Source organism: Alligator mississippiensis, chromosome 2, assembly GCF_030867095.1.
Source record: "Alligator mississippiensis isolate rAllMis1 chromosome 2, rAllMis1, whole genome shotgun sequence".
Taxonomy (NCBI): Eukaryota; Metazoa; Chordata; order Crocodylia; family Alligatoridae; genus Alligator; species Alligator mississippiensis.
Genome location: NC_081825.1, coordinates 63,640,613 through 64,794,045, shown reverse-complemented (window position 1 = coordinate 64,794,045; position 1,153,433 = coordinate 63,640,613). Strand labels below are relative to the sequence as shown.

At 42.6% G+C, this 1,153,433-nt stretch overlaps 1 protein-coding gene and 2 long non-coding RNA genes across 10 annotated transcripts; 1 reads left to right on the top strand and 2 right to left on the bottom strand.

Moving 5' to 3' along the window:
• Positions 1-406,842: 406,842 nt before the first annotated feature.
• Positions 406,843-409,547, bottom strand: LOC109280792 (uncharacterized). The gene is made up of 2 exons (XR_002087212.2): positions 409,359-409,547; positions 406,843-408,318 (listed from the first exon to the last, which is right to left on the bottom strand). It is a non-coding gene; the product is annotated as an uncharacterized LOC109280792 (long non-coding RNA).
• An 86,014-nt stretch (positions 409,548-495,561) lies between these two features.
• On the bottom strand, positions 495,562-820,117 carry TUSC3 (tumor suppressor candidate 3). Of its 8 annotated transcripts, none has more exons than XM_014594993.3 (10): positions 819,951-820,115; positions 727,390-727,559; positions 706,700-706,817; positions 703,772-703,912; positions 702,936-703,076; positions 673,940-674,029; positions 581,624-581,687; positions 523,624-523,698; positions 519,615-519,705; positions 495,562-496,163 (listed from the first exon to the last, which is right to left on the bottom strand). In XM_014594993.3, the coding sequence occupies exons 1-10, from the start codon at positions 820,083-820,085 to the stop codon at positions 496,148-496,150; spliced, it is 1,041 nt and encodes a 346-aa protein (XP_014450479.2). In that variant the 5' UTR covers positions 820,086-820,115; the 3' UTR covers positions 495,562-496,147. The 8 variants fall into 8 exon arrangements, 7 of the variants coding, with proteins under 7 accessions (XP_014450479.2, XP_059577765.1, XP_059577760.1 ...); XM_059721777.1 differs by lacking the exon at positions 495,562-496,163 and adding an exon at positions 510,351-510,714; XR_009459776.1 differs by lacking the exon at positions 495,562-496,163 and adding an exon at positions 673,310-673,401 and having other exon boundaries at positions 519,690-519,705; positions 819,951-820,116.
• On the top strand, positions 819,960-1,118,121 carry LOC132248555 (uncharacterized). Its single transcript, XR_009459777.1, has 5 exons — positions 819,960-820,049; positions 1,030,898-1,031,061; positions 1,031,790-1,031,866; positions 1,064,868-1,064,931; positions 1,108,609-1,118,121. It is a non-coding gene; the product is annotated as an uncharacterized LOC132248555 (long non-coding RNA).
• Positions 1,118,122-1,153,433: the final 35,312 nt, after the last annotated feature.

Below are 1,153,433 nucleotides of genomic sequence, written 5' to 3'. Positions count from 1 at the left end.
TGTCTGTCTTTCTATGTTGTCTTTAACTGTATTTCAATGCACTGTCCTTTCTGCTGCTTTGCTCAGGTCATCATATCGCCTCTCCCACAAAGTCCTCCTTGAAATGTTCCTGAGTCCTAAGGTGATCTCTCATTCCACCTTAGGGTAGACATTAAGGGTGTTTATAGATATGCTCTGGGGGGTGGGGGCAGGGGAAGGTGTTCTAATTAGCTCAGCTCCCAGAGCCATACTAATTAAAGCACCCAGAGCATCATGTGTATTAGTGTCCCCACACTAAAAAATGGTGGTGGGGAACTTTGAACTAAAGCTCGTCTAATGCTGGAGTCTGCTGGAACGTGGTAATTGCCACACTTCATCAGACTCAACTAATTACAGCACATCAGACCAGACTCCCTTCATGTGTATAGGAGCCCTAATATTCTGCACCACCCATCTTTCTCTCTCCCCTTCAGTCATAACCCATTACTTATACTTCTTCACACCAGATCTGTGCTTAAGAACAGTGGGAAACAACCTTTAACAATCTGTAGGCCAGAACAAATTGGGTCACAATTTGGCTGGAGGGCCACACCCAGAGTGTGGTGGTGGATTGGTCTTTTTCGACCTGGAGGGATGTGGGCAGTGGGGTCCCCCAGGGCTCAATCCTCGGGCCCACACTGTTCAACATCTTCATCAGCAACTTGGACGAGGGGGTGAAAAGCACCTTGTTCAAATTTGTGGATGACAGTAAGATGTGGTGAGAAGTGGGCACGCTGGAGGAAAGGGACAGACTGCAACTATATCTAGACAGGTTACAGTGGTAGGCAGGTGAGAACAGGATGGGATTCAATACTGACAAGTGCAAGGTACTGCACCTAGGGAGGAAGAACCAGCAGCATACCTACAGGCTGGGGAACTCCCTTCTAGTCAGCACAGAGGCAGAATAGGATCTTGGTGTCATTATTGATTCCAAAATGAACATGGGCCGCCAATGTGGGGACATGGTCAGGAAGGCTAACCGCACCTTGTCATGCATCCACAGATGCATCATGAGCAGGTCCAAGGAGATAATCCTCCCCCTCTAAGCAACACTGGTCAGGCTGCAGTTAGAGTACTGTGTCCAGTTCTGAGTGCCGCACTTCAGGAGGGATGTGGACAACATGCAGAGGGTCCAAAGAAGGGCCACTCACATGATCAGGGGGCAGCGAGGAAGGCCCTATGAGCAGAGGCTATGGGACCTGAACCTGTTCAGCCTTCACAAGAGAAGGCTGAGAGGGGATCTGCTGGCCATCTGCAAACTGGCCAAGGGGGACCAGCAGGCTACGGGGGAGTCCCTGTTCCCCCCAGCAGTACCGGGAGTAACGAGGAACAATGGCCATAAGTTGACTGAGAGTAGATTCAGGCTAGATATCAAGAAGCACTACTTCACAGTCAGGGCGGCTAGGATCTGGAACCAACTTCCAAGGGAAGTAGTGCTCACTCCTACCTTGAGGGTCTTCAAAAAAAGGCTAGACAATCACCTAGCCAGGGTCGTTTGACCTCAGTATTCTTTCCTGCCCGTGGCAGGGAGTCAGACTTGATGATCTGCTCAGGTCCCTTCCGACACTACCTACTATGAAACTATGAAACAACCCAGTTCTGGTTTGGTGCAGGTTGGGTGGCTTCAGGAGCATGTCAGTATTTGGGGACTTTGGCTATACCTGCATCACAGCCAGGCAGCTGGGACCTGTGCCTGTGTCGTTACCACCTCACTCAGACCCATGCTTCCTGGCTGCATTGCAGACAGAGCTCCTAGTGGGTAGGGAGCTGTGGTGGGGCTGGGGAGCTGGAAATAATATCCTTGCTGCCACTGCCACTGCTTCTCTTCTGGTCCTGCCCCTCCACCTCCCAGCTGCAGCACAGATCCCCACTGCCTAGAAGTTGTGTAAAATGGCAGCCCAGGAGCAGGGGACCGGGGGAAGCAGCAGTGATGAGGATGCAGCTTCCAGTTGCTTGGCCTTAGCACAGATCCTTTCTACTTTGGCTCTGACATGGGCAGAATCAGAGGTGCAAGCACAACCAAAGCTCTCCAGCTCCCCGGACAAGAACCAGTGGCTCTGTGGATCTGGCCCTTGAGCCATATGTTGTTGACCCCTGCTTCAGAGAAGCTGGATCCTTTTTCTTTTTCTTTTTTCCCCCTTTTTTGGAAACTAAGATATGCATGAAGCCAATTACAAGCAGTAGGCAGGGGCCTAGATACTCATGAGCTGGGCAGCTAATGACAAGGATGAGGGAGTGCATTGCAATGGGTAAAAATCCTTTCTCTGTGTGATGGTGGGGAGTGTCAAGAATGGGAGACAGAATGACAACCCTGAAAAGGCAAGAAAGAAAGGAGCAAGCCTGGAGCCAGTGTAGAGGAAAGCCTGTTTTTCTCTCATTCTTCACTTCTCTCACCTTCCCACAGCTTCTCTTCACTTCTTCAACACTTCGGTTGTATCTAACTCAGCGTGTCCCTTCTCTAGGCTTCTGAGCTACCATTCTGGGCTCACCAGATTTATAACACTCTATGATAAGGCAAGCACAGATAACTATTTCATACACAGCTCTTCTCCTAGGCTCTGTGCTGCTTCTCAGATTCTCTCTCATCACTGCTATTTTCCAGTGTAGTTTAGAAATTCATGTTAATGCCTGACCCTATGTTTGTCAATTTTTCTATTGACAACAAGGCTACAGTTTCATTCTGTGTCTAATGCATTGAAGCACATGGAGATACTGTTGGCAGAAGAGCTACTATGTAAAAGAATGATTTTTTTAAAAACTATTATTATTCCTCGACTTGTGAGTGTCTGAATATCTCCAAACTCTGATATTACTATTCTTGAAGTGTTTTTAAAACAGCATGGTCATCTCTCTTGTCTATACTGAAATGGCAATAGGGTAAATAACTGGTTAAACCACACTAGTTTTGACAGAAACCTGGCTATTTTATCTATTGATCTGTCAAAAATCTTAAAGCTATATTTTCCTTTTCTTAACAGAAAGTTACCTAAAATACAGCAATCTAATTTGTCGGACACTATTAAGTTTGGAGTCTTAACTGAATGAGTTAGTAAGATTGAGAATCATGCCTGCAGTTGTTTGGGTACTGGGATAAGAAAAAAAAGGATGCTATGGAGGATCCTAATCCTGATTTATTTTTGAACACAGAATAAAATTCTACTATTTAAGCATAAAGAGTACAGGATGTACAAATGTTTACCTTGGAGTCTTGTATATTTTTAATGAAGACACAGAGTTGTGCCTTTGAACCTCTATTGAGTTCTACCTCAGAGTCACATAAAATGAAATCTCAAAAATAGAAATTATTTGCATAGTAGTTTGTTTTGCTCTGCTGCTAATCTCAATAAACACACTGCAGGTTAGTCCCATTTACAGTTGTGGTCTGATCTTCTTAAAAAGTATTCTATGATCAGTTTTGGTCATGTTTCAGCACCTAGCAAATTCTGAATGGCATTACAATCCAATACAATAAAAGCAGTTTAATCAGAAATTGCAAATGAACCTCAACCAAATCTACTATAATCAGCTATTTTGCTGACATTGCTTTAACAGCAGGATTGTCAAGCACAGAATGAATTAGCTGTATGTATGAATGGCTTTAGGACATGTTTGATACTGATTTAGAGGAGAATTTCCATAAACAGCAGTTAAAACTTAATTAAAAGTAAAAACCCTGTAGTATGCATTTAAGGGTGAGCAAGCTTTACTAAATGTCATGATGAGAAAGTCTGTCTTCTTCAACTAATCTTTTTTATTTTTTCAGTATACATCATAGCAAACAGTCCCTTGCATTTCTTTTCTAGAGACATTTCTTACAAATTATAATTATGACAATACATTTACAGTAAGTAAAATCTTTGAATGCCCCTTGTTCAGCATTTTATTGAATCTTTTTGTTAAAGGCTGACATATATTTACTTTGGTATGAAGCATCTTCTACTAATTAAAAATTACTTAGCATTGATAACCGATTAAAACAATCATGCATTTTATGATGCACGGAAAGTACTGGGATAAAATAAAAGAATGGCTGAGGAACAACAGGGGAGAATTTCAGTTTGCTTAACATGGCAGATTTAAAAATATATTCTAAGCATTAAAAACCCTTAGCAATCTTACATCCAAACAGTAATAAAAAAACCCAATACTCAGAGGTGACTGTTTAAATAAAATATAATGCACATTTACATTAAAAACCTGGTTTAATGAACAGGAACAAAAATTTGTCTCAGTTAAGAGACTGAACTGTTTTGAAATATGTCAGCCTGTTTTTCTGTTGCTCTGTATTACATTTTTGATAGAAAGAAACAAACTGAATATATTTTTGGAATATTACCATTTGATATAAAATTATAAAAAATATACCTATCTGGTATTTGACTGGGGACTTGTGCAATTAAACATTTAAGTGTTTAATGTTAGCTATCAATGACAAAACTTCCACTGGCTTTAATGGGGTCAAGACTTCCTAGGAATCCCCTATATCTTGAACAACATACCCAGGCTGGGCAAGCAGGGGGACCTTCTCTTTGGATCTGTCACAAGGAGGAAAAAACTACATACATTGAACAGCTGGTTACATGCATGTACAAAACAATAATAGAAATTGATCCAGGTTGGATCAGTATCCAGGAACACAATCCGTGTTGTAACTCTACATATTCACATACTGAAATTCTGTCAGATTTCTATTATTATTGAGAAACTGTCTTCAGTAAAAGTCCTAGAAAAATATTAATATTGACAACACTCAAAGGAGGCGAGGGATATATTTTGCTCAAGGGTTGTAAAATTGAAGAATATATTTTGCTTATAGGTTGTAAAATTAGTAAATGATGTTAATGGGAATTTCAAAACATGGTAATATTAAAAAAATAACTATTTAACTAAGGGATGGTTAACACTGTTTATATAGTGTGATCTGTGTGTCATGTACTTTACATAATTTTTATAGGAAAAGATCCCTGTCGAGAAGATGGCTTGCTAAAAACATTACCATTTTTACCAAAAGACAAATCTAGGATGCACTAGCTGTGTTACATTGGAATAAAAGCAGTGGAAATATTGTATATCTTGATGACACTAGCTGAATCAATGCACAACTCCTTTATCCTAACATAAAACTGGGTAATGTCCTATATTAGTCTAAGTATTGACTAGTTCATTCTAATCTTAAATATAAGCAAATATTGGAGCATAATGACTATCAGCAAGTCAATGCTGACTTAGAATGGTTGTGGAATAGTTAATATTTTATTACTAGTTGTCCATTACTGCTGAAGCTGTCCTCCTTCTGGCCATCTGTGATATCTGGTGTAGATCCACAAAGTTCAGCTCCACCAATTCTTCACTTGTTTTGGACTTGCCAGTAAGAAGTAGCACAATGGGTGACATTTCCTCAGATTCAGACAGGAATCTATTGCAGTCAAAGACAAATTTAGTGCACATTTACCTCATTTTTCTTTTATTTGAGAAACAGCCTCTCTCATTAGTTCAGCTGGCTTCAAGGTTTATAATATGCAACCTTGAATGGTTATTCTGGACATCTGAAAAAATAGGTGGCAGTAGCTCCAGTCTAGACATAGATATGTTTTATTCATTCTTCCTATTATAATGTTTCTCCTAGGCAGAACTGCTGGAAAGACAGAGGTCCTACAAAGAAAATACCCCCCCTCCCCCGCAAAAAAAGAGAAAAACTCTCCAAACAATCATCTAGAAACTGTCATGCTCAGAAAGAATGCTATATGTTTTGTTGAGAGGAAATGATTTTTGAGGGTGATATTTTTCATTGGACCAACTGCATAGGCAGTCTAGACCTATAGAAGCTTTTGAATGAAACACATTTTTCTTCAGGTCTGATGGAAAAGCAGGCACAACAGGGATTAAAAACAGTTTGCAGGCCTGTGAACTTGGAGAAGAGAGAAATTTGTAAGGGCAGCAGACAAGCAAGTCACAAAAGAAAGGACAGTTTGATTAGTTGAAGACCAAGGCCTAAAAAAAGGAAGAAGGTCATTATCATATGTAGTGTGAAGAAAGATTATCTGTAGTCAAGTATACCATAATACATCATGAATTTAATATCAGTGTTCAGTCCTCGGTTCTTAGTGTCCATCCAACTTATGAATTTTTGTTTCCAGGCTCATCTTTTCAAGGTAGTTTGTAAATATCCATGAGTATAGTGAGGTCAGAAAGTGAGTGGTTTCTGTGAAAAGTGCCCTACCTGTGTTTGTGTCACTGTCTTTAATCTTCTTCCTGTGTTCATTCTGGTGCAAAGTTTTAGTTTATTTTCACCCACATAGTTACCATGAGAATATTTTGTGCGCTGAATGAGACATCACGTTTTGGGGTAGGTTTATGTAGAATCCATGGATTCTGATGGATTTCTTGTGTCAGGGCGGGGTGGAGGAGGGGACGGCACATTGATCCTTGGAGTAATGGAGGTGTGCTGACAGTTTGGCTTCTATTGTAAAGGCAAGGCTGGACATGTCTACACATGCATTTATTCTAGGCCAGATTTACTGTCCAGTAAACTACTGAAGAGTAAGGGTTTTTGGGTAGGTGTCTACAAATACGAAGATTAGGGAGAAGATTTGCTCTCAGTGTCCTGCAGCACTGGAATGGCCCGCTGCCGCCACTGGGGGGAGCTCCACGCTCCTTCTGGGTGCTATCCCAGGGGTTGGCATGGAGCACTGGGCCAGGAGACAGCTGTCTCATGGCCTTGGTGGGCTGCCTGCTGCTGGGGTGGGGACAATGTCCCCCTGCCCTGGCAGCAGGGAGCTCCTGGCCCTGTCTCCCTCTTCAGAGGTATGGGGGTTGGCTTCAGGGGAGGGGCAGGTCCCAGTCCCCTGCCCCGATCTGCCAGTGGGGCAACTAGCAGCTAGCTCAATGTTAGCTTCCCCACTGGTGGATTGGGGCAGAGGGCTAGGATGTACCCCACCCCTGCAGCTGTTTCCAAGCCCCATGCTTTGATCAGCCAATGGGGAAATGAGGCTGGGACTTACCTCAACCAAGGCAGTTTGTGGCCAGCCCAGGGATGCATGGGGAAGGCTGCAGGTGCAGCCTGGACCTGGTTGGGGACTGCCTGAAACAGGACAGTCCCCGGTCACCTCCAGGCTGCAGGTGCTTCCCTGCACAGTCTGGGGCTGGCTTGGAACTGTCCTGGTCAGGGGCAGGTCTCAGCCAGCTCCAGGATGGGTGGGGAACTGTCCCTGTGCAAGGAGCTCCCAGCTCCTGTTGCACAATTGCAACTGTGATCATGGAGTGGGAGTTGGGGAGTCTCTTCCCAGCCCTGGCTCAACAATTGCAGAGCAGGGTCTGGGAACAAGCTCTCAGCCCCTGTACCATGATCACGATCATGGAGTGGAGGCTGGAAGCTCCCTGCTGCTGGGGCAGAGGGACATTGTCCCCACTCAGGCATGCAGGGCCAGGGCTGGGGAGCTTGTTTCCTGCCCAGTTCCATACTAATAGAACTGGGCAGGGAACAAGCTCCCCAGTTCCTACCAGCAGGGAGCTCCCAGCACTAGCTCCGCAACTGCGGGGCCACTACTGGGAGATGCTTTTTTCCCCACCTAAGCTCTGTGGTCTCAGGGCTGCTACTGGGTCTCCCAGATAAGGAATATAAGGGTCTTCCAGCACTGACCCCACAGTCACAGAGCTAGTGCTGGGAGATAAAGGTCTCTCGGCACTGGCCCTGCAGTTGCAGAACTGGCACTGGGAGATGAGGGTCTACCACCCCCCGACTACCCAATTGTGATGGCAGAGCAGGGGCTGGGAGATAAGGAACTCCCAGGCCCCACTCCCCAGTCATGATCTGAGAGCAGGGGCCTTGGAGCTCCCTGCTGCTGGAGGAGAGAGACATAGTCCCTGCCTGGGCTTCTGTGTCAGAGCCCCCGCTGGTAGCAGGCAGCTCCCAGGGGCAGAGAGCTATCTCCCATCCCCTGGTGGATGGCTGATTGGGAGCAGATTTTCCTCCTGGTCTGGTGTCTACACAAGTGCTATTACTAATGCCAAGTAAATTTGCTACTTGCATTTTGCAGTTAGCAAATTTTCTCAGTATTAGGGAAGTTTACTGCAAGTAAGCATATGGATGTGTAGACACACATGCTTACTTCACAGTAAATTATTCTAATGCAAAGTTAAGCATCTCATGTAGACCCGCCTGCTGTGTCTCATGTGATGTCTGCTGACCAGCGGGGAGTTTGCTTCTGATGAGAAGTTGAGTAACGTTAGGGGGTTATTTAAAAAGCAGGATTTGGATGGTGGTATTTCTCTCAAGATTTGATCTTTATTAAGTATAAGCTTTAATTATTTGTTATCAACTCAATGGTAGGTGGCCACAAGGGGTGTGTGGTGACAGGTGCTTCTTTTTGTATTGTAGCAAATTACTACAGGGTATTTGGGTAGCTCTTTCAAAGATACAGCCTATTTCTCTGTTGGAATATCTTTGTTGTTTAAAGGCAGATTTTAGTCTGGCAAGGTGGGTATTGAGACTATTCTTCTCAGAGCAGATGTGGTGCTACCTGAAGGCCTGACAAGATTACAACTTTTTTGGTGTGTTTGGGATGATTGCTGGTATGGTGGTCTGTGAGTGTTTGGTATATAGTTGTTTGTAGGGTGCTATCCTGGATATGGATCATGGTATTTAGAAAGTTGATGTTAGTATAGGAATATTTCAGGGAGAAATTGATTGAAGGATGACAGTTGTTAAACATGTAGTGGAAGTGAATATGTTAGTTCAGGTATTCAGTCCAGATGATGAAAAAATAAATCATCTATATTTCGGATTGCTATTACAAGCAAGACCCAGAAACAGATTTGAACCACTTCCAGAATCTGTGCTGCTTAGGGGAAAGGTGGGAACTACAAGTGCTTACACCAAGTTTTTCACATTTTTGCCTAATTTGCAAAACTTTTTGTACAGCTTTCTCAGTAAGTACTGCCCTTTATCTTATTTCTCTGAGAGTTTAGTCATGCTGCTTATATACACCACGTTTTCATGTTCTAACATAAAGTGCCTTCTGACTGAGTTAAATTCAGTGCTCTCTGGTTTAAAAATATAGCTAATGTAGGAGTTCAGTATGCATAGCATGGCAAGAGAAATAAAGAAGCATTCATTTTACAAACAAAAATTAACTGAACCTGCATATACAGACTTTCCAGATACCCTGTGATAGCTCTTCCATTTTTTTTTTCACTATGGCATCTTCATAACATTAACAAAATTTTTTTTGTATTCCCTAGGTATAATCAGGTATATAATCTTTTAACTAGTACATATATTCCATCACTAAATATCCATCTTGGAAAATAAAATATACATTGCTTGTATCAGATTTCAATACTTCCTTCAGGAACAATATACTGTGATTACCTATTTTTTAACCTGTTTTGATGATGTTAGCCAAAATTTGGGATCTAGCAGGTTATTGTGGAGAAACTGATGTTTTGGAGAAATTGATTCTTTGCTGTACTCAGTTTGCTGGTAAAGAATGTCCAAAGTCTTGTTTCCTTGAACACTGCAGGAACCAAACAGCAGAAGGCTGTTTCTTAATACATACCACAATGTCGTTTACAGCCAGAAGCTGATGAACCTCTCCCCCACCCACTCCGGTGTCTTAGTTATTTTTCAGGGCTCTACAACTAGTGCTTTTGTGTCTGTGCCTTTGTCACTGGCACATAGGCACAATATAACCCTTTTACCTAAATATCTTGCATTGGTGCTTGGGGGATGAAATATGTTTGTATTTTGGATAGAGGCTATTCTTGTGTCAGTTATCAGGTTCCAAAAAGGAGCTTAATTTCTTTTATTTATACTGAATGAAGGTAGAGTGGCTTTTATGGCCCTGGTTTCAATGAGGTTTGACACATTCCACAGCAATATTAAAATATATATTATTAACAAAATGGCTGAGTACAATCAGTGGTGAGATGTAGCACATAAAGAAACGTCTTCACTGGGATAATAATTGACTCATCCACTTAAGCTATTTAAATTGATGAGATTTTTTTTTATCTTTTAATTTAATTCTACTAGATAATGGGCTTTGGACTTTGTTTCTTTTCCCTGAGATACTGCTTGGCAATCTCTCTAGGGTTTGAAACACTTTCTATTAGTACCAACGAAGAGATAAATTTCCTTTCCATGTCTGCTATATCTGTAACTGAACATTTTATTTTATTTTAACTAGATTCTAGTCCTCTTAGGAAACTAAGTAGACTTAGGCCCCTGGCAGATGTACAAGTAAAGGTGCAAGGGATCTGATGCAGGATCCTTACAATCATGCTTCCTGCCATGCTGGTGAGAGGTGTGTTTGTGGGATTGAGCACCAGATCCCATCACACCTTATCGCTGTGGTAGGGGGACCATGGGATCATGATCCTGGGCTTGCCCTGCATTGTCTAGTAGCAAGCTCCTGCAGCTGGAAGCCCTGGAAGCTGATCTAGCCATAACACCAGCATGACAAATCAGGCCACACTGCAGGGTTCCAGTGCCAATATCCTGGGTCAGGCCTCCCTGTGCCAACATGCTCTATCGCTCATTCCCAGCACCAGCATGGCAGACTGGGCCCCACTGCTTGGCCCCAGTGCACACTCCAGAGTCAATGTGCTAGATTGGGCATTGGCATGTGGTACCAAGGCCCAGAGCTCCAAAGACCCTAGACTTTTGGTATTTACCTATATTCCATTGTAAGTTCTTTTCCTTATTGGGGCCTTCTAGAAGTAGGGCCTGTGTTATATCTGGGGGTGTGCTATATGTGAAAAAATGCAGTAGGCTTTTCAGGGACTTGAGCAGAGTGGAACAGGTGTCTAAATACACCTAAGAGACTTAAATGTCTTTGTCTACTTAGGTACTAATAGGTGGAATAGGATCTGTACATGACATTCCCAGTTTGCCTATTCCCAAACAGAAGAGCTGCCACTTTGTCAGATAACACAGAACATTTCCTTTAACTTACTACTGCATAATTCCCAAAAGAAACTGTGAAAGCTGGAATTATGTTACTAACTTAAAACATAAACAATTTGATTTAAAAATTGACATCTCAAGTATTGTTATTCATTACCTATCATCTCAGAAAAGAGAAATGACTATATATTCCCCTTTGGTCATAGTACTATGATGTTACATTAATCATCAGTATGAAAATCTTTATTTCAATAAAGTATTCATGAAACATGCATCTGACCTTGAAATACTCTGAGACACTTGCAGAGTCTCAGCAGCTGTTAGTTTCCTTAAAAACCAATAAGATTTGTTGTGAAGTGGCTTTCTATGAGTTTCACAGGACATTAGGAATAGGATCTCTCTCAGAGTGACTGAGGGCACAAAGACAAATATTCTGTAATGAGGATTATGTTGGTAAGTTAGGTAATATCATTGGAGGTCAACGGTTAGTGATGTTACAACGATTTTTTCAAATTTTCTTAAGCTGAATGTATGGGCCATTAGATCACAGAAGAAAATCTATAATATTAAAAGACGTAAGATTCTTTTTAGAAGTTGAAACATTTTCAAAAGTTTCTTCAAATATCTGAGTCTCTGGAATGCTTCTTAAGTAGCTCAGAAATGCAGCACACAACAAAAACAAGATGATGTGTTATTAAAAAAATGCAACTCACTAACCACAATTAGTACCAGTGGACAATGATCCATATATTCATGTATCTGTTTACCTTATCTTCTTCCATCTACTTTTTTATTGTGCTGCTCAATGTAGTGTGAAAGTCAGAGATGTCAGTGTAATTTGTAAATAAGTGAAACAAAGAAAACAACAGATTTGGTTGATTTCTGTGAACTTGATTTGGATTTACATTGGTGTTATAGATCAGCATCTGGATCTACGTATGCAACAAACTCAGTGTAGTTATACCAATGAGGAATTTGCTATGGATGTAGCAGCTGATCTGATCTAAAACTTTTTCCACGTGTTGTAACTTGAGTTTCAACATAGAAAGCTGCATCACTAGTGTATACCGTAACATTTCTTACATTATTGCCTCTTTAAGTAGATAACATTACCATTTTTTCTTACTGTAGTCTGCTGCTAATTCTGTAGTAATATCAATTATTTGTAATGATACCAGTAAGTGAGGTAATGAAGACTATTATAGGCAGCCGATTCCTCAGTGACCTTTTCAGGGGTGCAAGGTTGGATCTGTGTGGAGTTCTTTGCTTAGGGCCTGTTTATTACCACTTCTTACTGTCCCCTTGTTTCCCATTTTATCTTAAAGCCATTATCATTTGCTTGTTCACTGCCCATTCCTTGCTTGTAGATGCAATAATAAGGAGACTCTAGGTTGAAAGGACAAGGTTTTGCTAGCCTGATTTTGAGGCAAGGGAATATGATTCATGTGGATGTTACTAATAGCTTCCAAGCATGTCTTCTACTTGTCAAGTTTTGCCTTTATACTTTCAGATATTTCTAGCTTTTCAGCCTCTTCTGGTGGACAGTACTACCAGCTGAACAAGCACAATGTAAAAGACAACCTGTCAGACCTGCATGAGTGTGCAGCCATGGTCCTCTCTTTTAGGCATTGCATTCTCCAACTGATATTTTTCTCTTAATTAAGTGCAAGTAAAACAAAATGATAATTACATATTGAAGTTGGCTAAGGGCCCTCATTGTTAAGTGAGATGTGGGCAATTAGTGAAGAAATATTTATTGCGTAGTTTATTCAGAGAAGATCACAAAGTTTGTTCAATGAATTATTCAGTGAATCTTATTTGAGCAAGTCTTTTAGCTAACTGTGTCTGACTATTGACAGTCATGGCAGATGCACAGAGTGTATCATGGTGACTTCTTAAAAGACCTGTATATGAAATACAGAAGAGAAGAACTAGACTCCTGTAATTTACCCATCTGCTGTCTGGACCCCCTAGCCTCCCTGAGGCCCACATCTGGGATGTTGCAGAGAGGATCCCTAGGCTCTTCAGGCCCTCTGACCTCTACCACATGCTCCTCATTCATGTGGGAACACATGACACAGCCAGGAGTAATCTGGGCTAGGTCATGAGTGAGTACAGGGCTCTGGGGGCTGGGCTCAAGGAGTCAGGGGCACAGGTAGTCTTTTTCTCTGTGTTTCCAATTGCAGGCCACAGACCTAGAGAGGGGACTCCTGGAAAGAGACAGCATCCGTCTCATGCAAAGGGGTAAGTCCCTGTTCTCAGCAAGGATGGCCGATCTTCTAGATAGGGCTTTAAATCAGATCACTGAGGGATGGGGAAACACTGACTAGAGCATGCCCAGGGACCGGCACTCAAGTTAGCTCCAAAGTTGGAGACACTAGGAGAGCCACTCTTGCAAGAAATGAGAGAATGGTTCTCCCTCAGTGTAACAGAAATTGAGGGTCTCAATTGGAGGCCTCAGGTGCTTGTACGCTAATGCCAGGAGCATGGGGAACAAGCAGGAGGAGCTAGCCTTCCTACTTTCCAGTAGGCATTATGATCTAGTAGGGATTACGGAGACCTGGTGGGACTCCTCACATGATTGGAATATAGCCATAGAGGGCTACACCCTGCACAGAAGGGACTGAGTAGAGAAGAAAGGTGGAGGTGTAGCTGTGTATGTGAGAGAGCAGTACACCTCCTTGGAGGCCAACATCGGCTCCAAAGAAGAGTGGCTCAAAACTCTCTGGGTCAAACTATTCGGTGGGAGGGCAGGGGCGTGGTGAGGGAGACCTAACTGTTGGTGTATACTACAGACCACCAAACCGGGGTGAGGAGCTGGATCTGGAGTTCTCTCAAGAACTGGCAGAGGCCACATGTGTACAGGACATGGTCATCATGGGTGACTTCAATTACCCAGACTTCTCTTGGGAAGAACACTCGGCTAAGTCAGATTGGTTGCATTGCTTTCTGATCTGTATCAAAGAGCTCTACCTGACTCAGGAAGTGCACGGGCCAACCAGAGGTAATGCTCTCCTAGACTTGGTCTTGGCCAAAGGGGATGATTTGGTGAGTGACTTGAATATAGAGGGTAGCTTTGGTGACAGCAACCATGAAACCATCATGTTTGCTGCTGTCGCAAGGCAGGAAAATCAGTTAGCAGAGTTGAAGTTTTTGACTTAAAAAAACCTAATTTCAACAATCTCAGGACAAGAGTAGAGGGAGTACTGTGGGACCAGGGACTGAAGGTGGCAGGAGTGCATGAAAAGTGGTCGTTCCTCAAGGACACGATCCTTGAAGCACAAATGAAGTCCATTCCTATGCAGAGGAAAGATAGCAGAAGGGCTGGTAAGCCCTCTTGGCTTAATAGGGATATCATGGTCCTCTTGAAAAAGACGAAAGAGGCATACAAACAACGGAAGCTTGGGACAGTCCCCAAGGAGGGCTATACAACAATGGTCCACACTTATGGGGAGCAGATTAGAAAGGCTAAGGCGGCGACTGAATTATAACTAGCAACAGAAATCAAGAACAATAAGAAGTCGTTCTTTAGGTATGTAGAGAACAGGAGGAAAATAAATGGAAGCATGGGGTCATTGCTTAACAACTCAGGACAGCTGGTTACTGACACTCAGGAGAAAACTGAACTCCTGAGTGACTACTTTGCTGATATTCCACCAGACTAAGGGGAAACTCATGCTAGATAAGGTTCAGAATAGGCATGGTGGGAATGACCCCCTTCCTACTGTTGACATTGAGCTGATGCATGATCAGTTAGAAAAGTTAGACATTTATAAGTCAGCAGAACTGGATGAACTTCATCTGATAGTATTGAAGGAGCTGGCCAAAATCATCATGGGACCTCTGGTGAAACTCTTCCAATACACGTGGCACTCGGGGGAGGTCCTTGAAGACTGGAAGAGGGCCAATGTTGTGCCTATCTTCAAGAAGAGCAGGAGAGAGGACCTGGGCAGCTATAGGCCAATTAGTCTAACTTCTATCCCAGGGAAAATCCTGGAGAAATTAATCAAGGAGTCTGTGTATGATATGCTTGCAGAAGGTAGGATTCTGAATGACAGCCAGCATGGCTTTGTCATAGGCAGGTCTTGTCTTACCAATCTCATCTGCTTCTACGGCCAGGTAGCTCATCACCTGGATACGAAAGAGGAGGTCAACATTGTACCTAGACTTCCAAAAGGCCTTTGATCTGATATCCCATGATGTTCTTACGGGAAAATTGGAGGATCATGCGCTTAACTGCTTGATAGTTAGGTGGGTAAGAAGCTGGCTGCATGGTAGGACCCAGAGTGTTCTAATAAGCAGATCTGTGTCATCCTGGTGAGAAGTAGCCAGGTGTCCCTCAGGGGTCCGCTCTTGGTCCAGTGCTTTTCAACATCTTTATCAATGATTTGAATGGGGGCAGTGAAGAGCTCACTGGCCAAATTCATGGATGACACCAAGTTATGGGAGACCATGGCCATGCTTGAAAATAGCCTGCAGACACAGGCAGACCTAGACAGGCTGGCAAGTTGGGCAGATCGGAACCAGATGAAGTTCAACATTGAGAAGAAATGTAAAGTGCTCCATCTGGGTATGAACAATCCCCAACTTACTTACAGGCTCAGTGGCACCAAACTGACTAGCACCATGAATTAAAGGGACGTAGGGGTGATAATAGACCATAGTATGAACGTGATCTGTCAGTGCGACGCTGTAGTCAACAGAGCAAACAATACTCTGGCATGCACAATTCATCTCAAGCAAAACCAAGGAAGTGACTCTTCTGCTTTACTCAGCATTGGCGAGTAAAGGTGGAGTCGTGCATCCAGTTTAACAAAGATGTGGAAAAGCTTGAGAGAGTCCAGAATAGAGCCACCTGTATGATCAGAAACTTGCAAGGCAAGCTATACGAGAATAGGCTGAGGGACTTGGGCCTCTTCAGCCTAAAAAAGAGAAGGCTGAGATGGGACTTGGTAGCAGCTTAGAGATGCATCAGGAGAATACATCAAGAGCTCAGTGAACAACTGTTCACCAGGGCACCCTTGGGGAAAACCAGGAGTAATGGCCACAAACTCCTGGAAGACCATTTAAGGCCTAACACTAGGAAAAACTTCACAGTTAGGGTGTTCAGACTGTGGAATAAACTCTCTCCAGAGATGGTGCAATCATCTACCCAGGAAATCTTTAAGAGGAAATTGGACAGTCACCTTGCTGGGGTTACCTGACCCCAGTTGTCTTTCCTGCCTAGTGCAGGGGGGCTGGACCCAATGATCTTGTAAGATCCTTTCCAGCCCCTTACAATCAATGAATCTATGAATTTATTAATGTGTCAGAGAACTGCAACTTTTTAGAGCAGAATCTGTAAACCTGCCTCACTTTTTGGCCTACATGGTTCTATTCTTTAGTATCTTTTGTTATTACAACCATAAAACTCAAGCATATTTGAGTATCTCCTGTGATATTTTAATTATTAATTAAATGAAGTCAGAATTTTTGCTTTTAGTTTTTCCCATTAGGAAAATTAAACATTAGGAATATGTCTTCCAGTTGGTAATTAATTTGATGTAATTTTTTAAGTAGCCATGCTTGCTGAAATCCATTTGAGTATGAGTGAAGTCATGCCATTTTTTATGCCTTGTGAGACAAGTCATTATGATTTGGTTGATAGAAATTAATATTTTGTCATTTTCTTTGCTCATTTCATTGCTATGAGAGTAACTTTTATAGCCAAATAGTAGAAAGGCTAACATGTAAGAAGCCAGGTTTTGAAACTTATGCAGAGTTACTTATGTGCCAATTTGAAGTGATTGTAGTGTCCAATGACTGTCTGAAGCAGGACATTTTTTCTTTGTTAGCAATAAATCAACAAACCCAATTAAGAAAATTTGAGACTACACAAATTTGATAAGACAATACAGTCAGCTTTCAGTTTTATAGAATCAGCAAATTTGAACAGGTAGACATAAAACAAGTGCAGATAAATTATTCTAGAAGTAGGCCATAAAATGCCATTGTTTAATCAAGGGAAAAGATTAGTCTAAGAAGCTAAATTATTATACAGGCTTTTATCCAAAGCACAGTTCTAAGTACCTGCACGTGCTTAGTAAAAGGTTTGTAGAGGTCAGGACGAGCAAACCTCCAGTCTAGAATTTTGTTTGTCATACAATACCCTAATAGTATAATTACACATTACAATTAGCTCATCCTAACTCTGAGGATTGCTAGACAGTGTTGAAGTTAGCACCTATAGGCACCTATACACAAACATGGAGGCTACTCTGATGTGCTGGAATTCCAGCAATTAATCAAGTCTAGTGAAGTGTGGTATTTACTGCACTCCAGCAGCCTCCTGTGTCTTGTGTATCAGCATCCCTGCACTTAAAAATAGTGGTGGGGGAGGTTGAACTAATGCTCACTGAATCAACTTTAGTTCAAGTGTCCCTATTGCCATTTTTAAGCGTGGGGACTATGGCAGCACAGTAGCGGGTCTTACTACACAGAGCCAGCCACCTACCCGTGCTAGGCCCAAAACCATGCTTTGGAAGTCTCCTCTGGGGAGCCTACAGCCAGCTGTCCTGCTTCCTGGAGAACCCCTGCAACCCTGGGGTAACTCTGCCACCACCCGGGCACTGGTCTCTGTTAGGGCTCTGTGTAACCTGGGATACAGAGACCCTGTGAACCTTGGGGTTGCTTTGCCCACAGATAGTATTTCCAGGTGCCACAATAACCTCAGATAGGCTGAGGGAATATAAACTGACAAGCTCCAGTGGCTGGGCTGAGAGCTAAAAGGCTTGCCTTTCCCTCCTCCACAGACACACAGCCAGGCACACTGTGACCCGATACCTTTATTAACGGGGGGAGGGGGGTTAGAACAAGGAAGTCAGAATATACTTTCAGCAAACATAATGAATCCTTTTAAAACGCATCTGGCCTAGACATAAATCCTAACTAGCTGGCTAGCCTATCCTGGCTAGTTTCCAGGTTTTTACTTACAGAAAAAAAAAAATCTTCAGGCAGCAGCCTGAGGTCTTTGCTTATTGGTTTCAAAGTGCCTGTCACCAGGAAGAGAGAGAATTCCCCCCTCTCTTCAGGAATTTATCCAGCTAGGTCACCTGATTGACCAGCCTGAACTAAAAAGAAAGCAGGCGAGAGAGAGAGGGGGATTTCTTCACAGGGATGCTGATACACAAGATGCAGTGGTGTATGCTCTTGATGCTCTTGGAGCCACTGTAATTAAAGTGCCACCCCCTTCCCTGCACTGCTGGAACATGTGTAAAAGTGCTTTACATGTCATGGAAAAATGTGCTCTCTAACATACATAATTCTGATGTGTTACTAAATGGCTGGCAAGCAAGGGTGTGTCCAGGAGCTATCATGTCAGCTCTGTGCCTGTTCCGCTTGCTGGTTTTCTAGCCATAGTATAGGTGGGGGGGAAGGACAGCAGGCCTCCCCCTCCCATGCTGCACAGATGACCTCCCCCTGCCACCACCCAGATCTCCCCCTATTACACAGATCAGCCTGATAGCTCCCCGTCCCTGCCTGCTCCCAGTCTCTCTGGAGTCTGCACTGCCCCTGTGCACCTGTATCCAGCCTGGATGTTCTCTCAGTGACTGATTGACAGTTTCACATGGTAGAAGTGGGAGCAAGGGTTAGGGGGTTGAGGGGTTGCAGGGCCTGGCAGGGGCAGCATCAGCCTGATCTGGGTGCAGGGGGAGTTGCTGGGCCCACACTTGCCTTCTGTCTCCCTTGCTCTCTTTCATCCCTTCTCTCCCATTTCTTCCTTCCCCATGTACCTGCTGCTTGGCTGTTCCCAGCTATCTGTTCATGGCTGTGGAGTCCTGAATGATAGCCAGTGCATACTGGGAGCAGTGTCATCTGGGATGATGGAGGACTTCAAATTGTTCATTTTATCTCAGTGGAGCAGCCAGACTTTAATGTAACTCAAGCTAGGTATCATGGTTCAAAGATAATTCTTACTCAAAGTGGCATAACTTTAAGATACTTAGAGGACACTTGTTAATGAACTTTAATGTTCAGGTTTAAGAGTCTTTAATGTGGTCTAATTGTAACATTTAACCCTAAGTTTGTTGCAGCAGGCCACTTATTTCAACTTGTTTGATTGGAAGAGTTTGCTGTTGCAGTGTGAGTAAAGATTTTTCTTGAGTAGAGAATTTGTTTGTTGGATTTTTCCAGTGCACTGGTTTTTGTGCCTTTACTGTCCCAATCCTTGCAAGCTGTTCTACATGGATGGACTCACGTATCTTTTCTGAACCACTGGCAATGGGGCCATGTATAGATATAGGAGTATACCCATGCAGAGCAGCTTGCACCGGTGGGCTTTATTTGACTGCTTTTTAAAATTATGTTGAAGGTTAACAGAGTAATATATAGACAAGCATCACTTTTATATATCATTTATTAGAAATCTAAATAAATAAAATGACAGCGGACAGATAATGCAATCTGCGTAGAATCATAGGTGAGGGATAATATTTCTTCTCTTTTATAGAACACTAGTTTAGTAAAAAGTAATTAGCATGTTTTAAAAATTCTGACAGTATTCTACTATTTGATTATAAATGGAGGGCACATTAATTTTTCCTACATTTGCTACAGATTTATGATGTCAAAATAAACTGAAAATACATTTGTTACAGATTTATGATGTCAAAATAAACTAAAAATGAAATCATGGGGGACCTGAAAAATCTGTGTCTAGTTACAAATACACTTACCATTGTTTATAGGGGGCAAATGCATACTGGTTAAGCTGGTTTTTAATTAAGTTTGACTGTTTCTGTTTTAATTTAGAGATTCATAAGTGGTTTGAAATGGTTAAATTTACTGAGGAGGGAGACAATTTTAAGGATTGTAAGAGTTATAAAAGTATAATTTATGATACTGTCATCCCTATATACCAACTACATACATTGTGTGAAAAATGCAGGAGGTAAATCATTCCTATCTGTTTAATGAAATAGGGGCTCTTGACATTGGTTTTGTTTTAAAATAATTACATATTTATGCAGTGAACTGAGCCACAAAAATGTTGTTAAGAAGTAACTGTTCATTGGGATTAACATTGTAAAATGATACAATTTTATTAGAAATTCTATTGTATTCTCCTTAGAATTGCCCCTCATGACAGTTAGGATTGTGCATGATTAGCTAACATCTGATATTTTAATTTAATTTTATAATTAAAAACATACCATTACAATTTGTAACTCAGAATAAATAATTCTGGAGGAGATTTGCTGTTAGCTAATCTGGTCAGAGTGTTTATCATATAGAATTCTGAAATCTCCCGGAAAATATGGTTATAGCAGATTGAATTATTTATTGTAAATAGACCATCTGATGAATGTATCTTTTTTTCTTATTCTACTTGCAAAATGATCCCTTCTTCTGAAAATATATATATCATTTACCAGAATTAATTGAATACATCTAAATGCCAATTCAGCAGATTCTAAGGTATGTGTCCAACTTTAAATCTGTGCATGAGTTTAACTACTTTGCTGAAAAGTAATGGGACTGCTGATAACTTTAAATTAAGCATGTGCTTTAATGCTTGGATGAATAAAGACTAGGAACAATATTTTCAAAAGTATGTAAGATACTTATGAGCTTGAATCACATTTTCAAAAGTTACTTATGCACTTTTCCAAGTTTTATAAAAAGTCTGTACATTCAACAACAAGTCAGTAGATTATGGCTTCTACATTTCTTTGGAAAATGGGATATAGCAGGGTAGAATAGACCTACAGTTAGCATGCCACTTACGTGTCTAATGGGTGGAATAGAATTTGGCCTTAAGTCACTTCTGCACATTTGAAAATGTTACCTGAAGTTCTTCCGATCTTGACTTGAGGTCCATTGAAATAATTAGAAAGACTCCAACTGAAGCCAATGAAGAAGAAATGCATTTAGAAGTAATGCATGGAAGTAGTATATATATTAACAGCTTTAATACATAAGGCAATGAAGTCTGGATGTCCCACTTCAGAATTTGCTGGGAAATCAGAAGACCAATCAACACACATTTATACAGACAGGTTTACAAGGTAAGACATCTACAAAAGAAAACAGCAGTGTGCTTTATTCCACTACTGTCTTCCTCTGGAAAAGACAAAAACGAGAGAATTTTTGTGATGTTTTCCTGACCGATATTTTCCTCATTGTTCATTTATGGGAGCAGTCTATGTCCATTGCCCCTTGAAAAAAGATGCACAAACCGTGCATACCTTCTTCTCTTTATCCCAATGACCAGAGAACACATTTTTTGTGGAGCTATGTTCTGACTTCCCCTTGAAGTCAATGTGAGTAATGTTATGCAAAACAAAATTTTTCTTGAGATGGAAACCATAATATTAGGCTGCTAAATTTAGACTTTTATAAAAGAGAGAGAATACACTTGAGGTCATTTATGTTATAAGTAATCTCATTTCTTTCTTGCTATACCAAATAAATGTATGTACTTTTATACATAGTCATTCATGTACAGAGAGAGATGGTAAACTTGGGGTTAATAAATATTTTAAGTTTTTATATGTGAGAAATTATTTCATAAAGCCTACAATGTTAAAAGTTTAATGTGCTTTTAAAACTAGCTGGCATAAGCAAAAATTAATTTTAAAATGCAACAAACTTGTTGTTTTCAAGGACACTGAAAATGTAATTAAAGTAAGTCAAAGTCTTGTATTAGTGAGGAAAAATTATGGTAGCAAAACAGACAAATCATCTATGTAAAGAATTATTTTTGCCTTTACACTTGAACCTATATGAATTTTCATTGTTAGCTTTACCTTTCTAAGTTAATGGAAATGATTTAGTGAATTTAATTTAAATACAGTTTCCAACTAATATTTTCCATTGTCTTTACTAACATTAGACCAAAATTAGTATTTTAATGCTGACATCAATGTACATAGCATATATCTTCTCTCTGATAATTCCTTTAGCTCTGGCCTAGGAACTAAAAATATTTCAGGAGGAAAAGGGCAAGGGATGCCTATCTTTTTATGCTTTATTTCAATACAGTAGATCCTTTTTTTATACAAATCCAAATTAAATGAAAACCCAGAGTATAGAAAGTGCCAATCTTGCTCCTGGGGTGTTGATTGTAGTTGGTCTAAGGACATAGGCAGACTAGGTTCTTTGGGTAAATGTGATATCTTTTATTAGACCAACTAAATAGTTGGAAAAATTGTTCTCTGCAAGCTTTTGGACACAAACACCCTTTTTCAGGCATAGGGAGAATGACCCTCCCTGTAGAGAGACTCTGCCTGTGCCTGAAGAAGGGTGTTTGTGCTTGAAAGTTTGCAAAGAATAATTTTTCCAACTATCTAGTTGGTTTAATAAAAGATATCACAATTACCCAAAGAACCTTGTTAATCTGTCTACTGGAAAGAGACAAATGCGAATAGCTGTGCATGCATAATTGCAGACATTTTGTTTGATCTTTTTAGGTACTAGGTTCTGTAATAATATTATTATGGCAATGGACTGTTGCATATGGTTTTTGCTCTGCTTATATGAACATTTCACTAATATAAAGAGGGGACTTTTCCACAGCATTCGGAAGAGGGTCTACTGCACATTAATTCCTTCTTGCATTCAGTAATTCCATATAGGACAGTTTTGCCACAATGTCATTTTTTAGATTATTATTATTATTATTATTATTATATTTTAGTGTCCCATGCCAGGATGAACAACTAGTTTTGTCAATGCTTTTTATAATTTAGTCAACTGTAGTGGGTCACTGTGGTTTCTTTTCCATTAAGTATAAATACAGCAGGGGAGGGCAAAATATGGCCCATGGCCTGGATCCGGCCCGCAAGGCCATTCTATCCAGCCTGCAGGGCCCCTAAAAAATTTATATTTCTCTGTCTTTGGTTCCTGTCAAAAATGACAGGAAGCAGGGGCAGTAGGACCCAGGGGAAGCCCAGTGGGCTCCCACAACTGCAGGGCCTGCCCTGTCTCACCCCACCCCCACAGCTGGAAGCCCCAGCAGGGGCTTCTGGCCTAGGACCATGTGGCTGCTCTGTGTTGGAAGCTCAGGTAAGGGTGGGGGAAGGGCAGGGAAGGAGCCCAGAGAAAAGCAGCCTGGGGAAAAGCAGCAGCCCCTCGCCTGCCCTGTGGCTGCCTGTGCAGGGCTGTCCTGAGCAGGCACAGGTGGAGGCAGGGCTGCTTTTCCCATGCTTAGCACCAGCTTGTAACCCACTCCCACTGCCAGCCTGGGCTCTGTGTTGGCTCTGGGCTTGCCATCGGGGCTGCAGCAGCTGCACCCCCCCCACCCCGCTTGCTTTTCCAGGCAGTGTTTGCTGCTGCTGCTCCCCGCCTGGAGCTCATGCACTGGGCAGCACAAAGGCAGTGGTGGCAAACACTGCCTGGCTTGGCAAGAGGAGGGGCTGCAGCTGGTGCTGCCATGCGCAGCTCCAATGGGTGAGCCTGGAGCAGGGCCTAGGCTGACAGTAGGGGCGGGTTACAAGTGGGTTACAAGCTGGTGCTGCATGGGAAAAGGGGCCCCTGCCCCGCCCTGTGCCCGGCGCCCCACGCTGCAGCCACTCACAGCCCACATGGAGCTGCTTGTGCCTGCTCAAAACAAAATGAGGGCAGGGGGTACATGGCCGGATGCCCTGCTTGTGCCCCTTGCCCCCCAGCCCTGCTGCCCCTGCCCCCCAGCCCAGGCTCTATAGCTGTCAGCAGCTACCCAGAACCTGGACCAGCTGCAAACATCTGCTGCCTCTCCACCCTGGCCCCCACCTGTGCCTGCTCAGGACAGCCCCACGCAGCACAAGTGGCTGCAGCAGGAAGTGCCAGCCATGGGGCAGGGTAGGGGCCACTTTTTCCCATGCTCAGCACCAGCTTATTCCCTGCCATAGAGCAGGGTGTCAGGGCTGCGTGCTGCCCCCCACCCTGTATTGCGGGGTTGGGGGGGCACCGGGAGTGAGCAGGTACACAGGGCCCACACCGGTGTTTCAGGGCCAGTGCCGGCGGGGCCCAGAGCAGGGCAGCAGGAGTACAGGGTCCCGGCTGGCAGGGGCTCTATGGAGCCGGGCCAGCTACCCACTCTCCCTGCTGGTGCAGCCCAACCCAGCTCCACAGACCCCTGCCAACCTGCACCCCACTCTGGGCCCCACTGGCACTGGCTCTGAGGCATTGGTCCCAAGATGGTGACCAGGGGGTGGGGCACCTGTCAAGGGGTGGGGCTACCCATGTGGCCCTCAACAGCTTGCCAAAACTGGGTAAATGGTCCTCTGCCCAAAATAATTGCCTGCACCTGAAATACAGCCTCCCTTAGGGTCAATTCTCATACTCTTCTCTTGACTAATTTTTTGCCTTTCATAGACCAACATGTAGATTAAGGGCCTTCCATCAGGGTTTAGGACTTCCTGGGTTTTACCTAGTCCCAGCTATAAAAGACACTATCATATAGTTCTTTTCATAAAACTTATTGCTGAATCTATGTTCTTCAGGTGCTGTCGAGACTTAATATCATGTTTCATGTCTTCACCAGAGATGATTTCCTTCTTGTGATTGTGGGCTTGGCATGACATGCAAAATTTTAGTTTTAGTTTAATATAAAATGGCAAAAATATTGCATTTCCTATATTATAGTCTATCCAACATTCAAACTAATATTTTGTTTACCTGTTTTATTGCTTTTGTGTTCTGTGCTGCTGGTTAAAATGATATTGCATAGTAATCTTCAAATTGTTTTCTTGATCAGTATGCTGAATTATTGTTCCATTTACCACATATTCTATAGCTTGTTTGCAGAATAATGATTTTACATTTTTCTATACAGTGGACTACCTTTGCCATCTACTAACCCATTAATCTAAATAGTCACAATCAGGATTTGTCTGTGCCATTCATCATTATTTGTTCTCTCTTCAGATGTTTATATCATATGCAGCACTGAACATCATTTTCCCCCCTATCATTTAAATGATATATGAATTGAGCAACACAGGTCCTAAAACTAAGCTCCCAACTGCTGCTTTCATAAGCCATTTTCACTATTAGAAATGATCCATCTATATTGGCTAACCTTTCTTTACTGTTCTAGAAATAGTTTTCCAATTAGCATCTTAAATTCCCTTTTATTCCATAACCCTGAATCTTAGCCCAATTTGGAACTTTATCAAATGCAATTTTTACATCTGAATATACAACAGTCATTGCATTTTATTTATTTATCATGGTAAATAAAATTTCCAAGGAACTCTAGCCAGTTATTTGCAAATAATCTCCTCTTTTGCTAGTTATAGTGAGTTTATTTTATTAAACTATACTCTTCTAGGCATTTGATGATCTATGAAATGGTTAACATTTAAGAAATTTCCCCTGCCTGCCCCCTTTCATTTTCACATCTGTGCAGGAGTTGGGTGTAGGCATAATTCTAATTTAGTTCAAACAGCAGTGGTCTGTGTTTTCCTGGAACTTACAACAATAACCTACATAACTCACTCATGGCTTCACAACTTGTGAATGTAAGTCTATGCCAGACTAATAGCATCACAACTTTTCATACTGCACCTTGCTGTTATATATTCTATGTACTGCATCTAATCTGCCTTCCTTAATGTTTTCTTTTATTCTTATTCTACTTTACATATGCATTATATACTTATTTGACGTAATGTTTTAAAAATATTTATTCTCCAAACCAGCAAAAAATAAGTAAAAAAAAATCTTTATAGTAGCCTGAATAAGCTGATATATTCAACTTATTCAGCTGAACATGCTGAATAAGCATAGCATCTGATGAAATAAACTGTTATTTACAAACGCTTGTGCCTCTCTGAATTAAGTAGTCTATAAGGTCCCACTCTGCACTGCCTGCTGCCTGACTTCAGACTAACATAACTATGACTGCTAGTTCATGAGTCTGAATAGTTCTCATTAGCCTGAATAGTTAGATATGTTTCAGATACTGAAATAAAATAAGGTATGTTTAGTGCAACATTACAACAGACTATTATAGAATGTTTTTACCCAAATGCATATGGGGAGTGGGGAGTGAAGTGTATTTATTTTGTGTCTGAAAGCCATATCACACACTTTCATCTTGACATACCATCTATTTTGTCCACATCAAAAACAGAAAGTATCTGCCTGATACAGTGCTTTTAATTTAATTGACCTATATACACATCCACCCTACCTCTTGGTTTGATTGATAGAGCATCTGCTGAACATGCGCTGGCAATGGAAGCTGTTTGGTTAGTCCCTGGCCTTGCTATAATAATTCACTTCATTCTTCTTTCCTTATATTAAGGAATTCTCCAATTTACAATCCAGAGTGAGAATAGTCTTTAATTTAACATCCTGTATTTGAGATTAGTTAGTATGAACAAGTCTTCCACCCTGATGTGCTATATATACAACTGTAAAATGTGCACTTAAATATGCCATTACTTCTGGCATTGTTTATCTTTTGTTTGCTTTTCTGAAAACAGAAGCATCTGTAACCTGTTTATTAATGGATAATAGCATTTATATTTTTAATGCACTGCCATTGACCTCTTTGATTCCACCTCCGATTCATATCTGTCTACTTGCATCTGAATTATATGTTGTCTTTTTGTGGCGATTGATGTTCTTGTTTGGGATTCTTATATTCAATGTTAAAGAAATGAGAAAGTAATGATACTTAAATCTGCCACTGGGAGACCTAAAAGTCAATACACCATGAAGGATGTCAAGTTCAAGAAAAGAAGATGAGTAGTTACCATGTCAAAATTAATGAATCTAATAGAAAAAGAAGTCTGTTACTACCTGAGAAGCGCTGCTGAGGAGAAGAAAAAACAGATTACTGTTACCCAATATAATGAAGAACTCAGTGTGCTCAAACAGAGATAAGATAACAAAGATGAAAATCCATAGATAAAAGGAATTATGCTTTGTTGGATGATAAACCATCTACTTTAAGTGATGGATGTGTGGTGGGAAATAGAATGAGGTGTGCAATGTAAGAGAATTTATTAGTTACAGAAGAAGAAAGATTGGATCTGAAAATCACTGCAGCGAACTGCTATTACCATCACATGGAAAGAAGATTGCTGTCCTGGCTGAAGAGCATAGAGAACAACTCGGTGAAGGTACTAATTATGGGGTCATTGTGGCAAGATATAGCGTATTTTGATTTCAGTTCAGCAAACCACTTAAACATATGCTTAATTTTAGGCAGACAAGGTTCTTTAGGTAAATCCAATACCTTTGACTAGACCAACTAAAATAGCTGGAAAAATTATTCTTTGCAAACCTTTGGGTACAAGCACCCTTCTTCAAGTATTCTTGTCTTTGATAGATTTTTGGTGTACATTCATTTTGGTATGCAGTTGTTGTTTGGTTTCTCTTACATATTTTCCATCAGGGTATTTAGTGCACTGGATGAGTTATATAAAATTTCTGGAGGTGCAGGTGTAAGATCCAGGAATGGTGATGGTTTTCTGTAGTGGGCTGTGGTTATTGTGGGAGTGGTGGATATGTGTTGGCAGGTTTTGCATTTCTTGTCCTGGCATGGTCTGGATCCATTCAGTGTGTTTTGGGCCATAGGGAGTTTACTTCTGGTGATGAGGTTAGTGAGGTGTGGTGTTCTCTTTAAGAATTGGGTTTTCTTCTAGTATGGATTGCAATTGTTTGAGGATTTTCCATATACAGTGAAAGCTCTGCTTTCCAGCATCCCTGGAGAATTTGGTGGGGGGGGGGGGGTGCTGGTTAATCAAATATGCCAGTTATCTGAGAGTTATACTTATCTCCAGCCTGGCAGGTTGGAGGTGTCTTTGCCTGTTTGGGCCACCACCCCTCCTGCTGCATCTGGTGCACCAGGGCTTTCACTCCCTGGTGTCAGTGTGCCAGGGGACAGGGAGGGGGCCCTGCACAGGCTTCTTTGCCCTGGACCATGGTCCATGAGGAAGAAGTGGACTTGGGTTGTGGCGGTGAAACTGGAAGTGCCACAGTGGGACAGATGCTGGTTAATAGAGCATTCCAGAAGGAAAAGTGCTGGATAACACAGCTTTTAATATAGGTTCCAGGGAAGAATAGTATGTCATAACTAATGGTGTGCAATTCATGGGGATTTTCTTCCTGTACTGCAGGAATTCTTCACGTGGTATCCGGGTGGCTCTTTCAAAAGTGTGATCTATCTCTCTGGAAGAATGTCCTTGTTGGCTGAAATCCCTTTTGAGATTTGTGGGGTAATGATCATGGGTGTTCTCAGTGCAATTTCAGTGATATTGGAGGTCTTGGCTGTCTATGACAGCTTTCTTGGTGTGTTTAGGGTGATTGCTGGCTCTGTGCAGATATGTATGTTGGTAGCATGATTGCTTAATTTTAAGCATTTAATGTCTCATGGAAATCACTTGGGTACCTGTGTGCTTGAAGTGAAATATGCTTAAGTAATTTTTTGCATTATGACCCAAGTCCCAGCTACCATTTTGGAATGCATGCTATGTGCCTAAAAGGAAACTGACCTACATACAATTTATGAAAAGTATCTTGCAACTTAAAGGGTGTATCTACACTAGATGTTTACTGAGCAGTTGACTATTATTAGCTATGCAGTAAACGTCTTGGCATCTACACATGCCTGCTGGAGTAAACTAATTTACTTCACAACAGGATAGTACCTGTATTGTGATGGTACAATTATTAAAAGTACTTGTAGATGCAAGTACTATCCTGCTGAGGGTAAAAAATTCTGCACCGGCTCACATGTACACATTGCCCAGCTAGCTGAGGCATGAGGGTGCTTCACTGAGGGGGCTGCCTACTGGCTAGCCCTGCACTGAAGCTCCTTTGTGCTACAGCCAACCCCTCCACTAGAGGTGGATTAAGATTTATTGGGGCCCTGGGCAAACACAAAATTGGAGATGCCCTCTAGAGGTGCATCAATATGTCAGTTGCATATCAGATCAGCACCAATAAAAGGAAAATTAACATTACTATTTGCTTTTTTTTTTCTGGTGTAGCCAATTAATGTCACTGATAAATGCCATGTGCACATGGCCAGGAGTGCAACTGGGCATCTTGGAGAGCAGTGTCCTGTCAGTAAGTTTGTGGGGGGAAGAGACATGGGGGAAGGAAGGGTCAGGGTGGGGCAGAGAGGCCTCCATGGTGAGGGAGGGAGTGAGGCAAATTCAGGAACTAGGGCAGGGGCAGGGGAAGGTGCTGCCCAGCCAGGGAAGTGAATCCAACCCTAGCCCTGGGAGCTGGACAGAGCTGCAGGCAGCTCATCCAAGGAGTGCAGGGGTCAGAGGGGGACAGCTCCCTGCTATAGCATGCACCGCTAAGGGAGGCATGGGGGGCATGTGCCCCCCCCCCAGATTTGTGCATGGGGTGAAGGTGAGCTTCCCACTGTGGGCTCAGGGTCAGGGGCTGCACCGGCATCTTCCCAGCAGGGACCCTGGGCTGGGGCTGAGCTGGGCTCAGGGAGGGCTCAGCTGTGCAGGGTGGGTGACAGTGGTGGCAGTGCTGGGAGGGGTGACTACAGTGGCAGGAAGGGATACTACCAAGCTCCTCTGGTGTGCTTCCCCTGCTCAGAGCACCACTTTGCTGCTTTTCCCTCAGGAGCCCCGCACAGACTACCCCGAGCAGGGGCAGTACTTGGGGGAGTTTGAGGGGCTATTGCCAAAATTCCCAATAGCCACCCCTCCCAGCACTGCTGCTGCTGCCACCACTCTCCCCACACAGCTGAGCCCATCCTAAGCCCAGACCCAGCCCAGCCCCCCTGCCAGAAAGAGGCTGGTGCTGCCCCTGGCCCTAAGCCTGCATCAGACAACCTGCCCTCACCCCACACACAAATCCAGGGGGGCACATGTCCCCCATGCCTCCCCTGGGGGTGCATGTAGTGGCAGGAAGTGGATTTAGGTTAGATATTAGGAAGAAATTTTTCACAGTAAGCGTGGCCAGGATCTGGAATGGGCTTCCAAGAGAGGTGGTGCTATCACCTAGCTTGGAGGTTTTGAAGAGGAGGCTAGGTAGTCACCTGGCTGGGGTCATCTGACCTTGGTCCTCTTTCCTGCCAGGGGCAGGACGTTGAACACGATGATCCATTGTGGTCCCTTCCGACTCTACAATCTATGAATCTATGAAGTCACCCCCCATTCCCACCCCCCCTTCACCCCCTGGATGAACCTCTGCAGCTCTGTCCCACTCCCAGCCCTAGGATCACATTCACCACCCTGGCTGGGCAGCACCCCCAGCCCCTGCCCCATCCCCACTCCCTCCCTCACTGTGGGGGCCTCAATCTGCCCCACCCCATGCCCCTTCTCTCCCCTACACCTCTTCCCGCCCATTAGACTTACCTGCAGGGAGCTGGCTACCTGGCTGTGCTCCTGGCCATGTGTGCAGCAGCACCTTTAATTTTGCAAGTTCTCCTGCACACTCCTGCTGTTGATTGGTGGAGGGGCCATGCTTGCAGCTTGCTCCTTAGCCCCACTGGCCCATGCATTAATTTGCCTATATGCTCCACAGTACATTGATCTGTGGGGAGCATCGCCAGGATGGCAGGATGGCCCTCAGAGCTCTCCTAGCTGGGCTGCTCTGCCTGGGCTATACATGCTGCACTTGAGTAAACTATGGAACTTATTGCTCCAGAATTAATTGCTCCTGGGCACACATTTAAATGGCGTGTCCAGGAGCAATGAACTGAAGAGGAATAAGCTCTAGAGTTTATTCAGTGCTGTAACTGCACATATAGATGTGCCCAAAAATGCGTCTTATAAAATTGTGCCTTAAGAAAATTGTTTTATAAAATTGAAAACCATAAGGGAAGAAAATAGAAACATGAGATAAACTACATAACATTTAGGGGAAAATGACCAACTTTCTTGAAATAAGAGAATGATTTTTTGCATGGTGTCTTCTGCTCTGCCTATGACAAAATTCTTGAAAGAATGTTACTTCCTATATAGACTTTCATAGATTTCATAGACATTAGGGCTGGAAGGGACCTCGGAAGATCATCGAGTCCAGCCCCCCGCCCAAAGGGCAGGAAGTCAGCTGGGGTCATAGGATCCCAGCAAGATAAGCATCCAGTTTCATCTTGAAGGTGTTCAATGAAGGCGCTTGAACAACCTCTGGTGGCAGGCAGGATATGTCTGTCAGCACCTAACACAGGGGCGGGCAAAATATGGCCCATGGGGCAGATCCAGCTTGTGTGCACCTAAGCTTTCAGAAGAATGATTTGATAACATGTTGAACTAATTCTAACTAAAATTGTCCTGTAGCATCAAAATATACTACAACACTGAACAGCTGCACTAACTGGGACTCATTCTTGTGTGCCTTTGAAAACATGAGGTTGATCAGTAACTGTATGATATAATTGTTACATCTGCATGCTCCCATAGAGATACAAGTGCAGAAATGATGCTGTAATTTTAGCCCTGTTTCACTCAGAGTTAAGTGATGGTGACGTACAGGGGGGACAACGCTGAACTCCTCAACGAGTTCTTTGCCTCAGTGTTCCTAAGAGGGGGGCAAGACAATCTCTCACTGGGGTTGTAGAGAGGCAGCAGCAGGGTGCCAGACTACCATGCGTAGACCCTGAGATGGTGCAGAGTCACTTGGAAGAACTGGATGCCTTTAAGTCGGCAGGCCCGGATGAGCTCCATCTGAGGGTGCTGAAGGCACTGGCCGACATCATTGCACAGCCACTGGCAGGAATATTTGAAAGCTTGTGGCACATGGGCCAAGTCCTGGAGGACTGGAAAAGGGCCAATGGGATCCCCATTTTCAAGAAGGGGAGGAAGGAGGACCCAGGCAACTATAGGCCAGTCAGTCTCACCTCCATCCTTGGCAAAGTCTTTGAAAAAATTATCAAGGCTCACATTTGCGAGAGCCCGGCAGGACAAATTATGCTGAGGGGAAACGCATGGGTTCGTAGCAGGCAGATCATGCTGACTAATCTAGTCTCTTTTTACGACCAGGTTACGAAATGCCTGGACACAGGAGTAGGGGTTGATGTCGTATACTTAGACTTCAGGAAGGCCTTCGATACGGTATCCCACCCCATACTGGTGAACAAGTTCAGAGGCTGTGACTTGGATGACTACACAGTCTGGTGGGTGGCGAATTGGCTAGAGGGTCACACCCAGAGAGTCGTGGTGGATGGGTCGGTTTCGACCTGGAAGGGTGTGGACAGTGGGGTCCCACAGGGCTCGGTCCTTGGACCGATACTCTTTAATGTCTTCATCAGTGACTTGGACGAGGGAGTGAAGTGTACTCTGTCCAAGTTTGCAGATGACACAAAGCTGTGGGGAGAAGTGGACATGCCGGAGGGCAGGGAACAGCTGCAAGCAGACCTGGACAGGTTGGACAACTGGGCAGAAAACAACAGAATGCAATTCAACAAGGAGAAATGCAAAGTGTTGCACCTAGGGAGGAAAAATGTCCAGCACACCTACTGCCTAGGAAATGACCTGCTGGGTGGCACAGAAGTGGAAAGGGATCTTGGAGTCCTAGTTGACTCCAAGATGAACATGAGTTGGCAGTGTGACGAAGCCATCAGAAAAGCTAATGGCACTTTATTGTGCATCAGCAGATGCATGATGAATAGATCCAAAGAGGTGATACTTCCCCTCTATCGGGCACTGGTCAGACTGCAGTTGGAGTACTGCGTGCAATTCTGGACACCGCACTTCAAGAGGGATGCGGATAACCTGGAGAGGGTCCAGAGAAGGGCCACTCATATGGTTAAGGGCTTGCAGACCAAGCCCTACGAGGAGAGACTAGAGAACCTGGACCTTTTCAGCCTCCACAAGAGAAGGTTGAGGCGCGACCTTGTGGCTGCCTATAAGTTCATCACGGGGGTACAGAAGGGAATTGGTGAGTATTTATTCACCAAGGCAACCCCGGGGGTTACAAGAAATAATGGCCACAAGCTAGCAGAGAGCAGATTTAGATTGGACATTAGGAAGAACTTCTTCACAGTTCGAGTGGCCAAGGTCTGGAACGGGCTCCCAAGGGAGGTGGTGCTCTCCCCTACCCTGGGGGTCTTCAAGAGGAGGTTAGATAAGCATCTAGCTGGGGTCATCTAGACCCAGCACTCCTTCCTGCCTATGCAGGGGGTCGGACTCGATGATCTATTGAGGTCCCTTCTGACCCTAGCATCTATGAATCTATGAATCTATGAATAAGTATACAGTGATTTAGCTCATTTGTAAAAGCTACTACACATTACTGGGCACATCTACATGTGTGCTTTAATGCTTATTAACCTATTGTAATGCGCATTAAAGTATCAGTCACAAAAATGTGTTTTTTAGTTAATGTGCATTGCAATAGGCTAATGCATATTAAGCATTACTTAAAAACCATGCTGTTTAGTAAATGCACATTAAGACAGGGTAATACACATTTTCCTTGTACCTCACGATGGAGGGCATTTGTATACATGCATGCACTACCATGGTGGGCACTTTGAAATTTGCCTGGCACTGCAGCATGTGCAGTTGTATAAGTACTGAAATGTGGGTCAGTGCTGAGAAAATGGTGGTGGAGCACTTTTGAACTAAAACACATTGGAGGTGCTTTAGTTCAAAAGTGCACTGCCACCATTTTGTGCATGCTGACATGCATTTCACTGCTTATACAACTTCATGCTCTGCAGTACAGTGTATGCAGACTGTTCCAATGTACCAGATCTCTGGTGCGTCCCTGTACAAAAATGTATACGTGTAAATGCCAAGAGGTACTAGATTTGTTGCACATTAACTAAAGTGTGTTAATGCACGTGTAGATGCTCCCACTGAGGGTCACTTTCTCCTTCTCTTGTTAAAGCAGTTAAAAGCTAACTCTCTCCATGGCCCTTGATTACATTTTAATGTTCTTTGTTTATGTATAATGGAACTGAGAAAGCTATTCTTTTCAAGTTCTCATAAGAGATTTCCTGATCAAAATGGAGCAAGAATTCTTTGCAGAACTTTGAGATGGAAAGAAAATTGCACAGCAGAAACAATGGAAGGCAACACACAGTTGATTGGCCATATGGCTGATTGGACATTTGATTGTTTGGCATTCTTCTGCATTGCTGATGGCTACATCTCATTATGTGATATCAGAGGCTCCCATACCTTCTCTTCCTTCTTCTTGATTCCAACTTGTACAGATGCAAAGTGTATTAGGCTTTTGCTGGCTATTCTTGGAAATATTTTCCCACAGAAAAACTTTTGGAAAATGTGGCTGCCTTTAGATTATTTGTTCTTTGTCCCAGGGACACTGGGGCTAGAGGGAAACCCTGGTCCAAAACCAACGAAAAAGGAAACATGTACTTACCCCTTGCAGGAGCCGAGGACAGCAGAGGAGCACATGCCGGGAAATCACACGTGCGTTTTGTTAGCCGCGCTCACATCCAGCTGAGAGCGGGTGACGTCAGCAAGAGACGCCATCCAGCGGGAATAAAATGCGGCCCCGGGAGCAGCGCCAGGAGGCTGTAGGAGATGACGGAGCCTGCGGGGAAGCCTGAGGTCACAAGTGGGCATGCATGGGGTTTCTCTGCCTCGGGCAGAGAAAGTTGCAGCAGTGCCGGGAGCGGTGAAAGTGGCGAGAGCCGCAGCTACGAGAACGCCAGCTGCGGAGCCGACGAGAGAGCCGGTAGGAGAGTGGGGGAGGGAACCGGTCATGGAGCCGGTGGAAAAGCCGGCAGGGATGCCGGTGAAGGAACCGGTCATGGAGCCGGTGGAAAAGCCGGCAGGGACGCCAGCGAAGGAACCGGCTGTGGAGCTGGTGGAAGAGCCGGTGGAAGAGCCAGCTGGGACGCCGGGGCAGGAGCCGGTGGAAAAGCCAGCAGGGACATCGGTGAAGGAACCGGCTGTGGAGCCGGTGGAAGAGCCGGTGGAAGAGCCAGCTGGGACGCCAGTGAAGGGATCGGCTGTGGAGCTGGTGGAAGAGCCGGCTGGGATGCCGGTGAAGGAACTGGCTGTGGAGCTGGTGCAAGAGCCGGCTGGGACGCCGGTGAAGGAACCGTTGGGAGAGCCGGCTGGGACGCCGGTGCAAGAGCCGGCAGGGAAGCCGGTGAAGGAATCGGTGAGAGAGCCGGCAGGGAGGCCGGGGAGGAAGCCCACAGGGGCAACAGGACTTCGGGTCTCGCACTCCTCGGACCGGAGTCCAGCTTAAGACATTGAGTCAAGCTGGTCGGGGACAAAGGAAGGGACCAGGTGGGGTTGGCTAGAAGAGACTGAGAGACCCATGATCAAAGGTAGCGTTGGCTGGGGTGTAGGGAAGGTTGGAGCCCCGTGAGTGCCTGCCGAAGGCATGACGGCACTGGAGGCCGCGGCGAGGGGGAACCCCACCACTGAGGGTCCAGATAAGGCCGTGGCTGGCGAGTTTTGGGGGTCTGCCACCATCTTCCGGGGCACCCTCTGGGGGCCGCCCGCAGGACCGGGGCAGACCCGGTCAGCCACCCGAGCCAAAGCAGCCTGAGAACGCCTTTTGGAACAGCGGCCGGCACAACGTGGTGACAGAGGTGGGATCATGGAGGACCCCGACCTTGCAACCTACGCTAGCATGCAGGCCGCGGCTATAGGCCCTGCTTATGTCCTCGGACAGAACCTACAGGCTTTGACCCAGATCCTGAACTCTCAGCAACAAATGCTAGACCGGCAACAGGATTGGCTCCAACACAGTTTGGCATCCTTCAAAATGCCTAAAATGACTAAGGACGATGACCCGGAGGCGTATATCGAGGCGTTCGAATGGCACGCCCTCATGACCAGGCTCGACAAGAGATATTGGGCCAGCCAGCTGGGAGCCTTAGTAGTTGGCAAGGCTCAAGCTGCCTATCGGGCCCTCTCAAGGGATGACGCCCAGGATTATGAGCTGGTGAAGGAAGCCATCCTATACAGATCGGAAATTAACCCCGAGCACTATCGCTGCCAGTTCCGGGCCAAGAAGGGACCTGAGGAGAAACGACCGAGACTGCTGCTGCAGCTTCTGTGGGATCTGCTGGATAAGTGGGTAAGCCCAGCGGGGCAGGATAGAGAGTCATTGGCAGACCAGATCATCCTCGAACAGTTTCAGAACGATTAAGAAGAGCGGACACAACGCTGGGTCCGACAACATACCCCGCAGACCTGCGAAGAAGCTCTAAAATTGGCAGAGGCTTTTACTGCCTCAGAGGCCAACTACCCCAGGGAGAGAAGGAGCCTGGGACCCTCGATGGCAGCCCCAAGAGAGCCGGAGCGCCGGTGTCCGCCTGGCCAGGGGGCTACCAAAGATACTGTGTATTTCCGGTGTGGGCAGAATGGCCATTTTTCTAGGGAATGCCCAAGCCAGGCCATGGAACGCTGGATCCCGGACAACAGATCAAGGGCCCCAACTGAGAGGCAGAGAGGCCCAGAGCTCAGCGAGCTGATGGACTGCAGCTATGTGGTCGGCGGGGAGAACGTGGCCTGGAGTCATCCCATTGTCAAGGCTTGGGTAGAAGGTCGCCCCGTGCAAGCTACTCTGGACTCAGGGTGTGCTCAATCCCTTGTCAGGGCAGATTTGGTGCAGTCGCAAGGCCGGCGGAAGGCTCGGCCCGTGAGGGTAGCCTGCCTCCATGGGGACGCCAAGCAAATTGAGCGCCAATGGGTCCACCTATGGGTAATGGAGCACCAGGGAGAACTCCTGGTGGGGGTCGTGCCTCAGTTAGCATGTGAGATGCTTCTGGGATGAGACTGGACACCGGTATACAATGTCCTGGATAGGGTGAGGGACACGGAAGTGGCCTGTAGGAAGATTCAGAACCGGGAAGGCTGGTTGGGTGAGATGGAAGAAAACGAGGGGTCGGCAGACGAGACGGACGGATTAGACATTAACAACTTTACCAGTAGCCTCCAGTTCTGAGAGGCACAAGAGGAGGATCAGGAAATCAGGGCGCTTCGAGAACAGGCCCAAAGTACCAGAGGGAGCTCCATGTTATCGCCTGAAGGGCATCCCCGCTTCAAGGTAAGGAATCACCTCCTTTATCGCCTACAAGGGGACAGGGGGGAGGAGGCCGAGGGCTCGCAGCTGGTAGTGCCTGCCCAATTCCGCCAGACCATTTGGCAGTTGGCTCACGCGAGTCCTACAGGGAGACATCTGGGCCAGGACAAGACCCTCGTGAGGGTGAGCAGGTGGTTTTTTTGGCCCGGGATGGGGGAGGAAGTGGCCCGCCAGTGTGCAGCCTGCCCCAACTGCCAAAAGACGAGAACCGAGCGTCCTCCACGGGCACCCCTCCAGCCCATGCCCATTATAGACACCCCATTTTCAAGGATAGCCTTAGATATCGTGGGCCCGCTTCCCAGCAGCAGCTCGGGCCACAAATACATCTTGGTCATAGTGGATTACGCCACCCGGTACCCGGAGGCAATCCCCCTGCGCACCGTAACCGCCCTGCGTATTGCAGAAGAGCTAATAAGATGGATAGCCCAAATGGGGATACTGCAAGAGATACTAACGGATCAAGGAAAGAATTTCATGTCCAGGGTTTTGAGGGTGGTATGCCGGACCCTCCAAATAAAACAGCTCTGCACCTCGGTTTACCATCCCCAAACCAATGGGTTGGTGAAACGCCTCAACGGGACGATAAAACGGGTATTGCGCCGATGCATACAAGGAGACCCCCGGAAGTGGGATCTCCTCCTTCCTCTAGTACTGTTTACTCTCAGGGACACCCCTCAAGATTCCACAAAGTTCTCTCCGTCTGAGCTAGTGTTGGGACTTCGCCCGCAGGGTCTCTTACAGGTCTTGAGAGAAGAGTGGGAGCAGGAGGGAGGACCCTCCCAAGAGCCAAAGACGTATCAACAGGCGTTCCGACAGAGAATCAGGTTGGCCCGGGACCTAGCTCAGGAAAACATAAGAGAAGCCCAAACCCATCAAAAGGAAAAGTATGACCGCCGGGTCAAAGAGTGAGAATTCGAGCTGGGCAGAGAGTCCTGGTGCTGCTCCCCACATCCACGAGCAAGCTCCTAACTCAATGGCAGGGGCCATTTGAAATTCTCCGACGGGTGGGACCAGTGGATTATGAGGTGCACAGGCCCGGACACCTTCGAGAAAAGCAAATCTACCATGTGAACCTCCAATGGGAGTGGCGGGAGTCTGAAGGATGGGCGGCCTTTTCCGAGGCTGATAACGAGGACCTAGGACCCCAAGGGTTAGGAAGAGGGACTGAGCCCTCTTTGGAGGGAACCCCAGTTAGGATAGGAGAGGAATTATCCTCTGTTCAGTGGAGAGAGGCCCAAAGCTTGATAAATGAGTTCCGGGAGGTATTCCGCGAGGAACCCGGCTGGGTTCGGGGCTCATTCCACGCTATAAAAACTCCGCCCAGGGCAATAGTGAGGGAGAGGTGGCAACCCATTCCACACCACCTTCTGGAAGCCGTCCGAAGAGAGAGTGACTCAATGTTAAAGCTAGGAGTCATTCGGCCTTCAAGAAGTCCCTGGAGGAGCCCGCTGGTGCCGGTGCCTAAGCCTGACGGGTCTCTAAGACTTTGTGTGGATTACAGACGATTGAACGCCATGGCAGTTTTTGACGCATTCCCCATGCCCCACATGGCGGAGTTGGTAGAAAGGATAGGGGATGCCAGGTATATATCGACCCTTGACCTGGCAAAGGGATATTGGCAGATTCCGGTGGCCAAGGAAGACCAGCAGAAGACAGCGTTCGGCACCCCGTGGGGACTGTACGAGTTCATCAGAATGCCCTCTGGATTACATGGCGCCGCCGCAACATTTCAACGCCTGATGGACCAGATCTTGGCACCCCACGCCGAGTACGCAGCGGCATACATAGATGACATAGTCATATACTCCCGGACCTGGGAGCAGCACAAGAAGGCACTTCGAGCCATCCTTACAGAACTAAGGCGCACCGGCCTAACTGCAAACCCCTGAAAATGTGCCCTGGCCCAGAAAGGAACAAAATATTTAGGGTTCTTGGTTGGCAGAGGCACAATTAACCCCCTAGCCAACAAGGTAGAAACCATCCACAACTTTACAGCCCCTCAAAACTGCTGCCAGCTACGATCATTTTTAGGGTTAACCAATTATTACAGGCGGTTCGTACCACACTTCGCAGAGCTGGCAACACCCTTATTGGAGACGCTTAAAGGGCAGAAAACAGGGGCCGTAAAGTGGACCAGAGAGATGGCACAAAGTTTTGAAAGATTGAAAAGGGCATTGTGCGAAGATGTTATAATTCACACCCCTGACTTCTGAAAACCCTTTATTTTACAGACGGACGCCTCAGAGATGGCGGTGGGTGCTGTCCTCACCCAGGAGGAAGGGGAAAATGAGAAAACCGTGGCATACGCCAGTCGCAAACTGCAACCAGCGGAGAAGAGGTACGCAACTATAGAACGCGAGTGCCTGGCAATTGGATGGGCGGTAGACCACTTTAGGTACTACCTGATGGGCAGAGAGTTTAAACTGGTAACAGACCATGCCCCGCTGAGGTGGCTGAGCACAGCCAAGACCGATAACGCCTGGATTACCCGGTGGGCCTTGGCACTCCAACCATATAAATTCCACATAATACACCGACCCGGAAAAACTAATACAGTGGCAGACTTCTTGTCCAGGTGCGGAGGCGAAGACCAGACCGGGGACCAAGCAGATCAAGTGAAGGGATGGACCGACCCCACAGGTACGGCCCGAAACAGGAATGAAGAAGCGCCCCAAGGCATCTTAAGGGGGGCAGGGGTTATGTCCCAGGGACACGGGGGCTAGAGGGAAACCCTGGCCCAAAACCAACAAAAAAGGAAACACGTACTTACCCCTTGCAGGAGCCGAGGACAGCAGAGGAGCACACGCCAGGAAATCACACGTGCATTTTGTTAGCCGCGCTCACATCCAGATGAGAGAGAGTGACATCAGCGAGAGACGCCACCTGGCGGGAATAAAGTGCAGCGCCGGGAGGCTGCAGGAGACGACGGAGCCCGCAGGGAAGCCCGAGGTCACAAGCGGGCATGCAAAGGGTTTCTCTGCCTCGGGCAGAGAAAGCTGCAGCAGCGCCGGGAGCAGCAAAAGTGACGAGAGCTGCAACTATGAGAAAGCCAGCTGCGGAGCTGATGTGAGAGCCAGTAGGAGAACGGGGGAGGGAACTGGTCGCGGAGCCGGTGGAAAAGCCGGTGGGGACGCCAGTGAAGGAACTGGCTGCAGAGCCGGTAGAAGAGCCGGCTGGGACGCCGGGGCAGGAGCCGGTGGAAAAGCCAGCAGGGACGTCGGTGAAGGAACTGGCTGCAGAGCCGGTGGAAGAGCCAGTGGAAGAGCCGGCTGGGACACCGGTGAAGGAACCAGTGAGACAGCCGGCAGGGAGGCCAGGGAGGAAGCCCGCAGGGGCAACAGGACCTCGGGTCTTGCAGTCCTCGGACCAGAGTCCAGCTTAAGACATTGAGTCAAGCTGGTCGGGGATGAGGGAAGAGACCAGGCGGGGTTGGCTAGAAAAGACTGAGAGACCCACGATCAAAGGTGGAGTTTGCCGGGGCATAGGGGAGGTTGGAGCCCCGTGAGTGCCCGCCGAAGGCGTGACGGCACTGGAGGCCGCGGCGAGGGGGAACCCCACCACTGAGGGTCCAGATAAGGCTGTGGCTGGCGAGTTTTGGGGGTCTGCCACCATCTCCCAGGGCATCCTCTGGGGGCCGCCCGCAGGACCGGGGCAGACCCGGTCAGCCACCCGAGCCAAAGCAGCCCGAGAACGCCTTTTGGAACAGCGGCGGGCGCATTCTTCATATAACTTTGACATATATCCTTCTTCCTTATGCATATAGAGGTTTGACCTCAGTTCACTGAGTCCATTAACCCTCTGCTTGGGCAAAAGTCATAGCATTTTCCAAGTTTCTCTTTTAATTGTTTATCACTTCCTAGCTATGACTAGGCTAGAATTACCCTGAGGACAGACTCATATTTTTCAACTGCTTTTGCTTTTGATCACTGGCCAAAGTAATAAATTATAACAATGTTAAAAAAAAGAAAAGAAAACGAAAATTAACTAAGGTTGCAGCAACCTCCATCTTAGAAGCCTGAGGAGGAGATAAACTTCCTGGGAATGGAGTTCCTTCAAACAAACAAAGACAAATAAAAGAGATTGAAGGAGAAGCACGAAGGCACATAGGGCAATAAGATATATAACTCCAAGGCAAAGGCAGCTAGATGTCTAACTATCATTAGCAGATTTGAAAATATCTCCCTACATTTGTGTGAGGGGTTTCAGGGCATGACAATAAGGCTACTATTTCTGTACTATTGTCATTAGCTCTTTGATACTTTTTTCTCCTCTGCCCCATGCTGTGACTCCATTTGGAACTATTAACTGGAAGGCCTGGCTGAGGGCGATACAAAGTTCCTTTAACTCTCTCAAGGGCTCTGTTGAAATCAGCTGAAGAAAAGCTATTTTTTTGTTGAACTCTGGAGGCTCTGTGTTCCTGTTGAGTCATCCTGGCATCACCCCATCCCTTAGCACTTTGGGTGGGTGTTATGAACCCACAACATCTTGAGGTATTTGTGGAACACCTCTCTTGAATTTTACTGATCTGGTGTATGTGTAGTCTCTATGTGTAGGTAGCACTAAGCTGTGCTTAGATTTTAAGTTGATATGAATGGTGATATAAATGGATTTCTTATATGTTAGATAGGGCCAGAATTGCATAGTGTGATAATGATTTTGCAGGTGTCACCCCCTAAACAATGAGTTTCACACCTGAGAAAGACTCAGAATCTAAATGTCTAAAAGAAGTAATAATTGAGATTTAGCATCCACCAATGATGAACTTAGATTTTAAAAGAGGAGACCCGCAAGAATGACACCTGGCTAGTCAGGCTATCCAGGGAAGAACATTTCTCTTAGTGGGAAAATTGAGAGACAGTATCTTTAGGATATGGGATTAGTAATCATTATACATGAAAGGATATAAATATTCTCCTGGTCATAACTGGAGCAGGAAAGACTTCTGGTCTGAAAATATAGCTTTGCAAGACAGGAAGTTATATGTATAGTATGGGTTCCCAAGAATCCAATGGATAATGTATGTAAATGGTAAATTAAAAAATCTTGCCATGGGGAAAAGTTTGTCTTTAGTTTTCCTGGGCATTGGAAATGACTTTAGGCTCTCAGCCAGTTGGCTGATATGCTGACAGGAGAAGTTTCAGGAAGTCCTGACAGGAAGGTCAGAGGCAGCAGTGGCTTTTTACCTGGTTGAAGTAAGAGGTGGGCTGCATTGAACTTGGGGCTAAGTTGCAAGGATAAGGTAAAATGATCACTCTGAAACTTTTTTTCTTTATTTGTATACTATTTGAAGGACCTGTTCTTTGCCTGGGTCATTATTTTTGTAATTGTAGTGTTTATTTTCAAATAACTGAGTACAATATATTTAGGTAAAAAAAACTGTTTATTTTGAAAGAACATAGTACAACACATTTAACATTTAATATTGAACATGGAGCAACATTTCAAATGACATCCAAGTGAATGATCTTTATTGTAGAACTTCTTTGTAAACAATGTTTGCGGTATTTCCAGTTGGCACCAGTATATATAACCCTTTTTGACTACCAGCTCTGGAGCAAGCCACATATAACTGTGTGAAAAGCATTGTTTCCTTAAACAGTCACTGGAAGCCCAAAAAAGGGTTAGTGAAAAATAACCTGCCTATAATATTCTTTGGGTAGTATTCTCTGCTTTTGGAAGGTTTAGAGTAGATAGGACCAGCCATTCTTGAGTTATAAGTGAACATACATACATACCTACAGACATATACTTCATTTTATAATAATGACAGTTGAACTGAATTCTGAATTTATTGCATCCAAAATGGACTGGTACCAGTTTACTATCTGAGAAGTGAAGTAATCCCAGTCACTGGAAGCCCCCAAAAGGGTCAAGTAAAAAACAACCCACCTATAATTTTCCTTGGGTGGTATTCAGTGATTCTGGAAAGTTTAGAGTAGATAGGAACAACCATTCTCAAGTTTATAAGCAAACATACATACATACAGACATACACTTCATTATATATATAATATATATAATATATATATATATATCTGTAACTCAGCTTATGGTTATTGATTCCTTGCAATTGCTCTTTTTCTTATAATAAAATATTTTATCTTTTATAACTCAGTTATTGTCAAGGATAAGTTTGATTTAATAGCATTTGAACATACATGCAGGCCTCTTCTATGGAAGGGGCATTTAAACATTTCTGAGCACATGACTTGACAAGGGTGTGGTTCTTTTAGCTCGCAAAGTCCCCTCTTATAAATCCAGCTGCGGCAGTACAATATCAGCCTCCTGGAGAAGTGAATTTTAAGTTGCTGAGTATTTGCTAGACTACTGTCTGTCCATCAGGAATTATTTAAGCCTCAGCAGAGAACATTAATTGTTATTACTATTTGTAATTATTATTTAGATTTATATCCTATTCAATCCAGAAAGACTCGAAGTGTCTTACAATAACATACAAACAACCCACAAGATAAGAAACAATAACAAATTCTCCAATCATTACCTTGAAATGTGTGAAGGCCCAGATTCAGAAACATAAGTGCTTCAATTCCTTAATGAGTAGGGATTGACTAACATGATTAAATGTAAGCACATATTGACATTTCTTGCTGAATCAGGGTCTAAATGTGCAACTACAACATGTTAAAGAGTTGAAACATGCCAAACAAAGAAAGTATACCACTTTCTTCATCTAGATTAATTTGAGGTCAGCCTTGTATGTCAATAAGGAATCAATGCCATTATTTCTTTATGGTATTTCTAAAAGGCATCCATTTAGTTTAAAAATCTAGTTAAATACTAAACAATGTAAGATATAAAGCCTTTACAGAGTGAACATAAAAATTGTCTAAATCACATACGATAAATGTAAGATATGGGAATTGGTTGTGCACAAAACAAAAACCAAAGCAATATATAACACTGTACAACAAACAAGGTCACAGCATTGCAAGAAAAGACAAAATAAAATTCATGCACAGAAATATTTCAGGCAAAGATAACTCTGCATTTGTCTTTTGAAGCCAGACAAGGACAAAAAAAAAAAAAAAGAGATTGTCTCCTCATAGTTAGTAGTAGCATATCCAAGTTATAATGTGGAAGCAGAAAAAGATTGATATACCAATAATGGTTAGATACCCAGAGTAATAAACTGCTTAAGTTACTGCTATTTCTAGCTTTTTGAAAGTAAACAAATTTGTAAAAAGTGAGCCCATTACAGAAAATGTTTAGAAATTTCAAAGAGTATTAAAAAGACAAAATAGAAACATTTCATGCTTTCTGGCCCAGAGCAGTTACTTTAACAAATTATACAGCATGCAAGTGATATGTCCTGAAATTGCATTTTCATATTACTATATAACCAAAATAAAAGACATCAGCAGCAATGAGGCAAAGTAGAAGTATCACCTACATACAGTCGAAAACTATATAACCACAATTTTCAGGATGTATGACTTGTCCATTTCCATCAGAACTTCAAGCTGAATGTTCAGTTCCAAAAATTACTTGAGTAATTGCAATATATTTTGTCTTCCCTCTCTTTCCTCACCAAACATGTAGAATGGTCCCTTATCACAAGGGTAGGCAACCCCCAGCACAGGTGCCAGAGTGTGGCGTGAGAAGGCATTTTGCTTGGCATGTGTGCCTTGGGGCAGACAGCAGGGGAGGGACTGGGTCCATGTTGCCCTAACAAGGATTGGACCCCTTGCAGCTCCCCTGCTGTCTGCCCCTGGCATGCCAAGATCTTACAAGTCAAGGTTGCAGGTCAACATTGGCATTGTGTCCAAAAACATTGCCAACCTCTGCTTTATTGCTCTAAATGCTTTCTGCTTCTTGCCTGATCAGCTTATGTACAATTAATTCTTTCTCCAACATAATTATCAGTCAGTCCATGGTTTCATTTCTTCTGATGGCTACAGGGCTCCTCTTCTCTTCATTTTCCTATTTATCTCATTTGTTCTGAATTTCTTCTCGTCTAGGCCCAAATGAACATATCTCCAATCCATCCTGGACCTTTCTGATAGCCTCTGACTGCCAAGCACAGATACACTTTTTGGGATCTAGTTTTAGACAACGATCAATATTTGGCTACTCCTGCCTCACTGATTTTTCTGTAGCTAGTGCAGCGCTTTGTTATCCCTCTTACTGCAATTCATTTATCATTACTCTTAGTGCTTCTCTTTAAACTGTTCCTTGTTTAGGGTGAAGAAAAACTCAAATCTTCAGGGTTAGAAACTTTAACTGCCAAACCTTTGGCTTTAACTGAAACAAGCTAGATAGATCAGTCCATTTGAAAAGACACAGAAAAGTTGAGTCCTGTAACATACCAACATAAGATGGACAATGGACAGATCAAGTGGTGATACAATAAATGGAACTATTTTTGGGAACCAGTATTGGGAGCCAACTATTTCCCCAAAACAGTGTTATTTGATTATTGTATCAACATTTGATCTGTCCATTATTCACCTTAAGTTGCTATGTATGTTACAGGAGACACCTTTTTTCATGTTGTGTATGTGTGTGAGTGTGCACATATGGGTGGATCTAGGACTTTGAAAAGGCCGATGTGATACATCATCACATAATGCTCCACGTTTTTCATCAGTTGAAAAAAAACTATAGGCTTCACTAATATCCTAGGGCCAGAGGGCTATATTATTCAGTATAAGATCAACTCACGAACAAATATAACTTTATTGTAATGTGCAATAATTTACTATATCATATATTTTGTATAAAAAACATAACAGACTATGAAAAAATAATCAAAACATGCTGTTTCATTCATCCTGTTGCTATGAAAATAAGATGCATATCCCTTTTTTCAGTTTCATAAAATAAAATCTAGCCTTCTTGAGCATCTTAAGAGTGCGTTCAATGCTTTACTGAAAATTATTTCCACACCTTAGTCAATGTTCACCTGAGTTAACATTTCCACACTTGAGTTAATGAGTTAAAGACAGTGTGCAGAGCAGTGAAATAGGAGCTAGATTACCAGCAGAAATGCAGAAGAAAGGATACTTTGGTTAGTGGAATATCAAGACCTTGAAAAGGATAGAATGTGTTTAACACCTATGTCATGAAGAAATTAGGAGGAGTCAGACAGATTATAATGATCCATTAAATCAATTGACTCTCTCACTGCTGCCTGAATAGAAATGCAGCTGCCAGTGTCAGGCAGTTGGTTTTAAACTCTTGGTGGAGCAGGAATCAAAGGAGGGTGCAACTGTATGGCAGGACACCCCCACATCTACCCCTGAGTATGTGCATGTGTGCATGTATGTGTCTGTGTGTATGAATGAAAAGATGTCATATAGGTGTGTGTGTGTGTGTGTGTGTGTGTGTGTGTGTGTGTGTGTGAGAGAGAGAGAGAGAGAGAGAGAGAAGATACCATGTCATTTACTTTGAGTAGGAGAGAATGGTGACTTTTGGATGTTCAGCAAAAGGAAAAATGTGTGCTTGCCAAAAAGGTTGTGATTAGGTTTGATCAAATATGAAGTGAGTTGCCAGTGTTCAACTTCTAATAATATTTATAATGGGCAGTTTTTAAAACCATACAACCATAAAAGAGTTGTTCATGGAAAGTAAACAAAAAAGTTTGTGGAATGACATTTTTCTCCTATATAAAGTATTCTTAACATATTTGTTCTACTTTGGGGTAATAGATTTATCCTCCTCTGGAGTTTAAAACTAAAGGTTAAACTATAATTTGTTGATAACTTTGGTCATAACAAGCTCTGATTTTTATTACTTCCCCTGGTTCCCTGTCCTGCTCATGTATGCTAATCAAATCAAGACCATAGTTCCTGATTTTGTAGTGTTTACAGATCTCTGGGGCATCGTGGTCCTTATTCCGGAAAAAGACTGCCACCTCTGGAACAACTAGTTGGCAACTTGAAAATCAAAAAGGTTTTGGATTGAGTTGCAGTCTGGGTTTAAATTTCTTGTTTTTTGTTTTGGGGGGAGGGAGGAGAAATATTATCTGAAATGAAATATGATTTAACTTGTGTGTTTAATTCAGTAACTGCAATATAAAGCATAAAAACAAATTTGAAATGTAATATTCCAAGGTATGTATCTGAATGTTTAAATGCATATGAAGCCAAGGGACCCATTTCTGGCTGCATGAAATAAAGTATCAACATTTGATTTATTTTATTTCAGTGAATTTGGTTCTACTATACTAAAATACAAGTACCTATATGTGGCTATACTTAATGGCTATACTTAGTTTAATACAAGTGCCTATAGTTAAGCTAATAAAATAATGGTGGTAAAAAAAGTGTTAATATGTGTAACAACCTTGAAACCAAAGCACATGGTATGAAGATACAACTGTTAAGTTTTTGTAAGATATTTTTTGTCCTCTGACAGTAATTTTATGAAAAAAAATCACTCCTAAGCAGAACCACTCATAAAAGAGAGGTATTATGTTGTTATAATTGGGATCTAGCAGTCTTACCTAAATTCTGGGAAACTGAATCAAGGATTATGGAATATTGCAGTCACTTATAACAATACTGTTACTAGAAATCTGCAAAGGGGAGACAAAAAGACTGAATTACTGTAGGTAATACAGCATTATGATATACTCTAAAGAATAGACATTTGAAACCAAAAATGAAAGAGCAATAATTAATGTTCTGGACATTATGTGTAATTAGTGACTGAAATAATAAGATGGGCTATTTTCTCACATTCCTTTTTGGGGTCCTTAAAAATAGATTCATTGCTGAAATGAGTTGATTAATCTCCAGAAGAGGGTGAACTGCTGTCATCTTTTGTTTACTAAGGAGACTTTCAGCCAGATCTGAATCCATCTATTAGGTGCCAACATGAACCTTAGATATTAAGCATGATCCTATTTCATCCTTCTCAAGTTTCTGAAAGATGTTAAAATGCCTTGTTTTGTAACACATTTAAGATTAAGTCATACAAAGCAGTCAGCATTTTTCTTCTTTTTTTTCTTTTTCTTTTTTCTTTTTCTGCATTGATGTTTCTCAAGCACACAAACAGGGTGGAATAGGATCTCGTTTAGAAACTTAAATCCATTTAGCTTCCTTATGGATGTAATCAGATTAGGGCCCCTTGTCCTTCACTGGTATACCTGACCATCACTGCTACACAAATGAGGACATTAATATTATTATGGTTGTGAAACTCTGCTCTATATCCCCTTCCCTCTGCTCAGACTCTCCTTTCTCATAACTTTTTGGCTTGTCCTGACACCAGCAGCACTTCATGGAAGCAGGATGAGCTGACATGATCTGGACTGGTAAAGAAGAGGGACTTGGCTAGACCAGCCCAGGATGTCTCAGAACAGAGTCCAGTACAACAGCTGTCATGGCTGGCTTGCCAGCCCAGAACATTTGTTTGCAGCTGACCAGCTGGTCTGTATCCTGAGAACATCAACAAAAATCCATGTTCCTTCTACCTTTGCCATCCTCTTTCCCTTTTGTGTTGACTGAGTCTGCCTGTTTTATTAAATGCAGGGAGAACATCTGCCATTCACAACTCAGAATTAACAAAACTAACTTTCCCTTCCCTATCCATGAGGATTGCTTGCCAGAATTAGAGACTGAACCAACATCCTCTCTCTGAAAGAGAAATTTTAATAGTTGTGAATGAAACTTAATTTGATTTGTTCAAATTCAAACTGCTCAACCTTGTTTGGCTTGATTTCTTTTGTGTATCCTACTTAACATATTTCCAAACTCAGCCATGAATGGTAACGAAGCAGGTGGAGGTCTCTGGACTAAAACCCCCAAACCTTGTTTAAATGTCTAGTGTTTACACAGGCTCAGGGTCATGCCAACATCTGGCCCAATTTATTCTAGATAAATTAACATAACAGATCCAATGAATTCTTGAGACAACAAGGGGGCCAAGAAGTGAGAGCAGGAGTACAGAGCTCATTTCAATTAGATGTCCCTTTCCTACCCTTTGCAGAAATCTTTTTGATTGGGTTTTTCAATTTTTGATTGGGTTTTTTAGCTTGTAAATTACCAGAAAGGGTAGCTCCTTAAACCTGTGTACTACTCTACTGTGTTTTTTTTTTAATTAGAACAGGTATGTCTGGTCCTCTATGTATTGGCATTTGCTTCTAAATACCAGTTATCTCACTTCTTTATGTTAATGTCAGTAATCACCATCTCTGTTAGGTAGAGGGTCCCATCATGGTCTGACATTGTCCTTGTTCTTTTTAATATGAGCATCCAACAGCAGAGGTACTGTTTTCCCTGTTTATGTACTCTGTTGTTTTGCTGTTTATTTTGTGATGTTTCCCTTCTCTGACTGTATTTGAAAGGTTTATACCAAATAGCAGTAAGCTTTGGTGCTGGGAGAAGAATATGAATCTTCAGGAAAATAGCACATTTAAAAAGAAATGTGTGACAAATATGAAAAGATAACATTGTTTGAATGCTTAAGCTTTTGCTGCAGTGAAAAAACCCTGCCTTAGAGCATAAAATGGTGTTGTTCTATACTACAGCTGAGCACAGTATACAGAGAGCCAGTTCTGGATTCTCTCTCTCATGAATTGAGAAATATTTCACATGAAAGAGACCTACCAGGGCATTCAGCAGGGTTCAGGGGAAGGGAGGAGTCGATGGGGGGAGGAGGGGGAGGGGAGTTTTTCAAAGGCATAAATATGAGTTGGTTGCCTAACTACCTTTTGTGATCATGAAAATCTCCTTCTTATTCTATTGCAGTCAGCCAAAAAAATCTCCTTTCCAGTAAAACTCAAAACCTCTTGATCCCACCGCTTGCTTTCTGACATATTCTATGTATTCCACCTTTCCCTGCCCAATGAACTAAAAATGAAAAAGGAGATTGAAACAATTCAGACCTCCATATATTGCAAGAAATAAAATAACTCAGAGGCAGAAATAGACATATATTTTTTCATACATGGAGGAAAAAATAAGAACATAACCTCTGCAGAGGTTAAGGTTCAGGAAATCAATATTTGTATCAGTATTCTAGCTAAAGAAGACCAGGTTGCTTTCTATTTGGTTATTGCCATTCATTGACAGACCTGGACTTTTTATTTCAAATGTATTCTATTTTATATTTGCAAAATTATAAAATTTGCGTCTCACTCCTAGGGAAGGAATTCCTTCCAGTTCAATCTTAGTACTGCAGAACAGGCAATTCTAGCAGAATTCTGTTAGTTCAATGATTATAGTTTGAAAGTGGCCTATTGCTCTGATCCAGGTTGTTTCTGGACCGTGCTGTATTTCTTTAGAAACTCTGTTTTTGAAACTAAATAACATGGTCATCTTAATCTTAATCTCAATCTCAACCTTAATAATATGGCCATCCCACCCCACATGGAAACATACGTCTGAGTTGCAGTAAAACCTGTTGATCCTGGATTGGCCTTGTCACCCATCTTTGGACCCACAGATAAGGCAATCATGAAAGATAATCATCCTTTACTGCGAGGGATTGCCAATGATGTTGAATAATATGGTGATTTTACTCCTGACGATAAAAACCTTAGCATCCAATAAATTTGTACTAATTAATCTATTCTATACACAAAGTACCCTAGAATCATTCAAATACTATCTGAGTTCCAAATGTGAGTTTTGTTCCAGTTGCATGAGTCAGCAACGTATATCTTGTCGGCAAAGATGTAGAACCTGCTGATTTCCAGAATTGCTTTCTTCTCAGTCATATCTTATGTTTACGTGCCCTCAGTGGTAAAATAAACATGGAAACACATCTGTGCAAATAAATTCAATACTACTAAATTACTTAATCTTTAATGACACCAGAAAAAAGACTCATGGGAAAATGTTAGCAAACAGTCATGTCAGATCACAGCTTTTATAACTGTCTCACCATGGGATGCCACAGAGCAAGCTGTTTTCTGGTTTCATTAAATTATTTGGAAATTGCTTTGTGTTATGCAGCAGGGTACAGTCCCAGAATATATTATGCTGTTGCCAAAGTAAAACAACCCCCCCCCATAATAATAAAAATTAAAACAAAATCATCTGTGTTTGATTTGATAAATCTTCAAGTTACTTCTAGTGAGTGAGTGCTTGCTAATAACCTGGCTGTCCATACTTCCAAAAAGGTGATCATGCATAGATTATTTGTATTTAAGGTCTCTATAAAGACTTTCCTTGGAATAAAAAGGAAAATACAGACTAGAAGGAATGAAGGCCACATTTAAGAGAAAAAAACAGTAGTCAGGAAATCTAGTTACTTCTAAAATCAGGGAGCTAATTCTGTTTTATACTAAGTTCCTTTACTTCACCCTGGCAGCGTGAATTGGCTTCAAAGGGTGCATCTAGACAAGCGCTCACGTGATATTTGCAGTGCCTCAAACCTGTTTGCGGCTCCCCAAATCACACATGGCACATGTACAAATGTGCACTGGGTTGCAACTTTGCAGCAAGGTGCCAACATTTATTAGTGATATTTCCTGGTATTAAAAAAAAAAAAAAAAAGACTGAAAAAAGGGGGGCAAAACACCCTCCGGGAGCATGCACTGGAGCATATGGAGGTTCAGTCCTCCAGGGAGATGCTCAAAGCATCTCTCTGGTTGCTGAGTGCCCCTGCAGCTACAGCACACTGCCTGGCGTGCTGAAGCAAATAAAAGTGCAGCAGGGCACCCAGGAGCCTGTCTGGCACCCAGGGCCTGTCCTGGGCCCAGACAGGCATCCAGGGCCAGCCAGACTACCTTGCAGCTAGGCACGTGGGCCAGCTGTGCCTGTGCCCCAGGGGCTGAACCACCTGCAGCCCAGAAAGAGCGGCAGGAAGCCCTGGAGGATGCGGCAGGGACCATGGCTGAGTGCAGTAAGGCAGGTGTGGAGACCCAGCCAGAGGAGGCTGCCCAGGCTTGGCACTGGGGACCAAGCTGGAGGGCCAATGAGGTAGCTGACCTCCTGCCATTTTGGGGACAGAAGGACACATGGCAGCTGTTCACTGCAGCCCACCACAATGAACACATATAGCAGGCAATTGCTGCCCAAATAGAAAAGCCAGGGCACCACAAAACCTGACAGCAGTGCTGGATGAAGGCAAAGGCCTTGTGGCAGCAGTTTCATGCTGTCCATGATGCCAACCAGTGCCTGCAGGCGAGGAAAATCACCATGCCCCACTATGAGGAGCTGGCCCACATCTTGGGGCCCACAGCTCCTAAGCCCCCTCCTTCATCATTAAGGGTGGCATGAAGCCAGTGGCAGCCAGTCTAATGACCCAGATGGACTCCCCAGAGGCAAGCCCCTCCTCCAGGACTGCTGCACCACTGCTGCCTAGCCATACCAGAAGCAACAGCAGTGAGCGACAGATGCTGCAGGCCAAACCAGAGGAAGGCCAGAAACAAGTCCGGAGTGACAGGTCTCCCACCTCCTGCAAGACAGCAGCGGGGCCAAAGAGCCCAAGGAGCGACCCAGGGTGTTAGCCAGGTTGGTGAAGGCAACAACCTGGTGGCCTCAGCACCAGGCCTTACCACCATCAGAGGCCTAGTACAGCTCCAGCTTCCCTCACCCCCAACCCAGGGCTCAGAACCTGCAGCCTCCCAGCTGAGCTGGCTGCCTGTCCCTGAGACCTGGTATGTCCTGCTCAGGGCGTAGGGAATCGGGAGCCTCTCCCCGCCACCCTGCCCCTCCCTTCTTCCCTGGACCACTTGACCTTGGGCCCTGCTTGCACCTCAAGCCCATCTCTGCCACCTCCCTCCTTCCTCTCCTCCCCCGATGGATGCTGTTCTCAGCCTCCACTTCCCCCTGGATGAAGTTCTGGGAGGAATTAGGCAGGGGCAGTTTGCCCAAAGCAGCATATTTAGCCCCATACCAAAGTGTATATTCAGGCACGTGCACTGAGGCACAAATCTCCAGACAAATTTGTGCTGCTGCAAGTACACGCCCCTGCATGTGCGGACATACCCAAACTGGGCATAAATGTAATTTTGACCATATTCAAATCCCCTTTTACATTGCCAGAATATGGCAGACAGTCCTAAGCATAACTGAAAATCAGATCCAAGATCTGTAGCCAGAAATTGGTGGGTACTGACTAGAAAAATTGGGATGCAAAGAATTTCAGAGAGACATGGAATGGCACTTGGAGACCCATCTAGACATTAGCCCCATATTTGTTATGTGTGATTATTGCTTTTGATTAGTTATACTGTAGTAGTACCTAAAGACATAATAAGTATTAGTACTTCAGAATGCAAACCATGGTGTAAACACTCAGAACTAAATCGTCCATGCCTTAAAACACAATACAATCTAATTTACATACCTAATGTGAAATCTATTTTTTATACTTCCTATATTTTTCACAATTTCTGCTAATAGTGAAGTCTCATAGCCTCCCTTGCTGTGCTACCTCATAGCGTTATGATAGCTATATCTTTTCTGTTTTCTTAACTAATACTATCATGGACATATTTAAAAAATAGGAATAAAGATGTCTTATAATAAAAGCAATATAGTGTAAAATACACATAATCAGAGACTAGCACGTCACTCCAAAGCAGCTTGAAGATGCTGTATGGTAGATCCTACATGATTTTTCTATTTCTGTGACCACAGACCTGGTGTAATGCTTGCAGAAATCAAAATAGTGACTGCCATTTTTTTCCATGGCTTTGCATCACAAGTGAGATGACTTAGTCTGCCTTTTTAGGCATAACTTTTCAAGCTGTGGCTTCATTTTTAAGATAGCCAGCCATTCTCCAATTACTTTCAATGCTAAGGTGAAAGTGATATTCTTATTTTTTATGAGCCTTACCACTGAAAGAAATATTTCACACAAATATGATGTTGCAAACAAAAGAATCATATTTTAGAGCTTGGTTGCTGGAGCTTGTATGATCAGGTTTATACTAAACTTATATTCCCCCTTGAGGGAACCATTGCCCACAACATCAATCAAGTGTCCTTTGCCACCTATTTACAGTATGGACATGTCCACATGAGCACACACATGCAGGGGCCCGTGTTTCTTATGGAAAAAATAGCAGCGGCATATATTTTTGTCACAGCTATTTGTCCCAGAGCATGCTTCTGCACGTGCAATTGGCAAATAGACCTGGGTGGGGTAAGGGAGGCTGGGGCCAGCACCTGTGTGGGCTCTAGAAGCCTTACCTGGGATCTTGGGGGCCTCCTGGGGCAGCACCAGTGCCAAGCTGGCCACTCAGAGCCTGGCCGGCAGCCAGAACATGGTTTTGGCCAGCCAGGCTCCCTTTCTGCTGGTGCATGCTGTTGCTGCATGCACCATGCTGCTTTTTCCAAGGTTTGAGGTGCTTCAAACTGCACATGTAGGCTCATGGGGATGTGCCCTATGAGGCATATGAGACAAGAATGGATTACGTAACTACGCACATTGTTCCAAGAAAAGTTTTAAAAATACTTACCTTGGCCAAAGCCAAGGCTGCAATGGAACTTCAACTGGCTACTGTTATCAAGGATAACAAAAAATCTTTTTTTTAGATATGTGGGGAGCTGGAGGAAAAGCAAGGGCAACATTGGACCCCTGCTAAACTGGACGGGACAGCTGATGACTGATGCCCAAGAAAAAGCCCACCTACTAAATGGGTACTTTGCATTGGACTTTCACCAGTCCCATGGGATGCCCCTGCCCATTATGGGACAGGAAGGCCCAGGTGAGGGAAATTCCTTGCCCTCCATCAATGCTGACCTTGTGAAGGAACACCTAGAGAGGCTGGACACCTTCAAGTCAGCTGGCTCTGACAATCTACATTCCAGGGTACTCAAGGAGCTGGCTAGCATCATAGCTCATCCCCTGGCATGGATCTTCAAGAACTCTTGGCACTCTGGTGAAATGCCTGAAGATTGGAAGAAGGCCAATGTGGTGCCTATCTTCAAGGAAGTGAGGAAAGTGGACCCGGCAAACTACAGGCCCATCAGTCTGACCTCTAATCTGGGGAAGGTCTTAGAAAAGATCATCAAAGAGGCTATTCTTAATGAACTGGCAACATCCTGACGGATGTTGAACTGGCAACATCCTGAGGTATAGGCAGCATGGGTTTGTTGCGGGTAGGTCTTGCTTGACCAATCTTATTTCCTTTTATGAGTAGGTGACCTATCACCTGGACAAGGGAGATGAGATTGACATTGTATATCTTGACTTTAAAAAAGCCTATGATCTGGTATCCCATGATCACCTCTTGGCAAAACTGGCCAACTGCAGCCTCCGATCCACCATGATCTGCTGGCTGGAGAATTGGCTCCATGGTCGGACCTAGAGGGTGGTGGTTGATGGAAATCAATTGTCATGGTACCTTGTGACCAGTGGGGTCCCTCAAGGCTCTGTCCTTGGACCTATATTGTTCAACATCTTCATTAATGACGTGAACATTGGAGTCAGAAGCAGACTGGCGAAGTTCGCTGATGATACCAACTTTAGGGTAAAGCATCCACACCTGAGGACAGGAGGGCGATCCAGGCTGACCTTGACAGGCTCAGGAAATGGGCGGATGAGAACCTGATGGTGTTTAACACTGAAAAATGCAAGGTTTTCCACCTTGGGAAGAAAAACCTGCAGCATGCTTATAGGCTTGGCAGTGCTACTCTGGCTAGCACTACGGAAGAAAGGGACTTGGGGGTCATGATTGACCACAAGATGAACATGAGCCTTCAGTGTGATGCTGCAGTTAGTAAAGTGACCAAAACGCTGGCTTGCATCCATAGATGCTTCTTGAGCAAATCCCAGGACGTCATTCTTCCATTGTACTTGGCCTTGATGAGGCCGCAGCTGGAGTACTGTGTCCAGTTTTGAGCTCCACAATTCAAAAAGGATGTGGAGAAGTTTGAGAGAATCCAGAGAAGAGGCATGTGCATGATCAGAAGTCAGGAAAACAGACTTTACAATGATAAGCTGAGAGCTATGGGATTCTTCAGCCTGGAAAAGCACAGGCTCAGGGGCGATCTGATGTCCACCTATAAGTTTATAAGGGGTGTTCACCAGTATCTGGGGGAACGTTTGTTCACCAGAGCGCCCCAAGGGATGACAAGGTCGGATAGTTATAAACTCCTGCAAGACCGTTTCAGGCTGGACATAAGGAAGAACTTTTTTACTGTCCGACCCCCCAAGGTCTGGAATAGCCTGCCATTGGAGGTGGTTCAAGCACCTACTTTGAATGCCTTCAAGAGAAATTTAGATGTTTATCTTGCACAGATCCTATGACCCCAGCTGACTTCCTGCCCCTGGAGCAGGGGGCTGGACTTGATGATCATCCAAGGTTCCCTCCAGCCCTAATGTCTATGAAATTATTAAAATGTTTCTCCGGTTCTTCAGTATTGTTAACATTATAGTCAAACAACTATCAGTTACCATACATTGACACTACTGAACAGTGGTGCCCTCATAAAGGTCTGAGGGACAAATGACTTGAGGGATCATTTACATTGTTCTTGCAGCAGAAAGAGCTTCAAAGTAGATTGAAATGTAATTCACACATACTTTAGAGCAACTTTTTGAGTGTGACATAACTGCACTGGGTTATGCCTATGAAGGTATTTAGATGACTAAAGATACAGAAAGTTGTCTAATGGATTTACAAATCTGCCTAAGCAAGCTAGGTATCTAAATCCCAGGGCTTTTAATAAGAGTTAGGTACCTAGTCATAGACAGAAGACAAGGAGTTGGTGCCACTCCCTACTTTTTATAAAATTCCTTCATGATTAGGGCACTCACCTTGGAAGAGAGGTTCTGGTTCTTTTTTCTTCTCAGGTTGGGAGGGTCCAGATCTATAGGTATTTTGCCTTGAGATACTCTCCAACTCTTCTGGTGAAGTTGTGCAATAAATTCCTTGGGCCATTCCTTAGGCCAGCAAGAAACTGAAAGAGAAGACATTGTTCTGCAGTCCACTGGGTAATTCTTTTTCTGTGTGAGGGCTCATCTCTACCGTAAGGATTCAAGTGTGATCCTTCTCCCAAGAATAGCTATTAATATGCTGTTTAGGGAATTTTTATGACTTTGAACCCCTCCTGCTGAGAAGGGACTTACATCCAGATCTCCCCTGTCCTGAATAAGTGCATCTCTACCCACGAAAGATTTTATAAAAGCAGCATTACTTGGTGTTTGCATCTTGTAAGCTCATCTTACAAGATAAAGGGGACCTTGGGAGAGAAGTGTTTAATGTCTGGATCCTGATTGGGTTTAGGAGATATGTCCTGAGCTGTTCAAGCTGTGGCAGTTTTAGTCATGCACAGAAGCAGAATTCCAAGTGCTTGGGAAACTTTAAAATCAATCTGAGAGATGCCTAAGGGCCTTGTTACACATTGTACTTTTAGCTGCTCAAATGTTGATCAGTGTTAGTGCTAGCTTGAGTTGGGAGCACTCCTGCCTTAAGGCTAAAAACCTTATTTGACTGCCCCCTACCTGGACACCTGTGAATTGCCACTAGAGGGCTTGTGAGCAGAGGCCTGACTAGGAGCTACAGCTGTGAGCTGCTACTACATTGTTTGGTGAGCCAGGACAGGCTTCTTTCCCTGCTCTAGGTGGGGGTATGAGGGATGGGTGGTAGGGAGTGGGAACATGAAGGTGGGAGGCAGATAGTTAATGGAATGGGAGTGAGTAATGAAATGGGAGGTGAAAGGAAATGGGGGGTGGGGAAGGGTGGGGAAATGAGGGAAGTCAGTCACTGAAGGATAAAATAAAAAGAAGGGGAAAATGAATTTAAAAAGAAATAAAGAGGAATTAAATGAATTTAAAAAGAAATAAAGAGGAATTAAATTAAAGAAGATCTCATCTTTTAATAAATTGAGATTTGGGATTGGGGTGCGGGTGGTGCTTCCCAGGGTGGCTGAGAGGTCTGAGTGATGAGGGAAGGTGCTTTTGGGGGTGCTAATGCCTCTGCCCAGGAAGGAAACCCCAGCTTATGGGGACCTGATCTGGCTCCTTATTTCATTCCCCCCCAGCCACCCTATAGCCCACTCCTAGGCATGTCTGTGCCCTGTGATCTGGCTAGTTGGCATGTTCTCTGTAGGATGTTTGCGTGGGGTTGCACCTCTCAGGGTAGGAAGGTCACATTTCCAGGGGCCGGAGAAGCAGTTGGCTTGGTTCCAGAACCATGCCCTGGGCAGGAAGGCTCATGGGGTGGAAAATTTGTCCACACAGAACAGGGGAGTGAGGGAGGGATCACTGCATCATAAGATGCTGGAGGACTGAAACTTGGGCTACTTATGTATGGAAACTGGCCACACATTAATGGAACATGAGCTGGGTAACATGGGTCAGAGATAAACCTGCTTTGGAGTGACATAACTTTAAGCTGCCTAAAATGTGCTTAAAACTAACTTCAGGTGTTAACAGCTCCAAGAGCCACCTAAAATAATGTGTAGCAAGGCCCTAATACATTTAGCAGTTTCCAGTTTGGGCAGCAACTGAATGGAGGATTTTGCATTGCAAACCTTATAGTTAGTTTTCTTTGGTGTTTATACATGAGCTCCAGGAGTGGAGGGGGGCAGGGGAGAGCACCTTAATTAGAGTGGCTCCCAGAGCATCCTTGTGCTGGAAAATGGTGGTGGTGGTGCTTTAATTTAAGCTTGTCAAACAAGCTTTAGTTAAAATGCCCCTGCCAACATTATTCAGTGTGGAGATGCTGATACATGAAACACTGGAGTCTGCTCCAATGTGCTGTAATTACAGCATGTCAGATCAGCTTTTCTGCATGTGTATAGGGGCCCCTTAATATAATCAAAGTCCTGTTTTAAGTTCCAAAATCCTTTTTGTGGATGTGGCACAATTTTACTCAAGCTCAGAAATGTTGAATGTTTTCCTTTAGGAAAAAAACAACTTTTACATCCTGGAGAATGTATTTGGATTAGAAATTAGCACAAACTAAAATTGATGGGCTCCATATCTTAATCCATCTCTTTGTGTAGTGTATTTGTTAAATAAATTATTTCTTGCAAGTCAGCAACCCTCTTTGTAATTTCTTATAGTTTGGCTGTATAAAGTGAGTGTTCATATCCAGGCCATGATGCTTCAACATTACTTCACTGCAGATATTCAAATACCACTCTGATGATGAGCATGATATGAATACTTCCGTAGGTCCATTAAAACTAAACGGGTGCGTCTACATGACAGACACTTTGAGCACAGTAGACTAATTCTATTGTGCATTAGCACGACAGGCGAAACCTGCGCTAATGCTCTAATGTGGAGTAGAATTAATTGACTGTGTATTAGCATCAACAAAAAAGCATACACTGGTGCTAATGTGCAGTAGCACTGATTATGGCACATTAAGATAGTACCTGTAATTACAGGTGCTAAACTTAATGTGCTGTAATTACAGCGCATTAATGAAAAAGTAGATGCACCCAAGGAGTTCTGAAAAATCACATTGTTGTCTCATACATTTAATTTCATTTCCAATATTTATACTTTTCTAGCACAAAAAGTTGACTACTCTCACAGGTGGATATAGCACATGATAGACAAATCAGATGTGAAGAGGGATTGGTTTGTAAAATTGCATCTTCCCTTTTGATGCAACATGAGGCAAGATTCTATAAGACGCTCATCAAGGTTGCTGATTTTAAGTAGAATGAAATTAGACAACATTGGGTGATTTTAGAAATCCTACCCATATCACCTTCTGAGAGCTGCAGCCAGAAGTTCAAATAGCTACATCTGGTATCTTGATGGTAGGACATGTAGTTTTTCCAAGATAGACTTTTTTCAAGATTGCCAAATCTGCTTCCATCATCTAGTTTTTCATTTATTACGTTTTGGAATTTATTGAGCATGGGACATTGTCTTCTGACATCCATAAAATCTGCACTATATCTCAAGTTAAATACAATGAACAAATGTGCAGATTTTATATACTGTTATCCAAGGAGATAAGTGGGAGTTGTAAAGAAGTGGAAGCAATATTTTATCTTTTGCAGGACAGAGTCGAAAGTTTGCCTTGGTATATAAGACTGATGTTTCATGATTTATCTGAATATTCAATGTTATACTGAGGCAGTTTCACAAACTTTACCATTAGTATTATCAACTTTTCTATTTTAGCAGCAAAATCAGTGCAAGTCAGACACATACTATGGCTGCATTTTCAGATAACTTCTTGCATAGTAGTTTTAGGGGTATAGATTATAGCCATGTTGGTTTAAGGATATAAGCAGAAAAGGTTCTTTGGATAAATCTGTTATCTGTTATTAGACCAAGTTTTTATTTGAGTTGGTTTAATAAAAGATAACAGATTTACCCCAAAAAAGCCATGTTTGAACAATAGTAGCACTTATAGCTATGCTGTATAAACCATAACAAAACTTTCATTTCAGGTCATAAACTGATTGTTTCAGTGCTCAGAAAGTGCTATGCTTAAACAGCTATAGCATTGTTGAGAGGGTTGTATGTACTGTGAGGGTTTCTTGTCTTCTTCAGAACCGTTTAGTATTAACCAGTCGGCCTGTGTGAAGCAGCAAGTATTTGCTTTGGATTTAGATTTGGCTGATTCGGTGGGGTAGTGATTCAATTCAGTGATTTGAATAACTGTCCCGATTCGAATCTGGAGATTTGGCGCCAATTTGGAGATTTGGCCATAGACTATGCTTGGAGTATTAGTTTAGCATTGTGTAAAACTTTCTTTCCTATCCAGCTGTGAGGAGCTAAATGAGAGTTTGTGGTGACAATCAGACTAAGAAACATTTGCATTTTCATTGTTGGTGTGTGTTCCTATTTTCCTTTATATCATGCTGTCAGCCATCAGGGATTAAAGATAATTTACCATGACCTATTTTACATAATATTATTATACCTTTTTTTCTGTCTTTTGTTACTACAAGTAACCTTTTGGTAAAATGGCAAAGGCACTTCAGGAAAAAGGGTCAGGTAGAGCTGTGTTTGGGCAAGGTGATTTTTTTCATGAACTGTAGCAGTATTCAAGGGACTTGCTTTCATCTGATGGCAGGTAAAACAGATTTGACAAGGAATGTGTGAAAATTTCTTTCTGCAACAGAGCAAGATTCAGTGAATGTCATCAGTGCATTTTTGTCATCATGAATCATAGATTCCCCATCTTGCGAGCAAAGAAAAGCCTTGGATTTTCTATGGGCTACCAGCTGAGGAACTGCATTTTTCATGACCCCTTCTAGCTTGAATCAGTCAAACAAGAGACCATTATGTTGCATAACAGCTGAGTTTGTTTAAAATTCTTTTCTGTCAAGGTCTTTTGTAGAAACCTGGAAAAGCAAAGGTGCAGCATTTTGAAATTTCCATTTAGAAATAATATTTTTCTCTTATAAATATGCTTCTTGCTTTGTGATTGTGCAATATATTTTACCTTGAACCAAAATACAATTCTTTGTTTCATTTCATTTAGTCTGTAATGTAAAAGCACTTATAATGCTTTTTATTTTCAAAATTCTGTGCTACCAAGGGTCCCACTTGTAACATCTGTTCTTGCAGTGAGTGATACTTAGTTGATTTCCATTTCAATAAGTAACCTTAGAAATATGTGACATATCAAAAATAATAAACTGTAGAATCATAGCGTCATTGAATTATAGAAAAGAAGGATAGAAAGGGACCTCAGGAGGCCAATTAGTCCAACCTCTGAACCAAGGCAATACTAAATCACTCCAGTCAGATATTTCTATAACCTCTTCTTAAAAGCTTCCAGGAATAGAGATTCCACATCTTCTGTAGGTAGTCTGTTCCAGTCCTAACCGCCCTCATAGTAGGAATGTTCTTTGTAATATCCAAGCTAACTTCCCTTTGCTGCAATTTACATACTGAATTCAGAAAATGGAAGAGCCTGTTACCCCACATCAGCTGTTCTGTGCTAACTGTTCTGCACATTCACTCCCATCCCATACTAAGTGGAAGGCAACCCATGGTAATTTAACCCCATTTCATTCAGGCCAAGATTTTCCAGTTTAGATTCTACTTACTACAGTTTAGGAGTGAGAACATGAACTAGTTATGGTGGAACAATTCACAGATCCATAGATGTTAGGGGCTGGAAGGGACCTTACAAGATCATGATGTACAATAACTTCCCCTCACCTTCTTTCAATTGACGTAGTTTGTTTGTCCATGATTATCAATAGTTCTAGATGCCAGACAAGTTAAATAATTACCCCTGATTGAATAGGAAAGTGGTACCAGACTTGAGACGAAAGCTCAAGAGTTTCCAGCTTTCAGTCCTGTATTCTGATAATTAGCTCACATTTCTCTCATAAAAGTGTGAATAAATTGCTTATAGGAACAAATCATTTAGAATTGTAATTTCTTTTTTCCTTAGAACATTGTTGAGAATTTTCCCACATTTCCTTTTATGGCATCTATTAACAATCATAATCTTCAGGATCAAGAATGAGCTGCTCATAGGTCAACATGGTAGCCAATGTCAGTGGGCTGCCACACCACTAGGTGTAGGGGGTACAGCTCTGATGATGTCAGCCTCTTTTGATTTTTCACTTAGTGGTTGTGATATAATGATATAATTGTGGGAACGGTCTGGCCTGAGAAGACAGCTGTGAGGCAGAGAAAAACAAAGCAACAGGAAGATACTCAAAATGTGTGACTTTTTTTTAAGCAAAGAAAATGGAAGTAATGAATGATTTAGACAGGGTTTACTGAAGATGAAGAAAATGAAGAGTGTATATTAGTTAATTTACCTGCATCAATGAAAAATTATTGTCATTATTTCTTTGATGAGCTTGCAGTTATTATTGTTGATACTGAGGAATGAATGGAAACTGTACTGGAAATGCTTCGCCTGCTGACTGACGTCTAGAGGAAGTTAATTCTTTATTGACATATAAAAGTACATTCTCTGTAACTCTAAGCCAAGGCAAAAGGACAATGAATTAAAATGTCTGTTGTTTGGAATAAAATGGTATGGATCCTTTAAATACAACAGTAGCTTTTTTGTATAGAAGCTCCCTCTTAAGTAGGCTACATAAGGCTTTCTGTTTCATATCTGCAACACACTGATAATATGGAAGTTTTAATTAGGTATTATGCAGGAGGGGATTAGGTCACACATTTAAATGCTTAAGTTGGAAGAAATCTTTTTAAAGTGGGAGGTCATTTTCAGATGGTAATAAACTCTTTTTTTTCAGGGCAGATGTCAGGCTGTTAATGGGACATTATTGTTTTTAAGTAGTTAATGATGAGTTTCATGAATATTTATTTTCTACTGCTTATATTAATATTGTGAGGGTCCATTCACTCTCTCATAATGTGGAATATGACTAAATGCAATGGATGCCTGAGGACACTGAACCAGAGTTAGAGAGAGGCTGGAGGTTGGAGGGCTACACAGTGATAAAGCTCTTCAAATAAAAACTCTGAAGTTATAGAGGGCCTGTTCAGGTAGATCTTAGGGATCTGAAATGATTGTTCATTTGTGCTTCTTTCTAGTATTTATAAAGTGAGAATGTACCTGTATGTGCACAAGAGATATGGTTCAGAGTTTCATTTATTTTTCTGTCTCCTACTCTTATGCTTTTGAGAAAGTGCTTCTTAATTCTACTCTCAAGAGAGAGGTTGCCTCCCTTCATTAAAGTTGATGGTAGGTGAGATTATCATGAACTACCTAGCACAGGTAAATTATCCCATAATGATTGTAGAGGAGATAAACTTAAGAGGCTGTTCTTTGCTGTTGGTAATATGGTGTAATAATCCTAGACCAGTGGTTCTCAACATTTTTTTAGTCTTGAGGCAACTCTTGTATGAGAGGGGAACAGACAGCAAATGGGGGTTTTCCACTCTGTCCCCTCACAGAGGCAGATGGAGAGGCACCAGCATGACAGGCTCCAGTGCAGCAGTCCTGCAGCAGCCTGAGCCTGCAGTTTGGGGAAAGAAGAGGGCGGAGCCCGAGAGGAGAGCAAGCCAGGAGCAGAGTGAGGCAGTGTGCGTGGGGAACGTTAAATTCATTTTCCTTAGTTAATGTTTAAAGGGCTAAATGCTACACCATGATGAGCTTAGTCATGAGGACGTTAGGCTGAGATAGTGAACGGTTAAGGAAGAGCAGACAGCCAGAGAGCAACTCTCTCTCTCACAGTGGGAGGCTTGGGTGAGAAGTGATCATCTGTAAAGAGAGAGCCCCAGAACAAAAACACCCATTCAGGCCCAGGATGTGGTAAGGGTGGGGTAAAGGGGAGGTTGGAGCCCCACAAAGAAACCAATGGAGTGAGATCTCATGAGATACTGTCTCCCAACAAGAACATCAAGACATGGCAGAAGAACGAGAACAATTAACAGGACACATAGGTAATTCCATTCTTAAGATCTCACCCTGATGTTGCAAAGGGGTTGGGTGTCAGGGAAGAAAGGACTCAAGCCCTATAACACCTACCAGTGACACCTTGATAGACTAAAAGCCCTTTTTGGAGAATTTCGGATCTTAACTTGCACTCACTTCTTGACTACAGAAAAAGTAATATAGCAATTATTTTGTTGCAGAGAACTAAGAAAGACCACAATAGGTTAGATTGTTTTCAACGTTATCAATTACTATTTGAAATCTATGGGCACAACCCCATATGCAGGGGCATGTACTTCCAGCAGCAAAAATAGTAGCAGCACAAATTTGTGCTGTTACTTTTTGCCACTGCGCATGCTGCTACAAGTGCACTTTGGTGTGGGGCAAAATAGTCCTCTTCAGGCAAACTGCCCTTTCCACAATTCTCCCAGCTCCTGGTATACTGAAGGAGCTGTGTCAGAACTAAAGGAGGGGAAATACACTTTCTGCCAGCCAGAGCATCTCCTTGGAGAACTGAGCCTCCGTGTCTGCTGGCACATGTATCTGTAATATGTGCCATGCTTTTTTTCGCAGTGTTTTTTTTTTGCTACTGGATTTCTTTGTTAGCAAATTTTCTCCTGTGCTGCAAATATTTGGGCATATTTTATCATGCTGGGCATGTGGTTTGAGTACCACAAACCAAAAAGGTTTGTAGTGCCACAAACTGCACGTGCCTGCACATCTGGATCTGGCCTATGGGTTTATCTTCTGAATCATGCAGATGTTTGTAAACCTAATAGTAAGTGGTACCCTTAAAGGATCTTGTGGTACCGTAGTATGCCATGGTTGAGAATCACCGGTGTAAGCCCAGCTGGGACTGATACAGCTGATCCATGGCACTAGTTGAATCATCCCTAGGGCCCTCAAAAAAGATCTTACCCACAGAGGACTTTATAGGCTCAGAGAAGACAACAGAGAGCTGTCTGAGCAAAAGACCACCTGTCTGTGTCTCCTGACCTGTCCAGACCTCTGCCAATCTGCTTGCTCCTACCTAGATATCACCTGAACCTCACACAGACTAACCCTTACCTTGATCCTTGCTTAAATTCCTGCTGCACCCTGCCTAGACTAAAACTGTGCCTTGCCCCTGCCTAGTTTCTGCCTACACCTTCCCCAGTCTGAAGCAATACCTTACTCTTTCCTGCCTATCTGCTCCTGCTACCATGCCTGCCTATTCCTTTCCTGTATTTCCCTGCTCCTGCCCTGCCTTTCCCTGCATGCTCCTGTCCCTGGATTGGATCCTCTGATATAACCAATGACCTGTCTTGACCCTGATTTTGTTGTGACCCCAGCTTGATATCTCAGACTTGGACTGATACCTGACCTTGGTGCTTTCTGTGGTAACCCCTGTTCTAACATGCTTTCTTTGGACTGATCATCCACACTATGGGTCACCCTAACCTAGGGAAGGCAACTGTGACCCAGGCTGCCCCCAAAATTATTATATTAGAGAGCAGATAATTTTTTCTCTAGTTAAAATTATGTTGTATTTTCACTCATTAGCTCTCATTAGTTTAGAACAAAATACCTGGTCAGAGCTGCACATGAGTATGATTTGTCCTTGAGTTGTGCAATTCAGAATAGGGAAGGTACTAAGTAGGTGCCCACTTTTGTTCCTAGTGAGTATCCTACAACAAAGGACTGGGCTGGAAACATTTCATAGACTCTATTGCTGACAACATACCTGCAGTTATAAGTGCTTTAGAGACCCACAATTATTATTTCATAGTCCAAAAGTACTCTCACTAACAGAATGAAAGTACTATTAAGGTATCATACAAGGTACATGATTTCAGATATTGCAATTCGGCCTTTAACCATTCTATATTTTGAGGTGTATATTTTCATGGGTAACTGATTTCTAAATATAAGGACCATGAATGACAAAGCAAATTTTGACACATTCAAAAGGTCAGTTCAGTAACAGAATATATTTCTATCATACTGTGTACGACAAATGAGTAATTTCACTTTCGTTGCAGACTGGTGGCTCTGGACAGTGAAAACTTTTAGTTATCCATTCAGCAGCTAAAGCAAGGGCAGAGGAAATGAAAATGCAAACTTTCCTATACTATCAGCTAAAGGACCTCAAACCTGACCTGAAGATGCTGTAGCATCTCAAGGAAGCAGGGAATTATTCAGTCTAGTTCTGTTCAATCCTTAGTCATTTTGCTAGGATTATCTAGTTGTAGTTCTAATATAATAGTACAAGTTTGTTCCAAATATAATTGCATTTCTGATTGGATTCATCAACTTGTCTGCTTTCCTGTCCTCTCCAGAGACAGTTACCCGTGTCATAGACATTTTTTTCTTTATATATTTTCCAATATTTACTTTTGTTTTCTAACTGAAGCTCTTTTCTCTAATACTTCAGTCAACTGATGCAACTTGAAGGCACTACGATTTGACAAATTATTTGTGTTCTGTTACTGTATCATCCTTAGTCTTCTGACTAAGGTCTATGTTGGGAATTAAATTGTAAATTGTTTTAAGATATTTTAAGCTGGTTTAAAGTGAGTTGTGCAATACAAGGTTTTTTGTTTTGTTTTTTAACGTTGCTTCAATTTAGATGTATTTTCTGATACGTGCAATTATCCAGAAGTGCCATATATTTAGTTATTGCAGCCAAAGGCTAATACAGTCAAAAGTAACAATGGTTTCATTTAGTCTTTATAAAAATACACCATGCTTTGTTTTTATTAATGTCTCATCTAGGTGGTTCTTTAGTATCTGTAGTGATGGTGCTATACCTCTTTTTATACTGCAGAGCAGTGGTTTGCAACCTGTGGTCTGTGGACCCCTGGGGGCCCACAAACTATGTCTAAGAAGTCTTTGAAAGATTACTATGATCAATCAAAAGTATGACTGAATACACATATTTACAATTCAAAGAGGTCTGCACCTCCATTTGAAATTTCCAAAGGTGTCTACTAGCAAAAAAGGTTGAAAATCACTGCTGTAGACTATACCATCTTTCAGTTGCTCTTACACTTTTTCCTAACAATGTCAATCTAAACTTTTATTTTCTTAGCTTCAGGCCATTGCTCTTTTGTCTCATCATCTCCCGAGACTATGAATTATTCCCTTTTATCATGTAACTATCACTTTGAAGGCATTTGTAGACTGTCAAAAATGGATGATATCCCTTGAGCCTTCACCAGCCTAAACTATGTGAATTTAGCTTCCCCTGTCTCCCTTCATAGAATTTAGTCTCCAATCTCTGCGTCAGTTATGTTCCCTTTATATTCCCTTTATATTATTTATATTCTTATTACTCTGTGGGGATCAACACTGACAGGTATATGAGCTGGGCATAAAAGTCTATAAGGCAGAATTACAGTGATAGCTATATAGCCAAACATTTAAACTAATCTTTTTGAACAATCTTCTCTTATGAAAAAATACATGATGGTTAGTTCTACTAATGACCTAAAGAGCTAGGGAAGATTGAATCTCTCATCTGTGGGGGTGTCTGCATGAGCATTAATGCATCGTTGCTACTGTGCATTAAGTTTAGTACCTCTAATATTAGGCGCTACATAAATGCACAGTAGGCAGTGCTAATGCAATGGCACACAGTCTTTTTGTGACACTTAATGTGCAGTAGACTAATTATACTACACATTAGCATATTAGCACTGTTTTTGCCATGATACACTAATGTGTAGTAGAATTAATCTACTGTGCATCAAGCATCTTGTGTAGACACTGCCTGTAAATAGAAAATGAAAACCAAAATATTAATGTCTCTGACACTTAGAGGATGTGTCTTTGCCTAGGCCTCTAGCTTTTCTGGTTCAGACTGGATCGAAGCTTAAGGGAAAATGAAGGTTATGCTTACAATTTATTCCTCAGTTTATTTTTAGTTTTCACCATTTATCGTAACTACATTAGTCTAATGGTGTTGAGTTCCATTAATAGATAATTATTTACAGGCTGATTTGTATCTCAAAATAAACGTTGTTGTCCTGAGGTATATTTCAGTTTTGTATAAAACACATGGAAGTTTGAACATTTGTCAAAATAGCATAATAAATGAAATATTGACTAAACTGGCATTTGAAGCCTCATTTAAATGATGCACTCGTAGAAAATACAATCATTCTCATCTTTGTGAATTGATGTTACAATTTTCATAAGGTACCCAGGTTCAAGGATTTTGAAATGTATGTAAGAAAATACAAAACCAATATAGAAACAATAACATCTGTAGGTTTTATTAAATGTCTTGCACTTACTAAACTTCAACGTACAAGGTTGAGTATTAGCAAGTTTCATGTGTTACCAGATTTGCCCATCACTTTGCGGTGTGCTCATTTATTAGGGATACATTTCTAGGGTCTTTGTAATTCTATCAATGTGCTGCTTGTGTGTATGGAGCTGTATATATCCCTTCTGCAAGTCCTCACCCCCAATGGAGCGATTTTGCAGGACTCAGTTTCAATGGGGCTGGGTTTCAGTCACTGAATTAGTCATACACGCAAACATACAGATTAACGTGACACGCCTGACCCAGCTGGGTTGATCAGCATGGACAGGCTGACACCCTCATATGCAAGGAATCAGTTCATTAAGGTAACAATAAAATGCAGTCAGACACAAGCACACAGGTAAACAGAATACCTCTGAATCTGTCTGGGTGTCCAGGTGACACCCTCATGGGCCAGCATTCAGTTCATATGGGCACGTCTAAGCCAAACTGAGTCAATCAGCCTGTACAAGCTGATCCTCTTATGTGAGTCAAACTCAGCACGTCCCAATCTTTTGTCCTAGTATTTGGGGAGACTTAGCTCAAGCTTAACTAATACAGTTCAGGTTCAGAAATCTATGCCTAGAGAAAAAAGAGAAAAGAGAGAGAGAGAGAGAGAGCGAGAGAGCGAGAGAGCTGGAATCTCACCAGTACAAGGCACTCAGGTTCCAATGCTGACAGGTAAAGTTCTTAGCACAATCCTTGAAGGGAGACAATCTGTTTCTTCCAGCTTCTTGGGAACAACAGCGGATGGTGACAGAGAGATTTCTCCTCTTGAAGCACAACTTTGCTGCTTTTTTTACAGATTTTTATACCCTCAGTTCAGCTTCTTCAAAGCATTCTTTTAATAGTGTAAATAATTGTCTTTTCTGTTGACAACGGGTTATCTGGTTTGGAACATCTCAAGAAACTGATTAATAACCAGGAAAAACATAAGGTGAAGGAGTAACCAGACACTTAGGAGCCAGCTTGAAATTCTTATGGATAGCAAATATACTGGATGGGATACCTCGTTATTTCTTCAGAAACAATAGATAGCTTGCAGCATCAGGGTTTTGGATTTTTACCTGTTGTGAACAAACCTCAGCTTAGCATGACTTTTCCAGATTTTACTGTAGTCTTTTAACAGACTTAAAGGGATTATTTGGAGCGTTCATAAACTTTGTGGGGAGGACTTCCACCAGTCATCCTGGAAAAAGCATGACAGCATTTGTGGTCAGGACCCCAATGGGCTGGACGCTGTGATGAACCCTTAACAGTTATTCAAATGTTGCTCATACCCCCTCTGACTTGGTCTCTTGCCTCAGCATTCCCTAATCTGGCAACCGAGTTTTAGTCAATCAAGTTTAAATAGGCTTCCCATAGTGGGGCTGGGGAATGTACGGCCTGAGATGCCTATTAAACTTTACTTCTGGTTAATTCTGGTTAGATGAGGTGTGTGTGTGTGGGGGGGGGGGGAATGAAAAAGTCCTTTGTAAATCCAGATTAGAATTGGTCTGATAAATGCTGAGTTGGGTGTGTGTAAATGTGGGTTGATTAGCATTTGGAGCACAGATTCCCCATCATGCGGTGCTCCCCTGCTTTTCTGATCCCAGAATTCAGTGCGGTCCTTGCCTTGGAATCTCTGCTCTCCATCCTGAATACTAATGAAGGTGCATTCCTGTCTTATCTCCCATTTAAATGAGTTATTATCTGGTTCCATCTCAGATGCAAATGAGACCAGGGGAGTTGCTCCCTTATCCAGATGGCTTTAGGTGTGTCTCCCACTGCATCTTGATTGTCTTTTGTAATCAGTTCTTGTTCAGGTAGGGGGGGGGGAGGGAGGGAAATTCTTTGCGAGTCAAACAGGCTATGTCCTGTGTCAGGGTTCCCCAAGAAGATGGAGCTGAGAGGTAACACATTTCACCAAGTTTTTTCTATTCACTGTTTATACCTGTAGGACTAAATTCTCTTGCACCTGTTAAGCATGAAAATGGACTTAGATTGTTTGCAAGTGTTTAAATAAACTGGCAGAATTTAAGCAGTTTGGTTTAAGCTGTTGGAAACTCTCCTGATAGAACTCTGTACACATGACCAGCTGCCTGTCTTCAGACAGACTGTGTTGCTGATGGTGCCCAGCCAGGGGACCCCAAATTATACATCCCAGGAAGCTTTGCAAACTCTACCTGGAGACAGTTGATAGCACTGAAGGGCACAGGTCACAGCTAATTGGCTGGCCCATGCACCCCTTCCCCACAACACCCTCTCCCTTTCTGTCTTCCACAGTGTGTTTACTGTCCTCAAAACTGTTAATTTCCCCTACAGCACTCCAATGTATCCTTATTCCTTTGGTACCAATTCCAGTGCAGGTTGAGTGAGTCTGCTCAGGGTTGGGTGCTGGCAGACTGGGTGCTGTTTAGATGCTGATTGGTGGGGTGCTCACAAGTTGGGTGCTGGTGGGTATGGGTAGGTGGGGGCTAGATAGAGCCAGTCCAGTTATTTGTAGGAGGCAGGTAAGGTCTCTTGTGGGGTCTGTGCTGTTTGAGTAAAGGGGGTGGGGTCTGGTGGCCCCACTATTTTCCATATCAAACAGCATGGCTGTCACCAGAAACAAAGCCCACCAACTTCCCCCCACCCCACCTTCTGCAACACTACCAACAAGGACCAGCCCTTTTGGTAGGGGTCATGGTGGGGAGAGGGTCAGGGAGCTCCAGCAATGCTAGGGGTAGGACAGGGTTAGGCTGGGTCTATAGGGACAGGGGTTGGAGGGCTCCAGAATGCTGGGGTTGGGGTAGCTGACCCATGTCAGTTGGGTGGAGTCAGTAGACTTGTATCCTCCATTCGTCACAGGCCACAACTGTAGCCCCATGTTTGGGGTTGTAGATCTATGACTCTGAAGTGCTATGAGTGTGGGAAGGGGTCGTGAGGGGCTGCCCCCCCCCACTTGTAGCCAGAACCTGTGGCCTTGCACATGGAGCTCTAGGTACTGGCTTTATGCCCTATGGGGTGTTTATTGGTCTGGAGAGTCTGGCAGGTGGCTTTCCTCCATGACTGCCTAGGATCAGGGGTGTAAAAATGCAGACCCTAGGGCTATCAAGAGGGACTGGGTTTCCACAGCCCAGGGCTGATAGGGGGAAAAGTTTGGTCTGTGATTCAGTTATAACAATGGAGTCTGGCCTAGTCAGACTGCTCGTTTCTGGAGGGGAGTCAGGGGTGGGATGCTAGAGGACAGCACGGGAACTTCTACCAGTAGGAAAACTGTGCAAGTGTACATTAAACCCATCTAACTCAGATCAATATTTATACTTTGTCACAGGAGCTCTAACTTTCCACCATACAGGCCATTTTTTACCTTGACTAGGCGTTGTGAACTCATATCCATGCAATGTGTCTATCGGGAGAAATGAGATTCAGTCAACTGAAATGTAACACTTGGTTACCTAGTGCAAATCTATTCACCTTGCTTGAGCCTCTGAAAAACTGTTAATACAAAAGGTGGATGAATCCTCCACTATCTCATTGCTTTTTTGTGATGCAGTTTTAAGGGTGGGTCTTACAGAAGTAGATGTATTAACACATTTTTAAGAGATTCAATTAGTGTGGAACAGATTTGCACTTAGGCACATAAGTCCACTTACATGTCTAATAAGTAGAATAGAACTTTACCCCTATTATTACTTTAACTTTTGTATATAATACCCATGATGCCATATGATAAGGAAATTGGTAAAAACATTTGCAGAGATTGAAAAAATAATAATAAAAAATCAACATTTTAGAGCATAATTCTACCATATTACATGCATCCAGACTACAAATTGAAGCCAGTTAGTGTTGGGGGTCTATCTATATCCTAAATCTGGTCAGGTCCTTGGAGATTGAGCACTCATTCAGAAGTCATTGAAGTGACTCCCTTTCCCTTTTCCATCCCAATTTCATTCTTGTTTTAACCATTTCTAGTACAGAAGAAATCATGACAACTCACAACCACTAAGTGGTTCTGATGGGTAATTTCTCTCATAGTTAACTATTTTGTATCTGTAGTCTGAATATTTTAACTTCAACTCTCAGGCATTGGCTCTGGCTTTTGCTAATGGTCTTTGTTGTCAAATGGTTGTTCCCAATATAGATACTTCTGGTCTTTGATCAGGTTACCATATAAGCTTCTCAGTGAGAAGCTAAACATGTGAATCCCTTTTGTCTCTTGATATGAGACATGTTTTCTACTACTGTAATCGTTTTTGTGATTTGTCTCTAACCTTTCTCCAATTTATCAATGTACTTCTTGAAAAACCTACTTGAAAGAATATGCTAAGGAATTCCAGTAGCAATTATATTAGAGTCTTGTTACACCTTATGCTGTGAGCTGCAGAAATATTGATGGGTGTTAGTGATAGCTTGAGTCTGAAGCAATCATACTGTAGGCCAACAGGGGCCTGGAGGACTGAAAGGTAAGAATTCTCCTGCTCCTATTCTGAGCTTCCCCCCTCCCAAGCCTCCCCCAGATCACCCTTGCCTGCCTGCCCCTCCCTCTGCCTCTGGGGCATTACTTACTTGAGGTTGCCCATGCTATCTGTCCCAGGGCAGCGGGCAGGGAAAGGTTAACTAACCTGCCTGCCACAACTGTTGCCAGGCTGCTGATCTTCTGGCCCAGTTGCAGCAGTTACAGCAGCAGCGGCAGCCCCCTTCCCTGCTCCGCTGGCACAGACAGTGCAGGCAGGCACAAGTAAGCAGGGGTTGGGGAAAAGAGTATGTGGGGATCTGGGGTGCTGGGGAGGGTGGGGAAGAGGGGGTGGGGAATGGACCTGATCTGAGACAGAAGAGCAGGGGGATGAGTGGAGTGTTTTCACTAAGGTGTAGCCTAGAGTGGCTCCAGAGTGCCCACACCTTAGTGCAGGGGTGGGCAAAATAAGGCGTGTGGGCCACATGCACTCCCCACTCCCGCTAGGCCATTCTATCTGGCCCACAGGGTCCCTAAAAAAATAGAAAATTAATATTTATCTGCTCCTGGCTGCCTGTCATGTGGCCCTCTATGGCTTGCCAAAACTCAGTATGCGGTCCTCTGCCTGAAATAATTGCCTACCCCTGCGCTTAGTGCAACGTAAGTGGGATAGCAGGGATCAGAGCTCTGGAGTGGTATAATTTGAGCTGCATAACAAGTGCTTAAAATCAGTTTCAGGTGTTAACGTGTGGACAAACTAGGAGTAAAGTGACATCCGTAAGAACTACTTCACAGTTAGGGCGGCTAGGATCTGGAACCAACTTCCAACGGAAGTGGTTCTGGCTCCTACCCTGGGGGTGTTTAAGAAGCGGCTTGATGCCTACCTGGCTGGGGTCATTTGAGCCCAGTTTTCTTCCTGCCCAGGCAGGGGGTCGGACCTGAAGATCTGCAAGGTCCCTTCTGACCCTACTTCTATGATTTTATGAAGTGTTCCAGGAACTGCCCAAAATTACTGTGTAAAAAGGCCCTTAGTGTTAAAATGTATGAATGTTGCTACTGGCTTCAGCATGTGAAGAATTGGACTTCAGTTATTTTCACTAATGCTATTTGCCAAAGAATACAAAGACTAAGCATTTTTAGTTTCATCATTCCATAACTTTTTATCATTATCCTTCCCTGATAGTGTGTCATGAACATAAGTGATCAGTTTATAAGTATTTATCATCCCAAAGGAAGTGTAGGAGCTGTAAGTCTGTCCACAACATATTGAGGTACATGGACAGAATGTAAGTAGGATGCATTCTCACTACAAACCAGGATTCACACTTCATTCTTTTGTGCTCATCCCTAGAGCAACAGGATCCATATTCCATATATATCACATTTATCAAGTTGCAGTTATATGCAGGACAAGATTAATGGTTTTTACTGCCTCATCACTTTAGCATTTGACTTCATAAAATAGGCTCTCAGTCGCTAAAGGCCAGTGGGATTCATGGGGTCTTTGGATCTTGTTTCCTTTTGAGTTATATAAAGATACTTTGAAGTCGATTCTAAAGCATTTTCACACTAACTGAATATACTTGTGTATTTCTTTTATTTACTTTTTTAAGTATAGGGTAAAAATTATGTACAAAAAGAAGCAAACTACTAAACCACGGAAATGATAAATTATTACAATTACTTCCTATTAGAATTCAGCAGGCAATGAAATGAATTTTCCATGAATAAGACCATATACCTATTAAGATTAGACTAGATTTGGCTTTATATGCTGATACTCCAACCAGGTTAATGGAAATGATTACTGAGAATCTGCCAGCATCTTTAACTTTGTACAAGAATTACTCTGATGGTCATGACATTTCTTATGGTATTATATTTCTATAGTTATAACAGTTCTTATTTTAACCTGTCTCTAGTTACTGAATACTACCTGAAATATGTATGAAACACCCAAAAAAGTATCTCAGAAGAATGCTAGAGTTGCAAAGACAAGCAAAATTACCTTTTCACCTACAAAATTATGTTAAGAGAACATAACAGTTGCAGAGTTATGTCCTCAAAAGAAAGGAAGTGACAAAATCAATCTTGTATAGGTAGCTTTAGCTCTGTCTTTGCTGTTATGGGCATTGGCTCAGAAACCGTAGAGTAAACAAAAGTGAAAATTTTCAGTGTCAGCTGCTCTGAGGTAGTTGTCTGTGTACATACTTGTGAAAGCTACCCAAACAAAATCTTTTATTTACAGATGAACTACTGCAAGTTAGCTTTTATTTGCCATGGGCTAAGAACCATGGAAAAAATGAATGCTGCAAATCCTTGTCTCATTTATGTCAAGGTAACATGGTTCTGCGAGCAGGTTCAGCATATTACAAAGAAGTCTTTAATTCCATGATCAAGTATCAGTGATCAGATAATATAATAACTATCTCACTCAAACAGCCTCCATGTTTAATGACAAGATACCATTCTGTAACTCACAAAATGCAGGATATATGTCCATCTTTCAGCTGAATTTCTTATGCCTTATTAGTTTTGTTGTTCTAAATTTTCAGTTTTCTTACATATAGAGCCTATGGTGGATTTTTCATTTGCTTTCACGTAACACAGATGCAAAAATAGGGAATCTCCCTCCTGATGGATACTTTTTGGTTCACTAAAAGTTTATGTATAGTATCACAGGGGTTCTCAATCTTTTTCTTCCTGTGTTCCCCCCTACCATGCTATAAAAACTCCATGAGCCACGTGTGCCACAACAACTATTAAGTTGTTGTAACTATTCGATACAGTATCCCACCCCATACTGGTGAACAAGTTAAGAGGCTGTGACGTGGATGACTACACAGTCCGGTGGGTGGCGAATTGGCTAGAGGGTCGCACCCAGAGAGTCATGGTGGATGGGTCGGTCTCGACCTGGAAGGGTGTGGGCAGTGGGGTCCCGCAGGGCTCGGTCCTTGGACCGATACTCTTTAATGTCTTCATCAGTGACTTGGACGAGGGAGTCAAATGTACTCTGTCCAAGTTTGCAGATGACACAAAGCTATGGGGAGATGTGGACACGCCGGAGGGCAGGGAACAGCTGCAGGCAGACCTGGATAGGTTGGACAAGTGGGCAGAAAACAACAGGATGCAGTTCAACAAGGAGAAATGCAAAGTGCTGCACCTAGGGAGGAAAAATGTCCAGCACACCTACAGCCTAGGGAATGACCTGCTGGGTGGCACAGAGGTGGAAAGGGATCTTGGAGTCCTAGTGGACTCCAAGATGAACATGAGTCAGCAGTGTGATGAAGCCATAAAAAAGCCAATGGCCTTTATCGTGCATCAGCAGATGCATGATGAATAGGTCCAAAGAGGTGATACTTCCCCTCTATCGGGCACTGGTCAGACCGCAGTTGGAGTACTGCGTGCAGTTCTGGGCGCCACACTTCAAGAAGGATGCAGATAACCTGGAGAGGGTCCAGAGAAGGGCAACTTGTATGGTCAAGGGCCTGCAGACCAAGCCCTACGAGGAGAGACTAGAGAACCTGGACCTTTTCAGCCTCCGCAAGAGAAGGTTGAGAGGCAACCTTGTGGCTGCCTTTAAGTTCATCACGGGGGCACAGAAGGGAATTGATGAGTATTTATTCACCAAGGCGCCCCTGGGGGTTACAAGAAACAATGGCCACAAGCTAGCAGAGAGCAGATTTAGATTGGACATTAGGAAGAACTTCTTCACAGTTCGAGTGGCCAAGGTCTGGAACGGGCTCCCAAGGGAGGTGGTGCTCTCCCCTACCCTGGGGGTCTTCAAGAGGAGGTTAGATGAGTATCTAGCTGGGGTCATCTAGACCCAGCACTCTTTCCTGCTTATGCAGGGGGTCGGACTCGATGATCTATTGAGGTCCCTTCCGACCCTAACATCTATGAATCTATGAACTATTTTTATCCAGTATGCAGGGGGCACAGACAATCTGTGGGGGGGGGGGGAGTGGTGAGAGGGCATAAGCAATGTGTCAAGGGAAATGGGGGGCACATGCCCCCCCTCAGATTTGTGCACCCACAGAAGGCACAGGGCTTCCCCCTGGCTGGACCTTTGTGGCCCAGTAGGAAGGAGAATGGTGGGAGGGCAGAGCAGGGAAGTGAGACTTGTTGCCACCACTGGGACCCACACATCACTGCACCACTAAAAGTGCAAAGAGTAATGGACCAGGGGAGTGAGGGTAGGAGGTGGGCTGCATTGCCCTCGCCTCTTCCTGCCTCCACCCCACCAGCATGGCCCAGCCACAGCTGCTGCTTTCCTCAGGCCATGGCTCTACCCCAGAGGGCAGGTGGGGTGGTAATCAGTGTGCATCCCAGGTTGAGAACCACTATAGTATAGTATAATAATTGTAACAATTAACAATTGTAAGTGAAATGTATATAGCTATATAACAAAGAACACACGTACACAAACAAATATATATATGAAAATTATGTGTGTGCCTTTATGTGTGTAATTGCACAGTAGGGAGCCTAAAGCTTGTTACAGGACAGGCTTTTAAAATAATTTTCGCTGCATCAAAATTCTGACTCCTCCCCTGAATTGTAAGTCAAAGTAGCAGACTAATATTCTGGGAAGGGCTCCCAGTGCATGTATGTATGTACAGACACACACAGACACACACACACACGCATGCACACATGTACATGCATACACATGCGTGCACACACACACATGGAATGTTTAGTGTGTGAGCTAAATTATATATACTTTTATTTATTTAAAGCTTGAGGACTTTCTTTTTGATTTGTTATAATATCATCGCCAAAACTAAGCAAGTTTTAGGAGCGATTAAAAGTGAATTGAGTGATTTAGAATAAGTGTTTCAAAACTCAGAATCATATTCTTTTAAATGTCTATATATATTTAAATTACACACATGCATGCACACACACACAATTATTCATATATTTGTTAATTGGTAATGATCCCCCCCAAACATCAGTAATTCATTAATAGATACTAACAGGGACAAGATTTCTTCAGGTCTCTTCTTCACTGCGTGAGATACAGGAAATGATATGTGATGTGTGTGAACATTGTAATAGGTCTCCTGATTACTCACCATTTCTGTAATAAGCTTTCAAGCATTAAATTAGAGTGGTCCTTTAGAATGTAGTATATGCGGATCCCAAAGGAAAAAGGGCAAAGAAGTACAAATAAGGGAGGAAATTTGACAATCAAAAGTGTAAACATGGGCTATATAGGGGGAAAAAATTACTTCCAGAAAAGGCCTTTCCATTTTTGCATATCTATGAGCAATTCATAGATTTCACAGATTTCATAGACATTAGGGCTTGAAGGGACCTCGGAAGATTATCGAGTCCAGCTCCCTGCCCGAAGGGCAGGAAGTCAGCTGGGGTCATAGGATCTGAGCAATATAAACATCCAATATACTCTTGAAGGTGTTCAATGTAGGTGCTTGAACCACCTCTGATGGCAGGTTATTCCAGACCTTGGGGACTCGGACAGTAAAGAAATTCTTCATTATGTCCAGCCTGAAATGGTCTTGCAGTAGTTTATAACCATTCAACCTCATCATCCCTTGGGGGTGCTCTGGTGAACAAACGTTCCCCCACATACTGGTGGTCACCCCTGATAAACTTATAAGTGGCCATCAGATCACCCCTGAGCCTGTGCTTTTCCAGGGTAAAGAGCCTCTTAGATCTCAGCCTGTCGTCATAAGGTCTGTTTTCCTGACCACTGATCATGCATGTGGCTCTTCTCTGGACTCTCTCAAGCTTCTCCACATCATTTTTTGAATTGTGGGGCCCAAAACTGGACACAGTACTCCAGCTGTGGCCTTACCAAGGTCGAATACAATGGGAGAATGACGTCCCGGGATTTGCTCGAGAAGCATCTATGGATGCAAGCTAGCGTTTTGGTCGCTTTACTAGCTGCAGCATTACATTGCAGGCTCATGTTCATCTTGTGGTCAATCATGACCCCCAAGTCTCTTTCTTCTGTAGTACTAGGCAGTGTAGCATTGCCGAGCCTATAAGGATGCTGCAGGTTTTTCCTCCCAAGGTGGAGAACCTTGCATTTTTCAGTGTTATACACCATTAGGTTCTCATCCACCCATTTGCTGAGCCTGTCCAGGTCGGCCTGGATCGCCTTCCTGTCTTCCAGTGTGGATGCTTTGCCCCAAAGTTTGGTGTCATCAGTGAACTTGGCCAGTCCACTTCTGACTCCAATATCCACATCATTAATGAAGATGTTGAACAATATGGGTCCAAGGACAGAGCCTTGGGGGACCCCACTGGTCACAGGGCACCATGACAATTGACTTCTGTCAATTACCACCCTCTGGGTCCGACCACGGAGCCAATTTTCCAGCTAGCGGATCGTGGTGGACCCAAGACCACAATTGGCCAGTTTTGCCAAGAGGTGATCATGGGATACCAGATCGAAGGCTTTTTTGAAGTCAAGATATATGACATCAATCTCTTCTCCTTTCTCCAGGTGATAGGTCCTGGTCATAAAATGAAATGAGATTGGTCAAGCTAGACCTACCCGTAGCAAACTCATGCTGGCTATCCCTCAGGATGTTGGCGTCAGCCAGTCCTTTAAGGATGGCCTCTTTAATAAACTTTTCTAAGACTTTCCCCAGGATAGAAGTCAGGCTGATGGGCCTATAGTTTTCCGGATCCACTTTCCTAAATTTCTTGAAGATAGGCACCACATTGGCCTTCTTCCAGTCTTCAGGCACTACACCAGAGCACCAAGAGTTCTAAAAGATCCGTGCCAGGGGCTGGGCTATGATGCTTGCCAGCTCCTTGAGTACCCAGGGGTGTAGATTGTCAGGGCTAGCTGACTTGAAGGTATCCAGCCTGTCAAGGTGTTCCTTTACAAGGTCAGCATTGATGGAGGGCAAGGGATCTCCCTCACCCGGACCTCCCTGTCCCATAGCAGGCATGGGCATCCCATGGGACTGATGAAAGACCAATGCAAAGTACCCATTTAATAGGTTGGCTTTTTTTCTGGGTGTCAGTTGTCAGTTGTGCCATCTGGTTCAGCAGGGGTCCAGTGTTGCCCTTGCTTTTCCTCCAGCTCCCCGCATATCTGAAAAAGGACTTTTTATTGTTCCTGATGCTCGAAGCTATTTGAAGTTCAGTTGCAGCCTTGGATTTTCTGGTTTGCTCCCTGCAGGACTGGACCAGTGCAGAATATTCCTCCTTGGAGGTGAATCCCATCTTCCATCCTTTGTAGGCCTTTCTTTTTAGCCTCAGGAGGTCTGCTAGATCCCTGGAGAGCCAGGGGGGCTGCTGTGCCCTCTTGCTGCCTTTTCTCCAAGATGGAATCGAATTAGCTTGTGCATTGAGGATCGCTTCCTTGAGGAGCAACCACTCTTCCTGGACTCCCCTCCCCCTGGGGTCTTGGTCCTTTAGGGCCTCACTGACAAGCCTCCTGAGCTTGTCAAAGTTGGCTTTCCTGAAGTCAAGGACTTCAAAGTCAAAGACTTGCTAACTTTATGGAAGATGGTGAAGATGATCAGCTCGTGGTCGCTGTCACCCAGCTTCCCATCAATCACTAGGTCGCCGATTAGGTCATCCCCAGTAGCCAATACCAGGTTGAGCAGCGCTTTACCTCTCATTGGCCCGTAGACTTTTTGAGTCAGGTTGAGGTTATCCATGCATGATAGGAAGCTTTGCGACCATTTGGATTTTGTGTGATCCTCCCACAAGATGTCTGGGTAACTGAAGTCACCCATGACAACTATGGTCCTGAAGCATGCAGCCAGAGACAAGTATTATGTGTTATGTGTTATGCCAGAGACAAGTATTATAAGGTAAGTACAACAGGCTTCTCATGCATTCTCTGATGTGAAACAGTAATGCTTAGACTATGGGAAGAGCATCTTTGCAGTCAAGCTTGCTAACCTAGTGAGGAGGGCTTTAAACTAGGTATTCTGGGAGATGGAGACCAAAGCCCTGAGATAAGGGTGATGCCTCTTCATCCTTCCTGAGAAAGTAGGGCAAACAGCTAGTTACCTCAGGTGTCTGTACACAAATGTACCTAACCTGGGAAACAAGCAGGAAGAATTGGAAGTCCTCACACAGTCAAGGAACTATGTTGTGATTGGAATAACAGAGACTTGGGGGGATAATTTGCATGACTGGAGCACTGTTGAGGATGGGTATAAACTGTTGAGAGGAGGAGGCAGGAGGAGTTGCAGTGTATGTAAAAGGGCTATACATTTGCTCAGAGCTCCAGTATGAAACTGGAGATAGATCTGTTGAAAGTCTCTAGGTTAAGGTTAGATGGAAGAGCAACAAGAGTGATGTTGCTATAGACCACCAGACCAGGAGGATGAGATAGATGAGACTTTTTTCAGACAACTAGCAGAAGTTTCCTGATTACAGGCCCTGGTTCTTATGGGGCACTTCAATCACCCTGAGATCTGCTGGGAGGGCAATAATGCAGTGCACAGGAAATCCAGGAAGATTTGGTGAGTGTTGCAGGCAACTAGTGTTGGAGAGACCAACTAGGGGCCATGCTGTTCTTGACCTGCTGTTCACAAACAGGGAGGAAATGGTGGGGGATATAGAAGTGGGTGGCATCTTGGGCAGCAGTGACCATGACATGGTCAAGTTCAGGATCCTGACAAAAGGAAGAAAGGAGAGCAACAGATTATGGACCCTGGACTTCACTAAACAGACTTTAACTCCCTCAGGGAACTGATAGACAGGATCCCCTGGGAGGCCAGCCTGAGGGGAAAAGGAGTCCAGGAGAGCTGGTTGTATTTTAAGGAAACCTTACTAAGGGTGCAGGAACAAACTATCTGGAAGTGTGGGAAGAATAGAAAATATGGCCAACAACTAGCTTGGCTTAGCAGAGAACTCTTCAATGAGTTTAAACACAGAAAGGAAGCTTACAAGTGGAAGCTTGGACAGATGACTGTGGAGGACTATGGATGAATATTGGTCATGGATGCAGCTAGCAACAGACATGAAAGGTAACAAGAAGTGTTTCTACAAGTATGTTAGCAACAAGAGGAAGGTCAGGGAAACTGTGGGTCTATTACTGAATAGGGGAGGCAACCTAGTGGCAGATGATGAGGAAAATACTGAAGTACTCAATGCCTTTTTTATCTCAGTCTTCACAGGCAGTGCCAGCTCCCAGACCACTGCTCTGGGCAGCACAGTTTTGGGAGAATATGAGCAGCCCTCAGTGATGAAAGAACAGATTAGGAGCTATTTAGAATAGCTGGATATTTACAATTCTATGGGTCCAGATGCACCAAGGGTGCTGAGGGAGTTGGTTGATGTGATTGAAGATCCACTAGCCATTATCTTCAAAAAGTCATGGCAATCGGGAGATCCCAGATGATTGTAAAAATGCAAATCTAGTGTTCATCTTTAAGAAAGGAAAGAAGTAGGATCCAGGGAACTACAGACCAGTCAACCTCCCCTCAGTCCCTGGAAAAATCATGGAGCAGGGCCTCAAAGAATCCATTTAATAGATTTCATAGATTTCATAGACATTAGGGCCTGGATGGGACCTCATGAGATCATTGGGCCCAGCTCCACCCCTCACCCCGCCACCATAGGTGTTAAGTCAGCTGGGATCAAGTGATCTCAGCAAGAAATATTTCTAAGCACTTAAAGGAGCAGAAAGTGATCAGGTACAGTCAGCATGGATTCACCAAGGGCAAGTCATGCCTGACCAACCTGATGGTCTTCTATGATGAGATAACTGGCTCTGCAGATATGGGGAAAGCAGTGGACATTGTTGGCACTGGATCACACAGTGATAGCAAATAAGAATAATGTGAACAAGTCTATATCTACCAGTCATAGCTGCAGAGAGTCAAGGTATGTCTGGCCAGTGCACGAGCTTCACTCTGAGGTTCTCTCTTAAATGTCAGTAGTCAGCAGCCTAGAGATTGGAGGCTGAGGGCCCTCCCCCCTACCCTGCTTCCCCCATTGGGTGGGTGAGATAGGCTGGTGGTATGCCCTCTATCCATGGTGGCCTCAGGTTCCCCTCTTGGGGACACTTTGCTGCTCTGAAATCCCTCCTTTTGTATCTTTTCCCCTCTATGATGACACTACATCTTTGGGGCCTCACTGATTGGTCTTTCTGTGGTCATCATACTGTCCAAATTCTGCCCTGTCCACACATTCCTTTGTTTCACAAACCCATCACATGCACATATCCTACTTTGATCTTTTTTCTGGTCTTTTCCTAATTTGGTCTGTTCCCCAAAACTGGAAGTCCCAAGGGCTCTGCAATTGGGCACTGTGACCTGGTGTTACCTTATCTCAGGTTACGGAGCAGTGTGGAACATGTCTTCCATTTCTCAGCTTGTGTGGCTGTTTCCTGCTTGCCTGTGTCAGACACAGTGAGCCTTGAGGAAACTTTGTCACAAAACAGGCTTTTTAGAAATCAGTTAACCCTTGAGATTGCCCTGGACCATTGTTCTAATGCATATATACTTTACAAGCTAGTTCCCCAAAACAAACGTCTAAATAGCATTTTCTAGCCATCAGATGTGATACACCTTAACTTTAGCTAGACTTCTGATACCACCTCCCACAGCATTCTTGCAAGCAAGCTGAGGAAGTATGGGTTGGATGAAGAGAATTTAAGCTGGATAGAAAGCTGGCTGGATCAATGGCTTAAGGTCTAGTTGGCAGCTGGTATGACTGGAGTGCTCCAGGGGTCAACCCTGGGGCCAGTTTTGTTCAATATCTTCATTAACAATCTGTAAAATGGGATGGATTGCACCCTAAGCAACTTCACACATGACACCAAACTGCAGGGTGTAGTAGATATGCTGGAGTGTAAGGCTAAGATTCAGAGTGACCTAGACAAATTAGAGTATTGGAGGAAAAGAAATCCCATGAGGTTCAACAAGGACAAGTGCAAAGTCCTATACTTAGGATGGAAGAGTCCCATGTGCCACTACAGGTTTGGGACCAACTGGCTAAGCAACAATTCTGAAGAAAAGTACCTGGGGGTTATAGTGGACACTAAGCTGGCAATAAGTGGCAACTTGGCAGGTTGTGTAAATACAAGATTCAACAGTGCACCCCTGTTGCCAAGAAGGCTAACAGTATACTGGCTGCATTAGTAGAAACATTGCCAGCAGATCAAGGGAGGTAATTATTCTCCTCTCTTCTGCATTGGTGAGGCTGTTGCCCTGTGGGGTTAGGCCAACTCTCAGGATCTCAATATTGTACTGTTAGACAGGAGGGTGTGACACAATTGCACATATACAAACACACAAATCAATTAGGTGCATACACACACACACTACCAGCTCAGGAACAAACACATCCAAACCAGACTAGGCACATGCATACCTATCACCAATTCAAGCACATACACTTTACACCGCAAAAGTTAGACACAGATCACTAATTCGTATATCATGCACACAATGACATATATATATATATATATATATACACACACACACACACACACACACACACACACACACACACATGCAGTCACCAGTTCACACACATACAACTCACCTACACATACACACAGGTAAGTTCCTAACTTGGATGGTACAGTGTATATGTGTGTGCTTGAGGTACCTGGGATACTTGGGGGAAGGTTCAGGTGAGAGAGAGAGTTAAAGTGTAGGGAGTGAAAGTTGCCAGAACTGGGATTAAAACCGGTGGACTACAAAGAAGCTGTCTGAGGAACTAAGGCTTGGGTTTACTTAAGGTAGACTGAGGCTGGAAACTGAGGCAGACAGCTGAGATATTGGGGGGTGGCAGATAAGTGGTGGCAAGGAGGAGACAGCCAGGAAAGAAACTGAGGCAGAAACCTGGTTGCTTAGGGGAAAAGGAAAAGGCAGTGGGGATAAGACAGTGGCAAAGAAACAGGGGGTTTGGAGGCAGAGAAGAGCTCAGGACAGGTGTTGGAGGTGGCAGTGAGCCAGAAGCAGGAGAGGGAGAAATGAGACAGAAGTTAGAGGGGCGAGGAGCAGAGATCGGAGCAGGGCCAAACCATAGTAAAACAAAACCCAACTTAGGGGTCCAAATAACAATTTTATTACACAGAACACACACTACACAGCCCCATGAAGTTACTGGTTCTCTCTCTCTCTCTCTCTCTCACACACACACACACACACACACACACACACACACACTGGCAGCAGGAGAAAGAGACTCAGTGGAAGGGCTGGAGTGCAGGTAGGGAAGAGAAGCAGAGTTCAAGTCCTTGGTTGAAGAGGGGGTGGGGGGGGGTGATAGGTACCTATCCAGGCTGGAAAGGGGTCCTTGCCCAGTAGGTGTTGTCCAGAGGGGGGTCACCGGCAGGGCCTTTGGGTGGATAGGTGGTGTGGCATGGTGCTGGTCCAGATGAAGAGGGCGTCCCATGGGGTCAGTCTTCACTACCCCTTTTATGGGGCAGACTACCTCTGATCTCCTATGAAGAGGGCCTGTCTAGGCAAGGTCAGTCCTGTTCCAGAGGGCTCCAGGTGTTCTTACTGAGCATGTGCAGCTTGGCACAATGGTGGGTTGCCTCATCTTTTGTTTCTTGAATGCTGAGGGTGGTTCCAAGGTCTGGGTTGTTGGTCCAGGTATTGGTATTGATGGTTGGTCATTCAGAGGGAGCTATTTGTAGACCTACTGTCTCTCAAGCACCCTCATTCATCTCCATTCATTCAGGAACCAAGTTACATAGGAGAGGTAGGTGTGAATCATGGGTTACACAGCCAGGCCTGGGGACAGGATGGAGACTTGACAAACAAAATGGAAACTTAACATGACTTATGCTAATTTACATATATAGGCCTAAAACAGTAATCACACAATATAAAAGCAGTAAAAAAAAAAAAAAAAAATCAATACAAAACATAATAAGTATCACTTATAAAACAGTGGATATCTACATTAAAATGGCAGGGCACTTATTTGCAAGGAGGGGAGAGAAAAATAAAACTTCCTACCTAAAATAAAATGTTAAAGCTTATCCTACATTTTAGCTTCCTTATACTTATCTAGGGAATAGAGAGGGAGAGAAAGTCAGAAATGGTTGGGGAAGGGGAGAGAATGCATTTTAAAATAAATAAAAAAAAGAAAAACTGGGGGTTTTTCTACAAGGCTACATCTAGAATACTGTGTCTGGTTTCAGGCCCCCCCACTACAGAAAGGATGTGGACAAGCTGGAGAGAGTCCAGAGGTGAGCAACAAAAATGATTAAGGGAATGGGGCACTTGACTTCTCAGGAGAGGCTGAGGGAACTGAGCTTATGTAGTCTAGAAAAGAGAAGACTGAGGGAGGGTTTGATAGCAGCCTTTAACTACCTGAAGGGTGGTTCCAAAGAGGACAGAGTTAGACTTTTCTCAGTGGTGAAAGATGATAGAACAAAGAGCAATGGTCTCAAGTTGTATAAGGAGAGGTTTAGGTTAGATATTAGAAAACGTTTTCTCACTGGGATGGTGGTGAAGCACTAGAATAGAGTAGTAGTGGAATCTCCATTCTTGGAGGTTTTTAAGACCTGGCTCAACAGAGCCCTGGCTGGAATTATTTAGTTAGGAATGGTCCTGCTTTGCACAGGGGGTTGGACTAGATGACTGTCACAGGCCAGCTAGGCGCTGTGAGTGTATCAGCCGTGAGGTTGCTGGGTTCAGGATTGAGGAGGTGAGTCAGGGGTGAAGTAAAGGTAAATTTACTTATAGCTTAGCATACAACAGTTAACAGAAAGGTTAATGCAACAAACAGATAGTACAGTAATAAATAGATAATAGTGAATGATAACAACAGAGAGACAGAATGACAAAGAGTTCCCACGTGGGGTTGGCAACTTATCGGCAGTCCCTCTATGCCAGGTGCATGCCAAGGTGTTCCAGCAGAGTCAGGCATCCCCAATCCATGCTGTCCGAGGGGTCACTGGGAAAGTCCCTTGGTCAGGATTTGGTCCTCACTCACACTGGGAGTCCGGGGTCCAGCCTTGGTACAATGATGGTCCTTCTGTCCTGTCCTTCATGCTGGTCACCTGACATACGTGCTTCTTTATACCTTATCTTATGCTAATCTGTTGGCTTTAGAGCCACTCACAATCTTGCCCTATAGCTGTTACCCTATGGGATCAAAAGGCATTAGAAATTATCATGAAAGTTTACCGCCTGAACTCGGGTTTACCCAATAAGCAAATTATATCTCATTACTCTGAGGTTTGAAATTAACATTACCTGCCTAAGCTCAACTCCTTAGTTTTTTATTCCTGGATTCCTTTGAATGTGCTGATTATATTAGGTGGTCAGATCTTGTTATGGCTTGACCTTTAAAAACCCTGTTAGAGCAGCTAATCTTGTAGCTCTGCTTATTTTTGGGGTTCAGTGGTCCCACGATCAGTGCAAACAGTTAGATTCAACACATTGATTAAATTGTGACAGACAAATTCCACTTGCAGGTTGCAAACTTGCAAGCTTTGCATTAGCTAATCTTAACTGCTTATACAATTGCCGAATGCCTCCAAGAGCATATATTTATTGCTCATGATAGTAACCCCTCTGATTTTGGCTACCACAGATGACTTCCTGGGGCCCCTTCCAATCCTAATTGTCTATGATTCTATGATACTATATGTCAGTATATTGCTGACCAGGTAGATCCTAGTGAGCCAGAGCTAACTCAGTTGCCAGTCAGCAATTCACTATACACCTTGCACCTTTGGGGGGATATTTTGTCTATCCTTTTGGGTAGTTTTCATTGAAAATTTCATACCAACAGATTTTCTTGAAGACCAAATTCTTGAACACATTGGATGCTTATTCACATACAGTGATGCTGCCTCAATGCACTGTAATCCAGTGGACTTCAGTGTTACATGTATCAGCATCCCCATGCTGAAAAATGGTAGTGGGGGTGCTTTAACTAAAGCTCATTTGACATAGGCATGTGTATAAATGCCTATTTAATTTGCAGCTTTAAATTTACTTTTTTCCCATGGCTGAAATATACTAAGACTAAAGGATATCCTGTAATATTTGAGTGATAGTCCATTGCCATTGACAGTGTATATCCAAAGCAAGTCTTATATTTACACAACCCTACCAAGTTGCCATTATTTAAATACTATCTCTTTCCTAAATCGTGTTTTCCGGGAATGGCTGGATAAACAGTCATTCAAAGGACCAGCTTGAATATCACTTCAAATTTTTGCTTTCCTAATTTGTTTCCTGTAAAACACAGGTCAGATTTAGATCTTAATTATATTAGTTTAGAAATATCTAGGGGCCAAAAAGACCACTCTGCAGAACAGCGGGGCAAAGCGCAGTCCCAGACACTGCCTGGAGATAGCAGGGAGCCAGTCCTCCAGGAGAGATGCTCTGGTTTCAGGCTAGAGCATCTCTGTGGTGCTCCTGCTGCCCCGGAGCTTTCAAAAGTAAGTTAGGGACATGGGGTTGGGGGGTTATGTGTGTGGGTGGGAATGCGTGGGTGTGAGGAGTGGCTGAAGGATGTTGGGAGTGGAGGGAGTTGGCAGGGGCTATGGGGAGTGGCGGGGGATTTCAGACGGTGTCAGGGGCTGTTGGGGGCTATGGGGAGTGAAGGGGGATGTCAAGGGGGTGTGGAGAGCGACAGGGGGGATATCCCTGGGTGTGCAGGGCTGGGGGCATAGTAGCCTATGTGGGGCTGCGGGGGGGAAAGGAGGGCATAGCAGCTGTGGTGAAGCTGGTAGTGTGTGGTGGGACCTGGCCCTGCCTGGTGCAGCTCGCTAGTCTGGCTTTGCACCTGAGCGGGTTGCACGACTCTGGGAGGTGCACACAAGAGCTGCGCCTCCCGGAGTCATGTGACCTGCTTCAGTGCAAAGCCAGACTAGCAAGCTGCACTGGGCTGGGCAGGGTCCTGCCATGCACCACCTCCCTGCAGGCACAGTGGGGCAGGCAGAACTGCTGCTGGAGGCAGGACCTGGCACAGTGTGCAGGGAAAGCATACCGAGCCCAGACAGATTCTGCTTGCTCTGGGGACCACATGCCACGCTGGGTCCCGCTGCCATGAGACAAGCCCAGCCGGGCCACAGAGCAGCCCCAGGGCTGGCAGGACCCAGCTGGGCTTGGCACATGGCCTCTGAGAGCTGGGAGCTGGCAGCAGCGGGCTCAGAGCACCCCACTCCCACTGCTGCTGCAGAAAGTAAGTTATGGGTCCTGTGTGGGGGTTGGGGGCTGTGGCCCTCCAGAGTGCCTGGGGCCCTGTGCAGGGGGGCTATGGCCCTCCAGGGGGGAGCTGGGGCCCTGTGGGGGATAGGGGCTGTGGTACCTCCAGAGAGGAACTGTGGCCCTGTGGGGGATGGGGGCTGTGGCACCTCCAGATGGGAGCTGCGGCCCTGCAGGGGGGCCAGTCCATGTGCTGTGTGTGGGGGCTGCACTCTGTGGGGGCCAAGGGAACCACACCTCCTGAGAAGCCTCCTGACAAGGTCCCCTACACCCACAATCCCCTCATCAATTGCCCCACACCTACCCACACACCAATCCACATCCCTCCACACATACCCACCCACCTTCCTCCACACCGTTTCCCACCCCTTTTTGCAAACACTACATCTCCCAGCACACACCCATCATGTGTGACAAAAACCAAAAGCACACATATAGATATTTAGAATTTATTTTATCATGATGATAAAGGCACTGGTAAACTTCCAAATTGCTTTAACATTGTAAATATACCAATAAAGCATTGCCCAACTGATCCCTCTCATATATATATATATATTTACATATGCATATGTGTGTGTGTGTAGAGTGGTCTTTTGTTTTAATTGTGGAAGAACATGGATTTGGGGGTATTTTTAGATATGGATTTGGGATGCTGCTGCAGCAGTCCAGCTGGCACAAGGGGTAGTGTCCCCAGGTACCAATTGGCCAAGCCCCAGGAGCTCCTGAGAGTGAATAGCCCTGAGCTGCTTGCCAGGGCAGCTTTTTATACTGCTGGGGACAGCACAGGCGCTGGCCCCGGGCTGTAGCTCCCCCTGGCTGCAGATCCAGGAGGAGCCAGGCAGGGTTATTTTGCCCCAAGTGGCACAATTTGCTCCACAGCAAAGTGTATGTCCAAGCACGTGTACGGAGGCAAAAAGCCCCGGCTCAAATTTGCACCACTTCTATTTGAGCTGCTGCAAATGCACATGCTTGCATGTGTGGATGTACCCTATATGTGCTCTTCTGTGGAGTGTTTTACTCAGCAGCAGGATAGTACTTGTGTTTACTGCAGCACATATTTACAAGTACTATCGTGCTGTAGACTAAATTAGTTTACTCCAGCTTACTAGGGGCACATGTGTAGACATTTATTGCAGAGCTAATTAGTCAACAGCTCAGTAAACTTCTAATGTAGATGTGCCTTTTGTGTAGCAAGCTGTGTGCTAATAATTCAGTCTTATGGTGTCAAAGGAAAGCATATTTATTGATGCTTTAAATTTGGTGCCCTAAATTTGGCCTTAAAACATTTTATGGTCTCCACATTATCTCAAAAAATATTTTAATATTTTTCAGCAACTGGTAAATGTGTATATATCCATTACCTGAAGGACACAGTTGACCTGGTATCAAGGCCCTGCCACTTCAGTCTTATATTCTGCTGTTAGCCACCACCAAAGCAAAAGTAGGTCTTTTATCTTTAACAGTAAAAAGTGCTAGCTTCTAAGAACAAGTTCTGATTCCTTTAGCTTCTAAGAAGATACTCTGCACATTTGGTGTTTCCCTCATGTAAGTTAAGACTCTTGATGTATCCTCTACCTTGACATTTTAAAATAAATCTCTGTAAATGCATATTGGCAAACAGATGCATCTCATGCTGTATCTATCTCCAGTTTGAGGGCTGAGCCTTTAGTTACAGATACAGGATTATCACTCCTTCACAGCAAACCCTTACTGCTTTCCTTTACTGTTTGTGTCCTAATTTTCCTTTTCTATGGGAAAAAGAAAATCTTAACTGGGGTTTAGCTGAGCCTCAGGCACTCGCTTTGAAAAGCTGCCAACCAGGGGAGCTGAATGGGTGCCCTGATGTGTATTTGAAGATTCACTGCCAGGAGATACTGAGTGTTTCACTCTGCAGTTTCAGTAGAGAAGGACTTCTATACAGTTCTTGATGGAAGATATGTGAGGAACAAGCTCTCTTTCATTTTTTCTTATTTAATAAGAAAGTATCAAGCTGGATGGGTAAAAGGAAAAGGGACAGGCATGTAGAAATAGGACTAGTTGAAGAAAATACTGAATTTTGTAGCTGACCTGTTTTATTCTGACAGCTGCCGGTTTCTGAGCATCTTCAGTAATGTAGGATGAAATTTCCATCTCCTGGTAAAATAAATATTCAAAAGAAGTGTGGTGGTGTCATGGCCCATGAAAATGGTTGCTATCTCTCTAGCAGAGCAGGCTCCATACCATACTAAGAAATATTTCTCAAAGACTTGCAGCATGGATCAATTAGCCAGCTGGTAGCCACCTAGGAGGTTTCAGCTGGCTCAGGCAATAATGAAGAGAAGCTGACTGGCTGGCCAGAAATATAGAGGCAGGAAGAGGGAGTGAGGAGGATGTTTTGGGGGAAGTGATGGTTGTGTGGTTTTCTTCAAGGAAGAAAGAAGTTTTTTGGGGGTTAGAGTTAATCTTAGCCTGCAGGTGTTCATTCTGGATTGTTTTCTACTTTTTGCTGAGCTCTATGATACAGATCCACCTAGGGCTTTGAAATTTGTGTTGCTGGGACCAGGGTAAAGGTGTGTTTATTTTGAATTACTTATGGTTTTTGGCTGAGCCTTGTGTAGCAGTACAGGCTGTAAGGCTCAGGGTTCTTCTGCTGAGGTTGGAGGCAGACTGCATTGCTGAGGCAAGATTAAGGGAGTGGGTTAAGGGGTTCAAGGACTAACCTGTGGCTGGGAAGTCAAGTTAATACAGACCATGCTATATACCCTGATACACAAAACTATACAAGACATGACTGGTTTGTAGGGATATGTAGCTATTCAATAAAGTGTTGTTTGTTTGGGGGTTGTTTTGGTTTTTTTGTGGGGGGTTCCTCCTAAAAAAAGGAAGGGAAGTGTCTTACACCAAACTGCTTGATATTCTCATAAATGTGCATCTTAATCTAAGTTCTTTAGTAAGGGGAATTCATGGTCTTTATAACATGATCTCATCCACATCCTGCTAGTTCCCAAAAAAGTCAGATTAGACATCCTGGATGAAAAGCATAAAGCTAGCAGGCATATGACTCCTGGCTAATTCTATGGCATTGAAAGAGGAATTGTCAATTAAGGCTAACTGCTTTAGTAAAACACTTGTCAAGTCAACAGGATTCTCTTTGGTATGCAAGTTTTTATAGGGATGCAGCCCTGGCTTGCATTTCTTGGTTCTGATTACTTCAGACTCAAGGTAAAGCATGCTGCTTAATACTTGCAGGGGGCTTACTGTGGGGTGTATGTGTGGTGGCTTTTTGTATAATCAATAAGTAATGTTCTTATTCATGAAAGTAAATGCTTTCTTTTTTGTTTCTTGACTCTACTTAGGACCATGAAACTTGTTGTATGAGTTAATAAGTTTTAGCCAGAAAGTGGAGGACTATACAACAGCTTGGTGCTGGAAAAGTTGCATGGAAAGACTTCCTAAGTATGGCTATATAATTGGGAACCTACTCAAATCACTATTCACAATTTTCATAGAAACCTTGGAAAACCAGTGGCTTCCATGAACACTGCAAAACAGCAGTTTCTGCCATCTGCGTGGAATTGCCAGAAACAAAAAAACCCTACTAAACATAAGATGCTGGTTCCCCAGTAGGGACTGCTGGTATGAAGAGGAGCAGCCAATATGGTGGCCATCCCTTCCTTCTGCTGATTGACAGAGAAGACTGCCCTTCATGTTGCCCCACCCCTCATCACTGATTGACAGAAGGGTGGGGCCACACAAGGCAGCAAGGGGTGGGGCCATGCAAAAGACATCCCTTTTATCCAATCACCAGCAAGGGGAGGGGCTACCAGGGCCCAATGGCTGATTACCAGTAGGGGGGAGGGGCAGGCTGGCCCTGTTAAGCCTGCAAAAATAACAGCTGGTGCTATCATCAGCCTGCAAAATTGCCTGTCTGCCACCTTACTTTCAGTAGGTTTCTATATATAAATAAGCTGATCAAAATAGTCAGTATAAAGTATTTCATTGTAAATTAAGTCAGTAGATGAATTTAATTAAATGATGGCCTTGTATGACTGGCAGTCATTCATCATTTTTTCATTGCCATCTATAATGATGATATATGAATTATGAGAAAATGATAAATGGGAACAAAAATGTGGGCCCATTCAGAGGAATGAAAAGATTTCTTTCTCTTCTCATTTGCATGAGAAAATTGCATACATTTTTAAATGTATTTTTCTTATTTAGGAAAAAAAATACTAGATATAAGTATGTGTTTCCCTAGTCAATCATACCCTGATCTGAGAAACTCATGCTGCTATCATCCCCTCCCCCTAGAGAGAGGTATTTAGCCAGGGTAAGTTAGTCTGAAGTTAGGCAGAACATGGCAGGGTGCCACCCTAACTGATTCAGGTAAGCATAAGCTTTTGTAGGAGACAAGATGCTGACAAAGTAGGCTATTGCCTATGGAAGTTTATGCCTCCATTAGTCTCTAAGGCCAGGTACAGATATTCAAAAAGCCCAAGGTAGAAGTGGTCTAAGCTTTTGTGCTTTAAGTACCCTAGGTTAGGTCAGGGTTAACAGAACAGATGGTCACCCTTCAGTAGGGGGAGGACATGGAGGCTGCCTACATTGACCAAGGCCATCAGATTGGGGTCACTCGCATACTTCCTGGCATGCCCCGCAGGCTCCCTGGGCTAATGGAGACTCCCAAGCACAGCCAAATGGCTGAACCACCCCTTATTGGCTAGTGAACATGGGCAAGCATGCCCCCCTGTCATGTCACCACAGACCCTACCAGCCCTAGGCTTCCAGGAGAGCCCAAGAGTGACTTGCACATGTTTCCTGCCCACACCCTGCTATGGCATCCTGCTGCTCATGCCAAAGCAGGGAGATTCAGCACCTGGAGGATGTGTAAATTCATGCATACCCACCTGGACCTGATGAGGCAGTGGATCACCACACCATGCAGCTTCAGGCCCAGGAGCCAGCAATCCCACTTGCCAGGCACAAGCTGTGGTGGGTGGCCTCAAGTGTCCTGGACTAGGCCACTGACTTCCATGTAGCTGACAAGGATGAGGGCACCCAGGATGCCATGGTCACCAGGATGCTGTGGAACCACCTCCAGAACATTGAGCAGAACTAGTATTGGGCCCATGCCATCAGCAGCAACTGGTAGGAGCAGATAGTCTTGGGCACCTGGGACAGGGAACAGTGGGCTCAGACTTTCTGCCTATACTGGGCCACCTTCATGGACATTGCCACCCAGGTAGCTCCCCTTCTTGTTTGCCAGGATGTCAGCAAGCAGTCTCCCCTCAGTCCAGAGAAGCAGATGGCCATTTCCATCATGAAGCTGAACCCTCCCCCCCCCCCCCCCCAGCAGTTACTGCTGTGTTGTGAACCAGTTCAGCGTGGGCAAGGCCATAACCATACAGGCAATGTAGAAGGTGAACGTGGTCATCCAGGATATGCTGGCCAACTGTTTCATGGACCTTGTCAGCCTGCAGGAGGTGGTCTCTGGCTTCTGCCACACCAATTTTCCAAACTGCATGCCCACATTTTCTGCAACTATCTGCTCCACAGACTGATGGAGAATTAGTGCTATGCTCCCAGGGTCCCAGCTTTTATCATTAGCAATGTCACTGCCTCATCATTTACCCCACTCCTGTGCTGGCTTATGAAGCCATATAGGGGACAGCTGAATCTCTGGAAGGAGCACTTCAGCTACTGTCTAAGCAGGTGCCACATGACAGTGGTGTGTGCCTTCTGCCACTTCCAGGCATGCTGGCAGGCTCTTGGCATGCACCTCAAGGTGGATTACTGCTACATGTATTCTCCATAACATCTGTTAGACAAGGGAGGAAGTCTTCCTTGAAGCCTGGGTTGAACAGGCATGGTGCATGGGCAAGGCATGGCAGTACAAGCATGTGGTGCAAGAATAGAGGAAAGGGAAAGCCCCCTACTTGATGGTTGGCATGCTGGCCCCAAAGAGCAGCAGGCAGTCTGGATCCATGAAGCCCTGGCTGACTATCTCTTCACCCTTGGGCACTGGGAGCCCTTCTCCGCCCTACTCAGCTGAGAGCTTTGAGTTCTTGGGCTCTGGCTCTCTTGCCTGGGTTCCTCTGCCCCTGTGTTCTGAAGATTGCCTGGGCTACTTTGGTTGTGGGCAGCACCGTTCCCCTTCCCACACCTCTCTCTCTCTTCTCCCCACCACCCAGGCACACATCAGGATACAGCAGAATATGGTGCAAGGAAGAGATGTGCCTCAGTTTAATAAAATGTTGCAGTTGCCAAAATTTCCACGTGCAAAAGAAAAACTCTTGAATGTTGCCCATATCTCCATTTGGTCCCTCTTCCCAGTTAACAAAACCTGTAAAAATTTGGAGGGAGGGAGTTAAGAAAGGGGTGAAAGATCCTGGAAGGGACAGTTAGGATGGGGAGGGGGCATGCTACAGGGGCTGAACTCAACAAACACAAAAAAGGGGGGAGGCACAAGGTATGTGGAGTTTTTTTTTATTTGGCAAATTACTCCCCAAACTTGGGAATGACGACCAGGGATTTCTCTGCTTAGGATCTGGTCAGTGGTTGATCTGGACCCATTGTCTGTTTGAGAGGGCTTCAGGGTCAGGTGGGGGTACAAAGTGACTGATGGGCTGGTGGGGATCACTGGGGCAGCAGGCATACCTCAGAAGGCACTGTGAACTCCTGGTTCTCTATCCCGGCACTCCCAGCCCCTCAGTTCCAGCTCCTGCGGCCCATTCTTTCCTCTGCAAGGACTCCAGATCTGGGGCCCCTGGCCATGCCTTCAGCAGGACCTGGGCCAGGAGTGGGGCTTTGGGGAGCAGAAGAACTCATTCTTAGGCCCTCTGGTTGGGGGGTGGATAAGCTGGGAGGAGCAGGCTGTGGTGCCAGATGCTATCCCAGTGACAGCATGGCCTGGTGGGCTGTGCTCTTCTCCTGATTCTTAGTACACCTGTTTCCCTTCAGGACTAGCTTGGAACTGCTTTGGGGACCGGCATGGGTGGTAATGGATGGCTCTGGGAGGGGAGCAGTGTCCCTGATGGGCCTAGCATGAAGTCCCAGGCAGCCCAGTTCTGCTCCCCTGGTGTCTTTCTGCCTTCCCAAACCACTCCTTATGTTCTAGCTCCCCCTCCAGCCTTGGCAGCTCCCCGTCAGGGTATGGTGGGGAGTGTTACTCCTTGGCCAGTATCCAGGGGTTCCTCCAGTAGGACCTCTGTTTTGTTGCTCCTGGTAAGAGTTCCTGGAGCAGGCATGACATGCTGTGGTGGATAGGGTGGCAACCTCTCCCACCACTCCTGGCCAGGAGGACTACCAGTTCTCCATGAAAGGCAATGTTAATGCCAGTCAGGGGTATGATAAGTGGCCAAGTGGTCAAGGAACCTTTCCATAAACTCTCTCTTCTGGCATGTGACTCTCAGCTTCACACCAGTGTGAATTGCCTCTTCCAAACAGTGGGAGGCCATCTTGACCCCCTGTTCCTGCACCCTGGAAGGTTGTTCCTGCACCTCAGTAGCCTGTGTGTAGGCATCCTGCAGCCTGACCATGTCTCCCTCCATGTTTCAAACCTCTTCTCATGCTGGTCCCACAGCTCCTGGTATCAGGAGTTGGCATTGTGTGCCTAGAGAAAAGAGGTGGTGATCGAGGCTGGCAGCATCTCGTTGTTTCTTTGATACCTCCTCCAAACATTTCTCATGTGCTTTGCAGCTGTTCCGGCCCTTGGCCTTGGACTGCTATTGCTTCTCCCATGCACTGTCCTACCTTACAAGGGGGGGGGGGGAGGGGACAGACTCTGGAGTAAGAGAAGAGAGAGGCAGAGCTTTTGTAAAACTATAATTTTTAATGATTAAAAATGAAGTATAAAGGGAACCATCTTGGACCTTCCCATCACTCAGATAGGCAGTCCCACAGAGACACTGAGGGAGCAATGGTGAATCCCCTGTCTGGACCCTTCCCCTGCTCAGGGCCAGGAGCCATGCCGCGGGTCTCCACCCAACACAGTGGAGACCGTGGGTCCCAGCTGTCCAGGTGGGTGGGCAGCCATCCCTGCAACCAGGCAAGAATATGTTGATGAGAGGGGATGGGTGGTCACCTGCTCTACTCCCTCAGAGGGTCTAGGGATCATTGTTCCTGTGGGGTCTCAGGCCATCCCTGTAGCAGTCAGGGACTGACTGCTGTAGAGAATAGTGGTGGAGGTCTTAAACTTCCCCCTTCCCATGCCCTTCTCTTTCAGGAGAGGCATATCAGTGCAGAGGCCCTGAAGGAGTGGCACCTAGGTCATGACATTGCCTTGGTGAGACCCAGCTGGAACAGAGAAATGCTCGTACCACCTTGCAGGAGAGAGAGTTAGGCCCTGAGTCCCTGCTGCACCAGATCTTTGCTCCCAGTATTACCCTGGTGAGTGTCAGTTGGGGCAGGAAAGATGAGATTTTGCAGTACTTCCCAAGGGACCATGTACAGCAACAGGAGGTGCTTGACAGCTGGAGAGGTGCCATCTGCTTTGACAGCATGCCAGGGAAGCCCAGGTTTCCACTCAATGTGAGAATTTGTCTTTGGGCCTACCTGTGGCTCCGCTATGATGAGCTGACACTCCTGGAAAAGGTTTCAATCACCACTACTATTGATGCATTGCTGATCCCATGACCTGACCCCAGGAGCAGGTCCTAAGACCCTGACCACCTAAGAAGAGTCCAACCATGTATTTTCCTTGACTTTCAAGCACCATTCTTCTATTATAAATACTCCAGGTGGGAGGGGATGGAGGAAGGGTTTGTTTTGCTTTCAGAGGCTGGGGTAGGGGGTGCCAGTCCAGGACCAGGATGGAACCATGACTGCAGGGGAGGGGTGTGCGGGTTTTTTTGATGGGTCAGTACAGTGACTTTTTGTGCCATGAGAGTTGGACTTGGCACCCATGGACTTTCCCCAGGATCAGAGAGGAGGAGGGAAGGTGCTGGAATGCCACTTGAGAGCCTCTCCAGATGCACAACTTGGGAATCACCCTGGCAGCAGGACTGGTGCAGCTAAGATAATGGTCCCCATGTGGGATTCCTGCCATCGCACAAGTGACTTGGACTGGAGGGAGGGGATTGGATTGTTAGGCAAGGAAGAGTTTTTCATGTTTCTGTTGTACTGCGATTCTAGCTTGTCACAGTTAACTGTGTGGTATATCCAGCCCCTCACCATGCTGGCCTCTCTGCCACCTGGCCCTGTAGCACTGCCAGCTGCAGTGGGGTGCTGAGTCCCTGCCTTGTTACCTGTTCTTTACATTGTGCCTGCAGAGCTCAATAAATTCTTTTAGTGCCTTGCTGTGTGCACCCAGGGGGAAGGGAACTGGTTCAGCACCACTACTAGGACCAGTGCTGATGCTCCACTTCTAGGAGATGCATGTGGCCCTGTGAGATAGGGCAGGGAGGTGTGAATGAGGCAGATGTATGTTGCCATAGAATGGCAGATGGGCTGGTAATGTGAGGGCTAGGGCCACTCATTGTGGCTGGGAGTGGGGCAGCAAGGTGTCAGAGGACTAGGAATAGAACACCCATGGCAGCAGGGATGGAAACAGTGTCTCAGGGCCCATGTTGTCAGATGTGGTCTGTGGGGTTGCAGAGCAAGCTTGGGGGGCCTCCCATGAGGCAGAGGACATGGGCCTGGACTTTAGGTCCTAGGTCTCAATTTCTGTGGTGTTGGAGCTTCCCCTGCACTCTTGCTTGATGTGCTCCTTGCTCTCAGCCATGCCTGAGGAGAAATTAGGGGTGCTCAGGTCCAGCTGCAGGTGCACTTCAGCTTTGATGATTTGGGAATCGGCACCAATGGGACGGACTCCTTGTGGACTGGCTCCATCAGCTGTGCTCTTGTCCAGTGGCTTTGGGATTCTGCTCCCAGGCACCCAGTTATCCCATCATCCCCGGGCCTCCCTGCGCCTCCTCCAGCAGGGTCCCTGGTGGTGCCATAGCTGTGTAGGTCTTAATGGCCTTGTCTTTGGTGAGGAAGCAGGGCAGCTTCTTGTAGAAGGCTATGGTCTGCCTCTGGGCCCCAGACCTTTCATTGGCATCACACATGCAATTATATTGCATCTTCATCGACTTGGTCTTGGTATATCACTGCCCCCAGTCTCTGTTGTGGTTCTTGTCCTGCATCTGATGGTGAAATGTATTTGAAGATATCCCTGTTGTGGTTCCCTTTGTGGAGCTGGTGCTGGGTTTCCTCCTCCTCCCATATGTTGACAAGATCCCTCATCTCCATGTAGTCCCAGTTGTGTGACCAGGGTTGGGTAGCAGAGGAAGATTGGATGGAGTTGTCCATGGTCTGTGGTGGTGGCCATGGGGTCCTGGTGTCTGTGGGTGGATCAAGGTTTATGCTGCCTTGGCTCTGTGACAGCCTGGGGGTAGGGCTGGCTAGGCACCTGGCCTGAGCAGCTGAGTGGGAGCCAATTTCCAGCATGCCTCCATGTGAGGGTGGAGAGCAGGGGGCCACAAAGGCACCAGGGATGCTGGGAGACTGCAACCTAACTTGAGTCGCTAGGGGATCTGGTACAGAAATTCAATAACCAGTCAAACACAACTTAATTTTGATACTGCATCCATCCAGGTCTATCTTAAACTGGAATCTGCTATTTTTAAAACAGTCTTTTTGCACTGAACTTCTATACGGTTATGGGTTTGTGAGCACTTATACTGGTCTATGTATAATGTCTGTACCTGGCTCAAGGTGCCTCCTCTGCCTTCTGCCTTTTACTTCCTAGAGAGGGCATCTCGATTCATTGTCCCAGAAACTTCCAAACTGTATTTTCTACTATGACATAATTTCCAAATGTTATGACAACAGTTATCTTGTTGGTTGTGGATGGTACAGTGGATCAGGGAAACACTATCATGCTGTTGTGTAGCAATTTCTGCAAATAGCCTCCCTGGATGATATGCAATTGGCCTAAGGTTCTCCACCTCTCAAGAAAGCTTTTGCGTGTTCCTTGTAAGCTGTACCTCTGATTAATCCTGGAATCTTTTGCTGAACAAGGGGTACAGACAGCTTTGTCTACTGGATGTTTGCACTGGAAAAATCTCAACTGTAGGTCTGGTCCAATGGCTTGAAACAACACATCAATATTCACACATATTAGGTAATTTTGTTTGAATACAGGCCTCAGCTTTTTTCCCTGCCTTTCCCAATAATACAAAGAGAGACCTAGACAGGCAGTCCTGTGAGAGAGATGCACCTCATTTTTAAGAGTACAGTTGCACAGTTTTGTTTGATATAAAAATTGACTCCTCTTCACCGAACATAATGATATATCAAGTTTTCATATTCTGCCTCGGAAATGGCTGCATTATAATGACAGTTGAAATGACTCCTATATATTTAAATAACTCTCTAGTTCCCAAGCCAAACCTTTTTGGACCCTAACTTCTGGGAAATGCTATAATTTATACCAACTTACTATGACATCAACAGACCATGCTGTAGCTGTATATCTCAAAACATTTGCAACTGTGGACATGGGGTAAGTAGATTATACTTACTTATAGTAGGGAAATTCTCAGTTGCTAGTTAGGGCCATATTATAGCCTAAGTTTGTACAAGACTGGTGACTTCACGGTGGGGTCTGTAGTTTTTAAATCTTCCAGGTGGGGCTACCATGAAAATGCTAGTTTTTATAATTATTTCATTGATTTGCTTCAAGAAAGTCAAAAGGTACATAGAAAACTAACAAAATAACCACCTATCTTATCACACAAGCATTTTTTCCTCTGATTTCCATTTGCTTTCAGTGTAGCGACACTTGAACGAGAATTTTAAAACAAGTGTTGCAAAGACTTACAATGCATTGGCATTTGCATAATTAAATCACATAACGGTGCACATCTCAGAAACATAAAGGTAGTGGCAAATTGTTTGCAATGCTCCTTTCTAAAGGAAGAAATATTACATCATCACCAAAACAAAAGAAAGTGTGTGTGTGTGTGTGTGTGTGTGGTTAGAGCGGTAGGTTGGAAGCATAATATTTTTGCTTGCAAGTGCAAAAGGACTCCATATTATTTAGCTTACAGTACTCTACAATGATTATATGTATGTACAAAAATTGACAGGCAAAGAAAATATATGGGGTCTGAAAATGTATGGTTTCTTTATATATGTTTGCAATTGTTCTGAATCTTCCTAACCCTTAAATAAATCTTTTTCTAATCTTTCGTGGCTGATAGGTTTCATTCACTCTGTAAATTCTCTCACCTCTTGTCTGCTTGTCAGAAGATGGACTTAAACAATGTAGTTCTTGAAGTATAAATTTGTCTCATGCTCTTTAAGGATATATTAATTTGCAGCTTAACTTGATTCTTTAGCTACAAAGGCCAAAGTTTCTGCTGGTTTATATTGGCTTTGCACCATTGACTTCAGTGGCCAACAATAATGTACAATAGTTTGTCAGTTTATCCATCAGTTCAGTCAGATCAGACTTACTTATTATTACTAGAGCCCCTAGTAAGATAGGAGGAGCAGCATTAAGGCTAAAATTAATAAAACTGTAGATTTGTGTGGAAAGAAAGACCTGGGGAAGAGGAGTAAGACCAAGGGTGACCCTTCTCTACACTTACCCCAGGTAGATCAAGGAACATGGTCGAGAAGTGGAGCACCAGGCCATGCTTCTGGAGTCAGTGCTTGCTCTGTATTGGCAGTAACTAAGTCTGATGAAGTACTTCTAGCCGTGGAAAGGGGGAGTTGAGTTGGGGAGAGACTGCAGCAATACCAGAGAAAAGATGCTGGAGGATTCTCCCACTCATGCCAGTCTGCAGTGACTGGCTGGCAAGCATAAGCAGCTGGCATAGGTGACTGTGGCAGCTGGCATAGGCCATTTGAGGAAGGTGTTCAACCTGATAATGGGTGGTTGGACCCAGATTATGCGAGCAGGCCGGGGAGAAAAGGGTTTTGGGGCCTTATTTCTCCCTCTTCTGTCTCTCCTTCCGTCGATAGAAAAACACCAAGGAGGCGGTGAGATAAGTAAATGCTTTACTCACAGTTTAGGCAGAAAAAAAACTTAACAGCTGTTTCACCATGTGACGGGGGCCTCCTGGGGCCGGGCTCCGTGGCCCGCCCGCCTGTCACCGTGACAGGGGGCCTACTCAGGGCCGAGCTCTTCGTGGCCCGCCCACCTGTCTCTGGGCAACCGCCTGCCTATCTCGCCTGCCACGCCTTTGATGATAATTGATTCAATCCGATATCAATTAAGCAGGAGGCTACCCATTGTAATGCCCCAATGCCAGGGGGCGCTCTGCGGCTCTGACCTCCCCTAATACCACAGCCCAAGCCTCGCAGATGGCATCAAGGTGTTCACATAGTCACCGGCCCCACACTGGGCCCCAGAATCATCCATACAGGACCCCTCTATGATCCTCTCCTATCAGGTGGCCACTTCGCCGTCATCCGGGCTACCTAGCCCCCCCGAAGCCATGTTCCCCTCTCGGGTGTGGTCCCCCTGGGACCTTCGGCCACTTGCCCTGGCCCACCTCCAGGCCAGTTGGGACCCCAGGCCCCCGGCTCTTAGGCGTCCCTCGTGGTGGGCCCCTGGCCCTTTTGACTCCCATAGTCCTGGCCCCAGCTTGGGCCAGTCGAGGGTACTCTCTCCTTCGGGCTGGGTCTCTAGCCGCTCACTCGCATCCTCGGGCCTCACCGTGCCACTACTCCCTTTCTCCTAGGGGCAACCGCAGCACCACGCCCTGTACTCAATCACATTCTCGGGGTCCGCCCTCTCTGGGCCCCTCACAACACTGACCCATCTGGGCCCCCCAACAAACACAATGGTAACCCACCTGGTGGTGGTGGGAGCTAGGCGTTAAGGCACCCCGACCCTCCTTTCACCAGGGTGATAACTGGCCTGGCATTTCCTGGGGGCTCCCGCACCACTGAGAGCCTCACCAGGCCACCCACTCCCGGCAGGGTGCAGTTTCAGGTCATGCCCAGGACCAGGAGCCTCCTAACCATCCCCTTGCAGCTCCCCCTTACCTCCGGGTTGTTCTCAGCAGCCCTCCGGCCAGGCAATGTTGCTGCCTGGCCTCCTGCAGCCAAACTGCCTTGTTTATATAGGCAGCCCTTGCCTCAAAATGGCTGTCCTCATCAGGCACCTGGAGGCTGCCAACTCCAGGCCCTTAAAGTGGCAGGCACACCCAGTGCACTGCCACACGCCATTAAACTCGCTAGCGACTCAAGAGCTCTAAACACATTCGGATGGTATACCCAGTTGTGATGGGGGCGTCTGGGGGGGAAGGGATTTTGTGGACACAGGATCTTGGAAAGGGTGATCAGGCCTCTCCAAACTGATGTGTGGATCCATCCCTTCTTTTGGTGTGCTCGCCTTTTTAAACGGGCTGCATTCCCCCGCCCCCTGCCAATCAGTGCGGGCTGGGGCCACCGCTGTCAGGCCACGCCCACTACTTCCCCCACGCCATGAGCATGACTTGCTCCTACATTTGGCGTTTGGTCATTTTTCTTTCTTTTCTTTATCACATGCCCCCTTGACCAAATGCCAATCTCAAACATGTTTAGGCTTGAAAGCTTCCTTCCCTATATATATATATGCAAAGTCAAAATACAACATCTAATACAAATACATAATAAAACATTAAACAATGATATCAAGGGTAAGTCCAACTGTGTCTGTCCGGATGCAGCATGACGTTTTTGCTGGGGCCGTCGCCAATAGATTCATTTGCGGCGACGAGTTTCACACTACATCATCATCGGCGACTTCATGCCGTTTCGGGCTGAAAAACAAAACTTGGGATTCATTAGTAATATGTACTAAACTGTGCTGCGTCGACTTAGCCAATTATGATGGGCCAAGACGGTGCGTACGGGTGAGACTGTTTCAAGGGAGACAAAATAGGTGTTCGGGTACTCGCCAGGTTTAAGTACAACACCGGGAGCTGGAGTTGGGCATTTACTAGTAGCTGTGGGAATGGTTAGCCACACTGTTTCTTGGGGTGAGTAACATGGCTTCCAAGGTGGATGTGGCACTGGAGTGCGTTCATCCCATAAAGCTTTAGTGGCGTTCATGGCAATTAGCACATCATTGTTGTACTTGGTCCAGTTCTTGAACGATCCGTTTTCCCTCAGCTTTAACTGTTCCTTGTATAATCCTATCTGGCGCTCCATGACGCCATTGGACTGCAGGTGATAGGGTAGATGGTGATGCCACTGAACGTTATGCTCTACCGCGAACCGTTCTAAGCCTTTGGAGTTGAAGGGTGGTCCTCCATCGGAGTGTATGACGTGGGGCACTTGCCAATGGGCGAAAGCAAGCTGTAGACATCCTTGAATCACGGGAGCAGTGGTCTTCCTTGTGGGGAGGACGAGGATTTGGCGGGTTCCCAGGTCTACAATTACTAGCCCCTTGTTTGGTGCCTTGGCTCCTGGGAGTGTACCGAGCAGGTCCACTTGCCACACCTTCCCTGGAGCAAAGTGCACTGGATCATAGACACCCTTTTGGTGCTTGTGGTGCACCGGTTTTTCTTGTGCACAGGCAAAGCAGGCTTGGATTATTTTCTTCCACTGTTCTACGCTTGGTCCTTTGTTGCCTTGTTCCCTCCAACAAGCTTGAGCTCTTTTTGCTCCGAGGTGTCCCCAACGTTTGTGGAGCCAAGCGAGAAAGGGGTCGGTGTCTACAACGTCAGTGACATGTAACTGTGGTATGTCCTTCTCATCTATGGATCCTCGATGTGCCAGTAGCTGATCTATGATGGCATGTACGGGGTCCATATCAGGTTGGTGACAGCGCGTGTGCTTAATTAAGGGGCGAACAGAGAAATGGGATAAAATGGTCTTGACATCGTATGTGTTCTGTAACTTGTGCCTTTCCGGTAACAATCCTGTATATATATTCTGAGTCTACGGCTATGACAGGTACCGGAAGTGTCCCGTCATGGTGACGGTAAGCGTGTTCAAGAGCTAGATGAAAACCTTGTAGTTCAGATGCTTGAACTGACTCTCCTGGATGGGATGTTTTGAGCTCATAGTCGTGACAAGGGTCACAGTAATATCCATATCCTCCGCCATCACGGGATGTACCATCTGAGGCTATCCATGCCGGGGATGTGGTCCCATACAATTGCAATACAATGGGATCATCCTCTTCAGCGGCCGGAATCAGTTCTCCGTCAGCGACTTGCCACGCCGACCAGTGATACTGGTGACGAAGGGCCAGGGCGCTCCAAGTTTTCTCCGTGCCCTGATATTCTGGGTGGATTCTGCTAGGATTGAGCAATCCTAGTGTGGTGCCACCGGTTGCAACAAGTATACCTGGGCTCGCTGCAAGGTGTTCCCCTAGTTGAGCCGCAAGCATAACCTTCCCTAAACAACCATACCGATGTTGGTGGCTTTTGAGTGTGCGGTGACCAGTGTACGCGAGTTCCCCTGTTTCGGTGTCATTGGCTGTAAGCCAGATATGCTCCATGGTATAGCCTACATGAATTGTCAGGAGACTGCCGGCGGGGGGGTGCGATCAGATGCATCTTTTTAACCTCTGTCATAACCTTTTCCAATGCGGCTTGGTCATGCTCACTCCATGGGACTCTGCATCATGTTTTCTTGCGAATTTGGTGTTGCAGATGCTGGATAACTTTTAAATGTGATGGCATCATAAAATTGCGGAACCAATTTAGCTGGCCTAGCAGGCCTTGAAAGTCCATCTGCGTGGTCAGCCAAAGTGAGGACAACTCAGGGGTAGCATTGTGTGCCGTCCCCGATCGCCATTGTCCTGTGAATCGTGTCGCCAAAAACTTAATGTCCGAGGATGGCTCGCTCATGGACTTAGCCAGGTTTACTGTCCATCCTTGATTGCTCAAGTGGTCCTTTAGGTCCGCAGTGGTGGCGTGGACTGTGGCATGGCCGTGCCCCATGATGACAACATCGTCGACATAGGTCCAGATGTGAACGTCTGCGGTGTTTGGGCGGGGACGAACAAAGCTGTTGATCGTCCCATTCATCGCTGTGACTGCTAGGGCTGGTGCGTCGCGATAACCTTGTGGACAAACCTTCCAGGAAAACATCTGTCCGCCTACACACATATTAAGGATTCCTTGCGGGTCATGTATAGGGATTGAATAAAACATGTCCTTTAAGTCTAATGTGGTAGCAAACCATTCTCCGCCCCTCTGTATTTCGGTCATGCCATCGAGGATGTCTGAGACGGTTTGTGCGGTGGGCATTTGGAGCAGTTTACAGCGACGATTCACTTGTCGGTAGTCCACCACTAGACGATCTTCTGTCGGCTTTCCTGGTTTAGGGATTCCCCATCCGGCCGAAAGGTAGGTGGAGAATTTTACGGGCTGAATGCACTTTCGCTTGCACAAGTCAGCTAAGAGGTTTCGGATTTGGGACTGCAGGTCAGTGCGCGTCAGGATTGGCTGGTACCACCAGGGTGTAGGGTTTGCTAGCGCTGGCTGGTGTTTTTCGCCTGATGTCACAGTCAATGGGAGTGCCAGGTATATGGCGTTCTTTAAAGCTAACGCCTTTATTGCAGGGATACCCAAGATATTTATGCCCCCTAAGACTCCATGCAGTACCCTTTTGTTGATCCAGAACTTGACCATGGGCGCAGAAGTCATGGCATTTAGCCCTTGTACAAAGATGACTTTTGATGTCTTAACATGGGGTGTTTCACACCTCAACACATTTACTTGAGCTCCTGTGTCTAGCAAGAAGCGTGTAGGGATAGGGGTAGAGTCTGCAGTTGCGCTCACATTATAAGTTGCGTATGAACGTTCGTCATTAGTGGGTCGGCCGTCGTCGCCCGTATCGACGGCTGCTACTCATTTTTTTCTTTGTCTGGCTCCTGCTCTTTAAGCTTAAAGCCTAGGTTCAGCGCCAGTATTTTTTGCCCTTCATCCCCTAACCCACAAAGCTGATTCTTTGTCAGACCACTTTTGCTTAGCAGAAAGCCAAACATAGCACACTCTTTAAGTTTGCGGTCCAGCGGTCGTTCACGCGGTGAACGATTAGTTTGGGGTTTTCTAGGCTTTGCTTTCCACACTCCTACCGCCTGTACTGCCGCTGGCGGGGTGGGCTTGGATTCTACTTTGCACACTGTGGTGAGCTTTCCCAGACTACTTAGAATGTTCCCTATCAGCCCCCCTACCAGTGGGTGTAATAACAAGCGGAACATGGGTGTATTCATACCTCCATAAACCTCAATGCAGGCCTCCACTGCTGACACGGATACAGGGACCTTGCCAGGATCGTTACACCAATGATGCAGCCAAACACTGTTTGCCTGGTGTGGAGTCAGGGTCAGTGGATACCGTCTGGCGTCCCAGGTTAAGTAACTGGCTCCCGCTATTGCATACAGGAGCTGTGTGGGCGATGGATCATCAGGCGGATCAGCATGCCAAGCATAAGCTCGGTTCAACAGCACTGGGACCGCGGCAGCACACAAAGGGATTGGCCAAGCCTGATTGCGCAGTACTTGAGTCGTGTCGCTACACGCTCCTCCACTCCATGCGGGTTGGCGCATTAGGATAGCACACTCCTCCGGGTCTACCAAATCTGACCCGTGCTCTAATATCAGTCGTCCTAGCCATATTGCCAGTGTTTCACCCGGATTTAGTTAGGTATCTCTTGTCAGCTCTTGGAGTTCCCCTCTGGTGTGCGTGCGGAAGGTAGTGAGGGTGCGGGTTCCCGCGCCATCGATGACAGTTTTCACTAAGACTACAGGGTTTGCATGCAGAACTGGTGTGCCTGCGTCGGCGGGGAGGGCGGAACATAGCTCCGGCAGAATGTTGTACGGAGGTGGTTCCTCGGGGGGGGGGCCGACGGGGTTTCTCTGACGTCGGGGTTTCCTGCCCAGGACTCTTTGGCCATGCCCTCTTCTTTACCCGCGGCGCTATCTTTAAGCGGTGGCTCGGGCTGTGCGGCACTCTGCTGCGTGGCCGTTCTAGTCAGCATATCTATTATGCTGGCTTGGTTCGCCGCGTGTCATAGCAAGGTGGTCACCGAGCGAAACAGGATATTAATCATTTTTCCCTTATTCCACTTTTGCCCTGTCCACCCTGTGGCATCCCGTCCATCAGTCTCAAGACTTTCATGGAGTGCCATTAGAATTTCATCTTCGGCGCCTCCGGGATTGAGATCGGGGCATTTGAATTTATCGGGAGGGATTTCGCAGCCGCTCCCCTCTTTTAGGTACTGGATGCACCTAGCGTACTCTTTTGCAGGAGTACGGTCATCTGTGCCTGTGGGCTTGACGCGGCTAAGTAACACCTCTGGTTTATTGTTGGGCGGGTGGTAAAGAACCGCTGGACTGGAAAGGAGGCATCCTAAGGCTGCGGGGCTGAGGCCGGACATGACCCATTCTTTAAGTGGCTCCTCGCTGCCCTCGGTCGGGCGGATGGAAACATAGGCTCCCATCTTTCCATCCTGCCCAGCTTGATGATACACCACATGGGCCCGTAAATCATTGGCATTCGTGGTCGGGGGCCAGTGATGGTTTCCCCACGGGCAATGCCTGATTAACTCGTCAACATCTCCTTCATTCCCCCTTTGCCCAGGGGATCCTGTTCGTGACGCCATGTTCAACCTGATAATGGGTGGTTGGACCCAGATTATGCGAGCAGGCCGGGGACAAAAGGGTTTTGGGGCCTTATTCCTCCCTCTTCTGCCTCTCCTTCCTTCGACAGAAAAACACCAAGGAGGCGGTGAGATAAGTAAATGCTTTACTCACAGTTTAGGCAGAAAAAAAACTTCTTAACAGCTGTTTCACCATTAAACTCGCTGGTGACTCGAGAGCTCTAAACCCATTCGGATGGTATACCCGGTTGTGATGGGGGCATCCGGGGGGGAAGGGATTTCGTGGACGCAGGATCCTGGAAAGGGTGATGAGGCCTTTCCAAACTGATGTGTGGATCCATCCCTTCTTTTGGTGCGCTCGCCTTTTTAAACGGGCTGCATTCCCCCGCCCCCTGCCAATCAGCGTGGGCCGGGGCCGCCACTGTCAGGCCACGCCCACTACTCCCCCCAAGCCTTGCTCCTACGTTTGGCATTTGGTCATTTTTCTTTCTTTTCTTTATCACAGAAGGTACCGGTTGTTAGGATGATGGAGTTATAGGCTTAACCATGGTGGAATGCTTGGGCTAAAGAGGAGCCAGATTGGGAGTGGCACAGGGTGAACTGAGAACTGGGAGAGGGGCTACTCCATGTGGAAGTCACCAAGAGGTGCCTGGTTTTTTGTTGTTAAAAGACTGAAAGTAAAACTGAGGAAAAGTGGCTCAGAGAACATTGAGAGGCTTTACAGCTTGCCTCACTGTGGATGGGGGTTTAATGGATGCAAGTACTTGTGTTCTTTTGGGGTTTACCACTGATGGAAGCCTAAATTGATGTTTACATTTGGCCCTCTGTGGGTCTGTTACAAACGCAGTTGATAGGGGCATTGACCTTGAAGTCTAGGCATCCCCTTCTTGAATTGATTCTAGTTTGCTTTTGGATTATTAAAAGAAGTTGACTTTTCAGTTTACATGGGAACCTTGTCAGTGAACCCAGAACAGGGGAGAGACGATTTTTTGTTAAATTTTTGATCCAGGATCTGAGGCTCCACTGAGAGGTTTTGTTGTCCTGCTCCCTCCTCCCCCCCAGAAAAGGACCTATCAAAGATCCCCATCCACTCAGATAGGGTTGTCATAGATAGTTCAAAGGTGATGTCCCCTCATGATAAAGTAATCTTGTAACATTGAGGAAGTGGTAAGGGTGGGGTTTAGGGGAGAAACCCCATGAAGAAACTCTTCCTACAGACCCCAAAGTATCGCCTAGTGGAACTAACTCCCTAAAAGAAGTAAGATGAAGTTGTGGCAGGAGAAAAAAATAATTATAACAGTATGGCTGGTGGGTAGCATGACTCCTTTCATTCCCTGTTGTTATTTCAATGGAAAGACACTAGGCTGGACGGGACCTAGGCCTTACAGCACCTACCTGCAAAAATTTGAATAGTCTATTAAAATTAGTATGTATACATATACATTATCTATGTGTTACAAGTTTGTCTTAGGGTTAAATTCTGGGTTATTTTCTCTCGGCTTTGCATGACAGCAGTATAGACCTATGTACAGACAAAATTTGGCCTTAGTGTCTTGCTAGTTTGTATTGACTGTACCATTCCTAACGTCTAATGAATTAAAACAAACCCATGCATTTAGGGGCACGTTCTTCAAGTAAATCAATAGAAGCATCTTGTTGGACAACAGTTGAGGGTTTGACCCTCAGTTTTTTTGGGATACCCATATCTTTCAAACACATACAGTATTAGGTCATCTATATGTGTAGGGATTTCCTTCCGTTGCATATCAGTAGCTTAGAGATGTTTTAACATGTATAAGGCATTCTACAACAATTATCAAATATAAGTCAATATATATGACAAGCCAGATTTTTTCTACAATTTGTATTCAAACAACTACAAAACAACACTGTTCATTTTCCTCTCTTTCAGGAACAATTGTCATTTACTGAAGTAAATATAGTTAATACATATACCTCTTTCACTTATAGCGAACAGATGCTTTCTTTCATTCTGGATTTCCGCAGGAGTACAGAGCTAATGAAAATTAATGCCTATAAAGCCCCAAACTGAAATAAGTTTTTAGAAAACTTGCTGTTATAGCTTTTAGAAATAAATAGCCCACTTCTTATTTCTGTCCACTGTTAAAAGTAGTCATCTTTCAAAAGAGCAATTTCCTTTTCCATTCATGTTGCTAGTCATGTGCTATTTGTCTTGCGATACTCCAACAATGGTATCCATTTACACATCAAAGTCATTGGAGAGAGATGCCAGATTTTGATAATATGTAGCAATATGCATGCATTTTTTTTAAAGGCACATTTTACTAAATTAATTTTAGCTACATTCAGGAAATTTCAAATGACAACCCTCAAAATATTCTTCTCTAAAAATCTTTGAACAAGCCTTAATAGCAAAAACTAGCAATTCATTGATAAAAACAAGACAACATTGTATTTCAATACAGAAAGTAATACACATACTTGTAGTCAGCCTGTGTTGTTCAGTAATCACTCAGATCTAATGCATATGACTGAGGTCTGCTTTATTTAGTGTCTAAGTTCCAAGTTCATTGGATACATCTGAGTAGCACTGAAGAACATGAACCTCTGCATAGCATAATTATGTCTGTTTGATTCATACAATCAATACCAAATATTCATGCTTCTTTAATAGTGCATATAATTAAATATTACATTAATTGTTAATTGCATTACATTAAGTACATTATTACATGTTAATTAATTGTTAATCTTTACATTATATTAGTAATCATTAACAATTAACATTAGTATAATGCATTCTTTAAAATACTTGCATGTAATCTATTAACTGTATTAGTTATCAATATGTTTCAGGTTTCCATCCTGGTTTATGGACCGGTGGGTCTCTTCTGAGACGTTGGCACCATTATTTTTAGTTAAGTTCATTTTTTCTGGTTATGATGTGTCAGTCTGCTGCACTGCCTGGTTGTCAGATGAGAAAGCTAATCAGTGTTTATTACATCCCTTCTTTATGTGAGACTGTGTTGCCTATTTTGTTGCGGGATGGGTAGTGTCCTTTTTTGAAGTAATGACACCTCTTAGGATCCACATTATACCCAAGATTTTGTTTTATTTGCTCCCTGTTTCTCTCCTTGCAGTTTGGGATTTTTACCAAACTTACGGTGTCAGAGCACTATCCATACACCATAAACTACATTCTGGACTAGTTGACTTCCTTCACTTGGCACATTCTAATTGCTTTCTTAATGATGATGATATCAGACTACTGAGCATTCCAGTAGTCTCTCTCAGTTTTGTTGATCACAATTTAGTCTCTTGTTAGAGGCTCAGTTATCTCCAAATTGTAGGGTTCTCTCTATAACTTTAAAAACTTATTTTTAGCTTTTTTTTCTGTATACTTTGAAAACACATAATTGACATGTTTTATTTTTAGTTAGTCGCTACTGCCCAAATAAACTGAAAACTGTTAAGCACCTCATGTACTTCAGAACTGGCTATTGCCTGAAATTAGGTTGCCTGCAATAGGGTGGCCTGTCCCCTTAAAAGGAGGCAGCCAGCCCTGCTGAGTAGCCTGGAGAAGCCAACAGCCAAGCCAACCTGTTTACATTACCTTGTTTTCCATTTTGCTAGCAATCATTACTTGGAGACTCATATTAAAATGCTGTTTAATCTTCTCTAGGTATGCCCAGCATTTCCAAAGAGTTTCAGCTATGTTGGAGCTTCTAGTGATTCGTATCTTCCATTAGGATATTTTTATATTTAGTTTTACTCTTGGTGCCCTGTGTTGCTCAGTAATCACTCGGAGCTGAATTAACTGTCTAAGTTCTAATGGATTGCATGATTCATAGATTCATAGATTATAGAGTCCGAAGGGACCCAATGGATCCCAATGGATGTCCGACCCCCTGCCTCTGGCAGGAAAGAGGACCAAGGTCAGATGACCCCAGCCAGGTGGTTATCAAGCCTCCTCTTGAAGACCTCCAAGTTAGGTGATAGCACCACCTCTCTTGGAAGCCCATTCCAGACTCTGGCCACCCTTACTGTAAAAAATTTCTTCCTAATGTCTAACCTAAATCTACTCTCTACTAGTTTGCACCCATTATTCCTAGTTACTCCCTGGGGTGCTCTGGTAAATAGCACATCCCCAATTCCCTTCTGTCCTCCCCTGATAAACGTACAGGTGGCTACAAGGTCACCCCTCAGCCTTCTTTTGTATAGGCTGAAGAGATCCAGATCTCTCAACATCCCCTTGTAGGGTCTTTCATGGAGACCACTAATCACGCGAGTGGCCCTCCTCTGAACCCTCTCCAGATTCTTCGTGTCTCTCTTGAAGTGCTGCACCCAAAACTGGACACAGTACTCCAACTGCAGCCTGACCAATGCCACGTAGAGGGGGAGCATCACCTCTTTTGATCTTTTGGTCATGCATCTGCTAATACATGACAAGGTGCGATTGGCTTTGTTGATGGCCTCATTACACTGCTGGCTCATGTTCATCTTGGAGTCAACTCTGACTCCAGAATCTCTCTCAGCCTCTAAGCTGCTGAGGAGGTCATCCCCCATGATGTGAACCTTGCTTAATGCAACAACTAGTTTACTGTGGACCATACCTCTTAAAGGCATAGTTCTCAACATAGGCCTGCATCATGTTGAGGAACAGTCATAATTACATTAAAAAAAAACATTTAAAATAGTGGTTCTCAGACTTTTGGAACATCATACACCCGCTCCATACTTTTGTGAATTGAATTGCACTTGAACCTGTGTTTACCTGCTTATCCCCTCACACTTCATAGGATCTTTCAAAGGATCTGGCAGCATCACAAAGTGGTATAGGAGTATAGTAGAGAATCACTGATCTAAAATATGCTTGTCAGGACAAACATCATAAGCTTCATTTTGAATGTGTTACTCTGTAACAAATAGTGAATAGTGCCATAAAAATTATTCTTTGCTTTTACAAAAAAAACATGGAAACCTTAATGTTAATAATAACATTTGAAGCATGGTGACCAGTTATTCTTGTATGGTTTTGACAAGTTCTGATGATATTAAGAAATACAAATATTGCCTTATCTTAAAGTTGCACATTCTCTTTCATGCCATTCCAGAGTGGTGATGCACTTCCAATATCATGATGGTGCCAGAATCATGAAACCCATTGTAGGCAGAAAAACATGAAGTTGACTGTGGCCCTATTAGACAAGTTTTAAGAGGTATATGAACTACATTTAGAGATTGTGATGAGGATTCAGAGTTGGGATTAGACCAATAAAGAGGAAATTATTTCAAAGAAACCTCCTTTGGAAGCTTACATTATGTAATATTCTTATAGTGATAGATTTCATAATGTTTTCTATATGTTTAATTTTCTAGTATACAACAGTGTTCTCTTTTATTAATACCCCTACTAGAAATCCAGCATTTTGAACCTAAGCTTCCTTAGTCTTTTTCTCCTAGCTCTCGCTACTTTTCAAGTTAATGTTTTCCCAGGTTCACAGGTTTCAGGGCAAAAAGAAGCTATTATGATTATCTACTCAGATTTGCTGCATAAGAACAGGTCAGAGCATTTCACCACATCCATAACTTCTGGTTGAAATAGTTTTAAGTTGTATTCCTGATTCTACCACAAACTGCTGGATGACCTTTTGCAATTTATTTAATTTCTCTGTACTTCAATTTCCTTATCTGTTTCTTAACTGCAGAGAAAAGTTGTGTAGATAAAATGCATTTATGGCTGGGCAATGCTCATATACTATGGTGATGGGAGGTCTATAAGTAGATAAATAGGGGAAGTACTCTGATCATCAGGGGTCCGTTCACTGTGGAAAAATGTGGAAAAGTGTGGATTTCCCCCTTTTAGGGAGAAAAGCACAGGAAACAGTGGGATTACTTTTACAGCCTGGCAGAATTCCAGCTTTCAAGAGGCTGCTTGCAGGTGGAGGGAGTGGAAGGAGGGCAATCAGTCAAGGGGCATCATATGCATTTGCGGAAGGAAGATTGAGGCCCCCATGATGAGGGAGGGAGGGAGGAGGTAGGGCAGGGCTGGAGCTGGGGCACTGCCCAGTCGGGACGGTAAATAGGACCTGAGGCTGGGGTTGGAATGAGTGGCTATGGGGCCTGGCCAGGGAGAAGGACAGAGCCATGGGCTTGTCCAGGAGGCCAGTGGGGGTCCTGGCTCTCCACCGCTGCATGTACTCCTCAGGAGGGAAGAATGAGAGGCAGGCATGTGATTCCCAGATTTGTGTATGAGCTGCTCGCTGAAGGTTTGGGGCTTCCCACCCAGTTGCCTTTCCCTTGGGGGCCTCCACAGCCCAGTGCATGGGACCCAGCATGAGAGAGAAGAGCAGGGTGGGCAGGCTTGGTGCTGCTGGTCGGAGCCCCACACCAATCATGTCATCGTGGTAAACTCCCACCATGATAAGGTGCCTCTTGCCTCACTGGCAACAGCTGGGGCCACAACTCTGCAATGTCACCCCCACTGATGCTGGGCAGTCAGGGGGCACCTTGCTATGACAGCACAGTGGTCATGGAGCCCCCACCAGCAGCATCAAGCCTGCCCATCCCACTCAGCTCTCCCGCACCAAATTCCACCCCCTGGGCTGCAGAGGTCCCTGGGGGGAAAGTTGGGAATTAGGGAGGCTGGCAGGGCTAGGGGGCTGCAGGTGGGAATGAGGGGCACTGGCAGTGCTGGTGGTGGGGGCTGTGACTTGGGAGTGACGGGCAACAGATGGCCAGGGGCCAGGGCACTGGCATATCAGGGCTGCTCAGAACCACAAAGCAATGGGGGTGGGGGCAACCACAGCTGGTTCCACATGCTGGTAAGTGAAGGAGGCAGGGGGAGCTCTGATTCTCCATGATAAAAAATAAAAATAAAATAAAACACCAAAATATATGGGTATTTAGATTTTATTTTATTATGATTGACAAGTTGCTTTGGGTAAATGTACTATCTTTTATTAGATCAACTAAATAATTGTAAAATTGTCTTTGCAAGCTTTTGGGCACAAACAGCCTTTTTCAGGCATAGGAAGAGTCTGTTGGTGTTTATGTGATCTCCTGGGTGGAATAGAAGCATAAGCCAATAGGCAAAATGAAGGTCTGTGAAAATGCAAATGCATTACAGGGAATATCAGAGAGGAGATAATATCAGAGGTGAGACAGGTAGGGGCGGGGCAGGGCGGGGCGGGGTGGGGTAGGATGGGGAGAGGAATGTTGACCTGGTGATAGAATCCAGCTAGTAAAGTGTAGAGATATTACCTGGGGTAATCGGATGGCTGGCAGGTTATAAAGTTCTAGAAATCCAATTAGTCCGTGATTTTTGGTATCCAGTAGATTTATGAAGTGAAATTCATAAGCTTGTCTATGAAAGATGTTTTGTAAATTCCCTTTGAGGATTAGAACTGAGAAACTGACAGGAAAGTGACTGTCTTCTGAGAAGTGTGCACCCACAGGCAACTGGATTTTTTGTCTTTGATAGGTTTTTTGGCGTGTTCATTCTGGTATGCAGTTGTTTGGTTTTTCCCACGTATTTTCCATCAGAGCATTTAGTGCACTGGATGAGATATATTACATTTCTGGAGGTGTAGGTGTAAGATCCAGGAATGCTGATGGTTTTGTTGTGGGGTGTAGTAATTGTGGGAGTGCTGAAGATGTGTTGGCAAGTTTTACATTTCTTGTCATGGCATGGTCTGGATCCATTTGGTGTTTTGGGCTATAGGAAGTTTGCTTCTGGTGATGAGATTGGTGAGGCTTGGTACTTGTTTAAAGGCTAGGATGGGTGGTTCTGGGAAGATCTCTTTAAGAATTGGGTCTTCTACTGTGGGTTACAATTGTTTGAGGATTTTCTGTATAGGTTCCAGGGAAGAATGGTACACCATAACTAGAGGTGTGCGATTCGTGGGGATTTTCTTTTTGTACTGCAGCAATTCTTCATGTGGTATTCAGGTGGTTCTTTCAAAAATGTGGTCTCTCTCTCTGGAGGAGCAGTGGCAACGTGTAGGGAATGCACAGGAGTCCACACGCATCCCCTGAGAGCACAAGCAACCCCCCTGTCAGGCTGTGCTTGCCATTTAGATGACTGGCAGGGGGGCAGGCGGGAGCGCCAGTGGCCAGTGCCCCCCCCCCCCCCGCATGAGCATCGTTAGCAAAAGCGGTCATGCCACTTCTGGAAGTGGCTGCAGGACTTTTTGATGAGTGAAATCAGCTGCCAGGGGCTCCCCTACCTCCTTGGTTACCTGGTAGCTGACTTGAGAGGCACCATAGATTCATAGATTCATAGATGTTAGGGTCGGAAGGGACCTCAATGGATCATAAAGTCCAACCCCCTGCATAAGCAGGAAAGAGTGCTGGGTCTAGATGACCCCAGCTAAATACTCATCTAACCTCCTCTTGAAGACCCCCAGGGTAGGGGAGAGCACCACCTCCCTTGGGAGCCCGTTCCAGACCCTGGCCACTCGAACTGTGAAGAAGTTCTTCCTAATGTCCAGTCTAAATCTGCTCTCTGCTAGCTTGTGGCCATTATTTCTTGTAACCCCCGGGGGTGCCTTGGTGAATATGGCTGAAGAAGGGTGTTTCTGCCTGAAAATTGCTTTAAAATTGTAAGTCTATCCATAAAGCACTGTTTTCAACTGATACCTATATTTATAGTGGTGTTTCATTTTAATTGCAGAAAAATGTGTATTTGGGTTTTTTTATAAGAGAATTTGCAATTTTTAAACAGAAAACCAGGAACCCTGCCTCAGAAGTCATATTGACTAATGGAAAGGAGGAAGGGGAAAGAGAAAGGTAGTTAGACAAGAGCAATGTGTGATTTTTCTCCTCCTAGCACTAATCTCCTTTGGGTGCCATTGTGAAGTCAGTTGATAGTTCATTTTCTATAGCCTTTCTCTCGCTGATATTTTCCTTCATTTTAGAAAATATTATTAATGAGAAGAGGGAAGGAGTCTCCTTAAAGGCTATGGACCCATAAGATATTAAAGTCCACCATGTACCAAAAACAAAGAGAAGGGAATATTATGGATACACAGGAAGCGATTTATCATAACTGAACCCAGATGGGGGATGACTGGGCTTGTGCAGAATTGCAATTGACTTTGAGGTGTTGTTCTGTTGGCTTAGGTTTGGATGAGAGCCTGGGTTGAAAATGGATGAGCTGTTTCTTTGCAGAAGGCAGCAAGGGATAGTTGATGAAGGGCAGTAACCAGTCCACGTGGCACATTTCAGTAGCAGTAAGAGCAACAACCCTATGACTTATATCCTAGACCTGCGCTAAAAGAAGAAATCCACCAAAGTTTAGCAAACCCCATTAATCCAGAACATACTCTAAATACCAGGACAGTCCTAGAGGAGTAGTGAGTATTGCCATCCTTTTCCAGCCAACATAATGAAACATTTTTTACTTTACTGACTTCTGAAAATTATGGTTAATAATAATGACTTGCAGTTATCATAGTATATGCAACTGCCATGAGACTCAAGTAAAAGAAGAATTCCTGTTTCCTATTGGAAGATCACAAAATGTTTCCCTCCAGCACTCACTAGCAAATTTAGAGAGTCTTATCCAGTGTTTTATTTATAAGGATCATAACAGAGAAATAGGAAACATTTACTTCCTTCCTAGCCAGAGAATGTATCATTCTCCTCTGTATATTTTTTATGTGCCAATTTGCTGTATATAGTATAACAACTTTTTCCAGTCTTCAGTCTGAAGGCCTTCTGTGGTGTGCCCCTCTCTAGGAATTTCCCAATAAATCATTGATTTTATTCCATCTTTTTAGGCTACTCCAAGAAAAAAAAAAGCTACTCTGAAGCTTCTATTTAACCTGTGTACTTCTACCACAGATGCCAACATTTTAAACATGGGAGAAAACCATCAGAATTTGCTGCTGTTATCATTACAGGAATGAGAACTAGTGATGCTAGCAAATTGCAAGAGGTTAGTGACCTCCATCAGATTTTATTTTCAAGACCAGGGGCTCTCATTATTTTTCCCAACAGCAACAAAAGAAAAGCAGGAACCAGCTAGCAATCTTTTACATGCTTTAAGAACCTATTCAGTAACAACAAATTCAATGATGCACACTTAAGTTTGCCAGTTGTTTCTGTTGCCCTTTCAGATTGTCAGCTTGTGCAAAATTAAAATGTATGAAAGCCAGGAAATGAAGAATTTAGGTATTTCAAATTCAAATAGAGACAAATAAATATTTAAATTGCATGCCTATACAAGTTTACTCTTCCTTCTTTGAATGATGTGCACTATTGCTATAATGTGCCTGTTCAAGCTCTGCCTTTGCACTGCGCTGAACAGAACCATCTCCCTCAGTATGTTCTCAGTGGTCAAACTATAACCTATTCTAATCCTCCCCAGGGGATATTCTGAAACTGCTGTCAGGAATCAAGTCCCATCCAATGGCTCTTACTCTACATGTTCCTCAGAGGATCCCTTAGGATCCCTATCTCTGGTATTCTCCTGAGAGTAACAAATGATTTGCCTGCAACTTCTTTAATAACAGCCATATGCCATCTCCTCAGTGTGCAGCAAGGAGAACTGATCTCTCAGTGATGGATAAGGTCTTCAGAGGGAGCACTGCAACTGCTAAATTTCCATCTCAAGAATGGGGTGGTTTTGAGTCTCTTCCTCTGCTCCTCCCCTCCTGCAAGTGACCTGGCAACTGAGGCAGCACTATTTTTCTGGGTATTGGCCAAAAATGGTGTGCTTCAAACATTTACTAACAGATTGTGTGGGGCAAGGGCATGAGTGCAGCACAAGCCCTGGTGCCAATTATGAGGGCACATCAGACTCTTCTCCTCCCCCCAAGTCTCTACCAAAGCAGAGATAGCACTGTGCAACCCAGGCATTGGATCCAGGCAGTGCAGACCTGTACCCAACAGTTCATTGGTGATAGGGAGGGGGAAGGAAAGAGTGGAATGGTGTGTCCCTCCTGGGATTTTTTCTCACTGCTGGTGCAGCTCTGCACCCAGTAGCATATATGGGGTAGGGAGGAGGAGGAAGAAAATGGAGCACTGGGGAGCCCGCGCTATAGGTTTGCTGCCACTGAACTCTCTCTGTCACTGCTACCTGTGCTCTCTTCAAAGGGAAAGCAGCGGGTAGTGCCTTTCCCATGTAGAGAGCCCAGACATGTAAGACTTCATTTCCCCTTACCCAACCACCCTTCCTCTACAGTGTTCTTGCCCTGGGCACTGATAAGCATACTGCGCTGAAACAAGGAGGAACTGTTGACATATTGCAGGCTTTCAAGCACAGGAAATGGGGAAGAGAACACCCAATGACCATAAAGGAGTAGTTCACGCCTCCCAGACTTATCTTTAATTAAGTACACCAGTACTATTTTGTCTCTAAATCTAAAGACAATACCCAAATGTGAGTAAGCATCATTATTTAAAGTTTGAAAGTTGATCTAATCACAAACAGAAATTTGAAGCAAACTGTAGGAAATGCACTATAATGAACAAACTTGGAATCAACAGTTTCAGACATATGGTTCCCTTCTCTAGGCTCTTCCATGAGCTTTCCAGGTAATTTTGGCAAAACATGTAACCCTCCTGGCTCTAATTATAGCTGCAGCCAAACTAGGAACAGTTCAGGAGTGAGGGTTAGCCTAGCAACATATCTAGGGCAGCTTTGTAGCCCCCACTAGATTCTGAGAGATGTTTCCTTATAGCAGTCCATGATATACACAATACTCATATTGCTTATGTTTAGAATCATTTTGGGGGGCTCTTACATGACAGGTGTTTGTAATTTTGTTTAGTGCACTACAAGAAGGTGCTCAGATAATATCCTGATACCGCTTGTCTTTGTAAGAACTGATATGGAATAGAATTAGGTGTCTTGCAACTGCGTTACTGGCAGTAAGGATTAGAGGTAATCTATTCATCAAATTCATTGTGACTGACTCTCCTGAAGCCATAACAAAATGCTAAAAAGAAGATGGGCTATTACATCTTTTTGAAACCAGGGACTTAGATACGCATCCCATTTTCAAATAGACAAAGAAACTTCAAGCTCTAAATCAAGCAAATTTAGGAATCATGTTAAATAAAGGATCCTCTTTTATTCATTTATGGTGAATCCTTGAGGACTTTAAACTCCTAGAGGTGATGATGACTTTGTACAGGAAATCTAATCTGCATAAATTAAAACTTTTCCCTGAACTGTGAAACATACAATAGGACTTGGTGAAATGGCAACCTTTTCCCTGCCAATTTTGGGGAGAGCAAGTGTAATTAAAATGAATATGCTTCCTGGGTTACTAGTAATGTAGTAATGTTTCAAACCAAATCTTTTTCTTGATGGTTTACCTGTCCTGAATTAACACTGAATTTCTTATTCACTTTAATAGAATAAAAAGCCCTGCAATTGGAAAAAAAAGATGTATCTGCAGGGGAAAGAGAGATTCACATATTAATACTGTAAAAAGGCTATATTGTCAATTGTCAGGTCCCTAGTAATTTGTGGCTGATGGAGAATAGGTAACAGGGTGAAAGAATCCATTTACTTGTGGAGAGTTGCCATATTACGTGGTGCTGGTTCTCTGCTCTGAACTCAGCTAAAGCGCATTAAGAGATAACTAAAGCATAATGGATAGTTTCTTAATTTTTTTTTCTTTATTTAAAAAATACTGTTGTTACGAAGGCAGTGCAATGAGATGATGAGTCTGGGTTTTTCTTCTTTTTAATAGAGTTTAAGAAACCCTGTTCAAAATCATATTCAGATATCTGGGCGATGCATGTCTCACCACCATAACCAAACAACTGATGCCAGGGTGGATCCTGGGAATGTGGAGGGGGGCAATGGGTGCACCTGTACCCTGCTTTGATTCCAGGTCCACCCAAAGTTTAAAGTCAACTGTCTGGTAGTGGCAGCAGCATTTCTAGTCAGGCAGTTCTGAGGGAGTCAATTGACTTCACGGCTGGTTATAATCTACCTGATCCCTTCTAAATTTGTAATTCCACAGGTATTAATGACCCTCTCTTCTTTTTAATAGTCTTGATGGGCCACCAATCAAGCTATCCTTTGCTCTTCAGTTCTCCCCTCTGTTAGCTGCTCCTGATAATGAAGGTCTTATTTCACATCCCCGCAGATTGTTTTTAAACTTATTTGAATGAAGTTTTATTTGTCTTAGCTTCAATCTTAAAATGAATAATATAGCCCTAGGCCCCTAGCATATTAGTAAAGCTTCTAGTTTATTTTTAACTGGAGAAAAATATGTGCTGTTTCATATGTAATGATGCACCTCACCATCTGCACCCCCACCTTCTCAAAATTTTGGATCTGCTCATGAGCTGATGGAAAGTGAAATAGTTGTTTCTGTTGAGGGATAGGAACCAAATTTCTCCCTTTCTGCATAAATCCAACCTAATTTTTCAGGGTGGGCCATCAGTGATCACATGCAGCTGAAAACACTGCATGCTCCTGGCACACTACCTTGCACTTTGCTTTGGATTGATCATCAGGGGGCCAGGGTGGGGTGGGGAACAGCCTACACTCCTGTGGCTGTGAGCTCTGTCAGCTGACTGGGGGTCTCTAGCCAGGGGAACTCATTGTGCCTTTCCAGCTGGGACCTCATCAGCTGGCCAGTACTTCCAGCCCCTGGAGCACAGGGAACTGTGCTCCAGAGGCTGGGAGTCCTGGCCACACATGTTCATTTAAAGGTTCGGTCGGAACCAGTGACAAAGTAATTACACAGTTTTTTGTGTAATGTGTGACATTTTGCGTGGCAGAGGCTAGGAACAGGTGTTGCATTTGTTCCTCAAGAAGTTGTGCCTGTGTTTGTCCTGGGGGAAAAAAAAAAAAAATTCTTGGATTGGTGTGTTCACATCACCCTTCCAATAAGGATTTAGTACGGAAGCTGTGCCAATTCTCTGCCATTGATTCAATGATGCAATCCCAAGATAACTGTACAGACATCCTTTGCAATCTCCTGAGATGAACTGTTACTATCTCTTATCTAGAAAACATTTTTAGGATTTAACTTAGGACAGTGGGTGTGGACATCTGTGAACTTGCATTTTGTCCCAGGATAAATGCAATGTCTGTTTGCCATCACAGTGCCTAAAATCTAGCTGTGGTGATACTCCACATTTCTACATCTAAGCCTAGTGCCTGGTAAATTCCTGATGAAATAGGTGTGCAATTTATTTTTTATTTTTAAAGAAATAGTGTTTCCTACTTTAAAGACAAATCATTGAGAAATTACAAGGTGGCACTTTGCCACATGAAGCACCCTCTTTATGCTTTATATAAAACTGTAAACACATTATAGAAAATCTAGTTGTATAGATGTACATATGGATGTACAGATAGTCAAACTGTGTGGTTGACTGACCAAGTCTGAATGCTCTATAATGAGAGATTCTTTCTTTCATGGAAAGATTAGAAAAACAATAAAATCCTTAGACTAGGTTATGGAGATGTAAATCTAAGGTGTACTTCATGAAATTCTCCCATATATACTCAGAAATAAAGTGCCAATAGCTTTCCCAAAGAGTTCCACTTTTAATGCTCTGATTTCACAAGTTGACATCAGAGGCCAGATTATTTCTGAGGCCAGGTTATTGCTGGTTCTGTACAGCTTAGAAGAGAGCAGACAACTTTTTATAGTTGTATTACTTCATAAATAGAAGTCTACTTTTGGTTTCCCATCTAAGAGTGAATTGCTTGATTAGTAGGAGCACAACTTAACACAGAGAATTTATTCATCCTTCCACAACATCATATCTGAGTAGAATAATTAGGAACAACCAATTAGATATGACCACAGTGTGCCATGGAGTACAAAAGTATTAATAGATGCACGATCATACTATAAATATTGCTCTGGTAGTAGGCCATACTCCAATGTAGTAAAGCATATATTTAAAGGGAGATAAATATCAGTATTATTTTTGTTACTGAAATATGAATGATGTGAAGCAGACAGACTCTCTTTCACTTTTGAAAAGCTGTATAAATAGCCTGTAAAGTTTTCTTTGCTACATTAGGAAGAAGCATAATTAAGAGTCTGCCAGAACAAAAGCATCGTGCATTGAACACTGAGTCTTGGTCAAGCCACCAGAGGGAGTGAGTTCCATAAGCAGGACCCCATCATTGAAAGTGCTGTTTATTAACAAAAAGCAACCCAAACATTCACTACAAAGACAGATTTTCATTGTGGTCCCAGGTTCTATTTTTGTCCAGCTTCTTTATATAAAAATCATCCATGTACTTACATTTGTCACTTTGCCTTCAGCTCCAACCAGGTTGAAACAGGAAAAGCAATTTATACAAAGAAATACTTTGAATGTTCTGGGACCTGATTACATAAGGAGCTGCTTCAGTCTGTGTGCTCTCTCACGATGCTTATGATTTGCTGGGGTGCTTCTCCTGTCAGTTCCTGAGATAAAATCCTTTAGGACCTAGTAGATAAAGGAGGATATTGAACTGCATTCTAAAACTTCCTTTCCAATCCACCTCTCTCTCTCTCTCTCTCTCTCTCTGTCTTTGGTTTATCTTGGTTTGCAAAAATTGATGATAGACTGAGTAGCTTTTTTTAGTAGACTTCAAGATTTTTGTGTGCCCATCAAGGGCTATAAAATATACAACTTTAAAGAAGTATAAATACATGACCGTACTAGTGAGGATATTTTGCAGGTCCATGTCATTAGATAACATACAGCTAAACCGTACTGTCCTCCATGACTTGTAATCTGGCTAGCCTTCTCTGCTCATCTGAAAATTAAAATTTTAAAATTCTACAGAAGAATTTACATAGTCTTTATCCTTGTGCCTTTCTTTATGCTGGCATTCATGATAGCTAGGCAAACTACTACATATTTGTGGGTATATAGGAATTCATTTGATGCGCTACAAAAGACCTGTTTTTTTCCTTCTGAAGTCAATGAGAGTTCAGGATAATGAAAATTGTCCAAAAATTACTCAGTGTCTTTCGGAGTCTGGCTCCATGTTGAACAATTATAGGCACTGTCTCTCTAATCACACAAAATAGTTGTTTTCATTTGCTGAACAGCATGATGTGTATCAGTATTGGCCATTTTAGTTCCTGGAGACAAGGTAAGTTTAGTGATTGTTAAATTAACATCGACTTGAAAAAGGGCTAAATTGTGTTTTCTGATGGCAAAGCACAAAATGTGTCTGAAGCATATGCCTTTGAATAAATACCACCTGCTGGTGAGAATTATTCCCTGGTTCCCACTTTTAATTAAATATTTTTGTTCTAAAGACTTGCCTTTTAACAGAGAGTGCTTGTGGTGGTAGTAATAATAATAAAAGCTACAGAGAGGAAAGGGTTTAGCTTTAAAACCTTAAAAAGCTTGTTGTTTGCAAAGAGATGAAAGCGCATCCTGCTAACCCCATTATGTGGCATGATGTATGATAGCAATAAATGGGCAAAATTCTTGGCACTACTTTTGAAGGATGTAAGTAATATGCTAATTTATTATCACATGCCAAATTAAAATACTCTTTTAAATAAAGAAAAACAACAACAGAGTGTATCAAATATACTTGAAACAGTGGTAAACATTAAAGTACTCTTGCCAGTTTTCAGCAATCAATATTCACATTCATTTCCTAGTTCCAAAATACACAAGGCAGGCTGGAGAGATGAAACAAGTTCTCATAGATAACAGCATTATTAAACCTCAGAATATGCCCGACAAATGCCTATGGGCCATTAGTTTATGAGGAACGTTGAAGAAAAAATACCTCTAACAATACATATGGTCTACTTTATGTCACAGAAATTCATAACTGAGTTGGTTATCATATTCTACTCCTGTCCCCCCATTTCACCCTCCAGACAACTGGAAACTCATTTGAAAGATATATATTGCACTTTTTTCTTTATTAACTCTCGTTACCCTTTATAAAACATTCATCCACCTTGTAACATATAAATCCTCATGTACAAGTGATGAGGCATTATAATATGTTAACTGGTAATAAGACTGAGATGTCTTCTGGGTTGACTAGATTTTTTTTCTGCACTTTGTAGCTAAGCAATATTTCAGGAGGAATGACAGTGTGGCTAAAAGAGTTTATATTGTGAAGCAGTCTTTGGATCCAGGTATGATCTGAAGATAGAGTAAGAAGAAACAAATCTCTTTGATAAACATTACAATTGTAATCAAAGCAACAGAACTATAGAGTGTGTTCGTGTGCACACTCACATGTATATATGTAGTACAGGACATTACAGGAACATTGTTAGGACATGAAAGCTGTGACTCAGAATGGAGAATGTAATCATTCTTATCAGTTAATAACATTAATAACATTGGTGTTTATTTAAATCTAAGCTAAATGTTAGTTACTAGTCATGGATGAAAACTATTTTATATATAGCAGATCATCTTTGACTGTTAAGATTTTGGAAAAGTACCTTGAGAAAGCATCCACATCACCTAAACAATAAAAAGCAGATGCTGGAGCCATAAATAAGCAGCAATGAACAAAATATATTTTTTCTGTTGTGCTTTTCTACAGAGTATTCTTTCTCCATGAGAGTACTTCCGCAGCCAGTAAATCATTTTATATGGACGTCTCGTAAATGTCTGTATCTTATATTGGGAGCCTGGTGATCTTACTGTAAATATCATGGTAATAAAATGATGACTTGAATTGCTTGATTATCACTTAGAAAATGCATTACCCAAAAAGCCAAGTTATCAGAAACATTAATATTGACAAAAAAGTAAGTAAAAATGAATATATATCAACTCTCCTTCATTTCAAAGGTTATACAGCAAAGAGTAAATTTGGGAGAATTGCTTAGGTATTGTATAAATCCAAATGTAAATATATATATATATATATGGTTAATCTAATAATAATCATTAGGGCTATGTGAAATTTCACCGGGTGTTTCATTTTGAAGCTGTTTCAACGTGTTTCAAGCTTGAAACAACAAAATCGAAACAAAAAGTTTTGAAACAGCTTTGAAATGAAATGACGACACTTGAAACATTTTGAGTTTCGAAGTAGCCCAATGGTAGGAGGCAGGGGAGAGCCAGGGCTGTGCTCCACCTCCTGCTGCTGGGCTGAGCTCCATGGGGCTGGTGGAGCTAATTGGAGCGCAGCTTGGTGGCGGGAACTGGGGAGAGTCATGGATGCAGTCCACCATCCCCACAAAGCTCCACCCACCCTCCCAGTACTGCTGGACTCCTCCTGGGGGTATAGGACCCCAGATCTGTGTGCCAGGTGACAGGTGGCTGCCACTGCTGCCTGGGACCAGCGGCAGCAGCAATCTTCCCCGGCGTTGGGCATGGGCTGCACCCAGCAGCGGTCCTAGGTGGCAGCAGCAGTCTCTTCTCATCCAGCACGCAGATCTGGAGGCCGGCACCCCCAAGAGGAGTCTGGCGCAGCCCCACAACCCTCCTTGGGGTGCAGGCCCCTGGATCTGTGCACCGGATGACAGGAGGCTGCCACTGCTGGCAAGTGTCATGAGTTTTGCTTTGAACATTTTGAGGTGCAGTTTCGCAGAAACATCTACATCTACCTCCTTGCAACTTGGCAGGCTTCATGCCCTCACAAGGGGCTACCATCTCTGCAGTTTTTATCTGAATCAGGCAAGAAATGATAAAGTTTCAGGAATTTTCATGATTCCCCATTAGCCCATGGGCAAAACATTGAAACAGTAAAACAGTTTCTAGTAAACTAAATGGAACAGTGCTTCAAAATTAAACGAAACACTGTCCCTTCAAAAAGGCGAAACAGATGTTGAAAGAAATGGTACTGTTTCACACAACCCTAATAACCATACATGCATATTCGCTAGCTTTCATCCCTAAGGCTCCCAAATTTCTTTACAAATACAGATGAATTATTTTTCCTACCAATGAAATATAATAATTGGAAATCCCTCAAAATTAGGATGACAGTCTTTCAGTAGTTGGGAAAGTCATCAGTGAGTCCATAGATGGCTGAGGTGGCTGACCTGAGGTCTACACATTCAACTACAGAACGTGACAAATAGTTCCAGTAGGAAGGACTAGCTCCCGGGAACCCATATATAAGACATTATGGAAAAGTTGCCAAGGTTCATCCAAACCATGAAATGATGAGTTCAAGATCTTAAGGAAAGGAAGGAAGGAGAGAAACAGAATAAAATCTCTGGATTTCAGAAAAAAACAGGTTTTAGCAAACTCGGGGAACTAGTGGGCAGGATCCCCTAGGAGGCAGGTTGAGGGGAAAAGGAGTCAAAGAGACCTGGCTGTATTTTAAAGAGGTCTTGTTAAGGACATGGGAGCAAACTATTCCCATACGAAACAAGAGCAGGAAGTGCAGCAGGAATGACCTGGATAAATTGATAAAATTATTTGGATGAAATTCAGCCAGGATAACTAGAAAGTCCTGCACTTGGGATGAAACAAGCCCCTTCCCTGCCGTCCACCTTGAGGTGTGCGTGCAGGAGTCACCAGGAATGAGCTGGAGCAGGGCTCCATGGATCCTGGTGCAGCTGCTTGCAGCCTCCCTATGGCCCACTGTAAGCAGCCCCAGTTCTGTGGCAGGCAGCAGGGGCCTGCCCAGAGCCTGGACTGGTTCTGGCAGGCAGCCAGGAGGCTGCAAGCAGCTGCACCAGGATCTGTAGAGCCCCAGCCCAGCTTGTTGCTGGCAGTGAGTAAATGCATGCTTAAGGGCAGACAGTGGGGAAGAGGTTTGGACTGTGCTGCTACAACAAGGATTGTGACCCTTGCAGCTCCCCTGCTGTCTGCCCCTGGCATGCCAAATCTTACAGTCAAGGTTGGGGGTCTTTTAAGCACTTTGCCCAAAAATGTTGCCAACCCCTGCTCTATAAGTTGTGGTACTCTGTATGGTTCTAATTATGAAGATGCTGGGGCATGGAGCAACCCCACTGGGTGCCATTTTGCCCCTGATAATTAATGTAGCTGTCCACCAAAAACTGTTTCCTGCCCCTAGAAGTAGACTGGGTATTTACAGTGAATAATATTCCTAATTTTTGCCTTATTTTTTGCTCATAAATCATCCCTCAAATGGATTTTGACTTTTACCAATATATTTGTTATTTGAACTAATTCTTTGAATCAATTGAACTATTCAATAAATTATGAACTATTACTTGGGTTTTGTTCTTAAGTATGTTTGTTTGTTTGATTGTGTAGTATGTCATGTAAACTCTGGTATTACTTTTGCACCAGGATTGGTTTTTCCTGTGTTAATAAATGGTTAAAGGTATTTCAAAATAGTGATGTGAACACTTAATAAGAATAAACACAACTACTTGCACAAACTTTTTCATTCTGCAAAAAATGGTCTAATTTGTTCAAACATACAGAGGAAAGAAAACTGTGACGGTTCTGTGCACCGTCAAACTGAAATCACAGTTTTTATTCAAATTAATGCATATGAATACATTTTTGCAGTATTTGTTCACATTTAATCTCCATACCATCAAAGATCCTTTAAGAAGAAAATGCTATTTCAGCTTAACCACAGCTGCAAAGGCCATATCTGGAGTAGAACTAGTTTACTCAGTTCCAATGTGGCCGTTTCATTTGGAGGTCTGCTTCCTTTTGCCTAAGGTGTTGGTGTGTTCCAGGCATACTACAGTGTTGTACAGGTTTGGAATTGGCTGAGGAAAGGTGGGATCATGTTCGCTCTGCGAAGCCACAAGCCAAGTAGGAGGTTGGAGACCATGAAGATGCTTCTTTGGTCCTGAGGTTAGAGTAGCATCTGTGGAGCAGGTCTGTAGCTACAGCCAAGCCAGAGGACTATGTCCTCTCACTTAGGGCTGTGTGAAGATTTGGTTGCTGATTCGATTCAGCAGAGATTCTGCCTGATTCAGTGGCCAAATCTCCGAATCTGAATCGAATCAGAAGACCCATTATTAATCTCTCCGAATTTAATTGGAACCCTCCAAATTAATTTGGAAAGATTCAATGATTTGGACATAGACACAGCTTTAAATGTTTTTTCTAATACCTGAAAGTACCAGGTGGTGTCTGAACGCTGAGATGCTGGGGCAGATGGAGAGTCGCACACTCATACATAAAGGCTACGCAGAGTTCATTCATTTACGTCAAGCAGAAGGATACAAAATAGAGTTTTCAAGTTGCTTACAGGACAAGACTAATGTGGTTATATTTTACTATTATTACATTCTATGTTAACATCAGCTACATTAGTTCAGTTCATGCTACATGTCCCCCCTTTGACCCTTCAAACATCAGTGATGAATGGGTCATAAACTACATTTGTTTGATAAGAAGATATTTTGTTTTCAATTGCAGTTTTGGATACATTGATTTTATTTAACAACACATATAACACATGTCAAGAAATAAACTTTTTATTACAATAAACAATATTATTATAGGGTGCAGCATGATATTAAGAATAGCTATCCCTGAAGGAGCCCATCTTGTGATGATGTCATACTAATGATATGCTAACATTCATTTGGCTTGTTTTGAAATGTTTAGGATTTTTTTATCTAGATGCAATATAGAAATACTGTGCACTTGTGCATTATTATGCGTGGCAATGGTTATTTGCAAATTTTGCATTAGAAGGTTGAGCAGTGTTGTTTAACTGACTTTTATGGAAACATTAAAATGTAGCAAATTGTTATTTTTATACCTATATCCTGAATTATTTGTTTTGTGAAATAATACGTAAAAAGTGGAGTTTGAATAACAGTGATATTATACATACATTGCTGCATGGTATAAAATGAAATGTTTTTCCCTTGTTAAATAATTTGTTTGAGTCCTACCACACATACAATTTATTTTATTAAAATACAGTTTGGTTGTGCTATTATTCAATTCATCCCAATAACATGTGGATAATCCATTGCTTTGGAATAAGCAGGGTTTTTCCAAGAGTGGCAATGTGGGACATATCCATTGATTATTGGTCTATTTACTACACATACGATGATTGACAGTTTTGTTTTGGTTATTTAAATATTTGCCAATTAAATGAGGGGTTTAAATGTGCTTTTTTTTAACAAATGGGAGGGTTATGAATTACTATAATATTTCTGGGTGTGTGTTTGGTAATGCTCAAATTATCTGCATACTTGAGACCAGTTAGGGAGGTTACACACACTTTTGAAATTAAGCGTTTACTTAACAAAGCAAAAAACAAACAACTCAATAAGTAAAGCTAAGTCAAAATATTATGATACACAAATATATTAAAAATAGAAAAACACAACAACAAATACAAATTAACACTTGTTTTCCTTTATCGGTGTTTAACAGCCACTGGTCTTTTAGTTCATTGGTGTCATTGGCATTTTGTGACTTTTAAATAAATTTAATACATTATATTTCATACACCACTGAAAAACTTTAACTGAAATACATGTATTTATTTTGGGTTTTTTAATGTATTTTATATACCACTGTACTAAGATGGTTAATGATACATACCAGTCTGTAACAGGGAACCCTAACCCTGTTACTAAGAGACAGGGTAGCCCCGTTAAGTCCAGAACCTTCCAGTCACAGCCAGCTGACCAAGTAGGGGTTAAGGCTCAAGCCCTGCCAGGTGGTCAGGTGACAGGAAGAGGAAGGCCAGGACCCTACAAATGGTGAGTGGAGAAGGCCAGAGGGGCTGCAGGGAGGCAGACTCCCAATGACTATGATGCTGCAGCTGCAGTCTCTGTTGGAAGACTACACCATGCCTGGAGCCATCCTCATGATCATCTAAAGTAAGCAGGTATGTTGCCTCCCTTGTTTAATGTTAACACCAGTGGTTTGGGTGAGGCTATCTGGGGAAGGAGGGGGCCTCACTGGGGGCCCACTGCAGTGTGGGGACCCCAGCGCCAGAGACAGCACAGCATTTGGGGGTGAGCTGATCCCAGCACCAGAGAGGGCACAAAATTTGGGGGTTAGCTGACCCCAGCACCAGAGAGGTTGCAGTATTCAGGGGTGAGTAGACCCCAGTGCCACACAGGGGCAGGAGTCCGAGTGAGGGTTTTTTTTGAGAGCTAGAGCCTGGGAATCAAACCCTGATTAGTGTGTTGGGGAGGGGGGGGTTGACTGACAGGCCTAGCTAGAGAGAAAAAGGGGTAGATCCACAGCAGCCTAGACCCCAACATAAAGAAGAACTTACAAATGCCATCTGCGAGGTTTGGGCTGTGTTGTAGGGGAGGAATGGAGCTGCAGATAATGTCCCCTGGCATCAGGGCAAGAAATGGGCAGCCTCCTGCTTAATTACATCATTAACTAATTACCAACAAGGCATGGCAGGCGATAAAATGGGCAGTTGGCCCATAAGAGGTGGGCGGGGTCACCAGTAGACAGACCCCAAAGAGCCCCCCCCATTAAACAGTCCAATTTACTTGGAATTTGAAGTATGTTTTTTTTTTATCCCAGTTAAAAATACGTAAGTGATTAATAACTGCAACATAAAACCTTCTTCACCCCCACATGCATTCTCCACCAAAAATATTACACAAATTGCCAATTGCTCAAATTACGAGCAAGACTTTATAAAGCGGGATAAGGCAAGGTGCTGGGTTTATTGATTACATGAGTTAGACATAGAGGTTTAGACACAACATTTATACAAACACACACAAATAATCATACACATCATTACACATACACAAAACAACCATTTCATCCACACATACACCAGATATAGTTACCAGCAATAGTTGCTCCTTATCAGCCCAGGGAGGCAAAGTCTGGCTTATTGAGTAGATTATGATGATTTGAAGATAACAGATTTGAAGATAACAGCTGGAGCAGGGTGAACAGATGTATCTGTGCTCCAATGAAACAGCAGTAGAGAAAGAGACTCACCCAACTTGGCAATTTTCAAAGTGTTCTTTTATAGGGATTGGCATCTTTTGTTTCAGTGCTTTGGGATTTTTCGATACCCAGCTTCTATTTTTGCAGTTGTTCTTTTGTCTTCAGCTTATCTTAGCCTTGGAGTGTTCTTGTTGCCCATCTGGCAGAATTTCTTCTTCTGTTATCTCCTTTGTGCCCTCAAGCTTTAAAAGGATTCTTCACCCGTTCATTAATTATTTTACTGACTGGTAACTTATATTTGGTGCCTTGTTGCTTACATAAACAGTTAAATCTTCTTCTCCCATCTCTATGCCATTCTCTCACCATTCACAAATTTACACACACTCATATATAAAGGCTATGCAGAATTCATTTACTTATGTCAAGCAGAAGGATACAAAATGGAGTTTTCAAGTTGCTTACAGGACAAGACTAACATGGTTATAATAGTGGGAGGGACAGGCAGGACTCTGCCCTGCCCAAAGAAGAAAAAAAATAAAGGTAACCTTGGAGAGGAGGAAGATAGGGATGGGGGAAACACTCCTTTCTTATAGAAAATATCAGGACTGGGGCATGGGTGTTGGGGACAACATGTTCAGGAATTGGTTAGACACATTCTTAAAAAGGGAAACAAACAAAATTCATAAAGAGAGAAATCACTGCAATTCTCAGGGAATAGAGATCACGCTGCAGAGAAAGAAAAGAAAAATGAGAAATAGAGTTCAGTGCAAAGAAGACAGGATTGTCTTAAAAGTCATTGATAAGTAGGAAATTAACTAGGTTGAATTTATATCTGAGCAGGATTCTGTTTAAGTTGATGTTAATGTTTAATTGATGTAAAGAAGTAAAGATAGTCTTGCAAACAGCAGGATGATAATAGATGTGAGTCTGAATATTGATAAATAAAGGACACTGTAAACCATATTTGAATGACGTAAGGCTGTAATTGCTAATTGATGGTTGGCACTTAGAGACCTCACAAAACAAAAAGAAGAAAGTAAAAGGGGAAGCAAAGGGTGTTCTTAAATGATCCTCTCCCACAAGGTAGATTGCTAGCATTACGACGGTGGATAATAATTGACGCCTCTTGACTTATAAGGTCGTTTATTGATCAAGACGTGGCAGGAGAGAGTCAGTAAATACCGTTATAATATCAGACAGTGCAATCCAATCTATGAAAGTCTAGGAGAGTGCACTGGGTTAGACACAACCCCCCATCTCACCCCCCCTAAACACACAAAATGGCCAAATCACTGATTCTTCAAATCAGCATGTAACCTTCAGATTCGGATTTGGCCAAATCAAATTGGGACAGTGATCCGAATCAACGAATTGAATCACTGTCCCTGATTCAGGCCGAATCTGAATCCAAATCAAATATGGCCCATTTCACACACCCCTACTCTCACCTTACTTCCTGAGGATCTGCCAGTGCTGGACACAGGACTTAGATCTTAAGTAGAGTGCAGAAGTGTATCATCATTAGTTATGTGTCTACAGTAAAATGAGTATTTTCTCATAAAATAGTCGGAGACATTTTTCAGAACAGAGTAGTCTAATGCTATATTGTAATGCAGCAAATCAAATGGTTAGTACAGAATAATTCCAGAAATGCCTTTTAACTTAAGTCTAAATAAGGGAAAATCTCTTTAACAGAATAAATCCAGTGAAGTATACCTAGCAGTAATTGCTAAATTGTTTAGATGAAGTAGGAAATGTGTTTTTCATATTTCTCCATGCCATGACAAAATAAGATTTGGATCTAATCTAGCAGAGGATGTCATAAAACGCACTAATGACTGGAAGTTAAAGTCAGAAAAAATCTGCTTAGAAATAGGCGAAAGTATTGAACAGGAAAGGTGATCAGCTACCAGAAACTATAGAGTCAAGAAAAATGTTGAATTGTCCATCTTTGGATTTCTTTAAGTCAACGCTGTGGATGCCTTCTAGGTAATTATACTCTAGTCTTGAACAATATATTGGTAAATGAATGAAAAATCTAAAGCCTGTAATATACAGGAAGTCAGAATCGTCATTAAATGGCCCTTTCTATACTTTAAATTGATGCGTCTCTTGAATTTAATTTGAGTGTGAGCAAAGAAATTCCGTGTATATCTGCATAGATGAAAGTCACAATCTTTTTCCAAGCATCTGTGCCAGGCAAGAGATTAGAGTGTCACTTATGGTGGTGGGATGTCATGATAAAAGGGAAGAGCTATGACCCTGCTTCTTTTCTCTACTGGCCATAATACAGTTCTGCTGTTTAAAAGTGTGCAAAAATTCCCACCCCCAGCTGACAAGACAACTCTAGCAAGAGTCCTAGTACAGATGCACTTATATTCAGAGATTGTGTTACAAATTCCAGGGTCTTGGAAAAAAGTAAAATGTAAGATCATTTAAACAGAACACTAGTATACTGGTTTGTTAGCTGAGGAATAACTTAAACCATTAAATGATCCTGGGCTCATATTTGATCTTAGGTAGTTCTTTATTAATTATTTTTTAAAAATATTTTGAAATGTATTGTTGTTTCATAGTTTTAGAATTCTTCAGTTGGGTTTCAATGGGCTGGGCCACACACTTCACAAGGTCTGAGGTGAATAGCCTGGTAGGCTACCATAAGGCTAGCCCTGGTTATGTTAGTAAAAAAGGCCTTTACTGATATAGTTGATTTTATTTAGGGAACTAGTATAGGGCATTTCAGAAAACTAGCCCCAATATAGGCATGGCCTAAATCTAAGAATGCAGGTGGCATACAAAGAAGCCACATTAAATACATTGCCTATTGTTGAACTGCTGTTAAAAGTAGCATGTACTCAGTAATGGAAACCAATTGTAAAGTTGATTAAATGCTGCCAACACTGAGCATGACTATAAAACATGTGGCGTACACTGGGACAAACATGCTGATGGGAACCTACGACAAAAAAAAAATATATATATATGGTATGTGTGTGTGTGTGTGTGTGTATATATATATATATATATATATATATATTGGTAGGCAGGCTATGTGTTTTATAGTCATCCACTGTAAATATCTCATGTAGATGCGCCCAGTTTGTATTCACTCTAAGTAGGTGCTAAAGTGCTACTTAAAAGTGTGTTATACAGTACCAGTGCTAAAACTTGCAGCAGTTTCAAAAATGGTAAAGTGCATCATTTCTGGGTGAATTAAGTCTATGGGTACTAAATTGCTACAGCCATGTTTATTTCAAGGTCAGTTTTTTCAGATTTGTTTCACACTTGCATATGCTCAGGGGGAGCAGGGTCTGACAGTAATGGGTTGGGGCATAGGGGCTGGAGGGGAAAATAGTTGAGGGTGGGGGTTAAGGGGCTAACTGAACTTCTGATCTAGTTTCCTGGCTCTAGCAATAGGAGGTTGACAAATTCAAAACAAGCTTCCAGTAATGAGATTCTATACTTGAAAAATTATACCAAATTTATATTTTTCCATATACAAAATCTAATTATTGGGGCATTGTCTTATAATCATGGTTGTCGTATATTTAAGTTAATATAGTAATAATTATTCTGTATTTAGAATATTTGTAGATTGTCCACAATGTAGGTTTATTTCACTTGATTAAACCCATTTGCTTTCTGAAATGTGATAATGCCAATTGGATGCATGTGACTGAAATGGTAGATAGGCTTTTAGAAAGAAGTTAAACAATTATTTCAATAAATATGAATGAAGTCTAGCAGGATTGTAGTACAGCAAAAGCTTTGTTATCCAGCACCCATGGAGAATGGGGGGTGCTGGATAACAAAATATGCTGGTTACCTGAGAGGCCCCAACAAGCATCTTTGCCTGTTCAGGCCACCACCTCTCCCGCCACATCCAGAGCTTCGCTGCCTGTCCTGCTGCATCACCACCTCTCCTGCAGGCCCCGAGGAACAGGGAGGCAGGCCCTGCACAGGCTGCTTTATCCCAGGCCATGGGGGTCAGCAGCGCAGGCTGCTTTCCCCCGGGCTGTGGGGGCTTATCAAAACCAGAAGTGCCACAGTGGGCACTTCTGGTTTTGCTTTTACCTTACAAGCTAGTGTGCCGGTTAATAGAGAATTCCAGCTTGTAAGGTGCCAGATAAAGCAGCTTTTACTATAAATGTGTTACATTCAACAAACTATTTACAGACATGGGTTTTACATGCTATCTTAGTGTACAACCATAACGTAGAGTAAATGTATATAACTTGTTAATGGGTTACACAGAAATAATTAACAACAGTTACATAAAATGAAATGGAAATCAAATGGAACAGACTGTACACAGTCTTTGAATACAAGTCTCCAGACAAAAATAGAAAAGTATTGAATATGCATCTCTTTAATAGCTTTACTAATCAACTACTTGTTTTAGTCCCAGGGCATGATAATGACCATACGTTAGGGCAGATGTGAGTGCAAAAGTTTTACTTCTAGGTGAAAGAAAAAAACCTAAAAGGCTGACATGATAAAATAGTGCATTCTGGTCAGCTATTTCTGGATTTCTTTTAAATCAGATATACAACAAATAATGCACAACAAAACATTCAATTCCTACTGGAGTCAATGGAAGCTGTTTATGAAAAGTATTGGAAATCCAGATCCATATATAGATGGACATGGCAAAGTCTGGCTCATCAGTAGGTCCTATTTTGAGAATTTACATTAGACATAAAACAGCATAAGCCCATTGCCGGCTTTTTCACATGGGTGAACTTCACAGCTTATAAAAAAAACTTCCTGGCCTTGCATTGGAACAGACTACAAATCTGGTTTTGGAGGGATGCCACTAATCAAGCATCAGTTGCAGCTAGTTCCCAAGTTTACCACTGGTCAGCAATATTCCTCTTGGGAGCTCCCTGCTTGGATGTTTTCTTGCTTCAGTTTCTTATGGCTATGCAGTCAAACCAAAAGTCCTTGCTTTCTGGGATAAGTAAAAGTGTAAACAAAAGTACAGTAGTACAAGTTTCAAGTTCATCTGCAAAGATTCCACAAACAATCCTGCATTTTCTTTTTAGGCCATACTCCTCCAAAGTGAAAAACTTTTGAATTTCTCCCTTTGGTGGCCATGGGTTGGTTCAGCCTCTTTTAATGGTGAAGACCCATTAGATAAAATACAGAAATAGTTCAGGGAGCAGGGATCAGAATCCATACTTCTCCCTCCCAGGTGAGTGTCCTAACAACAAGAATAGAGTCACACTTTCTCTTCTGCTCTCTGTTTCTTGCTCAATGAATATTTAATTCTTTTTTGATAGATGGAGAATGTCTCAAAACTATCCTGTAAATTTGACAGTTAAGCAGGGGGAGATGTGGGTTTGTACCCACTTAAGTATCCCATTTTATGGGCATATGTTCTAACCACTATGATATTAGATGAAAGCGGGGCACCAGCAGGGGTACTTTAAAAGAAATGAATAAACCTTTCTCAGTTGTTTGAAGAAAAGGTCATTGGTAACTACCTTGAAGGAATGATTCTAGGCTGTGGATTCCAGGCAGATAAATATGTTTCCCTGCAGATGTGAGTGTGTTACCAAAATTTTATTCCACTCTGAGGCTTCAGGTGTTCTGGTGTCCTCAGTATTTCCTATCAGTTAGCTGGAGGTAACTTCTTACTGAGCCTGCTGACCATTTTGGATTACACTTCTAAAGAAGCTAGCTCTCCCATATAGAAACCCTAATCATGGGGGACTGGTGCCTCCTGAGTCAGGAAGCATTTGTCCCTCCATTGGCCAGTCAGCAGACAGGGGGTGGGGGGGTGTCCCCCTGCAGCTGACCGCGCTGATTGGGGGGGAGGGTCTCCCCCTGCTGGTTGTGCCTGCCAACCCAGAAGTGCCAGCAGTGCTTTTCCTAGCACCCCCACTCCCCAGCCGGTGCTCTCAGGGGGGCACCAGTGTTCCTGTTTGCCCCCTGCCCATCGCCTAAGTAGGGAATGCTGCCTGCCAAGGGGTGCACCAGCACTCTCAAGGGGTGCATGTGCACCCCCTGTGCATTGCCACTAACGCTAACTGATTATCTTCTGAAATTTAGTTGAGGAGTTGGCTACACACAAATTGAGTATTGTAGCACCTGCCTTCTAAGTTCCTTGGTTCCATAATTGATTTATGCCAAACTTGACCACATCTTTTAAGAGAGACTTACATTCCCTCTTAAATGTATGATTTTGCATTTGCCTATATTAAAATACCATTTAAGAGGCTTATTGTTCTGCTGTCTCCCATATAGCATCTCAGTTACTAGAAATCTTATGATTGGAAAATAAGTGAGATTCTGCAGGTTATGAAAGTGTACTTTGTGAACATTCTAGCTTTAAGGAAATCAGATAAAGATTACATGTAAGATTAAAGTCCATTCTGATAGCAATTCAGATTCAATAAATTAGAGAGAACTATATATTATAACAAATCTTATTACAATTTTTAGGCCATATGACTAATAAAAAAAAAAAAATGAAGAAGAGCAGATTCAGAAGAAATAAAAGGTTCACTTGAAATTGTCCCAACCGAAAAATGTAGTGGAACTAATGTTACTTTCATGTGAAACAGTTTTGAAGCAAAATGTTACCTAACCTGTCCTTAAAAGATCAAGCTCTTTATGAACTGTTTCTAAAGCATAATGAGATGACATAAAACAAACTGGCAGACCAAAGACTGAACTCTTTTATAAAGTGTCTTGGTAATCTGTTTTATAACAGTATAAATCAATTTTGGAACACCAATAAGGCAATCAAAGGTATACACTGTGACTACAATCATACTTATGGGGTAGCTGAAGGCATTTATCTCACAAAATTCTCAACTTTAGAAACTTGCTTATAACCCATTGTGCTTCACTGTGATGATTGAGGCTTGAGCTTATGAATCTGAAGCCTCAGTGAATTAACCCACTGTGTCACTTAATACCCCTTTATTTAATTTTGAAATGCAGTCAAAACAGAGGTCCTTACAAAGGTTTAGTTTAATATTTATTTTTTCCTTAGAGGATGCAGAATAGGATTGCATATTCCCTCCAAGGCAACAAAGAAAACTAAAATAGTTTCATTGTGATATTCATAGATGTCCTTGGCATTATGGGCACCTTAGTATTATACTTGAGGAAATGAAAATTGTTCTTGTAGTAATAAGCAGTATGGCATCAATAAAACTAAGGTCATCAAATAAATGTGACTACAGACAATAGGATGGATATTTCAGTATATGAAACTTCCTGTGTTTATCTCAGAATATTGAAACACGAAGAGCTGGTGGTCCATTTTGAGACGGTGTTACCATATTTTCTCACATATAACATGCTTCTGAATATAACAGCTTGTTTTTGAAAAGCAGAATGAAGAAGAAAAGATTTTTCCAGCAATATTGCTATATAGAGCAGGGAGAGAGCCTAATAGTCAGCTCAGTCACCCTCTCTGAAACCCTTGCTGCTTAAGAAAGGTTTCCATGAGTGGATCTGTGATTTTTAGAAAGAGTTAAAGAGTTTCCAGGGCTATTAAACAGGAGGAGATAGGCCAGGAGCTGCTAGCAGACAGTAAAATTGCTCTAAGAAAGGCTAGTTTTATTAGTGGAACATCAAGACCATTAAAAAAGAGAGACAATCTTTAAGAACTCTACAATAAAGAGCAAGGAGTCATGAAATCAATTGACTCTGCCAGTTACCTGAATACTAATGCAATGTCTACTGCACAATGAAGCAGTACTCAAAGAAGGCATAAAATCAATTTCCTCCTTTAATACATGCCCCCCATATATAGGGGGCTAATTTATAAGTGAAAAGGTGTATTTTATATGTGAGAAAATGGTATTTACAGATTTTATTTTTTTTTAATCTATGCAACAACAATTTAAAACATTAAAAACAAATACTTTGTTTGGCACATACAGAAAAAAGAAAGCCAACTTTTAAAATAAGAGTTCCTATTGAAGAAATATGGTGTCCAATCTTGCACTGGTAAAGTGATCTTTTAAAGACTCTCTCATCTGTACAATGCCTAGGACCAGAACCAGACATGCAGGCTCATGTGGTTTGTGGTGCCACAAACCGCTTTGTGGCACCACAAGCCACACATGTTGCATGTTAAATCATGCGTGGTCCTGTGAATTTGCAGTGCCAGGGCAAAATTTACTACTGGGATTTTCCAATAGCAAAAAAAAAACAAACCCCTGAATAAAAAAGCAGTATAAAGTATGCCAAAGTGTCATGCTCTGGGACAAAAGCAGAGATGGGGGAGCGGGCAGCTGTGGGCTGCCTGTTCCCCCTCTTGAGGAATACTGAGCCCCAGACAGGCATGGAGCAGCTGGCTGGGGTGTTGGGTGCCTCAACGTGGGGGCTCCACAGCCCTGGGAGACAGGGGAGCTGGCAGTCCAGAGCTGTCTACTTCCCTATCTCCGCATTTGTCCTGGCACATGTATTGTGGTGTGCTTTGCACCATTTTTTAAATTCAGGTGTTGGGGGTTTTTTGCTATTTGGAAATCCTAGTAGCAAATTTTGCTCTGTTACTGCAAATTAGTAGCTCTGAGCATGGTTTAATGTGCAACACATGCAGTTTATGGTGCTACAAAGAGGTTTGCAGCACCATGAATCATCAGATAGTCTCTCCGTTACAGTTCACAAATATTAAGGATAACACTTGCCTTGCAACTAATGGGAATATTTGACTTACTGATATTCAGCCTCCTTCCTTTTTGTCCAGGTGTCCATTTTTCTCCATAAACCAGATGGAAAGACAGTATAGGTCATGTCCGCCAGTATCACCATTGGATTTCTAGTCCAAAAAATGTGATTGTGCCAGTCTGGGGAAAAATTCTTTACTTTCATCATTTTAAAATGGTTGGCATCTTTAAAAATGCAGATTTAATGCAGTTTCTCTGATCCAGCAATAATAACACTTATGAAATGTCCTTGGTTATTCACCAGCATTTGTCTACCTATGAAAATGTTTTTCTGTTTAAGCATAGAGATTTAAGGTGAGAGGAAGAGCCAAAATAAGAAGATGCATCCCCTAGTACCCTTATATAATTTGAGAAACCTATTATTTCAAACCCCTTTAAACTTCATGGATATTACCTAGCACCATGTAGTCCCTGGGCAGTCTTAATGGCAGTGAACACCTAAATAATAATTGCCCCCATTATTGATATTCTAGCACCAAACTGACTGAGAGCAATCCATTATTACAAACTTTCACTGAGGAAGCAACTCTTATTTTGGTGTCCCCTTGCTGCAGGGTTGGGGGAGGTCAGTGCACAACTTCAGTACTCTGCTCTTTTTCATCTGAATGTTTTACAGCTGCTGTTGATCATCCCAGTTTTGCATCACAATCTGAATGTATTGCTCTGTACTCATTGAAAGAGTCTATGCTTCTCGTGGCCAGATGTCAGCAGTTGAAATGTCATGAGGTATTTGGACAACAATTATATATATGAGAACATTATAGGAGATGGGAGAAGAGGGATGATGAATTCCCATCAATTCCTGAAGCATACTATTGTCATCCCATAATGTGCTGAGATTCAGCCTTATCATGAGGCATCTTTATCATATTTCAGACTACTAAATGCATATTCAACAGTCTTCCTATATATCCCACAAGCTGGTTGGCCAGCCAACAGAATAGAGGGCACTGTAATACATACCCATTCTTTTTTAACAATGTAGTCTTTCAAAATGAAGACATCAAGCACTTACAAAGACAGCCAAGCCGGGCTCAACCAAGGTAGCAATGTCAGAAGCTGGATGCTAGCAAAAGTGCTCCTGATAAAACTTTACAGTGTAGACAGGACCTTATAAATGTTACTGACTTAAGTCCAAAATGTTCTCTTCTATGAGAAAGATATATGTATGTATTTGTGGTACCAGACCCATAGTTAAGGAACAAGTGCAAAAAGACTCTTTCCCTGCCCCCTAAGTTTCTCCCTGCAAACAAAGCAGCTCAGTATACCTGCTTTCACAATGAAGAGGTCTTATAGTATTTAAGAAGGATGAAGCTGTACAGTTTTACATACATTTTTAAAAGGTAGTACAGAAATTACCCTGCAGAAACCTGGAGAAATTAATAATGAATAATGTTCTTCCTCTGTTTTTTGGAATACTTGTACAGAATTCTGTAGTATAAATGAGATCATAAAAAGTCAGTCTGGTCCCTTAAAAAGGAAAATCGGCTCTTTTGAGGAAACCCAGCTTTGGGGTATTTGGTAATGAAGGGAGTGTCTCGCTGGGATCTCAAAACCCCAAAGGAAAGAGCAGAAAGGTAGCAAACTATGAGGGAATAATTTGGCAGCAGGAGGCAAGCTGTGAGCAAAGCAACTCTGCTACAGGGAAGGGCCAGGCTGCTGTGCTGGGAGCAGTGCCAATGGGCTTGTCTAGATACCTAGGTGCAAGCAGCATGGTTTGGTTTTGTTTGTTGATTTGTTAAAGCTTGGTTGCTACTTAAAGGCTGTGTTTTAGTTGAAGAACTGACTGAAGAACTCTTCAGGGAGCAAAACCTGCCTGCAGAAACCAGCAAATTAGTCAACTCAGTTACAGTGGAAAAAACCTATAGAAAAATTATAAGTTTCTAATAAAATCTATGGTTCTTGTCCATCTGACATGGTTTTTGCTGCAATGATGAATGTTCCTCAAGAAATAGTTAAAAACAGTGTTGAAGCATATGTTTAAGCATTTTTTCTTCATTGGAGGCTTAAAGTTTGTTCTACTGTATTGGTTTATTTAGAAGGGAGGAGTATGTCTATATTGATATTAAGGCAGAATGTAGGGTGCAGCTACCTACTTCTCTCTATTGATATTAAGATTGATTATGAGGTTGCCCTCAATCAATCCAAGCTATAAAAGCTACCCTTGCTATTTGTATCTCATCTTGCCATATATATCATACCATATGGTCATACACTTTGTGTGGCTTAATGGCGGCACACATTAATGTTACGTGAGTTTTGGGGTTTAAAATGAGTTTTCATTGTTGCAAACTAAGCTATATCCCAATGTAGTTTAGTTTGCAGTTTTGCAACTTGGAATGCTGCAGCCATTAGCCAGCTCATCCACCAGCTGCAGGAGAAGTGGGCAGGCTCCACAGAAAAAAAGGATCGGGCCCCTTGCCACTTCTGCCTTCAGCTGGCTCCTGCAGCTGGCAGAATACCTGGGGCCATGCAGGAAGGTGGCAGGAGGGTGGCTGGGTGTGCTGGTGGCTGGAGAAGGTAGCAGCGACAGTGCACAGGGTGCTGGAAACCCGGGCAAGCTCAGGGAAACTAGCAGCCCACCTGGGCTGTCCTGCACCCTGTGCACCATCCCTGCTGCTTTCTCCAGCTGCCAGCACACCCAGCTGCCCTCCTGCTGCCTCCCTGTGCTGCCCCAGAGGCAAGGCAGCCCATTCCTAGGAGGCCCCAGGTGTCCTGCCAGCTGCAGGAGACTGCTGAAGACAGAAGTGGCAAGGGGCCCAATCCTTTTTTTTCTGTGGAGCCTGCCCACCTCTCCTGTAGCTGGGGGGATGAGCTGACTAATGGCTGCAATGTTCCAAGTTGCAACATTGCAAACTGAACTACATTGGGATGTAGTTCAGTTTGCAATGATGTAAACTCATTTTAATCCCCCAAAACTCACATATGTGTAATGTGTGACACTTAAGATTCGGAGCATTCTGGGTCAGTCCCATTAAGAATGTGAGGACTGGATTTAGTACTTTGGTGAATCCAGACCTGATGCCTACAAAAGCTGTACACTGCTTTGGCATCATATCCTAATGGAATATCTTATTGTTTTCCATATGAATAACAAGGAACATTCTTCTTGAATTCATAATTTTTTCCCAGAGTGCTTTTAGAGCAATTCACAATAAAACAGATGTGAATTAAGTTGCAGTTAGGGTTTAAAATATACAGCATATGTTGATTTTGAAACCTATGCCATACAAAAACAGATTCAAATTATGAAATCGATCACATCATTTTCGTCTTAATCAGAATAACACTTGAGTCTGTAATGAAATTGATATCCTGAAAGAAATGTTAGCTTTGTTTTTATGTGTTATCATTCCCAGGAAACTGCATGCACACTTACTTGCTGATAATTCAAATTAATTATGAGTAGACTTTTTAAGAAGTTATGTTTTCCTCATTTTGTTATAGTTTGATCGAAAGTTTGGGAGAGTTTTCTTTTTAATAGAGTAGGAATAGATTCTCTGGTTACCACAGAATTAGATTTTTATGTCTGAAATTATGCAGGAACTGATTTAAGATGTGATGAAACCTCTTCAGCTTGCAGTCATCTCGTGTACACTGTGGTAAATTTTGACCTTGTCATGTGAAGACAGTTGAATTATGATTCCGCTTCTGTGAAAAATGATATGTCTACAATATTAGATTAATTTCCTGTAAACTTCACCATTTCACATTACCAAACCTTGTAAATGTCATCTTTATCAATCATCATGCAATATTTTGATGTTGCTTATTCAGTAATTCTCATTTCATTTTCAGCTTTTCTGAAGTGTGGATTATTTCCCTATAAGATCACCCCCCACTTTTAAGTTCTGCATTTTATTAGTTTTCTTGTAAGAATACACAATAATTCTTGAAAAGTTAATAACCATAGCTTAGTTTCATTGAAAATTAGTTGACAGCGCCTTTTCCTTCAAGAAACCTGGATTTCTTTATGTTCATGTTTATAAGTAAAAAACACAAGGTATTTGTTTTTGTTAATGTTAAAGCAGTAACAGAAGGATATAAAAGAAGTTCAAAGCTAAATCTAAAGTTCTATCCTTTAACTACCTGGCATCCCATCTTTAACTCATCCTATCACTTGATATCCTAAAGCATAGAACTTCGATCTAGGTAACATGGAGGAAAAACAGAGTGAGTTATGGATTAAGAGACAAGATTGTGAAGGTAAATATCAGGTTTTTTAAAATGAGGGCCTACTGTTATGGTCTTAAATTCATATGTACGTATTCCTCTCTGTATGAAAAATGAAGTGACAATGTGTACTGGTAAATCAAGGTACTGGTGAATCAGATAATCAGACACACAAGAAAAATATCATACTACTCAGAATTTGTATAAATTATGAAAGACAAATCTTTTAATCCATTTTAATCCATTCTTCTAAAATTAAAAAGTATTGTTATATATTATATTTGATATAATATTGTGATATTATATTTTATATCTAGGAACCCATTATTATAATTAAAACTAGATTCTGATTCCTTAGTTTTATTCATATGCTGGTATCTCAGCCCACAATTTTGCTCTACTAGCTAATGATCATCCTTCATTTGTCTTTTTTGCAAAATATTCAATCAGTTTTTCTTTTTACCTTAACTTGTTGAATGTTACTCTAATTTTTATCTTTTTAGGCTGTGTCCACATGAGCATGGCAGTGCGATATGTAGCACCGCAGACACATCTGTGCTGCCACATACCGCACATTCAGGTATTTCCCGCACTGCTACGTTGCAGTGCAGGGTTTGGGGTTTTTTTGGGGGGGGTTGACCCCTGGATATCCAGGGGTCAAAAAATTCTGCACAGAAAAAAAGTGGGGCAGTGCACATGGGGACAGTGTGCACCACCTAAAACTGGCTGGCTGGAGCCATACTTTGGCTGCTGGTCAGGCTCCAGGATGCAGAAGGGACAGAGCTTCAGCTTCCCTGGCACCGAGAACCCCAGGTAAGGCTGCTGGGACCAGCAACTGTGCTGGCTCCAGCCTCCAATACCACACCCAGGGTAACCTGCTGTGCGCCAGAGGGTGCATGGCACAGGCGTTCCCTAGGGATCACTAGAAGTGGCACAAGGTGTCCCACTGTTAGTTGTCCCCAGGGAACCAAACGTCTATGCTCATCTGGATGCAGTCTTATAGTACAAAGTTTTGAGAGTAAAATTGAATAAGTTAATTATTCTCTTTAAATACAATTATTGGAATATGCCGAATCCCAAGAAATACTGAGTAAAACTGGCTAATTTTTCTTTTGTAAATAGTGCTTCAATTTTTGTTTTTTTAATGAAACAAACAAACAAGACAATCAAACCCTTTTCAAAAGTGTGGTGCTTCTATAAAATTATTTTGTTTACTTTCTCAAATTTATCTTTTTCCAGAAAACAATTTTTACTGGTAATTATATTTAAGTAAAGTCATAAAATTGACATTTTGTTGCCTTTTATTTCAGGTTTTTTAAAGAAAAAAACTGATTTTATAATAATATATGCAAAATAAAAATGCTCTTAAAAATTACAAGAGCAAATACTTTATATTTTTGATTGACTTGAATCAAAAATACTCAGGAGTGAATATTCAAATATCTTCCTTCCTTCCTTCCTTACAGTTTTCTTCAAAATAATAGGTTCTTATGTTCTATATGGGTCAGAAGATGGAAATATGACCTTCCCTGATAAATCAAAATGTAACAATAAACATTAATATTTACACAAAAATGATAAGGCATTTCTCTCCCAAGCTGAAATTTTGTTACTGAATGAATACATACAGACAATGTATTGTAACTAAATCCAACAAGATAAATTCTAGGAAAATCATAATGATTTGATTATGAATGTATAACTTCCATTGATTTTAGTGGGAGATTCTGTAAGTGTGTAGTGAACTTGGCAGAGACCTAAGCATTACTAATGCACTATTAAAATGATCAGTTTAGCATTTTTTTCTCCTGTCACAGTTCTAAGACTTTTGTATTTTTTCAGTAGATGGATTGATTCAGAAATTTGAATTTGATGAAGAATGCATTGCATTTAAAAGCTTATCTAACTTTTATCACAACCACATAGCTGGTCCAATAAAAGATATCACTCCCCAAAAATGCTTGCCTTTTGCATAAATCCTGGAGCATCACAACTAAAATATTACTCTAACCCTTTTTAAATCACATGCATTTTAATTTAATCTTATTAATGTTTCTATGATAAGAAATGCTTTTGAAATGAGAATCTTATAGTTCGAGTATTGAAACGCAGCCATAGTTCTTTATGCATTTTTAATAATAAATTGATATTTCCAGGAAAATACTAGGTTTTTATTGAATCAGTACATTTATGGTGTTATAGTTCACATTTTAAGCTGAAAGGTAAGGAAGAATGGTTGAAAGGAAGATTTTCAGCATAAAGAATAGGAATCACAAAGGCTCTTTTGAACCTCCAGTTCAAACTTACTGGTCGAAAACTGACTCTTTAGAACCAGCTCCTTCAAATCCCTGGAGACTGCACACAACAGTAAAACTTTCTGTATGGGGAAAAATATCTAGCCCGGTATAATAGGAATGACACCCATAGGTCATGAAGAATGACTCTTATGGCATGACTGTTCATGTTAAAGTTAGGCAGAAGGCAGGATAGAGGTCCACCTTATAGACTAACTGAATCAGAGATTCATCAGCTTTCATGAGCTTTGCAGGGTCAAGTCTTGCATTTTCACATCTAAAATGTATTTCTGTTCCAGCTTGAAACCAAAGGTTCAATTAAGTGAACTAGTAAAGCATATAAAGTGGAGGTTTTTTTCAGTTCTCCGCTCTTTCACAGTATTGCTATTTGGAGACTACTGCATCAAAATGGAGCCTGAATTACAGTGCAGAACCAGAGAACTGTGCTATTATGATACTCTTATTGCAATCAGGTACCTAACAAAGGTCTATTCTACATGTCATTTTAAGAAGAATTTGGCATAACTGCAGGGTGTCTTTATTTCTGGAAAGCATTTTTGGGGGTGATATCTTTTATTGGACCAACTGCATGGTTGGGATAAAATTAGATAAGCTTACAAAAGCAATGCATTCTTCTTTACAACCTGAAGCTGGTCCTGAAGAAGAATGCTTTTCTTTTGAGTTTGTTCAGCTTTATCCCAACTTTGTATTTGGTCCAATAAAGGGTATCATCCCTCCTTTCTCCTTGCATAATTCATGGACCATCGAGGCTCCAACATCATTCTAACACTACTTCACTCTCATTCCTGTCATTTTACCAGTATGTGTGTAGAAGTGAATTGCTGTAAAAAGTATAACTGCTCTAGCAATTTGCAATGGTAAACCAATCTTAAGGGTGAAGTGTGTCTTATGAAGTGCTCAGCACCTCCATCCTACATTAACTTTATAGGAAGTTGTAAGTAGGCAGCTCTGTCATGCTAAATCAGCTGTCTTGGGCTAAAACCAGAAGCAAAGTTTATCCTGGGTCTGATTTTCCTGGGCTTGGATTCCTATCAAAACACCTATGGGATAGCCATACACATGCAACTTGAATGGGCATTAACTCAAATTAACCCTGATTATCCCAGGGGAAAAAAACTATTTTAGTTTTTCACAGGTACTTAAAAAGGGACAGTGGACTTGTACATATGTAGGATCCTTGAATAAAAGGCTTTGTCCCGGGAGATATCCCGTGTCTGCTTTTAGCCTCAGTGAATTACCCAGGTTTCTGCTCTGTAAAGGGATTTGAGATAATGTGAGTCATAATTCAGTAACACATTTAAGCACATGTTTAAATCCATCTCTATTTGGAAAAAGAAATTAAGGATGGTTTAACTCCTATTTCTTTCCAAGGGACTTAAACTCAAGTTAAAAGTTAAGTGTATGATTAAGTAATCTCCTGATCAAGGATATTTTCTCAATCAAAGCTTTAATTTGAAAACTGCTACATGATGTTTTCCTTTGTAGCTTTATAATATATCCTATTATGATTTAAAGCCTAGAACATGCACAGAACACAATTCTATAAGCTTTAATTAGCATTCCTGTCTTTGCAATAATTTGTACATAGTGCTGAAGTAATGATGCATCAAGAGTTCTATAAATGATATCTGATCATATCCAATATAATCAGAGATTCAAAATTGTATAAAAATCAATAATACATTAAGTCTTTAGCTATAATAAGCAAAGCTGGCCTCTGAATGGCTGGCTGTGCCCTTTACCTAGCTGTGAACGAATAAAAAAAAATCTATTATTATGACATATGAAGTAGCAAAGGGGAAATCCATTTCCATCTTCTTCTAGTTATGTTCAATCCTGTAGAAAATCTATATAACAGTCTGTGTCTGAAATGATTAAAAAATCAATAGCACACTTCTTTGAGAATTGTGTTTTGATAACCTTTCTACAAGTACTGTTCTGGACATCCTTCACCACTTGCCCGGTTGCATTATCTGTAATTGTCTTTTAATAGACTGAGACTAAATTATTAGAAAAGAATTGCATCACCAGGGAGTAAGGGTTGTCAGATACTACTGAGATGTAATACATCAAATGCTGTTGTGTATGGCCTTATCTCATAGGCTGTTTGTTTTTAGAAGACATATTAAGAAAAGAGTTTTTGACCCTTATAACCTAGTCTAGTTCGGAATAGGTAAAATAATGAGCCCAAAACAACATGCAGTTCCATAGACCTAATGAATCAATGGCAACATCAACATATTGGATAAAGAGTTTATGACCTGAAACGGAGATAATGGAAACTTTCTTTTAAGTCAAGCATGTATTCTGTTGCCCCAAAATTAATTAAAAAGTTTGCTGCTAGAAAAGTGTGTTCACATTTACTGTGGTGACGCTAGACACTTACTGACTTCTTCCAAAGTACTTTTGGTCTTTTGCAACTGCATAGAGGTAGTAGTTATATTGTCATCTAATAGTCTTGACTCAAGGTTCTACTTCTGACTATGCAATTTGCTCTCTGTCCCTGCTGAGTAAAGAATTTAATATTTCCATGCTTCAGGTTCCTTTCTGTATCATACAGGTGGTTGTTAGAACTATCTGTAAATTTGACAAGATATACTGTGTGTATAGAGCTTCAAGTTCCCGCACTGAAAGTAAAGAAAGAAGTACACATTTTTATACATTATTATTTTATGTAATTTATTTACATTATGGCATGTAATTATTACAGACATGCCTATGATGTTAAAATTAAAATTAAAAGGGGAAATAAAGAGTGACTGCAAACTTCATCTAGAGATTCAGCCTAAACATCCCTGGAGATTTAAAAACAAATTTAGTCAGGACCTTTTGTCCTATACAAAAACTTATGTACCTAGCTAGATGGAGTATAGCAGTGCTTCTCAAACTATCTGATGTGGCAGACTGGCAATTTTTTTTCCAGTGGGCCAGGGACCAGTGCCTGGTTCAGCCAGTGGCAGCAACTGCGTGTAACAGCACTACACAAATGAGCGACCGGCTGTTTCTTTCTCTTTCCTCACCTCGCAAGACGTGACGTCACCTGGAGTGTTGGAACGTACGAACTGTGGCGCTATGACATATCAATGTTATGCTTCTGAAAATATATTTCTTTCTTTCCTGGCAACTCGCTGCGGACTGGCGAATATATTTCTTTCTTTCCTAGCAACTTGCGGCGGACTAGCGACCGATGGCTCGTGGACCAGCACCGGTCCGCAGACCACTACTTTGAGAAGCACTGGAGTACAGCATTACATAATTCCAGAAGAAGAACCACAGGTTCTGCTTCTCAAAGTGATTTGCCTGATAGTGAAAAAGTGGAGGAAACACCCCGCCCCAATCACATTTCTGTCTTTTTAGGGGTTGCTTAAACTGCTGAGGATATAGCAGAAGCAATCCCTGAGCTCAAGGGAAAGCAGAAATAACATGGCTAGAGGAGGGGGAGTGGGGTGCATATTATTTGCTTTGCAGATTGGAGTAGTAGTGCAATGGGACTGGCCACTCCTGTGATCCAGGAACTTTCCTTCTGATGCTGGCAGAATGGTTCACAGTAAGGATGTGAGTATGTTGGTGTAGGGAAGAGAGCAGTGGAGTCACAATACTGGATATATGGTTCAACTCCTTTAAAGAGGAGCCATGGCAATCATTTGCTGAGAGTGAAGTTGCCCTTTTTTTCTAGGCAACAGCAAACTCATTTCCTTTATACACACAGAGACTAAGCTCTCTTCCCCCTATTCTCCTGTATGTGCAGAATATATAGGAAATTTGCTTTGTTGTTACTTTATGTGGGTGCACTGGAGGGGAAAGTTTTCATACAATTTCACTACTCCCCAGTGCACCTTTGCAATATAAGGTAGGATTTAGCCTTATGAAATGATTTCTAGGCCTCTAGCTAATTTTTATGTTACTGTTCTCACTACACTGTTCTTTACTGATGGCACACTGTAAATGTTTCCCTTTAGCATGTATGACACTCGTAATTTGAAAAAGAAATAGCATGAGAGAGAATATGTCTTGTATGGACAATCACTATGAGATAAATGCAATAGGAAATACAATGGCTGATCCTCCAGGATTTCACCCAAGGAGCAGGTAGCCTAAAATGCCAGTAGCTTAGAGGTCTCAAATGTTCAAAGTATGAATCAAAAGAAAGAAAAATACATTTTGAGGGTTTTCAGGCTGAAGATTCAGGCAGTCATGCTTTCTGTTTTCTCAAAAAATTGTTTCCTAATTTAACATTCATTAATTCAAGTAAATTCATTACTTTGAGTTCTTGAAACCCAGGTTGTTGGTAACATCAGACTAAAAGGTAATTATATGGAGAGCTGAAAGAAACAATGGACATATTTCTTGAACAACCTCTGGATTCTTTTTTTTTTTTTTAAATCACCCATTTATACAATCCTGATAAGAACAGCTTTATTCTTTGACTTCATGAAATATTTCTATCTCAGAGCCTGGAGAAGTAAATGACAATTCTGCCACTGACTTGATCTTTCAGGATACAGTGCAAAAATCTGTGTGCGTTTCTAGACCTTTGGGGAAATAAATTTGGTTTCCTGTAGTTATTTGGATATTTTGATAGTTTTTACTAATTTATGATGGATTGAAAGTATAGTGGTTCATAAAAAATTAATGAGTGAAATCCTGGATCTGCTAAACTGAATGAGAATTTCCTATTGACTTAATCCTACCCAAGTTTTCATTAGTTATACCACTTTCCAGATGCAAGCATAATGACTTTGGAAAGCAAGGAAGCAAGAGAATTGCAGTCATAATATTAGGTCTGGAGAAGGCCCTTTTGCAAAGGTCACAAAGTGATTGTGTTTCTGTTGTCATTAGAAATTTAAACTTGTCTTAAACATGTACACCATCTTTTAATTTGCATTAGGTAATTCACGTCGGCAATACCTGGTATTGGAAATATAGATCGCAAAGTACATTGTATAATATTTGTTTTATTATTTTATGCATCAATCACACATAAGAAAAAAAAGGAAAAGGGCTATCTTTGATATTCTAAAAAAGATACAGTATAGAGTATACATACTTTATCAGGGCAATAGAAAATATCTTGAAAATTGATAATCAATCCAGAGCTTACAAAGAAGTTTTGACTAACCTTGTGGGATCTTTTGCTTGCCTTTTCTTTAGATACTAGAGTCAAGAATAATGAGAGAAGCATTTAGCACAAGTTTGATTTATGTTTCCATTTATTTTCCTATTGGAAAGGATGGATGGGGACTGCAAATAGAATAAAATTTGCAGAATTAAGTCTGAGGTTAGCAGCGCAGCCAAATGTTTTAAAAACACTCTCCCTTGAACATGATTCGCTTTTTTATTCAGCATTATGCTGTAGCCTATGTTGACTTTTCATTTTTAGCAGCTGTTATAGATGTTGCCTTTCTAGGAGAGGGGATGAAGTTTTCTTACGTGTTGTATGCTACCCAAGTTCAACTGGAACAACAAAATAATCAGTGATATTAAAATATAAGGTAAGGTAGATAAGGTAAAATAATAGAACATGTAGACTTTCCTATAGTAGCCATGTTGAATGGAAACCACCCTCCCCGCCCTCCCCCCACTAAGACTATCTAACTGCAGAGCCTCTGGTATAAACACTTACTCATCCAAAGTCTATGATATCAATGAGAACTTCTCTGTTGACTTTGTTAGAACTTGAATTATCCTTCTAACTCCTACTCAGGCTGAACTACACATATGTCCCAATGGATGTGTCTACATGAGATGCATTAATGTGCATTAGCATAATTTAATGTGCATTATGGGCACGTGTAAACACATGCGTGCCCTTAATGTACATGAAAAATGGTGAAATTAGGCTAATCATGCCTAAATTTGATAGCTGCGGTGGAAGTACCTTGTGGAAGTACTAGAGCACTGCACAGTAAATACCCATACTCTGCTGTGTGTGCAAGGTTAGATTTTGCTGCTGTAGAACCATGTGATCACTGCATCACTGTAGCATGCCATACGGCAATGTAAAATGTTGCTACATTGCTGTAGGGCAAGATATAGATGTGCCCATTAACACACGTGTAGATATGACCCAACGCTATCTTTAGTCCTGGGTTTGCCCAGCCACTACGGGCACGTGGCAGGTCTGCAGGGACTTGGTACTAACTTCAGTGCCAAGTTCCTACATGTGTAGACACCTGCCAAAAATTGTTTAATGGGCATTAAATTTAGTTACGGTTAAATGCACATGTAGACATGCCCATTAACTACTATTAGTCAAGACTTAGGTCATTGGCTTAATTGAGACTATTCATGTGGATAAGTGCTACTCAAGAAGACAAGTGGTTGAAGATTCAAGGACTCTTCCTGGAACTGTATTAGGTTTTAAGTGGGATAAACCCAGAAATCCAGATTTATACATGATTTTAGATTTTTATAGAATTAGTTTGTAATTAAAATTAATGTCTTATTTCTTTGAATGTTTATGTCTTTAATAATTGTATAGTAGTCACCAGACAAAAGACAAATACCACATAGGTGCCAAAGTTATTCCCTATGGTAAGAATAAGAAGAAATATAGATCTTCAAATACCACTGTACAGAGAGAACTGGTAAGGTACAATTCCATAATGATGACTACCATATTTTAGATTCTTGTAGCAATAGGAATAATCTCAGGATTATTTCTGGGGTACTTTTTCCAATGACTAATATAAAAAGTTCAAAAAGTTCAGAGATCAGAGCCCAGGATGTTTCCCTTCCACGTGAATGCTGTAAATGTTGGGCAACAAAGTCATGTTCCTTCTTGCTTGATTGCCTGTGTTTTAACTAGAAGAATAATCCCTGTTTAGTTCCTTCAAAGAATGCCTATAGATATGTACTCCCTAGATTGGACTTGAAGCTCTGGACCTGACTATATCCTTTGCTGCTCTAACTCAGATGCCTAAGCTCCAGAGAATGATGGGATTCCAGATGCACCTCTCTGTCTAGAGAGGTGGTTAGCTGTCTTAGTGTGTAGTCTGACAGAAGGTTGGGTGGAGTTTCATCTAAGGGCGCATCCACGCATGCAGGCATGTGGACTTGCAGCAGCATAAATAGGAGTGGCACAAATTTGTGCTGGGGATTTTTGCCTCAGTGCACATGCCTGGACATGCACTCTGGTGTGGGGCAAGTTGTACCACTTGGGGAAAAATGACTCTGACCAGCTCATCCCAGATCTGCAGCCAGAGCCTGGTGCTGGCCACATCAGTATAAAACCTGCCCTATGCTGGCCCCAGCAGCACAAAAAGCTGCCCTGGCAAGCAGCTCATGGCTGCTTGCTCTCAGGAGCTTCTGGGGGCATAGTTGGGCACCCCAGTGACTGAGTCTATACTCCACCCTCATCCCATGCATCACTGGGGACCTCAGCTAGTGGTTCCTCCATGGAGCCATTGCCACGGGCATGTATGTAGCAAGCTTCATGGTCACCCCTGTCTCCTGCCCCTTCTGCGGGCAGAGGGAGACCCTGGTATACATGACCCTCAAGTGTGCCAGGCTGCAGCCTGTGAGTGGGTGTGGAGTTTGCTGAACCTCAGGAAGAATGCACCCGGCTGGCCTGATGTGACCCTGCCCAGCCCGCCCAGCTAGCGCTCTCCTTTGGACAGGAGCTGCAGGTGCCAGAGCTGCGCATTCCAGTCCTGTGCAAAGGTGCACTAGCAGGCCATGCTGGGCTGGGTCAGATTGGGTTGGGCTGGGCCCATTCTCCCTGCACGCGTCTGACAGCACTGTTGCTGGCATGGCCTGGCTTATGCCACAAGGGATAGTGGGGGCGGGCATGTGGCAGCCCCCCCAGAAACCTGACATACCCCACACACATCCCACCATTCCCCACACTCCCTGCCACTCCCTGCACACCCTACACCCACAGATCCTCCCAGAAACTACACATGATAACAGAGCGTCCCTGGAAGACCCACCTCCAGTTTGCCTTAGGGCACGGTCCTGGACCATGTCCTGCGCTGCCCTGCTTTTTTTCTGCAGGTTATTTTTTGAAACTTGGATTTCCAGGTATCTAATTTAGAGTCAATGCTGCAAATATGCAGTGCGGGGAACTTTTTTTGTTTCCAGTGTGCCTCTTGTGGAATCTCAAACTGCTTTGAGATGCCACAAAAGGCATGTGTGGGCTTATATGGGTCAGTGAAGTATGAACCAGTATGAAGTGAAGTATCCAGGGGTCAAAAAAACCTGTGGAGAAAACGTGGAACAATGCATGCATAGGCAGTGTGCACCACTCCAAAGTGGAGCCAGGCCACCCAGATATGTGCTATGGCTGCCAGCCAGGCTCTGCACAGCAGAATTACCACTTCTACAGCTCTGGGAGGCCCCCCAGGACCCCAGGTAAGGCTTCTGGGACCAGCTCAGTGGTGGCCCCAGCCTCCCCTACCCCACCTGGTGTAACTTGCTGTGCACCGAAGTGCATGTGTCACAGGCATTCCCTGGGGACAAGTAGCAGTGGCGCAAGGTGTACCATTGCTACTTGTCCCTGGGGAACCAAACATCCATGCCACATGTGGATGCAGCCATAGATGTCTTTTGGTGAAGTGGAGGCAAAGAAAAAGGAGTAAGCAGAAGAAGATAAAAGGTTAGAGCTGTAGGCAAGAAATAAATACAAACACATTGAAGAATATAAATTTTAACTAATCAGAGAACAATGGGTGGTCAGTGGAGGAATTAAAAAGTGGGAGGGATGGGGGCCTCATAATGCCAGGTCAAAAATAATATTTTAACAGCTATTCAGACAGTAAATGAGGGCAAGGTGGATTCCAACAAGATCAGTAATGGAGTGGCTGCAGTAGTTAGGATAGGACTAAGGTGGATAGGATTTGGGTAAGTGATTTCACTGCATGGTTAAAGAGACATGTGCCAAGAATAGAAATTATATAATATTGCTACAGCTTCATTGTGAAAGGAATCAATAATATTCAGGTTGGAGCTCTGAATGACTGGTAAGACATAGGTGTTATCAGTTGTGAAGGATAAAAGTATAGGCATAGGAAGAAAAGTTAGGCTTAGACTGATTGCAATCTAGTTATACTGAAGTAGAAGTGAAATGGCATGATGGGTCTGGGAACTACTACTGTCCATAGGCAGATGCCAGAACAAGGAGCAATGGTTTCAAGTTGCAGCAAGGGAAGCTTAGGTTAGCTCTTAGGAAAAACTCTCGTTATGAGGATAGTGAAAGACTGGAACAGGTTACCCAGAGAAGTTGTGCAGTCTCTATCCTTGGAGGTTTTTAAGACTCAACTAGACAAAGCCTTAGCTGGGATGATCTAGTTGGGGATGGTCCTACTTTGAGCAGGGGTTTGGACTAGAAGACCTCCTGAGGTCCCTTCCAATTCTAATTTTCTGTGATTCTATGATCATCAAATTATATATGTTCCCTTCTACTTAAGAGATAAGTGCAGTGTATAGCTATAAGTTTTGCATGATTACTACTATCCTGAAAGCAGAATAGATCCTGGTTTTCCCTGATAAAAATGTGCAAATTCTCTGATAAAAAATCATAAATTATCTGATAAACCTCCCCAAATCTATAATTAAAAGTAACACCCCCCCCAGCCCTACTGTTGCCCCTCACTCCCCCCTTCAGTCCCCACCTACTGATGCCCACAACTCACCCCACAACTCCTCCAACCCTCCTGGTCCCCTTTACTCCCCACAACAGCCCCCCCAACCCTTCTGGTGCCCCTCACTCACCGCACAGCCCCCCCTAGCCCTGCTGGAGTGGGACCCCCAGCTGCCAGGGCTCAGGGGCCAGGGACCCAGGTCCGCAGCCCCCTGACCCCGACAGAAGGCAGCAGGAGGAGTATGGAGCCAGCTCCCCCACTGCTCTCTGTCTGCTGAGGGCTTTGGCAGGGTTGGGGCTGGCTACCAGCTGCAGCACTCACTCCTGGGGGGCAAGATGGACCCATGCCCCCCAAACCTGTGCAGGGACCCCAAGCCCCACACACTGACCAGCAGGACAGCAGCCCCAGCCCCAACCCTGCCCAACTCCCTCCCTATGGGGGCCCCAATCCCCGCCTTACTTACCTGCAGGAGCTGCTGTCCAGACTGCCTGGGGCCATGTGCGTGCACACACCCCCTTTCTGACTGCCCTGCTCCTGCTCCCTCCCAGCCCCGTGCAAGGTGGAAATGTGCCAGCCTACAGAGGGTTCACTGCTAAACTACACAATCCACAGGTTTCTCTGCTAAAATAAGAATTCCGTGTTTTACTCTTGTAAAGGGAGAAATCCATAGTTTACTCCATTTTTCTGTAGGAAATGGAAAACACGGATCCCTGGTTATCACTGTATTGTACACATCACCTCACTATTGTACATGGCACAGTACTTGTCAGTCACTCAAATATACTCATTTCACCTCACATGTTTTCCTGCCAGAATGTGGGCACCACTCAGCATGCTCAATAATGATAATTAGGTCATTACTTGATTAAGGTTCAAGGGTTCAGCCCTTCCAGAAACCTCTGGGCCTGAACTCCACTGAAGCAACTCAAAACAGGGAACAATTCTGGGAACTTGTCCCTTACACATTTCCTTATTAAATGAGCTTCATAAGTAACTTATGATAGATGAAAGGAAGTCATATGTCTTTGGGCTCTGCCACATGTTCAAATTAAAGTTTGATAGAAATCATTTATAGAGTTGTTACACATTTTCAAGCAATAACCTTATAGCTGGTTGGCTCTTTTTATAGTCATTTTTTAATTGTGTGTTAATTACTTTGCACATGTGGCCAGTCTAAATTCATTGTGTGATTAACCACTTAATTGCCTGATATATGTAATGTATAGCAGGGGCCTTTAACTGCTATGTTTCTGTCCATCTCACTGCAAATTCAGAGGATGCCTATTTGAGGCCAGAAAAATACCTAATCTGTTCAATAAAACTTCTAGAAATGAAATATGAAGAATTTTATTGTGTCTTTTCTAGATATGCATTTTGTAAAAAGTGCATTTTTAACAAGCGTGAAGTCCCAAAGTGCTATAGTTATTTGGACAATTTGTAAATCTGTTGAATTTTAAATACAGTCAGAAGGGCATCAGTTTTTGCCAGGTCTACATTCATTATCAGGAGGACTAAAGAAGGTTTTTTTTTTCTTTTTTTCAAAAGATGTGAGAATTGAAAGAATGCCGTATATTCCATGGGAAAGCCCTAATATTATGATTTGCATGTACCTGGAGAATTATCATGCCCTTTAATAACTGACTCATTACTCCAGAATCATGATATTTATTTTTATGTACTCACAACTTCCTCAGAATCTCTAATTTGTAGACTCCCTCTTTTGTCTGACTGATCACATAAGTTTGCCACAAGAGACACTTTTACACAAGTCAGGAGTCTGATAGTAGCTAAACAGCTAGTCCCATTCCTCCAGTCTCCAAATCACACCTTATTAAATTATTTCTCTCTCGCTCTTGTCATTTTAGGGTTTGTCACATTTATCAAGGAAGAGGAAACTGGAAACACAACTGGAAACAGGCTTGCATGCAAAGGCTAATACTTTCACCTTTAGTAGATGAAGTTAAATACGATACCTAAATCCATTATTTGACTTGAACTTTAGTCACCTAAGATTAAAAAAATTGCTGAGATTAGTAAACTGCTTTTAAAAAGATTGAACTCTGGAGAATTCAAAGCCCAGGACTAGCATTTAAGAATTAAATCACATCATAATATAAAGATGGAGTAGTGTGGAATTCCAGAGGCAGCTATGAACCAAGTGTTCAACGGTTAACTCTTAAGTGCTCCACACCGCCTCTTCATTGTTAACTCTTTCAAAAATTCCTTTTATAAAGCTTATTGATGTCAATAATCATTGCATCCATTGAAGCAGGGGCAGAACACCATGTAACAGTACACACCATATAATTAGGAGATGGCCCAATTTGATTATTAAGCTATGTATATAATAGGGTCAATTAAGTAGTGAGGTCAAGATTCAGGGCACTAGTATATTGTCTATTATTTATTAAGTGTCTGTACTCTACTCAGAAGAAGGTAAAACCATGCCCTAAGGTACTTTGCTGTCATGCTTATGATTAATGAATGTGGCAATCACATGGACTTGGAAAGCTCTCAGTTGCAGAATCTACATTGCTTCTTAAAATAAATTCTCATTGATTATAAGCTTTTGCAAGATTTGCAGCATAGCTGTTCCTTTTGCAAACCTATCTTGTCTAAAATAATTGTTAATAGAAGTCTTTAGGAACAGGAAGAAATTCTACTAAATTCTGGAAATGACTTGGTTGATAAATCATTTTGTTTCTTTATAACTTATTACTGTATATTTATGATTCCTTGATCTCCTTGGACACTGAGAGAGCTTGGCATTTAGGGTGCCTGTAGATGTGCAGGACATCTGCTTCAGTGCACTGTTATTAAGGTGTGGAACACACTGAACTAATTAGCATGCTCCAGCAGCCTTAGTGTTTTTTTGTGTATTCAGTCTGTCGAACAAGCATTAGTTAAAGTGCCCCCACTGCTATTTTGAAGTGTGGGACTCTGGCTACAAGTTATCTGTGAGCGCTTTAATTAGAGCAGCTCCTGAGAGCCGCTCTAATTATAGCACCCCCGCCACCCCTGGAGCACATATAAAGATGCCCTGAAATTCTATTTTAGTGACCTTTACATGTTAGTAGAGAATCCCTTGCCAATGTGTAGTATCTAATAGTCAGCAGTCTAGGTTCACTTACTTTTTGTTTATATTTACTAATTCTACAGATTCAGCTTGACTGTTAGGTTAAAATTAGACTCCATGACAACTGTAATTGTAACTCTGGTCCCTTTCTTCCTATGGCTAACTTGATTCCATTTTCTGTCTGATGAATTCTGGAGACAGACCATTTACTATATTTGCTGCAGTTTTTCTAATGTACAAACAAAAGATGTATAAACATCTGATATAATAAAAGATTCAGTAATGAAATAAAATCTCTCATTTCATTGGTTGGCAGGGCTAAGAGCGATCATAGAGTATTTGATCTCCATTTTTTTTTTACTGACTCTGACAAGGAATTCTTAAGAGCATTATAAATGGATATCTAGTATTTATATGTGAATCATAACTGTATTTGTTCTGAGGGAACTAGAGCTGATTTGTATAGTTTTTTTGCATTATGGACAAATTAGTTAACCTGTTAATTAAGAGGTATCCACCTCTTGCCCTACTAACACAATTGCAACTTTACATGACCTTTAGTTTAAAAATACGTAGACTAATGCTGGAGGAAAAGGAAAAAAATCAAAAGACCTACAAGAAAATCTTGGCCTTGTGAAAGATAGTTCTATCTTTGTCTTCAGTGGAACCAAGATTCCCAAGTGTGGAACTGCATAAGCATAAGGTTCACTTCCACATCTCCTATTCTTTCTTAGCTTGGAAAAAAGAGACTAGGGACAAACCATTTAGTATATTTGCTGCAGTTTTTCTATCATTTTTCTAAATGGGAGGTAAAGGAAGGGAAGGGAGCACTAGGCTAATGGATTATTTTCTTTAACAAGACACTGGGCATATATATCTATGCGAGATGTTTATTGAGGAGTAGACTAATCATTAGTTCCAAAATAAATGTCTTGCATCTACACATGCAGGGCTATTAGGCTGCAGTCAACTAATTAACTCCACAGCAGGACACTACCTGTAAATACAAGTACTACTCTGCTGTGGATTATTTTACTCCACAGCACTACACTTGTAGATGCTGGAAGGGTTGGCTGAGTCACAAGGGTGCTTCAATGCAGGGGTTGCCTGCTGGCTCGCCCTGCACTGGAGCATACTTGTGCCACAGTCAGCCCCTCCACAGCACAATGAGTTCAGCAGGAGCAGTCCCAGGCTGGCAGGCTGACCCCTGGTGCCCCCTGCCAGCTGGGTCTGTTTTAACCTGACTCAACATGCAGCAACCCTGGGCACACATTCGAACACTGTGCCTGGGAGCAATAAATTATGGTGCGATAAGCAAAAAATTAGGTTTTGAAGACTATTCTGAAGATGGTCTAGCTTTTGTTCAACTCTATACAGAAACAGTACTGTGTTGTAACCATTTTAGTGACAGATGTATTTTGAAAGTTGCTTTGTTCAGTTATCTTTCACAATAAACTAAGTATTCTACATGTATTAATCCCACCTGCATACATAATCCAGAGTAAAAACAAATTAATGTAATTTAGTTCAGAATTGGAGCTAAGCAGGCATCACAGATATGGTGTTCAAACTGATCAAAATTTAAATGAAGAAAGATATCAAAGCTCCTATTCATGAAACAGTGATATGACAAAAACTTGACGTTTGTTGTGTTAAAAGACTGGAAACCTATCTGATTGAATTTAATGAGAGAAATTTCTTTAAAAGAGAACAACCTTTAAAAAATTCAGCCAAGCATGCTTTCTTCAGAATAATGTGATGGATGTTTATGCAGTTATCCAAAGTCTGTTTAATCATCAAGGAAACCTTGCTTTCATCTTTCCCTGCTTAATGAATTGTCTGGCAGATATTTATATCATTCTTAAGGTTAGACTTGGGATTCTGCTTCTCTTTTGTGTTACTGTAGATTGTGGTCCAAAATATGAAGCTCTCTTTGTTTGGTTGCTTTGGTGCTTTATCACCAATGCTAGAGGGTGGAGAATCTAAAAGCTGGAATAGGAAACAAATTAGTTTGGTTGCTGGAAGGAGAAGATAACTTCCTGAGTAGAACTGATGAGCTGCCAGGGACTGTCGTAAGGAAATATACCAATGCCTCCTAAGGGATCATGCTGCATGCTGCTTTTTCAACAGGCCTTTCAAAGAATTTTGAATAGATTGATACCAGACACATTGCTTTGGTTCCATTGTTCTCTTTTTGTCTAATACTGAAGTTATTTCTAAGAAATAGTCTAAAACTGTGATACTTTTAAAATGTAATATTTTATCCTACTCAAATAAACAGTGTATTATGGACTGGACAGATCTAAGATGAGGCACTCTACAAAACTGTATACAAACCTACCAGTCAGTCAGACTTTAAAACACTTAAAGCAGAAGGCATTAGCGGAGTACCATGAACATAAAAGAAGACTTTTAGGCATTGTTTAAATCAGAGATCAAGTTATTTTCTTTTTAAAGAAAACTTGAAGAATATAAATGGCCCAGAATGCCACATTAGGTGAGCAATTTCTCTTTGTTTGTTTTCCTCCTCCTTTATAAGTTTCTGTAACAAAACAAATATATAGACTTCAGACTCTTTTGTGCTAGTGCTGATAACTTATCTATTGAAATGCTTTAGGTATTTTGCTGTTGCAAAATGTTTTGTATATTGGGAATTTTATCTGGTTATTTTTCCCTTTTTGCTTTTAAAATTCATATAGATTGTATCACTTTTATTCAAGCGTTTAGGTATTTCTGCTCCCCAGATTTGCTTCCAATCTGTAGCAAATGATTTTCCAGTTCACTGTGAAATAGGTTATTTATGCAGAACACCATTTTATATTATTAAAGAGGAGTCTACAATGTTGATTCAGAAAGAAAACTAGCTTTAAGGAGTTTTCACTATATAGGCTAACACTTCAGAATATTCTGGTAATGTGCTGTAAAACTTTTTGAAAAATTGTGACATATTAGCAACAATATCACTATCATCTCTGCTATTAAATACTGTCTCAAAGGTGGGAGAAATTACCAGTTTGTGGCATATAGTTTGGCAGATTAGAGATTTCTATGTACTCTGAAAATATGTCACACTGTCTGTATACTCACAAGGGGGCGTGTCCACACATGCAAGCACATGCGTTTGCAGCAGCTCAAATAGAAGCAGTGCAAATTAGAGCTGGGGCTTTTTGCCTCAGTGCATGTGCTCAGAGATGCAATTTGGTGTGGGGCAAATTGTGCCACTTGGGGCAAAATAACCCTGCCTGGCTCTTCCTGGATCTGTAGCCAGGGGGAGCTAGAACCTGGGGCCACCGCCTGTGCTGTCCCCATCAGTACTAAAAGCTGCCCTGGCAAGTAGCTCAGGGCTACTTGCTCTCAGGAGCTTCTGGGGCCCAACCAATTGGTACCTGGGGACACTACCCCTTGTACCAGCTGGACTGCTGAAACAGCCCTGAGAGTTCCCTGAATCCTTTACTGGTGTTCCCTATTGGAAAACTGAAAAATCCCTGATTAAAAAAATCCCCATTCACTCTGTAAAATACCCTGAAATTGATATTCCTCCACAATTAAAACAAAAGACCACAATATATATATATATAGAGAGAGAGAGAGAGAGGAAGTTAGAGAGATCAGTTGAGCAATGTTTTATTGATATACCTAGAGTGTTAACGCAATTTGGAAGCCTACCAGTGTCTCTGTCACCATAATAAAGTGAATTCTAAATACCTATATGTTTTGCTGCCTCCCACAAGGCCACATTGCCCCTGCAGAGGCTACCCACCCCCTGCAGGGCCCACGTGCCTTATCTCCACTTGCTCCCCCAGCTCCCGATGGCTGCTCCCCCCTCCGCAGCCTCGGGCACTTAAAAAAAAAATAAAGGCTCTACTCACCATAGTAGCAGGGGCTGTGGGAGCTCTGGGGCCTCCTGGCAGAGACCCCCTCTCTACAGCAGGGGGTAGTGGGGCCTGGGCTGGGGCTGCTGGGACTGTCACCCCCCCCCCCATGCTGTGTAGGGGGGCTCCAGTGACACCGAAAGCAGCTGCTAGTGCCAGTGAGTGCAGATTTTTTTGTTTTGTTTTTTTACTTGCTGGGATGCTGGGCCCAGAGGGGCAGGGATGGGGGGGATGGGACCAGCCAGGGCAGTGATGGGGATGCTCAGGGGGCAGGTGAGGGTTGGGGCCAGGCAAGGCAGGAATCAGGGGGAGCGGGGCTGGGAGAGTGAGGTCCCTGCCATGGTCTCCTTCCCCCCCTCCTCCAGCCCTCCCAAGCTCTTACCTGCACTGCAGCCTGGGTCCAGCTCCCTGCAGCTGGGATGCTGCCTGCTCTGCATGAGCAGGCAGTGTGCTTCAGCACCAAGGCAAGGGCCAGCTATACAGACACTCTGGCTGCTACCAGAGCATCTCTGTGGAGGACCCAGCCTCCAGTTGCCTCAGGGCATGGCCTGGGACATGTCCTGCCCCAATTTTTTTCTCTGTGGGTTTGGGTTTTTTTTGTTTTGTTTTGTTTTTTTTTGACCCCTGGATATCCAGGGGTTTAAATTTGAAGCACAGGGAATGTTTTCTCAAGAACCACAAAACAGCTGGGCATAATGCTTCTTTTTATTGTGTATTTATAAAATAACTGAAGAAAATTAATATGCACTTTTAGTTTGTCAAACATAACATAGAATTCTATCAAAAGAAAAAGAAAATCACTGAATTGAGTCTCCAAGAGACAGACAAATGAAATTGAAAAAGGACATTAGTAAATAAGCACATTTTCCTTTGATAGGTTATTAAATGACTAGTTTATCTGAGAAGCCACTAATGCATATATAGAAGTTTATAACAATCTTCAGCACTCCTTGATATAACTTCTTATGTCCAAATTTATGCAAAATAAGGTAGGGATAGATTTTCTTTGTAATAATCTGAAGATGTTATATAAGAAGTTCTAGGATAAGAAAGATGATAAAATATCTCATTTAATTATATATATATATACTAACAATCCTTGTATGTATTGATGTCAGACTTTTCAAATGTAGCAGCTTTTCTGTACAAACATTTTACTTCCATGAGTGTACATATCCAAGCTTTTCTTCCAGAGTCAAAATGACTGCTTCCGTAGAAAAATAACTTGGGAACACCCAGTGTTAAATCACTGCCAGGAGAGTTTCTCCTGGGAGAACCAATCTCTCTACATGCTGTGGCTTTTCTGAGAAGAGCCCTCCAACACCCCCAGGGAGACTGAGAGAGACTCGCTGGACTCTGCTGCAAAATATTTAAACACACTTAATATTAAACACATACATTGATTTCCTGGGAGCATCCAGACGAATGCACACGTACATCTTGCAGCATCTCAAAGCCGTTTGAAATGCTGCAAGAGGCACATGCAGGAATGACAAAACTGGAGAGACTGAAGGAATGTTTTCTTCTCCCTTGTCCATGCACATTTCCAAGCAGAACACCAGTGGGCAGTGTCCCCTGGCTCCTTAGAACCCTTTGAGGACCAGTGGGTACGGCCTGGGGGGCTCTGCTCGGTGTCCCCCTCCAGAGAACTTCTTTTCACATTTTAAACCTTTGGCCCTCATGTCACTCCTACCATTTTCTTCCTTAGTTGGCCCACAAATAGCAAAAACAAAAAACCCCCCAAACAGTTGTTTCTTTCAAACTTTGGCCCCACACAATGGGGGCTGTTAATTAACTAGGTGGGCCTTAAGGCCCATGATCTCTGAAAGATACAAATAGATAGGAGCTTTTGAGGCCCAGCAAGTGCTGCCAGTGCTGCTCTGCCCTGCATAACATGGCATGACAAAATCTCCAACTTTGCTGTTTCAGAATGAGCCAGGATACCCAATATGTTTGTATTCCTGAGACAGAGGTCTCCATTGGTTAGGATGTGTGAATCGTACAATAAAAGCCACATTATCTGGCACTTCATTAACCAGCATGCTCTATTAATTGACATGCTGATCAACACTGGTCAATGTGGCAAAAGTGAAACCGGAAGTGGGACTTCTGGCCTGGAGCAAAGCAGCCAGCATAGGGCAAAGCAGCCTGCACGGGTCCCCTCTCTCTGTCCCCTGGCACACTGATACCAGGAGAGGGGTGGGAAGGGCCTCTTGGTGCCTGCTCCCCAGCACACTGACACACCGAACGCAGTGGGAGAGGCATCGTTGCCCGGCCAGGCAAAGATGCCTCTCAGGTAACCAGCATATTTGGTTATCTGGCACCCCCCATTCCCCATGGGTGCTGGATAACAGATGTTTTGCTGTATAAGCAATGGCTGAACCCCCAAGGGCCTACTCTATGGCAGGGGTGGGCAATTATTTCAGCTGCATGGCCACTTAGTAAGTTTTGGTGGGCTGTCAAGGACTGCAAAGGGCAGCTTAACAGCTGTTCCACCCCTTGGTCAGCATCTTGGGACTGGAAATCCTGCCCCTAATCCCTGACATTTGCTGCCAGATGTCCTTCCTCTTGCCCCTGGGAGTATTCCTTGGAGCGGTGGGGTGGGAGGGTTGCTATCTTGGAACCAGAAAAAAACCAAATCATCAAACCTCTACTATAACTAATTTTAATTCTATTTCAAAAAATATTTTTGCCCCATTTTTGTGTGTTTGCATAGTGTATATAGAGGTCTTACTCTTGTATATTGTGTGTGAGGGGTGAGTGGATTGTGTTGGGGGTTTGTATACAGTGAGTTGTGGGATGTATGTGTGGATGGATGTTTATGTGGGGTTTGTGAGGAGGTATGGCTGTGTTAGGGGGTGTATGCAATGGAGCCAGCTACCTTTCCTGCTCCCTGCTGCCATGTGCAGCTCCTGGGACTCTGCCAGGAAGCAGGGAACAGGCCATGAGCACTCTGAGGGCCCACTGCCTGTTGCTGCTGCCACCAGCAGTGGGAACTGTGTGCCTTGGAAGAGGCCTGGGGGGGGAGATCACCACACACCCCCACCCTCCCTCACACCCACACCCTGCCCACCCAAGCTCCATGCTCCCACCACCCCTCTGGGTGCACATCCCAGGCTCCATGCTCCTGCCAGTCCCAGACCCACACTCCACATTCCTGCTCAGCTGAAGCTTCCCCCCACCTACTTCCACTTCCCTATCTGCTACCTGGAGTGAGTTCTGCAGCAGGAGGATCCTCTGAAGGCTAGGGGAGTGATGGGGGTGATCCTCCATAAGGAGAATCCTCTGAAGGCTAGGAAAGCTGAGCAGGTCCCTTGGCAGTTGCAGCAGTGGCCCCACCTCAAAGCTGTGCATGTTGGCTGAGGCCAGGGCCAGGGCCTTCCCATGCACAATGGTGAGAGGGAAACACATGGGCTGGGCAGGCTACAATTAATTGGTGGATGCCTGAGGGACAGATGGAAAAAAAAAATCACTTGGCAGGCCAGATTCAGCCCTTGGACTGTATTTTGCCCACCCTTGCCCACCCTGCTCTTGCCGCTGTCAAGCATCAATCATGAGCAGGTCCAAGGAGGTGATCCTTCCCTTCTATGCAACATTGGTCAGGCTGCAGTTGGAGTACTGTGGCCAATTCTGGGCGCTGTACTTCAGGAGGGATGTGGACAGCATTGAGAGGGTCCAGAGGAGGGCCACTCGCATGATCAGGGGGCTGCAAGGCAGGTCCTATGAGCGAAGGCTATGGGACCTGAACCTGTTCAGCCTCCACAAGAGAAGGCTGAGGGGGGATCTGGTGGCCATCTACAAACTGGCCAAGGGGGACCAGCAGGCAATGGGAGAGTCCCTGTTCCCCTGAGCACTACCGGGAGTAACAAGGAATAATGGCCATAAGTTGACTGAGAGTAGATTCAGGATAGATATGAGGAGGCATTACTTCAAAGTCAGGGTGGCTAGGATTTGGAACCAACTTCCAAAGGAAGTGATGCTCGCTCCTACCCTGGGGGTCTTCGAAAGGGGGCTAGATAATCACCTGGCTGGGGTTGTTTGACCCCAGCTTTCTCTCTTTCTTTCCTGCCCATGGCAGGGGGTCGGACTTGATGATCTGCTCAGGTCCCTTCCAACCCTACCAACTATGAAACTAAGAAACTTGGATAGCCCAAACTCCATTTTGTCAATGTCTGCAAAAAGAAACTTTGTGAGCTCTGCATTGATGGCCAACACTGTGAATCAATCACTTCAGACCACTGTAAGTAGAAAGCTACCATGAAGAAGGGTCTACATCATTTCGAAATGAAGAGGCTTAATAATGAGATCGAGAAGAGGTGTCAGAGGCAGGTTAGACAAGATGGTACTCAGCATGCTGGTGCAAACTCAACCGAGTTTATATGTGCAACTTGCTAGAGGATCTGCTTGCCGTGTATCAGACTTTTCAGCCACTCAAGTAGCTGTGGTGGTACTTGATAACCCACCAAAAGGCACAATCTCCATGGTCTCCTGAGACCAATGGCTGCAAATGATGAACCATATACATCACCACATCTAAACATTTAAATAGTGTATTTTAGTTGCTTTCAGAAGATGATTTTGTCATTATGTCTCTGAAATTCAGTGCTATATATAGATATATGGGACACCTTATGACTGAGTTCATAGCAATGAATAATTCTTGTTTCATCAGCAATATACTAAACATATCCATACAAAGTTTTACTACATTTTCATTAAAAACTTAAGAATATTCAATACTGTAAGACAATCTAGTTCAGAAACTTAACATAGAATGAAACTTCTTACAATTGATAAAAGTGCTTCTGTTTTTCTTCAACTTTTTAATATTAAATTTCCACTGAATGTATTATGAGGTTGCGAGATTTTATCTAAATTTGGAATATCTGTTACATAAAGACTACTGTAATAAATTGAGAAGTATCCCCCAGTATCCTTGGAGGCTTGACCACTCCTCTGCGAGTATTCCTAATTTCTGGGATTGGGTGATTCTGAATTTCATTAAGTTTTGTGGCTAGCAACGTGTATTTCCTTTTATAGTGTCTTGATAGCAAAATTTCTTTGTGTAGCTCACGACTTGCTGTTTTCTCTGATGAAACTTAAATTGAATTTGCCTATCAAATTTGTCCCAGAATTCTAGTCTAACCTCTCTTTCACTCTCTCTGGGTAAAATATTAAGATTATTTGATTTGCTGTTCATCTGTGATGCAAGCTTCCTTTTCTTTTTAATTTAACTTTTTTTTTTTTACAGTTAAGATGTCTATCCCATGATATTGTGCTCTGAATACTCAGTTTAGCATTATCCTCAAAGTTCTATGTTATTTATTTTAAATTATTCTGCTGTTATTGGAGACTCTAATTTTCAATTGTACTTGAAGTCACTTTTCAAATATTAAATATCAATTTAACTACACTATGACTAATCTGAGTGAAACCATCTACAGTAGTTCTGATTGCTTTTAGGAGAGAATTAATAGTAATAGGTATATCTATCTATCTATCCTATGCATACAGTATGAGACAATAAACAACAAACAAACAAAAATAAAATAAAATAATAGTATTTTTATGAGAGTCTAGTTCTTTCTAGCTGTCCTTTAGTCCTAACTTCATAATTTGTTCAAGGATATATTAATCCATCTATTTTTGCTACCTCTTGTGCCCTTGTTTATAAAATAAACATTTTCATTCCATACGATGCTGAGAATAGCTAAACTTGTGAATACTTAGATTTCTCCTTTTTAAGTTGAAAGCATTTTAACCAGCATCAGGGTGAAGCAGTCCTGCAAGTTGCAGAGCTGCTAAGAATTTCACTAATATTAATGAAAAGGAATGCAAGTGCTCCTTGCAAGTTCTATTAATAATTAGTGCCAAGACACATAATTCCTTCCACCTTTATTTTCAAGCAAGTTAATCTAAATAAAAATGGATGTATTCTTTTATATATATTGACAGAAATCATACAACTATTTGCTGTGAATTGTTTGCAACCAAAGCCAGAGTTTAGTTTGGATAAGGTTATATATCTCATGGACAGTGTGACCAAAAAATCAGAATATTGAGGTACATCAGACCAAGGGAAGATGGATTCCAGTCATTGAATCTTCTACTGACAGTGGCTTGCTCTAGATCTCTAGAAAGAAACTTCTAAGATCTGTCATTTAGTCTTCAGCTGATCGCAGGTGACAATGTCAGGTAAAAAGAAGTTCTTCTTCAGTTACACAGGTGTCCAGTCTTAGTAGATCTGATAATTAGAACCATGACTTTCAGTTGTATTCTGGAAGACAGTGTGTTATTTGAAACTGAAGTGCAATATGATCTACGTGAGAAATAGGTCCTGATGATATACAGACTCCCCTGAATGTGATGATATCAGAGTTCTCCAGACATGTAAATACTTACCTGATAATGTTTCTTTTATCCTGTTTTTATCAGGTAAAAAGAAAGGTATTTCTCTTGTCTGTTAGCTCCCTGATAATTTTTTATATCCTGTTTTTTATTTACACACATTTTACCCAAGACTTTGTTTCGCCTGCTATTTACCTCTGCTGTGCTTCTTTCATTATCAGAAACCTGAGAAAGGGTATAGTAAAGCATACAAGCTTGTCTAAATTTATCCCGCCCATGAAGTTGGTCAAATAAGAGATATCAAACATAAAAACTTTTGTCTCTCACGTATTTCCTTGGACTATCATGGCTAAAACATCACTTCAACATTACCATCATCAGTGAACACATCTAGAGCGTTGGAACCCTTTTTCAGGTTTTATCTAGGTGGGGTGCATTGAAATAATCTGCTTTGAAGGTGGCAAAGATATGAACTATTCAGCTGAGGTCTACATGAGGGGGGTGAGGGTGGGGGAGGAAGGATGTGTCCTTCTTACCGAGTGAAGGATAGATCTTTGGCCACAGTTGTCATAATCAAGAAACTCAAGTATCAAGAAGCTCAAGGCTGGTATCTATTCCCCCCCCAAAACTGTGATCTTGAACAACTAAGTGTATGTCTATATTCCTTCCACAATCCTCCCATTCTGCACCCACTCCACATAAACCAAACCCAGAGATAAGGCCATGAAGCAAATTTGGAGCATCCCTTTGCTATCACTGTCAAGCTCTCTGCCTCTGGTGTGTTCAAGAGCAGTTACAGAGTAGCTTTACCAATTCATTTTTGGATATAGAAGGTACACAGGGGAATGGGGGGCGAGGGAAATGTGCTTCTTAGAAGAGTACTACAAAAACGGTATAGACAATCTAAAAGGCAGGATATGTCCTTGGTTAGGTATGATTCCAGGCATTTCCTTCTGTCATTTTCCCTTTTTCTACCAGTATTACTATAACTTCTGTTAACTGACTTATATGTAATTAACAACACATGAAAGCCAGAAAATGTAAAAGCCAAGCAATATTATCATCCAGGTCTACTAAAAAAGTGAGAGTTAAGGTTATGTATCATTACAATACAGATGAGACTGCAACTCAAGTCAGGTCTCACAGAAGCAAATTTTCAAACCCAATATACAGATTTTTTACACTGCTAAGAAAGAGCTATTGTTTTGATTTTGGCCATTTAGCATTTTGGAATTATGATGTCATAATTATCACTGACTTTTGTTGAGGGAAAATATAATAGTATATATTATAAAAATATAATATCCCTAATCTCACAGATTCACTCCTGCTGGCAACGCTCTACTAATGCAGATAATAACCACTAATAGTGGTTAGTTTTCTTTACAACACGGACACACTGTATGTTCATATTTATCTTTCTGGCCACTGAAAGCTCCAGGTACCTTTCTGCAGAGCTGCTGCTTAGCTAGTTGATTCCCAGCCTGTATCAATGCAAGGAACTGTTACATCCAGAACTTTGCACTATTCCTTATTGAACCTCATGAGAATTTTTGGTCCAATCTTCCAATTTATTATGATCTCTGAATCTTAGTCCTATCCTTCAGCATATCTATTACTCCTCCCAGCTTGGTATCATCTGCAGACTTGTTGAGGGTGCTCTCCATCCCATCTTCCAGGTCGTTGATGAAGATATTGAACAAAACTGGCCCCAGGACTGACACCTGGAGTATTCTACTTCATACTGGCTGCCAACTAAACATCAAGTCATTGAATACTACCCTCTGAACTTGATGATCCAGCCAGTTTTCTATCCACCTTACTTCCTCAGCTTGCTTGTGAGAATGCTGTAGGAGACTCTATCAAAAGCCTAGTAAAGTCAAGGTATATTATGTTTACTGCTCTTCCTGCATCCACAAATCCAGTCATCCATCATAGAAGAAATCAGGTTGCTTAGGCATGACTTGCCTTTGGTGAATCCATTCATTGTTCCTAATCTCCTTCTCCTCAAAGTGCTTAAAATAGATTCCTTGAGGCACTGCTTCATGATTTTTCCTGGGACTGAGGTGAGCTGTAGTTTTCCAGATACTCCTTCTTTCCTTTCTTAAAGATGGTCATTAGATTTGCCTTTTTCCAGTCATCTGGGACCTCTCCCAGTTGCCATGAGCTTTCAAAGATCATGGCCAGTGGCTCTGTAGTCACATTAGCCAACTCCCTCAACACCCTTGGGTGCATCACATATGGCCCTATGGACTTGTACACAACCAACTTTCCTAAATAGTTCTTAACCTGTTCTTTCACCACTATTACTTTCTCACCTCTTCTCCAAACTGTGCTGCCAGGTGCAATAGTCCTGGAGGTGACTTTGCCTGTGAAGACAGGTGAAAAAAGGCATTGAGTACTCTTCCTTATTTGGTTGTGCAAGTTTCTTCTTCTTGTAAGCTTCCTTTTTGTGTTTTAGCTCTCACTGAAGAGATCCCTGAAATGCTAATCTGGTCTTCTGCCATACTTGCTAGTCATTGTGAGCATTGGCGTGGTTCATTCCTGTGCCATCAGAAAAGCTTCTTTAAAGTACAGCCAGCTCTCCTGGACTCTGTTCTCTTTCAGACTGGTCTCCCAAAGGATCCTGCCCAGTTTCTTGAGTGAATCAAAGTCTGCTTTTCTGAAGTCTAGGGTCCTTACTCTCCTAGTCTCCTTCCTTACTTTTCTCAGGATCTTGAACTCAATCATTGTGTGATCCCTGCTGCCCAAGTTGCCATCCTCTTCTGTGTTCCCCACCAATTCTTCCCTGTTTGTGAACACCAGGTCAGGAAGAACATGGCCCCTAGTTGGCCACTCCAGCAATTACAATAAGAGGTTGTCCCCAACACTATCCAAAACCTTCCTGGATTGCCTGTGTACTGCTGTATTGACCTCCCAGCAGATGTCAGAGTGACTGAAGTCCCTCATGAGAACAAAGGCCTATGATCAGGAAACTGCTAGCTGTTTGAAGAACACCTTATTCACCTGGTTTGGTGGTCTATAGCAGACATCCACCACCATATCATTCTTGTTGCTCTCCCCTCTGATCTTAACCCAGAAACTTTCAACAGGCCTATCTCCAGTTTCATACTGGAGCTCTGAGCGTTCATACAGCTCTTTTACATAAAGTGCAACACCTCTTCCCCTTCTCCCCTGCCTGTCTTTCCTGAACATTTTATACCCATTCATGACAGTGCTCCACTCATGCAGGCTATCCCACCAAGTCTGTTAGTCCAACCACATCACAGTTGTGTGACTGTGCAAGGACTTCCAGTTCTTCCTGCTTGTTTCCCAGGCTCTGTGTATTCATGTACAGATACCTGGGGTAACAAGCCAATTGTCCTATTGTAACAGGCGCTCATCCTGAAGTGACTGCAATGTCCCTGATAGCCACTCAACCCTTGCTCTCACTCCTCAGGCTTTCTCCCCTTCATGTCACGTGCCATGCATTGTTGTTCTTAGTTCTTTAGAAAGAGAGGCTGCCCGTGGGATTCCTGATCCCATATTGGTATTCAGGTGTCTCTACTTCACTTTAAGGGCTTTTGATGTGGCTCCAGCCATTGCTTACACCATGCTCATGCCTCACAAATGTCACCCTTCACTATCAAGCTCGCTCTCTCTGCCCACACCTAGGCACTTCACCCACCTTGGGTGCTCCCTGGTGAGGCCCGGGTCTCTGACTCTGATTCCACTTCAAAGGCACTGGACTGCTAGCCCTGACTCTACCTTTCTCTGGGCTGTGGGGCCCTGACCCTATAGGTCTCTGGCCCTTCCTGACCTTTAGCCCCTCCTGGGACCTGGCCCTTCTCCTAGACTACTTTAGATCTCCAGGATTCCTAGCCCCAGAAGTCCCAGCTGTGGTCTGTCCTTGAACCTTGGCCCCTCCTTGGCCCTGGCCCCACTCATTGGCCAGTTGAGACCTTTGGGCTCCCTGGCCCTGCTCACCTCTCTTGGTCTATGTGTCACTGACTTTGCCTCTTGCCCCTTGCAGACTACGGATTTCTGAATCTCCTTGCTCTCATGATTCTTCCCCTATGGCCCTCCTCTTTGGCCTTGGCCCCTATCTGTTGGGCCCTGGCCCTGCTCCTAGACCAGTTAAGACCACCACCATTCCTTGTCTCAGTCCCTAAACCACTAGTCTGTTTACCCCAGATTAAGCCCTGCTGCTCAGGAGGTCCTCACATTTTGGTTGCCAGGATCATAGTCCTGCCCCAGTTCAGACTCTGGGCTTATAACCTGCAAGCCCAGTCTCCTTTTGGATCATGTGACCCCTGATTTCCTTCTGCTGCATCTGCAGACTGCTCCACCTGCAGTCCACCTTCTCTTAAAGTAGCAGGAGCATCAAGCCTCCTGCTACACCTATTTTCTCAGGAAGAATGAGAAGGCCTTTCCTATTGTCCCTTCTGTCTGTGTTTCCTCCAGGTCACCTGCTTCCCCTCTTACCTCAGGGCTTTGGTCTCCATCCCCCAGAAAAAGCCATCCTCAGTGGGTTAGTGAGTCTGTCTGTTCATATATTTCATATCTGTATATCTTATTTGATAAACATGTATCTTTATAATTTCATGATATAACCAGAAGATAATCAAGTGAGGTATTAGCATACAACCAATACATTGTCTGCCTGTGGAGGGGAAATCAGAAATGGCCCTCCAGCCAGAAGAATTCCAGGTACCTCAAGGTGACCAGAAGTTTCTACAGGATTCTGGTACTGCATGGGAAATTAGAATAATGCATGAGTGAGGATGCTTTGGATGCTTTTTATAGTCTACCCAGGATAGACTCAGGGTCTTTTAGATCCTGGGCTTTGGAGGTTCAATGGCCCCAATAGCCATGGCTAGCTGAATCAGCAGGAAGTCTAAGTTGTGGAAACACTGATGGGACTCTCAGGAGGGCTAAGGTGTAGCCTGATGAGAGGGTAAGTTACTTTAAAAAATATTTCTGTCTTCAAACCTATGGTCATTTCTGTTTGCATAATTCTTTCCCCCTATATAATAAATCATTCTGCTGTTTTGTCTTCTCATTGATTACCTGTGATTTCTGGGTGAGTGATATTCCAGGTCCAGTGATATTTGAGGTCCCCCTTTCTATGGAAAGGGGGACCTTAAATTTCTTTCATAACCCAATGGGGAGGCCATCTAGGGCTGGCAGACATTCCTTTGCTGCAGAGGAGAGGTCCAGTATAAGGATAGTGGAGCTGAGGTTTACTGGGGTAAAGGGTGACCTCAAGGCAACCTCTGCCTGTTCCCTGGAACAAGTGGCAGTACAGAGGGAAGAAACTCAGTGCTCTGGGGTCCTCCTGTGATTGGGTTTGTCATGAAATTTAATTATTTCAGTTTGTGAATACAGATTTGTATGTAAAGGTGCTAAAGGGTTTCCTTAGAGCTTGCAAGCTCAATCAGGGTGCTTGCACTCTTCGGAAAAGGATCTGCATTAGGCTTTGCACACAGAATGCATGCACGTGACTGGACAGCTTAGCTCCAGGGCGGGAAGGCCAGGAAGAAACAGGAGACTAGCTGGGAAGAGGGTAGCTGAAGCTGTGCAGAGAAGGGCTGCTTCTGAGAGGTCTGCCACCAGGACAGTTGCTTCTGAGAGGACGACTGGCAGAAGAACTGTGACCGAGTGAGCTGCTACTAAGGGCAGAGGAGCCACCAACTACTCAGTACCCAGGATCGCCTGGTATCCTTTACTAAAGGAGCAGGGGTTGTGCAAACAGGTTCCTCTCCCCACTCTTAAGATCCCTGGGTGCAGGGAGTCACTGGAGGGAATCAGGGACAGGGGTTGCTAGAGGAGATTTCCTGGGAGAGCTGGAGAAGCATCAGGGAATCGTGGCTGTGTGGGAGCTCCAGCAGAGAGCTCAATAAAGTGCAGTTGTGAAGGGGCACTCCAGATGCCAACCACAGGGGAGCTGCCTTGGGAAGTGTCTGGGGAATGGTGTGATTGATTGATCCAGGAAAGACTGGACAAGGGGAGAAACCCTGGTCTCTGGAGCAGCCACACCTGAGGTCCTGACAGGCACCCCCATCTTTCTGTCCAGATGATGGCATCGCTGCCCCTCTGAGGCAGAGCAAGCACCACTCCCTGGGGCTCCACTGCAGCCACTCCACAGTGAGCTACTTTGCTGCAGGCAGAGTGATTTTTGTGGAGACCTGGCTAACTAAGTGTATTTTTGAGGAGACCTGTTATAAGTTGCCTTAGTATTAAAGTTGATAACATAATTGCTTTTGTTATATGATACGTATTTGCTTTATCTGCTGGTATAGATTATTATTGAGCTCATTGAAAATATTTTGTTTGATATTTATGAAATGTCATATTTGTCAATCTCTCAGTTATTATTATAAAAAAATATTGTAAATAGTTATTTAGTGTGTGGTCTGGTGTAGGGAGGACCACAGGACAGTGCTCCCATGAGTGGTGCTTCCAGCCTGTAGACAGAGTGGGAGTAGACTGAGACCTATTGGCACCTCAGGATCCAAAAATTTGGACATGGCTGTGGGTAGCACTACCGCCAGGGTTACATTTGTATGTAGAGATTATGAAGGGAAACAAGAGGTTTTGGTACTTGACTAAAAAACCTGGGGTGACATGGGGGGCAGATTTGGCAATTAAGATAAGAATGTTTCTGTTAAAATGATCAGCCATGATATTAACGTTGTTGAGATATCAGCTTCAGGTTTCAGAGATAACAATACAGATAACAATACTGTAATGACATGAAACATTAGAAAATTTGCACTCATATAGTAAAACTGATGTAGACACCTAAAGTAAATTGAAACAGAATACAAGTGCAGTAACCCATCACAACAGTATAAGACCTGTTATACCACCAGTATATAGTGCCTACGTTAGGGGTTTGCACCAGGCCGCTTCTCAGCCTCTTGAAGGCTCAGATCAAATGTAGGTAGACAGTATATACATGGTTCATGTTGATAATTTATACTTCAAAATCATGACCACTAGAAATATATACTGTGATAGAAGCTCAGCTTCTGCACAAAAGTTCTGTGGTCAAGAATGAGCAATGAATGTATTCTGAAGCAAATACCTATAGCTGTGATGTATCAAACCAGGAGATCTGCCTATAGTTAAAGATGATATACAGCATGCTGCATGCTGCTTCTAAATGTCCTGTGGGAGAGATCTGAGGCTGATAGGATGATTGCTATACTAAAAGTGCTGTTCTCTAAAATGCTATTGAAAAGATGTAGTATGTCTCAAGAGATTCCCAAGTTGTTGTTTTTTTAGAAATACGCAGAAAAAAAATGAAAATGTATACAAGCAGACAGAGTTTTCTGTTTGTTCCTAAAACTGGACCACTACTGCACCAAAATAATTGTGAACTAAAAGAATACGATGTTTTCATTCTGAATCCCACCCAAAATTCATTCATTCTCTTAGCCCTCAATTGTATTTTAAAGGCAGTGGCATATTCCAGGGTCCACGCTGCATGAACTGGAACTCCGAGTAGGATTGAGACCTCATCTTACCTTCTTTCTGTAGTTTTCTGTAGCGTGGAGAGGCTGACAACAGATCTGGGGCTTTCTGCCTTGTATCTGGGCTTTGGCATGGGCTGAGAGAGTGTGAGGGGCTGGGCATGTTTCCCAGTGGTGGTCTGGGACCTCTGAGGAAAGAAGCTATTGGAAACTAAGAAGAAAGAACAAACTGGAACCTCAGTGGAACAGCACAGTGCATAAGCTTTCTTTGCTACAGGTTGGAGTACTTCTGGGAACAAAATGGTGTTACACCCTACACACACATAGGGCTCTAAGGCTGAACTACAATTAGAGTATCAAAGTTGCAGAGCTATATGCAGCACAAATTCAAGAGAGTGAAAATATATATTGACCTAGAAACAGCTCTGTTTCTTTCCTTCTTTCCAGAACATAAGTATTATGCATGGTTCAGTGGCAAAATGCAGTTTACATTTTGCAAACATAGGAAATTCACAGCAACTTGTCATTCTCAAATGATGTCCACAGGAAAGATACACTTTAAAAATTTAAGCAAGAAAATAAAGTTTAAAAAACTGAGTAATATTTTTGACAGCATTTTTCCTGTTTTTAGAAGGAATAGACTTCACTACTGTAGAAAAGCACAATGAGATAAGCATGTTTTTTAAAAATATAACATGAAAGTATAGTACACAGAAATGAAATCACAACTTCTTGGCTAGGGGCATACATTCAAAAAGCCTGAGCCTGAATTGATTCAGCCTTTGTAGGCTAGTCTAACCTGGCTAGGCTAAACCAGTTTGTAACTTTACAGACACTGTCTCTGGACTGAGGAAATTCAGGCACATGCCTGCAGTGACTCAGGCTAGAAGCTGGCAGGGGGGCTAGAGCAGCCCTTCCTTCCCTTCCTCAGTGCTGATCTTAGGAGGGGTATGGCCAGGCCAGGCAGGACCTCTGATTTGGGAGGTCTTCCTGCACCTTCCCAGGCTTTTCCCCACTAACTGCTCAAGGGGTGGGAGTGTTGCCAGCCCCCAGCCCCAGGCTAGCACTTTGAGGCAAGGGGGTGGGGGTGCCATGCAGTTATCAGTTGATGATATTTAGCTTTTCAATCTCCCTCCCTGCTTCTTTATACTGTCTGCAGAAAACTGACAGGCAAGCAAGCCAGCAGGGGGCTGATAACAGTGTTTATCACCCCATCAGGAAAACAATATCCTCTCTCCATTAGTCCAAGATCTTCTTAAACAGCTTTTTCCAATGAAGGAATTACCAGCTGACCTGTTGATTAGCTCCAAAAAGCCCTAAGTGGACACTGTTCTGTCTGGTTGTCCCAGTGAAATTGGAAATGCAGACATAGAAGCCTCTCAGCATTAACTAGTATACCACATGCCTAGGGTCCATGGGGCTGGGGGGTCCATGCTGTGGGAGATGGGAGGGAGGGAGGGGGAGATCCCTGCTTGAGCAGCGAGGGGTTGTGGGGCAGGGGGGAACCAGGAAGACCCTGCTGTACCTGCAGTCTCTGCCAGAGCTCTGGCTGGGGAGCAGGGACAGCTCTGCTGTCTGGAGCAGAGAGCCCAGCCCATAGAGTATGCCAGGATGCTGGGGGAGTCTGGTTTAACTTAAACCAGGAAGGGATCTGGGAGAGACATGGCATAAACTGGTTTGACCCAAAACAGTTAAGTCTGATACTACATTCAACCAAGTTTATCTTAAACCAGTTTCAGCCATTTTGAAACTGGTTTATGTGCACTGAACTTATGTTCTATTACAGGTTTAAACCAGTTTCTGATCACTTAAACTAGTTTATGTGTAATCTCTGTCCCTAGTCCTTAACACCTTTCTTCTCCTAATGGATAGCACAAATGCTAAAAGATCCTGAAGTGCTATAGCTTGAAACTGTTAGAAATTATTCAGGACAAAAGTGCTTCTTTAAGTTTCATCTGATTTAAAGTAAACCTGATTGGAAAAGAGAAGCTACTCTTTCACTGATTTTGTGGAATCATTCTATAGATGCTATTCCATATGACCTCTTTGACCTTTGAGAATTGGTTGTTATATAACTTTTCTCATTTCTGGGCACTACAATTGTCACCTTATTGCTAACAAATGACAAATCCAGAATAAATATAAAATGGCAGAAAATTTTCACCAATGTCATTAGAGCTACTTATAGTATTTTCTTTATAAGTTCCAGACCTCATTGCTTGTTAATAACTTGGCACATCTACACGTGGCCGTACAGTGCCATTCTTACTGTGCCGTCTTTTAGTACCTCCTTTTGGAAGTAACAGCCTATAACTTCCTTTTAGTTTTTTAGTACTCCTTCTGGCAGTAACAACCTGTACTGTGCTGTGTCAGCCCACCACAGTTATTTTTGGCCGTTACATCACTGTAGCAATGTGTTATAATGAAGGAGTGCATTCCTATGGTGATGTAGCTGTGGCATCATGATTTTTGCAGATGGACACTATGGTGCGATGGTACATTGCTACAGCATCATAGTGCCCTGTGTAGATGCTGTCACTGTCTTTTAATCACCTAGAGACACCGAGTTTCTTACAGAATTTAATTGTGTCTTAATACAAAGTCAGTGATCTTGGGTCAAATTTTTAAGAACCTTTAAGCCTCTGAAATTGTAGGGGCTAAAAGACATCTAGTGGGATTTTCCAAGAGCACCTATGTGTCTAAGGGTAGACAAAGATTGAGGAGGGATGTGGCTAAGTGGGATACAGGTACAATTTAGCTATGTACTGATGAGTAGATGCCTATATTCATTTAGTACCTACATTCTGAACTGCAGTGTCCCATAGATGTTTAAACTTAAGCTTTCACATGTGCTATGTTCAAGGATTCAGCAAGGTACAGTCATAGGCCGTGGCTAGTTTTAACCTACTCCCATGCCATTTCTAGGCTCTCTGAATCACCTGGCATTGGGAGGGCCAAACCCCATCTATTTGGATTGCTCACCTGATGACTGCAATGTCTAAAGTTGATGCATATAGCATACCATTTAGATTTGGTCCATCACCCATAATTCACAATAAAATGTCAATAGGCAATATCTACTTAAGCCCTTTTGAAAATCATACTAGATGCCCATCTTTATTTTTATAGCCCTCAGTAGGTTTAAAAATATGGTCTTATGTACATGAATATGTTGACTGCTAGTAATTTTAATATTTGTGTTACTGCAAGAGAATGTAAAATTACATTTATGAAATATTTTTTCATCTGATTCCTTGGCTTGTGAAGATAGTTCAAAATTTACTGTGATGGATTATCTAAGTAGACACTGAATCATTCTTTTATTATATGTTTGATACCTGATGAATAGTTGAATAAGAAAGAAGGTATTCCATTTCTTATGCTGTCCTGGACAGAAGTGGAAATCCAATAAAATGATGAGAAAAATGGAACAGAGGGACAGTAAAATGGTAATAAAGATGTTTTCAATGTGGTTATTTATACTTTGTTGTTGCCAGACAGCTAAAAACAAGCAAAGGGGTTTTACAGTATGGACAGCATATTATTCAAATGTATACAGCAGAATAATTGCAATGTAGCCAAAATCAAAATCCTTTCATTTTTTTTATTGTGTTACTTTATCTTCCAATATCTCAATAACATGAGTGAGAACAGAGTTGTGTGTGAACCCTCACTGTCTCTGATAAAGCACAGTATTTACCAGGGCAGGAAAATTAGGAATTAGAGAATTATAATCCATGGCAGTTGCTTTAATCATGATGTTAGCAAGGTTTCAAATGCTCCCCAAAATAAACATGTATGTCCCTAATACCAAGTTGACAGCAGGCACACTGAATTTTTTAGAGCTTGTGTGACCATTATGAAGCAACTAAGCAGGCTCACCCTTTTGCCAGTGATTTTAACAGCCTTGTTTTCAGCCCAGAAACTGCTTGTTTGGTTGGAAGGGGATATGCTGGAGACCTTGTCCTGTCTTAGACCTGGCTGGCGTAGAGTTCTATGGGATCCCACTGTAATTATATGCAGCCTCAAATTATGACTTGGTCCACTCATTTCTTATGCCAGTTTATAGTTGTAATTGTACTGAGTTAATCTTTGTAGATAAATATGGTGTTTGTTGAGATGCAAGCAATATTAATTTAAGTGACTTCAATATCCTTAAAGCAGCAGCCACAAGAGCAAATGGAAGGCAACAGAAACTAGAGTTAAAAAGGTGAGGGAAAAGGGAGGTCTGGTGCATGCCCTGAAATAATCCAGTGACTTTGGTTGAGCTTTTATGAAGTTTTCTTTTCCAGTTTTTTAACTTCTTTGTTATTCTGAAACATTAATAGAAACATAATATATATTAAAAAGTCAGTTATACTAAAATTATTGGGTTGTAGTTTAAATCTCTAAATTAAAGATTCTGCCTCCCTACAAAACAGTTCAAACTGAATGTAAAAAAATGTCTTTAAGAGAATTGACTTACTTTTCTGGAAGAGTTTTCTTTCATGCTGATAGGCCTGGTATAAAATACCCCCCCTTCCCCCCCTCCCCGTAGATCTGAATAGGACCTTGAAGGTGAAACCAAATGAATGAACTTCATGAGTTGTATTCCCTTCCTTCCAAAAGATTTTAGGTCCTGGCCAGTCAAGACATTTTCCATCTCAGTCAGGAGTTCACTTCTCTATGACTGTTGTCTTTTTAATACCATTTGCATTTTATTCTACTCAAATACTTCTATTTTGATTTCTGCAAAACTCTATACTCCGTAAAATAGAGTAGAGGTATGAGGCAAAAAGGAAATAGATATTTACACTTTTAAAAAGATTCTAAATCAAACAATAAACATTGTTGATCTTATTGAAAAAGTAAGAGCGGTGTGTTATTAGTATGAAGTAAAGAAATAAAATATTGTGTTACAATATTTTTAAATCTCTTGTTCATTTTCAGGCCACAGCTAACAAGTGTTTTATTTTAATTATAACATTTTGATTCAACCCTTTGGACTATTGAAACTTATTAAATTATAAAGAAACAAGTATAAATAATTCAATCAACATAAAAATTAAAGAGAGAAATGCGGGATGGATGACAAAGGAAAACATTCTAACAGATTGAAAAGGAATTAACATAACATACTCTTTGTGATCCTCTCTGATTATCTCAAGGCACAGGTATGCTCTGTGAATGCTAATAACTATTACTTTTGAGCATAATGACCACAAAATATTTTTTTCTCAGAATGTTCCTTTTTCAGCATTTGTGTTTCATCTTGGAGGAAACACTGCACCCAAATTCCCCAGACATTCAAACTATGTTTTCATATGACATATCAGTGTTATTAGCTTTAAGCACTTGAGACCCCCCACATCTGAACTTTCTTTTACAAAATAAAATCTAGTAATACACTTAAAAAACTTACCTAGGGGGAGGTGTGGCTCTCTACATGAAGGAGCAATATACATCTTCCATAATCAAGATGGGATCAGAGGAGAGGCAACTTGAGGTATTGTGGGTCAGAATGCAAAGGAACTGGGGGGGAAGGGACTTGGTAGTGGGGGTCTACTACAGACCACCACATCAGGAGGAGGAGTTGGACATGGAATTCTCCAGACAGCTCTTAAAGGCCATATGGTCAAGGGACATGGTTGTCATGGGTGACCTAAACTACCGGGAGGAGCAGTCAGCTAGATCCAACCTTTCATGTAGGTTCCTAAGGTGCATACAGGACCTTCACCTAACACAGGAGGTATACAGTCCCACTAGGGGAAATGCCTTATTGAACTTGGTCCTGGCTACAGGGGAAGATTTTGTGGGGGATCTACTGACACAAGGCAACCTAGAGGACAGTGACCATCACTTGATTGAATTCACTATCTGGCATAGGGTGGGAAAGAAAATCAGTAGGGCAAAAGTACTGAAGAACAGGAGAATTGGTGAGATGGAAGACCAGGAAGAGTGGTCATTCCTAAAGGGAGTAGTCCTAAAAGAGCAGAAGGAGACCATCCCCTTGTGCAGGAAAGGGGGCAAAGGGGCTAGGAAACCCTCTTGGCTGAAGAGGGAAATCCAGGAAAGCCTTGGGGCAAAAAAAAGAGGCATATAGGCTCTGGAAGCAGGGCATAGCTACCAAGGCAGAATATACCTACTTGGGCCACTCTTACAGGGAGGCAGTCAGAAAGGCCAAAGCAGAAATGGAACTTATGCTGGCAACAGAAATTAAAAACAACAAAAAGTCTTTCTTCAGACATATAGGGAGCAAAAAGAAGGCACAGGGTAGCATAGGCCCCTACAAGACAAACAGGGCAATTAGTGATGGATAGGGGGGGACAAAGCTGAGCTCTTCAGTGAGTTTTTTGCCTCTGTATTCCTGACCTTGGATCAGGACAAATTTCCCAATTGGATCATATACAGGCATAAAGGGGGAACCAGTCCATCAACTGTTAGTACCGATTTAGTGAAGAGACACTTGGAGGGGCTGGATGTGTTTAAGTCAGCAGGACCAGATGCTCTTTATTCAAGGGTGCTGAAGGAATTGGCTGGTGTCATAGCAGAGTCACTGGCACAGCTGTTTGAGCACTCTTGGAGCTCAGGTCAAGTCCCAGAGGACTGGAAAAAGGCCAATATGGTCTCTATTTTCAAGAAGGGGAGGAAGGAAGATACAGGTAACTATGGACCACTTGGTCTCACCTCTGTCCTTGAGAAAACCTTTGAAAAAAATATTAAGGATCACATTTATGGGAGTCCAGTGGGCAAAGCAATGCTAAAGGGCAACCAGCATGGATTCATAGCAAGTAGATCCTGTCTGACTAATCTTGTCTCTTTTTACAACTAGGTCACAAAATGCTTACACATAGGAATTGAGGTGGATGTCATCTACTTGGATTTTAAGAAGGCCTTTGATATGGTATCTCATTATATTCTTTAAGATAAACACTGACTGTGACGTAGATAATTACAGTCAGGTGGGTGGCAAATTGGCTTAGGGGTTGCACCTAGATAGTGATGATGGATGGGTTGGTATCACCTGGGCAGTGGAGTTCCACAAGGCTTGGTCCTTGGACCAGTGCTGTTCAATGCCTTCATTAGTGACTTGAATGAAGGCATGGAAAACACTGTCCAAATTTGTAGATGATACCAAATTACTGGGTAAAGCTAACATACCAGAGGGCAGGGAATGAATCCAGGCAGAACTGGACAAGTTGGAAAAGTGGGCAGAATGGAATAGGATGCAGTTCAATAAGGACAAATGTAAGGTGCTGCACCTAGGGAGAAGGAATCATCGGCATACTTACAGGCTGGGGGGAGGACTTTCTCAGCAGCACAGCAGCAGAAAGGGATCTTGGAGTCACTGTTAACTCTAAGATGAACATGAGTCATCAATGTGATGAAGTGATCAGTAAAGCTGACTGCACTTTATCATGCATTAGCAGGTGCATGACAAACAGGTCGAAGGAGGTTATACTTCCCTTTTATGTGGCATTGGTCAGGCCACAGTTGGAGTACTGTTTTGGGTGCCACACTTCAAGAAAGATGTGGACAACCTTGAGATGGTTAGGGGCCTTCAAGCAAAGTCCTATGAGAAGAGATTGAGGGCCCTGGATCTCTTCAGCCTCCGCAAAAGAAGGCTGAGAGGTGATCTTGTGGCTGCCTGCAAATTCATCAGGATGGGACAGCAAGGAATAGGAGATGCTCTGCTTACCAGGGCACTCCTTGCGGTAACTAGGAACAATGACCACAAACTGATGGAGGGCAGATTTAGGTTAGACAATAGGAAGAATATCTTTACAGTAAGGGTTGCCAAAATCTGGAATGGGCTTGCAAGGGAGGTGTTGCTCTCCCCTACCTTGAGTGTCTTTAAAAGGAGGCTTGACATACATCTGACTGGGGTATTCTGACCCCAGCACTCTTTCCTGCACAGGGCAGGGGGTCAGACTCAATGATCTGCTAAGGTCCCTTCCAACCCATGCTTACAGGCTTGGGGAGGACCTTCTCAGCAGCCCAGCAGCAGAAAGGGATCTTGGAGTCACTGGATCTTGGAGTCCAAGATGAGCATGAGTCACCAATGTGATGAAGCAATCAGTAAAGCTAACCGTACTTTATTATGCATTAGCAGATGCATGACGAACAGGTCCAAGGAGGTGTTGCTTCCCCTCTATGTGGCACTGGTCAGGCCTCAGTTGGAGTACTGTGACCAGTTTTGTGTGTTGCACTTTAAGAGGGATGCACAGACTCTTGAGAGGGTTCAGAGGAGGGCCACTCATATGGTCAGAGGCCTGCAGGCAAGGCCCTACGAGGAGAGACTGAGGGACGTAGATCTCTTCAGCCTTCGCAAGAGAAGGTTGAGAGATAATTTGTGGCTGCCTATAAATTCATCAGAGGAGGGCAGCAGGGAATAGGAGATGCTCTATTTACTAGGGCACCCCCTGGAGTAACCAGGAACAATGGCCAGAAATTGACAGAGAGCAAATTTGGGTTGGACATTACAAATAACTTCTTCATGGTAAGGGTTGCCAAAATCTGGAATGGGCTTTCAAGGGAGGTGGTGCTCTGCCCTACCTTGGGTGTCTTTAAAAGGAGGCTAGACATACACCTGACTGGGGTCATCTGACCCCAGTGCTCTTTCCTGCCCAGGCAGGGGGTTGGACTCAATGATCTGCTAAGGTCAGTTCCAACTCAAACATCTATGAATCTATGAATCTAGCAATAAATATATTAATTTTCCCATTGAAGTCTACTAACTGGAGTATTAAATACACAACAAAAAGATGCATGCTACCTGAAAGAAGTTTCAAGGAAATCATGGAGACTATGGACCCACATTGTTTGGTGGGTTAGAACTGTATTGTCCACTCCTGTATGGTTTTGCATGGTTTTCTGCTGGCGACAACTCATTCCTTGTATAACTTGGAACTCAATGTTCTTTTTAAAATGTTCTTTCCTTTCTTCAGAGTTATTTGTAAATTTCAACTGTTTATATTTGTTTTGGATGTTCCCTCAGTTGCCTTCCCATAAAATAAAAAGTAATGCATATGAAAAGAAGAATGTATCCTTTCTGGGCACATTTTAAAATTTAAGCTTAAAGATAGAATCAGTCATATTGTCCTCCCAAGTTGATTCTAGCAATATATAATTTTTGATTTCTTGGAGGATATTTGCAGGCTGTAAAGAAAATGGATTCAAAATATGATCTGTTTATATTATGGATAATTTAATATTTTGATCAAGAAAGCATTGCATTTCTGGAAGATATTTAACACATGCTTGCAAAAATGGTAAGATAGCTGGAGAAGAGATTTTTGACAATAACTTGTAATATTTATTTTATATATATTCAGATGGAGAAACTGGAAAATTAATTTGTGATACAGTATGTGACTGAATTGTGTTATTTATATTTTGTGGCTAAGATTTCCATTTAGCATTCAATGCAATGTGAATCATTTAATCAAGACTACAATATAGAGAGAATCTTGTTAAAAATAACAACAACAAAACCCCCTAGAGAAATCTGACAGAGGCTGCTCACTTGGTGAGAAGTTAAGCTGTCCTTCCTGTTTTTCTTTTTGTTTCAGTTCATTGGCCTTATCTGCTCATAGTGTTATCTTAGCTTTTTAATGCAATTTCTTTCCTATCTTTTTGAATTATGAAAATTCATTTGCCATAAAATCTCCTACTGAAACCTCATATCAAAAGTGACATTAGAGAAATTTAAAGTATTGACATGAGATCACTTTAAAATAAATTATTTGTTGATTAAGGGTTAGAGATATACCTCTGCTGAGATCAAAGTAACATTCTAGCATGTCTGAACATAGGTGTTTTCTTTCCTTTCTGTATGGATAGTTCCAAAAGCAGCATTTCTGGAAACCACACAGTAACAGTGCTATTCAACTGATTGGCTAATGCTGCATGAAAACCATATTTAGAAAACATCACAGCATGGCAAATATGCCTGCACTATAGGAAACAATGAACCAAATTCATCCCTGGCCTAACTTCATTTAGGTTAATTTGGACCAACACATGCATCTGTACTTTATTTAATTCATCAGCATGAATAGAAACAGCCAAGAAAGGCTTCTCTACTCCTGTATTACACTGTACTGCTGTTATAGTGCTTCTCATAATGACACCATTTTATGAAGACCATGGCAGTGTTATAAGTCATCTGTGTGTTTACAAGTAGCTAAAAGTCAAAATAATCAATTATCTTTACTTTAAAATTACTTTAAATCAAAACAAAATTGCTTTGCCTTGCAAATCTTATATCCACCAATATTTTCTCATTTATTGAAATCAGTATTAGCAATTATATGTATCAAACCAAACACAGTTTTTATATATGTTTTTATATCTATTACATTTATATATGTTACATTGGTGCTGTATAACCAATCTCTTTCCATTATGCAAGGAGAGAAAGGAGTTTTCCTTTGAAGAAAGTTATTTAAAGAAACAATAATCTAAATGAAAAAAAGACCTCACGTTTTACTTTTACTAACAGAAATTACTCCATTACTAGTAGACAAGGTTCCTTGGGTGAATTTGATATCTTTTATTAGACCAACCCAAATAGTTGGAGAATAGTTATTAAGCAAGCTTTCGGGTTCAAAAACCCTTCGTCAGGCTGAGGAAGTTTCAGCAGTTGGTGTGTGCTCTTCCTGGATGGAATGAAAAGTAAAGAAGCCAGGGGCTGGGCTGGGGAGTCAGTTGCCAGGCAGATTATAATGTATCAAAAATCCAATGTCTATGTTTAGTCCGTGATCTCTAGTATCCAGGAGATCGATGAAATGGAGCTCATAGGCTCGTCTCTGGGAAGTGTTGTGTAAGTTTCCCTTGAGGATCAGGACTGAGAGATTGGAGGGAGAGTGGCCCTCCTGTGAGAAATGTGCCCCCACCGGTATTTGGGTATTTCTGTCTTTGATGGATTTCCGGTGTGCATGCATTCTGGTGCGCAGTTGTTGTTTGGTCTCTCCTACATATTTTCCATCAGGGCATTTGGTGCATTGGATGAGGTATATTACATTTCTGGAGGTGCAGCTGTAAGATCCTGGGATGCTGATGGCTCTGTTGTGGGGTGTAGTAATTGTAGAATCCAGGAAGAGCACACACCAACTGCTGAAACTTCGTTAGCCTGACGAAGGGTTTTTGAACCTGAAAGCTTGCTTAATAAATATTCTCCAACTATTTGGGTTGATCTAATAAAAGATATCAAATTCACCCAAGGAACCTTGTCGGCCTATGTCCTTAGACCAACACGGCTACAACCTAAACCCCTGCACCATTACTAGTAGTAATTCTAATAGAAATGACTTTTAGAAATTGATATTCTTTACTTTTCTGAAGTAACGTCCTAGTATGCATGTAGATGTGTAACGAGGCTGCTCTGATGCGTTGCGCATTGGAGCAGACTTGATTAATCAAATTTGCTGAAATGTGGTGATTACTACACTCCAGCAGACTCCAGAGCCATGTGTATCAGCATCCCCCTGCTGAAAAATGGCAGCAGGGAAGCTCATTCAAGCTTTAATTAAAGTGCCCAAGCCACCATTTTTCTGGGCAGGGCACATGACACTCTGGGTGCTTTATTAGAGCAGCTCTCAGAGCTGCTCAAAATCAAGTGCCCTCCCCTCCACTCTGTATAAATACCCCTAATTTTCAGATATTTTCATGTGGTTTAAAAAGGCTGAAGTATCAAAATTGAGACCTTGTGGTAGAATGCCATTTCCCATAAACATTAAATGTAATTAAATTACAATTTATTTTTATATCCTGGAGTTTCCTTCAGTCAGATCATCAAAGGATACTTACTAGAGAGAGTCAGTCATAACCTAGGGACAGAGGGAATGTTTATAATGCTCACTTCAGACACAGGGAGAGAGACTTTTGACTTTTAAAAACTTTATTACACAAATATGAAAAGCAAATGGTGAAAGTGCAAAGATATGTGGCCCTCCCAGGGGTGAAGTGTGACACGTCTGTAAGTGACAAAAAACACCAGGTCACTGGTGTTTGAAACTCCTTCCCCTCTGTGGGGTTACACTTATAGGAACAGCTGTCCATCGTCCACCTTACAGAATGTGCCCTTTGCTCAGCACAACACAAACTGGTCCATGTTTTACTGCAAGATGGAGTGACCAAATTCAAATATGACATGTGCCTAGATCAAAAGCAAAGGAGTTGGAGAGCATTACTACGGTTGGCACCTGTGAGCTGATTTTGCAGCTTTCTAGAGTTGCCATCTTTGTCTGGTCCAGCAGGAAATCAGCCAGGCACATCATGCTCCACTTGACTGCTCAGTACGGGATAGAGAAACAGTCTCAGAGAAGTCTAAGTTTAGTGCACCAACGAGTGTGCTGTGGGCAGGAAAACATGGCTGCACCCTGTGGAAGTCCAGAAAGGCATGGAAGAGTCTTCTCCACCTCCTTAGAGAAAGGGCAGGCTATTTATAATGCCAGCTCTAACACCCCGATAATGGTAGGTCTAAGAGGTGGACAAAAGTGCCCGTGACCAGGGCCCCATGCATCAGTCACCTCTGGAAGTTGACACTTATTTTGTTTATGGGTAGATTACAGAGGGAGGGCCATGGTAGGTAGGCTTGCTTTGGTGCTGCTGCTGCTAGGCACTGGCTCCAAGCCATGTCACGGTGGGCAGTGAAGACAAAGGCATGACACACTTTGATTGGCCAGGTGCACAGTACTTTTCCAGGCAGGATCTTACTACAAAGCAGGTCCCACTAATGTTCTTGTTGGGCATGGGAAGAAAAAGCAGGGGACTGGGCCCACGACTCATCACTGTCCACAGCCAAAGAAGCAGGCAGTGATAGAAAGCATCTGTCTAAAAAGCTGCCATCAGAAAGGGTTTGTGCACAGATGTGGTCTTCCAGGCACCTGCAATTTTCACTTCAGCCTAGTGGCATGACGCAAAATGGACAGACTGCAGAACCAGTCAGTTCACCAGGGCTCTGGCTGAAAGCCAGGTAGACAGGTTAGTTGAAGAGTGGGTCAGCTTGATGGTATGTGACCGGATTAAGGAAGCAATGAGGCTTCTGAAGGCAAGGTTTAGTGCTCTCTTCTGCAAAGCCAAGTTATGGAGCAGGGGCTCCTGCAGCAGCTCTGAAAATTGAAGGTGCCTACCCTGGGTTCTCAGCTGGAGGTAAGTCTGCTAGTCCCAGGTTAAGTTATGGTAGAAGAGCAGTAAGGTATCCCAGCCAAGGTAATCAGGATACAACAGAAAGAATTCCTGATCAAAGTTGAGGTCCCCTACCTACCACAGGAAACAAAGGCCACTTTTTGCCAGAGGAATGCTTCATCAGTAAAGAGCAGGCATGGAAGGGCTTGAGGATAGAAGGCAACCATCCTGTTTGCCAGGTCAGTTAGTCCCTGACCCTCCTCACTGGGGTGGGGCAGGGGCAGGTAGAGGACAGCCCAGTGAGGTCAGTGGTGCCCATTCCAGAAGAAGTCCACAAAACCTTCTGGAGCCTTTAAGTAGGGTAATTGGTGGATTCAGCATGGCACAGGACATGAATCCAGGTAGATCTGGGCACTGAGCATCAGCAGAAATGCATCACTTTTGGATGAGTTGGCTAAGGTGGCATGCTCATAGGCCCACTGACACTTGATTAGAGATTGGATGTTACCATCACTGCTCACAAAATTGGTCACATCATTGGCACATGCTGTCACCTAACTGGAGTTTCAGCCAATGGGAGGGCTAGGTCCACCAGGCACTGCCTCAGTGCATGGAGCAGCAGTTCAATGTTTAGTATATAGAGCATTCAAGAGTGAAGGCAGCCCTGCTGGATGCCCTTGAATGCTTGGAATGGCTCACGCAGCTCTCAGTTCCCCTTCACAATGGTAGATTTGTTCCAGTGCAGGAACTATATGGTTGAAGTGAAGGGAGGCCCAAAACCACTGGCTTCCCAAGTCTGGAATAAGAAATCACGGTTGAACCACAAAAAAGCTTTTTCTTGATCCAGGGAGAGAAGAATGATGTTCAGGCCTTCAGCAGCTACCAGCAGCTGCCAGCAGGTCACATAACAGAAACAGATTGTCCTGGATAGTTCTGCCAGGTATACGATAATTGTATTCAGGAACCAGTTCGCCAGTGCCTCCATCAGGATGTTGTAATCTGTATATAGGAGTGACACCAGTCACCAGTTCTTAATGTTACTGAGTCCCCCTTCTTGACAGCACTGTTAGGCCTGCTCACCACTAGCTGTCTAGTAGGATCCCATCTTCAAGTTTCTCTTAGAAGATGCACAGGAGGCCTGGGCCAAGCAGGGGCCAAAAGGCCTTGTAGAATTTGATGGGTAATCTCTCAAGGCCTGGTGTGTTCCCTACAGTAAGGCCGCAATGGCAATAATCAGTTCTCCCAAGGATAGCTCTTGTTCACACTTATCAGCCTCAACCATGGAGAGGTTAGGGAGACCCTCATGCAGATGCTGAATGGCCTCTGGCTCAGCTACAACTAGTTCTGTGTAGATGCTAACTATATGCTCTTGAATCTTAGCAGAGTCCATGAACACTTGGCCTAATGGGGTTGTAAGGTGGCTAATGATCTTTTGTTCTGCATGCTTCATCTCTAGGTCGGAAAAAAAACAAACAGGCAAGGGCATTAGCCTCTCTGATTGCCTGGAAGTGGGCTTGAGTTCTTGCACCCCAGGCTGCACCCTGTACCAGCTTTCTCAAGCACTTTTTCTGGAGCTTAATGTATTCATGCAGCCCATGGTCATTACTGGCATCCCTCAGGAAAACCTCAAGCTCCATAATGTCTTTCTCAAGTTCTTACACACTGTGGCAGTGATCTTGGTTGTTATGGCAAAACATCTTGATTTATGCTTTTCCCATTTCCTACATTTGTTTCCAGGTGGGAAGTCACTTCTCAAGGCTGCCCAGGTCTGCCAGAGGTACGTGAAGCAGTCTTGAAAGTCAGCATCCTGTAGGATGCTCATATTGAGACACCATTTGGGTTCTTGGCTGCCAATTAAGTCAAGAGAAACAGGGTCAGACCAGACCCAGTCTGTTGTCTAAGAGTCCTGGTGGCATAATACAGTCTCAGTGAAGCAGAGGCAGGTGGTATTCAGTGATTTAGAACTTATCCATGGAGAACCCATTGGTGTTTGCCTTCACCCAAGCATATTGCCCACATGCTAGTGTGGCAGGCTTGTGAGCAGCAGCCTGGCTTAGTAGCTTGAGCCGGATGGCTCAGGCTGATTGGTGGGGACATTTCCCTTCCTCACCAATCAGAATAAGGCAAGAGGAAGGCTTGCCCCACCCTGACCCAGGGATGAGGTGAAGAAGAGGACCTGAGGGGGAACTAACCCCTCAGGCTTTCCCATTGGTCTTCTTTTAATCTGGGGGCAGAGCCTCCAGAAGGGATAACAGCCTGCATGCCCAGCACATGGGGGCTTTGATGAGGATGATGAAGATAGAGGACTGGAGAAGAGCTGGTAGAACTGACCAGCGGAGTGGAGCAGTTGCCCCAGAAGGGCCCTGAAGATGCCTCTGGTGAGGGGGAATCAGCTGGTGATGTCTCAGCTCCTGCCATGGGAAGAGCTGCAGCGTCGGTACATGGGTCAGTGCATGGAGGGTCCAGGGAGTAGACGGGACCTTGGTGTTTGCATGAGGCAGTGTGGGTTCCCAACCCTGCATGTGGCAGGAGCTCTCAGTGCATGGGGCAGTGCACAGGGCTGGAGAGCAGAAGGGACCACCACATCTGCACAAGGAAGCATGTATCCCCATCCCTGCCCTAGGCAGGTGACCCTTTGGTGTCTGGGGGGTGCACAGGGTGTATAGCCAAGTGGTAGCTGACAGGACCACCACAGCTGCATGAGGGAGCATGTGTCTCCATCCCTGCACAAGGCATGCACCCCTTCAGTGCACAGGGTGGTGCACGAGGCTGAGAGCTGAGTGGAGCTGACTGAACACCACAGCTGCACAAGGCAGCGCAGGTCTGCATTCCTGTGTGGAGCAGGTGCCCCTTTAGTGCATAGGGCAGTGCACAGGGCTGAGAGAGGGCTGACAGGTCTGGTGGCTGCATGAGGCAGGCTGAGCCTTCCTGCTGCCAGCAGCTACCCAACTGGTTGACCACCCCAGTGAGGGAGGACACCCTACTTCCAACTCACAGATAGAGATAAGCCTAACCCTCCAAAAGCTGTTGGGAGTCTAGAGTTACCCAGGAAGGGGGTTTCCACAGGGGAGGATGGGCCCTCTTCAGGCAAACAATGGGAAGACCCTGATGGGGAGGGGACAATTTGCCCTTGGGCATAGAAAGGCATCTAGGGCCCCTGTTTGTTAAGGGTGGTTTCATGGTTACAGGTCCCTCCTAGTCAGATGATCTATGAGAGGGTGATAGCGTTCCTTTAAGTAACAGGATCCTTCCTCAGGTACCATTTCTCTTTTGGGCACCGCTGCTGTGCCATTAATGTGGTCTGTTTTTTTTTGTCCTTGTGATTCTTGTTGTAACCTTGTGTCCTTATGGTTGTATTATGAGGGGACGGTAAGCTGTTCTTTATCTGAAATCATTGTATTGGTTATCTTTCCTCCCTGGACCTGTTCTCATAAATAAACTGACAGGTTGTGTTGTAGATGATTACACAGTCAGGTGGGTGGTAAATTGTCTTAGGGTTTGCACCCAGAGAGTGGTGGTGGATGGGTTGATATTGCCCTGGAAAGCTGTGGGCAGTGGAGTCTCGCAAAGCTCGGTCCTTGGACCGGTGCTATTCAATGTCTTCATCAGTGACTTGGATGAGGGCGTGGAGAGCACCCTGTCCAAGTTCGTAGATGATACCAAATTATGGGGCAAAGTTAACACACCAGAGGGTAGGGAACAGATCCAGGCAGATCTGGACAGCTTGAAAAAATGGGCAGAACAAAATAGGATGCAGTTCAACAAAGACAAGTGCGAAGTGCTGCACCTGGGCAAAAAGAACCACCAACACACTACAGGCTGGGGGATGACCGTCTCAGCAGCACAGCAGCGGAAAGGGATCCTGGAGTCATAGCTGACTCCAAGATGAACATGAATCATCAGTGTGACAAAGTGATCAACAGGGCTAACAGCACTTCATCATGCATTAGCAGATGCATGATGAACAGGTCCAGGGAGGTAATACTTCCCCTCTACGCGGCGCTGGTCAGGCTGCAGTTGGAGTATTGCATCCAGTTTTGGGCACCGTACTTCAAGAGGGATGCACAGAATCTTGAGAGGGTTCAGAGGAGGGCCACTCATATGGTCAGAAGCCTGCAGGCAAGGCCCTACGAGGAGAGGCTGAGGGACGTAGATCTCTTCAGCCTTCACAAGAGAAGGCTGAGATATGATTTTGTGGCTGCCTATAAATTCATTAGGGGAGGGCAGCAGGAAATAGAAGATGCTCTGTTTACTAGGGCACCCCCTGGAGTAACTAGGAACAATGGCCACAAATTGACGGAGGGCAGATTTAGGTTGGGCATTAGAAAGAACTTCTTCATGATAAGGGTTGCCAGAATCTGGAATGGGCTTTCAAGGGTGGGGGTGCTCTCCTCTACCCTGGGGGTCTTCAAGAGGAGACTGGACAAGCACCTGGCAGGGGTCATCTGATCCCAGCACTCTTTCCTGCCCAGGCAGGGGGTCAGACTTGGTGACCTACTGAGGGCCCTTCTGACCCTAACATCTATGAATCTATATGCATGTGTATCTCATTTGATGTAACCTTACTGTGTAGGTTCAATTATTGTTCCATCACTGCCAGATGTTCCTTTTGTAGATTTGTTGTCTAACCTGTGTTTTATCATTGAGTGCTCTTTCAGATGCTGCCTGGAAGGCCCTGTCAAAGGGCAGGGGCTGCATACTAACTGGAAGGCCACAGAAGTTATTCACTGTGTAAACATACATTTGTAAATAACATATATATATGTGACAGCATCTCTATCTTAGTGTAACCCAGGTGGTACGCAAATGGTACCCCCTCTCCAATTGAAGGTATGTCAGAAGGTGTGTGTATGATGTCGGAGCGTGGCTGCCTAGCTCCAGACTAAACCACCTTCTTTCCCTACAGAGCAGAGCAGAGACCAAGGGTATATAGTGATACTTAACTATTTACTGATGTAATGGTTATACCTTGTTCTCTGCTCTGCTCTGCTCTTCTCTGTAGGGAAAGGTGAGCTGATCTGCAGCTAGGCAGCCAAGCTCCCACAGCATACATGCACCTTCCTTCAATTAGAGAGGGGATACCATTTGCATACCACCTGGGTTACACTAGGATAGAAATTCTGCCACATGGTGGATAGGCTTACTGCCTGTAGGATAGTCATGAGCTGTTGAATATAGGGTGGGTGAGGCTCTGTTAAGCCATTCCTGTTACGCCTTTCCTGAAGGGTGCAGTTAAGGCCACCCCCTAGTATAAGGAGGTCATTGTGATTGGCTACAGTCTGTAAGAGGTCGGATAGCATCCTGAAAAAGAACACCCTCTCCTGACCTTTGTTGGATGCATATGTATTAAGCAGGACATGATGGTGCTGTTTCAAAGTGGCTTGGACCATTAGCAGGTGACCAGAGATGATTTCCCAGAGAACCACAGAAACCAGTCTCATTTTGGTGAGAAGAGGATGGCAACACCTGCAATGGAGGTTGTGCTATGGCATAGGAAGGCTCTTCCCCTCTAAGCAGCGTGCCAGTCTATTTCAGTAGTCCTATCTGTATGCATATCTAGTAACAAGTTGAACTCTAACCATTTCTGCTTCAGGAACTCAAAGAGAGCTATTCGCTTTCCTGCATCTATTTGTGTTGAGTGAGCCAAAAGTAAAGGTCAGCATTTTGAGAGGTTTGAGAATGTGAAAGCAAAGGCAGATGGAAGATGGAGAAGGAAGGAAGAGCTGTGAGTCAGAAAGTAGCTCAGAAAGGTGACCAAGCATCCAAGGAGTTTGTTCTCTACTAACAAGTTGGTCTTTTGAGCTGCTCTCTTGGTTTTATTTTTGGTTTCCTCTTCAATTTGTTGTGTTATCGTTTTTAGTCTGAAAGCATACTGTTTTGTTGCTTCCACAGCTTGCACTTTCTTTGTCAGACTATGAGACGAACCTAAGAAAAGTTTACAGTAAGGGAGCCATTCAGGCCCTTGTCTCTCAAGCTCCCAGTGTCCCTTGGCTTCATCAAGGAACCTAATAGTTTTTTCAAGGTAGTAACCTTCCCTGAATGCACCTCCCCTAGGAAGTGTCAGAGGACTCTGCAAAGGAGCATCATCCCTACTAAGGTATAATCATTTCTCTCTTTGAAGCAGTGGGCTCTCAGACATGTTAGACCAGAGTCCTTGGTTCCCCTTCTTTCATCTTGTCCTCAGACCCTGAATAAGCATCCAGTTTAGAGTGGGAGATTGGGATGGCATCAAGATTGGGGTGGGTGGGATCTGAAGCTTGGGGAAGTCACCTTCCCACCAGGACTGTCAGCATCCTCCTCTGAGGGTGCTTTTTTTTTCTCAGGGGTATCTTTGAGGTTTCTGTCAAACCCAGTCTTGCTTCTGTCTCTTGGCCTTGCTTCACCTTTAGGGGCTGGGTTGGGGAAGTTTAGCTCCCTAGTGCTAATTACCTCAGCTACCAAAGGGGTGAGAGAAAAGCCCTGGGATAATTTTGGGTCAGCGGGGGCAGGTTTTTCCTGCTTCTGGGTTTGATTCTAGCAGTAGGAATTGGGGTTTCTCCTTAATGGATTGGGTTCAATAAGAGTCCAGCTTCCCAGTGCCATTAGCCCCAAAAGAAGCAGGGTTTCACTGCATGGGAGGCCTGGTTCCTCTGTTTTGTCCTTTACCCCATTTTGGGGTAGTGTTGTTCTCCCCCTGGTTCAGATGGTCTTTGCTGCAGTTTGCTTCTTCACTGGGCCCTGAATAGCCTGGGGAGTGGGGTTGCCACAACAAAAACATGTCTCTTCTGTGGAGAGGTATACCACCTGCTGCTGTCCATCCAAAGTGTATCACAAGGTGGTTTTCAGAGCTTCCCCCACTATCTTTTAGGATCATAAAGACCTGCTTCCTGATGGACAGGACATGCTTGATCTTTGGCGCTTTACAGCCAAGCAAAATTTTACAAATGGGGTTCATTATCCTACCGTAGCAAGCCAAATTGTCAACTAGCTTGTCATCACTGAGATAAGGGGTGACAGTATGGTATTAGTGTCTTGGTTGTCCAAAGGCAAAGTGGTGATGAAGGCATCCCTGATTATGGCTCCTTGCTCAAAAGGTTTGGGATAGTTAAGAAAACCATGGGTACTCTGTTAACCTGGGAGGCATACCTGATGTGGTAGGCTACTAGCATCCTATGTAGCAGGTTGCATTCCTCTGACAGTCAGGGATGAGGAGCTACAGACCACGAGCTCTTGAAGATCTCTGACTTTTTGAGGTGTCCATTTTAACATGGAAGGGGTTAAGCAAAAGAGCTCTCCAGCTGCTACTCTGGAGAAAAGGCAGGCTACGTCAACGTTGTGGAGGGTGGGAATGGGATGGTGGCTGAAATGAAAGTAGAGAAGAAAAACATTAAAAAGGGTAAAAAACAAAAAGGAGGGAAAAAGGGTAAACACTACAAAAAGCCAGGAATGATTAGTGTAGGGAAGGAAGCTTTAGTTTTGGCCAGCAGAGGAGGCTGGGGTGGGGCTGGATGGGAAGAGGAGGGGTGCTAATACAAGAAGCATAAGACCTGCAAAAAGGAGGAGAAAGCTGATAAAAAGAACAGAATCTAGTTCTGGAGAGGGAGCCATACAGCCCAAAATTGCAAAAGGCAGCAAGAGGAGAGGCAATTTTAAAAGTTATCTGGGCAAATACCTCAGCAGAGCTGGGAGCACAGATGCTCAGTATCCATCTTGAGATAGAGAAACATCATGACGCACAGGGAGCAGGAAGGAGTTTTAGCTCATCTGGGAAACACAAGGGAAAGCATCATAGATAATTGCTGTGAATTATTATAGAAAGAAGGAGACAAAAAGTTGCGATTGGAAGAGGTGAAAAGAAGGGAGAAGGGGAGTAGGTAATTTTGAATTACATTTGGAGATGGATAAGGATGCAATGGCAGTGATAAAGGAGAAAGTTCAGGTCTTTGTACAAGAGCTTGGAGTGAGCATAGTAATCCTGTCTGCATTCTGAACGCCTTCTGACAGTGAAGGGTGTTTTTGGAGGTGCTTAAGACAAAACAACTTTAAATGGGAGGAGAAAAAGTCAGATGGTTTAGCCCTCACTTTCAAGTTTCCAGAGGTGCTTGGTAATGAAAGCACATAATAGCTGAAATATAGCATCTGTACTGTATATGAGCCTTCATGCTCACAAAACATAGGAATAGTCTGTAAAGCAGGTGGACCCAGATGATTTGTACTTCATGGACCCTCTGAATCCTATTCTCAGCACTAAAGTGACCAAGCAGACTTCACAGAGGTTGCATTATCCATTGTCTGGATGGATTTGTGAGGAGCCTATTTCCTCCTATAATGGCAGTCATAACTGGGAATTTTGGCTTCTTAGTAGTGGGCTGGGCTGGGCTGGGCTGGGTGTGGTGTGGCTGCCAAGGTGCATGCTTGTATAGCACAGAGGTTGTAAATTCAAGTCCATAGCAAAAGGTCTCACAGCATAGCCCTATCAAATTCTAATAAATCTGCAAATTCTACAAAATACTTTGTTACAAGGAAGGAAAGGACTGAGCCTTTGGAGATGCTTGAGTGTGTTCTGGATACAAATTACAATGTTGTAACAGCTTTAATTCTTTTCTTTGGCCAATTGAATAGAAAAGAAAAATTCTGTGCCTAACCTTCACTAAATTAATTGCTATCTTCATCAAATTGCCACTAAAGTTAAAAGAAGTGTTTTCATTGCCTTTAAAGAGCATTGGCTCATAACCCTGGGGGCAAATGCCCCTTTGTGCAAAGCATTTATTGAAGATACAAACACAAGAATAAAATAAGAGCAGTAGGAGAACCAGCTGTCATTCTAATTTGTTCATCCTCCACTCCTCTTCTTCAGGTCTCAGAAATCCATCTGGCAATAGTTCTCACAGGTGTAGTTGACAGTACTAGCAAGTCACATCAAATCTTCAGGTTTGCTGATATCAAGCCTAGGGCTCCAGTTTATTATTTTTCAATAATTTGCATATTTGCACATAAGTAAATGATGCTTTAAAATATGGGTTTTTCCTCTTCCTCTCAGCTGCCCCCCCTCCGGCTGGAATGCAGCGCTGCCATTAAGTCTTATGATACATGAATGATTTTCAAAAAGCATCTCTCGCAAATGCCACACGTGAAGTCAGTGGCTCCATCATACAGTAGTGTAACTAGTGGCAGCAGCAGTCACTGCAGATCTGTGGGGAAACCCATGTGGCAGCAGCTGCTGCTGGTGTGTAGGGAGCCAGCCCCCAATATGAGGGAGACACTCTTTTGCTTTGGTCTCCCCTCCCACTCTGCCAAAGGGCCAAAATTCCCAGTTATAACTCTGCCCTCATAGGAAGAAATTGTTTCTTCAGAAATCCATGCTGGCTGTTACTTATTACCTTGATTATCTTGTTATCTTCTAAGACTGGTCTGTACTACTCTGAAATTTCCTTCTCTCCTTTTTCTAAAATATAGATGTTGTATTTCCAGTCTTTTAAAACCTCAGCTATTCCAGGCTAAGTTCTTTCTCCCTTATCACTGATGCTAATTGTTACCCATCAAATAAAAGTTAAACCTTTTAAATATAAACTAAAGCAAAAGAAAAGAAAGAAATTGAAAATTTGTTCTTCTCAGCATTGTCATTATATTTTTAATGTTCCTTCCCTAATGAATAGTAGACTAACACTTTCCTTGGACATTATTACTAATGTACTGATAGAATCTTTTGTTGTTAGCGTTCCTGTCCCTTGGTAGTTTAATCTAGCAATTTGTGCTTTGATCTTTCTGATTCTGTGAATACACGCTCTTGCTGTACCTTTATATCCCTTCTGTATTTTGACTTGTTTTCCAATTTTTGTAAAATTCCTCCTTGTGTTTCAGGTCAATGATTTAGTGAAGCTGATCTTTTACTACATGTCCTGTCTGTTCTGTTCTCATTATGTTAGTTTGAGTGCATACTGGGAATATCGTTTCTTTAAGAAGCTGCCAACTGTCCCTTACAGTTGCTTCCAGTGGGATTTTTCCTTATAATCTAGGGGTGCTGTTACAGGATAACTTTAACATATTTTAAATCTGTGGAATATTATGCCATCAGACAGTTTCAGAGAGGTCACAGGTGAAGGTGTAATGCTGTCTCAGACCTTCACAACTGTGACTGACTTGCCATTAGGGGCATTTGGGTGCATTAGGGGGAGGTTAAATTGGATCAGAATGGCTGCCCAATATCAGTAAGTCAGGATGGGGAGCTAGCATGTAGGTTGGGGGACCAGCAAGCAGGAGGGGATCAAGGGACTGCCTGGAGATGGGTGGAGGCATGACCCATAAGGAGTGGGGGGCAGGCATGCCCCGTGTGGGGGGGGACAGGCACAACCTGTGGGTGGGATGGGCGGGGCTGGCATGACCTGTGGTTGGGGTGGGTGGGACAGGCACAACTCACAAGGGGTGGGGAGTAGGCATGAACCACAAGTTTTGGAGGTCCTGACGTGACCCAGGGGTGGGGTGGGATCTCCCCACCAGGAAACCTACAACCCTATCCTTTCCACCCTTCCCCCCACTGGGACTTCTTTTGCTTAGATCCAACAGTGTCAAGTGCTGGTAAAAGTGGCTGCATTTGGAGTGGCTTGTGGGATAGGGGTTGAGACGGCTGCTTGGTCAGGGGAGGTGGGGAGCAAGGGGTGGGAGGTGGCAAATAATAGCCCAGTGCAGGGTAGAGGGGTGAAAAGAGCAGCACTGGGGCTAGGGCTAGTGGCTGGGTTTTCCCAGCCCTGGTTCTGCACAGGGAATGTGTTCAGAAGTTCCATGCACCACTTTGACCTAAATCTGATAAATTTGCTACTACATAGATCCAATTTTATCTTAAACTGGGTTCTGCCATTTTTAGACAGGCTTCTGTGCATGGAACTTCTGTACAGTTACAGGTTTAGACTGATTGCCAGTCACTGAGACAGGATCTGTAAGTGTAAGCACTGGGACAAGCTAAGTTTAAACTGAGCAGAAATTTTGAACCCAATTTAGCCTCCCCAAATGTCTGTACTTAGCCAAAAGGGCCTGGCAAGCAGTGGCATGGACAGGAGCTAGGACTCTCTCCTTGCTCTGCAGTGGGAAAGGAGGGAAGATGGCATGTAGCTTGGAGGCCTTGTGGCTTCCTTCACTCCACAGCCAACAGGAGCCAGCTGGACTCGTGGGCAGGAGGAGAAAAGTCTTTAAAAAAAGAAAACTGTTTGAAGTGAACTGGCAGGGGGAAGAGCTACAGAGAAAGGAGTGAATATATATATATATATATATATATATTAAAAGGCCAAAATATTGCACATGTTTCAATGAATTGGGATTGGGCCAGGGTCAAGGGTTAAGATATTGGCCCAGGGAGTAGAGCTGAGACCCAAGAATGCTCATGTCATGCCATATCAGGGTAGGAGTTGGGGTTAGCACTCACACCAGGGCAGAGCTGAGACTCAGTGGGCTCACTGCATTGGTTGAGTAAAAGGGGTGCTGACAGAACAGTGATTCTGTTCAAATGAATACTTCATTTCTGTTCAAATGTCCTCCTGTTTGAAACATCATTCTGGGAAGCCACAGCCCTCGCAGCAACACCATCTGCACAGTCCTGCATTTTTACTAACATGCATCTGTTCCTGTCTGGGCCAATATCTTGACTAGAAGGATAAAAGAGAATGCTGCTAGATCCAGCATTTTCATTGCGACTCCCAGAGCCTTTAGTCCCCACTGACAGTCAGGATCACACCTGGTAGCATCATTAGTGCCCACATGGCTGAGTAGCAGTTAGAGCACTGGTTGAGCCTTGACATCCTGTTTGTAATGTCACAGATTTGAGCTTTGGGATGCTCCCAGCCCTGTTTCCTGAGAGATTCTTCCTGCAGGCATCTCTCACACCAAACTGTTTTGCAGCCTGGTCTGCTTGGACAGGAACATGCAGATTAAGTTCCTTGCAAATCACAATCAGGAGCTGGGTGGAGACATTCACTGTTTCTATTAATGTGCCTCATTGTCAACTCCAGGGTCCATAACACCAAGCAACTTCTCTGTCATATCACCTTTAATGAAATCATGGTAGAAAAACTGTTCTTATCTGAGTATAATTGGGGATCCTATTTTAGATAAAAAAAACAACAACAACAACAATAATGACCACCCATTGGTGGTAGACCAGTCATACATATTATCTGTTCTCATATTAAGATAGGACACTTGTGGAATTAGGATGTGGAATCTAAAGAATGAATCAATCTTAGTATTTAAAATTAATCTAGTTTGGTACAATTTCTAAGACTAACAGAAAAATGCTGAGGTAGATTAGACACAGACACTGAAATTTCCTTATATTAATTCTTTGAAAGGTATGCTTCATTTTCTGTTTGTATAATGGAGAAAGGTTTGTGGCACAGCATTTGATTGTTTGACAGTGATCTCTAAAAAGTCATGTGTTTTTGATGCGGATGATTGCTAATATCAATGTCGCTATATGGATATTACTGATGGATGTAAAATCTTTAAGTAAATGGAAGCCATTTCATATGTGAGGCAATTTTCAAATACATGTAGTTAAATATTGTTTTTTTTATGAGGAATCTCCATGGGGCTAATTAAGGAAGAGCCTTTATTTTCTCTACTTTACCATCATCTCTCAAAACTTCCACACTTGCCCAGTCCAGTCTCTATCTTTTCCTTGCAGTGCTGGTAAGACATGAGGTAAGCCGTCTTTATGCAGTGGCTACCATACTTTGGGCATGGACGAGTTGTAACTTGAACCTATTCTTCATTGGATGTACTGGCCTGCATCTTCTGTTATATAAATTCTTGTGTTGGTGTTATTCCAATTCTATTTTAAAAAATAGTTCAGGAGATTTGACTCAATTTCCCTATTCATCTTAATTACTATGTTAATCTCCCTGATTCAGTTATTTTCCAGTCAGCATCACCAACTTAACCCCATTTATTTCAATGGGCAAATGCATGAATAATTTTCACAATATCTCTGGGCATTTACCTTATTCTAGATTCATGTGCAGATTTTATTCCAGCTATTCTGGTATAACAGAAATTGGAATCTAGTTCTGCATCTTAAGCCTTAGTACTCTGTATACATAGAACTCTAGGTGCATCTACATGTGCATTAATGCACTTTTCCTAATGTGTATTAAATTTAGTACCTCCAATGTGAGGTACTAAATTAATGTGCATTAGGCTGCCCTAATGTGTAACGCAAGTGCATGCTTTTTAGGTGACAATGCACAGTAGGCTATTTTATGGTGCATTAGTGTAATAGCATTTTTTTTACGCTGCACTTTAATGTGCAATAAAATAGGCTATTGCACATTAAAACTCATGATTAGATTCTTCCACTATGGCCATGCCTATATAGTAAAAGGCTTTTTACTGAATATGAATTAACTTGCCCTTCCTGGTTTGCTAAGTAGGGGTGGTACCTGGGCTAGCTGGAGCTGAGTTCCAAGAGTACGGTGAGGACACTTAGATAGAAGAAGTCCACTAATTGTTTGTTCCCATGCTGACCTGTGAATTGATAGGAATTGCTTTAAACCATTCTTCTATAGATATATTGTACTTCTGTGGCTGTTTTGAACTTGGCTATATTTTGTATGGATATCCAGATTTATATGCCAGGAATCATGAAAATTGCATTGCTTCCCAGTCTGAACAGACATTTCCTCATTTTCATTCTCCCTGCTACTAGCTGCTTCACTCTCATTTATTTATTTGCTACCATATACTTTCACAAAATGGTCCCTATGGTAACACTTTTTTCTTATCGCTTTATATGCCTTATATTGCCCATTATCACATTAATCTTTGTAATACCTACTTTTAAATTCAGCTTCTACGTATCGCATAGTACATATCTCAGTACTGGATTTTGTCCCAAGTCCATTCACTTTCTCAATGAATTTACCCTTCATGAATTTCCTTGGGGACTAAACTCTTCTATTTTTCCAAAGGAAAAAAATGTATTGCTGGCAGCAGAAATGCACGCCTCTTCCTAACTGCCTGGCTAATATGCCTAAACTGTAAACTGGAGAAATTCCATTTCGGGCTCCTAACTCATCTATCTAATCATGTTTTTGTACCCTCTTCAGTGCAGTAACTGCCAGCTCCCAAGTAATTAACAGTAACTCCCACATCTAGTTCTGGGAGTGGTGATTTCTGTGTTTGTTCTTATCTCTTGAGGGAGTAAGTTCCATTGTCTACACATGAACCTCCCTCAGTTGTTTGACAGTTATATTGTTCTAGTGGAAGGCAGATGTGGGAACTCCTGATCCTGAAAGGAAAAGCAATAACTAGTGTCAATCCTATTAAATGGACTGGAATATTAAATTTAACTGCTCAATATGGAACTACTGCAGAGCATCAGACTATTATGATCATAGCAACTTGTGATGCTAAACAAACAAATGGCTACATTTTGTACAATTAGGAGCTTTTTCAGGGCTTAATTCCTAAATATGAGTTGTAATAATCAAACTGAGAGACCATGAATATACCAATCAATATAACTTGTACTGTGTCTGATAAGATGGTATACAATGCTTTGGACATGCATAAATACAAAATTATTTGGTATATAACTGCAGTGACTATTTAGAAATTTAGTACCACTAAGGATTCTGTGGCAGTGCACCTTTGGGTGCCTGCCACTTTAAGGGATGGGTCAGGGATCTAGCAGGTGCCTGATGGTAGCAGCCATTTTGGAGAACAAGGTATATAAAGGCTGCAGTTTTCTGCTGCCAGCCCAAGCAGAAGCTGCTTAGCTGGCTGAGCTGCAACAGGAACACAAGGAGGTAGGGGAAAGAGCTTATAGGGATGGCTAGGAGGCTCTTGGTCCTGGGCACAACCTAAAACTGCACCTTGCTGTGGATGGGTGGCCTGGTGGGGCTCCTGGTGGTGTAGGAGTCCCCAGGAAATGCCAAGCCAGTTACCACCTTGGTGAAAAGTGGGTTGGGGTACCTTAATCTGTAGCCCCACAATTTGGTGGGTATGAGGGCCAGGCATGGCTATGGCTACCTGAACCCTAGGCGGTGGAAGATCCCGGTAGAGGAATGGGGCCAGCCACAGCTGCAGCCACCTGAGCCTGCAGGGGAGGAAGTAGTTGTATGGCCTTGGAGAGTGGGGGCTGTTGTGTAGCCTGAGAGAGAGAGAGAAGGTGTGAAGGCCCTGAGAGGACAGGGATGTAGGTGGCCCCGTGCAGAGTAGGGCTGAACTAGGAGTAAGCCTAAAAGGCAGCACAAGGGCCAGCCCCATGATTAGTTGAGTCTGAGGACAATAAGAAGACCCTAGGGTGGGGCATGGTGTAGGGACCTTAGAGTGGGCATAGTAGAAACCCCATGTCTGGGGAAGAGGCCAAGGTATTTCATGGATGCCTGAGGCTTACTTGGGCCTGAGTCTGAATAGAGGGGCTCATCCAGGAAGCTAGAGGTGAGTCCTGACCCCAGTAAGTCCTCCACCACAAGGAGGCCAAGTGGGGGTCAAAAGAAAGACCTAAAAGTTGAGCATGACCCGCTACTTTAGGGAGGGAGGAAGAGTCCCTGTGAGACCCTGGAACATGAGTCATGGTGTGGGCTAAGAACATCATGCGGATGCCATCTGTGAGGCATGGGCTGCAGTGTAGGAGAGGTTTCAGAGCCATAGATAATTCCCCCTGCCATCAGGGCAGGAAATGGGTAGTGTCCCACCTGGGTAATATCTTAATCACTTTCCATCAAGGTGTGGCAGGAAAGAGGCAGGTGGTTAGCTCAGAAACAGGTGGGCGGGTCCACTTCTAACCAGCCCTGGGATGGCCCCTTGTTACAGATTCCAACTGACCTCATGTAGCAAACCAGTGGATCATTTGGAGGGTATGCTATCATTATGGGCAAATGCTAGGGAAGGGGGCAAGTTCTTTAGCGCACCTATTTCTACTAGCTTTGCCTTAACTATGCCTGTATTTAGTAGGGCTGTGCAAATAGGGAAGTGTCAATTCCAGGTATGGTGATTCAATTAGAAGGTTTGGATCACTGCCCTTAATCGATTGAGCTTCAGAAGATTTGGTACTGATTCGGAGAAATTCGGTGATTCAGATCGGCTGGGGAGAGGCAGGCATAGCCGGGTGGCTGCAAGTTCCCCTGAAGCTCCTCCAGGTGTGCCTGCCTTTCTCCAGGCAGAGGGAGCCATGGGAGAAGCCCCCATGGCTGCCCTGCCTGGCCTCATCCCCCAACCAGCCCAGCCCAGCCTTCCAGCACTTTAAAAAAAAAAAGCCCCACACTCACTAGCTGTAGCAGGGGCTCTGGGGCCATGTGGCAGAGCGCCTCCCCCCCACCTCTCCCACTCCTCTATCTCTCCCACTCCCCTGCCCAGCCCCCCCCCTAAAAAAAAGCCCCACACTCACGGGCTCTGGCAGTGGAGATTGAGGGCTCATGGCAAAGTGCCCCCCATGCAATGCGGGGCAGTGGGGGGGCAATCCCACCTGGCAACCTGGCAGCTGCCCCATGGCAAGGGTGCAGTGTGGCTTGGCAGGGTGCCGCATGCTGTCTGAGAGCTGGGGCTGAGTGGTGCCTGGCTCTGGCTGACATGCAGAGCTGCCCCAACAAGCTTACCAGCTACAGGCAGCTATGTCAGCTGCCTGTTTCATCTATGGCTGAATCTCCGAAGCAGCCAAATCTTTTCCGAATCAATTTGGAGCTTTTAATTGGCCTCCCAATTTGATTCAGATTCAGTCCCCTAATCGGGCCAAATCTTCTCTGAATTGAATCAGCTACCAAAGCTTTGCATAGCCCTAGTATTTAGCTTTAGACGACTATTCTTCATTGCCTAGAGACTGAGAGCTGGACATTTTTTTATGTGATATGGATCTGAGTCTATGCTGACACTTCAAGGTATGTGATCCTACCTGCTGTTGTGTGTGTGTGTGTGGGTATATATATATATATATGTATGTGTGTGTATATATATGTATGTATGTATGTATATATGTAGCATTATGAGTGGTGTTGTGAGAGCTAATTTTTACACAATAGTTTGAACACATGAAGTCCAGTATAAAAAATACAAAATATATTTTTTATTCCTATAGTAAGGACTATTACTTACTTTTCTTTTCTTTCTGTTCTTTTCTACATTGTCAAATCGCTTTCCTCCCCATAGCACCTTAATGCTTTCTAGTAGCATTTTAAGCACATCTGTCTTATTTGGTATATTTTCTCACCCTCTTTTCAGGGGAGATATATGGACTCATTCATATTATCTTGGTTTATTGGGTTCATAAAAATGATTTTATTTAAACAGAACTTGTTAAATCAAACCTGATTAAGGATAGCTTCTTCTGTAGTCCAGTTTAAGCTTCAGTGACAAATTTTTACTCAGAGGCAAAAACAGTAACTGTCTTATTACATAGGAACATGGGACTAAAAGAGACCTCTTGTACCTTGAGTACAATCCCCTGCAACTGATGCCAGGATATAACATGAACTGACCTTCTTAACAAGAATACATTTTATTGCCTTAATCTCCTTATTGGAAGGTTGATACAGAACTCCACTGCTTTGATACATAGAAACAATTTCATTATTTTCAGTCTTAATTTCCTAGTTCTGCTCAGTTTTCTACCAATTTGTTCTAATGACACATTCTTTTTTAGCTTAAATACTTATTTTATCTCTGGTGTTGCCCAACTAATAAATTTATAGAAAACTTAAGTACGCTAAACAAGCCAAGCTCTTACTGCCCCTTTTATATAATAGCCTCCCATTTCCCTGAGAATTTCTGCATCTATTCCAGTTTGAGTTCATCTTTCTTGAACATAGGTGACCAGAATTGTGCACACTATCCCAAATGAGGGCTTGCCAATGCCTTCTCTGCAGATATTAATACTTCCTTAGCTTTACTGAAAATACTACTCCTAATACAACCAAGGATTGAATTTGCCATTTTTACTGCTTCAGCACACTTTTATAATGATTTATAGTCATCCTATGATAAACTAGTACATCCCAGGCTTTTCCAATTGCTTAGTTCCCAGCTTATTTTTATCCAGATTCAAAAAGGGATTGGGCAAAGGGTTTTGGTCTCCTCACTACAGAAAGGGTATAGACAAATTGGAGAGAGTCCAGCAGAGGACAATAAAAATGGTTAGGGGGCTAGGGGACATGATTTATGAAGAGAGGCTGAGGAAACTGGGCTTAATTAGTCTGGAGAAGAGAAGAATGAGTGTGGGGGGGGGCGGGAATTTAATAGCAACCTGCAACTACTTGAAGGGTAGTTCTAAAGAGGATGGAGCGATATTGTTCTCAGTGGGAGCATCTACACATGCAGTAACTTAGTTTACTGCACAGTAACTGAAAATTACTGCACACTTCAGGTGTGCATCTACATGTGTATGCCCATACTACACTGTAACTGGGATTTATGCCAACTTGGGTGTAAATTTGCTACTGCACAGTAACCCTGTGTGGACTGACTTGAGACTAGTTTTAGTCCCAAGGCAGTCCACACACAGGGTTACTGTGCTGTAACACCCTGCATGTATAGACATCAGTGTAAAGGCTGCTTACTGCACAGTAAGTTATTGTACAGTAAACGCACATGTAGACATGCCCAGTGATGGCAGATTACAGAACAAGGAGCAATGGTCTCAAGTTGAAGCAAGGGAAGTTGAGGTTAGATATTAGGAAAAACTTTCTCACATGTGGCGTAGTAGAACACTGGAACAAATTACCCAGAAAGGTTGTGGAATCTGCATCACTCCATCCTTGGAGGTTTGTAAGATCCGGCTAGACGAAGCCTTGGCTGGGATGATATAGTTGGGGATGTCACTACTTTGACCTGTAAGTTGGACTAGATGACCCCTGAGGCCCCTTCCAACCCTAATTTACTATGATACAGCCTCTGAATCAGAACTTCCTAGACCTTAAATGCTGGGGTCTGCAAGTGAGGGTGGAACAGCTCACTCCCCATTTCAGCATTCAGTCTGCCACTGTGTGAAACAGGGTACTAGGCAAGATGGACCAGTAAATGACAGTCCTTATATTCTTATCACAGAAATTCTTATTTGTCTTTGAAAATATTTTACACTTTGTACTATTGAATTATTGAATTTAATTCCATTTCTACTACTTCAATACTCAAGGTCATCAAGTATCTTCCAGATGTTCCAATACTTCTTTATATTGATGATGCCTCCTAATTTTTGTACCATCAACAAATTTCATTAGCATTCTCCTAACTTTTGTGCCACGATCACTATTAAAATATTAAGTAAGATTACTAGAGAGGGGAACTCTAGTAACAGCTTCCCTCCAGACTGATATGTCTCCTGTCAGCACAATCCATTGCCAATTTCCCCTTTTGCTTTCCTCCTTACCCACCATACAACTCAACCCCATCTTCACAGCTTAATTAATAACTTCCCATATGACATCATATCAAGTGCTTTACTGAAGAATATATTGATTAGATCTACTGCATTTCCTCTGCTTAAAGTCAGTTTTCTTGTCAAAGAGGAAGATCAGGTTAGCCTACTATCATTTATCTTTGGCATGCATATGCTGTATTTTATCCTATTTTCCATTTACTTTAATTATTCTTGTCTTCAAAATCTGCCATTAAACCTTGCAAATTATTCAAGTCAGATTTAAAGTCCTGAGCTGTCTATAACAATGCCTTTTTAAATACATATACTACTTTTGCTGTTCAGCCATATGGTATCACTTGTGATTTGAGAAATTTGTTAAAAATATTTCGCATGAACCTGTGGTTTCCTTTACTGGTTCTTTCAGAATTTTGTATGGAAATTATCTCATCCTAAAACCTGAGTGCATTAAGCTCTTTGATTTTTGTTTTGGCTATTTATATTTCCATAACTTCTTTACTATTATCTAACCTGATTTTTCTTCCAGGCTCAGCAGCACATTCCTTATTGAAAATGAGACAAAACCATTGAATTCCTTGATTCATACCCAAATCATCCTTAATCTCATCCCTATCTTTACTGTTTGACTTAAAGTCTCCTTTCCCTACTCTCTTTTTATTTATATCATTAAAGAAGCTTTTGCTATTTTTTTTCAATATCCTTTGCAAGGTCTAACTCAGCTTGAGTTTTGGCAAATCTCACGTTATGCCTTCACTTCTTGACCTCTAAGACCTAGCTATCTTTGCTGATCATTCCTTTTTGCCATTTGCTATAGGCTCTCTGCTTATTTCTGATGTTCTTTTTCAGGTACTTATTCATCCACTTCGGTCTTTTTTTTTCTTTTTTTTTTACCTTCCTTGCTTGAGATATTTATAAACCCTTCCAAAATTCTTTCATGAATTATAACATCTACAATATGTTTGTATTCACAGATTTTGGAGGGTAGTTGGAGGTCTGTTACAAATTGATAAAATGTTTCCTCTGCCTTTTGTTGAACAGACGGAGTGCAAGCATGTTATTTTTTTTTATGAAGTCAATCTTCAAACATTTTGATCAAAACATTGATTTGGTTTACTTGCTCATTTTCAAATGTGAATGTGTTGTAAATCTCCTGGGCCTGTTTCCCCTGCACAGTGCAGTAATACTGAGCATTACATTTTTTCCCTCATTTGAAGCCTTTCACTGTTGTGTTCATATATTGCTTGAATTGTTGTATCCACCCTTTCCAATGTTTTGATATATTCCCTTCAAAGCTTAACTGCTTAGGTGTATAAAATTCATCTGTCTTCTAGCAAAATCCTGACTTTCATTTCTGACACTTTATTCTGTATGTTTATTATCCTCAGTGTGAAATACTTCTACTCCAGTTACCTTTATTTACTGTATTTACTTTCCTAGCTTTTAAACTCTTAAAAAAAAATCAATTTCTGTTGCTCAAACTAAAATAGATTTGCCAAATTTTCAAAGATGCTGATGTCAAAGTGCATATTTATTTTTTGTGTCTCTGAAATGTATGTGCAATGTCTGATGCAGTTTGATTATCTATCCGTCCTCTACATGTACTTTTCTTTTTTTGTATTCCTGCAAGTCAGGGGAAAAAGAATGAGAGAGAGAGATGGTTATTTCCTCCCCACCATTTCTAAATGGTTTCCATTTATATTGTATTTTCTCTCAGCAAATGCACTGAACACCATGGAAGAATTATTCATCAAATCCTTGATCCAGCGTAATACTTAAGCATGTCTGTAAGCATGCTCCTCTTATTCACTGTATGGAGCAGGGCAATTATTCTCATATTATAGCCTTCCAACTGAAAACATGCTTATGTAGCCAGCTGAACATTTTCACAACTGGGTTACTACAAGTTCCAGAGCTGCAGTGGACCTCATCTCAGGGTTTTATATATACATTTTCTGGATGCTATTTTTTAATTAATCATTACTTATGCAGTATTTGAGGTCAAATTAAACACCCTTACCAACTAAAATGAGGTTGTATGTGGAACTGAACTTAATTGTATTTTAGTTCATTGCAGACTTGTGGTTCACACCAGGCGATTTTTTTCAGGTCTGTATGCACCATGTTTATACTTGATATTTTGGGGCCTGAATTACATGATTACCTCATATGTTTAGCATTACAAAAGCTTTATCTTCTGATGAAAAAAATGAAGTTGAACACTATCAGTTGAAAATGGGGGATAAGAAACATGTCCCAGCCCTTTAAAAATAACTTAAGATTGATTACACATTCTGGACCTGTGCAGGATAATTTGTTGAATGATTAAATTCAGTATTATGTAAGAGCAAGCTCAGACATATAGCAGTTGTAGACTATAAGCAGAGGGATTAATGAACTTATTTTGGGATTTCCATTGTTTGCAAGGGATTAATGTTCTTTGAGCCCAACCATGCAGGGAATGTAGATGGGTCAAGTGATGAATAAATGTATCCCGTAGTAACATGTTCATTCAGTGGCATGTAAAAACTAAGACAACAACAAAATTGTTATTAAGGGAGAATATAAGATTTTTCTATAGGCATTGAATAATTGTTATAGTTGTATTATATGGTTATTGGGATTTTCAAAGCACACAGGGCAGGCAGGGACCAACCCTCATTGAATTTCAGAGTTCCCAATTACCTCCAGCACTTAAAATACTTAATTACTTACCTAATCTTTCTGAATATATTTTCAATGTATTGCCATAAGTTGTCCTCGGCAGAGAATAAGGAAGACACTTTGACCTCTAATGAAAAATTGCTGTTTTCTCCCCTGCTTATTACCCTATTCATTTTCTATCATAGTGGGGTGCATTTTGGATGACATACTTGCCCTACAGAGAGCTGCTGGACTCTGCAAAATCTGTACAGAGACTTCTTCCTCCATTATTTGTTGAGTCCTAACTCTTCTTTACATCACACAGAAAATTGGCATGAATTTCTTCAAATCCCTATAGGTGGATAAGGTAATCCAAAGGCTAGTTATACCTGAGGGTACATGCACACATTCACGGAACCTGATCTGCAGTCATGTGGCTTAGTCGTGTGATTTTTTTTTTTTTTTAAATAAGCTCGTGCTTGTACAAATGTTCACTGGTGCTGTAAGCCATGATGAAAACCTGATCTAAGTAAACTGGCATGCAGAGAGGGGTGGATGAGGTCACAGGGAGGTTAGCAATTCCAGTGGGGGTTGGCAGGATCTGGGGGCTGGGGGCTGGTGACATAGCCAGATTAATGCATGGGCCACCAGGGCCCGGGCCAAGGGGCCCCTGCCAACCAGAGTCCCTGCTTTCTCCTTGTTCCTCATCAGCAGAGAAGCGAAAGCCGCAGTTTTAAACCTGACACTGTTTTTGTCTCCCCACCAGTAGGCAGCAAGCAGTAGGGCCACCAGGGCCCCACAGCCAATCAGCAGTGGGAGACAAAAACATTGCCAGGTTTAAAACTGCGGCTTTTGCTTCTGTGCTGAAGAGCAAGCTGTAAGCAGGGCCCCTCCACCAATCAACAGTGGGGGGGCACATGGGGGCACTTGCAAAATTAAAGGTGTTGCTGTGCATGTGGCCAGGAGCACAGCCGGGCAGCCAGTGCCCTACAGGTAAGCCTATGGGGGAGAGAAGGGGCATGAGGGGGCAGATCAAGGCTCCCATCTTGAGGCAGGGAGTGCGGCAGGGGCAGGCACTGCCCTGCCAGGGTAGTGAATAGGACTGCGAAGCCAGGAGTGGGATAGGGTGGCTGATAGCTCATCCAGGGGGTGTGAGTGGGTGTGGAGGGCAGGTACCTCCCTGCCACTGCAAGCATCCCTGGGAGAGACATGGGGTGCATGTGCCCTTCTTGATTTCTGCATGGAGTGAGGGCAGGCTGCTCATTGCAGGCTTAGGGCCAGGGGCTCAACTAGCCTCTTCCCAGTGTGGGGGCTGGGCTTAGGGTGGGCTCAGCTGTGTGGAGTAGGCAGTAGTGGCAGCACTGGGTGGGGGACTACAGGGAATTTTTGGGTGGATCTAGGCCTCCCTAGCTCTGGCCCTGTTTGAGTTGTTCTGTGTGGGGCTCCCAAGGGAAACACAGTACGATAGAGTGCCCCAAGCAGATGCAGCACTGGAGGGAGTTGGGGGGGGGAGCTATAGCCACCCCCAAACTCCCCATAGTCCCTCCACCCCTCCCAGCAGTGCTGCCACCTGCCTCATGCTGCTGAACCCACCCCAAACCCCACCCCTCTTCTGGGAAAAGGCTGGTGCCACCCCTGGCCTTGAGCCCAAGGTGGGCAACCCACCCTTACCCCACACAAATCAAGGGGGCACATGCCCCCCATGCCTCCTCCAGGAATGCAAACAGCAGTGGAGAGACACCCCCCCGCCCCAACACACACACACACACACACACACACACACACACCCTGGATCTGCCTGCTGCTCTATCCCACTCCTGGCTCTGGAGTCCTATTTGCTGCCCTGGCTAGACACTGCCTGCCCCTGTTCCACTTCCTCCCTCCTTGTGGGGGCCTCCATGTGCCCCTCCCTTTACCTCCCCCACACCCCTTCCCCCCCCTACCCCAGAGATTTACTGGCAGGACACTGCTCTCCATGATGCCCAGCTGCATTCCTGGCTGTGTCCACATGACATTTATCAGTGACATTAACTGGCTACACTGGCCAAAAAAAGCTGATAGCCAATAATGTTAATTTTCCTTTTATCAGTGCTGATCTGATATGTGACCAATATATTGGTGCTCCTCTAAAGGAGGCCCCCAATTTTGTCTTTGCTCAAGGCCTCAATAAATCTTATTCTGCTCTGGCTGGTGGGTTTGCTGGGGCAAGGTTGGCGGATCTGTGGGGGTTAAATCCAAGGGTGGGAGGGTTGATAGCTAAAAATAGCTCAGTCATGGCTGGGGGGCAGGATAGGAAGAGCACAGCCCTGGGGCTGTGGTGAACAACTGGGCTTTCCCAGCCCTGGGGTTGTGCTCTGAATATGTACAGCCATTCATTAGATCAGGCTAACCCATTTCCAGGCTAAATGAGTTCACCTTCCCAGGTAAACTAAGTTACATCAGACCTCCCTGAATGTCTATATGGATAAGCATTTAGATGGACCTTAACCTAGTTTCATCCATCCTTTAGATGGACCTACAGTTTGGTAGCCATCTGGGGGACAGTGGTCACCTAATAATAGAATTCACCACAAGACGGCGAGTGGGTAAGGTAACTAGTAGGGTGAAAGTACTACACTTTAGGAAAGCTGATTTAAATGAACTCAGGCGATTAGTCAAGGATGCACTGCAGAGTAGGAGTTTTGAAGGGATGGGAGCCGAAGAAGGGTGGCTGTGCCTTAAGGAAACGATTCTTCGGGCACAAAGCGAGACAATCCCCATGCGGGGTAAAAGAGGGAAAGGGGCCAGGAGGCTTCCCTGGCTGACCACAGAAATCCCGGGCAGCCTAAGGGCCAAAAGGGGAGCACACAAAAAGTGGAAACAAGGAGAGATCACCAAAGATGAATATACCTCCTCTGCTCGTGCTTGTAGGGAGGCAGTTAGAAGGGCCAAAGCTACCATGGAGCTGAGGATGGCATCCCAAGTAAAGGACAACAAGAAATTGTTTTTTAGATATATAGGGAGTAAAAGGAAGGCCCAGGGACGAATAGGACTCCTGCTAAATGGGCAGAAACAATTGGTGATGGACAGGGGGGACAAGGCTGAACTCCTCAACGAGTTCTTTGCCTCAGTGTTCCTAAGTGAGGGGCACGACAAGTCTCTCACTGGGGTTGTAGAGAGGCAGCAGCAAGGCGCCAGACTTCCATGCGTAGACCCTGAGATGGTGCAGAGTCACTTGGAAGAACTGGATGCCTTTAAGTCTGCAGGCCCGGATGAGCTCCATCTGAGGGTGCTGAAGGCACTGGCCAACATCATTGCAAAGCCACTGGTGGGAATATTTGAACGCTTGTGACGCACGAGCCAAGTCCTGGAGGACTGGAAAAGGGCCAATGTGGTCCCCATTTTCAAGAAGGGGAGGAAGGAGGATCCGGGCAACTATAGGCCAGTCAGTCTTACCTCCATCCTTGGCAAAGTCTTTGAAAAAATTATCACGACTCACATATGCGAGAGCCCGGCAGGACAAATTATGCTGAGGGGAAACCAGCACAGGTTCGTGGCAGGCAGATCGTGCCTGACCAATCTAGTCTTTTTTTATGACCAGGTTACGAAACGCCTGGACACAGAAGGAGGGGTGGATGTCGTATACTTAGACTTCAGGAAGGCCTTCGATACGGTATCCCACCCCATACTGGTGAACAAGTTAAGAGGCTGTGACTTGGATGACTACACAGTCCGGTGGGTGGCGAATTGGGAGGGTCGCACCCAGAGAGTTGTGGTGGATGGGTCGGCTTCGACCTGGAAGGGTGTGGTCAGTGGGATCCCGCAGGGCTCGGTCCTTGGACCGATACTCTTTAATGTCTTCATCAGTGACTTGGACGAGGGAGTCAAATGTACTCTGTCCAAGTTTGCAGATGACACAAAGCTATGGGGAGAAGTGGACACGCCGGAGGGCAGGGAACAGCTGCAAGCGGACCTGGACAGGTTAGACAAGTGGGCAGAAAACAACAGAATGCAGTTCAACAAGGAGAAATGCAAATTGCTGCACCTAGGGAGGAAAAATGTCCAGCACACCTACAGCCTAGGGAATGACCTGCTGGGTGGCACGGAAGTGGAAAGGGATCTTGGAGTCCTAGTGGACTCTAAGATGAACATGAGTCGGCAGTGTGATGAAGCCATCAGAAAAGCCAATGGCACTTTATCGTGCATCAGCAGATGCATGACGAATAGGTCCAAGGAGGTGATACTTCCCCTCTATCGGGCGCTGGTCAGACCGCAGTTGGAGTACTGCGTGCAATTCTGGGCGCCACAATTCAAAAGGAATGCAGATAACCTGGAGAGGGTCCAGAGAAGGGCCACTCGTATGGTTAAGGGCCTGCAGACCAAGCCCTATGAGGAGAGACTAGAGAAACTGGACCTTTTCAGCCTCCGCAAGAGACGGTTGAGAGGCGACCTTGTGGCTGCCTATAAGTTCATCACGGGGGCACAGAAGGGAATTGGTGAGTATTTATTTACCAAGGCGCCCCCGGGTGTTACAAGAAATAATGGCCACAAGCTAGCAGAGAGCAGATTTAGACTAGACATTAGGAAGAACTTCTTCACAGTTAGAGTGGCCAAGGTCTGGAACGGGCTCCCAAGGGAGGTGGTGCTCTCCCCTACCCTGGGGGTCTTCAAGAGGAGGTTAGATAACCATCTAGCTGAGGTCATCTAGACCCTACACTCTTTCCTGCCTATGCAGGGGGTCGGACTCGATGATCTATTGAGGTCCCTTCCTACCCTAACATCTATGAATCTAGTTAGGCTGATTTAAGTGTAACATCTGCATGTATCCTGAGGGTCACAAGAGTCTGTGCGCCTATTGTTTGAAACTTTAAAGTGATACTTTATGTCAATTACTGTAATAATAAATGACCTATCAAGTGTGAGCATGCAACATAAGAAATACTCTTGTTCTCATACTACAAATTCTTTACAAAGCTGACATCATTTATCCTTCTGATTAAGGCTTCAGATCCATTGCCCAGAAAGTTTCATAGAAATGTCTGAATACAGATATAGGCATGTCCATTGCATGAGGCTAGTGGAAAGTACCTTGATACAGTGTTTAGCATGGAGAACATCACTTGTCTTCCAAATAAGGATTTTAATTAGATTACATTTAAGGTTGCTAACTACAGTGGAGAAAAAAAATCACTATGAAACACATTTGTAGAAATAGCCACAAATACACAACATTGTTTCTAAGAACAAGCTAAAGTAAAAAAAAAAAAAAAAAAAATACTGAAAACCCTCAATGTTCAATTCACAATGGATACTATTAAACAGAAACATTCTCAGGAAAAATCTCTCTTTTCTCCTCTTTCTTTCTTCCCACTGGCAAAGGAAATACCAGCTGTTACTTTATTGGGGGGTTTTGGTTTTGTATATGTTTGTTTCTTTGGGCATGATTCTTTTGCCCTTGAGATGAGTGTGTCTGTGTATATATAAAGAACAGATGATGTTAATATTGTTGTAAGTAAAAAAAAAAAAAAAAAAAAAAAAAAAAAAAAAGTTTACACTGAAAATAGTGAGGCTTATAATAATTAGCTTCTTTTGTGGATTTCAATACATAGGTCCAGTTCCAATGAACACATTTGTGTAAAAATAGTCAAAACTCCATTGACTTCAGTAGAACTATGACAACTTAAATTTTATAGCTGATAATGTGGCTGCCTTCTCTCTCTCTCTCTCTCTCTCTCTCTCTCATAACCATGAATCTCCCCTACTAATCAGCAGTTTCACTGTTCTGGAATGTGGCTGTTGTCACAAGTGCTGAGGCAACTGCTTTAGTAGCTTGAGTTAATTCAATGAAGACATTTGAATGTAATAACAGCTTGAAATGATCTCTGCATTAAATAAGAAATCAATACATAGAATAGATAACAGAGTACTGTGCTCACGGTAGCCTGTGCTATTATGTTTTGTCTCAGTTGGTGTCTTTTGGGGGAGTGAAATTCCTTGTATATCTAGGAATGAGGTACAATTTCAGACACACTGGGCATATCTACATGTGATCTTAATGCAATGCAATAAACTCTGGCACAATTTGTGCTGAAGTTTGTTGTTCCCAGGTGCAGCATTTTACATGTGTACCTGGGACAGCAACATGTTGAGCTGGGGCAGTGCAGTCCCAGCTGGCAGGGTGTAGGGGGGTATCAGCCTGCCAGCCCAGAGATGCTTCCCCCCAACTCAACATGCTGCAGAGGGGCTGGCTGGGACACAACAGTTCTCCAGTGCAGGGCTATCCAGCAGGCAGCCCCATGCTATAGCACCCTCGTGCCCCAGCCAGCCCTGGTCACTATCTACACAAGAATTGCGGAGGAGTAAATAACAAGTACTTGTGTCAGGCAGTACTATTGTATGGCAGAGTTGATTCATTTCCTCCAGCCTAATAAGGTCGCACATGTAGATGGCGATGCTTTACTGCAGAGCTAACTGGTCAACTCCACAGTAAAGCACCTCATGTAGATGCACCCACTGACTTTTGGTATATGGATAAAGAAGCTAGATACGTGAAGTATGCTGAATTGCTTTACCAAGCCAGATGCAGAACTGCAATGGTCTGGTAGCTAGAAGGTCACATACAACCGTGATTCCTGCGTCTCCCTCCGCTCTTATGCAGCACATGCAACTTTGTGTCATTTGCTTAACTATCAAGAATTTCAATTTCTAATGGCTAAATACTGTCTCAAACTGCACCAGGTCCTGTTACCCTCTGTTAGCAGCAATAGTAGTTGTGAGCACAATACTTATAAACATCAACTGGCACTCAAGTCACAGAAGTGAAAATCCAAAAATGGTCGTCAAACTAATAGAGGAGTGCTGACTGAAATGTTGGCTTGTTAACAGAAATACAATTTCCACTATAAACAACCAGAATAAGTAAAAACCCATGTGTCTTTAATATATTATTCTTCTCTGTTTGAAGGCCTTTTTGTGGCAACCCCCCCGCAAGAAAATACTATTTATTCTATTGTGGGAGCATAGCCAAACTCCCTTCAATAAAATCACATGATTTAGGGTTCACCTATGCACAGGAAAACAAAACAGGGAAGCATTAATATTTTATCTCTCTCTATTATTTTCCTGTGCATAGTAATACAGTTTTGGTTTTAGAGTGCTTTAACAAAAAGCAAAATGACCTGGTAAGAGTTAAGTGCTCACTGCATTTAAATATTGGTGAAAGCAACTTCCTGTGACTCATGAGTTCCACTACTGGGTCGGTGTGCTGACACATTGAGTCAGTATCAATGAGGAGGTTGATTTCCACATCCTGAAAGTTAAATGCAGCCTGTGGTGAATTGACCAAGCAAGTCTGAAGGAAATGAGGAATCAAGGTCTCTATGAAGGTTAAAGTTTATAAAGCTGTAGTTATTATTTAGCGTTGTGGATATGAAACCCTGGAAATTGCCCAGGTGATTTTTTTTTTTTTTTTTGGAAGCTGAAGAACATCAAACAATATTTTTGTTGCCTCTAAAGGATGAGATGGTTGGACTGAGTAGCCCACACTGAGGTACTGCAATGAGTCAACCGTCTCAGCATTGAAGCATTGATGGCCATGTTGCATACATAAGCAGCTGCTGTGTTAAAAACTGGAAGGTGATCAGTGAAAATGAGAATAACCACAGAAGTGTTTTGCACCAGTAAAAGTCTCCTTTAATTGATGTCTTCTGCAGTTGAACACAGTTAGATTGAGTGGCCTCAGATGCCTGAATTATGCCCCAAGCCTGGGGAACTGATGACCTCAATAACCATCTTTATCCACAAGGAAACACTGCTTTATACAAGGGGAAGGAGAAAAGAAGACTGATCCTCTTCTTATCCTTTACTGTTTCTCATATGTAGTTTGTCAGTGTTATGACAATGGTAAATAACACAATTCGGTGGTACTAACATCTGTACTAAATGCTGGTTTCCAAGAATAGCATGCAAGGCTTAAGGAATGAGAACTTCTGTGGTCACAAATCATACATCTGACAAAGAATTGTGACTGGGTATTGAAAAATTATAGCAAGCAGGTGGCTAGTCCAATCTGTAGAAACTGGTAAGCTGCTGACTAGTTAAGTCCTTGGAGGTCTCTCTGCCTGAATATTACATGGTAGGAATTGAAGGGAAGTCCTCTATCCCGAAATTGGGATAAAGGAAGCTTATTTTGTTGGATGAGGCCCTGGGATAAAGAGACAGTATGCCTGTCTCCTAAGAGAACTACTTTCTAAACATAGGATAACTACTATTCAAATCGGACAAAGGAAATGCAAAAAAACATACTCGCACCTGGGAGGATAGGTGTAAGCCAAACATCAGGGACTCTGATCTCTTGTTGAGGTCTTCCAACAGCTCAGGTTCATTATTCTCTGCTTCCCCCGGGTATACAATCATATATACAATTATTAATAGCATGCATTTATCTACTACCTGATTGGGTATATGTTAATGAAAGGGCTTGATCATGAAGACCCTCTCCTGAGTTAAGTGAAGAATTTATGACAAATACTTAACTGTATAACTCGGATGGCCTCAGATGTTATCAGTTAGGTTACAACTCTAAACAATTAGTGACATTCCTTATGGTAATGGGTTTCAATTGCCTTTGCATGACTATAGTCAGATGTACAGGGTGTCTTGTTTACAAAAGTAAAAACAAGGAATCTGCCCTTGCAAGCCTGTCTTTCTACAAGGTTACCCAAAGCTTGTTCCAACATTTATATAATAGGGAATGTCTACAAGATGGAGGCACTTGTGCTAAGATCCCTAATGCATTCATTACAGGAGTTCTGCTGATTAGGGTCATAATTGGCTTGCAGTAGTGGTAGACTAAGAGCAGCAATTCTCCTGGTAGATGAGAAGGATTAGGACTAGAAAATCAACTATACAAAATAACAGGAGCGGTATTCACCGCAGCTCTGTGCCTTTTGGCTGTTTCAAACAGGATAGTGATGTATCGGAGTTTAGCTACTGAATGAGGTACAGTAATAACAATAAGTAGTAACATAGGTAACAGTTGGTAGAGACAGTTCAGCTGGATGCTCTGGGATCCGTGGCTCTGAAGTGTGACAATGTGGACTTTCCTTTAGTTTTAGGACACTTTCTTCTTTGCCAATCCCCTCACCATTCTCTTCCCCCAGCTTTTTTCAAAAGGGAAGATAGTTTCACTTAAAAGTGAATAATGATGCTAATTATAGTATGGAGTCCATGTCAACATCCATCATATACTCTATATAAATATTTGCCACTTACCCAACAACTTATGAAGGGGGTATCAATTATTGTACATGTAGCTATATTGGATAGTCCCAGAGATGAACCTAGAATTGCTTTTATATTAGTAATGACTGTTTCACAGTTTGCTGTGTTTGTAATCTCAAAATAAGTAATGCAATTGCATTTTTGTCCCTGATAGTAATTAACTGCCTCTCTATATTACTTCCATTGCACATATCTGCTAGTGATTTAGGTTGTTTGTACAGTCATGCTACAACATGCAAAGGCGAAGGGACAAGCCATCTATCATTTAATTTATTTCTGACTGCATTATGTACATAAAGTGAGTGTTTGTGCATTAACATCAACCAAATAAAAGATTTCTTTGCAAATATATATATATATATATATATATATATATATATATATATTTGCAAAGAAATGTATATATGCTTCTAAACTGTATAAAGAAATGTATATATATTCTTCTAAAATGTATAAAGTATATAAGCTTCTAAACTGTCATCATTTTTATAGCCTTATGTTTAGAAGATAGATACATGCTTTCTGTTGGCTGCCTGTAGTATAATATGCAGAGATAGGTGTTAGGAAAAGAAATGAAACAAGCTAATAGAGCCATGTACAATATGCCCTCTGAAGGACAAAATTGTCTAATTTATAGTGACACCTGAAAAAGACTTTATTGATTCACTTGTCATGAGTGAGTAGTCCCATATGTGATCCTCACTACCAGTCTGTACAAGTTCATCTCATAGCCTATATTACTGACATCAGTTAAGAATTAAATTCTGATTCAGACACTACTTTCTGTGAAATGATGTTTCACTTTAGATGCTTCAAACCCTTTTAGTTGTGTTCTTTTTTTGGGTTTAACAAGTTCTAGTTCAGGTCTGATAACTATGCTTGTTGTGAATTTCCCTCAAACTAAACACAATTTACTGAAGACTCCAGTTCTTTTTTCTTTGTCCTTTCCAAAATTACTCTTTTTAACTGTTCTCTGAAAAAAAAAAAAAATCCCAGGCCACATCCATACAAGTGAGCATGTCTCTGTTACAGCATCTCAAAGCAGTTTGAGATGCTGCAGGAGGCATGCCATGAACTAAAAAATATTCCCCACACTGCATATTTGCAGCATGGACTCTAAGTTTGATACCTGGGTATCAAAAGAAAACAAACCAGGAAAGAGTGGTGCAGGGCATGCTCCAGGAGCAACTGGAGGCTCGGTCCTCCAAGGAGATGCTTTAACACCTGGCATGCACCAGCGGGCTGGGCTGGCTCTGTGTGCCACATGTAGCCCCCAGGTCTCAGGAGTCATCATGTGCTGTCAGGGGCTCTGCCTAAAGTGGGCCATAAGTGCCCTGAGGGCCTGCTTCTGGCTGCTGCCATGAGTGATGGGGGCTGTATGCCATGGGGGAAGTGGGCAGTCAGGCATGTGGAGGCCTCCTTCACAAACCCCACAGCCACAACCCCCAGCCATGAACCCTCCACAATCTACCTGCAATCCCCATACCACACCCACCAACCTCCCACCCCCACCAACCTACCCATCAACAAACCCCTCCATAATCCCATGCACAAGCCCCACATCCCTCCCACAAATCTCATACCCTGTCTGCCCAGCCACCAAATGGGACGGGACCTGCTGGCAGGAGCTGCAGCTGCAGAGGCAATTGTCACAGTGCACCCCTGTTCTGTGCCCACACCAGTTCTGGGACATGTGGCCCCAATGCAGGGTGGGGGAGGGTGCTCCTGGTCCCAGAAACCACTTGGGGAGTGTGATGGAATGGGGAGAGGGTGAAGGTGTCAGTGAACTGGGAGGGGTGGGGGAGAGGGATTGAGGTGGCAGAGGGAGTCTAAGGGTGTATGTAATGGGCCAGGGGTGGCAGAAGGGGGTGCGTGTGTGAGAGAAAGATGGGGTGGGGTATGGGGACTCTGGATAGGAGCAGCCACCAGAGTCAGACTTGAAGCCCCCCCCACCCCGCTAGAGAAGCCCGTGCAGGGGGAGGCCAGTCTGGAAGGAAAGAGGCTTGCCCAACCCAGATGCTGAGCCCTAGTCAAGGGCTTCACATGAAGGGCATGGGGATCACTAAGGTGTGGGCACATGCACAGGGAGGGCTGGAGCTGCTCGGAGCCACAAAACAGCAGGTGGGACAGCTGTAGCTGAACCCATGTTCTGGTGCAAAGAAGGAGCTGCTGCCAGGAGGGAGCGAATAGAGGGGGTGGGCAGGGGCTGTGGGTCAAAAATGAGGGACACTGGCAGGGCTGCAGTTTGTGAGGGATGGGCAAGAGCATGGGTAGGGGCAAGGCACCAGCATATCAGTGCTGCTCAGCACCATAAAGCAGCTGAGGGTACAGTTGCAGCTGTCCCCACATCCTAGTGAGTGAAAGGGGCAGGGGCAGCTCTGATTTGTTTAAAAATTAAAGATTAAAGAAACCCAAAAGGTAAAGCTAAAGTGTATAGATATTTAGAATTTGTTTTATTATTGTGATAGAGGCTTTGGTAGGTTTCCAAATTCTTTAAAATTGTAAATATAAAAATAAAACACTGACCAACTGATCTTTTTATATATATAGTGGCGTTTCTTTTTAATTACAGAAAAATACATATTTTTGGGTATTTTAATGAGAAGATTTGAGCTTTTTATCAGAGAATTTGCAATCTTTAAACAGGGAGCACAAGGATCCTTGCTGGTAAGGCAAGTGGAGGGGCCTGAGCTACACAGCATGCACCAGCACTAGGGACCCAGCTGGAGGGCAGATGAGGTGGCTGACCTCTGGAACAGGAGGACATGTTTCAACAGTTCAAAGTGGGCCACTGTAATGAGCACATCTTCCAGGTTATAGTTGCCCAGATGGCTGAACGGGAACACAATGTCACATGAAGGACAATTGCAACCACAGCCAAAACTGGCACAAATTTGTGCTGCTACTACTTGAGCTGCTGCAAGCACATGTGCCTGCATGTGTGGGCATGCCCCAAATGATCTTTTCTTGCCACAAGATAATAACCACATCTAATGCTATTTACAATAACTTTGTTTGAACACATTTATTATCATTATTTTTTATATTGCAGTAGATATGGGATAAAGGTAGGGTTACTATACATCTGGGTTTTCCTGGACTTGTCCTATTTGGAGTCCTCCAATCTCCATCCAAGTGGGTTTTTCAAATCTGACCAAATGTCTGGGTTTTTGCTTTGCCCTTCTGGTGGGAGTGTAACATAACCGCCAGTTTTTCTTTTTTTTTCATATCTATATCTATATCTATATAGATATGCATTCCCTTCCCTTCCTGAACAATTTTTTATTTTTTGTCTCCCTCTCTATTCCCTATAGATAAGTATAAGTGAACTAAGACATAGGATAAGCTTCAACGTTTTATTTTGGTAGCAAGTAGTATTTGTTTTGTTTTTTCTTCTTCTTTATATTGTATAATTATTATTATATAAAATGATTATGTTTATATTGATTTTTACTGTTCTATGTTACTGTTTTACTGATACTATATGATTTAGGCCTACATATGAAAGTTAGCATAAATCATGTCAAGTTTCCATTTTGTCAGGTCTCCATCCTGTCCCCATGCCTGGTTGTGTAACCCATGACTCACACCTACCCCTCCTATGTAACTGGGTTCCTGAATGAATGGGGATGAATGAGGGTGCTTGAGAGACAATGGCAGTAGGTCTAAAAATCACTCCCTCTGAATGACTGAACCATCAAAACCAATACCTGGACCAATGACCCAGTCCTTGGAACCACCCTCAACATTCAAGAAACAAAAGATGAGGCAACTCACGATTTTGCCAAGGCTGCATATGCTTAGTAAGAACACCTGGAACCCTCTGGAATAGGACTGACCTTGTCTGGACAGGCCCTCCCGAGAGGCCCTGCTGGTGACCCCCTCTGGACAACACTGAGGTGAAGATGACCCTGACTGACCATCAAGGATCAACCTTCAGCCTGGCATAGGTAGATATTACCCACACACTTTCTCCTACACTTTAACTCTCTATCCTCCTGGACTTCAGCCCCTGCACCAAGCCTCTTTAACCCCTACTGCCATTGTGTGTATGTGTGTGCATGTGCGTGTTTGTGTGTGTGTGTGTGTGTGTGTGTGTGTGCGCGCGCAAAGGAACCAACAAGATATTGTGTCACCATCTCCCCTGTTCAATAAAACCACTGTCATTTGCAACCCCGAGTTTGATCGTGTTTTATTGAACTCCGGTCCCTTCCCTATTTTAAGTTCTGGTCTCTCTCTCTCTCGCCTCCAGTCCCACCCCACCTTCATTTCCCAATCTCCTCTCACTTCCATCTCCCCTTTTCTGCCACCTTTAGCCTCCTGGCCCTGTTTCTGCTGTCCACCACCTCCTTCCTGCCATTTCTGCTGCTTTTAGCCTCCTGGACCCACTCCTGCCATCCACCGCCATCTTCCTGTCATTTCTGCCACTTTTTAGCCTCCAAGCCCTGCTCCCACCTTCCACCACCACCTTCCTGTCTTTTCTGCCACTTTCAGCCTCCCAGCCCCTCTCCTTCCTGCCTCCTGCCACCTCTCCCTATCTCTCTCTGACTTCTCTTCCCAGTCTTTCTTGCCCCCTCTCTCTCTTTCCTTGCCTCCAAGCCCTGCTCCCACCTTCCACCACCACCTTCCTGTCTTTTCTGCCACTTTCAGCCTCCCAGCCCCTCTCCTTCCTGCCTCCTGCCACCTCTCCCTATCTCTCTCTGACTTCTCTTCCCAGGCTTTCCTTGCACCCTCTCTAGTTGCCCCCTCTCCTCCGGGTGGCCCCACAGTTTTCCCAGCAGCTGGAGCCCTTCTCCAGCTCCCGGCACTAGCAGCCCCTCCTCCCCATAACTTCCTGAGTTCCCTGGCAGTCCCTCTCCAGCACTCCTGGTTCCCCGAGCCAGCTCCCACTTCCCTCCACACCCTCTCTAGCTCCCCTGCATTCCCAGTCCCAGTTTCCCTCTCCCTGCTTACCTTTTGGCTCCCCTGTAGCTCTGGCTTCAGTCCCAAACTCTGTCCTGTCTTCTCTCCAGCATCACTCCCCTGTTTTGCAGGCTTTGGGCACTGTCCTTTAATCAATTAAGGTCAATTAACCTAAAGTAACTCCAAGACTCAGTTTCTCAGCTGGTTTCTCTCCAGTCTACCCGTTCTGATCCCAGTTCTGGCAGCTTTCACACCCTACACTTTAACTCTCTCACCCACCTTAAACTTCCCCCCCACCTGCAGGTATCCCAAGTACACATGTACCTACACTGTATCATCCAAGTTAGGAACTCACCTGTGTGTATGTGTAGGTGGGTGGTTTGTGTGTGAACTGGTGAATATACATATATATGTCATCAGGTGTATGATATACGAATTAGTGATCCATGTATGTGTATTGGGTGTGTGGGTATTGATTTATGTCTAACTTTTGGTGTGTATAGTGTATGTACCTGAGTTGGTAGTGTGTGTGTGTGTGTGTGTGCCTGGTGGAGGTGTATACACCCAGAGTGTGTGTATGTGCCTGGTGTGAGCATATGTGCCTAGTGTGTGCATGCACCTAATTGATTTTGAGTGTGTGCATGTGCAATTTTACACTGTGCCCACCTGTCTAACAGTGTGATATTGGGATCCTGAGCATTTGCCTGACCCCACAGGGCAACAGGAACAGGTGGAGGGATGATAGTAGGCAGGGAGCACCATGTGTATCTGCATGCACCCCGGGAGCTGCAGGGAGGTAAGTCTGGGTTGAGGGGATGGGGCTGTAGCAGGGCAAGGGTAGTAGGGGGGTTGCTTGCCTCTCCAGTGGGGGAAGGAGGTAGGGAGGCCTTTTGAGGGCAGCAGGGAATTCTGTGGCTGGGCCAGCAGCACAGGGGCTGGTACCCATTCTCACAGGGGTGAAGCAGCCAGAAGACACTGCCTGGGGGAGGGAGCCATGGCCAGGTCAGCATGACAGCCCCAGCCATGGGTGGTGGGTGCCAGAAGCCTCTCCTCCTCTTCCCTCCAGCCTGCGCCAGGGCCAGACTCGCTCCGAGTCACCATGCTCTGGCCCAGTTGGTATAGGGGCAGCTGGTAACCCTCTGACAGGGCTAGGGGGAGCAGGGGACTGGAGGTCAGGAGTGAGGGGCACCAGCGTGGCCCAGGGGGGCAGGGTACTGTGGTTTGGGAGTGAAGGGCACTGGCAGGGCCGGGGTCTGTGGATTGGGAATGAGGAACAGCAGCAGAGCTGCCGGGGGGCAGGGGGCAGTGGCTTGGGAGTGAGGGGCAACAGAATGGGCAGGGGCAGGACACCGGCATATCACTTCCACTCACCACGCTTAGTCATATCCCCTCTCAACCTACGAACCTATATGACAGGTTTTTTTTTCTTTTTTCGAACTGAAAATATGGTAAACTTAATAAAGCTCCTCCAGACCGCTATCCCATTCTCCTTATTCATGTGGGCACCAATGACACAGCTCGGAGCACTCCAGCTGGGTCACAAGGTGCTACAGGGATTCGGGAGCAGGGCTAAACGGTCTGGGGGCACAGGTGGTGTTCTCTTCGATCTTCCCAGTCTCAGCGTATGGGCTGAGGAGGGAGAAGAGGATCCAGGTAGTAAACCCAAAACTGCAGCACTGGTGTCATTGGGAAGGCTTTGGCTTCCATGTCCACAGTCTGCTCTTTGGCAAGAGAGGCAGCGAGCTTCTGGGAAGAGATGGCCTTCACCTCTCCCCAATGGGGAGGAGGCTCTTCTCAGCCAGATTGGCTGACCTGCTCCACCGGGCTTAAAACTAAGCCCGCTGGGCATCGGGGAGACTGCCACCACTGCTGGCCCACTGAGCGACCCTTGCAAAGTGAGTACACCAAGGCACTTAAGGGAGCCCACCCCTGCTCCAGCCCTGGTACAATCTGTGGGCAAGGCAAAAGCCCCCAAGGGGACACTTGCCTGCCTGTACACAAATGCCAGGAGTTTGGGGAATAACACAAATAATTATGACATCATAGGGATAACGGAGACCTGGTGGGACTCCACCCATGACTGGACCATGGGTATAGATGGCTATACCTTGTACAGGAAAGATCAAGTAGATAAAAAAGTGGGGTTGTAGCTCTCTATGTTAAGGAAAGCTATGCGTCCCTACAAGCTGATGTTGGCGACCAAGGTGGATGACTGGAGACCCTCTGGGTTAAAATCCATGGGGAACATGGCACAGAGAACACAATAGTGGGAGTCTACTACAGACCTCCCACCCAAAGTCAAGTGCTTGACCAGGAGTTCACCTGGGAACTGGCTGAGGCTGAATGTTCCAGGACCATGGTTATCATGGGTGACTTCAATTACCCAGACATCTTGTGGGAGGATCACTCAGCAAAATCCAAGCGGTCACAAAGCTTCCTATCGCGTGTGGATGATCTCTACCTGACTCAAGAAGTCTACAGGCCAAAGAGAGGTAAAGTGCTGCTCGACCTGGTACTGGCTACTGGGGATGACCTAATCGGTGACCTAGTAATTGATGGGAATCTGGGTGACAGCGACCACGAGCTGATCACCTTCACCATCCACCGTAAAGTTGGCAAGTCAGTCAGCAACACTGAAGTCCTTGACGTCAGGAAAGCTGACTTTGACAAGCTCAGGAGGTTTGTCAGTGAGGCCCTAAGGGACCACAACCCCAGGGGGAGGGGAGTCCAGGAAGAGTGGTTGCTCCTCAAGGGAGAGATCCTCAATGCAAAAGCTAATTCGATTCCATCTGGGAGAAAAGGCAGCAATGGGGCACAGCAGACCCCCTGGCTCTCCAGGGATCTAGCAGACCTCCTGAGGCTAAAAAGAAAGGCCTACAAAGGATGGAGGATGGGATTCACCTCCAAGGAGGAATATTCTGCACTGGTTCACTCCTGCAGGAAGCAAACCAGGAAAGCCTAGGCTGCAACTGAACTCCAACTACTTTTGAGCATTAAGGAAAATAAAAAGTCCTTTTTTAGATATGTTGGGAGCCGGAGGAAAAGCAAAGGCAACATTGGACCCCTGCTGAGCCAGATGGGACAACTGACAACTGACACCCAGGAAAAAGCCAACCTATTAAATGGGTACTTTGCATTGGTCTTTCATCAGTCCCATGGGATGCCCATGCCTGCTACAGGACAGGGAGGTCTGGGTGAGGGAAATCGCTTGCCCTTCATCAATGCTGACCTCGTGAAGGAACATCTTGAGAAGCTGGATACCTTCAAGTCAGCTGGCCCTGAGAATCTCCACCCCAGGGTACTCAAGGAGCTGGCAAGTATCATAGCCCAGCCTCTGGCACAGATCTTTGAGAACTCCTGGAGCTCTGGTGTAGTGCTCAAAGACTGGAAGAAGGCCAATGTGGTGACTATCTTCAAGAAAGGGAGGAAAGTGGATCTGGAAAACTATAGGGCCATCAGCCTGACTTCTATCCCGGGGAAGGTCTTAGAAAAAATTATTAAAGAGGCCATCCTTAATGGGCTGGCCAATGCTAACATCCTGAGGGATAGTCATCACAGGTTTGTAGTGGGTAGGTCTAGCTTGACCAATCTCATTTCCTTTTATGACCAGGTGACCTATCACCTAGAGAAGGGAGAAGAGATTGATGTCATATATCTTGACTTCAAAAAAGCCTTCGATCTGGTATCCCATGATCACCTCTTGGCAAAACTGGCCAATAGTGGCCTTGGGTCCACCACAATCTGCTGGCTGGGAAATTGGCTCCGTGGTCAGACCCAGAGGGTGGTAATTGATGGAAGTCAATCGTCATGGTGCCCTGTGACCAGTGGGGGGCCCCAAGGCTCTGTTCTTGGACCCATACTGTTCAACATCTTCATTAATGATGTGGACACTGGAGTCAGAAGTGGACTGGCTAAGTTCGCCAATGACACCAAACGTTGGGGCAAAGCATCCACACCAGAAGACAGGAGGGCAATCCAGGCTGACCTGGACAGGCTCAGCAAATGGGTGGACGAGAACCTGATGGTGTTTAACATCGAAAAATGCAAGGTTCTCCACCTTGGGAGGAAAAGCCTGCAGCATCCTTATAGGCTTGGCAGAGCTACACTGACTAGCACTACGGAAGAAAGGGACTTGGGGGTCATCATTGACCACAGGATGAACATGAGCCTGCAATGCGATACTGCGGCTAGTAAAACGACCAAAACGCTGGCTTGTATCCATAGATGCTTCTCAAGCAAATCCTGGGACGTCATTCTCTCCTTGTACTCGGTCTTGGTGAGGCCGCAGCTGGAGTACTGCATCCAGTTTTGGGCCCCACAACTCAAAAAGGATGTGGAGAAGCTTGAGAGAGTCCAGAGAAGAGCCACACACATGATCAGAGGTCAGGAAAACAGACCTCACGACGACAGGCTGAGATCTATGAGGCTCTTTAGCCTGGAAAAGCGCAGGCTCAGGGGTGATCTGATGGCCACCTATAATTTTATCAAGGGTGACCATGAGTATTTGGGGAAACATTTGTTCACCAGAGCGCCCCAAGGGATGATGAGGTTGAACGGTTATAAACTCCTGCAAGACCGTTTCCGGCTGGACATAAGGAAGAATTTCTTTACTTTCTGAGCCCCCAAGGTTTGGAATATCCTGCCATCAGAGGTGGTTCAAGCACCTACATTGAACACATTCAAGAGTGAATTGGATGCTTATCTTGCTGGGATCCTATGACCCCAGCTGACTTCCTGCCCTTTGGGTGGGGGGCTGGACTCGACGATCTTCTGAGGTCCCTTCCAGCCCTAATGTCTATGAAATCTATGAAAGGGGCATCATGATACTAGGGCTGCATTAACTTGTAAAGAATGCAGTCCACATCTTGAAAAGCTAATCTATTTCATACCTTACACTCTAGTTTAAGACATGATACTGAAATTAGTTTAATAACAAGGGGAAAATAGATGTAACAAAGAAAATGCAGTGTCAGGAGTCTTGTGATAGATAATACTTTTCATCAAGTGTTTAGCTCCTGAAGTCAAATGACTCAATTGAGAATCTTGACTTAAATTTTTAAGATAGTTTATAGAATTTAAGTTTACAAAATAAATCTTGAAAGTATGAAATATAAAGATATGAGAAGCTAAGAAAAAGAACATAGTTTATGAGTTGTAGTAGTAATTTCTGATTGTTAAGCCTATGTTATGATTTTGAGGCCTTACAATTTTTTAATACTTGTGTTTGCCAGTATTGGTTAAAATAAAATTCATGGTTGAGATTTAAAGCCAACTGCAAAATTTGGCTATATGATAACTAATAAAATGAATGAGAGTTATAGATCCAAATTTCCTGGTCACTTTAAATAACTTTCTTGAGTCATTTTATAGACTCATATTTTATGTGCATCCCCATATCCAGTGGGGGTGACCATGCTGCCTTTCTTTATAGCTAATTCTACAGGGATCCCTAGAATATTTCTACTTCTGTGACCTGGGGTCCTGGGATGGTAATGCTTTGTAATGACAAACCTTTGGATTTAGAGACCTTATTGAATCTACATCATTTTACATGTAAAGATTAGGAAAATAGTTACCTTGATCAAATATTAAATCTTTTTTTTTAGCTTTTCTGTCTGAGTATTATGTATTGCTCATATATTATTAATATTGTCATTAAAGACTCTGTCATAGACAAATACCCCATTTTGCTAGACACAGTACAGTTTAAAAAATAAGAGTCCCAGTTCTAAAAAGTGTAAGACAGCAGCTGGAAACAGACTAATGGGGGGCACATCTATAAGAGACACTACGTCGTCCTAGTGTCAGTGTGCACTAACTGTGACACCTCTGCTACTGTGCAGTAGGGTCAGAAACCACCCTTGCACTGCTGGGACTATAGTACCAACTTCACAGAGGGTTGCATGTGTAGATGCGCCCAGGGAATACAAGGAAGTAATATTAATTTACATGTGCAGCAGTGGCCTCGACACATATTTGCTTTACATAAACTCTTATTGCAGTTCAATGAGCCTTATCAGCATTTAACATTTTATGTGACATTTTTTTCTTCCTTAATAATAAAAGGTAATTGAAAATTACTGAAAAATGTGGAATACTAAGCACTTTCTTAATCAGAAGAATTCGCTGGAGGTTTTCAAAACAAAGCTGCATTGGTATGTACCAGAGTTGGTTCAGAAATATTGAATTCTGCATCTGTGCAATAGGGCTGGACTAGATGACTCTGGAGATCACTTACAAACATGAGGGATTTTGAGACTATTACTATGCACTGTACTGCAAACTGTCGCTGGCATAAGATGAACATAACTGTCTTCAGGAGTATAAGTGCATTGCAAAGGGATATCCTGTAGTCTCAAAAACCCCAAATAGAGGCTGTTCTGCAACATATTACCTCTACTATAGCAGTAATGCACTGCTTCACTTTCAGGTCAGGATTTAAACCATTTAAGACCATTACCAACCCTGTCTAATGGCCTTTATCATTAGAGTAGCTATTTTTGCTTTGTAATTTATATACGAGGAATAGCCCTAAGTAAAGCAGTATACATTTGCAGTACTATACTTAGTGCCCTTTTTACACATGCGCAACTTAAGGGGGCCTATCCTTACTTTGAATCTTGTATTGTAAAACTACTCTCAATACACAACAGTTCAGATAATGTAATCAGATAATGACACAAAATAATTTGGTACAACTTCATCTATATAGTAGATAGCATTAAAAGCAAACAGCAACATCAGTGGAAGTTAAAATATATTAATAGACTCATATTTCAAATGTGGGGTAGTTCTTGATTAACACTTTGTAATTACTATTGGGATATATTAGCTGTGTCTACACGAGACACTTTACTGTGCAGCAGACTAATCTACTGAATGGTAAAGCATCACTATGTAACCATGTGCAGGAGCTACTACTCGGCAGATTAGTCTAGTGTATGGTTTTCTACTACCTGTAAAAATGAGTAGTAGGTTTACCACTCATTGGGCACATCTACATGAGACACTTTACTGAGCAGTAGCATAGTTTACTACACAGATATAAATATGTGTATGCATGCTTACTTCACAGTAAATGACACTGCTTGTGAGTAAATTAGCTACTTGCAAATACAAGCAGTAAACTTACGTGTGAGTAATTACTGCACAGTGACACATGGGTAAACTGGGAGCAGATTTGCTCCCGGTCAGCCCTGCCACTAGGGGGACAGTCTGAGGCTAGCCCCAGGGCTCTAGGGCTAGGAGCCTCTCTTGCCTCAGGGCTCGGCTGTCCCAATGGCAGCTCCAGCCTCAGACCCTGAAAAGCCTGGCGGCATTTTGAGCCGTGGGCCACACAGGCAGCCTGAGGCCACTCCAGGCCCCTGTGTCCTCCTGGACAGCCCACAGGACAGTTGCCCAGACTCAGCTGCACAGGGCCAACCATGCGGAGGCACGAAGAGGCAGCAGGGAAGCCCCAATAGTCTTGCTGTTGCCCATGTCTGTGCCCTCTACCCACATCCCCAACTGGTCCATGGAGAAGATTGGCAAGTGGCAACAAGTCCATGCCCTTTGTGGTAACTGACAGAAATCCTCACGCCTCTAGACCCAGGCTGCAGCCATTCTGCGTAAAGCAGCATGGGCAGCCTGCCCAAGCCCCCACCCTAGCCTGGCACCCATGGCGATGTGTCACCAAGAAAGGGCCCCTTAGGGTGGCAGCAACCCATTCCACTGAGCTCCCCACCTTCAGCCTCCACCAGAAGCTCAGAAAGCCTGCACTAGACCTGCCCTAATAGCTCTGCAGCCTTATCCCAGCCATGAGGCATGGCTGCCATATCACCACCATCTGCCAGCATGCCACTTCCTGCCATCTGAGAACATCACCTGGAGCTGCACACATTGCTGGCAGCCAGGACAGAGCAGAGCTGCCAGTCACGCCAGCCCCAGCTATGTGGTAAGCCCTCCCCCAGCCCATGCTCCCCCTGCATGCCTCAAGCCCAAGCACCATGGGCTTGGTGGCATCACAGGAGACAGGATGGCCTGTAGGAGGAAGAGCAGGGGAAGTGAGGTCTGGAGTCATGGCAGCAGGTGGTGCCAGGAACCTGTCCTGTCCCACTCTGGGAACAGGGTAGGGGAGGCAGGCTTCCTGCAGCCAGCACCCAGTAGCCCACCTGCACAAGCAGATGTGGGACTTGGCCAGCAGCTGCCTGGACCTGGGCCCAGGCATTCCTGGACAAAATACCATGGTCCATGGGCACCCAGACATGCCAAACCCCTGATTTGAGCCTGGACAGTGCATAGCCCCTTGTACAGAGCATCTTATTTCAGAAATCTTGCAGACTCTCACAAACAGCTTCTTTCTCATGGCTCTGCAGGGCCTACAGCTGCACATGGGGGAGACACTGCAGTTGGCAGCTATGATGCAGGTGCAGAGTCACTGCCAACTACATCCAGGGCCTTGTGGATGCTCAGGCTCCACATAAAAACCCAGGACCACACCATACTCCTGGACCAGCTGGTGATGGCATCAGAGAACCATCTGGTGAATGCGTGGGCCTAGCGGGTGGAGGATGTGGCCCATGAGGAAGCGTTGGACTGGGTAGACTGGGAGTTCCAGGAACAGCTCTTGGCCCTGGAGTGTGAGTGGCTTCAGGAGCAGACCGTGGTCCAGGGCAAGGCAGTGAAGGCTATAGATGATGACTGCCAGGTGCTAGACACTATCCTGGCCCTGGCCATTACCTTCATGCTGCCCAGTGCCCAGTCTCTGACCCTAGCCCTGCCTGACCCCTGGAAGCCACCCACCACCTAGCAGCAGCTCTCCACCCTCATCCTCCCACACTGGGTGCCCTGGCCCCTGGGGGTGGGTGTGTGGCTCACTATGGGTTACAGCAGGGGAGTGGGGCACTGAGCAGAGGTCCAGCACCACCTCCACCAGCCAGGAGTCCCTAGCCCAGACCCTGCCTTAGGTCCTCCACCACACAGCTCCCATGCCTGGCCCAGGCATCAGCCCAGGCCCAGGCCCAATGCTCACCCCAGCTCCCTGTGGGAGTGGAGCTGCAGCTTCCTGCAGCAGAGCCAGGACTGCAAGCCAGCCCTGCTGGCCCTGGACACCAGCTGTCAGAGGGGAACTTCCCACAGCAGGGGACAACTGGCCACCGTCAGACCTGGGTGAGTCCCTCACCTGCTGGACTCACAATGTGTGCATCCATGGTGGGGAACAGCCAGAGGCTGGGGTGTTCATTGCATGTCCCTGGGCTCTGCTCCCTAGGTGCCCCCACCCCATGGCCCCCCACCCCAGGATGGCACACAAACCACATTGTAAATAGTTTGCAGAGTGGAGAGGGCATTTTATAGTCGGTGGATGGGATGGCTGGTGGAGGGTCTCTGTTGTTGGAGGGGAGTGGTGGGGGGGCTCTGTTTGATGTAAGGGAAATAAAGAACCTTGTTCTTTTGAGACATGTCTGCATATGGCACGGTTCTTGGGGTGGATGGAGGGGGTAGGGGTCTGTTGGCAGTGGTCCATGAGGGCTATAGTAGGAAGTGCAGGAGGAGGTGGTCATCCAGCACCTCCCACACTTGGTGCCCTGGCCCCTGGGGGTGGGTGTGCAGCTTGCTAGGGGTAACAGCAGGCGAGGGAGGCACTGCTGTCCCTGCCACCACAGGTGTGGTCCCACTGCCAGGCATCCTTTTCCTGCTGAACCTCTTTCAGCCAGGCCTGGCAGAAGAGCTCCCCCCAGGCCTCACAGGTGTTATGCAGCACACAGGCTGTGACAGGGACCCAGGGGAGGTTGTCCTCAGCAAACTTGAGGCAGGTGGTGAGGGTGTGTCAGTGTCCCTTGAGACAGTCAAAGGTGCACTCCTCCACGGTGTAGGTCTGGTCCAGACACTGGTTGAAGTGGGCCTGGTGGGAGTTCAGCTGGCCAGTGTAGGGATGCATGAACCAGGGTGGCAGTGGGTAGGCAGGGTCCCCAGTGAGGAGAGGCAGGGCCACCACAGTGCCCAATTGCAGGTCCAGCACCCCTGGAATGAAGTGGCTGCTCTGCACCAGGGCTGACAGAGTGGCCTTGCAGAACATGCGGCGATTGTGGGCACTGCCCACCTAGATGGCATTTACATCTGTGAAGGTGCTATGGTGGCCAACAATGGCTTGGAGCACAACTGTATGAAAGTCACTCTGGTTATAGTAGGGGTGGTCGCCATGGGGCGGGGAGGTTAAAGGAGATGTGAGTCCCTTCCAGGGCCGTGATGCACTTGGGGAAGCCTAGGGCACAGAACCCCACTGTGACCACCAGGGGTTCCTGCAAATGGAGCACCATGTGTGCCAGCACATCCTGGAGGGCATCATACACTTTCAAGATGGTGTCCCCAGAAGTGGCTTTGCCCACCCCAAAGAGATGGCCCACATAGCAGAGGCTGGTGGGCATGGCCAGCTTGAGCAGGGTGAGAGCCAGACAGGTTTCTGTGGGGAGGGGAGGCTATAAATTGGTATCCTGCAACTCCAGATGTGGATGGAGCTGCTCCAGGAGGTCCCAGAAGGTGAACCAGGTCATCCAGAATGCCTCCAGCTACTGCTCATCTTCCCAAATCTGATGGATGACATGCAGCCACCATTCCTGAATGGCCTGGTGGGCTCAGAGGCAGCAGGGATGGAGGCCCAGGAGGGTAAGGGCAGCCCTGGCATCCAGCAACCCACTGGTGGCATCCTTACTGGAGTCTGACCAGCTGGACAGGGTCCAGACAGCAGCTGTGTGGTGGCAACAGTCCTGGGATGGCATACTGCAGCTGGGCAGGCAGTTGTTGCATATGGGGGAGCTGGGAGGGCCCAGATGGCCATAAGCCAGCCAGTGGTCAGTGCAGTGGTCCAGCAGGGCAAGCATGGTGACCAGCAGGAGCCTGGGGTTCTGGTTGTTGCTGTCAGGGGCAGGGGCTGGAGCAGCCATGGTGCTGGGAGGTAGAGGTGGTGTAGAGAGAGCTGTTGCATGCTGCCCCTGTGCTGTGAATGCTGCTCCTGGCCAGGGAAGTGGCTGGCCACGGAGCAGAGGGCAGGGATGGCTTTTTAAGATGGCTGCTGGCTACTGGCATCTGCAGACGGAGCCTGGAGCTCCTGCCAGTGGTTGCAGGGGCTCATTGCAGGGCTGTAGGAAGTGGCAGCAGTTTTCTGCTAAGAGCAGCAAATCTGCTGCCATGTCCCTGCATGTGTAGATGCCTGCCCCAGAGTGTTACTCACAAGTAAACTGATCTCAGATGTGCCCAGTAGCTACTTCTCAGTAGTGCTTGGTTATATATCTAACTGGTGCAAATTGCTCCTAGTCAGCCCCAGAAGCAGTAGCTGAGAGAACAGTCTCCTCCCCTGGCAGCCCCAGGAGCTGACCCAACTCCACAATTGGAACAGGGGTTAGGGCCCTGCCCCTGGAAGCTGTCTACTGCCAGTGTAGACTTTGATCATGGATCCCAGGCCGAAACAATGTCCCCATGCCCTGGCAGCAGGCAACTCCTTGTCCTGGCTCCATGATGGCAGCTGGGGCTGGGAAATTCTCTGCCCCCAGCAGCTGCCTGGTCATTAAGCCTGGCCAGGACAATGCCCACCTGCCCCAGGAAGCAAGCAGCTCCTGGACTCAGCTCTGTGATCATAGCAGAGGCTTGGAGATTGCACCCTGCCCCCAGCAGCTGCCTGCTGCTAGGGTGGGTTCTGATTGTGGAGCCTGGGCCTGGAGCTGCCTGCTGCCAGGGCAGGGAAACATTATCCCAGTTGGGCTTTGTGATTGGAGCCCACCCTGGTAGCAGGCAGCTGCTCTGGGCAGGGAGAAATGTCCCAGCCCTGACTCCAATCATGGAAGGGAATTCCTCACACAGCCAAGAACTAGCTGGGACCTGCTCCAGATGGGGAGTACTTGGCTAGCCCTGGGCTGCATGAGGAAGCCCTGCTGGGCGCAGGGCTTGCCCCCATGTGCACAGGGTGAGAAAACTGCTCTGTAACAGCAGTTGTCTCCTGGCCCCATGCATGTAAGAACCCCTCCCAATGTGTACAAGGCCAGGAGAATGCTGCTGCTGCAGCCAGCAGAGCTCTCCTGGCCCCATGCACATAGGGACTGGCTCAATGCTCCCTGGTAGTCCCTGGACTAGCACCCAGGGGGAGCCTGGAGCTCTCCTGGCTCCATGCACATGGGGAATGGCCCCATTCTCCCTGGCAGTCCCTGGGCTAGCACCCAGCACCCTGGCTGCTGCAGGGGGGCAGAGCAGGGCAGAAGCAGCCCTGTATTGGGCTGAAAGCAAACTTGTAGACATGCCTATTGACACCTAAAGCACATATAGACACGATCCCCAGTAGGCTTACTGCACAGTAAGCCTACTTCAAATTAAAAGCATTAAAAGTTGTGCCCACTGTTCCTTTAATGGTGACTTGACCTCTGAAGTTAACCATTTGCCATTACTTTTTTTTTTCAATCTTTGTCTGCATGTGGTCTCAGTTTTAACTTGGAAGATAACATTTATCTTAAGATTATGTGTGTCTGTATATACTTCAATAATGAAATCAATTACCAACAAAACCTCCTAAACACTAATGATGACTGATTTAAACATAGGAAAACATAAACCCATTGTTTTAAATATGTTGATAAGAAGCTACATTTGTTATATATATATATAGTAAATAACCAGAGTGGTCCCATCTGGACTTAAGATATATGAGTCTAGGAAGCCATAATTAACACACTCATTATGGCCTGTTGTTTTGTTATTAGTCAGCTGAATCTTATGTTTGGTGGATTTCATTCAGACTAATGGAAACAAATATTGAAGAACCATGGTATAGAATGTCGTAATCTATTTTTATACTTGGAGGATTACTGAAGAGTTACCATAGAGTAAATACAAAGAGCCCTAAAGAGAATCTCTCTATTCCCAAATTAGGCCAAAGAGAGTGTACTTTGTCACAAGGGAGCCCTGAAATAGAGAAAGAGCATGTCTATCTCTTCCACTTTACTGGAAAGCAAAACATGAAGTTTAACTAGCATTCAGATCAGGCAAAAGAAATGCAAAAGCATACTCAGGCCTGGGAAGATGGGTATAAGCCAGACATGTAGATCACTGAATTCTGGTTAGTTGTTCAGGTCCTCCAACAACTCAGGTCCATCATTCCCCAAATATTCCAGGCTTACAGTCAGGATTGCCAATTCAATTATTTTTTTATTGATACTTTGCAAACTTTTTATTGATAACCAAACTGCTTTACTGACGCATGTTTTTACTGATAAATATTTTACATAATGTGACTCTGCCAGGTGCTGCCCTGCTGCCAGGTCCCAGTTAGAAGGGCTGTTTTCAGATTTAGGGGTTTAACAAGCATAGTAAAAAAGTGAAAAAAAAAAGTTTGGCTGTTAGTAAAGTTTGCAGTAAAAATAAACTTCTTGGGTTGGCAAACCTGTTTAACTGCAGGAATTGGTTTATACCATGTTGTTCTCACCCAAGGGGTCCTCTAGTCACCCTCAAACCCTGATTCCCCCAACCACATCCTGCACCATGCTGCCCACCCAACCCAGCCTGCTAGGCTTACTTCCATTGCCCCCTCCATTGCCCCTTCCACCCCCCATCTTGGCATAGACCCCTGGAGAAGCTTAGTTGTGAGCCAGAAGTAATTTAGGATGGGAAGGAGTGTCAGTACTGGTTAGTGGGGGAGGGGGTAGGAAAGAGGAGGGGAAATCTAGAAAAACCTGAGAAAAGGTGCTGCTCTCCCACTAAGACAAAAGGTGGTGTTACTGTGCTCTGTCTTTCAACCAGTCACCAAGAAGGAGCTTCAAAAAGCAGCTGGAGATTGGTTGTTTTTATGGGCATCTCAGATCTATTACAGACTTTATGGACAGGAATTTTTATCCCGATTCTTTACCAACAGTCCATAAAGTTATGGACAGTTGGCAAGCCTGCTTAGGTCAAGAGATACACAATCATTGGGCATTTATACACATACCTTTTTGTCCTGCAATGCTCCAGAGATCCAGTGGGTCTGAGCAGACTCAATAAATCAAGTCTGCTCTACATACAAGCTAATGTGCATTGCGCTGCACCAAGTGCAGTTGTATCAGAGGTAAAATGCACGTCAACAAGCAGAAAACAGCAGCAGTGAGCTTTTGAACTAAAACACCTTTGATGTGTTTTAGTTCAAAAACACACCACCACCATTTCCTCAGTGCTGACACACATTTTGCCACTTATACAACTACATGCATTGCCGCACAAGCATGTGTACAACTGCTCATTAATGATGTGCAACTAGGTACACTTTGATTTGGGTATATTTAAATTTATTTGTTTCACTAAAACTTTTAGACATGGACTAAATAAGTTCCCTTGTGAATGTGGAAGGTGTCAATGGGCACATCTACACGAGACGCTAGAAGTGCAGCAGACTAATTCTACTGCGCATTAGTGTATCATGGTGAAAGCTATGCTAATGTGCAGTAGAATTAGTCTACTGTGCAGCTGTGCTGATTACAGCGCATTAAGTTAGTATCTGTTATTATGGCTCATTAGTGCACATGTAGACGTGCCCAATTAGTTGGGATTTATGTTTTTGTGTAAGTTATGCTTCTGGAAAGAAGGATTCCTTATCTCCTTCCTTCACCAGGATGGAATGTTAATTGCCACCAGTTTATTTTCTTGTTACCTTGTTTGTAGTCTTCGTTGACATGACTGCTCTATTTTATTTTTTTTTTACAACCTATCAAAGAAATTTAAAACACATGTATCTCTTAAAACTAAACTACATTTGGTTACATCAATTATTCTTATTAATGTATATAAATTAGGATATAGTATGTGTGGATTATTTTATTTAAGGCCTTGTGCTCTATTTAATCTGATCTTGTTCAGCTAGCATGTTAGTTGCTTGCTTTGTTTTTCTGACTGAGATAGTTGTTTGCCAAAGTTCACTTTGTGGTCATTCAAAAGCAGGCTTGTGAGGCATTTTGCTTTAGCTACATGCCTGCAGTTTAACCCAGAATTTCTATTATTTAGTTACACATTTAGTTACACAGGACCAACATATGGTTCTGATCTTTATATAAATAGACAATATATACACAAGTTGAAGACACTTAGGCTAAGGCCTCTAATGTGTTCCTCACAAGTCCTATGAGCACAGAATGGACACTGTTCTTCTGATCCTGCAAAGACATATGTACAGACCTCAGTGAAACTAGTTCCACTGATATCAAATTCTATGCAAGTTAAATATGTACCTACATCTGTTCCGAAAAAGCCTATCATCCCCATATTTGATGATAAATAACATTATAGGAAAGAATGATATATGAACAGTTTGTAAGGTTACTTTATTGAATACACTCTATTAAAATTATATGTTACAGTCCAAGATTCCAAAGGGTATTCTCATTTTGATACACAAGGAATTATTTAAATGATAATTATCTGTTCATGTTTTGCTGCTGTATCAGATTTTAAAACTCTGGTCATCAGAGAAAAAATTATTTGAATACGAAGATGAAGCCTATTATGTAGCACAACTTGCCTGTGTTCTGGGTTTGGGTAACCAATCAATTCCTGGATTAATATTATGTATCATGTATAAATATTATGTAGTTTTCAAATTTGGCTGAAAAAAGACTAAATAAATCATTCGTCTTTCCACTGACTAAAGGTAAAAAAATTCACTTAATTTTTGAAAAAAAATGTGCAACAAAGGAAAAGAAAGAGGGCATAAAACAGTTATGTGTTATGAAAACAGACCTTAAAACAAGACTCATCTATATTTCAGTCCAGTACTCATTATAACCATATTCTTGTTTTAGCACTCACTTATTGCATTGCTCCTAAAGTGTTTATTATTATGCTTATCTGGGTTTCAAGCACTCTAAAAGTATGCATTTAATCTGTTAGCTTTCAGTGTGTGTGCTTTACAAAATTGTATTGCTTGACTTGCTTGGCCCTTTCATGATGAATCATACTTATTTTTCATTGCAATCCATTGTTTTTCTTTTCCTCTTGTTGCATAATAAGTGATTAAGAGTCATGTAAACTAAAATTTGTTTGAAAATATTTTATATGAATGCTTATTAGTTATGCTTATGTGGACAAAATATCTATTCTAATAGGCGTTTTTTTTTTTTTAAGACAGTTATGCTAAACTGAGCGAGACTCCCTGAATGCTTGGATACTTATAGTAAAAGGTAAAGCTAAACTTCAGGCTTTTGATATATGGGAGTCACTTCTGTTGGGCTCATTTAACTCTCATTCTAGTGTGCAGGTTTTTCAAAACAAATATAAGAAAGAGAAGGTTGCTTAAACTATATGGAAATGAATAATGCCTAGAATAAGGAACTGTTTAATCATTTGTAGGAATAGGATAAGTAAAAAACATAGGACCCCTCTACATGTTACAAGTATCACACAAGTAACTGGTTAACTGCACAATTACTTTGAGACCAGCTACAAATCCAAAGCAGCTACAAAGTTAGACCTCAAAAATGTGTACTAACTTTATAGTTATTTGTTACTGAGCTTTAATTTGCACATGTCAGCTGGTGTGGTTCCCAGCCACAGGGGTGCAGCATGCCCAACTGGAAGTCCTGCAACTCAGTGGAGTTTTAGCCCTGGAAGCTGCTGGGACTCAGCTTGGGCGGGGGGGAGAGTGGCACTGGGCAGGCTACTCCAGGGGTGCATGAAATCCCCTAGGGCTGGAGGATCATAGTTTCCGAAATCTTTCAGACTTGGAGGTATGTGAAACCCCCAGATGTATGAGATTGTAGCTGCCATGATCCTGTGGCCTTGGAGGTTTCACATACCCCTGAGGCTTAGAGATCACAGCTGCCATGATCCCCCAGCCCCAGGGGCTTAACACAACCCCGAAGCTCAGAAATTATGGTTGCTATAATCCCTCAGCCCTGGGGTTCTGTGGGTTTCCCCCACAGCTGGAAGCCCCTCAACTGAGAGGGCTCCTAGCTGCAGGAGTTTGCTTCTTGTCTGTTTGCTTCTTACCTGAGACTGTGGGTGCTGCCAGGCCTTGCACATGTTTGCAGCACAGGGATGCAGTGTGTAGGGCTGGTAGCCAGGTGGTAGGCTTGGCCCCAAGGGACACTGCTGAATTCTGTGAGTCTGCTGAAGCCAGAACAGGGCCGTTGCTGCAGGATCCGAAGGCCAGGGACAGGCATCCAGTGGCATAGGCCCCAGGGTCACACTAGGAGTTTAAAGGCTTGGCTGGGTCAGGCAAAGAGCCATCCTAGCCTCAGGGCTGAACCTTGTGCCTTTGAGGCAAGCCTGAGGGTGGCCTCCTGGTGATGGTATTGACCAGGAACAATTTTGCAACTAGTCAGCATCTACACATGTGCTACTCCAGTTAGTTTACTGCCTGTATTTGCAGATAGTAAACTAACCGCGCAGTAAACTAAAGTACTGAGCAGTAACTGCTTGCGCTTGTAAACAGTGATGCTTTGCTATGCAGTAAATTAGTCTATGGTGCAGTAAAGTGTTTTGTGTAGATGCTCCTAGTAGGTATATATTTACAACGACTAGAGACAAGTAATTGCAGCAGCCTCATACAAAGAGGCACAACTGTGTAACCATACAGGATCCAAGAAAGAGCACAACCATGGACCTGATGATAAAAAAAAAAAAACAGTTTACCTGTGCTCTGGTTTTGGATAACTGATCAATTTCCAGTTATGTCACCAAAATCTGAGTCAGTATCCATGCATGCCAGCATTCTCCACTTGCTGGGAGGAGGCATGGGCAGCTACAAGCAAGTCAATCAGGGGCCTGTAGGGGCTGATAGGTCCAACAGGGGCTGGCAGTTCTGTAGCAAGGGTTGGCAGGTCTGTTAGAATTGGGGGAGATGGTAAAAAAAGCCTGGTCAGGGTCAGTGGAGGTAAAAACAACATAGTCCTGGGATGGTGAGTAGCTAGGCTTTCCCAGCCCTGCTGCAAGTGTTCACTAGCTGGGTTAACCTTTGCTGATCTAGAACTTGATTTGAACTAACTTTAAATTGGGTATGTCATTTTTAGAGTGACCTCTAAGCCCTGTGAATGATTACATACAGGGGCATTTATATCATCCTAACATTGGTTAGGACAATCTACATGTAATGCTTGTACATACCCAAAGAGTCTCTCTCTCTTCAACCTGCTCTAAGAAACATCTTCTAATCTGTGGATCAAATTTTGCTCATTAAATTATGTGTCACTTTGTCTATTGGTAAAATATGCAAAAGGTGGGGTGACTATATGTGCATGATTGTGTCATATGTATCCTTTCCCCATTTGGGGCATCTTTTAATGTGAAACATTAAGCAGAGACTAGTCATTAAGCACTTTTCTTTTACACTGTGAATATGTTCATTCAAATTATTTTGCTAGTTTGAACATATATTTCTTACCTGAATGCTAAAAACGCATCTCTGTTACAGCTCAGGTTCTCCTACAGTTAACAGAAAGATGTTATGCATGATGTAGGTCTCAAGGAAGTTTAATATCCACTGTGATCAGCATAGAAAGGTACAGTTTTTTTCCCCATCAAATAAATCTTGCAAGTGTTCATTAGTTATACGGAAGCATATTTACCCTGAACAGAATCTGTTATTTTGTACTACTGGTAATATGTTAAGAGGAATAAATTATGGCATGCTGGCTGGATTGCCAAGTATTTTTATTGAAATGTATCAGAATGTTGTCCTGCAGATCTTATAATTATAGACAGGAGACCAACAAGATTCTAACTGCATGCATTATTCAATATATGAAGCTAATACTTTAAATGTTTATACACATTCTTATGTGTTAAGTGCCTATGGTACACAGCTTCTGTAAGTTAGATGCCACAGTTATATATGGTGGGAAAACACTGGTTACTAACCCACATCAAAAAGTGACTTGGAATGTGTCTTTTGTTTGGCTATTCCCAAGAATCATGATATAAAAGGCAGAGTGAATGTGGGAGATGCACATATGTCGTTATAGAATATGAAAATAAATGTTCGTGTAATTTAGAAAAGTAAACCGAAAATTGTGTTTTTCTTTCTCCCCCTTGTATAGGTAGATATATATTTTTATTCTGTTTATAAAATACAACTTTTATGAAGTAAAGTAGGCCAGGTTTGTGAACATGGATTCAGCATAGTAAACCTTAAAAGAATCTTAGAGTTTTTTCAACTAAACATCAACTGACTGTTAACAAATCAACAATTTGTGCATGATTGAAATTCACAAATGGTGTAGGCTGGAACTTCAGTAAACCAAACTCAGAACTAACAATATTCAAAATGTTCATAATCTTCACATCTGTCTAGGTCCCTACCAATGCTTTCATTGGGCACATGCAGGACTGTAGCTCCTGGCTCAAACTCATGGTCATATATAGAAAGCATCATGAGTTAGACTGATCCTCCCAACCCAACAGACATTAGCTGTTGGAGCCGGAAGATGGAGGATCAGCTCTAACTTGGAGCTGATCCAGGGAGAGAGACTGTCTCTATGCAGCTTCTCCCCCTAGCTCTACCCCTTACACCCTCCCCTACCCCCCCAGCTCATGGGAGAGGGGAGAAGGCAGGGGAGGGAGGTACATTTTGGCATTTTCTCAGCCCCACTGGAGTGTGGGGGAGGGGGTAGATTTGAGCCTCCCTGAGGTGAGGGGCTCCAATTGACACCCTGCCCCCCCAAGTCCAGCAGGGCACAGAAGACCCTGAATGGATCTTCCTTCCCTGCCTTCATCCCTTCTCATCCAGAGACAGCAGCTGGGGCTGGGTTATGCTGCAGCTGGAGCACACATAAATTAATGAAGGTGTGCCAATTTGGAGCATCTTTATTTGAATCCTTCTACAATGAGGGTGTTACCAAATTTGCCCATTATTTTGGGGTGTGCTCATTTATTAGGGATAGTTTCTAGGGTCTTGGTGATTCTGTCAATGTGCTGCTTGTGTTACTATACGGAGCTGTATCTCTCCCTTCTGCAAGCCCTCACCCCCAGTGGAGCTATCTTGCAGAACTCAATCTCAATGGGACTGGGTTCCTCCAGTCACCAAATCAGTCATACACACAAACACACACAAATTAACGTGACACACCTGACCTGGCCGGGCTGATCAGCATGGACAGGCTGACACCCTCATATGCCAAGAATCAGTTCATAAGAGCAACAATAAAATGCAGTCAGACACAAGCACACAGGTGAACAGAATCCCTCTGAATCCAGCTGGGTGTCCAGCTGACACCCTCATGGGCCAGCACTCAGTTCATAAGGGCACGTCTGAGTCAAACTGGGTCAATCAGCCTGTACAAGCTGATCCCCTTATATGTTTTAAACTCAGCACATCCCAATCTTTGGCCTCTTGATGAGCAGACCCCACAATATTTCTGGGCTTCACAGGGATCTTTAGCTTAGGTAAAAGAAGCATTGCTGCAGAGCACAGAAGGAAAGAGAAGCAGAGAAGGAAAAATATACCCAGTTACTACCAGTTTGCCTATAAAAGTTATTTATTGCTAAGCATATGAAATATATAATGGTACTAGTAGTAATAGACATGCAAAAGAAAAACAAACACAAACAATTATAGTACTATCCTGGTTTCACTAAGTATTTGGGGAAACTTAGCTCGAGCTTAACTGATACAGTTCAGGTTCAGAAGGTTATGCCTAGAGAGAAAAGAGAGAGAGAGAGCACTGGGATCTCACCTAGTCCAAGGTACTCAGGCTGCAAAGCTGACAGGCACAGTCCATAGCACAATCCTTGAAGAGAGAGATGATCTGTTCTTCCAGCGTCCCAAGAACGACAGGGGATGGTGTCAGCACAGGAGTTTTCTTCTTCTTCTTCTTCTTCTTCTTTCTTTCTTTCTTTCTTCCTTCCTTTCTTCTTCTCTTCTTCTTCTTCTTCTTCTTCTTCTTGAAGCACACACACTTTTTACAGCTTTTTATACCCTCAGTTCAGATGCTTCGAAGCATCCTTAATTGTGTAAATCATTGTCTTTTCTATTGACAAGGGGTTATCTGGTTTGGAACATCTCAAGAAACTGATTGATAATCAGGAAACACTTAAGATTAGGGAGTAACCAAATACTTGGGAGCCAGCCTGAGATTCCTATGGATGGCAGATATACTGATGGGATATCTCATGGTTTCTTTAGGAACAATAGATAGCTTGCAGCATCAGGATTTGGGATTTTTACTTGTTGTGCCCAAGCCTCAGCTTAGCATGACTTTTCCAGATTTTACTATAGTCTTTTAACAAACTTAAAGCAATTATTGGGGTGTTCATAACCTTTTGTGGAGAGAACTCCCAACAGTCGTCTTGGGAAAGGTATGACAACACCTGTGATTAGGGTTTCAACGGGCTGGATGTTGTGATGAACCCTTAACCATTGTTCAAATGTTGCCCATACCCCCTCTGACTCGGTCTCTTGCCTCAGCATTCCCTAATCCGGCAACCGAGTTTTAGTCAATCAAGTTTAAATAGGCCTCTGTGGTAGTGCACTGGGTGTGCCTGCCACTTTAAGGGCCTGGAGCTGGCAGCCTCCAGGTGCCTGATTAGGGCAGCCATTTTAGAGGCAAGGACTGCCTATATAAGCAGGGCGGTTTGGCTGCTGGAGGCCAGGCAGCAACATTGCCTGGCTGGAGTGCTGCCGAGATCACCCGGAGGTAAGGGGGAGCTGCAAGGGGATGGTAAGGAGGCTCCTGGTCCTGGACATGACCTGAAACTGCACCCTGCCGGGAGTGGGTGGCCTGGTGGGGCTCTCAGTGGCACGGGAGCCCCCAGGAAATGCCAGGCCAGTTATCACCCTGGTGAAAGGCAGGTAGGGGCACCTTAACCCCTAGCTCCCACCACCACTGGGTGGTTTACCCTTGTGTTTGTTGGGGGGGCCCAGAGGGCCAGTGTTGTGAGGGCCCCAGAGAGGGTGGACCCTGAGAGCGTGATGGAGTACAGGGCGTGGTGCTGCGGTTGCCCCTAGGAGAAAGGGAGTAGTGGCACGGTGAGGCCCGAGGATGCGAGTGAGGGGCTAGAGAGACCCAGCCCAAAGAGAGAGTACCCTCGACTGGCCCAAGCTGGGGCCAGGACTAGGAGAGTCAAAAGGGCCAGGGGCCCACCGTGAGGAACACCCAAGAGCCGGGGGCCTGGGGTCCCGACTGGCCTTGAGGTGGGCCAGGGCAAGAGGCCGAAGGTTCCGGGGGAACCACACCCGAGAGGGGAAACTGGCTGGGGGGGGGGCGAGGTAGCCTGGATGAAGGCGGAGAGGCCGCCTGAGCGGAGAGAATCATAGAGAGGGGTCCTGTATGGATGATTCTGGGGCCCAGTGTGGGGCCGGTGATTATGGGAACATCAAAATGCCATCTGCGAGGCTTGGGCTGCAGTATTGGGGAGGATAGGAGCCGCAGAGAGCGCCCCCTGGCATTGGGGCACTAGATGGGCAGCCTCCCGCTGAAATGACATCTGATTGAATCAATTATCATCAAAGGCATGGCAGGCGAGATAGGTGGGCGGTTGCCCACAAGACAGGGGGCGGGCCATGGAGATTGGCCCCGAGGAGGCCCCCTGTCACAGTCTCCCATAGTGGGACCGGGGAATGTATGGCCCGAGATGCCTATTAAACTTAGAGGTGTGTGTGTGTCGGGGGGGGGGGGGGAGAGTCCTTAGTAAATCCAAATTAGAACTGGTCTGATAAATACTGAGCTGGTTGTGTGTGAACATGGGTTGATTAACATTTGGAGCACAGATTCCCCATCATGCAGTGCTCCCCTGCTTCTCTGGTCCCAGAATTCACTGCAGTTTCTGCTTCAGGCTTTCTGTTCTCCATCTCTCATGTAAATGCATGATCATCTGGTTCCATCTCGGATGTAAATGAGACCTAGGGCAGTTGGTTCACTCTTGTCACCCTTATCTGGAGAGTCTTAGGTGTGTCTCTCACTGCATCTTAATCAGTTTCATTTAGGTAGAGAAGGGGAGGGAGGGGGGGGTGAGTCCTTTGTGAGTCAGATAGACTGCATCCTGTGCCAGGGTTGCCCAAGAACACACAGCTGAGACGTAACAAGGGTTAATTTGTTCCACGATCAGAGCACTCTGCACCTGTACTCTTCTGTTTGGGTACAGCCTTAGAGCACTTTCAAGGGGCTTTCAAGAACAGAGGGAAAAACCCCAGAACATTTAGGAATCAGAAGCTTTTCAACTGAACTTTTAAACTAAAATCAGATGCCAAAGAATTTTATGCCTTAAAGAAATGGCAAGCCTTTCAAAACAATAGTCTATTCCTAAGCAAGTTAAGCTCTGATTCTTGCAACCTTTTTCTGAATTGTTTAATACTTTTCATCTCATTTACTTTTGGACTTCTATTCATAAACTGATTGTACTTTTGATATGGTTCACTTCTGCTCGGAGTGGGCTTTTTTTAAAGACTAGACACACTCTGCAGACATTGAAATGCCTTACCTGTAATCAGAAAATTCCCATGAAGTCAGCTGTGGTAACAGAGATGATAGTAATCTCAAGTGAAATGTTTTTATTTGATCTATCTTGTAGCCAGTGATACTTTTTAATTATCATTTTAGGATTACATTTTGAAAGGAAATACTTAAAAGTAACTGAATTACTTCAGTCTCTAAGAAAGTAAACTCATGTCTGTTTTATTTTAGTGTTACTAAATCAATTATCACATGAGCATTGGTTTCTGAATAATGCTGTACAATTTTAAGGTATCAGGAATATTTCCCTAGAAATAAAGAAATTCAGTATGTATCAAAATACCAACTACCTGTGTCTATTACATGCAGAGCTTTACCTGAATATCCAGCTCTTATATCCCAAGAAGCCAAGTAATAATGACATTTACTTGTCCTCATAACAGCCTTCTGTGCATTGCCAAGTCTAGGTGCTAGGTGACTTTATGCTAATACAACAATGTTCTCCAAAGACCTTGGTTAACATTCTATTTACTATAGATCAAAAATGAAAATGACTTTTCTGGTGTTATCTGAATTCCTAACTAATGCTGGTCCAAATTACAGAATAAACATTATACAACCAAGCACTGCTATTAATTTCTTTTAAATGTAAACTCCAAAGTGACAAGCAGGCAGGAAGCAGTTGGTGCTGTGGGAGTAGGAGTAGCTGCATCTCCATGCCCCATGGTGACCCCAGTCTCTGGAAGGCACAGAAGCCTTTTTTGCTGGTTTGGCTCCTTCTGGTCTCTAGGAGTAGTTAAACTGGGGGAAATGGTGCAGACATTTAGTCTTCTGGGACAAACTCCCCTGGGAGAAATTTCTACCTTATTGTAGTTGAGTTATTTTTTCTCAGTTGAGTCATTTTTGCTCTGGAAAAAGCTTCGACACCTGCATACTTTTGGTTTCTACTGAGAGAATGGCAATTCTCTCAGTACAAACTGAGTATCTGTACATGGCCTCTGTCATCAAAAGCTTCTGTAAAACTCAAATTGACCTTGCAAAGTAAAATACCCCATAGGATTCCTTAGCTCTCCAGTAATACCTTCCCCTACCTTGAACACTAAAAAAAGCTTGTGATACATCTGATCATAATGTATTTCTGTGGTCACTGTTTGCTGTCTTGCCCAGGTTAGTATGGATAAAAAAGTACTACTATCCAAATTTAGGGTTGACTTCACTTCATAAATTTACTGGATACAAAAATCATGAACTAAAAATACATTGGCTATATGATACATTATAACCTTCCTGCCATTCAATAACCCCATGTAACCTGTCTGCATTTTACTAGCTACATTTTTCTATCACCAGTTCAACATTCTCTCTTTCCTCCCAGCCCCACCTACTTTTCTCACACCTATTGTTTCCCATTTCCTCTGATCCTCATTGCAATGCATTTGTATTTTCACAGACCTGCATTTTTCATATTGGCTTCTACATATGTGTTGTGACAGAGGACAACTCCTGGGGCCCAGTCACAGTATTGGCCCACCCACCAGTCTAGGGCAGTCTGTCTAGTCTCTCCTGCCATGCCTTGTTGTTAGGATATTAGTTGTAAAAATGCAAGAGGCTGCTCGTTTTCAACCCCAATGCCTAGGGCTGTACACAGGACTCCAACCTCCCCTTATCATGTCTCATGCCTTTTAGATGGCATCCTAGAGTTGGTCTTTGCTCTGGCTGTTGGCTGGGCCAAACTCAGTCCCTTGCTAGGCCTCATGCCTTCGTCCTTAAAATATTTGCATTATATTAAAAGGCAAATGCTCTTTTTTCCTGGTAGTCTTTAAACTATGGCCCTAATTGAAGAAAGGTTTTAAATATATGATTAACTTTAAGTATATACTTAAGTCCAATTAAATTGAATGGAACATAAGTACTCTTTCAAATGGAGTCTTAAAGTTTAAATTATTTTTTTTTTGTGGAGAACTATGTAAATATAAGTTAATGAAGGTATAGATAAATGTTATGCAGCATTTGAAATTCAAAATATGGCAGGTCATGAGGAAGGTCGTTTAAATGGAATTTCCTATACTGACAGAAATTCTGAATCTGTCAGGCTTGATGCCAGGTCTGAAAAAGCATTACTTCTCCTGTCGAAGTGCCTTCAATTTGCATAGTGATACTTTGCTAATTCCTACATTAGCAGAAAATGAAACTTATTATTTAAAAGTTTCCATTAGAAAATGATTGGCTTCCTTCTAGATTATTTTCCTTTAGAAAGGATATATTATTCTGACTATTTCTTACTGAGGGTAAAATTAATCTGCATTACTTAAATTATACATGCTTTCTGTTTTCTTTGGCTGTGGAAAGCTGGCTATAATATCCATTTGCTAAGATCCCAGCCAAATGGAGAGGTCCCAGGGTCATTATTCTAGCTCAAATTCTTGCAGGAATTGAACTGGTCTAGGTTCATCTTAGGTGTTCTTTTCCTAAGAGTGATCTAAATTATGTGCCTCTGAAATAGCCTGATTAGGTCTGTTTCATAATAGAGAAATATTGGGCCTGTAGAATATTCTAGCCAAATTGCCTTCTCTGACATGTGAGGGACAAGAAGAGATAGCCCAATAACCAGGCATCCATGTGTTTTTTCCAAGCTAAGGGAATGCTCGCTTAAGGCTACTTTGCAGTCAAAATGGCCAAAATCTGGAATGCTGTCTTCTATATTAAAACATGTGCCTTGTAGTTAGGCAATAAACATTTGAGGATCTGAATTCTTAAAGAATAATTTAATCAGTTTTTAGTATATCAATTCTGGTTCTGCATGGGATCATAAAGTGCATCCAATTGGAAGGTCCAGTGGCAACATAGTGGGGCTATAAAATACCACAATATTGCACTATTGGTGTGATGGTTGCAGGACTCCATAAGGGAATAAGGAACCTGAGACACCTACCAGGGAAATAAGCAGCTCTATTTAAGAGTGGCCTTCTTTCCTCTCTTGAGAAAGACCCTAGAAAAGGTAGGTCAAAAAAGCCATGCACCAACACAGTCTATCCTAGCCAAAAGAAATAAAGCATGTTGGAATGTTTGGACTCTGACCCCCAGATTTGATTTGGACTCTGATCTATGGAAAATGGAAGTAGTAAACTATGAATTGTTTAGGCCCAGAATCAACATTGCTGCATTATCAGAAACTCAGCTCTCAGATATAGGTACAAGAGAATGATTCTGGTGTGGAAAGCCAGCAGGAGAAAGGAAAGAGCAGGGAGTAGGCTTTGCTATTAGAAACAGCTTATTATCTGCCTGTGAAAGCCCCATTGCTGAATCTATTTGACTCATGATGTTCAGAGTGCACACACAGAACACCTTCATCATGTTGTTTAGTATCTATGTACCTACCCTTCAAGTTAGCAGTGAAGACAAGCATGTTTTCTACCAACAACATGAAGAAAAGCTTGAGAAAGCTCACAGAAATTAGGCTATTATAATGCTCAGTGACTTCAGTGCAAGCATTGGATGTCATTTTGAGAATTAGCCTGGTATTCTGGGCAAACATGGAGTTGGTAATATGAATAAAAATGGACAGCGAGTGTTAGAACTCTGTCCAAGTCAAAATCTATATGTGTTACCAACACCTATTTTGCTGAGAAAATTACAAGAACATCCATGGAAACATGCAGGATCAAGGCACTCTCTCCACCATTGATATCAATATTTTCAACCAAGTAAATGCAAAAGTAGTGGAGAGAAAAATGAATACCACTGTAGATAGTCTTCATTGATCTGATGAAAGCTTTTGCTATGGTCAACAGATGGGGCCTTCCACTGTTCTGAAGAAACTGGATTGTTCCCCCAAATTGTTAATCATCATTCATTCAATACATCAAGATATGAAGGCAACTTTAGTTCATGAAACAAAGAATCAAAAGCTTTTAACATAACAGTAGGGTGAAACAGGTGTATATTAGCCACCATACTCTTTAACACCTACTTTTCATTTTTGCTTCTTTATACAATCAAGGACAACAATGATGGCATTTCTCTTTGAACCAGACTAGATGGAGGCTTGGTCAACATTGCAAGGTTTAGCGCAAAAACCAAAGTGAAAGAACTCATTCTGATAGATCTCCTGTTTGCAAGTGATGTGGCTTTGGTTGCCCACAGTGAATCTTCTCTGCAAAATCTCTTGGACAGATTTTATGAGTCATGTAAGAGCTTCGGGTTGGCAAGTAGGCTCAAGATGACTATGGTCATTTACCAAGGAATGGAAGAACCAATATCTGACATCACTCTGGAATATAAATCTGTTGGGGTATGTCTACACAAGATGCTACATCTCTGTAGCAATAAGCTACGACAATGTAGTTAATTGCTATGGCTATGTAGCATTGGCAGGCATGACCACTGATGCCGACATTACTACACAGTAGCAACAAGCTACAGGTCAGTCGCATCATACGTGCATTTAACTTGCATGAATTCAACTATACGCAGGGTGGGAGGGGGGGTGGGGCTTGAGTCTGCATGCGGCGCTGCCGCTTATCTGGAGGCCCAGCCACCACCACGCTGCCTCCAAAACCTTCCGCCGCCGCCATGGAACCGTCCCCGGAGCTGTGTGGCCAGCCGCTGGCCAGCAGCGGCAGCATGGTGGTGGCTGGGTGGCACGTAGCCATCCTCACCACCACCCTGTGCTGCGCTGCTGCCACTGCCACCGGCCACACAGCTCTAAGCATGGCTCCATGCATGGCTCTGCAGCGGCAGCGGGAGGTTTTGGAGGCAGAGGCAGTCAATGCTAGTCAAATTGCTGGCACAGTAATTGTGATTTGACTATATGCAATTTTTGCCTTACGTGCTGACCCCTGCATATGATGCAACTGACCTGTACTGCCCAGTAGCTCGTTGCTACTGTGCAGTAGAGTCAGAAACAACTTGTGTGCCACGAAGGACTGCACAGTAATTGCTAAAACAAGTACTAAATGACAAGACTATGCAGTCATTTGCTAATGTAAGTCCTAAATGACTGTGCAGTAACAACTACGCAATCAGGTGCACATGTACATGCACCCTTGGTGTCATTGACAGCTTTTGCTACTTGGGTTCTATGATCAGTAGGAATCTTGACCTTCAGACTGAACTAACAGAATCAGAAAAGCAGCTAAGAATTTCAGGCTATTATGAAAACATGCTTGGAATAACAGTAAACTGTTAATTAAGGTGAAGATGCAAATCTGCAAGACATGTGCTGTCATCCCTGCTTTATGGTTCAGAAATGTGGACTACATATGCTACGGACATTAGGAGATTGAACAGCTTCTACATGACATGACTGCATAAGATCCTGAAAGTCAAGTGGGAAGACAAAATACCAAACACAGAGGTACTGAAGCATGCAGGATTAACACACTTAGAAACCACTATCAAAAAAAGGAGGTTGCAATGACTCCATATCAGGCCATATCAGGAGAATGGGAGGAGACTGTGTCCACAAGAATATTTTGTACAGTGAGATTCAAGACAGCTCTAGAAAGCAGGACTACCCTTCATGGCAGTACTAAAATGTGTGCAAATATTATATGAAGTCATTCAACATCAGTGTAGAAAGCTGGAAGAAGTGTGCAGAATCCTGTCCAATCTGGAGGGAACATTTGGCACTGGGCAAGTTTAACATGAAGCTGCTTTGATACAGAGGGTGGAAGCAAAGCGAGAAAGAAGAAAACAACATCCTGTAAAGTGGGACTCCAACATAATCAACACATCTGTGAAACTTGTACAAGTTGTGTTGCTCTCAAAATGGGCTGGCCAACCACAAGTGCATTCATCAGGCACCCAACTAGAATCCTTAAGCATACTCTCTGATCCAGAGGATCAACGGTTGCCTACAGAACACCAGTTACTACCCCTACAATGTGGATGTGTGAGGTGTACCTTGACCAATCAACTATTGGAGCTAAAACTTGGAAGGCTTCCCTCCTATAGTAGTCTTTAGTTAGGCAAAATACCCATTATTTACAAAGGAAATTTTGACTGAGTAGACACTGCGGTAGTGAAACTTTATGTCTAATTCAAGTCCAAGAATGGCACTGATATGCAAGGAAAACTATAACGTTTTATGGTTGCCCTCATTATCTTCTATAGCTTGCATTTTTTATTGTTCTTAAATTATTAGACTAGCAGGTAAAATATCCAGTTAATTTTAATAAAGGAAGCTGTAATGGATAATTTTCAATACTAGATTTTGTATGATTTTTTTATACCTAGAGAAATTCTTACATAAATAAATAAGAGCTAAAGTGCTACCTAATTTATGAATGTGTACTCTACATTAAGATCATATTTAACATGGTGATGGTTCCCTGGGCAACAGTATCATTTCAAACCCACCTGTTGTACCCCTCAACCAATCTCTCTCTCTGCTTCAGAGAAATATTATAGCTGTCAGGTTCATCTGTCCCTGGTTCTCTAGAAAACCAAACTTCATTTCCTTTGAGACATCACTGAGTAATCCCATTAAATGAACAAGCAAAGGATAATTCAAATTGGAAATGGGGCATAGCTTTTCAAAAGCAAGGGTAATAAACAATCAGAACAGCTTACCAAAGGAAGCTGTAAATTCATCATCTCATGGAATTTTGAAACAGAGACCACATATCTTTCTAAAAGAATGCTGTAGTTCATCACAAAAAAATGGTTTAGTTTTGTTCACTTACATAGCAAAAATTGCTGGGTGAGATTCTATAACCTGCCTTGTACAGGAACTCAGGGTATGAATCAATGCTTTTTAAGCACTTTAAAAGGGGAGTGGGAGCTGCTGAGCATGCATCAGATTCAGTTATTATGATCCAGTTATGTCCATGGGATCCTGAAGTGACACAAGTTAGCTAAATAACCTTGAATGAAGCAGTGTTAAAGATGGAGTGGTTTGGTCACACTTGTATCACTACATAATCAAAGACTGTAACAGTTGCATTGTAACAATTTACAACATAAACCTGATATTGCTACTATTGTTATGTCTCTCTGTACATTCAGAGTAAAGGATCATTTTAGTCCCTTCTGGCTTTACAGTTTTCTGTATGTCTGATAACTGGCAAGCAAACAAGAGCATATGAACTTTTTAGAGAGGAGAGAAAAAGCAGAAAAGTGACATAGCTAGAACTTACCTATTTGACTATGAGGTAGTATCTACAAGTTGGCATTGTGTATAATGTAATTAATATATTACACATATTATATTAAGTTTAAACACCATTGAAAAGAAATTCAAAAGGGAAAGAAATTACCTGATAACTTCTAGTTTGGCTAATCTTCTCCACTTTGTTAGAATTATTGTCTACTGACATATCTTCAAAAAGAATTATGCCTGTGCACCTGAAAAATTTGCCTGTTTCCTTCTGTTGTTTTATGAAGTTGGTTTCAAAGTACATTTTTAATGCTTTAATTCTTCATGAAGTTCCCCATCAATGAGCAGACATATATGCTGGCATGGGGGCCTTCACAGCAGTGTCCTAGTCAATGGAGGATCCATCCACAAGGAGCTCCTTATAAGATAATATAAATATTTTTGTGAGAAAAAATAAACACACGTGAGTTTTTTTGTGTGTGTTTCCAGGAGCTGGCGTATGCTAGAATGTTTGTTTCTTAGTAACAGAGACGTCAGTGATAAGATGATATTTCAGCTTTATTTCACATAATTCGCAGATAGATTCCTACTGCTGTAGGGGCAAATGTCTTCTATCTGTTTCATTTATCTGGATTTTGTAATGCTAATAAGACTAAAGAGCATCTTTCTGAAAAATTATCATTAGTCTGTAATAACTGAACTCCATGCAATGATTGTGCAAAGGGGAAGCCTTGATCCAAAGCCCATGACATGAATGGAAAGAACCCAATGGAGCTTGGAGCAGTCCCCAGAAAAAAAGTATTGATAAATACAGTTTAAAATTCACAGACAGGAATACATTAAAAAGTGAACATATACCAGTTGAAAAGAACTGGGAAACTATGCATAGAAGGCAAAATTTAGATTGTATGAGTGGAGAAGTGCATAAAAGGGGGGGGACATATCATTTAATCAACAGTGCCATGCTATAAAACCTGAAGGCAGGATTTTTTTTGGTCATTTTGACCTAATTTCTTTTCTTCTTCTAAGAACTGACCTTATTTTTTAAACAGTAACTGAGGACAGCTAAATTTATTTTTCCTATGTATAGCAAGTTCTAATCATAAAACAGTGGGAAAGCTCATCATTTTTTTCCCCCTACAAATGGTCCCAAGAATCACAAAGGCAGCTCACCCATAAGTTGAGATCTTCTGTCATGAATAGTGGGGTTCCAACATGAAGCTTGTCCCATACAGGAGACAGCAATACAGGGAAGATGCAAAAATTAAAAATGCTGACCTAGCTCAAAACAAGACATTTAATTTCAATTTCACTAATGGGTTATTTGTTTAAATTAGGTATTTTTCCATATAAACTTTGATTTCAATGAAATGATGGCTAAATTTAGATTTTTTAACTTCTGCTGACTTCCCACATCCATAGTCTAGGGGTAATAAGTCAGTCTTCTCTCATAAGAACTTCTCTGACAATTGGGAAAAAAGTCAAACAATATTAAACATTGTACATTAATGCAATATTACAATTAAACTTCAACAATTAAGTGAGGATGCTGCATTATAGTTACTTTGTGGCTCTCTAGAGATACACTGGATACAACATCTCCTCCCTGACCTTTTCTGTCCTTCCCGTCATCTTCTATTACTTGGAAGAGATGCAGAAGTGTTTCACTTTCTTCAGTCCATTTACTTAGAAGCCCTCGTCAACCTTGTATCTATCAACAAGTTTCATAGGGGGGATCTTTTTTCTCAGAACTTCAGTCTTTCAGCCTGGAACTTTGAAGAAGTGTAGGAGCTCTGATCAGGGTCTTGCACTCTGCAAGTATTACATTTGAAAGTAAAAAAGTTGCTCTAGGACCATAGCAGCCCAAACCTACTAGCATGATTTGTCTATTTATAGTTCAAATTTCAAATACAAACCTGGGAAGAATCACTTTAACAGCTAATATAATAGACAAGAACATGTGTCATGAATATGTCTATGGTGAAGTTTCTCAGCTGGGCAAATGCACCTGAGGATAGAGTCAATAGAGTGGAACTGATAACATATTTCATAATCATTTAGAGCCTCGTAATCATTTAGACAGTTGGTATAAGCTTTATTTGCTCTATATCCAACTACGCTGTTATTTCTCAGTTCATGTACTCTCATATGGACTCATCAGGCTAATTAACCTCTGGTGTAATGAAGTTACATCAAACATAAATTTTGTTCAACCTTTCTACAGTGCTCAAATGAAATGCCTAAAACCAGTCACTGACAATTGTGAATTTCTGATTGTTCAGTGAAATTAAAGCAACATTTTCAGTAAAACAAAAGTGGAAAACAAGCTTCTTTTAATATTGACATTGATTGATCAGAAAATGTTTAATTTCATATAAACTACAATAGCTGACAAACTTCTAAAAATGGGTGATTTCTTTGTTCACATTAGCACCCATTTCGCTGACAATACCAAACCCACTGTGTCTTCTTGGCATGAATAATAAGTATGTGTCAGTCTATCTGCATCTACAATTAAGATGTGAAATTGGTATACAAAGAAACAGAAGCTGAAAATACACCTTTATCCTTCTGCAATTATTCTGAGAATCAGAGAGATGACATATTATACATGGAGGATGTAACTGTGCCACTTTATGCATCATGTGGAACACTTAAAAGAGGCAATGATATGTGAGGGCGATATCTTTTGTTGGACCAACTGCATGGTCCATATTTCTTGGACCGTCATGGCTACAGCATCACTCCCACACTATATAGTATACTTAAGCCATATGGCCATTTATTTATTCACTGCAACTGTTGTCAGGAGGAGTGAACATCTTGCTATCCATTTCATGATAGCCATCTTCAGAGTAGTCATTAATTAATTCCTTTATTGGAAGTCTAAGTAAATACTAAATTCACTTAGAGATTGAATAGCCTTCCATTAAAAGAAGTGGTCTCTCTAGAGCATAACTGAGGCAGTCTGGTTTGTAGTATGGGAAAGTTTGCATGCTACTGCCCATGCTATATAGGTTCTTTGAATATATAGAAAAGATTATCTCCATGGCTGGCAGACTACTACCTCTCAAGAGAATTAAATTCAGCAACTAAAGTCTCACTGTTAGCATCTGCTTCAAATATATTTAAGATTGGAAACTGAATATATAGTCAGCAAACAAGAACTCCTCAAACACAAGGTATGTGTATTAGCTACTATTGCTATTCTTTTTTTTAAATAACTAAGCTGTATTAAAATAAGTAGCATAATGCTAGATCTGTTTAAATAAATGGGAAGAAGATAAATTCTTAACATGAATTATATTGGGAATGGGGGGCTCAATTAAGTCAATTTCATAAAATTGTACAAGGTTATAAAGCAAAGGGATCATTGGTCAAGTATGATCTCTGTTGTCTGAACAGGATTTGCTTTATATTTAGAACATACGAACCATTCATTATGCACCTGGTTCAAATTAGATTTTTAAATGATCTCTGCAGCTCCCTAACAATATTTATGACCAGGCTATTATCAACTTCTAATATCAAAGGCATAGCACACTCTGGACATTGGTTCAGGTCATTTTAATTGAATAAAAACAAATAAAAATCACCAATACTCTACATCCAATATTGTTTGTAGGTCTGTATATATATATACATGTATGTATCTATACATGCGTGTGTATATAACATGGGTGGGCAAAATACAGCCTGTGGGCTAGATCCAGCCCACCCCTCCTCCCACCCCCAAGTCAGGACCTGGCAACTGCCAGCTATGTCCACAGTTCCCCAGACATGACTGGCAGCTTCTGGGTCATGCCAAAGTTGCTGGTGGGTGGACTCCGGCTGTGGGCAGGATAGGACGTGCTAAAGCTCTGGGTGAGTTTAGAGCACTGGTCGTAGGCCCAGGACAGAGGGGCAGGGGGAGAGAGAGAGGTGTGGCCCTCAGCAGGTCAGCAAAACTCATTAAGTGGTCCACCGACCCACAGAACTGCTCATGCCTAATATATATTCAAAGAAATATACTAAATGAATATGAGACAAACTTTAGCTAGTTCGTCCTTTTCTTTTTCTTACAGCTTCATGCACTGCAATAGATCTGTTTCAGCGCACTGAAAGTTAATTTTAACACTGAGTAAAATACAAAACAAATATAGAATACTGACTATTTTACTTAAGAACCCAGAGTATATGATTTTTAAATTAGACTATAAGTTTTAAATTAAAAATCCAATATATGAGGATTCCTTACCCTTGAATGGTCTACCAGCTAGGAAGCTTTACCTGTCTACTCAAAGTCTGTTCTGCAGCATACTCTGTAGCTTGACAATAGCATGTTAATGTCATAATCAGAAGAAGTAACTATTATGATACCAAGGTATGCTACCACTACCGTTATCAAAGGGCTATTAGCATTTCCATTATAAACTACTACTGTCAAGTTTATAATTCAACCATAAAAGTTGAATCTGGGCTACAGCTTGTAAAAGGTTTCAATATGAGAGCATTTTATCCAGTGTTCCCAAGCTACAGGTTTGCAACATGAGAAACATGAATAATATCCCAACTCTAAAGTTTTCAAGGTTTCATATGGAGCTTCAAGTACCTGAAGAGTAAGTACCTGAAGAATGAAAAGGAAATTTGTAAACTTGATAGATGCATGAAGCAGGCAAATTTTCCTTAATTTATTAATTTATTTGTAAACTTACAAATACCTCTGAAAATGGTACAAGTCAGATCTCTTTATTAACAAGTTTTCTCACAGCATTTTAGCTATGCACACCTGCATACTCTAAGTAATGACACCACCATTTTATATGATAAGGATAATAATAATAAATTAAGAGGTCTACAGACTGTCACTGATTTACATAAAAACCTTACAAAGATTCAAGAGGAGAGCTCTGCATGGATCAAGGGTATTTTTTAGTATTTATGTGGCACAGTCGAAATGCCAGTAATATTAAGAATAGTAAGCATTCAGTTCACCATGTAGCTTTCCATAGATGTTCACTGATGTTACTCTCTAACTGTGAGAAATGAAAAACATCTTCTTAGGAAAACAGAGATAGAGGATATTTTGAAATATGGAAAAGAGCAGGGCCAGACACATCAGTCACAAGGTAAGAACAACTCAAGTAAATATGCAGATTTTCCCTGGTCTTGGATCTCTTAATTGTAGCATTTATTGTCAGTGCATATTGATTGACATAGATACACTGACTTTAATGCCACATATATACATCATATTTAAGATGTGATTAACCTGTTAATCATGCCTTAAACAGTAATCTGGTCATGGTCACACATTTGAGTCAACATAAAGCATGACAATACAGTAAATGAGCCACAATGTTATTCCTCATGTACTGTAATGTGAAATAATTCTGTGGCTCATTTGTATAACACCTTAAATTAAATGTGTGGCTGGTTGGAGCTGGTCCATGATGAATTTCAATGCTCAGCAGTGTCAGAATCCATCATGGGTAGCCCCAGGGTTCAGACACAGCTGTCCCCTACCCAATCAGGCTGGAGGCAGAACAAGTCATTGAAGCCAGGGCCTCACCTGAGTCCAACATCAGGGAATGTCTCCCCAATGCCAGGCTCACTGAACTTCAAATATTTAAAAAATGAGTGTACTGCTAGGATACACATGTGGATCTCTGACATCCAGAATACCTAGGGACCACAAGATCAAGAAGTCCCTCTGTAATCCTGAGGTCCCCAGCATGATGGGGAAGAGGCTCTCTGATCCTTGGGTCCCCATGCCCTGGGACTTGTAAAAGCCATGACTTCCACCCAGCTGGGCTTTTGACAACCAGCTGATTATCAGCTGGCTCCAGGGACCACATTAGGTTTAGACAATCAGCTGATTTGGGGCACTCATTTTCAACTTGCTGGTGCAGGGGAAGCCCAGGATCATGATCCCAGGCTCATCCTGCACTGGCAAGTAAGGCATGATTGGGATCTAATCCTCTATCCCAAAATAGTACATCCTGTCATGCATGTGTGGAATAGCAGGAGGCATGTTTTTTTTGGGATCACAGAACAGATCCCAACATGCCTTTAAGTGAACATTTGTCAGCATCCTAAGAGATGTAGACTGCTGTCTACTGATTTTGAATTTAGCCTTTTGTATTTATTCTGTATAATGTTTTGTAATATTAAGAACTAGATCCTTAGTAACCATTAATTGATTTAGCTCCATTGACTTCAGTGGACCAATCCCATTTTACATGTGCTGAGCACCAGATCCTAAAGATTAATATGCAATGATTTCATAATTGAAGAAGAGTGCTACCCTACATGTCTGAAATATGTATCAAGCAAAAGTATTCTTTCCTTCATAAAAGAATAAAGAACATGCAAAGTCTGTTGGACTTGCATTGATCAGCCACCTGGAAGAAGAGCTTATCTTTTCTAAAAGAAAATAAATTACTTTTAATTTGAAACTCATACACCAGTTGATTAACTAAGAATTTCCAGTCCAACTTAGCTTCTAGCAAGGGAAAGTGATGATTCTCTGTAATCCATTCTAAAATCAGGTAAAAAAAGAAACATGCCAGTGCTAAAAAATGTGACAGAGGAGAACTGAAGAGCCAAATGGAAAGAATCTTAGAAATGTTCTAAATCTGACTGTGGGACACCAGTTTATATAGTAGTTTACACAGACAAAAGGGAATATAGAAAAAGGAAGTTATAGAAAAAGACATTGCCAGAAGATGGGCACAGAAAGCTTCTCTAGCTGTTTTAGGTCACCTTCTTGGATGGCAGGCAAGCCTGTTGTCATTTCTCTCCTGACTAGAATATACAGTGCAGTGAAGGCCTTACACCAGAAATGATAAATAAAAGTCAGTATCTGATCTGATAAATGAATGTGCCAGTAAAATATTTTACTGTAAACAAATTGTTTCAAAATGTGATTTACAACAAATTGGGGAGAGAGGGAGAAAGAATCCAAAAATTTTTCTTAATATTTGGATCAGAATATTAAAGGCAGCTATTCAGACTCTGAAGAACTTATATCTTCTCTGTAGGCATAGCACATACATATGCTATAAGCAGTTAAGGTGAGATTCTGATTCCTTTCTGTGCTAGCTGCATAAGATGTGATCTTTCTTTCTAGCTGCATAAGTTGTGATCTTGGTACTCATGCACAGATAGCAATTCTATTTCTCTTGCAGTGTAGAAATGGAAATGTATGCACATAGACTGAGAATACACAGATGGCTACAACCAGACTAGGCAGATATGCTGCTATGTACACATGCCCATTGTGAATATGTATATGCATCTGCATAATGAAAATGTAGGAGAACAGAAATACATGAACAAGGGTGTTGGATACAGGTTGTACCTGCCAAATCTGGCTTTCTGGCAAATAGGGCGTATCTACACATGATGCTACATCACTGTAGTGATGTGCTTCCCCATTATAGTGCATCGCTACAGCAAAATAGCTGCTAAAAATAACTGGGTGGCATGCGTGTGGTGCAGTATGGGTGGTTACCTCACCATGCTTCAGTAATTCCAAAGGGAAGTACTAAAGCACATTGCAGTAACAACATCACTGTAGGGGAATATGCAGGCATGCCCACAGTACTTTAGCCACTATGCCCCAGGTTAGGTATGTCCCTTTTATAGGCCTCCTTTTGAAACTGGCCCCCTGGGCACTCAAGAAATGGAGATATGAAGGCCAGGAGGTTTGTGGCTCAGTGAGACAGATTCTGAATGGGATGGGGTCCTGCATTCTAGCCTGGGCCCTTGTCCCCAGTGGGGCAGAAACTTCTCCATTATGCTGTTTTCCATCCAGTAACTCTTCAAGGCAAGGAGCAATGCTTATTTGCAAAAGAGGTATAGGTAATGGCTTAACTATGGCACACTGGGTAGCACATTGGGCTGAGAAGTCAAAGAGCAGCACGTTTAAATCTCCTGGGAGGCCTAGAACCTGGTTATTCCATTTTCTAGGCAGGTGCCCTAGTCACTTAGATATTGGACTAAATAAAAACAACACCTTTTTTTGTATTCCTGGATTTATGCTTAGGCATGTATATTCCTGGATTTACATCCAGCCAGGGCATGGCCTACTGAGCTTACTCAGGCCAGATGTGCATGCTTTGTACCCACAGTGCAGAAGGAAGGCCAAAAGTAAGCAGGTATTTGAATAGGAAACTGTCATTTAGGCAGACACGGGGAAAAGGAATTCCACTATTAGTGCTGCAGTTTACAGTCTGGTTTCTGACAATAAATCCTTCCATGAAGCTATTTCGATGTGCATAAATGAGGCATAGAGGCAGGCTTTGTGTCATCCAGTTGCTTCAGCACTCTGCCTTGTGCTGTTCAAGCTGAATAATTAATTTCTTTGAATCATACAAAGGGATACCCTAGAATCAAAGGGAATTCTGGACTAGGTTGGACTTCCAGAAATCCCATAAAATATCTAGAATATATCTATATTTTATCTTTCTCCATTTGGAGAAGTTACATAGACCCTCCCAAGATCTGGCTTGCTTCTATCTCTTTTAAGTGGTTGTGAGATTCTGAAGTCTCATTTCTTCCTTTGTCCTCATTCAGTATCTCTCACCTAAATCTGATTCTGCCAAATCAAAGATTTCTCCTGAACTATAATTTGATTACTTTGACTCCTACCAGATGCACTCAGCTGCTGCTTAGGAAGAAAATGTATGTTACAAGAGCCCATATTCTTCTTTAATTTATATCTTCTTCTGGCTTCTTGGCATTCAGAGAACACCTACTCAGATTGTCTGGCACATCAGGAGATAAGGGGTAGGTAAGGTAAGAGGAGTCTAACAAAGAAAGGAAATCATAGTGTCAAAAAGTATGTTACACCACAGTATTAATTACTGCTGAAATTGGCCCCATACATTTTAAGAAATCCGTTGAGGAGGGGTTGCTGAATTTTTTAGCTCATTTCCTAGCCAAAAGGCAGTATTTGAAAATGTGACACTTGGCAACAAATCTGGACTGGTGCCTTTAGCATGAGAAAAAAAGGCTTTCAGAGATTTGAGAAACACAGCTTTAAAAAGTGATTGCAGGAGTCACTCTATGAAAAGACTCAAAACATGTGGTACGAAAAGCAGACAGATTTCCTTCCCTAATAGTCAATGAGACAACAAAGCAAAGTCAGCATAGCTCATCAATCCTGACAATACTATCTGTTATAATATTTTAGGTATAATTTTCTCATGGAAAGATTTCTACAACATAGCTAAAATCACTTATGTCTGGGAAAGGTTCTCTTCTAATAAGACATATAGCATCTTATAATTAACATTCACTTAATTAATGCCATTAACTTTGTAACCTTGCATTAAGAACAATTGATGGTGCATGAAAAAGCCTTGAAAAGAAATCATTTTGAGAACTTTTTACATAAGATAGTTTTCCACAAACCATTAATTGTTACTTAGTGAAAGACTATACATGTCATGGCATAACTTTTAATTATATTAATTATATGTAATACTGCTAATAAAAGACCTATTGTTTCTGTTACTTCCCAAGCCATTTTATATGAGAATCGACAAACTGCAAGGTAAGGGAAGGGACAACAGAATAAAACACGAAAAAAGGGATGAGAGCTGGAAAAAAGCAAAGAGGAAGAGAGAAAAAAAGGAACATGACAAAGGAGAAATAAATAAATTTCATATTTCTTGTTTTGAAGCTTTTGTCTCAGTTTATGAACATTATATCTGTACAAAACCAAAACTGTATGTACCATTGCAAGCCTGTACACAAGGGCATGATAGCTTCCACAGATATAACTGAAAATCCAGGTTCATAAATACATCCCAGGGCATAGTGAACTGGAAAGGCTGCTGAATTGTCAGCTTTTTTGAAAGTTGAGTTACTTAAGAAATTTTAGGAGAATAACTGCAAGCTGGGGTTTTTTGGTTTGTTTTTTTTAATATTGGTTAGGCATTTTTATCACAGTTTCATTGGAATAAATGTTGTCTTTTTATAGATTTATTTTGGGAGAGTTTTTTTTGTAATAATATTATTTCAATGCTTTTTTAGCACCAATATTTATCACCAAGTCACATGCCAGATATTTGTATGATGGAAATGAATTTGTCATAGAATTTTAAGGAAAATATGAGTCCAAAAGAAACCAAACCACTATTACTAACTAACGATGTCCACAGAAAATTTGGAATTGATCTGACAGTCATAAGGGTTGGATGCTCAGCCTGAGAGCTCTCAATGGGCGCATCTACACATGCCTCTTTTAAGTGAGCTTAGCCTAGATCACCATTTTTAAGACACATTAAAGGCATGTGTCTAGATGTGCACACCCTTAATGTGCCTTAAAAATGGTGATTAAAGGCTATGAGCCTCAATTTGATACCTGCATCAGCAGGTATCAAATTTAGGTGCGAATAGTTAAGTTGCATTAGCGCATGTGTGAACACTCTGATGCACATTAACATGGTGTGCATCAATGGATAGATACTGTGTTAATGATCATTAACATGTCTGCACATGCACTAATGCAACTTAACTATTCACACCTAAATTTAATGTGCCTTAATGAGCGTTAGCACATCCACATGTAGATGTGTGCCTAAATTGCTATGATGTGCCTTAAGTTTAGGCATGTGCAAATACACATATAAATACGCCCGATGTGTATTTGTATTTCATTGCTCTTGCTCCCTAGACCACTATGTTTTGTGAGATAGCCAACATCAGAATCACTTGTTGCCTTTCTAGATAGAAGTAGATGTATATATTTTACCTCATTTTTATTTATGGGTTTGTCATTCCAAAATTTGATGTAGTTTAATGATACAACTATTGGACAACAGCTTTGTATGAGTACATTTATGGTAATATACTCTTTGTTTGTCCTAAATACATTTTTGATGGATGAAAATTATATGCAAAAAGGAACGGACTCCCTGGAAATATGTCACCCTCCTCCTTTTGGGTTCATATAAAGATTTTTCGTAACATAGGATCTTCTGTAACTTGTGTCTGCCTGCCTCTCAGCCTCCAAGCTATATTCAGAATAGAAGGAGGGAAAAGGAGTGGAGGGAGTTCAGTTTGGGGATTTTTCACCCCCTACTGGAGGGTGATATGGGTGGATTGGAGCCCCCCCTGAGCACCGGCTGGGGAACCAATAGAATGAGCTCCCTCTGCTCCCCTTTCCATTCTAAAAACAGCACAGGCTGGGAGGGAGGACAGCCCACTCCTAAGGGAAACTGGCTGCAGGCTCCCAGCCAGCAACTAGATTCCCCTCCCCACTGGAACCAACAGTGAACTTCTGTTTGGTCTGGGGGATTGTTGTAACTCAGATCACTTCCTGCAAAGTGTTCTCAGTTACTTGTGTCTGAGCCCAGTGTATTCCAAGAAATAAACTAAGGCAGTTCCTTAGAAAATATGCATCATCCCCATCACAACAGCTTACCTGCACTGCATGGTACAGAATATGGTCTTGGACCATAGCCCTGATCTACTCTTCCCCCTTATGTATAGAATGCAAGGGGAGACATTTTTTTTTTTTACTATCTATACCAGCCTCTTATGATCCTTCACAGAACTAGCCACAGTCCAGATTCAGTTGGCAAAAGCAGATTTCGGAACAAAATTTTAACGAGAACATTTTGCCTTCAAGTACAGGAAGCTAGACAACAAGTCTAATGCAGTATGTTCAATGGAATTTCGTTGTCTTATCTCTGTGACAAAAATTTTTGTTTTTCATTCATTTTAGTCTAGGAACCAGGGCAGCTAGTTAGCAGTGACTGGGTGGACAAATATCCCAACTTCTCTGCTAAATCTAAGAGAAGGATTAAACAAAATATTACTGGACATTACTGCCAGTTGTTTCCTCAGACCAGAACTTAAAGAAAGTGCACATACACTGTCTTGCACACATGTAGTATATATATAATTCCCAATGGTTCATCAAACTCCTACAATCTTCATTTTTAACTTCTCTCAAATGATTAAAAAAGCAAATTTAATAGAAAAACATTCTTAAATACTCTATCTTTTGCTAAATCCTTCCTTTCCTTTTTACTACCATCTGAACATCCCAAATTTTATTTTAAAAATATGATGTTTCTGTCTTACAGATTTCAGAGAGAACCTTGACAATATGACACAGCTGTACACGATGCACTGGTATTTTCCAGACATCCTGCTTATTCTGGGTGGTTTTATAGAATGATAGCTACCCCAATTTAGTCCAAAACTCTTGTATAAACATGCTTCATCACTGTAAAAAGTGACTGTTCTCAAAGTAATCCAATATGTCATGTTCATCACTATAGCAAGGCTGAATCCATGGGCACATCTACACATTCATTAACATGCTTTTGCTAATGCATATTAAATTTAGTACCTCCATTGTGAGGGTGTTTATACACAAGCATAGAGGCTGCTCCAAGATGCTATGATTACAGTGCTTTGGAGCAGACTCAGTAATTAAGCAGACTCAATTAATTGAGCAGCCTTAAATAACTGACTCAATTAATTGAGTCTGCTGGAACATGGCAATTACTGCTCTCCAGCAGCCTCCAGTATCTCATGTATCAGTGTCCTGACACTTTAAAATGGTGGTGGGAGTTCTTAAACTAAAGGTCATCAAACAAGTTTTAGTTTGAGTGCCCCCACCACAAGTTTGAAGCACGTGATGACATGTATCTTCCATGTGCTGACTGTGCTGCATCCCCTGCATGCCTAGTGGCAGCAGGCACATGGTGTTGCATGTGGCTTCCATGCAATAGCGGCGGAGCACAGAGCCCAGCCCGCAGTGGTAGCCTGTCTCCATAACATTCTGTGTACAAATCTGGGGGGCACTTGCCCCCTGTGTCTCCCCCAGGATGCACAAAGCAGCAGGAGTCCCCCAAGCCCCTGAATGAGCTGCTCCCAGCTGCAACTGTTCCACAACCTACCCCGGCCTCAGGACCCCATTCATCCCAGCCCCTGCCCCACTCTCTCTCTCATCACACGGGTGTCGATCGCTGTCCCTCGTTCCCTTCCTCTCCACAGACTTACCTGCTGGGCACTGCATTCCTGGCTGCCTCTGTCTTTGCAGGCCATGGCTGTGTGTCTGTTTGTGCTGCCCCGCACCTCCCCCCCTCCCCATTCAGTCACCCAGAACCCGCAGCCCGGCTGCCCTGCAGTACTCTGAGTTGCCACCGCTGCCTCATATTTGGGGGGGGCTAAGCCCTGTTAGCTCCATCTTTCTGGGACTTACACGTGCAGATGTGCCCAATATTTCTGAGAGATATGAACCATTAATTCAACCTAATGAATTGTTAGTGCAGAAACTTGTTTTCCTCTGCTTCACCTCACCCATCACCACACAAGCAAAAAATTCTATGGGAAAAGGAATGGGAGAACTTTCACTGCCATTTTCCTTCATGTCTGGGTTGCTTCCTGCATCCTTCCCCTCACAGTCTTTTACATGAGTGGATAAATGTTGAGTTCTCTTTTCCTGGGTTACATCCTAACCTGAATGAAGAGAGGTGAAGTTGGCTTGGGAAGCAAAAGGTCCCCTCCTGTTCTCTACGGCGTGTATAATTACAACAGCTCAGAAGACAGGGGCCTCTGCTCCTGTAAACAAAGGTGGGACAAGGGGGGCAAAGCAAGAGCATGTGCTCTGTGGTATATACCTAGGACACAGAATTGTTTCATTTGTTTCTGGCAGCTGATAAAAATGAGCATTACAGAAGCCTTCCTTCTTGGTGCACATGAATAACTATTGCATCTAAGTTTAAGGACTCAGACACACATTTTTGTCTCCTTTACACTTACAACATTTCTTAGGATCAAAAGAGAAGAACAAAATAACAGGGAAAAAGCAAAGAGTGGAAAGAATCCTGAAGTTTGTAAGTAAAAATTAATTAATAATTTGATCATAGATATATTTTTTCTCCCTGATTGTTTCCTGAATTTTATCTTGATAAATGTTCTGAAGGAAAAATTACAGGTAGGTGTGAGCATGTATTGTGTGGACTTCTGCTTGCACGGCTCCAACAGCGTAACTCAGTCTTGGTCTTTGCTGATGCCATTAATTGAATCTGCAGGCTCTTTGGAGCAATAAAATGTCAACCTGTGTTGTGGCTCTAGTGATATAGGTGTCCGCCCAGGCTTCTGCTCAGTGCACTGAGTTTCATTCAGATGAAGCTTAGGGTGGTAGATCTGAATGCAGCTGAATAGCACTGTACTCCGAGATTTGTGTATAAATGCCAGCATTGAGCTTTGATAGAAAGGTCTAATAGAAATAATGAAAAACTTTAAAATTAATGAGATTAAAACAATAAAGGCACTGATTTTTACTTATTGTTAGGGTTCAGTAGCTGTTGCAAAAGGACAGATTAGTGACACTTGAAGATATGTTACATAGTAAAATAATTGATCTATTTCTGTAAGGTGTTGTCATGTTATGAAAACATAAGATTGTTGGTTTTTTTCATCTATATTTGCACAAAGGCTCAGACCAGTCTTCTGTTTCTTGACTTCTAAACAAAGCTGGTCAGATATTAAAGACAAATAATGAATCAGATCCCCAGTTCCTCTTCAGCCATCTTTCAATTACTGTTACAATTTCTGTATTCCTGGTCTGTCACTCTGCCATGGTGGCTCCATTGTACAATTTAAGGAAATCTCTGGGTTAGTGCTACATCATTGACCAGCTATAGGGGCTTATTGAAGTTACACAATCATGAAAAACAATAAAGTGAAATTATTCAAATAAAATTATAGTTAAATGTAGAATTGTTTCTTGTACTTCACTTTTTTGCTGCCCATTTTTAAACAAAAATACTAAGTAGGATATTTATTAAAAAAGAGGTCTAAAATAATTCAGACACACAAGAGAAGAGAAGAAGCACACACCATAACTTGTGGGTAGTCATACACAATCACACAGCACACTCAAATGAACAAACTTAAAGTGACTAAGAGAAATCTGTGCATCCATTCCTATTTCAAGAACTGAGTTAAGAGTTGGAATGCATTGTGAAATATGGCTACACTCACACAAGCTTGTAACATTACAGAATCTCTCTTGCCCCCAGCTGTTTCCACAAGGATTGCTTTTCAAGCAGAAAGGCAATTTTAAACATTGCTTTGTTTACCTAGATTGATTACCTTTGTAAAGAAAATACTTTCTCAGTTAATAACAAACCTCCACAACTAACTCCCATTGACTGATTTACAGTACAGGGGATAATTCCCTTATCCTGTCTAGCAGGAACCTTTAACCCACAGTCTTAATAAGGGACCTTGCTCAATTTGATTTCAGGGTCAGTATATCCTTGATGCAGATTCAGTAACTGTATCTCTTTAGTCTATGAGACAGGATGGTCTATAAGACTGTACCCTCTTACCCAAGTGGATATGAAAGCTGTTACTAAGACAGCTAACCCTTGTATCTGAAGGGACTACAGCAGTCTCAACTTTGCTTTAAAAACAACTGTTTTAATTGACAACTACCTGTAATGTCACAGAGGGCTCTCGTGACAGACAGGGATTCTCAAAGTCCAGCACAGTTTGGCCACATTCTTGCTCTCCTTTTCATTCTCACATATGCTCCTGATGTGTTCTCTGTGCGGACAGCAGCCAGGCAGGGAGGCCATAGGCATAGCTCCATCAGCTCCATCACATGCAGGGACTTCATTACTGGGGTGCTTTCATGTGCTACTCCAGTGTCATGGTTAAAAGACTGACTGTATCTTTCTTGCACTTCCCTATCTCATTAGATATGTCTGTAGTGCTCAGTTCTGGTCAGGCAACATCATACTAAGACACCGGATTCAATTTAAATGCATTGGCTTCCAAACTGGAAGTAGCATAGCTGCCTGCGTGTGCTGTTCCATGAACATGGTACATGGGGGTAGAACTTACTGGTATATGCTCACATGCGGTGCAGTATCTCAGTGGGTGCTGCCTCGTGCCAAAGTTGAGCAACTGAGGCATATCCTTTGAGTGTAGCCCAACAGGTATCATACCTCATGCTTTTTCTGTTCTGGGGCAGAATCCACAACTCTCCCCTGCTTCCCATAGTTCACCAAGGCAATCAGAAGTGTGACTGCAGTAGGGCCAGGCTTTAGTACACATACCAAAAAGCAACAAAGATATAGGGCCATGCAATTCAGCGTGGGCTTCAGGGTACACCCAGAGGCTCATGCAAACCTCATTAAAGACTGTACCATCTCTTCACTGCTGTTGATAACCAGGGATCTGGGTTTTCTGTTTCCAGATAAATGCAGAAAAATGCAGATTTCCCCCTTTCCCCAAGAAAAAATGGATTTTTTATTTTAATGCAACGAACGAGGTCCATGCTGCCCTGGTGAGGCACCCTCTGCCCACGTGGCAGCAGCAGGGGCACTGGCACGGGGTTGTACAAGCCCCTTGCTGCTGCTGTGCAGACAGGGGACACCTCACCAGGACAGTGCAGAGCTCACAGCAGTAAGGAGCTTCCCCACCTTGCCCTGTTGTTTCCTGCAGTGCTGGGTCACACCCACTGGGCTGTGGAAGCCTTGGGGGAGGGCAACAGGGCAGGGAGCCCAAGTTCACAGTGGGCAGCCTATGCCTGCCCCTACCCTGCGCACAAATCTGGGGGGCAAGTGTCCCTCTGGGCACGTGCACAGCATCAGGGAGCCAGCTGCACCCCCTGTCCAAGGCCACAGCAGGCAGGCAGCAGGCAGCAGGGGGAAGCTGAGCTCTGTGCTCTGCTCTGCTGCAGCAGCCACTGCCTCTCGTGGGTGGTAGCCAGAGCTCAGGCACTTCTGCAAGGGGTAGGAAGCTGCAAACCTGGGTCCCTGGCCCTGTAGCCCTGGACGCTGGGGGCCCCTCCAGCAGGGGTGGAGGCAGCAGGGGGATGTAGAAGGGAGTGAGAGGCACTAGCAGGGCCAGGGGGTTGTGGTGGGGAATGAGGGGCACCAGCAGGGCCAGGGGGCTTTGGGAAGAGAGTGAGGGGACTGGACCTGCATTCTGTGAGCTAAGGGGGGAGAGGGAGCTCTGGTTTTCCATGATAATGCCCCCCCCCCCAATCAAATTATAAAATGTGTAGGTATTTAGAATTTATATTATTATAGCGATTGACTCACTGGTAGGCTTTCAACTTGCTTTAAAAAAGTAAATGTATCAAGGAAACATTGTGTTCAACTGATATCTATATAAATAGTGGCCTTTCATATAATCACTGATTTTGGGTTTTTAATCAGAGAATTTGCAATTTTGTTTATTAGAGAATTTGCAATTTTTGATCAGGTAAAACCAGGTTCCCTGCTGATAACCAAGCCAGCTAGGTAAAAGATAGTGAGAGTTTGCCTACCTGTACTGGAATTACATCTTCAACAACAAACCCTTCCCTTAAATTTGAGTTCCTTAGGAGGAGAAAAATTACCCATGGAAGACTCAAACTGCTGTTATTCTTTTGTTCTTGGATGTTATCCTGTCCTGTCATTGTCTCAAATGTTTGGGCGGAAGTTGTTTATCTTGACCCATTCTTTTCCCTTTTTGGCTCTTTTTCCCAGAGGGTCCTAATAAACGAAACCAAAATATTCAGGAAACAAACATGCCAGTAATGAACATACCAGTGTTATTACATTATGCAGGACAAATCCAAATCCATGGTCCCAAAATAAGGATGAAGATCTGGTCCTCAGTTATCTTGCACTCCCTACAGCCACTCTCTTGGAACAAACAGAAACAATCCATCAGGACTGAACAGCTTACAAAAAAGGCTTGCAAAGCCAGCAAAGTCTCATTACTGTGTAAGAATAGCCTTTGCCCGTATGCTTTTCTTACTGCCAGGATGCAGAGCCTAACAGCAACTAAAAAAATGAAGAATTAATTAACATATTTAAAACACCAGACAAAATTTAAATACAAGTTTTGAGGAAATGCTCTTAAGAAAGTTACAGGAAGATCTTTTACCTGAATTTGTTTGTCCAGCCCTTACTTAGGACAGTCTGTCATCAGGCTAAAAATTGAATAGTCAATGTGACATGGCCATTTAGAAAGTAAACTAGAAGTTGGAATCAAAAGAATAGATCAGAAAAAAAAACAAACAAAAGAAGAGAAAAAAGCTGGATTCCAACCAATTGTTGTTTGAAATAAAAGGCAAGGCAGGGAGCTGAAGTCTGACATTAGCTAATGCAATGCAATTGTTAGCAGACCACAAATCAAGGTGTCACAATCTGTGCTGAGCAGTAAAGTAGACATTATAAATAAGGGAAAGAGAGAGAGAGACTAAACAGGGTTCACAGCAGAGGGCAGAAGCCATCAACAAAGGACAGAACAAAAATTTCAAACTAATACCACAAATCACTGTTGTAAGTGAAGGACAAAACGTGATCCCTGAAAGCTGCCAACAAGCAAGCTTATAGGTGAATAGATCAGAAGACAAAATATTGGTGCCACACCTAGGTACCTACAAATATGTAAAAATTAAATATCTCATGAGAAGGAAAGATGCATCTTTTTAAAAGGGAGAGGTTCAGCAGTTACTAATTAGTTTTAATACTTTACATAAATATATCCTAAGGTAAGAGAGGGGTTATAATGCTGCCCTTCCTGTTTATATGATTTGCATATCAGTTGAGCAGAACCATAGTATATGGATTCTGGGTTGTATAGGAACTGCTACCTAATTTTTCTCCTCCACTGGTAATCATCACATGACATAGAAAGCTCTATATTATAACCAGATCTGCTCTGATCTCACCAACTGGGGTGATTTTACAGACTGGAGCAGGGACTCCTACAAATTACAATCCAATCCAAAACATTAGCCACTCAAATCAACAAAACCAGACTCAGACTGAGATCTGACCTGCTACAATACCAATCCCAGGACAAGGGCAACAGAACCCCTCTGGTTGTCACCTCCAGCCTTCAGCTTGATCATCTATGAAAAAGATGACCATCTTAAGGAAGCCATTGAAAACAAATCTGTCTGGTTTAGAGCCTGCCCCCAACCTCAAACAGCATCTCTCAATCAACAGATTAAGTAACACTCATACTCACCAAACCATGAGGCCTTCAGTAGATTCAGATGCCTGCTGTGCTCCCATATCAGTACAGACAACATCATAATTGGACCAAATAACAGAGAGCACCTATACACATGCAGAGTAATTGCAATGCATTGGAGCAGATTCAATGGAGTGTGGTAATTATTGGGCTCCAGCAGATTCCAGCATCACACGTATTAGTGTCCCTGTGCTGAAAAATGGCAGCGGGGGTAGTTTAACTAAATCTCATTCGATAAATTTTAGTTAAAACACCCCAACACCATTTTGAAGCGTGGCGATGCTGATACATATCATGCTTCAGGTACTTTAATTAGAGCAACTCTCAGAGCCCCCCTCCCCAGAGCACATGTATAATTGCCCCTCATGACAAGTCAGAGCTATGTAAGCAAGAAATAGTATTAACCCTTAATGTGCAACTGCTCTCAGCGCACTCTAGCTTTAACACTGTGTAACATTCCAGTTTTACTATGGTCTAAGTGTAATGCGTAACTCCACCATTATGAAAATAACAAGCTTTCAGTGGAGTAGGGAATGGAAGCCAGATGTTCCACCAGATGTGAGTCCTAGCCATTAAGCTAGAGAATAATTTTCTCTGGCTTACTGAATATGTTACTTTTTTAATGCAAAGTTCAACAATTTCTATAAGCAAGTTTAAGGAGATCTATCTCAGAGTACTCAACACTAAGTTATTTGGAGAATTTTTGGAAAGTGGGCATGGACCACTGCTGCCTCCTGAGTATGGGGGGGCACCAGATTGCCAACTGGGGCAGGGTCCCCCAACAGCTGATCGCTGAGCCAGCAGTGAAACCAGAAGCGCATTTCCAGTTTCGTGGCTGGCACTTCCAGGGGGTGCACAGCCAATCTCAGGGGGTGCACATGGACCTACATGCACCCCCTAACCATCGCCAATGAAAGTGGGGGTGGGGGCTTTTCATCTTCTCAGTTTGGGGTAGAGAGTGAGTGCATGAGTGAGTGGCGTCAAGAAAAAGATAGGGTGGCATTTTAGGACATGTTTATATATGCTCTGGGGGTGAGGGAGAGTGTTTTAATTAGAACGGCTCTCAGAGAGCCGCTCTAATTAAAGCATCCAGAGTGTCTTGCATATCAGCAACCCCACATGTCAAAATGGCAGTGGGAGCAGTTCATTTAAAGCTCATTGAATGAGTTTTAGTTAAAACACCCCCACCATCATTTTAAAGTGCAGAGACGATGATACACAAGACATGGAGGCTGGCTGGAGTGCTGTAATTACCACACTCCAGCAGATTCAATTAATCTGCTCTGATTCTGTTCCAATGGCTCATGTACCGTGTTACCTCTCAGCTCCGTGTTCTTGGGGAACCCTGACACAGGACGCAGCCTGTCTGACTCACAAAGGATTCCCTCCCCCCACCTCTACCTGAACAAGAACTGATTACGAAAGACAATGAAGATGCAGTGGGAGAAACACCTAAAGCCCTCCAGATAAGGGAGCAACTGCCCTAGGTCTCATTTGCATCCAAGATGGAACCAAATGACAATTTATTTACATGGGAGATGGAGAACAGAAAGCCCGAAGCAAAGACTGCAGTGAATTTTGGGATCAGAAAAGCAGGGGAGTACTGCATGATGGGGAATCTGTGCTCCAAATGCTAGTCAACCCACATTTACGCTCACCCAGCACAGCATATCTCAGACCAATTCTAATCTGGATTTACAAAGGACTTCCTGCCCCCCCCCCCCACCTTATCTAACCAGAACTAAGCAAGAGTAAAGTTTAATAGGCATCTTGAGCCGTACATTCCCTGGTCCCATTGTGGGAGGCCTATTTAAACTTGATTGACTAAAACTCAGTTGCCAGGTTAGAGAATGCTGAGGCAAGAGACTAAGTTAGAGGACGTATGGGCAACATTTAAACAATGGTTAAGGGCTCATCACAGCGTCCAGTCCATTGGAGCCCTGACCACAAATGCTGCCTTACTTTTCCGGGCAGGCACCCACAAACTCATACATGGGATGAACATTATCAAAGTTCATCCTTTTTTAACCATTTATTTTAATATCTGATCCTTTAATTGATCTAATTTCTGACTTCTTACACCATCCTCTAAAAGTTCAGGGCCAGGTCCAATTTTTAGATTTGGGTATGCTTATTTCCTTTGTAATTTTTTATATATAGTTCATTAACAAAATATCGATTACTAAATAAATGAAATTGTTAATTAAATATGGGCTATAAATATTTTAATTAATGTGCTTGCAATGTAAAATATGTTATCACAAAAATGCAAATTATAACACTGTTTATAAGTCAATGTTAACCTTTTTATTATAATCTTAAACATATGGTAATTGGATGTTTTTCTTTCAGAATATATTGTTTGGAAAAGTGACTAATTAATACTGTGTAGTTTAATTTTGACTTTTGTCACCTCTCTGGAACATTAAATTAGAAAGTCTCAAAATGTCTAATTATAGTAGCTGCCTTGATCAGTGTCTTGTGATCCATAGACAAATGTCTTGACTTGCAGTAAAAGAAAACTGTAGAAGAACAAAGACATTTTTAAAAGCTTGGATCAACATCTTTTGGTTTCTTCCATCCTGTGACATTAATCTATGGCATTATGTCATCATTGCAAAGAAACAGATTAGTGAGTACAGTGAGCTAATGCCATATTTAATTATATTTAATGATGGAATGAAATAGAGATTCACAAACTTAGATGATGTTGTTGACTGAATGAATGTTAAAAGCTTAACTTTTTGTAAAACATAACAGAATGGTCTGAGACATGGCACCAAAGAGAAGGAAATTATATCAACTACCTCTTTTAAAAATTGGGAGGCAACAGAAATAGATTTTGCTAGTGAAGGTGAAGCTAATTTTGGAAATCACACTACTTTTCTCCTTTATTACTAAAATCTAATTTCATGCCATACTCAAACTTATTTTACCCTATCTAGTTCTGATGGTTTATAAGTACAAGAGAATCCAAGGTGGACTGCTAAAATTAGCCAAAAGGAAGACCAAATAGATCCCTGCAATCTCAGAAGCTTCAATATAGCAGCAAAAAATCATACACATTTTTAATTCAAGGTCCAATCAAAACTAGTATTTTGTGGTTTACAGAACCACTGACATTAAGAACTTGCTTATTTTTTGGAAGAACTAATGGGTCATTTCATCCTCATGACATTAACATTTTTCTGGTGCATTTTTCCTGGTGATATAAATGTTCATGTAGTGTCAAAATTACATTTTATACAATGATTCTAATAACATGGAGATAATGGGTTTCTTAGGGGCTGTTTCTAACCTTCATTCATAACAGGATGCATATTTGAAGAACTGCAGTATTCTGAATGAGTCGTAATACTATTTCTCCTGTACTGCAGCTATGTAAGCATGTACAAGTAGACCGAACATGCTCACTACAGTATGCACTGGCCAGGTATTTACACAGCTGTCACAGAGATGTAGACAGCCAGAAACCCATGAGTCAAAGACATTAGATGCTGGAAAAGGATGCTCCCATACTTTAGTCCCAAGAGCTGGGGATTTAGAGCACTTGTCCAGGGAGCCAGAAAACCAAGTCCTAGGCCTCTCCCACTCAGAGAGGCTAGATCCAGATGAGCAGGGATGTGCAGTTTGTGGCACCACAAACTTCTTTGCGGTGCCACTAACTGCATGAATTGCACATTAATCCATGCACAGTGGTGCAGTCTTGGTGGCAAATATTCCTACCTGGATTTCTCAACTTAAAAAAAAAAACCCAAAAAAAAACCCTGAAAAAAAAGCAAACCACACCAAAGTAGCATGAGCCAGGAAAAATGTGGAGGTGTGGGAGCAGGCAGCCAAGTGCTGCCTGCTCCCCTGTCTCTGCGCCCTGCAGATCCCCCATTCTGGGGTACCCTGCACCCAGCCAGATGCTCCCTGACTGCTTGAGGTGCAGGGTGCCTTGAGATGGGGAAGCAGGCAGCCCTGTGCTGCTGCTCCCCTGCCTCTGCATGCCTTAGCACAGGGGCTCTGCTGAGGAGTCCCCACACTGATGCATGTGTAGATGGAGGCTGGAACTGGCTGCTCCCCTGTCTTGAGACACACTGTGCCCCAGTCAGCTGCTGACACTGTGCGTCTCACAGCTGCCCACACTGGGCACAGTGTGCCTCAACACAGAGGAGCAGCCAGTCCAGGACTGCCTGCTCCCCCAACTCGAGGCACCCTGCACCCCAACCAGTCAGTGAGCAGCTGGCTGGGGTGCAGGGTGCCTCAGGATGGGGGTGAGCCTCTGCAGCTCATGGTGATGGGGGAGCAGGAAAGTCCTGGGCCCTGGGTTACCTGTTGTCCCATAACCAGGTGCTGCTCCCCAGCTGACAGTGATATAGGGTACCTCAGTGACAGGGCTGCCTGCTGGCTAACCCTGCACTGAGGCAGCATGTGCCCCAACCAGCTCCCACCTCCCACAGCACATGGAGCAGCAGGACAATGTGTCCTACTGCAAAGTGCATGGGCAGGGGCATGCACTGCAGCACAAAGTATTGGCACACATTTGTGCCACTACTATTTGTGCTCCTGTAAACACAAGCCCCACCTTTTGTGGATCAGTCAGAGAATCTGACCCTATTTCTCTGACTTCCCAGCATAGCGCACATACCAGGTTAGACATTACTTCCTCATTTCTTTTTAAACAGCTCCTAGACAACTGAGAGAGCAACATATATGGGTCCAGGAGGAAGAGCAGAAACTAGAGGGTGTGTGGCTCAGTGTGATGACTGCTGTACTGAAAACAGACAGGCCCAGATGTTCTAGCTGGTCCCTTGTCCCCAGCTGGGCAGAAACCTCCTTGTTCCATTGCTCTTTATCCATCTTATCCATTGACTGTTAAATGCAAGGATGAATGGCTCAGCTTCAAAAGAAGCACTACGGCAGGATGTAGATAATACCTAACCCACACCAAGAATACTGTGCTGGAAAGTGAAAGAGAGAGGTGAGGTAGACTACAACCTAGATCTATCACTTCCTGTTCAAGTGCACTACCTCAGCACATAGTTGCCTGGCTAGTGTATAATTTACTCTATGAGCACTTATATGACCACACTGCAGGGCTAACAGAATAACAACCTGTGTGTAAATGGAAAAAATGCCACTTATGTGGCTATAAAATGGTTTTTAGGATGCTCAATGGGAAATAAAATTCCATCCACCAACAGTTTTGTTACAGTTTTACTATGCTTGGTAATTAATACCCATACTTTAAAAAAGAAATAGGAAAAATGTGAGTGAATTAAATCTTGCAATGGATCACTTAGTGTTTCTGTAAGAAAGGGAATATGCAGTATGGCTTGTGATAGGTTAACAAATTCAGTGGACACGGAAATAGGAAGAACCCATGTCACTTTGAGACAAATGCAGGAACTCAAGAAAAAAATTAGAGGGCCAACAAAAAGTTCTCTAAAAAGCAAGTACAGGTTTCCTTTAATTTATGAGGGTTCTTTATATGTGAATTCGCTCTTATGCAATGAGCATATTTAGAGTCATAATTCATTATAATTGAGGTAAATTCGCTCTTATGCAATCAGCATAGATGCACCCCCTGCCCAAGCAGGTAAGTCTGTGGGGTGAAGGGAAAGGGCCGTGGCCCCACTCACCACAGCCCTGGCTGCAGTGGCCCCAGGAGCATCTGGCGCCAACTGTCTGCATTGGGCATGTCTACATGAAACTACACAGTGGGCTCTGCACGAGACACTATGTTCCTGTATCAACAAGCTATGGTTCCTTTGCTACAACAATGTAACACTGGAGGGCATGAACTGCGATGCTGATGTGTGTTGGTACTGCATAGTAGGGTCAGAAACAACACATGCACTGTCAGGACTGAACAGTAACAGAGGTTACTGTACAGTCATTTAGTACTTGCTGAAGCGATTTAGTAAGTAACAACTGTGCAGTTGGGAGCACGTGTAGACCCACCCAGGAGTTACTTACAAAATGTTTACCTTTAAGCAGTATTATCAGTCTCTAGCTTTTATGAGCTGAACCAATTTACAGAGTTCAAGCTTTCATCATTTATGAGTAGAAAGGAGTATAAGATGCACCATGCTTAGCAGAATGATAAAGATGAATGAATAGGAGGACAAGGCTTCTCAGTAAAACAACAATTCTTTCGAGTGGAATTAATAACCTAGTTTCTTGAAACAGCTATATTGTTCTTAAGAGGCCTTCCTGGGATTCCAAAAACCTTCTCTTGGGCAAGTAGTTCTTCCACAGCATTTTTTTAAAATACAGATACAAAACACAGTATAAACAGAAGATCAGGCAGGCGAACTTGGGCTAAGCACCTAAGCAGCCACACCTGCAGTAATTCCCCAATTTAGAAACAGTGAGTGTCTTGATAGGCTGCTGGAGGTGCCACCTATCTATTTAGTACCAATTGGATTCAAAGATTTCTACATCAGTCAGCAATTTTGATTTAGTCTGCTGTGGCTAACCTCTTGATTCCTGCTCTCTTGGGTTTCCCTGGTTCCTGACCCTGGCTTTGGCTTTTCCTTGAACTCTGACTTCAAATTTATCTTGGTTTCCTGGTTCCTGAACCCTGGATTGACTCAGTGTTCACCCTGTCGATTTCTCCTCAGCCATGGGAACCTGGTTACTAGTTTCTGCATTCTGACCCAAGACTGTGTTTTAGACTCTGCTCCAGCTTCTCCCTCTGGATCTGATAATTAGCCCTTGGACCCTCATACCTCCTTCAGAGACCCAGTTCCTGCACCAGACCACCTATGACCCAATTCCCTAACACTTCTAACTAACAAAAAAATTGTATTTACATTTGTAGTGTTTAATTGTACACTACAAATTAGAAAGTAAAAAATCTTAGCATTAGGCAGTGTCACATGGTAGAAAATGGCATGTCACTGGAGACAGCCATTTTGTGCCTATAAGTCAAAAACAAAACCTTGAATTATATTTAGCAGTGGGTGCATCTATACATGCATTTTAATGCACACTAGACTATTTTACTGTGCATTAAAGCATCACATAAAAAACTGATATTATGCTAATGTACAGTAAAATAGTCTACTGCACATCACTAAAAAAGTGTGCAAATATGCTGCTGCACATTAACACAGCCTAATGCACATTAATTTAGTACCTCACATTGGAGGTACTAAATTTAATGTGCATTATAAAAAGCACATTAAAGCACATATAGATGCACTCAGTCATATGGAAACTAATACAGACGTTAGAATAAGTAATGTGCTTATTACATAATTTAGCACGTCTGCTTGTTATACCAGCTACAGAGTTGGGGTGGATTTAATATATGGTTCAATATAAAGTACAGTCCAGTGATTAACCTTTCAGAGCAAAAAGTCTGGATAATGGTAGTGAGGTCTACAAGAAAAAGTGAGTTACAGGATGAAAATGGAAAAAGTGCCATTCTGATCATTTCTGCTGTTGGAGAGCTAGCAATAACTGGGAATCTGATCAGACCTACAAAATTTGTTTACAAACAGAAAATACATTCCCTGAATCACGGACAGAATATATAATCCATTCCAAATCTTCCAGTTGTTTCTTCTGACCTACCAGATGTTGGAAGTGGATTAAACATCAGCTAGCTCTCTCATCCAGCATCACTGTGATGCTGATTGGCACCTATGAGCATTTTTACATGTGCTCCCAGATGTGGCACTGGGAGCTTTGATTAGTGAGCTGCAATAATTAAAATGCCTGCACATCACATGTATCAGCATCACCATATATCCCTGCACTGAAAAACGGTGGTGGGGTGCATTGAACTAAAGCTCATAGGATGCATTTTATTTCAAAGTGCCCCACCACCATTTTGTTAGTGCAGACACACATAGCAACACTGATGCATAGTGTGCAAGGCTGCCAGAGTGCATCAATTTCCGCACTCCAGCAGACTTGATTAATTGAGTCTGCTCTGACACACTGGATTTCCAGCGCGTCAGAGCAGGGTCCCTGCATGTGTACAGGAGACCTATAGCTACAGTGAAGAACAAGAAATGGACATTGAGAGAGTAATAAACATACCTGTTTTTCCTCCCTGCATCATGCTCACATATGGGAGCTATTGTGATCTTTGTTAAATGCAGTTAAAACAACCAATGTCCAGTGAAGTCTTTCCTATGGCATTACTGTTGTTTACTTTTATTTTCAAAGCTCCAGCTTCCAGAATTCAAGTTATAAAAGATCATGCTTCTAAACAGGGTAGAGTTATTTCATACTGGAGAAAGGGGAACTGTCTGTAATGATCATTGGGATATTTATGGTGGTTTAGTAGTCTGCAAGAGCCTGAGGCATCTAACAGCATCTAGTGTTCCAAGTGGTTCCTCCTTTGGACAAGGTGTGTATACATAATTGAACGTTAATTATTTAAATCGGGTATCTTTATCTTTTATTTTCCACTTCAAATACAAATGATGCCTAAAGGACAGATGATCAAATAGGAGCCAGATATGCTGAGAATAATTTAGTGACTTCACAAAAAGATACTACTTTTTAGGAAAATAAGTTAAAGGATATATTAAAAACCACTACTTCTGAAATAATTGTTTTACTAAAAGAAAAGGACTGGCAAATGGAAATTGGTATATACATGTGTTATCTGCATTTGATTGAGTGTTCCAGCCCACAAGGGTATTCATTACAGTATTTTACTGAACATTCAAATTATATTATGCTTCTATAAATTATATTGATTTGATAATATTATATTGATACAAACTCACATTGTGTTTCATCAGCATAATATTTGACAGACTTCCAAATAAATCACTACCAACATAGATCAGAGATATAACTACTTTCCTTCCTATTTCTCCCCCAAAAAACTTCTAATATTTTACTTTGCCAACATACACCCCTACACCCACCACACATACACATATGCCCACCATAACATATTCCTGGGTACCTAGAAATATAAGAATATTTCTACATATGGTTCATAATCCTTGTTCATGACAGACACAGAGGGAGAAAAACATGAATATATACTTCATAGTAGGGATCAGGTTATCTACCAAACTTAGCATGCTGTATACAGGAAATCAGAAATTAAATTGGCTTACTGCAATAGGGCACAAACTGTATAGGAATAAGATTGCCTCCTAAATTTAAAAATAGTCCCTTGTCAAAGAACGTTGCAGTCTTCCACATTTTCTGTGAGCTCAGCTTAGCTCTTGGGGACATAGATTCTTTTAGAGCCTGATTGTAGCACAAATAATCAGTGAAATGATTTCTTGGACATTTATGTAATCTATCACATTTTCATGATGGAGCCACATAGTCACATGTAAATATGTGATAATGTAATACCCTGCCATAAGTGTGACTAGTTATTGCAAATACATAGTTCAGGAGAATTGTTGCTTTGAAATACATACACACAGGTATATGTACGTGTGTGTGGGTGTGCGTATGCATGTGTGTCTATATATTTATATATATAAAATAACTTCTTCCCATTGCAGGTACTGGCCCAGTATGGATGATGGATGAACTTCCTTGTTTTGGTTTTGAAAGCTCTGTTGAAGAATGAACATTTAAAGACTGGGGTGTGATGGATTGTAAACATAATGAAAATGCTGGTGTCACTTGTAAAGTTTAATGAAGTCTAGATTTAAACTGAAGGAATTTTTCATAAAGCTTTGATTTTTATTTTTGGCTGTACATTTTCAGCTAGAAATATGCTGACTGCTATAAAGAGAGCTGTGTTTTCTTGTTTAAAAATTAGCTCAACAAAAGGACCTAGCTGTCTAAATTCAGGTTTGAGAACACCTACTTTTAGATGTTGAGTCCCCAAAATGTGTGCCTTGTATTGTTCTCTTAAATAAGACTAGTAGGCACCTAACCTCAGTAGAGGATTCCAGGCCTTCCTTCTTGATTGGATTGAAGTGCCTCCTTACAGCCCTGACTTAGATGTTTAAGCCATAAAGAAGGGTAGAGTTTCATTCATACCCCCATCTTTAGTTTAGTTACTAACTAGAGAAAGGAATGTGAGAATCTAAATTCTAGATTTAGTCTGCTGTGGCTAACCTCAGACCCTCTCAGAAAATTACAATAATCTCTAGCCCATATTGTCAGGCTCCCTCATTTTCCTTCTCCTTCTGGCCCAATGACTCTTGTATTCTTGGCTGACCAATTGCCCTTCTTCAATAGTAAGAATAGAGAGAGCTCTTGCCATGCCTATTCCCTAGCTTGGTTGTTAAACCACTCTCCTGGGAAGTGAGAGATCTTAGCCTACAAGGGTAATCCATTAGGATGTTGGGCAAAAGGTGGCTATCCCCATTACCTTTGAGCTAAATTCATTTTTTTTACTGGTAGTTAATCTAGAATTTCTTTTTTTCCCTCTTCTTATTGGTAGAGGCTCCACTCTCTCCTTAGAAGTTAGGTTTTTTTCCAGCATCAAACTGGAATCTCTACAGAGCTTAGGCAGGATTTAAGTATTTTGATGCTTCACCTGAATCACTGCTTAGGATGCTCAGAAGCTCTACTGCAGATGTACAAGGGAGATTATATGCTCTAATAATGTCAGAAACATCTAATAATGTAAGGCACCCAATGTTCTGTCTAGCTATGGTATAGGACCATTTTCAATCATTGTTTAGAGTTTAACTCTAAGTCCCATTTAGGTGGCTAAAAAGCACATGGAATCCTGCACCAAATTCAGAAAAAATAAGTAAAGTTGTATACGTCAAACTTGTATTTCACTGACTTAGAATGTTTTACATTTTCCTAGACTAGCAGTTGTTAACCTTTCTAGACTCAAGAAACCCCCTAGACTCAAGGCACCCTTTACAGAAGACCAACTCTTCACTTTCACTTGATTTTTGAAGATGGAAAAACAATAGAGCAATTCTTCTGTCACAAAGAACTCAGAGGGCACATCCACATGAGCACACATGTGCCTCTTGCCCCACCTCAAACCCCTTTGAGGTGGGGCAACAGGCATGTGCGGGAACAAAAAAATGTTCCCCATGCTGCAAGTTTGCAGGGCGGGGAGAAAATTAGACCCCTGGATATCCAGAGGTCTAGAAAAATTGACGTTTAAAAAAGCAGCACAGGGCACAGTCCCTCACCATGCCCTTAGGCAACTGGAGGCTGGGTCCTCCACAGAGATGCTCTGGCTGCCAGATTGTCTCTATGGTTGCCCCTCACCCTGGTGCTGAAACATGCAGCTGGTGAGGCCACGTGTTTCAGCACCAGGGCTCCGGTGCTGGTGAGTAAGGGGTTGGGGGGATGGAGGAGGGAGGAGGGGACCATAGGGGGGACCCCTGACAGCCCTGCCCACTCCCCCAGCCCCCCCAGCCCCCACCAGCCCCCGAGGCCCACGACCGCTGCCAGGGCTAGCCCTTCCCCCTGCCAGCCCCTTCAACGCCTGTGACCCCTGCTGGGGCTAGCCCCTCCCCCTGTCAGCTCCCCTGAGGCCCCCGACCCCTGCTGGGGCCAGCCCCTCCCCCCACCAGCCCCCCCCCAGATCTTCCAGGAGGCCCTGGCTCCCCCAACCCCTGCTTCTAAGGTAAGCAGTGGCTTTTTTCCCATTTTTTTCTGTTTTTTTCTGGTATTTTTTTAAGTGATGGTGCCTGGGGTTGTGGGGGTGCAAGGGGTGCCTGGGGTTATGGAGGTCTGGGGGTACAAGTTGGGGGGGTGGGGCTGGGTAGGGCAGCCACTGGGGGGGGGGCTGCAGAAACTGGTGAGTGATGGAGGCAGGTGGGGCAGCAATTAGGGGGCTGGAGTGGGGCATGTGGGCCTTGCAAGGGGGGTGGTAGCCCCCGTGGGGACCATTTGGCCCCCACAGGGGCCCGTACCCCTTGTGTGGGGGTTGAACCCCCTGCTGGGGGGCCCTACCCCTTGTGAGAGGGCCATACCCCTTGTGAGAGGGCCATACCCCTTGTGTGGGGGCCATCACCCTGTTGGAGTGCAGCAAAACATGTATTCATGAAACAAGTATTTAGAGTTCACTTTATTATTATGATAAGAGACTTGCTTTAATGCTGTAAGATATATCAATAAAACATTGTCCAACTGATCACTGTCTCTTTCTTGCTCTCTGTCTTTATAGTGGTCTTTTATTTTACTTGTGAGGAACATGGATTGGGGGTATTTTACAGAGTGACTTTGGGATTATTTTTATCAGGGATTTTTTAGTTTTCCAATAGGGAACATCAGAATTCCTGCTAGGGAGGCCAGTGGCAGGACCCTGCTTGCTCAGAGCTGGCACCTTGGACTTATTTGGCTGTGGCTGACCTCCTGGACAAATGGGGCCAGGAGGACATGCTTCAACGGTTCAAAGCAGGCCACCACACCTGGAACATCTTCCGGGTGATAGCTGCCCAGATGGCCAGGCAGGGGCACACATGGTAGTAGTGCTGCACAAAGGCCAGCCCTGCAACCGCAGTCCACTGACAGCTGGCCCAGAGGGGCAGATGCCTCTTCTGGCTCTGCAGTCCCCATCTGAGTCTGGCAAGTGCACAGCAGGTCACAACCACGCAGCAGACCCCACTGCCAGACTGCTGCAGTAGGTAGAGAGTGCAGGGAACTCTCAGGGCTGCTTTAGCAGTCCAGCTGGCACAAGGGGTAGTGTCCCCAGGTACCAGTTGGCTGGGCCCCAGAAAGTCCTGAGAGCTAATAGCCCTGAGCTACTTGCCAGGGCATCTTTTTATACTGCTGGGGCCAGGACAGGTGCTGGCCCCAGGCTCTAGCTCCCTCTGGCTGAAGATCTGGGAGGAGCCAGGCAGGGTTATTGTGCCCCAAATGGCACAATTTGCTCTACAACAAAGTGCATGTCTGAGTACGTGCACTGAAGCAAAAAGCCCTGGCTCAAATTTGCATTGCTTCTATTTGAGCTGCTGCAAGTGCACAAGCTTGCATGTGTAGACACACCCAGAAAGGCCATAAACAGGTCAGAATGTTTTTGACACTATGAGTTCCTATTTGAAATCTTGTGAATCACATACAGCTGTCTGCACACCTAACAGTACTAATATTATGTGGCATATTGTGGCACCCTGACAGAGGATCTTAGGGTCCCTTAGAATACCATGGCATTCTTGTTGAAAATCACTGTCTTAGATCATCATTACATAAGTGTGCAAGGAAGATGCAGAAAAAATCAGATACAGTAGCTCTCACTGTTCTTTACTTATACCTTTTCTGAGTTTCTTTTATACTTAGCTAAACCTCCTCACCCATTAGTCTAATGAGTTTAAGGGTCTTCAGGACACCTTACTTGCTGCTGACATTCTCCCATTTTTGTTGATTGGAATTCTCCATTTTTTCAGTGAGGCACTGGTGGAAGAGGTCTTGCTTGCTTGGGTCCTTGAGTCCTTCAACACTGATCTTCTGTCAGCATTGCTTCTGCCACAGCTGTCATATGGGAGCCAGCTTGAGTGACAGAACTGAGCAGATGAGTTGGTAATCAGTCCAGCAAACATCAGCTCCTAGCGTAGATCAGATGATGCAGACATCTTTGCTATCCTGGCCATGGATGATGACAGTCAATCAGGAGCCAATGCTTAAATCATGGGTGTTACCATGATGACTTGATCCGATTTTTCTAGTGGAACAGGGTATTGGTGATAATAAGTCCATGTTCTGTGCATTTGGTCAAGAGGAGGATGCCATTGGAGTTGAACTTTCATAGATTCATAGATGTTAGATTCATAGATGTTAGGGTCGGAAGGGACCTCAATAGATCATCGAGTCCGACCCCCTGCATAGGTAGGAAAGAGTGCTGGGTCTAGATGACCCCAGCTAGATGCTTATCTAACCTCCTCTTGAAGACCCCCAGGGTAGGGGAGAGCACCACCTCCCTTGGGAGCCCGTTCCAGACCTTGGCCACTCGAACTGTGAAGAAGTTCTTCCTAATGTCCAACCTAAATCTGCTCTCTGCTGGCTTGCGGCCATTATTTCTTGTAACCCCTGGGGGCACCTTGGTGAATAAATCCTCACCAATTCCCTTCTGTGCCCCCGTGATGAACTTATAGGCAGCCACAAGGTCGCCTCCCAACCTTCTCTTGCGGAGGCTGAAAAGGTCCAGGTTCTCTAGTCTCTCCTTGTAGGGCTTGGTCTGCAAGCCCTTAACCATACGAGTGGCCCTTCTCTGGACTCTCTAGCCAGTTCACCACCCACAGGACTGTGTAGTCATCCAAGTCACAGCCTCTTAACACCCCCCCTCCTGTGGTCATCTAGACCCAGCACTCTTTCCTGCCTATGCAGGGGGTCGGACTCAATGATCTATTGAGGTCCCTTCCAACCCTAACATCTATGAATCTATGAATCTATGAACCGCCTTGAGACCTAATCAAGAAAAGGGAGAACCCATTAGAAGGATCATTTTGAAGACATTCTCAATCAAGATACTATTGTTGATGAGAGTGTTTTCAACTCCATCCCACAACATCTAGTCAGAGAAGATCTCAGAATCCCTCCAACCCTTGACAAGGTGAGGAAAGCTATCAAGCAGATAGACATGGCATTTGGTATAGATGGGATTCCCATGGAAACCTTCAAGCAGGGAAAAGGCAGCTCCTATCACAGAGCTTCATGTTCTTATTTTAAGGGTCTGGAATGTAGAAACTATAGCGGGATCACTTTGCTGAACCTCTGTGACATGATCTTCACAGCTTGCCAGCTCCAGAAGAATGCTGGAAACAACTTAAGCCTCTCTACATGACCTTTGACCTCATGAAATCTTTTGAGACTGTTAGTCAAGAAGTGCTATGGAGGATCCTTTTGAACTATGCATGCCCACCGAAACTTGTCATCATATTCTGCCTGCTCCATGATGGTATATGAGTGGTTGTTCTTAGTAATGGATCTATCACAGATCCCTTTGAGGTTAAAATGGGAGTTAAACAAGGCTATGTCATCACTCCAACATGTTTCTCAATATTCCTGGCTGTGATGCTACATCTGACCAACAACAAGCCTGAAGCTGGACTAGAGCTAAGCTACTGAATGGATGGTAAGTTGTGTAACCTCAGCTGACTCCAAGACCACCCCAACCTCAAACAGTGAGCTTCAGAACACTGGTGATGCTGAACTATGTACTTACTCAAAAGCAGACCTTCAGGTAATCATCAATGTCTTTACCAAGGCATGCAAGAAAATGGGACTGATGCTTAACATTCAGAAGACTAAGATCCTCCACCAATAAGTTACTAATGAACAGTCCTCAGATCCAGCAATCCAGATCCATGGTGAGACTCTGGAGAACTTTGAGTATTTTCCCTACTTTGGTAGACATCTCTTACAAAAGGCTGACATCGATGAAGATATGCAGCATCGCCTCAAATATTCAAATGCAGCCTTTGGATGCCTGAGGAAATGGTTATTCAAAGATCATGACATCTGGTCTGAAACTGAGCTCATGGTTTATCAAGCAGTCATGATCCCCACCTTGCTGTACAGAACAGACACAGGGACAACGTACAGGAGACATCGAAAGTTGTTGGAAAAGTACCATCAACACTGCCTGCAGAAGACTCTCCAAGTCCAATGGGAAAGCAGAAACACCAATATTAGTGTTTTAAAAGCAAACACCATAAGTATTGAGGCAATGATCATCCAGCATCATTGGATGGGCCAGCCATGTCATCTGAATGCCTGACTCTAGACTCCTGAAGCAAATTTTATTCTCCCAGCTAAGCCAAGGTGTACACTCAAGTAGAGGGCAGAGAAAGTGCTTCAGGGGTGTCTTAAAAAATCTTTTAAAAAATGCAACATTAATGTCAACTTGTGGGAGAATATTATTCAGAACCACTCCCAAAGGAGGAAGAATCTGCTGTAGGGATTTCACTACTTTGAAACCTCACAACAACAGAAATAGCAGGAGCAGCCAAAACAGTGTGTCATGGAACAAATCAAGAATCCCGTGCCACCCACCTGACATGGAAATATATGTCTGATCTTCAAAATAATCTATCAATCCCAGATAGGCCTCATCAGTTGTATTCAGACACACAGATAAAAAGAATCATGGAAGACAATCATCCTCAACTGCAAGGGATTGCCAAAGAAGAAGAATCTAAAGATATTTCTATGTTATAATCACTGCAGTGACTGCATCTTACATGGACATAACCTAGTTTTTTAAACATACTCACTCAGCTACTGCTAGCTTTGTAGCTGCATCAGACAGGACTCAGTGTGAGTTAACTGCCTGAGTATTTACTTAGCTTCTGTGTGGGTGGAGGTTGTAATCTGCGATGACTTCTGTACTAAAAGGGCTACACTGTTAGCACTGTCCAAGTCTACATAAACTGCAGTCAGTGAAGTGCAGATATACCTTAAATAATGTTTAATTCAATGAAGTTAGACTCCCCTTTACACTAAAGAAGATTCTAATGATCAGGGTCTTTAATTAACCCATCACCATTTCCATTCTCTTTGAAACCTGCTGAAAGAGGAAATCTCAATTTTGAAATCAGAAAATTCCATTTTGATCTTATATTGGTTTTACATTGCCATAATTCTATTAATTTAAGTGGAATTATATCTGATTTATATCTGAGAGTAGAATCAGGCTCATAGCAACTTGGTGCAATCTGTTTTGTAATGGACCATTTCCAGTTAAAAACATTTTAACTATTTTAACTTACCAAAAGAAAATCTGTTCTGGGATGCTTTGTTGTGTCAATGTACTTGGTGAAATTTTAGACTCCAGCCTAAAGTTAGAACAAAGAAGTCAGTACTTGTTGAAGTCAGAAAGACATCCTTTAAAAGTTACAGACAATCTCCACATAAAATACAATTTGTTCTTAAGACTCTTATGTGATAGTTTTCTAGCTTAAGAATTGATGATGGGAGAAGCAAGATCTCATTTTGCTCCCAAACTAAGTACAAATAGTTTCTGTCCACTGGGCTGTCAATCCAGCAGTTACATAAAAGTTAAATTGACTTCTCATTTTTCCTCCATATAATACGAAACATGAGCCCGAAGCCTGGCAATATATTATCATATTATTTTATTATGTATAGTATTATTGACTAAGCACTGAATGTGTCCTTAGTGCTGTACAAACAAATAAAGGAACACAAAGTTTACCCCCAAGGAACTTGCAACATAGATCAGATACAAGTGAAACAGCAAAAACACATTAAAAAGTGACTGACAGCACAAACTCAAGGTGATGAGGAAATCTTAGAGTCCTTATAGAGGTTAAACTTGAAAGGCTTTACTGAAAAGATATGCATTTTAAGAAGGGATTTGAAAGCAAAGGAGATTTGTGAACTAGAAAACGACTTAGTAGAAAAGAAAGATGGAGGAAATCAGCACCTATTTACTGCAGTGGGTACTGGGATGTATTTTTAAAGAGGTAGGTTCTTCAAGAACAGGAAAATACAGTCCTTTGCCATGGAAAACAGAATGAAAAGTTTTCCATCAACTGCAATAATCATTCACTTGCAGAAGTGAACAGGTGATGACGATTAAATTGTGAAGGAGAAGGATAATGGACAAGGGCATTGCAGAGGTCCTATAAGCAAATGAATAGCTTTGCTATACAAAGTATAACCGTTTGGCTCTTGGGTTTCCTTTCTATGATTAGGAAAAACCATCAACTGAGAAAAAAATGACAAACTGGGTTACATTTCAATGAAAGAAGAGATTCCCTTTAGCAACCATTTTCTGCCTCTTCCCCTTATGCTTCTCAGGCTAGCAAACTTAAATGGAATACTAAGGTTCCACCATGCAATGCATGTTTTCATCTCTTTTCTATGCTGTGTTAGTATAAAACTGTCCCAAATCCATTTGTTAATCATCCATTAATAACCTCTGTGACATCAGTTAAGCCAAACCTTTTAAGAAACACTTTTTTCCTCAAAAGGATAATGTTGATGTCTTGCATTTAAATAGATGTTCTTTCAAAAAACTGTTTAAATTTAATCAGCTAAATTACCCATTTCCCATGTTATTGTGATGCTGTGCAGATTCAGGATTAGTAAAAGATTTGATAAGAAAGGCTAAAACATAGCTACCACTATATATTATTCATAATAATAGTAGATAATTTAAAGAAGGAAGACCAGCTGGATCCCAGAAGATGAACATATCCCACAAAGAAACCAATTATTAGGGTCAAATTCACAACTGAACTGAGATGAATCTAAAGGAGAATGAGCTAGTGAAACTGATACCTTCTCCAGGCTTTTTCCGCTTATCTTTAGCTTCAGAGGAGTCAGATTCACACGCTGTAATTGACACATAATTTATATCCCCTTATCCATCCCCTCAAACTTTCATGTAATGACCTGATACAAGCAATTGACATGGAGTATCTTGAGAATGATATATATTCTTTTAGGGAGTCCCAGATCAAATTTACAGTTATTAGGGGCTGTCTGGTCTGTTGCTGGTGTCCAGAATCCCTACAGTGTCAAGCTAAATCATTGCTTAGAAATCACAGCATTTATTAACCTTTCCTTAAGGCCTTTTAGATGGATTTCGCTGTCTTTATTTACATATTTCTATAAACAATAAAAAATGGAATAAAATATTATAGTATACTCATTTATTAAGATGGAAAAGGTGGCATTAATGAGGTTGCTAGCAATCAGTCAATAACAGGTACTATTGAGCTTCTCTATCTTGAGTTTGCTGGAATAAACACCTAATCTTATAATTCGGTACAGGTGTGTACTTTGATAACTTATATTTGCTAAGACATTTTGACACTGTTGTTATGTCCTGTGTCAAATTCACAATCTATGTTACCTGCTTCACTGTTGAGAGGCTAAAGCAGGGGTGGGCAAAATAAGGACCACAGTCTAGATCCAGCCCACCAGATGACTGGATCTAGCCCACAGCATCCCCTGCAGTGCTCCAGGTCAGCCTGCAACACGCTCCAACCCACACCCATGCTGGCTCGCCCAGGACCTGACTGGTGCAGCTGCAGCTGGCCAGATAGATGCTGTTCTGCTCCCCTCACCTCCAGCTGTGGCTCCTCCTCCTGCCTCTGCTGCACCTCTCTGAGAAGGGTGGGAGCTTCAGGTTGGGGGGCTCCTGCCTCAGTGCCTGGGGCTCTGGCTCCAGCTCCAGATCCAACTCCAGCTCATGGATGTCTGCCACCCACTCTGCCCATCCAGCGTGATGAGCAGCCACCTGTGGGCAGGCAGAGTGGGGCAGGTATTGCCTGGCTGAAGCCTTTCCTCCTGTCTGCTTGCCTGCCCAGAGTAGTGCAGCAGGGGCAGGAGCAGAAGGAGAAGCTGCCACTGGAGACAAGGGGAGCATAGCACACTGGGCAGGTGAAGTGGGTGGAAGGCAGTTGGGAGCTGGAGCTGGAGCCCTCTGCGCTGAGGCAGGAGCCATCCAGCTGAAGCTCCCTGCCACTTGGAACAGTGCAGGGACAGGAGCAGGGGCAGAGGCAGGAGGAAGCACCACTGCTGGAAGCAAGGGAAGCAAAGTATCACCCAGCCTGCTGCAGCTTCACTGGGTACAGCCCCACCAGGGGCTGGGGTGAGGCTGAGCCAGCAGAAGCATGGCACAGACTGGCCTGTGCAGGAGTGGGTGCGGCTCAATCACATGGAGAGTGCTACGGGGGCACCTGTTTCTCCTCTTTTATGCTCAATGTGAACCAAAACTGTTACAGTGATATGAAGAGACTAATAGCTGCTTCAAATAGGGCACTTAGGAGTTTCTGAATATGGAGAAAGCTTTTGATTAAAATATACTCTTGATTAAAATATACTCTTCCCCAGAATGGAAGTAGCATGGATGCCATATTACCAAAGCATTCACAGTCCCTGTAGTTATAATGGACTCTATGGGGAGTATTGGAAGCTGGTACAACTAATGCTGAAGGAAAACAAAATTGGTAGAAAAGTACCGTGTAGCTATGCAAGAACACACACCAAAAGAATCAGTTCTAATACTTGGAAGATGGCAACAGTATATCTTTTCTTTCTTTCATTTAAGTAGATGCATTTTGTTCCTTTTTTCCCAAACATTTTTTAATAGACTGGGAGGAGAAAATCTCTGCATTCTGGCTAAATATAGATGAGTATGCACCTCCAACCACATTCCAGAGCATAAGTCTTGAAACTGTAGCTGGGCAATAGCTAGGAGGAAGAGGAGTGTCCCCACCCAGGCTTCAGTGCAATTAACTAGCAGTTGGGGTATTCACCCAGGAAACCCAGGTTCTCCTCTCACCCAGAGAGGGTCTGAGCCTACTTCTCTCCAACTTTCCAGAAAAGTGCTGTAACCACCCATCACAGGTTAGCTATTATTCAGACTTTGTGCCAGATAGTTCCTTGAAGTTAAACCACTGTGCTTTTTGTTTGCTATCTATTGGATATGACGTACCAGGAAAGTTTTTGTCTCTTTGTAAGCAAGATTTCAGGCAAAAAGTTTCTAAAGCAGCAACCAACTCACTAATCCACACACCATTGGTGTAATCTTTTCCTTTTATTCCTACATATCTCCTTCTCTTCTCTGCCAAGGAAGGGAAGATTTAAAAAAGAGCTGAAGAAGGGCCTTCATAATGCTGAAATTGCACCATGGTTATTAGAAGACTAATGCTGGCAAGATGGAGGTTTTGAACATAGGTCTCTTACATACTGGGTGTGTGCCCCTAACCACTAAAGCAAAGGATGAATCTCAGGCGCTGATTCTGGTGTATACTAGTCATAGGTTTTTTATTTAGCTACGGTTTGTGATTTATGCTAACTCGGATTGCTGGTATTGAATAGGATTTCTAACTGGGTATAAGTGTCTAAATACCATTTGTGTGCATTTGTGTGTCTAAATACCATTTGCGTGCATATAATGAAATAGGATTCTGCCCTGAAGGCCAAGAAGACTGGGGGATTTTGAGAGGGTAGGTGAGCATGAAGCCCAGAGAAATAAGGGGTTCATGAGAATGATTCTTAAAGATCCTTGGAGGGTCAAATACATTGGATATTAGTGCTAAAGAAGCTTGGACCAGCAGAAGAGAAGGATCTGTCCAAATCAGGCTCTTCTCCAGACTGTCATTTTAGGAAAAATTAACTATTAAAATCCAATAAAAAACAAACTATAGGTAGGCTTACTCTCCTGGGATTCCACCAGTTCATTTATAAATATATATGGAAAAATTTTAAATTCAGCACAGGCACCAATATTTTTATGCCTTATCTAACCTGACGATTTAAATGACTGTGCCTAACATACAAATCCTGAGGTTTAAACCCCTGAAAGTCTCTTTCCTTCTTTCCTAGAGATTGCTCCTGCGTTTCCTTTCCTTTTTCCTTACAGTAATTAAAACTGCAGAAAACTAACATCTCATCCAACACACATTCAAGTCAACATGTCAAACCAAAGTTCTGTGATACATTAGGCATATAAGAACTTTGCCTAAGAAAAATGTGGTACGATCCCTAGCTGAGGGCTGAAGTAATCATAGGGAATGCACTGTAATTTTGCCACCATTTATAAGCATTATTGAATCACTATACAATTTACTCTAATGTAATCTCAGTTTCAAAGCAGTCCAGAATAAAAATAGCACGGGCTGCTGTAAATCAAGATTAATATTATATTGACAGAGAGGTCTCACAGAACATAACAATCAAAATCTGCACCATTAACGTCTCACTTTCACAGTAAAATATTCTTTGATATATTATTTTTAAGATGTATGATCTCATTTGCAGGCATTGTTTTATGAAATATGATATTCCTTTTCCTCTTAGACAACAGAAAACACTGAAAAATTAAATTCCATGCATTTTAAAATAAATGTTGATTTTTTGTTGTTGTGATAATTCAATGGTATAATGGAGGCAAAATATGAAATAGGATAAGTATAGTTTAGGGCTGTATACAACAAATGAGAGACTTTTCAAAAAGTAAGTACAAGGACACAAAGAAAGGGATCCAAATGTACTGTATTAGATCCTTTTTTCTGTTATACACATAATACGTATATAATTTAACTTTCCCTATAAAAACCTCTATTGATTTGTATTTTTCCTTTCAAACAATCTTTGCGTCATCTATTCACTTTCCATGTTCAATGCATCTCAAAGATTAATGCCTACAACATATAATAAAGGGACCTAGGGGTAATAATAAACCATATTTTGAACATGAGCCATCAGTGTGATGCTGTAGCCAACAGGGCAAACAATACTCTGGCATGCATCAACTGATGCGTCTCCAGCAAAACCAAGGAAGTGATTCTTCTGCTTTACTCAGCATTGGTGAGACCTCAACTGGAGTACTGTGTCCAGTTCTGGGTGCTGCACTTCAACGAGAATGTGGAAAGGCTTGAGAGTCCAGAGAAGGGCCGCTTGTATGATCAGAGCAAGCTATGCGAGGCAAGCTATATGAGGAAAGCTATATGAGGAAAGACTGAGGGACCTGTGACTCTTCAGCCTGAAAAAGAGAAGGCTGAGAGGGGACTTTGTAGCAGCTTACCACTAAACCAGGGGAATAAATCAAGGGCTTGGCAAACAACTGTTCACCTTTGGGGAAACCCAGGAGTAATGGCCATAAACTCCTGGAAGACTACTTCAAGCTTAACACTAGGAAAAACTTTTTCACAGTCAGGGTGGCCAGACTGTGGAATAAACTCCCTCCAGAGGTGGTGCAATCACCTACCCTGGAAATCTTCAAAAGGAGAGTGGACAGTCACCTTGCTCGGGTCACCTGGCCCCAGTTGTCTTTCCTGTCTAGTGCAGGGGGACCACATGATCTTGCTAGTTCCTTTCAACCTCTTACAATCTATGAATCTATGAATACTACATACCCAAATGTATTTCAGACATACCAGAAAATACCAGAACCTGCCCTTTAATGACTTTACATTTTGTATATTCAATAATCTTAAGGTGGAGATTGATTGTGCAGATAAGCCCTTAATCTTTTTACTAAAGAAGCACAAAATACCCTCTTTGAACTGACAGAGGGAAATCATTCAAGGAATATGAAAGCAGTTATGAAAGCCATTAGGAAACAGAAATGTCAGAATATGTTAAAAGGTGTATCTTAAAAACATATCTGACTTTTGTGAGCCCATATGCCAATTTTATCCACTATTCTTAGAGATTCTGGGCACACTGGAATAGATTCAAGACATTCATTTAAGAAAATCATTCCTCCGAATCTATTATTAGTTTCATTGTCTAATACCAGTTGAGAACATCAGGAACTGTAAATGGAAGACTAGTATTAATTTTTTCTGCTATGCATCTTTCCCAGTAAATAAAAAATAAGGTTTGCCTTTTTATTAAAAGAAACTGGTTGCTATCTCCCTACTGAACTTTGTATTCTTTAAGCTGTAATGATATGACTATATTAAACTATCATCTTTCTAGTTAATAATTCAGCAGCATTATCATATTCAATATACTGAACACTCCTATTACTTCATTATAATAGTGTACAAAACAAGAACTATTTAGGTTAAATATATAACAAATATCTGCTAATTTGTAATCACATTCATGAAGTCTGGCAATAGGTAATGGGTGAGATAATGCCCTCCTGTAATAGAACCTATAGGGCAGAGCAAGGGGGTGGATAAGAAATTTCCCCCTAAAACATTCTATTTGTGGAAAGATTCCCCTTGTCCTCACCTATAAATAAACAGCAAGGTCCACTCACAAATTATTTTGGTGATGGGATACCAGAAAGAAGTTCTGGCTGTCTGTGCCCTTGCCCTTTTGTCTCCAGCAGCTGGGACAATTGCATATCGTTAAGCCTTTGATAACCAAGGCTGTATATCGATGAACCGAGAGGCATGTGTTCACGACACTTTAAAGCAGGATAAATGCTTTTGCACTGCTTTAATGGTGTCAGTGTTTGCATGCCTCGGCAGTGTATTGAGGAAATTTGGTGGCATAACGAGCCTTAAAGGACTTAGGGCGCAGCAAACTAAAATTCTTTCAAGAAGTTTTAGTTTGCTGCCCCTACAGCCGTGGAGCGAAGTACTGGGCTCTGTGCAGCTCTGGGGCTCTGCAGGAAGCCATGCAGGCAGCCTGGCAGCAGCCTGGGAAAGCAGGCTACACCCAAGAAAAGCAGGGAGCCTGATCTTTTTTTCTTCTCCACCTGGAGCCTGCCTGCCTGCCTGCCTGCCTGAGTTGCATGGGGGCCCAGTGCTTCCCTTCATGGCTGCAGTGCCCCTCAGGACTGGCCAAGCTGGGTGCCTGTGGGTGGGTGCCATCAGGGGAGGGGGGTAGATGCCACTGCCGAGGAGGGAAGCACCAGCCTCCCCCCCGCCCCCAGCCCACGGACTGCTCTGCCTGCTGGCAGCTTGCCCTCCCCTCCCCGCCAGAGAGGCAGGTAAGTCAAAGGGGTGTGTACATAACACAGGGGTTTAATCAGCCCTAAATTGAAGCAATATTTTTTAAAACCTACCACTTCAATTTAGGACCCTCGTTTTGCCTACACACATGTAAAGTTTGTGGTGCCTCAAAACTGTTTGAGGCACTGGAAACAGCATGTGGTGTACATGCAACTGTTCGCTGCACTGCAAATTTGTAGCACAGCACCAAAACCAGGAGATCCCAGTTCATCATGAACTCCCCTCTCCTTCGGATTGTGGCCCTTTAGGGCCTCTCTGACAAGCATCCTTGCCTTGTCAAAGTCAGCTTTCCTTAAGTCGAGGATTTCTCTATTACTGACAGACTTACCAGCTTTACGGCAGATGGTGAAGGTGATCAGCTCATAGTCACTGTCACCTAGCTTCCCTTCAATCATTAGGTCACTGATTAGGTCATCCCCAGTTGCCAGTACAAGGTCAAGCATAGCTTTACCTCTTGTCGGCCCATAGACTTCCTGCATCAGCTAGAATTCATCCATGCACGAGAGAAAGCTTTGCGACCACTCGGATTTGTCTAAGCACTCCTCCCACAAGATGTCTGAGTAGTTAAATCTTCCATGACAACCATGCACCGGGAGCGTGTGGCCTCAGCCAATTCCCTGGTGAACTCCTGGTCAAGGTCTTGACCCTGGGTAGGGGGTCTGTAGTAGACTCCCACCAGAGTATCCACTGTGCTGTGTTCCCCATGGATTTTAACTCAGAGGGTCTTAAGTCATCCACCATCGGTGCCAATGTTGGCTTGCAGGGATGCGTAGCTTTCTTTGACATAGAGAGCTATGCCCCTGCCCTTTTTGTCCATTTGATTCCTCCTGTACAGGGTATAGCTGTCTATACCTGTGGCCCAGTCAGGGGTGGAGTCCCACCAGGTCTCTATTATCCCTATGACATCATAGTTATTTGCATTTAGCAGGAGAACAAGTTCCTCCTGTTTTTTCCCCAAGTTCCTGGCATTTGTGTACAGGCACACAAGTATCCTCTTGGGGGCCCTTGCCTTGCCTATATTTTCTTTCTGGGCTGGGGCAGAGTGGGATCCCTTATGTGCCTTGGCCTGCTGGCTTTGCAAGGGTTGCTCAGCAGGCCAGCAGTGGCAGGAGTCCCCCCATCCCCCGGAGGGCTTAGTTTAAAGCCCGGTGGAGCAGGTCAGCCAGTCTGGCTGAGAACAGCCTCCTCCCAAGAGGACAGAGGTGGAAGCCATCCCTTCTCAGCAGTTCACTGCCTCTCTCTCCAAAGAGTGGACTGTGGTCATGGAAGCCAAAGCCTTCCTGATGACACCAGCACCACAGTCTTCTGTTGACTACCTGGATCCTCCTCTCCCTCCTCAGCCCATAGCCTGAGACTGGGTAGATCAAAGAAAACACCACCTGTACCTCAGACCCTTAAGCCCTGCACCCAAATCCCTGTAGTGCCTCATGACCCAGCTGGGAGTGCTCCGAGCCATGTCATTGGTGCCCACATGGATGAGGAGCATAGGCTAGTGGTCAGTGGGCTGGAGGAGTTTAGGGATCTTCTTTGCAATGTCTTAGATTCTGGCTCCCAGGAAACAGCAAACTTCCCAGGCTAAGGGGCCGGGGTGGCAGATTACCCCCTCATTCCCCCTCAGGATGGAGTTTCCCACGACAAACACTTTGCGTTTGGTCTTGGGGAGAGCGGGGGTGGTAGCTACAGTATCGTCTGTGTTGCCTGCGGGAGCTGGCAACTCAGCAGGCTCTGCTGGGGCTGCAAGGGGTTTGTACCTGTTGCAAAGCCCCAGTGGTGTGGCCCTCCAGTTAGTTTGTGACCTATCTTACTATGTAGGTTTTGACACCACAGTCGCCTAATTTTTTAATGAGGATGAGGTGAGAGACAATGTCAAAGGCCTTCCTAAAGTCCAGAAAGACTACATCTACTGCGACATCTACATCCAAGGATTTTGTGACCTGGTCGTAGAAGGCCACCAGGTTGGTCTGACAGGACCTGCCTCTAATGAACCCATGTTGATTGCCCCTAAGCATAATCTCCCCTGCTGGTCCCTTGCAGATGTGCTCCTGGATAATTTTCTCAAAGAGCTTTCCCAGGACTGAGGTAATACTAATGGGCCTATAGTTTCCTGGGTCCTCTTTCCTCCCTTTTTTGAAAATGGGGACCACATTGGCCCTTTCCCAGTCCTCTGGAACCTTGTCAGAGCACCATGAGTGCACCATGAGTACAAAGCTGTGCCGGGGTCCTGCAATGACCTCCGCCAATTCCCTCAGCACTCTGGAGTGGAAATCATCAAGACCTGCTGATTTGAACACATCTAGTCTCAGCAGAAGTTCCCTGACTAGGTCCTCACTGACCCTGGGCCTGGCTGCACCTCCCCTGTGTCTGTCCAGGATCCCAGTGTGGGGGATGTCCCTGTCCCTGCTCAGAAAAATGGAAGCAAAGAACCTGTTAAAGAAGTTAGCTTTGTCATCTCGTGCGACCACCAGATTTCCAAGCATGTCCTGCAGAGGCCCCACATTACTTTGTACCTTCTTTTTAAAGATAATCAGAGCATTTTCAAGGTATTTCATTTGTGAAAAAAAATACAGAATGTCACCATCATGAGATGCCTTTTGGTTGTTGGGTAATTTTAAAAGATCATTTAAAACTAAAGAACAGAAATAGCTGAGATCTGTGTTCTCTGCCTGGCAAAGCAAGTAAATTTCAGAAGAGTCCTTAGAGGGAATACATTCTCTTATTGTTAGGAATCATCACTGCAGGTCTTGGGTAAGAATGTGTCTTTCCATGTTTGTAGCTCTGAGATGGGTTAAACTTTTTTTTTGAGATGGGTTGAATCCCCTGCTATATATACTAGACTAGACTTTGTTTCTTCTGTGTTGGAGAAAATACTCAGTTTTGGGTGCTGAGGGACACATCCTCGGCTAAACACAGCAGGCCTTATTTCCCGCAATTTAAATAGACACAAGTTACTTAAAAGTATTACATTTGTGAAGTCAGTCACTTAGGCAATGACACATGTAAGGCTTCCTGTACAAACACAGTTCAAACCTTTTGTATATTTGTGTTCTGATGTAGTCTGATCACATATTTTTCCATGGGATCTTTGTTTCATTTGGTACCCAGAATATACCATGCTCAGTTAATAAGCATCTATTCAATATTATATCTTATCATTGTTCAGTGTGTGGCCCTATGCTTTATTTACGTCACACAATTACATTCTGATTACAAAATTGTTACTATCCCATTGGAATATTTTCTATGATCACTATGGGTTAATAGATTAGATTAGTAGATTATAAAATTAGAAGAAGCCACCATGATAATCAGTCTGACTTTCACCATATCTCAATCTATGCAACTTCTCCAAGTTAACTCTTATGTGAACTACAGCATGTTTTCTAGAAATAAAAATGTCCAGTCTAGATTGGAATATTTTCAGAGATGAGGAAAAAACCCACAATTCTTAATAAATTATCCCAATGGTGAATTTGGGTTCATGAAAACTTGTGTTCTCTCTATATACATTTTATTTAATTAATCTATAAGGCTGCATCCAGATGAGCAGGGGTGTGTGCCTACAGAAGCACATATGGTAGTGGCACAAATTTAATGCCACATTGTGCTGAAGCACAGCCCCATACACATGTCCTTTGTTGTGGGTCATTCCCAGCTCCTCCTGGATCCTGACCAGGCTCCATGTGCTGGGGGGGAGAAAGGGGGGGGGGGGCTGGCTGGATCACAGTGTACTTCAATGTGGGAAGCTCCCATGTTGCCAGCAGGCACACCCACAAGTAGTTCCCATGCTGAGGCACCCCACAACCCAGTCACCTGGGGACCAGCATGTGGAAACGGCAAACTAGTTTCCCCCATATGGAGGCACAAAGTGTCCCTGTCAGCCACAGAGCTGGGGAGTGGCTGGTTGGGGTGCAGTGTGCCTCGAGATGGGGGAGCAGGCAGCCCTAGGCTGGTGCTCCCTTGTCTCTGCATGCTTTAGTATGGGAGCTCTGCACCAGAGTCCCCATGCCGAGGCACATGGAGACAGGGGAACACCAGCCTGCTTCCCTATCTGGAGGTACACTGAGCCCCAGCCACAAAGCAGCTAGTTGGGGTGCAGTATGCCTCAGAATTGGGGCTCTGCAGCATGTGGAGATGGGGGAGCAGGCAGCCCGTCTCCATATTTGTGCCAGTGCATGCTATTTTCACGTTTTGTGCAGCTTTTTTCAGGCTTCCTTTTTGTGTTTTAGCTTATTGAAGAGTTCCCTGATAAGCCAAACTGGTCTTTTTCCATACTTTCAGTGGAAGGTGGAGCCAATAAGAGACTTAAAATTCCTATTCAAAAGAAAGGAACTTTGAATAATTTGTCAATCTTTGATCAAGTTTTACAAGCCTTATTATGAAATTGTTCAAAGTTTTAGTGTGGGGCACCCTGATCTGTCCACTCCTACTTATAGGAGGGGAAAATCTTTTACAACAAGAATTTGACCCTCAGGAAAATGTCTGGATTTATCTGGCCCGGGAAATATTAAATAGAACGGACTTCTGCTTAGCGGGAGGGATCAATGCTCATCTGGTTTTTACCTCATGCTTAATTGCAGTACCTACCCCTTTGAAAATTTTACAAAATTATACTATGCTGAAAGATGTAGAGAAGGAAAATACATATCAGGATATATATAAGTGGGGGACTATTGTAAAAGAGAAAAGCAGAGACATGTTTTCTGTACGGGTTCAGGCAACAGCTAATGCTTCCGAATGTTTCTTAATAGTTAATTTTACCAATAATTGCTTTGAATTGAACCAAGGTAGAAAAATCTTCTGTAATAAGACCAGTCAAATATCCTATGTATACACACATACCATCCTTCCTCGAGGATGGTTTCTGGCCTGTGGGAGAATGATATATTCATACCTTCCAGCGAATGCTACTGGGGGACCATGCACCATTGCCCGGGTAACTGCAGCTCTTCCAAGGAAATCTGACCTAATGCACATTGAACAAACCCCTCTTGGTGGGAGGTTTAAACGAGCATATACTACTCTCACTGCTGATTGTGACGAGAATGATTCCCCTGGACTATTATCTAAGGCAGAATACATAGCATTAGCTGCATCTATGGTGGGGGTTCCGGGTCTTGCTGTAAGTAATAGCAGAAATCTTAATGCAGTGGCCTGTGTTTTAGCAAAAGGACTAAATGCTACATCTCGAGCGCTCTCAGCCTTGAATGCTGAACAAAAACAACTAAGGGACGCTGTCTTAGAGAATAGAGCCGCTATTGATTATCTCTTGTTACGACACAATCTGGGGTGTGAAACCTTAAAAGGAATGTGCTGCTTCAACCTCACTGATAATTCTGTGCTAATTGAAGACAAAATTGGTGCCTTACAACGATTGACACAGACGTTGAAAGAATCATCTGGTTTAGACTTTTCCTGGTTAACTTCCTGGCTTCCCAATTTTGGATGGTTGAAACAGTTATTTTGTATGGTTGTTCTGTTTTGTTTTATAGGGATTATGGTTTGTTTCTGTATCCAATGTATACCTGTTTGTATCGCATCTATCTTCAGGCCTAAGGTAAATCAAATGATTTTGCAAACAAAGACAGCTGAGAATACTAGATTTGTGTTAAGTCAAATTGAATGGAGCAATCATAATTAATAATAATTAAAAATGCTCCAGAGGAGGGAATGTGAGGTTTGACCTAGAAACTACTATGCAAAGCCTAAGCAAAAGTGAATGTTATGTGACGAATGTCCATCTGCAATGATAAGGAGCAGACAGTCTTAGATAGAGGAGGCTTGAAAACAAAAGCAGAATCAGAAGTACTGGGACAAAGAGCTCATTAAAATACTAAAAATTACACCCCTAGGTGGGGAAGAAATATGCTAATGAAACATATATGTATGTTAATGAGATACATAGCTAAAACACAGGTATAGAGACATGCTCAGTAAAGAACTCCTTGCGTCACTCCTTTATAGCCAATTAGCAAACAAGGATGCTTATGAAGGTTCAAACCCCTGTATATAAGGGGCTTAGTATTGCATATCTGGTGTGCTTGTTCTGTGAGATTATTCCGCTTGCACCTTTTATTGCTAGCAATAAATCTTCTTTATACTTTCACCCCTGGTATCTTTATTGGCCTTTGCATACCGGGCATGAACCCAGACTTGAGCTGGGGCCTAACAGGTAGACAAAGCCTTGGTTGGGATGATCTAGTTGGTGATGCTCCTGCTTTGAGCCAGGGGTTGGGCTAGATGATCTTCTGAGGTACCTTCCAAACCTAATTTTCTATGATTCTATGATTACTTAGAAGGTCCACTGAAGTTTTTTGTTTACAGTTTTGGAGGGTCTGATTCTACCAAATGAGCAGTATTTCCTTCCTTCCATAGTCCCACTCCTTAATATGAGTTGGAGTGAAAATATCCAACCTAGAGAAAATGAAAAATACTAGTCTTCCCTCCCTGGTTGTAAAAACACAGAACTAGCATCATGACTTGAGACCTGAGTTTTTAAACTGGCCACCTAAAATCCTGGAGAAAGGCATACATACAAAATTGAACACACACTTGTTTGAGTAGACATGGTAAGCTGGAGATGTATAGACTGTGAACAAGCAACTAAGCTAATCAATTGAATGTGCCTGTATGTAATTTGTGTATGCAACAGGAAACTATGGATTCAGTCCTAGAGACATTTTAAAACATTAAATTCAGTTGACTTGACCTTTAAAAGGAAGAATTCCCTTATCAGCCCTATACTTTATGTTAAATTGTCTCAGATGACAGTTGCCTTTTACAACATAGCACTATTCATAATTCTGAGTCGGTATAAATGACTAGCCAACTGCACAAGTCATAAGTGTTTAAAGGAATGTATTTCTGATCTCTCTGTAAGTTACATTTGAAGAAGCCATAAATATTGGAACTTTGGTGTTTATCTTTAGGCTTGTCAGAATAAGTGTTGGATAAATTGCTTTAAAATGGATGAAAATGCCTTAAGTGTTTTTTTCACCTCTGTAACTAGATAAGTGATGTCCCTAGTGATCTCTATACTTATGAATACCTAGGAGTTGTCTGTCAGAGAATTTAGTATGGCATACTAGGAAAGCATTAATAGATGAAAATGCTGGAGAAAACAATCCTTATTCAAGTATACAGAAGCTCTCTTGCAGAAAAATATACAACATGAAAGTTTCACACTGACTCCATATTTGGGTACAATGTTTTTCATAGTCTCATAGAAATTTAGGCCAGAGGTGAACATCTTATCATGCAACCTAGCCTTCTGTAAATCATAGGCCACCAAGTCAGGAACCTTACTTCAAGTCCCAAATCTTAGTTGCACTAACATAGTTCACTCCTCAGGTTATTCAGCAATGTGCTACTGTCAGAGAAAAGACAAGAACAAAGAACAATGGCAAGGCCCCAGCAATAAGTTAAAATGAGTTTTGCATCCCATTCTTATAGGGAAGCTAATGGGCTGTGGAGTTGATGCCTATGCAGTCAGGTAGGTGGCTAACTGGCATAGGGACTGCACCCAGAGAATGGTGGTGGACAGGTCATTCTTGGCTTGGAAGGAGATTGGCAGTGGGATCCTGCAGGGTTCGGTCCTTGGACTGGTGTTATTTAATATCTTTATCAGAGATTTGGATGAGGGTGTGGAGAGCACCCTCTCCAAGTTCACAGATGATACCAAGTTATGGGGCAAAGTTAATATACTGGAGGGCAGGGACCAGATACAGGCTGACCTGGATAGGTTAGATTAATCAACGAAATAAGATGCAATTCAAAAAAGGTACTCCACCTAGGAAGGAGGAATCCCCAGCACACCTACAGGTTGGGCAATGACCTCGTCAGCAGCTCAGAGGCTGAGAGAGATCTTGGAGTCATAGTTGACTCCAAGATGAGCATGAGCCAGCAGTGTAACGAGGCCATCAACAAGGCCAATTGCACCTTGTCGTGTATTAGCAGATGCATGACCAACAGATAGAGGGAGGTGATGCTCCCCCTGTTTCACCATGAATCTAAATTATTGGAGCTGGGGACTGCTTATGAAAAACTTGTTGATGGAGCACCTTAGTCTTCTGAATGTTAAACTTCAGTCCCATTTTCTTGTATGCCTCAGTAAAGACTTTGATGATTACCTGAAAGTCTGCTTCTGAGTGAGCACACACTACAGCATCATTAGTGTACTGGAGCTTGATGATTGATGTTGGCGTGGTCTTGGTTTTGGCTCAAAGTCAGCTGAAATAAAACAGCTTACCATCTATTTGGTAGTTTAGCTTCACTCTGACTGGAAGCTTGTTGGTGGTCAGATGCAGCATCGTAATAAGGAATATTGAGAAGAGTGTTGGAGTGATGATGCAGCTTTGCTTAACTCCCACCTTAACCTCTGTGCTAGATCCATTACTGAGAACCACTGCTTATATACCATCATGGAACAGGCAAAAAATGATGATGAATTTCAGTGGGCATCCATACTTCAGAAGGATTCTCCACAGTGCTTCTCAGCTGACAGAGTCAAAGGCTTTATAAAATCAAAGAAGGTCATGAAGGCAGTGGATCATGGCTCCTTGCAGTGGTGACAGTGTGGTCTGGAGCTGGGGCAGAGTCACAATCCATTGCCTCCACACCCTGCCCAGGACATGCAGGCTGCAGATTGCAGCTCTGCCCAGACTCTAGACCATGCCGTCACCGCCACAAGATCCCAGCCTGGCTCTGGAGCAGCTCTGTATCCTGCCATGTGCCCTACCAGCACTGCTGGGGCTGGTCTGCCCTGGCTCTGGACCATGCTGTCACTGCCACAAGATCCCAGCCCGGCTCCAAAGCAGCTCCCTGCCTGGCCACACACCCTGCCAGCAAGTGCAGTGTTGGGGAGGGCTTAGAAGGGGTATTGCCACCCCAAAATTACCTGTAGCCCCCCATAGCCACCCCTCCCAGTAGAGCTGCTGCTGCTCACCACATAGGGGTGATGGCAGCTGAGTCCGCCCTGCTCCTGCCTGCAGCACAGCCCCGCCCCCCCCCACAGGCCCCTCTCAGCCCCCCCACACCAGGAAAAGGCTGGTGTTGCTGCTGCCTGCCAGTGCTGCTGGGGCTGGTCTTCACGGAAACCCCAAGCCCATGAGATCATAGAGTGGCTGCTATTGGAGTCTCCATGGAAACTGGCCCCAGCCACATGGGCAGGGGCTGCTGGGAAATGGAATCCACTGCCAGCTGGGTCTGGCCCATGGGCTGGACTTTGCCTGCCTCTGCCCTAAACCCACACAGAGATTCCAGGAGGAGCTCTTCAGCAAGTGGAAGGAGGCAGTTTAGGAGAGTTCTTGAAATGATTTTTCCTGTAGTGGATAGCAGGGTGACCGCTCTGTAATTTTGGACCCATCTCCTTTCTTGAAGATTGCCATGTTCATGGCACCCCTAAGGTCATCTGGGATTTCCTTATCATTGCAGATCCTTAAGACGAGGGCATGGAGCTGTGATGGGAGCTCCTCTCCCCCCTGCACTTGAAGATTGTAGTGGGGATTCCATCTGCTCCAGATGCCTTGTCATTCATCTGCTTGATGGCTTTCCTCGCCTTATGAAGGGTTGCAGGGATTACAAGATCATCTCTGACCGACTATTGCAGGATGGAGTTGAGAGCACTCTCATTAACAACAGAGTCTTGACAGTGAAAGTCTTTCTTCAAAATGCTCCTTCCAACGGGCATTGATGGCTCCTTTTTCCTTGATGAGATTTCCTCCATATTTAGGTCTCAGGGTGATTGGTCTCTGAGTGCTCTGACCATAGATGGTATTAGTGGCACTGAAAAAAACCATGCATATCATGGATGTCAGTGAGATGCTGAATCTCCTTTGCCTCATCTTCCTTCCATCTGTTCTTCATATTGTGGTCCTCCTTTGGACCTCTGACTTGGCTTCCTGGTGATTCAATTTCTTCTGCTTGGAGTTGATGTTGTTCTTCCAAACACAAAAGGCTTGTGCTTGTGGTAAATCAACTCTTGGATATTCCAGTCACTCTCATCAAACTGGTGTTGATGTTTCCTGGTAGAGAATCCAAGTGTGTCTTCACAAGAACTGATGACAGTGGACTTGAAGGCATCCTAAGCACTGGTGACATTCTCCCCCTGTTGTTGATTGGAATTCACAAGGGTAACTCTGATGAATAAGCAGTCATGGACCAAGCAGCACCACCACCACCAGGATGTGGTGGGGACAGCACATGGCAATGCTTTCTGTCCTGAAAAACCATACACATCCTTTGACAGTGCTAAGATATGGTAATACAAGTCACCATTATAATAAGCCTGTCCAGTGCCCAGCCATGGGTCTACAAGTCAAATTTGGACATTTTTACACTTAATTGCATATTTTCACCTTCTTTGAAGGTAACATTTTTCTTTTCTACCCTAGTGGCTGCTCAGTACCACTCAAACCTTTGCCTGAATGCCATCTAGTCCTCTGCTATATTGCCTGAAAACAGAAGGGCAGGAAGAGATTACAAAATTTCCATGACTAATTGTCCTTTAAGTCTAACTACCCAGGAAGATCACTTACAGCAGCCCTTGCCTTTCCATGCAGCTGCATTGCTTCAATTGCTGTTTCCAACTTCTGCTTCAGTTAGAACTTGACATAAGTTGAATTCTATTCACATTCACCACTTCAGACATCATGTAGTGATCACAACGTTCAATAAGCCTAGGTATACATGAATAAGAACTAATAATAACCTTTATTTCTGGAGCTCTTCACACAAGGTGACTAACTAGCTACTTAACCAAGGGACTCTCTCTCAATTCCAAACTTCCTCAATGACCTTAGTAAGGGAGCATCTTTAAATTACAATAACTATCACCATAACAACTAGCTATTCTATCAAAAGTTTGTTGTGCAAACGAGGCGAAAGATGAAGACCTGAAAATCAGTCAGAAAGTTAAAACAGGGAAGAGATGCACAGGAAGCTTTAGGTCAGAGGGGAAGTGGCTGAGCATGTTTATGCAGGGTGAGGCTGACATAACTGCAGAACTGATCGTGGTCAGAAAAGCCATACTGAGCCTGCCCACCTTCCATGACATGGAAAAACAGTCCTGGATTCCCCAGTTTTTCTCTAATGATTTTTTTTTCCTAATTCAGCCTCTTGTCCTTTACCATCAAGGTTAAAGGATTGTGGTAAGAAACTCTGGGCAAAGCCATTTTTTCCCCAGATGTGCCTAAATGTTACAAGCTTACCACAAAAGTCCTGAAGAGTTAAGGTCCAAATCCAAAGGTTCACACCATTGGTGACATTCTGGGGAAGTATGTTGAAATGTAAATCAGGAGTGACTTCATAGACAAATATTTGGACTGTGGGATCCTGCTTACAACTAGACTTGAAGCCTGTAGCTCAAGAATAAGCTTAGAGACTTCAAGCCAGATGTAGTTCATGGCTTCTGCTCATGCTGCTGTGGTCCAATTGACAGCTGCAGACCAAATGCAGCCCACAAAAGGTTAAGTTGAACCCCTTTCCACCCCAGGGTTCCTGCATGGCTATGGGTCCCTCTATCACTCATATTGCAACAAAAGCTGCAGTATCTTGGCTCCATCTCCTTCCTCTGGTTTCTGCATTCTGAGCTGACCCAAGGGAATGGTGTGGCATGATATTACATGGTGCAGGGTACTCAGGATGAGACCTGGGCCACATGGCACATCATACAGTGATGGTGGGGAGGGCTGACCTGGGCTTATTGCAGTGGAAGAGAGATGTAACAGGGAGGAGTCCATGCAGTGTGCATCTCAAGAGCCCGTGACCCCCAAATTGTGCATCCTGCAGGTATGTGGACCTTGGTAGTGCAGCCCCTGGATGTTTAGAAATGTATACATCCTTGCTTTAGATGGGAAAAAAAGGAATCCCAAATCACAGAAATCCTTCCTGATTCCTGAAGGTAACAAGATGAATCCTTGGAATAGGAGATTTGATTATAAACACTGTTTAAAGGTTGAGATTCAAGTGTTATGAAAAATGTACTGTATTTCCTGCAGCCCATGAAGGAGGGGGGGGAGAAAAATATTGATCTAGAGTCACAGGACAGATCAGTACAACCTTGTTCAATGCCTTTGCCCTGGCTTACACAGTCTGAAATTTGTTTCCCAGAAGCTGGACTGAAGCAAAGCTTGCTGTATGATTTTGAAGTTTATAGTTTAACTCCTTCAAATACAATTTCAGTGTTAAAAACAGCCATTAAGGCTCCACTGGCATCTCTGATTGATATCTAGGTCATTTTCTAAACTACATGTTTTACCCTCTCATTTTTATGCTGTCTCCTGACTGTTTCTTGTTGTTGAAGTTGGTTTTAAAAGTACAGGTCTTTGAGCAGCATTTTAATCTGAAGAGATTCTCATTCGGCTTGATTGCACAGTCCTGAGCAAGGGGTGATAAGCTGCAGAAACCTCCCCTGGAGGCATCCTAGCCTGGATTTTTCAAGGTATTTAGCTACCTGTGCTCTGTTCCATCTTGTAAGGCAAGATCTGTGAAGGTATTTAGGTGCTGATGGACACAAGTTACACTTAGTGGAATTCTCAAAAGTGCCTGGTGTTAATGGTTGTAAAGCACCAGGTAAGTGCTTCTGAAAATCCCACTACACACCTAGCTACATATTTAAATACCTATGGACATATCTAGATCACAAACTTACCCAAAGGGACTCTCAAGCCTGCTCTGTATGTATTAGCTCACAGACTGGAAGAACTGTAGTCAAGTCCATCAGAACCAGGAACAGGCCGATTAGCATTGCCCAGACCAGCTGCACAGGAAGTCTGTTTGCTGGGGAATAAAGTTTGTGCTGCAGCTCTGATACTGGCCACAGTCCATTTAAGGACTAGACGCGGCCTAAATACATTTACCAATATGACTTCAAGTGACTTAGGTGGATGACTCCATTTTCTAAAGTTTTTTCAGCATCTACAAGCTAAAAGTGTCACTAAAGTTTAATGGGACTGCAATTCCTGTACATGTAAGTCATGTCTGGAAATGAGACTGGAAAGTTTAAATCATGCCAAACTCGCAACACTGAGTTACATTTCTGGACCTGGGTCTCAAAGACTATATTCCAAGAACTAATCCTTTGCCTGCTTCTCCTTGGGTTCGTCTACACATGCATTTTCTGTGGCACCAGTTTACTCGTGAGTAAATTACCCATGATTAAACTGTGCCAGGCAGGCATCTGCATGTGCAAGGAGCCAGGAGCAGATTTGCTACCAATTTGCTCCTGCTTCCTAGGGCCCTGATATGGGCCCCTGTTCCTACCTGGTGGGGGAGCTCCAGACTCTAGCTGCAGCTGCCAGCAGCTGGCAGCCCTCGTGAAAAGGCAGTTTCACTTGTTTCTCTCTGGTCAGAGTGCCAGACACTTCCCTGGCCAAGAGCAGTGTGTACAGGGACAGCACATGGCAGTGCTGTCCTCACCACCTCTGCCTCCCCACACCATGGCTAATCCAAGTGTGTAGGTACCCCAAGCGCACACATACATACCGTACCATCCAAGTTAGGAACTTACCTATGTGTAGGTGGGTTGTATGTGTGTGAACTGGTGTGTGTGTGTGTATATATATATAGCTATATCATTGTGAGCATGATATACAAATTAGTGATCTGTGTATGTGTACTGAGTGTGCAGGTATTGATTTTTGTCTAATTTTTAGTGTGTAGTGTGTATGTGCTTGAATTGGTGATAGGTATGCATGTGCCTAGGCTGGTTTGGATGTGTATGTGCGTGTGCGTATGTGTGTGTACGGACCTAATTGATCTATGTGTTCGTATATGTGCAATTGTGTTACACCCTCCTGTCTAACAGCGCAATGTTGAGATCCTAAGAGTTGATCTGACCCCACAGGGCAGCACCACCACCGACCCCCAAACCAACAATAAAAAAAAACTTTCTTCCCCATGAAAGCTATGTACGATGTCCTTTGCCTGCTGTCCCAGGGTGGAGGGCTATGGGGTAGGAGTACCTAGGGGGTGGAGCCCAGGTACAGGCAGCCAGCACCCTGGCATCTGACCATTCCCCTGCAGGTGCACATGCTGTGGTGAGTGCAGCAGGTAGGGAGCTCACTCAGGGGCAACAGTGGATGGTGATCGCCCAGTGCAGCCACTGTACAGGGCCAGCAGGGCCATCATGCAGTCCTGGTCCCACTGCAGGCAGCTCTGGATCCATGCCCACATGGAGCCAGGGTAAGCACTGGGGCTGGGCCCAGGCAGGGGGGCTGGGAAGTACCAGCCCTGGGGCAGAGCCAGGGGCTCCTGGCTGGAGGAGGCAGCCCAGGGCCTCCTCCCAGGCCCAGGTGGGGGCCTGCTGCTGGGCAGTGGGTGGTTGCCAGGGGGCAGGCAGGACTAGGGTCAAGGGCCAGGCAGTGGGCAGCATGAAGGCAATTGTAAGGGCCAGAACAGTAGCCAGCATCTGATATTTGTCATCCATGGCTTGCATTGCCCTGCCCAGGACCACAGTCTGCTCCTATAATGCCTCCACCCATTTGCATTCCAGGGCCAGGAGCTGTGCCTGGAACTCCAAGTCCACCTGGCCCCAGGGGATAGATGCTCTATGCCAGGGGCCATGCACTGGTGACCAGGTCGGTGATCAGGCATGCATGTGTGCCTATGGTAAGTCAGCTGGGCAGGTGTGGGCCCATGCAGCTGCTGGCCAAGCCTCCTATACCCACTCACTCCCCAGGGGCCAGTGGGCCACTGGGTGCTGACCACAGGCAGCCTGCCTTTCCTACCCCATTCCCAGGGTGGGACAAGCCAGGATCCTGGCAGTACCTGCTATTGTGGCTCTAGGCACTGCTATCCTTCCCCCAGGTGCTCTCCTGCACTGCCATGCAGCCCATGGTGCCTGGGCTTGGGGGGCATGGGGCTCCCAGATGACTGGGAAAAGGAGATGCTCAAGCCCCCACCCTCTCCACTGGGGTCCTTGTGCCCTGGGGCCAGCTCTCCCCCACCCATAGCACCACTGTGCCCCAAGCATAACCCTGCTGCATAAGGAGGTACACGAGGAGCTGTTTGTGTGGACTGAGGTGTGTCTGACCCACTACACCCTGCTGCTGCTGATCACAATGGTGCCCCAGCTGCACTGTACACATGATACAGGAGACAATCCCAGACTGTCCCGCAAACTCTGCTGCCACGTGGATGCTACATGTGGCTGTGTACATATCCCCACCCCACCCACTGCTGACATTAACACATTCCTTGGCATGTGAGAGGCCCATGCCAGCCTAGCTGTGGGGGTGTGGGCTGCTCAATAAAGTTTTGCATTCCCCGTGTACTGTGAGGGGGGAATCCAGGGCCAGGGGAGTGCAGGCAGGCTGGGTGGGAAGGAAGGGCAGGGGTCGGGGCAGAGGGCAGGGCAGGGAAAGCCCTCCCCCTAGTGTGGGCCTTACCATATGGCTGGGGCTGGTGTGGCTGACAACTCTGCTCAATCTTGGTTGTTGGCAATGGCATGCAGCTCTGTGTGGTGTCCTTGGACAGTGGGGCATGGCAGATGGGCTACTGGCTCGGACCCCCTCCCCCCCCCCCCCGGGAGGACCTGTCACTGCTGGTGGCTGGCAATGTCATGACTGGTCACACCACGTGACGGGGGCTGAGGCTGAGGAGCTGGTGCAGCTGGCACTGGCCCAACCTCCCCAAGGTGCTGGTGGAGACTGCAGCTAGGAAGCTCGGTGGGAAGGTCTGCTGGACTTCCAAGGGGCCCTCCCCTGTTCATGTGTCACTGTGGGTGCCAGGCCAGGGTGGGGGCTCAGGCAGGCTGCCCATGCTGCTGTAGACAGCATGGCAGCAGCCTGGGTCCTGGGGCATGAGAATGTCTGTCAGTTGCTGCACAAAGGCCATGGACTTGCAGGCACACCCCAACCAATGATTGTGATCAGCGACGGCAACCCACTGTGCCCACAACGCTTTGAACTTTATACAATACTACCGTGCTGACAAGTTGTGCCCTCACTCTTACATCTGGCCTCACAGCCCCTCATAGATGTGGGCATTGGAACACCTGCCCCACTTGAACTGCCCCAGCACTACAACGTTCATCTCCTCCTGCAAGCAGCTGGGGCCCCAGGTGGTGGGCACAGATGTGGGCATGGGCAGCAGTGATGACAATGCCATTGGGGGTCCTGTGATGGCTCTCTGGGCTTCTGCATGGCTGTCCCTGTGCTGCCAGGCCTGGGAAGCTGCCTGTAGTGCTCAGTACAGGGGCCCAGCATGGGACTGACAGCTGTGCAGCTGAGGCAATGCCCCGCAGCACCTGCAGGCTCTGGGCAGGCTGCTGGGAGTGGGCTGTAAGCTGGTGGAGCTGCCTGTAGCTGGGTCTGGGGGTTGGCAGGCCTGGCTAGAGCTTGTAGCAGCTTGTACACCTGGATGGCATGGGCCTGGTAGCCGTGCAGCACTGCGGTGCCAGGCAGCAGTGTTGGGGTGCAGGTAGGCTAGGACAGCTGTCCTGCAGCCTGACCAGGGGGACAAAAGGGTCTGGAGTGACTTCAGGTTGCCTGCATGGGTTCCAGGGCTCAAAATACCTGCAAACTTTTAAAAGCTGGGGGCAGAAGAGAATCTCAGCCTGGAGCCTTGGCACTAGCAGGTATCACATTTACTCATGAGTAGGGGTTTTTACTGTAAGCATGCATATGTGTAGACCCATGCACTTACTGTGAAGTAAACTATGCTACTGGACAGTTAAGTGTCTCATGTAGATGCACCCCTTAGCTCAGAATATTTGTCATTGCCTTTACCAGAAGCAATTTAAACCCTACCTTATCTGTATGGCATAGGTTATCATGTGGAGACATAGTTCAGACTCTGCCACATTCCTCCTCTCCTGGTGCTCCTGAGCTAAGGGCCACGTCCTATTTCATTTTCATGCACTTAAGTTCAGTGTATATGCAGTATGCAGATTTTAGGGTTTGGTTACACATTCATTTTAGGCATATCATGGATCTCGTAACCCCTTGACTGTCCACACATTAACACTTGAAGCTAGTTTTAAGCACACTTTAGGTGGCTTAAAGTTACAACAAATCAGGGCAAGTTTATATCTGATCTGTGTTACCCAGCTTGTTCCCACAAATAATCAGTCCAACTTGCAGTCCTTCAGCATCCCAGAATGCAGTGTCCCTCCCCCCCACACCGGTTCTGTGTTGACAAACTTTGCAGCCCCTGAACTCTACTGCCCAGGGGGTGATTCTGCCACCAAGCCAATTCTCCCTCCCACCCCCAGGGATACAACCTCATGCAAACAGCTTGCACAGCACATGCCAGCTATCCAGGCCGCAGGGCATAGGCAGGCTCCAGGAATGGTGTCTAAAAGGGGTGAGGGGGAAACAAGGTAGGGGGCCAGATTGGGTCACCATAAACTAGGGCTTCCTTCCTGAGGCATGGGCAGTAGCTCTCGCAAAAGCAACTTTTCTCACCACTCCCACATCCCAGACTCCTCAGAAAACACAACCAGCACCCCCCACACACACCCCACCCCAATCCCAAATCCCAGTGTATTAAAACATAAAACCTTCTTTACTTTACTTCCCCTTTATTTCTTTTTAAATTTTGTTTTTTATTTTGTCCTTCAGTGACTGACTTCCTTCATTTCACCACCTTTCCCCATCCCCGTTTCCTTTCCACTCCCATTTCATTACTTACCCCATCCCATTAACTCCTTGCCTCCCAGCTTCAAGTTTTCATCCCTCCCCCAGCCTTTTCTCTCACACCCCCACCTAGAGCAGGGGTAGACACCTGTCGTGGCTCACCAGCCCTGTAGTGGCAACTCAGAGCTGCAGCTCCTAGCTAGACCCATACTCACAGCTATGCAGGTGGAAGGCAGTCAGAGAAGGTTTATAGCCTTAAGGTGTGACTGCTCCACGCTTGAGTTAACAATAAGATGGATCAACATTTGAGCATCTCAAAGTGCAATGTGTAACAAGGACCTTAGAGTCTATTTCTACCTGTGATTGAATAGACATACCAATACATAAATACCTAAAGAAAGATGGAGGTAGACCCTTCCTACCTTTCAACATATAGGTCAACGTATTTGCTCATAGAGTGAAAGATCTAGAAGCCCAGAAGAGGTTTACACCTGGCTCTCTCCTTCCTGTCTAAGTGCTCTAATCACCAGATCATGGATTAGACTGGTCCCCAAACACTTTCCCCTCTTCTGTATATGGCTGCAGGGGCATATAGTGCAAATCACAGTCTATATTGTAATATTTTCAAGTGCTTTAATCATAAATGCCCAGCTATTATTTTATAGCAACTGAACCTGGAGAGTGCCAGGGGATCCATTAAGCATATGCAGTCACTTGATATCCCAATCTAATGCTTTCTATTGAAGAAAGTTAGCAAGTTGCTTCATGTGACCTGAAGTTATGCCCCCTTCCCCCACCCTACCTCTTTTAATATAGGAACAAGGTCTAGTGACAAAGAAAACTAAATAAATTGCTGAACTGGATGGATACTTGACTTGCTTTCTTCCTTTGAGCCTATTTTTTCTCTTTCCTCTCCCCTTTCCTGACCATTCAAAATGCAGATGCTATCCCTATCTGCCCGTCCTGCCATGCCGTGCATGCTCATCTTCTTCCTGAATTCCTGATCTGGCTTGTACAAAGTTTATGTTCACTGCCTTGAAGTAAGTTTTCTGCATGTTTAGTCTGCCCTTATTTTCTTCAGTATTACATTCTTCTTTCTCTTCTGCAGTTGTTTCCCTTTTGTCTTTTTTACCCATTCCTAAGATTGACAATTCTAGTAATTATTTATAATCATATTGGAACAGTTTCCCAACTGAAGTATATCAAGCAACCTTTTCTTTCTTTTTTTCCCCCTTCCTTCCAGAAAGTTTCTCAATTTGGAATTGTTTCATGTGGCTTTCTCTTTACAAAGACAATATGCTATGCTCTGTTCTGAAGAGCATTGCAAGAACCTGTAGATATAGGGGTGTTTAAGCTGCAATTTCCTTCTGTCAGGGACTTTATTTGTTATATTTTACCCAAGGTGTAATGCAGAGTACATCTATCATGTTAGTAGATATGTTAATAACATGCATATTAATGCACCTGTACAGTAGACAAAAAGGAAATTAGTTGCAGACTAGGAGGAATGCTAGAAATGGATAACAACTAGAAGGGTAAAAGAATAAGAAAGAAGAAAGGAACAGAAGAGCAAGGAAAGGAAAGATCAATGTTAAAATAAGGATAAAAAAGAGAGGTAGAAGAAGCCTTGTTTCAAATTACCTCTGCTGATTTGAAGGTTAAGCACACCAAAGCATACAATCTCATAGAATTACTTCTGCACATACCGGGGCTTTTACATGGAATAATACACTGCTCTGATGACCACAGACATGGGCATGAACCAATTAATGGTTTTATATATGCTCATCTCTATTAAATAGAAGAAGCAGTTTAGTAATTTCCAGGGGAGAATTAGACTTGAAAGGAATATTTATCAAATCAAAATAGATTGAGCCAATTTGAGGTCCCAGTTTTTTTTCCATTATATTCCTTTTGATTTCAAATGTCATGTACCATATTTTGATTGCTTTATCTGTGGCAGATCCCTAGAATAATCAATTTCTTTATAGCAATATATACAAGTACTACTGGTTTTAGCATGGTTAATACAGCTCTGTTTAATATGAGTTCTATTAATCTCTTGGGTCTATAACCCTTTCTCAGGCATTTGCCTAATATATCAAGATGATGCACACTTTAAACCTTGCTTTCCCAATATGCTTACATCTTTATTTAACCTTCTGTCTGTGATTAATGGAATGGTCTGTTTCTGCCGTACTGTAATGGATGGTTATGTTGGAGCAATATACAACTCAGTAATGACATCTCATTCCATAGAGAGATTATAACAAAAACACATAGATGGACCAGTGCTGACAAATATTTTTTCTCAAATATTTTTTTCTATTTCTGAAGTCTATCTATACCCTAAATGGGTTTTTTTGTTAACTCTCAGTAGTGATACTTCTGCTTGAGAGTTCACTGCTGATCACCTTGAGCCTTATATTTTCTCAAAGAGGTGAATTTACAAATTATACAGCTAGTGTTCCAAGGTTTGGATTTGAATCCCCTGTTATGGTGAAGGCAATTGGGCAGGTCACAATTAAGAAAAGAATGTAATATCTCAAACTTATTAAAAGTGCAAATGCTTTCCATTTTCTTCAGTGCAAGAATGATAAAGGCCCTTTGTCTACATGAATCATTGTCACAGAAAGTGAATTTGACTTTGTACTCTTAGTTACTTTTTGCTGTTCATTTTCCAGTTAAAACTAATTAACATAGTCAAATGCACATTGAGAGTATTGCAGACTATTGAGGGATCCTAAATTTATCAAATGTCAGAAATGCACATGTGCTTAAAACAGCTAACACTTGTATTGTCCTGATGTACCCTTTAGGAAAAAAGGGTCAAATTATGTGGTAATTTAGTCATTGTTCAAGGCCCAGTCCACTTATTAACATAGGGTGATGCTACAGGTTTCCTTTAAACCATCATAACATCATAAAGGCACTTAAAACAGGAGTATGCATCTATTAATGGGGATAACCTATGCTAAGTATGCTCTAAACATATTAAAATGATGCCACTTCAGGTGAGAGTTATCTTTGATCTGTTTTACCTAAATGCCGAGGTATTGTTAGTCTGCTCCAAGGACATAGACACTCTATTTTCATTCCTCAAACTTTCAATCCTCCTGAACTCAACCATGCATGGAGGTGGTGCTATTCTTAATCCAACATGCCCTCCCACCCCCAGGGGGTACAACCCCAGCACACCCTGACCACTGAGCACCCAGGTGCAGCTCACCCATTTGTTGCTTGCTCTAGCACCCCCATGCAAACAGCAACAACCTACTACCTACCTCCATGAAGAGAAGCAGCCAGAGAATGGAAACCAGGCAGGCTGAAAACTAGGTCTCAGCTGTGCCTGGTGTGGCATGCATGCAGTGGATTCACTGGGTCTCAGCTCTGCCCTGGTTTAAGTACTAACCCAGCTCTGCAGCACCCCCCTGCAAACTAATCCAGATTCAGTGAAACACATGCAAGATTTTGGTCTTTTACATTTTTTACTCCTTTCTCTTTACTAATCTTTATTTCTCCTCCCTGTCCACTCACTTCAAACAGGTGTCCCCCACCCCCAAGGCTTTTCTCCTCCCACCCATGGCTCCTCCTGGCTCCTGGGAAGCCACAGCCCACATGGTAGCTTCTCCACCTCTGAGCTACCTTCTCTATTCCTCTCCTACCACACAGCAGGGTTTTGTTCATGCCCCTGCTCACTAGGCCCTCTAGTGACAAGTCACAGATGTGCAGGTCTGAGACAATGTTATACCTCAACCTGTAACTGCTCTGAAGCTGTTCTAACTTTATGATAGCATAATATTTCACAGATTTAAAATGTTTTAATGGTAACCTGTGACAGCACCTTACTTTGCCTGTTCACCTTAAAAAGTAATAGCTTGTAAACAATACACATAGCTGTGTAACGTATGCTAGTCATCTCTTCAATCATTCTTGTTATTATCTGCTTTTACTTTAGGACTGGCCACGTGCAAAGACTTCAGTGTAAACAGCAGTGTAAATACCCATGAAAGATTAGAAACAAATTTATCCACAATTCTTTAATTTTCTGCTGACCTTCACTGGCAGCAAATTACACTACCATTTTCTATGCCCACCAATGAACAAGAGTACAGACAAAGCTATGCACTACAGGGAGAAGGCAAGCAGACATTTATTGCGTTCCTACTGCTATGTAATCCAGACCAAAAATGTAGGTCGTTTACCTAGGAGATTTATAGAAAAGATGTATGTTTATCCATGAAAAGCTCTCCCCTAAGGTATGTGGTCTAAGGGTAACATTTTCAGTAGCCTAAGTAAATTAGACACTCGTTAATTTTCATTGAGACCTAGTTTTTTAATTATGTAATTCAGATTTTTAAATTGTACCAAGACTTCAAATTCACATAAGGTGCATCTGTACCACTTCTGAGGTGTTCCTCAGGTCATGGGCAAGAAACATACCCTGCCTACTCAGCCCTGTTTTGTAAATACCAAATTTAGAAATGAGGCATTGAAGCCACCCTGAGGACACTCCCTGCTGCCACACTCTAGAACTCTTTATCTGACGTCTTTGGGACTGATGGTAGCAGGCACCCTGTCGCATTACCAGTTTTTATATATATGAAGTAAAAGAGCAGGGATGATCCTGGTCTGAGGAAGGCATGAGGAGCAGTGGCTGCAGTTCTCAGGAGTGGAGTAGGCCGGGTTCCCATTCTTTCTCCAGACAACAGTGACCCTGGTCTCAGGAAGCAGAGGGAACATTCCCTCATACTGGACTCTTTCCAGTGCAGGTCTTTTTTCCTGAATGAGAAACTTTTGTTCCTTATTGAAGGAGGAAGAACTTTCTCCCAAATCATACCCGTTTTGTGTGGGAGAAATATAATGAACATTTGTACAGTCTTAGTTTCTACCAGAAGTGTGCCCAGTGCAGACCTGAGGCTTGGAGCACTGATCAGCTGAACAGTACTCCCAGCTGTGGGAGCACCCCAGGGCCCTTCACAACTCCTGTGCTCTTCCAGGGCTGGCAATAATGACCAGCTGATTGGCATTTCCGGCCCTAGGAGCACACCAGTCACACATTTAATTTAAGACATGTTGAGAACCAGCCGCAAAGTTATTACGCATATTTTGTGTAATAATGTTGAGGTTTATTCCCTGTTTTAACATACCATTAATTGCATGAACACATGACTGGGTTACTACTTAAGACATGATTAACTGGTTAATCACGTCTTAAGTGCATCTAGAAGGGGTTTAAGTCAGTAAATGGCCTGTACATGGCCCTACTGTCTTAAAACATCCAGCTTTTCTAAACAATTTCAACCCCAGGCTGATTATCTCTTCCCATACATTTGCTGACAATTGCACTTGTTATCTAATACCTGACTTCATTCATGAAGACTGAAAGGCATGCTCCATATCACCCATGATTAAATTGCCCTCCACATTCAGGAAGGGATCTGCTCTTTCCTTGGTCTTCCCTCTATTTATAACATCCTTATAGAATTTTTTAATTGCCTTTTATGTCCTCTACTGGCTGTATATTAATTTGTGCCTTGACATTCCTGATTTTCTCCCTACCCACCTGTGCTATACTCTTACAATCATCCTTAGTTATGTGGTCAGGTTAGCACTTTTTGTGAGATTCATTTTTAAGTTTTGACACATTGAAGAGTTCACTTTTTAGCCAAGATAGACACTTGCTACACTTCCTATCCTTTTTCACATGGGTAGCATTGAGGTAGTCTGCTCTTGTGCTCTTCATATGGCTTATTAAAGTTACAGCCAGCTCTTCTGGGCTCCTTTTTCCCTTAGACCTGCTGCCCATGGGTTCCTGCCCACCAATTTCCTGACTTGCTCTCCTTCCTTCCTTTCCTGGGTACCCTGAACACTATGATTTCATGATCACTGTCACCCAAGTTGCCTTTCATTTTCAGATTCTCAACCAATTCCTCTGTATTTCTGAGCAAGAAATCAAGAAGAGATTCCTACTATTGCTACCAAAATGTTGTCCCTGACACACTAAAAATTTTCTGGGTTGTTTGTGCACTGCTCTGTTACCCTTTGAATAGACATCATGGTAACTAAAGTCCCCAATAAGTACCCAGTTTTATAGTATGGATACCTTGGTTAGTTGGTTAAAAAAAGTTTCTCCAAGGCCGTTTCAGGCTGGACATAAGGAAGAACTTCTTTATAGTCCGTGCCCCCAAGACCTGAAACAGGCTGCTGTCAGAGGTGGTACAAGCACCTACTCTGTATTCCTTTAAAAGTAAATTGGACATTTATCTTGCCGGGATCCTGTGACCCCAGCTGACTTCCTGCCCCCAGGGCAGGCAGCTGGACTCAATGATCTTCCGAGGTCCCTTCCAGTCCTAATGTCTATGCAATCTATGAAATTCATCCATCTTCTTCCCCTGATTTTGTGATATATAGTGAACAGCCTCCATGGCATCAGCCCGCTGGTGTTCCCTTGACCCAAAGACTTTGAATTGGTCTACCTGCCACATCATATAGCACCTCAGGATGAGTGTATGTTTCTTTTATGTATAAAGCAACATAGCCTCTTTATTCCCTCTTGTTAGTCCTTCATGAACGAGAAATGAGTACAGTGGGATTTATTGGTGACTCAGTTTTTTGTTATACATAAAAATTTAAATCCTGTTCTAGGTTGCTTGTTTAGACTTTGCCGTGGTCTAAGTCACGTCCGTTGGGTATTTGATAGATCATATGAAATTGACTGGTGACCTCAGCTGTCTTCCTAGTTAGCAGATGTCAGCTTCAAGCACTTCATCATCCACAGCTAGCAGCATTTTAAACAGGCCGAGCCAAAAACTGAATGTAGCCTAACAAAATACTTGTCTGACTTTTAGGATTGGTTTCTCCAGGTCAGGTCTTATTAGCTGAAAACCAAGCATGACTAGTATTGCCACTACTCTTCTGCAGGTAAAGTTTTCATCTTCTCTATTTGACATTCATTGAAAACTTTAAATTCACTTAATCACTTGTTTTAAAACACTCACTACTATAGAATACACTTCTCATATTTTGTTTGCCAGACAAATAGTTTACTGCCTGTAACTCACAAAAATTAGGTTAATCTCAGTTGCTTATTCCCATTTGTTCGGTCTACAAAAATATTTTCCTTTCTCTTTCCTTCCACTTCCCTCTCTTTTTTCTTGGCCATTTTAAAGAATTAACTTAACATTTAGGCAAATGTTAATAAACTGCTCTATTAGATGTATTTGTTATTAAATGAGAAACGGAATTTTACAGGAAAGCTTTTCTGTTTCACTTCATAAATAAACTACTTTTCCTACCCTCCCGGATAATCCCAGACTCTCTAACACTTTGGTATAATGATTTTAGTGAATATACTGTCATTGTTGATGGCATAAATGATTACAAAGTTTTTTTCTTCAAGATACATAAAAGGCAGCTTTGGTTCATGATCTGTCAGGAGCTTGTATTTAAGGTCCACTCTTGTATGTTTCTTTCATGCATGGTTGATTTTGAAGTATTTCTTCTGTATGTTATTAAAAAGCAAATGTTGCTGCCATTTATTCTTTTTCAGAGTACATAAATCAGCTAATACGTAAGTGAGAGAGGCTGTGTTTGCAAGTTAAAAGATTTCATGAGGCATAAAAGAATGACAATGTCACTCCTCCTCACTGGAAAGACTAGTAAAGGGCAATAGTTTTCAAAAACACTGCAGCTGTTTTCAAAGAAAGAAACACATCAAAACAGATTTATAAGGTGGGGGAAGAACGATTATATCATTCAACTAGAAAAAATAATCACTGTGTGAACTGTAAATGATCTCTTAACTTCTCATGCTGTGTATTTTACCAGAACATAAAACTGCAAAGAACTCTGTTATCTAAAAAAAGGAAACATCTAAATATGTAGATACATTTTAATTAAAGAAAGGAAATAATAATTCATACATCCAGAATACAACTGAAACACTGTTAACATATTTGATCTGCTTGTGTATTTCCAAAATAAAACATGACAACGTAATAAATTCACTCAAATACAAATATCCCCTTGCCCATTAATTTTTATTGAGTGAAATCTTGAAAACCTACAAATTTTAAAAACACTTAGATTGCTTACACTGAGGGTAAATATATTTTTGACCTCAGCTAGAACCATGCTGAAAGAGAAGAAAATTATCAAAATACAAAGAAAAATGGCTAGGTGCAAATAGTGGAGGGAGGAAAAACAAACTCTCATTGGACAGAGAAAGAAGATGATAATGACATATCAAATTTTACGGATATGGGAACATACTATCTGGGTCTGATATCTCCTTAGATAAGGGGTTCTCAATATTTGGGAAGCTTAAATCAGCCTCAAAGTGTGCCTGTATATGATGCAGGAGAGCACTGTACAGAGAAACCTTGAGCTAGCTATTCATGTTAGCTTTGGAACCAGAAGAAGTACAGATCTTTTTTATCACACCACTGCACCTCAGATAGTAAGTCCTGAAACTCAGCAGAACTAATTAAGCCACCATTGAGTTATCCTAATGTATCTGTACTGTTTCCAGTTCCACAGATACTGAATGTAGGTCTAGCTTGGGATATCACAGAATCATGGAATAAGTTTGGAAGGGACATCAAGAATCATCTAGCCTATTCCACTGGATAAACATAGGAATGAATTTTCTGCAGTCCTGACTGATACTTATCCAGCCTCTTCCAGAAATGAGGAAGAGTCTACAACTTCCATTGTTTCACATCCTTCCCTCTGCACCTTCTACTTTATGGCAGATTTTCAAATATTTGAAAACTGCTATCATGTATCCCCTTAATTACCTTCCCTCCAAGCTTTCTTTACTTGCATAGCATAAACAAAAGCAAAATTGTAGTCTATCATTCTCAGGTATTCTCAAGAGCTGCATCACACATTCCCACCACGTCTCCCATTCGTCTTTGTCTTTCATCCTAAACCAGGACATTTTCTTCCTGGTAACTGGACCTGTAAATCTGACCCAGAGGCTCCAACCATTGAGCTAAGTGCTAGATCACCATATCATGTGATAAGGAGAGAGAGAGAGAGCGGGAGATAGAGAAGGAGAGAGAAACTACATGTCCCAAAGAGTTTGTCATTTAAATAGACAAGAAAGATAAAGGATGTGAGGACAAATAAAGTTCAGTGACTACTTGAAGTAAAACCAAGTTACCTGCAGTGCTGGTGAAAGGATATTGTCTCTCGTTCTCATTATCCAGGTGCATATACTTTAGGCAACAAAGACAAACCTACTCCTTCTCCTTGCTTCCCTGCCCAATTTATTCACATTCCTTGGTTGTACAAAAGAGAAAATTCACCTCGTACCCAAAGATAACCTGTTTCTTTTTCTTCTACTTTTCTTTGGCCTTCCCTCAGCTCTAAGTATGGTTTTCTATTCATTCTGATAATCTTGAGATAAGATCATTGAATCTGCAGATGATATGTCACCCACAGCATGGGCCTCCCGTCAGTGGAGCAGGCAATATGCTGCACAAGAACTGCAACTAAAGAACTTCATCCCTAACACCAGCTTTCATCCCTCAGGCTAGCAGTTGCCCCACAGGGCCTGGACTGTTCTTAACTGACTCATAATGGGCATTGGATGGTTTAAGGTGAGCATGCACTCGTGGGGCCTCAGCAATGACAGCAGTGGTTGCAGCTGTTGTGCTCAAGCTCAGAGGGCCAACCACATCATCTATGAATGCCCTTATGGCTCTCCTTCATGTGACCAAGGTCTTATTGACATTGACCTGTCACTGGCTTTCTGACTCTTACAGCCCTAACATACGAGTGTGGTGACACTCGCTTCACCATCATCATCATCATCTAGAGATCGCAGAGTGGCCAGACACTTCTGTTGAGCATGGAATTGGCAACTGTCATGTAACCTCACTCTTTAGGAAACCCCTTTTTGCTGGCAGCATGCAAGAATAGCATGTGTGTAAAGCAATTAAGCTATAAAAATGTCCATCAATGAATGGATTATGAGTAAAGATTTATGAGGATACACTCTTGAATATTTTGTACACAGAATAAACCTCTGCTTTTAAAAATAAGTATGCATGTTTATATATACAGATTGCTCAAGCATGTGAAATTGTACTGTAAATCTGTCATGACCTGTTTGTCTAGAATAACTGAAAAGTTCTTGATTTTGGCTGCACTGGAAATGATAAAAATAAACCTTTTCTTATAGTATTTTAAGACAATTCTTTCAATCCACAGCAAAAAAAAGTGCAGGGTTGCATGAAAAAAGTACAGAGTCATGGTCACATAGAGCACATCTCCATGAGTGGGAACACAATTTCCCTGGGGACATCTAGCAGTGGCACATATATGTGCCGCTGCTAATAGTCCGTGGGGAATGCCCCTGCATGCATGCTGTGGTGCTTGGCAAGTTGCCCTGGGTGGGGTAGGGGAGGCTGGGGTCAGCACCTGGGCTGGCCCCAGGAGCCTAACCTGGGATTGTGGAGGCCTCCTGAGGCTCCAGCAGCAGCAACCTGGGTGTGCAGAGCCTGGCCAGCAGCCAAAGCATGGCTCTGTCCAGCCAGGCTCTGGTTTCAGGTGGTGCATACTGCTGCCATGTGCACAACCCCACGTTTTCCTGGTGTGGGGTTTTTTTGACACTGGGATCTCCCGGTGTCAATAAAACGTCCCGTGTTGCAAGATAGCAAAACAGTGAATGCCTGCATGTGCAGCACGTGCAGTATGAGGAGCTGCAGACAGATCTACAGTGCCAGAAACCATACATGTGTGCTCGTGGGGATGCACCCATGCTGTTTGAATAGAAAAATAGTTTAGTTCTTGTATTGGTAAAACCAGTCTAGCTCCTACTACTGGATCAGATAGGGGATGGTTACCTGAACCTTATAAATATTGATTTTTGAGATTTGCTACAAATAATGAGCCAGTCTAAAAAATAATCCAGTCTTCTTTTTCAACCATCTGTTCTATTCCTAAACTCTATAAGGTTAAACTTTTTCGTTACTAAATATTTTCAATATTTCTGGGCTTCTGTAATGAGAAGACTGTATTATGAAGCAGTCTCCAAGCTTAGCATAGTGAAAAAGTTTATAGACTTTAGACTAATCCTCCAAATAAAGACAACAAGCAAACTGACAAAAACATTTGACCCCAGGAGGAATAATCTATTAATTTAGGGATTGCAGAGACAAATTCTAAACTGTGTTCCCAGGAAGAGAAATAATGCAGCTAAATACTTGGGACTCCAGAGAAGAGAGTTGGAACATTTGTTGGCTTATGTGAAAGTAGGGACCAGTATAGTCATGGTGACTGGAAGTTTCATAATTGATTTGGTGACTTCACATTGTGGGTGGTCATATACTGTATTTTCTCACATCCATATGCAACTTTCCAAAAATCAGTTCCCAAAAATTGGGGTACATGTTTTAAGCAGAGAAGCTGTTTTCTTCATTGAAAAAAGGACCACTCCTGGAGACACTGTGAAACCCTTACAACTGCTAAGATGGCTGCTGCTTGTCTCTGCTCAGGAAACTAAAGAGGCTTAGTCTTGTGTTAGCCAACTCACAACTGCAGCCTGTGAGCCGTGAGCATTGTCTGAGCTTTGTAGCTTGTACCCAAAGCAGCAAGTGAGGTTTTGGTAATATCTTGATAAGACTTTTCATGTGAAAACAACACTTGCTTTACAGGAACCTATATTAAAAAAACTATTTATGGGAAAGAAGTAACAGTCTTGCTACTGCCCTTTCCATGGGCCTGGGGCCTTACCTTTTTTCTTTTGTACATCAGAAAATGATGACCACCTGCTATTGCCGCCATCCTTCTGCACTCCCTCCCACCCAACCCATAACCATTCCCTGCACCTGGAACCCATGGGCTGGTGGGGGAAATTCAGAGGAGGAGACAGGGAGCAGAGAATCATCTGCAGCTGGTGCTGGTGAACCTGTCATCACATGCAGCTGCTCCTGGCAGCCTGCCAGATGGAGTGTAGCATGAGCGACATGGGGCTTTCCCTGGCCCTGGTTAGCTTGGGTCATCAGCAGCAGTGGGTCCCCCACTTCTTTACCAGCTCCCTGTTTGGTGGCCCTAGGTATCCCCTGCCAGCCCAGGCATCTGACTATGGGGAACTGGAAAACTGGCAGGTGAGCTACACTGTTGAAGTTGGTGACATTCATGCCAATGCACCCTCATCTCCCCACAGGATCTACCTCTATGGTATAATAAGACAAGGTGAGGTGCAGCACTTGGCCCACCTGGTATAAACCAGCCAGCCTTGGTAGTCTTAGGACAACAGTGACATTTCACTCTGAAAGTCAAAGGTTGCCACCGCTGCTTGAGATAGAGGCAAAACTATGATGATTTTCTAGAGGCAGAAACTGACAATATTCCTGTGTTTGGGGCCATGCAGCTGCCAACTAAGAGTGACACCTGTGGCTGATCAAGTCATGCAATGAGAAGAACTAAAGGATGAGACAAATGTTGTGGAAAGTGAGAAAGACAACGATAGCATCAAAAAGAAGCAGCAGCTCATGCAGAAGTAAATAAGAAAGCCCTCAGTGAAACTGCTATGCAGAGGGGAGACATGATGTGGAGCAAATTTTCTTACGATACTGTCCTTCTGTCACAACAACCAGTGTTTCAAAAACAACTATACTATGTGCAAGAAACAGACAGCTTCAAACTACCTTATTTTCTTGCATACAACATCTGCCCCCCCCCCCTCCAAACAACCCCCCCCAAAAACCACACACTATTTTTTGGAAGGCAGAATGTAGAGAAAAAAAAATCAAGAGTCTTGACTGACTTTGTGTTAAGTGCTCTTGGAAACATTGAGTAGAAGTATGGCTTCAGCAACTTTCTGGTAAGGCAGACTATCTCTTGTGCTGTCACACTTTCTGGCACCTGCTACTTGCCGGGGGGGCATGAAGGAGAAGGGGAAGGGAACAGGCTAGTCCTGGCTGGGCCTGGAATCCAAACAGCCACTCACTGAAGCTCCTAGCTGGAGTGGGGCAGGAGCAGCTCTGGGGCTTCCCCTGCCCCTGGGTCAGTGGGAGACAGCAGCAATCATGAGTATGCCCCCACTTCTGTGCCCAATGATAATCCCTGCTGTAGAGGGGAAAGGAGGAATGAAAGGGGAAGGTAGGTATCACTGAGTGCTGGAGGAGACAGGGTGCCCAAAGTAGGTTGGTGGGACAGGGGACTTATATCTGCTTTGAGGACTTTAAAGAGTCCCTGGCAGCTGCTGCCATTGCCAGGGTGGGGAGGGCAAATGTGGCTGCACTCACGCTATGGTGCCAGTCACATCACCTGTCTCCCCCTTTTTTTTAATTCATAAATCCAACTGCACATAGTCATGCATGTACATTTCCTGCTGGCCCAGGACAGGCTGCAGAAGGCATGTAGAGGAGGGGACTTGACACATATGTGGGTCTGTCCAACTTCTACTCCATTCCAGTTGCAGATGAAGATTTGGATGTGAGGTTTTGGATTTGGTTTTGTTTTTTTGAGGTGGGTGGGGAGGGGGGTAGCCAGATGGGCAAATGGCTGCAGGAGACAATTGACAAAACAAGTCCTGCTTTCTGTGTATACCAAACTTTTTTCATCTGTATGGAAAGTTAAGCCATTATTTGCCCCATGTACGTAATTGCACCTTTTTGGACACCTAAACTGAAAAGAAATAATTATAAGGTAAAAGACATGCTATCTGGTTTTCCTTTCCTTTTATGCAGTGACTAAGAATGTGCTTGCATTTTAATGGTACCGTACTTGGATTATTCATCTGATTTGAATAAGGTTGCATAAAAACTTCTCATCAATTATTTAGGGAGCACATTGCTGAATTCAGCCTTTATTTAAAATAAACAACAATTCAAGTTTCTATTTTGTACAAACAATGAAAACCATAAACTGTTTTTGATAGGCATTCTTTTTTAATAATGAAAATGTTATAGAAAGGAGAACACTTTAGTGATAAATCCAAATGCTCTTGCGCTTGTTAATCTAAAGTTTGTTAGTGATTTACCCAGCGCTAAACCAAATACCTTCACTGGTATCTAGAACCAAAACCAAGCTTTTCCGTCCATTTCAATGGACTTTAGAACAGAAAAGATCTGGCAATGTCAAGTTTCAGAAGATAAGTCCTGAGATAGCTAGAAATAAACACATGGCAGCTGATTTCCAAACTTCTTTTTAAAATTAGAAGTTGGAGATGGGCTTTTCTCTGTTGTTGTAGGGACAGGACTAGGAACAACGGTCTCAAGCTTCAGCAGGGGAAATTTAGGTTGGAGATTAGGAGGAACTTTTTGACCATGAGAGTGATCATCAAGCATGGGAACAGGCTACCTATAAGAACTGTGGACGCTCCAAGCTTGTAAGTTTTCAACAGCAGGTTGGATAAAAACTTGGCTGGTGTGGTTTAGTCACAGATCATCCAGCTTTGAGTAGAGGGCTGGACTGGATGACATTGTGAGGTCCCTTCCAGTCCTATTTTCCTATAATCATATGATCCAATAATTTATGGGGACAGTTACCCAGTCTGTTACAAAATGCATATTTTATACCTAAGGCTTCTAGTGCCTCACACATTTATGAATTTTTTAGCATGTTTCATTTTACAACCCAAGTTTGAGATTTCTGGTGCCTCATATTTATACATGGTTATAACTCCCTGTCCTAATTTTAATTCCTTCCCCGCTCCTCTAAAACCATTATTTTCTAGTAGCTGTTAATTGATATTTTTATAAAATAACCAGTTTTAACGTCCTAAATTTATATTTGAATACACACACACAAACATTTTGACACTATTGTTTGAGGCGCTTGTTCAGTGATGTACAGAATACTTATTGACAAAAAATAATGGCTAATCTGCCACCTTTCATTTAAGATTTTATCTCTTCAAAGAAAACTGACACTGTTTATTGACCCAGTAGAGTCAGTCTATTATTGTAACTGCTTTAGATGTTCATAGAATAGTATTTTACGTACACCACATGATAAAGCCAGTTCATATGCAAATATACCATAAAAGAAAGTGGGGCTAAAATAACTTTACCGTATTTCATATCTAATGTGTGGTAATAAAAATGTCAATAATCTAGTTAAACAATATTTACATAGTTTTGTGCAGACTGACAAATGTGATACAACTAATATATAAAATCATATCAATGGAATCATTGTACTAGGGAGCAAATGAAATGTTTAAGAGATGCTGAAATAGCTACTGGAAGTGTTGCTTATTTTATTCTTACAAATCATAATGATATATTGTTGGCACAGAGGAATTTAGCTGATTTCAAATAGCAGCAAGTTGAAGCAGGAACTCTTAAATCATGGAGAGAATTCTGATAAAGAAACTGGGTCCCAGATCTCTGTTAGACCAAAGAACAAAGGCTTTTTAATGAGGCACTGGGCTCCAGAGATACTGCTCAGTACAGAAGAATAAATCCTAAAAAAAAAAAAGTATAAAAATGCTGACCATAATTTGTCTTATCCTGAGTGAAAAAGTACTGTTTATTGAGAGCTGTCTAAAAATGGGGCACATGAGAGTGAAGAAGAAGTGAAGAAAGCAAAATTCTGAGTAGAAACCAGAGCAGAATAAGTACTGTTGAATTCCTGAAGGTCCCAAAAACAAAGTGATAAACTCTATATAACTTTCAGGACAATGACTTTTGGAAAAAGATAAAAGGGGAGCTTGACCTTTCTCCTAGAGTCTAGAATCATGACATACACACACTGAATATTTTTTAAACTGCTTTGTATTTGAGGTTTATAATACTACCTGTAGAGGAAGGTACCAATAAAACTTGTAAATCCCAAAACCATTTCAATTTTATTCCACGTCTAAGCAATATGAATTTCAAGCAAATTTGTAACAAAAGTTTGAAATGTCTAATTAAAATATTTGACCTGACAAATTCTTTGACCTGACAAATGGCCTGAATGGCCTTTCAGAATAGAAGTCATATTTTAAGTATGAATATTATACAGTTCACATGTGATGCTCTCTGTGAGGCACTTTTTTATTTTGAGAGATAGCCATGGCATATTTGTGTATTATGTACGTAAAATTCAGATGTGCCTACACATGCTCCAATGCCCTTAGGGTAATAAAATCAAGGACCTCCAAACAAGACCAGCCTCATGCTTCAGTATCACTACTCATCAATTATTAACCAGGAATATGACACAGGTATCTGAGCTCCACACATGCTGGAATCATGAAGGACAGATGCTGGCTGTGCAATGCAATTTAAATTGCAATGTAAAATCCAGTCAGAATAACCCCAGAACCAAAAAAGATCGTACAAGAATTTATGCAGGCAACCCAGTAAAGTAGAGGGGAAAAGCTGTGGGAGGACTTGACAGATATTCAACTGTTCTGCAATGGGGATGCATCCACACCTATTTTTCAATGGGTAAACTCATCCCACATTCAAATAAATCTATTATAATAAGTAGGCTCATTAACTAGGTACATGTGAACAGCAAGAATATGCACCCAAACATCTGACCCAGGGGGATGGGTGTTTTCTGTATAATGTATGTCCTGTCTCCCCCAGGTTTCTTATTGTATATTTGTTTATTATTGCAATGTTCATCTGCCTGGGAGTAATTCAAACATTTTTGGGGGCCAGAGGGGAGAGAGCCCAACTGGGACTAGCTGAGAGAGTGCTATACAAAATTCTTTTCTTTCCTCCCATCCTTTCCCTTGGCCTTCAATACATTGTCCTGGCTCTCTCCTCTCTCTGGAGTGTGTCACATGCAGCTTTAAGGAGCCCAAACAAGACCTGTCTCATTGCTACTATCCTTGGCTGGTGGGGCTGGTTCTGTGCCCAGAAGTTCACAGGGGCTGAGTCTCCATGAAATGTTGACTGTGTCATGACAGTAGTTTGACAGTAGCATCACAAAAAAGCCATTCTTTGGTGCTCTTGTGCACTAATGACTGCACTGTCAACATCTTGTGTAGATGTGGCCAGGAAGGAGTAAGCCTTGGTCTCCTGCAGTTTGTGGCTCCTGGTTTGTTTGTTTTTTACCATTCCAAGCTGAAGACTAGTGACTCTGCTTTTCAGTAAGAGACTTTTGGCTGGCCTGAGTGGGGTGGAGGAGGGATTTGATCTTCAAAGTCTCCACTGGACCAGCCCTGATTATTATTTAAGGGTGAATAGCCCCTTGAGATGATAGCTGTAAATAAGTGTGGCCTCTGCATTTAACCATATCATGGTGATGGTGTGTCTGTACTGATATTTGGCTGGGGTGATATGATCCTGGCAACCTGTTTGTGCCCAGGGAGTTGGACCTGATGATCTGTTTAGGTCCCTTCTGACCCTCAGTACTATGATACTATGATACCTCATGGCTAGGGACAGAAATTATCCATATAGGTATCAGAAACTGGTTCAAATCTGTAACACAACAGAAGTTCAGTGCACAAAAACTGCTTTCAAAATAGCCAAAGCAGGTTTTAAGATAAATCTGGATGGATGTAGTTTCAAACTTAACCGATTTAGGTTAAACCACTTGCTTGAACTTCTATCCCAGATCCCCTTCAGATACAAGTTAATACACAGTCCCCCAGCATCCCAAGATGCTTTGTACCTGCCCTGGAAACCCCTCTTCACATGGTGGGCAAGTGAACCTTGGCCCAAACTGTCTGTCTCAAACAGATGAGCAGAGAGGCATGCTCGAGCACCCATTAGCTTCTGGCCTGGGACACTGAAGGCATGTGACTGCATTTCTGGATTCAAAAGTGAATGCTCATTTGCTTATCAGTTCAACCTATGCATCTTGAACTAACCTGCAATGATTGAATTGATTCAGCCTTAGGCTTTTTGACTGTCTGTACTTAGCCCATATGTTTTCATGTCCTCATCCCTGTTTGGTTTTATACCTGCCATCATTCTTAAGTTGCGCTCCCTGGTTAGGTTTTTTAAGCCCTGTTTCTTGTCAGTCATTATCTCTGTTTTGAGGGACTATGGCAATTACAATTTACTTTGGCAAAGGACACAAAGTGCAGGTCACCATGAGCTCATTGATAATATTGCCTTGTTCACATTAACTTTCCCCTCCTCTTGTAAATTCATCTCCATCATTAATAGCAGGTTGAAGTGAAAATGTAGAGAGGGTGTTGACAGCTAACACAGCTGGGTCCAGACTTCAGGGGATCTCTCAGATCCCTCCTTTGTTAGAAAGCTAAAACAACCATATGCAATAAATGTCAAGTAACAGCATTGGGTCCTACAAGATTTATGATAAAATCTAGCAAATCCTGGAGAGGCTGTCCCAGGTGTTATTATGATTAAATGTATTTTGTTTGCTTGTTGGTTTTGTATCAGGCAAGCAGATATGTATAAAATAACTTTTGTGAAAAGAAATCCGTCTCCTGAGAACAGTAAGCCAACAAAGAGAGGGGAGGAAACAAGATGAGAAGAAAAAGTGAAGAAAAATCCCACAGGACATGGTCTGAGAGAGAAAAGTTTGGTAATTGGATCTGCAATTGGACAATGGGAGAGAGTTTATCCCCTGCTGTAACTTGCCTCTGACACTGGAAATAGGGGGCACAGTGTTGACCTTTACATTTATACTGTCCTTTTCAAGCCCTTACATGCCCTAGAGCAGTGATTCTCAGTCTTTTTAGATTTGAGGAACCCCTAGGTAGACTTGAGGCACCCCTAGGAAAATGCCAGGTCTTAGCTTGTAGTCTTTTTTGCCTACAGAAAAATAAGAGACCAGTTTTTGTATTGCAAAGAATTCAGAAAGACCACACCTATGGAATTAATCTTATGAGTCATGTTTGTAAACCTAATGGGGCTAACACTGTGGGGCACACTGAAACACCCCTGAAAAGATTTCAAGCCACCCTTGAAAGGTTCTGGAGCCAGAAAAGGCTGTGCTGGTATGTTACTAAGGTTATTCTGATATTTGTCCCAGGTGATTCACAGCATTGGGAAAGCTCCAGTAGCTTTGTGGCTACTTCATATAAGGCAAAATGCTGGCTGTCAGAAGCCTTCAGCAGCACAATATCTCAACAGTGCAAAGATGGCTCAGGGCTATTTTTACTTCCCTTTTGGTCAGCAGCTTCTTTGCTGTGCTTCATGGAGGCAGAGCACAGGGTTGGGCTATAAGATTAGTGGGATGTAAGGGCACTAAAAATTAGGATTTTACTATACAGTGGGCACATCTAAATGTGCCGCTATGGCACCATTGTTACTGTGTTGTCTTTTAATGCTTCCAAAAGGAAGTACTAAAAGATGATGTAGTAACAGTCCATACTGCACACAGTTATTTTTAGGCACTACATCACCATAGCAACCAACTCTAATGGGGGAGTGCGTCACTACAGTGACGTAGCTGCAGTGTCGCAGGTTTTGCCTGTGGACGCTATAGCACTTTGCTACGGCAACATAGCATCACGTGTATACACGCCCACTCCTACACATATTGGATAGGCGTTTGTGCACATAGGATTTACCTAGGTATTTTCAGGCACAATTACATGACTAGTGTATATATTCACAGAAATTATGTTTGCCATACGCATGCCATTGCTAATGATTTTTTTTGCATGGAACAATTTAAAAAAATAGGCCCAGAAAGAAACTTGTAAGATGTGATTTTTACTGATCTTGAGACTTGTATTTGGGCACTGATCTGAAAAAGAGCAAGTAAGCAAGCACAAATAATTTTCAATGGTTAAAGTGGAAAAAAAGACTTTTGTCAGCTCTGCTCTAGACAGTGCTTACACAGCACAAATCCCAGATTTAAGGCTTTTTGTCAAACACCACCTAGGGTATGTTTATGTTTTCTCACTCTTTTACATTTTTTTTTCTCACTGATTGTTTGCTACTCTGTTTTTTTCAACCATGCGACAAGTACAAACTAAGGCAGCTGTGACCAAAGCATATCTGGTTCTACTCTCTCTATAAATGCTTAATTGTAGGCATTACAACAATTATCTTATCTTATCTTTCTTATCTGATGGAAGTGGAAGCAAGTGTCTCTTCCCTTAAAGAACATTTTTGCTTTAAATTTAGTTTTGAAAGATAGAATTTGCAGAAAAAAATCCTTGGTCTTATTCCCTAGAATACACCAGAAAAGTTTAAATCTGATACCAACCAATGCAAAGGATAATATGTAATAAAATAAAAATGTATTACCTAGTAAGCATTATTATTCTCTACATTCCACAGTAATACATCACCTAGTAGTATTTTGCCTTCTCTGGCAACAAACTATACAGAAGTTTTGGGGTTTTATTTTTTTCAGGAAGATATTTTTGTGGTTTTAAATGCAGATCCACTGGAAAATATAGCCTATAAAATGAATCAGGTTACACTTTTTAAACAGTCAATTTTATTTTCCATAGAGTAATTACTCCTGTTGTCAGCAGGGTCAAAATTTATTACCAAAGGAAGTCATGAAGACTCTTGCATTCTTGTAAAAAACACTGTGACCTGCATGTCAATGAAGCCACACCTTTCAAGGAACCCCCTTCTTCTCATCATGGTGCTGAAAGTAATCCTTTCATCCTTTGAACATTATTTGTACTTGTCGCACAATAGGAAACAGAATGGAGATGCACACGAGCACAATTCATATGAAATATAAGTAAGAAAACACAGGTTGGGCATATCTGCACATGCTATTAATATGCTGCAAGCTTATCATGCAGTAAAATACTACACAGTAAGCTTTCCCTGGGAGCGCATCTACATGTACACCCATCAGAAGAAAATTTGTTCCTGATGGGAGCAATTCAGTACAGGGCTACTCCTGGCCTGCTCTGTCCCCTTACAGCAGCTAGCGGGAGCTCTAAGTTCCCCCAGGTGCCAACCCTGGTTTGGCAGGGGGGCAATGAGGTCAGATCTGGGCTCCAGGGGTTGGAAGCAGGATGGCACTTTTCCGCCTCCTGGGCAGCTGTTTTCCAGCCCTATGCCTTGATTGGCAAATCAGAGCAGGGGGCTGGGAAAGCATCCCCTCCCCTGCAGCTGTTTCCCAGCCCTGTGCACTGATAAGCCAATTGGGGCAGGGGGCTGAGAAACAACTGCAGAAGAGGGGACCTTTTCTGACTCCCTGTCCTGACTGGCCAATCAGAACACGGGGCTGGGAAACAGGGTGGGGACAGTTCCCTCCGCCCCCTGCTGCCTGGGATTTGCTCCTAGTCAACTGTCTGCACAAAGGGTACTATGCAGTAGCTAATGAGCAGTTAATCTACTACCTGTATTTACAGGTACAAGAAAACTGTGCATTAGCCTAATTTACTATGCAGTAGCTACTGCACATTGTTTCATGGTGACACTTTACTGTGCAGTAGATTAAGCTCATGTAGACATACCATTTATCTACTTATGGCAAATATCTATCTGGTAAGTGTTTTTATGCCAGTTTTAGGGTGCATGTGCATGTGTGTTTTCTAAAAGACTCATATTAATAGATTAGTATTGCCAAAGTGCTTGACTGAAATATTGTGGGTTGTTAAGGCTGTTGCTCTGAAAGGAGGTAAAGCATAATTTTTTGGTCATGATTTTGCTTGTTATCAATTGAGTTGAATATAGTCATATTGATTTTAATGGTGCAAGAACAAGCCTTTTATGAGTAGCTAAAAGGTATAAAACTACAATTAGTTGAAGGTCGAAATCTTCTGTTTATTAAAAATGTATCTTTTACACTGATTTAAATTAGCTATAAATTAGTTCCCACCTTTTTTCATTTAGCTGTACTTAGGGCCAAATCCTATTCTACCTAGTAGTCATGGACCTGGGTACCTAAATACAATTCTATTCCATCCTGCTTGTAACAGAACCAGCCCCAGTCCCAGTTTCAAGTGATGAATGCTGGCAGGATGGGGCTGGGGAACAGACTTACCCTGCAAGGACCTGTAGGGTTACACAGCTGCCAGAGCAGCCAGAGAAGGGGTCCATGAATGGTCCATAGAGAGGGAGCAAAATCCCAGCCGCGTACAGTCACATGCAGAGGGAGCAAACCCTCATTGGTCCCCAGGAATTCCCATGGGCTAGAAGAAAGGAGTCACCTCACAGACATCCCACAGAGAAGGGGATGCATAGCAGGCTTGAAGCGCTGTGCATGCTGTTTGGAGACATGGGGTCATGACTTCCTAGCAACAGCTTGGGGACACAATGGTGTTACCCAGTAAACTGGGGAGATGGGATTGGACCAGTGAATGAGACTAAGTGAATGCAGAGGAACTGGACTGGTGGAAGAAAAGGGGGATCCCAGGGAGGTACTACATTAAGTGTGAGTGGTTCCAGACAGCTGATGAACTGATGGGACGATCTTGCAAATCTGGAGCCTCATTTATTGAGTAGAAGAAAAGAGAATATTAACTGAGTTGTATAACTTCCTGGGACTGAGGAGTTCAGGGATAGCCAACTGACCTTCTATGAATAGAGGGAAACTGTTGAACTCATTGATAATTAATGGATCCTCTATGAATTAAGGGAAAGCATTGAATTCATTGATAAGTAACTGATTTTCTATGCATTAAGTGAAGCTGTTGAATTTATTTATAAGTAACTGAACTCCTAGGGCACATCCAGATGAGTGCACCGGTGCCTCTTGCAGCATCCTAAACCAGTTTGAGACACTACAAGAGGCATGCTGTGAACACAAAATAGCAACCTCCTGTGACCTCTTGTGCCTCAGCTCTACCTGCCTCACCTAGATCTTGCCAGCTCTTACCAGAGGGTATTTGCCAGTTAGAAGAACCATGCCTTTGTCCAGTCATGCACTTAACAAAGATGGATCCCCTCTTCTGTGGAAGAGGCCTGCCTGTATGGTCAACTGCTCTGGATAGCAGCAGTTAGCTGTGTTAGCCTGAAGTCAGTCGGAAGGCAGGATTCCAGGGGTCAGAAGGCACCTGCAATTACAGTTATCACTGACAAGAAGTGGGTAAGAAAGATAGCAAAAGAAGTTAACAAAAAGAAACAAGAGTAAATATAAGGAATCAGTAACCATATGTTAAGATACAGACAGAGAAAGAAAAATAAACAAAAGAAAATATCAGAACCATAATCAGATCTTACCTCATATCATAAACTCAAGAATTCTGTTTTTACTCATCCCACTAGCTGAGGGACCAAAGCACCTGATGCCCAGGGAGCTTTAGACCAAACCTTGCTCTCAGGGCAAAATGTAAGTATAGTTCTTATCTGACCATTTTGTATACATCCTCCACTGGATTCTTAGGGGAGGCCACCCCATGCACATAATTTCCTGCTGCCCCAGAAGTGCATGTTTACCAGACTAAATGTCATTTCTGATCTAATTACAACAAGCTGAATATTTGCATCCTTTCAAATGTATCCCAAGAATACTCTCTCTCACTTAATTTCCCCATTCTGAAAAATACCTTTCCTTGGATAGTCTGTCTGCAAATGACATTTTTGCTAGGGTCTCTCTTTTTACAATGTAAATCTGTCATTGTCTTTGGGCCAGACTGATGCGGTTGACAGTAGATCTGCAAGGGTGATGAATAAACAAACTGAAATGCTAGTTCTCAGCAATTACTTCTCCTAATTGTGAATAGGTGAGGAAAACTTGAGTTAATGACTACCTTACTAAACATCCCTGGCTAAAATATAACAATATATTAACATTATATCTATATCAAATACTACAATTCATATAAACATAAGAACAAAGGAGCTGAACACAGCATAGTACTACCTATACATAGCGCATGTCTACATGTGATGCTACATTGCCATAGCAACATGCTACACAAACGTAACATCCACAGGCATCTATATGTGACCAGCAGCTACTTTGCCATAGTGATGGACTCCCCCAGTTTAGCACACCACCATGGTGAAACAACTGCTAAAAATAACCCTGTGCCATGATTTAGTATTTCCAAAAGCTGCAGTAACAATGTTACCAAAGCAGCATGTGTAGGCGTACCCATAGAGACTGTACATACCATATAAATAAAATAAACTCAAGAAAATATGTATAACACCTCACAAACCCCTCCAAAACACTGTAGGTTCATGATACATACCTAGTAGCATAACTAAGGGGGTGGGATGACCAAGGCAGAAGCCTTGAACACTGTCTATGGTGGGGAGAAGGCAGGACACAAAAATAGAAATTATCACAGCTGGTAGCCAGCCATGATGCCACTGGCAACAGGCTTTCACAGCTGGTAGCTGACTCATGCAACCCTGCTGCCCAGAGCTTCCCACTTACACCTCTATACAGTCAGGTTTCAATTTATACAGTGGTTACATTCTTGAAAAATCATCGTGCAAGTAGAAATCACAACAAAAGATACCAAGAATCTATGAGAAACAAGGGTTTAAGTTCCAGATGTGGCCAACAATTCGGGTGATAAATGCCCGTGAGTGCGCACGGCCACAGCACAGTATGCAGGCAGCGAGGAGCAGAGCCTGGCAGCTTGGGGAGCTGCATGAAGCTGGTAAGTCTGGTGTGATGGAAGGGGGAGGGAAGTGGCATGGGGGGGTAGATCAACATCCCATGCGGTGAGGGAGGAGTGGGGCAGGGGCAGATGCTGTCCATCCAGAACAGGGCAGGCATGACACAGAGCCACGGTGCATGCCCAGATCTGCACAGGGCAGGGCACGGCACGGCACTGCAGGTGGGCTGCAGCTGTGGGCTGGAGCTGGGGCTGCACAGGGCTTTTCTTGGTGGGGACTTGGCTCAGGGTTGGTGGCAGCGGCACTGGGAGAGGGCTACATGGGGGGCTGCAGCCACCCCAAATTTCACTGTAGCTCCCCCATAGCCCCCTTCCATCACCCACCCCAAGCCCAGTCCAGCTCAGCCCCTGCTGAGACGAGTCCTCCAGCCTGCAGCTGCAGCCTGCCCTGCCACACGCAGATCCCGGGGGCACACGCCCCCTGCCATGTCCTTCTAGGATTCACGCAGTAGCCGGAGCCACTCCCTCCCCACAACACCTCCCCAGATAAGCCACAGCTTATTCCCATGCCCACCCTGCCCTGGTAGAGCCGTGCCTGCTTCAGCCCCTGCCACACTCCCTCCCTCACCACAAGGGGCATTGATCTGCACCCCCCATGCCCCTTCTCTCCTTCTTTCCCTTCCAACACAACACAATACACTTATCAGCTACACTGAGAACAGCATGATGGAGGGGAGGTGGGAAGTGACCAGCTTATTCTAGACATCTGAGCATCTTGGCAACTGCACTGCCCCATTTAAAAGTGAATCCATACTGTGTTCAAAAATAAAGGGTCACAATTAATTGACTGTGCATAACTGAAACCATGCAAAAAAATACCATGTAAATGGAGGCCCGACTGTATGCTCCTAAATGGTGGAAGAGAATGTGGGCCTTACTGACTATTAGAGAGAAAGCATCTGTAAAGAATAGTTGGGAACTTCTATTCCCACTTCTTCTCCCTGCTCGATGTTACCCATAATAATGATTTGTGGGATCACATTCTTTTCCTTGCAAACAGATTTCAGTATGACAAAATGTATAGTATTGCTGTGATCCTTAGAGCCAAGCCAAACTAGGAACCACATGGCACTAAAGGAAATATACAGATACAGTTGGGATTTACATCGTCAAAGAACATGTAATCTCAGTAAGCAAGAAGGATCAAATGAAAAATAGATTCTTAACTTTACAGGAAGCAAACTTTGGCATGTGGGAGATTAAATGATTTGTTTAAGGTCACACAGGAAGATTCTGGCAGAGCTTCAAGTTGAATGAATCTTTTTGATACAGTAGGATGGATTTTTGGACTGGGATTATTTTACTGTAAAATGAAGCACACCGAAAAGCTAAATCATTAGGAAGAAAGCCTTATCTGAAAACAAACAGGAGTCACAGAGGACATGCAGAAAATGATTGGTCAATTATATTGTTTTGTGCATATGCTTACTACATTTTAAAAATATTCTGTAGTACCATCTGTTTGTTTTCTTTGACATTCATAATTTTATTATAAGCTTTCCATTTTTAAGATCTTTCCTCTACTGACAAACCAACCAACAGAGTTTATTTGAAGATCTCTTTGAATTAGGTATAGAGAGGAATTTCCTTAAGGGCTTCAGTTCATATGATCAAGTCCATGTATTCTTGTATGACACTTCATCAAAGAGAATTATAGATTAAACAAATAATAGCTCTACCATTTTGTTCTGTCCCTATTCAGTGCAGAAACACATGTTTATTCAGTGGATTTTTATTTTCTGCCCATTTATAGCTCAACATTCCTTGTCTAACTGCTGCAATGCTTGCTAATTTTATAGAAAAAAATAATAGTACAATTCAAATGCAAGCCCCCTACATGTAACAAATATAGACAGAGAAGATTTTTTTTTTGCAAATACCTTATTTTAGATCAGCAGTAACACAAAGAATACTCTGAAGTAAACCCATACTTATTATTATCATTACAATCCATTTCTTCTCTTTCTTACTTCAAGTTCTACAACTATATATAACCTTGCATGTTGTAGGTATTCCCATAGCCTGCCATCCATAAGGTTTCCAGATGTGTCTGACTAGCTGTCTCTTCAATTCAGTCATCAAAGAGACATGTCTAATAGTTGAATCTCATTATCAAATAGATCTACCTTAATCATAACCAAAACAAACTGGCTTATGATTTGAATGTGTTATGAAGAATATAGTCTTAGGATTCTGTGGATTCCCTTCAGAAAAATGCAGTAAGCATTTACACGAGGGATCTTGCTAAGACGATTCCAAACACTCTTCTACAGTTTCAGGTGTTCTGGAGACCTCGCATTGGTTTGTCCTCTTTTCTTTTAGTGAATCTGTATCCTAGTCCGTGCTCTTTTTGACTGTACAAGAATGAAGTTATTTGGTTTATTTTTTACATTATTTATCTTTACAGTTGTTAGTCGTGGTTTGATCATATCTGCAACCCATAGTTTTTTTTATGAAACTTCCTCATTAAAAGGAGGAATAGTGTGACAGTGGAATGGACTGCCTAGGGAAGTTGTGAACTCTGTCACTGGAGGTGTTCAAGATGTTGGACAGCCACTGGTCGGGGATGATTTAGGTATAGCTATGCCTATGTTCTACCATGGGTATTTCCCATGCTTCTGGGCTTTGCTGGTTGTCCCTGCCCCCCTCCCTTTTCTGCTATATGTACCAGGGCCTTTTTACACCTTCCCAGAGGCATTGGGTGTTAGCTACAGCCAAGGATGGGGACTTTGACAGGAGGGTGCCAATACTCTTGCTGGGGAGCAAAGCCAGAGGCTCCTAGCTACAGGGTCTTTCCCTGCCACTTAGGGTCAGGATCACCATATTTGGGGTCAGGAAGGATTTTTACACCAGGGTCAAATTGGTACAGACTGTGAGTGGTTTTCTGGAGGTCCCTTCCAGCCCTACTTTTCTATGACTCTTCATTGTGCGGTTGTGTTTCCAATGACCTTCACATCTTGAAATGTCATCTGACCTGGGGTCCTCTCCCTTCCATGGCCAACTCCATTTGTCGAAGAGGAAACCTGATAATAGGTCCATATTCATTTCTTTCAGTTTGGGAGCCATTACTTTTGTAGTAAGTCTTTGATATGCATTGTAAATAATCAGATACATAAAATGTGATCGTCTTTTTTTTTTTTTTTTTTTTGCCCGCAGATCATGACATTTTCCATTAAGCCATTGATAAACAGACATTTCCTAAGATTCCTTCACTGACCATGGTCAAGTTTCTGCTATGCAAATTTGAATTTCATGTGGTAGATTCTGCCTTAGAGTTAACTAATATGTCAGGTACATCAAGACAAGCTCCATCCAAAAGTATCACTAAAGGCTCAAAATGATCACATGAAGGTTCATCTCCTTTTCTCCTGGTAAAATTCCTTATTGTATTTTAGTGATATAACCAGGAAATAAAAATTTTAAAAGAGGTCATGAAGCAATCAAAGAAAACACAAAACTTTTATTTAAACTAATATTTTCAGGAATATTTTTATAAATTTCCTCCAGCTCTACTCATATACTTTGTTTCCTGTGCTGCCAATTGTTATTTTATAATCTGAAATCGTTTTCTGTGTTATCAGATTGATTCTGAAATGCCTTTAATATTCTTAGCTAAGATAACATCATGACCATCACTTGTTATCATCATGTATTCAGGTTTTATCTCAGACTCCTGAAATGTTAAATCAAGGTTTTAAAATTTTGTTTCCAGTGAAGCCAATGTAACTGGAATCATATGCAACCTAATAACAATGACTCAGTTCTTACTTAAATATGACAATAGATGACATTTTAAATGTGCAACTCTTAAAGCATGAAAGCACAGCAATAAACTCCTCATCTGGATAACAAAGGATGAGCATAAAATGGTAAATTTTTTTAAACGGCACCTAAGTACATATTTGGCATTAGAAGATCTGAGACCTTCTAACAGTTGGCATAAAAAAAAAAGAAATAGAATATTCCATTTTGTCCCAGGTTCAGAAAACAGACTCTCCCTAGGAAATACCATAATGCAAATCACAGTGTTGTATGGGGCAGAGGAGTAATGGAAATAGGGGAAGTTATATGACACTATCAACCTGTCTCTCATTATTAGGAGGCTTCTGTTGCTGCCAGTAAAAGCAAGAAGTGGCATCTTGAAAAACACCTGCTCTCCTTTTCTTCCATCTGTGCTGGTCCCTAAAATTATATGGTTGAAGAAGCATCTTCTGTAAACATGGCATCGGTCTTCAACAGCAACAGCATAGTGGTTCAAATTTCTCCTCTCACCTGAAGCACTCTGACTCCACAGAACACCCTAAAAACCATGTACATTCAAGTAAGGGGTGGAATAAGGAAGAAGAGCTCCTGTGCTATAAGTAGATATGCAAAGACTTTAGGGAGAGTTACAAGAGAAAGGAGAGTAAAATAAACAGCAGCTTAGCATAAAATAAAACAAATGCTAAAAAGAAAAATACAGTGACAGTTAAAAGCCAAACAAAAAAGAAGTAAAAGTCACTGCTGAGAGGAGGGAGCAGAAAACCGTGGAGAACTACTGCTGAGGGAAAACCGTGGAGAACTACTGAGAGGAGGGAGTGAAAACTGATGGAGAACTACTGCTCTAAGGTTTACAGGGAGGGAGAACATCTAATTAATCCAATCTAAATTCTAACAGGAAAGTCAGGGATTTGGAGCAACTGCTTCTAGGTTATTCCTTCAGTCCTTTCAAAGTTGCTAAGTTTTTCACTGGTTTATGCAAATACAGTTGGTGGGCTCAGGTTTTTCTATAATGTTATACCTGTTCAATAAAACCAAGGCTAAGGATGATATTCTTATCAGCCAATAAGATACTCATACAAGATCAGGACAGAATTTAGGTGCACAAGCAATATTAATGGACCCTACTCAGCATCTGCAAAACCACCAGATACCTCCACTAGCACCTGAAATTATCCTTTGACCCCTAGACTTCAGCTGCTGTACAAGCTGAGAAGATATTCAGATGAACCCCCATGACACCTCATTACCATATAAGTTCACTTGTGTTCCAAATCAATGCTAGGAAGCACATACAGAGCACATATACACATGCACTTAAATGTGCAGTAGCCTATTTTATTGTGAATTAGAGCATCATGGCAAAACCATGTTAATACGCTAATGCACAGTAAAATTAGGCTACTGAACATTAAGTGTCACTAAAAAAGCATGTGCTTTCGCTACTGTGCATTAGGGCAGCCTAATATACATTTAGTTAGTACTTCACATTAGAGTTAAAGACAACAGTTATAGAATGAAAGAGTTAAAGAATTGGATTAAAGACAACAAAAAGTCTTTTTTAGGTATGTAGGGAGTAAAAGGAAAGCACAGGTCAGCATTGGACCCCTACTGAACAAGAAGGAGCAATTAGTAACAGACAGGGGGGACAAGGCTGAGCTATTCAATGAGATTTTTTGTCTCAGTGTTCTGGAACAGGGGTCAAGATTAGTCTTCTAATGGGTTCTTAGATGGGCATCAGAGGGACACCAGCCTACCAACTGTCAATGCTGACTTGGATGGACTGGATGTGTTTAAATCAGCAGGCCTGGATGAGCTGCATCCGCGAGTACTGAAGGAATCGGCTGGTGTTATAGCAGAACCACTGGCACAGCTGTTTGAGTGCTCGTGGCACTCAGGTCAGGTCCTGGAGGACTGGAAAAGGGCCAACTTGGTCCCTATTTTCAAGAAGGGGAGGAAAGAGAAGCCACGTAATTATAGGCCAGTCAGTCTCACCTCCATCCTTGGAAAGGTCTTTGAAAAGATTAAGAAGGATCACATTTGTAGGAGTCCAGTAGGAAAAATAATGCAGCAGGGCAACCAGCATAGATTCGTAGCAGGTAGATCGTGCCTGACCAATCTGGTTTCGTTTGATGACAGGGTCACAAAAAGCTCAGACACAGGAGTAGAGGTAGATGTCGTTTTCTTGGATTTTAGCAAGGCCTTCGATATGGCATCTCATCCCATTCTCATAAATATATTAAGAGGCTGTGACATAGATGTTTACACAGTCTGGTGGGTGGCAAATTGGCTGAGCGATCACACCCAGAGAGTGGTAGTAGATGGGTTGGTATCAACCTAGAAGGATGTGAGTAGTGGGGTCCCACAGGGTTCAGTCCATGGACCTGTACTCTTCAATATCTTCACCAGTGACTTGGATGTGGGTGCGAGGTGTACTCTGTCCAAGTTTGCAGATGATACTAAATTGTGGGGTGAAGTGCACACTCTGGAGGGTATGAAATGATTGTGGGTAGTACACAATAGGATGCAGTACAACAAGGATATCGGACTCGATGATCTGTTGAGGTCCCTTCCAACCCTCGTATCTATGAATCTATGAGTTACTAAATTTAATGTGCAGTAGCAAAAGTGCATTAATGAGTGTGTAGATGCACCCACATTCTGCTTAAACCTACAATTAAGACTAAGTCTTTGAAGAGTGCTGGGTTATAGCACTGTATCCAGGACTTTTTATGATTTTGTCCTGAGCATGGTGCCTACAGTGTAGGCATTATAACACCAAAGTGCAAATGCTTTAGAGGTCATTTAGGTCTACCCATAACTCAGCAGACTTATTCATCTGGACAGACTGAAATATATACTTGCTTCTAGAGGTAGACACTCCAAGGTGAGGTTGAGGCACATTATAGAGCAGGATTGGAAAGCTGACACTTCTTCCCCTCAGACTCAATTTTCTATGAAATAAAAAGAAAGCTTATAGTTTTAACATCTGTGGAGTCTGGCCCTATAGGTGTCCTATACATATATGTACCTTTGTGAGATTCTCTTCATAGCATGCCATTCCCCCAAGTTATGATGCAATAAAATCTCCAGTTACTCTATAGGTTATACCTAATATATTCTTTATATATTGATATATCAATATCAAAGCTCTTCAAATGCAGGGAAACAAATTAAAAGCAATACACACTATAAATGTCATGCTTGCATAACACCTTCTCATTTGCCCAACATTTCAAGGAAGGAAAAATTGTGCTCAGTTATATTAAGCATTTTTTGTTGAGATACCAGGAACGTCAATTTTATAATAAATCAACTTGCAAAATTTAACAACCTGTTTTCATTTAAATAAATGGTATTTTCCACCTAACATTTTCTTGTCTCATGATCATTACCTAAAACACAGTAGGATAAGCAGTTATTGCTCTTGTCTAAAATGTGCATGGTGCAGACAACCAGCAAAAGAGTATGCAAATTGCAACATTATCCAAAATTACAGTACTCCCAGGAAATCTCATATGGGCAGCGAGAGATCATTCCTAAACAAATGCAAGGAAAACTACAACAAAAAATTGTAAAAGATGTATTAATGTACTGTACTGCTTATAGAGCTTTACAGCTCTACAAATCATATCACTGTGGAATAAAGAATAATTCCACAAACTAGAGAATGCTATTACAGAGTCTTCATTACTGGATTATTAGCCCATTAAAGCCATCAACAGATCATTCTTGAATAATCAACATAATGATGAGACTCTGCCCTGAAACATAATGATGTGTATCTGCCCTGCAGCAATAATGAAGTCACAAAGAAATGTATACTAATACAACAAAATAGTGCTGAAAACAACCTATAAAAAGACTGAATTTTCTGTTTTGCATGTTTAAAGCAATGAGAACACTATGTGAGAACTTGTAAATATACTGTGGTCACATCTACAGGAGACGTTGACTGTAAAGTAGCTCATTATTACTGCACAGTAGCATCACGTGGCACGAAGCATGATGTGATACTACTGCGCAGTAGAAACAAGCTACTGTGCAGTCATTTACTACTTGTGTACGTAAGTACCAAATGACTGCACAGTAAGAACTCACAGAGTCTCATGTTTATGTGACCTGTGTTATACAATTTATGATACAGGAAGGGAAACCTGTTTTGTGATCTCAAGGGTGCACTTGAAGCCATGTAGGTAAAGCAAGGCTGTCTCATTAGTCTGTAAGTGCTGCATTACGAAACAGCTGATTCACTGGTTGGGTACATGCTTTTCAGATTTTTTTCATCCTTGTTTATTAATACAAGCAGCTTAACTAGGGGTGGGTGAATGGGCACTCATTCCAGGTGCTGATTTATAGGGTATATCAGAGTGGCAGCCCCCAGGGAGCCCACGAAGCATCTGCTAGCTGGGTGTTTGACTTTCCATTAACACTCTTGATCCCTCAGTATAAATACCTGCTCTCAAGTCCTTGGCACAACCCTTCTCACACATAACCCCACTGGCTCCCTGACATCCCTGCCCAGAGCACCAAATTTTGCTAGTTATACCCCCAATTAATACAAGGAATTTCTAATCAAAGGTGTAAGATTGAAAATCCTGAAGACCCAGTTCTACACAGTTCCAAAGGAAAGTTACTACATAGCCATTAGTACTGCCAGGGGCATTCCCCCCCCCCCCCCTTTTTTTACGTTAGTTTGCTAACGTGCCTTTAAACTGGAAAGACCACCACCTACCTAAGGAAAGAACAGATCATTCTCAGTGCTCACTGAATCCTTGACTTCTCTTCTGAGAGTGCCAACAAGTTTATCAAATAGTTATGATAGGTTTTGTGATGTGGACTGCAGTGAACTGTATTGACACTATAATTATATCATTCAGGTCACTGCCTAACCATCATAAAGTAATGCATTATTAATGAACAAACTTCTAAACGTTACAGTTTGCCCACAGTTGTTTTTTCTATTTTAATCTAATGGAATCTCAAGTTCTTCAGCTCATGAATGGCTACCTTTAGCTCAGGGCTGTCCATCTTCTGAATGACCAAAGGGCACATGTCACATGGGTCCCCCCACTGCATGCACTCCCTGCCCTCCCCTACCACAAGGGCTGCATGGATTTCTGAGGCCCCCCACAGCTTCCCTGCCATTAGGGCTATGCGAGGCTTTGGACTGTGCTTTGGATCTGGAGAAGCTTCGGACACTTTGGCATCTGAAGTAGCATGTCTGAATTGAAGTGCTGGCTTTGTTAGGCTTTCTGAAGCAGTTTGGAGCTTCCGAACCGCTTCGAAAAATCTTCGGCACCACGTTAGAGATCCGGCCATAGGGTATAATGGGGAACCAATGAAATATCTATAACTTTGTTGTTTTTTGTCTCATTTGGATGAAACTTAGAGGGGTGGTAGCTTCTGCTGAGAACACAAAGTCTGCCAAGTGTCAAGAAGATCAGTGCAGGGGTTCAGGGGGAACTGCACCCCAAATTCTTGAAAGCAAAACTCATGTAATGTGTGTGTGTGTTACACCACAGGGGGATGAAAACTGCAGGGATGGTAGCCCCTGGTGAGGCCACAAAGCCTGCCAAGTTTCAAGAAGATTGGTACAAGGGTTTGGGGGGAACTGCACCTCAAGCTGCTGACAGGCAAAACTCGTGACATAGATGACCCTGTGTCAGTTTTACCCCACTGAGGTATAACACATACACGTGACATGACCTTTTCTTTCAAGAATTTGGGGTGCAGTTCCCCCCAAGCCCCTTCACCAAACTTCTTGAAACTTAGCAAGCTTTGTGGCCTCAGCAGAAGCTACCACCTCTGCAAGTTTCGTCCAAATTGGACAAAAAACAACAAAGTTATAGATATTTTGGTCAGATTGAAGCAGGAACCTGGTCCAGAGCTCCAGATCGGATCCCTGGCATCTGAAGTGGCTGGATCCGAAGTCAGATCGCATAGCTGCCTACTTGCACAGGCTTAACTGCCATACTCCAGGCATGGGAACAGGAAGCAGAAGACAGAGGATGGAGGGGAAGCCTGGAGACTCCACCAGTAGCAGAAGCAGTGGGTGGGAGCCATGAGGTGAACAGCCCTGCCTGAGCCTAACATAAGTTGTGCTATGGTCAAAAACAATTTACTGGACTCAACATATGGGCAACTAGGTGAAATTTCATGGCCTGCATTATAGAGTAACTTAGATTAAATAATTTAGTAGTCTCTTCTGGCTTTAAATTCAATAAATCTATAAACCTTAGATAAATTATCCATGCTTACTGAATCTACAAAACTGTACTTAAATTCTTCAACATACACTATCTTCATTGACAAATACTTATTAAATTTCTCCCCAAATAGGGTTTCTCCTGAGAAATCTGAGGAATAGTTGATATCCTTCAATAATTGTTCATTTCTCAGATATTAAGCCGCAGTTGAACCCTGGCTGTCATTCTTGTTGCCGTGACTCTTGCTACCATTTTGTAGACTCTATGGGCATGGGCATGACCAGACAAGCATGCACTTGCATTTCCCTAGGGACAAACAGCAGTGGCACATAGCTGTGCTGCTGCAACTTGGCCATGGGAAATGTCCCTGCATGGGCTGGCCCCAGCAGCCTTATCTGCGATCCTGGAGGCCTCATGGGAAAGCAGCAGCACCAAGCTAGGTATGCAGTGCCTGGCCAGCAGCTGGAGCATGGCTCTGGCTGGCTAGCCTCCAGTTTTGGGTGGTACACATACACCACCCACTTTTATTTGCTGTGTTTTGTTTAGATATTGGGAGTTCCCAGTATCTAATTTTGTTGCAGTGTGGAGAATGCTGTCAAGTGCACCATGTGCATTTTGCAGTGCCTCAAAAGCCTCTGAGGTACCACAAAGTGTACACATTCACTCATCTGGATGTGCCCCATGGATCCATGTACTTCAACATTTTCTTTCCCCGAGGTACATTATTATCACTGTAAAATTAGTAGGGAGTGGAGGGGGAAGGAGCAGCTATACTTTCTCCATTTTCCCTCAGCAATCATTGTGGCCCAGCAATTTGTTTGGAGTACATAAGTAGTAATTGGGTTTCTGTGTGCTTAAATAAAAGCTGTAGTAATCTGTTTTTTTTTTCTGGGTTGGGCAACTTGCAGAAACAAGCCCTAGATATCCAGCTTCTTCTCCCTGTATACCCTTTGCCAGTGAACTTTTTGATTCTGCAGTTTATCTCCCATGGCCAGAAGACATGTGGCTGCTGACAACAGCATACCAGCTAGAGATGTAACAGATGGAGAGGGTACACTAAAACCTTAGATATCTGCATATATTAGGCTGTAATACTCCACCTGGGACTCACTTTTCCTTTGTGCTTCATCAAATCTCTCTTCAGAGTGTAACAGGCAACCTCGCTTTTCTGCTTTATAAGAAGTCTCTCACAAATTACTAAATATGTGGGCAAAACATTTTAGTCCACCTTTTGCTTGCACATATTTAATCTCTGCAGGAGCACCTTAACATTTTCAACTTCAAATTTTAACCTACACAGAGAAGAGAATGCAATAGAAACAACAGATAATGTTTCAATTCAAGCAGATTAATAATAGAGTCATGTTAAGACAATCATATGTTTAAGGAACAAAACAATTTAAAAAGTTAACTGTTTTGGATTGCTATGATTCTTAACCTGAAACCTCATAAATCTTGGAAAGTTAGTATTGTAATGGCTACTTTTTAATTGAACTGCCTGGTTCACTGTAGGTTGATAATATATAAAGTAACAAATGATAGAATTCAAACACTACTAAAAAATCCTTTAATCTTTTTTGCAGCTGTCATCTTATATCACAATCTTTTCAACAATTTGGGCTACCCATCATAATATTCATGCCACTTGGTATGTGCTACATTATAGGTCCAATAAATTATATTTTTTCCAAAAAAACCCCTCAAAGTACTTGCAGTTACAAACTCCAAGCGGTATATGTCCAGTACCAGAAGGAGACTGTTATCTTGTGACAAATACTATTTTAATTGCATTAGCTCTTAAATATAGCAGCACTGTGAGACCAAACTTCTATACAGTGAGGATATTACATTAAGAATTTCTTCCCCATTAATTTGATTCATGGAATTGTTTACTTTTTGCCAAACAGGAAGTGATATATTTATAGTATAGGATGCAAATGAAAAATAGAATTTGTTCATAGACACTGTAGTGCAAGATTTGCCTGGCACAGCTGAAAAGAAAGCATCAGCCTAAATCTGACTTTAATTTTATTAAAATGGTTATTCAAATATTGCAACATGGAAAATTAAATTGTAGATATTGAATTCTGGAAGAGCTTTGGGTCATTTAAAAAATATATTTTGATACAGAGTTATGCTGCATATACACATTGCTTTCTAGCTCATGAATCACAGCAAAGGAGGAGTATTCCAGAGTAAACACCATTATTGCAATGTTTAGTTCACTAGATGATTGCATCTAACAACTGCTAATATTATATTCTAGTATTAGCAGTGGCAGGAAAAATAATAAGTGGGAAGAACCAAGTAAAAAAGCAAAATGAGGAGATTTGTTCTTTTCTGAACACTTGCCTATTAGTCCTACTAACTCATTAAGAAATTTGTGCTTATCAAGGGTCAAATTATTATTGCCAGCTGTGTGGACAACCTAGCAAGGGAAGAAAGTGATGGAGAAGTTGATGGAGAAAAGTATCCTCCACACTGGGCATATCTACATGTGCATTTATGCCAGCTTAAATTTACTGTGCAGTAAATTACTCTGCAGTAAGTGAAAATAGGCCAACATCAATATGTGGAGGAGTTAAAACACATTAACACTATGCGAGGACTGACTCGGGACTCAAGTTCATAGATTTGCAGATGCAAGTTAGTCCCAAGTCAATCCACACACAGTGTTACTATGCAGTAAGGCATCTACTACTTTGCAGTAATTAATCAAGTGTAAATTTGACACCTGCATGATGTCAAATGTGCACTCAAGTTGGCATAATTCACCATATTTACTGTGAAGTATGGGCATGCACAAGGAGATGTGTGCCTGTACTGTGCAGTAATTTTGGTCACTGAACAGTAAATGAGCACTTATAGATACACCCAGTGTCTCAGACAGAGAATGACTTAAAGAACCTGACCAGGACCCACTGAAATGGAATGGAAACATTTGTGTTACCTTCAATGAACTCTGGGTCAGCCTTTTACTCTGATTTCCAGTGCCCAGAATATTAAAGTGCATATGGAACCACAGAAATCGAAATAGCACTATTTGGTCCTGTGGTAAAATCTTGCCTACCCCTTGTCCTTCCACCAATGTGATACTTGCACCTGAGGGATATATTAGTACTAAGACTGCCATATTGCAGTCCCAGTGTACTAATCTGGGCATGATGACCCTGGCATCCCCACTCTGATGATGTTGCCCCTCCCCTACCTGAGCAGGAGTCCCATCTGAGAAATGTACTTTCACAAACAAAGGCATGAGTTTTGACACATGAATATACTCAAAGAAGAGTTATGGAATACTTTTAAACTAAAAATTATTGATGTTAGTAATAGAATAAAAAATAAATAAAGGTGTAAATGGAATAAATAATGATGATTGATATTAGCTTGAACTGATGGGAGCAATGCAAGATCGTCTGTATTTAGTTTATCCAGCGCTAAGCATAAATGTAGAAAGAAGAAAGCCTTACCAGGCAACCAATCATATGGGTAAGTATATTTAAAAAGTAGGCCAAGTTAGAAAAAAAAAAAATCAGAAAAAACCCCCATGAGAAGTAAAAAAATTAATTTGCAATTCTGATTATCAGGCTTGTAATCAGTGGACAGGTTAATGGAAATCTTTAGCATTTCTTAGCGTATTTTAGTCAATATTTAATTTCCCATGGCTGATTAATCTCCATGTCTGTCCATAGACAATGGATCTTTGTAATCTTATGCATCATATTTAGTGCTGAATTGGACCACCATTGACTAAATAATATCACATTTTAGTGCTTAGTGCTGTGAACGAGCTGAGCTATTTATCATTATGCTTTGTATTACACACATGCTATTAATATAGAATATCTGCTGCTTTAAACACTGTTTTCCAGGCTCCATTTGATCCACAGATCATAGAAATGTCATGTGCTTTGAGAACTGTGTAAAATTGTCCAGTGACTTCTATTAACATTCATTGTAAACGTGGAAAAAGCAGTTATGAAGAGGGGCAAGGAGCTCTTTCGAAACCTTGCAAACAAATTCTTTCTTGTGATTCCTTCCTCCAGTGAGCTTTTATTCAATCCATATGATTCCTTCATGCTGTGCTTGTATGGTTGCTCCAGCTGGGTACAAGAAAGAAAAAAACTGATATCATAACTGAATGCACTGACTAGATACAGGAATGTGCAAAATGTGTGCTTGCACAGGCAAGAGCTGTGAGTTTTTGGAACACCTCATACCTATCCCAGAGTGACCAGAGCTGAGTAGTTTGGCAAGAGATTTCGGCCATTCTCTGTCTGAGACAGACTGTTGAGGATGCCTTTCTCCATCACACTCAAGATTTGTAGCCATAAAACATAAATCTACCATGACTTCTGTTTGAAGTTGCCAACTTCTGGGCTATAAAAGTAGTCTTACAGTCAAAAACTGACAAATAAGCAAAGTTTTTTCCCATTTTTTACACAACTGGTATCTTGGAAGGTAAGAAACTTTAGTGTTGTCTCACTTGGATTGCTTGATCTAGAAAATGTTTGATTTTGTTTTCTTATAGCTAAAGTGAGGCTACACCATGAACAGCCCAGATTGTCATACTATAATTTGTCAGTATTGTAAATATGAAGAGAGCAAGTGTCACCAGATGGTGCTATTATATATCATCCTCTAACTTCTTGTTGTGAGTCTGATGGAACAGTTTTAGACTTAGTAAACATACTGTATTGGGTAAATTTTGGTTTATGTAAGTTCTGTGTACAGCTGTCTTGTGGAGCGAAGGCTGAGTGAGCTGCAGGATTAGAGTCAATTACTGGGGCAGGATTAATCTCTGGGAACCAGGCATTGACACTGAGCCAAGATTCCTGTAAAAAGAGAGAGAGACAGACAGACAGACAAAGTCACTGACTTCCCTGAAGCAACAAAGTGACCTGCAAGGCCTCAGAATTCTGTTCCTTAAGCAACACCGATGACAGGAGAGAGCACTACATCATTTATGCATTGAACAGTCATTGGGCACAATGCATAAACAGTGATGCAATCTGGAATAGAAGCACAACATTCCGGCTTCCCAGCTGGATACCTGATCTCTAGGCTACATGACTCTCCTTCCTTCTGCTCTCTTTGACCCCATGAATCTTGCATTCCTTTCTACACGTGGGCAGAGCTTCAACAGGTGCACTTGAGAGTGCTTTCTTTCATCCAACCTAATCTGGCCTATAGGCTGGTGGCTAGAGTACACTCCTGGGAAGTAGGAAATAAGGTTTGAACCACCTCAAGCTGAATGCCTTTCCATGAGCAGAGAGGTGTTTAGCTGTATTAGTCTGAAGTCAGAGGCTAACTGGTTCAGAAAGGCATAGGCCACTTCATTAATTGATATAAAACTGACAGACTGTGAAAATAAACTGACAGGTTGTGATGTAGATGATTACATGGTCAGGTGGGTAGCAAATTGGTTTAGGGGTTGCACTCAGACAATGGTGGTGGACGGGTCCATATCTACCTAAAAAGCTGTGGACAGTGGAGTCCCACAAGGCTTGACCCTTGGATAGGTGCTATTCAGTGTCTTCATCAGTGACTTAGATGAGGCTGTAGAGAGCACCCTGTCCAAGTTCACAAATTATACTAAATTATGGGGCAAAGTTAACACAGCAGAGGGTAGGGAATGGATCCAGGTGGATCTGGACAGGTTAGAAAAATGGGCAGAATAAAATAGGATGCAGTTCAAAAAAGCAAATGCAAAGTGCTGCACCTGGGCAAAAAGAACCACCAGCACTTACAGGCTGGGGGATGACCGTCTCAGCAGCACAGCAGTGGAAAGGGATCTTGGAGTCAAAGTTGACTCCAAGATGAACATGAGTCGTCAATGTGATGAAGTGATCAACAAGGCTAACCGCACTTTATCATGCATTAGCAGAGATATCACTGCTATCCCCGGCGGCCTGGAGGGAAGCAGGGAATAGAAAATGCTCTATTTACTAGGGCACCCCCTGGAGTAACTAGGAACAATGGCCACAAATTGACATAGAGCTGATTTAGTTTGGACATTAGAAAGAATGTCTTCATGGTAAGGGTTTCTCTCCCCTACCTTAGAAGTTTTTTAGAGGAGACTGGACAAGCACCTAGTTGGGGTTTTCTGACCCCAGCACTCTTTCCTGCCCAGGGCAGAGGGTTGAACTCAATGACCTACTGAGGGCCCTTCCGACCCTAAAATCTATTAATTAAACCTATCTGCACAGGGACAGAGCTCCCACTAGAGCAGTGTTGTTGCCTGCAAAAACACATGCTTTTTCTGAACTAGTTAGTCCCTAAGGTGCTACATGCTTCTGGCTAAGGGGAGTGTTGAACTCCAAGTGCACTGATATGCTTCTAAGGCTTCTTGCTCGTAAATTCGTAACTATTTCACCTTGTGCATGTTTTCCTCGAAAGCATATACTGCTATGTATGAGTAATGCAAACATCTTCTCTTCTTCCTTCGTTTTCCTCTCTTCTCCTCGTATAAGGCCAAGATAGCTTGATTGTTTAGTTTTTATATTGGAGAACCACTTCTGCTTAAATGGAAACCATCTAATACCAACAGATTCATTTCTGATTCATGGATGTATTCAAATAACCTCATTTTTATACCACTGGCATATACACCAGTTAATAGCATTTTTATCCTTGTTACATTTCTGCTTAGCACTGGACAGACTAGATGCAGGCAATCTTGCAATGCTTCCACCCCCCTGCTTCTACTGACTTTTTAAACTAAAGCCTCCAAAAAATAAAATAATGTCTTGTTTTCTTTATCTGTGATACGGGCATTCACCTAAATTCTTACTTCCATGTTTCATTTCTTTCTCTCCTTCACACCTTTAATTTTATCACTGTTTGACTATTTTGAGCATTTAGCTTATTTCAAGTCACCTGCTGTTCATAATCTTCCTGCCTTTTGGGGCCAAAATATCACCTATTGATGATACAAAGCTCAAAGATATTGCACACATGGAGGAGAATCATAATATTACACAGAAAGGATTAGATAAATTTATGTAGTAGAGCAATAAAAATGGTAAGAAATTTAACAGCAGAATGTACAAAGTCCACAAAATGTAAATGCATTTTAGGACTGATACCAAGAACGTTTGCCATAAGGTGAGGTCTCATAGACAGAAAGAAATGCACAGAGAACAAGACTTGAATAAACTGATGCAACATAGGATGACCAGCTGTAAATAAGGGAATCCAATATTACTGTGTATTAACTTGTTTTGGGGCATATTCATATTAGCTTGGCTGGTTTCACTTTGGCAAAAATGAAGGTTGAGAAAAGTATTATTATTCTTTACAAGTGCATTCAAGGGATAAATATTAGAGAGGGAGAAGAAGTTTTTGAGTCAAAGTACAATAATAACACAAGATCAAACAGATACAAACTGATCACAAATTTAAACTGCAATTTAGAATAAAGGCTCTAACAAGCAGAGGAGTGAAGCTTTAGCATAGCCTAAAAAAGGGGGCTGGGAGCAGAAAGCAAAGCAGATCTGGCAAGAGAAAGGTGGCACTTGAGAAGAGTGGTATAGAAGATATTGTGCGGTAGGATGGTGTTATAAGTAACATGAACATGTTGTATATGGATTTATATGGAGTATTTGATTTCTTTATTAAGGGACTGAAATAAAACTTAGTGCAAGATCCCATGTTTCAGGTTTCTGCTGATCACCTGTAGTATCCATGAAGAATTTTATTTTTCCTATGAATGCATTAATAGCTCTGAGAAGAATTTTTTTCCTACTTCCATCTAAACCATTGGATTTGGCTACAGCTGGACGAGGGAATTTGACTGGAATGTGCTGGTGCTTCTTATGGTATATAGAAATCACTCAGGTGCATATCTTGGTGGGTTTAGCTCAACTGCATAGGGTCAAACTGATTGTGAGATAAGTGGTCAGATTAGCAAAGTCCATAGAGTGAGGGTGGAGGAAGTTCCTTCCCAGGAAAGCTGGGAATGGTCCTCTGTTAGGATATTTTAACCTAAATTATTTCCTTCCAATGCAGTGGTAAGGCATTTACAGTGCTATTGTTTCCTTTTCTAGTCACCTGTAGCAAAATCAATTTTTTGTATTAATAGGGTGCTTTATGGCTGAGATATGATAGAAGAACCATAGTAGATGCTCTTGTCATTCCTTTTTGAGAAATTATTGTCTACGAATTGAGGGGACTGGACTCAATAGCCCAGAAGGCCCATTCTAACCCTGTTAGTTTAAATGTCCTGCTAAGACAGTGGTTCTCAACCTTTTTAGACTCTAGGCACCCCTTGGAAAATACCAGCTCTTCATTTTCACTCTTTTTTGACTGCAGAAAAATAAGATTGAAGTTTTTCTGTTGCAGAACTCAGAAAGACCACAACGTATTTCTATTTGAAATTTCTGGGTTTACCTCATGACTCATGATTGTAAACCTAACAGTGCTAACATTGCGTGGCACACTGTGGCATCCATGAAAGGATCTCCAGGTACCCTAGGGTGCCATGGCACACTAGCTGAGAATCACTGTGCTAGGATATTTTCTCCTCTATGCTTTATCATTCTCATGATAGTTTCCACATTCTTCAAATCACTTCAAATCTTATTAGCTATTTCCCATTAAGATGTCTTCAACAATCTCTTCCTCTGTGATTTGCAGACTTTATTGATGTCTAATGGTTTATTACAGTTACAGTTTATGAATAACCTTTTCCTCCCTGCAAAAAGGAAATCTGTTTTAACATGTTTCAGGTATCAGTCACCAACTGGACCACTGAAATCAATTTGCTCTTTCCATAAAAATGGTCTGCTTAATCTTCATTTAGGGAAATAAATGCCATACTTCTTTTAGGGGTTAGGTTTCCAACTATTTGGGTTGGTCTAATAAAAGATATCAAGTTCACCCAAGGAACCTTGTCTGCCATACTTCTTTTATCAATTCCATTAATTTTTCACTTGGTGGGATTTTGGCAGCATCCACATTTTTAATTCATTTCTTATTTGCTTGTCACAGATTGCTGAGTCGTAAGTCCATGTGCCTAAACTGAGTTCCATTTTTTTTAAATTTCACTACTTCACAGATCCTCAACCAGAATTTTCAAAGAATCCTGAGAACAACAAAAAATCTTTATGCTTACCACTCTAAATTCAGAACTTGTTTTTACTCTCTTTAATACTATTTAGTTGTCTCCCTCTGTAATGAGGGAGACAACTAAGTTGTTACCTTCTCTCTTCACTGTTAATTCCTTGCTCTACATCTGGCTGACAGGTTTGACAAACTCAGAAAAAGCTGCAGCTAGCTGGGGAATGTGTACAGAAGTGATAGTTGAATTGAGAGAGACAGGCTGCTATAAGCAGATATGTGATTATTAGGATTATAGTTAATGGGCAAGGAAGAAACATAGGCAACATAATGAAAGTAGAAAAGTTATGAAAACTGGCTTGTTAGAACTTAATGAGGGAAATAGTTATATCCCTCCAACGTCCTATCGGGCTCTTTCCAGCAATCTGATTGATAGGTTAGTTTGAGTGACAAAGCCCTGTGCGCCTCATATTTTAAGGAAACACCTTTAGTATATATCCTATAATGACATCAAAAATGTCTTCCCAACATACTTTGTTAAAACAAAACCAACCCCCTACCCAAAGTAAACAAAACCATTGTTAAAACTATTTAATCCATAACTATCTAGTTGGATCATTATGTCTGTGGTACATGCAAATATGGGTGATCAGTTGTTTTGCTTCTCTGCATTTCCTTAGTGTTTCAAAGAGTAGAAGAAACAAAAGGAATAAAGCCCACGTGAGCAATGAACAGCTAAATCTATTGTTTGAAATTAAATAGGATCTTGAAGTAAATCTGAAAACAATTTTTAAACAAAATAATCTGTAAGACCTACTGTTGGCTGTGACTTTTATATAGTTTGGGTATCCTGTAAGCTTGTGGTACCCCTTTTGCATGTAACAGACAGTGGCCCAGCCAGTTGTCCTCGTCCTTTTCAAATTTGACTGATTCCAGTGTTCTTCCTTGATACTGAATTATTTCCTCAGATCCACATCTTGAAGAAATCTCTGAAGAGCTCTCAAGTTCTAAATAATACTTGTAAAGATTTGTATGCAAACATCATGATAAAGAAAATGAAAAGGCCCCCAGGCTCTTCTTGCTCAATTCACACCAGTCCATACTGGAAGGCGTTAAACTCACAAGGGTTTTCTCACTCCAAAATGGTGGTTTTAGTGGGAGGAGGCTGAGGTTTTTTTCTGTTTGTTTCCCCCCCTAATGTCAACTGAATCAAATTAGCATTTAATTTCCAGTAATAGGAGTAAAAAAAAAGCTCCCCCCCTCTCTCAGATTCATAACAAAGTGATCAGTGAACTCTACAGGCTGAACTAAACATTGCCAAACCTTTCATATATTTTCAAACTTTCTTTAAAAAGTAAAAGCCCTTTCTTAAATGAGGGTACCAAACATATGTTATAGCCCTGTGGTGGTCACATATAGCCTGAGTAAATTTCATCACACCCCTTTTCATAGGCAACTGGTAGAGGGGCATGTGCCCTACGCCTGAAATTGGCTGCCACCGGCTTCTGTGGGCAGTTGCTGCTTGCCACCCTGCTGCCACCATCAGCTTTTGTGGGTGGTCACTGCTCGCCACCCCCCCACACCACCACTGCTGCCTCTGGCTTATACAGGCAGTCGCCGCTCGCCATCCCACTGCCAATGCTGCTACCCACAAACTGTGCCCCCCAGTCTCAGGAGGCACCAGTCACCCATGCTTTTCTTGTTCACTGTGGCTGAACAATTAAGATCTCTAAAAAAATATTCTGAGCTCTCAGAAAGAAAGTAGTAACTTCTATAGAAATTCTCCCCTGTCCCCCTTAACTTCTGAGACTGTGCGCTAGGACTGCCCAGCTTCTCAGTGGCTGGGGGCCACATGCTGTACAGGCCACAGATCTGGGGGCCACATGCTATGCAGCCATGTGCCATATTGGTGGCCCCCTGTCCCAACACATGAGCAGCCCAGCTCGCCCCACCATTTGCAGTCTCACAGACAACTTACGGAGACTCAGTAAAGGATTTAATATTTGTATGCTTATCAAAAGTGCCTGAGCTATACAAATTAATGGCAATTAATATTTCAAAAGGGATAGTAAACCTTGAGTTGCTGGGCTTAAAACAGTCTCTAACAAAAAGAAATCAAGATGGAGCCCATGTAAGGGGACAGATTAATTTTATGACTATGAAGGATGGTCAGGCATTGGAACAAGCTATCCAGAGAAGTTATGGAATCTCTATCCCTGGAAACTTTCAAAAGCAGGTTAGACAGGCACTTGGCAGGGATGCATTAGTCAGGGATGGTCCTGCCTTAAGATGGGAGCTGGACAAGATGACCTTATGAGGTTCCTTCCAGCCCTACTTTCCTTGGATTCTACGATTATGACCTGGAATGCCAATTACAGATAGCTCATGTTATCCTCTGAAACATCTGGCACCAGCTACTGTCAGAGACAAGTTATAGAACTAAAAGCACTATTAGTCGAATCCAGGAAAACATAATTTGGTATAAACTTCTAATGTATAATCATAATACAATTTTATACCATAACTCAAGACAAACCACAATTCAAAGTGAATTCTGAAACAATAAATGGAAAGGCTTAATATGCAATCTGAAATAAATAAACAACTGCTATATTTAGTAGGCAATAATCTAGTGGATGTCTGAGCAAGCTTCCCAAAGAAGCAAACAAGCAATTAAAAACTCAGGTAGGTATTTTGGATTATATCCCATATACCTTTAAAGATCAGGGTCTTGTCCTAAGTAATGTGTGCATGTTGTTGGTTTTAATTCTTAAATCATTAAGTAACAGGGCGCATCTACATGATACATTTACTGCAGATGCCTAATTAGCTCTGCAGTTAAATGTCAGTGTCTACACATGTGGTGTAATTAGGACAGAGTAAACTAATTAACTCCACCATAGGATAGTACTGCCAGGCACAAGTACTATCTTTTTGTGAAGTTATTTACTTCACCACAATGCATGTGTAGACACTGACAGGGCCTGGCTGGGGCACAAGGGTGCTTCAGTGCAGGGGCTACCTGCTGCCTAGAACCTCACTGCAGCACCCTTGTGCCCCAGCCAGCCCCTCTGCAGCATGTTGAGCTGGGTCAGAGCAGCTCCAGGCTACCAGGTTGACCACTGAGGCCCCTGCCAGTTGGGGCTATTCCACCCCAGCTCAACATCCTGTTGTCTTGGGCACATGTGCAAATAGTGTGTGCAGTGCAAACTGTGCCAAAGTTTATTTAGGTGTGCTAATTGCACATGTAGATGTGCCCAGGGACTACACCAAGTTCAAGGCTCTTATGGAAGGGATCACAGTTCAGCTGTTAAGACACTTTATTGCAAAAAGGATGTTTGGGGGTGGGGGGATTGTTGGTTTGTTTAATGAGAAAGCTGGTTAAAAATGCTTAGATCAAAGCAGAATAAGGAAAATTGAAATCTCTAGATTCATCAGAGAAGTTATTTCAACATACCACTGTGTTTATACTCTAAGAAAAGGCCATATACTAAGACTTCATTTTAATGAGCTTATAAAGAGTTTCCAAATAATCAATTAATATGATGAATCAAAATAGATAAATTGTTCTAAATTCAGTGTTTAGATATATTGCTTCATATTATGGTTTACTTCCATTTACTTCCATTTATTCCAGTGATTTTTAACCAGGGTAATGGGGTACTCTTTGAAGAATGCCACAGGAAATGTGAGGAGATAAGGAAAGAAGGACTGGCTCACCCTCTCTCTTCTTGATTACTTTCTTGCCACTACTGCCTGGCCTCTCTGCAAGGAGGTAAGCACTGTAATAAATAAAATAGTTTTCAAATGGGGTACTGCTCAAATCACAAAAGATATGGTGAGGTGTCTTGAGCCCAATAAGGGTGAGGGGTGCCATGAGACTGAAATAGGTCTATTGTATAGCATATTTCCTGAAAGGCTTACAATCACCCATAGCATGTACTATAATAGCATGCTTATAACATATAATAATAATTTATTTACCCTCTTTAATTATGTATAAATAGGAGTTTAATATAAATCATGAATTTAAACAAAGAAACAGGAATATCCATATTCACATTTTATAAAAAATAAAATAAAAAAATAAACCTTGCTACATGGCATAAGACAGTTAATACAGGTTAGAAAAAACACTGTATAAGGTTATACCATAATTATCCACTATGTCATTTTTGAACCTCCTTCTGGAGTATCAGTTATAAGCCGCTGTCACACACAGAATATTGTCCTGCCTAGACACTAGATTAGATTTCCTGTAGGAATCATTAGATTCCTGTGACTGTCTCAAAACATTTGCTATTTGGTTAATAATCTGAACTTCTACATGCCTGTTTAAACTGAATTTTTCAAACTCAAGATTTGTTTTGGTCATTAATTTAAACAAACAACACTTTTTTGAACCAATTACCAAAAGTCAGTTTCATCCGTAAGACAGGACAGTTCCATGAATCTATGTTTAAAATGTTAGCTCCACTGTGCTCTGAGAAAGGTTCAAGCAGTCTGAAAATGCCCACTTTTCTCTCTTTTTCTATTTCTGCTTCAATTTAAAAAGAAACTCCTGTGAGCTAGCCAAACTTTTTCATAACCAAAAATTAGAAAACACTGTAATGAGGTTCATTATCTGTGAAAATTATAATTACGTTATGAACAGAGAACAAGATGTTGATGCAGCAATTTCTGATAGGTGGCATTTCAAGCATAAAATTATACATCACTAACCAAAATATATGGTGGTAGTTTGAAACAAAGCAGAGTCTGAGTAATAGCATTCCTGTAAAGGAATATGTAGACGAAGCTTTATAGGTAAAAGGTATACATAAAATATATACAATTTGTTGAAAAGACACTTAGTTTCTGTTTGTGGATCAGTCAAAACAAGAAGTATGAACCATTGTCATATATTACTATCCATTAAATAAATATTAAAACTCGCAATGAGATAAGCTGCAATGACTTCAGTGACCATTATGATCCCTGAAAACTATATTGATGTCATTCTCAGTGACCAAATATCGAGAAAGACTTTTTAAAAAGTTGATTGCTGGCACCTAGGAATCATATTCATGTTGTATGGCACCTAGGAATAGTATTAATATTGTACTAAAGCTCTAAACAAGTGGTCAAAGATTTTTTTAAAGATAGCTAACTCATATGAAAACTTCTCAGACACAAAAAGATAATTAAATCAACCTAGTCAATGTTGTCAATGTTGGTTTGCCATAATTATACAAAATTATTAATATCTGTTATTTCTGTACTGTAGCTACCTTCACTCCAAACAACCTTATCAGTTCTGGGACTCATCCCAAGCTGACTGTCATACTCCTGTTAGACATTAGTGGACCAAAAATACAGCTCTAAGAGTGTGTCTACACAAGAGAAATTAATGTGCATTAGTTAAACTAACGTGCATTACTGGCATGTGTCTACACATGCACATCCTTAATGTGCATTAACTTAGGCTAATCATGTCTAAATTTGATACCTGCAAATGTGATTAGTTTAGGAGTGATTAGTTAACGTGCATTAATGCATGTGTAGACGCACCCTGGAACTAACTTTAGTGCGGGGTCTGCCCTGCCACTAGGGGGCCAGCCTGAGCCCAGCTCCAGGGAACATCCAGGGGTTGGGGTGCTGGCATTTGCCCCAGGGCCCTGTCCTCTAGGCTCCCCTTCCCCCCCCCAACCCAACTCTGGGCTTGAAGACCCAAAACATTGTAAATAGTTTTCCCTTTGTATATAGTTTTCCTCTTGTATATAGTTTCCCACTTTTAACTGGATTATTTTTTGTTGTTGGAGGGTGGTGGAGGGGCTCTGTTGGTTGAGTGGGGAAGGGGTATTGTTTGTTGAGGGAGGAGGGTAGAGGGATGGGAGCCTATGTTGTGAGGATAATAACATTTTTTTGTTTCATCCATGTACATGTCCTGAGAGAAGTGCTAGGGGTGGGCAGGAGGTAGAGGGTATGTGAGCAGTGGGTCAGACAAGCTGGAGCGAGGAGTGCACGAGGAGGGTGTCAGACCACAGCACTCCTACAGCCAATGCTCTGGCCCCTGCTGGTGGATGGGGTTGGGGCTGCTGGGGCCAGCAGAGCCAGGACCATGGCCAGTAGGAGCATGGGGTGCTGGTCATCACTGGCAGGGGTTGGGCCAGAGCAGCAGGTCACTGGGCATCACTGGCAGGGACAGGGGCAGCCCTGGTGTGGGGAGCCAGGGTGGACAAGGAGGGATCAGCTGCTCCTGCACTGGAAATGAAGTGCCTGGACAGGGAAAGGGCTGGCCAGGGATCAGAGCTTCCCAGAAGGCTGCCAGGTGCTGGCAGCTGGCTCTGGCTTCAATATGGCTGCCAAGTGCTGGCAGCCATATGGTTAGAGGCTGGAGCTCCCCCTGGTGGCCGCAGGGGCGCATGGCAGGGCTACAGGGACTTGTGCTTAACTTTAGACAACCTTAGTAGACACCTGCCAAAAATTGCTTAATGCGCATTAGCTTAATGCATGTTAAATTTAGTCATGCTTGAATGTATGTGAGTTACAATGAGCTATAAAACTATTGGTGTCTGTTAAGTCCATAGTTCTTGGTGTCCAATGAAATTAGGATTTTTTGTTCCCAGGCCTGCCTTCTGAAGGTATTGCATAGATTTCCTTTGAGGACAAGGACTATGGAGTCAGACATATAGCAACTGTTTTGTGAAAAGTATACTCTTACAGCTGATGGTGTTTCTGTCCTTTGAAATTTTTCTGAGAGTTCATTTTGGAGGATAATGGGTTTTGGTTCCTCCAACGAAGGAGGAAGTTCAATGCAACGAAGTTTCTATTGCATTGAAGTATTTATATTTAGTGATTGTCATGTATAGGATCCATGACTATGATGGCTTGGTTGTGAGCTATGCTGTTGTGGTGATGGTGGAGTTTGTAATCTGATTTAGGATGATAAATGTGAACAGCGCATACAGAAAAATATGCACAGTAACTGAGAATTAATTAATTAGTATTTAGCCAATAGACCCTACCTGGAATGTCCTTTGAAAGGACTTTAAGATATTCATAGATTTTCATTTACTTATTACTGCCAAAGAGATTAGTTTTTTTCTGGATTCTAGTTTCTGAATGCTGCAGGAGAGTCTAGCATCTAGGTAAATCAGAATGTAGTTTGAGTTTTTGACAACAGAAAATATGAATGTAAAAATGCCATTGCCTTGTTCCTTCCTGTAGTTTATTCTGTTGTTTACTCTGGAGTAGGATGGCAAAAAGGGAAAAAAAAACAACTTTTTATTTCACTTTCATTTGTGCTGTCAAAGTGGCTTTGCCTTTTTGTATTTCCTTGGAAATATGATAAGCTGGATCCAAAATCCATGTAAACACTACTTGACTTCTGTAAGAATGTGAACTAATCCAATTCTTTTGTAATCTCAAAAAATTCTCTCTTGTGGACTATTTAAAGAAGATGTGGAGTAAAAAAGTTAAGCATGTAAGTGAGATAGGAGCCTAAGGTTATGTCTACACTACCTCCATGCCACCCCTGGGAGAGCCTTTATGAAGCACAGCCTCCCTCCTCACTCCTACTCCTATCTATGGATGCCAAATACTCCTATGTAGTTGGGGATTACTTTTGTATTTTGGTTCCTTTCACAGATGATTATCCTCCTTAAAGGAATGTGGAGGGCTTTTTTTTCCACAGTTTCCCATACATGCCTCCAGCAACAAGAGTAAGAAAATGCTCAAAGACCCATGATATGCTCAGATCATTAAAAGATTACTCAACTGTCTACATGATATTTAATTAAGTTTTAATGGCTTATTGAGACTTTCCTTTCTTATTTTCTTTGACAATTAGTTACACAGTCATAGTATAAAATACCTGTCACTATGAGGATCAACACTCTTAAAATTAACTATCTGGGTGTGAAAGTTTGTGTGTTGTTTGTTTAAAGTCCTCAATTGCACCATAATGCCACTTGAATATGACTGTCTTAAGCGTATAAATATTACCCATGTATAAAAACAGTAGCATAATTAAAAAAACATTTTTGTTAATAAAATGAAAATGAGCTGAATACAGCTTCATTAGTATAAAGTAATTTATACTTGGTTTGCCTGGTATTCAGTTTAATTAGGAATTAAGTTTCTAAGGAAGATATATAAAAATGAAAATCTAGTACCTAATAATAATACACTTGGCATTACATAGATACTATTATTTTTAGGAATTAAACTTGTAATCTCATGGAGTAAAAGATATCTTGTTAGTTATATTTTCCATAAATCCATCCCAACTGCCATTAATTGTATTACCTTTCTCTGTCTTTTTATTAACTGAGTCCTATATCAGTTTTTTCCCTTTTTGCCTAGGAGAGATTTTAAGGCTAACATACCTATAATTATCCAGGTAATTCTGTTTACCCTTTTAAAATATTGGCACAGCATTGGCTTTAATCATTATTCAAGCACCTTAATTTAAAGGGTACTCAAATGGTATGTTTTTACTTTAAATAGAAGTTTTCACTCCCAACATTTTCCACAATCAATTATTTTACATTCATTTTCTAAACAAAATGAAAGTGTCACTAATTTTCACCAAATAATTCAATGTTCATTTTGCTTAAGAAGACTGTTCTGTTTCTATCCTTGTATTGGTAGAAAATAGTTTCTGTTGACTAAACAACAGCGTAAATGTAAATTGTTTTTATATCGAATGGTAATCACAACTTATCTAAAGTCCCAAAGAGATGAATATAGCTGAAGGCAAGCAAAATATCACAAAATGTTTTGACAATCATAAGGAATATTTGGGCTATATTTACCTGTTTTCATGTGAAAAGAACACTTGGGGTTATTATTTTATTATCAAATGTTCTGCTATGACAGAACAACATGCTGAACTATTCAATAAGCACATAAAATAGCTAAAAATCTTTTCTGAAATGGTTTAATATTTTAATCATTTTAATCATGATTCATCAAACACTATTTTGTTCCACTATTACTTCAATATTTTAATAACAGAAGTTAGGTCAACTTATTGTTACTAAACTGACCTAAAGAGGTTCAGAGCTGAAGTGAAGGATTAAGACAGGCACACTCAATACCATTGAGAGACTATTTCTAGTAGGTTTCAACAAGGTTCTTTGCCCTCTAAAAATGAACAGTTTTTTCAATGACCTGAACTAAAACATAAAATCATTACTGATGAAGGCTGCAGATAACACCGATATGAGGGGAATAGCCAGTAATAAAGAGGACAGGTCACTTACACAGAGATCTGAATTACTTGGTAAACTGGGTGGTGTTCCTAACTCCAGTACCCAAATTACCCATAAATGAACTATTTTGAAGAACTGCCACCTTGTGAGAGTGCTGAACCCCCTTTTGGGGGGGCAAAACCCCTTGTGTGGGGGATGAATCTCCCTGTCAGGGCCTTGTGAGAATGCCAAACCTCCTGTTGGGGGGGTTGAACCCCCTGTTGGGGGGCTGTACCCCTTGTGAGAGGGCCAAACCCCTTGTATGGGGGCCATCACCCTGTGGGAGTGCAGTAAAACATGTATTCATGAAACATGTATTTAGAGTTCACTTTATTATTATGGTAAGAGGCTTGCTTTAACACTGTAGATATATCAATAAAACATTGTCCAACTAATCGCTGTCTCTGTCTCACTCTCTCTCTTTCTTTATAGTGGTCTTTTATTTTACTTGTGGAGGAACATGGATTTGGGGGTATTTTACAGAGTGACTTAGGGATTTTTTTTTATCGGGGATTTTCAGTTTTCCAGTTGGGAACACCAGAATTCCTGCTAGGGAGGCCAGTGGCAGGACCCTGCCTGCTCAGAGGTGGCACCTTGGACCCATCTGGCTGTGGGTGACATCCTGAACAAATGGGGCCAGGAGAACATACTTTGACAGTTCAAAGCAGGCCACCACACCTGGAACATCTTCCACGTGATAGCTGCCCAGATGGCCAGGCAGGGGCACACATGGCAGCAGTGCTGCACAAAAGCCAGCCCTGCAACCACAGTCCACTGGCAGCTGGCCTAGAGGGGCAGATGCCTCTACTGGCTCTGCAGTCCTCCTCCAGATCTGGCAAGTATGCAGCAGGCCACAGCCAGGCAGTAGCCCCCACTGCCAGACTGCTGCAACGGATAGAGGGTGCAGGGAACTCCGAGGGCTGCCGCAGCAGTCCAGCTGGCACAAGGGGTAGTGTCCCCAGGTACCAAGTGGTTGGGACCCAGAAGCTCCTGAGAGTTAGTAGCCCTGAGCTACTTGCCAGGGTGGATTTTTATACTGCTGGGGCCAGGACAGGGCAGCTTTTTATACTGCTGGGGACAGCACAGGTGCTTGCCCCAGGCTCTAGCTCCCCTTGGCTGCAGACCCAGGAGGAGCCAGGCAGGGTTATTTTGCCCCAAGTGGCACCACTCACTCCACACTGAAGTGCATGTCTGAGCACGTGTACTGAAGCAAAAAGCCCTGGCTCAAATTTGCACCGCTTGTATTTGAGCTGCTGCAAGCGCATGTGCTTGCATGTGTGGATGCGCCCCATGTGCTTTAAATTTATTTCTGGCATGCATCAACTGATATATCTCAAGCAAAACCAAGGAAGTGATTCTACTGCATTACTCAGCATTGGTGATATGGCAGCTGTACTGCATCCAGTTCTGGGCACTGCACTTCAACAAGGGTGTGGAAAAGCTTGAGAGAGTCCAGAGAAGAGCCACTAGTGTGATCAAAGACTTGAAAGGCCATACAAGGAAAATCCATATGATGAAAGGCTGAGGGACTTGGGTATCTTCAACCTAAAAAAGAGAAGGCTGAGAGAGGACATGATAGCAGCAGTGTTTAGAATGTGGAATAAATTTCCTCCAGAGGTGGTCACCTTGCTGGGGTCACCTGACCCCAGTTGTCTTTCCTGCCTAGTGCAAGGGGGATGGACCTGATGATTTTGTGAGGTCCCTTCCAGCCCCTTACCATCTATGAATCTAGGCATCTATTTCTCATGTCTAGCTGTACCATCCAGTCCCCCCTGGAAGGAAAACTGATTGTATTGCTTAGGGGATGGTCCAAAACTCTTTAATGCCTCCATATGTTACTTTGACAATGAAATTTAATTGGATCTGGCCACAAGGCAGCCAACTGCAAAGTGCAAAATGTGTAGCTTGAGGCTACTACTCAGGAGGTGAAATTTTAAATGCCAAGCTTTACTTCATGCAAAGTCATCATCTAGGATGACCCAGCCCTCCTTCCCAACTCCCACGGTTTAGCCATTTTTTAAACTCTGAGTAGAGATATTTGCTTGTCTCCAAAAATATGTGCAACTATTCAGTGATCCCAGTCTATGATCATGCAGCTTACTGCAGGGTGGCAGGGGGATGGGTGGATCTGTCGGGAGAATTGTCTTCAGGGATTGGGAGGTCTAAAAATAGCTGAGTCAGGGTGCTAAACCATTCCCAATCTAAGTTAGTTTGCCTCCTCAGGCCCCGTCATTTTTCCCTGATTTAACCTTCCCCAAATTTTTGCACAGATCAACACTTCCATTTACAAATCTGACCTTAATCAAGTCATAACACTTTAGCTTCAGACTCTGAGGAGTCTGGAGAGAAGAAAGGACACACAGCACAGGGGTAGGACTTATATACCTTCCACACTATGTGAAAGAGTCCCTAACTTAACCTCCTTCCCACCCATAGGTCCATTTACTTGTCCATTCAGTTGATGCTTTCCCACTTCTCCTTGTCCTGCACGATAGGGGTCCTTTATTGTCCTCCCATTTCAAAAAAGAGATTCTCCACACCCTGCAACCTTGTCCCATCCCTTAATATTGATGGGGTTACATTATGATTCTTCATCTTTTCTGTTTCTTCTGTGTATTTGATTTAAAGAGGTATCAAAGAAATTAGAAGTCTGCAATGAGAGATAATGTGCAAAAGAAACAAATAGACTGAGGGCATATGATGGAGACCTGTGGAAAATAGTAGCATCTATATTTAGGGCTAAGTAGAGAACAAATCATCCAAATAAGGAAATTAATTAAAATACAATTTAAAAAACAATTTCAGTAAGTATCAGTTAGGATACCACCTTGCATTTTATATATTTTCAGCTAAGTAAAGTTAGGGAAAACATGCAAATTCCTACACTGAAGCTGTGATGAAAGAAGAAAAAAATGGGAATGGACACAGAAGGAGAATTGAGTGTTTCAAAATAGCTCAGTCTACTTGCAAAGGTTTAGCAGATCGTTTAGCAAGAAAAACTGCTGGAATAAATACAAGAGTCCAAAATACACAAAAAGCAAATGATAAGAAGTGACCAAGGGCCAGTATCACATGTACGATACTAAAAATCAGAAGTCTGATTCTACGCTGTCATACATCTTGGACAAGTCTGGTGGAGGTCAAGCTGGCTGGTATAGGGCTGCATGAGCTGGGGTTGAACTGGTAGGTGGGATTCCTGATGAGGAGGGGCAGGACCACCATCTCACCCAGCTGGAAGTCTGGCACACCTGGCATGAAGTGCCTGTGCTCTACCGGGCTTGCAAGGTGGAGTTGTGGCAGAAACAGGCACTGTGGGCACTATCCGCCCAGATGGCACTCATGTTGGTTATAGCACTGTGGTGGTTGACAATGGCCTGCAGCACAATAAAGTGAAAGCCCCACTGGCTGTATTAGGGGTGGTCACCATGGGGTGGGCAGGTGACAGGAATGTGGGTCCCATCCAGGGCCCTGATGCACTATGGGAAGCCCTGGATGCAGAACCCTGCCACCACCGCCAGGAGGTCATGGACCCAGAGCACAGTGAGCCCAAGAACATCCTGGAGGGCACCGCATATATCCAGGACAACCTCCCTGGTGGTTGCCTTGCCTGCACTGAAGAGGTGGCCAATGTAACACAGGCTGGTAAGCGTGGCCAGCTTCAGCAAGGCAATGGCCAGCTGGGTCTCCCTGAGGAGCAGCAGCCACATGGTGGTAGTCTACCACTCCAGGTGCAGGCAGAGCTGATCAAGGAGCTCCTGGAATGCCCCAGCTCATGCAAAATGACTCCAGCCACTGCTCATCATCTGATATGTGCTAGATAATGTGCAGCCACCAGTCCTGGCTGGCCAGGTGAGCCTACAGGTGGTGAAGCTGAAGCCCAAGGAGCTCATGGCTGGCGCTGGTGGTCATGTGGGCATCACCAGTATCCCTGTGGCAGTCCAAGCAGCAGCATGGGATCCAGACAGCAGCAGTGCAGTGGCAGTGGGCCTGGCCACGTGGCCATGCAACACAGGGGCACAGGCAGGGCTCAGACTGACCTGGGCTAGATGGCAGTCGGCACAACAGTGAATCACGGTGAACAGGTTGGCAAGCAGGAGCCCAGGGTATGGGTCATCGCTCCCAGGGCCTGGAAGCAGAGCAGCCATTGCACGGTAGGCACAGTCTCTGGCAACAGAGTTGCAGAGGCTGTGCCAGCATGCTGCAGTCTGCTCTGGGCCAGAAAGGCAGATGTCCAGGGAGCAGGTCATGGGGCTGGCTTCTAAAGAGATCCCCTGTCTCCAGGAGTAGGGTGATGTGTAAACACATCCAAGGTGTTGTAAACTGGTATTCTGATTTAACAGCATTTTACATCCACTCTTTTTGAACCTTCCTGTGAAATTACATGACTAAGAGTGAAGAATAATTGAGAATCAAAACCCAAAACTAGACAGGAACTGTAAAGTGGAGATAGATTCATTCTGGAAAACCAAATTCATTTGTCTACTTAACAGCAGTCCACTAATACTGAGCAAAAGAGATAGTGTCTGAAGCTTTCATTTTCCTTTTTCTCAGCATGTACATGGAAAACAGTCAGTATTGAAAGCTCTTCTTTTTCTGTGAATTTGATACTGTCACAGAAGATAGTGCACTGAAGTCAGTGTTTAGGTGAGGCTGTTAGCAGTTATATCACTTATGCAGATTTTTAACATCCGTTTCATTCTTTGAAGAGCAATCCTACCATTTCTTCCAAGGGAGCTGATGGTTAATGAATAGTTAATGAAATAATGTGGACAGCAAAGTGAGAGCATAATAAAAATGAGGCCTCCTCTACATGTTATAGGTACCACAAAATTAATTGGTTAACTACATAATTACATTTAGACCAGCTACATATGCAAAGTACTTATCACATGATAAAAAGTTCCACCCAACTATAAAGTTAGACCTTGAAAATGTATACTAATTACATAGCTGGTTGCTACTGAGCTTTAATTTGTGGCTGGGAGCCCCACCAGCTGACAGGATTCCCAGACAGGGGTGTACCATGCCCAGCCTGAAACGCCTGGCTCCAGGGGATCATGGCTTCTGTGATCCCTCAGGCTTGGGGCTTTCACACACCCCTGAGCCTTGGGGATCACAGCAACCACAATCCCCTAGCCCCAGGGTTATATGGGCCTACAGCTGGGAGGCCCTCAGCTGAGGGCCCAAGATTGGGCTCCTCCTGCACAAGCAACAAGACATGATGGGACCTAATACATGATCCCACAATCACGCTTCCTGCCATATATGTGTGGCATGGCAGGAGGTGCAATTGTGTGGATCACACATTAGATCCCATCACAGCTTTATCTGCACATGTAGAAGGGCCTGAGAGAAGGAAAACAAACCAAAACTTTTAAAGGGGTTTCGTTTTTTATCTATACTACTTTTTCCTGCTACCTTCTGCTTTTTTTGGTATTTCCTCAACAACTGTAAAAGGAGCCATCAAAAAAAAAAATCCTAGAAAACAAAAGAAATCTTATATTAACACTGAAAGGCATAATATTAAACTCCAATACTAAAGAGAAGTTTCTGAAGTAAGTATACCTCTATCATACTTTCAATAAATTGTACATTGTATTCATGTGCTGTTTATATTCCTAGATTAGATATTCATTGTTTAGATTGCTACATTGTTGCCATCAGTCACTTTACTATCAGTTAGTCTAAGCTTCTCTTTTCCACAAGTTTACTTATAATTTTTCAAAAGAAAAGCATGTCTTATGTTATTCATTGTTCCTTTGTAATAGAATTGTTTTTATCAGATTGTTCCCTTTACATATCAACATTAGTCACACACATCTTGGTGTTGTTCTTATCAATTTCAACTGATCAAATGATAACAATTTTACACCTCTTACATGAGTGATACTACTCTAAAAAAGTTTTTTCTGATCTGGCAGACAAGGTTCCTTGGGTGAATTTGATATCTTTTATATGAATAATATATGAATGACAACTGATATATGAAATATGAATTTTCATTTCCACCTGGGAGAAATTTTACAATCTTTGCATTCTCCAATGCCTGAGGAAGGGTGAGCTTGCAAATAAAGATTTTTTTTCTTTTTTTTGCAAATATCTAGTTGGTCTTATAAAAGATATCATATCTGCCACAAGTTCTGATTCCTTTTGGCAAATGATAGGCGCTTTAAGTGCAGCTGTTTTTTAAACATGCTTGATTTGCTATATGAAAGTAAACAACTCAGCCTTTACTATAAAGCCGATAATGGTTACATCTGAAAATGCATGGATTCCTGCAGATGTGTAGCAGAATGGCTGTGTAATTTGAAATAACTGTACATCATATATAACTAAAAGTATAATGAAGTAAGGGATGGTGTGATTTACCAACCAGAAACAATCTGAGTTTTAAAAATGCAATACCAAAAAAAATAAAATAGAATTCATTAGCGATATGGAATATGAGGGTTTCCAAGTAGGAACTAAAGAATGTCTCAAAGTAATTGCTTCATTAAACTTCATTAGGAAATCACACATCAATTCATGAATAATTAGATTTCAGTAATCAGGAGTAAGAAGAAATATCACCTATAGTACCATCATATGTGATAGTTTTTGTCAAATATGTGCTTAAGGACAGCTTAGTCCACTGGGCTAAATCCCATCTACACTTTACAGTAGCATGTTAAAAGGTTAATGTGGTATTCAATATGGTTAATTAAAGATGAGTTCCCAACAGCAACTACTTAATTAGAAAAATGGCCTAAATAGGATACAATTCAACTTTTTATCTTCATGGCTACAATGCTATAGTAAAGGATCCAATTGTACCGAGACCCTGCACTGCAGACAGTTAATCTAATATAACCATTCCCAAAAACTGTTTTTAAAACTGTAAGTTTATTTTCAAGGACATCATGATGCCTTTGAGTTTATGGGTTATATGGAGTATAAAAAATAGACATGACTGTGTGAAGAGAATGTTTTGACAATTGGTTGCTTGGGTGATGAACTCAGCAGCTCCTTAGTTCTTCAGGCAGCTGCTCCAAGCTCAGTTGCTTGCTTGAATATTTTATTCTTTAATATGACTTTCTGGCAAACTTCTTAGTTTACTTACGTTGTGGTGTCTAGCTTTGTTAGGGGATTTAGTTAATATACTCCCTTCATATTTATTACTCTAGTGTGCATGACTGAATGCCACGTTAAAAAAGAATCACAGAAATGAAGCTCAAAAGAATTCAGCATCAGGTCCCAATCTACTCCCATGTATGGTGAATAGTATGGCCTTCCCAAGCTCATATAAACAACACCTTTATGCTATGCCAAGGCAGTATGTATACTTTTTCTCTCTCTTTTGCTTGGTTTCTGATTTGAAGTAAACGTGTTTCACTTCTACTAGAGTTTCTTGATAATGTAATAAAACAAGAAATTTAATTTAAAATACATACATAGATACATTTTAGAATGTCTATGGTTATATATAGATAGATATTAAACTTGACATTTATAATTAAGTTTATAGTAAGAGAGGAACGTTATGTGGCATTAACACATTAGGGCTTGATTTTACAAACATTTTGATGTGAGCAAGTTTAACCACCTAAATAAACCCTTGTGACCAAGGTCATAAGGAGCAGGCTTTAAGTTGAAGTGTCAGTTCTCTATAACTTGTCTGAACAATTCTTGTATATAGTACACTTTTTATGGCTCCTGGAAATGAAGAATAAAGCAACTCAAGTTTGTATTCTTGTTAGCAGTCTCAGCAACAACACAGAACCCAGGAAGAAGCAAGTGAGAGAGAGATATTTTTTTTGTATTCACTTTAATAAATTTGGGAGAAGTCAGACTACTCTGATCGGCCTGATAAGAACATAGATCTTCCTGACAAGAATTGCTTGTGTATGACTATAAGCAGTGAACAATCTTCTATTCTTAAGATGTTTCCTTCCAATCAGAACTAAGTTTAGGTATTGGACAATGGTGTTGCCTTTGCTATACCAGTTTTCAACATTTTTTTCAAGTGTAACTTACTTTAAAATAAAGTATACTTCAGTAAAAACCTATGAAATGCCTGGCTCCTAGGTTTATAAGTTATTTATCCTATTGTATTTTATGTTGTTTTTCAATTCACTGCATGCTCAGTGACCTAATTATCACATAAATTTTGAGAATGATTTTTTTAGGAAAGAAACTGCTGTTAAGAGCAGTTTCAGGACTGTGGAAAGATTTTTGTTTTTTCATTGGAAAATTACAAAAATAATTCACTCAAAGGCTTGTCTTGAAACTAGGATATTACTTTATACAGTGCATTTCTTGAATTTTGATTATATTCTCTTGTTTGGAAAAAAACCTTATTTTCTAGTCTAGTCAGTAGGCTTGCTCCCTACCCCAGCAAGCTTAGACACCACATTTTCCAGATCTGGGTGCTTAGTCTTTAGGATGATATGCTGCCCTAGAAAAATCACTGAAATTTTTGCCAATGGCTAAAGTGTGTACTATTGTTTTGCCTTGTGTTACTAAACCTGGGAATTCAACTTGAATGGATCCCAGCCAAATTAAATGGAAAAAAAATCATGGTCAAACACTTTCTAATAAGGGTATTACAGGCTTATTAGTATGTTAATAAATGGTTAATCAATTTTCACTGCTTGTTAAGGTTTCCAACAGGTAAACAGCTTGCTTCCCACTACAGCCATTTCTTGATGGGTTTAAAATGATCTGTAACAAGCTGCACACAACAATTTTAAAACATCGATTGAACATTTGTTAACCCTTCATGCATTAGATTTGTAATGTTCAAGTGAAAGACAGCTCATTTGTTATGCTTACTAAAAATGATCAAATGCTTTCTTGAGTCTTAATGATTTTTGAAGTTATAATTTTGTTACTAGAACAATGAGTTTAAGTTTTCTATTGAATATTCATATCACAAAATTGGCAGTTTTCCAACTCCTTCCTGCTCAGGCTGATGTTTTCACTGCTACTTCAGAGTGATTTCTCTTTTATTTGACATTTTTCTTTTTTATTAAAACAATCCTAAACCTGCAGGATTACATAAATAGTTTTGTACAAAGTTAGACTTTTGTAATACAAAAGCAAAGAAATCTGCTTTCAGAAAAGGTTCTATATTATGCTTCAGTGTTCATATGCATCAGAACTTTAAAAAAGTCTCTCTCTCACATATATAGTAATTGTGATCTGGAGTCATGCTAGTGGTTATGATGTTGATGTAAAGGTAAAATATAGTTTTACAAGTACTGAAAGCTAACAAACTGCACATATTTTATAGTGCAGGAAAATGTATAGGATATTGGTCTATTGTTTGAAGAAATATTTAAGTTTAACTAATCAATACAATTCTTTAAATAAATTTAACATTTTTTCTAAGTATACTAATAGTGCATAATTTCCAAAATGAGGTTATTTTCATCTCTGAAATTGTTTTTCCTTGGAAAACATTATACAAAGTAAGGTATGCCATAAATTTTAGATGTTCTGCTAAACTAGATAATAGAGTGTGATTTTTTTAATGCTAGTAAAAACCCCCCAATTAAATATCAAGGTATTACTTGTTTATCTGTTCTTGGAAAATCCTGACACAATGATTTTTTATAATTGTGTGAAAAGAAAATTTGGTGCTCAAGGCTTCCTGCTGCAGAAAGGTCGTCATCATCATCATTCCAAATCAATGCTTTCAAAGGTTATTAACATAACAGTTCTTCATTAGTTGTTGTACCACTGAGCCTCTTTATTCAGTTTGTTTCTCCATTAAACTCCAGCAATTTCTCATATTACTGATGGAGGGATTCAATAACAGACTAAGCCAAAATGAACAGGGACACTGAGGTCCTGTGCATCTGCTTGTGTGACACCTATTTTGACATAAGCCTGAAAGAAGGGGAGTTTCATGGATCCCACCTACTCTTCCATAGGATAAGGTTCAAAGAAGAAAAATCAAAGTGCTCCCACCTTCCAAGAGCAGTCAATTCTGCAGGATATGGACAAAAAGTCCAGCAGAGAGCAACAAAAATGATTTGGGACCTGGGAAGCAGGACTTATGAGGAACAGCTAAAAGAACTAGGGTCATTTTGTCTAGACAAGAGAAGACTGAGGGGAGAATTGATAACAGTCTTCAAATACCTGAAAGACATTTACTGGGCATGCATACATGTGCAATTAATGCCATAAAGGCTTACTGCATAGTAAAACACAGCACAGTAAGCCTTCCTGGGGAGCACATCTACACATGCACACTGTTGGGAGCAAATCTGCTCCCAGCAGGTGCAGTCTAGTACAGGGTTGCTCTGACCTCGCTCTGGTCCCCTGCAGCAGGCAGAGGGAGCTGCAGGCTCTCCCTGGGTGCCAGCCCAGGGGCTCACAGGGAACACAGGGCTTGTCCTGAAGTGCATGGGGAGAGGGACATTCTGCCAACTGCAGTGGCAGCTGTCTCCTGGCCCCATTCACATCAGGAAGGGTCCTGATATGCAGGGAGCAGAGAAACAGTTGCTGCTGCAGAGCTCTCTAGCCCCCTTCCACATAGGGACAAACCCCATGCCCCTTGAGGCATCCTCCTGCAGCCAGGGGCTGGGCAGGAACTGTCATTTCTGGGGTGGCTCCAGGCTGTGTGAGGACTTCCCTGTCCAGGCCAGAGCTGGCAAGGAAGAGTCCCACTTCTGGGGTAGCTCACAGCAAGCTCCAGATTGCACAAGGATTTCCCTTAGCATCCCAGGGCTGTCTGGGAACTGTCCCTGCTGGGACATGGTTGGTGTCTGTGCATGCACTACAGTTCAGTATCTACTGCACAGTTAGTTTATTACCTGTATTTACAGTAGTAGCTAACTGCACAGTAAACTAATTTACTGCACAGTAAATGTGTGCACACATTTACACACAAAGGTGATGCATTACTGTGCAGTAAATTAGTCTACTGCTCAATAAAGTATCTTGTGTAGACACACCCACAAAAAGGATGGAGATGAAACTTTCCTCTCTGGCTGTAGGGGACAGGACTAGGTGCAAGGGCCTCAAGCTGCAGCAGGAGGAACTTTCTGACTTAGAGGGGTCATGCATTGGAAAAGACTACCTAGAGACATTGTGGAATCTCCATGATTGGAAATTTTGAAAAGCAGATTAGACAGACACTTGGTTGGGGCAGTTTAGTGAGGGATGATCCTGCCTTGAACAGGGGGCTGGATTAGATGACCTGGTGAGCTCGCTTACACTCAGCCCTATTTCCTCTAATCCTATGATCTATGATCCTACCACAGGTGTCCATCCAGCAACCTGTGGAACTGTGCCAACCAAAAATGTAAGGAGAGCAAGGTTGCACGTAGCAGCTCGTAGCTTCTTTCTAGCTAGATACAGAGAGAAAATTGAACAGGGAAAAATTGTCCCAACAGGAAGAGAAGCAGAGAGAATGTTGCTGTCTTTAGGCAGGATCTGATACTTATATCACTTTAAATTACAGTGGAGGCTACTTCAGGCATTACTCATTAAGGAAAACATTACAAAACCTGAAATACAGTCAGTCCATGACTTTATATTTTATGGTCACAGAGGCAGCACTGGAAGGGAAGCTAATGTCATTGCCAAGAGATCACAGAGACTATGAAAATCACATTTAGATATTAGCTATTTAATGTAAATATTGGATTTGTCTTAATAAGGGAAAGAACAGAAACAAAACTCAGCCAGATGAAGATATGTAAATTCCATAAAGTTTGTGGTATAAACCCAACAGACCTAGGTTTGAATTTGTGTGGGTGGTAGTTTCTGAAGAACCTGAAGACAATTGGAGAAGTCCAGTTCAAAGCTCAAAGAGTTAGGACTCAAAGTGAAGCATAATAATTTCCCTTTCTACTCAGACCATTATTACTTATTATTATTTAATCTATTTTATTGGACTCCAGAGGCCCCAACACATACTTAGGCCATAGCAAATAGCCTCTAACTCAGTACAGATCACTGCTCCAGCTCAGGGTTGAGTTGCACTGATGGCCCAGTTTGAGGAAGGCTGCCTCGCTACTTCCTATGCTGTCTCTTTTCTGTGATTAAAAAAAATATCTCTGCTTCTCAGGCTGCTAGTTTGGCATCTTTCATGAGCACTAAATGAATTTACAAGATAACTAAACACAGAAGCAAATTGGTCTGATTGGTTCTTTGGAATAAGTCTCTATACTGTCAATACTGCGAGTAAAAGTTTTTTTGCATATTATAGCAGTTGTAATATGCAGTTGTCTGCTCACAGGGTTTTTGCAGAATCATAATATCCTGCCAATTGAAGCAAAAGATGATATGATTTAACTTTCTTTTCCAAAATTATATGTACAATACCACCAAAGTAATTTACAATCTAATCCATAATATAACTATTTTAAAACTTATTAAATAAATACCGCATCTCTCTACCTATACCTATTTAAAACACTATTAAATAATCTACGTCATCTCTCTACCTTTCTACCTAATTATAGCATCCTATGTACATATCACTTTCTTCTTAAATGTCTGTGCTCTTTTCTTTCTATGTGCTTAAAAAAAAAAGGGAACCAGATATTATTAAATCTTCTCTTTTGCCCTCTATTTTGTAAAATAGATTTTCATGTGATGCTACAACTGCAAGATCCATTAGAAATCATTTTATGGAAAGTCATTCCTATCATTGCAATACCTTCATAGGTTTCTTTGAGGAATCATTAAGCTGTTAGGTGTCACTTTTAGCATTGATTTAGGAAGGGAAGGGACTGTAATATGGGCAGGGACTGAACTACGGGAAGGGAAGAAAAGATTCAGAGCTTATTACCTGCTCTCCCTGGCTCTTTTTGCTATTATTAGTTTTTTGCACTTACATCTACAATTCCCTAAACCCTCTAAACAGGTCCAATTTTTTTGCTATTGTGTCTTAATCTAAGCTTTCTTATTTGGGGCATAGTCCTCATAAAAGATTTTTAAGTTTACCTGCTTCTAGGCATTTCTCATAGCTTTATGTTTTCCCCAGGCACTGAACTAGTTTTCATCCATAGGAAAAGTCTTGATTCTTATAAGTTAAGAGAACTTCCAATGCCTACCTTAGATTTGTACCCAATCAGTGACATGACTAATTCATTAAAAATGTCTAAATAAGCACTAAAAATATATAACCAAATTGAAATAGACACAAATTATATTAGTGAACTTTGACTACACTTATTAACAAAAGTAGGACTGTAATTTTTAGATTGAAAATATTTTTCCCCAGCTTATTCATGGTGCCATTAAATATAAAAAATATCCAGGGATTCCTGTGCACCTGGTGCTTCTTTGTTTACTCAGTAATGCCCCCACTCCACTCCCTTTAGTCATGAGCAAGAGCATCAGAATGTGTCAGCAAGCTTTGCAATAATTTAGTCACATAAAAACTGTAGCAACCAAAGGTAATATATTAGAGTTTTGTGTCTGGTATAAGAGGACAGGGGGTTGTATCTAAAGACAATATCTATATTGGGCCAATAAGTGGAGTGGTAGGAAAAAGTAGGAAAAAAATAGGCTTAGAAATTCCAAAAATCAATATAAAATGGCCTTGCTTCTGTGGCCACAAAACTTATCAGGGACCTTCATTTAAGACTACAAAGTTCCCTAGCTTATACTTGGACTTCTGTACATATTCAGAAGTTATCATTTTTAAGCATCAGAGGGCCAATTCATCCTTGATTACAGGACTGCTTGTCTAGACTACGGGTGTCAGTAAAGACAGGCCAAACATGGCCCACTCACCCTGCCAACCCAAGTATGCAGGCACACTCCAAACCTAGAAGTTTGCCTCTGAATTTTGACACAAAATACGCAACATAAAATGAGACATTGTATTGCCTTAGAGTGGGCATAAATACATACCTGGTGCTGTGCCTAGAATCTGTTTTGTTTGTATGTATTGGCACATGGTCAGAGCTACTCTAAAGTTATTACATTGCCTCATTTCTGGGATTTCACATGTTGTCACAAGCCCCACCATGGTTTGTGGAGTGTTATGCGATTTTCTTATTTTGTTGCATGTGTGGTCTCATTGGAAAGCCCAAATGCTGTGTCCATTTATGTTGCTTTTATCATTTATATAGATTGTGCTATGTTGTCTGTGTTTATCCCTATGAGTTTGGATTTGCTCTAGCCAAAGGAAAAAGAGGGCAGGTGAAACTGCTCAGCATCTCTTGCTGTTGTGATACTAGGACAAGGACAACTGCCACTCCCAAGGGCAGACAGAAGGAGTCACTGTTGGGGTGGGTACCCAAGGTATTGTCTAACTGCAATGGGAAAAAACAACTGCACAATAGCACAAGCATCTGAGTCAAAACACCCACCAGGCCAGAGCAATGCTGGAAAGAAAATGTCAGGTGTCTCAGGGAGAAAAATTTCTGAAGGTTTCTGGTTACTTGTGAATAATTAGAATAAATGTCGATGGAGGCGGGGGTGGTTTGGAGGTATTTTAGAGTCTATGTCTTTGGATCCCAGAGCTTGTCTTTGGATCTCAGACTTTGGAAGTTCAGGGTCCCCAGCAGAATAAGGCTGGCAGAATAAGCAGGAAGGCTGAACTCTGGAAACACTGGCAGGCCTCTCAGGGGATGCTGTGTAGCCAGACATAAGGGCAAGACATCGTAGTTGTTTTTCAGTCTTCAAACCTATGGACAATTTTTCTTTTGTAATTCTTTTCTCTATATAATAAATCAGTTTGGGGTTTTTTGTCTCCTTACTGATCAGAGAGTGATCTCTGGGTGACTGATACTCCAGACTTACCCATTCTATGGAAAGAGGGACATAACATTTTTTTCCACAACCCAAAAGGAGAGGCCACCTTGGGCTGACAGATTTTTCTGCTACAACTGTGAGGTCCAGTACAACAGCAACGGAGCTGAAGCTTGTAGGGATAAGGAGTCATCTCAGGACACACCATGGCCTGTTCCTTGGGCAAGTGGCAGGACAGTGGGGAGAAACTCGGGGCTCTGGGGGCACCCTGCAGATGGATTTGTGACACGCGCAGAGAGGGAGCAAGTTGGAAGAGTATGCTTCTTAGTGACATTCCTGGGCTCAGCATGGGCCCTGAGGCATGCAGACAAGCCCTGAGACATGATTATGCTTCCCTATTCATAGAGCAGGTAGGATCTCAGAAATCATTGTGCAATAACTGTTCTACTTTACAGCAACTGATACCTATCATTGATGTCTGATCTAAAATTTAGCAGTATATTCCCATTTTTTATAATGAACTATCTTTCTTGGAATCGTTTTAATGCAAACTTGTATTCTACCATCAAACTGTTTCTAGTTTGCAGCTGGGTAAATTATTTTATGACTGATTGCTGAGAAAATGACATTGACTTTAACCTTCTAAATGTAATCTTTTTAAGTTTAGTAGCTGTTAATAAAGCCATATTGGTTTTAATGGCAGCTGTTTCTGCCGACTTACAGAACAAATTGCACAGACACACAGAAATCTTATAGCAGAAAAAAGTGGTCTCAAATGGCACATGTTCAGGAACATTACAGTAATGAATAAAGGCAGTTTTGTAGTGTCACTAAACATATAATCAAGCCCTCAAGAATCCACAGTTTTGTTCTAAAGTGCTATATTATGTTTTCTCCTTCTGGCATTAACTCTACTAGATGGTCTGTACAAACTGATTATTTGTCCTTTGTGGAACATTCAGTTTTACAGACTGTCGAGGAAAACCTGCTAACAGACATATCTTATAAATAATGTTTATGCAGCCAGCTATCCTCTACCATATTAACCACACATAAGGAAAGGAGATAGAGTTCAAAGACAACTTAATTTAGCATAAGGATAAGATTCAAAGTTTCAGACTAAATCATTGCAAATATTCACATTTGAATTAAATAATGCCCATATCCTGTAAGACACTGCCTTGCAACTTCAGGTATCATAAGGGGCATAAATCTTAAGGGATCATCATCTCTTCTTATATGGCATACACTAGTTTGTCCTAAACCTTACAACAGCAGGAGTTCTCCTTGATTGGAATGGGAATCTCAAATCTTCTGATTTTGGTATGTCTAGAAGTAAAAATCAAGGCAGATCTAGGTCTAGAATTATTATTTAGTCTTCCACTTTGCTCCTTGTTTGCTGTGCTGGCTCAAAAAGGTTCCAAAGAGAGGCTCCTAATTTGTTTCTTATCTCTTTAGAAAATTTATGAACTGAAGTTGACTGCTGGTGCTTGCATTGTCTAATATATATTATAAATACAAATATAGAATATATTAATAAATGCATGTTTTAGGATTATACAGTTTCCTCAGAAGTCTAATTGTTTTTTCAAACATTTAAATAAATACTTATCCTGAAGTCCAGAGTTTGTGACTTGTACATGATAGGGTCATGCTACATAGAATAAACTAAACTAAATCTCAAAAGAAAGTTATGATCACCGTAAATCTGTTTCTTTTCAGGTAGTACATTCATTCTACTGCTTATTCTGTGAAAAACCATGCCAATTCTTTTCTCTTTTACAATATGTTTAAGAGGTATAATAGGAATGATGGATAATGCTTTAAATTGCCATATTAAAAATGCAATATATTTTCTTTATGATTATACCTCTTACATTGACAACAGTCCAATGACTTATATACCAATCACAATTGCAGATAGATATGAAGCCAGGTATACATAAAGGGTGAATCCTCTGATAGTATAGTCTGATTACAATAGTCACCACTGGCTATATTACCACCTCAGAATGTTGACATATCACAGTATTCCCTTAATTGTAGAGTAGGAAGGGGTGACTGAAGTATCTCAGCTGGTTGTGTGACTACTTTATAAATGGTACCCATTAATGGTAACTATGGGTACCAGGAATAACGTCCTTAAACATTGGTTCCAGTGTTGTGTGTGCAGTACTGTCAATGTTGCTCATCAGTTGTCTCCCCAATGGAAGCTCTTGAGCAATATAAAGTATTTGCTGCTTCATGAAAAAGAAACTGAATGCAGTTGTGGGAGGGGAGAAGAGAGGTATTACCTTGTTAATTGCACAATACATTTGAACTGGCTACATGTGCAAAGTATTGCACCTTAAAAAGCTCCAACCAGCTATAAAGTTATTGCTAAAAAATGTGTAATAACATTGTAGCTGGTTTCTATCCAGCTTTAAATTTGCATGTGTAGGCAGTTGTAAGGCTGGGAGACCACACCTGCTGCAATCTCCCAGCCACTGGGGAGCACAACATACCCCCAGGGTTGGGAGATCACAGCCAATGTAGTCTTCCAGCCAGAGAGGTGTGGGGGTGATCCAGGCAGTCGCTGGGAGACCATAGCTGCTGTGATCTCCCAGCCATCAGGTGTTCCACAAGCTGCCACAGCTGTGAGACTGCAGCATTGCCCCACAGCTGTGGGGGCTGAGAATCTCACACCTGATGGGACTGTCAGTCCTGGAGTCCCCACACCTAAGAGTCCCCAGACCTAAGGGGGCTCTTTGTCCCAAATGCACCACATGGGTGGAGGTATTATCGGTTCCAGCTGTGCATGATCTCTGCAACTGGGAGCCCCATCAACAAAGGGGGCTTCCAGCTGTGGGAACCTAATTCTTGCTGATGAAGGGGGAACCCAAGATCAAGCTCCCCCTACACTGATAATAATGTGCATCTGAATCTAATGTACAATCTCAGAAATCACACCTCTTGCCATGCACATGTGTGATGTGCTTAGTACTGGAAACCAACTACTAAGTTGATTAAAATGCAGCTAACACTGAGTATGACTATAAAACACATGGCCCATAATAAGCAAACATACTGATGGGAACCTACCAGATGGTTAGGTTAGCACAGTCCATCTAAGTAAGATACATTGTAGTACCCATTGCACTCAGTCTCCCTCAGCACTGACTCTTTTTCAGGTCATGGTGAGCCCCTACACTGCATACATTTCAGCTTCCTCTTCATTCCCACAGCTGAGATGTGCTTTTCTTTCCTATTTCCAATCATGTCTTTCTTCACCAGCCTTAAATGTCAAGCAAACATAACCAAACAGGATCCCAAACAATTCACCCAGAACCCTTCTCTCAGCCTGTTGCATCTGATTAGTGTGGTTCCATCCTCCATGAGGTGAACCCAGACCAGCTTCCTCTATTCCTCATCTACATATGCATTTTTGAAGGATCCCAGGCTTCATGATAAGAACAATCGGGTCCAGTCATGTCATAAGTAGATGCTAATTAGCACATGACTCCTTTGTGTGGGGGAGGAAGGTGGTATCTGAAGTACATGCACATACTGAGCACTGTTGAGCTATGTGCCAATTCATCTATCAGTATTTCAAATTTGCTCCTCACTTCCATGTGCTCAGGGAGAGCAGAGTCTGATAGTAGGGGGGGTGGGAAGATGCTGCAAGAAGAAGTTGTTGCAAGGGGGCAAGGGGGCCACCTGGTGTCCTGGATACATTTTTCCTGTTGTAGTTGTGGAAGGGGGACAAAAAAAAAAAAATCCAGGCACACCTCCAGTAATTATATTCTATACCTTGAAAATTATAACAAATATATACATTTTCCATATTTACAATCAAAGTATTGTGTTATCTTCTATTTGAGTAAATATGGTAGCAACATCAACAAAGGATCACTTTTTTACTAAGTACAATAAAATCCTGTCTTTTCTCTATCACATGAGAAGGCTAGGATCCAGTCATAAAGAACAAAGTAGCCTTGGATAGCTACATTTCACAGACAACAGTATTACTAACTAGAAATGCCAAACATAATATCTCTATATAGGAAGTAGCAAATATTTCTGTGTTGCTACTAGATTCAGCTTCTGGTAAGACTAAGTATAGTCTAGTCACAGAAAGATTTTTTTTCAGAATCAGAAATAGCTCAAAGCCATACATTAAGGTGACAAGTTAGGCCATACAGAAATTATACATTAGTAATAGTGCAAAATGAAATTTAACCTTAATAGAAGAAGACGTAATCTACGGTCAGTTTATAGTATAACAAAATCAATCATTTTCTTCCACTTGAAAGAAATATCATGTTCTATGCTCAGTCATACTAATCCTGACAGTTGCTTCTGGCCATGTTTCTCAAATAATTCTGAAAGGTACAAAGGCATGAAAAACTTATACAAAACAGTACTTATGGATATTAAGATGACAGAAGGTGAAGTAAAAAGTGTGGGTTTTAAAGGATACTAGACAGTTTTCAAAGCTCCCAACTTTTTCTTCTTTTCCTAGAGTTATTCTGTCAACGATTCTTAGTTTGGCTGTCATTTCTCCCTTACTAATGCCATATGTTTTACAACCTGAATCTGCAGATCCATCTGTGATATTGGTGATGAATTTAGGATGTGGCTAAGTGCATATTTTATATACTGATTATTCTTTTTTACAGTACTGCAGAAAAATACATTTTAAAATGTTTTAGCCATAAGCCATGGATATTTGTATATGAACTAAATGGCAGGGTCTCTCTTTACCAGAGCAAGGGGAACCATTTCAGTCAAATTTGTGAGGTCATAGGGTATATTTTTCAAGTCTTCATGAAACTGAGTTTGTTGTAACAGGCCCAATAATTTCATAAGCAAATACAATGTATATATTAAATATTAGTCCCACTGACTCATTGATACAATGTCTTATACTGGCCCATATTACTTTTAATGGCTTTGGTTAATACACTTTTAAAAACTTCTGCTGGTTTGTGTCATTGCCTGAGTGAAAAATGTGTGTTTGATAAGATAGTTCAGATAAGTGTTGTGTGGGCTGCATATTGTACAAGTTGAGAGTCTTTACATTACAAAACACAGAAACTGAAAACTGGAATATATCAACACAAGTGTGTCCTCTTATCCAAAATTACAAGTACTACCTTCAAGTATTGTACTTCAGCTCAGGTTGAAATAACCTCTTCATAGCATAACTTTAAGAACAATTCTGTCACAAAGTGATTTCAAGGTAGCACCTTCCTATAGAAATCATGTTTGCGTAAGCTTTCAAATGTGGTATGAGTCTTACCAGACCTAACAATGAATGATTGATATAATGAGCAGCACATTTCTACTCCAGGTTTTTATCAAAACATTGAACTAAACGGAGATTCAGGACATCTGGATACCAGTGTATACACAACCAATTTTTTTATATCAAAACATCTATATATCTGTCTCACTCTCTACTTTTTTCCCTTGCTTACTATCTGAGGTTTTTTGTTTTTTTGAAGTAATACAAATCTGGGTAGTTTTCATAAGGAATGCTTACCAAGTCCCTTGCCTACAACTGCTGTAACTGACATGAGAAACCTATTATTCTGCCTAATGCTGGAGTATATTTAAATTAGAAATTTTAATATAGGAAAATTCTCTCTGTAAGCTCAGTGCATAGCTTATGTTAACAGTTTTGCCAAGCGAAAACTGATGGTTCCAGTGCAAGCTGCTTCAGTGTTGCTTTGTGAACCTTCCAGAACTCAAAGCAAAATTCATCTGAAAATCACCATATTTTTCTTGATTTCAGGCCAGAATTATGCAAATTCACTAGGTTTTGCAGGGTTTCCATGATGAATGCCCAAAAAGAGTATTCCCCAAGATTCCTGGAGGGGGAGGGCAGTGATCACTCAGTAGTGATGGGGGAAAAGCAGCAGCTGCCAGGTGGAATCAGCAACAATCAACAGTAGAGATAGAGGGGTGAAGTAGGGCATAAACACAAAGGGTGCTGATACACATGCTTGGGGGGGGGCATCAGGGGGTGGCATTTTAATTAGAGCAGCTCTCAGGAGTCACTCCAATTAAAATGCCGCAGTGTCTCACGTATTCAGCATCCCGTGTTTCAAAATGGTGGTGGGGCGCTTTAACTAAAGTTCGTGCTAGAAGCTTTGAAACACCATTTAGTTTTGTGTCTTTTCCCTGTTCCGTGTAAATCACTGGAGTCCTTTTCAGTGCCATCTAGGTAACATGAAGATGTACTTTCAGTCCATCATCCACTTTATTTGAAAAACCTAGAACTTAAGATTCATAAAATTCAAAGGTAAAAATTTAAAATAAAAGTCCCTAAAAAAAGGCTTAGACACTTTCTTCCCTTATATTGCCTCTAAGTAAAACAGTAGTTAACTGAACTTTCAGACTGAACCCCCGAGAAGATCATATGGTCAGGATGAAATGAGAGACAGGGAGAGAGAATTACTGAGGAAAATGATGATTTTGTATTGTGCATCTTGCTGTATGATAAAATTACTTTATAGAAAAAAATGGTAGACAAGGAGACTGGAAAACACAGAAGAATCAATTGTGTTTCCCTGAGTAACCCCAATACAGCAACTCAAGGATGGTATATACGTAATTTTCATAAAATCTTTAGCTACAGATCATTCTTCTCACAATGTTGTTTAATAAGTATGTGCAGCACTGGATTCTGCTATCAATGAGCTCTTAAAACTCTCCACTGATTTCAACAGCACATAGAATGAAGTAGAATCTGTCCCTCAACCCACTGCTTGAACCCAGCAGAAATATGATCTTATTAAATATTCAGTATCTCCAGACAGCAAGAATATAACATTCTATACATGTAGTATCTTAAACCTCCTTTGTATTAGTAATATGCTCAAGTTACAACATTCAGATCCAGAATCAAATCCTTACCTCATTTTTTTCAGTGATCAGTAAAATGGGAGCTTTGGAGCCCACATTCTGAGCTAACAAATTATTTATTTTAAAGCTTTATATATTTTAATCAGATTCATCCAGATCATCCAGTCTTTTAATATGCTAATAATTAATTTAGTGCCAATGGTACAATAGTTCATCCTGATATTAAGCTCATGGAAGAGTCATGGGATCAGCATTTGGGAATTCCAATTTTCCATGCAGAAATTCCCATTACCATGAGCTACTACTGGTCTGTGATGGTAGCAAATGCCTCAATTGAGTGGCTTCCTCCATTTCCCTTTCAGGAGATTTAGGTCTCCTTCCTTTCCTCTTTGTCAGAACTATTAAGTAGAGACTTAACCTGAATTGATGTTTTGAGTCCAAGTTAAACCGCAGTTTGCTTCTGGCCTTCCCTTTTGTGACAAAACCCTGGGGTTTTGAGGTTCTCCCAGAGATACATCCTGGGCTTCTGTAGGTTTACTGATCCTTGACTCCACCAAATGGGTACACTCAGCTTATTAATTTGCCCCCAGAAATCACAATTTACCACAGGCACTTCAGTTAAATAACAGAAAAACAGGGCTTATTAAATGCAGGACTGGTGCAAAGATTTTTGCTTCCCTGGGCAAATAAAATTTTGCTACCCTCCCTTTTTGTTCTTGGAGGAGCTGATGTCAGGAAGACCCTTTAATAGCAGCCACAGTTGAGTCTTCCTCGGGATTTCCTGGGGAGGGGGATACTGAAAGCTGGAGCCAGGCAAGTGGTGCTCTCGCACCTACAGGTGCCCATAGATAATCAGGGTGGGCACTGGAGAGCTGAAGCTGCAGGTGGCTGCCATGGGCAGGGGCAGTGCCCAGATATCCCATGGCCCTTCCAGCTGCCCCCATGCCTAGAAGCAGGATATGTGCACTCAGTCACTACATCCTTGGAGCCCCAGGAAGATGGGCATGGCCTTTGCACAGCTGCACCCTAGCCATCACAGACTTCAGGTCAGCAGCACCAGCAGCAGAGTCCCCCAGGAGCCAGTCCAGAATCCTCCATATGCCAGTGGCAGTACAGCACCCTGCCCCCTGCTCCAGTCCCAGGGAACCATGGCATATAAGGTGCTGAGTGGCCTGGGCCATGGCACCATCTCCCAGATTGATGCAGAGATTCCTGTTCTTCTTTTTCACGGGGCCTCTGTCCAGCACCTTCTTGTGCTACAGCCCACTCAGCTACTGTGGCTGCATTACACCAAGCCCAGGCCCAGCTGAATGCACATACTGCCTTCCTGTCCATAGCACCATTTTTTTATCCCCCTACAATTTCCCTCTGTTAGGTGGATGCCTGTGCTGCCTATATGGCTACATCACCCTGATTACAAGGTGATCAAATGTTTTGATGACCGAATATAATAAAACAAAACTGACAAAATCCTTACACTCCTTTTGGACTACTATCTAGCCCTCATGACATTTCAGTGAAAAAATCCTGGGGTCAACCTCCCCGCAGTCACAGCTAGCTCTTTCCACCAGGGACTTCCAATCCACCCTCCTCCCAGGGAGCCATCTCCTATCACTCCCTCCAGAACATTTCACCCAGCCCTTACCTACTTTTCAGGGAGACAAGAAACACCCTCAAGTGTCTTTGTCCATGACACCTATTCTCTATGACAGTAAATTTTGAGGAAGGGGATGTGGAGGATAAACTGTTTTCCCAATTGCTGTGGAACATGTATTTTTATGGGGAAGACTTCATGACATTTTACATCCCTTTATTCTACCAGAATACAATATTCTTACCTGGGCATGTTCTTACCTTGGATAACTTAGTTGTATATTGAATTCAAGTCACCCACCCTGAAAAAAAGCTCTAACTGGTAGAAAATGTGGCAGCTTTCCTTCTGAGCAACACCAGTTTCTAGGAGCAGATCATTATAGCTCCGCACTCTCCCTCTCCTCATCCCAGTATGGACTGTAAGCTCACTGTTTTTATATTCAAATTCCTCTATGATTTTGGCACAGCCCTTGCCTCTCCTGCTGAAACCATGACGTTCCACAACAGCTACAATCCACTGGCACAATAAAACTGTCAAATGCCATAGGGAGATAAGTGAATGCAGAAGGGAGAACATTCACAGGGGCAACAACTACTCTCCAAAGGAGAAAAGAGCAGGTGTGATCATTTCTACAACACAGTCCTACCCACTACTAACCTGGCTTTTCCACAAGCTCTTTGATAAGTGATCCAGCCCCTGAGCCCAATGAAAAAGAATAATGGTTTTCATTTAAAGAGTCTCTCTCTCCCACATGCAAAAAATAACCTTGAAGATGCAAATTTAATGTACTACGATTAAATGGAAAATGAAACTGAAATTATTTCTGCAGCAGGAGGCTGGAGGAAAGGTAACCATTCTACACATGCATATTTTATGCAAATAAAACCACTTCCATTTCATGGGTATCCCAACAATCTCACTAAACCTTGCTACAATCTGCAGGCTAGTTTTGTGCATACTGGGCTTTGACCCTATATGGAAATATCTTCTGCTTCTTTCCTGTCTCCTATTTGCTAGTTAACTACTTGCTTGCAGCCCCAGAGTCTGCAGAGCTGACACCAGGAGAAGGAAAGCCCCCTTATTCCATCTTTAAGACTCATCTATTCCTTCCCAATTGCCAAAGGGCCTTACTGCACATTACACTGGGGATTATTAACTGCAGTCAAATTATGAGGGTCTGTGCACTCAAGCAGTAAAGAATGTGCTAAATGCAATTGTATCATAGCCAGACAAGGTTCTTTGGGTGTCTGCCTATGTCCTTAGACCAACACGGCTACAGCCTACACTCTTGTATCATAGCAAAAGCTATGGCTTTTTGCAGGGGGATATCCAGGTTGTATTAAGTAACACATGTTCAGCTATGACTAGATTGCTTCACGGAGATAATATAAATTCAGCTGATTGACAGTTCCACCCCAGCACTGCACTAGAGCTAGTTCAAGACTGCCAGTGCCAGAGACTCCGCTTGCCCTGTGGATCCAGCAGCAGGTGCAGATCCAGCGGCGTAAACAGCATCTTTTCCTGGGCTCAGCTTCCCATGTCTCACAGTGCTCACTGCCAGTGGCAAAGACCTGGCTTCCTTGCAATGCCAGGGGCAGATGCTCCTGGGTTGGGCAGTGCTGGGCATGTGCTGAGGGGGATGTGGGCTCTGGGCATGAGAGTTGCACATCCTCACAGGTAGATATGAGAGTTGGGGCGTCTGGTGCATGGGGTCAGTGGCAAAAGGCACAGCTAGCTCCAGCCCTGTTCAAAGCAGGCCAAGTTTATAAGAAATATTCCTGTGCAACTGCTCAGAACATGTTCTAACTCCTAACATGGCACAATAACGCTTCCTGTGTTGTAAGTGAAAAAGTGCCCCGTGGGACAAGACCCTAAGAAGAGAACCCTCCTTCTACAGCCACATCCCTCACACACAAAACTGGGAGAGGCTGCTGGCTATCCTACTTGTCAGAATGATTTATCAGCGTCACCAAAACAAGTAAGCTGGAAGATCAGAAAGAAATAAGGAACTGTGGAACTTATAGATAGTGTAGGGGAGGAGTAGGAATGTTGTATAAATTGTTTAATGAGATAGAAATCTGTGAAGAAAAGTTATGAAATTACGGCAGTATATCAGGGAAAAGGAAAGCAGCTGTATAGGGTGATAGAGCCAGCATGAAAAGCCTTGGAAATCATGGACAGCACTGACTGTGGAAGTGAGTGTTTTGATGTGTGCTCTGGTAGCACTGTACTAGAAAGTGGTGTTAAAAAGCTGTCTGCCAAGGGACTGGTAGAAGACTGATTAACCTCTGTCAGGTAAAGTAACGGTATCTTAGGAATTTAACAGTTATTGGAATATATATATCATAGATAGCATTGCACTATGTGTACATTTAAATATAATAACTTATTTCTCCTACTCAGGTTTTTGGACCATCTTTGGAGCTGAGATTATGACAGTTTTTCTTCTCAGATTATAATATAAAAAGATAAGACAATCATGATTCACTTTCTCCATAGGTTTCTCCACGTATTTGTAAGTATCTCTCCATAGACAGACAGAATGTACATGGATGTATGTGTGTTCTTCAGAGTGTTGGAACAGGATGTCTAACAGAAAGAGAGGTGGTCTTAGATACTCAGTATATATTTTTTCTAAATCTCTTCTTAAACATGCCTCAGATAAAATCCATAATGTAGTACAGGCAGAAGTAATCAACACTCAGAGTTTACTTCAGAATTCCCTCATGATGGGTGAGTTAATGAAAGGTTTGTGACTCCACATCAGTATTCAGAAAAGGTAAGATAGTATGAAATGTGTCTTCTTTAAACTGACATGTAAATAGTTAAGCATTTTATGCTCCATCTCTTCTTTTATTCACATTGCTGCAACAGATGCCGATATAGCTCTGACAATGATCAGATTGCACATAATATTAGCTTTTTGTCAACTTTGTTCCAAAAAAAGAAAAAAAGAGGAGAGAACAGATGACTCTTTCCTTTTCCAATAAATGTATGCTCTTTTTTGCAGCAGAAGATATTTTAATTGTGGTAGACATTGCACAAAGATCATGGTTTTCTCTAAATCTGTAGTTGGAGAATTGCTTCCATATTAAACTTCTCCACTCAACAAAGGCATTGGTAAAAAGAGGTCCCTCTTTCATTTAAACTTTGCTTTTCTTATATATGTTTACCTATCCTTCTATTCACAGGGATTTAATCTATTCCTTTTTACAAGCTAAAAGAGAATGTTTGAAAAGAAGATAGGCCCCAGGTTGTGCTAAACATCTGTCTAGTTAAACAACAAGGGATAGCTAAGAGGCATCTTTCTCTAGTCCCAATTTGGCCTAACAATTGTTCTTATACTCAAGTAAATCCATATGCCTGAACTTGCTAGCCCTCCTAAATCTATCTGCTATTATTAAAGAGAAGGTCAGTACACTGAGCACCTCACAGGATAAGCAATTATTTTTTCTTATGTGGGTTTTGATTCACTAAGTTTTTCATATAACCTTCTCTGTCAATCAGCAATAATGGTATCAAAACCTTTGCTTAGTCTGCTCTGCATTGATATATGCTGTTTTAAAATTCTTATTATGTTTTATTTTCCTGGAGCTTTACCAACACTTTTAATTAGGTAAGACTAGTGAATTCAGAGAATTGTTTCAAGAGTTCACATTTTTGGTCAGCTAACACATTCTCCTAACTGTTCAACGTTAATGACAAGTCACTTGTCAGGCGGCTGCTTGCAACTTATTCCCTTGCTTACATTTGAACATCAAAGAAAAAAGAAATTATTCTTTTTCCCAGTGTTAAAAGCAAGGCAAAAAGTCAAGTATTCGATAGCTTTAAATATTTCTTGATGTTTAATTTCTCAAGGTCCTGCTTGAGACTCCTCAGACCTGGTTTCAAAGTAGCTCAGAACCTACTTTCACTGAGGATGCGAGTTGAAAAAGCAAGTGCTCAGAACTCCTGAAAACCAAAGCAAACTGGCTGTAATTCAGCCATCCAAAAAAAATCAAGATCAACAGCTAATTTGCAATATTTTGATGCTCCAACTCCAAACCTCTTTCTTTAACAAAAGAGGCCAACTATAGAAGTCCTTACTCAATGAAAAATTTCCTGACTTCAGAAGTGATTCAACTTAATTAGGATTTCAGCATGAGATTCTAAATGTATTGAATATTTCTCAACATTATACCAGATTAGCAGAAGGCCTTCCTAACAATTATGAAGCAAAGTATGCTTACTCTAATTATACACCTGCTCCAGATCTGTTACAAGAGATGCCTCTGCCATATGAAACATCACTCTAGCTTGTATTTGTATAGGTTCATAGTTTCATAGTTTCTAGTGTCGGAAGGGACCTGAACAGATCATCAAGTCCGATCTCATGCCCATGGCAGGAACAAGTCCTGGGATTATAATACCCCAGCCAGATATCTATCCAACCTCCACCTGAAGACCCACAAGGTAGGGGAGAGTACCACCTCCCTTGGGAGCCCGTTCCAGAGCCTGGCAGCCTTAACCGTAAAGGCCTGGCAGCCCTAACTGTTCCTATATCTTTAAAGTCATATTCATAAACTAAACTTTTTGGCATACTTATTGACTCCTTTTCACATTTTATTTTCAAGTCCCTTCACCTGTTCTCTTTTCTACTTGAATTGAGGGAATATCTGTAGTTCATCTAAGAACAAAGCCAGACAGAGTGCAGATAACCTTTTTTTTTTTTTTTTACACTAAGTTTTAAATTCGCAAGAAATTAGTTCTGGAAAGGCCACTTCATTTTTGCTTATCAGACAGTATGAAAGAAGATTTTAAAACCTTGTCGACTGTGTGAACAACATTAACGTGTCTGGCAAATGTGAAATAGTAAAAGTAACATGAAAAGGCTAATGTGGAGCAAACTGAATAATCTACCCAAAATGAATTCAGTCCTTTTTACAGACTGATATGTATGGTACATTAGGCAAAAAATACAAGCTGTCACTTTATAGGTTTCTTCCCAAGCTATCTCTAAACTGTTGCCAGGTGTACTCAACACATTGCTCAGTTGACAGCACTTCTTCCCACACATTGCACAGTGTGCAGCCAACCCCAACCAATGACATTTTCCTCCAGTATATGACAAAAATCCTCAGCAGGACAGATAAGCCATCTGAACTCAAATCTAGTATAACATATTTGAATCCTTGGTGATGTCTGACTACCAGACAGCTCTTATAAAGATAGCTCTCTGAAACAAGAGGTGCATTAATATGTTTGTTAATGCTGTACATTTAACACACCTCAACTCCGATTTGCAGCAGTTTCGATTGGAGGCATTTTATCATTTTTGCACTGCAAAGAATTTTTGGGGTGCATTATACAATGCAGTACACATGTTTTTACTGTGTATATTTTCACACCAGTTTTCAGTGATGTTATTGCAAAATCTCATGAGGGAATCTCTCAGTCATCTCCATTCTAAGTGTCTGTTTATTTTTAAAAATGTTGCTTCTGACTTATTTTGCTATTCCAGTTTATTTGTTGTCAAATCAGTATTTCAATATGTAAACAAAATAGCTTTATACATTTTGAGCTAGCTAGATTTTTATCCTGTGATCGTTTCCATAGTCTTAATACTGCTGCTTCTGCCAGGTTCTCATTGATCACCAGGAATATACCCAGATTGTAATAACAAACATAAAAAAAGTAAGTACAGCATTTGTCCTTATGGGGATTTAATTCTTTTCAACAGGGTAAACAGAAGGTATACAGATTCATCGGTTTACTACTTGAAGACTAAATATACAAATTGTCTTAGCTGGATAAATGTATTGCATATTACCAGAATGGTCTGGGGAACAAAGTAAAAGGATTTTATATAAAAAGGTAGCAAGCTCAGCAGGAACAGACAAATAAATACCCTAGTGTAATTTGTAGCCTGGTAAATTATACAAGGATAAGGAATGGACAGAGACAGGTATTCCATGGTAGCTATATGTAGTAAGTGGTTATGGCTGTACCAGGTAATGGGGAGAAAGTAATACTTTATGTATCCCAGCAATCCCAGAATGGATCTGGACAGATGAAACCTTAACCAGCAGTTTATACTAGTGAAGCTTTACCCCTGGTTCTTTCTGTTGTAATTTTTACTGGTTTGGGTATTTGCTTTGTCTGTGTGCTACTTTTCTTACACTGGTGCAATAATGACTAACATCAGTCCAGATTCATAGAGATGATTACGGACGCTAGACCAGAGGTCATCAACCAGGGGTACGCGTACCCCTGAGAGTACTTGGAAAATTGCTAGCAGGTACTCGCAGCCAGGCCGGGACGGAGCATTGCCACCCACCACACCATGCCACTGAGAGCAGGAACAGAGGCAGGGCTGGGGGTGGGGAGGGGGGGCAAGGGCAGTGGCTCCCCTCTGTGGGCCACACAGGCACCACCAGGCTCGCCAAACATGGGTGGGAGAAGTGGGGGATGCTCTCACATGGCTGCCATCCACCACCACTGCCATCTACCACCCTGCACTGCCACCGCCAATGTTCGTGTGTGCTAGTAAAATGGCTAGTGCCAACAAAACATAGCCCTTTAAAAAAGATAAAAGATACTGCACATCCTCATTTCAGATTATATCCTTTTTAAAATAGAACTGGTCTATATTAGAATCAAATATTCAAGTGTTGTTTAAGAAAGTTGTATGGGAACCTCAGGAACAGGATTCTTCCCCCAGATCTTAGTATTCCATCGCAACTAGTTGCCACCAGAGGAATTATTTACCATTGGTCTGATATCATTGTAAGGTTGATGTGGCAAAGAAGGTACCACAATCTAGTAGGGTTCCCACTAGTTGGAAATTTTTCAGACTTCAGTATTTAGCTCACAGTAAAGTTACACTGGTGTGCTCTTCAACTCCTCATGCTTCAAATGACATCTAGCATTGTCTCTCTTCCTTTGGTGTCTCTGGGACATTTTCAAAACACAGACTGTCTCTTCATACCCTTTCAGAAAAATGGACCACAGAACCCACCTTCTGTAAGCCTCTAGGACCAGTGATGATCTCCAGATCTTCCATATCTTCAGCACACATTTTCCCCAACCTTTTTGCAACTCTGGCTTTATCACTTCCTCTTCAAGGAAATATGACATTTAAAAGCTGACAGATAACATAGATATGCAAGGATCCTAAATACAATTGCTTTCCAATTTAGGTAGCACATTAACTATACAAATTTAAATGAAGTAATACATACCCATTCTGTCCCATTAACTCTCTTGAATATGCAAAGGAATCCTATAAGGAAACCATGATCCTGTTATCTGCAGTGTTTTTTTTCCTGAAAATCACAGTCTTTCCCATTCCTGTGCAGCCAGTTTCTTTCCTTCTTTACTTGGTCCAACAATTAAGCAAAGATACCCCGGCATAAACAGCATTTTTTCTTTTACTGCCCAGGCTTCCTCTATCTATAGTGGCCAGTGTGCTCTGCTTTGTGTCCCCTTCTGGGTCCCTTGTTATTAACTTATGACCTCACTTCCTTTCCTGACCCCTGCCAGCCCTCCCAACCCCCCCTGCTCCCCCAGCCCCCCAACCCCTGCCTTCTCCCCCAGCCCCACCCCCACAGGTGCCCTGCCTACCCCAGCTTGGTACTTTAAAAAAAAGGTGGTCACAGGGTGCTGTCGGCAGGAGGGTGATCCCCACTGCCCTCTACTTCCCCATGCTGCATGGGGGCTCTGCCATGAGCCCCCTGACCCCTGCCTGCTCCCCCAGCCCCCCCATGGGTGCCCTGCCTAGAGCAGCTCTGGCCCTTTAAGAAAATAAAAACAAGAAAAGCCCCACAACTCACTGCTCCTGCAGCAGCCTCAGGGCTTCAGGGACTCGTGCAGAGCCTCCCATATGGCATGATGCAATGGGGGGCAGCAGGGATCAGCCCCCACTGGCAAGAGCAGTGAGTCAGGCACCCAAGGGAATCACAGAATTGAATCACTGTCCCCGAATCAGCTGAATCTGAATCCAAAGCAAATACTAGCCACTTCGCACAGGCCTACCACATAGTTATACAAACCCTACAGTCAAACAGAATTCATAAGCTATTCATAGATAGACTCCAAAATCATAATATCAGGGCTTCAGATGCCCGAATTACGTCGTATATGAACATTCTGAGTCAGGGAACCTGGGTTTCTCTAATTAAAAAAAAAAAAAAAATCCCCAATTTTTGGTTAATAAAAGTGACCCCGAATCCACATTTTTTGTGACTAAAATGTATCTATATATTAGTGGTGTTTCATTTAAATCTTGGAAAAATGTAGATCTGGGGGTTTAACTGAAAATTGGAGATTTTCTTAAATCAGTGAAAACCAGAGCCCTTGCTGATAATCTTTACCAATGACTCTGCAAAACCTCATGCTCTGATTTTAATGGCTTTCAACCAGCAAATCAGATGGAGTCATAGTATCACAGACATGTACGCTAACCCATGCTCACGGAAGGATCATTGCTGTGTAAGCCATCCCAGATAAATGTTTGTCTAACCTGCACTTGAAAAATCCCAAAGACATATATCCCACAGCTTCTCTGAGTTCAGTTTTTAAATATCTTTATAGATAGAAAATTATTTCTATTATCCTAACTAAATATATGCTTTGTAAAAATTTAAACCCACTGTTTCTTACTCTGTCCCCTAAGGATACAGTGAACAATTGATCACCATCCTCTTTGCAACAATCTTTTATGTATTTGAAGATGTGTTTTCAAATCCTTCCTCTGTCTTCTTTTTTACAGATTAAATAATTAATCTCTTCCAACCTACCATCATATGCCATTTTTGAAGACCTCTAACTGTTGTTGCGCTCCCAAGGACCCTTTCAAATTTTTCCACAGCTTTAATAAAGGGCCATGTCCAATACTGGACATAGTACTTGAGAGAAATACTGAATAAAGTGGAAGAGTCAGTACCCTTGGCTTGTATTCAGTTTGAGATGTTTTATAGTGCACAGACTTTTTTCCTGCAGTATTTGTACAATTCATTGCTCTTTCCTAAGCATAATACATTGAATTTTCTCTCTTTTAAATTCAGTTGATTTATTTCAGACTATTTTTTCCAATTTAAGATCATTTTGAATTTTAGTTCTGTCTTTTGAAGTGTTTGTTATACCCAGCTTTGTATCATCCACAAATGAACTAAATGTATACTGTATTCCATCCTGGAGAACATTAATGAAGATATTGGACAGTAGTGGACCTAGGACGGACTCCTGGGGAGCACAACTTGATTCCTCCTGACAGTTTAATATAGCGCCACTGATGATTATTCTTTGAGTATTCTTTGGGTGTGTCATATGAGCACATGCTGCTAGATGGGTTTACTCTGCAGTAATTTACTGTGGAATAAACCCACCCTGGGCGGGCATCTAAACAGACAGGCATTTAGGAGCAGATGTGCTCCCACTCTGCTCTGCCCCCCTGCAGCAGCCAGGGGGAGCTCCCTTTGAGTACAGTTATCCACCTTACAGTAGTTTCTTTAAATTGTATTTTATTAACCTACTTATTTGAATGTCATTAGAGGCAGTATCAAAACCTTCACATAGTCCAAGTATATTATATCCACTGTTCCGTCTCCAACTACAAAACCTGTCACAATGACATGGAAGGAAATCAGCTTGGTTAAGTATTACTTACACTTCTTGACTCTTATTATTTATTCCTCATCACCTTATTATACTCTATATGCTTAGAACTTGATTTCTTACTTATACACAGGGCTGTCTGGGGAGCAGGGGAGGTGAGTCAGGGCAACTGCCCCAGGCCTTGTACTTTGTGGGGCCCTGTGGAGCTGGGTGGAGTGGCGCGGCAATTCCATTCTGCCACTGGCTTGATGTCTGGCCACTCAGTACCCTTCCCCCACTGCCGAATCTGCCACCGGCTTCCTCACATTTGGGGGCAGGACCCTGCACAGGCTGATTTGCCCCAGGCCCAGCACCCTGCTTGGGTTGTCTCTGCTTATTTGCCCCAGGATGCTCTGAGTATCAAAGACTGATCAGTCTGTAATTCCCAGGGTACTCCTCACTTCCCTTTTTTAAAGATAAGCACTATATTTAACCTTTTCCAGTCTTTTTTTTAATATAACCTAACCTCCATTAGTTCTTAAAGATGATAGCTAATGGCTCTACAATTGCTTCAGCCAATTCCTTGAGTACTCTAGGATGAAACACATCATGACCTAATGATATGAAAACATCCATCTTATCCAAATTAACTGTAATCTGCTTTTCTCCTACTTTAGGCTGATTGTCAACCATTTTATCACTGTAGCTAACTGTGCTTGTCATCAGATACTTGACCTTTTTGCGAGGGCTTAAGTAAAAAAGATTTCAGACTTCTCTTCATTAGCTTCCCTCCCATTCAGTATTGGTTTTTCTCTTACTTATAACAGATGTACAGAGAATGCGTGTTGTCTTTTGTTTCTCTCACCAGCTATATCACAGTTTGCTTACTGGATTTTGTCCCTATATGCTCATACTATACTCTTATACTCATTCTTAGCAATATACCGTCTTTCCACTTTTTGTAAGATACCTTTTTAAGTTGCAGTCATTGGAAGGTTCACTGTTTAGCTTGGCATATCTTGTTATGCTTCTTCCTTTTCTTTGAATTGCGATAGCATGCTTTAGTTTCCTTAATATGATCTATTTAAGAACAACCTAAAGAAACAGCCTCCTGGACTCCTTTTTTCTTCCCTCTCTGTGCCTAGAATAGGGAAATTAATAAGAGAGTAAAACTTATTGGTACAATTCTACATAGAATCCGAACTGGTAGACTTAGGAGCAGCATGGACAAGTGTTAGCTAAGGTAGCTATACTGCTAGCAATACTACAGGAGATTGGTTTAAAGCTACCTCTGATATGTCTGTACAAACTGCAATCACTGCATTGTAGATGCAACTGCCTTTAGACGTCACTGTTATACAGAATGCTTATCATCCGATTTCTGAAGGTAGACAAATATTCAATAACAGGTTAATCTCCTCTCCTACTTAAGTAAAAAGAATCACATTTTTAAGCATACACCTTCAAATTCTTGTCCAGAATATTCCACCATTCCAATATTGTTTAAGGCATTGAAGTTAATATGGATTTAGATATGGATTGGTGGAAATCAGAGCAGAAGTTGCCCCAAAACTTTACAAATTAAATTATTTCCATGCTAATATCAACTCTATTTCATATATTAAGCAAGCAATTTATAATTTAACCAATTAAATTCCTAAATTAAATGAGCATTCATGGATGAAAAATTGTTTTTTACATATTAATCTACTCAAAAATCAGCAACCTAATTAACTAAGGAAGATCTAGTAATAGCACTAAATCTCATTAATTGTTTCCTTATCCCCCTTCCTTCCATATTCTTCTTATGGGATAAAAGCTGAAAACTATCACTCATAATAAAATAACAGGAAATCACAGAGACAAGTCTGACAGACTGAGACAAATTAAAGTACAGAACCAATAATGAAAGAACAACAGGAGCTGCTGAGAGTCAGTTTATTTTCCATAATAATCTATAACTATGGATACTATCTGAAACTACTTACACCAAATGGAACCAAGTTTTCTGGTATTAAGCTACATAGTTCATGGAAGTACTTCTATATGCAGAATCATATCAGTTCTTTAGAAAAAAAAAATAGTGGCGAGTCCTTGTATATACAGAATCGTATCCTTTCCTAAGGGGAAAAAAAAAATGAGTAGTTGCACAACTAACTGGTTAATAGCACAAGTAGCTTAAGTCCAGCTTCATATACAAAGTATAAGTACACATGATAAAAAGCTCCAACCAGCTATAAAATTAGACCTTGAAAAATGTGTACAGACTTTACAGCTAGTTGCTACACTACTGAGCTTTAATTTGCATGTCACAGAATTTCCCCTGTGACTGGGAGCCCTGTTAGCCCACAGAACCCCCAGCCACATCAGTGCACCTTACCCAGTGTGAAACCCCTGAGCCCTGGGGATTGCAGCTGTTGTGATCCCCAAGCCTTGGTGGTATGGGAAGCCCGCTGCCCACGTGGGGCTCTATGTGAGGCACAGCTGGGACAGTGAGCCCTATCAGTTGAGGGGCTCTCAGTCCCAGCTGCACATGACTTCCATGGTTGGGACCCTCTTCAGCAAATAGGGCTCCCAGCCATGGGAGCCTGATTCTTTCCAGTGCAGGGAAAGAATCCCCTTCACCAGCAAAAAGGCATGATTGGATCTAATGTGCAATTCCTCAATTGTGCTTCCTGCCATAAATGTGTGGCATGGCAGGAGGCATGATTGTGTGGAACATGCATTAAATGCAATCACACCTTTATCTTCATGTGTAGGAGGGGGCCTTAGCTTTGATCTTCCTGATTCCAAGTTCAGATCTAAGTCAGGATCATAGGAAAAATAGGGCTGGAAGTGACCTTATGAGGTCATCTATTTCAGCTCCCTGCTCAGCAGGACCGTCTCTGACTAAACCATCCCAAGTGTTTGGTGTGTGAATCAGTAGCATGGACTTGGGGTGGGCAAGTGGAGCACCAGGCCTGTGTTGCACCAGGGTGAGCAGACACCAACGCAGCCACAGCAGCAGCAGGTGGGATCTTGGAGTCAACAGGGCAAGTGAGACTGGCCACCTTCCTGCACCCCTGGCCCTTTGGCACTCAGCACCCACTACCCAAGGTGGAGGGTGTTTTGCCTAGGGTATAAAACTTACTAGTTATACTTCTGACATGAACAAAGTGGTTTAGTTTAAAATTTTCAGTTTTACATTAATGTTGGGTGTCTAAAATAAGACTAATATTAATGAGCTAGAAAATTAACATCTGAATTTATTAAGGATTTAAAGTAAGGTAGAACAAGGCAATCTTTCTGTGTGCTATGGTTTTGGATCATGAGTGTGCTCATCCTTGGCAGGCATGGGGCAATACTTATCAGTTTTTACTGGGCTTGTGATAGGGGCCCTTCACCATTTCTTCTCTGAGCAGACTGAACTTGTCCATAGTTATGATTAAAGCTGCAAGATAAGTTCTCAACAGACATTTCCATTCCCAGCAGTGTTTTAGTAAGAGTATGTGATGGAATAGTCTGATAAAACTCTGGAAATATTAATATGTTGAGAGGACAGCTCAAAGGCTCATATGTATGTTATACAAAAATGCATATATTGATTTAGACAGCTTAGCATAAGTTGATTACCTTTTGTTCATGGTAATAACACTGTGAAGACCATAATCAGATGGTACTGATAAAGCAAATTACCCCTTTCTTAATGATAAGTGAGACAGACAATAATCTTGGAAACCAAAAGTATCCATCAAAAGAATAAGATGTATCTTTATAAGGAATTATGATAGAAATTTTTATTATATGCTCCAAAGAATATGAATAGAAATCTGTATTTTTCTTGACAATATGTACCATCTTAGAAAGGAAATTTTAGACTTGTCTTACTCCTTTTGAAATCTGTGGCAATATCATGGACTATTTTTTCTCCGTTTTTAGATTTAAGGTACACATCATGGATTTCCCCAGGGGGGCATTTACTTGGGAACTTCTCAAATTTGTCTGGTCTGTCTGAATGCCCCCCTGAAGCCTGACCAGTGCCAGCTCCCAGAGTGGGAAGGGGAGCTCTCATTCCAAATCTGAGACCTTAGGCTTTGGTTTCTGGCCCTACGTGGTTTTCCATAGTCTTCCTTCCAGTTCACCTCCTGAGAAAGGGACTTTGTTTCTTGATAGGGTGAAAAAAGTGTAAGCCAAAGTTCTAACCAGCAAAACAAAGCTCCTCTTTGATAAACATTTATTGAGACAAAGGCCCAGAGTTTCTCTGTCATTCCACAAATGGTTAAGCAGTCTTTCTGTCCCCACTACAGCCCTGAACTCTGCAAAGTTAAACTCAGCAGTTCTCTCCAGTTCATATAACCTTGGTCCCCAAAACGACTCTCTACCCATCTCTGTTTAGACTCTCTTCTGATTTCAGGACACCACCTTGTTGTCTTTGGATGCTCCATGTATTGTTATGCTTATCTTCCCCAGGTTTCTTGGAAGCCTCCTGGGTGATGCCTCCCATCCCCACATTGTCACTGTATCAACAGCAATATGCAAATACTTGTAGATGGATGTGCCTTCTGTCAAATAGTTCAGCAACTGCACTTTCACCATGGTCTAACTCATTCTTTCTTTCTCCCCTGTAAAAGCAAGCAGGGGAAACTGAGGCACTATTATAATGTTAAGATTTAAAACATGATGGTTACAATAAACCCACTAGTCTATCATGATATAAAAAGGGATAGAAGATAATAGAAGATTTCCTTGCATTCATAAGCCATAGTTGTACTTTTTCGTTAAGGTTGTTAAATGATGGGAAAACTAGAGCTATCTATCTATTGGTTTATCTCTTGTAGTTATGATTGTAAGCCACTGTAACCAAAGTGGAAGTTCACCTCTGTATGAGATGTTGGGAGATGGATTATAGAATGGTGCAAAACGAGTTTGAAAAATGAATCTACTTGAATTAAAAAAAAAAGAGCTATTAATAAAAATAGTTATATCAACACAATTGTCATGGCAGGGTCCTGTAGGAGGGCCGTGATCTTCTCAAGGTCCCCTTCCCATGCCAAGTTGGCCCAAAGGAACCCTCAAATTCTCACCCGCCACATCTTTGATAACACCATATATTTGGGAGACGGCCTTTTACGTCCTCTCAGTCATACCTTGCTGGTTACTCGGACCCCGTGGTTTTCTGGATGCCTCGTGGGTCCTGCTCCAAAATAGGTGCTTCAGGGGCACCCTAGCCTTAGGGGCTATGTGTGGCTCCTACCACCCTTTTACCACGCCCCAAGCCTCGCAGCTGGAATAGACATTGTTCAGTCCAAGACTACATCTCCTCTCTGGCGCTCAGGCTCTCTGCAGCCCTGTCTCTCTCTGCGCCCTCTCAGTAATGCCACCCTTTCTCCGGGGCTCACCACGCCCGCACTGGGGCTTCTCAGCAATGCCCCCTTCTCTGGGGCTTCTCAACTGCCCCTCTCTGGGCCTGGGGTCTGCACACCCCAAATGCTGCACCCTCACTGGCACTGGGGTCCCCACACTGCTGTGGGTCCCCTATGAGGCCTCCTCCAACCCCTAATAGCCTCACCCAAACCACCGGTGATAAACAGCAACACAAGTGCAAGCCCTTCCGCTATAAATTAAACTGAAGCCGCTTGGCCATAACAACATTCCAGCCTACCAGTAAAACCTCCATTCTGCAGCTGTGTCAGCCACTGCTCCTTCAGTTAGACTTCTCCTCTCTTCCATGGCAGAGCGCTCCTTCTTCCTGGGCTGCCAGCAGTGAACTGCCTCTCGCCTCAGCCCCTAGGGTTTATAAGGGAGCCAGGCCCTGCCCCTTTCAATCAGCTGACCGCCGGCAGGTGCAATCTCTTGCTCTCTCCAGTTGCCCTGGCAACCATCTGCTGGGCTCCTTATTCACTGCTAGGAGTCTTTCACTAGCAGTTTTCTCCTCTTTAGGAGCAGGGCACCTCAGTGCTCTGCGACGACACTGATCCTGTTTTAAAACTATGATTGCAATAGTTGGATCAATAATACTTTCTTACTCTTATTTTTGTTATGAACATGTATTTTGAAAATATAATATAAAAAAACTGTAGCTGACTCAGTTGGAGTAATCCTGCTCACTATAATTGAGTAGTTTCATTGACCAACTACCATTTTGGAAAGACCATGGCTCACAAGCTCACAAGCTTGCATTATTATTTTGTGTATTGTGATGTGATTGTCAACTGAAAAACAAATCTATACAGGAAACAATTCGTTTGCAAATGTAAAATCTTTTAAAAGAGATAACAGGGTTAAGGAAAAAAGATACAAGTATTGCTTACACATGAGTTAAAAAGACATATAACCTAACAAATATTTTAACCTTTCAAAGGCAGACAAAATTATTTGGGTAAATCTGATATCTTTTATTAGATCAACTCAAATAGTTGGCTTAATAAAAGATATCGGATTTACCCATAGAACCTGGCCTGCCTGTGTCCTTAAACCAACACGTCTACAACCTTTACCCCTTAACCTTTCAAACACACTCCATTTTTTTATGTTATTCTTGGGAAGAGATAATTGTATGTTTTAAAATGCATGCCATTTTTCTTCACATCTGGAGTAGGCCCTGCACACCCGAATTTAACAACAGACCCAGTGTCATCATAACTCAAATCAATAAAATCATTTCCTGAGGAATAATAAAGCAAAGAGAGCACAACAGGGATAACATTTTCCTTTTATTTATATACTGCACATATTTCAAATATCATAGAAAGGCAAGGATGTCGAGAATGTTATATTGTGCTTCCTTAGCTCTCAGACCAAAAACATAGTAATTCAGATAAGCCTCTGTTTTAAAAAAAAATAAAACGAGGTAACACTTCTCAAGTACTTGAGTACAAACAAGTGCTTCAACACACAGCAAAAAATGTTGCTTTAATTTGTTTACCTAAACCTGTGTTATATACAGAATAGTAAAGCGCACCAGTCCATCCAGAAAACCTTGGAAGTCAATAACTAGCAATAGTTGCTGGAGAGCTAGAACTGGATAACATCTACTTCTGAACTCCTTTACTATGACCTATCTCTGCTATACTTCTAGCCAATACCTATGCACGTATTTCTAGCCATGGAAGCGTACTGTGGGAAGTGAACTGACAATAAAAATAATGGATATATACCACTGAGAATGTTACATATTTAAAATGCTTTGCTAGCATTAAGTAAGCCAACACGTCCATGTGAAATATATACCTGAATTATCTCCATTGACTAACCCATCCATAGATTTTCATATTAAACTATCATAATGGGAGTTCAAAAATAATTGTAAAATCTCAGCTGCTTGCATGGAATACTACCTTTTTAATTTATAAGAGTGCACAGAGTTGGGTACAGATGTCCCTGAGAGCTACATAAATGGAAGTCCAAAAATACATGAGCATGCCCTCCATTTTGTAGTATTATTTTATGTATTAAAATAGCATGTGATAATAAAATAAGAATAATTGCTTTTTCAATTTCATGAATAAACCAAAATTTTAAAACATTTTTTTTTGAGGGGGATGGCCAAAAATGACTTCTTGCTAAATTGAATACCTAAAAAGTTTCATTTTAGGCATAGCAAAATGTTTTGCTCAGGCCAATATGAAATGTGTTGTTTTCAGCCATTGCTTAGTTTGAGTATTAATAAAGTCATGTTACATTTTGAGGTGAAAATTTTGTTGAAAGCATTATGGTTGAAAGTGCGCGCCAAATTCATGGACAGGTTCCATTGCCCCACAACTGTATTTTTAAAGGAAAAAAAAATGATTCATCCAACAAATTTTTTCAGGCACTACTGAGCACACATAATTAAGTCAGATAAACTTCCTCAATCTTTCTTGCCAGTAATGGAAAATAAGGTGTTGCCTTCTGCCTGAGGGTAGCCGGTATCAGACCCCATTCCGTCTCATTTCCAGGCTGGTTGCCTCACATGGTCCTACCCATCTCACTGCAGAAGAGTATGGAATGAAGAATAATGTTATTAAGTCATGTATTTATATTGTAACTCTTGTAGTATTTGGTAGTTTTCTTACAAAGCTACCTTGTAATCAATTAATAATATGGAATCCCACATTTCTATTTCTTAACTAGTTTCTAGCCCCCATACTTGCAATGATTGCAAGATTGGAAACATGACCATAAAATGAAACATAAGGTCTCAAAAACTCTCGAAGGCAAATATTTCACCAAAATATTATTATTATTTAAACCTCATGATTTGTGAGGCTAGCAATACTAGAGAAAGCAGGAAGAAGCTGTATTTCATACACACCTCATACCGAACAATTGCAAGAGAAGAGAGGTAGAATTGAGAACCTGACTGGCTGAGTGGGTAAGAGAGGCTGCAAGGCTTAGAGGGAAGAGCGGGGATCTAATGACTGAGAAGGGTTAAAGTACTAGTGCTCTGGTGGGCGATGACGAATTTGGAAATTCTAGAATACTGGAGAAATAGGTATCAGTGATGGCTTGAAAATGTTAATTAAATGTTTGCTTTTTGGGAAGTAGTGTATATATCTATCTATATAGATATATACACTAGCCAGTTGTCCATCAAGAATGACAAGTGGGGAGGGTGTGGGCAGGGACAGAGGTATACGTCTGCCTCCCCCCCACTCCCCTCACCTTCGGGGCTGGGCCCACTTCCACTCCACCTTTCCCCCCCCTCTACCGCAGGGCCGAGCCCTCCCCCACCACCCTCCCCACTGCCATTGCGGGGCTGGGCTGGGCCAGGCCAAGCCTGCCCCTCCCTGATGCTGTTTTGGGGCCAGGCCTCAGGCCCGGTGTGCTCCCCCCACCCTGCCTGCTGCCATTTCAGGCCCAGTGCACCCCCCTGCCCCCCACCACAATTTTGGGGCCAGGCCTGCTTCCCCCCACTGCCTGCCCAGCCCACATCCACCTGCCTCCCCTTCCCATGAATGACAGGGAGGAGGGGCATAGTCGAAGCACTGTCACCCAGCACCCCGTGCCACCAACGCATCCAGGGAGCAGGGGGTGAGGGGTAAGGCCAACGCTGCTGGCCTCATCCTCCACTCTGTCCACTTCATCACCACGAGCAAGGCGGCGGGGTGAGGCCAGCTGCGCTGGTTTTGCCCCCCTCCTCTTTTCCCTCTATCCCTGCCATCATGGCTGTGTCTGGGCCTGCTCATCCCCATGCTGCAGTGGGCATAGGCCCATTCCCCATCCCCTCATGCCACTGCCACAAGTGCAACCCTGTTCCCAACTCCCCTTGCTCTGCTGCCACTTCCTTCATGGAGCAGGGCTCTGGGCGGGTGGGGGGGCAAGACCAGCACAGCTGGCCTCAGCCCCCCCCCATCTCTTCTTTCCCTGCCATCATAGTGGTGCTCCACCACAGCGCCACTGCTACCTGCAGTTCAAATGCTCTTGCAGCACTCTGATTGGCTAGTGAGACAGCCAATCAGAGTGCAAATAAAGCATTACAGACAGACAGACAAACAAAAGATTTTATAATATTAGACTATATATATATGCATTACAATGTTTTGGGATGGGCAGCAGGGGTTAACTGATTTCTAAAGGCTTAGGCCTCATACACAGTTTCACACAGTTTTTGAAGCAGACAGGCTGTCTAGCACAACAAGCCCAATGAATATACACACAGCCTGGGAAAGTGGGGGCATGTACCACACTGTTCCATAGCATGAGATAAGGTTGTACCAGCTCACAATGTGCCAGATTCTTCCAGTTCTGGGAGAACAGACCTAATTAGAAGGTTACTGGTAAAGCCTCAAATTAGGATGTGGGCATACAATAGGTTTATGAAAATGGGAGTTTGGTTGATAACACAGGACGTGGATAGTGTGACAAATACAGAGATATCAATCACCAATAGCCACAGATGGAGAGTCATCAGGAGGGAAGGAGAATACAAAAGCAGAGACTTGAAAGTAATAAAGGGTCCTCTGCCCAGGTCCTCCTCCTCCCTGATGGAGTCTGTAAGAGGGGTCCCCATCCCTGCCCCCTGGGAGGGGTCCCTGAGGCCACCATGGACACCACTAGCCCGTCTCATCCACCCCATGTGGGGGGGGGGGGTGTGGACCTTGGCATCCCAGCTCCAGGCTGCTGACATTTGACACCTTAGAGAGAGTCTTGGAGTGAAGGCTGTATCTTGGCCAGATGTTTCTTGACTCTGATGACACCCCTAGAATTGGTAGATGTATAGAATTGCTTGATTGTTTGTATTGTTTCTTTTCTGTTATTGCTGTGTATCAATAAATTTGCCTATTACCAAATGGAAAGGTCATGGTAGCTCTAAGGGTAGTGTTCTCCCCCATCCCAGAACAAGACATCTGGATCCTAAATCCAGAGCCAACACCAGAAGACAGGGTTTTGTAGTATGTAGCTGGTAGGGAGCATTAACAGATAGCTGTTTTTACATTGCATGTGAGCCAAGAAAAGATACTAATCCTTTCTCTGGAAGGTAATATAGTGCATTGGTTTTATGGTATTGTGGTAGTTGGATATTTGGAGACTCTAGCTTTTGTATCTATGTTTTCAAATTTTTTGAAGTGTTCATATGTATGCTTGAAGGAAGATGCAAACACTGAGACTTTGAGGCCAAGTTCTTTGCTAGATTGGCAATTCAAGTGGCACAACAGAGCAGCAAAGAATTTGATTCTTGGTAAGAGTTTTCACAGAACCACATACAGGATATCCCAATATAGAATTAGGCTATCCTAATACAGAATTTCAATTAAATAGTATAAGTGACTTAACTCTTTTTTTTAAATACAGATTTCATTTGAAAATGTCTTAAGATTTTCTAAAATGCAAGAAAATACATAGGATATTTCAAGGATTTCATGAGACGTCCTTCAGGGTCTCTAGTTTTATGCTGTACACAAAACACACAGAAAATGACCTCCCATAGGTTGCTTTCAGGTGTTTGGAAAGCTACAAGACTGCCTTAGAGGAGGAATACAAGTTAGTCCTACTTGATTATGATTATTTCTAGCTTATATACGATGTACTGATTCTCATTTGAGATTTTTCATTAAAGTTCATAGATGGGATCAATACAAATCAAATGATATCAAACAAGCCATTCTTTTCCTTAAAATGTGTGCATGGCATTCAGTTTAAATCAAAATGAAGTCTGCAGCAATTGAAAGAATTACCATTTTAATTAAAATGGCTTCTCTGTTAGTAGAATGAAAGGGTGAACCTCAAAAGGTTAGGTGCTGTTTGCAAATGTCTGATCTCCAAGGTTCAGATTAAGTAAGAGTAGAAATAAACCTCACACTATACAATCATAGCAATTTTCAAATGGAAAGCTATTCCTAGCCTCTCAATGATACAAAGTTCAGTGAATTCATTTACAAGCCAGGGAAGAGAAGTTCCTTTAAGTTTTTTGCATAAGCTGCTATTGTGGAGAGACAACTTTTGTGTAAGAACAGCTTTTATGTTTACTAGGACCCTAAGAGTGAGCCGAAATCTTCTACATTCCCCATCCTCATTATTATAGAACTGGAATATCCTCAGCTAAAGCAGATAAAGTCATGATTGTTCATTTGATGATACAGATCACTGTATATTTTTGTCAGGTGATGATATAAGGGTTGTGTTTCATTTTGCAGGGTACCTGGTGTGAAAAGTGAACTGAGGTTTACAGTTTGCCTGATCAATAATGCATGAGCTGTGTGCCTCCAGTCTATTAAAAGTTTGCTCCACACTTTGTAAAACAATAATATCTGGGCATTTATTAGTTTTGATAGACTTCTAGAGCACATTTTACATATAAAAGAATTGCATTCTATTGTTCCATTTTTCATTCTTCAATAGAATCTGGCAAAAGGTTAACAAACAAAAACAAATCCAAATAGCTAGAAATTTATCTTTAACCTCCTCCTCCTCCTCCAATTTTATAGTGTTTTGTTTCTTTTACAATAGTGTGGAATGATAATATGAAAGTAAGAATGTGGAATGATAATATGAAAGTAAGAATGCAAGAGAGTCTCTGGGGTTATGCTATACATTAGGTATACCCAATGTATTTTAGTTTAAATTTTTTAATAGGGGTAACATTTTCAAAGATATCAAAGTGACTGACTTCCCATGCAAGCTCAGTGGGATCTAAACCACCCATATACTTTGCAGTTGTTCAAAAATTATGTAATAACAAAACCCATTACATCATCCACTGCTAAAAGTGTACAAAGGAGAGGGACTTAATGAAAAACAACTGATCTTTCTCAATGTATCCCCAGACATCTTAGCTCAACATAGCTTTATGTCTCGTACAGAAAAAATAAAGTATATAACAGATTTGAAAAAAACTGAAACAGTATCTAGTGCTGCACTATGAGATTTGGAAGGACTGGTGTGAAGGAAATTATATATTATCTGTAGTATCCCCAGGCTGAAAACACTGCAACTTTAGTCTGTTCAGGTTGGCATCTCGCTACACTGAACATTTTGTTGAAATTTTTCTCAGCCACTCATAATCATAGAGTTCAGTGAAGAAGGAAAGCTCTTCTGTTCTAGTGAATACAAATGATACATTTCTATCTCATACTAGGATGGTGAATATGATATAAATATTAGACACACAACATAGTTTAACTGCCCTCTAGCAATGCGACTATGAAGCTATTGGAAAGCATATGAGCTACTAGTGATCAAAATGTCTTTTTTATATATTCTTTGAATATATTCAAAAGAATTGTCCTTTCACAATAAAACTTATTTTGAACTCATACTCTGTCCAATTTTTAAAAATTCTTCTAGACGTTATTTCATAATTCCAGGTCAGTGCCAGAAGCCATGTATACTAGGTTTATCACTTCTGATGGTATCATTAGATTATCATTTTCCTAGATTTGTATGCAAATTAATGGGAATTGGGCCTATACATATATTACAAGTGCAAGGGGTAGGTGTACTCTATAATAACCTGTGCTATATCTATTTGTACCTTGTGAAAGAATATTATCTTCTCCAATCCTTTAAAATATTCTTATGGTTCTAAGGGTACAAACAGACATCATTTTTGTTGAGGCATCAGCTGTGCTGGGATGTGTCTCGGCACAGCTGATCTGATTGATCAGTAGAAACAGACATTGCTGGGGCCATTGTCCCGCAGGGGAATTCCCAGGGCATCCAATAAGTGAACAGACGTCCTCCCCTAAAAGGCATTACAAACTGTGACTATGTTTGGTCACGCAAACATTTTTGGGCAATTGGAAAACAACAAGGGGCAGGGACATCTGTTCATTCACTATTTGTGCCACCATAAAAGGGTGACATCTGTTTGTAACCTAAGAAGCATGTTGAGGCTCTAGCATTTTCCTTCTTTAACAACTTCTTGTTAAGCTTTAGCTTTTGCTTGCTTCTTCCTTCATATTTTGATCAGATTCCAGGCTCCCAGGGAACATGGAGATCAAATGATTTTTATGCATGCAGTGCAAGAATGAATAAAGAAGCAAACATTGGATGGAACTAGAATGAAAATGGAAAAAGAAAATCAATCCTAGTGCCAAGGGAGTTGAGCTTCGTAGATCTATTCTCTAGCTAAATCAAAAATTACCCGCCCATAAGGAATTCATTTCCCAAGCCAATGATATTAAATGTGGTCACAGAAACAAGACTGCCTTCACCAGGGATGATCCAACATCACATAAAAAAATGAAAGGTTTGGGAAAGCCAGTGTCCCAGGTTAGAAGGAAGACATCAGTCAACATCTTTTGAAGTATTTCAGAGGAGAAAGCTGCTTGGATATAGCAGCCATTATCTCCCCCAAAAAGATAGTTTTATTGGAGCTCAAGGCATAACTTGCCCAGAATTATTAGTTTTCCCTTTCTCTAAAAGGTGTTTTGCAATATTATGTGACAAAGACTACACTAGGTTGGAAGAACAAGAGACCATTTTGTTTAACTTCCTTGACAAAGGTACCTGTTTTGCTTTAGTAAACATTCATCAAATTAGTGTACTTTGTGACACATTATTTCTGGAGACCCAGGTGATTAGATCCTGATGCGGTAACAATCCCCATGCATATGGTATTGGAAATGAAATCTCCATATTTTACACAGGGCCTCATTATTCATATGGAGGAGGCAAATTATTAAAAATGGCTTGTGAAGAAAAGTCCAACTGCTCTAGGAGAAGCAACAGCTTGCACCACAGCAGCACCAGCTGTAACATAAAGTAAAATAAAATAAAATAAAATAAAATAAAATAAAAGGCTGATTTGTTACTGTTTGTGTAAGAGGCAACCCAAAATCTAGCTGTTTTGTCCAACATCCTCCAGTTGACACAGAAACACAGTTAATATTCAAAAGGAATGTGTAGTTGACCTTTTCCTGATTTATGGCTATCTGGCTTCTCCTTTTCCAGAGAAGCTAACTATAGACAACATACACAGCACCAGTGACATCTGCTTTGATAGTGTAAATCCTGATAAACTCTGAAGAGAAGTGCAGTCTTTTTTACATGTTAGTTATTGGAAAAAAGAATCAAGAAACTAAAAATGGTTTCATATCCATTGCCAACAAGGAAAAAGATCTCAAAATGCTTTAAGATTTTTACTAATATTTAGAATTTTGGACAAATGGGAAGAGGAAGGCTTGATTTCTATGGAAAATAACATTGATTAACACCTGCTGAGGTGTTAATACCTGATGGTTGAAAATGTGGTTAGGAAATTTAGAGACAGATTACCCACATTGGGAAAAAATAACGCTCTGATGCCTCAGCAACAGAATCATGTAGGAATTAGTTAGTGTGTGGTACTAATAATATCAAGGTCACAGGTTTGATACCTGTATGGGACACAAGACCTATCCTGCCTCAGGCAGGGGGTTAGACTAGGTGACCTTTTGAGGTCCCTTCTAGCCCTACTAATCTATGAAAAAAAAATACTCTGACATTGAATGTAATCTGGCTGCATGGCAATGACTTTCTTATGTTTTATAAAAGGCACAGCATAGCATGTGGATTATGAAGTTTACCAGACATGCAAAAAGAATAAACAATCCTTATTTTCATGAGCGTCTGCAGAAAAAGTTTGTTTTTTCTGCTTTTTTGTTGCAGAAAATGTTCTCAGAAGTTGAGAGAGGCAAACAGATCGAGAATCTTCCCCACAATTAAGGGGCCCAGTGCTGCCCCTGATCTCCTTGGAATCCCAAACAAACTGCATTGTACTCCAGTGATTTGGGAATCTGAAAAAGGGTTTATTCTTACATAAATTAGACCAATGGGTGGGCTTACACTGTGGGCACCCTGACACCGCCAGAATGCTCATAGTTGCTACAGGGATATGTAGTCCCATTTGAGCCTCTCTTCCTTCAGCTGTTTCTCTGAAGAACTTGTTCTTCAAACAGGATTAGGGCCTCTAGGACAAAAAATGGTGTGCTACTCTCAAACTGCCTATGATTCCTTCTACCTCACTTTTGTAAAGAGACATGGAAGTTAGATTCATGAGGGGACCTGAACTTCCAACCCTCTCACCATGCTGGAATCTCACCAACATTCATCAATTTCTCTTGCTTGCCCACCACATCTTGCTGATTTGATCTTCTTTGAGGAGGTTGGATGACTCTTTGGCAAAGGTCCATCTGGCAGGGTCACAGTTCTTCTGCAAAGCTCCACCTTCCCTACACCCTGCCCCTTTCTTTTGAGGCCTATAATGGAAAATCCCCATTGGTCTAGAATGGGGATGTCTATATGGGTACACTCTCTGGACTCCTCTAGATTTTGTAGTCTGCTGCTCAATGGTTCTTATTCCTTCCAAAACTCGTTTAACTAGTCCTTGGACCAACTTATTTCTTATTCTCCCAACTTTCCCTTCAACTTACTTCAGGCTTTTCAAATATAACACCCTCAGAGATGCTAATGTAAAGGCGACACAGCTGTTCCTAATCACAAATCAATTTCCTCTGTGTTGCTTCTTCCCAGCTGTAACTCATTTGCACTGATAAAGTAAATCACAATTTATTCCTTAATCACGGACTCAAATTTACTTAAATTTCCTGACGTAAACCCTCTTTCTTCAGGTAATATATCATACCTCAGGCTGCGCCACTCAATCCTACACTCTTCCCCTGTTCTTCGGACTTACTGGGCAAATCCCTCCTGTGCCTCCTTTGCCTTGCCTTGGCTCTAACCCCCAACATTCCCATCAGGGTGTGTCCTTCTCTTAATGGTCTCTGTTAGCTCTCCCAGGGAGTGTCTCCCTCCTTGCCCCAGTTCACAGGTGGCCGGAGTGACCCACACAACGCCAGTATCCACTTTACTTATCTTTTGCACTGGTGGTTCAGATCTGCATTTGGAGTTTGTCTGGGCCTTAGTGACTCTCACTGATTCGGTGGCCTGAGTCTTCTTGCTTCCTCTGGATGAGACAACTCCTGGATCAGCTGGTTCCCCTTGACTCTGGGGAGACATCAAACACCAAGGCCCCATCCAGCATCTCCTTTAAATGGCCCACTCTACCTTTTGGGCCAATCAGAGGAGGCTCCCTAGGGCATGGGATTCCATGTGCCTGGGCCTGCCTGCCTCTGGAATTCTCCCCTGGCTCCTCCTTTCCAGTGCAATGGAGACATGCCACTGTCCTGTACCCACTCTGGTAAGTCCTGCGACAGCTGGGCTTGCACCACAGGTCTGTAACAGGGACCTGACTCCAGTCCTTGCTATAACCTCCATATTCTGTTTTAAGAGTTTAGCTTCACAGTTAATTTTAGGTAGTCAGGAGAGGTTGTTGCTGTCCCTGAACACAAGGGGTGTGTCCAGATGAGTGCACACGTGCCTCTTGCCCTGCCTCAAATGCCTCAAACCCATTTGAGGCAGGGCAAGAGATATGTGCGGGAACAAAAAAATGTTACCCACACTCCAAACTTGCAGCACAGGGAGAAGATTAGACCCCTCGATATCCCTGGATATATCTAAAAAAAACGAAGCCTCTGTAGAGTTTGGGTCCTCCACAGAGACGCTCGGGCTGCCAGAGTGTCTCCATGGTTGGCCCCTCACCATGGTGCTGAAACACGCAGCCTGGTTTTAGCAGCAGGGCTCCAGTGCCGGTGAGTAAGGGGTTAGAGGGGCTGGAGGAAGGGGGAGAGGACCATGGGGGAGACCCCTGACAGCCCCACCCACTCCTCCAGCCCCTCCCAACCCCTGTCCTTGCTGGCCCCTCCCCATGCCAGCTCCCCCAATGGTCCTGACCCCTGCTGCGTCTGGTCCCTCCCCCCACCAGTTCCCCCCCCAAGACCCCTGACCCATGCCATGGCCAGCCTCATCCCCCCATGCCCCCCCAATCCCTTTCCCCCACCCCATAGTTTTAAAAAACAAAAACAAACCCCCCCCCAGCACTTACCTGCAGTTCAACTGACATCTGGCTGACTGGGCCCACACACAGCAGGGCAGGCTGACAGCCCCAGCAGCCACAGCCTGGTCCCTCCTGCCCCTCCACTGTCCTATGCTGCCTGGGGGTGGGGGGGGGGGGTGGGGGGACTCTGCCAGGAGGCTCTGGAGCCCCCTCACCCCTGCTTCTAAGGTAAGCAGAGGCTTGTTTTTCCATTTATTTTCTGGTTTTTTTCTGGGTTTTTTTTTTTAATTGATGGTGCCTGGGGTTGTAGGGGTAGCCATCGGGGCCTGGGGGTGCAAGTTGGAGGGTGGGGCTGGGTGGGGTAGCCATTGGGGGGGCTGCAGCAGCTGGTGGGGGATGGGGCCAGGTGGGGCAGCAATTGGGGGGCTGGGGTGGGGTGTGTGGGCTTTGTGGGAGGGCATACTCCTTGTGTGGGGGCCAAATCCCCTGTTGGGGGCCTGAACCCCTTGTGTGGGGCCGAACCCCTTGTGTAGGGGCTGAACTCTCTGTTGGGGGGCTGAACCCTTTGTGTGGGAGCTGAATCCTCTTTTGGGGGGCTGAACCCCTTGTGTGGGGGTTATCACCCTGTGAGAGGGCAGCAAAATATGTTCATGAAACATGTATTACAGTTCACTTTATTATTATGATAAGAGACTTGCTTTAACACTGTAAGATATATTAATAAAACATTGTCCAACTGATCACTGTCTCTGTCTTACTCTCTGTCTCTCTTTATAGTGGTCTTTTGTTTTACTTGTGGAGGAACATGGATTTGGGGGTATTTTACAGAGTGACTTTGGGATTTTTTTTTATCAGGGATTTTTCAGTTTTCCAGTTGGGAACACCAGAATACCTGCTAGGAAGGCCAGTGGCAGGACCCTACCTGCTCAGAGGTGGCACCTTGGATCCATCTGGCAGTGGGTGACCTCCTGGACAAATGGGGCCAGGAGGACATGCTTTAACAGTTCAAAGCAGGCCACCACACCTGGAACATCTTCTGGGTGATAGCTGCTCAGATGGCCAGGCAGGGGCACACATGGCAGTAGTGCTGCACAAAAGCCAGCCCTGCAACCACAGTCCACTGGCAGCTGGCCTAGAGGGGCAGATGCCTCTACTGGCTCTGCAGTCCCCCTCCAGATCTGGCAGGTATGCAGCAGCCAGGCAGGAGCCCCCACTGCCAGACTGCTGCAATGGATAGAGGGTGCAGGGAACTCTGAGGGCTGCCACAGCAGTCCAGCTGGCACAAGGGGTAGTGTCCCCAGGTACCAATTGTTTGGGACCCAGAAGGTCCTGAGAGCTAGTAGCCCTGAGCTACTTGCCAGGGTGGAGTTTTATACTGCTGGGGCCAGGACAGGGCAGCTTTTTATACTGCTGGGGACAGCACAGGTGCTTGCCTGAGGCTCTAGCTCCCCCTGGTTGCAGACCCGGGAGGAGCCAGGCAGGGTTATTTTGCCCCAAGTGGCACCATTCACTCCACACCGAAGTGCATGTCCAAGCATGTGTGCTGAAGCAAAAAGCCCCAGCTCAAATTTGCACTGCTTCTATTTGAGCTGCTGCAAGCACATGTGCTTGCATGTGTGGATGCACCCAAGGGGTGTATCCCCATGAGTGAAAACATGTGTTTCCCTGAGGAACCTCCAGGGGCTGTAGCTATGGTGAGCTGGCAATAGGGGGCCTGCCCAGCAGCTGGAGTGTGGCTCTGGTTTCAGGCAGTGCACAGTGCTACCAGGTGTGCTGCCCCACTTGTTTTAGACATGAGGTTTGTTTACGCTAGGATCTCCTGCTGTCAGCAAAAATCCTCACTGCAGATTAGCAGAGCGGGAAATGACGGCATATGCTGTGCATGCAGTGTGAGGTACTGCAGATGGGTCTGCAGTTTCACATACCGCATGTGTGCACTCATCTGGACAGGCCCAAGGGTTTCACTGACCCCAACTCTTCTTTTTGGATTCAAAGGGGAAGAGGTTCTTTGCCCTTCTCCATTGTGCTCATCTTTGCCATTGTCCCTATCTTCTTTAAAGATCATCAGTGGTCATTTTCTTGTTCATTATTATATATATAGTATATTAGGTATCCTATGTGTTATATAGTAATATTATATATATGTTTGCATGTCTATGCATTTGCATTTATTAGTTAGTTTTATTTAATATACAGCAACAATTTTGGGTGCATAGTTTATATACACAGTTCCATGCATGCACACGCATTTCCTAATATATGTTATTGTTCTGCTTTTTAGCATCTACATATACATACTTCTTTCCCTCAGAAATGTTAATATAGCTTACTATCTGTGTAAGAATTATAGCAAACTTTATGGGGAGAGAATTATATTCCAAGGAAATTGATGCTGCTTAACTGTGGGGCAGATTTTTGTGATTAACTAATCAAGAGGCCCATTAAATCTTTAGCTGGACCCTGATCCTATTGAAATTAATGGCAATCAATTTCAATAGGAGCAAGATCTGACCCTTTTTCATAAGAAACAAAAAGCACAAAGGGTATTGTGAGTTTGTATTCTCTTAACTATCCAAAAAAGAATTCACAGCTACTCAGGTGTATAATAGCTTAGCTCTCAAAAGTTATACTATTTCTGTAGCACAGTGTTTTGCAAATAACTGTAGCTTTTATAGTGTGTGTGTATTCATCCATTTTAATAAGCACATTAAACATCTGTACGGTTTGCACTTCAACAGCAGATGGAGGAGTGTGTGTGCATGTGTGTGTGCATGCACATATGTGCATGCATATATATGAATATTTTTTATATTATATAAACATATAGCTGTTGAAAGAAACTACTATATCTTGTTGACTTTCTGTGAAGAGTTTTCAAATCTGTATTCCTATGCAGACAGAAAAAAAAGTTATTTTAATATGAAATCTTAGTGAAAAATTTATTTCTAAATCTCACAAAGAGAATCTCCCAGGAGCCAGACCACATATTGTGAAGAATTTAGCTACAGGGCAAGTGTTTCCTATTTCCAATTTTTACAGCTCATGCCTCTCCCAATATGTTCCCTAATACACTCATTTATAATCCAAATGATCTTTCCTACTGGATGGTTTTACCTAAGCTGTGCTTCTCATAACTGTGAGGTTACAGAAGCCAATCTTGTCAAAAGTGAAGCTTGTCCAGAATTTTTGAGAGACTATTATAGATCTTACTGCAGCATAACAAAAGTTCAGAAAGGCCCTTCCCAACTTTGTCAAGCATGTGTGGTCTTCAGATATAAGATGCTCCCTCCTCCCCATGCAGTTAGCATCATAGGAACACTTTGGGATGATATTTGGCTATCTTTGGCCATGCTTTGGGCTGCCCACTGAAAATACATAGAAGCATTGTAATCTGCACTGAAACACCTGCACCCATTTATAAAATCAGGTCAAAGATGCCTGCTCTACTCTGCTTCTCAAAGACTCTATGTTTATGTGTGCTCAGTGACAGCATTTATTTATGTTGACAAAACTTTCATTGGAAAGTACTTTGCCTGAACAAAGACTTTATGATTTGAGCAACAGTGACAGTTACACTGAAAAAAAATACCATAGTGTTTACTGTTTACTACAAAGACTGCAGTACTCCAGATTACAGGAGGATTCTTGAATCAGGCCTATGCTGAAAGAAAAGCTGGTCTTCTGTTTATAGTTCTGGGACATAACTCATGAGGGCTAACTCTGCTAGAGACTCTCTTGGTGAATTTGAACCTGTTAAGGTAACACAATCAAAAGAATCTCAGTGAGTTAGGCACCTAAGTCTACTGAATTTCAATGAAGCCTAGGCTCCTTAGTGTCTCAGTTAATTTTTAAAAATGGGGCAAAGCCTTTGATGTCATTTAAGGAACTGAGCTCTGAAGAGATTAAGTCCTCTTAAATAAGGATGGATAATACCATATCTTAATTCACAAAGGCACTGTGAACAGCTCAAATGCTGCAGTGATTAGCACCCTAGAAAATTTCCTGTATAAAATGGCTGCATATTCTGTTTAATCTCCAACATTCAGGTTTACCAACTAGAAACATAGGAAGGTGCTAGGTATGTTGCAAATATAACCATATGCATTTAGTGTAAACTGTCTTGGAAACAGAATTAAAGAACATCAAGAGGACAAGTTTTCTTAGCTGGGTTTTTTTTTTAAACATAATTGATTCTTTCACTGACAATCTTAACAAGGGCAATGAAGAACTGAAGATTTCTCATACAGGAATGATTTTTGTAGCTTATCCAAAATAAAAACATCCTCTCTCAACCTTTCAGAAAAATCACAGTTCAGTCTTTTGGGGCAGAGCTGTCCAACCAGTGGCCTATAGGATGCAGCTCATGAGGGGTTAGTGTGCAGCCCCCAAGCTCCCACCCAACTGCCACTGCCCCTTGCTCTGGCTGCAGCAGTTACCAGGGTCTTGGGGCTCTGCATTTCTCCCCTGACTTCTGTTGCCTGACCCAGCCCCAGAGAGTGGGGTGACGTGGTGCACCGCAGCACAGCCCACGGTGCCATGGGGGAGCCCACGGTGAGCTAAAGGCAAGGCAAAATGCTGTACCGTGTGGAGGCAGCGGGTAGAGGTTCCCACTCGCCTGTGTGTGGTATATGATGTGCAGCCTGGTCTGTAGGTATGGCTTCCACTGTTATAGGCCCTGGGGTGCACAGCCCCCAGGAGTTTAGAAGTTGGAGAGGCCTAATTTGGGGTGAAGGAGGATAGCATAGTCCCTGTAGGTGACAATAAAGAGTAGTACTGAAACATGCAGAAGCTAAGGATACAGTATGGGCTGTTTCATCTTGTTTTCACTCCTCAGAAAGAGTCTAGGCAAGTTCACAGCTACAAAAAAAGAAGAGTGCCCTGAGGCACTAAAATCTCAAGAGTATCTCTCTCTTTCTCACGCCATCCAAAAAAACAGGATTTTTTAAAAATCCCTTTCTACACAAACAAATCAACTCACTGCTTTCACCCTGGAGAAGAGCCAAAATGTACTCTTTTGGGATTAACTATTTAGGAGATATTTCATACAGTAGTCTAGTTAAATATTGGGGAGAAGCAGGGCAGGACTGAATTACATCTTTCTAAAGGTATCCCTCTGTTAATTCAGCTTTGCTTTCCATAAAAAATGAACAATAGTTATGAAATGCATTTTCTTACATAGAATCCAGAATATATTTCTGGATTATAGCTAGCTAGATAGATAGATGGATGGATGGATGGATGTGTGTGTGTATGTCATGAGCTCATATGTAAAATGTGCTCAAAAGTAATGAGCTAAAACTAAAAAAGGAAGCTTTTAAGATGTGGAAGCTGGGACAAACTACTAGAGAGGAGTGTAAGAGTATTGCCTGGGCATGCAGCGATGAAGTTAAGAAGGCCAAAGCACAAATGGAGTTGTAGCTAGCAAGGGATGTGAAAGGTAACAAAAAGGGTTGCCATAACAAGACAAAGATCAGGTAAAGCATGGGTCCCCTACTCAGTGAGGGAGGTGACATAGTGACAGATCATGCAAAGGAGGCTTCTTTAATGATGCTTAATGCCTTTTTTACCTCAGCCTTCACAGACAAGGTCAACTACCAGACTACTGCACCTGGCAGCACAATTCGGAGAGGCGGTGAGCAGCCAACACAGGCAGAAAAACAGGTTAGGAACTATTTAGAAAAGCTACAAGTCCATGGGGTCTAGATGGTATTCACTTGAGGGTGCTGTGAGAGTTGGCTGATGTGATTGTGGAGCCACTGGCTATTATCTCTGAAAACTGATGGAGATTGGGAGAGGTCCCAGATAATTAGAAAAGGGTAAATCTAGTGCCTACCTTTAAGAAAAGTGAGGAGGATCCAAGGGACTACAGACTGGTCATCCTCCCCTCAGTCCCTGGAAAAATCATGGATCAGGTCCTCAAAGAATCTATTTCTAAGCACTTAGAGGAGAAGAAGGTAATTAGGAACAGTCAGCATGGATTCATGAAGGTCAAGTCATGCCTGAACAACCTGATTGCCTTCTATGGTGAGATAACTGGCTCTGTGGATGCAGGGACAGAAGTGGATATGATATACATTGACTTTATATAGGCTTTTGATATAGTTTTTCACAGCATTCTTGCAAGCAAACTAAAGAAGTCCAAGATGGATGACTGGACTCTAAGGAGGATAGAAAGTAGGCTGGATCATTGGACTAAAAGGGTGGCAATTAGTGGCTCCACATCTAGTTGGCATCCAGCTTCAAGTGGAAGGCTCAAAGGGTTGGTCCTAGCTCTGGTTTTGTTCAATATCTTCATCAATGATCTGGAAGACGGGTTGGAGTATACACTCAGCAAGTTTGTGGATGACCCCAAGCTAGGTGGAATAGTAAATAGACTGGAAGGTAGGGTAAAGATCTAGAGTGACTTAGACAAATGGGAGGATTGAACCAAAATAAATTCCATGAGGTTCAATAAAGACAAGTGCAAAGTCCTGCACTTAGGATGAAACAATCCCATGCCCCTGTACAGTCTGGGGACCAACTGGCTAAGCAGCATCTCCGCAGAAAAGGACCTGGGGGTTACAGTGGACAATAAGATAAATATCAGCCAACAGTGTGGCCTTTTTTGCAAAGAAGGGTAACAGCATACTGGACTGCATTAGTAGGAGTGCTTCTATCTGATCAAGGGAAGTGATTTTTCCCTTCTATTCAGCACTGGTGAGGCCACATCTGCAGAGCTGTGTTCAGTTTTGGGCCCCCACTATAGAAAAGATGTGGACAAATTAGAGAGAGTCTAGTAGAGGGCTAGGTAACATGACTTATGAGGAGAGGCTGAGGAGAGGCCTATTTAGTCTGGAGAAGAGAAGACTGAGGGGGGATTTAATAACAGCCTTCAGCTATCTGAAGGGTTGATCCAAAAAGGATGGAGCTAGACTGTTGGCAATGGTGGAAGATAACATAACAAGGAGCAGTGGTCTCACACTGCAGCAAGGGAAATTTAGGTTACATATTGGGAAAAACTCTCTCATGAGGAGGGTAGTAAAGCACTTGGACAAGAGGTTATGGAACCTCCATCCTTAGAGGTTTTTAATACGCAGGTATACAAAGTCTTGCCTGGGATGATATAGTTGGGGATGATCCTACGTTGAGTAGGGGGCTTGGACTAGATGACCTTCTGAGGTCCCTTCCAACCCTAATTTTCCATGTTTCTATGATTCTATAGAATATGATTACATATTGTTTGTATTACATATGGATATGATTATTTAGGATACAGTTCTATGACTCTATGTTTACTTCTTTAATAGAGACATTTACCTGTTTGACTATTTGTTTATCTATTTGTCAGAATACAAATCCAGAAAAACATTAAAAACACAAGAATTTGAGAAGTCTTTTGTGTGTTTATTTTTTATTTTTAGTAGACAAAAAATATTTTTTCTGTTTTAAGACATAGCTTATGTAAAAAATGCAGTTCTAGTTAATGATGTGTGAAAAATTATTTTCAAGTAGTGTAAATTGTTCCAAATAATAACAAGAAAGAGCATCTAAGAATTTACTTAGCTACTTGAATCTCAAAATAAGCAATCAAAACTTCTATAGAAGCTCCAAGGTAGGTTTGTGGCTGTTGATATGGAATGTGCACCCTCACATTTTTAGGGTACACATTCATTGCTCAGACCTGAAGAAGAATGTCTTGGATGCAAAAACTTGTCTAACTCTCCCCAACTATGCAGTTGTTTCAATAAAATATATAATTCTAAGAATTCATAGAGTTATAGATTCATAGACATTAGGACTGGAAGGGACCTCGGAAAATAGAGTCCAGCCCCCTGTCCAAGGGGCAGGAAGTCAGCTGGGGTCATAGGATCCCAACAAGATAAGTATCCAAATTTCTCTTGAAGGCATTCAATGTAGGTGCTTAAACCACCTCTGATGGCAGGCTGTTCCAGACCTTGGGGGCTCAGACAGTAAAGAAATTCTTTCTTATGTCCAGCCTGAAACGGTGTTGCAGTAGTTTATAACTATTTGACCTTGTCATCCCTTGGGGCGCTCTGGTGAACAATAATTCCCCCAGATCCTGGTGAACACCCATAATAAACTTAAAGGTGGTCATCAGATCACCCCTGAGCCTGTGCTTTTCCAGGCTAAAGAGCCCCATAGCTCTCAGCCTGTCCTCTTGCATAATTCCTGGACTATCACAACTAGATTCACAGACAGTTTTCACTTGATCTGGCCACAGAAAGCAGTTTATAGCTATGACCAAAAACAAGTGCACAGCTGCAGACAGATAAAAGAAAAAAACAACTGATTGGGTAAAAATCTGACCCCTCATTGCATAAAGGGGTCAGATGAAGATGTTTCAAAATGGAACATTTTCTGTAACTTCTGTCTGTGCTGCCTGCCAGCCTCAAGCTGTTTTCAAAATGGGGGGGGGGGAGGGAATAGAGGGAGTTCAGTTTCGGTTTTTTTCAGGCCCCTGCTGAAGGGTAGGCTGGGTGTATTGAGCTCCCCCTGCCCCGCAAGGTGGGGTGGGGCTCCAGTTCACCCATCCCACCCTCCAGTGCTGGCTGGGGAACCTCTAGAATGAGCTCCCTCCACTCCCTTTCTACCCTCCCATTCTGAAAACTTTACAACCTCACAGGGAGCAGGGGTTGTTGCTGGGGGAAATCAGCTACATGCAGGCAGCAACCAGCTAGATTCCCTTCCTCCCTAAAACTAACACTGAACTTCTGTTTGTTCCAAGGGATTGTTGTAACTCAGAACACTTCTTGCAAAGTGTTCCAAGTTATGGCAGGGAGCTGCACTTTTGTCTGCATCCTTAGGCTGCATCCAGATGAGTGAGCACGTGCCTGTTGCAGCATCTCAAAGTGGTTTGAGATGTTGCAAGATGCACACTAGGAATGGAAAAATGTTTCCCATGCTGCATATTTGCAGCTCTGTCCCTGGTAAGTAGGGATGTGGGGGTGAGAAGGACTCTGTGTGTATGGGGACTGCTAGGGAGGGGTGGGTCCCCTCCACATGGTGGGTAGGTCCTCCCCACATGGCACACAGTGCCCCCCACAGTAGCAGTCAGCCAGGCCATTGGGCCCACTTCTGGCAGAGACCCCCAGCTGTGCAGGTACCAATTGAGATCTGGGGGCTACATGTGGTGCACAGAGCTGACCCAGCCCGGTGGTGAACACCTTTGTACAGGACTGGGCAGGCTCTTGCTGCCACCTGGAGCTCTGTGGACTGTAAGCAGGAGCCAAGCACCAACAGGCCAGGCCAGCCCCCACCTGCATGTGCTCCACACACTGTCAGGCTGTGCTGGCTCCGTGGAGGTAGGAGCTGGCCCAGCTCAAGTGGCGCATAGCTCCTGTGTGCGGTATACCACCCTGATGCCTGGCCTTCTGCTGGGGGTGGGGAGTTATGTGCCATACAGAAAGGTGGGAAGAGGACCCACTCCTCCTAAGTAGTGCCCTCCAGCCACATTGTCCCCCCAAACAAAGTCCTCCCACACCTACAAACCCCACACCCCCAAACCACCCCCAGAAACCCCCTGCCCACATACCCACCCACAAACCTACCTACAATCCACCTCCAAACCTCACATCCCCCAACAAATCTCACACCCTGCATGCCCAGCCACCAGACAGGATGGGACCTGCTAGCAGGAGCAACTCCCACACTGCAGCCCTGCCCCATGCCCACACAGGTGCTGGGACATATGGCCCCAGCCTGGGTGGGGGAGATGCTCCTGGAGGGGTGGAGGTGGCAGGTGGAGGTGGCACCATGGATTTGTGAGAGAGAGAGAGGGGGTCAAGGGTGGGGGAGAACTCCCTGAGTAGTAGAGACTGCTAGAGCTTGGCTTAGAGCCCCCCTGTTTTGCTAAGGCAGTCTGTGTAGGAGGAGGTTGGCTTGGAAGGGAAGGGGCTTGCCCAGCCCACTCCCTGAGCCCCAGTTGAGGGCTTCCCAGGAACATTATGGGGATCACTGGGGCCTGGACACAGGAGCAGGGAGCAGAACTGTAAGGTCTGGTGCTGCTCAGAGCCACAAAGCAGTGGAAAGGACAGCTACAGCTGGACTCATGTCCTGGTGCTTGGATGTAGCTGCTGCCAGGAGGGAGCTAATGGGGGGCACACAGTAGCTGTGTGTTAGGAGTGAGGGGCAAAGGCAAAGGCAGGGAATGGGCATATCAGTGATGCTCAGCAGCCCACCTCCTGGTGAATGAAGTGGGTAAGGGCAGCTCTGATTTTTCTATGGTAAAAAAACCCAAAAGCAAATACGAAAGTGTGTCAATTCAACTTCTGTTTCGATGGAACAGTGTTTTGTTTCAAGTTTAGTTTCATTTCAAAAGCGCTGTTCCATTTTGTTTTGTCAAAACAGTGAAGTTTCACCCATACCCCTGAAGGAGTCTGGCAAGACCCTCCTGGGGGTGCGGGTGGGAGGCTGCAGCTGCCACTGGGAGCTGAGCTAAGTGGAGGGAAGTGGAGCACAGCCCTGGTGCTGCACACTGCCTCCCTCCACCAGGCAGCAAGCCACTGGGCGCTGAGCCCAGTGGAGGGGGGTGGTGCGCCCTGCTGATGCTGCACGTCACCCCCCTCCACCAGTCTCAGCACCTAACGGCTTGGCACCTGGTGCAGGGAGGCAGTGCGCAGCACCGGCACTGCACTCCACCTCCCTCCACCAGGCTCAGCGCCCAGCAGCCCCAGTCCCATGGAACTCAGTCCAGTGGTGGGAGGCAAAGCGCAGTGCTGGCTATGCCCACCTCCCACCACTGGGCTGGGCTCCATGGGGCTGGTGGAGCTAATCGGAGCACAGCCTGCCATTCGGAGGCGGGCAGAGCCGGCGCTGGACTCCCATCGGCTCTGCCAGCCCCACAGAGCACAGCCTGGTGGCAGGAGGCGGAGAGTGCCAGGGCAGTGCTTCCTGCCTGGCTGAGCCACATGAGGCTGCAAGGCTGCTGGGAGTGCAGCCCTGGCTCTCCCCTGCCTCCCACCACCTGGCTGTTGCTTTGAAACTTGAAACATTTTGAAACTTTCTAAATGTTTTGACTGGGCTTGTTTTCTTTTGAGGCTGTTTTGAAGCCCTTCATTTCATTTTGGTTTCACTGTTTTGAGCTCAAAATTAATTGAAACAGCATTGAAACGAAACACCTGGCAAAATTTCATACAGCCCTACTGGAAGGCTTCCAAATTGCTTTAAAACTGTAAACATATCAATAGAGCATTGTCCAACTGATCTCTCTAGATATAGTGATGTTTCATGTTAATCATGGAAGAACATGGATTTTGGGTATTTTAATGAGAAATTTGTGGGGGCGGGGGGGGGGGGGGGAGGGAGTGAAGGGGGTTATCAGAGGATTTGCAATTTTTAAACCAGGACCTGTGCTACTGACCCAAGTGGCAAGACCCAGGCAGAGGAGCCTGCCCAGGACCAGCACTGGGGACCCAGCTGGAGGGCGCATGAGGTGGCTAGTCTCTTGGCCATTTGGGGCCAGGAGGACATGCTTCAACAGTTCAAAGCAGGTCACCGCAACAACCACATCTGCTAGGTGATAGCTGCCCAAATGGCAAAGTGTGTGCAGCCACAGCCCACCAGCAGCTGGCCCAGATCTGCAGGAGGCTCTGCTGCAGTGCCTATACCACAGCCCAGGTGGCAGTACAGTCTCTGTCTGGGTCTGGCAGGCATGCAGACATGGGGCCTGAGGTCCAAGGGAGAAGATGCTGTCACAGGTGGCAGCAAGTTACAGCCAGGCAGCAATCCTCACCACCAGACTGTGACAGTAGGGAGGGGGTGCAGGAGTCACTGTAGCACTGCTTCACCAGTCCAGCTAGCACAAGCTTGCTGGGCCTCAGAAACTCCTGATGGCAAGTAGCCCTGTGCTGCTCGCCAGGGAAGCTTTTTATATTGCTGGGACAAGCACGTGTACTGGCCCCAGCCTCTAGCTCCCCCTGGCAGAAGATATGGGAGGAGCTGGGCAGGGTCAGTTTGCCCCAAGTGGCACAATTTGCCCCACATCAAAGTGAATGTTCAGGCATGTGTGCTGAGGCACAAATCTCTGGCACAAATTTATGCTGCTGCTATTTGTGCTGCTGCAAACACATGTACCTGCGTGTGTGTATGCGCCCTTACTGAGCATCCTCTAACATAATACTAGTCTTCGAAGGAGTGGAAAAATCCTGGGAAGGTTTAAAACTCTTCATGTTTAATTTTTTTTTTTTTTAATTTCATTCCATTTGCCCATTGAATCTGCTAAAGATATCAATATACATAACAGCATTCAAGGCCAAATCATGTACCATTTCATAAAGCAGTCATAAATTACCTTTGCTCTAAGGATCATCCTTATGAATATTGAGTCTCTTTCGAGAAGCAGATTACCAATTCAATATTACTTGCTGGCTAGTAGTATTTCATAAGTACTTAACAGCACTTGGCTCTGTAAGAAGAGAAGGTATTGCACTTTTACAAAACGTATGAATACACAGCTTATGCTTCTTGAAACTTAATGTTAACTGGTCATAGAAATACAGCATTTTGTCAGTTTCTTCTGGCATAGCATACTGCTCCTCCCCTAACCTCTGTAACCTCATACATCTTTCCTATATAGTTTATATTTATGTAATTCCAAGTATTATATTCTATTGATTTTTGTCATTTTATCATGTTTCAGTAGTGCTTATCTGAGCAAGGTTTTTTTTTACCTGATAGGCTTTCTAGTTAAACTAATTTTGCTTTTAAACTTCTCAATTGATATGTGTATATTTTGGACCAGCACATGATTTCCTTCAGTTAAGTGATTCAAAGACTATCACATTTCCAGAATGAGAACAACCATAGATTCATTAGCAAGAATACACAATTTATTTTAGAAGAGATATAAATCCACATGAATTAGAGTCATATTCTAAGATGCAGAGCAGGTGATTCTACAATTGTTCTTTATGAGGATTCTTATGCTTCCCCTGAAGTTTTCGGCAATGATGATAGGACATTTGATGAATTGTGGGCTAAATCCACAAAAAGACTTAGATGCTTTGCCACTGTGGCAGACTATATAGTCCTGAGCTCTGTTTACAGGCATGGAAAGAGTTAGGTGGCTAAGAATGGAATCTCTATGAACCAGCATACTGTGCATACCATAACAGGGAATCTTTTATCCCTTTTCCCTTCAAGACTTAGGTGCCTTAATCAGCAATGCAATGTGATGCCTTATTTTCCTCTGACTTCATAGCCTTGAAAGATCTACTTGAGTTAAATGCCCAGTCCCTTTTTCAAAAACAAAGGAAGGGACAGTCTTTTCATTCCAAGCGCAATCAGAAAACAAAATGGTGGTCCCCATCACATTTTTTCCACTAGGTTGTAGCAAAACCCCCAGTTCTCTTTTTTTTATTTAAAAATACATTCCCTCCCCTTCCCCAAACCATGTCTAACTTTTTCTCTGCCTCTCTATTCCCTCTAGATAAGTATAAATGAGCTAAGACATAGGATAAGCTTCAGCATTTTATTTTGGTAGCAAGTTGTTTTTGTTTTATTTATTTTTTCTCCTTCTTTTCAAATAAGTGCCCTGTTATGGATATACACTGTTTTATATTGTATAATTATTATGTTTATATTGATTTTTACTGTTAGATATTACAGTTTTACTGATACTATATGATTTAGGCCTACATATGTAGGTTAGCATAGGTCTTGTCAAGTTTTCATTTTGTTTGTCAAGTCTCCATCTTGTGTCCCCAGCCCAGACATACCCTATTGTAATTCTGTTGTAACTGTGTGACTCATACCTACCCTTCCTATGTAACTTCATTCCTGAATGAATGGGGATGAATGAGGGTGCTTGAGAGACAATGGCAGTAAGTCTAAAAATAGTTCCTTCTGAATGACCGAACCATCGACTCGGTGACCCAACTATTACCTTGCATTGACCCTCCCTGTCTCAAGATTTGGAAGACAACGACTGCTGTAGAAATCAGTCAACCCACCATTACAGACACCTGAAACTGCATGTCCTTACCTAGGAGTGCACATGCTCAGTACACCAGGGCTGACTCTTGCCTGGGCATGCCCCTGCCACTAGGGTCATAGCAGGGCTGCCCCTATAAAAGGGGGAAGTGAAGACAGGTCCAGTGGGATGACCTCTCCATCTGGACCAGCGTCATGCCACACCACCTATCCACTCACAGGCCCTGCTGGTGACCCCCCTCTGGACAACACCTTGCTGGAGAAGACCCTGACTGGCCATCAAGTTTCAACTCACAGCCCAGGATAGGTAGCTATCACCCACCTTCCTTCCCCAAGCAAAGGACTTGGACTCTGTTTCTCTTCCCTACCTGGACTCCAACCCTTCCACTGAGTCTCTTTCTCCTGCTGCCATTGTGAGTGCCTCTGTGTGTGTGTGTGTGTGTGTGTGTGTGTGTAGGAACCAATAATTTCATGGGGCTGTGTGGTGTGTTGTTTATTTAATAAACCTGTTATAGTGAAACTCTGAGTTGGGTTTTTGTCTGTTTCCTGACTGTTTCCTCCTTGCCACCATTTATATGCCCCCTGATCTCCCAGCTTTCAGCCTCAGTTTCCCAGCCCCAATCTCCCAGCTTTCAGCCTCAGTTTCCAGGCCCAATCTCCCAGTCTTCTGCTTCTCTCTTTCCTGGCTGTCTCCTCCTTGCCACTGGGCTTTTTCCCTTGCTTCCACTCCAGGACCAATAACCTTGAGTAACCCTGGGGCCACTTGACTTTAAGTAACCCCAAGCCTCAGTTCCTCAGCCCAGCTTCTCTCTAGTCTACTGGTTCTAATCTCAGTTCCAGCAACTTTCACTCCCTACATTTTCTCTCTCTCACCTTAACCTTCCCTCCAAATATCCCAAGCACACACATACACACACTGTACCATCCAAGTTAGGGACTCACTTGTGTGTATGCATAGGTGGGTGGTATGTGTATGAGCTTATGATTATATATCTATATATATATATATAATTGTGTGTGTGTGATTTACAAATTAGCGATCCGTGTATGTGTCCTGAGAGTGTGGGTATTGACAACTGATTGCTGTGTAATTTTTGATTTGTGTATGTGCTTGAATTGGTGATAGGTATGCATGAGCCTAGGCTGGTAATGTTGGATGTGTATTTGCCTGAGTTGGTAGTTTCTGTGTGTGTGTATGCACCTAATTGATTTTTGAGTGTGTGCATGTGCAATTGTGTCACACCCTCCCATCTAACAGTGCAATTTTGAAATCCTGAGAGTCTGCCTGACCCTACAGGACAACATGGTCAATGATTAAAACTTGGATTCAATTCCTTCCCCTGTCTGAGAAGATTTAAACCTACCTTCTATTACAATATCTTGATGATCAGGCTATCTAATATTTTGGTGTGGTAGTAAGGCCTTGGTGGGGCAATGAGGAGCTCAGTCCATGAGGACTGGGTTGCTTCTAGGCACATCTGTATGCAAACCTTCAGGGTAAAGTTGCATGTTACACTATGACCATATTAAGGGCACTTAAAATGAGATTGGCTGAACATTAATTTGTGCTAAGCTTGTTAACTTGTACTAAGTGCCCTCAAATTATGCCATTTGAGATGAGGGTTAAATCTGAAATGTGATACCTAGCTCATGTTAGGTTAACTTCAGTTTGCTCCACAGACATAAAATGAGGAATCTGCAGTCCTTGAGCTTCCTAGGATGCCCCACACCCAGCCCAATTCCACCAATAACAGCATGTTCTTCTCTTATGGAGGCTGGAGAGATCAATGATCAATTAAATGCATGGGCAGGGGTGTGCACTGTGGCAATTTGTGCCAGTGCAAGTGCATGCCTCCGCATGTCTGGATGTGGCCTGAGCATGTTTTAACTTTAAGACTGCTTAACAGTCCAAAGATGTAGTATGGTCTATGTGTAATGTATAACTTAACTTCACCCTTGGGCAGTTTGCATTGAGGGCTATGGACTGTACAGATGAGATAGAATAGGGACAAAAGGAAGAGATATGGCTCTCTACAGCTTCCATAATCAAGATGGGATCAGAAGGGGGGCAAATTGAGGTATTGTGGGTCATAATGCAAGGAGGTCAGGGGGAAAGGGACTTGGTAGTGGAGATCTACTATAGGCCGCCACATCAGGAGGAGGAATTGGACCTGGTATTCTCCAGACAGTTCTCAGAGGCCATGTGGTCAAGGAACATGGTTGTCATGGGTGACCTAAACTACCCAGACATCTGCTGGGAGGAGCAGTCAGCTAGATTCAACCATTCATATAGGTTCTTAACCTGCATACAGGACATTCACCTAACACAGGAGCTATACAGTCCCACCAGGGGAAATGCCTTACTGGACTTGGTCCTGGCTACAGGGGAAGATTTTGTGGGGGACCTACTGACACAAGGTAACCTAGGGGATAGTGACCATCACTTGGCTGAATTTACTATGCGGCTCAGGGTGGGAAAGGAAACCAGTAGGGCAGAAGTGCTAGATTTCAGAAAGGCTAACTTCAGTGTGCACAGGAGATTAGTTAGCAAGGCACTGAAGAACAAGAGAATTGGTGAAATAGGAGACCAGGAAGGGTGGTCATTTCTAAAGGGAGCAATCCTATGGGTACAGAAGGAGACAATCCATTTGCTCAAGGAAGGGGGAAAAAGGGCCTGAAACCCTCTTGGCTGAAGAGGGAAATCCAAGAAAGACTTGGGGCAAAAAAAGAGGCATATAGGCTGTGGAAGCAGGGGTAGCTACCAAGCCGGAATATACCTACTTGGCCCGCACTTGTAGGGAGACAGTCAGAAAGGACAAAACAGAAATGGAACTTAGGCTGGCAATAAAACTTAAAAACAACAAAAAGTCCTTCTTCAGGTATATAGGGAGCAAAAAGAAGGTGCAGGGTAGCATAGGCCCCTACAAGACAAACAAGGGAAATTAGTGATGGATAGAGGGGACAAAGCTGAGCTCTTCAATTAGTTTTTTTGCCTCTATATTTCTGATCTTGGATCAGGACGAATCTCCCAATTGGATCATAGACAGGCATAAAGGGGTAACCAGCCCACCAACTGTTAGCACAGACTCAGTGAAGAGACACTTGGAGGGGCTGGATGTGTTTAAGTCAGCAGGCCGGAATGATCTTCATCCAAGTGTGCTGAAGGAATTGGCTGGTGTCATAGCAGAGTCACTGGCACGGCTGTTTGAGCACTCTTGGTGCTCAGGTCAGATCCCAGAGGACTGGAAACGGGACAGTATGGTCCCTATTTTCAAGAAGGGGAGGAAGGACGATCCAGATAACTATAGACCTGTTAGTCTCACCTCTATCCTCAGGAAAACCTTTGAAAAAATTATTAAGGATCACATTTGTGGGAGTCCAGCAGGAAAAGCAATGCTAAAGGGCAACCAGCACCAAATCGTAGCAGGTAGATCCTGCCTGACTAACCTTGTTTCTTTTTATGACTGGGTCACACAATGCTTAGACGCAGGAATTGAGGTGGATGTCATCTACTTGGATTTTAAGAAGACCTTCAATATGGTATCCCATTATATTCTCATAGATAAACTGAGAGACTGTGATGTAGATGATTACACAGTCAGGTGGGTGGCAAATTGGTTTAGGGGTTGCACCCAGACAGTGGTGGTGGATGGGTCGGTATTGACCTGGAAAGATGTGGGCAGTGGCATCCCACAAGGCTTGGTCCGTGGACTGGTGCTGTTCAATGTTTTCATTAGTGACTTGGACAAGGGCATGGAAAGCAAGCTGTCCAAATTCATAGATGATACCAAATTATGGGGTAAGTTTAACACACCAGAGGGTAGGGATGAATCCAGGTGGATCTGGACAGGTTGGAAAAATGGGCAGAACAGAATAGGATGCAGTTTAATAAGGACAAACGCAAGGTGCTGCACCTAGGAAGAAGGAATCACTACCACACTGACAGGCTGCGAGAGGACCTTCTCAGCAGCACAGCAGTAGAAAGGGACATTGGAGTCATTGTTGACACCAAGATGAACATGAGCTGTCAATGTGATGAAGTGGTCAGTAAAGCTAACTGCATTTTTCATGCATTAACAGGTGCATGACAAACGAGGCCAAGGAAGTGATCCTTCCCTTTATATGGCATTGGTCAGGTTGCATTTGGAGTATTGTGTCCAGTTTTGGGTGCCACACTTCAAGAGGGATGTGGACAACCTCAAGAGGATTTAGAGGAGGGCCACTCATATGGTTAGGGGCCTGCAGGCAAAACCCTATGAGGAGAGACTGAGGGCCCTGGATCTTTCCAGCCTCTGTAAGAGAAGGCTGAGAGGTGATCTTGCTGCTGCCTACAAATTCATCAGGGGAGGACATCATGGAATAGGAGATGTCCCATTTACCTTGGAGTAACTAGGAACAGTGGCCACAAACTGACAGAGAACAGATTTAGATTAGACATTGGGAAAAACCTCTTTATGGTAGGGGTTGCCAAAATCTGGAATAGGCTTCCAAGGGAGGCAGTACTCTCCCTTACCTTGGGGGTCTTTAAGAAGTAGCTAGACATGCACGTGGCTGGAGTCATCTGACCACAGCACTCTTTCCTGCCCAGGGCAGGGGGTCGGACTCGATGATCTACTAAGGTCCCTTCCAAACCAAAATCTATGAATCTATGAATCTTAGGTGCCTAGGCAACTTTAATGGTAAAAACTGAAGGGAATAGGACATTTTAATGTGTTTTTAGTTTGGTGACATCTTACTATAAGTTTGGCACTGAAATATTGACCTAAGGTGCCTAATGGTAGAGTAAAACAGAACTAAGGTGCCTAAATCCTTTTTTGCATCTATCCTTATATGTCTAATTTACATTTTGGATGCAAATAGAGCAAGTTTTATGTTTTGAGTCTTATGAATTAAAATGATTCTTAAGAAAGGCATACCTATATTGAAGGAAAGTGAAGCAAAGGCTCCCAAAAATCCCTGTAAAGCAAAGCTATGCAGCTGATAAGAATAACATTTCTATTGTTTTAACTTGTTGTACTACAAGCATGGCGTAAACTTTGATCCTTTAAAAATACAATTATTATTTAATGTAATCCTGGAGATGTTAATACTCCAGAAATAAGGAACTGCAGTCAAAATATAATTATCTCAGCAAGAAAGCTTTAGAGAATCATCCTGTTTACTTGACCTCACTTATTTTCTAACCTTATACTTGCTGAATCTCAACAAATCAATATACATTTCAAACAGTCATTTTCCTAAAATAATCTAAAAGTAAAATATATTGTCTAGAATATATGTAAATATGATTGGATAGAATGACACTTCCAACACTTTCTCTACAAAAAATGAAATATAGCCCTTCTGTAGCATTTCTACTTTGCATAAAAACTCATTTTTAACCAATTTCCATTATTTTAAATGTAACTAAGTGTGAGAGACACACCACCATTTATTCTTGGGATAATCCATGACACTATGCATTTTTAAATCAATATTCACTTTTCTTCATTTATAAGCTGATTTGGTATAATAGAAAAAATATAACTTAGATCTACATTTCAATTATATGCTAATCTATGTATATTCTTAGACTTAGTGTTGAACTAAATATAATGTATAAAAGTAGCATTGCTGGAAGGCAACAAAAACATTATTAACAGGAGCCAATGTTCACACCAGAAAAAAAGTTTTCAGTTTTTTTTTCTTGTGCAGTGAATTTCTACCTCAGAGTATGAGTGCTGTTATTTGATATGATACTTGACCAGAGAAAACTTAAATGTATTTCTGCTGAATTAGTATCATGATTTGGCTACATGCATTACAATGAACTGTGTGAGTTGCATGCACCAGACAAGAATCACAATGTCACTTATAAGAAACAGGCTTATTAGGTATTAAAGCCACTTTCATTGGCTATTTGATTCTTCTGTAAAGGAAATAGCAGTTTAAGGTTTCATGTCTAATTATCAACTTGTATTCAGGGAAGAAGCTGTTTTTCCTAGAATGGAACCTGAAAATATGGGATTTATGTGCGTCAGGTCGAGTTATAGTCAGAACAATATGGCAAATACCTGTTTCTGTGTGTTGAACTATCTTCGGAATGTGACCAAGCCCAGTGATAGAATCAGAGGAGTCTGAGGAAAAAAATTCAAGTAGGAAGAGAGAAAAAAAACAAAGCACAATTTAAAAGTTGTCTTCATTTTCCTAGTACCCTCATTAGATCATCTCTGGTTGCACATTTCTTTTCTGCTTTCATACTGTTTTCCTTTTCTGCTTCATACTCGCTGGGCATGTCTACACATTCATTAATGTGCTTTAGTTACTGAGTACTTAGTTTAGTACTTACCTAATGAAGTACTAACTAGATGTGCAGTAACTACAGTTATTGTGCAATAGCACTGGTGTATGATTATTTTGTGATTTTTACTGTGCATTAGCCTAATAACATGGTGCAGTAGCCTATTTGCATGATTTCTGACCACCACGCTACTGTGAAGTGTTATTAGGCTAATGAGCAATAAGCATCTTGTGTAGATGCGCCCTCCCTGTGGTATAGCCCATCAATGTATACAAGCATTGGTGTGTTTATGAAAGCCATTTATTTACTAATTAGGTTGTTATTGTTAAACATATCCTTCTTTGATAGTGAATTCAGGGCTATTCTGGCCCAAGATGCTTAAGATGCTAAATCAATAATAGCAGCTATGCAGGGAAATATGAAAGCTAGCGATAAGAGAACTAAAATAGCTGAAGCAGTTCTCCACTGATAAGATGATGGGAGTTAGTTGTGATGACTGTATGGAGCCTGCACTTCCAGTATGTGAACTTGGCTTGCATCTCTCTGAAAGTGTGGCTTGCCCTCCCCTAAGGGTCAGCGGCCAGCACTGTGGCAACTCACCTTTGTTCAGTTATTGGAGCTGCTGAGAATGGAACAAGCAATTATTAAAAAAAAAAAAAAAAAGCCAGCAAGTGTCTCTATTAATCCTTCCAACTTCAGGGAGGAGCTGGGATCTTGTACCATGACTGAACAAGGACTCTAAATGGAAGGTGGGAGTGAAGCCTGTGGGATTTCCAATCTCTGGCAGACAGAGGAACTGTTTTCCTTTTTATATTTGCCAAAGTTTTAGTTTGGAGAACAAAACAGTGTCTGGAAACAAAAGAATGCTTGCTGTGCTGGTGTAACAGGTTGAATTCACCAGGTCACTTTTACCAGAGGGCATGGCAATGGGGCAACCCTGCACAGATACACTGGTTGTCCTGACAAAAATCTGTCAGTTCATACAGGGTCTGCTACAGAAGAGATATACACACACTTTTTTTCCATACATACTTCAATAATTATAACATTTCATAGGACTGGATCCTGTGCCTCGTATAAGACTTAGCACCATTCCAGGACATAATGGGCCTGCAGCAGAAGATACAGATTCTCTAGCACTGGGGAATCTCTGGATAAAGTAAAACCATTTCCTAGTGGTGGAAAAAGGTATTCCCAGAGTTGTGCAAGTGTAGCAGCTAATAGCCCTGAGAATCTTGGACCCAGCCACAGAATTCAACCACATTTATGTTGCAGATCCTAATAAGTTCTGCAGTTACCTTAACCAAGGACTGGGATCAGTCATTGTAGGCCTGCCCTTCAGAATGTAGAGAACATTTCAAGGACATTTCACAAACTATTTGACTGCCAAATTATTACTCATCTTTGTTTTGTTTTATTTAAAATAAAGTTATAAATTAGTTTAATGTTAGAGGAGTGACAAAAACTGCTTGCCATAAATCCAGGAAACATTTATTACTGTTGATTAGTATGCAGCATTTGGTGCTATTGTGTTTAGTGAACTGTGCTTTAGAATAAACAATAACAATGTGACATTCAAACTCCTTGAGCATATTGACAAAACATATAAAGTCAACGGGGCTGCAGGTAAATAGCACTTTAGAAAAAACAGTCCCTTGGGTTTTATCAGTTTGCACATCCATAAACTGGGACTCCCAAAATATAATGGATAGTTTTGACAGAGTAGGAAGCAACAGATTCAGATATGGGACTAAATTGGAAGTTCTTGATACCTAAATCTTCTACTTCAAAGACTCCTTTATATGTTGCTCCTCTCTGCTGCTCCATAAAAAGGCAAATACAGTAATATTGCATGTAAACTAAGAGCAGGATTCATTATCTTGTCTACATATCCATTAGACAAGCATAGTAGATTCTCATTTTGGAAAGAAAGGCTGACAAATTTATAAAGGTTGAGCTGGGAGGGGAAAGATTAATAACTTCACCTAAATCTTAAAAAAAAATAGAATTGCCTTGGCTTATCCTTTTTTAAAAGCTAGCAGAACATATATTCTCTGGGGCAAAGAGACAGAAAAATATAATAGCAATATACAAGTGTCTACAAAGGGAAGTAAGGAAGCAGTCATTCTTGTTAGTCAAAGATAGCAAAAAAAATAATGCTGGGTACCCTCTATTGTAAATAGGCTCAAGTTGGTCCATTGTAAAATTTCACTGACTTCAGCAGTTACATTAGGCATCAGGTTAACCTTTTATCTAGCTAGTGAAAAAGCAACCCTGCTTTCAACCTCACATATCTTAAAGAATAGATCAATAAGATTTGATTCAGACTGTCCAAATTTCATTCTCTTCACACATCTCAGACCAAAACTGAGGGCAAAAGGTCTAAATAAATATTAATTAGACTTGACTGTTTTTAAATAAGCACTGTATCTTTTAAGTACTATAGTAATAAATAAGTACTATAACATGCATATGCTTACTTACCATGTGCCTTTAGCACATCAGCTAAAATGCACATCTGTTTAATGCACATCCATCTCAAGTCAGAGCACTGACCATTGGGTTTTCTTGCTCACCGGTTTTGTGAGAGTATATTAAGTATATCTTGTTAAAACTAAAATGTTTATTGGTTTTTTATCTGATACTGAAAACACAAAGTTCAAATGCAAGATTTTTCTTTCGAGCACAACAATCCACAAATATTGATTTTGTTCACTTCCCCATTTTCAAATGTGAATGTGTTATAAATCTCCTTGACTTGTGCACAGTGCAGAAGTGTAGAGGTTGGTGTTTTTTTCCACTTTAGTGTCTTTCTGTTACATTTGTATACATTTTCAAATGTTAAGACCGCCACCCTTGCCACCCTTTCTAGCTTTTCTGATTTTTCTCTTCAAAGCATCATTGTTTACCTCAGTAAACTGAATTCATTCTCCTAAAAATATCCTTAATTTTGATTCTGCCACTGCAATATTTATGACACGCAGAAACTCCTTGGTAATTAGCCATGTTTTCCCATCTTCTCCTATGTACTCTATGTAAATTTCAATACTGAATGATAAAATACTGAAAATGTCATTGCAGAACTTTATATCTAAGTTGTTGCTGTTGTTATGAAAAACAGAAATGTGGATAAAAAAATATGATGATCTTATTCAATATTCCGGAGGTTTTTTTAACCCATTGCACCAGAAAGTGGAGCACTGTTTTCACTTTTGTCAGTTAAAGCTACTGTGTAACAAATTTCTGGCTAACAGCTAGTTACATTTCTATTAAGCTGGAGGGAAAGAATCTAATCAGTGGATAACAAGAAATTTGTAACTGCTAGTAGTAGCAACTGTTGATCCTTCTGGATCTTGGTGTATGCATGAGAGGTTACCAGGACCTTTGACTCATAATAAAATACAGGAAAAAGAAGTAAAATGCTAAGGTCATGAAAGATGAGGCTTGGTAGGGGGCTCAAAACTGCAGTGGCACCAGACTGAGAACTGGCTGCGGGGAGAAAGGCAAGCACCTGAGGTCTGTCACTGAAAATGCAGACCCAGGCAGGAAAACCTTTTGCCAGCAAAATAAGGAGCACTAGTGCACTGTCAAGAAGTGATGGGACACCTGTGTATGTCGAGGCACTCCTATAAGATTAGAGAGAAAGCTTTTACTGCTCAGACCTGACAAAGAATATTTTGCATTCAAAAGCTTGGCTAACTCTATCCCAGCTATGCAGTTGGTCCAATAAAACATGTCATCATAAGAAATCCTTGCCACTCGCAAAATTCCTGGCCCATCATGGCTACAGCATCCCTTTAACACTGTCATAACATGGCAGAGATCAAAATTCATCATTTACAATGGAAAATCTACAACATAAAGGAAAAAAAATCAGACTGCACAGTGACATCTCTGCTTCTCTGCTTTTATGACTCAGATCTGATGAGGAATGTCTTGCATTTGAAAGCTTGTCTAACTCTATCCCAGTTATACAGTTGGTGTGATAAATGATAACACCCTAAGAAATCCTTGCCTCACTACAAACATACACTGAGCCTTGCCTGGGGAGCTTGGCAGGTCAGTGTTCTGTGTTCTTTTGGAGAGAGATGGACTGAATAGAGTTGCACCGTAATGGATGAATTATGGTTCTTTTTATGCTATTGTACTAGCTGACCCCTTGGAACTGAGTTAGGAATTGCAAGGCTGATCTTTTGTTGTAACTGATGAGGGCTCTCTGGCACTTTGTGTATTTCTTTGTTTTCTGACAGCTCTAGTAAAATAATCCTGCACTGTCTGTTCAATTTTGAGAGTGGTAGTATAAGCCCATCAAACACCAGAGCCTAGTGGTTGGAGCACTCAAAATGCTCTGTTTCAGGGGCAATGCGTAGGGGGTGCACGTGTACCCCCTGAGCATGGTGGTGCACCCCCTGCAAAAAGGCACCACCGACAGTGTTGGTGGTGCCTGTGGGCAGTCCACAATTACCCCTGGCTGCCACTGCTGCTGTCAGTGGCACCTCTGGGTGGTCGCTGACCCCTGGTCGGCACTTGCCACCCCCAAACCCCCCACTGCCGACAGTGTCAGCAGCGTCTGCAGGAGCTCCCAGCTTACTGCCACCGGGCCCCTGCTACTGGGCTTTCCCCAGCCGCTGGGGGCACACACCTTTCATGCTCTGTTTTATATTTTGGGCACCCAGAACACATTGCCAAATATCTAGAGGGGAATGGTGCATCATAGCACTCACTGTGCCAAACTGCAGTGGGTCAGCCAAATTTATCCATTTTTTCCCTTGATCATTCATTTTTAGGACCTTACTGTAGTCCTCAAGGGTCAGGTTATCAGAAATGGTTATCAGTGTCTACTTATCTGAAATCAAAGGAGACACAGTCAGCTCCCTTAAACATAAGGCCTTATAATAGGCAACTTAGATGATCAAAAAGCTGAAAAAGTCAAGAGGGAAATAATCTGAGTACTAGGTTATTCTGCAAGACAGCAGCCTAGCACACTATTGTCTGTTTGTAATCCTCTAGTTGTTAGAAACATCTCTTAGCTTGCTATATATTCATTTTACATAACTATAGGTCATATTTGGAAGGGAAATTATTTTTGAGTCAGAGGTAGGGTATAGTGACACTTCCATTTTTTTGTTTGTTTTGTTTTCAAAATGTGAATAAACCCATTAAATTCAAGCTCCTGTGTTACTTTTGCAATTCCAATTGAATGAGGGGGAGAGAGAAAGTGTTGAAGACTCATGAAAAAATGTTCTTACACAAACATCATGTACTCCTTTCAAACTAAGGTTGGAGCAATCCAAACAGCTCTCACTGTTTCAACCTCTCAGACAAACAGTTATGATAGATTGGCAGTCACTGGAGTGTGCTGTTTATTTGGAGAATGGAGATATTCGTGAAGCAGAAAACCAGAGTATGTGAGAGCTGGGAGGTTAATTTAGGAAATATCTTTTAGGGATCTGTACTCGATCATCCAATACACTAAGGTTCTGGCTATTAAAGCAAAAGGACCTCAGTATATTACACAACTTTAATAAAGAAACACAAAATAGAATTGACTAGAATGTAAGCTTAGATTCTCATAGTGGTATCAAACTAGTTAAAGAGCTAAAAAATGGAATTATAAGCCTAAAATGTCATCTTGAGAAACCAGCAGCAATACTGGTGCTAAATCATTGATTGTAGTGAAGTCATTAAACTAACATCACAAGTAAATGCTTCATGATTTTAAAACAGGAAGTTCAAGGAATTAGCTATCAATTTAGTTTCAATCAGAGAACTTTTACTTGCAGCATAGATGCAACATTTAGGTAAATAATTAATTTAATAGAGAAACCATGTTGGCTCACATCTGTACAAGTCTTTAAAGCCAATTAATGTTTTCCTCCTTGAAGTCTGTTGTTTACTGTAGCAACTAACCTACATTCTCCACAACCTGACATACCAAAATATAAACCTTATAAGACACTTTGATAAGTGAAAAATGTTTCAGTGAACAAGAGTAGTTTTGTTATGACTGAAAATGTATACACATAAAACCTTGCTTTTAAGAGGTGATTTTTAGGGTTAGTTTGGAATATTCTTAGGCATTTTCTAAATGTCTCCACCATAGAGATGTGTTCTCTAATTTGATATGCTATCACTTTAAATAGATCTCATACAGTCTATAATAATTCAGCCATGTACTCATACTCTAGGGACAGTAAAAATAAGGATGCCAAATCTTAGGAAAAATTTACATAAAGATAAAAAGGGATTCAGAATTCTTTAGCTCTCACTCTCTTCAGATCCATGTGGTAGTAGGAGCTGTAATCCAATTCTGTACCAGACACCAATGTCAGTCTGGAAAGTGTTGCTATTGCAAAGAGGTACAGAGTACTCTCTGCCTTACTTGGATTTCTGGTGGATGGTTCTCTTCTACTTTGCTTGCTGAAGCACCATTAAAAAGCTGTGGGCAAATCACTTGGTACTGTATGCACTAGATACTGACATAGATTCATAGATTTCAGGGTCGGGAAGGGACCTCAGTGGGCCATCTAGTCCAATCCCCTGACCCTGGCAGGCAAGAAAAGGGTCACCAAACCTGCAATCATGTGATCTCAGGCAGTCTCAAGATACTATTTTAAGAGCCTGATCCTGCAGCACTTAAATATTTGTATAATACACTTCAGATCAACATAAGTGTTAAAGGACTGCACTATAATTCTGCCTCTCTTTGTCCCTTCTAGTTTAATTAAATAGGTCAATTCCAACTTCGAATATACCTACATAGCATCTACATGCACATGGATGTCTCCAAAGCTGAAATATGACCCATATTATTTTACCAACTAAAACCCACGTTCCTTTTCACAGAATAATTTTATATTTATCTACAAGAATTTACATTTTATCCAGACTCAAAAATCTTCAAAATATTTTGTACAATGTTGTTTTAACATAGGTAATTATTTAATTGTATTCACATAACATCCTAGTGGTGATGTACTGGACTAAATGAAATACATTTTGAAGATATTTGATTGTTCAATCACCTCGTAACTTTCTAAAATCAAAAATCTACAACTCTTAAGGTTCTTTAAGAAGCAAAGCAATTGCAAGATCTTGCCCTCACCCAAAATTTTCTGTTTTATGTAGTTATCATTAGCTATGTTATCTGTAGTATTCTGTCACAGGATAACTTAAAAGTCCATGATCCAGTCATATCAGAAGATATGCTTCATTAGAAGTTTCCTGAAAATGTCTATTGTTTTAATAATAGGCATCAAAAATGGAAAAAAAAATAAGGCAATATGTTGGGTAAATTGCACCAGTCTCCTTCTTTGAAAGACAAGATGAGATTCTGCTATACAATACTGTATAGACCCTAACCCATCCCATAAAATTAATAATGTGCCCAGAAAACCATCTCATCATCTCACTTCTTATATACATCCATTCTAGCTCTCTAAGTAAATTTAAATATACCTTCTGACAGTTATCAAACTAAAGGTAATAATACTTATCTGAATCTTTGGGTATCTAAGTCCACCATTCTCAAAACCATGATTCAAATTCTACCTTATCCTGTAGACATTGACATTTTCATGGATTGACAAAACTGCCTAAGCACTGGCATAGCTAGCAAGCTATTCAGTGTCCTAACCCAGTCAAAATATCTAGAAGCCCAAAAGTGGGATTCTTGTAGTGGATGGGGAAATGTGTACCCTGCCAACAGGTACCATCCTGTATGGCCAAGACCTAATACCAGCTAGAACCCAGAACAGGAAAACCAGATAGCTCAACAAATTTTAATTTTTTATACAAAGAGAAATAGCTTTAACAGGATAGGCTGTGAAAATGCCACACCTCTTCACCACATACTACTCTGGGTTGTTGGAGATTTTCTTTCAAATCCCTGTTCTGAACAAGAGAAGCATGGAATTACACCCAGGTGTGTGGTGCCCTGATCATTGGCTTAACTGGGTATTTTGGACTCACTTTCTCTCAGTCTCTGCTATTGCTGCCATTCCACTTTGTACTCTAATCCTCAGTCTTTTTACAAAAAAGAAATATCTAAGCTGATGGCTTCTGTACCTAACTCGAGGAGATGGCTGAGGACCTTGAGCAGAGGGCAACAACAAGATTAAAACCTCAGTCCTACCCTTTCCCTCTGCATTTTACTCCTGGCTAGTTAAGGAAGACCCTCACTTAAGCTGCAAGCTGCTAAAGATTCACTTGCCTAGCTCAAGCCATAATACAGGACACTGGACACCTCACTCAAGAATGCAGATTCCATTAGGCAAAAGGCCACCTAGCTGTCAGGCAGTACTGAACTAAGCAGCTCCTATGTACCTTGATTCAGTAAGAATTCAAGGCCTAATTGTATTAAATTCCAGAAGTAGAAAATGGAGTTAAAATTTCAATGTCAATGATCTTTACAGCAGGAAGAGTGGAAGTTTATGCTTTCACAGTCCACTATTCTTGATAGTAGGCAGAAGAAAAGTAGTGCCTGAATGTCAGTAACCATGCATACCAACTTTCACACAATAATCCTGAATAACCTTCCATTCTGTGAGCACAAGTGTGTGTGGTTGGTGCATTTCTTGCCAAAGCCCCCTGCTGCTTCCACTTAAGTAGAAAAATCTGAGCAGTTACCGTTTGCTCCAAAATTTACATTGGATTTGCTACATAACCTTCCTCTAGTCAGCAAGTGTTTGCTTGCTGTATTTGAGGAGATAATGGAAGATTTTTGACCTAATCAAATCATGTGTAGAGAAGGGGCTCAAGACAGTTTCTGGTTTATTCAGCTGCAAAAAACGAAAATAAAAGAATTCAGGAGGAAAAAAGTCACAGTCCATATTTACATCCTTTACTTTCTCAAAGCAAAAGGAAAATGTAGAAAGAATGCAGACATGGGAGGAGAAGTTTCAGCAGAGAAACACCTTTTATGGGAGTAATACATTCATTATCCAACAATTGCAGGGTTTTCACTTGTTTCATTTCCTCCCCATAACATTTGATTTTTCCTTTTGTGTTTTAATTTGTAAAAAAAAGCAATTAATCTTCTGGGGTTGGAGCAGTAATATGTTAATAGAGTGGAGGGGAATTAGAAAAAAAGCAATAAACTATATTTAGAGTAAGAGATTAATTCACCCGAGTTTAACTGAAACTGCACAAGCATGCAAAGTAGGGGGTGGAATAATTTCTGGACCCTATCACACTTATTTAAAACCTATGGGCTGTACTTGTAATTTGATCAGGCAGGCAGCAGAAACAATAGGTAACCAGAGATTTCCTTTCATTCAAACTTTTATGAACCTGAAAGGATGTATTTGGTAATGAAGGTTATGGTTTCCACCATAGAGATGTGTCCTCTAATTCGACATGCTTTCAGAACATTGTTAAATCTCAGTCATATCTCTGTAGATACCATTGGAAGTAGAAGATCTTCGATGATTTACACAGTGGAATAATAAAAAGGAATAATAGCAAATTCCTCTGTGATAGTGCCACGTGAACATGTATTTCTTCATTCCAAAATGTCTACTGATAGTCTACATCCAACATAAGATCAACTGGAATATATTTGCATGAGTTATACACTCCATTATTTCCCCCTGATTCTTAATCCTTTGTAGATTTTTGGCCTTGATTTTTCCTTCCATGTTGTGTAATTACTGATTAAGTGAGAGTGAAGAGAAAATTATGTACCAAGTATTTACTTATAGTGTATTCATTTTGCAATACTTTTCAATAATAATGCACCAGCTACTGAAAATGTATAAAAATATTGGCAGATCACATGAAGATTTATTGGAAGTTGACCTTATATAGTAAAAAAAATGGTCAGCCTTGACTGTTCATTAGACTAGAATTATTAAGGCAAATCAGTTGCTGTAACCATATATCATATCTAGCCAATATAGGCTCCCCAGCACACCTGACTACTGGTATGTACCCATGTATAGTTAGTTACTTGAGAGTAGCCTTCATCCAAGACCAGAACAACTCAAACTCATGTCTCTGGAGCTTTAGCAAGATCCATTAACCACACTACCATCACACCCCATACCTTTTACATTGGAACCCATTAAAAGGTCATCATTTGCTAGTAGTTACCATACCAAGGCACCTCTAATATTTCAGTTATTTTTGTATTGTAACAAACAACTGAGTTATCTCAAATACAGCAGTGTTATAACTAGTGATAAAAGCTAATCAGACACTGTACATTTTGTATACAACCAGGCACATTTGGGAAACACAATAAATAATGTTATCTCTTTGAAAGAAACCTATCTAGCAAGTGTTTTGGCCATCTCCTGTTCTAAAATCTACCAGCACTGCAGCATTTGATGGTATAGTGCCAAAATCTTCCCTACCTCAACCCTATCATCCTTTCGTTGTCTGTCAGTATCATCTGCAAGGGAATACATGGCAATATGGGATCAATATGACTAATATTTTTTGGAAAGGAAAACCATGAGCTCCACAAGACTCAGTGAGTAAGAGGTTAACTGCTATTACAGGAGTGATTAGGGTAAACATGTAAAGGTAGAAAGGCAATGACTGAGACAGTGGCTATGGGAAAGGGTAACAGGTTAAGCAGCTAGAAAGGACTTTGACTGTTTTAAATTACTTTTTTTTTGTGAAATATTTTGCTTTATGAATCAATAAAAGAAAGCCTGGAAGGAAAGGGATTAAAACTCTGACAATGGTAAGAACATTATTCATCTTCCTTGGCTGGTGTTTCTGCCCACTGGCATACAATCTTACATAGAAAAGGATAGCTTAGCAGCAGCAAATAATAACTTATCTAAAGGCTATGTATATTTGGCTCATCCGGTCCTGTTGCAGGTAAAAGAGAGTTCTGGCACTAACTTAAGTGGAATGAAAATTTGGCCTAGAGTGAAGAAATTTTACTGTTGGGATAAACTAGGGTTAGGTTTTAAGATAATGCTAACATTTCATGGCAAATCATGTAGTATTGAAATGCATTTACTGTAGGGACTTCATGAAAGGCCTGTACACCTCATAGAAGATATCTGCACAGGAGTGAAATTGTATTTGCAATGTGTTGATTATAAAAAAAAATTGGCTAAACATAAAAGGAAAGATTCATTATTGTAAACACACAGAAACTAAAGATGAAAAAACCTACTGGGACATATCTTCGACTGCTTATCAGTACGGTATATGTCCTTAGAGGATATGATCAAGTACTTGTCCAACGTAATATTATATTGTTTCAGTCGTGAGACTTCCCTTAGGAGGCTATTCTAGTTAATGGCTCCCACTGGTAGAAAATATGGCCTGATATAAAATAAGAAAGAAAAAAAAATGCTAAACACACTGAGCAGGGACATCAACTTTCTTGTCTCACGGCTAAACTCAGTCCATGGAAGGAAGGACTGATCCATATGTGTGTATAAGAAAGAGATCATATGTTATTGCTACATGTAAACTCATGCCACATGAACACACCTGTCACAACTTTGTTTATATATTGTAGCTTTCATCTGTTGGTAGGGAGAGAAGTGAGAGATTTTTCAAAGGCACAAAAGGCAAGTCACAAGCCAAACTCCCAGTGAAAGTCAGTAGAAGTGAGGTGGCTAACTTGGATCTTTAACTTTAAAAATTTCCCCTTTTTGGATTCAAATTCTTTAAAACAGGGCTGTTTTCTTCCTGTGTATTTGGAAAGCACTTAATACACTGCAGCTGCTACCATATGGACAATAATCTATCGTGTACAGTTATTCCATGAATACCAGTTAAATCTCTTTGGACCATCATGAAAAATCCCTGTAATTCCTTACAATTTTATTTTTGGAATCCATTATCATATGGTTCTTAATTTATATCTGGCTCAGCTTAATATACAGAATGCTTTTCTCTTTCCTCTGGCCTCTTCCCTGACTCATTTATGTTTCCTTTCACTGTGTTCTATTAGATATGTTGACATCAGTGAGCACAGAAAAGGGAAGACTTCAAGATGATCTAATGGATGACTCTAAATTAGGAATGGGCCTGACAGAGTAAGACAAGATAACCTGCTCAGACTGGTATGGTTTGTCCATTGAGGCAAATGGTAGAAATCATCTTAAGAGACAGCTAGACATTTTTATAGAGAGAGAAGATTGAAAGAGACAGTGACATATCAGAGGGGAAGGGCTAAGATAAACTTATAAAAGGACAAGCTTGTTGGTCCAACTTGGCTTTTTTGCACAAGCAATTCCTTATGATTTTACGAGACCTCTTACTTTAACTACTATTAATACCACAATTTATACAAAGAAAAAAAGGTTTGATAATAAAATCAAAATTCATTTTTAAAAAGCTGCATGGAGCTTCACCGTGGGGTAAGGGCAGGTTAAAGGGGACATGTCTGAGATTTAATATTTGAAAAACAAGCTATGCCAGCCAGAGATACTGCAGATTTAATGTGCTTGATAAATCACTGTCACTGCTACAATGGGACTGATATAGCAGGTATAGTAATAGAAGCCCAAAGGAAACACAGGATGCCGAAGATGAATGATATCAAACAATACCGTTAATGGAAAACAACTTGGACAGAAATGCCTTAAGCAGCCATGGTTCTTTATCACATCTTTTAAAATGTTGCATTCCTTCAGTAGTAATTCTGGAACTGATGCATTGATAAGTGAATGCACTGTGATGACTGAAGTTTAAGCATTGCTGAATATAACATTATTGGGTATATTTTTAAATTTACCTTTCTCTTTCCCAAAACCTTTCCCTCAGACTAATTGAAAATAAAGTGGTAAAAGCTGGATGGCTCCTAAGCCAGTTGTACAAGAGGCTTTGTGTTCTAATGCTGTGTAATGTTATATGCACTAATGGGCCTATATACATAATTAATGGAAAGAGAGCTGTGATATACCCTATGGACCTTATTTTCCAAGAAATTCCATAGGATATGGAGACATAGCATGATCATTACGAAGTCAGTTATCCTGATTTTACTCCATAAAAAATTTACTCTAGAGTAAGGAAGAGATATATGAGCAACTCTTTCCCAGCTAGCTATAATAGTAGGAACTATTATAGCTCCCTAATTGCAGAGGACCCAGCTTGCGTGGAGTAGATAACTACACTGGGATGGAATTGTGGATATACAACCACGGCCTTGGTGTAACTTACATTGGTATAACAGTAATTTTCCAGAGTAGAGTGACTTACACTGGTGTAAGACTGTACATCATATGTCCACTCCACTTTTACCCCTGCAGACTAATTTCTGCAGACTAAAAATCTTATATCTGTGCTCCCAGTTCACCAACTTAGCTGCACGTGTATGTTTCTATATATATGAAAATGGGTATGTGTGTAGTTATGACTATGTTACAGTTGTACATAAGAGTCATATACAGTGTCAGGGCAGCTTCTGATGCTGGCCAGTTCCTGCCCCAAAGAGTTTACCATATGAATAGACAAGCTGGGCAAAAAGTGGGAGAAAGAAAGGAACATCACCATTTTTGCAGGGTGAGTACAGGCACATAAAGAGGGGAATGTCTATAATCACACTGGTATTCAGAGGTCCTGAGTCCAGTGCTTTTGTCACAACACATTGTGCAAGAGTTGAATATTGCTGTTCCATGGCACTAACTCTTAAGCAGAGTGATGCAGTATTCTTAAAAGGATTTCTCGGCACCTCAGAGTGTTTGGGAGGGTGGGGGGCATTGCTTAATATTACTACTGTTAGGTGTGGAAATACCTATATGTGATGCACAAGATGGTCAGAGAGTTCAAATAGGAATTCACAGCACCAAAAACATCCTGACCTGTTGCGATCTTTCTGAACTCTTTGCAACAGAAGAATTGCTCTATTATTTTTCCATAATCAAAAAAGATTGAAAGCTAAGAGCTGGCATTTTCCAAGGAGTGTCTTGAGTCTAACAAGGGGTAGCTTAAGTCTAAAAAGGTTGAGAACCTTTGCTCTACAGATATAACAAGCAAATAGAGATCTTGGTTCTAAAAATTTGAACATTCTAATCTTTCTCTAGGTTTTGGTGTTTATTATTTTCATCTATTTTTGTCTGTGTTCTTGCAACAGCCCCACCACCTGGGCACCCATGTCCACAGGCCATGCCTCACCCCCCATGTCATGGAGCACCCTGCAGTATACACAAAGATCTGACACTGAGCCCAAGAGAAGGCTCATGCACAAGCACGGCCCCACAGGACCCTGACCCTGGCACCTGCACACCCGCCCAGGGACCCTAGCCCCACAGAAACCCAGCTCTGGCACCCATATAACACATCTCAGTGGCCTGGGCCAGGCACCCTGCCACCTGGACTCCAACATGCCTCTCCCTCCTCCTCCCCCACCCCCCTCTGAGCAGAAGCTGGTGCAGAGGACTTGCCTCTGGCAGACTGGTATGGTGGGGGGCAGAACATTGGGACTGGCCTGCATGGAGGCAACTGTGTGGCCTCTGTGGCTTGACCACTGCTGGCACTTACCCAGGCCATGAGCACCTGGTGTGCTGCAAGGCTTTTTTGGCCAACAGCTATAGGGTCCCAGACAGACAGAGGGTCTGGGAGGGAGGCACTGAGCATCTAAACTGGGTCAAGCAGGCAGATGCCCCTGGAAATTCAGGAGTAGGTAGCCATCTGCCTACATGTTACAGATAAAGGACAATGGAGAGAGAGGCACTCTGCAGGCACTGCAGTGAGCTGGGGCATGGGACATTGCCAGAAATATGGGGTCTCTGTTGTAAGCCTCTTCAAAATTCAAGGTTGTAGGGGTGGCAGGACCAGAGAATCCCTGGTCACTCGGGAGCAGAGTTCCCTCTAAGGTGCACGCGTGCATGGCTGCGCACGAATAAAAGTTTGGCGGTGCACAAACTTTTTCAGGCCACGCATCCGCCAGGAATGGAGCTGGGCTGTGGCATGGGGCACTTAGTATAGGTAAGCTCCTCCCCTAGGTGGAGGCAGGGGCTGCTGTGGGCTCTGCCGGCTCTGGGGAACTGCTCCGCTCCCCTGTATCGCCTAGGGGAGCGAGGACACACGTGGAGTCAGGGCTGGGGTGTGTAGCACTTCCCAGAGATGGCGAAGCCTGTGGAGCAGTTCCCCGGATCTAGAGGAGCCTCACTCGGGGCAGGCAGAGGCTCCTCCATGAGGTGAAGCAAAGCAGGGATGGAGGTTGGGGCGGGGGCTGGCGTGGGCTCTGCTGGCCTGGGCTCTGCTCCATGGGCTCTGGGGATGCTCCACTCTCCAGCCCTGATGCCACGTGCCTCCTCACTTCCTGAGGCAATGCAGGGGAGTGGAGCAGTTTCCGGGAGCCCACAGAGCCTGCTCCAGCCTGTAACCCCCAGCGGAGCCTCACTCAGGGGAGGCAGGCTCGAGGCCCAGGCCCAGCCCCCCAGGGTCCAGTCCCCCAGCTCCCACTCCCCAGGCTCCAGTGCCCCAGCCTCCAGGCCCCCAGACTCCAGCCCTCTAGCCCCTGCCCCCCAGGTTCCAGCCCCTTCCCTGACAACCCCCAGCCCTAAAGGCCCTGTTGTCTGCCCCGAGTGAACTTACCTTTTTTAAGTGTCCCACGCTGCACCAAAATGGGGAGGCAGGACCGAAGTGGCACGCTCACAGACCGCTACTGCTTAGAGGAAACATTGCTCGGGAGCAGGGGTCATTCCCAGCTGGCACTAGGGCTACCTCCTACAGAGAGCTGGTAGCCCTTCTGGCTGGGAGTGACTGGAGAGGCCGTCACCTAGTTCCCCCACAGCATCATGCTTTGCCCCACTCTGGGGACTCTTTCCAGGGGTGACAGGAACAAGGCTATCACTGGAGGGAACCCTGGATGGTGGCTGTGGAGTAATGATCCCCACCATGTCCTTACTGGCAACTGCTGGGGAAGGAGTGGAGCTGGAATGGGAGGAGTATCATATAGAAGCCAGTGACCTGTGGTTCAGAGAGGCATAAGGACATCAGGAGGGGCCTGCTCTGGTGGGCAGCAGTGGGTGAGGAGAGTGGGACTAGGCTGCCTGGGCCCCAATACTAGGGCCTTCAAGGATACCACCCCCACCCTAGAGCCAACCCATTCACCACGAGGTGTGGAGGTCACCCCATGTCTGCAGGCATTCCAAGCAGTTGCAGGACAGTCCCAGAGGGGCACAGAACTGGAGGTAGATGAGAGCCTGCCAGCCTACTGGGCCAGGCTGTCACTGGGACAGTGTCTGGCAACAGAACCTATCAGCCCCAGATCTTCCACTCCTTGTGGCCCCTCTCCTGGCCCACATCCCATTGTGAGGGAGTGGCATAGTCTTGACAAGAATAGGCAGCCTTAGAATTTGGACCTTCTGCATGACATGGGCCCCAGGCATTGTTAGGGGTCCTCAAGTCAGGAGGATGGGCCCTGAGGGCAGGCTGAGGGGCTGGGAGTGCCATGAGGGAGAACCAGGAGTCCACAGTGCCCACTGTGGTGATGCCTCCCACACTACAATCTCCTCCCCCACTGGTCCTGCAGCTGCCTCCCCCCTGCCTGGGCAAAGGAACTCAAAGCCCTTTGACCCCACTCATTTGAGGAGAGTTCCTAATCCTCAAGGGTGAGGATGTAGTCAGGCAGGGCTTCACAGATCCAGATGACCTGCCACTGTGTGGGGCCAGCACCCCCAACATTAGCCTCTCCCCCATCTCTGCACTGTATAAAGTCAAACTGCCATGTCTGATCTATGTTCCATGTCTTTTCAGCTCAGGCTTTACAGAACACCTTACCCCTGGGTGTCACAGATGTTGTAGAGGACACTTGTAACAATGATGAATCACATCAGGTTCTCTTTGTCCATCTTGAGGCATGAACTGATAGCCCACTAGCACCTTGAGGTGGCCAAAAGGGCCACAATCATACAGAACAGTTGAAATGTTTCTTCTGGAAGCCCAGCTGCCCCCCCTTAGGTCTTCATCAGCGAGGGAAGGAAGGGGTAAGCTGGGTCCCTGACAATGAAGAGGGGATGATGTTGTTGATGGAGAAATCAAGGACCTCAGAATTGTATCACCCATACTTCATCATCCTAAGGAACAGGGAGTTGTAGAAGACATGGGCATCATGGGTACTGACTGCCCAGCCGGTAAAGATGTGGGTGAAGCAGCCCTGGTGGTCGATGATGCCCTGCAGGATGACAGAGAAGTATCCCTGTTGGTTGATGAATGCCTGAGCAGCCTGGGTCAGGCAAAGGATGAGGATCTGGGTGCCATGCACATCGCCCATGCAGTTGGGGAAACCCATGTGGCGGAAGCTAGTGACCACCTCCTATGGGTTGATGAGGCAGATGAAGAGGTTGCCCGGGACATCCTAGATGATCAGGCACACCTCCCATGCTAAACTGGTTGGTGATGTAGTGGTAACTGGCCAGCTTCATGATAGCAATGGCCACCTGCTTCTCTGGAGTGAGGAGTGGGCACACATTAACATTCTGGCATGCAATGAGGTGGGGACAACTGGGTAAGAATGTGCTCAAAAGTGGACTGGCACATGAAGAAGGTATGGACCCTCTGTTCATCATTCCAGGTGCCGAGAATGATCTGCTTCCACCAGTTGCTGCTGGTGACATGGACACAGTGTTGGCCTGTGGGGTCAGGCCAACGCTTAGGAACTCAATATTGTGCTGTTAGACAGGAGGGCATGGTGTACAATTTCACATACACACACACAAATCAATTAGTTGTGCACATGCACTCTAGGTGCATACACCCCCACCAGGCATGCAAACACAGACTACCAACTCAGGCACATACAAATCCAAAATTACCAGCCTAGGCACATGTACACCTATCACCAATTCAAGCACCTACACATTATACACACCAAAAGTTAGACAAAAATCAATTGTCAATACCTGCACATCCAATACACATACACAGATCACTAATTCATATATCACACACACAATGACATATATATATTCACCAGTTCACACACAAACCACCCACCTACACATACACACAGGTGAGTTCCTAACTTGGATGGTACATTATGTATGTGTGTGTTTGGGATACTGGGGATACCTGGGGGAAGGTTAAGGTGAGAGAGAAAGTGTAAGAAGTGAAAGTTGCCGGACCTAGGATTAGAACCGGTAGACTAGAGAGAAGCTGTCTGAGGAACTGAGGCTTGGGGTTACATAAGGTCAAGTGGCTCCAGGGTTACTCAAGGTCACTGGAGTAAGGGGAAAAAGTGTGGTAGCAAGGAAGAGGCAGCCAGGAAAGAGAGAGAGGCAGAAAGCTGGGAGCTTGAGGCTGGAAGCTGAGGCAGAAAGCTGGGAGATCAGGGGGCAGATACGTGGTGGCAAGGAGGAAACAGTCAGGAAACACAAAAACACAACTTGGAGTTTCACAACAACAGATTTATTAAACAGACAAACACCACACAGCCCCATGAAATTATTGATTCCTTGGTTCCCACACACACACACACACACACACACACAGAAGCACTCACAATGGCAGCAGGAGAAAGAGACTCAGTTGGAGTCCAGGTAGGAAAGAGAAGCAGAGTCCAAGCCCTTGGTTGAAGAGAGGGTGGGGGTGATAGCTACCTACCCAGGCTGGAAAAGGGTCTTTGTCCAGCAGGTGTTGTCTAGAGGGGGTCGCTGGCAAGCCCTCTGGGTAGATAGGTGGTGTGGCATGGTGCTGGTCCAGATGGTGAGGGCATCCCACTAGGTCCGTCTTCGCTACCTCTTTTTATGGGGCAGGCTACCTATGACCCTAGTGGCAGGGGCGTGCCCTGGCAAGCATCAGCCCCTGGTGTAGTGAGCATGTTCACTCCTAGATAAGGACATGCAGTTTCAGGTTTCTGTGATGGTGGGTTGACTGATTTCTGCAGCAGTCTTTGTCTTCCAAATCTTAAGACAGGGAGGGTCAAAGCAGGGTGATGGTTGGGTCATCAAGTTGATGGTTCAATCATTCAGAGGGGACTATTTTTAGACCTACTGCCATTGTCTCTCAGGCACCCTCATTCACCCCATTCATTCAGGAATGAAGTTACATAGGAGGGGTAGGTATAAGTCACATAGTTACAACAGAGTTACAATAGGTTATGCCCTGGCAGAGGACACACGATGGAGACTTGACAAACAAAATGGAAACTTGACATGACTTATGCTAACTTACATATGTAGGCCTAAATTGTATAGTATCAGTAAAACAGTAATATAGAGCAGTAAAAATCAATATAAACATAATAATTGTACAATATAAAACAGCGTATATCCATAACAGGGCACTTATTTGAAAAGGAGAAAAAATAACTAAAACAAAAACAGCTTGCTACAGAAATGAAATGCTAAAGCTTATCCTATGACTTAGCTCACTTATACTTATCTATAGGGAATAGAGGGGGAGAGAAAAAGTCAGAAACGGTTAGGGGAAGGGGACGGTATTTATTTTTAAATTTTAAAAAACCCCAAAAATGGGGGTTTTGCTACAACAGTACCAACACTTGATGGTCTGCAGGTGATAGCAGAGCACCCCAGTGACCATGTTATCCTGGGTGACCTCATTCTTGTCAACCCTGAGAAAGTTGATGGCCCATTCCAGAATGCTCAGTGGGTGCAGGATGGTTGGCTGCTGGTTCGTGAGTATGAAGGCATGTGCCATGGTGACCCACTCCCACAGCAGGTCCAGGTGAGCATCCATGACGTGCCATAGGCTAAGGTGAGTCACACAGGGCAACCAGCAGGACACACTGCAGCTCTTAGTTTGACCTGTTTCGGGGATGCCATGGCAGGGTGCAAGCAGGCCAAGACTTGGAGGCACATGCAAGTTACAATGACAGGTACTTGCTTTCAGGCTGACCTGGAAATCTGGGGCTGGGTGCAAGAGAGGGTCTTTAGTGACATGGCAAGGGAAGGGGGGTTGTGCTTGCCCATGCCTGCCAGCCAAACAGGGGTGGCTTAGCAGTTTAGCTGTGCTCAGGAGTCTCTGGCAGCCCAGGGAGCCCATGGGGCATGCTGGGAAGCATACAAGAGCATCCCAACCTGCCAGCCTCCATGACTACAGGCAGCCTGAGTGCCCCCCTCCCACTCCTCCACCAAAGGGCAACTGTCTGTTCTGTTTGTTCCCAACCTAACCTAGGGCTCTTAAAGTGCAAAACTTAGACCTTTTCCACCTCAGGATTTTTGAACATCTGTACTTAGCTTGAATCTCCAGTGTGTAAATAAAAATTGGTTCTGGTTTGCAGAGTACAGTGTCTTAGCATGTTAGTCTCACTATATAATGGAATCTCAGTAAATTTGATAGGGCTAATGCCCTATCAAACAGATGTCTAATTAATATTTCACCTTTGAAAATGTATGTTGAGTTTAATTATCTAAAAATCTCAATTACATTTTATTTGTAAATGTTTATATAAAATTGTTTTTCTGTACGCTTGCATCTGTATATATTCACATACTGTGGCATTTGAGGATAAGATGAATGTTATAGGAAGGTACATTGCTGTTTTTTCTGTCCTGTGGCTTTTCCTGAAGGCTGCTTTTGCTTTTGAAATGGCCATTTTAAGACTGGTATTCTAAAGATTAGAAAGAAAAAAAAAACCAAAACAAAACAAAAACCAGGTGGCAATTGATCTTAGATTCACAAAGGACCAGTTATTTTCCTAAATGGTAATATTGCTTCAATTGTACACAATTGAAACTTAAGTTAGATATGACTTAACTCCAGGAAGTCTGTGAAGAAAAGGTAACACAAATGGAAAAAATATAGAATCTTATTTTCCATTTTCACTATTATATCTCTCCCCAGAAGAGAAACATCAGTCTTAGAGTATGATCTTGCTCCCATCAAAGCTAATGGAAACAATATAGGTCAATCTTTTTTAAGGCCATATCCATCAGTGGTATTACCTTGGCAGAGATTTTGGCCTACCAGCTCTAACAAAGCGATATATGTATACCAACCTACATATTATATACTGAGGCACAAGACAGGAGTAATTGAAATACGTTTATATATATATATATATATATATATATATATATATATATATACACACACACACACACACACACACACACACACACATATGTGTATATATATATGTATACACACACACACACACATATATATATATATATATATATTCTATTCAACATGTAAAGATTATAAACTTTGGACATAGGAGTGCTGTAGGTGTGTATCCAACTCTCCAAAATATTCAGAAGATTAAAGATTTGATCACATGCATCTTGGATTGCTAAGAAATAATTCTGTAAATAACCTAGATTTATAACTGTTGATGAGCAGATGAACAATAAATCTGAGTACCAGCTGCATGACTGTGGTAAGTAATGCCAAACTGGGGAACAACTTTACCTAATGGAAATGTAAACTAAAGATTTAATAGGTCCAAGGAGATCCCAGATGTCATTAAACATGCAGTAAAGAATGTATGCAATGAACAGCTTCCTCAAGATGATAATCTCAGTAAGTCTGGCCCCACCACAGAGTTGCATGCACCAATGCTAAATAAATATGTAATCAGCATGTTTATATACTTGCAATTGAGACACTGGACTTTTTGCCTTCAGTTTTCACAACCAAAATCAATGTGTACTGGGCAATGAATGCTCAATATGGACTGTATTTTTAAAAACTGTCCTGTGTGTTTCTAAATTCCAAAGGCTGGTCATGTGAGGTACAAATGAAAATAATTCATTTTTGGCACATCTGTTTATTATGTTATAACTTACATTATGTTATCTAATATTTTAAATGTTCTGAAAATACAGTGTATCAGTATACTTTATGATGATCATTATTAGAATTACAGATATTTGTAATTTATGACATCTTTCTTTACATTCCTCCATTATTTGTAAATCCCTTTGTATTTTACTCAATTTTGCATATATGTATTTAGAATAATAAATGAATAGCAATTATACAAGAATACTGTGCTGAAATATAAGCATGTAAGCTATGGTTTACATAGTGCATGACTGGTGCTGGAGTTTATACAACTAATGGGAAACTTAAGTGGGAGGGACACACAGACTCCACAAAACTAATTCACCTTGTTAGTGTACCTCTTTAACCAGTCCATTACAGTAAGGCAGATTGGGCCTGCTGTTAGTTCTCCTTAACCATATCATAATATGGCAAGATTACACATTATATTCAGACCAAAGGGCCCTTAAAACATGAACGAACAGGTGTTCAAGCTTGTTAACAAATGCTAAGTGCCCTTAAGGTGTCTTAAAGTTATACCACCTCAGGAGAGGATTATCTTTGAGCTGTTACCCAGCTCAATTTAGCTTAACTTTTTACTGTTCAATGGAGATTCAATGACCAAGCTGTGGTCCTCCATCATCCCAGGAGGCACCACTTCCAGGTGGACTAGCTGTTCTCCTGAACTCTGATGCCCCCTGCAATGACAGGCTAGACAGAAAAGCAGCGACTAGTGAAAGAGGAAAGGGGGGAGCAGAATGCAGGGGGCAGGAAGCTGTCAGGCCACAGGGATGCCTGGTGTGCTGATTGCATGTGTATGTATGCATGCATGTACATGTACACGCGCACCCACACACATACCAACTATCTCCATATTTGACTTTGGTTACTGTCACCATTGAGCAGCACAGCTGGTGGGAAACAGCAACAGTGGCTGCAACTGGTGGGGTGGGGGGAGGGAGCTGTCCCTGACTGTGTGGGGCCACGCAGAGCCAGGAGCCTGCAGGAAGCCCACTCCAGTTGCCCATGAGTGGCAGTGGGTGTTTGTGTGTGTGCACATATGTATCTCTGGATGGAGGGGGCTCCCTGAATGCTCCTGGGCTCCATGCAGCCCTGGTGCCACCCCCAGGCCTACAAATTGTACTTTATAGGTATTTGATAAGCCAAGAAATAACCTTAAGGCTATAATACTGTGCTGCTCAGCAATAGCTCTGGGGATAGAGTGTGTGCATGTGTGTGCATATGCACTGGGGGCTGGGACTGTGTGTGTTCTGGGGCATGCACGCGCACACGTGCGTGTGTGTGTATATGCTCATGTGTGCATGTGTGCTGGGGTCTGGGACTGTGAGTATGGGTGTGCTGGGGGTTGGGGGCTTGATGTGTTACTGCTAGATAGCTGACAAGCAGGATAGACATGGATCAGACTTGCCAGCTCTTAGTCATGTCCCTGCTCACCAGCCTTCTAGAAGCAGGTCAGAGCTGTCACAGCATTACATATTTTAACCCTGAATGTGCAACTGCTTGCAGCATGCACTAACTTCAACAGTGACCAAACCTTCCTTCAAGTTAGCACATGCTATTTGTAATGTGTAAGCACACCCTAAAACATAATTGTAATAAGTAAAAACAGCTGTACAATACTACTATTGATGGCAGACATTGCTGTAGCAATGTAAGAAAATGCTCAGGGTTTACCAGACATATAGTGGAACATATAAACTAGTGAACTCACACCTTTTTTGTTGATATAGTATCTATTCATTGGTTGCTAGAGGAAATAATTCCAAGATCTGGACAAACACAGATCACATAAAGGTACATACATGTCTTAACCATATATCTTCCCAGTTTACTGTTTACTTCACATTTGATCCCCAACAATATAATCTGCTTCGTCATGGATACTATATCTTGGCAGCACATTATCTATTCATAAAACAATCATGACCAAAGGCAGATGCTAGTAAATGAACTAAGGGCAGCTGATGATGCTCAGATGGTAGTATTTTGGAGATTGCTGTTCAAAACCATGGTACGTTGTCAGTTGAAGTGATTCAATAGAGGGAGGAGAGATAGGCAGGAAGAGAAGGGTAGGTTTGGGATCTGAGCAGACCTGTACAAGTCAGATGCTAAAATTGTAGAAGAGCCAATCAGCCAGTAGAAGGGGCTACATGGGACTCATTATGCTGGTAGGCAGTCAGAAATTATGTAGTATCATACTAGTCTATATCTACTGAAAAGAATCAGAGATGAGAGTTGGGTGATTAAATTGGGTCACACACTGCCTAAAATCAATAGCTCTTAGGAAGCATCTTGACAAGATGGATTTTCTCCACATTTTTCTTCCTTTGCCTTTCCCCCACTCCTCTTCCTTTTTTTTCCTCTCTGGTACTATATCTCCCTTTCTGCTTTTGTCTGTATGCCTGTTTGACTTATTGGCTTTACCCCTCTGATACTTTAAGTAAGATCTGAGCATGCACATTTCTGTCTCTTTCCTCTTAATGGGATCTTTACTTCCCCATCCTCTCCCATTATTTTCCTACAGCACAGGACCAGGTACAGCCTATACCTTCCTCTAATCCTCCCTACCCTATAAGAAAGGCCATTCATTCCTGTCTCCTCTTTCCCAGAGATAAAGGTCATTATTCCTACCATGTCCCTCCCTTTTTGGTGGTGGAATCCCCATGGCATCATCTCTTGTTGCACAATCCTCATTTAAAGAAGGACTGAGGACCCAGTGCTGCTACTGCTGGTAAAAGAAAAGAGAATCGAGCAGCTGAGGAGACTTGGCAGCTGGATGCATGACTCTTACCCAGCAGCTTGCTTAGTAGTGAAATGGGAAGAGAAAAGTGTAGCAGCTGAGAGTAATATGGTGCAAACCAGAGGTAGAGACTGAGATAGCTAAAGGGCCAGCTGGAAGGTTGTAGATTAGAGCACTTGCTGTTTATTGAGTTTAAGCATACGCTTATGTTTTTGCAGAACAACACACCTTTACTTGATATTTCATATTTTGAATGTATTTATGCATCTGTCTGCCTGTCTGTCCCTCTGTGTGTCAATGTTTGTTGCTGTTTTGACTCAAAATTATTAAATGTATGATACATTCAAAATCCTAATCCTTCAAGAGGGTTGTTAAAATGTCTCTTGGTTTCTCTTGTTGTTTAAATTATGATTTTTCATCTTTGGCTTCAACTTTGGAAAGCCAGCATAGTTGTTTATAGTGCAGTATAGCAGTGTTTTTGATACAGCAGAAGTCTTAGACCTCAGCTATAAGTCATAGTCCTGTTGATTAGGAATACCAGAAGCTGATTCTGACTGAAAGCCAGCATGCTGTATTTTTATGCTTTGAACAGAAGCCTTTACTTATCAAAGATGCTGCCAACATCTTTTTGCCAGAATCAGACTCCAGCTAAGCACCATAAAAACAGCTTTAATCTTTTAGATTCATCACTTTCAGTGATTTTTTTAAATTTACAAGCTACTATTTTTCAGGAAAAAATAAAGCACAACAGGTTGACCTGATTTCAACTATAATTGCCAAAGTGCCAATATCTGTTACTGTGTCATGACTACAAATCTCCTGACTCTGGAATAATAGGTATGCTATTTAGTGACCAAAATAGCAGGAAAAGTCAACTATTGGCAAAGTTACTAGTTAGCTAACATCAGAGAGGCATAGCTGGGTAGTTCTGTATCCTGAGGTAGTGGTATCCAGGGCAGTGGCTGTTGCTGGGCTGCCAGCAGCAGCATGGCAGCTGGGAGAGTGGTGGCAGCATCTGCTATTTTTGCACCCCTGCCAAGTCAGTGCTTGTGGCTGGTCCCCTGGTTATCCCCTTGGTTATGCTACTGTTACCACAGAATATTATTTATTAAATGGGAAATCCTCTGTTCTCTTCTTTTACATTCTCCCTCTTTAGAGTAGCTTCTTAAAAAGATATGAAAACAAAGCATTCCTCATGAATAGAAACTCATTTTTAGATAGGTAGAAATGTGAAAAATGCTTACCTATCCTTTCCTTATTAAATGACATTTGAAATATATTTCATAGTGTGAGTGAACAAAGGGAAATTGTACTCTATAGGCATTTGATAAGATAAGAAATAACCTTAAGGCTATAATGTGGCTTTTGCAACAACCTTTCTTAGAGGTATAGGGCAAAGGAATGCACTCCTTGGGCACGTCCAGACAAGCGTGCATGTGCCTGTTGTGGCATATCAAAACAGTCTGAGATGCCATAAGAGGTACGTTAAGAATGAAAAAATGTTCCCCGCGCTGCATATTTGCAGCACAGCCTCTAAATTTGATACCAGGGAATCCCAGTGTGTGTGTGTGTGTATATATATATATATATAAATAAAGACATGGAAAAAAGCAGTGCAGGGCACGCTCCAGGAAGCTGATGGGAGAGATGCTCTGGCATCTGGTCAAAACATCTCTATGGTGTCCCTGTTGCTCCAGCATGCTACCCTGATGGCCTGGTTGGCGGCTGCTGTCAGTGCCAGGGGCTGTTCACCATGGGGGTAGGGGAGGGCAGTGGGCGTGTGACAGCACCCCCTCCAATCCCACACCCACACACCTCACATCCCCCATCATATTTCTATGATATAAAAACCAAAAACAAACACCAAAGCATATAGATATTTAGAATTTATTTTGTGATGATGATAGAGGCACTGGTAGGCTTCCAAACTGCTTATAAATTGTAAATATATCAATTAAACATTGCCCAATTGATCAATCTCTCTGTGTATGTGTGTGTGTGTATATATATATAGAGAGAGAGACAGAGACAGAGAGAGAGAGTGGTTTCATTTTAATTGTGAAAGCACACAGGTTTTTTTGGTATTTTAAAGAGTGAATTTGGGAACTTTTGTCAGAGAATTTGAATTTTTTAAACAGGGAACACCAGGATTCCTGCTAGTGAGGTAAGTGGCAGGACCCAGGCAGGGGAGCCTGCCCAGAGCTGGCACTGGAGACCCAGCCGGAGAGTAAATGAAGTGGCTAACCTCTTGCTCATTTGAGTCTAGGAGGACATGCTTTGGCAATTCAAAGCGGGCCACACAATGAGTACATGTGCTAAGGCACAAATCCCTGGCACAAATTTGTGCCACTGCCATTTGAGCTGCTGCAAGTGCACATGACTGCATATGTGGATGTGCCCATGAATGATGCATGGCCCCAGTGGCTGGGGGGGCACAGCGGCGCTGGCAGTGGTGGGAGTGCAGCAGTGGTGGGAGCGCGGCAACAATAAACAGTGGCTGCCAGCAGTGTCGTTGGTGGGGGTGGTGAGCAGCAACCACCCACAGGCACCGCCAACAGTGTCAGCGGTGCCTTTCCCTAGGGGGTGCACTGACACACTCAGAGGGTGCACATGCACCCTTATGCACCCCCTATGTGTCGCCAAAGGACGCGCCCCTTGAGCATCTGTTGCCAGCAGCATTCTGCATGCGTAAGACAGAGCTTTTCTGCCTTTCATGGATAAGACTAAGTCTAAGAATTTTATGACATATTCTAGGAAACTTCAGACAAATCCCTGTAGCCTCCCTATCATATCATCTCTAAATCATTCAAATACCTTAAATATAACTTGAGACTTTGCAAACTTGATATATGCAACACACACAACCAGGGGCTGAACTGAGCCCTTTCTCTGGTGGGGTCTCTGAGTTATGCAGGTATTAAGCCTTCACTTAAAAAGTTTTAATATTTAGCTTTTATGGCTCTGAAAAAAATCTTCTAAGTAATTATTTGATATGAACATTATTTCAGGATCAGGCCTAATTGTGCTACACTGAGAAAGACAGCTCCTTCCTTAGAAAATTAACAGCTCAGGATTATGCCTGAATGTAATGCTTTCAGACTGTGTCTATAGCTAGAAAGACAGAAATAAGCACTGCCTTTATTAAAAGTCAGAATTCCTCTTAGTACATAGAATATTCAATTACATTTCAGAATAACAACATAAATGATCTAGTAGACTAGTTAGAGGTTCCCAAACTTTTTCTTATTATGTATTCCCCTCCATATTTGCCCACACACCCCTACCATATATTTTAACTCCTTAAATACCAATTATTATTATAATGAAAATGAAATCTGCCAATTTCTCCCGTGTACCCACCAGAGATATCTTGCCTGCCTCCGGGGGTCTGTGTACCACAGTTCGGGAACCCCTGAACTAGATGATTATAAAAATCCTTTCTTCCCTTAAAAATCTCTGGATACATGAAATATTAAAAGTTGATTATTTAATTATTTGTTGTTTTATCAGAAGTATTTTGGTTGTACTCACAATTGTGGGTAGAATCTGAGAAGAGTATTAGGGAGCATCCCTTTTCCCAAACTAAGTCTTGACAGAAAACCATGATATAAAATTGTGGCAGAAAAGATACATGACATGATCAACTTTCCAGAAATGTTCTCTTAAGAAACACTGTCCAAATACATCTCTAAGCATGTGTGAGTATCTTGTGTGCTCTGAAAAACAATAAGGCATTACATTAATTTTCTACAGCATTATAAGCATGGAGCAATGGGAACCAGGTGTACTATCAGCACAGAATATATAATAGACAGGAATAACTACATCCACAGTGCTTAATATTCACTTGTCACTGAATTCTTGTTTGAAAAATCACAACCTTATCATATTTCAGGTGTAGCATGCAAAATAAATTGCTATTTTACCAATTCTGCCAAGACTTAAAATAATCCCAAACGAGCTGTAGTAGGTCAATACATTGCAAAACATCCACTGAAGCACGAAATGTAATCTCATGGAATTCTAATTGTCTGCTCAAGAGACTCCTAAAAAAAAATTGAAAGCTGTTTGAGTATATTTAGCAAACCAAAGATATTGAGACAAATGAAATTTGTTTTCTCTTCACTCACTAGAATTTGATCATCATTGTGCTTGCTTGTTCTAGCATTTGTACATGACATAGCAGGAGTTATTTCTGAAGATGCAGTGTTATGTTAGGTAACTGCTGAAAACAAGAGCATGATCATACAACTTAACTCAGATTCAAACAATGCTAGGAATAAGAAATAAAATTCAGTGCTTGATTATATTAAGACATACAGACCAATGACTCTAAGGTATTGCAAATGCCCTTTTTAGGTCAAGAAACCATTCTAAACAATGATTAACTCCAGTCTACTAGAGAAGACTGACAATCACGATATATAGCGATATAGAATGAGTATTTGAATAAAAAGATGACAAAGTTTGATCAGTGAGCATCGGCCCTGGTCTAGACCAAACGTAGGGCCCTGTTAAACATTACACAGTTGACAGGTGTTAGTGCTAGCTTGAGTTTGGAACAGTCACATGTTTAGGCTAGCAGGAGCTGGGAGGACTGATAGGTAAATATCCCCATCCTTCCCATTCCAGGTTTCCCCTCTGCCCTCAATTTCCCCCATCCCTGGGCTACCCCCTGTCCCCTGGAGTTCTCCTCTGTTGTCCCACCACCACCAGGTCTCCCCACCCCCACTTACTTGAGGTGGCCTGTGCCAGGGGAACAGACAGGGAACTGTTAACTTAGCTACCCCACCCCTACCACTGCCAGGCTGCTGCTCTTCTCCAGACTGAGCCTGTCCAGAGAGCAGCAGTAGCAGTGGTCACAGTGGCTGGGAAGCCAAGTAAACCCTTCCCTGCTGGCTCTCCTGGGACAGACAGTTCAGGCAGCCATAAATAAGTGGATGGGGCAGTGAGTGTGGATCAGGGGTGCTAGGAGAAGTGGAGGGGGGCAGTGAGTCCAATCTGGGCCAGCAGGGGATGGGGAGCGGTTAGGGTGTTTACACTAATATATAACGTAGAGTGGCTACACGTTAGTGTGCCTTGAACCGGGTAACATGTATAAACCTAGGCTGGAGTGGTGTAACTTTAAGCTGCCTAAAGAATGTTTAAAACTAGTTTCAGGTGTTAATGTGTGGTGAATCCAGGGCGGAGAAAATATGCCAGATCAAGCCTACCAACTGATTGGATCCAGCCCATAGGCGGGGACCTGCCAATTGATAGGATCCGGCCTGTGGCTGCCTCTGTGGCACTCTGTGTAGGGCCAAGCCCCACCCACTCCTGCCTGGGGCAGACTGCACCATGCTTCCATTGGCCCCGGCCCCAGACAGTATGCACAGCTTCCCAGCAGGGCTGCTTCTGGTGTGGCTGCAGCTGCCCAGGTGCTGCTTGGCTCTCCCCACCTCCAGCAGCTCTTCCTACTCCTCCTCCTGCCTGTCCTGTGCTGCTTTGGGCAGGAGGCAATGCAAGGAGCGGTGATGGCCATGGGAATGCATGCCAGGTACCACATGCCCAGCCATGTGAGGGGGAAGCTGCAGCCAGGTGGCTCCTGCCCCAGTACATGGGGCTCCACTTCCACTCATTCAGCCATCTGCAGGTGGCTGCTCATCATGCCAGGTGAGCAAAGGCACACACTGGGGCAGGAGCTGCCTGGCTGCAGCTTCCCTCCTCCCCAACCTGGAGCAGCACAGTAGAGAGCAAAGGAGAAGGAGAAGTGCAGCACCTGGGAGGCTGCAGCCACACCAGGAGCACCCTGCAGGGAAGCTGTGCCTGCTGTCCTGGGCCAGGGCCAAGGCCAATGGGAGTGCAGCAAAGGCTGCTCTGGGCAGCGGCAGGTTGGAGTGGAATGCACATGCACTACCTGGGCAAGCTCTGCTGCATGCACCCGCTGATCCCCCTCTCTGCCCCAATGCCTAGCCAGCTCCTGGGACCTAGTGAATGGGCAGCACCCCCCACATACTCCATGCCCCCCCATGCATCCCCCACAGCTCCCCACACACACTTACCATCCTCCCCCCCTCCCCCAATATACAAGAGCAAGGCTTTATGTTGAGCTATTATGCTATCACCTCATATACACTACTCAAAAAAACATAGATCAGGGCAAAAATTATTTTTTGAAATAAAATTAAAATATGCTATAGTAGATATTTGATTTTTAGTATATGATTTGTTTTTATCTACAATTTGTTAAAATGATATCTTCTAAAAGATTTTGTGTGTGCGCCTTTCAACAACTCACCAAAACTCATTAAATGGCCCTGCAACCATTTATAATCACCCATCCAGGAGCTGCCTAATATTAACATGTAAAAGGGCCCTTAGCTACGGTACTAGTCCAGCAGACAAACTATTGTAATATAGTTGTGAAGACAACTGTACTAGAGGGAAGTTTAACAAATGTGGATTGCAAGGAAATGGAATTGCATCAGCCTAATGAGCAAGAAGGGACATCTAGTTAGTGACCCATGAATGACATAATCAAGAAATATGAGAGTTCTCGTCACTCTGGCCAACAGGTCTGAAATTTGCATAATAACTATAGAACTATTTCTCAGTATCGGTGCATTATGCAAATGCATACATTGTCAGTGGCCACAATAAAGCACGCTGAATTCTATAGTCACAATAGGTTTGCTTCTCAACCACTGATATATCGCTTGAGCAAAGTCAAGATTCATGGAACACTGAAATTGCTTCTCTCGTGATAGTTTTTTTTTAATATGATAATCTAAACTCATGAAGGAGATCACCAGTTTATAGTAAATGAGCTTCTGGATTCAAAATAGGGAAGAATACAACTTTTTGAATATATACTGAAATTCTATGGGATTAAATGTTTCCTTGTTAAGGAACGGACCAAAGAATGAGCTACTAGAGTTTAAACAAAATGTGGCCACTTTTAGAAAAATCTACATCTACCTCCTTAGCACAGTTTTATCTTCATACATAAATTAATTTTGTTTTTTGAAATAATTCAAGATATCTCAAGATAGCTCAAGCACAGCATCTTAGAACTTGGGAATTGTGAAAAGCAGAAGCCTATGTTAAATCTACTCTATGGCTTGCCATATGGTTCTAATTTACTTGGTTGGTACTTAAATACTATGATCATGGATGCTATATGAAACCATTAAATAGATTAGGTGAGTAAAATAAGGATCTAATTCTTTCTTTTATATTTTATCTGGGATTTGCAGGTGTCTCAGAGGGAATAATCTGTTCTCATACAAACAAAATTAATTGTGCTTGCAAATACCCTATGCATAAAAAACCCCTTAAACAAATATTGTAAACCTGTATTAAATTCAAAGTTCTCTTTTTTGCAACATTTTCAGAGTGGAAGCAGATCTTCTTCCATCATTGCCACCATTTGGAGACTAGGTTACAGGAGAGAGAGGTTTTATAGACGTTTGCGTTTGTAAGAATTAATATGTTCCATTCTCACAGTATGTTAAAGGCACTTCATTCACTATTTTTTTTCACATGAATTTGTAGCCCAACAAAACACAGAAATAAGTGGCAGTAGCAAGGGCACAGTTTCCAGCTTCCCAGCTCCAACACAGCTCCATGCAGGCAGAGGCAGAGGCACAAGCAAAGTCCTGCAGCTCTGCAGACCAGATCCAATGGCTCCATGGGGTGGATCCAGCCCACAGGTCATATGGTGTGAGTGCGTGCTATAGTACAAAGTAAGAAAAATGTTTAAAAAAATCAAGTTTTTTCACATTAAAGTGTTTTTTTCTTCTAAAAATGGTATTTAGGCAAAATCAAAACAAGTTTCAAGTTTGCAAAGCATGTGACTTCCAGTTAAATGCATTCTCCCTGTGAATATTGTGCTGGCAAAGTTTTCTTGACCTAACGTGTAGTTCAGTGCACTACTATGCTATCCTTGGCAGGCTGTTAGGCAGTATATCTTGCTACTTCAAGGTAAACAGCCTGTCTCACAAAGAAGAAGTACTCAAGGTACATAAGAAACCATCTGAAAAATGTTATATTGTTTTGTAAAGTTCTCTTTCTATCCGTACTTACAACAGAGACTACAATGACTGGTATTATATTGTTTCTTGACAAATTGATAGGGAAGATTTACTTAGGGGGAAAATGCCAGGCATCATAATTTCCATCCATTTTTACTGGTGTCACTGGCAATCTGGATTTTGCACAACTCTCAACACTGCTTTCTTTCACTGCCTCTCAAAGGACAGAGCATAAATTATGTAAAGCATTTTGCTGAATCCAAGGCATGATCTAACCATTTCTTAATTCATGTTGTTAGAAAAGAAAACCAGAGCTGTTATTGGACAGGGTTTTGACTGAGTGATGGGCAACATTTTTTCTCCCGCTTAGTAATGTGAATTCTGCTTTTTTCTCACTGCTGCAAACTCAAAATTATCTAATTTGGAACAAACCATTTGAACTTTCATTTTTCATCTTTCCTGTCAATCAGAGTAGGCAGAAAATGAAATAAGTTCTTGGTGATTGGATATTCAGAGTTTTAATCACCTGTCAAATGTAGCAGCTGAAGAGAAAGAATGAGCAAAGACTTGGCTCAAATCCTATAACCAAAAGGACAAAGAAAAGTCAGTTTTCTCCAATTTCAGTAGAATTAAAGTACAGCATGCATCCAAGAATGTTAAATATATATGGAAAAACCCAAAGTCACTGCATACTTAAAATCTGTCAGCTTCAAATGAATGGCTGGAGGTGTGAAAAAATAGGCAGCTGAGCAATGTAGGAAACAATAGATAATTCCTTTAAACTAAGTTCACTTCTTTGTTCATTGGTGTTGAGTGTGCTATTGAAATACAGGTGGTATTTCAATATGTGATACAGTGTGGAAAAACAAAAGAAACTGAGTAAAATTTGAGGCTCCTTTTTTGGTGTGTGGCCAATATTGGCAACTCCAGGAGCACGAGGATCCTTAATAAAAATGTGAGTATTAGAATGATGTTTTAGGGTGCAGACAGAAGCACCCTACTGTAACTGAGAATGCTTTGCAGGAAGTGTTTTGAGTTACAATGATCCCCTGGAACAAACAGTTCACTGTTGGTTTCAGGGGGAAGGGTTTAGCTGCTGGCTGGAGCCTGCAGCCCAGTTCCCCAAGCAATGGCCCCTCCTCTCTCCCAACCTGTCCTTGTTTCAGAATGGGAGGGGGGAAAGGTAGCAGAGGAAGTCATTCTAGGGGTTCCTCAGCCAGCGCTGGAGGGTGGGGTGAGTGAATAGGAGCCCTACTTCGGGGGGAGGGAAGCACTCCAATACACCCACCCCACCTTTCAGAAGGGCTGAAAAACCCTCAGACCAAACTCCCTCCATTCTGAAAACAGCTTGAGGCTGGCAGGCAGCTCAGATAGAAGCTACAGAACACAGTCTGTTTCAAAATGTCTTCATCTGACCCCTCATGCAATGAGGGATCAGATTTTCACTTAATCAACCATTTTTTAAGCTGTCTGCAGCTGTGCACTTGTGTTTGGTCACAGTTATAAACTTCTTTCTGTGGCCAAATCAGGCAAAAATTATCACTGCTGTTTGCACCTCTGGTTGTGATAGTCCAGGAATTATGCAAGAAGATTTCTTAGGGTGATATCTTTTAGTGAACCAAATGAAATCTCCCTACATTTCTCAAGGCTGTCCTTCTTTCCTCACACCTTTTCAGTAGCTACTATTCTTTTAAACTGAGGCATGTAAATGTGCATTCTCGTGAGTATTGCTATTGACTTGATACGTAAGTGTTACAGAGCTGGATTGTTTGCTCCCTCTGGCCCTTTGGAACTTCAGCTTTTGTGGCTTAAGAAATTCAAACATTCTTCCCTGGAGGCACTGTTTAAAAAAAAAAAAATTCCCATTCATGATGTAAAATTACTTAAATTTAAGATGCTTTGTAATGAACACTGTGAATGTAATTAAAATTTGTCATGTGCTTGGTATGTCCCAGGGAACGTTTTTGTATGTTTCTCCCATCTGGATAGGGAACTATCAATCATAATATCAATGGATAATAATAAACAAGCCCACCACTAAAGGAAATTGTCTTGAGGGCTAGGGAAGGACATCACACATAAACCGGTTTAAGTGATCAGAAACTGGTTTAAACCTGTAACAACAGATGTTCAGTGCACATAAACCAGTTTGAAAATGGCTGAAACCGGTTTGAGATAAACCTGGTTGAATGTAGTATCAGACTTAACTGATTTGGGTCAACTCAGCTTATGTAATATCTGTCCCAGACCCCTTGCTGTTTTAAGATAAATCAGACTCCCCCAGCATACCAGCATGCTCTCTGCAATGAGTGGGGCTCTCTTCCCCCCACAGAGCTGGCCCCTCCCATCTGCTCCCTGGCTATAGCTCTGGCAGGGGCTGCAGACTGCTCCCCTCTCTTCCCCTCACCACTCCCTGTTAAGCAGGAATTCCCCCCTCCCCTCTGCCTTGCAGAGAGATGTCTGTGTATTAGCTAGCAGACCACATGCTGGCTATGGTTCCTGCTGAATCAACAGGTAGAATCAACAAATAGCTGGTAATGTCCCTCTGCTGTTTAAATAATGCGGTGATAAATACTGAGTTAGGGTGGTAAACACTGTTATGTCCCTGCTTGGCTAATCAGATCATCCTGCTGGAGCCTGGCCATGACCTCAGCTCAATTCTGTGCAAGGGAAGGGAGGGCTGGTCTAGCAGCCCCCAGCTCCTTGCCTGAGCCTCCGCAGGCACATGCCTGAATATCTGGGATGTCTGTGCAGTTACAAAGTGATTTACCCTAGCCAGGTTAGACTAACCTGTAAATATTGAATCAATCTTAGGCTCAGGCTTTTTGAATGCATGCCCCTAGCCTAGGAGGTGATTACTTGAATTGCAAAGAAAGTTAACACCCAGTAGTTAGTAGAAGCCAGTGGTAATTATGTGCTCAGGCTTTTTGAATGTCTGTTCTGAGCCCAAAAGGATGTGGTCAATATTGCTTTATCATGTTATATACAAAGCAGTCCTTACCCTGTGAAGCAGGAGCACTGAGAAGTTGTTGCTGTATAGTTTGAGTGTCTGCTATCAAAGGGAAGATAGCTCAGAAAATAAAGTATCCTGGTGCCATATATTAATCTCTACCAAAACAATTATATGGGTTATTAATTTATGAATAAATTGATAAGATAGTGAATGTAGGCAGTATTTAAAATGCTATCACAATAAACAGGTTTTATTACTGAAGCTTTTATGTTGTCTAAGTTCTTCATACATCAAATAACATTTTTGTTTTAGAGTTATCGAGAAGAAGGGGGAAAATGAATACTTTTTTTTTTACAGTAAAATATGTGTAGTTGTGTTAGCAGGAGCAATAATATTTATAAACCACAAATTTACATACTTTCTTTGAACTCCAGTAACCAGAAATTTGTTGAGACTCTTGAATTAGTTACTGTAATTGATTTGTGGACCAAAATTATTTAACACCTTTTGAAAGAATTTTGCCAAGACACATTCTTTCCCAGAAAAATATGCATAATTACAATTGGGAAATATTTTACATTTTTTTTACATTATTTTTACAGTTAGTCTTATTTTATTCTAGAAAGCAAGACACAGTTTTGAAGTGCTCTATGAATTTTACACCGAATAGCAGTCAGCTTGGTTGGAAAAGCATTGTATGTAGTACTCAAGCTTGACAGCATTTCTGCTTTTTTATTCATTACAGCAATAGGCTCTAGTGGGCTCCAATTTCAGAACATGATAACCTCACATTTCTTTGTCATGTCACATCTTTCTGTTCTAGGGTGCAAAGTCCAGCTCTTTACTGTCAGATGCTGCTTGGGCTCTGTTCCTTCCTTGAGCACAACACATGGAATCACAGCCCTTTTTGGGCCACGCACCAGCAGTAGCTGGGCTGGGGATGGAGTTTTCATGTGATCTGTACCTGGGAGGGAATCCAGCCTGGGCTGGAGCCAAGTTATGCCTGACAGTAATGGGAGGGAGGTAGAGGGGAACATAAGCTGCAGAGGGCAAGTGGGGGTGGGGGCAGGCAGGGAGTGGCTCTGACTCTGGTCCTGACCCAGGCTCAAAGCTAGAGTCAGAGCCACAGCAGCTGCCTGTCCACCTCCCCTGCTTTATATGCAAAACTAAGATGAGGGGCTCCCCCGATAATGATGGAGGGGAGGGGGCATGGGCAGCACCTTGTGTTAGTTTCAAGCACATATGGTATTTAACAAGGGCTTCATGGATAATAAATATCCAGTTAAAGCAATGCTGTTCAGTTATATTTTTAAAGATTCCTTTTCCAAGCAGAGCATGTCTAGATTCACTGGACAAGATTGTCACTTAAAACTCTAAATTACCTGAAGAACCTTCTAAAGCAGTGGTCATGAACCAGTTGATCTCAATCGACTGGTCAATCATGGAGTCTCTGACAGTGTATCTCAGTCTGGGGGGACTGAGCGCATATGGCTGGGCTGAGCCGCATTCCCTGACACCCAGGGCTGGGCCGGGTGAGTGGAACAATCCCCCTCTGTGCCCTGTCATGTCCCCTTTCTCCGGGTGAGTGGGGCCTTGGCAGGGACAGGGGAGGGTCAGATCCTGGATATCTTGTCCAGGTGTGCAGGGGAGGACGAGCTCCCGTTGCTGCATGCACCACGGCAGAGGCCCAGGGGACACATGCCCTGTCTGCTATGCTCACCCCGAGCTCACTGCAGGCTGCAGGTGGCAGTGGGATCCTGGTGCACTCCCTTGCAGAACTGCAGCTGCACCACCGGGTCCCGTGCTGCTGCTCTCTATCCAACCCCCCCAGGCAAAAGGCACAGTGTGGCTGGGACCCAACCCTGCTCTGGGGCTGCCTGGCCTGTGCGTGCCCCACACCCAGGCCAGAGGAGCAGGGCTCTGGGGTGCTCTGCTCCATGTGAGCCATGACTAGGAAGGTGCTGCTTGCCCCCCGCACCTGCCAGGCTCCACGTCCCAGCCTCCCCTATCCTGCTCCCAGAGCAGGGTTCCAGCTGGGACCTGCTTCCCCTTGGCAGGGTAGCAAGGGCTATGTTTTGGTGCTGAGAAAGGTCCCAGAGACACCAAGAGATGAGGGGAGAACCTGTCCCTGCTTGCCCCAGGCTCCCAGCTGCTCCCCACACCAGCCCTGCTGCAGCCCTGGGCCAGGGAGGATGGGGCTCCACCTGACTAGGACTGGGTTGGGGCTAGGGAAGAAAGAGTCAGAAATGCAGGGACTCACAACCCAGAGCCCCTGTGGTTCAGAGACTACTGGGGCTGGGGTGGGATTGAGTTCAGGCAGCAGCAGGAAACAGAAGAGGTCCACGCTGCTGATCCTCTCAGGGTGCTCCTGACCCAGCTGGGGAGTGGGGTGGGCTGGGCGGGGTAGGGCAGGGGTGGTAGATCCTGGGTTGCCCTTTATTTCAAAAAGTGATCTTCACCTTAAAAAGGTTGGAGACCACTGCTCTAACTACCAGGCCACAGGTTAGGCATTAGCTAATCACTTCTCCAGTACTTCCTTTTTTTCCACTGTCCCCTTGCCCAGATGCAAGTTTCTGATCAGCTCTGTTTTTGTGACTTGATGCATTTACACTTCTAGAACAGGCACACACACATAGCCACATGCCTGCTGAGTGAGTGTATAACTAACTTACTATCCATACAACAGGGGTAATAGAATCACAGCCTACAGGTAAGTGCTGAAAAGGCTATTCACACAGCTACAAAACACCCATTGTATGCACAGAGAAACAGAACTCTTATCTGAGGGCAAAATTCTATTTCACCCAGTGAATGATCAAAGTGCAAATGCAACCCATTTCAGTGTTATGTGACTAAAGTGGAGGAAGGATTCTTTTACCCCATCAAAGTGTCCCTATATATAGGAATGCATCTGCACAGCTCTGGAGGGAAACCCCGTCACTAAAACTGGGGTACTTACATGCTTAGGGTAATAGAATCCTACATTTTAGTCACAGAATTCATTGCAAGTTGTGGTCTTCCACTAAGTAAAATAGATGTCTGTCCTAAGAGATGTATGCAGGCAAGTTTTGCTGAATGGAGATTTACTAAAAATTCTTGTCAGAGACTGTATCTAGAATTAGCCTAATAAACTGAAAAAAATTACTGGGGGATATTTTTTATGAATGTACTTAATTTAAAACATAATGGGTGCATCTAAACGTGCACTTTACTGTGGAGTTAACTAATTAGCTCTGATGTAAAGCATCGCAGTCTACACATGTGCCTGCATTAGGGTGCAGTGAACTAATTAACTCTGCCATCAGATAATCCTATCCAACACAAGTACTATCCTACAGGGGAGTACCTCCATGCACTCAGACGTACATGTAGACTGTGACTGGAGCTGCCTGGGGCTTGATGGTGCTACAGTGCTGGGGCTGCCTGCCAGCTAGCTCTGGACGGTAACACTCTCATGCTTCAGCTAGCCCCGATGCCACCCGATACTGTCATCCAGAGCCTGGGGCTGACCTCCCAGGTCCCCTGCTCCAGGTCAGTTTCTCCCGGGTGCAGCATCTTCACATGCACCCAGGACTGCCCTGGTTCAAATTGCTGCAGTCCTGGGTGCACATGAAGATGCTGCACCTGGGAGCAGCTGAACTCCAGCATAAACTGTACCAGAGTTTATTCAGGCACATTAATATCATGTGTAGATGCTCCCAACCTGTGCAACAACTGGTAAAATAACTATACCTGTTTGTTAGCACAGAATCACTTGATTAAAACATAGAGAGGAAAGACTGTTATGGAACTGTACCTCAGTGGAAACTAACTTTGTGAGGGCCTTTATCTATTCTGGCAGAAGGCCTACTAATCAAGCTCTCTTTTTGTCATCCACTTTTTTGATCTTTCCTGTTATCCAAGAACACACTCTGCTTTTTACTGTCTCTTTGACTCTTAAAAGTAAAATCTGATTACTTCCTCACTTATCCTCCTGTCTCAAAACAAGCCTATCAAAACATGTGAAACTGGAATACAGGATATGTTGTAATCTGTTCCACAGTTACGCATTATTGACATAGATATTTTACAGTTAACATTATTTGTTAACCTGAAAGCTAAATATTTTCTAGGGGAATCTTCCAGAGAGATTGTTTTTAAAGAGTATAGAACAACCCAAATTATGCAGGTCAACTTAAGCTTTGCGAAACTCTGTTGACATTAAGGGAGATATTCTAGGAATGAACATAGCCCTGTATATCCCAGTGTAAGTGAAATGATGAGCCACAGTTAACCATCCTTCATCTTTTAGGCTGCATATAACAGAATAGCCCCAGTATCAAAAAAGAATTAGAATGTTTTCAGAACAGAATATATACTGGCAGGAAAAATCACCCTAAGTCCCAAACCTTTGACACCTGTATAATTTTGTCCAATTTTGTGAAGATGAGAAAAATGCTAAACTATTCCCTTGCTCTATAAATCTTTGATACTCTAAGCGTTTTAGAAATGTACTGCCTGAGCAAATACCTTTCAGCAAACATACTCGTAGCATTACATCTCCCAGTGATGATTTTGCTTCCCTTGGAAATACTCCCCAAACCTGATCACTCCCTCTTTCTTGCTTTCAAGCTGGATACCAAATTTCCAGGTTCTATGATAAAAAAAAGAAAGATTTTGATGTCTAGAATTATAAAGAGGGTGTATTAATGTAACTTTTTTGGTAGTTTACTAGTTCTTGTTTGAATTTCTTTAGAAATAAGAGAAGAAAGTGGATTGAACTACTGGGGTTGTTTAACTGAGAAGTTACAAGTTTTACCCTGGTGACTACTCATGGTATTATATATATTTTCAAGAGTTGTTACTTTGGTAAACCATGCTTCTGTGATATCAGAAAAGGAAAGTAGTAGGAACATATCCATCAAAGAGACCTGGGTGAAAGAGCTTTCAATCCTGTTTGAGGATGATCTATAGAAGAGAGCAGGTCTGTGTGGGCGCGTCCACACATGCAGGCACGTGCACTTGCAGCAGCTCAAATAGAAGTGGTGCAAATTTGAGCTAGGGCTTTTTGCCTCAGCGTACGTGCTTGGACATGCACTTTGTTGTGGAGCAAATTATGCCGCTTGGGTCAAAATAACCCTGCCTGGCTCCTCCCAGATCTGCAACCAGGGGAACTAAAGCCCAGGGCCAGCACCTGTACTGTCCCAATCAGTACAAAAAGCTGCCCTGGCAAGTAGCTCAGGGCTGTTCACTTTCAGGAGCTTCTGGGGCCCAGCCAGTTGGTAACTGGGGACACTATCATTTGTGCCGGCTGGACTGCTGAAGCAGCCCTGAGAATTCCCCACACCCTCTACCCACTGCAGAGGTCTAGCAGTGGGGGCTGCTGCCTGGCTGTGACCTGCTGTGCACCAGCTAGACCTGGATGGGGACTGCACAGCCAGTAGAGACATCTGCCCCTCTAGGCCAGCTGCCAGTGGGCTGTGGCTGCAGGGCTGGCCTCTGTGTGGCACTACTGGCACGTGTTCCCCCTGCCCAGCCATCTGGGCAGCTATCGCCCGAAAAATGTTCTGGGTGTGGTGGATTGCTTTGAACGGTCAAAGCATGTCCTCCTGGCCCCAATTGGCCAGAAGGTCAGCCATAGCCAGCTGGGTTCAAGGTGTCAGCTCTGACCAGCCAGGGTCCTAACAGGAATTCTGATGCTCCCTATTGGAAAACTGAAAAATTCCTGATAAAAAAAAATCCCAAAGTCACTCTGTAAAATACCCCAAAATCCATGTTCCTCCACAAGTAAAACAAAAGACGACTAGGAAGAGAGGGAGAGAGTGAGACAGAGACAGTGTTCAGTTGGACAATGTTTTATTGATATATCTACAGTGCTTAAAGCATGTCTCTCATCAAAATAATAAAGTGTACTCTAAATACATGTTTCATGAATTCATGAATATACATTTTGCTGCACTCCCACAGGGGTGATGGACCCCACAGAGGAGCTACATCCTCCCAACAGGGGATTCAGCCCCCACACAAGGGCTATGCCCCCCCCAACAGGGGATTCTGCCCCCACAGAAGGGCTATGGCCCCCACACAAGGGGTGCAGCCCCCACAAAAAAATGACACAGCCCCCCAACAGTCTATGGTCCTCACAAAAGGGGTATGGCTCTGACACAAGGGCTATGCCCCCCCAACAGGGGCCAAATGGCCCCTGCAGAGGCTACCACCTGCCTGTGCAAGGCCCACATGTCCCATCCCAGCCCCTCAATTGTTGCCTCACCTGGCCCCAGCCCCCCCCAGCTGCTGCAGCCCCCTGTCTGCCCCACCCCCCTACTCCCCCAGGCCCCCCAATGGCTGCCTCACCCAGCCCCACCCCCCACTCCCTCAGGCTCCCATGGATACCACCACAACCCCAGGCACTGTCACTTAAAAAAAAAAAAACAACAGAAAAAAACCCTCTACTTACCTTAGAAGCAGGGGTGGGGGGGGGCGGCTCTGGGGCCTCCTGGCAGAGCACCCCCAGGCAGCACAGGGGGGGTTGTTTTTTCTAAACTATAGCCTGGGGGACTGGGGCCGGGCAGGGCAGGGTTTGGGGGGCCTGGGGGGCTGGCCAGGGAAGTGATCAGTGGGGTTGGGGGTAAGGCAGGGGGAGGGGCAGGGAAGGCCAGGCAGGGAAGAGGGGGCTGGGGGGCTGGCAGGGGGAAGGGCCAGGCAGGGCAGGGTTTGGGGGGTCTGGGAGGCTGGTGGGGGGAGGGGCCAAGCAGAGAAGCAATCAGAGGTGTCAGGAGGGTAGACGTGGGTGGGGCCAGGCAGGGCAGGGAGCGGGGGGCTGGGGGAGCGGGCGGGACTGCTGGGAGTCCCCCCCTCAGTCTCCCCCCTCCTCCTCCAGCCCCCCCGACCCCTTAGTCACCACCACTGGAGCTCTGGTGGTGTTTCAGCTACAGGGCGAGGGGCCATCTATGGAGATGCTCTGGAATCCAGAACATCTCCGTGGAGGACCCAGCCTCCAGTTGCCTCAGGGCACAGTCCAGGACCATGCACTGCTCCACTTTTTTTAGTTTCATTTTTTTTAGACCCCTGAATATCCAGGGGTCTAATTTTCTCAACATTTTTTTGTTCCCACACATGCCTCTTGCCCTGCCTGAAAGGGGTTTGAGGCAGGGCAAGAGGCATGTTCGTGCTCATCTGGATGTGCCCTGTGATGTTTCTTCTTTCATTAGATATCAATTTTAACTAGGTTGACTATATGTCCCAGTTTGGCTGGAACAGTCCTGGATTTTGAAGGCCAGTCCTGGCCAGCTGGGGAAAATTGAAAGGAGAATTCTGGGTGTGGGGTGCAGTCTGGAGTGGTAATTTCAGATGTTTACTGTGGCTTTTAGCTCAAAGGGCACCAATTCTTCAGTCACCTCCACGGGACCATTTATGAGCTCCAGTCAATCAGAAAAGTTGCACCTTCTAAAGAGCCACAGAAAAGAGGTGACTAGTTCATTCTTAATTTGGTAACCTACTGTGAATTAAGTGGGTTGTAAACCTCCCAAATATTAATGATCCGAGTTCAACTATCTTTAGATTATTGGCCAGAATTTCTTCAAAATGATAAGCCTAACGTTTGACCATATTCATGCTGCAGAATAAGCATACCAATTTCCAAAATAGCAAAATGCCCTCCATGTTCCCTTGTAACATAGAGTTATATGCAGAGCCAGTAAACATCATGTGGTGAGGGAAGAAATACAAGACAAAGCCTGTGCCTGCAGTAATTATGCTCGGGGCTGTTTCAGGCTACTGGCAGTTAACCCACAGTAGTGGCCCACTGCAATAGGAAAGTGAAACTATTCCTATCTTTCCTACAAGGAAAAGTTTAAAGGCAAGTCAATACTAAGGTGGTTAAACTCATCTCTTGTTTATGGTTCTAAGAAAGATTTGGCAGGGATGTGATTTTCTTTTTGAGCTTGCTGTATTCAATTTTAGGTCCCAGTTAAAAGAGAATTTCTTCATAGGTAGCAGATCACTGTGCATGCAAGCTATAAAATTTGATGAATGTCTCCTTTACGAATGATCCTTATAGTGGTGACATCTATTTGTAAATTCAATTATGTCACTCAAGAAAAAGAAAGGTGAGTAATGTCTCCCATTTTTATATTCAAATTACTGGCTTCAAAGTAGCTATGCATTTGAATTTGAGAACTGTGCCTTATTTTGAACCAAAATGAGCCTTTTGAAAATCATGAATTAAAAGAAGCAAATAAGATTTTTTTGTTTTGTTTTAAAGGATATGGTTCCTCTTTAAAAGACGATATTTTTTTCTCTCTAGACACTTTTATATTATTCTTAAAAACACAACACACAGTTGTAATTTATTATATATGAAATTACCATAAAGATTAATCTTTACAAACTACTTACTAGCACACTTTAGAAATCAATTAGTTATTAAATTGATCCTGGCCCTGAACCGTTAAGTTATTCTGTTAGAATGTCAGGCTCTACCTGCTTGAGATCATTTGAAATACATATTTCTTATTGTATTTTTTTATTAGATTTATATGCTGCCCTCCCAGAAAGGTCAAAGCTGCTTACCAGCACCTCACAGGATCAGGGAAGTTAATAAATTGTAAAACTGTGATGAAAATATTGATATTTTATGCAAGACACTTGCTCCTTTATGATGTAAAATAGTTGTATGCAATGTTTTCAGTTCAAATGACACAAGCCCAGAAACCTAGATATAAGACTAAGAAACTGCAACTTGCTTTTCTTTGCATAGCAGTTATAGATGTTCTTCATTTGATTGCATGGGACTACAATATTTTATGTTATTATCTTAGTGCTCTTTTACTGCACACAGTAAACTAATTGAAACTGCATCCATATTTCTAAGACAATTTAAGTATATAACAGTTTGTATTCTGGTAGTCAAGTTGTGGTTATCTTAATAGTTATTGCTATCATATTACTTTATCAAGAAGACCATGAACTAAAAAACTGGAACAAAAACAAAAATATAGTCTTGGTAATTTTGTACCATTCTAGAACAGGACTCTGGATTTGATTTTTACGTGCTTGCTTCACAGAATCTATATCTTTAACTCTGTGGCAGTTTGAGTAGAGAAGGATTGTGAACTTCCTTGAAATTAACTAGATTGAGTAAATTACTAATTCATTACTCGACAGTAGGTTTACCTAATAAGTATTATATGACTATATTTCTAAGTGCATTAGAAACTTTACATAAGATCTAAATTCCAAGTTACTTTATTTTTTTTTTACTCCAAAATACTTTTGACCATGTTATTCAAATATTCATCGTTATGTTGCTCCTTCTACAGACAGATCAGTAACATTCAGTTAAAATTAAAAAGAATTATTGGCAGGATAAAACCTGTGGGTGCATCTATACATGCAATTAATGCACCTGAATAAACTCCTGTCCAGTTCACGCTGGAGTTTATTGTTCTGGGGCACAGTACACATGCGCCTGGGACCGCATCACATTAGGCCAGGGCGGTGCAGCTCTGGCTGGTAGGAGGCCCCAGGGGTCAGCCTCCCACTCCAGCTCAGTGTGCTGTGGAGTGGTTAACTGGGGCACGAGGGTGTTACAGTGCAGGGCTAGTCAGCCAGCCTCATCACTGTCTACATGTGTGGTGCAGCAGAGTAAATAACTGCTGTAGGATAGTATTTCTGTTGGGAAGTACTAACCTACAGCAGAGTTAGTTAGTTTACTCCAGCCTGATAGCTCGGCACATGTAGATGGTGATGCTTTACTGCTAATTAGGCAACTCTGCAGTAAGTATCTCATGTAGATGCCCTCTGGTACTATGTAAAAATAAAAGAAGAGAGTAATGAGTTGGTAAACAAATACAAAGAGATCACACAATATATATTATAGTTTCAGGATATATTTTTAACATGACTAGTTATATCCATTTGTACTGGATCACAGAAAAGGTGACCAGACTAAAATGAAAAAACTGATACATCAGAACCTTAAACAAGTCACCATATAATGTTAAGTTGTGTCAGGAAAAAAAGAGATAGGAAATAGATTTTCAACATGTTGCTTTCCATTGTGTTTGTTTTATTTGAAAAAGGAAGCATACATCATTGTGAATGCAAGGTGAAGACAGGTTTTTCTTGAGGACTGTTAAGTCTAGCACATTAATAAGAAAAGGCTTAGGAAACAGTAATAACACTTTACATGTTTTACCACCTCTCATCTCAAAGTACTTAACAAAGGTAGGTATTATCTCCATTTTACAGATGAGACATAATGACACATAGCAGTTTCTAAAGTCACACAGCAATCAGCAGGAGGGCTGGAAATAGAGCAAAAGTCTACTGAAAGACTTTAATCTGCTGGACTGCCTGATTGTGGAAGGCATTTAAGCATGTGCATAACTTTAAGCACATGAATGATCCCACTGAAATCAACAGAAAAATCGTGTTTCAATAGTTACACATGTGCATAAATCTTTGTGAGATTAGCATTTATAATATCTGCAATTCTATATACTTTATTAGCCGTATGTTTAGTTTGAGACCCAGTTTATTAAGATTACATTAGATAGCGAATGTCAGTTATATGTCAAAACGAATTGAAAGCATAAATTACTATTGAGATAAAATACTTTGTTTTAATTATAGATCAGAATTATAAGTAATGCAAAAATTTAATTCTCAGCTTAGTAGTTAAGTGTGAAAATAAATGATACACTTATAAACTGATGCAATATAATTGGATATTTATAGGGAATAATTATCAATGGCAAAAGTTACATTAGCTATTTGGATGTGCTTTTTTACACTGGATTCTGAAATAAACAGCAAGCTACTGAAATTTTCTGGAAGAGGAGAACCAATACATTCTTATTTTCAACTATGGGAGAGAAAACAAAAAAACAAACCACTTTCTCACTGTGCCATAGGAACCTTTCCTCTGTTGTCAGCAGTCTCACCAATTACAGGTTTCCTTCTAAACTTTCCTCTTTTGAGGGACATTAACAAGTCTGTCGCAAAGGCACTTCAGTATCACCTGTCTTCCAATGTCCTTTAATCTCATGCCTATTATACTGTGGGTCATGTCAATGATTCAATTTTACTTCCATAGTCATGGGCTGACCCCAATGGAAATCCTGTTTCTTGCACAGATGGGAGTTACCCTTACTGTAGAAAGTTTAGCTGCTAGAGAAGTAAAGATGTCAATATCTTCATTCTTTACTTGATATTTTGATTGTTTAGATATTCTAGGCCAGTATTGTAAGAAAGGTGGGCAACAATGAGGGCACCAGCACGAGATGCTGACTCTAGGCAGGAGAGGGCACACAAAAAGAGCAGCAGCTGTGCTCCTGGCATTCCTGTTGCCACACTAGCAGCAGCACAGCCACTGATGCTGTTCCTTGAGTGGCTGCTGCCCAGGTGCTCAAGTACCGGGTTACACCTCTGTTCTGGGCCATTAAGTGCCTTGACAGTTAGGACAGGCCGAGTCATCAGTATAGGGACCAGAAGACAAGATGGATGTATTCACCAAAACCATTATTACAGAGGAGAGGTATTGGAACATTCTGAACCAGCTATACTTTCCTATATACTGAAATGTTTTGTGCCCTGGCATACTGCAGTGTAGCCCATCCAAGAGGTGACATAGGCATGAATAACCAGAAAGAGAGCATGCTGTTGCCTGTTCAGCCAGGCAATTCAATTTTGTGCCCAGTGATCTGAAAGGAGGAGTGGCAGAGAATGAGATTCATTTTTGGAGGGAATGCTGGCTACTATATTCTATATATTTTACCCAGAAAGAGTCAAAATGGAATAGTAGAATCCACAGGATACTCAGGTAAGTCAGAAGTGTGTAGGGAAAATATTGCATTCACCAAAGCATGGAAATGGCACTGAAAATAGCTGTTTCATATGAAATTACTCATTCCTGCATTTGGTTTATCCTTTGCTCTTCTCCCAGGCATTTGCTATTATCTGCGTCATACAATGGTTCATGTTTGTTCTGTCATTGAATAGATGCTGCAATTTGGTTCTCATTATAGATTATGGCAAGGAATACACAGTCCTATCATTTCACTTTGTTTTGAATGCCAGCAGTTTCTTACAATAAAAATGCCAGTCTTTCCAGCTGTTCATTTCTTTTGCTTTACGATTTTGGAGCAGACTTTTCAGCTACCTCGTTTAATACCACATGCTGCTGACTCCAAACAAAGCCTTAAATAAAAGAATACCAGTGCACCAAAATATCTGAACACAAGTAGTGTTGAGTGGGACAAAGAGACTTTGTTTTATTATTTCTTCCCAATATAAATACAGAGGGCATCTACACAGAGAGGTGGGAAAAGGGGAGGTTACAATGTGACTCTCCCTTTCAGTGGCTCCTGACTGGCATATATTGATATTAGAGTTCATTTAGGGTGCATACAGATGAGCATGCATATGCCTTTTGCAGAGTCTCAAAGCCCTTTGAGATGGTGCAAGAGGCACAAGCAAGTACAAAAACAGTGTTCCCTGCACTGCAAAGTTGCAGCGTGGGGACAAAATCAGACTCCTGGATATCCAGGGGTCAAAAACATACCCCGGGTGAAAAAAGTAGGGCAACAGAGGCTCAGATCCTCCACAGAACATCTCTATGGCTGGCCCTTGCCTCGGTGCTGAAGCATGCAGGGAGCTAGACGTGGGCTCCATGCTGGTAAGTAGGGGGGGAGGGGGCAGGAGGAAGGGGGAATAGACCATGGGGAAACCCCACCTGGCCCCATCCCTCGCCTACTCCCTGAACTGCCCGATCACTGCCCATCCGGCCCCATCCCCTGCTGGCTTCTGCAGTCCACCCCCCACCCCCTGATAGCTGCCCCATCCAGCCTTAACATCCCAGCACTTAAAAAAAAAAAAAAAAGCAAAAAGCAAAAGTCCTCCTGCATTCCCCAGCTGTAGTAGCAGCCACTGGGGCCTCTGGGACCTCATGACAGCTGTATCCTCTGTGGGGGGCAGTCCATGTACTGTGTGGGGGGGCTGTGCCCTGTGGGGGGCAGGGGATTCATCCCTCCTGAGCAACCCCCCACAGTCCCGCCACAATCTATACACACCTATCCACACACCCCAAGGTCTCCCACATCCCTCCAAAGCCAGCTATATCCTCCCACCCCCATTCTCACTCCCTCCTACAAAACCAACATCCCCCCAGCACACACCTGCCAGATAGGATGAGACCTGCTGGCAGGACCTTTGGCTGCAGGGCAGCTGTCCCCACATCCAGGTTAGTGAAGGGGTCAGGGGGAGCTCTAACTGCTCTATGGTAAGAAAACCAAAGGCAAACAGCAAAACATACAGGTATTTAGAATGCATTTTATGATGATGATAGAGGCACTGGTTGGCTTCCAAATTGCTTTAACGTTGTAGATATATCAATAAAACATTGCCCAACTGATCACTGTCTCTCTGTCTGTCACTCTCTCTCTCTATATATATGGTGGTCTTTTGTTTTAATTGTGGAGGAACATGCATTTTGGGGTATTTTATACAGTGAGGGGATTTTTTTCTATCAGGGATTTTTCAGTTTTCAAAAAGGGAACACCAGAATTCCTGCTAGGGAGGCAAGTGGCAGGACCCAGGCAGAGGAGACTGCTCAGAGCTGGCACCTTGGATCCAGCTGGAGGTGGCTGACCTCCTGGCCAATTGGAGACAGGAGGACATGCTTTGACAGTTCAAAACAGGCCACCACACTGGGAACATCTTCCAGGCGATAGCTGCCCTGATGGCTGAACAGGGGTACACAAAGGCCAAGTCCACAGCCACAGCACCACTGGCAGCTGGCCCGAAGGGGCAGATGCCTCTACTGGCTGTGCAGTCCCCATCCAGGTCAGGCAGGCTGGCAGCCTTGGGGACACATGCTGTCACAGGTGGCAGCGGGTCACAGCCAGGCAGCAGCACCCACTGCTAGACTGCTGCAGTGTGTATAGGGTGCAGGGAACTCTCAAGGCTGCTTCATCAATCCAGCTGGCACAAGGGATAGTATCCCCAGGTACCAAGTGGCCAGACCCCAGAAGTTCCTGAGAGCAAGTAGCCCTGAGCTACATGCCAGAGCAGCTTTTTGTACTGATGGGGCCAGCACAGGGCAGCTTTTTACACTGCTGGGGCCAGCACAGGTGCTTGCCCAAGGCTCTAGCTCCCCTTGGCTACAGATCTGGAGGGGTGTGGGGAGCAGGCAGGGTTATTTTGCCCCAAGTGGCACAACTTGCCTCACATGAAAGTGAATGTCCGGGCACATGCACTGAGGCAAAAAGCCCCATCTCAAATTTGCACCACTTCTATTTGAGCTGCTGCAAGTGCATGTGCCTACATGTGTGGATGCACCCTTAGAGTGTGATCCCATCCAGGCTACAGGTGATGAGAATGGGGTACTTAGAAAGATCGCTTTCTGGTATTATAAATCTGCATAATATTTTAAAGAGGTGCTTAATTTTTCTAGCTATATAACAATGTTGTTATGACAAAGGACTGATTTTTGAGACAATAACAATGTAGTTAACTCTGTCGATTCTATGATTGCTGCTTTAACGGCTGCCTTGTTAAACATTGGAAACCGATTAAAAGTGATTCTATATTAGAATACCCTTATAACTTATTTGTCTTCTGTCCATTTCTGTCTTTTGTTATTAACTCTTTATGCTTTTATAGTGCCTGGCACCATAGGGCACCAGCCTCTAAACACTACAAATAAATAAAACAAAACAGTAATAACAGTAGTAAGCTAGAAGCTACCAGAGGGTATTCATACCTTCAAAAGGCAGTAAGTACCTACCTTTAACATCATTCAGTGTTGATAACATTTCATTGAAGTGAGCAGGAGGTAATTGGTCATGGGAATAGGAGCAAAACATTGCCAACGAGTCACCTTTGTCTAAAAACATTTAGAGCAGGGGTGCTTAACCTCTGGCTACTGAGGTAAATGCAGTCCATAGAGCTAAAACTATCTGGCCCATGGGGCTCCCCATAGATTAGGAAATTTGGTGGCAGGGGGAGCCGTGGCAATAAATATGGCTACCAAATTCCCAAACCCTGAGCCTCATACAGGAGGTTAAGGCCAGGTCACATTCCCATCTGGGCATGTTGTAAGGAGTGAATGGATCCACATTATAAACTATTAAGGTGAAGTACAGACATCTGAATACCAATGTGGGATCAGGGATCTCTGTGGCAGTCTCACTTTCTAAAGATCTAAGAATAAGGTGTGGCAGGTGAGGTGAAGGAGAGCAAGTCTGAGGAGTGAGGGCACAGCAACAGTTGAGCAGCCACCAGGGGGCATTACAGCCACCCTGGGGTCAAACACTTCTTACATCAATCTTTTTGGGTGGTGTACTACAAAGTAAGCCCTGAGTGCCACACCAATCCTCTTCTATTTCTTGATCCCTTGCACTTTTCTCTCCTTCCCTCCTATTCCATTATTCTGCTTTCTCTTTCCTGCCTTATCTGTACTGTTTTCTCTGCTTCCTGCCAGATCTGCCACATGCCAAAACAAAGCAGTTGTGTGTGTCGTTTGTGTCATGTGTGATATGGGTTTGCTACCCCTGCTCTATACACTTATCCACTCCAAAGGACCTGAATCAATTTACTCAAGGAATTCTATACCAATACAACAACAACAACAAAAACAACATATCTTCTTGCAACATAACACCTCCAACAAAATTTCTGCCAGGATGCGTCAGTGATGCATAACAATTCACACCAGACTCTCTTCCATTCTCTCATTGCATGCCTTAAGTGAGGGTTGGTCACATAATGACGAAGAATGGAAAACAGGTCAATTGCTGAAAGTCACTTAGAAATCTAATCCAACAAAATCATTATAGCTTTTAGTATGAAATTCTCTTTGGCACAGGGTATTACTTTACAGCCAAAAACATGGTGGTAGACAAAGCTCATGGAATGCTTATGTGAATATTTAACAAGAACTATCACTGTGAACAAAATGCAAGAAGCTGTTCTTCATCAGCCATTCCAATGCTAACCAGAATATCCATTAGCTCTAACAAATGTGAAAATATCCTTATATAAGACTAAAAGGGTTTTATTTTCTCAGTTGAGTGAAATGTGAGAGATTTAACTCTGAGTTTACCATAGTGGGTTGTGCTCTAACTGCTAAACATACATGTTTATTTCGAATCTCCCACATGCAGTTTTGTGCATGAATTCTTTTTGGAACCAAATGCTACAAGAAGGATGAGAAAAACATTTGTTGATTGCATATACTATGATCCATAATGAATTTGGCTATTCTGTTTTTTGTTTTTGTTTTTTTGCCTGGAACATTATCTAGTATTGACTGACCTAGAGGTTTTTCTCAACTATCAAAAGATATCAAGTCTCTTCAGTTTGTGAACTTCTAAGAAATGCTGTTATTACTGTTAGAGATATCTACTTTTAAATGAAAAAAAATTAAAACAATCCTTATTTATCACTGGTTTTCTGAGAAGCAGTAGCAGCATACAAGATGGAACATAGCAATTAATAAAGTTACTACAGGGAAAAAGCCCAACAAAATATATCTAGAACAGTAATCTTTGCATAGTATAAGCTTGTAGCAAATATTGTAACAGAATTGTTTATAAGTAAAAATTAGTGTAATGCTTCATTAAAGCAATAGAAAAAGGAAGGGCAGCATGTCTTAGAAGAAGAAGACTAGAGTGACTAGGATCTAACTTTTCTTTGAAACATTAACTTTCTATTTATATTGTACTAATGGTCAGTCATGGGTGAAATGAGACTATATACCTCATTTAAAGCATTGGTTGCACCAAATTAAAGCCACTCTTTAAAGGCATGTTGCCGTATTAGCATTGGTTTTATTTTGTCTGTCAATGATCAGGGATAATGAACAACTGATCAATTCCTTTTTTTTTGTCTGTGGAAATATTTTGTTATATCTAATTAGTACTAGGGAAACCACAATGATTTTTTAATCTGTTGACAACAGATTTCCACTCCAACATGCATGCACACAGGCTAGGAGAATATAATAGAAACTTATGTATTGTAAGACCTCTCTGAAGGTGTAGTGACTTGTAAATTGCTACTACTGTTGGGCCTGCATTCCTAGAATGATCCTGGCAGGGAGTCCCACAGCTCACAATTTTCTCTCTCTCAGTAGTGGCTAAAGCAGCCCCAGTGGTAGAACTAGTGCAGATTCTACTGCTTCCAACCATCAGTTCCTTTACAACAGGGTGAGAAAAAATAAAAACAAAACTACTACAGCATAGTTACTGAACTCTCAATTGTGTGTTGGGCAAGGTGTGTAAGAAATATTAAACTGTATCCTTCATCAACATCCTTTCAACCAGAACGACAGTAAATCAAGAGAAAACAGGAGTACCTGAACCTTATTTTAGTCATCTATACCTCACATTTGCCTAATCTCAAGATTGTCGACTGGAGTCTCTGGGACCTCTTTGCTAGATAATATCAGAACAAATTTAGAGTAGTCCTGTCAATACCCACCAGATGATGTAAACACTTTATCATATCTTAGTCACCTGTAGGAAAGACCACTGAAAGGTTGAGTAAAAACAGCACACAGAATTTCCCCCGTTGATCTCCAAGTGAAGATCATCCACCAAGTCCATGACTAAAGTTTCTGCATTATATCCAAGATAAAAACCAGCCTGACAAGGGCCCAGGAAAATGATGTTATCCAGATGTGCTTGGAGATGTTGGCGACTACCTGTTTAATAACTTGAGGAAAAAACTAACTTTAGAGTTCTAAGGGATGGTTACATATTTACTGGCTTGGTAAAAAGGCCTTAAAGTAGGTGTGTATTACATTTATGTATTTTTAATACTACCTTTAATACTGCTTTGTATTGACAGAGCAGCTGAAATGGTTTTGCTATAAATGAGAACTAGGTCAACTGAGCATAAGGAGAATGTTCATCTGTGTAACATTGTCCACGTTGTTATGAGCATTTGTAGGAACTTTGGAGCAGCATAAGCAGATCACTTAATCCTTTCTTAGGTGTCATCTTTGATCAGCCAACTGTCTATCCAGGGTACTGATCTGTTCCCACCATTTGTAAATAAGCACTTCAGAAATATATCAAAGAAAACCCCAAAAATTGTGTGTAATAGTCAGTATCATGCTTGGAGCACAAAGCCGATATATGGATGTACACGTATGAACCAGTCACAAGGTGAATGTAACATCAGAAACACAAATTGTCCACTAGAAGAGGGAAAATCACTTTGCAGATGTGTACAAGTGTCACAAGATGACTCTCGAGCCTTGCCAGCATTACTAAATGGGAGAGGAGTTTTCACCATATAGGAAGGAAGTTTTGGTTTGGAAAAGGGTTGGCATCATTGTGCTTGAATACAGGTTCACTGTCATTTTGAACACAGTGTGTGAACTTTCACCAGAAGGAAAATGAAATCAATGTGGTGCAAAATTAATTCCAGCCTTCTTTATTTTACATTTTTGGTAGCATCTGGAACAAAAACTACTAGGCTTTTTTTAAACACTGTGTAGGATATTTTGACAGCTTTCTATGCCAAGAGGATATGGAAGTGCGACAAGCTTTTCAATGATGTCAATCTAGACTGAATTATTGTTACTAATGATCTGTAGTGTGCAATTCTGGAGCCCCTTTTTTACAATGTTGATGCCCTTGATGTTACTAAGGAACACTAAGCACCTTCAAGAGATCTGAGAAATACAATGAATGGCAGGCTAAATGCTGTGGAGCCATTTAAAACCTCATTGACTAGGGTGACTAGCAGGTGGAGGTTTATAAACTTTAATCCTGTTACAGTATTGGCTGAACTTCCTAAATATCATGAGTAGTGAGTTTTGTTTGTACATTTTTAATAATTTGTGGTGCAGGGTTTTATTTGGGCAGATCAGGCTCTTAAGTAGAAGCACCACTTAATATTTGGGCCACAATCTTTATTCTTCTTGAGTAATTCAGTTCCAAGGACCACGACTTTAACCAGTTGTAGTCTATGAAAATAATAAACTCATACAGTTTTAAAGCTTGTTCAACGTATATTTTCTTTATTTTTCAAAGCAAGATGGCTTGATAAGGTTGCATAAATAAATGGTATTTATGTAATCAAATTATGCTTTCCATTTCTTGTATGGTTTCTCCAACAGCAGTCAGAGAACAAACAGTATTTCGTTCAGGATTTTTCTAAAGTGCATGTAAAGAAAACATTGTAACACTTTGCAAGGGGAGAGGGTACTTTAACATTTGCTTCCATGTTCCTTTACTAAGAGTCAACAGGCAGCCATACAACCAAAAGACACAGCATAATTAACTTTGTTTAAATCCTGCACCACTGAATATACAGTACTTAAAACTATTTTTCACTACTCCTGTTATAATATTTAAGTTTTACTATACTTGTTTCTATAAATTAAATGAAACATTCATTACATAAAATATAAAAACCACAAATTCATTTCACTATAATTATGCTATATAAATTATCACAAAGAAACAGATGAATGAACACAGACTGTTGAATAAAACGTAATGTTGGTGAACAGATAGTATCAGTAACAGCTTATCTTCATAGTAAACATTAAGTTAATGTGAATCCCATTTGAGTTCATTTAATTAAGAAGCTGAAAAGAAAAGGAAAATATGATTAAATGCTGAAAATGCATAAAAGTTGGCTTCTTAAAATTATTTTAGCAGAATAAACAAGGACTTTACAACATAAATTCATTAGAAAAAATCATTCAGTACCTGTGGGAAATACTCTTGTAAACATTTTCATATCACATATTAAGTAATTACCCAAGCAAGCATGAAGAAGTTATGAAGATAAATAAGACTAGACTTACTGTATGAACTTGAAGATTACCCCACTAAAATATTATTTAAAAAATAAACATCAAGAATCTGTTTTCCCCCCATTAAATTAATCTTTTGGTGTTAAGAGTTAAAAAAAAACAAACAAAAAACTGCCACTTCTATGAGATATTTAAACATTTGTGTTCATTCCAAAAATTTATTTAAACCCATTTTTCAGAGCACACATATTCTGGCAAGAGATAGTATGTCAACAGATATTTTCAAAAGCTTTTTTATTTATTAAAATGTGTTGAAGTGGAGTTGAAATTACATCCCTGTATTTATTACTGTTTACTTTTCCTTGTAATGAATGGAATGAAAACTTGTATTACATAAACATTATATATACATATGCATACATACATATGTATGTACATATATATGTATGTACTCGTACACATATACATGTACGTACATATGCACACACATGTATATATGCATGTATGTGTATACACACACACACACCTATATATATATAAATATATATAAACACTTATATGGCATTTTTCATTCAAGAATTCTATAACAGGGGAAACTGATACACAAGAAGAGAAGAATTGTCTAGACTCACCCAGTGAATGCATAATAAAGCAAAGAATATATACATATTATTTTTGTTTTGGTGCCTTCTACAGAGCTGGAATTCTAGATGAACAGAAAAGCTGGGAGGGATTTCCATAGATTCAACAGAGGTTTCTTCTTTATCTTCTTATAAACTATTATTTTACAACTTCTTACAGATATGTAGAATTCTCTAGCATGTTTGTTACTGTGCACTTATCTGGACCCCTTATCTGTTCTTTGTTTACCGTGTTATTTTTTTATAATTACAAAACTTGCATACACATTTTGTATAATTTAAAAATATTTTCCAATCTGAAGATATGCCCTTGCTACAAAAAGTGTATGAGATAAGTCATGTGGACAATAAAAAAGAAATGACAAATGGCTGTAAGTTGGAGGATTAGGTGAATATTGAAGCAAAAACAGCGGATCAAAGTGGACAGCAGGATGAGACATGAAGAAAGAAAGAGAATGCGAAGCAGAAAGGACATGTAAGGTGATAAGTGTAAAGCCAAAAGTACAAAAATGGAATTTAATTGAGAAATAAGATAATAGGAACAGTAGTGACTACAAGAGGAGGCAAGGAGGCAATATGGGGCAAGAAGGGACAACAAGGGGCAAGAATTTTAAGGGTATGAACACAAAAAGATTGGAGGTTTTTTAAAAAGGGAACACTTCAGAAGGGCAGCAGCTATTACATTTTAATTGTTACTCATGGACAAGTTCAGAATGACATAAATGAACGAAGTAGTGTTGAAGTTGGAGTGCTTTTGCTATATTTGTATTGTTCTCAACTTGTCCACAAGTAACAATTAGAACATAACAGCTGTTGCCTTTTTAAAATGTGTCTCTTTTGAAAAGCCTCCAAATGTATGTGTGTCTATACCCTTAGAAAGCCCAGGGTGATGAGAGTGCATTTGATTTGAGATGAGAAAACAAGGAAGAGGATATAATGTGGTTGGAGACATGCAAAGAGAAGGTGATTTTGACAGTGGTATTTAGGAAGCCCTGGTTGAGAAAGATGTGATAACCAGTGAGGTCAGGTTATGGTAATCAAGAGAGGACATAATTTCTTGTCCATCTGTTACATTTAAGGGAAATTACCATCAGAAGGAAGAATTGCACAGACAAAGTAGAAGAAAGGAAAATTTAGGAATGTTTACAAAGAAGAAAAATTAGAAGAAAAATGGCAGATTATGCCACGAATCTGGCAATGGTGATAAGGTCATAGAAAAGAGGAGTTAACAGGAAAGAATGAAATTCGACTGAAAGGAGGCAGTTCTACACAGTGACTGACTAGTTAAGAAAACATGTCAGAAAGACCACTATAGATATAGAGGCTGGTGGTAGAAAAGTAGTTTGGAAAACAGCAGCATAAATTTGGTAAAACTAGAAGCCAAGAGAAATAAATGAAAATCGACTGAGGATATAATCCTGGAGGATACAACTCCATATCAAAGACAGGGAGAAGCAGCCAAAAAAGGATATAGTAAAGCAGTATTTAAGCAAGGCTGTCAGAGAATTAGGAATATTACAGTTGTGAAGTGACAAAGCAAACCATGATAAACATCTGAAGTGTCGAAGGTGGCAGACAGATCAAGAAGGATGAAGACAAAAGAGTAAACATTGGCTAAATTTAAGGCTAAGGCTAAATCTAAGGCTGTATACAGGTATCTTCTGTACACTGGATCTGTTATGCTGGGATATGTCCTAGCATAGGTGATACCCTTCAATGGTGTCTACAGGTGGTGTTGTCCTGGGTGCTGTGCCCCACTCAACTGGGACATGTCTGCAAAGAGGGGAACCTCTATAGGTGCAGCAGCATGATACATGCACCATGGGAATCCTCTGCAGGAGAATTTCTCATGGCAAGTATAGGCAACTGTGGAGGGGAGGGGGGGAATGGGGTCTCCCAGGGGGGTCTCTGCTTAGCACTTGCAGACCATGCCCTAAATCAGGGTGCAGCAGAGCAAAGTCCCTTTGCAGCAGAGCTCACCAGGATCCATTTGAAGGGGACATTGCTAGGGCATAAGTCTGCAAGTGCAGGGGGTTTCTCACTCCACACTTGCAGACCAGGCCCTGGGAATTCCCTTGCAGGGGGATTTCTGGTCATACAGAATCAGACCACTGAAGCACAGGAAAGCCTGCTTAGGGTGGCTGGAGAGCCCCAGGCTGCCCATGCTCTCCTGTCATAAGTTAAAAGTCATTGTCAACAAAATGGTGGCACTAACTATGACCACAAATTGTTGTGCTCACAAATTTAGGCATTTATGGTATGACAAATGGCACAGAAATTCTTAGGTTTTGTGGCAACACAGTGGCAACATCTGTTTGCAGCCTAAGAGGTACTCAAGTACCTACTGGGAGGGAGATGGCTGTGAACTTAGGAACTATGGTAAAGGGGAGGGCACCCAGAAACCAAATCTCCTAAGAAAAAAAACTAGGGCTGTACTACCACTAAACTTAGGAGCTTCCCATGAAGGGGCTGTATCTACCATGCACATTTCTTAAGACCTATATGAATTGAATTCCACTGTTTGACTCAGATGAGACTGATTTATCTCTCATCATGAAACAAACTTTGTGCTGCTTCTCTCTACAGAGAAAGTAAAATGGTAGATGGCAAGCCAAGAAGGTGGAAGATAGAGGGAAAACGACATTTTTAGAAATGTATGTGGCATTTTGACAAAAAAATGTAAATTATTCAGTCTTTTATTTATACATTAAGCATTCCTGAGAGTTTACCCGAGTTAAAGAATGAAGTCAATTTTACAGAATACAAGTTTGAAAATAAATCTCAGTAAATATTTATTAGAAATAGATTTACCAGTTCAGACATTCAAAGTAAATCAATTTAATTATGCAAGAAATGAGGCTGGTAATAGCAACTGTCAAAAACATCTGAAAGAAAAAGGCTGTATTCAAATCATGAACAAATTTCACCTTTTATCTTCAAGGCTCCATATAAACAAATGTTCTTTCTACTAAATGTTAATGTCTAAAAAGTTAAACATTTTTGTACCATGCTATTACTTTACTGAGGGGCCTCAAAGTAAAATCCTACTATGTTCACTCAAGTTGTGTTACTGTATTGAAAGAAGTGCTGTCAACAGGGTCTACAAGAACAGCACATAGGGGTTACATACTGAAATGAACTCATACAGTGTCATAAGACATTTCTAATTTTCACAATGCTTTTGTTTAGTTGTGTACTAAAAGAGTTTTTCCTGGCTCCAGGGTACATTTTCTTTGTTTTGGTTGCATAAAGTAGCATTCTCCAAATAATCCTACAATAGTTCATGTTTGATTTTATTTTCATTATATAAACATTACAAATCTGAGGTGTGTTCCGTGTTACAAATTTGTTATATTTATAATGCCACCTAGGAGATTAGTTCCCCTTTTCTGTTTGTCAGTGTCTTGCATGGTTATTCTTTCTTTCTTCTATACTTCTCTTCTTGTTTCCTTAAGTTTTTCCTGCATCAGTGACATTCATATTATTTCTTATGGCTTAATTGAAGATTCTACCATAATATTTATATATTTCCTAAGTGCAATGGCTGCTAAGTATCATAAAACAAAATTTTGCAACTATAAGTATTATTAAAAACAAATAAAAAATAGTATAAAGAGCTATAGAGTTTTAAAAATATTTAAAAAACATTTTTACAGTGGTGAAAAATTGTCTAAAATGAAACATATTAAAAAGCAAAATAAATAAGGTATCCTATTCTCCTATAATGACTTATAGATTTAAAGTAACAGTTAAAGTGGTTGGTAATCTGATTTAACTTAAAAAAGTGAAGTTTATCAGATTAAACAGCCCTGGAATTTCATTCATTTACATGTTATTAAATTGGGAATCTGCTTACCTCTATAGGTGACAGATCAGGCAGTTTCCTTCAATCTGTGTTCAAAATGCAGTACCAAAATACTAAGAGTTCTCATTGTGGAGTAGAACAATTTGTGCCCACCAATTATGCAATTACAAACAATATTGAGCAAACTCTCTAGTGCCCAACAGACAGCATGGCACTAGACACAGCCTTGCCTTGGCAAGAAATGATTAAACTGTCAGCACATATCCACTGCCATAACTACCATGAAACACTAGTATCGGTTTTATAGCACATTATATTTTACCCAGCTCCTGAATTCTTTTCACACAGGACAGATCAGAATGACCCTCCTCCCTTTTTATAGGCCTTGATCGCCCAGTAATCAGCTTTTCTTCTCCTAACTGTGTCTGCTACCCTGGAAATTTCTCTCTCCCCCTCCCACTACTTTGTTTAGTATGCTGTGCCTGGCTTGTTCTGGTCAGACCTGACAAAGAATGTCTTGCATTCAAAAGCTTGACTAACTCTGTCCCAACTACACTATGGTCTACTGGGTCTACTGCCTAGGTTGAACCAGTTTGCAACCATACAGACATTCCCCCTGGACTGAGGAAATAAAAGCACATGCCCGCAGTGGCTCAGGCTAGAAGCTGGGGGGTGCTAGACCAGTCCTCCATTTCCTTCCACAGTGCTGAGCTGGGGGGGTGCGTGGCCAGGCCCTGGCAGAACACTCTGATTAGGGAGGGGTGTAAACCTCTACTCTGCCTGTACAGGTTCCCAGCCAGCTAGTACTTGGAGGCAAGGGGGGCGGGGGGGGGGGGGTGGGACTGCATGCATGTGTTGATAATACTGAGATTTTCAATCTTCCTCTCCCTGCTTCTTCATATGGTCTGCAAATCTGATAGGTGACAGAGCCAGCAGGGGGCTGATAACACAGCATTCAGCAGCCCATCAAGAAAAGAAAAGCCTCTCTTGTTAGTACAAGCTCTTCTTAAACAGCTTATTCCAAGGAAGGAATGGAGGGACATTACCAGCTGACCTGCTGATTAGCTTTAAAAAGCCTTAAGCTCAGGGCTGCAAAGCATCTGGGATGCTGGGAGACTCTGGTTTAACTTAAACCAGGAACTTAAACCAGGAAGGGGACAGATACTGCATAAACCAGTTTGACCCAAATCACTTAAGTCTGATACTACATTCAGCCAAGTTTTGTCTTAAACCAGCTTCAGCCATTTTGAAACTGGTTTATGTACACTGAACTTATTTTTTGTTACAGGTTTAAACCAGTTTCTGATCACTTAAACCGGTTTGTGTGTAATGTCTGTCCTTAGCCATATCAGATAACATTCTAAGAAATCTTCCCCACTTCCATAATTTCTGGACCATCAAGGCTACAACATCGCTCTTATACTACCTAAATAATATGAATGCTTTGTGACTATAGTTTCCTTTCTTCCTCTCTCCCTTCTTCCCTCCCTTACTTTGAATGGAGGAAGTCAAAGTGTTTATCAATGGGTCTTATTCCCTTTCTTAAGAAAACTGTTTCAAGAATATATTAGATAAAACCACTCAGTAAATTGTTTTTATGCAATTACCAATACTGTTTTACAAAGAGCAAGTGCCTCTGTGTATGTGGGTTTATTAGTTTAAAGGGACATCGTCAGCCTGAATTTTAGTCTCTTAATAGAGTTTAAAGTAGTTTCTGTTGATACATTTCCCATTGTAATTTTTTGTGTTACAATCATACTTTTCTATGCATTGAAAAATGTACGCATCTCCTCTACTGCTATGGGATAGAAACATGCAATGAAAGGAATGGTGTTGAATGGAGAAAAATGACTAATAGGAAACAGTAGATAAAATAAAAAATAAAAGTATCGAAATTATATCCTGCCCTATCCTGCTCAGTTATAAGTGTAAATCTGCTGTTGATTTAACTTATTTATCACCTCACTGTTAAATTCATTTATTCTTAAGAAAGCTGTACAGATAACAGTTAAAATGATAAAAGATGGTGGATGTCTTCAATTAAGTGGAATCGAATTTTATGCTTTAGATTTCCAATGATGGTGAAGGCAAGGCAACTGAGGAGCTTACTGACAAGGGCCAGTATATATCATAGTTGATCAACTGGACAGAACCAATATAGGAACATCTTTACATGGATCTTTGACTGTATTGCCAGCCTCCAGGACAGGCTGGCAATACAGGCCAACCTGGACAGGCTTGCAAGGCAGGCGGACCTCAACCTTATGACATTTAATAGGGAGAAATATAAAGTTGCTCCATCTGGGGAGAAATAATCTGCAACACACTTACAGGCTCTGCTGTGCTACACTTGCCAGCACCACAACTGAATGAGACCTGGGTGTCGTGACAGGTCACTAAATGAACATGAGCCATAAATGTAGTGCTGTAGCTGGCAAAGCTAATCAAACACTGGCACACATCTACCGAGGCATCTCAAGCAAGGCTAATAATGTCATTCTCCCCTTCTATTCAGCCTTGGTGAGGTCGCAACTGGAGACTGCATTCAGTTCTGGATGCCACACTTCAGGAAGAATGTGGAGAAGCTCAAGAGAGTCCAAAGGAGGGACATACACACATGATTAGAGGCCTACGGAGAGGTCATATGAGGAGAGGCTGAAAGAATTGGGACTGTTCATCTTGGAGAAGAGAAGACTCAGAGGGGACTCAGTGGCAGCCTATAAGTATATTAGGGGCATACATCAGGGCCTGGGGGAGCATCTGTTCATCGAGGCCCCCACAGGAGGACAATAAACAATGGGCACAAACTGATCAAAGATCAGGCTGAACATAAGGAAAAACTTCTTTACAAGTTGAGTGCTGAGGGTTTGGAACAGGCTCCCACCAGAGGTGGTACAGTCACCCACCCTGGTTATCTTCAGAAAGTATCTTGACAGCCACCTTGCTGGGATCATCTGGCCCCAGCAGTCTTTCCTACCCAAGTGCAGGGGGGCTGGACCCAATGATGTGTAAGGTCTATGAAACTATGGATGATGACAGAACCTTATAGCATTTGCAACTTTGATTGGAACAAACTGCATTTGGTTGGCACATATGCATTGTGTTAGTTTCTGTATCTGATAAAAATTAAAGGATAAGGCATATAATTAACATCAGTCATCATGAGGTTTATGAGAAACAGGTTATGCCAAAAATAGGCTATGCCAAATAAACTTGATTTCATTCTTTGATGAGATTACAAGTTTGATGATGTGGTATTGCACAACAGTGACTAAAAGTCAGCATGGAGTAGTACCTATAAAAGACGTTAAATGGATGAGATAGGGGTGTTTTGCCTGGGGTGATATAGGGTTCTTCAAAATTTTGATCAGTTATTTAAAAGTAAATATAAAATTACTGTTGATATTTGTGGGCCACACAAAATGAAAAATAACAATAAGAGGGCCCTCAAGGACAGAGAGATCTGGGCTGCCTGGTAAGCAGTGGGTCCATTCAAAAAACATTTTTTTCAATACAGCCAAACTTATACAAGGAATGTAGGTGAAACATATAGAATATTGGACTGCATCCAGACTTTAAAAGCAGTCACAGTGTACAAGCAACAGTATGAACCTGTGAGAAGAACAGCTAGTGCAATCCTTGGACATATAAACAGAAAAGTAGTAAGTTTTATCAGGGTAAGAACAATGCTAGACTATTGTATACTGTTTTCACGTACACACTCTGAAAAAAATGTTAAAAAAAATAAATGGTGCAGAAAAGAGTCATGAAAAGATTAGTAGACTGGAGAAAACGTCTTATCATAGGGCTTTAATAACTCAATCAGTTTATTTTATCAAAAGAAGATTGAGGAACGACAGCATTACAAAGTATAATTATCTTTACAGAGAGAAAATACCTGTTATTAAAGTACTGTTTATTGTAGCAGAGAAAGGAATTACAAAGAACCAAAGGGCAGAAGCTGAAGTCTGACAAATTCAAATGAGATATGACAGACATATCTTTAACAGTGATTAGCCATTGGAATTAACTACCAAATACAGTAATGGGTTTTCTATCAAGATATCCTCAGATCAAGATCAATGCCTTTCTGGAAGGAATATTTTATTCAAGTACCAAGTTATTGGGCTAAATGCAATGGCAACTGAGTGATACTATGACCTAAAGCTATATAGCAAAAAAAGATAAAATGATTTTCTGAATTTGTGAAAATTTCCTCTCTTTCTTCTGTGCACAGGCATGCAGCTTCAACAGGAGTGGTGCAGACTACCATATCGTCTAATGGCTTGGGAACTCTCCTGAGAAGTAGAAAATGTGCACCTGAATCTTTCAGGTTTGATGGACTCAAATCCACATCTTTCAATTGCTGGATAAGTATTCTAAATGCCAGATTCTCATACAAAACATAACTAAACCTGCAGACTCCTTTTCATCTTGTTGTCTTTCTGAATGAAACAAATTCTTATCCAAATCTTAGTAAAACCCACTTGACACTGAGAAACTGGACAGGAGGTCTCAAGAGAGAGAGAGGGGAAGAAAGGACTACTTCAAAAGATTCTTGGGTTTGGTTGAAAATATTATGCAAATGGGTGTCAATCCCTTTCGCTTAACCAAAGTGAAGAACTGCACACAAGCAAAAGGTGTGTAAAAAAATGAAACCCCAAAATGTACTATTTAGGTTTAGGTTGATTTTGATATGACTGGGGATTTATTTGTATAAACAGATTTCCCAAATATTCAACAAATATTTCAATTATTTCAATCCATATCTTTAGTATACACGAAAAAAGATGGAAACAAAAGATTTTGATTTGGAGAAATATGCAAAGGCTGATAAGGAGACTAAATTGTGCAAGAAGTAAGGAATTTATGAAGGATGGATTTAACTATTTGTAGAAATAGCATATATCATAGCAATTAATATAAGAGCGGGATTCAGATTAATTCAGTAAAATCAAAACCGCCATACTGTGCATTTAACTGAAAGTTGGCTGTCAGATGGAAGTGAACTTGGGATATAATAGAAAAAAAGTTGCTTTGAATAAGAAACATTGTCAAGAATGGAAAGTAAACAGCACTCACTAGCAAAAGATAATTAATCAGAAAGGGAAGGGAAATTCCTTTAACTGTGTTGGTCTAAGGACATAGGCAGACAAGGTTCTCTGGGTAAACGTAATGTCTTTTATTAAACCAACTAAATAGTTGGAAAAATTGTTCTTTGCAAGCTTTCAGGCACAAATACCCACCTTCAGGCATTTATACATGTGCTCCGGGAGGCAGGGGGACGGGGCACATTAATTAGAGCAGCTCTGGGAACTGCACTAATTAAAGCACCCAGAGTGCCACATGTATCAGGATCCCCCCACTGAAAAATGGTGTGGGGGGGGGGAGGGGGAGGATGCTTTAATTAAATCTTGTTGAACAAGCTTTAATTAAAGTGCCCTGGCCAGCATTTTTCAGTGCAGGGATGCTGATACACATGACACTGGAGTCTGCTGGAGTGTGGTAATTACTATGCTCAAGCACACTCGATGTAATTATAGCACATTAGAGCAGCTTTGTAATTACAGCACATCAGAGCAGCCTTGATGCATGTGTATGGGTGCCCAGGGAGACCATATACAAGAAACCCACAGGCCAACATGTATAGTTACACAGAACCAACAACCACCTTAAACACAGCAAGAAAGCTTTAATATACAGTCAAGTCCTCCAATACCACCAAATCTCCACTGAGGAGAACACCCGTGATCATCACCTCGCAAATCTCAAAAGGGTTTTCACTAAACAAGGACACTCCTCCAGAGAGATGGATCATATTTTTGAAAGAGCCACCTGGATACCAAGTGAAGAACTGCTTCACTACTAAAAGAAAATCCCCACTAATCGCACACCATTAATTATGACATACCATCCTTACCTGGAACCTATACAGAAAATCCTCAAACAATTGCAACCCCTACTAGAAGACCCAATTCTTAAAAAGAGCTTTCCAGAACCACCCATACTAGCCTTAAACCAGCACCAAACCTTGCCAATCTCATCACCAAATGCAAACTTCCTATGGCCCAAAGCACACCAAATGGATCCAGACCATGCCAGGACAAGAAATGTAAAATCTGCCAACACATTTCCGTCACTCCAAAAATAACTAGACCCCACAACCAAACCCTTATCATTCCTGGATCTTATACCAGCACCTTCAGAAATCTAGCATCTCTCATCCAGTGCACTGAATGTCCTGATAGAAAATATGTAGGAGAAACCAAATGACAACTGTGTACCAGAATGAATTCACACTAAAAATCTATCAACAACAATACCTAATTACTTGCTTCTCACAAGACAACCACTTTCTCACAAATTTCTTAGATTCAATCCTCCAAGGGAATTTACAAAACAGTTTTTGTAGATAAGCCTACAAACTTCACTTTATAAATCTACTGGATACAAAAAATCATGGGCTAAATATAGACATTGGATTTGTGGCACATTATAACCTGCCTCCCATCCGATAACCCCACATAACCTCTCTACATTTTACCAGCTACATTCTATCACCAGGTTAACATTCCCCTCCGTCCCCTCCACCTACCTGTCTCACACCTATTACCTCACATCCCCTGTCTCACACCTATTATTTCACATCCCATGCATATTGCCTTGTATTCCACCCGGGAGAGCACACAAACACTAGCAGACTCTCTCTATGCCTGAAGAAGGGTGTTTGTGCCTGAAAGATTGCAATGAACAATTTTTCCAACTGCTTAGTTGGTCTAATAAAAGATATCACATTTACCCCAAGAACCTTGTCTGCTTGTGTCCTTAGACCAACATGGCTACAACCAACACCCCTGAAGCTTAGGACTAATTCAAAGTAACAATGTGAACGCATTATCTTGTGCTGCTTTGAAACACAAAAGTAACATCACAATATATACCTGTTGTCTTATTGCATCACATTAGTTCTTTGCTGAGGCTATTTTGCTGGGCACGGAATGAAGACATGAATAATTCCTAGTAAGGCTAAAATATAGTACGTAAGATAGGTTTTTTGTGTGTGGTGGGAACATGCCAGTGCTAATATATTCTTGGGTTACAAAACAGTTCTCTCAGAGAAAGACAGAAAGTTAGAAAATGCTTTTCAGGTAGGGCAAGAGGAACAATTTTGAAGAGTAGAAACAAAAACAACTTTTTCAACAATAAATGCCAGCAATTAAAACAGGAGCCCTGTTATTTTAGCAAAATGGAGAAATCCCAACTCACCATTGCAAGAAAGGTGGATCAGCAAAAAGCCTGCAAAATCCTGACTACTGAACTATAACTAACTCTAGAAGAGGCCTTTATGAGGCTACATATTAAAGCAAGCTGTTTCTCTCTTTTATTATAGTTTACCTACACAGCACAAAACCTTAATGTTAGCTTCATTCATTAGCATATCTTTTGATTGGCTCTAAGTCCCAGTCTAGCCATTGTCTCATCATTATTTTTCATTGTGTAAAAAATGTATTGATTACTACAGTATACACACACACACACAAACACACACACACACCCGAGAGGGAGAGAGAACCTCCATATGAGGTTGGAGAAGCTTCAAAATAAGACATAACTTGCAAAAATAATGTAATCAAAACTGATATATTTGTAGGCCTTTGCTTATCCAGCTTTCCTGCAGTGGTGAATTGGGTGTGAATGAAATGAAAATATATATACACATTTTAGGGTGACAATTTGGATTTTGGGGAGCACTAGATTTGCAGCTAAATACAAAGGCTTTTTCCTGCGTCTCACCAGAGCTGCCGGTCACAAGGCAAAATGAAGTATTACTCACCAAGGCGCCCCTGGGGGTTACAAGAAATAATGGCCATAAGCTAGCAGAGAGCAGAGTTAGACTAGATGTTAGGAAGAACTTCTTCACAGTTAGAGTGGCCAAAGTCTGGAATGGGCTCCCAAGGGAGGTGGTGCTCTCCCCTACCGTGGGGGTGTTCAAGAGGTTAGATAGGCATCTAGCTGGGGTCATCTAAACCCAGCACTCTTTCCTGCCTATGCAGGGGGTCAGACTTGATGATCTATTGAGGTCCCTTCTGACCCTAACATCTATGAATCTATTAAAAATAACCTTGCAAATGCTAAGGCAAGCAGTTTTCTAAACAGTTGTAGTGTTAGAGCCCATTGTCCAACAAAAACAAGATGCAGCCCACCAGCTATCATGAGGAGATAAAGCAGAAGCAAGACCTTGGAGATGGTGCTGAAATCAGCAAAGAATGAGAAAGAACCAGCAAGTGACCAAAAGAAGCAGAGGTCAAAGTCTTTATGCATGTGCTCTTAGCAGAGAGGCATGTAAATGAGGGAGATGCATAGGCAAGTCTATGCTAATAAAGTAAACAGTAAACAGAGGAGGAGCTTAAGATGGGAGGAGAAATGGGTGGAACAGAAGGAGGGACAGAGGTGGAACAAATATGAATATGTATGAACCAAGGTGTATAAAATGTGAAAAAAATATGGTTCAGGGTGGCTCCCCAGTTTGTTTGTTTTTTGGGAGCTAGTCCAAAGCTGTCTCCATTCTGAATAAAGCTGTTGGGAGCAATGTACGCTGTTGTTTGCTCTGGCTAATGAGTAACAGGATCCATGAGCAATTGGATCGTCATCTCCCTAGTCGTGAGGTGCTGCATGGAGTCGGGGTCTAACACACATTATTCTGCCTGCAAAGAGAAGTGTGAAGAGATATCGGGGTGCAAGTGCATGACTCCCCCTCCCCCATGCTTACCCACCTTTTTGGGGTTTTCAGTCATTCTCTCCATTTTGTCACAAAAGTGATCAACAGGAGGAGCTACAATGGCAGTGGCACTGTTAGGGGCAGGGGGAAGCAGCATTCCCACTATTTTGTTTGATATAGTTTGAGAAAAAGGAAATAGCCTTTTTTTTTTTTTCCAGTTTTTGGCTCTTGATTTATCTTTATTTGATTTCATCTTGATATATCCTCAGCTCATGGAGGTTGGTGGTGGCAAGTAAGAGGATGCACAGCAGAAGACATGTTATTTTATCGACCTTTTATTGATGCATGCTGCTTCAGTGAAGATTTATATATTGTTAAGTGATATACAGCAGACAAGCAAGTTAGTACTTATGACTTTCTTTGAAGAAGTATAGTGAATTTGTGATGATGCTTGTGACTGTTTATGCAACATGAAAGTCATTTTAGTTTTCTTTTAAATGTCACCAAAACACACACAAATAAAAGCTGTAAACCCTCTCCTTCCCCTCTACTTCTGGATTGTCAAATTTTATCGTTAATATGTCATGTTACTGAATTATATTTTTAGGGCCAAATGTCATTTAGAATACATTGGCATAGCTCCCTCTAGCTCTTTGTACTGATTTGTATTATTACATCAATATTCCTTGCATATTGTTTACAACCAAACAGTATAAAAAGTGATGAACATTTACCCACTTTTTCATAGCTCTACATATACAATCTGATGGACCCAAAGTAGAGCTAGGAATTTTTCTTTTGCAAAAATAAATCAAAGTCTGTTCAAAAGAAACAGTGAAATCAGGCAAGGATTTCCTTTTGCTTTTTAATACAAGTATCAAATGCAAAAACAGCAATATTCAGCTTGCACAGGCAGGATAAAAGACTAGAGGTGGACAAAGATTTACTGTATAAATGAATCGGTGATCAAAACCATTTTGTCAACAGACTGAAACAAGAAGAAAGAGGAAAGGAAGCAGAAAATTAAGGCAACCGTGAATAAATGTGGGAATATCCTGTTATAATCAAACAGGTAGACGCACTGAATGGGGGTAATACAGGAGAAAGATATAGTTGCACAGAACACTGCAGAACAAAACAACAGAGTTCAGAAGTTTTGCTGATAATACATTCTGTATTCGTTGTACAATGGTAAATTTGGAGGATCAGCAGGCACTGCAGGAAAGAAAAATAAATTATAAAGCTATTGAATATCAGGGAAGGACGATATTGAGAAAGAATATAATAATAAAAAAGGATAGATAAATAATCGAGATGGCAAATGTTAAAAGAACAGTACATATGAAACAGAAGCGACAGAATGAGAAAATAAATATAAACAGATCGGTATGTTCTCTGGTCAGTGTTCTCTACGTTGTCATTTCATTAACAATTATGAGAATTACAGGCCTGACCCAAAGAAAAAAATTAACCGGAAAGAACCAGGCAAGATGATGATATAATCATGGAGATTCACTGTAGAAATCAAGGTTGATATCACTGATGCCCAATGAATCAATGAGATCTTAATTCAAACAAAACCCTCAGAGAGTTTTTGGGTTACAGTCCTCCAGGAAGAATAAAGAAATGTTTGAAGGCTTTTGACTTTGTTATTGAGCAGATAATTAGGAAATAAATGAATCCTGGTAGTATCAAAGGAGTAACTCAGACTTTAGTGACATTTTCTGATAATTCTCTACTGTGGAAGGATCACACCAAGAGATTGAATGGCAAGTAGTTTGTTCCAATTACTTATAAAACACATAGAAGATTCTAGGAAAGCAGCAGCTTGTAAAGTGTTACTGCATTTCATCAGGAATGCTCTTTGAAGAGTCAACAGAAAGAAGTAAATTACACAGCTTTTAGAAGTGAATCAGATAAGAAACATATGACTGGAAGGGTGTTTCAGGGCCCCCGAGTCCAGTTCCCTGTTTGCAAGGAACCATTTATCCAGGATTGTCCAAAATTGCTCTTTTAAACCTCTGCATGCAACCACAAAGCACAACAACTACAATGCCAAGGACAGTCTGTGACATGCCATGGGTAAAAGCAGGGAAGATAAGGATACCACCAATGGCCTGCCACTAAAACAACATGGAAACAGTTGGTTAATAGACATGCAGAACCTACGACCATACCCCATTCTACAAAGGAAAGCAACCCTCCCCCCTAATTGGCAAGACACTCAGCAGAAGAGCAATACCTTCTATCCAGGAAACTCTGTTTTCTTAAAATACCCAGACAGAAGCATCAGCATATCCCAGTCAAAAGCCCCAGGCTTAGCTGTGGCCAATCTCCCATTACTTCAGAGGAAGATGCACATGACACCTTACCCAGAAGTCAATTAAATTTATGGGGCAGAGGGGAGGGGGAACCCTATCTGGATTATACTAGTGATCATGATTATCTAGTCCCCCTAATGGAATTACCAGATACTTACCACATTACAAGTGTTTCCTCTATACCCCATACAGACATCATTAATACATGATCACATGCACTGTTGAACCAGAACTCCTGGTCTTGTTCACACCATCATAAACTAATCCAGTTCACTCTTAAAGCAATTTGCCACTACTTTGCTTGGAAAACTATTCCAAAACATAATTCCCTTGATATTTAGAAATAATTTAATTTCCAATCTAAATAGCCATGAATAGCCACTTTGTAACCATTTGATCTTGTGTCAGTGTTTTTCAAACTAGAAAACTCCTTTCCTTCCCTAATATTTATGCCATAAATGCACTAAAGAGTGATCATATTCCATGTGATTAAGCTAAACAAGACAATCTCCTTTCAAGCTTCTTTCATGATAAAAGAGCCCACCTTCTATTCATCATTTTAGTGGTTCCTCTTGAACTTCTTTCAGTTTTATTTACCTTCTTTGAAGGCTGGTAAATATGATAAAAAAATAGAAGTCCATATGGTATTCTAAATATTGAACATAGTATTCTTAACAATGCCTTATACAATAGTACTCGGTCATCTGATCTTTACTGAATAAACTTTATCTAATATATGATAGGTTACATTAAACTCTTAAACAGCTGCACCCTAAAATCACTAATACTCTCTTTCTCAGTTGTCTCCAGTCTGCCTCCATCTTATAGGTAAAGGACTTGTTCATCCCAATATAAATTATTTTTAACTTCATTTCAGTTATAATACTCCAACCTGTAAAATTACCTAACCCTTCCTGTATAATAAATCCAGTCCTCTTCCATATTGACAATCTCAGCTTACTGCCATCTTCAAATTTCATAAAGATACATCTAACTCCAGGAAAAAGGTCACTGAATAAAATGTCAAGTGGGAAAGTTTATATGAATAATCTTTAAAAAAATACTACTTGGATAACTCACCTGTTAACATAACTTGTTTTAGTCTCGTTAAGCTAAATTTTTATTCACCTTGGCTGCTTACAGACGTTAACCTCCCCCCGACCCCGTGCCCCCCCAAATCCCATGCTTTACTGGGAGAAGCATAGTGCTAGTTGGACCCAGGTCCACAGCATCTGTATAGATCAGGCACTTCTGCAGGGCTTTTTGGCACTTTTATCTAATAGCTGATTCAATCAATTATTAGATAAAAGCACCAAAAAGCCTCGCTGAAGTGCCTGATCTATACAGACGGTGGGTGAGCCAGGTCCAACTAATGTACCGAGTCTTCTGGGCATGTGTTGGGCTTGGCACAGGAGTGCACTAAGTTTAAAGTGCCTTTTTTTTTTTTTTTTAATGTCTGTAAGCAGTCCTTATGATTTTAGCATTGATCCCCATTCTCTGTAGCTGGTTAACGATTTCCCATGAGATGTGATATCAAAAGCTTCACTTTATCTCCCAGGTTTGTTTGTAAGGAAGGTCAGGGAAGCAAAGAGCCTGCAGAGTGAACACTGGGCTGGCCAGGGTTCCCTACAGCATGCAGCTCAGAGAGTTTGCAGGCTTTTGTTTCAAGTGACTGTAGGCAGGGATGGTCAGGGAAGGTGGGAGTGAGGTCTGTCAAGTGCAAAGAGTTTTCCAGCCTTCCCTCCCTCATGTTTTGTTCCAGCCCTGCGATGGCTGGGCAGGACATAGGTGTGTATGCTTTTCTGCACCCAAGTGCTGCAGTGTGATATCAAATTATTCTGACACTACCGTCCCCAAATAAACCCATGTTGTGTTTTGTCCCACTTCTCTTTACTTGCATATCTTTGATTTCTTTTGCCTTCGGTATCTTTCTAAGATCTTATTAGAGCAACTCTCAGAGCTGTTCTAATTAAAGCACCCTCAGAGTCTAATGTATCAGTGTCCCCATGCTTTAAAATGGTGGCGGGGCACTTTAACTAAAGCTCATCGTGCCCCCGCTACCATGCTGAAGCACACGGATGCTGATACACAAGACATGGAGGTGGCTGGAGCAAGCTAATTAGCATGCTCCAGCAGACTCAGTTAATTGAGTCTGCTCCAACTTGTTTTAATTATAGCACATTGGAGCAGCTTCCCTGCACATCTACAGGCACCTTTATACAGGCAACCCCTGCTTAACTCAGTTTCGCTATAATGCTCATTTTAAATTGATACCTGATTTAACTTAGTGATCTGCAAGTTTCATTATAACGCTCGCAACTGCCATCTTGGGTCATTAAAAACACTTGTGATCACTATCTTGGGTTGTCAAATACTTTCAGTTTCGCTTAATGCTCATTTAGCTTAATGCTCAGTTTTCCAGGAACCAATAAAGAGCACTAAGCAGGGGTTGCCTGTGTAAAGTCAAGTTAACAGGTATTTTGTCTCCACTATTTAAAAACAGCCGCTAACATTTGGTATTTTAGGGTACTGTACCCGATCTGAGAGTGAAGATTTAGTGAAGATCTGTGCTAGAGGAGCTACTATTTTGTTTGTCAATTCCTTCAATATTCTAGAGTGGATATTATCTATCCCCTTAGTTTTGTGACAGCAAGCAACCTATTTTTTTTCTATCTTGGATGTAGTAGTTTCTATAACCATGTCAGGGCAAGGATTTTTTTGCATGATTATCTTTTATTGGACCAGTTGTATGGTTCAGATAAAATTAGGCAAACTTTTGTATAAAAAGCATTTTTCATTAGGTCTGCGGAGGGAAGCAAGCACAGCACTTGTTAAGAAAAGGAGCCAGAGTTGTGAAATTGGGGAGGGGAGGGGGAATTCCCAAGGGTAGGAAATAAACAATTAGCAGAAAAAAGATGCTTGATATCCCTTGCACATGAGGATAGTGAGGTCAGAAAGGGACTGGTTGCTATGTGAGAAATGCGCTCTTACTGATATATGTGTGAGAAAGATTAAGATTGTTACTTGTTCAAAGAAGTACTAAAAGAAGGAAGGGGCTAAATCTATGACAGTACTTCACTCCTTTTTATACTCTCAAGTCACCAATTGTCACTGTTTTAGAGGTGGACAAAAGAAGAGATTTATGGACACCTAGAAGGCCAATCTAGAGAAATGCAACACCTGGGAGATGCAAGCACTGAATTATTCCCAATGGTGCCAGGATGTATAACAAGGCATTAATCTTGTCAGGTAAATTCACCTCATTGTGGAGTCAGATAGATGAAAGAGATGAGCTGTGACCCAACATCACCAGGATCTCCTCTTCCCTCCCAGAACTATGTGCCACATCTACAGTCAAATATATAGATCTCAGATAAGCCTCCTGTCATGTACAGACTCACTGATGACTTCCCTGTTTAGTGGGAGACTGTCATCCTCATATTGCGGAACTGCCACCATCAATTTCACTCTTTACTCCTCTATTCTCATGATGAACTTCACCAAAGGCTTGGGAAAATTCCCAGATAAACTGCAGTGAATTCTTCTTATGACAAACAGCTTTATTGACAAAGGCTTCCAAAAGGTCACAAAGATATAATTTTTCCTTGTTCATGTCTTTCTCATGTTAATAGTTCAGGCATTTTGCAATTCTACTTTTTAACTGTAGTTATAACAAGTTTTCTGGATCATAGGAAAGGATGGCTGGAAGGGACCTCACAAGCTCATGTAGTCCAGCCTGCTGGTGAAGGTAGGATCTTCCCTGATTAAACTATGCCAGCCAAGTGTCTGTCCAATCTGGTCTTGAAAATTTCCAGGGAGGGAGATTCCACAAATTCTCTAGGGAACCTGTTCCAATGCTTGACCATTCACATAGTCAGAAAGTTCTTTCTAATAGCCAATTAACAGTTCCTCTGCTGCAGCTTAAGGTCATTGCTTCTAGTCCTATCCCCTACAGCAACAAAGAAAAGTCCATCTGTATCCACTCTATAATTGCCTGACAGGGATTTGGAGACTTTTATCAAATCTGCTGCCTAAGTCTCCTCTTCTCCAGACTGTGCTTTTCAGATCTCTAGTTATTTTTGTCACTCTGGACATCTATACACATGTTCCAGGGTTGGGGGGAGGGAGGAGGGTGTTGCTTTAATTAGAGCAGCTCCAGGAACCAGTCTAATTAAAGCACTCACAGCATCACATGTATTCAGTGTCCTGTGCTTCAAAGTGGCATTGGGGGTGCCTGAACTAAAGCTTCTTCGATGAGCGTCAGTTCAAGTGTTTCTGCCGCCATTTTGAAGCATGGGGATGCTAAACAGACATGACACAAAGGCTACTGGAGTGCATTAATTAATATATTTCAGCAGACTTGATTAACTGAATCTGCTCCAACACATGCTAGTTAACATGCATTAGACCAAATACCCAGTAAGTGTATGGATGCCCTTTGTGCTGGATTTTTTCTAATCTGTCCACATTCTTCTTGAATTGTGGGGCCCAAAACTAGAACAGTCACTTTTTTTTGATTTGCAAGTGATGCCAGTATTTGCACTTTTTGCAACAAGAGCACACTATTGGCTCATAATCATCCCATGGTCTACTGTAACCACCAGGCCCTTCTCTGACGTACTGCAGCCTAGTCAAGCATAACTCGTGATTTTGATACAAGGCTTGTTAACTTGTAATTCTGAAGGTTATCCCTTCCCTTTTTCAAAATACTATATGTCCTTTCCTTTACATCTGTGATAGGATCTACTTTTAATGTTAAGTTACTTAAAAGGGAGATGATGTTCTCTTTCAAAATCTTCATGAAGAATAATAATCTTCTTGAAGATTCTATACCACATTTATTTTTCATTTTTCTTCCAAAATCTATTTTAATTAATTTATGCTATTTTTTCTGATTCACAGATAGGGCTAGAAATTGTCTAAAATGGATGGAACAACACAATTTTAGTAATCTGGAAATAATGAATGAAATTAATCATGCTCTTTGTTACCGCAAAAAGGATGTAAATATATTTTTTTAGTTCTCCCTCTAGGTGCAAATGTCCACGTAAGTTGCCCTAAGACATTAGAGTTAAGAACTTTTTTATTGCCAGAATAGATTATTAGGTTTATGCAGTAGACACAGCTACACAGATATGTAAAACCAAGCTGCATAACAGGAAAAAAACCAACCCTGTAATTAGCAAAAATACTGACTTCTGATTTATGGCCTTACTTCAAGCAAGAATGTAAAAGAAGGGTCTTTAGAATATCTCAAAACATGGTATTTTGTCTTATTAATTGCTATTTATTAGATTACACTGAAGTATGCCAGATGTGTTAGACAGGTGAGTAGCAAGGCCCCCATGTGACGCAGCTCACACTATGAACAGACAAAGCTAAGTAAAGGATGGGTTACACCAACTGCTGATCATACAGCAGTGATATTATTCAGCACATATTCCCCTACTTCCACAAATCTTGTTTACAAATTATTATTTTTTTACTAGTGTTTATTGGACTGGATCTGTTTCTGACACGAAGCTAAGCTATCAAGCTGGATGATAATTACAATGATACAATTTGAGGAAGGTTTAGATATGAAGAGTACCTCTGCTCCATTTTGGGGGTGAATGCCCACACTAGAGCAGCTAACCTGGAGGCATTTGCTAGCAAAAGTGAAACCAACATGTTTTTTGTAAACATTATCTGGTGTGAGGACCAGGGAGCCTAAGTCTACAGTAAAAATGTATTTTGAGGAAGGTGGTTAGTTACAATACTAGTTATAGGGAGACAGCAATATTTTATTACTCCTGCACTTTTCGTATGGTTAGCTTAATCCTTTGAAGTTCAAAATGAAGTCATTTCAAAACAAATACAAACTAGTACACCCAAAGCTATAATTGAAATCATTAGTTGTCATCATCATCATTATCAATCTTTATTTTTTTAAGAGAAACTTTTTTTTTAGCAATAAGAATGGCATGTGGTACTTAACTCAGCTGAAAAGAGGCTTAAAAGGACAATACAGGATCAGAGAAAACAGAGCATCTTCTTTGTACTTTTTAAACATGGCCTGTGATTTTACAATCCCTACATGGTATTGTCTCCAACTACCTGAGAAATTGCCTTTTTAAAGATGATGGCCCCAAATGACAGCTTTGCTCCACTGTAGAAATAATGTCAACAAACAAAATATTTTTTTTATGCCACAGACATATCTTTCCTAGCAGCCAGATAAGGACTATGGCTACATACTCAAAAGAAAGTTTAGTTAGTATTGGCTGCTGGTATTGTAATTTCCTTTAAGCACATACACAGTTGACAGGCTTTACCAATGCAGCACCATCCTCACAACAAAAGTATTATCAAAAGCAATGCTGCACTGTGGGTAAGACATGCCCATGTCTTCCAGTCCACTTTTTTTAGCACTCTATAGGTTCTTTTGCAATGCATTGTCAGATACCAGCACTCTCGACACCCTCAAATTTGCTAATGATTTTGAAGAAAGATGATATAATTAAGCTAACCTTGCTGACGTAGCTGAAGTGCACATTAATCAGACTTTAAGCTTTTTCAACTGACATAGCTTTTAAAAAAAATTACCGAGAATAATTAACATTTAAGCATGCAATGCAGATTAATATATATCCTTTCTTATTATTAGAATAAAAAGCTAATAAAACTTAATAAACTGAAAATCAGATGCACTGATATATACAAATTGCAGTCTCCTTAAAAAGTGACAACCAAGCTTTGTTCCCATTTCAGTTAAGAGCTCACATCTAAAAAGTTGTTTTGATACTTATTTCTAGAATGTATGCTATTATCCACCCACTCTTCTATCATTTTGAAGCTTTCATACAAATGCAGCACTAGTGGTATTTTTATGTCCCAAAAGGTGGGGAAAAACTCCACCCATCAGAGGTAGTATATTCAGATTTGAAGTATTTGTGGATTTAGTTCATATGATATGTGAAGTTTCTTACAGAGTATTTTGACAGGGTGATTCATCCATTATAATGACTACAGGTAAAGCTCATCTGTAGAGTAGACAGAACTTTTCAGGGGGCTGGTATAAGGTTGAGCAACAGGAATTAATGACCATAGCAAACCTCATCAACTTCCACTTCCAGAGCTTTACCTTCCATGGAGCCAATAAAGAAAATAATTTAATGACGTGTCAGACATTAGGTCCAACTGGTGAACAAAATAATGAGAGCACAGACTATTCCCCACATCAACTCTTTTTAGACACCCCTAAAAAGACTTTAAAGGAGAATAAATGACTGAATATTCACGAAGAAGGAAGGTTAGCAATGATCTATTTCACTTTAGCAATGGTGTCCTTTGTCTAACAACCACAAAATCACTATGTCATTTAACAACTAAATTTCATTGCTCCTAATGGTATGCCAGAGCATCACTATACCAGAACAGACTCCAAAATGAATCATATGAGACTCTGTTCCAAGTTCTTTCCCTTTTGTGTCCTTCCTCCCCTCCACCCCCCCAGTTTGTCTTCCTCCTAATTCCTGTCTCCCTCTTAGCTTTTCACAGATTCCTGAGACTATCTATAATATACGGGAATAACACTAGAAGATGAGAGCGCCATGCAGGTCTATACAACCTGAGAAAGACTGGCAAGATAAAAGGTGCTGACCAAACCAGGCAGGCAAAGTGAGCCAAGATCTACAGTAGCAGCAGTCATGGTAACCTACCAGCTCAAAACATTTGAGACAGACCACTCACCTTGTATCCTGAGAAAATCAACAGAAAATTCAAAAGTTAGAATTTAATATAATAAAAGATTACCTATATGGATAGCCATGGTATTTGGAGCGGAATATTGACAGCAGGAAGCTGAAGAAGAAAACCACCAGACCCAGTCCTACAAGGCATATTACTGGAAAAAAAAATTTACTTGTACAGAAAGACACATAAAAAAGATTAACATCTAGAATCTCTCCTAAGAAAAATATTATTTATGTCAATCATTCACAAAGAAATTTGACATAGTTAAATACCTAAGTTTTGCTATCTGTATTGTCACCTGATGCTCTGTACCTTCAAACAGGATATCAAAAGCACACATGAGAATAATATTTATTTCCAGTTATTAAATAACTTGTCAGTATGAACATATTATCAAAGGAAAAAGGAACAGTAATTTGCAACTTGTACAAAATGTTTGCAGATGCAAACACCTTTCTGGTGATAGTGGATTTAATAATCTTTGCAAATTATACATTTCAGCCAATGTAATTTCAGGTCTTGTTCACTCTCTCTGAAAAAGAAATTACACTTAGAATAATGTCCTTTGAATGGTGTCATGTTCTCACCATTCAACTACCTATAGTAAAATAGCAGTGAAGGCAATTTAATTGTTGCCTCCTTTGGTTCTTAACAGTAAAGAGAAGAATTTTATAACAAAGACCATATTTGAATCAACCTCTAAACATCCCTTTAGACATTATATCACCTGAAATTTAAGTATTGCACCTTAGGCAGGCAACTCAAATTTGCAGGTTTAGATGCCTAGGCTTTGTATCCATCTTGCCTATTTGTTCAGTGGGGAGTTAAGCTTTCCTATTGGTCAGCTGTAGGTAAGTAAAAGGGTGTTCTTGAACCCATCCTCCCTTTCAGAGGTTAGGGATATAGCTGTAAGGGAGGTGTTTCATTATATCAGAATCCAGATAATTCGGAAAAGAAGTGCCAATTTGAACTAAAATGTCTAACTGACACAGTACCACTGAAAGAAAATGAGGAGTGTGCAGCTATCTTTTGCTCAATACAGTAGTTTAGAGTATTTGCTAAAGAAACTGGTATCTGAATACTAGGCCACCTTCAGATTGAGAGGGCTTAAACCCACCTCTCCCACTTCCTAGAAATTTGTCCTAATCACCAGGACATGTGCTAGGCAGCTCTGAGAGCATATTCTATCTTTCCTCTTGATGCTGGCCTATTGACTAGGCAGCTAGAAGTGCAAGACCTGCAGGGCCATTGGGAGAGCAAGTAAGGGGGAGCAGGGTGTGTGTGTGGGGGGGTAGAACCTGGTTCTGTAGGCCAATAAGAAAGGCTTTCCCCCAGAAAGGTGGGATTTGTGGCTTCTGGCTGCTACTTCTAGGATTATTTCTATTTTTTTTTAACATCAATTATCAAGATCAGACCCTAAACTGGAAACACACCAAAAGGTATGAGGATATTTAGGGTACCTATAGTGTTACACTTAGGTCACCTCAGGGAGGGAACCAATTTAGACTGAGAAAGGTTTAACCCATTCTTGTAAAGGCTTACATGTGTTCACAGCACAGCCTGGAGATTGGGAAAGCCTAGCTACTTACCCCAGCCCCAGGGCTTTGCTATTCCTACCCCCGGACTCTGACTGAGCTATTTTTAGGTCATTAACCCTTCCCTCCTCTAACTGGGCATGCTAAAAGTTTTAAGAGCAGCAAATTATTTGGTAGTTCCTTTTTAAGAGATTTAAATGAAACATTCTTTGACAAAACAACTTATAATTTTGGTGGTCTGATTATGTTTTCTGATTAATTTGACTGTGGCATTAGTTGATTTCTTCCAGGCATAGCTCCTGGGGTCTGTTTGAATTAAAAGCAAATAAAGAAAATAGAGCTGCCTGCCTGTCTTCCTCCCTTCCATAAATCAAGTTACCTAAACTAAATAAACCAACATGATTTGAAATACCTTAGCATAATACAATGTAATCATGGCACATGGTTATGCTGTAACATAGCACTAGGCAACAAACATAAGGCAACTGTCAATGAAATTTAAACACCTGTTTTGGTTTAAAACAAGATAGGGAGGTGATAGAGACAGTCTCAATTCAGGTTTATAGTTCTAGTTATTAAAAACAATTTATGTTCAGCAGATGGCATTTATAAATTCTTGTAAAGTTATTAGAGTATTATATTATTTATGTAACAGCAGTTCTGCCATAGACTAGCATCACCTCTACCAGAGTAAAGATTCTAATCCAATTCCAGTTGAAGTAAATATAATGATTCCTTTGAACTTAAACATCAAACCTAAGGAGAGAAATAATTAACGGATAGGTCTAACCCAGGGGTCGGCAACCACTAGCATGTGAGCCATTTTGCTCAGCATGCCACAGCTGGCCCAGGCTCTGGACAGCTGATGCCAGTCATAGACTCTGGTGGTGGGGAGGCTGCAAGCAGCCCAGGCTCTGTGGCAGGCAGAAGATGGTCAGAGCCTGGGCTAGCTGCAGCAGGCAGCTGAGAGGCTGCAACCATTGCATCGAAGTCTAGAGCCTTGGCTCGACTCCATGGCTGGTAGCAGCAGTGCACACACCTCATGGCGTACAGCTGGGAAGGGGCCAGAGCAGTGCAATCCTGGTCCCTCTTCCGCCATCTGCCTTGAGTCTCACATTTCAACTGCTGCCAGCAGTGAACCAGGCCAGACCTCAGTGCAGCTGTTTGCAGCCTCCTCACTGCCTGCTGTGAGCAGCCCAGGCTCTGTGGCAGGCAGTAGGGACCAAACCACAGGTCCAGCTGGCTATGGCAGGTGGCCAGGGGGCTGCAAGCCACTGCATCAAGATTTGCAAAGCCCCCCCAAACCCCCACAGCTTGCTGCTCATGGCAGGTGCACCCACACACCTCCAGGTGGATGGCGGGGAGGGGCCAGGGCTCCAGATCCTTGTACAGCTGTTTGCAGCCTGTATGCCACCTGCTGCAAGCGGCCCAGGCTCCATTTCTAGCAGTAGCTACACGCGCACCTTGGGCTGCACGACAGGGAAGGGGCTGGGCAGTGCAACCCCGGCCCATCCCCTGCCATTGGCCTATAGGCACCTACCACCAGCAATGAGGATTGGGCCCCTTGCAGCTCACCTGTCATCTGCTCCTGGCAAGCCAAGTCAAGGTATGGCTCGAGGTGGGGTGTTTTCAGCACTCCGTCTGAAAATGTTGCTGACCCCTAGTTTAACCTTTTACCATTGAAGTCAAAGGGAGATGCTACAGAATACAGTGGGAGCAGAATCAAATTCTAAGGACTACCAGCTGCTAGTTGGACTCAGAAGCAGAAGTTTAGCAGTGATTTCAGGGTCAGGTTGGACTGCCACTAGATGTTGATCTTGGAGCTTTACAGTCTAGATCCTTGGCAAATAGGGGCTTCAGGCTGACTTATGTCAATAGCCTATCAGTTAAGACCTGCTGAAATTGAGAAGGCAGGTTTTATGGGTTTGTCGTGGTGCCTGCTGCCACTTATCTGGTTTTTCGTGGCAAGGGCCCCCACATCACTGATTGGCCGAGGGGCCCCGGCAGTGGCCCCACTCCTTGCCACAGAAGGCTGCTCTTCAGATAGCCCCACCCTTAAGCACTAATTGGCCAAGAAGGCTGCTGGTTATGCAGTTCCACTAATTGGTGGCAAGGGCTGGGGCTGCATGATGGGCAGCCCTCTTGGCCAATCAGCAGCAGAGGGAGAAGGGGGCAGCTATCATCTTGTCTCCCTTTCTCTGTGCCAGTGACCATGATAATTAAAGTAATGTAAACCCATTACTGCTGATGGAGTCATGGAGGTATAGATAGTCCCAAAAGGGAAATGGTATACCATTTAAGACCTCTTTAGGATTTCACAAATGGGGATTGAACAGATAGAACTCTCTTGGTTAGAAAGAAAACAAAATAAAGTAAAATCAGAATGCAAAAACTGCAGACAGTTATACTAGCACAAAATCTGTAGGTACATGGGCTTTTCAAGATTTTTACTCTGTGTTAATTCTATTTGTATTTCTCAAAATACTTTTAATAAATGAAATGCAAAGATTCTGCTAGCTTATGAAATAACTTACTTCTCCTTTTTCCAACGTCTCCTTTGGAAGTAGCAGCTTCATTTAAGAGAACCATTCCCATAGTGATAGCAGCATCTATATAGCTGTTGTCAAGGAAACTGAAAAACGTGGATGCCTCAAAGTCATGAAACTGCATCTAGAAATGAATATTTTCACTTTATATAAAACAAAAATGTCAAAAATGCTCTATACTATAATTTATTGTCTGCCAATGTATTAAAAGCTGTGGAGAGATAAGCTTTTAAATGTAGTGATAATTTTCCTTATGTAATCTTCCTTTAGGATTCTTTTGGGTGTTATTGAAGTAAGCAACATTCAGCATTAAATAACTCAAAACAGTTTTTAAAAAGAAATACAAGTTCAAATGTGTTAAAAGTGGACCTCCATGATGTTTTGATGGTCGGTCATGAACATACAGGGGGAAAATCCTTTGAGCAAAGCTATGTGAAATCATGAAAGCAAAATAATTGTGATAATGCTTAATGAACGCTTCCAAAAGACACATGAAGAATGCAAGCAGACAATTCTATTAATATACTGATTAACTGATGCAAACCAAAGCAGTTAGAACGCATCATTTACTTTTTAGTGCTTTCAGACAAACAGTAGCTTTTCCTGCTATGTTGAAACAGTGGTTAATATTTTATTTGGCTGAGAACAATTTTAGTGAAGGCAACATCTTCAGTCACTTCCAGTTTTTAGTGTCTAATTATGAGCTTTACAAATGCAAACAAGCACATAATGATAAAACAATTTAACTAATTTAGCATGATCCTAAACCATTCACTTAATTGTTTGAAACTATATCAGTGGAAAGGAACAGTTACTACTGTACTTAACATCTGTTCTGAACAGGAGGCATGCATGAATGCCATACTGAAAGATGGAGTGCATTGTGCGAGTTATATTGAATATATGTATTTGAAGAAATAAGAACTTCATTAGCAGGTTAGATAGCCAGTGATATTTTTAATGATATGGCCTCTTCTGCAAAGATCTTACATTTATTTTAATTTTTAAGTTACAAATGTTTAGCAAGCTTGCTGGTATAACAACTGTATATCATCATGCTACAATTTACTTTGTCTTTCATCTATTACACTTTCATTCCAAAATATAGGCAAGAGTATTTTAACATCTGTTCCCACATAACTGCATAACACTCTCCTAACCATCTCCAATTCCCCTCTCCCTGTGAGATCTTCCATGCCTCAGTGCTCTATAATTGTTTCTACAAGTACCATGTATTCAAGAGATCATTTCTGGAGAGGACATTACTACAGGGTCTGTGTTTTCTGATGCTTCCCTGTTTCTTGCCAAAATACCTTCTTGCATTGATGCTATGTTCCTGGAAACGGCTACTGGAACCATGTCATCAAAACAAATATTACAGTAGATTGATTGGGATTGCAAAATATGTGACCATATCTGGGGCTGTGGACACACAGTACTTTTGTAGTGCTATATATACCTTTATAGCATGGCAAAAGGCAAGCATCCGTACATTCAAGCTGTTTGCAATGCTGCACAGGTGGTGGATCTATCACAGAATGGGTGATCTCTTACAAAAAAAGTTAATGTTTCAAACAGGAACTTCTTAAAGCACAGGATTTTGTAGTGCTACATGCAATGTACAGACAGTTACATGACTGGTACATGAGTTATATGTCTCTCAAACTGCCAGCATCCCAGAGTGCTTTACGATCTCTCTCCACTACAAGGAGAGGGGAAGAGTGGCTGGCTCCCTGACAGCCAGTGGAGAGAAGCGCTGCAGCTTTGCTTTCTGTGGCAGTCGTTGCAGAGCTACCCTAGTGAACAGCTGCTGTTGCCGCGCTGTTGCTTCTGCTGTGGGAACAAGGGGAGTGAAAGAGAAGCTCCTATTAAGCCTGGCTGGAGAGTGTGCCTTTCAGCCGACTTGAGGAAGCGGACTGTGAAGAAATGTGAGTGCACAGACATGCATTTCACACTACATTTTTGTAGAAAAGAATCCGGGGGTCTACAGTGGGCCATAACCTGAATATAAGCCAACAGTGTGTTCTTGATGACAAAAAAGCCAATAACATACTGAGTTGTGTTAACAGGAGTGTCACTTGCAAATCAAGGGAAGTGATTCTTCTACTCTATTTGGTGCTGGGGAGGCCTCATCTGGAATACTGTCAGTTTGGGCCTACCTCTTCAAGAAAGAAGTGGACAAATTGGAGACAGACTAGCACAGAGGAAAGGCTGAAAGAACAAGGGTTATATAAGTTTCAAAAAGAGAAGACTGAAGGGGGAATCCGACAACCTTCTTCAGAAACCTAAAGGGCGATTATAGAAAGGATGGAGATGGACTACTCTCTGTGGTCACAGGACACAGGACTAAGAACAAAGGCCTCAAGCTGCAGTAGAGGAAATTTTGATGGACTATTAGGAAGAACTTTGTGACTAAGATCATTGGAAGCTGTCAAATCTCCATTCCTGGAAAATTTTCAAGACCAGGTTGGACAGACAATTGGCTACGGTGGTTTAGTCAGGGATGATCCTGCCTTGAGCAGGAGTCTGATTGGATGACCTCATGAGGTCCCTGGTTAGGGTGACTGTATTTGGACCTTGGGGAGCACTGGATTTGTAGCTGAAACAATGATTTAATTTGTGGCCCTGCAAAAGTTACTGACCACAAAGCAAAATGATATTTTAAAAGTAACATTGCGAAATGCTTAGGCAAGTAGTTTTCTAACCATATAGTAGTGTTGTAAAATCTTATGAATGCTTATGCTAAACCAGCCATTTGCTTATGCTAAGTAACCATCTTAATTGTGTTGACCATTTTCTGGAAAAAGCAGCAAGTAAGTCTGTGTGATATGAACCAGCTATACTAAGGAACAAGGTAAGATATAGGGGTCTAAGGAATGTGGAGATAGTACAACGTGGGATAGAAAAACAGACTGGAATGTGAAAAACAACATGTAACTGGTAACAGAATCCAAAATAAACATATATGAAAAGGTGAATGGTGATTGGTGAAGAAGCCTCCAGAAGCTTCCAGGTTTCGGTCAAAGTTCGCCCATTGACCAAAGAAATGAAGTCAAGGTCTTAGACATGTGCTTATAGCATAAAGTCATGTAAATGAATGAAATGCACAGGCAATTTCATATTAATGAAGTAAACAGTAAACAGAGGCAGAGCTTGAAACAGGAGGAAATATGGGTGGAACCAAAGGAGGGGCAAAGGTGGAGTAAATGTTAATGAGCATGAACCAAGGTGTATAAACGTGGAAAGAACTATTGTTCATGGCAGGTCCCCTGGTTCACAGGGTGTGTGTCTGAGGGACCTTTGCCCGAAGCTGTCTCCATTCTGAATAAAGCTGTTGTGAGCAATGTGTGCTGGTGTTTGCTCCCTGCTTGCTCTAATGAGTAACAGGATCCATTAGCAATTGGACCATCATCTCCCTAGTCGTTGGGCACCGCATGGAGTCGGGGTCTAACAGTCCCTTCCAGCCCTGCTTTCCTATAATCCTATGACTGTAGTCCTATAAATATAATGTGTGTTCAAGGCTTAGATATACCTGGAAGCCTAACCCAACGATCAGACATACTTACACCTCTAATGAGGGTGAAAAAGAATGTAAGATCAGCATCATTCTTGTCTGGAAAAAAAACCCAATCTTGTTACTGGAAGAATTCCAGGGGTTGATCTGGAAGAAAAGAACCACAAAAATAAAGAAAGAAAATTTTTCTTCAGATCAAGAGTTGTAAATGAAGAATAGATATTTCAAACATGCCACTTCTATAAACGGTATCTGAATTCAGTATCACATTATAGAAGCTTGAAAAAGCTTTAAGGAATCTTTTAATGGCCAGACTCATCCTCATCAATTATCTACATTGGTATTCTTCATCTTGAACTAAGCTTTATATATCTATATATATATTTATATACATATTGTGACGTTGGTGGGCCTCACGTCCGGTACCACCCTTTGTCCGGTAGCCCCTCCCCTCTCGTCCAGCGTGCCACGACTTGGATGGTATGAGTGATTCGAAGGAGGGGGTTCAGTGGAGATCTACCAGAGGGACTTGCCCAGTGGGGAGGGTACTCACGGTGGGGTCCTCAGATGTTCCATGGGGCTCTGCCACCCCTACACCCCGTCCACTCGCCAACCGGTCATCTGTCAATGATATGGTCGTCCGCAGCTACTTGCGGACCTTCTTACTAACAGGCCATCCCGAGACCAATGGTCATCTTCAGGCAGTCTGGCTTAGCCTCCGCCTGACCCGGCCGCTAGCTCAGGTCACTTCTTATCTTCTCTCCCCTATTCTCAGAAATAATACTCCTCGGGAATGGGGAGGTTTCCCAAGTCGCTGCTCTGGTCCCGGTAGCCCCTGGGGATCACTCCTCCTGCCCCCAATGGGGTTTCCAGCTCTCTCCTCAGCTGCTGGGCTGATGCCCAGTTGCCTGCCTGAGGCTCTGGCTCTGGGGAAGCCTCAGCAGCAGCAATGTGCTGCATGCCTCCTCTCTTCTCCTCTGGCTTCCCGCCTTCTGCGGGATTTGCCGGGGTTTTTAAACTTCTTGCGACAGCCGCTGCGGCTGCCGCGATTGGCTCAGCTGTTCCCCTGATCGGGAACAGCTGTTTAAACAGCTGGTGTAGCGCCGGCTCGCGCGGCTGTAATGACTGCTGCCGCCGCCGCTCCCGGAGGTATGTATCTCGGCCTGAGATTTTCTTGGAGGGGTGTTGCTGCCCCCCCATCCTGTCTGTCCTCCTCCTGTGTCCTTGACAGCGGCCCGTCGCCATCACACATATCTATGTGTGTGTGTGCGTGCGCATCTCTCTCTCTCAAAAATACCTGTTACTGTTGTCACACATCTGTCCACAGGGTATTCCCTGAGCCCTGGGTTTCTCCCCAGTTTTCTGCTGCTTGGCCAAAGGTACAGGCCAAGGTTGCCCATGGATAATTCCTGATTCTGCAAACCTCAGTTCCGCTACCCTTATATGAGACATCACAGCTGTAGCAAGGGAATCTCTGCCAGCTTCACGTATCTTCCCTTTGGGTTGTAAAAGAATTTTAGGGAATGGTATATAACTTGCCCTGAGATCACTCTTTACCAGAGGCAATCAACAAGAAGACAAAACAACAAAAGGATTTTATAGGAGAAAGGAATTTTACAAGAAAAACCTACCACATTGTTTGAAGACATGACAAAAAGATAAGAAAAGATTATTACCCTCTTATCTGCCTACAGTTTAGCCCCTCTGTCTGATACTTTTCCAATCTTTCCAGAGATCAGCCTTCCTGGTCATCCTGCCAGCCCTGACCACTGGTGACCTGGACTTTCCCACAAACCAGGACTATGTCATAGGAAATCCCTAAATAACTCCAAGCTACCACCCTCCTTCCCCACCATCAGCACTGTTTTTTATTGCTCATGAGTTTCAGAATCCTTCAGAAATGTCTCTCTTTCCTGGTGCATCTAGAATTTCTCCAGCTAATAACTCATTACTCTGAGATGTCTATGCTATGGAGGGGTTGATTTTTTCATTATAAGAAGACAATATCTTGAGCGCACATCCAAACAATAGTCCCTTCTGCCGGTGTTTGGGGGTGGCAATTGTTCTTGACCTGGTAACACAATATCAAGAGATACTTAACAGTTTTGCCTACTCCCTTTTCCTTATGTATACAACCCTCAGTTTCTTTGACTAAACTATGTCCAAAATCACAAAGATGCATACAGACAGCAGAACATAATAACCCTTTCAAAAATAAAAGTGACATAAATGAATACAGTATAACGCTGGCTCTTCACTGGGACCACATATACCACCAGTAAAACAAACAAAAAAACCATCATGACATCCCACAAACACCCCAAAATATGGTGAGGTTTGTGACAAACATACTTGACTACAATGGGATATACACACAAACTTAACTGCTTTAATTGAATGGACATGTTAACAATGTGCTTAAATGTAAGCACTGCTTATGGGTTTTGCTCATTTGGGGCCCGTAGCAAAAAAAAAAAAAAAAAAAAAAAAAAAAAAAAAAAAAAAAAAAAAAATCAACAATGAAGAGTTAAGAATGGAAGTCAGAATTACAGAATACTGCTTAAGTATCGTGTAAAAAAGCAACCAGCAATTCATGGTATAAAGCAAATTTTAGCAAGCCATGAGGACTAATACATTTCACGTTACTGCAGTGTCAATAGCATCAGTGATGTCAGTGAAGGGGAAAATATATAACATCTCACTTGGCTGTCTTTATTTCATATGTGCAAATGTAATGGCCAATTGCTTTCAGAACCAATGAGCAAAGCAGAATTAGATTTCTGTAAATGAAATACATGGCCAATACATAATCCCATTATGTAGATAAAGGAAATGTATTTAAAAACAGCAAAGTTTTTACATGTAAAGTTTTCCAAATTTTAAATGTACTCAACTCTTTCTAAGGAAGCAGAATTTGCTGTTTCAAAGGAAATCTTAGAACCACTGCCTAGCTTTTTGTCTTGTAACCATTATTGATTCTAAAGATCTAAATAGCAAAAATTAGGCTGAACTCATGCCCAAGCTATGCCTGAAGCTGGGAAGAGCCCAGAAATTCACAGATAAAAATGTTCTGTTCTTATCTTACCTCACCTCTTTGTGTAAAGCAAGCAAGCAAAAAACTCCACATTGTGTGAAATCTTATATTCCATACTGACTACAATAAAAGCGAGATAAGTAGCTCAGATTTTATTTCTGACTTTTAACTGTTTTTTTAAAGGACCCAAATGAAAATGAAACATATAAAGAAAAACCAAAATAAAACTCTCCTACTCATATCTTACTCATAACTTCTCATTTTATATCTTAGTCCTCTGAGTCTACTTGACCCAGTGCTAGAGACACTGAAGCTTTTGATTTCTTATAAATGATGCTGAAAAGGCTCATTGCAACTGGTAATGCTATCAATGGCCACTTCTACAATATGGAACATGAAATGGAATGTAAAAGAAAATCATTTTAAGAAAAAAAAGAGGAAAAACTGCACATCTGCACATGACAAACAACCCCCCCCCCCCCCAACTATTTGGCTGCTCCAGTTTTTGATACTTTTTAAAAGGATTCTGGAATACAGTCTTAATCAAAGCTGTGTTAATTAAACGGGATAGCAAAAGTATTCTTATTTGGATTCTTCTGAACCCATAGCTTTCACAGATGTATACCTTTGAAACTATAGTCTGAGCATAATAGAATGAAAAGGATAGTAAAAAGAGACTTAGATAGTTTTATACCTTAGTTTTTAGAGTACAATGTAGAATAAGCCATGAAAGACTGAATAAAAGGGACCAGAAGAAAGAGGTGTTTTTTTTATTCTTATTATTAAACAAGGGGAAAGACTTGTAGTATTTTTGCAACTGTAGCATCAGTTTTGGAAAGGGTATCTGTTTAACCAGCCACAGCTAAGGATATAACAATGACAATGGTTTTCTTTTATCTTTAAAATTAGCTTCAGTAGAAAACATGATAAAGGTTTGGGGGGTAATAGTTCAAATCCCCAGAGAGCACTTATGCTCTGTCTAGGTTCCAGAGAGCAAGCAAAGGAAACTCACCTTATGAATCAACGTTTTGATTGAAAAAAAAGAACTACCCATTATGGCAACCCATGCACCTCCTCTTCTATCTAGTGAAGTCATACATGGTGACTTCTGGCAAAAGAAACAAAATGTCAACAATATCTACATTGTCTAAATGTCATACAATGTCTATTGGCACACAGTCATTCTGTACCAGACCTTCTGTTTTCTTGCCTGACCTTATGTTTTAATCCAGTTTTATACAGTTAGGAAGAAGAGTTCGTTTTATACAAAGAGAGCTCACATTTTGCAAACAGGAATTCCTTTGGGGTGATGAGATGGCAGAAGAGTTCTTTTGCTAGGGATCTTCAGCCAGCCTTATTATGCTTAATTTTCTCAGCCTCACATCATTGCCTTTTAAGCTTCACTCACATTGTTATGTTTTTGCTTTGGCTGCTGCCTTTCAGGTGCAGTCAACATTGCTGAATTTCAGCTTCACTTGTTTGGCTTTTACCTCCAAATGACACTAGTTTCACATTGCCACAATTTAGCTTGGGGCATATCATTTACTTTAACTCCATGGCGTTAAAGGTAAAATTCAACCATATTGAATTGTGGCTTCAGTTCTACCATCATCTTCATATTACGGAATATTTAGCTCCTATTTCCATTATTTTCTGTGTCATCTTGTTTTTTATTTGAATACATCATAAAGGAGTATGTCAATTATATCAGTCAAAACTCTTTTCTACAACATAATTTTCTTATCCTATAAAATAATTAAAATTTTGTTAGTATAGTACCTATGTCTTAGTTTTCTGTTTGAAGTAGTTAGATGACATTTTGAGTTTCATTTTCTGCTTATTCTTTCATTTCCTTCATTGTGCATTATAGAAATGTTTCACTCATCTAATATTGCCAGAATATAGATATGGCTAGCAACCATTCCAAATTCCCATTGTCATGGTTTCAGATAAATGTACCCCTATACAGTGAATTTTGCACACAATCTACAGTTTAATTTCCTCTCCACATTTCTAATTTGGAATACTTTTAATTTAGTGTATTATTAAGTTCCTTCCTATTCTCAGTGGCAGAATCTGCTCAGTTGTTCACAGCAACTGACAGCACTCTATTCATCCAGAGTATTGTAAAATGGTTCGAAAAAGGTAATACTGGAAAAAGAGTAGTTTTATCCCAGAATAACAATAAACGAGGTAACTGCAAAATTCAAGTGAGGAGGGGAAAGTACTATACATTAGTTTCTTACAATTAATTACAATTATTATTATAATTACAATTATTATAATTAATTCTTACAGCCTACAAAATCAGAATCCACAAACGGCAAGAGTGAACACAGAATTCTCTAGGATCTTCAAACTGTATTAAAACTATTAGAAGTAGGTAAGGGCTAGTTTATATTGGCATGGTCTATTAGAAAATTTCATCACTATTAATTTAAGCCAAAATGCCCAAGAAAGTCAGTCTTGATAATATTATATTTATATTTTCCTACTTTCAAGCTGTTTCAAATACAGCTGTTGGTGCAGTATGAGATAGGGCTGTGGGGCCCAATGGCCATGGGGGATGCAAGCTCATCCAGTTCTAGCACCTAGCAGAGATCTGCCACGTTCTGTTGAATTTGCCTTAGTTGGGAGATGGTCTGCTTCTGCTGTATGAGCTGGGTTTGGTTCTTCTATGGGGTTCCAACGTCCTCTACACCCTGTCCAATGCCACGCTGTGGTTACAGCATGCGTTACACCCTTGGTTCTCAATGAGTGCTCTTCTTTTGTTCTTCACCCTTGCAGACCCCCACTTATCTCAGGCCTGGTTTATGGAGACTGTGACTGAACTGGCTTTCCATTCAGTTGGTCATGACACAATCCGTGGAGGAGAAATGGAGGACAGCACACATGGTAAAAAAGAACTCAGGTAAGTATTGGCCAGTAGGGTCATTGGTACTGCAGACTGTGACCACTAGCCCCAAGATAATCCAGTCCTTAGGGCTGCAGGTCTTTCTAAAGTGCTCAGCTCTCAAAAGAAATAAAAGGAACCAAAAGGAAATATATAGGCCTTCCTGGCCCCCTTTATCCCAGATTGGGCACTTCCAGGCTTGGATGCTTTGGTATCTGTCATTAAAACTTCAGTGGCATCTGCCACTTTCCCAGGTGTGGCGAGTCCATCCACCTGCCCTTATCAACTCAGCTCCTTGGTGAGCCTCAAGTTGGCTCCCCTGCCAGTGTGACTAAACTGGCATTGGTTCAATCCTACCCCTTTTCCTAGGGCTGTAGCCCAGCCTCCTGGGCTCTGAGACCCAGTAAAGTAAAAAGAAAAAACAACCAGAAAGCAAAAGCTGCTTGAAGCGCTGCTGGTTTTCCCAGTTGGCTGGTTTCCTTTGGCACACCTACCTGCTGGTGCTCCCTGTTTCTGCTGTTGTGGTCTTTGCGGTGGCACTTTAAATGAAGCCCCTCTGGGCTGTTGAGGGTTAGTTCTGTCAGCAATCTGCAGCCCAGAGATCGGCACCGGTGCCTCGGCATTGCCAGCTCCCTGTACTGCTCTGGCATCTGTCTGTTTCTCCTTCTGGCACTGGCAGTGGATACCTGCACTGCCTCAGGTGGGGCCAATCTTGACTGAGCAGCTGCTGATGAACTGTGGAGGCTGCCAGTCAGTGATCGTAGTTGGCTCCAGTGGGGTCAGTAAGTTTCTCCCTGCTGTGAGCTTGGAAGAGTTTATTCTCACTGCTTCACAACAGCCTAGATAAAAAGTTACTGAAAAAATGTTTTAAGCTGACTGATGTTTGGTGACCTATGTGAAATGAGTTTGGTAGTTTCATTCATATCCTTTTGGCTAGGGACAGAAATTACACAAACTGGTATAATTACTTGCAAATCTTAGTAGTACACACGTAACCTTGAGAAAATTCAGTATTTCCAAAACTGACTGAGTCCTACTTCTAATCAACCTTCATGGCATCAGTGATCACAATAACAATCCTTTTACAGTAGCTCATTTCAATTATATGTTGTATGACAGCAAGGGACAAATCCAAGATTTAATCATGAAGCTGAACATGTAATGAACTATGACTTTGACAGGTAAATGTAGATATGGGATATAAAAATTACAGCATTGACATAGTGATATCATCACCTCTTCCAGGATAATGCCCAGAGGTATTCTGTGATGTAATAATATTTTAATTATTCACTTCTAAAAATGCAGATTACTAGGGAATTCTAATGTTCAGCAACTGACCTACTCTATCAATGATTCAAAAGGGTATTATAATAATTTTTTTTTCACAGCTATTGACACTTCAGCATTGACATACTTACTCTGTCTGGTATCCTGTTAGATCTTGCGTTTGAGACTCTTAAAAGAACTGTAAAGATACTTGTTCTTGCAACTTTTACCATATGTGTTTAGGTTTATTATTTGGTTAAAACAATGACTACTGTATTAACAGAAAAACCAGGGAGTCCTAAAATTACCACACAAGGGTATGCACCTACTCAGGCTATATTAAATTAATCAATATGTGAGCAATTAGTCCAAAAAACTGGCTGAATTCATTTGAACTCAGTATTTCTTAATGACCTCTGGCTTGTAGTGAGAGACAAAGAAAAAACATGATTATCACATTTGGATAGTTCCTGGATGTTAATAAATAGACAAAAGTTAAATCAGATTTATATCAGATTTTAAATCAATGACTCAATGTTTATTTAGGAGGAGGTATCAAGTGGAGTTCCACATTATTCTCATAAATAATTTGGAATATGGGACCGAGTGCATGCTCAGCAAATTTGTGGATAACACCAAGTTGGGTGGAGCTATAGACACTCTGGAGGTTATCGTTAAGAGTCAGAAGAGGGGCCAAGCAACCCTCTTGGCTGAACAGGAAAATCCAGGAAAGCCTAGGGATGAAAAAAGAGGCATACAGACTATGGAAGCAGGGGGTGGCCACCAACAAGGAATATACCTGCTTGGCTCATGCTTGCAGGGAATCAATTCAAAAGGCCAAGGCAGCAATGGAACTCACATTGGCAACAAATATTAAAGACAACAAAATGTCCCTTTTCAGGTACATAGGGAGCAAAGAGAAGGCACATGGTAATATAGGACTCCTACAGGAGAGGCTGGGGCAATTAGTGACAGATAGGAGGGACAAAGCTGAGCTCTTCAATGATTTCTTTGCATCAGTATTCCTGAATATGGATATAGGCATTAGGGGTGTGTGAAGTGGGCCCTATTCGATTAGGATTTGGCCTCAATCAGGGACAGTGATTTGATACATTGATTCTGATCACTGTCCCCAATTCGATTTGGCCAAATCTGAATCTGAAGCTTCGATGCTGATTTGGAGAATCAGTGGTTTGGACACAGACACAGAAATGTTTTTTCTACATACCTTGTGGAACCAGCGCGGCTTGTGAACATTGTAATACTGGGGTGCATGGAGCGTCTCACAGAAGTGCGGGGGGTGGCCCTCCACATGCTCAGCGATGAACCCAGAAGTGGACTGGAAGTGCTTCTGGTCCACTTCCAGGTCTGTTGGGGAGCATGCTGAGGGCCCCCCAGGGTCAGTGATCAGCTGTGGGGGGGGGACCCCGGGTGCCCCCCTCCAGACCCAGGAGGCACCAGTCACTGAGCTAAGGGTGCTTCTGGTCCACTTCCAGGTCTGCTGCCGAGCACGCTGGGGAGCCCCCTATGCTTCTGTGGGGGACACCATGTGCCCCAGCGTCGCAGTGTTCACGAGTTGCCTGCTACCTAGAGGCATGTAGAAAAAAACATTTAAAGCTGTGGCTATGTCCAAATCACCACATCTTTCCAAATCTCTCTGAATCAATTCGGAGGTTTCCAATTCTATTCAGAGAGATTAAAGGGTTCTCTGATTTGATTCAGATTCAGAGATTCAGCCACCAAATCAGGCCAAATCTCAGCCAAATTGTATCGAGGGCCAAAGCTCTGCACAGCCCTAATAGGTATATCTCCAAACTGGACTGTAGAGAGGCATAAAAGTGTCACTGGCCCACCAATGGTTAGTGCGGACCTAGTGAAGGGACACTTGGAGGGGCTTGATGTGTTCAAGTCAGCAGGCCCAGATGATTTTCACCCAACAGTGCTGAGGGAATTAGCCAGTGTCAGAGCAGAACCACTGGCAAGACTGTTTGACCACTCGTGGAGCTCAGGACAGGTCCCAGAGGACTGGAAAAGGGCCAATGTGGTCCCTATCTTCAAAAGGGAGAAGAGGGAGGACCCAGGTAACTATAGACGGGTTAGTCTCACCTCTATCCTTGGGAAAACCTTTAAAAAAATTGTTAAGGATCACATCTGCAGGAATCCAGCAGGAAAAATAATGATGAAGGGCAACCAACATGGATTCATAGCAGGTAGATCCTGCCTGAATAACTTTGTTTCTTTTTATGAGTAAAGGTGGATGTCATATACTTGGATTTCAAAATAGCCTTTGATACGGTGTCACATCCCATTCTTATAAAAAAAATGAAGTGGCTGTAACTTAGATGATTACACAGTCAGGTGGGTGGCAAATTGTCTAATGGGATGCACCCAGAGAGTGGTGGTGGACAGATTGGTATCGACCTGGAAAGATGTGGGCAGTGTCCCCCACGGATCAGTCCTCGGGCCAGTGCTGTTCAATATTTTCATCAGAGATTTGGACGGGGGCGTGGAGAGCACACTGTCTAAATTTGTGAATGACAACAAATTATGGGGCAAGGTAGACACATTGGAGGGTAGGGAATGGATCCAGGCAGATTTGGATAGGCTGAAAAGGTAGGGAGAACAAAACAGGGTGCAGTTCAACAGAGGTAAGTGCAGAGTGCTGCACCTAGGGAAAAGGAATCACCAACACCCATACAGATTGAGGGATGACCTTCTAAGCATCACAGCAGCAGGAAGGGATTTTGGAGTCATAGTTGCTTCAAAGATGAATATCAGTTGACAATGTGACGAAGTGATCAATAAAGCTAACTGCACTCTATCATACATGAACAGGTACATCACAAACAGGTGTAAGTTGGTGACACTTCCCCTCTATGTTGCATTGGTAAGGTCGCAGCTGGAGTACTGCATCTAGTTTTAGGCGTTACACTTCAAGAGGGATGAACCTTGAGAGGGTCCAGAGGAGGGCCACTTGTATGGTTAGGGGCCTGCAGGAAAGGTCCTACAAGGAGAGATTGAGGGACCTGGATCTCTCCAGCCTCCATAAGAGAAGGCTGAAAGGGGATCAGGTGGTCATCTAAAAATTTGTCAAGGGGAGGAAGGGCAGCAAGGAATAGAAGGTACTCTATTTTCCACGGTGCCCCTTGAACTAACTAGAAACAATGGCCACAAACTGATGGACAGCAGATTCAGACTAGACATTAGGAAGAACTTCTTTATGGTAAGGGTTACCAGAATCTAGAATGGGTTTCCAAGGGAGGTGGTGCTCTCCTCTACCTTAGAAGTTTTTAAGAGGGGACTGGACAAACACCTGGCTGGGGTCATCTGACACCAGCACTCTTTCCTGCCCACGGTCAGGGGGTCAGACTCGATGATCTTCTGAGGTCCCTTCCGATTGTAGAAATCTATGAACTATGAAGAAGTTTTTCCTTATACCCAGTCTGAAACCTTCTTCTAGGAGTTTATGACCATTGCTCCTAGTTTTCATCTGGGGTGCTTTAGTGAATAGTTGTTTGTCTAGCCCCTGATGCTCACCCCTCATATATTTGTAAGCTGCCATCAAATCCCCCTGAAGTCTTTTCTTTTCCAGGCTGACTGCTCCCATATTTGTCAGCCTTTCCTCATATGGCTTGCTCTTCAGGCCTCTCATCAAATGAATGGCTCTTTTCTGGACTCTCTCAAGCTTCTCCACATCCTTCTGAATTGTGTCACCCAGAACTGGATGCAGTATTCCAGCTTTGGCATCACCAATGAGAATAGAGCAGGAGAATAACTTCCTTAGTTTTGCTTGAGATCCATTGGTTGATGCCTGCCAATGTATTGTTTGCTCTGCTAACTGTAGCACCACACTGGTGGTTCATATTCATTTTATCTTCTATTATGACCCCCAGGTCCCTTTCAGAAACAGTGCTAGCTAGTATAGCACCACCAAGCCTGTAAGTTTGTTGTGGATTTTTCCACCCCAGATGGAGCACTTTACACTTCTCAGTGTTGAACAGCATCTGGTTCTGGCCTGCTCATCTAACTAATCTGTCTAGGTCCACCTGGATTGTCATCTGCCTACCCTGTGTGGCCACAATTACTCACAGTTTAGTGTCATTGGAGAACTCTGCCAGTGTGATTTTCACCCCGACATTTAGATCATTGATGAAGATGTTGAAAAGCACTGGTCCAAGTAACAAGCCCTGGTCCTTCCTGGGCTGAAGAATTCCTCAACAGGTCCCCCCTGGACCCCACTAGTCTCAATCAGCCCGGCAGTGCCCCTGCAGGGTACCTATATATCCCCATAAACAGCAGGCTAGACAGAGGCCTGGCTGTGATGCTTTTGTCAGGGATGATTGAGTCAGAGATGACTGAGTCATCTAGTCCAGCCCCCTACTCAAGGCTGGGCTGGACTAGGTGACCTCATAAGGTCCCACAGTCCTTTGTTATGATCCTATGAATGTTCTTGTGTTTTAAAAGTTTTGGCCACGTAGAAATCCCACACAGGTTTAGCAAATAATTTCTGTAAATAAGTGGTGGTGAACTTTCTCTTTCCAGCTATTCTTTTATAATAATAATTTAGATCCAGTTTTGAAGTCTTATGTTAATATGTATTTTTAATCAAAAGCCCTGTTATGTCATAAGAACTGACACTTTGTAAAAGTAATAATTGATTTTTAAAGTGATTTTTTTTTAGCTAATGGCATCGTATTATAACATTATAAATACTAATGCTATTATATTAAACCATGGAGGATAATTACCTATACTATTTATTATTTTGTATACAGAAAATCAAGACTACATTAAAATGTAAAAGCCAATTAAATGTAAAAGCCAATTTAAACAGATCTGGAAAAGATCTTGTAGAATTGAAAATTTTATCCATGAATCTACGAAGTTCTGAGTAACTTCTGATTTTGATCAACAAAGTTAATTTGTGGTTGCAGTAGGGTTGTCTCTTCACCGTGCTTTACTTGTGTAATTCCACTGAAGCCCACAGAGTTACACATGTAGAAAACCACTTTTAATTTGTGTGAGAAAATCAAGTTCAACTCTAAGTTGACATCAACCCATGTTATAGACATCACGCAATTCATTATTACTAATTCATTATTACTATTTCTAGATATTTTATTTCTGCTGCCTCTGGCATCAAGCACAGCAGCGATAGATTAGATGTATACAAAACTGGAGTGCAAGGTGGCCAAAAATAAGAATGGGTTACAAACTGTGATCTTCCTCTAAGAAATATAGGATGAACAAAATTGATTAAAATGTTGTAGAGTCTACTATGATTCTAAAGGCAAAGCATTTCTTTAACTTTATTTTTGGTGTTAAAGTAAATCTAGATATCTCACTTAACATGATTTCATGTTGACTTGGTTGAACTTGACCTTCTTCCTTGCAATAATATAAGGATATTTATAGCAATGAAAGACATCGACAGATGTTAAAAAGGAATAACCTACAGTATAGTAACAATGGTGAAAATACCAACCTTACTGACCATGTAGTTAAAAAACAGGAGAATCCTGTTAGAGCTGTTGATTCACTGTATGACAATGGGCAAGACACATGACCCCCTTGTACTTCAGCTAACACAGCTGGAAAACTGAAAAATCAGAATCTTCTTGAAAACCAGATGGTGCCTCTGAACTGAGATAGTTGAAGGAAATAAATTACAAACATAAATCAGGTCAGTGGCTCACAGTGAATTAGCTAATCAGTTAACCTGTTTTTTTGACTAATCTGATATTAGATGCACTTTTAAAAACATATTTGAAACATTAGAAACAATCCATAAAATGTCACTAATGTTGAATATTGTTGAATGGTAAAACCATTTAAGGTTTTTGAGAGTCACTTAGCCATTTTCTTCATGGAATTGCTATTAAAGTGCCCACACTTAAGGATTTACCTGGGTTTCTTTTATTTCGTAGGATAGTGCTCAGACACTGCAACTAGAAGCCACTGTACCAGGTACTGACTATTTAGTGAGACAAATTAAACTGCAGGTTCTTCATGGCAGACACAACATTTATGAGTGGGACTATATGAAGGTAATTTGTGCAGTAGAACTCTTCCCCACAAAATTTTCTTTTAAGTGTTCTGGTAAGATGTATAGAAAAGCATGGTGTCATACTTTAGAGATAAGTTTAAGGCCATGAATAAAAGACGTAACGGGGAGTGTTTAAAGAAGCTTATTGTATATGATGCCAACCAAGCTACTGCAGTATAAAAGATAAACATCTCTAAACCTATCAAGAGAAAATATTTTGATTTTGTTCACTGTATATACCTTGAAATGTAATTACATTCAAATAATGTTTTAGAACAACAATAAAGAATGACAAAGAGACTAAGTCATATGGTACAAGAAATATTTTATCTTACTACAATCTAAAAAAGCAAATGTTATATTCTATAACGGAGACTGGCATATTTACTACTATTTACATTTGTTTAATGTTAAAATTTTCATGGAACTTTGAAATGAAATACAGTTATTACCCCAAAAATGTATTAGAGGCATGAGGAGGAAAACTTGGATATTTTACTATGAAGTAAAGACAGTATTTTTATCAATCTTAACTGTTCTTCCATGAAAACGACTTCAGTACATTTTTCAAGCCCTTCAATGAACAGCTAGTGATAACAGAAGCAGAAACTGTGAGGTCTGGAAGCTCCTACTCATGAACTGGCATGAAGTTGGTAGTTACAAGAAGGCAGTCTTGGAGTCCAGAAGGATTCCAAGACGGGTGGTTGTTCCTCAAGGAGATGATCCTCCGAGCCAAAAGGGAGTCAGTCCCAACGCGCACTAAGGGGGGCAAAAGTGCTAAGAAGCCCCCATGGCTCGGCAAAGGCATCCAGGGATGCCTGAGGGCAAAAAAGGAGGCATACAAGCAGTGGAAGCAAGGGGCTATCACCAAGGAGGATTACACAGTCGGTGCTCGGGACTGGAAGAAGGCTGTTAGGAAGGTCAAGGCAGAGCTAGAGCTAGGGGTAGCAACCAGAATTAAGGATAATAAAAAGTCCTTTTTCAAATACATAGGAAGCAAGAAGGCGGCACCGGGTGACGTGTGGCCCCTAGAGGATAGGCGTGGCAATCTGGTGATTGCGGCAAATGAAAAAGCTGACCTCTTTAACGAATTCTTTGCCTCCATATTCCTGAGCAGGGACTGGGACATCTCCCCCACTAGAACTGCGGATGGACCCAGGGGAGGCACCGCCATATCTAGGGTCAGGGATGACCTAGTTAGGGAACTTTTGGAGGGGCTGGACATGTTTAAATCAGTAGGTCCAGATGCTCTTCACCCAACGGTGCTGAGGGAATTGGCAGGGGTCATAGCAGGGCCTCTGGCATAGCTCTGTGAGTGCTCACGGGGCTCTAGCCAGGTACCAGAGGATTGGATAAGGACCAATGTGGTCCCCATTTACAAGAAGGGGAGAAAAGGGGACCCTGGCAATTACAGACCAGTCGGTCTTACCTCGGTCCTTGGGAAGACCTTTGATAAAATTATTAAGGAGCACATCTCCAAGGGCCCAGCAGGGGAGGTAATGCTCAGGGGCAACCAACATGGGTTCACTGAGGGCAGGTCCTGCCTAACTAACCTGGTTTCTTTTTATAATCAGGTCATAAAGTCCCTGGATGTGGGTGTCGGGGTGGATGTTGTCTTCCTGAACTTTAAAAAGGTCTTTGACACGGTTTCCCACCACATTCTTTTAAAAAAAACTTGGTGACTGTGGCACTGATGCCTACGCAGTCAGATGGGTGGCAAATCGGCTAGATGGTCACACCCAGAGAGTGGTGATGGGTGGGTCATTTTCGACCTGGAGGGATGTGGGCAGTGGAGTCTCCCAGGGCTTGGTCCTGGGGCCTGTACTGCTGAACATCTTTATCTGCAATGTGGATGTGGGTGTGGAATGCACGCTGTCCAAATTTGCTAATGACATCAAGTTGTGGGGCAAGGTGGGCACGCTGGAGGGGAGGGTCAGAATCCAGATAGATCTAGACAGGTTAGAAGTAGGCGGATGAGAAAAGGATGGAATTCAACACAGACAAGTGCTAGGTACTGCATCTAGGGAAAAGGAACCAGCAACACACCTATAGGCTGGGGAACATCCTTGTCAACATGGTGGAAGAGAGGGATCTTGGAGTCATTGTGGACTCCAGGATGAACGTGAGTCGCCAATGCAAGGAAGCAGTCACTAAGGCTAATCACACCTTGTTGTGCATTTACAGATGCATCACAAGCAGGTCCAGGGAGGTGATCCTTCCCCTCTATGTGGCATTGGTCAGGCCACCGTTGGAGTACTGCATCCAGTTCTGGGTGCCACATTTCAAGAAGGATATGGCTAGCATTGAAAGGGTCCAGAGGAGGGCCACTTGCATGGTGAAGGGGCAGCAGGGCAGGCCCTACGAAGACAGGCTAAAGGGTCTGAACCTATTCAGCCTCCACAAGAGAAGGCCGAGAGGGGATTTGGTGGCCATTTACAAACTTACCAGCTGGGACCAGTGGGAATTGAGGAAGGCTCTGTTCCCCCGGGGCACCATCCGGGGTTACTAGGAATAACAGCCACAAATTGTTAGAGAGAAGGTTCAGGCTGGACATCAGGAGACATCAGACAGTCTTGAGGAGCAGTGAGAGATGCGTGGGTGCAAGCCCACTGTGCCCCCACTCCCTAAAGCTCCCCCGCAGCTGTGGAGCACCCTGCTGACCCCCAACACAGCTGGAGGTAAGTGGGGCCCGTGGTGGGAGGGGGTTAACCTTGCCCCACCCCGCCGCGGCTCCTACTTCACCGAGCCCCCCAGGGAGCCAAGTGACTGGAGCCTTGCGAATAGGCCGTGCAAACAGGCATGCTTGTCTGCTCAATGCATGAGTTAGCACAGAGTTTGTGCAGGAGAGTAAACGGGAGGGCCTGAAGCCCTGCCTGTGTGCCATAGGGAAGGCAGTCCGAGCTGCAGCCAGCCTTCCAGTGGCACCATGCAGATGGGCATGCACTGCAACCTGAGTGTCCTCTTGGGGTTTGTGGCTCGCCCCCTCTGGCACTTTAGAGGTCTCCACCCAGACGGAGCCCATGGTTCCTGGCTCCATGCAGATAGAGCCTCTGGCTCTTGGCTGCGGGGGCTGCCTGTTACTTTTTCAGGCTCTGGGGTCCAGAAGCGTGGCCACCTCCCCTTGTGAGCTCTGCTCCCTTTTGGGGTCTCTGGCGCACCAGCTGGAGGAGCTCCAGGCCACAGTCCAGAGACTGCATGCCATCAGGGATGGTGAGCAGGAGATAGACTCCTACTGCCAGGACCTTCTCCCCTGGGAGGCAGAGGGTAGACGAAGGTCTCCTTCCAGAACAAGGGAGGACTCCGGGACCTCCCATTCTGCCCAGCCAAGGGGATGGACCAAGGTGGTCAAGGGCCCCAAAGCCCACTGCACCAAGGTCCCCATCCCACTGGAGCTTTGCAACAGGTATGAACCTCTTGCAGCTCCAGCAGAGCCTGCCAAGCTGCCAGCTCCTGCAGGCAACACAGGCTCAACTGTAGCTACTGCCCCTGCTCTCCCTAAGACAAAATAAAAAGTCTTTGTCATGGGAGACTCCATCCTGAGGGGGACTGAGGGGGCAATCTGCAGCCCAGACCCCTTAGCCCGGAAAGTCTGCTGCTTCCTGGGAGCCCATATCTGAGATATTTTGGAAAGGATCCCTGAGCTCCTCCAGCCCACTGACCACTACCCTATGCTCCTCATCCATCTGGGCACAAATGACACGGCTCGAAGCACTCCCAGCCGGGTCATGAAGCGCTACAGGGATTTGGGAGCAGGGCTTAAGCAGTTGGAGGTTCAGGTGGTGTTTTCCTCGGTCCTCTCAGTTTTGGGCTATGAGCTGAGGAGGGAGAGCAGGATCAAGGTAGTGAACCAAAGACTGTGGTGCTGGTGTCATCGGAAAGGCTTCGGCTTCCATGACCATGGTTCACTCTTTGGTGAGAGAGGCACTGAGCTGCTGGGAAGGGATGATGTCCACCTCTCTCTGCTGGAGAGAAGGCTCTTCTCAGCCAGACTGGCTGACATGTTCCACCAGGCTTTAAGCCCACTGGGGGGAGGGGGGGGACTACTGCCACTGCTGGCCCACTGAGCAACCCTTGCAAAGCCAGCAGGCCAAGGCACTTAAGGGAGCCAACTCCTGCCCCAGCCCTGGAACAATCTGAACAAGGGGAAACTTGCATGACTGTACACAAATGCCAGGAGCTAGGGGAAAAAACAGGAGGAACTTATCCTCCTGCTTAACACAAATAATTACAACGTCATAGGGATAATAGAGACCTGGTGGGACTCCACTCATGACTGGACCACAGGTATAGATGGCTATACTCTGTACAGGAGAGACTGAGTGCTAAAAGGGGCAGGGGTGTAGCTCTTTATGTCAAGGAGAGCTATGCATCCCTGCAAGCTGACATTGGAACCCAGGATGGATGACTGGAGATGCTCTGGCTTAAAATCCATGGGGAACATGGCACAGGGGACACTAAGGTGGGAGTCTACTACAGACCTCCTACCCAGAATAAAGATCTTGACCAGGAGTTCACCAGGGAATTGGCTGAGGCTGCATGCTCCCTGTGCATGGTTGTCATGGGAGACTTCAACTATCCAGACATCTCATGGGAAAAGCACTTTACCAAATCTGAACTGTTGCAAAGCTTCCTCACGTGCGTGGATGAGCTCTCTCTGACACAAGAAGTCTACGGGCCAACGAGAGGTAAAACGCTGCTCGACCTGGCATTGGCAACCAGGGACAACCTAATCAGCGACCTGACGATCGAAGGGAAGCTGGGTGACAGCAACCATGAGCTGATCACCTTCACCATCCGCAGTAAAGCTGGCAAGTCAGTCAGCAATACAGAAGTTCTCAACTGCAGGAAACCTGACATTGACAAGCTCAGGAGGCTTGTCAGTGAGGCCCTAAGGGACTATGACCCAAAGGGAAGGGGAGTTCAAGAAGAGTGGTTGCTCCTCAAGGGGGTGATCCTGGATGGACAAGCTAAGTCTATTCCATTGTGGGGGAAAGGCAGCAAAAGGGCACAGCAGCCTCTTTGGCTAACCAAGGAACCAGCGGACCTCTGGCACCTAAAAATAAAGACCTACAAAGGATGGAGGGCAGGATCCACCTCCAAGGAGGAATATTCTGCACTGCTCCAGACCTGCAGCGAGCGAACCAGGAAAGCCAAGGGTGTGACGGAACTCTAACTGGCTACTAGTATCAAAGACAATAAAAAGTCCTTTTTTAGATATGTGGGGAGCCGGAGGAAAAGCAAGGGCAACATTGGACCCCTGTTAAACCAGATGGGACAACTGACAACCGATGCCAGGAAAAAGCCAACTTGCTAAATGGGTACTTGGCTCGGTCTTTCACCAGTCCCATGGGATGACCCTGTCCTTTATGGGCCAGGGAGGCCAGGACGAGGGGGAGTCCTTGCCCTCCATCAATGCTTACCTTGTGAAGGAACATCTTGAGAAGCTAGACACCTTCAAGTCAGCCGGCCCTGGCAATCTACATCCCAGGGTACTCAAGGAGCTGGCTAGCATCATAGCTTAGCCCCTGGCATGGATCTTCGAGAACTCCCGGTGCTCTGAAGTGCCCGAAGATTGAAAGAAGGCCAATGTGGTGCCTATCTTCAAGAAAGGGAGGAAAGTGGATCTGGCAAACTATAGGCCCATCAGCCTGACCTCTATCCTGGGGAGGGTCTTAGAAAAGATTATCAATGAGGTCATTCTTAACGGACTGGCCGAGGGCAATATACTGAGGGATAGCCAGCACGGGTTTGTCGTAGGTAGGTCTTGATTGACCAATCTTATTTCCTTTTATGACCAGGTGACCTATCACCTGGACAAGGGAGAGGAGATTGATGTTGTATATCTTGACTTTAAAAAAGTCTTTGATCTGGTATCCCATGATCACCTCTTGGCAAAACTGTCCAACTGTGGCCTCGGGTCCACCATGATCCGCTGGCTGGGGAATTGGCTCCACGGTCAGACCCAGAGGGTGGTGTTTGATGGAAGTCAATCGTCATGGTGCCCTGTAACCAGTGGGGTCCCTCAAGACTCTGTCCTTGCTCCTATATTATTCAACATCTTCATTAATGATGTGAACATTGGAGTCAGAAGCGGACTGGCTAAGTTCGTTGATGACACCAAACTTTGGGGTAAAGTGTCCACATCTGAGGACAGGAGGGTGATCCAGCCTGACCTTGACAGGCTTAGGAAATGTGTGGACGAGAACCTGATGGTGTCTAACACTGAAAAATACAAGGTTCTCCAACTTGGGAAGAAACACCTGCAACATGCTTTTAGGCTCGGCAGTGCTTTTTAGGCTGGCTAGCACTATGGATGAAAGCGACTTGGGGGTTATGATTGACCACAAGATGAACATGAGCCTTCAATGTGATGCTGCTGCTAGTAAAGCGAGCAAAACGCTGGTTTGCATCCATAGATGCTTCTCAAGCAAATCCCAGGATGTCATTCTCCCATTGTACTCGGCCTTAGTGAGGCCGCAGCTGGAGTACTGCGTCCAGTTTTGGGCTCCACAATTCAAAAAGGACATGGAGAACCTTGAGAGAGTCCAGAGGAGAGCCATATGCATGATCAGAGGTCAGGAAAATAGACCTTATGATGAGAGGCTGAGAGCTATGGGACTCTTCAGCCTGGAAAAGCATAGGCTCAGGGCTGCCTATAAATTTATAAGGGGTGCTCACCAGGATCTGGGGGAATGTTTGTTCACCAGAGCGCCCCAAGGGATGACAAGGTTAAATGGTCATAAACTGCTCCAAGACTGTTTCAGGCTGGATCTAAGGAAGAACTTCTTTACTGTCCGAGCCCCCAAGGTGTGGAATAACCGGTCATTGGAGGTGGTTCAAACATCTACTCTGAATGCCTTCAAGAGAAATTTGGATGTTTATCTTGCTGGGATCCTATGACCCCTGCTGAATCCCCGCCCCTGGGGCAGGGGGCTGGACTCGATTATCTTCTGAGGAGCCTTCCAGCCCTAATGTCTATGAAATCTATAACATTACTTTACAGTTAGGGCTGCCAGGCTCTGGAATGGGCTCCCAAGTGAAGTTGTACTCTCTTCTACCTTGGGGGTCTTCAAGAGGAGGCTGGACAGATATTTGGCTGGGGTGATATGAACCCGGCTCCCACTCCTGCTTGGGGAAGGGGGTTGGCCCTGATGATCTGTTTAGGTCCCTTCTGACCCTAAGTACTATGATACTTGGATGGGGCAGGTGTGCAATTCAGCAGCTGTAACTGCAACTGAGCAGTCCTCTTTAGAATCCACTCTTCTCACCCCACATGGGGAGGGGGTTAGAATAGGTGCCCTAAACATAGTTTGACTACTGTTTATCTAACTGGACACCCGCTTCCATTGGGATCATCTTTACTAGCGTCAAAATCAAAGAAAACACACAATCACTTTTTGGGACCTGGAACATTGGGACCCTCATGGGCAATCCTTATAGTGGATGCCCAGAGCAGCAGACTGCAATCATCACTCAAGAACTCAGGTGACAATACTGACATTGCTGCACTGAGCAAGACCCAGTGAATGGGAGATGGGCAGCTCAAAGAACAAAGAGGAGGCTATATCCTCTTTTAGAAGGGTAAAAAGGAAGAAGACCAGCTTCACTGAGTTGGCTTTGCTATTAAGAATGAACTCACAAACCAACTCAACGAATTCCCTGTTGAAATTAATGAGCACCTCATGACTCTGTCTCAAACTGGGAGGGAGCCAACATGCCATGATCATCAGCATATGTGCCCCAAACCTTGATGCTCCTAACAAAGCCAAGGAGGAATTCTATGCCAACCTCGACCATGTTTTTTGACATTCTGGAGTGAGATGTGCTTATTCTACTCAGTGATTTCAATGCTAGAGTCAGAAGGGACTCAAATCTCTGGAACAAACATTGGCAAAGAAGGAGTTGAAAGGGTTAACTCCAACAGCATCCTCCTCTTAACCAAATATTTGGAACATGGACTTACCATCACTGATACCCAGTTCCTCCAGAAAAACAGGTATACAACATCATGGCAACACCTATGATCTAGGCATAAACACTTGATTGACTACATCATCATTCATGCCTGAGATTACAAAAATGTACGCATCACTCAAGCTATGCTTGCAGCTGACGATTGCTGTACTGATCTCTGACTCATCTGCTCAGTTACATCACTCAAACTGGCTCCCAAGTGATGGCTGCAGCAGAAGCAATGCCAATGGAAGGCCAATGTTAAAAGACTCAAGGACCAATAAAGCAAGACCTCTTCCAACAGTGACTCAATCTGCTGAAAATCTGCTGAATTCCAATCAAAAACAATAAGAGAATGTCAGCAGTGCTTGGGGTGCCTTCAAGCCCACCATCATCAGCTCCTGCAAACATACACTTGGATTCTCTACCAGGACACACTAAACACCAAGACTGGTTTGATAAGAATGACTGGGAGATCCAAAAAGTTGATTGACTGCAAGCACAAGGCCTTTTGTGCTTGGCAGAAAAACACCAATTCCAAGCAAAAGAAATTGAATCACCAACACGCCAAGGCAGGAGTCCAAAGGAAGACCTGCAATATGAAGAACAGGTGGTGGGAAGACAAAGTGAAGGAGATTTAACATCGCTGACATCCACAATATATAGTTTTTTCAATGCAACTCAAAATATCTATGGTCCAAACACTCAGGGACCAACCCCCTTGAGACGTAAAGATGGGGGAGACCTGATTGAGGAATGTGAGCCATCAACATCTATTAGAAGATGCATTTTGAAGACCTGCTTAATGGAGACTCTCTTGTTAATGAGAGTATTCTCAATTCCATCTCATGACATCCAGGCAGAGATGACCTCAGAATCCTCCAACCCTTGACAAGGTAAGGGAAGCCATCAGCAGATGAAGAATGACATGGTATCTGGAATGCATGGTATGCTCACAGAAATCTTCAAGTAGGAAGGAGAGGAGCTCACATTATAATGCCATGCCCTCATCATAAGGATCTGGAATAATGAGGAAATCCCAGATAATCTCAGGGATTCCATGATTATGACAATCTACAAAAATTAACAGGAATTGGCTTGAGGTCCACAAGAATGACAATTGCGAGAACCCTCTTGAACCATCTCCTTCTATTTGCTGAAAAGCTTCCCCCAGAATCTCAGTGGGTGTTTAGGGCATAAAGTAGCACAACTGACATGAAGACTGCTCAGAAGATACAGTAAAAAGGCTGAAAAGAACATAAACCTTCCTACGTGCCCTTCTTTGAACTCACAAAAACCTTAGACACCGTTAACTGAGAAGTACTGTGGAGGATCCCACTGAAGTACAGATGCCCACTGAATTTCATCACCATTCTTCACCTGCTCCACAATGGTATCTGACCAGTGGTTCTCAGTAACGGATCTATCACAGATCCTTTTGAGGTTAAAACTGGAGTTAAGCAAGGCTGCATCATCGCTCCAACACTCTTCTTGATATTCTTTACCATGATGTTACATTTGACCACTAACAAACTTCCAATAGGAGTGCAGCTAAACTACCAAACAGAGAAATTTTTAATTTCAGCTGACTCCAAGCCAAAACCAAGACCACACCAACCTGAACAATTGAGTTCCAGTATGCTGATGATGCTGTAGGCTCTCTTCACTCTGATGCAGATCTTTAGGCAATTGTCAATGTCTTTATCTAGGCATATGATAAAATGGGACTGATGCTTAACATTCAGAAGACTAAAGTCTCTCCATCAACAAGATCTTAATGATCAGTCCCCAGTTCCAGTAATTCAGATTCATAGTGAGACCGGAGAATGTTGAGAAATTTCTGTACCTTGGAAACCATCTCTCCAAGAAAGGTGACATCGACAAAGAAATCCAACATTGCTTCCAATGTGCAAGTGCAGTTTGTGACCCCTGAGGAAATAGGTGTTTGAAGATTGTGACATCAGATCTGAAATGAAGCTCATGGTTTGTCAAGCAGTCACGATCCCTACCTTACTGTATGGAGCTGAGACATGGGACAACATGTAGGAGACACCACACATCTCTGGAGAAGTACCATCAACACTGTCTGTGGAAGATCCTTCAAATCCAGTAAGAAGATAGATGCAACAACATTAGTGTTCCCTTGTAAGCAACCACCATGAACATCAAGGTGATGATCATTCAACATCAATTTCGCTAGGCCGGTTATGTCATCTGGATACCCAACCCAAGGCTCCCAAAGCAAATTTTATTCTTCCAGCTCAGTCAAGGTGTACACTCAAGAGGAAGGCAGAGAAAGCGCTTCAAAGATATCCTCAAGGTATTCTTGAAAAAAATGCAACATTCACCTATTGTGACAAGACAAGGCTCCCTGGCTTCCCCTCTCCCCCCATGCTGATTTGAGGAAAAAAACCCACCTCATTTGGATTTGAGTAAAAATGATATTTGAATACACTGCAGAGTTATCATGAGAAAAAAGAAAAGGTCTAATACTACAGCGATACAAGTTATACGAATGTGTAGTCATGTGTCTCTCAGATTTGGGAAGTGACTACATACTCCTCTGCCACGTAGTGGTAAGACACCAATAGCAGTTATTCCTAGGTACTGGCTGTCTAACATCTCTACCATTAATACTAATGGTCCAATAAAAGATATTACCTCCCCAAAAAAATTTTATTGCATAATTTCTGGACCACAATGGCTACAACAACACTCCAACTCTTGCAAAAATGAACGGAAACCTAGAGTGTATTTGATACAAAATTTTGGCATATAATATGAAGTCAAACAGCAGGAAATATGGATTAATTTGTGAGCATTTAGCAAACGTTGGTCCATATTGCCACCATTTTTTATAAGTTTCTATTGAAATGTATGAGTAGTTTTAACCAGAATTAATGATGTGCCATTAAGTCTGTTTTCCTCAGTAATTTCTTTTCCCCTTATTTTCTTAGCTATTAATTTTTGTACAATTGCACAGGAATTACTTTACAACATAAATTCAAAATCATGTCATAATTTTTCCACTTTCTCTGAGGGGCCTAATCTGAGAACCTTATTCATGTTTAATACTGCCTTACTGCACCAGTGGATTAAAGTGCTATTCAATGCGAGTCAAGATACTAGAGTTTTATTTTCACTGATTATTTCTGCATTTACGAAGGGTCTTAAAATTAATCTCTTGTGTTGAAAGGGTTCCTTCAATATACTTAAATGGAACTTGTTACAAAAGACAGGAAACATCCTAGAGGAAAGAGATGATTTTAACATTAAAGGACTGAATTGTTTTTCTTTTTGTATCCAATCAGATTTTCTTCATATTTTTCAATTAATTTATCTAATATCAACTTATTCAGCACCATACTATAATATTACATTCTACCTTGACAGATCAAATTAAGAATCAGATAAAAGACTTCTACTTCTGCTTAGTTTTATCAGCATTTTTCTTTTTTGGAGTTTAATAATGAAAAGGACTATTAGGTTAATAGTTACCGCAAATTTCCATAATAATGCCCTTAAATTCATCTATTATTATGCAAACAAACAATTTACTTGCTGTATTAACTTAATTCAATGACAACTTTACGCACCCCTATTCAATACGGGCAAAGCAAAGCTTTGTCTTAGAATACAGTATCAAGTGAAACATCAGTACCTGCAGTGTAAGTGGCTTGCCTTGCCTGTTGCTGGGCTTATTGTTCCCTGAGGTGCTTCTTAACCAGTTCACACCAATATACAGAGGATCTTCAAACAAACACATTAAGCAAACAAGACCCTGTTGTCCTATCCTAGACACTGGGAGGGGTCCTCTGTGGCTCCGGCTTTTTCACAGTATTCTGTCCCATGCAGTAAGGTCAGTGGGTCATCTTACTGCTTACTGTCTGTTACTGGCTTGCAAATGTTCCTTCCGTTTGCTCCCCTGTTCCCTGCTGCTCATCCCTCTGAGGCTTTAAAGCTCCCAGTGGCTTTTTGATCAGCACTCTTCCCACAGCTTCAGCTACTCAGCAGGGCTGGCTGCCCCATTTTAAGGGGACAGGCGAACTTGTTACGTGTTGTCAGAAGAGGTGGCCAGAACCCACTCATTGAGGTACAGGGTGAGGAGGGACCTGGCCCAAAGTTCAGGATGGTGTCAGACCTAGGGTGGTTGGGGACCCATCAGGGAGGCATGGGGCTGTGTGGAGGCACCTGTAAGCATGGCATGGGTGCATGTGGTGAGGGGGGGCAGGCAGCAGGGAGAGTCACACAGGGGGTAGGCACCAAGTGGGGCAAGCAGCAGAGATGGGGTAGGCACAGGGGGAGGGGAGGGATATGACAAGGTGGCAGGCATCATGGGGGCAAGAGACATTGCTTCCCTAACTTGCTCCCCTCCGTCCCACTGCCTTCCCCACCACTTACCCTTATGCTGCTGCTTTCCCCGCAGCAACAGTGGAAGGGACAAAATTTATGATGACTCTCAAAAAATTAGATTCTTTACATGGAAAACGGTAACACATTTATAGTCTTCCATGACAGAATATAATTAGTATGGAGCCATCTTAAACTCAAAATCATCCTGGATTCAAGTAAATACAATCATAATAGAAATCCTTTTGTTAATGAAAATATTTACTGCATCTTTTAAGGCTTGATCTAAATATGAAGATTTATTTTTATTATAAAAGCAAAGCATTACAGTAACAAAAAACTATAGCTACTAATCTTAAATGGTCCAGCTTTAGAAAAGTGAAACAACATGTATCGATAAAATCATCAAGTAAAAATGTGTTGGGTTTTTTTTATGTATATAACAAGACGGAGGCATGTCAAACAATCTGTAAATTCTTTGCCACAGAGTGCATTAACCTGTTAACCTATTTCTATTCCCCATATCTTAGGTCTTAAGGGAACAAGATGAAAAACTTAGCCAGAGATAGACGAAGAGGAGAATACTAAGTAAAGGGAAGGCATTAGGTTTCCTTGCTTAGGCTCTGAGGAATGAGTTGGTCTTTAGCTTAGGAAACGCTATGATATTATTTTTACTAATGTTATTTTGTGTTGGATTCTTCCTGATGAATACATTTACTGCCCGTTTCTGTGTTTCACAAGCTCTATAATATTTTTTGGACATAGTTTTGAATGTAATATTGTATTTTCTGTAACCTAGTTGCGTTTACCTCCTCACCCGCCTCTAATAGTCTCTCGCTTGGGCGATTTTCCCTACTGGCTTTGTCATCTTTTTGGATTCACAATCCTAAACATTTACTAAAAAAATTATGTCCAACAATGAGAGAGTGAGCTGTAACAATTGTATTGCTATCAAAGGATATTGATACAAGCCGTTAAGAAGTTATTTTTATATTTTCATGATTCTGTAGTGATACAGGTAGAATGGAACTGAAACCTAGTCTATCTAGGGTCACAGGCAGGCCAGTTTAGCTCACCTGCATCATTACAAGATCACACAGACATAACAGTTATTAGGGGTGTGCAAAACAAGCCCTATTTGACTCAAATTCAGATTTGGCCTGAATCAGGGACAGTGATTTGATTAGTTGATTTGGATCACTATACCCAATTCAATTTGGCCAAATCCAAAGATTTCATGCTGATTCGGAGAATCAGCGATTCGGCCAGAGACACAGCTTTAAATGTTTTTTCTACATAACTCAAGGAACCAGGTGCAGCTTGTGAATGCTGTGATGCTGGGACAGATAGAGTGTCCTACAGGATCGTGCTCGGTGCCCACCCCCGTGTTCGACGGCAAACCCAGAAGTGAACCAGAAGTATTTCAGACAATAAAAAGTCCTTTTTCAGATATGTGGGGAGCCGGAGGAAAAGCAGGGGCAACGTTGGACCCCTGCTGAACCAGATGGGGCAACTGACAACTGACGCCCAGAAAAAAGCCAACCTATTAAATAGGTACTTTGCATCGGTCTTTCATCAGTCCCATGGGATGCCCATGCCCGCTACGGGACAGGGAAGTCCGGGTGAGGGTGATCCCCTGCCCTCCATTGATGCTAACTTCGTGAAGGAACATCTTGAGAAGCTGGATACCTTCAAGTCAGCTGGCCCTGACAATCTTCACCCCAGGGTACTCAAGGAGTTGGCAAGCATCATAGCCCAGCCTCTAGCACGGATCTTTGAAAACTCTTGGCACTCTGGTGTGGTGCCCGAAGACTGGAAGAAGGCCAATGTGGTGCCTATCTTCAAGAAAGGGAGGAAAGTAGATCCGGCTAACTATAGGCCCATTAGCCTGACTTCTATCCTGGGGAAGATCTTAGAAAAGTTTATGAAAGAGGCCATCCTTAATGGACTGGCCGACGCCAACATCTTAAGGGATAGCCAGCACGGGTTTGTTGCGGGTAGGTCTTGCTTGACCAATCTCATTTCCTTCTACGACCAGGTGACCTATCACCTGGACAAGGGAGAAGAGATTGATGTCATATATCTTGACTTCAAAAAAGCCTTTGACCTGGTTTCCCATAATCTCCTCTTAGAGAAACTGGCCAATTGTCGCCTTGGGTCCTCCACAATCCACTGGCTGGAAAATTGGCTCCGGGGTCGGACCCAGAGGGTAGTAATTGATGGAAGTCACTCATCGTGGTGTCCTGTGACCAGTGGGTCCCCCAAGGCTCTGTCCTTGGACCCATACTGTTCAACATCTTCATTAATGATGTGGACACTGGAGTCAGAAGCGGACTGGCCAAGTTCGCTGATGACACCAAACTTTGGGGAAAAGCATCCACACCAGAAGACAGGCAGGTGATCCAGGCTGACCTGGACAGGCTCAGCAAGTGGGCGGATGAGAATCTGATGGTGTTCAACGCCGATAAATGCAAGGTTCTCCACCTTGGGAAGAAAAACCTGCAGCATCCTTATAGGCTCGGCAGTGCTATGTTGGCTAGCACTATGCAAGAAAGAGACTTGGGGGTCATCATTGACCACAAGATGAACATGAGCCTGCAGTGCGATGCTGCGGCTAGTAAAGCGACCAAAACACTGGCTTGCATCCATAGATGCTTCTCAAGCAAATCCCGGGACGTAATTCTCCCCTTGTACTCGGCCTTAGTGAGGCCGCAGCTGGAGTACTGCGTCCAGTTTTGGGCTCCACAATTCAAAAAGGATGTGGAGAAGCTTGAGAGAGTTCAGAGAAGAGCCACGCGCATGATCAGAGGTCAGGGAAGCAGACCCTACGATGACAGGTTGAGAGCCCTGGGGCTCTTTAGCCTGGAAAAGCGTAGGCTCAGTGGTGATCTGATGGCCACCTATAAATTTATCAGGGGTGACCACCAGTATCTGGGGGAACGTTTGTTCACCAGAGCGCCCCAAGGGATGACGACTAGGTCGAACAGTCATAAACTACTACAAGACTGTTTCAGGCTGGAGATAAGGAAGAATTTCTTTACTGTCCGAGCCCCCAAGGTCTGGAACAGCCTGCCACCGGAGGTGGTTCAAGCGCCTACATTAAACACCTTCAAGAGCAAACTGGATGCTCATCTTTCTGGGATCCTATGAACCCAGCTGTCTTCCTGCCCTTTGGGCAGGGGGCTGGACTTGATGATCTTCCGAGGTCCCTTCCAGCCCTAATGTCTAATAAATCTATGCAATCTATGAAATCTATTTCTGGTCCACTTCCAGGTCTGCTGTTGAGCACACTGCCCCCCCCCGCAACAGTCCCCTAGCTTGGCAACCGGCCATAGGGGGACCCCAGGTAACTCCCCAGACCTGGTCCACTTCCGGGTCTGCTGCCAAGCACACTAGCTAGCCCCCTGCGCTCCTTTGGGTCACTCCTTCTGCTCCACCACCATAGCATTCACGAGCCACCTGGTACCTTGAGGTATGTAGAAAAAACATTTAGAGCTGTGTCTATACCCAAATTGCTGACTCTTTCCGAATCTCACCAAATCATTTTGGAGGGTTCTGATGTGATTCGGAGAGTTTAAAGGGCCCAATGAATCAGGCCAAAACTCCACTGAATCAAATCAGGAACCGAAGCTTCACACAAACCTAACAGTTAAAGTGTAACAGCAGCAGTTCTTTCTCCCCTTTAAAACTGGTTCAGGAGGAAGAAGATAGAAGACCAGAATGTATCTGAGTGAAGATAAAAGATGAAAGACACAGCACTTTATATAATGGTGGGGATTTATTAGAGGGCACTGAGTCAGGAAGAAGAGATTCTTGAAGAATGTGACAAAATTAACCAAACGCTATGAGATGGTACTGAAGGGAGACTTCAATTTTCTGGACGTGTGCTGGAAGGAGAATACAATCAAATATAAAATGTTAAGCCAGGTCTTAACTTGTGTGGAAGACAACCTTTTGTTCAAGTAAACTGAGGATACAACTAGAGGATCAGCTATCCTGGATCTTTTCCTGACCAATAGGGAAGAATTGATGGGGGCTATGAACGTTACGCAAAGCTTGGGAGGAAGTGAGCACAATATGATAAAAGTTCATGATCCTGAGATGGGGCAGAAAGGCAGATTTCAATCAACTCAAGCAATTAATAGATATGGTGCTATCGGAAGTCAGAATGAAGAATAAAGGTGCCCAGGAGGGCTGGAAGCTTCTCAAGGGCATGGTACTGGAAGCCCAACAAGAAACTGTTGCAAACTGATGGAAGTACAAGAAGAATGGTGAAAGACCAATATAGTTGTATGAGGAACTTCTAGGACAGGGGTGGGCAATTATTTTGGCAGGAGGGCCGCTTAATGACTTTTGGTGAGCTGCTGAGGGCCAAAGAACCTTGACAGGTGCCCTTCCTCCTTATCAGCACCTTAGGACCGAAAATCCTGCCCCTAACCCCCGAGCCTTGCCACCAAAAGTCCCTCTTTCACCCCCCCCCAAAGTACTCCTTTTGCAGAGGTGTTGCCATCTTACAACTGGAAAAAGAAACGAATCATATACTAAAAATCAAACATCTACTATAATATATTCTAATTTTATTTAAACCCCCCCTATATTTGTCCTGATTTACATGTGTTTGTGTAGTGTATATAGAGGCGATAGCATAATAGCTCAAAATAAAGTCTTACTCTTGTATACTGTGTGTGGGGGGAATGGTTGGGGGTGGGGGAGTTGGGATTTGTGGGGGAGGTTCTTGGGGGGGGGTGTCTGTAGGGGTATTGCCCCCCACCAAATGTCCCCCTTCCATAGCACATAGACTCCACACCTCTGGTGGCAGCAGCCGGTGGCAGGCCCTCAGGGCACTCATGACCCATGGGAGCCGGAGCCCCCTAGAGGCACATGGCTCCAGCTGAATCCCAGGAGCTGCATGTGGCAGTACAAAGCTAGCCTTGTCCAGCCCACTGGCACACGTTTTCAAGCCAGGCTGGGCTAGCTCTGTGCCAGCACGTGGGGCTCCCAGCACTGTAGGCAGGAGCCATGTCATTGGGCTGGGCCAGGCTGGCTCTGTGCCTCCACATGGGGCTTCTAGCATTCCGGTGGCGAGTCAGCCTGAATATGCATTGCTCCCAGCCACAGTGTCAGAAGCCCCATGTGCTGGCTGTGAGCCAACCCAGTCTGGCCCAAAGTTGTGTGCCCCTGGCTGTAGTGCCAAGAGTCCCATGTGCTGGCCAGCCTGCTGGTGCAGAGTGCCAGAAGCTGCATGTGGCAGCATGGAAGCTGCCTGACCTGACTGTGCTGACTGGCTCCCTGTAGCTCCCAGCTGGAGTGCCAGGAGCCACAGGAGTTGCATGTCATTGGACTGGGCCAGTTCTGTGCCTCCACCTCTGTGGGGCTCTCAGGTCTATTCTTGGTCCAGGGCCGTTCAGTGTGTTTATTAATAATTCGGATACTGGAATTGAGGGTGGCTTGATCAAATTGCAGACAACACAAATTTAGGAAGAACTACAAACATGTTGGAGAACATAAATGCAGTTCAGAAGGATCCTGAGAAATTGGAACATTGGGCTGGAGCTAACATGATGAATTTCAATGCTGAAAAATATAAGGTGTTATGCCTTGCTAGACCAAGAAGAATAATCAAAAATTCAAATGCAAAATGAATGAAACATGCCTGGGTGGTAGCACTATGGAGAAAAATTCAGGAGTCTTGGTAGATCAGATTAAATATGAGACTATACTATGATATCAATATTGCACCAATGAAGTGCAATATTGTCACCACTTTTAAAAAGGGAGATAAGTCTGACTGTGGAAGCTACTGAAGTATTGCCCTCCTTTCCATTGCTGGAATGATACTTTCTCGAATTCTGCTGAACTGACTGCTCCCTCTTGCTGAGGAAATCTTTCCCGAGTCTCAATGTGATTTCAGACCATCGAGAAGCACCATGGACATGATTTTTGTGGCCTGGCAGATCCAGAAAAAATGCCAAGAACAACACCAGGAGCTGTATGTGGTCTTTATCGATTTGGCCAAAGTCTTTGACACTGTTAACCGTGAGGCTATATGGAAGATCTTTTCAAAGTTTGGCTGCCTAGAGAAATTTATCGCCATACTGAGACTCCTTCATGAACAGATGACTGTCTCCATCCTATGCAACGGCTCTGTGTAAGCGACCATGCCATTCAACAGAGCGCTTGATGTGTGCTGGTCTATTGGATGTCACCGTTGTCTGTGGAAAGGATGGTCAATGATCAAGACAGGTTCCGGAGGGTTGTCAGTGGTTCTTGCCTGCCATGACTTTGCTGAAATAAATGTTTAGTATGGAGGAAGATGTATGATCTGTCCCACCTGGTCTCCTTTGATCCTTCTGTCCATCTTCCCGTTTTAGGGTTCTGCCTCCCCTACACCTCACCTAGTGCAAACCAATGATGTCGTATCCCAGTGTCCTGGATTTGGTGTTGGTACGTGTCTTGGCCATTTGACATGGTAGACTGTGTATGGATGTCAGTTTGCCTCACTTGGCACTCAGTGGGACTAACTTAGCTTCTTTTTGTCCCTCAGTTACCTGGTCTCCCAGGTTTGGTTTCAATTCTTTTGGTCTGTTGCCACTGTGGCTTGGACAACCGTCTCTCCTTCTCTCCACAGGCTCCGAGACAGCCCAGTCTGCCCGGAAGACATCCGGAATCCACAGATCCATGTCTGGTAAGTAATGCTGCCTTTCTGGGCTTGCACTCTCTCTCAAAATCCCCTCTCGGGGCTGCCACCATTTGCTCTCTGTGGGACACAGTTCTGCCCTGAGATGCTGAGTGCCTGCAGGGGAACCCACTTCTAGTACCTTGGGCTTTCTGTTTGTTGGAGTTTTTATCTCCGGTTCCATGGGCAAGCTGGCAAATCAGTGCTGGCACACGGCCATAAAACGTGATACACCGGTGCAGGAGCCAATCCCAGCTCCTCCCGGCTCAGCTGTTTCTTTGATTTTTTTTCTCTTCTACTACAGCGCTTTCTTTTGTTGCGGCTCCACACCTGCTGCTCCTATGGCTTAGCGTGGTCTTGCGCTGGCTCTGTTCATCTCCTACCCCAGGTGAGTTCTCCTCTGGGGTTTTATCTTTGTCATACTCTGCTACAGAACCCTTTGCCATCTGAACTAGTGTCAAGTGGCTCTGTGTGATTGCACCAACTTTGTTTTCCATTTTCTTATGGTCATCAAGATGCTCATCTGTGACCATCTCTCATGCGGCATCGGCATTGAGTACAGAATAGATGGAAACCTTTTCAATCTTTCCTGCCTCCATGCCAATACCAAAGTTACTTCAGTCTTGATTGTGGAACTTCAGTATGCCGATGACTGTGTTGCCCTTGCACATACGGAGGTGGACACACACAAACAACTTTTAACTGCTTCTCTCAAGCATACCAGTGCCTGGGACTGACCCTTAACATGGGAAAAACAAAGCTGTTTCATCAGCCTGCTCCAGGCCAATCAACTCCCCTGGCAAAGATAGTGATTGATGGACAGGAGCTGAAGAATATTGAACACCTTGCAGACCTCAGGAGCCATCTCTCAAAGAAGGCCAAAAGGTCCACTATAGGACCCAATGTGTCAGCTTGGCCTTTGAAGACTGAATCATCATATGTTCTATGATCATGACATCAAGACTTGAACAAAGTTCCTACTATATGAGGCTGTGGTAATCCCAATTCTTCTCTATGGCTGTGAAGCTTGGGTGACCTACACAGACTACCTGAAAAGCATGGAATGCCATCACCAGTGCTACCTCTAGAACATAGCTGGCACAAAGTGGGGAGGGGGGATTATTGCACAAATGCCAGTGTCCTCATTGATGCTAACACCATCAGTATGAAAGCACTGATTATTCAACATAAGCTGTGGTGGACAGGGCACTGTGTAAGTATGCCTGATGTATGTTTGCTAAAACAACTGCTATACTCCCAACTCCGCCAAGGACAAAGGACATGCAAGGGCCACAGGAAATGCCTCAAGAACACCCTCAAGCAAACATTAAGAACTGTGGCACTGACACCATAAATTGGGAAAAACTAGCCTGAGATAGGGCTACATGGTGAAACCTTGTGCGAGAAGGTACAACTTACTTTCAGGAAAACCATCACGCCCTAGAGGCAGAAAAATGAAAGAAATGGAAGGAAAGGAAACAAGATCAAGAAATTCATGGTCCGATCCTCTCTTTAACTACCACCTGTGGGGTTTGCCAGAGAGTCTGTGGCTCTATGATTAGCCTTCTTAGCCATCAATGGACTCATTTACAACCCTTTACTTAGCCCATGGGAGTGACCATCCTCAATCATGTCAGATTTTGCTGCAGCTACTAGCACTATGATGCAGCTGCACAAAAGGCAAATGTGATTTTGAGGTGCGTCAATAGAAGCACTAGAGGCAAGACACTGGAAGTGATAGTGCCTCTTTACTCAGCACTGTTTAGGCCTCAACTAGACTTCTGCATGCAGTTCTGGGCTCCACATTTTAAAAGGACGTGGAAAAGTTAGGGAGGGTAAAGAGGCAGGTGACAAAAATGATAAAAGTCTTGGAAAGCACATACCAGGAGAGATTGAAGGAACTAGGCATGTTCAGTTTACAGTGAAGGTGCTTAAGGGACATGACAGTAGTGTTCAAATATGTGAAAAGCTTCCATAAAGAAGAAGGAAATACCTTTTTTCTCTTGCTCCAGAGACCAGAATATGGACCAATGACTTGAAGTCATTGCAAAGTAGGTTTAGATTGGATATTAGAAAAAGACTTATTCACTGTTAGAATAGTGAAGCAGTGGAACAGACTACCTAGAGAAGCTGTGGAATCTCCATAACTGGACATGTTCTAGAAAATGATGGTTAAGCATTGGTCAGGGATGATCTAGGACTAACTATACCTATGGTGTACTATGAGTATTTCCCATGTTTCTAGGGTTTTCTGATTATCAAAAGAGGCCAGGAAGGAATTGTTTTCCCACCTGCAGCTACATTATGTCACATAATGTTAGTTCCCCGTGCCCCAGTGGTGACTGCAGTCAAGGCTGAGGATTTTGAATGGAGTGAACCAATGTTCCTGCTGGGACTTAAACCAAGAGACTCCTGGCTAGAAATGTCCATTCGGGGTCAGACTGATCACCATAGTTGGTGTCGGGAAGGAATCTTACCCCATGATCAGATTGCCCTGAAGTTTGGGGCTTTTGCTTTCTTCTGTAGCAGGAGGTGTGGCGCTCTTCCTTGGATGTTTTAAACATATTTCAACAAACTTTGCAGGAGCAGGATTTGGCCACTGTGCCCCTCCCTATTTTACCTGTGGCAGGGTAGGGTGTGGTGTCTTCTGGCTGTGTCAGGGTTCACTGTGTAGTTTTCCTATTAGGTTCGACAATGAATTTTTATTTGATGCTTTGGATAACGATGATCTGCCTCGGGCAGGGGCTAGATGACCTACTTTTCTATGACTACCCATACTTAGAGAATCTGTGATGGTATAGAAGCTTGTAAAGGTTTTGTAGGAATGAGTTTAAGATGATTCTATTACTCACAAGTGTAAAGATATTCACAAATTATGCCTTTACTACTATTATAGTAATGCCCAAAGGAAGACATGAATTTTGCACTGAAAAGCCTGCCCTCAAAACAGAAGATATAACCGGTGAAGAAAAGTATATATATCCTAGAAACATTGCCAGATCTTTCTACTTTGGACATTTCTAGTATTATGGTTCTATATCAGGAGGTACAAACATATGGAGTTTAAGTCCATCAGTTTTGTCAGACTCTCCATCAGTGTTTTTTGTTTTTGTTTTTTTTTGTTTTTTTGGTTTTTTTAAAGAAGCAACTATATTAGAGACTGCTAATTTTCTTCCTGCTGACTGATTTTTGAAACATTTCTCAGTATGTTGTACTTTGGTACAGCACACCCTACAACTTCTTCCCCTTTCTTCTATATGAGAAAAAAGTCATTCATACATTTTGGAACTTGTGTGCTATTTTCACACCATTTTCACCTAGGATAGACTTAATCCCCTTGGCCAGGGGTCAGCAACCTATGGAGCAAGGGCTAGATCTGGCCTGGAAAAGCCTAGAGCTGACCTGCAAGCAGCTTGAGGAAGTGTCCAAAGGAGTCTACCACCTGTCTTTTTCCATCTGTTCCCTCCACAGCATTTGTTGATCACTGGAGTGCAGAGATTGGCTGACCACAATAGGGGCTGAGTTGTAATCTGTGGCCCATGTTGTCAAAAAAACCCTGCCAATTCCTGCCTTTGCTATATGTCCTTTAAGTTTCTTAATCATTTCTCCTTTGCATTGACACCATTGAAGTTTTGCCTCACTGAATATTTTTTGTTGCTGGAACAAAACAAAACTGTTATAAGAATGATAACACCTAATGGAGAAGTATTATGGAATGTCATAAGTCTAAATTTTCTTGCTCTTCTTGTATTCACAGTAGTGTCAGTAGCTAACTTACACTGACCTTTCCCCAGAAATTGCTGTCATGTAACAAGCAAACAGAGTATTTTTTTGGAAAAAGTTTTGAACATAATTTAATACTTATACATGCATGCATGCACACACACACAATTTTTAAAAACACTAAAATGTTTTTAAGTTGTTTAAATTCTCTTAGCAGTAAGGACAGAAGTACATAGAGTATATCTATACAACACCAAGCACAGCTGTGCTGAGACGAACTGCATCTAATAAATACAAGCTGTCTCCTGAAAAGTTTTTTGTTTTGATCCATTACTGTGGCCCTGAACATGTGTTAGGGCTCAGCAGGGCATAGGCAGTCAGTCTGAGTGGATTGAGCGTGGGCAGGAGGTTACCCAATACAGCTAACATTTATATGAAGCCAGTCCCACTCTTCATGTATGCAAAATTATTCATGTACATACATATGCAGATTTATGCCCTTGGACTGCAAACTCTTCACAGCAGAGACCTTGTATTAATGGGTCAAGCATTACTGGTTCCAAATAAATTATTGCTTTCATGCTTTCAAGTTTTAGTCAGGTCAAATCTATTTTAAGAGCATCTGTACTTATTTTGATATTCTATTTTGTGGTGTGTCATACTTATTTTACTGCAGGCACATTTCAATTTCTATGATGGGTTATTGATCCCTTTTTCTCTATGCAAGTAAGTCAAAATTTTGAAATAGTTCAACATAAAACAGAAACTATTATTTGTGTAAACTGCATGCAGTAGCTTAAGGCAATGACCATTCAACTGAACTAGGGATACAAAAGTTTGCATTACATAAAGCTTTGTTCTCAGCTGCACAAGCTGATAAGTTGTGGTTGCCCTTGAGGAAGGAAATCAGGACTTTGTCAATTTAAAGATAAATGAGACCAGATGTTGAAAAAAAAATGCTAGGGCATTATTATGAAAGATCGATCTGAAATTATTCTCAACTTGATTTGGTATTTTCTCTTAAAATATGTATATTTAGATACAACTTATTAAAAGAAAATCAGTGGTAGCTCCTACTCTATAACTGGAAATGCAGTTTAAAGTAGTATGACTTTTGGTGAGTTTTGCTAACTCTTCGCTGGTCCCACAACATCAGTTTTACTTCAGTATAACTCCACTGACTTCAAGAGAATTTTCTCTTCACTCTGAGAAGAGAAAAAGGTCTATATTCTAAAGAAACATAAGAGCTTGAAATAACAGCTGAAGAGGAAGATAGAAGTTTACAATCTTTTGCAGAATGTTTTGAAACCATACCTGATCCTGATCCAGTAACTGGGAGAAATTCAGTCTGTTCAAATTTCACATATGGATATGAAAATATGAAATCAACACCTAATAGATGGCAAGAAGCAATGGAAAATCTAAATTTAGGAGGAGGAGGAATGACTAGTTTCTTCTTTACAGAAGTAGTAGCAGTATTTCCTGAGTTGGTGCAACTGGATCCCCCTTAGGATAGATATAAGATATATCTACAGTAATTTACAGTGCCTGCCCAATCATGTTTATAACTTAGACAGGAGTGACAAAAGGTTATAGGGAAAGAAGTGCATTGATCCCATTTTAAGATGGAAAAATGAATATAGAAATATGAAATTATTTTCTAAAAGCCATATTGAAAGTATATCGAGGAACATGAAACAGAACCCAGATTTGCTAAATTTCAGTCTAGTAGCTTAAGTACAAAACCCATCATTTCTCCTCAAATGGTGCAACACTATGAATCCGTATGTTTATGTCAGATTTTCAAACACATTGAAGCCCTGTTTTGATGTGTAAAGAGAGCAAAGTTGAAGAGATAATTCACTAATGTTATGATCTGGAACAGAAGTTCATTAGACCAGTTTAACTTAAATCAGTTAAGTGGCACTGATCACTTGCCAACCCACCTCCAGTGAACTTTTTTCTATACAGCACAAGCCTCAGGACAGACCAGGACCTAACTTGTGGTTTTAGCAACCAAAAAAAAAAGAGATCAATAAACACATGCTGAATAGTTCACAGTGATCCTGAAGAAATCTGGATGTCTAATGAATGAAAATTAGTCTACTCTGTTATTGTCTAATTCTACATCAGTATCTTTACAGTTTAAAGGTCCAAAATATTTACAATCATGATGAGAGACAGTGGAGTCATTTAGTTTAGAGCACCAGTGGCAATGGAGCAACTAATAATTACCACCAGCATAAAGAAGATAAGGAAACATTAATTCTTTCATGCATAATGGATCAAGTCTATACATAAGACTTCATACTGCTTGTGAATTTTCTTTGCATCCAAAATCTCAGCTTGATAGTACTGAGCCGTGAAATGAAACCTTAAGAATTCTTTTTGCAAGAGGCAATGATAGACTCACTGAAACTATTCATTCTTGCAGCCACGTACCTTTTCTAATAATTAGTAGGCTTCTTATTTTAAATATTTTACCTGGAAAGAAAAAGATCTCACAGTCTGATTCCCAAGTCAGATTAGTGAACTATGAAATGTAAATGGAAGTTCATTTGTCTTAAGGCATGTTGTACATTCCCTGCCAGCCACAGCTAAGCATTAGCAATTTGGTTTCTAGATTTTCTTTTAAATGTTGTGGTTGCTTTGAAGGACAAAGCCCTTTATTAAAAAAATAAATAAATAAAAAAGAGCAAACATAAGCAAAGGAACAATCTCTGCCCACATCTCCCATACAATTGAGTACTTTTCGTTAAAATACAATTCACAAAATGTCATTGTAGCCTTATTTTATTATTTCTAAAAATAAAGAATTTGAATAAGTAATCATGATCTTTGAGGAAGGGAAATAATGCCCCTTAACAATTCATTTTCTTTTTTTTTAAGCTGAAGGTACCCTTTGGTAGACTCAAGGCACGCCTAGGAAAATGCCAGTTCTTAGGTTTCATTCATTTTTTGACTACAGAAAATAATATAGCAATTGTTTCATTGCAAAATACTCAGCCCACCACAGTTCAGAATGATTTTGACACTATGGATTCATATTTGAAATCTCTGTGTTTCTGTTTATAAGCCACATGTTAAAGCTAATTTATGGCAAGATAATATAGCAAATGTCCCACAAAGATAGTCGACATATAGTGCTTAATATCTTTGTGGCTTGTTTGTATCATGGTTTAAACTGATTTTCTGACATGTTGACCCATAACAGATCCTAACACTTAAGTGAGCGTAGGGGTCTGACACCGGGCAGCCAAGGCCCCTAATGTGATCAGTTGGGTAGGGCTGAGAGCAGTGCTGGTTCTGGGACCCAGTACTCCTGCCTCATCCCCAGAGGCAGATGTGGCACCATAATTCCAACATGACGGAGCGTGTCCCTGATCTTGGACTTACTAAGCCCCTGGACCTTTGGGCTAGGGACAGAAGCTACACATAAATTGATTTAAGTGATCAGAAATTGGTTTAACTTGTAACAAAACAGAAGCTCAGTGCACATAAACCAGTTTTAAAATGGCTGAAACTGGTTTAAGATAAACCTGGCTGAATGTAGTATCAGACTTAACTGATTTGAGTCAAACTGGTTTATATAACTTCTGTCCCAGACCACTTCCTGGTTCAAGTTAAATCACAGTCCCCCAGCATCCCAGCATGCTTTCTATTCCTGGGCTCGGTGGTGCTGTCTGCCCCAGAGAACAGGGCTGGCCCTGCCCCTCTGCTCCCTAGCTGGAGTACTGAGAGCTGACAAAGGGGTGGGGCAAGGGCAAGTGTGGCTGTGGATGTAGCCCAGTCTACAGGGGTATGGGGGGAATGAGGACTGCCCCACCAGGCAAACCCCGGCTGGGGCCAGGGAGGGGGGTTAAACACCCCTTCCTCCACTCAAACTTAATTCTGGCTACAAATGTGGACTACGAATCCCAGAGGCACCTAGAAGCAGGAGGAGGAAGTGATGAACAGCTCTGCAAAGTACTGCTGCTGTAATTCTGGACTGCAAATCTCAGAAACCTTGAGGGCTGCAAGGAGAGGGAGTGAACACAAAACCAGAGAGCTGTACTCTAGCGCCTCCTGGATTCTGGCCTGAGTCACTGCAGACATGTGGTTGCATTTCCTGAATCAAAGGTAAATGTCTGTTTCACTTCTTTTTCAAATTAGTCTGCACAGTTTAGACTAACCTAAACTAACCTTCAAAGACTGAATTGATTCAGCCTCAGGATTTTTGACCATCTGTACTTAGCCTTAAAAAGTGGGTATGCAGCTGTAAGCCTCAGCAGCATACCCATTTTTTAAAGTTCCTGGGGCACTTGAGAAAGCAGCAGTTGGGGAGCTGGGAGCTACCACCTCTCCAGATGCCCATACCTGTAGGCCCTGACATAAAAGGAAGCTTTAAAGAGTGGTGCTGCAGCTGGCTGCATCTGTACTTTATAAAACTCCCCGAGTCTTCAGACTCAGATAACAGAAAGAGGCTACCAACTAGACTCAAGACCAAACAGATGTCCACAGCTGGACATAGATTTTCCATTCCAAAGGCTGAAAGATGTTGCCCAGTCTATCTAGGAGTTTCGGAAGATACTATCCACTATGTTTTAGAATGTTCTTTATATAATGACACACGGAGAACCTGTTTATTTCCTTTCTTGCAGAAATTGATACATTTTTCAAACAGAGAGAAATTAATCTCGCTTTTACAGCAAACAGGTCCAAATTTAGTAAACTGTCTTGCAATTTTTTCTTATATGGCTAAGGTGATTAGAGTTAAATATCCTTTTTTACTGATATGAGTGATACATTTTAACATTACATTTGATTTTATTGCCTCAATTGTGGATCTGTGTACAACAATATTATAGATCCAGGTCTTGATTTACTACTATATTTATATTAATAATGTTTTATGTTGGTCAGCTCTATTTTTAATATAATATTTATTTATAGTTAGGTTACTTTGTTCAAACTTATTTATATTATGGTTGTATGTGTGTTATGTCGTTTTCAGGAGCATGGCATTTAGCCAAAATCCTTAATAAACTGAAATTGAAGTGGCTACCTAGTCTCTGACTCCTGGCACTTGCGGAGCTTTAAATAGTGCACCTGAGACAGCTTCCTCATTGGGGATTTTAAACTCTGCATCCAGTAGCTCTGGCTGGGTTGCCAGAGCATGGGGGTTCAGTGACTCCTGATGTCTTAAATCCTCCAGTGGGTGAAGCCCTTTGGTTTGTCTCCCTGGCTGGGAGCCTCTGATCCCTGAAACCTGGCAGCCCATCCACAGCTGGGGTTTTGATAATCATAGATTCATAGATTCTAGAGTTGGAAGGGAGCCAATGGATCATCGTGTCCAACCCCCTGCCCCTGGCAGGAAAGAGGACCAAGGTCAGATGACCCCAGCCAGGTGCCTATCTAGCCTCCTCTTGAAGACCTCCAAGTTAGGTGATAGTACCACCTCTCTTGGAAGCCTATTCCAGACTCTGGTCACCCTTACTGTAAAAAAATTTCTTCCTAATATCTAACCTAAATCTACTCTCCACTAGTTTGCACCCATTATTCCTAGTTACTCGCTGGGGTGCTCTGGTAAATACTGCATCCCCAATTCTGTGCTGTCCTCCCCTGGTAAACTTGTAGGCGGCTACAAGGTCACCCCTCAGCCGTCTTTTGTAAAAACTGAAGAGATCCAGATCCCTCAACGTCTCCTCGTAGGGTCTTTCACAGAGACCACTAACCATGCGAGTGGCCCTCCTCTGAACCCTCTCCAGATTCTCTGTGTCCCTCCAAGTGCGGCGCCCAAAACTGGACACAGTACTCCAACACAGTTCTCTTTATCTGTTTCCATCACCATTGGCTGTCAAACATCTTTCAGTCTTGAGAGGAAGTTGTCAGCAATGGTTAGCCATCCTGGTTGGTGCTCTATAAAGAAACAAAAGGGTTGTAGGACCAAAGCCCATCTCATCAGTATAGCATTTTTGGCCACATATTATTGATGGGCTATGTTCCACTGCATATTCTTGATGGGCTAACTATTCTTGTCCATTAACCTTTGGAATGAGGCAGCAGTCCCATGCAGACCAAAGGGCATGTGCGTGAACTGGTATAGGCCCCAGGGGATTTCAAATGCAGTCTTTTCTTTGTCCTCAGATGCCAGTAGCCTTTTGTCAAATTTAGTGTCAAGATGAATTTGGCCTGCCCTATCCCCTCTAACATTTCTTCGATGTCGCGCATTGGAAAAGCATTGAACAAGGAAATGGTGTTTACCTTCCAAAAATTGAAAGAGTTGGATGGCCCCATTGAGTTGTGGTACCACCACAAGGGGACTTCTCTAGGGGCTCTGTGATTCCTCAATGATGCCTTGGGCTACCATTTGTTCTAATTCCCACATCACTGGTAGGTATAGGGCCTGGAGCAACTGCTCCAGCATTCCCTCACCACTTGCCCTGGGCTAGTTTAATCCGGTGGTAAATCCTTTTAAGCCTGGCCTGGCACTTCCGTAAATACATCTTTAAATCTTCTCACCAGCTATTTCAGTTGTTCTCTCCCTCCTTTAGGTACCTGCATCCCAATCATGGGGACTGGGTTGTTACCCACTTCTTGGGAATCTCTAGCCACTGGAGACCATTCTTCTTCCACCTCTCTGGGGTCCATCAAGTAATTTTCACACTCTTCCCATTTCGTTAACAGATTCACATGATAAATCTGTTTAGCCTTTCACTGTCCAGGCCAGTCCACTTCATAGTTCATAGGGCCTGCCCTCCTCCGTATCCTGAAAGGATCCTGCCACTTGGAAACTAACTTACTGGTGCAATCCAGCAGCATGACTAAAATAAAATTATCTTCCTGCAATTCTCTCCTTCAGGTGCTCTCGTTGTACCTCTACTTCTGACTGGCTTGACTTCTCTAAATTATCTCGGGTGATCTGTCTCACTTTCTCAAGCCGTTCTTGCAACTCTCTAACCTGGCAAGAGCCCTTTCCCTTCCCAGGCTTGCTTTCTTTCCAACCCTCACAAGAAAGTGAGGATATCTTGCCAGTAGCTATGGCCATTCTATCACCCCCTCTGGTTTGGCAACGTACTCTTTGAACACCCATTGGAAAGCTGGTTCTGCTGCTTGTTCTTCCCTGAAGTTCTCCCCAGTTATCTCCTTCAAATTGATGCCAGAGTAACTGCCCTCTGGTCCTGGGGTGCAACCCCTCTCCATGGAAGCTGTCTTCTAATTCTTCTCTCTCTCTGGTTGCGGAACTCTCTCGCCCCTTTGGCCCCTGGCTTGATCTAGGACCTCGTAAAAATATGGCCAGCATCACCCCAATACCCTGCCCCAGACCACACTGGAGCTGTGACTGTCTTGAAATGGACCAGGGCTGTCCTAGTTGGAGTTGACAACCAGCTCTGGCCCCAGATTCCTCTGGAACAGATTCAAGACCCCCGGTGCTGCCCCAGGGTCTGGAGCTGACAAGCAGATGACGGATGTCTTTAGTTAGTTCTGTTAGGCCTTGCTGTCTTAAATTCACTGAATTTGTCAAACATTTTGATACATTCTTCAGTTACCAGGATCTTGACCTCTTCCTTCTTTTCATATACTGATTCTGGTAGTTGTCCGGACATAGTTTACTTTTTTTTTTAATAGGAGTGAAGCAAAGCAGAAAGCAGTTTCAACTTTTCTCCCTCTTCCATGACTAGCTTACCTTCTCCACTGAGCTCCAGACCCACAGATTCCTAGAACTATCTTCTTTAGCCAACATATTTGTAGAACATTTTGTTATCATTTTTAAACTTCTCTTGCCAGCTCTTCCTTTTTTTTTTTGCCTTTCCTTTCCAGATTTTTTTCCTACATATTTGTACTATTCCTTAGTAAGTCGTCTTAGTGACACACAATTCTTACTGTTGCCTGTTTGTATTTCTTTTCTTTTCAGATAGCTAAGCAGGTGTGTGTGCAATCATAACATATTCTTTTGATACTTCTTACCCTCCCTCTGAATTGTAACAACTTGATGTGTAGTGGGTAGAATTAAAAAAAACCCATAAAAGAAGTGTAACATCTCAAACTCATGGAGAAATTGAATATTTATGATTACAATTTTTTTTTTCTTTTTGGAAAAAATATTAATTCGGGGGGGGGGGGTGTTCTAATTTTCCCTTCTACTATGGAACAGTTCCTTCATGAAATTCATTTGTGCTGGACTGTGATGGCGGCTTCAGCATCCTGGGTTAAGGCCTCTTTGCATTTCCAGCCTCTAATTCCTCTAACATTTGCCCACATAGCCTCAGGTCTGTACACCTGGATAAGCAGGATTGTTTCCTATTCATTAATATAATTCAGTGATGCTCAAACCTTTAGCCTGGCATGCCAAATGAGGGGCATGTGAGCCAGTCCACAAGCCGGATCCCACATGCCAGGGTAGGCATGGGGCCCCACACCACCCCTGCCCAGTTCCATGTGCAGGGTTCCAGCCCTGCATCAGCCCTGCAAGGCAGATAACATGGCGCTGGGGGCCAGATCCGGCTCATGGCTTCAGGTTGAACACCCCAGTATAACTTATTGGGACAAGAAAGCCATGTTTATAAACACTGTCCACAACAAAGTACATCAATAGAAGAAGATTTGCTAAGAAGACTATGTAGAGAAACAAGGATTTGACCAAAATGTGAATATTACCTCAAACACAAAGCAAGATAATCTTTGTTGCCAAGCAGGCTTTTTTCCATTCTAAATATTGAGACTATTTTTGGTGTAAATGGTAGTAGTATCTGTTTAGTGACCTCATTATTCCTGGGATGATGTGGGAATTTTTTGGAAAGAAGTCCCCTTCTGTGATGTGACTAAGCCTTTCAACAATAAGGCTAATTGCCTTTCAGTGATAGGACTAATTTTTCTGATGTTATGACATTTCTTTGTTTTCATATAATGTTTAATAGTTTTGATTTGATACCCTAAAAAAGAGAAATAAGGACATAAGGAGAGAGAATCCTGCACCTTTTTTGCTTGGAGAAAATGATGATTTGTTTTTCTCCAAAATTTACCACTGAATCAGGTAACCATACTGAAAACCTTAAACAGAAAGAGAAGAGTGACAGCACTGAGATTAGTATGAGCAAGAACATTTCGGAATAAACTTGTTGATCTATCGAGGGGGATATGATTTCTGCCCTGCAAATTCATGGAAAAGCAGGAGCTTAGGTAATTCACAGAAAACATTCATAAACGCCTTGAAGTGATACCATAAGGCAGTGGTTTTCAATCTTTTCAGACTCAAGGCACCCCTCTAAAAATGCTAGTAAGCTTGAGATTTCACTCAATTTTTTGACTACTGAAAAATATAGCATTTTTTTTCTGTTGCAAAGAACTCAGACAGACCACAACAGGTTAGAATGTTTTCAATGCCATGAATTCCTTTTTGAAATCTCTAAGGGCATGTCCAGATGACTCCGCACGTGTCTCTTGTCCCACCTCAAACCCTTTGAGATAGGTCAAGAGGCATGTGCGGGAATGAAAAAACATTCCCTGGGCTGCAAGTTTGCAGTGTGGGGAGAAAATCAGACCTCCTGCGGTGGGACCCGGACCAGCCCAGTGTGGCTCACTAGTCCGGCTTTGCACCAAAGCAGGTTGCAGGCCTCTGGGAGGCACGCATAGGAGCTGTGTCTCCCAGAGCCATGTGACCCACTCCAGTGCAAAGCTGGATTAGTGAGCCGCACTGGGCTGGGACAGGTCCCACCATGCACCACCTCCCTGCAGGCACAGCAGGGAAGGCAGTGCTGCTGCCAGAGGCAGGACCCAGAGAGGCACACAGGGACAGTGTGCGAAGCCCAGCTGGGTCCTGGTGGCCCTGGGGCCACTCTGCATGGGACTGGCCAGGCCAGGCAGCATGAACGGTCCCAGGGTCGGCAGGACCCAGCTGGGCTTGGCGCGCTGTCCCCAAGACCTGGGACTTGGCAGCAGCGGGGGTGTGTGTGTGTGTGTGTGTGTGTATGTATAGAGTGCTCTTTTGTTTTAATTATGGAAGAACATGGATTTTAGGGTCTTTTTAAAGATGGATTTGGGATGCTGCTGCAGCAGTCTAGCTGGCACAAGGGGTAGTGTCCCCAGATACCAACTGGCTGGGCCCCAGGAGGTCTTGAGAGTGGGTAGCCCTGAGCTGCTTGCCAGGGCAGCTTTTTATACTGATGGGGGCAGCACAGGTGCTGGCCCCAGGGTCTAGCTCCCCTTGGCTGCAGATCTAGGAGGAGCCAGGCAGGGTTATTTTGCCCAAGAGGCACAGTTTGCTCCACAACAAAGTTTATGTCCGAGTATGCGCGCTGAGGCAAAAATAAAAGAAATCTCTGCCATGGAAAAGGCATCACAGGGAACTGGTTTAATTGTAAGTCTTGGTGGTTAAAACAATAGAAAATCATTAAAGGGAATGAAGGAGGAAAAAATAAGAAGATTAACATTATTGCAGTTGTGAGAAAAAAAATCTCACAACACTGCAAAAGCTGAAGGTTTGAAACAGAATGGTACATATTAGGCAACAGTAAAAAAAAACAAAACAGAGAAACAACAACACTATCAGCAAAACAAAGTTTTTGAAGGTGACCAAGGGTAATTTTTCAGACAGAATCAGAATAAAAGTGTAAAAAATATAATGATAAGTTAACTAAGTTTGATTGATTTTTTGAAAGAACTCTAGGAAAGGAAGACACCATATAATACTTTGGCAAAGCAGACTGAAAAAAAAAAATACCATGACTAGAGTGGTGTGATTAATCAAACTGAAGTGCAGATCACGGATAATGATGAACAAAGAATACTGGAAAAAATACTTAACTGGAAAGCACTAGGACGGAACGGAATTCACAATTTTTGGTTAAGAGGTTATTAAATGTACATCCTCAGCTAAGATACATACAGAAATTCTAGGAAAAGGTATACCTAGCTGGAAGGCATAAATGAGGGACTGTGCTCATTAAAACGAATACAGGAAAGGACACAATTTACATTAAAAACTTAAGACCCATGATTTGCTTGCTAATGATATGGAAGCTTCTTACTGGAATCATTAGCAAAATGCTGACAAATCATGTTAACATGAAGTATATAGAAGTGATATGGGATAAAGGATGATCTGATGATATGCAAAACTATACTGATTGATGTCAGAGAGAAAACAAAATAATTTTCCTACTGTGTTGGACAGATTACCACATTTAATCATTTCATAGATTTCATAGACATTAGGGGCTGGAAGGGACCTCACGAGATCGAATCCAACCCCCTGCCAGAGGCAGGAAGTCTGATGGTGTCAAATGATCCCAGCAAGATATGCATCCAAATGCCTTTTGAATGAGTCCAGAGTAGGTGCTTGCACCACCTACTGGGGGAGTCTGTTCCAGATCCTGGACACTCGGACTGTAAAGAAGTATTTTTTTATGTCCAGTCTAAATTGGCCTTCCAGAAGTTTGTGGCTGTTAAACCTACTTATCCCTTGGGGAGCACTGGTGAATAACCGTTCTCCCAGATCCTGGTGTACCCTGCTTCTATACTTATAGAAGATGAGGTTTTCCCTTGCATTTAACATGTGGTAAAAAGCCCCTTGCCTTACAATGAAGCATGAGGCAGTGGAGGGGGGGGGGAGGGTGCGAATGAGAGAGGGAGGAGATGAAAAGGGGGCAGGAAGCTGATGTGACTCTGGCCTCAACCTGGGATTGGGGCTGGAGCTGAAGCCAGAGCCACAGCTGCCACTTGCCTCCCCCACTGCCTCTGCACACCCTGCAACTTCTCCCCTGCAACCCCTGGTCTCCCCCCCCCCCCCCCCCATGCTGTTTCTTCCTCTCTCTTTTCCTCTCTTTTGCACTCCTCCTTACCTTTGCTTCATGCCAGCAGGCTCTGTCCCTGCTGCAGCCCAAGGCATAGAGCATGGCTTCAGTCTAGCTCTGTAGCAGCAGTGGCACAGAGCAGGAACTGCTGTCCCAGCCTGGTCTCAGAGCAGCAGACCCAGCTCCCTGCTGGTGCTGCTACAGGGCTGGGATGGAACAGCAGTGCCGGCTCCATTCCAATGCTATGGGGTGGGCTGGAGCTATGCTCTGTGTTCTGGGCTACAGCAGAATAGAAGTCTGCTGGTACAGAGCAAAGGTAAGGAGAGGGAGGGGTAGTGGGGCAGGTAGTGGGAAGAGAATTCAGTGGGTGGGAGAGATGGGAGGAAGTGGGATGGGGACCTGAGGCTTTGAGTGGCAGAAGCAGCATGGAGAGGGGAGTAGGGTGAAACAGGAGAACAGAGAATTAGGACAATCTGAGCCTGTGGGGTGGGGGGAGGGAAGGCACAACGAGGGTAAGGGGGAGGTGACAGGAAGCAGGGGGGCAAACTGCCTGCTCCTACCACCTCCCCCCCACAGTCTGCCCTACCATATGCCTCCCACTATTGCCTTTTCCATTGTCTGTCCCCTGCCACCTGCCCCATTACTGCTATCCTCATCACCTCTCCCACTACCAGCAGTAGTGGGGGTGGGGGGGGGATGAATTTAAGATTATGCTCTAATAATTAGATTTCATACCTGGACTATTCTAATCATTTTTTTTTAATTCTGTGTGTAGAATCTAATTATTCAGGAGTTGTCTAACATTCAGGGTCATCTTGCATTTGAATAAATATGGTATGTAAATATATATAGTACTGAGTCCCATGAATGCATTATATTAACATTTCAAATGATGAAAATACATTTGTTGGTGAAATGTATATGGAGTAGCTTAGAAAAGTATGCAGTTGGACAACTATAGTAAAATACTATGTGAGGTAAGACTACAATGTGGGATTTTCTCAAGTAACACCTTGTTATATTCCTATTTCTGTTTTCTGCATTTCTTAAGTTATATAAATAACATTTATTAAGGAGAGAATCCTATTTCATATCTATTCTTATATTGATGACAAAACTACACGGCTAGAATATGGTTTAAAATAATTTAATTAATTATTAAAACCAAAAGATTTTTTTCCCAAGAAGTAAGAATGGTCTTGGGATAAAGCAGATGCATATCTTTATCTTAAGATACTAAAAACATCCTGCCCAAATATTGAAAAGAACAGAATCTGACAATAAAAGGAGATATCATACTACTGAACACTAAGGATTTACCAAGTTTTTATACAGAAATGAGGGAGACATTACAGAAATTACAGAAAGAATACTTAGAGGATTATTAAAAACCTTTAAAAACAAAGCTCAATTAATGAAACAGAGATAAGACTAAAGCTATATGTATGGCACTGCAGTTACATAGTATTCTGTTGGTTCATCTAGTAAACTGAATGAAGACTTGATGCAAAGGCAGTGGGCAGGATGACAAGCAGGAAATTAACAAAATAAAATGTAATGAGCATAAACTCAGATATGGACAGGCATCTTCCAAGAAGGATGGAGGAAAAGGACTGAAAGCTGTTGAAGATCTTGTTGAAGAGCTATTGAAGATGGCAGGAAAAATTAATGGGCAATAATAGCAAAATCTTTGAGAGAGAGAGGATGGACCGACTTGGATTTTTGATAAAATTCCAAAACTAACTAAAGGTTATACTCCTGTGGAAACCTTGGGATGACAAGATAAAGAGGCAGAAATGAACAGAAAAAGAAAAACATGGAGAGTTTTTCAAATTCGTGTTTTAGGAAAACAGCTGTACGAGATATGTTAAAGCTAAATTATCTGGTAGGAAAGATATTAAGTCCAGAATGCAGGATGTGTATCCAAGCAAGAAATCACATTGTAAATACATGTACCAAGTTGGCTGCTGTATAAAGCAGGGCATATTAAAATCAAAGTATCATGCATTAGGGCTCTACAGGAAATATGAAGTATAAGTTACGAAGTGTTACTACCACAGTTCAGGGGAAAAAAATATAGAAAAATAGGAATATTAAAATTGTGGGATGCTTCTTTTTTTTCTAAGAACTATATAGTAAAAGACCAGATATGGCAAAAAGGAGAGAGGAGAATACTTCATCATGGGCTTCTCTTTCCATTTAAGGAGAATATTACATTTAAAACACAAAAGATTGCAAAAATAAAAGGTCAGTTATAGCAATAATTGTTTGGTGATGTACAAGAGACACGATTGTTCAAAGATGGCTAGCGAGCTATATATCCTTTTCCACTGACCACTCAATCAGGATGGGATACTGGTATAAATACCAGTTTGGGAGAATGGTTGCTAGCTAACTCTGGAAGATGAAATAGTTACCTGCCTGTCTCCTTTGTTAGCTAACATATATTTATGTGCTTTAGGAGACACCTAATACCATTCAAATTTTATTCAGAATGAAGCCCCTTTAACGGTGCACACCCAAGTTACCTGTCTGCTATGGCATGGGGGGCAGGGCTGCACTTAACTTGGCCAGCTCTGTGCCAACCAGAAGGATGCCTCCGATTTGCCTGGAACCCCAGGGCAGCAGGCCAAAAGAGCACCAGAGACTGGAGCATGGGGGAACAGCAGCCAGGATACTGGAAGTGGGTCTGCCTGTTCTCACCCCTGCTAATGGGCCCGGGGATGAGGCGTGTCCTCCCTGGGTAAGAGGACACTCTTCCAACTGTTGGGGAGTATGAGCTGGTGTGTTCCCTACAGCTGGATGCCCTCTGTGTGGCAGCTGAGGAACCAGCTGCCTCTCTCTCAGTTGGGACTTGTGGAGAAGCTGTGAGTACTTTTTCTACCATGAACACCCAAGAGACACCATTGGAGGGCCTTCTGGCAGGTGGAGCCAAGCAGAACCCTACTTGTGTTGCAGCAAGGGCCAAGTGCTTACCCAGGAGCCCATACTGAAGGACCTAAGCCCAGAGGGGCTCAAAACAAGTGGCTGCAGAAGGCCTGCTAGGGGGAAACAGAGGAAGAGCCTCCCCAAACAGGCCCCCAGATAGTACAGGCCCATCAGGAGCATATGAGGATAGGGAGCATGCCAGCAGGTAGCTGAGGGGAGCATTGGCCTCACATAGGCATGATAGCGACTGCTGTGAGGCAAAGCCAGACCTGGCCTGGTGCCAGATCAGGAAGGGGCCCGCTCAGTGAAAACGTCTCGTCAAGAGGCAAAAGGGACCCAAGAGTGGGGACAAGAGGGGTGCACAAGGCACAAAGCAACCCATGCCTCCCAAAATGGGGAAAGGCTTGGGGCAGCAAGACATCAGTGCCCTGCCTGGCTGCCAGGTCTGAACCATTTGACCATATCTGTTTAGTTTTTCCTTTTTGCAAAACCAAAGGCAGTGGTTGGATCCACAGAATCAAGCCCCAACAGTTTCCCTCCAGGGAAGAGCAAGTAGCAACACACTCAGCATCTTAGCAAGAGTGGCAACAACACTCAAGCAGAAAGTGGTGGGGTGTAGGGGAGGAGGAACCCCACAGAAGATACACCATGATCACACCTGGCCTACAGAGAACCACTGTATCACCTCCAGGTGAGTCCAGGTTTACCTATAGGAAAATCAAGTCATAGCGGGTGAGTGGGTTAGGTGTGACATGGCCCCAGTGATGCAGAGAAAACCAGGATCCCTGCTACTGAGCCACAATCACATTATAGGCAGTGAGTACAGACAGGTAGTTACCTGTATTGGTCTGAAGTCGGGCAGAAGGCAGGGCTATGAATTTGATGGCTAGAAAATAATGTTTAAAGATCTGCTTTAAGAACTGGCTTGTAAGTAGAGTAGATACTGTATTAGAACAATGGTCCAGGGGAACAGCAAGGGTTAATTTGTTTCTAAAAGTCTGTTTGTGACAAAGAACCATGTTCTCAGCCTTTTAGCGGACACTGTGTCTGAAGCTAACAGACAAGCAGGCACATATATCCTGGGAAATTGAAAACATGCAAAAGAATGTGTTGCTGAAAATACATGACAAAGATAAGGGACCCTGCAGTACTGGCATTAGGTCACAGTGACCAGCCCTGGGATTTCTGGTTCTGGTGGAAGGACCAAATTAGGAGGCCAGGGATGCCCAAATTAAGACGCCAGTAAATGTCCAAATTAAACGTATGCATGTGATGGATTTGTGGAAACAAAGGGTGCCTATATACATGCAAAGAGGCTGCTCTGACGCACTGTAAAAATGGAGTCTGCTGGAGCATGGTAATTACTGCACTCCATCAGGCTCCAGTGTCATGTGTATCAGTGTCCCTGCACTGAAAAATTGTTCAATGAGCTTTTTTTAAAGTGCCCCCACTGTCATTTTTAAGTGCAGGGATGCTGATATACATGATGTTCTTGGCCCTCAGAGCTGCTCTAATTTAAGTTGCCCCCCTCACCCCAAATCCTGGAACAAATGTATAAACACCCAAAGAATTATGCTGACAGAACAGAATGTGGACGGTATGATGACCACAGGGATACCAATCAACAGTACCCAGAAATGAAGAGTCACCAGGAGGAAAAGAATACAAAAGAAGGGATTTATAGAACAGTGGGGGGATTCCAAGGCCACCGTGGGCCTTGGCCCTCAACCTCCAAGACTTCTGACATTCAAGCAAAGAACCACAGAGTGATGCTTGTGTACTGGCCAGATGTACTGTCTCTCTGTTGGGAACCCTCGAATGGGTAGATAAGTATGATTGGGGGTTTGGGGTTATTTTGTTTGCCTGCAGTACTCCTCTCTGCTATCACTGTGTATCAATAACATTTTCCTATTATCAAATGGAAGAAGTTGTGGTCAGTCTGAGGGTTTCAGTCTGCTCAGAACAAGGTATCAGGACTGGGTCATAAACCTAGTACCAACTATAGAAGTTTATGCATTTCTGGATGATTTAATCTCTAAAGTGCCACTCTGCCCTGCCTTTTGCACTATCAACGATGAAAAATTTGGCAACTGTGATGTCTTATGGATACTCTTTGGCATAGCAAAGACTTGGGGCAGCATTATATAGTCTGCTCTGATGTTTATGAAGAGCTATCTAGCTATAATAATAAGTTTTTCCTTTCTACTTGCAGAACTTTTCTTTTGGTGTGGTGGGAATAGAAGGAGTTTGTTTGAGAGCTATTATACCAAAGAGACCAGAGGATTAGCCTTTCAAAGCTGGAGTTACTCATCAGCTGAAGGAAAGGAAACAAAGCAATAAAATTAAGAGAAGCTACCAGTAAAAACCACCAGCAGCAAAATCATAGTTAAAGGTCTTAATAACATGGTCTGAAGGAATTGAATTGCCAACCTGTTCCATCACATAGGCAGAATTTCTGAAGTCGACAACTCTGGATCACAGATTTGTTATGAATGAGGGAAAAGCTAAGCAGAGACACAGATAAAAACTTTGTCTTGATGTAATTTTCTATTTTCATATTTCAGGTATATTTAGTCATTGACAAACCCTGAGTGGCACATTCTTTATTATTATTTTTTTTTAAATGCCAATATAAGTTTAGAAAATGGTAATGTCAAAATGCTGCCATCTCTTCTAAGTGGTAACATCTCAACTTGACGGAAGGTTAATTATGACATTACAGCCTGATGCAAACCACGTGAAGCCAAGGGAAAGTTTCCATTGACTTCAATGTAATTATGATCAGAGGTACAGTAAGATCTCATAAGCAGCAAAAGTCGATGCGATTTCACTACATGAAGGGGAAACAAGAGGTGGAGAAGCCTTTCTGGGGGTTCAATGCATGTGGGATGAGCTGCAAGCCTGAACAAAAAAAAAAACACCTTTAAAAGGATTCAGGGAGTTCTGAAGGGAGTACGGGCAGGTCTAACATCAGTGTTAATCCAGAGACCAAGCTCCCAAAATTTGTTGGAGGTGAGAGGGAAGTAATTATGCTTCCTAAACATGAAGCTTTGGCAATTGCTCCACAATCTGATAAATATGATTTATTTCTCTCTTTTCTCCATGGAGAAGAAGGTTAACTATGATCAATTACATAAATCATATTTTGTTTTCACAATAAAAGTTTCACAATAAAAGTTGGAGGGAGCTGGGGTTAAAGAAGGCACAGAGGCTTTGTATTTCTTTTACATGTTATTATTAAGAAATATTTACAAAGATCTTGATCCAATTCACTCTGAAGATGGTGAACTTGTCTCATCATCGGCCCAAATTGGAATTGAAGCAATTTTGCCACTGAACTAGTAGGCAAAATGTTTTGTACAGGTACGTTTATGTAATAATGGCATACTTACATAATTAGGTGTTCATTTTCTAAATCAAAGTATGTGAAGGATCATTTATTTTAATAAACTAATTCTTCAGTTTGAAGATTATGTTTTCCCTAGTGATCCTATCAGAGATGACAGCTGAGATGAGAGTTATAAAAATAGTTAGTAGTGGAAATAAATACATAAAAAACATTTTTGGCTCTTGATGTAAAGATATACAAAAATACTAACCATCCGCCTGTTAAAGTTAGCAGGTTGAGAGACGCATATTAGGGACCAGCAGCAACCTCAGTTCCCAACAATTTTAACAATACTTGGTCTCTGGTTAATCACATAGTAAGTAAGCCAAATGTGCAATACCTGTTTAAGGCTTCAGTAGCATTCACTGTTAAGAACAATTTCATTTAATAGCAGACTCTGCTCTTGCTTGCCTTTTTCTATTCATTACCATTCTGAAGGATACTCAGTAGTAGTATAATATGTGATTCTGCAACAAATTGAGCTTGACTGCTCCCATGTATGTAACTCTGTAAAATAAAAAGAAAATATATAAAAAAAAATCATTAAGCTTTAAGAACACTGAAAATGGAATGATTATTATTTGTGTCTATTAAAATAAAACCTGCCTTGCAAAATGGTGCATAAGCAATAAGATATTTAAGTATAAAGCTAGCATGAAAAGCTAAAAATACTTAAAGCGGAGTTAATATGCAAATAAATATAATATGCTAGAATGACCATGCAGATATTGTAAATCGCACATAGTTAAAATCTGATTTGTATTTATGTCATATTTTTTCTACACTTCACAAACTGAAAGAGATTTCAAGTTCTTCTTAGAAGTAATAGTTTTGAGATACTGCCTAACACTGTTTTTAGCCACTGCTTTGTTGCGTGGGGAGATGATGGGATTAAGGATGTACTGAAGTATGGCTTTATTAAAAGTTCAGTGTTAAAGCATGCCAGAGGGACCTAGATTGACCAAATTTTGGACAGAATTTGCAAAACCTGGGAGATGTTGCCACTTATATGCCTTTCTATCACAGTGAACTTTAGAATATCTATGTGATTCCAATCATGAGGAAACCATCTGTACTCCTCTGAAAAGCACCTATTAGTATGAAGATGATAAGAGGGCAATCACCTTTAATGTTGATCCACAGCTGTTCTCCCATTGGGTCCCATTGCCCAATGTTAACCTTTGTTTCAATGCAATGAACGTAATTTCCCTTTTATTGGATGTATTAAGTGCAGTTTCTTATCCCCTAAGTAAGATGTCAGCAACCTTTTACCAATGGTGGGCCAAAGTCTGGCTACAAGATGGGCCGCCACTTTCAACCCAGCCATTGCTGCTTCCTTTGCCAGTTACTGTCTTGCCACTGCATGCAGCTGTTGATTGTCTACACCATTGATTCTGCATGCTGCTGAAAGCTGCTGCTGGCCAGATCAAACCTTGGTAGGCCCAGCTCAAATCTCTGCATGGGCCACATCTGGCTCATGGGCCAAAAGCTGCTGACCCCTGCCCTAAATAATGCAACCACTATGAAATCAAATTGAAACTTAGAATATTTTCCTCTGAAGTTTCCCATCCATTTTTGCTTGTTCATATTTGAGTAACATTTTTCTAGAGTTTGATCAGTCTCTTTTTGTTCTTTATTTATATACAGCTACATGTTAATAAAATGTCCCTCATAAAAATAAGTAAGATATACTAACTATACATGGACATATATGAAATTAGCCAATAATTTAGTGTTTTTCACAATTTTTGTTGAAATCATTTAGTATGGTATGAAACTACCATGTAACAATGATGCATCAAGCAAAATCTGCCACAAGAGGTATGTACAAGTGTTACATTTCCACTGGTAGAACTGCAGTTCCTCTAGTAGAAATGCTAGGTGGAAAAGTGTTCACAGTGCTTCCCCCAGTCTAAATGCATGATAGAAATCTCTACCATGAATAATGAGGTAGAGATTACCTCCATGACAGCTTCCACCAGAGAAGAATTGTACATTTATCCTATCAATTGGAGATACTGTGATGCCCTCGGACATTTCAGCATGCATTGCTCTGGACTCCCACTCCCCTCCAGGGAGAGACTGAAAGGGGCTGCACTCCACTGCTCTAGACAAGTGTAGAGCAACCCCTGTCCATTGTCGGTTTTGGGACTGGGAAAATCTGGCCTCTCTCCACAGCCCCATGTTGCATACCAGGAACGCACCAGCCAGGGGGTGGGGGGAAGCATGTGTCCCCTTAACAGGACCCAAACCTCTGTAATCTTGAGAGCCAGAGCCAGAACCCAAGTCCCAGGACCCAGATACAAACCCAAAGACCTAGAACCTCAAGACTCAGAGCTACCCACCCCTCCTACCAGTCGTAGCACAGAGGGCGATGCTCCCAGAGCAAGCCCCGCACATGTATATGCAAGGTTCTATGCTGCACATGGAAGTGATGGGGAGCCAGATACAGGCAACCCCCACTTAGCACTCTTAATTGGTTCCTGAAAAACAGAGCATTTAAGTGAAATGAGTGTTAAGCGAAACCAAAAGTTTTTGATGACCCAAAGTTTTTGATGGCGACCACAAGCGTTTTTAATGACCCAAGATGGTGATCACAAGCATTATAATGAAACTCGCCGAGCACTAAGTGCAATCAGGTGTTAATTTAAAATGAGCATTATAGCAAAATAGCAATAAGTGAAGCAGTGTTAAGCAAGGGTTGTCTGTACAGATGAAACCTCCAACCTCACTTCCCAGGAAAGGGACCATGCCTAGGCAGGAGGGGCCACTTGTGGGCATCTACAAAATTATGGGCAGGGGTGGGGATTGCTGTTAATCCTCCACCCTGGGTGGCCTATGCACAGGGCTCAGGGTGCCAATGGTTGTAAATTCTGTGAATAACTGTAAGGTCACCCTTCCCACCCCTCATCTTTTCTCTGAGATGGACCAAAGGCACCTATTCAGGGCCCTTGGGCATTTCACATCTCATAAGTCACCAAGGGAGAAAGCAACTCATACTTGGGCACAACAACCTGTTTAACCCTCAAGGCTATCCTCTGTTGCTAAGAAGAGCATAACAATGCTCCTTCCTGCAAATGCTGAAATTACAGCCCCCACCCATCTCTAATGCAGTGAAAAACACAATCACTTCTCCTTCCAAACTCCATCCATAGTTCCACCAACACCCCCGCCCCCTCCACTGCCAAACAAGTTCTGTGTTCCCTATTAACAGGTGGTCCCTGGGTAGACCTGGATCAAGCAGCTCTTCCCAGCAACAGGAACAGCTAGGATCATGCACCCCCTGCCCTCCCAGGCTGCAAATAAGTAGCAAAGTCTTTATTTCCTAAGCATTCTAAGGTTACATATCAGGGACAAGCACTAAGGTTCCCTGCACTGCAGCCTTCCCAGGGCACAGAAGGCAGACAGAAAGATAAGCGGGGAATGTGTGAAAAGGTACAGTTATGGGAAGGGCTGGCAAGTTCATATCTCAGGGAACAGAAATGATATCGTTTAAAAGGGGCACTGTTGAAGATGGGCACTATTGAAAAGGGAAGTGTCCCTGAAGACAGAAACAGGCACAGCTGTCTAGTGCTGCAGCAGAGGTAGATGTGACATCAAAGTTTTAGATGAGAGGTCACTTGAGGCAGCACTTGAGAGCTCCAGCCCCAGATTCTAATACAAAATCGGCGCCTGAGAGGCAAATCTGAGGCTCACAGGTGAAACGACCATTGAACTGGACTCTCAAAACCCCATGCAGCCCTGACCCAATCCTAGAAAGACTTTCCCCTTCCTCTCCCCCAATCCCTAGGAGAACATATACCAATACATCTCCCAATGTCTACTTCTCTCTGCTGTCAGGAGATATAGGCAGGTAGCTAGCTTGGAAGTTCACCATGGCTTGGGAGCAAAAAAGTGGATATGGATTGGACATCTCCATCTCCTCTCATTTGAAAGCATAGGCAGCAAGCATGGGAGCTGATGGCAGCAGCAAGCAGGGCTGTGCTTGGGGTGGCGTGGGTGAGCAAAAACTTTGTTTGATTATTGAGGAAATCCTCGCTGTGATTATTGAGGCAACCTTGGGGGTGACCATGTCATAATCACAGCCACAAGTAGCATTCTAGCATCATTCTCATGTTGAGAGCAACCCCCAGTTTTTCACCCACACCATCGAAGTATGGAATCCCTATCTGGGACTTTTACACATCTTGGGGGACCATTTCCTGTAGGAGTAGAGCAAAGAGGGAAAGGGACTCCCTCACACAGTAGTAAAGATTGGTCCCCTACCACTATACCACTAGGTTGTTTTTGTCATGGTGATGCTGGAAGAAAGTATTGTTCTTGCAGTGATAGGGTTGGAGAGCTTTGCCTATTCAGTCAGAAACCATGAATCTCAGCTAGATTGCGCGTCCAAGAAACAAAACAGTGAGAGGAACTCATTCCTGCCTGTTTTGAAGTTACAGCAAAGTAGGTTTTGCTTGGATAACCCCCCCCCCCCCAAAACAGCGATGCATGTTACAATGTTTGGGGGGTGGGGGGGAAGCGTTGTTTTTTTTTAACATGTTCTTAAAAAATGCTGGGTATTGGCTGAAGCTAAGGCTGAAAATTTTGGTTAGCTAATGCTCCTACTGGGACTAAAACCTGGAGGTTCCTAGCTAGAGGATCTTGCCGCTCTGCTCAGGGTCAGGCCAATTGCGAGATTTGGGGTCAGGAAGGAGTTCTACCCCATGATCAGATTGAGAAGCTGTGGAGATTTTTGCTCTCATCTGGAGCAGGGTATATAGGTCTCTTTGGATCTCCAGAGAATTTTTTAACAATCCTTGCATCAGCAGGACACATGCCCTATTGTCCGTTTGCTTTCTTCTTCTTTGGTAATCCCTCATAGTCGAGAATGATTGTCTTCCATGACCGTCCTATCTGTGGGGCTGGATATGGCTGATGAGGCCTATCTGGGATTGACAGACTGCCGCAACTCAGAAGCTTGTTTCCATGTGGGGTGGGTGGCTCCAGATTCTTGATTCAGTCCATGACATGCTGTTTCTGCTGCCCCCACTTTTCCATCTCCTGTTTTCATTGTAAGGTTTCAAAGTACTGAAATCCTTGCAGCAGGCTCGCCCTCCATTTGGGGCAGTCCTAGACAATAGTCTCCCATGAATTGATGTTGTATTTTTTCAAGCTGGCCTTGAGGACCTCCTTTAAGTGCTTTCTCTGCCTTGATCTTGAGCATACACCTTGACTGAGCTGGCAAAATAAAACTTGCTTTAGGAATATGGAGTGAGATATCCAGATGATGTGGCCAGCCTTGCAAAGTTGATGTTGGATGATCATTGCCCTGATGCTCATAGTATTTGCTTGTGAGATGATGATAATGTCTTCCCACTGGATTGGAAGGTTTCTCTTCAGGCAGCATTGATGTTACTTCTCCAATGATATGAGGTGTCTCCTGGTCCCAGTTCTGTATAGTAAGGTGGGGATCATAACTGTTTGATAAATCCTGAGCTTGGTTTATCACAGTATTTGAAGACCCATTTCCTCAGGTATCCAAATGCTGCACCTTGAACTTTTGAGGCAATATTGGATTTCTTTGTTAATATCAGCCTTCTGGGAGAGAGAGCTTCCAAGATATGGGAAATACTCAACATTCTCCAGAGTCTTAGAATGAATTTGAATTACCATAGCTGGAGACTGATCATTAAGAGCTTACTGATGGAGGACTTAGTCTTTTGAATGTTGTGTCAGTCCCATTTTCTTGTATGCCTCAGCAAAGGTGTTGATGACTGCCTGAAGGTCTGCTTCTGAGTAAGCATGGGCTACACTACCATCAGCATACTGGAGCTTGATGATTGGAGTCAGCATTCTTGTCTTGGGATTGGCTAGGAGTCAGCTGAGATTAAACAGTTTACCATCCATTTGGTAGTTTAGCTCCACTCCTACTGGAAGCTTGTTAGTGGTAAGATGTAGTATCATGGTAAGGAATACCGAGAAGAGTGTTGGAGTGATGATGCATCCTTGCTTAGCTCCAAGAGGAACTGCGATAGATCTGTTACTGAGAACCAACACTTGCACACTGTTGTGGAGCAGGTGAAGAATGGTGATGAATTTCAGGTGGCATCCGTACTTCAGAAGGATCCTCCACAGCACTTTTTGGTTGACAGAGCCGAAAGCTTTAGTGAGATCAACGAAGACCATTTTAGAAAGGTTTGTTTCCAGAATTTTTCCTGCAGCTGTGAAGATCATGTCAGTTCTGTCTCTTGATACCCTAAACCCACACTGAGATTCCAGGAGGAGCTCTTCAGCAAGTGGAAGGAGATGGTTTAGGAAGGCTCTTGCAATGATCTTTCCTGTGGTGGACAAGAAGGCAATCCCTCTGTTATATTCATAGCTGGACCTGTCTCCTTTCTTGAAGTTTGTCATAACCATGCAGTTCCTGAAGTCATCTGGGATTTTCTCATCACTCCAGATCCCTAAGATAAGGGCATGGAACTATGATATAAGCTCCTCTCCCCCCAGCTTGAAGATTTCTGTGGGGATTCCATCTGCTCCAAATGCCTTGTCATTCAGCTGTTTGATGGCTTTCCACACCTTGTCAAGGGTTGGAGGGACTCTGAAGTCATCTCTGTCTAGATGTCACAGGGTGGAATTGAGGTGCAAATTCCTTGATCGGGTCACTCCCCTCGTTGGGCCTCAAGGGAGTTTGTCTCCAAGTGCTCGGACCATAGATAGTTTTGGTGGTATTGAAAAAATGGTGCCTATTGTGGATGTCACCGAGATGCTGAATCTCCTTCACTTTTTCTTCCCACCATCTGTTCTTCATATCACAGGTCTTCTTTTGGAACTCCCCCTTGGCTTTTTGGAAATTCTATTTTTTTTGCTTGGAGCGTTTTCTCTCTCAGCATTTCTTAACAATCCTTGCCACAGCAGGACAATGGCTCTACTGTCCTCCTGCTTTACCTGTAGCATGTTAAGGTGTTGTTTTGTGGCTGTGACAAGGTTGACTGTGTAGTTTTACTGATAGATTAGACAAGAATTTGTACAAAACATGGTTTTTATACGGATGACCCTACCTCTGGGAGGGGGCTGTATTAGATCATAGAAAATTAGTGTTGGAAGGGACCTCTGGAGGTCATCTAGTCAAATACCCTGCTCAAAGCAGGACCATCCCCAACTAGATCATCTACCAGCCAGGGCATTCATGACAAAGCCAAAGCTTTGCTGATCTATGTCTTTAAAACCTCCAAGGATGGATGGAGATTCCACCACCTCTCTGAATAACCTGTTCCAGTGTTTTATTACCCTCCTAGTGAGAAAATTCTTCCAAATATCTAACCGAAACATCCCTCAGTGCAACTTCAAACCATTGTTCCTTGTTCTGTCATTTGTCACCACTGAGAACAGTCTAGCTCCAACCTCTTTGGGACCCCCCCTTCAGGTAGTTGAAGGCTGCTATTAAATCCCCTCTCAGTCTTCTCTTCTCTAGACTAAATAAGCCCAGTTCCCTCAGCTTCTCTTCACAAGTCATGTGCCCCAGCCTACTCACCATTTTTGTTGCTCTCTACTAGATTCTCTCCAGTTTGTCCACATCCCTTCTGTAGTGGGGGGCCCAAAACTGAACACAGTGCTCTAGATGTGGCCTCACTAGTGCTGAATAGAGGGGAAAAAATCACTTCCTTTGATTTGCTGACAGCACATCTACCAATGCAACCCAGTATACTGTGAGCCTTCTTGGAAACAAGGGCACACTATTGGCTCATATTCAACTTAATGTCCACTGTAGCCCACAGGTCCTTTTCTGGAGAGCTGCTGCCCAACAACTCAGCCCCTAGCCTGTACTGGTGCATGGGATTGTTCCATCCTAAGTGCAGAAATTTGCACTTGTCCTTGTTGAATCTCATGCAATTCCTTTTGGCTCAATCCTCCAATTTGTCTAGATCACTCTGAATCCTAGCCATACCCTCCAACGTATCTACTACTCCCCACAGCTTGGTGTCATTTACAACCTTGCTGAGGGTGCACTCTATACTATCTCCCAGGTTGTTGAAGAAATGGGACAAAACCAGGCCCAGGACTGACCCCGGGGGCACTCCACTCGATACTGGCTGCCAATTAGAGGTTGAGACACTGATTACCACCGTCTGAGTCCAATGTTCCAGCCACTCTTCTGTCCACCTTACATCCTTAGCTTGCCTGTGAGAATGTTGTGGGAGACCGTGTCAAAAGTCTTGCTAAAATCAAGGTATACCACATCCACTGGTCTTCCTGCATCCACAGAGCCATCATAGAAGGCACTCAGGTTAGTCAGGTATGATTTGCCCTTGATGAATCCATGCTGACTGCTCTGATATGGCCTTTGGAGATACTTTCCAGCCCTACCTTTCAATGACGCTATAAGGTCCTTATAAAGTTCTTCTCTTTGCTAGGCAGCCTTCCTGCAAGGCAGTGTAGCCTGCTGTTTAGTCAGAGCACAATCCCCTTAGGAAAGTGATTCCAGAAATGCTGGGTGGGGGGAACACAGCACAGTTTCTGGCCTCTAAGCATGACACAGGTGACGGGGAACTTACCATTTCCAGCTTCTGTTGCTATGGGAGTGTCTGGCTGAGAGAAGGTGAGAGCGGGCAAAACCTCTGCAGTTATACCCCATGCAATTAGAAAAGCTTGATACATTTTACAAAGCTGTGGTGTTTCCTGTCTCTTTTCTGGAACAACACTTGCATAAGGGAGGAGAGAGCAGGAAGGCAGAGACAGAGGCTCAAGGACTAGCCACAGCACAGCAGTGGGGAGGATGAAAGATATCAAAGGGAGATGACAGCACAACAAGGAGAAGATGCTTGAAGTGCTGGTAGTTGCATGCGAGTGCCAAGCATGCATAGCCAACTCTTGGTTTCATGAGCTGCAAAACTGGCATGCAGAGAGAAAGGAGTTGCAGAGGATGGATACTGAGTGCGGTGGATGCCTACTCAAGGTCTGCCAAGGCACAAGGTATTGGCAGTGGAGATTGCCACATGGGCTGCTGACAGATATGGAAAAAAAATAAAATAAAAACAGCATATTACCTGAAGAGGCATCCCGTTAGTTTGACACAGCTTGCCCAAGTCTCTGTAGTGACTGCACTCTAACAGGGCTGTTTGGTGCTTCTCTCTAATAGCTGATTGAATCAGCTATTAGATAAAAGCACCAAAAAGCCATGCTGAAGCACATGATCTATACAGACTTTGGGTAAGCTGGGTCAAACTAACGTCATGCCACTTCTAGGCATGCACTGCGTTTAGTGCAGTGGTGTGCCAAGCTAAAAGTAAAGCACTGAGGTTTTTTTCACATCTGTAAGCAGCTAAGGTGTCTTGAGGAAACTATCTGCACCTTGGCGGACCTGATCAAGTCCCAGCAGCAGAAGAGGGAGTTCATGGACAGTGTCCTGGGTAGCCTTTGGGTGACTTAATAGAGCTTGAAGGAGCACTGATGCTCGCTCTCTGGGAGACACTACAGACCCCACTGCCTATGTGCTATGAGAGGCATCCGCCCAGTCCCAGTCATCATGGTGGTTCCCAGCCTGAGCACTTTTCCCCCTTGGGGGTTCGGATGGGAAACAGAAGTCTTTCACTTCGCATTGCAGGAGTTGGAGGGGCGCGGGGAGAGGGAAGGGAAGGTATTTGGTCTCTCTAACACCTTGAATGGTAGTACACGGAGTGGGAGGAAGAAAAGAGAGAGGAAACATGTAGATGGAGATACTTGGAAGCAGCAGCTGGTGGAAGAAGGGGCAACTGGCCCTGCCCACTCCAAGGGTCTGGAGAAGAGTGGTATGATTGGGACCATGGTGCCTGATGTTCCTGGGAAAGCATCTCCACCCCCAACACCATAGTCTTCCTCAGTACAACCATCCACCCAACAGTACTGGCAGTCCCTGTAGGTCTGCAGGCCCCCAAAGTGGTACCAGGACAGCCCTAGCAAGCCCACTGTACTATTGTGCAAGAACATCACACAAGCTGGAGTCTGTGACCCAAGGCCCTAACATCTACCCCTTGCCATGCCTGAGACCCATAGGGGAGATGGCCCTGCCTCCTGCCCCTGTTTTATAGTTTTGTATAATGAAAGAGGGGCTGTTTTTTAAAAGTTTAATGTTCAACTAATCTAATTAAGAATAGTTCTATTTTACTAACAAAAAGTAGGCAAGTGGAGGCAAATTACTTTCCTGCGTTATATTCCTTGGCATTTGGGTACTTCCCCTGTGCAACACTGGTGTCTAGCTGGCCAAGGCTTCCACCACCATGTGATATTCCAAGGATAACAACAGTTTCACAAACACTGAATTTGGGGAACTGGGACAGAAGTTCCTCAGTGCACAAGCACATTGCCCGAAACTGGCATCCAGCCAGCCAGGGCTTTCATGCCCCCAAGCTCTTCTGCCCTCTTCCTTTTGTGCATCTGGCTGCTCCCTCATACTCCAGTGTGCCAGGGGATAATGTGCCAGTGCTTCCCTGACTCCAGCTCCTGCCAGTTTGCATGCCTTGGGTGCTGATACCCAGACAAAGGTGCATCCTGACTCGCCCCTGAGTGCTGTGCTTTTCCACATTAAATGCTTTCTCCACCCAGGCCTTGTGGAAGACTCCCCTCCTCCCAACCCCTACCCCCCAGCCTCACACATGGGGAGGAAGCAGACAGAGAAGACATGTCAAGGGATATACCCAGAGCCCTCCACTGCACCTAGCAGTGGCCGGAACACTTGACAGGCACGTGGCTCCTGCTGAGGCAGTGTTTTAAGTACTCCTTCCTGTGGTGCAGGTTCCCATGTAGGACTGCTTCAGCCAGGGGAGAAGAGAGCAGGCCAGGTCCTCAGTGATGATAGGCAGAACAAAGACTCTGCTAACCTTGATGCTGACAGTCCTGGGGGTATATCGTCTGTTCTCCACCTATTTAGGGATGCTGGTGTTACAGAAGACCCTGGCATCATGAGCAACACTCATCCAGCTGGCAAAGATGAGGGTGAAAATGCCATAGTGGTCAACAATACTCTGCAGCATAACAGAGAAGAATCCCTTCCAGTTTATGAACTCAAAACAGCTTTGAGGGAAAAGAGGATAGGGACGTGGGTTTCATCCATGTCCCCTTTCCGGTTGGGGAAGCCCATCCAGAGGAAGCTAAAGATGACCTTGTGTGGGTTCCCAAGGTGGATGACGTAGTTTGCCAGCACATCCTGCATGATTCAGCACACTTCCTAGACTGCCACTCTGACTAGGGACTTGCCCAAGCAAAACTGGTTGGTAATGAAGCACAGGATCTTGGGGGTGGTGAGCTTCCACATGGCAGTGGCAACATGCTCCTCTGGAGTCTCCTTATGCCAATGTTCTGCCACTATGTGGAGGGGCTAGCTCGGTGACAATGTCCATGAAGGTGTCCCAGCACATGTGAAAGTTCCGCAACCACTGCTCATCACTCCAGGTGCACAAGATCATCCACTTACTCCCACCAGTCACTGCTTGCATTTGCAGACTCCAAAGCATTGGTAGACAGTATGGAAGTGTTCCCTGAGTACTTTCCAATAAACGGCGCCATCTTTATCAGGGGGACGTCATGGAAGTTGTCAGCTGTATAGTCTGGTAAGTGGCTGTACATGATAAATTGGGCTCCTGAGCAGAAGGGTGCATGCCAACATAAGCATCTCCCGGTTTAACTGCAGATGGGCATGCAAAATGTCCTCAAATCTTTGATGAGATGCACACAGGTCAGCAAGAGGATCACAGTTCCTGGATCCATCAACATCTGTTTGAAGGGTAAAGATCCATGACAGCATGCAAGATAAGAAATTGATGCATTTGTATTTAATGAGAGAGCTGATTTGCTCCAAGTCTCTTCTCTGGAGGCCTCTGAGCAGGGAGGGAGGGGTTACTGTGAGTAGAAGTTTCTGGGGTGGGGAAGGGGGTTGGGAATGTTCTCCTGAAGCTGCCAGCCAGTCAGGGTTGCCCTGTGTACTCAGCTACTCTTGGCAATCTTCAGCAGCCCAGGGAGTCCACAGAGTAAGCTAGGATGTATGCACAGGAGACCCCTGGCCATAGCTTGTTACCAGTACAGGCTGTGTGTGCAGCTCTTGCCATAAACACCGAATGCTTGTAGAGTGCATTAGCAGTAGGGGATCTGATGGTGGAAACCAAAATGCTGTTTCCACTGGTAGATCTGAATATTTACATACACCCAGAGACTGAAACCAGTTTGTCACATTACTGTGTGAGATACTTATTTGCACTTCAAAAGTAAAATATTGTTATAAAACAAAGATGAAATCCTGGTCCTGTAGAAATCAAAGGCAAAACCTTGAGAAAGGTCAGAATTTCACCCCATCTTAGATTTCACTTTGTTTTCTTGTTCTTTTTAAAGTTCTTCAAGAACACCACAGATATCCGGACCAAGAGTTATTCACAGTTGGAGAAAATACACTGATGGTTGAGGACACAAAAATGGCTTGATTTAAAACTGCCTGTATTTTGGTTAGTGGTGGTATGTCAGAATGCATAGTCCTTAAGATATAATAAAATTATTGTTACTCAGTGGACAGTTACCTACTGCTTTTGAAAACCAATTATATTAGATATGTTCAAATATATAGTGGAGCTCAGATCTGATTAAGAACTTCAAATATCTGTGTGATATTGCCCCTCCTAAAGTATAAAATAAATAGATCATTTTTTAATGAGATAAAATGACTGCATTTATTTTATTAGTTTACAATAGGATTTGACACAGGCCAATTTGTATTCCACAGGTCCGTGACAAACCAGCAAAGAGCATAATTAGCATAAAATGGAATATAAAATAAAATAATGTGATATGAACATTTTTCAGCTTAAGATGAAGTTAAAATACAAAAACTAAATTGATTCTTAATAACTATCATTTGTTCTTAGGAACAGCTTGAAAAGAACCTTTGTAATTGCCACAAACCTGATTACATTTTGGAGGTCTGCAGTAAGTCATGAAGGTTTTCTTATGTTTTACTGTACTAAAATGGCATATGTGATCTGCCATATGGAAAGCCAATGTTATGCTGTATCCATTTATGTTACTGTTATTACTGTATCCCTTATGTACATTCTCTGTCTATATCTTCATGGTTTTGGATACTGTCTAGTCAAGGAAAGGGAGTGGGTGGAGCTGCTAAAGCAATCTTGCTCTTGTGAGTCTAGGATGAGAAGAATTGTAACTCCGAGACAATCAGAAGGGGTTGGGCCCTGAGGCACTGTCTGCCTGTAATGGAGAAATCAGCTCCTACAGGACAGTGGGTTTCAACATTTTTCATTTATGATTACCAAAAAAATTTTGAATGGATGTGTAGACCCCTTTAGAAATTCTGAACGGAAGTACAGACCCCTTTGAATTATAAGTGTGAGTATTCATATATTTTGATTGATCAGTTATCTTCCAAAACCCCTTAGACATCATCTGAAGATCCCCAGGGGTCTGTGGACCACAAGTTGAAAACCACTACTACAGAGCAAAGGCATCTGAGAGGAATGCCCCATCCGGCCAGAGGAATGCCAGGTAGCCAGGAACACCAGAAAATAGTGGAAGGTTCTGGCTGATAGTAGGGGAGGGGAAGAGAGGGAAGCGGGGGAGGACTAGCCTTGGAGGCTTTTTTAAAGATTAGCGAAGATAGAATCTCTCTCTGAACCTGAGGCTCTGGGGATAAATAACCCCAGCAGCCAGCTCTGGCATAATTAGCAGGAAAGCTGAATTCTGGAGATAGTGGTAGACCTCTCAGGAGGTCTAAGCTGTAGCCAGATGAGAGGGTACGAAAATTCACTTGTTTTGCTTTTCTGTCTCCAAAGCTATCATCGGTTTGGCTGGTGCATTTTTTTGTCCTGAATGATAAATTATTTTGTTTGTTTGTCTTCTTACTAATTGCCTAGGGAAAGAGTAACAACTCGGCAAGTGATACTCCAGGCTTACATTTTTCATGGAAAGGGATACTTATAATATTTTTTCATACTCCAACATGGTAGCTACCTGGGACTGGCAGAGATGCCCTCACAACAACTGCAGGATCTGGTATAATGGCAATGGAGCTGAGCCTTTTTGGGGTAGGGAGCTATCCCAGGGCAATGTTAGTTTGTCCCTTAGGACCAGTGACAGTATAGTGGGGAGAATCTCAGGGCACTGAGGCCGCCCCCCCCCCCCAATGGATGGGTTTGTGATACTAATATTTTCCACATTGCTAGTTATGAAGCTGTAACTGGAATTACCAATTCAAACAGGGGCCCAAACTAATCTATAGATAGATAAGGGAATAAAGATGTCTGAAAGAGGCACAAAACACTGTTTCAATCTATTATTGTTATGACTGATAACAAGGATCAAAAGACTTATTTTGAATAGAAGAGAGTAGTCTTTCTCCTCTAATTATAAACCTTTCTGTTGTGACATCTGTTATTTGCCAAGAAAAAAGCAGCCCAAATATATTACAATTTAAAAAATAAAGTACTGTGTGCTATGGACTCTGATCCATCCCATTACAGTCCCACTTCTATACTAAATTACTGGAGAAACATTTCTGTGATTTTATGACATAAACATACAATCTCATTACAATTGTTATGACTTTTCATCTGGATGAAGTGATACATGCATTTAAAATTCATAGGAACAAGGCCGAAGTATACACGATAAGTGGTAAATAACCCTATTTCTTATTAAAATGCTTCTATGGAGTTAAAGAATAAGACTTCATTATGTTTAAAATAGATGCTACAGTATACTAATGCAATATGAACTACTCATTAATAATTCAAATTAAATTACAATTAAAAAAATAAATGAACATCTTTAGATCTAATAGGCAAAATGCAGACACAGAAGAAAGAAGAGACTTTGTAGATAACCATGCATTTAAATATAGCAGTGAACTTAATTTTATCAGGTCAAGAATGGCCAGTTTCTATTTAAAAACCAGTGTTGTGGCACTTTTTAAATATAAACATATATAGATCCCACAATGGCCAATTTTTAAAATATTATAATATGTACACAAAAGAAAGAGTGGAGAATCACAGAAACATTCTGTTTTGAAGAGAGAACATTATCATCATTGTTTCATAACACTGTCCTGTTATCAGAGGACTATAGAAAAAAATAAATCCTGCTGTTCATGTAAAACACTTAGATCACAAGGGGTCAATTTTACTGATATACTTTTAATTTTCCCTATTCTATTAAAACAATTAAAATTTATTTTTTGCAAGTGTGTGAACAATAAATGACGTTACCTTATGAAAAAAAAAGTGTTAACTTTTACTTATGAGTAGATTACTGTGAATGTTTTTTTCTCTCTATATACATAGTAGCAGTTCAAACCACCTTAACACCAATTCACAGAATAAGATCTGAAGTATGTTGTCACATTTTTATTTTTATTGCTGATATTCTCTGATTATGACTGATATTTCATAACCTAAGTGTTTATAGCAGCATTATATATTTTTTAAATAATATTCTATGCTTGAAGAACTATTTAATTTTAAAAAGACATTGTTATTAACTGCAATCCCACTCCTCGAATTCCACTGATATGCATCCTCCTGTGCCACATACACATTGGGCTCTCTCTACATCTGCATGCACAATATATAACAAAATTTAACCTATTTATTTTTAACTTAATATTGTTATGTGGCCTTGTCATCTATTTATTCATGGGGTAGCACAGTCAAGGCCAGTCCTGGGAATAATCATGCAGACATGACCTCAGTAAATAGAACTACATACTTTTATTACTGGAAAAAGCGAGAAAAGCAGTTCCCTTCCTGAAGATAGCATTGTTGTTGCCAGTTTTACTTTATTTGCAAGCAGCATTCTTCCCATCATTATTTCTGAAAAAAAAGATTCCTTTCCTTTATTTGACAGAGGCCACATTTTTAGAGGGTTGCACCATTGGGAGTGGCAAGAAATATCACTTACACAGGCAGCGCAATAATTGTGTTCAGTAGAATAACCAAAAGATGGTGGGGGATGACTGGGACATCAGGCTCAAGTAGTGACTTGGTGGGGAGCACGAAAGAACAGCTGCTGTGCTGCCGGCTTGGCCTGCCCATTGTTAGTCCGGCTGCAGTTGCTACCCTGTGTGTGATTGCCCACTAGGGTGCAGAACCGCTCAGTTAGATGTCTGACTGTAGTATAATGCGTTTGTTCAAATTATGTTATGTAGTTTCAGACTTTAGCAAAGTCACAAATAATAATCAGACATGTTTCATTTTGCTACGTCCCTAAGTCATTTAACACAGAATATGCTGCCGACTGTGTAAACAGCAGCGCTATTAATACACAATACATTGCCGACAGTGTAAACAGCTGTGCCATTAAAGCGGTGCAAAAGGAGATTTAAGCTGCTTTAAAGGCCAATTTTGTGGTGTGTACAACGGTCCTAAAACACCTCTAAGGTGTTTTATCTTGCTATATTTCAAAGTCATTTAAAGCGGAATATGCCACCAAGTGTGCAAACAGCAACGCCATTAAAGCAAAATATGCCACTGAGTGTGCAAACAGCAATGCCATTAAAGCAGAATACACTGCTGAGTGTGCGAACAGCAGTGCTATTAAGGCAGTGCCAAAGGGAATTTAAGCCTCTTTAAAGGCCAATTTTGAGGCATGTACAAAGGCCTCTTGTGCCCCATACCAAGGGCATGAAGGACAGCATGGGCCAACAGTGTGCCATATAGTTTCTTTTCACAGATGGGCCTATAAACTTCACTTCATCTATCTCCTAGATACAGAAACCCATGGACTCAATATAGACATTGGATTTATGACACGCTACATCCTGTCTGATGCCTGACTCCCCAGGTAACTCTCCACTTTTACCTACTACATCCCCCTTTCCCCTACCCCAGCCTGTCTCTCACCCCCTGGTGCCTCCATTTCCATTTCAACTGACTGGCTCTCTTGCCTGAATTCATGCCAGCCTCTGGCTTCTTTACTATTCCTTCCAACCAGGAACAGCACACACACATCAACTAAATGTGTCCTCAGCCTGACGAATGGTTTTAAACCCGAAAGCCCATGCCTCGCAGATAGCATCCCAGGCAGCTAAACTGAGCTCACTTGGAGCCTCACAATTCCACTGCAACCAACAAGCCTCAGGCCTCTCAAAGACCTTAGGGGTCTGGGCTTTCCACAGCCAGGACTGTGCATGGTTGTGGTGACTGGAGGTTATGAGGTGCCTCCTACCCACCTTTCACCAGGGAGATCCTCAGTCCTGGCATTTCCTGTGCCTGCCGCACTGCCGACAGTACCACCAGGCCTTCCAACCCTGGCAGGGTGCAGTTTTAGTGGTCTTGCCCAGGACCTAGGAACTCCTCCTTTCCCATAGCCCCAGCCCATACCTCCAAGATCATCCTGGCATGGGAGCTCAGCAGAGACATGTTCTTCCCCTGCTGGCTGGTGATTCAGTGAGTGCTGCCTCCAGCTCAGACAGTGGGGCATTAACTGGTTTAAAAAAAACAAAAACAAAACAGAAATAGGTGCGGACAGAGTGAGGTAGGTGGCACTCAGTCTGTCTGAAGGTGGGGCTTGGGGAACCCCAGCAGCAGGAGGTTCACCTTAAGGAGCACCAGCTGCTCCACCAAACCAACGTCCAAGGAGGTGCAGTGGGGTGTCACAACATCCCCAGAAATGCTGAACACCCTCTCACTTGGAACACTGTTCGGTGGACAGGACAGGTGTTCCTGGGTAACGGGAGCCAGATCCTGTCACATCTGGCTGTAGGTTGCCCAATAGACCAAGTGGTCACAGTCCAGCACTCCACATCCTCAGCAAGATAGGTAGCCACCAAAGCCTTGGAACTTCCTGCCTGAGGCTGGGGTCTGGTGCATCTGGACCCCAACATTGAAGCCATGCCCTTGGCCCACATTGGCAGCAGCTGGCGTGGAGGAGACTGGCTGGTGCTGGGAGTGTTGGTACGGGGAAATGGATCCCCCTCTTCCATGGAAATGGATCCCCCTCTTCCATGTTCCAGGATCAGGTATGTGGAGTTCCACCAAGTTTCCACATCCTGTATGATTTTGTGCTGTGGGATGCTCAGATCTGCCTGTTTCTCTCACAGCATCTTGCCCCTTTGATGATGCGGTGGAAGTAGCACACTACCTTCCTGCATTTTGAAATCAGCTGGGTAGCAGTGACAGCACCATCACAGGCAGCCCTGTCCCCCTCCAAGGCATCCCTGACTATGAGGTGCAGCTTGTGTGCCACACAGCAAATGCCAACAAAGTTGGCATCATGGACGTCCTTGACCATATTCACCTCATTGTCGGTGACCATGAACCCGCGGGTGAGCTCAGCCTGCCCAATGAGCCACCCCTGCACCATGCATTTCATGGCCCCCATGATCTCAATTGCTGTGTAGGATTCCTCCACCACCTTGGCTTGAAGAAGAGCCCACCAATGGCCTGACTGATCGCACCAGTGCCCTGTGAGGGAGAGGTAGTTGTGATCTCCACCCTGGCTGCTCCAGATGTCCTAGGTGAAGTACTAAGCTGCCTGTGGTCTTGCCTTGTGCAGCTTCTCCCTCAAGTGCTGCCTGCATGCCTGATACAGGGAGGGCACCACTGTCCTGCTAAAGGTAGTGCATTCAGGCACTTGGTAAGATGGGGCCACGAGCACCACAAGCCGCCTGAACCCTGGCCGCAACTGCACAGGAACAGTGGACCTGCTGACCCTGCTCTTTGCCACCACCCTGGAGAAAGTACACCAAGAGCAGAACCTCTTTGTGCAATGACCACACCAAGCCAAGATGGGGTCATGTTTATCTGAGGTAGGATCTTATGTTCCCCCAGGTATAATGAAACTGACTGTCCTTTGCTTAAGCCGTGATCCCCAAGTACCCTTAGACCTGGCCACCCATATCTTGATGTGACACATTGTCCCTTAGTTTTAAATGTCTCTTCCTTCTCTGTTATTTCCATTGATATATTCTCTCTCAGCCACCTTTTCACTTAGTTAAATCAGGCAACCTTTTAAAAAGAATATGCTCTCTTTTCCTTAGATCACTCTAATAGCCATTCTACAACTAATCTTGTTTGAATTCATTTTTAGATGGCCAGACTCATATATGATATTCCTGAAAATGTATTTTCAGTGCCTTACTGTAAAGGTTGGATAACTTTGGTATCTTTCTAAGCAACCTGTGATCAACTAATAGCTAAGAACAAAGATTCTTGTTGTTAAGCCCTGAATACATGACCTTGTACTTTAACACCAATTTTTGAGGTCATCCAGTGCCTTTTTGATGTTCCAGTCCTTTCCCGGATTTATAATGCCTGTTAACTTGCTATCATGTGCATATTCCGGCATCACTCTTCAACTTTCTGTCCCAAGGTCATAAAACTTAAGGAATTCCTCCAGAAAACTTCTGCAACTCATTAGTGACCCTTTCAGTACAACCTACTGCTGTCTCCCATTGAGTTAGTTCCTTATCCATTTTATAATACTTACCCAAATCCTCACTTTCTCCAAATTAATCTGTTATGGAGAATACTATCAACTTCTGCACTGAAGCTCAAGTGGACTAGATCTAACTTCTTTGCCTTGACTTGGAAAATCAATTAACTGATCAGTTAATCAGTTAATGACATATGAATTTTGTACCTTAAGAAAACAGTGGAAAATCTAATATTTGGCTTGTAAGACACTGATTCTCCACTACTTTGCACTTGCAAGTAATCTGTACAAGTAAATCTATGCAAAATGGGTGTAACAGGCTAAAGCTTACATCATGTCATATTGGAATAATAGTAGTTTACAGTCATTTTTTGAGATGCAAACTACTATACCAAGGGTAAAAAACTGAGGAATTGGGCCCTAAATCTGCAGAACTGGGACTCATCTTCAGTGTTATGCAGCACTAGAATTGTTCAGTGGAATTTAATAAAACTGAATATGTATTTGTAGGTTTGACACCTAGATATTTACATGGAATTTTACTACATGCCACTGACCATACACACTGAAAGATTATTATTATTTGTGACTTTGTTAAAGTCTGAAACTACATAACATAATTTGAGCAAACGCATTATACTACAGTCAGACATCTAACTGAGCAGTTCTGCACCCTAGTGGGCAATCACGCACAGGGTAGCAACTGCAGCCGGACCAACAATGGGCAGGCCAAGCTGGCAGCACAGCAGCTGCTATTTTGTGCTCCCCACTGAGTCACTACCTAAGCCTGATGTCCCAGTCATCCCCCACCATCTTTTGGTTATTCTACTGAACACAATTATTGCGCTGCCTGTGTAAGTGATATTTCTTGCCACTCCCAATGGTGCAGCCTCTAAAAATGTGGCCTCTGTCAAATAAAGGAAAGGAATCTTTTTTTTTCAGAAATAATGATGGGAAGAATGCTGCTTGCAAATAAAGTAAAACTGGCAACAACAATGCTATCTTCAGGAGAGGAACTGCTTTTCTTGCTTTTTCTACCTTACAGCTGCAGAGGGAAGCACTGGGCCCCATGCAGCTCAGAGGCTGTGCAGAAAGCCCGTGCAGGAAGCCCAGGCAGGCAGGCTCCACTGAAGAAAAACAAAAGCAGCAAACCTGATCTTTTTTTTTGGTGCTTGTGGGTGGGTGCCACCTGGGGGGACATCGCTGCCACTGAGGAGGGAGGCACTGACCCCTCCTTCAGCTCAGGAATCATTCAGCCCATCGGCAGCTTGCCCTCCCCTCCGCCACTGCCAAAGAGGCAGGTAGGGATCGAATCCGACCCTTGTGTACATGCCATGGGTTTACTTCAGTTAAATTTGAAAAGGTGTTTTTAAAAACCTACCACTTCAATTTAGGGAGAATTAAACTGAAGTAAACTCCTGTGGTGTGCAAAAGCAGCCCTAGTTTGCTACCTAACAAAGTGCAACAGTGCACAGGGCTCTGGAAACCAACAAGCTCGGGGCTTGGCAGGCTTCCCACACCCTGTGCACCATCCCTGCTGCCTTCTCCCATTGCCAGCACACCCATGCAGGCAGGCAGGCTCAACTGAAGGAGAAAAAATATCTGCGAGGAGCTTGATCATTTTATTTCCTCTCCCAGAGCCTGCCTGAGCTGTGCAGGTACCTGGTGCTCTCCTCTGCAGCTGTTTGGGGGCCAGTGCTTCCCTCTGTGGAGGTGGCTTCCGGGACTGCCCAGGCAGGGTGCCGGTGCCGCCTAGGGGGTGCCACCGCCTTGGAGGGAAGCACCAGCCCTCCCCCCCACCCCCTGCAGCTCAAAGACCACTTGGACTGCCAGCAGACTTCCCCCCCTCCCCCACCCCCGGAGAAGCAGGTAAGGATCAGGCCCCCACCCTTGTGTACATGCCACAGGAGTTTAGTTCAGTTTAATTCTTCTTAAATTGAAACGGTGGAAATGGTGGGTTTTAAAAACCCACCTTTTCAGTTTAGGGAGAACTAAACTGAATTAAATCCCTGTGGCATGTGCAAACACCCAAGCACACTAATGACTAAAAGACTTTAGATATGGGTACCAGGAGCATACCAGAAGCTGAATATCTATGAGAAAAAAGAAGTTCAGGACTTGATGAAGTAGATTTGCAACAGAAAGGGTGTTAGGTTGAACAATTCCTAACCAGCTCCTTCGTTACTGTTTTTATGATTTTAGTGTAGGTAGAATTCTCAAGGTAAAGGTTTTAAGCTTACAACTTGATTAGCTAAGTGAAGTGGCCTCAGTTCCACATTTTTGCTTCCTATCTGCAAAAAAGAAGGGAAAGTTGATCTCAAAGAACTTTTCTTGTAGATACTAATGGTTGATTAAGGGTATGGATACATACCTTTGGAGCTTTTTTCAGAATGGCACCAACTGTTGTAATTATTAGGTGTGGAGAAGCTGGGATTGACACAGATGTAGCATAAATGTTTCAACTCTATTCTTATCTGAAACCTGGCCTGTATTGCTCCTAAGTTCCTGTCCCGTCTTCTCTGTACATAACAACTGCAACATGATAGCTACTGCCCTTTTGGAATGTTATCCTTTTGAAGTGTCTCCAAATGTAGGTATATCCAAATATTCATAGATTCATAGATGTTAGGGTCGGAAGGGACCTCAATAGATCATCGAGTCCAACCCCCTGCATAGGCAGGAAAGAGTGCTGGGTCTAGATGACCCCAGCTAAATGCTTATCTAACCTCCTCTTGAAGACCCCCAGGGTAGGGGAGAGCACCACCTCCCTTGGGAGCCCGTTCCAGACCTTGGCCACTCGAACTGTGAAGAAGTTCTTCCTAATGTCCAGTCTAAATCTGCTCTCTGCTAGCTTGTGGCCATTATTTCTTGTAACCCCTGGGGGCGCCTTGGTGAATAAAGCCTCACCAATTCCCTTCTGTGCCCCCATGATGAACTTATAGGCAGCCACAAGGTCGCCTCTCAACCTTCTCTTGCGGAGGCTGAAACGGTCCAGGTTCTCTAGTCTCTCCTCATAGGTCTTGGTCTGCAAACCCTTAACCATACGAGTGGCCCTTCTCTGGACCCTCTCCAGGTTATCCGCATCCCTCTTGAAGTGCGGTGCCCAGAATTGCACGCAGTATTCCAACTGCGGTCTGACCAGCACCCGATAGAGGGGAAGTATCACCTCCTTGGATCTATTCGTCATGCATCTGCTGATGCACGAAAAAGTGCCATTGGCTTTTCTGATGGCTTCGTCACACTGCCGAAATATGAAGTGGATTGAGAAGTAATTTTTTTGACAGTGAAAACACTGAATATTTACATAGTTTAAGAAGACTATTAAAGGCCTAGGGTTTTAGACAGGTGTTTTTAATGTTAGAAAATAAATCATTGATTGTATTCTTGTTCACATCATAGCTTAATGTGCCAGAGATCAAGAAAAATGATTGTAGAAAGCAGTTATGAAAGCTGCTGAACATTTTGGGGGCAGGTCCCTTTCCTGTTTCAAGATTTTACTATTCATGCACCCAGTTTCACCAGAGCAATGGGAGTCAAAGGTTCCTGTTAGCAAATCCCTTATTGATTGATGTCAGTATCCAGTGCATGTAAATTTCTCTAAAATAATGTTAAAATTTCTGTATACATCTGCTATTGGAAAATGTATTCAATATTAAGTATTATTGGACTAGAGATGGCAAGCATATGCATTCCCTTGCTAGGATAATCAAAAATAGTCATGATAGAATATATTTATATTTTAATTTCTCTAAACACTGAATAAGTTTATGCTCTCTGGAGTAATAGTTGTCATGGTTCAGTAACACACATTAAATGTAGATTGTGTGCTTTCCTTTCTTTCTGTTAAAACATGGAAATAAAATAGAAACACAGTAATTGGAAACAAGGCCTGTGTGATTATATTTTAGTCCTGAAGGCAGTTCAATTAGCTTCAGGAATAGCCCACATGAAAATTTAAACATGATCACATATTTCAGATGCCATAATAGTTGCCTGCACTGTTACCTGAATATAACAGCATGAGATTTCATAGAATCATAGAAAATTAGGGTTAGAAGTGACCTCAGGATATCTAGTGCAAATCCTGCTCAAAACAGGACCATTCCCAACAAGATCATCACAGCCAAAGCTTTGAATAGATGGGTCTTGAAAACCTCCAAGGATGGATGGAGATTCCACCACCTTTCTGAATAACCTTTCCCGTGTTTTAGTAACCTCCTAGTGAGAATTTTTTTCCTAATATCTAAACAAAAGTTCCCTTGCCACAACTGGAGATTGTTGCTCCTTGTCCTATCAATCATCTGCCACCACTTAGACCAGTGTCTTTTGAACCCCTTTCAGGTAGTTGAAGGCTGATATTAAATTCCCTCTCCATCTCCTCTTCTCTAGACTAAATAAGCCCAGTTCCCTCAGCTTCTCTTCAGAAGTCACGTGCCCCAGGCCCCTCATCATCTTTGTTGTCCTGCACTGGACTCTCTCCAATAAGTTCACATTCTTTCTGTAGCGGGGGACCCAAAACTGAACACAGTACCCTAGATGTGGCTTCACCAGTGCTGAAGAAAGGGGAATAATCACTTCCCTTGACCTGCTGGCAACACACCTACCAGTGCAGCCCAGTATGCCATTAGCCTTCTTGGCAACAAGGACACACTATTAACTCATATTCAGCTTATTGTCCACTGTAACACCCAAGTCCCTTTCTGCAAAGCTGCTGCCCAGCCACTCGGCCTGTACTGGTGCATGGGATTATTCCGTCCTAAGTGCAGGAATTTGAACTCGTCCTTGTTCAACTTCATGAGATTTCTTTTGGCTCAATCATCCAATTTGTCCAAGTCACTCTGAATCCTAGCCCTACCCTCCAGCATATCTATTACTCCCCCCAGCTTGATGTCATCTGCAAACTTGCTGAGGGTGCGTTCCATGCCATCTTCCAAGTCACTGATGAAGACACTGAACAAAACTGGCCCCAGGACCGACCCCTGGGGCACTCCACTTGATACTGGCTGCCAACTAGACATTTAGCCATTGATTACTATGCTCTGAGCCTGATGTTCCCGCCAGTTTTCTATCCACCTTACAGTGCATTCATCCAGCCCATACTTCCTTATCTTGCCTATGAGAATGTTGTAGGAGATTGTATGAAAAGCCTAGCTTAATCAAGATGCATCATATTCTTTGGTCTCACATCCACAGAGCCAGCCACTGTGTCATAGAAGACAATCAGGTTGGTCAGACATGACTTGTCCTTGGTGAATCCAAGCTGACTGTTCCTAATCACCTTCTCCTCCAAGTGCTTAGAAATGAATTCCTTGAGGATCTGTTCCACAGTTTTTCCAGGGATTAAGATGAGGCTGACTGGTCTGTAGTTCCCTGGATCCTCCTTTCTTAAATATGGGCACTATGTTTGCCCATTTCCAATCATCCAGTACCTCTCCTGATCGCTACGAGTTTTCAAAGATGATGGCCATTGGCTCTGAAATCTTATCAGCCAAATTTCTCCCCACCTTCAGGTGCATCCCATCTGGCCCCATGAACATGTATATGTCTAACTTTCCTAACTAGTCTATAACCTGTACTTTCACTACTGCTGGCTGCTCACCTCCTCCCCAAAGTGCTGTTTGGTGCAGTAGTCCGGGAACTGAACTTGCCTGTGAAGTCTTTTCTGCATCCTCTGTCACCAGGTTGCCTCCCCCATTCAGTAAGGGACCCACACTTTCCCTGATCCTCCTCTTACCAACATACTTGTAGAAACCCTTCTTGTTACCCTTCATGTCCCTTGCTAGCTGCAACTCCAGTTGCACTCTGGCTTCCCTGACTTCATCCCTGCATGCCCGAGCAATGCTCTTACACTCCTCCCTATTTATTTATCCAAGTTTCTACTTCTTATAAGCTTCATTTTTTGTGATTTAGTTCACTAAAGAGTTCTCTGCTAAGTCAAGCTGGTCTTCTGCCATACTTGCTAATCTTCCTGAACATTGGGATGGTTTGCTTCTGCACTCTCAGTAAGACATCTTTAAAGTACAGAGCGGTCTCCTTGACTCCTTTCCCGCTCAGACTGGCTTCCCAGGGGATCCTGCGCATGAGTTCCCTGAGTGAGTCAAAGTCTGCTTTTCTGAAGTCCTGGGTCCTTATTCTGCTACTCTCCATCCTTCCTTTTCTCAGGATCCTGAATGGTCACTGCTGCCCAACTTGCCATCCACTACAACATTCTGCACCAATTCTTCCATGTTTGTGAGATCAAGATGAACACGGCCCCTACTTGGCTGCCCCAGCATTTGCACCAGGAAGTTGTCCTAACACTCTCCAAAAACTTCCTGGATTATCTGTACACTTCTGCATTGCCCTCCCAGCAGATGTTAGGGTGACTGAAGTCCCCCATGAGAACCAGGGCTTGTGATGGGGAAACTTCTGCCAGCTGTATGAAGGGAGCCCCATCAACCACTTCCTCTTGGTCTGGTGGTCTATAGCAGACACCCACTACAATACTGTTGCTCTCCCCTCTCACGTTAACCCAGAAACTTTCAACAGGTCTACCTCCAGTTTCATACTGGAGCTCTCAGCAATCATACATTCTTTTACATAAAGTGCAACTCCTTCTCTTCTTCCCTGCCTGAACTTCCTGAACAGTTTGTACCCATCCATGACAATGCCCCAGTCATGCAAGCTATCCCATCAAGTCTCTGTTATTTCAATCACATCTTAGTTCCATGACTACAAGGACTTCCAATTCTTCCTGCTCTTTTCCCAGGCTCTGTGCATTTGTGTACAGGCACCTGAGGTAACTAGTTTAGTGCCCCATTTTCTCAGGAAGTATAAGAGCACCCCCTCTGTTGCCCCCTCCTGCTTGCTATTCCTCCACATCTCCCACTTCTCTACTTCCCTCACAGCTTTGATCTCCATCCCTCCGTGTATATAATTTAAAACCCTCCTCACTAGGTTAGCAAGCCAGTCTGAAAAGATGCTCTTCCCTCTCTTTATCAGGTAGATTCCATCTTTTCCCAGCAGTCCTTCTTAGAACAACATACCATGGTCAAAGAAGCCAAAACTCTGCTTGTGACACCATCTCCAGAGCCAGGTATTGATCTGCAGGATGTACCTGTTCCTGCCTGGGCCCTCTCTCTTAACCAGAAGGATCGAAGAGAACATGACCTGAGCATCAGACCCCTTTACCCTTGTGCCCACAGCTCTGTAGTCACTTTTGATCTGCTCAGAGTCTCCCTTGGCAGCATCACTGGTGCCCACATGGATGAGCAGCATTGGGTAGTAGTCAGAGGGCTGGATGAGTCTCATAGATTCATAGATGTTAGGGTCGGAAGGGACCTCAATAGATCATTGAGTCCAACCCCCTGCATAAGCAGGAAAGAGTGCTGGGTCTAGATGACCCCAGCTAGATACTCATCTAACCTCCTCTTGAAGACCCCTAGGGTAGGGGAGAGCACCACCTCCCTTGGGAGCCCGTTCCAGACCTTGGCCACTCGAACTGTGAAGAAGTTCTTCCTAATGTCCAATCTAAATCTGCTCTCTGCTAGCTTGTGGCCATTGTTTCTTGTAACCCCCGGGGGTGCCTTGGTGAATAAATACTCACCAATTCCCTTCTGTGCCCCCGTAATGAACTTAAAGGCAGCCACAAGGTCGCCTCTCAACCTTCTCTTGCGGAGGCTGAAAAGGTCCAGTTTCTCTAGTCTCTCCTCGTAGGGCTTGGTCTGCAGGCCCTTGACCATACGAGTTGCCCTTCTCTGGACCCTCTCCAGGTTATCCGCATCCTTCTTGAAGTGTGGCGCCCAGTCTCAATAATTGCTCTGTGAGATCTTGGATCTGGGCAAGCAGCAGACTTCCTGAGACAACATGTCAGGTCAGCAGATGGCTCCCTCCATCCCCTGTAGAAGGAAGTCTCCAACCATCACCACCCATTGCTTCTTCTTTATGGCGGTTGCCTTGATCTGTTCCACCTTGGAAGGCATGGCCTGTCCTTCACCAATGGAACATGCTCCTCCCTCTCTGTTGCCAGGGCTGCATATCTGTTCTCCAGACAAACTGCTGCAGGTGGAGGTAAAGATTTCTGCTTGGTGCCAGAGGTCACAAGCTTCCAGCTTCCATTCTCCTAGGAGTCCATGTCCTTTCTCTTCTCTAGCACTGCCTCTGCCAGATCTTCCTCCACAGTCCTAGAGGTCTGCTCCAGCACTGAATCAATGAACTCCTCATGGCAGTCAATGCTTTGGAGTTTCACCACCTCCTGTAGCTCCCTTGCCCATTCCCTGAGAGACACCACGAGGAGGCACTGTTCACACTGCAGACTTATTCTTGAATGAGCTAGTGTCAGGGATGAAAATCTTTTATGGGTGAAAGGCACAATGTAAGCCAAGTTCAACTGAGTAATCTTGTATCACATGAAGATATTTTTAAATGAAATTTCTCCTTTAAGGAAAAAAAATAAAATAATGCCATACTGTCTTTTACTGCTCAGACCCAATGAAGAATGTCTGTTATTCAAAAACGTTTTAAACTTTATTTCAATTATGCAGTTGGTCCAGTAAAAGATATGGCACTAAGAAGTCCCTGTCTCTTACACAATTTAAAAGCTGTATTTCAATATGTAAAGCTTGGAAAAGTTTGGGGAAAATAAGTAAATTAAAAATTTACCAAGAACAGAATACTGGAACATTGTTAATATCTGCATTTCTCAGATTATGCAGTATTTTTTAAAAGCATATTTCCATCAAGTCTCTTTAATATGCCATATATATACACACACACACATTATATATATATAAAATATATAAATATATATATATTTATTTTGTGAAGTCAGTTAAGGCAAATTTCAAACATGACTAAGCCAAATTTCAAGTTATGTCAAGAAAGTCTAGGCTCTGTGAAGGAAGTGACTTTATCCATTACCCATGTACAGGTCAAATTTCTAAGGTAAAATATTCAGATGATTATTTGGAAAAGCAGGCATAATGCTTCATAGACTGGAAAGTGCTTGGAGTAGAGCATAAATGGTGGCAGTCTGGATTAACAAACTTGCCCACGCTCCGAAACTGTTGCTGCAAAAAGTATAAGAACATGCTGAATCTGTACTTGTGATTCTGAAGGGTTTTGGGTTTTTTTTGAATCTGCAAATGCCAATGCACATTTAGTTTTATGTTATGTTCACAATATATTCTGTGCCTGGTAGCCTGGCAGCACTCTTTTCCACATCTGTGGCTACAGTCATTTATTTATGAAGGCCTTGGGACTACCATCAGATATAGGATTTTGAAAAAAGAGGGGTGCAGATGGTGTGGTGAATCACTGCATATAACACGATGCATGTTTTCTTCAGGTTAAAAGCAACTAGAAGCTTTACTAATACGCTAAGAACCTAGGGCTTTATTATTTAATTTAAGATCAAAGCAAAAACAAATACAACTTTATTAGAATGTGCAATAACTTGCTGTGTCGTAGATTTTGTATTAAAAACAGAGCAACTTAGGCAAACATAATTACAAAGTTGTTTCTTTAGCCCTGTAGTCATTATAATTAAATGTAAATCTATTTCGGATTCATAAAACAAAATAAAGCCTTCTTGAACATTTTGATGGCACATCCAATACTTTACTGAAAGTTATTTCCACACCTGAGTTAATGTTAACCTGAGCTAATGTTTTCATACCAGGGTTAATCTTGTCAGCTAGAGTTAAAAACAGTCTACAGGCCTGTGAAATAGAAGCTACCTTAACCAGGAAGAAATAAGAGACAGCAGAATTGAAGAGAAAAGAATAGCTTGATAAGTAGAATGCTCATACCATTATAAAGGAGAGAGGGTCATTAACACCTGTGAAATGGAGTTTAGAAGGATTCAAGTAGATTATAATAAGCCAGAAAGTCAAGAGATTCCCTCATTGCTGCCTGAACAGAAATGCTGCTACCACTGCTAGGCAATTTGTTTTACACTTTTGGTGGACCAGGAATCAAAGGTTGGGGGGGAGGGAGTGGGTGAGGGATCAATTGCACCTTGCCTAGGACAAACATAAGTGGCAAAAGATAGAATTCCACAAATGGGGCATGCATTAAATCAATGTAAAGAGTTTACTTTAGCTGTGAGTATTTGAAGTCTGTTGCAAACCCAAAGTGGCTGCTTCTACTAGAAGAACTGGGGCTTATGACAGCACCCTAGAGTACTGGCCTACATACATAAAATGGCTGGAGCAGGTTTATTTATTTTTATTTATTTATTTATGTTTTTAAGTAAATGAGATCCACCCATGAAAACATGTAGTTGCATTACTGAGTTTTTTAGGAGGAAAAACACATACAGTAAAATCTTTGTTATCCAGCATAAATGGGGTAATGGGGGAGGGGCAAGGGGGGAGGGGTAAGGGTTATCTAAAATTCCAGTTATCTGAGAGTTATACCTATCAAGAAAGACAGGAGTGCAGCACAGCCACCCCTGTCAGGAAGAATTGGTGCTACCCTGGCCCCAGCCCACAGCAGCAGTCCACCCTGTGCCACTCATCCCCGCCTCCATCCAATTCTTTTTTTCTTTCTCCGCCTATGCAGATATCAAATAGAAGGGCTCCTGGCAGCTTCTCTATTGGCAGCCTCACTAACTAATATAAACAACAAAAATACTTGATGCGCGTGACGGATAGACTCGGCAATTGTTCCGGTTGCTATAGTGAGGATCTGTATTGGGGGGATATTGGAAATGCTGGTTAATAGAGTATTCCGGTTAGTAAAATGCCAGTTAACACAGCTTTTGTTTGCTGTGGCACCTAAGCCCTTGGTTACTGCAGAAAGGTTCAGGTTCCAGAAAAATAAAATGACTTGAAGGTGAATCTATTTCCTCTTTTTGTGACAGTTGTGGAAATTGTAAGAAAAGTGCAATTTTAAGGATGGACTTGTCCCCTCTGGGGCAAGTTTGTGGGGAAGTCATATAAAGAAAGTTTTCCTAGAAACAAAAAGGTTAGTGACATCTGAGAGGGTGCTTGTTTTTGTTACCTATCAAGCTAGCATGCAATGCATCCTCACATGACACCTGGGCACATGCTATGGATGATGGTACTGAATGATCCATATAATTTGCACCATACTCACAGCAGCAGACCAGAATTATGCAGATAGACAAAGCTTTAAGTCTGGTGTGGGCAGTGAAAAAATTTAACCAATATCTATATGGGAGAAGTTTACATTAGTCATATATCACCAACCCTGAGTCTTACTTCTCCATCCTAAGAAAGGAATGTCTGGGACCCGAGCGGCACTGTATGAAACAGTGGGTTCTCTTTTAAGCTGGTTATGCTTATGACATTAAATACAACAGAACAAAGGCACATGGGAGTGAAGATGAACTCTACTATAGACTGTGAAAGAGCTGTCTGTAGTAGAAATAGAATCTACTGAATTTTTATTTCAGGTGGAGTATACCCCAGTAACCTACAGTATGATGGTAACAAACAAGAAAGATTCCACACTGGCACCAGTGTATGAAGCTACCCAAAAAGGTTAGAAATATACAGATGATCCTAATTTAGTGTCCTTTTTATGCACGCAAAGATGAACTTACTATACATCAAGGATGTGTCGTGTAGGGGATTTGTGTTATTATATATCAAACTGTGCACAAGACTTTTAGAGATGTTTATTTGTTTGTTTGTTTTTTTATGTACTGCATGTAGAGCACCTAGGTTTTGAAAAAATAAAGGCATTAACCAGAAGATTTATATGCTGACATGGATGAACTAACAGAACACCCTGTCAAAGAACATATGGGATGCCAACAGGTACAGAAGATTCCTGAACCAGTACCATTATACTCATGGGAAAGGCCATCTACTTCATGGCAGTGGCTCCTTATTGATTTTGCAGGACCATTTTTAGGGATAATACACCTAGTAATGCTAGATGCTCACTCCAAATGGCCAGAAGTTTTCTACATGAAAACCATTACAGCAGCACAGACAGTAAAAAATTACAATGTGTTTGCAAGGACAGGATTGCCAGAACAAGTTGTAAGTGATAATGTCCACAATTCAGTTCACAATTGAGTTTCAAGTGTCCACAAACAAAAAATGGGGACCAAAATGGCCCCACAGTATGCCAACCTTTTTATGAACCTTTTTATGAGCTGGAAGAAGATTTCCTTAAGAACTGCACCATCAAAACCTTGTTATACTTAAGATATATAGATGACATCTTCATCATTTGGATTGAAAACCTGCAATCTCTGATTGAGTTCCATCAAAAATTCAACAATCACCATCCCTCCATCTGACTTTCTCTAGAATACTCCAGCACCAAAATCTCCTTTTTAGACATGATGATCAGTATCCAGAATGATATAATACAGACCACATTATACAAGAAACCCACAGACCTACATACATATCTGCACAAAACCAGCAATCACCCTAAACACACCAAAAAAGCTGTGATATACAGCCAAGCCCTCAGATACCACTGAATTTGTACTGAAGAGAACACCTGGGATTGCCACCTCACCAATCTTAAAAAGGCTTTCACCCAACAAGGACACTCCTCCAGACAGATAGACTGCACGTTTGAAAGAGCCACCTGGATACCACGTAAAGAACTGCTGCAGTACAAACGAAAACCCCCGACAAATTGCACACCGCTGGTTATGACATATCAACCCTCCCTCAAACCCATATGTAAAATCCTCAATCAATTGCAACCCATACTAGAAAGAGACCCTATTATTAAAGAGATCTACCCATCCTAACCTTCAAACAAGCACTGAGCCTCGCTAACCTCATCACCAGAAGCAAACTTCCCCAGCCCCGAACACACCAAAAGGATCCAGAACGTGCCAGGACAAGAGATGCAAAACCTGCCAACACATCTCCACAATTACTACACCCCACAACAGAGCCATCAGCATTCCCGGATCTTACAGCTGCACCTCCAGAACCATAATATATCTCATCCAATGCACCAAAAGCCCTGATGGAAAATACGTAGGAGAGACCAAACAACAACTGCACACCAGAATGAACGCACACCAGAAATCTATCAAAGACAGGAATACCCAATTACCTGTGGGGGCACATTTCTCACAAGAAAACCACTCTCTCTCCAATCTCTCAGTCCTGATCCTCAAAGGAAACTTACAAAACACTTCCCAGAGGCGAGCCTATGAACTCCACTTCATCAACCTCTTGGATACTAAAAATCATGGACTAAATATAGACATTGGATTTATGACACATTATAACCTGCCTGACAGCTGACTCCCCAGGTACTTCTCCACTATTCATCCCCCTTCTCTCCCCCTACCCCCAAACCTGTCTCTCACCCACTGACTCTTCAATCTACATCGTTACTGACTGCCTAACTTGTATGCATACCAGCCCAGCCCAGCCTCTGGCTTCTTTACTTTTCATTCCATCCAAGAAGAGCACACACCAACTGCTGATACTTCTTTAGCCTGACAAAGGGTTTTTGAACCCGAAAGCTTGCTTAAAAATTGTTTTTCCAACTATTTAAGTTGGTCTAATAAATGCTATCAGATTCACCCAAAGAACCTTGTCCACAAAGAAAAAAGTTATCTGGCATAATACTTTTGCACCATGCCACTCAGCCATTGTGGCAAATGAGCTGGCTGAATGTTTTGTACAGTCCTTCAAAAAATGCCTTGCTCATCATTAAAGAAGAGGCAGAGTCAGTATAGGAGAAGATGGGCTATGGTTTGCCAGCATACCCAGAAGACATTTCATAACAATGAATGATATTCTGACAAATGCTGCTTATAGGCCGGAATCTCAGGTCACAGTTGGACTCATTAAAACTGCACTTCAGGAACACGTCAGAAATCAGCAAATACATCAAGGCATAACAGGAGGAACAGGCACTCCTCAGAGGCTACACGTAGCATATTCTCAAGGAAGTGGTCAGGAAGATGACTGTCGTTACCAGAAAGGAAACATTAGCCACCTGAGAACTGAAGTTTATGCATTATTATGCTATAATTTCAGAACAGGGAAGGGGGTGGAATGATATGTGAGATAAGTGAAGATGTTGAAGCTTCATTTGTGAATTGCAAGTTACTTTCTGCTAAGTCTGCTAGTGCCAATACATGTATTGTTTTATTTATGTTCACAATATTTTCCGTGCCTCGTAGTGTGGTGGCACTCTTTCCCACACTCGTGGCTGGAGTCTTTTATACATAAAGGACCTGGGACAAACGCAACAGTTGGTCTTGACACTAAACTTCTGTGAGCATGTCTACATGTGCTTTTACTGTACGGTAAGTTATGGCACAGTAAGCGGTTTTTACACTGGCTTTACAGTATAGTAACACTATGTGTGGACTGACTTGGGAGTTAAGTTAGTCCCAAGTCAGTCCACACAAATAAGGTTACTGTGCAGTAAGGCATCTACATGTGCCTTACTGCACAGTACCTACTTGGGCCTGTTGGGACTCAGAGGATTCTGGGCCCAGCTCAATAGTATCGGTGCTTGGCAAGAGACTGACATATGTATTGGCTGCACTCTTAATCTTAGCTGCAACCTAGCAGAGACTTGACAGACAGGTCACCCTGACTGTGAACTGCCCATGGTGAAGGAAAAGAAGTCTGGGAATACCCTTGTCAAATGACCAAAGTCAAAGCAGGAAGTGGGCCAAACAAAATACAGAACCTGGCTTGAGAGAAAAGGGAAATTATCAATAGCAAAACTAACCCCTACCTAAGAATAAAAAGGTATCAGCTACTGGAGAATTCCAGTTACATATAATCATATATGGCAAGTGGAAATAGGCTCATTAATATGCATTGTAAAGAAGAGCTGATACTAATGTATTAAAAATAATGCAGTAAGGATAAGGTATATAAGAAAAAGAACTGGAACCCTTCTCGGAACACTCCTGAAGACAGCCTGAAGAGATCCTGTCAGATCCAAGATCCTGTCTTGACATCAGACATGGGAGACAGAAGCCCCAGACAAGACTTCATGGCCTGATCAACCAGTGAAGTTGTGGTCGCAACACTTTGGGGTGGTGAGCATCTGCTTTGACTAGCTACAAACCTAAAATTTTTCAACTGCTACTGCTACTTCAATTTTTAATTAGAATTGTATCTGTAAGGGTTCAATAAACTTGCTTTTAAGTTTAGGATAACCATTTCTTAGTCTCCTTGCCTGGTATAAGACCTATTATAACATCATAGGGACGCAACTGGGGTAAGTCGGCGTAAGTTGTCATAGTTACTGTGCAGTATGGGTGTGCATGTGTAGACACACGCACATACTGCATGGTAAGTTTTGGTTACATGTCCAGTGAAAGGGACTTTGTGGCCTCTGACAGCCACAGCATAAAATAGTTTGAGTCGATATCTGTCAGGCTTCATTTGTATTTTTCGTTATTGTCTTCAGGACACTGAAGGAGGGCCACTGTCTTCTAGGGAAGATCCTGGGCTGCTGGCATAGTCTACTTCTTTTGAAACAAAACTTAGCTGATGGATTTTGCACCAGCTGAAGTTTCATGTAGCCTTCAGGGGTTGTCCCATGTAGACAGTGTCTCAGACGGCCGGAGCTGACTTGAGGTGATTTAGAAATTACTCAGTTGTTGGGCGGGCTGGTGAATGGAGAGGCAGACAAAGCGTATTGGTTGCAAAAAGCTTTACTTACGCCGCTAGTAGTCACGACGCTACCTGGGAGCAGGTGCATGCTCCATTGATGACACCACTGGTACACCCCAGACCCACTGGCTCAATACCCCAAGCCAGTCTGCCCCACACTCACCACCGGGGGCACTGGACAGAGTGGACAGATGGGGTCGCCATGGAGACCAGCCCAGGACCCCCACAGGTAGGACATGCTTGGCTGGGGCTGCAGGTGGGCATCTAGGAATGGGATGAGTGGCCGGGGCAGTGATCACATGGTGGTGACAACGTGGGGGCAGGGCCCGGGGCAGAGTCATGATCCACTCCCCACTCATCCACGTGATGGGTGCTGGTTCCCCGCTCTGCAGTTCTCTGCTGAACCAGTGCTTGTTGCAGGGACATGAGGGGAACAGATCGTGGCTCTGCCCCAGGCCCTGGCCCCATGCTGTCACTGCCTCCCATGATCCTGGCCCTGACACCAGCCCCATCCACCCATCCTGTTCCCTGTGGATGCTGCTTTCCACCCACCTGCAGCCCCATTACACCCACCCAGCTGAGCGGGCCTTCCCATGGGGGTCCTGGGTCATTCTCCATGGAGACCCCACCTGTCCCCTTTATCTGGTTAGGATAAATTGGAATCTCTCCTCCCCCCACTGCCTCATGATGTAAAAAACTGTGGGGGGGGGGCAGGAGAAGGGGAGGCTGAGGCCAGATCAACATCCCTTCCCCCTCCCTCAAGAGCTCAGCAAAACTCTTTAAGTGGACCATCTGACTCAAATATTTGCCCACCCCATTTTAGAAGTTTAAATCTTTGTAAGATCTTTTTATAAAACTACTGCTTCTCACATATAATTTTTTATAAGTGTAAAATTTAAATTCACATGATTCAGAACATTTTACCATAATATCAACATATAAACCAACCCCCTCCCCTTTCCCCTCCCCCCCCAAAAGTTGCATGCATAATTCAAATTGCCAAATCTGGTTGTTCCTGATATAACACAATAATAGAGAGCTTTATCATGGGCCAGATTCAGAGTAAAATTACATACTGAACATCTCTGGGACCCAAACCTATGTATTGCAGGAAAGAAAACTCATGCAAAAGCCTAAGACAAAAGATAAATGATTGTGGGAATCCATCAGAAAGGATCCATGCAAAGCTCATAGATTATTCAAATCCCTTTAAGCCAATAAAATAATATTTTTCAACTAAAGACTACTTCAAAATCTAGAAAGTCCAGCCTCATTTTGCTCAGGGAATATTAATACATGTAAGAATTCATTTTTTTCTCTTTAAATAAAACTGGCCTTTAAATGGTTATACTGCATTACAAACAAAATGTATTTACCATTTGTATCGAAAATTTGCATTTTTAAAACATCTGGGTAGGATGTTCAGCAATATTTGATTAAATATTAAAAAAACAAACACTGTATTCAAATCAGTAACTTACCATATTTGCTTGCACTCCACATATTTCCCCCAGAAATTAGCCTTCCCATATTGAGGGGTGTATCTTAACGAGAAATTTCTCTGCTGCAGTTTGAGGCCATTGCTTCTAGTCCTGTCCTACATGGCCATTGGAAAATGCCCATTTCTATCCTCTCTATAAATCACCCTTCTATTTAAACGCTGTTATCCCCCTTTCAGACATCTCTTCTCCAAACTAAATAATCATAGTTGTTTCAGCCTTTCCTCATAAATCTTGCCTTCCAGGCACCTAATCATTGTTGTTCTTCTGCACTCTACTCTTTCAAACTGTACCCACTTTTCTTAAAGTGTGGGATCTAAAGCTGGACACAATACTCCAGGTGAGGCCTCACCAGTGCTGACCTGCAAGTGACACTCCTGTTGATACAACACAGTATACTGTTAGCTTTTTTGCATCAGAAGAATACTATTGGCTCATATTTGGTTTACTGTCTATGGTAATCTCAAGGTCCTTCTCTGCTGTACTGCAGGCTAGCCACTCCTCCCCCAGTCTGTATTTCTACATGCAATTATTCTGTCCCAAGGGCAAGGCTTTGCATTTGTCTTTATTGAATTTCATCCTAATGAGTGCAGACATTTTTTTCAGTCTATGGAAGTCATTTTGGACTTTAGGTTTGCCCGCCAGAGTATCTGCAACTCCACCCAACTTGGAGTCATCTGTAAATCTGGTAAGTCTGCACTGAGTCCCATTGTCCAATTCATTAATGAAGATGTAAAACAATATTGGACCCAGGATAGACCCATGGGGAAATCCATTTGATACGCCGTCCCAAACTCAGGCATTGAGCCATTGATGCCTACTTGTTAAGCACAATGATCCAACTAGTTACATATGCACATTACAATACTTTTATTAAGTTTATATTTCCCTAGCTTGTCAACAAGAATGCTAAGGGAAATGGCATCAGAGGCCTTGCTAAAAAGTGAAGGTATATTATACCCACTGCTCTCCTCTCATCAATATAGCCTGTTACCTTATCATAGAAGGAAATCAGGTTGGTCAGGACTTGCTTGCTCATGGTGCATCTGAGCTGGCTATTCTGGGTCACCTTGCTCTCCTCTGAGTGCCTCACAACAGATTCCTTTCAATCTGTAAAAGATCCAGACGGTCTTTTCAGGTATAGAGGTTGGGCTGGGCATTAGTCCCCTGGATCCTCCTCCCTCCATTTCTTAAAGCAAGGCACTATATTTGCCCTTTTCCAGTCATCTCAGACCTTACCCAAGCTTCACGAGTTCTCAGAGGACAGCTAATCTTCAGAATTACCTCAACCACTTTCTTCAGTACCTTAGGATGTAGTCCATCCAGCCCTGCCTACTTGAAAGCATCTAGTTTCCCCAAGTAATCCCTAAATGTCTCTGCCATTACTACAGGCTGTATGGTTCCTTCCCTATCTTTGTTGCTAACTGCAGTCATCATCTGGTAGCTGCCCCTATTTGTAAAGGATGAAAGAAAAAAAAAAGGCATGAAATAATTCAGTCCTCTCTGCATCATCCATAAATAGACTGTCTTCTGTATTCCATAAGGGGTCTATGGTTTCTCTCGTCTTCCTCTTACTTTTCACATACTCACTGACTCCCTTCTTACTACCTTTTACATCCCTTTCTAGCTGAAACACAAATTGTGCCTTAGTCTTCCTAATTTTCTCCCTGTATATCAGTGTCATAGTCTTATGTCCTTCCCTAGCACTATACCAAATTTCCACTTCATAGGATTTCTTTAAAAAGTGGTATGTGGTAAGGCAAGAAAACATGGCAATATGCTTGTTGTCTTCTTGATTCTATGAATCTTACTGGAAAAAGCTTGAATGCAAAATAAAGCTGAATATATTATACTGGAGTTATGATATATAAATTATTATAGAATCATAGAAAACTGGGGTTGGAAGGGACCTCAGGAGGTCATCTAGTCCAACCTCCTGCTCAAAGCAGGACCATCCCCAACTAGATCATTCCAGACAAGGCTTTGTCAAGCCAGGTCTTAAAAACCTCCAAAGAGGGAAATTTCACCACATCTCTAGGCAATTTGTTCCAGTGGTTATTGGTCCAGTGGTTCACTACCCTCCCAGGGAGAAACTTTTTCTTAATATCCAACCTAAATCTCCCTTGCTGCAACTTAAAACCGTTGCTCCTTGCTCTGTCTCCTGTCACCACTAAGAACAGTCTAGCTCCATTCACTTTGAAACCACCTTAAGGTAGTTAAAGGCTGCTATCAAATCCCCTCTTAGCCTTCTCTTCTCCAAACTAAATAAACTCAGTTCCTTCAGCCTCTCCTCCTAAGTCATGTGCCACAGCCCCCAAACCATTTTCACTGCTGTCTGCTTTACTCTCTCCAACTTGTCCACATCCTTTCTACAGTGGGGGGACAGGAAGTGGGGGGGCAAAACTGGACACAGCACTCCAGATATGGCCTCACCTGTACAGAATAGAGCAGAATAATCATGTCCCTCAATCTGCTGGCAACACTCCTACTAATGCAGCCCAGTATACTGTTAGCCCTCTTGGCAACAAGGACACACTGCTGGCTCATATTCAGCTTATTGTCCACTGTAACCTCCAGGTCCTTTTCTGCTGCTTAGCCAGTCAGCCACCAGGCTGTAGCGGTGCATGGGATTCTTCCATCCTAAGTGCAGGACTTTGCACTTCTCCTTGTTGAACATCATGAGATTTCTTTTGGCCCAAATCTTCAATTTGTATAGGTCACTCTAAACCCTAACCCTACCCTACATTGTATCTACTGCACCCACCAACTTGGTGTCATTTGCGAACTTGATGAGGGTGCATTCCATCCCATGTTCCAGATAGTTAATGACGATATTGAACAAAATCGGCACCAGCACTGACCCCTGGGGCATTGCACATGAGACCGACTGCCAGCTAGACATTGAGCCATTGATTGCTATTCACTGAGCCTGACAATTCAGCCAGCTTTCTATCCACCTTACAGTCCATTCATCCAACCCATACCTCCTCAGTTTGCTTGCAAGAATGCTGTGGGAGATGGTAGCAAAAGCCTTGCTAAGGTCAAGGTATATTATGTCCACTGCTTTTCCCACATTTGCAGAGCCAGTTATCTCATCATAGAAGGCAATCAGTTTGGCCTGACTTGCTTGTGGTGAATCCAAGCTGACTGTTCCTGATCACCTTCTTCTCCCTCCAAGTGCTTAGAAATGAATTATTTGAGGACCTGCTCCATTTTTCTGGGAACTGACTGATCTGTAGTTCTCTGGATTCTCCTCCTTCCCTTTCTTAAACATGGGCGCTATATTTGCCCTTTTCCAGTCATTCAAGACCTCCCCCAATCACCAACAATTTTCAAAGATAATAGCCAGTAGCTTCGCAATCATATCAGGCAACTCCCTGAGCACCCTTGGATGCACTGCATCTGGCCCCATGGACTTGTACATGTCCAGCTTTTCTAAATAGTCCCCAACCTGTTCTTTCACCACTGAGTGCTGCTGACATCCTTCCCAAACTGTGTGGCCCAGTATTGTAGTCTGGGAGTTGACCTTGCCTGTGAATACAGAGGTATACAGAGTACTTCAGCCTCTTCCTCCTGATCTGTCACTAGGTTACCTCCCCCATTCAGTAAGGGACCCACCACTTTCCCTTTCTCTTGTTGCTAACATACTTGTAGAAACCTTTCTTGTTACCCTTCATGCCCCTAGATAGCTGCAAATCCATTGCACTTTGGCCTTCCTGACTTCATCCCTGCATGCCTGAGCAATATTCTTATACTCTTCCCTAGTTGTTTGTCCAAGTTTCCCCACTTCTTGTAAGCTTCCTTTTTATGTTTCAGCTGACCAAAAATTTCTCTGCTAAGCCAAGCTGGTCACTTGCCACATGTGCAATTTTTCCTGAACGTCGGAATGGTTTGTTCCTGTGCCCTCGGGAAGGTTTCTTTAAAATACAGCCAGCTCTCCTGGACTTCTTTTCCCCTCTGACTGGCCTCCAAGGGGATCCTGCCCATCAGTTCCCTCAGTCCAAGTCTGCTTTTCTGAAGTCCAGAGTCTAGGGTCCATACTCTCCTTTTTTCCTTTGTCAGGAACCTGAACTCAATCATCTCATGGTCATGTGGCCCAACCTGTCATCCACTTCTATATCCCCCAGCATTTCTTCCCTGTTTATGAGCAACAGGACAAGAAGAGCATGCCCCCAAGTTGGCTCTCCAACACTTGCACCAGGAAATTGCCTCCAACACTCTCCAAAATCTTCCTGGATTTCGTATGCACTTCTATATTGCCCTCCCAGCAATCACCTCAGGGTGACTGGAGTTCCCCATGACAACCAGGGCCTGTGATTTAGAAACTTCTGCTAACTGCCTGAAGGGAGCCTCATCTACCTCATCCTCCTGGTCAGCTGGTCTATAGCACACACCCAGCACAACATAACCTTTGTTGCTCTCCCCTGTAACCTTAACCTAGAGATTTTCAATAGGCTAGCTTCAGTTTCATACCAGAGCTCTGAGCAATCATGCAGCTCCTTGATATACAGTGCAACTCCTTCTCCTCTTCTCCCCTGCCTGTCCTTTCTGAACAGTTTGTACCCATCCATGATATGACAGTGCTCCAGTCATACGAGCTATCCCATGAGGTTTCTGTTATTCCAATCACATCATATTGCCATAATGGGGAAGGACTTCCAATTTTTCCTGCTTGTTTCCTAGGCTCCATGCATTTGTGTACAGACACCTGAAATAACTAGTTGATTGCCCTGATTTCTCAGGAAGAATGAGGCTTCTACTGTTGCCCTGTCCTGCTTCTGCTTCCTCCAGGTCCCCTGCTTCCCCAATTACCTCAGGACTTTGTTCTCCATCCCCTGATGAACCTAATTTAAAGCCCTCCTCACTAGGTTAGTGAGCCTGTATGCGAAGATGCTCTTCCCTTTCTTCATCAGGTGTATCTCATCTCTTCCTAGCAATCCTTCTTCTTAGAACAACATCCCAAGGCTGGAGAAACTGAATCCCTGCTGGAAACACTACCTGTGCAGCCATGCATTTATCTGCAAGATGCATCCATTCCTGCTAGGGCCTTTCCCCTTCACTGGAAGGATTGAGAACTCGACCTGTGCCCCCATCCCCTTCACACTTGTACCCAGAACTCTGTAGTCGCTCTTGATCTGCTCAGGGTCACCCCTGGCAGTATCATTAGTGCCCACATGAATGAGCAGCATGAAGTAGTAGTTAGAGGGGCGAAAGAGGGGTAATCCTTTCATGATATCTTGGATCTAGGCTTCAGGTAAGCAGCAGTCCTTCTGGGACAACAGGTCAGGCCAGCAGATGGATCTTTCTGTCCCCCACAGAATGGACAACCACCACCAGTCACTTTCTCTGCATGGTGGGGTCTTGATCCTCCCCACCTTGGGGATTCCTGGCCTGGCCTCTTCCACCAATGGAATGCTCTCCTCCTCCTCCTCCTCTGTTGCTAGCACTCTGTTCTTCAGGCAAGCCACTGCATGTGGGGATGATGACTTCTTACTGCCAGAAGATACAAGATTCCAGCTTCCAGGGAGTCCATGCCCTTTTCCTTTTCTAGTACCACCTCTGGCAGTCCTTCCTTCACAGTCCTAGAGATTTCCTCCAGCATAGAATTGATGATGTCCTCATGGCCAAGGATGCTTTGGAGCCTTGCTACCCTCCTCTTATAGCTCTCTTACCTTCTCCCTGAGGGACACCACCAGAAGATGCTGCTCACATTACAGGCACTTCCCCACCTGGATGACACTGGATGGAATTTGCAAACCACAGTCTGCACAGCACCAAACCAGGACCTGGGTGGAAGCCTCAATGGTGTGTGATCTGCCAAGGCAGGCATCTCACAGGTAGAAACATAGGAAGAGCTGGAAGTGGCAGTCGCTCTGGTATTGTGACATCCTCCAGCCATGCTTCTGGGTCATCTAATCTGCTGCCTCTCACTTTGCGCCTCTCTTTCCAAGCAGACCTTCCCTAGAAAACTCCTGTGTAACTAGCCTGTTTGCTGTTCCTTGATCTAAATGGGTTCCCTTTTTCCTACAACCTCTTTCCTCTCAGCAAATTTACAGTAAAGAAATGTGAGAGAGAGTTTCCAAGCAAACCCCCCCTCACTCTGTACTATAGTTAAACAAGGGGCTCAAGTCTTGGTTTAGTTACTGAGTTTTAGCTGCTAAAATAAACTATGTAGTTAGTTGGTCCTAATAACATATAAACAAAATAAATCTTACTTTTCAGGATCTCCTTCAAAGAGGGGTGGCAAAATGACTTATGAACTGACTAGCAAACTGTCCTGTGTGCTTCTCTCTGTTCATTTGGACTACCTCCTTATATACCTCTCCTGGGGCTGGAGACCCCCTTTGTCACACCCAGGAAGCAATCTATCAGCAATATTAGCATGATTTTAAATAAATTTAATTTGAGGAAACTTTTTTTCTATCCTTTTAATTTATATTTTCACACACAAATACATATTAACTTCAAAAAACATGTATATCATTCTATTGGATTATATACAATTCTAGCACTTTAATAGCCCTGAAACATCCAGTGGAAGAAAAAATGGAACCCGACAAGATTCATTAAACCCAGCTTCAAACTTGAGTTTGTTCCAACAGAGAAATAAAATTCCTACTATTGGTCTAACAGTTTTTAGAGACAAGTTTTCTAATAGAGTGTATATCTGTACATAAAGAGGTTTTCTCTAAAGATTCCTATTCTGTTAATAGACAACTGGATGCATTCACCATATACAAGAAGGAATTCTCATTTTTCAAAAGTTTTAAATGGTTGAGAACTCAGCAGAGGGCTAGAAAATGAGACTAAGTATATGCAGTTGTTAGGCTAGACATGACTTAAAATCTGAATATAGGATCCTAATTTACTTTAATGAATAAAGCTGATCATCATAGAATATACCATTTTCTGTAGTGTACATCATTTACACTATAGGTCATTTGCAGCAGGAGTCTGAGATTCCTGATGATTTCCATCCTTGGAATTTTTTAATGTCCAGCTCGACAAAGCCCTCACTGGAATGATCTAGTTGGGGATGGTCCTGCTTTAAGCAAGGGATTGGACTAGATGACTTCCTGAGGTACCCTCTGACCCTAACTTTCTATGATTCTATGATCACTGCAGAAAGAACACATGAAGCTGCAGTCTACTGCCCCAAATAACTTAACATCAGATCATAAGACATCTTAGAGAATTACTATCAGCATATGAAAGTAACAATTACATTTTCCAAAATGATTAAAACTTGTTTGAGAACATAACATGGAAGTTTGTTTATTTTAAATAATTTAATACATGAGAAAAATACTATAAGAAAGGCACGTTCCAGTTCTGTCAAAAATGAAAAATATTAAAAATTTCTTGACTTGAATTCATTTGCTAAATAGCTCATGATCCTTTGAATACTCTCATTATATATTCATTTACAAAAGTTAGGATAATAGTTACTAAATGACCAAATATTTTTCAGGATACTTTGTTCTATTGTAGGTATTCAATTATAAGAGACATCTCTGCAAATGATGCTTAAAAACATAAAAGTTTAATGTGGTATTAAGCATTAAATAAATCCAACCTCACTAAGTGCTAATAGAAATTGCATGTCAATTAGTTTCATGTCTGCTGAAGAGAGTATTAGAAATTCATATATAACTACATATTAAAATATGCGGTATGTGCAAGTAGCATCTTGCACTGATTCATTTTTTAGAAGCTCTCACTTACAGGAACACTAACATTTACTATTTTCCCAGCACAATTACAAAAAATGTCTGAGATAATAAATACCTTTAAAAAGTCTTAAGTCTACAACAAAAAAAAGCTAATAAAATGATGCTTACCAAGGAGTATAACCTATTAAATTTGCATGTGATAACTGAAGCATACTGAGCAGAAAGAACAATGATTAGGAAAATAAATTTGGGGGAACTTAAATTATGCAGCTGATTTGTCATAGGGCTGGTAGGCATCTTTTCTCCTTTAGACAGTAGACAAATCAGCATGTTCCAATGAAAAGTAAGTCTCTGATGACTGTGCAGCAAACTGTGAAAGATATTGCTCATTGTTCTTTTTAGAGAATCAGTGTCTATAATAGGTCAGCCTACATCATGAAACACTACTGTTTTTTAAAAGAAGCAGTAACAAAAAATGAAAGTTAGTTAGTAAACTCTTAGGAATGTTGGGCCTTCTTAGCTGACATATGGCAACAATATAAACTCTTTTTTTACATCATCAGAAACACAAAATCCAGGCTGAGTACCTATAGAGGCAGTGACTTCAGGTTAGTGAGAAAAACTCCATCCCATGTGATTTTTTCTATCAAAATACTGCACTGTAGACAGCCTAATAGTAACAAAATATTTAGGTACCATAGCAGTAGACATTGACCTACATTTTATTTTATATAATTAATAGATTGATCTTAAAAATAGTTTAATTAGAAACTGTTTTGATGCTATAGAGATCTTAATACCAAAACAACAAGACACAAAGTAAATTAAGATTTCTGTTACCCATTACATGGCAATAGGTTTTGGGACTCTCAGTTTGTAAACATGCATGTAAAATATATCTGCACTATCTAGTAATGGTTTTTCACAAACACTGCCAAGAGGCTAAGTATACTACCAGTTTCATTTTGTACTCTAAGAAATACTATTTAGTATTCATAATATGTACACACATGCAAACACCCTATTCAAGTGAATCCTGGCTAACCAGTTCTATTAACTCAGCATGAATCATGTCCTCTAAGGTTGTGCTCAACACTGCTCCAAAACTAAGCACAGAGGAGATCTAGAAGCCAACTTTTGCAAGGCTGGCTAGCTTCCAGAGGGTCCGGCTGGCACCGAACAGCAATTGTTAGCTGGGTTCCCAGCCCCCGGAAAAAATATAGCTAGATATTGTCTGGTTTTGCAGAATGGCTCATTTGAAAACCTAGAACACATGCTCTAAAATTTTACTCAAATTCCTGTTTATCCTACTGTTTTAAGGTGTGTCTAACAGCTTCAGGTAAATAAGCTGCAATTTATGTTACCATTAAATGCTATCCAAGCAACTAGTTACTAGAAGTAATCAGTTAGGCAAAACCCACGCCCATTATTCTTTAAATAAAACTGTAGCTTAGATACAAATCCTGTGAAATCAGAATTTATTTTAATGAGACTCTTCCTTCACCTTTACTAACTGCTGGAAAATACCTAGAAATAAGGCACAAGCAAACCCTGAAAGAACTAATTATTTTATTAACTTAATTCCATTTAATACAAATGGATTCTAGAATCATTTTTTAGAGGTATGATTTTCCCATCCATACTTATGGTATCTCATAATTTAATTCATAAGTTACCTCTATGACAGACTATGGTTTTACTGTAATAGCTCTGATTTAAATGAGTTCATGTTGTAATAAATGTACATGTCTCAGTTTCCCTGACTAACTTGTACAGGTGGGGAAAAGGGTTAACAGACTGTGGCCACGTCCAGATGTGCAGGGGCATGTGCCTGCAGCAGCACAAATAGCAGTGGCATAAATTTGTGCTGCTACTTTGTGCCTCAGCGCACACCCCTGCACATGTGATTTGCTCCAGAACACACTGTCCTGCTTTGGACAAACTGCCCTTGCCCAGCTCCTTGTGGCTTCTGCTGTGCTGGAGCAGCAGGGGCACAAATGGAGCAGTAGAGATGCTCTGGCCAGCAACCAGATAATTTCACTGGGGAACCAAGCCTTCATTTGTCCCAGCCCCATGCTATTCCACATGCTCTGTATGCTTTTTTTCCCTAGCACTTTTTTTTGCTATTGGAATTAAATAGCTTTGTTGACATTTCAAGGGGGTGGGTGACACCCAGGAAGCAAGAGAGGGAAATAAGCACCAAAACGAATAGGGCAGCATGAAAAGCCTGAAGCCCAGCTTGTCTGGGGATACTTGGGGGCTGTGCAGAATGGAAAGAGAACAGTTGAGTTAACTTTGATGTGTTCAGACTGCATGGACCAGACTGGGACTGCTTAACTTTTTGGAAGGGGCCAGATTCTTCTTGCGCAGTGGCCCCTACCTCCAGTAAAAGCCTTTACTGAAGAGGAGCTATTTTGCTCCTCTTCAATAAATTGAATAACTTCAATTGGAACTTGAAGTTTACTCTTTTCCTTGTTGGCAGGGTAAAGTCCTCCCTGGAAAGTAGCTCCATGATGAAGGGCCACAGATAGCCGGGGGGGGGGGCGGGTCACTGATTGAAAGATTGGAGTCTGGGAGTTGTAAGGAGTCAGGGCTCTCCACTTACTCAAGATGTTACACCTACCCTGGATTCCGGGGTTTCTTATAAAGAACAGACAAGGGTGGTGATCTCAAATAAAAGCTCTTCTGGGAGAATCTCTCACAACCTCTTTTGAGAATACAATTTGTTTCAGATTGGTCTAGAGAGATCATTGACATATGCAGCCAACTGTATTAAAATCCTATTGAATTGGTGACACATTTCGGAGAAAGTTTTAACCAAAAATTTAACTTTTGAGGGGGGAAAATGACTTTCATATAATAAATATCCAATTTTTTTACCAATTCTAAGACACACTACTATTTCTTCTTCTGAAGTACAAAAAGGTAAAATATGGCAAATATTAGACCTTAGAATGTTTCTGGATGTCTAGAAAGAAATCATAACAAGAATATGACCCTTTTACATATTTTTTTTAATTAAATCTTCATTTAATAAGGAAACTATATAGAATGTCACTAAGCCATATTTACCTACTCCTTCTCTACCTTTGTCTTAAATATCTGCAAAGCTATAAGAGAACTGATTAAGTATTGTTCCCATTAGTGGAGGCACTGCTGTGTGCCAAAGAAGTACAGTCTGTCCTCAGAGCTCTCAAATCTCTCAAGCCGGTTTCTAAACATTGAGGACAAAGAAAAAGAGCAATTAGTCACAGATTATAGAGAAGATCTGTGGTCATCTATCTTGGCTACAGTCTTTGTTTGGAATCACATGAAGCTAGGCACCTATATGCCAGAGAGACTCCTATGGCTCTGTGTGTGTCTCAGTAATTTAAATCTCAGACTGACACACAGAAAACGTATAAAACTTCCTAGAAAAAAAACCTCTGAAGATGTTATCCATTCTGCATTACAGAACAACACAAAGTACTAGTTTAGAACTGAGAGAAGCATGAGGCCAAATTAAAAGTTATGAACACGGAAAACTAATTTATTTGATTTAAGGAACTATTAGGGAGGAGATTTCAGCACAGAACTGTTTACTTATTTTTAAGACTGTGATTTACAGATGCATAATTTTCTCAATTTTCAACAGCATTTTAACTTGTATTTATGGCTAAAATATATGCTGTCATTAGCTGGATTTAACCAATTTTGTAACTGTTGGCTGAGTGAGCGACAATTTGACATTCTTGTTTTCCCCTGTGTAAACAGCAGATCCGCTACCTTCTTTCTCCTCCTTAATACCACAGCTATTAGCTTTGGGAAATATTGATGTTTAAATAGCAAGTCATTATTAGGTAGTCCATGTTTGCTAATGTCAAAGAAATCTGAAATTCTATAAGTATGCCTGTATACAAGGCCCACTAAAATCAATTGGCTTAAAAAGGCTTTGGCCTATGCCAGGGCATTCTGACTAAACACCGGGGCTGCCTGACCCATGGGGCACACACCATGCCAGCTGTACTAGTGCAGGCTACCGGCCACACAGGCTGCACACCTTTGTACATGGATGTACACTCCCACACCCACATGTGGGCAGACACTCCACTAACCTGTTGTACCATGCGTTGAGCGGGTGGGTACTCCTGCACCCTGTTGCAAACTTGGACCAAAAAGGGTGGCACCCCACCTCACCTGCAGCTCCCTGAAGGCTCCCCATGGCACCATGCCACAGTAAGTCTAAACAGCAAAATGGTCCGATGCAAGAATTCCTTATGTAAGCAAACTGGGCATGTAGGCCACTTGGGCACTTCTGCCAGAAGATGGGAGGGGGAGATGGCTTTACAAGGTGTAGGATAATTCAGGACCTGCATGTTAAGACTAGAACAGGAACACCCAGGTCAGGATGTGAAACAAGTCCATGGTACAGGACAGTTTGAGATATTCATGATGCAGATAGAATGCAATGCATCATTTGTTTTGATCACTGTTAAAATAAAAAGGAGAACTGGAAATCAAGGGACATTTGTAGTGACCTAGGGGGCCTGAGTAGCATTGTGCTGCCTACCTCATGACAAGTACAAATGCATTACTCCTGGTCTGATGGACTTGTTAGGCCAAAATGTGTTGGGGCTGTGCTTGCAGACAATAAACCTGGCCAAATATTTGCCACCAAACTGAGCCTGTGGACATTCTTTAAGGCAAGTTCGGAGTTGGAATTTCCAGGCTGTGACTTTGTCGACACTGAAGTCCCTCAGACTTCAGCACTGACAATACATCAATAACACCTGACAGGGTCAGCTGCAAGGACAACATTGATAACACCTCATCATGACACACACCACCCTTCCTCTCCTTACTAAGCTGCAGTTGTAGTGCATGACCATCAGCTAAAGCCTGTGTAAAGGAGCTGACAAGGCTTCCCCCACAGCACTTACTAAAGCAGTTATCTCAATCTTTAAAGTATCCATCCTTGGCGCAAATCTGCTTGCTCTGTCCTTTTGAGTTTTGTGCTCTCTCTCATATGTAATATGATTTCATGTGAATGGGTTTCAAGGACTCTGTGGCTGCATTTGCTGTACATTTCATGTTAGTTGGGGATCTTCCTCATTTATTCCATGTATGATTTTATTACAACCATTACACCATCTAGGTGATCTTTTTCTCTGGAGAGCAGGGGTGGACTTATAGGTTGTTTATAGACGTTAAAAAAACCCCATAACAAACAAAAAAACCCTGGCGCTTTAATGTAAACTCAGTGTGCTCTGGCACCAAGCCCAGAGCATGCCCAGAAGAAGCAGTGCATTAGTTGGACCTGGCTTGCCCAAGTAATTGAACTGATAAAAGTGCTAAAAAGCCCTGCTGAAGCTCCCCATCTCTATAGATGTTTTGGAGCCAGGTCCAACTAACGCACTGCTTCTCCCAGTAAAGTGCTTTTTTTTTTTTTGTATTTTTTTCAAGGTCTGTAAGCAGCCAGTGGTTTTCTTTTCAACTCTTTGGGTGCTTCTCTCTCTCCTGCTTTTACAGATACTGTTTTAGTTTTCAGAATAAGATTTCTTAAAACCTGGCTTTTGTATGGTAGTGGTTACAGTGTGGTGGCTGTTGTTTGTGAGTCACTGTGCTGTAGTTGATCTGGGTCATTCCACTTATCTCCACCCCAATAACCATCATGAATCTTGAATCTTGGGGAGGGCTATTCTGTGCTATCAATTTAGCTGCAATTAGTTCATTCAATCCAAAGTTAATGGCAGCAGCCACAGTTATAGATGGCTTTGTCTTATCTTTTTTTGTTTGAATGCCTGCCAATTTCATATGCCAACAACCTAGCATGCAGTTTTTCAATCCCTCCCTTAAGTGTTCTTGTTGTTGCTAACTGTCTGGACAGTCTTGGGGTATATAGCCTGGTTTCATAGTTTTTCATTGTTTTAACTGTGTCTGTAGTTAATTAACAGGAGTTTCTTCATGCTTTCAAATACCAGTTTCTATTTTTCCCAGCCATTCATTCATTGGTCATTTTTTTCCCCCTCTGTCCTCACACCAAGCATTCATCCACTTTGACACACCTGGCGGTAACACTTGTAACACAGCATGTGCCACGGCAGTCTCTAGAAACCCAAAGGAACTATCATCACCTCTGGGAGGTAGGGCTGTGCGAAATTTCATCGGATGTTTCATTTTGACACTGTTTTAACTCATTTTGAGCTCAAAACAGCAAAATTGAAATGAAATGAAAGGCTTTGAAACAGTCTCAAAACAAAATAATGGCACTTGAAGTGTTCCAAAAGTTTTGAAACATTTTGAGTTTCAAAGCTGGGCTTGCTTGCAGGGAAACAGAAAGTAAGGAGAGGGAGGAGGAGGAGGGGGGGGGGAAGGACTACTCTGATATTGACATGTGTAGCTGGCCAGTGATTGTGATCCTTCCCTGAGGTCCCTTCCAATCCCAGTGCTCTGGGGGAGGGATGGAAAAACAGCATAAAAAAGCAGCATTGCTTGACAAGCTTTCTCTGTGCCTTGGGGTTAGTTACTGAGCTGTGTCTTTCAGCAGCTCAGCAGCGTCAGAGAAAGGCTATCACTTCTTACTTGCTAGCCTGTTACTAGAAAGTAGGATCCAATAACTTTTGCTTTCCTAATACCTTTTTATTATTATATTCATTCATTCCTTTCAATTTATTCTTCCCCAAAAATCCTCTTTTTGTTTTTGTTAGTCTATTTTGATTCTTTTCCCCCAGAAAACAAAGCTGTGCTTTCTCTCACAGTGTGCATTCCATTCACTGTGGAGGGAAGCACAGCGTAAATTATATATTATAATATGCAATATATTTAGGAACACATACATACATTTATATATTTTATCTATTACATAAATATATACATAAAATTATCTGCATATATTACATACAGATTTAATTACAGAAGAACACAGATTTTCCAGCACACCAAACACTATGAAACAGACTATGAAGCATCCTGGAAAGGCAGCTGACAAGCCTTCAGGGAGGAGCAAAAGAGGGGGTAGAGGGAGAGCTGTAAGTTACACCCCCCCAAACTGAGATGCAGCCTCTTTCCTACAACTAGCAGGCATGAGGCTTCCAGTTCTAAGCAGCAAGGAGAGGGGAGCAGTGCCACTGCCTGAGTCTGCATCCCCTTCCAGAGCACCAGTCATAAGCCCTCCCCCCCAACCACCACCAATATGACAACAAGAAGCAGCACCAGAACCAGCATGACAGTCTCCTCCACCCCCATTTCACTTCCCATCCTGAGCATTCCAGTGCCAGAGGAAGAGCTGGATCTGGGTGTCATAGCAAGAGAAATTCTGGGGAGGGAGGTGAAATCATGCTCCACACCCCTCAAGTTTCCCCTAGAGCCAGGTCTCCTTCCCCAGAAGGCATTTCAAAGGAGGTTGTGGAGGCAAGCAGCTCAGCTGAGTCAGCTCCTTCTGTTGCTGTGCCTCTGCCTGCTGAGGAGGAGGAAAAGGCAGCATCCAAACATGCACCCACACCCCACAAGTGAGGGGGTAGCGTGGTCAGGGATCATTCTGAGCTGGCAGATGATCCCACATATGCTATCTGCCTGCACTGCCAAGCCAAAACCAGCTGGGGCAAGGGAATGAAACATATGAGCACCACAGGAATGCTGATGCATCTCTGCAGGCACCAACCCCTTGCCCTTGCTCCTCCTCAGCCTGGCACCAGTGGGAGTGTGCCCAAAAAGAAGTCTCCATCTCGCTCCAAAGCCCCCATCCCTCCAAAGCAGAGGCAGGCCACCCTGGAACAGTGTGGGGGAAAGGTGAACAGAAAGAGGGGAGGGGCACTGCAAAGGTGAGAGAGATCATCCAGAGCACTGGGAAGATGCTTGCTGTAGATTACCAGCCCCTCTTCTTAGTTGAGCGGCCAGGGTTCAGGCAGCTCATGGCGCTCATGGCCCCATCATAGCAAGTGCCCGCAAGCACCACCTTCAGCAGGACAGTGGTGCCCTAGCTGCATCAGGCATGCAGGGAGTACTTGAGGGATAAGATGCACAATGCAGGTCCACAGGTGGCCTTACACTTCACCTCAGACATCTGGAGCAGCCAGGGTGGAAATCATGCATACCTCTCCCTCACAGGGAACTGGTGTGACCAGGCAGGCCATCAGTAAGCTCTCCTTTAAGCCAACGTGATGGATGAGTCCCACATGACCACTGAGATCATGGAGGCCATGAACCACTTGGTGCAGGGGTGGCTCATTGGGCAGGGTGAGCTCACCTGTGGGTTCATGGTCACCGACAATGGGGACAATATGGTCAAGGTGGTCCATGTTGCCAACTTTGTTGGCATCAGCTGTGTGGTACACAAGTTCCACCTCATTATCAGCCAACCTTCTTATGAGCCACCTGGAAGAAGACTTCCTTAAGAACTGCACCATCAAACCCTTGCTGTACTTACGATACATCGATGACATCTTCATCATTTGGACTGAGAACCTGCAATCTCTGATTGAGTTCCACCAGAAATTCAACAGTCACCATCCCTCCATCTGATATTCTTTAGAATACTCCAGCACCAACGTCTCCTTTTTAGACACAATGATCAGTATCCAGAAGGGTAAAATACAGACCACAGTAGACAAGAAACCCACAGACCAACATACATATCTGCACAGAACCAGCAATCACCCTAAACACACCAAAAAAGTTGTGATATACAGCCAAGCCCTCAGATACCACGGCATTTGTACTGAAGAGAACACCCGGGATCGCCACCTCACCAATCTTAAAAAGGCTTTCACCCAGCAAGGGCACTCCTCCAGAGAGGTAGATCGCACGTTTGAAAGAGCCACCTGGATACCACGTGAAGAACTGCTACAGTACAGAAGAAAAACACCCACAAATCGCACACCGCTGGTTATGACGTATCACCCATCCCTTGAACCTGTATGGAAAATCCTCAAAAAATTGCAAACCATATTAGAAAGAGACCCTATTCTTAAACAGATCTTCCCAGAGCCACCCATCCTAGCCTTCAGACAAGCACCGAACCTCGCCAACCTCATCACCAGAAGCAAACTTCCTCAACCCCAGAACACACCAAAAGGATCCAGACCGTGCCAGGACAAGAAATGCAAAACCTGCCAAAACATCTCCACCACCCCCACTATTACTACACCCCACAACTGAGCCATCAGCATCCCAGGATCTTACAGCTGCACCTCCAGAAATGTAATATACCTCATCCAATGCACCAAATGTCCTGATGGAAGATATGTAGGAGAGACCAAACAACAACTGCGCACCAGAATGAATGCACACCGGAAATCCATCAAAGACAGAAACTCTCAATTACCGGTGGGGGCACATTTCTCACAGGAGGGCCACTCTCTCTCCAATCTCTCAGCCCTGATCCTCAAAGGAAACTTACACAACACTTCCCAGAGACGAGCCTATGAGCTCCGTTTCATCAACCTGCTGGATACTAGAGATCAGGGACTAAACATAGACATTGGATTTTTGATACATTATAATCTGCCTGGCAACTGACTCCCCAGCCCAGCCCAGACCCTGGCTTGTTTACTTTTCATTCCATCCAGGAAGAGTACACACCAATTGCTGAAGCTTCCTTAGCCTGACGAAGGGTTTTTGAACCCGAAAGCTTGCTTAATAACTATTCTCCAACCATATGGGTTGGTCTAATAAAAGATATCAAATTCACCCAAGGAACATTGTCAGGGATGTCTTGAAGGGGGACAGAGCTGCTGGTGACGGTGCCAGGCCCAGCAGCAAGCTCATTTCCAAATGCAGGAAGGTGGCAGGTTACTTCCACCAGAGCATGGGGGGGGGGGAGATGCTGTGAGAGAAACAGGCAGAGCTGAACATCCTGCAGCAGAAAATCATCCAGGATGTGGAGACTCAGTGGAACTCCACATATCCGATTCTTTAAAGACTGGTGGAACAACAGAAGGTCATCCATGAGATGGCCTTGCTTGGGGAGACTGGGATCAGTGGCCCCCTGAACAGAGATGAGGGAGTACCATCTCCCAGATCTTGGTGGTCCTCAAGCCCTTCCTTGAAGCCACTGAGACTTTCAGTGCTGGCGATGCCTTCCTCAGCCAGGTGATCCCTGTAGTGAGGGAACTTCAGAACCAAATAGAGAAGTTCCAGGTTATCAATGTTTCTGTCTGGGGCAAGCCGCTGTCACCAGATGTGCAGGCACTGGTGAGGCAGCTTAAGGAGGACACCAGGAAATGGCTTGATTCCCATGGTCCAGTACGGTCCATATGCTGGCTGCCATGTGTGACCCAAGAATGAAGGGGAGCATCACGGTTGCCCAGGAACACCTGTCCAGTCCATCGACTGGTGCTCCAAGTGAGAGGGTGTTCATCATGGCTGGTGATGTAGTGACACCCCACCATTCCTCCCTGGATCCTGGTTTGATGGAGCATCTGGTGATCCTGAAGATAAACCTCCACTCCTGGGGTTCCCTAAGATCTATGTGCAGATGGACTGAGTGCCACCCCCCTCATTTCGTCCACACTTTCTTATTTTTTTACCTTTGGGTTTCACAACCATGTAGTGCCCTGCTCTCAGAGCTGGAGGGGGTACTCACTGTATCACCAGCCAGCAGGGGAAGAACATGTCCTTGCTGAGCTCCTGTGCTAGGATGAACTTGGAGGTATGGCCAGAGGCTGTGGGGAAGGAGGAGGCCCAATGTCCAGGGCATGACCATTAAAACTGCACCCTGCCAGGGTCGGGAGCCTTGGTGGGACTGCCAGTGGTGCAGCAGCCCCAGGAAATGCCAGGACCGAGGATCTCCCTGGTGAAAGGCAGGTAAGGGGTGCCATAACCTCCAGTCACCAAGCACACAGAGTCCTGGCTGGGGAAAGCCCAGACCCATCACATCTTTGACAAGCCTGAGGCTTGCTGATTGCAGTGGAGTTGTGAGGCTCCAGGTGAGCTCAGCTTAGCTGTCTGGGATGCCAGCTTCCGGTTTGAAAAACCCTTCATCAGGCTGAGGAAGCAGCTGCAGTTGATGTGTGTGCTGTTCCTGGATGGAAGGAATAGTAAAGAAGCCAGATGTTGGCATGCAATACAGGCAAGAAAGCCAGTCAGTGAAAATGGAAATGGAGCCATAAGGGGGGACGAACAGGCTGAGGGGGTGGTGGGGAGGAGGATGTAGCAGGTAAAAGTGGAGAGGTACCTGGAGAGTCAGATGTCTGGCTGGTTGTAGTGTGTCAGAATTCCAATGCGAGTCCATGAGATTCTGTATCTAGGAGACTGATGAAGTGCAGTTCATAGGCTCATTTGTTCTTCTTTACTATTAGTAAAGAATAGCTTATTGGCTTCTTTACTATTCATTTCATCCAGGAACAGCACACACACCAACTGCAGGTGCTTCCTCAGCCTGACAAAGGATTTTTCAACCCAAAAGCTTGCTAAGATATATTTCTCAAACTATTCAGTTAGTCTACTGAAAGATACCAGATTGACCCAAAGAACCTTGTCTGCCAGTGCCATGTCCTTCGATCAACACCCCTAGCACCTGTCCCCAGTTAGCTGACCAGAAGGAGTCAGGGCCCTGGGCACGTCTAAGCCCCAGGGCCGGGACTGGCAGGGAGAGTTTTCTGGCACCTGCTGGAGAAGAAGCTCCTGAAGGAAAGGAAAGAAAGGCTCTGTGACAGTTTGGCTGCCTGTGATGCTACTAGTGCTACTATGCTGCTTACTTACCTGTTGTTATTTAAAGTGGTGGACAGAACTGAGGCTGTAGGGGAGGAGGAGACCTCATTGGAGCACGCTACCATGTTGTATAGAGGCCCTAGCGCCAGTGAGCGTGTGCCTTAGCGCACACACAAAGTCACACGTCATGAGTTTTGCTTGTCAGTAACTTGAGGTGCAGTTTCCCAGAAACCCCTGTACCTATCTCCTTGAAACTTGGCAGGCTTTGTGGCCTCAGCAGGGGCTACCATGCCTGCTGTTTTCACTCCCCTGTGCCTTCACACCTACAAGTGACACAAGTTTTGCTCTGAACAGTTTGAGGTGCATTTTCCCAGAAACCCCTGCAACTATCTCCTTGAAACTTTATAGGCTTTGTGGCCACTCTCCATGCTGCTTTCATTCAAATCAGGCAAGAAATGACAAAGTTATAGGCATTTGCTTGATTTCCAATTATAGCCTATGGGCAAAACGTCAAAATGCGTTGAAACAGCAAAACAGTTTTAACTGAAACGGAACAGTGCTTCAAAACAAAATGAAATGATGAAATGGAACACTGTGCCTTCGAAGCGCTGAAACGCAAGTCAAAACTGAATGGTGCTGTTTTGCACAGCCCTAATGGGAGGACATGTGTGGGAAGACATCTGTGCAGGCATGCTGTGCAGCAGTGGGAGAGGGGGTGAAGGTGCATGGTGCAGTGGGAAGGGAAAGCTCCAACAGTGTGGCAGGAGCGAGGGGGAAGGCATCTGCATAGCATGAGACCCAGGGGTCTATTGGCTCACACAGCATGCAGCTGCCAATCATTTAAAAGTTGGGCTGCCCTGCCCTAGACTAATCCTCATTCATCCTAGTTGATCCATGGGAGTTATTATAAACACATGGAGAGAGACACCATCCAGGAAATCATTTCTTCCACTTCATAGAATACTGACTTCTCAATACTGACTCACAAAAGGTGTAGCTTATTTATGTTCCTATTCTCTTTTACAGTTTAGGCCTTGTCGCTCTCAAGTTAGAATACTTCTGTTATGCACTTCACTAAGGCCCACTTCCTTAGTGAAGTGTATGATATACAATTGGAGTTGTGGTGTATCCAAAGGAGACAAATTCAGGTAGGAGTCCAACCTTTGGAAGAGATCCTCCATGGTCATTTGGTCCACAGCTTGTAGGAATGGAAGAATACTATTCCTAAATCAGCCTCATCCAATGATTTTCCAACCTCCTGAAAAATCTCCAATGAAGGAGATTCCATTAACTTCCTTGGGTAACCTCTTCTACTGCCTTACTGTTCTCATAGCATGGAAGCTTTTCCTGATACCTAATCTAAATCTACTTTTCTGCAGGTTAGAGTCGCTGCTTTGTGTCCTGTCCTCTGCAGCAAGGGAGAAAAGTTGTTCTCCCACTTCTTTAGAGCAGTCTACTAGTTTATGGAACAGAAACTTCCTATCACATCCCCCACTAATCACCTCTTCTTCAGGCTAAACATTAAGGCTGTATGAAACGGCTATGTTTCGTTTTGGTTTGGATTCTGCCATTTCAGAGAACAGTGATTCATTTCAGTGTTTTGGATCACTGTTCCATTTTGACTCAGCTGCTTTGGAGTTTTGACACTGTTTTGGCACCGATTAGGAAATTCGGATTGGCCAGGGAAAGCAAGGCACAGCTGGGTGGCTGCAGGTTCTCCTGCAGCTCCTCTGGCTGTGCCTGCCTCTGCCCTGGTGGGGGGAGTTGTGGGAGAAGCTCCTATGGCTGCCCTGCCCAGCCCTATCCCCTACCCGGCCCCAGTCTCCTGGCACTTAAAAAAAAAATTCCTGCACTCACCGGCTGTAGCAGCGGCGATCGGGGCCTCTAAGGGCTTGTGTCAGAGCCCAACCATGCAGCATGGGGCAGTGGGTAGATTGCCCACCCCCCACCTGGCACCCACGCAGCAAATGCCCCTTGGTGTGGGTGTAGCGCTGCATGCTGTCTGGGAGATGGGGCTGCTGAGGCTAAGCAGTGCCAGGTTCCAGCTGCCTGGAGCTGCCCCAGCTCCCAGACAGCACACGGCGCCATGGCAAGCCATGCTGCACCCTTGCAATGCAACTGCTGCCATGTGAGTGCCAAGCAGGGGGGCTATTCCCACTGCCTTGCACTGCACGGGGGAGCTTTAACACAAGCCCCCAGAGGCCCTGATCCCTGCTGCTGCAGTGTGAAAGCAGGGCTTTTTTTTTTTTTATTTTTTTTTATTGCTGGGAAGCTGGGGCCAGGTGGGGAATGGGGCTGGGCAGAGGGGCATAGGGGCTTCTCCTGTGGTTTCCCCCACCCAGACAGAGGCAGACACAGACAGAGAAGCCATGGGAGAAGCTGGCTGTGTCTGCTGTTTCAACTGGCAGGGTAGCAGCATATCTCCCATTCTGCATTTGTACTTTTGATTATTCTGCCATAGGCATTATACCAGGGGTGGGCAAAATACAACCTGCAGCCTGCGAGGCCATTCCATCTGGCCCACAGGGCCCCTAAAAAAATTTAGAAAATTAATATTTATCTGTCTTTGGTTCCTGTCAAAGATGACAGCAACTAGGGGCAGTAGGACCCAAGAGAAGCCTGGCAGGCTCCCCAACAACAGGGCCTGCCTGGCTCCACCCCCACAGCTGAAAGCCCTAGCAGGGGCTTTTGGCCTGGGACCATGTGGATGCACTGGTGCCAGAAACTCAGGTAAAGGGGAAGGGCAAGGGAGGACCGTGGGCAGTGAAGGAGCTGGTGCTGACCATGGGGAAAAGCAGACCCTCCCCTGCCATGTGGCCAGCAATCCCTGCTGCAATAGCTTGCAGCCTGTGCAGGGCTATCCTGAGCAGGCACAGGCAGCCCCACGTAGGCGGCGAGCGGCTGCAGTGCGGGGCGCTGGCCACAGGGTGGGGGAGGGGCCGCTTTTCCCTGTGCTTAGCACCAGCTTGTAACCTGCCCCCACTGCCAACCTGGGCCCCACGCCAGCTCTGGGCTCACCCATTGGGGCTGCGCACAGTGGCAGCAGCTGCGGCCCCTCCACTTGCCATGCCAGGCAGTGTTTGCTGCTGCTGCCCGCCCAGGTCTTGCATGCTGAGCAGCCCAGAGGTGGCAGTGGCAAACACTGCCTAGCGCGGAAGCCTGCCCCATGGTTGGTGCCCCCAGCTGCAGCCGCTGCCTGTGCCTGCTCAGGATGGCCCCCTGCAGGCTGTAAGCGGCTGCAGCAGGGAGCACTGGCCATGGGGCATGGTCCGCTTTTCCCCCATGCTCCACACCAGCTCTTTCCCTGCCTTGAAGCAGGGAGTTGGGGCTGCACGCTGCCCCCCACATGTACCATGGGGCTGGGGGGTGGGCACTGGGAGTGAGCGGGTGCCCGGTGCCCACACCAGTGTCCTGGGGCCAGTGCCAGTGGGGCCCGTGCCAGTGGGGCCCAGAGCAGGGCAGCAGGAGTACAGGGTCTCGGCTGGCAGGGTCTCTATGGAGCTGGGCCAGTTCCTCTCTCTCCCTGCTAGTGCAGCCCAGCCCGGCTTCACAGACCCCTGCCAGCCTGTGCCCTGCTCTGGGCCCCATTAGCGCTGGCCCTGAGACACTGGTTTCGAGACATTGGGACATTGGTCCCAGGATGGTGACCAGGGGGCGGGGCACCTGTCAAGGGACGGGGCTACCCATGTGGCTCTTGGCAGCTTGCCAAAACTGGGTAAGCAGCCCTCCGCCTCAAATAATTGCCTGGCCTTTCACTATTCCTTGCATTTTCCTTGTGATTATTGTGTCCGTTATCCATCCACATTTTAGTAATTTCATCTAGCCATAATTTCTCCAATTTACTTACAAGAAGGTCATATGGGACTTTGGCAAAAAGCCTTATTAAAGTTTAAATATATTGTTTCCACCGCATTCTCTTTATCCATCCAATTACTTACTTCTTCAGACAAGGAGATCAAGTTGATTTGGCAACTTTTAAATAAGGGTATTAGGTTGACCCCCTTACAGCCTTCTGGAACCCGACTCATCTCCTATGACTCAGAAATATTATTCCTCAGGATTCAGAGATCTCTTCTGCTGATTCCTTCATTATCATGGGACAATGTTAACCAGGCCCTGCTCACTTGAACCAAGTCAATGAATGAAAAGCTCTCTGATGCTCTTTCACTATCATGGCTTCCCCCTTCTTTATCCATATCATTTTTATTAGTTGATTGCACATTTTTGTTGTTTTTGCTGAAGACAGAGGCAAAATAGACATTGAACACCTTCATCTCCTTCGAATCTTGCATCCTCTGTTAATTCCTCACCCTAGCTATTTAGAAGTGGACTTACAGCCACTTACAGGTCTTTCTTTTCTGACCTCTGTATTTACAGAATCCCTTCTTATTGTTCTCACTTTCTGTACTAGATGTAACTTAGTTTTTAGCTTTGCCTCCTTGGTTTCATTCCTGAAATTCTTGCCATTTCTTGGTATGCTTCCTTAGTGAATTGCCAAGCTTTCCTTTGCCTGAAAGTTTTTCCATTAAAATTTGAGGCATCCAGGAAGCTCCTTGTGCGGTCACTTCAGTCTCCTGTCATCCTTCTTGTGTGTCCATCATGACAGAATAGATTCATCTTGAGCTTCTAATACTATGCCATTTAAAAAAAAAACAACGTAGTTCTCCTGAACCTGTCTGTCCTCCCATGGACCAACTTCTTAGTTCTGATTTAGTTCATGTTTTCCCCATCTTTAAATATTATGGATTCTATTATATCATAACCACTTTTTCCTCAAAGTCTCCCATCACTTTCATGTCCTCAGCCACTTCTTCCCTACTGGTAAAAACAAGATCCAAAATAGATGATTCATAGATTTATAGATTATAAGGGACTGGAAGAAACCTCATAAGATCATCGGGTCCAACCCCCCTGCACTAGGCAGGAAAGACAACTGGGGTCAGGTGACCCCAGCAAAGTGACCATCCAGTCTCATCTTGAAGATTTCTAGGGTAGGTGATTGTACCACTTCTGGAGGGAGTTTATTCCACAGTCTGGACACCCTAACTGTGAAGAAGTTCTTCCTAGTGTTAATCCTGAAATGGTCTTCCAGGAGTTTGTGAGCATTACTCCTGGTTTTCCCCAAGGGTGCACTGGTGAACAGTTCGCCAAGCCCTTGATGTATTCCCCTGATGTAGTGGTAAGCTGCTACCAAGTCTACGCTCAGCCTTCTCTTTTTTAGGCTGAAGAAACCCAAGTCCCTCAGCCTTTCCTCATATGGCATGCTTTGTAAGTGTCTGATTATATAGGTGGTTCTTCTCTGGACTCTCTCAAGATTTTCCATGGCCTTGTTGAAATGTGATGCCCAGAACTGGACACAGTACTCCAGCTGCATTCTCACCAATGCCAAGTAAAGTGGAAGAATCACTTATTTGGTTTTGCTTGAGATGAATCAGTTGATGCATGCCAAAATATTGTTTGCCCTGCTGGCTACAGGGCAGGGTATAAAATCTAGTCATATCATATCTAGTCAGGCTGGCTACCTAATCATATCTTTAACCTTCCACAACAGAAAATTAGCCTTCAAATGTAACAGTATGCTTTGCAGCATAACTCCTGTGGCATCTGCTGGAAGAATAAAAATGCTCCATCCGTAACATCTCATAATGTCTCAATAATTTTGCCATCTCATTAGAGTGCCTTGTCTGCTCTTCTTTTTGGCTTAATGGTTTATAGGAGACCTCACCATAATAATCACCACTCCCCATCCCCCAGCCATACATACTCAGACTTACTGCCTTTTTCTTCCTGGAGCTGAGAACAAGCAAGTATATAATGTGGTACCAGCCCCTTTTTCCCCAAACCTATCCTTTCTAGATGAGAATAGTCAAATTAGGAAACTGAGCCACAACTCTTATGACACTATGTAATATAGTATGTGAAATAGAAACATTTCAGTTTTCAGCAGCATAGTTGGACAAATGTTTCCATAAAAAAAACAAAAACAAAAAAAGTCACCCTTTTGGTGGGGGGAGTTTAATGGAAAAAAACAACACACAGTAAGTGTACAGAAATGTTCACTCTAAATTAATGGGATTACTCTAATTAAATTTAACCAGAATATGTGTTCCTAGACTGGGATCCTTAATTAACTTCCATATTTTTAGACAAAACCACAAAAACACATAATATTTAAATTGCTATATGCCACATTTTCCACTGTTACAACAAGAGTTTTATTCTGTGTAAATTTATGATCAACTCATTCTATGATCATTTAGTTACAATAAGCTACTATTTTAATGATGTAAAACTGCATCCTATATAAATATTGATGCTTAAAGTTTACTATATACTATAGCTACACACTACAACAAATTAATATCACCCAAGGGGGAGTAAGTTGCTAATCCAATTTTTAAAGAAAACAGTTTAGGATGGTGGGAGAAAATTACTTACATGCTTCCAGTTCAATGCTTTCCCCGAAACCTATTTTTCATTTTTATTTTTAAACACATCTTTCTTGCTACAAACTGCCTTTATAACCTTTACTAATTTCCATTGGGTTAGGGAAGCTCAAACTGTAATGTAGTCTGATATTCTGCCAATATGCAACACTGTAAATTTGCATCATCCTTCCAAAGACTGATTGAGCACTACATCCCTCAAGTGGCTTTGTTTCTGCCAATTTACAACTAAATGCCTTAGCTCAGTGGTGCTCAACCTGTGGGTCAGATCCAGCCCATGGATCCGTGTCACTGGCCCACACGGCTGGGGCTGGAAATTTGATGGTTAGGGAATGGTGGCAACATTAATTTGCGCTCTACTGCTGCCAATTTTCTGGACCAATGGGAAGACCTGAAGGCCACATAGTATGGCCCTGGGCACTAGACTGTGATGGTATGTCACCAATCCAGGTGTGCAGGGTCGGGTTGGCATATAGCTGGATCTGGGCACTTAGGCTCATGCCAGTTTGCTGGCCAAATCCAGCACCTGAGGTTGAACCAATGCACTGGATCACACGAACTCCACACAGGATCCAGCTCATGAACCAACCCCAAGCCACTCATCTGGCCTGGGAGATCAGAAGGTTGGGCACTTGTGCCTTAGCCTGCTATCTAACCTGAGTGTCCTAGTGGGTAGGGGAAAAAATAAAACAAGAGCAAATATCCATAAGATAGTTTTTAAAAAAAAACCTTTAAAAATGTTGCATACCTCCTATAGATAAAAAGGCCAAAGAGAAAAACTAAGTTATTTTAGTTCACAAGTTTAATGTTTTATCTTTACATTAATATTTCCAGGACAGGCTCATTTTTCAGAATCTTACACCTGAGTTATTAAGAACTTTGCTGTGTATTGCCAGGAGCTATTTTTTTTTTTCTAAAGGATATTAAACTAGTTATTAGAAATATTGCTGTTGTGACACAGAATGAGACCCTACACATCATACTGGCAACATGTTGTAAAACATAAACCTTGGAAACAGACACACTTAACAAATAGGAGTTTGTTTCTCAACCATATTTGTTGTTAATTAATTATTCATAAAGGCAGCAATGGTGTGGTCACATTTAAATTTAACACATTTTCAGATAATTCTTAATAATTAGAATCTAACACTAATGGCATTTTCTTGTAGCATGGGCTGCCTCATTAAACATTTTAGGCATGTTAACTATCAAATTTGTGATAATGAAATTTTGAAAATTATATTTCTTGTGGCAAGAAAAAGCATAATGTAGCATCAATGACTGTTTCTAAAAGTTTACATTAAAATACAAAACAACAGATCTTGTACACAGTGCCAACCATACTAAGTATCCTAGATCATACTGCACAGAAACCAGATCTACTGCGTCCATCAGGGAAACATTTTCCAGGCAAGTTTCAAGATATTTTAAATATACACTAAGGAAATCAGTAGCATAAATGAGGTCAGAAAGATATTCATATTGGCATTCAGTACTACCACTTACTTGCTCAGCCAGCTACTACTTCTGGGTTATCTAAAAGTATTTAAAAGTGCTGGTTCCACTACACTTAGAGGGGACTATAAGATTAATAAAGTACAAGGGAACAGTCCATAGTATGTAGAAGGATTTAATGCATTTTAGAATAAAAACTGGAAATTATTTCAAAGCCAAAAATGAAAAGTTCTGTTCAGGTATAACATGTTCAACTGATCTGTCATCTGAGTGGAAAGCTGCAATTACAAGCAAGCAAATTAAAATGCATGGTGAAGAGAAACTTAACATTTATTCATCTATGCATTATAGAACAGTTGTACATTTTCAGTCCAATAACAGAAAGGAGAGGACCAGCACACACACATTCCATAGATAACAAAAGTCAGATTTAGTGTCAGCTCAATTACAGTGCTCAAAATTCATAAGGTAATTCTTTTCTAATTTCTGAAGTGTAGTTATATGAAGCAGTTAGAGGTTAGAAACACCTAAGAATGAAGCGGCAAGGAGGACAACTAAGTCTTTAGTTTAAAGGCAAAGGCCACACAGCCAACATTAACACAATACTGCTGAAAATGCAAAATGGATTTCTGACAGAACAGCTCCACTATTCCATACCAATCAGTTCTCCTTTCTCCACAGGTGATTTGTAAGCAGGCAGATGAATCAAAGATATAGCTATCCTCTGGTAGAGGCTGCAGTTGCCAGGGAAGAAATGATCCATAAGATTAATTAAGGCATGTTTAAGATGCTAAACAACTCAGCAAAGTGACATTTCAAGCAAGTAGCCTCCACTAAGCAAGTATGCATATAATCTAGAACAAACCCGATTTTACAGATACTGCTTTGACTTGTTCTAAAAGCAAATATGTATGGGGACTCAATAGCAGTATCAATCGGTCCATTAGAGAGTTTAAAAAATTGCATCTTTATCCTTCAACAGTTTTAAAATGTTTATTTATTTAATTGTAGCCCGTAGGATTTATATAATGAAAGCTATAGCAGCCCAAACACCAATGGCCACATCTTACCAGTAACATAGGTAACAGCAGACAATTCATAGATCCAGCTCTCATCTAGACCAGTATCTTCCTGTGCAAACTAAAATATCTCATTTCTCCATCATCTGATGGATGCATAGCCAGTTACACCTCAGGGAATTATGTACCCACACAATTTTGCACATAAAATGTATGACCACGCATATAGGCAGACAAGGTTCCTTGGGTGAATTTGATATCTTTTATTAGACCAACCTAAATGGTTGGAGAATAGTTATTAAGCAAGCTTTCGGGTTCAAAAACCCTTCGTCAGGCTAAGGAAGCTGCAGCAGTTGCTGCGTGCTCTTCCTGGATGGAATGAAAAGTAAAGAAGCCAGGGGCTGGGCTGGGCTAGGGAGTCAGTTGCCAGGCAGATTGTAATGTATCAAAAATCCAATGTCTATGTTTAGTCCCTGATCTCTAGTATCCAGCAGGTTGATGAAATGGAGCTCATAGGCTCGTCTCTGGGAAGTGTTGTGTAAGTTTCCCTTGAGGATCAGGACTGAGAGATTGGAGAGAGAGTGGCCCTCCTGTGAGAAATGTGCCCCCACCGGTAATTGGGTGTTTCTGTCTTTGATGGATTTCCGGTGTGCGTTCATTCTGGTGTGCAGTTGTTGTTTGGTCTCTCCTACATATCTTCCATCAGGACATTTGGTGCATTGGATGAGGTATACTACATTCCTGGAGGTGCAGCTGTAAGATCCTGGGATGCTGATGGCTCTGTTGTGAGGTGTAGTAATAGTGGGGGTGGTGGAGATGTGGGGGCAGGTTTTGCATCTCTTGTCATGGCACGGTCTGGATCCTTTGGCCTTGATAAATGCAATCTTGCCCAGCTACCATACAGTCAGTGTGCAGCTTTTTTTCATAGCTCATCAATTTGAGCCTGTCATTACTTTTTGCTGTACTTTATCCACTAACTTGCCTTTATCATACCCAAAATAAATTGTTTGTCTTCATTTTCACCAGATTCTCTTATATCCCAGGTAAGTGACCCTACCTGAAAGCTACCGGCTATTCTTGACTAGTCTCTCGTCTCCCATTCCCAAAGCCCCTCTTCAAAACAAAGCATCCATCCATCCATCCATCCATCCAAGATATTAGAAACCTTTCTAACATTTCAGTTTTGAATATTTTTTTTTCAAAATGAGTTTCACCAATTCATGACAATCCTGAGGCAACTGTTTGACTATAATAGATCATGCTCACAAAACAAATCTGGAAATCAAATTTCTGTGGGGGAGATAGCTGAAATCATAAGTCTGATCTGTCCTTTGCTGTTTCTTTATTTTTTCTTATTTTTTCTTTTGGTCTTTCTTACTACCTTAGTACTGTTATACTGAAAAAGTAATGTATAGATGGGAAGCGGGGCTGGGGAGGGTGCAGAGTGGGGAAGAGAAGCTTTTGATTCCCAGAAATAGAGAACTTGCATCAATGTGCTCTGGGGTGGGGGAGGAGTGTTTTAATTAAAGTGGCTCTTGGGAGCTGCTCTGATTAAGATGCCTGCAGTGTCTCATGTATTCAGCATCCCACACCACAAAATGGCAATCAGGGCACTAACTAAAGCTCATCTGATGAGCACCTCCACTGCCATTTTGAAGCACGGGACACCAAATGCAAGAGACAACAAGACTGCTGGAGCATGATAATTAGCATACTCCAGCAGACTCTGCTCTGACACATGCTAAATAGCACGTGTCAGAGCACGCATCAGGCATGTGTATAGGTGTCCTATAGGACTAGCAGGTCCTTATTAATAGTCTCTGCGGTAGAGAAAAGACCAAAAGACTTGTTGATAGGTGGATAAAATTTTCAAAAATGACTAAGTAACTTCAGAACTTAAGTTCCATTTGTGAATTACTAGTCCTACTAAGAACTTGACTCCCACTGATTTCTAAACCCATGTACGAAAACTGCCCCAAACACCTGTACATCTTGAGGACCCAAATGCTTGTTAAAATTTAGCTCCAATTACTTTTGAAAACTGTATTATTTATGATCCTTTCATCCTTCATAACATCAGAGGAAATTGATATTTCACCTCTCTCAACAAGGCAGTGTTTTTCTCTTCAGTCTTGTGATAGGATGCTGCTTCTTTGCTAGATCTCTTCCCCATAGCAAGTTCCTTGTTGACTAATTATTTCCAACTCCTTTTCCCTTTCATAGAAACCAACACTGCACAGTGATAAAGCTTCTGGGCACCATCTTTCCTACATTTTGCCAGACCATTTTGTAGTTCCCTCTCTCAAGCAGTTCAAAACTTCGTAACTTCCAATAAATACTCATTTCCCAAAATAAATACATTTCCAATAATAAATAAATGGAATAAAATAAATACACAATAAATACATGGAAACTCCATAATGTGAAGAAGAAAAACATCAATTTCAACAACCTGGACTAAAATTTTAACACTAAGTTTATGCCCCCCCACAAGCTTACTGGACATCTGATACTTCCAGGTAAACAGCTTGCCTTTTTTTTCCTGCTGCTTTTCTAAATTTGCACTCCTGCAGAACAGCTCTCCAAGACTGTGTTTTGAGAGAGTTCTGACCATTTTTAATTTCTCTCACCATTTTCAGTTTCCTCTTTTTGCCTAATAAAGGACACGTGTCTGAAAGCTTGCAAAGAACAACTTTTTTGCAACTACATAGTTGGTCTAATAAAAGATATCGCCTCTACCCAAAGAGTTTGTCTGCTTCTGTGCTTAGACAGAATACAGCTACAGCCTAGATCCCATTTCCGATAAGTGCTCATTCAGTAGACTTTCGAACTTTTTGTTCACTCTCCCACCCTTCCTTAGAGGTTATTTCTCAGAATTTTCTGTGAAATTTCCAAATCCATTATTATTCCTAACAAACAACTCTTTATATATTTTTACTCCTTTTGCAGTGACTCTTTTCTGCCAGCTATTTGTCCAATAGGAAGGACACACACCTCCCCGGGGGGAGCAGTCTTACTACTGAGATTCAGTTCAGCCTAGAATAAAGCACATATTAACTTGGAACAAATAGTTAAGAAGTAGAGTTACATTTATAGTAGGTATTCAAAATATTTTGATTTAATTAACAATCAATCAACTAGAAAGTTGGGGGTTTTTTTAAGTCTAGTAAAGTATGGCTCTGTTTCTAGCTCCCATCCAGGGGACAAAAGGAAAGTATTTAATACCCATACTTTTCTCAATAACCAATTAGTACAGTTACTTTAGCCAGCTTTCATTGGTTTCCTTGAGCTAGGCACACAGGCCTTTTCCATGGACAATTTTATAGACTGCTTAGATCAATAATTCAAAACACACATTTAATTAATAATTTTGCCATAACCCTATTACTAGATTACATACCAGATTCAATTAAAATTAAATTAAAAATCTTTCACAACAGGGAATTTATAGTATGTTCTTGTATCACCTCTCAGCAGAGTAACTGCAGTCTATTTAAACTGAGCGAGAAACTTTAATTTAGGATTTTATATCTGTGTCGGTCATAAGTGAAGTGTTCACTAAGCCTGAACTAGTGTCTGACAGGAAGAGCGCTGCCTCAATCTGCTGCATTCCTCTAAACACATTAATTTACTAAGCATCTGTTGCATGTTGACAGTCACAAAGTTAATCCTAGTATGCTGGCTCTTGTGTTCCCAAAATGAATTCTAACAAAACTCCAATTTGTTCCATGTCTCAGAGAAGCCTTGTCAGTCTTTTCAATCTCTTCTGGAAAGGCAGTTTAAGATCATAAAGCTAACCCTTCCCCCCTCCCCTTTGGTCCCAAGGCTGCTCCCAGGTGTGTTATCTACCTCATACTCTTGCAAAGCCACATAATTCAAATAAATGCACAAATAAATAAATGTTGTCAGTAGACCTATTTGTTCTTATTCATAAACAGTCTTTGTGAAATAGAAGGGTGCTATTTACCTCTCAGAGATTGAATATGTGAAACTTCCAACCAAAAATAGGCTTTTCAATAACTTTTATTAAAAACTGCATGAATTAAAAATATGTATGTTTATCATAAATATATTTATTCTTTGCATCAGCTAATGTATGCAAGACTAGTCGCAGCTTCATCTGGAGAAAGGAAGCAAAAAACTCCCATTCGAAAAAGTCAGCCAAAGGCTCCAATCTCCTGCATAATTTGAGATACTCTTTGGGATCCTGTTCTCATTTTATAAAGCACTTGGGGTACAATTCAAGATCCTATGAAGTCAATGAGAACTGTGCCTTTGACTTCAATGGAGCCAAGATGTCATTCCTTTCCTTGTGAAGCCATAATTTCAAATCATTTAAAACCAAACAGAAACATTAGATCATTTGCCCTAACTTTTCTGTACTGCAGGCCACTCATTCAGTTACAGCTATGCAACTTATATTAGCTACGTACATTAGCCCAAAAAACACTAGTTATATTTAGGGATGTATTCAATTCACAGGGCCAGCCACTTTTTTCTCATGGCATCTTTACAGCCCCAGGCTGATTTTTCATGGCTTCAACATGACTTCCCCCTGTGCCTCTAACTGGGTGAGGGGGCTGGGAAACTCACCCCCTGCTGAGAGACAAACAGCCTGAGATGGGGAAGCACATAATTAACACTGGTTTCTACTAACTGCTGGGTGTTAACTTTCTTTGTAATTCAAGTAATCGCATCCTAGGCTAGGGACATAGATTCAAAAAGCCTGAGCCTGAACTAATCTAACCTGGCTAGGCTGAATCATTTTGTAATTGCACAGACATACCAGAAATGCCAGCACATGCCTGCAGTGGCTCAGGCTAGAATCCAGGGGGCGCTAGAGCAGCACTCCCTGCCCTTCCACAGTACACTGAGCTGGGAGAGGCATGGCCAGGCCCTGGCAGGACGCTATTATTAGCCCAGCAGGGAACTGATAACAGTGCTTATCACCCCCCAGTAAGAAGACAAAGGAGGGACATTACCAGCTACCTGTTGATTCAGTATGGACCATAGCCAGCATGTGATCTGCTAGGTAATACACAGACACCTCTCCACAAGGCAGAGGAGAGCGAGGAATTCCTGCTTAGCGGGGAGTGGTGAGGGGTAGGGGGAGGGGGAGAGGAGCCTGTAGTCTTGCCAGAGCTGCAGCAAAAGAGCAGAGGGGAGGGGCAGCCCCACTGTGGAGCAGAGCCCCACCCAGCCTAGACAGCATGCTGGGATGCTGGGGGAATCTGATTTATCTTAAACCAGCAAGGGGATTGGGACAGATATTGCATAAACTGGTTTGACTCAAATCAGTTAAGTCTGATACTACATTCAATCAGGTTTATCTCAAACCGTTTTCACCCATTTTCAAACTGGTTTACGTGCACTGAACATCTGTTTTGTTACAGGTTTAAATCAGTTTCTGATCAGTTAAACCACTTTATGTGTAATGTCTGTCCCTTGCCCCAGTGTTCATCCTCGTTGCCCACTTAAAACCCTCCAAGAAAGGACAATCGCTTTCCTCTTTAAGGCTGCTGGCAGCTTGTTTGTAAAGTCTCTTCCTTCTCTCCAAAGCCTTTGCAGCTTTTTTTTTCTCTGAAGTCCACTGAAACAATAAGCTTCCAGTTTTTCACAGATGATGGTGATTTGCATGGGCAACACCTGATTATGCATTTTCTGAAAAAATCGCATAATCGTGAGATAAGTATATCCCTAGTTATGTTAAAGGATTTTAGGCTGCAGGAGACAAAACTGGCTGCCAGAGGTAGGGAACACCTGAAGCCCTGATGCTGGCAGGAAATTGCTTAAGTGAGGTATGGCCAAATGATTTTATATATCATCTTAGAGAAGAAGATATAAATCTCCCAAAGGTCCTTTCTAGTCCAACTTGAGGGAAAACTCTTTCAAACTGTGTTGGGAAAGTCAGAATGACTCTATGATGTGAACAAATCTCACCAGTCAAGCATCTCTTAGCTGCCTGGTATCATGTCAGAGTCCTTGTTCACCCAGTCAAATATCTTATCTGAAGCAGTGACTGGTCTCTGATGGTTAGAAACAAAAGCCCTAAATTACCTAAAATATATCTAACCTATGTACAATAGAAGCGGGGGGGGGGGGGGGGAGAGAGAAAGAACAGGGAGACTCAGCTTCAAAGATTTCATAGGTAGAAATTTCTACCATGTCCATCCAGCTTTCTCCCCTTCTACATGCATGCAGGCTGCAGAAACTTTTCCAATTTGATCAAAGCAAATACTTTACTTTTTCATAAAGTATACCACAAATCCTGGTAAATTATTCCAATATTTAATTACTCTCAAAGGAAACTTCAACTTCCAGCCATTAGACTGGTGTTATGCCTTTATCAGCACGGTTGAAATGGCTGCTACTATCAGATATTTTTTCTATAAGTATCTGTTCACAATGGACAAGTCACTTTTCAATCTCCTCTTTGAAAGCTAAGTAGAGTTGCCTAAAGTTTGCATTGTAAATCATGTTTTCCTTAGAATTGTCTCTAGTATTTTCCACTTCCTCTTAAAGCACAAAATGAAAATGATATTCCAGTGGCAATCTTACTAAATTATCCGTACAGAGGCAAGATCTTTCCCTTTTTCTACTTGATATTTCCCTCTAAATCAGGCTTGTCCAACATACAGCCCGTGGGCCACCATGCGGCTCGCCAAGCCATTCTATCTGGCCAGCGGTGGCGGCAGTGCTGCCACCGCCGTGGAGCTGTGGAGCCATGACGGTGCCACTGGAGCTGTGGCGGTGGCGGCAGCAGCGAGGCAAGGTGAGGCGGGCAGGGCCAGCCCATGGGCCCCAGCCAGCAGCAAGGGGAGGGGAGCTACTTACCCCCGTGGGGCCAGGCTCATCAGTGAGCTGGGTCCAGCTGCAGCTGCCCTGAGGGCTGTGTGGTGTGGGGCTGCCTCAGCTGCGCCTGATTAGATGAGCTGAGGACAGCACATGCATATTTTTCTCTGGCTTCCACCCCTTGCTCCCGGTGCAAGGCTGGGGGACCTGCAGCATGGCCTGCGCCCTGCCCGCGTGCGTGGTGGTCAGAGGCATGGGTAAGTTCCTGTGCAGAACTGGGGGCGCCTCGTGGCTGGGCTGGGGCTGCAGGGCGCACGGTTACCAGAGCCAGGCTGGGCGGGAGGCAGGAGGAACCTGGCCCAGAGGCGATCTGAGTCCAGCCACAACTGGGGATCCTAATGCCCCAACCCTTATTAAAAGTGGGAGCTGCTGGTCTGGTGCATTGTGATGACTACACTAGATGCACTTTGCTCAAAAGCAGGCTGCCAGCAATTGAATCTCTGGAATCTTATGAGGGTGAGAGGCTGCATGTGGGTCCCTTGAAATTTTGTGGGCAATGGTTGCCTGTATGTGTGTTGGGTGTGGGTGCAGGGGTCTGTATGTGAGGGCAGGTTTGGGGTGAAAGGGTCAACAAGGAGTATGTCTTGGGGGGGGGTTCATAGTGATGTGGAGGGGCTGGGAGTGGGTGTAGGGATGAATAGGGGGTGCATGTAGAGAAGGGTATAGGGAGCATGTGTGTGTGGAGGGGAAGAGGGGGTGTTGGGAACACCTGTAGGAATGAGTAGGGAGGTGTGAAGGGAGCATATATCTTTGGATAGGCTTCCCTAACAGTCAAGTTTCATGTTGCCATCAATCTCTGTGTAGAAAAGGGCAATTTATTTTAAGACTGGATGATGGTGACAAGCCCTTCTTATATTGCTATTTAAATTAGGGTCAACATTTAAAACCAGGGTTTTATTATGTAACATTTAGTCATAACTAGTTATTAATTCAATAAAAGTAAATCTTCTTGAAGATTCTCAAAAATGCCCATACTTTGTTGCTTTGATTAGTTTCCACTCTGGCTGATATCTTTTCAACATTTGATCTGTCGACTTGCATTATTCTTCTTTCATTCATTGAGAAGTGAGTAGAAGTTAAAGTGTTTATTTTAGTCAAGTGTTTGGTATTATTTCATTCTTGCTTTTATATTGTTTTTATTTTGGATTTTAAACCACATTTCCAGACCCATTTCATTGTCACTTCCTGCAACTTCATTTGTGTCAAAGGTCACATGACATCATTTCCTGATGTGATACCACTTCCTGTGAGGTCTTTGAATATGGCTTGCCGGCCCACTGGATGATAAAAAGTTCCTGATCTGGCCCCACATTCAAAAAGGTTGGACACCCCTGCTCTACATATACAAGGATTGTATTAGTCCTTTTGACATAGCATTACAGTGTTCATGCAGAGCTGGTAACTGCTCTGACCCCAAGTCCTTCGAGTCACTGCTTTCCAATAAAGAGATTCCTAGTCAAACAAAACACAAAGAAAAGTGACTAGTTTGATGAGACCAAACTTCCACAAAAATCATGATGACTGGTATTTATTATATTTTCAGGTACTGTTTTTTTGTTAACTTCATTATTTTAATTAGAACAGCTAAACAGTTTTCCTGACTCCTTCCCCTTTTACCCATTTAAAATACTGGATCTACACTGATTACACAACACTTCCCAGAGACGAGCCTATGAGCTCCATTTCATCAACCACCTGGATACTAGAGATCATGGACTAAACATAGACATTGGATTTTTGATACATTATAATCTGCCTGGCAACTGACTCCCCAGCCCAGCCCAGCCCAGCCCAGCCCCTGGCTTGTTTACTTTTTATTCCATCCAGGAAGAGCACACACCAACTGCTGAAACTTCCTTAGCCTGACGAAGGGTTTTTGAACCTGAAAGCTTGCTTAATAAATATTCTCCAACTATTTGGGTTGGTCTAATAAAAGATATCAAATTCACCCAAGGAACCTTGTCTGCCTATGTTCTTAGACCAACACAGCTACAACCTAAACCCCTGGATCTCCACTGAGACACTTTCAAATCATTTGGAATTTTTACAGGTTTCCAAAACATAAAAAATTAACAACAAGGTCACTGACTTGCTTCTTTAAAACTCTTGGTGCAAGTTATCCAGGCTTGTCTGACTCTTTAGCAGAGGTGGTAAAATTTTCATTTATCATCAAAGGCAGATACATTTGCTAATATCAGCTTTATTCCAAACAAAGACAACAAATATCCATTGATATTGAATGTGTGTATCCTTCCTCAGTCCCTATTTATAAAATTTTAGCAAATGCATTTAGCATTTGCTAAATTAGCATTATACCAGATCTTTGGTTTATCTTATTTCTAACATTTTTAAATAAAAAAAACAGTTCACTACAATGCCCTGAAGCTCAGGTACAATTTCACAGGTCTTGCAACTTTAAGATTCGCTTTTGTATTTTTTTTTAATAGAACTGCTCTTGTGCACAATTGTTCCATCAAGTATATCCAGAAAAAATTATTCAAACCACCACTCTGTCAGGATGGAGGTTCTCTTTCTTAGAACAGATTCACTTTTCTTCCATTAATTATAAAGTGTTATTCATGAATTACAAACAATGTTTCATATCTTCAAGACGCATTCTAAATGCTTTCATTACACATTAATACCACAGTATTTTTTACTTTTCCCCATAAAAAACACTTATGTTTCATTTTCCATATTGTTATATAGCCATTTCATAGTTGGTAAGGTCGGAAGGGACCTGAGCAGATCATCAATTCCGACTCCCTGCCATGTCAGGAAAGAGTACTGGGGTGAAATAACCCTGGCAAGGTGTTCATCCAGCCTCCATTTAAAGACCCCCAAGGTAGGAGCCAGCATCACTTCTCTTGGAAGTTGGTTCCAGATCCTAGCTGCCTTGACAGTGAAGTAGTGCCTCCTGACATCTAGCCTGAATCGACCCTCTGCCAGCTTGTGACAGTTATTTCTTGTCACTCCTGGGAGTGCTCAGGGGAACAAGGAATCGTCCAATGCCTGCTGGTCCCCTCTGACTAGTTTGTAAATGGCCACTGGATCCCACCTCAACCTGCTCTTGTTAGGCTGAACAGGTCCAGGTCCCTTAGCCTCTCCTCGTAGGGCCTGCCCTGCTGACCCCGATCATGCAGGTGGCCCTCCTCTGGACCTCTCTATGTTGTCCACATCCCTCCTGAAGTGCAGCGCCCAGAACTGGACGCAGTACTCCAACTGCGGCCTGACCAGTGTCACAGAGGGGGAGGATCACCTCCTTGGACCTGCCTGAGACGCATCTGTGGATGCATGACAAGGTACGGTTGGCCTTCCTGACCGCGTCCCCACATTGTCAGCCCATGTTCATTTTAGCATCAATAATGACTCCAAGATCCTGCCTTTGCACTGATGAAAAGGGAGATCCCCAGCCTGTAGGTATGCTGCTGGTTCTTCCTCCTCAGGTGCAGTACCTTGAACTTGTCATGTTGAAACCCATCCTGTTCTCATCCACCGACCCCTGTAACCTGTTCAGGTCTGATGGCAACCTATTCCTCCATTCTAGCGTGCCCACTTCTCCCCAGATCTTAGTGTCATCTGTGAATTTGAACAGGGTGCTTTTTACACCCTCATCCAAATCACTGATGATGTTGAACAGTGCAGGACAGAGGACCGAACCCTGTGGAACCCCACTACCCACATCCCTCTAGGTCGAATATGACCGCATCCACCCAGAGAGTGGTCGCATCCACCAGCACTCTCTGGGTATGGCCCTCCAGCCAATTAGGGACCCATTTTACTGTGTAGGTATCAACGCCACAGTCTCCTAGTTCTTTAATGAGAATGGGGTGAGAGAATGTCGAAGGCCTTCCTAAAGTTTGTTATCAAAGTTTCAGGCTGTCTTCAATCCAGTCCATAGGAACACAGGCTGCTGGCACAACCAACAATGTAGGTATTTGCATTAAAAATTAAGAAGTTTCTAAGCAAAGTAGGCATGGAGATGAATATACAATTCTGGCTCCAGTTGTTCTCCCAAAAGAAACCAGCAATGTACAGACATTCAGTCTCTTTCTCTTAGAGCAAAAGATGCAGCTCCAGAAGAAAAAATAAACCTGGAATAGCCAGAGTTAAGTCATTCCTGGGAGAATCTCTCCTAGGAGACTGAATGTCTGTACACTTCCTTCTAACTTCACTCCTCCTGGGGACCAGGAGTGCAACCAGGGGAAAGGCTTCTGTGGTTTCCTGAGATAAGGATCATCTTGGTCTTTGGTCTTGAAAAGGCATGGGAGGCAGCTACTCCTGTCCCTCCTGTATACTGGGGGCAGAGGGGATGAGTAGCCTTCAGGTGCTCACTTCCACTTCTCACACCAGAGTGCCCACCAGCATGAGAAGCTTTGCTCCATAGCTCCCTCGGCGTGGGGATCTGTGGGGCAGGGAGCAGCGCAGCACAGCCCCCTGCCCACTTCTCACACTGCAGTTTTAAGTGTGAGAAGCAAGCTGGGGTGTTGCCTTGCTCTTTCCTCTACTCAGCTCAAGTAGGAGCCAAACACAGGAAACAGCACTGTCCTCCACTGGCTTCTCTTTGCCACCCCCTCCACCACTCAGCTGAGAGGTGGGGAGGCAAGGTGAGAAACCAGGCTCAGGGAGGCTCTCCCTGGGGTAGCAGGGCAAAGCCCTCACTCATTCTTCTCCTTGGAGTACTAGACTGCTCTGGCCCCTTGACTTCCTGCACTCGGAGACAAGTACAGGGAATGGCACGACGACCTCCTCACTCATGCTCGAGTCCTTGGAGGGAGAAGTGGATGAGGGTTTGCCCGACTGCTTCCTCCATTCTGCTCCCTGAGACTGGGAGCAGAGTGGAGGAACAGCTGCTCTGGGCAGGGAGGGACAGTTCCTCTCCCCTCCCACATTGGTGCAGGTGGAGCAGTGAGGCACCACCCCTAGCCCCCAAGTATGGGGAACTGCCTGGTGAAGAGCCAAGCATGGGGAAGGGGCTTCAAGTTATACTTCACCACTCCCTTCCCCTCTTGGACTGGTCCAAGGAGGGAAAGCAGAGGAGCAGCTGCTGTTGTTCTTTGCCCTCTTCCCCAGCCAGACACCAGCCAACTTGGGGTATGAGCTGAGGGCTTTTCTCCCGTGTTCCCTATGTGGCATTTCCTGGAGACTGAGAGCAAAGTGGAGAAGGTTCTTTCCCCACCCTGTTCCCCATAGCCAGGTCTGAGGTAGGTGTGAGGAGTCTTTCCCTGACACTCCACTCCTTTTGGGACCAGGAGTGGAGCAGGCACTGTTCACTTTGCTTTCCCCTAGCTGTGACCACTCCAGTCTCAGGAAGATATGGAGCGCAGGAGAACGGGGATGGCTGCAGACTGAACATCTGTACTGCTCCCTCTCCCACAAGGATCTCTACCTGGGAAAATTCCTTGGAAATCTTCCCCAGCAAATATACACAACCTCTGTATGCACAACAGAAGCTCAGTATAGTTGCAAATTGTTACACCTCTAGTTTATTTATGATAGTGGAGCCCAACCAGTATAAAAATCAAAATAATATAAAAAATTCAGAAAAATAAGGAGATTATGGTGTTTTGATTTGTTTTTGGAATGGAGATATTTTTTGTAACTCAATGCATGCTATATTCAAAACTAACTTATGTACATTGACTTACACCTTTTAGCACAGAGTAATCCCCTAAAATTCAATTCCTGTATAAGCTAGTAAACACTTAATAAATGGGTTCTCATTAAATATTTAGTGAATAATCCCTTAATCACTGTAGAAAATGATTTGAACATTTCAGATAACTAATTGACTTCAGATCGATGCTCAGCAGTGTATGTAGATATGGACAAGTTATATGAAATTCAGTATCATGTCAGCTAACTGATTAAACCCTAGGTTGATTATAACTGGTAACATGCCTGTTATATGTGTACGTGTGTGTATATGGGTTTATGGCTTCCTTGTTTTCATTTAATTTTGAACAATATTTTAAAGACATTCATTTACATTAGCTGAGCCCAACAAATGAATTATAAGTACATAAGAATGAAAATATGTACTAAGTTCTTACAGTCCAGTTTAAATGCACTCCCTGCAGTTAAGCTATTCAAAATTCATCATTTATCTACAAAAGCATAAACTGTTAATAGACTTATGATAAATAGCAGCCTTCTTGTTGCTGTAAAAAATTACAGAGGCTTGCATTGATTCCATAAGTATGTTTACATCTTACTACTAATCTTTAAATTATGAGCTAGTAGTAGAAACCTGACAGTTTAGTACAAACCTCTTTGAAATAAATACATATTTAAGGTTGGTTTTGTAAAAGAGGTTAGAAATGTGTTTGAACAATGAAAGACTGATGATAAAATGTTCATTAAAATATTTGTGTATGATCAGAGTCAAAGTTCACACAGTACCTTGTCTGAAAGAAACATTCAGAATTTATCTTGGAAGTATGGTATATCTATCATTATACTAATACCTAAACTGTATTAAAACTACATTTCGATATATGCAATCAGAAATTGGTTACAGTATAAAAACGCTGATAATAGTGTTATCTTTTCTATTCCAGCAAATATAACCTCAAAGAGGAAGCTTCCTTTATTGACAATTCAAAGCCTTCCTGATTATTCACATTATGACTCTGACACTTGCGTGACTGATAAGAGCCAGAAAGTCAGAAAAAGTTTGAAGGTTACTCTTTTGTCTCACATGAAACTAGTATTTTAGTACAATGCTAGAGACCCTTCCTGACTTAAAAATTCTGTAAGAGAACTCACTCTTTTTGGGTAGATATTAAAATGCAACTGCAGTTCACTGAAAGTGTTCTTTTCTTTTTTGTACCTGACCTACAGATAATAAAATCATCAAGAATAATCAAGCTGACCTTTAAAATGAAGAGAGGAAGCATTCTAATTAGGAAATATATAAACATTATAGAATTAGTCAAAGTTCTTTTAAAAGATTAAACCTTTATAATCTTATGTATAGAAACTTAAAGTTATACAGCTTGATTTGAATTTCTGTTTTTACTAGACTTTGGAAACAGTTGTACAAAAGTTGAAGAAAAAACATAAAGACAGTTATAAAACAATTGTATATAAAACAAAATGAATGTAACGAGTTAATTAAACCTTAGGGCACAAAAATATTCAAATAAAGAAATGTGGTTCTTTATATTCTACTTCACTAGAATATTCCCTTTCCCCCTCTTCTGATCATTGCAGTCATATATTTAGCCTGAATAAGAATCCCACCCACCCTTTATTTTTTTAGCATGGTGTGGAAGGAGGGCCTATTGATGAGGGAAGATACAACCAAGGGGCACCAATAATCTTTTTTCATTTATGGTAAATATTTTCTCTTATTTCCCAATTGTCCATGTTTCCACTGCTATCAAAAAGAGTGAGAAAAAGCGAGAGAGGCTAGTCCCTAGGCAGAGAGACCTGATAAATTATTTTGGTGTGGAACTTGTAGCAGTAGTGCTAAACCTTCCCATCCATACACAGTAAGTATAGTTTTCATTGCTACAGTGTGGCTCAGAAATCCATTAAAAAGGAGAAGTCTGAGATCACAAATTATTTTGCAATTAAACAAAAAAGTTGGCCTGGAATACAACACCTGAGCATTTACAATACTAGCCAACTTCTTAAATGAAACACTTTCAACAAAATTCTGACCCCACTGATAAGGAAGTTCAACAAATGACTGAAGGGCTGAAAATGTTCTGAGACAGTTAAACCACTGAGCTGAAGAGTTCAGGAAGTTATTAGAAGAGCCTTGGAATTGGAATTAAAAGGTACTAATAAGCTGCCTAGAACAGCAATCCAAAGAAAGGGCTAGACACTTATTTGGAAGGACTCAAGACTCAACTATATGACTATCCCCCTCAAAAAGAATATGGGAAACAAGCACAGAGTCTACAAGAAAATGGAAACTAGATTGAGCAGTAAGTAAAACTACTTTTTAAAAATTTGGAAGCATAATAATAAAGTGATAATGTGTAAGAGTTAAGCTAACTGAAATATGTAATGCAATGTTTAAAAATAATAAAATGTTCCTTCAAGTATTTAGGGAGAGAGCAAGGTAAAAAAGTAATTTGTGTCACCATGCAATTATTATATGGAGGGTAAGATGGATGGGCAGTTAAGACAACATGCTACGGATCCAGAGCCTTGGATCTGAGTCTTGCTCTTGAGTTGTTCTCAAGACAGCCATAAAAAAGGTATTTAGTTGTTCAAACCTGGGGGTCAAAGCCCCCCGCCCACATATTAAGCATTTCAGCAAGGTGGGATAGCATGGGAAATTGAGCAATTTTCTTTACAGCAAGTTTTCAAGAAAAGGCTGGATATGCATCTACCTAGGATAGTTCAGATCAGTAAATCCTATTCTTACAAGCATGTTTCTAAGACTTGTTAAAGAGAATGATGTAACGATTGAAGATGGTCTAGGTGTGGCAGAAAAAATAAATTAATAATTTCCTTCATTTTTCAATAAAGATGGCAATGTTAAACAGGAGGACACAAGCACTAACACTAATGAGAAATATTACATGGAAATTTAAACAAACGTACCTAAAACAGAAAATAAAACTCTAAGGATGCATATACATGTGCTTTGGAATGGGGAAGGCTGTTTTAATTAGAGCAGTTCCCTGACAGCCACTCTAAATAAAACAGCTCAATGTCACCTGTATTAACCTCCCCCCCCCCCCCCCATGTTTTAAAATATCCACGGGGGCACTTTAACTAAAGCTCATTTGATAAGCTTTAGTTAAAGCACCCCACAGCCTTTTTAAAACATGGGAAAGCTTAACATATGTGATGGCGAGGAAATGCTGGAGCATTCTAATTAGAATGCAAAGCAAACTCAGTTAATCTAATTAGAACACAAACCAGCACATCTATAGGCAGTCTGAAAATAGAAGAGGCAGGGGCGGGGGGTTGGGGGGAGGTGCAGGTGGAGCTTGGAGGACTGGATAATATCCTGGAAAGTTGAAAGATCAGACTTGAAATCATAGGCCCATAAGCACATATTTTTATTATGTGTAATCAAGGGTGACACATGATGAAATATTAAAACACAGTTCCTATTATTTAAGAAAGGGAAAAAAGTGATCCAAACAACTTCAGGCCAGATACCTGGCCCTCAAGATTATACAAAGATTTAGAGTAACTTTTAAAACAGCAGTTCCCAATCCTGGGTCACGACCCAAATGAGGGTCACAGGGGCAATGCCAGCAGCACCACATACAAAAGAGCCATGCAGCATGCTGGGAGCTCTCCCACCCCTAGGCCACGGCCACTGCTGCCGCTGCCACCACGCTCCGCTTCTAGAAGCAGGTCATGGAAAAAAAAGTTTGGGAACCATTGTTTTAAACGGAAGACTAAAAACACATACATGAAAAATAGGATAAAATGGAATATGGATATACCAAAGGTATGCTATACCTAACAATATACCTAGTACCTTTGACTGAATAGAATAATTGCTTTTTTTTTTTCTAGACAAAGGATATGCAGTAGGTCACACCTATTTGGGCTTCAATAAAATATTTCATGAAATGTCATTTGGGAAATTATTAGTTATATTCAAGGAGACAGAGAGATTAGTAAAAGTACTATCATGTGGCTGGAAAATGGCCAAAGGGAAAACAAGAATGAATGAATGTATTGAAAGGGGAAATATCTGTTTGGAGAAAAATTGTCTATGGAATTCCTGAGGAACTGACTTTATTATCTAATATTTTCATTAATGACTTTGGCATGAAAGTGGGATTGTGCTTATAAAATTTGCTGATGTTTAAAAAAAACCCTGAAAGGTACCAACACTGAGGAAGATAGGATCATCATACAGGAAGAATGGGATAACCTTTAGGACTGGAATTATAAAATGAGACAGAAATTCAATAATACAAAGTGCAAGGTGAAGCACTTCAGGCATAATAAAGAATTTCTGCCATAAACTGTGGACTCAATCAGAAATATTAAAGGAGTGGAAATGTTAGGGTAGCTTGGCACATTTATCTTTAGGTTCACCTGTTTGAGTGGTGAAATATAGTATTATTTAAACTTTTATTTTATATTTAGCCTTATTTAATCATTGCTTGTATAACTTGATTAGTATTTGAACTTTTCATTTGGCTTGTGTCTGCACTATCAATTGGCAGCTGATAACCTTCAGCTTGCTTGTATATTGTTTCTTTCCTTTTTTATTACTGTGAGAAGTTTCTCTCACATAACATAATAATAGCCTTGTTACCAGCTCAAATTAACTGAACTTGGCACTAACTGATTGAATAATAATAATTGGATACATTAATGAAAGGTGATAAGAGGGGACCAATGGACAATGCCCAGATTAAGACACCGGAAAAAGACCAAACAAGAGGTATGCTTGTGATGGATATGTGGAAACAAAGGAATATGCTGACAGGATAATATATGGACAGTATGTTGCAGGAAAACCAATCAACAGTACTCAAAAACAAAAAGGCATCAGAGGAGTGAAGTTGAAGAAAAACATAAAAGGGGGCAGCAAGAAAGTTAAGTGCATCTCATTATCATGAAAACAACACCTGTCTGGATTGTGCCAGCCATAAAGACTTTCCATGGATGCCCTCTCTACTTTCAGGAACCGATTGGCCACTTCTTCTGCAAGTAGTTACAACATCTGGAAATTGGGTGAGATCATTGTGGTAAGTGTTTTTCTCTCTGTGTATATAGACACTGCTTAGGTAACAGTTGTATTAATAAAATTAGACTTCGGTTCATTTGAGCTGTGTATGTATTCCTTATTCTCTCTGGGTTAATTATTCTTTAATGATCCCCTAGCACAGGAATCAAAATAAGGCCTGCAGACTGGATCCAGCCTACCAGCTGACTGGATCTGGCCTGTAGCTGCCTCTGCAATACTCCACATGGGGCTGAGGCCCACCTGCTCCAGCTAGAGCTGAGGGGAGCAGAGGAACATTTGGCCAGCTGCAGCCACACTGGTAACAGCCCCACCAGAAGCTGCATGCTGGCTAGGGCTGGGGGAAGTGGAGGCGCAGGCTGCCTGGGTGGGGCTCAGCCCCACATGGAGCATTGTAGTGTGGACCATTGCAGGGACAGCCATGAGAGACAATGGGAGCACACCCAGGATGAGCCAGGTCAGGCTAGCCCCGTGCCATGTGGTCCCTGGCCTTGCAGCTGGAACCACACTGTGCCAGGCTGGGCTGGGCTGGCCCCTTGCCACACCATATGGGTCCTGGCCTTGCAAGCGGGGAACTGCACGCTGCAGCTGAGATGGGCAGGGCTGGTACCCCACCTCCCACCATACCCCCAACACACTCAATTCTACCACAGGCCCTCCACAGTCCCACACCCCCCATACCCACACACACACCGACACCTTCCCACATACCTCACCCCCCACACCATCAAACATACCCACGCCCTCCCACAGCCCACACATACACTCCCACCCTCCCACACACCCCACCCTAACCACATACTGCACACACATGCCTCTCCATCCTTCACCCCACTCACCATAGCCACACCCACATAAACACCCCTCACACCACACGCTCACTCCCCAACCACACAGCCCTCACATCCATCCTTTTATCCTCCTGCACACAGTAACACACTATACAAGAGCAAGAGTCTAATTTCAGCTATTATGCGTGTGTGAGTGTGAGTGTGTGTGTGTGTGAGAGAGAGAGAGAGAGAGAGAATAAAATTAAAATAAGTTATACTACATGTTAGTTTTTTTAGTATATGACTTGTTGCATTTCTTTTTCAGTTTCAAGATGGCAATGTCCCTCTCAAAAGGAGTGCTTCCAGGGCAAGGGGAGGGACTTCTGGTGGCAAAGGTCAGGAGCTAGAAGATTTCTGGTCTCAAGGTGGTGGCCAGGAGGCAGGGCCCTCTATAACTCACCAAAACTCATTAAGTGGTCCTCCAACTGAAATAAATGCCCACCCCTGCCTTAGTGCCATCTGGCAGACGGTGCACTAACAGAAAGACCTGGAAATATTAGTTGACCACAGGATGCTTATCAGCCACAACTATTATGCAGCCATAAGAAAGGCAAATGAAGTTTCCAGATGTGTCAAGACAGTTATTTCTTAGAAAGATAAGGAAACATAAAAGCATTTGTACAAGGCACTAGTGAAGCATCGTCTAGAACACAACGTAGAATTCTGGTCATACTGTTGAGGAAGAAATTCAGGCCTGAGGTTACTTCAGGACTATGTGGTCCTATGTCTGGCCCTGTGCCTGGTCCTAAGTAGGTCAGCAAGTGACCTCTATCTGACCTGCCCTCTGTAAGTGAATGAACACCACCTGTGAAGCTGAGGTAAGGAAGTGCTGTGTGAGCCCCCACGTGCCATGTGCAATACCCTAGTGGGCTGAGTGCAACATTTATATAAAACGCCTGGTGATTGATAAGTAGAGGTATTGGTGTGGCTGTGAGGCCTGGGGGTCTGTGTGTGGGGAACTGATGGTGCATGACTGGGGATGTGTAAGTTCTGTGTGGTGTGGTGAGACAGAGGTGTGAAGGGGCTTGGAGAGAGACAGGAAAAGAGTGCATTGTGAGAAAATTGGTTGGTATGAGAGACTGAAGTGAGAGCTGGGATAGAGCAACTGGTTGTGTGACCGGTGCACTTTGGAGGTGTGCCGTGCTGGACTCCAGTGGCTTGTGAGACTCCGTCGGTTTCCTCCCTCCATTGCAGATTTTCACTGGAGGTAGCTAGGGTTGGCTCCCCAGGATTCTTTCCCTCCAGGTGTGTGTAGCACAAAGGAGCAATACTTCCATTGTAAGTATTACCCATTCCTCTTCTCTCCTTCATTTTTTGGCTTGTGAGTGGAAGGTAAGCCACCTCCAAGCAGCCTATCTGAGGTGCAGTCTATGCTCAGTAGACCAGAGGCAGTGTTATGAGTCTAATAAAGTTTAGCCTCCTTTAATAAAATCCATCCCATCCCTGTGATTCAATCAGCTATTAGTTAAATGTGCCAAAAAAGCTCCACTAAAGCATCCTATCTTTAAAGTCGCTATAGAGTCAGGTTGAAGTAACATGCTGCCTCTTCTGGGCATGTGTGAAGCTCAGCACAGAAACACATCAAGTTAAAATAAAGGGTCTTTATTTTTTATTTTTAACATCTGCAAGCATCCTACATGATTAATACATGCAAAAATGACAGCCTGGACAAGATGACCTTGCAGTCTTACTCATATGGCTAAGGTTAAGTAAGAGTTCCTTGCTGAAACAGAGACAGCACAAATATTTAAAGTTCAAGAAAATGGAAAAAGTCAAATGTAACGTCATTTGTATTTGACTAGAATGATGAGTTTGATGAATGACCCCCAAATCAAATAAGAAAAAAAACCTCTACTGCATTCTTCACCTCTTACCAGGAATAACTTTCATTAAAAAAGGGATAATTTGCAAGAATGAAGTATACCAACTGCAAAATGCACTAGTATGGAATTTAAAGTCCCAGCTACACATTAAACTTAAGGTGTGATTAACCAATGAATCACCCTTTAAATTGTGATCCACCCACAAGTTCAGTCAATTTATAGTGTGACAGAACAACAGATAAGCCCAAGTTATTCCACAAAAAAAGTGTGTAAAATCTTTGTGGCTCGTTCTTATCATGCCATTAACTGAAGGTGTAGCCAAGGTGCCCTGTGGCTGGAAGCCCTATCAGCTGACAAGGTGTACCACCTGCTCAATGCTCCACAGCTGACAAGGTTCACAGCCAGGCACTAAGTGGAACACTGCTTATGCTGCAAGCATCATCTGCTGTGGGGGTCATAGCTCTGGGAGCTTGTGACTTGCTCATGCAGGGGGAGCTTGCAGTCACAATCCCAGGCTCCCCCTGCACCAGCAATGAGGTATGATTGGATCTGAAGCTGGATCTGAGTCATGCCTCCTGCCATGCATGTGTGAAATGACAGGAGGGGTGACTGTGTGGATCGTGCATCAGATCCTGTCATGCCTTTACCTGAATGTCTAGAGGAGCCCTAATCCACAAACATCTTATACAGCAGTACATATGTTGGCTATTCAGAGTTGCTTACTGTACATTAATAACATGTGGAGATGCGCCCACAGCATAATAAACATGTCTCTGACATTAGTTCCCATTTCCTATAAATATCAATGCTGTGTGTGTGTGTGTGTGTGTGTGTGTGTGTGTGTGTGTGTGTGTGTGTGTCCAGCGCTGGCCCTACCATAACCTTAACCCTAGTCTTTATTAACCCAGGATCCCTCCTGAAATCACAATGAGTTTAAGGTATTCAAGGAATAAATAATCTAACTCATTCTTCATTTACATCAATATAAGTCCAGAAAAACTACAAAGCAGTATAACACTGATAAGAATGGAGAGTCTGATCTAAGAAGTCAAGATTTGGTGCTAAAATTAGCTGTAAAAATGTCATATTCTTTATTCAAAAAAGAAAAATCTCTTTTACTAAAAGAGGACAATTAATAGAATGCATATTTTTCAGCAGGTTTTAGTATGTTTGTCATTTCAAACAAAAAAAAAAACAGTATTAACATCTAATAAGGAGCAAAAAATAATAATTTAATAACATTCAATTTTACCACAAGTACTGACCATGTAACAATTGCATAATAAACTATCCAAGCAAGTAAAGTCTCATTAACTATAACTAACAGCACAATAATTTAATAAAGATCTCTTTTAACTAGGCTCCTAATTTATCAGATTAATGATCTCACAGCACACATATTTTACAAAACTCAAATATTTCAGGTTGAGTTCGTCTTACAGATATAAACAACTAGCACTTTAATAACATGCCACATTGAACTTATTTGTCTGCTGACATAAAAACATTATAGACAAATGATTCAGGAAATGTGTTTCTCCAACTCTTCAGAAACAACATTATACATATATATATATTTACATGGTGATACACAAATATAAGAATCCAAATAACATTTTTTCCACTCTACATTTCCTCTACACCTAACAGTCACCTTCAGTAAAAGAATGCACATGCAAGTAAAGAGATGTATGAATATTATAGATTCTTAAAAGCAAAAGGAACAGCAAAGGCTAAAAGAATCAAGAAAATAAGGCCTTTTATTTATTCAGATATTTTCTTTATTAAAGTCAGTTTGGAGCATCCTTCTGTTAACAGAATACCAATAGTGGTACATGAAAAATGTGAATAAGTATTTTCTGAAAAAGCTATTCAAATTCTCTATTAATCCAACTCTGTTTCCAGTATAATCAATCAATGAGATATCTGCCATTCATTTCAATAAAATTAGGTCCCTTTAAGTGATTCTGAAAACCCAATGTTTGTATTTATGAGCCAACATTCATGTATGTGCTACTTTAAAGTGTCTAGTAAGAAAGCACTGTATTTTCTTGAATACAAGATGACGCTGAATGTTAGACAACTCCCCAATCATTAGATTCGACATACAGAAATTTATAAATTTATTATAATAATCCATGTATGGAATCTAATTATTGGAGGATCATCTTAAATTTGTACTCCCCTCCCCATTACAGTGGTGGGGAAGAGAGGTGATGAGGGGGGCAGTAATGGAACTCGCAGTAGGGGACAGACAGTGAGGAGGCAGTAGGGAGGGCATGCCATAGGGCAGTCGGGGAGGAGGGGGGGAAGCAATAACAGGGCAGGCAGTAGGGGGCAGACAGCGGGGCAAGCAAGAAAAGAAGGCATCTTGCTCCCTGCTGCTTGTCACCCCCCCATTACGTATTTTCGTATAGATACCAAACTCAATACCAATACGGCTTTGTTTAATTCATTTTAACATAGAAAGAACTTTTGACTTAAGACATGCCTGACAGTCAAAACTTACTAGAAGTTAGAATTTGGCCTCTAGTTCCAGATTTTGCCTGATTGTTATATAGGTAGGTAGTTGGAATGCAGTGAAGAAAAGGTCTAGAAAAACAAGCTTCCCCCTTGCTTGCATAGTTCGTCTAGAGAAAGGTAGGAGTGCAGATGCTAGGCAAAAATGGTACAACGGCATAAACATCATTGTATATAAGTCAATGTTAGTAAATACTCTGAAAAAAATAAAAAACTTGTTTCCAAGATTAAAGCTGTGAGAACATCCCTGTCAAGAAAAGCAATGTCCGTCTTGTCTATCTGAAGCAGAAAACAGTGGAGAAATAGTTTGTCTCCTGATGTGGACAAACATTAAAAGTTTCACTTCAACCAAATAATATATTATCTGCCAGTCTAGATGCACAAAACATTCTGAAGCCCTCTACTAGTGTGTATTGTATGAACATGTAGTATCATTCTGACCCTAACTCTAAATTTCACAGGATGATTCCAAGTTTGGGAAGTCTTTTCCTAAAAGTTTACTTCCAAAAGAGGAACAACCCTATTCTTATATAAGTATCATCACATCAAAATGTCAACTCCTGGACACAACAAAGATTCCTAAATCTGGAATAACTCCCACAGAATGGGAACAATTTTACTATTATGGAAAAATATTTAAAGCTACAAATATAGCATACTTCTGGAGAAAGTTTTGAGAAAATGAGATTTTAACATGTTCACCTGATCTAACTGATACTCAAAATGATATTTGGATATAGATGTGATCATAGTAAGAACTTCAATCTTTTAACTTTTCCTATTTTAGTGTCAATAATATAGTGATAACTTGATGGGCATTTGGGGCATCTAGGAACAATTCTATTCCTGAGAACTCAGAGAAGAAGGAGCCAGTCAAATTATGACTTAACAAAAAGAATGATGGTGATAAAAAAAATAGACTGTAAAAATCCATAAAAGATTTTGCAAGCCAATGGACATTTCCCCAAGAGTACCGAGTAAGACATAACCAAAAGAACGATCACTCACCACTATAAAAGTACCATACTCTAACAATGGTTTCCTTTTCTGATTAAAAAAATACTGAGTCAGATTAGAAAACCCCATTCAAGGGATTATAGAAAGTAGCACTCCGTTTTCATTTATAATCGTAGGAACCTCATCTGAAAAATATGCAGCTAATAAACATTTAAATTAGTTTGCCCTTGAGGTACAAGTATTGTTTTTTAAGTTTAGTAACTGAAAATAAACATGTGCATCAGGAAACTCTGAATTAGAGAGGTGATTAAACATTTTTTTCTTAATACCAAATATTAGTGAGGTCCTATTAAATCTGTCCTTCTAGAAGTGTGATAACATGGGCACATCTGTCTTAATATTGCTTTTTGCTGTTTCTAAAAAATTCCAAGGGAACAACATTATTTCTTTCCTGTGCTGCATTAGTGTCTTTTCCTATACAGTTAAAGAAACTAAAACATCTGTCTGTGTGGATCTTATGCCTTCAGACAACTTTACAGTTCAGTTATGTTTCTTCTTTTTTGTGCAACAGTAGGTCTGCCTCCAAATCAAATTGAATATGGTGTCTAGAGGCCTATCTTTTCTCAACTTTGCTTTTCTTTCTCTCTCTTTTATCTACTGGTTAGTGCTTCGAGCAGTTATTGGGCAATTTAAATTGGATTTCTGTTGTTACAGACAGTAATTAAAATGTGGCCTTTCCATTTGATTTTATCATGGCAGGCTACTTCCTGTCTGATTAGTTGTCTGAAATCCAGCCTTAGCTGTCACAGACTGTGTTTCATTTTTATCCAGCCAAAACTGTATTACTGCAATATACTGTATTCAGCATAGAGAAATGATAGTCCAATCTTGAACTTTTATTGCCTATATCTTCTGAGAGCTGACTGTTTAAATAACAGAGATCACTCTGAACTATGATCTTTCTTTATCCAAGCAAGTTTCTGTCACTATTTTTTTTTCCATAGTAAAGAGAATAGAATAGTCCATAGGATAAAATGTTCATTCACTGCAACTACAAGAATGGCATTTCATCATTCATTGCATGTGGTCTGTACTATTTTAATGCACTCTAATGACCATTTTGGATGATGAAGGAAAAGGCAACATACTGTTTAGGTAAGTTAATTTTAAAATGTTCTTCTGTGCTTTTTCATATGAAATGGCTGCCTAGCTGTCAGTCTACTGAACTGTTGTGTAAACCATTAAAAACAGGAGATTATTTGCTGTTGTTTTTTCTCCTTACATACACTGTTTTTTTTTTAAAGTCATTATGGTTTTCTTGCAAAACATGTTCAGTAATAAATTGATTCTTTTTACAAAAAACTAATTTGAGGGGGAACAGAAGACCAACCTACCAGCAAAACCTTGGGACTTGAAATCAAAATAGAGTTCTTATTCATTGATGCTTAAAGATAAAAATCATCAACAGAAATAAAACTCAACCTGACTAAGATTTGCTAGATTGGATCCTAACCATGCAAGTTCACATCTTATATAAACTTCATAAACTTCATATTTGGGCAAAGAGAAACCCACCTTTATAACTGTTCATTTCAAGCACATGATTAAATATCCACATTCTATCTGGACCTTAACTAAAAAGCTAGGTTTTTAGCATGTTGAACTGTACTTCCTGTGCTTCAAATATTTATCTGCACAGGTGGAATGCAAAAAGGTGATATGGATTATTATTATGCTTTCTTTTACTGGGAAAATCATCACTGGGCCTGCTCTTAGAACTCTTTAGATTTATTTTAATTGGATCTGTATGAAAAAGCCATGTCAGAACAACACTGGAAAAGGGATTGTAACAAAAATATTTCCCTCCTGCTTAGTTGTACAAGGTTAATGTGAATAAGAGTCCAGACACGTGAGGCAAGAATCATCATGTACTCTGCTATGTTTTTCATTGGCTAAAGCCAGAAATAAAAGCAACATGACCCTAGATCAGGGCTGGGCAAAAATGTGGCCTGTGGGCCAGATGCATCCCTCTAGGCCATTCTATCCGGCCTAAAAATTTAGAAAATTAATATTAATCTGCCCCCAGCTGCCTGTCATGTAGCTCTCGGTGGCTTGCGAAAACTCAGTAAGCGGCCCTCCACCCAAAATTGCCCACCCCTGCCCTAGATCCTTTGGAAGGCTTTAAAAATGAAAGTGGGACATGGTGGGGCCTTTATCACAAAACTGGCCTTTAAAACAGCTTAAATGCCCCTTTGCACTGCGTTAATGGCATTGCTGTTTGCACATTTGGTGCCATATTCCACTTTAAATGACTTTAGTATGTAGCAAAATAAAACACCTTCGACATGTTTTAGTTTGCTACCTAACAAAGTGCAACAGTGCACAGGGCACTGGAAGCCAATGTGTTCAGGGTTTGGCAGGCCCCGCACAGCTCAGGGGCTGTGGGACCTGGCGGCAGCCCACGCAGGCAGGCTCCACATAGCTCAGGGACCATTTGGCCTGCCAGCAGCTTACCCCCCATAGCTACCGAAAAGGCAGGTAAGGATTGGGCCCCCACCCTTGTGTACATGCCACAGCAGGGCCATTTCTGGGGGTGGGGGGCAAATCAGGGTGACCACTCCAGGCCCCGTGCTTTGAGGGGTGTCACGGCATGGGATCCCCAGGGATGGCCGTGATACCCCTAGGGTTCCTTGAACATGCCAATCCTGCCCCACGAGCACCCTCTTTCTCGCCTGCCATGTCTTGGTGGTAATTCTAATAAAATCGGGAAGATGCTTTCTCACACATCTTCAGTTACGCAAAATCCTCTAATCTGTCCAAAATTTTTGGTAAAAGGCATCAGGTTTAAGGTTATAAAAAAAAATGTAGAGTAGAAGACAACATCCCACAAATCACTGATGATGAAACCGTAACACAGCTAGTAGCAAGCATTTTCACCTCATAAATATATACGGCTGACAAAGATAGAAAGGTGGTCTAAGACTTGTGAAACCTGCATTACTCATTAACTTGCATCCTTCCATGAAAATAAAGCATTAATACAAACTTTTATGGGACTTAAATCTAACCTTAAATCTACCCAAGCTTTTTGTGCTTTTTCAAAAACATACTTACAACATTAGAGGTACATACAACACTAATGATATACAGATACATCCCCTGTTTTTATGCAGGCATCAGAAGCATCTGAGAGAGACTATGTATATGAACCTAGATATGAAAAACTAATTTAACTGTTAGGACCAGTGGCTTTTCCTAGTAATTGTTTACCTTTGTCACGCTGAAGGAAGCCATCATAAATTAAACACTTCAAGGCAGTAATGAAAAATTCTAAACTCTTCTAAATACAATGTTTTACAGACATTATTTATTACTACATCAAATCCAGTTCTGCATAACAAAGCTGCCAGACTGAATCATGTCATTTTATGTCATCAATCTGCTGCTGTATTCCTGGTACCAAGCAGATCAGTAATCAAATTCCAACCATCACTTTACTGCTACTCCAATTAAGATATGAAGCATCAAAGGAAGCTGAGAGAGGATTTATTTTCTTAGGCCTAAACAAATTATTCTTCATTAACTAGTGAGGGGTAAACTTGAAAATGGTTGAAAGTTTCATTAAGTCTGAGAGAAGGTTTGTCAAAACTTATACAGGATCCTACTCCAACAGCTTTCTTAAAGCAATTAATAATCAAAGGATGAAGAATGACCTAGGTCCTCTGCAACCCATCAGATCACCTGTGAACCTGCTAGGGGGTATTTCTGAAACTCACCTCCCTCTCATACCAGCAATTCCTGATACAAATATCAGGGACATATAGCAGCAACTCTGGAAGCAATCAACTTCTGGGAGTCCCTGAGGAATCTGACAGAAGAGGAAAGGCCATATTATAAAGCAAAATGGAAAGTAAAATGGGTATAGAATTCAGTAGAGTCTAATTGAACACTTAAGGGGATAATAGAGTGTTATATCAAGAATATACCTCCTATATCTCCAGTAGGAAACTTCTGTCAAATCTTAAAGAGTTTAAGGACAAGATAAATGCTGGATCGTTTGTATATACAGATGTTAACCTATTAGTGAGCAAAATTGCATAAAATCCCCACAACATTCATGTGTTGAAGGAGAGCTGGCTGGTGTGGGACACTTTTAAACATCTAGTCATTTCATTTAGGTGCCTAATTGGGACTTTAGGGTTTTTTGTCACCTCTGAAAATATGGCTATTCAGATGCCCAAAAAGGAGCTCTGCTGGATGCTGGGGACATTTGAATGTTGGATTCTTAAATTCTAAGAAGTGCTGCTTGTCCATTATCTCACAATATGATGTATAACTATACATTATAGATGTGCAGACTTCCGCAATAAAGTTAATATAGATAATAATGCAAATACTATACTTACCACTTGTCCATTCTGAGGATTCTTATGAGCGTATGGGGGTCCACGGATATGATTCCACATTTGACCAGAAGTCATAGCAAACACAACACACTGAAAAACAAGGAATAAAATATTAAATTCACTGATCTCAGTTTTCCTCTGGGTACTGACACCAGATGCTGGGCATCTTGATTTAAGCTGCATGTCTGTTAACAGGTACAAAGCAAATATTTGCATCTACTAAGAGTGCAGAACAGGATTTTTGAATGTGCTCAAGAATGACTTAGCTCTTCTTGCAATGAAGTAAATAGCAAAACCATCACTGAATTGAAATAGATTTAAACATAGATCTTTTAAAAATTCCACACTGAACCCTCCTGTCTTCATGTATGCTATATTTTTTTATGACCTATATAGATATATCTATATCTGTATTTATGTATATATTAAAGAGGATACATTTCAGTTAAAGAGTTCATTATAAATTGCTTAAAAATCTACTCTTACACAATGCAAAGCTGCTGCAGTACCTAATCTAATACAAGCAGGTTGGAAACAAAAGTCTAGTCAGCTTAACATGCAGGTTCACTTCCAGGTTTGTGCAATTGGAATATAAAGGAGCTGCTTCTACAAAAAAGAATCTTCTTCCTGTAAGAGTGTTATCCTATTTTACAAAGTCTAATGCAGAGTATATGACTTTTCCTTAACTTGTGACAAAATCCTTGGTGGAGTCTACAGAAACATGGAATTTGTAGAGCTACACTGGGGATTGAGGAAACTGTGAAAACACCCCTTCTCAGAAATGATGGTATAGCACCTACAGAATAATAATAAAAAAAAAAAAATCATAAGCATGGCAGTAGTCACTACCAAGTATTTAAAAAGGAAACAAGGACTAATTCCTGATTACCAAGTAAAGAGCAACAGATGTGAAAAATCTGGGATGTCTAAACATGTCTTACAAGGTAGTCCTTGAAAGAATGAAATATGTACCATATGGTTGAATGAGGACACCTTGGTAAATTTCTACCAGAATTAAAGCATCAAAGAAAACAACAAATTGACCCTGATTCTGCAAAGAGCTTGTAATATGCTTGTTATTGACTATGAACATTTCTATCAATGTCAAGGGTACTACTGACAGCGCTTATAGTTAAACACAAAATGAAGGCTTTAAAATATATCACTGGTCCAAGAAAATTAGATAGCTTGGTACATATTAAAAATGGTTAGCAAAACAAAACAAAAAAAGATTAATTGTATTAGGTGCCTCTGATTGTTTACTTTAAAATAAAATGTTATTTACACATTTAGATTAAAAATCAAGGTTGATTTTTCTTGATATAAAAGGTATGCCATGCTAATAGAGGCTTCATGAATTGCTAGTGCAGTGCAGTTAAGAGGACAGGATGCTTCCATTGCAGGATAAAAGGAACAAATAGTTATTTTCATGTTTTGCTAATGCAGGCTTCAAAGGAATTTCTATTGTGATTCCACTGATGAGGCACACAGGAGACAGCAGATGTTTCTAAGACATGAAGATAACAAGGAAGTTGCAATTGAACATGAAAATACAAAGGGGAGGTGAGAAAAAGGTCTCAAGAGGCCAAAAGTTAGGAAGCTAAAAAGTAAACGTTAGGAAAGAGAAGAAACTGATGCACAAGATTTACAAATCCTGGCTTCTGAAACAGTCACCTCTCAGGATTTTTTTTAAATCCTGATATTTACAATATACTCTCTAGGGAGAAATCTGCATGCACAGGAGGGAAGGGGGTTGGGGAGGGAAGGGGCAGAATAAAATAATTAAATCTGTACATAGAAAAATGTTTTTACAGATTAAATTTTGCTGATCAATTTCTTAGCTGAAACCTTGACCACAGAGCACAAACGATTTCTCCATTCTGCTGTACCAACACAGAATTATACCTCTTCATGTTATGGCAATTTCCAACAGAAAAAAAATAAAAAACATACAGTATTTTTTGTTTAGTGTAGGCAAGACTATTTATAAATGAACTAACATTTATTATGTGAAACAGAATGATGGCTCACCCCCAAAAAATTGCAAACCAAACTTAGTTAGTTGGTTTAATTATCAGTGATGTAATTAATAAGACTGAGTAAAATTATTAATGTCCTGGACCATATACTCCTATGGCCTGCTCCTCTGCTGGCAAACTTTGCTTCTGTTGTCTCCCTGCTATGTCACACCTCTGTAGTGTTCCACAGTCTCCACTAGGGCAGAAGTTGGCAATATTTTCCAGCAGGAGGGCTGGAATGACTCAGCTTGGTCAGATCCAGGCAGACATCAGGACCTAGCTGCTGCCACCTCTTCTTCTTATTTCTCAATTGCAGTGTGGCATAGCAAACATCTTCCTTCACCTGCACACATGCTGCCTGATTGCAGCATACCACAGTCAGAGCTTCTCCTCCACCAGAGTCCCAGGTAGCTGACCAGAGTGCAGGGCAGGGGCAGCTGGAGCCCCAAGCAGTTGACTGGTACATGCAGGGGAGCCCCACCTCTGTAAAATGCCACCAAAGCCACAGCTCTGAGGGCTGGATCCAAAGGCTTCACAGGCCAGACTCCCAATCCCTGCACTACAGCTCCATTTTGGAGGGGAGGAAGGTGGAATTTCCTTTCATTCTGTTACTTAATCTAGTTTTTTAACGTTCTAAAATACTATGCTTTCATCATTTCCATTAACCACTTATTGAATATTACTATAAATCTTCTAGGAATTTTTTCTTGATATTCAAATTGGATTTCTTCTTTATTTATATCCATCAAGGCCACACTAATGCTACTCTGAATTCTCTTCATCATTATCATTTATATTGTTGAAATACTTAAAGATATCCACAAGTATCAGAATGCAGTATTCCAAATGCATTTGTATAGATTATACATATATTTATACTTTGTGCCTACTGCATCTGAACACGTAGCTCCAAACTACATTGACCTCTTCTATTTCCATATGATCAAATGCATGAGAAAAACTGGATTTTCAAAAGCACTAAAGGGCTTGTTAAATTTACTTCATTACGATCCTTAGAGTATTCCTGTATTAGTTTTCCAGACTTCTGCCTCTCACTGAACAAGATAATAACTTGTGATGTGTCTTATGAATCTCTATTTTCATTCAGTTCCACTTCTGGACAATTGATATGCAGAACAGTGACTCCCATTTGTACATTTTCTGGTGCAAAATGGTACCAAGGCAGTCTGGATAAAGTAGGAGTAGTGAAGCTGCAATGGCTTTTCTTAGCACTTCCACGAAGCCTGCAGCTGGGAATGCTTCTGCCTCAAAGCACCCCAAGATCTGACATGGTGCTTTAGGAAACTTACTGGATTCACAGCATGTGCATCTTTGAAGCATTCACTGTCTGACAGTTACAGCCCCTTTCTTAGGCTTATTCCCCCATGACAGTTTCTTAAAAGAAAGATTTTCTTGCCATAACCTCTGTCATTTTCTGCTCTATAACACCTCTAAAAACAGGGAAACTTAAGAGCCAACTTGCAGATCACAAAGGCCCTAAAAAGCATGTAGGTTGATTTGGCTTAGTTTTTGACAGAAATATGAATGATAGGGGCAGGCCACTAGGGTATATGGGGAGAGCTTATTGACTATTCCTGGCCATGTCCCATATTTCTGGGGCTCTACTACATACTTTTGTTTGAATATGTCACTTTGTCAAGAGGCCTAGGTAAAGTTTAACAAACAGTTACTATCTACAAAAAGGTTTCTTAATCCCCCCCCATCTTGAAATCCAGATCCAGTCCCTAAGGCCATGTCATTTGGCCCATAGGGCTCCCCACAGGTCTGGAAATTTGGTGGCAGAAGACTGGTGGCAGCACGCCCCTGCTACCAAATTTCCAGACCCAGGCCCTGCATGCTAAATCAGGCACCTGATACTGGTGTGCAGGGCTGGCATAAGATGCCAGGGCCCAATACCAGGCCCCAGTGCCCAAACCAAGCACACAGGGCTAGGAGGAGGCCCACTCCAGTCATTTGGCCCACAGAGCCAAAAGTTTGAGCACTGCTGATCTATAGGTTTGCTTAAGTAGTTGCCAGAGGCTTGAAAGGCCATTTAGCATGGATCCTGAAATGAATCTTCATGAGGTCATATTGTAAGGAGTGACCTAGAAACCACTACTCAAAGACGAAGCAGAAGAGAATGTTATGTGACGAATGCCCATCTACAATGATAAGGAGGAGACAGTCTCGGATAAAGGGGGGTTGAAAACAAAATAAGAAACAGAGTACTGGGTTAAAGGGCTCATTAAAATACTAAAAATCACGCCCCTAGGTAGGGAAAAAGTATGTTAATGAAACACACATGTATGTAAATGAGATACATGGCTAAAACACAGGTATAGAGACACGCTCAGTAAAGAACTCCTTGCGTCACTCCTTTATAACCAATCAGCAAACAAGGATGTCTATGAAGGCTCAAAAACTCCTGTATAAAAGATCCTGAGAAACAGTAATCTGGCGTGCTTGTTACGTGAAATTATTCCGCTCGCACCTTTTATTGCTAGCAATAAACTTTCTTTATACTTTCACCCCTGGTATCTTTATTGGCCTTTGCATACCGGGCATGATCCCAGACTTGAGCTGGGGCTCAACAGTTTTTGGCACCCCAGATGGGACTGCCTTAGATAAGGCTTCGTCCGGACTATCTGACGACCAGAGAACCGCTCTTCCGAAACGAATGTCAGGCGCGCCCCGGGATCTCTTTTCCTGGTGAGACTTTTGCTTCAGGGGGAGCTGGATCACTGAGGCGGCAGTAGCCTAACGGTGCAACGCCATAGAGTGAAAGTACCAGTAACAGGCACCTGGGTGAGAGGGTAGAAGGGGCATAAGGCCTACCATCAGTACGCCTGCCTGGGATTATCTCTGTAAGTATTCTGTCTGACCCGAGTCCAAGATGAGTGATTTTTCCCCTGTGAGGACGAGGACTAAGAACAGATCCCTGAATCCCAGTCAGACAGTCAGAACTGGGAAGGCAGCCCTGAGATGGGTACCATTAACAGTAAGGTTAGGAAATGTACCCCCCTCTCTTGTGTATTGGGACATTGGGCAGAGTTCGGTGGGGATCCTATGACTAAGAAGAAAGCTAAATTCTTCTGTGAAACTGCGTGGCCACACTATAAGCTAGATGATCAAGAACATTGGCCTCCGGAGGGAAGTATTAATTATAATACCATCTTACAATTGATTTTGTTCTGCCGGCAGAATGGTAAATGGGAGGAATTGATGTATGCGCAAGCTTTTATTCTTTGTAGAGATAGAAAGGTTTTGGAGGAATGTGGATTGGGGGAGGGGGTTGGGATCTGTGACATGGCAGCGGCTCGACCAACTGCAAATCCTGTCCTGGAATGTCCAGAGCTGGAGGCTCCCCTCCCTTTGCCACCTCTACCTTATCCTCCTCCTCTCCCCCCTCCTCCTCCTCATTCGTCTGATTCCTCGTTGGCATCTGCTCTTCCTACTTCCTCCCCTCCCCCCCCCCCGAGGCGGAGGTTGAGAACACTCCCCGACCCAGGGATCTGGAACAGAACCGACCATGGCCGTCAGGTGCTTGGCAATCTCCAGAATCCCCGACTTCTCCTGATATAACCCCGGGAGGTGGGTGGAGAGTACAGTTAGGAGCAGACTCCGGGGTTAAGGGAAAACATCACAGGGAATCTGATCCTGGCCGTGGCAAGGGAAATGGGGTATTTCCCCTAAGAGAACAAGTGGTACCCGGGCCCCTTGAAGATGATGGTGAGCCAACCTACCGTCGAACCTTTGTGCATGTTCCTTTCACTACCTCAGATTTGTATAACTGGCAGAACAATACCCCCAGATTGAGAGAAGATCCTGAAAAGGTACGAAACCTGTTTAAAACGATTTTCAAAACCCATAACCCAACCTGGGCAGATATTCAGTCTCTTTTAGATGTCCTGTTGACACCAGAGGAAAGGAGGATGGTAGTAAACAAAGCCCGTGAGTACGTAGAAAAGGAAATTACCGCAGGGCACCTGCAAGGAAATAAGGAAAATCATGTCCCCACCCAGGAGCCAGATTGGAACCCAGACCAAGAAATGACCTCCATCCGCGCCTATCGAGAATATATCCTCCGAGGATTGAGAGATGCTGTGAAAAAACCTCAGAATCTCAGTAAGGTGTATGAGGTTCGACAGGAGACGAATGAGACCCCGAGTGCTTTCTTGGAAAGAATTTACACTACTTTCAGACAATACACCCACGAGGACCTGGAGGATGCATCGAACGCTCGCATGGTAAATATGATCTTCATAGGTCAGAGTGCACCGGACATTAGAAAGAAATTGCAGAAGACAGATGGAGCAACAGGTATGCCTATTTCCCAACTAGTAGACATTGCTTACCAAGTATTTACTAACCGAGAAAGTGTTCAGGAAAAGAAACAGGACAAAAAAAGAGGAGAGAAAGATAAAAATGCAGGCAGCCCTAGTGGCAGCTGCAATCAAGGGAAAACACAGAAATGAGGCATCCCGGAGACAGCCTCAGAGGTGGGGTCCATTAGAAAAAGATCAGTGTGCCTATTGCAAACAAAAGGGACACTGGAAGCGGGAATGCCCCAATCGGAAAGTAAGTGAAGGTGAAAAGAAAAGAGAGGAGAGCAGTGGACTGTTTGCTTTTGGAGGGGATTCAGATTGAAGGGGACCAGAGGCCCGGGAGGGAAAGAAGCTATATGCCGGCTAGCACCCCTAAAAAAACAAAGCAGCAACTACGGGGATTCTTAGGTACAGTAGGTTTTTGCAGGATTTGGATTCCAAATTTTGGGGTTATTGCAAAACCTCTGTATGGAGCTACACAAGGTGATGAAAAGGTGCTCGAATGGACTGAAGAGTGTGAGCAAGCATTCTGCCAGTTAAAGCAGGCTCTTATTGAAGCACCCGCCTTAGGACTACCGGACATGAGTAAGCCTTTTTCCCTTTTTGTGCATGACCAAAGGGGGGTGGCCGTGGGGGTATTAACACAAAAATTAGGTAGCTGGCAGTGACCGGTGGCATATTTTTCCAAGCAATTAGACCTTGTGTCATCCGGATGGCCTGCTTGTCTCCGGGCCGTTGCTGCCACCTGTCTGCTAATACAAGAAGCTGAAAAGTTAACCCTAGGCCATGAAATGACTGTATATGTGCCTCAAGCAGTGCTTACAGTCCTGGAGCAGAAAGGAGGGAACTGGTTAACCCCGGGAAGAATGACTCGATATCAGGCCATCCTCCTAGATAAGCCTGAAATAAAATTGGCTGTTTCTCGCACTGTAAATCCAGCAACACTGTGGCCATCTATGGCTGACACACCAGATCTTGTACATGATTGCCTGCAAACATTGGAAGCTGTTTACTCCTCAAGACCAAACCTGAGAGACCGACCCCTTGACAATGCTGAACTGGAATTCTACACGGATGGCAGCTCGAGTATGGAGAATGGAATTCGAAAATCCGGATACACTATTGTGACTACACAGAATGTGATAGAAGCAGGACCTTTAAACCCATCTGTTTCAGCTCAAAAGGCTGAACTCATTGCTATGACTCGGGCTTTGCAATTGGCGGCCAACAAAACTGTCAATATTTATACTGACTCTAAATATGTTTTCCTTGTTTTACATGCTCACGGAGTGCTGTGGAAAGAGCGGGGTCTACTTGATGCTAAAGGAGCAAGCATTAAGCATAGCAAGCAAATAAAAGCTCTCCTCAAGGCAGTCTGGGAACCGAAGGAGGTAGCGGTAATGCATTGTAAGGCACATCAGAAAGGGAACGACCCCTCCACAAAAGGTAATTGATTTGCTGACGCTACAGCAAAGAGAGCAGCTAAAAGACCTCAGACAGACTTGCTGCCCAAAGTAAGTAATCTGTTACCTCTCCTCCCAGACCTATGCCAGCCTGTGACACCACAGTATGGGGAAAGAGACAAACAATTGATAAAAGAGTTTCAAGCAAAGAAGGGGGAGCACGGGTGGTTAGTAGCAAAGGATGGCCGCATTATCATCCCAGCTGCCTGGGTTCATGCGGTAGTAAAGAGCACACATCATGGCACCCACTACGGGCCCAGGGCCCTGGTAAGATGGATCAGTCACTATGTAACTGGAGTGGGATTAAAAAAGAAGCTGCCAAGAAAGTATCAGAAACGTGTGAGGTCTGCCAGAGAAATAACCCAAAAGGAGGGAGAAAAGAAACTCCAGGACATCAGAGAATAGGCAATGGGCCAGTAGAAGAATGGCAGGTGGATTTTACCGAGTTGCCCTGGCAACAAGGGATGAGATATCTCCTTGTCTTTGTGGACACTTTCTCTAATTGGGTTGAGTGCTTCCCATGTCGGACTGCTCAAGCCTGAGAGGTGGTCAAGGCGCTCCTACGAGAAATCGTGCCTCGCTTCGGACTTCCAAAAGGAATAGGGTCAGACAATGGCCCACATTTCATTGCACAAATTACTCAGAAGGTTTCTGAGTTCCTGGGAATCAGCTGGCATTTACACACTCCTTGGAGACCCCAGTCCAGTGGAAAGGTGGAACGTATGAATCAGACCTTAAAAAGACACCTTGCAAAGATTTGCCAAGAAGCTTGACTCAAATGGCCAGAGGCCCTACCCTTGGCCCTGTTACGAGTAAGGGTCGCACCACATTCTAAATTGGGATTAAGAACGTTTGAGATAATGTATGGTAAGCCTTACCCTCTGAGTCTGCCCATGGGTACTGAACAACAGTTACATGTTTTAGGAGAGGGAATGATTAGAGAATATGTATGGTCCTTGGTTTTTGTTTTGTCTTCCATCCATCAGCAGGTATGGGACGTGCTGCAGACACAGGATCAGTCTCTCCTGCCCTGGAAAACTGACTATTACCTGGGAGTTACGCCCTTGTGAAAGACTGGAACGAGGAACCACTTCGAGCCAGATGGAAGGGCCCATATAGGGTGCTTTTGACGACCCCGACGGCAGCAATGCTCGAAGGAATCAAGACTTGGATACATTCCAGTCGCCTAAAGCCGGTGGCTGGACCAGAACAAGAAGGAACCCCTGCAGACTCTGGGACTAGAGGCAGAGAACAGTGGAAGGTGGAGTCAATAAGAGACTTAAAATTCCTATTCAAAAGAAAGGAACTTTAAATAATTTGTCAATCTTTGATCAAGTTTTCAGGCCTTATCATGAAATTGTTCAAGGTTTTATTGTGGGGCGCCCTGATCTGTCCACTCCTTCTCATAGGAGGGGAAAACCTTTTACAACAAAAATTTGACCCTCAGGAAAATGTCTGGATTTATCTGGCCCGGGAAATTTTAAATAGAACAGACTTCTGCTTAGCGGGAGGGATCAATGCTCATCTGGTTTTTACCTCATGCTTAATCGCAGTACCAACCCCTTTGAAAATTTTACAAAATTATACTATGCTGAAAGATATAGATAAGGAAACTACATATCAGGATATATATAAGTGGGGGACTATTGTAAAAGAGAAAAGCAGAAACATGTTCTCCTTACGGGTTCAGGCAACAGCTAATGCTTCCGAATGTTTCCTAATGGTTAATTGTACTGATAATTGCCTTAAATTGAACCAAGGTAAAAAAATCCTCTGTAATAAGGCCAGTCAAATATCCTAAACTAGGGATTATGGTTTGTTGCTGTATCCAATGTTTACCTGTTTTTATATCTATCTTCAGGCCTAAGGTAAATCAAATGATTTTACAAACAAAGAAAGCTGATGATACTAGATTTGTGTTAAGCCAAATTGAATGGAGCAATCATAATAATAATTAAAAATGCTCCAGAGGGGGGAATGTAATGAGTGACCTAGAAACCACTATTCAAAGACGAAGCAGAAGAGAATGTTATGTGACGAATGCCTATCTGCAATGATAAGGATGAGACAGTCTTAGATAAAGGGGGCTTGAAAACAAAATAAGAAACAGAGTACTGGGTTATAGGGCTCATTAAAATACTAAAAATCATGCCCCTAGGTGGGGAAAAAGTATGCTAATGAAACATACATGTATGTAAATGAGATACATGGCTAAAACACAGGTATAGAGACATGCTCAGTAAAGAACTCCTTGCGTCACTCCTTTATAACCAATCAGCAAACAAGGATGCTTATGAAGGCTCAAAAACTCCTGTATAAAAGATCCTTAGAAATAGTAATCTGGTGTGCTTGCTACGTGAAATTACTCCGCTCGCACCTTTTATTGCTAGCAATAAACTTTCTTTATACTTTCACCCCTGGTATCTTTACTGGCCTTTGCATACCGGGCAAGATCCCAGACTTGAGCTGGGGCTCAACAATATATGTTGAAAAACATCTTAGTAGAGTCCCTCAACAAGTTAAGAATAAACTCAAAATACTGTATATTTATGAACATAACAAGAACTATAAATTAATCTTTGCTAACATAAAGTGTTAAACATGTTTGTATCTATTTTAAACCAAAAATAATTTAAATTAAGATGCAACTCATGCATCATTTCTTGCATTATTTTCTAGGATTTGTTTTTGGTTCTATCCAACTTAAATTTGCCTCTGTGGTTCCAGAAACTTACAAAAGCTATATGGCTGCAATGGCTTTATTCAAGTTATATAAAATAGTTATCCACTCAAGTGGTATCAGGAAGGGAGAAGGTATACAACTGTGTGCCAAAGAAGATAGTTACATATAGTAACTTATTTTTCAAGATGTGCTCAAATACACAGCATTATAAGAGTAAGTAAAACTACCCAGGGCACTTGAATCAGAAACTTTTGCTAGCTACACCATCATGGTACATCATGCACCATGTGTCTCGGTGCTATCAGCTAAGGGCATAAAAGAGGACTGGTTGTCCTAATTGCTTCCATTTCTTTAAAGTGGTAAATTGATGACGACCACCCCAATGATGTGGGGACCAATGAAATGAGAGGTATTTTACAATTCTAAGAACAGTTACTGTAAAGTAACTGTGTCATCCTTGGAGTTATTTTGCACATGCACATTTCATTGTAGCTTCAAGCAGTTGGTTTTGGTAGGACTCAGGAGTAGTAAGACTTTCAAATCTACCAAAATATCAAGTGAATTATTGTTATGCCGAAATCCACGTTAAGCCAAGAAGTCTAGCCTATAAGCATGATAATTTGAAAATGTATGTGAGACCATGTGAGGGCATTATGTATATTTGTAATGGGAACTTTGTTCAAAAGGCTGCTGAAGTAGCAAACAGTCCACTCAAATGAGGTTATTCTTCAGCAAAGGTTAGCTGACTAGAAAGTAACAATTCCTTATTCAAAATGTCACCCATCTCAAAACTCACTGAAGTACTACCATTTTTCTTTCACTATGCACTGAAAAAAAAATGTTTCAGAAAGTATCTTTTATTAGACCAACCTATGATACCAAAAAAATCACATCTACCCAAATCACCTTGCCTGCCTATGCCCTTAGACCAACACAACTACAACCCAAAACCCCTCAGAAAGGCTCTTGTTTTGTTTTCAGTATAAAAGAATAAGGTTCTCTAATTAAGGAAATTATCTGTTCCTTTTCTCTTCATAAGTGAGGCTTGGGAAAGAGAATCAGTAGACAAATAACCTGATTTAAGTGGGCATACATTTTACATGTTGTCACAAAGAGATGCTGCCCTCGTAGAATATCGTGTAAAGTGGATCGGTTACCAAAGCTTAAAGTTATGGATCAGAGTCATAGGGAAGTAGGGACCTTGGTCATCTAGACCAATTCCCTGTCTGAGGCAGGATCATTTCTGTCCAAGACATTCTATACAAATCCACTCTTTAACCGCTTAGCCAAACTATACCGTCAACTCCAACACAACACAAGCCATAACACTCTAACATCCCACAGGTAAGCCAGGGGGACCAGAGCAGCTAATGTCCTGCTATTGTAAAGGTTGTTGAGAGACAGTAGGAAGGGGGATCCAAGAGTGGGGAAAGGCTCTAGAACAGGGGTATCAAACTCACCCCAGACCCCAGCCCAGATCCAGATCACAGAAGCTCTTCCCAGGCTGGATCTGTGGGGCCTTGTTTGGGATGCAGCAGTATGAGTCCAGAGCCAGGCAGCAGCGTGGATCTGTGATGTCCTTCCCCTTCTATGCATTCATCAGGCAATTTATCTGCTAGTTTTGATGTTAAATTAAAAATAATAATGAATATGTGGAAAGTACACCTTGCTATTTGAAATTTACTTCTGTAAACTGATTAATATTATTTTCATTTAACTGTATCCAGTTTCTTTTTCTATTCTGATGTTTTGAACACTCATTCACAGTAGCCATAACAAGAGAAAGGGAGAGAATGTGTAAAGATGATATTCAAATCCTTAGGAATAGTCCCAGTAAGATTTTTATTTTTATTAGCAATTAGGGAAGTTAGTATCAACCAGATCCTCAAAGAGGTGATATTCAGAAAATGCGTAAGAGTTTGTGAAAAATTCCCACATCAATTCAACTTTTTTTTTTTCTTTTACTACTGATTGAGGCAAACTTCCTGATAAGTTCTTTGAATGTATTCAAGTGCTCAGAAATGGGAGACATTGATTCTGGGGAGCTGCCCTATCCAGAGGGGAGGATAAGATATGGAACTGGTGCTTCTTCTAACATTTTCTCCTCTTAGAATCACAGAGAAGTAGTTATCTAATCCAGCCCCCGGCTTAAGACAAGAGGATCCCTGACTAATACACCCTAGCCAAGTGCTGGTCTAACCAGCTCTTCAAGATATCTTGAGGTAGAGATTCCAAACCTTCCCTAGGTAGCTTGTTTCAAAGCTTGAGCATCCTCATTGTCAGAAAGTTCCTCCTAGTTGTTTCCCAGAGGACGACAGAGAAAAGCCCATCTCCATCCTCTCTATAAAATTGCTCATTGGGAATTTTGGGAATCTGGGGACTGGTATTAAATCTCCCCTTAGTTTTCTCTTCTTCAGGCTAAATAACCCTGACTGTTTCAGCCTCTCTTAATAAACCTTGCTTTCTAGGCCCCTAATGATTTTGCTGCTCTGCACCTCCATGAGTTCTCAAAGAAGATAACTAATGGCTCCCAAATTACCGTGAACAATTCCTTTACTACCCTAGGGTATTTCAAGACCTGCTAACCTGAAAGCGTTCAGCTTCTCTAAGTAATTCCTAGCCTGTTCTATTACTCTAGGCTGTTTGTCTCCTTTCCTATCTTCACTGCCAACTGCACTTATCACCTGGTAGATACTACTATTTATGAAGACTGAAGTAAAAAGGCATTAAATATTTTAGCCTTCTTATCATCTACAACTAGACCACCTTCTGCATTCCGTAAGGGACCCATGGTTTCTCTGGTCTTTGTCTTACTTTTGACATACTTGTAGAATCCCTTTTTATTATCTTTCATGTCCCTTACCAGCTCTAACTCAAATTGTGCCTTGGCCTTCCTAATTTTCTCCCCCCACATGCCTGTATGATACTCTTATATACTCTTCCCTAGTACAAGTTTCCACTTACTAAATTCCTTTTTGAGTTTCAGCTCATGAAAAGAGATTGCTTTCTTGTGTGACTATATGGAATAAATGCATCAGTTATTGAGGTGTAGCTTTTTGTTTTTTTGTAGTTGAAACAGGTGATTCTGGAAATCTAGGTCCCGAGTGAAATCAAGTTGATCTCAAGGTGTTGCAGCACCTTGTTTGAGAAACACTGGTGTGGTGGAATAACAGGTAGACATTTAATTGGTGTTAAAACGGACACTGAGGACATGTACAGTTTGCCTGAGGCTGCTTAAGTGTTGACAGGATTGAACAATATCTGTATGGCCAAAATGTTGGTCTTGACAACAATCACCTTGGTACCAGTCAAAAGTGTTATCTTTAAATGTTCCAATGTCTATAACTCATTGTACTATTTTCATAATCCAGTGCCAGAAGACATGTGGTATTTGTAAGGCAAATTTTTAAGGGAATATGAATACAACCGGTCTGTCCAACACTAGAATTTTTATTACACTTGCCTGAGCCAAAGTATGGGCGCAATGCTTGTTTTAATTGATTTCCTTGTACAAGACAGAAAGAATTTGAGGTCTGAACCCTTGCCCGTCATGGTTAAGTACAGATATTCAAAAAGTCCAAGCCTGAATTGATTCAATCTGTGCTGGCTAGTCTAACCTGCATAAATTAACTGATTTACAAGTGGATAGAAATTCATTTTTGATTCAGGAAATGCATGCACATACCTACATTGGCTCAGGCCAGAACCCAGGGGCACTAGAACAAGCCCTCCCTTCCCTTCTACACTCCTGAGCTGAGAGGCAGGGGGGGAGGCAGGGGCATGGCCAGGCCATGGCAGGCTGCTATGAATAAGGCTGGGTTTAAACCCCATCCTGGCCTCTACAGTCCCTAGCCAGGGTGTGCCTAGAGGGGGAGGGGGAAGCAACCCGTGCCAGATCTCTCCCCCCTCTTCCCTCCCTCAATGCTCAAGGGGCAAGGACTGTTGCCAGACCCTTCGCTGCACAGTGAAACTTCATTTGATATAAGGTTTTCAGGGTAGGATTCATTTGATATAAGCATTTCAGGGTGGGAGATGCCTGCACTCAGATGGCTTTGAAGCCAGCCAGGAAGGAGCTTATCAGAACATAAAGCTTATCAGCCCATCAAGCCCTACAAAAGAAAACAAAAGTGTCTCCCTTGTTAGTTCAAGCTCTTCCTACCTGCAGGTTGCAGGCATTTGCAAGCCACTGGCTTCTTGCTCAACCATGATGCTCCCCATTCACACACACACTCTCTATCAGCAGCTGGAAAACAGAGCTGCCTTGATGCTAGCCTTATCCTGTTTAAGAAATGAAAAAGCTAAACAGAGATCCCAGATGCACGCACACTGCTACCACCAATAATCACAGCAATCATGGGGATTAAGTAAAGTGCTCAACAAAGGTCTGGATATCTGGTACGTGGCAGTGGAAGCATGGGGAGGGTGGCAAAGGCAGCGAGAGAAAGCAGGAGAGCCAGAAACCTCAAAGAAGCCAAGGAAGAAGGGTGAGAGCTGCAGCCCTGGCTAGCTGACAGACATTCCCAGGTGACCTGCTGATAAGTACCAGGATGCCCAAAGTAGACACTGTTCTGTCTACCTGTTACAGTGAAATTGGCAACATCTCTCATTAGTTAGCAAGGGGGGCAGAAGGGGGTCATGGCTAGATGCCCCTAGCCTGAGGCAAAAGGGGATCCCCATTTGGAGCCCCTGCAAGTGGGAAAGGAAAGGGGGTGGGGAATTGCTTAAGCAGGGAATCCCTGCTTAAGCAATGAGCCGGGAAGACTGAAGGTGGGAAAAGAGGGAAGCCTGGCAGATACTGCTGTGCCTCTGCCAGGCAGATCCCAGCTGCAGTCCCCCACCCCTTTCTCAGCCAGCTGGAGCAGTGATAGTGCTCCGGCTAGGGAGGAGAGGCGCCAGGCCAACCCTGCTCTCTGGAACAGACATCACAGCCCAGCCCAGCACAGGGCTGAAAAACATGCTGGGATGCTAGGGACTTGGACTTGGGGACTTGGATTTAACTTAAACCAGGAAGGGGTCTAGGACAGAAGTTCCATAAACCGGTTTGACGTCAGTCAAGGAATTATGTCTGATACTACATTCAATCAGATTTATCTTAAACCAGTTTTGGCCATTTGAAACTGGTTTATGTCAGCTGGACTTCTGTTCTGTTACAGGCTTAAACCAGCTTCTGATCACTTAAACTTAAACTTCTGTCTCTAACCCATATGTCCATTACTCAAACAAAACATGCCGCTTGAACTTCTACAAATCAGTAGGCACAACAGCTCTGCATAATAACAGTGCTTGAAGCCTGGAGCCTTCTGCATGATCACAAGTAACTAACTCGAGAGGACCTGTTAAAAAACAAACAAACAGATTTTAGAAAAAAATAGTTCTATTAATTAAGAACAATGGTGGGGGGAATAGTTTTAATATGCTTTATGTTAAGTAGTTAACTAGGAGAGAAAGTCATTACTTAGACTAATTTCTCTCAGCGAAGTGTATTTTTGCTTCAGATCCCACTATGCACGAGAAGATAGAACAGGGAGGGTGCCAGTGCAACCGCACCATTGGCATAAGGACATGGAGTGCGTATGTTATAGTTCTGCTAACAGAGGTGTCTAATTCAAGTGTGCAAGATACCCAGATATTAACAGTGGAGATATATGTAGATAATCACTCAAAAAAGAACACTTTTATGGACATTAATCATATTTTATTTTATGCCATGTACTAGTTATCACTTCTAAATTAACTCCTGCCTCTTTTTCTGACAAAAATAGTTAAGGAAAATATATGTTTATATGTGGAGATTTTTCTTCCTTTTCATTTAAAGCAAAAAGATATATGAAGTAAGTGCTGAATATGAAATAGTATATACAGTTATGATTTTTCAAATCAAAGTAAAATCTAATTAAGAGTTTTGGGAAATAGATTCTACTCAATATCTATTCTCATTGGGGCAGGATCTGTAAGAACTATATATTATTAAGAGAATAAAGCACATGTACTTCCTCCTACTGTTATCATACAATTATAGTACTTTTCAAATGATTAAGAAAGGATAGATGTTAGTCCAAATCCTGCTCCAGTACACAACTGAAAATCCCAAAACACCATTATAAAAGTGATACTAACTCAATTAGGAAAGTGACATGAAACCAAAAATGCCATCCCCGTGAAGCTTGTTGGATGTTGTGCGAGAAGGATAGGAAGGAGCAGAGGGTAAGGGGGCTACTCCATCCCAGTATGTGCAAACACAGAGATAGATTGCAGAAAGCTAACCAGGTGGCCAGAGATAACTTGAGAGAGGCACAGAAGAGGCAAAAACAGTAGTATGATAAGAATGTAGGGGAATGCAAGTTGCAGGTGGGACAGAGGGTGTTCGTCCTGCTGCCCAGCTCCACAAGTAAGTTCCTGACCTGCTGGCAGGGGCCTTTCCAGATTGTCTGCCAGATTGGCCTGGTCAAGTACGAGGTACTGCACCCTAGACATAGGTGACAAAAACAGATATATCATGCTAATTTGTTAAAGCTGTGGCAAGAGTCAGAGGGACTCCTGGCTATGCCACTACTGGAGCAGGAAGAGTTGGCAGGGGGAGGGGGGGGAGGCATTGGTGGACCTGAAAGGGAGCTAGGAAGCGAGGGGGGTGTCTCAGACGGCCAAAGCTGACTCGAGGTGATTCAATAATTACTCGTTTGTCGGGGCGGGCTGGTGAATAGAGAGGCCGAGAAAGCTTTATGGTTGTAAAACTTTACTTACGTCGCTTGCTGTTGCGATGAAAAACGGTCCGGTCATCTGAACAACTACATTAGTTGTTCCAGCTAGCAGGGCTCAGGCCAGCACGTCCGTCTACAAATCGGGCCGGCAGGGAAAGGGATACATCTGGGATTGCGCTCGGCGACGGGGAGACGAATCGATAAGTGATCAGGCTATCGATTAGCTCAGCCACGAGTCAGATCTCTTCAGAAGCACTCTGCAGCGTGCTCAAAGTTCTCTGACTTGGGCGGAAGTCACGTGAATTTTTAAACGGCTAGCAAGCCAATTACTAGCCGCCATGTAGGAATAATTTAGAACTGGCCAATAGCGGGACACAAATTTGCATTCGAATGGCGGGAACTCTCTTGCACTGGGGGTTTTCTGCTGCAACAGAAAACCTTTACTTCGCAAGAGGCTCTCATGTGGCGGGAAAATTCCACCGTGCCGAGGCACCAAAATCACTGGGTTGTGACATGCCCCCTTGCCGACGGCACAACTGGAATTTTAGACACATGAGAACATCATACGGCATCTTTGTTTCGGGATTCACTGACCTGGCAAAGCTTTAACAACCAGTAAAATATATGTATATAAACAAACAACTTGATAGACCGGTCTTTTCAACAAGTTACAAAATACAATAACTTCGAACATATAACAACAACTGTTGATCATCGTCTGATGGGAGAACAGCGGCTTGGGACTTCCTTCGTCTGGTAGTCAGTCCGTCCTCTCCTATTAACAGACAATGTCAATAAAATACTTAATAAAATGAGAAAATAGTGTTATAGCAAGGTCTGAGCTAATAAACGTTCCCCGTCTCAGTGTCTCCTTCATAATCATCACTCTATCAACTTGAACGAACTGCAGTCTGGAGCTTGATGAATCTCACACTCGGGCGGTTGTGAATGACCACTTTTCTGGGGTTAGTCCTGCAAAGAGAGAAAACAACAACACAAGACAAAAGACTCCTAACTGGATTTACTGTAAGGATACTGGGTGAACGTTGGAACGGCTTGTCATCCAGTTGTGATGAACGATAATATGAGGACGATCGGGCTTCTCTTCCGATAGGACAGAATAGGTATTGGGATATTGTCCCGACCGCTGAACTGTCCCTTTGTGAACTTGTGGATGAGATTGATGGGGGTGCGGTATTGAGATCCACACTAACTCATCTGGTTGGAACTTGGGTTCCCAAGGTGGAGGTTTCTGGACATTAGCTTCGTCCCATAACGGTTTAGCAGTGTTTAGTGAAATAAGGACATCATGATTAAATTTAGTCCAGTTTTTAAACGTCCCTCCTCCTCTAAGGTGAAGTTGTTCTTTGTACAGACCTATGTGTCTTTCCACAACACCGCTGGACTGCGGGTGGTACGGCAAATGAAGATGCCAGGCTACATTATGAAGACGAGCGAATTTGTCCAGAGCGTTTGAATTAAACGGGGGTCCTCCATCAGACAATCTCATGGGGGGTTGCCAGGTAGCAAATACAGCAGTCAAAGCAGAAATGACAGCAGTGTCATTGCTATTCCGTAGGGGAATAACCTGTAACTGTCTTGTTCCCAAGTCGACAACAACTAATCCTTTATTTGGCGGCTTAGACCCTGGGAGGGGTCCCAGCAAATCTACCTGCCAAACTTTTCCTGCCTGAAACTGTGAAGAATTGAAAGCTCCGAGCTGATGTTTGGTTCTGTGGCAGTTTTCTTTAGCACATATCTCAAAGGCCTGAGCTACCTTTTCCCAATTGCGCCGAGCTCCGTATGAGGCCAGCTCCATAAAGGTTCGGCACCAACGTTGATGACAAGCTCGTGGTCCCGGGTGACCCCAATTCTCATGAAGCCACACGAGGAATGGATTTACTTCAGGATCAGTGGTAGATGTGACATGCAAGACTATGTCAGTTCGGAGTGGATCTTCTAAGAAGATATCAATTACCTCATGCACTGGATCGGTATCTGGACGATGGGACTTAGCGTGCCTAATTAACGCGAGGCACACAAATTTAGTTAACGTTTCCCAAATATCTTGCCAATCATTCAAATTCTCGTAGGGAAAAGCCGTGCCCGTAAGAATTTTATAAAATCTATTGCAAATCAATTGCGATGATCAGAACTGAGAGTGTATCATTATGATGCGTTAAACAATGTTCTAGTACCTTGAGGAATCCTAATAATTCACATTTTTGGGCCGAATTATCATCTGGGTCGGCTTGAAAGATTTCCTTATCGTTGCAAGCTTTGCAATAATATCCATAGCCTCCGCCATGTTGGGAGGCCATCCACGCCGGGGCAGAAGTTCCATACAATGTAGGGACCTTCTCCTCATCTTCTGGGCTTGGATCAGGTACCGTGTCTTCCAACCTCCAACAATGCCAGTTGTACTGGTGGGTAAGCACTAGTGTATTCCAGGTCTTAGATTCGCCCTGAAAATGTGGGTCAACTCTGTCTGCATCCAGCAAGGGTAACAATGTGGCACCGGGAGCGCGTAACGTCCCATGCCCCCTTGCTAAAGGTTCCACCAGTTGTTCAGCTAGGAGGATTTTTCCTATAGCTCCATATCGATGTTGTACCTCTTGAAGTGTTTTATGGGCTGTATATACTAGCTTATCGTGAGGGTTATGTGCAACAGCCCACACGTGGTTGGTGGGGAACCCGAGGGTTATGGTAAGTGACTCACCAAGATTGATGGCATGGAGTTGTGTATCTTTAACAGTAGCTAGCAGGCGAAGCAGGTTCTGCTGATCTCTTTTTGTCCAGGGCGTAGACTTTCGGGATTTATTACAGATCTGTCACTGCAATTTGGTGAGGAGTGCCAAATCACTAGGTTCAATATAATGTCGATACCAATTCAAATGACCCAACAGCTGTTGAAAGTGCCTCTTGCTAGTAGGGAAGAATATTTTCAATGGATCGACGTCAGGACCCTCATGAGAAATTCCGTGGCGGATGGAACCGATGTATTGAGTACCAAGGAATGTAATGTCATCTACAGGTTGTAAACACGACTTTTCCTCGTTGATTGTCCATCCCTCACTCTGAAGGTGAGTGACTAGTTGACTGACTATACTAGTAACTACGGAACTATCGCGACCCATGATGGCGATATCATCAACGTAACTCCAAATCTTTAGTTCCTTCTCTTGAGGAAGAGAATATGAAGCTCCAAAATGATTTAGGGTGTTATTCATGGCACCTGTGGCTAGTGATGGAGCGTTACGATATCCTTGTGGACACACTGTCCACCTATACGTGATGCCATCAATACACATGTTTAGTATTCCTTCCAGGTCAGTTATCGGGATGGAAAAGAACATATTTTTAAGATCCAATGTGACTCCAACCCACTTACTTTGTTGGAACTGTGCCATCTCAAACATACACTGTGGCAGAGTAGACGGATTAGGTTGTTGAAGTACCTGACACCTTTTGTTGACTTCTCTGTAGTCTACAACCAACCGGGCTTCATTAGGCTTTCCAGGTTTCGCTACCCCCCCAATCCTGATGACAGGTAGGTGCTGGCTGTTACAGTCTTAATACAGCCTCGTCGCTCGAGCCGCCTCAGGAGGTCAGTAAGGGACTGCTTTAGCGAACCCTTAGTCAGGATTGGTCGATATCGCCAGGTGGAGTTGTTACGAAGCATTGGTCGATGCCAATCCAGTTCTGGGATAATAATGGGTAATGCCTGTAGCACTTGTTCTTTAAGGTCAAGCGCTTTTATCCCCAGGATCTCTAAAATGTTGATTCCCCCTAGGACAGCCTCTAGGGGATATCGGTAACCTTGGACCCAAAATTTGACCTTCGTTGTGACAGCGATAGCGTTAAGCCCTTGTACCTTGATCGTTTTGGCGGTCTTTTGATGAGGTATCAGTGAGGTAATCACATTGGTCTGAGCTCCAGTATCGAGAAGGAAGAATGCTTGTTGTTGGTCATCCGGATCGGTAGGGTTGCAAACAGTAGGTTCAGCATATGGTCAAGAATCCGTAGGGTCAGGTCTGAACTGGAGAAGGCCGCCGGCGGAGCCGACGGCCATCACTCATTTTTTGATGAGTCCTCGAATTTGAATCCTAATGCTTCAGCCAGATGAGACTGGCCCCTTTCTCCCAAATTCGTAGCTGTGCCCTTGTAAGTCCAGTACGGGAGAGAAGAAAACCAAACATGGTTCTTTCCCTCAGGGTTCTCTCCTTTGGGGTTCCTGGAGGTGACCACCCTTGCTCTCGTCGAGGGATAAATTCTTGCCGTCTGGGTCTCAGTGTTCCGGCTGGGTATACCGAAGATCAGTCCCTTATGGTATCAGAAGCTTGTTCACTTTGTTGCATAAGTGCTTGTAGACGTGGGAGATGGCCCAAGAGATTTCCCACCGGTTGACCTGCCACTGGGTTCAAGAAGAGTCGGAGTGTAACGGCATTTGCTCCTCCGTATACGTCCACGCAGGCCTCTATAGCTTTCAAGGGCGTTGGGATTGCCCCGGGATCCGATAGGTGGCGATGAGCCCATCTCTCTTTTCGTTGTACGGCTGTTAGTCCCATTGGATTTGTTCTCGGGCTCCATGAGAGATATGACACCCCAACTATAGCCAGGAGGAGTTGCTCCACAGTAGCCTTCTGTGGATGACCTTCGTGCCAGGTGTGAAATTTGTGGGTTACCTGTCCCACTACGAGCGCCGGGATCAGGATGGGCCAGTGGGCACTGTCTGTGACCACATTCAAATCGGTAGCATGCCCACCACTCCATGCCGCCTGTCGGGTCAAGGCACTCGCTTCTTCTTTATCCAAGGTGTCAGATCCGAATTCCACTATTAACCGCCCTAACCACATTGCTAAGGTCTCGCCTGATCTTATTTTAGATTCCTTGCAAAGCTCTTGAATTTCTGGTCTGGTGCGTGTGTGTGAGATAACAGTGGTACGTGTAGCACCATCTTCATCTGCAACATGCTTCGTCACAGCTAGTGGGTGAGCTGCAGTAGAGAAAGAGTTAAATTCTTCGTCTGAGAGCGTTGGGTATATCTCTCCTCCCATTGCCCCCTCCCCTTGGCAAGGAGGTGGGGCCGCTGGGAATGACGTCACCTCAGGGGGCGGAGGCGCTAGGCGGATCCCCGCCGGGTCTTCTGAAGCTCCGCCCCTCTTTTCCGGGTTCCCCAGATGGCTCGCGCTTCTTTCGGCGCCATTTTCTGCTAGCGGTATCATGCGGCCGGTGCTATTAATAAGCGCCGCTCTGAAGCCTTTTGCTGCCCGCTTCAGCGACTCCTTACGCGCCGTATGCATCTGTGCCTCTACATTTGCGTATTCCCTTAGTAGACCCGCTACTGTACGGAACAGCACATTTATCATTTTTCCCTTCTTCCATTTGGTCAGACCCATTCTCGGCACATGACGGCCCTTAGTTTCCAAATCCTCCCAGACCTGAACGAGGAGCTCATGACCCCGCAACTCAGGCACCAAATCCGGACAGTTGAACCAGTCTGTGGGGGTGGATTCCCCTCCTTCCCTTAAGTATCGGATGCATTGAGTGAACTCTTGAGCGGGGGTCAGCTTCTCTGCCTTCCGCGCTTTCACCCCAGCTAAGGATATGGTTGAGGTTTCCTCCGGGGGTTGATAATAGACCCGGTCGCTCCCCATTATGCATCCGAACTCCCCAAGGGATAGCTTAGTTCTCCATTCCTTCACTAGGCTTCTTCTCTCTTTACGGAGAAGTAACCATCAATATTTCTTTCATCCCCTTCTACCGCCTGGTGGTAAGCGATATGCGCCCATAGATCGTTGGCATTCTCTACATGGCGGGTCCCGGTGCGCCAGGGGCAGCACCTGATTAGGTTCTTCTCCATCACCGTGCCCTTTAATCCCATCTTCGTTGCCACGTCTCGGATGGCCAAAGCCAACTCAAGGTGATTCAATAATTACTCGTTTGTCGGGGCGGGCTGGTGAATAGAGAGGCCGAGAAAGCTTTATGGTTGTAAAACTTTACTTACGTTGCTTGCGGTTGCAACAAAAATGGTCCGGTCGTCTGAACAACTACGTTAGTTGTTCCAGCTGGCAGGGCTCAGGCCAGCACGTCCGTCTACAAATCGGGCCGGCAGGGAAAGGGATACATCTGGGATTGCGCTCGGTGACGGGGAGACGAATCGATAGGTGATCAGGCTATCGATTAGCTCAGCCACGAGTCAGATCTCTTCAGAAGCACTCTGCAGCGTGCTCAAAGTTCTCCGACTTGGGCGGAAGTCACGTGAATTTCTAAACGGCTAGCAAGCCAATTACTAGCCGCCATGTAGGAATAATTTAGAACTGGCCAATAGCGGGACACAAATTTGCATTCGAATGGTGGGAACTCTCTTGCACCGGGGGTTTTCTGCTGCAACAGAAAACCTTTACTTTGCAAGAGGCTCTCACGTGGCGGGAAAATTCCACCATGCCGAGGCACCAAAATCACTGGGTTGTGACAGGGGGAAGTTCCCATAGGCCAAGATCTTACTGCCGAGCAGCGGAGGCAGCTGGCCAGGCTAATTCAGGACTTTGCCAATGTGTTCAGTGAGATAGCCGGTAAAGCCCGAGGCGCAATACATATGATTGTGATGCTCGAAGGGCCTATAGGAAGACAAAGATGGCGACAGATACCCTACCATCAGTATCCAATGGTAAAGGAAGAGATAAAGAAAATTCTGGAGCAAGGGATTATTAGGGAACCCTGGAGCCCCTGGCGCAGCCCAATAGTGATGTTCCCGAAGGCTGATGGAACGTCACGGCTATGTATCAACTTCTGTATTTCCGTTATTATTTGCTTGGCCGAGAGCTCATGGTTATAACGGACCATGCCCCTTTGAAATGGCTCCAGTCAGCTAAAACGGACATTACACAAATCACATGCTGGGCCGTGATGTTACAGCCATTTCAGATCTCAATGGAGTACAAACCAGGGAAAAGCAATATAGTTGCTGACTTCCTATCTCACTGCCATTCAGGGGAGGTGATGTCACCAGGGGGAGACATCACCACCAGCACCAGGTAATAAGAGAAGATCGCACTGTGGTGTCATGAGGGAGGGATATGTGAGAGGGGAAGAGAGAGCCCCTCGCCCCCGACTCACTCCATTACTCACCGCAGGGGAAGTGATGGGCAGAAGCTGCGGCAAGACACCGAGACAGCAAGCTCAGACAGACCAGTTTCGGAGCTGCCTGAGCCTGCAAATCAGTGGCAAAAGGGGGAGTGGCCAGATAGAGGCACAGGCCATTCAAATGGCAGCTGGGAACACAGTTGCAGGGCATGCAGGAGAGAGAGAGAATGCCAGTGGGGAGATGCCAGGGCATGCCCCCAAGAGAAGCCCGGGGAGTGCTGCAGAGCATGGCACTGGGGAGAAGTGGCATGCCTAGGAGATGCTCCAGGAGGTAGGTCTGGCAAGGCCGCTGGGTGCAGTGAAGAAACCTGAGCAGCACACCATGGAGCCGCAGGAGGCGGCAGAAGCCCCACCACAGAACACGGTAAAAGGGAGGCATACGGTGCAGGGGCCGAGAGGACCAGGCCAAATGCTGCAGCAACACAAAACCTACCGGGGACCTACAAAGAGGGAAAGAAGCTGGGGGTTGCACCAGGCAGCAAGACAGATGACAGTGCAGGGCTATGGCAGCCTGAGGCCAACTCAGGAGGGAGAGCCATGTGGAACGGCCAAGGCCAGCGATGAGAGCAGCACCGGGAGTGGACTGGACAACCCAGCCTCAGGTCAGACAAGGATGAGGTGGGAAGGGGCAGGGACCCAGAGAAGTATCTCACAAGACAACAACCAAGGGTGCAGCGGGGAGCTGCTGGCCCAGCAGGCAACCCTTGAGCAGGGAGAGTGAAAAGCCCCAGCCGGGCTATCTGTGGGGCCTGGGAGATGAGACACAGGGCCTCATAAGTGAATGCTGATTATTTTCTGTTCCATTGTTGTTATCCTTAAGTTCCTTTTCTGTCGCCATTGGCATTATCCTTAAGTTCCAGGTTACCTCAAGATTGAGGTGACTTTCATTGCAAAGCCCTGGGTCCATGGTCAAAGGATGTCCTGTAAAGAATTTGCAGGCAGGAGGTCAGCACCCTCAAGAAGCGGGATGCTACAGGTAAGAAGTCATCACTTATAAGTGAGACCTCCAGAAATGAAGGGTCATCTCAGCCATGGATGTGGTAAGGATGAGTGTGATGACTGTAGGTGTCATAGGGCTTGCTGCCAGTGCCCTGAGTTCGTTTCCCTACAGGCGGTGATAGGGTGGACCTCGACTTTGGATCACCTGGTCTGCCAGGAAGCTGGTCTTATGCGTCTCACCTGCCACGACTTTGATGATATTATCTTGCTAAGAGGTAATGCCCAAGGTGATCCTACCAGGTCTCAATCCTTGTTTTCTTCTGTGGGGCTCCAAACCTCCCCTTTACCCCACCCTAGGCTCTCCAGATGGCACTCGTAGTTTTCTGCAGCCAGATCTTAATGCTGCCTTTTGGTCTACTGTTCTGCCCTCAGCCATCAGGGTGACCATCGGCTTTAGTTAGGCGCACAACCTTCCAGGGGCTGGCCCGGGCCTGTACCCAAATATGAAAAAGAAAGCAAAACCCAACTGCTCTCAGTCTCTTTGTCACACTCAGTCAATGTCCCCTTCACTTGGGGTCAGGCTCTCATGTCCAAATCGCAACAGAGAAAAACCCAGTTAATCCAGTCACTGATCTGCACAGGCGTGCCCCGGCTTACTTGTGAACATTCACTGTCCCAATGGGATTTCTCCCAAGTGCAGCGAAGCTCTAACCTGAAAACAGCAATTCTTCAGGCCTCTCTCCCAGATCCTCGATGTCACTCCACTCCAGGGATTATCAGAAGCCTTGTGTGGGCAGACCTCCACCTGCTTCCTTCTCTGGGTGACACCCACAGCATTTCTCCGGCAGGGTTAGCAACATTTGCCTGCCGGGATGCTCAGACGCTCCTCTCTCTCCGGCTCGCAGGGAATCAACCCACTTCTGCCCCTCTCCAGGACTGGAAATACCACTGAGCAGCTTCCTTCCTCCAATCTGGAGCAAGATGCTGCTCTGGAAGTGTAGTGATTGCTCCTCTTCTCTTCCGGTCTCCAGCTGCAGCCCCACCGGTCATCCATGCTGTAAGTGCTGCTTGCTTTCACTTTCCGTTCGTCTCTGCCAGCTGCTTTTCTTCTCCCAACCTCCCTTGTCCAGCACATGAGGCACCTCGGGGCTTTTGTTTTCCCTCTCTCAATCCTTCGCAGAGAGGTAAAGGGAAGGTTGAAGACCCACGAAGAAACCCAGGTACGAGATCCCATGGACCACCTACCAGGAACTGTATCCAGAGAGAAAGAGCTAAGGCATGGCAGGTGAGAAGGAGCAGCACTCAGATCACATAAGTGGTGCTAAATTGGGATCCCACCCTGATGTTGCTGGGGACAAGACACCTGTCACAAGGGGGCCTAAGCTCTACAACACCTACCAGCAACACTCTTCTTGAAGATACCACTGAATTAAGAGCAAATGGGGAGAAAATATTTAGCAAAATGAAGTCTATAAATCCAGCAACAATCTATGCACATATAAAAAACAAGGATATTTTTAGGTGATATGTTTTACTGGACTAACTGTAGAACTGAGAGAGATTTTAGACAAACTTTCAGGTACAAGGTACCCTTATTTCTTGGACCATCATGGCTGCACCATCATTCCAACACCACTATGCAGATAGAGACCTGCACATGTGCAGCTCAAATCAGGAGAAGACTGTTGGAAGATTGTGAAAAAATGTTTGAAAATAATTTAATTTCCTCCTTAGCACTGCTTCACCTTCATAAAGGGCTGCCAATGGGAGCAGGCAAAACTGGCAATTTTCCTATTTCAAATGCAAGCCACCTCTAGATACTGCATCTTTTGCCCAAGTGCCCCAAAGTAATTTGCTTTTAAGTGTCCTTAAAAAGAAAAGTATTCATGACATGGACCATTTAAAAATATATTTACTAACAGGCTGTTTCTCACATAAAAGTCTCAACACTTATGTATGGGATAATATATGCATGATTAAACCATTTAACCATACACTGCTGGTTGCCTCTAACTTTGTTCCTTTTTATGGCCTTTCATAAGAAAGTAGGGGTTTTTTTTAATATTTATAAAGTATCAATAAAATACACCAAAATGTATACCTATTTTGTACTTTAGGATGAATACATATCATTAGTATTTTTTATCTAGTCCCTAAATATGCTAGGCTTTTTTTTTTCTTTCCACATACCATATTGAGTGCTTTTTCAAGCAACCTAAGGTCTTACCTCAGGAAAACCAAGCAGAGATTTTGTAAAGTCAGAAGATCCTATGCATATTTATGGATTGCTAGAATACCTCTACATGAAGTGGATTTTGGTTTGATAAAACACAACATGGTGATAAGTAATTTAGATATGATAAGAAAGAAGGAAAAGAATAATTATCTCAACAATATCGGTCACCTTTAACATATTAGGAATATCTGTGACTTTCATTGGATACAATTTCAGAGGTATTTCAGATGCTATTGTTAACCTGGTTGGTTAAACATTCCATACAGATGTTCGGAGAAGTTAGGGGGAGGCTAGATGGAATTAGAAATGGCCACCCAATCTAACCTAATTCACTCAGGTGCAGACCTAACACTTAGATCCACCTAACTAGGGAACTACATGCAAACTATACAGTAGTTCAGGAAGGTTAGATTGGTCTAAAATTGGCCAACTTAATCTTAGTTCACTGTAGCTCAGAAGCAGTCTAATTTACTACTGGAAACCCTAATAGCCCCCCTGATCCTGCCAAACCCTCTTGAACTCCTTGTATTTGATACTATAATATCTTGTTACAAAATTGCCACAATAGGAAATTACAGGATAACAACAGGATAAGCAAAGGTGAAATTTTTGGCAATAAAAATTCAATGGGAGTTTTACTATTAGCTTCAAATGGGAAGAGATTTTTTTCCTGTAGATTCTCTTTCCATTTCTGCCGTTAACTCTGGAGTAAAACAAATCACAAATAATATAATACATTTTCCATAATAAAATAAGTGTGCTTTTTTTCTAGTTTCCTTCATAAGATTACTTGCCTCCTAAACCACTTCATTATGTTTGACTTTTCTCCTTGAATAATCCTTCTTAACATCTTGTTAATGGAATATGTTTATCCTCTTTTCATATTGAAGATGTCCTTACTTTTAAATTTTCTCCGGCATTTTTATACAATTTCATCCCTGTCTTCAATAATTAATTAAAACTACTTCTTCAGCATAATTTTTTTTTAAATGAGAAAAAAAGTTTCTCTTACTCCTTAAACTTTCTTGATTGTAAGAAAAAAAAAAAACCCACAACATCTCATATCAACCAACTTCTAAGTTGACCGAATAATTTGTAAATTTATCAGCACTTACATAAAATTGGTCCTACCATATCATCTGTTCTATACAATATAATAGCAGTAATGAACTCTTTAAACTTGTGTATATTTTTTCATTGAAATGCACCCCAACAACAACACTGGAGCTAATTCTGATAAACTATTATATTTGGAAATATTCAACAAACGCACCTACCAACTAGCAATAGTTACCATCTATGAGACTTGGCCCAGCTGTCTGTGTCATGAATTTATGTTCCTTATTGTCATATCCTAACCAGCTTATTAATACAATACTTTTTAATTTACTGGGCACATGGCATTTATACCTGGCTGCATATAACAAAAGTAAAACTGGTAAAACGTTATAGAACTGGCAAAAATGTGTCTATTAAACATTAGCATACCAGTGCTGCCATTGCCCAACCAGTCTTGTTGTAGATGAACTCCAAATTATTTCTTCGCAAATACAGCAAACCACCAACAAGCGACACTAAAAGAGCCAGTGCAATAGTACCTGAATAATTCGGAGGCCTGAATACCCTAATCTGCAGGATTTAAGAGAGAAACAGACAGACAGACAAGGAACCATGAGAAATATAATATGCAAGATTACACATACAAAGACAGTGTTAAAACTTGTTTTTACAAGACACAATACATGGTATTCTTTATGTTAAGGATGTCCTCATATAAAAACGATCTATGAAAGAGAATATTGTTAATGCCTTTTACACATCATAAGATTTGATGTTAATATCTGAAAGGGATCTTTTGCTTGTGAAAGGGATCCCTAAAAATCTGCCATTGGATGGAATTTTAGAAAGCTTTACATTTCATCTTTAAAAATTTTGAACTATATAAAGGCTAGAAAAAAAATCAGGTTTCTTCAAAATATTTGCATATTGTTAGGTCAGTGCTCTTATTTAGCATTAATACACACCTTTAAACCTAACACTTTTGTAATTAGCATTATAAACATGCACTCTATTTTTTCAATTATGGTAACTGTCACAATATCATTATTCATTTTCTTCTAGAATAAGACAGGATAGGAATATAAACACGAAAGTCAGATTGAAACACACCATTAAAACTGTAGAAGTTCCAACTATCACATTATTTATTGTTTTATTACTGTATAGATTTCATGCGAGGAAAAATAGTATTACAGGAAAAAGAGCTCATCACAAAATACAAAGATAAATTTAGATCGGTCTTTTAACTTTGTCAAGTGACTTACATGAACATCTGTTCTGTCAGCTATCCACTTAGCTAGCTGCTCTGCTGCAAATCCGATTCTCTGCAGGTCGAAGGTGTCAGCTCTCTTGGGTTTACCTTTTGGAGGAAAATGCATGAACGTTGGAGCAGAGTTCATGTTGAGCTACAAAAAACAGAGAAAATAGAACAAAATATTACATAAAAAACTTGCTTTAGCTTCTTTGTATCATGCAACATACATAGGCAAGATGCTGTTAAGTCACTCTCCAGAGCTCTAAATTACTTTTTCTTAAAGTTCAATATGTTATCTATTAGTGAAAAAGTGCTAGGTACTAGTATTCCTTCCCATTTCTTCACTCAGGCTTCTTAAGACAATTCAATAAACCCTACTGTAAGCTTCAAGACTTGTGCTGTTAAATATTTAGCAAAGTCACGTTCTTTTAAAAAGATGTTGAATAAAGCAAACACAAATGTACATGTGTTGAAGTGAATGGGACTATTCATGATGCACAGTGTTCATCACACATGAAGAACTGCAGAGGATCATGGTCTTCAATACTGGTGGAAGGTGGGGAGGGGGAAGAAACAGCAAACAGCAAATATTCAACAGTTCGTGGACATTTCTTTAAAAAAAATCCTCAGCAACTTGGTGACTGAATGCCATTTACATTACTCATTTAAACGGGCGGGGCTGGAACAGAGTAATATATTTTTCCTATAGGGAATTTCTCAAAAACTTTGGATTTCATAAACGGATCGAAATGTATACATGAGTATATGTATGTGTGTATAAAGTGATTTTAAATTAAATGTAAAAATACTGTAGGTGATATAATCTAAATTAATTGAAATCCTTAAGTGAAAAAGTACGGAACCATTTTGATTACTTGGACTTGACTGCTTTTCCCCAGTACAATAAATTTACTATATTACTGAAATAGATTATTTAAACCTGAAGAACTTGGTTAAATTTATAACATTTAAAATAAGCTATTAAATAGGCTTTTCTAGTAAGTAAAAGGTAAGTCCTTTTAGTTAGCTACTGTTGAAATATAATTCTCAGAATATTTGGATTAAGAGGAATGCTGTGAAATCATTTAATAGAACATGATATTAAGATATAAGTTCTGTCAGAGGTACTTTTAAATAGCTATAGTCAAGTTTCATGGGATTTACAATTGATTTATCTATTCTATGCAAACATAATGAAAGCTAAAGTCAAATGACATACTTTTATATCAAATCTGACCAACATACAGCAATAGCTGCAATCACATAGCTATAATAGTACAGGCTGCTGTCAAGACTTAAAATCACTTATGCTATTATAATTACTTCAGATTCCTATTGCCACAATATATTTTTCCTACAGAAATTTTTGATAACTTGATACAAAAAAGTGAAATCATTGTTTAGTTCTGAAAATTACAAAAACTGTCTGGAATCCTCAAAGACAACGTACAAACTCACTGTAAACACAATCATGTCCAAGATCACTGGAGGGGATGCAGGGGCATTTTTTGGTTTTGTTTTGTTTTTTATTTTTATTGTGGTAATACACTGAACCAAACATGTCTCCTTTACATAAATTACTATGCAAAAGGCACTACTTTGAGGTTTTTTGTGTGAAAGGAAATAGGGTAAACATGCATGAGATTCATTTGCACTAAAAATAACAACCAAGTGTTTATTTGTACGCAACACAGTCCAACAAGGCAGTTATTTGAACACAGCTAAGTTGTTTTTTTCTGTTACCATTTAATATTTCACAATTTACAAGGAGGGAGTAAAAACTGTTAAAAATAACATGCAGATGTAATTAATTTATCTTCTAGTTCCAAACAGAAGGGTATATAGCAAAGAACATGCAGTATTTTGATAACTGCAAGTACAGTCTCAGTTCAGCTTGAAGGCTAGGGGCAGAAATTACACATAAATCAGTATATGTGATCAGAAGCTGGTTCAAATCTGCAACATGACAGAAGCTCAGTGCACATACACTGCTTTCAAAATGGCTGAAACTGGTTTAAGATGAACCTGGATGGATGCAGTATCAGACTCAACTGATTTAGCTTAAAACCAGTTTACTGAACTTCTGTCCCAGATCCCCACCCAGACTCAAGTTAACCCAGAGTCCCCCAGCATCCCAGGATTCTTTGCACCTATCCCTGCAGGTTAAGCAGGCTAGCTTTGGCCCAAGCTGCCTGCTCAAGTCAAGCAGGAAGGCATGCTCTAATACAAGCCCCTGGCTTCTGGCCTGGCTCACTGCAGGTATGTGGTTGCATTTCTGGACTCAAAAGTGAATGCCTGTTAACTTGCTTATTGGTTCAATGTATGCAGCTTAGTCTAACCTGCAAAGATTGAAATGATTCAGCCACGGCTTTTTGACTGTTTGCCGAACTGAGTAGCCAAGTCAAAGGAAACTTCAAGATGTTAACCCATTCTATTATACCTTATTTCCAAAAGCAATTGCATGCAAATTTAGAATAATTTCTACTCTTTTCTCTATGGAGTTAAACAAATACAAAGATTAAAAAAATGCATTAGACCTAATTAAAAGTATTTATGGAAGGTGATACTTATTAAGTGCTGGTTTTCTCAAAATAACATATGGAAAAGTTTAACTGCAAACACTATTTTCACTAACCTCCAAAAAAATAACCTAGGCATTCATTTTTACACTATCCAATGCTATAGACAACTAATATGTTAACAATGAGTTGACCGAATGTATGTTCTATTTTGATCTACATAAAGTTTAATATGCTAGATTACAGAGAAAAAAACGGCCCTTTGAATTTGTTTTTGGTGGCTGTTACTGCTAGCAAAGACATATACATAAAAGCTCCTGTAACTTTATTATTACTATTATTATTATTATTGAGACTCTAATTTTTTTTTTATAACATCCCCAAAAAATTGGAAAATACAGCATTCTATGTTTTTTTACCTGTTGAAAAACATCTGCTCCTTCATCATAATCCACAATAGTGAAGAATAATTTGTTAGAAAAGGCAGATGAATAGCGCCATGAATTGGCCAAAACTTGATACTCCTCATTAGCTTGCCTGTTAGAGAAAAAGACACAGATATGCATCTGTATAAAATTCATTACCAGCAAAGATTCTATAACCATTTTAAGCCAATTGTAGATTAACCAAAAGGTTAATAAACACTCTCAGTTCTCATGCCATTATGTTTTATTTTTGTTTTTATTCACTTTCTATTACAAGCATTCATAATTCTGCAGTAATTTTAACACCAAAAACACCAATAAATTGCTAAAGAAAAAGGACTCCAAAGGACTCCAAAGTTTTTAATATGAAAAGCTTTACAAAATACAAGTTGAATACTCCTCAGGTTTATGCTGGAAAATGCTGAGCCAAAAATACAAATGGATTTATGTAAAGAGACCCTTGTGGACACATACAGTCCAATTTAATATATATTAAAAAACAAGCCTAAAGAAGTAGATATTCAAACCAGCAGAACATTAGAGAATTATCAATGCAATATTATTTTCCCTACAGAAGATGCACAGAGCGAGGTCTGCCAATACTTGGCTGAAAACTACTGTACCACAGAAATAGTGGCAATGACAAATGTAGAGACAATGTTGTCTATCATCTCTCTGTTCAACATCTTTTCCTACAAAAATGTATAAAAACTATCATGGATAGATATATAGTTTCTTCAGAATTGATATTGAATAGGCATTCCTAACGTAATTAGAAAACCACGTTTCTTCCAATCCAAACTGTAAAGAAGAGCCAGAGGGAAAAATAATGCAGCTGGAGGCTACATTAACTTTTGCACTGCTTCTCCTCCTTGTGTTTAGACTATCACTTCTGGGAACCATTATTAGTAGAGAGCTCAAAATGTACAGCCCTGAAACAACACAGATGTAAAGACAGAACACCTGTAATGTAAAACAGGAGGCAAATCCTGCTCTCTCCATCTCAAGAAAGAATTAGACACTATCACATACTACTTCCTGCACAGGGTGTACCAATGGAAGCACTGTGAATGGGAAAACATGACAACATAAATAAAAAATAAAATGATCATCCCTTCAAGTTACTCTTACTACAAAACACAGTTAAAACCAAACTTTCACCTTAGCTGGCCAATTAAAAGTAATTTTATTTTCCTTAAGTAAGCAACATTTACAAATACAGAAGTATGTAGCATAAACATTCACCTAGTTATTTTTAGAGTTTGGTATTTCATGCTGAAATGAGCTAACATTCATTGGCATCCTGAAGAGGGCAGTCAAGCAACATTAAATGAATGCTGCAAAGGTTTAAGTAATATCTGTAGGGGACCATTCTGTTAAACCTGCTATATTAAAACTTCACCATTTTTGTTATGAGAACAAGATGATGGTATCAGGATGAAGTGATATTATCATTCTTTTTATTCTACCCTTTTATTTTTTGTTAGACAATATTTATATAAAAATCACAAATTCTGCTTACGCCTGAGATAATCAAGAAAAGATTTCTGATTCTTTTCATGTACTTTGCATCTTTAAATTAAACCACCCTCCAATTAAGTTAATGGATAGCTGCCTTTCCAGAAAGGAACGAGGTTTCTGAGTTCACTCTTTTTTAATCCTGCTTACATTTTCTGCAACAGATAGTAGATTTGGAATCCAATTAAAAAAAATTACTGAAGATAATTTAGCAAAGTATCCTGTGAAATCTTTGTAGCAGCTTTTATAGTTTGTCTTTTCCATACCTTTTATAAACAGAAAAAAATGATAAGCTTCTGTGTTAAATGCAAATATTTGCACTAAGATTGAACCTCTCTCTTAATTCAAGAGAGGAAGGAGGTGGTTGAAAAACTATATCTGTTTCTCTTTTGAAAGGAATTTTCCTACCTCACTTATTAATGAGAACAGTCACCTCAGGTTTGAGTTCTTTTAGCTCTGCATGTATCTCAAATCAGACAATTCAGTATCATCCTCCTCATTCCTGAAGAAAGTAAGCTTTATAGTAAGCAGATATGAAATCTAAACTATTTTAGAAAATATGAAAAATAGTTTTAACGATAATGCATCCTCATGCCCATTTCTGCTTATCATGTAGATACAGATTTTACTCATGATTTCTTGCAGTCTTTCCAGCATTAATGGATGTGTACATTTTACTGAAAAGAACGGCCACAAAAAATCAAGGTTGCAACAAACTTCTGGCAATGGTATTAGCCAAAGAACTGAAAGCCAAAATATAAAGGGAAGGAGATAGCAAATGAGCAAATGACAAAAACAACAACACTGAGAACAAGTATATAAATGGGCTTTACAAAACTGATAAATATGTATGAACTACTTGCTGGTCAGGTTTAATCATATGTATTATACTAACACCCAGAGGCCCAATCAGAATCAAAACCTCACTACACAAAGAACTGAATAAACATATATTATAAGACAGGTCTTTGCCTCAAGAGTTTATAATCCAAACCCACAATGCTGTCAAGTCTTGCTTGCATCAATAACTTTATGAATTGTAAGCAATGCCATCAACTTCAATGGAACTACTCAAGGTACACCAAGTTAGTCATAGAAGCAAGTCTATAGGATTGGAGCCTAAAGATACAAATGAGTATAACATTTGAAGGGACTGGCGAACTAGGAATGATAGGAGTGCACTGTTTTATAGCCAAGTTATATACACTACTAGAGAGTAGCATATCATTCAGTTTTCCTTAAAGATACATTTCAATAAACAACTAACTATATATTGATCATCCATTGTGTCTCTCTACCAGCCTACCTGCTTAGAAACCAGTGGTGCAATCAATAACATCTACCAGCCTTCTAAAGTGTTTGGAAACTCCTGTTTGAACTCTGATAAATACAAGACAGCACTGTCACAAATGGTAGCTCTTGAGGGAATCTACCCTGGGTGCAAGGAATCAGTGCCTTTTACTACCCAGAAAGTTATAAATAGAGAGTGACATCATCTAGCCAATTAGCTGCATAAACTGCTATGGAGAGGTAGAAGAAGAACTATGCTTGGTTTTGGCATGAGGGCTACATGAGCAGAATACTAATAGATGCTAACACTGCTGCCGAGTTAGTTTTGGCATTACTTCTTCATTAGACAGCCAGAAACTGAACAGAGGATTTAAGAAGAGAAAGGGTGTTGCTGCTACAACCACCTCTTCAAAGTAGTTATAGTGGATAGCAATACAGCATAAGCAACAGCAACATCTACTAGTGATTACAGAGTAGAGATATTTGGAATACTGCCACTACCATTCTTCACTTAGGATATATACAATACAGTATACTGACAACAGTCACAGTGACAATCAAACTGTAGAAGCCATTTTTTCTGCACTAGACAAACTCATCAGATATTAAATTAGGAGATTCGTTAAGAGGGTCAGTTTACCAGAGGTCATCCAGTTCTGTGGATGTCTGTACCAACTAACCACCTTGTATAGCTTGCACATAATTTGGCTTCACATGGGTGAAAATAAAATACTGCAGTAACTAGAGAAAATTAGATTTATAAAATGGTAGACTAATGGAATAAAGTTAAGGAAAATTTAGGCTGAATATTAGTAAAACAATAAAAATCTATCAGAATGTGGAAAGATCTGCCAAGGAAAGCAGTGAAACCATTTTCACTTGGCACAGTTAGTAGATTATACAAAAGACTAATAAATGTGCAGTAGGTAACAATTCTGCATTGGCAAGGATATGAACTACTGGGTTACCTACTCTGTCTTTTCCATAAGTTTAAAATGCAAGCCCATTGCTACCTCTTTACTTCTACCTTGCTTCTTGTTTTCCTAAAACTGAAAAAGGTTTTCCTAAAACTGAAAAAAGAAGTGAGGTTGAATTCATATTTCAACTTCTAGCTGGCATCACAATAAACTAAGCTTTTCTGCTGCAGTCTAGAGAGACTGAGATCATATGTATATAAAAGACATGCAAATGCAACTAAAATGTATTAAATTCTCTGCACCTCCACAAAGAAAATCCAGCACATTCTTAACAACTATAGATTCAACTTCTGTAATTCTTCTATGTTAGAAATATTTAAATTCTATTCTTATATTATTTTTAAACCACCCAATGACATTCAAAATCATCTGCAGAATTTTCACCTTTTGATACAGAAATTAGAAAATGTGGAGTGCACAATGCATGAGATTGTAAGAAAGGAAAATTGGGTGAAATGGCCAAGGTGGCCTACTGCTGTCCTGAAGAAATGGATCCTATCTCTGCTTCTTCCTCAGTTTCTATATCATACAGAGCAAGGATTCTAGAAAGGGTCACTAATGGCATGTTCCTCATTTTTCTGGGTGCTTGAGACATAGTGGTTTGTTTTGTAGAAGTTTTCAGAACTCACTGCTGCAACTGATGATAACAGAAGGGAGAGGGAGGGCATGCTTTAAAAACATACTATAAAAAAATCATAGAAAGCAACAGACAATCCAGGCACCAAAAATTAGTAAAGATTTTGACCTTAGTGTCTGGGAATCAGCTCTAACTATAAAATAGGGATAGCACCCCTTGCTTCACAGGGATTTATGGAGGACATATTCAATCTTTGTGAGGACCTCAGATACCATTATGATGAGCAGCATTAAAAGAGAATGATAAAATAATTCTGTCTCTAGAGCAATGCTTGAGGAGTATGTAGTAAATAATGCCTGAGGCAAGGCATTTAACAAGGAAGAAACAATATACTGAAGAACTGCTCATTAAGTGAGCAGAATTTCTCCCTAACACTGATGACGAATGGATCCATGAAATAAAATAGTATATGATCAGATTAATTATAGAATGTAATTAGTTAATAAATACATACCAGGGAGTGAATTACAGCTGCAAAGGCAATCTTATTTTGATATTTCCTAACTTCTGATATTTGCAAACTTAATGATGTAAGGTTATCTGTTAGGGCTGTGCAAAATTTTGATGAGTGTTTCGTTTCGAAGTTGTTTCAACACATTTCAAGCTCAAAACAGCAAAATTGAAATGAAACAAAAGGCTTCGAAATAAAATGAGGGCACTCCAAACATTTTGAAAGTTTCGAAATGTTTCGAGTTTCAAAGCAGCCTCATGGCAGGAGGTGGGGGAGAGCCAGGGCTGCGCTCTGCCTCCCACCACCAGGCTGAGCTCATTGGAGCACAGCCCTGGCTCTTCCCCGCCTCCTGCCACTGGGCTACACTCTGACCAGCTCCACCAGCCCCACGGAGTTCAGCCCAGTGGTGGGAGGCAGGAGAGAGCCAGGGCTGCACTCTGCTGCTGAGCTGAGCTGAGCTCTGCGGGGCTGGCAGAGCCGATTGGAGTGCAGCCCTGGCTCTCCCCCACCTCCTGCCACTGGGCTCCACTCCAACCATTTCCACCAGCCCCACAGAGCTCAGCCCAGTGGCAGGAGGCAGGGGAGAGCCACTGGCCAGGGCTGCACTCTGAGCAGCTCTGCCACTGGCTCTCCCACCACCAGGCTGAGCTCCATGGGGCTAGTGGAGTTGCTTGGAGTGCAGTCCAGCAGCGGGAGGTGGAGAGAGCCACAGCTGCACTCTGAACAGCTCCGCCAGTCCCACGGAGCTCCACCTGGCCTCCCAGCACTGCCAGACTCCTCCTGGGGGCACAGGCCCCCAGATCCACCCCCAAGATGACAGGAGGCTGCTGCTGCTGCCTGGGGCCAGCAGCAGCACCAGTGTTCCCAACGCTGGGTGCAGGTAGCCTTTTGTCATCCTGAGCGCAGATCCAGGGGCCCACACCCCTGGAAGGGGTCTGGCATAACCTCACTGCCCTCCCAGGGAAGTGGGCCCCCAGATCTGCGTGCAGCATGACAGGAGGCTGCCACTGCCAGCAAGCGAAACAAGTTTTGCTTGTCAGCAACTTGAGGTGCAGTTTCACAGAAACCCCTGTACTAATCTCCTTGAAGCTTGGTAGGCTTCATGCCCTCAGAAGGGGCTACCATCTCTGCAATTTTCATCTGAATCAGGCAAGAAATGACAATGTTATAGGCATTTTCATGATTCCCTATTATAGCTTATGGGCGAAACATCCAAACTCATTGAATCAACGAAACAGTTTCAACAAAACAAAAGAGAACAGTGCTTCGAAATGAAATGAAACAACAAAACACCGTCCTTTCAAAATGGTGCAACAGAAGTCGAAATGAAATGGTGCTGTTTCACACAGCCCTGGTATACATGCAGGCATGAACATTATACATTATGTATACTTACACACACACATGCACAACAGAGATTTTTATACAGATGAAGCCAAAGGCTTATTTACTTTTATATTTGTCTTTACCAAAAGCTGGTACAGTATTAGCTGGTGCAGACAAAGGTGGAAAAATCCCAAATAGGCAACCGGTGTGGATTAGGATAACTTTCAGAAAAATTTCTTCCTACTCCAACAGTTAAGACCTGGAGCATACCCTCAAAAGACCTGTTTTCCTTTACAATTTTGCTTGGAAAATGTTATATTAAAACAAAAATACTCACAGTTGATGTTATTTATATAAATAATGATCTCTGAATCTTTTGAAATTATGGTCTCAATAGATTGTGACAATGAGTTCAAGCATTTCCATTTATCAGTTTCAAATTAGCTTCAAGTTCAATGTCTCTTTCATGCAGGTTTTATAATACACTAGTAACTGTGTAAGCAACCCCCCCCCATAATATTAGAGACCTGTTTGGAAATATGCTGTGGGAACCTGCCTATATATTGTTTGGACACAAGGTTGGCAACAGGGGTTATATCCAGAGTGCCAATGATGTCATCAAAATGGGGCTTACATATTTACTTGGATCATAACACTTCTGATTTTTTTTAGCAGGAACCTCATCCAAATTCATCCATCACCACAAAAACTAAAACAAAAAGAAAAAAAAAACTACTCTGCCATCAACCTTGCAGAAAACTCACAGACAGCAAAAAAACTGTTATAGAAAATTGGCCAGCATATATATCTGAGCATCTGGTCCATGTGCCAATTTCTACTAAAAGGTTTTATTGTATTTTGCAGAAAATAATGGCCAATAGAGGCTTCCCAGGCAATCAAAAACAATCTAGGGTGGACTAGATATCAATAATCATGTCAGACTTTACATAATATTTGAAATACCAGCCCAATCCTGAAGAAGCCAATAATAGATTCAAAAGCCTCTCAGTGTAACTGCAACTATGAACTCCCATTCCCAGGTTACATCTTTGACAAGTGATAGTAAGCACCATCATGTAAGAAATATTAACTTTCTTCCTCTTCACCAAAACTAGATACAGTACTCCATACTTATGTCACCTCCAGATTAACTATCCAGATTAACTATATCTAGGCAGAATTAAGGCAGTCTCCAGATTATGCAATATATGGTAGCTTGCCTCTTCAATGGGATAGGCTGCTAGTATGATCGTGTTGTTCTTATGCTCTAATTCTTTACCAATCAATTCTGATACCATTCCAAGGCTTTAAAGCTTCCCAAGATAAAAGCAATCACAAGCCAGGTACAATATGAGGAAAAAAATTCAGTAGTGCTAAAACACTAAGACTAAGAGTGGTAGACCTACAAAATAGGAAATCCTTTCCCTGGAGAGCTTGTAATTTAAGTAGAGGTGATTTGAAGTTATTTGCCCATTGAGACACAGGACAGGGGCACAGATAGAAAGAGAATCCAGGTCTCCTAATTCCAAGACTAAGGCCCATTCCACTAGATCACATGCCTTTCTAGTAAAACTGATAGCATCTTCATCCAAACACCCACCAAAACAAATGTGACATATTAAGAAATAACATAGATCTCAAAAACAAAATGTGTAGGAAGCAGATAAAATTCTGGTTGAAGGAAACTGTTTATGGAAGCTTCTAGACGCTTTATTTCAGGATAATGTTGCAAGATCCTAGTTTTGACCAGTCTTTCACATAATAGCTGAATAACCTTGAAAAAAGAAATAAAGAAAAGGAAAATTAAAAAAAAACAAAAATAGCCTACCTTTCATATGGCAAAGCATTCACATCTCCTAGGGAATTAAATAAAGCAGAAGATTGTTGGACCATATCCAGACATACATTGACATTTGGCTTTCTGGAAACAACTCCTCCCAGGTTTGTCTGGACATGGGCAAAGAGTCCATCAAGGACCTCATCTAAATTACCTGAAAGGATACTGTAATAATAAGCACAGTAGATAAATAAATCAGATGGAAGAAGAGGGCTAGCCAGCACTGAAGGGGTGTCAGCATGTCAAAGACAGATATAGCAAGCAGGGGGAATTAAAACTCTGATATGTCACTCTTGTGAGAGAGCCAAATCTGTTGATCTTCCACTATATAAAGTCAGCCCTAATTTGTTTGGGGAAGAAGGCAAGAGCAGAACAGGATGACAAGCTGCAGGATGGAGTAATATTTACCTGCCAAAAACTATATGACACTGCACAGAGATTCCAGGAAATAGACAGGACCCAATGGAAAAGAATCTTGGCCACAAGCAACTTTGAAAGTTTTTGATGGCTATTCACCTGTACAGGTGCCACACAAGCACATGGGCAGAAAGCAAGCCTTCCTCATTAGTCTAAAGATGACTAGTGCCATTCAGGTATTAGTATCCACTTCTCTCTGCCATTTCTTTCTCATTTCAGATAGTGCATCTCCACAGTCTGCAGAACTTGCTAAACTAGGTTACGAGTTACCAGAGCCCATTAATAATACCCAGTCTCTTTATTATTGACTCCTTCAGTGCCCCAAATGTGGGTAGATTAATTGCAGTCTCAGACATGAATACAAAGCAGCTTTTCCCTTACTGTTTTTGAAATGTTTTGGCTGGACAAATCTGAAGTAAAAGTGAAAGGCAAATAACATCCAACTACTACATACAACAGTGATACGCAGCTGGGATAGAATGGACTGAATCTATGTACTTCAAATTCAAGCAAAGATAACCTGTCACCCTGACTAGATGGTTTTCATAGCTGCATCCAAGTATTTAAATTCTCAAATAATGCTGTTTTCCTGTCTCCAAATACTGTTGCAAAATGGTATTTACAATTACAGGAAGACGTTGGTCAATTTAATTTCCTTCAAATCAAATTTGGCTAGGCACAATGCCCTAATATATGTGGAAGAAACTTTATTCAGCTGTAATAGATGACAGTCCAGGAAGAGTGCAATTAATGAGAAAGTTATTTCTCTCTCACTTATGATTATCACATTCTAGAGCATTTAAAATATTTCTTATGGTTATCTGTTTTGTGGGGTTTTGGGGAAGTTGGGGGTTTTTTTTGCGGGGGAGGGGAGGGGAGGGGAGGGAGGGTCATTATGTTTTGCTGTCTTTAAGTTTTCCCCACTCGTCCTCATTTTGCTACTTATGCTACTTCAAAACTATATGTCCAGTACCAATAAAAGTGGGTAGTTTGGAGATTGTAATGGAGAGGTCCAGCTATTTTCCTGGGACTGACTGCTGGGGTAACCCCAGTGATCACTATAACCAAATACAGAGATAGATGTTTTCAGTCCAAAGCTGAAGGCTGGATGACTTCAGAGGGCCTACAGGCTCTGTTTATGCCCTTTAGGTCAGTGAAAGTGTGACTGGATCAAAGATTGTCTAATTTTTTATGTAGCCCACATAAAACCCATTCAGTGTAGTTCACATTAACTTGATTAAAAACAAGCTAAATGATAGATTTCAAAATGTGGCTCTAAGGGGGATGTTTCTTATGAGGTCATGCAGTAACATGTTCTTGGGCCAAGTACATTCAATATGTTTATCCTGGTTTTAGAAGGAATATAAAATCATTGCTTTTAAAAACTGGTACAGACGTAAACAACAAATGGCCATGCCAATTAAACAGACTAATCTGGATTGAGTGGCTGTGTCATAATACTGTCAAATCCAAGGTCATGCATCCAGTAAAGAAACAGTCTCTCCTACAAGATAAGAGAAGGTATGAACCCTTCTGACCTTAAAACTTGTAAACTTATAAAGAACTGCAGTCAGCTACAGCCATGCTTGTCCAATTAGAGCTACACAACTCCCTCAAACCACATTTCCCTACTCTCCCCTACCCACAAACACTTTTTGTTTATTGTGCTTCATTTATTCCTACAGAATTGTAGTCTTTATATTTAGCATGCGAGGTGCTTCTGATGGACGGCAACCTGACCTCTAACAGTATCCCCTCTCTTTAAAGGCGCCTTCCAGGGTTCCTGGGACCGGGCTTTTCTGGATGCATCAGGTGGAGAAATCTAAGTCAAAGGCATGAGCATTCTCTTTGGGCTTCCAAGATCTGTCTGCTAGACCAATTCCCTCACAATCTATCAAATAAAATAGTTTTCCCCCTTTTGCTTAGAGTCCAGAACTTGCCATATTACATATTTCCCATGCCCCTAGACTGTAACGGGTTGGTGGTGTAAGTGTGCTTTCCTCTAGGAAAAGGTTTGCAACATAAGTTTTTAAAAAAAGATGCATAAAATATGGGATGCATCTTCATGGTGTCCAGGAGTTAGTTTGAAAGCCACCAGGTTGATATGCTTGACAGTCGTAAAAGGAACAAGGAATCTAGCTTTGTGGATGACCGGGTTCACTGATGGTTCTTTGCTGAAAGCCAGACTTGGTTCCCACTGGAAAAAGCAGGGGTGGTCTTGCAACCTGTGTCAGCCTCTTACTTATAAGGTTTCTATAACAGGGAACCCTGGCCCTGTTACCAGAAGGCAGGTCAAGGGTTCAGAAAGACCCCAGACGAAAGAGAAGAGGGGGGGGTGTAACAGGGAACCCTAGCCCTGTCACCAGAAGACAGGTCCATCCCTTTAAGGCCAGAACTTTCTGCGCATGAAATGCTGGTAAGGAGGGGGTTAAATACTGAGCCTGGCCAGCTAGTCAGCTGACCAGAAGGGGCAGGCCAGGACTATAAAAACACTGGGGAAAGTGGCAATAAAGGGCCAGCAGCCAAAGGAGGAGTGCATCCCAGAGCTCCATGGAGAGCCATGGTGAGCAGTCCAAAGGCTGAAAGAGGGGACTGCGGAAGCCCCCCGGAGAGACAGCAGCTGCCCCAGAAGCCGATGGTGGGGAGCCGAAGCACGAACCCGGCGTAAATGTAAGCTGGCATGCTGCTTTCTTGGATCACATTTTTTTCTTGGTAGCAGTTATTGCCCATGGACGGGACTGTCCATATTTCTTTTGGTTACTGAATAACACTGGTGGTTTGGGTGAGGCTATTAGGGGAAGGAGGAGGCTTCATTTGGGGGCCCTGGTGCCAGTGTGGCTTTTTGGGGGCTTTTAGGGGCACAGAGCCCCATGTCAGAGAGGGTGTGGAATTTAGGGGTGCATAGGCCCTGGCGCCAGTGGGGACGCAGGATTTTGGGGTGCACTGACCCGGCGCCAGAAGGCATAACCTTAAAATGTCAAGGTGGTCTGGTGCACCTGAGGTGCAATTTTTTTTTTTTATTTTTTTTTTGGACTAAGCTGAAGGGAGTTCAACGACATTCTTTGGCCTTGAACTTGTGCCACCCTGGCTGTGGGAGCGAGGGCTAGACCTCTGGGCCAGGAAAGCTAGGCTCCCAAATGGAGCAGAAAAGAGGGCCCCGAGCCTCAAGACAATGGAAAAGAATAGAGCCTCGGAGTCAAACCCTGTTTGGTGGGTTTAGATGGGGAGGCCTAGCTACAGAGAGACTGGGGTCAAGGCCTGTGGAGGCGAAAGACCACAACATACGAAATCCAGTAGGCAGTCTCCCGCTTTTAAGAACATCAGCCTAATAACTTCCATCAAGACATGGAAAGTGAGTGTCGCAGAGCACTGAGGTGCCCTGCTCCTAGAGGGCAGAAACTGCCAGAGGAAAAGCTGTGCATAGGGAGCCCTAGCAGGGAACAGGAGCCCACCTGTGGGTTGCCGGGGCAACTGGAGGGAGCAAATGACCCACACCTGCCAGCAGCCAGCTGCCTGTAGGAAGCAGAGGCTGGCTCTTATAAAGCCCAGGGCTGAGGCCAGGCTGGGAGTTCCCTGCCAGCAGCCAGAGAGCTCCTGGAGTAGGGATGCAAGAAGCAGCGAGACCCGCAGGTACTGCTTCAGCAGAGTTCTGGATGGCAGCTCTAGGGCGTTTGGGCAACATGGTTTAGCCAGGCGGCTTGACATTATGTTATAGCCAGGAGGCTCGAGTTTCTGTGGCATTTTCTTGTTTATTACACCGGTGGTTTGGGTGAGGCTATAAGGGGTTGGAGGAGGCCTCATTGGGGACTCACAACGAAGTGTGAGGACCCCAGCGCGAGAGCAGGCACAGTATCCTCATAAAGGGACCCACAGTGGTGCGGGGGCCCTGGCGCCAGTGAGGGCGCAGCTTATGGGGTGCTTAGACCCCAACCCCAGGAAGGGGGCAACCTTGAGAAGCCCAAGTGTGGGCGCGGAGAGCCCCAGGAAGGGGGCAACCTTGAGAAGCCCAAGTTGGGCACAACGAGCCCCAGGAAGGGGACAGCCTTTTAAGAAGCCCAGTGCGGGCAGGGTGAGCCCCAGGAGGGGACACTACTGAGAAGCTCCAGTGCGGGTGTGACAAGCCCCAGAGACAGGGCATTATTGAAAGGCCCCAGTGTGGGCATGGCAAGCCCCAGAAAGGGGGGCAGCACTTAGAGAAGACCCCAGAGAAGGGGACAGCACTTGAGAAGGCCCAGAGAAGAGGGCAGCAGTGCAAGAGAAGGCCCCAGAGAGAGGGTCACTGTACAGGGAAGGCCCGAGAGACGGGCGTGAGTAAAGATAGAGACAGACCAACGTCGATTCCAACTGTGAGGCTTGGGGCATGGTATAAGGGGTGGTTGGAGCCACGCATAGCCCATAAGGCTAGGGTGCCCCAAAGCACCCATTTGCAGAAGACCCACAAGGAGTCCGGGAAATCACGGGGCCTGAGTCGACACAGAGACGTGTCCGAGAGAGCGTAAGGCAACCTCCCAACCTTATCTAACAGCAAAGACGTGGCGGGCGAGAAACAGAGGGTGCCCTTGGGCCAACTAGGCACAGCGACGGGGCCTTAAGGAGATCACGGCCCTCCTACAGGACTCTGCTGTGACAGTGAGTAAAGAGCGGGACACAAGAAACCTTGAAGTGTGCCCCATGTAGGGTACAGAGAACAGGGAAGATGGCACTGAGAAAAACAACCTGTTACAGTTTCCTTGGCCTTTTGTAGATATTCCTCAGTTCCACCTGAACTTGGTGTAGGTGAGCAATCCAGTCCATGGCTGCTGGAACTGGAACTATGGGTGGAAGGCCTGAGTGTCCATGATGGGGGCAAACCATAGTTAGTGAAGAAAGGGCTCTGTTTTGTGGTGGCATGAGGGGCACTATTGTAAGCCAATTCTACTGTGGAGAGGAGGGATATCTAGTCTTCTTGATAATTTATAAAGCAGCATTGGTTCTGCTCCAAGGTCTGGTTTGCTCATTTGGTCTGCCTGGTCTGCAGGTGATATGTAGAAAAGGTCAAAAGCCACACCTTTAAATTCTGGAACTATTCCTCCCAGAACTGAGAGAGAAACTGTGCCCCTCTACCAGAAATTATTTATGCTGGTAAGCCATGGAGATGAACAATGTTATCAAAATAAAACTATGGAGTGTCTGGAGCTGTTTGGGTGTCTATTTTTGTTAGGGAGTCAACTACAACCATGATTGTGGCGTAGCTCAAGCAGGGTAGTTTGACAAGATTCCCTCTCAGAACCAGGAGTTTGGGTTCAGATAATGAATATACTCACCCAAATGGAAATGAGGTGCCTGGTTACAAGTCACTGGGAAGTCATAAAAGCAGTGTCTTGCTTCTTGTCAAAAAAAATCCTGAAAATCCAAGTATTTCATGGGTAGTGAGGATTTGGTTGTGGACCCATGTGGAAGTGAGGTCCACAGACACTGAACGGGAGATGGTTAAGCAGCAAGGGATGTGGCTGCCCACGTGCTGAGTGCTGAACTCACAGTAGCACAGGACTGCTCCTGAGAGTCCTCTATGTGCAATGAGGGGCAGTGAATTCCAGCATCTCCACCCCAAAACGGATGAGGAGGTCATGAAGGGCTAGCCACAGTAGGCTCAAAGTAAGGAGGATGTGACAGGACCAGATCAGATCAAATTAGAACATCTCCTCATAGTATCTATACTACCAAAGGAACTGTTTTCCATCCTGTCTGGACCAGAGGAAAGAATAAAGCCATCTGTGGCTTCCATGACTTCTGCGTGGCTTTCTATTGTACTACAATCCAGCAATCTGTGGTGAACTGGATATCCTAGAAGTTCAAGGAGGCCCCTGAATACACCATTGCTGACTGGTGAACCTCTGCTATAGCCAGGGGATGGAGATAAAACATCACCTGGAGGTGAGGGGGGCAGTGTCATATCATGGCAGTAAACTTTGCAGAAGACAGAACAGGGCAAACTATATAAAATTGAAGAACATGCCCCATTCCCAGCTTGGGTGTTAGGGTAGTTTGTCATATTTTATGCTTTCAAGTTGCACTTGTTTATACAGTAGTAAATTATAGTACTGTTTAAAGTTGTCTTTTATATTCAGCCTAAATTTCTGTATAGCTTCATTGTCATCTGAACTTTCCATTTTGCCAGTGTCTGCAATATCAGCTGGCCTTGCCCCTTGCAAGCAGCTTACGGACTTGATGTTTCTTTCCTTTTCTATTACTGAGAAGTTTTTCTAACACAACATAGTAATAGTTTTGTTACTAGCTCAAAGTAACTATACTTGGCACTATCCAGTTGAATCAGAGGGATGAAATGATTGGATATGTTAATGAAATGTGATAAAGGAAACCAATGGACAATGACCAAAGTAAGACACCAGAAAAGAGCCAAATTAAGAGGTGTACTCATAATGAGTTTGTTGAACAAAGGAATATGCTGCGAGGATAAAATATGGACAATATGCTGACTACAGAGAGACCAATCCAAAAGCAAGGAGTCAAATTAAAGAAATGTATAAAAGGGGGAAGCAAGAAAGTTAACTGTGTTGTTGTCACCATCATTGTCATCATGAATCCAGATTTCAACACCAATCTGGACCATCCCAGCCAACGATGCACCCTTTGCTTCAGGAACTGAGTGGCCATCTTTTCTGTGAAGCAAAGTAACATCTGGGACTGGGGAAGATCATTGTACTAAGTGCCTTTCTCTCTTTAACTATAGAAACTGCTAAGATAATACTTGTTGTACTAATAAAGTTAGGCTTTGATTTTAGGACACTGAGTTGTCTATGTTTGTATTTCACATTCTATTTAACGGCTAATCGTGCTTTAACAATCCCAAAGCACTATCTGGTGGACAGTGGTGCTAACATGGGCCGCTCTATTGAGCCTAGGTCCTGGAGTTTCCTGCCTGTGTAGTACACCTTCTCTTAATGGGACATGTAATGGCCACATAACCTGGCTTCCTACAAGAAAAGCATAGGCCTGCAGCTTGTCAACAGCTATTTTCTGTCTCGGATGGCTCGGAGTCTCTAGTCCAGCTACTCCAGTCAGCTTGTGTGCAGCCCTTCAGACCATCTCAAGGCCAGACTCTACATGGCCACTGGGTCCCCACTACTCTGCCCCCTCACTGGGTCCTCTGGGCCTTAGGCATCTGACAACTTACCTGCCCCTCCCTGCCCCCACATTGAGACACCCGAGGCCTCAACAGTCGTAGGCTGTCGGTATACCTGGAACCTTCAGGGCATTACGTCCCCTTGGGCCTCAGGTGTCTATCAACTTATCTGGACCCTGCCTCAGGCTCTGCTCAGTGGGCCTGGGCCCCTGTGCTTACCTGTCAGGGTGTGCTCCCCTAACCCTTCCCCTCCATGGAAGGGTTGAGGCTTCCTGGTACCTCATGGTTCCCCTTCACTAGGGATGCACAGGTGTGGCAGTTCATGGAAGCAGCCCCACCACACCTTCCAACACCAGCAGGGTGCAGTTTTAGGTCATTCCCCAAGACCAGAAGCCCCCTGACATCCCAACTGTTCCTATCCTGTCCTCTGGGTATTCCTGAGCAGCAGTTCAAGTCAGACAGTGCTCTGATCTGGCTGCTTGCAGCAATTGCTGCTGGCTTTACTGCTCAAGCCTGCTCTTATTGCTAGCAGTTGATCCCTCTCCCCAAATCAAGCAGTTTTCTGTTGGCCATGTGACTCCTGACTGGGGAGTGCACCCACCTGCAGGCTGCCTCTGCTGCCTACTCAGGCCCTTTGAGTGGCAGGCACCAAAGGTGCCCTGCCACAGGTCCCAATTCAGGGTTTTCACATGCCCCATCCTCCTCTCTGTCCACCAGCACTCTATACAAATGCAGAGGTCTACGAATTAATCCAGGCTATTGGGGGCCTTGATCCTCGCCAGCTCATCTTTTAATTCCTCATTTGGTCTCTGATAGACAGCCTCTTTACACTGAATGTCAGAGGTCAGTTTACAGAACTCCATCAAATAACAGACCATGGGTTCATATTTCAGAGTCTGCAGGGAAAGCTCAGTTGACCTCACCTGAAAGGGTCTCCAGACAGCACAGTCATGGCCTCAGTGAATTTCTCCAGGTCATCTAACAGGGCACTGGACCCTTCAAAAGTGGAAGCCCAGGCACAGTTTCTGCCTGCCAACTGTCTGTTTACCAAGTCCACTCTAACTCTGCCTCTGAGGTAACTCTGAGGGCACAGGGAGAACAGGATGTTTTAAGATACCCCTAAACTTCCCTGGGTTCCCATCAAACCGATCTGACAATAAGGATACGTAGGGATGTTAAGAAGCAGATACAAAAGGGGTGACCAGAGCAGCAGTTTGCACACCTGGGCCCACATGTCCAATTTATGCTTCTCCAACTTTTCAGCTTGGGCTTGTTTCTGTACATGCAGAGCCCCTACATGGGTCTGCAGGTTCTACAAGCTGGTCAAACCCTGGCTGGGGAAAGTAGTGGCAGTGGGGGGTGATTCCATATTGGGTCTTAGGGGTGCCTCCCCCTGGGAATGCTGGTAAAGGATCCTTAAGGGCTGCTCAAACTGCAAGGAAGTGAGCACAAGCAGTCTTGAGGAGTGTGCAGTTAGCCAAGTACCTGAGCCTGTGGAGGTTCCAGATTTGTGGCCAAGGTGCTCAAAGGAGTCAAACCAGGTGGTTAGAGTCATGCAGCTAATCCAAAACAATATCTATATTCATATTCCAGGTCAGACTGAAGGCCAGGAGCCAGGGAATCCAGACACAACAGAGTGAGGTACTGGGGTCTGAGGCTTACAAACTCAGCCCAGCTGCCTCTGCAGCCAGTCAGCTTAATCTTCACAGCTGGTGAAGCATTCTGGCTGGGTGGCCCTACTTTTTTTTTTGTGCTAAAAATTAGTTACAGTAAAAAGTTTAAAATATTTCAGATTGCTCCTGCTTTATACCTGAAATATCACATTGATTTTTGGTGTTCAGTCACTGAAAATGTTTTGATGAGTAACAGCTAACTTAAACCTTAGACAAAGGAATCTCTACAGAACATTACACATTAGGTTGCTTACGGCAAAAATAGATCTTTTCCAAAGTGTATATTGAAGTGCTAACCAAAGAGTTATTCTTGCATTCAAATTCTATATATACTACTGTACTCCTGTCCATTAATTAACCATTGGTTTGAATTGTGTCAATTTTTTATAGTAGTTTTATGTGCAGTATGATCAACTTCATTAAATTCATATTATTTCACATAGCAGGACTGGATCTCAACTTAACATTTGTTTAAAACAATTTAAGTAAAAGCAATATGTTGGGCATTTTTCCTTACGTGCTTATTTTAAAGATTTACAGTTGCTATATACTTAAATGCCTGAAGTGGCATATTGCAGGATGAAGTTTATAAGCTGTTTTCCACCTCAGTAAACAACATAAAGTTGTAAATGAGATTATCTTCCTTAATAATGGCAATATTTATATTGTGTTTACAAGCAGTACAAAAGGATTCATAGACTTGCACAGAACACAACATGAAGGAATTAGTTTCCCACTATCTCATGTAATGATGAGTACGCTAACCCTTAACAGGGGAAATTGTGCTTCTCCTATACGTCTGTCTCCTGGGGAGGAAATGAGAAATTCTGAAACTCTATAAGGAAGACTGTCACTCCTACCTCAAACCCCATAACAATCTGACAGCATAAAAACATCTTTTCCTTTTTTTTTCTCTTTTTTTTCAAACGCTGTTAAACATCTTCATCAGTGACTTGGACAAGGGGGTAAAAAGCACCCTATTCAAATTTGCTGATGACACTAAGATGTGGGGGGATGTGGGCACACTAGAAGGGAGGAATAGGCTGCAATTGGACCTGGACAGGTTACAGGGGTGGGCAGATAAGAACAGGATGGGTTTCAACAATGACACGTGCAAGGTGCTGCACCTAGGGAGGAAGAACCAGCAGCATACCTACATGCTGGGGAACTCCCCTCTCATCCATGCAGAGGCAGAAAAGGATCTTGGAATCATTATTGATGTCAAAATGAACATGGGCCGACAGTGTGGGGACGCGGTCAGGAAAGCCAACCGCACCTTGTCATGCATCCACAGATGCATCTCAAGCAGGTCCAAGGAGGTGATCCTCCCCCTCTATGCGGCACTGGTCAGGCCGCAGTTGGAGTACTGCGTCCAGTTCTGGGTGCCACACTTCAGGAGAGATGTGGACAGCATTGAGAGGGTTCAGAGGAGGGCCACCCACATGATCAGAGGGCAGCAGGGCAGGCCCTACGAGGACAGTCTGAGGGACCTGAACCTGTTCAGCCTCCACAAGAGAAGGCTGAGCAGCAATCTAGTGGCCGGTTACAAACTAGTCAGAGGGGACCTGCAGGTATTGGGGGTGTCCCTGTTCCCCCGAGCGCTACCAGGAGTGACTAGAAATAATGGTCACAAGCTAGCAAGGGTAGATTCAGACTAGACATCAGGAGGCGCTACTTCACTGTCAGGGTGGCTAGGATCTGGAACCAACTTCCAAGCGAAGTGGTGCTGGCTCCTACCCTGGGGGTCTTTAAGAGGAGGTTAGACGAACACCTCTCTGGGGTCGTTTGACCCCACTACTTTTTCCTGCCATAGCAGGGGGTCAGACTTGATGATCTGCTCAGGTTCCTTCCGACCCTACCAACTATGAAGCTATGAAAGGTAAGAGCAGCCTGGAGTATGAGAAGATAATTCCTTGTACCCAATAACTAGGGACCTAATTAACTCACGGCAAGACAAAGCCATTTTAGTAGCTTGCTTGCAGCACAAAAGGCCAATTTAATGGGCATTTCCTGGAGGCCCTACCTCTCACTGTAGATTAGCTGAGGACCGACCATCACCTCAGATAACCAGTAAGTCTCGAATTAAGTAGATCCCTACCAATAAGAGGTCAAGCCTATAGGATCTTTTCCCCCCAATCCTTTGCACCTCCTATGCAGAAGTGCAAGGGGGAGGCCAAAAACGAAGTCAGAAATGTGATACAACACTCAACACTATGGATATTATTGGCTGTAAAGCAGTCCGCATGAAGCAGGAGGAGCAGTTCACCATAATCCTAGAACAACCTCAGGATTGTCTCAATTTACACCAGAAGCCATGCTGATCAATAGGGTTGTGCCTCTCTCTGGAGGCCATAGTACAAAACCAAGTGTAGCAAACCTGAAATAGGATGCAAGTCTTGTCTTGCCATGGCTACTCCTCTCTCAGACCTCAGTCCATGTGATCCCTAACAACTGAGGAATAAATACCCATCCCAGAAGTAGAACTGCAAAAAGTATATGTCCCAATGTCATAATTTCACCTTATCTGAACATTCTGACTATACCAGATCATACTTTAACACCTAAAAAACTCCATATGCATCTCAAACATTCATTTGCTGTAACGATTGTTTTTATTCCTTACACTTATCCAAGTTATTGTCCAAGTGACTCCTGGACACCTCTACTTTCAGAAAGACATCTTAACTTGTGACCGTCTACTCAAGAAGAAAAATTATTTAGGCCAAAAACTCTGCTCTATAAGAGCATGAATTAGCCAGTTGCTTCCTATTTCAATCTTAACTACAACAGCCTGAAAAGGAATCCTGCCTTTTGCCATGTTTAGCTCCTAATGTGCATTTTAGGTGAAGAAAACTATGTGCTTAGATTCTGATTCAACAAGGTAAGCATGACTATAAATCCATTAGGATTACTCTTATGCATAAAGTTAACTATTGTTATGCACCTTGTTGCATGTGATCTTAAAGAATAAGGTTTTGGGTTTAAGACTATCCAGCCTTGAAACCACAGAAGCAGTGAAGGAGCAATCATCAAACAGTAACAAAGTAGAACTACAACATGTTCCATACTAAGTATACCAAATCCTTGTGGGAACTGCTTCCCTAGGGTAACTAAATCTCAAGAAGCAAACTAATAAAAGACTCTTAAATGGAAAATGTCCTCCTTTTACCAAAAGAAGGAAAAGCATTAATCAAGTAAGATTTTATAAACCATAAACTTTAAAAACATAGTAATTAACATGAATGCTAAAATGTACCACAGGTATAAAAGGAAAAAGTGAGGGATGGTAATATGATGAGTACGGACAAATAGAAAAATAACTATCATTTTAGGATTTAAACAGACTACCAAGATTACAGGTTCTCTCTGTTGAAACATGCGGTTAAACGTGGATCATGTGACGATGGGAGGAAAAGAATAAAGTATACAAGTTACCTGCAAACAGAACATTGTCTCTGTGGCTGCAGAGCAGTAAACATCACAATCACGGAGTAGTTACGAGGCGGAGCTTTTATAAATCTTCTGAATTTGTCTCCATTCATGCGGATAACTGAGCGCCTTGAGCTCCATTCCATAAGCTGTTCCACCTTTTCAGCTAAGAGATTCTGTAATCAAGTACAAGAAGGAAGGCTGATAAGCTTAACAACATCAAGCACCCTGGGGCTAAATTTTGTGCTTGTACACACTCTGTTCTTATTCACTTCAGGGGAGATGCATCCACATTTTTCTAGCAGAATTCAGCCTTCACTAACTCTAAGTTAAAAAGCAAAAAGGTTTTGGGGGTTTTTTTTGTTTGGTTGGGGGCGGGGGGGAGCTGTTTTATTCTGTTTTTAACATAATGTCCGACTTAAATGGATCCCCTAAAGAGCAAACAAACCATATGTCTGGTTCACTGAACATATTAAACCTTATTAAAGCTAGTGTAGGAAAGTTACCTGTGTCTAGAGGAGTGGGCACCTGTATAGGGCCTTCTTACAACACAATGCATGACACTCAATTACTATTGGAAGCAAGTCTGTTTGTACATCAGCACAATGCTACACTTTATTCCGCTTTCCTTTATGTTTCCAAGTTGTACTAGCAGTTAAGTTACAGGACAATCTGACCGTTCATATCCAAAATAAATAAGGAGTATAAGCCTGAAAAATATCAACCATACTTCCACTAGTATTCTAATGCCAACATTAGACTATTATTAAGCTATCTTGTCACAGACAAAGCTATTACCCAAATATTATTAAAGTTGCTCAACACTTTCCACTATAAGGCTTTGGTTTTGGCTGCTTATATGCTTGCCAAACATTCCTTTTGGCTGAAATCGTCTATGTTCGTGTCTTCAGACAGTTTTTTTTTTTTCCATTTTATTCTGTTTTTAAACAGAACCTTCAGCCAATACCTAAACTTTGAAAGATAGTGGCCTTATCATGGATATGAATTTTAATTGTTAACTAGATCCCGCACGTAGAGGATCCATTTGCACCAAGTATGCTTGAGTCCTGCTAAGCAGGACTTCCATGACAGAATTCCAACAGCCCATCTCCCAAGGTATGGAGAGGCATTCATTTAAAGTATTAAGAAATTTACAACCCCATAAAAACCTAGCTTAAAATGCGTACAGCAGTTCAAATGTCGGATCAACTGGAGCATACCAGATCATAGCAACAGCGTGTACTACTGACCTTCCACAGCCAAGAAGTCAGTATGCAGTGCTCCCCATCATGCTTTGCGGGGTACCTCCAGAGGTTCCCAAGGCCAGGCAAGCACAGAGGAAAGCACCAAATGGCTGACTGGGGAACCACACCCATCCAGGGACTCCCTCCCTCATACTGGTACTGCATGGCCTGTGTGCCTGGTAAGCTTCCACTACCAAAGCTCATCAACTTCACTTCCAGCCAGCAACACATCCCTGCTTCCCATGCACCCTGTGGCTGCCATTCCAGCAACACTGGCAGGTCTGGGACATTCCATACTCCTGCTGGCACAGAGTCAAGGCCTGCCACTGCTCCTGTACGGAGCTCATTCAGCTCCTGTGCAGCCTGGTGCACATTGCCATGTATGGCCATTAAGACATAACTGAGGCCCTGGCCATGTGGTTTGCAGTTTGCCAACCTATTCAGCACAGGAAAGTGCATAGTGATAGAGGCTATGTAGAACTACTCAGCAAGTATAGGTACTGTGATTCTTCTGTCTTGTCAGCTTGCCAGGAGGTTAGCAGTGGGGAGAGGGCACTGCCAATCTTGCACAGGATTTGCCAACCAAGCACACCTGGCTTGGCTACTGCAGCAACACCCAGCCCAGCCCAGCCCAGCCCAGCCCCAAGCCTTGCCTGACTGCACAGCACCACAGTTAAGCACATGCAAACGTCCCAGCTCTTGACTAACACCTTCCCACAGGGCTATGACACTTCTTCTGCTTAAGGAGCAAGGGGGCTGGAGAGTCTCCCTTTAGCCTTTGCCAATTACAGCAGAAGTTTAATACACAAACCAAAGGTACCTTCCAGCCTTTGGCTGGGACTGCCACAAAGGGCTTTCATGTTTTTTTCCACCTTGGGAGACGAAATGAGGAGTCTCTGCTTAAGTTAACCTTGTCACAGCTTTTCACAATTATAGCAGCTAATCACAGCACAAACACATGCACCTCCTGTGACACTTCTGCTTCAGTAGAAGGACAGATGAGACTCTCCTTCACCCTAGCGATTTGACCCTGGGTATTCAGTAATTAAGCCTACTTTTTTGTTGTTTTACTTTACATGGGCATACAAAGAGAGAGGAGTAAATCTGATAGTTAGTAAATCTATAGAGTTAATATCTAAATTTCCTAAATTGATCATTAAAATTCTATATTTTGATTCTATGAAGTCTTAAAAACAAAAGGAAATTTCCATGCTCATAAATTGGCTTTTGATTTAGAACCAATTAATACTAAGAATTTTCCTTCCAAAAGACATATTTGCTGTTTTGCTTCAGTGGTAGACTATTTTGGTTATTCCCTAGGGAAGTGCAGGGAAAAAAATACTTTAAAAGAAAACGCACCCTCTGCTAAACTTATTCAATGCAAGGCCTTGTTCAAATTGTAGTTCTGAATTAAACAAATAATTGTTTTCTCTACAATTTCCACCATATTTTATAATGTGGTTTAGCTAGTAGCTGTCAATAAGAAAAAAAGAAAAGAAAAAAGCGTTGTGGAAGATCAGACTTTCATACCAGTACATTTAACTGAAATCATGAGATAAAAACTCTATGAACAACTAAAATGACCTAAAGACACCTAGAGTTGTCACAGCAGCCCCTCTCTCTCTCTCTTTCTGTTTTTTGTTTGTTTTTTATGGCAGAGACAATGTAGAATATGCTTTCAACAGAAAAGTGGAAACTGAGCCTGTACTAACTTTACGGATCTCTGTAAACAGAAGACAGAAAAATCTTGAACAGAAAGATGAAGGGAAAAATAAATCAGTTGCACTAATCATTATTTCTACTAGGGAATTTATGACTTAAGAACCCAGGATCAGAAGAAGCTTCCTGTGTCATTTAGTCCAGTCCCCTGCTCTAACAGGAAACAATGCCATATAATCCCTTTCATAAATGTATCAAAATCCAGCTATTAAAACTAGGCTGTTCATTTAGTTGAGGCACAGCTTCTCTTTTCTTCTGAAATCTTTCCATGTTTGAAACCAGTTTCAAATAGGATAAATAATAGGAGTACAAGAGTGATGCTGTAGGTGTGATAGTCCATAAATTATGCAAGGGGGAAGTATGTCCTAGGATGATCTTTTAATCAGACCAACTGCATAGCTGGGATAGAGTTAGACAAGCTTTTAAATGCAAGAAATTCTTCATCATAGAGACCTCATGAAGACGGCCTTGCACCGAGAAGCTTATCTATCCCAAGTACATGGTTTGCCCAAATAAAGGTAACCACCCTAAGAAATCCTTGCCTCACATATATATTGGGGAAATTCACAGTTCTTTAGACTCTTTCCAGAAATATATTTTGTGTTTTAGAATGCACTGGATTATTCTTAATGCGGGTAAAATGTAATTAAAAAAATCACCAACTTCAGCTTAACACAATGCTTCAATCAAAGCAAGCACACTAACTGTGCTAACAGCAGATCATCATTAAAGACATGGAGTAAAATCCTGCTCCATTTAGGTCAAAGGCAAATTTCATGTTGCCATAAGGAGTATCTGAGTTGCAACTCTGGTTCCAAAAACTGCCTACTGAGAATACCCTGGTACTTTCCAGTTTATTGCTATTGCAAAATTATTCATTTTGCAACATCATTACTTATCACTGGCAACCCAGGATCCCAAAATATTTGTTCTCAAAGGGCAACATTCTAGGTTATGTTTATTAAACCAGAAAATGCTAGGACAATTGCAAAGAAAGTAAGGCTTTTTGTGGTTTATTAACATTCTGAAAGTACAAGCAGATAGATGTCCCTCTATTCCTCCTCCACATCCCTATTCTGCTTACAGGGAGTATTGGGGAAACAAATCTGCATTTTAAAGTTACCATATTTTCTCACATGCAACACAACATATACACCTTACTTCTGAACGCCAGAAATGAAGAAAAATAGTATTTTCAAGAAAAAAGACTTATAAGTAGCAGCATGTAGCTCTGCATCCAGCCTCACGCAACAACCTCCCCCCCCACCGTGTCCAGCCCCATGCACCCCCCATCTGACACACATTCAGCTACATGCCACACCCACCCAGCTACACAGCACACTGACCCAACCACACACCACACACAGCCAGCCACACGCCACACCCATCCAGCTACATGCCACACACAGCCCACACCTAGCCACACGCCACGCCCACCAGCCACATTTCACACTCGCCCACCCACCCAGCCCCGTGCCCCACGCCACACCCAGTCACATGAACACACACTCGCTACATGCCACACACACACACACACACACACACACACACACACACACACACACACACACAGAGCTACACATCACACACACCCAGACACATGCCACACCCACACACACCCTGCAGCCAGCAGGTATTGAGGGCGTGGGGAGGGGCATGGCATGCGGCTGCAAGGTGCCGCATGGGGAGTGTGCACAGGGACGTGCCCCACCCCACGGCCACATACTGCATTCAGTAGGCACTACCCACACCCCCGTGCCTGCTGCCCTCGCAGCACCCTGCAGCCACGCACCCTGCCCCTGATGCACTGGGAGCACCCACCGGCTGCGGGTGGCAGGGCACATAGCCACAGGGTGCCACAAGGTGAAGGGGCACATGAGGTGAAGGCACTGCCCCCCGCCTCCAGCATGCAGGGTGAGGCACACCCCCTATGCCCTCTTACTGCGCAGCACCCTGCAGCCACACACCAGACCCGATCCCCGCTACAGGCTGCGGAGAGAGCACCCTATGGCTAAGTGCCACACCCCACCCCCACATGGCCATGCACCACGCCCCACATGGTCACAAGCCATGCCTCTGCTCAGCCAGTTCCCACACCTGGCAGCAGGGAGCACAGCTTGCCCCCACCCTCCTTGGCCTTCACCTCCACCTGCCTCTGTCAGTCTGTCCTAAGGGCCTGTGGCCACATGCTGCAGCTGGTGGTTGCTGCCTGCGCCCCCCTGCCCACTCCCCTCACAGCACCCTGCAGCCATGAGCCCTACCCCTCTCCCATGCTGGGAGCACCCGCTGGTTGTGGGGCGCGGGGGGCGCAGCTGCAGGGTGTCGCGCAGTGAAGGGGCACATGAGGTGCAGGCAGCACCTACCACCTGTAGCATGCAGGGTGGGTAGGGGCATGCCCCTCATGCCCATTCCCTGTACAGCACCCTGTGGCCAGGCACCATGCCCCCCTCCCCTCCCCCTGCTGCAGGCCACAGAGGAGCAAGTGCGTGGCCACAGAAAGCCCCAAGGGGAGCGGGCAGGGGCACGCAGGCAGCGCCCACCAGTTGCAGCACGTGGCCACAGGGCAGGGCACACCCCTCACACCCACTCTGGGCACAGCACCCTGCAGCCACATGTCACACACCATGCCCCTCCTGTGTTTTGGTGCTCCAGGCACAGGGGGTGTGGCACGCTGGGGGGCATGACCACAGAATGTCACGTGGGGAGCGAGCAGGCACATGTCCCACCCCTACCTGCGCCTCCCTGCCCACTCCCCTCGCAGCACCCTACACCCATGTGCCACGCCACCCCCCACACATGCCCCTTCCCCCCCACAGTCCGTTCCTGCATCCAGCAGCAGAGAGCCTGGCCCCGCCTTCTGCCTGCTTCTGCCTGTGAGTCTGTCTGTCCTAAAGCTCAGTATGGGCACATGCGCAGTTGGCTCTGAGTGTTACTGAGAGACAGGCGGAAGTAGTAAAGCTTTTATTATATTAGAATACCCCAATTTCCAGCAACTAAATTTTGTGGGTAAGTTGTGTGTAAGAAAATATGGTAGGTTTAATTTTTGTTTTGCAATTTCCTTTCAAAGTCTAACCACTTGAACTCATGAAACATTTCTCAAACATACCTTTATCTTTAGCTTCAGGCAAAAGTGGTTTCTACCTTTCTGCCACTGGGCTCAGACAAGTGAATATTTCAGCTTAAGAGAATATACATATTTTAGACATGTGCTTCTACTGCTGGACTCACAGCTGACCTAAAAAATTACTTTCTGGAAACTTTTACAATGCCCTAAAGCTATTAAAAGAAGGTGGTATAAGGATAACACCAAAACAATCTTATAATTTAATATTTGGTACCTAAAGAGGAAAACTTTAAAACTTTAGTTTATGACTAAATGTTACTCTTATATAGGAGGTAGACTGCTATTGAGACTGAATATTTATATATTGAAATGTCATGTAAGAGCTGTATCTTTAATGAAACAGAAATTTCTCCCTGTGAAAAGGCAGCATTTGGTATCAGGAAAAATGGAGACCAAAGGAATAAGAGAAAAGTATTTTGGAGTATCAGGCACAAAGTGTTCTGCTGATTTTAAACAATCTGATTCTAATACTCAGGAAGGAGACACTTTGAAGAGGTAATAGACTACCCCAAAATATGTTTACTATAGGCTACTCTGACTTAGGTTAAATAAGGTTTGTGGACTTCCAAATGCAGTATTCCCAGGGAGAGGTAAGAAGTGGAAATGAGAAAATTAGGGAACACAAGTTTGACTACAATAAAGGAAGTAGCTTATTTTTCTGAAGCAGGAACGGTAAGACAGAGCTACTCTACCATTAACAATATTTCACTGACTTAAGCAGTATCTGTGGAATGAGAGTGGGTGGATAAGAGGATGGCAAAAGACAGTCTTGTATCTACAGAAGTCTGATAGCTCTTTAACTAAAGAAGGCAAAGTCAGCTTGCAAGGTAGTTGTAAAGAGCCCTGCTATGACCAAAGCAGTTTATAACAAGTGCAAGTTGAGTTTTTTATCCATGATTTGCAAAAAGTATTTAGGAACCCAAGTAACAAAATGTACATTGGCCTCCTGCGGTAATGTAGCAACAAAAGTGCCTATTACTGAAAAAATATTAGAATAAATGTTTTGTAAAGCCTCTTCCACGTAGAGAGAACAAGCCCAAAAGATACTATAAATCAAGTTTTATTAATAAAAGAGAATGTTTAAGACATTCAAACTTGTAGCACAGACTTAAATTTTAAAAAGTATATTCTGAATCATCCTTTTAAGATTTGATGCCTTTAACTTATGTTCAGGTTTCAATTAAAGTAATGTTTACATAAAGGCATTACTTATAATTATATTAGGATCCCGTCTTGACTTGCAACTTCCCACCCATATTTCAGACTAGAAAACATCCCAAATAGTCAAAGGAAAGCTGCAGACCACTAGTGATACCCAGAGAGTTGAAATATTTTTCCTCTTGTTTAAAAAGAGAGGAAAGCTGATTCTGACTCATTAACCGTGTTACACTGATTAAGACGTATGAACAGTTGAATCATCCTTGTATGACAGAGAGAAGAGACCTTACAGGGAAAATACCAGTGGAATACACTGTCCCTGAAGATAGTCTCTAGAACTTTATAAATCAATATATTAAACAACCATGCCAAGCACTTGCTTACTGTACATCCATAACTCAATGAGATTGCTTTATTGAGTCACACACAAAAAAACTTTCAGAAAAATATCTGAAAAAGAAAACCCCTCCCAAATAAAAAAGTACAAGGCTGTTAGCTGGTGCCAAATAAGTCTGAAATAACTATTTCGATGCATCTATTAATAATCTGAGAGGAAATCTAGGGAGGACATGCAGCTCAACAGCGTGTACTTTATTGGGTAATGAACATAAGTGAGGAGCAGAAAGAGTACGTAAGAGTTTGTGGATGAAAAAACAGTGAAATGCTGCCTTCTGTAACTGAAAGGGAAGTTCAACATTATTTGACAGTGTTGGAGTCAGTTACAACTTTAAAAATAAAGGTTAACAAATACTCCTCCAACCTTAATATATTCCTTCTAAAGAAAAGAAAAGGCTTTAAATGAGTCTGAGACAGAAGGGAAACCATGTTCTCATATCAAGGTTCTTGATAAGAACACCTATGAAAATGGCTTTTTCTGGAAGTTACTTAGCACTCTACCTTCAATCCTGCCAAGTAGATGAAGAGTCTTCACTGAACAAAAGACTTGATGGCCAGGGAATCAAATAAATCTCTTCTCCTCTTTATGGACAGCATAAGTACTACATGTCCACTCACTACATGAATAAACCAAAGACAAGCCAAGAATAAACCTCCACCTCCACACTTCTGTTCCACTTGGAAACATGAGTGAAAATAACCACCTGTCACAGTTAGAAAATAACTTGTTGTAGACCCTTTCTTGTCTGAAGTGCAGTCCTCAAGTGGCAGTCCTGGCTTTGGGAACCAATCTACATATAGAATCCCATGGTCCAACCAGCCTTAGATTGGATGTCGCGGTTCTATCTTCCCCTCCTCCTTTTCCAACTTGTTCAACACAACAGGCCCAAATGACTTGGGCACTTGTAAATCTGGGGCCCTCGTTCTGGTACTAGCAACTCAAATGCTATTTCTTCAAAACATTAGTTATGATTCATTAAAGGTACAAAGTGCGTGGAAAAACAATAAAAAATTATAATATGAGCAACGTGCATGTAAGTTCTTTTTAAACCCTTTTCTTGGCCAGCTTTTATAAGATTTCTTCAGCTGAGCTAACCCTCATTTATGACTGGGAAAAGTAGTCTGTTTTTATTGCAGGGTGCTCCCTGGGCATGTGTTGGCCTGATTGCTACCACTTTCTAGGTCATTTTTAAAGTTTTAACAACTAGAAAATGATTTTGACATTTTTCACTAGGAAACATGCATCTATCTCATCAGAAAAGTTGGAAGAAGGCAAGTTTCACTCCAGTTAACTGTCTTAAATATTCTTAGTAAGGACTCTCAGTTTGATTTGAGTACGTTTTCTTTGCTGTTGTTGTGTTTGCTATTGATTTCTCCCTTATAACTGCCTTTGATTTAACTCAGATTTCAGACAACATTTCACCACAAAGGAAGCTTGAGAAAATTACGGTATTTATATAAAAACTATAGTGTAGAATTCCATTTTCTAAAGTATGCACTCCAAGACTGAAACACTAAATGTAGATGTCAATCCAGAAGTCCTCAGAATGGTTCTGGGTTACTCATTTTAGGACTGCAATTCATTCCCATTGCTTTTGACAATATCAAACAGGGGATGTTGGCTATTTCCTCACCACTGCCAACTTCTCTAAAAATGGAGGCAAAGAAAGGCAGAATACAGAAATGTTAATTTTATGCAATTTCTAAAGAGCAGGATAAACAACCAGAAGGGCTTTAAGGAGTTATTATTTAGCTAACAATTATATACTATCTTTCCTAATACAAAGAGAACAAAATCCAATTAAAAAGATACAAAGGATTAAAACGGACTATTTTAGCTCTCAAAGGACTGAAAAGCAAACAGAATCCCAACCTTGAACAAGAATTAAAGCAGGGACATGCATGTTAGTCCAAAAGACACTTAACTGAATACTCTGCTTTGCACATTGAGGCAGATCTTGTATCCCAAGAATTATTACCCATTTAACCAGTTATTAAAGATGAAAATAAACCGGAAGAGAGGGCTGTGGTAGCTAAGAATGCACTAGATGAACTAGTAGGAGTCTGCTAAGCTGGAGGCTGTAATACAAACTAACCTGCTACTATTTTCTCTTTCTTTGGTTTTCAGCATTATAAATAGTTTAGAGATAATTGTAAGAACTGACTCTATTCCTGAAAACTCTAGGAGTAGATCTCTCTTCCAAACTTCAACTGCCTTTGAGAAGTGGTAACAACATTTTTGTCAAATTCTGGAATCAACAGTAAGAGTATGATCTATGGATCATACATTAAATTTCTCTTCTGTATCAGTACTGTGAATTCCTCTTTTTCCCACAACAACCATCTAAAAATAAAGTAAATCTTAGTACTTCAGAGGTGTAAAATACAAAATCACTCATGAACATATAAACAGATGAAGTAAGAAAAAGGTTCCTAGAATAGGAATTAATTTGTTTTGGGAGGATTTTTTTTTTTTTTTTTTTTTTTTTTTTTTTTTGTCTACAAGGCTGCTGCCAGACATGGAAAAATGAAAAAAAGATAAAGAAAAAAAGACATGGAACGCCCCCCTCCGAAGATGCTTTACTGGAAGAGGAACCTAAGTAATCAGTTTCACCTGGCTTGCCCAGAGTTTGTATAGATCCTGCGATTCCATGGGACTTTATGGTGCTTTTATCTAATAGCTGGTGGAATCAACTATCAAACAAGTCATTTTCCATCAGCTATTAGATAAAAGTGCCAAAAAGCCCTGCTGAAGCACACAATCTATACAGACACTGGAGAGCTAGGTCAAACTGACACAGTTCCTCTTCTGGGCATACACTATACTTGGCACGGGGCACACCAAGCTGAAAGTAAAGCACTGTTTTTTTCCCCACATCTCTCAGTGGCCCAAGTATATATTTCCTTGCAAATTATGATTAGAAATATGGTATAAACTGTCATAGCTTAACTGATTTAGAGAAATAACATAAAATGGAAAAAGAAAAAAAGAAGAGCCGAAAGAGATCCATCTGGATCAACCCCTGCTCAAGGCAAGATCATCTCTGTCTAAACCATCTCAGACAAATGTTGGTCTAACCTCCACTTGAAAATTTTGAAGAAAAGATTCTACACTATCTCCAAATAATTGGTTCCAGTGCTTACCCACCTTCATAGTGGGAAGTTCCTCCTACTAGTCCTTGCTTGAAGTCAATGAAGATGTAACAATTAACATGATCTGAGAATTTACTTCTTGGAATTAACTACTTATTTTCATGGTTAGGGAGAAGAAATTACATTTCAAGCTACTAGACTTAAAATATTTTTTTATGTTGAAAAAGAAGAAAGTGACACAGAATTTCAGGAACTACTTGATATTTCCAAATAAAAAGAAAGGCCTAGTTACGTAGATTTCTTGGCACGCACAGCTACCATCTTGTGATTACATTATAAAAAGTGTTTACCTTAACTTTCATTGTTGAAGAAGCCACAAAGAGAATAAAAGTCAGACTTAGTATTTTGTGTGTGTGAAATTATTCTTTATATCTGCTTCAGGGATTCTTTACAGCACCCCTCACTACTGCTTCCCACATAAATTAGGCTTGCCTGATAAATCCTAAGTAGTCAGTGTCTAATGTGAAAAGGGCAATAACTAAGAAATATGGAGCAGTCATTCATTTTTTTTCAACGTATTATTCCCCTTTATTTTCCTTTCACATTTGCCATAGAAATTTCTAATTTTGGTGACCAAAATCCCTGCAAAATGTCACTGGTGCTAAATGAAGTCTACACAGTCTTGACAGAATACTGAAGTGAACCAATAATGTAGTTCACAGAATAATGCTAAATGCTGCAAAGTAAGAATTTAATAATGAGCAGCCCCGCTATATTAAATTAGATTGTTTATAAGACTAAAACTAAAGCATTAAAAATGGGGCCTAGGGAAATAATTTAGAAGGAGGATAAGAAATGTTCATAGCTACTAGTCAAGAGCATAGAAGCAGTTAAAAACATAATGGGAAACATCAGAGGGTTACATTTTAATTTAAAAGAAGAAATGCTACAATAAAAACACTATTTAAACCACAAAAGTATATTTTGTTTAGGTCACCTTTACATTGAAAGGATATTGCTCTGGGGAGTGTATAAAATAGGACAGGCAGCATGATTCTAAGCATATTTGTTACATAGAAAGGCTAGAAAAGTTCAATATATTCTCACTGGAAAATCTTTCAGGGTGACCCAAAGTAGCATTTTGAAGGTGCTTGATTAAAAGGAACAAAGAGTTTGAAAGAAATTTAAAAAAAATAATAATAGGGAATTCCAGCATAACTACATCAATCAAGAAAACCTAAGAATAGAACAGGATGTCAAAATTATGAACACAAATAATGCAGGGAAGAGCTCTGCTACTGTTACCTTTAGAATACACAAGAGAACAGAGTCAAGAAATCCTGAAAGTAGCTCACTTAAGTTGTACATCATTTACATTTCATAGGTTATATTTAAGAGGACAATTTATGAAGACGAAACCATCAAAACTGCAATAAAGACAAAATATTAGTTAATAAAGTAAAAAGAAGAAGATATAGACCTGATATATACCAGGCAAACTAGAATGGGTGGGCAAAATATGACCTGTGGGCCAGATCCGGCCCACAGGCAGGCACCGACCAATTAACTGTATCTGGTCCCAATGGCTGCATGGAGCTGAGTCCCACCTGGGGTAATGCATGCTGAGCTTTAAGCCTCCCCTGCCTGAGGATGCAAGCCCTACTGGCAAGCACAGCTTCTGAGTAAGGCTGTTGCTGCCAATGCCCAAGAAACTGCTGGCCTCCCCCAGCCTCCAGCAACTCCTCCTGTGCATGCTGCAGCACTTGGGTTAACAGGTAGTGAGGAGAAGCTGCAGCGTTGAGGGGAGTGGGGTGGGCAAGCACATGAGAGAGAAGCAGCAACACCAGCAGCAGGAGCCAGTGCTGGCTCTGCTGCAGTCCCACCAGGCAGGTGTGGGACAGAGACCAAGACAGCCAGCGGTGCCAGGCTTGGCTCCCTGCCCTCCCCTCCCTCCTCTCTTGCAGGGGCTACTCTTGCTGCCTGCATGCGGCAGTTGCTATCCTGCCCTTTGCAGTACACTGTGAGCCAGGCAGGTAGTGCTGATCTCCTTCCCCCTCCCCCCACGCACAGAGGGATGGGCTCAGCCACATCACAAACAGCATGCAGGGAGGAAGGCCCCCTCCCCACACATACCCCCAACCCACCCACCCCACTCCATACCCCACACACCCAACACTGTCCTACACACTCCACACCCCAACCACACATCCCACCACACACATCCTACACACATCCTGACCCCCAACATACCCACAAACACAGCTCATACCTCAACCACACATACACCCCACATCCCTACACACATTCCACACCCATCCACACACCTCCCCACACCCATCCACACACATCCCCACACCCCTTCACCATACCCAAACACACATCTAACTGTCCCACACACCCACTCATCCTCCTCCACACACACACACACATACACACTATACCCAACACCCCACACACAGACCCATAATATCACGCATATACCCAGCAGTCCCAAACACCCCACACCTCAACCACACCCCCCACACCCTCCTATACCCACATCTCCCACCCACATACTCTCCCCAACACCCCCCACCCCTTCACACACAATATACAACTAATCCCAACCCGCATTCCCAAAAGGAGCATTTCCTTGGCAAGGGGAGAGATTTCCATTGGCAAATATCAGGGGTTAAGGGGCAGAGCTTCTGACTACAAGATGGCAACCAGGGGGTGGAGCACCTGTCAAGGGGTGGGACTACCCTTGCAGCCCTCAACACCTCACCAAAACTCGTTAAGCAGCCCTCCAGCAGAAATAACTGCCCGCCCCTGAACTAGAATTTTGGCAGGACTGCAGTCTTTTCTCCAGTGTGAGAACAGGTCATGAATTCAGCAACAATACAAATAGTAGAAAACTACCAATGTCAGGACATTCCTCTTTTCTTAAAAATTAAGAACAGGAAGAAGAGAGAAGTGCAAAGGAAGGGACAGGATACTGCAAGGAAGGGAAAGAGCATAAGAGATGTTACTGTAAATAGCCTAATGAAAAAGCTACTCATTTTTAAACACTGCATGCTTTTGAGTTTGTTATTCTGGGAAGCTTTAAGCATGTTCCAGCAGGACTTGAATAAGCGTTCGAAGTGATGATTTTAAATGCTTAAAGGAGGACTTAATTAAGAAAACCTTTTCTATTTAAGATCTTGGAGAGCATCTCTCACATCTATAAAGCATTAAGGTGCCATTTTCAGATATTAAGAAATTTTAGTTCAGAATGGAATTAGAAAATATTTTATTATGTTTCTTGCAGCTGTAACTTCTTCAACTTTTAGGATTTTTCATAAAATAATGGTGTCTATCATGCTAGTCAACCACCAAATGAGCAAGATATATTTACAGAGGTTGTTAAATCCATTGTACTGGATTATCATTTAACAGTGTAAAGCCATCTATAAATATTAAATGGATGTAATTTTATTACAAAATAATAGATACTGGCTTCTCAGAATTTCCCACAAGATATTATCAAGTAGACTTTATTTTAAAAATTACTCTTGCCTTTTTTTGCCATGACCAAAATCTACCCCTATTTTTAAATTATTTTAACTAAATTTACATTTGTTGTGGTGGTGGTGGTAGTTTGCTTCAAAGAACACAGCAGTTTCCAGGTACTTCTGCCTACTCCCAAACATTTTTCCTATATTGTTTTCTAAGCCTGAGGTCCAGCTTACCTTCAAAAACATAGAAATAGTTGTTTCCCTTTGAGCCATGTTCCAGTTTGTATATTTCTCTGAAGCACTCTTACCTTCAGAAATTTGATCAGTCTCCTGAACAAAGCTATAACATTAACTGTTCTCCATAAATATTATTGTAAACTGCTGTACTCCACTAAATGCTCTTAAGATGACACTTCTTTAACCTATCACAATTATAGTTGTAGGAAAATCCAATACAGAAGTTACTGTTCCAGTATCAAGATTTTCTACCAGATGACAGTTATGTTACATGAAACCCTAGCAGCTACTTTCAATGGTATATTCTGCTAAAGCTCGTAGAAAGAATGAGCAATGAATTTTCCACCAAAGAAAAAAAATGGTAAGAGTTTTATAATGAACAAAGAAGTCTATTCTTTGATAGCAGCCAAACGTCTTGCACATTGTGTCTTGAGGGGATTGGGGGGGCACAGCAGGAAGCCTTTCAGAAAACAGTTCATAAAGTTGTTTGCCACTGGTAATACTTATTGCAGCCATAAACAGCCCTAGACTATGTTTATTCAAAAAAAAAAAAATTATAAAAAAAAAAATAGTGGACAAATGACAAAAAACCTAAACTGAGGTAACCTCAGCCAATCTGGTGGGAAACTGCCTTTGACAGTGGGAGCAAAATTCCATCAGTGAATTTGATCAGTATAAATTACACTAGTTTAGGTTTTTTCTGTCCATGTCTATCCTGCTGTCCTCCCCTCCTCACAGCCGATCTAATTATATCTGAATTTAAGTCACCTATTTTGTAGTCACCCTACAACAGCTATAAGTCTATCTGAAATTGATCCATTTTTTATTTTAATATCAGCGTAAGTTTCATAGAAAGACATTCAGAGAGGTACATCTTCTAATCTGTGTACAGGACCTCCACCTGACACAGGAGGTGCATGGTCCCACTAGGGGGAATGCCATACTGGATCTGGTATTGGCAACGGGAGATGACATGATAGGGGACCTCCAGATCGGTAGCCATTTGGGAGACAGTGATCACCTTATATTAGAATTCAACATAAGACGGCGAGTGGGTAAGGTAACTAGTAGGGTGAAAGTGCTAGACTTTAGGAAAGCTGATCTCAGTGCACTCAGGCGATTAGTCAAGGAAGCACTGCAGAGTAGGAGTTTTGATGGGATGGGAGCCCAAGAAGGGTGGCTGTGCCTTAAGGAAACAATCCTTCGGGCACAAAGCAAGACGATCCCCGAGCGAGGCAAAAGAGGGAAAGGGGCCAGGAGGCTTCCATGGCTGACCAGAGAAATCCAGAGCAGCCTAAGGGCCAAAAGGGGAGCACATAAAATGTGGAAACAGGGTGAGATCACTAAAGATGAATATACCTCCTCTGCTCGTGCTTGTAGGGAGGCAGTTAGGCGGGCCAAAGCTACCTTGGAGCTGAGGATGGCAACCCAAGTAAAGGACAACAAGAAATTGTTTTTTAGATATATTGGGAGTAAAAGGAAGGCCCAGGGAGGAATAGGACCGCTGCTAAATGGGCAGAAACAATTGGTGACAGATAAGGGGGACAAGGCTGAACTCCTCAACGAGTTCTTTGCCTCAGTGTTCCTAAGTGAGGGGGACGACAAGTCTCTCACTGGGGTTGTAGAGAGGCAGCAGCAAGGCACCAGACTTCCATACGTAGATCCTGAGGTGGTGCAGAGTCACTTGGAAGAACTGGATGCCTTTAAGTCGGCAGGCCTGGATGGGCTCCATCCGAGGGTGCTGAAGGCACTGGCCGACATCATTGCAGAGCCACTGGCAGGAATATTCGAACGCTCGTGGCGCACGGGCCAAGTCCCAGAAGACTGGAAAAGGGCTAACGTGGTCCCCATTTTCAAAAAGGGGAGGAAGGAGGACCCGGGCAATTATAGGCCGGTCAGTCTCACCTCCATCCTTGGTAAAGTCTTTGAAAAAATTATCAAGGCTCACATTTGTGAGAGCCCAGCAGGGCAAATTATGCTGAGGGGAAACCAGCACGGGTTTGTGGCGGGCAGATCGTGCCTGACCAACTTAGTCTCTTTCTATGACCAGGTTACGAAACGCCTGGACACAGGAGGAGGGGTGGATGTCGTATACTTAGACTTCAGGAAGGCCTTCGATACGGTATCCCACCCCATACTGGTGAACAAGTTAAGAGGCTGTGATGTGGATGACTGCACGGTCCGGTGGGTGGCAAATTGGCTAGAGGGTCGCACCCAAAGAGTCGTGGTAGATGGGTCGGTCTCGACCTGGAAGGGTGTGGGCAGTGGGGTCCCGCAGGGCTCGGTCCTTGTACCGATACTCTTTAATGTCTTCATCAGCGACTTGGACGAGGGAGTCAAATGTACTCTGTCCAAGTTTGCAGATGACACAAAGCTATGGGGAGAAGTGGACGCGCCGGAGGGCAGGGAACAGCTGCAGGCAGACCTGGATAGGTTGCACAAGTGGGCAGAAAACAACAGGATGCAATTCAACAAGGAGAAATGCAAAGTGCTGCACCTAGGGAGGAAAAATGTCCAGCACACCTACAGCCTAGGGAATGACCTGCTGGGTGGCACAGAGGTGGAAAGGGATCTTGGAGTCCTAGTGGACTCCAAGATGAACATGAGCCGGCAGTGTGACGAAGCCATCAGAAAAGCCAATGGCACTTTATCGTGCATCAGCAGATGCATGACGAATAGGTCCAAGGAGGTGATACTTCCCCTATATAGGGCGTTGGTCAGACCGCAGTTGGAGTACTGCGTGCAATTCTGGGCGCCACACTTCAAGAAGGATGCAGATAACCTGGAGAGGGTCCAGAGAAGGGCAACTCGTATGGTCAAGGGCCTGCAGACCAAGCCCTACGAGGAGAGACTAGAAAAACTGGACCTTTTCAGCCTCCGCAAGAGAAGGTTGAGAGGCGACCTTGTGGCTGCCTATAAGTTCATCACGGGGGCACAGAAGGGAATTGGTGAGGATTTATTCACCAAGGCGCCCCCGGGGGTTACAAGAAACAATGGCCACAAGCTAGCAGAGAGCAGATTTAGACTGGACATTAGGAAGAACTTCTTCACAGTTCGGTGGCCAAGGTCTGGAACAGGCTCCCAAGGGAGGTGGTGCTCTCCCCTACCCTGGGGGTCTTCAAGAGGAGGTTAGACGAGTATCTAGCTGGGGTCATCTAGACCCAGCACTCTTTCCTGCTTATGCAGGGGGTCGGACTTGATGATCTATTGAGGTCCCTTCCGACCCTAACATCTATGAATCTTCCTGTGACTGAGGTCATAGGTACAAAAAGCCAAGTCACTAATAATTAGAAAAGGACTGTTCTTTGTTTAAGACATAAGGGTTGAAGTCAGAATACTAGCTTATAATCTCATTTTAGTTCGTTTTTCTGTGACCTTGAAGAAGGCATTTCTTTGTATCCCGGGATTACCACCTCGCCAATCTTAAAAAGGCTTTCAACCAACAAGGACACTCCTCCAGAGACACAGATCACACATTTGAAAGAGCCACCTGGATACCACGTGAAGAATTGCTGCAGTACAGAAAAAAACCCACAAATTGCACACCGCTGGTTATGACATATCACCCCTCCCTTGAACCCGTAAGGAAAATCCTCAAACAATTGCAACCCATACTAGAAAGAGATCCTATTCTTAAAGAGATCATCCCAGAACCTCCCATCCTAGCCTTCAAACAACCACCTAACCTCATCACCAGAAGCAAACTTCCTCAGGCCCAGAACACACCAAATGGATCCAGACTATGCCATGACAAGACATGAAAAACCTGCCAACACATCTCCACCACCTCCACAATTACTACACTCAACAACAGAGACATCAGCATTCCTGGATCTTACAGCTGCACCTCCAGAAATGTAATATATTTCATCCAATGCACCAAATGCCCTGATGGAAAATACGTAGGAGAGACCAAACAACTGCGCACCAGAATGAATGCACTCTGGACATCTATCAAAGACAAGAATACCCAATTAGCTGTGGGGGCACATTTCTCACAAGAAAACCTCTCTCTCTCTCTCTCCAATCTCTCAGTCCTGATCCTCAAGGGAAACTTACAAAACACTTCCCAGAGACGATCCTATGAACTCCACTTCATCAACCTCCTGGATACTAAAAATCATGGACTAAATATAGACATTGGCTTTATGACACATTATAACTCCTCAATCTACATCTTCATTGACTGCTGATCTTGTATGCAGACCAGCCCAGCCTCTGGCTTCTTTACTTTTCATTCGATCCAGGAAAAGCACACACCAACTGCTGAAACTTCCTCAGCCTAAAGAAGGGTTTTTGAACCCAAAAGCTTGCTTAAAATTTGTTTTTCCAAATATTTAAGTTGGTCTAATTAAAGATTCACCCAAAGAACCTTGCCTGCCTATGTCCTTAGACATAGGCTACACGGCTACAACCTACACCCCTTTCTTTGTACTCACATTTTATCCCTGTGCAAAATGATGCCACTGCTTTCCTGTTTCTCTTGGGTGTTCAGAGGCTGAATTAAATGTTTGCATAACACCTCCAGATTATTACACAGAAAGCACTATCTAAATATGAAGTACCATCACAACCAGTTTGTGCTTGCTGAAAAGCCCATGTATAAAATCTACACATTGCTGAGAAATGCTTAACACATTGCTAGATTCTGCCCATGCCTTGTGCTACCCAAAGATGAATATAATGTTTTTATTCTCTGTAATCTGTGTATTTATTGACCAAAAGAGCAAATTAGTTATATTTGAGAACTGCTCAGTGAACGGTTAGCCTTTGAGTATCCAGTATCAGTTGGTCAAGCCTGACTCCAAGGCTGTTTACTATCTGAGGTGTATGTTCAGTATGTTGAAAAAGAATGCAGGATAAACAGAATTAAGCAGTTCCTTAAAATGTTTCTCTCTCATCTGCTATCATTTCTGCCATCTATAATTTGCATGTTTCGAGAACTGGTATTTTATCAAAATTTTAGAACCTTTAGTTTGTGATTCAATATAGTAAATATCTGTCCTGAAACAGATATTTTCAGAAAACCACAATCACTGGAAGACTGGTTTCATGTAATCCATTTTGCAACTACCTTACCTTTAATTTATACTACTTATAAATATCTCTCTCACGCACACACGCTGCAAACTGCTTTTTCATCAGCTGGAGCGGCTTGCTCTCTCTTCCCTTGGGCTTTGAACTGCCACAGCTGGGTTTCTACCCTAGGGCTGTCTGGCCGCTTAAAAGGGCTAGACCAATTTGTTATACCATAATATGGATGTAACGTCCTCTCCCCCTCAAGTGTGTTTTACTGGAAGTATCTCCTGATCCAAGTATGACCAGGAGAATATTTGTATCCTGTCAGATATAACCAAAAGGTTTCTCTCTCACTTAATTTCCACTCTGTGAGAAATGTGCCTCCCTGAATGTTATTCTTACAGGTCCCCGCTTCTAAAATGTAAATTCATCATTGTCTGGAAGGGCCTGGCTCATGTGCTTCAGACCATATCCACAAGTGTCTATTTGATGAGTAAACAAATTCACATCACGTACGGATACGCATTGATTAATTCTTCTAACTGTGAATAGGCAAAGAATACTTAAGTTCATCCTTACCCTACTGAATGGTCTTGGCTAAAATATAAAGATATATTAAAATACTTTTATATCAAAAAACATAATATCTGCAGACATAATAACTATAAGGTTAAATACAACTTGATACTATCTCTATGTAAAGACTACACATGCCATATCAGTAAAACTGACTCATGAAAACATGCATGACATCCCACAAACACCTCAAAATATTATGGGGTTTCGTACATCCGTACATCAGGTAAAATATAAAATGTTTGAAATGGTACTCAGCATGGATTTTACATTCAGATATAAGGTGGTATCTCTATCAGTGGAGTGCCACTAATAAGCCATTCTTGAGAGAAGAATAATAACAAGGCTGTTCAACAAGAGAAGATACTAAGATAAGGACTTGGTATAAAAAAAAAAGTCAGTTACGACACCAACTAAATAAAAAGCAAATGGGAGTAGATACAAATCCACTGAGCCATATGTTCAGTGGATGCCAAAAAAGAAGAGGCTACTGAAAACGTACCTCTTCCCCATTCATAAAAACACAAGCATCCTACTGGAAGGACCCTTGGATCCTTCCTTTCCCCCCACCCCTAAAAACAAAATATAACCCAGGGATCTATGCAAAACTACTTATGGGTGAACCATGGTGAACATCAATATGAATGTATCATACTGTGACTAATATCCCCTCAAAGTGATCTACTGCTAATGAAGAATTGCCACAATTTTAGTCTTCATACATAACATACCAATAACACTAATCCTTCTACCCATCTTCTAAAAGACTTTTCAACCTCCATTCCTCAGATCTTATCTTCCTACAGATCTATCATCCCTTTATATGGACTGACCCCTTCTCACGGAGGTCTAAAAGCCAAACAGGGATGAGTGGCTTAATGTGTCCTTTAATGGCAAGGCAGTCATTTAAAAAAAAACCAAAAACAAAACAAAACAAAACTCTGCATTTTGTAATCTCATTCTAGATGAAATTTACAAATAACTTTTGCTGAATATTAAATTAAAACAAAAGTTTCTCTTGTAAGATAGTCAAATGGTGTTTCATGTAGCAAAAAATGAATAATGTTTGTGACTTGCTGCTCCTTGAAGGTACTCTTATGCTTGACATATTGCAGAGTAACAGCAGAGTAGAGACACGGCTGTAAAAGTTGTGATCGTCTTACTGATATATTCTAAAGCCTATCCTTCAGAACGAGTAGAAGGTAATTTTTGCAAGGTCTCTTCACTGATTTAGCCCAGCTGAGAAACTGGCAGATCACTGATATCCAAAACCACATGCATGTGGTCAGGGGCAGATCCAGAGGCTGCAATGGAACTCCTGTTTGAATCCTGGTCCACCTAAAGTTTAAAAACAACTGCATGGCAGTGGCACCAGGATTCCTATTCAGGCAGCAGTAAAGGAGTCAAATTGACTTCATGGCTTATTATAATCTACCCAATTCCTTCTAAACTCTTCATTCCACAGGTGTTAAATGACCCTCTGTAATTTTTAGTGGTCTTCATGTTCCACTACTCAAGCTCTCTTTTCTTCTGCAATTTTGGCTGCTTACAGATGGGGGGGGGGAGGGGGGAGGGTCACTTAAGGACTTTTAGTGAGCTCTCAGGGTGGGGTTTTGACTTGGCCTCAGCACTCCATCCCAGTTGTTTATACCACCCAGGACAAGGGGAGAAAGGGGGTGCAGGGAGATTACTGATCCCATGGTCCCTGGTCCACCCGCCCTGCACCAAGCACTGGGGGGCCTGGACAAAGCAGGCAGGTGAGGTCTACATGGAAACCAGCCTGGGACCCTCACAGGCAGGGGGCGCTTGGCTGGGGACATGGGATGGGGCTGTGGGAGGATGAGGAGTGGCATCCAGGAGCAGGAAGGGTGGGCAGGGCTGGGCCCAGGGATAGGGATCATGGGGTTGTTACAATATGGGGCTGAGGTCTGGGATAGAGCTGCAATCCACTCCCCATATCAGGTGCTGGTTTCATGGGCAGGGCCAACTGCTGCCTGTGGAACTGGTGCTCATCATAGGGATGTACAGGAAGTAGTTTGTGGCTCTGCCCCAGGCCCCAGCCCTGTGCTTTCACTGCCCCATGATCCCCTGGCCCCAGCCCCAGCCCCCCATCCTGCTCTCGGACACCACTCCCAGCCAAGCACACTGTGCCTGCAGATCTACCAGAGACAAGTCTTCATTGACACACTACCTGCCTGCCCGCTTTGTTTAGTGCCCCCAGAGGTGGGCATAGGGTAGACAGGCCAGGGTAACTAGGCAGCAGAGCTGGGTCCAGGAGCAGCAGCGGCGGTGATGCTGGTAGACACAGCTAGAAGGAGCCACCACTGTGGGAACTGCTGGGAAGCCAAGTCCAGCAACTGTGCCATCCCTGGGGCAGGCAGCAGAGCACAGACTACAGCTCCCAGTGTGCCTGAGAGCCGTGTGTGGGGGTAGGGACGGGTTGCACTCCATACCAGGCATCACCTCCATGCCCAGGGGCAGCAGAACCAGCAACATGTGCCACAGCCTGAGCTGCCCTCCACACCTAGGCTGGGCAGGGGCGAGGGACCCACTATGGGCCAGATAGAATAAATTTGGCTGGCCAGATCCAGCCTCCAGGCCATATTTTGCCCACCTCTCTCCTAGAACCACCTATGCATATGGCCCTTTCTATTCATTTTGAACTCCACTATAACTTCTGAACAGTGCTGATCCTGGAATACATCTTCTGTGAAGCTTCCTCCAGAACACAAAATAAGCTAGAAGAGTAACAATAATAATAACAATTGGAGATAAGACCTGTATCATTGTGTTCTTCAAGTTAGTGGAGGACAGGAATGAAACTTTCTCTCTCTTCTCTAGATTAGTTATAAGGATAAATATATGCCCCTGATTACTTTTACTTAATCAGTAGGTCTCAAGTTTAACTCTCCTAATTAGAAGTTTAGCTTCTCTGAAAGTCTAATATTCTAGGTTTTATATAGAGAAACAAGAAACAGCCAGTTGCAAATTCAAAAACTTTCTTTTGTAAGGGGCTAAAAGCTGGCAGAGATCAAATGTACAAGAAGGTGTATAAAACCTAAACCATTAAATGACCACATCTGACACACACCAAGGAACCAAAACTGAAAATCAGTTTGAAGAGATTATTATTTTTAATAATGTGTGACAATTAGATAAATCACAACTAAATAAAAATGAGATTACAAAAACATGAGTACCAGACAATTTTCTTCAAAGCAAAGGGTAAAAAAAAGACTTGAAAGCATTTTATATTCTATCATCAAAGAAAGGAAGTGAACATACAAGAACATCAAATGGGTGTATTCCATTACAAGGAAAAATACCAGACAGGAATATCCTTCCATTGGCTGAATCAGTAATTCTAAACATGAATTACATTTTCATCTCCAGAAGTGGCTAAAGTATTCTAACAATCTTAACAATTTTTTTTTAAAAATTACCGTATTCTTTTTAGCTTATTCCAATAATATTATGTCACAACTCTCACACAGAACCCATTAGAAAGTTGCATACATGACCTATGGTAAAAGATCCCCCTCTCCCCCCCCCCACAACTTTTTACCCATGTACAACATCATTCTTCTGTAAAAACCTATTTTTATCCACTTTTTGTTTTACATATGGACAAAATAAACTATTTATATATAGTAATCCTCAGTAAAAGTTGTTTAACATAGTATTTTTGTAGATATTAATTTTCCTCCACATTAAGGAAGTTAGAAACAACAAAACGCATCTGCTCATACACACTACTCAAAGAAAAAACAACTAAAAAAAATCAATAGAGAGAGGGTTTTATTTAAATAAGATCCATTTAAAATCACTTTATATTCTGTTTTACAATACACACTCCAGACTAATTAAAGGACAACCCCTTTCTGGTGCCCATCTATACTAACTGGAGAAGAAAAGTAACTTCCAAAATCAAATTAAATTGCTCCCCTAAGCCATGCATACAGAGGACACCACTATATATTTGGATTATTTATCAAGAACTTGCTCAACATATTATTCTCTATAAGCCTAAAAAGTCTGAAACATGCAAGACAGTTTTTTCCTGGTAAGTGTCCCCCCCTCACCCAAAAACTAAAAAATGTATTCAGTGAAATGAACAGGTTCAACTACAGATTCTATATTAGTGCGAAAACAGGGCACTCAATAACAACAAAATTCTACTAAATATTTTACAGGATGCATGGAATTTTCATAAATAAGGAAAAAGAATATAATTCATAATATTCTAGGTTTCATTTACTCAAATACACAGTATTATATTTAAGGGTTAAATTTTAGTATATATTACATTATTCATGCAACTTATTTGCCTACAAAGGAGATCCACCATTTCTAATACACCCTGGAATTTTCTGAATGCATAACCTTATCAATGGTTATACCACAGTGTCTGATGATTAAATCTAACATTTCTCATACACAGGGAAAAGGCACAATTTCAACAAAACGTTACATTTCCCTAAAGTATATTAACAGGTTCAAAAGATCAATAAGAATATAAAAACCTACTTTAAAGATGCCATATAAGATGTAATCAGCCAAAGCTTCTAGGCTAGATGGCTTTTCACCAAATCTTTTTTAAAATGCCATTTGTAGAATGACTAAGACACTTCTTGGTTCTACCTTGAGGGCAAGTTACCAAAATTGATAAGAATGGCATTAAAACTTCTTTACATTTCTGCAGAGGGACATGCTAATTGTGGTGCATAATTGACTATGTATACTTGAAAACAGTTACCAGTTTAAAAAGCAGCATTTTAAATAGACCGATAGGGGAAAGTGAGAGATAAGTGAAGCTACTGTAAACAATAAATTCAGGCTAAATATGACCAATACCAAAATAATGATTTTAACATTTCTGCCAAAAAAGGACAAAATCCACATATTTTGGATGACATGTTGGAAAATAAAGGTAAAGAAAGGAATGGCAAAGCTTGCTCAGAAATCACAGACATAAGGAAAAAAGCAGTGGAACAGTGAACAGATGGAGTAGAAAAACAAAAGTAGTGGGAAAAAAGATTTGGAAAGCTAAAAAAGCCTATTTTTTCCTATCACTTGGAATTTAAAAAGGTTCCCATATACCCAAAATGTGACACATGATAGACAAGAGTAGATGAAAGAGAAGAAATTGATTTAGGAACCACTGTAGAATATTAATATGAAGTTAGAGTGTTGTCTTCCAAGATATGATTGAACAAAGACTTTAACAGCCAAACTGAGCTTTAAACAAGCAAGTAGTTCCACTGACACATATTCAGGGATATAAATACAGGCCCCAAATGACTGCAAGCAAATTGCGTTCAATTCACAAGTAGAGAAATATTTTTCAACTGTGAATCAAGATACATTTTTTCCGTCTCTTGTAGTACAAGTGATAAAGAGACTGTTGGCCAGATTAGGCTCTCCAGAGCATGTGCACCACAGTACTATTGTCACATTATGCTCTCAGTGGTATCCACATATTCCTGCAGGCTTTCAATTCATTTCAGAAGATGAAGCCGTTATTTTTAAATCATCATAGAGGTTAAGAGTCTAAATGAAGGACCCACCAGGCAATGTGCTGCAAAACAAAACAAAAATAATCTGTGACCCATAGCCTTTACTATCTAATAATAAAGGCAACGGGCAACATATGCATGCAAGCAGACAAAGGTGTTCAAGGAAACAGAATACTGATCAGCACGATAGGTCTTGTTCTCAGCACGTCAGTAGATCGACTGCCTTGTCAAGCATCTTGATAAACCTGTCTTTGCCATGATGGTGAGGAGGGATCTGGAAAAAAAACAAAGCAACTCTGCAGAGACTCCTATGGGAATCTCTTCCCTTCAGTAGGGCCAATGTGGGAGAAAGTGCAAAAGTATTCATAGATTTCATAGACATTAGGACTGGAAGGGACCTTGGAAGATCATCAAGTCCAGCCCCATTTTGAGTGGGCAACAGACATCAAGGACTAAAAGGGAGATTATCAAATAATTTTGTTGAAGCATCAGAAGGAATAAAAATTAACTTTTTTTCAAGATGTGTTGACTTTACAGTTTTACTTCTGCAAGCCCTGAAAAACCTTATTTGTTACTATTGTCAAAAGAGAAGATACAGAATACAAACAAGAGGCAGACCTACTGAGTAAATGCTGTCATTTTTATTATCTGTTTTCGGAGGAAACCTTGCTTTAATATTCATTAAATAAAGACCCTTTATTTTATCCCTGAAGCCCTAATTATTGTGAACCCATACTGTCATCTACATTTTTGTTATGTTTTCCTCTCTGTTTTTAGAAGGCTTAATTAAGTCTTTAATAAGCCAGTATAAATGTAAAGGATGTGGAACACAAAATGTCACCCTATGCATATTTATTACATTCCAACAAACCCTAAAGCATCTCTCCCCAAATTAATGGTACAGAAAAACTGATTTTAGCTTACCTGCCAATTTCCTTCCTTCCAAAAATACCTTTTGGCTTACCTTCATAATCAAAATCTTATCTCCAACCAACTAAAAGAAGCATCCAGATCCTTGGTAGCCTTCTTGAAGTCTAAACCACATATAACCACTTCCAGAGGTAAAATTCAAAATTGTAATTGTGCAGTAGTTGTGGTAAAACATATCCAAAATATATCCTAATCTCATCAATTAGAAGTTTTTTCTCTTGTAAAAATAAGGCAAAAAGTAGTCAAAGAAAGAAGAAATTAGATTGTAGACAGAATTTGGAAGGAAGAAATTTTAGCAGTGACTATCAGCTGGAGTCATTTTTATTACAGGGCAATTCAGTTTGCTACATAACTCATATTGCAGCTGATAAAAATAGCCTTTGAGTTTCTAAAATATATTTTGACACTAAATATCACAACCAAGTCAGGGTATTTCTATACAAGACTTCATTTGATGGATATAGATTCATTGATGTTCATAGATTCATAGATGTTAGGGGCTGGAAAGGACCACACGAGATCATCGGGTCCAGCCCCGCTGCGCTTGAGCAGGAAAGACTGCTGAGGTCAGATGACCCTAGGAAGGTGCGTGTCAAGTTGTTTTTTAAAGATCTCCAGGATAGGTGTCTGTACCACCTCGGGGGGGGGGGGGGGGGGGCTGTTCCAGATCCTAGACACTCAAATCATAAAGAAGTTTCTCATGACCGATCTGAAGCGATTTTCAAGCAGTTTGTGTCCATTGATTCTTGCCTTCCCCTGGGGTACCTTAGTGAACAGATGCTTCCCCAGGATCTGATGTACAGCTGATACCAATCCAATTGCCAATATGCTAATATGCAGCCTGGTAGTTTGGAGTGCAGCATCCAGCTATTAAGTCTGTTGGGAGGGTGGGAAGGGGCAGAGCATAGGTAAGGCACATAGGTGGGGCAGATCGGGGTCCCCATAGTGAGGGAAGGTGTGGGGCTAGGGCAGGAGCAGCCACTGCCCAACAGGGGCAGGGTGTGGGATCAAGCTGCAAACGGCTTGTCAGGGGGGCATGGGCTGCGCACATCCCAAGGGGAAACATGGGGGGCACATGCCCCCAGATCTGTGTATGGGGTGAGGCTGGGCTGCTGCTGTGGGCTGGGGCCAGGGCAGTGCTGGGCTCTACCCAGCAGGGGTTGAGGCAGGCCTGTGCTCGGTATGGGTGGTGGCAGCACTGGGAGGGGAATTTGAGGGGACTACAGCAAATTCTGGGGTGGCTGTAGCCCCCACCCACATCCCGACTCCCAGCACCGTTGCCATCCGTCCCAAGTGCAGCCCTGGCCCAATCCTTTCGCCGCCAAAAGAGACCAGTGGTGGCCCTGAGCGTGCAGTGGGCAGCTTGCCCTCACCCCACAGAGATCTGGCGGGGGGGAGGGAGGGGACATGCCCCCCATGCCTTCCCCAGGGGTACGCACAGCAGCAGGAGGCACTTCCGTTCCCTGCTTGTGGCTCCATCCCACCCTGGCTTGGCAGCACCTACCGCTGCCCCTGCCACTGCCCCACTCCATCCCTCTCTGCAGGGGCCTTAATCTGCTCTGCCCCAACGCTTCTCTCCCCGACACCCATTCACCCCAACAGACTTACCAGCTGGACACTGCTAGCTTCCAGGCTAGCCATGTAGATGTACGTGGTATTTATTGGCAACATTACCGGCCACATACGATATGGACCAATGTATTGGTGCACCTCTAATTTCTTATGTGCAAATCTCGCTCTCTGTCTCTAAAGGGCCCCAAATTTATTTATATGATAGAAATAATGAACAAAACTGAATGAGCAGAAAATTGAATTTATGGTAGCACAATTACCCCCTACCCTGTTTTTCAGTTCAATTCACCCTCCCTCTATATTTTCAGTGTTCAGCACAGCACCAATCGCATGACTGAAAGAATGGAAACTGAAGGTTTTAGCATCTGATTAAACTGTCTATAGCTCCCAACACTTGAAATTAGCAGTTGTCAGTTTGGGATTCTGAAAAGGAAATTAATTAAATATTTCTGCCAAAACACTCAGTAGCAAAATTACCGTATTTCGCAGTGTATAAGTTGGGTTCTGAAGCCCAATTTTGGGGGTCTTAAAAATCAAATTTGACACCGTGCAACATGAAAAAAACCCAGGCAACATGAAAAAAAACCCAGGCACAGAGTGGACTCAGCACCTGGGTGGCACAGCCCTATCCCCTGCGAGCAGCACTGCCTCGGCCACACCAGCACTGCTTGCAGGGTTTGGGGCTGCACCAGCCAAGCACCAAGCCCAGCCCCATCCCTGTCCCCTGCACACAGCACCAAGCTTGCAGGGCATGGGGCCATGCCACCTAATTACCAAACCCAGCCACGTCCTAAGTGGCAGCAGGCGTGGCATTCAACAGCACTACTCACAGCAGACAGGGCCAGTGTTGGCATTCAGGTGGCACGTCCCCATCCCCTGCAAGCCTGGTGTTGATTGCAGGGGACGGGGGGACAGGCTGGGAGCTTAGATGGTGCAGCCCCATCCCTGTGAGCAGCGCTGGTTCATCCCAGGTAGTGCCGCTCACAGGGGATGGGGCCATATCAACTGAGCACCAAGCCCAGCCCTGTCCCAGTCCCCTGCGAGTGGCACCAGGCTCAGCACCACTCACAGGGGACCGGGCTGGGGATGGGGACAGGCTTGGCACTTACCTAAGGATGCACCATTTCCAAGGGATCGGGACAAGGACAGGCTCGGCGCTCAGCTGGCACAGCCCCAGCCCCTGTGAGCGGCAGCAGCAGCAGCACCGCTGACAGGGAATGGGACTGTGCCAGCCAAGCCTGGAAATCATAGATTTCTAGGGTTAGAAGGGACCTATTAGATCATCGAGTCCAACTCCCTGCTCTGGGCAGGAAAGAACACTGGGGTCAAGTGACCCCAGCCAGGTGTTTGTCTAACCTCCTCTTGAACACCTCCAAGGTAGGGGAAAGCATCACCTCCCTTGGAAGTCCATTCCATATTTTGGCAACCCTCACAATAAAGAATTTCTTCCTGACATCCAATCTAATTCTACTCTCCTTCAATTTATGGCCATTGTTTCTAGTAATCCCGAAGGGCGCCCTGGTAAACAGAGCATCATGTCTACAGACTCATCTGTAGACAGCCACAAGATCGCCTCTCAGCCTTCTTGTGTGGAGGCTGAAGAGATTCAGGTCCCTCAGTCTGTCTTCATAGGATCTTACATGTAGGCTCTCAACTATACAAGTAGCCCTCCTCTGAACCCTTTCCAGGTTATCCACATCCCTCTTGAAGTGCAGCACCCAAAACTGGACTCCAGTTGCGGCCTCACCAATGTCACATAGACGGGAAGAAGCACCTCCCTAGACCTGCTTACGATGCACCTGCTAACACAAGACAGGGTGCAGGTAGCGTTATTTACTACCTCATCACAGTGGCATCGTGCCTATGAAAATCCTTACCTTTCAAAACGTAAAGCTGGGGGGTCGACCTATACACTACAATATATGGTAATAGTACCCATAAGTTTACAGTTGAATTTTAATGTCAATAAGCCCACTAAGTGGAACAATTATATCTTTAAGACCTTTGTTTAAAAATGCCTGTAAAACTCAGTAAAGTAGCACTGCATTTGTTCATAATGAATGACACTACGTGAATCACAAACCTCAGAATTAGAATTACAGATTTTTTTTTAAATATAAAGGATATTTGTGGAGCCTGCGCCTCGCTCCGTCTGGCCTATCGGGGTGTGGCCCCTCCCCTCAACTCGCCTGCCACGACTTGGATGTACTCAATTACCTTCGGAGGGGTCTCCAGTGGAGCTCTTTATCCTGGGTGGGGCCTCCCGATAGGCGGTGGTACTCACGGTTATCGGACGCGGTGATCCACGGGGCTCCGCCTCCCCTACACCCCGTCCACATGCCAGCCGCTGGGCGATGTCTTCCAGATGTTGCCAGGCCCAGTATGATGGCCTCTGACCGGTTCCCCTGTTCTCGGTCGTCCTCCCTCCTGCAGAGAGGGGTTTCTCCTTTCTCCTCCCTTATAGATAACACTCCTCCGGACCAGGGGGAGCTGGTGGTTGCTTCCCCTGGTTCCAGCCCCCTCCTGGGGCCTCCGCTGTCTCCCCTTTCCTCCCGTCCGCAGGGCGCTCCCCTGCTTCCTGTGCGTCTGCCGCTTCAGGACGCAGCAGAGAGAGTGCCTCGGCGTGCACTCTCTGACTGCCTCTCGCCTGGCTGCTGGCGAAAGGCTTCCCGCTCCTGCCTACACTGCCTGCTTGAGACCCGCAGGCGGGGTCCTCGACGCTCCGTGCGAGAGCCTGCAGCACGGGCCGCACACCCGTACTCTCTCCCCCTGGCTCTCCCTCCTTCCCTGTCCTGCCGGCATTTTTAAATCCTCCCGCAGCGGCCGCTCCGGCCGCTGGGATTGGCTCAGCTGTTCGCCGCGCGGGGAACAGCTGTTGCCAGAGCTGGCGTAATGGCGGCTCGTGCTGCTGCGGCTCTTCCTCCCGCTGCCCCTCTGCCGGTACGTATGCCCTTCTGGGGGCTTGCTCTCGGGGTCTAGGGTCTGTGGGTCCCCTCTTCTCCCCCTCACTCGCCTGTGGGGGTGCTTCGCTGCCCCAATATTATTGAGCAAAATTTTATAGCACAAATCTGGTTTGAACGTTAATTTGGGAAATCGAGCATATCCTTCACAAACAGTATGCCCAGCTTTATAATTTTTTAAGCCATTTTTTTGCTTTACTGGGTGTATCCACACAAAACGTTTTATTGCAGTTGACTAATTAGCTCCGCAGGTAAAGTGTCACCATCATCTACAAGTGAACCTGTATTAGACTTGAGTAAACTAATTAACTCCACCATTGGATAGTACTGCAAGATGCAAGTACTATTCTACAGCAGAGATATATACTCCACTGCAGCACATGTGTAGACGGTGATGGGGCACAATAGTGTTGACTAGTCCCACACTGGAACACCTCCATACCCCAACCAGCCCCTCGGCAACATGTTGAGCCGGGAGAGAGCAGCTCTGGGCTGGCAGGCTGACCCCTGGACCCATTGCCAGCCAGGGTTGCACCGTCCCAGCTCAACATGCTATAGTCTCGGTAAACATGTAAACACTGAGCCCAAAAGCAATAAACTTTGGTGCAAACTGCGCCAGAGTTTTTCATCACATTAATATCAAATGTAGACATGCCCACTGAGTATTATCTTGATCACAGAAACAGACCAAAAAAACAAAATAAAAAAAGCTAAAGTGTTCTTTAATTAGCATTAGGCACTAAAACCATGCTGGACATTAAGACTCCAAAATAAAGCTAGTTTTTTGAAGCTCGCTCATAACTAATGGATGCATTCCAGGTAAACTTGTCACACTTCATACTTCGCCATGACTTATACATTGTTTTCTTTGGAAACAGCCACAGATTGTTTATAAATCAAGACCACAGGCTTCTCCTCTACTTCCATGATGAAGTAAGAAAGCCTCCATTTCTCTTGAAACACATAGCATGCCTTGTCTGCTTTCGTCTTCACAAATATATCTGGCTTACAGTTAACAAAAATACATAAAATGTGACACTTGCTACATTTATTATGCAACAGATGACTAATAATATTGTTATAAATGGGGTTTAAAATTTTGTAAATAACACCACCATTTCTAAACTCTTTTTATTGCAACTGCAATGTTTACACAATATTGCCTTACAGTCTCAACTCTTCACTCACAACCATTGGAATTCACTAGTAGCTATTTTGTCAAAATGCCTACAATGTTCCAGTGATCTTCCTCCCACAAAGTTTGTTTATATAACCACAAACTCGCTGATGCTTTCTTTTCCAGCTGTGTTGGCAAGGGATAGAGAATGGATGGGAGATATGAAGGAGTAAAGAAAGAGACAGATGTAAGAAATAACAATGGCCAGCTATGCTTATTAAGAAATATTAAAAAAGGATACTGACAGAAGCCAAGGAGAGAGAAATATAGCTGAAAACAAAAACAGTAGACACATACTGTAAATGATCTAAGTGGCCCTAGCCTAGGTCAACCAAAGAACACGATCATCCATTTTACAGTAATGAAAAGGAGCAACTCCACCTTAAAACTCTCCTTTGATGTTAAGCTCATGAAAGGTACCAGAATACCCAGGGAAATTTTCAGGAAAAGACTGACAGTTAGATGACCCATGTCTGGCCTGTGAACCATATACAGTATTTGATAACCCCTCCTTAATAGAAACTCCTTTCCATCCTTTAGATAAAAAGCACTATTGGCATAGGCCACAGTTGTCTTTTTAATCTGATCATTTCAGCTACAAAAGACGGTTTTCTAAAATCGATTAAGACCTGTTAAATTTTATATTTAACTGATCTCCTTACAAATACATTACAGAACAGTAGTGATCACTGTCTCCAGCTCTTACACAGGTCCCCCCCAAGCTTTGTAAGCTCATTGTTCCACAAAAACCTTATTTATCTTTGAAAATCACAGGGAGGTTTGGCTGTATTTTTAATCTATTTGTGACCTAGAATATCAGACCCAAAAACTTGACCACCAAAAAAAATAAATAAAAATAAAAAAAAATTCAAAATTGGAAGAGTAAACCCAAGTAAGACAGAGCCACTTAGAGTCACCTAACCCCATCAGGAAAGAAGGGATAATGAACAATCTGAAATCTAGACTTTTTCAATGTTCAGCATCCAATACAGTCAATTACAGAAATCCAGTCTGGCAGCCAGAGAGTACAGTGGTCAAACCTGCATCAAAAATGAGGGGCTGAAACTTAGTAAACTGTAAATCTCTCTGCTCACTCAAAAATAATTTTCTTTTGTATAAGAGCATCTCAACAGACTAAATAGGATTAGTTGCAAACAACAGCTATACATTTTAACAACTAGCAACATAACTTTTGGTATAATATATTCACCATTAAATTCACATTTAACCATGTATTAATGGTAAGTACCAAGAACACAACAAGCATAATTCAAGCAGAAACCCATCAAAATGTGGTCAGAGTTCAGGATACAGTGATTAAATAAGCATTTTTATATAAAATAAATAATAATGTATATTCATTATACTACAGGATAAGATTTATGATGTCCATAACTGTTTATTTCTTTGATTTTAAATGCTTGCATTTTCTAAGTAATGTAACAATCAGCTATGCAGCAATTACTTAGCAAGCAACTGATTTTTTTTTGAAATGGTAAATGCCAAAAACTTGTAACAGAGGACCCAAGTTAAAGCAAGGTTTAATATTAATGTCTTTAGGTAGATATTTTTGTTACAGCAATTCTGAGTTCTGCTGGCCATTTTATTTGTTTTAGTTTCATACTGCAGGAAAGGAAGTCAAAACCATGAAACTCCATGAACTCCACTTTCCAAATTTAACTCCCTGGTGAAGTATTTAGAAAATGGGCTGAGAAGCAATTTTGAAAACTCTAAAAATTAATAAATACAACAAAAACCTATAAGTTAGAGGTGCACTGATACACTGGTCCGGTATTGGATTGGCACCGATATAAAGAAAATTGACTGCATCAGAAACTGGCATTTTTTGCCCGATGTGGCCGATAACTTTGCCAATAAATGCCCCGTACATGTGCGCAGCTGCAGTGCAGCATGCAGGTAGCGAGGAGCCCAGCAGCTTGGAGAATTGCATCCAGCTGGTAAGTCTTTTGTGGTGGAAGAAAGTGATTGGGAAGGGGTGTGGGGGGCAGATCGAGGCCCCTATGGTAAGCGAGGGAGTGGGGCTGGCGTTGAGACAGGGGCTGCGGCAGGCACTACCCAGCCAGGGCGGGGCAGGACGGAGCTGCAGCTCATCTAGGGGGCACAAGGGGGGGTGACTCCCACTGCTGCACACACCCTGGGAGGGCATGGGGGGCCTGTGCCCCTGGATTTGTGTGGGGCAGGCTGCCATGGTGCTAGAAGGTGGAGGCTGGTGAATTTTGGAGTAGCTGTAGCCCCCTCAACCCTCCTTCCCACCACCGCCATCACTCACCCTGCGCACAGCCCAGTCCAGTCCCACACTGGGAAGAGCCTGGCGCCACTCTAGCCCCAGCTCACACAGGCAGCCCGCCCTGCCCTGCATGCAGATCTGGGGACCCACCCCCCCATGGCCTCCCGGGGTGCACGCAGTGGTGGGAACCACCTCCTCCCCCCATGCCCCCTGAATGAGCCACGGGTAAAGAAAGTTATGAGGCAACTAAATCATGGACATGTAAGTACTAGCACAGAGAAGATAGGAACATAAGAAATGCACTGCACAAAGTCCCCTAGTCCCAGTTCCCTGCTCAAAGTAGGCTCATCCCTGACTAAATTCTTGAAAACTTACAAGGACAAGGATGAGAATTCACAATTTCTCTAGGTAGTATGTTCCAATGCTTGACCACCCTCATACTCATAAGGTTCCTCGTAATCTCCAACCTAAATTTCCCTACTTAAAATTGAGGCCCCTGCTCCTAGTCCTGTCCCTAGAACCCAGAGAAAAGTCCATCTTCATACTCTCTATAATTGTTCTTCTGGTAGTTGAAGACTGTTATCAAATCCCCCCTCAGGGATTTGCATACTAAATAACCTTAATTTTTCCGTCTTTCCTCATAAGTCTTGCCTTACATTTAATCATTTTTGCAACTCTGCAGTAGACTCGTTCCAAACTGCTCAGATACTTGTTGAAGTGGCCAGGTGGTGGCCTGATACAGGCCCTCCCAGTGAACCAGGCTCGCAACTGGGGGTGAACCCAAAAGAGGCTTAGCTGTCTGAGGAAAAGGTGGACAAATACTTTAAGGCTGAAATTAGGCCCATGAACAAAAGATGGACACGATTACTTATGATATGTTACTTTATTAATTCCTATGTGGTATGGACATCATTGGCAGAAGACCCTCTCCAGAGTCAGTCAGCCCATGCCAGTCCCATATTTTTCTGTTTTTCTTCCCGAGTCGGACCTTTTTTCCACTGTATGAAGGCAAGTGCCTAGGTTGACCACGAGCTTACCCTTATACCATCATCCCTCTGGGGGAGAGGGAGAGCCCCACAGAAGACACCTGGACACTGAGACCTGTGCCCATCTCAATGTACCCCACTACAGTCAAGTATGATCTCCTGATATTCTTTTCATTAACAGCAAGTCATGGCAGGAGAAATATACAAAGAGGGAGTTAAACACCTGTTGAGAGTACGACATCTGAGCCCTATCCTAGTGTGACCCTTCAACCTGCGTCACATTACAATGAGTTACTGCCAAATACCTCCAGATTACACCCCAGTTTAAGTACACTTCTATAAATACTACACAGATGAGACTTGGTCATTTAAAAACATACATCACAAGTATGTTTGAAACATACTGAAGTATGATTCTGGTATTTAATGGGTTAAAAGCATCTGGCATAATCAGGAAAATGTAACATATAAGATCTTAGACCATGCAATACATGAAGTATGGGGCACTGACAAACATCAGAATGCCAGTGAAAGTCTTAAAAAAAAAAAATAAAAAAACCCAAAAAAAACAGAAGGCCTTCCAGAATTGAAAAAAGGCTGAAACTTTTTCTTCCATGTTAGAAAAATTAGGACCCAGATCCCCAGCTGTTGTAAACTGACAAATTCAATATAGCTATGTAAACTTACTCCAAATGAGAAATGGGCTCAACCGTTTTGATCTTCTCACACTTACTTTAAAAAGCACACTGATAAAGGCAGTTCCCTTGTAAATGGTTATATGATCTCTAATTGGCTTTCCTACACATATAAAGATTGTTTTGGCACTTATGCAAAAAATACGTAGATCAGAAGTTGTTTTCTCCCTACAAAGAACGTATAGTAGTAAACTGGGCCATGGACATAACACAAGAGATTCAGAAAGATTGCCACCTTTTTCAACACTGCTGTCAGGCATAGAGTTCACTCGGATACTTTGAAATGCTTTACAGCTTGCAGGGCTACATCAAATTTTAAATGTGTGTTAAATATGCTAAGTAAATATCCATGGAGTGAAAGATTTTTGAAAAGCATTGATAACGTCTCAAAGTGTCTGAAAATGCATGCAAAAAGCTAAGTTTAGATTCATCAGTATGCACAGTAATAATGACAGATCTGTAACTGAGCAAAAAAGCAATGTAAATCAGATTTGTGCAGGACTGGAAAACTTGTGCACTTTGCTGACATAGAATCTGGGACAGCTGATATCACACAATGAATAAAAAATAGCTTTTGGAGTTGAAGGAAAAGAAGGAAAAAGAGCTAAGAACAATGGGTTGGCCTGAAATCCCTATGCAAAACTCCATATTGTCGTTCTTGCTTACTAAGTCAACCATACTTGCACCCTAACTTAAAAATTAATTTAAATTTGAAATGTACTGTATAGTTCTATTACTTAAAAGTCTCAAAAATGAAGGCAACATCAAGTTTTTGCTGATATTTTTGAGGCAATTAAAACATGTTTCACAGGTCTCTTCCCTCTAGTTTGGGTTGACAGGTCAAACTACTAAAGAATTTGATTATTCTCCATATAGAACTCATTGCAAAGGCTGCTTGAGGTACTGATGAAGCCAAAGTTAAGAACAATCAAAAATTAAAGAAGAGATGGGCAAATGTGTTCGCTCCTTATTTCATGGTGCCTTTAATCAGCATTATGGACTTGCTTTTCAGGGAGATAAACACTTGTTCCAAAGTTTTAAAACAAATCCAGGAAATGGTACACAGTACTCCAATTAAATGCATAGTCGTGGGACTGATAAAAGCTGAAGTGGGTGCTTACCCCAAACCAATGTAAACAATGCTACTTAAATGGAAAGCACCATCCCTGCTACTGTACTAGCCAGCCCCCTCCTTTTCAAGGCTTCTACACCACACATGAAACTACTGGAATCAGGCTTCAAAATTAAGGGAAGCTGTTAGTTTTGAGGTTGACAGAGTTATACACTTAAGGAAAATTCCTTACAGTGCCCTCAGTGCTGTAACATTAGCAATCAGAAAACTGATTAGCTCCCCTCATTTCCTAGTCTTTTAACAGTCAGTATCTGGACTGCTAGCCTTAAGATGACGAGAAATTTCTGCCATGGAACTAACCAGCTCCTGTCATCTTCAATGTTTCTAAGACAGGGGTGGGCAATTATTTGGGCTGATTAAGGAGGGCCACTTAAAGAGCTATTGTAGGCTGGGAATTATTGCAGGTCAGGGAGTTGCTGACCCGGCACAGCAGGGTGGGGGGAGAAAGAGGTTCTGACATGGCCCAAGAGCAGGAATTCGGGTGAGGGGAATTGATCCTATCCAGCCTCAGGCCCGTCTACCCCACACCAAGGGCACAGGATGGAGTAGGCAGGTGGACAGCCAAGGTCTCCATAGGGACTGGCCTGGGACCCTCACAGGCTGGGCCAGGCAGATGGGATCGGGCCCCGGGCAGGCATAAACCGGTGTCTGAGAATGGGATGGGCAGGCAAAGTTAAGGCCCAGGACCACAGGGCAGTGACAGCATGAGCCCAGGGCACAACCACAATGTACTCCCCATAAGTCCCTGCCTGTGGACCTGGTACCCATTGCAGGGACATGTGGGGAGCAGATAGCGGCTCTGCCCTGAGCCCAAGCCCTGTGCAGTCACTTCCCCAGGATCCTGGCCCTGCCTGCCCATCTGTCCCAGATGCTACTCCCCACCCACCCGCAGCCCCATCCCATCCACCCAGCTGAGCACACCCTGCCTGCAGGGGTCCCAGGCTGTTTTCCATGTAGACCTACAGGTCTGCTCCATGTAGTGCCCCCAGCAGTGGGTGTGGGGCAGATGGGGTGGGGTGCGGTGCCATGGCAGTGGGGCCAGGTCTAGCAGTGGCAGAAACACTGGCAGTGGCAGCCAGGCAGAGTGAACTTCCACCATGAGGACTGCCAGGAAGTTAAGTCCAGCTGCTGCACTACCCATATCCCTCCATGTGTCCGGAGGTGGCTGGACCAGCTGCACATGCCACAACCCAGGTTTTCCCTGGTGCCTGGGCTCAGTGGAGCCAAAGACCCACCACAGGCCTGACAGAATCCCCTGGCAGGCCTTACCTGGCCCAAGGGCAATATTTTGCCCACCTCTGTTCTAACAGCAGCCCTTTCATAGCTGCTTTTCCTTTCTTTCCCAGTGAAGTTGAATTTGTTACAGAGTATACAGTGGAACTGAAAGCCCCTATGAATTTAAGCAGTTCATTCATTTAACCAATATGCAGGTAACTGGAATTTTGTACAGTGCAAACCACAGAAAACACACTGGGACTGGCACAGTGTTATGAAGCTGAGCAAATTATGCATGTACCTGATCTACATGTAAATAGAGAACACTGAATTGTAACTTTACTGTAAAGAATGACGATGTGCAAGTTGCCCTTACACTGGAAAGTTGAAAGCCAAGTACCCAATAATCAGTTGATTATCAGCTGGCTCCGGGACTGGATCAGGGCTCAAATCGGCCCTGGTCTGGTCCCTGGAGCTGGTTAATGATCAACTGATTTTCAGCCATTGGCTGGTTGGAGGTCCTAACCCTGCCACATGTTCAATAGAAAGGAACCACAAAAAATATTACACATTTTTGCTTTCTGTGGCACAATTAATTCTCTGAACATGTGTCAGGGAATTAGCCTAAATAAATTACTCTTTAGATGCAATTAAGTAACTAATCAAAACTTAATTTAAAACCATATAGATTTTCATTTTAAATCTAAAACAATATTCTTACTAAATCTAAGGGCAGTCTTGTGATCCGTTATATTATGGATACTACAATTATACATATATACTATGTACATTTTACATAGCAGAACAGACATTCTACTGGGGAAAAAAACCCTAAAGATTGAACTGTTTATCTACAAAGGTCTACAAACAACATAATGAAATATACATGGGATAATCTGTGGAATATACCCACGTAATGCCCTATGTTTATCCCTACTATAAAATTTCAAGTTATAATTTAAATTCTTGTTGAATGATGAAACTTATGTTTTCCAGAACAATGTACACAAAAAGTTGCCTCTGATCATTAACTCCCTTTCTGTGTTCCAGCAAATCTTAATTCTTCTTCTATATGACAGCATAGCTTGAACAAGTGTTGTGGAGAACACATCATCCACAACATAACATACTTCTGGAAGGTGGGAGATAGGGATTTGAACGCTCTCAGTCATAAAAGAGAAATGAACCAGGTTACTAAGTACCCTAAACATTAAGCTATTATTAAGTAAAAATTGACATTGTGACCTCCTCCTCAAAAGTGTTTAAAAAAAATGTGAGCCCTACCCAGCATTTTGAAGGAAAGGGTTTAGGTCTCTACTTTCAGAAGGTTCTGTGCTGTGATTCTTTAGCAAACAGATGTGCATCCCTTTAGCTTTGAGCAAAATGCCTAGGACAAGGGTTACCAACTGTGAAAATTTGCAGATGGCCAGGAAAAAGAGACAGGCTTAAAAGACTTGTCCATAAAACCTGTAAACAAACTTCAGCTGTCCATAAAAACTCTAAGCAGCTAGAGTTGATTGAAGATCTGTCCTGGGAAAAGCAGCTGGACACACTGTTGAAGCATAGACAAAGCACAGCAATGCCATCTTGTGTTGAGGCAGAAGTGCAGCACCCTGAAAGTGCCACTCTTATCAGTACTTTATAGACCCCACCCAACCAGCTATGTGCTGCTGAGTCTCATTGGCTGCCTATAACACTATTGGGTTGCAGCTAGGCATCTTTAGGGGTTTGTGACAGGCAGCAGGGAAGAGAGATAGCGGAGTTAAGGCTGGGGAGAAGCAGCAACTTGGTGCAGGGCGATGTTGGGGACATCAAGGTGTGGGGGTGAATAGGGATCCCAGGGGAGAGTAGCATGCTGTCAAACCATTGGTGCAATCAAACAGTGTTACCAACTCAAGAACATTTTTTTTTTTTTACTGCATTTTTTTTTTCAGCTGACAACCAAACTTTTTACTATGGTAGCTGTTACACTCCTTCCTTTGAACCCAGACCTTCTAACTGGGGTCTAGCAGCACAGCAAAGCCTGACAGAAGAGTCACATCTATGTTTTGTAAAACACGTCATTAAAAAAAAAAAAAAAAGGGTGGATGTTAGTTAAAAAAAAAATCTTGGGTTGGCAACCTTACCTAAGCCCCAAAGAAGGGTGGAATTTGAAACTGTTCTGTGCTTAGCATTTCCTATGGATTAGAGGTTCTGAGGATTCTGAGCTCTCTAATTCTTCTCATGCAGTATATAAGAAGTTTAGGAGGCTAAAATAGGATTCTAGTTCAAGAAGTCAGATGCAATAAACCCTTAGCAGGATCTTATTCCAAGCCTTGAAAATGAAAGGGCCAGTGCTGTTATTGATCATTTTAATTAATTCAAGGGGCCAAAATTGCTCCTATCTTGAAAAAAAAGGTAGATTTCTTTATACAGGAGATAATTACAGCTGAAGACAGCATTTTGACAAGTCAGTCATCTAATATAGATAAGAGAGCTTTAACACATCTCAGTCTTAGACACTGTCATTATGCATTTACATTTGTGGATATTATTTATAAAGAAGGTGAGCCAGAACAGAATCACATACTAATAATGAAGTTGGGTCACATATGTTCAAAGAAAATAATTAATAAATCATTGATCATAACAAAGTTCAGTCACATACACGCACCCCCTTTTAAGACTTCATGGCAATGGTGATGAATCTCTGCCACAGAAAGTGGGACAAAACCTATATTTAGTAAGGAGGAGGCACAAAATATTTGAAGGTGGAATGCTCATTAAGAACAAACTGAATAAGGAGAGTCTCTATAATATCGATACTTAAAAATTGTTAATTTTTAAGAGATGAGCCTAGCAATCTCAAATATTAACCTAATGTATGAATTAATCTTTTCCACAGTGAAGTCAATTCTATTTAAAATTATTACAAACATCACTTACTACCATTTTTTTTTAAAGCATTTAAGGCTACTCTAAAGTGTCTAGTAAAAACATTTTTCTGTCCCTTCCCAAATTAACTTACTTTGTGCGTTTGACAACACATGGTTCACATGCAGGTTTGCAACATGATTCAGACAGTTATATCTTGCCTATACTGCTGCAATGACTGGTCCTTATGAGGACCTGAGTATGCTCTGTACATTTGAGACTCCAGTTATGCTCCAAACCCATATATATGATAGTATGGCTGCTACTGACTTATCTCCAGCATCCACACACAGGTCACTGGAGACCAAGAGCTTAATTAGGCCCTGGGGACAAGCCCAGAACAATCCTAGTTTTACAGAATATCTTCATTACTTAGCAATCTCTAATGAATATTTCTGGGATATTATAAAAACCCACTTTCAAACCTGTTAACCCATAGAATTAAATGAGAACCTCTTAAAGTAAATTACTACTGTATTTTCTTGCATATAATTCCCCAAATAAGAAGCACTTTTTTTTTTTTTTTTTTAGGAAAGCACAACAAAGAGAAAAGGATTTTTTCTAATTATGGCTGACGGATGATTGCAGGGGATCCTAACTGCAGCAGCTGTGGCTGTGAAGGCATTAGCACTGTAGCTCTGACCCTTTAGTGTTAAATGATCTTCTTTCCCCGAGACTGGGAGACAGAGAAACACTGCAACAATCTTGCAGCAGTGTCTCCTCACTTGTTTCTATCTCAGCTCCCTTGACAAAAGTCAACTCCCTTGTTAAAATTACTCATCCCAACCCTGGAAGGATGATTTTTTGAGGAAAGGTGTGTGCAGTATGTGAGTAAATACAGCATTGTAAGGTATGCAAAAAATCACAGGATTGAAAAAGTTTTACACACACACCTGCAGTTATGCTGTTTAGAACAATTCATGGAACAATTATGGATTTTCCATAATAAAAGTACACTGGAACACTAGAAGCTAAAGGTGAACCTAAATTTCATTTTAAATCCTGTCAGGTCCATCAAATGAACACTTTTGTTTCCTTTTCAGTGGGATGCTTGGGACTGTTATTTAAAACAGAATTGTACCAGTGAAAACACAGAACTTTCACTTCCCCACACCTAATCTATGCCCTCCACCACCCCATCAGTCCCAGCTCTCCAGGATACACAGCTGAGACCAAAACTCCAGTCTCAGTTGAGATTGTCAGAGCACAGGACATTCTTTTTTAAAAACTAAGGAAACATGGTCACCCTAACTCAGGAGTGGACAAAATATGGCCCGTGGGCCGGATGCGGCCCACGGGGCCCCTAAAAAATGTAGAAGATAAATATTAATCAGTGTTTGGTCCCTGTCAAAAATGACAGGAACATGGGGCAGTAGGACCCAGGGGAAGCTCAGCGGGCTCCAGCAACAGCAGCCCCCCCCCCCCCGGCTCCGCCGGAAGCCCCAGCAGGGGCCATGTGGCTACATTGCACCAGAAACTCAGGTGGGGGGGGGGGCCAGGGCAGGGAAGGAGCCCAGGGAAAAGTGGCCCCTTGCCTGCCCCGTGATCAGCACTCCCTGCTGCAGCCGCTTGCAGCCTGTGTGGGGCTTCCTGTGCCTGCTCAGGACAGCCCTGCGTGGGCTGCAAGCAGCTGCAGCAGGGAGCACCGGCCACAGGGCAGGGGAGGGGCCACTTTTCCCCGCACTCAGCATCAACTCATTCCCTGCCACGGAGCATGGGGTCAGGGCTGCACACTGCTCCCCCCCGCCTGAACCGTGGGGCTGGGGGGCACTGGGAGTGAGCAGGTGCATGCAGCCCACACTGGTGTCCCAGGACCAGCACTGATGGGGCTCAGAGCAGGGCGGCAGGAGTACAGGGGTCCCAGGCCGCAGGGGCTCTGTAGAGCTGGATTAGCTCCCCTCCCTCCCTGCTGGTGCAGCTCAACCCAGCTCCACAGACCCCTGCCAGTCTGCGTCCTGCTCTGGGCCCCACCAGCACTGGCCCTGAGACATTGGTCCCAAGACATTGGGACATTGGTCCCAAGATGGTGACCAGGGGACAGGATACCTGGCAAGGGATGGGGCTACCCATGGGGCCCTTGACAGCTTGCCAAAACTGGGTAAGTGGCCCTCCTCCTGAAATAATTGCCCACCCCTGCCTTAACTAGTTCAACACAGCAAATTTTGATAGAGAATCTACCTTCAGTGGGAAGCCTACTCTTTCATGTAAAGCAAAAGCTTTGTAAGTATCAGACTGTATGCTTCCTATATTTTTAAATGATTGCTAAAGCAAATCATAGAATCAATTGCATGAATATAAGCATCCAAGATAATACAAATTATTTTTACATTGTGTGATTTAATATTAAATGTTCATTAAGAAAGTGAAATAGCATATAAATTAAAAATGGTAAAACTACAAGTAATCAGATTATAGCTATTTTAAGCATGGATTTAATTTCAGAGACCTTGAATAGTATGCCAGAGATATAGCCTGAAGATATGTATTTTCCAATTGGCCAATTACAGTAATTAGTTAAAAAAAAAAAATCAGCAACACTATAGTACATTCTGAATTCATAATTAAAATTAAACTTCTATTATTGCTTAGGTTCTAAGCAGTAAACAGGGCAGCACATACCCCCACCTTGACTTTTAGTGTCTAAATTCAAAATCTCAAACCCAGGTTCCAAATGTTACCTGTAAAACTGCAAAAACAAATTACAGTTCAGATCCTTAAAATGTATCCTTTCTGCTGTAGAGTTAGTACAGAATGTATTTTAGGACAGCCTTTGAAGGCTATGATAAACAGTTAATCATTAAAGCTTTGTTTTTAGTAGCTTCACTCTTACTGTGGCATTCCATATCCCTCTACTTATAGATATTAACTACTGTAGTCAGATGTAATATGCATTTTTATTAAGTGTTCTAGCACTAAGAGTTTCAAAGATTTGTTTCTGGATAAAGAACCTCTTGACATTTAACTCCGGTGTATATTTTATGCTATTGTTCACATTAGAAAAATAACACATCAAGATCTCCATCAACAGTGACTAGCAAAATTAACTTACATAGATATAATCAGAATAATATTATCAATGAAAAAGGAAAACCAAGAAACACAAGTAAAAGTAAAATCCTGTTTATTGATTTTATGATCAAGAGTAACTATATTTCAAATCGTACTGATTTCCAGTAAGAACCCAGGTGCAATGATTTGAACCACCAAAAATATTGTCTCCAACCTCAAGCTTGCCTATTAACAGGCTAAAATTTAAAAGTTAACAGTAAAAAGAATCTGACGTGAAACTTTTGGAAAATGTCAGCATTAGCTTCCTATTGTCTAAAATTATAATTTCCCAGTATAAAATAAGCTTTGAGAGAGCTTATTCTCTGAAAAAGCAGAACAAAGTAACATTTTTTTGATTACGATAATATAATGTCTGCACAGGATCATATGGTAGAGTTACAAATGGAAACACCCTGCAGAGCACGCTGTGAGATGGAAGCCAAAAGCAAGATATTTCAGGTAACTGGCTTTGAAGAGTACCTAAAAGATGATGGTATTTCAAGAAAAACAATACTCTTATTTTTGCAAGAGCTCTTCTGTTGTTATTTTATCAAAAGCAACCAGAAGTTTCAATACACAAGAATCAAAACTTTTTGAAAGAAACAGCAGTCACTCTGTCATTCACTCTTTATTTTAATCTTAAAATTTAAAAGAGACAACAATATATTAAAGATGCCTAATAAAGCAGAGACAAAGCTGTATGCACAACATTTCAGATAACATTGAAGTACTCTGTTACATCTTCAAATGACTCATCTAGGATAGTCTCCTCTCCACCCTTTGGCATCACATCTATTTCTCCACTTCTACTACTTCCCTCTTTAGATAATATACACCCAACCCATAAAAACAGTCCCAAAATTCAATTGTGTTTACTAGATTATGATTTTCTAACTGAGGCACTTGCTCATGTCCAAGGTCCCTGCATTTTGCAATATATAAGCACACAACTGGGAACACCAAAGTTTACTTAATCCCCGTCTTCCTTTATTTAAATGTAGCCTACTAAGAACTACCAGTTTTTAATTTAAGATATTGGAAAACACTCTTAACTTAAAGTGAGAGCATCTAATCCAAACATGTACTCGTCACAATAAGCATAAGCCTATTAAACTAGGAAGGAAGGAAAGAAGGAAGGAAAATACTTCTTCACTTTTAGGTCAGCATTTATAAGAACCCCCAACATCGTCTACTGTGGTATTTCCTATAAATCAACGGGCTTTGTACCGTGACAATTAGGAAGGATGGCTCAACTCATACCACTTTTCCGTTTTTAAATATATTAAGGGATGCATTTTGTATTTCCAAACAATCCTTTTTTTAAAAGAATGCACAGCTAAAAGAAAAAGGGTGCCGGGGGGAGGGGGGGAGGAGCGCTCCATATGCAGAGGAGCCTAGGGGTTATTCCACTTAACTCAGGATGTTGGGAGACCCAAGTTTATAGCCCTTATGTAAGGAAATTTAACCCCAGATTTCACACCATCCTGGAAAATGAACTAATAACCAGGATACAGAGCTACAGCAGATAGCAATGTTCTTACACCGTGCTGAAACCATAATACAACCCCCCCACCAAAATCAACTAATTTTGGTGGAACAGTGGAAGGGAGTACACAACCCCAAGAACGACTTTTATTAGGGGTTAAGGCATTTATTGTTAGAGAGTAGGGTGGTAAGTTACAGATTCCAATCACTGCTCTAAGGAGAATATATATATTCTCCTTAGAACCCAGGAGACCCAAGTGAGTGCTCTAACCACTAGGCTCCAGTCATGACTGTTTGCCATCTTTGCGGTTCAGCAAAGCTTAGTGTTCTGCATAATGGCACAACTCAACCAGGATGGCCCAAAGTGCTCCCAACCACAACAGACTATGCCCTGGTGGATACTGTCCTGGAAAATGAGAAATTGCAGCTGGTATAAGTGCTCTAACTACTTTAGCCTCTTGCTATGTTTTTGAACAAAATGGTAGCTGCCATGTTATTTTGTGTAGTGCCTGATCTAGAAAGCACGAGCTCTACTCAATACAGAGAGATGAGAAAACACCTAGTCTGAAGATCCTGAGTTAAGTTAAATGCATGAGACATCCAGGTCCTCAAGCCTGACAATAATGAGACGGATATGGGCATTTGCAGGAGCAGTATTTTCGATACCATGGAAATTTACCTACACAAAAATTAGACATATATAGGGTTTTAGGACTTTGGCACAAATTCTGCCAACATTTTTTGGTTTTGTTTTCATGAACATGGCTCTCAATGCTTCTGTTTCTTATCTGTAAAGCTGAGTTAACAGTGGACTTTCCCTACTTAAGGTATGAAGGATAAATACTTTTAAATATTTTGAAGGGACCAGGGAGTACAGTGAAGTAGGCTATATAACCATGACAGACTGCATACAAACCCATATAATACATGATACAGAATCAGGAATGTTTCACGCCTCTAGGTGGGTAGAGACCCTGGCCTTTCAGTCCCTTAGACTAGATGGTTTTCTGTAGTCCTGTAGTCCACAAAGAGCTAGCACCCAGTTGAACTCCTGAGATGGTCTATAACTCCAGTGAAACAAAAAGCTTCAAGCAGCAAAATAGATAGTCTCTTCAGTAAAAGCATTTATTGGGGCAAAGGCCACCCAGCCAGAGGCTCTCTGCCCCACTCCAAAGGAATTACAGTTCCTTTATCCCTAATCCAGACTGTGCAGCTATGAATGCCCCTAAAGACACTCAGCTGCCTCATATTCAGTTTCTCCACCTCTGAAGCTCCCCAAACAGACTTCCCAAACTCAAAACTTCTTCCTGGCAGCTGACATCCAGCTTGTTCAGCCTGCTCTCCAATTGTCAGGTTTATCTCAGGTCTTCTCTAGACACCGTTTTGGTGTGGGGCATCTCACCTTCACTGATGTGTCAATAAAGCTACTCAAGTCCCCATTAATGATGCTCCATCTTCTCCTGCACATAGCCATGGCACTTAACAGTGTCCCTATTAACCCTTCTTTTTCTGTGCACGGACTAATGAAGTAAACCAAGCCAAGAAACATTCTAACAACATTAACACAGCTAACAGAAATATTACAATGAAACCCAGAGTCCATTATACCTCCTCTCACAGCAGCATTCTGCCACCGCTCCATGTGACCAGAGGCTCAAGCTTCCTTGCCTCAATCCCAGCATCCCAGGGTGCAAATTCTATGAGGTTACCGGGGGGGAGGGGGGTGCAGGCAGCAATCAGAGCAGCACTCGAGGACAGAGAAGGGAGGGGCTTAACTTGTGGCAAACCTGGAAAAAAGGTTAACTACCACTATTTAAAACTATTCTATGGTTAGTGTGACATATCTTGACCCTGGATGGGCCAAATTGCACCTCTGAGACACACTCCTAGGTGTTCCTGCACCTTCAGAGTTGCCCTTCTGCCCCAAATCCCTCTCTGCTATCTGCTGCTTGATCACTGACAATCAGCTGAAATATGCTAGAGGCCAACTCCTTGGCCTGTGGCACCTCAGCCTTGCCCATCTTGCCCAGAAACAGCTGGACCATGGTCCACAGACCCTGGTGCAGGACTCCAAATGCCTACCACAGCCAGCCCAGGACCACAGTCCATGGCTTTATTACCCTGATTAGGCCTGAAGCTGGGATAACATGGATTAATGGCATCCCCAGGCTTAATCAGGATAATTAAGCTAGAGTTTCAGGACATCTGGCAATCTTAAAGTAGACTGGGGAAGGGCAGAACTGCCGAGTCCCTTCAGCCAATCAGAGGCATGGGGGGGGGGGCAGGGGCACTACACTCAGCCCAAAGGGACGAGGCTAAAGTTAGGGTGCTAGAGGTACCAGTGGGGGTTGCACCCCTATCCTCAATGAGGGCCTGCTGCTGCTTAAGGGAGCACTTGAGGGAAGTGCACCAGTGCTCAGCACTGAAAGTGCCTCACCTCCCCTACTGAGTAACACACCTTATTGGGGGACCCCTGGAAGAGGACCCTAAGTGTCCCCACAGTGCCTCCATCTCCCATGGCAGCTGGATAGTGACATGGTGGCAGAAGGACTGGATGTGGCAGAGGCTGTAATCCTAGCACCCCACCCAGCAGGAGGGTGGTAACTGGGCAGAGAACTCACCCCAGACTTTGAAAGAAAGGCATGAGGGCCCAGTTAGGTAGAGTGGGACAGGGTTGAGGGCTACTCTGGTCCCAAGCTCTTTCAGGTGCTCAAGGAAGACATGCTTGCCCCCTACTATGAGTCCTTCCTCCACTGTATCCTGCATGGTAGCGTCCTTGGCAAGATAAAAGATTCCCTTACCATAGTGTCCGGAAGCCTCCATGATCTTTGGGTCTCCCACTGCCGAAGCAAGAGCCTGCACATAGGTTTTGAAGGGTGGTGATCTCTCAGGCAGAAAACATTGCACCCTGTGCCGCCAGCTGACAACAGTGGAGGTGAGACCCAAGTGTCTGAGGTGGTGTGGGTGGAGGCAGTAGAGGGTCCAGGGTCCGAGGCTTGAAGCATAGCTCTAGCTACTAGTCTGAGCAGCCGAGCTTGCGGAGCTGGGAGAAAGCAGAGTGGGCAGGGTGCCGGGTAACAAGACACTATTGGTCCCCACAGTTGTTAGCGGTTTCTTTCAATTTTCTTTATTATCAGTGCCGATCTGATATCAGTGCACCTCTACTATTAGATGCCAATTCTAAAGGATTTCTCTTCTTCAGTCAATTAAAAGTCAAACTGATATTATTTGTTTGGGCTACTAAATCCCAATTTTAGGCATCTACATTTTAAGATAAAATGTCAGCTTCTTTCTTTCTTTGAATATTTCCATTAGAAATTATCCCCTCTCACTTCCTGGTAAAGCTGCACAAACGTAAGTGACACTACTACAGTAGTGACCACATGTTCCAAAAGATCCAATCAATTGAAAAAATACTCTGAATAGTGATGTTTTAGGATGGGAGCTTGTGTAAAGATACTCCTGGTATCGGTTTTTTAAGTTAGGACATAGGGAGCACTTACTATTTATTGGACTGGTCCCTAGAAAGAGTGAAAAATCTAGAGGGTAATTATACTCATTAACTATCATTATAAAAATTTAGCCAAAGTTGCTGGCTAAACACTTTCAAGGTTGTTCATCATTAATTTACTGTAATCAGCTTTATTTAAGTTACAGAAACTAGAAAAAAAATTGGCAGTAGGTATAGCCAGGTATGCTATTCTAGGCAGCAATTGCTGAACTGATTAATCCATATTCAAGTAAACCAAAAAGGTTAAAATAATTGTCTTCGATCTATTTTTATCTTCATCAAAATTTGAACTTAAAAAAAATGCATATTAGCCAACTCAATATTACCTTATACTCTTGAACTAAGTTAGCAGTTCCTGTTAGCTGCATTTACAATTGGTTTAGCTCAATTTGGCTAATTTGGATTAGTTAATCCCAATTCAAGGGGATTTATTTTTTTGCAGTATAGATCCAGTCTCAAAAAGGTACAATCCCTATCTGAAGCTTTTAGTGGTGTAGGATTTATCTACGCTCATCCACTGGTGACATATTATGACCCCAGCTGGTCTTGTTGAGTCTCAGAAGAGGAATTCATGAACAAAATTTAAAACAACACATGCTTTTTAAAACCCCTCTTACTCTATTTTTTCATTAAGAGATTTTTCACTGTATCTCCAGATTTAAAAGAAGAAGATATACCTCACTCCATTCATTACTGAAAGGAAAGATTAGATGCATTAAGCAGTTAGCAAACAAATAACATTACATTAACTTGACCATCCATTACTGAAAAGACTTTAAAATATGCTGTTTAACTACCTTAATATTTATAATTCATATATACTAGGAAAGAAAAAAACTGATACTACTTTAAGCTCCATTGATTATGACACCTAATTACACTCCCTCATACAGTTCAAATAAACTTGCATTAACAAAAAAAAAATCTTAAAATTAAAATTCAATTAACTTTTTCAAATATTTTTTCAAAGTTTTATCTTTCTGGAATATCAAACAACATTCAGCTCCATGGCACTTTTTTTGCCAGTGTATCAGAAATAAGTGTCCATAATTTTCAAAATGAGGGATAAAACACAAATAAACTTAATTCTGAGCTATAAGTAAAATATATTTGGTCCACCTGGTAAATACAGACTAGGAGGGGAAGGAAGATGGCTTAAACACCTTTTGAAGCCTCTAGATTAGCAAGGGTCAACCTTTTTTGGCATGCATGCCACAAATTAGCCCTCCATCTTGCCTAAATGCCATTCCAGTCCCCTTCCCCTGTCTCTGATTTCTGTTCCTCATCTTGTGTTCCCTGCCAGATCTGCTGGTCTGCTTCCTGCTCCCTGAACTATTTGCCATGGTGCTGCCCCCGTTCCTTCCCTAACCTGTCATGTGCCACACACATAGCACTTGAGGCATGCATGCATGCTACAGGTTACCCAACTGAAAAAAAAACCTATATACATGAAAATATTAACAAACACAAGAAAGAAAAACTGATACACTCAACAGGCACTCAGCCAGTTAGACAAAACTTACAAAAGGCAATTTCTCTCCATAAGACTATGTAAATTAGGCTTCAAAAAAAAGGGGGGGTGGTAATATGTAACTATAATTTTGAACTTAGAAACAAATGTACAGTCTTTATATTTTTAAGAGTATAGGATAAATCTACAGATTTTTCCATTAGTTTTCATGCTTGTAAGTCAGAAGAGCTAGGCATTTTTCAGGGTTACATATACACACACATACTATACACATTTCAAAGCATTTCATTCTGACAAGAAGAGCTGTCTGATCTTTGTGCATATTACATCTGAACGGAGCTTTCTGGAAAAAAAAAAAAGGAATGATGTTCTGCCCATCATTTTAATGGACAAATCCAAGGAATTCAGAAAAACAGCCTGTTTGAACAAGATTTGAGTTGGCTGCCTGCCCCTTAGCAAGGGCAGCTGCAAGACGCATAGCACAACCACTCAGCAGGTGTAGTTACCAAGGAGAAAAGCAAACCACCAGCCAGGAACACATAGTGGTGAAGTAAATAATACACATTTGGAATGTATCCAAAGGTCTATCCAGGGTGTTTCTGAAACCACACAGGAGAAAGGATACAAAACTTGCTTGAGCCTGAGACAACAGTAAAAACCAACCTAAACATTAACTGAATGTTAAGCATATTAGAGTGGGAGGAGAGTTCTCACTTAACATCGCTAAAAATATGCAAGTTAAATTTCTCAATCCTGAAATTGTTGCAGGGATGAGAGAGTTGAAAAGTTAGAGACCATGACAATTTAAATGTAAGAAACATACACATGTACACATTTATGTGTGAATGCGCACAAACACCCCCCACCCGTTAATGCCTTGCATAATGCTAATGCAATCACGGTTACCTTTGTTAATCTACTCTCTCACTTTCCCAATCTCTATTTATTAGGTATTAGAAGTAGATCCTAACATCTCAGAGAATGAAAAAAAATTACCCATGCACAAAACACACACTTTTCTGTAGCACTATCAATGCTGGAAGGTATGAGACAAGTTTGATTCTTCTCAAACTTTTAATGTACACATTCAGAGATTGTCAGGAGCTTTCTGACCACAGTTCGACTGAATGCATTGACAAAATAAGTATCAGTGGAAAGCATGATGGCTGTTTGAGCTGTCTGAAACAGAACACCAAAGGCAGACTGAATTTTAGTTGTTCTACTGCAGAATTAAAGTTCATAGCTTATCAGTTCTGCAGGTTTTAGAGCTATGATATATGTAATTTAAAATCAAAAGCTACCTATAGCAACAATTAATATTGCAAAATGACATTTCTCATCCATCCCCATGCTTAAAGAGATGAGAATAAATTGGGAAACAGATGAAGAGCCATTTCAAATGTAGACACAAATGCACATATTCCTCCTTATTTCCATTATTTTAGGGTTTTGACCTGGATAGAGTGTTTTCTTTCACCACCTCAGCTGCTGCAAACTACAGCTTTCTCTCTCTCTCTCTCACACACGCACGGGCACACATCTGTGCAAATGCACACAATCACAGCAGTAGATAACTTCTGGAATCAGGAAGAAAAGAATCTGCACCTGCCTGAAGAAAGAGAATCAGGCACCTGCCTGGAAATGAGACAAGTCCCATAACTGCACCACTGTAAATACGGGGTAAACGGTTTCATTAAGGGCAGGTCATGTCAGACCAACCTGATTGCCTTTTACGATCAGGTCACAAAAGCATTGGATGCAGGTGTCGCCATGGATGTAGTCTTTCTGGACTTCAGCAAGGCCTTTGACACCGTCGACCACCCCATCCTCATTAAAAAACTAGGTGACTGTGGCATCGATGCCTACATGGTCAGATGGATTGCGAATTGGCTGAAGGGCTGTACTCAGAGGGTGGTGGTGGATGGGTCATATTCGACCCAGGGGGAAGTGAGCAGCGGAGTCCCCCAGGGCTCAGTCCTTGGGCCCGCACTGTTCAATTTCTTTATCAGCAATTTGGACGACGGGGTGAAAAGCAACCTGTTCAAATTTGCTGATGATACCAAAATATGGGGAGAGGTGGGCACGTTAGCAGGGAGGGAGAGACTGCAGAAAGAACTGGATAGGTTGCAGGGGTGGGCTAACAAAAACAGGATGTGTTTCAATACGGACAAGTGCAGGGTGCTGCACTTGGGCAGTAGTAACCAGCAGCACACTTATAAGATGGGAAACTCCCTTCTTGAGAGCACGGAGGCAAAAAGGGATCTTGGAGTCATCACTGACTCCAAGATGAATATGGGCCGACAATGCGAGGTCACGGTCGGCAGGGCTACCCGGACCTTATCGTGCATCCACAGGTGCATCTCAAGTAGGTCCAAGGAGGTGATCCTCCCCCTCTACGCAACACTGGTCAGACCGCAGCTGGAGTACTGTGTCCAGTTCTGGGCACCCCACTTCAAGAGGGATGTGGACAACATTGAGAGGGTCCAGAGAAGGGCTACCTGCTTGATCCAGGGACTGCAGGGCAGACCCTACAACGAGAGGTTATGGGACCTGAACTTGTTCAGCCTTCACAAGAGAAGGCTGAGGGGGGACCTGGTGACCGTCTATAAACTCACTAGGGGGGACCAGAAGGGTTTGGGGGAGACCTTGCTTCCCCTAGCGCCCCCCGGGATAACAAGGAATAACGGCCACAAGTTGTTGGAGAGTAGGTTTAGATTAGACATCCATAAGAACTACTTCACAGTTAGGGCGGCTAGGATCTGGAACCAACTTCCAAGGGAAGTGGTGCTGGCTCCTACCCTGGGGGTCTTTAAGAAGCAGCTTGATGCCTACCTGGCTGGTACCTACCTGAGCCCAGTTTTCTTCCTGCCCAGGCAGGGGGAGGGACCTGAAGATCTGCAAGGTCCCTTCCGACCCTAATTCTATGATTCTGTGAAATACCCAAATATACCAACCTCAGTATATTCTTTGTCTAGTTTTATTTTATTTCCCATTTACATTAACATTTAACTAAATATAACAAGATTAGCCCGAAGAATGGGGATAGTATGATGACCACAGGAAAACCAATCGGCAGTGCCTAGAAATGAAGTGTCATCAGAGGAAAAAAAAGATGCAAAGGGAGGGATTTCAGAGCAGCAAGGGGTCCTTGAGTGGGGAACCCGAGGCCACCATGGACAGAGGGCATAGCACCAGTCTGTCTCATCCACCCCACTGCGCGGGGGAGGAGGAGGAGGGGGGAAGAAGAAGAGTGGCTCAGCCCTCGACCTCCAGGCTCCTGACAAATGACATTCAAGACGGAACCTCAGGGTAAAGCTCACATACTGGCCAGACGTACCTTCCCTTTGTGACAGCTTTAGGACTGGTAGATATGGAACTATTTGCCTTTCCTGCATTATTCTTATCTGCTATCGCTGTGTATCAGTAAAATTTGCCTATTATTGAATGGAGAAGTTGTGGTCAGTCTGAGGGTTTGGGTCTGCCCGGAACAAGGTATCTGGGGCATAATTCCAATGCCAACATAAATAGCATGCAACTATAATATTCTACTCCAAGTATATCAGCAGGAAGGTTTGAACTCCTGACCTTCAGATCTCTAGAATAGATGCTATTTACGCAACATAACTAATTGCTAACTCCTTTGTAGGCTAGCAATTGGAGAGTACAAAACATTTTCCTAGTGGGTTATGCAACTGTCAGCTATAGAATATTAATCATCAGTAATTGTAGACTCTATTTCTGGCTCTGGGAGAAAAAAAAAGTGTTTAGAAATAATGCAACAAAGCAGCATGGTGCACTGGACAGAATTGGGATATATTATGTTATATTAGAGACTAGCATTCTTGACCTGTGGTGACCTTAAAGTCATAGGAAAATAGGTCTGGAAGGGACCTCACAAGGTCACCTAGTCTTGCCCTTGGCTCAGGGCTGAATCCCTCTGACTTCCCATCCCAACCAAATGTCTGTATAAGCTTTTGCATAGGCTTGGATAAGCTTCTGCTGTTGTGGGGGGAAGAAGCACGGAAGGAGAATATACCTCCTCTTCCCCAAGTGCTGTGAAAGTTGGAGTTCATAAATTTAATCAACAAGGGTAACATAATTGTATTGTGAAGAATGGTAGAAGGGGTAAAATTTGAATTAATAGAATAGATTTTCTGTTTCCTAGATCAGGGAACTGTCCCCTAGACTCTGGAGATTGCTCTCCCTTCCTCTTGAAAGGAAGACAACAAGCACAAGTAAAATGTGTCAGGTTCACCCTTACCATACAACCTGCTGGCCTTACCAGAGCATATTCCCCATGTATAATCAGATTATGGGGATTAATATGTGATGATGAAGGTGACCCGACAGATTCCAGAAAGCATTTTGGATTACAATGATAAGTGAGATAATTCTGTGGGAAATAGTTGGGAAGTTACTGTCTGTGTATACACATTCAAATGATCTCAGAGAATTTTCCCAAGTTTTTCTTGGTAGAAAAAGAATGACCTGGGGATGCCTAAACAGACATTCAAATACTCAGCCCTTAAAGAGCAGGGAGCTTGCAGTGCTGACACTGTGCAGGTGCAGCCAGCAGTCCCCTCTCTACACATCTCAGCGTGCTCCACAGGCTCCCTCAATCTGCCTGGAGACAGATAGCAACAGTGTACAGGGCAACCCCAAATGACTGAGCCAGACTGCTCAGAATCAGCCTGTAGCACAATGTGAGGATTGTGAAGAGGACGTAAGCTGCTGATATTGTTCACCTGGAGAAGCAGAGTCCAATGTGCAATACAGTGTTGCCTAGGAAAGGGAGTAGGAGAAAAGCACTCTGGGATGCTGGAGAACTGGAGGCTTCTCTCAGAAAAGAACATGTACAGACATTCACTCTCCCAAGAGAAACTCACCTTTGATTTAACCCTGGTTGTTCCCAGGTTATTTTATTCCTGGTGAAGCCATTTTTGCTCTATAAGAAAGATCCTGAACATTAGTATATGCATGATTTCTCCTGGGAGAGCAGTAGCTCTCCCTGATAACTGACATGTGCATGTGGCCACAGGACTTTCATTCTTTCTTTATCAATTTTTCAAACCACCATAAAAAATGTCATTAGTGCTCAAAGTTCATTTTCCATTCTGGTTTTGACACTTAAAAGATTGATTTTATTAAAAAAAAAAAAGATACAAATCTCCTTTTAAAAATCAATCAATCACATAAAACAACTTTAAAAATGGCACAGCTATGTGCTCTATTTCAGCTTTTGTGTTTTCAAAGAAAACACAAAAAACTGATTTAACCTTTGAAAAACAAAATACCAGGATGAGGGGAAAATATGTCATCAAGATTTGGAGGAAGGAGGTTGCTGCTGTTTTGTTCAGATTCTTCTTTGCTTCTGCTGCGCACTGAAGAGATGTAAAAAGGGCAAATGAAGGAGTAGGTAGAGTGCTAAAGATTCCAACTAACCTGTTCTCGTAACTCTCTCTGGATGACTGTGACTAGGAGAAAGTCTGCCAAAAAAAACCCAGCACAAATCTCTTGGGAAGTCTGTGCCCCTTTCTCCTAAAATGTCATCATCTCCATTCTACTTTCACTCCTCTAGTATGCAGGGCAGGCTTCCTTTTTCAGCAGCCTGAGTGAAAGTACACCGTTTGAAATTTGGGGAGGACTTGACAGAAGGGTAACTCAGTTGTCAGCAGATACTTAGCATCTAAGAATTTTCTCTTAGGATCAATTACTTGGAATGTTCAGCAGCTGAAAAGGCTCATGCATTTTCTCCTGAGTCCTGTATACAGGTGGTACACAGCAAAAAGTCCCCAGGAGTCAGAAGGAGCTGACAATTTTGCTTTTGGAGGAAAAAAAACAACAGAAAAAAATGTGTTTGTTTTGGGGGGGGGGGAGGGGTTTCAGACAAGCAAGTTGGAAATTTTTTTCCTTAGGAATTTTTTTAGTTGTGTTCTACCTTGAGACAAACATTTTCAATATGTCAAAAATTTTTCACAAAGCAAAAGTTCCGCGTTTCAATCAGCTTGAGCTTGCTCTTCTTGAATGCAGCCTCAAAATTGGCAGAGAAAGCACAGCCCAGACAAGACTGACAACACACATTCTGCATGAAGCACTGTTGGCTGGTAGGGGGGGAGGAAGGTGGAGAGAAGCCTTCTTAGAGCAACGTATGTTCTTTGAACGAAGTCCTTCTCCAAATTAAAAAAACTGTTAAAGCAGTGTGCTTTAAAAGTGCATTGAATTCATAAGTTCTACTCGCAGGTATTGGACATGCTATCATTTATCAGAAAAAATGGGTAAGCTTTGATGCTTGTTGCTGTAATTTGTTAAGAACCAAATTTGAAATAATTTATAGTCAGACTTATGAAGTGGATTATTTAAATTATCCCACAATGTGTAATATATTACGGGTCAAGACAAGCATGCTAAAGCATACACGCAAATGGTCTAAAGTATGTAATCATAGAGCAGCATACAACTCATATGCTATGCTCTTCCCACATAGTGACATAAAACCAAACAATATTTTACCAAGCATTAACAGAAGTCTTACTGGAAGTAGAAGAACTAAAAGGAGGTGACCAAGGCACTAGCCCCAGGTGACAACTTAGGGGCAGAGGTGCAAAAACAGCAGCTGCTGCCTCCCCACGTTCCATCACTGCCCACATATACCTCTACTGACTGAAAAGTGATAAGAAATTGGTAGAGCAAGGCTGATCAAGGTTTCATATTGCAGGTCTTCTGATTAACAACAGTATTGGCAGTAAATCAGTTTCCCCACCAAGAGAAAATTATATAAACTCAATGTGTGTGCATGTGTGCATGCATACATAACATGAGAAAATCCACACATCTTACAAAATATATTCCCAAAGCAAACAGCAACGTCAGTTATCTTTAACAGGAATAGACAAACCTTTAAACATAGTTCAGTTTGCAAAAACCCCACTTGTTATACTACAGCAGTTCAAATCATCTGGTAACCTCCCTGCTTTTTAATTAGGAGACTCTGTACCCTTAAACCAGTAAACTTTGTTAGAAACAATTTCCAAAAAGCTAAATACAGACAAGGGTTGAAACAGCCTTGAATATATTAAGCCTTATTTTTGTTCAACTGTTCCACAAGACAACAGTGCAGACAGGTTTAACAATAGCCACCATCTGGCCAGTGTTATTGGCTCTTCTCTTTCCTTATCCACAAAAGAGTGCTTTTATCTCAGTTTTCTTAATGACCAGGATCCTGGTTTTCTTGTATTAATTCTCCGATTTAAAAAATAAATCTGCATTTTTACATGATTAAAATGAAATGTCACATATACATACATACTTCCCTCTCTCTCCCTCACTATAATAAAATACATTTTAAATACCTATAAAATTCTGGCATTTGATTTTGGGTTTTTTACCATGGAAAAATCAGAGCTCCCCCTGCCTACTTTGCTCATCAGGATGTAGGTCCAGCTGCAGCTGTCCCTCCACTGCTTTGTGGCACTGAGCAGCCCTGATATGCTGGTGCCCTGCCCGTGCCATTGACCCTCACTCCCAAGCCAAAGCCCGCCCTCCAGTACCCCTCACTCCCCACCCGCAGCCCCCTGCCCCACACCCCTGCTGGAGGAGACCCCCAGCTGCCAGGGCCACAGGGCTAGGGACCTGGATCAATTCATAGGTTGTAAGGCTAGAAGGGACCTAGGAAGATCATTAGGTCCAGTCTCCTGGGACAGAATCACTTTTTTGTTTTGCTGTAAATGTATCAATTGATGCATACCAGGGTATTGTTAGCCCTGCTGGCTGCAGCATTGTACTCCCAGCTCATGTTCATGCTGTGGTCTATTATTATCCTAAGTTCCCTTTCATTCATAGTGCTGGTCAGATTGGCATGGCCAAGCCTGTAGGTGTGCAGGGGATTGTTCGTCCCCAGGTGGAGCATTTTACATTTCTCAACGTTGAACTTCATCTGGTTCTGGTCCGCCCAACTTGCAAGCCTGTCTAGGTCTGCCTGTATCTGCAGCCTATCTTCAAGCGTGATTACACTTCCCCATAACTTGGCGTTATCCGCAAATTTTGCCAGTGAGCTCTTCACACCCACATCTAAATCATTGATGAAAATGTTAAATAGCACTGAACCAAGCACTGACCCCTGTGGGACACCACTGGTCACTTCCCACCAAGATGACACAGATCCGTGTCATCTGAGTTCATTAGAACTCTCTGGATCCTACACCTACACCGCAGTCAGCTTTTTACCCACTTGACCGTCTCACAGTTAAGCCCATCGCCTTCCAATTTTCTCACAATAACATTGTAGGATACCAGAATGACAGGATTTGGAAGTCACCGTGTATAATATCAACCTCCTTTCACTTATCCAAGTGGCGAGTCACCTAGTCATACTAGGAGATGAGGTTGATAAGACTAGACCTGCCTGCAATGAAGCCATGATGGCTGTCGTTCAGAACCCTACCTTCTGCAAGCCTATCGCACGTAGTCTCCTTAATGAGTTTTTCAAAGGATTTTCCCTGGGACAGAAGTTAGGCTAATTGACCTATAGTTACTTGCATCCTCCATCCTCTCCTTCTTGAAGATGGGTACAACACTGGCCCTCTTTCAGTCCTTGGGGACCTCCCCAGAGCACCATGAGTTTTAGAAGAGATTTGCCAGGAGTTCCACAATTACTTCAGCCGGCTCCATCAGCACTCTTGGATGAAGTTCATCTGGCCCTGCTGACTTGTATATGTTCAGTTTCTTTAACTGATTACACACCAGTTCTATGGCAATAGTAGGAAGGCGGTCATTTGAACCCTGCTCATTCTGTACCCTAGCTGGCGTGATTTTCCTCTTGACACAGTGAAAGACCAAAGCAAAGTAGTCATTCAGGAGTTCAGTTTTCTCCCGAGTGCCTGTGACTAGCTGTCCTGAGTTGTTGAGCAGTGGCCCCACACTCCTATTCATTTTCCTCCTGTTCTCTATATACCTAAAGAAGGACTTCTTGTTGTCCTCAATTCCTGTTGCTAATTTTAGTTCAGACGCCACTTTAGCTTTTCTAATCTGATCCCTACAAGTGCGGACCATTACTATATAGTCTTCCTTGGGGGCTGTCCCTAGCTTCCATTGACTGTTCACCTCTTTCTTCTTTGTTAAGAGAAACATGATTTCCCTGTTTAGCCAAAAGGGTTCCCCAAGCCCTTTTGCTACATCTCCTTTGCATGGGAATGGACTTCCTTTCTGCTTCAACAATCGTGTCCTTTAGGAATGGTCACTCTTCATGCACTCCTTTCGCCTTCAGTCCCTGGTCCTGCAGCACATTTCCTACAAATGACCTGAGCTGGTTGAAGTTTGCACTCTTGAAGTCCAAAACTTCAAGCCTGCTATCCAATTTGCCTTGCGACAAACCATGAACGCAATGGTTTCACAGTCGCTATCACTCAGGCTGCCCTCTATGTTTAAGTCAGTCACCAGGTCATCTCCTTTGGCCAGGATCAAGTCTAGAAGAGCATTACCTCTGATTGGCCCATGCACCTCCCGAGTCAGAAAAAGCTCTTTGATGCAAGTCAGGAAGGAAGGTGACCGATCCGACTTGGCTGAGTGTTCCTCCCAAGAAATTTCTGGATAATTGAAGTCGCCCATGATGCCCATGTCCTGTGCCTGGGCAGGCTCTGTTAGTTCTCGGGTGAACTCTAGATCAAGTTTCTCACCCTGGTTTGGTGGTCTGTGGTATACAACTACAGTTAGATCTCTCTTGCCTCTCAGTGGCACCAAGCTTTCCTGCCCAGCCCCACTCTGCCCTGCCATGCTGGGTCCTACCCACTGGGCCACAGAAGCCCCAAAGAGAGGGCAGTAGGGTGGGGAGCCCAAGCCTGCAGCGGGCAGCCTGCCCTCACCCCACACACAAATTTGGGCAGCATGTGCCCCCCATCCTCCCCTGGGAATGTGTGCAACAGCAAGGAGCCAGGCTCCACTCGCCCCCTGAATGAGCCACTCATGGCTCCATCTCACTCTCCCTGCAGTCACACATTCCAGCCCCAAGCCCCACGCATGTCCTTTAAAGGATGAAATCTTGGTTCTCATTTTAAGGACAAGAACATTTGGGTTTTACTGCATTTTCCATGGAGAACAGAAAATCTGCTAATGACATTCAATTTCAGTTGCTGTTACCAATCCTCGCTAGGTCCTTTAAATAGGTCCTAGGTATTTAATCTTTTCAATGGAGTCTCAGTACTCAGCATTTAAAAAATAATTTTAATTTGTATTAAACATTGTAATCATAATGATGTGTAAATTTAGGTAGGAAAATGTGTAGTAAAAAGAAACAAAGTTGACAGTATCAGTCTCAATAATTAAAAAGATTGTCTTATCTCAGGATTTTAATACATATAACACTAGCAGTTCACTTAGACTAAGGTCAATGAGTGCAGTGCTCAGCTGGGGTCACTATGGCTTGAGATGTTGACTCTACTAGGGCCCAAGCCAATGAATTATACGGTACACCATGAGCCTTTTGGCTTTAAATTAATATCATGCATAGTTTGTACTATATATAAGTAGGTACAAAAGTATGGTACAAAAGTTTATAGAATTCTAGAGGTAAAACTTGCTCCAGTTTCAAAAAAGGTAAAAATCCATCAATTCTGGATGAACTAAATCTTTGCAAATTACTACAGGTATGTTTCAACTTCAGTGTTTTCAAATTTGTTCCTCAATTCCATTTGCTCAGGGACAGCAGGGTCTGAAGTAAGGAGAGGGGGAAGGAGCTGCAAGGGGAAGAAGTTGCAGGGCCAGCAGGTAAGGGGACTACCTGACCCCCCACACCTCCCCCCCCCAATGTATTTTCTATGCTGTAGCAGTGGGAGGGGAAAAATTGAGGCAAACCTCCAATAACTGAAAAATTACAACAAATTTAGAAATGTTCCATATATAGAATCTAATTATTGGGGGTCATCTTATATTCAGAGTTGGCATATTCAAGTAAATGTGGTAATTGTTTCAGTATACTTTACCAATACTTTGGCAGCTTTTTTGGAGGCAAGACAGAAGACCTTGACTGTAGCATAACAACAGGCTTATTATACTGTTGCTTTAAACACACTGCCCACTAATAAGGTCCAACACAGTAGTAAGTATCCTCTATGCATTCCCAGGATGATCTTGGCAAGATGACCTACTCGAGAGAAAAGACAGTCCACCATAAGGCAGGAGTGGAAAGGCTTCAGAAGAGAGGTTTGCACAGATCATCTCTGTAAAGAAAGCTTAGGGGGAAAGTCCCATTTGGCATGCTCTGAACTGCACAAACAAAACCAACCATCTCACAATGGCTGCATTTCCAGAATCAAAAGTGAATGTCTACTTTCTTATCAGTTCAATCTATACAGCTTAGACAGGGGTGGGCTCTGGGCAGCACATAGGGAGGGTAAACTAAAGCATTGAGGGGAGCGTGGGTGAGCTCTGCAGGCAGCTCACTCTGGTCCTGCTCGTGCAGAGCAGGGAAGCATGTGTGGATGGAGGGAGCAGAGGGTGAAAAAACTCAACTACTCATAAAGCCCTGGCAGGCAGGCAGGGACAGACAGGAGGGGGGAAGCAGCAGCAGGAATCAGCATGCACTCAGTGCAGCCCCACCGGGCAGGCAGTTGAGAAAAACAACAGCAGCAGGAGCCAGCACAGGTTCGACTGCAACCCCACCAGGCAGGTGTGGGACAGAGACCAAGAGAGCTGATGCTGCCAGGCTCGGCTCCCTGTCCCCCAACCCCTCTTGCAGGGGCTTCTGTTGCTTCCAGCTGCGGCAACTGCTTTCCTGCCCTCTGCAGAGTGCTGAAGCCAGACAGGCAGCACTGAACCCCTTCCCCTGCCCACGGAGGGGCTGGACTCAGCCACATCTCAAAGAGCAGGCGGGGGGAAGCCCCCACATGCACACAGCTAACCCACCCACACTCCACACAACCACCTACACCCTCACACTCCCAACCCCCCTGCATACCCACACACACACCCAACACTGTCCCACACACCCCACTATACACATCCCACACACACACACACAGTGACCCCCACCATACCCATACCCCACATATGCAGACACCCCCACACACCTCAAGCACACCCCCCACATGCACCCATACCCCTCACAAACCCCACCCATCATACCTACACACACATCCAACAGTCCCATACACCCCACAAACATCCACGATGCTCCAAACACACCCCACCCACATCATACCCACACACACAGAAGTCCCATACACCCCACACCTCAACCACACCCACACATACACCCACACCCCACACATCCCCCCAGCCACACACACACCCCCCCTACCACTCCACACACAATATACAGGCAAACTGCCCCCCGCCCCAAAAGGAGTACTTCCTGGGCAAGGGGAGAGACTACCAGGTGGAAAAAGTTAAAGGGGCAGGGGGCAGGACTTCCAGTCACAAGATGGTGACCAGAAGTTGGGGCACCTGCCAAGGGGCAGGGCTACTCTTGCCGTCCTCGACACCTCACCAACAGTTGCTAAGTGGCCTTCCACCCAAAATAATTGCCCACTTGCTTAAACTAACCTGCAAAGATTGAATCAATTCAGCCTTAGGCTTTTTGACTGTTTACGTAAGCGTTGATGGGGGAAGGGGCAACACAAACAAACAGAAAAAAAACCCAAAACAACCAGAAACACATCTTCCTTGCTCACCTGAAATATTCTATCTACATTCTCCATCTCAATTTCATGTTATTACCTAAATGCTTGCTCAGCATCTTCACCATTTACTCCCTCAAAATGTTTTTATTATATTAGGTCACACTTCTCTTGGCCATCTTATTGTTTAAGTGAACTTCATGGGATTGCCATCATCCATCTGGATGCTGTTTTTGCATGATCACAGTTATCCTTGCATTAAGAGGGGAACAGAACACAAATTCCCACTAGCGGTCAGAATGCTAGCTTCTCTGTTAATTCATGCATTACATGCCAAAGGCCACAATAAGGTGCTAAGGCTAATAAATGGCCTCTAAGGACCAATAGGAGTAGGCAATCTCAGCAATGGACTAGATCCTTAATCTTCCTAGTTTTATAGTAATTACTCTGGGAGTTAGCAGAATAATATCTGGAAATTTTAAGGAAACCTTGTTCTCTTTTTCATCTTTGTATAACTCACTTAGAAATAAAGATGTAGTTGTATTTTACTCACAAAAACACAATCCTACTTATTCTGTGTGTTGAGCAAAGAAAGAAGTGCACTGAAGTGAGGCAGTGTTTGCATACCACCTCAAAAGCCAGTAACCAAAAGATTTAACTGAAAACCAAATTAAGGAATAAAGAAAGAAAGAAATTATTCAGTAAACACTAACAGGAGTTCTCAAGAAGAAATTTGTGATTAAAGTTAGAAAAATGAAGTTTATGTATAGATTGTTATATCAAGACTTCATTTAATGCTAGTGCTTTTTGAAAATGTTCATGAAGTCTTAAAATTTAATTTCACTTTACTAGTAAAGCTATCATTTTGTCCATTTCAGTTAAAAGTCTTCACGTTTTAAATTTTATGTAAAGTGCCTAACTACAAAGAACCAAATAGTTAAAAAATGCTTCTTGGTATAGGAGTATAGCGTAAAGTAGATTCTTTTCCCATTTTCATGGTTACCATGCCTATATAAAGATGGATCAAGGAAACCAATTTTTATTATCAAAACAGTCCATTTAATTTTAAGATAAAGTTCAATTTTCACTCCCTTGGAGAAAAATCAGCACAGAGTCCTAATTACTTTGAAAAACAAAGCTGCTGCATCAGCTAATGAACTTGTAATTTACTCTCTCACAGCCAAGTAAGCATGAGTTCTGCATGAGAGCACACTGCATTCATTTCTTTTTAAAAAACAAGAACTTGAAGTTGCTACAACTAAAACGTGTCAGCTTGACAGAAATGGAAACAGTAAGTTTTCTGAACCATCTGAAGCAGATGCCAATGAACTAACACCATAACACAAGGATCACAATTCAACTTGAAGGGACTGTTTTGTTTTATTTTTCCTTATTTTTGCAAAAGGTTCTAATGGTTTACTTGGATTCCAAGTGTAAAATAATTATTAAAAAAAAATGTATAAATGAAACCATACAGTTGAGCTTCGTAACCTCATTTTGTCTCTGTTCTATTCACATTGATGGAAGATATTTAGCATTGCAAGAGGTGTTTTCCACATTGAATATTCAGAATTCAGGTAAAAAAAACAAAACAAAACAGGGTAATTTTCAATTACACTAATACTAATTCACGTATTTGCTGGATTCAAGCTGAATATCAAAGACAAATCTGGTGTGTTCATTTCCTGTCCTCTATATACTTCTTAGCTCTAAAGCTGTATCTAGGTTTTTAAGCATTACTTAACATTAGGTTCATTTGAGAATTTTGATATTAGTCAGTAGCTAATGAGCAGAACGAATGGCCTGTCTACTGGAGTTAGCCATCATCAAAAACATTCTTGGTTAAAGTTCTTCCAGGTGACCTCTGCACATATATGACTTTAACCTACTACAACAGGTCAGCTTGGACCAGTGAAACCTTCCTAATAGCAGTGACATTCTCATATCTTCTCCTCCTCCTATTCTCCTTCCTCCAAATGTCCCATGGCTTCACATCCTTCCACTGCCTCCTCTCATAAATCATATAATTTGAACTTTGAGAAAGATAAAAGGTAAATGGAAACAGTAAACGCGCAAAGATCCTTCTGAAAACAAATAACCTTAATGTCTAACTGACCTTTGCACATTCCCATCCATGGAAGCTAAGCAAGCACCATCCTTGTCCCCAAATGGTGCAAAATAGAAATCTAGTCTAACAGATTATATTTCAACACCCACTGACTTGCATTTTTTTGCTGCACAGTGCAACAGCTTCTGAGGGATGGAAAGTGTCCCCACCTGACCTAGCCGACAGACTGGTGGTAAGGGTACTTTTCTAAGAGGCAGTTTCCATCCTGAGGCAGGAAGAAATTACACTAAGTACTCTAACAAAGCTATTGTATGAAAGAGGCATAAACAAGGAGAACTCTCCCTTAAAGACATTCCCACTGCCTTTTATAAGGAGTCTGATCCCTGTTAGTCGGATTGGACCCTTCAGAGAACCACACACAGCCAACAGACAGGAGCTTATTGAGCACAGACCAACTGCAGATGCTTCCTTAACCTGGCAAAAGCTTGCAAAGAAGAACTTTTTCCAATCATTTGAGTTGATTAAATAAAAGATGCCAGATTTACCCAAAGCAATTTTCTGCCTTTCTACCAGTAAAATTTTCTCTAAAATTCTGAGAACTTCTTACTACTAGAAAAATAAGCCCTCAGCTAGAGGGTACATGCCTTCCAGCCCCCTGGCTGCAAAGCTACACAGAAAAACTCTCTAACCAGGAAGCAGTAGATGTCTGCTTCCTGAGCCACCCCGCCCTAAGGGGAGCCCATTACTTGACAGCTTGTCCTCTATCCTGCTTAAGAGGCAGGCTGTCAATAGTGAATCTCCCAGCTTTTAAACTGCCACGTATACAGCCCAGATGGACTGCACACAAAGTGATTTAATGCCAGAGCTGCAAGGAAGCAGGGCCAGGGAGAGTTGGGCAGCATATATGCATTTAAAGGCCACCAGGTTGGGAACCAGGACCAGGACCACCTCCTCCTCCCCTCCCCACCACCATCTTTTAAATCACCATGTGTTGAAAGGCACTTTGTGAATACTCCAGGTGCCATAAGCAAGTAATGGAAGGACATTGTAGCATTTACAGTTTTTTGTGGGAGAACAGACATCCTATTTTAGGTAGGACCACCTGAGATACAAAAATGTGCATCCTATAGATCAGTAACTTGAAGTCAGTCTTCAGTGGATAAGGAAGAGACAAAATGATAGAGGCTGGACAAGGCATGCAGAATATCCCAAGCCTGCACCTTTTTAAGATAAGAAAGAGCCTTCCCTGAAAACTCTTCAGGAACTTTGTAACAGAAAAAGTGAACAAACTTCTAGATGTGTCAGCCTGTCATAAAAAAAAAGATGCTTGAAAAGGAACAGAAGGCTGGGTACAGATTATAGTTAAGTTTGAAGGACAGATGACCATCAGCTGAATGTGGAAACATTTTTTTTAAATTCCTCCTGAACAGATGAAAACAGTAAGAAGGACAGAACGTGATGTATCAACAGAAGTCTTAGGATATTTAACTCTGTTCAACATACGAAAACTAACAGACTCATGTATATGAAAGTGGCCACCAAACTAAGAGCTACCTCAACTATGCCTGGAGCACTCTGAAGTGCATCCTTTATAGATATGTTATTCATTAAACTTTTCAGATAGCACAACTATCAAATTTTCCTTAGTACTTACACTCCAAGTCACTTAGTACTTTAGAAAACCCCACCCTTAAAGTGGAATGGTATGATTAACTAATTGTGTTACCTTTTAAATCATCTAATCATTTAAATCTAGTAGAAAAATGGAAAGGATATGTAAGATTATATTACGTTTCTAAGAAATAAATAGACATTTTCTTTAAAAAACAGAAAGGATTCTACAATATTATTTTGAAAATATTTTCTTTAAACCAAGATTTCAGTTTTCATTTCGATTTAGTAGAATTACTCATGATCTAATGGTAAATAAAATTCATTCATCTGGAATACTTATTTTGATGTTGATTATGCTGTTGAATATTTCAGCATATGACTGAATTAGAGTAACTTAAAATGAAGATATTTTTAAGTTATTGTGTTCTGCCTTTAATGTAGTTATTTCACCCATCTACAGGCATAATCAGGAACAGCATATTTCACAAATGTTCATTCCTCAAACTGAAATCAGCTTGCAGAAAAGAAGATCCACACATGATTTCTCATGTAGGGTCAGAATCTGCCCTCTTACTACTAAAGAGGGTAATATGACAGTACTTGTGAAGCAAAGTATTCTTCAGCATAAGAAATGGCAGAATTTGGTCAGTAACGGGCAGAGAAGGGGAATGTACAATAGGAAGCTAATCAGTGAATATATAAAAACTTATTACCATTAACCAATGTTCTGTTTGAGACAAAATGGTTGGCAACTGGTAAGAAGCAACCTTATCAGCATCAGTCCTATGACACCAGGATGACTGAACTACTTTGTATACAATGTTTACATTGTCCAAATACATATATCAAGAAAGTACATTTAGAACCAGAATGACAATACAAATGGCTGTTGAAAGTCTTAAGTACCTTTTGGAAATTGCATCAGGTAGGTAAGAGAAATGAGAGAGAGAAAAAGCGGTAGCTATAAATGAGTTAAAAAGTTAGACATTACACTTAATGTCATGCTACTCCATTAATGTCTTTCCCAAATTCCCTGTAGCTAGTTGTTGGTAGTCCTGACATCTAGTTGCTGGGGGAGGAAGGGAGGGAGAGAGGGAGGGGAGAAGGAACAGAGTTGTGTTTCTGGAGAAAGACTAAAAGGGGAACACCCCCCCACCAAAAAGTACTCTTCCTGACCAGAGTAAAAACTAATTAAAATAAGCTCCTTAGAAACACGTGGATTTTAGAAAGATAAACAACTCTAATTTTAAAAAGGTGTTTTAGTTGTATTTAAGAGGGCAGGATGGCGATGTTTTGGTTTTTAAGCCCTAGTTTTCTATTTTGTATAGAAATTAAGTACAGAAAAGGGTCCAGTACCCTGCATTCACAGGCAACCACCTCAAGCCTTCATGTATAACTACAAAACACAAAACTCAAAGTAACAACAATACCCATATCATGCCACAGGTGAAAGGAAGGGAGAAAAAGGGCATTGCTTTGCCATTTATAAATCCCCTTTTGTTCCCCTTACAAAAATCCCAAAGGCTAGGGACAGACAATATACATAAGCCTGTTTAAGTGATCAGAAACGGATTTGAGAGAAACCTGGTTGAATGTAGTATCAGACTTAGCTGATTTGGTTCAAACCAGTTTATGCAATGTCTGTCCCAGACCCCTTGCTGGTTTAAGATAAACCAGACACCCCCAGCATCCCAGCATGCTCTCTGAGCTGGGCGGGGTTCTCTGCTCCCTGGCTGTAGCTCCGGCACAGACTGCAGGCTGCTCCCCCTCACCACTCCCTGCTAAGTAGGAATTCCCCCCTCCCTTTGCCTTGCAGAGAGGTGTCTGTGTATTAGCTAGAAGACCACATGCTGGCTACCATCCCTGCTGAATCAACAGGTAAAACCAACAGGCAGAATCAACAGGTAGCTGGTAATGTCCCTCTGTTGTTTTGCTAATGAAGTGATAAACACTGTTATCAATTCCCTGCTGGGCTAATCAGAGCACCCTGCCAGGGTCTGGCCACACCCCCCTCAGCTCCATCCTATGGAAGGGAAGGGAGGGCTGCTCTAGCACCCACCAGCTTCTAGCCTGCATATCTGGGATGTCTGTGCAGTTACAAACCAGTTCAGCCTAGCCAGGTTACACTAATTTGCAAAGATTGAATAAATTCAGGTTCAGGTTTTTTGAATGTCTGTCCCTAGCCTTTAAAAAGTGCTTCTTCAAAAGCAGCACATTCTACCCCATGTTCTCCTTTAGCAAGTAGCTCGGTCCCTACTTTACTAATTTCTTTCAAGGAAGAAACTGAGATGCCTACTCAACTGCTGCCTAACCTTAGAGGTACTTGAAGTGACTAGTTACCTGCATCCTTGTTTCTGTGCTTACCTAAAACTGCCCCAGTTTGAGCAACTAAGCACCTAAGTCCTACCTGGGTCCTACTGGGATCCAGAAACTAGGCAGAACAATGCCAGTTCTCCCTGAGGAGCTAGTTCCAGCAGGTCTGCTCAGAGGACACTTAACACACAACAAAATTAACGCTCACGAAAAAGACAAAATGGCTTAATTAAAAACCAACACACAAGTTAATAATGGTGGGGGTGATGCCCACTCTTATTGTATTTTATTATTTTTTTAAAAACTGCTCTACCTATTGCAGACTGATCCAAGATGTGAGAATCCTGAGTTCAACACCCTTCTCACTCTGAGGAAGCTCAAATGCATATCTCCCAAATTCCCAGGAGAATGCCCTAAACAAAAGCCGTACCACTGTCCAGAAAGAAATGTAAAATGCATGGGACCAGAGGGAATGGAAACAAAAGGGAGCATAACACCACAGCTAAGCACTTTCAGCCCTAGCTCCCTAGTTTGTTTACATTAATTTCCCCATAATTAAGCATGAGTTTTAGTCCACTCTTAGGACCAGATGCCTAAAAGTTAGGTAAATTGCAGCTGCCTTACAAGTGCCTAAAGCCTTTATTGGAATTAGCCCTTTGTTTTGTAGGATATCTACAAATATGTATATATTGTTTATTCCAGTAAATAGATACAATATTTACCACAATCCAAAAAAAAACTGGATTCAAGACAACCCCCAAGAATTAGATTCTATACCTGGAAATGTATCAGTTTTGTTATAGTTTTCCATGTTTGAAATCTAATTTTGGAGAACTGTCCTAAATTCATGCCTCCAGAGCAGCAGCAGGGAATAATGGTCAGATCCCCCCACCCCTTGCCTCTCCTACCTGCGGTCCCAGCCCTGCCCCTGTTGCCTGTCCCCATACCACTTGCCCTGCCAGTGCCTGCCCCACTGCCCTTGTAACCTGCCACCCTATACCTGTGCCTGTTTTCCCAGATGTCTGTCCCACTGCCCCGCACCCTGTGCCTGTGCGTGCTCCTGTTCCATCTGTCCTCCCTGACAACTGCCTTTTACCTGCCCCCTGGCCACATGCCCTTCTGCCCCCTGCCCCCTGATCCCCATGCCTACCACAGATGCCACCAACCTCCCCTACCTCTTGCTACCCCCATGCCTGTGCCTGCCACCTCTTCCCCTACTATAGCAATGTCTGTGCCCCCTGCCTCCCTTTACCTTCTAGGCAGGTCTGATTCTGGCTCTGGGGCAGCCAGCAGAGGCCCCACACCCCAGAGCTGAAGGTAAACACTGCAGGGGGAGGAGGCAGGAGGACAACCTATGTAGCCTATGCCATGCTTACACTATAATTCTCCCCCGCGCATCAGGCTGTAAGGTCTTCCCCCACACTTACCCCACTTTGTGCCCTCTCTCCCATTGCATGAGTCAGCCTAGCCCAGGGAAGTTGCTGGCTCAGCTCTGGCTTTGCCTTTTGGGGCAAAAAACAAAGCCGAGCTGCCACCTGCCCTGGGCAGTATCCCAGTCTAAGAGGCAGATTTTTCTCCCTTCCATGTTTATTGGGCAAATACGGGTTGGGGTGGGGGGGTTGAAAACACACCTTGGATTTGAGTAAATATGGTATTTACTGCACATAGCCAAGCCAGGGATGCAGATGTCATTTAAAGTTACCCTTTTAACCTTCCATAATTATATCGGTCCCACAGCAGAGAGGCAAGCTGGCATGGGGAGCTAGAGGCACAGCTCATATGCAGGACTGAGACTGAAGCCCATGGCTGCAGCAGGCTCCACACAGTGAGTATGCAACAGGCAGTGGCACTAGCAGCCGCAGCACAGGCAGCAGGGTTGGCAGAGTGCCCACTTCAGTCCTCCCCATTATCAAGGGAGTGGCAACTGCAGGTGCTACCTGGAGGTAGTGCAGATCTGGGCTACAGCATCATGCAGCTGCTGCAGCAGGTCCCTTCCCCATCCACATACAGCCAAAAGCTGGGTCGGCACTGCACTCATCCCATTTAGCTGAGGGCTTGCCCAGGTGCCACAGCTCCTAGCAGTGGAGCAATCCCGCATGGCATGTCCATCTGCCGCATGCCAGTCAGTTGGGAGAGCCACCATGGTTCCTTCAAGCTGAGCTGCAGCTGCCAGAAACCAGGGGCCATCCAAGGCTCAAGGTAACCACAGCTTGAGGCACCAGCTTAGCATGGCGTGGCTGTTCTGGTCCTATGGGGGTGAGGGTGCCTGGCTCTGTGCAGCCTGCCCCTGTGGCACCTAATAGCAGCACGGCTGCTATGCTCACTTCTATTTAAGTCCTGCTGGCTCCACTGTGCAACTTTGCCCAGCTCCACTCCCCCCAGTAAGTGCTAAATACCTCCCTGCTGCAACAGCCATGCAATACTGCAGCACAGATCCATGCCACCTATAGAGCAGCCCCTGTGGGAGCTACTCCCCCAACAGTGGACAGCACCAAGTTGGGAGGCAAATGTTTAACAGGATAAATGTTAAAATACAGGCAAGGCAATAATTTATCACACAGGCGATAATTTATCACACATGGTGCTCTGGCCAGGTGCCAGACAACTGGAAGAAGGCCAATGTGGTTCCCATTTTCAAAAAAGGAGAAGGGAAGACCCGGGCAACTATAGGCCTGTTAGTCTTACTTTGATCCTGGGGAAGCTCTTTGAGATTATCCAGGAGCACATCTGGGAAGGACCAGCAGGAGGGACGATGCTCAGGGGCAACCAGGATGGGTTCATTAGGGGCAGGTCCTGTCAGACCAACCTGATTGCCTTCTACGATCAGGTCACAAAGTCATTGCATGCAGGTGTCGCAGTGGACGTAGTCTTTCTGGACTTTAGGAAGGCCTTTGACACTGTCTCCCATCCCATTCTCATTAAAAAGCTAGGCGACTGTGGCATTGATGCCTACACGGTCAGATGGGTCACAAATTGGCTGAGGGGCTGCACCCAGAGAGTGGTGGTGGACGGGTCATATTCGACCTGGAGGTAGGTGGGACTGGTGTCCCCCAGGGCTCAGTCCTCGGGCCCACACTGTTCAATCTCTTTATTAGCTACTTGGACGAGGGGGTGAAAAGCACCCTGCTCAAATTCATTGACAACACCAAGATTTGGGGCGAGATGGACACGTTAGAAGGGAGGGACAGGATACAGCTGGACCTGGACAGGTTACAGGGGTGCACGAACGAGAATAGGATGAGATTCAATACTGACAAGTGCAGGGTACTGCACTTGGGCAGTAAGAACCAGGAACATAACTATAGCCTGGGGAACTCCCTTCTCGAACGCACAGTGGCAGAAAGAGATCTTGGAGTCATTATCGATTCCAAAATGAACATGGGCCGACAATGTGAGGACGCAGTCAGTAAGGCCAACCACACCTTGTCATGCACCCACAGATGCATCATAAGCAGGGCCAAGCAGGTGATCCTCCCCCTCTATGAGACACTGGTCAGGCCACAGTTGGAGTACTGCATCCAGTTCTGGGCACCGCACTTTAGGAGAGATGTGGCCAGCATCAAGAGGGTCCAGAGGAGGGCCACTCGCATGATCCAGGGACAGCAGGGCAGACCCTATGAGGAGAGGCTACAGGACCTAAACCTGTTCAGCCTTCACAAGAGAAGGCTGAGAGGGGACCTGGTGGCCGTCTATAAACTTACCAGGGGGGACCAGTGGTGAATGGGAGAGACCCTGTTCACCCAAGCACCTCCCAGAGTAACAAGGAATAAAGGCCATAAGTTGTTTGAGAGTAGGTTCAGGCTGGACATTAGAAGAGACTAGGATCTCAGTCAGGGCAGCTAAGATCTGGAACCAACTTCCAAGGGAAGTGGTGTTGGCTCCTACCTTGGGGGTCTTAAAGAGGAGACTTGACAATTACCTAGCTGGGGTTATATAAGCCCAGTATTCTCTCCTGCCCAGGGCAGGGGATCAGACTTGAAGATCTACTTAGGTCCCTTCCGACCCTACATCTATGAATCTATAATTTCTGTTTGACCGTTTAACCTTTTACATCCCTAATCCAAGCACTGTAGTAACCTCTGCACTTTGTTTTCTCAAGGCTCATGGTACTTCAAGTTCATCACCATTTCAGTGCTGTTTATCCAGTGCTTCTTATCCCCCATATTATATACTCTGTATTCTCCCTTGCAGGAACTTTTTTCCTCTGTTACAAACAAATTAAAATTTATATAAGAAACATGCAGAACCTAAGCAGCAGTCAAAGCAAGGACTGCTTTAATATCCAAAAGGTAAGTATGCATATTTCTGGAATTAGAAACAAGTGCATTCAGATTCAGTCAGAGCTCATAAGACAATGATAAAGGAGGAAACAGTCAGAACAAGTTAATGCTAGTTGAAAAGATTGCAAGGAATAAGGTTTTAACTGGTATTCTGAAGCCTGGGCAGGAAAGGAGCAATGGGAGGGAAAAAGAGGCTTTACTAGCAAGCAACTATGAAAGTATATGAGTTTAAAGCAGTGGTCACCAATTCAGAGCCTATTAGAGTCAATCCAAGGCTGGGGTGGGGAGTCGAGCATGCGCATGCATGTACGTGCGCACCCCACCCCCAGCCCAGCAGGTCAGTCCATGGGGGAGGGAAGAGGCAGGGGCCAGATCAAGGCCCCCACAGTGAGGGACAGGGTGCCAGAGGCAGGAGCAGGGGTAAGTTGAGTGGGACCCAGGCCAGGTGGCTGGCAGGAAGGTCAAGGGGGTGAGGGTGGAGGGGCTCCCACTACTGTGCACACCCGGACAGAGGCCCTGTGGAGCACATGCCTCCCCCCCCCCCAGTGCCTCAATATGCCCTGCCCCCCCAGTGGCCCTTTCCCCTCCCCCCACCTCTTCCCCCAAAGGCTTACCTGCTGGGGGGCACACCCCCAAATCATTTTTTCTCCCTCTGCCTCGATTGCCGCCCCGACACTTTTCCCACCCCACAGACTTACCTACTGGGGGGGAAGGAGCTCATGGTAGATCTTGGGTTGCTTTTAAATGCCAATGGTGATCTCCTACTTAAAAAGGTTGGAGACCACTGGTTTACAGTGACCCACGTGGCTAGGTACCAAACAAATAATTGAAGATGTGTCTTATTTTCCCTGTCAAGAAAATAACTGACAATACCAAAACGAGGACATCCTTGAAATAATAAAACTACCAATCATGTGAAATTCTTCTTCTCAAACAGTTCCCTTCTGAACTCGGAGCCTAATTTTAAACCCAGAACTCATCTCTTATTTATTAACAAAATAGGCAAGAGAACATTTGAAAAATCTGAACATACAATCTTAAAAGCAGGCTGCAATAATATGGAGCGTTAAGGAAATCAGCTAATACATTTGCTGAGCAACTGTCAATTATTTTGATAAGTTACGAGAAACAGGCAAACCATCTCATTTGATTTTATAAAAACCAAATGAGATACATATATAAATTACTAGAAGGAAAAGCAATAGATGAAACCTGGATTCCAGTCAAAATTTTTGTCAGTTTAGCTCAAAAACTCACTTTGAAAATAGATTTTTATTGGCTTAGGTAGGAGCACTCACATATTGAAAAATTTCACTAAAATAGTGAAAAAAGGAGCAAATACAAGTGGCAACATGCAGGGATCAGCACTCAGCTCATTCTTACTAAGTCCTTCATTAAGAACTGGAGGAGGGAGCCAACTCTACCAAATTAAAAGGTTATGCAGACAGCAACGGGGACAGAATTATTAGAAAGCAAAACAGGATCAAAAGAAAGGCACACATATACAGTAAGATTTCTTGTTTCCTGGAATGACCCTTGGGACTGATTGGCTGCAATCATATCATTTATGAAGGTGAGGTGGGACCTCTCTGTGCTACCATAGCAACAAAGCATCAAAAAGCTGATTATGAACTACACATACACATTTTATAAAGGTGAAATGGAAGGCGATAGCACATCTGTGGCACTGGTGAGATCAGCAGTACATGAGTACTGCTGCAGTTAGCTTTCAGCACCTTGGCCCTACAAGGATGGTATAAAACTGTTGAGGATTCCAAGATGGCAGGCTAACAAAACTAAGAAAATATTTAAGTTTAAGAAAGACTTTGGAATTAGTATGTTCCAAAGAAAAGTAGGGGAAAAGCCCTGAAAGAAGAGAACTAAAAAATATTAAGTTCAACTGATCCTCAGGGGAATGACAGAAGGCCCATCTTTTTAGAAATCACATGAGAGAACACTGTAAGGAAGAAGTTTTTTTCCATACCTTTTAGTATGACCAAAATATTACTATTCAATTATCTTCTGGAAAAACTAGGAACACCACTTCATTCAGCACAAAAATCATTGCCATAGAGCAAACTGATAAAAATCATGTAAAATGTAAATTCACTTATTTCAAATATGGCTTAAAGGACCACTTTATTTACAGCAAGCCAAAATGTAAATACTATGTCATTGCAAGATTCAGCACAACATAATATTTGGTAGGCAGATTACAGTTGGCAGAAAACAAATGAACAGTATGAAAAAAAAAAAAATCATGCCCCGCACATGTCTATGGAGGTATGTAGGCTCAGAATGGAGTGACCTAAAAACTAAATGGTTGAAATAAAATATAACTTTACCCAATGAAATGTGACAATTTATTCAAGTGCTATTACAAAATCTGAATCGTCAAAGCAATAAAAAAAACCCAAAATATGTATTCTTTCCCTATGATCTAGGGCTGTCCAACTAGCAGCCCACAGGCTGCAAGCGGCCCATAAGGAGTTAACTTTAACATGTGGCTTGCTGGCTCCTACTCAGCTCCCCCACTGCATCCATTACTCCTGCGGTGGTGGCAACCAAGATCTCAGGGCTACCCCTCCTTCCTCTGGCTTCTGGTTTCCCAGGAAAAGCCTGCAGTGGGAAGGGGCCAACCTATCCATGTGGCAGAGGAGCGTGCCAGGCTGTACTCACTGTAAGCCTGGCAAAAAATAGAACAGGATGTTCGTGCTCCATGCTGCAGGTAGACTATCAGTGCAATCAATGTACATGGCCTGGAGAGGGGTTGGGGTGGTGTGCACACAGCATGGGGGAGCCTGGCTGCCCATGTTGCAGACTAGGCTGCCCACCTGGCATGTGTGGCCAGGAAACAAGCTGGATTTGCACACAGAGTGGAGAAGGAAGCTAAGCTGTATGCACAGCAGGTAGAGGGTTTGAGGGCAGCATGCAGCTCCCAACTGCCTAGAAGTTGGACAGCCCTGGTCTGATTAATCTAAATGGTATAAAGAAGATATACCCAAATTCTGACAGATTGCACAACACCAGTTTAGAAGGATACAAACTTAAGTACCACCAGCACTTATGGTGGGTGGGGGCATATGATAGGGTACGGGGGGAGTTTGACTGTGTGTAGGGGAGCAATGGTATGTTGGGGACTGTGTATGTGTGGGGGGCTGCAGGGGGAGGGTGTGGCTGTGTTGGATTTGTGGGGTGTGAGGACCCCCCACACTCCTCCCATGGTGCAGCAGCAGGCAGGGGCACTCAGGGTGCAGGTGCCCAGTGGGGTGAGGTTCCAGCCAGCATTGCACATTGCAGCAAGGGGCACATCCTCCACCAGGTAGTCTGTATTGCCAGCACTCCCCGCACTTGCCAGGCAAGGGAGGGAAGCCCAAAGTGCTAGAGCCAGCTGCCTTCCCCACTCTCCAGGGGAGAGGGGTACCCTCCTGTGCTGCTCAGCCCCAGCAGGGAAGGCAGATGGCTCCAGAGCATGGGACTTCCCTCCCATGCCTGGCAACTGTGAGAGCTGCACGTGCCCACAGGGAATGCTGGCAGTATTGCCTAGCAGATGGCCCACCAGAGATTGTGCCCCTCCCAGCAGAAGACTGGGGAAGTGGAGTAGGTCTCCGGGGGGGCGGCAGCAGCAGTAGAAGCAGAAGCAGTTGTCCCACTCGGAAGCTGTGTGCTGGCTGGGCTGGGCCCTTCCACCCACAAGGGTGGGAGCAAGGCACAATAGGATATGTTTGGAGTGGTGTCCACATGGCACCTCGCTCCCACCCTCATGGAAGGAAGGTCTGGGCAAGTCATGCATACCACTGACAGGCTGTCTGCATACTACTCAAGGTACGTGTACCACAGACTGGGAACCACTAGAATAAAGGGTTACAGAACAGCGTAGCAGGAAAGATCAATTAAGTTGCTAATCTGTTTTAGGACAGTGATTCTGTCAAATGGAAACATCTGGGACGGAAAAAAAGTGTCAATGATCTAATTACAAGAATGCTATCAGACTGTTGTAAGCATTCTTTACTTCATTTACTGCATACAATAAGTGTTTACATTTTAAGTGTTCCCATATTGCTTTGTTAACGTGAGATTTGCCCATTATCCTATGCCTTTAAAAAATCTCAAATAGGGAATTTTTGAGGGGTAGTGAGACTGAAGTTGTGCGCCGTTTCCATGTATAGGGCAGAAAATAAAAAGACGCGACTTTCCACTTCTTGTCTCGATACACTGGAGCACAACATTTGGAACTGCATTCAAAGAACATCACATTTTCATGACTTATTGACCTTAATTTACCTGAAAATAACTGTCTTGCAGTTTTAAGATTTGAGTATTGATTTGAAAACAAACCTCTCAACTCCACTGCAACACGCCCATTTGTTTGAATTACCATTCTACCTTATAAATCTTCCACTTTGGACCTGTTCTTAGGATTATTGCAACTATTTCTACATCAGCATTCTCAGGTCCTCTTCAAACATTCAAGCTTCACTACATCTTAACTTTTAATAATGCTTTTAGAGAGGAGTTTATACTTTGTATAAATGTCAAACGTCTGACATGCCATTTTAAAAAGAAAATATTCAGTGCTACATATCCTGGAAACCACATACTTAATTTCTTAGATGAAAAGATGACAAAGCCTTTACAAGCAAGTTTAACATTTAGCAATCCCACTAAAGATGAAAGAAGGAATTTGCAGTTTTAATTATCACTCTTAAGCGCCGACATCCTGAGGAATCAAGAAGTCTACTTGTCATTGCTAACTACCTCTCTACCTTTCAGATATAAGCATAACTTAAAATCTTTGCTTGTAGTACACAAAACTACAGCTCTAACATCTTTAATTTGCCCACTACTGCATAATTATCCAACCTCTTGAAAGCTAGACTATCAGTTCAAATGTACTGTTCAAAGGAATGAACAAACTCCTTATCTTCTCCCCACCAAATGCCACTCTGTCTCCATTGCCACTGACAATGCTGCCATTAACCCCTGCTCTTTCATATAGCATAGGAAGTCAGGAACACTAATCAGAGAAGTACCCTATTGATAACTGTCTGGAAGGCAGTAGCAGAAATAATGTTTCAACTGTCCTAGAAGAAGTGCAAAGACCAGCAAGTTTTTTGGTGTTTTGTTTTGTTTTTTAATACAAACTCCAGTGAAAAAGGGAAGGCAACGATACCCACAACTTAGAAGGAAAGCATCTTAAAATAGAATAGGATGCTCCAAAGAGTTGGAAAAGCAGACCGTTCAAAATAGAAATGAAGGGAGAACAGGAGCCCAGGACACAGAAGCAACCCTACTCTAAAAATGGTCCTGAGGATCTTATCAGCTTATCCTACCTAGGGCCAAGGTAGAAGACATAAGTTACCTTCAGGGTTGACAAAGTACACAACAGGAATTTTCCATTTGGCAAGACAGCAATATTTAACTGTCAGCCTAAAAAACAGGAGGATCAAGTACTCCTATTTTACACAAATAATGTAAATGTCATGTCAGCGTGTGTTGGTTGGAGCTAATGCGAATAAATTTATTTCAAAGATATGCTGGCAAAATAAAAAATATAGACAGGAGGGGCTGCATACCTTTATACAAAAAAAATCAAATCAGCAACAGCATTTTAGGCACAGTATTCTCTATGGGTAATAAGGACAGAGACAAAGAAATAACCTTTAGAAATAACATCTATTTATCAAGCATCAAACTGCTAACTACTACAGTGTAAAGGAAATGAAAAATCATTATCAGGATTAAACAAGATTTAGTGAAGATTAAACAAACACATAATAAAAAGTACTTATAAAGCTTTTCTCACTGGGGTTGGCGGGGGAGGACTTTGATATATATCTATATATCTAACAACCCTGTACAACCATTTATATATATTAGAGACATGGGTCCCATTAATGGGGCATCCCATTAAGAAGGTAAGTAGCATCATTATCCTTTCCCACAGAGGAAAAATATATCTTATTTTTAAAAAGAACATCTCTTCTTTACTCTGTTATTGGAGAAAAGATAGTTTTGAATTTAGTGAGGGAGGACTATCTACTGTACCAAATACCTCAAAGCACAACAACAGAAAGGAAGGGACAGCTCCTTAGAGAAAGAGCTGAACAACACAGACACAGCAGGAGAAAGACAGCAACTTTTTTCTGCAAGAAGCAATAGTGGATGACATGCCTTTACTCCCAGGAATGTTTGTTTTAGATATCTGTATCTTCAGGAATTGAAAGAGAGTGGAGCCAAGACTATTTTTGGTAGAAAAGAAGTGCAATTAACTATCACCTGTGGAAGGAACTGTTTTAGTCTTAAGATCCTAGGAGGACCTCTTGTCCTTTTCTAAAACAAACCAAATAAGGGGACCATAACTTATGAATATTTAAGCTCTTACCTGGATCCAATCAGCCAGGGGCTTCATTTCCCAGCAGCCCCTGCTCACATGGCTTGTGCCAGTCTCCATGGAGACCCCAGCCACACCTGCACATGGGAAAGCTCAGGCTGGGGTTGCCATGGAGACCAGCCTCAGCTTCGCTGGCAGCACACATGGTAGAGCAGCACGGCTGCTCCAGAGCCTGTGGGAACTTGGGATGGTGACAGCTTGCTCCAGAGCCAGGACACAGCCGCAATCTGTAGCCTGCACGCTCCAGGCAGGGACGTGCAAGCAGGGGATCATGGCTCTGCCCCAGCTCCAGACCGGGCTGTCACCGCTGTAAGGAGCTGGGGCAGAGCTGCGATCCCCTGCCCAGAGAGTGGAGGCTGCAGATCGCAGCTCTGCCTTGACTGCAGAGCAAGCCACCCTCATCCCAAGTTTCCAGCCACTCTGGAGCAGCCCCCTGTACCGTTCTGCCATGCATGCTGCCAGTGCAACCGAGGCCAGTCTCCATGGCAACCCCAACCTGAGCTTTCCTGGACTTCTGCACAGATGCAGCTGTGGTCTCCATGAAGACTGGCCCAAGCCATGAGGGTAAGGGCTGCTGGGAAATGGAGTCTATCTGCCAGCTAGATTGACCATTTTGCCCACCCCTGTTCTACCTGCTGCCCAAACCAAGAGCAATGTGTACCACAACTAAGAGAAGTCAAACCAGCAATGACCAATTATTGCAAGTGATACAAACATCTGACAATCTAGACCTGATTCATGGTTCCCATTTTTTAATCTGAGCGTACTGCTGCATGACCTGTATTAGCTAGAAGACAACAAGAATAAGGAGGCAGCACAAGTGTGAAAAATAACAAACCTCAAGCACCCTAACTATACAAAGAAACTAAGGTATTGAAAGAATGCCATCGGATATTACTGATAATCCAGTCCATTATTTAGATTTGATAGGAAAGGGCTAGAGAGATAAAAAGGTCTCAATCTTAGACAGGACATGGTATTAAGATAAGTACAATACATGCAAGATGATCTATATTTCAGTTTAATACTGAGGATCCAACAGAACTGAATATATTAAAGTACACAATGTGTAGGAAAGAGACAATCAGATGAAAACTTTACAGAAAGATTACGGAACTGAAAGCAATACATACATTTGTATATAAAAAGATATAATAAAAATAAAAATAGGGAAGCCCAAAAATTGTAACAACAAAAACTGCATGTTACACCAAAATGAGTACAAGTTAAGTTTCCCACCTTGAAAACTGAAAAGGAGCTAACAAGTACTACTGGGGATTATTTAGAAGACAGACCGTAAAACCAACTTAAAAACAAACATTTACTAAAAATAGACAAAATAAACTAGCGCAGGTCACAAAAAAGTCAGTACGTTAGAAACACACCAGATCTTCAAAACAAATGGTTTTTACCCTGGAATCTTTAGGGAATTAGGTTTAAAAACTGGCTCAAATTCTTGAGATTAGGGATGTGAATGTTTAAATAATTAATCATTTAACCAGTAAGCCCAGTGATAACCAGTTATAGCCTATATGTTACCATTTAGCATGGGGCAGGGCACAGTCTGGCAGAGAAGGCGGGTGGGAGGGGTGGGTTGTCAGGAAGCCATGTGGTGCACCAGCAGGAACCAGAAGGCGACAGGGCAGGTGAAAGGGAGGGAGGAACAAGGAGGAGAGAAGGTGGGAATAGTACGTATACCTAGGCTCTGCAGACCCTGGTGCAACTGCTTGAAGCCTCCCTGCCCATCACCTCATCTGTACCTAGGCCTGGACCTGGAGAGAACCTGCCCACCTGATCAGCTCATCCTGAGGCATGATGCTGGGGAGGCACTGAGCCCCCACTGCACCTCAGGGAGCTGAAAGCATCCTGCTGCTGCCAGGCTGGGCAGGGGCATCCCGCAGGCCAGGCCAGAGCAGCCCCATGCAAGCCAGGCCGAGGGTTGCCGTACCAATTAACTGTTGTAATTACAACAGTTTAAATGGATATTTTTTAATTACTATTTACACCACTAGTTGCAGTAGGGGTAGTGAGGGAGCTTTATGAAAAACAAGAAGGATTCCCAAGAGTTTAAAGATCAAAGAATTACCCAGAATTAATGCAAGCAGATTGTGGGAGGAGTCATATGCAAAACAGTTAGATTTTTGTACATAATTAGGTTTCAATACTGTCCACAATAGGGTCTATAAGGCCTGGGTCCTTGCTGGGTTAACATCTTCCCCACATGTAATTGGGCTCAAGAAGGTGCTATGGTTACCTACTTCAGTCGCTCCCTGATGTTGTCTTCTCTCCCACCATGACTTTGGCGTTTCTTATCTTGATTTGGGAGTTAGTTCCCCAAGGAAAAATCACCTCGGATCTACAAACTACCTGGTGAGATTGCTTTATGGGGCTCCTCCTCCCTACACTCTGACCACACCACACCCTTGGTCATTGATTCCAGAAGTCATTTGGGGCTAACCCCTATCCTGGGCAGGGCTATTTTGTCCTGTTCCCCAGGGTTGAAGGGACCACACCCAGTAGCCCTCTAGTCTGTCTCCTTAACTTCAAAACTGCTGTCTGGGCCCTCCTCACAGCAGGGTAATGAATTCAAGTCCAAACAAAATAAAACCCTCAGCCAAGGAAAGAAATAAAATGGCAAAAAGGAAAAGAGGACCAAAAAAACCAGACACAGTTTCTTACAGCTCCAGAGGACAGTCCAACCCACAGAGGGGGCTGAGCCTGCCAGATCTTCCCTTTCCCCTTCCCAACACCTATTTATTGGCAATGGCTTCTGATCAGCTGCACCCCCATCAGTCGAGCTCCCTACAAAACTTCCTCCAGCAGTGGTACTCCAGCCACCTGTTCCTTCTTCCTGGTGCCTCTGCATTGCCAAATACTCTGCAGACTGGGATCGAGAGGTGAGTCCCCCAGTGTCTCGGACTTCCTAATGCTGGAATCTCTCCACAGCTGCCCCTCTCTGGGGCCAGAAGTACCCAGCATGACTCAATTCTCAGCAATCCAGAACAAGTACTCACTCCAGAAACATGACATACTGCCACACACGCCTGCGACAATCTTCCTGTCTCCTAGGTGAGTATGGGAGAACTACTTCTATTCTCAGGAGCCCCTCCTGCCTTAAAGTCCTTCCCATGACAAATACCCAATGATTATTTATTTTTCACTGTAAAGGGTAAGATTTAGTTTGAACCTGAGAAACACAATAAGCTAAACAACTGGAAAGCTTGATTTACAAAACAATATATACAGCAAAAATACTGCTGAAACGCTGACCACAGGGAAAGATACATGGAATTCTAGTCCTTGTCATCCTCTCACTTTATCAGAGCATGTTTTCCTGTTTGTTGTTTTTCTTAAGTCTAGGCTCCTACATTTGAGAGAGAGACTCTTAGGCTCCATTAACAAGAAAGGTTCTAGCCTTCAAGACAAAATTAATGAACAGATCCCAGAACTGCTTAGACTTTTTATGCTGAAAAGCCATTAGATAAAAACACAAGCAGAGTTCCAAAATTCTAAAGATGGGGATAGAAGGAAACTTGAAAGATCACCCAGTTCATTCCCCTGCCCAAAGGCAAGTTCAACTATACCCAAACCATTTCTAACAGCTTTTTGTCTAATCTGCTCTTGAAAACCTACAATGCAGATTCCACAACCTCCCCACTACATTCTTGTGCTTACCACTATCCTTACTATTTTTTTCTGATGTCTAACTTCAGTCTTACTCCCAATGGACATGGAGAACTAATCTACTCCTTTACAATAATATTTTATATATGTGAAGACTTGGCATCTCCTTTCAGTGTTCTCTAAAAGAAAAACAAAAACATATTTATCTTTATCTTCCCTTATCAACCATGTTTTCTAATGATTTTTGTTTGTTTCCTCTGGACTTCCTCAGTGGTCCACACCTTTCTTGAAGTGGAAAAACTGGACACAATACTCAAGTGACACTAGGGCTGTGCAGAGCCTCCTGGGTCTGGTGGGGGGGACCCTGGGTCCCCCCACAGCTGATGAGGGCCCCCAGTGTGCTCCCCAGCAGACCCAGAAGTGGACTGGAAGTACTGGTCCATTTCCAGGTTTGCTGCTGAGCACATGGAGGGCCTCCCCACACTCCTGGGGGGTGCTCCATGAGCTCCAGCATAACAGCGTTCACAAGCTGTGCTGGTACTTCGAGGTATGTAGAAAAAGCATTTAAAGCTGTGTCTATGCCCGATTCTCTGAATCAGCATCGAATCTTCAGTTTCAGAGATGATTTGTTCTTGTGTGTGCATCCCAATATATATATATATATATTTTTTTTTTTTGGCAAAAGTATGTCATTATTTACTTTGTTATCTGTTATAACACCTAGGTCCTTCTCTGCAGAACTGCAACTTAACCAGTCAATCCTGAGTTTGTTTGGGCAGCCGATAGAATAGAACCCTTTGAAATACCACTTGATATTTTCTTTCCCAAACTCCTCTCTCAGATCTTTAAAAAAACAAACAAACCTTTTGTAATCTTCTGCAATCTTACCCCTCCTCCACAGTTTCTCAAGGATAATCACTTAAGGCTCTGACATTACCTCCATCAGGTCTCCAAATACTACAGGTGTGTCATACCCAGCTGATCTGAAAACATCTGACTTTATTAGTCTCCAACATGATCTTTCCTTATTTTAACCTGAGTTCTTCCCCATACTGCTGATGCTACTTGTGTTAATATGATCAACATTAACCCTTCTAGAGGAATTCTAAGCAAAAGGCATTAACTATTTTAGCGCTTTCAGCCAAATCTATTTTTACCATTCTTTTCTCACTAAGTACTAGATTGATTCCTCCCATAGACTTCCTCCTAATGTACTTATAAAACAATTTATTTTACTTATGTCCCTCACTCATCGTATTTCACTTTTATCTTGGCTTTTCTGATTTTTCCCCAATGTGGCCTTGCTATAATTTTATACTCATCCTTAATAATTTGATACATTTTAGGGATCAACTATTTATAGGATTCCTTCAGTTTCACATCAGCAAACAGCACATGATTTAGTCATGTTAGTCTATTTTTCTGTGTTATTTTCTCCTATGCCCTTAATATTTTTTTAGATTGCCAACTGTCCTAAATTCCTCTCTTTAGACTCCTCCCACAACACACCAATTTTCTGCATTATTGAAGTCTGTTTTCTTGAAGTCCATTATTTTCATTCTGCTGTATCCCTCCTTCCATTCTTAATAATCACAAACTTTATCTTTAATGACAACTACTGCCCAGGTTTCCTTGCACCTTCATATTCTTGACCAGTCCCTCTTTCTTTGTCAGAAGGAAATATAGAAGAACCTTTTCTCTAGCTGCCTTCTACACATTTTATATCAAGAAGTTGTACTCAATAAATTTCCAAAATGTTAATAGTCTGTCTCCTATCACATGACTTGCCCAACGGATGCCTAGATAGTCAGGGTCTCCCTATGACCACCAATAACTAATGGCTTTGTTTTATTCTGGGATGTAAAGATATTTCAAATTCATACTAGAGGACGGCAAAATTCAAGGCCACCATTCCCCTCTGGCCACTCTAACAGCAATCAGCAGAGGCTGCAGAAAGAAAGAACAGCCCTCCACTTGGACTGTAACAGTTGGAGAGGCTAGAAACAATTGGCAGGCCACGAGCAAGATGCAAAAATAGATCAAACAACTTGGAAATCAGCATCTCCTTAGTAAAATATAGACTGGATTGGACCTTTGTGGGCCCCTTTGCAAGTTGCCAACCCTGCTCTAGGAAACAAAAAGACCAGCTCCCAACCAGTTTTAATACAGACAAACCATATTTTTTTTTTACATACAGCACACACATCTTTTTCCACTCCCCCAAAAAACAGCTGCAGCCACTTGCATGTTCACACATACAGTACCAGAAAATTTTGCTGCCTAAATTTCAGCCAGGAAAAAACAAAATGAAAATTTGCACGCACTTCACAGGTAGCAGAACAATGAGCAGGTTCAACTCCCTAGTTGCTGCTACTCAGTTGCTTACTACAAGGAAAGATCTTTTTTCTTCACAGCTCCTTTAAAAAGCAAGGTGTGGATTTTATTCCAGGAGGTGTTGTATGCAAGAAAAATATGGTATTTGTATTAATTTTGATGTAATTTTGCTATGATTAAGCTGAAGTATATTAAGGGAATGTTTGTAATTTTAAGCTATAATAAAAAGTTTCTGTAATTAAAACAGTTACTGCTAACAACCTGATAAACAACCTAATTCATGCCGTCTAGTACCAGTGTTAAGCAGTGACACAACCCAGAGGTTCTTTCATAAGCTTCTGTTGACCTTGTGTACGATGACGTTAGATTGCAGGCTCTAAATATGAGCAACCAATTCGGAAGCAGACAATTTAGTTAACCCAGCGCATGTACCACTCTTAATCAAAAATTCTCTAGCTCTAAACAAAGCATATTAAAGTAAATTACTACATTTCCACAAATATCTAAGTCATTTTAATCTAATACTAACTTTAAAATGAATCTGAAAAATGCACTTGAAAATGCACTCATTTAAATACTTAATTTTCCAGGTGCATTATTAAATAGACCGTATTTTTTAAGCCTGAATAGTATGAAAACAGAGATGCTCATTTTTCCCTCTCATGAACGGAATTATCCACTTTCAATACACTAGATATATAGTGTATTATCTGCCACATCACTGATGACAATATTTTGTCTTCTTCTGTAAGTGGAAGATATAAAGAAGCAGCAACTCAGCAGAGGTGGAAGTACCTTCTTTCTTATTCTTCTTCTCTTTTCTGCATTAATCCTGGCTCCACTGAGTTTGAAGCTACAGTGTGAGAGAAGACACCATGCTTTCTCATTGATCTCTCAGAATTTTGGAAACTAAATTAATACTTGACTATTTAACAAACGAACCTCCACTCTCTTTCCTCTTTTGACAGGAACTATATGTCCAAAAATTAGCAAATTCCAGGCATACAGGGCTGCAAGTTAACAGAGACTAAACAGCTGAGAGCCAGAGCCTTTACAATTGATTCATATTAATATACATGGCCCAGGACTCATGCAGATGTCATTAATTTACTGGGTCTGGGTCCTCCTAGTTCAGGAGGAAGTACAGCGAGACAAAAATGTACATTCTCCCACATTACAATATGATACAACTTGAATAGTTTACGAATCTCCCTCTTCAGGGTGTATCAAGTTCAGTGCTATGTGCTTATTCGCTTGATATAACTGAAGCCAAGCATGACGCTGTCAAAAATTAAAAAAAAAAATCATCGTTAGAACATGCTAAATAAAATAAACATACAAACCCAATTAAATTTCTTAGTACAAGGCTTCTGAGAAGAGCCTTTCTATCCAATGGATTTCATTTAATTCACTGAGTAACAGAGATGAAATACTACGTTACAACAGATTTTTCTCTGACCTATTAAAACATATGTCTGAGGGTTTTTTTACTTAAGAATTTGATCTAAAACCACCAAGATCCCTGTATTTCAACAAAGCTGATGTATCAATTACCAGCCACATACAGACATATGTAGACTTTCCAGTTTCTATTTACCTCCAGCATCAATAACTAAAAGCTAATTTTAGCCAACAGTTCATTTTAACCAATTTTCTCCATCATCTTCCCAAGAGAGCAGTAAGAAGCAAGTGCATCTTCCACCAGCTATACCTTTAATATTGCCAGGAAAGTCCTGGCAAGAGTGAAATCAATGACAAGTTTCCCCCCAACTTCAATGGAGGTAAGATTTCATCCTGTATGCTTTATTACAAAAAAAGTTGAATATCAGTTGCTCTGGGACAGTATTAAGAATGGATAAAATTAGATTGTACCTACAAGGCATCTTACATATCAATCTCTGTTACATCCTATAAATCTGTATACAACTTCTCACTGGTTAAGTGATTTGAAAACAAATACAACTTGAAATATCCATCAAAAATTAAGACTGTTGTTGAACAGTAAACCTTGCTCACTGGCATGAAATAGACTTACTTATTTTTCAAGTCACTGTTTCTAACAAATACTAATTTAATCTACAGGTCTGATTTCTACTTTGTGTAGTCATTTGTCCTCATGCAAGTAGAGACCATGGTAAATCTAGAAAACAACTATTCATATTTAATTGTACAAGACATCCACCTTGCTCAGGCAGAAGGAGTGGGGGGAGGAGTGGAAATCAGACCTGAATCTTTAATCCCTATAATTTAAAAAAGTTAAATACTCAGTTCTCCCTTGTTTCAGATATAAATGAAGAGATTCACAACATTATACAAGCTTTACATCAGCCAAGGTTCTCAAGACAGACAGTGATTGTTAAGAGATGCTTATTACTCTGCTTCTTTATTAAATAAAGTTATGTTTACAGGCCATCTCATAGAATCCAAATGCATTTTATGTAGTTTTAAAATAATTGTGCACTAGATGAATACAATCAGGTAGTCTGCAAAACAATGATGCAAGAAACTGCTACGTCTACTGCCAAGCTTGTCCCCCTCCGTTACACTAATGAGACTAACAGAGCTAAACTTTCAATATAAATATGGAACAGAAAACAAGTAAATGAACAAATGGCTGCTTTGTGCATATATTACAAATGAAGAATAGTCTTAGGTCATGCTAAATTCTGGAAACATGTACATTCAAGATATGAATGAAACCCTAGTATAAAGGACACATTGTAAAGAGGAACATAAACACATGTAGGCAAAATACAGCCCTGAGCTGAATCTGGCCTGCTAAGGGATTTTATATGGCCCCACCTAGCCCAGGCATGGGGAGAAGCCTGGGTCACGGCACATGCACCCAGTCCTGCCACCCCTGGGTGTGTGGCAAAGCAGGGGCACCACTGCAGCCTGACTCTTTGCCAGAGACAGGGGCACTAGAAAGAGAGAGTGAGCAGGTGGGGTTCTCTATGGAGTCTGGCCCATGATCCCAGTGGGCAGGGTGAGCTTGGCCAAGTGGATGGGATGTGGCCACAGGCAAGTACAGAGCAGCATCTGGTGTGGGGAGCAGATCACAGCTCTGCCCCAGGCTCAGGCCCCACACTGTCACCACCCTGCAGTCCTGGCCCCAGACCCACCCAGCCATCCCATTCCTGGATGCCACTCCCTGACCACTTGCAGACCCATTCCATCAGCCTGGCCAAGCACACCTCACCTGTAGGATACCCTGTCTGCCCACCCCACGCCCTGTGGTGGTTGTAGGGAAGACAGCCGGGTGCTGGAGAAGACCAATTGCCACCTCAACCCTCCCCATTAGGTCAGCATCCCCCCTCACTGCTCGGAGCCAGCACGCCCGACCCCAGCCCACAATAGCTCACCAAAACTTCCTACATGGCCCTCCAGTATTGCCTACCCTTGTGTTAGAAGGAAGTTATATAGCAGCTCTTAAGAAGGAAGGAGCAATAGCAACTTGTAGAGCAGTAGAAAATGGGTAGAAAAATATTATCCATTTGGATTATACTACATGTCACTTCCGCAGTATGATGGAGAAGCATGCATTATAAGAAACATTTCTGGGTGCTGACTTTACTCTGAATTGCCATCATCCTTTTTATCAGGAAAGGAACCCATATTAAATACTATATATATGATGTCAGCTATCTTGTAAGCTCAGCTGCCACACCACATGGAAGCATCAAAGCATTTGCTGCAGTGTTAGTATTTCACTAAGAGAAACAAAAGTGTCAAACATTAAACAGATTTTATGGAAATGACTAGCAAGGTAGCATATTTAAATTCAAGGGGACCCCCCCCCCACACACTTAAATGACAGCATTAGAGCGTAGTGTATTATTTCCCACCCTTTTTTGGTCTCATAAAGAACTATGGAGCCAGATTTTCAAAACAGGATAGTAATAATTAAGTTGACGACCGACTTCTTAGACTTATAGTTCTTCTCCCCCCCCCCCCCCTTTTTGTGAAAAAGGAAAACATTTATTTAAACATCTGAAAGAGGATTATGCAGACTAACTTCAGGCATCTACAATCTTGGCCCTTAGTCCACAATATCTTATTAGTTAGAGGTGCATGTATTTTTAAACTTACGCTACCTTTTAACAGAAACATTTATAAAATATTAGCCTAACTACTTTTACTTACTGGTTCTCAGAATTTTAACTCATACCTTCCCTACACAGAAAATAAAAGAACGCCAAAGAAACATTCTTGCTCGTTTTCCCTACAGTTCCTTAATAACAAAGTTTGTTTTGAATAATTGCTTATTATTTATAGTCACAAATTATCTGAAATATTATAAGTCCATTATTATTCTTAAATATCATGTTTAAATGCATTAAAAGCCATCTGAAAGTTAAACCTAGCAATAGGTTTAATACGTATAGAGCCCCATACAAACCTATATCATGGATCGCACCCTGCTTTCATGCTAATGCAGGAGACATTATAGTCTGCAACAGCACCAACCAGTCCTACATGAGTATCAGTGAGAACAGCACCTGGCCTTATATGTTGGACTACTTTCTCATTACAAGTGTAAACACAGTTCCAAGGAGGAGTGCTAACCATGAAAAGGGTTCAGATTATTTTTAAAAGCAGTGTTGCTAAATAAGTCATGCCAAGAAGCAAGATTTCGTTTTTGGCATGAATGTTTATTGCTCCAGAATTATCCTTCAACAACACTGTTGAGTGAAACATAAAACACACGTATGCATGCTTTTGGAGAGTTTGCCCACTTGTCTGAATAAATAAACCAAAGAAGTTAAGTGTTGACAAAAGGGAATTTTCAAAAGAAAGCACGAGCTTCCTGGCAGCACCCTTATGGAGTGGGCTAAAATAAAACCACATTCAAGACACATAACATGTCACTCCAGAATTAAAACCATCAGGGTCTAAAGACTGAATTTAAAACACTACGACAGCGCAAAGATTAGTCAAGGAGCTAAGGCAGGGAGGGGGTACAATTTCCCTTTTTAAAATAGAATGAGAAGTTTTGAAGTAACAGTCTCTTGCATCCGCACAGGAAGAGCATGCAAGGTGCCCTGACCCAAATCCAAGCTGCTGGAAACAAAAACAGAACGAGATACATGTTCATTTCCCTAATGGAAAAGGGGTTGGGAGGTGAAGAAAGAAAGAAATATTATACACACTGTATTATACCTAGTGTATATATAATACATATTATGTATAATAATATGCATACTATATACAGGTTTCCCTCACCAACCGCAGGGGTTAGGTTCCTGAAAGTTCCCGTGGTTGGCAAAACCATGGTTGGTAAGACAAAATACTTACGGGAAAAATGGGATTAGGGACTTGAATATGAATAATAAAGACACATACAGTGTAAAAAAATCTTTTTTTTATATTCGCCACATTCCCTCTATGTGCTAGATGATCCAACAACTCCAATTTTGTTTCCAAGGATATCACTTTTCTTGCCGTCTTCACAAATTGGTCACCTTCACCACTCACTTGCTTACAGGCCATCCATGATTAAGGGCAAAATGCAAAAATCACAAAGAAATCAGGAGAAAAATGTGGAGCATCTGCAACTGGATGTTAACAGCGTGAAGAATAACATGAGACTGAGTGTGAGGAGATGGGAGCGCCACGGGGGCTAGCAAAAGCGTGGGGTGATTTGAAATGGCAGGAGGCAGGCTGATGGGCCACCATGGAAAACCGTGGATACTCCAAACTGTATACCGTGGTAGCCAAAATGGTCTATAGAATATTAAACGTGGATACTCAAAACCATGGTTGGCGAGGGAAACCTGTAAGTTATATACACTACAGTAGAGTATATATACACACACCGTATGTCATACATTACTATTTAATGCTATATAAGTATAATACAGATATATGAAACTAAACCTAAATATATAGATAGATCTCAATCTAATAGAGATCCTATCTATAGACAGATCTAATAGACAAATATACATCTAGACAGATATAGATCTAATATAGATGTAGACAGACCTATACAGACCTAGTTCTGTAGTTCTAGGTCTAGCTATATTTTAGGGTTAGTTTAATGTGTGTATAAACATATAAGTAGACATATATGCATACGCCCATACATAATACCATATATATATATATGCGCACACACACACATATATATTATCCTTTTTTTTTTTTTTAATCCCGATTTGCTTCATGTGGCTCCCAAAGTACCGCTCTGGGCTACATGTCGTTGCGGGTCGCTGTGCCCCGGCCCCTGGGCGGGCGCACCTGCCCGCTCCCACCACTCGGCCGCCGCGGACGGGTTGCCCCGCTCGCGCCTAGTGCGGGTCCCTTGGGCTGGGCGCGCCCAAGCCCCTCCCCCCGGCAGCCACCGCCCCGGGACCGGCTGAGGCGAGGCCGGGGGACGCGAGCCCCGTGCCGGGCCGGGCCGGGCCGGGCCGGGCGGGGGCGGCGGTCCTAACCTCCTTCTTCTTCTGGCCGCCCCCGAGCGGCGCGCAGAGCAGCAGGAGCAGGAGGAGCGGGAGCGGCGCGAGGCGCGGCAGGATGCCACCGACCGACAGGTACCAGCGCCCGGGCGCGCGCGCTCCCCGCGCCATGTTGCGCCCCCGCAGAGCACCTGCGGCCCCCACGTCGTCCCGCAGATTGGGCCGTGGCGCTGGCCAATCAGGACCGGCCCGCAGCGCAAAGGCGTCTGGGAATGGTAGTTTCCCGCCTCCTTCTCGGTAGCCGGTGGCTCACTTGCGAGGCCTCCGGAGGGAGGTGGGGGTGCGGCTTCCTGGGGGGCACCTGCCTGCGACCGACCGCAGCGCCTGGAGGGACCCGGGCAGTGCCCGCCTGTCCCGGGCTCTGCGCAGCTAGGCCGGTAAAAGATGCTGCCCACTGCAGAGGATGAAGCTCAGCCCCGGTCATGGGACTGGGATGCAGCCCGTGGGGCAGCAGGACTGACCAGCATGACAAGCCAGGGGCCCTAGGGCTTTGGACCTGACAGTCCCCAACCACCCTGCAAGTACAAGCTGCCCCTGACTTCTCCCCAGCTGCACCACCCCGTTCCCTTCTCAGTGCTGTCCCCTATTCTGGGTGCTCTAATTTACCCCATTCCAGCAGGAATGGGCCGCTACCCCTGCACGAGCTCCCCCAGCTCCGCCACCGCTGTGAATCTGCACCGTAAGCAGTACAAAGCAGCTTAGAGCTGTAATTTTCCCAGGTGGTCTTTTGACAGGTTGCACCATCTGCAGGAACAATTGGGCAGGCAGCCAGAAAATGTATGAGCAACGCTTTCCGAAGTGTGCATGGCCACCTCCGTTAATGGGGTGTCTCTAGAAAGAAGAGGGAGTATTGAGGCGTTCGTAGTGCTTACAATCACAAATAGGAAAAGCTCTAACAAACCGGACCCTTATGCAAACAGAGAGACTGCTGTCCTATGGAAATTCAACTTTAGTTCTAGTGCACCCACAACTTAATGTTACTGAAGTTAAGAAAATTAAGGAACGCCGCAAACAGTAGGAAATGCAACTACTAAAGTTCCCTAAACATCCCAAATGTGGGTCCCTCATGTGTTACAATACAGTCTTCAAATACATGAATATATGGCACTTTTCCCTTACAAAACCTCTTCTTCTGTTAGTGCACAGGAAAGGAAGCAGTGAAGTTGCTAATCAAAAGTTACTTAATATTTTCTTTCTACTTGTTGTTCAGTGTCTTTCTTGAGAGATAAAAGATAAAAGTATCACAAATGTTGGGTGCCTGGTTTGAGAGGCCTAGGACATGGTGTTTCATAATCTTCCATTGACTTCTGTTGGTGCTATGAGAATCTGGTACTTTTGCAAATACAGTAGAACCAAGACCATTCACGTTCAGATAGTTCAAAACCTACTTAAGAGCTCTCCAGGAGAGTGTTGCTGGAGAGCTCCCAGTGGTGTTTCCCTGAAATTAAGGAACTGTTAAAGAGAGGGTTGGAGATAGCTGGAATCACACAAGCAGTGCTCCACACCTACAGCTCAGAAAACCCCCTGGACCACTTCCTACCTATGTAGTCTTCTGAGCATTTATGTACCTTTCAGCAACAGCCCTCTGTAATGTATTGGTCTTTCACTCTCAGCTGCCTCCAACCTGCATACACCTTCTTCTGCCCTGCCCAGAGTAACAGGTATTGTGGATATTTCTGACTGGTGGGACATGAGATGTGCATTACTATGAAACTATTGCTAGCATGTTACTGCCCTAACTAGCCCTGGACTAGACAGGTAAAGATATCCACCTCTTGATCTGTCATATTGGTACCAGAAATGGAATGTGGTCTGACAAACCAAGATTTGTTTTACAGAGACCCCAACCTGGAGAACAAACCATAGCTCTGATTTTCCCCTAGATCAGGGGTGGGCAAAATATGGCCTGTGGGCCAGATTCAGCCCACAAGGCCATTCTCTCCGGCCTGCGGGGCCCCTAAAAAATTTAGAAAATTTATATTTATCTGCCCTTGGTTCCTGTCAAAAATGAAAAGCGACCCCTCACCCACATTGCAGCTGCTTGCACCTGGCATGGGGCTGCCTGTGCCTGCTCTGGACAGCCCCACATGGGCTGTGAGCAACTGCAGCAGGGAGCACCAGCCATGGGGCGGGGGAACAGCCACTTTCCCTCCACCCCCCCCCGTGCTCCGCTTTTCCCCGGGCTCCTTCCCGGCGCAGGAAAAGCAGCCTCTTGCCCACCCTGTGGCCAGCATCCCACACTGCAGCCACTCGCAGCCTGCCTGGGGCTGTCCAGAGCAGGTGCAGACAGCCCCACACAGGCTGCAAGCGGTTACAGTGGGGTCACCGGCCACGGGGCAGGCAAGGGGCCACTTTTCCCGCCCCATGCTCAGCACCACCTTGTAACTCAGCCCCAGTGCCAGCCTGGGCCCTGAGCTGGCTCTGGGCTCGCCCATTGGGGCTGCACATGGTGACAGCAGCTGCAGCCCCCCCGCTTGCCGCACCAGGCAGTGTTTGCCACTGTCACCACTGGGCTGCCCAGTGCACAAGCGCTAAGCGGGCAACTGCAGCCAACACTGCCCAACGCAGCAAGTGGGGGGGCCACAGCTGCTGCCGCCACGCACAACCCTGATGGGCAAGCCCAGAGCCAGCGTGAGGCCCAGGCTGGCAGCAGGGCCAGGTTACAAGCTTGTGCTGAGCGCAGGGAAAAGCAGCCCCTCTCCCACACCGTGGCTGGCGCCCCACACTGTAGCTGCTTGCAGCCCGTGTGGGGCTGCCTGTGCCTGCTCCAGACAGCCTCATGTGGGCTGTGAACGGCTGCAGCAGGGAGCTTCGGCCATGGAGTGGGCGAGGGGCCGCTTTTACCCATGCTCAGCACCACCTTCTTCCCTGCCAGTGAGCAGGGGGTCGGGGCTGTGCACTGCCTCACGCCTGTACCACGGGGCTGGGGGGCACTGGGAGTGAGTGGGCAGGGAGACAGTGGGAGCATGGGGCCCACACCAGTGTCCTGAGGCCAGTGCCAGTGGGGCCCAGAGCAGGGTGGCAGGATCACAGGGTCCCAGCCGACAGAGGTGCTATGGAACCGGGCCAGCTCCCCTCTTGCCCAGCCTGGCTGCACAGACCCCTGCCAGCCTGTGCCCTGCTTTGGGCCCCACTGATGCTGGCCATGGGACATTGGTCCCAAGACATTGGGACATTGGTCCCAAGATGGTGACCAGGGGGTGGAGCACCTGTCAAGGGGCGGGGCTACCCACGCCACCCTCAACAGCCTGCCAAAACTGGGTAAGGGGCCCTCCGCCCAAAATAATTGCCCGCCCCTGCCCTAGATGTCCCCTGTCACTTAAGACCTTGCTCATCTGCTTGACACCAATTACCCCTCCTGGGGAACAAAACACTATTTATGAAAAAGTTATTTTTGATTAGTGTAAGCCTAGCTCATGCATGAAATGAATTTTGCTACAAACATGGAAGTAGAGAAGACAAAAGGTAAGTAGTCTACCCATTTTCAAATGAGCAGGGAGATTGAGGAGATAGAGGACAACAGTCTGTAGAAATTAACCCAGCCAGAATTAGCTTGAAACCAACTTTAGGGAATGGGGTAAGAAAGCATTAGTCTACGCTATGCTTTTATCAACAAGAGGGTTTTTTTGTTTGTTTTTTTTGTTTACATTTTTCCAAACTTCAGTCAAATGAATACCATTTGCATCCTTGTTATAATGTAACCAAGTTCAAACTATTTGAGATCAAAAGTCAAGGAGTAAATTCCAGATAATGTTATCTACATTAAAGATACCTTCCCAGTTCACCCTGTCTTTATAATAAGGGAAGTCTAACTCAGAAACGTTGAACTATAGCCACAGCAGTATGTCTTGTGGAGAGAAGAAGACTCTCCTTTAGGCAGATTCCAAAATATTTATGGCTTTATAGGTTATTAAACTCCACCTACAGACCAACAGGTAACCTGTGAAGGTCACTGAGTATTGGTAACATGCATTCTGAGCAAAACATTACTCTGCTGACCACTGGTAGAGCCATTCTCACCCTCAAAGGGACCCTTGGATGCTAAAATGCTAATATGAATCTTGACCACAAACAGACTTTAGAAACCAATTAACCCTTGCAGTTGACATGGACCATTGTTCAAATGTAAGAATTAACAAGCCTTGTCATTCCTGTTTCATAATTTTTAACATTTCCTAATCAAGTTAAATCTATTCTTCCCACTAGCCAATTTCTAAAAGCAAATTTCTAAATATAATTCTCTAGCCATCACTGCTAAGTGAATGTTATTTAGCTAAACACAGGTGAATTCTGATGTAGGCCATAATGCCTTGGAGGGGAAAGAGAATATTAAGTCACCCTGCACAAAGATTGCAGGGGTGATATAAATATTACAAGGATTCAGGGGAAAAATTAGGGGGCTGGAAGAAATGCTAGGAGTGCCAGGTGAATAGCAATGTCTACTTTACTGGCCTGATGTTTTGTTTAGATATAAAAAAGTATAATTAGTATAATGTCTGCAACCAGGCAAATCTTTGATCTAGCAAGTAGTGTTATCACTGCATTGTGATGTATGTAGACTGAATCAGGACAAATATTATTACTATGAAAAATGTGTTATCAGTTCCCTGTCTCGATGTTTTTATTCTGATTTGATTGGGGGGGTGTTTGATTGCTTGTTAATTCTGTGGGTTTGGGTTTTTTTTCCTTAATGCTATACTGAAATGTGCTTTACCAGTAAGCAAGGGCATGACAGCTATAATATTAATTCAATGTAGAAATAGTTTTGAGTAGAAATTGAAAGTTGGAGTTATACAACAATGTTTATTGCACTTTATTACCATTCAAGAATATTGGAGTTGGAAAAGAGAAACCAAAGAAACTCAGAATTTATGTAATAAATCCACAATGAGCCACAGAGTCATGCTCAGAAAACCACCTAATATTAATTCTGCCCTATTGTAATACAACAATATACAATCCCCAAATTAACTCAAAACATATTTTATAATTTGTCCTCAGGACAAATGTTAAGTTGGACAGCTTTAAATGAGATAAGTTAGTTAAAAGAGTGATAGTGGAACTATTGACTTGATTCATGGACCAGCTGTCTAACTCCTACCCATGAACATCTGGCCTGGAAAGTTATTTGGCATTTTTTTAATGTTGGTAAATAACAGCACAATAAAATCTGAAGTCTATGACTATGGACATCTGTAATTTAAAAAATGTAGTAAGCAGAGGAATGGCATCATAATCTATTTCTATCCAAATATATGAATTAGCCATATATTTATGTAAAAAAACAAAAGAATTGACAAGTGACTTTAATACCAAAGGATATTTTAAGGATGTAGATTTGCTTATATATTAACTTTTGACTCTAAGTAAAGATCTAAAGCAAAAGGTTGTGAATTTGAATGTAATCTTTCTTGAGTTTATGGAGATATAATATATACATTTATTATTTTCAATACCCACACAGAAAGTGAACTGCAAGGGAATGCATTTTGAAGTACAGTTATTACAGCTATTCTTCAAAGATCCCTGAAACATTACAACCTATTTAGTTGCACTTCTTGATAACTGTTTAGTGTAGTCGACTGTTGTTTTCTCTTTTCAAATAAGAGCTTTGGATTTTATTTTCTGCTGTTAATCATATAAATGTTATGGGTAATTTAACAGAAAAAGGAGTTTAAGTTGATTGCCAAGTAATTTCATCCAAAAATTGTGAAAATTTATTGTCTTGAAAAATGGTAGGGCAGATCTTGATACCTATCTTGATAATTGCCACACTTCATCCCAAGGCAGGGATGTGACCTAACACTTGTTTAATCATAAAAGATTCTTATTATGCCTTGGGGGACATCTTGAGAATGGATTAGCAAAATACATTTATTAAAAATATATATTTTATTAATAAAAGTGAGAAATATAACAATAACACAAAACCAGAACACAATCAGGCAGTAAATAAAGTTTACAAGAGCCACAACCTCTGCTGTCTGTATCTCAATGGAGAACTTTCCGCAGAAATTTAGAAGATGCCTTGCAAGAGCATTGCCAGGAATTACATTTAATTAGATATGTCATTGTAATAATTAACGGCTATTGAAATGCTATTTATTCTAAAGTAGTGATACCTCCCCTGTTAAACAACAGATTGTTCATACTCTCTGCTTCTGCAGAAGAGACATAAAACAGCACATAAATGGGCAAAATGATGTTATTTAAGGAATAATACATGATGCTTCACTTGTTGTGGGTAACCTAAACAATGTATAGATGAGTAAGAGGGAGTAACCATAACTGTAGTGCTCTGAAACAGAGTATTCTTGAATGGCTTAATTTAAGCTGTTCAGCTGAAATAGTGATGTATCCTATAAACTCACCATCTTACCTGAAAAACAGATCTTGCAACAGGCAAACTAATTCATACGGAGAGTCTCAAATTTGTATTCAATTTCAACTTATCATTTTTTACCAAATTTAGCATCTCCTTTTCAGGAGTACACAGATAAAATAGCATTTTCAATGAAATTATTGTCAGAAAAATGTAAACATTAACTCTTGGAAATGCTTTCATAATCTTCATTTACCAAAGATGCTGAAATGTCAGTGATGTCATAGGTTAAGTACAGAAGTTCAAAAAGCCCAAGGAGGAAGTGCTCTAAGTTTTGCACTTTACTCTACGTGTCCTAGGTTAGGTTGGACGGGAACAAAACAGGCCTTCTACCTACCACAGGGGATGGGAGCAAGGTACCTGCACTGGCTGAGGCCAGCAAGCTGGTGGGCGATTCAGCACACCTCCCAGCAGCTGGGCCACCCTGACTGGCTGGCCTGGCCCTCTCCCCAGCCCTGTCTCCCCCTTCAGTGGTCAGCTTTCAGCAGCAGCCAGGCAGGGCACCCCCACCTCTGCTGGCTGGCTCATGGAGGAGGGTCTGGGCCTATGCAGGAGGAGCACCTGTTCCCTCACTAGTGCACCAAGCCCAGTGAAAAACCTCCAAGCCCCAGAGATCACGGCAGCTGTGATCCCCAGGGTCCAGGGGGTTTCATGCACCCTTGAGCCCTAGAGATCATGGCTGCCATGATCCCTAGAGCTTGGGCTTGTGTGAAACCCTCAGGCCCTAAGAAATGCAGCTGCTGTGATCCCTAAGCCTTAGGGGTGTGTGAAACCCTCAGACCCTGGGGATCAAGGCTGTCATGATTGTGCTTTAGGGTTTTTCACTGGACACAGTATAATCTCACCATGGGGAGCAGATGACCCTGCTGCATGGGCCTGGCCCCACCACCCCTGCATGAACTAACTAGCACAGGTTGGGGTGTCACTGCTGCAGCCCAACCCCCACTGAGGACAGGTGCAGGCAAGAGCCTGTTAGCGGTGCCGGGCAGTGGCTGGGAAGACAAGCTTGGCCCCCGTTGGGCAGACCCGAGCTGTGGGGGTGGGAGCCGGGACCAGGACCAAGGTGGGGCTCCATTCCCCCTGTGGCTGAAAAGCAGAGGTTGGGGATGGGGAGGGGGAGGAGGCAGCAGGGTTAAGGTGAACAGCCCTGCAGCCTGGCCAAGCCAGGCAGACAAGGGAAAAGCTCCCACAGGGCAGGCTTGGCTCCTACTGAGTAGACCCTAGCTACGGGAGCCAGGGCCAGGTAGGGGGTAGGGGTTAGTTCTCGCCATTGCCCATCCCCTTTGCTGCTGCTGGCCAGGCTGGGAAGCAGAGGCTTTGCTGCCTCAGCTCTGTGACAGCCTAGGAGTGAGGCCAACCAGGCTCAGCTGGAGCAGACGAAGGGGAGCAGAGGCTAGGTCACCTGCCCTGCGAGACAATGTTAGTGGTGGGCCCGCAAAGCATCCTGGAATGCTAGGGGACTGCAACCTAACTTGATTCAGGAGGAGAACTGGTACTGACATTTGATAGACCTCTTTAACCTAAATCAATTATGTCTGATACTACATGGGTCCACGTCTATCTTAGACCAGGTTCCACCATTTTGAACCTAGTCTATGTGCACTGAACTTCCATTCTGTTACAGGTTTAGACCAGTTTCTAATCACTTATACTATTTTCTATGTAGTTTCAGTCCCGAGCCATAATGTCAGAGAAGCAGTAGCAAAGTTTGAGTGCAAAGCTACTTCTTGATATGTGATGTGTCATCTTTCTTCTCCATCTATACCTTATTTTCAAAGGAGATTAAGAGAAACAAAATGAGATGAGAGTGCTTAGAGCTAATACAAAAATTCAGAAATAGTTATATTTTACATTTTATTTTATTTTTCTTTCCTAGTTTTACAGAAGGAAAAAGATGCATGCCTTTCAGAGGCATGAGTTAATCTAAATATAAGATGCTATCATTTTTTCATTGTCTCAACACCTGTATTGTATCATTTTACTAAGAACTTCAGATCATGACTATGAAATCTATTTTCAGTAGAACTATAAACCTTCAACTTCATGGTCATATTACTTTTGTCTACGATACATAATTTTTCCCCAACATCTTTAGAGTTAGAACTTTAAATCTTTCTTATATTTGCTTAATGTTATGGACTATTCTTTTAGTTCTGTCAAAACTTAGTAGAGGTGAGTGGAAATTTTGTTTCTACAAAATTTCTATTTCCTAAAGAAATAGAAAGTCTTTCAGATTTTAAAATATTTTTTTTATTCCAAACATTCTTAAAGAGAGAGGTTTTCAAATTACATAGTCAGCAAAATTAGTATTATATTTCCTTCTTAACTTTCCTTTTATTTATAACTATCTATTATTTCTGAAATTAGAAAAGAAGTTAAATAGTCATTAACAGATTAGGAATTCCTGATCTAATATACCACATTTTCTCGCATACAATATATATCAGAATATAATATTTTTGTGAAAGGTAAAATGATGAAAAAAAGACTTTTCACAAGTTATGACTGAATGGATCAGGAGCAGAGGCTAATTTTAAGCTGAAAATCTACCTGTTGCTGAAGACTGGTCTCCATGGATGGATCTATGATTTTGAGAAGACCTATAGTCTCTAAGGCTGTGAAATAGGCTGTGATATAGGTGGAAAGACCCAGAATCAGTTAGCAGACAGCTAAGGAAGCTCAATTTGATTAGTGGAATATGAAGACTGTTAAAAAGGAGAGCAAACTGTTAATGCCTCTGAAGTGAATTCAAATTAGCCACTAAATCAATTGACTCCCTCATCTGCCTGACTTGGAATACCACTGCTGCTGCACTATGAAGTAGGAATTAAAGCAGAGTGTTTCTCCTCTTCTTCCATTTAGAAGTCTTAAAAATTCCAAAAGCCTCCAATCTGCACTGTTGTGGACTTTATGGATTTTAACAGGGGCTGGGTTTCCTACTTAAGCCACTGTACCTTGTGTACCTTATGAAGCTCATAAACCCTTACCGTCAGTCCTATGTGGCTCTTGAGTAAATCCCTTAACCTGAGCTGAAGCAAAATTTGCAATCTCCATAATAGAAAAAACATGTAGGTGTGTGTATATATATGTGTGTGTGTATATGTATAATACCTTGACTTAAGCAAGGCGTTTGATATGGTCTCCCACAACATTCTTGCAAGCAAGCTAAGGAAGTACAGGTTGGATGAATAGACTGGACTGTAAGGTGGATAGAAAACTGGCTGGATTGTCAGGTTCATAGGGTAGTAATCAGTGGCCCAATATCTAGTTGGCAGCCGGCATCAAGTGAAGTGCCATAGGAGTCAGTCCTGGGGTTGGTTTTGTTCAATAGCTCCATCAATGACATGAAAGATGTGACAGAGTGCACCCCCAGCAAGTCTGCAGATTACACCAAATTGAAGCATAGTAGTAGATATGCTGGAAGGTACAGCTAGAACTCAGAGAGACTTTGATGTATTGGAGGATTGAACCAAAAGACGTCTCATGAGGTTCAATAAGGAGAAGTAAAGTCCTGTACTTAGGACAGAACAATCCCATGCACCAGTACAGGCTGGGGACCAACTGGGTAAGCAGTAGCTCTGCAGAAAAGGGCCTGGGGGTAACAGTGGACAATAAGCTGAATATGAGCTAACAGTGTGTCCTTGTTATGAAGAAGTCTAATGGCATACTGGGCTGCATCAGTAGGAACTTTGCCAGCAGATCAATGGAAGTGATTCTTCCCCACTATACAGCATTGGTGAGGCCACATCTGGAATACTGCCTCCAGTTTTGGGGCCCCCACTAGAGAAAGGATGTGGACAAATTGGAGAGAATCTAGCAGAGGGCAATGAAAATGGTTAGCGGGCTGAGGCACATGACTTATGAGGAGAGGCTGAGGGAACTGGGCTTATTTAGCCTGGAGAAGAGAAAATCGAGGGGGAATTTAATAACAGCTTTCAACTACCTGATGGGTGGTTCCAAAGAGGATGGAGCTAGACTGTTCCCCATAGTGGTAGCAGATGACAGAACAAAGAACAATGGTCTTAAGTTACAGCAAGGGAAGTTTAGGTTAGATATTAGGAAGAACTCTCTCATTAGGAGGGTAATAAAGTACTGGAATAGGTTACCCACAGTGGAATTTCCATCCTTGAAGGTTTTTAAGACCAAGCTAGACAAAGCCTTGGCTGGAATGATCTACTTGGGGATGAATCTACTTTGAGTAGAGGGATGGACTAGATGACCTCCTGAGGTCCCTTACAACCCTAATTTTCTATGATTCTATGTGTGTATATAGGTATATGTGAGTTAAAATGTAACAGAAAATTGTTATTCAGATAGAGTTGTAACCCTCCAAGGTTGTGGTTAATATTGTCTTTGTGATTTTTAGAGGATAGTCAAAATTTGGCTCATATATTTTAGTGATGAGGACCCTTGGTATGGTTTAATAAAGATGTAATTGCAAACATAGTAGTTGATCACCTGCTGCTATTTCTTAAAACCAGTTTAATCGTATGGGAGTAAATTGTCACCCTACTGAAGTCTATGATTTTTCTTTTTTGTTACCCATTCTGCTTCAAAAACAAATAAGTTCCATTAATTTAGTAATGAAAATATTCACTCAAGAAATATAGGGTTTTTTTATTAAGACAGATTAAATGCTGGACATCAAGAAACAAATAATATAGGTAACATTTATATGATAAAAAATTATTTTGGAATGCAGCGACTCTGAAAATGACTTCGAGGACAAGCTACTAACCAAATTAACATGACTTTCCAGTGTGATATAGTGGCAGAAAGAGCTAACACAAGCAAAGGGGCATTAAGTATTGATAAGTAATCTGAAAAGGGGCTGAAAGGGACATATAGTGTCATCTATTCCAGTCTTCTGCATAAATACAGATTTCATAAATAGTATTTCTTAATACTATTGATTCATGTTGAATTTATGACTCAGTATATTCTCCAGCTCCTTCTCCCCAGTGTTAAAGCCAGGACAGATATAGTGCATTTTGTATTTGTGCACCTTACCCTTCAAACCAACCATGACTTCTCCATTTAATAATTGGCAAATTTTATTGATACACAGTGATAGCAGATAAGAATAATGCAAGCAAGACAAACAAAATAACCTCCTCAATTCTATATCTGCCGGTCCTAGGGCTGTCATAGAGCCCTCGCACTGGTACATCTGACCAGTACAAGGGCTTCACCCTGCGGTTCTGTCTTGAAAGTCAGATGTAAGCAGCCTGGAGGTTGAAGGCAGAGCACCCTCATGGTTTGGGCAAGATGGGCTATTGGTATGCCCTCTGTTCATGGTGGCCCTGGGTTTCCCCCTCAGGGGCCCTTTGCTATTCTGAAATGCCTCCTTTTCTTTCTTTTCACTCCTGTGATGACTCTTCATTCCAGGGCCTCATTGATTGGGTTCCCTGTGGTCATCACAGTGTCCACTTTCTGTCCTGACAGCATATTCCTTTGTTTCCCAAACCTGTCACATGCACATATCTTAATTTGGTCATTTACCGGTCTCCTAATTTGGTCCATCCACCAAAACCAGAAATTCCAAGGTCTGTACACTTGGTCACAGTGACGAGGCTGCAGCAGAGTCCCTTATCTCATGTTATGAGTGATCAGGGAACAGTGTAGAACACTGTTTGAATTTCGCAGCCTGTTTATGCCTGCTCCAGACATAGGGGCCTTGAATGAAATTTTGTCGCAAACAGGCTTTTAAAAACAAATTAATCCTATGGTCTAATGCATATCTACTTTAACTATAAGCAAATTCCTAAAAGCAAACCTCTAAATATAATTTTCTAGTCATCACCAGGTTTGTCATGTAAAAATGTGATTAGAATACTCTCTATTTCTTTATCCAAGTAATTAATTAAAGTGTTAAACAACAATAGACCTAGAACAAACCACTGTGGAACCCACTTGTGATATGATATCTTCATTTATGGTTATTCTTTGCTTGCAGTAATAAAAAAAAAAATGTGTAATTCTGTCTAGCCTGCATCTTTCCAGTTTAGTTATAAGAATTGCTTGTGGGACTGTGCAAAATCTCCCAAAGCAGAACTCAGTAAATGATATTCCATGCTATATGCAATTTGTGAGATAAGTACTAGAATAGCTTGCTTAGCTCTGGCATCTAGATTTTTAAATTTTTATTTAAAATTGGAAAGAACTCAGAAGAGAACAACAAGATTAATTTGAGTTCTGATACCTACCTAATGGTAAGAGACTAAGGCCCTTGCCAGATGTGCCAGTGAAGATGTGATAGATTCTGAACCACACAGTTGTGCTTCCTGCTATGCCATCATGATCTTGGGTTCCCCTGCACCACCAGGTAGCAAGCGCTCGCAGCTGAGGGCCCCATTAGCTGATCTGGGCTCCCAAGTACAGGAGTGCACAATGTGTCCCCATGGATAACAGCCCTATCAGCTCACAGGGGTTCCAGCAATAGGGACACACCCTGAGGCTGGGACCCTCATCCTGGCTACATGATTACTTAATGATGTAATAGAAACCAGCCCCAAAGTTATTACACATTTCTTTTATGTAATACCTTTCTAGCTTATCCCTTGTTTTATCACACCATTAATTGCATTAATGTGTGTCTGGTAACAACTTAAGACATGATTAACTGGTTAATCACATCTTAACTGTAACATGTGCCAGGGGCTTAATATAAGTTAATATTTAATTATCCATGAGAGAAGCATAAGGCGAGAGGATCCTGATGTACAAGTACCTACAAAAAGAGTTTTCTGATGGTAGAAAGCTTTTCAATGTACAATATATACTCATAGAGAAAGTCTATAGCTTCAGTTTCCAAAGGCTAAGATTCATTCTAGAAACAAGGTGCAAATTTTTATCAGTGATAACTGTTTAATTGAACTGACATAGAGGAATAGTAGAGTCTTCTTCACGTGAAGTCTTTAAATCAAGCCTGAAAATCATTTCGAAAGATATTCTCTACCTGAGGCATAAGTGAAACAGGAATGCCTGTATTAAATTTCATGCATTTGTGTTTGAGAAGGGAATCAAAATAGATGGTCAAAATGGTCCCTTTCTGGCCTTAAAATCTACAAATCTAAAGCTATGCATTTCTAATGTAAGGTTTACTAAGTTAATTTGTTTTTACATTAATGGATGACTTCAACTGCCTCCTCCAAACATTCAGGCTCAAAACACTGAAAACACACGACAGTTTAGTAAAAAGCTAGCAGAGTAGGAACTAAAGGGATGATTCCCATTCAGTTCAGGGACATTTTCTTTCTTTGACTGAAATTTAAAATCATTCATTAGGTTTTATTTGCAAAACATGTCTGAAGATTTATGACAAACTAAATAATTTTGAGGCATAACCTCATCATCCATGCACTTTCATGTATTTCTAATTATGAAAGAGATGTCAGACTTGTTTTCTATTCCTTTGGGCTATATTCATGATCTTATAAAATATAGTCCAATCTACAAAAGTTTGTGATACCCCCTCTACATGTTTCAGGTATTGCATAATTAACTGGTTAATTGCACAATTACCTGGAGACCAGCTACATACGCAAAGTAGCTATCACACAATAAAAAGCGCCAACCAGCTATAAAGTTACATCTTGAAGATGTGTACTAATTTTATAGATGGTCACTATTGAGTTTTACTTTCCACTTGTAGGATCTTCCCTGTGACTGGGAGCCCTGTCAGCTGACAGGATTGGGTTCCCCCTATACCAACAATAAGGTGTGATGGGATCTAACGCGCAATTGTCTAAATTATGCATTAGATCCCATCATACCATTATTTTCCTGATGTAGAGGGGGGCTAAGTGTACACATGTTCAGTGGGCAACATTTACCAATTAGATCATTCATTTATTATTATATCTGTGATACAGAATTTTCCAGACTAATTACAAAGAGTAGCATGGATATTATAGTAAAGGGAAATACTATGATGCACTATATAATCCATTTAATTGTGGGTGGAGAATAAGACATAATACATACTACCTAAAACAAGGTATGGACTCCAGTGGACAAAACCTTGGAATAGGAGAAATTCTGATCTCCTTTTGTAAAATGAGCAAGAATTATGAATTACATCTATTTATTGGGTACCTAATCCACATGGAAAACCCCCGCATTGATGTACACAGAATTTGGATAAGATCTCCAATGTATGAGCCTATGAACATTATAATCTTGCAAAAAGTCACACCAGTACCAAACTTTATAAGATCCATAAGACTTATTAGATATTCAGGATACAACCTATTCTATATGGTAGAAAGATTAGTTAAATTAACTATTTCAATACAAAATGAGTTAAAAGGTAATTTTATGTACAACAGGGCTTGAGGATTGTACTTAAGTGAACATGTAGATTTTATAGACATTAGGGCTGGAAGGGACCTCGGAAGATCATAGAGTCCAGCCCCCTGCCCAAGGGGCAGGAAGTCAGCAGGGATCATAGGATCCCAGCAAGATAAATATCCAAATGTTTCTTGAAGGCGTTCAAAGTAGGTGCTTGAACCACCTCCGGTGGCAGTCTATTCCAAACCTTGGGGGCTGGGACAGTAAAGAAGTTCTTCCTTATGTCCAGCCTGAAACGGTCATGGAGGAGTATGTAACCGTTCGATCTTGTCATCCCTTTGGGGCGCTCTGGTGAACAGACATTCCCTCAGATCCTGGTGAACACCCCTGATAAACTTATAGGCGGCCAACAGATCACCCCTAAGCCTATGCTTTTCCAGGCTAAAGAGTCCCATAGCTCTCAGCCTCTCATCATAAGGTCTGTTTTCCTGACCTCTAATCATGCATGTGGCTCTCCTCTGGACTCTCTCAAGCTTCTCCATATACTTTTTGAATTGTGGAGCCCAAAACTGGATGCAGTACTTCAGCTGTGGCCTCACCAAGGCTGAGTACAATGGGAGAATGATGTCCTGGGATTTGCTTGAGAAGCATCTATGACTGCAAGCCAGCGTTTTGCTCACTTTACTAGCCACAGCATCTGTCACAGGCCGGCTAGGCACTGTGAGTGTATCAGACGTGAGGCTGCTGCTTTCAGGATCAAGGAGGTGAGTTAGGAGCAAAGTAATGGTAAATTTACTTATAGCTTAGCATACAACAGTTAACAGAAAGGTTAATGTGACAAACAGATAGTACAGTAATAAAGAGCTAATAGTGAATGATAGCAGATAGAATGACAAAGAGTTCCCACATGGGGTTGGCAATTTATCGGCAGTCCCTCTATGCCAGGTGCGCCCCAAGTTGTTCTAGCGAAGTCAGGCGTCCCTGATCAACGCTGTCCTAGGGGTCACCGGGAAGATCCCTTGGTCAGGACCCAGTCCTCACTCACACTAGGAGTCCAGGGTCCAGGCTTGGTACAGCGATGGTCCTTCTGTCCCATCCTTCATGCTGGTCACCTGACATACGTGCTTCTTTATACCTTATCTTATGCTAATCTGTTGGCTTTAGAGCCACTCACAATCTTGCCGTATAGCTGTTACCCTATGGGATCAAAAGGTGTTAGAAATTATCATGAAAGGTTACCGCCTGAACTCGGGTTCACCCAATAAGCAAATTACACCACACTACTTTGAGGTTTGAAATTAGCATTACTCTGCCCTTAGTTTCTTATTCCTGGATTCCTTGGAATGTGCTAATTATATTAGGTGGTCAGATCTTGTTATGGCTTGACCTTTAAAAAACCTATTAGATCAGCTAATTTTGTAGCTTTGCTTATTTTGGGGGCTCAGTGGTCCCATGATCAGTGCAAACAGTTAGATTCAACATTTTGGTTAAATTGTGACAGACAAATTCCACTTGCAGGTTGCAAACTTACAAGCTTTGCATTAGCTAATTGTAACTACTTAGACTATTGCCTGAATGCCTCCAAGAGCATATATTTATTGCTCATGATAGTAACCCCTCTGGTTCTGGCTACCACAAGCATCACATTGAAGACTCATGTTCATCTTGTGGTCAATCATGATCCCCAAGTCCCTTTTGTCCCTAGTGATAGCCAGTGTAGCACTGCTGAGCCTATAAGCATGATGCGTGTTTTTCTTCCCAAGGTGGAGAACCTTGTATATTTTTGGTGTTAAACACCATCAGGTTCTTGTCTGCCCATTTCCTGAGCCTGTCGAGGTCAGCCTGGATCGCACTTCTTTCCTCAGGTTTGGATGCTTTACCCCCAAATTTGGTGTCATCACTGAGCTTGGCCAGTCTGCTTCTGATGCCAATGTCCACATCATTAATGAAGATGTTGAGATGTTGAATAATATAGGCCCAAGGACAGAGCCTTGAGGGACCTCACTGATCACAGCACACCATGACGATTGACTTCCGTCAACCACCACCTTCTGGGTCTGACCACGGAGCCAATTCCCCAGTCAGCGGATTGTGGTGAAGCCAAGACCATAGTTGGCCAGTTTTGCTAAAAGGAGATCATGGGATGCCAGATCAAAAGCTTTTTTAAAGTCAAGATATATGACATCAAGCTCTTCCCCCTTGTCCAGGTGATAGGTCACCTGGTCATAAAAGGAAATAAGATTGGTCAAGCAAGACCTACTTGTTGACAAACCCGTGCTGGCTATCCCTCAGGATTTTGCCATTAGCCAGTTTGTTGAGAATGGTCTCTTTGATAATCTTTTCTAGGATCTTCCCCAGGATAGAGGGCAGGCTGATGGGCCTGTAGTTTGCCAGATCCACTTTCCTCCCTTTCTTGAAGATAGGCACCACATTGGCCTTCTTTCAATCTTTGGGCACTTCACCAGAGCACCAAGAGTTCTCGAAGATCCATGCCAGGGGCTAAGCTATGATGCTAGCCAGCTTCTTGAGTACCCTGGTGTGTAAGCTGTCAGGGTCGGCTGACTTGAAGGTATCCAGCCTGTCAAGGTGTTCCTTCACAAGGTCAGCATTGATGGAGGGTAAAGAATCTCCCTCATGTCAGTAGTCAACTGTCCCGTCTGGTTTAGCAGGGGTCCAATGTTGCCCTTGCTTTTCCTCCGGCTCCCCACATATCTAAAAAAGGACTTTTTATTGTCCTTGATACTTGTAGCCAGTTGGAGTTCAGTCACAGCCTTGGCTTTTCTGGTTTGCTCTCTGCAGGTTTGGACTAGTACAAAATATTCCTCCTTGGAGGTGGATCCCATCCTCCATTCTTTGTAGGCCTTTCTTTTCAGATGTAGGAGGTCCACGAGTTCCCTGTAGAGCCAGGGGGGCTGCTGTGCCCTGTTGCTGCCTTTCCTCCAAGATGGGAGACTTAGCTTGTGTATCCGGGATCACTCCCTTGAGGAGTGACCACTCTTCCTGAACTCCCCTCCCCTTTGGGTCATGGTCCTTTAGGGCCTCACTGACAAGCTTCCTGAGCTTGTCAAAGTCAGCTTTCCTGAAGTTGAGGACTTCTGTATTACTGACTGACTTGCCAGCTTTATGGCAGATGGTGAAGGTGATCAGCTCATGGTCACTGTCACCCAGCTTCCCTTCGGTCACTGATAAGGTCATCCCCCGTTGCCAGTACCAGGTCGAGCAGTGCTTTGCCTCAAGTCAGCCTGTAGACTTCTTGCATCAGATAGAGCTCATCCATGCACATGAGAAAGATTTGCAACCATTCGGATTTGGCTGAGTGCTCTTCCCATGAGATGTCCGGGTAGTTGAAGTCTTCCATGAGAACCATGGACTGGGAGCGTGCGGCCTTGGCCAATTCCCTGGTGAACTCCTGGTCAAGCTCTGTAGTAGACTCCCACCATTGTGTCCCCTGTGCCGTGTTCCCTACGGATTTTAACCCAGAGGGTCTCTAGTCGTCCACCCTGGTGCCAATGTTGGCTTGGAGGAACACGTAGCTTTCCTGGACAGAGAGCTACACCCATGCCCCTTTTATCCACTTGATCTCTCCTGTACAGGGTATAGCTGTCTATATGTGTAATAAAACAGAAATCTTTTCACTTCTTAATAGAATTTGGGGCTGGATTTGTGGTGTCATGTTCATGGCTCAATAATCATTTTCATGTGGAAAGAAAAAAATAATCATTTTTTTTCACTGAATCTCTGCTATGGGCTTTAAAAATTAGTCCAGAATTGAATGGTCTCTCCCAATTGGGGAAGTATGAAAAACATGACATTTGATCTACCTTTAACACTGTGTTTATGTGATAGAGTAGTGACATAACAGGGTTTTGTAAGTCCCTGAAAGAAAGTGCACTTTGTGAAATGAAGGATGGCACTCCAACTAGTTGAATAACTATTTGGTTACCCCGGCTACTGGGGCTTGTTTTGAGCCCAAAAGAAACATAAACAAAAAGAAGAACTTTTCTCATAATTTTCTCAGTTGTCATAAGGCAGACACTCCTCTGGTTCCTTGTTCTTCCTCAGGGATTCACCCAGGGACAGCCACAGCAACTCAGACTCTCCACCTCTGGCTTCCCTGCTGCTCTTCTTCCCTTGCCTGTTATTCTCTCCAGCATCTCTGGTCACCTGACCTCCTGGGCTGACTTGGTCATATGTTGTTGCCTGGCAATCCAGCTCCCGGGTGATTAGGTATGCTGAGTGCTGGGAAGGGCAACAGCTGGCTCTCTACTAGGGATTGCCCCACAGCCACCAGAGAGGGGCCCTGGGGTGAAGGGAGTGTGGAACAAGGGGCAGGAAAGCCCCAGTGAGAGGCCGGGGATGCCCAGGTCGCCTCTTCCCAGCCCTCCTTCTAATAACAGGGTTGGAACCCCATTACAGTGATGAATCCATATCAGGTAACATAAGTCATACAAACCTACAAGTGACAAAATTCAACAGCGCTTCTTATTTATTACACGTAAACACCAAGTACAGGCAGTCCTCGGATTTACAACACAATTGGTTCCTGAAAACCACATCTTAAGTCGAAAGCTTGTAACTCAGAACCAATTTTCTCATAAGAAACAATTTTATAAATGGGGGATTGGTTCCTGAACCAAGGCCCAATACCCTGTTTTCACCAAAAATACCCAAAGGTTTTGTATTCGATCAATTATAGATGAGTAATATAGCTACATTAATGTATTTATATTGTAAATAGCAATCATATTGATTTGGAAGGAATTCTTTGAGGTGACTTTGCTGAACTTTTTGAAAGGCTCTTGGTTGGACTTTTTGAAGGGTTCTTGCCTGGAGTCTTCTCAGGAGTCTTGGCTGCAGGTTTTTCTGGAGTCTTGTCTGCTTTCTCAAAGAAAGTGTCCAAGGAAGTTTGGACAGATGTTCTTCAGGGAGATGAGTGACACAGTGAACTTGTTTGCTGGTGTGGCATAGCATTGGATCAAGCATTGTAAAGTTGAAACTGACATCATAAAGTTGAAACAGGGTGTCAATTTATAAATGTTGTAAGTGCGAAATGTTGTAACTTGAAATGTTGTAAGTCGAGGACTGCCTGTACTGTATAGTGAATTTAAACACATCTTAACATCAGCCATAAATAGAGATCACACCTATATCACTAGGCCTCATGAAACCATCTATGCATAATATTCCAAATATTGTGAATTTGTGACAGGGGATCTTCAACTTCCTGGGTTAGTAGCCTAACCCAAGAGTTCCCAAACTTTTTAGGTCATGAATTGGCAAACCACAGACCGGTCTGTAGACTGCAAATGACCACAGACTGGCAAACTGAGGACTGGCAAATTGCAGTACAGAAGTGACCGGCATACTGCAGAGCAGCAGCCAACCCTTTTTCGTACTAAGTATGACCCTCCTGCAGATGGGGGGTTGGGAACCTCTGCCCTAACCGAGCCCTGGGGGACTCCACTGCCCACATCCCTCCAGATTGAAAATGACCCATCTACCACCACTCTCTGGGTGTAGCCTTCTAGCCAATTTGCAACCCAACTGATCATGTAGGCATCAATGCCACAGTCTAATGAGAATGGGATGAGAGACAGTGTCAAAGGCCTTCCTAAAGTCCAGAAAGACTATGTCCACTGCGACACCTGCGTCCAAGGATTTTGTGACCTAATCATAAAAGGCAACCAGGTTGGTCTGGCAGAACCTACCCCTAATGAACCCATGTTGATTTCCCCTGAGCATAATCTCCCCTGCTGGTCCCTCGCAGATGTGCTCCTGGATAATTTTCTCAAAGAACTTCCCCAAGACCAAGGTAAAACTAACGGGCCTATAGTTACCTGGGTCCTCCTTCCTCCCTTTTTTGAAAATGGGGACCACATTGGCCTTTTTCCATTCCTCTGGCACCTAGCCAGAGCACCACAAGTGCTCGTAAAGCCATGCCAGGGGTCCCACAATGACGCCTGCCAATTCCCTCAGCACTCTGGGGTGGAGATAATCTGGGCCAGCTGATTTAAACACATCCAGCACCACCAGAAGTTCCCTAACTAGATCCTCCCTGACCCTGGGCCTGGCAGTGCCTCTCCTGAGTCCATCCGGAATCCTGGTGGGGGAGATGTCCTGGTCCCTGCTCAGAAAAATGGAGCAAAGAATTTGTTAAAGAGGTCAGCTTTATCGTCTTGTGCAACCGCCAGATTGCCAAGTGTGTCCTGCAGGGGCCTCATGTTACCTGGTCCCTTCTTTTACTCCCTATGTATTTAAAAAAGGACTTCTTGTTATCTTTAATCCTGGTTGCTAGTCCTAGTTCCATCTCCGTCTTAGCCTTCCTAACAGCCCCTCTACAGTCTTGAGCAATGGAGGTATAATCCTCCTTGGAAATAGCCCCTTCCTTCCACTGGATGTACGCCTCCTTTTTAGCTTTCAAACATTTCTGAATGCCTTTGGTGAGCCATGGGGGTTTTTGAGCACTCTTGCCCCCTTTGATTTGTATTGTCACCCTTTGGGCTTGGAGGATTGTCTCCTTAAGGAACGACCACTTGTCTTGGACTCCCAACTCCCCTACCCTCTAGGACCTCAGTGCCTCTCCTACTAATCTCCTTAACTCATTGAAATCTGCCCTCCTGAAGTCAAGGGCTAGTGCCTTGCTGCAGGCCTTTGACACCCTGCGTGGGATAGTGAATTCCAGTAGGCAACGATCGCTATCACCAGGTGGTCGAGAACCTTCAGTTCCCCCACCAGGTCATCGCCTGTGGCCAGGATCAGGTCCAGCAAGGCATTTTGCCTGGTAGGACTGTGCACCTCCTGGGTTAGGTGGAGGTCCTGTTTCTTGGCTAGGAACCTATGTGAGCGGTCAGACCTGGCTGACTGGTCCTCCCAGCAGATGTCTCCCGGGTAGTTTAGGTCACCCATGGTGACCACATCCCTTGACTTAACTGCCTCCACGAGCTGACCTGAGAATTCCCGGTCCAGCTCTTCCCCCTGGTTGGGTGGTCTTTAGTAGACACCCACCATTTGGTCCCTTTCCCCATGATCCTCTTGTATTCTTACCCAGAGCACTTCAGTCTGCCCATCCTCTGTCCCTGTCCTATTTGTTGGGGATGTGTATTGCTCTTTGATGTAGAGCACCACACCTCCTCCTTTCCTCCCTGTTTTATCCCACCTGTACAGTCTGTAGCCCCTAATGTTTACCACCCAATCATGGGTTGAATCCCACCATGTTTCAGTGAGCCCTGCTATATCCAGGTTTGTGTTAGCTATCAGGAGGGCAAGTTCCTCTTGCTTGTTCCCCGTACTACAAGCATTAGTGTAGTGTGTTGTCTGTTTAATAAACCTGTTAGTTTGAAACCCTGAGTTGGGTTTTTGTTTTATTGGCCTCCCAACCCTCTTCCTTGATTTTCCGGCTATCTCCCAGCTTTCTGCCTCTCTGTTTCCTGGCTGTCTCCTCCTTGGCACCACTAATCTGCTTCCAATCTCCCAGCTTTCTGCATCTCAGTTTCCAGCCCCCCTCATCTCCCAGATTTCTGCCTCTCTCTTTCCTAGCTGTCTCCTCCTTTCCACTGGGATTTTTCCACCCCGACTCCAGTGACCGTGAGTAACCCCGGGGCCACTTGACCTTAAGTAACCCCAAATCCCCTCCAGTCTGCCAATTCTAATCCTGTCCCTGGCAACTTTCACTCTCTTACTTTTCCCTCTCTTATCCTCACACCCATCTATCTCCCTCCTTCCCCTTCTTCTGGAAATCTTTCACCCTTAATTCCCCCTTCCATAGTCACCAAGCACCCTAGGTACCCAAAGTACCCCAAGCACACACATACACACCACACCACCCAAGTCAGGAACTCACCTGTGTGTATGTGTAGGTGTGTGGGTATATATATATATATCATTGTGTGCATGGTATACGAATTAGTAATCTGTGTAGGTGTATTGGGTGTGTGGGTATTGACAGTTGATTTTTGTCTAACTTTTGGTGTGTATAGTGTCTAGGTGCTTGAATTGGTGATAGGTGTGCATGTGCTTAGACTAGTAATATTGGATATGCATGTGCCTGAGTTTGTAGAGTGTGTGTGCATGTGCCTAGTGTGTGTATGTGCCTAGTGATTTGTGTGTGTGTGTGTGTGTGCGTGCACAATTTTGTCACACCGTCCCATCTAACAGCACAATTTTGAGATCCTGAGAGTTGGCCTGGCCCTCTAGGTCAACAGCATCATTGCTCCAATATTCTTCTTGATACTCCTTACCACAATGCTAGATCTGACCGCCAACAAGCTTCCAGCTGGCATGGAGCTAAACTACCAAATGGATGGTAAACTGTTTAATCTCAGCCGATTCTGAACCAAAACCAAGACTACCATGAGCCTGTGCTCACTTGGAAGCAGATCTTCAGGCAATTGTCAATGTCTTTACCAAGGCCAACAAGAAAATGGGAATGACACTTAATATTCAGAAGACTAAGGTCCTTCATCAACAAGCTCTTAAGGAGCAGTCCCCAGCTCCTGAAATTCAGAATCATGGTGAGACTCTGAAGAACCTTCAGTACTTCCTGTACCTCAGAAACCATCTCTTGCAGAAGGCTGACATCAACAGAGAAATCCAGCCTCACCTCAAATGTGCAAGTGCAGCCTTCAGACGCCTGAGGAAATGGGTATTTGAAGATCATGACATCAGATTTGAAACCAAGCTCATGGTTTATCAAGCAGTCACGATCCCCACCTTACTTTATGGAGCTGAGATGTGGACAACATACAGGAGACACCTTAAGTCATTGGAGATGTACCATCAACATTGCCTGCAGAAGATTCTTTGAATCCAGTGGGCAGACAGGCACACCAATATTAGCATCCTTTCACAAGAAAACACCAGGAGCATCAAAGTGATTACCATCTAACATCAACTTCACTGGGCCAGCCACATCATCCAGATGTCTGACTCCAGACTTCCAAAGCAAGTTTTCTTTTCCCAGCTCAGTCAAGGTGTATGCTCAAGAGGAAAGCAGAAAAAGTGCTTCAAAAGACATCCTCAAGGCCAACTTGAAAAAAATGTAACATTGATATCAATTCATGGGAGACTATTGCCCAGAACTTGCCCAAATTAAGCCATGGGAACTTGCTACGAGTATGCTGGTAAAGCAGGAGCTCAGGTACATGATTCTGGGCTTCCCCTATATAACTTCTCAGCTCTGTATTCTTAGGGAACCCTGGCACAGTATGCAGCCTGTCTGATTTACAAAGGACTTGCTCCCTCCCCACCCCTGCCTGAACAAGAACTGATTAAAGGAAGGACTTTCAAAAGACAATGAAGATGCAGTGGGAGATGCATCTAAAGCCATCCACACAAGGGCACTCCAGATAGGAGTGAAGTAATTCCCCTGGTCTCATTTACATGGCAGATGGGACAGTAAAGCATCTGTATTAGCATTCAGGTTAGAGAACAGAGATTCCAAGGCAAGGACCTCACTGAACTCTGGGACCAGAGAAGCAGAGGAGCACTGCATGATGGGGGAATCTCTGCTCCAAATGCTAATGAACCCAGCCTGTACTCACCCAGCTCAGCATTTATCAGACCAATTCTAGTAATGACTCTTTTATTGATACCCAAAACACTGAATCTGCTTGTTTGTATTGTGAGCTCCCTCAGAGTAATGCCATCCATAGTCAGGAGTGATCAGTTCCTATTATCCAGCATATGAGCCATTGTTTACCCATAAACAAACCTAGTGTTCTCCCTTGAGCCATTGTTAGTTCTCTACAGAAACCCATACCCAAGCTCAAGTTTCTGTCCTGGTGCTTGGATTCAAAAGCTGCACCAGTTCCACTCCTTTTCTGCCTGAAATCCCTCCATTGATTGTGCTGAGGCTCTGCCTGTCTACGAGATCCAGCAACACCTGGGAACCTCAGTTTCACTGAGTAGTGAGATCCCAACTGTCTGTCTGTCTGCCTGTCTTTTGCTTTCTTACTCCAGGCACAGCTTGCTAAACCTGACTCTCTTACCCCAGGTGCAGCTTTCTAAACTGAACTTTTGCTGATCACTCTGACTCCAGGAACCTAACTTTTACTCTCTTTCTCCAGGCACAGCTTTCTAAACCTGACTTTTGCTGATCAAACTTGAGCTAGATTGCCCCAAATACCTAACTGAAACTGTGTAATATTATAACTATTTTATTTGTCTCTCTTGTAGGGCTATTACTATTGGTATCATCATAATTTCATTTACCTGGCAATAAATAACCTTTATGATCAAGCTGGTTGCTATACTCTCTGTGACCCTCATGTGCCTAACTGAGTTCAAGGCACATGAGGGTGTCAGCCTGTCAATGCTGAATAACCCGGCCTGGCTCAGGTGTGCTCTGTTAATCTGTGTGTGTGCGTGTGTATATGTGTTTGACTAATTTTGTGGTTGGAGGAACCCAGCCCTATTGAACCTGAGTCCTGCAAGATAGCTCCATTGAGGGTGAGGACTTGCAGAAAGGAGAAATACAGCTCCATATAGAAACACAAGTGACACAAGCAGCACATTGATAGAATTACAGAGACCCCAGAAATGTACCCCTAATAAATGAGCACACCCCAAAGTGATGGGCAAATCTGGTAACACCTGTGCCATCAATAAGGTGCAATAAGATCTGATGCTGGATCCCACAATCACACCTCCTGCCCTGCATGTGTGTGTTAGCTACAGGCTTTACAGGTGGCATGATTGATCCTACCATGCTTTTAAGTGAATGTCTAGAGGAGCCCATAATGAGTGAATTCATCTTAGAGCAATCCTGAATGTATAGCAAAATCCTGTACATTGATTGTTGTAATAGCACAGGATCCCCTATGTCATTTTTGTGCGTCTTAATGATCCCAGGTCCCAAGGGAATTCTCAGGGGTCTGGCTCCATTAGTTTCATGGTTGGTCAGTACCCCTAGAGCTGCAGAAAGCAGCTGAAGTGATACCCTGGATTTTACCCCAGACTTTTACAGTGAGTACCTGAAGTCTGCTGGAACCCAAACAATTATACTCAGGTTAAAAAGACAGTTTAGGGAAACCCCCATAAATACATGGGTTGTTTGTTCGTGGATAGAGTGTTAAGACAGAAGAAATTCTGAGAAGCTTTAAAACCTCTATCAAATGATCTTGTGTAAAGTAGCTTTAACCTGATTTAATTGCTGTGGGAAGGATCCTGGAACTAATTATTTTAACATATATACACATATGTAACTAAGTTTCTATAGCAAAGAGATTCAGCTCTGGATTAGGGAATGCAGATCAGCTCCCAGAATACAAGTAGCAAAGCTAAAAGAGGATTAACATATAAGGAGCAAAGCTAACAAAAGATTAACTTTCAGAAGAACTTGCCAGTTTGTTATTATTGACAACAACAACAAAAAAGAAAGAAAAAGGTGGTGGAGGGGGAGGAGAAGAAGAATGATGGGACCTAATATAACCCAACAGGATGAAAGTGTTAACCTTTAGCCTTGGTGTGTGGGTAGAAGCCATCTTTTCACCATCACAACAGTTAAGACAAGCGATTAGCATAGGACAAATTGTTGAAAAATGGACATACAGAGTTCTGGGAACACCGGGAACATATCACTAGTGCCAGTTATCTGACTATAGTAACCAAAATTTTTCCCATACTCTCAAAATAGGAAAAACTCATAAGATAATCATTCACAAGTAGGCTGTGATGTCCTGACATTATTTTAACCTTTACCCTGCCTTTCCACTTAGCCTAAATATGTCTAGTACAGTGTCAGTGTATATGTAAAACCACCAGAAAGAGAGGCTATGACATGTATTGATTTCTTTTTCAATTAATATAAAACCTTGTATGCATGTGAGTGTGTAAACTGAGAAAGGAGAATAAAACAACATGCATCTTGCTGCTAATGACAGGTACTAAATACAAAAAATAGTTCAGTGAGGGGATAACTGTGAGATATTTGAATGTGCATACCAGAATTTAAGATTAACTTTTTATTTGTTGAATCTACTGATGCCAACTAATTCCTCATTTTACTTTACATTCAAAATATTTTTACCCATGATTGTGACTTGAGTCACTTGATTTATGGCTGGATTTAGATGAACACAACAAATGGAGATCAAGTCAGGCATGCATTAAATCTCCCAAAAGAATATGTTTTAGTTGTGAGTGCCTAAATCTGCTGGAACAATAATTGCTATATATATTGGAACAATTGGAGTTTATGATGCTATGCTGGAAGACTGGCCTACATATATAAGACACTGAAGCAGTTTTTTTAAGTAAATAAGATTTTCCCCTTGCAAACATGTAGTTCCATTACTGAGTTTGATGGGAGGAAAAACATATAGTTTACAGCTTTATCAACCCAGAGAAGCCAGCAAGCAAAAACTTTTAAAAAATAGTGAAAATTGTCCAAGAGCATCTGGTACCTTCTGAATAGAGGAAGACATCATCTTTAAATGTGCTCTTCAATGGGTAAGGATACTGTAGGAAAGGATGACATAGAATTGCATATAGGAGTTCCTATGCAAATAAAAATGAATAAATTACTAAATATGCACAGGAAAAGTCAGCATATTGTAGTCCGCAGGTTTGTCATTGCCCTGAAATAGAATAGTTTTCTGAAAGCATACTGTTAGGTTTACAATAATTTGGATTTTTAAGAAGTATTAGCTTTACAGCTGGATACAAGGCATGACCTGTGGCCTAGTAATGCAGCTGACCACAAGGCAGAATGATAGCTAGGCCTTTGCTTGTGTCAAGTAATCATTTTAACTGCAACAAGCATTTTCTGAGTTAAAAAGTGAATCTGTGTCTGTGTGCTAAAAAAAAAATCAGCTACAGCTAGAAGTAAGATAAGACAGAGAAACCATTGTTTGAGCTTACTGGTTGTGTCCTTGAGAAGTATCTTCTACTGTGTAAGGTTTTGCTAACATAATGTTACTGTTACTTAACTTTTAGCTTTTAAAAAGTGCTAGTTCAGCTTAATAGAAATATGCTGTTACAAAGATTTGTAGAGCACCGCCCCAAGTATTGCTTTTTGTTAACCATATAGTCTTGCTTAGTTGTAAGAAGTATAAAAGATCGCCTCACCCTTGAGGGGGGGCCATTTTGCCTTTTGCTGGCTTTATGGTCTTTGCTCGAGCAAATAAACAGCTGTCTTTCTTTACCCGCGTTGTCTGTCAATCAAATTACAGCTAGACAACGGACCTTAGGGAGATTTCTCCCACCACAATATGCAGCAACCAAGTGCAAGTTAATGGTGCAGAAAAGGGTCCTATGCTTCAGCTGATTTCTGATTTATGGAACCCTTCTGCTGAAGTTCCAGTCAAAAGGGATATATTGCAGGTAGTGTGAGTGCTTAAAGAAGTAAGGAAGAGACCAAAGTATAGTATGGAAGGAGGAATAATAATGTATACGTAGTAGATAGGGGCAATAGTGACACAGATGGTGAGATTGAAGTAGTTAGTTTGGGTCGATATAAAGTGGACAAGAATGAGAAATCAGCTATTTGACCACCAACCTGGCTTTCAGGAAAAATACTTGAAATGGAGTTAGCTACAGGCTTTACAGTGTCTGGTATCTCATGTTCAGCTACCAAAGACAGACACCAGTGTTATTTAAAGAAAATACACATGAAAAAGATTGTGCCAATGGGGGTGATGTTAATGCTAGTAGAATATAATAAGTGATGTCTTATTTGATGTAATTGAAAAAGGGGAAACCACCCTGTGGGGCTGTAAATAATTAAAAAAGATTACTCTGGACTGGAATTCTGTAAAGATGCTCCAGGCACTTTTGAAGGTTCCTGGAAAAACAGTTAAGCATTTAGAAAGTACATAAACCAGGCCTCTGAAGTGTTCAGGGAAGGCATAGTAATATTAAAACATATCAAAGTTATGGGAAATAGTAGATGAAAATGCACAAGGCCAGATTTTGCAAAAGTTCATCCTCTCTCCTACAGACTAGGCAGCAAGGTAGATGCTGAATTGGATCACCTAGAAAGAAAAGGTATGCTTTCAAAAGTAATTTTGGAGTGAGTGGGACATTCCTATTGTGTCAACTGTAAAATAATGTGGTGCTGTAAGGGTATGTGGAGGCATTAAAGTTGATAAATAAATAAATCCTGTACTGAAAGTTGATAAATATCCCCCACCTTGAAGATATTTTTGCCACACTAGCAGCTGAACAGATTTAACAAAATTAATCATAAGCTTACCTATAGATGGGAGCAGAAGATTTCAAGGGTTATCTTACTATAAACACTCAAAAAGCTTACACCAGTAAAACAGACTAGTGTTTGGCATTGTTTTTGCTCCTGCTATATGGCAATGAGCAATAGATCAGATGTTGCAAGGTGTTCCAAGAACACAGTTTCCTCAATGACACTGTTGTGATTGGTGAAAATAATTAATAACATCTGAAAAATTTGAAGAGAGTATTAGAACCTCTAGAGAAATATGGGTTGTGAGCAACTTACAAAGTGTGATTTTTTTTTTCAAAGAATCAGTTGCTGATTGTGGATGTGTGATTGATTAGCAAGGCCTATATAACTCCCAAGAGAAGATTAAAGCAGTTCTGGAAGCCCTACAGACAAAAGATTTTTCACAACTTAGATCTTTTCTAGGATTTTTATAGTAGATTTGTACCAAGTTGGGTATTGTATTGTACCAAGTTGGGTACTGTATCCTTTAAATTGTGCTGTAGACAGACCACAAATGGGTTTTGTTATATGAGTGTCAGAAAGATTTCCCAGAAGCAAAAAGACTGATTACATCATAACAGGGTACTTGTTCTCCTTACGCTCATATTTCCTATCAAGTTAGCATGTGATGCATTTTGCATGGTATCAGGGCTGTTATATTAACATACGTCTCACAGCAGTGATAAATGCATAGCATTTGCATCCCAATCACTTACATCAGCAGAGTGGAATCATGCTAAACAAAGAAGCCTTATATCGGGCATGGTCAGAGGGTGGGGAAGTGAAGAAAATTAACCTATACCTATATGGGAATAAGGTTACATTGGTTGCAAACTGCCACCTTAATATCTATTCTCCATCCAAGGAAGAGTCTCTGGGACAAGCACAGCATACATGGAATGGTGGACTCTCCTTTTAGTAGGTTAAAAAGAGAGTGATATTATATTGAATACAAAAGAACAAAGGCACATGGAAATAATAACAGATTACTTTGGCTACTTGTGAAAGAGCCTCCTGCCGTAGAAACAGAGTCTACTGAAATTATTAATTTACTTTAGATGGAGTATGCTCCTATGACCTGAAGTATGTTTGGACAAGAAATCAAGAACAACCTCCATGCTGGTGTGGGTGTATGAAGCCTGTGACTTGAGTCACTTCTATTTATGCCTGCATTCAAGTGACCGCAGCAATAACCTCCTCATACTTTCAGATATCAGTCTCACACCATCGCTTCCGATTGTACATTATAGTGTGGTGTCATCTATGTACTTGGTATATTTTTTATACACAAAGTATAAACATTTCTATCATTCTAATAGTAAAACATTTGCTCTTCAAAAGTATTTTTATATATTGGTGACAAATTAGCAATAATCACATAGGAGATGCAGTATTTCAGATACAGGGAAATTACCTCACCTAACATTTGAGGTCAGTGTCTTGACAAAAGGCTCTCAGAAATCCTAAATTTTTTCTTCAGTGAAGGTCATTTGTCCTAATCAGCTCCAGGAAAAAAACACCAGCAAAATGTAAATTAAGATCTGACCACCCTAAGGAAGGCTACAAAAATCAAGGGATAAATAAGCTAATCAACTGAAGAAGGTGAAGACATAAATACTCTAATTTGTTACCAGATCCCTGCAATTCTTACTCTAGCAAAACTCCCATTGACCTCAGGATTGCACCTACATGCTGTAATTTTGATAGCTTCTAAAATGGTCTAATAACAGTGTCTCTTTAGGACCCTATAAGGTAGCTTTAAGTTATCCATTTAATCCTTCTTCAGACTGTTTTTGACAGATGTAACATCTCACCTGCAATTCAGTGTAGCCGAATTGCTCTTTTTCTAAATTGCTTTCTTATTTTACAGGTTAAATCATTTGGATCCTAATCTACTTAAATTGAGCCAGATCCAAACTCAGTTTCTAGGCAGGTCTTAAATAGAATTTAGGTGTCCAAGTCACAAACCTAAAATCTTGTTAGATGAAGCACTTAACTCCTGCATGAGATCTTTTGTATCCAAAATGGAGTTGGCATGGTATCTGAGTTCAGTGTGAAGAGCAATAACCATTGTCACTTTCACTTGGAAAATGTGGCTCAAGATGGTGCTTTCCACCTTTAATATAATAGCCTACTTGTTGAAACATTCACTTGGAAAGGAGAGCTGGGTTCTAGGCCTGAGTTGACTCAAATGCACATCTCTCACTTCCCAGGAGAATGCCCTATGTATCAGTCTATATAGCATGAGTGATGAAGGAAACCCCCCAAGTCCTCCTTGAAGAGCAGGTTTACTAAAAATGAAATCACACATGCACACACTCTAATTTGTGTATATTTTTTTTATTTTCCTTTTATTTTTTTTTCTGACACTTCTACAGTTTGTGAATTTTTTGGTTTAATTTAAACAGAATACCGCAGCAAGAAACATAGCACAAGAGAAAGATGAGCAGCACTGTGTGTATTACTATGGTGTTCTTTGTTGCAGATGAGCTGGAATAGAAAAAAGAAAAAGTAGACAGTTTTCATCCTACAGCTATACTTTGCAAGATATGGGATGACAACCATAAAATCAGAAACATCCTCATCAAATTGGGACAGGTGGTAACCATAGCTGTTTCAAACCCCATCAAAACATGTGTATTACTTTTTAGATTTTCATGGGTACAATATATTTGGTTTATATTCATTTTTGATGAGATTGCAAATGTGATTAATAAAGGCAACTGTATAGATGTAATGCACTTAGATTTCTGTAAGACTTTTGACTTAGCACTGCATGACCTCCCAATTAAAATTAGCACTCTACAATATCAATAAAGCATACATTAAATAGATTGGGAACTGGCTAAGTGACAGCTTGGAAAGTGCTTCTTAATTGAGACTCATCATCAAATGAGGGTGCTTCTGCTGGGCTTTTGCAGAGATCTGTGCTAAGCCCAAGACTTTTCAATCTTTTTATGTATGACGTGGATAAAACAATAAAAATGATGTTGATCAAATGTACATAATACACACAGTTTTGTAAATAATGAGGACAGAGCAGTCATGCTGAATGATCTAGATTATTTTGTCAACTCAGTCCAATTTTAATATAGCCAAAAATACTATAATACCCAGGCACAAGGGATGGAGGCTATATCTTGAGAATGGGGCTCTTACCCTGGACAGCAATATAGAAAGAATGCAGAAGAGACCCACCAAAAGGATTTGATTACTGGAGATTATGCCTTAGAGGTAGGCAGACAAGGTTCCTTGGGTGAATTTCATATCTTTTATTAGACCAACCCAAATAGTTGGAGAATAGTTATTAAGCAAGCTTTCGGGTTCAAAAACCCTTCGTCAGGCTAAGGAAGTTTCAGCAGTTGGTGTGTGCTCTTCCTGGATGGAATGAAAAGTAAAGCCAGGGGCTCGGCTGGGGAGTCAGTTGCCAGGCAGATTATAATGTATCAAAAATCCAATGTCTATGTTTAGTCCATGATCTCTAGTATCCAGGAGGTTGATGAAATGGAGCTCATAGGCTGGTCTCTGGGAAGTGTTGTGTAAATTTCCCTTGAGGAAATTTGCCTTAGAGGTAGCAACTTAACACTTACTTTGCCTAAACCAAAACTGAGAGGTGAATTGACTATAAAGTCAGTCTTCATAAGGTATTGCAATACTACCAGGTATTAAAGTCCTCTCTTAAAGAAAGTAATAACAAGACACAGTGGCTACAAGCCAAAATCAGACAAATTTAAGTTAGAAGTAAACCATGCATATATAACAGTAAATGTGATTAATCATTGCAAATAATTAGTAAGGGAAGTGGTGGTTAATCTGTCACCTGATGTCTCTAAATCAAGACTGTATCCCTTTCTGGAAGATAGGTTTTAGACAGAAGACACAAGTTATTGGGCTTAGAACAGAAGACACTGGCTGAAACTTAATGATCTGTATTATGCACTGAGATCAGATTACATGATCTAATGGACCTTTGTGGCACTAAAAAATTGTGTGAATATCAAGTCTCACAGCTAGCAAGATAAATGATGCCTGTACCACCATGCATAACTTCTTGATGATATACATTTATTTCCCTATCTGCTGAATCCTGTATCCAAAAGTATGATTAGAATGTCATAGTTAACACAATGGGCAGCTAGTTGCAGCATAATTAACACAACTGTAGAGTTCTGATGTGTGAAAGAAGAACAAAATTTGGGAGGCAATTGATCCCATGCTGTACTAGATAGGGTTACTTAGTGCATATCAAGGAATGCAAATAAATTGGGTGTTTCATCAAGTGAGCCAATAAATAATCGGTGTCTCAGCTTCTCCTCTGCTGCAGATCCTGTTAATATTGCATGCAAAGTTGGGTTGGGGGTGCAATTTACAATAGCAAGTGTAGAAGATAGGGAAGGGTGGCACCTTTGACACTTACTAGTTCAGAGAAGTATGACTAGGTGTGCATCAAAGGTCTAGAACAGCTCTTCTATATGATGCACTTTCAAATTACCTTCACCCAGCCATTTGTAAGTCCAGTAATACTCCACAAACTAGCAGTAACTCTACCATGACATCCAAGTACATATATTTCTCCTACCAGGAGGCTTGCAGCAACACTTATTAGTTCTCATTTAATCCATCAGACTGTATTTCCCAGTGCCATATAATATAAGCTTTCCCTGCCAAGCTAGGGAAAGCTAGGCAAATAGATAAATAGATATTTATGTGCCCTGTGCAGTTGAGTTTTTACATATTGAGTGGTTATGATTCACAGAAGCATCAGAAAAAAAGGATGCCTATACACATGCAGTGAGGCTGCTCTAATGCACTGTAATTACAGTGCATCGGAGCAGAAATCAAGTCTGCTGGAGCATGGTAATTACCACGCTCCAGCTGACTCCAGCATCATGTGTATCAGTGTCCCCATGCTGAAAAATGGTGGTGGGGGCACTTTAATTAAATCTCTTTGGATGAGGTTTAGTTAAAGTACCCTCAGGACTATTTTTCAGTGCAGGGGTGCTGATACACGTGATGCTCTGGGAACTTTAATTAGAGTCGCTCTGTGAGCCACTGTAATTAAAGCCCCCCTCCCCCCTCCACATTCCTGCAGTGCATGTATAAACACCCAAAGATGCTGGGCATGTAATCCACTGTAGTTTGAGCAAGAATTAAACCAACAGGATAAAGAAAATAACTTCTTTTCCAGGTGCATGTACTTGACAACTTGTCTGAATTCTGGAACTGCAGAAACTACTGGCTGGGGCATGAGTGGGGCTAGACAGCAGGTGGCCTCTGCAGTGTAGCACCCTCATGCCCCAGCCAGCCCATCACCATCTACATGTGCATTGTGGTGGAGTAAATAACTCCACTGTAGGATAGTACTTTTGTCTGACAGTACCAATGTAGGCGGAGTTAATTAGTTTACTTCAGCCTAATAGCTTTGCATGTGTAGATGGTGATGCTTTACTGTGGAGCTAATTTGGCAACTCCTCAGTAAGTGTTTCGTGTAGATGCCCCCATTGATACACTAATTTGTAGTTTAAGTCAGTATCTTTAAGAAGGTTGAATTCTGCTAATGTTTTCTCCAAAAGCTGGAAATATCCACTTTCACATATATCCATGGAGTAGTATATACACAGCCCCTTAAAAGTATTTTTGACAAACACCTGTACTTGCTTTCTGCCTGAGGTCTAGTACTGTTGATTGGGTATAGAATCCTTCAGCTGAAGGGTTGTGAGCATCTGTCTCTCTCTGCAGTTTTCCCATATGCTGCTCATTGCCATGTGTATACTTGCATATCTACTCTTTTTCAGGTTTAGGATATGATATTTATTTAGGGCTTATATCCAGTTTAGAATTTTTTTTATTGCTCACCATAGCAATCCCCCTGATTTTACAAAAGTACATGATATAGCCCTGAGGTTATGCGCCTCGGATTATAAATTCATTTCAGTTATTCCTCAGACTCTCAGGAGATCATTCTGTATGGTGCTATTGTTTCTACTTCTCACTAATTTAAATAAGAATAAATACCATAACAAAATTAATCTGACTCCTGTTTGTTAAATAGTTTCAGCCATGGAATGGAAAACAATCTTCCCAGATACTTTATCAAAACAGATTTTAATACAAATGTTCCAAATTAGACAAGCCACATATAAAAATCAGTTCAGATTGAACACAGAAAGAATACCAATAATATTTACCAATCATGAGACGAGAAAAAGGATTTTTTTCAATATTAGCTCACTAAAAAAAAGAGAGGCTGCTGTGTCCCATTTTAAAGTTTAAAGTTTAGATCTACAAATGGACATAAATACTTTACAAAAACTGTCACTAAATGGAACAAAACAGTGAACATCAAAATTGTACATAGATATTTAGCTAAAAACATTTTTTTGTTTACCATAGTCCATAGACATTGAATAACCACCCCAAAAAAGACCGTTTATTCCCCTAAATTTCTGGAGATGAAGATAAAGAAAAAGAACACGAATTGTGAACAATCATGTAAAATATCTCTGCAAATAGGGAAGTGAAGAAAGGATGGTGTATTCTCACAATGATCCTGTGATGAAAATACACCATCACTGCTACTAATATTAATTTATTAGTAAAATAATATAAATAAAATAATATAATTCCAGAGGGTATGGATATTATAATCAAGGTATGTACTGATTTTCGGAAGAATTGTGTTCAATTCTTGGCACTTGCCCAGCTTTTGGCAAAGTTACTCATTTTTTTCTGTGATTGGTTCCTCTTTGTGGATAATATTCCTTTCTTTTCTCCAGCTTCTTACTTACTTATAAGCTTTTAAGGACTGGGACTTTTTCCACTGATTTTACACAATAGGACCAATGAGTTCAACTGAAAAACAAATTAAATTATTTCAGAGAATGAAAAATATTGAAAATTAAGTTTCTAAGTCCAAACTATTTTCTTCCGGTGAAAACTGCCTATGAAGAAGAAGAAAAAATAATTCTGTAGAATTTGAAATGATGTCACTCTGCAGAAGTTGGCAACCCTGGGACCAAAGCTTGTGAAGTACTTAGCACTTTATGGCTTAGCTGTAATGCACATTACTCTGAAGTCAAGAATGAGTTGGAAAATACAAAGAAAACACACATAGGCAGAGCTAGAGATTTAAATCTCTGTAAAGCTCAGCTTGGAACAAACAAGATAATCCTACTCCTTTCTGTTTTATTTCCATTTTCTGAATCTCCTTTGAGAACATTTGTTTCAAAAGTCCTGCACTACTGAGCTCTAAATGCTCATCATGTTGAGTTATTCTTGTTAGAACAATTTAATTACAGGAAAGCTTATTCTGGAATCACTTGTAATCTACTAGGGGCGGAGAGTAAATGCAACTATATTATCTTAACTTTCAAAGTGCATGCATCTTTATTAATGCTAATTATATTTATAAAATGCAAATTACTTGCTTTTCTTTACCTTGTGCATTTATGTTAATGCACACAATTTCACTGGAGGAGAAAAATAAATTAAAGCTAATATTTTTCGCATATGGCTGAAATAATATTTGTAAACATGATCAGTTTTATTAACAAATCTAGGAAACATACCTTTGATAGTTAACTATTTGCCTGACCTTAAATATTTAAGTAACAATAGTGTGCTTCAAGTGCTGTTCTTCCATAGACCTCAATATATTTTACAAAATTAGGCAAGATTTATTAGAAAACTAAAGCACAGAGTGAAAAAGTAGCTTGTCCAAAGTCAGATTCAGCCTGATCCAAAAGCCTTTCAAGGCAATGGGAAACTTTCTATGGGCTTCTACTAGGTTTGGATGAGGTTCATAGGGAATCAGAAGCAGGGCTGAGAATCGATGCCTAATTGAAAAAAAGACTTTAAAAATTTAAGTTATATATTAAACTTCCACAATATTAATTACATAAGGGTTTATATTATACAATAGTTGGGATAAAAGAAATTCTTGTGGATTTTAAAACTTTTTAATGAATGCAGTGATTTTTTAAGTTTCTGTTTTTATTAAAATTCTAAGTAAAATGATGTAAGTTTTGCTTGGTTTTCAGTGCTTGATAATTAGCTATGGAATGCGTATCAATATAATATACAAATAGTTGAAGTGTTATAAAATGAAAAGGAAATTGCCTAAACTATATTTATTGACATTATGGAGCACATCGATTTTATGCCATAGTGGAGCCTATTCAACTTCCATTGGAACAGCGGAAAGGCTTTCAGGGGGTGGGGCAGTGGAATGTATAGATATTGGAGCTATATTAAATGAGTACCCAGTACCTAAGTACTGGAAATAAGGTTAATTTATTCTGTCATGAAGTTTTATAATTTAGCCAATGCAGAATTCTGTGATGCTAAGGCTAAATTATTTTAGGTGCCAGAGACAGCTTATTAAAAGTTAGCTTGCTTATCTACCTGCTCCACTGCACTTTGCACTGTAGACATACCCTGATTTCCTATAGAAACCCTAAAGAAAGAAATGAAATGAAAAAAGTCTTAAGCAAGAACCTGTGTCAATTATTTTCCACAGTGCTCCTCAAACTGTTCAGGCTGCTGACCCTTTATTAAAAAATGCCAAAGCTTTTGGACTTGCATTTAATTTTTTTTAATGTCTTATGGTTTCTTAAATGAAATACAAAATCATCAGTGCATATATACCAACTGCACATAACCTGAACTACATATGTCTGTTATAATTAATAACTATAAGGGGGAAAAGAGAGGGGCAAAAAAGAATAAAAGAAAAGGAAGGAGGAAAGAGGGAGGCATAGAAGAGGAAATTATGCAAGGAGTAATAATTTAGTTACCAAGGTATTCTAGGAAATCTTTCCAAATCATAGCAAATTTGTACAAAGCAGCTACTCCTTCATTATTTCACTGTAACAGGTTTTGACCTCCAGAAAGTGCAATCTTGGAAGGTTACTTTTGATATGTACCTAAGAACACACATACTTGCCAAAGGCATCAGTGCTCTATTAAAAACCATATTACATTTGCTTATAATTTATTTCCCAGGTGAACTGATAATAGGGCATGATCAAAAATGTGACCATGCACTGCCTGTAATGCATTGCATCTCTATGTATCTACTGGCAGTATATTTAGATTTTAAGTTTAGAGGGAACCCAGTAAAGATGAAAAATTATCTATTGCTGTATAAGATGCCGTCGGAGATCAGCTGTAGATTTGAATATTCTGAATTATTGATTTCTGCTGGAATTCTGTCATATGAATACCTCGGTCTTCATTCCACCTGAGTCTTAAATAGTCCATATCAGGTCTGTTATGTGAGGTTACATATTCATAGAGTGATGGCACAGAATGGAGAAGCCCTGACATTTATTATTAAAGTAAGAGTTACAAACATATCAGTGTGAACTGTGATAAGACTATATAATTTATTTTTTGTGTATATTTATCGCAGTTGACAGAGCATATTTGAGCTTGAAGGATATAAGTGGTCAAGGAATTTGGATGTGAGATGTTGCTGTAGATGGAAACTTTTATGATAATTCCTCACATCCCTCCTGTTACCTTTTATGATGTCTATGATGGTCACGGCCTATTGGCTGAGAAACACTGCTTTACCATATCCATTTGTTTACATGTTACAACTATGTCTTCCTTCCTCCATCCGTTTTATCCTTATGAGTGTAAGTCCTCCAGTACAGGGTTTGACTTTATGTATGTTGGACACTGCCCAGCACAATGGAGCACCAATTCTAATAATATAAAAGTATTTTCTACTAATAATGATAAAAAACAAACATATATATACAATAATCTTCAGAATGAATGTTAAATAATTAATCCAATATAAAAATTATTGATGGGTAAAGGCTGTTATGTAGGTTTAAGTTCCAGACAAAACAAACAAAAAAAATCACAGGACAGAGAGAGAGAGAGAAAAAGAAAGAGAGCAAGAGGGAAAGAGAGAGAGATAGCAACCTAGAGAAATTCTAATGTACTAATGCTACAAGTACTCGTGAAACAGCTAGTCAACTAATCAACAACTAATCTCTAGCCAGTATAAATGATGGAGATTTCTTCATAAGAAAAAGTCAAACTCTTGTTAATATTATTTACATATAGTTCAAGAATGGTATAGATATATATCCATCAAGTAACTCCACCCAAAAGAGGAAGTTTTCAGAGAAAACAGGAGAAGTAGAGGCAGTAAAAGAGAACTTTCTCATATCTGTAGTTGAATTGTAGCTATCATCCCCCAGAATTAACTAACTGAAGAAGCAAATAGCTTTACAGAAGTCCAAAAGACAACTCGAGTAAGTAGTCACTCACCAATGGAAATAAGGAATTCACAATCTATGCTTAAATTGTAAGTTAATTATTTTATGGTTTAAAACTTAACAAATTAGGAAGTGATGTCTGGAATTGGCACTTGGAAATGAGTTAGAACATTGTGTAGTTGTTTTCTAGAGACAATTTCCATTAGGTTTGGTTTTTCAAACTTAGTGTCTGAAGGACAAGTGAGTAAATAAACTGTATTTTGATAATTTGTATATAAGACATCTTCTGAATTGCCTTTGGCCATAAAGCCAAGGCCCTGCAATTCTGTGTAGGTAATTGATCTCTAACTGGCCCTGCTGACCTCCTTGTTGCCCTTCAGGGCCTATCTGCAGGCCCAACCACCAATGTCCCAGCCAAACCCTCTCACCATGAGCCTTGATGAAGAAAGGTAAATTCTTTGACCTCCCTTCTGCACCTGCAGAAATTCCAGACACAATTGACCCTCGATGATATAACACACATCTTTCCAGAAGACAAACAAAAACAGAAGCATCCTACCTGGCAAAATTTGCAATGATTGCTGCCAATGTCAAATATTTTTGTTCCTTTTAAAGAATAACCACCCATATTCCTTACTGACAAGCATAAATGGCACACCTTCTGTATAGATTTTTTTGCTTTCATTAATTATCAAACCCTCATTTTAAGGTTGCAAAACCCAGCTTATGGATTTATGAAGGTGACTTCAACTTGTGCAATATATTTTTGCTTGCAAAGCAAAACAATTGGCAAAGTTCAATCTATTGCCTATTATGAGGAAGAAATCTGAATTACTATCACACCTTATTTTTCCTCCCTGACTCCAGTACACTGACTCCTTTGAATTCTTTTTTCCAAAAAAGAACTTGAAAAGCATCAGAATTATTGGTAAAAATATTTTTATTACTGTAAGTCTTCCATGAAGTCATTTAAATGACACAGTTTCTGCTTCAGAGGATTCTAATGGTGTCCTGGTACTGACTGATCCTTAACATTGTATTGAATATTCCCTTTATAGGGACATAATGAAAATAATAGTTTATGTTTTGGTAATGCTAACCTAATAAAAAGGTAATGAGATCTATGTAATTAAATAAGTCTTTTACAGCTGCTTGCTTTTATGGTTACTATGGAAGATACTGGTAATTGGCTCATGGTAAGCAGGAAAAACCATCTTTCTTGCAAAAATGGCTGATATGAAATTAATCTTTTGCCGGGTCATTGTTCATGTAACTATTTCATTAATTTTCTACAACAACCAGAATGAAAGATGAAAAGGGGTGTGTTCAGCTTGCATGTTTAAATAAGACAGTGCTAATTCTTTCAGAGATTGTCTATAAGAGGAAGTTAGTATGCAGTAAGTATGGTGTGAATTTACAGCTTCCCTTTAGACATGACAGTTTTTATCTTCCCTAGCCCACCTACTCTTTTATAGCAGCTCTTTTTTTTTTTTTTTTTTTGCAGGGAGATGAGACTTCTCTTTATACAAAATGATCTTTCAGTTACTTGCAAGCTCCTTTCAATCTTAGGCTGTTGCTTTTATCCTTCACCCCAAGCTAGTCTGTGTTTGCAGCACCAAGGTGCATGTAGAAGTGTGGGACATCTAGTCTGATGCACTATAATTACAGCACATCAAGCAGATTCAGTTAATTGAGTCTGCTGGAGCGTGCTAATTAGCATGCTCCAACAGTCCTATCGTTTCATGTGTTCAGTGTCCCCATGCTTCAAAATGGTGGTAGGGATGCCTGGCTAACAAGGCTGCCTTGTTCTTACTGATTGTATCCAGTTAGAGAGATGGACAGTTTTCTTTGTTCCTCTGACCAAGCCAGCCACAGTATCTGCAAATGCTTACATTATGGTACGCTACTCAAAGACAGGTTTTAGGCCTGTGGGTATCACTTAGCCATAACCCCTTTGAAAATGGCCAAGTCTGGCAACAACATACCCATGGCTCATTTCACACAGGTCTACATATGGCTGAAAGGCCTGACCACACATTCAATTAGTGGCATAATTAGAACAAGCTACAAAGTTATTACACATTTTTTGTGGAGTAATTTTTTTATCTTACTGCTTGTTTTATCATGCCATTGATTGGTTGAACCTGTAGCTGGGTCACAACTTAAGGCATGATTACCTGGTTAATTATGCCTTGAGTGTAACATGTAGAGGGGACCTCTGCCTCAAATATGTTCAGCTGATGGGTTTCTGATGGATCCATACCTTCCTATAATATGAAGTTGCAAAACGTGATATTTCCCTGTCGTCTGACCCTGCTTATCTAACATGTTTCACCATACCAAAAATGTTTCTTTATAAATTGGAAAATTAAAATAATGTTTACTTTAAATGAACCCCAATATTGGTTTATTTAAGGACTATCACCTTTATACCTACATCACTGCTCTATACAGTGAGGTTCTCCTGGTTACATCAGCCATGAGCAGCATACCAGTGACCCTTAATATTTTCCTTCCTTGTTTATGAGACTTGGTGGAATTTGGAGAAGGAGGGAAGGTGTGCACTGAGTCATATTTCAACAAACTCAATCTTTGAAGGAGGTAATGGATTTTGGGTTTGCCCAAATTTCATTGAGCATTGCACAATTGCTCTTTTTGGCTTGGGCTTTCCATTACATAAGTTTACATAGTATGGGATTCCTTCTGATGATTTTTAGGCTAAAACCCTCTCCTAGTTCTTCCACTTCATCCTCCTGCTCATTATTTTGGCTTGTCACCTTCCCCATCTCATTCCCCACCTTTTCACTACCTGTAAGAAGGTTAGGGATGTTCGCATTTTGTTTGCAGATCTTGTGCATACAGACAAATTCCCCTGCTTTTTCTTACTTTCGAAAAGTTAAAATTATTCAAAATATTTTTTTTCTTATAGGAAGTGTCCTATTCAACACTGTAATTTGAAATTATTCATATTATTCATTCTCTAGAAAATATATGTATTTTATTCTATTTTGTAATGAAATGATTTCTAATTTCTTACTATAGATTTCATTTTTTAGCAGTTCTACTATTTGAATTTTTGGTCTATTAGTAGTATATAGAAATACTTACCAAGGATTCAGTCCTGTGGTACTGTCAAAAATCATGACATTTTTAGACAGGTCAGTCTTTCAAACACATTAAAAAGCCTAATTCAAACCAAAAGCATTTGTTTAAATGGCTGTCTTACAGTATGTTTGAATTACCCACTCTGAGCTCCACTGGGTGCTTCAAGTATACAAGCTAGTTTATGTAATGGTATTTCAGGTATCTTAGCATTACACTACAGTTTAGACACATTATCAGTTTCACAGTAAATTTAAACAAATGTTTTCTCCTGGAAGTATTTCTATAATTTCTTTTCTCTATTCTCTAGGCATAAAATTGCATGTGTATCTGTGTGTAGGTTATAAATATGTTGTATATGTCCTCCTTCAGTGGTAAACTTTAAAAGTTGAATGAAGTAAAACAACACATTTTGAAATAAAAAAAGAACTGAGGACTACCCTGTCAGAAAGAGTGGACAAATCTGTATGTAGAATATTGAGTAAGAGTTACTGTTGAACAGATAAGTCAATTGTTTTTTCTTAAGTTTCAGTTTGCTACTACTTCTAGTGTTCTTTTCAACAAAAAATTATAATTTGTCCTGGATCCTCAAAATATACTGTTGAACAAGGAAGACTATAAATAAAAGACACCAAACTTTTTTTCTCAAGTAACTTTTAGGTAAAATTCCACTAATTATAAATCACTCAGGACACCTTTCTCATTAACTTTTATAAGGATAATTTAACTGCAGATCTTTAATGACATGGACCAATATACTTTTCAGTTTTTAAATATGCTACTTAAAATGAACCATGTCACAGCATCCATTTAACCAAATAAAACATAAAAGATTAAATCAGTCATTTGGGTCACAGGATAGTCAATCCTTAAGCTTATTCTAGAATTGTCTAAGGACTGACTTCATTAAGCTTCTTGGTCGCAGCAAACAATTATGTCATAACTTTGTCAGCTCCAGGCTAGATAACTTGCAATGCTAAGCGTGGAGACCATGGAAGTACTAATAATATGTTTGAAATATTTATCTCATGTTAATTGTATATGTTGTTTGTGTTTCCCTTTTGTACACAAGCAACCCACTCTCATTGTAACCAAAATATAGAAGCTCTTATATGTAACAGATAAACTTATAAAAATAAGTAATGTCCTCAAACCAAACTATGGGTAAAACTATTTACAACAGAGTCAATAAACCATATTGTGTCCAAGAAAGCTTTAATTATGTTGTCAACCTGTGAACATTTTGAACAAGGTTCATCTTAGAATAACACAGTAAAGATGCAAAACAAGCCAACACACAAAAAACCCAGCTCTGATGGACCAAGGTCTCTGAGACAGCTCCATCTGTGGGCCCATGCCAGGAGAGCATTTGGTCCTTACAACTACAAACCAATCTGTATGTATTGTATATCATTTGTGCATTTGTTTAAAGAATAAGTATATTACTGCATGCCTGGAACAGAATCCACCAGTGCTCTCACTTTCCCCCCATGGATACAGACCAGACTTTCAGGTAGGGTCTGGGTCAAGGTGGAGGGGGGGGGCAGGGGGCTCTGGGAACAGGGGCTCTGGGAACAGTGGGAGTGGCCTGGTCCATGTTGGTGTGTGTGAGAGGGGTCATGTGGTTCCAGGAATGGCAGAGGCCATATCTGTGCTATTTGGGTAAGGGAGGGGGCAGGAAGGCCAGACCTTGTTCCCTTATACTCAACATCATAGATATGGTGCCCACTGGAAATGAAGCCCCTTGGTTTCCCACTGACAGATTGGCCTTTCAGATAGGGTCTGAGTCTGGGAATGGTGGAGGTGAGCCAGGATAGTCCATTCCTTGGGGATAGGGGGAGGAGGGAGATGCATCAGGGGCTGTGGAAACATGGTGGGTGCTGGTGTGTTGGGGGTCTGGCGCTGGCAGGTCAGGGTCCAATGTCAATAGGTCAGTTTCTCTCACCTGTTCCAGGTTAGGGGATGAGGGGTTGTCAACTGTGTAGCCCTGTAGGGCTGTAGGGAGGGGCTGGGCTTTTCTACCCCTGAAACTGTCAAGGGGAGGGGTTTGCTCAATGCTCAGCCAAAGCAGTAGAGTCCAGCTGAGTCACAGACTGTCTCTAGAGGAGAGGTGGGCTGGAGCACTGCATTCTGGGGTGTCAGAAGGCAGTGCAGAGGCTTCTCTGGGAGAGATACGCATACAAGCTTTTATTCAATGAGTAGAAAATCTACCAGAAGCCACTTCTACTTCACCGGAAGTAGTAAAAGTTCCGACCAGAACATCCATTTTTCTTAGTGTATAAACTGTTGCAATACTTGTACACTTAGGGTTTCTACCAGGGAAACTGTGATTCCACTAGTAGAAATGTAATGCTTATAAGCTTTACATTTAATTATAATGCTTAAGAGCTTATAATGCTTCATTTTATGAATTGAAATTTCAATGTCTAACTTAGAGTCCAAATGATTTTTGTAAATCAACAAATATCAAATTACTTAGGGTCAGAAGGGACCTAAACCAATCATCAGGTCTGACTCCCTGCCTCAGGCAGGAACAGGTGCTGGGATCATATCACCCCAGCCAAATATCTGTCCAGCTTCCTCTTGAAGACTGCTGAGGCAGGAGATAGTACCACCTCACTTGGGAGATCATTTCAGAACCTGGCAGTCCTAACTGTAAAGTAACATCTCCTGATGTCCAGCCTGAACCTTCTCTCTAACAATTTGTGGCCATTAGTCCTAGTAACCCCAGGTGGTGCTCCAGGGAACAGCCTCCCTCAATTCCAACTGGTGAGTTTGTAAACTGCCACTGGATCCCCTCTCAGTCTTCTCTTGTGGAGGCTGAGTAGATTCAGGCCCTTTAGCCTCTCTTCATAGGACCTGCCATGTTGCCCCTTGACCATGCAAATGGCCCTCCTATGGACCCTCTCAATGCTAGCCACATCCCTCTTGAAGTGCAGCACCCAGAACTGGATGCAGTACTCTAACTGTGGCCTGACCAATGCTGCATAGAGGGGAAGGATCACCTCCCTAGAGCTGCTTGTGATGCATAACAAGGTACAGTTAGCCTTACTGACCACTTCCTCACATTGGCAGCTCATGTTCATCCTGGAGTCAACAATGACTCCAAGATCCCTTTCTGCCACTGTGTTGACAAGAAGGGTATAAACAAACACCCAGCATGGGGCTCAAATCCACAACCTTAAGATTAAGAGTCTCATGCTCTATTGACTGAGCTAGCCAGGCTTGCTAACTAGTACAGCATATATACAATATATGTACAGCATCTATTGTATTTTACACAATCCAGTAACAAGGTTGGTCACATGTAGTGGTATAGCAGGTAATATCTGATTTCCATAGAATATTCATGTCTTGAAAGACATAGTTCTCATTCTCACTAAAACCACTATACATTGCTCTGGCAGAGAGCTAAAGATTTTTTGAATGCAACTTTATCTCTAGCTACAATCCTAATCCAGCCAGGGGTCAGGTTCCATAATTTCATAGTTGGTAGGGTTGGAAGGGGCCTGACCAAATCATCAAGCCTGACCCCTGCCATGGGCAGGAAAGGATGCTGGGGTCAAACAACCCTAGCGAGGTGATTATCAAGCCTCCTTCTGAAGATCCCCAGGGTAGGAGCAAGCACCACTTCCCTTGGAAGTTGGTTCCAGATCCTAGCCACCCTGACTGTGAAGTAGTGCATCCTGATATCTAACCTGAATCTACTCTCCATCAATGTATGGCCGTTATTCTCATTACTCCCGGTAGTGCTCAGGGAAACAGGGACTTCCCCATAGCCTGCTGGTCCCCCTTGGCCAGTTTGTAGACAGCCACCAGATCCCCTCTGAGCCTTCTCTTCTGGAGACTAAACAGGTTCAGGTCCCAAAGCCTCCATTCATAGGGCCTGCCTTTCTGCACCCTGATCATGCGAGTGCCCTCCTCTGGACCCTCTCAATGCTGGCCACATCCCTCCTGAAGTGCGGCACCCAAAACTGGACGCAGTACTCCAACTGCGGCCTGACCAGTGTCGTATAGAGAGGGAGGATCACCTCCTTGGACCTGCTCGTGATGCATCTGTGGATGCATAACAAGGTGCGGTAAGCCTTCCTGACTGCGTCCCCACGTTGGCAGGCCATGTTCATTTTGGAATCAATAATGACACCAAGATCCTTTTCTGCCTCTGTGCTGACTAGAAGGGAGTTCCCCAGCCTGTAGGTATGCTGCTGGTTCTTCCTCCCTAGGTGCAGTACCTTGCACTTGTCAGTATTGAAGCCCATCCTGTTCTCATCTGCCCACCCCTATAACCTGTCTAGATCTAGTTGTAGCCTGTCTCTCTCCTCCAGCGGGCCCACTTCTCCCCACATATTAGTGTCATCTGCGAATTTGAACAAGGTGCTTTTCACCCCCTCGTCCAAGTCGCTGATGAAGATGTTGAACAGTGCGGGCCCAAGGACCGAGCCCTGAGGGACCCCACTGCCCACATCTCTCCAGGTTGAAAAATACCCATCAGCCAATTTGCGACCCATCTGACTGTGTAGGCATTGACACCACAGTCGCCTAATTTTTTAATGAGAATGGGGTGAGAGGCAGTGTCGAAGGCCATCCTAAAGTTCAAAAAGACTACATCCACTGAGGTCCCTTCCGACCCTAACATCTATGAATCTATGAATCTATGAATTCCCTTCTGTGCCCCCGTGATGAACTTATAGGCAGCCACAAGGTCGCCTCTCAACCTTCTCTTGCGGAGGCTGAAGAGGTCCAGGTGCCCCAGTCTCTCCTCATAGGGCTTGGCCTGCAAGCCCTTAACCATACAAGTGGCCCTTCTCTGGACCCTCTCCAGGTTATCCACATCCCTCTTGAAGTGCGGCGCCCAAAATTGCACGCAGTATTCCAACTGCGGTCTGACCAGCGCCCGATAGAGGGGAAATATCACCTCCTTGGATCTGTTCGTCATGCATCTGCTGATGCACGATAAAGTGCCATTAGTTTTTCTGATGGCTTTGTCACACTGCCGACTCATGTTCATCTTGGAGTCCACTAGGACTCCAAGATCCCTTTCCGCTTCCGTTCCACCAAGCAGGTAATTTCCTAGGCAGTAGGTATGCTGGACATTTTTCCTCCCTAGGTGCAGCACTTTGCATTTCTCCTTGTTGAATTGCATTCTGTTGTTGCATCCTCAGCTCATTGAAATTCGCCCTCCTGAAGTCTAGGGCTGTAGCCTTGCTGCAGGCCTTTGACACCCTGTGCTGGATGGTGAACTCCAGTAGGCAATGATTGCTATTGCCCAGGTGGTCAATAATCCATAGTCCACTCACCAGATTGTCATCCGTGGCCAGGACCAGGTTCTAGCATAGCTAGAATTACCTCACATGGGAGGTATTGTTCCTATTTGGGCCTGGGGGTGGGGGAAAAGGAATTTATTGATGATTCAGCATTGCTGAGTTGGTGTCTTTGTACAGAAAATAGGCTTTTAAAACCTGTTTTACAGGCTTCTAGTTTGGGGCCCTAGATTTGAATCTTTACATTGGCTTCCAGTGGGATGTGTAGCTTTTGCTGTTGCTGTAGACTTTGCCTTAATGCTTTGGGAGCTTGGAAGCTGGAGAGGATGAGCAAACACTGCCATTATCAATTTAAGTCTGTGTGTAATATTAATATATGAGAAGGCTCAAGTGCTTGTAGTCTGTAGAAGAAAACTGTTAAACAGAGAAGGTTAACCATGTTAACTGTCTAGACTGAATGCTAGGCATATATGGAAGACAATGCCTACCCAGGATTAAGTAGGGGATGAAAAACAGCCAGCCAGGGAGTAGGTCTGTGGAAAATGGTCATCTGGTAGAATGCACATATCTGCTGTCTTCAGAATTTTACACTCCTTGCAGAGAAAGCTAACAATTGTCCAAGCTCTCTAAATTGTTGGCTGCAGCTTTATATGAAAAACTGTAAACATCAGATGGAGGAAGCTGGTGTATTGATTCAAACTATCTTGACTATGCACATAAAGTTTTAAAATGAAAGAAGTATGAGTGTTTGACTGAATCCACAAAACTAAAAGCATCACTTGCTTTACTCACCTTTACTGTCAAGCAGTCTCCAGACATGGCTGTGTGCTCACTGTGTAAAACTAGAAGATTCCCATTCATACCCCCTCGTACCTTATTTACCATAAAATCCTGATTGTTTGAGCATATTACCTGGCAGTACCACAAACATTTCAAAGGGTTGATTCTCAGTTGATATTAATTATTATCAGTGGAGCATTACATCAGCTGAGGGTCTGTTACAAGAGTTAAAGAAGCATTTTAGACATAACAAAATGTCAATTTTAAAAAAGAAGGAAGATATGCACCTTTATTAGCCTAACTAACTAAATAACACTTACACACACACACACACACACACATATACATCATATACATATGCAGGACAAGCTTTCATGACCCAAAGTTCACTTCAGATGCTGTGAAAGGACATACAGAAAGCAGAATATAAGGAGAGAGAAATTAGAATACAAAAGATAAGGGACGGGGACTGAGGGGGAGAGAGACGTGCGGATGCAGGACAAGGCAGTGCTGAGAGAGAAAAGCAAATGACTTGTAAACCCATAGGAACAAAGTGGGTCACAAAAGTTAATCCAGGTAATGGGATAAGAACTGTAGTCCCTGTTTAAACCATACTTAACACAGTCCAGTTTGTGGATAATTTCTTGCTCCACAATTTTGCATTCAAACTGGTTTTTATAATTTTTCTGCCTGAAAACATTAGTCTTGAGGTCAGTGATGGAATGTCTAGGGAGGATGAAGTGTTTTGCCATAGGCTTTTATGTCTTTCTGAAGATGATGCCAGATAAGTGTTTACTCATTTTTACATGTAGCGATTACCCTGTCTGCCAATGTAGACAGCAGAAGGGCATGGTAAGCAAGTGATGACATATATTAAATTGATAGAGCTTCAGGTGAATAAAACTTGGATGTTGTACTTGTTATTTGGTCCAGTGCTGATGTGGATTGTATTGATGTGGGGACACTGCAGGCATTTGGGTCCATTGCAAGCCCTGATGCCTTGGTGAGGATGGGAGTTTGTTAGTCTGTTGTTTGAGAGACACTGTTTGAGGTTGGGGGGCTGTCTGTAAGCCAGGGCAGTTTTATCCCCAAAGGCTACCTTGAGACAATCATCCTTTTCCATGGGTTGGAGGTCTTTAATGAAGTGTCTTAGAGGTTCAAGCTGAAGGCTGTAGGTAACAACCAGAGAGATACTATTTTCCTTGTTCTGGGGCTGGTATTGTAGCAGTTTTGAATGAGGTCTGAGTCTGGCTTTGTTGATCTGAGTAGCCACAGTTTTGTGACTATATTCTACCTGTAGGAATGCCCATAGGTGACTGGTAGGGGGGGACATGCGGGGGCACTTGCCCCCCCTCCCCCTGAGATTGGCCCCTAACTTGGCACCGTTCAAGATGGAGCAGTTTTTTGCCAAGCTGACCAGCTGCATGTTGGGGGTGGGGGGCACTAAGCCAAGGCACATAAGTATAGGAATGGATATGGGGCTTTTGGCCCACCCCCAGGCCCACCCACAAATTGTGCCCCTGCCCCCAGACTCAGGAGGCACCAGTCACCCCTGGGAATGTGTGCTGTAGATCCTTAAGGTATATATCCTGGTTGGTGGGGCCAGAGCAGATCTGGTTATAATGTAGAGCTTGACTTTAAACAGTAAATCTAATATTGTGTTTAGGATGAAAGCTGGTGCTGTGAAGGTACCTGTGGTAGTCTATAGGTTTCTGATACAATGTAGTGGCAATGGGCCTACTGCAAACATTCACTGCAGTGTCCAGGAAAAAAAATCTGTTGCATGGAATATTTCAGAGTTAGATTGATGGAAGGGTGGACATTTTTAAAGTCTTAGTGAAGTTTCTCTATAGATTTCTTCCCATGTGCCTATATTATGGAGGTGTCAGTGTACAGGGGAATGAAAGGTCAGCTGCTGAGGAAATAAACTTCAAGGTTGTCATAAATATGTTGGAATATTGGGGGGGGGCCACGTGTGTGCCAATGACAGTGCCATTTGTTTGTAGGTAGAGGAAGTCTTCAGATTGGAAATAGTGGTGTGTGAGGACAAAGTGAGAGAGCTTAAGGGAAGCAGTAGTTTTCTTGTTAGGGATAATATTCTTAAGTTCTTAATAGTCTTAAAAAAAACACATCTTTACTTGCATAGTACTTAACCACACAAATTCTTGAATAAATATCATTACCCACTCCAAAAATTGTACTTTCCGTTCAACAACACTATCCCATGCAATAATAAGAAACTGAAAAATCTTATTGCTCAATTCTTTGTTATATGGATCAGTCAAATATATTAGGATGGTTGAAGTGGACAAGATGAAGAAAATAAGTTTTTATTAAAAAAATCCTTCTCTCAAGGGCAAAGTGGTTTTACACTAAATTTCTCATTTCAATTTACTCTCTCTTTCTCATAGTACAAGAACAAAGATTGAGCCAATTAAACCAAAACCCAAGATATTTAGAACTGAGAGAAAATGCTTCCTTAAAAAATGTATAAAAAAGGTATAGTAGAATTTACATGCATCAAGAAGTTTTCAAAAAGAGATACTTTGCATTCAAAATCTTGTTTAACTTTATCCCAGCTATATACTTTGCCCAATAAAAGGTACCACAAAAAAAAAAAAAATCCTTGTCTATCACGTAATTCCTGAACCATCATAGCTACAACATCTCTCTAACACTACCAAAAAGATATTTACGTTTATATGGATAATGAAAACTTAAATTAGAGAGAATGAATAAAAGATTTATGCATTTGATGAGCAGGGTATAAACAACTATTTAGCATAATTTGGAAATCAGGGCTAGGGACAGAAGTTACACACAAACTGGTTTAAACCTGTAACAGAACATAAGTTCAGTGCACATAAACCAGTTTCAAAATGGCCCAAACCAGTTTGAGATAAACCTGGTTGAATGTAGTATTAAACTTATCTGATTGAGTTCTAAACGGTTTATGCAATGTCTTCCCCAGACTCCTTCCTGGTTTAAATTAAATCAAAGTCTTCCAGTATACTCTGCAGCCCTGGGCTGGGATGTGCTCACCAGTGGATCAGGGATGGCCCTGCCCCTCTGTTCCCTAGCCGAAGCAGGGATGGGGGCATGGCCGGATGCTGGGGCTCACTAAGGTCAGGGGGCAGGGAAGAGGCCCCTATCTCCCCTTTCCCACCAGCATGGACCCCAGGCAGAATCTGCCCAGCAGGAGTGCAGCAGCCCCTGCCAGGCATTTCTCTGCTCACTGCTCCAGTGGCAGGAGCATGGCCAGTCCCGACAGCAGCGTGAACTGAATGGAGACCAGAGTTTAATTCCCCCCTCCATCCCCTGTCGCAGTAGCATGGACCTCAGCCAAGGGTCTGCCTGGCTGGGGTATAGTAGCCTGTCAGTGTCCCTCCCCCCTCCCCCCCCCTTCGCTCCTTCAGGGGCAGTGGTGCAGCCAGGCATTGGCTGGCATGTCCCCCTGAGGCAAAGGGGGCAGGGAGGGCGTTTATTCCCCCCTCCTTTAGCCCTGGAACCCCAGCTAGAGTCTGCTTGGCTGGGGGACAGCAGCCCCTGTCAGGGATTCCCCTACCCCCGATCACTGCTGGAGCAGCAAGGGTCATGACTAGCCCCAGCAGTAGCCTCAAATGAACTGGCTGGGGAGGCAATTTAATTCCCCCCTCCCTGTCCCCCTGGCACGGACCCAAGCCGAGGTCTGTCTGGCACTCCCCCCTCACTGCTTCAGTGGCAGTGGTGGGGGTGTGACCAGATGCCAATCAGCATGGCCCCCTGAGGCAAAGTGGGCAGGGGGAAAGTTTATTCCCTGCTCTGCCCCCTCTGCTCCTGGGGACTGAAGCCAGGGCCTGTTCGCTCCATCCACTACCTCCACTGATCACTCCCTGCATGGGGCAAGTGGCAGAATAAGCCCCATCCCTGCCCACTTCGCCAGATGCCAGACGGAGGGGGGAAATAAACTCCCTTCCATGCCCCTTCGCCTAAGGGAAGTGTGCCAGCCAGTTTCTGGCCATGCCCCTGCCCATGCCATTGGACTGGCAAGGTGGGGAAGGGACCCTGATGGGGCAGCAGCCCCTGTGATGGTGTCCTGGGAGTGCAAGCCTCTTCCCAGCCAGGGAGCTGTGCTGTGGGTGGCAGCAGGGTGGACAGAGCTGCTGCAGACTGTGTGCAGTGAGCGGCAGCACTGTGGCTTGAGGGGGGTGGCCATAGGCCCCTAAACCCTCCTAGCATGCTGCCACAGTCTGCAGCAGCTCTGCCCACCCTGTTCCTGCATGCAGTGCAGCCTCCCCAGACGAAGAAGAGGCTTACGCTCCTGGGACAGCATAACAGGGGGTACTGCCCCATCAGGGTCCCTCCCCCCCACCGGTCCAGTGGCAGGGGCAAGGGTGTGGCCAGAGACCAGCCAGCATGACCCCTGGCAGGAGGGGGTTATTTCCCCTTTTCCTCTGGTATCTGGTGAAGAGGGCAGGGAGAGGGCTTATTGTACCGCTCACCCCTTGCAGGCAGTGATCAGAGGAGTTGGCAGTTGGTGCTAGCAGACCCTGGCTGTGGATCCCAGTGGCAAAGGGGGGAAATAAACCTCCTCTCTGCCCCCTTTGCCTCAGGGGACCATGTCAGCCAGCATCTGGCCATGCCCCTGCCCCCGCTACTGCAGTAGTGAGGGAGGAGAGCCAGGCAGACCTCAGCTTGGGTCCGTGCTGGTGGGACAGGGGGAGGGGAATTACACCTCCTCCCTGGCCAGTTCACTCGAGGCTACTGCTGGGACTGGCCATGCTCCCTCCCTCCCTCAGCATAGCTTCCCTGCAGCCAAGGGCACTCTGTAGCATTCCCTGGCATCTGGCCTCGGCCACTGCAGGCTTGTGCCTGCATTTCCTCAGTCAGAAGTAAATGTCTATTCACTTGCAAATTGGTTCAATCTACACAGGTTAGACCAATTTGCAAAGATTGAATAAAATTCATGGTCTGGCTTTCTCAATGTCTATTCCTAGCCTAGAAGAAATTTCTTATATGTTATTCCATAGTTCTTGCATTTTCCTCTAAGGCACCTAGTCACAACCAGATTGAGGATATTGAACTAGGTTGGCCAGTGTTTATACACACCATTTATCATTGCTTTTTACTGTATTCAATCTGAATGCAACCAGTATGTAATAAGCCAAAAGGCACTAACAACTAATGAGAATTTTTCTTAAGTGATAATGTGATTTCTATTTCTAATGTCATAGTGACTTTCTGAATTAAAATGGTGTGCAATATGATTATTTTTGATGATTTCATTGTAGCTGGAACCTGTCACTAACTGACCACAGATTCGTTGTTTCTTTTCCTTAGTTGTAACAATCGTAGCCCATGCTCTTCATTGCTGGTGATGTTGATATTCCAAAAGACCAAGAAAAACTGTTCAAGTTTGCAAGGGAGCTTGACAATTGGTTGGTTTCTGTTGTCTACTACTCAGACTCAGAATTCTATAAAGAGTAACACTGCAGAGGTTTGAATCATAATACCAGGTTGGCATTTTTCTCTGAAGTTGGGACTCACTGTTGTGACTTCTGCTATTGTAGAAATTTGTTTAAAATGTATCACTAGAATATTTATTTTAATTTTTATCAAATGCTGAGTGAAAATGCACTTTTTGTTTAACTCGTTGTACTTATTTTTAATGTTTACAGCCAAAACTGAATAGGAGACGCACACAGGGGTCTTCACTCAAAAGAACTACCACAAAGAACCTATCCCAAAAGAAATAACTGTGTCTAGTTTTAAGAAAATATTCTTATTTTCTTTAGGACCTGTAGCAGCATGAAAGAATTAAAATGAACTATTCAGTGTTGTGTCCTATTTAATGTCCATCTCTATCACATATTGATAACGATTATCAGGTGATAATGAAGTATTGTTTAGTCATAACACCATATTTCTTCAGTTCTTCAAAAGGAGATCTCTCGCTCTCTTTGTCCTTGTGGTTTGTTCCCATTTGTAGACATCTTAAATAAATAAATATGTCAGGAAAGAATAGCCATAGAATAAGAATAGCCATAGAATCATTTGTACTTAATAATTTAATAAACCACCTACATCAATGCTGTTCCTTTAACAGCCACAAGTACAATTAATGTGTATATTTATAAAAAAAGGACCAATAACAACTGAGGTTATAAAATGAATAGAATAAGTTCATTGAAGAATTTTGGGGAAAAGTGGGCATGAGCCACTACTGCGGAGTGGTTACTGCACATTTATTAGTACTTGTATAATCAAGTACTAAAAATAACTTGGCGGTACCAGAGTTACTGTGCAGTAGCACTGGTGAACATCTTAAGTGATGCTACTGCGCAGAAGCCCAATACTGTGCAGTAGCATATTAGCATGGTTAGTGCTGTGACGCATTACTGCACCATATTATACAGCTCCTGTGCAGTCAGCATCTTGTGTAGATGTGCCTAGTATGTTATTTGAAGAGGTTTAAGATAATGACTGAATTATATTTAGAATGAAATGCTAAGTATATGTGAACCAATTTGTCTTTTTTTTGTCAAATTAGACTAATTAAGCAAAGCTTTTTTGCTTTGGAGCTTTTCAAATCTCTCGCAACAGTATAGTTGATTCAGTAAAAGATGTCACATCATTCCCCCACCCCTTGCCTCTTAAACAGAGAAGACATTCTATTATTTAGAGTGGAATAATCCCAAACACTCCAAACCATTAATTAGCTTAAATGGCTAAAGTTATACATGAGATTGCTAAATAATCAAAGTGTGCCTTCAAACGACATCTCTTGTTAAAAATATTCAATGTTTCAGAAGATTTTTTTTAATACTAGTACTAAATCTGAGTCTGTAGCTCAGTACACCCCTGTGAAGCCCTATGTATGTCAATGTGTATACATATGGGTATATGCTTTCATGGCACAGGTTAAACATTTGAGATCTTAAGATAGTTTATTGTCATGGTGTCAGAGTCTGAAGATGTAAACCTGGGTGTTTAAAAAAAAATAGGGTAGTGAGTTTGTGATCTTAAGCTAATTAATTTTCTTTTACTGAGCCACCAACATTTTCTAAATCCATACACAGATGCAGGAGAAGTTTCAGTTAAAGTAGGCATCAGTCAGAGTAAGACTATGGGTATTTGAGAACTGAGCCCTAAATAAAAAAAGTCATACTTTGTAAAGTTGCCTCTCTCTAGTATGTTGTGATCCCCTCCTCCCCCTTTTTCATTCTAACTTTGAAGGTGTTGAGTGATGTCTTTTTCTCAAGTGAAATTATCTGGAGACTCTTTGAAAATCTTATGGGTTTTAGCTTGTTAAGCAGGAATCTATGACCTAGACCATCTGTAGCATCAGAGATCAAAAACATACATTATCCCCACTCATTGGCACAAGTTCCCAGAATTCCAATAAACTGAGTCTTACTGTACAAGACACAGAGAGCATCAAACTGCAGTTTGTTTCTGAAAATGCTAAAATTCATTTGTTTGATATTTCTGACTTTGAACCAGAAACTTTGCTTTGTTGAATACTGAAGCACCAGGCAAGGATGACAATTGTTTTTTGCAGGTGCTTTGAACAAAACTTTTGCACTAATTATAGGAAAGGTCAGACAGAGACCCAAGCATATAGCATTGCTTCCAAAGAGGCATAGCAGGAGCAAAAGATGAATTAAGATGGAAACAGAGCTAGCTGTTAGAACAAAGAGGAGGCTGAACTCTTTATGGTTTTTTGTTTGTTTGTTTTATTTTGGTTGTTCTAGGAGAGTTGGATTGTCCTTCATCTTTTCTGCCATGTTCTGAAGTAATAGATCCTAAATTACTGAAGAGAGAGGACATATAAATAAAAAGAAAAAATAAAACTTGCCTGTTTTGTTGATAGAAATCATACTTTCCAAAATTAATTTTTCCTTGATTCTTATTTTCCTTGTAATCTGTATAAAATGTTTGAACTTTCAGCATAACTTCTATGAAGACATTCATTCCTTATATCTAAGAGACATATTTTTCATACTTTATTTGGCTTTTCAAAAGCCTTAAAGCAAGCCCCCACAAAAAAGTTACGTAGGAAAAGCTTTGGAAGTTTAGAACTGGATAATACAGAAACAAAGGACAGGAAGCCAGTCTCCAGCTATTATGAGCAATTAGATCTCACAAACCTTTGCAAAAGTTATCAGGTCTGTTTTTAAAAATAGATTGTCTGAGGGAGGAGGAGAAGGAAGAGGAATACTTCTGCTGGAATGCCATTTTAGAACATCACTTCTCTGATTGTTAGACACTGCCTTCTAATTGTCTGCTTTAAATGTATTGCTAGCTAGTAGATACTTATTCACTTTTGCGTTAGTATTATCCTTTAATTTGAATTGCTCTTCTCTCTCACTGATGTTTGCCCCCCCCAGATATATTTATGGATCCTAATTCTATCCCACTAGGTATGTGTTTCTCTACTAAACAAGCCAAGTTCTTCTACTCTTCTCTTGAATACTTGCTGTCCATATAAGACAATCATGGAAGGCAATCATCCTCAACTGTGAGGGACTTCCCAACTACACCTTTTCCCACTTTGTGTTCATCTTTTTTGGATATTGGTGAAAATTCTACACAGCATTCCTGATGAGATTTTACCAGTCCCTTGACCAATGACTTTAATACTCCCCTATCTCATATTCTTTTACTGACATTTCCTATGATCACATCTGCCTTTTTTACAGCCATCTCACACTGGCAGCTTATAAACAACCTGTCTTTAACCAGCACATGTAGGTGTCTCTTCTCAGTGGTTTCCAGTGATAAACTCACAGCTTATAACAGCTTGTTATTTATTCCAAAGTACACAGACTTGTATTTTGTACTATTGATTTCATCCTATGTTTGTTCTGTAGGAGAAGTTTCACTTCAGTTCTTGAGGTTATCCAATCTTTTTGTATACTATTCCCATCTTTTCTATAAAGACAGTGCCTTCTGAGTTTGTTTAATTATTTTATAAGCAGAAATTCTCTGAACTCTAAGGAACAAAAATTGCTCTTTCCTTAGTAAGAAAAAATCTTGCACAGTGGGCATGTCTCCACAAGGCGCTCACTGCACAGTAGCTAAATAATACTGCACAGTAGCGTGTCACAGCACCGACAGTGCTTAGTAATATCTCTAAAAAGGCATGTGCTGGCGCTACTGCACAGTTACTCCGGTTACTGTGCGTTTACTTACTACTTGATTATACAAATACTAAATAAATGCTCAGTAACCACTGTGTAGTATCATCTCATGTAGTTGCACCCAACCTTTCTTGTTTTATTGCTTTCTGTTTGCTGGCTCTAATAGTTACTCAGCTTGGTTTAGAAAGAGTGTAAATAAGAGGATCTTGTTTCTGGTCTTGCAGCATTAAAGCTGAAAACATAGTCATAAAGCTATTTATGTACTTAACTCTGCTAATATATTGCTTTCAGTTTCTTTGAATGTTCCTTTTCTAGTTTGCTATGAGAAAGGGCAAAATACTCCATTGACCTCTTTCCTTCATTAATTTGTGTACCTCTAGTATGCGTGATCTTTTTTCACCCCGCTTTTAACCTCCTTTCTAAATTAATTTACTTGTGCTTCATGGGACTAGTTAATTTAGAAGGAAGTTTAAAAGCCTGTACTTTTCTTTCAGGTATTTTACAACACTTAAGTCATAAGATAAAATGCAAAACTAATGAAAGCATCTAACAGACTCCAGGCAGCTGCTTTGACTAGCAGAAACATGTCAAATTGTTCATTCTATCCTTAAACTTCTGTTATATTCCCAGATCTATGTCAGTTGACTTTGGATTTACAGCAACTAGTGTCATACAAGATGGGCAGTTCCAGAATACAGATATGGATGAAACACGTAAATCTTACATAAGATTGGCCATGTGGTCATTGCAAGTTCATAGAACAAACAACTTAACTTTCTCTTTAGGGCTGCTACTACAAGAAATTACAACAGATGATCAAAAAATAGTATTTATGAGCTCTTTTAATATTATTGAAACAGATTAATGTATAGTGGCAACTTTCATTTATGCAAGTGTGCACGCAAACTTTCATAGGTTGAAGCTCACTTCATGATGCTATGAAAGGACATACACAAAGTGGTATATAAAGGGAAAAAGAAATTTAAATACATAGAACAGGAGGAGGAGAGAGGGAAAGGGGTGCAGGGCTGCAAGAGGCAAACTAGCCTTCTTTGAGAAGTTTCAAGGTTCAACAGCCTAAGAGCAATGAAGTGCCATCAGGAAGTACTCCATTATTGTTCTCAAGATTAAATTTCTCCATTTTATACACATGAAGCTGTACTTTGCCAAAGAAGCTGAAATTAGAAAAAAGACTCCTTGATATTGGCAAGACAGAGGAAACCATAAACTCATGAAATTAATTGCTTGTCTCGGTGAAAATCCTTGGGTTTAAATCATAACAAGCACTAAGATAGCTAACAGTAAATAACATTTTTGCAATCTCAATAGAAAGCTTCAATAATTCATCAACAAGGAGGTTGAATCAGACTTTTTCTTCTTTGAATGAGTCCTTCTAAGTCGAGAATCTTATACGTTGGTGGGACAAACAGTCTTAACATCCATGTTCCATCAGTCCTCTGTAAAGAGTCACTTGTTTTCGTCAATTCTCTGTAAACAGGGGACACTATTTTCCAAAGATTCCAGTCAAAAACATAATGGGCACATTCACACATGTAAGCATGTGAGCTTGGAGCAGCTCAAATAGAAGCGGTGCAAATCTGAGCTGGGGCATTTTGCCTCAGTGCACGTGCTCGGACATGCACTTTGTTGTGGAGCAAATTGTGCCCCTTGGGGCAAAATAACCCTGCCTGGCTCCTCCCAGATCTGCAACCAGGGGGAACTAAAGCCCAGGGCCAGCACCTGTGCTGTCTCCATCAGTACAAAAAGCTGCCCTGGCAAGTAGCTACTTGCTGTCAGGAGCTTCTGGGGCCCAGCCTATTAGTACCTGGGGACACTACCTCTTGTGCCAGTTGGACTGCTGAAGCAGCCCTCAGAGTTCCCTGCACCCTTTACCCACTGCAGCAGTCTGGCAGTGGGGGCTGCTGCCTGGCTGTGACCTGCTGCACACCTGCCAGACCCAAATGAGGCATCTGCCCCTCTGGGCCAGCTGCCAGTGGGCTGTGGCTGCAGAGTTGGCCTTTGTGCGGCACTACTGCCATGTGTGCTCCCTGCCCGGCCATCTGGGCAGCTATCTCCCATGAGATTTTCTAGGTGTGGTGGCCTGCTTTGAACTGTCAAAGCATGTCCTCCTGTCCCCAATTGGCAAGGAGGTCAGCCACAGTCAGCTTGGTCCAAGATGCCAGCTCTGAGCAGGCAGGGTCCTGCCACTGGCCTCCCTAGCAGGAATTCTGGTGTTCCCTATTGGAAAACTGAAAAATCCCTGATAAAAAAAATCCCAAAGTCACCCTGTAAAATACCCCAAAATCCATGTTCCTCCACAATTAGCACAAAAGACCACTAGAAAGAAAGAGAGAGATCAGTTGGGCAATGTTTTATTGATATATCTACAATAGTAAAGCACTTTGGAAGACTACCAGTGTTGCTATCATAATAATAAAGTTAATTCTAAATTCATGTTCCATGAATTCATGAATACATGAATATATGTTTTGCTGCCACCCTCAGGGGCCATGCACCCCACCCCTGCTTGCTCCCTCAGCCCCCTGGATTGCTGCCTCACCTGGCCCCATGCCCTGCTGGCTCCTGCACCCCCCCCGCAATGGCTGCCCCACCCAGCCCCAGTCCCCCACTCCCCCAGGCCCTCAATAGCTGCCCTGCCCAGCCTCATCCCCCACTTGCATACCCAGCCCCCCATAACTGCCCCCACCAACTGCAGCCTCTGGCACTTAAAAAAAAAAAAAAGCTTCTACTCACTAAGCAGGAGCTCTGGGGGCTCCTGGCAGAGGCCTCCTGGGTAGCACAGTGCAGCGGGGGGCAGCAGGGCCTTGGCTGAGGTAGCTGTGGCTGCCACCCTCCCCCACATTATATGGGGGAGTGCCCAGTGACCCCAACAGCAGCTGGAACTGCTGGTAAGTGCTGGAGGGGGCTGTTCCCCACTCCTTGGTGCTGGGGTTGGGGGGCAGGGCTAGGGGGCTAGGGCGTTAAGGCTGGGCAGAGAAGGGCTCAGGGGGCAGGAGGGGGATGGGGCTGGGCAGGGAAGGGATCAGGGGGGTCGGGGGAGCAGGCGGGGCTGGCAGGGGTCCCCCAATGGTCCCTTCCCCCCTCCTCCAGCCCCCCAACCCTTTACATACCGGCAGTGGAGCCTGGGTCCAGCTCCCTGCTGCTGGCACGCTGCCTGCCCCGCACAGGCAGGCGGCATGCTTCAGCACCAGGGTGAGGGCCAACCATAGAGATGCTCTGGCAGTCAGAGTATCTCTCTGGAGGACCCAGCCTCCAGTTGCCTCTGGTTGCGTACTGTTCCCATGCCTGCTTTTTTTCTCTGTGGGGTTTTTTGACCCCTGGATAACTAGGGGTCTGATTTTGACCCCGTGCTGAAAATTTGCATTTTCTCATTCCTACACGTGCCTCTTGCAGTGTCTCAAGGGAGTTTGAGATGCTGCAAGAGGGATTTGAGATGGGTTTGCAAAGGGGTTTGAGATGCTGGAAGAGGTATATTCGGGCTCATCTGGACATGCCTAATAAAATCTCCATTATTTATTTTATTGGATTTTTTTGTAAACTATTTGTATTTTTGTGGGAATCTTCTAAAATACAATTCTCTGTTTAAAGAACAAGGGAAAAAGCCAGAAAATAGCAGTGGAAGTTAATTAAAGAGTCTCTCAAATAGACTGATGAAAGTAAAACATCCAGAGAGCAGGAGTCTAATGATAAAAAAGAGCTTCTCAAAAGGAAGTGGAAAGGTTTTTAGGTCCTCAGGAAGGTTTCAGAATCTCATTTTAACTTCCAAATGACTATCAGCAACTGCTAGAGGAATGGGACACCTAAGAAATCTCAATATCATGAAACAGAAAGTAGTCTAAAAACCTTTTCCCTCTTCCAAGTTGATGCTCTTTCCTCTTACATTTGCTGCTTTCCAAAATTAAGATAGTATATCATAAAAAGTGTCCAGAACTCTAGCTGTATTGGACCCAAATTAATGCAGCACATATTTAACGTGTTCTCCATGGTATATATATGAACTCCATGATCAAGATTGATCATGGGTCTCTAGTATTAAAATGGTGTTTTTCAATAGATAATATACAGCAGAGTTCCTTTATGTCCCTGGAAAAATACCATAACAAAATCATATCCAGAGAAAATGTGTTAATCCTTTGGTACAAGTTTCTTGGAAAGTTCCCTTTCAAATATTTTTCTTTCCATTTCCGTTTTTTAACTCACTGTCAGTCTTGTTCCCCTATTTTATTCTCCATAGCCGTCTCCAATCTCTCCTGCGCTGCCCCATATTTAAGAAAGACTTTGGAAGTTCTGATCATCTAATCTGCAACTCTCTTTTCATGGAGATCCAGGCCCATTTTCCTCTGACACAATACTTATGAGAACTACTAACAACAAAATCTCTATGACAAATAATAAATCAGGTGACACATGCTTTTCATCATTTCGATCTTCTTGCTTGTCTGCTATATCCCTTGAAGTAGTGTTGTAGCTGTGATGGGTTAGGGGATACGTGAGAAGCAAGATATGTTTGGTATTTGACCAGTTCTGTAGTAAAGAGAGATATTACAAAAGTTTTGGGATGCAAAATGCCCCTTCTCAGGCCTGGGAGAGAAACAGCTGCAGCCTATGCTAAATACCAGTTAGAAAATTTATTTATTTAACTCCATTTTTTCCATTAAGGAAACTGAAGATTTAAAACAGAAAGTGGGCAGAGATAAAGTGTTACAAACTAAAAAATAAAAATTGCCATAGGAAACCTAATTATGTAAATAAAGGGCCATTCAAAAGGAAAGAGGGATGTAATCTCTTTTCATTCTCCCCATCTACCACTTCATGTAACTTCTTTTTTTTTCTTCTAAAATACAGTATAAATCCTTCTGAACAAGCAGTGTCATCCTGCAGGCATGTGCAGACATTAACATGTTTTGGGCCATGTCATGTGTTGACATTTCCTCATTGAAAGTGTAAGGAGATTCTTCTCTCCCTGCCTCAATCTACTAAAATTAAAGGCGGATAAAAGGGTTTACATTAAGAAAACAATGAGTTTAGCAAGTGCAGGAAAGGTTAGGAAGGTATTTGGCTTTCAGCAGCTAGAAAAGAGTCCAATACTGTTCCCTAGGTAAATACAGCACAGCATTTTCCAGTGTGGTTCTTTTTGTAGACCACTGATTCTCAGGGTTCTGCCACACCCTGGGGTACCACTCGATCCTTTTAAGTGTGCCATGGGCTTTCATAAAATATTAACACTCTTAAGTGTGCAAACACCTACGCGTGATTCACAAGATAAACCCACAGGCTGCATCCAGACGAGCATGGTCGTGCACTCTGTTGTGCTGCAGACCCATCTGCAGCCCCACACACCACACATTCAGGTGTTCCCTGCACTGCAAGGTAGCAGTACAGGGGGGGAGGGGTGTTGACCCTGGGAGATCCTGAAGTCAAAATAAAACATACAAAAAAGAAAAGAGTGGGGTGGTGCATGTGGGGACAGCGTGCACCACCAAAACTGAAGCCTGGCCAGCCAGAGCCACTCTCTGGCTACCAGCCAGGTTTCAAGCAGCAGGATTGCTGTGGCTGCAGCTCCCCGAGACCCCCAGGACCCTAAGTAAGGCTGCAGGGTTCAGCACAGTTGCTGCCCCCAGCCTCCGCTACCCTACCCAGGGTAGCCGGCTGCACACCAGAGGGCATGTGGCACAGGCATTCCCTGGGGACAAGCAACAGCGGCACCAGGTTTGCTGCTGCTTCTTGTCTCTGGGGAAACAAATGTCCATGCTCATGTGGGTGCGGCAATGGATTTCAAAATAGAATCCATACTGTCAGAAACATTCTAGCTAGTTGTTATCTGAGTTCTTTGCAATAAAAATATTGCTCTATTATTTTTCCATAGTTAATTGAGTGAAAGCTAAGAAGTGGCATTTTCCAAGGGGTGCCTTGAGCTGAAAATGGTTGAGAACCACTGTTGTAGAGCAAGTAGAAGGAAGCCATTTCAGGAAACAAATGGAACACGGGAGAAGTATTTTCTCTTTCTTCTCAAATTTCCTTTTAAAAAAGCCTCTCCCTCAGGATTTTATTATTGAGCACTAGAGATGCTGTCCAAATTTTTGGACAGGTAAAGTACAGAGGAAATACATCATTTGCATTTCCTGTGCTTCCCCATTACTGTTTAGGAACAAGGGAAGAAGAAGAGAAGGATTACCCCCACCCTTAAGGAATCAGTTTTTAACATTACCATTTTGCTTCTAAATCCAGAAAAAAAGTCATGCATTAGGAGGATAAGATAGTATTTTGAATACAGACTAAAATTCTTCTATGGGTATAACCATTTACATCAATCAAATATGCATTTATGTTGAAGGGAAGAAATATACCCATGATTTTCTGTTGTCTGTTCAATATTAGCATATCCATATTTTAACTAACTAGAGACCAAGAAGATATAGTGGAAATCAAATACAGTAAAAGCTTTGTTATCTGGCACCCATGGGGAATGGGGGGTGCCAGATAACAAAATATGCCGGTTAACTGAGCAGCCCGAACAGGCATCTTTGCCTGTTCAGGCAGCCACCTCTCACACCATGTCTGGGGCATTGCTGTCCCTCCCATGGGCCCCACAGATCACGAGGGACATGCAGGCTGTTATGCCCCAGGCCATGGGGACTCAGCAGCACAGTCTGCTTTGCCAGGTGGGCTCGGCGAAACTGGAAGTGCCACGGTGGGCACTTCTGGTTTCATTTATCCCTTACAAGCTGGGATGCCAGTTATTAGAGCATGTCAGCTTGTAAGGTGCCAGATAACACAGCTTTTACTAAACTTTCAGACTGGTTCACAGGAAATGGGATACTTGGATTCTGTTGTTATGATTGACTTCACATAATTCCTCCTGCTCTTTTGAAAGCTGTTATTCTTTACTGTTTTCCTTTAATCATAGCTGATGAGTGAGAGCTCTCACTCAGTTTATAAGAGCAAGTTCTACTACAATGAAAGATTTATTCTATAGTGTTGTGTATGCAGGTTCTTTTGCATTCTATTACTGCAGTATCACTATGACCAGAATACTTTAGATACTCAGAACTGAGTATACGATGCCCTGAATAGCCAAAAGGGTGGAATATTGGCAGATTATTCAAATTATTTTAGGATTTCTTCTATATGTCCTGAAACAGGGATAGTAATTATGAGAGCCCGAAATTTAGGTGCAGCAAATTGCTATGAAAATAAATATACTTTCACTATTGAGAAACAGTGCGTGAGGCAGTTGCATCTACTGGTAGATGCAATACTTTCTACTCACCTTCTCATATCCACAAAAATTGGGGAAAGACAGAAACTGAAAACAGCTGTAATTTTGTTGTTTACAATAGCACAGGAAAAACTGAATCAGAAGACAAAATAAATACCCTCTTTAACAGCCTTGTTCCAGGTAGAGGGTGACTGATTTGTTGATCAGACATTTAGATACCAGCCCTGACAGAAAGTTTCATCTCCTATTTTTTGTTTCTATGATGACCAACTTCATATCTTTAGAGTGTCTTAGCCTTTTACCTTTTACAAAAAGGAGGTTATAGTAAAACACACATTTGCTACACACAAAATATATCAACAAATTGGGAACACCAGCCTGGGTTGCAGTAAGAATTTATATTTCACCTGCATCTTACTCTAAAGCATCCATGAATAGCCACCTTCAGAGACAGCAAATTTGGAAAAAAATAGACAAAATTTCTGATATTTAAAAGGTATTCAAAGAAGTTGAAAAATGCTGCTATTATCATTTAGGCTTTTCAGGAGGAGACTTTCTAGCCTCATTTTTTAGATGCTTCTTTTCATGGCAAGGATACTCAGTATCAATTTTTGTGCTTAGAAAATCTTTATTGAAAGACATTCATTTTATCATACAACAACAACAATAGTAATCCAATGTACAGCTGGTAAAATAGGTCACTTTTACAAAGCCTCTGGGGGTGGGGGAGAAGCCGCGCTTTAATTAGAGCAGCTCCAAGAGCCGCTCTAATTAAACGGTTGTCATGTCTCCCGTCGATAAGCTTCAGTTCAAGCACCCTGCCACCATTTTTAAGCATGAGGATGCTGATACACAAGATGTAGGAGGCTGCTGAATCATGGCAGTTGCGACACTCCAGTAGACTTGATTAATCGAGGCTGCTTCGACACAATAGAATTCCAGCACTCTGGAACAGCCTCCATGCTCATTATAGGCACTCATAGATAATGTCTTTTCCATTGAATAATACTATGACTGGTGTCTCTCTATGGAAAACTGTTTAGCTAAGGGACTTGGAAAGGAAGGTTTTCCTGTACAGTGCCAGCCATGATAAATACCTCTTAACCATGGTAGGTGTGTGTCTATGCTCTAAGAAAGCTTTGTGAAATGTGTTGTTCTCCTTCCACATTAAGATTTTTGATTAGTACCCCCTTGAGACCCTTCAGAGCTCAAGCCTAGCTGTCTTCTGGAAGCAGTGTTGTGGGTGCCTGTAGATGTGCGGGGAGGCTGCTCCAATGTGCTGTAATTACAGTGCATTGGAGCAGACTTGATTAATTGAGTCTGTTGGAGCGTGCCAATTAGCATGCTCCACCCACCCTCTGAATCTTGTGCATCAGCATCCCCAGACTTCAAACTGGGAGCATGGGTGCTTTAAATAAAGCTTGTATGATGAACTTTAGTTAAAGTGTCCCCTCCACCATTTTGAAGTGCAGGGATACTGTTACATGAGATTGAGGGTGCTAATTAGAGTGGCTCTCAGAACTTAAAGCGCCCACACTAGAAGCATGTGTAAAAACACCCAAAAATGACTTCCTATTTGGGCTAGGCTGGGGCATTGTTCAGTAGGTTTGTTTTATTTTGAACTATACTTGGTTTTATAAGTTATTTTATTCCCTTGTTCATTATCCTGTTTCATGAGTCATTTTATTCCCTTATTGTAAGCTGGGCCTTTGTCGGGTAGGATAGTGTACAAGTCAATCAGTCAAACAATAGTAGGTTCTTCCACATCCAGGGGCAGATTCTTTATCCAGCTCAGTTTCCCCTTCACATCTGTCAGTCACTCACTAGTACTGTCAGGTCTCAGCAAGAACATAGTTCTCTGGCTAAGCACAAAATATATGTTCCTTCCAGGATGCAACTGATTTCACCATAATACCCCAGGCTCTTTCAGTAGGCACAGTAGATGCCCTCTGGAGGTCACTTACTTCCCCTCTTATCTTCATTACTTCTCTTGGGCTCTAATTGGACCCATCTGTCTACTGTATGAGTGAATTGAATCATATGAAGGAGGCCCCCATAGGCTGGCTGTATAGTGGAAAACACTCTCACCTTTCCAGGCTGATGAATCAGGGAACATTGTGCTGTCTGTCCCACAGCCTAAACTTTCCTGCTTTTACTTCCAAGGGATTTTTGTCTCTTCGCTTCTTACATGGATCATTTATTCTTAATGAAACACTGAAACACCAGCCTACTTTTTTCAGAATTCTTCCCAGAGCCACAACGTGCTCTTATTTCACAGCGGGTTTGTTCAGTCACATGATCCTTGTCAGAAGTAATTCTTATTTCTTCACACCTGGGGAAATAAACCAAATTTGGCAAAAGAATAGCTAAGCCCTTAAAGGGCCAGCTCATCCTATGGTATACTAAAGACTACCGTTACCAAACAATATCAGATAATATGCCAAATACTCCAATGATTTTCAACAGGGGTGTCTCTAAATTCAGAAAAGTTATGGAGGGGTGCTTTGAATCTAAAAGGGTTGAGAACCACTGCTTTAGAAGTATGACATTTGCAGGTTTTGTTTAACTGTAATACGAAGGAATAATATAATGTTTGTGTGATATACAGTAATATTGTCAGGATACATTCTTGTATATTTAATTTCTGGACAATAACCAGAGCTGCATTTTTCTAATCTCATTCACTTTCCAATCTAGTGCTTGCCCAGTGGTACAGTATTTTTCAATGTTGAACAGAGAATTAAAAAGAGCTTGGTTTATAGAATGTTTTCTATTAATTGTTAATGTTTTTCCATATCTACTACTGAAGGACAAGTGAGCACTCGCTAGTGCTTTACATACAAAATTTCATGGAGTTTAAAAGAAAAATTTTTGCAACCTGGAATTAAAATTTAAATGGCTCAAAGTTGTCTTTGATGCTGTCTGCAGTTGTACAAATCTCGGTAGCTGTTCCTTCTCTGAAATATTTATTATCTAAGGGTTATTTCATCTTGGAACACAGTGTTGCTCAGATTAACAGGCAGCTATGTACCAAATTCCTGGGGAAGGATGATGGCTCAGACAAAAGGTACAACTTAATGTAGGATCCTTTTTATGAGGCAAAGGTACATATGGGGAAGGATACGGGAAGCATGTGTGGTTGCTCTGAGGTCACTATCAGGTCTTCAGATAAACAGTAGGCCTGTGCAAAGCGGCTAGTATTTGCTTCAGATTCGGCCAATTTGGAGGACAGCGGTTTGATTCGGTGATTCAAGTCACTGTCCCAAACCAATTTGGCCGAATCTGCTGAATTGGCCCAATCTCAAAATTGAACAGGCCCCATCCCCCACCTGCTCTCCCAGCCCTATCAATGGCTGCCCGCCGAGCCCCAGTGCACCAGCTCTTAAAAAAAAGAAAACAACAAAAAAGCCCCACGCTCATGTGTCCTCCATTGCCCCATGCTACATATGGGGGCTCTGCCACGAGCCCCCAGAAGCCCCAACAGCTGCTGCAGAAGCTTGTGGGTGTAGGGCTTTATTTAAAAACAAAACAAAACAAAAAAGTGCTGAGACGCTGGGGCTGGGTGAGGAAGCCATTGATGGGTCTGGGCAGAGGTCAGGGGGCTATTAGGGGGACTGGGGGAGCAGGCAGAGGATGGGGCCAGGTGGGAGTCTCCGCCATGGTCCCCTCCCCCATCCTCCAGCCCCACCCTCCTCCCCTCACCCTTGACTTACTGGCACAGAGTCCAGGTCCAGCTCGCTGCTGTGGTGAGCAGGGACTACCCAAATCTATTCAGAGGCTTCAAATTGATTTGGGCCTTTAAATTGGTCTCCCAATTCAATTTGGATTCAGAGATTCAGCTGCCGAATCTCCTCTGAATTGAATTAGCAACCAAAGCTTTCCACAGCCCTAACAAACAGATGGCTTCAATCTCTAGGGCTGTAAATCTGGCATCTTTCTCTAGCACTGACTTCTCTCTGATTTTTTTTGGAAAATTAATTACTGATTAATTTCCTGAAGGAATGGAGACATAGAGAAGGAACAGTGTCATTTAGTATAGGATAAAGTGCTACATTATACTGTAATTCATCCTAAGTGGATAAAACAGTTCATTATGCAATAATATTGCAATATCTATACTGCATGATCAGCTGATTTCTATTACCATAAATGGTAGAACTGAAAATCTTCCTAGAGGAATAAGCTCATCTATAAACTCATATTGTATTCATATATAAAAAACTCCTTTAAGTATTATATTAAATAACAGAATAAAAAAATTCCAGCTCATTTTCCCTTTCCTTTGAGGCACCAAATACAGTGTATGCCTTCATCCTTAGAGATGTGGGAAAGTAAAACGAATTAAAACACAATGAGTCCCAATGAGTCTATTACAACATAGAGAAATGAGAAAAGTCTCCAGAACAGAGAAGGGAGAATAAAGACTAGAATTACTGCTTAACCTGATAGAGCTTAAGCAGTATTTCCACTTCATTCTCCAAACCTTAGCACATCCAAAAGAACTCTCTCAGGTCTCTTCCCCAACTAAATAGAGAAGGGGTGGGCAATTTGGCCTGGAGGGACACTTAAGGAGTTTTGGTGAGCTGTTGTGGGTGGCAGGGCGGGGGGGGGGGGAGGTGCAGACCCAGCACAGTGGGGGAAGAGGGAGGGTGCTGACCTGGCTCACCAAGGAGGGGCAATTGATTTTATCTGGGGATGCCAAATGGAGCAGGCAGGGAGGCAGGGTGTCCATGGAGACTGGCCTGAGACCCCTAAAGGCAATCCTGGCTCTTACCTTACCTTCCCTGGATGCTTTTCCCTGCCCACCTGTGGCCTGATCCCATCTGCTCAGCTGAGCATGCCCTGCCTACAGAGGGCTGACTGGTCTTCATAGAGACCCCATACTTCCACCTGGTGCCCCGCATGGTGGATGTGGGGTGGATGGCCCAGGGTGTCTGGGTAGTGGGGCTGGGTCTGGTGGCAACACCACCTCATCCCTGCCATGCGCCTAGGGCCAGTGGGACTGGCTGCATGCTCCATGGCCCAAGCTACCCCCTGCAGCTGGGCTGGGTGGGGCCGAGGGACCCACCATGGGCTGGATAGAATCCCTTGGTGGGCCAGATATGGTCCACAGGTCATATTTTGCCCATCCCTGACCTGGAGGCTAAAATTACAAAGGGGAACAAAGCAACTGATTCTCTGCACCACTGGTGACTGGTAAATGTTCAGCACCATGCTGTATATACTGGGCCCTGTGTTATTTTCCAAGGATAAATATGCACAGGATTATGTTTTATCATCTCCATTTGTATTCACCCCTTCACCCAACCCACAAGAGATGATTCTAACTTGGAAACCATAATTCCTTTTCCCTGGTGGACGACCCAAGATTTGCATGGATCTCAGGAATGGGTTGAAAGTAAAGTAGAGTACACTGACATAAAAGTGGTAGAGAAAACCTGGCAAGCAGAAATCTAGGATTCTGTTTTCTAGAAAATAAAAACCTCAGGTGAAGTTTGAGGTGAGTTCTTTCTATACATAGTTAGCCAACGTGTATGTTAACCTTCTTTTAGAATGACAAGGATGCTGAGATGTAACTTCTCCAAGTTAATTAGTGAAGTATTTTAATTATTTTAGTTTGTGATTATGGAAAAGTTTTGACATAGTTGTGCTTATGCCCCTTTGTAAGGTAATACTTATTAGTAGCAGCAAAATGCCAGGCAGCTTAAGAAGTCTTCTTGTGCAATCTTAGAAATTCTGTCAGACAAGTGGATGTACTAGAGCCCATTTTCTCTGCTTGCTTCAAGCCAATAGCTTCCGGTTGGAAAGCTTAAAAATAACAAGAATACTATTTGGCATACTCAGCTGTTTGTTCCTAGACAGAGTCTAAATATTTTAGATATTTTGATAAACTGTAGCCTTCCCAATAAGCAAGGAGCAATCATTTTGTCATCAGCACAACTTAATGAAAGCCAATAGGTGGTGATCTTGTAATCACAGTAGATATGCTAGCCAACCTAAAGAAACATCTCTCAGAGGAGAAATAGATTACTAGGCCTCATTAATCTAAGACTTTTTTATAGCGTCCAAAAACATACATATAGTGGACTGTGGGGGTTTTCTTACTTAAAATAAAATTTAGAAAAATAGAGCATCATAGTTTATAATCTCTGATGTGCATATGCAGCAATACTTGAGCTAACAGTAGGTGGTTTACTGAAAAGTAACAGAGGCACAAATGAATGAAAGGAAATGTCAGCAGCTGTAGTTGCTGTAGTTTCAGCTGGGCGAGTAGAGGCTAATACTGCAATGGCTTGCTCAGCTTGCTTTCAGCAGCTTTAATGATGACTGATCCCTACAGTTTCTTAACCAGAAGCAAAATTCAGTTAAAGTGCAACACAAAAATGTTTGCAAGATGTGTACACAACTTGTTCAGATCTTTTGCTTCCTTTTGATTTTCGTTCCTGTTTATTGGTAATAAGCAGTTTATTATATAAATCCTATTTACTGTACTTTAATATGCTTGCTGCTACACTGAACAATCCCAGTGACAGACAATAGGCAGTTTGGGGTTTTAACACCTTTCTGCTTAAAGAAACTGCTTTCAAAAGAACAGAAGATTATAAGCTTGATAAGCAGCTAAACACAAGTCTTTGCTCAGATACAAGAGGAAGGTTCACAAATGGCATCTTGCTAGGTATTCACATTGCACTCATCGTCATGAAACTAAGAGGCCAATTCAACAATTAAAAATCTATTATCAACGGATCATCTACTCTGCTCCTCCCATGGTTAGACTCCAGGGATCACTTTAAAAGGGAAATAACTAGAACAGGAAAAAAAAATTTTGCCAATATTTTTAACCTTCCATTAATGAAGCAAATGTTTGCGGATTCAGGATTCTAAGAATCAAATATTACCTCAAATTTTATGTACAATCTATTTTATAGAATCATACAAAATTAGGGTTGGAAGGGACCTCAGGGGGTTATCTAGTCCAACCCCCTGCTCAAAGCAGGACCATCTCCAACTAGATCATCCCAGCCAGGGCTTTGTTGAGCTGGGCCTTAAAAACCTCCAAGGATAGAGATTCCACCACCTCTCTAGGTAACCCATTCCAGTGCTTAACCATCCTCCTAGTGAGAAAGGTTTTTCTAAAATCCAACCTAAACTTCCCTTGCTGCAACTTGAGACCGTTGCTCCTTGTCCCGTAATCTGCCACCACTGAGAACAGTCTAGCTCCATCCTTTTTTGGAACCATCCTTCAGTTAGTTAAAGGATGCTATCAAATCCCCCACCACCCTTCCCCCTCCAGTCTTCCCTTCTGCACACTAAGTAAGCCCAGTTCCCTCAGCCTCTCCTCAGAAGTCATGGGACCCAATTTCCTAACTCTTTTCATTAGTACAACATAAGATTTTATACTTATTTTAACAGTTACATTTGCAAAAGACTATCTAAAATGCCACTAAAAATTTAAAAGTGGTTAGAGGTTATGCAGTATAATTAACAGGTCAGTACACTGCTTTCCTTGTTATGTCCTTTTCAAAACCTTAGAGCATACTGAATTTGCTTTTATGCTACCACCCAGTGGCTATTTATAGTATGGACACAGTTACGTAATGTTTCTTGCTCAGATGAACAAATAAAGTTGTTGCTGGCATCCTCTCCACTTGACAGTAGAGCAGGTGACTCTCTACCATTAATGTCTTATTTACACTAAACACTGCACTTACATAAATGTATTGCTACTTAAACAACAGGCATAGCAAGAAAAAAAACCCAAACAAACAATGCCCCCCCCCCCCCCCCAAACAAACACACTTCTACACTCTTCTTGAAGTACTATGGAACAATAATCCCAGCACTTTCCATTTCTTTTATGACTTTATTTTCTCCAAGTATCCTTAAACACACGTGTATTCCAACCAATTCCTTATCAAGAAATCCCTTTTTTCCCTCTCAAATAAAACTCCCAAACATGACCTTCCTCCATGGTAACTTTCTGAGTTTGTTATTGTTCTGCATAATTGACTCCAAAAGATCATATTTGCAGTAGGTTCACCCTAACACATCATCTTACTGAGCCATTTTTTGATCCTGTCTACTTCAGGTAGTAGTGTAAAGTCCTTTATAAGGACTTTTCAGTTTCAGTTCTTCTCAAATTGCTTCTTGTTTTCTTTTCCACAAGTCTCTTGTGGCTTTAAGAAAGCCCCTTTGGGCTTTAAGAAAAACACAAGTTATTGCAAGACTGTCTTCCTTAGTAGTTCTCTGAAATATAGTCTAACCTCATAAATATGGATATTAATGTCGGGACCCAGGGCAGCCGGCCAGCAGCTCTCCCTGACTCCCACCCAGGCAGATAAGGGTTTGGGGCCGTAGAAGGCCGTCAGGCGGGTACTTGTGACATGTGGAGTGGAATTAATTAGGCAGACGCTTATCGGTTGCAAAGCAAGATTATTTACTCACGCCGTCAAGGTGGTGAATAGTGGAGGTCAGAGATACTTAGTTAGTTACAGCTTAGAGATTGTCGTTCAGTCGTTCTGCATATATATATATATATATATATATATATATATATATATATATATACACACACACACGGGCCGGCTATATAGTTCCTTTTTATGGTAAAAGAGAAGTCTCTTCAGTGCTTCACATTTGTTTGTAAAATAAGCTTCTATAGCTACAGTCTTCAGAAACTCTAGACCATTCTCACCTTCCTATCTAAGAGGTTTAATCATAGATATCACATCTTAGAAAATAATTAATAAAGTTGTCATGTACTGTATTCGGCTAGCCAGCCATGAAATAATGTTGTAGAATCCCATATTATGTGCCTGTAGATATGAGCAGAGCTCATAATATAGATGCATCACCCTTACCTTCTTTTCTTTGATTCCCTTCCATAAATTCAACAATGATGATGAGGCTATGTGAAGTCTTGCCCAAGATGGTTTCTTACATTTTCATTTTTAACTTTCTCCATAACTTTTTTTCTATAACTTTAACAGTCAGTATTCATTCATTTATTCTCAGTATCCTATCTTTCATTCATCAGCTTTCCTCATGCAGATCAGGTTTCTGGAATGTGAGGGAATCCTCTTACCTGTATCACTTATTTTTCAAAATGGAGTTTCACTTGTTGTTGTGAGACTTGGATACAATTGATACATCAGTTAAACTATCTTAATTTTCAAACTTGTGGGGGGCCCTTGGATTCTGTAAATGTGCTGTTTTGTATTTATTCTGCTTAAAAAAAAAAAATGATCTAGAGCCACTGGTTTCCAAATAAAACAATATTTTTCTCTCTGCTGCCTTGCATTCTTACTCTGAGATCGGATTCATGATGCATCCTTTCAGTCTGATAAATATTTGCTAGTAATAAAGATTCTACAAAGCCAGATTCCTTCTTCAGTCATACCATTCTCCACACTGTGTTTCACAGGTGTAATTGAGGGCAAAATTCAACATTGTTCCTTGAACTTAGTTAAAGCTTCTGTTGAAAATACATGAGATATAAATAACTAGATAATGTGCAATGAATTGTTTTCTCTTAGCCCCCAAGCTGTTTGGCTCTATAATGCTTACAAGTGTCAAAAGTAATAACAATTTATTTTTGTCATTGAAAAATCAGATACAACTCAGAATACCCACAAACAACAGAAGTGTTTGAGTAGAAGGTGTCATTTTTACACCATCTCTACAGGTTAGAAGTTAAATTTAATGAGTACAAATCCACGTAAACTGAAACCATTCAAAGATTTCATCATTTGAACCATAGTGTCCAATTTCCACACCATGTTAGCACTTTTGAAATGCTAACTATGGAATTTATTTGAAAATGGAATGTATTACAATTAAAGAATAGTCATTAATCAAAAGCTTGTTTACACAAAGAAACTAATTCAGATTATGGCATGATCTCAGTGTACCATTAAATAGTTTTCCTGATTAAGTTGGATCCTGTTATGCTAGAATAAGAGTGCTTTATTCTGAATTAGCCTAACTTCATATTGGCCTGCTAAAGTCATGGGGGAAGGTTATCATAAGTATAACGGAACTTCAAAAGTCTGTAAAAAAAAAATTTGTTAACAAGGCCATTCCAAGGACAACTGAATTAACTGTACAACTTTAATGCTAATAGTGCCTTCTGGCAAACAGAAGCAAACATGGACTAACAAGAAGAGAATATTTTGCTACTTAAGATTTGCAACATAAGCAAAGGAAGGTCAAAATACCTAATTACCAGGATATTATAAAATTCTGTTTCCTAGGGAAAATTTTCAGAGTAGTGTTGTACCAACATGTACTGTATAACCTATTATGGAAAATATAAACACACAATAACAACACATAATATGAAAAAGGCTTAAAATACAACCTTGCAAATTTTACATTTGTTTCTATATCCCTGCAACCTTACAGAAGACCAAATCCTTTTCTATTTATAAAGGGTTCAGTTGTCAGCTCTGCTACAAAGCAAGGGAATATTATGAGTCACTATCCTTCCTTTCACTTGGGCTACCTGAATTACCAAAACACATGCAGAAAGGGAGCAGCTACTGCATGGTACACATCTCAGCAATCTAAAAAACTGCAGTTATTCAATAGGGATACTCCCCCAGAAGTAGACAGCATCATTGAATGAGCTACCTGAATACCTTGGAAAAAAACCTACTACAGTCCAAAAAGACAAAACCCTCACCAACTACAAGCCATCTCATTGGAATTATCAGAAAGCTCATTATATAATTATAATTTAAACTTGAAGAGCTCCTGACCTGCTCCAGCTTTTTGGGCACCCTCTCTTTCCTCTCACTTTCTATACCTTTGATGGAATAATTAGATTACAAAAAGCAAGGCTGCCCCAGGGTCCCAGAGTGAGCCCTCTTCTATTCTTACTCCAAAGGGTCCCTCTTGGACCCAGCTGATCTCATTCTTACCCTCAAGTATTAAGTGGGGACTCTCTGGCCCTGTTGGTGCCCCCCCCAGGGTACTAGTTCCCTTAAGGACTAGATGTGGCCTCTTCCAGTCCCATAGCCATATCCATGCCTCAGGTATGTTACTGGTTAATCACTCCATTGGGACAGTTTGCCCCCCGGTGCAATGTCAGACCTCCAAGCCTTGGCCATCCTGGCTTCAGCCACTTTAATTTAACTGGGCCCAGACCCTAACACCCACTGTCCTGGACCTCAGCTTCTGGGACCAAGCCCTCTCAGGCTCTGGCCCCAGCCCTGGTTTTCACCCCTCTTGGGCTCCAGACCCTTTGCCCCATTTTCACCTCTCTCAGACTCTTCTCCTAGCTTTTCAGACTTCAGGCCACCTCTATTTGCCTTTCAGGCTTTAACCTTCCAGGCTTCTGACTATCACTGCCTTGAGCCTCAGCCCCTGGCAGCACTCAAAACACCCATATGCCCCTGAGAAATCCCTGTGGCTTGCGCCTCTGCCCCTGACAGGACACAAGACCTCACATACCCTCAGGCATCCCTGTGGCCTCCTCTTCACCCCTCATAGCCATTTCTGGTCTGCCAGTATAATCCAAACATAAATACAAGCCGAATGGCCGTATAACAAAAGTCTCCCCATACTAGGTCCAAATGTAAACACAAACTCACTGGCTATATGACAAAACTCTCCCCTTACTGAGTCACACTTCTCTGCAAGCTATAAACTCCTTACTTGCAGGTCCCAGGTCAACTCAGGTATTTGTCAGTCACTATCCTACAACCATCCCGCTCAGTAGCTCTTCTCCCCACTGCCTGCAGGGCCAGACTGACTGCCTGGTCTCAGGCATTGGCTTTATGTGCTTCCTAAGCCCTGCCCCTTCCTGTCAGGTGACTCTCCAGCCACCCACAAGGGTTTCCATTTTGGACCTAATGACCAATCTGTTGTTCTACATAGTGGCTTAGTGTAGCTGCTTGCAGCTCTTTGAGTACCTAAATATGAGCATGGAGGCTTTTGGAGGGTGGCAATTATCGCACTCCAGCAGCCTCCTGCATCTCGCATATTAGCATCCCTGTGCTTCAAAATGGTGGCAGGGGTGCTTTATCTAAAGTTTATTTAACGCTTCATTTTGAAGTACAAGGATGCTGATACATGAGATGCTCTGGATGCTTTAATTAGAGTGGCTCTCAGAGCCGCTGTAATTAAAGTGCCCCTGCCCCACTCCCAGACCACATGTGTAAACACACTTTATTTCTGGGCTGCCTAGATGCCAACCCTGATGAAGCTTACTGCCTTGCTACTGTTTCCTGGGATAGTCACTTTCCCCAAGGTAGCCTCTATCTATGTAACAACTAGTCTGCTTGCTTTCTGGCAGCTAGCTCACTAGCAGTTAGTCAGGATCTATGTATCCTCAAAAGCTCTATCACAAAATGTATCAAAAGTTCTCCTGGAAATTACCTGGGAAAAACTGAACATTCAGTACACTCCAGAATGAACTCGCACTAAAAAATGATAGAGGACAAAAACATCAAATTACCACTGGGGGAACACTTGTCAAAGAACAATTACTTCATTGCCAGCTTCCCTATCCTTAAGGGAAAGCAAGACAATACTTTCAGAAGCTGGACCAGGGAACAAAAATTTACAATACAAAGCCAGGGACTTAACTTATTTCTTTCACTATTCACCTCCATAGGTATTAATATGTCTTTTCCCTACTTAATGGTCTTGTTCTTTTATACACTTAAGCAAATCTATTTCAACTGTTCTTTACTTGGTCTGTAACTCTTCTGATAACTTCTCTTGGCTCTGCAGGTTTACTGCCTACTTTCCCTTTTTATGTGAACAATGTCACTTACTTAATGGGGTTAAACAGAAGTAATTATTCTAATTGGTATTTAGCTTACTCTATGTTGGCTTTTTCCTAGATCTGAAAAGAAGATTTTGTGCTCAAAACTTTTTATAAAATCTTTCACAACAATACCATTTATCCAATAAAAGATATTACCAAAGAATTCTTGTTTTTTGCTTTTTCCACTCACTATCACAGATGTAACTGCACTGTTAAACTGCTTCTTTTACAAATGTCTGGGTAGTGTGTGGAACTATTACTTTGTCAATGAAATAGAGTTGGCATAGAGAAAGTATTCTGTACCACCAGAAGAGGTGGTGCATATTGCTGTTCCCATTGGAGTAAAGAGGAGCATACCAATTGTAATTTCTAGAACCCTGATTTATCTCTTGCCCTGCTCCTAGGGCATTATCCTCACATACTGCTTTCACTTAAATTCACAGCCAAGCCCAAGGTTGTTCTTCTCCACCAATACATTCCATTATGGGATTGCCACATTCTAATTAGCCTTCTTCTAAATACCCACCAGAATATACAGAGCACAAAGGAAGTGGTACTTATTGGTTTTCTAATCAGAGTCAACTCATTGGTACATCTTGTTTTAGTACATGCCTTGTTACATGTTGCACTTTGAGTTGCTCAAATGTTGATTAGTGTTAGTTCTAGCTCAGGTTTGGAGATGTCTCACCTTAAGGCTAAAAACCATCTCTAACTGTCCCCTGCCTGCACGGCTGTGACTTGCCACTACAGGGCTGGTCAGCAGGGGCCTCACTAGAAACTACACCTGTTTGTTGCCACTACGGGGCTGGTGAGCCAGAACAGGCTTCAATCCTTGCTCTAGTTGGGTGTGGGGGTGTAAGTGATAGGTTGAAGGTGGGGAGGGATATAACACGGGGAGGCAGAGAGTTAATGGGATTGGGGTGGGGTGGATAATGAAATGGGAGGTGGAAAGGAAATGAGGGTGGAGGAAGGGTAAGCAAGGAAAGTCAGTCAAATAATTGAAAAAGAAAGAGGAAGTAAATTAAAGAAGGTCTCATGTTTTAATAAATTGGGATTTGGGATTGGGGGGTGAGGGCTACTGATTGTGCTTCCGGGGGTGGCTGGGAGGTGGGAGCAGTGAGAAAGGGCACTTTTAGGGGAACTATTGCCCCTAGCATGGGAAGGATGTCCCCAGCTTATGGAGACCTGATCAGGCCCCCCACCTTGCCCCCCTTCCTGAACCTGCTAGACCCCACTCCTGGATCCATCCATGCCATCCAACCTCACTTGGGCTCCTTCATGGCATCTTCGCCATGAATGTGCATCTGGCATGCTTTACAGACACCTCTAACACCTGACCCCTCTGCTAATTGAGGGAGACCCTCATGCCTACCTTAAACGTGCCAGGTTATAGCTTCTTTTCTGCCTCTGCCAGAACCTCCTGCTGAGGTTCTAGACGCACTTCTCCCTGCACCTTTTCTGTCACGCAGTCTCCATCCGTGACCTCACCAATCCCCAGGATGTCCTAGTCAACATCCTCTTAGCTCTGGCCAAGCTGCCCATCTACAAGACTGGGAAGGAGGCTCTGGCTGGGAAAAATCCTGGTGAGTACGGGTCTGACTTCCTGTCAGTCCTCCACTCATGTCTCTGTGCAGAGTTTTACTGCTAGGCATCCACAGGTTCCCTCAAATCATTCAGGGGAAAGTGGGAGCTGGCCACTGTGCTCTGCTCAGTGCTCCCTTCAGCATTTATTAACCTATGACCTCGCTCCCCTTCCTGTCTTCTTTTGTCTCCCAGAATTAGTTGATGTGTTCCCAGTGGCTTCCCTTATTCAGGCAGGCTAATAATATTCTCTGATGGGTCAAGACCTATGATTTTTCAGCATATTAAATAGGCCTGGCCAGCTGGCATGTGCTCTGCAGGCTGTTTGCACAGGGTCGCACCTCTGGGGGTGGAAAAGCACACCCCCAAGGGGAGTTGCCTTGGTGCCAGAACTGTCCCCCAGTCAGTACAGTTCAGGGGGTGTAAAGATTGTCCACACAGAACAGGAAGGGAGGGGAGGGAATATTACATCCTGGGATGCTGGAAGCCTGCAATGTGGGTGACTTATCTGTGGGGAGTGGACACACATTAATGGAACACAAGCTGGGCAACAAGGATCAAGGTGGCATAACTTTAAACCACCTAAAGGGTGCTTAAAACTACTTTCAGGTGTTTAATGTGTGGACAATCCAGGGGTTAAGAGCTCCAGGAGCTGCCTAAAATTAATGTGTAACAAGGACCTAAGAAACTAGTATTAGGTTAATCATAGTCCACTGATATTTTAAACCACTGTTGCCTTTCTCTGTGCTATTTGCTAAGAGGTGTTTAAGAGCAAATGCAATTTAACATATTTTAAAACACCTCAAATATTCTAAGTGTAGAGAAAGTCTATGAGAAAACTGATAAACCTCTTATATTTTTATATAATTTGAGACTATATTCTTGTGATGGACAGTGTGGCTTTCCCTTGGTATGAAGGGGTTAAAGAGGTGGACTATCTAGTTCAGTTTTGCTGTATCTACAGCAAAGATCAGGCCTCAAGGGAGATGTCTAAAAGGAGGTCACTTGGTTCAGGTATTAGAGAACCAACAGACAAGGCTGACATTTGCCTTGCTGCAGGCATTTGTCCCTCTGAAGTGGAGCTTGAGAGTATGCCCTGGCCATCCTAAGCAATCAGGGAGTGCTAAGAGGCATTGCTTTCAAAATTTTATTACACATTTAATTAACAATATAGAACAAAACAGGACATTTCCTCTAATGACGAAAGAGAATGAGAAAGTTAAAGTTGAGTTAATGCTATAATTCAGACAAAGACAGTGAAGAATGAATAAACGGCATTTGGAAAAGGCTCAATAACTTAATTATTCATTTTTAAATTATTTTGTTGTGGGTCTTTCAGAAGGTATGCAGTACCTATGAAGCGTATACGTTTTAATGTGACTGGGAGAGCTTGAGTGCAGTATATTTAATGCTTTTTAAACCTAGATAATTTTATTTAAACCAGAACTTTTACTGAGAAATGTATATTGTCAAGGAGTGATTTTAACAGTGAAGAAGATGGCAGTGAAATATTTTGACTTTCATGTAATGATGGACAGACAAGATTTAACCTATTTTGGGGAGATGCTGATGATGAAATAAAAGAGAGTGGGGGTGGTTTTGATCAAAGGACCTATCCAGCAAAGGACATAGATGCTTACAACTTAGGCACTGTCTACCCTAGGGTGGAATCTAGCACCATGAGTTAGGGAACTGAACGTCTCTACATAGTGCAAGGGGAAAACTGGAAACTTCTAAATAGCAATAATTGAAACCACAAGTTTAATGGGGAATTATCTAGAAATAGTCATTAGGAAATACTTAGCAAAGGGTTGTGCCTAAAATTCCTCATCCTTGTTTAGCTTAGGTCTCTGCATCAGGTCCTTCTATGGTGGTCTCCTAGCCAAGGCAACTTCTACTTCTCCTATTTTGTTGGGCCCCTATTCAGCAAAGATACAAAATTCACTGGGCCAGAAAGAAAAAAAGAATAAGCATTAGAAAGAATAAATTTACAGTTCAGTGATTTGGCGCACTCACTTGAAAGAAAGTGGGGGTGGGGGCAGGGACACAAAACATGACCTCTTTCTCCTCCTTTACAGCTTATAGCCTGGTTGAGGAGCCTCTACTTTCTAGATCTTAGTTGAACTTACAAAGATGCTAGGCACTGTGATGTTCATATTGAGGCAAAGTTAGGCACAAATCAGAACTCTAGGGCAGGATCCCGATGTGCAGGCACATGCATTTCCCTGGGGTCAAACAGCAGTGGCACATTATATACTCTGGTGCATGGCAAGTTGTCCCAGGTAGGGTAGGGGAGGCTAGAGCTAACACCTCGGTTAGCCCCAGCAGCCTTACCTGTAGTTCTGGGGGCCTCCCAGGGCTCTAGCAATGGCAATCTGGCAGTAAGGGCCTGGGTGGCAGTTGGAGTGTGGCTCTGGCCAGCCAGGCTTCGGTTTTGGGTGGTGCATGCTGACCCCATGTGTGCTGCCCTGCTTTTTCTGCTAAGTTTTTTTGACACTGGAATCTCCCAAGGCTGAAGACAAGCAGGAGAATGAGCAGGGGGCTGGAGACAAGCAGAAGGCTAGAGACAAGCCCCTGGAAATGAGCTGGAGACAGTCTCCTGCTCTCTCCAGCCTCCTGCTACTGCCAGTGAGTTTGGGGGGGGGGGGGCTGGGAGAGCAAGCAGGGAGCTGGGGGAACAAATGGAGGGAGAGGGGAATGAACAGGGAGTGGGGGGAATGAAGGGGGGTGGGAAGAAAGAATGGGGAGTGGGGGGAATTAAGGGGGGTGGGGGGAATGAACGAGGAGTTGGGGAAAGGAACGGGGGGGATGGGGCCAGTTGGGGCCTCCCCCAAGGTCCCCTTTCCCCTCCTTCAGACCCCTGTCCCCCTACTTACCTATGTCCAGGTCCCTGCAGCTTGCACCACTGCCTGCCTCACACAGGCAGGCAGCGTGCTTCAGGACCGGGGAAAGGGCCAACCACAGAGACACTCCAGCAGGCTACAGAGACTCTGTGGAGGACCGAGCCTCCAGCTGCCTCAGGGCACAGTCTGGGACCCAGTTTCCCCCCCTTCCCCCCGGGTATTGTTTGACCCCTGGATATCCTCCTGGGGAACATTTTTTTTGTTCCTGCACATGCCTCTTGCAGCGTCTCAAAGGTGTTTGAGATGCTGCAAAAGGCATGTGTGGGCTCGTCCGGACACATCCCTTGTGTCCAACCATATCTGCTACCTGGTTTGGAATTGAGGCCTTGACCTTCCTATACAGTATGACTGAGGTCAGGGGATGCTAGTGAGAAACAGACCCTAGAAGAGGACAGGTATGGATTGTACCTGTGTAGCAATGCAGCTGAAAGGATGGGACAGCTGTGTCTGAGCAAAAAAGATGATGATAGGAAGCTAGTCTAAACACTGTGTTAGTCAAAAGTTATTTTTCAGCAAAACCCCCCAAACAAACCCCCAAATCCCTGAAGACCCCAAACCTTGTAGTATTAGTCAAGTAAATTTCTGTTTTAATTAAAAATATTTGGGATTTTCAAAAAAACCCAAAACAACCCCCCAAGCCCACCTGTTTTATTGTCAAGTGCTTTGTGTCTGACAAAAAATGAAACATTTCTCTGAAAAAGAAATTGTTAAATTCGCACTGGAAAAAATAATTTCCCAATCAGATCCCAATATTATATGCTGGTAATCACTATGGGCACTTGACACTATGGGCACTTGTACATGTTTTGTTCCCCCTAAACTGAAATGGTGGATTTTTAATTGTAACCCGCTGTTTCAATTTAGGGGCTTCTGTCACTGTTATGGAACGGTGACAACCTGCCGGCACCTCACCCTGCCCTGCCCTGCCCCAGCCATGGGCAGGCTCTGCCAGAAAAAAAAGTGGTGAGGGGCTTGATCTCTTTTTATTTTTCCTCACAGGAACTTGCCCGCCTCTCCCACAGTCAGGGGTCAAGTTGCCAGTGGGCCCTGAGCTGTGGAGAGCACCCGCTGGGAACTAGCAGCCTGCCTGGGTGGTCCCAGTGGGCACTGCAGCCATGGAGGGAAGGTCCAGGTCCCCTGCAGCTCACCCCTTCATCCCCCCAGCCATGGGAGAGGTAGGCAGGCGCCATAAGAAAAAAAAAAAAGGATCAGGCCCCTAACTGCTTTTTTTATTTTTCCTCAGTGGACCCTGCCCGCATGAGCTGCCATTGGGTTGCATGACTGCTGGACTGCAGGGGGGCCCAATGCTTAGCTCCACGATGGTGGTGCCCCCCAGGGCTGCTAGGGCAGGGTGTCAGCTGGGCAGGTACTGATCCAATGGTGCAGGGCATGCTAGAATCCCAGGCATAGGGAAGCTCAGGCTTGGCAGGCTTCCGGTGCCCCGTGCACTGTCCCTGTTGCCTTCCTGCCACTTGGAACTGCTGGGGACCAGGCTGGTTTGCCTCTGGAGCAGTGCAGGAAGGCAGCAGGAGGGCAGCTGGTGTGCTAGTGGCTGGAGAAGGGGGTAGGGACAGTGCATAGGGTGCTTGAAGCCTGCCAAACCCAAGCTTACCCAAGCACACCTGGACTGACAGTGCCCCATGCACCATCCCCACCACCTTCTCCAGTTGCCATCATACCCATGTGACATGTACATGTGCATGATTTTTTTATCCACAATGGGACAATCTACCCTGATCAAACTAAAATGCATCAGAGGTTGTCTAAGTTGCCATGCTCAAAGACATTTTTACATGAAAAAAAAATCACACGTGTACATGATGATGCCGTTATGTTAGACAAATAATAATTTCTTGCCATGTTTTGTCACGTGTACCTGGCCTCACCATCACGTGAACAAACACCCTACTCAGCCGTGGCAGGAGCAGCTTCTGATTCTAATTCTAATGTCTTAGGGGAGAATTGTAGCTGTTTGTGCCTTTCCTTGTCATACAAACACAGCAATATTTCTAGTTCCCATCAAACTTTTGAATGTTTCAACACATTCCAGGCTTATTCAGTCGCTATGCTGCACTTAGCAAAATTGTTTCTTTTTCTATCTGCTTGCAGTTTTGTTAACAGTGTGCATGGATCTTTTTTGAAATAGCTCGGAAATAAACACACAGCACAAAGAGATGCACATTGTGAGTTCTGCTTGGTTGTGATCATTTGAGACCATATGCAAATTACATTGAATTGGAACATACAAAAGAAAAATTGTGTATGCTATCATCGATAAAGTGAGTTTGTCCTTCATAGTTCCTCCTAGTTTTGGAAAAGGAATTAGATACATACCTGTGCTTACAAACCATAGTTTGTTCTAGAGCTTTAACTGTCTGCTGTGGAAACAATACTACCTTCTGGGGGGTAGCTCATATTTTCTTATGAAAATACCCTATGGAATAAAGAATGGAATATTATCTATGGGATACTACAGCCAAGATATAATTCTTTATTAAACTCTTCAAGTTATTTGGCAATTATAGAGAAAACTGTTATTTTCATCAACATTGTCATATTAATATAGCAAGTGGTTTAAAAGAATAATATCTAAATAAACATGGTTCTGACACTAGACCATTGAGAATAGCTGAAGATTCGGTACTGATAAGAAGAAGATGGTCTTATTTACCATTAGATCTTATTTACCATTAAGTTCAATAGGGGTCTTCCATAAGGACTAGTTTTAGTATTTCTTCCATGAGCATAATTTGACTCCGGTTCCTCTGACTAGAAAGTTGGGATTCCTCTCCTCCTTTTTGTCCCCACTTGTTTTATCTCCTGCTCCCTTTAATAAGCTCAATGACATTTCCTAAATAAATCTTTTCTGGTGGTGCTAATTGTGTCCTAGAAATGTGCCTTAAATCTTGGCTTTAAAAAGAGGGCTCTCTAAGCAGGCCCTTAGATCTATGCAAAACCCTACAAGTTAACGGGCCTTTGTGTAGGAGCAAAGGTATGCCCACATAATATCAAAGCCATGTTCTCCATGAAGATATTATACTCGAAGACATCTCATTGGGGTACATACCTAATGTTCAGACTTAAATTAGGTAATGTGTAGTTAGCTGAATTTTAGACATGACTGTGAGAATCCAAATGGAATGAAAAGAAAAATCCTTTATTATTTAATTCATGAATGACAGCCTGATCTGAATATACTTTGTTGTGCAGGGTTGGGGAGAAAAATAAATGAAGATGTTTTGTGTTGAACTGACTTGCAGTCTCTAGGCAGTGCACATCTACATTAGTACGAGGTGTTCTATGAACCTTTAATTTCCTTGAAAAAATAGAAATTTATATCATGGTAATTTCTTTTTTGCTGAACAAGTAGCTCAGTGTTTCCTCACTGGTAAAATAAACCAGCTGGGATTTTAATGTAAAGAGTAACTCCGCAATGCAAAACACTGTGCATGCAAATGGAGATTTGCAGTTTAACTCAGAGGTCAAAAGGCATGTTTCTTCTTAATGATATTGGAAAAATAGCTTGGAATCCTGCCCCTTTCTTAATCCTGAGCTGTAAAGAATAGACAAATTAAAGTGTCAGTATGCAGAATTGAAAACTGTTTTATGATAAGATACTTGCACCAGCAAACAACTTTCCAAATCTACATGTGGTAATAGATTTACAATTCTTGATGGGAGGACTAGTCCTAATTTCAACATATCAGTGAATCAATGCTAAAATTTGATGTGCTATTAAAATATCACACACATTTAAAAACCTAAAAAGAAAAGCCCCACACTGTAGTCACAGTGCAGTGATTTTCCAATAGACAATAGAATGAATTTTAATTGGAGCAACCAGCTGGGTTGTGAATTATTTAGGAATTGTTTTATCTCATTAGTCATTAATATTCGGAGTTTAACCAAATTAAATATATCTTAACCTCATAGCAGCTTATATAAAACAAAAGTAAAATATTTTCACTTACCAGTAAATGGAAATTGATATCCCTGGTATCAGAGAACAACAATTTCTCTCCTGGCACAAAATGATGATGAAACAAATTATAGTATTTCATCACTGATCCTCCTGCAAGCTTGTAAATTTAGTAGGTATATAAGCTAGGAAGATTTTGTTGGTTAGCTATGAGTTCAATAAGCTCTTTAGCTAATAGCATATGATTTGGGATGCAGATATATTTGCAATGTAAAATCCAAGCATGATGGCTCAATCAATACTTCTGTTGGCTAAAACCTCAAGCAGGTTGGTAATATTATCTCCTACATTTTAGGACAAACTTTTTTGCCTTATAGGAATGCTTGAGTAATATAGCTATGAGATAAAAATACCATGATCTGATGACTAATTTAAGACTTGCTATTCTTTCATAACTTACTTCGTTGTATTAAGAGCAAGCACTTGGAATTCTATCCCTGAGTATAACATTCCTGGGGTTTGCCTTTATTGGTGATTCCAGTAATAAAAGATAAGCTTCCATATAATTTGTCAGAAACTTGGCTGTTTCTAGCTTTTCCCTTCAGGATTTCCTTTGTCTTAATTCTCTCTGCTCCTCATAGATACCAGATTCCACTTACAATTCCATGATGAACTACTTGCCCTATTTAAAAGTACAGAAAAAAATTGACTTTGACAGAGCTAGTATTTCCCATCAAGACTGAAGCTAACTGGACATGCCCAATCTAACTTCAATACGACACAACAAAATATGTAAGCATTTCCATACAGGAATGACTCCCCTTTGAAGATGTATTTTCTGATGGAAGGACCTAGCAAAACCTGCCACTGTATAACATTCAGCTTTAGTGCATATTGAAGTACTTCCCTGGAACAATGTCTTCATGTTTTGTATTTAAAGTCTTTCTCCTTTTCAGCTCAACTGTTTCATTTTCCCTATATGTGCAAGGCTTTGCTACCCTACTAGCAAGCAGAGATAATAACACTGATGCTATTCTCTGGCAGGATGAATAACTGCATTGGCACTGATTCTGCAAGCAGCTGTGCAATTGCTTTATGTAGGTGAGTAGTTCCGTAAGCTCTGAAAGAACCATTCACATGCATGAAATTAAAGATGTATTTCAGTACTGCAGGAGTGTGGTCATAGTCAGCAAAAGTCAGGAGTAGTGCCCTAGCCCACATTAGATAAACAGAGTTCTTCAGTATATCAGGTCTTCTCACATTTCATAGTTTTTTTCACATGCCATAGTTCTTACATGCTTCTTAGCTAATGTCTCTTCTTCCTCTCGCCTTCAACCACGTAACCGCCCACAGTGGCAGGTTATCCAAATAGCAGCACTGAGCCAGGAAGTTAGAATGAGTAATGCTAGCTGCTGTTGAGTAATAAGCTTTTATCAAAATCCTGCCATATTCTCTAGTCAGTTGTGCCTTACCTCCCCACCCCCTGGAAAGCCAAGTGGGGCAGGCAGCATGCCCATGGTGATCCTAAAGGAAGAAGAGAAAAGAGTGAAGAGAGGCCTGATGGAGAAGAGGGAAAATTGAGGAGACAAAGAATAGGGTAAACCAGGGTTGGGGAGAATTGAACAGGAATGGAGAGAGAGATGGGAATGGAAAAGTACAATACTGCAGAGAAACTGAGGACAAAGAACTGGATGGTAGTTTGTCTCCAGTGACCCAAGGTATTCTCAGCTTCTTGATGGCTGAATACTGGGCACTCAGCCCAGTAATTCTGTAGAATCACTTTGAGGACAGATCAGGACTTTCATATGGAATGAAGAGATATCTATTACTACTTTTATAGAGGATGAAGTGATCATTCCATACTCCCATTTCTTAGTGGTGCTGAGCGTTAAAAACCGAAAGAGCATGCGAGGGATATTTGGAATTTATCATCACTTCTTGAACTTAACGATCTTGTAGGATTCTATTTGGACCTCTCTGCACATTGTCCTGTATCCTTGCACATTAGATTTTGCTCTCTCTTTAGATGCTGCCTTTATTAAAGTTCTTAATGAGTCCATAAATATTAAGTAGAACTGGGCAAAGCATCATAGTTTAAATGTAGCCTTCTTCAAGCCTTTTTATAAACTCCTGCAAGACCATTTCAGGCTGGACATAAGGAAGAATTTCTTCACTGTCCAAGCCCCCAAGGTCTGGAATAGCCTGTCATTGGAGGTGGATCTAGCACCTACATTGAACGCCTTCAAGAGAAATTTGGATGCTTATCTTGCTGGGATCCTATGACCTCAGGCAGGGGGCTGGACTCAATGATCTTCCGAGGTCCCTTCCAGCCCTAATGTCTATGAAATCTATAAAGTTTTGGGGCTATACATTTCTGGGAAGTTTGGCTCATTCTATATGAGGAGAAGGTTTCTGATAGGAGAAAAACACATAATAAGCTCTAGAGGTAGATCCAGGATTTGGCAGAGGAGCAGCCACTTACGTTGCAGGTTGGGTTGCACCCCCACTATCAGCATCTTTCCCACCTCCACCTACTGGTGAATGGGAGCCGCTACGGCCTTGTTTAGAGTCCTAATATAGGTGAGAATCCCACCAACTTCCCCTCCATGCTCAAAGCACATGTTTTCCCTTTCCCTTCTCCTTCCCCACCTGTCACAGTTGCTTTTCTTGCTCTCTTGGAGGCAAGGAAGTTTCAAAGTTGCTCCTGCTCACTCTGTCTGGGCTTTGTGGGGGCTCCTCTTTGCTGGAAAAAGTGACAGCAGCAGCAGTGGCCATGGGTGCAGTGGTGGGTTCCCCCACTGCTTGGTCCCCTGGGAGGATACATGAATAGGGGCAACCCCTTCCACCCATTACCACTGCCAGTGCTGTGGTTCCCAGATGAGCTCAGCCCCTACGTAGCCTAGCTGGAGAGGGCTGGAGCAGCTTTAAAGCTTCCTGCTTCCAGCACAGTGAGGAAAGCAGCAGCAGCAGCAGGCAAGGGAAGGGAAGGGAAGGGAGTGGAGGGGAGGGGCTGTGCCTTTGATCATGGAGTGGAAGGCAGAGACGTTTATGTGCTCTGGAGACTTTAAAAAAGACCCCAAATGCTCCTGAAGCATGAATTGGGGGGGGAGTGGGGGGGGATATGCTACTACACCAATGTACCCCCTCTATTCCTGATAAGAACCAATGACATCAGGCTACAGTTAGACAGGATCAAACTATAAATGCTGTATTTTGTCACATACAGCATGCTCCCATATATAATACTCATCTGGTTTTCCAAAGGCAGCCTGAAGAAAAAGAAACTTTGCTGTAGAAACTGCATAGCAGTAGCTAGGGAGCTGAGCCTACTGCCATGCTGGATTTGACCCTATATGATGGTTCCAAGGCCTGTGCTGGGTGTGCCAGTGTGCCAAGCCTGGAGCTTTACATGAGGTCTGACCCCATGCACCTGGTCTGACCATAGACAAACCCTGTGTGCCAGCCTGACCTGGCACATGGAGCCATGGCATAAACTTAGGGATCTCCCCAGGAGTCCAGAGATTTGGTGGTGGGGAAGCAGTGACAGAATTAATTGCCTTGGCTCCTAGAGTTTCAGCAATAAATGCTATCACTGCTCCCCTACCCCTACATTTCTACTCCCAGGATAATCCTTTTTTCTCACTTATAATACATACCCGTTTTTACCACACAGTTTTGGGGGGCAAAGGTACAAGTTATTTGGAAGAAAATATGGTAAGTTGCAACATTTTAACAGTGAATACAGTTAACCATTGGGACATTTTTTTCTATAGACAGGAAGGATTCTGAGTCACTTGAAATCTTTAAATCAAAGCTGGAAGTCTTTCTAAAACATATAAGTTAGTTATTGCCTTGATGCAGAAATCAGCAAGTAAAAATTTACAGTCTGTGTTAACTCCAGTGTCAGACTAAATTATAATAATGATCCTTTCTGGCCTTAAAATATGCAAGTGAATATCTGAATCACCTTATGGAAAATGGAGTTATTTCTAAAATTTGAATCTAGAACTGATCTTAGCAGGAATATAGTGGTGCTCAAACCAAATATTTTGTTTCAGGCCCCTCTGCATTTGTTAGAGTGGTGTGTATATACTTTTGTTGAAGTACCCTAGCTCTACATGGTGTGAACTAGTTAGCTTGTTTTGTTCAGGGTATCTTAGACCACTCCAGATATACCACCAAGGATGTTTGATGTAGATAGCTCTGGATTTGCATTAGGTATGAATACTGAATTTAGGTCTGTTTTAGGCACTGCAATTACATATTTCTGCTGGTATACTGCATACATATAGTTTACCCATTTAACAGTGATATAATATCAGCATTCCAGTGTCCACCTCTTGATAGGAACAGAGTAATCAATTAGGAGTTGTGAAACCTGGGCTTCACTGATTTAAGAAACCTAAAAATATAAAGAAAAAATTTAGTGTTCATTTTAAAAGATTTTTGTCATTTTCCTTGTAAAGCTAGCCTTGAAAGTGTAAACTAATATATATTCTTATAAAGAGAACCTTATAGTCTATTCAGGGTTCTCCAACAACTATCCAAGACTTGTGATATTAAGTGGACTACATAAGGGCTGGAAATAAAGAACAGAAAATTGTTGGATTGTTGTTGATACTTCCTGTGGCTGTGGTTGTAGCCTGCAGCACTGATGAATTGCAAACACACTACAGAGAAGGTGGACAAAAGGAAGGTAAAACTGAACTGCTACAGGGAATTGAGTTTGGAGATTTTCATTATAATTGTTCAGTCTGGACTTAATGGACTTCAAATCAAGGCTAACTCGCAGTGTAGACATATATCAGAGATATATAGGGAGATATCAGTATGAGGTCCTGATTCTGCCATCAGACCTGTGGAGGCAGGCCCCTGTACAGAAAGAGAACCATATGTATATGAACACAAGGTGCAATGAGTGCATTAAACTTACAGGGAAGTGAAGCATGAGAATGAGGGCAATAGTGATATGTCATTTCATTAATGGACTTTCTGTACCATGTGATGGTTCTGTGTAATTTGAAGAGCATGGGAAAGACTCACCAAAGTCAATGAAAACAAACTGACTTAAATTAGCTTAAGTCCAGACATTTATACTGTAAAAATAAACTACATATATATGATTCTGCCTCATCATGTCTGAGATCCAGTTCTTTGCTTAGAAGTGGAAATATCTGTGATATCTTAGATACTTCTCTTTGGAAACTTGGCAGTTGCTCATATTAGTAGCAACCATAGCACCCTGCAATTAGGTCAGCTATTTGTGGGGTGCCCCTGGGCACTCTGTCCAGTCAGGTGTTCTACTATTTATCACTGTTATCCACTCAACAAGATTTATCTGTGCTATAACCTGCTATATCATTTAAGGTATCTTCCCCCCTCTGTTTCCCACTCTGTTTCTCATCTGTCTACATTTTCTCATGTAGTTTTCTGCCTAGCTAAATGCTTATGTAGCCTTTGGTTTAATCTCTCAGATGATCTATATGTGTGAGGAAAGTAGAGGCAAGGATGTTTTCAAAGCCATAAAATGACTTAACAGCCTTCATACATAATAACAGATAGAGGTGTTACAGTGCTAGGGATGTAAATGTCACCCCAAGTCTGTAAGGTTCCCATTAGATTTCCTGACTGTATAGGTTACTATACATTTCTTCCATGTGTAACATGTTGGTATTCTATTGGGGAAATAGCCTTCGGTGGTAGACACAGTTACTAAACTGCTTTATATTAATTAATATTCTTTTCCAATGGGCCCATGTTGCCTACTTAAATATATATTTTATTGGAGTTTTTTTGCGCAGGGACAATCTTAGCTCCTATTAGCAGGTGACTTTCACTGTTCTTTGACATTTAGAGAAAGTGATACAGTATTCTCACAGTTTGTTTCAAATCTGTGCTCAGGAAACAGGCATAAGGACTGTTTTATTCTCCATTTTCAAAACCTTGTTGTTTGATCATTGTTTGCCTTATAGGCTCACAATATGAAACCTTACATTGATATTTTGCTTTCTAAATGTCTTGAGTTAAAGGGCTAGGTAAATGAATTATAGCTTTGGTGTTTGGTATTTTACCAATTCTTTATTGGTAAAATAACTTGCAAGTGATAAAGCACTAACTACACCATTTTTAGCTCAAGCTGTATCTTAAACTATAATGTTTGTATTCTTTCTTTTGTTTTTACTTTACTTTTATTTCTCCATGTTTCTTCTACATAGTGAGAAATATTCTGTCTACAAAGAACAGCTGGATTCTTTGTTGTTCATGATGTGGTGCATACTTTGCTGTGATTTGGCAGAAAAATGGGACTAAGATACATAGTTAAGATACCAATCTAAGTATTTGTACATTTTATGGATGCCCATATTAGGATTTTTTTTTTTAATTTCATATGTATTTCTATTTTAATAAACATCTCTCTGTTAAGTATCCTTTTATTAAGGTACTCTTAGGAAGGCAAGGCCTCCAAAAATATTGCTTTGTGGTTGCCAAGCAACACTAGGATATAGCACAATTAATAGAACATTTTTAAAAATAACAGAAGTAAAAAGCTACCATGCAGTATGGAAAAGATACCTCTAACAGTAAGGGATGGGCTAAAATCAGATTACTTTCTGTTTCAAGTTTTCACACTGAGAAAGAGTGTGGTGGCAGTATTTTAAAAAGTTTGATAGAAAAAAATGGAACTGTGGCTGGATAATGGCAGGAACTAGCGAGGTAGGAACTGGTAGGGAGAGATGACGCATATGCAAGGGCAGGTGGGAGCTGGGGAATGAAAGAAAGACACTGTCCTATTTCTTACTCTCAATAACCACACAAAGTCCTCACTACAAGTCCCTTCCTTCCTTGCCCTAGTGGTCCCTTTTCCTGCTGTATCCTTCAAGATTTATTGTTCAACTGGTGTGGGAGGAAATCAAGTAGGCCACATACTGCCAATTTTTCACTGCTCAGGCCTCTTGAGTGGGAGGGGCTATGAATTCTCATTCTACTCTTTTCCAGTTTCACAGGGGATAGGGTGGGTTTGAACTAGGTCTGGACTTCCAACCACAGAACATCTTTAAGTTAAACAAATAGGTATATTTTAGGCTTATAAATAGTCAAATTGGCACACCATTTAACTTGATTATGGGCCTACATATGTTACTTAACAAGGCTAAAAATTATCAAAGAAGAGGATGAAAGATTTGTATGTGATAAAATCAACACAAGGTAATGAACTAGAGCATCAGAAAAGCATTCTAAGCATGATAAGCTTGTACATGAATTCAAAAATACAAAAATCATTATTATAAAAAAAGCTAGAGAAGTCTGACTAGAGTTAATATTCCTTCGCTTTCATCTTTTCACCCACTCTATAATATTAGATGCAGCATACCACATAGTTATCCCACATAATAGGTAATAGAATAATAGATAATAACGAATCTCTGTAGTTTTTACAATAAACCTCTATCCAGTATGAAGTCCAATTCAGTTTTTAGTACTGATTCCATATAAAGTACCAAGAATCACAGTCAGTGTTTTACAATGTGACACTATTGGTTGCTTAATCAATACACTCTGCCTGCCTATGCCATTATAAAAGACATACTAAAATCAAATGAAATAGTCTTCACAAGGCTGTTATGGATTGCTAAGCTATATTCATTGCCCAGTTTTATTGGTTAATATGCACTATACGGTGATAATGGTATCCCATATTATGGGAGAAAAAACTCAGAACCAATAAGAGACAGAACAAAGAGAATGGAAGAATTCCACTGCTTATATTCCTTTCATTCATTTATTAAATCAAGCCATATCACTCTGGCTTTCTGTTTACTTGATGTGTGTAAAGCACTAGAGATGTGAGGAGCTCTCTCTCTCTATATATGCTAAACTGGTAATGTTATGGAGGGAAATGGGCAGAGTTTTTTATGGGTAGCGTACAAGAGCGAATCAGGAGGCCAGAATTCTTCCCTTAACTCTACAGAGCCAGGGCAGTGTGGCACTTTAGGCTAAGTACAGTCATTGAAGAAGTCCAAGGCAGAATAACTTTTAACTTTTGAGCTTTACTCCAAGCACCTAAGGTTAGGTAAGAGCCAGGGGTGGAATTTGGAGCTTGTCTGAATGGCCTGAACCCAGCAGGTAGCAAGGGGTGAGGGGAGGGGTTGCATGCCTCCCAGCATGTCCTGCGGGCTCCCCAGGCTGTCAAAGCCTCCTGAGTAGAGCCAAATGACTGGGCCACTGCCGATTGGCTGACAGGGATATCACGGCTGAGCACCTGGACCTGATGCAGCAGTAGCAAATCATGGCCACAAGCCATAAACTGGCTGTCTCGCACATGCCCACCCACGCACCCTGAGCCCACGAAATGTGTGTGTGTGTGTGTGTGTGTGTGTGTGTGTATCCCAGATGCCTGGGTTCTCTGTGTGCATTTGTGTGTACGTCTTGGACACCTGTGCTCTGTGTGCGTGTGTCCTGGATGCCTGTATTCCCTCCCCCCACTGGTGGTGGTGGCCCTGACCCCACACAGTGGCAGGCTGTCCAGATCCATGAAGCCCTGGACAAGTAGCTTCTCACCTGTGTGGTCTGGGAGGCCTCCCTGGATGAGTAGAGCCAGAGGGCTTCAAGTTCCCCCACCTTGGCACTGGACCTTGGACTCCTCTGGCCCTGTGTCATGGCACTACTGTCCACAACCCAGGCTGCCTGGGAACTGTCCTCATTTACCTCTACCTCTACCCCCACCAGAGGCATACACCAGGGTGTAGGGGAATGCAATGCAAGGAAGAGACTTGCCTCATTTTAATCAAATGTTGAAGCTGCCAAACTTTTGGTGTGTTTATTAAATAAAAAATATGGAACATTCTCCGCTCCAGAACTTGGATCCTTCTTCACTGAGAGAGTAGGGAAAAATCCTGGTTGCACCAGGCAGTTATGACATTGAAGGAGAGGGGAGTGGGAAGCTGTTGGGAATCAACTTAACATACACAAAATCTTGGGGCAGCAGGGGCAATGCTGTGCATGAAACCTCCACCCCTCAGTTTTAATTAAATGTTGCAGATTGTAACAGTGTGATGTCCTTAGGGTCACTGTGATCTCCCCTAAGGCCCTTTTACTGTGCTAAGCTGGCCTAAAGGGCACTCTCAATTCTTTCCTGCCACATCTTTGATGGAAAATATATAATAGGGAGGCTGCCTTTTCATCACCTTAGACACGGTTTCTTGCTGTACACTGGCCCCGTTCTGTAATGGGTGTTTTGGGGCACCCTAGCCTTATGGGCTATGCGTGGCTCCAACCATCCCTTTACCACGCCCCAAGCCTCACAGATGGACCAGACATTCTTTGGTCTCACTCTGCATCCCACTGGCACTCAGGCTCTCTTCAGCCCTGTCTCACTCTGCGCCCCACTGGCGCTAGGGCTCCCCTCAGCCCTGTCTCGCTCTGTGCCCCACTGGCGCTCAGGCTCTTCACAGCCCTGTCTCACTCTACGCCCCACTGGCACTTGGTCAGTGCACCCCAAATGCTGCGCCCTCACTGGTGCTGGGGCTGGTGCACCCCAAATGCTGTGCTGTCACTGGCGCTGGGGTCCCCACACTACCATGAGGCTTCCTCCATCCCCTTATAGCCTCACCCAAGCCACCGGTGTCAAACAGCAAACAAAAACACAACCCCCTGGGCTATAACATAAATTCTATCTGCCCGGCTATAACATTATTCCAGGCACCCCAGGGGTGCTCCATCCTTTACCAGTCTCGTGGCTGTACCTGCAGGCAGGCCTCTCCCCCCTGCTTGCTCTAGGAGAGCTCCTTCCCCCTTGGCTGCTGGCAGACAACTGCCCTCCTGGCCTCAGGCCTGGGACTTATATGGGAGCCAGGCCCTGCCCCTTCTGGTCAGCTGACCAGGTGCAGGTTCAGCCACTTCCCTCATTAACTGGTTGTCCTGGCAAACTGCACCTGGGTTCTTATTGCTGCTCTCCAAGCAGCAAGCACCTTAGTGCCCTGCTACACAAATAACAAACTTTTTGTGTGCATAAGAGCTGTGGAATGTTTCCCACTCCAGAACCCATGCCAAACAGGATGCCCACCCTCACAGAGGCTGCATCAGTAACATGCAGTGGGATCCAGGCCTGGGGTGTCCTGGCTTGGTGGGCTTGTGGACTGGTGGGCTTCCCCCTCCTCCCCCAGCATTCCTAGAACTCCTGCATCCTTCCAGGACTGGCCTGAACCTCTTTGGGGCCCTGTGCCTATGCTAGCAACTGCCATCTGCTGGGGGTAGTGAGTTGGCCCTAGAAGGTAAGATGAGTTGATGCCAGCCCTGGCATCAGATCTCAGGCAGCCTGGTCTCCCTTCCCTCCTCCAATGCTGTTTCCCAGAGCAGGCCTCAGCAGATACCTTCCTGGCTCTGAGGACCACAGGTCAGGGGCTCCCACATACCATATCAGCCATTCCAGGGCTCCCCCATCCTTCAGCATCTCCCATTCAATGTGCGGGATGGAGCTTTCCCCCATGAGCAGCATCCAAGGCCACCCCCATGGGACTCTTGGGAATGTTGCCACAGGGAGGAGTCCCTGGCATGGGGCTCTCCATGCTGGTCAGGTGGGGTTGAGTGGCAGCCTGCTGGGAGAGCAATTGTCTCCCTACACGAGGCAGTACTTATGCCAATCAGAGGTCTCATAGCTGGATCCCAAGTGGTCTTTGAGGATCCCAAGCCTGGTGCTGAAACTCTGTCAACTCTGTAGTTGTGAAGGTGGCCTCCTCAGACAGTGGGTGCCCATCTGTAGACCTCATTCTTGGGCCTTCACAACACATCTCTTGGCCTGGATGGCTTGTTCAATGTTGTGGCAGTGCAGGTGCAAGCAATAGCCAACCTGTCCATTCCAACCTCCCAACATTGAGGGTCCCATTTGGTCCGCAATTCACTGGTACCATCTACACACATGTCTTTGGGTGACTATCCTGTATACAGCATGCCAGGCTCCATGACTGGGCCTCGCGCAAACAAATGTGGAGTCTTCAGGCAATGTTACCAAATTTGCCCATTACCTTGGGGTGTGCTTATTTATTAGGGATAGTTTCTAGGGTCTTGGTGATTCTGTCAATGTGCTGCTTGTGTTACTATACTGAGCTGTATTTCTCCCTTCTGCAAGCCCTCACCCCCAGTGGAGCTATCTTGCAGGACTCAATCTCAATGGGACTGGGTTTCTCCAGTCACCAAATCAGTCATACACACAAACACACACACATTAACGTGACACGCCTGATCTGGCCGGGCTGATCAGCATGGACAGGCTGACACCCTCATATGCCAAGAATCAGTTCATAAGAGCAACAATAAAATGCAGTCAGACACAAGCACACAGGTAAACAGAATCCCTCTGAATCCGGCTGGGTGTCCAGCTGACACCCTCATGGGCCAGCATTCAGTTCATAAGGGCACGTCTGAGTCAAACTGGATCAATCAGCCTGTACAAGCCGATCCCCTTATGTGTTTCAAACTCAGCACGTCCCAATCTTTGGCCTCTTGATGAGCAGACCCCACAATAATTTAGGCTTCACAGGGATCTTTAGCATAGGTAAAAGAAGCGTTGCTGCAGAGCACGGGAGGAAAAAGAAGCAGAGAAGGAAAAATATACCCAATTACTACCAGTTTGCCTATAAAAGTTATTTATTGCTAAGCATATGAAATATATAATAGTACTAGTAGTAATAGACATGCAAAAGAAAAACAAACACAAACAATGACAATACTACTCTGGTTTCACTAAGTATTTGGGGAAACTTAGCTCAAGCTTAACTAATACAGTTCAGGTTCAGAAGTTTATGCCTAGACAGAAGAGAGAGAACACTGGGGTCTCACCTAGTCCACGGTACTCAGGCTGCAAAGCTGACAGGCACAGTCCGTAGCACAATCCTTGAAGAGAGAGACGATCTGTTCTTTCAGCGTCCCAAGAACGACAGGGGATGGTGTCAGCACAGGAGTTTTCTTCTTTTCTTTTCCTCCTCTTCTCCTTTCCTCCTGCTTCTTCTTCTTTCTTTCTTTTCTCTAAGCACACACACTTACAGATGTTTATACCCTCAGTTCAGCTGCTTCGAAGCACTCTCAGTAGTGTAAATCATTGTCTTTTCTATTGACAAGGGGTTATCTGGTTTGGACCATCTCAGGAAACTGATTGATAATCAGGAAACACTTAAGATTAGGGAGTAACCCAACTACTTGGGAGCCAGCTTGAGATTCCTATGGGTGGCAGATATACTGATGGGATATCTCATGGTTTCTTCAGGAACAATAGATAGCTTGCAGCATCAGGATTTGGGATTTTTACTTGTTGTGCACAAGCCTCAGCTTAGCATGACTTTTCCAGATTTAAAGCAATTATTGGGGTGCTCATAACCTTTTGTGGAGAGGACTCCCACCAGTCGTCTCGGGAAAGATATGACAACACCTGTAATTAGGGCTCCAGCAGGCTGGATGCTGTGATGAACCCTTAACCATTGTTCAAATGTTGCCCATACCCCCTCGGACTTGGTCTCTTGCCTCAGCATTCCCTAACCCGGCAACTGAATTTTAGTCAATCAGGTTTAAATAGGCCTCCCATAGTGGGACCAGGGAATGTACGGCCCGAGATGCCTATTAAACTTAAAGCTGTGTGTGTGTGTCTGGGGGGGGAAAAGTCCTTAGCAAATCCAGATTAGAACTGGTCTGATAAATGCTGAGCTGGGTGTGTGTGAACATGGGTTGATTAACATTGGAAGCACAGATTCCCCATCATGCAGTGCTCTCCTGCTTCTCTGGTCCCAGAATTCACTGCAGTCTCTGCTTCAGGCTTTCTGTTTTCCATCTCTCATGTAAATGAACGGTCATCTGGTTCCATCTCAGATGCAAATGAGACCGAGGGCAGTTGTTCACTCTTATCACCCTTATCTAGAGAGTTTTAGGTGCGTCTCTCGCTGCATCTTAATCAGTTTCATTTAGGTAGAGGAGGGGAGGGAGTGGGGGGTGAGTCCTTTTTGAGTCAGACAGACTGCATCCTGTGCCAGGGTTGCCCAAGAATACAGAGCTGAGGCGTAACAGCAAGGGGAACACAGAGAGACCTATGAGTCCCCTGTCTGGACCCTTTCCTCTGCCGTACTCACAACCTGACCATGCCATGAAATATCTACATTTCACCTCCCAGCTGGGAAAAACCAATGTCTGTGTTCCATCTCCCTGGGTTCCATCTTCCCATTTCCCAGTATACCTTACCTGGAGCAGTGCTCATAAGTAGGTGCGCTCTGCCAAGCCATGGCAGGAGGCACACCAGAGAAATCAAGAGTTGTGACTGTTTTAATACCTCAGCTGTGGGTCTCATAAAAAACTTTCAGTATCTTTCAGGGTTTGTTTGGGTATTGGTTTGCATTAGGTGGATTCATGTAAACACACTGGCCTCTCTCAGGACTCTCTCAGGAATGCAGCCTAGAGAGATGGGAATTCCAGTTGTCAATTAAAAAGATTTATGGTCCCACTCAATGTAATACAGACTGAGAAGCCTCCAACAGCAATAGGGGGTACTGACCCTGGAGCCTGTGCTTCATTCCAGGCCAGTGGAATGGGGATTGGGGGCGGGGGGTCTTTGAAAGGCATGGAGTCAGTAGGGAGGATCAATAAATCAGTATAATTAATTTTCCACCTGGACAATTGTCGAGCCAAGAACATGCTGACTATCAACTATATCCTTCCCTATGAGTATACCCCAGCTTACCAAGGAGTCACATTAAACCATTGTTGCACCTATAAATATCACATTCAGAAGGTCAGCAGTAAAGTCTCTCCATAGGTAGCTCCCTTATGATGTTTAACTGGCATGACATGCTGTGCTAACTTCAAAGTGTTCAGAACCAATGCACTTGAAGTAGTATACACCCCAGCAGATTACTGTGCTCCGGTATGGTCCAGAACTTGTTGCCCTAAAAAGCTCAACACTGTACTTTACAGCCTGCAGAGACTCATAACAGGCTACACAGTTTGCACACACAGAAATGCATTCCATGCACTCTAGGGCATTAGATCAAGTGACATAAGAAGACAGATACTAACTGCTCCCCTGTGGCCAGATTTCTGGGGCCATGGAGAGCTGGGCAGGCTGGGTACTGTGGCCTTGTGTCTTGTAGTAAAGTTAGATAAGGGGTGAAGTAAATGGGAATGAAATGATTGTTCAGAATAATCTGGGCTGAAATCTATTCCTACAGTGTTTTATACCAACACCAAATGAGTCCCCCGTTGGGTACAACCTTGACAGGGAAGTAGTGAGCAGACTGAGGTCTGGATATGGATGCTTCAAAACAACACTGTACAGGATGACTACTTTGGACAGACCCCTGTGTGAATGTGGTGTCTGGGAAAACATCATAGCACTTAATCAAAAGCTGCAATCTTTACAAATACCCAGACAGGGTCGATGGAATCCACACGCCGAGTGATAATAGCAGACAGTGACTCATAGCTGGCCGGAGGGAATGGGGGTGAGAAACAGGGACTTTGCCACTTTGGGTCAGTGACAGCCCAGTGACAGCCCAGCACTCGGGCAGACCAAACAAGATCTGGCCAAGGCTAGAGCACTTAGGGACCATCCCCCCATCCCCATCCAGGAAGGGGGATGAGCAGGCTGCCACAAAGCCCCATGGGCTGCTGGTGGAACGTGACCTAACATGAATCTCAATGGGGTCTGGTACAGCACTCAAACCTGTTATGGTGCTCTAACCTACAGTGTTGAAATCTGATAACACATCCATCCAGAGTTATCTTAGAGCAGGATCCACCATTTTTACAGCACTCTATGTGCCCAGACTGTCTGTTCAGTTATGACTGTAGAGCACTTTCTCTGCGCTTACCATACAATAAGTGTAACTTCTGTACCTAACTGCTAAAAAACTAACTGCTTTTCAGAGGCAACAGTCGGCTTTGTTAGATGTTATGAATGGACTTGCAGAAAGCAGGGGTTCTAAACAGGAGGAAATTTAAATAAATCTCTTCCCCTATCCTTTGCATTTAAATTCGCTTCTACTTTGAAACCTAGCTTTCTTTCTGACTTCAGTCTAACATAGCTAACTACCCTTCTAAACTCTACAGAAATGAGTTTATTCTAAGCCCACTGAAATTAATGGAAGTTGGTCCTTTATTTTTAATAGGTTTCATTTTTTAACCTACCGTTCTTACTTATGTTAAATAGTTCCATATTTCAAGGGTAGTCAAATTGTAGTGAACAATACAGATTTTGTTCATTGCAATGAAGTGTTCTTAATTTTAATGGTGTGACACCTGTTTGTAACTACATAAAACTGTGAGTAAATGGTACGTGCCAGCCTAATACAAAAATTAATGAAATAAGGTGCTACTAAATCTTAGTATGCTGAATCAACTCTAGTCTTCCCAGAAGCCACCATTACAATGCCAATAATTACTCTACATGGGTAGGTGAGATACAAAGTACTTTGCTATTCTGAGATCAAAATTATTTTGCTGTTCTGGAATATAACCACTTATCTAATTTATAGAACACCTTGAAAGTATCAAAGGAAAGATGCTATAAAAGTGGAAAGAACTATATTGAGTTATTTTCAAGTATTATACCACCCCCTCGCCACTCTATTTTATTCATTTTACTTTTAAATATTGTTCCAAATGTATTTTTACAGAGCTTTATCATTGCCATTTTCCTTAATATGCACAACAGTTTGGTAATATACTCATGGTTTTTCACTTTTCTTGGTTAACGTTTCTCTTTCACAAATATTGTTTCTGTTTTCTGCTACAGCCCCACTATCGTCAAACACTCAAAGAGAGATCCCAATCTTGTTAATTTTTCTGTTAACATCTACCTGAATGGATATCTTGCCTAGTAGTGGATGCTTTGTTCTTCATTATGCATGCATGAGACTGGGGGAACATCTGCTTCAAGCCTTCAAATGTGACACTAAAGAGCTCTATTTTTTATTGGAATTCTGTTAAAGCCAAAAGGATCCTGCATGTTTACATGGAGTTCACACGCATGCTTCTGTTTGCAGACCAGTCATCCTTTCTTCCTGAAGCTATATAACTTTTACTCCTACTCTCACCTTCTATTTTTATGCCAGTCATGAGTCTCCAGATTTCCCACAGCACTGTATTCCAGAGATAATGGAACAAGAATTAGTTTTTTAAGGCCAAAACTTGAAGGGGGCACAAAACCCATTAAAGACATAATACTAAGCTAGATCTTGTACTTTAAGCTGTCCAAGCTGGTACATCGTAAAGCTGGACAGAAATTCTGGTCAGAAACCAGAATTTCTATTCCATGAGGAATTTCAGCATATTGCCCTTTCACAACAACAACAAAAACAACAAATACAAGAGCAATGATAATAATAATATTCATCAAGACACCACCCTGATATTTCCACACAAAACAAAAATTTCTAAAAATTTTTATTTGGGATAATAAAAGCAAATCCTTGAATAATGTTTATAACTTAATTTCAATATTACGGGTTTGATTCCGTTTGCTTAGACCTTTATATTGCAAATCTTACATAAAATATATAAAATATATACACAAATACAAAATATATACAGATATATATACACAAATCTTACATAAAATATTTATATATATCTATATAAAATATATATGTATTCATGTTATATATATGTCTAATATTCTAATACTAGAATAGTTTAATTAAAGGCTAAAATAAATAAATAAACCCCCCAAAGTTTAAATAAAACTGTACCTGATCAAAGAGAAAAATGTCCATATAATTAAAACGCCACTTGCAGAGACTGTCAACATTCCCACCACCTGTGGGATCTTCATTCATTTGGGATTGCTTGATTCTTTGGGAAACTAAGGCATGAAGGCTTCTAATGTTTAATTCCAACATTTCTTAATATGAGTGAAAGAGAAAAAGGAAATACAGATTCCCAGTTCCTGCTATCTGGGATCCTTCACTTCTACTTCCTATCTACTTTCTTTTTTCTCTCTGATTTTCACTAGTGCTTGCCTAAGCCACCTGGTACATAGTCTTAGGAGTTCTGAATGATCTCAGAAGCCTATTTTATCATCAGCATCCCAGGTGGGCACCCCCTCCCCACCCTGGACATCAAGAATTCTGATTTTTGATTTCTTCTTTCTTTGGCTCTGTTGACTCTTTTTTACCATCTTAAAGCATCGTCATTGTCCCTTATGACCTTACTTCTCCTTTAGGAGTGTCAGTTCTAGGCGTCTGCAAAAATATGCACCACAAGGCATGCACAGGGTCTGAGAAACATGGAACATCTGGTGCATTCAGTTGCAGAGACCACAACGAGATGGGAGGGGATTGAGGAACCATTAAACCTGTGGCAGATCTGACTCAATTTGTAGGCCACTGTTTATTTCACCACCTGATAAATAAAACCCACCAAGCCTGAGTTCATCAATCTTATTCTTTACCACAGCTCCTATCTTTTCCTTTTTGGCTTCTTGGCAATTTTAACTTCAGGGACCTTCTACACCTCTTTCCCACTTCACATTGGGAAACAGGTTTTCCTTGCCTCTTTGAGCAGAGGCAAGGAAAACCTGTTTCCCAATGTGAAGTGGGAAAGAGGTGTAGAAGGCCCCTGAAAAGTCGAGCAAAAGCTTCCTGATGGTCCTCACCTGTGAGCATGAAGGTGACTAGAGTTTCCAATTCCACAAAGTCTGTTTTCACTGCAAGGGGATTTGCAGTTTTAGGCTCCTTGTCCTTAACCACATTCACCTCAGAGGGTGTGGCCACATTTTTCTACTGAAGTGACCCCTGTACTTATCTTTGAGCCACTTACTTTATCTTGCTGTATGAATCCCTGCTATTTTCCTCTGTTGGCTACAGTAGGTCCTCTTTTTGACCTTCCACACTTGCAAGAGGGGATTGTACTACCACCACATAGCTACTTATCTTTCCTTCCTCATCTCTCTTTTATTCAGTTGCCTTACTTTACTTGTGTCCTTAATTCTGACACTCTGCAGATTCACTATAGCATGGGCATCTTGCCACCAAGAGAGGAAACTACCCATAAGAATACTGGATAGCATGGAAAAGTGAACTGTTCCAAAGCCCCACGTTTATGGTAGATGCAGAGTGGGCCACCCAACATATCCCTGTTCTGCCACTATCATTAATAAGTTGGGAAAGTGCAAAAGCTGGTTTTTGCAAAATGGCAAAATGCAAGGTTTAAGTGTACTTTTAAAGTTTTTTATCTATTCAAGTTTACAGCTAACTTACTACTTTTCCACCTGGATCTAGGACAGTTGCCTATCTCCTCAGCCACTCCACAATTAATTTATGTGGCACAAGTTGATTTTGAAACACAGTGGGCATGTCTACAGGAGACACTAAATGCACAGTAGACTGTGTACAATAGACTAATTCTACTGTGCATTAGCACATCATGGCAAAAGCTGTGCTAATAAGTTAATGTACAGTAGAATTAGTCTATCGTGCATTAGCATCACAAAACCCCCCACATGTGCTGGCACTACTGTGCAGTAGCGCCAGTTACTGCACATTCAGTTAGTATCTGTTATTACAGGTACCTAACTGAATGCACAGTAACCATGGTGCATTAATGAATGTGTTGATGTGCCCAGTGATTTGCTAGCATTTGGTCTCATCAGTGGAACTGCTAGTAGCTTCAGTTAGCCCCTGCTTACCTGCATCCTAACCAAACTGTCCAGAACTGCTCCATTAATATCTTAGGTCTAAAACATAGGCCATCTTTTGGACCAAGAGAACTGAATCATTGTGTTTAAGTCAAGTGGAGAAAAAATGTAATCCCACTGAACTGCTTATATGCACATTTGTTTCTGCATATAAGCAACACTCGTTTTCCATAACTGCACCATGAACTTTTCTGTCCACCTCCACTCTCTGCTGTCCTTTTGTTCATTCTCAAATCCACCTTTAGACCCCAGGCAGCACCTGCTGCTGTGGCTCCAGAGCCACTCCCCAGTACGACTGTGTGAAGCTTCAGCCTCTGATTTGATTTGGCAGAGATTCAGTCCGATTCAGTGGCCGAGTCTCCAAATCCAGGTCAAATTAGGAGACCCCCTTAATCTCTCCAAATCGAATTGGAACCATGTGGATCGATTTGGAGAGATTTGGAAAGATCTGATGATTCAGAGAGATTCAACGATTCGGTCATAGACACAGCTTTAAATATTTTTTCTACATACATCAAGGTACCAGGTGGTTCATGAACGCTGAGATGGTGGGGTGGATGAAGCATGCCATAGGAGCGTGGGGGAGTCCCCCCACGTTCTCATCAGAGAACCTCAAAGTGGACCAGAAGCACTTCCGGTCCACTTCTGGGTCCACCAGGGCACGTGCTGGGGGGTCCCCCTGTACCCTCCTGGCTCAGCAACTGATCATAGAATCATAGAAGTAGGGTTGGAAGGGACCTTGGAGATCTTCAAGTCTGACCCCCTGCCTGGACAGGAGGAAGACTGGGCTCAAATGACCCCAGCCAGGTAGGCATCAAGCCTCTTCTTAAAGACCCCCAGCGTAGGAGCCAGCACCACTTCCCTTGGAAGTTGGTTCCAAATCCTAGCCGCCCTAACTGTGAAGTATTTCTTACGGATGTCTAATCTAAAAAACACAATAGCCCCTTTCCACTGCAAGAGGAATTTCTCCTTGTTAGCTTACTCACACCAAGTCACCAAAGCTGTGACTTGAAATTGGATCTTCCACATACTAGGCAGAAACTCTGCCACATAGCTACCAGTGCAGGTGTTTTCTGGGTATGGGGGGAGTGCCCAGGGTCCTCCCACAGCCAGGAGGGGCACAGGGGTACCCCTGCATGCACTCGATAGTGGCCCCAGAAGTGGACTGGAAGTACTTCCGGTCCACTTCTGGGTTCACTGCAGAGCATGCAGGGCCCCGCCCCCCCACACTCCTGTGGGACACTCCATTTGCCCCACTATCGCAGAGCACTCACAAATGTACCTGTTACCTTGAGTTATGTAGAAAGAACATTTAACGCTGTGTCTATGGCCGAATCGCTGATTCTCTGAATCAGCATTGAATCTTCAGTTTTGGATTTGACTGAATCAAATTGGGACAGTGATCTGAATCAACAAATTGAACCACTGTCCCTGATTTGGGCTGAATCCAAATTCTAATCAAATACAGCCTGTTTTGCACACCCCTACTTCCCACCTTCTCCTCCTGCAGGTCAGCCTGTCTCCCGTGCTGACACCAAGGCCATGGCACCCAGGATCAGGGGGCTTGGGGCTCCTGGATGGCTGTAATGCAAAGCTACCACCCTAACTGCAGGGGGCCTCTTTGGGGAAGTGCCCCAGGACCAGCCCCTCACCCTGCACCTGCTCTATGCCCTGAGTGTGCCCCCACTGCAAGTGTCCTGGGCATTGGTGATGCATAGGGGGTGCACATGGGTGCACGTAAAGCCCCTGAGGTTGGCCGTGCAGACCCTGGAAGTGCCAGCCGTGAAACCGGAAGTGCTGGTGGAAGTGCACTTCTGGTTTCCCTGGTTTCACTGCTGGTGGTATCGTGCTTGGTGATTGGCCACAGGGGGGGACCCCCCCCCCCTGGGTTGGCAATTGGCCCTGGTGGGGACCACCCCTTGTTGGCAATCTGGTGCCCCCCAGACTCAGGAGGCATTAGTTGTCCATGGTCCTGGGTGTGGCATGAGGAGCTGTTTGCATAGACCCAGCACTACCTTCCTCCAGTCATAATAACATACAAGCAATTTACAAGTCAAAGTTCTGTTTGTTAAAGTAGTTACTGAACTTAGAGAGATATGCCAGCATTTCAGGTGAATGGGACCACATTGCAGCATCACATCTGCGACAGTGATGTTTTTGGCAGTCCCTCGCAGTTGAATATGATAGTCTTTTATGATTGTCTTATCCATGGGTCCAAAGATGGCTGACAAGGCTGATCTGGGATTGATATATGCTATTGCAACTCAGGGACACGTTTCTGTGCAGAGTGGGTGACTCTGGATTCTTGATTTGATCTGTGACATGCTGTTTCTTCTGCTCCCACTTTTCTCCTATTTTCATCATAAGGTTTCAAAGTACTGAGATCCTTGCAGCAAACTCTTTTTCCATTTGGGGTAGTCCCGAGTGATAGTCCCATGAGTGGATATTGATGTTGCATTTTTTAAAGTTGGCCTTGAAGACATCCTTGAAGTACTTCTTTTGTCTTCCTGTTGACTGTACTCCTTGTCTGAGTTGGGAGAATAAAACGTGCTTTAGGATTGTGGAGTTGGACACCCAGCAGACATGGTTGGCTCAGTGAAGTTGATGTCAGATGATCGTGACCTCAACGCTTATGGTGCTTGCTTGTGAAAGGATGCTAATAACGTTGGTGTGTCTATTTTCCCACTGGATTTGAAGGATCTTCCTCAGGAAGTGTTGATGGTACTTTTCCAATAACATGAGGTGTCTCCTTTACATTGTTTTTGCCTCAGCTCTGTACAGTAAGGTGGGGATCAGAATGGCTTGATAAACCATGAACTTAGTTTGAGATCTGATGTCAGGATCTTCAAAGAGCTATTTCCTCAGGTGTCTGAAGGTTGCAGTTTCACATTTGAGGTGATGTTGGATTTCTTTGTGAATGTCAGTCTTCTGTGAGAGATGACTTCTGAAGTATGGGAAATACTCAATTTTCTCTAGTCTCACTGTAAATCTGAATTACTGGAGCTGGAGACTTCTCATTAAGACCTTGTTGATGGAGGACCTTAGTGTTTTTAATGTTAAGCCTCAGTTGCATTTTCTTGTATCCCTCAGGAAAGACTTTGATGATTTCTTGAAGGTCTTGTTTTGAGTGAGCACAGACTACAGCATCATCTGCATACTAAAGCTCAATGATTGAAGGTGATCTTGGTTTTGGCTCACAGTCAGCTGAGATTAAACACTTTACCATCTATTTGATAGTTTAGCTCCATTCAGACTGGAAGCTTGTTGGTGGTCAGACTCAAGGTGTCACAGGAGAGTGCACATGGGACTTATTTCCAGTTCTTTTCCTACCTGGCTTTCCAGAAGGAATGGCCATAGCGGCAACCATTAAGTCAACATCTATTTATTGATTATATAATCTTGCTCTTTAAAGTAGGAAATTACCAGGATCTCTTTGCCACCCCTCCATGTTTGTGGATAAGCATTTCACACATTAGTTCTGTGACAGCTTTTTGCACTTTGTGCTCTAGCAATTTTGTCCCTCCTGGCCTGAAAACCACCTTGGAAACTTAGACCCTGCCTATTCTTACTTGCCCCTGCTAGTGGAGGTCCTGGCAGCCACCAGCAGTTGCCACTAACCAGCTGCCAGATTGCATACTTGTCCATGTGTCTCTGGCAGCTCCGCTGTAGCAGCTGTGCCACTTAAGCATGAAGTGCACCCTGGGAAGGCACCAGCTGCTGAAGGGACTGCAAGATCTGGGAGAACGTGGGCGTGTCTATATACATCTTCTGCCAGCTGCCAGACAGCAACAGAAGCTTTAAGCTGCTTGGCACAGGTGATGTGACTTCTCTGGCAGAAGGAAGGGCTCTGCCATGGCAGAGGAGTTTTGAACATAGAGGCTGTCAACGTTTTGCTGGCAGAACTTTTAATTCAGCCAGCAGAACTGCATGGTGTAGATTAGGCCTCATTTTCATGAGGCTAACCTAAAATAATCCTACATAATCTTTGCCTAATGAAGTTGTTGCAACTATGCCACTCATGTTAGCCAGTATTCCTAATAGAATTGTCTGTTTTTATAGTAGGAGAATCAATCTAAATGGTATAAATTGGATTGGGAAGGCTGTGTATTCACAGGACCTCTAGAAATATGAAACTCTCTGCTAAACTGGGAATAGTAGGCTGCCTTTCAAAATAGGCTCTAACAAGTTCAAAGGTCAGAGAGAGAAATAAATGACAAATTTGTGTCCACAAACTGTGCAAACCAGCTTTGTATTTCCCTTTCAAGTCAGTAATCTCTTCATCCCCTTTCTGTATTCCTCTTGTAATGTGAGACACTTTGGTTTATATCTAAAATTTCTTATAGTAAACAAAAATCCCATCATATTAAAGAATCTTTTAGCATCTAGATAGTCCTACTTTCTTACAATGTCTATAACTTTTAAGTTTTAATGGGAACAAGAATGCCCTTGACAGCTTGTGTTGATAGTAACTGATGAGAGAGAGACTGGATCAAATACTATTCTTGGTACCACTGCAGTTACTCTGGATTTACAGAAGTCTGTTGCTCAACATCAGTCGTACTATTACTACCTGTAATAGTGAGAATCTACTTGTTTATACTCAGTTCAAGGTTATGATAAAACCAGTCTCCGTATTAAAACATTATGAAATAGTAAACACTTTATGCAAAGTTTCTATAAATGTTTCCTTGAATATTAACAAATGCCGTTAAAATTTACTATAAAAATATGACCAAGGTATTCAGCAAGGGTTTGGCTTTGAGTGAGATAGAACAAGAGAAACCAATTTTGGGCCATTGTTAAAATGCTTAAGGGAAATCTGGATAAGTACTGCCACCCTCTAGAAACATCTTTTTCTTTACTTGATGGGAAAATATAGCAAAAAGAATTGTAAGTAAGTGCAAATAGAGCGTTCATGTGGAATAGTAACTAAGTACATGTCATTGGAAGAGCAACAATTTGTATTTCCTTTTTTTTTTTTTTTGTTCTGTTTTGTTTTTGTGCCTTCGGAGGATATTAAAACTGAAGTAAATGTGAGAAAAAAAAAGATCAGCTGATTGGCCACAATGTAGCTGGAAATCTGGAATATCTCCAAACACTTGACATAGGGAAGCAGCTTGTGAACAAGAAACACAGAAATAGTCTATTTAGTTTCTTTTCTCTTTTGTTTTGCTTGCCTTTCATGTGTAGTTGTTGGTGGTAATTCATTTCCTTTTGACCAATATGGCAAGTTGTTTAGGCAGTGAAATAAAAGTCTTTAGGGTAGGGACTCTCTTTTCATGGTTTGTGTGTATGATGTTAGCACAACTGGAGCTCTACATTCTGCTGCAATAATAAAAGGGCAAACATGAAACACTGGTACCAGAAAGGTAGAGGGAGAGGGAGATGATTGGCTGACACCAGAAGAGGTGGTACTACAAAGCTGTAAGGATCTTCCCAGTACATAGACAAGCCACTTTAGGTGTTGGCTTAATGTAGGTCATGTCTCAGTTAAAGAGAAAATCAAGGTCAAGTAGACCTCAGGATCAGATGCAAAAATGGAATACTGACTGTTAATTGATGGAAAGGTAAGATTTCACATTTATAGATAAGATTCTTTTTTTTTCTGACTTGGATCCAAGCCACAAAATTCAGATCAGAATAATTCTAATGTCATAGGCTGAATAAATCTGGATTTTGGTTTGGAGGTCTCACTTGAATTGCCCAGAAGTGTGGAAGAGTCTGTGCTTTCCCAAGGTCCATACAGTTTGACAGCAGCTTTTCATACAAATAAGTTACTAACATGTTTAGCATATCTCATTAATATCACCATTCTCAAACTTAATTAAGGAAGGAAGAGACTACATATTTATTTACACATACAACAATAAGGAAACATAACTCTATAACAATAATTCTAATGTTGGCCAAAAAGTGTTTTGGAAGTAGTATCTGCCAAGTAATTATGTTTTCCTACATTAACCAAATGGGTTATCATACATATCTGCTCAGTACTGTATATGGCAGAAGTGTTTCTCTTTTCAAATTTCTCTCTGGCACTTTGGGACCCTCTCCTTTATGTACAGCCAAGTCCATTCTATTATTATCATTATCATTTTCCATTTGGATTGTATCTTTTTGCCAGAATGTTTCCTATTGTATTTTCATGTGTATCTAAAATAATGCTCCTCTGCACCTAACAATGTAAACAAAGGATAACTTCTGATGATATGTTATTCATAATACAAACAGTAGAATTTGCTTATAATATGTTGAGTTGGTTAATGCATTAGATATATGTCGATAGATATGGAAAGGGATTATTCTTTTTCCAGATGTTAAAACAGATGGCTGCATAATACGGCACAATTGAGAGAGGAACACGTGTAATGAGTGACATTTTATTAGGTTTTAATACAAGTGACTGGTTAACAGGTGACCATTAGCACAGTTTTCAGCATAATTATATGAAATGTATCCACTTGTGAGTTAGAACGTGGCTGAAGTGAAGATGCAGACAGCAACAGTATAACAGTTGGAACTGAGCAAGAGTAATAAGGTATGTAAGTAAAACTGCCAGGAAATTATCATTTGGGCAAAAGACGAGCTGTCTCACAGGTCTGGGCTTTCCCCAGCCAGGACTGTGCAGGGACTGGAGGTTATCAGGCACCCCCTACCCACCTTTCACCAGGGAGGTTGCAGTCCTGGCATTTCCTGGGTCTGCCACACCCCTGGCAGTCCCACCAGGCCTCCTGACCCTGGCAGGGTGCAGTTTTAAGTCATGCCCAGGACCTGGGGTCTCCTCCATCCCCATAGCCCCAGCCCATACCTGCAAGTTCATCCTGTCATGAGAGCTCAGCAGGGAGATGTTCTTCCCCTGCTGGCTGGTCTCAAATATCTCCTTCTCCACACAGAGAGCTGAGCATTAAATGGTCACCCTCATCAGGCACCTGCCATCTCCCTGGCCTAGCCCTTACAGTGGCAGGCACCAACAATGCCCTGCCACAAGGAGCAGTAGCCAAAACTCTCTGAAGTGAGAGCAAAAGCCATGTGCCCTGAACTGCACCTTCACATGTCTACCACTGCTTCCATCCATCCATCCATCCATCCACCCACCCTTCCAGCCTTCCACCCACCCCCTCACAGACAGACCCTCACCAGTCCACAGATACTGAGACCCCATGGGCACCAACATGAACCATGGATGAACATGCCTTGTCCATTGCCACCAGCCAAATCTGGGCACATAACTGGGACTAGAGGGAAATAAAGGATCTCATTGCCATCTGGGGTGAGGAAGACATCCAGAGCCAGCTCCAGATAAGGCATTGAATCAGAGATGTCTCCAAGCACATCACCCAGCAGATACACATGCAGGGGCACAACTGAGACTGGTCACAGTGCCTCACCAAGACCACATTGATGAAGAGACATTATCACCACATGCTTGATGTTACAAAGTGGTCTGGGTGTCATAGGCAGAGCATGTCATTCTACAAGAACCTGTGCCACTTCCTTGCTGCGAACAGGGAAGTCACCACCTCACACTTCCATGGGACCATAGGTGTTCCAGAGGAGTTGCCAGTAGGGATACTACCAGAAGAAGAGGAGGGATAGGGAGGCCTTGGGGCACTGTTTCCTATACCGGGGCTGCAGATGTTCTGAAGCAAGTGATATCACATGCCATTGCACCCCTCCCAGAAGTGTAGAGCATGTACTGATCCCCCAGGTACCAGTACAGTGACTATTGTGCTAGCTAGTCCTCCCAGCACTGCTGATGAGACAGGCCCTGTGTGAAGATGCCATACAACCTGTGATGGTAAGATTCCTCCCAACTCCACTTGACCATGATGGGAACTTGGGCTCCAGAGGAAACATGGAGCCTCCAGAGTGGGGAAGGAAGGAGGAAGAAAGGACGGGGCAGTGAGGGGAGATGAGGCCGCCACAGATCACACCCTGAGGTCAAAGCCCTTTCTCATACCATTATGGCTGAGAAGCCCATAAATGGGTTGGGACTGGAATTCTGGTTTGGGGTGGGAATTCTGGGGCATAGGGGGAGAATGCATTACTCACCTTTCGGCCACATTTACCCTCTCCTGCTGAAGTCTGGAGCCCAGGCAAAGTACCACCCCTCTTCCCCCCAGGCTTGGGTGCTTAAGAGCGCATGTCCCATTCAATGGGATCATAAATCTGTATAATTGACATGCCCTTGCCATATCTGTCAGGGCCATGCCACAGTTTGTGAGAGATTCAAGCCTAAGCACAGATACCTAAGCATTTGGATGTAAATAGCTCTCTCTCCCACCAAAGCTCTCACAGAAAGGCATTGATAGCATTTAATGAGCTCATCAAGCAAATGGTAAAGAGTAGTTTTGGCAGAGAGCTCTCCTGGTCAGGGACAGGAGATACCATGCAACTAGGTCTGCCTACTGCTGCAGGCATGAGAAAAATTCCCCCTTGTCCAAAACCCCCCAGACTTCCCTCATCTTCCAGTTTAGGAAAAGGGCTCATGTGATGGAAGGCTTACCACATGGGGATTGTTATCTCAGCCACTTGGCTCCTGCTTCCAGGGTGACTCCAAGGTTGTGCACCTGATGAGGCTGGAAAGTGGACCAATAGCATTTCCTTTCCCCGCGCCCTCTTGGATCCAATCTGTGGGTAACATCCAATGGGTGCTGGCTATTCCAGTTCTCACAGTGCAGGCACCTACTGTATTAACTCCTCAGGGTATTAACCCCAAGGCTCTCCTGCAATTGTGGCCTCATTCTGGCCCTGAAGCATTTCCCCACTCTGCACCACAACTCAGGAAAGTGAAGTAACTCCTGTCCCTTATCTGCAGGCTCCGTATCAGTGTGTGGAAGGCCAGCTCACAGCAGCCAGTATGATGGGTCCAGGATGGGTAGCTGAACACCTACAGAGTGCCCAAAAGTATGCATATGAGGTGCCAGTGAAATAAACAGATGTTACAAGTTCTGGTCACAGCCTCTTTGCTCACCCACACACTCCTAGCACCAGAGGCATTGAGAGTGGTATGAGGCATGAACTGGGATAAGTACTGGGGAAATGGACAGGCTGGGGGTGCTTTCATCCAGGTTGTCAAGCTGCATGACAGGGGGCTCCAGATGGCCATTCGCTGTTTGGAGGAGACACCCCATGGTGCAGCAGAGCTGAGAGAGTCACAGCATCAGGATAGGAGGTTAATGCACATAGTCCTGGACTTCTGTTGGTCACCCCATACACTCTGGGCCCCCAAGTGGTTCCAGAAGAGTCCTGAAGGGGCACAGGGGAACTCAGAATGGGGTGAGGCAGTCACTGGGACAGCTTCTGGCAGCAGAGCCTGGCAGCTCCTGCTCATGCATACCCATCTGGGAGGCTTTGGGGAGGTGGCTATTCAGCTCCCTGTGGTCCCACTCCTGGTTCAGGTCCCATTGCTGGGGAGTGGCACAACCTTGGCAGGGATAGGCAGCTCCCCAGCTTTGACTGGCTGCCTGACATGAGGCTCAGGTATTAGAAAAGACCATGGGTCTGCAGTCCTTGAAGGGGAAGACATGGCCCTGAGGGCCTAAGTGTCTGGGGTCCCATGTGGGACAGCCAGGAGCTTTGGTGTGGTGATGCCTCCCAACTGACAGCCTCTCCCTCTTCTTTGACCTGCCTCCTGACCTGCAGCTTTCTCAGACAGACATTCGTTCTGGGATCACATAGCTGTCCAGCTTCTACATGGAGACGTCCCTGCTCTTGATACCAGACTCCTGGAAGTAGGATGTCAGGTCAAAAGTCCCCTATCCTGTGCCTCCCCTCCAAGTTTTCGTATTTGTTGAGTCCTGGGGTGAGTGGCATTTCCCCTGACCCTAACCCCACTTCCAGGTTCTGTCATCCCTTTCTCAATCCCCCCACCCTACTCCTTCCAAATGTTTGCTGTTTTATGTTAACAGGGAGAAGGGATCTAGATAAGACATGGGCCATGTTCAACAGGTTTTCTTTATTAAACACAGCACAAGTTTGGCAACAGCAACTTTTTAAACTGAGGCATGTCTCTTCCTTGTGCCACATTCCTCTGCACCCCAGTGTGTGCCCCTAGCGGGGCTGGGGAGCATGGTTCCCTAGGGGAAGGAGCATGGTGTCCAAGTAGCTTGGCCTGTGGGCAGCACTACCCATGATGCAGACTAGAGGAGCCCAGGGCACGAGAACAAAGGCTTAGTGTCAGGGTGGGGGCACTTGAAGGCCTCCAGCCCTACTCATTTGTAGAGGGCTTCTGTCCACATGGGTGAGGAGACAGTTGGCCAAGGCTTCACAGATCCAGATAACCTGCCACTGTGTGGGGCTGGGGCCAGCCACATCAGCAGGGGGTTTTCCTTCTCCCCTATCCCTGTGGCACAAGTGCTCACAGGGGCAGGCCTTGTCCATAGTTGAAGTGCTCCTTGTGGTGGTACAGCTTCATAAGCCAGGGCAAGCAGGGGTAGACCGGGCCTCTGACAAGGATGGTGGGGGGCAATGATGTTGCCAGTGATGAAACTGGAGACCCCAGGAGCATAGTACCTGCTCTCCATCAGCCTGGGGAACAGGGAGCTATGCAAGAGGCGGGCGCTGTCCTCATCGGCTGCGTGAAAGTCAGTGTCCCACTCATGCCCCAGACACCTGTTCTGTGTGTGTGTGTCTGTGTGCATGTGTGTGTCCTGTGCATGGCCACCCAGCACACCTTACACCCATCAAGTGTGTGTGCATGTGGGTGGGTTGGGGGGTCTGCATGTGTGTGTTGGATGCCTGAGCTCTGTGTGTGTGTGTGTGTGTGTGTGTGTGTGTGTGTACCTTCCCCAACCATTTCTGACTTTTTCTCTCCCTATCTATTCCCTAGATAAGTATAAGTGAGCTCAGACTTAGGATAAGCTTTAAACATTTTTACTTCATTAGCAAGTTTTTGGTTTTGGATATCTACTGTGGTATATTGTATTATTATCATTTTTGTATTGATTTTTATTGTTTCATATGGATATTGTATGGTTTAGGCCTGTGTTTGTAAGTGAACCAAGGTCATGTCAACTTTCCATTTTATATGCCAAGCCTCCATCTTGTGTCCTCTGCCTGGGCATCCCATGTTGTAACTGTATGAGTCACCTACCCCTCCCATGTAAATTGGTTCCCAGATGAATGAGAATGATTGGGGAATGATTGAAATACAATGGTACCAGGCCTCTACTGAATGGCCTGTAATGACTGGGCCATCACCTCACATTGATTCATCCAGGAACCATGGACCTCACCCAGGAACAGAGACAAGAACCCAGCATTTGAAAGACAAAAGACCTTGCAGAACCAGCAACTCTCACTATTACAGACACCCAAAACTGCACATCCCTGCATGAAGCACACATACACCAGGGGCTGACCCTTGCCTGGGCATGCCTCCTGTCACTAGGGTCACACAAGGTCAGCCCCTATAAAAAGAAGCAGTGAAGACAGACCCAGTGGAATGCCCTCTCCATCTGGACCAGCACTGTGCCACACCACCTATCCACCCAGAGGCCCTGCTGGCGACCTCCCTCTGGACAACACCTACTGGACAAGGACCCCTTTCCAGCCTGGATAGGTAGATATTACCTGCATACCTCCTCCTACAATTTGGACTCTCTCTCTCTGTTTCTCTTTCTCCTCCTGGACTTCAGTGGACTTCAGCCCCTGCACCAAGCCTCTCTAACCCCTGCTGCCATTGTGTGTGTGTGTGTGGAGGGAGGTAGGGGGGTGCAAGGGAACCAATGAGACATTGTGTCACCATCTCCCCGGGTCCAATAAAACCACTGTCATTTGCAACCCTGAGTTGGGTCATGTTTTACTGAATCCCAGTCCCTTCCTTATCTTAAATTCCAGCCTTGTTCTCTCTCTCTCTCTCAGCTCCAGACCCCACCGCTCTCCACTAGTTTCCCAATCTCCTCTCAATTCCTACTGCATTTTCCCTGTGACTTTCTGCTGCCTTTCTCTGCTTTCCCGCTGCCCCTGATGCATTTCAGTCTCTCCTGCCACTTTTCCTGTGATTTTCTGCTGTTCGTCTCTCTGTTTTCAGGCTTCCCCCGCACCTTCTGTAGTCATCCCCCTCCCCCCCTCCCCACCAGCTTCCCAGCTCCTCGTGGCTGTCCTGCAGTTTTCTCCAGCAGCTGGAGCCTTTCTCCAGCTCCCAGCACCTACTGCCACTCCCTTCAACTTCTCTAGCTGCCCCAGAGCCATTCTCTGGTTCCCCACACCCAGAGCCCCTCTTTAACACACACACTTTCCCTTTGTCCCATTTTCCCTCTCCCCACCTACCTTTTCAGCTCCCCCATAGCTCTGGCTCCAGTCCCAGCCTCTGTGCTGGCATCACTCCCCTGTTCTGCAGGCTTTGGGCATTGTCTTTTAATCAATTAAGATCAATTAACCTAAAGTTACCCCCAAGCCTTAGTTCTTCAGCCCAGGCCCCTGTAGTCTACCGGTTCTAATCCCAGTCCCGGTGACTTTCACTCCTAGCCACTTTAACTCCCTACACTTCTACTTTCTTACCTTAACCTTTCCCCAGGTATCCCAAGTACACCAAGCACATACATACATACATACATATACATCACAACACCCAACTTAGGTGGGTGGTATGTGTGTGAATACACATATATACACATATATAGATATCATTGTGTGTGCGTGTGGTATGAATTAGTAATCCACGTATGTGTATTGGATGTGCAGGTATTGGTAACTGGTAATTGATTCTGTCTAAATTTGGTGTGTGTAGCACATATGGTCTTAAACTGGTGATAGGTATGCATGAACCTAAACTAGTTATTTTGAACGTATGTGTATCTGAGGTCTGTGTGTGTGTGTGTGTGTGTGTGTGTGGCATTGTGTGCATGATATATGAATTAGTGAGCTGTGTCTAATTTTTGGGGTGTATAGTGTATGTGTTTGAATTGGTGATAGGTATGCATTTGCCTAGGCTGGTTTGGATGTGTATGTGCCTGAGTTGGTAGTGTGCATGTGTATGCACATAATTGATTTGTGTGTTTGTATATGTGCAATTGTGTCACACCCTCCTGTCTAACAGCACAATATTGACATCCTGAGTGTTGGCCTGACCCCTCAGGTCAACACGCGTGTCCCGGATACCTGGGTTCTGTGTATGCATGCATTGGGGAAACACACACACACATGCACATACACAGAATGCAGGCATTCAACAAACATGAGCACACCAACCCACAAACAGACACACACACACTTCGTGGGTGTAAGATGTGTTGGGTGGCCATGCATGGGACAGCTAGCTCATGGCTTGTGGCTGTGAGCGTGCATGCTATGATGAGCTGCTGCTGTATCAGGTCCAGGTGAGTGGCCATGATGTCCCATAGCTTCCAGCAAGACTCAAACAGCAGCTGCTGCAGCTGTCCCTGCTTGCTTGGATGCACAAGTCTGGAAATGAAGGCATATGCAAGTCATGAAGGCAGGGGTTTGGGGACATGGTGGCCTATGCCCAACAGCCAATCAGGGATGGATCAGCCATTTGGCTCCATTTACGAGTTTCTGGCAGCCCGGGGAGCCTGTGGGCCATGCTGGGAGTCATGAGCTCCCCCCCAATACACACCTGGTGGCCTCAGCCCATGCAGGCAGGCTCCAAGTCCTGCCCCACCAAAATGATAACATTTGTTCTGTTTGCTCCCAACTTAACTGTGTTCACTTAGAGTAAAGCTGAGAAGTTAAAGTGCTTTCACCTCAGGCTTCTTGAATGCCTGTACCTAGCCTTAATGTCCAGAACAGATTTCAGGCACTCTATGCTGGTATTTCTAGGCATTCACTGAGAGTACAGAATCTTTGTCTAGGACCTCATCCTAAGAGCAGGGACCCACAATCCAACTGCTTGTCCTCCCAAGCTCTCCTTGTCACCCTTTCACCAAGCCCTATACATTACACATGTCCTTTTTTCAGAATCTCAAAGTTTTACACTTTTAACTCATCAGGAGCTAAGTTTAAGATGGAAGCAAACACATCTATTAGGCCTGTGTGAAACAGCTAGTATTTGCTTTGGATTTGGCCCATTTGGGGGGCAGTGATTCAATTCAGCGATTCGAATCATTGTCTCAAATCGATTCAGCCAAATCTGATTTGGAGATTCAGCCACCGCCAAATTGGCTGAATCTCTGAATCAAACAGGCCCCATCCCCAACCTGCTCTCCCAGACCTGTCAATGCCTGCTCCACCCATCTCCAGCATCCTGGCACTTAAAAAAAATCCCCACAGTTACTGGCTCCTGCCAGGTGGGGAGGGGGCAATTCCTACTGCCCCGCACTGCATGGAGGTGCTCTGCAACTAGTGAGTGTGGGGCTTTTTTTTTTTTAAAGCACTGGGATGCTAGGGCCAGGTGAGGGCTCCCATTGATGGGACTGGGAGAGCGGGCAGGGGGCACTCATCGGGGCTGGGGTAGCAGGCAGAGGATGGGGACTGGTGGAAGTCCCCCCATGGTCCCCTCCTCCCTCCTCCAGCCCCGCCCCCCACCCCCTACTTACCAGCACAGAGTCTGGGTCCAGCTCCCTGTGGCAGCGAGCTGGGACTGCTGAATCTCCGAATCTCTCCAAATCTTTTCTGGATCTTTTTATTGGTCTCCTGCTTCAATTCAGATTCAGAGATTAAGCTGCCTAATCAAGATGAATCTTCTCTGAATTGAATCAGCAACCGAAGCTTTGCACAACCCTAATATCTATACAGATGTATTTTACACAGAGTGCATGGGCACATTGTTTTATCTTTAATTAAGATAAAATACAAGAGAATGAAGATAATTAGGAAAAAAAAAACAACTTCCAAACTTAACTCACTTTCCTATGTGAATCTATGGAGATTCATCTATGTTCATACAAGCAGCTTATGGCTTACCTTGTGATGATGGTTGGTCTTGTAGTTAACCAGCCTCTCCCCTTCTTATTACAAAAGTCCATCCAACACTCCCTGTTTATGTTTTTGAGGATTATCACAGTTTGTGCCCTCTTAATAGCTGGATTCCTTGTTCAGCCTTGCCTCAAACCTTCCCTACTAAGAAACAGGAAGAAATGGACTCTTTGAACAGCCATTCCCTTTGAACATCCATTGGTGAATTACTCAATCACAAGAGTGAAGTTCTTTCCATTGTGCACACTACAGGGATGTACTGGAATCATTGTAAGCAAAAGGCATATACCTTGACACATGTATGATATAATAACAACTGCAGTTCATAAGTTGTAATACATAAATAAGAATAGGTATAAATCAGACCAATCATTGTTAGTTTTCCACTGGGTTGTCCAGGAGACTATGCCTATTTGTATAAAAACTGGATCTAAATCCCTCCATGAAAAGGGTGCAGTAATATTTGAATTATTTGAAATAAAGTAACATTTGAAATAAAGTAACAATGGAATTGCTATTTAAGAGTAACAGTACAGGATAAATTACCAGAAAGCGACATTTTAGACTACTCATTAGTACAAAGTATTTGAAAAATCAATTGTCATGGTTACCATGGTCTTTTGTTGATCTCCAGAAGGCACCCCAGAGATGTTGGGTACTGGGCAGAATTCTCTTATTCAAACTAGGATCAAGTTAGTGCTTACTGAGTGCATCTACATGAGATGCTACGCTGCCATAGCTCATCACTATGGTGACATAGCATTGGCAGGCACGGACCACACTGCCACTGCTACTGTGCAGTAGGGTCAGAAACAAGCTGTGCAGTGCTGGGAATGCACAGCACCAGTGGTTATGGTGTAGTCATTTTAGTACTTGTTAAAAAAAGTACTAAATGACTGCACAGTAACAATGGCATAGTTGGGCGCATGGGTAGACATGCTCTCTAAGTGCTGAAGAGACTGGGCGATTGAAGAGGCTCAGAAGCCCACTTCTTCAAAACATAGCAAGAGTTCTTCATTCTTGAAAAGATACAAAACATTTGGAGTGAATAGTAAAAGTATGGAAGGCCTAATGCGTGATTCTATTTGCACCTTTGTAAGTTCCCACAGTCAAGTTAAGTCCATCTCTGGCAGCTCTGTTTATAGTCTGTTTCAATCTTCTTAGCCTATCATCCACTCAAAACATGCTACCTTTTCTAGCACCTGGAGCGTTATATCTCCTTTAATTTCCAGATCAACCTTGGAAAGAATAAGAATAGGGATTTCTGAATTAATGAATAATTTAAATAATTGAAGTATTATTTTGAGTTATTTTTATTTAGTATATAAGCAGGGAAAGACTGATCAAAATTTTGGTTTGATCTTCAAAATTTCACATTGTCATTGAAATGAAAGCAAAAGACCACCATGTTTCAAGTTGAGTAAAATGTTCCAGTCTCTGTGAACAAAATGTTTTGTTTCCTTTTGAGTTTTTAACAAAACAAGCAATTGAAATGAAGGGATAAGATTAAGCATTATTCGCAAAACCATTTCTTATCTGCTTTTACTCTACTACTATTTCTAGTTTACTATTTCTTATCTGCTTTACTTAAGTTCAGCAAACCCAGGTCATCTAAGTTCCCTCAACACCTGGAATCCCAATTTTCCCTACCTCTAGAAGATTCCCTTTACTGCTAGGCTTAGCATATTCTGAGTGCAATCCTTTTATGGAATGGGCTGTTCTCAATTTGCTTTTGTGGATACTGCCCCACTTGCATGAAGTATATAAATATTCATATAGCCAGAGAGAAAATTGCTCTACAGACTTGTCCCACATCCCAGGGAGTCTTAGGGGACTGCTGGTTTTAATTCCTAGTCTGAATAAGGCAGATGATGCACTAGAACCTGTGTCTCACATCCCAAGGCAGTGTCTTAATAACCAGTTTGAGAGTCATTAAATGGTGTTCTTCTTATTTTGATTCTTCCTTCTATACGCAGAAAACCTTGAGATGGAGAGATATTGATTCAAATGGGCCTCTGTTTTGTCCCTGCCTGGGTGTCCACCCATGGGTCTGTCATGTGCCAGTCTGATTAGAGAAGCCCTGTTTAACCCTGGCAGTACTCTAAGAGGTACTCCCTCTCCAGTTGAAGGGATCAAAGCAGGTGCACAAGCGCTGTGGGAGGTGTAGGGACTCTCCTCCCCCTATAGAGCAGAGCCAGACCACCAATGGGGCCTTAACCATATACCTTTTAATGAAAGAACAGTACTGGGAACATAATAGGCATAAACCAGGGGGTATAGGGGACACTACAACACCCTGAGGGGGCAGGATTCAACAAAGGTTAGACACTTATAATCACTGACAAAAGACAGGGTTAACAAAATATAAAACACAAACAGCAGAACAAACAATACTGGTTGGTGAAATATAAAAAGCACAAAACACAGGGCCAGGTACCTGGAAGTGGGAAGAGAAACACACCTATCCCTTTCCACTGCAACAAGGATTTTTCCCTGTTACTTCACCCACCCCAACTGGGACTTGAACTCAGATTTCCCACATGGTGGGCAGAAACTCTACCATACAACTACCAGTACTAGTGCTAGTCTATGTTGCTAGGGGTCTTAACCTTCCTGGAGCCCTGGCCTCACATCCTCCAATCATCTTTTGTCCTTTCAAAAACCCCTGGGCTAAGTCACTGCCAGCTAGCCCATCACACCTGTAACGTTGTGGCACCAGTAACTGCACTAGCCCTGGTCCCTTCCCCTGGATAATACAAGAGGTCATTTCTTACCTCAAAGTGTGGGACTTCAATTGCTTGTGCTGGTCATAGTAACTTTTCATTACAGTGCACTAATCCCTCACCATAAGCATGCTGGAACCTGGGGTCATTTAGTTGATCTACCCAAAATGTGTTGGAGCCTATGACCTCTTCCAGGTTGAGTGGGTCCATCCTTCCTTCAGGGAGAGTGGCCTTGCTCCTTCTCTAGCAAACTCATCCAATGCCCCCATGTCTTCTTTTTTTGGCAGTTCCAGTTAAGATGCTCTCTCTGCAAAACTTCCTTAAGTATGGCCAGCCCTGTTCTAGCAGCATGGGGCACAGGAGGTCCCATGAGATCCCAATAGGCATCTTGTACATTCTCCTGAGGACTGACTGGCAGCTGTTGTCATTCATAAGTTTTCCGTCTGCCATTCATGCAGGCTAGCATCTTGCCCAAAGCTGGGATGCCAGCCATAGCCAGTAGGGAGGTTGCATGTACCAGAGTCTGAACGTACCAAATGTCCACCATGGCTGTTAGGGTGTGTCCACCAACCTGGGCATTGGCAATAGGCTGAGGGTGGTATGGCTCTGGGCAGGTGTGGCCAAAACTGCAGTCCATCTTTATCATCCCACTCTCAATGGCCTGCGGCTCCATGTCTCATCTCAGGAAACCACGTCCCATACTGCAATTGGGAAACCCTGTGGGGAAACGCCAGATTGAGTGTCTGGTGACTCTGCAAAATACACAACACAAGGAGCAGGCCCTGGCCTTCTGTCCCATCCAGGCCGGCCAGGTGGGTTCACTGGGGGACTTGTATCAGCCCATGATCCTTGGTCCCAGGCAGGTTCCTCCACTGCTTACATATAGGCCTCAGTGATCTGTACTGCCTTCTCAAGGGTTTGAAACTGGTGTTGTCACACCAATTTGTGAGCTTGTTCCTCTAGGTCCCAGACAAACTGCTTGAGGACTGTCACCTTAAACAGCTCTCTTCTGGCTTATTCCACCAGTACCCTTTAACAGATGGGCTAATAGCTAGGGTCACCAATTTTACTTGTTATTTCTGGCCCCAAACTGTTGCTGGTAGTGCTCTGGAGATATCTCAAGTTGGTACAATATAGCATCCTTGACTGTTTGATAGTCCAGGGCCTCTGTACATGATAGTGCTTGGTATGTGGCCTGAGCCCAACCTCAGTTTGCTGCTGTAGTGAGGCATTCAAATTACTCTAACTAGGCTTCTGGGATTGTCCTCCTTGACCATCCAGAGCATGTGGAAGCCCTGGTGGCTCCTGGCTCCAGACACCTGGGCCTTAGCTAGCTGCTCAGCCAGGTCTTGCTGCTCTGAGAACAGGGGCCATAAGCCTCCATCTCCTGGTACTTCACCTGTGTGAGCTCCTGTGGCAGTTGTAGGATCTTCCCCTGCATCTATGCCAATTCTCATCCAGCCTCATGCCTCCCACCTCATCCCTATAAGTTATATAAGTTTATAAGGGATGTTCACCAGGACCTGGGGGAATGTTTGTTCACCAGAGCACCTCAAGGGATGATGAGGTCAAACAGTTTTAAACACCTGCAAGACCATTTCAGGCTGGACTTAAGGAAGAACTTCTTTACTGTCTGAGCCCCCAAGGTCTGGAATGGCCTGCCGCTGGAGGTGGTTCAAGCACCTACTTTGAACACCTTCAAGAGAAACCTGGATGTTTTTCTTGCTGGGATCCTATGACCCCAGCTGACTTCCTGCCCCTGGGGCAGGGGGCTGGATTCAATGATCTTCTGAGGTCCCTTCCAGCCCTAATGTCTATGATATCTATGAAATCCATGGATGTGGCTTACTGCTGTTGGTAGCCACTGTTTGCTGTTTCCCAATGTAATGATGGGACCCAGGGAGACAGGTGGACCCCAGCCTTTTGGATATGGCCCCATACAGGCTAAAGAGAGAAATGCCTTACCTGCAGGTGAAGAAGAGCAGGAGTGAGTGAAGTGCATGGTGCTACCATGCTGCTTTATCATCACATGATCTGTGTAGCTCCAGGGGTGATGACAGCATAGAACTGCATCACTCCAGCACTTCAGAGGGCAAGGGGCTAGATCCCAGACTGCATAGCCCAGTGAACTGAGGGTGTCCCTACTATTCTACTCTCTCCTGAGACCAGGGCTGTTAAACTCAGCCGATGTACCACTGTTACAGGCCCATGCCCACTGAACGGTGGGGTGTTCCCTGCTGCCTTTGGCCACATCCTACCTGAGACTATTCACCCACCAGACTTCTTGTACTAGTTTACCTAGTTTAGCAGGTTACAGGGTTACCCCTGAGGTGTGTAGATCTGGGTGGGACTTCACTGCCTTTCTACCCCGGACCTCACAGGCAGAGAAGATTCGGGTATGAGGAAGCTCCCTCTTAGGCAGGAAGAGGCTTGACAGACTGGCAGCTGGAACCTGAGCAGAGGTCAGATTTAGCTCTGAACTTTAGTGGGCATTGTTCTTTTTTTCCTCATTTTTCTTTTGATGGTTTGTCCTCTTTGTGGCTGCAGAGATGGCGTAAGTCAGCCACCCAACTGGGCTTTTGATTTTTTTCTGTGGGGTGATGGTGTCACAAGAAGTGCTGTGGCAAAATAGGCCCCTGCTGGGGGAGAATCACTGCCCTGAAAGGGGACTGAATCATTACAGGACTTAATGCCCCATGGGCACAGGAGCAGCCCGCAATGATCCCATAAGGGTATAGCCTGTTAACTCTTGATACAAGGTTTTCTTTTTGTTCCTTTTGAGTGCAACCATCCTGGTGAGGGTTCACGATCTGCAACAAAGTGTCTGTGTTCAGATGGCTGGCTGTGACCTGAAGTTGGTATATTCATAGATTCATAGAAGCTAGGGTCGGAAGGGACCTCAATAGATCATGGAGTCCGACCCCCTGCATAGGCAGGAAAGAGTGCCAGGCTCAGATGACCCCAGCCAGATGCTTATCCAACCTCCTCTTGAAGACCATCAGCGTAGGGGAGAGCACCATCTCCCTTGGGAGCCCATTCCAGACCTTGGCTACTCTAACTGTGAAGAAGTTCTTCCTAATGTCTAATCTAAATCTGCTCTCTGCTAGCTTGTGGCCATTATTTCTTGTAACCCCTGGGGGCGCCTTGGTGAATAAAACCTCACCAATTCTCTTCTGTGCCCCCGTGATGAACTTATAGGCAGCCACAAGGTCACCTCTCAACCTTCTCTTGCGGAGGCTGAAGAGGTCCAGGTGCCCTAGTCTTTCCTCATAGGGCTTGGCCTGCAAGCCCTTAACCATACGAGTGGCCCTTCTCTGGACCCTCTCCAGGTTATCCACATCCCTCTTGAAGTGCGGTGCCCAAAACTGCACGCAGTATTCCAACTGCGGTCTGACCAGCACCCGATAGAGGTGAAGTATCACCTCCTTGGATCTGTTCGTCATGCATCTGCTGATGCACGATAAAGTGCCATTAGCTTTCCTGATGGCTTTGTTACACTGCCGACTCATGTTCATCTTGGAGTCCACCTGGACTCCAAGATCCCTTTCCGCTTCCGTTCCACCAAGCAGGTCATTTCCTAGGCAGTAGGTATGCTGGACATTTTTCCTTCCTAGATGCAGCACTTTGCATTTCTCCTTGTTGAATTACATTCTGTTGTTTTCTGTCCATATGTCCAACCTGTCCAGGTCTGATTGTAGTTGTTCCCTGCCCTCCGGCCCTCCGGCGTATATGGACAGGGTGTAGGGGAATTGGAGCCTCAAATCAACTATGCATTGCTACATGAGTACACCTCAGGGGACCCTCAGTAACACCACTGAACCCTCCCCTTTTTTTTTTTCACAAGACCAAAGTCTTGACAGGCAAGATGAGGGTGGATCCCCATGGAGTCCCTACTAGTCTACTATCTCCTGAGACCAGGGCTGTTAAACTCGGCCAATGTACCACTGTTACAGGCCCACGCCCACTGAACGGTGGGGTGTTCCCTGCTGCCTTTGGCCACATCCTACCTGAGAATATTCACCACCAGACTTCTTGTACTAGTTTACCTCTGGAGGTAGTGCTCAGTGGTTCCTTTGAGGCCCAGCAGCAACTCCCTTGGCATGTCTTTTGTGGGGCTTCTCCTCTCCTACACCATACAACTTTCCACTCAGGTGTTATGATAGATTCAGCCAGTACCTTGGCATGATCATGGGTTTCTTCCTCAGCAGCAGGGGCTGGCAAAAGGGGTGCTGCAGGGTTCTCACTGATGTTCATTTGCTCACAGAGAATGCCAATCCCATAAGAGAAAACTTAACCAAAAAGAGCTTGGCCTGGGTAGTGGGCATGTCAACATTGGGTTGATTGGGTCCGGTGGGCTGGCATCCCCTTCTGCCTTCTGGGCTCTATGGATGAAGGTGCCCCCTCACATTCACCTGGGCCTTTCAGACCTGGGAAACATGGCCGTTCTCCAGCCAGCTCTTGGGAGTGCATCCAGGTATTCTCTGGCCATCTACCTTTTAGAACATGGTTACATTATTCCCCTGGCTACACTGGCCAGTAAGGAAAGTGCCAGGACTCTTTCAGCAGCAGGGAGAGTGTGTGGCTCCATTCCTGGTGCCCAGATGCCTCTCCTTCAGCTTCAGGGCTCATTTTGAGCTCTTGGCCTCTGGGCTCCAGGTCAACTGGTGCTTAATTCCATGGCCACATGGTGTCAGCCATTTTAATTGCAGCCCAGCCACCTGATCTGTGGCATGGAAGTAAGCCAGTCATGGGCCTGTCACAGATACAAATGGCCTTAGCTATCTTTCAGTAAGTGGAGCTATGCTGAGTAACAGCAACTGAGAATCTGGCCCTCAAATTACAACTGTGTTCAAGGTACTCAAGTGCATATGACCAGTTTTCTAAAACAAGCTTCCTTTAGTGAAAGAGCAGAATATATTTCAGCTATTCTTCATTTTAAACAAAATATGTATAATTCATTTTGGCTGTGTTGAAGAATAAGAAGTTTCTTCCCAAAAAGAGAATTTTGGAAAGTTATGAAAATGAAACAGGAGGTTGCAAGGTGGCAACTCAATAGCCTCTGCTTCAGTGAAAAGGGTAACAGTAATAGTGCATTTCAGAGTCTTGGGGAGATTTATGTCTCAAGCTAGTAAAAACAGCATAGAATGTATGGTTTCCCTTATTTTGGTTTAAAACATCAGCCCCATATCCACATTACAATAAAATTCCAATAATAAACTACACTCTAGTTTCTGTGTCAGAATGATAGGGGCTAGCTCTGAATGTAGGAGCCCCCAAAAAACACACACAAGATAGTAGCTCTGATGGTTCTCTCTGAGTGTATGAAACACCTAAAAAAAATTCTCCGTGATCGCGAATTTCTACTTCAGCCTTAGAAACCAGACTCCATTTAGTTCATCTCCTTTCATCCACTATCCTTTCTTGCCCTTGACTTAAGACTTAACACCTGAAAGTGTATCTGTAGGAAGGGAGGTATAAGAATCAGTTACACTTGCAGGGTATTCCTAGACAGTAAAGGAATTTCTTGTCAAATTCCAAGAGACTTGTGGGTGACATTTAATTCCTTTCTACTAACTGAATAGACAATCAGTATCTAAGTATTAATTGTGATTCCTCCTCAAACTATTTTCCCTTAGTCTTAAACATGGAACACCATTGTTTTAGAAGGACTACAGTCATCTGTTACCTGACTGTGTAAAAATCCCTTGTGACATGAAACAAGGCCAGGCAATGCCAGAAAGAGAATCATTTTCTGTTTTGTTTTGCCTATGCAGTGAACTCAATGGGCACTTTTACATGTGCTCCAAGGGGAGCACATGGTGGGGGGAGGAGGGATGTAGCACTTTCATTAAAGTGGCTCCAAGAGCCTCTGTAATTAAAGCACCACAATGTCTTGTGTATCAGCATCCCCATGCTTAAAAATGGCAGTGGGGGTGCTTAAACTAAAGCTTGTTCAATGAGCTTTAGTTCAAGCACCCCCACCTCTTTTTTAAGCAAGGGAACATTGATACATGAGACACAGGAGGCTGCTGGAGCAGACTTGATTAATCAAGTAATTACAGTGCTTTGGAGCAGCCTCTGTGTTCATGTGCAGGCACACAATAACTTCAACAATGTGATATCACTTAGCTTAGTCTAATTGTCTGCGTGTTGCCAAAGCTGCTAGAGAAGGTCAGTGTTGGATCACATGGCTACTATTATTCATTTATCTTAAATGAAGAGAACAAAATCTTTTTGTAACAACTTTAAAAGTTACCTTTTATAACCAATGTGGCCTGATCCTCAGCTTACATGACCTGTATTACTATACTCCTTGGAGAAAAATGTGAAGTTATTATTAAATTAACTATTATCTATAGCCGTATAGTGACCATTTAGTCAAATTATTGAGAAACAGATGGCTGCAGAGCAAACAGGTAAAAACAGGAAATTACATTACCAGCAGTGTTTGTAACTGTATGGCTCAAGCTTTCTTCTTTCCTGTCTTATTGCTTCTAATTGCAGGTTGTTTTTTTTTAACTGTCCACAGAAGCTTTTACTTTGGCTTGCTAGAATTGCCAGTTTGAAAAAAATATCTTGACAGTTGTCCATAGGAATATTACCTTTTTCAAGTTGACTCTTGTATTACCCATCTCACAGTGGCTATGCCATAGCTGGCCATATGATAAATGCTTACTAGTTTTGCATTAGGCCTTCTTTGAAGATGTTGTACTTAGCAAAGCTTTAACTATCATTTGCAAATTGTTTTGGATTTCTAAGGCATGCTTGTGCTGGGGAGCTAGTCTTCCCAGTACTATAGTATGATAAGTTATTTGCACTGAGGGTAGCACTCAAATTCTTCTATGATGCTCCTGGATTATCCCTATACCTACCCAGCCTTCTCATAGATGCTAGGGAAACACAGTGAGCCCCTCCCACTCCAATAAGAACTTCTCCCCCTGTCATTTCATTCATCCCTACTGGATCCAGCTGGAACTTGAAATCAGAGCTCCCAAATGATACACAGGAACACTACCAGACCGTCACCACTGCTGGGACTACTTCCCAGAGCAAAGGGGTGTCTTGCAGGCAGCTTCATACTCAGAAAGCAATGTTGAGATCATCACTGTATGACACTTGATTCTGCTTTGATCATATGTTGTCTGAAAACATGACCATGCAGGCACCCATAAACATAAGGGAAGGATTGGGAGGAAAAATAATCATTGCTTCGCTTATATGTTTTCTCTTCAAGATGAAGGAATAAGGATTTGCAGAATTATCTGGGTGGTGGAGCTTTGTATCACTCTTATTGTTGACCAATAACTTTAGGCCAAATTCAGGTTTGTAGGTAGTTTGACATAAAGTTATGGGTTACCACCAATATGGGTAATAGGCATTACTAGGCCATGTCCTTAGGATTTTGGAGGAGAAGCCCAATGTTGCTGGCTGGATAAGAAAGAATAGGGTTCAGTAAGAAATTTTGAAGGAAAGGAGGCACAGGGTGGGAAATGAAATTAAGTAATTTATTGAGGAAGTAAAGTCTAAACAGATAAATAAGACAGCATGGAACATCCTACACAGTCATCAAGCAAAAAGGAGAGCAGGAACAGATTACTACTGGTTACCACACTTCAGATTAATTATACCTGCATATAAAAAGAAAGTATGCTAAAATAACTGAAAAATTTCCATTGGATATTTATGTCATCAAATGTGAAATGTTGGGTGGTTTGTATGGTAATGCAATAATTGAACTTTTTGATTCAATAGCAAGAATCAAGTATGCAACATAAAGCCTTTTAGACTGACTCTTTCCAAAACAAAATATACACTGTCTTTTACAACTCAGTATTTATTTTGTGAAAAATCAACCTTGGCTTTAATGATATAATGACATAAAGTTAAAAAAATCAAGTACTCAGAACAAACACCAAAGGTTGGATTAAGTCTTATCTATGGCCATTAGAGATACTATCCTATCTTTATCTTTATTATTTTAAGTAAAATAATAGACTACAGAAGTCTATTTAATTGGGTGCAATAGCTTCTTTGTAATATACAATTTCAACTTTCCTTTACACTAGGATCTCAGACCTCTACAATAATGTCAGTGAGATACTGCCACTTTCACTGACTTATTCTGCTATGAACAATCATTTCTTCACCTCTCTCAGTTTTCAGTGTCACATCAAGACTTAACAGATGCCCATTCATCATCTCGTAAAACTATACAATTTCCTTTACTCATGATCCACTTAAAACTTCCCTTAACAAACCTGACATTTTGTTGAGCTGTCCTGACTCAAATTACAGCTCTTCACTCACTTGTCTAGCGCTTCTGGAAGAAAAAGTGTCCTGTGTATGCAGCAGAGTGCCATTGCTTTGGTGATTTGGAGTATAAGCAGTGCTGAAAGAACTACGCAGTAGTTATATTAAGAATATAAGCAGTGCCTACAAAAGAACACATCCTCAGAGCACTGGTGCTTAACAATAAAATGCATAGCTTGAAAGTGCCAACACTTGAATGATATGTCCTAATGTTCTTCAGGCTTGGACCATATAGTGAAAAAATACTACAAACTTCAATTGGGAAGGATCAAGCCTGACAAAGAGCCTTGTTACACATTACACTATGAGCTGCTCAAATGCTGATTGGTTTTAGTGGTAGCTTAAGTTTGGATTAGTTACACATTCAGGCCAGCAGGGACACGGAAGACTGAAAGGTAAGAATCACCCTCCCTCCCATTCTGAGCTTCCCAGGGCTCTCCCAGTTGCCCCTTCCCTTGGGGTTCCACCCTGCCCCCTTGCCTCTGGGCCCCCCCCTACAATCCCAGCTGCCTGTGCTGTCTGTTTTGAAGGAACAGGCAGGGAAGGGTTAACCCATCTGCCCAGCCCCCACTGCCATAGTTGCCATGCTGCAGCTCTTCTCTGGGCTGATCAGGCTACCCCTTCCCTACCTGCTCCCCTGGGACAAACAGTGCAGGCAGCCAAAAGTAAGTGAGGGCAGGGGGGTAGAAAATGAGAAAGCAGTGAGTAGGGTGACCACCCATCCCTGATTGGGCTTGACAGAGCAGAAACAAAAACATAAAGTCCTGGTCCCAGGCTGAATGACTCCAGAACATCTTTTGTCCCAGATTCCCCTCAACACAGTCAGCTAAGGTCCCAGTATCATGTGCAGGCATCCGGGTTTTCCATTCACTGCAGAAAAATGCAGATTTTCTTCTTTGAAGGAGAAAAATGTGGAAAATGGTGGGTTTCCCTTTGAAGTCTGGCAGAGTTCCAGCCTGAAAGGGGCTGCTTGCACCTGAGGGGAGCAGGACACAGGGGGGTGCTACATGCATGTGTGCATGCACACACAAACACTTGGCCAGCAATTCAGCTAGGCAGTGGTGGACAGCAGCTCTCCCAGCTGTCTGCAGGTAAGGCTATTCATGGAGAGGGCCCATAGCAGAGGTAGAGGGGCAGATTGGGGCCCCCACAGTGAGGGAGGGAGTGGGGCAGGGTTGGCAGCTGGGGCTGGGGTGCTGCTGAGCCTGGGTGGTGTGTGGGGCCCAGACCCAGGTGGGAATGTGTGGATGTGGGGCCTGGGTTGGGGAGTGGACAGAGCCACAGGCAGTTTGTATGGGGTTGTGTGGGGGAGGCTGGCTCCCCAGTGCTGTGTACACTCTTGGGAAGGGAGGTATGGGGGGGAGGCACATGCTCCCCCAGATTTGTGGATTGGGTGGGGGAGGATGCAGACCACTTGCTGTGGGCTCAGGGATTCCCACCCTGCTGCCCTCCCCTCAGGGGCTTCTGCAGCCCAATAGATGGGACCCAGCACAGGAGGGCACAGTGGGGTGGGGAGACTCAGTGCTGCCACCACTGGTGCTGGGACCCCTATGCCAACCACAGCACCATGCAAGGCCCCCCCTACCCACCCAGCAACAGTGGGGGGGCACAACTTCATGCCACTGCCCCCAGTGCTGCTGCGTGGGCAGGAGGCAGCTCACCATGATGGTGTGGCTGATGTGGGGCTCCTGGTGGTGGCAGCACCAAGCCTCTCTACTAGGTCCTGCCCACAAGGCTGCAGAGAACCCAGGAGGAGGGCAGCAGAGCAGGGAGCCCCACAGTGGGCAACCCATATTTGCTTCTGTGCCCCACTGGCTCTTCTTGACTCTGCTCCAGCCATACTGTCCATGCAGGGGAGGGGTGGGGGGATGCTTAGGCAAACGTGTCCTATCTTTGCTTTTTGGCTGTCACCCTAGCAATGAGTGTGGTCCTGGGGAAGGTGAGGGTGGGGTGCAGTGGGTCTGATCTGAGTCAGTGGAGAGAGGGGGAGAGTGGTGTATTTACACTAAGGTGTAGCCTAGAGTGGCTACACCAGTATAACACAAGCTGGGTAACACTGATCAGAACATAATCCTGCCCTGGAGTGGCGTAACTCTGAGTCACTTAATGAACGCTTAAAACTAGTTTCAGGCATTTCTGTGCAGACAACCAGGTGTTAAGAGCTCCAGAAACTCCCCAAAATTACTGTGTAACAAGATCTAAAGAGGGATCATAAGGGTTAAGCCTCATCTTGCAGTTGCTACAAGGATACTCTGCAGTGCCGTCATACCTGATGACTGTCAGTAAAGATCTACATGCAAAAGATTGTTCACAAGAAGCCATTTACAATGCACAACTTAGAAGAAGATATGCATATTTTTCCATGCAGACCTATAAGAATTTTAACAGTCCTTTGCACGCATGGAGACCGGAACTGATGGAAGAAACCCTGAAACTGAATAGAGCCAGAACAGATTGCAGAAGCACCTGCACTTTTTATTTTTCAAGTTACTTCTTGTTGTTAAATAAGTTATCCTAAAATCTGCCTTAGTTATCACCAAAATAGTTGTATGACTTTTCCAGCTCAAAAAGACATTTTTCGTTAGAAATGTTTCAAGAAGTAGGGGGTGGGGCTTACAATACAATTGTGTGCCAATTAATGACAGCTCTTCTAATCAATTATTAAATTTCATAGGTGGAAATGTGAAATGTTTAAGATAATTAATGGCAAAAGTATAATCCTGGAATAAAGCAAAAATTGAATTGAGCCTTTTAAATTTTGAAAAGTGGAAGAGAACTTGCAAATAACCCTTGTTTATTTAAGTAAAAATTGAGCTTCTGACTCATTGTTGGAAGCTAGTGTTTCTGCAAATTATCTTGCAGAAAATAAGAAATTGTTCTCTGCAGATACAGTGAGAAATGACATAGGTATCAAAAAGCCCATTGTATTGTACTGTGTTAATGGTGATTTTCCATTTTCCAGAGCAACACAGCAGTTGTTCATTTCTACATCTGCGTCTTTATCTGAATAATGGGCAAGATGGCCACTGACCTTTTTCAATAGTTCTCTGCCCTGCAGTCATGGAACTGAGATCATATTGTATCACACTCAGTTTTAAAATGCAGTCAAGGTTGCCAATGTGAAAATTCCAAACCATGGTAAAAGCATCTATTTTAAGACTCCAGAAACACTGTTTTATATGATTAAGCTTTTTTGAAACACTACACAAATGCTCATGAGGTGAATAACGGGTGTTCTTTCCTCCAGCAATGGCACTGCTCCATGAACTGCTGAACTCATGTACAAAATGTTCTCCACATGCTTCACTGATATAGACTATTTGATTGCAAATGTGCTCTCTGGTATTAATCAGTACATCATTAATCTTAACAATATCAATGTGTTGTCACAGTGCATTTCAAGTAGGTGAACAATATGATAGCAAAAAGCACTTTTTACACAGATATATCAATAAACATGCATTACAAGTCCACATAAATTATTTACAATGTGATTCATTTAGAATGGGGAATTTCATATGGCTAAGAGAGAAAGCATGATAGGTTATGTACACAGTCCTAAATTCCTTTCTTGAGCTTAGTCTCTTCATGGGAGTCAAAATGTGGGGGGGGAACATTAGGCATCCTGATCTTCAGAACATTTTTATACTAGGCTTGATGGCAGACAGAGCTGCCAATAAGTTGCAATTAAGTCCCACAAATGCTAACAACTTTTAAGAACCTTTGTGCCAACTGGAGATGGCTAAAGCTCAGTGCATACTTCCTTCCACGTGTTACTTCTACAATAGCTTCTGAGAGTGGTATAGAACATTCACTGTGGAGCCAACTAGTTAGTGCTGCAGTAAAGTTTCAACATCTACAGGTGCGGTCCTATTAGGCCACAGTAAACTAATAAAAACTGTTGTACAATAATACTTGTAAACATAAGTACTATCCTGGGCAGCATTATTTAATGCACCACAGTGCACATGTAGACACTGCCTGCCAGCTGGTCCCACACTGAAGCACCCTCTTGCTAGCCAGCCCCTCTGCAGCACATTAAGTCAGACTGGAGCAGCCCTGGTCTGGTAGGCTGATACCCCAAACCCGCTGCCAGCCAAGTCTGTTCCAGCCTGGCTTAACATGCTGCAGTCCCAGGTGCATGTGTAAATACAGTGCCCAGGAGCAATAAACTCCAGAGCAAATTGCACTGGAGTTTATTCAGGTACATTAAATTCATGTGTAGACATGCCCACCTATTCCAAATTTTTGCCTTTTGGGAAGATGCAGCAGGCACCTGCTGGGTGGTCCAAAGGCTGTGGAGCAAGGATAAGTACCTGGCCTATATTTTAAAGAAAAGTAGTTTGGGGAACAATGTAAATTAGGCAAATTATGTGCATATGAAAATTAAAATAGGATATTATCTATATATTAAATACATAGAAACATGACTAGAAGAAATTTCCAAGGTCATCAAGTCTAGTCTTTTGCAGAACATGACATACCATTTGTTTCAGATGCTTATTAACCTCCATCTTAAAACCTTTTAGAAATGTTGCTGCCAGTTGTCCTTTTGGAAGGTTGGTATGGAACATTTCTTTTTAATATTTAGAAACTTTCTGGTTTTCAGCTTCATGTACTCCTAGCTAATGTGCATTTATTTTTCTGCCAAAATTGTTCTTTAAATAGCTCTTTTCTATCCCTGCTATACAGCCCTCCCCAGTCCACAATATATTTATGGAAGGCAATCATACTACCTTTCACCTTTTTTATGGGGTAAGCAAACCAAGCTCTTTTAGTCTCCTTCTATAAGACGGGCTCTTCATTTTCTTGATCCCTTCTCTACATCTGTTCTAATTAGAGTTCATTTCTCTTGGACATGCACAACCAGAATTGTACATAATATTCCAGATGTCTCATAAATAGACATTAATACTTTGGTTTCTCTACTGGAAATACCATACCCATCATAGTTTAGGATCATATTTGCCTTTTTGTAGCCATATCATGATGGCAACTCATAGTCATCCCGTGATAAATTAAGATTCTTCCTCTGGCATTATTAACTGATGATCTTAAAGATTTGGAGTTTGGGGGCTGGACTAGATGACCTCCCGAGGTTCCTTGCAACCCTATTTTTCTATGATTCTATGATTTGGCAAAAATTCTTTTTATTGCTCCCTAAGTACATGACTTTGCACTTTATAATCTTTAATTCTGTCTCATTTCTATGACACCAGACAAATGGTCATTCAATATTTTTCATATATAAATATTCAACTCCTCCTCAGTATTGGTAATGACATCCAACTTTATATAATCAGCAAATTTCATCAGCACACTACTACTTTTTGTGACAAGGTCATTCATAAGAGCATTAAACAAGATTAGTTACAAGAGTTATGCTTTAACTAGAGGTGCACTGATACAGTGGTCCAATATCAGATCGGCACAGATATAAAGAAAATTCACTGCATCAGAAATCAGGGTTTTTTTGCCTGATGTGGCTGATAATGTGGTCAGTAAATGCCCTGTGCATGTGCACAGCTGCAGCACAGCACATAGGCAGTAAGGAGCACAGCCCAGCAGCATAGAGAGCTGTGTCTAGCTGGTAAGTCTGTTGTGAGGAAAGGAGAGGGGGGAGGGAAGGGGTGTGGGGGGACAGATCAAGGCACCTGTGGTGAGGGAGGGAGTGGGGCTGGGGCTGGGCAGGGGCTGGAAAAGTTGCTGCCAAGCCAGGGTGGGGCAGGGCACGTGATGGAGCCACAGCTTGTCCAGGGGGCACAGGGAGGGGGGGCAGCTCCCACCACCGCACGCACCCTGGAGGGCATCATGGGGAATGTGATCCCCAGATTTGCACAGGGGAGGGAGGGCTGCCACTACAGGATGGGACCAGGGCTGTGCTGGGCTCTTTCTAGTAGGGTCTGGGCTATGCTCATGGTGGGCAGTGGCACTGGGATGGGGAGTTGGGGGTGCTATGGCAAATTTTGGAGTAGCTGCAGCACCGCCCCCCCCATATCCCCTTCCCAGTGCTGCCGCTCCCTGCCCCAAGGACAGCTTGGCCCGGCTCCCACTGGGAAGAGCCCAGCACAACCCCAGCCCACCCCACCCTTCCCCATATGCAGATCCAGGAGGCACACCCCTCCATGCCCTCATGGGGTGCACACAGTGGCAGGAGCCACCCCCAGCCCCCGCACCCTCCTGGATGAGCCATGGCTCTTTCCTCTGCCCTGCCCTGCCCCGGGTGGGCAGTACGTGCCCCAACCCCTGCCTCACTCCCTCCCTTACCACAGAGTCCTCGATCTGCAACCCCTAATCTCCTTCTCTTTCCCCTTCCCTCCCACGACAACAGATTTACAAGCCAGACACTGCTCTTCAAGATGCCGGGCAGCGTATCAGAAAATGGATTGGCATCAGCCCCAAAAATCTCTATCGGTGCATGCCTAGCTTTAACTCTATAAGTAATCTCCTTTCAGCCCAATAGTTCCCCTTTCAGCACAACACATCGTCTCCCTTTTAACCAGTGCCCTTCTCACATTACAATTCTTGTACTAATTTCATTTTAACTAATAATTTTCCATGTGGTACACTATAAATGCTTTACCAAATTCCAGATAGATGAAATCTACCACATTTGTCTTGAACATATCAAAGACAGGTCTGGTGTAATCTGCCTTTGGTAAGCCTAGGTTGCATTTTGAACTATTTTCCATTTACCACATCTAATTTTTTTTCCCTTCATAATATGCTATAAAGCTTTGTATACAAAAACAGACCAAAAGACCTGAAGTTGCTTGGGTCACCTTTCCCCACAACTTGCTTGTAAGATGGAGGTCTCACCCTTTAAAGGGGGCAGACAGCTCTGGGATATGATCCCAGATATGGGTTGATTAGCTGGCAGTTAAAAGCCCAAGGAGACAGTGAGCATGGAATTTGAGCTAGGGAAGGAGCCATGTGTGGCCAGGAGGCAGACTGAAGTCCAGATAAGTTCACTTTTAGGAATGGGATAGAGATAAAGGAGCCTCTCCTACCAGGTGGAAAAATGTTTGCTTTACTTATTTGTTTGTTAGGGACAGTGGTTCTCAGCCTTTTTAGATTCAAGGCATCCCTTGGAAAAAGCCAGTTTTTAATTTTCACTCATTTTTTTGACCATGGAAAATGAATATTGCAATGTTTCTGTTGCAAAGAACTCAGAAAGACCATAACAGGTCACATTTTTTTTAACATTATGGATTCTTATTTGAGATTTCTGGGTTTAACTTGTGAATCACATTTGCACACTCCATGTTGTGTAACATCCCATGGCATCCCTGCAAGTATCTCAAAGCACCCAAGGGTGCCACAACAACATCACTGAAGATCATTAGTTTGGGGAAGGATGATTGTTTGTGTTATTAGAGATGGATGAAGGGCCCTCAGAGAAGGAAAACTGCTTTACCTGGCCTTTGTGGATTATGCTACCCAGTACCCAGAGGTTTTGCTGATCCACGGTGCCTTGGTCCAAACAGTAGCCACAGAACTGTTAAAAATCTTCTTGAGCATGGGCCTCCCTTGAGAAATGCTAATGGATTAAAGTTTCTGCAAAAAATGTGTTTCTGAAAATCTACCTGGTCAGAACCTCTGTTTACCACCTCCGGATAGATAGTTTGGTGCAGAGTTTCAACCAGACCCTAAAGGGGAAGTTAAAGAAATTTGTGATGAGGAGCCCCAAAGTAGGACTGTCATAGTGGGATCACCCAGGTTTGGAAAAAGCAACCAAGATCCAAGGGGAGCATGCAGAGTCGGAATATACGGGGAGCCAAAAGCCAGAATTTCCATATGGAGAACCGAGTCACAGATCCAGAGGGTCAGGGACAGCATGGGATCATGAGGCCAGCTGGGCTGGGTAATCAGGAGATCAAGCCAGGGTCCAGTTAGGGAGCCAAAGGGTCAGGTCAAACTCAGGGTCTCTGGGCAAGCCAGGTCAGGTAGCCAGAGAACTTGTTAGAGAGGCACAAACCAGGGGTGTGACAGCGTGGGTACAAAATTGAACCTTGTTAGGCACTTCCTCTTCTGAATCAGGGATCAGAAGGAGTAAAGAGTCAGATGAACCTGGCTAGTCACTTCAGTTCCAGGGAGTGGGTGGCTGGGTGGCTGGGTAGGCCCAGATATTGGGTTTTAGTCACTTATGTCTGGTCCAATTCTCAGCTGAGGAAGTGTCAGCCTAGAATGGGTGTCTGTATGAGGCAGGTTGAGATCCCAGGTTCAAGGGTATGGCCTTCTAGGGATGTGCTCCTGTTTTATCTACTGTGTGCAGTCCAGGATGTGCCCCAATTATCTACAGGGTTCCCTCCTTTTGAACTCCTATACGTGAAGCAACCTTTTGGGGTGTTAGACCTACTTCATAAGACATGGCAGGCACAAGGTACAAAAGCCCAGAATGGCATCCAATATATTACCAAGCTATGGAATGTGATTGGACCTAGTGGGGGGCTTTGCCAGGGAAACATCAGGGATGGACAGAAAATTCAGAAACAACATTATAGTATGAATGTGCAACTCTGGGCCTATCAGGCTCTGCTCTTACTCCCCTCATCAGAGAGCAAACTACTTGCTAAATAGCAGGGGCCAAATGAGGTCATGAGTGGATGACAGGACTATGAGGTGTGGTTCATGGGAAGGCAACACAGATGCCAACCTCCTGAGACCCTCACAGACCTGGAAAGCACTGAGTGCCACAGCTGCTTTCCTGGATGGTTATGGCAGATGTAGAAAATCCAGTTCTGCTTCCATCCAGTGATGTTATTTTGGGAGAACACTTATTCCTATCCCAACAGAAGGAGGCCAGGGTCCTCTGCTTACCTGATTTTCCTCATGTTGTGTATTTAAACCAAGTGTGCTGCTCAACCTTCTCTCATTTTCTCAGTTTGAAGCTTTTTTCATTAGTTGGACAGCCTCAGTTCCAGAAAGCTAGTCCCCAGGTACTCAGACCAAGTTTATCTGTTGAAGAGAATCCTCTTTTCATAAATGCTTTCTTCAAAGGTATTTCTCAAACCACCAGGTCTTGAGACATCATTTAAGAGTCGTTATCTTGTTAACCTTTACCCTTCTTTCTCTAGCACCAGAAGAATTTTATTGTAAATTATATGAGCCTTCACTTTGACCATCTTAGTTGGCCTCAATTCAGTCCAGTGAATGTGTCTGTGTTGTTTTTTACAACATTGTCTACCATCTTCACTGACTGCCTTGTCCTCCAGGTCCTTTTTGTTCACTGGAGTACCTTTAGATGTGTGGGGATGCTGGTCTAATGCACTGTTGTTACAGAGTGTCAGAGTAGACTCGAGTAATTGAGTCTACTAGAGCATGCTAATTAGTGCACCCCAGCAGCCTTCACATCTCACATACTCCACATTCCCACACTTCAAAATGGTGGTGGAGGTGCTTTAACTAAAGTTCATTAAACAAGCTTTAGTTAAAGCACTCCGTTGCCATTTTGAAGCATGGGACACTGAATACACAAGATACTTCAGGAACTTTAATCAGAGCAGCTCTTGGAGCCTCTCTAATTAAAGTGCCCCCTCTTACCCCCAGAGCACATGTAAAGACACTCCAGGTATCTGTATGTCACTACAGAATATGCCCATCTGGTGGGGGAAACAGTGGGGATTAGGCGATGCATCCACCCCTGTAGCACTAGTGGCATCTCCCAAATCCCTTTTTATAAAATCCTGGATCCATTTGTAGCTATGTCTAGTTGTTGACCATTTGTCTATTAAGCTTTTTGTCATAATCGGCTTTTTTTAGTCTCATCAGTTGGCTATTCATAAGTGGTAAATTGAAGGCCAAAAGCTTGCTATGCACACTCATTTGGAAGGCCTGTGCCCTGTTCAGAATACAGTCCCTAAAAACTACTAACTCAGGCAAACCAGAGTGACAGACAAATAACTTCATCCCAAGCAGCAAGGATTGTTCCTTCCTCACTAGAGATAAGTCTTATATGAACCTCACTGTTTGCCTCCTCTCTTTGTACACGATCAAATGTTTGTCAGAAATACGTTCAGGAACTGGATGAATCATTTTCATTATAGAACTCGTAGTACTTAGAAAATGTATACAGGAAACCCTTGCTATTCGCTGGTTCAGCATTCACAGTTTCAAATATTCGCCAATGCCAAACCCGCATCTTAAATACACTTACAGGAGCTCCTCAGGACTTTGCGCTTGCAGCTACCACGCTCCTGCCACCACCACCATGCTCCCGCCACTACCAGAGCAGCTGTGCCCCACCCCCAGCCTCCAAGGTGAATGCATTCATGAGCACAGACAGCGTTCACGAACACTGTGCCTTATTCGTGGATTTCGTCATTTGCAGGATCTCAAAGATTTATCCCCTGCAAATGGCAAGGGTCTCCTGTATTTATTAGACAATGGTGTCTATTATCTTGCATTTAAATTCAGATTTTGTTTATATTAGGTGAAATGGGAAAAAAACAATTGAAAAACCAGAAAGGTCATTGGCGTAGAAGTAAAATTCACTCAAGATTTAAATTTTTTAAATAAAAAGTTACACATATCTAAAGGACTTTATAAATAAATAGTCAAAGGGACTGAGTCAGTTCCCCATTGCCTTGTAATCATCATCAGGCTACCACCCAACCTGATTGTCAAGCTGTGGATAGTCATCAAGTAATCTCCCCTGCCACCCTTCCTGCTGACCATTCAGGCCAAGCCAATCAACCAGCCAGACAGAAACCTCCACCTGGGGCTAGCCTTCCACCCACTCTCTGCTACCAGAGTGGCTAGCCAGGGTCAGCTGACCCTCTATCCCTTCCCATTTAAAATCCTGACCTGGAAGAGGAAGTGTCTGGGAAACAGGGCTCAACCCATACCCAGGCTGCTTTGCCCTTGTCTTATGTCTCTATCAGCTCTCTGACTGATCCTTTGACAACCTGACCTTGCTCACCCTTGGACTCTGTGCTCTGCCTGATCCTTTGACTTCCTAACTGATTTCCTGGCTTAATCACTTGGGTTAGCTTCCAGAAGTGCCCAAGTCTCCAGCTCTCTAACTCAGTTCTTTGGATTTACCTCCTGACTCCTGGTCTTCTGACTCCCAATGCTCAGATTCTACATGCTCCTTCTGGTCCCAGTTGCTTCCCCAGATCCTGAGTGACTCCCAAACCTGGCTGCCCATGGTCAAGCATGACACTGATTTACAATTTATAAAACTAGTATAGCAAAATATTAAGAATTTTAAAAGGCTCTTCTTTTGTGTATCTGCCTCTGTACTTCTGTCTCCCCTTTCCTCCACCCTAAAATCAGCTTCTATACTTCTTTTAGTCCCTGTATCCCACTCTCACCTTCTTCCATATACCTTGTCACTGTCCTACCTCTCCTCTGTCCTAGTTCTACACTGTTTCCATCCCCTCTCCCATCTGCCTTTCTGAGTTCTGATTTTTTTTGTGCTTTCCTCAGAAGCCACTTATTCCAAGATCCTGGAGTACAGCAAGTCCTCTTACCTACTCTCTCTCCATACTGTCTCACACATTTGTCCTTCCTCATTTCTCCTCAGTGCATATTTCATGCCTCTTATTATAGCTCAACTGAGCTGCTACAGCAACACAGCCTTGGAAAACTTACAATAGCATGCTGGCATTTATCCTTAAACAGGAAGTGATTCTTGATGATGGAGCTGAAGTCAGCTTTGAGTGCAGATTGGGTGTTTATATATGTGCTAAAATTAACACAGCTGAACAAGTCTATCCCAAGAAAGTAGAGGATGAATAACATTATTGTGCATCTCAAGCATTAAAAAATTGTAGATTAGGCTTTAAAATCATGAGAATAAATCTGAGGTTCTTTGTGTGTTATTTGAAGATGCATCTGAGAGTGCTACAGACTATATAAACTTGCTATTTCTTAATAAAATTTGAGATGATCAAATAACCACGACTCCAAGAGCTAGGGCCGTTTGTACACGGCACAGGGGTTTAATTCTCCCTAAACAGAAGCAGTGTTTTTTAAAAAATGCCACTTCAACTTAGGGCAAAGTAAACCCCCGTGTCGTGTACACCTGTGTTGGAGCCTGATCCTTACTTGCCTCTCCAGCGGTGGGGAGGGGACAGCGAGCTGCTGGCAGGCAAAGCAATCCCTGAGCTGGGGGGGCAGAGCTGTTGCTTCCCTCCATGACAGTGGTGCCTGCCCTCCTTTCCCCCGCCCCCAGGATCTGCCCATAGGCACCCAGCTTGGGCAGTCCTGGGGGGCACCACAGCTGTGAAGAGAAACACCGGGCCCCCACATAGCTCAGACAAGCAGGCAGGGTCTGGGAGGGGAAGCAGGTTTGCTGCTTTTTTTTTCTTTTCCTTCTGTGAAGCCTGCCTTCCTGAGCTGCTGCTGGGCTGCCTGCATGGTCTGCCTGCAGAGCCCCTGAGCTGCACAGAGTCCCGTGCTTCCCTCTGTGGCTGTAGGGTATGAAACTAAAACTCCTTGGAGGTATTTTGCTTTGCAGAACTCCAAACTCATTTGCTACATCCCAAAGTCATTTAAGGCGCATTTCGCTACCGAATGTGCTATACCAGCTGGAATTAATGTGCAATACACCGCCAAATGTGAAAATAGCAATGCCATCAAAGCAGTGCAAAAGGCATTTAACCCTCTTTAAACCTGCTTTAAAGTGTCATCTACAAATGCCCTAGGGCTTTAAATACTGCCCCAAATTGTGGAAATTGGCAACAGTGTAAGGGCTTGGAATCCCTTTTTATTCTGTTCCCCTGAAAAAGAATATTTCTTCCCGACAATCTGAAGGTCTCTTAGCTCAGTGATTCTCTGTCCAAGGGCAGGCCACAAGGGCATATACAGGTCATCTGTTGTCAGTTTTATGTTATAAAAGGTATGACGGGGATAGCTTATAACCTTGGTTATAAAAGGTGCTGTACTTTTACTTTCCCTCTAAAGCAGGGGTGGGCAATGATTTGGGCCTGCAGGCCACATAGGGAGTTTTGCTGAGCTGTCATCAGCACCTTTTCTCTGCCCCCCCCCACCCCCCCAACGCAACTCACCAAAACTCCCTATGTGAGATGGGGCTGCTAGTGTGTGGGGAGTGGTATTCAGGAGTGGGACAGGCAAGTGAGGCCAGGATCATGGGGAGGAATTGTGGGGCCAGGAGAGTATGGGGCTAGGGCTTAGGGAAATGGTGTGATCCAATGACTGAACTCCCCTGCAATGGGTACTGGTTCTGTGGGCAAGGGCATTTAGGGAGTGAATCGCAGCTCTGCCCCAGCCCTGGCCCCATATTGTCACCATCACAAGATCCTGGACCTGGCTTTGGATGCAGCTCTCCTCCTGCCTGTAGCCCCATCATGTCTCCTTGCCTGCGTGGGTCCTGGACAGTCTCCATGGAGGCCCTGGGATCATGGAATGATGACAGTGCAGGGCTGGGGCAGAGCCTTGATGCACTCCTTGCATGTTTCTGCCTGCACAACCAGGGCTCTGCCCCAGCCCTGACCCTGCGCTGTCACCACCCTGCAATCCTGAGGTCTCCATGGACACCAGCTGGGAACCACATGGGCAGGGTGCACAGCTGGTAGACGGCATATGGGTCCACAGAAGGGCAGGGAGTTGCATCTGGGAGTGGGGTGGATGGGGCTGGGGCCAGGATCTTGAGGTGGTAACAGCATGGGGCCATGAGCTGGAGCAGAGCCATGATCTGCTCCCTGCACATGGAACCAGCACCCATTGCAGCGGTGTGTCAGCAGTGGGTGGTGGCTCTGCCCCAGGCCCCAACCTCATGCTGTTACCACTCTAAGGTCCTGGGGTCTCCCTGGCCCCACTCACCTGTCTCACACCTGGACACTGCTCTCTGCCAGCCCGTTGCTGCATCTTAGCCACTTGGCTAAGTACCCTGCCTATGCAGGTTCTGCCCCTGGCAATGGGTGTGGGGTGGATGGTCTGGGGTCTCTGAGCAGCAGGGCTGGGTCAGATAGCGGTGGCAGCCAGAAGGAGCTGCCACTGCTGGAGCTGCCAGGAAGTGAGGTCTGGCTACTATGCTGCCTGCTGCAGCTATGCTGCATGCCCAGGGCAGCAGGACTGCCCACACAGGCCACATGGCCTGGGCTGCCCCCTGCACCTGAGCTGGGTGGGGCCAAGGGACTCACCACAGACTGGACAAAATCCCTCAGTGGGTTGGATGCACCCTGCAGGCTGTATTTTGCCCACCACTGCTAAAGCATCTACTACTTGACATTGTTGGAGACAGGCCTATTTGTTATATGAGTATGGTGGACCTAGACCCAACAGGACTGTCAAATCCTTATCAAAGGCTAAAGGAAGGCCACTACATTTACAACAACTAATTTTGTGGGACAACTTATGTTACAAGAGGAACAGCAGTTCATATTATAGGTTAATAACTTGTGTGCCAAAGGAGGACATTGAGCACAGAACTCCAGATAATGCTTACTGCCCCTTCAATATAATTAAAGAGCCAATAGACACCACTAGTGAAACTCTTCTTGGATATGTACAAAGACAAGGAAAAGAAAAATAGCCTTGCTGTCTCTTAGGTTCAAGAGTAGCCAACAGTATCTTTCTGCTCTGGTATTATGTCCATCTATGTGTCCTGGCTAGGGTCAGGAGGAGATTGACCAGAAGCTCCTGTGATCAGAAAGTCCTGGAAGGGAATGTGGATAAAATAAAGGTTCAACTAGAACTTCAATAAGAGGTTCTGAAGGAGGCAGAAGTGCTACAACATGGTTCAGTCAAGATGTGCTCCCACAAGGGAAAGCACAGGACACCTGAAGATACCCTGTAGCATCCTGGCCAGAGGATCCTTAGCACCCATCTCTGAAGATTGGTTAGGATGCCTGGAGGCACAGACAAGGTGCTGCGCCAGTGCCAGAGCATGAACAGGATGAGCTGATTGAGGACCAGTGCCCTCCTGCAGAGGGAAAGAATATGGAGGATCCCCATCCCCGGCCACAGCTGATCAGAAACTCTGACTTTTACCCTATTCCAGTTCTCTAGTGGAGAGGGATGGCTGGGGGGTAGATAGACTCCCAGATAGATCAGTGAACTCACATTCTTCTGGATGTCTTGAAGCACAGGCAAGGACAAGCCCACCTACCATTTCACCCACCACCAGACCAGTCCTCTTGACCCAGCTGACCCAGACAGAGGAGGCCACAGAGCAGATGGATTGGGAAGCTTTCACCTGCACCACTATGGTGAGGAGCATATTGCTGGCCTATGCTTAGAGGACTACTTTCATGGCTGGTTCAACAAGCACCAACCCTATCAACAGCTTGTGTAGGAGACAGAGGAAGAGTTTGGTGGTGATGGCATAGAACTAGCCAGAGAGCAGGCAACCTTAATGCACTACCCACCCAAAAAATGATGGGATCAATCAGGGTCCAGTTGAGTTTTGCCAGATAGTTTGCAGAGGCATATAGTACTTGGAGAAACTGCATGAAGTGAGGATTGAAACGGAATACTTTAGAGTGTATGTGAGGAAACCAAGGTCCACTCCATCAAATGTTTTTCCTCAGTCAAGGGACACAAATGACAGGCTGTCTGAGCAAACTTGAGGAGGTCCCAGACAAGATACAGGCTGTCAAAACTGCTTTACACCAGAACCATATGTCTGGATGAGGTAGCTTACACCTACCAGCCCAGACTTCAGTTACAGCAAGGTTACTTCATGCAGGGGAACAAGACTGGATGCCAGTTCCTAAGTTCATAGAGATTTCTCTTGTGAAGCAAGGTGAGTATACCTAATGACTGGAAAATGATATTTAGAGATTTGTTTTTAGGAATTGGCTTGTAGGTAAAGTATATATTGCATTAGAACAGTGGTCCAGGACAACAGCAAGGGTTAACTGGTTTCTAAAAATTGGTTTGTGACAAAGTTTCACAGACTTCAAAACACACACCACATCTGAGGCCAACAAACAAACAAACAGTCTGGGAAATTTGCACAATGTTCCCTGAAGACCTGTAACAAAGATAGACATGCTGAGTTGGGGCCAGGTCACAGTGCCCAGATGAAAAGCACCTGGGATTTCTGCTTCTGGTAGATGGGACCAATATGGTGGCAGAACAGAATGTAGACAGTATGATGACCACAGGGAGATCAATTAACGATGCCTAGAAATGAAGAGTTAGTCAGGAGGAAAAGACTACTAAAGGAGGGATTTCAGAACAGCAGATAGTCCCCAAGGGGGAGGGAGCTGGATGCCACCATAGGTAAAGGGCACGCCACTGGCTCATCTCACCCACCCCAAGTGTGGGGGGGGGGGAGGAGCTCCACCCTTGACTTCTAAGACTGCTGACATTCAAGAAGGAACTACAGGGTGAAGCTCACATACTGTCCAGGCATACCTTTCCTTTGTGAACCCTAGGACTTGTAGATAAGGCAGGGGTTATTTTGTTTGCTTTGCCTGCATTACTCTTATCTGCTATTGCTCTGTATCAATAAGATTTGCCTATTACTGAATGGAAGAAGTTGTGGTTGGTCTAAAGGTTTGGTTCCACCCAGAATAAAGTATCTGGGTCATAAATCGAATGCCAACAACAGCCTTATACAAAAGGGAAAGCTCCCCATCCCCTTCAAATTCAGCTCAGACTACAGCCAGATCTGGGCCAAGACATCATAGAACATGCAACAGAACTCCACTGTCAATCCACGAATACCTGGAGACATCTTGGTGGGCATTAGGTGGAAGTCTTCTGATAACTTAGCCAGAATGTGACAATCCTCCAGCCAGTCTTGGTCACTTAGATAGTTCCAAGCAACCATATTGACTTGTAGGAGTCCCTCCTACCAGTCTTTGTGGGAGTCACTGTTGGTTGGATCAAGGAAGACAAGACCTCCTCAAAAGGCAATTGCTCTTTTTTTACCTGAGACTCATGAGGGAGATTTCTGTCCTCTGGCAGGAGGAAGATGGTGTGCTTTTTGGCACCCCTCCTCTTTTCCAGGGCATAGAAGTGGGAGAAGAAGACTCATCTCTCAGAGGAGCTAGATTTGTGATCAGACAAGTACACCACAGGCCTGGCAGTCATCCAGAGCTCAGAGCTTTTTCTGCTTCTCCCAACACTCTCCAGATGGATGAATTCTCTAGATCTGCAGTGTGATGCCTCTCCAGCTCCAAAACATCCCTCTCTAGTTGCTTCACAGTTGCCTCCCTCTGCTGTATGTGCCCCTGCTGTAGTTGCCGCACAAGAGTCTCACACAAACTTTCCCCCTATTCCACCATCTTCACACTATAGGAAAGGTTCACCTCAGTTCATGTCCTGTTCATTAGTGTGATCTATGAAAAGCCATGACCTCAAGTAGGTTGTTTTTGAAGTGCCAGTGAGCTGCATTTGGGCACTCAAGTTTCAAAGTGACCCAAGCATAAATGCTATAGTGATCAGTGATCACTGATGAAGGCAGCCAAATCTAGAGAAGTGGACTTGGTGGACAATGTTCAGGAGTAAGATGTAGATCTTGTCTAGCCATGACTATTGCACCTGATGTTCTGCCAGCTTGACAAAGGCAAAGTGGTGATGTCAAGGTCATGCCTTCAGTCCATCAGGAAGTGACCAGTGTGGACATCCCATGGGATGTCTGTGGTGGCTTGGCTTCACTCCTTGTTGGCTTGGTCTTGTCAAGAGGGTAATGTTGAAGTTTCTGCCAAGGACCAAACACTCATGTTCCCAAGGTAGCTGGCCATGTGCTAGTAAAATTGTGTTATTTCTGAGTTATGAATAGGGATAGTGATATTGACCACCTTCAGGACAGGCCATTTGCAACATAGACTTCAAGTTGCAAGTGGCCACCAAGTGCAAGTGGCAGGATCACTGGATCCAGGTTCAGGGAGAACAGGGTCATCACCCAATACAATGTCTTTGTGATGTGGCTGAAGTGGACCCTATCCTCCCACTTCAGCTGCTAGGTGGCAACTCAGGTCATGTGGGTCATCCAGGAATATCACAAGATATTTCCCTGCCCAGAGGTCAAGGAGTATTTGATATCTTCTGAAGAGGTGAGAAAAGCCCTATGAGACCCTGGCAGTAGAGGGAAGAGATTTACCTGCCTCACCAGAGCTAGCAATAACACCAGGCATGCAGCCACTGTAGGAACCCCACTTTAACTAATTGCTGCTCCTTCTGGATTGGACCTCCCCACAGCTGCATTGCTATTTCTGGCCTTCCACCAACACTGGAAGAGGTGGGGGAAAGACAGAAAGAGGGAGCACAACCCCTAGATGCCAGAGCTAAAACCCTGGGAGATGGGAATAGGGATGATCCTCAGCCTGGAAGCTCAAAGGAGCTCCAATAATATGGGACACCACCACCAAGCTGGCAGTGGTGATAGCTGCAGGAGGAAGCTGCACCATAAGAAAGATGGTGTAGTAGAGCTGGCAACGCCCTGAACAAGAATTTTTTTCTTCTCTGGAAAACAGAAAAACCAGTGACAGGCTTGGGATAGAGGGGATCTGGTGGAGGGATCAAACTCCATTATTCAAGAATGGATCTGAATCAACAAGGGCCAGTTAGAGGGCTTGCTCCATTGTGGAGGCTTGACATATCCGGAAGGAGCACTGAGGAACTGATGCCAATGCATCCGAGGTCAACATAAACACTGAAGTTTGCAGGCAAAAAAAATGAGGACTTTCCTGCATTGTTTTTGAGTGTATTTTGTTCAATAGGGCCAGGCCTTGGAGGAATAGCCCACAGCCCTTAGGAAGGACTTACTCTATGACTGAAGGCCATAGTCAGCAGCCATGGTGGCCCTAGTGGCTGAGAGGCTTACCTGAGTTCCAGTTTCCTTCCTTTGTGTTGTTTCTCATTTCCCTTTTATTTAACAAGCTTCAGGAAAATGACCATCAGGGCCAGCTTAGTTGTCATATGCTTGAGTCAGGCCCGTGCTTACCATGAGCCTAAAGGATGAGGAAAAAGAGAAGGAAAATGCCCACTGAGAGCCAGGGACATAATTGATGCCTTAACAACTGGGTGGTTCTTGGATGGGGTGCCAGGGGAGGTAGGAGCCCCAAAGGAGAAGTGGACTTGGCACATGTAGGGCAAACATGCAACTGATAGACTTTCAACACCAAGGCGTGGCAGATGAGAATCAGGTACCTTCGCTGAGTGTTTGACTTGGATGAATCCATTTCCCTACAGCACAGTCTCACCTGGCACAGGGCTGCCAGGGCCCCCGGCCCTATCCTGTACTGCAGTGACATCTGTGGAGACCTGTCCTGCAGCCATGGACATTAAAGGTATGATATTGAAGATCCTCAGCCTGGGGGTTGATTGAAGGCTCACTGGGATCCTCACTAGGGGCAGTGCCAGTTGTGGGACCTTGCTGCAACCTTACCCTCCTGTCACAGATGTAGAAGGCATCATGAAAACTGTGGACCCACAGGTAATTCTTGGAGTTCCTTTTCTTGGGCTCCTATCAGGGTCCTCATTGCAGAAAATACCTGATGTTAGTCCCCCGCACCTATCCAGACCCCCCTTTTGGCATTGAACCATGCTTAACTTTAGTTTTAGCATGCATGGTTGCTGCTGTTTTTTATCCTAGTTTCGAAGTGGAGCTGTATTTCTAAAAGTATCTTTGTTTTCTCCTCCCCTGATTTGTGTTGTTAAATATCAAAGGTCAAATGTTCTCATTTGAAGTCACTATAATGGATGTTCTTACTTGAGCCCTAATTGGATTATAAAAGTCTTGAATGCTGTGGCTTTTGATGCGTCTACCTTTAGTAACAAACATACATTCATTTTCATTATCTTCTAGTCAAGATTTCTATCCTTTTTTAATAGTGTTGTCAACACCAAACAAGATAAAAAGGATATTCTGGATTTTGATTCCACTCTTGTTTGCATGCTATTGATGTCTCTGTAGTGTATAAAATGTAACATATAAACTTCCCTGTGTTCTACTGTGCACTTCATTTTGCTCTAGGATTTTATACTGTACTGTTAAAAGCTTAGTTATTACATAGCTGAAGAATTCATTTAGACAACATATCATTGATAAAAACAAAGATTGCATAGACATTCAAAAATATGCTATGCTCTTTTTAAAAACATGGGCTACAATTATACATCATGTTTGTGATATGTCTGTTGAAATTTGCCACTTTACACCCATTTTATATATCACCAAGTCTCAACAACACTGAGTATTTATAACATATAGCAGTCTGCATTCTGCAGGACTTCTATATATTTATTTAAACCATGTGAAAATTAATTTAGTACACATTAAAAGGAGATACAAATTGCCTGGCTCTAACCAGTGCTCAGGGCAAATACATAGTGTACAAAGCTTTCCCCATAAACAGCTTTGTCAAAACACTTGCTTCTTATCTAAATGTTCTGTATTTTAATTGGAATTTGATTCCCATTTCAATTTGAATGCATACTTATGTTTAATACTGAGAAAGACCCACCTGCAATACTTTGGGAATCATTGGTATCTAAATAAAAGTTAAGCTTTGTATAATAAATAGAATTACAGGAGTGTGAACACTGATAGTATTTTAGGGGAATGTCAGTATTTTCTGTTAACTGGTTTTAATTAATTCTCCTAAAGTAACAAGAAGGTAAAAAGGCCAAAAGCATTATGCCTACTAAAGCCTAGTCCTTTATAAACCTGTGGGAATTCTACTCAGGCATGTTATTTTGTTCAGGATATAAAGAACATCTAATGTTCATTTTTATTTTATTGGGATGGTAACAAAAGGTACACTTGACACACAGGCATGAAGTTATGGGCTTAACGTGACTTACCCCAATGTAGCACTGTGATATTTGACTAATAGACTGACAAGGACAATAACAATTGAGACCAAATTATTTAACATTTCTATAGGCAAAAGCCAGGAGTGGATCTGATCCATATACAGGATGTGTCAGATCTGACAAAATAGTAGTTAAGGTGAATACTTTTTCTGTTATGAAGTCTTAGAGGTTCTTGAATACAGCTAAATGGAACTAGTATCCTCCTCCCCTTCCCCCCCCCCATGTCAAATCTGGTTCATGTTCATGGTTTTATAATATACTAGCAAATTGTCTGTCAGCCACCCACCACTCCACGCTGCCGCCATTTCCCAGGAGTGCAGCAGGGGGAAGTTGCCCTGCTGTCCCCCTCTGCCAACATCTAATGCTGCCTCCAACACCACTGTCCTCACCCCCTCCCACCTCTGCCCTGCTCCTTGGAGGTGGCGGAGCACCGCCATGATGGTGGGGATGTAGCAGAGAGGGGCAAGGTGAGCACCGCTGGCCTCTCCCCCTACCCCCGTTCCATCCCTGCCATCATGGCAGCACTCCACACTCTGATTGGCTGTTTCACTAACCAATCAGAGTGCTCCAAGAGCGTTATGGACAGCCAGACAGATGGACTAAGGCCTATAAGTATTAATAAGCTGGTATATGAAATCATTCAGAATACTAGCAAATTGTGCTAGCATTCCCAAATAGGGAATGTTGGGGTTGGGGAGGAGAGTTAATGGGTAGGGTTTGGATTCCACTGGAGTCCATTAGTCTCTGGGAAAGGACTCTGTTAGCATCTGTGGCTTCCCTCCACCACCTGGTGCTCAGGCATTTGAGATTTTTTCAGCTCATCCACAACCTGCTCAGTATTTACCAGTTTTTTACCCTATTAGGACAACAAATTACAAAATCTAGAAGGTTGTTTAGCCAGCATTCAGATTCTCCCCATTCTGTCTTTCAGTTCAGACCTTTCAGTTCTTCTTTTCTGGGGGAGAAACAATAAAGGAACCTAGATCAATCTTCTCTGGATTCTATGCCAGGGGGTCCATATTGAGCAATGAAGGGCCATTCCTTTATTTAGCTGTCCTGCTTTCTACATTCCCTGCTTTGCAGCCCTTCTTTCCACAGTGTCTCAAAAGCAAATACTTCTGACCTTCTCAACCTGAAAGCTCTATTTAATGTTTTATTTAAAACTGCAATGTTTGAAATTAATTGATTGCGTGAGATTTTCTTTGTTTACCTTATTGACTGTAATATGCCTATATCACTTTGGCTGTCATACCAGTCTAAGTAATTATAAATAAAGGAATGTTAAAAAAAGTTCAAAAGAATAAGGTATGGACAAGAAACTCCAGTGGAGAACAAATGATGCATATGTGGAAGGGAGTCATCTGCACAGACTCAGAAACAGCAACTGTTTCAGAAAACAAACAAACAAAACAAACGAACAAATAAACACCAAAATCCCCCTCATTAATCAGATCCAGACATTATTCTCTAAGGGCATGTGTAGGCCAAACAGGGGCCCTAAATTGAAGTGGTGGGTTTTAAAAAACATCGCTTCAATTTAGGGCTGATTAAACCCCCATGTTGTGCACACACCCTGCTGACTTACCTGCCGCTCCAGTGGAGAGGGTAGGGCGAGCTGCTGGTGGGTGGAAGAGTCCCTGGGCTGTAGGGGGTGGGGAGGGGCACCTGGCTTGGGCGGTCCTGCAGGCACCCAGCTTGGGCAGTCCCAAGGGGCACCGCAGCTGCAGAGGGAAGCACTGGGCCCCCACGCAGCTCAGGCAGACAGGCAGGCAGGCTCCGGGGGGTGGGGGGGGAGGAGGAGGCAGGGGGAAGATCAGGCTTGCCACTTTTCTTGGGTGCAGCTGCTTTCCTGGGCTGTTGTCAGGCTGTCTGCAGAGCCATGGAGCTGCACAGAGCTCAGTGCTTCACTCCGCACCTGTAAGGGCAGTAAACTCCTTGAAGGAGTTTTAGTTTGCTGTGCCCCCAAGTCATATAAAGCATGCCCCCAAGTCATTTAAGGTGCATTGCACTGCCAAATTTCCTACAGTGGCTGGAATTAATGTGCAATATGCCGCTGAGGTGTGCAAACACTGACACCATAAAAGTGGAGCAAAAGAATTTAGTTCACTTTAAGTGTTGTGCACACATGCCTCTCATTTAGTCAACACACAGTCAGAGAACACACAGAGAGAAATATTACTAGGCTACATTTAAATGGGAGAATGATGCATAATTCAAAACAATATTCATATTTGTTTGAGTGCATGAACACGTCTCAAAATTCTTAACAATTGCCTAAGAAAATGTTTGGTCTGTAGGTGACATAAGAGGTCAAGTTATGTACAGTGTTATGCATGAGCATAGTAAGTATACAAACCATCTAAAGTTTTGCATTGTCAACATAGAAATACTTCCAATAGCTGATATGAAAGTGTACCCAGCTCTTTGGTTAATCAATTTGGTATTAACAGTAGTAACATAATTCCATGGCACTGATGACTGGTATCAAAAGGACAAAAACAAAACAAAAACATAGATGAATTTTGTAGATTATAGCTTTTTTTTGAAGAAGAACATAAATTTAAAGGCCACCATACTTCTTATAATCCCTTTTATGGAGAAAAAAGGCTCTGCTTTCCATGGTAAAATCTGAATAAATTGCATATACACATGGGAAAACATGGATAACTGAGAAAATAAATAATACCAGAGTGGGTAAACTCCATGACAGTATTGGAGAAGTCACATACAAGAGAACTGACACTGCAAAAACTCACAGGGCAGTCAAAGATGACCCTTACCAGTCAACTGTATTTGACAATGTAGTGAATAAAAGTAACAGAAATTCTATTTTACAGTGTGCTGGATGCCAGATCTGGGCATGTGTAGATAAAAGTTCAGTGTGAACTGTGAAATATGGAAGTACAATGTGTTAGTCATGTTAAATGCTTTAAAAAAAAAGTGGATTATATTTAAGGAAAGGTGTGCAGCCACCTGGACTGTTATACTAGCATATAGTGGTATAACACTATATGTAGAAAAATGGTAGAAAATGGAAAATAGCAATAGTCTTGACAATTTTTCATGAAAAAAATATCTTTTTGGTAACTTTTTGGAAGTTTTCAACTAAACTTTCTGGCTCCATCTCTATCAAGTTAATCTTATCCTCCTAAATAAGAAGTTTAAGGAGATCAAAAGACAGATGTTTGCCCTTTTACTAGCTGTGAACATAATCATGGGAGAAAAGTTAGGCTGGATTCTAATTGTAAACTTCTGGAAGCTTCTTTTGAAATTAATATATGACTAACAAGGTTGGAAGTGTAGCAGCATGCTGACATGTGGTTAACTACCATGTTACCTTTGTTATCTTTGATAAGGTTGTTTTGCACAACTGTAAGCAGACAAAGCAACTTGACATTCATTCTAAGTTGTCTGCTGAGGATTCCCATAATGCAGTTGAACCCTTTAGTAACACCAAGTGGTCATATATGACCCTATCCCATTTCGTCTCAGTTCCTTTGATGTAGATAACACATGGGGAATGTATCGATGTATTAGGCTTCAGTGATCCTCCAAGTACCTTCAACTCGAGTTTAATAAATCAAAATATACCCTACAGCTGCTCCAATTTAAGCATCAAAGCTACTGGTATTAGAGAAGCATAAATTTTGGCCAACTGGGGCCAAAGTATAGCATAACTAGACCTGAGGACTGGGACCTTAATTTTTCTTAGCAGAAACTTGATGTTTTCCTTTTCTTTCATAAAATGGGTGGTATAACATTATTGTAAACCAGTTGACATTGTTATTTCTACATATGTTCTTACAAGTTCTAAATGTCAACAAAGTAGATCTTGGAGAAATGTTAGTATCAATAGTTTTGCTTTAAAAAATGTTTCCTTTTTTGCCTCGTAATAGATAATATATTTAGTTCTCTGGATTTAAAGTTACCTTCATTCCTCCCTGATTAAAGAAGAAACAATAAGACAATTAAGAGTCACTATGCACAAGGTACCTCCCCACCCCCCTCCACACACATTGTCAAAAAGTAATTGTTTGTGGGTGTATAGTCTTATTTGTAAAGGGTGCAGTCACCTTCTGGAGGTCCTGATTTATTTTTTCCATCTTACAGATGTCACCATTGTCTGTGGTGATCATTATAATGAATATCAATGTCATATTGTAGTAGGTTCAAGCCCCCCAGGAGTGCCCGCTCATGATGCCTGCTCATGGCTATGTGCTCCAGACCTACTCAGGCTCCCTGTGTACCCTCCCTCTTCTCACCTGCCATCCCTTGATGTGCTTAGTTGATTTGTAAAAAGGAAGCTGCCTTAGGGTCCCAGAAAGAGCTCTTAACTGACCTCCTGCCTCCAGGTCTCTCCTTGACCCTGATGGATCCAGTCCTTCCCCTTAAGTGCTAAGTAGGCCCTCCTGACCCATCCATGCCCCAGAGTACCTGCTGCCTTAAGGGCCATTTGTGACCTCCTTCCACTATGCCCTACATCTTACAGCTATATCCATACCTTGCAGATGTTACCAGTTATCACTTCAGGCCTCCATGATCTTGTTGGGGCTTCTACATTCCCAGCTTTGGCCCCTGCCAGCCTAGGTCCACTGTCCTAGACCTGGCTTCCAGGCTCCAGCCCTTGTCTCACCCCTCTAGGACTTAGGGATTCCTAGCCCTAGCTTTGCCCCTCTTGGGCTGTGGGCCTTTACCCTGTTTGGGCTCCTCTCTGGCTGTAAGCCCCTGTCCCTGGTTGCATCCCTCTTAGCTTTCTGTCTGCCTGCTCTTGAGCCCCAGCCCCTGGCATAGCTCTATGGTCACATGTGGCCCTCAGGCACCAATTTTTATGGGATATGCCCCTCAGGCTTAAATCTCAGTGCATCCTATGAAGTCCCTCTGTGCTCTCCTCATCACCCCTTATAGCCACACCCAGTCTGAAGCCTAAGCAAAACCACATCCACTGGCCATAAATAAAATGTGCCCACACTGGGTCCTTCTCCCTGCCAGCTATAAACCTCTTACTTGCAGTCTTCAGTGCAGCTCAGGTGCCAGGCAGTCCCATCCTGCTCAGGAGCTCCTCTCCCTGACACCTGCAGGGCCAGACTGCCTGCTCTAGCTTAGGCCCTGGGTTTATATGCCTCCTAAGCCCTGCCACTTCTGGTCAGATAACTCCCTAGCCACACACAGGGGTTTCCACTTCAGGCCTGATGACTAGCTTTCAGGGCAGCCTATGACTGCTACTCTTGCTGCCTTAGCAGTACACCAACTGTCCAAGCAGGGCTGTGTCCCATTGCTGGGACACTAGCCTAGCAATAGGCACTTGTAACCCTGGCTGCATATTTCTCACAGCCAAGCCATAACTGGCAGTGTTTCCCCCTACCTTGGGGCCTCTCCGCGACTGCTTCTCCCTTAAAATAATGGAAGCTGCTGGTTCCCCATTACACATATACACATGCTCACTTATTCATAAGGAGTTTGGACACATAATGATTCTCAGCCAGGGTGATGGACCACCCTTGGATGCCACCAGATAATCTGAAGGGTGTTGGGAACTGTGATGAGATTAGCTAAACAGATAAGTGCAGGCTCAGATTTGTCTCATCCCTCACCCCCAGTGCCTGGACGCCCCTGCAAGGAGATAAGAACTGTAATAGATACATTGTTTTTTGAAATTTGGTGCTACTCAATTTTCAAACATGATGGAGGGGCCCTTGAGTCCAATGAGGGGTGCCTTGAGTCCAAAAAGGTTGAGAACCACTGACATATAGCGCCATTCATCATATTTCATTAATTGTTCATTGTAGGTGCCTGACTGGGTCATTTGGGGAACTGCTATCTTAAGTAAACAATCCCATATGGAGCTTCTGGAAGATAATTTCCCTTACCTCAATATTTGGCTATCCTCCAACTGTCTTGCTGTACAGTCTGAGGTTGCAACACATGTCTTCATTAATGAGACATTTCTTCTCTTTATCCCCTTCAGTGCCTCTCACCTGTGTTTATTAAAAACACATTTTCACATTTTTTAGTTTTTCTCATTCTCACACTTTTAACTCCTACAAATACAAATTATGAAGGTGACTGGGTGAGCAGCCATGGCATGAAACCGCACATTCATAGATTCATAGATTCATAGATGTTAGGGTCGGAAGGGACCTCAATAGATCATCGAGTCCGACCCCCTGCATAGGCAGGAAAGAGTGCTGGGTCTAGATGACCCCAGCTAGATGCTTATCTAACCTCCTCTTGAAGACCCCCAGGGTAGGGGAGAGCACAACCTCCCTTGGGAGCCTGTTCCAGACCTTGGGCACTCGAACTGTGAAGAAGTTCTTCCTAATGTCCAATCTAAATCTGCTCTCTGCTAGCTTGTGGCCATTATTTCATGTAACCCCCGGGGTCGCCTTGGTGAATAAAACCTCACCAATTCCCTTCTGTACCCCCGTGATGAACTTATAGGCAGCCACAAGGTTGCCTCTCAACCTTCTCTTGTGGAGGCTGAAAAGGTCCAGGTTCTCTAGTCTCTCCTCGTAGGGCTTGGTCTGCAAGCCCTTAACCATATGAGTGGCCCTTCTCTGGACCCTCTCCAGGTTATCCGCATCCCTCTTGAAGTGCGGTGCCCAGAATTGCACGCAGTACTCCAACTGCGGTCTGACCAGCGCCCGATAGAGGGGAAGTATCACCTCTTTGGATCTATTCGTCATGCATCGGCTGATGCACGATAAAGTGCCATTAGCTTTTCTGATGGCTTCGTCACACTGCCGACTCATGTTCATCTTGGAGTCAACAAGGACTCCAAGATCCCTTTCCACTTCTGTGCCACCCAGCAGGTCATTTCCTAGGCAGTAGGTGTGCTGGACATTTTTCCTCCGTAGGTGCAACACTTTGCATTTCTCCTTGTTGAATTGCATTCTGTTGTTTTCTGCCCACTTGTCCAACCTGTCCAGGTCTGCTTCCAGCTGTTCCCTGCCCTCCAGCGTGTCCACTTCTCCCCATAGCTTGTCAGTATTTTCTTGGGTAAAAGATCCTTTCCGAAACAAAAACTTATTCATTCACAGGAGTGCAAACAGAATAAAGCTATGTTCATAGCAACAGTGAAATATAATTTGTAGATTTACAAACAGATTCAAAATAATTTCCCTCTTTTTTAAAAACTCTACCACATTTAGGAATATCTTGGGGAAAAAAATGTCTAAAGAAAAATCACAAGTAATATTACCTGTAGTATTTGACCAAATATAGCTCTTTTACAATTCAATTGTATTGTACAGTTCATAGAAGATAAACACACAGGACCAAAAAAAGAGGGAAACCAAGTTAACAACCTCCATTGCAATGCAATAGAATTGTATGTTTCATATGTCTCTACAGAATGATATTTTAAATGTTGGAATATCGATTAAAAAATTGCAAAGTTGTTTCTAATTTTTCCCTGTGTAACAAAAAGAAAAAAATCCTTATCCTTAATACCAAAATAGGCATTTTGTCAGTATTTGCAAAACAAAAAACCCACTAACAAAAATTCATATTATTCATTCTATTATTCATTCTTCAGCTAAAGAACTTTTGGATATAGTTTCTTCCAGGGCATGTTGCCAGTTTGATAATGATATTGCCAAACAGGGGAAATGTTAACTGTTGAATTTTCCAGTGAGTGAATCTCAACATGGGTTGTTTTTTTTTAAAGGATGACTTCCAGGCATACTTTCAGAGCCTTATTCTCTGGGCTTTTTGCACCACCAAGGCAAACTGATAGAGGGATGAGATTAATACATATCTTTTCCCCCTGGACTTACAAACATGTGCCATTTCCTTTAATTTATAATACTAGAAGTGGAAACACCTCCCACACCTTAGGGACTTGATCCTTAAACCAGGTTTCTTCATTAAGGAAGGGGTAGTGAACAGAACTGTCCCTGGAACAGCTGAGAAGTTAAAATTATACTGACAGAAAGTTCTGATCAATTGTTGGGATAATTTATAGAAACAAAAATCTCTGCAGCCAAACATTTTAAACATCCTTGAACTCTTGCAGTGGTATATTCCATTTTACAGATCAGAGAATGTGGTCTATATATGACTCTTCTCTTGTATTTAAATGTTATTATCTTGGCAATTCATAAGCTTTAAATACCTCTCTGAGACCTTGCTAACGATGTTGGGCCTGGTCCAAGTTAAAGTTGCTTTGTGTATCTGGAGAGATGGAAAGAAGGTCTAGAACATGTTACTGGAAGTATCTATTGCATAGATATTTCTATCAATGACACGGCAGTGCAGCAGGAGACCCCTACTACTGCTACTGGGAGGAAGCAGGAGCAGATTATAGTAGATGGGCTGAGGAACAGCAGCTTATAGGGGAAAAGGCTACATGGTACAGACTTTTACACAGAGTGGCAAACAACTTGAAAAGGGCTCAGCCTGCAGAAAGTGGCAAGTGGGGCTTCTGAATGGAGATGATTAGCAGCATTTGGGCCCTGTTATGCCCAGACATAGATCAAATCAAAGAATCATAAAAACTTAGGGTTGGAAAGGACCTCAGGATATCATCTAGTCCAACCCCCTACTCAAAGTAGGACCATCCGTAGCTATATAATCCCAGCAAAATGTCATTGAGCTGGGTCTTAAAAACCTGCAAGGATGGAAATCCCACAGCCTTTCTAGGTAACCTGTTCCAATGTGTTACTACCCTCCTAGTGGGAAAGTTTTTCCTAATATCTAACCCAAACTTTCTTTAGTGCAACAAGAGACCAATTCTCCTTGTTCTGTCACCACTGAGAACAGTCTAGCCCCATCCTCGTTGTAACCACCCTTCAGGTAGTTGAAGGCTGTTATTAAATTCTTCCCACTCCCCGCCCCCTCCCCCCCCATTTTCTCTTCTCTAAACTAAACAACCTAATTCCCCTCATATGATGGAAGGGGAGGGCAAATAAGGCATACAGTTGTGACCCTAGGGCCAGATGCTCAGATGGGCCCTGACCATGCAGGAGGAAAGAGCTCTACTGGCCTCCTTGGAGGACTGAGTGGAGACTGTATTATATAGCTTTCTTTAGAATTATGTATTGTATTTTGTGTGTAACTGGAGGACTGAGTTGTGACTATGGGAGAGGTTTGGAGGCCACGCAGCAGAATGCCAAGAGTATGCTCTGTTTTAAACCCTGCTTGGGGCCAAGGCATAGTGGGATTGTGACCAGGGTGCCAAAACTTGAGACAATGGGCCAGGTCTGAAGGTCCCAGTGAGAGAAAAGGAGACAAGGCTGGAGGAAGGCTGAGGTTTGGACAAAGGGATTAGTGCCTGAGGGGCAGAGAGTGTGAGATTAGTGCCTTAGGATGTGGCTGGGAAAACCCATGAAAAACAATGATGGAATGATATTTGTAAGGGATAGGCACTGCTATGGGGGTGGCTGGTGGCCATAATTAACATCCTAAGGCCACTTAGTACCTGAGGGCATAGATAGGGCCAATTGCACCCAATCAGCTAGGCCACGAGTGATTCAGGGACATACACTCAGGGACTTCAGAGAACAGCCTCCCAATGTAAAATACTATAGCTATCAAGGTGTGGCAGGTGGGACAATGAGGAATTTACCCTAGAGAGCTGAGGGAGATAGGTAGTTCCACCAATAGGAGGTGTTATGGACATCCTCAGGAGTCAGTCTTGTCACAGGAAGGAAAGAGAAAGCTGCATGCAACTATCCTGTTTTTGGCCCCAGAATCAGGAATATATTGGGCTGTGCTAGGCTGGAAATGGGCCATGAGCATTGCATTGTTGCACTCCTTTAATCCCAGCCACAGAAAATCTGAGATATTCAGCAAAATATGGACTAGCACTCTGGATGCTCCATGTCATTTTAGGTACTGAATCAGCAAGTTTAGGGTTAACACTAAAACCAAATCATATTACCTCTACCCCTAGCACATCAAAAGCATCTCATGTCCAGAGAAGAATCTGGTCTATTGTATTGTAAACAAAATCTACAAGATCTCAGTAGATGTTTTCTGCATTTCATTTCTTATTCTGTTCAATTAAGAAATTACTAAATCATGTTCCATCATACTACATATGTCCTTTCAAAGCATGTTATACAGAACCTATTTTCCATGTTGTGTATGACAAGATACAATTCAATTTCTGAGAAGCAGGTTTCAAAATCACTAGACAAAGGTTTCACAACCTTTTCCACATTCTTCAGAGCTAATGGTAATTTCAAAAGAAGGCTTTAGTTTGTTAACTATTTCATTTATAGTTACAGCAAATATTGATAAAATTAATATAAATGGTGATTTTTATTTGGAAAAAGCATTGAAAATTGTAGCAAAGAATAGTGCTCACTGCAGTGCTTCCTTTAACCTTCTTTTTCACATCAAATCATTTTATGGTTTCTATGCTATACAAGGCCACAATAAGCGCCTGAAATTAGATCCCACCTGCTCTGCTGATTCAGCCAAGAAATCAGCCGGACCCTTGGAAGCACTTTTTGAACATTATTTTTGCTTATTTATGCCAAACCACAGAGATGAGATAAGCTGATGGGAAAGTGAATCAACAGATCAGACAAACTGAGGCTTTTGAAATGTATAATCTTCGTTTTTAGTCATACCTTCCTTTTTTTAGAGGAGGAAGTATTTATTCCCCAACCTATTTTTTCTGTCTCATGAGGAGTCATAGGGGCATGAGCAGCTTTGGCCAAATACTCCTTTCCTTCCATGGCATGAAATTAAGACTCCTGGCACATGTTCATTTGAAGGTACTATGGGAGCTGATGCCTGATCCCAGCAATTGTGTCTCCTGTCATGCCACATGTGATTTTTGGACTGAGGATCAGATACCTGTCATGCCCTTTCTACTTGCTAGTGAAGGGGGAATCTGGGATCATGTTCCTAGTACTGAAAGTCAAGTGCTTGGCTGGGACCAACAATCAGCTGATTATTGGCTTTTGGACTTCATCAGGGCCAGTTTGAGACTCATGTCAGCTGATTGTCAGCCTTTCCTAGACAACCCTGGTGAACCAGACATGGGACTGTCCAGTCAGTGCTGATATATGCCAAACCCCATGCCTGGCAGCTCTGGCTGGGTTACTAGGTGCAAAGGAACAGAGGTTTCCTGTGTGTGGAGACAAAGGCTTCTCTGTTACTGACTTTAAACCTGCATATTTTAAAGTCCCCATCAGGGAAGTCCTTGGGCTTCCCACTACCCTTTCAGCTGATTGTCAGGCCCAGGCACAACTTAAGTTTAAGGCACCATAGACACGAGCCATAAAAATATTCTACATTGTGTGAAACATTTTTTATGGCTGGTTTCCCATTTTATGACCCCTTATAGCCGATTAATATGTAATGCCCTTCCTACTTATGCTGGGATTAATATGTTAATTGCAGAAAAAATACAATTGCCTGACCAACCTCATCTTCTTCTTTGACCAGGTAACATGTGCCCTGGACAAAGGAGATGATGTGGATGTTATATATCTGGATTTCAAGAAAGTCTTTGACCTAGTTCCCCATTATGTCCTCAAGGTTAAACTGGGGAACTGTTGCCTTGATCATCATACAGTCCGATGCCTAGGCAACTGGCTACAGGGTCAGACCCAAAGAGTACTAGTTGAGGGGAGCAAATCAGTGTGGCCCAGGGTGACCAGTGGAGTCCCTCAGGGCTTGATACTTGGGCTGGTATTCTTTAACATCTTCATCAATGATCTGGATTTGGGAGTCAGATGTGAACTGGCAAAGTTTGGGAATGATAAATTATGGGGGTGGGTGGTCACACTTCAGGATAGGCTGGGGATATAGGTTTATTTGGACACGCTCTCAAGGTGAGCTGACCAAAACCTGATGGCCTTCAATGTAGAGAAGTGTAAGGTGCTGCATCTCGGTAGGAAGAACCCTCAACATACTTACAGGCTCAGCAGTGCTATGCTTGCTAGCACCATGACCGAAAGGGTCTTGGGAGTCTTGATTGACCACAAGATTAATATGAGCCACCAATACGATGCTGTGGCTGGCAAAGCAAACCAAACTCTGTCGTACATCCACTGATGCATCTCAAGCAAAACCAGGTAAGACATCCTCCCACTTTACTCAGCCTTGGTGAAACCGCAGCTGGAGTACTGTGCCCAGTATTGGCCCCCGCACCTCAGGAAGGATGTGGAGAAGTTTGAGAGAGTCCAGAGGAGAGCCACTCATATGATCCAAGGCCTGGAGGGAAGGCCATATGAGGAGAGGCTGAAGGACTTGGGACTCTTCAGTCTGGAAAAGAGAAGGCTCAGGGGGGACTTGGTGGCAGCCTACAATTACATAAGATGGGTACATCAGGACCCAGGAGAACACCTGTTCACCAGAGCTCCCCAAGGGGTAGCAAGGTCTAACAGCCAGAAACTCCAAGAAGGATGATTTAGACTAGACATAAGAAAAAATTTATTTATGGTGCGTGTGTCCACAGTCTGAAACAAACTCCCCCCAGAGGTAGTGCAAGCACCTACTCTGGACCCTTTCAGAAAACAGGTGGATATATTTCTTGTTGGGGTCACTTGATCCCAGCTGACTTCCTGCCTACAGGGGGTGGGGGCTGGACCCAATGATCTCATGAGGTTCCTTCCACCCCCGAATATCTATGAAATCTATGAAACCTGTAGAGGGGGCCATGTGGAAGCCAAAGGGCTACCCAGTTTTAAACTGACAACCCAAATGTTTTAAGGCCTTATGGCAGCATTTACTCTCTTTACTAATACTATTACATGTAAACTGTCTTGATTGGAATCGTCAGCCTCTGGCCTGGAATGAACAGGTATAGTACACTGTTTCATCTCTGCAGGTAGAGGGGAGCTACATACAGGTTTCCTCCCATTGGCTTTTTCTTTACAGTTCTTAACTCCCCCCCCCCCAAAAAAAAAAAGAAAAAAGAAAAAAAAGAGAAAACTTATTTTTTTCCCATCTAAAAAGCTATTTTGTCAAAGAGGTTTCTTAGGAATTTGTGAGAGGAAGCAAGCCTCCAGAAGTGCAAATAGCCCAGGAGCTCAAGCTTAACTGGGAAGAGGAACTTGAGCCTGGTATCTAATTTATGAGCCTTCAAATGACCAGACCCTAATTAATTATTATTTTCAGGCTGTATTCCAGAAAGAAGGATGAAGCTTGGAGATGTGTGTCCATTTCTGTGTGGTATTCAAAGAGACACCCACATGCCTGCATCAACCCCAAATGCCAGAAACTTCTTTGGAGTTGCACTTGCTTATTCAAGCACTAACTTTGCCAGTAGCCAGAGCTATGGTCTACATGATAAGATATAACTATGGCTCTTGCCATCTAAGATAGAAGGTAATATTTTCCCCACTTATTTTGCAATGCAAGCCAAAATGTTTTAAAGAAAACTCACAGACTAAAGCAGATAAAGGAATAACAATAAGGACAACCTGATGAATGCTTACTTTTTGTACCACTAATGATGAGGATGCTTGGCTTGACTGATTACTGGATTCAGTAACTATGACTAAAATGTCAGAAACATAGTTGTCAAGCCTTTCATTATAAGTACAAAAGTTATACTATGACTTCCTCTTCAAGGTTAAATCTTGTGCATAAGTTGTTTTCTGTTGAGTTAAAAGTGATCATTAACAGTAGTATGCATTTGAATGACATTACATATGTAAGTATGGTGAACACTAACAGCAGAATAAGGAGGCAAGAACATATGTTGCCTGTAGTAAAATAATCATTAGGATCTTCCTGAAGATGGCTGCATTTGGAAATAACATTGTTCATGTTACCATTTTGATGTCATTTTACACTGAGTGTGATGGAAGAATTTGAATAGTTCCAAACAATTTAATCCAAGTGGGATGTTTAATCTCAGTAGGAATATTTCTCAGATGTTAAGGCTGCTGCTTAGTAGCCATGAACATGGGCAAGAGTTCTTCCAAGCTGAGGCCTCTGGGCAATTGCCAGATCAGCAATCCCTGTCAGCTGGGTTGTTATGTGATTGTCTTGTGGGACTGGCTCCTGTGGTATATAGGGCATCATCTGCAGATGCTCCAAAACTAGTCAACATAGAAACCTGTAGCTTTTGCTTGAAGCATCCCTCCAGACCTCTTATTTTAGTTTTGGCTCTTATTTTGGGATTCTGACCATCAGCTTGTGTCCTGGCTGCTGACTTTGGCTTCTGGTCCTCTATTTGTATCCTGGTTCTGGGTTTCAGTCCTAACAATTGAGCTGCTGCCTATGCCCTGGTGCCTTACACTAGTTGGTATAAATAAGTTTAGTTCTGTTGAAGTCAAGTTTACAGTATCTGTATTTCTTTTTCCTTGATTTCCAGTACAATGGAATTAGTGACAGAATAAAACATCTTATTTTTGTCTTCAGGTATTAGCAGTTAGCCTCGTGTAAGAGAGAAAGAGGTTCAGGAGCTAGCTTTCAGCTGATGCAAGTCAGGATAGATACATACATTTGCACTAATAAAGGATATGCCCCTGAGAAGCAAAATTTACATGGCTGAAATGTGTGACTAGAGTATATCTATTTAAATCTCTGAAGTTATGCTAAGTTTGCAATGTTGTAACTGAGAGCAAACTTGGATCTATCATGGTATTGGTAATTGTTTTAACCTTTAGTTTGATTTGCCATGGAGAACAATAGTGTCTGTTTTCTGATTACCTCACTGCTTGATACAGTAACACAAAAAGTGACTCCAGTAAATGACTACAATGGAAATGGTGTTGCTAACACCTGAATGGGGTAGAGAAGAGACAACCAAAGAGGCATTTGTACATGTATATTTTATCCAAAAAGACAGTGAGTGTGATGGTTTCTGCACCTGCTTTCTCTTTTTTATCCTCTTCCTTTTTGGCATTGCCTTCACTAGAAAAAAAAATCTAGTTTCCCTGGAAACAAAATTATATGCCATTTAAGAACTTGAAGTTAAAATAGATTTTTATTCATTCTCGATATTGACTCTAGAGTAAAAAATGATTGCTGGATTTTGATTTAAAAGGTTGAAATGAGAACATAAAACAAAATATTGCAACTGCAATTTGATATATGCTGGACCCTAAGTGAAACAAAACTAACTGTTACTTTAGAGAATTCCTGAACAAGGGCACATTTTTTAAAGACCCTCCATGGAAGAAAGATGGGGTTTGAACTGAGGCACTAGACTCAGATTCAGAAGATGAGTTCAGTGTCTGGCTCTGTAAGACCTTTCTTATTCAGTTTTGCCAAATCACTTAATTTCTCTGTTGGATGTAGGTAACTTTTTTTCAACACATTTATTTACTAAGAAATGCAATTTTGGAGTGAAATTGAAGCATTTAGGACATGTCAGATGTTTTGATATTTCTGAAACCCTTGAATTTGAGGTAGAACAGATCTTAAGTCAATTTTAATTGATTCAGAAAACTATGGGAAAGAAATCCGGCTGCTCTTTACTCAATAGAATGTTTTTTGAGGATGATGTAAAGCCAGTTGCATTCAGTATGCTTTTTGAAGATCTTTGAACCTGCAATCCTTGATGACTTGACATTTAAGAGTATACTAGGGGGTATTGGTTTCAATGGGCCCTTTTACACATGCTCTCTGGAGGGGGAGAGGGGTGCTTTAATTAGAGTGGCTCCAGAAGCCACTCTAATTAAAGTACCTGGAGTGTCTCATATATCAGCAACTCTGCACTTCAAAATGGACATGGGGGTGCTTTATCTAAAGCTTATCCCTGCCACCATTTTGAAGCATGGGGACACTGATACACAAGTTACAGAGGCTGGCTGGAGCACAGTAACTGCCACACTCCAGCAAACTCAGTTAATTGAGTCTGCTCTGACGCACTGTAATTGCAGTGTTTCGGAGCAGCCTCTTGGCTTACGTATAGGCACCCAAGCTTTCCTTCTAATGCTCTTCCAGTTTGCATAAGATACTTATATTGTTATTGAGCAAGAAAGAAAGAGTAAGAATAATAGATCCAAGTGGTTAGACCAGTGGTTCTATACCTTTTTTAGAATTAAGACACCCCTCCATAATTTTTGTGAAGTGACTGGCACCGTATTCCAAAAACTCATATATTACAGTGCTTACCTCTTTACACAGGAGTTGGGCATTTGTGGGTGGGGAGACCATCTAGGAAAGGACAAGCTTATCTGCTTATCTTATTTTATCTTCTCACAGCTCATTTATTTCCTCACATCTCATGGCACACTTCAGAAAATCTGGTGGCACCCCAGGGTGCCCTAACACCCTTGTGTTGAATCACTGGATTAGACACAGAGATGGTCTGTCTTTCCAATGGTTAGGCATTTACACCAAGCAAAACCATGTCAGTAGGAGAAACTGAGAACACTGTATGCCAGAATATTTTATGGCATGCACCTTAGGGCATTCACAAGGGAGGTGGGAGAACAGGCAAAGGAGGAAATTAATCCTGGGCCATAACTGAGAAGACTAATCTAACAACAGGGATATTGGGTAAAATGGGTATCACTTTCTCTTTTAGAAGTCAAGTGAATCTAGCCTTTTGTTTTCTTGGCTTCTCTTACAAATGCCCTAAAATAAAATATTTCTTTTTCAGGTTGAACTAAACATTTATTTTTGGCCTGAAAATATTCTTTTGACCAGAAAAAACAAATAAAAAAGTATTTTGAATCAATACAAACTTGCATTTTTTTCAGTTTGGGCACTGAACCAAAATATATATTGTTTCCCCCTACTTTCCATGTTTCAGTATGTCATTTTTTTTAAACAGGCTTATGTTTCTCTACATTTTCTGTTTAGAGTATAAGCTTTTAGGTACAGGGATTAATTTTCAATATGTAAATGTGAATAATAGTTTTTCAGTTTCAGCTAGGGTAAATGTACACTCCTGTAGTAAGGATACATCCATAGAAAGAAAGCACAAATTCATACATGCAGAAATCACAACAGGATTCCTGTTCATTCATCTTACATGTTTACATTCAAATGTTGGTGCGTGCAAACTGGTAAGATTGTGGGCATATACGATATGTTACTGGGCTATTGGTGTATTTTTCAAACTATTAATCCATTCTTTTCCTTACTACCTACAAGATACCTTTACCAAGGCCTAATAAAATAAGCATGATAGCTGGGTGGCTTATGAATACTAAGGGGTTAATGGTTTATAACAATTCACTCTTTACTAGCCTTTCCCTTTTATTTTTGAGGTGCAGGAAAGGAAGCCCAGCTCATATTTTTGGTGGGCTTTTGTTTTTCTTGCCTTCAGTAATATTATTGCTGGGTGTTTCTGCTAATTGTGTAAATGTTAAATTTCGGTAAAATAATTACTTATAATGCACTGAATAAGTCAGTGTTCCAGTAGAGACAGAGCCATTTAACCTTAGGTCCTAGGAGGCTAGAAAATATCCATATTCTATGTACAGGGACAGCTATAGAGCACTGGAGACAAACAGAAATTAATTAACTTGGAACTTTGAGTCTCCTTTTCAAATATCCTTTTCTGGGGTTTTTCTACTTCTCATTTTTCAAACAATTCTGAGTGTTCATTGGGCTTTAGAAAATAGGCATGAGTCTGAGGCACAATTAAAGTGCACACAGCTGCATTTTTTCCTGAATGTTAGCATTTAGTAATGGTGTGTTTCTTAAAATTACCGTATTTATATTACCTACAAACCCCCATACTGTTAGGGTTTAGTACAACTGAGTGTAGCCTCTACAAATAATTGATGAGACCATATGTGTTTGTGTATGTACTTGAATGCATCCATACATCCAAATTTCACTTTTATGGCACAGTACAGATGGTAGAAAGATGCTGTTCCTTCTTGAGTGGACAAAGCCAACAGCGAATTTGGGCAGTGAGCTTTGTGTGGGCATGGATGTATAGGAAGCTTCTGACAGAAATAAGGGGAATTTCTTAAGCACAAGACTTAATGAATTTCTAGTAACAAAGGTAGGAAAAGATACAAGCATGAATAAAGTACCTAAAATTCTTAAAGGAAAACATGAAAAAACAGCATGGTGCTTGCCTGCTTAAATTCCCAGTATCTGTGATGATACGCATTTTCTCAGTGATAGTAGAAGCGGGTAAGCAGATTCAGAATCTGCTGAAGTTACTTGAAACTGGAAATTCAGAACAAGACACTGCACTGTTACACTATGTGGGATAAAAGGTAAAATGAAGAAAAAAACATGCTACAGTATGAAAGGATGTAATGAAACTATGGTTAGTATGGTGCTAGGTATTTGCCATAAGCCCTTTGTCTCAGACACACTTCTGGGCATGTGCCCAGTGTGGCACTAAGGATTCTATCATATCCTTTTGAGGAGCTGTAATAGGGCCCCTACCCTCTTATTAGAATGAGAAGGGAAGCCAGGGGTACCTGGCCCTTTTCCCTTCCTTACCTCTGGTGTCCTGGTTACATGGCTTTGATTCCCTCCCCTCCCTTTCCTTTCAATCCTTTCCATTTCATCTCTTTGGCTCTTCTGGCTGTGCCCCTGTGGTGACACCAGAGGCAATCTCACAGGCAGAGGAACCTAAAGCAAGATGACTGCTGGGTCCAGATGCAAGCAGAGCCTGATGACCAGGGATTCTGGTTTTCTTTTAAAAAATGGCAAATTCTCTGATAAAAATGATAAATTCTCTGATAAACACCCTAAATCTGTAATTCAAATGAAACACCACTATATATATAGGTATCAACTGAACATGAGATTTCATTGATATATTTGCAAATTTAAAACAATTAGGAAGCCTACCAGTGCCTTGATAACTATAATAAAATAAATTCTAAACAACTATACATTTTGGTATTTGGTTTTGGGTATTTTTATTGGAGCTCCCCCATCCCCCTTCCCTCACCAGGATGCAGGTCCAGGCCCTTCACTCCCCACCCACAGTCCCTCTGCCCTGCATGAAGACTGATTCCCCCTCCCCTGCAGGTGGTATGGCAAGACTGGAGGCTGTGGGAGGGGGACAGTTGTGGGCTGCCCATTACAGGCTCAGGCTCCCTGCTGTCCTCCCCACAGGGCCATCGCAGCCCAGTGGGTGGGACCTGGCACAGCAGGGCAGAATGGGGTTGGGGGGAAGCTCCTTGCCACTGCAAGCCCCACGCCACCCTGGCAAAGTGCCCCCTGCCTGCCCAGTAGCAGCAAGGGGCATGACTCCGTGCCACCACCCCAGCTGCTGCCAGGTGGGCAGGGGGCACTTCTCCAGGGTGGCACAGGGCTTGCCGTGCAAAGGAGCTCCTCTGCCTGGCCCAGCTCTGCCCTGGCATGCTAGGTCCTGCCTGCTAGGTTGTGGAGGCCCTGGAGGGAGGGAAGTAGGGTGGGGAGCCCGAGTCTACAGTGAGGGGCATGTGCCCCTCCTGCTCCTCAGGAGTGCACGCAGTGGCCGGGAACCACCCCCCCAACCCAGATGAACAACCCACTCACCACTGGGGCACTGCGGATGCACATTCCACCCCCAGACACCAAGCCTCATGTACCTCCCAGCTGGGCAGCAGCCTCACTGCAGCCCTAGCCCTAGCCCCAGCCAATTTCTTCCCACCCTTCCTCCCTATGGGGGCCCCAATCCACTCTCCTCCCTTCCTCCTCACCAGACTTACCTGCAGCAGCTGCTGTCTAGGCTTCCTGGTAGTCATGTGCATGTGTGAGCACACACATACACATTGAGCCCCTTGCCTGACCAGCCTTTTGCTGTTCCCCTCCAGCCCCTTGCAAGCTGGAATTCTGCCAGCCTGAAGAGAGCTCTTTGCAAAAGCAGAAAATCCATGTTTTTTTGCTAAAATGAAAAATCCACATTGTTCTCAGTCAGAAGGGAAAATCCACATTTTTTCCATTTTCCTGTGAGAAACAGGAAATCCAGACCCCTGATGATGATCCAGAAAGAGGAAGTAAAGGGGTCTCATGACTCAGGAAGCCCTGTATAAGACCAAGCTTCTGGCCAGGGGAGGTGTTGGGCTGTGGAAGCTGCTGGGAATGGTACCTTCTCTGAGAGATGTGAGGACTAGAGCCCAGACCGCAGCAAGAGGACTCAGGAGGCAGCCACAAGTGAAATGAAGCTGGGAACCTACATAAGAAGTAAGCTAAATACCCTGGGCACTTTCTATGTTTTTCCTTTCTACTTGGAGCCTTCCATCAAGCAGTGTGGCAAACCATGTGGGGTCTTTCTTTGAATTGGGACTGGTGCTTGCATTTTGTGGTTTTCATTTCCCCTCAGAGGGCTGGATTGTGACTACAGGGGAGGCAGAGGACACTAAGAAGGATGACTGGGGACATCCCAAACTTGAAATTGTGTTGAGTGGATGGAAGAAAAGGACTAGAGTGTATTCTGTGGCTGAATGAGGCCAAGCTTGCCTGGACTGTAAATCCTGAGGGTTAAAGTATATTTTGGGGTGACTTGCAACTCAGTGTGCCTGGACTAGACTGTAATGCAGGAGGTGGCAGGGGAAAAACAGGACTCAAGACACCTAGCTGCCTACATAGCAGATATTGCGGGTGCTAGAACCTGAGGTCCTGGGGCATGACCAGAGCTAAGCCAGGAATGTGTAGCCCTGAACAGTGGGCCCCAGGCTAGAAGGCTCAGTAAGAATAAAATTGGAACAAAGCTGGTGGGAAATCCTTGGACCAGACAGGACCTGCCTCTTTAGAAGCATGCTTTGTGCAGCCTCCTGTACTAATTTTAACATCAAGATGTGGCAGGTGAGACTACTGAATAGGGGAGAGACTGGAGGGTGTATGCATTAGTAGGCCTTTAGAGCACATACACTGCACTAGTAAGCAGTCTACAGGTGCACAGTGCTTCTTAGTGGACTTCTTTGAAGATGTATATATGCCCTTAGCGCTCTCACTAACTACATCTCTCCAAAAACAATGAATATTTAAATATTTTTTTTGCTAGAGCCAGCCCCTCTTTCTCTGTCTTTCTGTTTCTCCATATCTCTCTCTCAACAAGCATAGCAGTTCCCAGCTGGGATACTGACCAGTTCCTATGCCAGCTTAAACCACCAATACCAACATGTGAGATGGTTTGCTTGGCTTATGAAATCAGAATGTGTAACAGTGTTAATCAAATAAGCTCCAGAGAAAAGCTCTTAGTGAGTCAGAGCTAATAAAAGATAGGGCCAAATGACAGACTCTGAGCATAGCAAGCAATGCATTCCAGATTGCACTTCTAGAAAGACAATTCTTAAGCCTGGAGTTTGAAATTTTGAAATCCTTACAAGAGCTATAATGGATTGAATTTCTATCTTGGAGGAGATTCAGCTTGCCCTGTGCTTGGAAAGGAATGGTATAAACTTGGCAAGAAATGACACTTCCTCCTATGGCATAATGCCCATCCAAAAAAAAAAATCTATCCTAAATTAACACCCAAGATTGCAGGGAGGAGGGGGAGAAAGGGGAGGAAGAACCATTATGTCCTGTGAATACTGCAGATGCATATCCAAGGCATGGAAATGCTAAGGGCAGACTGAGCACAACCATAAAGTTGAGCATCAGTTTAGATTATAGAGTATGCCAAGCAGGAACACACTGTACCACTCTGAATTCCATGACCTATTTTCAGGATGTCGCCTGACCATATAAATTAAATATAGACACTTAGAACAATGAAGACTGTTATGTTACATAACAATCAATTATCTTAAAAATATTTTAAGTCCAATGAAATATTATAAAACTAAAATAACTTTTATTTAATGTGATTCTGTAAATAATCCTGAAATGATAGAAGCCACTGGCTAACCACTTGGAACCAGAGTTTCCTGAAGTTCTCAACTGACTTCTGACAGTGGAGGCTACTTCTGCAAATACAAAGAGAATATTTTCTTAAATTTAGATAAATTCAACTAGTTCATTTCAAGAAAAAGCTCATTGAAAATAAAGAAATCAGTTAGGAATTGAAAAATGCAGGTTCTTTCTTCTAAGGAGTAAATACTTTTTTTGTGGGTGATATCTCTTATTGGACCAGCTGCATAGTTGGGATAGACTTAAACATTTTTTTGAATGCAAAAGAATGCAAAATTCTGCAGGCCTTACTCCAGATAATCTTACTCCACACTGTAGGTATAACAACCTTCTTTTCTTTCATAAACTCTTAATCTGCCAATCCCTGAATAAAAATAAGGTATGGGAGGATGAATGCATGAGATCCTTGGGACTTCTAAAAACTTAAAGGTTCTGGTGACTGAGTTGGTAAAAGTTTCCTTGACAGATGTATTTCTTGCTAGTGAACCAATTCACTAAATCCAATTTTCGTTGGATTTTGGTGAACCCTTTGACAACACATTTCTTGAGAAACTCAACATTTTTGTCAACCACTTAATTGATCTTCTTATGTTTGCTTTGAGCACCATTTTGTTTTGGCTTGAATTTGGGAAATTCATTTTATACTTATGTTGCCCTCTGCATTATTTTATTCCTCCTATTGTTTCCATGTGATTCAGTGTAGCTACAGAAAGTCACACTTAAAGTCAGCTTGTGTGTCTGTGGGTTCATTTTTTTGATGCATACGTTGCTGACCCTAAAAGAATCAGCTCTAGTTCTGCTGATGCTGTTGGTTCAAGCAGCAATATTGCCCTTGAATCCTCAGAAGTATTTTCCCCATAGAGTACTTAAGTGTGGAAGAAAATCTCCAGACTAAAACTGGAGCCAAACCATGTAAGGGAAAGTTATGAAAAATCTGACTGAACATGAAACTTGCATAGATCTGTACTCCCAAGCAACAAATAAACAAATGGTAGTTCCAAACCAGGTACCACTCCACACTACCTGGAGCAGGGCATGGAGTTTAGTGGTATAGAGGTTTAAGAACCAACTCTTGTTTCCATAGGGTGGTTTTTAATTCCTATATTTATAACCTTCTACCTATAATTCTATACTAATAAGCACAATTCTTGGATGGGGTCTGGAGTGACAAAAGTCAGGCAGATTGGCTACAATAGGCACAGACCAATGTGGCCATTTTCACTCAATGTGGCCCCAGAAAGCAGTCTACAGCTAGGACCAAACACAAGTGTGTGGCTGCAGACCACTTTAAAATGGCCCGATCCTGCAATAAACTGCTGGATCCCCCATTACATGAGGGTTCAGATAAAGATGATCCAAAATGGAGCACCTTCATAAATTTGTGTTTGCATGTGCTGGGAGCACTCCTTGGCTGATGCAGCCCAGCACTGCTCCCAGCTATGTTTTCAGAATAGAATGGGGGACAAGGCAGGGGAGAGAGGTCTGTTCTGAGGGTTCCCAAGTCACACTGGAGTGTGGTGGGAAGCAAGTGGATTGTGGTGGGGGGGGGTCCAATCCATTCACTCCCCAACTCCAGCATGGCTGGAGAACCCGCAGAATGGACCTTCTTCCCCTGCCTTTTCCCTCTCCCATCCTGAGAGCATCTGAGCTGGGAGGGCTGGGGGGGCAGGGGGAGAGTGGAGCTAGGGGTGAGAGGCTGTAGACCCACAGCCTCTTTCCTTGATTGGCTTCAAGTTGCGGCCAATCTTCCACCCTCCTGACCCAACAGCTAACGCTGGTTGGCTCAGGAGGATCAGTTTTACTCATGGTGCTTTCTGAGAAGTGCCATAAGTTAGATTGGTGAGCTGCATTTCTGTCTGTGCCTAATGAAAAATTCTTATGTAGCTTCAGAAACAGTTACTGAGCATATTCAATAACTGCCACATCCTATTACTAGCCTTTACTGGACCTTTCCAGTTGAGTTGCCCCGTCCTGAACTCTGTAGTTGTTCAGAGACCTTTGTATCCCAGGAAATCTCCATGTGTCTTCTCTACAGCTTCTCTTACTTTGGGTCAAACAAAGTCAAATGCTGCAGTATAAAGAATATGGGTTTTCTGCTGACAGCACAACTGAGAGAAAGACAGAACTAGGCAGATAAATACATCATCCTGTCTTCTATGTAGGATTGTTCAAGGATACCAGAAAGCAAAACAGGCAACTTCATGATGGTCAAAAAGGTTGCAGAGAATCACTGAATATCCAGGTAATTTGTGATAAAATGCCTGTAGACAACTTCATAACAGCTAACTAGAAATCTTAAAAATCATCTCCTCTTTAACATGACTGCAGACAAAATGGGACAGGGAGACTTGGAGGGTGTCACTTGAATGTGACCACAGTAAGGAGAACAAGACTAGTGAAGATGGTTTTACAAAACTAATGGTATCAATGGTTTATATATAAATAAATTATAGAACATCTCTCTATGTATATAAGAGCCTTTAGTACATTAGTAAAGCATTTGTGGAGGGAAGTAAGAATGTATTCTGTTAAGATCAAATACATCTTTAAGCTAATATGAAAAGTTCAACATTGCTGGTAGCAACAAGAGCTGTTAGATTGCTCAGGCTCCTAGCAGCTGCAGCTCTTCCAATGAAAGAACAAAAACCTGCATTTGTGTGTCTGGATTTACCTTCTACAAGACAGTACATGTCTCAGATTTCCAAAATGAATTTCCAGATTATTCTCCACAGATGGGAGAAGATTACTGCAATGGTTCCACCTGCAGGGAGATCTGTAGCAAACTGAACTGTAATGAATGTTCATTGGATAAATGTAGAGCTTCATATGAAGTCTAGTAAAAACATGAATCAAGTCATCAGAATTCTTGTGGCTATATATTTCCCAGCTGCCCTTTGATGGACCTGACTATTTATAGTTGATATTTAGCTTTAAAAAAAAACCTGCTGTATTGAACACAATCAGTCACTGTACGGCTTTAAACAAAACTGCAGTGATGTACAGTACAATATCAAAATGTAGGGTGGATGTGGAGGAAGAAGGAAATTTGAAAGAGTCAAAAGATCACTAGTAAAATTTATATATGCCAATCAAAAATCCAAGGGATTAACTTCTATTTACTCTTAAATCCCAATATAAAGTATGTTCCTCCAAGGTGTTAAAGTCATTAGTGTAAATGAGAATCAGACCCTGGAACTTTAGTACAGTCCCAGTTTGTTTTAATTTATTCTTTGTTTCTGAACAAACTTATGACAATTAGTGGGTGCGTCTACACATTCACAGTTACTGTGCAATAATTTAGGTTACTGCATACTAACCAAAAATTACTGTGCAGCAAATTTATGCCCAAATAGTTATTGCACAGTAAGGCACATGTAGACACCTTACTGTGCAGTAACCCTGTATGTATGGACTGACTTGGGACTAGCTTTAGTCCCAAGTCAGTCCACACACAGCGTTACTGCACTGTAATACCTGCACATATACATACCAGCATAAAAACTGCTTACAGTGCAGTAAATGCACATGTAGATATGCCCAGTAAAGCCTAAAACCCCTGAATGTACATTAACAACCTTGGCAGTATTAGGACAGTCATTGGCCACCGTGGTCCCCCTGCTTTACCTGTGGCAGTTTAGGGTGTTATGTCTTAGATTTTGTGTCAGAGCTGACTAGTTTTGCTAAGAGGTTAGACAATGGATTTGTATAGGATGCTTTCGTTAGGAATAATCCTGCCTCAGGTATGGAGTTGGGCTAGATAACCTCTTGAGGTACCTTTCAGCCCTACTTCTCTCTGATTCTACAATCTAGTTTATGCTCATAGTTATCTAACAACTGTAATAATGAAGTTTTCCAGCTGGTGACTGTAAAAGGTATTTTATTGTTTTAATGGTTAATTAATAAATCATTTAAATTTAAAGCAATCAATCTTCAAGGAATCATTTAAATTAATATATCAGTGTAAAGGCATTTTGAAATTAAAAATGCCTTACATATCATAAATATGTCTCATGCTAAACCTATTAGACCAGGCTTTTAGTAATTCCTTATTAATTTTTTAAGAACTTGATCTAATATTCAGTCTTGTGACAATAAGGCAAGCCCTTGCTTATTGAAGCAGTCCCGTAGAATTTAATTGGGAGCATCCGCTTGATTTAGTAGTAGAAGGATTTCCAGAATCAGTTTCTAAATTAGTTTAAAGCAAGGAGTGCAATATAAGTTCTTTCCATGTACATTTTTATGGATTTTGTAATGAAAATGTTGGAAGTATATTTGTTTAGAAATACAATGAACTTATTACAATCTAACATGCACCGGTCTTATTGATTTTAAAACAATCAAATTCACACACTGTTGAAGGCAACAAAAACTTATAAAAGAAATAGGTGGTGCATCATAAAAGCATACTTTTACTTGAATGAGAAATCTACCATGACATTAAGGAAATACCTTTAAAATAAATATTATGAAAAAAGTTTGATTAAAAATTGATCTTAGACATCTTGGTTTACTTTTTATGAGATGAAATTAGAACTGTAGAGATATTATTAAGATTACAGGGGGAATGTGCTTAAGGGAGTATATTGGTAGGAATCTACTACAGACCTCCTAACCAAGAGAAAGATATTGACCACACATACACTAGGGAGCTGGCAGAGGCTGCACACTCTTGGTGCATGGTTGTCATGGGTGACTTCAAGTACCCTGACATCTCATGGGAGGAGCACTCTACCAAATCTGATTGGTCACATAGCTTTCTCACCTGCATTGACAAACTCTACTTGTCTCAAGAAGTCTACGGGCCAATGGCAGGCAAGGCACTCCTAGATCTGGTACTGGCCAAAGGGGATGATCTAGTGAGCAACCTGAAAATCGAAGGGAAGCTAGGAGACAGTGATCATGAGCTGATCACTTTATCCATCGTAAAGTTGGCAAATCAGTCAGCATTGTAGAAATCCTTCATTTCAGGAAAGCCAACTTTCATAAGCTCAGAATCTAACAGAGAGGGGAGTCCATGATGAGTGGTCGCTTAAGAAGTCCATCCCAGCCTGTAGGAAAGGTAGCAAAAGGTCTGGGTGACCTCTGTGGCTAAATAGGAGACTCATGAGCCTCCTGTATCTGAAAAGAGAAGCCTACAAGAGTTGGAAGTCAGGTAACATCACCAAAGAGGATTATTTGGCACTGGCCTGCACCTGTAGGGAGCAAACCAGAAAAGCCTAGGCTGAAACTGAACTCAAATTGGCTATGGGAATCAAGGACAACAAAAAGTCCATCTTCAGATATGTGGATAGTCAAAAGAAAAACAAGGGCAACGTTGGACCCTTTCTAAACCAAATGGAGCAGCTAACAACTGACACTCAGGAAAAAGCTAATCTTAATGATTACTTTGTGTTGGTTTTCCACCAGCCCAAAGGGATCTACCTGCCTAGCAAGATGCAGGATTACCAGGGCATGGGTGAATACACATCCATCATTGGCAAAGATCTCATGAGGGGACACTTTGAGAGGCTGGACACCCACAAATCAGCTGGCCTGGTTGGAATGAACCCAAGAGTGCTAAAAGAATTGGCTGACATCATAGCGTAGCCATTGGTGAGGATATTTTAGAACTCGTAGTGCTCAGATGAGGTTCTTAAGGATTGGAAGAGGGACAACGTATTACCAGATTTTCACGTTGGGGTGCACTCATTTATTAGGGGTACATTTCTGGGGTCTGTGTAATTCTGTCAATGTACTGCTTGTGTTACTTGTGTTTCTATACGGAGCTGTATCTCTCTCTTCTGCAAGTCCTCACCCCCAATGGAGCTATCTTGCAGGACTCAATTTCAATGGGACTGGGTTCCTCCAGCCACTGAATCAGTCAAACACATATACGCACATATACACACAGATTAACAGGGCACACCTGAGACAGTCCAGGCTATTCAGCATTGACAGGCTAACACCCTCATATGCCTTGAAACCCGTTCATCAAGACAACAATAAAATGCAGTAAGACACAAGCTCATGGGTTAACAGAGTGCGTCCCTAGTCAGGCCGGGTTATTCAGCACTGACAGGCTGACACCCTCATGTGCCTTGAACTCAGTTCATCCCTTATTTCAGCAGGACAATAATAAATGCAGATACATACACACACAGAGTACTTCTGAGCAGGCTGGGTCTGATCAGTACTTTCAGCTGATACCCTCATGTGCCTCAAAACTCAGCACATCCCAATCTCTTGTCACAATGGTCCTAGTAGTAACTCCCTTGATGAGTGGACTCCACTGTAGTTTTGGGCATTACAGGGATCTTTGGCTTAGGTAAAAGGAGAATTGCTGCAGAGCAAATGGGGAGGTAAAGGGGAAGGAAGAGTAAGTGAGGTTCAGAGAGAGAGTATAGCAACCAGCTTGACCATAAATGTTATTTATTGCCAAGTATATGAACTTATGATGATACCAGTAGTAATAGCCATACAAGAGAGACAAATAAAACAGTTACAATATTATATAGTATGTATGTCCACTCTCTCCAGTATGTCTACTCTCCCTTAGGCAGTACCTGGGCCTCATGCCCTGCTCACTCATCCCATTACCTTACTGTGCATTTCTGTCTTCCAAGATCTCTTCTAGCTTTTGTTTAGGATTTTCTCTGCTCCCTCAGGTTTCTGAGGACACTTCAAATCTTCCTTTCCTCACTCTTACCCACTTTCTCCCTTCCCTTTTACTAATTTTGTATGCTATATCAGTTAAATCTCATTACAAAGATCTGCCTGTGTAAAGGAATGACAGTGCATAGTACTTCTCTTTAGGAGGAAATTGGGAAACCAGCAATCTCCATGCTGCCACTCATCCGTAGACCTAATGGTAGGCTCTTTGTGGTCATGTCCACTCAGACCATGTCTTACTCCAGTCTAAGTTTACTCTGATGTAAACTACTCTGGTGTAAGTATTTTTTGTCAGGCAACTACACATGCAGGGATTAGGTAGCAGATTTGCACCATTTCCTGCAGCCCTGCAATAGGCCCCTGCCTCCACTGGAGGGAGCTCCAAGCTCCGGCTGAAGCTGAAGCTCATTCTCCTGCCCCCTTCCCACTGCTCTACCCGCTCCACACGCACACCCTGCACATTCCCTGAAGCAGCGCTGGCTCTAAAACTGAAGAGGGCAGAGCAGCAGCAGTAGTGCATATGCAAAAGCATATGCTGAAGACATCATCTCCTTTTGTTACTCCCAAAAATCATTGTTTAAATGGCTGCTCAGTGTAAATGTCAGTGGCAAAAAAAAAAAGGAGATGATAGGATTATAGGATCATAGGACATTAAGAAGGTCATCAAGGTCATCTAGTGCAGTCCATCTAGTCATCTAATCCAAGGTCATCTAGTCCAATTTATTCAAGGCAGGATCATTCTTCACTAAATCATCCCAGCCAAGGGTCTGCCTCAATCTGGACTTGAAATTTTCCAGAGATGAGGATTCCACAACTATTTTTATGTAGCCTGTTCCAATACTTGACCATTCTCATAGTCAGAAAGTTTCTTTTAAACTTCAACCTACATTTTCTCTTCGAAGCTTGAGAGCATTGTTCCTAGTCCGGGTCCCCATGGCCATAAAGGAAAGGCCATCACCAACTTCTCTATGATCACTCTTGAATTAAATCCTCCCCTCGGATGTCTTTCCTCTAGAAAAATAAATCTAGCTCTTTCAGTCTTTCCTCATAATCATGTTTTCCAAACTTCTAATAATTTTTGTTGCTCTCTGCTGGACACTTTTCAATTCTTGAAATATAGGACCCAAACTGGACACAGTACTCCAGGTGAGGCCTCACCAGGCCTGAATAGAGCAGAAGAACCACAATCCTTGTTTTGGAAGTGATGCACTTGTTAATATAATCTAGTATATTTGTGGCCTTTTTTGCTACAGGACCACACTGGTGGCTTATATTCAGCTTATGGTTTACTGTAACCCCTAAGTCTTTCTCTGCTGTACTGCAGTCTAGGCAGACATTCCCCAGCTGTATTTGGGCATGCAAATTTTCTACCCCAAGCACAGAATTTTGCACTTGTCCTTGTTAAATTTCATCTGGTTGATTGTGGACCTTTTTTTTTTTGTCTGTCCAGGTCTTTCTGGATCTTAGCCTACTCTTCAGGTCTGCAACTCCACCCAGCTTGGTGTCATCTGCAAATTTGCTAAACGTACAATTGATCCTATCATCCAAACCATTAATGAAGATAAACAACACCAGACTCAGGACAGACCCCTGGAGAACCTCACTTGATACCTCCTCCCAAGTAGACATTGAGACATTGACTATGTGCTGAGCACAATGATCTAACCGATTATGTAGCCACCTTACAGTACTTTAATCTATGTTGTATTTCCTTAGCTTGTTAATGAGGATGATGTGGAAGACTGTGTTAAAAGCCTCACTAAAGTTCATGTACATCACATGGACTACTTCCCCCCTCCCCACATCCACAGAAACTGTTATGTTATAATAGAAAGAAATCAGGTTGATCAGGAATGATTTTCTTTTAGTGAATCCATGCTGCCTGTTCCTGTTTACCTTGTTCTTCTCTAGGTGTTTCACCATAGATTCCTTGAGGACCTGCTCAGTGATCTTTCTAGGTTTCGAGGTCAGGCTGACTTGTCTGTAATTCCCTAGAGTGAGACAGTCCAGGTAAGGGTTGAGCCCTGTTGTTCGGACACTTGCTCTTTTGGTCAGGGGTTTTTGTAAGAGGAAGTGAAAACTTGTTTTTCTATGTCAGATGTGCTTTACTGTCATGCATTTACTTATTTTATTTATCTGTAGACCACAGCAGAGAGAAATCAAGTTTCTACCTGTGAAGCAGCTAAGATATGTGAATAGAGCCAGATGTAACTGAACATATACAGTATCCTAAATACAGCACAAACTGATATTAAATGACATGGCATTATGAAAAGTAAATATTGTCATTACTCAAATGTAATGGTAAAGCAATTGTATTTATATTAAAGTATATGAGTGGACCTGCCTAAATTCCAGTCCATGTACAATTTCAGGTATAGTCTGGCTGGAGCAGAGAGGGGATAATTACAGTTCCATGAAAGTGTGAGCCTCTTTATGTTCCACTGGTGATTTGGCATAATAATACATTTTCCTATAATCTGCCCTATGATATTGTGTCTTCCAAACTGTCCACTTTTAAGTCTTTCCTCTTCAATATTTCAATATCTCTGTCAGGAAGATCCTCTTCCAGGATTGACATCTTGCAGACTATATAGAAAAAGACAAGAAGACCACCCCAAACTATCAGACTTATTTCCAACCTGAGTTATAGGAACCTAGGAGTTTTAATAACTGCTTAAAAAGTAGCCATAATTTATCATAAGCTTTTAAAGTTATATTTATAAGGAAAAAGTTGGCCTACTTGGAATTGTAGAGTATAAAATTAAAAATGAGAAGACTGCTTTCTCTCACCTGCATATTATATTCAATATAGTATAACCCCTTGGCCTAAGTAATTTCCCCCTATATGGTGATTTCTTGGATTTATTCTGATAGGAGAAGAAATTAATCATAGAATCATAGAATCATAGAAGTAGGGTCGGAAGGGACCTTGTAGATCTTCAGGTCCGACCCCCTGCCTGGGCAGGAGGAAAACTGGGCTCAAATGACCCCAGCCAGGTAGGCATCGAGCCGCTCCTTAAAGACCCCCAGGGTAGGAGCCAGCACCACTTCCCTTGGAAGTTGGTTCCAGATCCTAGTCACCCTAACTGTGAAGTAGTTCTTAAGGATGTCTAATCTAAACCTACTCTCCAACACCTTGTGGCCGTTATTCCTTGTTATCCCGGGGGGTGCTACGGGAAACAAGGTCTCCCCCAAACCCTTCTGGTCCCCACTAGTGAGTTTATAGACTGTCACAAGGTCCCCCCTCAGCCTTCTCTTTTGAAGGCTGAACAGGTTCAGGTCCCGTAGCCTCTCATTGTAGGGTCTGCCCTGCTGTCCCCGGATCATGTGGGTGGCCCTCCTCTGGACCTTCTCAATGTTGTTCACATCCCTCTTGAAGTGGGGTGCCCAAAACTGGACACAGTACTCCAGCTGTGGCCTGACCAGTGTTGCGCAGAGGGGGAGGATCACCTCCTTGGACCTACTTGAGATGCACCTGTGGATGCACGATAAGGTCCGGTTAGCCCTGCCGACCGTGACCTCGCATTGTCGGCCCATGTTCATCTTGGAGTCAACGATGACTCCAAGATCCCTTTCTGCCTCCATGCTCTGAAGAAGAGAGTTTCCCATCTTATAAGTGTGCTGCCGGTTACTACTGCCCAAGTGCAGCACCCTGCACTTGTCCGTATTGAAACGCATCCTGTTTTTGTTAGCCCACCCTTGCAACCTATCCAGGTCTTTCTGCAGTTTTTCTCTCCCTGTAATAATGATACAGGTGTTTTATGTAATATGATATATTATAAACCAAAGATATTATAGATAGAAATGATATAATATACCCCATTTGTTAACTTGAATACAGTAACAATAATCATCAGGAGGCAATTTCCTTTTTCAGAAATCCAAGCTTGCTTTCAATGTTGCCTCCTTTTTTTAATGCCAAAACATCCACTGATCAGTCATTTAAACACGCGCATACGTGTGTGCATGTGTGTGTGTGTGTGTGTGTGATTTCCACCCCGCAAGTGGCAAAAGAAATGAGAGGGTTAACCCTCTTTAATATGTCCTCCCTCTCCCCCACCCCCCATACACACTACCCTGTTTTCTGCGGCCACTGCCAATGCACCACCAGTCCTATCACTGCTGGTCTACCATGACCATTTTCCAAGCCAGAGCTACTATATAGAAGATTCAGGGAGTTGGGGTGTATGTGTGGGTGGGTGGCAGGGACAGGAGGATAAAACACCCCCATTGCTTCACTCTGGCAGGAGCTGGGGCTCATGCCTTGCTCATCCACCCATTATTTTGCTAGGGTAGAAGCTTTCTTTAGAGAACTTAAGGATCTATTTCTCTCAGATATTCTGGGGATGCAAACATGTTGAAATCTAAAGATTTTCCTGACAAAATATTCAGTTTTAGCTAACACAAAATCCTTCATGGGGAAATATACATTTTTCAATCCAGTGACTGAATTTTTTATATGAAAATTAAAAACAAAATGCATTTTGGAATTAAATTCAAAACACTTAGAAATAAAGGGCCTTTGTACACGCCATGTTTTTTGCCCTTTCTTGTGCTGCAACTGCATGACTGTTTACATGAGTGGGTTTTCAGGATTCTTAAAAAATCTTTCTGCCACATTAAATGAAAACACCTTGTATGTAGTTTAGTTTGGCTCACCAGGAATTAAAGTGTTATGTCCATGGATTTGCTGTGTGCAAACACAAAGGCATTCAAAGATATGTAATGAACCTCCTTGTCCACCAGATGGTGCTATGACTATTTTGTAGTTCACCTGTTAAAATTGCTTTTGCTTTCAAATTACTTCTGCTTTTTTTTCTTGTGCAGTTTGCCAGCTCCCTTCTTCCACAGCTGCATGGCAGGGTGCAGGCAGGGAGTGGCTGAGGGGCCCTGTGCCAGGGGTGCAACTCCGCATCACCTGCTCTCCTGAAGCGCTAGCCGGAGACTGGGCTTAATTTGTCTGAAAATGTAGTGTGTGCAAACACAGATGCGATGTTCCAAAGCTTAATTCATTCAAAAACCTAGTATGTGCAAACACTGATGCAATGCTCCAAAATAAACAAGTTTAAATGTTATAAACCTATTTAAGTTAATGAGGATTAAAACCTATGGTATGTATAGGCATCCAAATGTCACTGTTTTTACTTTACCTCATTAGACCTTTTTGTACTTTACAAAGGTCTTGATAGTCCTTCCCCCTTTCTGTGGATTTGTTCACGAATGGAGGTTGACATGGAACAGCAGTTAGTTCATGATTCTCAAGATTCAGCTATTCTAGGCATTGACCCTAGAATCTATAGAATATCCATGGTATCTAACCAAAGCAGGAGTTTTTGGTGCTCAGTATTTCTCAGGATCAGTCCAATTTAAAAGAGTGGTGCAAATTTCTGTATACAGGGCATGTCTACATCTGATTTTGTGTGTGCTTAAATCTAATGCTCATTTGCCTAATGCATATTAAAGCAATTTAGGTGTGTCTCTACATGTGCACGTGCTAAGGCGCATTAACACGTTATGCGCACTGACTTGGTTAGTTCCAAGTAAGTCAACAAACACAGCAGTAATTCACCTTAGCCTGTCTACATGTGCATTAAGGTGCTTTAGCTATTCTCATCTAAATTTGATACTTTTGCAGGTATCAAATTTAGGCACAAATAACCTAAAATAACCATTTTAAGGTGCATTAAGGGCATGCACATGTAGACCTGCTCCCTTAATGCACCTTAAAAATGGTTAATGAACCCTAAATCAGCATGTGCAGATGCACCCACAGGGTGTGCCTACATGTGCATTAGATCCAGGTGAAGTTTATTCATGAGTAAACTACTCACAAGTAAATGCTCCTGGGCAGGCATCTACAGATGTAGGGAAGTGGGAACAGCAAACTGCTCTCATTTTCTGGGGCCCTGCAATGGGTCCCTGCCACCACCAGGGGAGCTCTATACCCCCTCCCCTCCCCCCACCAAGGTACTAGCCCATGAGCTGGCAGGGAACACCAGGCCAGAATAATGTTTTCCTGCCCCAGCAGCATGGAGCTCCCAGCCCCAGTTCCCTGATCAGGGCAGGGGACTTGAAAAGAGATTCAGGGGTGGGGCAGGTCCCAGGCCCCTGCCCTGATCCACCAATTCTGGCAGCTAGTAGTCAGCCCCCAGCTGGGTAGGGATTCTTTGTCCCACTGGGGCCTCACTACTAGCTGTCCCTTTTGTGGATTGGGGCAGGGGGATGGGACCTTCCCCACCCCTGCATCTCTTTTCAAGTCCTGTGCCTTGATTGCCCGATCAGGGTGTGGGGCTGGGACATGCCTGTGACCGAGAAATTTCCCAAACTCCACTCCATGATCACAGGGTGAGGACTGGAGAACGTGTTCCCTGCTCAGCTCCATGATGGTGAAGCTGGGTGGGGAACAGGCTCACCCATCACCAGCTCCTGGTGATCCTTCTCCCAACCCGAGCCCAGCATTGCAGAGCTGGTGCTGGGAGATAAAGATTTCCCAGTCCCTGCTTCCTGACTGCAATCTCAGATTGGAAGTGGGGAAATACTTGGAGCTCCCTAAAGCTGGGATGGGGGTACACAGTACCTGCCCAGGCTCTGGTGGCAGCCAGAGGCAGCTCCTAACCCCTGGTGGCTGGCTTACTGGAAACAGATTTTCTCTCAGTCAGGTGTCTACATGAGCAATACTGCACAGTTAGTAATAGCAAGTAGATTTGCTACTTGCATTTGCAGGTAGCAAATTTACTTGGGATTAGTGAGGTTTATTGTTCAGTAAGTGTGTGCATGTGTAGATGCCCATGCTGACTGCACAGTAAACAATACTAGTAAGCAGTAAAGTGTCTCATGTAGATGCACTCACAGCTTTTTATCCTGCACTCACTTCATAGAGTCAAGGATCTTTTATTCATGTGAAAAGTCTTATCAAGTTCAATACAGCTAGCATTCTGAGTAATGCTATGTGTTTTAATTATTTGCAGGATTGGATTCTCTATATATGGTTAAATGCAGCTGGTCATTGAGTAGGGAAGAGAGGAACATTAGGCATTCTAAATTGTTTTAAAAATATGTTTGTAATCTAAGATGGTGGGTTTTTGGGTTTTTTACTCTTAAAATATTATGTCTGTGTGTTCCCTGTATTTATTTCAATTTTATCTACGTAGGTGCGGACTGGCAAAATGTTTAATAAAATGCTGAAAAGTTAAAAAACAAAACAAAAACCAAGATGCATCAATTTCATCAAAGTGAATTAATCCAAGTGAATTTTACTATTTTGTATAATGAATGTGAAGCTCTTAGTGACTTAACTACTTCACTTATTCTAAAGTAAAGGTTAATGTAAAGAATCTGGCTTAAGATGTATACATGGTGAAGCAACTATTAACAATATAATTATAACATTAAACAAAGCAGAATTTTTTTTTTCATATTAATATAGATTCCCCCCCCCCCCCCCCCACACACACACATTACCACCACCTAAGAGATTGCAAGTGGAGACAAGACCCCTGGCACTTGTTTATATAATGGTGCAATGGGATCTGATCCCTGATGCCAAAATTACATCTCCTGCTATATCTTTTTGGCATGAGGTATAATTTTGGCATTGAGGTTCAGATCCTAAGAATACTATTACTATTTGGAAGCACGGGGAGAGCCTGGGATCATAATCCTGGGCTTCTCCTGCACAAGCAAATTGAGCCAGGACTATCAGCTGACTGTCAGCTCCAGCCCATGGGGGTCTCATATACGCTGATTGTCCACCCTGGCCCTGACCTACCCCTGGACTACATTGGGGCCAGTTTGAGTCTCCAGTGTGGTCCTGGGGATGTGGCTGCCAATCAGCTGATTGTCAAAACCTCCCACCCAGAACCTCTGGCTGGGCTGTGGAGGATCAGAGGCTTCTGGTGCAGGGGAAGGGCTTTCCCTAGTGGGGACTTTAAACTCTTCTGGGAGCCTCTGATCCCATGTGCCTGTTCCCCTTGCTACACAAAACCTGCAACCTCAGGCTGGGGCCAAGAAACCTGGGCACACTTTAAATTTAAATATGCCAAATTCTACATCACATGTAGAGTTTTATGGTTGGTTTGCCATTTTATGGCATTAATCACAGTATCAATTTTAAGTGTAGAGGTGGCCTCATACCCTAAATTATACCTTATTTGGAAATTAAAGCAATACGCTGCTTAAAATGCAATCTGGACTTGTTCTGCATTTTCAAGATTTTTTTTAATCAGTGCAGGACTATAATCATTTATTAGAAGTAAACATGAATTGAATGTTTTAAAATCACATTCATTTTATAACATGATCAAGTCTTTGACTTATTGAACAACAAAATATGACTGTTAAACAAACAACAGAATCCTATACTATTCATATCAGAATCTTATAATTACATAATTAGCATAAATATCAAAATGAGAATTAGTGTTAAAAATAATTAATGTGATGTTTACTCTTCTTTAGCAGTGAGTAGTAACACTTTGTATTTTTCATGGTGGAGCTAATGTTTTTAATTTTGAAAGGTTCACTTAATGTATAAAACTATTTTTCTCCTAGCTTTATTTATTTTTATTTTTTAAAACATTCAATTACAAATAAAAGTGAAATTTGTGCAAGGAATAGCCATAGGCCAGGATTAAATTGGAGTTAAAGGTTTTATTGCAACTTGCTTATTTGAGAATGTTGTGGGTTCACATTTTGTCCTTCCTTTGCTGTAGGGTAGCAGATTTGAAGTCTTCCACTGTGGATCCTCATACAAGATCAAATCCGTAACATTAAATCAAGGTATTTTCAAAGTGCAACTTATTTATACAGTTACCCCAGTCTTTCAACAGAGGTGTTCACAAAATGCATGCAGGAAATCCCCATTTGCAGGAACTCAAACCCAGAACTTAATGAAGATTTAGGGCACAGGCGAGTGACAATTTTCACCTGATCTGGCTACAGAAAGTGGTCTATAGCTATGACCAAACACAAGTGCATGGCTGCAGACTGTTTCAAAAATGGCAGATAGGGCAAAAATCAGATGAAGACATTTCAAAACAGCATCTTCTGTAACTTATGTCTGTCTGTCTTCCTGCCTGCCAGCCTCTGAACTGTTTTGGCAATGGGAGGGGGGAAAGAGAGTGGAGGGAATTTGGTCTGGGGGGGTTTTAGGCCCTGCTGAGGAGTGAGGTGGGTGTATTGGAGCACCCCCCAAGGTGAGGGGGCTCCAATTCACCCCACCCTCCAGAGCTGCCTGGGGAACCCCTAGAACAAACACACTCTGCTCTCTTTTCCTCCCTCCCATCCTGAAAACAGCATGGGCTGGGAGGGAGGAGGAGCCGTTGTTAGGGGAAACCGGCTGCAGGCTCACAGCCAGCAGCTAGTTTACCCTCCCCCTGGAATCAATAGTGAACTTCTGTTTGGTCCGGGGGATCATTGTAACTCAGAATGCTTCTTGAAAAGTGTTCTGATTTATAACGGGGAGCTGTACTTCTGTCTGTGCCCTAAATCTACTCCCCTTACTCCAATTAGAGAGATTCAAGCACAGAGTAAAATCTTTTGCAACAACATTTGCAAAAATATCCATATCACAGAAACCAATAACCATCCAGCACTTTTCTAATTATTATACCTCTCAAGTGAGGTAAAAAAAACTTGGAAAACAATGTGTATCCTAGAATCATAGAATCAAAGGACCAGAAGGGACCTGTAAGATCATCAAGTCTGCTCCCCTGCCAGGGGCAGGAAGTTATTGGCCTCAGATGAGCTCAACAAGGTGCTAGTCTAGGCTCATCTTGAACACCTCCAAGTATGGCAATTGCACCACCTCTGCTGGGAGTGTGTTCCAGATTCTGGTGATCCTTGCAAAGTTTTTTCTTATATCCAGCCTGAATTAACCCTCTATCAGCTTATGCCCATTGGTCCTTGTCCACCCTTGAGGTACCTTCCTGAAGAGTTGCTCCCCTAGGTCTTGATACTCAGCCCTGATGTACTTGTAGGTAGCTATCAGGTCACCTCTCAGCCTTCTCTTGCTCAGACTAAACAGGTCCAATTCTCAGAGACTCTGGGAACACTGTGGCAGTCAGGGAGGAACTATGGAGATGGCAGGAGGTTCCTAGAAAGCCCAGTGGGGCCCTAAGCCCCAGGAAGAAGGTTAGGACCTATTAAGAACAAGGCCTAGCCTAGGCATGTGGCTAAGAGATTGTAGGTCTACAAAGGGGCCAGGCAAGCCCCAGAGTACATCTGGCAGGGGTGAAGCCAGGGCTCAGGGGAGCCCAGTTGACTTAGGCCTCAGGCAACATTATGGGGGTCCTAGGCCAACCCAGATAAGGGGGAGGGCTCTATGGTATGACCCAGGAGGGAACCCTCTGGAGTATGGGAGTCAGCAGCTGCTAGACTGACTTTCTGATCCCTCATACTGGTCAATGCAAGAAGGCCAGGGACAGATGGCTGAAGGAAAAATAAGCCCAACACGAGGGGCAGGCCAGGGCCACAGGGAGCTATCTGGCACCTCAAGTAGCCTGGAAGTGGGGCCAGAGCCCACAAGACCCAAAGTTCCCTTCAATGGGAGGAACATCACAGCCAAAGAGAGTAGGGGTCAGCCAGAAAGCAGGCTGCTATGAACTCTGAATGGGGTCAGAGTAAGAGCTGGGCCCAAGGAGAGAGAGAGCCCAAGTACATCATTCAGGAGCCCTAATGAGGGAACTAAACCAGGGCAGGTAGGCCTGCATGGTCCTGGGTATGACCAGAAACTGCAAGGGTAGTCTGGTGGGGCTGTCCGTGGCAGGACAGTCCTCCAGAAATGCCAGGCCAGTTACCTCCCCAGTGAAAAGTGGGTAGGAGCACCTGATTACCCCAGCCCTCACCATCTGGTATGTCATTAAGATGAGAGGGTAGTGGGGCCAGGCATGCCTACAGAGAGGTACCTGAGCCCAGTGTGAGTAGTAGGGGCCAGGTACACTTGGCAAGAAGCACCTGAGCCCCATGTGGGGGTGTAGGGCCCCAGTGGTCCTAGTCAAAAGGGGCCGTGAGGCCAAGGTTGATCTTCAGATGCCTGAGATCATAGTTGGGCCCAAGGGTGAGTGATACAGCTCAGCGGAAATTGCCAGTAGAAAGGGCGAGTACTTGCCCCTAATGAGGGGGTGAGAGTGGTGAGGTACCCGGAGAGGAGCTTGTGTCAGAGCTCTGCCCAGGGTGAAGTGAATTGCCTGGCATGAGGCCTAGCAAGGGGCTGAGCCTGGCCCAGCCATGAGCCAGAGTAAAGAACAACTCAAGGATGCCATCTGTGAGGCATGGAACATGATAACCGAAGTCGGAGTTATGCATAGTGCTCCCTGGTATCGGGGCATTACAATAGGCAGTTTCCTGTATATATACACCAATTTTGGTAACAGGAAAGTTATGGCAGGTAAGACTGGGCGGACTGCCATACTTAGGTGGGCGGGCTGAGGTTGAGACCCAGCCCTGGGCACGCCCCCTGTCACAGTTCAAGTGTTGTAGGAGATCCTTCACCTGTTTGGGACTGATTTCATATAGTCTGCTGTCATCCCTGTATTCCCTGTGACTATGGTCAGGTGAACACTCCCTCTTTGATTTCAGAAATACTGATGTGAAGTACGTATTTAGGAGTTCTGCCTTTTCATGGGGATCAACTGTAGGCTGCCCCGAGTATTCAGTAGGGGTCCCACAGTGGAGCCCGATATTTTTTTCCTTGCTCTCTATGTATCTATAGAAGGACTTTTTGTTGTCTTTTATTCCAGTTGCCAACTTGATCTCTGTGCCTGCCTTGGCTTTCTGTGTCTCATATCTGCAGGCCCTGGTATTCCTTTCTGGTTGTTGAACCATTCTTCCATTGTGTGTATGCTTCTTTTTTCTTTTTCAATAGCTCCCTAATATTGCTGTTGAGCCAAATGGGTCTCTTGGCTCCTTTCCTGCTTTTTGTCCATGTGGGGATGGCCTGTTTTTGAGCAGTGAGAATTGACTCCTTATGGAAGCGCCAGTGTTCCTGAGCTCCCAAATCATCCAGTCCCTGGTCGCAGACAGCCTCTTCAGCTAGCTTCTTGAGTTTGCCAAAGTCTGCCTTTCTGAAATCTAGGACTTCTGTTCTGCTGACTGATCTCCCAGTCCTATGGCAGATGGTGAACCTAATCAGGTAGTCATCGCTGTCACCCAGAATACAACCAATCCTTAGGTCACCTATGATGTCCTCCCTTTAGGGCAGCACTAAATCCAGAGTGGCCTTACCCTCCCCTAGCAGGCTGTTCCACAACCTTTGTCAGAAACAGATCATCTCTTGTTGCCAAGAAGTTGGCTGACCTGCTGGAGGTGGCTGAATAGTCCTCCCAACAGATGTCAGGGTAGTTGAAGTCACCCCTGACAATCATGTCTCTAGTGCTACTTGCCTCAGTCAGTTCTCCAGAGAATGAATGATCACGCTCCTCTTCTTGGGAGGGAGGCCTGAAGTAGACTGCCAGTATCAGGCCTCCCTATCCTGATCCCCCTTGTATCCTGGTCTCAAGGGACCCTTCCCTGTTGTCAAATGTGACCTGCAGATAGGGGTACCATTCTTTCACATACAGGGCCACACTTTCTTCTTCCCAACCCAATCATTCCTGTAAAGCCTATAGCCTTCAATATTCACTTGTATATCCATAGCTGCCAGTGCATATAATATTCAAGTCTTGGAAAATTATTCATACTTTCTGCGGACAAGGTTTAGACCCAGAAGCTGAAAAATACCAGCAATATACTTGTCTCATGGGAGCATTCTGACAATATTTTAAAAGCACAGGACTCCTCCTGAATCTGACACTGTTAGCCACCCTTAGTTATGGAGCTGAATTGGGAGAGCAAAAGAAGTGAAAGTAAAAAGCAGTTACTGCTCCTCTTTGAGTGAAGCCAAAAGTAAAACCTGGTTTCTGGTAGTCTGCCATCCTTCTCAGCAAATTGAATGAGTTTTTTTTTAATGAAGATCTGTCTTGTTAGTATACCCTAGTCTATGCTCAGAGTGACCAGTATCCTCTGCAAGTGAAAAAGGTCAAGAAGGGAACTTTGGAGATTTTTTTTGTGTTCTGTCTCTTCCAATTTAATGAATGAGGTGTACTTGGACATGAAGGAACACTAGCATTGGATAGAGGCCAGATTTTATTCTCATTCCTTGCAGTCAACTCCTATTGAGATTAACTGGAAGTCTATGCACAGAATGGGTATAAATAATGGCCTATAGTCCTAGCAAATGAAGTTCAAACTTCCTGGCACATCTTTGCCAGTGCATTTCAATCCTGACTCCAGCTTCTATTCTGATTTCAGCCCTGAGCCTCTGCTGAGCAGAGACTGACAGTCATAAAAATTTGTAGTAGCTTCAGTATGTGAAAAAGTACCATGTAGAGCTAGAATGAGTCATTAGGTGTATTTCTACTTGTGTCTTACAGAAAAGTAGCTCTCAAAATAGAAAGTTGGGTTTAACCTTAGCCCTTTCCTTTGCCATGCCCTAGCCTTAGGACACAATTCAAGAATTAACATATATATTAGAGATGCCATCCTTTCATTTTATTTCTTTTGATCTGATGTTAAGAAAACTGAGGTAAGGATTTAAAAAAAAATCAGATCTTGCTACTGAAAGAGACTGATTATGATTTTTTTTTAATACATAGAGAAAGAGAGGTCAAGGGAAATGTCATATGAAATAATCCTTTGTTCTTTTTCAGAAATGTTAGATCTGGAGAGGAAGCCTCGATGTTACTCTTTTATTATATTCCTAATAACTTTGAGTAATATACTGTACTTGCAAAGAAAATAGGAAAGGATCTTGTAAATTTCAGTGAATTCACTGGTATACAAGAAAGGATTTCTGTAGCTTTGGTACCAGGCTGCCTACATTTTTAGTAGTCAAGGCTGCATCCCACTACCCATCTCTGTTACAGGAAGGTAATGAAAGCCCCCTTGAATGATTATATTTGAAATATTTGCCTAAGAGAGTAACTCTTGCTATGGATAGGAACAATGATGCTGGAGTATTCAAATTGGAATGCGGAGAAGACTCAAATAATAGAGTCTTCTCTGATGTTCTAATTAGAACATGAAAGAGCATGTCTACAGGCAACCCTTGCTTTTTATGAAGTTTTATCTTGACATGAGCTAATTTGGGCCTTACATACTTTAAAAGCTTTTAGGAGAACATGTATGGTATGCAGTGTGGTCATAGCTGCAAAAGCTACAGATTGCCTGCAGACAAGGGAATTGGGTAACATGCTAAATAAACTTTTGACCCGGCTTAGGGAATGGAATTTAATTCTATTCAATGCCTATTAGTCTTACATGAAGTAAACTGGTATCACATCCACTGAAAAAAATGGATAGGTATCATCATTACCTTTAGCATGAATTAGCATCTGTATTGGAGTCACTGGAAGACCTAATATTACCTGTCAAGATGGCCTTAAAAGAGTCAAAACTAAGGCACATTGGTAAGTGGGTCTGGGACAGCTCGTATTGCTTGTGGCTTCATCACAGCCTGCAACAGGAGATAAAATGACCTCTCTCTCAGTTGTCATGTGCTGACCCACAGCACAGGACTGTGACATGAACTATGGCACAAATCAAATATCAGTCTAAATGAAAAAAAAATATTTAGAAAACCCACAGTATGGTGGATATAAAAGCTCGCTGGAGCTTAGTTCCTCTTACTGATACCAGGCTATACATAGGTTTGTCTCAGGTCATGTTTATCATCCTGGGTAAATATTTTCCCTCTCATCTTAAAGCACAAGTACACTGAGCTTGAGCAAGAAACTTTTTAATGGCACAGAACCGAAAGGGAAGTCTAAGTTTTATGTTTGTATGAAAATTACTTGAATACATCTGCTCAATTTTTGTCGCTAACTTTAAAATGGAGATGAGGATCTTTCAAGAAATTGAAATTAACCATACTTTGCAAGGGTGACAATAAACCTAACAAACAAACAAGGATTTATAAGATCTTTAACTTTCTGTAAAATATAAAGAGTGCTCCAGCTGTGTTATTACAAACTCAATCGGAGAAAGCAGCTGATAAGGATTATCTAATATACAGTTACTAACTAATCCTTCAACCTTCCTCTTGCATTCCAGATGAAATAAATTAAAATCTGGAAGTGCAAGATTCTAGAATATAGCCAAGATACAGAGATACTGAGTACTCTGTGAGAATTTTGATTAACCTGTGTTCAGACCTGATTAAAACTGCCAGATAGTTCAACAAACAGTCTATAAGCCTCTCATATTAGGAAGTGTGATGATAGGAATCAACACATCTATGAAACAATACACACGCAGAATATTAGTTCTAAGATTAATTTAATCTTCCCCCTGATATCATAGCCAAACATATTCTCAGAATTTTAAAAGTATTTAAAAAAATACTTTTAAAGATCATTTTACTTTCACAATTTGTAATGAAGTCCTGAGATTTGAATTGAGATTAAACCCTCAAAAGTCCATTATTATCCTAAATCAGAATTAAAGAAGAAAAGAAAATCTTTAATTGCATGCCAGTGGTATAAAAACAAACTACAAATATATAACTAATACAAAAAAAAAAAGATATTGCAGTGAAATATGAATACAGTGCAATCTATGAATTGGCTCAAAGTCAGCATTTTAGCAGAATATAAATCCTGCTACCCCATAAACATTTTCAAACTCAAAACAAACTTTACAAATCTAAATGCAGAAAACTTGACAAATTTATACCTTGAATTTGTTTTATTTGCTTGTTTGTTTTTCCAAAACTACATATCCTGTAGATGGCATTACATCAGGAGACTAGCTCTTTATTGACCATATAATATTGTCTCCCATATCTCTGCACGAGGCTCTCTCCAATCAGACCTCCTCTTCAATTATTTTAATTCTCTTTGCAACATCTGTTGATGTAGTATGTTGGAATACCTTGCCTCACTTCTCATGAGGAAAGAAGATGTGGATTTGCTCAGGAAGGAGTGTTCATAGTTCAGTTATTCAATAGTTTTTTTCTTTTGGGTTATGGCTTAAGCAAGGACCCACCTTGAAGATAAAACTCTGTGATGTTAGTAGTTTTTCTTGTCAAATGAGGTATAAATTTGGGGACGAGGCTGTCAGTGGCAATTAAGATCTTTGGGGATTTATTTCAAGAGAAGTGTGTTAACTCTAGGGTTCTACCTAAAATCTGAGTTTGAAAGTGATAGTCCAGCTTTTGTACATGTTTACTTTTTTGTAAAAGAGGTAGGGAGGGGATATTGCTTCTCCTACCAAGTGGTATGCTGATCCAACTATTGGTGGGAAGGCATCTATTACCTCCAAAAATTGATTTGACTGGTGCATTCTCCCTCTATTACCTAGGGAAGTGGGGAAGAGGAAAGAGAAGCACTGATGATGGAATTGTGTTGCCTGGGGAAAAAAACAGGGACAGAAGAGGTGAATTCACTCAGGGCCTTGTTACACATTACACTTAGCATACGCTAACTCTATTTACAATATTTGTGTCTGAGCGTTCAAGCAGTGAGGCAGGTGCTAAGTCCTATCATAGCATAGTTATAGGTTAGGCCTTTACTACAGAGAAGTATCTCCAAACTGTATTACCTAAAATGTTTTGAGCTAATGTTAGACTGCTCCACAGAAGTAATATAATCAGGGGACTCCAGTACAGTTGTTTGTTTATTGGGCTCCCATTAGGGCTATGCAAAATGGCTATGTTTCATTTCCGTTTAGGGTTCAGCTGTTTCAGAGGGATAGTGATTTGTTTCAGTGTTTCGGATCACTGTTCTGTTTTGACCCAATCAAATCTGTTTTGGAGTGTCAGTGCTGTTTTGGCGCCGATTTGGAGATTCAGATCGGCCAGGGAGAGGTAGCCATAGCTGGGTGACTGCAGGTTCTCCCATGGCTCTGCCTGCATCTCCCTGGGCGGGAGAAGTCCTCATGGCTGCCCTGCCTGGCCCCATCCCCCTCCTGGCCCAGCCACCCAGCACTTTAAAAGGAGGGCTGAAGGGCTGTGCTGGACTATTCCCAGAGGTGCCTCTGAAACATTTTGTATGGTTTCATTTTGTTTCAGAGATGTTTTGGCGCCTTCCATTTCATTTCAAATGTGGTGTTCTGGGCTCCAAAATGGTCTAAAACACCTCTGAAATGATCAGCCGCTGAAGTTTCACACAGCCCTAGTTGCCATCCCTGGGCACCTGTACTAAAGCATTTCCAGATCAAGGCTCCTGTGCAGTGGTGGGTCTGGCAGTGACACCAGCACCCAGTTCACATACCATACAGGAGCTGGTTCAAGGCTCCAGTGTGGTGTGGGTCTGGGACCAGCTCCTGTGCCATGCTGGTGTCACTCCCAGCCCCAACACTGTACTGGAACCTCGAACCAGCTCCCATGCTTTGCTGGTGTCACTCCTAGCTCCCACATCACACAAGAGCCTTGAACTGATTTTTGATCTCAGCCTTGGGATTACACCAGAATTGTTCCTAAACTCTGGTGTGGTAGTACAATCTATAAAAATTACACTCGAGAAACCCCCCCTGAGAGATTTAATTACCACAGGTGGTCTGATCTTCAGTCTTTTATCTCATTTGAAAGATAGTCTATTAATGCCATAGTGCATTTTAGCACTATGCTAATGACTCAGACATTGGAAGACAATCAATAACTGAATATCTTTAATAACCACATTTCTTCCAAAGGAAGGAAGGAAATAAAAAGAGCCCTTAGGCCACCAGCCCCAAAGAGAGAGATGCATAGGTTCTTATCTCATCCCTCACATTCTCCTCTACTCCAAGAAAAAGGTCCTAATGTCAACAAAATGGCTCTGTCAACAACCTTTCCCTGTGTAGCACAAAAATTTAGGGCTGGCAGAAATAACTTTAAAAAAGGTGAAGCCAAATGGCAATGATTAAGGAAAAATGGCTCCATAGGGGAGAGGGGTAAATGCAGAAAGAGGGTGTAAAGAGAAGGCAAAGATGAGGAGAGGAAAAAGCAAGTTAACCCTAGAAGAAATTAAAAACAAAAAGAAAAACTTAAAAGATTTAAGAGGGGAAAAAAAGCCTCATTGAAGAAACTGTAAGAATATGCACCATAATGTTTGATGTTTGTGTCAAGGGAAAAGAAGTCTTGAAAGAAATGGTTTTGAGTAGATGAATACAAAACCCTAGCATTCTCAAAGCCAGGTACAGACAGTACCAACCCCATATGTAGAAGTGGAAGCATTTTGGAGCCTGTTGGCCATGGTGACTCTGGTAACATTTTCTGAAACTTAATAAAACATAACTTGCCTCTGGCAGTCAAATACTACACAAGGATATTTTGTTTTGCTTGGGGCTTTTTTGCCCAAACTCCCCCTTTTGAGATGCATATTTTTGAAAATGTTGTCCTTAAAACATATTAGTCATCTCGATCTTAGAAATCCTTTCCTAAACAATCCTATGTGGAGCTGACTCAATTCATTCCAAACGTTCCAATTTACATCTACAGTGGAGTGATCTGATGAGCAATAAAATAAAAACAGATACCAAGTTAATACTATTTCTTACAGGCAACAGAAGACATTTCAAAAACATATGGAAGATAATTAGACAACAAAATATCAAACCCAGTTTTGGGCTTGAGATTTTATATCAAATATTAATATTAGATGCACAATAGATATATAGGACTTCCACACAAACATGTTGATATTAAAAATTACTTAAATTTTGATTTTCAGCTTCTCTATATGTAAACTTAAGTTTTGCAATGGCAAAACAAAAATTGAACTTTTCCCACACGCACAATCTCTTAGTATTGAAAAGTCTGGCTCACTATTTTCTTTTTTTCACTTGTATTATTTTTAAGCACTAGAGCATGGAAGTTCAAAGTGCCTAAGGACAAAGTGGTAATGATGAACTACCACTATCAGAGCAGCTATGCCTGCAATATAGTTTGCCCAGTCCAGCCAGGAGGCAGAAACACTAATAATCACTTTTATCAGAAATCCTGCTCAGTTTTGCCTGTCTAAGAGAATGGGTTGGGTTCCAGGCTCTCAAAAACATTTGAAGAAAAACAATCCTGTGTCTTGATTGCTTATGCTATCAATGGCCAGGGCTCTGTATTTCTAATTTCTGAACCAGGAATTTGGCATTAAGGTGATAAGAAAATAGGGCTGGAAGGGACTTTAGGAGGTCATCTAATCCAGCTCTTCTCTCAGGCCAGGATTATCCCTGACTAAACCATCCCAGTCAAGTGTCTATCTAACCTGCTTTTGAAAATTTCCAAGGATAGAGAACCTACAACCTCTCTTGGTAGTCTGTTCTAAGGTGACCACGCTCCTAGTGACAAAATTCTCCCAAATCTCCAACCTAATTTCTCCTGCTGCAGTTAGAATCCATTGCTTCTAGCTCTAGAATCACAGAGAATACTGTCTACATTCTCCCTGTAATCACCATGTAGGTATTTGAAGACTATTATCAAACCCACCCCCGCCCCCCAGTCTCATCTTCTCCAGATTAAATAACATTAGTTATTTTCCTTTTTTCATAATTCAGTAAGTATTAGACTGGTATTCAAAATTTGGATGCATTTAACCTGGCCTAAAATCAAATTCCAGGCATACTGAGTGTCATCAACCGATCATGGTGCACCAACTGATACTGTGCTCTTTATTCTACCTGCCCGCTCCAGCAGCTTGAGGAAATGTCACACTGTGATGAGAAATACATAAAACTTTTCAATGTTAAACTGAAGAGGCTTATTTAAAACAGTCAAGTGGCTTTTTGCCAAATAATTGCACAATCCATCTGAGGTACCTCCTGAGTTACTCCACTGGTGGTATTTGCACTTTCACGCATATCATCTTTGTTGACTAGAGTGCTAAGCCATTAACAGTATATGTTTAAAGCCTCACTTAAAAATCTTTGCTTAGAACCAATGTGTATCCAATCATGATTTTAATTGTAAACTGTGCCCTCAGAACTCTTCAGTAAACATTTACTTTGTAAAATACTTTGGGGCGTATAAACAACATTTTAGCATCAGAATAGTATTTGCATTTAATTAGCAAAATATCAGATAAAAAAGGAAAGACTTCTTGTTAAATGTGTCCTGCTGCTTTCAGCCTCTGTCGAGTGAAGAGAAAATATTATTTAATGTAATATCCAATTTCATTTTAAAATACTATGGACCTTGTAAAAGTAATGTGTATCCAAGATATGGTATGTGAATTACATTATTTGAATATGTAAGAATCTAAAAAAACCCCAGAGTTCTTATATTTGCTAAAATTGCTTGAATGTGCAATAGCTGAATAAACAGAAATACTGCAGTGTTTGTAACATTCTAAGGATTTTACATGGCTCATGAATTTTATAAGAATAAAATGAATAGGATAATTTTAAAATATGGTAAGTGGATAAAAAAAGAAACAGCCAGTGGGGTTTGCATGACATGATTAAAGGTAATAAAACAGTGTGGACATTATTTACAGAAGGGAAAATATAGCATTTTACTTATGTCAAGTGCTTCTTGCTTTAAATAAACAATGATTTACAAAGAATACATTCATCTGTATTTACATCCAGCTTCCAGTCCAATTTCTTTGTTGAGGGTTCCAAATGAAATTTGAAAGCCATTCTGAACTGTTAAAAATATAATTGGTGGAGCCATGGTCTTCCAGATTAACCTGAGCTCCTCCAAGTGGCAGAGAACTGCTGGAGTCACTGCTCCTTAGGGCATAATTGAAAACCTAGTCACAAATAGATGGGTCATGTGTCAGAGAACACAATAGCAACATGATTTTTTTTTCTTTTTGGTTTGGCAGGGAGCCTGTTAGTTTGACTACAAAGCAAAGAAAGTTTACTGTGCAAGTGGGATTAATAGGTAGGATGTCTTCAGGGCCAGGACAACACAAGCAAATTATTACAGTGGAAAAATGGAACAATTTTTCCTATTAAAAAAGCCCCAGTAAAGATCTTCTGAGGGATTTGCAAAAGCTCTTACTTACAAATTGATACAAGTGCATAGAGTCTTCCAAATCAAACACAAGTTGAAGGGATACGGCATTTAATAGCACACGAGGCAGACCATATCAGCATTTGAGCCACATAACACCCAGAGGTGTTGGCAACCTTGGAGCTGCAGCTGACGGAGGAGGCTGCCAAACAGCCAGCAGCTGCTGCTACTGCTGGAGAAAATGTTTTCTACAGCTGAGCAGCTGGGTCCTCTGACTCCCATGCAAAGGGAAGAAAAAATAATGTGAGCTATGGGGGAAATGGTGTCACATCTTCAGCACTGAAAACTAAAAAAATTCCATCCTCAGTTACAAAAAATCCTGTTTTTAAGAAAAGAGAAGGGGTGTTGAAATATATTTTTAATAATAAAAATGACTAGCATTGGGGAGGTAAAACATCTGAGTTCTTTATCTTTGGTTATTCCCTCACATCCCTTTCTAAGTGGTAAACTTAAGCAAAGGCTATACAATGAAGGAAATTCACACCCAGGCTAAAATTTTATAATACAGATATCCAACATTAAGTCTTAGGTCCATACTTAGATACCTAAATAAGTGGCCTGGATTTCAAACGTTGCACTCTCAGCAGTTCCCACTGAAAGCAAAGTGACTGTTGAGTTGTGATCACTTTCAGGCACTTGTTTACACACCTATATATGGACTTAGGAATCTATCTTTAGGCTATTAGTAGTGTTAGGGTTGAGGCGGGCAATTATTTCGGATGTAGGGCTGCTTACTGAGTTTTGGCAAGCCATCAAGGGCCATATGACAGGCAGCCAGGGGCAGATAAATATTAATTTTCTAAATTTTTTAGGGGCCCTGTGGGCCAGATAAAATGGCCTGGAGGGCCGTATCTGGCCCACAGACTGTATTTTACCCACTCCTGGGTTAGAGCGTTTTTGAAGCCCTTATGGTCCAGGAGATATATGAGAGGAAAGGGAGTGTTTTTGTGATGTCTTTTATTAGACCAACTGTATAAGTGGGAGAGAAATTGGATAAGCTTTCAGGCATGAAGTGCCCTTCTTCAAGTCTGAAAAAGAAGCAGACACAGGCAGAGCTAAATAAAAGCAGATGCTTCCATTTGCAGGGACAGCCAACTGGTGGCCTGTGGGCTACATACGGCCCTTGAGGGGCCAGTACATGATCTTCAGGCTGTGAGAGACCTGTAGCGGTGGAAGAGGACCACGGGCAACAGTACAGCCCGTTTTTCTGCCAGTGTTGCCAGTATAGCCCATTTTTCACTTCTGTTAGCACTTACATAGCAAATACAAATAAAGGAAAGGTTTTTGGATTCTACTCAGTTTTACCTCTTTAACTTAATTCTGACATACAGGTATATGAGGGCCTCCAAAAATTTTGCCAAAACTACCCTAGAGAATACTCCCCCTCCCCCTCTCCCACCAGTAATGACCTCCCAGACATCTATATTCCTCAGGGAGGATGAAGTTGTCAGTCTTGAGAATGAACCTATTTTAGTGGGACATGATCTGCTCAGAAACAGGGCCAACCTTTGGAACTCATTACCAAAAGAGATTAGAATGACTGCAAATCTCACTGCCTTCAGAGCAAAGTAAAACAACTCACTACATCAGCCTAGTTCTCCCACAGATGAAAATTGAAAGAGAACAAGCTAAAAAGTAAAGGCAGTGAGAAGAAAAACAGAAAGAACAGGAAGAAAAAGGAGAGAGAAAAAAAATCCCAAATACCTTGAGGAAAATAGGTAGAGAATCTAGACAGTTAAACCATTAGCCAACTGTGATTTTTTTAAAATTATCTCTTGGGAGGTTCTCAGATCCCACTGTTGGTGGGCACCACTAAAAAAAGCTAAGTAAACTGGCTGATGTACTCTTGATTTGGACCTCAGTTTTACAAGGTAGTTTCAGATATTCATTTTAAAGCTAGAAAAGATCATCATATGCACAATCTGACTTTGTGTATAACACAGGCAAAGAACCTCATCCAAGATTTTTTTTCATCAAGCCCATAACTTCTGTTTGAGCTTTAGCAAATCTTTTAGAAAGAAATGTAATCTGCTCACCTTAAGTACTTGAATAGTCCTATTTGACTTCAGCAGGGTTTACTCACATATTTATAGTTAGCCACTTGTTTAAATACCTTGGATTAACTGAGACTTTAAACTTAATAAAACCTAAGCGTGTGTGATTTGGAAGAGTGGTGGTAATACACAAACTAGGAATAAATTTGCAATGTGACTTGCAAATCCTAGGCTGAGTGCCAAATTATACTAGCTTTGCATATGTGTGCAATCGTATAGAACTGAGTGAATGAGAGCACATGCAAATAAAACAGAATGTAACTCAGTAAGTATTTATGAATTGGAATATATACATTTTTAAAAGAAGGTTTTGTCCCTGAGGAAAAAAGCCCACCCAAACTAAGTTCTGGTAACAAACAGCTATCCATGTGGCTGAAAACCTGGCATAATTAAACCCAATGTCAAAAGTCCCACTGATTTCAATGAGGGCAGGATTTCATCCATTGTGTTTAGCTCAGACACCTACTCAGGTAATACAGAGCTTATCTGCAAAAAAGTCTTGAACTATAATTTACTTAGAACAGAGTGTTTGCATTTTCAACTACCCAGAATATTAAAAAAAACCCTGAAAATGGTTAGGTCATTGAAGATTGCATCATAAGGCATATGTACAAAGGGAGGTGAATTAAAACTGAATAATCAATCTAAGCTCTATTATTTCCTAAATTTTGAGTGCAATCCTTTGCAAATATAATATTGTTTTAATATAGGGTTTTTTTTGTTGGTGTAATATGACTGTTGATGTAATATGATTGTAATGGTCACAAATTGACAGAGCAGATTTAGGCTACATATCAGGAAAAACTTGTTTATGGTAATGGTGGCCAAAATTTGGAACTGGCTTCCAAGGGAGGTGGTGCTCTCCCTTTCCTTGCGGATCTTTAAGAGAAGGCTGGATAGGCATCTGGCTGGGGTCATCTGACCCCAGCACTTTTTCCTGCCTAGGCAGGGGTCAGACTCGATGATCTGTTGGGGTCCCTTCCAACCCTAGCATTTATGAATCTATGACTCCAATTAATAAGGTCTTAAATGTCTCTACAAGGGAGTTCCCTGGTATTATCCCACTAAAATAACAATCTCTTCTAACACTAGTTCATTCTCCTTTAAAAGTTCCAGTTAAAATAATTACTGAGAAGCCAATGGAAAAGTAACTATACTGTTACATACTTTAAAAACTGTCATGCCATATTCCATGCCATATTCTTTTTTCTGGCTGCAAAGAAAATGAAGGATAATACACTGCAGTGCATCTATATCCTTGCTGAAATGTATAATTTGATGTGTAATGATTTGATCAATCATTGCATTCTTCCATGATGTAACAGCTGGCTTTTCTTTAAAAACCTTAAATTTAATTGAAAATCCTGCATTTGCAATTGTTTACTTCAAAGAAAGTCATTTTATGCCTTTCATCATTTTATGGAAGAAGATAATGCATGCATTAATAATTTAGATATGTAACACTGAAATTAAATTTGGATAATTTATTATTTTGTTTTAATAGATTCATTTATTTGAATATTTGCCCATTCTGGAGATATGAACTCCAATTTTACTGATAGGCAGATGTAGATAAATATGTACAGATATCTATTTTTAAGGCCAGGACTGAAGTGTGACAGGATAAAAGCTTTTTCCTAAGGGAATCCAGTGTTGAGAATGATTCTGCACATGTCAGACAGCAGTCCCAGAAGTGACTCTTTTATCCTGTCAAGTAGACTGTAGCTTGGAAGTTTATAGTATGCTGGATCGGTCATCCATAAACACTGCATACAAGTTGGATTTAGATCACATCAGTTGATGTCAATTTACTTCCAGAAAGCAAGACATCAACCAGAAAGCAGACACAGAGCTGGTCTTTTGAACAACTTAAATAGTTAGAATAGGATGAAATTGGGTTTAAAATGTATTGCATGCACATCTAATTAAATAATATATTCAGCAGGAATATTCTGTTTCTTTCTTTTCTGTGGAAGCCACAAAAGCTTACTGGAGCAGCTTTGTAACAGAAAACAGGATGGGGTCAAATCATTTTAAAGTATTTCTGGTGGGAATCTTGTTACCCTCCCACCACCCCACCACCAAATGCTCCTAACTACTGTTTCATTTTCCTTCCAAGATAAGATCATCAAACACATGATTTTGGTGCATAAAGAGGGTATTAAACTATTAACATCAAAACAGCTTTAAACTAGACAAGCTGAATAAGTAGTGTGAAGATTACCATTCACTAAGGGCCTAGGAAGAATATCCAGGTCAAAGTTCAACATTACTACTATTTGCCATGTCATGGTCATAAAAGAGTCCTTTTCTTTTCTAGTTGATGTTTTTTTTTTTTTTGTAAATAACACTTACCCATTTTCTTCTGATTTTTTGTGCAATTCTGTCACAGCTTTGAACTGCTACATCCCATAATAAGGGCGGTAGACCTATTTAACATGATAGCATTATAATTAATATTCATCCTCTCCCACCTTGTATGATCATACTAGCAGTGTTTACCCCAAAGCTCTGAAATACACTCTCATGATAGCTACAGCTAAGAATCTGACCTGACATTTCTGTTTCCATTTTCTTAACTCAGGGATTTCAATTTTCAGGTAGTCATTTTGTCATGGAAAATAGTCATTAATGAATGCTGGACAAAACACTCATTAATATCATGCAATGACATTCCTGAATACTGCAGAAGGTGGACTTACTTACAATACACAAGTATAGCCCTGGAAAGCTGTGTCATCATAGACTTAGATAAACTACTCCACATTTTCCAGGACAGTACTGAATTTGGGAGTTCGATCCCAGTCTCCCTGGACAGCACCTGAAATGTGAGTTTTGTACTCTATTTGGTAATATTCCCATATTGCCAGGAGCGTACTGCTGCATCTGCTGAGAGGCATAGCTAATTAGTCTATTAGTGCCACAGTAAAGTAACTTACACTGATCAGAACCAGACGTGGTATACATTACTTCTGGATCTAGAGGTCTGCAGTGAAACTCTAATCTGTGAGTGTTTGATTTCCTTTCCCTTTTCCAGATGTTTTCTCCTTTGTATGCCTATTTATAATCTTTATTATGCTCCTTTTGATTGAATATTTACTGTCAGTGTAGTCCCTTGCTATAGGGCACATGGGATAAGTCACAAAAGACAATGAATTCAGGAGATGTGTAATTTAGCTGAAGAGGGTGGAGTATTGTTTTTATTGAAAAATAAGGAAGATTCTGAAGAAAATAGTCTTACTCCATGGCTATCTGACTTTGGTAAGTAATGCTCTACTAAACCAGTACTTTTCTAAAAGCCCAGTATATAGAAACATCTCATTTATATTTTATATTTTAGCTGTCCTTATTTCTGAGTTTTAGAAGAAAAGCCTTCTTTGAAATTAGTTATCTCATTGCATCAAGATAAACCTATTCTTAAACCTAATTTCTGCATATTCCTGGCGTGGCCTGTATACGCATAGTTTGATCTTACCCCAGATTATTGCAGTGGCCTCTGTGCCCGCCTTCGTTCCAGGAGGCGCTCCCACGCAGTCTTCACCCAGACTAGAGATCGTGTCTGCCCTGGGCTTGCGGGTGGACCCCACAGGCTACCCCTGCTGATGTCAGGGGGTCCCCTTAACTCACCTGCCACGACTTGGGATGGTACCTCAGTGGGGGGTTCCCCCTCGGGGCAGCCTCCAGGGTTGTCGTGTCTCCCGGTGGGCATTCTCAGGGCTCCGACCTCCCCTACACCCCGGCCACTCGCCACCTTAGGCTATCGGTCTTCAGGCCTCTTTCGTGTCTTTGGCTTCTTCCCACTTCTGTCTACAGCTTGTCCGCCGTGCATCTGGGTCTTCAGGCCCGGTGTATGACTCACGAGGACCGTTGGCCTGGTCCTTCCACTACTGCTCCCTAACGCTCTAATCTAACCACCCTGTGACGGTATGTGCCTACCCCACCACCAAGCTAACCAGGGTTTCTAAGCTAATGGACCCGGAGGCCCACAACAATGCCTCTGGCCTCTAGGCCGAGTGGTTCACCCTGGGCTCAGGCCCCACCACCCAGACGGCTCCCCTGCTGGGGTGCCTAATTCCTGCCTCTTCCCAAGGTCACTGGGGCCGAGAGGGTCCACTATCTGGCCCTGCTTCGGGTCTCTGTCTGTTCTTTATCGCAGCCCAATGAAGCCCCATTGGGCCCGCCCCACTGTTACCTCTTCTACAGATCCTCCGCGGATGCTGCCGCTGGCTCTGCTGCGGGTGCAGCTGCTGTTTTCCCCGTCAGCGTTGCGCCTACCTTCACCGCCACCTCTGCAGCCGACTGTGCTGCAGGCTGTCCAGCTGGTTCTGCTGTCGGCGCTATATGCAGCTTCCCGGCCAGCTCTGGTGTCACCGTCACAGCCAGTTTCCCTGCCAGCTTTGCTGCCAGCTATGCAGCCAGCTTCCTCACCGGCTCTGCTATCGGCCTCACTGCCGACTCTCTCGGAGCCTCTGGTAGCACTGCCCCTGGCTTTCCATGCTGCCGGGTGCAGCGGCTGATTCCCTCTGAATGAGGGCTCTCCCCTCCTGTCTCCTCGCATCAGCCTCCCCGTTGCCTCATCGGGGCTGCTTTTTATATCTTCCGGGCAGCGTCCTCCACCCCCGCTGCTCAGGCGCAACCATATATATGCATGGCTGATCACCCGCACCGATGGTTTTGCCGTGCACCCCTCCTCCAGCTCTTCCAGCTCTACAGGAGGTAAGTGGGGCTCTCTGTTGACCCGGGGTTCCTCTGTCGCCCCGCCTCCCCTGGGACAGCCTCATTACTATTTTGTGTTTTATCACATGTAATAATGATATCTCAGTTTTGAAGGGAAAAGTTTCATGAAGAGAATTTTGTTGTTGTAGTTTATCAGATATCAAGAAGATTGAAGTGGTTTGATAGATCATTCTAAGTGAAAGAATGTGGGTCTGATACTCCATTCCTGTGCTTTGCCTTTGTGATAGAAAGAAGGGGAATTTGGGCTATGTTTGGGTCCTCTGTATTCTGGGGTTATTTTTCCATTGGGACTTTCCCTGGTTGCTTTCATAAAGTAGAGAAGCTGCTATTCTGCTTCCCTTAAGCACACCGGGAAGCAAAATAGTCATAACACAGTAAATTAATTCCCAAAACCTGCAGCCAAGATTTAATATGTATTTAAACTAGGAATTGGAACAATGGATAGATCCAGTAAAAGACTAAGCATGTAGGTACTGGCTCCTGAAGTGGAATCCAGAATTCTGCGTTTTCTATGTATTGCATGAGAGGAGTTAAGATGCTGGCACAACGTATTTGCTATGGAGTAACTTTACATCACCAAGGTATAAAAGTGTACGTACAACATACAGCTATATACATGGTATATAAATCACTTCAGTCTGGAATAAAGTCACTCCTTAAGAAGCTAGGATCAAATATAAAATGGTATTCTAGTCATGCGCCTCGTCCTTTAGTCAATTTAATTCATTATCAATAGAAGATGGCCTCCTTGCCAGCAACTGACCTTGTGCCATATTAAACATCTATTTGTAGGGAGCCATCTTGAAGAGCAGGTCATGTGACAACATGACACTTTACTACAGAGTTAAATAAGGGATAAATCAAGTAATCATGTGTTATTCCTACATGCCTAGGTGCCTTAGATTGGACCCAAACCAGTCAGGAGGCTAAAAAGGAGCAGTCTAGAGCTAACTAAAAAAACTACTGAGAACATTACTGAGAACCCCACTCATCCCTGGGCCTTAGGCTACCTTTACAGCTATGTAGAGATATTTCCATCTATAGCCTTCAATCCTTTCTTGAGGGTAAGGGCCTATAAACATTTTTTAATAGAACTGAGTGGAGTTCAAAATATAGAAGATAACCTTCATCAAGGAAGGGAAAACCAGGTTCAGGTCCCTCCTCAGCCTGAGGGAATTCAAACCCACATCTTCCACTTCCAGAATACAGTCCTAACCACCAATCTATGTTCTCAGTGAGCGTGTCTACACATTGCCATATGGCGACGTTGTTACTACGCCATGTTTTAGAACTTCCTATTGAAAGTACTAAAACATGGTACCCTCCCATACTGTGCCATGTGGGTAGCACATGCTTATATTTTCCCTGCTACATTGCTGTAGCAGCACAGGGTAAGTGGGGAGCGTGCTGCTACAGTGCTGTAGCTAGCAATCGCGTGCAGAACTTCATGATTGCTATGTCACTGTAGCATGCCATATGGCAATGTAGCGCGTTGCTATATCACCATAGGGAGATGAGTAGATGCACCTAGTGTGTGTGGAGAGAGCCAGGGTAGGAGACTTTCAGCTCCTCCTATAGAAGTTGTTACAATGTTCAGCAAAGAATTCAAGTTTTACTGGGCCAAGGAGAGATCACAAGAAGAAGCATTGCTCTGTAATTTGTTAGGCAACTTATTCAAGCAAGGTGAGTTTTCGGGTTGAAAGCTTGCCACCAAATTATTGAACCATTTTCAATTAAACAGTCATTGGATGACATACAGGTCTAGTAATGTAGATTGAAACCTTTTACATGTAGAGTTCCTTAGCAGCTAGACTACTGAATGGTACTTTCTCCCTTCTGCTTTTTCTTAGGACAAATAAACCTTGAATAATTTGCTGTCTAGTTGAACAACATCAATAGGAGATATAGAACATATCCTCTTCTCAGAACAGCCTGAAGCATCCTAGTTAAGGAACTCTTCTTTAAAGTGGGAAATAGATTTGTGTCCCCTCAGGGAGCTGAGTCCAGACTTTCCACTTTGTGTCTGAGTGCTCTAATCACTATGTTATTATATACAAGTTGGGTGGCACCAGCAGTATCATCTCCTCTGCTGCCTGTTTTTAAAATAAAGCAGTCACTATTGCATTTTGGTTGGAGCTACTTTCTGTCAGTGGGCCTTTGTACACTCAACAAAATTGGCCTTTAAAGTGGCTTAATTTCCCGTTTGCACCATTGCATTGCTATTTACACTAGGTAGAGTATCCTGCTTTAATAGCATTGCTATTTACACACTCAATGGCGTATTCCGCTTTAAATAACTTTGTTAAGTAGCAAGGTAAAACCCATCCAAGGTGTTTTAGTTAGCTATGTAACAAAGCACAACGGTGCACAGGGTGCTGGAAGCAAACGGGCTCGGGGAAGTTTGGACTTGACAGGCTTCCAGTACCCGATGCACTGTCCCTGCCACCTTCTCCCACCACCAGCACACTCAGCCACCCTCCTGCCACATTGCTGCTGTGCTCCAGTGGCAAGCTGGCCATTCCTGGGTGGTCCCAGATGGTGGGGATAGTAGAGGGGCGCTGGAGCTTACCTGCCTCTCCTGGAGTGGCCCAAGTAGGGGGCAAGTTGCTGGCAGGTGGAGCAGTCCCTGAGCTTCAGAGGACCCCGGTGCTTCCCTTCATAGCTGTGGCAACCCCTAGGTGGCACCCACCTGCTGGCGCACAGTCCAGGTAGTCCCAGGCAGCACTATGGCTGTGAAGGGAAGCACCAGGCCCCACAGAGCTCAGGGGGTGTGCAACCTGGTGGCAGCCCATGCAGGCAGGCTCAACTGAAGGAAGATAAAAAAAGCAGTGAGGAGCCTGATTTTTTTATCCTCCTGAAGCCTGCCTGCCTGAGCTGTGCATGCCCGGTATTTCCCTCCATGTCTGCAGCACCCCCCAGAACCACCTGCCTCACACAGCTCAGGGACTGCTCTGCCCACCAGCAGCTCACCCTCCCAACTCTGCCACTGGAGAGGCAGGTAAGCTCTAAGGATTGGGTCCTCTAACCCTTCTGTATACACAACAGCAGTTTAGTTTGATTCAATTCTCCCTAAATTGAAATAGTGGAAACAGTGAGTTTTAAAAAAACCACCATTTCAATTTAAGGACAACTAAACCAAATTAAACCCCCATTGCATATACAAACACCTAATATGTATTAGATATGTTCTAAGAATCAGGTGCTGGGAGACCCTACTCAAAGGTGGAAAATCTCACTTTTGTATCAGGATTCTAATTTTCCTTGCCTAGGGACAGAAGTTACACATAAACCAGTTTAAGTGATCAGACACTGGCTTAAACTTGTAACAGAACAGAAGTTTGTTTTCAAAATGGCTGAAATTAGTTTAAGATAAACCTAGTTGAATATAGTATCAGACTTAACTGATCTGAGTCAAACTGGCTTATGAAACTTCTTGTCTTAGACCCTGTCTGGGTTTAAATTAAATCACAATCTTCCAGCATCCCAGCATGCTTTCCAGCCCTGGGCTGGGCTGTGCTGTCTGCTCCAGAAAGCACAGCTAGCTCCATCCCTCTGCTTCCTAGCTGAAGCAGTGAGGGCTGGCTGACAAGGGTGTAGGAGGGGAACAAGCCTAGCTGAGGATGCAGCCCAGTCTACAGAGGGGAACTCCCCCTTCCCCAGACAAACCCTGGCTGGGGCTAGGGAGGGGGGGCTAAACACCCCATTCCCCATCTCAAACTTACTTCTGGCTGTGATTGTGAACTACAAATTCCAGAGGCACCTGGAAGAAGGAAGAGAAAGTATTGAGAAACCCTGCAGAGTCCTGCTGCTGTAATTCTGGACTGCAAATCCCAGTGACCTCAGGGGCAGCAGGAAGAGGAAGTGACCACAGCCAGAGAGCCATGCTCTAGCATCTCCCAGCTTCTGTCCTGAGCCATGGTAGGTATGTGGCTACATTTCCTGAATGTCTGTTCACTTCTGTTTCAATTTAATCTGTGCAGTTTAGACTAACCTGAAAAGACTAAATCAGTTGAATCAATTCAGCCTCAGGCTTTTTGACTGTCTGTACCTAGCCCCACACCTAGATGTGCAGTTCTTTCAAGATTACAGCACTTTTCAGCATGCAGAATGGGGCAACCCATTATATATTATATATGGGGCAACCCATATATTAATTATATGCCTAGGGAACTTTAATGATAATTAGGAGGGAGGCTACAGAGTTCACACATCTCCAGGATTATGCCTCAGTTGAGCAGGGGATTTTCAGATAACAGCTATGGATTCAGGTGCCTAAATTCTGCCTAAAACCTGTATTGAAAGTGGCTGAATGGCTCTGTGGAACCAGAAGTTAGGTTTCATACTAGCTAGGGAGATCCTGTGCCCAAAAGGTGCTATTACAGTCCACTTTAATGCTCCAGTATACTTCTGCAGGAAGTTAAAGGACCTTTATGCAATTCAGAATCAGGTGCTGTGGTTTAGAGAGTTTTTTCACTTGATGTATAAGTTTTTGCTGTGACCCTTCATTAGTAAGTACAAGCAGACAGATGGTGCCTTGCCATCTCTTCTTTTGTAGGTACACAGCTTTAGGAAACTATTCCTGAGAATGAATTGTATGGTGAATTTGTTTCCACTGACAGTTATTTTCTTGAACTTTTGCATTGCAGGTTAGAATTAGGTCACTTAAACTGCACCAGGAATGCACATTGAATCTGTTATGCAGCTTCATCAAAAACTACGCTAGGTAGGTAAATGTGTAAGTGAAACTTTTGGAGTGCTTGAGACTAGGCTTTACTGACTTTAAATAAAGAGAGACAGTCTAGAAAATGCAGCTCTGAATGAGAAGTAAATCTTGTGTTGGCTTTAAGCCTGGGACTAATGAAAGAAAAGGGGGATGTCCCGTTGTGAAAGGGTAAAACATATTTTCCTGGATTTATTTTATTCCTAATAGTCAGTAACCCATTACCCTCCTGTTAGAATTATAAGCAGGGTTTGTCCTGACAACGTCAGAAATCTAAGCTTGGAGCCTTACTCCACCAGAAATACAGAGAAAAAACTAATACATACAATGCAAATCTATTTTCTCAAGGGCTATCATAGCTGCAGCCAACTTCCTGCCTTTTATCTGTCTGTCTAACCCCACAATTACAATTCAAAACTGTTTGTCCATTTCTTTTTCATAAATATCATTCGTGGTGTGAAATGAGTATTAGCCTAAATGCCCTTTTTCTGATATTGACAGAGTTTTAATCTCTGGTGGAGTTATTATTCAGTGTTACTTCATGTACAGCTTAGGAACAAAAGCCTTATTCATTCAATTCACCTACTCAATTAGCAAGGCTTTTAAAAAAAGAGGAAACAAGAAAACTTCATGATGCAGGGGCCTGATTCTTAATCACTTCCTGATCTGTGCATTTTTAAAGAACATTAAATTGGTGAACATTGACATTCTCAGAGTTTTAAAAAACTGACAAGTGAAACATTGGAGACGGGGGGGAAAATGGATTTTTAAAACAAATTTAGGAAATATATTTAACCCAAAGTAATAAAATATGAAGAGTAGATTATGTTTACAAGTATGGAAAGCTCCGTATCCCAACGGTATTCTATTTTGTATTCTTTTGGAAGACAATTTTAATTAATAAAAGCTACATGATAAACATGTTGAACTGTAGAGGAAAGAAACTAGACAAGCTAGTAAGGCAAAGAAGAATAGGACAGAATGAATGTTGAATCAATGGCAAAGACAGATCAAAATATAGGATTCAGCTCACATTGGGTCATCTACTTTAAAGGGTTATGGACAGGTAATATGAAAGTGGCTCTGTGTCATGACTGGTGGAAGACAGATATATGGTAATAATCAATACTAATATTAACTCATCACTGCTATTTTGTGGTGGTAAGTAGAGAAGTATGTGAATATAATTGTTTATGCATATAGCATACAAATATTATAATATCAGTCTATTTTAATGGCACCTATTGGCCCTTACTTTTTTCTCATTTCTCCATTCTGAGCAAACCAAAAATTAATTGGAAACAATGGTAGCTGAGCTTAGGGCTATGGACATTTGCCTAGATACAGAAATAAAGAAGTATTGAGTGCCCTAGAGAAATATTACCAGTAATCTTGTTAGCTGAAAAGATGTCTCTCCATTATACATATTAGCTTAAACCACAATTTTCACAATCGGCTTGCTTCAGATCCTTCGGCAAATAAAATTTCAAACACAGTGGTCAGGTATACCTTAAGCAGCTGTAATTTATGATAATCAGTTGCAAAATTCACACGTTATATAGCATATGGCCATTAAGAAGGATCAAGGGTCTACAATGTTGCGAATAATTTAAAAATTTATTTTCCTTTGTTATAACAATTGGCCACAGTAGGAAAATATATACATCTCAAAGCTTCCATAGTCAAACAGGCAATAAATACATGATGCCTCTGATTCCTTTTTCATTTAAAATTAAGAAGCAAGTTTTGGTTAATGTAGGTGAACTGATTTGCAGAGCAACTGAGCCCAAGCCAAAAGGAAAAAAAAAAAGTAGGAAAGAGAGCTATCTAATACTGCTGGGTTTGTCACAGCATGCCCTTCTGAATCAATAGCTGCCATTGATGGGACTCAGTTGGAGAGTAGTTTTCAGCAGTCTTTTAGCTTCACCAGTACCAATTGGCTTTAGTCATGACACTGGTGCTGAGGCAACAAAATATGTAGTAACAGTAAAATGGGAGTGGAAATAGTAACCAAATAATGCAAAAATAGGGAGGGGAAAAAAAGGGTTTCTGATGTAGTCCATTTTACCTATAGTATAATATCTTACTCGGACAAAAAAAGTGTTTCTGATAGTTCCCTTAAATAGCACTGATTTGTTTTTTAAACAGTGGCATTTCTACATAAATAAATTCATTTTTAAGTTAAGTAATGTTTTATTAGGTGGTTAATAATATACAAGGCACAAAAAACATGCAACATTAATACATTCCAAAGAGCAAGAAATATTATCATATATGCTTATGTTATATACACACCCCTATGTAGATAGGCACTATATATATGACCTAAACTTATCTTTCATCTACAAATGTAAAAAAGACCTTATATACCAATTCTGATTAATTATTGCCTCTGCTTCCCTGATATACTCACTCTCTCAGTATGGTTGTGGATTTGTGTCTGCATGCACACAATAATGCTTACCGTAAGCATTGTTCAAAAAGTTAGCAATTAGGTCCTCCCAAAATCATGAGAGTCTTCTGAGTCTTAAGGTTCAGGAGACTTTAAATACTAAAGCAATGCAGGTTCTTTATATTTGTTTTTAATATTTAGCTATGTAGGATCACACTTTCAACCAGTTAATCTATAAGACGATTCCCTTCTCTCCAAGTGTCAGGGTTAGAAAAATTTTGTGTCATTTTCCCCTAGCTGACTCCAGGAAAATAGGAAATACAAGATAAAATCACCTAGCTGACTCTGATAGCATTGTAGACCCTCTTTCTTTCTCTCTGCTTATGTATGTGTCTGAGAGAGGGGCAGAGAAAGAGACAGATAGAAAGAAGAGGCAGTGGTGACATCAAGTAAACTACATAGTAGATCCCAGCATTTCAGAATTCTGGTTTGCAGAATCCAGCAAGATAATCCCAGAACCTCAGTGAGATCCACCTTACTCCTACTCAATTCAGCATAACACATGTATCACAACCCAAGGGTGTGATTTTTTTTTTTGTGTGCGCGCGCTTCGGCACTGCTGAATTATTTTCCCGCCGTTTGTAGCTTTCTTTGCAGGGTGCATTTCTTCGTTGCAACACAGAAATGCATGTTGCAAGGAGTTCCCGCCATTTGTATTTAAATTTGTGCCCCACTATTGATCAGTTCTAAATTATTCCTACGTGGCGGCTAGCGATTGGCTTGCTAGCCGTATAAGAGGCTTGAGTGGTTTCCGCCCAAGTCGGAGAACTTTGAGCACGCTGCAGAGTGCCTCTAAGGAGATTTGACTTGCGGCTAAGCTGATCGATAGACTGATCACCTATCGATTCTTCTCCCCGTCGCCGAACAATCCCTCGACGTACCCTTCCCTGTGCGCAAAAGTTCCACGGAGCCTCGACAACTTCGTGTGAGTCCAGAGTTCTGTCCGAGTCCTAAAACTAGTATTTAAGCAAAGTATTCCTGGAAAAGTTCCAGCCTACACCGCGACCATCTTCGGTGTAAGTAAACAATCTTAAACAACCATTAAGCGTCCGTGCCTAATTCTAGTGCGCCGCCTGCCTTCCCCAACCTGGCATGTCCGGGCTGCTGGCCACAGCCCACGGCGCAAAAAAAGGGCCTCGGATCGTTCCCGCCCTGCACAACATGCTCTTAAATAGTGTGGCTCTCCTGCTGCTTAAAGGGGAGGGTCTCTTTCCTAGTTCTCTTGGGCACTTTTTATATGTGTTCCAGGGGGTGGGGGCAGCATGTAGCTCTCTGTTGAGATGAGCACAACTGTGTTTCATGTACCAGCATCCTCGCACTTCAAAATTGCAGTAGGGGTGCTTGAACTAGAGCTTGTGCCCCCACAGCCATTTTGAAGCACGGGGACGCTGACACATGAGATGAAGCCCCTGGCTGGAGTGCAGTAATTACCACGCTGTAGCAGACTCAACTAATCAACTCCAGAACTAGTCTCAATATTCCAGTAGCAGTTGTACTTACACCAAATAATACCTCTTTACTCCTTGAAATTCTCATTTATATAGCCAAGCATTGCATTAGTCTTCTGGTCCACAGTTTGAGGGGAGGGGGAGCTTATGTTCAGTTGACTCCTTTGCACCACCCTCTGAGAACTTTTCTTAATGACTTCCCTGCACACAACACTCCACTACAAAAATATGGACTACTTATTGTTCCTGAATGTATAATCTTCCTGAAGGTAGTAGTGATTGCCTATACCTAACTTACTAGAAGGTCAAAATCACATTAATCTTTTAATTTTAAATTTAAATTTAATTTTAATCTGTTCATTTACTTCTCTCTCGAATACTTGTGTCACCTGGAAACTTTATCAGAAGTGACATTATATTTTCTTCCCACTTATTGATAAAATATTACATGAGAGAACCTCAAAAAAGGTCAGACATTTTATTTGCCCTTACGTTCCACATTATATGGTTCAGCATAAAGCATTTTCTGGCTCTGCATAGCCAGGAGCTGCCTGATCACCAATGAAAGAACACATCTATTAAGCAGAGTGTGGCAACTGTTTCAAGTGTTCTACAGCAGCATTATACAATGCTTTAGGAGAAAAAAATAATTTAGAAACAAATGCTTGCTCATTTTAACATGTAGACATTATAAGCTTTTAGGACATTGTCATTATTTGTGGTGGAGGAGAAAGGGAAGGGGAGATCTTCCTAAATTAGTTAAATTGTTTCTGCAAAAAAAATTTAAAAAGCTATTCTTAATTATTGAATAAGTTCATCAGGACAAATACAGGGTGCACTTTTTCACTGGGTGGCTCATTTCCCACGATTTCTATAAGAAAATACAGGATAAAGTAGGGTAGTCTTTATATAACGTGATCAGTAAATTATCTGTCAAAACAAATTCTCTTTGAGATGCTTCACAAAAGCCTTATTTAAGAGAATTACAAAGCTTTCTGTCTTGTGTCTTTAAAAAAAAAAAAAGAAAAAAAAAAAGCTTTGCCGTATAACCTGAAGGCTTCTGAGAGTAGTTAACTTTCATTATAGAAGGGCTCTTGTGAGCAGGGTTAAAAAAAAGATACTGATGACTGGAATTCAGGTAGAGAGAACCTTTTAATCTCCATAAATCTCTTTTCCTCTAGTACATAAGAATCTATAAAATGAGACACGATGAGATACTGTTTAGAGATGTAGGTCAGAAAGGAAACAATGTGATTAGATGATTTGGAAACCAAGAGAAGCCACTCTCACTTGCTCTCCTTCTGTGTCCTAAACCCATTGCCAATTGTTTCTGCGGCTTTCCTTCTTTCATTTAGGAAGAAGATTATATAGACATAAGTTGTGGCTATTTAATAATTTATTGCTGTTAGACTAACCTAAAGCAGGGGTGATCAACCCCTGCCCTGAAGGTCAGATTCAGCCTATGGAGCCATGCCATCCAGCCCAGGGGTCCAAAAATTTGGGAACAGTGACAGCAATTGCCATGCCCCTGCTGGTAAATTTCCATATTGTTATCCAGCTGTTGGGGCTCTCCATGAAATTAGATTGGTGTGAAGAGGTAGCCCAGATCCAATCTGGGCACAAAAGGCCCTATGCTGGAGGGAGCATGGGGATCTGATCTGGCAGCACAGAATCCCTGATTTGGTGGTGCCAGGCTGAAAGAAGAAGCAGTAGGCCCTGAGTGGAGCTGAGGGAAGAAGTGTGGGGCTCCAATCTGGAAATGTGAGACTGCAGAGCTGGCATGGGGCCTGAGACCAGCTGGCAGTGCAGGGCTGAAGGAGGTCATGTGGGGTCTGATCATGGTGAGCACATCCTGATCCATCCTGTGGACATTCCCTTCCCACTCATCCAGCCTGCAGCACCAAAAGGTTGAGCACTGTTAACCTGAAGAGTTGAAGAGTTGAAGGGAAGGATTAAGACAGGCGGACTTATTATTATAGGCTAAAAAGATATTGGGTCATTTGGATTCAAGGTTATTAAAGCTATTCAAAGCACTTATGAACAGTTTTGAAATACTATGCAATAGTTACAGGACTGAGAAATATGGAAAGCTTTTGTAAAGAGACACACACTGGCCACACTTCTTCCAATGTCAGCTGGAAATGATTGAGGCGTGGGTTCCTAGGTGATGATTCTGGTGTGAATGTACATGTGTATATATATATATGTTATCCTGCCTTTTTTTCTTTTTAACATACAAATGATCCATATACCTAATCATAAAGAGGCAACAATTTAAAAACAGAGAAGGGTTTAGCCATGTTGGTCTAAAATCAGGCAGAAGATTAGGGCAAGGTGGCATGAGCTAGTCTACCTTCTTCTACAGCCTTCTGCCTGAATTCAAAGACAGTGTTACAGCTACAAGGTAGTAACTTGAGAAAGGCCGTTAATAATAATATTTACAAGAAATATTTACATGAGTAAATATTTCTTGCCCGTGAAGGTAAGAATTTGAAAAACAGACTGCTATTTTATGGTGCTTGGCCCCAGTTAAAATCACCTTAAGGCATCTTTTGTCACAGGAGGTCCTCTTGGCCTTTCATTGTAATTTTTATTTGCATCACATAAGACTCTGCCCCCTGAAGCACTCAGAACCATAGGGAAGATGAAAAACCTGAGAGCATGGAGGCATGTTTGAGAATTTGAGAAAATCTCCAAATAGCAGAAGCTGAGGCCAAACTTTGGGGGTGAGACAGTTATGTCAGGATACATGTAAACTGTGATAAAACTGTAATGTTTCAGGGGGGGGTTGTTTTCAAGCTGTCAAAAGTCATCTTTTTCTTTATTTCCAGCTTCTGTTTCTTTCAATTTTCCACTGTCTGTCTGGCTGCTGATTTAATATTTCATTTGGGTTGCCCTGATCTGTGCTGCTCTGTTGACTGCTGAACATGTTTCTGTGCATGGTGGAGTAAAATCCTTTATCTCTTTTAGAAATTAGTTGCTTTATCCATCCCATTTGCTTCAGGGCTTACATTTTTCTGGAGTAAGAACTAAAGTAAAGCATCAAACCCTAAATATAGTTTTCAGGTATATTTTCCCAGAAACTACAGACAGCCACTGCAGCTTTTGAATGTACAGTAACTTTTCACTATCACAGTTCAGCTCCAAGTGTCAAACATGTCCAGGTATTTTAATTAAAATATTTATTTAGTAATTATTATTTAAATTTGCCATCTAATCCCCTTTACATTTTGTTCAGTGTGTACATAGACAATAGCAATATCTTTTGACACTTAGATCATGTAAAAATATTTTGTTTCTACTGGGAGAGTCACTGCTTTCCCATTAGAAACCACAAGTGTACAGATGTTCAAGATTTTTCTCCCAGAGCTGCCCCAGGAGAACAACAATTTGGGAATATCAGGATTAAATCACTCCCTAGAGAGTTTCTCCCGAGAAGATGGAAGTCTGTATACTTTTCCTTCTCGGAGAAGCTGCAGCACAGTCCTCTGACATCCCAAAGTGTTTTTCTCCCCCCAACCCCTTATCAGGAGGCTTGGGCTGGACTCTATTGCTCCATCCAAGCAAAGCAACAAATGAATCCCTTTCATAATCCCCATATTGTGTGCAAGGAGACATACATTGACACCGAGCACTCTGAGTTAGGCAATAAGACCTGCCCTGTGGACTACTGCTGTACCTCTCCACGCAGATGGAGAACCTGCAGAGCATGTTGAGACGTGTGCACATGGGGGGCCCTCACTGTCCAGCATAAATACTTCAAGCTCTCTGCTCCTCAAGGGTTTGGCATTTAAATATCTGTTCAGGGATTTCCAAGTAAGTTTCTCTACCAAGAAATAGAACCTGGGAGAATGTTTACAGTCCTTTGAACATGTGTCTGCAGTCTTAATGAACAGATGCACCACATGTATTCTTAGTCATAGAATGATAGGGGTGGAAGGCACCTCAAGGGTCATCTAATCTAATAAATAAACTCTTGGATGTGCGTTGTCTAGCCCGCTGCCTTCTTCAGGCATGTTTTGCTCCTTGAGAGACTACTCAGCCAGTCCTCTCAAATAAATAAACAAAATCAAACCTTCTGCCATATTCTGAGCACTAGAAGGACAGCTTTTTAGCTCTGGCCCCAACACAGCAGCCTTGCCCCTCCTGGTAGCAAGCTGTTCTACTCACAGTTTGCTTCCTTTTCTTCTTCTTCTTCTGGGACCTTTTATAAGGCTCCTATTGGGTTGCTTCCTGCCTATGCAAATGTCCCTGCAGCTGGCCTCTCAATGGAGCTCACTAGGTGTGACTACATGAGCTGTTCACTGTAGAGCTGCCTAATTAGCTCTGTCTATATGTGTGCCTTATTAGGGTGCATGAAACTAATAAACTTCGCAGCAACACCCCCAAGTCCTGGGATAGACTCCCTTCAGAAGTGGTACAGGCACCTACTCTGGACTCGCTTGAGAAATGTTTGGTTGCTTATCTTGCTGGGATCCTTTGACCCTAGCTGACTTCCTGCCCCTGGGCAGGGTGGCTGGACTTGATGATCTTCAAGGTCCTTTCCAGCCCTAATGTCTATGCAATCTCTGAACACCTGTATTTACAAGTACTAGCCTGCTCTGGAGTCTGTTCATGGCAGCAGCACCCGTTGAGAGACTGCCTGGATGGCTGGGGCACATGGGTGCTTCATGTGGGGTTTGCCTGTCAGCTAGCCCCACAATGAAGCACCCTCATGCCCCAGCCAGCCTCCCCACAGCACAATGAGCCTAGTTGGAGCAGCCCTGGGCTGCTGCCAGCTGGGGCTTCTCTGACTGGCCTCAATGTGCTCCACAAAAATAAACTCTGGAGCAACATACTGCAGAGGTTTTTTGATCCTGTGTGTGTCATTCAAATGGTGCACCTGGGAGCAAAAAACTCCACAGCAATAAGCTCTGGAGTTTGTTTGTGTGCACTAATTGCAGGTGTAGTTGTGCCCACTGTTTCTTTTTAAAGGGACAGCACTCCTCCCTGCCCAGAGGCTGGAAACGCTATTCTTAAACCATCCCTATGCAGCCTTTTCTTGAAAAGTTTCCAAGGCAGCTTTGTTTAGTTGTTTCACTGGTCTTACAAGTAATAAGCTTTTCCTGACATTTGACTGGCAACTGCTTTTCTGTAGCCTAACATTGCTTTATGTCTTTCTTTCTGGGATATGCATGGAAAAACTTTTTTTTTAAATTTTCATTATGGCAGCCTTTCAGATATCTGAAAATTGATGTTAATTTCCTCTGTTAATCTCCTTTTCTCCAGATCTGACAAACATGTCTTCTTTAACTTCTCCCCATATAGTTTGCATTCGAATTCCCTTATCTTTGTCGCTCACCTCTAGATCTTCTCCAGTTTTTGTGTATCCTTTTAAAATGCGTGGCTCAAAGTAGATGTAGTAGTGCAGGTGAGATGATACTAGTGCCTAACAGTAGTACGATAATTTCCCATGCCTTGTGTCTGATGCTTCTGTCACTACATTTGTTCTTTTTTTCCCATTCATGCCTGTAAATGTAGCCTTTATTATTTTATAACATCCCTGATTTTATTTGGTTATGTTACAAACCATAAGAGTTATCAGTTATAATCCGTAGTGGAAAAAAGAATTCAGAAACATGATTTTTTGGATTTTTTTTTATGTGTGCATTTTAATTAACAAAGTAGAAACAAGAACACAGTTTTGAAATATAGATAATTCTCCTTTTTGGAGGTGAAAAAAGTTGGAGGGATTTGTTTTGTTTCTTGCAAAACTAGGTAGTAATATTTTATTATTCTAGGAATCTTTCTTATGGTTAGAGCCTCATCTGCTGTAAATAGGCATAGCACTAAATTAATTTATACCAGCTGAGGAACTGATGCATTACATTTTTTAAAAATTGTTTTCTGTTTATTTTTCATACCTAAACATGCAGTAGTGATTGACTGAAAATATTTCGTATGCCTATTATCTTGCATAATTCTGCCTCATCTTAAAAATAAATGAGCACAAAATTGAATTATCCTTCATATGCATAGTGTAATATAAAATTATGTTGTGTATCAAAAATAAATACTATGGCATTGAATACAAGATATTTCAAAAATATGTTTATCCATTTATAAAAGCTTATCATCTTTGACAACATTTTCATAAGAGCTATGTACAGACTATATTTGATGATTATAGTGTTATAATTTTATTTTTCCAACTGCATTATTGTAGTTTTTTCAATATGGTTGGTATATTCTTTTTTCCTTGTAAACAGATTTTATAAAACTTTTGCATATAAGAATATTATGATGGAAACTGGATGAAACATGGTTGGAGTTGGGGGGGGAGTGTGACAGGGGGCTTTCATTCAAGATAAATATACGAAGCAGTTAAGCTAGTTACTGCAGTGGTGGACTCGCCTTCCAAAATACTGCCTATATGCAAGGCTGGTCAGAGACTGAGCTATATGAATATAGGTACTGGCTACGATTAAAAAAATAGCAGCTCTGTGTGTGTGTGTGTGTGTGTGTGTGTGTTTAGAAGTAGTAAAAAAGCCCTCCATAAAACAGACCAAGATCAGAAAAGTGAGGCGTTGGCCATGCTTTGCTTCACGAGCTTCTCAGGCTAAGTGAGAAATATGAGGAAGAACTTGTGGGTTAGTGGGCTTGTTGGACAGACGAGCTTGGAAACTGTCCCCTACTGTTTGATTCCTTTTCTGTTCAATGAAATAAAACTTTGTGTAGATTCTTCATAAAGAAATAGGATTGCACCAAAGTAACACCTGATACAATATCAATTTCTCATAATGGAAACAATACACCTTACTTAAATATTGACTAATATTGCCAAGCATAGGCACAATAAAAACGTACATTTTGTCCTAGCTCTTAGGGTCATGCAATAAGGACATACCTTTGATTGCTTTTATTTGTATTTTACGTTGTTGTGAAGAAAGCTTGAAATATAAACAAAATTGAGCTGTACCACTGCCCTGCTGACATTTGGAAACAATATTTCTCAGAAATGTATATTTTCCTATCAATTTCACTGCCACGTTAACTATCCTGAGGCACTTACCATGTTTAAGTGCCTATATCCCGTGGGGTATACGCGATTTTACAAAAAAAGTGGATGGGTACAGGCTATCAGCAGACTTTTTTTCCCTGTGGGGGGGCTGGGGCTGGGGCCGGGGCAGGCCATGCCACCTCCCTGCTGGGCCCAGGCAGGCCGGGCTGCACCGCCTCCCCATGTATATGCCACCACGGGGAATACACAGGTACAGCGTATACACAAACTTATTTACAAAAATACAATATTCCGTGGGTTATACGTGGGTGCGGCTTATACCTGTGGGTGGGGTATATGAGCGAAAATACGGTTTATGGCACCCATTACTGTATTATCTTTCTATCACACAATCATTAAACTGTTTTTCCTCACAATCCCCCTTTCCACATCCTGGGTCAGGCCTAGAAGTGTTACCTTGATAAGCCTAGATTCTGTGGGGAGTGTAGAACAATTGGGGCCCTAGAAGCCCAAGCTCTTCATCTGGGACCTTGGAAATTCAGCCCCAACTTCATCTGGGACCTTGGAAATTCAACCCCAGCTTGAACCTGGCTTGTCAAGATATCTATTTTAATGGGAACTGGGAGGTTTGTAGCCGGGGTTCCCAGGCTTCATTTCATTTTGAAAGAAATTGTTTGGCTTTTTTACTCCCTTTTATTTGACATATTTAGCCTCCTAGAAAAAACTTTGAAATTTCATTTCAAAACACATTTTTCCCCTCCTCCCCAGAATTGTCAGTAGAATTTTTTAGTATCAAGGCATGGATCTTCATGTGCAATTAATTCAAAGCAATAAACTCTTGAGCAGTTTGAGCTGGAGTAAACTAGTCCCAGGCACAGCATTTACATGTGTGCCTGGGACAGCAGCAATTTGAGCTGGGGTAGAGCAGCTTATGCCAGGGTCACTCTTACCCTGCTTGGCCTGGGCTGGAGGGAGATGTGGGGGTCAGCTCCGGGTTCCAGGTGGCAGCATCAGGCAGTGGAGGAGCTGGCTGGGGCACAAGGGTACTGAAAGTACAGAGCTATGTGGCTAGTGGCAGGCCAGCATCTAGTCCCCAACTGGCTGGGCTGACTGGGTGCAAGTTATACCTGCAGTCAGGTTCTACACATGTGTTTAATCACAGTAAATTACCCTGCTGTAAGATAGTACTGTATTTGCCAATACTATCTTATGGAAGCATTAATCAGTTTATGACGACCTAATATTGGGGCACATGTAGAGAGTGATGCTTTACACCACAGCTAATTAGTATATTCTATTGTTAAGCACGTGTAGATGCAACTTAGCTTTTCCAAGTTAAACCCCCTTTACAAACACCTACCTTCAAGGCTGTACTTAGAACATCTTAGTCATGTTACAAAATTTGAGTAAAAGACTGGAGCTGGGTGAAAGATTTTGGGAAAAAATAGTTGATTTCTGACGATGCTCATCTTTTCAATTAAATATGTATTAGGGATGAGATAATTAAGGCTGCAGTCTTACCAGCTCCAAGTATTCAAAACTTGTGAGTGAAGCCTCAAAAGAATCAGGAGATTGGCTTAATAAAATTAATGCTAACAATAATAAAATGTAGATTTTTTTTTTTTTTAATTTGTACTTTTCAGTTGGGACATGTAAAGTTCACATTCTCAAACTTTTCTCTGTAGCCTTGAAAGTGAAAGCAGGATTGTCAAAGAAGAAGTTGGTTCAAATTCTAGGAGGTGGGCTCGGTTAAGAATACAACATATTGTGAGACTCATGATTAAGCTGTGGGTTTTTAGAAAATGCTTACTAGGAACCAATTAGGAAAAAAGAGAAAAAAAAGATGGAAGAAATTGAAAATCAAGGAGATCATCATTGCTTTAATGATCTGTATATGACCAATTGATCTCATTTTTGGAATTTTAAATCGAGTAATTTATGTGTGTTATGGTCTAGCTTTGAAATAAATATTGGGAATGGATATATAGAATGGGAAATCTCTTGTATTGCCTTATGCTAGCCTTATCAAATTGAGGATTATAAAGAACTATCTCATTAAGTTTTATTTTGTCTAGGAGGAATCTGATCTAGTGACACTGTGATACAGCACAGAGACACCTGAGTTAGCGCTAAATAAGCTAGCTTGGTTCTAGAAGTAATCTACCTCTGGTGCCTTTCTGAACAAGATATATTAAACTTCATGGAGCTCCCTGCTACTGGGACTAAGCAACTTCTGGCACCTGAGCTAATTTCTTTACAGCTGGCATAGGTAGCCACTGTTTGCCTTAGCTTTCCAGGTCATTGAGAAATGTTTTTCATTACTAGTGTAGCTCTTGAAAATCACTTTTCTTGATGAGAAAGCCTGGTGTCTAGAAATAGAAAGGACTACATTTTTTTTTTTTCTGGAGTAAAGGATCCTACTCTAAACTGTATGACTTGCTAAACTCCCCAAAATGGTCATCACATAGCATACATATCAGACTTCCATAGATGTTTGTATATTTTACAGCTAGTGCATATTCTGTGAAATAGAGAAGGTAATTGTGAGAATTCAGAATATTTTATTAAACAACTAGAAAAAAGTTTCCACAGAAACTTCACTTATTTAAAAAAATTGAAAGAAAAAATTAGCAAAATAGAAAATTGAGCTTTCACAGCCCAATTGAAGTTATTTCTGAATGATTGCATTATAAATGAATGGAAAAGCTTCTAGCCTAAAACTGACAGCTAGAGCTAGGTTTGTGCCAGCTCCCTTGTTCCCTCTATCAGTGCATAACCTCTATTAGGTTATAGCAACAGAAATGCACACTTTCTAGCTCATTCCATTTTGCAGCAGTAGCCTTTCCATTGCCTCTCATTTAAAAGTGTGCTGTTCATAACAGACGATCTCATTTACTTACATGAAGAAGTCATCAGTATAATTCTCAGCATCATTTTTAATGTAGTAGTTTATGAACAAGCAGAAAAAAGGCAAAATGGACACCTAACTATTAAACTAAAAGATACTACTGGAATAGTCTGAGCTTTTATACCTGACTTTATCAAATACAGGTATAAAAGAGCTACTCTGGCCATTTGTCCAGCGTGGGTGCCTCCTTTTGAAAACATTCAAGGAAGGCAACAACATCAACATAACACTAAAAATATACATAATCTACATAAAGGGCATCATAATAATGTCTCTTTTCATCAATCATTACTCCATATAACGTCAACCAAAATTAACCTTTTCCCTAGTAATAGCACTTTAAAATAAATGTATCTAATATTCAAACATCCATAAAAGCAGAGAATATTTAAACATCCATTCTTCTTAATACGCTTTTGTTCTGACTGTAAGACTATTAAGTTTCACAATAAAGTATCAAAGTAGATTAAAAGTCTGATAGGCAACAGCAAAAACAAAGTGCAAAAACAAAAACAAAGGGCAGGCTGTACTTCCCTGCTGTCTGCCCCGAGGTGTGCGTGCAGTCGCCACCAGCACGGAGCTGATGCCGGAGCTGTGGAGCCCAGTGTGCAGCTGTTTGCAGCCTGTCCACTGCTTCCTGCAGCTGCCCAGAGCCCAGGCTGGCTACAAACAGCTGCACCAGGCTCCAGAGCCCAGTCACCAGCTCTGTGCCAGAAGCAGGGGAATGACCGGGGTTGTGCTGCCTCAGGCCCCTTCCCCACCGTCCACTCTGAGGCACAGGTGCATGAGCCAGTACAGAGCTGATGCTTGGGCTCCAGAGCCTGGCACAACTGTTTGCAGCTTCCTGCCTCAGGCCCCTTCCCCACCGTCCACTCTGAGGCACAGGTGCATGAGCCAGTACAGAGCTGATGCTTGGGCTCCAGAGCCTGGCACAACTGTTTGCAGCTTCCTGACTGGAAAATGGCAAGAAAATTGGCCTTTTCTGCAAGCTTTCAGGATCAAAGTCCCTTTGTCAGGCTCTGGGAAAAGTGTAGATGGTAGAAGATGGTAAAAAGTCCCCATAGGTTGGAAATAAACTTCATTTTTGCACAGAGGGAGCTGAAGCTGGAAGTCTGTCCCTAGTTTGTATGTCTTTTTGTCTTAGACCAACCCAGCTACCAAGTACACCCCTGAAACATGGAAGATGCTGAATTTCAGCCGATTTTGGATTTTAAACTTCATTTCAGAACAACAAGGAATTTTTTTTTTTGCCTCCCTGCCTGCCATCTGACACCTCCAGGGAAGGAATTCTACCTGATCAACACATCAAAGAGCTACTCAACACAGCTCATGAAGACAGTCATGGACCCAGAGGGACAGACTTCCATCTTCAGCTCCCTCTGTGCAAAAATGAAGTTTATTTCCTACCTATCGGGACTTTTTACCATCTTGTACCATCTACACTTTTCCCAGAGCCTGACGAAGGGACTTCGATCCCGAAAGCTTGCAGAAAAGGACAATTTTCTTGCCATTTTCCAGTTGGTCTAATAAAAGGTATCATTTTGGAACCAAGAGTTCTAGTTTTTTGTATGTCTTTCAGGGTTTTTAGGGCACTTTTACATGTGCTGTGGGAGGCATGTGGGGGGTGCTTTCTTAGAGAGCTGTGCTAATTAAAAGCACCTGAATGTCATGTGTATCACTGTCCCTGCACTGAAAAATGGCAGTGGGGCACTTTGAATTGAAGCTCATCAAATGAGTTTCAGTTCAATGTGCCCTGCTGCCATTTTCAGCAAGGGTACACTGATACATATGACGCTGAAGTCTGCTGGAACACATTACTTTCTGTGCTTCAGCAGACTCAATTAATCGAGTCTGCTGTGACGCACTGGATTTCCAGCAGGTCAGAACAGGCTCCTTGCATGTGTATAGGAGCCCTTAGTGACACTTTAATGCACATTTGCCTATTTTAATGCACATTAAAGTGCATATATAGACATGCCCAGTGTGTGCCCACTGAACCAGGCCCTTGAAATAAAAGACACTTAACTTCTGTATCTCCACAAGCTGGATGAGCACCATAAAGACTTATGAAGTTGTAGGCATGTCCAAACAAAGCCTTTTAGGAATCTAGGCAGTAGTATAACAAAGTGGGGGGGTAGTAGGGGGTGGGGCAAGTGGGACATCAACCCTGGGCACCAACCTTTGGGAAGCTCAAAAAGAGCACAATGACTGGTGCTGCCCCATGCATAGCTGCTGCTCCGAGTACTCTGTGTCTAGTTAACTTTACTGGCCAAAACTTTTATACTTCAGGTTGCTCCAGTATTAGGTAGCACCTCAGTGAAGGTTTGGAAGTTCTAATTTTTGGACCTAGGGAATTCAGACGGCCAAATTCCTTCTTGGGGGTTTAGAAAGGAAAGACTAGGTTGGGGTTACAAAGCTGAAGCACACTGATAGTATTTCCTAGGGATACAGGTTGTGCAGGCACAAAGGAGCCACTATTTAAAAAAGCATTTTAAATCATTCCATGTATATATCATTGTCTATAAATCACAGCATTACAGAGATATATGTGCTTCTCAGTAAATTCAAATGTGAGGTATCATTTTAGGTCAGGAATTGTATCCCTGCCCGCTTTCCTCCCCACTTGAATAATCGTGAAGAGAACCAGGTTGTTTAAACCAGTGGTTCCCAACCTTTTTTGTACAGGATCCATTTGGAAGCATCGATGGCCAGTCCTGACCCAGTGCCCCTCACTTCTGACCTGCTGCCCCCCAGGTCCCAGCTCCTCAGTGTGTGGGGTGGGGAGTGGGGTTTTGGGGGGATATGTGGTGTAGGCTGGAACTCTGCCAGCCTACAAGGTATTCCCACATTTTTCTCCTTTAAAGGAGAATCCATTTTTAAAGTTTGCTCATGACCTTTTCATATATTCTTGTTACCCATTTTTGGGGTGCAGCCCACAGGTTGATAAACACTGATTTAAACTATCAAAATTCTTGTGCTTCTCATATGTTAGACTTAAAATGAGATTTTAAGTGCATTTCAAGTTGAGGTTAATATGTGCTGGCTGTTAACTATGCTCCTAGGAGTAAAGATGAAGTTTTTTTATTCTGAAATAATATTAAAATCTGGGGAAGAAGAAAGATGAGGGAATTGTAATATACAGAGGGACAAAATAAAATGAACATAGTTTTATCTAAGGCTTGATTTTAATAACTTCTGATTTTAATTATCTAGAAAATATTGCCTCTGATTTTGAAGATTAAAAAAAAATAAAGCTTTAGGATGGCCAAAAAGTTTGTTTAGATTTCTTGTTTCCTTTTGCTGGAGTAACAAATAATACTTCTGAGGAAGACCAGTAAAAAGTAGGGGAAGAATAGTTTTTGCTTTATCCCATTTCAATGGTATTTCTTGTGGCTTTCTTATTTTAGTACCCTGAAAGAGTTAATGTCTACTGACAACTGTAATGATTCTTTGTCAAACCTTCAAATTTCCTTTACCCACTTCTTAATTAAAAAAACCCCAACGTGTACAGAATATAAAACTATGTACTGAGTTACATTAGTGCGTCTGCATACTATGTACAAATCTGGGATGCATCTGGGATGTTTTTGGTAGAATTCAGAGACTTGGGGAAACCTGTTCATTTCCCTAGTGAACATTTCTGCACTTCATACATTCAACACCAATTTAAACATAATTTGTTTTCATTGTCAGTCTCCTCCTAAGAGAGGTAACAGTAGTAGGACCTGATGCAACAAACCCTTAGAGGAGTATCACTCAACTGGAAAGGGCACGTTTCATATACAAAAATAAGTAATATTTTAGTTGTATTTTTATGCTCACCAAAAAGGTTAATAAAGCTTTAACTTTTGAATTGAGGTACTGGGCTTCATGTTGTGTCAATGAAAATAGTAAAAGGCAAAGAAATATGCACTTGGGTCATTCATTACTGATACTTCTCTAACTGGGGAGCTAGGGATTTAAACACAAAAGTATGGAGGAAACTGAATTCCTGTGTGTCTAGGCACTGGTTCTTGATAGACTTTACAATATTGCTCCCTCATTGTAACAAGATGCTAGACAGCAGTATCAAGCACCACATTTTAGGCCCAAGGGACTATCTTTTCACATCAGGCCACCAGCACAGTAGTAGGCACTCTTGCATATGCAAGACTGTGCCTTATTTTGTCTCCCAGCACCAAGTATCTTAAGTCTTGAATCACAGTCATGCCTTCTTGAATTTGCTTTCTTTGACTCTGTCACCTATTGAGGATACACTTAGAAAACCAATGAGTCGTGGATAAGGATGGTTAGAAAATTTTGCTTCCAATTATATTTGAAATATATATGCATGTATGCGTACACACACAAACACGCACACACACTTATAATGAAAAATGTCAGAAATATTTGTCCTTGGTTCTTATCTAGATTATGCCTGAACAACTCAAAAGAAGTCCTAAAACAACTTACATCTTGGGTGGCCAACATGTGCCTCAAGTGACAGGCAGCCTGTTTATGTGGCTATCTGGGGTGGGGGCAGGCAGCATAGTGGTAGATAGGGCAGGGAGCAGAAAGCAGAGCAGCAGATCAGGCAGGAGAAGGGAATTGGAGTGGTACTCAGGGAGGGTGAGGGGCTAATTTGTGGCAACCTTACCAAAAAGGTTAGCTCTCACTGCTGTAGTGCATCAAGGCAATCACTTTGGTTAATCTGAAAGATTGTCATCAAGGCTTTTCACCAAAAGTGTATGAGGGAATAACTTTTTATATGCTTTGTTTTAACACATGAAAGAGCCATCTATCAGAACATGGTGCAAGTGAAGCACCTTTTAAAATGTAAGATGCCAGGTCTTGTTAAAATGCTAATTGGTGTCAGTGGAAAGACAATTTTTTGGTGGTTAATTTCAATGGGTTTTGAATGCAGGTCCAAAATGCACCTTTGAGAACATGTTTTAAAAAGTGTTGCTCCCAAGGCCTCCATATTACATTTGCAGACTGTAATACTTTCACACTTGCAGACTGTAATACTTTCACATATTTTTCAATGACTTTCAATATAGGAACTCACATAGCTTCAGTATGTACATTATAGCATTATTATATAGCATGCATCATTATTATGTAAATAATACCTTGTTTTACACACTTTACAAAACAAATAAAAAGCTGCATATCCCTTGAAAGGATCCCAGCTAACATTAGATGTGACACAACAAGTAAGAATGACAAATAAGAGAGGGAAGTAGGGAGCTAGATAAAAATTCCAGCAATCAGATCATGGTTACTCAGTTTAGTCAAGCCTGTGTCATGGTGGGTTTTCTGAATAGTTCCATCCTTTGGGCAAAGGGGTTACTCATGTAAGTAAGAACTACTGGAAAGATCATAACAAGATTGATCCCTTGAAAGAGAATGGGCGGGAGTCAGGATTATGAAAGCATGGCACAGTGAGTGCCATTATCATTTCTGGATTTGGCTGGCATTATTTTCAAGCTTATTCTGTTTTCATTAAAATGTAAGAGGTAATGCCTTGGTAATTGCTGCATTCCAGCTAGTCTCAGCATTTTGTACATCAGCAACCCTGTACTTCAAAATGGCAACAGGGGTACTTTAACTAAAGCTTTTTCAATGAGGGGTCACTGATGCACATCACAGGGTTGCTGATACACAAGATGCTACAGGCACTTTAATTAGGCACTAGGTAGTAGGGAAACCTAATTGAAGTGTCCCTCCCACCCTCAAAGCACGTGTAAAAATGCTCAAAATGACTACAACTTTCAAACTTTGATGTCAGAAACAACCAACTCCCTTTCATATTAAGAATGGATGGATAGCTCATAAAAGGCAAGTAAAGAACCAGGTACTGATCATTTATTTAAATTATTAAATAATTTGTTTAAAAAAAAATAATTCTTCAGAAAGTTAACACATTACTTTTCTACTTTAGTCATAAAAAAATTGCTTTCCCAATCATTACTCTTAAATTTCCACTTTCCCATACTGAGCAAGATTCTATATGAACTTTTAAAGTATTATAATATTTTATAATGTTATGCACTATTTTTTGTACTTGTGAGAAGTCCTGGCTTAACAACTCTTAAATCAGTCCGTATTTATTTACAGCATGGGCAGTGACATAGCAGTTTTCCTCTAATTGCCATACTAAAGAACTTTCACTCAGACCCATAGTTTTATCCAGGGCTAACAGAAATTGACAATTAAGTAGTCAACCAGTACTAACTGTGGTAATAATATAAACCTGTCCACTAACATATGGACTCTGATTATTTCCATATTTTACATACATTCTCAACCAGCCATCAATTTTCACTTGTTATGATTAAGTGTGCATAAACCCAGGATTTTATTCTATTGTAAATTTACACCACAGTGGGCACCTCTACATGTGAAATAAACACAGCTGAAAAAACTCTGGTGCTGCTTGTGCCAGAGTTTATTGCTCCTGGGTATAGTGTTTATACATGCATCCGGGACTACAGCAGAATGAGTTGGGGCAGCACTGCCACAACTGGCAGGGGCCTCAGGGGTCAGCCTGATCTGTGCCAGCCCAACAGACTGGAAGGGCTGGCTTGGGTGTGAGGGTGCTACAGTGTAGGGTTAGCTGGAAGGCAGCCCCAGTACTGTAGCACTGTGGTCTCCCAGCCAGCCACATCACTGTCTACATGTGCATTTTAGTGGATTAAATAACTCCACCATAAGATAGTACTTATATCTGGCAGTATTAACCTATGGCAGAGTTAATTAATTTACTCTGGCCTAATGGCTCCACTTGCATAGACAATGACACTTTATTCCAGAGCTAATTAGGCAACTGCACAGTAAGCATCTCATGTAGATGCCCCCAGTTGTCCCAAACTGCCTGCCCATAGTAGATGCCACTAGGTGACAGGGAAGCCTTTTGCATTGAGCAGACTAGGGACATGTACAAGCATTACACTTTGATTAACCTAACCAAGGTTAAGTGAATCTAAATGGCCAGGGGTACAGGTCTTCACAGGGCTTAAATCACCCTAAAAATGGTGCACCTCATCTAAAGGTAGTTCACCGTAGGAGGTCAACTAATCTTAGGATGACCTGAGATTAGGTCAACCCAATCTAAAATGGATGAATCTAATCTAGTGAAAACCTGCATTCATTCACAGCACAGCCACTTGCCTGAGTCAAATCCTACACCCATGACCCTGGCTGGGTTATTTTTAGGCCTCCAATTCCCTTCCCACCAGACCCACAGACCTACCAACTCCTCCTTGACTTGTCAACTCCCCCTGGACCTGCCAGCATCCCCTGAGAACTCTACAGTCCCCTGATGATCCTGCTAGCTCCTCCTGCCTCCAAGGCTCAGGCTGCCTGCACCACTCCTGGCATTAGCAAGTGCATACATGTCACTCATGGTTTAGGTTTAGACATCTTAATGTAAGCCACTAAAACCTAAGCCAGGTCCCACAAATGCTTGTTCACTCCCTAAATCAGTGGTCACCAACCAATGGATCTTGATCCACCAGTAGATCTTGGAGCCTCTTGCAGTGTATCCTGGAGTCGATTCGAGGCTGGGGTGGGGGGCTGAGTGCCCATATGCATGCCCCAGCCCAGCAGGTCAGTTTGTGTGGGTGGGGGCTAGATTGAGTCCCCCATGGTGAGGGACAGTGCCGCAAAGGCAGGAGCTGAGTGGGTAAGTTGAGTGGGGCCCTGGCCGGGTGGCACTTGCCTGCTAGGGAGGTGCACCCCCGAATAATTTTTTTTCCTTTTGCCTCAATCTGCCCCCTGCCCCCCACCCCCGACTTACCTGCTGGGGGTTGCTTTTAAATGGCAAAGGTGATCTCCTATTTTAAAAGGTTGGAGACCGCTGCCCTAGGTGAAAAGTGCATGACCATTATAATTCTAAATGATACTTGTTTCTTGTTTTCTGACGGGTAACTATACTCCAGAATGGAGCGATTGACACTGGTATAAGACTGTCATGTATTTGCTTCACTTGTACTTTATAATAAACTTGCTGTGTGTCTGCACCCTAACTTGGACTTGAACTGGTTACCTACAGATGATAATGAAGATTTCATTTAAGCCCTCTGAATAATCTATCACCTCTTCTGACATGCAGTAGCTTAATTAAGGGGCGGGAGAGTGGGTCACCAGCCTAGGTGCTGACATGGGAGAAGGGAAGGGAGCACATGCAAAAAAAAGTAGCTCCCATGGCTGTGGCTCTGTGCACTGAAACCCCAGCCATTGCTGTGGCTCTGTACAGTCCAGGGCACAAAAACTGCCTAGTTTTTCCATCTGCTTACATGGTTTAATGGACATTAGTTGGAAGCTGAAAATAGTATTTTGGTGTGAACATTTGTTTGTCTTGAGGTGTTTGAGCTATTTTAGTGTGATGAAGAATCTGAGAGAAATAAAACCCCCCCCTGCATTGGAGGTCCGTTATAAAAGTTACAGCAGAGTGTCTTACAGAGATTAAGAAAAATGGCTTCTTTCCAAACTTCATATCTTAGAACAAAAGTATCTCCCGTCAGCACTAAGCCTCGATTATGCCCTCAGATATGCATAGCACTGAAATGTGAAATAATTTATGCATTTGAAGGGCTAGCAGCAGCCTCCATGATGAACTGTTGTTCCTCAGGGATAGTGTCTTCTAAAAAATGGTGCATTGTGCCAGATATACACAGTGCATCTGCACTTCAGGTTTTCCCATACTAATGAGTAGATTTGATCAAAAGTTAATGTTTACTCCTATATATTTAAATGTGGCATCTAACAAATCTATAGGGGTAGATTTAACACTTAGGAACACAGAGTAGATTTGTGGATAATACTCATTTCTGTATGTACATTTTTGTCACTTATTACAAAAATAAATGGAGGAAATATTCTGAATGACTTTATCTGTAGATTATTGTTAATGAAAAATATTAAAGTAAAGCTTAGAAACCTGCTCATAGGTACAATATATGACAATCCTTTTTATTGCATTAATAGCTCAGGTATAAAAAAACCCCCCTAGATTCCCTACTTTATGTACGGTTGAGGCAAAGCTGTGTTTTTGGACTATGTATGTGTGTGTGTATGAGTGGGGGCGGGGGGGGGGAGAGAGAGAGAGAGATGCTTTTACAATCAGGATGAAAATAATGAAGGCTATTACCCTCAGTCTTTCGTGCTTGCTAATGGTGTTGGTCTTTCGGATTTCTTTCTTTCCCACATAATTGTCTGGGAAAGATATCTTTCTTTCCCTCAGCCTGTTTGGAGGGGTCTTTTCCCCTGTTCATACCATTTTCTTAAAAAAACAAGACAGTGCTCTGTCCCAACTCAGCACTTCTGAATTTAGCGGTATGTTTTCCTTCTCTCCAAGAATGGCCAACTTTATCCTAGAGTAAGCTAGGAATCTCCACATGCTCTTACATATAATACAGTTTGCTTGGGAAAATAGAGAATATAAGAGTAAAACAAAAGTAAACTGAAGTGTGATGAGTAGATTTGACCCTTTCTACGAGGCTACGGGTAGATTTGATGTGTGTTCATGTTATATATAAAAACACACACACGGAACAAGAAATATCCTGATTACACACATTGGCTAACTTGTTTAAGTCTGTAGTTTCATAGATTGTTAGGGGCTAGAAGGGACCTTGTAGATCATTGGGTCCAGTCCCTCTGCACTAGGCAAGAAAAGACAACTGGGTCAGGTGACCCCAGCAAGGTGACTGTCCAGTTTCCTTTTGAAGATTTCGAGGGTAGGTGACTGCACTACCACTGGTGGTAGTTTATTCCATAGTCTGGACACCGTGACTGTGAAGGAGATTTCCTGGAATTGAGCTTGAAGCAGCCTTCCAGGAGTTTGTATCCATTGCTCCTGGTCTTCCCCAGGGTGAACAGCTGTTCCCCAAGTTTTTGATGTACTCCCCTGATGTAGTGGTAAGCCACTACCAATTCCCCTCTCAGCCTTCTCTTCTGTAGGCTGAAGAGGGCCAAGTCCTCCCTTTCTATGTGTCATTGCCTGATTGCGAACTAGTTGTTAATACTTTTGTTGTGCTGAATTCTTTTTTCTTTTTATATATGGCATAGCACTCATCAGCAGTGCGTGATCAGAAATAAAAACTATGATGAACTCAGTTTATGTGTAAACACAAAATCAACCTGAAATGTTTCTATTAGAAAGAGCTCATAAAGTAACCACTTTCCTTCTTCTCAAATGTGAAGCAGGCCTTATATGGGTCAATTACAGTTAGTCATCTGGGGAGCCCTAGGGAAGTTGGAGCATTTGCACAGAACAAATGCTAAACACAGTTATCATACTATAACACATCATCAAGGAGTATTGGATTTGGAGGATCAGATAAAAAGTAGGAAAGCAAAGACAGAGGAAGGCAGGTTTTGTTTGGATTGAATTAAATATGAAGAAACTGAAACTCAGAAGATTTTGGAAAGCTTGGATGAATTTCCTAAAATGTATTGAAAATAAACTTCCAAATTTCTTGAAGTGTGCTCTTAACATTTGACCAGAACTCTGTATTTGCATTTGTTTACTTTATTACATATGCGGAAGTCTGCAAGGATCTGTACTCTTTCACCATGGCATGGAAGGCTGGCCTGAGAAATCTCTGCATCTCCATGATATACACTGAGATACTGTACAGCACTGTACCTATATTCATTTCATTCTTATTATCCATTAGCATACTATGCATATGCCAGACCATTAAAGGAACAACAAAATAATACTGGGATGGAGAATAATGACTTCTTTGCTTCCTGTCCGTCCAAATGATAAACCAAGTGAACCCAACTTGTGGGAAGAAACTTCTTTCTGTCTCCTTGCTCCTCAGAAACACTTTCTAGGCCTGCAGAAATCTATTCTTCTTAGCCTGTGAAAGATTCTGAAGGACAGAGTATAGATAGGCATTTTCTTACTTCACCCAAAGGGCCAACTTCGTTATTCAAAATAATCTTAAGAAGCAATATAACTATAAGACAATGTGGATAGACAAATATATACCTATACTAAATGAACAGTGTTTCTTTAACAACATTTGTACATCATGGAATTCACTGGAGCAGTATCAGAAATTATCAGAAATATCGATTTCTCTTACAATTTGAAAAATTTCAGGCATTATGTCTGTGCGGGCTGGGGAGCGGTCTGAGGCCCTTTTTTTGCGCAGCGGGCTGTGGCCAGCAGCCCGGACACGCCGGGTCGGGGAAGACAGGTGGTACGCTAGAATTAGGCACGAACGCTTAATGGTTGATTTAAGATTGTTTACTTACACCGTAGATGGTCGCAGTGTAGGCTGGAAAACTTCCAGGAAAACTTCACTTAAGTCCCAGTTTAAGGACTCGGACAGAGCTCTGGATTCACTCACAATTCACTCACACGAAGTTTGCTAGGCTCCGTGGAACTTTTGCGCGCAGGGAAGGGTAGGTCGAGGGATCGTTCGGTGATGGGGAGAGGCGAGAGGCTGATCAGACCCCTATTGCCTTCTTGATATTCATGCTGGGTCCAATAGGCTCCGCAGCGCTTAGAGATGTTCACGAGACGTGAAGTCTCCTCCTCCTGATGTTTGTGGAGTCCTCCAACTTGGGTGGAAACCACTCAAGCCTCTTTTACGGCTAGCAAGCCAATCGCTAGCCACCACATAGGAATAATTTAGAACTGACCAATAGTGGGGCACGAATTTAAATACAAATGGTGGGAACTCCTTACAACGTGCATTTCTGTGTTGCAACGAAGAAATGCACCCTGCAAAGAAAGCTACAAATGGCGGGAAAATAATTTAGCAGTGCCGAAGCGCACACAAACAAAAATCACACCCTTGGGTTGTGACATCCCCCCTTGCTGAAGGCATAGCTAAATTATGCTACACGCTCGTCACTCGAGTAATCAACAGCTCTTATCACGGGTCGTTGAACAAAACGGGTAAACACAAAATTCGCCAACATAAGGAGTTTGTCCTCTAGGGATCGTATCAAATAATAACCAACACAAATACATATACACATAATCAGATTCATTACAAAAAACTGCACGATCAGGGCTTCAGTGGGCGTCATGGCGAAGTCGCGCGTCAGGCCCTCACTTCTTTCGATGATGTTATCCTTCTTGGGGCTTCTCTTCACCACGCACTCTGAATTCTGGATCTGTAAACAAAACTCTCAAAAAATAAGTTAACGTATCTCAAAATATTTACAAAAATTCTTATGGAACTACACTATTAATTTCAAAACATATAATATAAGTGTTTGCTACTTTAATCTATCCTCTCTTGCACACTCAACTAGATGATATCGTTGAGGAGCTGTCGTCTAATTCTTCTAGGTAATGGAAACCTAACTCATAGGCCAGTTGCCATTGGCCTGCATCCCCTAAAATCCAAAGTTGCCGCTCATTGAGTCCAGAACACTGTAGGAGAAATCCAAACATGTATCGCTCCTCTGGTGTTCTCTGTGGCAATGATGGAAGATCGGATTTGCGGTGTCTTGTGCCTTGAATCTCGGTCGGGTGTCGACGTTCCCGATCACTAGACAATCTTGGTTCCATCAGGATACGCAGTCGGGACAACTGACGAAGGAGGTTACTCACAGGCTGATTAACCATTGGGTTGAGCAGAATCCGGAGGACGACGATGTTCTTTCGCCCATAAACCTCAAGACAACTATCTATGCTGTGAACGGTCACTGGAACGGTTCCAGGATCTCGTAGATGACGGTGAGGCCATGGTCTTATTCGCTGGAGTGATATCAGTCCTAGCGCACATGCTCTGGGGTTCCAGGCACAGTACGAGACTCCGATGATTGCTAGCATGAGATGCTCTGCACCGGTATATTCTGGCCGTCCGTCATGCCATACGTGGGCTTTCTGACCGATCAGTCCTGCAACAAGCGCTGGCAGTGGAATAGGCCAGTGAATGTTAACCGCTACTATGTCGATGTCAGTGACATGTCCTCTACTCCATGAAGCTTGTCTGACTAAGAAGCTTGCTTCTTCCTGATTCAGCAGGTCGGACCCAAGTTCCACGACCAAACGTCCCAACTATACAGCTAGAGTTTCTTCAGGTTGGATTCTTGATTCTCTGCATAAATCCTGTAGTTCAGTTCTGGTGCGAGCATAGTAGGCAGTAGCAACTTGGTTAGTTGTTGTTACAGGCTGAACCACTGCTGCGGGAGTCATTGCTGCTGTTATTTCTTCAGGCAGGAGGGGCGGATGCAGTCCTCCGCTCGATTCTCCCTTCCGTCGGCATGAAGGCATGGTCGTCAGAAGCGATGCTGTGTCAGTGGGTGGGATCGCTGGAAACGATGGTGCGTCGGTGGGCGGGGTCGCCGGCCGAACTCTCGCGGGTTCCTCCGAAGCTCCACCCTTCTCTTCCGGTTCTTCCATGTGGTCTCCCTCTTGCTCGGTGCCATCTTGTCATGGCGTCTCAGGATTCTTTTTCGCAGCCGCTTCTTTGACCGCTCGAACGGCCATACGCAGCTGGGCTTTTAAACTTAAATTCTTTTGCATTAAATCAGTTACTGTATGAAAAGTTGCAGTTAACACTCCCCCCTTGTTGTATTGTGGGGTCACCCTCTCATCCGCGGCGCGTTCCTCCGTCTCCAGATCTTCGCGGAGCTCGGATGGAAGCTCGCGACCCCTTAATCTAGACGCCAGCATAAAGGGCGATCAGCACCGGTTCTTCACTCTCCCGAGCACATCTTAGGCAACGGGCACACTCCCGGGTGAGGGTCGGGTTTACTTCGCCCGCCGGGTTGACTCTGGCGAGGGACACAGTGTCGAGGGGCCTGAACAGGACCCGCTCATCACCCATTATACACCCGAATGCCACGGGGTGCAGATACACTTCCCTCTCTCTCGGGGCTCCATCTTCGGAAGCTCCCTCTTCTCCCTTCAGCGAAAGATGTCCGCTGATAAATCTCTCACCCGTTCCGCCCGCCTGGCGGTAAGCGATATGCGCCTCCAGCTCCATAAGGTTTTCTACTTGGCGTTTTCCACTGCGCCAAGGGCAGTTCTTAACTAATTCTAGCTCCAGCGTGCTTTCCCCTGATCCCATCCTTGTCACCATGTGCGGGCCGGGGAGCGGTCCGAGGCCCTTTTTTCGTGTGGTGGGCTGTGGCCAGCAGCCCGGACACGCCGGGTCGGGGAAGACAGGTGGTACGCTAGAATTAGGCACAGATGCTTAATGGTTGATTTAAGATTGTTTACTTACACCGTAGATGGTCGCAGTGTAGGCTGGAAAACTTCCAGGAAAACTTCGCTTAAGTCCCAGTTTAAGGACTCGGACAGAGCTCTGGATTCACTCACAATTCACTCACACGAAATCTGCTAGGCTCCGTGGAACTTCTGCGCGCAGGGAAGGGTATGTCGAGGGATTGTTCGGCGACAGGGAGAGGCGAGAGGCTGATCAGACCCCTGTTGCCTTCTTGATATTCACGCTGGGTCCAATAGGCTCCGCAGTGCTTAGAGATCTTCATGAGATGTTAAGTTTCCTCCTCCTGATGTTCGTGGAGTCCTCCAACTTGGGTGGAAACCACTCAAGCCTCTTATATGGCTAGCAAGCCAAGCGCTAGCCGCCACGTAGGAATAATTTAGAACTGACCAATAGTGGGGCACGAATTTAAATACAAATGGCGGGAACTCCTTGCAGCGTGCATTTCTCTGTTGCAACGAAGAAATGCACCCTGCAAAGAAAGCTACAAACGGCGGGAAAATAATTTAGCAGTGCCGAAGCGCACACAAACAAAAATCACACCCTTGGGTTGTGACAATGTCTAGAAGTATATTGGTACTCAAAGTGGAGTCCTGTATTGCCAGTAAGAAAACTAAACAACTACCTTTAAATATTAATGTTTGTTTTTAGCAATAAAAATCTGTTTGTGTATTTCATTAAATGCATGATATATACTAAAACAGATTTTTAGTCTTCTGCATGATTAGTCTGTTAGCAAATACATGGTAGGAAAAATTGTACCAGGCACTTCTTGCGGTGGTTTTTTAAGAAATAATAAATTAATTGGATTTAATTATAGAAAAGATACCCTCAAATACTACAGATATCATAAAATATTACAAAGGAAGGGCCTATAATACCTCAGAAGGGCCAGGCACAACTGTGCCAGTAAAATTTATATAGGTGCATATGTATATTTAAAGTGATTGGAGAGAGGATTTTGGAAACTCCTCTAATCTACACTTTCTCCCCAGAGTAGGTGCTGAATAGAGACAAGATGCAGTTCTGTAGTCTCTATTCTGCTGCATCCAAAGAAAGACTATGGGTGCTGATAGACATTCAGGCTCTTGCTCTAAATCATGGTGATTTACATAAAGCACCATGAGTTAAAGCAGCCCCCTACCCAACAGACTTGTGAGCTCAGCCTGGGTCTCCCCAGTACCTTGGCTGGGGGGGGGGGGGGGGGCTGGGCTGCAAGATGAGCGGGGGCAGGCTCTGATCCTCTCCTCCAGCTCAGGCCTGGCAAGTTGGCAGCTCATGAAAGGATCAGTTCATTGCTCCTGGTTTGCCCCTCCCTCCTCTCTCCCTGATGACAGCACTCCCCCCAGGCCCCCCCCAGCAGGGCTGGGCTGCATCAACCCAGCTTTGAGCAAGCAAAAAATTAACCCATGGGAACAAAAGTTCCCTAAGGCACTCTAAACCAGAGAGTGACTTCATTAGATACCTGATTTGAGGAGGGTTAGTTTTGTGCGTGATCGGCCACTTTAAAAGTGCTCTGCAGCATCTATATATCATGGCATGGCTGTAGAGCACTTTCAGGGAACCAATTATGTGAAAAATGTAACTTTTGTCTGCATCCTATATAAAAGACATTATATCCCATCCACCACCAAAGCTATTGAGCCCACTTGAAAAGAGATACCTCTAGAGTTTCTGCTGAGATGATGTGCCTTCATAGTACCCCTAGCCTAAACTTTAAGCCATCCTTGCTTCCTATTTGTACCTATCATGGCAGGATTTATCAACAACCCCTCTATTCAGGTTGACCAAAACCTTTTATCATAAAGTTTCTTCTTTTTTTGACGAGCTTCGCATCTGTACAATTTGTACCAAATTTTGCAAACTCAGCGGGAGGAAATGCCTTTAGTAGGTATTAAAAACCATAAAACTCAGGCCTGGCTGAGTTACAAACTATTGAAAATCACCATTTCATCAGGGACTTAAACTATACACCTTGACTTTACCAATAACTTGACATTATAAGCACTCAAAAGTCCTGCACATGTGCCCTACTGCTGCACTTAACTATATTCTGCACTAGGAACCCCCATGGAATAGAAATGCGCACACAATATAATGGATCTGTACTAACTGGCTCTCTGATTTAGTTGGTGTATAAGGTGCAAATCTACCCTGCCTTTTATTTAACTCTTCTTAGACTTGGGAAATATTGTTGAATTCCCTCAGTCCAAGGAGAACATTGGACCTTGGTTTTCCATATCTTAGGCAAGTGCTGCAGCCACTGAAATATTGTATAAAAGGGAAGTGCCCAATACATTTTTCTTCCAGCTTTTTTTTTTTAAAAAGGCACAAGGCCTACTCTATTTTTTAGGAGAATGATTTACATTTCTTACTCCAGGAATAGAGTTCCAGACTGTAAATCCCAGATTGACAGAGGTGTTTTGCTGCAGCCTAGAGTTAGTTACTTAAGTCTTTAAATGTGTGGGACTTAAGGTATGCCACTCTCATCAGTGATTGGCTTTAAAAATGAAATTTTTGTTTGCATCCTATATAAAAAGACATTATATACCCTCCCCTCAATATTGATTACATAGTTTGTGACTGTCACAATGCATTGAAGTGAGTAGGAACCTTAAATCAGGCATTTCTTAACTTCTAAGTGCCTGATTTTGCACCCCAAATAAGACTATTTTAAGATAGTAAGTTGTTGTTTTATATGATCTAAATAGAGTAAAGTGTTGATTCAAGTGATAGGCAAAATCCATATACTAGCACTGGTCTACTAAAAATAGACCAGAATTGCATTTGATGCATTTGGGAATATTTTAGGAATGCCTTTTAGGGGGAAAATGTTCTGGCAGAAATTTCAGTCAAAATTTGAAATGGCTAAGTTTACACTATTAGAGAGAGATGCTTCTTTACTTCACAGTGCCTATAGGTCCTATCATGACTTCTTTAGCGTCCAGTCTGGCAGTCTTTCTGGACACACCTCTCATTTGTTATCTTGATCAGCGTGGAATAATCAGGTTGTAATCGTCTTTACAAACCGCTGTTCTATTTTAATAAGTGTATATTTACATTGCATTCACAATGAACTTGAAGTTGTACATGGTTTGTTCTAAGATGAGAAATGTCATTTTCCTGTCTTCGTCTTGTCCATAGAGCATTCCAGAAGATGAGGGTGATGCCCTTCTCTTAGAGGAGCTCATCACATAATTTAGCCACCTGAGTTACGTTGACCTTGACATATTGCAGACTTAAAAACCAAGTGCTTATTGAAATAGATGTACAGTGTAAGTTTAGGACTGCAAATGTGCCTATTACGTTAAAAATTAGGACAAAAATGAAATGCATTTATATAACTGTAGAATGTGTTTTGGAAAAGAGGCTGATAGCACAAGAACATACTGTTTCTGAATCTGTCAGTCAAAGAGTTAATTTAATAAAAAGGCACCCAAATGACTGAAGACAGGAAAACAGAAATCATATAGACAGTCTTGTTTTCAAAACCCTGCAAGTGGCAGTCAGATTGTAGGGCGGGAAATGGGTTTGATAAAATCAAGATCCTGGTGGGGAGGAATTAGAATTTTTTAAATCTAATTTTGCTGCTGTTTACAGCTCAGTGTCACATGAAAACCTTAACATAGTGAATCCCTTAGTAATCACCTTTTCTTTTTCTTTTTTCTAAAGCAAAATAATAAGATTTATGGCCATGTGCCATCCAAAATACTGTACTGCTAAAAGTACTGCACCTTTCACATTAATGATAGTATCAACAATTATACAAACATGAGACGCTCAGCAGGAGAAATAAATGAAAAGTGTCAGTACCTGTGTTCAGTTTAATTTTCTAAGCATTTTTTTAGAAGGAAAATGATGGCAGTAGCTTTCCTGCCTTACACAAGACACTCGCTTATTTAAGGAACTCCCCATCATGGGAAAAAGTCCAAATCAGGGAGGGCTTTGTAGCCTAAGAGATATAGCAGGATTCTCTATCTGCTCACAATTTACAAACCAGAAAGAAGAGACCAACCTTAAAATGCAGGCAGGCTAAGGCACATGCAGGCTTTAAGACCCAGGGGTTGTATTTGTCGAGAAAGGAAATGTTGCTTTTTGACAGATGAGAGAAATCCCCTCAGTGCTGGCCATGAGAAGAGAGAAGTGAAGTCAGTCACCTGGTGGTGAAGGACAGTAAAACAGGGAAGAAGGGGAAAATCTCTCCTCTCTCTCCCTCTCCCCCTGCCTCTCTCCCTTCTGCAAGAGATCCACCTCCTATTTTCCTCTCAACTCTTTTAGCATAACCTTCAAAGGAGAGCACTCCCTACAGACTTTATTATCTGTCTCTTGGGGTTTTGAGGATTATTATTATTACTGAGAAAATACCTTGAGCTGCAAAACAATTTCTGGAGTCCACGCAGGACTTGGGGGATTTTGATCTTCCCCGTGAATGTGAGCAGAGCCGGGATCTTGGGTTGGCGGGGACCGAATTGGCGACCAGCGCGGGCACGACGGAGACAGGCTTTTCTCCTCTACTCTTCTCTTCAGTTTGAACACATTTGCTTGCAATTTGCTGCATGATGTTGTCCAGGGAAGCAGTTTTTTTTTTTTTTCCTTGGGATGCAGCAATTCGCTGGTTTCTAAGCTCATTGCAGGAGAAGAAATAATCTTAAACTGAGTGGATATCCCCCCCTTCTTTTTTGGGTGCTCTCCTTTCACTGCCACAGGACGCGATTCCGGTTCACCGCGGAGATCACCTGTCGCTTTAATCCTTACGGGACCCCCCCTCCCCCCGAAAAAAGTGAATTGTTATTTTATATATTTATTTATTTTAACCGGTGGAGGCGTGATCACGGAGAATGAGACTGAGAGGAGCTGCCAGGCTTTGGAGGACAAGCCTGAGTTTAGGCTGGAAGCTGAGAGTGTAGATCCTTTATTATTTTGCCTGCTTTTTTGTGCGCGTGTGTGTGTTGCTTTTTTTTTTGTAATTTATTTTTTTGTCCTCCCCCTTTTCTGGCACAACTTCCCTAGTTTCCTCTGCCTTCAGTTTCGCTCTATGGACAGATCAGCCAGCCTGGACATCGAGGAGCTCAAGGTACGTGATCCTCCGGGTGTTTCTTTTATGGATTCATTTGATGCCCTCCTCCCCGGCCCTTGCTCTGCTGGAGGAGTTGGAGGCGCTCCGGGGCGCGGGGCTGGAGGCTCCCGCCGGCCCCTGGAGGCAGTGGTACGAGGGGAGGGGGAGGAGGCTCTCTGGAGATCAGCTCGCACAGCGGAGCTCGGCGTCTCCCTCCCCGCCTGCTTTGCCTCGGCAATAATAATAGCCCGGGTCCTCTCGGCTCTTACATCAGCGCTTGGGGCGCAGAGACAGCGCGCGGCGTGTCCATTAATCTCGCCCTGAGAGGAGGCAGCACCACATCTTCCCAGCGGCGCCTGATTTTCCAGCAGAACTTCCCTGGGAAGGCTCCTGCCTCCGCTAGCCTGGGCAGCGCCTGGGAAAAGCTCGGAGCCTCCTGCCCCCCGCCTGCTTTTTCACATCAACGAGCAACATAGACATGAATGCTTCTCACTAGCAGAGTGGGGGCGGGGGGGGGGGGTCCATCCTTGATCTTGATCCTGATCTTGATGCTGCTCCGCTCGGTGGCTTCCTTCAGATTCCCCACGCGGGGGCTCAGAGTTTGGTTTCTCCGATCTGTCCATAAAAAAAAAAGAGAGATAAAGCTAACCCCTCCACACCCCCAAAACAAAACCAACCCCTGAGCTGCATGCTCATCCCTGGTTTTGAGAAGAGATCCTCAAAACCAAAGGGCAAGACCAGGAGGGGGCTTGGCTGGGTTGCAGAGGCAGGGGGATGCTTCAGGGATCTTGAGCTCTGCAGCCCCTGGAGGGATGAAACTTTGCATTAGGACGGTGGAGTGTCAAGAGGCTGCTCCCCATCAGATGTTGGCTCCCCGCCTGGGAAAGAGCATGCTCGAGAGCTGGGAGCATGCTCCTTAGCAGTAATGAAGCTTCTTGCCCTCACCTGCTGTGAGCCTCCCTCTGAGCCTTGAGCAGAAGGGGCTGCAGATGAAACGAGGCAGAGGAGCAACATCTGGGCTGCGGTGGAAGAAGGGGGAATCAGGCTCCATATCTGGAGGAAGGAAGGTGCAGTGTGGAGGGTAGATGAGGAAAAAGGAGGAGGGAAGATTCAAAGCAGGGAAGACCAGCAGCAGAGGAGCCAGGAGACAGGACAAGGGTCTCTGTGGTCAGTGAAAAGGGGGGCAATAAGCCTGAGGGAAAATGAGGACGGGCAGGGGAGAACTGCCTTACAATTTAAACCTCAGGGCACATAGGAGAGGGGAGGAGACCAGAACAGAGGCGAGGAGGGGGAGAGAGAGTGCCCTCTCTCATTTTAAAATCTAGAGATGACAGCAGGCTTCCCCAAAGCTGAGCCATGTCTTTCTGAACTCAACCGAGTAGGACAGGGCTTCTATAGTCCCCTTTGCTTGGTAAGACATGCCAAGGCTAAGAGTGCTTTGCCTGCTGTGTATTTGTATGAACATTTCCACCCAGCACCTTCTTTGTAAAGAATATAAATCCTCCTCCTCCTCAAAAAAACACTGAACATATATCCCATCTGGTATTTTAAGTAAGTCAAGTTATAACTTACCAGTTAATAAGGCAAATAATTGTTCGGGAGCCACTGATCGATAGGTAGTCTGCTCAGACACAGCTCTCTACTCATCCTTTTCAGAAGTAGCAAAGTTTAATGTTTGGGACAGCATGAGGAAGGCACAGGGCATGTCTTACTGTGCTGTCCCTTTGTCAGTGTTTATTTTAAACGATTAAAATAAAAGGATTTGGAAATCGTGTGAATGAAAAAGTTGACTATGCTTTGCAGGAATTGCCACCAGAGACTAAATGTTTTGCTACTGCAAGTGGCCTGCCTGTGGAGCACAGGTTGATGTAGGGGAAAGTGTTTCCATTAATAATCTAGGGATCTGATCAGCAATTAAGGCTAATGTTGCAGAGTTTATACAGTGAGCAACCTTGAGAAAAGCAGCATGGATGAAAGGTGATGCCCAATGCTACTTTTCCAGAGCATTAGCATTTTTGTAATGTTTCTTTTTTCCTTTCTTTCCCCCATAAGAATAAGGAGAGTTGCCAAAGATTGGCTTCCTGTAGTTCTTCCAATTGAAATACTTATCCTAACCTAGCCTTACACAGCTTTGTGCTTTTTTTCAGGTATCTTGGTAGCTAGTTTATTTCTCTTATGGGAGCATCTTTATAGAAAAAAACATTTTTTGGAAAAGCTTTACAAATTAAGTACAGAAATATGCTAAAGACAGTGAGAAGATAGTTTTACCTTGGTCTAAGGTGCCACGCTTTCCTGCCTTTAGCTTCTAGTGATTTATGGCTGTACATGAATCACCAGTAGGGGGTGTTATGAACATATACTTTCGACTGGACTCATCCTTAGTATACCGATACTAAATCAGCACATTTTTTTTCTTAATGAGCTTCATAAACTGTCCTGTTAAATATCCTCCTGACATATCCCAGTGATGCAAAGCAGACCTAAAACTTGGTTTCCTGGTCATTTTGGAATTCCCCAGCTTTTCCACCAGCACAGGGGACATAGAAAGGCATAGCTAAAGCACTAGTGTATTTGAGCAGCTCCAAGGTGATAAAATAGGCTGTATTTTATTCTGGTACAATTAAGAGCAGCTCCATTGCTGTTCTATGTTATGTAAAGTCCAAATTAATCTCTGACCATGCCCAAGATCAGGAATCAGCAGAGATGGACCATGTTTGCTTTCCCAATCCTCCTCCTATGGGTCCTGACTCAGCTCTGCTGGACCTAAGACTCAGGCTCAGTAGATTCAGGGCAACAGACTCAATAGGTTCTCTTATTCTAGTGATCTCCTCTCATTTTCCTCTCTATAGTACATGAAGGTCTGACTTGCGTATTTGGAAACAGTGGAACAAGACCTTGCAGCATAATGACTTTTCCAGAAATTTTAGAAATGAGATGCGCATTAGTTTTCATACCATATTTTTATTTTAGGATCAAGAAGTTTATTTTAACAAATATATGCTAGTGAGTTTAGAAGTCAGAATGCTAAACTCTTATAAAATACTACACATTAAGTGTGCCCATTACAACGATAATGTTAAAAATGAAATACATCATGGAATAGAGAGAGGTTTTGATAAACTGAACCCCAACACTACACGTCATTGTGAAATGTGTGTATTATTTATTATAATGATTGTTATGAATTTTGTATACATTTTGAAAGGTTAGTTTGTGGAAAAACTGAAACAAAATGCATATGTGCAAGACCTGCTAATGAGGGTAGGTATGTTTTACTTTACTAGTCTGTGCACGAATTCCTGATGAAACACTTCAGTACGGAAAAGAGAGAGAGTACTCATCCAGAGCTTTTGGACTGCTCTGTTTTTCCTTTGATCTGTCTCATCTTCTGTCTCAGATGCATATGTGAACTTTCCTCTGACTTTTAATTCACAAGCCTATGGGTTTTTTAGTTTTAAATAAATACCACAAACATGATCTATGTTACATTTGTCTGTTAGATGGTTTGCACTACTGCCTTAGTTTAGTGTTTAGTTCTTTTGGTTATCTAAAATGTGCGTGTGTGTTATATGTACAGATATAGGCACAGGTCAGTGCTCACAGGTAGCACATATGTAAATGTATGTATAGATATTGTATAGTTATGTGATCATTTTATTTAATTTTGCACCTGATTGAGGGGCATAATTTATAAAAATGTCTTTGCAACATATAGACATTTTGGTATTTATATAGAGCTAATGTTGATACTTTTGCATTTAGGCACATGAAACTAGTGTAATCATGTGATTTGGATTTATAAATAAGTGGAGGCTTTCCTGTTTGATGGATTACAGTGAATGTGAGAGTCATATTGGCACCATAAAAGATAGTCACATTATTCGTCCTTTACCTTTTTCTGGTTGTTCAAAGTAGAACTCTAAATGCAGGTTTTATGACCGTTCCTCTTACGTTTATTCAGTCATCAAAAGTTCTGTATGAGTTCAGATAATAATTGATAATATTTTATACAGTCTGCAAAGTTCCTTGATATTTTTCTGCATGAATGTTGATATGTAAATTAAGTGCTTCATAACAGTGGTATTATTAGCATGATGTAGTACAAATCTGTTTAGAAAGCAATTCTTTATTGAACTGCTAAATTAAAATATTTCATAAAAGTCCCAAGATATTAATACTGTGTCCTATAGACCAGTTAAATGTCTTGTAATTATAACTATTAAATACACAATAGCCATAAAAATACAGATCACCCTTTCTGGGTCACCCGGCAAACCTAGCCATGTTGCTTCTTTCAGCTGACAAGAATTATGCTTAATGAGTCTGTTGTTATAGTTTTTAATTTCCAAATGTAATAAAACTAGTTAATTATAGGAAACTGGTCACAGATACAATTTTATGATCATAAAAACTTTTGGTTTCTAATAAAATTCTGTCATTTAGGAAATAGTTCCTAAGAAACGCACAGAGGGAAACTACAAGATTTGGAACAGGGATTGATTCAACAATTTTTCATCTTAAATTTACTGTCTTGTAAATCAGTTCACAGTTTAAATCAAATAGGAGACCTAATACTCAGAAGAATTCTGAAATATTTTTTAAATAAGATAGAGCCGGTGAAAATCATGCTTAGTATAGTGTAGGAGGATTTTTGATGAGTGTAAGTAGGTGGTTATATTTCTGTTATAAGTTAGTCATTCCATAATGAAAAATAGTACTCTCTAATAACTGACATATTCTTAGCATACTCTACTTCATTTATTCATTCCTCTGCTTGGGATAAGGATGTCTTATTGTAGATAATGATTTATTTGTTCTCTTTTATACATAAAATCTCCTTTCTTCCTCTGTCTTCCCTCTGTGCATACCAATCCCTATATTTTACTAGGGGTCTATCATCAGCATTAGATAAAGATAATTAACCTTTGCATTTCTTATTCAGACAATTTAGTCTTTAAACTATTCCTTATTAAAGGTCAAGCTGAAAATGGTATGAAAGTAACATGCATGCAAATTATTTGTCTCTTTGTCCCTATTTCAGGGGGGTCCTCTCAGTTTCCACATACATATAGAAATAGGACTCATGCTTAGAAAGGCTGTGTAAGAATTATATGAATAGTATATAGTTGTCCAAAAGACACAGAAAAAAAGGTCAAGACAACAACAGTTTTCCCAGTATTCATTTCAGAAATCGCTCGTCTACTATCATTACTAAGACACTGTACTAACCTGTGGCTGAGCTTTTCAACACTATACATTACAGCTTTGCTGAGCTCAGTACTTTTTCAATTGAAAATATATCAAAACTTGAAGGTCTGGTTAAAAGGAAAATCTCTCTACCTTCTAATTCTCCAGTGGCTTCTGGTATATGCTTTGTTTTTCTGAGGTGTCTATTTTGTATAATTTAAACTATGAGAGAGTTATAAAAAGGTCAGCAGGACTGAACCTGACATATTACTGCAGTGGAAAAGATTACAAACTTTTTGTGTTAACGTGCAGATGGGTTATTTTTATTGAACCCCTAAAAGTAGGGCTTATGGTGAATATATTTCTTATGCTATGCACTTTCAGTTGTCTGATTGTCCTAGGGAGAAAGTATATTGTGCGATCTGAATATTAGTTAGTATGGCACAGCTCTTGACTTTTTGAAAGTTGGTATTGCCACTTCTAACTGCCAGTGGTGCCAGGAGCAAAGTTATCTGTGAAGCATCCTATCACAAATGTTACAAAAAAACCCCAAACCCTCTTGTAAAGAAATATTTCACTTTGTGCAGTTTTATGCAACCTTGGCAAATCCATGTCTAGGGGAGTTATTACTGCATCCATTAGGGGCCCAATGATCTCAAGGATAAAGAAGTATTATATATGTAAAAGGTATTGAGTTACAAGCTATTACATTTTTATGCAATTTTTCTCATTCTGAGACTAAGTCTCAGAATGAGAAAAATAACATATAAATCTAATAAAATATCATATGTAAAAATGTTAAAATGCCAAGACCTTTCCATAGTAAATTGCTTCTACTTTATTTTTCATTTTGTTAATTTAAAAGAAATTCAAAGGGAATAGTTGCCTTTACATTAATTCTAGTACCCTGTAAGTTAAGGCTAAGTTTACAGAGACTGATCAGGCGAAGACCATCATTGTGGTGATGCATAATGGGTTGTAATGTGGACAGCTGGAATTGCATTGCAGCCTGAGAATCTAAGATTGGCATTTATCTGCTAAGCCATCAAATCCTTTACTTGCTCTAAGATATTGTATTTTAACTGTTTGCTACATACACAGAGACAGAAACAGTTCTATGTCAAAAAAGTTATTGTATTAGTTTTTTATTTCCTTATGGGTAGAAGGGAAAGGAGGTCTGTTGGCTATGTCACATAATACACATCATAAGATCTAGGTTTTAATTCTCATTTTCTGGTGTAACCTTGACTGAAAAAACACTTGGCATATAAAGCCAGATTTTCAGCCACGCTGAGCAAGTGGATGAATGTTTGGGGTGCTCATCACCACTAATAAAAATAAAGTGATTGCTTTTGCCTTAACTTTTTCCCTTTCCCTTAAATGCTTCCCTGATTCAGATACATTATTAGGTTTAACTACTGTATATCACTGAATGTTACTGACTAAATTCAAAGTAAGGGAAGAAAATGAGAATCTGCCTTTAAAGTAGCCCAATTTTGTTAATTTTGTACAGTTTACCAGGAGATGCTCATCACTGGTGCTTCTAAAAAGCAGTGCTATACGCTGTAGATTGCCCCAGGCAGAAAAGGCTGGCCCTTGGCCATCATTTTGTTTCATAAGTCCTCTTAGAGTTCAACCACCATACAGTATGGTTCACAAATTATAGGTTTCTCCATCCTGCTCCTTACAACTCTTAAAATAGACAAATGGATAAGTTAGTAACTGAAGGCATATAGTTCTGAAAAGAAAATATGTAAGGGATACTTTGTTTCCAGTCCACCAGTGTGTAGAGGAATAAAAAAATAAAAATGGTGGTCATATACACTGTTGAATTTATATTTTGTAAACATATAATAGATCATGTTCTATAAACCAAATATAAAGCACATTATATATAGCTGCAGCACCGGGAATTCCACCTGCATCTTTAAGGCTTCATCATTTATTTTAGTGTCACATACTGTGTATACATCCCATTTTTTACAGTTTCTATTTTCCAATATTTATGTGGTGATGCTTCTGTGTGCAAATTTTAATTAGCAATTTTAAGTAGTAAACCATCAAGAAAGAGCAACCCTTCCAAAAAAAATGAAATTCACACAGAACACAAACTGTTTGCTATAAACAGGTCAACATGAACATATAGTATTGTCTTGGTTCACCATATGCATGTTGCCCCTAAAAGTTTTCATTGATAGCTTAAGCTTTATAATTATGCTGTGAAAAATCAAAACAGATAAGATCAGGTGTCGAACAGTTCAGTATTACTAAAAATCTATCTAGTTCAGGCCAGACCTGTGCATGGGAAACTATTGTCCTACCACTTTATAGGTTCTTCTGCCTTTTAACTCATCACCTCATCAAACATATTAACTGTCTTAGAAAAGGGTTTTTTATTTACTCACTGAAAATTGCATTGGATGGATTGCCAGCATTCATGCAACAATCAAAAATAAAAATGAAGACTCAACAGGAGGTATGCTGCCTCATAATAAATAGGTACAACTCTATATAGAGCATCAAACATGACAAAAAGGTGAAATACGATTTAAAATTTCAAACAGTTACCAGCTGTTTCACCTTTAATCAATGAAGAATAGATACACTTGAACTGAACCATGCAGTTAAGGAATTGAACACTGCTTTGCCTACAAAAGCATTTTATTTAAATTGCTGCTTGGGGAAGCATATCTAGTATTAAGCCTTCAGCACTTTGTAGCTGAGTAGTAAACTGTTTTGGTTACTATGAAGAAACCTTGTTTGGCAATTTGGGCTTCTGATTCAGGGAAATGATTAAAATGTCCTTAATTCTATGGCAGGGAAGATATACACCTTTATTTACTAATTAAATAAGATACATATAGAGAGAGAGAGAGAGAGAGCGCACAAGCTTTTGTGAACCCAAGTTCACTTTATCAGATGATGAGTTGGGCTCATGAAAGCTTGTACTCTCTCCATATATATTTTATTTAGTTAGTCTATGAAAGTGAATATCTACTTTGTCGTCTGACTTACTTCAGACTAGCATAGCTAATTAGCTCTTTTTTCTTAATTCTGTGAATACAATTAAGGTTCAAATCTGCAAAAGGTTTAATGGAATTTAGGCATCTGAATCCAAGGCTGAAAATCACAAAATCCCCATAGATATTTTTATTCCTACAAACACCCACATCTTTTTTCCAGTAAAGTTTCATAGCTGTATGCCCTAAACTGCTGCCATCTTGGCAAGAGTGATCTGTGTCATGCTTATCTCATATGTAAGCTTATTTGGTATCGGACAGTTAGATGTCCTTATACCTCAGTCTCCTCAGGGGTCCTTGTCAAGTAAGCATGCTCAAACCATGCCTAACACATACTAACAACATTAACTTCATGCAAAACACAGCAATCATGGACAATTCAATTTAAAATCATGATAAAGGATGATGGTGCTCAGCTTACTATATAAGGAATCTAGAGTTTAAACCATGTGCTCAGGAACTAGGATACATAGATATAATGCCCTTCTTAGTGCGCAGGTGTTCAAATTCAGATCTTCCTCTACTGCTGTAGAAACCATGTCACTGTACAGAAAGGTAGGCCAGACTCATCAGACCAGGGGGAAGGATTACAATAGGAAGAATAATCTCATAGTCCAATCGCTAGGGTACTTACCTGGCCAGGAAGACTTGGGTTCTGGTCCATGCTCCCACTACTGCTTTGTTTTTTTAATCCAAGCTCTTTTAATCTAAAATGCTTTAAAACATCCTGAGACAGAAACAAACATTTCAATTACATTTGCTCAAAGCATTAGGCTACTATGTAAAAGGTGGGCACCCTTCTGCTATTCTGGAAAACAAACAAAGAAACCACTTGTTTGACTCCCACACAAACAGTTTAGACACTTCAATCCAGGAGATAGGTTTGTGCTGAGAATCCTGCTCCCATAAAGGAGCATAAATCAGGGCATCAGGGAGATGTCCCAGATTAGGAGAGATGAGAGATTTTGGACACATCCCTTTCTTCAACATTTCCTACTAGTTCACTCAGTTTTCTAGCTGCTGTGAATGTTGTTCCCAGGCAAATAATTCAGGGTTGTGTTTTCCAATTCTGGAATTAGATACATAAAAATTAACCGTAGTGACACTCTGTACCCCTGCGTCTTAAGGCAGTGAGCACATTCACTTCAGTTTGACTTAAGTGTCTCAGTGCTTTGCAGAATCAGGATCCTGATTAGAAGTGTGAACATATATCATTGAAATGAATGGGTGGTAGGTATAGTATGTCACTATCAAACCAGAGGTGTATGGAAGAAGATGAAATGTAAATGGAGGAGAGTAATGTGCTGGTTCTAGATCTATAATTTACTCACCCTGAGCAGCATATCCTGGGTGTTTAAGCATTAGATAATTCTAGCAAATATTGCTAGTAATTCTAATAATATTGAAAGATGAAAACAAAGTAATTCTAATAATATTTAGGCAGCTAAGATGAAAACATAAGGAAAGAAAATTTGGATTGGGTTTTGTGGAGAAATTTACAGGTAGTGACTCATCCTCACCACAAAATCCAATAAGGAGCATTACAAGAAGTATAACAATGGACGAGAGCTTTACTGAGGTGATTGTCACTGAGTCAAGAAGTCTTTTGTTTCCATATTAGTTCACATGAAAAGTAGATACAAACTAGTAGCCACCTGCTCAAAAAGCAAAAATAACAAAATCCCCAAATTGAACAACTCCAAAATTTGTGAAAGTTCAGGCCAGAAATGAATAACAATTATGACTCAGATCCATCTGTAGTTTTGAGTGCCTGAGTAGTTATCAACAGATGGTAAGATATTCATGGGTTACCAGTATCTCTTTTAGCAGAACTACCCTAATTTTTTAGCTAGATCACCCCAATCTATATTACAAAGGTTAATTTACTCCTACTTCTGACATAACTTGCTCTGATGTTCTAAGTTGTTGAGATATAAGTAGGTACCTATGAGCTACTTTGTGAATTATTATTTCCCTAGATACATATGTATCCTGTTACATATATTAGTTTGCTAGCAATAATGAATCTTTTATCTTCCTGAATATAACATATTGTCTTTCAGTCCAAACATTGGCCAGCAAGAATGGCTAACAGGGTCAAATTGTATTAGCTGGTTGCAAATGATCTCTAGGGACATTCTGGTATTGCTGATAACTTTTGGGGGGGAGCTCAGAGAATGACATTTACTATTTTCAGGCTACTCCATTTTAGAAGCTTTGCTGAAATGTTCTGAATGCCATTTCCAAGTGAATGCTGAAGTCAAGCAGACATGAAAAGAATGCAAAAAATTGTCTGTCATGTAGACTCATGTTCCCATTTAATCTTCATGCAGGGGAAATTATTATCCTACTTCAATGTGTTTTATTAGATTTTTCCTAGAAAAGTTGTGAAAATAGTGCCATTTTTCAAACAGGAAGAAGCTGTATGGTGTCTCCTGTATTTCCAATACTAGCATCAGTATTCTCTTTTCGGAAAGCTTATTTTGTTTCGGGGGCAGGGGTTGATGCTATTTTTAGTGTTGATTTTATTGCATTTTTTCTTCCCCCCACAACTCATTATGAGGCACAAGTGACTATATGTTTCAAAAATGATCTATTTGCCCAGCACAGACCTCTGCCTAGTTAAACTCTCTATTTCATTCAGTATTAATTTAGATGAGGCGGATAATATTCACTGTTCATGTAAATATGTCATCTACTCAGTCTACCGAGACCACTTGCACTATTGCTTAATAAAATTATGGGGATGTGAGTGGTGTTGCTGTGTCCCGTGATAAAATTTTCATCGTGTTGCTGACAGTCATAAAAGAAAAGGCACTCTTTGCCAAGGTACTGTCTGTCCTATTGAACTTGGACTTTTCTGGGCCTTGATCAATGAATAGTAGTGTGTCAGTATCTGCTGTACAGAAAACTGCAGCATAATGAACTGAGCAAAGGGGAAGAGCCTCAAAGAGATGCACTGAAGTCTAGCACTTGATATGTCAGGGATTATAGATTATATTGACTGAAATTTATTTTAGTTTAGGGCATATGCTGCTGCCTCAGGATTCTAAGGCTATTATTTTGTAAAAGGCACATGCAGCCTGCCAGCACAGGTTTAGAATAGACAAGTGGAATGTAAAGATTTCAACTTTGAAAAAAAAGTCTAAGTGGTGCAAAGTAGCACAGTAATTTTAAGAGAAGACAGCATTGCAATTGCATGCTGAGCTTCTGACAAACTGAAATACACTGGTCCTGTACTCAGCTGGACTACAACACATGCTGATACTTCATCGAGAAACTCTATTCATACAGATGTCACAGTTTTTACTAGTACTGTTTAAATACAATACATTGTGATACATTGAAACATAATATTATATAACAATATAATCAGCGTTTTAGCAAATGTTACTATTTTCATTGTTAAGAAGGGGGGTGTCCATGTAACACTGCAAATCCCAAGGGACATAATAGTTAATATTATTATATGACATATAATATAATATGATTAAAATAATAGTTAATATCACATTATATGACTCAAAACTTGAACAACCACAGAGATAACTTGTATGAAGCTTAAGATTGTTATTCCTTACATATTTTCTGTGGTAGAGAAGTGACTTAAAGAGGAGTGTCTGAGACCCTCTTAAGGTAACTAGGCATTTTTCTGTTGACAGTTGTCATAAAGTGCTAAGACAGCTACTCTAAGAATGAAATAATGTCACTGTATTCATATGCAGTATGTATTGTTGGTTTTATGTGTTGGACACGCCCGTGTACTGAAGACTCCCACTGAATCAAGAGATCAGGTCCTTTTGCTTTCCATTCACTGCCTAGGTATTCTACTGGATACCATTTAGAGGCCAGGCCTCTTCAGCTGAACAGATGTACTATCTTGTACTTCATAATGTCAAATTACCCTTTTTGTTACCTCATCTTTTAATAAAGAGCCAGCAGCAATAATAGAGACTCATGATTCCAGATATTAATCTTGGTTCCATCTGTACAGCTGATAGTTTAAATCTGCTTTTAAATAAGAAAAAAAGATAGACTTCAATATGTCTATCTATGGTTTTGTGTATTTTACTTAATACAAAAAATTGGCAAAATTTGCTTAAGATCTGAAACAGTCAGAGTGCGCGCACACCCACACACACATGCGCACACACACACACACCCTTACATCCCCTACTTTTATAGTACATGATAAAACTTATTTTAAATTTTAAAGAATAGAGATTTTAATAAAATTGCAGAGTTTTGTAATATAAACATTGTAGGTCATGTTCACAGGAATAGCCCCTGTTGAGTTCAGTGAACAGGCAAAGTATGTAAGTGGGATGGCACAACAGGTAGTCATCAATGGAGCATTGTCTAGTTGGGCTTCCCCGGGGGTCTATCTTGGGCCCATATTTATTAATTATCTGGATGATGGGATTGTGTGTACACTAAGCAAATTTGTGGATCACACCAAGTTGGATGGAAGTGCAGACACACTGGAAGGCAGGGTGAGGATCCAGAATGACGTGGACAGGCTGGAAAAAATGGTCTGCAATCAATCATATGAGATTCAACACGGACAGATGCCATGCACTTGGGATGAAATAATTTCACGCACAAATATAGACTTAGGAATGAGTGGCTAGGCTGCAGTACTGAAGAGAAGTACCTGCCTCCCTTCCCCTTTCTGACCATACCTCAAAAGCAGAAGCTTTTTCTAAGCATCCCAAGCAAATAAAATTCTTCCCCTCATTTCTCTTCTGTGCTCACAGGCACATCCTCTCCCCTCTTCTTTCCCCCCTCCCCTGCCAACTGTTATTGCTGTCCCACTGAGCTGAGGGTGCGGGGAAGCTCCAGAGGGGCTGCACAGGGGCTGGGCTCAGTCCAGAACAGCAGCAGTGTAAGTGGGTTCCCCCTCTCTGCCTGGTCTCCCCAGGTGTTCCCCACCAGCCTGGGAGCAGGTGCAGGGAGAAGGAACCCCTCCTTCCATTCCCACTGCCCTGGGCTGATCCCAACAGTCATGCTGCCTGGTAGAAGTGGCTCTGGACATCCCTGTGCCACCAGGACAAGGGGGAAAGTGGACTTTTTTCTGTAGCCATAGGGAACGGAACTAGGAACAAGATCCTCAAGCAGCAGCAGAGGCAGTTCAGGTTGGAGATTGGGAAAAACTTTCTGATCATGAGGGAGGTCAGGTAGTGGAACAGGCTACCTAGAGAAATTCTGTAATGTCCAATCTCCATGGTTGGAAATTTCAAGAGCAGGTTGGACAGATGCTTGGCTGGGATGGTTTCCTCTCTTAAGCATGATGACCTCAAGGGCCTCATCCAGACGACTGCGGAGGTGCCTTCCATTGTGTGGCGCTGTAGACCTGCCTGTGGTGCCACACACCACACTTGCAGGCTTGCCCCGTGCTGCTATCCAAAAATTTTAGGAGCTAAACTTTGGTAATTCTCCTGGTACCACTAGGAGTACTCCCTCCCTCCTGGTACTCCCTCCCTTCCCTGGTACTATAGTTCCTGAATTTTTGAGGTAATGTGGCCTAAATCTTGATACAGTGAATTATCACATTTTACTGTACTAAACAAACTGGTTCATTAGGCAGATGGCAGATATGTATTTGTGTTGCTTGCTTGCTCTAGAAGTTCTGGGTTGTATGTTTTAGTTGTTGGGTTTTTGTAGATATGTTTAGCTTAAATGAGAAGAATGGGATTAACTATTATTTAGCTATCGGAATCTTTTTGTCTAATCTTCTAAACTACAAAGTAACTCGAAATTTGCAGTCTAAGAACAGCATGCTCTACAGGAAAAAAAATAAATACCAATTTCTATCTCAGAAATAGCCCAGTTACCTTTATACATTTTGATGCAAGAAAAATACAGGTATATTTTTGTCCTCTAAGACAGAATTTATCTGTACACTGAAGCAGATTAGACTGCAATCTTAAACTGTAAAAATTGAGTGAAAAAACAGAGTTAAGCTTTTTAAACAGTCAGGTCTATTCTCCATACAGCAATTACTTCTGGTGTCAACAGGAATGAAGTTTACTACTGCAGGAAATCACAAAAAGTCAAATGTGCTCTTATAAAATACAGTGAGTTGCAAGTAAATTAGACCACACCTTGTAAGATCCCCATCTCCTCCCACTGCAGTATTGCAGTGTCACAGGCACCAACCCCCCAGGGCTGGACAGTGATGCCTCTAGTGGCTACTCCACCGGAGACTCTCTTAGCCCTCTAAGGATCCTCCCCTTCTGCTCACCTGCCATGCTTTGATGTAAAAGTGTACTTGTAAATAAGAAGGATGGCCCAGGGATTCTGGCCAGGTCTTGTACTAATTAGCATAGGTTTCAATGCTTCCTGCTATTCCAGCCCTAAAGATGCATACCTATTGTACCCCAGCCCTATGGCTGTATACCCGCAGACATCCCTGGTGTGAGCCCAGGGTCTCTTCCCCTGCAGCCTGCTCAGAAAGTCTTCGTATGTTAGCTACTTCCTATGTAAGCACCCTGTTACACAGAGGTTGTACTCTAAATATTCTGCTCAGAAGCAGCTGCAAAATACTGTTTAGAACTGTATACCATTACCGTGGACTGCAAATAGGGAATCATGGTTATCTCCTTTATTACCATATTTATTTGCTTACTTCAGGTACTTTTCCCTCAAAAAATGGGTTATGTGTCTTAAGTGGGGAAGCTGATATTTCTTTGGTGAAATAGAAGCACTATAGAAGACACTGTGCTAAAGTGGCTATCACTTCTCCCTGGGCAGGAAGCACCAAGAGAAGAGTCCAATGTTAACCATCTTGCAGCAACTGCTGAGGCAGTGGCTTATGGTGAAAGATCCATTGAGCTGGCTGTGTTGAATGAACTGCTGCATGCAGTCTGTAGTATGCTGATGAGGCTTGTAGTACAGAAAACTAATTTTATTATTGACAGGAATGTATATAAAGAACTATTTAAAGTAAAGAAGCAACACTCTTGCTACTGCACTTGCAAGGGTCTGGAGCTTCATTTTTTTGCTGTCCTGCCACACCAAGAAGTTCCTGCTGCCTCACCCAAATTATCTCTTGTCATGTCACACTTAATGAGCACTCTGTGTCCAAGAGGACTTCCTGTATGTCACAATTTTGGCTATGACTGATAAAATATATTTTTCTACATTCTGCCTTTAAAATAAGATGCATGTCTTATTTGGAGGGGGTCAGGTAAAATGGTAATTGAGGCCTCGCCTACAGTGGAAGAAATTCGCCTTTCGAGTCTCAGTCTCATGCCTTTTTCGGTTTAATTATGTCAAACACGTTTGAAATCACTGTAACCCTCAAGAAGAACTACATGTAGTTGTCACTGGTGTTGGTGATATTAGAATTAAGCCTGGTGGCTATCACAGAAAAGTCCTACTTTTACTAAATAAGGTGACTTCTGTCCCAATTGACTTATGATCTTTACCTTATAATAAGAATTACTATATTTGGGAAAGGGACATCAACAAATAAGTCATCTGTACTCCTGTATTTCTTGAACATTTTTTTCTTTTTCATAAAAAATGTATGTCTTAAAAACAAGAGAGACAAAAATTGTAATGCGTCCCTCATGTACAGTTTATATCAGGAAAAGTTTAAAGTGCAGTTTGCTCTTATTGATGCCTTCATTTGAAAAACAAACAGAAGAAAATCCCAAAGTTGTAAATTTTCACAGGCCAGGGACAAGAATGAGATGCCAGTACTGTGCACCACAGATAAATCAGGTGATACTAACAGAATTTCAATACCTAAGGTTAATAATATCATCATCAGTAGCTCTTGAAAGAGACTTGACTGCCTTAAGGCAACTTAATTTTAAACACTGAGACAAGTCAATCAGTATACAAATAAAAATATTCATTGGGGGATGTGGTTTGCATACATTACAATGTTGTTTTTCAGTCTAGTTCATGTGTGCTTTTATTCTTTTGTCCATTTATCTTGGACTGTTGGCATAGGGTTTTAAATATATTAAAAGATGTGATTGCAGCCAGTCCTCGGTGGAAGAGAGAGATCAGGTCCAAGAAAGGGCACAAACGAGCATCCTTTTTTTTCCGCTCCTTGTAAAGGAGAAAGTCAGAATTGCAACATTCCCATTTTAAATTCTAAAGGTTCTTGCCAGTGATTAGAGTGGATGATAATATGATGTTGAATAGGAAAAATGTAAATGATCAACTCAACTATGTAAATTTGTTTTGGCCTGAGTAGGAAGTCATTGATAGATCAATGTTCTTAGCTTTGTGTTCTGCATTATCTGAGTTGATAGGCTTCTAACATTTAAAATGACCAAGGGCAAAGTAGAAAGGAAAATATATTGATGTCAATGAAGTCATCTAGGTACTCTAAGGAGTAGTACTCTGTATCATGAGTAAATGATTACATTTCTGATCAAGTGCCAAAAAAAATGGCAAGTGTGTGCTAAGAAATAAATCTGGAATTTAGTGGGGCTTTTTTTTTTTTTTTTTTATAAAAGGAATGGCTGTGATAAATTTTAAATGTCTTTTTGTGTATGGAGAAACCTGAGCATCTAGAAGAGGCTTGTAAGTAATCTTCATTTGGCATTGATATTCTTTTTTTTCACTACCCCTAAGTATGGGAAAAAGCAAAACTAATTTTAATTTTTATATGTCATAATCAATTAATTTTTTTTAGGCAAGTGTATACATAGGTTGGTAAAAGATGCATTTTGAGTCAGAGTGACATGGATAATTAAAAAGGTGTAATTAATCTTGTTATTAGATGCTTGATTATCAAACTCCCTAAGGAATATGACTGTGTGCCTATTGAACACCCACTGGACATAACATGCTTATTCTTATCCATTCAAGGCTGAAAAGGGAAGTTGCGAGCCTGATTTTTAGGCCTAGTTTAGATGCTCCTGGTTAAAGAGTCTTGTCCCTCCAGACTAGTTGCCGTCTTCGGGATCAGGAAGAAATTCTGCCCCATGGTCAGATTATTGTGGACTACAAGGGTTTTTTGCCTTTACCTGTAGTTAGGGGCCTGGCCTTCTTCCCTGAAACTCTGGGGCACATTTTAACAACCTTTGCAGCAGCAGAACATTGACTACATTGTCCTGCTGCTTTACCTGTGGCAGGTTAGGGTGCTATGGTTTGTGGTTGTGAGACAGGGTTACCGGTGTAGTTTTAGTAATAATCAGGGATCCTGGTTTTCTCTGATTTAAAAAAAATCCCCAATTTTTGGTTAAAAAAAGTAATCCCAAATCTACATTTCTCTTTGACTAAAATGAAACACCACTATACATATAGCTATATATTAGTAGTGTTTCATTTAAACCATGGAACAATGTGGATTTGGGGTTATTTTTTTTTAACCAAAAAATTGGAGATTATTTTAAAACAGGAAACCAGGATCCCTGGTAATAAATTAGGGATTTGGTTGAGATTGTTTAGATAGGGATGATTCTGCCTCTGCCAGCGGGTGGAGCAATTGACCCCCTAAGGTTCTTTCCAGCCCAATGTTTCTGTGTTTTTATAAGTGCTGTTACAGGTTACCTATAAAACATTTTTATATATGTGGAATGTTATTTGCTGTCATAAAGTCAGAACAATTTCAGAGCAACCATGGGTTAAAGCTCAATGTTGTCTCAGACATGCACAACTGTGACTTGCCATTAGAAGGCCTGGTCAGCCAGATCCTCAACAGGACCCAGGACTCTATCCTGCATTTGGGGTACAAGAGGAAGGTTAAGGGTGGCATGTAGTTTGGATACAGAGAAACCACCATGTAGCTTCCCTCATTCTGCAGCCAGCAGGAGTCAGCTAGAGCTCTAGGTGTGAGGGGAACAGTCTTGGAAAAACAACTGTTTGAAAAGGGTTGGGTGTGGGGGAAGAGTTCGGTTAGTATTCATACGAGGGCAGAGCAAGTTCATTGCATGCGTGGCACACTAGGGCAGAGCTGAAACCCAGCAGGCTCACCCTGTGGCACAATGGGGCAGAGCTCAGACTCATTGGGTTTGCTGCATGAATACCACATAGGGGAAGAGCTGAGACCCAGAAGGCTTGCTACATGGCTTGTTTGGGAGGTGCTGACAGCCATTTCAAATGAATAGCAGTTCAGTTCAAATAAATACTGCAGGGAAGAGGAAGCTTACCCATGGTGTAGTTCAGGGGAAGGCAAAGTTCAACCCATGGGTCAGATTGAGCCCACAGCAGACTCCATTTCTCAACAGCCCTTGCTCTGGGGCCAGGGCTAGGATCTTGTGCTGGTGACAGCATGGGTTGGAGCTGAGGCAGAGCTGTGATACACTGCTTGCACGCCTTGTACAGGGATGTGCAGGCTGTGGATCATGGCTATGCCCTGGTGGGGTGTGCAGGCAGATCCATACCTAGGGGTTTGTGGGGCCTGTGCGGGGCCAGGGTGGGGGGGGGGGGAGGAGGGCAGCTGTGTGCAGGCAGTAGATTACAGCTCTGCCTTGACTCTGGACCACTCTGCAAAATCCCAGCCCTGGTCCCGGCCCTGGTCCTAGAGTAGCCCCCAACCCAGCCACGTCTGTCCTGACAGCACTGCTTGGGCTGGCCTCCATGGAAACTCTGGCCCCATGCTGTCACAGCCCCACCACTCCTGTGGTCTCCAAGGAAACCAGCCACAGTGACAGAAATAGACTCTAGCTGCTGACCAGATCTGCCATTTTGACCACCCCTGGCATAATGGCTATTAGCAGTTGGGAGAGAGGGGCTGAGTGGTGGGGAAGGTGGTTGCCTGTGCTAAAAGCCAGTTGCTTATACTCATTAGGAGTTGATTACCTTTTTAACTGCTCCCCCTTTTTCTTTTTTGCAAAAACATCTCTCTCTCTCTCTCTCTCTATATATATATATAAAATATGTGTGTGTGTGTGTGTGTGTATAAACAAGTTTATAAATATATCTATACACCTAGTATCACACCACAAAAGGAAAAACCTTCACCCATTAAAAAAACCACATCCATGCACCTGCACACCCATACAAAGGCCCACTGGCTACCTGAACCCATTACAATATCCACATTGCTTACAACACACCCAGAACTAATAAGCACGTCCTGGTCTCTCAGACCAGGCAACACTTCCTTTCCATCATGTGTCCTCTCCATCATTGTCACTCCAGCTCCCACTGGAGGACCTCCTGCTGCTGCCACTGTTGCTGTTCTGTTTTGCTTGTCCCTTTGTTTTCTTCGCTTCCACTGCCCCCCTCTCCTCTTGGGGGGACTTTGGACATGTGCCTCATGTCTCTGTGCCAGGTGACTTTGGTGGCATTCTCTCCATCCTCCACTACCAATTTCTGGTAGTAGGTCCGGAGTTTACTCAGTTCACATTTTCACACAGCCCACTACCTCCAGTTGCCTGTACAACAGGAGGTTCCTGGCCTTCCACAGGGCATTCCTGATGCAGGATGCAAACTGGTGAAAACAGGGTGATGGGCTCCCCTGGTGTTTGGTGAGGTGCCCATACAATGCTGCTTCTCTGGTTAGCTGGCTAATGCTGTTCAACACTCCACAGAGCTTCTTCACTTTTTTCCATACCTCCTTGGTGCAGGTGCAGAGCCAGAGGAGGTGGTCCATTGTCTTGGTGGCCCTGTGGCAGTTTAACTACTCCCCTTGCACCAATGGCCAGCCACCTCAGTGCTTGGTGGTTGTAGAGCAAGCAGAAAACTAGTGAACTTCACCCAGAAGCTCAGAATGGTTAGGGCGTGCTGGGGTTACATCCCATGGTGGCAGCAGAGGGTGTTGCCTTGTGGCTGGCATCGTCCCCCTGGACAGTAGAGTTCAGGAGGGTTGAAAGTTTGCCCATGGAGTATAGGAGTGGGAAACGTGCATCCTGGGATGCTGGAGAATGAAAATAGAATGTTTTATCTCCCTAGAGTAGACTAACAATACCGTAGGATGACCTGTGTAAAATGAATCGAAGATAACCATTCATAGATTTGGCATAACTTTAAAGCATTTACAGGATACTTAGCAAGGGTTAACAACCTTTAACAGGTGAGTGCTCCTGTTTTAAGTGCCTTTCTGATGGTTTAAAGGTAACCTGCAATACCACCCTATGATTCTAACCGCACAATATCAGAAAGCTCTCAAACTTGTGTTGGCCTAAGAGAAAAGTCTACTGGAAGTTTAGCACTAATTCTTATCATTTGACCTGATAGATCCACCCCATAGAAAGGTATTGGAGTGTTATTAGGCTACTAAGCAGTTAGTGTCTCATGTAGATGTGCCCATAGGGTGCAAAAGTGCAGCTCCCCACTGTAACTGAGAATGCTTTGCAGGAAGTATTCTAAGTTACAACAATCCCCCAGACCAAACAGAGGTTCACTATTGGTTCCGGGCAGGGTTGGGGGGGAGGGGAGTCCAGCTGCTGGCTGCAAGACTGTATCTGGTCCTCTCTCCCAACCTGTCCCTGTTTCAGAATGGGAGGAGAGGAAAGGGAGCAGAGGGAGCTCATTCTAGGGCTTCCCCAGTAGGCATTGGAGGGTGAATTGGATGGGTGAATTGGAGCCCATCCCCACCTGATGGGGGGACTCCAATACACCTGGCCCATCCTGCAGCAGGGTTGAAAAAAACCCAGACCAAACTCCTTCTGTTCCCTTTTCCCCCTCCCATTCTGAAAACAGTGACACGCTGGCAGGCAGGCAGCGCAGACAGAAGTTACAGAAGATGCTGTTTCCAAACCTTGTCATCTGACCCCTCATGCAATGGGGTTCAGATTTTCACCTGATCGGCCATTATTGAAGCAGTCTGCAGCCATGCATTTGTGTTTGGTCACAGCTATAAACTACTTTCTGTGTCTGGGTCAGGCAAAAATTGTCATTTCTCTCTCCGCCCATAGTGATGCAGAGAAATCTCTCTAAATGCTTCTCAGGAAGTTTCTGCAGTTTCTCTGTCTTGGAGATGGATTAGCCTCTACCTGAAGAAACAGCAGTTTACCTGTCTTCCAATTTAGTCAGATCTTACATCTCATGGAGGTACAAGATATAGGTCTTTGAGTTATTTGTTCAATTGTATAATATTCTCCCTAGTTCCTGTTGGCATAGTTTCCAGAATTTCCCATGTAACCAGTGGATGTAAAAAATGAATACAGCGTACAATTCTAATTTTATAAAGGACTTACCTTTTCTACTAGGAGAGAATTATAAATGCACATATTTACATTTCTTATTTTCTAACTACATGCCCATTTAATTTTTGACTAACATTTTGTTTGTAGCCCTTTGGATTTGTTGAATCCATGCTTGACTTTTCTTTGTAATCTCTATTTTGTAACAACTTTCGTGTGTGTGTGTGTGTGTGTATGTGCGCGTGCGCGCGCGTGTGTGTATGCATGCATGCATATTACAGGGGTATAGGTTGTACCTGTGTTGGTCTAAGGACATAGGGAAATCTGATATCTTTTATTAGACCAATTTAAATAGTTGGAAAAAAAATCTTGTTTGCAAGCTTTTGGGCACAAGCACCCTTCATCAGGCTGAGGAAGCATCTGCAGTTAGTCTGTGCTCTTTCTGGAAGAAGAGCCAATTAAAGAGATTGTCCCAGAACCATTCATCCTAGCCTTTGAACAAGCACTGAACCTTGCTAACCTCATCACCAGAAGCAAAATTCCTATGTCCCGCCCAAAACACACCGGATGAAGCCAGATCATGCCATGACAAGGAATGTAAAACCTGCCAACATATCTCTACCACCCCCGCAATTACTAACACCCCACAACAGACCCATCAGTATTCCCGGATCTTAGATTTTACAGCATTCCTGGATCTGCACCTCCAGAAATGTTGTGTGTTTCATCCAATGCACCAAATGCCCTGATGGAAAATACATAGGAGAGACCAAGGAACAATTGTGTAGCAGAATGAATGCACACCAGAAATATATCAAAGACAAGAATACCCAATTACCTGTGGGGCACAGTTCTCACAAGAAAATTACTCTCCCTCCAACCTCTAAATTCTAATCCTCAAAGAGAATTTACAAAACACCTTTCACAGATGAGCCTGTAAACTTCATTCACTTTACAAACCTCCTGGATACAAGAAATCATGGACTAAATATAGACATTGGATTTATGACACAGTACAACCTACCTAACATCTGACTCCCCTGGTACCTCTCCACTATTTATCAGCTACATTCATTCCTCTCCCTCCCAGCTTGTCTCTCACCCATTAACTCCTTAATTTACATTGTCACTGACTGACTTTCTTGCATGCATACCAGCCTCTGGTTTCTTCACTATTCACTCCAACCAGGAAGAGCACACAACAACTGCAAATGCTTCCTCAGCCTGATGGAGGGTGTTTGTGCCCAAAAGCTTGCAACAAAGATTTTTTCCCAATGATTTGAGTTGGTCTAATAAAAGATATTGGATTTACCCAAATAATCTTGTCTTCCTATGCATATTATATACATGTATGTTCTTCTTTATGTATGTGTATTTTCAAACATTTCTTATTTGTAGGGTTTTTAAACCCACTTCACGTTTTATATCTAGGTTTTTAACCCTTTTATGTTATTTTGGTATAAACCTCTATTTGTTTAGGATCTTGAACGCACTTTTCCAAATAATCCTGAGAGAACGTATTTTTTGCATACCATGGTGAAGAGCATGCTGCTCTGAAGAATATATTCTTGCTGTTGTTTTTAATTCCCTTATGAAAGCAAAGCAACAGTCTGTTTTGTGGCATCTCATTAGTTACACCTAAGGGCAAGAGAATGAATACAGGTTAGTTATTATGGACAGGGGCAGTGCCAAAACATTTTCAGCCAGGTCACAGAAAATATTCTCATATTCTCTCTGTACTCAATTGGTTTCAACTTACTGATGGTTTTGCCATCTTCATGCAAGAAAAAAATGAAATGGTTTGGCAAGTGAATCCATCCATGTTTAGCAAAACATATATGCAGGACTATGTATGAATAATTGCACCAGTGATTTCTTTTTATGGAAGGTGTTGTATGCAGTGACCATAAACAGCTGAAAATGTATCACACAGAGCGTACCTGTATTTTTGGAGAATAAATATGAACCATTTATAAAGAAATATATATATTAGCTATATTGAATCAAATGATCTAATGAACTTCAAATCTTAATTTACTCATAAAAAGAGCATGCATACACTGTAATATATTCTTTACAAAGATAACTGTTAGAGTTATGAATTTTTTTTGTATTGTTTTAGGATGGCCTCACTATTTAGTGGTAATGATTGTGGCAGGACAGTAGTGAGTGCTACTGCACTGACCCACCTACCTCACTGTTCCCACCCAAAACCATGCTTCAGGTGACTCCCCTGGGGCACCTATGTCTGGCTGGCCCCATTCCTTCCCCAAATTATGCCTTCCAGACAGCAGTCCGTGGAATCCCATGGCTACCACCGTGTGTGGCAAGACAATAGGGGACACTACTGCACTGAGCCACCCACCTCATTATGCCCAACCAAAACTGTACATTGGGTGTCTCCCCTGGGGTGCCTACATCCAGCTCTCCCCCTTCCTAGAGCATACCTGCAAGCCTGGGGTAATTTCTGCTCCCACCTGGGCTCTGGGCTCTGTTAGGGGTCTGTGCAGCCCAGAGTACATATACCCTGCAGACCTTGGGGGTTCTTAGCCCACCATGGTATTTTGGGGTGCTTCTTTTAGCCTGAAGCAGTCAAAAGTAGCCCCCTGTACCAGAGGAAAATAAAAAGCCACACCCACCTTGGCTCGCCAAGCAAAGAGAGCTATAAAAGCTTGTCTCTCTCCCTCTGGCAGGCATATTGGAACAGACTCAAGCAGGGACCTCAGGCTGCTATCTACATGAATCAGTGAATATGCCTGAAGACTATCTAAAACATTAGATCTAAGTAATTTAGACGCATATCAAAAGGGTCACTGAATGCAATATTTGATGAAAGGCTCAAAATATTCTGTTTTGTTCAAGGTGTTTTCTTTTAAGGTTTCTCTGGCCTGTACTCTTTCCCCATTCTCCCCCTCTCTGGTCAATAAAAAGCTAACTGTTGTAGCATGCCTGCCTGTGAATCTCTGAGGGGAGAGGGGAGAGACAAGCCTTTATAGCTCCCTTTGGTGGTTCTAAAAGTGGGCAATGCATCTTCTGTGCAATACCATGCACTCTACATTTGCCATATAGTTCAACAGTAAATAAGTATTGCAAATATTTCTCTAGTTTATTGATTATCTCTTACTCTACCTGGAAAAAAACAGACTTTGTCAATAGGAGAAGTCAGAATATTTTACGTTTTGATATAGCTTTGGTGAGACTGACATTGGAATATTTCACACAGTTATGGTGGCCACATTTTAAAAGAGGATGTTGACAGACTGGAGACAGGGCAGAAAATAGACACAAAAATTATTTGACAGCTAGAGAAAATGCATAACTGGGCATGTTTACATACCATAATGCACTGCCATGTATATACATTCTCAGTGAAAAGAGCTCAATCTGTTTATTTTCATTAAAAGAAAATATCAGTGTTTAGAGCACTCTTTAATTTTAAAAAGGCACAAATAGAACCAATGGCCAGAAACTGAAGTTATATGTATTCAAAATAGAAGTAAAATCCTTGTTTAAAAAGGAAGAATCCACTCCTTATCCTTAGTCTGTTGATGTCTTCAGGTCAACATTTGGCACCTTTTGGAAAGGAATCTATCATATAGAAAAGATCAGACTAAATGATCTGGCTTTAAACTCTAAAAATATTTACTATTTGAAGGAAATTAAGGCTTGATATAAATAATTACATAGTAATTTTATAGGTGTTGTGAAAAGTTGGGAGTTTCTGCTTTCAAATGGGATGAAAGATTTTGGTGATAATACAGAATATTTCTCACATTTCTGCAAGTAACAGAGCCTTTCCAAAATCAGATTGGTAAAACTTGTATAGCACACTTCTCTTTTGACTGTGTATGTATGTAAAATGTATTCAGCACATGCATTTTGAACCTCATTCTGCATTCCTTATACATTTAAAATGATCATTTACTTCTTTGGGAATTTTAGGTGCTTGAGGAATACCGAAGCACATTCGTGGTGCATCTTTTGGTCAATACAATGCCATTGATTACGTTTAAAGATTTCAAATTTTAAAAGTTTTATAAAGGATTTTCAAATTTTATAAGTCTTGTCAGAAATCCAGAGAACAGAATATTTTGCTTCTGAAAATATTTTCTAGGAGTTGTATATTTTACTATAAAAATAGCATACACTGTAATAATTTAGTTATTCATTTATTATTGGAAGCACTAAAGTAGCCTGAAGGAAAAAAAAAACCTCAACAAATTATCTTATGGACACTGGTGAAAGTTCCAATTTTACAAATGAGAATTTGTTTTTCAGTAATCCAGCAAGCAAGATACTAAAATTATTGATTTACTGGAAGATAGCAACATTGAACAACTACTAACCTTTGCTGGATGGCTATTGTTTGGCTTCAACACCTGTACAAATGTTTTGTAAGATTCCCTGCTTATCCCTGCTTGTCTACTTTTAGAGTAATTTATTTTTCTTTAATTCAGTCTGTTAACTTATTTTCTACTTTAACAAGATAATATATTTTTACACTATTTTATCTTCCTATTAAAAATGCCATTGCTATTTTTGACAAGTAGTCAGAGTCAGAATTCCAAAACACACAGTTTTTTATTTACTACAGAAATTAAGGTTGATGACCCACTTGATCAGATTAAAAAGTTAACACTGAAAATATGAAAACCCCAATAAATTACATAATTTAACATTATAATAATGTCAATCAATAAAATTAGGTGCAAAAGAGATCAGTGTATTGGTGGAAAGAAATTTAAATATATTAAAGCTTTGAAATTCTCATCAGTATTACTGTTTTTCCAGTTAAAGACATATGGCAAGTGTCATCTTCTGGTGAGTATTTGTTAAAAGTCTCCCTGTGTGCCAGTCTACAGCGGATAAAAGTTGTTATGGCTCTAGCATGCATATGTTTGCTTATTTAGTTCAAACTATAAATTTATGGCTGTTTCTGGAGGTCTTCAGTTTAGTCCCTCATGTGTCAGTTAAAAAGTAGTTGTCAGACTTTTTAATTCTATGTAAAGGTGCTTTATGCTTTCGTGTAGAAGATAGTCTTAATCTTATCATTTAATTATTATATACATTTCATTATTATTAAATATCATTGCTTTACTTTTTCTTAATTATATCAAACGTATTTTAATTTTCTTATAAGAAAAATCGAAAACATCCATCCCTATTACATTTTTTAGGGTTTTTTTTTTTTTCATTTTTGACTCCTCTTAAAAGTAGGGTTTTGTTTTTTTTCCTTTAAATGTCTTTATGTGTAAACTAAGATTCTCTTGTGTAGAATATGTACAGTTCAATCTTAACAAAAACAAGATCATGGTTTTCAGTCCTTCAGCTAATATGAGCTATGGACTACAGGATATGACAAAAATAATTTAAGAATCAATGGTCTGACTACAAAAACTATTGACTAGCTGCAGGTGTCAAAGACTCCTTATTTAGGTGTTTTGGTATTTGCTATTTTATCTTTGGTTATTTACTACTATTGGTTAAATTCCTGAAAGTTTGGTACAAATAGGATAGTATGCCAAGTATATGTATGTGTGTGTGTGTGTGTGTGTGTGTGTGTGTGTGTGTGTATCTACTCACATGTTTCTTTTGCATAATTCAGCTATTCTTAGAAATTTAAGTTTATCTAATTTTCCAGTACAACATTTTGATGCATTGCGAATTACTTTTTTATGGTAGGCCGCTTTTACACTTAATCGTCATATAGATAAAATATAAAAGCTCATACCATTCTTATTTACACAGTCTAGTTCTGATTTTGATTCCATCTATCTGAAACCAATGCCTATATTTGAGTTCCTTATCTTTTTTTTAAGATTCTCATTCCATTAACATCCTTCAAATCTCTAAAGTTTATGGTGTCTTACCTAGTAATCTCTTGCATTAGTGACTGTATGACTCATTCCAGGGCAAGTTAAATTTTTGTTTGTCAAATAAAGTAAGAAATTTAAAGTCAGGGTGAATGTCAGCCCTTATGTTGACATTCATAGAGTGACAGTAGTCAAAATAAAACTGAACAAACAATGCCACTTATATGTCCCATGCTGTTTTGTCATTAAACTCAAAGTTGTTGCACTTCAATACTTTTCTATTATCTTAGAAAATCTATCTGGAATAAAAATATTATATTGTATCATTCTATCCAAAACAATGCAAATTGCTGACCTTATATTGATTATTGGTGCTCTCTCTCAGCAGAAGAAATAGTATACGTGTAAGACATAGACTATCACAATACACTTCGGCCTACATGGCCTCTGATTTTTCTCAGCAGCAGATTGTTTTAAGTTTCATATTAATTGGCGTTTGTCATTAGTTGTCTTGTTACAATATATAAATACAATAATGGGAAAGTTTCCTCAAGAAACACAATATCTTTTTCCTGTAGAAAATGCAAACTAATTTTTGGTGAATATGGAGGCATTGAGACAGGGTTATAAATATGTGGAGACACTTGAGAGAGTGCAGAGGAGAGCCACGCGCATGATCAGAGGTCAGGAAAGCAGACCTTATGACAAGAGGCTGAGAGCCATGGGACTCTTCAGCCTGGAAAAGCGCAGGCTGAGGGGCGATCTGGTGGCCACATATAAGTTTATTAAGGGTGTTGACCAGGATCTGAGGGAATGTCTGTTCACCAGAGTGCCCCAAGGGATGACAAGATCGAATGGTCACAAACTCCTCTGCAAACAATTCAGGCTGGGCATAAGGAAGAACTTTACTGTCTGAGTCCCCAAGGTTTGGAATAGACTGCCGCTGGAGGTGGTTCAAGCACCCAGTTTAAATGCCTTCAAGACACTTTTGGATGTTTATCTTGCTGGGATCCTAAGATCCCTGCTGACTTCCTGGCCCTGGGCAGGGGGCTGGACTCGATGATCCTCCGGGGTCCCTTCCAGCCTGAATGTTTATCAAATCTATGAAATATATTGTAGAAATGATTTTTTTTATATTTAATGTCCCAATGAAATTAAATAAAACATCCATAATAATTAATCTTTTTTTTACAAAATGAGTTTTACTTCATTAATAAATATTAGTGAACTAATGTTATATTCTATTTTCTAATGAAGTGTTACCAAATTTGCCCATTACTTTGGGGTGTGCTCATTTATTAGGGATAGTTTCTAGGGTCTTGGTGATTCTGTCAATGTGCTGCTTGTGTTACTATACGGAGCTGTATTTCTCCCTTCTGCAAGCCCTCACCCCCAGTGGAGCTATCTTGCAGGACTTAGTCTCAATGGGACTGGGTTCCTTCAGTCACCAAATCAGTCATACACACAAACACGCACAAATTAACGTAACACGCCTGACCTGGCTGGGCTGATCAGCATGGACAGGCTGACACCCTCATATGCCAAGAATCAGTTCATAAGAGCAACAATAAAATGCAGTCAGACACAAGCACACAGGTAAACAGAATCCCTCTGAATCCGGCTGGGTGTCCAGCTGACACCCTCATGGGCCAGCATTCAGTTCATAAGGGCACGTCTGAGTCAAACTGGGTCAATCAGCCTGTACAAGCTGATCCCCTTATGAGTTTCAAACTCAGCACGTCCCAATCTTTGGCCTCTTGATGAGCAGACCCCACAATAATTTTGGGCTTCACAGGGATCTTTAGCATAGGTAAAAGAAGCGTTGCTGCAAAGCATGGGAGGAAAGAGAAGCAGAGAAGGAAAAATATACCCAATTACTACCAGTTTGCCTATAAAAGTTATTTATTGCTAAGCATATGAAATATATAATAGTACTAGTAGTAATAGACATGCAAAAGAAAAACAAACACAAACAATGACAATACTACTCTGGTTTCACTAAGTATTTGGGGAAACTTAGCTCAAGCTTAACTGATACAGTTCAGGTTCAGAAGTTTATGCCTAGAAAGGAGAGAGAGAGCGCTGGGATCTCACCTAGTCCAAGATACTCAGGCTGCAATGCTGACAGGCACAGTCTGTAGCACAATCCTAGAAGAGAGAGGTGATCTGTTCTTCCAACGTCCCAAGAACAACAGGGGATGGTGTCAGCACAGGAGTTTTTTTCTTTCATTTTTTCCTCTCCTTTTCCTCTCCTTCTCCTTTCCTCCTTCTTCTTCTTCTTCTTTTTCTTGAAGCACACACACTTTTTACAGATTTTTATACTCTCAGTTCAGCTGCTTCGAAGCATCCTTAATTGTGTAAATCATTGTCTTTTCTATTGACAAGGGGTTATCTGGTTTGGAACATCTCAAGAAACTGATTGATAATCAGGAAACACTTAAGATTAGGGAGTGACCCAAACACTTGGGAGCCAGCTTGAGATTCCTATGGATGGCAGATATACTGATGGGATATCTCATGGTTTCTTCAGGAACAACAGATAGCTTGCAGCATCAGGATTTGGGATTTTTACTTGTGCACAAGCCTCAGCTTAGCATGACTTTTCCAGATTTTACTATAGTCTTTTAACAGACTTAAGACAATTATTGGGGTGTTCATAACCTTTTGTGGAGAGGACTCCCACCAGTCTTCTCGGGAAAAGTATGACAACACCTGTGATTAGGGTTCCAACGGGCTGGACGTTGTGATGAACCCTTAACCATTGTTCAAATGTTGCCCATACCCCCTCTGACTCGGTCTCTTGCCTCAGCATTCCCTAACCCGGCAACCGAGTTTTAGTCAATCAAGTTTAAATAGGCCTCCCATAGTGGGACCGGGGAATGTATGGCCCAAGATGCCTATTAAACTTAGAGCTCTGTGTGTGTGTCTGGGGGGGGGGGGGGGGAGTCCTTAGTAAATCCAGATTAGAACTGGTCTGATAAATGCTGAGCTGGGTGTGTGTGAACATGGGTTGATTAACATTTGAAGCACAGATTCTCCATCATGCAGTGCTCCCCTGCTTCTCTGGTCCCAGAATTCACTGCAGTCTCTGCTTCAGGCTTTCTGTTCTCCATCTCTCATGAATGATCATCTGGTTCCATCTCGGATGTAAATGAGACCTAGGGCAGTTGGTTCACTCTTGTCACCCTTATCTGGAGGGTCTTAGGTGTGTCTCTCACTGCATCTTAATCAGTTTCGTGTAGGTAGAGGAGGGGAGGGAGGGGGGGGTGAGTCCTTTGTGAGTCAGACAGACTGCATCCTGTGCCAGGGTTGCCCAAGAATACAGAGCTGAGGCGTAACAGAAGTAATCTGTTTACTTCATTAATAAGCATTAATAAAGTAGTCTCCAATCTGTTGCCTAATACAGCTTTGCCTTCAAAGAAAACCTGATTAAGCCATGTAGCAGACAAGGTGCTTTGGGTAAATCCAATATCTTACCCAAAGAACCTTGTCTGTCTATGTCCTTAGACCAACACAGCTACAACCTATACCCCTTAAGCCATTTAGGGCATGCTTCAGGAGGCGGTAGGGGGGGTGCTTTAATTAGCGAGCCAAACTAATTAAAAGCACGCAAGCATCACATATATCAGCATCCCCACGCTGAAAAATGACATTCAACAAGCTTTAGTTCAAAGTGCCTGTCACTGGATGGGGTCCCTAAGGATGGCCGTATTACCCCTAAGGCCCCTTGACCATGCCAATTCAGCCCGATGGGCACCCTCTATTCTCGCCCTCCACATCTTGATGTAATGATAATAAGTAGGGAGACTGCCTTTAAGCCTACTTGAGCACAGTCCTGATGGACTTCCTTGAACCCCGTGGGTCCCGGACCCTTTGAGGGTCCCATTTCAAAATAGATGTTCCAGGACACCCCAGCCTTATGAGCTATATGTGTGGCTCCAACCACCACTTTACCATGCCTTGCAGATGGCATTGATGTTGTCCAGTCTAGGCCTTGCTGTGATTTGGCCCCCTTGTCCTCTCTGGGCTCTCCGCAGCCCTGTCTCCGCGCCATACTGGCAACTGGGTTGTCTGCAGCCCTGTCTCCACCCCCCAAATGCTGCTCCCTCTCTGGCACCGGGGTCTGTGCCCCCCAAATGCCATGCCCTCTCTGGCGCCGGGGTCCCCACACTGTAGTGGGCCCTCAATGAAGCCTCCTCCTTCTCCAAATAGTCTCACCCAAACTACCGGTGGTTATGAAACAACAAACAAAATATAAGCCCCTGGGCTATAACATAACACATAAATTCCCATTGTGTTCCACCCCTTTAAAAGAATCAGACTTTGCCCCTGGCATTCCCAGAAGCTAGATTCGCCCTCAGCCCTCTTCCTCTAGCTCCCTCTAGGAGGGCTCCTTCCCACTTGGCCATGAACTACCTCCCCTAGTTCCCGTCTGGGGTTTATATGGGCCCACGACCCTGCCCCTTCTGGTCAGCTGACCAGGTGCAGGCTAATTTGCTCTCTAGCCTGTTGTCCTGTTAACCTGCACCTGGGCTTCTGTCTGCCTCTTTGGGCTCTTCATAGGCAGTTTCTGCTCCTCTAGAAGCAGGCACCTTAGTGTCCTGCGACAGTGCTCCTCTGCCATTTTTCAGAGCAGGGACGCTGATACGTGTGACACTGAAAGCTGTTGGAGCATGTTAATTTTCATGCTCCAACAGACTTGATTAATAAAATCTGCTCCAACGCGCTGTATTTACAGCGCATCAGAGCAGCCTCCCTGCATGTGTGTAAGTGCCCTTAATATTGTCTACACCCCTCATCAACTGTATTTTTGCTTTATTTTAAACTAATCTAATCCATTGATCCTTAGGCAAAATGGAAATATTTATATTATACAATTAAGCCACGTTTCAGCTCCAATAAAAATCTGTTATTTTATTAGTCTTTTAATATTTTCCCTGTTATATTGAAATTAGCACTGCTTTTAAATCACAACAAGTTCTAAATGAAGTATGGAAAAAAATAACCATTTCTGTCCTGATTAGATGTTCTTTACTCATTACAATCTGTGGGGCTGTTTCCTATTTTGGATTATTTTATGCTATAGGTGGATACCTTTCCATTGTACGTTGTTTACTGAGTCTTGGATCAAATGTTATTTCACACACCAGCAACACAATAGTTAATACTATCAGTTTTGCATCATGCCCCAAGAGGATAGAGCTGAAGTAAAAACTAAGATCTGGAGAGGAGACATGTGAAACGATGCCATAGACAGTCGACAAAGAAACATACGAGAATTGGAAAGGTAATGCATTCTTTCACATGAAGTTGTTACAAATTTTCTAGAATAGAATTTCAGAAAAATAATACATTTTTTCTTATTTTAAAAAGCTACTAGTTTAAAATACTTAGATAATTACACTAAATGCTCAGATTGCAATCTAACCAGGCTATGTGAATTTTCACCAGGCTATTGAAAATTTACTAAGGTATGTGCTGGATTCATTGCCTCTTGGTATTTTAAAATCAAGGTCAAATACTTTTTTTGAATACATGCTCTTGCTTCATAACTTATATGGATTTCAGGCAGAAACAACTGCTGAAATTTTTGGGCCTACTAGATGTTCCAAATAGTATTTTCATGCTTCAAAATTGATTCATCCACTTGTCTATAATGGAAAAATGAAAAAATATAGATTTTTTTTCCTAGACCTACTCATTGACATAGCCTCTACATTTAATTACTCTTTCCTACACACAGTTTTCCTACAAAGTAATTTTCTTTTATATTCCTATTTAAAATTCATATCTACCATGATGCTTACACAATGCTCAACAAAGTCTAAGCATTTAGGTTAGTGTAATGATAATTTTGTTATCTTGTTGTCTAAGGACAAAACTCATTGCTCCTTTATTCTTTATCCTCATCAGTCACAGCAGTACCAATTGTCTTGGAAATATGAGGCAGAAGAACCTAAAAAATCTCTCAAAATCTTGAGTTCCCAGCTAAAAGTCAGTGCTCACTCAGATGTGCCCAGCATTCTTATCAATGTTGCTATAAAATCCAAGTTTCCACTGACTTGAATTTATTTCTATCAGCTGATTTATACCTTTAATTAAAAATGCATTGAAAGCACCAATATATCTGAGTGGCTTTCAAAAAAGTAGATCACGATCACTGATTGTAAGGAAGACTTTCTAACCTTATGGTTTAGTGGGTATTGTACCCTGCAGTGATCTTTCTAAATGTTTGAAGCAACATCTCCATTTTTTCCCATTTGAATTTTAAAATTATAAAAAGAAAGTATGTTTGAATAGTCAGTTTTGGATAATACATTCCCAAATTTGCCATTCGAACATACTCAAATATTATTGGATTTTTAGAAGCACATGATCTGAAATAATGTGGAAAAGAATAAAAAAGAGCAAATGATAATGCCAAGAATTCAATAATGTAAGTATAGTACTTCAGAGCTTTAGGTGCACAATCCTCTCATTCAATCCATGACATAACAATTGTATGTTAGGGTTCATGAGATTTTGGACACATGGGCACCTGGAAAGATTAAAAAAGGAGCTAAAAAACTCATCATATTCCCATTTTAAGTTAGTGGATCAAAACACTGATTCATTATTTCTTTCTCCTAGGAGACCATAACCTGTGTGCTTGCTTATGGTTTTGGAGGGGGATAGAGGTGGAATGAGTATACTGGTGTGGATACCCCAACAGCCATGAGGCTAAGCTAAAATTTTCCATAGATATTTGGTCTCCTTGCATTTAAAAGACCATACTTTTTCTGCTTCTGCCATGAAGCTGTTTATTCCTCTCTACTTGGGTATAATGCATTAAGGCTGTCCTCTTTTGTATACATTCTCCCTTTGTGCAACAAAATACGATCTACAGAATAAAAGTATCTTTCTTTGACTTAGGAGAGTGTGTTAATTTAGGATTAATGAGTCAGGACCTTCTTCAGGGTTACAAACATTGGATAAGATCCTAAAATGTTGCTAGTTCTGCATCAAGTTTGACATATTCAGCAGAGAAACTATGCTTTCTTTATAAGGGGATGTTACAGCAATCTCATTATCATGAGCTATCTTCCCCCTCTGGCTACTTAAGCGTAATTCACCAGGTGGTTTCAAGTGAGATCAGCTCCTATAAATTGATTTTTTTCAGGAACATGTTGGTATATTTCCCTTTTACAGTTCCTGATATTAAACCAGACTTTGATGGCTTAAGTCCAATTTATAAAAAAAATCTAGTCTCTCATCTGTGAGAAATATTTATGCCTGTACTGGGGGAACTACCGCTGCCCAGTTTTTTTAATCTCCTTGGCTCTTTTGGGCTATCTATAATTTCATCTCCTCCCTTGTCTGACTGGAAAGCATCTTTCTGGCTTCTGTCCAAGCAGAGACCACTTTCAAAGATTCATGGCATGGTTGCATTTCTTGAGTCTTGTGGAGGCCTCTCTCTTGTAGCACTACAATTAAGACTGTACTGGACCTTTCACTTAAAACAGGATTGAGACTCCCTTCAGTGGCTGTAGTCCTAAAGTGCTGCAATCACTATTCTGAGGATAATTGAATTTTGTGTGACAATATTTACAGAAAATAGTGACTAAATCAATTTAAAAGCCACAGTTTTAAGAATTGCCATTTTTGGTGGGTGTTGTGGCAAAATGGCCACAGTCACCACAAATGTCAAACTACATGCATACAAACATTGCCATTACATCCTAGACACTGGGCATTTTTAAAATCAAAGAGTTTTTTAAATTGCTTAATAAATTCCATATTGTTATAAGCCTTTTGACAAGAAGTGTCATAGATCTCTCAGTTCTCTTTTCCCTGGCTACCAGTACCTTTTCATATAAATATACTGATCCTAGGAAAGCAAGTCAGGCATCCCCTAACCCAAATATAACTTATTTTTATGGTTCCTTCTCTCCATATCCTCAGTATAAGATCCTTTGAGAGCTAGTTTTATCAGGTTCAGGTTAATTTAGGGGAAACTGAATATAGAAGGGTCTGAGAATGGAAAAAAATGATGAAAGATAAATAATTCTGTACAAGAAGATGCCATGTGTGGAAGGGAACCTGGATATATTTTCTTGTCCTATGTGATAACAGAGGCTTTTCTGTTGCCAGGAATATATTTGTAAAAATTTAGTCACGCTTGGAAAGAACCCACTGGTTATATATCAGATCAAACAAGTAAAGAAATACATTAATTTGTAAACTTTGTATAGTTCAATGAATCCTTCAAAGCAGTCTGCAGGCATTACAGTATCCAGCACTACACAGTGTCCATCTTTTCCCACTAAACACACACTAAATAGTCAGCTCATTGCAATCTTCCATTCTCACACTTTGTATTTTTAAAAGCAGGTACTTCTAGTTCATCAGCTGTATTTTAAGCACATAACAGTACTGGCAAAGGGGCCAAAAAGCTTTTAGTTAGATTGCTTATATGTATTAGATTACTCTTGTATTTGGCAATTGACTTCAATTATTATTGTTACTATTTTCAGCATGGAATATAATTTGCAAGGTTTGTATGTCTAATGCTATCAAAAGCTTTTTTGTTTCTTTATGTACATATCGATGAGCTGCTTCCAGACTGAATCTTTTGTTAGATTCAAAGGAGAAAAAGCCTGACACTAAATTAATAAAAAGATTTTATGAGACATGTTAACAGCATTGACTTTTATTTTCTACAGTGACTAGTTTGTAAAGTACTTCCATTTTTAGGTTTCCAGCCTAAAGAGATTGATTTTCAGAGGATGAATGTTTAACTCAAGTTGGGTATCAGAAAAGTGTGGTACTTCACTTGGAAAACTCAGGTTCTAGCCTGCTTTCACTGAAGTTTAAGTCAAAATTCCTATTCTTTTAATGGGAGTCAGCTTGTTCCCCAAATTGGCATAGAATAGGTTCCAAACTTCCTTAGACTATAATACCTTGGGGCACATTTACACATGCTCTGGAGGTGGAGGGGGGAGGAGGGCAGCACTTTAATTAGAGTGGCTTTGAGAGCTACTCTAATTAAAGTGCTGCAGTATCTTGTGTATCAGTGTCCCCACACTTCAAAATGGCAGCAGGGGTGCTTGAACTAAAGCTCATTTGACCAGCTTTAGTTCATGCACCCCCGCCACCATTTTGAAGTGCAGGGACAGTGATACTTGAGACACAGGAGGCTGTTGGAGTGCGGTAATTACCACTGTCCAGCAGACTTGATTGAGTTAATGTGATGCCCATATTCAAGAAAGGGAGAAGGGATGAGCTGGGTAACTTTAGACCAGTCAGTCTTACCTGTATTCCTGGGAAAATGCTAGAGAAAATAATCAAACACATTGGTGCAGGCCCAACAGGGGAAACGATGCTGAGGGGAAACCAGCACGGGTTTGTCCCAGGTAGATTCTGCCTGACAAACCTTGTAGCCTTCTATGACCAGGTCTCACACTGCCTGGACGTGGGAGCTGAGGCTAATGTCATCTTCCTGGACTTTAGGAAGGCCTTTGACACAGTTTCACACCCTATCCTCATTGGGAAGCTAGCAAACTATGGAGTGGACACCTACACGGTCAGGTGGGTGGCCAGCTGGCTTAGGGACCGCACCCAGAGAGTGATGGTGGATGGTTCCTTCTTGGCCTGGAGGGAGGTGGGCAGTGGGGCCCCGCAGAGTTTGGTCCTTGGATCAATATTATTCAATATCTTCCTCAGCAATTTGGATGAGGGTGTGGAGAGCACCCTCTCCATGTTCGCTGATGATACCAAGTTATGGGGCAAAGTTAGTACGCTGGAGGGCAGGGAGCAGATTCAGGCTGACCTGGACAGGCTGGATCAATGGGCAGAGAGAAATAGGATGTAATTTAATAAAGATAAATGTAAGGTATTCCACCTGGGAAGGAGGAACCCCCAACACACCTATAGTTTGGGGAGTTTCCTTCTCAGCAGCTTGGAGGCAGAGAGGGATCTTGGAGTCATAATTGACTACAAGATGAACATGAGCTGGCAGTGTAACGAGGCCATCAACAAGGCCAATCGCACCTTGTCGTGCATTAGCAGATGCATGACTAATAGATCAAAGGAAGTGATGCTCCTCCTCTATGCGGCACTGGTCAGGCCGCAGTTGGAGTATTGTGTCCAGTTTTGGGCGCCGCACTTCAAGAGGGACGCGGGGAATCTCGAGAGGGGGCCACTCACATGATTAGTGGCCTTCGTGATAGACCCTATAGGGGGAGCTTAAGAGAGCTGAATCTCTTCTGCCTTCACAAGAGATGGCTGAGGGGAGATCTTGTGGCCGCCTATAAATTTATTAGGGGAGGTCAACGGGGAGTAGGGGAAGCACAGTTTACTAAGGCGCCCCAGGGAGTGACTAGGAATAATGGATGTAAACTAGTTGAGAGTGGATTTAACTTAGATATTAGGAAGATATTTTTCACAGAAAGGGTGGCCAGGATCTGGAATGGGCTTCCAAGAGAGATGGTGCTATCACCTAGCTTGGAGGTCTTCAAGAGGAGGCTAGATAGTCACCTGGCTGGGGTCATCTGACCTCGGTCCTCTTTCCTGCCAGGGTCAGTGGGTCGGACATGATGATCCATTGTGGTTCCTTCCAACTCTACAATCTATGAATTACAGCACATTGGAGCAGCCTCTGTGCTCATGTATAGGCACCCTTGGAGATTTAAGTTATGATAAGTTTATTATTACTGATCTTGTTTATTCTTTCAATGTAGGGCCAAAATGAGTTGGCCTGAAATCTGCAAATACAGATGAAATTTGCATGGCTTATGTTAGAATCACTGGAGGTCCTTTGCCTATAAGCCCTTTGGTTCAAAACCCTATCTTAGCTCTTTAGCATACCTTTAATATACAGGCTTTTAGAGGTTTCTTAACTGCTGCTGCCTGCCCCCAGTGTCTCTACTGAATTGTTTGATACACTATGTCCTAGGTATCCAAGTGATTGTGATACCATCACTGTGAAGGGACATGCATTTGGAGGAGAGTCAGAGCATCCAATTTTGGGGTGTGGGAGTAGGGGGAATGAGGGAAAAGCAGCTAGTAGTATGCCTTCGAATGCATCTGAAAGGCTGTTATAAAATAAGATTAAATTATAACATGAGATGAAAAGCTCTTTCTTCAGGAAGGGTCAAACTGCTACAGGAATCATGGATTCATAGTCCAAGGCCAGAGGCCTGACCTCTAGTCTAGTCTGACCTTCTCTATATCTATTAAATTCCACCTGGTTACATGCTATATCAAGCCCAATATCTACTTATATCAAGAGGTGGAGAATCTACTGCTTCTTTTTCAGTTTTTTCCTAGAAGTCAGATACCTTACTACTAAAAATGTGTGCTCAATTTCTTGTTGGAGTTTGTGTGCCATCAGTTCTTGTTCTTCCTAGCTCAGTTGTATTAAAGAGACCGGGTACTTTTTTCCATGGAAAAAAAAAAGAAATTGTAATCAAGTTGCCTCTCAATCTTTTTTTTTTTTTTTTGGTAACATATAGAAATTGAGCTTTTAAGTCTCTCACTGTAAGGCATTTGGGCTAACCCTCAAATCATGCTGTGGCCTTTTTACTGCATTGTTTACAATTTTTAACTTCCATCATAAACTATATGTAGCTGTTCAGTATTTTTTTTAAATGATACAGTGCACAGAGGTAAAATCATCTCCCAGCTCCTACTCCCTGCTTTCATATTTACATGTCTGAGGTGACATTAATCCTTTTTTGCAGAACATCAGTGAGAGCTACCATTCCACTGTTTGTGCATTATTGCCCTTAAATCCTTTTCAAATTGCTGTGTTCCAGGACAGTTGTTTATTTGGTAGTTATGGAATAGCCTGCTGTATTAGTTCTTAGATGTAAAACTCTTCATTTGGCAATATTAAAACACAGTTTGTCAGATTGTAACCAGCTAAAATTGTGATCCAGATCCCTATGTATGGCAGTCATATTCTTATTGGCTATGTGCAAGTATTACATTTTAGATTGTCCGAACCAGGTCGACTACCCTCCTGCCTACTCTTCCCCACCATAACCGGCAGACCCCCACCCTGGACCCACCAATCCTCCTGCAGACCTGCCAGCCCTCTCCAAACCTGCCATCCCCTTCCATTCCTCAGGTTACTTACTTTAGGCTACCCATGCCACTCCCAGCAGTGATGAATGCATGCTCCCAGTCTAGTAAGTAAGCCACCTAAACCTATAGACTGGTGCAGTGAAGACTTGTATGTGCCCAATGTTAATCAGTCTATCACTCATAATATTATCCATACATTTTTTAGCAGTGATTTTATACTTATAGAATATTAAAAAATGTTGAATAGTATCAGGCACAAGTAAGATGGGCTCAAAATCATAGCTGGTTCAGACTGTTATTCTGTTAGAGGAGATGTGTCCCTACTACCGCACTCTCTGTATAGTACAGAAGAGGCTAGCTGTAATTCAAGACACTACAGGGAGGCTGTAAATAGACAACTACTGGGCTATAGATTGTCAGTGGCTTTCTTTTATGTTTCATGACAGCCTAAGTAAGAACTGTTGATAGGCAAGCAGAAAACAGCCTGCTTTCTCTGCTGCTAAACCACACAGCATAAGCAATAGTTTAGGACCCAGAGGAATTTTGCAAGTAAGAGAAGTAGTTGAAAAATGGCAGTTTCAATAAAAAGGCTAGCACCAAAGAGGCTGGATTTAGGAGGTCTGTGTTTGTGCTGGCTGAGAAACACAACATTTTACTCCTAAGAAGCCTTTTAAACATATATTCTGTGGCCTTGTACTCACTAGAGAAAGAGCTGTGCTATTTTGAGGTAGTATGGTCATGAAGAACAGGCAGTATTCAGTTTGCACATGAGTTAATAGGTCAGGTTAGACTATAGAAGAGCCTGGGGTTTATCTTGCTTTGCTAATCCATGTAAGAATAACAAACTTCCTTTTCTTTGCTCAGTTTACTTGTGGATTCACTTAAGAACACATCTTTTTTCCTAGTAAAGACGTGTCATTGAAATCTAATCTTTGCTGTTTGGGTGTACAATATTCATCTGTGTTCAAAATAGCAGCAACAATAATACTCTGCAAAATTTTACATGTAATCATATTAAACAGCATTTTTATAAGTTCTTTGTTCTACTGTCAGTTATACAGAACTAAATTCAAAACTCAATTCTTCAATTCATGCTTTCTATAATAAACTCACCATGCACATGTATAGAATTATAAAAATTATGGTTGGAAAATTAGGGACATGAGGAGATCATCTAGTCCAACCCCCTGCTCAAAGCAGGACTGTGCCCAACTAGACCATCCCAGCCTGGGCTTTGTCAAGCCAAACCTTAAAAACCTCCAAGGATGGAGATTCCACCACCTCTCTGGGTAACCTGTTCCGGTGCTTCACCATGTAGTTTTATTGTATGGTCAATCTCAAGCATCTGAGTAGTTACTTCCATGTGGATTATTCTGGTAATTGTCAAGATACCTACAGCAGTGGATATGTTTGTTTTTTTGTTTTTAAATCAAAGCAAATAAATATATTAATAAAGAATCATTCACCTTATTTATACTGACCACGGGGAAGGGAGAGATGATGTTTTTCATCAATCATTTATGAAATTCTTGGGAGATGCTCTGATACTTCAGTGACAGGTGCCATATAAGAAATCTGGATAGCTTCCAAACCTTTTTGAGTGATTGGATGGTGAGACAATATAATGCAATATAGGATTACATCAATGAGAAACTAAAAGGCAAAGATGTTAAACTATAACTCCTCAGCAGAAAACAAGAAATCAAGTAAATATAAAACCACAAAGTGTCACACTAACTATATGATACAATGTATTAAGGAATGAGGATAGTGAAGAGTCCAAAGTTAAAAGTATCTCTATATTTTTCATAGCATTTCTAAAATGATGGAAATTTGAATCTTGTCACTGTACATAATATAGCCTCACTTTTGAATTGTAAATCATTGCATTCTATGGCAACATTTATCATCAAGACATTCATCTACCTTGTTATATTGAATGCCTTATCTTATTTACTAGTCTTTGTTTGAGACCACATGTAGATACAAGTCATTGATGTGTACACTGATGTGTACACATGTAGATATAAGTCACTTAGATTTGCCAAGTGGCAGTTTGGAGACTGAAACATCTTAAAGTTTTTATGTAGAGTTTTTCTTTACTAACAGATATTGAAAGTTAGATTATGAACAAATTGTATTATTGAATAACATGCCACTTACAGTAATGTATCAATCACTGTATGTCAAATGCATACATAATGCACCTATGGTGCTGCCAGTTTTATCTTCACTGGTGGGATGATAATTGGATATTACTGGAGAGACAGCATATTTGTAGCCCATTGACATAAATTAAACATGTTCCTTTGGGTTCAGCTTTTAGATAGGCAGGAGTTATACTTTTATTCTCAATTGCATTTTGAAATACAAATAGATTAATAAACTGCTTTCTTGGTTTTGGTACCAATTCAGATTTTGTTTATAATGATTTTTAGTTCATTCAGGATTTTGTTTGTCTTCTCTTGTTTCTCTAGCAAGAAGACTATTTGTTCCTGTAAGTTTATCAAATTGTCCTGGAAGCCTATTAATTACTACTACTGGCAGAAATGGAGACAGACAGGTTTCCTTACAATAAATTGCTCTGAGGCAGACAAAATATAGAGACAGTGAAATATGTTAAGTTACCTATTACTAATAAGTAGGGGTATCTCCATGTAACCTTTGAGCTGGAAGTAGCATTTCCTTTTATTTTAAATTTGTAACCCTGCCAAAAGGAAGATATTGATTCAAATGTCTACTGAAATTGCTGGTGAAAATGGAAAAAATATAAAAGATCCTTATTAAAAAGAAAACTTTTTTTTTTTTTTTGTAATTTGCTAACAGCATTATTGGATCCTAGTAATTATGCTGCATTATTTCTGCAGGTAATAGAAACATTGCCTTTGAAGGGGAAAGGCAATGAATTAGAATTAATGCCAGAAAGAAGTGGAATGAGGACCTAGTAATTACTGTATGTCATATATAGTATTCTTGAATTGGCTTTCCACTTTAACCAGACTAAGGTTTGGTGTGAGGAGATTGTTTTCCATCTTAGTAATAACAGGAGTAAAAATGTGCCTTATGTTCTTTATACATCATAACAAACATTTTTTAAACTTTGTTAGGTTTGGCCTCTGCTTTTTACAAATTGTAGCACATACTGCCAACTCCAAAGATTTCTTCCTGTATGTTGTACATAGGCAAGGTTCACAGCAAAAAGACATGATAAGGAAGCACCAGTTGTATTGGCAATACTTAGGTTTGCCATTATTTTAAAAGGATAATAATCTTGTTGAACAGTTTGACTGAATTAAGAGCAAGCTATTCAAGAAGGAAAGTGTACAGTTGGAAATAGAAGTAGGTGATAAGACTAGCAATTATAAAGGAAAATGAATTAAAGAAACAACAGAATATGTTTGAAAAATAATACAGAGATGGCAATTTACACTAATTATCTAAATTTTTAACTAGTTTGAGATGGGAGTATTATTTTATTCAAAAGGGCACTGTCCTGCTGTTTTCAACACTTTTTCACTAAATTTCCAGTGCTATGGTATTTGAAACACAATGGATCCTATTCTTAAATCACTGTGATGGAAAAGTAATCATAGTTTCTTACAAAGTGTGGAAAGAATATTCATAGTGTGCAATTGATCTGTGTAAATTTGAATTCATAGCAGCTAAACATTGTGCAGTTGATTCCACTAGAGTCCATGAGACTTGAATAATTCAATTTTTAGAGTTAAAATGATGAGCATTATGGATGTTTGTGGGTTTTTTCACAATCAGGCATTTTATGATTAGCCAGCATTTTCCAATTAACTTACATTCCTCAGAAAATTTGTGACCCATTGTACTAGTATATCTTCTTAGCTATCATGCTGGATTTCACTCTAATATACTGTTATTGGTTCAATCAGAATTCATGCCAATATTTATGGAAGTTCTTTCCACAACTAGGGAACAGATGAAAGACCTGAAATGTTCATGGGAGCAGCATTTTGCCATCTAATGAACCCCTGAGTTTCCATCATCTCTCAACATAATGCATTCATGCATATGCTCCAGATTTGCTTTTGTCCTTAAGAAATAGCATGGACTTTCTTTTGCGGAGGCCGATTTTAGGGTTTTCCTTGAAAGACCTCATACCAGAGGTCTGTCTCTGTCTCTCTGTCTTGTTACTCCATACTTGGAGATGATCCAGTTGCAAGATAAGTCAGCAGAGCAGCCCTATCTATTCCTTCAGGGTCCTAAAATCTATCATAGGCCTGAGTATTAAATTAAAATTGAGAATTAACTTTAATTAACCACTGAAGTTAATGGCATTTAGTCTTCAGTGGAAACAAATATGATTTTTCACCATAGGGTTAGAAGGGATCTTGATGGTCATATGCAGCTACTCCCTGAACACACAAAATAAGCTATCCTTCCTATAAGCAGGACATTAACCTGGCTGGGCAAAACCCCATTGGAATTCGAGTCCACTCAACCATAATAACTGCTAGATATAGTAGTATTTTTAGGATTGGTTCATAACAGAGAATGTACAATTCCTTTTCCTTCTATTGACAGAATGGTGGATGATGAGGAGAAGAAATGAGACTGAGCCCATCTCTTCCCCAACCTTTTTTGGAATTTTATGTACTCCAGCAGAAGAAGGAAGAGAGAGTTCTATTACTCATACAGATACAAGAGAGTTTTCTAATGTCCTGGGCTGTATTGATGTCTATACCTTTTTGTCAATAGAGCCACATAAAATGTAAGGATACTTATGATCAGTCAAACCAAAAAGCACTGTTAATCTGGATAGAAATCTCATTGTTTCAGGGTTCTTGCCAAGATTATAGGCTATAATTTGGGTACTGATATGAATGTGGACTTTTATGTGCTTTTTCCTTCACTAGAAGAAGAGTTGTTATCCCTCTAAAAATATTTATTTTCCCTAAGAAATAAACTACTGCACTCCAAAGTCAAAGCTGCTTTCTTCTGTTTACAAAAAGCCACCAAGCAACTTTGGCTTTTTCATAATATTCCTGAGAGCCCAAAATATTAGTGGCTGTTTCTTTCAGAAAATAAGATCAGTCCTTAAATAAGTTACTCCTAGCTTGCTTTCACTTTACTTATTGAACTTTATTTCTTTCATGTTACATCATTTTATATATAATTATTTCACTTGAATTTGGAGATACAGCAGTTTGCAGGTGCATATGTTGTGCAGATCAACCCTAGTAGACTTCAGAAAATATAGTTGATAAATTGCCTGCCCTGACCCAAAACACGACAAAACAAAACAAAAACACAAGCCAATGAAGTGAGGCATGCGACGGTTTCTAATCAATTCCGTATCTCCCAAAAGGAGGAATATAGACTCATAAAGAGATGTTTCACATATGGTACTTAAAATATGTCTCATCAAAGAAAACATGGAAACAGATACTTCTGTATAAAGGTGAAAGATTTTTAAAGAAAGGAAAAAATGTGAATAATATCTGAAACTGATATGACTGTCAGTTATATAGTGTAGCTTGATCAATTCTGTTTAAGCAGACCTTATGCCATTTCTTTCCAAGTCTTAATTAACTGTTATTTCTGCCCTTGCATCTTGACATTTGTCTCATATATTTTGTGCAAAGAAGTAATACAAACATATTCAAAGTTGTTTGCATAGGTACATATGTATCATATATGCCTCCATACATTGTATATACACAACGCACACACATATGCAATACATAAAAAATGCACACAAAACAGTGATAGAAGAACATTAATAAAATTGGAAAGTCTTAAAAAGCCAGAATTATAGTTGTCTGTGCCATCTTAATTTGGGCCACTTGTGCTTATGCATATGAAACTGCCTAATTACATGATCACATCATTTTTTTCCACAGATCACAGCATGCAGGTGTAATGTATAGTAGGAAAGAGCTCAGAAGCCAAAATGTGCTCAAGAAATCAGAAAATATTTACTGCTTAGGAAGAAAAGGAGAGTCCTTTGGCGAGGTCTCTCTAGTGAAAGTTTTTGATTTTAGTGTTTTTTGTGAATAGGATTCCAGGATGCTTCACACTGGTCTTCTGTAGGCTTTGTGGTTGTTATAATTTGGCATGTCAAGAAGGCATCTATCTTACTGCTTGTGTAATTTCTGCTCTCATGACAAGAGGTAAACATCTCTCTAAAGGTGTTTCTTATTGATTACTTTAAAATTCATATCCTTTGTTGCTACGCGTTCTTTGAATTCTCTTTTTGTGTGACTATAAAGTGTTGCCAGTATGTGGTGTTCCTTTCCCCAAGCAAAACTCCTTTGAGTGCAAGAAGTGTTATTAGACCAATAATGCATATAATGAAGCTTTATGCTTGTGCATATAAAAAATGCAAATATACAATATGCTGCTTGTTTCCCAGTTTAAAAAAAAATTAATATTTAAAATGTGTGAGGCGAGGCCATGCTTTTGTTTTATGAGTTAAATATTTTGACAGATTAACTATGGCTGTTAGTATGCTGCTAGTGTTAGAAAGGTGAATTGGTTCTGGATACTTTAATACAAGAAATCATTCAACATTTGTTATTATTTACTTGTATTTCAATAACTCCTGAAATATTCTAGGTGTTGCTTCTGAAAAGATCACAAGAAGTGCAAATAACAGATGAAAGTAGGGGATGATGTATTAAAAACAATCATCTTAGAAACAAAATAAGTTCTTGCCAATTACCTGTCAGATTGCAGTCATAACAATGAGAAAATGCATTAGAGAAAAGGAAAAGTTCATTAAAAATATAGGAGAAAAGGTTTTTCAAATTTCATCAAAATACTTTTTAATTTTCAACATAGAACAATGGCCTACTCAACTGACTTCTCCCTTTCTGTGGTCATTAGTACTTGGACTCTTAGCTTTGGATATCCTTCATTTCCTGACTTCAACATTTTATTTACTTTATGGGCTATCTCTTGACATTATTTTTTTAATTGGAACTTTCCATAGATTTCACAATCTAAAATTTTGTAGAAAGAATACTGTCACAGGGAGAGAAAAACCGGGGAAACTCCCAAGTCCATGGGGGGAGCCCCAGGACGAAGAGCCGGGAGCAGAACAGCAAAAAGGAAAATAAAAAAAAATAGCTTGCTCACTGCAGGATGGGAGGAGGAGCAGGGATGGCAGGAGAAGCCCACGTGGGGCGTAGATCATGCCCTAAATTACCCGTGGCTGGCAGATGATGTCACTCCCAATCACCAGCCGGCGGAAATAAAAGGGCCGGCGGCGAAAAGGAGCAGGGGGCGCACATGGCTGCTGGGAGGGAGCCTGGCCAGTGGAGGCAGCTGGAGGAACGGAACGCCAGACGTGCCTACCCGCGCTCACCGCAGGGAACTGAAGGAACCTGGGGGCGAGCCAGCGCCCGAGGCCAGCACGACAGCTGCAGGCGAGCTGGGAGAGGAAATGGTAAGAGCCCCAGCGGTGCGGAGAGGTCAGTGGGCCAGAGAAGACCTGAAGAGAGAGCTACAGCTTGGGGAAGACCTGGAGAGGAGGCTGCAGTTCAGGGAAGACCCGGAGAGAGGGCTGCAGTTTGGGGAAGACCCAGAGAGAGGGCTGCAGGCCGAGGAAGACTTGGAGAGAGGGCTCCAGTTCGGGGAAGACCCAGAGAGAGGGCTGCAGGCCGAGGAAGACTTGGAGAGAGGGCTCCAGTTCGGGGAAGACCCAGAGAGAGGGGCACTGCTCCCAGGGAACCCAGACAGAGGGTCACGTTGGTAGGATACCGGAGAAGAAGTGGTGTGAGGCTGGGATAGGTGGAGAGGGGCCACAGGACCGAGCCACGGGCAGGCGGCCCTGTCAACAAGTGGAGGGATAGAGAGGCTGTCGGCTCCATAAGGAAGCCCAATAGGGGCAGGGTTAGGCCTCTTTTGAGGCTCATTGAGCTTTTCATTTGAGTCCTGGAAGGAGTTTTGTGTTTCCCCGTATTAGAAGGGGCTGAGGTGGTGGAGGCCAGGAGTAGGAGTGAGAGGTGAGCTCATTGTTTAAATATTTAGGGGATATTTTGTGTTGCAGGGCACCTCGGTGCTCTGCTCCTAGAGAGAGGAACTGCCAGGGAGAAAGAGCCCTGGCAGGGAATAACGAGCACAGCTGTCAGTTGCCCGGGGCAACCAGGAAGTCATCTGACTGGAATGGGCAGGGCCTGGCCCTCATAAAGCCCAGAGGCTGAGGCCAGGCTGGCAGTTCCCTGCCAGCAGCCAGAGGGGCAGGAGCTCCTGGAGTTAGGATGCGGGAACCGCAGGTGCAGCTCAAGCCAGATAAAAGAAGGCAGCTCTATGATGTCTGAGCAACGTGGTTACAGCCAGGCGGCTTATAGTTATGTTATAGCCTAGGGGCTTGCGTTTTGCTTTGTTGTTAAACCGGTGGTTTGGGTGAGGCTATACGGGGTTGGAGGAGGTCTCAGGGGGAACCCACAGTGGCATGGGGACCCCAGCGCCAGTGAGGGTGCAGTATCCTCATAGGGGCCTCACAGTGGAGTGTGAGGACCCCAGCGCCCAGGAGGGTGCAGCATACGGGGTGTATAGACCCCAGCCATAGAGAGGGGCATTTTTTAGAAGTCCTAGCATAGGCGTGGCGAGCCCTAGAGAGGGGCACTTTGGAGAAGCCCAAGTGTGGGCGCAGAGAGCCCCAGGAAGCGGGCAACATTGAGAAGCCCAAGTGTGGGTGCAGAGCACCCCAGGAAGGGGGCAACATCGAGAAGCCCAAGTGTAGGCGCAGAGAGCCCCGGGAAGGGGGCAACATTTTAAGAAGCCCAAGTTGGGCACGGCGAGCCCCAGACAGGGGGGCAACATTATCGAGAAGCCCAGTGTGGGCGTTGCGAGCACCAGGAGGGGGCACTATTGAGAAGCCCCAGTACAGGCATGTTGAGGCCCCGAGAGAGGGCAACGGTGCAGAGAAGGCCCCGAGAGAGGGCGCCGGCACAGAGAAGGCCCCGAGAGAGGGCGAGGAGAGCCCCAGGAAGGGGCAGCTGTGTATGCTGAGAGAGATAGTGACAGTCCAACATCCATTCCAACTGCGAGGCTTGGGGCGTGGTATCAGAGGTGGTTGGAGCCACGCATAGCCCATAAGGATAGGGTGCTCCGAAGCACCCGTTTGCAGGACAAGACCCACGAGGGGTCCAGGAGTCTACAGGACCAGAGGGTACAACGGTCTGTGTCCAAGAAGACGTGAGGCAGCCTCCCAACTGATTTTAACCATCAAAAATGTGGCGGGCGAGAACTAGAGGGTGCCCTTGGGCGAACTTGGCACGGAGAGGGGGCCGTAAGGAGATCACGGCCCTCTTGTGGGACCGTGCCGTGACATTCGGCCAACTACAGAAACAGCCAAGATCCACCGGGCTCGGTAAAGGGCGAGGTGCAGGGGAGGAGGAGCCTCTCAAAAGACCTCTAAGAAGCAGGTGACTGATGAGGACAACCATGCTGCATGAAGCCCCACCCACTGAAAGATTCAAGTCGTGGCAGGCGAGAAAGGGCAGGTTGCAGCGCGTGGGAAGACCTCCCGGAAGGCCACCTGTGATGGCAAGGCAAGTACCGGCAGGCACTCGGAGCAAGGAAGCCCGAAGTAAGATGTACGAGGCCCGGCAGGTACAAATACCTTCCTTATAGTTAGTAATGTAATAAATGTCAATTATCTATAGGCAATATCTTGACCTCTGATATGGGACTTTCCTCTTAAGCTTGGAAGGTTGTCTGTTGCCACGGTGGCTAAATTTCAGCATGCAAAAAAAAGGATTATTGGGCATGTCTATACCTGAAATTAATTCAACTGTATAAACTCTGGTGCAGTTAATGCTGGAGTTTATTGTTCCCAGGCACCACATATGAATGAGTGCCTGGGACCGCAGCACATTGAGCTGGGTCAGAGCAGCCTCCGCTGGCAGGGGAGCTGGGGCTCAGCCTGGCAGCTCAGGGTTGCTCTTACCCAGTTTAATGTACTATGGAGCAGCTGACTGGGGTATGAGAGTGCTCCAGTTTGGGGCTAGCTGGCAGGCAGCCCCCCCCCCCCGAAGAATCCTTATGCCTCAGCCAGCCCCATCAGCACCTATAGGCGTGTGCAGACAAAACGGTGCCCCTAAATTGAAGCAGTGGGTTTCTGAAAACACCGCTTCAATTCAGGGCTGATTAAACCCCCATGTCGTGCACACATCTTGCTGACTTACCTGTCTCTCTGGCGGCGGGGAGGGGAGAGCGAGCCGCTGGCAGGCAGAGTGGTTCCTGGGCTGTGGAGGGGCCAGTGCTTCCCTCTGTGGCAGTGGCAGATTCAGTCAGATGGCACCCTCCTGTAGGCACCCAGCTTGAGCAGTCCTGGGGGGCACTACAGCTGCAGAGGGAAGCACCGGACCCCTGTGCAGCTCAGGCAGGCTCCAGGGGAAAAAAATAAAAAAATTAAAAAAAAAAAATCAAGCTTACAAAAAACTAGAACTCGTGGTTCCAAAATTATACCTTTTATTAGACCAACTGGAAAATGGCAAGAAAATTGTCCTTTTCTGCAAGCTTTCAGGATCGAAGTCCCTTTGTCAGGCTCTGGGAAAAGTGTAGATGGTACAAGATGGTAAAAAGTCCCCATAGGTAGGAAATAAACTTCATTTTTGCACAGAGGGAGCTGAAGATGGAAGTCTGTCCCTCTGGGTCCATGAAAGTGTCTTTGTGTGCTGTGTTGAGTAGCTCTTTGATGTGTTGATCAGGTAGAATTCCTTCCCTGAAGGTGTCAGATGGGAGGCAGGGAGGCAAAAAAAAGTCCTTGTTTTTTTTTAATCAGGCTTGCTGCTTTTCTTGAGGAGTTTTAGTTTGCTGCACCCCAAGTCATTTAAGGTGCATTACACCGCCACATTTCCTACAGTGGCTGGAATTAATGTGTAATATGCCGCCAAGGCATACAAACACCGACACCATTAAAGCTGTGCAAAAGCATTTCACCCTCTTTAAAGTGTCATGCACACACCCCCCTTATTTCATCAACACATCGCCTACATGTACATTACAGTGCACAAAAATAATGCACTAAATAATGTATTGACAAATACTAACTTATGGCAGCATTTATTAGTTTTCTGTGCGCTAATTTGCCCTCATGTGTAGATGCTGAGATTTTACTGTGTAGCTAATTTAGACAATTAAACATCTCATATAGAGGCATCCGCTGTGTAACAAAAGACTAAATGTATCCTTAAACAGGCTTGTTCTAACATCATATAGTGAGTTTCAGTAGACTACTATTAATATCCCACACCTGATTCCTCCCTTAAAGTGATGTACAAAATGATATGCAGTCAGTTCCATTAACAACTATACATCTCAAGGCAAATTTTAGGATCCACAAAGAACTATTTTTCACAAACTTGAGATATGTCATGCCAAAGAAGTCTTGATTAACAGAGATTCCTGTATTGATGCTGATTATAACTGTAGTTTATTAATGCATACAATCTTGTCTACTGGAGGACTTAAATTGATTCTTCAAGATAATTAGGGGATGTTATTGCTACTTTATTATTTTGAATTCTAAAAGCATGCACTGAACTGGATTCAGAAGTCAGATATTTGTTGTCTAGGTTCTTTATGGTATAAAATAGCTGCTAGAAATAATGAAGATGTGGCATACTGGGAATTACAGTACAAAGATTATCTTTAAGAATATATTCACTATATGCCTTGCTTCATAGAGGTAATTGAAAAGAGTAATCTTAAGCAGGAGTTGAACTGAAATATAAAACATGATAACAAAACAATTTTTGCATATGGAAAAATATAGGAAAGGCTATAGAAATGTCAGGAGATGAATGAGATTTTCACATTCATATTGATCACATGGAAGAGGTAAGTGTTCTGAAGATGAAACATTTAGAACAGAAATAGTCTACCTTAGATAAAGTGTACACTGTCACAGAAAATAATTCAGGGTAGTAATTTAAAGAACAAAGGTAAGGAGCAACACAGATTGACAGATAAGCAAGCATCAAGTGGTTGTTTTGGAAATTCTGTGATAGGAAACATGGCCATGTTCTGCTGAAATAACCATCTAGCATTATTGTTAATGGGAAAGAGAAGGAAATCTATTTCATTTTGATTTATAGTACACATGCCTGGAGATCATTTAATTGAACAAATTTTAAAATCTTTAATAAGAATGCTGATGATCAGAGAGCTGCATATGGACTAGATGATTGTGATTATAAAGAAAGGCCATGTCATGAGCATTTGAATCTAAATGTGAAAAGTCTATAAATGCAGGGAGCCTACAATTGGTTAACAGGAAAGGCAGCAGTGAAATATTTCAGGTAAGGCTAAAACAAATGACAAACAAAGGAGAAACTGCAGTGGGCATCTGTTATACACCCACAGAACAGGAGGACAGTGAAAATGAAAAATTACTATACCAACTGTAGAGGAGTTAGAAACTGCAGGCATTATCCATTCCCTTTTCTATGCTCCATTTGAAGTCATTGGATATGGGAAAGCAGTGCAATGGGGATAGGTTCTTTCCCATTGGGAAGCAAGGGGCCAGGCTGAAACTCAGGGCCCACTCTACTTTAGAGTAGCAGCTGTCCAACACGATCTTTACCTTGTTCTCCTCCTCCTGGTTCCTCCCTTGGCATCCCAGGAAGCCAGCTTCCCAAGGAATGTTAAGAAAAGGGATTGGTTAGTGTCTACATTATGGGTTGGTAGTGAACGCACTATGTTGAGAAGTCCAAGAGATGCAGGTTCAAACCCAGTGTGGAGGAAGAGATCAAATCTGCAGCTTGTTGGGCAGGTTCCCTAACTAGTCAACTACTGGATCTAAATCATGGGATGGTCCTTTTCTACAATCCAACAGCTGTGCATTTCTGGCTGGCTATACTTTTGTGACAAACAGAATGGGTGCACCTATTGTGTATGCTTAGACTATGACAGTGTGGATGTGTAAGCATGCTTTCAGACTAATAGAATTGCTGTGTGTATGTGCCAAAAATGTAATTTACATAGCTAGCAAACTGCTGCTTAGCTGCACAAACGGAACTGGTGTTTAGATGCACACGTGGAAATAGAATTCCTTCGTAAATTTTGTGAACTTACAGCATATTAAAATATTCCATACCACTATTTTTACACTGAAAATTAAAAGGGAAATACAAGTGGAAATAAAGAGCAAATACCAAATTATAATAATCTACATCATATATAGATATTGCAAGATAAAATATATGAAAAGACTGGTTATATTATGAGTCCCCTCTCCCAGAAGAAGGGTTGTTTTTTGTCGTATTCTCTTTAAAGGCCTCAAAGAGAAAAAGAACTGAGACTGGAATAAGTAAAGCAAATGGAACTTAAAGAACTTGTACTTTCTTTATAAAAGAAAGTCACTTTCTTTATAAAGAAAGGATAAGAACAGCAAAATTCAGAATGAGGAGTTAACTAAAAGAGGATGAGGGCTTTTATAAGGATGTTGAAGAGAAATAAAATGATAGAGAGAATAGTCTTATTAAGGAATGAAAGTGGGTACCAAAAAAACAAAGCCAAGCTGGTAAGGAATTATTTGCAGTAAACTAAATATTAAAATCTAGTTATTATGCACCTAAGAATCCATAGAATCCTAGCAGTTGTTTCTGATAAGTTATGGAGACCTGAGGACATATACCAGTGTAATGAAAAGGAATGTGTAGTGATCAAAAGTGTGGTTCTGGCACTTACAGTGCCATCAAATAATTTTACCTTGATGTCTTAGTAAAATATTGAAATAAATATTCTCCTTGTAAACATGCAACAGTTGTTGAACAATGAATAATAGAGGTATAGAAAAAACAAATAAGGCCAGACAAACATCACTTTTTAAACCATCACATTAAAAAACTGGCTGACAAAGGATATGCTGTTGTGTAAAGTATCTGGGATTAAATAAAGTCGTTTTGTAATGTCAGGATTTCAGTAAAACAGTGATTTATAGTCTCACTGGAAAAATAATCAAAATTGGCTTGGAGAGCCATGCTGACACATGGGGTGAAAACTGGCTGTAGGACAGTAAACAAAAGATAATGCTAAGAACAGCATATTGAGTTGTGGTGTGAAGGGGCAAGAAAATGTGTAGTGGGGTATCATAGAGATCAATTCTATGTCTGATCTAATTTAACATTTCCATTAATGATTACCAAATGAGGTAAATGGGATGCTAATGAGGTTCCTAGAGTGATAGTAAACTACATTACAAATATCAATAAAGTCAGATAAATAATGCAAAGGGATCTAAAAAAAAACCAACAACAACAACAAAAAAAACCCTTAGAAATATAGGCATACTCTATTCAACTCGAAACACAAATAGTCAGCAGACTTATGGAGGAATAATTCAAGTTGCATAGAATTCTGAATGCATTACCTGTAAGATGCTGTTCATTTTGGGGTAATGAGGATTCCATTGTGTGTTAGTTCTACTCCATAGACCCTTGGACTAGGGACAGAAATTACACATAAACCTCTATAAGTTATCAGAAACCAGTTCAAATCTTCAACAAAACAGAAATTCCATGCACATAAACTGCTTTCAAAATGCCTGAAACCCATTTAAGATCAGCCTGGATGGATGAAGTATCAGACTTTACTAATTTAGGTTAAATCAGTTTATTGAACATCTGTCCCAGTTCCCCTCCAAATTCAAGTTAATTTGCTGTCCCTTGCGAGTTCAGGGTGAGGCTTCCTGGCTTCTTTAAGAGTGATATGCTCCCAGGAAAAAGACATAGGATGGAACAGTCCATGTCTACAGGATCAGGGTTGGGTCCTGCTTGGGTGGGCTATGGAGAGCTAAGAAGCTTCTGAACCATGATTCCATCACATTTTGGCCTTAAGATTGTATTTACTTTTGCAACATACATACCAGGCACATTTTTGGAAATAAAAGCATTTAAAAAAAGAACAACAACAAATCATGTGGTTTATTCACCTCTGCTGATATAAGGAAATACAGATCTTCTACCCTGTGTAGGTCGGGGCCACTGCCCTCCATACCAGAAGAGCATTGGGTGGGTGCCCATCCTTCTCCTTCTGGGTCATTTGTATGGAAGGCTGTATGGAAAGCAGCTATTGGAAATGTCTCAATGGAAACCTCACCAATATGTTCTAGAAATTCCACCTCCCTAGCCACATCTCATCCTGAGACCTTTCTTAGCAACATCACCCTCAATTCAGACTCTCTGTCCAGGTGGATGTTCCACTCCTAGGGAACTGAGATTTATAAGGTACCCTAGCATAAATCAGCATATCCCAGGAATGAATCCTCTCCAGTCCAGTTGATGGGAAATCAGGGTAGAGGAGGAGGAGAAATGATAAGCTGTTTTTGAAAAAGCATGTGCTACCAATGGTTTACAGAATCAAACAAAACTCATGTAATATCAGCCACTGGTGGGATTCCATTTAGCTGAAAAAAAGAATTAGAAAAAAGGTTTTAAATTCAAATTTGTTTTGAATCAAATAAGCATCTTAAAATGTATGTATGTCAATAGAGATTGGCTTTGGATGCTAGTTTGAACTTGATGTTCTGAGGAGAAAATCATTTTTAGTTAATTTTATTTCAGCTAGGCAATGCTCAAGTATACTTTTGTTATCTTAAAGCTTCAGCAATAGCAGGTGAGAGAAGAATTACAAGATGTAGGTTATAATACTGATTTGATAGGATTTCAAAGAAAAAAAATTAAGATTTGTTTTACATTTTTCTTTAATTGTTCTAAATAAAATCAATATACTAAATGAGGAAAGGTCTATATATTTTTAAAAGGCAATATAAAGCATACTGTTGCATGTTCTTTGTTGTTTTTTTTCTATGATTAGTTAATGCAGCCTTTTGGGCAATGGACCAAGATACTTAGAGTGGCTAACAATTTCATTTAGGAGGCAGATTTCAAAACTAGATCTTTCATTTCTGTCAATTTTGGAAAAGTTCTGTGACTAGGTAAGGAAGATGATCATAATGAGTCAATTAAGCAAGGATGTACAAAGAAAACCCAGTGTCCCTTTCCCTGATGCATTGTGGGGGGCTGCTAGTGCCCTAGTGCCTGCTGCCACTGCTTGACATTTGCTGAAGCTCTGAGAGGCCCATCCTGCCTTCTGTTGAGTGCACCTTTCTCTACCACATGTCACAGAGCTTCTGGATGCCTTCTGCCCCAACCCGCCATTCATTGGAGCTCTGGGGAGCCCAATCTTTCTTTTCATGGAGTGCCCCCCACCCACTACCACCAACAGCTGGGCTGCCAGAAGTGTCCTGCTCTGCAACTCTCCTGGAAGCCTAAGGCGGGGGGTGGAGGGGAGTCCACAGTGACAGGGGTTAGGGTGTTCTTGCCCCCATCTGGCAGGCAGTCGGGGTGGCCTAGCAGCTCAGCTACATTTGTCATTTTCCAGAAGCCCAGGGAGCCCATGGGGCATTGTGGGAGGAATGCGGGATCCTGCTGACCTTGGCCAGTGAAAGCAACTTACATGCCACCCCTCATCCCTTCCACCAAAGGGCAAATGCATATTCTGTTTGTTCCTAATCTAACTTATGCCACTTATATAAACCCACATACGTTAGATTGATTCTGCCTCAGGCTTTTTGAACATTTATACCTAGCCCTAGTGAAATTTTATATTTTGTTCTTGAGTAAGATAGGGGCAGGAGGGAGGGACACCTTGGAAAGAGAAGGGCCTGGACAAGTCTACACTTCTGCTTTGCATAAGCTCACTGACTCTTGAAGACATATATGGCTGAGAAGAGCAGTTTGCTGCTGCTACTATTCTGTTTCCTGCATGTATGCCCACATAACAGTGTCACACCATACTGAGGTTGAGGGGTTCATCCTGGGTTTATTTACAGGATTTTGTTCTGATGTTCAGAGAGGCACAACTGCCTTCTTTGATATTCTGAGCATATGCCATGGGAAATAAAAAGGCTGCCTAGGGTATGGTTGAGTTCTACTTGTGATTTCCATATTTCTGTTTCATATGTTTACTGCCTTTAAATTAGCTGATCATGTAAAATCCTGTTTCTGTTTTATAAACTTAAAAATAGCTAACATTTAAACTGTTCCACTTGGTTGGGACTCTGAGCTATTGCCACATTGTGCTAGTAATCTGTACTCAGCCTCCTGAACGGGAGAAAACACAATTCTGAGATCTCATGACACACACAATTTGCTGATATTTTATAACAAAAATAGGCATGTTTTCAGAGATGATTATATTGATTTCCAGTATTATTATTATTTTTTTTTTTATCAATTGCACTATGCTAGCTGTATAGAAAGAGATATCAGAGTTGTTTGGATCTGGAACACTTTGGGTTTAGGTAGACATTCCAGGTCATACTTGAGTTGAAATATTGCCAAGGGGAAAATCCCCTTGAATTACTTGAATTATCCAGTAGACGTTTAAAATTGAATTCAAGCAGTGCTGCAGTTTAGAACTACTTATGCGAGGCACGCATAAGTTGGAATCGTGTAAATCGGGGCTCTACTGTACTCTAGTCAAGCCTCAGTTAACTGAGATTCTTTCACAAAATACAAAATTGTATATACTGTGTTTTTCTGGTGGTGATATTATCAGTAACATGCAAATTGTGGAGCCATATGTTGTCCCTATGTCTTATTTAATGCTTTAGGGTGTTTGTATATATAGGCTAAAATCATCAAACCTGTCTAACGCTGCAGTGACCATCTTAAAACTGTATTTAGACCTACAGAAGAGATTTAATTTTTAGGTGCACTTTGCTTAGTTCTCAGTGGGTGTGTCTACATGTGCAATTACTGAGGAGCAATAAACTCCAGCTAGTAGAGGGTCCCAGGGTGGAGAGGGGGGTTAGTCTGCCAGCCTGGGGCTGTTCCAATGCAGTTTAAGGTGTTGCAGAGGTGCTGACAGGGGCATGAGGGTACTCCAGTGTGAAGCTAGCCAGCAGGCAGCTCCTGCACTGAAGCACCCTTGTGCCCCAGCCAGCTGTGTCAGCTTCTACATGTGCAGTGCTGCTGAGTAAAACACTCTGAAGCAGGTTAGTACTTGCATTTACAAATACTACCTTGCTATGGAGTTTATTAATTTACTCCAGCCTAATAGTTCTGAATGTGTAAATGTCTTGTGTTTACTTCTCTGAAAAGCAGGAGTCTGTGTGTGCTCAAGCATATGGTAGTCTAATAATTTTCCCCATAAACTTATTTTTAGTGCACTCATTCTTTTCTTAATTAATCATTGATTAGTGATATTCCAGTGTCACGGCGGGGTCCTCGTGGAGGGCCGTGATCTCCTTGAGGCCCTCTCACCGTGCTACTCCGGCCCGAGGGCACCCTCCATTCTCACCCGCCATGTCTTGATCGAATATGTAATAGGGAGGCTGCCTTGTGTTTCCTCGGGCCTGTCAGCTCCTGGACCCCTTGTGGGTCTCCCCGTACAATGGGCGCTACCCAAGCGCCCTAGCCTTATGGGCTATGCGTGGCTCCTACCAGCCCCTAATACCACGCCCCAAGCCTCGCAGATGTAAAGGACGTTGTCCGGTCTGTCTCTCTACTGTGGCCCACCCTGGGCTCCCTCTCTCATGCCCGGCCTCTTGCTGGGACTCTCGTCTGGCCCACTCTGGGCCTCCCCTGCCAGTGTGGTTCCGCTCCGGGACTCTCTAGTGGGCCTCCGGTCCTATGGGCCAACCGCACGGATACCCTCCCTGACTCTGGCTCCCCGCGCTGCTACTCCCTGTCTTCTCAGGGGCAACCGCAGCACCCTGCCTTGGTCTGAGGGGTATTGCCGCACTAGCCTGCGGCCAGGCTCGCTATGCCTGTGCGCCCACACTGGGCTACTCAACAAAGCACAATGGCATTCCCCCTCTCTGGGGCTCGCCACGCCCACACTGGGCTACTCAATAACGTACAAGGGCATTCCCCCTCTCTGGGGGCTCGCCAGGCCCACGCTGGGCTACTCAATAATGTACAAGGGCATTCCCCCTCTCTGGGGGCTCGCTGGGCCCACGCTGGGCTACTCAATAACTTACAAGGGCGTTCCCCCTCTCTGGGGGCTCGCCGCGCCTACGCTGGGCTACTCAGTATGGCCCCGCTCTCTAGGGCTGCTCAGTATGGCGCTCCCCCCTTCTCTGGGGCTCGCCGTGCCCACACTGGGCTACTCAGTAATACCGCCCCTTTCCTGGGGCCGGGGGCTATGTTCCCCCCCACACGCAATCCGGGGTCTCGGTCCCCGTCCGCAACCTATGGGTTGCACCCGCGACCCACTGGCCGCGCTCCTCGCCGCCAGCTGCTCGCGCAGTGGCATGCGAGCTGCGCCTTCGGGGCCTATGTTCCCCCACACGCAATCCGGGGTCTAGGTCCCCATCCGCAACCTACGGGTTGCGCCCGCGACCTACTGGCCGCGCTCCTCGCCGCCAGCTGCTCATGCACTGGCGTGCGAGTAATTGAGGCCTCCTCCAACCCCTACAGCCTCGCCCAAGTCTCCGGGTGTAATAACACAAACACAAAGCAAAACCACAAGCCCCTAAGCTGTAACACAAATGCAAGCCGCCTGGCCATAACTCATCATCATAGCTCAAGCCTCCAGGGCTACCATGAGCTGTACTTGCGACTTAGGCTCCTTCCCATATCTTGGCCGAGGGAGCTCCTGCCTCTCTGGCTGCTGGCAGAGAACTACCAGCCTGGCCTCAGCCCTGAGCTTTATAAGGGCCAGGCCCTGCCCCCTACAGGCAGCTGGCTCCGCTTGGTTGCTCCGGCAACCCACAGCTGCGCTCATTACCTGAGCAACCCTCAGCTGGGCTCATTATGTCAGGCCAGGGCACGCTCCCTCGCTCCCTGGCAGTTTCTCCTCTATAGGAGCAGGGGCACCGAGGTGCCCTGCGACACAGTGGTTTCCTTTGTGTATAAATTATCTCTATTGATATTGTATTAGACAAACATTAGAAAAATCTCTTCCCCCCCCCCCCCCCCGCCAATTGCTCAGAAAATGAGAGGCATAACTTGGACAGCATTTGAAAACAGAATGAAGCTTAATGTTCTGTGCTCAACTAGTTAAGAAATATATTTACAAAAGAACTAGCTATGACTGAAAGTAAAGCTCTGCTAACTTACATAGAATGGAGTTTTAGTAAATTAGCTAGCTGATGACTTTAGTCTGTGTAACTTGCAATAGCAAACTTATAATTCAGTAGGCCTTTGTCATTTTTTTACCTGGGAGACCCATGATGAAAAACATGATGCAACTCAGGGTATTTAACATCTGATTGCAGATAAGTCATCTGTGCACTGACACTGTTACCTGAATATGCTGGAGTAGCATCAAATATCCAGAGGAGGGCACTTGTGGCCCTCAAGTTAGTATGTTCAGCTCAAGCATTGTAATTATGCTACAAACTTATTTTTAGGTAAATAGAGATTTTAGAGAGCCTGAATTGTACCAAAGTGCTATTGGGCAATCATGGGCTATGTGTGATATCAGCATGAAGTTTAGTTTGCAGGTTCCTGCAATTAATTGTCATATTTATCACATGAGTTACTGTCAAGATACAGAAAGTAATATCTTTCAAAGGCTTTCAGAGCTGCAGCTGTTGATTACGAAGTCCACCACTTGTACCATGAAGGCCGAAAGCAATTCCTGCTCAAAATTCTGCCCAGCCTCTTAGGGTTGGTAAATATTTAGAAAATTACATGTTCAGTCCTGTTCACATTTTAATAAGATACTGAATCTTTTTTGACAGAGTGCCTTTTTTTCCTTCATGTGCTGGGAAAATGCAAACAAAAGAATTATGAAATGTCATCTTTTATTTAACATAATTCCATGGTCACAGAGTGAAATGAAAACTAGATAAAATATAAAATCAGTGAAAACTGTGTCATTTGAGAAATTGTTTCTTTGATAGTTTACGTTTTAAATTGACATATTTGACTTGTGAATCATTTTTCAAGAGAAATATATGTAGCTGAAACCAAAGTAGTTTTTTCTTTCAGGATAATATATAGTCACAGTATCTTCTGAAGAAAATAAGTGTTAATCATTCATGTAGCATCATCCAGGAAGGTTCACTGGTGTAATATGAAATGCAACAAACAGATGAGTCTCTGCCCAAAGTATTTATATTGGTTAAATTTACAGACAAAAATAGGGAATTACTCCATTCTGAGATACCACTAGAACTGATCTCCTCAACAGGACAAATACTAGGTATATGCCATATTTGTTCAGACTGGACTGAGTAAAGATTTGTATAATGAAATTTTATTTTAGTTTTTTTCCTCAATGAATGCAAACTTGGTAGCAAGAGAAACCTTCTCAAGATACCCATCTTATTAAAAAAATCATTCTTCCTAGTATCCAGTAGGTGAAATAAAATTGTTCCCAGAAATTGTCTCCAGTTAACTAAATCTTCCTAATTAAGTACAACCATATGAAGTATGTCAACTGAGTAGTGTAAACCTTTAAAGTTGTGCAAAAGGCTGCAGAATCACTTTAATAGGGATGAGAAAAGCTTTGGTAAGCCCTCTTCTCAGTGCTTTACTGAAAGTAGCAGGACCCAATGTTGAGAGATATCAAATTAAGTCATTTTCTATTTCACATTCAGCATTTTGAGGAATGAGATTTGTTACTCTGTAGGACTGAGCTCAAAATGTTATCATGAATAAACTGCAATGTACAAGGTATACTTTTGTTTTAAATGTTTTATTAGTATATTGATATGTGTAATATCAATATTAATAGAAATAATACTGTATTTTTATTAGAAATATATTTGTTTCTTGAACTGTGTACCTCAAATTGTTGGAAAGTTGTTAAAAAAATGCTCTCAAAGAAAACATTTCCTGACACCATCATTTACTTTTCCATCATCCAGTCACTTTAAAGTGTAAAATTAAACATGGCTATGTCTTGCAAAAGGCAGCAAGTAGGATAGCTTCATGAAAAAAGAAATACTGATTTTAAAAACTTTTTTTGTGAAGTTACCTTATAAATATGAAATGGAAAATTAGTTGGCTATCTCCTCTCTTGTAATGATATACATTATAGGTGTAAACAAAGTTTCACAAATAATGCTATCATCCTTCTTTAGGGGATGATAAAATAAGAAGTCCTTCCTTAAGTATGTAGAAACAGTAAGAAAAAAATGGAAGTGTGGGGTTGCTTAACAACTCAGGACAGCTGGTTACTAACACTCAGGAGAAAACTGAACTCCTGAATGACTACTTTGCTTCGGTTTTTCACCAGACTATGTGGAAAATCATACTAGATAAGGTTCAGAATGGACGTGGTTGGATGACCGCTTTCCCAATGTTGACGTTGAGCTGGTCTGTGATCAGTTAGAAAAGTTAGACATTTATAAGTTAGCAGGACTGGATGAACTTCATCTGAAAGTGCTGAAGGAGCTGGCTGAAGTCATTGTGGGACCTCTGGAGAAACTCTTTCAAAATTCGTGGCACTTTGGGGGAGGTCCCTGAAGACTGGAAGAGGGCCAATGTTGTCCCCATCTTCAAGAAGGGGAGAAGAGGGGACCTGGGCATCTATAGGGTAATTAGCTAGTCCATGGGTAACTGGTGCTTCCTGAGTTTGGGGGGGGGGGAACCAGATAGCTGATAGGGTGTCCCCCAGCCACCGATCACCAACTGGGGGTGGGGGGGACCCAGCAGCCGATCACCAAGCTAACAGCAGTGCACTTCTAGTGGCAGTTCCAGTTTCATGGCTGGAGCTTCCAGAGTGTGCATGGTTGATCTCAGGGGGTGCACATGCACCTGCATGCACCCTCTACACATCACCAATGCTTCTATCCTAGGGAAATCTTGGAAAAAAATCAAGGAGTCTATTTGTGATATGCTTGCAAAAGGTAGGATTCCAAACAACAGCCGGCATGGCTTTGTTGCAGGCAGGTCTTGTCTTACTAATCTCATCTCCTTCTACAACCAGGTAACTCATTGCCTGGATAAGAGAGGGGAGGTTGACATTGTATACCTAGACTTCCAAAAGGTGTTTGATCTGGTATCCCATGATGTTCTCACAGAAAAATTGGAGGATTGTGGGCTTAACTGCTCAATAGTTAGATGAGTAGGAAGCTGGCTGCAGGGTAGGACCTAGAAAGTTCTAATGAACAGATCTGTGTTGTTCTGGTATGCTTGGTCCAGTGGTTTTCAACATCTTTATCAGTGATTTGGAGTGGGGGTGAAGAGCTCACTGGCCAAGTTCATGAATGACAACAAGTTATGGGGGAGTGTGGTCACACTTGAAGATAGGCTGCAGATACAGGTGGACTTAGGCTGGCAAGTTGGGTGGATCAGAACCACATGAAGTTCAACATTGACAAGTGTAAAGTGCTCCATCTGGGGATGAACAATCCCCAATGTATTACAGGCTTCGTGCTGCCAATTTGACTAGCACCATGACTGAAAGGGACCTAGGGGTAATAACAGACCATAGTATGAACATGAGCCATCAATGCAATGCTGTAGTCAGCAGGGCAAACAATACTCTGGCATGCATTGACTGATGCATTGCAAGCAAAATGAAGGAAGCGATTCTTCCACTTTACTGAGCATTGGTGAGACCACAGCTGGAGGACTGCATCCAGTTTTGGGTGCCACATTTCAACAAGGACATGGAAAAGCTTGAGAGAGTCCAGAGAAGAGCCACCCATATGATCAGAGACTTGTAAGGCAAGTCATATGAGGAAAGGCTAGGGGATTTGAGCCTCTTCAGCTTAAAAAAGAGAAGGCTGAGAGGGGAGTTGGTAGCAGCTTATTGCAATAGCAGGGAGGAAAACATCAAGGGATCGGTTCACCAGGGCACCCCTGAGGAAAGCCAGGGGTAATGGCCACAAACTCCTGGAAGACCATTTCAGACTTAACACTAGGAAAAACTTCTTCACAGTAGGGTGTCCAGACTGTGTAATAAACTCCCACCAGAGGCAGTGCAATCACCTACCCTGGAAACCTTCAAGAGGAGACTGGATGGCCACCTCTCTGGGGTAACTTGATCCCAGCTGTCTTTCCTGCCTAGTGCAGGGGGGTTGGACCTGATGATATTGTGAGGTCCCTTCCAGCCCCTTACAATCTATGAATCATTTTCCATACAAATGTGAATGTATTAAGTACTTTAAGAAAATTAATAATATTTAAAAATGATATCAGGGCAAAATCAAATTTTCTCCAACTATTTTTCTATACTATATTTTCCACCAGTGCTCCCATGAATCAGTGTTATGTAAAATTTGATGAACTGTGATATGATAGCAGGGTCACCTTTCCTGATTCAGAAGAAAGCTGCACAGTAGCATTATTCTATACAGAATTGCAGAACAAATCTCTTAATTTCTTTTTCCCCTGTAAGATTGTTATGCTTATCAGGTTGCTACAATAAAGAAAAATGGCCTTTTTTATGAACAGCCATCTCCATAGCTGTTATGTGCCTGCTGATCCTAACTTAGGATCAGCCTGCAACTGAGCTGATCCTAACTATATGTCCTTAACACGGACCAAAAAAAGTACTAAACAGAAGTCATTTTTTCATGTGTTCTGTTAAAATTAATCCCATGTGGCAGCAGTAAATTTACAGAGAATATTGCAGTATGGGAACTTAAAAATGATCTTGGACTGGTGAAATAAGTAGAGCAATACCAATTTACATCAACTGAACTTCTGGCTCCTAATATTCAAGTTCTGTCATTGGCTGGAATCACGTATGTTCTGGAAAAGGCAGACATGAGAATCATACTTCTAATGTTACAGGAAAGGAGGTATGATGAGATCTTGGGTCTGTCTTTTAAAAGAGGATCTTAACAAGAAACTGATATTTGCTAATGGTAGCAGTACATTTCTTTCAGATTACTACAGAAATATTTCCATTATGATGAAATGAAAACCAACCAAAGGACTAGTACTCTAGAAGTGACCTTAGCTTTCTCCAGTAAAGAACCCTCTGATCCACTATTTCATATTATTCAACTTCCTGTATCATCTCAAAAACATGTATACACACACACACACACACACACACACACGCTCATCTATATATACACATTCATCTATATATGCACACACATACATATATAAACATCACTAAAATACCTATAACTTTGTCATTCTTTTGCAGAGTTGGATGAAAACAACAGGGATGGTAGCCTCTTCTGAGGGCGTGAAGGCCTGCCAAGGTTCAAGGAGATAGGTGCAGGAGTTTCTGTGAAAGTGCCCCTCAAACTGATGAAAGCAAAACTCATATCACTTGTGTGTTAAGGCAAGTGGGATCAAAGCAGCAGGGTTGTTAGCACCTCGTGCGAGCATGAGGCCTGCCAGGTTTCAGACAGAGTGGTGCAGAGGTTTCTGTGAAAGTGCAACTCAAGGTTTTGAAAGGAAATAAAAAAAGCAAAAAAATGCAGAGTGAGGAGGGTGGCACTCACTCCATCTGCAGGTGGAGCTTGGGGAACCCCAGCAGTGGGAGGTTCATCTTCAGGAACACCAGCTGCTCCACCAAATCAGGATCCAAGGAGGTGCAGTGGTGTGTGACAACATCACCAGCAATGCTGAATCCGCTCTTGCTTAGAACACGTGTTCAGTGGACAGAACAAGTGTTCCTGGGCAACCATAGCCAGATCCTGCCATATCTTGCTGCAGGCTGCCTAATAGGCGAAGGAGTTGCAGTGCAGTGGCTCCATGTCCTTGGTGAGATAGGTAGCCACTGAGGACACTGCATTACCTGCCTGATGGTGGGGTCTGGGTCTGGTGCCTCTGGAGCCCAACGTTGAAGCCATGCCCTTGACTCACATTGGCAGTGGCTGTGGTGGAGGAGATTGGCTTGTGGTTGGAGTGCTGGCATGGGAAAGTGGATCCCCCTCTTCCATGTCCGCCTAGCTCTGCCCTTCTGCCTCCCTGATTCTGTTCACCAGCACCTCTGTCCAGTGATTGAGGGTTTTGCTGTTGCAGATGCTCCCCTTCACTCTCAGGTCACACAAGCCCACCAGAACATGGACTGTATTGGACTGCAATGGATCCAGCCATTTTTTGATGCCCTCCTTTCAGCTGCTTCACCAGTGCCTGCACCTCTGGTAAAAGCAGCTTGCCCCAGCCAGGAACATAGATCCCCTGGAACCTCTCCATTTCATTCTCAAGCTCCTTCATTATGGGAATCACCTGGCTAAGGAGAGCATTACCAGTGCTGAGGCTGTAGGTGGCCCTGACTGATTGCACCAGTGCCCTGTGAGGGAGAGGTAGTCATGATCTCCACCCTGACTACTCCAGATGTCTAAGGTGAAGTGCAAGGATACCTGCATACTTGCCTTCTGCAGCTCCTCCCTCAAGTACTCCCTGCATGCCTTATACAGTGAGGGCACTACCGTCCTGCTAAAGGTGGTGTGTGCAGGCACTTGGTATGATGGGACCATGAGCACCATGAGCCGCATGAACCCTGAACACTCAACAAAGGAGAAGGGCTGGCCATCCAGAGCAAGCATCTCCTCAATGCTCTGGGTGACTTTGCTTGCCTTCGGAATGCACCCGCTTTGTCTCCGCCTTTCCCCCACTGGTCCAGGGTGGCCTGCCTCTGCTACTTGGGGATGGGGGCTTTGGAGCAAGAAGGGGACTTCTTTTTGGCCATGCTCCCACTTGTACCAGGCTGAGGAGGAACAAGGACAAGGTGGTGCTGCCTCCTTAGATGCAGCAGCATCGCCATGGTGGTGAAATGTTTCATGTCCTTGCTCCAGCTGATTTGCCTTTGGAAATGCTGGCAGGTAGCATAGCTGGGATCATCTGCCATCTCAAAATGATCCCACATTACACTACCCACCTGCTTCTGGGGATTCTGCCTTATCCCCCAACCTTAGGTCTTGAGGGGAATGCCTCAAAACCTAAGGTTGAGGAGGACCGGGTTAGAGTGCTACTGGAGGGGCTGGACATGTTCAAATCAGCAGGTCCAGATGCTCTCCACCCCAGGGTGTTGATGGAGCTAGCAGGGGTTATTGCAGGGCCCTTGGCATGGCTTTACGAGCGCTCGTGGTGCTCAGGCCAGGTGCCAGATGATTGGAAGATAGCCAATGTGGTCCCCATCTTTAAAAAAGGGAGGAGGGAGGACCAGGGCAACTATAGGCCCATCAGTCTTACCTCAATCCTGGGGAAAGTCTTTGAGAAGATCATCAAGGAGCACATCTGTGATGGGCCGGCATCGGGGATGATGCTCAAGGGCAACCAGCACAGTTTCATTAAGGGCAGGTCATGTCAGACCAACCTGATTGCCTTTTACGATCAGGTCACAAAAGCATTGGATGCAGGAGTCACCGTGGATGTAGTCTTTCTGGACTTCAGCAAGGCCTTTGACACTGTTGACCACCCCATCCTCATTAAAAAAACTAGGTGACTGTGGCATCGATGCCTACACGGTCAGATGGATTGCAAATTGGCTGAAGGGTCCTACTCAGAGGGTGGTGGTGGATGGGTCATATTCGACCTGGGGGGAAGTGGGCAGCGGAGTCCCCCAGGGCTTGGTCCTTGGGCCCGCGCTGTTCAATTTCTTTATCAGTGATTTGGACGATGGGGTGAAAAGCAACCTGTTCAAATTTGCTGATGATACCAATATATGGGGAGAGGTGGGCACATTATCAGGGAGGGAGAGACTGCAGAAAGACTTGGATAGGTTTCAGGGGTGGGCTAACAAAAACAGGATGCGTTTCAATACTGACAAGTGCAGGGTGCTGCACTTGGGCAGTAGTAACCAACAGCACACTTATAAGATAGGAAACTCCCTTCTTGAGAGCTCAGAGGCAGAAAGGGATCTTGGAGTCATTAGTGACTCCAAGATGAACATGGGCCGACAATGCAAGGTCACGGTCGGCAGGGCTAACCGGAACTTATCGTGCATCCACAGGTGCATCTCAAGTAGGTCCAAGGAGGTGATCCTCCCCCTCTACGTGACATTGGTCAGGCTGCAGCTGGAGTACTGTGTCCAGTTCTGGGCACCCCACTTCAAGAGGGATGTGGACAACATTAAGAGGGTCCAGAGGGCCACTTGCATGATCCGGGGACTGCAGGGCAGACCCTACAATGAGAGGCTATGGGACCTGAACCTGTTCAGCCTTCACAAGAGAAGGCTGATGGGGGACCTGGTGACCATCTATAAACTCACTAGTGGGGACCAGAAGGGTTTGGGGGAGACCTTGTTTCCCCTAGTGCCTCCCGGGATAACAAGGAATAACGGCCACAAGGTGTTGGAGAGTAGGTTTAGATTAGACATCCTTAAGAACTACTTCACAGTCAGGGTGGCTAGGATCTGGAACCAACTTCCAAGGGAAGTGGTGCTGGCTCCTACCCTGGGGGTCTTTAAGAAGTGGCTTGATGCCTACCTGGCTGGGGTCATTTGAGCCCAGTTTTCCTCCTGCCCAGGCAGGGGGTTGGACCTGAAGATCTGCAAGGTCCCTTCCGACCCTACTTCTATGATTCTATGATTACCAGGCAGAGACAGAGAGGAGGAGGAGCTGAGCCACCTGCCCCCACAACCTCCTCCAAAGTGCCTTCCAGAGAAGGAGATCTTCCTCTAGGGGAACTTTTCTTAGCTATGGCCCTCTGCTCCCCTGCTTCCAGATCCAGCTCCTCCTCTAGCACTGGAAGGCTCATGTTGGGAACTGAAACTGGGGTGGAGAATGTCATGCTGCTTCTGGTTAGTGGTGTTAGTGCTGGTGGTACAGGTGGAGGCATTGCTACTACTTCCTTGCTCCCACTAGCAGCAGAAGACTCATTGCTGCCAAGAAAGAGGGTGCATCTATGTTTGGGGCAGAGGGAACTTGCAGCTCTCCCTCTGCCCTCTCTCCCTCCCCTGCCAGAAGACCTGGCACCTGCCTTCCCAGCACACTTCATAATGTTTGGTGTGCTGCAAAATGTGTGTGTGTGTGTGTGTAATATATGTTGTGCTTTCCTATACAGTGATGATACACTTTCAGAGAAAACACAGATTTATTTTTGTGGGGGGAAAGAACTAAGACAGACTAACAAGAACAAATAAGAGAATTTTGGGGGAAGAATAATTTGAAAGGAATGGATAGGGATAACAATAGGGATTGCGGGCAAGGGTAAGTAGAAAAGGATTGGATACAATGTACAAGAAGAGAAACTAGCTACCAGGAGACAAGCTTCCATTCAGTTTGATTCACATTCAGAGATTTGGCCACCGAATTGGGCTGAATCCCCTCTGAATCAAATCAGCTACCAAAGCTTTGCACAGCCCTAATACACACAGACACACACACACACACGTGCACGCACATGCGCATGCGTTATGGGAAATATATATATGTTTGCCATTAACTCCAATAGAGCTAATATTTCACTCGAAGTGGTTGCATATTATATGTAAACTCAAATATGCATGTGAGCAAGAACAACAAGAGTATGCATAAACTCCAGCATAAACATATGGAGTGCAAACCAGGTGTTCAACCCTTGTATATTTCAGAAAGTGCAGATGTCTGAAAGTATCAGAATGACAACACAGTATAAATAACATGATAATCTTTTTCCTATTCAAGGAATAAAACATTGTTCCCTAGAGTAAAGCTCTTCACAGTGGATGCACCTGTACATTAAATTAATGCAAAGAAATAAACTCTGGCACATATCATGCTGGAGTTTATTGCTCCCAGGCGCCACGTCTTCATGTGTGCTTGGGACCACAGCACATTGAGCAAGGGGCTCAGGGGAGTGATCCTGCCAGCCCAGGGTTGCTCCAACCCAGCTCATTATACTGCCTGGGGATAGCTGTCAGGAAGCCCCTGCACTGAAGCACCCTTGTGCCCCAGCCAGCCCCATCAGTGTCTGCACATTCATTACTGTACTGTAAATGACACTATTGCAGGACTGTACTTGTATTTACAAGTACTAATCTAAGGCAGTGTTTATTAGTTTACTGTGACTGAATAGGGTCACACACATAGACAAAGAGGGTATTTTTACACGTGCAAAAAGCACCTGGTGCGATGATGCTTGCAGTTGTATAAGTGGCAAAATGCATATCAGCGCATAGAAACAGGTGGCAGCGCGCTTTTGAGTTAAAACACCTCAGAGGTGCTTTAGTTCAAAAGAGCACTGCTGCCATTTTCTCCATGCTGGCATGCATTTGCCACTTATACAACCGCAAGTGGTACAGCGCAGTGCGCGTCAGCCCCTGTGTAGAGCAGGCTCCATTAATCAAGTGGTGGATCTCCAGCACATCCAAGAACTAAAAGGTATGTGCGTAAATGCCCAGAGACTTTACTAAAGTGCTAATTAGGCAGCTCCGCAGTAAATGTCTCATGTAGATGTGTCCAGTGTTATGTTCAAAACGACTGTTCGTATGATTGATGGCTGTGGGATTTAGTCTCTCTGTCTACATCAGCCAAAGAATTATAGCATTATTGATTATGCATTTATTTTTGTTGTTGGTTGAAAGGTGTTAAATAGCTTAACAAGATTACAAATAAAAAGAGTGGTCTTGTAATTAGCTTCAGAGGTTTCCAGTCAGCTAATCTTCTGTCATTAAAAGGAAGAAACATAAAAAAAAAAAAATGAATGGATTAAATAGCAGCTCTTTCTGGCTGGAAGTACAGAACTGAACAAAACATTGTATATTCTTCTTCAGATGTTCTTAGAGACATTCATTAGTGGCAGCTACATAACTGACTTTGTGGGAAAAGCATAAATCTGGCCCTTGGTGATGTGTATAATGAGCAGACCTGGTATTAATTAGTATATCCCATAGCTCTGACTGTTCTGCTGTCTGTTAGAAATATTCCTTTTACTGGAATGTTGCTTTTTCCAGGACAGAAACTCCTTGTTGTTCCAAAAGGTAGATAACACACATTAAACAGAATTCTCTGAATACTTGGTAAAGACTTTGCTAAAGAAAATTCCTTCTATTAAAATAAAGGCAGAATTTCTTCATATTGAAATGAAGGCTAATTTTTTTTTGTTTTTGTTTTTTGTTGTTGTTTTTTTTTACAAAGAGTTAATATAACTCTTTAGTAAAATAGCCCAGGGAACAAAGCCTAAAGAAATTACAGACCAGCCAGCATGATTTCAATACTTGGGAAGTTACTAGAGCAAACTATAAAATAATCACCAAGGAAGCATACCAAGTAACAGCAAGGACTCATAGGGACAAAAATTGGGAAAGCAAAAGCACAAAATGAGCTACGCCTAGTGAGGGAAGTTACGGACAACAAGGAGTTCTAGAAATATATTGGATAGAAATGAAAAGATCAAGGAAGCTACAAGTCCAATACTCACTAGTCAGGGTGAGTTATTACAAGACATTCTGTGTTACCAGTTTTGGGCTTCACAGAAAAATATGCTGTAACTATTAAGAGCTAACAAAATAATACTGACAAAAGGGGAAAGACTTAGGGTCATGACAGCTAAGGAGAGTGTAAAATAGGTGGTGATTAATTTGAATGAACTTGAGTTGGCAGGATCTGATGAAATCTGCCCCAAGGTGCTAAATACATTGGCTGAAAGGATATATAATATTTTACAAAGTCATAGGGGATGGGTGAGGTTTCAGATGGCTGGGAAAGGGCTAGCATCTTAAATAAACAGGAAAAAATGACATTCAGGCTGACTTCAATATCTGGGAAGTTGATGGAACAAATTGTAAAAAAGTCAGTTCGTAAACATCTGACCATTTGTAAAAAGGTTGATCACTAGCAGCCAACATGAAAATGCATGTGTCCATTCCCTGTCTCCCCACTAAGGTGGGTGGGGAGGGGACAGACAGGGGAGAGGGGTTATCTCCATTTGTACCAACCTAGTTATGCTGCTGGGCACCTTATTAGAAACTAATTGGTTCAGAGCTTTCATAGGTAAAAACCTACTTTACCAGATGCTCATGTGTCTCTAAACCAGTTAGTCTGTAAGGTGCTATTCTACCCTACCTTCTTTCTAGAGAGAATTGGAAGGGATAGAGAAGCCCATGTCGTTTCTTTAACTAATCTGTGTCACTGTTTATAACATCTTGCAAATAAAGAGCATATATTTCAAAATTGTAAAAAGATTTTAGATTAATTTTAAACATAGCTTTGCTTACTTAGGACCATGTCTCATAGACACTTAACACATCTTAAATGCACTTAAAATGCTAGCATTTGCACATTCGAGCAAAATAATGTACCAAGTGCTCTCATATTGTATCATATTGTACCATGACAGAGTATCATAGCAAAGGCGGACCTTTTCTAGCAGGGAATATATTCCAGTTGAATTAAGTAACATGTGTCGAGCTAACATGGGACTGTTCCATGGAGATAATGTAATCAATACAGTCCCAGCCCTTGTACCTCACACGTGTCTCAAATTGCCACTGGTGTGGTCAGCTGATTGTCAGTCCCAGCCGTAGGACTGCACCAAAGTGTCCAGTCAGCTCCAATGTAGATGTCAGGCTGCAACTGACAATCAGATATTTTCAGTTTCAACCCCAGGACTGCACACGAGCTGGTTGGGGGCTCCAGTACAGTCCCAGAGCTGGACTGAAAAAGCAGCTGATTGTCAGTTCCATACTGCACCACAGCCAGTTCAATAATCCAGTACAGTGAGGGGATTGGGAGTAACAGTCATCTGATTGTCAGGCCCAGTCCCACAACCACACTGGAGTCTTGAACTCTTGTCTTCTGCTGTTCTGGGGCTGGGATTCATAAATAGCTAAGTGGGTTCAAGATTTCTTTGTGGTGTGAGGGCTAAGATTAACAATCATTGATCATAGTAAGCATTACCATGCAACTACATAGAACACATTTTGATCTCAGATAAAAATGTGCTAAGTGTCCCATGTGACAAGGTCCTTATGTTCGCAAACTGCTAAATCATACACAAATAAAAATAAATCAACATACCTAGTATCTGTGCAAATTGTGCCCTCTAGAGTTAAACATAAGATTTGTTTTGCTTTTCCTTAGTAGTTCTTTTAAGTACCATGTCAGGTATTATTATCTATTTCTGTGAGGGGAAAACTGGTATGTCTCCTAATTTTTTTCTTCATGCTCTGCCATTAGTTAGTTCTGTACCAGACAGATATGTTTCTCTCCTCCTTTTCTGTAGAAATCCCAAACTATTCTCTTGAATACTCTCATACCTTCCTATCTCACTTGTTCACATTGTTCTCATCTTTTCCCTTCTTCTCCAATTCCTTCTCAACTAGGCCTTTCCCTTCACTTCAACCACATCCTGATTTTCCCTATGCTGAGGAAAGATTTTCAACCGTAACTAATTTGCATCACTCTCCCTTCCTTCACTTGTAGAGTCTGGAGAGCAACATGTTTTTTCACTTGTTTGTGCCTTTATTTTCTTTCTTTCTCTGACTTTGCTATATAGCATCCTTTCATTCTGTATTTGGATCTTTAACTTTACCAATACCATTCTCACCATACTTACTACTGGGTTAGTAATGCATGCAGTTGCCCTCCCTTGACCTACCTTTGGTTTATGACTTACACCTTCTATCATGTTTTGCTTCCTTGCTTACCCATTTTGTCCTTTTCCTCAAACTAGTAGGTGGGGATTAATGATTTCTACTAGATTTCATATTGCAAGAAGAAGAGTTTCTACCTAGAATTTAATAGGTTAGCTCAGTATAAAACAAGTTTCTTAGCTCTTAACTATTACTCCAGAAGAATTCTATTCTTTTCAACTCCTGTTTATCCAAGCAGCTTCTTATTTTTTATTTCTAAATGTGAAATAAGATGAGTGAAGTAACCAGGTACACTAATTAATTTCTAATGTATCTTTATTTAAGCTAGTATGCTTGGGATATAAAAGTATTTAACTCTTTGTGGTGTTCAGTTATCATTTAGAGCCAAGGGCCCCTAGCACACATTCGCTTCATGGCATTTGCCATGGAAACCTAGTGGGATTCGTCCCACGACTGGGCGGTACATATTGAGGGGTTATAGGCTGTACAGAAAGGACAGGGTGGGGAAGAAAGGGGGAGGGGTTGCGCTCTATGTCAATATGCAATATACATCGACCCTCATCAAGACGGAATCAAAGGATGAAAAAGTAGAAGGATTGTGGTTTAGGTTACATGGGGGGCAAGGAGAAAGGGATTTGGTGGTAGGGGTCTGCTACGGACCCCCACACCAAGGGGAAGAACTAGATGTCCAGTATACCTACTGCCTAGGAAATGACCTCCTTGGTGGCACGGAAGTGGAAAGGGAACATGAGTTGGCAGCGTGACGAAGCCATCAGAAAAGCCAATGGCACTTTATCGTGCATCAGCAGATGCATGACGAATAGATCCAAAGAGGTGATACTTCCCCTCTATCGGGCGCTGGTCAGACCGCAGTTGGAGTACTGCGTGCAATTCTGGGAACTGCACTTCAAGAGGGATGTTGATAACCTGGAGAGGGTCCAGAGAAGGGCCACTCGTATGGTTAAGGGCTTGCAGGCCAAGCCCTACGAGGAGAGACTAGAGAACAGGGACCTTTTCAGCCTCCGCAAGAGAAGGTTGAGAGGCGAACTTGTGGCTGCCTATAAGTTCATCATGGGGGCACAGAAGGGAATTGGTGAGGTTTTATTCACCAAGGCGCCCCCGGGGGTTACAAGAAATAATGGCCACAAGCTAGCAGAGAGCAGATTTAGACTGGACATTAGGAAGAACTTCTTCACAGTTCGAGTGGCCAAGGTCTGGAACGGGCTCCCAAGGGAGGTGGTGCTCTCCCCTACCCTGGGGGTCTTCAAGAGGAGGTTGGATATGCATCTAGCTGGGGTCATCTAGACCCAGCACTCTTTCCTGCCTATGCAGGGGGTCGGACTCGATGATCTATTGAGGTCCCTTCCGACCCTAACATCTATGAATCTATGAATCATTGTGGGATCTGTTCTCCAGTCCCAACAACTGTGCCTCCTGCAATGACACACATGCATGGTAGGATGAGCAATTTTGAGATTGGGGATCAGAACCTAGTTTAACCATTACTACTTCCTAGTGCAGAGAGACCATGATCTTAGTCTCAAGGGGATATGATGATTGCCATTTTCAGCCCCTGGGATTGCACCAGAGCTGGTTGGAGACTCCAGTGTGGTTTGGAGCTTAGACTGACAATCCATTGATTGTGGGTCTTAGCCCCAGGATTATACCGCGGACCCTGCCACATATTCAATTTAAGGTGCAATGGAAGCCAACCACAAAATTATTACACATATTTTGTGGAATAATTTTGTGGCTGCCTTCCCATTTTATCGCAGTGAATATATAGCTAGATTACTATTTAAAATGTGACTAACTGGTTAATTTTGTTTAAAGTGTAATGTCTGCCAGGGGCCCAAGTTTCTGAGAGGTCTCCTCCTTTCAGTGTCCAAGTACTAACTGATCAGCTTTGTGTAATATGAGGTTATCACTAGTTCATGCAGTTTTCACATTTTTCATATTGATTCTCTGAGGTGTTGAGGTGATATATTGTCTTAGTTTGGCATTTTATACTATGACCACTGATAGAAAATAGAATATTCAGTTTGTATTAATATTTTAGGGAAAGACCACATAGATGCATTTTGAGAATATTGGATAATTTTTGTAAAATTAATTGTGATATTCCCTTGGGCTTGAGATTTGATAAGGTTTGAATTCAAATTAAAAAAATGCACTGCTTTATTTTGCTCTGATGTTTTTTGTCAAACTTCAGACTTCAAGATGATTAATATTTGGTTTTTCCATGGGATAGATTTAATACCAAAATACCAAAATTTGGCCCACAGCTTTGGAGCTGAGCCTCTATGTTTAAATATGCACATATAATTGGAAAAAAACAAAGCCAAACAAAAATCTTATACAAATGACTATCAAATTCCAGGGGTGTATTTGATAGCCGTGTTGGTCTGAGACAAAAAGACATACAAAAAACTAGAGCTCATGGTTCAAGGTATCATTTTAGAACCATGAGTTCTAATTTTTTGTATATCAAATTCCAAAAATTCTACATTTAGAGCAGGTTTAGTCTACATGACATCTCCTGTTTTAATTCAGTTCTCTCTTAATCCTGTATGTGTGTTGATAAAATTAAGGTCTCTGTTTGGCTGCAGAGACAGTACTTTTATATTAAAGATGGGTGAAACTTCAAATATAAATAAATCACCATATGTTCAAGAGTTGGAAACATAACATAATGCTAATTATAATATCCAAACAGAATAAATTTAAAACAATTTTTCTAAATCATCTAATGTATACCTTAATACTTAACAATTTGTCAAGCATACATGCTATAGGGCTTAGGTTCCCTGTGGTCTGATGTCTTCCCAAAGTGGGCTGTTAGGGTGAGAGGGGTAAGTAATACATGCAATTCCCACTGTCTCCCTGATCACTTCCATTCAGTTTTTCTTGACTGCTATGTTGTTGATTTTGTCTTGATTCAGAAGCCAGCTCCATGGGGTGACAACTCCTTTACTTTAGGAGGAATTTCTTCTGTGGGGCTCCACCATCCCTACACCTCCCCTTTACCACAGCCACAGTGTTAACCAGATCCCTCTTCAAGGTGAACAAATCCAATCCAGAGATCACTTCCCAGCAGTCAAGGACAGGGTTAAACCCTCTGAGTTAATTGGTGATCAAGTGGAGGGAAGTAGGAGAGAGAGAACTCCCTCCCCTACCTTTTATGCTCTCCCCAGCAGTTCCCAGCCAATGAACAGTTAATAGCCACACAAAGGAGAAGAAGAAGAGGGACAGACCCCTCTCCAAGGGGTTTCTCTTGTTGTCCCCAAAGGACAGTGAGTTCGTGCCCGGTGCGCTTGTGCCAATAAACACACAGGGGTGGAGGATCCAACTTAATCTTTATTTCTGCGCAGAAAGTGGTGCTTGGCAATCGTTCACAAAGCAAGCACCCACACCCCAGTGGGCGTCTGCCTTATATAGCTACGTAACAGGTTAAACTTGCTGATGTGATGAAAGGTATAGCAAGCCCAGCAAGTAACCCCCCTTCCAGCTCCCCCCCAAGTAACCCCCCTTCCAGCTCCGGACTTTGTTGATACAGCTTTCCTTCTAGCGAGGCCAGCAATTAAACAACTAAGCAACAAGCGATCTCCCCCAGCCTAAACAACCTACTCTATGCCCTTGGTTAGATAAAATACTTTTTCAAAACATCCAAAGCCGTTCCCGAAGTAGAAAATGCATAGTGAAAGTTCAGGGGTGCTCATCACTCTCTCTCTCTTTTTATTAGTCTGTATTTTGCTGTCCTAAGACCAGTTTCGAGGATCATTTGGGGAGACAGGAGTTTTGTTGGGCAGTCAGCCCTTCTGCACTTAATGCCCAGGTCATTGTTAATGAGTCAAATTAAATCTTAAGGAAACAAACTGCAAGAAGAATCAAACCAAAACAAAAAAATCAGTCCTCACAGGGGCCGCAAGGCCCACCCTCCTCCAGGAATCAATTCTCTGTTTCATGCTGTATGCCCCTTCAGCACCTACTTAATGGCAGCTTCAGCCAGCTTCAAGGTAAAGAGCTCCACACCTTCCACAGTGGTGCTTGCCTGGCTGGTGGCCCTCTGACCAACTCAGCCAATTGCTGAGTGCCCCTGTGCTTCTAGCAGCTGCAAATGGGGGCTGGCGGGAAAGTCCCATGGCATCTCTGCTTGCCAGATGCCAAGGCTTCTCCCAGGCTACCCCTTTCTGGAGCTGGAAGTACCAATCTTAAAAGAGCACTCACTCCAGAACAGTGACATAGGGCTTTATGTTCCAGCAGCTATCCCTCTCTTACCTAAGGTGAGTATTGGTGAATTATTCCTCTCTCTGGAATTTTCCCCAGCCCCAAGACCCTTCCCTTCACAATATGCTTATTTTTGTTTACTCTAAAATGAAATAAAAAATGAATGTCATACTAGAAAAACAGAACCATCAAATGATTCCATCATAATATTTTTAGAATGGACTCCAACTTGAGCCTTTCTTTATATGTTATAACAAAACCTCACGCAAAATAAACATTGAGGCAAAAATTACCTGTTCTGGTTACCTAAAATCAGGCATCTAAATTCATCTTCCATATACCTTAATAAGTGACTTTATATTCCAGTTTGAACATTTCTACTTCAGGTGATTTTAGTGTGAACTGTTGAGAGCTGAGCATTCCTAAGACCTGAGCAACAATTAGCAGCAAATACTAGGATTTTCTAAGTCAATCAATGGATCACATGCTGCTCAATCCCCAAGGTGTTTTTGAAAACTCCAGCCTCAGGAGCCTAAATTAGAGGGGGTTGTTTGTTTTTTGATTGTTTTTTGAAATGCATCTGTGGTGCATTTCCAATAGCATGTACGCCATCATTCTTAGAAGATGTTTGTAAACAAAAGCACCAGTATACAACCATTAAAAATTAAATAAAAAAGGATATTGATGAGATTTAATGGTACTTCTTAATGAATGATAATTTGTACTATCAAATATAGTATACGGCATGAAGGCAAGAATCATAATGTAGTTAATGTGTTGTGTACTTGTGCTATTTATGGTATTCATTGTGTCTCGGTTGATTAAAAAAATAAAGGGTCATGATATTCAACATATTTTCAAACTTCAAAATAAAAGTTGCCTTCTTTCCATTGAAGTCAGTATTAATTTGGGTGCTCATTCTTGGGAATGAGAGAGGAAAAAGGGATCCCAGAAGAATATGAAAATTTATCATATGATTGCACATAACAGCATCTCATCATGACTGATCTGTAAATGAACCTTTCATAACAATGACAGCTTTTACCCAGGGTAACTCCACTCTGAAGGTCTGCTTACTGCTCTTAATGGAGAAAGTACATTAGTAGCAGCTGAACAATGCTGAGTGAGCACAGAGTAAGATGACTTCTGTGTCCATGAAGGTAATAGAGAAATAAGAAATTGTCACCTAACTTCATCACAGTAGCTTTACTGCTAATGTTTCAGAATTGGAAAAGCATCTTGTAGTTATGTAGTTATAGCTCTGGTCTAAAAACAATCACATTATTTTTCTAGCCTATGTTTTGAATGGGTCCTCTTTTAAAATAAAATAAAAAATCCTAAAACATGAAGCAATCTAATCAAACTGGGCACATCTACACCTGCAACTAGCACAGCTGAATAAACTCTGGTCCAGGGGCTGGCCTGTTCCTGTTCTGCCACCTGGAAGCGCTTGCTGGTTTAATCAGACTGTCTCTTGGGAGGTCACACCAACTGAACACACTGTGTGTTCAGAAGGACTTACTCCATATAATAAAACTCATTTTACATTATGATTTGACATACTAATCACACATTTTTTTTCATTCCGTAAGACAAAAAAGGCAATTGGTCAGAGATATTTGTTTAAATATTTATTTATCTTGATCATCCTTTGATCAGACCCACTTTTTAATCCTACTCTGCCAGCTAGAAGGTGCACCTAGCCTTTGAGATTTTATAATATACTGGTATGTCTGGTCCCATTCAGTCTAGTATGGAATTTTAGCCAAAGCATGTGTGTAAGCAGGGAGTAGAGGGGACAATTTACCACAGAATAGGCAATAGTCTGGTGGTTATGGCATACATTTAGGAGATCCAGGTTCAAATCTAAGGTCTTGTATAAACATAAGAGGCATTTACTTAGGATCCAGCAAATATGATCTGATTGTATTTTTTTCCCACAGGGGACACATATATACACTTGGTGCTTTAAAAGGCCTAATTCCCAAAAGCTAAGGAAAATTATGAATGCAAATTGACTGAGAAAATATTTAGGCAGAAAATTATGAGTGAAAATTGGGAATTCTTTGAGAAGAGCACATTAGTTGCCCAAACCCCCACAATTAAGAAATTGATCAACTTTTGTTAAGAATAATCTTGGTTTGATATTAAAACAAAGACAGCACTTGGAAGAAAATATAGTAAGGCTATATTTCCAAAGGCTAATAAAAATTAAGCAAGATTACACAGCAATATCTTCTTAAGTGCAATAGGGCCCAGCCCCAGGGGTGACTGTGTTGCCCCCTAATGGCCAAATAGCTACTGCCTCACCCTGATTCTAGGTACTTTCCCTTCTGCTCTTATAGATTCATAGATTCGTAGATTATCTGCCATGCTTTGATGTAATTGTTAAATTATAAAAGTGAAGCTGCCTAAGGGTCCTTGTGCTGCCTTAACCAGTGTTTCCCCACCCAGACCCTGTTAGCTTAAACCCAATTTGTCAATCATTGTGCCCTCCCAGGCCATACCTTAGGGGCTATACATGGCCTCCAAACCTCCCCTTGAGTTGTGCCCATGCATCACAGGTGTTTTGAATCATCATTCCAGCAGACCACTTGCCCCCAAATAACCAGGCAACCTCATGCCTTTACTCCCTTCTTGGGGATTTGGCCTTCCCAGCTTCCACGCCTCTACTCTAGCAGGTCCCTTAACCAAGGACCACTGGTGCCTGGCTTCTGGGTCCCAGCCCCTTATCTTGCCCTCTGGGGCCTTTAACTCTGGCCAAACCCTGCCTTTCTCTGGGCTACTTCTGCCCTTCTTGGACTCTGGGCCCCTGGTCCCTGTCTGCCCCCTTGGACACTAATGGGACTTACATAGTTGGTCCCACCCAAACCACTGGCTATAACTAAAACACCAGGCCTCTAGCTACAACCCACATTCTAAGCATATCAGCTATGCAATTAACCTACACCAACCTGTCTTTAAGCCCTTACTTATAAACTTCATTTCACGCTGCTCTCAGTAAGTCTCTCAGGGTCCTTTGGGTGAAAAGCTCTTTCCTGGTAACTTGCAGTCTGTGGGATAAGTAGCTGCTATCCAGGCACTCTGGTAGTGTCTTTTCAGGACCAGGCTTTTTCCCTGTGTAGCTTGCAGTCCTCAGAGCAATCAGCTCCTCACCAGCCACCCTGATAAGGCCCTTTCAAGATCGAGGTCCTTCCCTAGTCACCTGCAAGGCAAGACTGCCACCCTTTCTCTCCAGCTCTGGAGAGAAATATCTATATATTGTGTGTGAGAGATATCTATATATTGTGGTGTTTCATTTTAATCATGGAAAAATGTGGCTTTTGGGTTACTTTTTTAAATCCAAAAATTGGGGATTTTTTTTTTATCAGAGAAAACCAGGATCTCTGCTTATCAGGGCTTCCCATCCAGTCACCATGGGAGTTCATAATTACAGTTGCAGTTGCTTCCTTGTTGCTCCAAAAGGGATCAGTTTAAACAGGAAATACTTATTTATGCTACTAAACTAAGAGACATTCACCTGGAGACATGCCTCACTGCTATGCAGCAGACCCAAATGTACTACCAAAAATATTGGGTGACCAGGATCCTGGTTTTCTCTGATTAAAAAGAACTCTCCAATTTTCAGATTTAAAAAAGTAACCCAAAATCCACATATGTCCATGATTAAAATGAAACATCACTATATATGTATCTAGATATTAGTGGTATTTCATTTTAATAATGGAAAAATATGGATTTTGAGTTACTTTTTAAATCCAAAAATTGGGGATTTTTTTATCTGAGAAAACCAGGATCCCTGCTGATGACAACCTCCCAACATAAGGTGATCAGAGACTTATTGAATGCCTTACATTTAACAGCTTATCTAACTTTATCCCAACTATATAGTTGGTCCAAGAAAAGGTATCAGGAAAAGGTCTAAGAAAAGGTATCTTCCTAAGAAATTCTTGCCTCTCACTTAATAGACATTAGCATTTTTAAATAAGTAGACACTGATAAATTGCACCTAAAAGTCACAAATGAGCTGGCTGGGCCAAACATCCATTCATGTTTGCTTTTAATGTGCCTTCAAATGCTGCGAAATTCCAGAAGACTGGAAGAGTACTAATGCCAAGCTGCTATTTAAAAAAAAGGGAAAGTAAAATGCCCTACTTAACCTGACATCATTTCCAGGTGAAATATAGAAGAGCTGGCATAAAATTCAGTTGATAAGGAATTAAAGTATACTAATGCCAGTTAACACAGTTTAATAGAAAACAAGTATTGTCAAATAAAACCTGATTTCATTCTTTGCTAGGATTACGAATTTGATTGATAAAAGCAGCTATATACATTTAATATACTTGCAGATGTCTGAGGCATTTGACTTAGTACTGCATAACATTCTGATAAAAAAAATTAGCATAATATGGGTAAAGCTCATATTAACGATATTAAGAACAGGTTAACTGACAAATTTAAAAAAGTAGTTGTCAGTGGGGAATAATCACTGAATGAGGGTTTTTTGCTAGCGTGTTACAGGTGTTGGTTCAATACCCAATATTATTATGAATGGTATGGAAATAAATACTAAATCAATGTTTGTTAAATTTGCAGAATTTGCAGAAAATAGTAGTTGAATTCTGCATGGTCAGGTAAGCTGGTCTTGTTCAAACAAAATTAATTCAATGGAGCCAAATTCAAAGTTATAAAACTAAAGAGAGGGAATTCAGGTCATATATACAGAGTGGGAAGCTATAACCTGGAAACAGTGACTCAGAAAGGATTTAGCAATGAATAAACATTAAACTGAACATGAGCTCTCATAAAATACTGTGACAAAAAGGGCTAATGTGATCCTAGATGAATAAACAAAGGGAGTAATGCATAATTGGAGGGAGGTGATTTTATTTTTGTGTGTGGAATTTAAAAAATAACAAAATCAAGTTTCAATATTTTAAGAATTTTTTTTTCATTATTAACTACACACTGAATTTTTGCTTAATTCTATTATTTCAGTCAATCCAAGATAAACCATTCACCTGTAAAGGTACATCATTCTTTAATCAAAAGAACAGAGGGCTGAAAACTGAAGCCAGAGAAATTAAAACAAATTGGAAACTAGGCAATTAAAAAAAAATAATTAGGCTATTTGTCCAATTAATAATCTATGGGGGCGGTGGGGGGGGGGGAGGAGCATGTTTCTCCTTCTCTTAATGGATCTGACTCATCACTGCATGTCTTCTTGGAAAACAAATGCATTCTGTACTTTAGTCAATCACAAATTATTAGGGTCACTACTTGGAAATCTGTGTGAAATTTAATAGCAGTAAGTCAAACTAGATTATTTTAATGGTCACTGTGCTACTACAAAGCACACTGACATTACACTCTATTGGCACATCCCTATGACCGAGAACCTATATTTCTCTGGGGACAATTAGCAGCAGCACATATTTGTGCCACTGCTAGTTGTCCCTGGCTACGCCCCTGCATGCGCACTGTGGTGCATGGCAGATTGCCCCAGCTGAGGAAGGGGAGGCTGGGGCCAGCACCTGGGCTGGCCCCAGCAACCTCATCTGGGATCCTGGTGACCTACTGGGGCTGCAGCAGTGGTGTTCTGGGTGTGCAGAGCTTGCCTGGCAGTTGGAGCATGGCTGTGGCTGGCCAGGCTCTGGTCTTAGGCATTGCATGCTGCAGGCATGTATGCTACACCACCATTTTTTGTCATGGTGGGGTTTTTTTTTTGACACAGGGATCTCCCAGTATCTAATTTTGGCTCCATGCTGAGAACCTTTTCATGTGTGCCATGTGCATTTTGCAGGGCCTCAAAAGTCTTTGAGGTGCTGCTAAGCACACATTTCTGCTCACGGGGAAGTGCCCTATAAGTCTATGAAACCTTCACTTCAACCAAAAACTCCTGTCTCTATTAAATAATCTTTGGATATTTAAGGACCACAGGTGTTCACAGTCTCCTCTTATAGGCTGTTTTGAAAGATAATACCTTCACCTCCACAACACTAACACCTTGCTTAGATAATACTTTCACCACCAAATAATGGGTTTTAATTATACTCCAAAGGACAATTAACACGTTGTACCTATAGTCAGCAATTGACTTTTTGGAAATCTTCCACGTAACGTTGGGTTCCATTCTTGTTTAGCATTTCTGATCTGATGGCGCCCAAGACCCAGTGAGTTAACATTGCTGCAACCATTTTGAGTAAAAAAAATGGTTAGAGTAAAACTCTACAGTAGTTACAGTAAAAAAAAACAAAACACCCAGAAACTAGAAATGCATAAATATTCCTGTTGAATTTCTAGAAATGCATATAACAATCAATATATGTTATTATGTTGATGCACCTTACACACAATGTTTCTCATTGTGAATTTATGTACTCTAATTCATTTGGAAAGTGACTGAGCAAAAGTCATGTTTCAGTATCACATCTGGGTAACCTTAAATTGCTAATAAGACATTTAGAACTACACTTTGAAAAGGCTAGCCATTCTTTTCTGAAAGTTGAAATAGAGGCATAAAGCTTTGATTATAGGCGCAATTAAAAGCACAGATAACCTGATATACACCTATATTTTAGTGAGTAAGCACAGAAGTTTAGCACAAAAAAGTATTCATCATTCATACCTTTTGAAAGACCTCACTTAAACATAAACAAAAGCAACTAAATACTATTGTGTCAACACAACAGGAAAGTGCTATAATAAATGATATGGAAATTAAGGGTAGGCTTGAGCATCAGCAAAATAACAATCAGGTTTCTGGTCTTTTGATAGCTCCACAGACTCTTCATAACTTTTGTTCACTTTTTGACCAGTCCTGCTTACAGTAGCATGGTCAAAGGAGATGTAGGTGTCTAGATTCTTACTCCTACTTTGAGCCCTGCTGTGCTAAATCTAGCCCTCTCCTACTTAACATTTGTGTTTTATTTAATTACTTCTTTGAACTATGGTTCAGCCATTTTAGAATACTTTCTGTTTTTGCTTTATACTTGAATATAGAATCATAGAATCATAGGAAACTAGGGTTGAAAGGGACCTCAGGAGGTCATATAGTCCAACCTCCTGCTCAAAGCAGGATCATCCTCAACTAGATCATACCAGCCAAGGCTTTGTAAAACTGGGCCTTAAAAACCTCCAAGGATGGAGATTCCACCAGCTCTTTAGGTAACTTGTTCCAGTGCTTCACCACCATCCTACTGAGAAAGTTTGTCCTAATATCCAACTTAAACCTTCCTTGCTGCAACCTGAAACCATTGCTCCTTGTTCTGTCATCTGTCACCACTGAGAACAGTCTAGCTCCATCGTCTTTGGAACCACCTTTCAGGTAGTTGAAGGCTGCTATGAAATCCTCCCTCAGTCTTCTCTTCTCCAAACTAAATAAAACTCAGGTTCTCATCACAAATAATGAGTGTCCAGCCCCCGAATTGTTTTTGTTGCTCTCCGCTGGACTCTCTCCAGCCTGTCCACATCCTTTCTATAGTGGAAGGCCCAAAACTGGACACAGTATTCCAGATGTGGCCTCATTGGTGCAGAATGGAATGGAATAATAACTTCTTGTGAACTGTTGGCTATGCTCCTACTAATGCAACCCAGTATACCATTAGCCTTCTTGGCAACCAGGGCATACTGCTGACTTATATCCATCTTACTGCCCTCTGTAACCCACCAGGTCCTTTTTTGCAAAAGTGTTGCTTGGCCAGTCAGTCCCCAGGCTATAGTGGTGCATGGGATTCTTCTGTCCTAATTGCAGGACTTTGCACTTGTCCTCATGGCATTGCTTTTGGCCCAGTCATCCAATTGGTTGAGGTCACTCTGAATCCTAACCCTACCCTCCAGTGTATCTACCATATCCCCTAGGTTGGGGTCATCTACCCTTGTTGAGGGTGCAGTCCATCCTATCTTCCAGATCCCTAATGAATATGGCACAAAGACTATGGTGGTTTAATTGATCAATGAATAATAAGAATCATCTTCTGGGAAAGGATGATAATTAATCATCCATACTTATCCTTTGGTTCCTTTGTATGTCTTGGATATTGCTGATTGCCAAATGTTTCTGACATGCCTGTACATCTTTGCAAGTATAGCAGGAGTTGCTTTGTAGTAGCACAGTTAATTTTCCTGTGAGAAGACTCGAAGATTAAGTGGGTGTACTAGTGGGCAATTATTCTTATGCCTTGAGGGAACTGATATGCAAGGTGTCAATTCTGCTATTCTTTCCATTCAACATTTGTGAGGCCACTAGAAGAGATAATGAGACAGCCTAAGGTGTGGAGTTGAATGTGCAGCTTTTACTTTGGCATTTCCTGACTATTGAGTGCTTAACTACATTACCATAATGGTTTCTTTAAATAAAATATCTTTTTCTATAGACTTTCTCTTTTTTCTTTAAGGAAATATGAAAGAGAAGGTCAGCAGCAAAACCAGCTCAAAACTTAAGGTCCAAACAATTTCAAAGAACTTTTGCTGATGTAAATCTAGATCAGCTTATGTGGACTTCACTGGAATGCTGTATTTCAAATTTTTATGGAGGTCTGAGAGAGGGATCTCTGCTGTTCACCAGAGAATCTCCACTGGGGGAAAATGCCCTTTCTTACATTCCAGAAAGCTGTCATTACAGAACACTACTTTGTTCACATAATAGTGCTGTAATTGGAAAATGAAGAAATAACAGAGTATTTTAGCTGTTTACATTTCAGTTACGATACTAATATCAGTACAATAAATATTAGGTTATTGTGACATGTTTCTAAGTATTCATATATTTTGAATGTTTCTATTTTTTTGGAATAAGTCTAAGTAGAACTACCAGCCATTATAAGATATGTCAAAATGCTTTACATTATATTACTTGTACTTGAAAATTAGCAGGACCATTAATAAAACCTTTACTTATGTAGCTTATATCTGCATATAAAAAGTGTTCATCTGCATCGCTGAGTGCCTTTGTTATTTAAAATAACAAAAACAACAACTGCAATAACAATCCATTTAAACTCCTAGAAAACATCTGCAAGCTTTCAATCCGAACAGAACACCCTCACTATCCTCCTCATAAATCATCACCAAATTCCAGCCTGTACACTGACATAGGTGAAAAGGAAAGACTTCACAGCATGGCCTAAAGCAACTGCATGCTATTTTCAGATTTCCAACTTGAAAATGCAGTATTTATGGAACAATGACAAATTTGAATCCATATTTATTTATTTATTTTACATTTTATAACATGCAGAAGTTGGTATATAGTCTCTGAATTCTCTGGGGTAGTGCTCTCCTTACGCTGAAATAATCTGAAATAGTGTTGGATTTCAGAGGAAAGACAAGGATTTAAAAAACAAAACTTATGTCCAGTCTCATTTTATTCTCTTCTAGTTGTGGGTACTGAACCATTTTAAACCATTGATAAATCTGTTTAGAACATAGAATATAAAGAGAGTCCACAAGCCTACAGCTATGTAAAAGTGTCAGGTTTAAAAATTATGATATATAGTATTTGATAAGGAAATTGTAAATCAGATTTTCTGAAAGGTAAGTTTCAATATATGAACTTCCTCTGTGATGTATGAATTTTCTTTAATATAATTTTTCTTTAATGTCATAATCACAGACATAAATGTGGGAGCCTCTTTAATCTGAAATCCACCTATTTTCCTTTCCTTAATAATATTTTGTCAAGGACTCTAAATGGGCAAAGAAAGAATAGAGTTACTGTGAATGTATTGAGGTTATTAGAGAGGAAGCAAGAGGGTGGGAACGAGAGTGAGGGACAAGTGATTAAACTAAAATGAAGGGTGGAAGAAGAGGGATTTTCTGATAAGGTTAGAATGGAAGGTATCTGACAGGGACACAAAAGGAGACATATTACTAACGACAGAGCTAGTCGAGAATGAAATTGAGCTGGAATCATAAGCTAAAAATATGATGACCTAGTTTCTTTCATGCATGTAAATATTCTAATAGAAAATTAAATAGAGGTTTTTCAGTGTGCCAGTTTTTAATGAAATTTTACTACTTTTGGAAACCATTTGTCATCTCAGACCTATATTTTGCTCCACTTAATGAATTGAGGGATCCTGTTTTTTCAGGATGTTCTGTACTTTTATAGTAACAAATAGTTTTCTTTGACTTGAAAAATGTTGAGGTCTAAAGAATGAATGGAAACATGTATGTCAGGAAAAGGTATCAAATTATATTACTATGTAATTTTCCAAAACAGTCTTAGTCAAACAAAAGTGAACTGAGGAAAAGTGCCTGCTTTACAATTTAGAAAGCCCATGTCATGAGTAAGATCTCACGTTATCTCAGCAAAATGTACACTTCTTTCAAGTTACTCATGTCTCTGTCAAAAGTAGGGAACACACTAAGCGTGGGAGGTGATGGGATTTCTAGGAGTAGGCTGTGAAGAAGAAAAAAATATATATATATATAAAATAAGGCTGGACAATTACTTAAACTGTTTTGTTCTAGTCAGGGAACTAAACTGAGGGAGTCAGAGAAAAAATACCTTTAAACCTCTACCTGGGAAAGAAGAATGAGACTGCAAGGACCTGCACTTCAAAGTTTTGAAACCCAGGAAGCTCAGATTGCTGATCTGATTGATCTGTGGTGGCTAGAGAGGGACTTTAACCTGTGTCCTATTGGTAGAGTGGAGCTTGTCAGTCCTTTTGGGTCCTTTCCATGGGTGGATCTAGGATTGTGAAAAGGGGGATGTAAATGGAGTGGCATATCACATATACAACAACACATTTTTTTTTCTGTTAAAGAGAAACTGGAAGCTTGACTAATATGATAAGGGCATAGCACTATGATATGCAGTTTAAGATCAAAGCAAAAATAAAATATGACTATTGGAATATGCACTGATTTACTAGGTTATAAAGAAAGTTTAAAAAAACACAACAAACAAGGCAAAAATAGTCAAAAGATATTGTCTCATGAGTCCTGCAGTCTTTATAGTTAAATGCAGTCATAGGAAAAGTTTATGAAAAATGTAACTAGTTAAAATTAAACATTATCAGTCTTTAAAATTAACGAGTTAAGTTAAAAGTTAAATATTTCCACTTTCAACTAGTTAAAAGGTAAGTTAGAGTTAAAAGTTAACTAGTTAAAAATTAAGTTGATTCGTGAGAAATGCATGAAACACAATGAATTGCCTCTTAGCATCATTTTTCATTTTCAAATGCAATGAGTGGGTTTCTTTCCCGTAAGCCCACAGAAGCACACAAATTTACTCAGAACTCACCCTGCTTTACCTGAAAACAATGTTATACAGCAAAAGCTCTGTTATCTGGCATCCCTCCTGCTAGCTAACACAAACCCAGACATAGTGGGGCTCACCAAAATATGGTTGGATCCAATGCACAACTGGGCGGTGAACATCAAGGGCTATAGGCTGTACAGGAGGGATAGAACAGGGAGGAATGGTGAGGTTGTGATGCTCTATGTCAAAGAAAAATTCCCATCCTCAACGAGCAGCACTGGGTCAGAGGAGGGGCAGACTAAAATGCTCTGGGTCAGAATAAAAGGGGGTCGGGGGGAAAGGGACTTAACGGTGGGGGTATACTACAAACCACCCAACCAAGGAGAAGAGCTACACCGGGAATTCTCAGGTCAGTTCTCAGAGGCAGTTAAGTCAAAGGATGTGGTCATCATGGGTGACCTAAATTATCTGAACATTTTCTGGGAAAAGCAGTCAGCCAGGTCTGACCACTCACATAGGTTCCTAGCCATGTTACAGGACCTCCATCTAACCCAGGAGGTGCATAGTC

Coding starts and splice junctions, on each gene's coding strand:
- TUSC3 (XM_014594993.3), bottom strand. CDS start 820,085: ATGGCGCGGGGAGCGCGCGCGCCCGGGCGCTGGTACCTGTCGGTCGGT. Junction 706,818..727,389: donor AGACAATGTTCTGTTTGCAG/GTAACTTGTATA, acceptor TTTCTCTAACAG/GCAAGCTAATGAGGAGTATC. Junction 523,699..581,623: donor ACATATTATACTACTACTGA/GTATCCTTCAGA, acceptor ACAGCTATATAG/ATGCTGCTATCACTATGGGA.